At 36.5% G+C, this 1153433-nt stretch overlaps 16 protein-coding genes, 6 long non-coding RNA genes, 1 other non-coding gene and 1 pseudogene across 58 annotated transcripts in view; 10 read left to right on the top strand and 14 right to left on the bottom strand.

The window, feature by feature from the left end:
• Reln (reelin) overlaps nucleotides 1-190162 on the top strand; it is a 453190-nt gene extending 263028 nt beyond the window's left edge. The window contains exons 11-65 of one of the 2 annotated variants that reach the window (XM_078040199.1): nucleotides 7971-8116; nucleotides 25524-25675; nucleotides 34682-34794; nucleotides 36049-36257; nucleotides 36999-37127; nucleotides 38178-38287; nucleotides 42658-42724; nucleotides 46490-46723; nucleotides 47400-47561; nucleotides 52259-52495; nucleotides 69777-69969; nucleotides 70898-71010; nucleotides 76194-76331; nucleotides 77349-77535; nucleotides 83553-83758; nucleotides 87765-87936; nucleotides 88279-88479; nucleotides 93297-93529; nucleotides 100769-100926; nucleotides 102697-102904; nucleotides 104100-104176; nucleotides 109914-110072; nucleotides 110262-110450; nucleotides 111013-111286; nucleotides 113666-113806; nucleotides 113913-114090; nucleotides 117307-117391; nucleotides 118321-118503; nucleotides 120474-120645; nucleotides 120757-120859; nucleotides 123286-123515; nucleotides 128781-129001; nucleotides 130806-130953; nucleotides 133217-133475; nucleotides 134337-134586; nucleotides 135381-135549; nucleotides 146403-146543; nucleotides 147791-147968; nucleotides 149827-150020; nucleotides 154579-154835; nucleotides 159045-159199; nucleotides 160220-160434; nucleotides 162731-162908; nucleotides 165481-165656; nucleotides 165802-165908; nucleotides 167265-167507; nucleotides 168087-168262; nucleotides 171717-171790; nucleotides 172432-172593; nucleotides 173331-173488; nucleotides 175629-175848; nucleotides 178225-178422; nucleotides 179064-179162; nucleotides 183668-183673; nucleotides 189037-190162. In XM_078040199.1, coding sequence (XP_077896325.1) covers nucleotides 7971-8116; nucleotides 25524-25675; nucleotides 34682-34794; nucleotides 36049-36257; nucleotides 36999-37127; nucleotides 38178-38287; nucleotides 42658-42724; nucleotides 46490-46723; nucleotides 47400-47561; nucleotides 52259-52495; nucleotides 69777-69969; nucleotides 70898-71010; nucleotides 76194-76331; nucleotides 77349-77535; nucleotides 83553-83758; nucleotides 87765-87936; nucleotides 88279-88479; nucleotides 93297-93529; nucleotides 100769-100926; nucleotides 102697-102904; nucleotides 104100-104176; nucleotides 109914-110072; nucleotides 110262-110450; nucleotides 111013-111286; nucleotides 113666-113806; nucleotides 113913-114090; nucleotides 117307-117391; nucleotides 118321-118503; nucleotides 120474-120645; nucleotides 120757-120859; nucleotides 123286-123515; nucleotides 128781-129001; nucleotides 130806-130953; nucleotides 133217-133475; nucleotides 134337-134586; nucleotides 135381-135549; nucleotides 146403-146543; nucleotides 147791-147968; nucleotides 149827-150020; nucleotides 154579-154835; nucleotides 159045-159199; nucleotides 160220-160434; nucleotides 162731-162908; nucleotides 165481-165656; nucleotides 165802-165908; nucleotides 167265-167507; nucleotides 168087-168262; nucleotides 171717-171790; nucleotides 172432-172593; nucleotides 173331-173488; nucleotides 175629-175848; nucleotides 178225-178422; nucleotides 179064-179162; nucleotides 183668-183673; nucleotides 189037-189133 — 9240 coding nt within the window. In that variant the 3' untranslated portion in view covers nucleotides 189134-190162. The remainder of the gene's footprint in view (nucleotides 1-7970; nucleotides 8117-25523; nucleotides 25676-34681; nucleotides 34795-36048; nucleotides 36258-36998; nucleotides 37128-38177; nucleotides 38288-42657; nucleotides 42725-46489; nucleotides 46724-47399; nucleotides 47562-52258; nucleotides 52496-69776; nucleotides 69970-70897; nucleotides 71011-76193; nucleotides 76332-77348; nucleotides 77536-83552; nucleotides 83759-87764; nucleotides 87937-88278; nucleotides 88480-93296; nucleotides 93530-100768; nucleotides 100927-102696; nucleotides 102905-104099; nucleotides 104177-109913; nucleotides 110073-110261; nucleotides 110451-111012; nucleotides 111287-113665; nucleotides 113807-113912; nucleotides 114091-117306; nucleotides 117392-118320; nucleotides 118504-120473; nucleotides 120646-120756; nucleotides 120860-123285; nucleotides 123516-128780; nucleotides 129002-130805; nucleotides 130954-133216; nucleotides 133476-134336; nucleotides 134587-135380; nucleotides 135550-146402; nucleotides 146544-147790; nucleotides 147969-149826; nucleotides 150021-154578; nucleotides 154836-159044; nucleotides 159200-160219; nucleotides 160435-162730; nucleotides 162909-165480; nucleotides 165657-165801; nucleotides 165909-167264; nucleotides 167508-168086; nucleotides 168263-171716; nucleotides 171791-172431; nucleotides 172594-173330; nucleotides 173489-175628; nucleotides 175849-178224; nucleotides 178423-179063; nucleotides 179163-183667; nucleotides 183674-189036) is intronic. The other variant, XM_078040200.1, reaches the window with a different exon arrangement.
• On the bottom strand, nucleotides 12969-13343 carry LOC144370677 (large ribosomal subunit protein eL43 pseudogene; annotated as a pseudogene).
• On the bottom strand, nucleotides 95483-100782 carry LOC144375404 (uncharacterized). Of its 2 annotated transcripts, none has more exons than XR_013435166.1 (3): nucleotides 99571-100782; nucleotides 98257-98442; nucleotides 95483-95624 (listed from the first exon to the last, which is right to left on the bottom strand). It is a non-coding gene; the product is annotated as an uncharacterized LOC144375404 (long non-coding RNA). The 2 variants fall into 2 exon arrangements; XR_013435167.1 differs by lacking the exon at nucleotides 95483-95624 and adding an exon at nucleotides 97104-97871.
• LOC144375405 (uncharacterized) lies at nucleotides 106565-121185 on the bottom strand. Its single transcript, XR_013435168.1, has 3 exons — nucleotides 120712-121185; nucleotides 107130-107247; nucleotides 106565-106783 (listed from the first exon to the last, which is right to left on the bottom strand). It is a non-coding gene; the product is annotated as an uncharacterized LOC144375405 (long non-coding RNA).
• On the bottom strand, nucleotides 122410-126320 carry LOC144375403 (uncharacterized). Its single transcript, XR_013435165.1, has 4 exons — nucleotides 126196-126320; nucleotides 124784-125559; nucleotides 123845-123953; nucleotides 122410-123743 (listed from the first exon to the last, which is right to left on the bottom strand). It is a non-coding gene; the product is annotated as an uncharacterized LOC144375403 (long non-coding RNA).
• Nucleotides 190163-203029: 12867 nt separating the features above from the next.
• Slc26a5 (solute carrier family 26 member 5) lies at nucleotides 203030-252687 on the top strand. 4 transcript variants are annotated; one of them, XM_078040190.1, is made up of 20 exons: nucleotides 203062-203162; nucleotides 206395-206512; nucleotides 218004-218208; nucleotides 218671-218810; nucleotides 225325-225435; nucleotides 226667-226833; nucleotides 227466-227630; nucleotides 230338-230490; nucleotides 232372-232454; nucleotides 236823-236970; nucleotides 238080-238193; nucleotides 239199-239276; nucleotides 239942-240037; nucleotides 240212-240318; nucleotides 242004-242073; nucleotides 243694-243786; nucleotides 244393-244500; nucleotides 245230-245430; nucleotides 246331-246385; nucleotides 247311-252687. In XM_078040190.1, exons 3-20 carry the CDS (start codon nucleotides 218057-218059, stop codon nucleotides 247502-247504), a joined length of 2235 nt encoding a protein of 744 aa, XP_077896316.1. In that variant the 5' UTR covers nucleotides 203062-203162; nucleotides 206395-206512; nucleotides 218004-218056; the 3' UTR covers nucleotides 247505-252687. The 4 variants fall into 4 exon arrangements, with proteins under 4 accessions (XP_077896317.1, XP_077896316.1, XP_077896319.1 ...); XM_078040191.1 differs by lacking the exon at nucleotides 206395-206512 and having other exon boundaries at nucleotides 203030-203162; XM_078040192.1 differs by lacking the exons at nucleotides 203062-203162; nucleotides 206395-206512; nucleotides 218004-218208; ... (1 more) ...; nucleotides 225325-225435; nucleotides 226667-226833 and having other exon boundaries at nucleotides 227513-227630; nucleotides 230390-230490.
• On the bottom strand, nucleotides 237798-242804 carry LOC144375402 (uncharacterized). The gene is made up of 2 exons (XR_013435164.1): nucleotides 238045-242804; nucleotides 237798-237940 (listed from the first exon to the last, which is right to left on the bottom strand). It is a non-coding gene; the product is annotated as an uncharacterized LOC144375402 (long non-coding RNA).
• Nucleotides 252688-253817: 1130 nt separating the features above from the next.
• Psmc2 (proteasome 26S subunit, ATPase 2) lies at nucleotides 253818-270843 on the bottom strand. The gene is made up of 12 exons (XM_005319466.5): nucleotides 270703-270843; nucleotides 265375-265412; nucleotides 264622-264703; nucleotides 263823-263922; nucleotides 259496-259627; nucleotides 258829-258901; nucleotides 258323-258418; nucleotides 257329-257493; nucleotides 256251-256338; nucleotides 254343-254545; nucleotides 254142-254238; nucleotides 253818-254057 (listed from the first exon to the last, which is right to left on the bottom strand). The coding sequence occupies exons 1-12, from the start codon at nucleotides 270770-270772 to the stop codon at nucleotides 253900-253902; spliced, it is 1302 nt and encodes a 433-aa protein (XP_005319523.1). The 5' UTR covers nucleotides 270773-270843; the 3' UTR covers nucleotides 253818-253899.
• Pmpcb (peptidase, mitochondrial processing subunit beta) lies at nucleotides 270734-313401 on the bottom strand. Of its 7 annotated transcripts, XR_013435162.1 has the most exons (17): nucleotides 313244-313401; nucleotides 312049-312189; nucleotides 311109-311195; nucleotides 310448-310577; nucleotides 308574-308772; nucleotides 308158-308237; nucleotides 304585-304697; nucleotides 303985-304128; nucleotides 303121-303281; nucleotides 302360-302445; nucleotides 302127-302215; nucleotides 301920-301995; nucleotides 300561-300625; nucleotides 285657-285695; nucleotides 273860-284157; nucleotides 271139-271207; nucleotides 270734-270901 (listed from the first exon to the last, which is right to left on the bottom strand). XR_013435162.1 is itself a non-coding variant. In XM_078040195.1 (15 exons), exons 1-14 carry the CDS (start codon nucleotides 313343-313345, stop codon nucleotides 271148-271150), a joined length of 1533 nt encoding a protein of 510 aa, XP_077896321.1. In that variant the 5' UTR covers nucleotides 313346-313401; the 3' UTR covers nucleotides 270734-270901; nucleotides 271139-271147. The 7 variants fall into 7 exon arrangements, 4 of the variants coding, with proteins under 4 accessions (XP_077896321.1, XP_077896322.1, XP_077896323.1 ...); XR_013435163.1 differs by lacking the exon at nucleotides 273860-284157; XR_013435161.1 differs by lacking the exon at nucleotides 285657-285695.
• On the top strand, nucleotides 271795-301545 carry Dnajc2 (DnaJ heat shock protein family (Hsp40) member C2). Of its 3 annotated transcripts, none has more exons than XM_005319468.5 (17): nucleotides 271795-272470; nucleotides 273875-274065; nucleotides 278440-278515; nucleotides 285131-285229; nucleotides 286497-286638; nucleotides 288674-288754; nucleotides 289613-289678; nucleotides 290488-290579; nucleotides 290666-290787; nucleotides 291215-291364; nucleotides 294406-294494; nucleotides 294645-294714; nucleotides 296815-296999; nucleotides 297615-297715; nucleotides 297985-298092; nucleotides 300953-301107; nucleotides 301413-301545. In XM_005319468.5, the coding sequence occupies exons 1-17, from the start codon at nucleotides 272407-272409 to the stop codon at nucleotides 301485-301487; spliced, it is 1866 nt and encodes a 621-aa protein (XP_005319525.1). In that variant the 5' UTR covers nucleotides 271795-272406; the 3' UTR covers nucleotides 301488-301545. The 3 variants fall into 3 exon arrangements, with proteins under 3 accessions (XP_005319525.1, XP_040147611.1, XP_013211498.1); XM_040291677.2 differs by lacking the exon at nucleotides 271795-272470 and adding an exon at nucleotides 279239-279288 and having other exon boundaries at nucleotides 274049-274065; XM_013356044.4 differs by lacking the exons at nucleotides 271795-272470; nucleotides 273875-274065; nucleotides 278440-278515 and adding an exon at nucleotides 283180-283312.
• Nucleotides 313402-341861: 28460 nt separating the features above from the next.
• On the bottom strand, nucleotides 341862-342194 carry LOC101959206 (large ribosomal subunit protein eL33). The gene has a single exon (XM_040291149.2). It carries the CDS (start codon nucleotides 342192-342194, stop codon nucleotides 341862-341864), a length of 333 nt encoding a protein of 110 aa, XP_040147083.2.
• Nucleotides 342195-369178: 26984 nt separating this feature from the next.
• Nucleotides 369179-369284, bottom strand: LOC120892170 (U6 spliceosomal RNA). The gene has a single exon (XR_005736822.2). It is a non-coding gene; the product is annotated as a U6 spliceosomal RNA (small nuclear RNA).
• Nucleotides 369285-370152: 868 nt separating this feature from the next.
• Napepld (N-acyl phosphatidylethanolamine phospholipase D) lies at nucleotides 370153-407741 on the top strand. 3 transcript variants are annotated; one of them, XM_005319471.5, is made up of 5 exons: nucleotides 370153-370589; nucleotides 386395-386704; nucleotides 395351-395997; nucleotides 399093-399207; nucleotides 403841-407741. In XM_005319471.5, the coding sequence occupies exons 1-5, from the start codon at nucleotides 370396-370398 to the stop codon at nucleotides 403985-403987; spliced, it is 1413 nt and encodes a 470-aa protein (XP_005319528.2). In that variant the 5' UTR covers nucleotides 370153-370395; the 3' UTR covers nucleotides 403988-407741. The 3 variants fall into 3 exon arrangements, with proteins under 3 accessions (XP_005319528.2, XP_021578118.2, XP_021578117.2); XM_021722443.3 differs by lacking the exon at nucleotides 370153-370589 and adding an exon at nucleotides 370615-371007; XM_021722442.3 differs by lacking the exon at nucleotides 370153-370589 and adding an exon at nucleotides 370616-371013.
• Armc10 (armadillo repeat containing 10) lies at nucleotides 407740-426974 on the bottom strand. Of its 4 annotated transcripts, XM_078040187.1 has the most exons (7): nucleotides 426886-426974; nucleotides 426258-426464; nucleotides 421646-421794; nucleotides 417704-417838; nucleotides 414863-415039; nucleotides 410617-410688; nucleotides 407740-409550 (listed from the first exon to the last, which is right to left on the bottom strand). In XM_078040187.1, exons 2-7 carry the CDS (start codon nucleotides 426394-426396, stop codon nucleotides 409299-409301), a joined length of 924 nt encoding a protein of 307 aa, XP_077896313.1. In that variant the 5' UTR covers nucleotides 426397-426464; nucleotides 426886-426974; the 3' UTR covers nucleotides 407740-409298. The 4 variants fall into 4 exon arrangements, with proteins under 4 accessions (XP_077896313.1, XP_005319529.2, XP_021578119.2 ...); XM_005319472.5 differs by lacking the exon at nucleotides 426886-426974 and having other exon boundaries at nucleotides 426258-426620; XM_021722444.3 differs by lacking the exon at nucleotides 426886-426974 and having other exon boundaries at nucleotides 421646-421791; nucleotides 426258-426620.
• Fbxl13 (F-box and leucine rich repeat protein 13) lies at nucleotides 426489-635168 on the top strand. Its single transcript, XM_005319523.4, has 21 exons — nucleotides 426489-426961; nucleotides 440765-440868; nucleotides 442008-442098; nucleotides 453096-453163; nucleotides 454138-454292; nucleotides 458021-458130; nucleotides 460424-460585; nucleotides 489678-489773; nucleotides 495106-495238; nucleotides 520209-520261; nucleotides 524833-524933; nucleotides 534169-534298; nucleotides 559507-559605; nucleotides 560175-560292; nucleotides 560387-560549; nucleotides 570037-570156; nucleotides 570905-571031; nucleotides 585866-585949; nucleotides 610433-610567; nucleotides 618135-618298; nucleotides 634250-635168. The coding sequence occupies exons 1-21, from the start codon at nucleotides 426887-426889 to the stop codon at nucleotides 634434-634436; spliced, it is 2475 nt and encodes an 824-aa protein (XP_005319580.1). The 5' UTR covers nucleotides 426489-426886; the 3' UTR covers nucleotides 634437-635168.
• On the bottom strand, nucleotides 496646-534475 carry Lrrc17 (leucine rich repeat containing 17). The gene is made up of 4 exons (XM_005319476.5): nucleotides 534239-534475; nucleotides 516916-517823; nucleotides 508579-508734; nucleotides 496646-504682 (listed from the first exon to the last, which is right to left on the bottom strand). Exons 2-4 carry the CDS (start codon nucleotides 517685-517687, stop codon nucleotides 504285-504287), a joined length of 1326 nt encoding a protein of 441 aa, XP_005319533.1. The 5' UTR covers nucleotides 517688-517823; nucleotides 534239-534475; the 3' UTR covers nucleotides 496646-504284.
• Nucleotides 635169-635189: 21 nt separating the features above from the next.
• Nucleotides 635190-685006, bottom strand: Fam185a (family with sequence similarity 185 member A). Of its 2 annotated transcripts, XM_078040186.1 has the most exons (9): nucleotides 684301-685006; nucleotides 682125-682234; nucleotides 675861-675953; nucleotides 670569-670707; nucleotides 661120-661161; nucleotides 653843-653938; nucleotides 649783-649917; nucleotides 639098-639159; nucleotides 635190-635716 (listed from the first exon to the last, which is right to left on the bottom strand). In XM_078040186.1, the coding sequence occupies exons 1-9, from the start codon at nucleotides 684743-684745 to the stop codon at nucleotides 635678-635680; spliced, it is 1161 nt and encodes a 386-aa protein (XP_077896312.1). In that variant the 5' UTR covers nucleotides 684746-685006; the 3' UTR covers nucleotides 635190-635677. The 2 variants fall into 2 exon arrangements, with proteins under 2 accessions (XP_077896312.1, XP_005319534.2); XM_005319477.5 differs by lacking the exon at nucleotides 635190-635716 and having other exon boundaries at nucleotides 637642-639159; nucleotides 684301-685005.
• A 246-nt stretch (nucleotides 685007-685252) lies between these two features.
• On the top strand, nucleotides 685253-817042 carry Ccdc146 (coiled-coil domain containing 146). Its single transcript, XM_021722447.3, has 19 exons — nucleotides 685253-685380; nucleotides 709912-710113; nucleotides 772496-772578; nucleotides 775643-775852; nucleotides 789173-789230; nucleotides 790964-791140; nucleotides 792835-792908; nucleotides 793708-793935; nucleotides 794999-795185; nucleotides 801798-801893; nucleotides 803419-803589; nucleotides 805461-805549; nucleotides 805641-805805; nucleotides 807337-807561; nucleotides 809049-809277; nucleotides 811994-812122; nucleotides 812920-813057; nucleotides 814658-814906; nucleotides 816567-817042. The coding sequence occupies exons 2-19, from the start codon at nucleotides 709922-709924 to the stop codon at nucleotides 816768-816770; spliced, it is 2904 nt and encodes a 967-aa protein (XP_021578122.2). The 5' UTR covers nucleotides 685253-685380; nucleotides 709912-709921; the 3' UTR covers nucleotides 816771-817042.
• Fgl2 (fibrinogen like 2) lies at nucleotides 733357-738831 on the bottom strand. The gene is made up of 2 exons (XM_005319479.5): nucleotides 738124-738831; nucleotides 733357-736005 (listed from the first exon to the last, which is right to left on the bottom strand). Exons 1-2 carry the CDS (start codon nucleotides 738734-738736, stop codon nucleotides 735299-735301), a joined length of 1320 nt encoding a protein of 439 aa, XP_005319536.2. The 5' UTR covers nucleotides 738737-738831; the 3' UTR covers nucleotides 733357-735298.
• On the bottom strand, nucleotides 760004-912894 carry Gsap (gamma-secretase activating protein). 10 transcript variants are annotated; one of them, XM_078040178.1, is made up of 32 exons: nucleotides 912517-912892; nucleotides 902419-902495; nucleotides 896817-896873; nucleotides 889350-889419; nucleotides 888988-889041; nucleotides 884191-884279; nucleotides 880133-880202; nucleotides 878526-878575; nucleotides 875674-875778; nucleotides 875354-875413; nucleotides 874026-874069; nucleotides 872877-872962; nucleotides 865992-866069; nucleotides 864592-864669; nucleotides 860699-860791; nucleotides 860367-860584; nucleotides 858186-858255; nucleotides 857562-857644; nucleotides 853985-854038; nucleotides 846775-846903; nucleotides 845557-845615; nucleotides 844865-844896; nucleotides 842569-842630; nucleotides 835394-835489; nucleotides 833153-833223; nucleotides 832658-832752; nucleotides 822270-822389; nucleotides 821433-821494; nucleotides 820120-820221; nucleotides 819866-819965; nucleotides 761225-761354; nucleotides 760004-761008 (listed from the first exon to the last, which is right to left on the bottom strand). In XM_078040178.1, the coding sequence occupies exons 1-32, from the start codon at nucleotides 912611-912613 to the stop codon at nucleotides 760975-760977; spliced, it is 2625 nt and encodes an 874-aa protein (XP_077896304.1). In that variant the 5' UTR covers nucleotides 912614-912892; the 3' UTR covers nucleotides 760004-760974. The 10 variants fall into 10 exon arrangements, 7 of the variants coding, with proteins under 7 accessions (XP_077896304.1, XP_077896308.1, XP_077896305.1 ...); XM_078040182.1 differs by lacking the exon at nucleotides 846775-846903 and having other exon boundaries at nucleotides 912517-912894; XM_078040179.1 differs by lacking the exon at nucleotides 875674-875778 and having other exon boundaries at nucleotides 912517-912893.
• On the top strand, nucleotides 824400-824907 carry LOC101965009 (small ribosomal subunit protein eS24). Its single transcript, XM_040291367.2, has one exon. The coding sequence runs from the start codon at nucleotides 824400-824402 to the stop codon at nucleotides 824847-824849; it is 450 nt and encodes a 149-aa protein (XP_040147301.2). The 3' UTR covers nucleotides 824850-824907.
• Nucleotides 896640-898669, top strand: LOC144375400 (uncharacterized). Of its 2 annotated transcripts, none has more exons than XR_013435158.1 (3): nucleotides 896640-896789; nucleotides 897012-897109; nucleotides 898222-898669. It is a non-coding gene; the product is annotated as an uncharacterized LOC144375400 (long non-coding RNA). The 2 variants fall into 2 exon arrangements; XR_013435159.1 differs by having other exon boundaries at nucleotides 898139-898669.
• Nucleotides 904750-914246, top strand: LOC144375401 (uncharacterized). Its single transcript, XR_013435160.1, has 2 exons — nucleotides 904750-905289; nucleotides 910394-914246. It is a non-coding gene; the product is annotated as an uncharacterized LOC144375401 (long non-coding RNA).
• A 108952-nt stretch (nucleotides 914247-1023198) lies between these two features.
• Nucleotides 1023199-1130151, top strand: Ptpn12 (protein tyrosine phosphatase non-receptor type 12). Of its 7 annotated transcripts, none has more exons than XM_005319482.3 (18): nucleotides 1023200-1023340; nucleotides 1066960-1067068; nucleotides 1074489-1074565; nucleotides 1076658-1076753; nucleotides 1079004-1079042; nucleotides 1082275-1082346; nucleotides 1084604-1084663; nucleotides 1086124-1086266; nucleotides 1094071-1094137; nucleotides 1096510-1096587; nucleotides 1096685-1096783; nucleotides 1102826-1102911; nucleotides 1119206-1120170; nucleotides 1124006-1124083; nucleotides 1124812-1124879; nucleotides 1125677-1125707; nucleotides 1128514-1128621; nucleotides 1129309-1130151. In XM_005319482.3, exons 1-18 carry the CDS (start codon nucleotides 1023242-1023244, stop codon nucleotides 1129368-1129370), a joined length of 2337 nt encoding a protein of 778 aa, XP_005319539.2. In that variant the 5' UTR covers nucleotides 1023200-1023241; the 3' UTR covers nucleotides 1129371-1130151. The 7 variants fall into 7 exon arrangements, with proteins under 7 accessions (XP_013211503.2, XP_005319539.2, XP_077896301.1 ...); XM_078040176.1 differs by lacking the exon at nucleotides 1023200-1023340 and adding an exon at nucleotides 1023676-1023810; XM_013356049.4 differs by lacking the exon at nucleotides 1125677-1125707 and having other exon boundaries at nucleotides 1023199-1023340.
• Nucleotides 1130152-1153433: the final 23282 nt, after the last annotated feature.

Below are 1153433 nucleotides of genomic sequence, written 5' to 3'. Positions count from 1 at the left end.
AACCCTGTTTCTGGCCAGATGCCAGCTTGGTTAATTGCATGCTGTCTACCTAAATTCCCTGTGCTTGGCATATTCTTCACTCTGGATGGTACTGCTCATATTGTCATGTTTCCCCCAAGAGGTGGGTACATGATATTGTAGAATGAGCCAGAATATAATTTGTTAAGCTAATAAGAGTACTTTGGGGATGAAGGGTTAAATGTAATAGTGTGCTTTTCACAATTTCCCCCCAATGAGGCCTATTTGTACAGTAATTAATGTGGAATAGCATTAGTGAAACATGGAAACGAGCCAGATCACCGTGACAAGAGTGGCAATAACACAGAAACAACTAATTTTGATAAATTCTACAGAATATAACCATTTAAACAAATCCCCGGGTCCTTCCTGGCTAATGCACCTTTTGTTTTTGTTTTGTTTTGGTCTGAAGCTGACACACTTAGTCACTAATTGAATTAGCACAATATTCAATGAGTGCAATTTATTTTATTCTGTATGAATATTTAAAACAGTAACATTTCCATCATCTTGGTACTTCAGCAAGGCAAGTAGCACAATAAATTGCATAGCAATATTCATTAAAGTAAGATTTCTTAAAGGAATGAATAAAGATGGGGGCAAAAAAAGAAAAAAAAATTAGTATTTATGGATTTCCTAAGATTCATAAATCTTTGGGATAGGCATGTTCCCTGCAGCCTCTCATTTAATCCTTATAATTATCCCCATTTCACAGATGAAAAAACAGAGGCTGAGTTGCCAAATGACTTTGAGTTTTACTATAAAACATGGCCCCTGTGTTCCAAGTTGTCCTGCAGCCTCCCAAATCGTGCCCAGCATCTTTGGCTTTAATTTGAAAAGGCAAGTCTAAAAACTCAGATACTGTGAAAGTCAAGTTGATCCCCAAAGACAAGGTTAACAACTGCCCTATGGATTTTTACATTGTTATTCTTCCTCTCATTATTCCAATTCAAATCTGTCACTATTGCTATTTTAGAGTTGTCATAACTATTGCCAAGTAATTATACACTTGTCACAAAATATACCCTAAATTGAATCTTTATAAATCTTAGTACAAAGTAACTCAAATGGGAATGCTTAATGAATCCAGAAAATAATGAGAAAAAAAAAAACACTCTTAACTCCCTAAAATTCTCTCACCATGGTTGAGTCCATTGTGTTGACTAGAGAAAATGCACTTCAACCCTCCTGCACCTGGACTGTGTTCACAGCCAAGTTTTCAGTTTTTTAACTGGCATTAAATTACCTAGAAATCAAAAGTGTGGAAAATGATCAAAATTCATTTGGAGTCGGAAGAGAAGCCATTCTCTTCCTATTTTTATTTTTTTTTAAATTTATAGCATGAAAATCTCTGATCTTTAAAGATCAGTGAACAAGGATTTAGGAAAGATGATTTCTATATAACAGCAATAGCATAGCAGAAGGCTTAAGAAACACAGTGACATGTAGGCTGGAAGTCGGTCAGCTTCCAACCTCTTCAGCACACCTCATATTAATCCAGAATTTCCTATACCAATATATACATATATATATATACTTTTTCCAGCCAGACAGTGGCTAATTTATGGCTGCGCCAACAATACCATTTTAATTAATTTTATTCATCTTATTTCTCTTTCCTCTGTTCCTCATATCTCATCTGTTTGCATTGCCTAGATTTTAATTAAAAAACCTCTCCTCTCTAAGGAGCAATCTGAAGTGGCAAAAATAATCACTTAAAATATTACAGTCATTAAAAAATTGGCTGTGGTGGAAGCCATGCATTTTCAATTTTCCTACAAATGATGTTTTAGCTTTCTTTTAAAGTGCACTTTGTATCTGAATTGTCTGCCACCAGCCAGCTTGGCTATCAAAAATGGTCTTCCAGCTGGGTGGGCTGAGTGACAACTCCTTAATGGAGGAAATGGATGGCTCTCTGCTCATGTGGAGGGGAAGGCATACCAGGCAGATTTCATTCCATCTGCCACCAGCTCTCTGCAAGCTGGCTTTGCCCAAATGGCCAATACACTCATTCTGACAAAAAGTATATCGTAAAAAAATAAATTGTAAGGCTATAGATGCCTAAAAGAATCATCAGGGCCATTAGACCCCAGGGAGATAATATTAAGAGGTGCCTCCGTGTTCATCTTTGATGAAATCTAATTAAACAATGGTGGAGGTGATTGTAAGTACTCTTACAAGTCCAGAGGTGAAGTCATTAACATTTTCAGCAGAGTATAGGGAGCAACCCTAGAAAAATGCTATTCTGAATTGTGGCCAAGGACTTGTTATATTGAGGAATTTGCACCGATGTTTCCTGTTGATGCTTTTGTGAATGGCAAATTCTTGTCACTTAGTTACACTGTGTTCTGCTTGTCAAGTAAAGGAAATCCATTTAGCATCAATGTAGAAAAATAGTTTTGATTGACAAAGAGAAACAGAGACTATATTGAAGGATTTTTAAAATTTGGAAATCTACTACTTCCTAGAGGTATAAAGTATGTCATTGATCAATTTTAAAATTATGAAATTAGTAAAAATAATTAACACAATACCCAATGCACATTAGGAGGCCTAGACACAGAAAAATGTAGAGCTGTGTGCAGAACTGTTTCTTGCATTGTATCCAAAATAAAAGCTCAGTTACTTGATATTCAATATAAGTCATTCAAAAATTCTGACTCAAGAAGTCACATGTGCTATATAATTATTTCCTCAAGAAAACCTGATAAATTTTCACGTGGCTCAAAATAAAATAGTCCTGAATTCCAAAATATTCTTGTTTTTATCGAGTCAAGAGCTCATGTATCTCACAAAATAGATATTTGTTTGCTAAGTTGTTTGGATTTTATTATTGCATATAAATGACATGAGTTTGAATAGATATTGAACAAAAACAGCTGGCTGTTAAAATTGAGACACTTTCCTGAAATTCTTTTCATACTTTTAATACACACTGCACTTTGATTTTTAACATAGGAGGCTAAGGTTACACAGTGCAAGTTCATCTGTAAGAAAAGTGACATCAGCCATCTTATATTATTGAGTTTTCCTATGTTAGGGGAATATTTCTTAATTTGCCAAACTTTGAAGGGCTTTTAAAATTTAATTGATGTTTTTATCTGTCCTGTTAGCATAAGAATGTTTACGATATTTTTACCATATCTTACAGTAGGAAGTATTCTTTATATTTTACTAAAGATTTTAACTTGAAGAATCTTTTGACTAACTGATTAGAGACAAAAATATATTTAAATAGTCTTATATGTCCTATCATCTGCTCCCAAAAGGATGAAATATAACAGCAATAGCAGCATATTTTTAACTACATTTTCAGAAATAATGATTACGTTATTAGCACTTTGAAGTTTCAAAAAAAACACTTCCTCCTATATTTGTGCTTCTGACAATATCTCGAGAATAGATATTATTGATTTCATTTTTTGGCCAGAGAAACTGAGGCCTAGAGGAGTTAATTATGACATGTATAAAACTTTAGTCATTAGGCAGAGGAAATGTATTTGAACGAGCCTTCTGATTCCAGTCCCCAAATTCCTTGAAACTAGTTAATAACTAAGTTTTCATTCTTTACTATCTTTATTGGTCTGGATTTCCAATGATTTGTTCTTTTCCAGTCTTTATTTTCCTTGATTCATGAAAGTGCTGAATTAATTGAGTGAGTTTCTAGGAGAATGTCCAGGTACCTGCTAACCAGGCAGGCCATGTATTCCCAGGCAGAAGCAGAGATACAAGGAGGAAACCTGCGGGTGCCCAGGGACTCTGTCCCAATCTGAATGCCTTCTATCATCAGTTCTTGGTTTGGAAAGTGTTTAGGAAACCAAGTAATTCCAAGACATTGAGCCTCCGTTACCCATCCTAAAAGAGAGTTAAGAGTTAACCTGTAATTCTTTCTTGTAATTAATTTAGGGATCCTCAGAATGAGAACCCAACACTCGCTCCTCCCCCAACCCAGTCAGGAATCCTAAATACAGGACCCGGATAGACCAACTTCTTAGAAAAGGGACTCAGTAGTTCCATTGTTCTCACTGGAACTCGGGAATTTTCCAATTTCATACAGGCTATCCCCTTCTTTATGGGTCCAGTATTACACTACTAGTTTGTTTAACTTAACTTGTTTAACTTTACTCTCACTGCAAACCTTGAAAACATTGGGTTCTCAGAATGGCAAAGGTGGAAATCATGTCTTGATCCCCCCAGCATGGAGCGGGGAGGGGAGCAGAGCAAGCCATTCCTAGTTGTGTATTCTGTACATCTCCAGACTCTATTGCCTGGAAAATGACAGCATTATCTTGTGAAGACATGGGAAGGTAGAACCACCTCCACTGACAGCTGCTTGCTTTGGGTGTGTCACAGACTTTCTTTGATAAGGTGTCCCTGTATTAAGACTATGAAGAAGAGACTATTGCAAGAACTATGCTTCTCCCTCTCCTCACCTAAAAGGGCTCCTTTGGGAGGGAGAACAGAGCTAACTCTGACTCCCCTTTAAGATTAGGATGTTTTTAGGTCAAAGGCTACAACAGACTGTTTACGAAGTACTAACCTGTTTGTTTAAATTTAGCTTTGATATTTAATTTTATTCATTTACTATAAATTGGTAAAGAACAGCTTTATAAAGATTTTAAAGGTATATAAAAAACATGTTTTCTAAACCAATCAAAAATAAATGAGAGGCTGGAGTAGTAGCTCAGTGATAGAGTACTTGCCTCACAACTGTGAGGCACTGGGTTTGACCCTAGCACCACATAAAAACAAATAAAGGCATTGAATCCATATACAACTAAAAAAAGAATAAATAAATAAATAGACGAGCAAAAGGAAGACCAATAGAGTACAGGAAGAATAACTAAGTGGGCAGGGGAAGGGAGATAATGTGAACTGAAATAGAATTTCATGCATGTATGATTTTGTCCAATTAACCCAACTGCTATGTATAAGTATAATGCTCTAATTTTTTTTTTAAAAAAAACATACTTTTCTATCTATCATAGAAACTTTTCAAAGAAATAGCCTGCTAGTTTTTAGATGCTACTATTTTGAAAATTGATTAGTACTCATTGAAACTCATTAACTTCAAAATTTTTTTGAAGTTAAATTATTCACGTTTTTCAGGTTTCTTTCTTCATAAGTGTTGTAAATGTTACTTCTGTTTCATATGTTAGCACTATTGTGGTGATGCTGATAAAGTGTATATTTGATAACTAATTTTTCAGTAGTTGCACAGTTGCAATGGATTGTTCGATTGCCAAATGTGAACCCAAAATAAACTAGCAGAAAGATCCTTTAAAATATGCTTTCACTTTTCTATTCTACCAGTTCACTTCATGAAACTAGTTTAACAATATGCTACCCAGTTTTATGATTTAGTTTACATGCACTTTCTATCTCAAAAGTTAAAATGGACATCAAGTATGCTACTAATACAAATATTTTTTTGAAATGTAGCAATAATTAGATATAACAATTTAAAATATTAAAAAACAATTTGAAGTAAATAAAACCAATATTGAAATGATTAATTAAATGGGCATTTAGCCAAAAATGACCAAGGTTTCATGTTAAGTGAATAATTATTTTTATTACACAAATATATTATTTAAATTATTCTTGGGGCTGACAGTGTAGGCCATGGTATAGCACTTACCTAATATATGCAAGGCCTTTGGTTTGATCCATGGCACTGCAAAAAAATTTTAAATTAAAAATAATTTTTGGGCTGAGGCTATAGCTCAGTAGTAGAGCACTTCCCTCATACATGTGAGGCACTGGGTTTGATCTTTAGCACCACATATAAATATAAATATAAATATAGTCCATCTATAACTAAAATATATTTTTTAAAAATAATAATTTTCTTCTTACATGTGGAGATATTTCATGTATGCCATTTCCTAGGATACTGATATTATATCAATGTTTGAGTCTTTATAATAGTTACAGATAAACATAGGGCACAGTTGTTCAGAATTAAGATTATATGAAGGTAATTATGAAGACCATTATTTACAGCTCAGTTGTTTATTATGAGGAAAGTCACCTTTGTTGTTCCATTTAACATTGATTATTCTTATAGTATTCATAGTAAAAGAGAGGTTTTAGATTTGTCATCCGTTGACTATTTCTATTTACTGTAAAATAAACTAAATTCTAGATTTGGGTCAATATGTTTGGGTTAAGGATTGCATATAATGAGTTCAGTTTAGCATGCGTGAATAATCGGTATTCGTTGCGTGTGAAGAAGATTCTCAAGCCCCTGATGCATGCCACATCCGACAGTATTACCTAAGATGATGACAGGGCCCAGAGGGGATGCTTATGTCCTAGAGCTGTGCAGTGACTCCTTTAAAATCACATGTTCCCACTCCCTTCTAGAGACTGTATTCATTCTTTCCATCAAATAGCAAGTCTTGATTCCAACCCAATTGGTTTTACTACCTATAGGCAGTTTAATTGTCATACACGGTCTCTGTAATCTCTCCCCTGTTCTGGAACACCACGACCAACAGAACAGAGATTCCTCAGACTACCATTTAAGATCCTTTAGAAACTCCTGTCTGATTCTCCAATCATTCCTACTTCACCATTGTAATTTATTCATATTTGTTATCCAACTTGGATTTTTTCCATCCTTCATAAAGCCAATTGAAAACCTGCTCATCCATAAAGCTGTCTTATCTAGGCTAGCCCTGGACAGAGTGATTGCTACCTTATCGCATTCATTGGCATATGGTAATATGCAGCCTCACCATTGGGTCGTGTCTTTGATATATCTCAAGTAGACTGGGGTTTTTGAAAGCAAAGATTGTGTATTGTTACATGTATAAACTCCTTCTCCCTAGTACCTTACTTAATACTTTTTACATAGTGAGTTCGCCACAAAAGAATAATCAATTTCCTGGAAAGACATAACCATGTAACTCATGTATTCACTTCTTGAACTATTCAAACATTTTTGAATACCTACCCTATGCCAGGCACTGTGCTAAGACCTGGAATACAGCAAGGAGCTACCATAGTCAGTGGCCTAATGGATAGTTCTTGTCCAATTGTTTTTCTTCATTTCTATTTAATTTTGAGAGCATACAACTTAAAAGACTTTTTAATCTTATATATGTGTTAGTATTTCCTCATATATGACTTATTACCAAGAATGTTTAATTCAATCTTATAATTTTGAGAATTAAACATTCAGTTTACTCAGTTCCAGAGTTTAATCTTACTTCTGACTATTCACTTTAGGCTAAAAATTACACACCACACACACACACACACACACACAAATGTTTAAAAAGTATCACAAGAAATTATTATTTCGCCTTATTTTCTGCAAGTGTCATTTTGGAGAATAACAAAGTTTCTGAATTCCCAGTTCTTCATTGGGGATGTCATGCCCTTCTTAGATCTGGTCAGAAACTTTTACTCAAAAGCTGGCTGAGAATATACGATCATCTCTGGAATTGCTTTGACCTTTTCTGTATTCCCTGTTTTGATTAGCTGGCTATTCTACTCATATCCCATTTACAGACAAATTGTGAAAGACTTGAATGGCAAGTCAGAAATATATGGAATATTGAAAAGGTCAGTGCGATTTAGCCCATAACCACAGAATTTTAAATATATGACAAGTCATTATCAGACTTAATTCTCACAACAAGGGCTGTGGTAAAGATGGGAAATTATTCCAATTAAAATATTCTTGTTTCATACTGAAGGCTGAGATGGCAAAGCTCAAATGCCCTCTTGACTCCTTTTTTGTGATAACTTAATAAGTTAGAAAGAAATTGTAATTGAATTAAACAAGGCAAAAAGGAGGTAGCAAGCTCTTTTGAATTGAGAGTCCATTGTAAAGGGAATAATATAATGAGTTTTCTAAAAACTCTAATTACACATAAGTAAGACAGATACAGCTACAAAGCCAATTCAACAGCCACCCCATGCTCTCTTTTTATCTACAGCATAGCTGTCAGTCAGATGGGAACTCTATTTATTTCCATGGAAATGAAGGCAGCGAGTTCAATTTTGCCACCACCCGGGATGTAGATCTTTCTACAGAGGATATTCAAGAGCAATGGTCAGAAGAATTTGAGAGCCAACCTACAGGGTAAGTAATTGTTATCTCCCATGCTGTGTACAACACTTACATTTATTCCACTGGGCATATTATAAATGCATATTGTTAAATAGCAAAAGCATACTTAAATCAGCACTGATAATTCTTATCGTAGACAAACTGAAAGGGGTTACACCTACCCTAAAGATTCTTTACTAAGTAATCAAATACTTCTATCCATTTTAAAAATACCTTTTAATTTCACTTGAATCACTGTATCTCCTCTTAGTTTAGTCAGCTTTTACTGAAAGTAAGTTTTCAGTTTTTACAGAATACAGAATCTTTTCACTACATCCCACTGAGATTTTCAGTTGTCTTCTTGGGATCTGAGATTTATAGAAGCTATTATATGACTTTCAGTGGAAAATGTTTTTGAACCATAAAAGTGGTTCAGGGGGTAAAACTCATCTTTGAGAGATTTATAGAGGAGGAATTGAGGCCTCAGGTTGAAGTAGAGGAAACCTGAAGCAGAGAGCTGCCTCAGTGGTTAGTGCTTTATTGACATCTTATACTAGTTGCCTTCTTCTGCATTCTAAGTCACCTAAGATATCTCCTACTAATGGAGCAGCACTTTGAAATCAAGTTGAAAAAAAATTAATAGAGCAAAATCTATTTAATAGATCAAATCAAATTGATTTTGATCTAATTAATAGATCAAAATCAAAATCTATAAGGTAATTGCATTGTAAGGAAATTCTAGAAATTTCTTGATTTTCACTTTTTCTTTTACAGCAAATACATGCAATCAGAATACCAGATACTTATTTTCTGGTGTATATTTTCTAATACTATGATGAGGATGAGCAAAATTAAAGTCAAACATAATTCCATAATGAATCTGGAAGAGCAGTAATTTAACTGTTACTGTGAGGAATTTTCTCAGAGCACAAAAAAGTTGGAGGGGTAGGTCGTGTCATTCTGACCTCAAGTCAAAGCTGATTGAACTTCCAAGTAAGTGCCTGAGTGGCAAGAAAGTCAGTGTTGCCCTCCCAGGTTCCCCACTTCCTATGCATTGCCCGCACACATCATTCAGTCTGATGACCAGCAGCCTGAGCCCCACGGCTGATGTGACCCTTTGCTGCCACTCTGGGATCTTTCCCTGCTGACCACCATATTTCTACTATGGCTGACCTAGCCCTGCACCTCCTTCCTTAGGGGAGTTCCTCAGTTTCAGCCTTCACATAGGTCAGGATGAGTCTCACAACCTCTTGGGGCCTACCATTTGCCTCTGTAGGCCCAACACCAATGCTCAGGTCCTTCAGTCCTCAAGGCCCTTTCCCTCTGAGTTCCTGTCTCCCTGAGCTCCATGTCCAGCATGGTTCTGGTGCTTCCTTGAGGGACTAGTAACCACTGCTCCTCTTTTTAGTCTCTAGGCTATCCCCAGGAATCAGGCTGCTCTCCTGTATAACCCTCAGAATACACAATGCTCATTCCACTCCCCTCACAAAGAACCTTGATGGAGTCCAGAGCTGTGCCAGTGCACAGGGGCTTATTTATCTATCTTATGGAGATAAAGGATCCATCAGTTCTGCCCTTCTTACACTCCCATTCCGGGGATCTTAACTGCCTGCAAGGGAGCACAGATGTCCAAACACTAGAGGCTCATTCACTCTGACTCCTTCACCTCTGAGCTAGTTCATCCAAGTATCAGTGACAAGTCATCCTCTTCAGTGAGTCCATATACCTTGGTCATTTAGATAATTCCCCAGCATTACCAGTCCCATCTCACAAGAGCAGAGATAAAACACAAATTTAATCTCCAAGAATACCATTCTAATATACACATAAATCCCCTCCCCATTTCCCTCCCCTTCTCTCTCTCTCTCCCACCCTCCCTCCCTCCCTCTCCCTCTCTCTTTCTCTCTCTCCAGTAAAACTTGATGTCTTAAATGTCACCCCTCCCCTTTCTCCATTCCCTCCCTTCCTTCTTTCCTTCATTTCCTGCTGGGGATGGAACCCAAGGCCACTAAGCTATGCCCTCAGCCCACTATAGTGATAAAACTTACTTTGCCTGTGGCCTTCATAGCCAGCTATTCCCTCTCCCAGAATGCAGAATGTCCCCTGCCTCCTCTCCTGTTTACTTTGTTGTATCATCAAAGTCTGTTATTTAATAAAAACAAAATAAATTCTTTAGTACAAATACAAATAGCCTATCCATCTCTCTTTTAATCACATTATGGAAACTTGGTACAAAACATGGAAACCTTTTCATGAACTAAGCTTACAAATGTATGGACTTAATATTAGAAGACACCAAACATTTTAGAAAACTAATATAGTAATCCATAAACAAAGCCTAACAAAAAAATTCCAAAAAAGATCAGACATTCTATTTTCACTGAGCACTAAGGATTAAAATAAGAGAATTTTTGGCTACAGCCAAATTCATCATTCCCTAAAACAATGAACTAAAAGTATGTATCCCAGAAACAAAAAAGCTAAGGTCAATAAGGACACAGAGGAACAGTGGAGGAAAGTCCATCTACTATGTGAGTCAAGTGGTCCTCGTTATACTTACTGGACATCTCTCAGGACTGAAGATTTACCAGGGTTTGGGTCACAGTAAACAGGCTGGTACTCTCCGGCTGTGGCATCATCAGATTCCAGTTCTAATCATGTATAATAAGGTGCTCAGAAAAAAGCACCTGTGCCAGTCTAATGCCATATAGTTAATTCAGCAGAACTCTAAAAGCAGTTTAATTATTCTAGCAACCACCTCTTAGGTTATTTGGGGCTTTTGCTCCTAGGATATCAGGCCACACCACGATAATACTTCACTGGTTCTCTCATCTGTGCCCAGTATGAGGTTGGCCTTATGTTATGAAGGCAAAACAAGATGAGAGCACCCAGGGTTGTCTTGTGTTTAGGGCGATGATAAAATGCTAATTTAATCCAAAATTTTTGTGTGAAAGGGTAAAGTCCCACTCCCACCTACTGCCAAATGTTGCTTTGTTGGTCTAGGAAAGAATGCTGATATTATAATTTTTAATCGTAGCTTCAAGGAAAAAAATCCTTTCACAAAATTGAATCAACACGAAGCATCGTTACCTAGGGTAAGCTCCAGCAAAGAAAAGCAGACTCAGAGTTTGGTAGTGAAACACTTGTTCTGTTTCTCTCACAGGATGATTAATATTTGTCTCATTCTTCCCTTCAACCACCAGCATCCACAAAACAATTTATTGTTATAAACTCACCTACTTAAATAGAAAGCATAAATGATAAATCCTCAAGAGTGACCCATTAAATTGATTGAATTCTGCAGCTTTAAGGTCACTTTTCAAAATTTTTTGAAGTTAAATTATTCATATGTTATAATACTTTCATATCTTTTAACTATGTTTTTCTCCCATAGAATATAGACAGATATAGAGAGATAACCTAATAATATTTTTCAGAAAACTTCACATGAATGGGTAGGAAGAAAAGAAAGCCACTATGACATTATGGCTTTTATTAGAAACCACTTTCCCAATCACATTTTTCTATCATTTGAATCAAAGCATTGGATCTCAAATCACAAGGATGTGAGAGCTATTGGTCTTTCCTTAAGCTATCCTAAATCCAATGTCTATATTTGTAAAGCAGGATTTTAAAGGTTTTTCTGCTTTGTTTTGGTTTTGTCCTAAAAAAAAAATACATCTGTTACTTCAGCACAGGAGAAACTTTAACAAATACACTGATAATTTATGTGAGTGTTTCTGAACTTTGGCTTCACCTTAAAAACACATCATTTAATTAGCAATTACCACATCTCACCTAGCTAAGTCTGTCTTTAGGTGGGAGGGGGCTTTTTAAAACATCACATTCCTATAATGTGGAATTTGCATATTTGCCTTGCATCCCAAATGCAAGGATCATATGTTTTTACTCCTCAAATATCTTTAAAAGGAAAAATAGGGCAGGGGATGTAGCTTAGTGGTAGGGTACTTGCCTAGCATGTATACCACATTTTTTTTATACCTTTATTTTATTTATTTATTTTTATGTGGTGCTGAGAGTCGAACCCAGGGCCTCGTATGTGCTGGGTGAGCACTCTACAGCTAAGCCACAGCCTCGGCCCCCACCAAATTTTTTAAGAAAATAAAAAACTGCTTTATTGTTGTCCCAGAATATTAATGCTAAAAAATAACTCCACAAACATAAGACTTAATCAAGACAGCATGTTCCAGTCTTCCCCACCTGCACCAAATCACTGGAAATTACAGGAAAATGAACAAATATATCTGAAATGATATTATAAAACAAGAAAGTTGAGCCAGGAATTACTATGAGTGGAGGAAGAGAGAAAGAGAATCTGGAATCTGGGGGAGAAGGGAAGTAGGGAACTCTGTTCTGAAATACATGTTGAATTAGACACTGTTAGTGACATCCCAGCATTGCTCCAGGTTGTGGATGCTGGGACAGGGCGTTGGTACTACCATAAGGACTGTAGGTGAGCCCCTCACTGCACCTATTTCTAAAAAGAGGCTTCTGCCTCCAGGAACAGAAGACAAATAAGGACACTTGTAATGAAGAAACTGAGCTATTCACCCCATAGTAGTCCTCACCCGATCACCAGGCATTATTATTTTTTTATGTATATCCTTTGTGTATTTTAGCACATTTTACCTTTAAAACAAATATTGTACAATATGTCAATGTATCTGAGTAGTTGAACAGTGGTTAAAAAAAAGCTAAGCATATACCTAAGCTGTAAGACTTAGTTTCATGCCATTATCATCTGACTACTTGGGGGAAAAGACCTGAATTACAATAACCCATCTCAGCAAAATTTTCCAATTCAAATTAGAAGGGCTTCAATTTAAAAATCACCTTTGAGAGGGCAATATTAATGCAATTCACATCAGAACATCCAGTTAATGCAATTAACAACAAACCACAATTTTGTGATATGGTAGTCTTTCAATTCCTTCAGCCTTCTGATTGCAGACTTGACTGTGACGGCAGAAGTGGTGTTGTAGGTCCAGGCACCAACAGCCGCTGTTTTCGTGCAGGAACCACAGTGCCAGAACCCCACAGCCCATCTCTTCATCTTGGTTTTTCCACAGAAGGAACAAGTATATTTGGTGTGCTGGCTGATTTCAATTTTCTTCACCATTTTCTGTAGGGAGGCACCGTAGCGGGTCCCGTGTTTACCGACTTTCTTAGTGCATTTAGCCTTGTCGCCCCGACTTAGGCCCGAGACCAGAGCAGAAGAGATGTTGTGTGCAGGCGCAATTTAGGCAGGGGAGCGGAAGTGACCTCACCAGGCATTCTTATGTTGAAGTTAATAGAGAAAAGCAGATACAAACTTAAGCAAATGATCTAGCATCACCAAATGTAAGAAAAAGCAATTTCATTTTTGAAAAAGCATGCAATAAAGAATTAAGAGTTGAGTAGATGGGAATAACAGAATAAAAAATAGACTGTGCAAGAAGTATAATTAATATCTTCAGAGAGGTAAGAGGCTACATTTGTGAAATTAAAACAAATTTTAGGAGGACAAAACAATTAGATAAGGGAGAAATTTATAACTATGTTGTTTGAAAAAAATTTACTGTATCCCCCCAAATATCAGTATAAGCATAACTGAAGAACAAATGACTGAGCTAGAAATTTGAATCTTGAGATCATGTCATTAAATATAAGAAAAAGAAATGTTAAGTACAAACTCGGGGCCTCATGCATGCTACACAATTGCTCTATCATTGAGCTACAGCATCAACCTGGAAAAGTGGCATTTCTAACATTAGAAATTTCATTTCAGAAGTCAGAGGGAACATAGGGAATGAAATATTCAAATAAATATTTTTAAAGTTCCCCATAGAAAGGAGAAGAGTAAAGAAAACACATAGCTGCTGTGAGTGAAACAGTTTAGCAAGATTAATGAAAAAAATGCCCAGTCTTAAACTAGGGGAGAAACTTAACATCACTGATAAGAGAGAAAATCCTAAAAGCTTCAGGTAAAATTCATTGTACTTTCCGTGACATCATTAAATGTTAAGGGGAGATTGCAATAAATCACTGAGTGGATCTTAAAGCAGGAGACGGAAGCTTTCAATCTCTGACAGGGTACATTGTCCAAGAAAAACAGGAACCAAAGAGAGAACACTTTTACATTGCATAAGAATTGCCATTTTGTGCTGTCAAACGTGCTATGCTAAGCAAAGGTTGATGGGAACAGAGGTGGGACTTTCCCTGGGAGAGGCATTTCTTACATGACTTGGAGTCTCAGGGCAAAATGGAGTCTGTTTGGTCATTGCCCAGATAGTCTGGCCCATAACATAAACATAATTTTTTTTAAGAGAGAGAGAGAGAGATTTTTTAAATATTTTTTTTCAGTTTTCGGTGGACACAACATCTTTATTTTATTTTATGTGGTGCTGAGGATCGAACCCAGCGCCCCACGCATGCCAGGCGAGCGCATTACCACTTGAGCCACATCCCCAGGCCCCATAAACATAACTTTTTAAAGAAAGCTGTTATCTTAAAATTCTGGGAGAAAATTACTTAGAGTATAAAATTCATTCTCATATCAAATATCATCAGATGTCAGGAAAATAAAAATCTTTTCAGACACATAAACTTGGTAAGTTTAATACCCCTGAACTTTCTCTCTAAATTTCTAGAAGATGTGTTTCCTGGAAATTAATCTAAGAGGAATATGGGAGGTATAGAATAGTGAGCAAGTAAAAAAAGTAAAACTTATAGTTTGGTCAAAATAAGTGTTGATTTAAAAAAAAATTTTGATGGAAATTTATAATTAAAATCTGTACCTCCTCAACATCTGAGTACAAAAGGCAATTGACAAGAAAGTATACAGAATAAGAAATTAAAATGCTGCCAAGATTCTTAACTTGGTTGGAATGTGAGGATCTAAATATTGTTTAGTTCTTCATGTTCATAGCAAACAGGAGTATTGATAGAAATATATGTGTTGACAATTTAGATACCCCACATATAGGCTAGATAACTTCTAATGCGTCCAGTTAACATGGAGCAAAGAACGTAGATTGGGAGAATGAAAAAAGTAAACAATAAAAAGCAGAGTAAAAGGGCACGGTGACATGCCTGTAATCCCAGTGGCTCTTGAGGCTGAGGCAGGAGGAGTTCAAAGCCAGCCTCAGCAACTGCAAGGCACTAAGCAACTCAGTGAGACCCTATCTCTAAAAAATTCTAAATTGTTTGTTTTTAAAAACAGTTTTTTTTAGAGCTGGGGATGTGGCTAAGTGGTCGAATGCCCCTGAGTTCAATCTGCAGTACCAAAAAAAAAAAAAAAAAAAAAAAAAGCAGGGTAAGTAGAAAACAGGATAGAGCTTGTTGGGAGCCTATATGAGCATGTCAACAATTTGAGCAAGTTATATAGTCACTTATTAAATGAGAGTCTCACAGTAATTTTTTTAAAATTGCCTCTACTTTGTGTACAACCAGAGACATGAAAAATTGTGTTCTATTTGTGTAATATGAATTGAATTGCATTCTGCTGTCATCTATAACAAATTAGAATAAATAAATTTTTTTTAAAAATTGGCTACATTGTTACCCTTTATAAGAGACACAAACTAAAATAACACAAGTTGAAAGTTAAAGAGGAGCTAATATTCTAGGCAAAGGTAACAAAAGAAACAATGAGGCGTAAAATAGAATTCAGATTTAAACACTGAAAAGGCTAAAAAGCAATATTTCATGCATCATGTAGCATACTTTACATAATACATGACACATTACAAGCAATCAAACAAGTCAAAAATTAGTTGTTATCTCAACCATAATTACTATCAGTAACATGATATAGCCAAAATGGTGCTCACAGGAAAATTATACTCATATTAATTAGTAAGATAGACAAGAAACACAAAGTTAAATAATTCAATGAAACCTAAATCATTATGAAAATAAGCAAGTAAAATACATCATGGAGAAAAATAACATTAGTTGAAGTGATGATTAAATATGCTTAAAAACCATGCAAGGTGTTCAAATAGATTGGGGCAAGCTCATTATAAAAGACAGACATCACTTCTTTCTTGTTCTAGTTTTCTTTTGACCTTCATTCTAACATCACTTTTTAAAAAGGAAATAATTTTTGCATTTTTGGAATAAAAACAATAATTTTCCAAATGACAAAAAAATAAGCTGTATTTGCTGACGTTAGTCTGGAACTTCTTCATAGAAATTTTTTAACAATGCAAAAGACTCACAGGTAGATACAATACAGTTTTTCTTTCAGGTAGATATCTCCTTGATTAATGATTGTTTCAGCAATAACACTTTGCAATGTCATCAAGATTATTACAGTTCATTCGGGTATGAAAAAAAGAAACAATTTAGAATGCATTTGAATTACTATTGTGACTTATTTTACAACAAAAATAGCACTACATTTTACCAAAGGAGAAAAGGAAACTAACATTTATTGAGATTCTGTAATGTCCCGTGCCAATACATTATTTACTTAAATAACCTTCAATCTAGGTTGTATTATTTTCTTACTAATGAGCAACCTGTGTGCTTCCTAACCATTCTGAAACCAATATTCTTTATTAGTGTTATTCCAAATAGAGTGTAAATAAACATGATGCATGTAATAAAAACCTAAGAAAAGTCTGAATGTTAGTGAGATTCAGGGGAACCAACTAAAGAAGAGAATCTTTGAAATGCAATGCATGCCGGGAAGCCTTCAAATAGAGCTCATTCTTTACCTTCACTAAGCTGTCATGGTAGAGGAAAAACCCAGAAATGCAATGAAGGTGGCACAGCCTTCAGTGCAAGTATATATCTTGCTAGACTTCAGAGGATGTGTACTGGAGATAAGCCTCATGAATATAAATGAATGTGGAAGGGTCTTACCTATGGCATATCCCTTATTAAATATCAGAGAATATTTTCCAAATAGAGACCTTATGAATGTAATGAACTTTTTCAACATCAGAGAATTCATATGAGATTTCTTTAAATACTTATGAATTTGATAAATATAAGGTCTTTTAGCCAGGCTTTGTTCTATACCTTGGTTCATACCTAAAGTTGCCACCTTTAGGTGGTTTTATATATCCTGGAGAATATAGTAAAACAAATTTTCTATATTATATGAAATGGTTTGTTACCTTTAGTGCACTTTATGCCAATATTAGCAGGGGAAAGTTCAATTAAAATATTAGATCTCTATTTCCTTTGCTTATATTCTTAGTGATTTCTTCAATCTATAATAAGATGATTTAAATTTCATTCTGAATTATAGTACATATAAACGAATGCCTTTCTTTTTTTTTCTTCTCCCTGCCCCAGAAATTATTTGCTTGTTACAAAGCAGATGTATAGAGAAAAAGTAAAAAATCTCCTCATACTTAACTCTCGATGTTAAGATGTTGGCATATATTCAAAAATTTTTCTCCAATGATACCAAAACAATAACACTAGAACCAAATTTTGCATATTCTTCTTCAACTTGATTGTTTTAAACTTAAAAACATGTTTCAAATGCCTCTCCTAGTCAATAAATATGAATCTTCATTATTTCAGAAAGGGAGTATACCATTTTATGTAACCAAACCCCTTTTGATAGACAAAATACTTCAAAAAGTACACAAGAATGTTTATTACAATATTTGCTGAAAGGTGAAAATTCGAGATTCTGGCATGTGTGTGTACATGTACATGTATATGAGGTATGTATGTAATTTCAGTTTTGATAGTTATTGCCAAATTCCCCTTCAAAGAATACATCATTTTTAATTAGTCTTATCCACAAAGCATTCCAAACAGTTGATGGAGAGGACCATCAGCTTGCTAGCTAAGAAACTCCTTCAGATGATTTTTTGCTTAATAAAATGTTCCTTTTTTATGACAACAAAAAGTAGAAAGTCTTATTTTAAAGCTATAAATTAAATATTATTGTGACCTTGTTATCTCTAAAGAATGAGGTTACCTTAAGGCATTTTATTGATAGGAAACTTTTTTATTGTGTGCTCCAACATCACCCCATGCTATTTGTAATACATAATAGGACCAATGTATTTATTAGAAATAAGATAGAGGTTTTTATTTTATAATTAGTCATCAAAGAATAAATATAAATTGCTATGCTGTAGAGAGCTCAGCCCCTTAGGGTGGCATTCCTTTAAAAACAGTTCACATAAAACTGCTTTGCCTTGGAAAAACCATAATTTAAACTACAAAAGCAACATTCCTTTTGAGGGAAACTGCTGTGGCATCCAAGGTATTGTTAAACTATAGAGCTCCTCAAATAACCACTGCTGGTCTCCAAGGTTTGGTTATGTTATAATTTCACTTAATGCAATTATTATATTAGGAGAGCATCAGGGACTACATTATTTTTAGTCTGGAAACAACCATAACTTTGTTACCACAGAGATTGGGACTCTGAAGTCCAGGGAGAGGAGAAAGATTCTCCCTTAAGGCTCCCAGCAGCTCAGGGAGCTCTGGGATCCACTTAAGGATATTTTGCCTCTAACCATGCTTGAGCCAGTGTTTATATAAATTTATGAAAGAAAGAGCTTGTGCTATAACAAGCTCCTACTGAATTTTTAATAAATGCAGGGTAATTTATTCAAAGCAATGAGATTTTTACCAAAGGCATAATTTGTAAAATTTAGGAAAGCATGTTTTTTCTGCTTCTTTCTCTTCAAAGTAGACTAAACTTTCCCATTCCATTTGATTATAAATATTTCAGTTTCAAAAGACATTGCCTCCATTTTTGTTATCTTCTAACAGCTTTAGCAGGAAAAATAAAGACAAGAGTAAAATTGGGTATGTTGGACTTTAAAATAAAGATTGATAATACATGAACAGTCTGAATCGAATTTCAGACAGCTTTATGGTTGAGGTTGTGAAAATAATTCATTTCAGATTAATCTAGAAAAGTTATTTACAACAAATAATTAAGAGACAGTGGCTACTTATCTCATTTCTCACTTGAATAGAAGGTTCTTTTAGTCTATGACAATTCCATCTTTTGCAATTTAGTTTTTCCCTTTAAAAATGCTCTAAAGCAGATAAATGTCTAAAAGGAGTCATCATCTGCATCATTTATAACTTTAACTTGCTTCGTGGATCAGTAGGCTGAGTGGTTTAATTGGGATAAATGGAGCAAGTAAAAGACCAATGAACCAGTGTGAAGTTTTTCATGTATGCGTCAGGAGAGACTCCTGGTTAATTTACAAGTGAACCAGTACCAGGAAGAGCTGTTACAAAAAGTTATTACTTGTATGTATTCTTTGAATGATTGATATAATCTGTGTGGGTGTGTGTGGGGGGAAGGGGTGTTGCACGCACATGTGCATTTCCTAAGGTTTTGGTTCTAAATCTGTTATAAATTGGGAAGGTTCAACATATCATCCTAGTGAAATTCCCTCTTTAGAACAGTAACTACTAAGATCACAGTAAACTGAGAAATAGGAGATGTCAGGTTTAGAGCTAGACAGTAGACTCAGGCAAGCCCTTTACCTCTATGTCTCCTAGTTAGTTACCTCTATGGACAAGTTAGTTGGCAAATAACAACTCACCAATTAGACATGACCAGAAACAAGTGGAAGAAATAAGAGAAAATAAGAAGAAATGAGTTTTTAAATATTAAATTTTTAAAATACTGTGTACAAATTCAAAATATTAATCTTTTATCATAAAATAAATCCCTAAAATTATTATGCATGTAATTGTGTCATTATTATATCACCCTCAATATCTGTTGCCAGTTGTGTGGTAGTATGGTTATATATTATTTATTTGGTGTACCTAGAATTTATTTCCTTGAATGACCTTTGCTTTGCAAATAGAATTAAGCAACTACAGTTGATGAATTTTGTAAAAGAAATATGAAAAACATGTTTTTAACTAGAATAATTTAACATTTTACCTAAAATAGCTATAATTCTATTTGTACATATTGACTTACAGCAAAATTAGTCTGCTTTATGAAATTTTGTGGAACTAGTGACTGTTGAGAGATGAACTGTGGCTTAAATACGCTGCTTAGAGATGCTTTCTTTTCTTTTTTAGAGATGCTTTTCAATATTTCTTAACTTATGGCTAATAATCATTATATTTATTTTCTTAGAAGGGAACACATCTCCATACCTTGGAGAACTGTTAATATTTAGCAACTAACAATTGTTTGCTTTCTTATTTATGAAATTACTTTCTTTATAATAAAGTCACCAAGGATACAGAGTATGTAATTTTAATGTTTAAAGATAAGTGGAAGAGTTAATAGCCAATCTGTGTTTAAAAATTGGTGATTATTTAACATTTTAAAATATTGAATACTACTTGAAAAAAGTCACTTACTGATCTGAAAGATTACATAACCCTTTAATTTGTTGTTAACACCCCTAAGATAATTAAACGAAGGCCTAAAATGAACTAATTTTTTCTTTTCATTTCTCATCATTGTCAATAGTACCATCCTGCTAAAAAATTTGAAATTGTGATGACAAATTTGAGTTCACATGGTCCTTTTCCCTCTACCAAACACATAGAAATGTTGGATTAGTATGATAATTTTTTTTAATGCTTAGCCATAGCATAGGGAAAGAAAATGAGAAGATGCTAGGAGCAAAGATTAAACCTAGATGGTTAGCTTTCCAGCTCACATTTAGATAGTTCAGAGCCTACCACACCCCGTATAATCTAAGGCTAACAATTTGGGTTAAAATACCCATACAGGACACTTGGCAGATGGCAGCTAGAACTGATATTCCTGTATAAAGCTGGGATCCTGAAAAGCCCCTCCTCCATAAAGAAGTAATTGGGGTAATAGCTCCTTCCATTGATTCCATTCCCAGGAGAACGGAAACCCTAAACAAATGTAAAATTCACATTCATTCTACCTGGGTTATAAGAAAATGCTTAACTGAAAAATTAATGTCAAAAAGAATTCAGAGCCAGGGAAGCTTCAAAGTGCTCATAAACACAAATATGAAACCCTCCTGCAAGGTGTGTGGAATTCACAATGGAAATAATTCCATAATGAAATAAGGTAAACTCACAATGTAAAACTATCATCTAAATGATCTTATGATACATCAAAAAGGACAGTCAGCAAATACATAAAAAGGAGAAATTAGTAAAAGAGAAATATGAGGGAGATATAAAACAAACATGATTAAATTACTTTAAAGAATTTTTTTAAAAGAAGGGATACTATTTTAAAAACCTAATAGATGCTAAAAAGCACCGAGGAGAGCTTTTTAAAATGAAAAATACAATCATAGAATTAAATATTCACTATGTAGTTTTTAAAAGTTAGAAAGAGCTAAATAATTAGAATACTATACTAAAAATAGAACTGAGAGAATAGCAGAGAATATGCAGTATAGAAAGAAATAAAGATAATAAGTGTGAGACATGGAAAATATAACATAAAATATATAGTCTAGTGAAAGCTTCAGAACAAATGTAGAAAGAATGGGCAAAAGTTAATATATTAAAGACAGTGACTTACAATTTTCCAGATCTGATTAAAGATATGAATCCTCAAAATGACAAGGCTGATCCGGTCCTCAAAGCATAAGAAATAAAATAACCTACACCTTCATTCATCAAAAACCTTTGGAATACCAAAGACCAAGACCCCCCAAAAAAATCAAATAGAGAAAAAAAGATTTTTTATAGAGAAGCAACAACTTAAATTGGATTATTTCTTTTGAGTAAAATCAGAAACGGTGGATTTGTAACCAGGTCCAAGCGGGGTTTTGCATGGAACTCAACAAGGTGATTCTCATATTCATTAGGAGGAATAAGCACAGACAAGAACAGCCAAGGCCAAGTGTGAAGAAGTGAAAGGCATGTGGGGAGGGGGGCAGCTATCAAGAGTTATTATACAGAAATAGCAATTAAAACCACTTGATTTCAACATAGAGATAGCTGTGTAGGCTAATGGGGCTGGAGCCTGGAGACATTTATAGGAGATTATTTTGTGACAGAAGTGGCATTAGCAGTCAATCATTTGAAGAGGAAATTGTGAATGGTGCTGGAATAACCAGTTGCCTGTATAGAAAGAATAAAATTGGATCTCAAATTTATTTATTATCCAAAATCAATTTCAAATGAATTAAAACTACATAAATGTAAGAAACAAAATTTTAAAATCATATGAAAAAGTACAAGGGAATCTCTTTATGTTCTCAGGGTAGGGAAAGATTTATTGAACAGAAAAAAGTTACAAGCCACAAATAAAAGATAAATTTAAAACTTTTTATATTACCCAAAGACACATAAACATAATGAAAAAAAAAAGAAAAGGTTACTAGCCAAGGAAAGATTACTGTTACTATCCAGAGTAAACAAAATTTAAATCACAAGGAAATGAGCCAGAAGAGACAGATCCTAGTAGAAAAAGGACAAAAGTCAGAAATAGACAACTCAAAGAGCAGCCCCAACTGGCCATAAACATGAAAAGATTTCCAGCCTCATTAGTAATCACAGAAATGTCAAAGTGTGATAAAGTTTTATTTCCATCTCTTAGGCCAAATTATAAAAGTTTGACAAAATCAAGTGAAGGTGAACTTGTGGGGAGATAGAGATCTTAAACCCTCCTGATGGGAACGGGTATTTATCCAATTGTTTTGTTGAAGAGCAGAGTGATAAGGAAGTGACATGTCTCCCAGTAATTCCTTTTCCAGACATGGTACTCCTGTTAACGTTTCACAACTGAGATTCTTATGAGAACCCCATAACACAGAAAATAATCTGAGTCACTATTTTTTCAATTCTCCTAAGGTGAACATAGGTAGTACCATTGTGAATGCAAAGAAAAAAAAAAATCAGTAATGCAATGAGTGCCTTAGGGGATTAGGCATCCTCTCTCACAGACACAGCAAAGAAAGGCTGTGTGCATGTCAACATTTACACAGGACCTTGAGTGCACCCCTGCTAGTAATGACAAAAACATGGAAATAACCTCAGTGTACATCAGAAGTTTATGGTCATTCTTCAAAAAAAAAAAAAAAACAATCTCTGACTTCTGTTATAATTAAAAATAATAATAAAATTTTTACAAGATTTCTCTTTGAGTAGTTTGAAAGGCCTCTTCATTGTGTTGTGCTATAAATGCTTAGAGCTCTGAGCATTCTCTGACCTACTAGTTTATTTTCACTTCTCACTGTCAAAACCAGCACTTGGGTGGTAACAGATGGGTCAGACTTAGGAAGGGGAAAAGACAGAGGAATCAGATTTGTAATGGGAGAAGAGAGATTATAGACAAGAAGAGAGGCATTTGGGGGAAGAAAGGATCCAATGTTATATAAGATTATTCATTTAAGCTCTTGAATCTTGAAAAGAGATCAAAACCTAAAAATCTTTCTGAACATATTGAACATTTAAAGTGTGTGCCCAGAGCCAAGGCTGATGGATAAGGTAAAGCCCAGTGGTCATGTCAAGTCTTGGGTCTAGATAGGCGGATGGTTTCGCGAAGATCCATCAGGCAGAGAATCTTGACCTCCAAAGCTATGACTTCAATGTGGAAGGAGGACTGAAGTCAAAGATGGGCAACCATGGTGTCACCAGTCATTAAGTCTAGATACAGGGGACCTTGTGACTGAAATATCATATCACCAATCTGAGAGAAGGAGTAGAAATCAGACCTGCCCTTGGCCTTTCTCAACCTTGGAAGGTCTGGGTGGCAAGGGCAGAAGGAACTGTTTTCTTACTCTCTACAAAGAGTGAGTTGTCTCACAAGACAGGGTAAAGATGAAGCTACAGAAAGCAGAGGAAAGTGAAGCTGGGATTCAGGAAGCCCATTGGATTAGGTTTTACACCCTCTCTGGATCTGGAATCCTTTGATACTTCCATAATTCCACAGAATTATTGAGCTTCTACTGGGTATTGGACACTGGGCTAAATTTAAGAATATAAAAATAAAATACCTGTCTTAGGAGTTCACACATCAAGATAAAGAAAGGCATATAAAGAAGTAATAGCAATATGCAGTGAGCATCATGAGGGAAGAATCTAAGTCAGAGAGATGGTGTGGCTATTTAGGGGAAGTAAGGGAGTCTGGGAAGGTCCCTATGGAAGGTGTACAATATTTAAAGGACATCTTGGAGAATGACTCTGAGTTCACCAGTAGACAGTGACTAAAGCTATGGAGGCCTGACAAACAATAATTTAATAACTTCAAATTCATGTTATGTAGCCAAAGAGTTGGTATAAAGGTGGAGCTAGGAAAGGACCTTATATTCTGCATTAAGGAGTTTGGAATTTGTTGGTTAGCAATGGAGAGCCACTGAAAGACCTTAAAAGCAAAGGAGAGACATAATCATGTTTGCATTTTAGAAATATCACCCTGAGGGCTACTGAATGGAATCTGAAATCCTCTTTCTGAGCTCTTCATGAGTTGCTTCCAATTTACTAATCAAATATAGTTTTTGCTGTTCCCCAGTATGCACTCTCCACCATCTGTTGATATCTCACTGTTAATAGTGTCAGCCACTACTCACATGTTGTCATCAACCCCAAATACAGTATATGACAGGCTCTCAAGTCAGATTGCATGGATTTGAGTACCATCCCCATTCTTTGTTTTCTGTCCTAAACTTCTCTGAATCTCAGTTCCTCCATCCAAAATTGTGATAGAACTGGGCATGTAATTCCAGAGACTCAGAAGGCTGAGACATAAGGATCACACAAGTTCAAGACAGCTTCCGCAACTTAACAAGGTCCCAAGCAATCTAAAGAGACCCTATCTCAAAATTAAAAACAAAAAGGACTAGGGATGTGGCTCCGTGGTTAAGTACCTTTGGGTTCAATCCCCAGTACCAAAATAAATAAATAAATAACTTGAAAAAATTAGGATAGAAATAGTTACTTTCATATGGGGTTACTGTGAGAATTAAGTGCATATAATATGTGAAGAATATGTCAGTCTAGAAAAGGAGCTGACATCTAAGTTAGCGCTAAATAGGAGTTAGCTATTTTGATTCTCTTGTACATATCCAAAGACCTATTGGACCAGACCCATTTTAAATCCTGTCTCCTTTTTGAAAACTTGCTGGACTTTTGGCAGCTATTACAGCTTTTCATTCTATAATTATTTTTAATATGCAAAATACCATGCAAGGGTTTATATTATGATACTGCTTTCCATGGTTCTCTGTTTCCTTAGTTCATATTTGATTCCTGAACTGAACTGCAAGTACTTTGAGAGTAAACACTGTCCAACTTGGGAGCACGCTGCTGCCATATGGTAGACAAACTAGCATAGTACTAATTAAAATTGTCTCTCTAAAGAAGAACCATAACTGTGAATGGGATGTGTTCCAAGTATATTCATTGCCTAAAGTCTGCAGTACTGCACCTTTATTTCAGAATCATTCATTGCTAAATAAATGTTCTTAGTTAAAAACAGAATATTTAGTTTGTAAAGATTTGCTCTCAATGACTTTTTTTTTTTTTTTTTAAGATGGGACATCTTGGGAGCTGTTGTCGGTACCGAGTGCGGAACAATAGAATCAGGTTTATCAATGGTCTTCCTCAAAGACGGAGAGAGGAAATTATGCACTCCATACATGGACACTACTGGTTACGGGAACCTGAGATTTTACTTCGTTATGGGTAGGTACATTTTGAACAAACTTTGTTGACCTTAGGGCAGATTCCAGTCTAGGACTTATTCATAAGAAGTAAGATTGTTTGTTATCTACTATATAAAATGAAAATTCATGAAATATGACAGAGCAAAGGCCTATGGCATGGGCCCTGCTGGTATCTTCTTGCCAAGATCTAGTATTAGCATGCCATGACTAGGCCTCAAGAAAAATGCCACAATACCTTCCTTCACCTGGCGCTCTATGGTCATGGCTGAGAAGACAATACGAGAAAAGCTAAGAGCAAAGCAACTCCTCTGTCCATAGCCAGTAACCTCACCAAAAAAGCAGTCTGTTAGGGTAAGTCATTTGTTTTCAATGCATATCCCATTATTGCCTAATCTCTTTGTTGAGAGAGACTGTAAAAGAAACAAGTTTATAACATTTTATCATTCTTTAATAATATTCTCTATATTATTTTTGCAAATACATAAAGAAAGGAAATATTCGTAAGCCACGATTTTCTTTAGATTTATTTTAGAGTAAACAAAGCTGGAAAAATACCCAGGGAAGAATTAGGGGTTTGAAATTGGTGAACCACCCTCCCCCCCAAATTTAGCCTGCTAGTCAACAAGAGCCATGGTGACATGTTTTTTCCTGATGTCATTCCAGAAATGTGTGTAGTTGTCACATGCCTTCTTTGTTGAGTGACTGGGAAAGCACAGGCAACATCTGGAAGTGAAACAGGAAACAAACATTGTCTACCTTTGAACTTCCTAGCAGAGATGTCAGTTCAGCAGGACAAACAGGTCTCCTGAATCTAGACTTCTTTGGATGTGGCTATTTATCTCACATTCCTCAATTCACCTCTTTGGCAATCATCCAGCTCAGATTTGCATGGTAAACCTCAGGACTGTATCATGCTCTCAAGCATATTGCCTGTGTGATGCTAACTCGTTTCCAATAATGATCTGTTTGATAACTGAGAAGTCATAGATAGAAAATAATGTAATCTCACATTTAAGAAAATCCTTGCCTTGACTTTGAAATGGTTTGTATATTTAAAGGCCCAGAGTTCATTTCCTCTAAATAATTCATGTTCATGCTGTCTCTCATTTTATTGAAGGCGATTCCTGAGAAACCTATTGCAAAAAAAAAAAAAAGTTGGAATGAATATTTATTATGCCAATCTAATTTATATTTTTTCCCTTTTTACCATTTTTTTACATAATATATTTGAATTCTTGACTTTTTCACAGTAAAGCAACCCAGTTAAGTATGTTTATATAAGATTAAGTCCTCATTGTGTAAATTCCTTTTTATAAGTGTCTACATGTGAGATATTAAGTCATCTTTATTTCTTTCTAGAGCAAAGCAAGTTATTAACTAATGAATTAAAAATAGTGTTGATTATACAGGAAAATTAACTCGAATGAACCCAAAGAAGTGCATTATCCCAAATAAATCATCTCCATTCCATTAAAAGTAATAAATGTCTATTAAATGTAGAGCTCGGAACTAGGATGTGTAGAGATTACAACTTGGGAGAATAATGCCACCAGAATCACAGTGTTGCTGGTCAAATGAGTTAATACCCACAAAGCACTCAAAACAGTACGTAATACATAGACTTACATCTCTTTGTTGCTATGGATATAAAAATTACTTAGACATAGCTCCTGCCCACAAGTAACACCTAACTATGTACAAGGGAGAATGCAGGCTGCTGTAGTGGAATGAAACTGCTATGGAAGTGCAGGAAAAACCCTGAGCAATCACAGTGGGACACTGTAGTGGAGGAATAAAGGTAAAGCTTCATAAAGGAGATGGCATTTGAACTCCGCCTTGAAGACTGGGCATGATTTGCATTTAAAGGAAGAAGAGAATTCTAAGCTAAGCCATTTGTGGGGGGGGGAAAGCATGAAAATAAAAGTACATGGTATGTTTGGGGCTGGGTGATTTCTCACACATAGATGAATGGAAGCATGGAAGACAGAGCTAGAAAAGTGAATTGGAGCTGAGTAGTGATTTTCTTTAATCCTGAAGAGTTTTCTTTTTCTAGGTTACTTGGGCCATCAGAGGGTTCTTGTTGGTTCTGTAGAATACCATCTGGTGGGCTTTAGAATGATGATTCTGACAAAAGAATTAAAGAAAGATTGAAACAATATGAAATCAGAAGGCAGTATTCTAGTTAGGACAAGTTTGTCAGATGGAAGAAAGAGAGAGAGAAAAAGAAAAAGGTAAAAGAAAAAATGCAACCCTAATTAAACATATTACAGACAAACAATAATTTTTGTATAAATATTTTCCATGCAATGTGTTTATCCAGCTACCCTAAATCAGGAGGCTATTGCACTAGTCCGAGCAACAAAAGGATCCAGGCAGTAATGGTGGTAATGTCACAGAAGGGACAGAGAGGGGATAATTGAAGAGTTGACTGTGAGGGGGGGGGGTGAGAACTTTACTGGAGAGGACACAGATTTCTCTTCAGGGTGACTGGAAAAATAGTGTCATTTTCCTAAACTAGGAAATATCAAAAAAAAAAAAGGAGGCAAGTGTGGAAAATATTTTGTTATTAGATATGTTAAGACTAGGGTTTCTAGAAAGTCATGGGAAAGAAGAAATTCTATTCAGGGTTTGAGTCAGATTTTAAAATCTTCCACATGCAGGTGACAACTGGAACCCTTGGGCTTGCCATGTCTCCCAAGTGGAAGTAGCATAAGATCTGAAAAATTCTTAGGAAGAACCCTCAATTAGATACAGGTAGAAGGACAGAGTGGGCAAAGGAGACTGAGAACGGGTTTCAAAGGAGGTCTGAAGAAGGTCTGTCATTGGACACCAAAGGAGGATGAAAGAGAGTGGGTGATCCAAGTGGGGTGACAGGAGGTGATCTGCAGTGTACAGAATGCCACAAAGAGAAAGGCCAACCAGGAAAAAGCTGAGAGGCCACCAGTGACCTTCCAGAGAGCATCCCTAATGTGTACATCTGGGAAACCAAAGTACATGGAGTTAAAAAAAAAAAAAAAAGAAAGAAAATAACATGTCACTGAACTAGGACTGCTCCTTCAAGAATGTCATCATAGAGTTAAGAAAACAAATGAAGTCTGGATCTTGAGGAAACCACAGTATCCAGGGAAGGTGTCTATTTTAGGACAGGAGAGGAAAGGAGAGGGTAAGGTAGGATATGGTGGGATAGGATAAGACTGGACCTATAGAAAAAACTGAAACTTTGATAGCTAGTGGGAAAAAAGTACTATGGGAAGGGATTTATCATAAGATGGTTTATAAATAACCCCTCTGGCACCTTTGGAGTATCGGTGGCTAATTGTTAATCTAAAGGGCATCATACTCCCTCCTCCTCAGACCCTGTCCATGATATATTATATGCTTGCTTCATATCAGATTTCTGTGAATGTAATTTCAGTTTCCAAAATTCAGTTCAAAGTCTGTTTCCTTTGTTTATACATTCATCTATTCAAACACAAATTCATTAAGGGCCAGTATTCAGCACTGTTTTTAGAGCCAGAATTCAATGAACAGGACAAAAATAACCTAACAGACATCATTCATTTGATTATTTGTTTATTGGTCCTCCAATAAGTATTTATTAGCATCTACAATGTGTTCAGTTCTTTTAGCTCATATTTATATCTTTTTTCTCTGCATTTTTACTACAACTGTGGTGCACAACAGTTTCTAGTCATTTTTTCATATAAGTAGCAACATATCCTCCTTATTAATATGTTCAAAAATCTCCAATGGATACCTGAAGCCACAGATAGTACTGTACCCTATATATACTGATTTTTTATACATACACATATCTATGATACAATTTGATTGATATATTAGGCATAGTATGGGATTGATAACAATAACTACTAATAAAATAGAACAATTGTAATAACTGCAATAAATATTATGTAATTGTGGTCTCTCTGTCTTGGACAAGGCAGGACAGACGTTAATATTTTCAGACTGTAGTTGACCATGGAAAATAAACAATGGAAACAAAATTAGGAATAAGAGAGACTCCTGTATCAGTCTTGTTTTTCCTCACTAAATAACAAATTTTTTGAAGTCAAGATGTATTTCCTCTTCTAGTCCAACGCTCTGCAAATAGCAAAGCCTCAAAAAAATCACTTTCCTGGTATAAGAAGTATCTAAAATGCTACTTAAAACAGTATTTAAAATACTTAAAAACAGCCATTCATCTAGCTTTTATTGAAACCCTTTTTTGCATTCATCGCTATGCGAGATGCCCCCTGAGTGCTACTTTCCACAATGCATCAAAGGCTATGAAGCTAAGGAAGAATTCATTTCTTCTTGTAGGAGCTGCTGTCACTGAAACTTCCCAGAACTGATAAATTACCCTCAGAGGGCTCTTTCAGATAAAATCTATCAACATTTTAATGTCTTGGCTCCTTTTGGACCTTCTTCTGCCATTCTGGGCTGGGCGAGGCTCCCACAAGTTTTGTGTCTCTCTGACAAGCAGATGCAGTTCATGGACTGTTCTTAGGAAAGCACAGAGGGCACAGGGAACAAGTTAATGAAATCACAGAGAATTGATAATTTGGGTCCTGTGTCTTTAGGTGTGGTGCAGCAAACCCACACCACCTGTGACCTTTAACCTTTGTAGTTCTTTTTCCTGGTAAGCCTGCAAATGTGCTCAATACTCAATTTTTTAAAAAAACCTGATTTTTCTAAAAGGAAAATTTTGTTTTTAACATGGATCCTTTCCTCCAGACACTATCATTTACGGTGACTTTACTAACTGTACTTATCAAAACATTGAAGTGTGTAATAAATGCTAAAACTATGATGCTAATGTCAAAATCACAAGATGTTCTCTATGGGTGGTTGACCTTGAGCAGCAAGCATACATTAGGATGAGATCTACATTATTATCATATCTACTTTCTCTATTTTCAGTTCATATTACTTAATCCTATAAATATTTAAATAGGCAAATTTACCTGTGGCAAACATATCTACATGCCAAATGTTAATGCTTTATAAATACCATCATTCAGGCTGGGGATATAGCTCAATGGTAGAGTGCTTGCCTAGCATGCATGAGGCCCTGGGTTCAATCCTCAATACCACTTAACAAACAACACACAGGAAAACAAATACTATCATCCAAGACTTCCCTTCTGAGTGGTAGTGTAAATTTGGAGTCAAACAAAATAATGTTAACTACAGACTTGACTTTGGTAGTATGGGCTCATTATAGAACTGTTATAATTGAGGTGTCCCAGAAAGCTCATGTGTGAGACAATAAAGACATGTTCAGAGGTAAAATGATTAGATTGTGATGGACTGTAATATAATCAGTGGATTAAAAATTTAAATGGATTAATGGGTGGTAACTATAGTCAGGTAGAATATGCTGAAGGATGTAGGTCACTGAGGGGTTGCTTGGGGATTATATTATCCCTGGATCCTTGACCTTCTACCATGATTTAATGTCTCACCTTTGTCCAAGTGCAATGCAGTCGTCTGTGGACTGAGGCCTCTGATATTATGAGCCAAAATAAACTTTTCCTCCTCTAAGTTGTTCTTGTTGGATGTTTCAGTCCCAACAACACAAAGCTGACTATATCACTGCACACAGTAAGTGCTCGAAAGTCTGGCCCAAAATAAAACCCTGTTCCAGATATTGCCTAACACCATTTCCACCGTCAATTCTTTGTGAAACTGGAAAACCACAGATACTGCCCTTTCCTCAAGATCCAGACCATATCTCTTCTTAACTCTATGGAATAAGTTCTTGAAGGAGCAGACTTTATTTATTTTTTTTTTTAAACTCCATGTGCTTTGGTTTCCCAGGCATTTCACACTGGGAATGCTTTCTCAAAAGTCCCTGCTGATCTCTCAGCCTTGTCCTATTTGACCTTATTCTCTGTGGCATTCTCCATGCTGCAGATCATTTCCCTGTCATCCCACCTGGAATCACTCTCCTCCGTCCTCTTTGGGAATTAAATATATTATCAGGCAGATTTTCTCACAAGTGACTGAATTGTAAGGTCAGTATGTCATGAGCCGGAATCTCAATCTACTCTCCAAACCTTTTTGACCAAATATGGAAGTTAATTTCCACAGCTCCACCCTGTAATTTACTGCTATCCCACAAACCCCTAGGCAGCTCTAGGAACACACAATAGAGTGAGAATGTGTGCTGAACTTCCTCCTTCTCTGGCTCAACTAGATACGCTAGTAGCAAACTCCCAGAATCCTCTAGTCTCTTAAAGAAGCTTAGTTTACAAGCCAGACCCTGGCTTCTCTGCAATCAAGATAATTTATTGGGTTACTTCCAGCGGTGCTTCTCAAAAATGCCAAATAATTTTAGAATTAGCCTAGGAGAATTGAGTTTAGAGTAATTGCACAGTATAATTCCAGTAGTGTGCTTCCAAAGCAAGTACAAGTCATCTGTTTAACTATTGGTTTAGATTATTGAGAATTGTTGCATTTAGGAAGATGAAATTTTAAGGAAGTTATATAAATAAGACAGCTTGCCAATCAAAATGGGCTTTACTGGTGACCTTGGTGGAGTCATTACTGTCACTATGCAAGTCTCAGGCTTATAGATTCAGAAAAAAAAAATCAATTTTCTTTATTAATCCCAGAAAGGGGATCTTGGAGACTGGCTCCTGCTAAAAGCTCTGAGGAGGCTTATGGACAAATCATAATTCTTCTCAATAAGTATGACAATTTTAACTGTTAAGCATTAAGGAATAAACAATGTTTAAAGGATCAAATCAGATATACCTTTCACCCAGCCATTTTAATGGCAAGAATTTCAGAACTATGATAATCTGATATATCATTCTTCATTGCAGGATACTTCTTGCCAAATGAATTAACAGGGCTTGCCTTTATCATTAAAAAATCCTTTTATTCCTGTCCAGGCTATAGATATCCTGTCAAAGTCTTGCTCTATGAATGTCCTTCTTTTTTTGCTAATATTTCTTCTATTATTATGAAATTTCTTGTACTGATTGGATTCTTTCTAGTTTTCTTATTTAACATCACTTAGCAAATCATTTCTTCCCAAGATCAGAATCAGTTACGCTGGTGGATTTTGAATCAACCATTTATAAGCAATTGACCCTTTCTTGGTGTGTTTTATTTCACATTGAGAGTCTCAACCATTATTTATTTTACTAGTTTAATTCTCAAAGGGTAATCTCATTCTAGAACTCTGGGATTGCATTACTGGCACCATAGAGTGCTAGCAACAGCAGGTGCCTATAGATAAAAATTAACATTCAAAGTGGCTGATTTAAGAACTGAAAGAATTTTTCAGATAATAATTAAAGTTTGTGGGGCTGGGAATATAACTCAGTTGGTAAACTGCTCACCTTGCGTGCACAAGGTCCTAGGTTCAATCCCCACCACCACAAAAAATAATAATAATAATAAAAGTTTGTAATAATGTTACAAACTTTGGGCCTTAAGGATAGGATATTTTCCAGTAATTTCATATACACATTCACACTTCTGTTGTCATGATTATAACTGATATGAAGGATAATGGTGGGTGGGGAGAGGCATCTAGTTAGACATGGGATCCTTTAAAATCCAGGTTATGCAGACGATGGATAGAAGTCCGAAATAGCAAGAATTATTGGCAAAGCACAGTAGTGAAAAGAACAATGTTATGGTTTAGATATGAAGTGTCCCCCAAAAGCTCATGTGTGAGATAATGCAAGAAAGTTTAGAAGTAAAATGATTGGGTTATGAAAGCCTTAACTGAATCAATGCATTAATTCACTTGAATGGATGATGGGAGGCGTGTAACTAGGCAGGTAGGGTGTGGCTAGAGGAAGTAGATCACTGGGAGTGTGCCTTTGGGGTATACATTTTGTCCCTGGTGAGCAAGTTCTCATTCTGCTTCCTGATGGTTATGTCCTAAGCTGTTTTCCTCCACCACATCCTTCCACCACCTCTAAAACTGTGAGCCTCAAATAAACTCTTCCTCCTCTAAAATTGTTGCAGTCAGGTCTTTTGGTCACAGCAATGAAAATGCTGACTAAAATACAGAGGATCAAAGGGTAAAAGACTTGTATCTACTCGTGGCTTTTCCACCAGCTGGTTAAATGATTTTGAACTTCCAGTACCTTCCCTGATATTCAATTTCATCATCAGAAAAATCTTAGGTACCTTCCAGTTCTAATAGCATATCATTTCATGTGGACTGTGAAGTAGATAGTGGATAACTACTTTATGTACCTTCCAACAATCAAATGAAGTACCAAATATAAAAATGAAAAATGTAAAATGAACCTCACTTAAAATACAAATATATATGCTAAAATACCATAGGTATTACTTTGCAACATCCTGAATGACACTACTTTATAAGTCTTTAATGCAGTGCATCACCAAACTTGTTTTAAAATCATAATCAATAGGTTCTGAACTTTGAACATAAAGACCTCAAATATAAGAAAGTAATGGTTTATTAAAAAGCAAGAGCACATATTTTTATTGATTCTTTTTAGTTATACATTACACTAGAACTCATTTTGATGTAATTTATAAAAGGATGGAATATAATTTGCTCTAATTCAGCCCCTTTCTCTCCCCAAAAGCATATCATTTTTAATGTGGGTTGAAACAGAGACATGTTGTCCTGCTACACACAGACATTTACTTCAGTAATCCCATTAAGCAAATAGTTACTTTGACCTTCACAAATATCAAGTCTTTAGCATGGCTCATCTGAACTATCTTCATGAAGGATTTCCTTGGGTTTGATTATCTTTGTTTAGGATCATTTTTTTTTTAGTTGTAGGTGAACACAATACCTTTGTTTTATTTATTTTATTTTTTGTGGTGCTGAGGATCAAATCCAGTGCCTAACACGTGTGAGGAAAGTGTTCTACCACTGAGCTACAACTGCAGCCCCTAGGATTATTAAGTGACATCTGGGTGGCATAGTTATTTCTTATTCTGAAATTTAACACTGTATTTGATGTTTGGGGAATGCACATCGGTACTAACACCATGAAATTTTTATTTGGTGCAGGAGGAATTTGTGACCCTGGAGATTCTCACGAAAATGACATCATCTTGTATGCAAAGATAGAAGGAAGAAAAGAGCACATTGCACTGGATACTCTTTCTTATTCCTCATATAAGGTACAACTTCCAATCCTTGTGCCAAATGCTCACCTCACAACTCCCCAGACAAGCCAAAGTCAAAACCATGAAGACCATGCCAGATACAGAGAATAAATCTCTTTCCTGGTAGCCCAAGAAATTGACAGTTTAAAAAAAAAGTGACATGGACATTTTAATATTCACTTTTATTTCTGATACAAATAAAAATTAGATTTTATCAAGAAGAAAGAATTATAGCCCATCAGCAATAATAAAATGGAACCAAATACTCTGACTGACAGTTATTCTTGTCCCCAGGAAAGCTCTAAATATGACTGTAATTATGCAGCCTTACAGCCTTGCTATCAAGCTTAATCAGTATTTATCCAGCCTTTTGAGATTTGTTAGGCAGATGACATTGTAACAGAACTTTTATGTTACCTTTGCTTTCTTCTTTGCTAATTAGAGTGACTGAGGTTGACCTTTTTCCTTTGCCCTGTGGATACAGGGCAAATGTTGTCTCTGGTTATTTGCAAATATCGTCAAATCATGTGAGATGCTTGTCATAGGGAATCAGATTTAAATTATTTTTATTATAATAGACTTACCTGTGCTGAGACTATACCCACATCCTCATTAGTCAGCTTTATCTCCAATATTGATGACAATATCCAGCATGTTCCCATGTTATACCACTTGGGAACATGCTGGATATTGGGATTTCTTAGTGAACTACTTTCACATCAGGGACATGGTGGGGTTATATCTGGTCTGGCATCTGCATGTCTCAGACCAAATCAATTGTATAAGTTATACATTAACTCATTGGCTCTGAAAGTTTCTGCTTAGAGTACTATTTTCAGAATACCTGGTTTGGAAAACCATTAATATCATACAACTCCACTTTTCAAAGCACTATTGATAAAGCCAAGTAAATGTCAAGTTGCCTTTGTCTTGTGCTAATGTAGATAAAATGGATAAATATGCTTTAATAACTTTTTAAAACCTTAGATCAACTTGTCTTTGAACAGAGAACCGGATCAATCACACACAAGAAGCCACACTTGTCTTCAAAGGAGGAATTCTGAGTCACTAAAAAAAAAAAAAAAAAAAAAAAAAAAGTGCTCCTTGACAGCATCTTCTACATGAAATAACAAATGGAACACAGGGCTATTGCCTGATGCTCAACAGATGGCAGTTATGTATTTAGCGATGACTAGAGAGAACCTAGGAGAATACACATTGACTAACATAGGAAAGGTTATGAGTGATTTGGTTTCCTTTATTTGGAAGGTTCCATCTTTGGTGTCCGTGGTCATCAACCCTGAACTTCAGACTCCTGCTACCAAATTTTGTCTCAGGCAAAAGAACCATCAAGGACATAATAGGAATGTCTGGGCTGTAGACTTTTTCCACGTCTTACCTGTTCTCCCTTCTACAATGTCTCACATGATACAGTTTTCTATTAATCTGGGATGTGGAACACATCAACCTGGTAACAGGTAGGAAACCCTATTTTGTGGGTGTACTAACAGTTAAAAATGAACACATGAATTTGGCTGTTAAATCAGAGACAATTTCTCAGTAGGTTTTTAGCTGGATTTTTAATAAAATATCCATTAATAAAATACACATTTTTCCCAAAAGAGAAGTCCTTCAGTTAATAGGTGGGTTATGACTGGGTAGATTTTAAGTAGGAATTGGCTTCATTCTAAGAGCATGATCTTAGGTATGAGAGGTGTGTGCATGCGCTGTGGCAGCCATCCATTACAACAGATTGCTGAGAGAGTAACAACTGAAAACAAGCTTGACCTCATGTTGGCTAGTGACCCCCTAATAATAGGCAGGGAAATCAATTAGCACTTCAAGAGCTATGACTTCTCAGTTTCACTTGCAGAAGTGTTGCTGGGATCCTTTCTAAGAATTTTTGTGTCTCACATTCACAGGATGAAGTGACAGTGTGAGACATGGTAATTGCCTTGCCATCTATCAAATTCAAGAGCTCAGACTCAAGTTACCATTTGTTGTCTTTTAAAGGAGTTTGTTATTATAGCAGTAATTTAACTGCTTGCCCTTTGAAGGCTGGTCAGACCTGGGTGAAAGAGAAAGCAATCATTTAGTAAAGAGCCATCTTAAAGAAATCTCACACTAGTTCTAAAGATGTTTATTGTATTTAGGCAGAGATGAAAAGTAATTTTTTAATCTTTGCCGCTTTTGTGTTGTGCTTGTTCTGTTGTTACTAGTGTCAGCTTGGAGTTTTCTACTAACCATGGGCGTTCCTGGTCCCTGCTGCACACTGAATGCTTACCTGAGATCTGTGCTGGCCCTCACCTCCCCCACAGCACCATCTACTCCTCCGAAAACTACAGCGGGTGAGTAAATTCTCTCCATGATGCAGAATGAAAATTAATGAGTAATACAGAAACTATAGCATTTTTTATATAATAGATAAGGAATCTGACTTCTCCTTAAAAGTAGTATCATTGAAGAAGGAGAGAAATACTTTTGCTAAAGCTGATGCAAGATCACAGTTTATACAGTCATTCATTTTTCATGTACCTGACTTATATTTTGGACTACATGAATTTAAATTCTGTTATGGCAATCCTGTGATTATTACCAAAAGGCTTACTGCCAAAATAAGACTTATGGAAAGAGCCAGCATAGAGAAGTATAGAAAAGTTAAGTTTTGGAATTAGACCTGAGTTTATATGTTATTCTGCCATCTGCTATCTGGGTAATGATATGCATTCTCTCTGAGAAACTTTCCACTTCTTTTCACATAAATTAAAGACCATAAATGTATTCCTTTGAGAATTACTAGAATTAAAATGGCTATGTAATGCTTTCCACTTAACAGAATAAATATGATTTACATAGTAAAAATATTTACAAGAACAGCAAAATTAAGTTGGGAAATGTTTTCTTTTTAGAAAACATTTTGCTACCCCTTTTTACATGTGCAGAGGGCAAGGGGTAGCAAAAAATTAAAAAGTAATTGATGCTAATCAGCACCCCATCTCTACACAGATGATTTCTGTAGGTTAATATCTAAGCTGTGAGTATTGTAAAACCTGATTTAAACATTACAGAATGTATAAATGTATCAAAACATAACATGACACCACATTAATATGTCCAATGTTTATATATCATAAATAAAACATTTTATAAAAATAATGTCTAAACAAAATAAATATCACTTGCTATAAAGAATAAATCCACTACTCTAGTAGGATATGGGTGCTCTTACAAGTTGTATGTCTGTTTTTAGACTATCACAAATTCCATAGGTGAACATAAAGAGTTTATTGAGAAACTTTAGTGCTATTACAAGTACCTAGAGATGGGAACATCACACGCATATAAAATGGATTTAAAAGATGTCAACATAGTCTGGTTTTGTGCTAAATTTTTTGCAGGTGGAACCGAATAACGATTCCCCTCCCTAACGCAGCACTAACCCAAGACACCAGGATCCGTTGGAGGCAAATGGGACCAATCCTTGGAAACATGTGGGCGATTGATAATGGTTAGTGTTTATGCCTGTCATAATCACATGCCATTGATGTGGAGTCTTCCTGTGCTTTTGTTAGTCAGCCCAGACTTAATCACATTTCTAAGTCATGGTCTTGAGATTCATTAAACGCCCTTTCTTCCTTTTCTCCTTTGCATTCCGTTAGAAACCCAGGGATGCGCAATCAGAAAAAAAAAAAAAAGCCTGTGTAGTCAGCAATATTAGATGCTAGAATGTTTCAACATACACAGTCTAAAAATGCTTAAAGGCCTGAAACTCAAATTCACAGTTGATGACAAGGGATATCCTAACATTTTATTTGAATGTGTTATGCAAAATTAACATAAATACCATCCTGCATGTATTAAAATAAGACTCATTCTTCTCTTAGTAACTGTCATAACATCTGGAAGACTTATCTGTTTGCTGCAGACACTACACTGAAAGCAACATCATCTCTAAAATACTGGTGAAATTTCTGCCTCTTTTTTCAGAAAATAGCATAAAAGGAAAAAGTGGATATACACACAAGTTTTTAAGTAAATTGTTGACAATTTGCATCATTTTTAAGCCAATAACACTTAGGACAGATGCACAATGAAAAAAGATATTTTAAGTTATAGGGTTAGATGACTAATTTCTTGCATTTGTTATTAATAGTCAATTTTCTGATTTTTTATTCTAATTATGGATGGATTCAAATATTTTCTGTTTTCAGAGTATATACATTTGACTGAAGGTTTATACTACAAGGACAGGAAAGGGAGAGAGACAGGAAGGGAAAGAGGGACAAAATGTCAATACTTCAGCCAATGGTCACAGATTTGTGATCAACTTTATAAAACCTACATAATTGTTTAATGTTGGTTTTTCCATGTCTTAATCTTCTTTTGTTATTTTTGAATAATGTAGACACTGAGAAGCTAATTACATATATAAAGTTCTTTAAATTTGGGAATAACTTCAGGCAAGATGGCTTACTCGTAAACCAATGTGAATTTTTAAAAAATTTTATGTTCAAAAAGGACCAGTAAAAAGCCCACACTTTGAAGGCCATGTGAGTTTTATAAACATAGTGCATTTGTAAAAACATCCAAAGTTGAATTTGTTAAAATAGAGTTTCCCCATTGACAGATTTTTCTTTTGTTTTTGTTTTTTGATACCAGGGTTTAAACCCAGGTATGCTTAACCACTCAGCCACATCCTCAGCCCTTTTCATTTTTCATTTTAAAACAAGGAATCGCTAAGTTGCTTAAGGCCTTGCTAAGTTGTTGAAGCTGGCTTTGAACTTGTGATCCTCCTGCCTCAGCCTCCTGAGTTGCTGGGATTACAGGGCATTGACAGAATATTTTGCATAGCATTTTAATTACTACACCTTTTAATGAGCTCTAGGGAACAAGCGTGTGTCTCTGGGTAGTGGGATATGAACGGGTTTTTCCTACTATTATAGTTTTCAAGGGTTCTCTCATAAGCTCATTACTTTTATTACTTTAATAATCACAAAAGAAGTTTCAAAATTAATAATGAAATAAAGCATGTGAGGAAACTGAGAGTCCAATGAAGTATATATATAAAAGCCTATGAGAAGAGTATCTCGATTTTCTGAATAAGGCTATTATAATATGATTTGGGTCAGAAAGAGCTACTTCACGTATCTGGGTTCCTACCATCATGCTTTGGGTATAGTAGGAAGAGGCTAGGATACAGAGAATGCATATGGGTAGCAGTGTGTATTAAACTGAGGGCAGAATCTCTTCAATTCTCTTATCATCCTGTGTGAGGTTTTCACAAAAACAGGAACAGTCTCTGGCTTCTTCACAAGGCAAAGAGAAGACACACACTCCTTCCCAAGAGAAACAAGTGCTATAGAATTCCCCTGCAATCTCCCCCTTTCAGTATGGAATTCCAGAATTATGACCATCAAAAGAAACATAGAGAAAGAAACAGACCAGTATCATAATTCTGTTAGGTATGTTCTTCCCTTACAATAGCCAGCTCCTGCTATTTGTAAAGAAAGTATGTGAGTACATTGCTGGTGGGATGACAAACTGGTGCAACCACTATGGAAAGCAGCATGGAGATTCTTCAGAAAACTTGCACCTAGCTATCCCACTCCTTGGTTTATACCTAATGAACTTAAAATCAGTGTGCTATAGTGACATGGCCACATCAATGTTCACAGCAACTCAATTCATAATAGCTAGGCTCTGGAGCCAACCTAGGTGCCCTTCAACAGATGAATGGATAAAGAAAATGTGACACATATACACAATGGAATATTACTCAGTGTTAAAAAATTATGACATTTGCCTGTAAATGGATGGAGCTGGAGATTATTATGCTAAGTAAAATAAGCCAGTCCACCCCAAAGGCCAAATGTTCTCTTTGATATGCAGATGCTAACTCAGGTTAGGCAGGAGTTGGAGGGAATAGTTGCACTGGATTGGACAGGGAGTGGGGGGAGAGAGAATGAGAAAGACAGTAGAATGAATTGAACATAATTCTTATGTTCGTATATGAAATACACGACCAGTGTAACTCCACATCATGTACAACCCACAAGAATGGGAAGTTATATTCCATGTTATGTGTAATATGTCAAAATACATCCTACTATCACATATAACTAAAAAGAATAAATAAATAAATATGTATGTAGGAAGTTATCCTAAAAATCTTCACAAAATGGAAAATTCTAGGGTAAATTATATTTGCTTCATATTTTTATTTTTTCAGCTATATTACATTAACAATAGTAGTAAAGAAAACTAATCTGCGCTTTCCATACCATTGTGGAAAGGAAGACTGTAAACTTAGGAGTCCTAATGACTCTACTCAGTAGGACGGGATGACAAATCATTAATCGCTGTTTTTTCATTGGTTTGGAAAGCCTTATGTTATTGTTGGTTTTGTGTTTTCACCCTGGAGACTTTCTGAACTATGGCATGTATGTACTGTAGGGCAGCCTCTACAGTAATTCTTCAGAGTGCAATATTCCTCTCAAAGCACCTGGAGCAGGTTCTACTACAGCCATAAAACCAAGTGTGCTGGAAAGAAAATCCATACATTTTTCCAGGCTAAAGAAATAATAGAGCCCCATTCTGATGGCTCAGCAGTTGGCGTATAGTGAAGCCCATTGAAACAACATAGGGCAGGAGGTTGGCAGTGGAAATGACCCCAATATGGTGATGATGATTATAACCATCTGGTGCCATAAAACATGTTAATAACTCTTTCAAGGAATATCATTCTCCCACTTTAAAGAATGGGACCACTGAGGCTTAAACAGGATGAATCAGTTAAGTTTCTTGGTGAAGCCAGATACAAATCCAGGATTATCTGACATCTAAAACCAATGCTGTTAATAATGTGGCTTGCTATCTCTTCTCTTCTAAACCAGTAGTTTCCTTCATCAAGGTTTTTTTCCACCACCAGCCTGCTTTGCATCTCATTTGAATTACTCCTCCTATTAATTGGCTGAAGGGATTATGTGCTTCTAGGAGTAGAGACCACAGGAAAGTCTATTCTAAAATAGAATTGTTTAAATATCGTGACATGCTTAGAGGGCAGAGAAGAAAGTGATAATGGATGGTAAATTGTCTTGTGCCTGAAAGTGAATATGTGAGGTCTTCATAACATCTTAGTTATATCTCAAATCCTCTTTGGTTTTGTCCCACTTTGGGGTTGTTTCAATTGTTGATTGTGCCAATTACAAAAATACTTAGTATCTTTAAATGTATTAGAGTCTGAGTATATCAGAACCTACAACTTGAGCATTTTTAAACATTCCAAAGATTAGAATATAGGTTTGCAACATTGCATTTTTAGTCAAGCTCAGTATTTAAGGAAAAAGGTTTGCATTATGAATTAAACTTTATGCTCAATAACAGATTCTTAATACCATACTTCCAGGGAGAATGAATTAGTATATGTAACAATCATTTACAATGTTGTAGATTTTTCCCCAAATAAGAATGGTCATTGTAGTTAGGATCTCTCTCCATTTTGTGATGTATCAAATTGATCCTTTGTGAATTCTTCATTTCTACCTAAATGGTATAGAAAGGTCAAAATACATGCAGTAATATTCAGTCTGAAAATGTTTTAGCAGAAGAGACACTGTTAAGGAATCCCTGTCATATGGTCCTATTTTCTTTAGCACAAAACATTAAAATCTTGAAAAGGTTATTTATGGAAGGCAGAGCACTTCCAGCAGGTTTGTAACTAAGCACTTACCCTGTCACATAGCACGATGGATTCCTGTTACCAAACACACAGGCAATAGGCCATATTTCATAGATTTTGCTTCACAAAATTGTACTGTTGGTGTTCCTCGTTTTTCCAGTTATGTCACCATCTTTTACATGATTCCTTTTTTCCTGCAGTTTACATTGGTCCATCGTGTCTCAAGTTCTGTTCTGGCAGAGGACAGTGCACTCGACATGGTTGCAAGTAAGCATTTGAAAAAAAAAATGTGCATGCTTTTCCTTTTTGGTATATAATTTATATATCAAAGGCAGAGTCATTTTCATTGATTTTAGTATTCTTTTTTGTAGGCTTTTGAAGTATTTTTAAAACCAAAACCAGGATACTCCCAATAAAAATTAAATGAAATTTAAATGTATTTTGTAAGTGAAATTTAATAAATTTATATGAGGGTCAATTGTGAACAGATTTAGTATCTCTCATGTAAATTTGTGAACAAATTGGAATTCATCATAACTTGATGGCTCTCTTTCCTATCTTTGTTATATTCCTCTTCATAATATTGTTCTATTGTTCATGAGTCATGTTTTGATTCCTAGCATAATTGGTCAATGTTTCATTAAAGATAAAATTAGTAATGATCCATAGACCCAATGCCAAAGGAATCAGAACTGGGCCAGATTTAGCAGATCTGATAAGAAAATGCAACATCTTTAAATATAACTTTACAATCTTATGTACTTCTGAAAATTATTTGGCTCTTTAAGATGATTATAAAGTATTTTCTAGAACAGTGGTGCTGAATTTGAAGTCTGAAATTATGCATTTCATACTTTAATCATCACTAGTAAATTGTCCTATGATTAGAACAAGAATGGATATTTACATTTATTATATCATTCTCAGATTAATATTTAATTATAAAATATTCCAGGAATACCAGAAACACAGCCAACTTTGTCATACAGATAAGTTAAATACCCTCAAACAAAAAGAATAATTAATTAATTGGGTAGTTAATGACTACAGAACTTACAAAGGGCATTGAACCTAATCATTTGAAAATTATATGCATGAGGCAAACACTTGTAAGCCCTGAGATTAGACTGAAGGTTAACTTTTTAAACTATATTTCAGTAGATTTAATTAGCAAAAAAAAAATCACTCTGCACATGAAAACGTCATGTAAAGTATGTGAAAAATGGTAAGTTTCTGTTTTATTTTCAAAATATAATAAAAGTCTCTGTGTTTTTAAATAAAATTATCATCTCCCACCCCAGACACTGCCTCATTAGATCTATGTAACATTGGCTGGTTTTTTCTTCAAGTTGTATCTTCATCCATAATCCACAACTGGGACATCCACTTTTTAAATGCATTTAAAATAAAATTAACACAAGATAAATTTGAATGGTAGATTTGTGCTTTTAGATACTGTTCTTTTTGACACCATATGTTAACCTAGTTAATCATATCCTTTCCTCATTCTGAAGTTTTACAAAATATTTTCACCAATTAGAAATAGAGCTTTTCCCCTATTCTGACAATGCTTTCTGCAACATTCATTGGCTTTCTGTATTGGGCTAAACATTTGACCACTGCCTCTTTTCCCAGACTATGTGCCTTATTGAGTTTGAGCAAAATTGCAGGGAGAAAAATTATATTCAATACCACTTATTTCCTTTAAGCAGATCCTTGAATTGGGGGGATCTGCAACTGTTTTTCCCCACACTGCTCCCCTCATTATTACTGTTAATTGCTACCAGAATCCCACCTGCTTCTGTTCCCCAACATTTTCCTTCCTGTCTACAATCCCAAGCCTGGGTTTCTAAACTGACTAAATTCACTAATTTGAGAGCCTAACTGTGTTGAGAGGCTAATGGGGAGAGACAGCATTGGAACCCTTCTCAAGTGTGATCCATGAATCTCAACAGTGGGGGCTTTTCTCCCGACATACAGAATGAACATAATGCCACATTTAAGGGTGGCTAGATGAACCAGCATGGACGTATTTGGAGTCAGGGAGCCTGAAATCACTAGTTTGTGCAGCCTTACTGTTCTGGAAAATAACAACTACAAAGGTTTTTTGTTGTTGTTGTTGTTGGTTTATTTGTTTGTTTTAATTTTGAAATACAAGTGGAATGCTTCTCTATATTCTTTACCAACTGCATAATCTTTTATTAAAACTAGACTATAAGAATCACTAAATAGGAACTGACTCCAAAGCTCTTCATCTTATATAGTCACCAATTTCTCCCAACCACTAGTCTAAGACACATTTAAGATACATAAAATCCCATTTACGCTAAATAGGTACTCTGGCAATAGTCTTGTTTGGGAGCACAAATTCCAATTTGTTGTCATGATAAGACACATTCAGTTTCCTGATTTAAAATGTGTCCAATTTAGCAATTTTTTTTCCTTTTGGGAACTACTTGGTTATTTATTCAGAGTCAGACTATGTCCATGAGATTATATGTGAAAGAAAATAACTGTTTGAAGCTAATTTACATGTCCAGTAAATATTGTTTTTCTGTATAACCCCCTTCCTCAATGCTGTTCAAGATGCCAAGACAACCCACAAACTTCATGCTGCAGTTGTTCTTGGCATTTTAGGGTGCAAATTCTTTAAAAATCTAATGGAAATATGGACTTCTCCCCAGAAAATCTAATTCATATATAAAATTTGGCATTTGATTTTTGCACATTCACACATACTGTGGACCCTGTGGAAGGTCAATATGGACCCCAGTCTCAGTAACACTGCTTAAGAAGTATCCTCTGGGCCATACTATAGTTATCATTTCATTAGCATACTTACTTTACAAAAGGTTTGTTTCAGACTAAAGGAAGTTTGAATGCTTCCATGAGAATCCCCTACACCAAAAGAAACAAATCCCATTTTATAATTGGTAACATTGTAAGTGTAGTAAGAAAGAAATTGTGCAGCAAAAATGAAGAGTTTTAATTGGGTGCTATGGCACATGCCCATATTCCCAGAAACTTAGGAGGCTGAAACAGGAGAATTGCAAGTTGGAGACCAGCCTCAGCAGTTAGCAAGGCCCTAAGCAACTTAGTAAGACCCTGTCTCAAAATAAAAATAAACATGGCTGGGGATGTAGTTCAGTGGTAGAGCACCCCTGGGCTCAATCCCCAGTATCCAAAATTTAAAAATATTTTTTAAAAAAATAATTTGGAACTAATTTCTGATGAGCATACTCCTTAAAATGTGAGAATTTTCTTATATTCAATTATTGATCCATCTGTGATGAGGTTTTACTCACTGATAGAAGACTCAGGGAACTCCATATATAGTCTAGTCAGCTAACAGAAATATTGCACATTCTCCCAAGCAAATTGTTGGGGGTGGGAGAGGAAATGAGTTGATTTTTCTTGAAGCATGCCTAATTTGGTAGCCCACAGAGACACCACACAGTTATCCTTGGAATTTATGTATAGGTGAAGGGTGAATATATTCTCTTTATAACGTCAATATAGGTCTGAAATGGTTAAAGATATATTTCCAATTGTTTCTAAATATTTATAATAATTCCTATTATAATATGTCTTTTTGCATTTGTCCTTAGAGGAAACTTATTCCAGGTATCTTATTTGAAGTATTTTATTTATATTGTTTTCTTTATAAATTTAATGAGTATTATTATAAGTGTATGTGTGTGTGTATCTTTACGAGATTTTAAGTTGCAAATATGCAGACTTCAGATGAATGTTAAATAAACTGAGGTCACTGGTTGAAGGTGAGTGCTGGATTATTATTTTAATCATAAACTTATTACAGTGGCAGTTTATGAAGACTATATTCTTCTGGAATATTTACAGTCAATCAGTCCTTATCAAGTTTTCTGATTCAATATTCTTCAGAGACTAATAAGCTTTATTTACCATTCAATCAAATCCTGGCCTCTGGACTCCCTCTTCCCCAAAGTAGAATGAAGACCCTCTGAAAGAATTCACAGTTTAAGATTTAATTTTACCCTGTATTTCTTTCAGATGTGACCCTGGGTTTTCTGGCCCAGCTTGTGAGATGGCATCCCAGACATTCCCAATGTTTATTTCGGAAAGTTTTGGCAGTTCCAGGCTCTCCTCCTACCATAACTTTTACTCTATCCGTGGTGCTGAAGTCAGCTTTGGCTGTGGTGTCCTCGCTAGCGGTAAGGCCCTGGTTTTCAATAAAGATGGGAGACGCCAGTTAATTACATCCTTCCTGGACAGCTCCCAATCCAGGTGAGTGAAGGAGGGCTGGAATAATGCAGAAACCAGATGCTAATGTTGAATTTACATCTCTTTCAACTTATATTCTTTTTTCTTTTTTTGTGGATATATCCATCTTCCAATTTTTAACCAGGATGGAAAGGAACTTACCATTTATTTAGGGTTAATTTGTTCCAGTTTTTAATAAATTAGAAAGCTCATCAATGACTTTGAGATACTAATGACTGACTAGATTTTTTTAAATATGAGATGTTCAAATCAAAACTGTGCTCTTAAGCCAAAGGCTAGTTAATTATTCATGTAGTTTTATTTATTTGACAGCTTGCAGAGGCTGATTAGATTTATTCCACATCTTCCCTTCCCCCAGTTCTTAATAAATAATGCAGTAAAGGAGTGATTGGCATTTTAAGTGTGTGTACATAAGTACATAGTATACAAATATGTATGAACATACAGTTATACTTTTATGAATATATATCTGTATTTAAAATATGCACATTGATCTCATCTACACATATTCATACATCTCACAGTGTCATTACTTACATTTTGTAACAGAGGGATAAGTGGAAACCTACACCTTGTAGGTAGTTAATTTAAATTTGTTTGAAATTCTTTAAAAAACCAAAATGAACATTATGAGTAAAAATGTTTATGCATCCGCTAATCATAGGCAATTCATGTCTAGGTTTCTCCAGTTCACACTGAGACTGGGGAGCAAGTCTGTTCTGAGCACATGCAGAGCCCCGGACCAGCCTGGTGAAGGTGTTCTATTGCATTATTCTTATGATAATGGGATAACTTGGAAACTCTTGGAGCACTATTCATATCTCAACTACCATGAGCCCAGGTACGTTGGAAATCATTTGGAAAAATGGTTAATGTGATATCTCCTTCCTGGGACAAACATAATTTAAACAGTTTAAGATTTCAGACTTTTTTTTAATTGAGAGATGGAGAGGAAAAAGATTGATGTGTCTTGCAATAAAAAACTAGCGAGACACATTTTTCTAATCTTTCTGTCTGACTGATTTCTGATAATTTGGAGAAAATTATTCTTATTTTGAAATGTGCATCTAAGGAAAATATTTTGTTGTTTAGGAAAGAAAAATGGTTGATACCACCTTCCTTATTCTATAATAATATCTATAATGTAAATTATTAGATATTATTTTAATATGGAATTAAATGGTAAGTACTGCTAACAAATGTTTATTGATTTTATAATAAATTATGACATAATAATTAATAAAATATGATAACCAATATGTTTCTAAATTTTGCATGCAGTGTAATTAAATAATGAGTACAAAAAAATTTTCTAGCATGCTGTAAAGTCCCTAGCAAAGGCAGGGTGTGAGGACATAATTAAAGCCCTTTCTTTAGGCTGCTTCTGTTTTCCTTTAGCTTCTATATATCATGACCTATTGTCAGATTCAAGTTTTGCTTAAAGGAAAGTCATCTTTAAATGTTAGCAGAGTAGTAACCACCATTAGTAATAGATTTCATACATATTTGAAAGATTCTCTCCCCTGCAAGAACACTTTTTGAGATGCTCACCGCAGTTCCTTTTAAAAGAACAAAGGGAAGAGGTTGAGAAATCTCAAAATTAAGGTAAAAAATTAAAATATAACTAGCAGTGCACATTGTGGTCTATACGCACAGTCGTGTGTAAAGGACTAACATTGGCAGCCACCTGGCTACTGGATAAACACCAGTCCCCTTTCTGGAAGAACCTTTTAATCATAGGAGATGAGAAGGTGGAGGACATTAGTTATTAAAATTTGCATTGGCACCATGAGAAAAGACAGAGAAGTAGGAGAGAGAGCCACTGACATATTTTGCAATTTTGTGTAGCTCTTCCCCCATATTTAAATATTTGCAAATACATGAGTACTTTTATTTTCTAGAAAATTAAGTAGCACATAACAGAGAGTAATTAATAACTATTATTAAATGACTTAAATTTTATACATCATAAAATTTTAAGAATGCACCAGCCATGTTGGGTATTTTCCCTATGTATATAAAAATGCAAGGCTGAATTTGTTTTTCTCACTCAGTAGAGATACATGAATCCTAAAAAACATTTTATAGACTCTCCATAAAAAGCATTAAAAGAAAATTAAACAAAAATTAAGGTATAATGAAAACATGAAGAAAATATCACAGTCCTAAGTTAACTTGGCCTAAAGCCCAATTTTTTTCTGACAAGGATGGACAGCTGCAAAATTCAGTAATCAATCTATATCATGAAATTTAATTAATCTTTGTTGATATGAAAAATAATTACACATTTAATGTGCTATTGCAAAGGTATGTTTAATCTTGCCTACCATTTGACAGCAACATTTTTCTTCCAAGCAGAATCAAGGTGGCTTTTCAATATTAGGTATGTGCAGAGCTTGAAAGATTATGATCACGGTAGAGATTTTTTGAAAAGGGGAGTGTGGTAGTGATAGCAGTACACTTTCATTTTCTATATATGTACCTCTGTCCGTGAGACTCTTCCTCCCACCCCCTGTCTCTTACAAATATTAATAAAAGGTGACATGGCAGAAGTGTCATTTGATATATTCTAGATACTAAATTATATTCCATATGATAAATAATACAAACCATGGAGATTCTTCATAGGAGAGTTAAATATATCTTTATGCCTTTAGTCATTTTCTGTATCTTCTTCAGTATAAATTGCTTCCTATAATTGCTGTGAGTTCCATATTGTTCTTTTATGCCACGGTTGTTTGAAAATGAAGTGTGATCCATAAATTAGATATGCTCGCTGGCTAACCACTGTTACTCCTAGACAATTTCAGATAATTTGCTTGTCTATGATTCAGCAAATAAAAGAACCCAATCTGCTTATTTATAAAATTTAAAATTTAGTAATATATCTAAATTAGTCTTTTAATTCAAACTGACTAGAATGTCTTCTGAACTAATTGATACTTTTATTAATGTAAAATATTGTTGCTGAGACTAAAATTATTCTAGATTTTTCTTAATTATAGGGCTTTTTATATTCTAAAGTTATTATAAGATCAAATCATAGTTTATTTTTATATCTTGATTATCATATTTGATTTCTTCCTGGTTTTATCATGTCATCCAATTTCATAATACATATAATTATTGAACATTTTTTAAAAGAAATCCATGAACTTCTTCCCTACCCACAAAAAGGGATATTGAGACAGAAAGTTGAACTAAGTCTCTGGGTTCTTATCTAGTCATATTCAAATTAAATGATCCTATAGCTATTTTAACCAGCCACTCTGATATGTAAGAGTAGTGAAATCAGCAAACTCCCACTCCACCCCAAGATGTGATATAGAGAATAAGAATAAGGCTCTAGAACAAAGCTGCTTAGATTCAAATCCTGTCATTGCCACTTAGAATCTGCTTAACCTAAAAGTAATTTTTAAATTTTTTTTTAGTTGTCAATGTACTTTTATTTTATTTATTTATATTTATTTATATATATCAAACTCAATGACTCACACAATGTTAGGCGAGGACTCTACCACTGAGCTACAACCCGAGCCCCTAAAAATAATTTTTAACCTTCTCATGCCTCTGTCCTTGCATCTCTGTCAGGGATACTGGTAATAACACTTTATGCACCAAGGACTCACTCCTGGAATCCTTATTATGTGCCAGGTACTGCACAAAGTACTAAGACATAAGAGTGGAAAACAGGCAAGAAAGTCCCTGATCCTTACTTTATGGATATCATTATATCAATTTCACACATGAAGATGCAAAGCACATGGAATTATCTCTCTGCTCTCTGTGGTTGCAAAATCACCAATAATTAGGTTTCAGAACAAGGACTCTAACCCAAGAGTTTGATTGTAGATGAAGGGTCTTAACGTGATCACTTTAATTACTGCTGTCACATGCATATATATTTTGTTTTCCTTAAAATTTTCCTGGAAATCTATTTTCAGTTGTTATTTTTAAGCATAATATTTATTTTCCTAAGAGAGAATATTAGCTCCCTTAAAAATTATTACCAAAAAGCAAATTATAATTTTCTAATAATAGGTCTAAGAAAATTAAATTATTTTCAATACTTGATGTTTTCATTCTTGAACCAGTTTAAATATAACTTAATAACTTTATTTAGCTTCTGTATGTTTATTATGAATAAATACATGTATCTATCTAATAAAAATATTTTTATTGTAAAATTAAAATTAATTTACCTTAGTTTTACTCTAATAAATTCCATTAGTATAAAAAATTCAGCAGATCATGGAAAGTCTTTAAAAGTCACAAATGTATTTTTCTATGTCTTTATAGTTTAAGAAGTGCTTTAAAATTTATATTTCTGGGGCCAGGATTGTGGCTCAGTGGTAGAGTGCTTGCCTAGCATGCAAGAGGAACTGGGTTTGATCTCCAGAACAGAACCACATAAAAATAAATAAATAAAATAAAGGTATTGTGTCCATCTACAACTAAAAAAAAATTTAATTTAGATTTCTGTATTTGCATATTGATTATCCATTATTAAAACTTGCATTTGCTCTTGCACCAAAACGTCCTTCCAGGTTTTGTGTTTTTTTCAGTTTTTGTATAACCAACAGAGATAGTCATGTTCTTCTGCCCTATATATCCATGTACAAATTATGTAAAGGAAAAAATTGTTTTTAATTAGTTTTAATATGTAAGAAATTACATATTAAAACTAATTAAAAACAATATGTTCTTATACATATCATTTGACATGTTTTTTTTATACAACAAAGATATGAAAATCAACCTAATTTCTTCATAAATTCTGCTTTGGACATTGAAGTTTTTAAAGTTTATTTCTGAGTTATCTCAACTTGTCTCAGGAAGTTTTTCTTTTTGCTAAGCAGCGGGGAGGAGAGTGGAGGGCGATTGCAGTCCCTTCAGTATGCATTTACTGCAAGCACCTCTCCTGGAGTTTAATTGTACATTGATGGAGACAAATGTTCCATTTGCTGTTTGTCTCACATCTCACCTGTGTGTGGATGTGAGCAGCATGGTACTGTGATTTATGGAGCTTTCAAGCAGATGTCATTGCAGTGGCAATTAATGTATGGTTCCTGCTGCTGTGTACAATAATTGCTCCTGGAAATTAGATATTATTCTTAATTTTCTTCCCCATTTGTCAGATACAAGTTTGTTGTCATAGCTGCCATGACACAGCAAGTGACCTATACGCACTTTGCTAAACTCTGGGGAATGAGGAAGTGCCATGGTTCTAGCCCCAAACTGTAAATATGTAATGAGCTGCCATGAGATCTTTCACCAAACTCCCATGAATCCTGCCACTTTGACTACTGTGTTGTATTGAGTTCACCATTTTGAGAACAAATGAATGACCATGGTCACGTATTTGGATGGGTTTAGAAAACATTGTTAGAGTCAGAGAAGAAATTGGACATCTCAAAAGAATATTTGTGATAGAACTGTTCTTAAGACTACGCTTCAGGGGGATAAAACTGTCCTGCTGTATATATTTGTATATTAAGACAACAAAGTAATTTGAATTTTTAACTTTTTTTTCTTTAGAATAATCTCTGTAGAATTACCAGATGATGCAAGACAGTTTGGAATTCAGTTCAGATGGTGGCAACCATATCATTCTTCCCAGGGGGAAGACGTGTGGGCTATTGATGAAATTATCATGACGTCTGTTCTATTCAACAGCATTAGTCTTGATTTTACCAATCTTGTGGAGGTCACTCAATCTCTAGGATTCTACCTTGGAAATGTTCAGCCATACTGTGGCCATGACTGGACCCTTTGGTAAGGATTTCATCATTTTCATTGTATAATTTACATTAGGTATTGGAACATAAAGAATGATCTTCCAGTTCATTTAGCATTTAGTCATTTGTTAACAAATACTTACTGAACCACTTAACAAGTGAATATTATGCCTGCAAATAAGATGTCTTCAGAGGAGGACTGAAAACAAAATAGAAAGATTTAAATAAATATGAAATTTTATCTTCCTTAATCTCAAATTTTTGTTTTCCACAATTACATATAAAACCCTCATCAATAAGTGCTGCTAATGAGCCAGACATGGTGGCACAGCCTATAATCCCAACAGCTCAGGAGGCTAAGACAGGAGGACCCATAAATTCAAGGCCAGCTTCAGCAACTTAGCAAAACCTTGTTTCAAAATAAAAAAGGCTGGGGATGTGGTTCAGTGGTTAAGTTCTCCTGGGTTCAATCCCTGGTAGCAAAAAAAAAAAAAAAAAAGTACTACTAATAAAAGCGACTACCATATTCTTCCTTCATGTAGGTCCATGATGATCAGAGTGAAATCACTCTGGTGACTATTTAGCAAACTTTCTCATAAATAGTTCTGTTTTCGTGCTGTTTTATAAAACTCCAAGAAGTTTTTTTTTTTTCAGCCCTGATTTAGTAACTGAGATGTCTTTTTTTAATCAAGAAATATTGAACTAGTGACTCATATAGTTAATGCCAATGGGGTTTCAAGATTGTGAAATATCCTAATTAAGATAACACCCTTTATTTTTAAATCCCCCCTATGCTCACATTGAAATTCGATTATACGGCAAATAGTAAATAAATACTTTCAGTTGTGATTAGTATTTCATTAACATCAGCCAGATGATACAGCAGTGATTAACTGGGATAGGAGCTGACTACATGACGTAGGGAACTCCCAACATGCCTTGCAGAGAAGACAACCTTTGGATAGTTCAGACAGTGGAATGATACATTCTACATATCGGACAGTGAAAAACAAGGAAGTTCTAGGCATGTGGGGATCTGGAGGAAGAGAATTTCAACTATGAGGAAATGTGGTACAAAGACCGCAAAACAAGAATGACCGTGGCCTATTCAAGGACCAGGAAAGAGGCCCGTGGTACAAGGAACCCATTTAGTGAGAGAACACATGTCCAGGAGGGAGACCATAAGATGTTCAGAGGCCATTTCATGTGGGCTCAGAGATCCTGGATTAAAACTCAGGTCTGCATGATTCCGAAGTCCACAACCTTCACCACTATGCATACTACCCTGCTCTAGTTTCCTTTAGAACTATAGACCTGATTGGGGAATAATTTTCTTAGAGATTTTTCTTTTCTATTGAGTCAATTTAATTCCTTCAGATGAATCATGCTGAAAGCTATTCACCACCATTGTCTCTGGAGAGTATATCATAAATGACCCATCAGTGACCTTATCATAATTAGAGGTAAATTTTACACACCATTGCACAGAAAATTACCTTTGATGGGAATTGTGCATGTACAGTCACATTTCACACACAGCAGGCTAAAATTCTAGCATCAAAATGACAGCTAATGGGATGGAACTACAGCCGGTCACTTTGCTGCAAGCATGTCAGGCTAGATAGAATGAAATTTCTATTCAATGTAGGAAAGGTTATCTTTTATGTTTTCAATTTGATAGCATCAGATGCTTATTTCTATAGAGGCTCTTCCTTCATCATCTTGCCTCAATGGAAATTAAGGGGTGAAACAGATAGAAAGATATAAATATGTAAGCCCCAAATGCAATTCATTAGAATTTTATGCTTGTAAAATTTTTAATTGACCTGAATTAACAGTAATTCCAATTGGTCACATACCATAAGACATATCCCATAAGTTTGTGTATTAGGGCTTTTTTTCCCTACCACTTTTAATACAACAAAGAGTCCTATCATGAATGCAAGTCCTGTATCATGTTTATTTTCATAAATAGTTAACATCTGCTCAAATAAACTCCAAAGTTGCTGAGCATTTTAATTTAACACTTGGGTTGAATGCATGATAACAGCAGTTTAATTTCTGTGCTTTGATCAAAACCCTAAGAACAATATCCTTTCACACAAGTCTGATGAATATTCTTAACCCACCACTGCTTTAATTGATGGAGATACATTTAGTTTGTGAAAGTACAATCACAGTAATTATAGAAAACCATGAGAAAATATAAATAATTATGCAATCCCCATGGGCACCTTGAGCAGCACCATAGGAATTTTATTAACAACAACATGTGAGCAATCAGGTTTGACTTTCTGATCTTCTCTGAAACAAAAAGGAGTTGTCTTGATCGTGGAACAACAGAGGGTAGACTCTAGCAGTGATAATGAGACTAGAAAAACACAGTAACCGTTTTAATAAGGACATGAAACATGCTTGCTATTCATTTAAATGAAACAACATGGACGATCTCAAACTGTTCCCATTTTCCTAACCAGTGAGTCAGAATAAAACCCCTTTTAATGACACTGCTTTCTTTCTGCTGCTGTTGAGGAATGAATTGTCCAAAATTCAATGTGAAGTCACTTTGGTACATTTTTCAGAAACACTTGTCCTATACTGAAATTCAAATGATGATACTGACCAACTATTAATTCTTGCCTCCTCATCTTAAAAAATCAGGTTTTTTATATAAAATCTTTGAAGCATGTTATTTTATTAAGTAAAAAAATCTTTAAACATATTTGAATACGTGGCTTCTGCCCTCCAGTGACCTTGTTTCTCTCGAGGGACATGTAGACATGGTCTACACCGAATGGCTGGTATTAAATTAATTATTGTTGGCTCTTCCCAGCTGTGAGTTCATTTGGTTCTCATTTTCTAACTCATGACTTTCCATGAGCTTGGATTGTTGTTACTGAGAGCATTCTCCAGGGAATACTTGGACAATTGCTTTTTCATTAGAAGAACTGCTGTCAATATGTTGTAAATCACTTTACAGCTTGTCATCCTAGAGCACATTGTTTTTAAGTAAAGAAATGAGTTGCTTTTAATTCTTAGTAGTAGGTTCCTTTCTTCCATACACAATATCTGAAGTCAGAACTTCCCCTTGCTTCCGGATTTAAAAATAATTTTAAAACCTATTACATATATTTGAAGATCCCAGAGGGAAATACTTTTGATTGAGGTTTGTTCAAGATTGTTAGTGCTCATTCTAAAGGACATTAGTGTTTCTCCTTCCTATCTAATAAACTAGCCAGATATAACAAGTGGAGAGGACGTTGCTGTCATGTACAGATTTGGTTTTAAATGTATGCATATTGAGGTGATATTTGTTGTATTGGAATTGGCAGTTGTTTTTAGTGGTTGTGGTATGGTATAAGCTTGGGATTTGAGGCCATAGGTTTGAGTTGAAATTCAGGCAATTCCAATGAGAAGCTTGGATAATCAAAGCAGGGAAGTTTTAACTAAATTCTCAAATTTTAACCATTTTGAGAAGTGTATCTTGATCAACCTATTTTAAGAAGATTGCATTAAAGCAACTCTTATCAAAATAGGAAATACCTGAGCCAGGCAAGGTGGTGCACACCTATAATCCCAGTTGCTCAGGAGGCTGAGACAGGAGGATTGCAAGTTCAAAGCCAGCCTCAGCAACAGCAAGGCACTAAGCAACTCAGTGAGACCCTGTCTCTAAAGAAAATACAAAATAGGGCTGGGAATGTGGCTCAGTGACCAAGTGCCCCTGAGTTTAATTCCTGGTGTGCACCCACATACACACACAAAAATAAATAAAATAGGAAATACCTAAACCTTATTAGTAAATAACGTACAATAGACATGCCTGACTTTCAGTTCCTGCTCTCTCAAGTTGTGCCTTCCAGCTCATCATGACCTGGTGGCATCTCTCACCCTCATTCCAACTCTAACCTCAGCCCTCTATTTGACCCTCTCCATTGCCAGCCCCTAAAAATGGGCTTGGGGTGGAGCATAGAGAGAGAAACACCATCACACACACACACACACTTTTTCTGTGGCTTCTAGAGATGACATTTTAATGGCTTCATTTTGAAGTTACCAAACATATCCCAGTGTCAAAGCAGTAACATCAGAAGTTGAGTGAAATGTATTTAGCTTCTCTGAACTTGAGCTTGCCATCTGTAAAATGAGGGCAATAGTTTCTGTTCCAAGATTGTTATAAGTTTAGGTAAGGTCACGGATAGAAAGTGCCTACCATCTATCTGCCTTTTCCACTCCTCTGGTTGAAGGGAAAAAACTGGTATCTGTAGTTTCGAATATGTGGGTCTGCATTATGAGAAACTTTCTTGAATTTTAAAGGCTAGTAAACAACATTTTGCCTGAATAATGCAAAAGACCATGCCTCTAAAATTTAAAGAATTCAAATAGAAATGTTAAGTAAGCTTTTTCTTGTATAAAATAGATTTGGTTGGTGCAAAAGAAAGATCATAGTGCCTATACTTATTTTTGTCAGTATTTTCCTATTTAAATACCAATCATCACCTTGGTATAAGTGGATTATATCCCAGTAACACTGAATATGTTTTTATATATAAGATTTTGTGAATGGTGGGTGGTTATGTTACAATGAAATCCCACACAAAAAAAAGTGTCCTAAAAGCGTATTTGTCTTATAATATAACTTAAACATAGTTTATTTGCAATACAAAAGTACAAAAAAAAGTACTGTGACTCTATTAACAATTAAAGTAAAAATTAAGATTAGAAGAGCTATAGTTTTGCTTATTATTAGTGGTGCTTGAAGAAAAGCAGATTTAATTAAAAGGAGATTTAGTAAAAGGTGAAACTTGCAGGAACATAAAAAGAAACTCCTGAGAACTTCATGGACACTAAAGCTGCTCATTTTTTAAGTCTAATGTTTTATTTATTGCTAATTAAAGCTTTCTTTTTTTTCTTTATACAAGTAAATCACTAGCACTAGTCCTGTTAGATTCACATTTTAGAAAGAAAGATTTTCTAAAGTAAGTAATGAGAGAGAAAAATAAAAGCAATGTGTAAGAAGTGAAATTCACTGTGAATGACAAAAGATGTGAGGGGGAAACAAGTAGCACTGGGTGGTGTGTGATGAAGGGATGGGATGCTTTTTGAAGCCTCGCTTTCACACCAGCTAGAGGTGGTATGTTCAGCCCTGGAAATGTAAGAAACCGGAGAGAGAAGACGAAGAGAACAGCTTCAGGATGGGTAGCCCAAGTCAGAGAGAACTGACAAATTCTGTGTGTTCCTGACATTTAAAAAGTATTTATTCTTGGCCGGGCGCAGTCGTGCATGCCTGTAATTCCAACAGCTTGGGAGGCTGAGACAGGAGGATCTCAAGTTCAAAGCCAGCCTAAGCAAAAGCAAGGCACTAAGCAAGTCAGTGAAACCCTGTCTCTAAATAAAATACAAAATAGGTCTGGGGATGTGGCTCAGTGGTGGAGTGCTCCTGAGTTCAATCCTTGGTACAAAAAAACAAGAAAGTATGTGTTCTTATGTCATTGGGGTATCTATGATATGGACAAGGTAAAAATTGTTTGTATATTTTATGAGAAGCAATGGTTTCCCACGCAAAAACCTCTGATGAAAAAGGATGCTAAGTGCCTATTTATCTCAGAATATAAATTAAATACAATTCATTTGCCATGAGCTAGAAAATTGTACTATAGCTCTTTTAATGATGGAAGAAAATCAATAATTTTGTGTTATATAATAATTATATAATCCTATAGCAGAATTGAAGGATGGGTGAAATTTTAATCTGTATTCGAGAGGCTATTAAGTTGTTGTTAAGGTACTTCCAGGTTTTAAGGACCATCAGGAAACAATGATGTACAGTGATGAACAACCCAACAAGATTCCAGACTGACCTGGTGATCCCCTAGTAGTGTCCCTACAGATGCATCAGACTTCAGGTGCATCTGTAGGGACACTCAGATCTGCACTGGGATCTGTCACACATTTAACAAGCACTGGGCCACATATTTTTTATTTAATTTGATTTTTTTTCAGTACTAGAGGTTGAACCCAGGAATGCTCTACCACTGAGCCACATCCCTAACCCTTTATATTTTTTTTATTTCAAGACAGGATCTCACTAAGTTGCTGAGGCTGGCCTCAAACTTTTGATATTCTTGGTGGGATTACAGACCACACCCAGCTGGACTACACATTTTTAAATGATATATGCCTCTTCTTCTAAATATTGGTTAATTTTTTGAAATAAGGATATATGAACCAGAGTCTTTACTACATGCAGATCTTTATTTCTTTCTCTTTTTTGTTTTTTAATATTTTTTAGTTGTCATGGGCCTTTATTTATTTATTCATTTATATGCAGTGCTGAGAATCAATCCCAGTGCCTCACACATGCTAGGCAAGCACTCTACCACTGAACCACAGCCCCAGCCCCAGATCTTTATTCCTTTCTCCTAGTCTATGAAATTTGTCAAAGAAGTTTCTTGATGGTAATATAAAGATTGTGTTGTTGGTAAACTTGGACAAAGGAGATCTCCAATTAGTGCCTTGCTGAAACTGTAGATGTCCTTGATTACTCAGGTTAAGAGGAAAACTATTAAACAACCCTTTTTAAAATGAATTGACATAGAATAAAAATAATAGCCAAGTAGAATTTCTACATGATTTTTCTTTTATTAAAAATCAATCTATAACTTATATAGAAATTTCCTCTATTTAAGGTTTTGTTTTTGTTTTTAACTACTTGGATTATTTTCACAATGACTCTTAAAAAGAGCATCAAAACAGCTAAAATTGTTCTGCTGAAGGAAGTCAGTTGGGAGGAGGTAGCTCCCAAGAGCCACCTCAACTGCTACTTCCTAGTGAACTACTGACTGGTCTAGGAAGTTTAACTGCTAGAGAAGGTAAATATGTTGAGTGACACACTGCAGTCACTTCCTATTATTCTCAACAGCTGTGAAGAGTATTCTCAGTAGCTGAGGCTTTCCATGCCTCTATAAAATTGCTATTGAGTTTAACCCTAAATAGATTTATAAGTGATTTATTTCTGAAGTAGAGCCTATGTATTAGGCTTTTTCACCATAAGGATCTCATTACAGGAAATTTTTCATTTATTGATAGAATAATGTATACATTCAATTGTTCACCGACGGCTTTACAGGCACTATTTGTACTGAAAGGGCAGCAGTCAGTATAGGACATGAAGATAGAGAAGCCCTTTGCTTATGGAGCTTTCATATTCTGGAGGAAAATAGCAACAGTAAACAAGTCTTTGAGACAGGGTCTTGCTAAGTTGCTGAGGTTGGCTTTGAACTTGGGATCCTCCTGTCTCCCAAACCACTGGGATTACAGGTATGCACCACTGTGACCAGAAACAAGTTTTCATTCTTAATAATATTCTTGATTATTATGATGCTATGAGGGTAACCAAGTTAGTTTTAGGTGGCAGAAGTGGAGAGGGGGCTATTTTAGGTGAGAGGGTCAGGGAAGCCCTCTGGGATACTAGAGTTCAGAATGATGATTGACAAATGCTATGGAAGAAGAGCAAGTGGGTGGAGGGAACTTCGAGGACAAAGGGCCTGAGGAGGCAGGAGAAGCAGAGGAGTGATGTGACCTTATGTTTTTAAATAGTTTATCGTTGCTGTGTGGAGAATAGATGGCAGAGGGTTATAGGAGAGCAGTAGAAGGAGCTTAGCGAGGAAGTCAGTAGCACCATCTGCACATGCTGTCATGGTGCTTGGAGTCGGAAGATGGCCATGGGGAAGTGGACCCCTTGATCTGTTTTGGAGGACATAATGATGATCAGGACCAGCCTAAGAAAAGGATATAATGACTGTGTTCCAAGAGTCATGTTCTGTTGATGTCCACTGGGTTGATTTTTGAATCTTTAATTTCTCAAAGTTAATTTCCCTCAAAATCTTCCTTTTGAACTAAGTAACTAAGTAGGTTTCAGAAGTAAGTTAACAAATCACTAAACAAAACAATAGAAAAAAATTAATCTACATTTGATGGATGGGATTTGAGGTTATGTCTGTTGAAACAGGAATTCAGTAGGCTGAGGCTATTATTTTCTATGGAAAGTGGTTCACAAAAATCGTCTTGGTCATCCCTGGTTCACCTGGCTGTCTCAGCCTCTACAGCCTCCCCGTCTGCCTCACTGCCTTTCACCAAATCAACCCACTCATGTTCTTCTTTCTTGCTGCTTCAGCAAGCCAAACTCTTTTTTCCCCCAGCACCTTTGCACTAGCTATGTCTCTGCCTGGGAAGCTCTTCCAATACTCGTTTTGGGCGCAAAGCTGGAGCTCCAAGCTTTCCAGGGGTCTGGAAAAAGTCCAAGAGCTAGGAAAATGTGTATTGTCTCCAAAATAGGATAAGAAAATTGCAAAAAAAAATGAGTTAATGAATTTTAATTTAATGTCTACAAAACACAACATTATGCCAACTTCATTAATTACTAAGCTTATTATTCATAAAATTTCACAATCTTGGAAATAATTTTCTGTTCAGATTCCTGAGTACGCTGAGAAATCACAGCCCTATGTATATTAAAGGCATTACCTGTAGCCAAATAAAATTTAAATACAAAATTGAAAAATTCATTTGAAGATTTTTGTAACTAAGAATATTTGTACTCCATACTGGGACACAGGTGCATTTTAGTATATTTACTGTGATGTGGGATGGAGTTTCCAAAATTAAAAGTATCAAGGTCTTTAAAAAATTCTTAAAATGGCTCTGCTTAAGTATTCTCTAAATAATGCACATGGCTATCCACAGCTAGAAGGGGAAAAAGGAGATTTCAATGCAGCCTCATGTATTTTTCTCTCCCTAACTCTTCCCTCCATGCTAAATCTTTTCAGCCAGGGCTGTCAGGCCTGACTACATGGACCAGTACTTCCTTTCCTTTCTGAAAGGAAGTGAATAGCAAGGTAGAGAAATAGAAAGGACCCCAGAGGAAGTTCAAAGGGAACATCCTAAGAATAGAGGATTAAGTGTGGATCAGGCAAGGCACTTCTATCCAAATAACTCTGTAGATGATATGATACAATGTGAGAAAAACAGGAATCCAAGGGTTCTGGATAGTCAAGAGACAGCAGATGCTTTGAAGGCAGGGAAAGACATAGGACAAGCTAGAAACAGCTAAAGTTCATTGATTGCCTTCACCCCCACATAAATATCAGGAAGTACTGTAGATGAAAATAGACCCTGATACCTTGTCTGCACACACACACACACACACACACACACACACACACACACACACCTGCCTGATAAAGAGACCAGCAGGTACCACTAGAGTTGTGAGAAGATTTTTTTTCTCCCCTCTCTGGTTCGTAGGTCTTCCCTGCTTTCTACCTGACAGCTTGTCCTTTCTGTCCTTCCTTCTTATCTTCTCCCTCCCGTCTCTGGGGGCACATCTTGAACTGTGCTTTGTAACTACTCCTCCTCTACCTGTCACTCAGCAGAGGGTTGTCTGTCTCTCCCACAATTTATTCCAATTGCTAAACATTTCATTCAAAAAAGGCCAAATGAAGACTTATCAATTGAAACTTAGCAATCTTCAAAACCGGTATCTCACCAACAAATTTCTACAAATGTTAAAACTATATTTTTTTTTAAAAAAATTACTGGAATTAGCTTATGGCATCTAGATGAATTGGTCTGAGTTAATAGGTGACCTGGGTAAGTGACTGGTCTACGAATGGAACTCTGGACTCCTAAACAAGAGTAGAGGACCCTTTCCCTGTGGTATCTGTGTCCTATTTACCCACTCATCCTACAGTAGTACCCTGTAGATGCTCATAACCTGGGTAGATAGTGTCATGTTCCTTTGTGGTGATGGCCTTTGTGTACAGATGGCTGCACCTCTTAGGGGACTCAGTCCCTCCACTTTTATTTTCCACACAAAATGTTGTCTAATCCTTTTGGAGTTATTTTCTACTGAGTGCTCAATTTTAATCTGATCTTTGTTTGCAATGAGATAGCTTTCTGTAAAAGCTGAATTATTAACAAGCAAAGAACCTGACTTATACTTTTTGTTGGCCTAAGAGTTTATCTAGCATAAACTATCTAATCCTGATTTAAAGAGCTATATTTGAATTTCTAAACTGAGAGAATGAGGATGAAAATTAAGTTGAAAAATATAAACTTACTTTATATAGGAAGGATAAAGATAAGCAAAACAAAGCAGGTGCTAGGAACAAAAGTATATATAAAAAAAGAACCTAAAACAGATGCTCAAAAGCACATAGAGTACAAAATATCTTTGATTGCCAACCTAACTCTGAAATCTTAACTCGATAAATAAGGATGGATCTGGTCACTTAAAAATCCATAAAAACTTTTTTAAGTGAAGTATTAAGTAACTGCATGACAAAATGCATTATGTAGAGGAATTTAAAAATTTTTTGAGACTGTAGATTGAATAAACTAGGTTAAAAAATGTTTACATAAGATAAATGTGATATCTGGAAATTTCTTAGTTAGATAATAAGTACCATTGAGAAACTGGCTGAGAGAATGTAGTCAAGAAACCGAGAGGAATACTACTAAATAGTTCATCAAAGTCAACATGTTTTACTTTTTTTCTCCTTCTGACATTGTAATGATGCACCAGGAAGCAGGAAATGCCATACCATTTTTGGAACCTGTGTGGGTTTCTGGAAGAAACCATGCTAGAGGAAAGTGTGTTGAAAGTAGAGTGAGGAAGAGTTTAGCCCCTCAGCCCAGTCCTCACTAAATCCTTCTAACTGAAGTTGAGGTTGTCAACTAGAACAGAGATAGGTGCCATCTGGGGAGAAGCTGACAGAAGTCAGGGGCCCCCACATATTGCCCACCATAGAGCAAGGACCAGAATGCAAAACTGTTAGAATTATGAAGGGGAAATTACAGTCTCCATAATTTAGAGTGTGATTTTAATATTTTGTTTTAGTCTTCTGTGGATCAAGATTGCAAACAAAAAATAAGTGAAGACCTATACAAACAAAAGGGGGTAATTAACAAATTTAATTTATTTTTTGAAAGTTTACATATAAAAAATACATATTTCTTTCAAATGTCATTTGCACCAATAAAACAACACCAATAAAACAACATCATAAGAATTCCGCTGCTTAAAAATTCTAAACTTGTATTTGGGGAAGAAAAAAATTCTCATTAAAAACAACCTATTACAACAAATTTGGAGTGGGGGAATGTTTTTAACATAACAGGCTATCCATTCTCTATATGTGAAGAACTACTGCAAAGCAATTACAAAGATTAACTCTGTTCTTTAAAATGGACAAAGTACATGAAAAATCTGCTTTCACACACATAAAAATACAAATAGCCAATAAGCACAGGTAGCCATTTAATTTTATTAATAATCAAAAATAAAAATTAAGAGACATAAAGTAGCTAAAATGAAAAATATTATCAGTGTTCAATATTGACAAGTGGTAAGAATCGGCTCCTCAGTCATAATGTTCTTTAAATGTAATTTGGTATGATCTTTTTGGAAACAGCCCTGGCAGTGAGTGTCAGTTTTAACAACATGCCTGTTAATTATCTCTTTTCATTTGTCTGGGTCTTATCTTTTGTTTGCAATCTTGATCCATAGAGGACTAAAGCAAAATATTAAAATCACACTCTAAATGATGGAGGCTTGGCTTTGACTAAGCAATTCTGATTCTAGGAATTTATCTTCAGAAATTATTAAACAAGTGCACAGAGATACATAAGATGCATATTATAGAAACATTGATTATAGCAATGACAAATGGAAACAGCTTTCTAAAATTTCCATATTTGGAGATTGGCTTTATTTGTTAAAAATGACAATGGTGGTGGGTGGTTCTACAATCTGTACAATTAGATAAATGAGAAATTATACCCCAATGATTCAAATGTATGAATTGCCAAGATCATTGTAATGTCATGTGTAGCTAATTAAAAAAATAAATTAAATTTTAAAAAATGACAATGGAAGATGGCCATGAAATAATTGAAAAAAAAAAGAAAAAGGCAAATACACTATGATTTCTTTTTTAATACTAGGGATTGAACTAGGGTACTTAACCACTGAGCCATATTCCCAGCCCTTTTTATTTTTTCTTTTGAGAAAGTGTCTTGCTAAATTGCTTAAGAACTCTCTAAGTTGGTGAGGCTGCTTTGAACTTGCAATCCTCCTGCCATAGCCTCCCTTGTCACTTGGATTCCAGGCATGTGCAATCCATCCCAGCCCTTAACTTTTTTACAGAATAAAAATGAGTGTATATGTGTCTGTATGTTTATGTAAGCATAAGAAAAATTTCTAGAAGTATTTATATTAAAATGTTAAGTGATCATATCCATATAATGGAGTTGCAAGCTCTAATTTCTTTTAAAAAATGCTTCTTCTACATTGTCACATTGTTTTTTCAGTAAGTATACAATTTATAAAATCCATTAAAATATTATGGTTATTTCTAATACTGTAGAAATAGCAACTGAGTCAAAATGCTACCTTTAATCCCATGGTATCAACAGTTTTTTTTTCTATCAAATCTAGTGAATATACCTTTGATAATTATAAGAACATAAAAAGACAATGATATCTAAGAGCGAGATTTATTCACATCTCCTTCTGCAGATGACTAAAACTTCTGTGTAGTATCAAAAAAAATAGCATTCTGTGACTCTTCTGTTCTCTGAAAAGAACTCTGCAGATTGGTTCTTTTCTGTGAGGTTCTTGAAAATAGCAGTTTTGCTTCGATTTCTAAGAAATGTAAATATGGATATAGTGTCCTCTGTTACAGCACATTAATAATGAGATTTCAGCCATGTTGACTGTCTGACAAAAATATTCTTAAAGAGGTGAAATCAGTTGTCAAAAATGACTCAGTCCCTGGATGATTTGGCTGTTTGACATGAATTTGCTTTTAAGGAGTTTGTGGCCCAAGTATTCTACTGCTTACTTAGTTATATGTTATCTGTCTTTCATGTGAAAGTCTTTTATTTTTTCTGAAGATGGAAAAGAGACTCTGGAGAGAATGTGATTTCTTTAAGCCAAGGTCATCTCAAAACCTTATCTGTGTTCATTATGGCATTGAAGTAACTATAGTTTTGTAAAACCTGTCTTCTCCCCAGGTGAGAGACTACACTCATTTCATTTAGCAAACATTCTTTGAGAGCCTTGCACAGGTGGGAAATAGTGGAAAGAATGTCAAAATAGAAGTCAGAAGGCCTCATTTCTCGCTTTCTAGCAACTGTGTGACTCTGGGGCCAGCAACTCCACCTCTCAGTTGTCCTTCTCTGTGACACAGTGTTACAGATTTGATGTCTCCCAAATGGCCTTGGCTCAAAGGTCAAATGAGATAATCCAACCATTGGAACATCATGGTGTCCAACACCATGTTTTCTGTGAGATACGGGCCTTGTTCTGCATCTTTTGGGAAGGCAGAGTAATAAAATATGATCCCTCACTGCAGGGAGGCTTCAATGTGGTCAGGAAAGCAGGTCCTCAGTAGTACCTGAAATTAAGCAGGGGAGGAGAAAGTGAAGGAACTATACCAAGAACTTAGAACTGTGGAGACTGAAGTTACATCATGGTGTTATCCATTTGACTGGTGTCATAATAGCCTACTAGCCTTCTTGCAATTGGAATTGAGGGGAGGGGTAATATTGTCCTAGTGGAAAGAGATATCCTCACTGGCTCATGAAATCTTGCAGTTAAACACAGGAACTTTTTACAAGTTATTCCTTTATTTTTAAGGCACTCTTGCAAGTTAGCATGAATAAAGCTAAGCCTCCTGATTCCCAGTGCATTCTGTCTCCAGAATTTCTTCTCAAAATGCTGATGCAGCCTGTTCTTTTCTCTCCCTATTATTGTAACAGAGAAAAAGTTCAGGTTCATTTTTGCCTTTGTAAACATAATCTTGACTTCAGTAAGCAGCAAAGAGGAGTAGTTCTGTAAATTAGAGGAAATTCTCTGCCCCCAACACTGCAACTGAGTATGAGCTTTCAGTCAGGCAGTCAGGTGAACTTGTGCTGTGAATGAGCTAGAACTTAAAGCATAGACATTTGTGCCTTTCTTGTATTATTTTGTTTCTGATTAAGGCATTAAGGATACATATTGTACAGCATATAGCGCTATGGGTATGGCAGGGGTAGTGGTTAGAAATGCATCCAGAGCCAGATTATAAAACAAGAAAACACTGACCATGGCATGAACAAAAGTCAAGAGGTTTATTTTTCACTTATAACAAGCAGCCCTAGGATAGACAGCCCAGGACTGGTGAGTACCTTAACAAGGTCACTGGAGACCCAGGCTCTCACTTTACAATGTCAGCAAAGTGATCTCCACCCACATGCTTGTTCTGTTATTGTCACAAGATGCAATGCCTCACTTGAAAGGAAGGAAATCCATAGAAGCAACAGGCAAAAAGGGTGTGGCATTCAATTCCATCTTTCCCTTTTTAAAAGCTTGTAATTGATCCAGCGAGTAAATCCACCTAGCATCTCTTACATCTCATTGGTGAGAACTCATTGGTAGACACAATCTCTGGAAGGTGACTGGGGAGAAAAATAGGCTGTGGCTGGCAGTTGAATTGGCCCACCCTTAAGCATCTGCCTATAATAGGAAACACTAGGCCTCCCACCAGTTGACAGACAATAGTTGCTAAGCAAGACTTGTTGTCATTGTTTAACTACCATCATTTTGCTTATTGAACTCACTGCTTTATATACATTTTATCTTGTGATTTTCTTGGTGTCATGGCATTATCAAAATCTGTTATTCTCCATCACAGTAGCTCAGAACATGTCCTTTGGTGTGTATGCTTCCAGGTCCTCAGCAAATTTCATGGCTCCGTTTTGTGATGGATACAAATGATTAGGTGCACACAACGTGTGTGTGTAAAACACAGATTTTCTTCTGTTTATGTATAGAATTATAGAGACAATAAACAGTCCAAAAGAGATGAATTTACCACAAAAAAAAACCCTGAAAATATTCTTAAGTTATTTCAGAAATGCTGGGTTGGGGAAATACCATGCATGGCAGAAGTGAGAAGGCTTTAAAGTGTCTTCATGTCACTTGCAGACCCATCAGGACCTATGCTGCCTGTGCTGTGGGGTTTTCTTTCAAGACACCCAGGACAGACAGCACATCTTTAAAGCAGGAACAATTTAAATGAAGCCTACTTGGCATGCGTCTAATTACCTTCCTCTTTGAAAGCTTTAGAAAGGGCATTTAATCCTAAAAGCAGCACTATTTCTCCCAGAAAAAAAAACCCTTTGGAAAACCTTTTCTTGCCTATTCAGAAGACCATGGAAATTATGGAGATAAGTTCGTGCCTATATGGCTTATTACTGGTTTTGTTCTATGTTGATTTACTCTGCCAATATTGCTAAAACTTTCATTTCACAGTGTTGCATTTTTTAGATTGTGTCCTGTGTACTCTAACATAAAACAACAATCATAGCTTTATATCTTTAACACCATGGTATCATTGCATAAGTTAATGACTTATAAATTAACTATAAGCAAAATTTGTTTTAAATTGCAGTGTTTTTTTTCCCAATTTTAGAATTATTGGAAGATACAGAAATAGTGTATTAGTTAAGAGACTCTGGAATTAAGCAAAGCCAATTTCTCATTGATTCTCTACCATTGACTAGCCCATTTCCTCAATTGCTAAAAAGAGATCATTTTTCCTACTATACAGAGTTACTCTGAAGATGAAACTAAAGAAGATAACTTGGGTATTATTCTGAGCACAGTCATGGACTGAGCCTAACAACAAATGATGGGCACCTTTATTGATAATAATAAACAAGTTGTGGCTTTTGCTATTTCTTAACTGATTTGCAAGACCAGCTATCCTGAATATACCTCTTTCCTTTGTTGTTTTTTTTAACATTCTACTAAAGCAGATATTGAAGTTCTTCTATTTTATTTCTCTACTCATTTTCCAAGTGTAAATCTTAATTTAAAATCTTTTATCTAAATGGCAATTACTCATTGATAGGAAAAGTTTATATTTTATACCTCAAGTCCAAGTCTATTGTGAACTTATATATGAATAATATTCCATTATAAATAACATCTTCCTCTCTGCAAGAAGCAAGTCATCGTAGTTACTCCTTATTTTGCTGATACCATAATAGAAAATATATTAAATGCAACAAAGTATTACATTAGCTCTTCTGCCCACATCTTCTGTGCCTTTTGACTAGTAGGAGTTACTGTGGAAGAGCAGTAGTGGATCTTTTATAGAATTGCAGAAACAAGTGCCATGGCAGATAAACCCTAGTGCAGTTGACCTGTGTAACTTCAGTGCCAGTGTGTCTGTATTTTAATTTTCTCTAGTAGATTACAAATTCCTTGAGAAGTTTTCTCTAAAACATAATAATAATAATTTTGTTTACCTTCGAACAGCTTACAATTACAGTTATATAGCACTCAGTTGGGACCCAGTAAAACATGGGAATTTTACTGACTTAGGGTATAACTGCTAAAATTACTTTATGATTTTTTTGGTACTTAATGCATGAGCATTAGAATCTATTTGGAAAATTTAAAAAAAATTGTAAATCATCAAATTTTTTTACCACCAAACACAGCCACCACAAGCATTCTGGTCAATTTCCTTTCTTCATCATCTTATGGATATTTTTGAAATGTACTTCATAATATAAATTTAATGTGATTATATTACCTTCATAAATATTTGAAATATACATAATTTTTGCCAGGTGGCTGTCTATGCCAGTTTACGTAAGCCTTCCATTTTTCTCTAGTTTGACAATAAGATTGCAAAAAATTATATTATAATTAATCATGTAATATTCATCACATTTTTATGAAATTGTCTCTGAATTTATAATTATTTCCTTTGGATAGATTTCAAGAGGTGAGATTAATGAGGGCAATATATGAGTGAATACCAAATTTCAGGTACATTTGACAATTATAGGTATTAACTTTCTTTAAAAGTAGCTTATTTGATTGATTATTTTAAATCACATTTATTTAATTGAATGAAATATGTTCTGGAACTTAGCAAGGTTTAAATAAGTAACCTGGAACTGTTCTAGCATACAGCACAAAGTTAGGAGCTGTGGTACACACCTGTATTCCCAGTGGCTAGGGAGGCTGAGGCAAGAGGATCACAAGTTTGAAGGCAACCTCAACAACTTAGTAAGGCCCTAAGCAACTTAGCAAGACCTTGTCTCAAAATAAAAAATAAGAAGGTCTGGGATGTGGCTCAGTGGTTAAGTGCCTCTGGGTTCAATTCCCAGTACCAGAAAAAGAAAAAAAGTGAGGAGCTTAATTTTCCTCTGATACATCACTTTTAGAATTTTCTGATTTCCACCTCTGTCTCTTTCAGTTTTACAGGAGATTCTAAACTTGCCTCAAGTATGCGCTATGTGGAAACCCAATCAATGCAGATAGGCGCTTCCTATATGATTCAGTTCAGTTTGGTGATGGGATGTGGCCAGAAATACACCCCCCACATGGACAACCAGGTGAAGCTGGAGTACTCAACCAACCATGGCCTTACCTGGCATCTTGTCCAGGAAGTAAGTATATTTTCTTATGTTTGTGATTGGTGGCTTCTCCCTTTTTTCATATGAAAGCAGTTAAAATTCTAAAAGTCTCTTTTGAGTTGAAAAAAATAGTGTTATCTGTAGCTTAAAATTGACATAAAGTCAGCAATGTATCATAAGGAGACCACATTCTTCATTCTGAGATACTAAATGGGAATAACTTCTAGAACAAATATTCTCAGATTGTGTTTTGAATATTATTTTCTCTACTCTTTTTTCACTGTAAACTTACCTCTCCTTTCCCCATTTCATGTCTTCATCTCTTCCTTTCCTAGTTCTCTTTACCTGGTTTCTCTTTAGAAACAAAATAAAACAAAAAGAAATCCAGATCCATTTTTTTAAAAATAAAATTTACTTTTTTATATGTACATTGATAATCTGGCATTGTAATAAATGCATAAATACCATGACGAATAGAATAATTTTACTGTATGCTAATAACAGATTTTAAAAATGACTCCTAATCCATTTCTGTTTGTACATATGAGAACTGGAAGACGTTTAATTCCATGTAGCATGTCATTTGCAGTTATTTCCCAAAATCATGGATTGCATATACATCACTATCACCGATACTTAAGATTATCACATTAAACTTTCCTCAGGTTTTTTTGTTTGTTTTTGTTTTGGGTACCTAGTGGTAATTAACCACTGAGCCACATCCTCAACCCTTTTTATTTTTTATTTAGAGACAGGGTCTAACTAAGTTGCTTAGGGCCTTGCTAAATTGCAGAGGCTGGCTTTGAAGTTGTGATACTCCTGCCTGAGCCTCCCAGATAGAATTACAGGCATCCGCCACCATGCCCAGCTCCCTCAGGTCTTTTTCACTTACAGTGGTAAGTAAACATATTTCCCCTGGGGAATACAAGGTGGAGTTTAATTTTGCCCAACTCTCTTTCAGGAATGCCTTCCAAGTATGCCGAGTTGTCAAGAATTTACATCAGCAAGTATTTACCATGCCAGTGAGTTCACACAGTGGAGAAGAGTCATAGTGCTTCTTCCCCAGAAAACTTGGTGAGAGATGACATCTTTAGATATGGCTGTCACTTTAACTTACTATCTCTGTTGGCATGACTTGGATAGTAAGATGAGTTAAGCACAATGGCAAGATATTTATTCATTATTTTGTTCCATCCAAAGACCCAGATATTTCTTTTGTATTGAAAATATTTTTAAAATAGAGCTAATGAAAAACATGAAAAATTTCTTTCCCATGTCTCAGCTTCCTCTGACCTCTCTTCTTGCCTGCCCCAAGTTTTTATTTTGGGGGTGAGAACTTAAGAGCCAGATCCTTTAGACTTGACATACAAAAGGCAATGATACAGGAATCTAAAACTTCAAACAGTATAAATTGTAAATTTATTGACATGCTTCAAAGCCCTTCTTTTTATATAAAAAAACTTAACATATACTCCTTTCTCTAGTCACATTTTTTTCAGTAAATAAAAATCATCCCCAGGAGGCAGAGGCTTCAGTAATCAAGAAAGAATATTTTAGTAATGTAAAAGAAAAAAGCACAATAGTTTTTTTCCCAGATTTCATGTTAGGATGACCAATCAAAACAGTGCAGTACTTAAGGGATGGGGGATTAAGAATTCAGTACTGTGAATAGGATTTAAAGCTCTTGAACAGGATGAACTTTGCCCAAAGAAGAAGCCCAGATAGAAATTAGAAAGCCTGAATTCTCAGAGTAGCTTTGTCAGTGGCTAGCCACATGATCTTCACATTCACTACCTTTTAAGGCCAATTCTTTATGCATAGAATGAAATTTTTAAATTGGATTATCTTAAGGGTCCCCCACAGTCCTGGAATTGTAAGATTCTGTGATGTGAACAGCAGAAAAAGCGTGAGAGAGACAAGTATTATATTTTCTGTGATATCTGTCTTCCATACCCCTTTGATGAAAAGAAAATTATGAAATAAATCCTCAGATTATTTTATCTAAAAATTAGATTCTACACAAAAATAATTGGTTAAGTAACAACCTGGCATTATTTTAATACTTTTAGTTGAGAATTGAATAATGGAATTATGTAAGAATGCCTCCTTGATTAGTTTTAAGGGTGCATCATTACGACAGTTGGAATAAAATGCTTGAAATTTGATTCACACAGATCTTTTATTTTTTGTCCAACTGTGAGCCATTTCTGGGTACTCTGTTGATATTTTGTATAACAAGTTCTCACTTTCTGCAAGATCTATTTTTTGATGCCTACTGCTGGGAATATAATCAAAACTTTTATTTAATTTCAAGGACTTTCTAATCATATATATATATCAGTAGAAATTTATGAAAAATGATATATCAGTAATTGAAGTAGTAGTCATACTGGACACAAGCTACTGAGGGTTTTTCCCCCTTATTTCACATATACAAATAAGTATATTTCTATCATTATTTGAAAATTATTTTTATTCATGAAAATGTGTGGTATGATTTCAAAATTATAGTAAGATAATATCAGTGGTATGTTTTAGAGATGTATTTTCACCCCTAGAAACATTATGAGCTATTTTTCTTATTTATTTATTGTAGTTTAGTAAGTACCCCAAAAGTATTAACCTTATCAGAAAAACATGTTTATAGGTATTTTACACTCAAAATGTATGTTATATTACTATTTCTTCTTTTTTTTTCTTTGCACTATTATTTCTTAACTTGAAAGATGTATCAGCAAAGTGAAAGTTTTAGCATAGTCAGGAAAGGTTAATTGTCCTCAGTGTTAATTAAACACTGGAAAGGAGATATATTGACCCTTAAACTCAACATAGTGCCTTCTATATCACAGGTGGCTCATTGAATGTTGGAAAATTATATAGAATTTCAATTCAGTGTGCCTCAGTAAACTAAAGAGATATTTTATTTTAAGATATTTCAGTCTGAAGACAGAAAAAATCAACTAAGTTATTTTTTTGTGCATTTGCCTTTAAACACATGTTAAAAAAAAAAAAGAAGAATTCATTCTGCTTTTCCAACTTTCCTTCAAAGCCCTGGAAAAAGAAAGTGAAAATATTTTTTAAAAACAAACAGCTCAGTAGGATATTTATTTTAGCATTCTTACTGATTAATGCTTACATTATTGCTACATTTAAATAAATAGTGTTTAACTGGTTATTGCCATTGTTTTGGGATCTATAACATTTAAAATTTCTGCTATAAAGATGAGATATATTTACTCTCCTTGGCATTCTTGATAACTTTATTATATTCATTTCAAACTTTTGCAAATAATATTTCATTGGGGAAAGCCATGAAGCTTAGCTTGAAGCTGTGTTATTTTGGACAAATCTTTGTTCTGCTATTTTGATTCAAACTTACACAAAATATAAATTGAATGCATAAAAGCAAATGTGATTCTTGCATTATTAAAGGTCTGTTAACTTTGGAAAATGTACTAGTTAGGATAACTTAGAGTGGAAATATCAAATGTATACACCTGCTCAGAGAAATTATATTGTATAAGAACTGAACATTTGTTACCCAATGAAAATTAATTTCGTTTTTATGAGAGACATTTACATAAGAACAGGGCCTAATGAGACCCAAACAGCTGTCAGTCGCCAACTTCATAAACAAATCAACACCTAATGACTGAATGAGTTTCAGAATAATTGGGTAAATGTAATTACAGGAACTCTGAAGGTGGAAAATACAATTTAGTCAGCCTTCATTTACCTTAATTCCTCAGGCTATCCAACTACCAAGAGATGACTCAATGCCACTTTGTTTCTGTTTTGAAGTTTATATGGGGGAAAAAATTAAATGAAGATTCAAGTTCTGTTGCTTTAGGGAATCCATAGAGTTTGGGTTTTAAATGCAAGTCAACTTCATTTCATGACCCACATAGCAGTAGTTCCACTTTCAGATTCTATCCAAAGTGTGCAAGACCTTCCTAAGATTACTTAGTAGGGAGAAAGAGAGAATCAGGCAAATTAAACATTGGTATTTTGGGCCAATATTTAGCAGTGATGCAGCTGAAAATCAGTGAGATCACACCTTGTCCTCCCACGTGTGACCAGCTTGAGATAGCTCACACAACTGATTTTTTTTTTCTCACTAAAAATGAAGCCAATATTCAACCACCATTTATTGCACTCTCTCTTAATTAACATCAGAACATTAAACTATGGGTTTTATTTAAATGGAATAATTCCCCTTAAGCTTTTTTTCTTAAGGAAGTAACTTTTTCAAGAGTTCATAGAATGTGTGTAAGGTTTAATTTACCTAGAAAAAGAATTCAGAATGTGTCTGCACGTGACTAGTAAAAGCATAAATGAACTGGGAAATCTAGGACAGCTTCCTGAACCCTCTACCACATTTGAATACTGGAAGTGACAAAGCCTCCTAATAAAGTATGCCATGGGTTTTGTAGCAGCATGTAACTATAAAGAAAACTGTCACCTTAGCCAGCACACCACTAGAGGAATCATTTTATTTGAGAGCTAGAAGGGATCTTAGAAATCAGTTTGCTGAAACCCCCTATTTGAGAAGTGAGGAAGCAGATGCCCCTGAAGGCTTATATTTCTCACTAAAGGTCACACAGGTGATAAATTGCTCAGCAGGGTCCGAGGGGTCTTGTCCTTTGATTCTTTACTATATTACCTACAGAAGTGAGAAACAGTCTACCCTTTCCTGAGCCGTTCAGCCACTCATTGACTCATTTTTTAACACAATTTTATGAGCACTTACTTTATTCTTTTCCTGTGTAAACCATTGGAACTAAAGATATTCCTGTCTCAGATGATTTTACAATCTAGTCAGCTGTGGTCCTGGACTTGACTCAGATTAGAGTCAACTCTCCTTTTCATGATAACAATGGTGCATGAGTTTTATTTGCTTCTACTCTGTAGGGCTCTAGACTGCAAGACAATGTATCCACTTTTAGAGTGGACTTTTCTAAAAAGCATTTCTTAATGGGACTATGGAAATTGTCATGACCGTTTAATTACAAGCACAAATCTGTTACCATAGAGGAGGTGGTACAACTGTCCCACTGTATGTCCTTTGACCAGGACTATAGTAGTAGTAGACACAAGTAGTATAGTAGACTATAGTATATAGTCTATAGTAGTAGTAGACTATAGTATAGTAGACACAAAACTGTGTCTACTGGATGTACCCCAGTGAATCCAGGAATTATCCTACCAGGAATGAAAGTGCAACCTATTAGCAACAGATCATTGGTAAAATAAACAATAAAACTCAGTCTGGATTTTAACGGTCTGTTATGTACTTAGGGAGTACTTAATATGTGTAATTGATGCTGAAAATTTAATGGATCATTCAGAGACATCAAGATCAAATGTATGTGTAGACGGCATGCTTAGGGATGGTTTAATCAGGAAGCTAAGCAACCACAATCATTCTGCAAGTCCTTTCTTTGTTATTTTGTTTAGTATTTTAGCCAAAAAGATCTAATGACAGATTCCTGAAAATTCCTACAGGTGAGAAATATGCCATAATTTTAAAAAGAATATTTTAAAGTAGTGAGTGATTGGAGGCCTTTTGACAGTGCTCTCAAAATATTCTCTTCTTTAAGCTTTATATCTGTTTTCAATGAATTAAGGTCCCAAGTGTTGCTCTCTGTGCAATGTTCCCCTTCAGTTTTCATCTCCAGTAAAGATCAGCTGGTCCCTGAAATTTAAGCAAGTCAGTGTTTCAGAGGAAGCAGAATTTAACATGCAGGTGTTCTTATTTGTGAAGTAGTATGGTATATATACAATATGTCCTCTTCCCCCTGAACTATATAATATCCCAAACAAAATTTTTGTTTTATATTGTAAGCTAACTGAAAATCTGCCAATAACTAGTGATTCATTTGTTCTGAGAAACTGAATAATTCTGACTGGAAATTTTACATTTTTTTCTGTGAAAGCCTCCATTTAGTAGATATTTTTATTTTTAAAAAGTATCCTTTTTTTGTTCTTTTTCTAGCACCAAATCTCTGAGCAATCACAAAAATAAAGATATTTTGTTTTTCTTTAAAACATCTCAAATGAATTAAGATTGAAGTATATCTAATATAGGGGGTTTCTTTTTAACTTTCATTCATGATAGAATTGTTGTATTGCACAGTAGTTGAGTGAAAACTAAACTGAAGACAAATGATGATCCGATAAATACAAGTTCCAGAAAATGACTTATCTGGTGCTCTGGCATTCTGAAACACTATTTTTATTATGTACTTTGTTTCCAGGTCCAGTGCCACCCGCTTCCGATGGAGTCAGAGCTACTACACAGCTCAGGATGAGTGGGCTTTGGACAGCATTTACATCGGGCAGCAGTGCCCCAACATGTGCAGTGGGCACGGCTCATGTGACCATGGCATGTGCAGGTGAGTGCTCCAGTAAATGCAATCCATCCCTGCTTCTCAGGATCATGTCTATGGGTATACCACAGCTGTTGTTAGTAGATAGACTCATAAATGATGAAATAACCAAAAGAAAATGAGCCTACTTTCTCTTCTTTCTTTGGATGTAAAAGATACCATTACATTAACTGAGTACAGAGATATACACCTGTAATCTCAGTCACTTGGGAAGCTGAAGCAGGAGGATCCCAAATTCTAGGCCAGCCTAGGCAATTTAGCAAGACCCTGTCTAAATTTTTAAAAAAATTAAAAATCTGAGGGTGTGGCTCAGTGATAGAGTACCCCTGGTTTCAATTCCTAGTACCAAAAAAAAGATACATTAAAATAAGTATAAAGCCACATATAATCTAGAGACAAGGGCTTCTGGTTTTAAATTTCAGAGTTTATTTAAAAATGCCTTGTTGTCTTTTCCCCTTTCTCCCCTTGGAAGTCTTAGAGCACTAGTGAAACTGCAGCTCGCTCTCCTGTGCCACTTCAACAGAAGCTCAAGGTTGTACACGCAGGGAGACAGTGATTATCACTAATGAGAATAAGAAAGGAACACACTTGAATCCATAAAGACTATAAAAGAGACATAATTAAATCAGAAGGAGAAACTGAAACATGGCCATAGTTGCATGTTGGTTGAACAGACAAACATTTCTATGTGACTTTTTTTAAGCCTGCCGGAAAATTCCACTATATCTTACCCCGACTCCATATAAGCCCATATACCTGTGTCCTTCCTCATTGCTATTTAATGCCTAAATTCTACCATTCTACCATGATGTCTTCTCAGGAAGGATTCTATTTATTTGGGGGAGTATGAAAACTAAATTGTTTTAGTACCACACCACATATACAGATTAACACTGTAAAGAAAAATCTCATGCTAATGATAAGATGCAAGGAAAAGTGAGACACCTAACATGTTTTTGGCAAGATGGCTGTTGTGCTGCCAAGTAGTTGGTGACTTGGTTACTTGGCCCTGCTCTCTCATAGGTGTGACCAAGGATACCAAGGCACTGAATGCCATCCAGAAGCTGCACTTCCTTCCACAATTATGTCAGATTTTGAGAACCAGAATGGTTGGGAGTCTGACTGGCAAGAAGTAATTGGGGGAGAAATTGTAAAACCAGAACAAGGATGTGGAGTTGTCTCTTCTGGATCATCTCTGTACTTCAGCAAGGTATGACCAAGAGTGGGGTGAGTCACGGGGGCAGTGGCTACTTTAATGTGTGACTTGCTTAGAGCACAGGCTGAACTCCAAAAGTACATATATGCAATGTTTTGCTTTTGCCCACATTCCCTGCTTTGACAGGGTTTTGTTGAACTCCTATCGCTTCACTACGTTTTGGGAAACTTAAAAGAGTTTTTTGGGTTTTTTTTTTTCATTGTTTTTGGTTACTACAGATCCAGATTAGGCTGGTTTGCAATTCTTATCCTTTTGTATCTGATCTCAATCCTGTTTCTTCTCTTCTGATGCCAGACAGGCTGTTTCTTGAGACTTTTTAAATGGGGAAGGCTCTTGGTATTTCCTTACCCTGGCCTTTGGCAGGTGTTTGGATGTGTGGGCTTCAGGTGAGAAATGAGCAGGGGTAGGAGTAGAAGGGCTTAGAGGTTAAGGAAGCAACTCTGGAGCCAGTCTATATGATTCAACCTGATTCTACCATTTCCTAGCTCTGTGATTTTGAGCACATTACTTTGATCTCCTTGTGGCTTCACTTTCTCATCTGCTGCGAAATTGGGACAATAGAGAATCTACTTCGTTAGGGGTTTTATGTCGATTAAATGAGCTAGAATTTAACAATTATGTAAAAGAATCTCTGACATATAGAAAACCACTTTTATGTTTATTTATTAATTTGTCATTCCATTAATCTCAGAAATATGATTGGAGAAAGGAGGAATAAGGGTAGGGAGGGCTGTCCCAAGAGAACTGAGCAGCTGTCCATGGTGAGCAGAAATCTCAGGTCTTATTTTGGCTTGGTTCCATAGATACTGGTGAAACCCTACATAAAAGTTTATCTTGCAGTCTTCAGCTTTCATACTAGTGCTACCAAATTAGGCATGCAGATTGGTAGATTCCAAGTAGGGACCACGGTATAATTGACTGATTATCTTAGAATACCCACAATCCCTATTGCTTGGTTAGGGATGAGATAGAGGTAATCATCTGCTTCCCCTCCCTTGCTACAATATAGATTGAACATTCTTTTCCTGTCTGCTCCAGTGTATCTTCTTATGTAATTTTCAAAGTGACTAGAAAGGGTACAGTTTTAATCTCCAAACTGAATGACATCTCTTAAGTGTTATTATTGGCAGCTCTCTTTAGAACGTGTAGTGCTTAAATACTACTTTCCAGAAAGGACTAGAGCCACCAATTCTGAGACAATTAGAAATGTCCTATTTTACATCAGGTACTAAGTAAAGAGGTGTGAATAATATACCATAGGGCTGATATGTTGCAGAATATGTTTAGGCAGAAATCCAAGATAAATTAATTTATGCAAGTGCAAAAATAGGTACAGGTTTTGTTTTGATGCAGGTGCAGAACAAAGAATCAGAAAATAAACAAGACAAGGAATGATAGAAAGTCAGGAATGGATTCATTGACAATGAAGGTCCTCTAATGAATATTATTAAAGATAATAGTCAATGAATGATCAACATGTATTATATAGATCTGCATATGCTATAAAATTGCACAGAAAAGAGAAGGCTATAAGCATCAATTTTAAAATAAGTGGTAAAGTGCTTGCCTAGCATGTTTGAGGCTGTGGGTTCAATCCCCAGCACCGTATAAAAAAAACCTAAATAAACAAAATAAAGTTGTTGTTTATTTTAAAGTGCATGACCTTCTAAGGAATAACTGAAATAAAATTTTAAAAAATAAGATTATGAATCTTTCACCAACATATACCCAAATATCCCAGTAAATGTGTGTGTACACACACACATACACAAATTTTAAATACATAAAAGATCTGTGTTACATGTCATTATTTCTTCCACTTAATTCAAGAGAGCCTACGGAGTAAGATTACCTGGGTTTGTATCTGTGCTCCAAAACTTATTTATTGATTGGTCTTTCAAAGTTATGACATCTCTCTGTATTATAGTTTTCTTGTCTGTAAAGTGGGATTTTGAGAGTAATAAGTGAGTTAATGCAGTAAGAACAAAAAATAATGTTGGGCACATTTAAAAAGCTCAGTAAATGCTAGCTATCATAATTATATTTCATGAAAATAAATTTTAAATTGGTATTATTGAAAATGTCTACATAATTTTAAAAGTGAAATTTTTCTCTTTACCTCCCAATCCAGCTTTCCCTTGCAAATTTTTGTCAGAATATCTCAGAGTAATTGCTTGCTTTTTTTTTTCTTAAATGATTCAGATCTGTTTAGATATCTAGTTGGGGAAACCACCTGAAGTCAAAAAAGGGAAAAACTGGTTTCATGCAGTCAAAACACAAGGAGGCCTCATAGTTGTCAATAACTCAAATGCCCACAGAGCCATCTCTATCTCCATTCCATTGTCACGCAGTGACAAGGGAAAAAAAAACAGAGGAAGGTTTTAGATTGACAATCTCTCTGTCCTGAGAGGAATGGTGGTCAGAGCCATAGTCATGTGCTCACTGGTTTGGTAGAGAAGGGGGATGCCAATTTGGCAGTCCCCCAGCAAACATTTGGAAGTGGAGAATACGCAAGATCCCAAAAGAAGGACTTTAGGCCATGCACAAAGCACCCTCAATTAACTTACCTAAAAATATACTTCCATCCTTTTCCTTTCCTCTTGCCAATGTCCAGGATGGTCTCCTCCCCTCCCTGCATAACTTATATTCATTTTTCAAACATGAGTCTTCTGCTTCAGCCAGGAAACTCTCCTGGTCATCCAAGGTTTCCAGTTTCCCTGCCTTGCTCTGGATCCTGTGCCCCATTACACTTCCTTTTTTTTTTTTTTTTTTTTTTTTTGGCATCACATAAACCTTTCAGCATCCACTCAAAGCCTGCTGTGTCCATGAAGACTCTGAGAGCTAGGGAAAACTGTAGTAATCTCTCTATCTTTAGAACACTCTCCATTTATACATCTACTGATCACCTTTTTTTGTATCCACACATTACCTAGCAGAATATAAAACCCCACTAACAGAGTCAAACTCTAGATAAAGTGTTAGGCTCCAAAATTCATGCCTGGCACTAGACATACACGTGTCAATAAATACTCTGAATACTAAATAGATTTGAGAACTAGTAAGTGATCATAGGACCGAAGGGGCCTCAACAAGTAACCAGGACTTGGTCTGCAGTCCTCAGTTGTCATCACTGTCTCTGCTGCAAATCTGTGGGCCTTTTGCATGGTTGTTTCTATAATACATGGTACAAAAATTGCAGAAGGGAATGAGTGAATGAAGAAAGGAAGGAATGAAGTTAAGAAAGAAATGCTGAAGGAATGGTTACTATCCAATAAATCGAAGTCTTTGTTTTTAGGGCATTTTGATTAGCTAAAGAAATTTCAATGGGAAGCCAAAGATAGAGATAAATGAAGTATTTTAGAGGTTCTGTTGTAAAAGTTCTAGTTGTGAAAGCATTCCTTATTAAAACTTATTTCATTTTTGGCTAAACCCTTAAAGCAGTGAACCATTTTAATCTAGAATTTGAGGATAAAGTTGAAAGGTAATTTCCGGAATGAGAAGATGCTTAACCTACTACTCAAACACACATGCACATAGAAGCACACATGTGCACATATGCCTGCACATATGCACAAATCCATTGATCACAGTGTAACAGAAGAACTTCAAAGCATCTTTTATATCCACTTCTAAATTCCAACCAAAGCTTTGTCATGAGCCATTTCCTTTTCTTTCTTCTTTTTTTTTTCCCCTCTTCCTTTAAAACAATATTCAGCATTATTTCAGGTCACTGAACAAAAGAAAATGATTTGTGCTATTCTCTAGGAAAAAACACTTTCAGTGCCAAACTAAGCATTAGTGTGATATTTTCCATCATTTACAAAAATCCCACAAAACCATCTTTTGAAACCTCTGTAGACCAACACTATCATCTCCTGGAAAAACAACTCTGCTCTGTGAATTTCACAATAGAACAATCATTCCAACCAGCTAATTGTGATAACTGGCTTTTTTTTTTTTTAACTCTCCTCACCTTAGATGTTTATCCTTCTGGCTCATTTCCACATGCCAAGTTTTTCACTAGTTTGCTTAGATTGGAATGAACCTGCTAGGTTCTATAGGTTTTCCACTAAAAATCATTCTTCCTGCAATGAGCCTGGAGCATGAAAATACTAGGATCACTGAGGGTTTCAAATCAACAATCAGAAAAATTTTAAGTACCTATAATAAGTTCAAAATGCATATTACTTATAAGATTCCTTCAAATACATACTTAAAAATGAAAGTTTCAAGGAGTGAGTTCCAGCCTCAGAATTAACTTCAATTCTCATTTTGTGGGAACCTTCATTTGTCTTGGAGTCTCTTAATTGGCTTTAGTTCTGACAATAGCAGAGTACTCCTTTAATTAGTCCCAAATATTGACCCCATAACTTCTGGTAGCTAAAACATTTCCATAATGAACTCAGTGGATTAGAGTAGGGTTCAGGTTGTAAGGATGAGGAGTGTTTTCTGTACTATGTATACCATCTCAGTTTTTCTTTTTCTTTTTTTTTTTTTTTTTACTTTGATAAGTTTCAGTTTATTCCATTTAGGACATTTTTATGCTTAATGAAGACATAATAAAAAAGCATTTAAACAGATGTATAAAGAAAATAAAAATACACTTTCTATCCAATTAATTCTTTTTATTTATTTATTTATTTTTGCATTACGATTTTTAATACACCATTATACCATAATTTATCATATCTCTGATTATATATAAGGTATGTTGATACAAATTCACATCTTCATACATGTATTTTGTATAATGATGAAGGTCTCCTTCCACCATCCATGCTATTCCGCTTCTCCCTTCCTTTCCCTCCCATCCCTTTCCCCTATCTAGAGGTAATCTTTCTCCCTTGCTCTTCCTCCCCAACCCTATTTTTTCTTACTGACTTTTTAGTTGAATTCCTTATGAGTTCTCTGAGATCAACTCATAGAAGTCCATGGATTAATCAATACCTGCTTAGGAAAAAAGTATCAAAAGCAAACCTTCTTTCAGTTCCCTTTTTATGAAACCATTCACACACAACAACAGTGACCTTCTTGTCGTTTGTACACCTCACCACAATACCATGATGCTCAGGGGACAGACATACCAATGGGAAAAGGTGAATTAAAGTGGATTTGTGGGAAGTTTTAACCCTTTACAGACATAACAAGATTGTTTAGTAGTTGTAATAACTAATTTAAATGAACCCTTCCCAACCTCTGTATTGAAAAGTGAAAGACAGGCAGATAGCAGGCAGGCAGACTAGGTGCATGACACACTGCAGTACTCTCTTTTGCCAAGAAATTTCTGTCTTGCCTGTTTGATTTTGTTTCCCATGGGAGAGGAGGATCCAGGCATATTTCTGGAGAGGATGTTCCCTCAGGAAGGCACACAGTGAGCTAGACAGTTTCTGTGTCATGGGTTATTTAACCCAATGGTCACAACATCCTATGAGTAAGGTATTTTTACCATAATGTACCTTTGAGGAAAATAAGAGCTCAGAAAGGCCACACAGCTCCTGAACAGTATTGGACTGAGATTCAAACCCAGATTCACGTGGGGCTGGGGATGTACCTCAGTGTTAGCGTGCCTGCCTAGCATGCACAAGCCCTGGTTCTCTCTTTGGCACTGCAAAAACAAAAACCAAAAAGCCCTCTGATTTCAAGGTATATTGTCTTCCTTCTCCATTACTCTGCCCAAAGGAGATTTATAAAGCAAAAGCTGGGAGTGTTTTAATTAAAGTTAATTTTGCTTCATTTCTTAAAAAAAAACTTTCAAATACCCTTCGGTATAATGAGAAATTCCAAAGGGCCTCATAATCTATTCTGGGAATCAGTGATGAAGAAATTAAACAAATATATCCAAGAACAGTTACTATGGCTAGCACAGAACAACAAAATGGCCCAGCTTGCTCCTCCTGGGGACAAAACCTCCTCTACATAGTGTTAGGATGTTCATGTGAATTTGGAACTGAACAGTCAAATGCCAAAGATCTCTCAAATGATTGACAGTGGTTCTATTGTTCTTTGGAAAGGCTGGGAAAAGACAATTGGTGAGCTGGGATCTGGATACCTCTTGGGTGGACTTTGTCCAGTTCTACATCCAGATAGGCGGAGAGAGTGGTGCGTGCAACAAACCCGACAGCCGAGAGGAGGGCGTCCTCCTCCAGTACAGCAACAACGGGGGCATCCAGTGGCACCTGCTGGCAGAGATGTACTTCTCAGATTTCAGCAAGCCAAGGTAACCTCCCACCTACTGGGTCTTCCAGTGGTTTCTGGGAATGGTAAAGATTACATTTTTTGTTGAGGCATTTCTAAAATGTTGACAGTTAAAAAAATAGCCAAACTCATAAATATTTAACACAAATGATAGCCCAACATATAAAGATTTCATTCCACTTTCACTTCATTTCTGTTCTGATGGAACAAAACCCCATTTGCATTCATGTTGGAGTTTTTAAATATTTTGAAAAAAATTGGTGGCTAAAAGAAAAGCAAGATGATAGACTTCTGTTTACCCAGTGTGCTATAGGGATGTTCCAAGCTCACTTTTCCATTGGAAGTTTTTTGGTTTGGGTTTTGGTTTTATATGTAACACAAAATATGCTCAACTGTTAGATTCAAGAGCAAGACGGGTTTGTTGTTGTTGTTAAAAGTTTTCATATGGCTACATCCAGGACTAGTCCTAAATAATATATGAATGAGTCTGTAGAGTTCACATTTTCTAAAAATTTTCATTGGACTATCCTATAGATGAAGAACATATGTTATTAATATTTCAGCTGGGCCACAATGGCCTGCATCTGTAATCCTTGTAACTGGGGATACTAAAGCAGAAGAATTGCAGGTTCAAGGCCAACCTCGGCAATTTAGCAAGGCCCTAAGCAACTTAGTGAGACCCTGTCTCAAAATAAAAAATTAAAAGGGCTGGATATGTAGCTCAGTGGTAAAATGCTCCTGGGTCCAGACCACAGTTACTGAGGGGGAAAAAAATTTAGACAACTGTTGAAGCATTTAGGAAAATAATTTTGTGCGCCAGGCAGTCAATATTTTAAAATTAGAACTAAATTGTAATTATGTAGTATTTTGAAATTCTGTGTTTATACTTTACATTTTATATAAATATTAAAATTCATGCAAAGATCACTTTTAGAGTGTTTCTTTTTCTAATCTCTATATTTCCACTTTAATGCAAGGCAAAATTCTTACATGTTGACCACTGATGATTATTAAGCTTTACTATATTAATATTGTTCCTGTTTTGCATATTACAACTGAGTCTGGTTTTGAAAAACAATTATTGAGGAATACGTAGATCAAAATCTTACAAATCAAATATATTTTAAACATACCACTTCAAATATACCTTTATTACAGGTAAAAGGTTTACAAGTTTGTGTTTTCAAAATATTGGGTCCCTTAAAGGCAATATACTTCTCCATAATATGTGACACGAGTAAACATGAATAAGTTTTTTATCTAAGGAACATGGGGTAGAGGCTGAAACCAGAAATGAAACACCTGGGCAAAATGAGATTTAACATCTAGTGAGAAAGTCATGAACCCTGGACAGGAGAGGAAACCTATTGAAAGTCCCCAAGATGCAGTCCAGTAGAACTAGGGGGAGTGGAGAGGGGGGTAACAGTGCCAAACTGGTTTAAACAACAGTTTAGAATAAGACAAATTATTTTTCCAAGTAATTCAATGGTCAAATTGGATATTATTAGTTCAATAAAGTGACTAGACAACTATGTAAATAAACAAAAATTAAATGGCTTGTTCAAATCCCTTAGTTTAAACCCAAGTAAATAACCTGGACTCCAGGCATTGTGAGCCACCTCAAATGCTAGCAAAATGTTTTATTTATGGGAATATTTATGGGAGGCCAAAGAATCCACCGTATTCTCTCAGATTTCTGTGACGCTGAACTGATTAAGAAAGTCTGAGTTGAAATATATGGTAAAAAGACCCCATTCATGGTGGCAAATACATAAATAAATATAAGAAATAACTTTAACAAACAATAATGAGAATTTCTGTGAAGAAAACTACAAAAGTTCAAAATCTCCTTCAGAGATACAGAAGACAACAAGTAATATATAAAGAACTCAAAAAACTTAACTTAGAATAAATAAATAAAAACTTAAAATAAAGGCATGCTGTCCATCTAGAACTACAAGAAAACAAACAATCCAATCAATAAATGGGCTAAGGACCTGAACAGACACTTCTCAGAAAAAGATACACATTTGATCAACAAATATATGAAAAAATGTTCAACATCTCTAGTAATTACAGAAATGTAAATCAAAATTACTCTAAGATTTTATCTCATGCCAGGCAGAATGACAGTTATCAAGAATATAGGCAACAATAAATGTTGTCAAGGATGTAGAAGAAAAGGCACACCCATATATTATTGGTGGGACTGCAAATTGGTACAACCAATATGGAAAGCAGTATGGAGATTCCTTACAAAACTTGGAATGGAACCACCAGCTATCTCATCTCCATCTGTACCCAAAGGACTTGAAATCAGCATACTATAGTACCGCAGCCACGTCAGTGTTTTTAGCAGCTCAATTCACAAAAACTAAACTGTGGAAGCAACCTAGATGCCCTTCAATAGATGAATGGATAAAGAAACTGTGGTACATATACACAATGGAATATTACTCAGCATTAAAAGAGAATAAAATTTAGGCATTTGCAGGTAAATGGATGGAATTGGAGAATATCATGCTAAGCGAAGTAAGCCAATTGCAAAAAACCAAAGACTGAATGTTCTGTCTGATAATTAGATGCTGATCCATAAGGGGTGAGGGGACATGGGAAAAATAGATTAACTTTGATTGGGCAAAGGGGAGGGAGGGATGGCGAGGGTGCATGGAGACAGGAAATATGGTGGAATGAAATGGACATCATTACCCTAGGTACATATATGATTGCACATATGATGTGAAAAGTAGGAAAGCTAATTGGGAAAAGTATTTGCAACAAATATGAGATAAAGGATCAATGTCCCTGTAAAAAGCTTATACAAATTGTCAAGAAAAGCACTAAGATCCCACAATAATGGGAAAAATAAATAAAATAAATGAGTGGATGTTACTAAAGAGGAAGTATATATGTTTAATAAAATGTGAATCATAATAAACTTCCATTGCATGAAAAGATACCATTTTTTAACAGTCATGATGCCAATTTTTTTAATGGTAGCACCCAGAGCTGTCTCCACATGGGAACAGCAAAACAGTCTCTCTTGTGTCATCCTGCAAATTATCATAAACCATTATAACCCTTCCAGACAGGAATTTAGAAAATCAAGAGCTTTAAACATGACCAGTTTACTTGACCCAATAATTTCACTTCTAGGACTCTTACCAATAAATAAATAAATAAATAAAGTAAGGTGTAGAGGAAGCTTTATGTACAAGAAGTCCCACCACAAAATTATTTGTAATAGGGAAAGATAAACACTAGCATATCCATGTGATGAAAAATCATAGACATTAAATTGTTCTTAAATAATTTCACTGACATAAGTACTTATGATACAATATTGTTCCAAAATGTAAATGCCTATAAAATAAATTACAGAGTAGGATAATATACATCAAAATGTTAACAGACCCAGACGTGGTGGCACATGCCTGTAATCCCAGCGGTTCCGGAGGCTGAGGCAGGAGGATCGAAAGTTCGAAGCCAGCCTCAGCAAAAAGTGAGGTGCTGAGCAACTCAGTGAAACCCTCTCTCTAAATAAATACAAAATAGGGCTGGGGATGTGGTTCAGTGATAGAGTGCTCCTGAGTTCAATCCCTCGTACCAAAAAAAAAATAAAATAAAATGTTCACAAAGACCAACCATAGTTAGATTTTTTTCCCTGGTAAGAATTACCCTTACATTTTTAAAATTACCATTATTTATGTAATAAGTATGAAGGAACTGTTTTTTTCTTGATATTTCTTTAAAAGTTATGAGCCACCTTCTGGTAGTCAAAAGAAGTGGGTGAATCAAATGCAACTGAAATATTTTTCCTTCTCTCCAAAAGATACCATTCCAAATGAAGTAAACATGATCAGGATCAAACTTTCTCACAACATTAAGCCTCCTTATCTGATCTGTCCAAACTTAGAATTTCAAAATATCAAACTAAAATCTCCTGTTGATAAGTTTGTTATTTCACCAGCTTCTAAGAAAAACACAGCTTTTCCTTTCCTCCCCATAAATGATTTGCTCTTCTGCAGATTTGTGTATCTGGAGCTTCCAGCTGCTGCTAAGACCCCTTGCACCAGGTTCCGCTGGTGGCAGCCCGTGTTCTCTGGGGAGGACTATGACCAGTGGGCAGTAGATGACATCATTATTCTGTCAGAGAAGCAGAAGCAGGTTATTCCAGTTGTGAACCCAACTTTACCCCAGGTATTTTAGTGTTTGTAACTTCATTTTTTGGTTACCTCTCTTGGCTACTAGTTCACAGATTATTTGGAAGTGAAAAGGACTATAAAAATCTAACCAAGTTATCAAGCAGAATGGTTAGTGTGTTTAAAAAATGATTGTAAACAGCAGCAAAATATTTCTGGTTGTTAAATCATCAAGAGAAAATGTGAGTGGCAGTCAAAAGAAAGTTAATTTGGAGCTTCTTCTGTTTTTTCCTAGAAATACTAGTGGTACATGGCTCAGCATGTCATGAACTGAAAATTCCTTTTTTGTTTTCAGAGCTATTAAATTGCTTTCCTGCTTTATTTGTATTGTTTCTATTAGAACTTTTATGAGAAGCCAGCGTTTGATTACCCTGTGAATCAAATGAGTGTGTGGTTGATGTTGGCTAATGAAGGAATGGTTAAAAATGAAACCTTTTGTGCCACCACGCCTTCAGCCATGGTGTTTGGAAAATCAGATGGAGATCGATTTGCAGTAACTCGAGATTTGACCCTTAAACCTGGATATGTGCTACAGTTCAAGGTATTTATGCACAAAGCAGGTAAAAGAGTAAAATCATCTTGCACATTTATAAGTGAAACAAAGAACACAAATTTTTCCTATTCTGTTAACAAAGGCACTCACTTGAATGAAAAAGGTTCCTCAATCACAGAATGACAGAGCTGAAAAGATTTACTCATAAGGAAAAAAGTTTATCAGTTTTCAAGAAGTCCTAGAAGTTGTGGCTATATCATTCTATTTTTTTAAGTACTTATGGAACTTGTCCATAATTTAAAATAGCATGGACCTTGAAGACATCAACCTGATGGTGATTTAATCCCATGCTTCTTAATGGGGCGGGATAAGCCTCCCTTTTCAGTTTATTAGTGATGTTTGGGCTTATGAGTTATTTTATGAATTTACTATAGGATTTCCAAATAATTTCCCCTCCTTTACTCCATTTATAATTGTTCTCCTAAAAGCCTGTTTTGTTTTGGTTTTTTTTCAGCACTGTGGTAACATATCAACATGTATAGCAAGTATTTACTTTGACAAGCACTTGTCTCAGAACCCTAATCAAAATTTCATTGTGTTTATAATAAAATCCCATTGGTGAATTCTGGGGTCGAAAGTAATGCAGTTTTAATGAGCTAGCACAACTACATGGTCCCTACATAACGGCAGGATGCAGATGCTAAATAATTTACAAATGGAATTATTAAAGAGATCAGATGTTTATAGGCAGCTCTTCAAATATAATTTCCACAAGCCTGTAAACAGGGAAGTTAGTCATAAATAATATGATTAGTAAAATGTTATCCTTCCCTGTTTAGATTTTGATGCTAAACTATAATGGGGAAAGCATCAATAATGGTACATGAATCTATATTCATGTGTTGGTAACACTTAAAATGGTAACAAAATAACATTAATGTCAGATATATTTCCAGAATACTGTGCTATTTCTCATCATATTTTCCATTTAATTACTCACAAAATCATGGTAAGTTAGGCATTAAATTCTGCAGGGTGATATTCTAAAGTTTAAAAAAATCTAAATGTAAAAAAATTGTTTAGTACTTAAAGGGCAAGAGTGCATAACACAAGAAAAATTTGAGCCAGAAAACTAAATAGTCACAGTACAGTCGTAAGAGTGCTTTAGTAGAAGTAGGCCATAAATTCTGCGAGAGTACCCTGCATGGATGGATGGATGGATAAAAATTTAAAGCTTCTGGAAAAATAGAGATTTAGGCCACGAAAGAATGGAAGGGGGGAAATCCAGAAAGAAGAAACAAAACACTCAAATACATGAAAATGCAAATGAGAATGGCAGATTTAGAAAGTGGAGGAGTAAGAGGTATATGTAGCAGAGGTGAAAGAGCTCATTTTGATTATATTCTACAGCAAGTCACTCGGATATTATCCCAAGAACAGTGAGTAACAGAGATTTTTAATCTGTTGAGTGCCACAATCAGACCTGTATTTTAGAAGGGTCATTCTGGCAGCAGTATGAGTGTCTACCTAACAAGGGGAAATCAGTCAACAAGTACATTCGTTCAGCAAACATAAAGTCTGGATGTTTCAGACACTATTGTAGGCTATGAATAAATACAAAATAGAGAGTACAGGGGTGGGTGATGGAGAGCAGTAACCACTATATAAAGGATTGTCAGGTTGGTCTCTAATAAAATGCTAGTTAACCTATAACCTATAAAAATTCAAGGAGTGAGTCATGCAGCTACACAGGGAAGATCATTGCAGGCACAGGAAACAAAAAGTACCAGGTCTTGAGGTGGGAGTGTTTTTTGGAAATGTTTTAGAAACCACAAGGATGCCATCATGACTACAGCAGAGAAGTGAATAGAGTGTTAAAAAAAAAAGTCAGGTCAGACTTGGGCCTCTGTTCTGAGTAAAGTGTCCAGCTAAAGGATGACATGCACTGACTTGGGATTTTAAAGAATCACTGTGCTGGAAATCTGCTAGCAGAGGCAAGGACTACAGCAGAGATACCCTGGGGCAGCTATTGCAGTGATCCAACTAAGAATTGGTAGGAACAGGCCCTGCCCAGCAGTGGAAGAGACAGAGAAAAGTGATCAACTTTTCAAACATATTTGAGTAAAGTAACAATGTAGAGCTGCAGTGATATATTAGGTCAGGTTAAAGCATATCTTGAGTTGAAAAGATAAGTACATAAGTCTGGGAGATGTTAAGGGAATAGTCAGCAGGTTTTGGTGACCTACCAGGTGATAGATCATAGCTGGGAGTCAGGGACATTCAGAAGGCACTCGAAGTTATGCTTATAAATGAGATTGAAAGCATGCACGGAATTAGAATGTAAGAAAAACAAGAACTGAATCCTAGAAAACAGCAGCATTAGAAAGTCAGGCTAGGGGCTGGGGATGTGGCTCAAGCAGTGGCGCGCTTGCCTGGCATGCGTGCAGCCCGGGTCCGATCCTCAGCACCACATACAAACAAAGATGTTGTGTCCGTCAAGAACTAAAAAAATAAATATTAAAAATTCTCTCTCTCTCTCTCTCTCTCTCTCTCTCTCTTTAAAAAAAAAAAGAAAGTCAGGCTATGTGGTCAATTAAAAAAAAAAGATGGTCAACAGTGTCAGAAGCAACAAAATAATCTGTAAAATAAGGATTAAATTTTTCCATCGGATTTAGTTTGATGGGGTTTCCTTGGTAATTCATTGCAATGGTAACAGCAAAAATCAGTTTATAATGGATTGAAAAATGTTGAGGAATTTATGCAGGAATTTATGCAGCAAATGTGGCCTTTATCTCAATATGTTTAACTGTGTAGTTACAGGCAGACCCAACAATCATTAAGAATTTTCATTTTCTTTTGCTTTGCTTTTTAAAGTAGGAGAGACATAAGCATATATAAATGATATTTAGCAGGTTCTCCAGTAAATATTTGCTAGATGTATATACAAATGGATCCTGAATGCAAAGTCTAAGTTAAATTATATATTTAATACAACTCAGAGTATGTCTGTATCACTTCATTACCTGATTTCTAATCACAAACTTGTCAATGAACCAAAAGATCCAACAACTAGCCTACCTTACAAATAATAGCAGTCATAAAAATTCAAGAGAAAAAGCTAATTTCGTGTGCCCAGTGAGGCTGCCATCACTAGGTGCTAGCCAAAGGCTATTCTTACTAGTGAGTAGTACAATAAAACAAATTTCTGCTAGAAGATCTTTTCTAAAACATTTTTTTTCTTTTTAGTTGTAGATGGACACAATACCTTTATTTTATTTATTCTTATTTTTAATAGAACCTAGTGCCTCATGCATGCTAGGCAAGCGCTCTACCCCTAAGCCACAACCCCAGTTCTTAAAAGATCTTTATCATGCATTTGAGAGTGCAAATCGTTAATTATATTCTTGACATTTTACTACATAAACTTAAATAAATGAGTCACATTTAAATTCCTAGCAGTCAAAGGTATAAATCCTTCTGAGAGATTTTTTTTTTCTAGCTCTGAGTTTGGAAATGAGGAAAATACGGACTTTTAAAGACTAGATAAAGCTACCCTACAGTCACAAGGATAACTGATTTGTCTCATGAACTCCAACCTCCATTATTATGTGTCTCTGACCCTTTCTACCTTTATGTCTTCCTTTAGTCTTTGGTCATAACCATGTTCTTTTGGTTCCTTACTGCAATTTTTCTTGTAATTAGACTATTCTTATTTTTAAAGTCTCCTGAAATAAAATCCCATCAAAGCTCCAGTCAAAAATGTGAATAAGATCTAAACAGACCATTCACCTAAGACACCAATAATTAAATAAATAGGGAGAATGTCTAAAAGTTATAGCTATCAAAACTGAAAACTAAAACAGTATTAAAATTCATTTATGTATGTATTAGTTTAGAAAGAAACTATCTTAAGCTGATATAATACCCAGTGCTGTGGTAAAACTGATCTATTTGAACCAAACTGATACTAAATGAACATCTATAATTAGAAAATGTAAAATGTGTTTCTAAATTTGACTCAGTAATACCATTCCTAGGGATTTATTTGGTGATAAAAAATCAACTGAAAAGGAAAAGATATATTCATTGCTATGTTGCATAAGATAATAAAGTAATGTTAAATAGAAAATAGGAGGAAAGTTCTAGAAATGTGATAATCTCAACGACATGTCCAAAATATATACTCTCATATAAAAAGAAGAAAGGAAAACATAAAAAAACAATATGCTAAGCAATAGGATTTAGGTTGCATTTTTTTTACAATTTTTTTCATTATTATGAATCCTATGACAGTCTCTACTCAATGACAGAATGATAATAGTTCTTTTTCTTAATTATGTTGCTTAATTTATGCTGTAGCAAAAATTTGGCACTTTCATCTAAGCTGATTCTGATTTCTTAGTAAGTCTTGGCCAAAAAAAAAAAAAAAAAACAGAATAAAGATTTTGGTTTTGTGGAAAGCAGAGAATTCAGCCTTCTCTTCCTGCTCTGAGGAAAACACCTGCTTCTCCATCTTCTGCTTTCCCTTTTTATACCAAGAGGGAGAAGGATGCAATTTCTTGGTTTTTATCTTTTGTCCGAGACTCCAGAAACACAGACATTATACTTTTTTCTTGTTTTTTATAGTCCCAAGAAACCCATAAAGTAGGTAGCTTGTTCAGCTTTCTGCTAAAAAGTACTTGCTGCTTGTATCCACCAACAAATCCCAGAATTTATGGTAGGGCTTTGGTTGGGATTGAGCTGCACAGTCTTGACATTGTGATTTCATGCAGACTGAGTAGAAAGGGCTCTGGCTGCTGTGGTGCCTAATTTGTTGGATGATGTCTTGGAACCCAAACCTTGTGTAATTCTGTCCTTTTTAACAGCTAAACATAGGATGTGCCAATCAGTTCAGCAATACTGCCCCAGTTCTTCTTCAGTACTCTCATGATGCTGGAATGTCTTGGTTTCTGGTGAAAGAAGGCTGTTTCCCAGCTTCTACAGGCAAAGGATGCGAAGGGAGCTCCAGGGAACTGAGTGAGCCCACCATGTATCATACAGGGGACTTTGAAGAGTGGACAAGAATCACCATTGTTATTCCAAGGACTCTTGCAGCCAGGTAAGGTAATCTTTCTTATTACGTACCACAGCTACCATTTCATGGGAACATTTATTTATCTCAATAGCTACATTTCAAGAATTTTAATAACTTGGAAAAATTTATATAATGTGTCTGTTTCTCTTCAATTAATGACTTATAAGGTAAAGAACTCTAGGACAAAATTGCGCTACACATATGCTCACACATACTTGTAATTGAGACAGATCTGCTCACTTTCCCATTAATTCATTCAACAAAGATTTATTGCACACCTACCTGTGCCAAGTACTGTTCAGGGCATTGAGTAGACAGCAGTGAACAAAAGCCGTTGAAGTCTAAAGAGAGCTGTCAGGCATCATTACATCAGGCTTTTGCCATTTGTAGATTTTTAGTGATTTAGTGCCTCCTTTCGAGGACAAGTTGAGGTATCTTGCAAAATAAACGACCCCTTTAAATGACCATTAAAACAAATAATAAGACAATAGAGAGAAAGAGTAAAACAATTGATGAGGGAATTGGAAGTAAACCCGTTTTATTAATAGGGCAACAATTTGAACTCTTGGCTTCCTGGAAGCTAGAACAAAGGGGGAAAAATATAGCACAATTTAGTTCTCATTGTTAAGTAAAAAGAAGAAAAACAGAAATATTCCAATTTTTAAAATGTGCTTTTTTCCAGGTTCAGTATTCTAGAATTAATTCATAGCATCTTTGCACCAGATGGCATAGGTTACACAAAGATGGTTATCTTTAACTCTATCATTTAAAAAAAAAAAAGAAAGAAAGAAACATTCTTCAAGTGAACACTTCTTTTTCTATTTTATTTTTTGTAGTTGTAGATGGACAGCATGTCTTTATTTTATTTGTTTATTTGTATGTGGTGTTGAGGATCGAACCCAGTGCCTCACATGTGCAAGGCAAGCGCTCTGCTCTGAACTACAGCCCCAGCCCAAGTGGACACTTAATTGAATTCTGGAATGTAACCTTAACTGTAACTTAGTCAAGGCAGCTGGGTTCAGAGCTGAGATGATATAAAAAGTCTGTTTGCACTGCTTCCTGATGATGTAGCATGTGGTTGGGATACTCAGTAGGGTAATTAAGAAATATTTCCAACTTTCTTCCTTCCTGGAACAAGGTAGGGTTATACTTTCCCCCACAGCTTTGAAGTTTTTCATGGCCTAATGAAATGTGAATGGACATGAAACCTGACTTTATGAGCTCATGTGCATTTTTCTATGTCCCTGCTTCATAGAAACATCACTGAAACAAAGCCTGCATCACTCTGGGTCCCTGAGTATCTACAAGAACCAGACTTCCTTGCCAACTTACACTGGACATGCAAGAAATCAACTTTTGTTGGTTTAAACTACAAGATTGGGAGTTGTTGGTTACCACAGTAACCATTTCACCCTGACTGATATAATAGCAGATGCTTAGCAATTTATAAAAGTGGCTTATTCATAAAATTTTTAGAGACTATTCTGTCTGTGAAATCTTTCACCTAATTGATCAGAAAATTTGTTATGCATCATTCAGCTAGAGAAGCTGGCTGTAGTCTCTGCCTCCATCATTACTTAGGCATGCATACCTTAAAAAATGACACCTTCATTGTTCATGTAGGAACACTTCCTGAAAGAAAGACACTGATTTGGTCAAAGATGTAAAAGTTTCTGTGTTAGTCTGATAAACCTTGAAACATAATCTTTAAACACCATCTATTTCAAGACATAGCCATTAAGCTATTTCAATCAGTGGATCCAAGTCAACTTATAAGTAACTTTTGTCTTCATATGTCAGTGTTCTTTGTAGTTTATCAAAGTGAGACTGAAATGCTTTATGTATTTGATGTTCAGGTAGCAGGGTTGATGAGTCTATCTCTTTTAATGAAATTAAGAATTTGGCAGTCTGCTTTAGTTAAAATACAGATCTAGCCAGCGACTGTAACACAGAAACTCACAAACACAGATGCTTAGCAAGATTTAAACAAAGTAGTTCATTCTTTCTTATATCATGGTCCAAAGATGAGCAGTTCAGAGTTGACAGGTTGACTCTGACGTCCTGAGCATATGACTTCCATCTTTGGAACCGAGGCAGCCATTCCAGATTTTGTCATCTCCTAACCAGTGAAAGGAAAAAGAGAGTCAAGGATGCAGAGATACATTATTATTTTCAGAATTCAGCCTTACTCTGTCTATATTCCTTAGCTGAGCCTAGGATAATATTGTGCTGTTATTTATTGTCAGGCAACACACCTCTACAAAGCTAAGTAACTTAAAAAAGCAATGATTTATTATCTCTGTTGGTTTGTGGGGTTGCCTGGACAGGTCTACTTGTCTCTCTCCTGGCCTCCTTCATGTAGCTGCATTCAGTTGATGAGTCAGTGTCTAGGAACAGCTGAACTGTCCTTCCTTTGTGGTCTTCTTCCCAGTATTTTTCAGTTAGGTGGTTCCTGAGTCCCAAGGAATCATCTAATTTGCCATATCTTTCCAGTCAAAGAAATTTACAAAACCAGTCAATATGCAAAAGGTTGGGAAATGGACTCCCCTTTTTTGATAGGAAGTACATAAAAGTCACATTACAGAGAAACATGTACAAAAGGAGGTATGATTAATTGGGAGAGATCACTATGGTTACAATCTAACATCATCTGTCCTACCTCTGGTCACTCAAATCTCTCCCACATGCAAAACACATTCACTATCCTCCAAGACCCCCCAAGGTCTTAGCCCATCACAGTTTCATGTACTCACTCCCAAATATTTTGATCTATACCAACCTGTAAAGTCAAGTTATCCACCCTACCCATCCCCAATATAAAAGGGTGAGATAATGACAGGATAACTGTTCAAAAAAATAAAAACAAACAAACAAAGAAAAACACTAAAAAGCGGAGGCGGGGGGGAGTGGGGAATCTGAGGCACACAACAGACACTGGGCCATAGGAATTCAGAAAGCCAACAAGAGGTTTGTGAGTAGGACTCTCTCCTCTCAGAGCCAGGCCCAGGATAGGAGAGTTTCTTTCATTAAGGCAAATCTCTAATTCATTGTTCTTCTCAGCAGTTGCTTCTACCTTCTGGGCTTCATCCTCTGAACCACCTTTCCTTTTCCATAAAAACCTGTCTGTGTTTTCTGCTAAATAGGGATCTCATCCTGCTTCTTTCCCATCACAAGCTGTGCCCATAACAGTGCCGCCTTTGCCTTCCTCTCCTCATGATTTCTGAAACCATGGCCTAACCACAGCTCTTCCCAAGAGAGGTGTAACTAAGGAACATCAAGTGGTACATCTTTGCTACAACAATAACATCAGGGTGCTGGGAGACATCACTGTAACAGCAGATAATTACAAACAGGAGCCAAGGAACACAAATCTGGCTTGATTTCTCTAAGCCCAGTAATATGGAGCTGAAGCTGTAACTACAGTTGGTTTGATGTTGGGTGGAATAACCCAATTGGTAAAGCTACATGTGAGAAGAAAGAAAGAAAAGATCATCTTTAGCATCACAAAATGAGCCAATAATTTGAGGCTCCCAATATATCAGTATTTTGTTGGACTTCAGTTTTTAGAAGAATAAATCTTCTCCATTAGAATCCAGCTTCTTCCTGCTTAATTTGGATACTATCCAGTTTGCTGGTTGATGGCACTTGTGATGAAGAGCCCTCTGCTAAAGAATACTAAATATGTTTCTACTTTACCCCAAGTAAATGAGCTGTTGTTGTTCCTTCTGCAATATGTTAAACTCAGATATCTCCAAACGCAGTGTTCAAAAGCTGAGAATTCTAAGCGTTAAAATTGGAGCTATTTTGCCACGAGGCAACATGCTTAGAACATTGCTCTTTCAGAAATAATTCTAAGCCAATTTTCTCAAAGGAGCCTTTTGTGCTTCTATTAATTCACTTAGTTCTTGCTTACAGAGGAGGGACACTGGTGTTGATAGGTCTCTCCCAGATCTCAGAGGTCTCACTATCCAGATTGTATGCTTGCAAGTCTGCTCTGAAACAGGTGTCTGCATATCACAAGTTGGCCAGCACCTTGCCAGGGTATTTTTTCCTGATTAGGAGGGGATAAACCACCTGGGAAAATAAAGTCTAAAATAACTAGTGAAGAAAAAAGACAAAGTCAGAATTATAGTTGTAAGAAGCTTGGAGTGCCTGTTAGATCCAGCCCATACAAGCCCTGGAGCTGAACAACTAAAATGGCTCTGGTAGTTTTATTTAAGGGGGTATATCAAAGGCAAGGATAAGGTTTCAGGGGTGGAGTCTTGCTTCATGATGTCTTGCAGTCAACAGGGTGATTGGCATCTTGGCAGGTTATACCCATCTCTGAGAGGCTGAGTGGCTACAGGAGGTCACCCCGTCTCTAGTGCTGTGTAGAACATGGCAGAACTGAATAGAAATTCACATGGAATTATTTTAAACATTAAAAAAAAAGAAATTCACATGGAATTGTGTGGTCTTAACCAGTAGGATTGCCACTGGAAGTTCTCTGATACCAGATTTTCCTATTCATTGGCTGTGATGCCAGTTTGGACCACACATAGTCCATGGATGCATCTTGACACCATTGCTTAGTATTCTAAAGAAAGTCTCAGGGCTGGGGCTGGGGCTCAGCGGTAGCTCATTTGCCTCACATGTGTGAGGCACTAGGTTCAATCCTCAGCACCACATATAAATTAAAAAAATAAAGGTCTATTGACAACTAAAAAATTAAAATAAAAAATTTTTTTAAAAAGAATGTCTTCACTACCCACCCCATGTGCATCTCTGCACAGAACATCAGGTACGCAGGAACCTTCCTAGTTTGGAGATGTAGAGGTGACATCTCTGAGCTGTGTGGTGGTGGAAGGGTGAAACCAGTTCTCCTGTTCATGCAGGCATCCTCCAGACAAAGGTGAAAACCAGAGAATGGGACAAAAATATAGACCCTTCTTGCTTATCTGAAACAGGAAAAACAAAGGGAAAGTTTTGTTGGGTGATTTCAATAATTCAAACCACACTATGGTTTACTTGCATATTTACATAATTACATAAGTTAAACTCTTTCTCTGAGTCATTACTTCCTCCAGATCACTTCCAACCCACTTCTGGACTATCAAGTCAAAGATCTCTCCTGCATGCTCTCCTAACTCTGTTCTTCTTAGCAGTGGTTATCTGTGTTATAGATGTTCATATCTTTGTTCAAGTGCTTGATAAGTGTGTCTTCTCCCTCGACTGTGGGCCACTCACAGACAGGAAGCAAGTCTGGATGTTGCTTCCCTTGGTATACTCAACCCCAGCACAAGGCCTGGCATGTGGCAGGCACTCGATAAATGTTGGTTTAATGAAGAATGTTGAATGAATATAATGATCAGAGATAGGCAATTAACTACAAGGAAGACTCCTTTGTTTCTTTGTGTGGCTCTCCAAAATAAGTTAATGCTGTTTAGCAGGAGATCATGGTTCTATATTCCACTGTGTCTCCTTGAAAAATCCAGAAAGGTACATGCACCCAAATAACATTAATAATATTAATAATTTCAGGCTGGGGTGTGGCTCAGTGGTAGAGCACTTGCCTAGCACATGTAAGGCACTGGGTTCCATCCTCAGCACCATATATAAACAAATAAATAAATAAAGTTATGTCCATCTACAAATAAAAAAAATTTAAATATTAATAATTGCAAGACTGTATCTCCTCTAATTTAAAATATGGAATCTAGACATTCTTATTAGCTTAGCTTTGGCCTACTTACTTCCTTGCTTCTTCAGATGGTCTGTCTCTGACTAGTTTTTAATGAGTATTTTTAATTTTTTTTTAGCTCTTGATGAGCCTTTATTTTATTTTATATGTGGTGCTGAGAATCAAACGCAGTGCCTCACACATGCTAGGTGAGCACTCTACCACCAAGCTACAACCCCAACCCTTTAATGAGTTCTTTACCCATTCTTATGCTAGCAAGTCTAAGGTTGCTGAATTACTTGTGTTCAATCCCAGTGTCTCACCACTGAGAAAAAAACAAAGTAGCAGCAGGCATCAGGAACCAGGGGCAACTTAAAGAGATGGAAATGAAGCAAAACTTGCTTACCTTGTGGCTAGTGGAAGTTTTGTTGATTTGATTTGCACCATCCAACTAAAGGCCAAGTAGCAAAGATTAGAAGAAGTAAAAGAGAAACCATCTGTTTTTCTTCACTCTGAAAAAGTCTTCCATCAAGAACTCCCAATTATGATTCATCATGTCCTGGACTAACCTACTTAATCAAATGATTAGTCCACTAAAGACAGAGCTTGTTCAGTTTTGTTTTGTTAATATGGATTCTGTAATACTGTACTCCTAAGATCTTTTACCTTCTCAAAATACCTCAGAGTGTTCTCTGTTTCTTGAATTGGTAGGAGCTTTAGGATCTGTAAACAGGGTTGCTTCCCTGGTTCTGGCCAGAACTACTGTACTGAAGGGAAAAAAAGACTGAGCAGCTTCCTAGCCTCCTGGTTTGTAGGATTTTGAAGTCTTGGAACACTAGTACCAGTGTTGATTGGCAGCCCAGCTGGTTGATAAGAGTTCATGAAATAAACATGAGGAGTAAAAAGAAGGAAGTCAGAGATGGTTGGAGAGCTGTCATTATAAACTTAACTCTTCTCTACCTGAATCATTTCAATGGTCAATGGCCAGAGTCCCCTTCTATGTCCCAACAAAAGAAGAACATTGTATTTGAAGTTTCAAAAACTCCCAAATAACCTTTTCTGAAAAATACCAAATCCATAATATCCATAAAAGTAGGGTGATGGAAGGGTGAAATATTAAGTAAAAGAAAAGAAAGGATTCACTCTGGTTTTTATTGATTACTTAAAGAATCTAGGATGGAAAATTATGAAGGTAAAAACCTATGATGTTTCTGGCCATCAAAAATTTTATGTAGGGGCTGGGGTTTATGGCTCAGCAGTAGAGTGCTTGCCTCGCACATGCAAGGCCCTGGGTTTGATCGATCCCTCAGCACCACATAAAAATGAACAAATAAATAAAATAAAGTTTAAAAAAATTATGTAAAAAAATAATAATAAGGCTTCTGTACCTGATATCCTCTTGGTATTGAAACATTTATGCTGGGGGAAAAAAATCAAGAAATTGTGAGAAAGATCTCGAAGAGACAATTTATGAAGGTTACACATGGGGTAGAACATGCATGACATCAAAATAAATATTAAATCTCTCTTGAGTTTTCCTGAACTGTCTATATCCCAAGGCTGTGTGTGAGGAAACAGATGTGGGTTTTTTTTTCTCCCAACAGCAAAACCCGATTTCGGTGGATCCAGGAGAGCAGCTCACAGAAGAACGTGCCTCCGTTTGGCTTAGATGGAGTGTACATATCTGAGCCTTGTCCCAGTTACTGCAGTGGCCACGGGGACTGCATCTCAGGCGTGTGTTTCTGTGACCTGGGGTACACTGGTAAGGCCAAATACCACAAGTTTAATGGTTTGCTTGTATAATGTTCGTCTCTAGTCAATAATTTCATGTGATTCTTTCAAAGAAGTACACACTGAGTTTATTCTTCTTTAAGTCTAAGAATTGTAAGATTTTGCCATTTAGGAACATGAGGTAAAGATATTTTATAAGGCTGGGGTTGTAGCTCAATGGTAGAGCACTTGCCCTGCAAGTGTGAGGCACTGGGTTCAATCCTCAGTACCACATAAAAATAAAATAAAATGAAATAAAGGTATTGTGTCCACAAATAACTAAAAAAAATTTAAATAAAAAATATATTTTGTAGTTTCAAGCTGCTTAAGGAAGAAAATATGATGTCACAAATTTAACTCCCTAGAGATTTATTATTAATAGCAACCATAATGAATATTGCTCGGGACCCTTCTTCATCCTAAGCACTGAAGTAAGTGCTTTTTATTTCACCTCATTTAATTCTAACACAACCTCTGTGCCGTAGTACTATAAAATCTACTTACGTTTGAGGAAACTGAGGTACAGAGAGACTTTATACATGTCTTCAGGTCACACAGCTAGGAGTTGCTAGAGTTGGGCTTCAAACTCTGGCAGTCATTCTCCAAAACCTAAACATAGGCTCTTAACCACTTGGCTGCAGGGTCTCCCTGCACCCTTTACATTGCTTTTGTTTAAAAAGAAATATAATTGTAGGGGCTGGGGCTCAGCAGTAGAGCGCTCACCTAGCACGTGCGAGGACCTGGGTTCAATCCTCAGCACCACATAAAAATAAAGATATTGTGTCCAACTACAACTAAAAAATAAATTTTAAAAAAGAAGTATAATTGTGTGCATTTAAAGCAAAAATACAACTTATAAAATAATAAATGGAAGACTTCCCAAAGAAAGCATTGCAAAAGAAGTATTTTCTAACCACAGTCACCTTTGAATGTTACTATAAGCAAAAATGAAAAGGGAACTGAGATTAAAGAGTAAAACTGAAGAAAACATTATAAGCTTCAAAATCATTTCTGAATTTTTCCTGGGAGCAACTTCAAAGGCTCCTTCCCAGCTTGTTGTGCTCTGGCCGCCTCTGGCACATAACCAAAGGCAGACTCGCTGTTGCAGGCCTTCTGTGGAGAGTGCTGTCATTTATAGTTTCAGAGGGTGGTATTTTTTTTTATTTAATCCAGGACTAACTTCCCTTGTTGATCCTCTAATAAAAGGACAACAAATGAATAAACTTAACTATGGACAAAATCTACTTCTCAGTTTACACAGATTCTCTGGTTAGCAAGAACTGTGGAGATGCATCATTCCCAAAGTCTATCATTATTAAAAAAAAATGTAAAAATACAGAAGCAGAATAGCATTTATTTTTATTTTGTAGTTATAGATGGACACGATACCTTTATTTTATTTAGTTAGTTTTATGTGGTGCTGAGGATCAGACCCAATGCCCCATGCGTGGTAGGCAAGTGCCCTACCACTGAGCTACAACCCCAACCCCAGAAGAGATTTTTTTAAAATTTATTTATTTTTGCATTACAATTCTTAATACACCATTATATCATAAGTTATCATATCTCTGGTTCAGAGTAGAATTTTTGATGATAGTAGTGATGATAGGTTGTCTTTCAGGCAGATCATTGTAAGATACAAATTTCTATGTAGCTTCTTTCTCCTAATACCTGTGGAAATTCTTTCTTTGTCCATGTATTGAATATACCTTTTAATGCTTAGTGATTCCAACAAAGCTCCTATGTTTTTTTTTCTCTAAAGCTGCACAAGGAACCTGTGTGTCAAATATCCCTAATTACAGCGAGATGTTTGATAGGTTTGAGGGGAAGCTCAGCCCTCTGTGGTACAAGATAACTGGTGGCCAGGTTGGAACTGGCTGCGGAACCCTTAATGATGGCAAGTCTCTTTACTTTAATGGCCCTGGGAAAAGGGAGGCAAGAACTATCCCTCTGGACACTAGAAATATCAGGTAAGTTATTAGTTGGTATACTTCTCCATGAACATAGTATGGACCACACCATGTGGCCAACCTAGAACATTCTGTTTTACTATGGAGAATTGATATTTTATATCAATTTCTATGTACAGATTAATGGTTCTATATACAGATTATACTATGTAAAATTGAAGCATAGCCTTAGCTCAATAATTAAATAGATGTGTACTACAAAAGTTATACCATAATTTATCAATCAGCATACAGGAATCACCGAAGCTTATACACCTAGTATATATTTAACTTGGTTTCTAAAGTTATTTGTAATTATTAAAATAAAGGTCCTTGATATTATACTTGTATGTGCTGTTGAAACAAAGATTTTTTTCAACTTTAAACTCCATGTCTGAAAATGATCCTCATTTATCTAAATTTATTAATCATCACTTATTGAAAACTACCCCAGAAATTTAAAATACTTACACTGACACCTACTGGTAGTATAAAGAACTGTTTGGTTTTTAAGGTCAAAAGAAGTAATAGTAGCACACCTAAAATAAAATTCTGCTCTTTTCCATCCATTAAATTATTAGAGAACAGGTAGAAAATGACACTTAAACCTGGGTTTCCCTTTTATGTGGTTTGCTGACTTCAATCTCTTTACATGTCCTTCCACATTCTTTTCTCAAAGCTGTACTTATGTCAAACAGTCTCCTCTGATTGCCATGGACAGAGTCAAAATTACATAACACTGAGTGAGACTCAGTTGTGAAAAATTTAGCCAACTGAATCTAAATCAATAATAGATAATTATCTGGCCCTAAACAAATATAGTGTTCAACTTCTTAGTATTAGATATTTTTTTTTCTCTCTCTCTCATTTGAATGTCCAGAAATGGTCTTGTCTAGATTTAAGAAATTTCCCATTAGAGTATATCAGACCATCACAATGACAAGGGATTAAATTGTTTTATTTCTTTTGTTAGATCATTATACAAAATAAGATAAATGGCCATATTAATTAACTTCATCCAAATAATTAGAGTTAACTTATTAAGATATGTACATATTTTTGCCTGTCATATATCCCTTAGGCTTAAAAGTAATACTTAAGAATTACAGAGTTTTTTCTTTCTATGTCAAAATATAAAAGGTTAAAGCTCTTCTAAGAATTCACCTATTTGTAAGTAAACTGAGGGGTGGTTTTTTTTTTCCTTCTCCTTCTCCAGGCTTGTTCAGTTTTATATACAAATTGGAAGCAAAACTTCAGGTATTACCTGCATCAAACCAAGGGCTAGAAATGAAGGTAAGTGGGTATATTTCCATATAAATGACAGTTTCTATAGGCAAATTAGCCCCTTTTCTACCCAAAATTTGGTCTGGATTATACAAACTGATACATTACACTGAATCATGTCTTGCCTTCTTTTATCCTTAATGGAAAGGGTGACAACACAGAGTCATAGTTCAAATGTTTTATACAGATCCTTAGGCCTGAAAAATACCATGACTGCTCTGAGTGCAGGTAGGGTCAAAGGTCATTTGTTTTAGAGAGCTCAATTTCATTATAAGTCTCCACTTGGAGGAGCGAAAAGGAAGTAATTGCATAGACTTTTGCAGTCAGTGTGAGAATTAAAACTTGTTGGCATAGGGCATTATTATTATTTTTTAATTGTTTTATTTAATTTTCTATTTTTATAATTTTTTTCCTTTTTATTGGTTCTTTTTATTTATATATAACATTTAGGTTCATGTTGACATACTTTTTATTGAATACAGATTGAACTCTACTTCTGCTCCTCAAAATTCTATAGGAATCCTTATGTGAGAGGAACAGTTCTATAGATATTAACTTTTATTAAAAATTTATTAATTAATTTTTCTTAACGTCTATATAACTACAGAACATTAACTTTTACTGAGCACCTATTACATGCAAGGCACTGTGTCTGAGTCTTTTACTGGTGTTAATTTGTATCATCTCCATGGTATTCCTTTGCTGTCCCTAGTATCATTATTAATCCTATTTTACAGGTGTAGACACTGAGGTACAGAGAGGTCAAGTAACTTACCCACAACCATGCATTTAGTAAGTGGATGAACAAGGATTCAAACCACTCACATCAGCTCCCCAATGTACACCTTAACCATCATACTATACTTCCTCTATCCTTACCCTGAATCCTCACTAGGCAGCTTACCATCTTCTGCCCCCAAAAGACCCAGTTCTGAAAGAAATGCAAAGCCTTGAAGCTCTGCAGATAGAATGGGATTCTTTCAGGAACCCAGAATGTGAGGTGGTTCCTAAAACTCCATGGATTTCTCAGATGGGTCCTTCTCAACACGGTGGCCTCAGAAACAACATGTGGAGAGTTTTACAGGATTATTATCTAAGTGTGTTATTATGTCAGGTGTGACTGTGAAAAACATACTGACTTAAACAGCACCTGTTAGTCAGCAGAACCACTAAGAGCGCTGTTCATCAACTCAAAATTTCCAGTAACTGAAGGCTTTAATGACTTCTGAGCATCTCAGTACTTTAGTCTAGTGATTATCCAAATCATCTGTCTACTAAAGTAGCAGTCTGGAAATTGGTATAGAACATTTGCATTCTTTGATTTCTTCTACAGATATTTATTGAGAATCCATTCTAAACCAGACACTGTTCTAGGTGCTGCAGATACAATGTCACCGAAACATAGATGCATCAGTCATGATGAGCCAGGCTCTGCTAGAATAAAAACCCTCTACCTACGTATGGGTTAAAACAAGGGTTTTTTCCTTGTGCTACATTTTCTTCATGGGTCATCCGAGGTCCTCATCCCAGCTCACAAGATCGTGAAGCATCTACTGGGTAGATTCTGAATGTTGTCAGCCATGTCAGTGAAGGGGAAGAGAAGAAAGCACAAATCTACCTTGTGTCAGGAGCAGCCAGGGTAATGCTAATGACCACCTTCAAGGAACTTAAAATCCAGTGGAAGGAGTCAGATCACAAACAATAAAGAAAAGAAATAAGTCAGAAACTGTTAGCTGATAGGAGTTAGACAGAAACAGGTTGAGCTGGAAAGTAAACAATACCAGGTGAGGTGCCAATTTAGGTAGAATAGTCTAGGTATGACTTACCAAGGAAGTGACATTTAATAAATTGAAATCTAAGGGAAGTTTACATGCATGGCTCTTATGGAAATTTCATATTTGTGCCCTGGTTTTTATATAAGCAAAAAAGCAGAAAGAAAGAAAAAGAAAGACCCTGAACCTAGCCCAGTAGGAAGCATCTGCTTATCATGGACATGATGCTCTGCTCTATACTTAACTTCTGATTACAAGTGCCATTGTCTGCCCTGTGGGGCAAATTCCCCTTAGGATCCCTTTAGGAAGAAGTAACTTGTTCCCAGCTAGTCCTGAACCATTTTCTTAGACTCAATATGGGCCATGTAATTCACATCCCACAGGCATTTCTCAGCCTTTTATTGAAAACTGGTTGTTAACATGTAAATCTGCCTAAATCCTTGAACAAATCTCTTCCAGTGATGAAAGTGAAGATTCTTTACTTACTCAAGCTGAAGCATCAATTTACATATTTGGAATTAAAGTCAAAATTAGGCTGTTTTCCATAAGGCTCGGCAGAATGCAGATGGAGTTGTAGTTTAAAAGGAGAAATGTTTTACATGCCTTAAACATTCAGTAGACGAGCTAAAATGGCTTGGTTTATTCAGATGTACAATGTGTTAGATGACACAGCTAATGAGGCTGAGCAACTGATATCAAATATGGATATTGCTCTTCCCCTCTTCCATTCCTCCATGCTCTCTTACTTCTCTGTGAGGCACTTCTTTATTGTCCTCTGGAATTGAGGTTTCATCCCTGTAGATCTTGTTGCTGCCGGAAGGTATATGTGACTCTCCTGAAGAAGCTAGTGAGGAGAGGGCAAGGAGTGGAGACCAAGGGAAGGATGTACCTTCTGAGCCATGAAGCTCCTACTTTTGGTACACCTGAAATCATTTGAGATTTGCATTTGTTAAAATGCAAATTCTGATTGAGTAGGACTGGGGTGGTATGCTCATAACAAATTATCCTAAAATGGAGTAGCTTCAAACAACAAACATATATTGTCTCACAGTTTCTGTGAGTCAGGAAGTTGGGAACAGCTTAGCTGAGTGGTCCTGGCTCAGGATCTCTTGTGAGGTTACAGTTAAGACAAAGGCCAGGATGGGGGCAGTCATTGGAGATGTAGTCTGTTTTCAGAATGGCATACTCACATGGCTGTTGGCAGAGGCTTCCATTCTTCTCTGGCTTTGGCAAGAGGCTTTAGAGTTTCTCTGTATAGACCTGTCCATAGGTTGCCTTACTTCACTGGCTTTCTCCAGAGCAAGGCACCTGAGAGAAAGCAAGGAAGAAACTTACACTCTTGGTAGGAGGGGGATCAAACCAAGGTGTCACTCATGGTAGGCAAGTGCTCTACCACTGAGCTACAGCCCCCCACCCCTGATGCAATGTCTGTAATGACCTAGTCATAGAAGTCATACTCCATGGCTCCTGCCACACTTTGTTCTTTAGAAGCAAGTTACTAAATCCAACTCAAAGGGAAGAGAATTAAGCTCCATTTTTTTGAAGGGAGGAATGTCAAAGAATTTTGGACATATTTTATAAATCATCGCAGATAAGGCCTGTTCCAAGGTGATGCAGGTCCTGATCTTGTATTGTGCTTTGAGTGGAAGGGAAGAGACACATCTGTCAGTGAGATTTTATTCTCATGATGCTTCATTTCTGGATCTACCTTCTAAATAGGTCATATTCAAACAGCTATCTTAATATTCTCTTTCTCTTCATAGATACACACACACACACACACACACACCTTCATCTTTTTCATGGTATTAAATATAAACCATAATAGTACAAATTAGTAGACACAAGAAAACTAAATTTTGCCGTGTCTACACTCTTATCCATCCTTTACACTACAGTCAATAGGATATAATTTGAGCAAACATTAAGGGTTAGAGACTAGAGCTTTTGCCAGACAATCCTCAACTTGACTAGAATAAAGACTAGAAACAGCCAAGATTCCATTTTCTGCATGACTTTCCCTTCCCCAACACATGGAAAAGCTCTAACTCCTATCCCTACACCTGTGTACAGCAAGCTGTCTCCCCAAAGAGGCCTTGTGCTTCAAGCCATTTTTATCCTCTCATTGTTTGGTAGGTTCTTCTATTTGAAATATAGTAGATTTAATTCTTTTGAGATTTCTAATTTTTAGCATATATATGCTTTATTATTATTTCTGGCTTTATTCCTTGTCAGATCTGGTAACCATAATTCCATATGCTATTAATTAGCATTAATCAGCTTTTCATTTGGCTATATTTTTCATCCTAATATTTCTTGAAACTTTATTTTAGTGAACTTTTATTATCTAACATGATAAAGGGATGGAGAAGTTCTAGTCACTCAATAATAGGGAAATTAAAATGTTACAGATACCATAAATGATTTATATTTTTCCAAGAGTAAGAATATAATAAAATAAATATAACAAGCATATTTTTACTGAGCATAATTTATGTGAATTATGAAATTATTAGAAAGTAGTTCAGTGTCCTCAGTCATAATTATGAATATGCTGTTCCTATTTTAGGAATAACTTCAAAGTAGGCAATTAGGACCTCTGCTCCCTCTCCTTCATATATTTCATATCTATTTTTTTTTCCTAAAACTGGTGCTGAATTACACAAATATCTTTTTCATGGTTAAAGAATGGCAAAGTTTATAGGAACAAATGTACTCTCAAGATGGAGAAGGAGAGAGTGAGTCATCTCTGAAAGGAGAGACCACAGACAATCTTCCCTCCCTGATAGTCTGAAATTGACCAAATTGTGCCGTATACATATATGGGAATATACCACAGTGAATTCCAGCTTTATAAATATCTATAAAGCACTAATTATAAAACCTAAATAAATAGAAAGAAGACTATCAGGGTAGAGGAAGGGGGACTGGGGGGAGGGCTAGGGGAAGTACTGGAGACTGAAGTGAAGCAAATTATATTCCATGATGTATGACTGTGTCAAAATGAGACCCAATATTATGCATAACTATAATGTACTAATAAAAAGTAAAGCTAGCCAGGCGTAGTGGCACATACCTGTAATCCCAGTGGCTCTGGAGACTGAGGCAGGAGGATTGTGAGTTCAAAGTCAGCCTCAGCAACATCAAGGTGCTAAGCAACTCAGTGAGACTCTGTTTCTAAATAAAATACTGGGGTTATGGCTCAGTGGCTGAGTGCCCCTGAGTTTAATCCCTGATGCCCCCCCCAAAAAAAGTAAAAGTAAATAAATAAAAATATTTCTGGGTAAAACAGCAGAAGTAGCACATGAGGTCCTTACACATTAATTGCCAAGATTGTGTCACGCTATCGACAGGCAAATGGTGTAGATAGGATAAGCATCAGGAAAAAGAGTGACAGGAGAAAGGAAAGCACAGGTCACATTGGAGAGAAGTATTTCTGCTTCGCTATTTAATCATTTGACCCTATTCAAGCTTCTTTAATTGAGATCTGCCAAGTGCAAAATGCTAGTTAAAGAGTCTTAGAAGTCCAGACTGAGCAGAAATTACTGTCCGATGCTTTGGCAGCAGAGTGCCGCTTGATTTTGTGCCAGGAAGATTGAGATATTTCTTCTGAGTATATAATAATGACAGGAGACTTTGTCATGTTCAGGACAAAATCTAAAATTCAAGTACATGATCTGGAGCGGGGGTTTTTATGGTCCCCTTACCAACCTGCTCATCACTCATACAAAGCTGAGTGGTCTTTAAAAGAGCTTATGTATTTTTGGTCTCCATTTACTGGGAGTCAGTGCATTAGAAACTGTCAAGAAATTGATGAGCCTTCGGGTCCACTAATTCATTCCTTGGATGTTAGATGGATGTGCTCTCATTCCATGAGATTCAATTTGAAGTTGCTGCAGTTTTGCCATTTAAAAAATACTGTTCCTTGCCTCTAGGAAAGGAACTAGTAACTGAATTTATGTCTTATAACTCAGGGCTTGTTGTTCAGTATTCAAATGACAATGGGATACTCTGGCATTTGCTTCGAGAGTTGGACTTCATGTCATTTCTGGAACCACAGATCATTTCCATTGACCTGCCACGGGAGGCAAAGACACCTGCAACAGCTTTTCGATGGTGGCAACCACAACATGGTAAGTCATTGCTTACCTCAACTTTGATGGTAGCTTTCAGATCATATAGCATCCATATCCATCTTATATTATGTGTTTCTTAATTTGATGTTGATTTCTAGACAATTCGATTTAAAATCATGGTCACAAAGATATTCATATTGCTCTATAATGAACTTTCTCCAATGGCCTTTATTCATCTGATTGCAGGGAAGCATTCAGCCCAGTGGGCTTTGGATGATGTCCTTATAGGAATGAATGACAGCTCTCAAACTGGATTTCAAGACAAATTTGATGGCTCTATAGATTTGCAAGCCAACTGGTATCGAATCCAAGGAGGTCAAGTTGATATTGACTGTCTCTCTATGGATACTGCTCTGATATTCACTGAAAACATAGGTATATATTATCACCAGATAAAGGAGGATATTTCATTAAATAGAGAACTAAATTAGCTAACACTCAAAAGTAATTCTCTAATATAAAACTGTGTGCCTAACTGCTTTTGTTTAGGGAGGCTCTTGTGGGATCAAAATATTGTCCTCTGAAATAACTTAGTGAGCCCAGTGACTCTTTTGTTAAAACTGCCTTTCAGCCAACATAATAGGATTTCTTAAAGGCAGGACCAACATATCTGTATGATGGCATTCCTGTGTTTCATAATTTGCAAAATTATAAACTTGACTCTTTATCAATCCTTTTAAGATGGTAAAATTTTTCAAGTCAGCAGACTTCCATATTTCCAACTCTGTGGTAACCATATAGAAACAGTAAATGTGAGAAGAAAAGTCAAAGCCCTATGAGGCACTAAAGATGCGTGATTTTTGTTTACTATTGAAAATATTGATTGTAGGCATAAATGACAAGTAAGAGTACAATTAAATGCTACCACTCAACTCCATCCCCCCTTTCTCTACCTCTCCCCCCCGCCCCGCCTTTTTTTATTTGTTTATTTTGGTAGGAAAACCTCGTTATGCTGAGACCTGGGATTTTCATGTGTCAGCATCTACCTTCTTGCAGTTTGAAATGAGCATGGGCTGCAGCAAGCCCTTCAGTGCCTCCCACAGTGTACAGCTCCAGTATTCTCTGAACAATGGCAGGGACTGGCATCTTGTCACTGAAGAGTGTGTTCCTCCAACCATTGGCTGTCTGCACTACACAGAAAGTTCAATTTACACCTCGGAAAGATTCCAGAATTGGAAGCGGATCACTGTCTACCTTCCACTCTCCACCAAGTGAGAATTGTCATTTGGCTACATGTCAGAACTTTAGGTTTCTATCACCTAATTTGAAAATAATTGTGATTCTACTTGGGGACTCTATTACTCTTCATGATAATTATGCATGCAGTGTGCCAGGAAGAAGAAAACTACAAGGCGCCTTGGGTTGCAGTTTTTACTGCCTAGAGTTCCAGAAGTTTTACAAGGCTGCATTTTTCTATTCCTTGGCAACATGAGGGCTCCCACCAGATTTAGTTTTCATTCTGTTGTGAAAATAAGCCTCTACCCATAAGCCAAACATACCTACTCACATTAAGCAATGTGAAATTATCGCATATCAGAGAGTACCCTTAGCTTCTAGGTTTGTTTGGGTTTGGTTTGGTTTGGTTTGGTTTTCTAATCTTAGGACCACAGTACAAATAGAAGGTGGGGTTTGGGGTTTGTTTTTATTTTTATGTATTTATATTTTGAATGCTCATCTTGTCTTGCATCTCTCTTGCCATTCCCAACATTTCAGATCACATTCAAAAGTCGTATTGACTTAGCATAGCACCCACTTTTCTTGTGGAGGCATTTGGATTATTTGAGGATCTTTCTCTAGGACTAATGTGTATAGCAATGACTGGTTAGAAACTGTGCCATTCTGGGACCATCTCTATCCCTTAGATTTTGCCTGTCCTTTCCTGCAGAAAGTTGGCTTTTGCAGTCTCACAGCCTCCTGTATCCACTGGCTTTCTGGTAGGCTTAGACACTGTCAGACACTGGCAAGAGGTGGGAGGCTGGAAATAAGTAATAAATCAGGGCATTCCCCCTCACAAACACTCCCTCATCCCTCAAGTACATCCTTGCCAACTTTTGTGGTTCCTAAATGCCCTGCCATGTGATCCTGAGCCTGGGCACCAGCAAAAATGTCTCTTCCTTATGTCCCTCCAGCTTCGGACTTGTAGTGACTTCCTAACTTTGCTAAACTCTGATTTTCTCACCACTGCTATTGACATCTGAGCTCTGCCATCATCATCCAATTTTTTGCATTAAATTCTCTTGGTGTTAACTGCTTACAGTGGTGTCTGTTTTTCGGATTTAACTGAGATTCATAGATGCACAACCAAATGGCAGGGAAAGTATAGGAAACCAAAACACATTAGCTTTTGTCCTAAAATAGTTCTCTGTGGACCCTTGGAGTTTTAAGTAATGCTTGCTTGTTACTCGCTCATTTTTTTTAAAAACCCAACAAACATGTATTAGATATCGATTGTGTTTTAAGTACTTTGGTACTAAAAGAATAAGCTAAGGCCAGGATCCAAATATATTGTTTAGGATAACAGATGTCTATAAACAGCTATTTACAATATAAAATAATAACAGGTAATATTCAGCGACATTAGTGAAACATAGGAGAATACTACCTAACTTAGCTTGATGGTATTGACAGGATCTTCCTGAAGGAACTGTTGTCCATCTGAGTATGAGTGAGTAGGGTCTACTCAAGTGACAAAGCACATAGGAGAGCATTCAAACAGTTGTAAGCTAGAACAAAATCCAGTTGCCAGAATATAATTTTAAGACAAGAAATTGGGAAAGATGGGTTGGACCTGGGGAGGGAGTGGATGCTGGGGAGGCTGTATTTGGCTTTGAGTGTGCAGGTGTTTGGTGGAGAACCATTGACAGAGGTTAAGCAGAATAGTAACATGATAAAAGTAACATAATAGTGAAGCCACCATGCTGACAGCTACGTGGCACTAAAAGAAAACTGGTGTGGAGAAACAGTAGTACCTAAGAAGTTCAACTTCAGGTGGACCTCATTTCACATTCCAGATAACTAGCAATCTTCTGCCCTTCCTCTGTTCCTCCACTAGGGACTGTTAGTATACTCCAGATAACAGATTGCAAACACAGTGGAGACTGTGGGAATATATCACACCCTCCTAGTCCTCAGTTCTAGAGAGCCAGAACACCGAGAACCAAAAGAGAAGGCAGAAGTATGACAGGGCTTTATCTACTCTCAGAAACTACTTAGGAACAATGGAATAGGAACTTCACGGCCAGAATTTTGTTAAGAGTCCAGTTTTTCCTTATTTTTTTCACCTTTGATCTCTTTCCCAGTATTGAGTAGCAGTAAAAAACACTGAAAGTAAAATCTCCATGTATTTCAAAAACACAATGATCAATAGTTCAAAATAACTTTTCCATCTCGCACATGTATACGAAAGAAATGGTAAAATATTTAAATAGCATGCTTTCTGCTCCTATTTATGGATCAAGAAGAAACAGCATCTTCTACTCAGTATAAGTTACCTCAAAGGAGAGTTGGAACTGGACCCTGGAAGAGGGCACTTCAACGAAAAATATTTTGGAAATTATTTGTCAAATCAATGATGTATTTTCTTTGGTTAGTTCTCCCAGGACCCGGTTCAGATGGATTCAGGCCAACTACACCGTGGGTGCTGATTCCTGGGCTATTGATAATGTTGTACTGGCCTCAGGGTGCCCTTGGATGTGCTCTGGAAGAGGGATCTGTGATGCTGGACGCTGTGTGTAAGTTAATCAAATCGGAGGTTTTCTTTCTTTGCAATGCCACAGGAAACCTGGCATAGTGAACCCATGACAAATGATGCCTTTTCTCCACTCATTTTTTCCTTAGGTGTGACCGGGGCTTTGGTGGACCCTACTGTGTTCCTGTTGTTCCTCTCCCCTCAATTCTTAAAGATGATTTCAATGGGAATTTGCATCCTGATCTGTGGCCTGAAGTGTATGGTGCAGAGAGGGGGAATCTGAATGGTGAAACCATCAAATCTGGAACGTCTCTCATCTTTAAAGGGGTCAGTAAGATTCTACTTCCTTACACCACTCCCAGCTGCTACCTTCATTCCCCTTTTCACTCATTGCTTCACACAAATGCATTTCTGAATCTGTTCAGATAGTGTATTATTTTATACGTAGCTTTTGTCTTCTAGCCCAAAACGTGTTTCCTCGTCTATTTAGTGGTCATTTTTTTTAATGCTGTCTGGGGCATGAAATTTTATTCTGCTTTGGTGATCAAATTTTCCTTACTTCCTGCTGGAATTATAAATATGCATTTAATTCTTAGAATATACTTTCCAGGAATGTAACCTTTCATGTTATTATTGCTCTGTTTTTTAATGGTTTTTCTTTTCTTTTCACTTTTCTTCCTGATGATAGAACTTCTTGGTGGTCATTTTAAGAAAACCAAACATTTAAGTCAAGTTAAGTGGCATTCTCAAACCCTGTTAGTATATTTTCATATTTCACCCTAGATGTCTTACCAGAGAAATGTTAAGCAACTGATAAAAATCTGTGCTCAGCTGGCACATCTCCATGTATGAGTACATGCTACATCCCATCCCTCTCAGCATGGGGAAATTGACTAATCTAGGTGTGCAAATGAAATCGTTGACAAAAATCTGCATGGGTTTATACACAACCTTAATGACTAATACCTAACACTCAGAAAATTAGACACCCTGGAACTTTTTCAATTATAGTTAATAGTTGGCAGTTATCATCTTTTTTGAACCCAAATTCTTCACAAGTTTTTTGATGAGAAAAAGGAAAAGAAATACTTACGGACCTGAGAAATTTCAATTCCTAAGAATTTTGAAGGACCAAAGCAATTGAGGTAGGACATTTAGAGTGGAAACTTCTGGGGGCTTGGCTTTAGTCCTATCACTAATGAACATCTGATCCCACTGACAGATGCTCTATAACTTTTCATGATTCAAAGACCTTTGCCTGATAACTTTCTGACCAGTAGAATCAACATGGTCCTTGAAGTCTACAAACAAGAAAGATACATAGTACTTTTATATTTTTCTTTTAGCCATCCAAATGCAAGAGCAACCAAGCATCATACGTGTTAGACTTATTATCTTTCAGCTCTGCAAGATGTAGAGGACTCCGTAGTTTGACCTGGAAAGGCATTCTTGCGTGAAAAGGAAATGATAGTTTCTTTTTTAATGTTCATAGATTCAGGAGTACTATCAGTTATTAAAATAGCTTGTTGGATACAAAAGAATTCTTCACATTTGGCACAAATGGATCACTGAAACTGGAAAGAGGATGATAAAAGAAACATCTGTGTGAACCAAATATGTGTGGCAACAGGGTTTGACAGTTCCACTGTATAAATATCAATATCAAGTACTAAATTATAAACAAATACTGAAAATATGAAAGAAGGTTACTTTTAGATTACAGATTATGGCCACACTTTCAACAAAATTGCTCCTACAAAAAAAAGAAACAGAAAATGGATTCTTTTATGGGTGACTTGCATTTGCCCATGGGAATAATTTTATACTTATATTCCTTGATCAAAGGGGCAGAGTAATCATTTCCTTTATATTGATGTTGGAAAGGCATATTTATTAGCTGAGTCTATCAGCTGTTCACCTCAAAGCTTCTCATTACAAGCCTTCCTCTTAACCTCAACCTATGCATGGCACTGAGCTATAAAAGAACCCACAGCTTAATTCCCTCACGTATAGAAGGAAGAAGAAAAAGATGCTGAGACATGAACAACAGGCATTGAGATGAAGTATAGTATCATGGACTGAGCAAGGCAGTGAATTATTAGGCATAAAAGAAAAATGAAGACTAGAAATAGAAGGCTTTTACCTGGTAACCTTCAATTCTACCAGTATGAATCAGTGGGGTGTGAAGTTGAGAGGTGGGAATAAATGTGGTTGCTTTTTTATTACAATACCAAACAACTGTCAAATTCGAAATGTAGTATTATCTGGATTTCTTCTCACCACACCAAGAGATGGCTTAGTAGACAAAACACTGATATCTTATAGAGAATGGAAGATAAGTTTCAGAATCTGACCTATCTGGGTTCCAATCTTACCATTATCACTTATCGACTGTAATTTTGAGCAAGTTTACTGTCTCTCTCTGCATTTCAGTTTCTTTTTCTGCAAAATAATAATAGTATCTTTCTCTTAGTGGTACTAGATGCTTTAAATAGCTAAAATGCCTATTTTCAGAACACAGCATGTAATAGGCAGTCAGTATATGATTGTTATTGTGAAAGTAGCTTTAACATTTTTAAGCTATTGAAGGTTATGAGCTATAATGAGTGTTAAGAAAAAGAGGGAAATTTGCTCTTTCTAGTTATCATTAGGTCTGGTATTTGCTAGCTGATAATTAAGAAATCAGTTGACAGTGTCCAGTCTAAAAGAACTCTAAAAGAACCCACAGTATTATAGTAGTATAGCTATAGACCACTGAAGAGTCACTACAATGAAGTCACAGCTGAGAAACTCAAAAACCTGTTTAGACCCTGGGACATTTGCATAGTGAGATCTGTCTTACTGGCTGTCACCACAATACTAGGTACACGTGAAGAAAACAACCTTTCAAACTGTCAATCTCAGGCAACCAGAAATAGCTAATTAGCAGAAAAAATTACGAAAGCTAATGTGCTCTCTTTCCTCATTCCTTGGCTTCTCTGCATGAATGCATACAGCCCAGGCCTGGGGACCTGCCTTACTTATGCCTTATTTAACTCGACCAACTGGGGGGTGTTGTGTCAGTCTGAATGAGAGCCTCCTGGGGCTGGTGGAGCAGGCAAGGGAGTAGTGAGTCTCTAAGACTCCTCAGAACCCTGAGAAAGTTACCTATTAGTTCCCGGCCTCCAGCAGGAGCCGTTAGCACATTTTCCATCTGCTTTTCTCCTTACTTCTTTCACAACATGCTGTGATCAAAGGAGGCTATTTTTAAAAAGTCTTCTAGATATATAATGCTATCATTTTGTGCTGGTTTTTATAAAAGTCACAGCAAACTATGATTCCGAGGTGAGACAATGCAATTGGGTTACTCACACACAGGAAATGGAGACCATTATGAGAGAGGGAATGAAGATGGTTCAATTTCTCCTTTTGAATTGGACCAAATTTTGCTTCGTGATCATGATAGGTAATTATTTAACTAGTGCAAGTTAAATGTGTAAAATCAGAGGAAAATAACTTTGCAAATGAAACAAGGTTGCTTGACACGTCTGTTTTTGTTTTCAGGAAGGACTGAGGATGCTTATTTCAAGAGATCTAGATTGCACCAATACTGTGTATGTCCAGTTTTCACTTAGATTTATAGCAAAAGGTAAGCTATGTCTAGAGATTTGAATTCATTGTTTTCCTTCAAGAAAATTCTCCAAGCATAATTTCTCCAGAAAGAAGTACTGTACTTAAGGACCTACAAATTTTGTTGTATAAAAGAGCTAATATAAATTGGTGTACATGAATGTTCACAAATGTTCTTCTTTAGCATTAGATAACTACTGATTTTTAACTGATTTCATATAGCCATAGTAATCTCAATAGTTCCATGGTAGTTAAATTTATCATTATGTCCCTGAGTCTTTCCACCACTATTTTCTAGCTATAAGAGCTTTAAATTAAAATTTTTTAATTTATAAAATTTTGTATTTTCTTTTAGAGATGTGAACTCACAAATACCTACTGTTTGTCATTCTGACTTTTCATGTTCTTTTCCATACTTTTTATTGATGTATTATAATCATACATAATGGTGGGATTTATTGTTACATATTCATACATGCATATAACAGTATAATTTGGCCAATATCATTCCCAGAACTGACTTTTCATGTTTAACTAAATGATTTTCTTTTTCTAAAAATGTCATTGTGGATATAATAAATTTTCAAGTAGTTTTTTGTTTGTACCTCAAGATTTAAATGTTTGACCCTTGTAAAATTACCATGCCAGTAAAATCAAAAATTTTCAATGTAACATTTCCTAAATGAGAAGTGTGTGGGCACATAGCTAAAAGACAAAGGGAGATATTGTATGTAAATCCCAGATTTGATGTGTATTTTTTAAGATACATTTGTATAAAAAAAAACCCAGCCTGTCATCACTTTAATATGTCTTTGAAGCATTAGAACTATAAAACCTCTATGTAAACATAAACCAGCTCATGCATTGATGCTAGAAGAATAGCTACAAACATACTATTTCCCCATTTTTATCACAATACATGTTATGCCTTTGTTATCTTCTTCCTAGGTACCCCAGAGAGGTCTCACTCTGTTTTGCTACAATTTTCTATCAATGGAGGAATCACTTGGCACCTGATGGATGAATTTTACTTCCCTCAAACGACCAATATACTTTTCATTAATGTTCCCTTGCCATACGGTGCCCAAACCAATGCTACAAGATTCAGACTTTGGCAACCTTATAATAATGGTAAAAATGCATGTGTTTATCTGTGATCAAAATTACCATTGGAATGTTAACATACTTATTTCTCAGGAGTGGAGAGAGTGTCAACCCAGGGACTTAGCTGTCCACAGCATACGTGTGCTACATGCCTCACTTTTGACCTGTCTCAATGAATACTTAACTTTATGTATCTTTATCACCTCTGCATACTTGACTAGTAAGCTCTCCTGATGGTTAAATACAGCTGAATCCTGACACAGAGCTAATGTTCTTTTTAAAACATCCAACATTATCATTAGGCACTCATTGGTTGTAAGTACATTTTTGTTGAATTCATTTAGGAATGGTTCTGAGTGTGGCATTTCCTTAGTGAAATAGAACATGATAGCAAAACACCATGGCCAAGGGAAAAGCACTTAGACAAAGCAGTTCATGTGCCCAATAGAATATCTTGCCACATACACTTGCTTCAGTGATAAGTTAAAGTGAATGTATAATTTAATGGCATTTTCAAATGGTTACAAAAAATGATTGTAATGGGTAATGTTTTATTGCTTCCAATATTTCTGTTAACTGTTTATTACAAAGAACCAGAATTTACTAAATCATGTATGTAATTGCCCAAATAAGCACAGAGATACCACATTAAGCAAAATTCTTTGCAGAGGTAATACAGAAATGAAGAAGAAAGAAGTACTTCCATCTCTAAAGTATGAGTATCTTCTTTATTAAGACATAAAATTTTAGCTTATTTTGAAAAAATATATAAAATTATGATGTATTTTCATCTAAATTAATTATCATAAATATATATGATATTATATAGGATTATTTATGTATATATAGGTCTACAGGTAGATATAGATGTCTTGTGTGTATATATGTGTGTGAGTGTATGTGTGTGTGTGTGTGTGTGTATGTATGTGTATCTCCTGTATAATCAACAAATAAAAATACAAAAAATGAATATAACCAGTTCAAAATCCAGAGGCTTGCTGTCTCCATACTGTGTTTGGAATGCTCATAGGGTTTTTGTTTTTAATTGTATTACCAGCCACTTCCAAAACAAGGAAACAAAAGAAAGCATTAGAGTAAATTCAACACATTTCATTTAAAGTATTACGTTAATTCTGCAGGCTTCTTTTATAGACCCTTTTTTATATTTTGTGAGAATTGTACTAAATGTAGGAAGAAGCCAGCTAGAAGGAATCTTGACATTTCTACTTGGCCTGGTTTTATCAGCTTGCTTCAAATTCAGTCCAGACAGTGCTTTGTAAAAAGCAGCCTGGGTTTTGCCTTCTCATCAGCCCTGCGGCATGTTCCTTAAACACCTGGCCTACGTCACTGAGTCAAATCGTATGACACACTAGTTCTCTATATATTCCCAAATATCTTTAAATAAGCTTTGGAGATTTTGAAAACCATTAAGGAAAAATTAAGCATTATATATTAGGGTATTTTTCCTTTGTGTTAACTGCATTTAATTGTTTATTTATTTATCTACCCGGGCAGTGTTTTAAGGGCCATAGTCCTTCCACCTAAATGGATCCTGGTGCTAAGTCATGGTTTGACCCAGTCACAAGTGGCTCCTTGAGTAGACTAGTTACTATACCTGGTTCTGAGTCCGACTGCCCCTCTCCACAGACCAGACATCTTACAGATTTCCCCAAACCACAAACGACTCAGACCCCACCCTGCGTAATGCTACTGTAACTGGAAGGACAGCACACTCCCACAAGCCATTTGCCAACGCTTTCTGAAATTAGCGAGGCATTTCTGTGCCGTGTCAATTTATTATGGTTGCAAGCTTAAATTTCTTCACACTTTGATCACTGTGAACACGCTGTCATATCGTTTGTGGGTTTTGTCTAGAAGGCATATGTTTGACCTATTGTTACTGAGTTCCTTCCGTCCTTTACTTTCTTCCAATGAGCAAAAATGTCCATCTGATTTTCATCTCTGGAAAAACTTGCTTTTATCTAAAAATGCCTTAGGTAAGAAAGAAGAGATCTGGATTGTTGATGACTTTATTATTGATGGAAATAATCTGAACAACCCTGTGATGCTTCTGGATACATTTGACTTTGGGCCCAGAGAAGACAACTGGTTTTTCTATCCTGGCGGTAACATTGGTCTTTATTGCCCCTATTCTTCAAAGGGAGCACCGTAAGTATTTAATTGAGAAGGTAAAAATAAAACTACTGCTCTATACAAATCCTGATGAGTTCTTACCTAAGTGGATTCCTTGTTGTGCTTGGTTTGTTTGTTGAATAACAGTGAGGAAGATTCAGCGATGGTGTTCGTTTCCAATGAAGTCGGTGAACACTCGATTACCACCCGTGACCTCAATGTGAATGAGAACACCATAATACAATTTGAGGTATTTAACTTGATTCTATCAGGAATACTTAAAACTTTTGGATGGAATTTGAGAATATTATGTTAAGTAAAATAAGCCAAACTCAGAGGTCAAGGGTCATATGTTTTCTCTCATGTGGAGAGTAAAGAGGAAAAGAAAGGAGATGGAGGGATCTCATGAAAATCAAAGGAAGATCAGTAGAATAAAGGAAAGGGACCAGAAGGAGGGAGCAGGGGAGGGAAAGTGGAAATACTGGGGAATAATATCAGCCAAATTATATTGTTATATTGTGTGCATGTACAAATATGTAACAACTAATCCCTCTAAAATGCAACAATAAAAGAATGGGAAAATATTTTTTGTTTTATCTTGAACAAAAGCTACAAAAGTAGAGGGAAAATTCAGATAATTTCATGCATTATGACTTCCATTTTTGTGCAAGGGCATAAGAGATTTTGGAGTAATAATTCACTTTTATTAGCAGAGCTAATAATGTCATACTAACATTTATTTCTGAGTTTCTGTCTTTTATTGATGACATAGTGTCCCCACCTACTACAATAAATTGTTGCAATAAATTATTTTGACTATTATAAAAATGAAAGAGATCATATTCTGATATTATTGTATTCATTTTCCATGTGAAATTTTATATTTCTTAGGACCCAAATCAATCTCTCACTATGTATATATATCATCACACTAATATAGATTTTACAGATAAAACAATACTGCACTGTTTCATCAGTTTAAAGAAATTTGCTGTGTATTTTATTAATATTTTTAAACTCCTTATGTTTGTCAAGAAAACAGATCAACAATTAACATAAAAACCTTTACATATTTCAAAATCTTGGGTAAAATCCACAGAAACAAAGGTACATTATAACAGAATTTCATAGCTGAGGTCTGTACCAACCAATCAGCAGACTTATTTAAAATAGTGCCTAATTGTGTCATCACAGTTTTGAATATTTTAGACTTTCTGTCTGTATTCTCTACATTAGAGTTATTGGTTACAATCTCAGAAGTTAAAAACCAAATGATAGTGGAGAAATTATTTTGTAAACTTTGCTATATTTTCTACTTTTATGCTTTAAATGCTAATTAAAAGGTCATACCTTTGTCTCTTTTAAGAGTTGTTACTAATGAATTCAAAGTAGAAGCAAGTACCTATAGTTGAAAAGTTTATCAAAAACCATTAGTTTACTCATCAAAAGGTAAAAAGAGTAATCATATGTGCACATACACACTGCATATCATTAACCAATGGCTGTGATGGCATGATATAAAATGTTCATCCCAATCTGAAGGGGTGTTTTCACAGGAAGAATCACATGCATGTAAGTTTTAGCTTATTTCCCTTGAAAGCCTTGGTTCAGGGGATGAAGTAGTTGTTTCTCTCATGGTATAAAGGTCTTTACATAGAAGCAGGTTATCAGGGGTCAGATGAGAAGGAAATGGGAGTAGTCAAAGGATACAAACTCACAGTTATGTAGGGTTAATAAACTAGAGACCTAGTGTACAGCATGAGGATTATAGTTGAAAATATTATTGTAAAGTGTACTGAATTTTGGTAAGAGGGTGGATTTTAGCTGTTCTTACCCCCACACACACATCCCAACACACATCAAAAGGTAACTGTGGAGGACTAGGGTTATAGCTCAGTGGTAGAGCACTTGCCTAGCATGGGTAAGGCACTGGCTTTGATCCTCAGCACCACATAAAAATGAATGAATGAATTAATGAATGAAGTTATAAAAAATATATTTAAAAATTTTTTTAATTAAAAAATAAAAAGGGTAACCATGGAAGCAATGGACAGGTTAATTTGCTTAACTCTAGTGGTCAATTCACTGGGTATATTATATCAAAACAGCACCCTGTCCACCTTAAATACATACACCTAAGGAGGAAAAAAAAACTCTTTCCTTGTGCCAGGGAAATAATATCTATTGTATTCTGTTTTGTTTTGATATTGAATATTGTTGAAGACGCTCCATATGTATAACTTCTGGGATTTCTTAGAAGGTATCAGAAGAGGAAAAACAGAAAGCATTCCTCCCTAGCAGACTAGGGGGAGAAGCTGGCAGGATTAGGGAAACAACTCTTTTCATTACAGATTGCTTGGTTTGGTTATGAAAATAGGCAAAAGGTAAAATTTGGAATTCTCCCAGCTTTTTGCCTTATCCACTTCCTGGTTTCTCATAAAATGAGGGAAAATAAATTTTTCATGAGGTCTTTTGAGGTTCTTTATGAAAAAAAAAAAAATGTAATTTAAAGGAAATATATGATATTGCTCAGGCAAAACAGAATCTTACAGTGTTAAATATTTCAGTGAGACAGCTCCCAGGAAAATGGACTCTCTGGAAAATAATGAAGTGGTGAATCATTTCAAGGCTTGTCGCTCTGAGATAATTTGTATCATTTTTTTCTTTTATCCCAAGATCAATGTTGGATGCTCCACTGATAGCTCATCTACTGATCCAGTCAGACTGGAATTTTCAAGGGACTTTGGGGCCACTTGGCACCTGCTGCTTCCCCTATGCTACCACAGCAGCAGCCACGTCAGCTCCTTATGCTCCACTGAGCACCACCCTAGCAGCACCTACTACGCGGGAACCACCCAGGGCTGGAGGAGGGAGGTCGTGCACTTCGGGAAGCTGCACCTTTGCGGGTGAGGACCTGCTGCTTGGCACCATTTTGATTCTGAGCCTGGCTCAGAATTTCTGTCTTCATTCCTCCAGAATGAAGAATTTTTATTCTCTCCAAGAATTTTGCAAAAGAAAGTAGTCATACCTTTCAAGATGGAAACTGTCCCATTTGAGAGTTTGTTCCTGAAGTCATCGTTGACTTGCTACTCTCAGGGAAAAATTCCACCTTCCTCTTCTTTCTCAGTTCTCACCTGAACCAGATGGATAGGTATTTAAAGCATAGGACAGAGAGTTGATACAGCTGCTAACTTACAGTTTGAAGGTAGATTTAAGAGCACTCTGTGGACTGTACCTGTGACCCCACCTCACTATATAAATCATTCAAACATCTTCCTGTGTCTCTCATGCAGGAAGTGGGAACATATGGAGGATGGAAGCCCAAACACATTCCTGGTGTCTCACTAAAAAAAAAAAAAAAAAAAAATCATTAGCACTTTTCCTTCAGGCATTTCTACTTTTTCAACCCAGCATTCTTTGACTTTTCTGTTGAAAAGCTATTTGGAGATAAAGGACTTCAACCATAATAAAAATGAAATAAAGAATATAGTTCAAAAAATAAAGCTAATAATATAAGTGAACAAAGGGAGGAAGTCAACAAAGCAGCCTGCCTCAGAATTTCACTCTGTACTTTCGGAATAAGGAATTTATTATTTCAGAGTATGTAAAGAAGAAGAAGAAAGTAGTACTATACTACTTTCAAAATGGAAATAGATTTATATTTCTGATGTGAAATTGAGCATAATTAGAATTCTTGGGTATTCAAACAAAACTACTACTAATACTTAGTACTTTTCCAAAAGAATGAAAGTGAATTTTCCAAAGGCTGTGTCTTCTTTGAACATAAATCCATTTCCTTCCTCATCATCTCAATAGCATAAGTTTCATAATTTGACTACTAAGGACTTAAATGTTTTCTGTTGTCACCTAATGTCACTAATCCTTTTTTTTTTTTTTTTAAAGAGAGAGTGAGGGGGGGGAGAGAGAGAGAGAGAGAGAGAGAGAGAGAGAGAGAGAGAGAGAGAATTTTTAACATTTATTGTTTAGTTCTCGGCGGACACAACATCTTTGTTGGTATGTGGTGCTGAGGATCGAACCCGGGCCGCACGCACGCCAGGCGAGCGCGTTACCGCTTGAGCCACATCCCCAGCCCCACTTACTAATCCTTGATGTTACATGAGACATTATTTTAATATAAAATCCAGCTATTTTTAAAAAGATAAATACTACTAACCAAAATGTCCCCTAGTTCCTTGGAAATGATATCCAGATGAGGCAAGTAGAGTCTCTGGAGAGAATTTCTGAGTAGAGCTGATAATTCAGTCTGTGCAACCGAAAGCTCCTCTTGATTCTTACAGCTTGTCTACAGAAGAAGTAGGAAGGGGAAAATAACTCTGGAAAAACTTTTTATCCAAAACCAGTTGTATTAAAGATAGTTTATTTCAAGAAATATAAAAATTATTCTAAAGTTGTTGAAGAATTTATTGGAAAGATATTAAGGAATTACACAGACTCCATTCAGCAAGTGTGAGGACTTCAGCAACAAAATGTGATCCTCATTTTTTAACATGCTAATATTAGCATCACTCAGCGAACCACAACTCTCATTTTCCAGGGTTCTCAATTGCAGGTTTCCTAAAAATCTGAACCAATCTTTGGCCAGAAATCCAAGTGTTGAAGCAGAAGCAAAACTTCCAAAAGACCATGCCTGTAGGCAGGGTAGTCAGGGGGAAAAGCCTGGCTATCCAGTCACATAGGCAGTCAGTAATGAGGTATGATCCTTCATGTTCTACCCCACCCCAGAATTCATCCGTTGAAATCTGGACCCCTAAAGTAATGGTATTAGAAAGTGGGGTCTTTGGGGAGGTGATTAGGTCATGAGGGTAAGAGCTTTCATGAGTGGGATTACTGTCCTGTAAAAGAAGTTCCAGACAGTTACCTTACCTTATCTGTGAACCCCAGAGCAAGCCCTTACCAGACACAATGTTCTTGAACTTCCAACCACCAGAACTGTAAGAAATAAGTTCTGTTGTTTGTCAGTCGTCCAGTTTATGTTCTTTTGTCTCTTAAACAGACACACACAGACACGCACCTACGACTAGAACATCCCATCAAACTCCATCACTATATTGATAGAAGTGCCAAGTTTTCCCTTTCGTGGACCTTGGTTTTCTCCAATTGCCCAGCTAAGAATTATTAGGTAGAAAAAACCCTTCAAGATAGGTGGTAGGCCATGATTTTAGATTGTTTAACTGAGACTTGCTTCAGCAAGTTCCCAATATGGAATTAATGGCAATGCCGTCTGAAGGTTTTGAAATATGGTCAAAAAGATCTGCCAGTGAGAGCCCCTGAGTAAAGACGCCCACACACCAGGACAATGTGCATGTCTCGGAGACCACCACCCTTGGCAGCTGGTGATGCTGCTTTGCTTTGCTGACTTGTAAACAATGGCAACATAATTTTGGAAATTTGAACAAGAGAAATGCAGACATCTAAGTTTCACCCACTGATAAAAATCCACTTACAATTCTATGTTATTGTGTACAGAATTTACACTGTCATGTCCTTTGTAGTCTGTGTTGTTTTATTTCTATGAGAAGAAATTAAATGGGTTAAGGAGGCATGCCCACTCTCGTATAAACCTACCTTTCAAACTGCCTACAGCCATTTCTGTGAGGGGAAAAATTTGTTGTCTAGTCCTTGTTTCAGGGAAGGAATTAGCACAGTTTTTAAAATGCACACAGGCATGAATTGCTGGAAGGCAAAAGTTAAATTTTCTCCAACTCAGTGAACCATTTCTTGGTTTGTATTCAACAAGGCACATAGTAATGGCTCAAGTGCTAGCTGCTAAAAATATATAAAATCTACATTGAAATTATCCCTGTGACTTTTTGGACACTAGAGAAAGACACACACACACACACACACACACACACACGCACACACAAATATATCAAATATTTTCAGGTGGCAAATGTTTCATATTTTGCCTCTGCATATTGCCCATTTATATTCAAAAGCCAAGTATTGAGTTTCCATCTGATTTTATTCACATCACCTTTGTGTCCTTTTAGTCTAGAATCTTTTGTCTTTAAACTTCCTAATTGTTTTTGCTTTATGCAGTTTCATAATGAGTCCACCAAAAACCCTATTTAATGGAGGCAGCGCTGTGTGCTTGAAATGTTAAGTTTATGTTTAGAAAACAGATCCTTTCAGTAACACTGGTTTAGGAGGACAGGTGCTGACATTCACCAAGGAGAATGAGGGATTTTCAAAATAAGATTTTGGCAGAAGGGAACCACAGCGAAACCATACCCTTCATACCATTTATCATAACGCCTGCAGTTTCTGTCAAGGCAGGTGAACAATAATAAATATCCAACCAAGGTGGTTCATTTGTATTCAGAACATTTGAATAAATAAGAAGTTCAAAAAAATCCATGTAGGCTTTTGTTCAAAGGAAAACTCCAGCCATTTCCCTCAGCTCAGCAGTCTGGAAGTTCAAAAGGTAAGAAGTGCTTCTTGCCAAGACTAAACTCTGGCAAGTATTTGAAAATAAGTTTAATTATGAACTGGCATTTTGGGGGCAGCTTAGTATAGTTGAAGTCTTGATATAAACAAGGAATGAGAGTTAAATTTATGTGTAAGAACTTGACTCCACCTCCTTTGCTATTTTCTAAATTTTAGAAGCTTAACAAATACATTTCCCTCTCAACCATCCATCCCCAACTCTAGTATTTGACTTCTGAGTTCTGTTTCTCAAATAATAAAAAATTATTAAGAATTCAGTTTTTATAATAACAGGAAATTGGGCAGATTCTAAATGCACAAAAGTATGTGTACATGCCATCTCTATATCCTGCCCTCTCTAAAATAAATCCATCTTCTTTGAACTGAGTTTTATATATGATAAAATATACTAAACTATTTCTAGACGGCTATCTAAATATGTAGATTATTTCCAAGGAGCTAATTTATCATCATTAACATAAGACAGTACATTTATTTATCTTTGAGTTTTTTAAAAATTAATAAATTGCAAACTAAAAATATAGGTGATTTCTTGCTTTTTCTCTTAAAAATTTACTGAGTATCTAACCCACTTCAATCTAATGTATGAAATATGATATGTCAAGAGCTTTGGAATATTGTGAACAACCAATAAAAAAAATTTTAAAAAAATTTACTGAGTATCTACTGGATATGAAAAATAGAAATGGGCACCATGGAAAAATATGAAAAGGGAAACATGGACATTGACTTCTACAAGTTTCTACAAGTGAGGAAATTAGCACACTTTTAAATAACTCCAGCTATGATAACTATAATAATGGAAATTCCATCAAAACTATGGAAGGGATCATGAGAAATAAAAAGTTTAGTCATAGATCATAAGACCCAACAATTACACTACCATTCTACCCAAAAGAATTCAAAACACTAATTTAAGCAAATATTGTACTACATACAAATGTTCATACCATCACTATTTACGGTAGCCAAAAGATGGAAACAACCAAGTGTTCATCAATTGATGAATGAAAAAAAATGGTATATTGATATAGTGGAATATTATTCATTCATAAAAAGAAATGAAATTTTGATTTTTTCTAATGTGGATGAACCTTAAAATCATGATGTTAAATGAATGAAACTGGACACAAAAGTCACATATATTCCATTTCTATGAAATGTCCAAAACAGGAAACCCCCAGAAACAGAAAGCAGATTAGTGGTCTGTCAGGGGCTGAGTGGGGAAAGGGGGTTTCTTTTAGAGGTGATGAAAATATCTCATAACTAGATAGAGAGAGACAATACAGTGAATGTGTAAATGCCGCAGAACTGTATACTTTAAATGGTTAGTGGTTAATTTTATGCTATATGAAGTTTACCTCAATTTGAAAAATTAAAAGGTTTGTTATGCAGGGTATATATAATAGAGATAGAACCTTCATTTAGGTATGAAATATTGAAAAAGGTGGGCAGGTCAGGTGGTGGAATTTTTACATATTGATAGAATTGCAAGGGGCTTGCGGAAGCAAGAAACTTATTGACAAAATTCTGGAGATTGGAGAATGTAGTTTTGTTCCTGAAATGGCAGATTATGTTTTCTGCTTTTTGATTGTGGTACACAGGTAGTAACTTCCCATTGCTTATTGATCAGACGTGCTTACTCTAAAGGTGTATTGTTCTGTTGATTCATTTTTTAAAGACGTGTACCTCTTTTCCAGATCTGTACGCTTCAGATGGTATCAGGGATTTTACCCTGCAGGCTCTCAGCCAGTGACATGGGCCATTGATAATGTCTATATTGGTCCCCAATGTGAAGAGATGTGTAATGGACACGGGAGCTGTGTCAATGGAACCAAGTGTATATGTGATCCTGGCTACTCAGGTCCAACCTGCAAAATAAGCACCAAAAATCCTGATTTTCTTAAGGATGATTTTGAAGGTAGTCTTTTCATAAATTCTGTGTAACTTTATGAAAGAACTTATAAATTGAACACAATTTGTGATACAAAATTAAGTATTAAGTTCTCTCAAGTATCAATTTTATCAAAATAATTGTAAACACTGAAGAATTCATTTAGTTCTGAATTTTTTTAGGGTTTCACTTTTGAAATAATCGTCAACAAGAGAGAACAGGAACTTTATAGAGAAAAAACTAAGGCTATTTTTACCCACTCTTTATGTCACATGTAACTTCTGATTAATGAAAATTTTAGAAAATATCTCCAGAAAGTTAGTCTTCTTGGATGGAAGAAATGATTTATCATAAATCTAACTTCCTTTCATTGCTTTTCCAATAACTCACTAAAGAACCTCTCATTGCTTTTTGGAACTTGCTTTTACACCTCTAAATCCAGCATCATTATATATGAAGATAATGTCACAACGTAGAAAAAATGTACATGATGTAATGATTATAGAAAAGCATTTAGATTGTAGATGCACTATGGCCAAGCTATGGATAAACATTTTCTAAGAGAAAGTCTTATGTCATGGCTATCTCTGTTAAGATAATGAGATTAAAAAATTTTCTTTGTTTTTCCCAAATTTTCTTTAAAATATATATTTATGGTTTTACAGTACATATTAAAACTAGATTTAGATATAAACAATTGAACATTATACTGCCATAAAAAGGAATGAAATATGAATACATTTTAAATCATGAATGAATGAACTTTGAAAACATGCTAAGTGATAGAAGCCAGCACAAAAGGCCACACGGTATATATTTCATATATATAAAATATCCAAAATATGTAAATCCATAGAAACAGAGAAAAATTAGTGGTTTCCAGTGGGTAGAGGTGGGAAAATGGGGAGTGACTGCTTAATGTGTACAGATTTCCTTTTGGGGCTATGAGAAACTTGAACTATTAGCAGTGATGATTGCACAACACAAATAACATACTCAATGTCACTGAATTTTTCACTGTAAAATGGTTAAAATGGTAAACTTAATGCTTTGCATATTTTACAACAAAAATATATAAAATCTAAGATGAATATCTGAATAGAGTTGAAAGCTGACTTTTAAAGCATTATTTAAGCCAGGCACAGTGATACACGCATGCTGTGATCTCAGCAACTTGTGAGCATTAGGCAGGAAGATTGCAGGTTCAAGGCCAGCGTGGGCAACTTAGTGAGACCCTATCTCACATGAAAATAAATAAATAAAATAAAAGATATTGTGTCCAACTACAACTAAAAATTAAACATAAATAAATAAATAAATAAATAAAATATTTTGTTATCCCTGTCTAATACTATCCTCACATTAGAAAGGACACAGTAGAAAGACTGGTGGAAAGCTTATATGTCCTCCCTCACTTTGGACCCACATACTCTCTGTCTCTCTCTTTTTTTTTTCAGTGTGGAATAATAAAAAAGAGGGACCCATCTGGCTGGACTATTAATCCTCAAGGAAAGACGTTTCCTTCTATCATGTGGGCTCTTAGATTATACTAGCCCAGGCTAAACAATTCAAATAAACTAATACGTTGAAAAGGAGCCTTCTCCCAAAATACACTTTAATATTTATGACTTTATATTTAAAAACTATATGGTGGTGCTGGCAGGGTAGCTCAGTGGTAGAGCACTTGCCTACCAGCCCAAGGCCCTAGGTTCAATCCCCAGCACTGAAAAAAATAAAGCAAAAAGTACAAAATGTATTTACCATATTCCTTTTAAAATAGAATAATTATACTTGGGGTTCATGGGTAAACTACATTTCCCACTTTTTTCAGGTCAACTGGAATCTGATAGATTCTTATTAATGAGTGGTGGAAAGCCATCCCGGAAGTGTGGAATCCTTTCCAGTGGAAACAACCTCTTCTTCAATGAGGATGGCTTGCGCATGTTGATGACTCGGGACCTGGATTTATCTCACGCTAGGTAATCATTGGAAGACTGCATTGTAATGTATGATAATGGACCTAATCAAAACAGAAAGAAGCAGAGAGATCTCAAGGACAAGGCCTTCCCTTAGAGATGCTGGACTTCTTCCTGGTGGGAGCCTCCATTAAGACACAGTTCATATCATTTCCAGTCAACACTGAAAGATTAGTTCAATAGCCACATCAGAAATGAAGCACAGCTAAACAGACAAAAGCTAATATCTATTCTTTTGTAAGTTTGAGACTGGCAAATGACAATGTTTGATTTACTTTAACTTCAAGAAGATGATATTGCATCTTCTTTATCCACATTCTACACACTTTTCATTAGTACTTGGACTATGCAGAAATTATATACATTTATTATAACACACGTAGAAAAGAGCTTAGTTGAAATGCAATACATTCTTAAATTATTCACGGTTAATTTTATCTCCACTAGCAATTTTATTTAAGAACATTTGAGGCATGACCTTATTCTCTATAAGCATCTTTCCAATGATTCACTCACACATTCTAAGAAGTCATTTTCTAAATTGAGCACAGTCACTCAGAAACAAACATTTTAAACTGGCTCAGAGGATTATGTCCTGTCAAGATGTGTATCCCTTGATCATTTGATGAGCCAAAAACTTAAGAAAGACAATTTAACATGTATAAAATGGAACCCTGACCTATTTTTGCAAGTGAACAAAGAAATCGTGTTTTTAGTTTTCGAAATATTTCAAAGTGTCTTAAGATATGTCTTACATATTCATTGCCTCTTCCATCTAAATCTTTATTGATCATACATTTTATCACACTTCATAGAAAATATAGTTCTATCTGTGATATAATAATTTTGCAGTTATAGAAAATAAGACTTTACTATATTTATTCCATTTTAATATATATAGTTTAACTTGATACATTTTACTTCAGATTTTTCACTAGAAGCTAATTTCTCTAATTTAGAAGTTACTAGGTTTTTCAAGTAAGTAATTCTGATATGCTTTTTCTTAACTACCAACAACTTGGTAGTTATTTTATCACTAAATTAATGTAAACATATTCCTAATATAAGTAGACAATATTCTGAAAATTTTTCTCTGTAAATAATTAATGTTTTTATGAGTATAACTATCACTAGGCACTAGCCACGTATGTTTTCTTTAATCCAATGTTAAAAGCTTCATAATATAGCTCATCTCAGTAGCATGCTGTGTAGGATTTGCATATATTGACCTGACAATGCTTCATGTAAGATCCCAATTTTTCCAGGGTCATGAGACAAATAAATGGAAGGTGGGGAAATCATGAGGAATGAATTTTTTTATATGGTACTGATAACATTTATTATGAGCCCCATTACATTTCTTGTGTTTGGCATGCATACATTATTAGGTATGTATGTTGAGTTCTACATGAAATTTATTCTGCATTACCAACTATCGTAGTGTCCAGACCAGGCACCAGCAGCTTGTCTGCCAAAGATAACATGTGAGCTCGTTTTCACTGGCACCCCAGCTGCTTGCTACTGCTCTGTCCACCTCCCTGCCAGCTAGGAAAGCTGCCACTGGCTGGCTGCCACAGTTCTCAGCGGCCAGCATCATCCATCCCCGGACCCAGCAACAGACAGAGGCTGGCTCAGCCCACTACCACCAACCACCCACACCCATGCTTCCCTGCCTCTGGCACAAAAGACAGAAAAGAGGTCCAGGCTTGACACACCTCTTCCAAAACCTGCCTGGCCTTTTGCAAAGAGGTGCTACAATTGATGAATTTAAATGTGTCTCCCAAAACCAGCCATACGAGATCTGTAAAAGTACTGGTGAAACCTGAGAATTGATTTTGCTGATAACGTGGCATAATCTCTATTAATTCCATTCTTCTAGTTTCAAATACTAAGGACTAGAATCCAATTTATCTTAAGTAGATAACTACATACTCCCAAATTAGAACAGCCTTTGGATCCCTCCCATCATCTTATGGAGTAGCCAAAGGGTGCAAAGAATGCTCACTTCCCTCAGATTCTCCTCTGAGGAGAGATTTGAGATCCAAATATGGGCACAGAATTGCCATTTTTCACACTTCACATTTAATTAACTCCCTTTCACATTAAAAAGGAAAATCAGGCTTTGAAGTGATTGCTTTGGACATTCATTAAATCATCATTCCTTAAAGCCATTCATTCCCCCCACATTATCCTTGATGCTTGTATTCTGTTATAATATGGATTTCTCATTGAAGTAAAAGTCTACAGTAAAGTTTACTAATGTCAGATTTGTGCAGTTCTTCATGAGACTGGGATGTGGGAAAGGTGTTCCAGACCCTAGGAGCCAGCCTGTGCTTCTGCAGTATTCTCTCAATGGTGGCCTCACCTGGAGTCTCCTTCAAGAGTTTCTTTTCAGCAACTCCAGCAACGTGGGCAGGTACATTGCCCTGGAAATACCTTTGAAAGCCCGTTCTGGCTCTACTCGCCTCCGCTGGTGGCAGCCATCTGAAAATGGGCACTTCTACAGCCCCTGGGTTATCGATCAGGTCAGTCCCTTCAGGATTAACTATTTTAATTTTTGTCACTTGAGCTGAACATGGCCTTAGAAAGCATTTAGTCCAATCCCCTTACTCAGTATAGGAAGTCCAGGCCAATTTAGTGACTTGCCTAAGGACACACAGCTAGATTCCATAAGGGCTTTAGCTTCCTTTCATTCACTGGTCCCTCAATTGCGTAAGCCCATGAAAATAAACCATGCAACAGAAGGCCTAGATCCTGCTCAAAGAATGCTGCCATATGGATCCAGCAACTTTATCAAGCCTGATACAAGGTTATAATTCCCTGAAAGGAAAATGTGCAAAACTGGCATTGGTGCCACACAGAAAGTCAGCCATTTTCAAATCTTCTTTCCTGGCCTTTAAGAAAAAAAGAGGAATAAATCTGCTCAGCGTCTTTATGGACTACCCTAAAGGAACTTCATACATAATAGAAGAGAAAAAGTACCTGTTAACAAACAGTAGAGTCCATTGAATGAATTGGAACTGAAATGCCTCAGGGTACAAGTGTACTTAAATAGAAATTTTACATAGAAAATAATCACACGTAAGCCAAAGTTTGCTTTCCCAGCTTGGGTACATATAGTTTCCAAAGGCACAGTTTGGCCAGTGAATGCTGTGAATGGTTTTGTCAATCCTTTGATTTGTTTTCTCTAGCTTCTTGCCAGATGGGCAAGCAGACCACATAAACAAGAGCATTCTGAAAGGCCCCCTAACATTATGCTAGCTGTATAGTGCCAGCTCTGAACAGACTGGCAGATTAAAACAAACAAACAAAAAGACTGAACTTTTCCGTACCTTAAAGCCAAATTGAGAATTTAGGGTGTTGCTTTTTTTTAAAATCTATTTTAGATTCTTATTGGAGGAAATATTTCTGGTAATACAGTCTTGGAGGATGATTTCACAACTCTGGATAGTAGAAAATGGCTGCTCCACCCAGGAGGCACCAAGATGCCCGTATGTGGCTCTACCGGTGATGCCCTGGTCTTCATTGAAAAGGCCAGCACCCGTTATGTGGTCACCACAGACATTGCTGTGAATGAGGATTCATTCCTACAGATAGATTTTGCTGCCTCCTGCTCGGTCACAGACTCTTGCTATGGTAAGTCATCCATCTCCAGACAGGGCCAAACATTTGTGGCTGCCTCTGCTCTGGGACCATTCAGAACTTCTGATAAGTCCATGTGTGATACTTTGGTGAATTGTGAGTTTCTGAAATATTATTGAATTTTGTCTTCAATAGGTACATTCTGACTCAAAAAGTTAAAGTCCAGTAAGTGAGCAATATGATTTTTATATGTACTTGTATAGTCGTGGATTTTAAATCACCAGTAAAATTGACATTCAGAATTCCTGTAGGAAGGTCAAAATTTGAGAAGCCTGCTCAGTTTTTTTAACTATTTAAAGACTGATCATTAAAATATATAATTAATATATTCTCTGTGTGTTAATAATTAAATGAACATTATACATTAATTTACAGTTATAAATTATATAGCACTTAATGCATTCATATAATTTATGTTACTAGTGTGATATTAAATTATAAATATATAACATGTATAGCTATGAGCAATAATTTTGCTGTAATTGCTCTGAAAGTTTCTCATTATAAAGGAGGACTCAGCAAAATTTACTTTGTTCACTAGATCATATTTCCTTAAAAAGTATTTCAATATAAAAATTTAAAAATTATAAATAATGTGCAGAAGTATTTCAATATAGAAATATAAAAATAACAAATAATGTACATAATAAATAATGTACAAAAGATGGGGAAACATTTTAGAGTAAGAAATACAAATACAGGGAAAAAATCAAATTGACATTTGATTGAAAGTAAAACATAGAAATGTGATAAGTGACTATGGTTCTTGGGTCTGTTTCCTGTTGCAGCTATTGAACTGGAGTACTCAGTGGATCTTGGATTGTCATGGCACCCACTGGTGAGGGACTGTCTGCCTACCAATGTTGAATGCAATCGCTATCATCTGCAGCGGATCCTGGTGTCAGATACTTTCAACAAGTGGACCAGAATCACTCTGCCTCTCCCGCCTTACACTAGGTAGGGATGCTTCTGCATGAACTGACCCACCTTCCATTGGCATATTTTAGCACAGAAAGTTTAAATGGGATAGATGAGGTTTTGTTACCTGTCCATGGTACTACTACATATGAACTATTAAGGCAATCTTAATAAAAATAAGGGAAGCTTGTTTTTGTGGTGACATTATTCTGAATATTCCCAAAATCAAGGCCTTTACTTTAAAAATATTTTTTAAAGAATGGCCTATAGAAGAAAATGTTGGCTCCATTAACCAACTTTTTCCACCAAATTTAGAGATGCCAAGAACAAATAATTTAAATAGGTCAGTTGAACACAAAATAGATTTAAATTGAGCCTACTTGCCAGTTATACTGACATAATGTAGTGAGCATTATCATATGAATGGATGTAGCAAATAATTTTGTGTTAACATTAGCTTCTGCTTTGGGAATTTTATTTTGAACAATATCTTGAGAATCATCACCCAGAGCATTATCTTCTGTGAAAGACAGTTGTAAATGCTCCATTCACTGTGTCTATGGGAAATGATCGTGGCTTAAGAAAATTGCCTGGTAAATGCTGGTAAAGAAGTCAAATCTAAATTACCTGTGCATTTATGCTGCTATTCGGGTAAGGCAGAGGATTAACTGCTTAGTAGAATAGTGTAATATGACTCTTTCACCATCGAAAGTAGGTGTTTATCATAGGAAAACTTTAAAAATCTTGATAGAAACTCCTGTTCCCTCCAAGAAAATAGTGATCAGTTGCTGCCATTAAGAAAGAAGCAACTAACACAGCATGTGGAATAAGAGTTATAGTTTGGTCCCATTATTGTTCTGTCACCTCCCCACAAATGAAGAATGAATAAATCTCTTAGCAAATGGCCATAAAATCCAACCATTCATCTGGACGTAACTTTTCTTGGGATTATCATAAATGTGATGGTTTCAGTTACTAACAGCCCAGGGCTGCTTTACAATTGCTGGCTCAGAGGCAAGAGGCTATATTAACTGTCAGCACACTTGCCAAGTTTAAATGAGATACGTGAGATTTTGTTGCTCGTTAAAGGTATTGCCATGCATGAATTATTAAGGCGATCTTAATAAGTAAAATAGAAAAAAAAACTCCATTAAGGCAGCAGTCTTTTAAGTCTTTATGAATTCTATGAATTATTACCCAGCTACTCGGCCGCATTTTGCAAATAAGCGACATTCTAAGATTTACTCCAGCTAGTCATTATACCCTGGAGTCTTTTACTCAAGAAAAGTAATTATTTCTCATCTTTTAATCTATCTTTTAATTGTCTCTTGCACATACCCACAAGAATTTTGACCCTTTCAAATGATATTTGAAAAAAGTCTGATGAGCATTCATTTACTCCTCTTACCTTCTGTTACCGTATTGAAAATTTACAGTTTGTTTACTGCATTACCCTCAAGGCTCATGTTGCACAATGGTCTTAAAGGTGACACTGTCTTATAACAAAGCCCTTTGAGTAATTCAGAAAGAAATATGCATGGTTGTAACCCAGGCTGGACCCCCTTCTTATCATGCTCTGCCACATGCCAAAGATCATTAGAACAACATGCCAGCCTCAGAGCACTTTCCTCAAACATAAGTTAACATATCTATACTCTGTCAACTCTTAATTCCTACATGTTAAATATGGCATGTTCTTGTTTTAGGTTAAGCTGACTGCCTTGTGGTCTGGAAATGTGTTCAAATGTTAAATGTTAATGTGGTCCACCAGCCAGAATTGAGGATTTCAGTTTGTAGCTCTTTGACATAAATAAATGTGATGTTGACAACTTAAAATCTGTGCTAAATAATGGTTGGGAATGACTGTGACCATGTGACATTGCCGCTTTCTCCACTCACTTACCATGTGACCATAGGTTAGGATCCCAGTATTTTTGCTACAGTGGTAGTGAAAGTAAACCAAAGTTGATTGTCCACAAATTAGCATCAAACCATTCACCAATCAAACTGAAATGGCCATTAATCATCAGTAGCAATTATTCATTCATGAAGCAAATTATCCACTCATAAAGCAAATACTTTGGAACTGCTTAATTATGTACTGGATCTTGGTGCAAATGAGATGTATCTCTGCCTCAAAGACCTTTTAGGTCAATGAGAGAGTTATTAGCCAGAAATATCCTCGTAGTCACGGAAGTAAATATACAATCCAACTATGCAATGATGGAGATCAGATACGTGATGCTATAATATTGGATGTCATAAGGAAATTTCATTTGGTCAAAGCCATGGAATAATTTCTTGGGAAAATGGTAATTTAAATAGGATATAAAGGGTGAATGGGAACTAATTAGGTAAAGATTAAGGGTAAGAGTGCTCCAGGCAAGAATAATGGCCTATCGTAGGAGGAAGTGAGGATGTTTGAGATACTGTACATGTGGATTAGACAGACGATGGTAGGGCAGGCAGAGTAAGGTGTGAGATGATGTCAGACCATGAAGAGCAGGTTTTATTAAGGATTTGAGGATTTATTATAGGAACACCAAAAAGGCCATGGGTGTGTTCAGGGACAGGGAGCCATGATCAGATTCAAATTCAGAAAAACTTATTCTAACTGGAATACAAATTGGAGGGGATAAGAATAGATGCAAGGAGGCTCCTAAAGAGGTGGAAATGCTTGTAGTTTGGACTAAGAAGAGAAGTGGAGAAATTTAAGAGACTGGGAGACAAGTACAGTAGACCAATTTGATGATGAAATGAATATGGGAAGTTGAGGGTAAGGGTAGCATTGAAGGTGATTCCCTGGTTTCTGAGTTGCAAAACTGAATGGATGCTGGTCCTTCTCACTGGGAAGGGAACACTGAGACTAAACAGAAGATACAATACACTGCTGGAGGCATTGCTATAGTCAACAATAAATAATTGGGGTAGATTCATCATTTATTCTTTGCCTTACACATTGGTTAGGTTAGATTTTCCTGGAAAAAAAAAGAAGATGAATTTGTAGTATAGTAAGAGCTCTGCCTTTTCAGCCTTGTGAGTCTGTAAGCAAACTATAGAAAATTATTACTGAAGTCTCCAAACTTCAGTTTCCTCATCTGACAAATTGAAGTCCTTTTAACCATACAAAAAAAACATAAGCTAATAATTGTGCATGGAAGTATGTATATCATTATAAATCATTTTTACTTTTATGAATTAACTGTATGATCAAACTTGTTAACCATAGCACAAGTTTATTGTCAGATTTAAAACTAAGAAATCTTCTGAAGTCCCAGTGTAGCTTCCCAAGCATGAGCCCATGGTTCTGCTTTGCCACTGTCTTAACTCATTGCCCTAAAGGAGGTTACAACCCATTGGAGGAAAATGAGAAGTATACTAAGAAGTATACCTAATTTAGAGCTTCACTGGGGAAGAGCCAGAAATGCTACAGATGTGGAAATGAGAGAAAGTGTTGAATTGCCAGAGTTACAGGGTTTCATGGGAGTGTTGAGCCCTGGACTTGAAGGGTGGCTAGGAATTAGGTGGGTAAAGGGAAGAACATTTTAAAGCAGGGGAACCAGCTGAACAAGGCAGGATCATGTGGACATGATCCTGGAAGAAGCTCAGGAGTTGCTGATTAAAGCAGAGGACTCATATCTGGAAGCTGCTAGTTAGTAGAGTTGGGTTAACTTACAGCAAGCATTGAAGCAAGGAAAGGGTGTTAGACTTGTAGGGAAAATGCACTACTCTAGTGTTTCTTGAGCTGGCAATATCCTTGTAAGAGAAAAAAAATGGAAGAACAGAGAGACTTAAGAGAAAGTGGCAGAGTGTTATGCTAATGACCTATTGATAAAGGAAGAAGGGTCAGGGCTACAGCTAACACAGAGGGATGAGGTACTTTAGTTAGAGAAAATTTTAAAGAAAGTTGATAAAATTCAGTCACTGACTTCTTCTTCATTATACTCACAAGAGCTGTCTCTGCAGTTTAAAGGCTGGCAGGCTAGTGAGAAGAAGTGGGGAGAGAACTAAAGTAGATTCCAGGAGGGACAATATGGCAATTTAAGTCAAATTTTGCCAAATTAAATGTGATGGATGGAAATACATAAGGAAATACCTATTTGCAAGAGAGTTGAGAATCTGAGCCGAAGGGAAATTTAATAAACTTTGGAGGTTTGAGCATGGAAGTGATAGACAATGCTATCAAACTGCATCAGCCCTCCACAAGAGAGTTTTCAGAAAGAAAAGAGAGGATTCCTAAGTGCAATAACGTGAGTGGAAGTGGTTAACAAAGGAACTGAGAAGACTCAGTCAAAAGCCAAAATAACATGGTGGCCATAAGCCAATTCAGAAGAGATTATCAAGCAAGAAGAGATGGTCCTCAGTGACATAAGCTACAGAGAGTAGTAGAGAAAAAAGTTTCACAGTAAACTTACTGGATTTTTCAATTAGAAGATAATCAGTGACCTTCAAAAGAACAGTTTCAGGAAGCTACTGGAAATAAATACAGTTTGTCTGGCCCCAGAGCCCATGGGCTTAACCACTATATTAGTACTGCATCTTTATTACTTGCCTAAGAGATATGGTCCTAGGAGAAATAGGAATGGAAGAATGCCAAGAGTTCTTGAGAAAGACTGAAAATGGAGACAGAAAGATGCTAAAATCCATTTCATAGCCCCTCATCTGAATCTGCCTCCTCTTCTTGACTAACCCAGTCCTAAAATAACAGGTGACTCAAATGGCAAGGGTTCTTGAAATGTCACCTGAGAACCAGGGTGGGTCAATGGAAGGGCAGGTAATTCAAGTCCACCGAGAAAGAGAGGAGGGGAGTGATCACTGGAAGGCTCAGGTGTGACATGGCTATTTTAAGTCACAGTTTGAAGATGATCTATTCCTTCAACTAGCCCTCATGACCCTGCTGATACCACCTTGTTTAAAGATTAACTACAACACTTTGGATGCCAGGTGGTTTTAGCCACAGCATGGAAGCTACTTAATGTTTGCTAGAGGTTCCAAGGAAAAGTGGGAAGCAAAAGAAAGGGTGAACTGTGGAAGGATTGAGGTAATGGGAAGAGGGTGAAGGAGGGTGTAGATTTTTGCAGGCAAATAAATTTATTGAGGAAGGATATTTTCCAATGACATTCCTACATACTATAACTACTAGCAAAGAAATGGAGTCATACTAAGAAAACCAAATAACTAAGCTTAATGTTTGCTGGGTTCTTCAAACATTCAAGAATTAAAAGTACATTTTATATTATGTGTGTGTGTGTGTATTTGTAGATGGACACAATACCCTTTATTTTATTTTTTTTATCTTTATGTACTGCTGAGGATTGAACCCAGGGTCTTACACATGCTAGGCAATCACTCTACCACTGAGCCACAACCCCAGCCCTATAAGTTCATTTTTTTACAGAGAGATTTCTATACTTGCCCTCATTCTCTTTATTTCTGTCAATTGTTACTTCCAGCATAATAGCAACTTTTGAAAACCTTTTTGCAAGCATTCACATTACTGACTATTTCATTAAAAACTTTCACCCAAACCAAAGAAGTATTGGACTTCTCTTTCATATCATCTTCTCATATATCATTTTGCTTCTTTGGACGTTGCTGCCATTATTTTACAAAAATATTGCTGGTATTTCAGGACCGTAGGACATAATAAAATAATTTTGTCTAATACAAGTCATGCTACTATTGATTTTCACCTACTAAATATATTAATATATTTTGGACACTCTGTTAAAGCAAATTAAATCTATTTTTACTTCCATTACAATAGAGAATAAAACTAATTACATAAATTCTGCAACTACTCTCAGCTTTATTCGTTGTTAACATTGTTTTCAAAGTTTTATCAGAGAAGTATAGTTTGGCTGTGTTTTGCATATATGGATTATTAAGACTGTTTAATGTTAACTACAAGTCAGTCTCCATTGAGGAAATAGATATTTTACAAATTATTTTTAAAAAAAGTCTTGTATTTGATGGCTGGTCCAATGTATTTGATGCCCTCAGTGGACTTAGTCAAAATACATTATTTTTATGTCATAATTACTTATAATTATTAGCAAAAATAATTTTTAAATTAACTGGGCATGGTAATGCATGCCTGAAATCTCAGTTACTCAGGAGGCTGAAGCAGGAGAATTACAAATTCAAGGACAACCTGGACAATTTAGCAAGACTCTGCCTCAAAAAAATGATAGTGGGTCACGGGTGTAACATAGTAGTAGAACACCCTATGTTTAATCCCCATGCTACAATATTTTTTAAAAACAACTAATTAGTTAATTAATTAAAATCTATATTAATCTAAAAATGACAGCCACATTCTTTTATTTGTAATTCTCAAATTAATATTTTCACTGTGATTTTAAAAGGACTACAGATAATATTTTGCTCACAATGTTGACTCTTTAAAATCTAAACATAGAAAATTAAAGAGAATAGTTTACCAGTCCTCCACGTACTTTAGCTTTGACAATTATCAATTCATGTCTGATAACATTGTTTCATAACTAGAAGTGCTTGCTCCTACCTTCTGTGTTATTTTAAAGCAAATCCTAGACAGCATCTTATGTCAACTGTAGATATTTTTGTGGGTATCACTAGAAGAGAGGGATTTTAAAACAACAAATCTGTGATATTGTTATCATGCCTAAAAAATTAGTTGTAACTTCCTATTCTGTCTTTATTCTATATTCAGTGTTCAGCTTTCCCCCATCTCAAAATGCATCATAGGTTTTTTTTTTCCAGTCAAGATAAATCAGTATAATTGGTAGAAATGTCTCTTAAGTCTCCTTTAACCTCTAGCTCCCTCTGCCTTCCTTTTGTAATGGGGACTGTGAGACTGAGAGGTTATTTGATTTTCCCCAACATCACACAGTCAGTGGTTGGGCCAGGATTGTTACAAAGTTCTCCATTTATTCTCTACCAAGGGAAAAAGAAAGGCCAAGTAGGGTGGCTCATTTAAAATCTTCCCTTACTAACTTTGATTTTTAGAGATTGTGTGCAATATAGTTTGAAAGATCTACTGAACAGGAATACAAAGTAATGATGAAACGAGATCCTTCTTTGTTTTATTAGTGAATCAGTGTGTGACCTGGGTCACTGGGCCTCATCTTCACTGTTAGAGTGGGAGGATGAAGTCATCCTGAAGAAAAGAGCAGAAACTGAAATGTATTGAAATCTATTAAAAGATGTGGAGGCAGTGTTGGGAAACATACCAAGAGGCTAGTCATAGGAACCATGTTTTTGGCAGTAACTTTCTAACTGCTTAGCAATGGTGTAGGACCCACAGCCCATTTGTTCTAGGACAAAGATAGGTTGTTGAGAGATCTAGAACCCAGAAATAGGGGAATGAGATATAGGGTTTTATTAGGAAATGCTTATGAGGAAGAGTCTGTGGCAATGGGCTAGATAGGAGACTTCACCAGAGTCCGTTGGCTTTGGCTGGGCAGGAGCACCTCTGTCACTCACAGTGCTTTACCAAGTGTCGCTTCCTTTCCTTCACAATGATGCTCCAGGAAAAAAAAAAAAAAAAAACTTCTCTCTCACAGCATTTTATCCAGTGGTAGTCAGCCAAGGGACATATATTCTTTCCACAGTGCCCCAAGTTCCACACCAGTTACCAAAGAGAGAGGGATTGTATAAGCTAGCCTATAGAAGTTAAGCAGCATTAGCTTGCTTAACTTCCTTTGTTCCTAGTCTGACCAGCACCCCAAGGAGCAGCTGTCCTGGCATATGTGCAAAAAACTAGTTTTCTACAAACAACACTAACTTGTCTTAGTTCCCAGCATACATGAGAGAAAGTCAATGTCCTTCAAGATACTACCACCCAGACATTCTGGCCTGGTTGCTCTCTGTTCCCTTGACTTGACCAGGTCCCCAGGAACTGAAAGGGGCATTCCAGAGACATTGTGTTTTTCTCTCCTTCTTTTTCTTTAAGGATGACATAAATGAATATTTATTTATTAAACAACTCTCATGTCACCTTGCTTTGTGCATTAGATGGGGAGGAAGTGGTATAAATTTAAAAATGTATGCAAAAGGAGAGATTTCAAGGATGTGTAAAAATTAAAAATCTGCTCTGGGGCCATTTTTTCTCCAACTCCAAGAAGCAGCAGCTGGTGGTGGCTATCATTATAAGGAAACTTCAGGATAAAGGATGACACCTGCCAAGGGATACACCGAGACACTTGTAGGTCTTGGTAAACATGAACTAATTAATTTTCACAACACCCTTGTGAGTCAGGAAGTAGCATTTCCTAGTTCTACAGATGGGGAAGTGTCAGCACATAAACATAAGTGATTTGGCCCTTTCACATAGCAAGACTGTGACAGTGCTGGGAATAAGGAGTCTAATTGAAAGGCTTAGAGGTTGAATTCAACTTCCAGATCTTTGCTAACTTATATTTTAGTTCTTCCCCTTAGTGACAGTGTTTCTTTTATGAAGTAATATTGGATGATATATGCACCCTTGTTTTATGGGCACATAATTATTAGGTATAATTATTCCTAAGAATATAAAAATCATCTTTTGAGAAGGAGCCTTAGAAATGGTCAAATGTAACGTCCTCATTATGGATGTTAAATTACTCACCGTCGACATAGAACTCTTTAGTGGCAGAGCAAAGATTAGAGCCCTCACTCACTTTACTTCCATTGGCCAACTCTGGTTTTAGTACATTCTTCACCTCGTCTCCCACTGTTTCCTTTTCTGTGGAACTCCAAAGAGCTGCACAAATGAAAATGTCAGGGTTGGAAGTCCCCACAAAGGCTGTCAACTCCAACAATGCATCGGGCTCTTAAATCTTCCCTCCGATCTCTCTGTTCAGTGGTTGCCCAGACTGTGATTAAACACAACCATGACTGGAAAGCCACCACCTGCTGGGCAGCCCGTGCCACCTCACACCTGCTGGGAAGCTCTCCTCCCCTTCCACAGCCACCAAGTCACTGCCCTGCACAGCTAACCCCAGGCCCTGCTCTACAAAATGTCTTTTATTTTACTTTTTGGGGGCATCTTTATTGCTATCAACTTAATATTCTCTCAGTGACTATTTATGAAGTGCAATCTATAGGTGCCAACAATAAGATGATAATTAAGGAGAATAACCTACCAGAGGGAACTACATATAAATGTGCAGATTAAACACAAAATGATAAGAACTTCGATGAAGCATGTATATGATATTAGGGGAACAAGGAATGTTTATTTTTATTTACTATCTATAAGCTCTGAGGTTACCAAACAATATTCCCTGAAGGTATTCCCTGCCTTTTAGAAATGTAAGAGTTTAAAAGAAAGACAGAATACAGATATAAATGTTGACTAGTTATCAGAATACAAGAATTGAGTTATGAAAATATGGCATTCCATTATGTTACTTACAGATGGTGCTGCATGTAAACAGACATAGCTGTTAATAAATTCTGTCATTAAAAATAGCAGAGTCACTGAGCTGCACAGCTCCAAGTGGGGAGAGATCTTTACAACATTGCCTTCTATGATAATGGTGGCTCCAAATCAAATTCCCTCTACCTACAGAACACTGCTTAGCGCTAGGTGTTGTCCATTAAATGTACAATGTCAAGTAGAAAGGGATCAACTCCACCCACGCCCTTATAACTTAGCATTCCAAGGAGACAGGTAGCATCAGATATATGTGCAGATCAATGCATGATTATGATTAGGCTGAATACTGTGAAAGGAAACGAACAGTTTGCTATGACAGAGAATAATAGGGAACAAACATCATTTTTAAAGGAGTCAAGAAAAAAAATTGTCTATGACGACTTGACACTTCCTCGGAGATCTGAAGGACCCACAGGGATGAACCAGGCATAGAAAGAGTGAGAGAGAAGACGAGCATGTGTGCAGGAAGGTGGGAAAGAGTTTGCTTTGGGCACTGAGGGAAGTGAGGCTCTCAACATGAGTGGCCAGAATGAAGGAAAGGAGAGGGCCTTGCTCAGGCTGAACCTCATGAGCCAAAGAAAGGGTTTGGGGTTTAAGTGAAATGCAACAGGAAGTGATAGGAGGAAATTAGGCAGAGATGACTTTGCTGGGGGAACATATGGGAGCTGGGGAGCAAGGAGAACTATGGAGAGATCAGTGGTGCACAGATGCTCAGGAGACACTTATTGGATTGAACTATTTATTTTCCAGAAAGAAGATTTTAGTTCTGATTCATTTCTTTTCTATTTTCTACATTTTATGTAAATGTTTTCAATTAGAAAGTACAAGATCCTTGCTGTGGTTTGATCTTTTGTACCCTTTAAAACAGATATTCCTCAGTCAAAAGCCAACACACATGTGGATCAATAAACACAAATGATTTCCTTTACAAGTCATTTAATGTTCACTTTGCGTGAACCTCACAGATTGTTTGGATTTTACTGCCATCTAGTGCCTCTGAAAACATATGCTTATGTTTTTCACAAGACACTCCCCAAACTGCATGAGCAAGTGTGTTTCTGCTTCTGGAATGGAGAACCTTTGTTCTCCAAATTGCTTTTAAATCAATATGAAGTAAGTCTGGTTGTATTTTTCACCCTCTGTTTTCTCTATAGAATTATCTAGGTTTTCTTTGATCCCCCATTTTACACTCATAGAGTCCCTATGGCTTTCGTCTGGAGAATTCCTCAAGTATGCTTCATGAGGTGGACCAGTGTGCCCATTGCACAAAAGTATCTGCCTTAGGAAGCAAGTGGTGGAGACTGAAATCCAGGGCATATTTTGTTCCAAAGTTGAATGCAGAGAGGTTACATCTGCTCAAGGGCAGGCATCCTTTCCGAATTTAATAATATAAGTTAGCAACAGCCCTGGTATCACTCCATGAAGTTTCCCATACGAAACTTGGGATTCCATTCCACTGTATCCTTCATTGTGAGTCTCTTCTTCCAAGGTCCCAAGCCACTCGTTTCCGTTGGCATCAACCAGCTCCTTTTGACAAGCAACAGACATGGGCAATAGATAACGTCTATATCGGGGATGGCTGCATAGACATGTGTAGTGGCCATGGGAGGTGCATCCAGGGAGGCTGTGTGTAAGTAAATTTTTTCCTTTCTTCTGATTCACATCCCTTCTAGGAGGTTTTCCTGAAACTGGTTTTTGTATTGCTCCCAAGCTACCTTAGGTTATACATTTTTCCTGAAATATGATATTGAGCTAACTGTGAAGTTGATGGGTATTATATCTTCATTCTTGCTTAGAGATTAGGAACTGAACAACAGCTACCTTGTCAGGAGAAAGCTAAATTATAATTGGCTGTATTTTATTTCCTTCTGTGTTTTTGTGATACACTTGAGCCTTGAAACAGTCATTAGAAGAAGTTCAGGAGTTCAGTATGCTCTGATCAAAAATAATACATCATATATATTTTTCTCACTTAGGTATGAATATTTGTAATGATATGCATTTGTCATGATTTAATTGATATTCCATGTTGTTTGCATAAGAAAGTATATAAATGTCTGGTCAATTTACCAGGCATATTTGACAAAGAGGCTTAGTATATTATTCTTAGAAAGCTGTAGCATGTTTGGAAGAATATAAATAAAGTGTGTGTATGAGTACAACTGTGGGCACATTAGCACACAAATGCATATACTCACACTATAGCTTGAGCTTTATTTTTAAAGATTATAATTTTTGGTGGGGTAATATGGAGGAAAATAATGTTAGAGAATACATATTCTCTCCTCCACTAATCACCACATCATGGGAAGTCTTTCCTTTGATTAATGATCATAGCCCTTTTGCAGACTGACCTTGGAGACCCTTGAGCCTCCCAGTTCTGTATTCACATCCCCTTCCATCCTGAACAGAGGAGTCAGTCCTTTGGTCAAAGATGGCAGTTACTATGCAAATTATCTTCAGATGCTTGCAACATGACCTCTTAGATTCTAAATTGACCCAAAGCCTACATTAAAAACATCAATTTTATAAATATTGGACCCACCAGTTCACCTTGTCAGCTGTAATCGTTTGTCAGCCATCCAGAGTTGGGTCATGGAGAGACAGGGTTTTAATATATTCTTTGAAGTCATTTCTTTTTCTCTACCTGTAGCCCCCAAGTGTCACTATTTCAGGAAAGCCTAGAGGTAGTTAATTCAGTTTTTTTCCTAACCTAAAGCATTGTTAAGGAGGGTAAGTGAATACTGGCAAGCTCTGAAAATCAGTAACCTTTCATCATCCCGGACTAGGAAAAAGAGTTGACTTCACTAATATGAGAATACGCTTGCAAGGGTTTTGTTTGATGTTGACTTTTCCTTCCTCTTTCTCCACATCCAGCTGTGATGAGCAGTGGGGTGGCCTATACTGTGATGAGCCTGAGACCTCCCTTCCAACCCAACTCAAAGACAACTTCAATCGAGCTCCCTCCAACCAGAACTGGCTGACTGTGAACGGAGGAAAATTGAGTACCGTCTGTGGGGCTGTGGCTTCGGGGCTGGCTCTCCATTTCAGCGGGGTGAGGGCTTGGCTGTTGGTTACTCATTTCTACATCCTTTAAGTTTCCCCCAAATGGTTGAATCTCTTTTGAAGTATAATGGGTAAATCAAGATGCAGAGGGTTAGTTACCCTAGTTGCCCTAAATGCTCAACATTGATCTGATCTTGCAACTTTATACAAATCAGAAAATGGTGATTATTTCCAGTATTTTCCTACCACCAATCAGTTCAGCCAATTTAATTATGCAGAGTAGTATCAGTGCAGGGAATATTTAAGTACACATTTTAAAGGACTTAAATGGATTTCAATCCTGGAAGGGGCGAGCACTTGCACAGTGTGTGGGGGCTTCCATCTGGATATAACTGTAATTGAAAACCCTTGAGCTTGCAATAGATTTGGGATTTAAGGAGCCAAAAATCTGGAAAATGAGCTTTGATGATTCCTGAATGTATTAACAACAATTAATTCTTTCTGAAATTATTCAAGAATGAATAATTGTCGATAATTACTAGGCACTTGTATTTATAGCATATTATTTTGTGAATGACAGCAGCAATGTTGGGAACTTTCTTTAAGAAAATTTATAATTATTCTCCTTTGCTGCCAAAGATGAACTTTGTTTAAGAACACAGTTTCTCCAAAATCATGATTAGACAGGCAAATTAATTTTTTGAAAATAACAAATTTTCTATTAACTCTATTTTTTCCTGCCATGCTCTACTTTTGAGTTTGCATTGGTCCTAATGAAGTGTATTATTTGTGTTTAGTATTTTAGCTTAAGAGTAAAAATAATAAAGTGTATAGGATTTTCATCATCATCAACATCAAGAACACAGTGTTTAGGATTCTCTTCCTGGAGTACGTGGACCTCTTAAGTGACCTAGATTTCCACATATTTTCAACCAAGAAATACCTACCTATAGACATTAATTAGTGAATGAATATAGATGACATTAAAATCTACTACCAATAAAAAGCATTGCAACTATTATCTGTGATTTAACTAAATTATACAAAAATTTTCAAATGTAGGCATTAAAATTTTCATATTAAAGTAGCCATCTTCAATGTGCTATTCCATTAATAGCTGATGCATTTTTAAAAATATATATATAGTAGGGGCTGGGCTGGGGCTCAGCAGTAGAGCGCTTGCCTCGCACATGTGAGGCACTGGGTTTGATCCTCAGCCCCCTATAAAAATAAATAAACAAAATAAAGGTATTATGTCCATTTACAACTAAACAATATATTATATATATAAAATAAATGCCATTCAATAACAAGACATAGTTTAATAGTTTCTTTAACCCCACCCTTCACCTTGCTTATTAAAAATATATATAAAAAGAGACAGGTAAAGTGGTAACACCTATATTCAGGGAGCTGAGGCAGGAGGATCACCAGTTTGAGGCCAGCCTGGGCAACTTAGTGAGACCCTGTCTCAAACTAAAAATGGCTGAGGATGTAGCTCAGTGGTAGAGCACTTACCTAGCTAGCATGTAAAAGGCCCTGGGTTCAGTCCCCAGTACCATAAATAAATAAATAGATAAATAAACAAATAAATTTATATATACTTTTAGATAAATACACATGTATAGAAAATCTCCTTAGAATATATGACCCTCTGTATTGAATACTGAAATTTCCATATAGTAAGGAAGTTCTTGAATATTAAAATCTCACAGTTGAGCAAATGTTTGCCGAGTATTTACTATGTACTGGGCACCATGCTAGGAGCTGGCATAGCAACAAGGATGATAAGAAAACCAGTGCCACGACACGACTTGGACTACAAAGGACAGAAACCAGAGAAATTCTATAATCTGCAATCAAGATTCTTTATCAATATTTTTTTTTATTCTCTTCCTTTTCCATAGGGTTGTAGTCGATTGCTAGTCACTGTGGATCTAAACCTCACCAATGCGGAGTTTATCCAATTTTACTTCATGTATGGATGCCTGATTACACCAAACAACCGTAACCAAGGTGTTCTCTTGGAATACTCTATCAATGGAGGCATTACCTGGAATCTGCTAATGGAAATTTTCTATGACCAGTACAGTAAACCTGGGTTTGTGTTCTGTTTTATCTCTAATAAGTAGTCTTTTGAGCAAAAATCTTCACCAAAGCTACTAGAAATCAGTCTCTGTCATGAAGAAAGGTTTCTGGACTGAATAAATAGCTGGTTTGGGTTTTTATTTTAAAAACAGTTATGTTGAACATGGTGGTACATGCCTGTAATCCCAGCAATCTGGGAGGCTGAGGCAGGAGGATTGCAAGTTTGAGGGCAGCTCAGCAACTTAGTGAGGCCCTAAGCAACTTAGTGAAACCCTGTCTCAAAATAAAAAGTATAAAGTTATTTAGGGATGTGGTAGAGAGAGAAGATGGGAGGGGAGGGGATGGGGGATAGTAGAGGATAGGAAAGGCAGCAGAATACAACAGACACTAGTATAGCAATATGTAAAACAGTGGACGTGTAACCGATGTGATGCTGCAATCTGTATATGGGGTAAAAATGGGAGTTCATAACCCACTTGAATCAAAGTGTGAAATATGATATGTCAAGAACTATGTAATGTTTTGAATAACCAACAATAAAAATTAAAGAAAAAAAATAAAGTTATTTAGGGAGGTGGCTCAGTAGTTGAGTGCCCCTGGGTTCAATCCCCAGTCCAAAAAAAAAAAGGTCTAGGGATGCAGCTCCATGGTAAAGCATCCCTGGATTCAATTCCCATTTTAAAAAAAAAACAAAAACAGTTTTTAAGTCTCAGAATAAGAAGAAATATACTATCATGAGTCAACAGTGAATAAACCCAATGCAAAAACCCATAGAAATTAGTAAGTGTATGATGTTTAATTTTAACATTTTGGGAAAATGAAAACAGAAAAACAAATATTTATTTATATAGTATCCACTCAGTTTTAGAGAATTTTGGGCTAAAAAAATAAATAAATAAAATTAGATGTAAGCATTCTTAAGAAGTCTAAAGTCTATTTTAGCACCCCTTGTTAAACAACCTTGACTAAACACACAGCGTATGGGTCATTTTTAAAAAAAGCAAAACAAATTTATATTGTGTGTATGTAACAACAAATCCCACCATTATGTACAATTATAATTCGCCAATAAAAGACATTGGGGGAAAGGAGGAAAAAAATACTATTGTAGGGCCAAAAGCAATCAATGTAATCAATTACAAAGGTCGAAGTAATTATTAAAAAGTAAAAGGGCCTATTCATTAAGGTAGAAGGAAAAAGAAGAGGAAGAGGAGAGGAGGAAGGGTAGAAAGAGGAGGAAAGAAATACAACCCAATCAAGAAATACAGATAATAACCAGGAGGGGTGGTGCACATCTGTAATCCCTGTGGCTTGGGAGACTAAGGCAGGAGGATCACAAGTTCAAAGCCAGCCTCATCAACTTAGCAAGGCCCAACACAAGTGAGACCATCTCAAAATAGAATATTAAAAAAGGGCCTGAGAATTGGCTCAGTGGTTAAGTGCCTCTAGGTTCAATCCTTGGTTTCAAAAAAAGAAAGAAATACAAAACATATGGGTAATAAATAAATAGAAGGAAAACCAATAGAGTGGAGAAAGGGATCAAGGGAAAGAAGAGGGGAGAGAAAAGGGAAGTATTGGGGTTCTAAATGGAGCAAATTATGTGATATATGTTTATGAATATGTTAAATGAAACTCTATGTATAACTATAATGCACTAATAAAAAAAAGATAATCCCTTACTATATGACAAGCCAGATATAGGTTAAAAATTGAGTAAAATAACAAATTTATAAATGATTATTTAAATTCAGTATATCAGTTAAGAATAGGTTCCACCAATATAACCTGAACAAAAATTTTTTGCTCTCATGTAAATCCCTCAAAAAGTAGCCTAGGGCTGCTGTGGGGGCTTCACAAGCAGTAGTGACCCCCAATTCCTTCTGTCTCCTTGTTCTGCTACACTTATAGTGTGACTTTGATCTCATAATTCAAAAAGGGCAGCAGGAAGGATGAGGGGGTAAGAAGGATATGCTGTCTCTTTAGAGCCACTTCCTAACAGTAGCACATACTTCCATTCTCATTCCTAGAATTTAGTCACATAACCACACTCAGATGCAAGGAAGGCTGGATTTGTCATTATTCTGGGGAACTAGTCATCTTGATAAAAAGATTGGCTCCTATTTGGAGGAAGAAAAATAGAAGGGTAATGGAGGAAATAACAGCAATCTCTACAAGCAAAATTTTAAATCCTGTTCATTTTAAATTAAAGTTGCAAATCAACTAAGGACTCCAACTGCAAGCTAAGTGGTACACAGTGTAATAGTGTAAAAAAAAATGTACTCACCTATTAAGAGGAGATAATACACAAGTCAAGTAATCTGTTTCCCTGGTCTTTGGGGAGGACTTTATTGACTCTGAAGCATGAACACTTCAGCAGCATAAGCACAAGGAGAGGGAGCTGTGTTTCTACAGGGTGGAAGCATCCCATCTGATCTACTTAGTTCTCTGAAGGAGAAACACATTGACCAAGGTGGGAACTGTGGTCATGATTTATTTAGACTTTCAAGCAGTCTCTTAAATAACTTTCTACCCCAGAAATTTTTTAAATGTGGTTCAGGATTTATCAGAGAAAGAAAACTAATTTAGAAAAAGGACAGAAAAAAAAATCTTTAAAAAAATCATTGCTCCAGGGCTGGGGTTGTGGCTCAGCTGTAGAACACTCACCTAGCACCTGTGAGGCACTGGGTTTGATCCTCGGCACCACATTAAAATAAAGGGGGGCTAAGTGGGTAGAGGGTGGCTCAGGGATAGATCACTCACATAGCATGTGCAAGGCGCTGGGTTCAATCCTCAGGACCACATAAAAATAAATAAGTAAACTGAAGGTATTATGTCCAACTACAACTAAAAAACAACTATTTGGGGGAAAAAATCATTGTCCCAGATAAAGAAGTACAACTGTACATCCCCCCAGAAACTGGTAGATTTCTGATATTATTGATGTATTTGAAAATGTTAATTAAATGTGCTGAATTGGTGAGGTAAATTACAAGACGTCACAAGGTGTTCACACACACACATACACAAATGGAAGGTGGCAGACGAGAAGCATGAGGAAATGAACTTTGTAGAGGACTCTGCCTAGAGGCTGATGTCTCTACACTGACAGGAATAACACAGGTAAAGGGTCTAAAATCCACACTGTACTTTTCTTCCCTGATATCAATACCCATTAGGTTGCCATGATCCAAAGAGTATACAAAATGATAGGGGAAATCAAAATAGTATTTAAAATCATAGTGTTAGAAACCCAACTAAAAGCTTCCTAGCTTTGATGAATCTTCGTTGGTTCATGCCTGGAATACTGCCGATTATCCTGGGCACTGTAATCTCAAAGAAGACATAAAAAAAGAGACGAAGGAAAAAAATAAAAAATACAAGATGATACCATGTAAACAAAACCAAAGTCATGAAACCCCTTTAATGTGAAAGGCAGATTCAAGTGACAGCCACCGAAGATCTCAGCTGGGGGTTCTTCTTGGGATGGACTTGAGCTGGTTAGTCCCATCCAGGAGCACTGAAAAGGCAGCCTTTGAAATTAAAGAAAGCTAGATTAGCATAGATTAAAAAAAGAAATGATCCTTTATGCAGAGGAGAGTAAACCTAAGAAAACTATTTTCCACACAGACTTTATAAATTGTGAATAGACATTTAAAAGGGTCTGATGCTTTCCTGAGTTTTAATGCATATTTTGATTAGAGGACTTTTCAAAACCTTATTTCTAGCTAATAAGAAGTTCATGTGGGAGCACATCCCTATGTATTTCTTTGTCTTTGGTGACTAGGTCAGGAAGAGGATGCCAGGCTGACTTTTTGTTACCTCATTTCTCATTCGGTATTTCTTCATAGAATGTTTTTGATAAATCATACAAACAGGGCTGGGGTTGAGGCTCAGGGGTAGAACGATTGCCTAGGATGCGTGAGGCACTGGGTTCGATCCTCAGCACCTCATAAAAATAAAATAAAGGTATTGTGTCCATCTACAACTAAAAAATAAATATCAAAAAAAGCATACAAACAATGTGTGTCCATACCTCAGACACCTGATAGTATACACCTGAGAGCTCAAACATCCTGTCACAATCCAGTGTCCATATTCCAATCCAGTTGCTGGCACTCAGGGGACTAGAATGAACACAAAATGCCAAGGGAAAGAGACGTTCGTACCACCCTTTGAGGACAGGGGCAAAACCCTCAATATTGGCTGTGCCAACTAATGTGCCATGCTGTAGGCCTACAGATACCCCAGGTATTCAAAACCCTGTGGAGTCCCTCCAAGCCTGCCACAGACAGTTCCAGTAAGTGGGGAGTTCCACTATATTTTCTGTTTTCCACTTCCAGTAGAAAGCCAATATTTCCTAGCTACTTGCATTTGTTCATGTTCTATTTCCTCAATTTAGTGACTACCAAGACTGTAGAATCAAGCCAGTTAATTGTGGTTTTTAAAAATTATTTTAGCTAGCGCCCTCTCCTATCTCGCCTGCCATGTGACATAAAATGTCTATCACAGGTTGCTTGTGTTTTACTCATATATGTAACAAGGGTTTTCCTACCACCATCTTTTTCTCATAGGTTTGTGAATATCCTTCTCCCTCCTGATGCTAAAGAGATTGCTACTCGCTTTCGCTGGTGGCAACCACGACACGATGGCCTGGACCAGAATGACTGGGCTATTGACAATGTCCTCATCTCAGGCTCTGCTGACCAGAGGACTGTCATGCTGGACACCTTCAGCAGTGCTCCAGTACCCCAGCATGAGCGCTCCCCGGCAGACGCAGGCCCTGTTGGGAGAATTGCTTTCGACATGTTTATGGAGGACAAAACTTCAGGTACTGTTCGCTAATGCTAAATAAACTACAGTGGACACGCAGTCATTTGTGTGGGTCTTCTCTAAAGAGTGAAATGTGGGGGCTGGGGGTGTGGCTCAGTGGTAAAGTGATTGCCTAGCACATGTGAGGCACTGGGTTCCATCCTCAGCACCATATAAAACTAAATAAGTAAAATAAAGATATTGTATCCATCTACAACTGAAAAATTTTTTTTAAAACTGTGGACCCTTTCAGCTACCCAGGTGGTGCAGAAACAGGGAAAAGTTGTCATCCTTTGCTCTTCACAACCTTCCCAGTTGACATTGTAACTAAATCTTTTTTTTCATTCAAGCTGGCTAGTGCATTTTAATAAATAGCACTTTGGGGGCTGGGATTACGGCTCAGCGGTAGAGTGCTCGCCTAGCATGCATGGGTTCAATCCACAGCACCACATTAAAAAATTTTTAAAAATAAAAACTAAACGAATGGAATAAAGGTATTGTGTCCAACTACAACTAAAAAAAAATAAATATTTGGGGCTGGGGATGTGGCTCAAGCAGTAGTGCTTTCGTGCAGCCTGGGTTCGATCCTCAGCACCACACACAAATAAAGATGTTGTGACCACCAAAAACTAAAAAAATAAATATTAAAAAAAAATATCTCTCTCTCTCTTTAAAAACAATAATAAATAAATAAATAAATAGCACTTTATAATTTTATGAACAGTAATTTTCTCTTCTTTGAATATTTTCATTTCTATATTTTCTGTTTTCCACTTTCAGTAGAAAGCCAATATTTCCTGGCTACTTGTTTTAATATCCAAAGATAAAATGTGTCTGATGGACACATTTGTTACTTTCATATTTCAGAAAGAATCCTAGGTTTTGCTTGTCCTGGGCCCTGCCTGTTATCCTTCCTTCTCAATAGGGGCAGTTCAGTGATACTGAACACTAAAAAGGACCTCTAAATACTATTCTCATGTGTAATGTATTGTTTTCTTTTTAAAAAAAAATTTAGTTGTAAGTGGACACAACATCTTTATTTTATTTATTTATTTTTATGTGGTGCTGAGGATTGAACCCAGTGCCTCACTCATGTTAGGCAAGTGCTCTACCACTGAGCTACAATTCCTCCAGCCCTATTGTTTTCTTTTTATTTCATACCGTTCTAGTAATGTTAAGTGGTATTATGTGTTAAGTATGTGCCTTTGCTGTGCTTTGGTTATACTACAGAAAACAGCATTTTCATAAAAAGTAGTGATCTTTAATTATGTATCTCATACTAACCCTGCAAATGTATCTAAATGGTAAATTTAGATACAAATCACTGTAGCTATGCACACAGGGGGATCATGTTTTATATTCAGTTCTAGCATTACAACCTGGATAATTTTAAAATAATAAAACTGGGAAGAATCTTCCAGGGGAATGATGCTTATTTATATAGGGAAAAAATTTGAAATTTGTGGAGTCTTAAATACTTAAAATACTTAATTATTAATGCTTTATTGTAAAAGCAACGTGTGTTCTAAGTGTGAGATTGATAAAATGCAGAAAATCATGAGAATTAAAATAAATATCACTTAGGGGACAACCATTATTAATATTTTAGCATATTTTCTCAGAGTATCATTTTTCCTTTGTCTTTATGTAAACATAACAAAATTATAATCAAATCATACATATATTTTGTAACCTGCCCTTTTCATTTAGAATTGAATGCTAATTTTTTTTCCTCATGTCCTTAAGAACATTTAAAAAATAAAATTTTAATAGCTTTATAATATTTAATCATAGTTTATTCCTTTGACGTTGCTGAATATTTAGGTTAGTTAATTTCATCTCATTTATTAGTATAGCATGTAGCACTATGGTGTAACTGCAAATATTTACTATAAAACCACACTTGCAAATATAAAAAGTTTAAAATGTCCCTCATCATTAGCAAATAGTCTTATTCTCTTAAGAAGTTTATTAAGATTTGCTTATGTAAATCTAACTGAGAACTTTGCTAAGTAACTCATTTATTTTTCCCTGTGAAATGATTTCCATTAGGGAGTTTAAAAATCTGAGAATAATTTTAACACTGCTTCTATGTGAATAAAAGCAAATACAGACTAATTTTTCAACTACCTTACTCGTGATTTTTACTTTAGAATTAATTGGTGATATACAGTTGAAGGAACAAATTTTCTGACTCCTGTCTGTCTTACAAAAACGGTATTCCTAAAAACCGGAACATCTACTTATAGAATAGTTTCTGATATTGCAGAAGAGATTGCTGAGTTAGTTGATTAATCCTCTTTCATCAGGATTGCAGAGTTCTAGCATAAAATGAAATATGTACCATAGAATAAACTGGCTCAGAGTATTCTAATTGGAATTCAAATTTCTGTGCACTTTGACTCTTGAGTCCTATATCTGTGATGTAGGATTAAATGTGTCTCCAAATCCCTCATAGTGGAGACACAGATAAGGATATTGCAGTAGCCATTTGAATCCCAGAGATAAGCTGCTTGTTCTACAGGCACATGTTATGCTCAGACAAAATCAAACAGACACACCATGGGTGAAGCCTGAATTACAATGAAATTACTTGGTCTCTTCTCTGGATCCTCTGAGGCCATCTGACTCTGCTGCTTGTATCCTGGCCCCAAACCTCCAGTTATACTTGTTCATCTCCATTGTAAATGTGGGGCTAACCAGGAAACTTCTAGAGAAAAGTTGGACCTGTAAGATCAAAGTATATCATTAGATGAAATTTATGATATGTGTGATTTCTAATCATTCTGGGATAAAAAATAGTAAAAACACCTACACCTCTTCCAAAAGAGAAAGAAAATTGTGAGAGGTGTGTGTGTGTGTGTGTGTGTGTGTGTGTGTGTGTGTGTGTGTGTGTGTGTGTTTAAGACAAAAAGACTCAACACATAAGATGTATTCTGGACTAATCAATTCATTGTCTTGCTATTTAAAGTTTACTTTAGAGTCTTCCAAATCTATCCCATCAGTTTTTGTTTTGTTTTTGTTTGTTTTTCTTTTGATTACCTTTCTTCAAAGAGTTACTGTTGATCTGGTTTAGAAGAAGAATCAAGCTTTATTTAAAGAAATAACTAGAATACTTAAAAATCCATACCTAAATATTCAAATATGAAGAACATTGTTAACTTAGATTTACAATAGCATTATTTTAGAGAGAATCTGAGTTTCTAAAATAATCTTAGTTTTTGCCAAATTAAGTATAGCTTCACAGTTCAGAATTAAAAGTAGTCTTTATAACAAACTGTATAATACAAAGTTTTAATTTTTCTCAAAAAATTTCTGGGCCCTCTCCCCAAAATCATCTCAGTAAATAGGGTTTTTTCCCAGGATCTGGGGAAGGGGGAAATGGAGAATCACATATAATGGGTATAAAGTTTCTGTTCTATAGATGAATATGTCCTATTATGTATTATGTACAACACACTACCAACAGTTAAGAATATGATATGTGCACTTAAAATATGTTGAGGATAGATCTCATTCAGTATCTTCTTATTCAAAAAGAAAACACATACACATGCAACGCACACACACACAAGAGAGAATATAAAGAAATATTTGAAAGTGATGGTATGTTTACCTTGGTCATGGTGATGGTATCACATGTGTGTGAGTATATCTGAACTTATCAACTTATGTATATACTAAATGTGTACAATGTTTGAGCCTCATTTATACCTCAATAAGGCTACAGAAAAATTTTATTACTATCTTTCTAACTACACAGATAATACTACTAGAGTTCAAGTAGAAGCAACTAACTCTCTTCCCCATCATGTTACTAAAAATTCTTTCTCTTTTTCAGATGCTGCTTACAAAGTTAAATCTGTCAAAAAATTAGATAAATATTTCCCTTTGATTTTTCACTTGCAACACATACAAATCTGCTCTTTTTCTTTGCAAGTGTAGACTAATTCCATTACTTATACTTGTCTGTGTGCTTAAAAAGATAGTGTGTATATCTCAGTAATCCCATTTTCCATGTTCCAAAAAACAGTATATTTACATTAGTGGGATTGTATGTTACATACTGTATGTAAGAGAGGTTTTTACTTAAAATAATTTTAATTTTTGCAGCCCTACCTGAAATAAAAATGTTAGTTATGACTGAAGAAAATAATTCTTAATCTTGCTTAAAGTGAAAATTTACTTAAAGCATTTTTGTCAAAAGATTTTCCTTTTTTTTTTTAAGTGAATGAACATTGGCTATTCCATGATGATTGCACAGTAGAAAGGTTCTGTGACTCTCCTGATGGCGTCATGATCTGTGGCAGTCATGATGGACGAGAAGTATATGCAGTGACCCATGACCTGACTCCCACTGAAGGCTGGATTATGCAATTCAAGGTGAAAACGTCATGACCTTGGTTACTTAAATAACCATACTTAAGCAATATAACCAACCAAAAACATCATAGAGACAAAGATCACCTAATATTTCATTGACTTAATACATAGCTTGAGAAATAAAATTTAATATTTAGGTAACATACAACTCACCTATATATTGCTTAGTGATTACAAATATTTCATTTCTGAACTATTTCAAGGTGAATCTTTCATAAGAGTAATTGTGTTTCTGCTCAGGATTAAATACTGATAGAACAAAATATTGATAATAAAAATGTAAGATACTGATTCCAACTCCCTGACTTAAATCACTATATACCTAATCCCTTAAGAGGAGGCTCCAATGGTTATTCTTTTCTTTTACAAGAGCATTTGGATGTTTCTAAAGGAAGGAAATTATAGAAAACAAGCATGAGTAGAAATCATGCCAGGATCAACTTTGGCCAAGATTTTGGTTAAGGATTTTTGTCAACTGATTTATTTGGTCTACCTAAATCTCACTTTTTTTAGGGAAAAAAAATCACATTATGACTGTCTCCATAAATGAAGGGTATTGTGCTTTATTAAAAGTAACTTCTATTCTCCTTCATGCATCTAACTTACAGTCAAAAGTGATTTATTGAGAGTCATAAATTGTATGACAAAATAATAAAATTGGTAAAGCTGTTAGCAATCCTTCTTGGTCAAGTATTCTGCCAAATAAAAGTGCCAGGACATTAACAAAACAATTTGTAAGAATAACCCAGGCCTTTCAAGGCAATCAGCCAGCATGGCAAAAGCACAGTTTTCAGCTTCTCTCCAAACCCCCTACACAATACATTTGGCACTTTCTATAATTTGTCACCTTGGGCAACTTGTCCACCTCCCCTGTCCATTAGCAGAACAAGTAATGAACCTGAAAATACAATATGGTGTATACCAAGTGTTTAGCAGCTTTCTTGCAGCCAAGTCCTTGGAGCAGAAATATGTAATACGGTTTTGATGATCTTGATGTTCTTTTGATTTTCTGTTTACTAGATCTCTGTTGGATGCAAAGTATCTGAAAAAATTGCCCAGAATCAAATTCATGTGCAATATTCTACTGACTTTGGTGTGAGCTGGAATTATCTAGTCCCTCAGTGCTTACCTGCTGACCCAAAATGCTCTGGAAGTGTGTCTCAGCCATCTGTATTCTTTCCAACTAAAGGGTGGAAAAGGATCACCTACCCACTTCCTGAAAGCCTCGTGGGAAAGTAAGTAGAAAATGTAAATTCAAGACTGAATTCAAGCATCACATCCAGCAGTTGATTAGGAATACTGTCATCAAGTCAGAAATTATGTGTAATTGTGTGGAAAGTGTTCTCAACGTCCCTAAATCTTAGGGTGCTCTAATCAGTGACTTCCATGATGAGCTGACTTCACGAGACCTCAAATTGCAATCCTCAGACTTGAGAAAATGATCCTTGGCATATCCTTCCATTTTCCACACTATCATCACTTGGAAACAGCAATAGTGATGGCCTTGGAGCCAGATGAAAAGGTGTATGTGACCTTATTGACCTTGTGGACTGTAGTCCACCATGCACATATGCTTTCCACATCCATAATAGGGCAAACTGCAAATCCTAACTCTTTGTGCTATTTGTACAAGTCTGGCTTGTAGGTTCCATTTTTTTCTTATTTTCATTGTGTTCCGCACCTGCAGTGAAAAATAATTAGCTTGGAGTAGTGGTGAGCCAAAGTGGTCAAACCATGCTCTGGAAAGTCTGTGCATATGTTAATTTAAGGTAATTCCAAAAGAGTTCCCTTCTACTATAAAATTAAGACAAGAGACACATTAAACAAAATGACAAGTGTACCTCTACTAAATTAATCATATGGTCTAGCTAAATGAAAAGCCTTCTTGTGAAACAGATTGTGATATATAACCAGAACATACAGAGCTTTTGAATAATGTGCATACACACAGCTTTTCCAGTGTCCTGTAGTTATCACTTACTATATGACCACTCACAGCTTCCTGGAATACATTTTCTGGAATGAATCAGTTAGCATGCTAGGAAACTAAACCAGGATGTTTTCAACTACAAGTAACAAAAATTTTAAAACCAATTCAAATTGGCTTAATTAGAAATGAAATTTGTTTTATCTTTGATGAAAGAATCCAAATATAAATGGACACTGGGATTGGTTGATTTGCAAGTTTAACATGTCTTCAAGGATACTATTCTTTCTTATTCCTTTGTTCTTTGCTCCTCTGTCCACAGCAATGGTGTCATACTCAGCTCTCAGGCAGATTCCACTTTTTCTTTTCTTTTTTTGGTACTGAAGACTTAACACAGGGGTGCTTGATCACTGAGCTACATCCTCAGTTCTTTTTGTTTTTTATTTTGAGATAGCATCTCTCTAAATTGCTCAGGGCCTCGCTAAATTGCTGAGGCTGGTCTCAAACTTGCAATCCTCTTGTCTCAGCCTTCCAAGCTGCTGGCGTGCACCACTGCATCCAGCCTGATTCTACTATTGAACACAAGATGACAACCAAAAACAGGAGCAGAATGCTTCCTTTCCTATGTCCAGTGGGAGAGAAAGAGAGTTGCTTTACTCTCCAGTAGATCCAGAATGAGTACCTCTTTGCATCCCATTGGTACAAATTAGCCTATTCCTGAGCCATTCAACAGTTAGAGAATTCATAATCCAATGGTACCTCATATGAATCATCGGGATGAAATGGATGCTGGGAAACACCTCAGTACTCACTTCTTTCCCCATCCCATTCTCTCTCCCTTTTTTTCTTTATAATGAAGTATAATTTGCATCCAGTAAAGTGCAGACATCTTAATTGTTGAGATCAATGAGCTTTTACTCTTGTGTAACCCATGTTACCACATCATAAAACAAGATACAGAACATTTACATAACCCCAGAAAGTTCTTTCATGCACTTTGTACTCTTTAAACCAAAATTGTGTGACTTATCTTAATATAGGGTTAATTGTGAGCCTTGTTTTACCCCCAGAAGACAGAGAAGAACAATGATAAAATTTAAAATCTCAGGGAAATTAGCCTTTAATATAACCCTTTTCTAATTAGCATAGTTACTCTGAGAATATTGATCATCTTCAGGGAACTCAGAAGTTACCATTTTCTGGCTGCCTGAGGGCTGTGTGATATGTGGCCAGCTCTGTGAAAGGCTTCACTCTCCTTCTGTACAAGTTCGGAAATGTAATCAGTGAATCTAAGTTGCCTCACAACCACCCAACTGCAGTTCACCTGATCTATGAAAGTTATAGCTCTGTATTTTAAAACATTCCTATTGCTCACATGGAGATTCCACTGATTTTCATTTGGTTTTGCAGGTTTGCTCAGATATTGTAAAATTTAGTAGAAACCAGCTTTACAGCTCCATGACTAAAAACAGAAAATGATGATCAGAAAATGTTTTTATTAACTCATTTCATCTAGCTAGAGGTTCTTAAATGTTTTTTTCCTCCAGTACTACTATATATGCAGAATAATTGACTTAAAAAATTAACTTTTGTTTTGTCAATAGTCCAGTAAGGTTTAGGTTCTATCAGAAGTACTCAGATATGCAGTGGGCAATCGATAATTTCTACCTGGGCCCTGGATGCTTGGACAACTGCCGGGGTCATGGAGATTGCTTAAAGGAGCAGTGCATCTGTGATCCAGGATACTCTGGGCCAAACTGCTACTTGACTCACACTCTGAAGGTAATGTTAAAGCCCCTATAGAAGCATTTATTTGCATTAGAGGGCATGCCTAGGAACCAGTTTATGTGTATGATTATTGATCTAACACAAGATTCTTTGGGTACCCCAGGAAATAAATCCTTTGGGCAGAAACTAAAAAATATGTCTTAGGTTAATCTTAGCTACTAGAATATTAGGAACAACAATTTATGCAATTCATAAAATAAGTCAGACTATATGGGTTAAAGAAGATGAACACTTTGTTTTCTTTTTTTTTTTTTTTCAGGGATTGAACCTAGGGGTACTTTTATATTTTTTATTTTGAGATAGAGTCTCACTATCTCACTAAGTTGCTTAGGGTCTTGTTAAGTTGCTGAGGCTGCCTCAAACTTACAATCTTTCTGCCTCGGTCACCCAAAAATGGGAACAGGTTTCTTTTTTTTAAAAAAAAAAAAAAAAGCTTAATTTAAAATCAATAGTGAATTCTTTCTTAAGCCTCATTTTTTTTCAATTAATGCACCATTTGAATAGGGCTGTTGTTATTGTTGTTAAATAAAGCAAATAATATAGACATATTATCACAAAAGATCAAATTTTCAAGCAGGATTAAACGAATTTTAGTTCAGAAAATTCCGTGTTTTGGTTTGTTGACTGCTGAAATGCGGTTATATATAAAAAATAAAAAGGTCATTTTTGGAGGTGTTAGCTGTTCCATCATTATTTAACAAGCAAAACAAACACAGTTGCTCAACACAGTTGCCATATACACATTTTATTTCTGCAAATAAGTATAAAGCATTCATCATTATGGCAACAGAAAAATGGCTAAGTGATAAAGCACAAGTGATTAAAATCCAACAACTGAGAGGCAAACGATGTAAACAAAGCCTGTTCTGTCATTTCTGTTTCCTCCAGTACTTCCACAACTTTGGAATTGAAAAATATTAAAATTAAAATTGAAACGATGCTCACTTATGCCTGAAGATATTAGTCCATTGTTAACAAATGGAGTTACCACATGAGAAACATAGCTTTATAGCCATGGGTAGTAAATAAACAAAAAGAATCTAGTCTTTCACAAATATGCCAATTTCATTAGTATTCCTAGGTTGGATAAGAAATTACACAAATCTAAATGGTGAATTCTGATTCATACCCTTCTAATGAGAATCTGGACAGTCAACCACTCATTTCTTCTAACTCGTGCTCTTTCATATACACCTTCATTTATAAAAATTATGTTCATTTGTCACCCTTAGTGAATAAAGTAAAACTGACATGTGATTGCATGTCTTTAATTATAGAGCTGACTGTGTTCTAAGTTTGAGGAAAAAGAGGGTCTATTTAAATCATTTTAACTAGCACAGAAAAAAATGTCATTTTTTTCTGGATACAATTACTGAAATCACAACTCTAGCAAACAGTTTTTATTAAATATTTTCATCATTTAAAAAAATTATCTCACTGGGCATAGTGGCACATGCCTATAATCCCAGCAGCTTAGGAGGATCACAAGTTCAAGACCAGCCTCAGCAATTTAACAAGGCCTTAAGCAACTTAGAGACCCTGTCTCAAAATAAAAAAAAAAGAAAGAAATGGCTGGGGATGTGGCTCAGTGGTTAAGCACCACTTGGTTCAATCCTTGGTACCAAAAAAAAAAAAAATTATGTCAACTGAATGAAAAATTATATTATGGACAAAATGAATGTACTGTGAACAGAAAGAAAAGAAAAAGAAAATCTTGGCAATGATATGAGGGAATAAGCTAATTTGGCATAAAATGTAGCTGTGTACCTTTATTACTCTTTGGAATAAAGTCTCTTTAGAAAATAGACTATTCCTAATTGTTGATCATTTTTAGTTAAAAAGATAAGCCAGAGACTCAGGGAAAATGTTTTATTTTAGGTTTCAAGTATTTCTCCCCATCACCCTGCAACTTGGCTCTGATAAAACATGCAAAAAGTATGTCCCATGGCCTTCTAATTCTAAAGTTTCTTTTAACTTTAAACAGAAAGCTTTGGTTTGGTTTCAAATGTTCTCCCCTAACCATTGAAGCATTCTAGGTTCACTGAATGCTAGAAGTTGAAGGTTCTGGCTGCCTAAGGAGTCTCTGAAGTCAGGGGCCACACACTCCAGGACAACCCACTGGAGAATGTTGAGGGGAAAGCATGAAAGTCTGCCTATATTCCATTTTTCCAAATATTTATTTTTATGCATGTTTAATAATATAATAATAAGTTACAACAGTACTTCTGTATGCTGTGTAAATTAATATATGTATTTGGAGTATGCACTTGAGTAAATTTTTACAAATGGGAGTGTTACTGTAGTTGGCATTACAATTGTTTGAGATTTTTATCTAGACTTTACTTTCTAATTATTAAGCATTATTTAAGCAGTTATAATGATCTTCAATATATGGTGGAAGAGAAAATTGTGGAGATATCCTGTTGGCTTTTTAAAATATCTTTACGTCACTGAAATCAGCTCCTGTTTGTTTTAAATTCAATTAACTCTGTATTATCTTAAGTATTCTATGGGTATTATCTGAATTTTTTTTTCTTAAGCAAATTCCACTTACTCATTTTTTCAGACTTTCCTGAAGGAGCGCTTTGACAGTGAAGAAATCAAGCCTGACTTATGGATGTCTTTAGAAGGTGGAAGTACTTGTACTGAGTGTGGAATTCTTGCTGAAGACACTGCACTCTATTTTGGGGGATCCACTGTGAGACAAGCTATTACTCAAGATTTGGATCTCAGAGGTGCAAAGTAAGTCAATGTTTCATTATTTTTATTGCAACATAGCAAATTGGCCCCCAAACAAGGAACACCTGTGGAAGAAATTGTTATCTAGAATTTGTGCAGGGTGTGTTCCAATCCCTTATTCTGATAGAGAATATGTGTTTGCATTTAGATTCCTGCAATACTGGGGACGCATCGGTAGTGAGAACAACATGACCTCCTGCCATCGGCCCATCTGCCGGAAGGAAGGCGTGCTGTTGGACTACTCTACTGATGGAGGCAGGCTTTAGAGGCTAATGCCACACCTTCAAGCACATTCCCAAATTCCATCCAACATCCTTCAGAAACATCTCAGCAAAGCTTTGCTCACAATGTCAATCTAAAGAGTGACAAAGAAAAAGCTAAAGATCTTGCTCCCATTACATGTTCCGTGCATGTGACTTCTGTATTGGGCAAAATCTACCCAAAAAAGGAATCAAGAGAGAAATCACATTAAAAAAATAAATAAACTCCAAACTTTATTAATGAAGAAAATCCCCACTAGCTTAACTAAAACTTGCTTATAAGTGACATAATTAATAAAATCAAATGTGCTTTTCCAAGTTAAAGATAATTTTTAAACATTTTAAAGCATGTTTAAAACTTTTGTGACAATAAGCAAATCGTAAATGCTACAGAGATTTACAAGAAAACCTCATTACTAGCAGTGAAAATACTCTGAATTCATGAGTCTGTCACAGAATAAATTCTGTTTTATTATTCTGCTCAAAAAAAAATCTGTTTTATTATTCTGGAGTAGCAAAGTAATAGACCAGCAATACCATGAGGTCTTTAGAAAACATGCTATAGCAAACACATATCATTCTGAATAACTAGTTGATTGAGGAATCTAAAGTATTTAGCCTTTCAAATGATATCTTCTTAAGTAATTTAACATTTCATCTTTTCAAACAGTAAGAGGCAAACCTTAAGCCAGGTGCAGTAGCATATACCTGTAATCCCAGAGACTTTTGTTTCGTTTATAGTGCTGGCAATTGATATGCAGGGCCTTCTGCATATCAGGCAAGTATTCTACCACTGACCCATGTCTCCAGCTCCCAGAGACTTGGGAGGCTAATGCAGAAGGGTCACAAATCTGAGACCGACCTCAGAAGCTTAGGCCCCGTCTCAAAAAAAAAAGAGATCTGGGCATGTAGCTCAGAGGTATAGAATTCCTGGGTTTAATCCCAATACCAGAAAAACAATAAGAAAAAATAAACTTCATACTAGTCCAACTAACTATAAGTGCCATAGAATTATAATAGCTATATTTTTTAAATACTAGAAGTTATTGTCATAGAAACATGAATATGTCTTATAGTTTATGAGAAATAATGCCTAAAAAGAATCAGAATTAAATTTAAAAGTAGAAATAGGTCACTTTTACTTTAATATTTATTTTAGTCAAGTATTTTTAAATATCCTTCCCCTCACATCACCAACCTCATATTGAAACAGTGTTTATAAGTGGTGAATAACTACGTTAAAGTCAGCAAAATCAATTTTCATTTCCTAATTGAAGAGTGTAGTATCTGCAGTACACTGGTGATTTATGGGATTTTTTTTGTTATTTAGTTTGCATGTTTATATTTATAGGAATTACTTGGACTTTGCTCCATGAGATGGATTTCCAGAAATATATTTCTGTTAGACACGACTACATACTTCTTCCCGAAGAGGCGCTCACCAACACCACTAGACTTCGCTGGTGGCAGCCTTTTGTGATCAGCAATGGAATTGTGGTCTCCGGAGTGGAGCGTGCTCAGTGGGCGCTAGACAACATTTTGATTGGTGGGGCAGAAATCAATCCCAGTCAATTGGTGGACACTTTTGATGATGGTAAGAAATAAGGCATCAAACAGTTTTCTCTATGAGCTGTTTGTGTTCTTATGTCTTCATATGAGTCATTACATGAAAAGAACTTAGAAGAGAACCTAGCACATACTCCTGCTCAACAAATGTTCACTGTGGTTGTACCCAGTGGTTTATAAACATTCAGAGTTGGCTGCTGGTTCAAATGTCAGCTGATAATTTAACAAACCCTGCAAAAAGTAACGTGTCTTACTTCAAATGTAATTTGGAATTATAATGCCCCCAAATAATTTTAGTTCCTTGAGTAATTTCTGTATCACAGAGATACATATTGCAATGGCTTAAACAGTCTACCAAGAAGAGCTTTGTAATGATGCAAATTACCCAGAAAAGCAATTATGCTTTAAAAGTGGGGTAATCATTATATTAGCATTCAGTGTTTTTTCCTAAATTTGAGTCCTCACCTTGAATTTATATATATTTAAGCAGTTAAATAAAATAAGTCCTAGGGAGTAAGCAAAATGTTACATCATAAACATAATTCATCAATAAACCAATCAGTTCAAGAAAATAATATGCCGTATTGCTTCCAATTTGCCTTAACAGAAGGCACTTCCCATGAAGAAAACTGGAGTTTTTACCCTAATGCAGTAAGGACAGCAGGATTCTGTGGCAATCCATCCTTCCACCTCTACTGGCCAAATAAAAAGAAGGACAAGACTCACAATGCTCTCTCCTCCCGGGAACTCATTATACAACCAGGATACATGATGCAGTTTAAAGTAAGGCAAAGTGGCTCTTTAAAACAGAAGGGAGTGTTGTACTGGGGGGTTGGGGGAGAATTTTTATTTGGACAGCTATAAGGACACGATTGATTTCATTCATTAACAAAGACTCTCTTGTGAATGAAGGAGGTAATCTTTCACAAAGGTCTTTGCTCAAGTATGATGATTTGAGCATAGACAGAATCTCTGAACGTGTCAGGGAAGTAGAAAGAAGTGTAACTGTAGTGTACCTCATAGATGTAATCTTGATTTCAGTTTCCCAGACCTTATGAATAAAAAGCTCAAGTAAGCGTCTCTGCCTGCTTCTCGATCTGAGACTCTCCTATGTTGCCCAGTTCTCTCCTTGTCTTTCCCCCACTCCATGCCTGTCATGTGTCTCAGATCATTTGCTTCTTGGTCCACCTTTCTTCAGTATATCCTTCAGTTTTCCCTTGTCTCTGACTTCACAAACCTGTACATTAGCCCAGTTGGAGCTAATGGGAACAAGAGGGAACTTTCAAATCTTTTTAGCTGCATATTTTATCTGTATATAGAGATAGAAGGGAAAGCAGAACAGGCAATTAATAGAAAGAAAGAGTAATAGCAATTAATGTCTCTCCATTTCAAAACACACTACAAAAATGCAGTTAATAACTAGATAATTTAAGGACATCACTTATTCGAATTCCCTTATTTAAAAAGATTTTACTACAGTGGTGATTAATAGTAAGAATCTTTATTAGCAGAAATAAAAATGCATTTGCACCAGGCACGGTGGCGCATGCCTATAATCCCAGCAGCTCAGGAAGCTGAGGCAGGTGGACTGCGAGTTCAAAGCCAACCTCAGCACAAAGTGAGGTGCTAAGCAACTCAGTGAGATCCTGTCTCTAAATAATTCACAAATAGAGCACTACAAACAGGTATGTGGACCTGGCTTAGAGGTCGAGTGTCCCTGAGTTCAATCCCTGATACAAAAAAAAATAAAAGCATTTGCTTTTTGCCTTGGCACTGTTAAACTCTCCTTCAGAGACTAGAAGGTGAGGCAAGCTCCCCAATGCCACTGCTCACTCCCTCAGGACTATTAGCTTTAGTGGCATGAAGGTTGTCCAAGGTCATATCTAGAGTTACACCACCCCTGCTTCCAGGATGTTCCTTAAGAGTGAAAGTTTGTCTTCAGCCAGTCCCACATTGTGGCCCATATCAAAGGCATCACATTTGATTGAGTTGATGGGGGCTTCTCTTTTGGAGCTTCTGTCAATCCAAAACTGAAAGAGACTTGTAATTTTTGTCTTTAACCCAAGCCAATTAGTTTAAAAGAAAGTTTGTCCCCCAGAAACAGTTAAATATCACTGTATCTTTCAAAAACTGCATCCCTCAGTGGGCTGGGGATGTAGCTCAGTGGTGGTAGAGTGCATGCATGAGGCTGCAGTTTCCATCCTCAGCACTACAAAAGAGAGACACAGAGAGGGAGAGAAATAAACCCTGTATTCTTCAAAGTTACCATAGACTTTCTATGCTGCATCCCATAGCTCTCCTCCATTCCTCTCCTCTGAACCATTTGACACTATTGTCCTCACCTCTCCAAACTGTGGAAATCTCTTTCTCCTTGGCTTCACCGATGGTTATCTTATCTCTACTTTTTTTCTTTTTTTGATACCAGAGATTGAACCCAGGGGTGCTTAACAACTAAGTCACAGTGCATTTTATGTTTTATTTTGAGACAAACTCTCACTAAGTTGCCTAGGTTCTCTCTAAGTTGTTGAGGCTGGCTTTGAACTTGTGATTTTCCTGCCTCAGTCTCCTGAGTTGAGTTGCTGGGATTACAGGAGTGTGCCACTGCACCCTGCTCTTTGGAATCTACTTCTGTCTCCTTTTTTGCTTTTCTTCCCTCAGCCCTCTAAATGTCAGCGTTTCTCAATGCATCTCAGATTTCTTCTCTCTTCCATATACATTGGCACTGCTGGGAATTTTATCCATTCCTCTAGCTTCAAGTCTCATAATCTGAAGAGTAGATCTCAAATCTGCATTATCTGACCTTGGCTCACTAACTATTAACTCAATATTTCTAATAGCATCTACATGTTTCTGCTTTTTCTAATGAGCACCTCAACTTAACATGTCTAACAGTCAACTTAATCTCTCCCTTCCCCATATAAGTCCTCTTTCTGATTTTTCTATTCTGTTGATGGCAGCACCTTTCACCTAGAAACTAGCTTGAAATATTAGTCTTTGACTAGTCACTTTTCACAGCTAATCAATTTTTATACCCTTCTAATTCTAATTTACAGTATTCTTAGCTTCTATGGAATCTTCTGTTTGCACTCTCACCGCTCCATTCTTGTCCTAAGTCCACTGTCCACTAAGTACTCTTTTTACACCCAGCCTCTCTCCACTCCTGACTTTGACATCAAAGTGTGATTGACATTTACAGCTGAGCTCATCGGTCCACTCCTTATCGACCTTCAATGACTCTGCATTGTATACAAAATTGAGATCAAATGCCTTACACTACAACTCATGTTCGTCCAAATTCAACTGATTTTTCTAACCTTGTCTCCCAACATCCCACATACTCTCTACTTAGGTTCAAACACACTATGTACTGTGATCTACACTTCTGTGTCTGCTAACACTCATTCTTCCACCCAAATATCTTTCTCCTGTCTCTATCTTTCAGACTCTTCCCATTCTTCAAGGGGCAGCTCACATGCACTCTATTCAATAAATTATTTTCTAATCCATCTAATCAAATACAATTCTTCCTTCCTATGAAGTATCACAGCATTTTACTTATATCCTTTATGATTTCTATTACATTGTTTCTTACTCTCCCTTTGAATTCAGAGTTGTTTTACTCAGGAGTGTACAGTCTGGAATTTTTAGTACTCATCTTCCCTTATATCAGCAATGAAATAGGATTTAATGATTAAATAGATTATTAGGACTTAAATTTGAATCACCAAATTTTATAGCATTTATGAATTATTAATGATTCAACCATTTGTTTTCACATCATCTGGGAAGATTTTATTCTTATGGAAAAGGAAAAAGCCCTAAGAATGAATATTAAGTAATTAAAAATTTCTACTTTGAATCCAAATAAATATTTAACAGTAGCATCAACAAAATTAGGATACCAGTGAAAATGTTTCAAAGCAGTAATGTTTTTAATATTTTTCCATAAATTCTAACATTACTTTATTTTTAGCCAAATTAATATGTTACACTAATAAAGTTAGTTGAAATAGTTTCTTATAAAATCTTAAATTCCTGTCTTAATGGAAAACTGCATCTCTTTAACAGAACTCAAAAGAATGAACCCTCTGTGTCCTGGAAGCTGCTCTATAAAACCATCTCTGAATATTTCTTGATTGCCTATCAGAATTGTGATGGAGAGAGATGGGATTTCTAATTAATGATATTAGATATTATTTAGTCTTGCCTGTATATTGACTCTTTGTGTTTGCTTTAGATTGTAGTGGGTTGTGAAGCCACTTCCTGTGGTGACCTTCATTCTGTGATGTTGGAATACACAAAGGACGCAAGGTTAGTCAAAATAATGTTAAATATTTTCCAAATTTAAATACACAATTCAAATGCTTATCGACTTTTAAAGCAGCTGCTTACAGTGAAGGAATCTTTCATATTAAAATGGATGGTTCATATGTATTCTCATACAGATTTACTTTCTATAAAATTTACACATCTTCAAATTTTCTCTTCAAACCAAGAAAATCAACAGCTAAGAAACTTTATATTTTAAAATTAGTAGGACACTAAGTTTTTTTCTCAGAGTAGAACTATTTTATTCATGTTGGTCATTTTCAATCAACCTTAAGAAAATCTTTAATCAATGAATGATCTATGTATGCTTCAGAGAAAGTCACATCTCCTAAAGCATATTAGAATTTTTGAATAAAAGTCTGATATAGTCCATTTTACCTTGTGACTAGATCTTATTGTCATGCATGCTATTATTTTATTCTGTTATTCGTGAATGTATCAGTGTAGTTTTGAAGAGTCAGAATATTTCTTATGAGAAATTATTTTCAATTTTTCCTTTTGTGATCTCTAATCACATTAATGTTCACATTAATGTGAAGGTAATCCAAAGCATTACCTTCACATTCAATTAGCTATAAAATTCTCTTATGACTTGCCTAATGCAACTCTTCTGGCTTCTGCAGGTCTGATTCCTGGCAGCTCGTTCAGACTCAATGCCTTCCTTCCTCTTCAAATAGCATTGGCTGTTCCCCTTTCCAGTTCCATGAAGCCACCATCTACAATGCCGTCAACAGCTCCAGCTGGAAGAGGATCACCATCCAGCTGCCCGACCATGTCTCCTCCAGGTGGGTTGCATGTGAAGTTTTGTCTAGTGGAACTCTCTGGCCATCTCTACAGAGTTCATGATAAAGAGAGGCCTGAGTTTTAGTTGTAGCCCTAGGACCCTCTTCTGTTTTCCTACCCTCTTCTTGCCAACCCATGCTCCCAAATAGCAACTGTATGTCCCAGGAAAAAATAAGAAATTATATCTTGTTTGTAAATTATTCATAGATCTCAGATTTCCTTTCAACTATATACCATGCATGTGCCAAACTTATTCAGGCCCTGAATGCCAGACCCTAAACAAAGACTGGAGTTGGCACCAATTCTGCCCCAATGTTCTGCTCTCACAAGACTGTGCTTCTCATCCAGACAGGAGTACCTCCTGGGGTATGACTGCCAGGTTGCCCAGAGCTGAGAATAAATACAGTGCTGTGTAATCTCTATAGAGCAGCATGCATTTTACTCAAAGATTTGGAAAAGGATACACATCCAAAGGAACAAGCAGACACCAAAGTATTATGGAATAGAACAGAAAATTCACATAAAATTTTCAGGAAGACAAAAGCTTCCAGAAAGGCATCTTGGAATATGTTCCCTGAGTCTGAGGGATACACGTTCACTTACCTCTATCTTTGGGGGGACTTCAGAAGTTTGGGAAGCCCTTTTCTCAGGTCCCCTTTCCTAGAGGCAGAGGTTGGGCGCAGCCATGGGAAATATCAGCTTACTGATGACTCTCTTCTGTTTCTCTGGGTCTCTTCAGTGCGACACAGTTCCGCTGGATCCAGAAAGGGGAAGAAATGGAGAAGCAAAGCTGGGCCATTGACCATGTGTACATTGGAGAGGCTTGCCCCAAGCTCTGCAGTGGACACGGATACTGTACCACTGGCGCCATCTGCATCTGTGATGAGAGTTTCCAAGGTGTGAACCCTGGGCCTTTGTTGATTCAGAACACCAGGAGGTCTCCTTGTCTTAACATGAGTACAGGAGCCCATTAGGAAATGCATAGGAACTCCAGGCTGAGGAGGTCTCCTTGAACACAAAATTATTTATCTTTGGAATTAATTTCCAAGAATAGTTTTATGTTTTCTTCATGGAAGTTTTTTTCTTTTTCCTTTTTTTTTTTTTTTTTTTTTTTTTTGCAATACAGAATGAAATCCACTCAGGCTATTCTATAAGTTTATAAGTGAATATGAATCCAAATAAATCTACTCAGGATACTCTGTAGTTTTTTACATTTTCTATTTTTCATATAACTTCCTGCCCCACCCATACCCCCAACACTGAATTCCTCTTCTTGGCCTCTCTCCTTCCTGGCCTAGCTGCCCAACCCTAAATACTTTGTCAATTGCTATTTTCCACGATGCATTTGTCTATATCCACCCTTCCTCAGCCTCCTTCAACAGCAGCTGCCACTGTCCTCCCAAGAAGTAGCTGATAACTCAAGATGCTGTGCTGCCCAGGTCACTTTGTCACTCAAAATAACCTTCATGACTCAAAGACATCCATTCGTTTTCACTGCTTCAGTTTCTAGAGGCCAAGTGTGTATTTGGAATAGTGTCTACTCAGACCCTCACATCACAGGAAAATTTTTGTCAGCTTATTAGGAAGCTTATAATCCTGCTTTCCTTAAATCCAATATTTTTAACAGGTCATTACAAAGTTCACTTTACACAATTACCATTATATCCTAATAGCCTAATATCTGCCAAATAGCAAGTTAATTCTCTGAATTAATCCATACACTCTCTTATGCTTTATTGTTGACATAATATATACCAATCCCATTTTCCAGAGTCATTTAGTATTTATCTGCACATGTTTCCTATCATGAAAATAATTATACCCACTCAATAGGTAAAGAAACTGAGACTCAAGGAAGTTAAGTGACTAGCCAGACATCACACAGCTGGCAACAGCTGGAGAGAAGACAGTATTGGGGTGGTATTTTCCAGTCAACTTTGTTAAGTTCTCATAGATGAGAGATTTCTCCAAAGAGGATCAGAATTATACAACTTTCCCTAGGCATACAAGGTTAAAATCCATATATTTGAATTTCAGAGCAGGATATATTTTGATTTCTTGGTTGATGCTATTTCCTTGCCTCCAGATGAAGTGGCTATGATTAATGTAGACTGCTGCACATCTCTGATGTTAGAAATTACTTAGCCATCTCCTTTCTCCTGTTATCATTGCCACTGAGACCAGCTGGGTCCATCTGTGCATTAGCTAAAGAATTTTAACTCAGGCAAACTAATGAATCAAATGTCCTCACAAGAAGTCCCAGATGTCTGGAATTTGCCCTCCCCATAAACCAACAGTACTTTGGCCTTTTGATTTTGAACTTTGGTGGACATTTAGAAAAGATGTACTGTTCGAATCACCTTGCTAACATAGGGTCTTACTTTAAATGATAATATTTCAGCTCAGTGTTCTCTGACAGATAATTCCAGTTTATTCAGTATTTGTTTATTTATCCCAGAATTATTATTGAATATCTTAAATGGGCTAAGTATTGTGCTAGTTGCAATGAATTAAGATTCAAACTCTGCACTAAGGAATGTAGAGCTGGAAGGAGATCAGGAACATGACTTATTTCTACAAAATCATGCTGGGAAGAAAGAAATTAGATTGGCCTCTCATGCCAGGTCAAGCTCCCTACTGAGACTTATCATTTACAAACAAGCAAGGCCTGGCCAGATGCTGTGGTATTTCAATAACAGATGCACACAAGCATTAACTACATTGGCACCTACATATTTTAATGAACATTATCTCAAAAATAATGGATGTTTTTCAACAACAAAAAAAGATTTATTTCTAGGAGTCTGTGTCTACTTGGTATTTTGCCATTCTTTTTTTTTTTTTTTAATGGTGGTGCTGAGATTGAACCTAGGGCATTGCACATGCCAGGCAAATGCTCTATCACTGAACCCCAGGCCCCAGGTCCTTGCCATTTTTGCAGTAACAATGGCTCAAATCTAAAACTGAATACTTATTGTCTGGTGATTCTGCTTGTTCCAGCCAATTCTGATTTCTGTGATTATTCCTTTACCCGTAGGTGATGATTGCTCTGTTTTCAGTCACGATCTTCCTAGTTACATTAAAGATAATTTTGAATCAGCAAGAGTCACTGAGGCAAACTGGGAGACCATTCAAGGTGGAGTAATAGGAAGTGGATGTGGGCAACTGGCACCCTATGCCCATGGAGACTCACTCTATTTTAATGGCTGTCAGATAAGGCAAGCTGCTACCAAACCTCTGGATCTCACTCGAGCAAGGTAACCAACCCCCTGTGTTGTAGTCCAGACTCTGTTAGCTTTGATCTTGAACTTTAAGAAACAGATGTCACCAAGTAGTGGAAACCTAAATACTATTCGAATTTGGTGAAAGGAAGCATTATAAGTTTTACCAACTTAGAATAATTTTGCTTAAATTTATTGTAGAATTGTTGTATACTTCTTCACACATATTGGCTGAGTGATTGTAACATGGAGGGAGAAATATCCAAATATTAAAAATTGGCTAGGAAATCCTTATAGATAACTTAATGTTGACCATAGGCAAGAATGTAAAATAAATGTGTTTATGAATATTTTAGGAATGAAGACTTATACCTCTCTTTAGCTTTAATTCAGTAAATAGTAATGGTGAATAAATGGATGAGATCATTAATATTCACATACTCTATAGGAATTGGAGATTAGTATAGAATCAAATAGACAGAAATCCTGCAAATGGACTAGGAAATTAACAAAGAAAAGGAGACACCAGAAGGTCGAATTTCTTTCTCTACCTGCTCTTCCCATCCATTCTGCCTTAGCCAGAATAGTCACAGTTTTTCATCTCTGTAATTCAAGAAAAGATGCCAAGACTTTAGGAATGTTACTGAGTACTGGACTGGAATATTCCCCGAATGCTGATGAGTTTTCAGGAGCTATGAGGATATTTGAGATTTAGACATTTGACCAATGAGGTAGATGTTCACTTTATAAAATATTAGGAATGTATTTTCAGAGGCAGAAAAGCAGGGTTAGTGGTCCTTTATATGATAAACAATGAAAACAGTATGGATCCCTGTATGATAACCATGGAGATTCTAAAAGTTGTATCCACCATAGGGATGGTGGATAGATGCATGAGGCTGTTAATATAAACCACTGATTCCCACTTTTTCCTACCAAAATGATATAGTTAGTCTAGAGACACCTGATATCTTCCTTGACCCTATATACAAACAGCTGTACCAAAGCACTCGGTTCACAGTTACACAACATGTGGTACAAGTAACTTTATTTTAACTTAATTTATGCAAAGGTAAGTTTTAAGAAGGTTCTTTGTGTGACCATATACTCTAAATAGGGCCATTCTGTAAATCACTAGGAATCTTCTGAGGATATATTTCCTCTATTTAAAAGCTGTGTCTTCTAAGTGCAAGAATGCCTATGAAAAGCAAGAAGATGAGTGGGACAGAGCAGATGTGATCCAGAGCCTGCATGTTCCTAGTTTTCCTCATCTCTGACATCCAGACAACCTTCTCTAAAATAGACATGATGATTTATCTTTGTCCAGATGCTCTTCTGCTTGGAGCTATTTGTAAAAAGCATATAGTATAAATATGGTAATTTTATTCCTTGCCTTCTCCATGCCCTCAGCTGCCCTATGGTCCATGTTACAATTTGGAGAATAGAAGGTGTTTCAGGTGAAATACTCTAAAAAGATTTCCAGCATCATAAGATTCATCTTGAAAAGTCAAAATTGTTTTCTTTTTGTAGAAAAGCAGCCTTCTGAGTTATTTTTCACAGGTCTAATATAAAAGATAACATAAATAAATTGTGTGACTAATATGATTTATTAATATTTATTTTTACTTGATATTCATCCCTTGGCATCATAGAAGATTGGTCCTAGGATTACCCACAGTTATGGAAACCCATGGATGCTCAAGTCATATAAAATGATGTTAGGGGCCGCTGGGGTTATGGCTCAATGGTAGAGCTCTTGCTTGGCATGTGTGAGGCACTGGGTTTGATTCTCAGCACCACATATAAGTAAATAAATAAAATAAAAGTCATCAATAACTAAAAAAAATTTTAAATGGTGTGGTATTTGGACATAATCTATACTAGCTTTTTTCTTTCTTTCTTTCTTTTTTTTTTTTTTTTTTTTGGTACTAAGGATTAAACCCAAGGGTGCTTTACCACTGAGCCACATCCCCAACCCTATTTTATGTTTTATTTAGAGACAGAGTCTCACTGAGTTGCTGAGTACCTTGTTTTTTGCTGAGATCCTCCTGCCTCAGCCTCCCAAGCCTCTGGGATTACAGGCATGTCCACAGCACCCAGCTGGACATCACCTCTTCTAACCCTCCTATATATTTTAAATTATTTCTAGATCATTTATAATACCTAAATACAACATAAATGCTTTATAAACAGCAGCTGTACTGTCTTGCTTGGATAATAATAAGAAGACACATTCAATACAGATGCAATTTTTTTCCATATTTTCTGTCTGTAATTAGTTGAATCCACAGGTGCCAAATCTACAGATACAGAGAGCTGATTTTGTGAACTTTAATAACAATGATTAAGAAAGTATCTCTCCTTTGATACATCTGACTTTTGTTTTAATACAATTTCCCCTGTGTTTTTCAGCAAAATTATGTTTGTTCTACAAATTGGGAGCACATCCCAGACGGACAGCTGCAACAGTGACCTGAGTGGCCCCCATGCCGTGGACAAGGCAGTGCTGCTGCAGTATAGCGTCAACAACGGCATCACCTGGCATGTCATCGCTCAGCACCAGCCAAAGGACTTCACACAAGCTCAGAGGGTGTCTTACAACGTTCCCCTGTAAGCAGCCTGGTTAGAAATGCATGGTCTCTCTCCTGCTCCCAGAGAATCACAGAGTGTGAGATGGAGGTTGGGTGAAGTTACTGGACCAGTACCACAAAACTAGGCATTACAGAATCAAGACTAATGCAGATCTCCAAAGGTTATGTTACTACCGTCTGTTAGGATAGGAAGCAAGGAAGAAGGGAAAGAGGGAATAGAAAATATCAACTCATGCAAAGGCACTTTTTGCATACTTCCCTTTCTTTAAACAGTATTTCTGTTCCTTGGGAAACAGAATTTTTATTTTCTGCTTAGTATGCTAATTTGAAAATTTACTGAGCATAGACGGTCATGTCAGTTTTGCTTAGCATTGTTCACCCACTTCCAGCACAGTGCCTGTCACTCTGGATATTTCATGTTTGTGATCAAATGTGTTGCTATTCCTGGAGTAAGGGAAAAGAGGAAGAGACGTGGAAAAGAAGTACGTCTCATTGAGTGGCTAATAAAATGCTACTTAGAAGAGCACTAAGACCTAAGCAAATTCTATGCCCAAAGTTGTATTGATTCAACCTATTGCAATATCTAAAGTGGGCAAGTTACCTTCCAGAAAGTTCTGTTTGCTGGTGTTCAACCTCTTTTTCTTTCTATCTGTGACCCAGGGAGGCACGGATGAAAGGAGTCCTACTGCGCTGGTGGCAACCACGCCACAATGGAACAGGTCATGATCAGTGGGCTTTGGACCACGTGGAGGTCGTCCTGTGAGTATCTGATACATGGCATCCTGTGTCCATTTGAAAAAGGTTTGAAACTCCTTTGATCTGGCATGCTCCCTTGATTCAGTAAGAAATGTTCCTGATAAGAAGGTTCCCACAGGACCACTTTGGCTTACACTCTTCAGCAACTGCAAGCTATAGCTCAAGTCGACAGTGAAATAACAAAGCCCTGAATATATCTTAATGTACCTTAGGAAAAAAAATCTTCAGTAAGTAAAACATTTATTTAAGGATTGACATGAGTGGTTAAATTGGATAAAAAAAAAGTCTCCAGGTAAACGGGAAACAATATCTTAATGCCAGATCTGGGCTGCCTTGTAAAATAGAATGATACCCTAAAAGAGAAGGATCTGTACTGGTCTATATACAGAGTGTTGGTGGCCAACATGCCCAATTACAGCCTCCTATCTTAACCACAGATGCCCGAGGCATTCTCCATTTAATGGCATGACTGCATCTAGAATACAGAATCCGTGGTTTCCGATCCCCACCGACCAATACCAGCACCCAATGGGCTAAGGGTGTCCCCGCTGGTTTCTCCCAGGAAATAGGGCTGTCACTACTTTTCCCTGGCCGGGTTGACTATTCCCTCGCAGAGAGATGACTTGCTTTTTCTCTAACAATCTAGTTCCTGTAGAACTGGAATGCTTATGTCTCGACGGGTTCGAACTGATGGCACCAAGTGGTTGGCAAGGAGAGGCGAATCTTCTCGGTAGATAGGTTCAAATGTTCATTCTGTTTACCAAATCCAAAGTGAAATCAGTCTTGTGGCTGATTTCAGTCATTTTGAAAGCAAATTTAAATGATTGATTGGTAGGAAAACTACCAGATTTGTTTTCTTTCGATCATAGCCATGAGCTGAACTCTTCAGTCTTGAGCTAGCCCTGTCTTAGTTCTCACTGAGGCACCTGCTTGCATGGCATCCATATCAACCCCGACTCCAAGAGCCACCCGGTCCCTACACAAGCCCCCACTGTGCGCTCTGCTGCTTTTGGACAACTTGCTGGGCTCTGCCTCCACAAGACAAAGTTGAAGTTTAAAGGAACAGTCCAGACTCTTTGGAATCTGAACATGAGGCTGATGTTCTACTTAGCTATTGATTTCCACAGATACATTATTCCAGGAGAATAAAATAACTTGGGCTTAACATGAATACGTAGAGTGAGCCCCTAGAGAGATGTCCTCGTAGATCAAAATTCAACCCTCAAGTTGTTTTGCCCTGGCTACTTTCCTTACAGAGCAGTGATTCTCAGTCTGACTGAATGTCAGAATCACTTGGGAAGTTTCTGAAAGCATCAAGGAATGTCTTAATGTCCAGGCCCATCCCTGTGGATGGTTTAAATTGATCTGCAGTGGGAACTGAGCATCAATCAGTTTTTAAAACACCTCAGGTGATTCCAGTAAATTGATTCAGACTCAAATTAGAGTCAATAATCACTCTTATCTCTCAGATTTCCTGCCAAGAAAGTTTGCATTAATGGAGTTTCCTGTGCCTGACAATTCCTGTGGAAACTTCAAAACTTGTCAGTCCTCAGAAGAAAGCAGGATGCTAATTCTACCCTTGATAGACATAAAAATCCTCAGCATATTATACATTTGAGTAGATATTTCTTCTCCCACCCAGACAAGCAATTAGAGTTACCTACTTTGGATTTCAGAGACATATGATCACTTCCCTTGGACTAAAATTGAAGAGCACAAGTACAGACTTCCCTGACATTCAGTAACACAGCCCCTCCATAACCTAGAAACAGAGCTTGTTCTCTGCTGCCTATTGACATGCTGCCTCAGAGACTTTCAGAACCCCAACAGGAAGCCTCACATAGCCCCCAAGAGAACCTTCCAGAACACCTAGTGTTGCTATTAATTTGTATAAGCAACTGCCAGCATCACAATATATTATAAAAATGAAGTTCAGAAACTCTTGGAGTTTCTGATATTATTCTGAGGCTACAATATGTATTGTATCACTTCATTTTATTACTTTGAAGAACTTATCAGATGCCTGTCATCATCTCAATCTCTCGGGGCACTAAAATGTTCCAAATGAGAAAGGCCATCACTGCATATACTTGATATTACATGGTTGTTTGATTCTAAGTCTTCTTTCAGTGAGTCACCTAGAGATTATAACTTCACAGATATTGCCAAACACTTTTTGTGTACATATTTTATATACATAAAACCAAATACTCTCTCTCCAATGACATTTCAAACATGTGTTAAAATTATAGAAGTAATCTTATTTTTCTTCTTTTCCCCACAAAGCTGAATTCAAAAATGAGTTATTTTCAAAAATATAATCTTAAAGTATATTTTAAGACCTGTTTTTGATGTTTTGTTCTGCTGTCAGTGTTCAACATTTCTAGCTACTATACCCTTTCAAAGCACTTCTTTAAGAGTCACAAAAACTTTTAAGCATTCATTAATATGCACTTGGTTGCTGTTCAGCATGATGCCTTTATTTAATGAACAAAAAATAGTTGCAGAGGAATCAGAAAAATAACATATAATAATGTCCCAGAGTATCTTTCAATCATGTGAGGCTCAAAGAAGCTAGCCAAGATTTGTGTCGTAATTCACAAATATTGCTAGTTATAACTCTCCTATAGAAGATGCATATTTTAAAGTAGACAAGTAGAATACTCCCATAAAACCATATTAATTGAGAATATTTTCTCACTTAACAACATGTCTATAGCAGAATATTTAGTTTTATGAGCTGGTAATGTTTGCTCCTCAGGTGCGGAGTGAAGGAGAAACCCGAGGCACACATCTTCAGAGACACAAGCCCTACCTAAATGAATGCTGCAAATAGGGCTACTAATATGTTTTTGCAACTAATGGTTGGGGGCATACATTTCACTTACAAATTTTTAAGAATGTATTTTCTAAGTGAAGATTGGCCTTACTCTAGCTTTATTATCATAGTTTCGCTTTTGTGCATGTGCACCAAGGACACATGCGAAAAACCCCTAGAAAGAGAAACTGTGTTCACGCATGGTATCTTACCTTGAATTTAATGTCCATACTGCCCATATTAATCAAAAGGACTGATGAGGTTGATAAGAAAAAATTCAGCACTTTTGAAAATATTTCAAGATTTTGAAGTGCATCCTAAATGAACAGGATACATGACATATTTTGAATTCACTAGTTTAATTCTCAAAGACTACATGTGGAAAGATTTGAGTTCCATAAATATGGATACACAGAACGACCAGCCCTGTACCATAAAGATAAAAACCACCATTTCAGCATTTAACAAAGTCTCTTATGCTTGTTTGAGAGTGTAATCTTCCCACTCTCGTGATGTTTTCCAGTAAAACCTACATATGAAAAGTGCTTCCTGATGATTAGCCCCTGCTAATCTGCCATGTAGCAGATAAACTGAATTGACAGATCATTTTTTTTCCAGCCTCACTAGCTTACAAAAACTCCTCATTCCCTAAAGTCTAAATGATGTAGCATAACATGATCACTGACAATCCAGTGTCAGAAACCTAATTTCTCTGAATTCATTTGCTAGCGTAGAACATTTGTTTTTCAGTAAATGTTTGTTAATACATTTGGGCAGATCCCTCACAAGATCCATGCTGGTGGGGTTCTTCTTAGGATAGAAGAGAATTCCTTGGCTTAACCTTTTTCGTTGGGCACTCATCCTTCTCTCCTAAGAATCTCCCTCACCCAACTATGCATTTCATTCACACATCACATCTCCTGTGTACATGTCTAAGTCACAACCTGTCATGTATATAATGAAGTGGGCTGATTTTTGCATGTGTACCTTGAAAGCGAATCACTCAGTAAAAAGCTAGCATTTGTGAAATGATTTAATTAAAAGTGAATTATTATCACATTTACTGAGAATTGAGAACCAACATGTTGCTGTGGCCTTAAACACATTTATCAGATTTTAATATAAGTTCCATCATGACCATCCCCTCATGCTATTCATCATCAAGATACTGTCACGTTTTTTGGCACAAATGATTTATGGAGATGAGCATATTACATTTGTTGCAAAGCATATTTATCCTTTATTAAATTTGATTGTGTTATCTGATATAGAGGACTTCTGCATTTTCAAAGCCCATTCCTTATTATAATCAGGAATTAGTATTTCCTAAAATACAAATAATTGAAAATCAGATAAAATTAATAGTTTTAATTAAACTATTGATTTAATATTTATACTTTATATGCAACATTTATGCCAAATGTAGTACTATGCTACATGTACCTTGACATATGGTTATGAGCAAATATTGCATGTTGCATTACATTAAAAAGTTAAGTGTATGTATATATTGGGTATAGGAGAATAAGAAATAACTTGTTTAATTTTTATTTTCAAAAGAGATGAAAAATCCTATATTGCGTCTAAACCTGGTCAGACTTTTATGACTAATCACAGTGCTGCATGCATTGAAAGCCATTTTTTAACTTGTGTTATATTTCATTATTTGCTGTCATTGGTTTTCCACTAGAGTAAGGTAAGTCCTCCTCACTAAATCTGGGGAACTGTTTACTCTTACTTTGATCAATGTTACCAAAATTAACTGAGAAGTTTTGTAGAAGACCTTTGCAAATGAAAATAAAAATCTATGAAAACAGCTATTATAAATGACATTGGGATACAATGGAACATTTGAAACCTGTATCTGTGCAAATTCAAGAGATAGCCAAGTTGAGAGAGATCTCTAACCTAAACAATATGGGTACAACCACAGAGGCCAGAGTGCTCATTAGATCTGCTTAGTTTCTCCTCTGTGCCTGGCACTATATGAAGTGTGCTTGAAGCACTCACAGTTTACAAGTTTGTTATGAGGAACATGACAATAAAAGGTGTGTGTAGAAGATCTAGGAGTCCTGATTAAATGTAATGTTTTTCAAAAGACCTATGAGGCTAGAGACACATGAAGGCGTCTTGACTTTACAAGTCCATTCTTTTGTTTTGTTTTGTTTTGTTTTGTTTAATTTATTTTTTTTAATGTGGTGCTGAGGATTGAACCCAGTGCCTTACACATGCCAGGCAAGCACTCTACCACTGAGCTGTAGGCCCAGACCCTTTACAAGTCTATTCTAAGTCAATAAATAAATTAGCAGAGAGGAGTAGATTTATTCATGATACTTTATGAGTTCGAGATCATATCCTTAGATAAGACTGGCTACCTTTAATATATACTTATACTTGTCCACTAGTTAAGATACTTTAAAACTTAAGAAAGAAAGTAAAATGGTTATCATTTCTTGAACATCTATATATGATATTGCAAATTTTCATTTAATCCTTACAATTCCCAGAGATATGCATTATCAGATATTATTCTCATCTCCATTTAGCTAAGAAGAGAAACAGGAAGTCTTTAGTATGTCTGGGGCATTTGGGCCTACACTTACTAATATGTAGTCTTCCCCAAAATGTGTTTGTCTTGAAATTCAAATGAATTTCCTTTTTGCCAAGGACTATCATGAGTTATTTTGAATGGCAGCTTCCATCTTACTCTCACCAATTGTTCTCTGAAAGATATGTCTAACAGTCCACTGGATTCTTATTTCTACATTCATCTAAATCATCATTTATTGAGCCAATTTTTGATGAAAAATGAGTTAATTACAGACCAGTAAAAATGCCTCAATTTCATGTCAAATTCTTCTATTTATCTCCAACTCTCCCATTTCCTTTAGAATCCATTAAAAAATCAGTAGAGGGCTGGGAATGTAGCTCAGTGGTAGAGCACTTGCCTAATATGCACAAGGCCCAAAACCACACATGCACAAAAAAGAAAAAAATCAGTTGAATTGTTTTCATAATAACAAATGAGCTAAGATTGTGGCTCCAGTAGAGTAATGATTCTAAAGAGAAGAGAGTCACTAGTTCTTCAAAGATCTTGCACCACCCATATTTCCCATGCAGAATCATAATTCCACATACCATCTAAGTCCCTAAACTCCTTCCACAACAATGGAAATCTAAATGGTATTTTCAGGAATCCCTGATGTTTGTTTTCCCTTCTTTTAATGACTTACTCATAATGGGAGAATTTCAAAATGGTCCTAGTTCTATCCACTACCAAAACAAATTGACATGTCAAATGACATAGCATGCTTTTGGCATGAGTACTACTGGCTTTCATTGAACTTATGTAAACATTACTTTCCCCTGTATGCAATAAAGAAAAAAATCTTTAAAAATCCATTGTACCTATTATTATTGATGAGGTTATCTATAGCTACACATCTATATGTATCAAAAGTAAAAATAGACTTAGATAAACTTCACACAAAAAAAAACTGAGTAAATATCAGATCTTTAAAACTATTAAAAATTTCCCTAATATGCAAGTTAGACATTTTAGAAGACACAATAATGCTTATAACCATACCAGTTTATTGAATGGTCCTACATTTAGACAGCATTTTGCTCTAGCTCCTCATAATGCTTGATTTTAAAAGCCTTATGAAATGGAAAAAATCCACCTGACTAGATTCCAACCTAACTGGCTTGAGAGAGATTTATGTCTAACATTACCAAATAACCAGTTAATTTAAAGGATGCTTTAAAAGTCATTTTTTAATATGACCATTTAAACACTAGGCATATAAAACAAGCACATTATTGAGCTCACTTTAACATTCTCAGGAATCAAAAGATATGGTCCTCATACATAAACTTATCCAAAATTAAAGAGTGTCCAGTGAATCGATGTGCTTCCTGAATTAGCTATAAACTTACACCCTGGGCTAATTTGCAGGGTTTTAAAGATCTGAAATCTGCTAATATTTATCTTCTGACACATAAGGATGGAAAATTTAAATCAGCTCTATAACAAGCCAATAATTATACAGCAAAGTTGCTTTAAAGCCATTAAACATACACCAACTTTTGTTTAAATTAAATGTTCCTTTGTTCCCGTATACTGAGGTAACTTTTCTATCAATAATTAAATATCTTGAGTGTTCTATGTTTGTAGTTTTTAATGTAAAGTATTTTAACTTTTTTTAGTACTTTATATCTTTAAACGTGTTTTCAACAAAATAATCTCATTGCTTTAACTTTGCAATTATTCCTTATAGTTAAAGAGTAATGATTTACGACAGGAATCCAATCAGTAAGTCACCAAAAGTTCAATAAACACAACTTGACCACCCAAGGGTCAGGCAGGAGGCTCAGTGCTGTGGGATGGGGTGGGGGGATCTGGGGGACAGGCAGAAGTTTAGAAATGGGGAGCCAAGATAAAGTAGGAAATGAGCACTATGAGAGTTCAAAGTAGAAAAAAAAATTACTTCTGGAGGGGAGGGGTAAGCAATATAGAAAATGTGATACTTGAACAAGTAGAAATTGAAGGTATGAGCCTGTAATTCCAGTGGCTTGGGAGACTGAGGCAGGAGGGTTGCAAGTTTAAAGCCAGCCTCAGCAACTTAGCGAGGCCCTGTCTCTAAATAAAAAATAAATAAATAAGGACTGGGGATGTGCCTCAGTGTTAGTTAAGCACCTCTGGGTTTAATCCCTGGTACAGGAAGGAAGGAACAAGGACCAAAGGAAGGGAAGGAAGGAATTAAAGATGTGATATTGGAGGTGGTACCAGGAAGGAAGGAAGGAACAAAGGGAGGAATGAAGCAATTCATTGAAGATATGATGCTGGAGGTTGACTAGTGACTTGGGTAGAAAAGACTTCTGACAAGTCTATGTAGAAAGCAAAGGGGAGAGAAAGCCTGAAAACATCCAGAGAACATGAGATATCTGGTTAAAGTAGCTTTTATATCACTCCATCCACAAGAGAATTAGGAATGGTTTTTGAGCAAGGTGAAGCCATCATTCAGGGGAAAGTTTACTGAAATGGGTGTGTCAAATCAATTGTATGTCTGTATAGGAGAACAGACACACAATTGTGTTATTAAATTGTTCTTTCCTAGCACTTCATGGTTTATCTGTCAATGGAGTTTCGTTCATACGGGGAGAGAACCGGGATAAGGAGACTAGTTCAGGGGACCACTATAACAGCTTGGGAAAACGCTATGAGGTGACCTAGGGTGCTGGCAGGAATAGATCAAAAACCAGTCCCAAGATTTTGTGAATAAAGAAGTAACCAGATAATTTCTCCTGATGTGGATGAGTTCAGTGCATCAGCTCCTTGTCCTTTTTTTGTAACTCAGTTTTACAGAGGCAGCAGTTAATACTTATAGCTGCTGATGAATAATGGACACATTTGTTGCGTCTTCCAACGTGACATTGAAACTGATCAACTTAGGTGATGTATGGAATATCATGGGTAGTTAGGCCACCTGAAGACAAAACCTGAGGGGTTTTTATGTTTCTTTAAAATGCCTGCAGAGCATATTCTTTATTTCCATTTTATAGCATTTTTATAATAAATCCAGGGTGGAAAGTGATTAGCACTTTATGTTATAAAATACACATATCAATTTCATGTCTATCTTTTAATCAGGTTTTTAACACAGATGTTATTGCTTCTTAATTATACATGAAATTGAATTTATGTATTTTGCTTTGAGACAGTTTATTATAAATTTTCAAATGATCAAATTTAACTATAAAATTATCTTACTTTAAATTTTTCTATATTTTACAAGTGCTAGTATAATATCCCTAAGTATAATGCTGAGTAAAATAGACTAGGTAAAACAGCAACATTTTACACCACACTAGTATATTATTAATGATTGACATTCCAGAAGATTACACTTCTCAGTGAAAAATTATCCTTTTCCTTTGCTCTTCCCTAACTCAAATTCATGCCATGTCGATCTTTATGGTGAGATCGCCTCATATGACATTATCCCACTCTGCATGTGTTTTAAGTTTCCTTGTATTAAGGATGAAAGGCTTTGGGACCATGTAGTCAAAGAGACTCGGTGAATATGGAAAATATTGATAGGCTCACACTCATAAACCACATATTGATGCGACATATAAATATGTTGTCATTCAGATCAGTGTGTGAGTATGATTCTTTTCAGTGATGTTATAGATTATGATCCTTTTAAAAATGTATTTTCCATGCCAAAACCCTAACAGCATCACTCCCACCCAATACCATGCAGTTTCCTGCAGGCTTCTGATATTCATTTTGAGTATTTTTACCAGCCTCACACATAGTATGTATGTATCAATGTGTGTATGTAGGGAGAATACGTAAACATGTTTACAATTAGTTATACATTCAATTTCATCTCCTTTGTATTTTATGACCTCTTTTTAGCATAGTATCCATTTCATAAATCCCTGTATATAGAATACCACCACCATTGCTTACTGTTTGAGGAAGACAATGGAATCCAACATTCTAAGAGAAATGTACTTCCTCATTTTGCATCCAGGGACTGCATAAATTAGGAAGGTTCAGCTGATTCATCCAACAAGTTTGCTTTTCTTTGTTTTGCTTTTTAAGCTTTAAGTGAAAATCTTTACTGGAGTGATCAAACTATTTTTCCTACTTGTTAAAGATATGTGTAAATAAGGTCATGGGCCCAGCATGTACTTCCTCTAAAGTTCGTCAAATAGATGTTTTCAGGAAGAGCTCAAGGATAAAATTAAAATCCGAAAGTGTATGTCTGCTTTTGCTATAAATCAAGAAAAAAAAAAGACTTTTTTTTTTCTGATTCTTTTCTGGTTCTGAAAAGAAAGGGATTTCTTTAGGGCCAAGGGCAGTGGCTGTGGGTATCAGTCTTTACTTCCTGTGTCCCTGGGTGGTAATGTCAGCATGACCTATGAATCCTGAAAGCTTTCAAATAGCAGGTAACTTAGGATCTAGAACAGATTGACATTCAATGATGGGACTTACATGCTCTTTCTCCTTTCCCTCCCTGCCTGTATCCATTCTCATTTCAACAGCACTCGCAAACAAAATTACATGATGAATTTTTCACGGCAACATGGGCTCAGGCACTTCTACAACAGAAGACGAAGGTCACTTAGGCGACACCCATGAAGAATCAAAAAGATTATTTTTCCTTCCAACATGTGACGTGTTGCTTTCCATTCCTTTAAACCTCTCACCACATCTGATATCAGGAAATATCTGTGAAGGACTTGGTGGTTAACAGAAAGCCCTTCTCCAGACCGAGTGTATACCACTTTCCCACACTGTGAACTAATGACAAGTGACTTATTTGCTCATAAGTAAATGTCTCCATGTTGATGTGTCCGTGAAAATTGTGATCTGTTGTAATATCAGTTACAGTGGCAGTATTGAAAATAAGAAATAGTTTAACTGAAAAAAAAAAGTTTAAGCACAAAAATTTAAGAGATTTTATGTTTAAAATGGCATTTAGCACAGTATTTAACATTCTTGGTCACAAAGCTATTTAAGTGGACTGTATTTCAGCTTTGTATCATGTTTTATATGATTAAATTATCATTGTTTGTCCTTTATGTATTCTCTTCTACAGTATAACACATTGAAACTGTATTTACGTGTTATGTTGCAATATTTTGCTGCTGAATTTTGATCTACTTATATTCTGCAGAAAGTTAATTGAAATACCTATTCAAGATAATAGTTGTAAAGATATTGTATCTCCTTTAATATACTCCTTAAAATGTACGTTGATCTAGCATTGTTTTGTGGATGAGAAAAATGCTTGACCTTGAAATATTTTCTACTTAAAAATTGTGTATGAAGACCCTGTCTCCCACAAAGGAATTCCCATTTCCTTGTCTACAGATTTCTTTTTTAAAAAGTGTTCTGTGGCTGATTTACTAACAGTAACTGCCATTTTGTGTCTGTAGTAACAAAGTGATTTGTAAAACAGTGGATGTTTTTTCATTGTGTTCTCTTCGTGGGTTGTTTTTCCTGCGGGTCATATTCACATCTTCTTTGGATGAAGTGCAACCAACACCAGCAAGATTATAATGGCCCCTGTATCCCTGACCTCTCTATTAGAATAACTGAAGGCTGCACTCCAGGGTGAGCCATGCTAAAAGCCCATGCTTAAATAAAAATTATGTCCAAAAGCCATTTGAAGTTCATTTGTCTTCATTTATTTTTAATTAAATTTCATGGAGGATTTGTAAGCCTGGTCAGGTTGGTGTTGAAGTCAAGTATACATATGATGTTTTTGTTTCATCATTGGTCATAGCAATTACGCTTTTATTTTAGGCATTTTTTTTCTCTTATTCAGCTTTTTCTACTAACCACTCTGTAGTTACACTAAGAAAAGCCAATAAAGAATTCTGAAAATGACTTATCTCCCAAGAATTTTCCTAGTGGTTAACACAATGCCTGTCTTACAAGAAGCGCTCTCATACATTCATTCAACAAATATTTATTGAGTGCTTGTGAAGTGCAGGTTCTAGCTAAATGTCAAGGATAAAAATGGTGATTTAGACATTTTCCTCCTTGCTTTTGACATCTGAAAAAATAAAAAGTGTGTTAATGCTTTATTGATTTTCAAGAGGATTTTTTTAAATCGAGAAAAAATTTTAAACCATGGGTTCAGCCATGGTAAACTTTCTTTCTTTTGACATCAACAATATTGGACCTAAATATACCTCCAATTAATGAATTAGCCATCGTTTGAAGGTAGACTGCACCCCTGGGGTAACAGTATCTTTTGAAACATTTAAATGTGAGAGATGATGAAACTATGATTTCAGAGGATTTTTCCTACATGGCCCACTTCAGTCATTTTATTTATGTGTTCATTCTTCACATATCTATTATACATAGTCCTTTGGGGGGATGAGAACACTTAAGATCTCTTAAGCAAATTTCAAACTTACAACCTTATTGCTAACTTCAGTCACGTGGCTTTACCTCAGCTCTCCAGAAAGTACTCATCTTGCATAGGAGGAACTTGATTCTCTTGGAGTAACTAATCTCCCTATTTCACTTTGCTCCCATCCCTGGAAACCACCACTCTATTTTCTTCTGTGAGTTTGATTATTTTAGATTCCACATTGAAGTGAGATAGCATTTTTGTAAGTCAGTTCATAATAGCATCACAAATATGAAATAGGAATAAATCCAGCTGGGAGCCATGGCACTCACCTGTAATCCCAGTGGCTCGGGAGGATGAGGCAGGAGGATCAAGAGTTCAAGCCAGCCTCAGCAAAAGCAAGGCATTAAGCAACTCAGTGGGACCCTATTTCTAAATAAAATACAAAATAGGGCTGGGGATGTGGCTCAGTGGTAGAGTACCCCTGAGTTCAATCCCTGGTAACCAAAAAAACAAAAAAAAAAAAAGAAGAAGAAAAGAAATAGGGATAAATCTGAGAAATTATGTGTAAGACCTATACACTGAAAACTTCAAAGTATGGCTAAGAGAAATGAAAGAGCTAACTAAATGGAGAGATGTATTGTGATTACAAATTGCCCGTCTTGATATTGTTAGCTTGTCAACTCTCTCCAGATTGACGTAAACATCCATGCATTTCCAGTCAAAATCCCACAGGCATTTCTATAGAACTTGACAAACTGATCCTGAGACATAGGGAATTGCAAAGGACCAAGAATAGCCAAAGCAACTTTGAAAGAGAAGAATATTGGAGAACTACTTTCTTTCAATATTTATTATAAAACTGGTAATCAAGAAAATATGGTACAGCTTCTTTCATAAACTTTCTTTCATCAAGACAGACAAATAGAGCGATAAAACAGGTGGAGAGTCCAGGAAGACAGGCAAATATATGTGAGCAACTTGCTTTTCTTGATTTTTGTCAAAAGTACAAAGGTAATCCAATGGAGAAAGGATAGTCTTTGTTGTTGTTGTTTTTGGAGGGGAATATCAGGGATTGAACTCAGGACACTTAACCACTCAGCCACATCCCCAGCCCTTTTATTATATTTTCTTTTGATACAGGGTCTTGCTAAGTTGCTTTGAGGAAACTCTTTTAAACAAATGGAGTTGGAATTGGATACACAAATGCAAAAGAACAAAATTCTATCTATATCTTAACATCATATACAAAAATTAACTCCAAATGGATCATAGACCAAAATATAAAACCTAAAAATGTGAAATTTCTAGGAGAAAAAAACATAGGAGAATATTAAATTGGTTGGCAATATCTTACCTATGCTACCAAAAATGCATAAACTTGCTTTCATAAAACAGCAAATTAGCGGCTGTGGTTTTAGTTTATGGTAGGGTGTTTGTTTTGCATGTGTGAAGCACCAGGTTTGATTCTCAGCACCACATATAAATTAAAATAAAATAAAGGCCCATTAACAACTAAAAAATATTTTTTTAAAAAATACAGCTAATTAAAATGTTATCAAAAACTTTTGGGGGGCTGGGGTTGTGGTTTGGTGGTAGAGCACTCGCCTAGCATGTGCAAGGCACTGGGTTCAATCCTCAGCACATAAAAATAAATAAAATAAAGGTATTGTGTCCAACCAAAACATATATATATGTTATATATATATAACATATATATATATATACACACACACACATACACACACACACTAACACCAAAAATAATTAAAACCTTTTTCTCTTTGTAAAACACTGCTAAAATAAGTAGAAGACTAATCACAGACCAGGCAAAATACTTGCAAAATAATATCTGATCAAGGACTTGTATCCAGAATGCATGAGGAACTCTCAAAACTCAAAAATAATGAAACAAATAAACCAGTAAACAAAAAGTAGGCAAAGATTTGAACAGACACTTCACTAAAATAGATATAAGGAGGGAAAATAAGCACATGAAATTATGCTCAACATGGTTAATCATGAGGGAAATACAAATTAAAACCACATTGGGATATCACTGCAAACCTGCTAGTATTGATAAGAGACTAACAATATCAAGTATGGGCAAGGGCTAGAACTCTCCTATACTGTTGACAAGACTGTAAACCATACAGATCATTTTGGAAAACAGTTTGGCAGTGTCTTAAAGAGCTAAGCATACGCCTACTATATGATTTAACTAGTCCATTCATAAATATTTACTCAAGAAATGAAAGCATGTAGTCATAGCAGTTTTATTTTTAATGAGTAAAGAAAGGATTATACTAAAGCAATTCATTATTCAAATTAAGAAAATAAGACCAAATCCCTGAAAGCAGTATGGAGATTCCTCAGAAAACTTGGTATGGAACCACCATTTGATCCAGTTATCCCACTCCTCTGTACATACCCAAAGGACTTAAAATCAGAATACTACAGTGATGAAGCCACATAGATGTTTATAGCAGCTCAATTTACTATAACTAAGTTATGGAACCAACATTGGTGCCCTTCAACAGATGAAAGGATAAAGAAAATGTGGGGCTGGGGATGTGTCTCAAGAGGTAGCGTGCTCACCTGGCATGCATCGGGCTCTGGATTCGATCCTCAGCACCACATAAAAATAAAAAGATGTTGTGTCCACCAAAAACTAGTTTTTTTTATCAGGTCTAAGTTTTTTGATGAAGTCCTTAGGTTTTTCTGTACATACATAAGATCAGGTCATCTGCAAACAAGAACAATTTGACTTCCTCTTTCACAGTTTGGATGAACTTTATTTCTTTCTCTTGACTAATTTCTGTAACTAGGATTCCAGTATTATATTGAATAAGAGTGATGAAAGTAGACATTCTTGTCTAGTCCCTTCTCTTAGAGAATACACTTAAGAAAATCCTGTACAGTTAATACAAACATCTGTAGAGAGCAGTGTAACATCAGTAACATTGAATATATGTACTGATGACCCAGCTATTTCTAGGTAATTATCATGGAAAAATTCCCACATATGTCATTTTAGTCAGCTTTTCAAGAACAATTAAAGGAGGAAAGGTTTATTTGGGGGGCTCATTGTTTCAGAGGTGTGAGTCCATAGATGGCCGGTTCCATTCCTCAGGGCTCGAGGTGAGGCAGGACATAATGGCGGAAGAGTGTGGTAGAGGAAATTAGCAAGGAACATGGCACCAGGAAACAAAGAGAAAACTCTGCAAGGACAAAATATAAACCCCAAAGGCATGCCCCCAGGACCCTTCTCCTCTAGCCATACCTACCTGCCTACAGTTACCATCAAGTTAATCCCTACCAAGGGATTAATGCACTGATTAGGATAAACCTGTTATAACCCAATCACTTCATTCTTAAACTTTCTTGCATTGTCTCATACATGAGTATTTGGAGGACACCTAATGTCTAAATCATAACATACATACACAAGGAGATGTGTATAAGAAAATTCACAATAAACTTTTTTTGCCTCATTATTCTGTTGTTGTTGTTGTTCTAATTAGTTAAACATGACAGTAGAATGCACTTTGACCCATCATACATAAATGGAGTATAACTTCTTATTCTTCTGGTTGTACATGATGTAGAATCACACTGGCCGTGCAGTCATATATGCACATAGGGTAGTAATGTCCAATTAATTCCTTCTAATATCATTCTTACCCCATAACCTCCTCCCACTATTACTCCCTTCAGTCTAAGCCAAAGTAACTCTATTCTTCCCTAACCAACCCCCTCTATTGTGTATTACCATCTGCATATCAGAGAAGACATTCAGGCTTTGGTTTTTTAGGATTGGCTTATTTCACTTAGCATGATATTCTCCAGCTCCATCCATTTACTGGCAAAATTCATCATTTCATTCTTCTTTAAACCTGATTAATATTCCACTGTGTATATATACCACACTTTCTTTTTAATAATTGCAAATAATCACAGGGCATAGCAGCAAAACACCTGTAATCCCAAGGCTGAGGCAGGAGGATCACAACTTCAAAGCCAGCCTCAGCAAAAGCAAGGCACTAAGAAATTCAGTGAGACCACTGTCTCTAAATAAAATACAAAATAGGGCTGGGGATATGGCTAAGTTGTTGAGTGTCCCTGAGTTCAATTTCCATTACCCAAACAAACAAACAAACAAAAAATTCAATAAAGTTCATCAACAAGAGAATGGATACATTGTTTATTCATATAATATACTGTTATATGATGTGAAGAGTATGCCTATCAACAACAACCAAACAAGTTGTAAAATTACAAATATAATGTGAACCATTTACCAGATCTTAAAACTTGCTAACAAATACTGTGTATTGCTTATCGATACATACATAATGAAAGTATAAAAGCATGTGTGGGAATAAATACAAATTAATGATAGCAGTTATCTCAGGCAAGGGAATAAGATCAGAAGGCATTATGTGGAAGATATCAGCTCTACCTAAAGTGTTTTACTTCTCCTTAAAAAGTCAGAATAAAGTAGTTAAGATGTTAATGTCTAAATGAGTTGTGTGTGCTTACAAAAGAGTTGTGTTAGTCTCCATTCCCATGTGAAGTTCTAAATTATTATAGCCAGAAAAAAAAAAAGAATATATACGATTTCTCAGGCAGACACACTAGAGATATATGGTAGGAAGAGAGCAATATGTGCAAATCCACAAAACCAGGAACTAGCTTCACTCCTTAAGGGAGCTGTAGATCATTTGGATTTGAGCCGCTTATATTATAAGAAGCAGCTTGAAACTCACTGTCAAGGGCTGTGAGCAGGACAGGGCTGCTGGGGGAGTTAGGAGTGACAGATGGAAATAATTTCTCATATTAATCAAATGCAGCTTTAACCAAGGGGCATTCATTGGAAAGCTGTTGGATGGTTTTGAGCAGATACCTTTCTATTAGCCTTCTCTGGCCAATGTATAGAGAACAGTTGGAATAAGTTAAGAAAAAAAAAACCGAGAGACTAGAATTAAAAGTAGGTGGGCCTGGGACAAGAGCTGAGGGATCATTTTAAACGCTCTGACAAGGATTTTACTAACGATCCATATTTCTCAAGAGTCACTGAAAACTGCTCACATCCAAAATAGAGTAGTAAAGATAAAAGTCTACTTTTATTTATTTGGTCAGCAGAAAAAAACAGCTGTCATTAAGAGCATTCCAGTTCAGAAGAGAGGAAGCTTTAATACTGCATCTTCTATCTAATCCTTTGGGTGCTTATTATAAATGAATTTTTACAATTCTTTTAATCCCAGATGAATGGAAAATGATGTTTTTTATACACATAGGAGAGTATGCAGTGATAAGGAGAAGGTCTGTCACTCTCCTGTGAACTTATTATCTATTCCTATACCCACTGTACCAGCTTCATGCCTAAACATCAGAGGAAGAGAAGTTAAGCCTGGAAAATATAGCTTGTGTGTGTGTGTGTGTGTGTGTGTGTGTGTGTGTGTGTGTGAGCGCGCGCATACATTTTTATTGTAACAAGGAATCTGTACACTTTGTTTAAAACTGAGCATCATCTTTCCAGTAAAAACAAAAAAGAGAATGTAAAAATGAGCAAAGTAACAATAGAGAATGTCAATTTCAAACAATATCCTACAGGTTCTGCCTCAGTAAACCTAGTGACAGTTAGCTAACTTACACTAGACATTATAGTAGCCCCTTAGTGTTAGTCCCACAGACAGCAGGCATCGTGAAAAATCAGACACTTTTAATGCCTTCACAATCACCTAGCAGAAACTGCATAGCTCCCTTAAAGGCTGAAAAAGAAATCCTATCACTCCTAATGAAATATCCACTGCATTGATATTTTCAGTGGTTTGAAGTTGATTTTTTGGTCTTCCTCTAAATGTCCAAACTGTAACAGAATACTAGTATTCTAGTATCTTCTGTGTTTGGAGCTTGGTAAAACAGCAAAAGAAGAAAGTTATCTTTGGGCCCTCTCCCTAAGACACACTCACATACAACCAGAACCCTGACCAAATCCCTGTGCCGAAAAACAGCTTGAGTTCCCATCCTGCAGATTAACCATCTCTCAAATGATAAAGTGTATAAATCTACAGATCAAAAAATCTCAGCAAGCCAGCGGCTTAGGAGGCAGAGGCAGGCCAGCAAAAGCAAGGTGCTCAGCAACTTAGTGAGACCCTGTCTCTAAATAAAATACAAAATAGGGCTAGGGATGTGGCTCAGTGGTTGAGTGCCCCTGAGTTCAATCCCTGGTACCAAAATAAACCCAAAAATCTCAGAAAACTTCAGGCAGGATAAACAAACAGAATAAAAACATTCCCAGACACATCATAACTAAATGAATGAAAGTTTGGTGAAAAACAGATAATCTGAAAAGAATCTCATTCCCACTCCTGATCTAATGCCAACTCCTCACAGTGCTCTGGATTCAATCCTCTCTTTCTTTCTCAGAAAACGTACTATTAAGAACTATGAAGTATCGGCTGGGGATATAGCTCAGTTGGTAGATTGCTTGCATAAGGCCCTGGGTTCAATCCCCAGCACCACACACACAAAAAAAAGTGCTCATAAAAAAAAAAAAAAAAAAAAGATCATGCAATCATGTAAAAAAAAAAGGAACTATGAGGTTCTTGACAAGTTAATCTGCCACCATTTCATAGATCCTAGGTCAAAGACAAAGGACTTTATGACTTACAGAACAGAAGATAACATGAACTTCATTTTTGAGTTGGCTACATAGTTCTCCAACCTAAGTCCTATGGGTGGGAAGTGATATAGAGATGGACCCAGATGGATGCTGTGCACAGTGGGTTTGTGTCACAGCTGAGGAACCCTGAGATTAGGAAACCCCAGTCTTTTAAATGGGCCACTAGCAAACATGCCCACTCTTTGCTCTGGAAGGAAATCTTATCCTGAATGGCAAACATATGTGCCCTCTAGTCTAAAGGGAGATGCCATCTCTATCTTTCAAGGCTGTTCCTATACAAATATCTCTGAAAAGGCAACCTGGAACAAAGCTCCCACAAAATGTACAGAAATGCAAAAGGTCCATGGAGAATTGTCTCCCAGTACTTATCCTATAGCATCTCTTCTTTCTCCTGTATAATCAACAATGTTCCATAAACTGGATCCTATTTCATCACTCTGCAAATATCCTCATGCCTCTCCTAGCTAACTCTACTTCAGCACCACACATCTCCTTCCCCTTACAAACTCCTTGCAAGTTTCTTTATTATACCTTTATTATGTTTATTTAGTTTTTTTTTTTTTTTTGAAATGTGGTGCTGAGGATCGAACCCAGTGCCTCACACATGCTAGGCAAGTGCTCTACCAATGAGCCACAACCCCAGCCCCTCACATTTAAATTATACAAGTTAGCACCTTCTTCTCCATCTGTTTGATTCTCATTTCACTTCACTGCAACTTCTGCTTTCATCTCTTTATCAAAATAGATCCTGCTCAAGGTTCCCAAGGGTCTCAATGTTTTTGTATCAAATAAACATTTGTCAGTCCTCTTCCAATGTCAGAAGAAGAAGTTCTTCTTGACTTTGCTTTGACATAGTTGACCAAATCATCCCTCTGGTTATGTTCTCTTCTCTTGCCATGGACATTGAACTTGGTTATGCAATTTGTGCTGTATCAAGATGCCTGGTCTAGGGTGTGATGGAATCAGAAATGTAGCCTGTAGCTAGACTGACCAATGCCCTGGTGTGGAGCTGAATCTTTCTAGAGGAAGGGGAAGCCTGATTCTTTTTGCAATGCCACTGTCTGCTGCCCAAGCCCTGCATCTATAGGAATGCCTCTGCCAGAGGAGATGTGTTTCTTTCTTTCTTTTTTTCCCTTCATACTTGGGATTGAACAGGATTACATCCCAAGTTTATTTTTTTTTTTTATTTTGAGCCAGGGTATAGGACTCAAATTTGCAATCCTCTGTCTCAGCTTCCCAAGAGTATGGAATTATAGTTGTGCACCATCTCACCTGCCTGGAGATGCCTTTTAAAAACTTGTCATCTAGAGAAGCACTTCTTTCTAATTCTCATAAAATCTAACGATGCCCTTGTCCTTTATGTCCTCTAGCTTTCCTCTTACTGTTCTGTTTACATTTTTCTAGTCTCTCTACTTATTGATAGAAAATTATTACAGTAACCAGGATTTGGCCCTCCTCTGCATCCATCCTGGTCCTTTCCGACACATTTTCCAAGCAGCAACTAGACTGATCCTCTCACCTCCTGCTTAAACTCCCCAGAGTTCACATTGCTCTTAGGACAGAAAACAAAGTTTTTCACCTGGCCCGGCAGGCTCACCTTCTCTGGCCTGCCTTCCTCTCCAGCTTTATCTTCACTCTGCTCTTTGTGCTCATCCACGGGGGGGGGGGGGGGCCTCCTCAGGCTTCTTTCTGTTCCTGAATGCTAATTCCACCCATGTAGGTTTGCACACATGCTGGCCCTTGGTTATGCAGTTTGTGCTGTGTCAAGATGCCTGGTCTAGGGTGTGACGAGATCAGAAATGTAGCCTGCAGCTGGACTGACCAATGCCCTGGTGTGGCCACCACACCCCCTCATCTCCATCTAGTTGATGCCTAATTTCAAATACCTCAGGCCTTCTTTATCTGGATTAGGTTTTTATTTAAATGTGCTCATCTTTTTTTTTTTCTTTTAACACATTTATCCAAGTTTGTAATTACACTTTTATTAGTATGATTATCTTGACAAAAATCTGGCTTCTTGTTTGCTGGGCTATAAAGTCCCCCTAAATAATTTACCATTATAGTCTCAGTGCCTGCCACATAGTGTTTTTGTTTTTTTTTTCAGGAGGATGGTAACCAGGTATTGAACTCAGAGGCTTTTGAATACTGAGCCACATCCCCAGCTCTTTTTGTATTTTACTTGGAGACAGGGTCTCGCTGAGTTAATTAGTGCTTTGCTTTTGTTGAGGCTGGCTTTGAACTCGCAATCCTCCTGCCTCAGCCTCCCAAGCCACCAGGATTACAGGTATGTGCCACCATGCCCAGCTCACATAGTGTTTTAAAAAGTAACAGTTGTAAAAACAATAAGTAAACACATAAGCATTCCACGGGCTGGGGTTGTGGCTTAGCAGTAGAGCACTCGCCTTGCATGTGCAAGACCCTGGGTTCGATCCTCAGCACCACATATAAATAAATTAGTGAAATAAAGGTATTGTGTCCAACTACAACTAAAAAATAAGTATTAAAAAATAAGCATTCCAAAAATGATATTGTTTATTAGCATTAGATCCATGGACAAATCATTTAATACTGGACTGCTGTTTGTAAAATGAAATAAATAATATCTACTTATGGAACTACTATGAGAGTTAAGTAATCACAATTGAATTACATATGTGTATTACAAGAACATGTTTTAAATAATTACAGCTATTCCTGTCAACAAAAATAATGGTTTAAAGTCAAAATACAAATGATAAATTGAGAGAATATATTTGGAATACGTATCACAGATAAAGAGCTTATATCCCTTACAAAGATCTTTTAAAATTGAAGACAAAAGGAAACCAAAAATTCCGTATTAAAAAATGAGCAAAAGACAAATATAACATTAATAAAAATAAATAAAATGGCCCTTAAATATACAAAAGTTTGTTCAACTTCACTTATTATAATAGATATTTAAATAATTAAACCTCATTGAGATACTAGTTCTTACCCATCAGATTGCAAAATTCAAAAACTTGACAATAAAGCTTAGAAAGCTTGTGGAGCACAGACACTCTCATATGTTGCTGTGTAAAATATTGAAAAGTAAAATGATATAAGCTCTAAGGAAAAGAGTATGGCAATAGCTTAAAAAAATCTTTTGATTACTATATACACATTGATCTGGTGACCCAGCAAACAGCAACCCCACTTCTAAGGATTTACCCTGAAGATATACTGCCAAAAATATGAAAATATACATGCAAAAGGTTCTTAATTGCAGCATCATTTGTAACTGAAAAATACTAGAAACCACATAACTGTCCAAACATAGGCCAGCTACTATTTGAACACACTATGGAACCACACAATGGAATGTGTATTTGATGGCCCATGCAGCTGTAAAAAACAATGAGGAAGATTGTGAGGTGACATGGAGATCACTCCGTAAGATACTGGTATATGAAAGAAGTGCAAAAAATCATGTAGAGCTTGTCTCCTTTTGTGTGAGAAAGAAGCTGGGGAAGGATACACATGGATCACTTAGCTTTACCAAAGAAACACAGGAAAGACAAACCAGAAAACCATGAAGTTGTTTACTCAGAGGACTGAGCAGAATGGGTGGAATTCCAGAAGAAATGCACTTCTCCGAGTGTGTTTTTTTGTGCAGTTTTCACTTTTTGAATCATATTCATTTTCCACAGGCTTGAAGAGTAGAAGTAAGCCATCAAAGATGGGAAAGAGGGGTAGGGGGGACTAAAACTCAAAGTGAACTCATCCCTGAACTAGAAATAATAGCTGTGCCTAACTCACAAAGTTGTGGTAATATGAGTTAACAGATTAAGTGCTTAGAACAGTACTTAGTATAGGTAAGCCCTGCACAAAGTAACACTGTTTCTATTATTGTGGTTATAATAGGTACCTGAGAGCTATCCACCCCACCCCCACCCCCCACTGCCCAAGTGTTCTGTAAACCATCTCTACAATGTTGCTACTCCAAAGTTTGGTCCTCCAATAGCGCATGAGCCTCATCCAGTAGCTTGTTGGAGATGCCTGTCTCAGGCCCAGTTCAGACCTACTAAATCAAACTGGGGTCTACAGGTGATTCATATGCTAGTTGTTTAAGAAGTATTGAGCTACAGGACATGTATGTGACAAGGTAATCTCAAGTTAGCAAAGGCCAAGTGGCAAATGAAAGATACCAGAAACGCATGCCGAGGAGCTCAACTGCTCCTTAGTAATTCTCCCTGTTAGGATTTGTTCAGAGATGTTCAAAAAACTGGAGAAAAGCAAACTCATTTCTATACAAGCGCCCAGATAAAACAGTCGCTTCTGAGCACAGGACACGCAGCGCTCTCGAACCCTTGAAAACAGTGCCCTCCAGTGGTATACAGAAGGAATTTGTGGCTCTCTCTCTCTGAAATAGAGCACCTGGGGCTGAGTCTGGCCTCTGTTCTCTGCCGGTGAGAAACCCTGGTCAGAAGTCATTGGTGTCTCTAGGCGGGGTTTTTGGTTTTAAAACCGGCTGCCAAATAGCTAGCTCATCACCTGTGTCACTACAGTGTTACGCGCACAGAAATGCACAAAGCAGAAACAAAAAAGTGTTCCTTATGAGCCAGATATAATTTTTGCAAAACGATAAAACCAGAAGAAATTGTCTGAAATGGTTTTCTATTTCACCTTCCTGGATCCTGGCACTTTGGCAGCAGTGCTCTCCTGAATCCCAGCTGTCAGAAACAAAACAGGCTGCTTCCTTCCTTCCTTCCTCTTTTCTTTCCCCTCTTTTTCCTTTCCGTTCCTCATCTTCCTTCTGTTTATATTCCTTTCTCCGGAGTAACAGGTTGGTTAATTTGCATTAAAAAACAAAAAATAAAGGTTGTTTTTTTTGTGGGGTTTTTTTTTGGGGGGGGGGGTGTAAATTCTAACTCAAATGCCTGCAAAGTAACCTATCAACCATTGCCTTGTTGCACGATAGTCAGTACTTGTAAGTAAATTGTTAATCAAAGACAGCTCACCAAAGCTTGTTTTAAAAGGGGAAAAAAATGCATTTTTTTCCACTGAGTATTTTCTAAGTTTTAGAATGTCCCTATGCTTATATCTCCACAATGACTGTCTTTTTAAATGTTTGAATGTTTTCATTCAAATAATAAGCAATGGAGCAATGTTTTGCACTTGAATATTATTGCTCGCTTACTGAGTTTTCTTGAACCTAACCTCTAAATTTGCCTTTTACTTTTCACCCCAAGGCTACAGGAATCCCATCTTGAGAAATTCATGGGCGATGAAGGATGAAAGCATGTCTCGCTCAGTAACTCCTCTTGGCCTGTCGACTAAAGTGTTCATTTCCAAGCACATCCTAGAAAGTTCTAGGAGACTCTGGGGAGCAGGGGAGCCCAAAGCCCCAGGGTCGGGCGGGGGGCGGCGGTGACGGCGGGCTCTGGGGCTGGCCTTCCGAGGGGCGGGCTGCGCGCGGTCCCGGCTCCGAGGCGGGGCGGGACGGGCTCGGGTTACCCGGAGCGCTGCTGCGCGCCGCGCCTCCACTGACCGGCCGGCGCCTCCTCCGAGAGCCGCACCGGGAGGCAGCGGCGCGGCGTCCAGGCGGCAGCGGCGGCTCCGCCCAGGGCAGCCCCGGGCAGCGCCGGCCGGTGAGTGTGCGCGGGCGGCCGCGGGTCGGGGGAGCTCACCAGGGTACCTCGGGCTCTGCGCCCTGGGGGTAACGGGCGCCGAGCGCTGACGCCACCGATGCCCACCCGATCTGGGCTCGGGCGGTCACCGCCTCTCCCAGGGGGTCTGTCCCTCTGCCTCGGACTTTACCTTCAGGCCTTTCTCACTCTTCTAAAACTAATAACCCACAAATCTGACTTGCCCACACCTTGCGGGGATAAAGTCTCAGGGTGTGCTTTCCCTTGCTTTCCCCTAACTGGTCCCTTCACCCTCTGCAGAGAGATTTTTACTAGACGTTTGCCTCTGGAAGTCCCTTTGGTTCTAACCCAGCTCTTTGCTGTTTACAGTTTCGTGTTCATAATTTCTCATGCGCCCTGACCCTTGCTTCCAAAATATTGTCATACTTCATACTTGCCCTGCTGTGGCCAGAATCGAGTCCCTCTTAGTTCTAGCCTGTTTGTAACAAAATCCAATTTAACAAAACAAAAAACGTTCAGCGATTCCTTTAGCCTTCTCTCTGGAGCCCAGCGCTGCCTCGGGCTGTGTCAGAATGGGTTCTACTGGCATTTGACTGCCTGGGCAATCCACGGAGGGTAAACGGGTTTCGAGACCCGGCCCCTCCGCACATCACACAACACTGCTTGGCCCCTTGCTTCCACTAATCTGCTTAAAAAAAAAAAAATTATGCCCTGAAAGTTGGTATTGGCTTCCTGCCTAAAAATTCATTGTTCTCCTTGTAGCAGGTGCTCTACCATAATAGTGGCTCCAAGTGTTTGAAGGTAGCAAAGGCCATTATCAGGAAACCAATTTACTTGTATTGATTATGCCTGGTTGGGTACGTACTGGGGACCGGGCCCCCAAGGAGACAAACCGGACATTCTCAGTGAACTTAAGAAAACTGCAAGGATTTACTGCTGTGGAGAAGGCCATCACCAGATACACTGTGAGGAAGGGGAGATTCTTTTCCTGGTGTGATGAATACTGTGGGCTGATCTAGAGTCTAGAATTTTTAAAAAACTTAATGAAGACTCTTGTCAACAGCAGCAACAAAAATGGAAACATTTGGAGGGGTTGCTGAGATTCTGCTTTATCTTATTTGAAAACCGGGAACAATGTGCATTATATTTAAACGTATTTACTAAAGTTAGCTTAGGGACTAACCCAGAATGAAAATGGAATGGGGTTTGAAATATGCAATAGGAAATGCACATTTCCTTTTGGAAATGAAATTTGAAAGACCTTTTTAAAATTTTCTTGTGGTGCTGGGAATTGAACTCAGGGCCTTACACCTTCTAGCACTACCTCTGTGCTGCAGCCCTAGCTGAGATACTTTTTGCCAGGTGATCTAATTGCTGTAGGGTAGTATTGTTTTGTACCAGAAGGGACAAGAGGGAGGAAAACGAAATTCAAACTAATTTGCATTAGAAAAAAACTTAGGGTAAAGAATTCCTGGGTAAGGTTGCTATAGCTGATATCTTAAGTGCACTGTTGGAAAGTGTTCTAGTTTGTTAAGTAACACCTGAGGTCCCAGTTCTGTTGCATAGCATTTCTTTTTTCTCTCTCTCTTTAACTACTCTGAAACTTTACAGAGTTACAGGTTCCTCATTAATTTATGAGCGATACCAAAAGAATTTACTCAATCCAGTAAGTATGTGAGTGCTATCTGTGTAAAGGCCTGTGGCTAAGAACTGAAGATTGAAAGACTGGGGAAATTTCTAATTAAAACAGTGGGTTGATACAGGTTTGTAGCACCAGTTTGATTGAAAATCAAAATCAGTTGAGTTTTCATCTCATTTTCAATGTCTTACACGTCTTCTGGTGGGTATTTTATTTTGTAGTAGCAGCTAGTCTGCATTTTAATTAATTCCAAAGTAAGCAGTTTGCTCAGAAATATAAATAAGAAGACACATTCATTTCTCCTGATGTTTGAATTACCATTAAATTAATACAGTTAAAATCAACAAGTGATGAAATGATGGTTTTTCTTTCTTTTGCTTTCAAACTAGTAAAATCTTATATGAAGGAAGACAGAGTAAACATGGATAACTTTAATCCTCTGGGACCTCCCAAACCATCTTTTATCTAAGTCCATTCTTTTGGAGAATGCACCCAATTTCATTGAATCTTTTAATTCTTCTTTTGGACAGTAGTTCCAGAGGACAATTTCATAAAATCTTTCATTTCTAGGTACCAAGAACGATGAATATTATTATCTACTGCTCAACTCAACCTTTGAAAACCAATTGTATTGTAGGGGACTTTGAGAGAGTGGACAGGTCTTTTTCAAAATCTAGCAAACGGTAGGGATTTCATCTCCAGAAAAAAAAAAAAATGCACACCTACTCAAAATGTTGAACACCTTTCAGAGGATTCCTCATATCAGGGTTAATAGATCTTGCTTTATAAGAGGGCAGATAGATAGAGAAAAATGAGAATGAAGAGGGATGTGGATAAATCCACAAACTGAGTGTATTATTCTACTTACACATGAAATAAATACCTGGCCTCTTATGTAAGTGTTCTGGATTATCTGTGAAAGACTAAAGACACTTTAATTATATTAATTTTTAATTAATATTTAATTGATATTTTAATTGACAATAAAAAGAGCTCTTTTTCTTGAATATTATACCATTCTCACTTTTTGTATTTTGTTGTTTTGTGTGCCAGGGATTGAACCCAGGGACACTCTTCCACTGAGCTGCATCCCCAGCACTTTTTGTTTTTATTTTGAAAGTTTTTGCTAAGTTGCCCAGTTGGGCCTCAAACTTGTGATCCTCATGCCTCAGCCTCTGGAGTTGCAGGGATGTGCATTACTATACCTAGCCTTATTTTTTAATTTTTCTTGCTTTTCTCAAGAAAAGTGGTTCTAAGATTTGTTCCCAGTACTGGTATCCTATTTGGGGGAACAGTTTCTCACACATAATTTTCTACCCTTGACTTACTAAGTATGGGAATGGTTGAATTAAAAAATCAAGGAGTCCATCTCCCTCAAACCATAGCAGTTCACCTTTAGGAAGATTTATTTGTCTATTTATTTATTCAATTTTTATTTATTTTGTAAGTGTTAAAGTCTATGTAAACCACTGTGATAACAGTAGCTGTATCTTGGAGTGGGTTGGAATTAGGAATTAGAAATCAATGAACATTTAGGCATGACTTCTAAGAACAAACCAGCAGTTGCTGTGTTAACTCCCTTTCTTCTTTACCCAGGGGGGGAGTGAGCTGTCCCTTCAACTGTCAGCCCCACTAATCAAGGTTTCACTAAACTTCACTGAGCTCCCAGCTGGGGATTCTGTCCCCTGCCTCTTGTACTGCACATTGGATCTGGGTAAGTAAAGGGCCTTCTGGAATTAGTAAAATGAGACAGTGGGACATAGGTAGTAACAAATTTAATCTAGAGCAAAGGGATCCTTAAATCTCCAGAGGTGTGATTCATACACCACTATTTGGAAGAAAAATATAAAAGAGAATGCCAGAATCCTCATACCTTATCCTTACCTTTGAACTTAGGTCAGGATCAGCTTAACTGATCCTGATATATAACTTAGATATCAACCAGACTTGGCTAACCTTATTCTTGACTGGCAATTTGCGACTGGTCTAGAATCAAGTCTAGAATATTATTGGTAGATGTTTAAATTCATGGAGATCATGGCTTTAATCCAGGCCCTTCTAGACATGGGTAGCTAGGCATATGATCTTGGGCAAGTCAATTAAATTCTTTGGACCTTGGTTTTGCTATGTATAAAAGTACGCTGGCAGCTGGGCGAGGTGGCGCACACCTGTAATCCCAGTGACTCAGGAGGCTGAGACAGGAGGATTGCAAGTTCAAAGCCAGCCTTAGCAATGGTGAGGCACTAAGCAACTCAGTGACACTCTGTCTCTAAAAAAAGTAGGCTGACATATGGTACCTGTGTTTCTCAGCTACTAGTATGTAGGTAGGCCCATTATGTTTTCATCACTTGAAAGTTTATTTGGAAAAAAGAAAAAGATTTTGATTTAATTGGACTAAGGTAAGCCCAGACATCTTTTAAAAGTTCCTCCAGGAAATAATAATATCCAGTCAAGAATCAGAATCACTGGGTTAAATAATCACAAAGAACCAATTCTGAGATTCTGTAATCTTAGGACAGAAAGCAGACCCCCAAAAAATCTGTTACATATTATCTCACCCTTGCATTACCTACACTCAGGGTAACCAAGCCTGAATTATGCCCTGTAAGCAGCAGTCCAGACCAAGACATTTCAGTGAATTCAGGGAAGGGACTGCTCCTTTTCACCACCCAGAGTGCTTTGAGTTTTCAGCTCCTGGTACATTTTGATGGGCTGAATTAGATGTAACTCTGCCTATCTAAAATGATCCACTGTTCCAAAAGGCCCCCTGGGACGATTGCATCTCTTTTCTAGGTATCCATGCCAGTGTTTAATAGCTTCTTGAAATTGTCTCCTAGAAGTGATCTGTGACTTGTTGGGGTAGGGAAGAAAGGTGTCAACAAGGGATAAGGATGATCACCTTGATTGTAGCTGAAATGTGAGCTAAGATCCTCAAACCTTCTCAAGTAATCAGACTATCGAGTTACCAGAACTGGGAGAGGGAAAAAAAAGAGCACATTGTTTACTTACTTGTTCGGGGGACCTAATCTTGTTGCGGTTTACATTGAAACCTCTATAGATGCTCATACTTAGAAAACTATTCTTGCTATAAAGATATAAGTTATTAAAGTGTTAATCCATGATCTTTGTCTTTCCTGCTCTTTGTTTCTCCTTTTACATATCTGAAAATACCTCAAAGGCATGTCAGAGAGAAGGACATGAGTTGACAAAAAATGGGAAGGATTAAGCCAGGGTAAGAGGCACGTGCATTACAGGGAATTATATTGAACTTCTCTTTGGGTTAATCTGCTACAAACTTGTTTTCAAGCTTTCTATGATGTAGGCAAATCATCATATCCTATTTGCTCTGTTGGTGAATGTGGACTTCTGGCCCTTGATTCCTGCTTGTTCCCTGCAGTCTTCCATATGCAGTGTGTGGAATGGTAGCTCCAAGGGTGAGCTGGTGGCCTCAAACACTTGATATAATCTAGTGTTCACCAATACCAGGGCCTGACTGAATACTAAATGATATTTTAGTATTAGTATTTGTTGGAGAATACTTTTTTCTGGAGTAGAAAGCTACCAGCAGTGAAGTTCTTTGCCTTTGTATCTCAGAGGAGCTGCCCATCCCTGATTTTAAAAATCCAGTGCATATCTACAGAACCAGCTCAGCCTCCACCTTGCCAGCCACCTAGAGCTGGTTTACCCAACGCCATTTAAAAAATGCATAAATAAAATTCTAGCATTGCATTGATTTTATGTCTTTCTCACTGATCATTGTTCCCAAAGATTTTATGGTATTGGCACATGCTGTTTTATTATTTCATAATTTATTCTTTACCTGCTTCTTAAAATGAATTAAGGTAGGAATAAAGGCAATAGGAAAAGATGGATTTGTCACCATAACCTTAACAATGATAAAAATTTGCTAAACTCAAAGGCTCATTAATATGTTTACATATAAACATTTGTTCTCCAATGCATCTAACTTTTTTAAATTTTTAATTGCTTTTATTTTTTAAATATATGACAGCAGAATGCATCACAACTCTTATTACACATATAGAACACAATTTTTCATATCTCTGTTTATATATAAAGTATGTTCACACCAATTCATGTCTTCATGAATTGAATGAAGATTAATGAATTGGATGTGATGTCCATCACATTCCACCATCATTGCTAACATCCTGCCCCCTCCCTTCCCTTCCTACCCCTCTGCCCTATCTAGAGTTCCTCTATTCCTCCCATGCTCCCTCTCCCTACCCCACTATGAGTCAGTCACTTATATCAGAGAAAACATTCACCATTTGTTTTGGGGGGATTGGGTAACTTCACTTAGCATTATCTTCTCCAAAGCCATCCATTTACCTGCAAATGCCATGATTTTATTCTCTTTTATTGCTGAGTAATATTCCGTTGTGTATATATGCCACATTTTTTAATCCATTCATCTACTGATTTAGTTCCTCAAACAATAAAATATAAAATAATGAGAAATGATAGAATTTCTTAACTAGTTCCTGTTTTATTGAGCACTCTTAACAACAATCTCCAAAGGTAGCAGGGTTTTTCATTTCTTCCTCTCTTTCCTTCTGCCTTGATTCACTCATTCATTCAACAAATATTTAATGAATTCTAATGCCATTTTCCTGTAGTTTCCATTCTCATGAATGGAGGAGGGAAGACAAAATAAAGAAATAAAATGTAATATAGGTTAGATGATGAAAATGCTAAGGCAAAGCTGGGGAAAAAGCGTGGTGGACTCGTAGTACAATTTTTTAATCAATGCTCACAGAAAGCTTCCTGTGAATAAGTTATATGGAGCTAGAATGGAGGTGGTAAAGGAAAAGATTATGAAGCTATCTGGGAGTAGAGTTCCAGACAGAGCCCCTGAGTCAAGTGTGCCTGACACGGTCAGAGAGCAGCAAGAGAGTCCCTGTGGCTGGAGCCCAGGGACAAGGTGAGAGATAGAGGGAAATTTTTTAAAGTCAGCCAAGAAAGGAGCAGTTGTGGACAGGAGTTTGGGAGGATGCTGAAGAGCATCTAGGGCCTTGTAGTGCCTTGTCAGTGGGATTCTTTTTTTGTTTTGTTTTGTTTTGTTTTGTTTTCCTAAGTTCACAATGGACCTTTATTTAATTTATTTTTTATATGCAGTGTTGAGATTTGAACTCAGTGCCTCACACATGCTAGGCAAGTGCACTGAGCCCCAGCCCCAGCCTGTCAGTGGGATTCCTAAGGGATGATGAGAAGATAGGGTTTCCTGCTGTTTGATCAAAATAATAGCAGCCCTGTGTTCTGTTCCCTCTGTGTTACTGCCTCTAAACATTCCCTTAGCTTTTATTTTCCCCCACCAAACTGGACTTTTCTCAGTATTTCCTTTGAAGTTCCTTTTCCCCCAGGACTGACTATGGAGTGGGCTCCACTCTCCCTTTTCTTCATTTCTTGTTCCCTGAAGATAAGGCTTGCCCTTCCTGTTTTAAGGAATGTGCTCCTAATTGCTAAAGAATAAAACCCATCAGGTTATTTCATGAGAGAAATTTAATGAATTTGTACAAATCATTCATACTGTAGAACAGACACACAGTGGTTGTGTTGTTGCATTGAGGTTAGCCTCTCTGTTTTGGGTCTGCACATTGTTTCCTTAAAAATCAGTATTCTTTTCCACCATTGAAGATTAAAAATGTTTTTGTAAAAGTTTAGTTTAAAGTTATCTTTAAAAACTGGATGTTCTGCCAACTGCCAGGTGTAATGGCGCATGGCTGTAATCCCAGCAGCTCAGGAGGCTGAGGTAGAAGAATCATTAGTTCAAATCCAGCCTCAGCAACAGCAAGGTTGTTAAGGTGCTAAGCAACTCAGTGAGACCCTGTCTCTAAATAAAACACAAAATAGGGCTTGGGGATGTGACTCAGTGGTTGAGTGCCCCTGAGTTTAATCGCAAGTACCCCTCCCCCCCCAAAAAACACCTGGATGTTCTATATGAAGTTCTACAATAGGCATAACTAATACATGGTAATAGAAATCAGAACCATGGTTGCCAGAACTGTGGTAGGGATTGACAAGGTAAATTTCTGGGTGATAGGAATTCTACATATAGAAGCCAGAAAGGCACACACAGTAGGACTCATAAAACCATATGCTGATCTGTACAATTCACTCTATGTAAATGAACTTCAAGATAAAGAATGTTTTAATTTTTGAGTTAATAGTATTGTTAATTGACAAATCATAATTATATATATTTATGAAGTATGGTATGATGTTTCAATATATCCATACACTATGGAATGATGAAATCAATCTAATTAACCGTCACCTCATTTACCTATTATTTTGTATGGTGAGATATTTAAAATGTACTCTTTGTCCTTTTGAAGTACACATTACATTATTATTGGCTGTAGTCAACTTGCTGCACAACAGATCTCAAAACTTATTCCTCCTTTCCAACTGAAACTCTGTACCCTGTGATCAACTACTCCCCATTCTCTCTCCCTTTTCCACCTATCTCCCTGCCTCTGGTAACTGTCATTCTACTCTCTATTTCTGTGAGTTCAGCCTTTTTAGATTCCATATGTAAGTGACATCAGTGGTATTTCTCTTTCTGTGCTTAGGTTATTTCACTTAGCATAATGTTCTTCAGATTAATCATGTTGTCACAAATGACAGGATTTCCTTCTTTTAAAGACTGAATAGTATTCCATTGTGTGTATATAGCACATTTTTTCTGTCTATTTATCTGCTGATGGACCTTATGTGGTTTCCATTTCTTCCATTTCATTTTATTGTTTCCATTATAAATAGTGCTACAAGAACACCGGAGGGTAGTATCCCTTCAACATGTTGATTTCAGTTCCTTTGGATAATGCTCAGAACTACCACTGGGTCATGTGGTAGTTCTAATCATAGTTTTTTGGGGTTTTTTTTGTTGTTGTTGTTGTTGTTGTTTTTAAGGAAATTCTACATTGTTTTCCATAATAGCTGTATTCATTTACATTCCTACTGACAATATTGCAAGATTGACTCTTACCCCCACATTCTCATCAACACTCATCTTTCTTTTTTATATATATAAAAATAATTCTAACAGATGCAAGGTGACATCTCACTGTGGTTTTAATTTGCATTTCTCTAATTATTAGTGATAATGAACATATATTCATTTACCTATTGGCCATTCATGTGTCTTCTTTTGAGTATCCATTCGGGTCCTAAGCCCATTTTTAAATCATGCTTTTGGTTTTCTTGTTATTGAGTTTCTTTGCATTCTTACAGATTTTAGATTTTAAAATATTAGGTGTAGGTTTGCAAATATTTTCTCCCATTCTGTGGGTTACATTCTCTTGATGTCACCTATTTGTCTATTTCTGCTTTTATTGCCTGTGCTTTCAGGCTCATATCCCAAAATATCATTGTCCAGACCAATGTAATGAAATGTAATGAAACTTTTCCATGTATTTTCTTCTAGTACTTCTGTACTATTTTCTTCTAGTACTTCTGGGTCTTAAATTTAAGTCTTTCATCCATTCATTTTTAGTTGATTTTTTTATTTGGTGTGATAAAAGAATCCAATCTCAGTCTTTTGCATATAGATAACCAGTTTTCCCAACATCATTTATTGAAAAGACTATTTAAAGAAAAGATTAATGGGAGTTCATAACTCAATTGAGTCAAATGTATGAAAGATGATATATCATGAGCTTTGTAATGTTTTGAACAACCAATAAAAATAAATAAATAAATAAATAAAAAGAAAAGATTAAATGGAGGCCTCACTCATATTCAGCAAGAGCTGAGTAGCACCTGTCTACTTTGGCTTGGCATATGCTGGATTGGCATAGACTCAACTGGTTCACTTCATGCATTTTCATTAACTACCTGACCCCTCATAAGTGGCATTGATTTGTGTTTCCTTCAGTAGATGCTTGGTGTTTGGTTTCAATTATTAATAAGAAGCAAATCCAAAGAGGCCTCATGTATTTCATAGTAGAGAAAATAGACCTGTCTCTTGGTCAATATGTGGGTCATGCTACAAGGCATAATCCTTAATAACTTGAATCAGTTGAGCAACTCACCTGTATTTCCTTCTCAATTTTTGAGAATACTCAAATCCTTAAATTTTGGTCTGTGGATATAACTCCCACTTTGTGTACACATGCATGGTAGTGGGGATTGAATCCAAGACTTTGTACATGTTAGGCAAGCACTCTGCCACTGAGTTATATCCCTAAGCCTTTTTAGTTTCTTTTGAGACATAATCTTGCTAAATTGCCCAGACTGGACTTGAATTTGTAATCTTCCTGCCTCAGCCTCCTGAGTAACTGAGATTATGAGTGTGCACCACCACCTCTGGCTCATAATTCCCACTTGTCATTTCAAATGGCAAGGGTCTCCTGTATTTGCAGACTCCTCCTCTAAGAGGATAACAGAAGGTACCTGTTACTTTTGTTATCAGCACTTAACATAGTTTTATAATGTCAGTTACTAAAATAATAGTATCTAATGTGGAAATCCTAGAATATGCAGATAAACAAAAATATAAAAGATCAGTACCTATAATACCACCATCAACACAGCTTCTGTTTACCATTTTATGAAAAATGTTTTCAAATATTTCTTCATACACTTATATATTTCACGTTAAAAATATACGTGATGAATTGTAGCACCTGACTACCCAATGTAAAAATGGACCATAATAACAAATCAGGGGTCAAACATAACAGAGTAAGCACAAACATTTGTTTTCTCTCTATCCCATAACTCCATTTAAATGGCTATAAAATTATACAGGAATGGAAAACTCTGGAGAGAATGATATAGGAAAATGTCTAGAAGTAAGTTAGTGATGAAACACAACCAAGAATTAGTGCAAGAAAGACCATGGGTAACTAATGAGAACCAATTTAAAAATTAAAATAAATAAATAAATAAGAAAGACCATGGTTGCAAGTGATCTTATAAAAAGAACACCAGAGAAGTGGTGAACATGAGATTGGCAGAGGCAGAGGACATGCATGACCAGCCAGGTCTGAAGGCAGAGAGGTGAATGGAGAGTCTTCCTCTATTAGTTATAGTGAACAAGGGCTTCTGATTGTTGACTATAGGATATGGTTGTGCTTTGATATCCATGAGGATTGGTTCCAACCTCCCCCAATGGATACCAAAATCCATGGATGCCCAAGCCCCTTATATAAAATGGCATAGTATTTACATACAGCCTACACAATCCTCCCAAATGCTTTAACTAAGCTCTATAGTACTTATAATATCCTCTTCTTTTCTTTCCCAGTTGAGACATTCTGAGCTGTGAAACAGATCTCTCTAGGAGGACACAGATTATAGCCAGGGTTGTAGAAACTCAGAAATACTTGAGAAATCTCTCTTTACTGTGTATCTTTCTAATCTACAGGAGTTATGGTTGCCAGATTTAGCAAAGAAAAATACAGAATACCCAGTGAAAGTTGAGGTAAACAAAGAATAAATTTTTATGTCACATGTAATATTTGGTACATACTTATACTAAAAAATATGTTGCTTATCTAACATGCAAATTCTACCAGACATCATGTACTTTCTCTAAACCCTATGAAGAAAATATGTCCTAATCTTTCCTGATTCCATCTAATGTTTGAGATCTAAATTCCATTGAGATTTTCTCCTCAATGAAATGGCCTTCAATTAATGCTGCATTTGCCTCAGACACAGGAGACAGTGAACTGCCCATCTATACAGAACTCACTTTTGCTATGAGAACATAAGCACAGAAGCAAGACTTGATTGAAAAACCCAAGCTAAATAATTCCTCTTTGTAATTTTGTATTAAATATTTCAAAGACACACAAGTAAAGATACTGATACAAAGCATTGCACACTAGTTACATTGTATTCATATTTTTCCTTTTTGTTTGTTTGGGAGGGTAGATAGCTGGGTGGGTGGGTATGAGTTTTTGTTTTGCCATCTCCTAAGTTACTAGTTTAGAACCTTGGGTGCACAGTAGCATCACCTGAGAACTTTTAAAACTTTGGACCTCTGCCTGCTTTTCAGACCAAGTAAGTCAGAATCCCTGCCTGTAGAGGTAGGCATCAGTAGTAGTTAAATCTGCCCAAGTCACTCCACTTTGCAGCCAGGGCTGAGAACCAATGCCCTAAGTGAAAATAGCAGATTCAGAGAAACATTTTTACTGCTACAGCATGCCCTTATATTTAAAATTCCTCTTCAAAACTGATTTCATGTACTTCTCAGTATGCTTACTATTTTTACTATATTTATTATTTTATGTTGCATTACTCTATTATGTCATATATTATAAAGTTTTTAAAAACAATCCAATCTGGCTTTAATTGCGTCACTGATTCATTATTGATTTCCTAAAAATCTGTCATTTGCTTTTGTTTTCAAATGCTGCTTGGTGATTTTCTTGCCTCTTTCATGTCTGTTCCTCTGTCTCTCTTAGGTTATAAATTGGCGGTTCTCCATTCAGATTCGTCACTAGAGTCATGTCAGGATGCTTTAAGAAACAATGCCTGGGCCTTGCCACCTAAAGGCTGTCTAATGAACAGGTCGTGTGTGGAACCTGGCTTTAGTGTTTTAGTGTCTGAGGAGAGTCCAGTCTAGCCACAGTTGAAAAGCCAGCATTTTAAGTGTCAAGTGCCTGTCTCCCTGGTCATCTAATTTCTTGAGAACTTTAAAATAAATAAATAAATAAATAAATAAATAAATAAATAAATAAATAAATAAATAAAATTGTTCTGGTTAATGAAATGAAATGAAAATTGAGGTTCTAGGAGAAAAGCAGGGGTGGCAAGTACTCTTCAGATTAATGGGTGTAAATAAGAGATTCCTGATGTTGGGGCTAGCCAAAGAACTCTTGACAATAAAAATAAGGATGTCTAATATTTACTTCTGATGCTGTATTTCAGTGTATTATAATGGTTCCTAGGAGTGACCATAAAAGTCAGATGAGAGGTGTCCACCCAGTCTTGCTAATCTAAAACAAAAAATGTATAATCTTTATCAGATTCTGTTGTATAGTCCTTCTTCCTCAGATTATCATTCCTGCCTTGATTCGTTTATGCTGATAAAACAAAATGCCAAGACTTGAGTCATTTATAAACAATATAAACTTATTTCTCACAGCTCCAAAGGCCAGGAAGTCCAAGATCAAGTTGCCCGCTGATGAGGGCCTGGTCTCTCCACCTCCAAGATGGCACCTTATTGCTTCACCACCTGGAGGGGAGGGACACTGTGTCCTCACCTGACAGAAGGGACAAAGGGGGCAGGATCCTTCCATCAGGCTCTTTTATAAGGCCACCTAATCCTGTTTATGAGGGCCGAGTCCTTCTGGCTCAATCCCTCCTATAGGCCACACATCTTCATTGCATAGGCAATCAAGTTTCAACATAAATTTTAGAGACGACAAAAACATTAAAACTATAGCATTTAAATACCATTCTTGGTGGCACTTGGTCACACTGGCTTGGAGCATATCATTTTATTTGAGGCTCTTGAATTTTCAGTCTTTTTGGACATATGCATTTATTTTACATTCTGTTTTGTGGCCAGTTGCACAAGACTGGTTTCACTTTGGTGAAAATCTGACTTTTCACCATCACAAAGTTTCATGGACATTGGTAACCCAATGCCATAGGCACCACCCAAACCTAACCATGCATTCACATTAGCTCCAGTTCCTCTGCTATTGACTTCCTTCTGTTGGGAATATTGGGTTGTGTGCCTATATATATAATATATATATTATATATAATATATATATAATACCTTTATTTTATTATTTTTATGTGGTGCTGAGGATAGAACCCAATGCCTCATTCATGCTAGGCAAGTGCTTTACCACTGAGCAACAACCCCAGCCCAAGGGTTGTGTGCTTTTTATTATGAATATATAGTTCAACAATTAAGACAGGCACAAAGAATCATGTAGCAAACAACAGTTTACTTACCACTCACCACAATAAAATCTTATGTTTGCTCTATTTATGCCCGTTCTTTTTACAATCTAAACATTGCCAATAACAGTTAGTCAGAGCTCTCTGACTATCCCTCTCTAGTCTCATTCCCCTTCTCTCCAGAGGTAATACCATCTGGTCTTACTGTTTACCATTGTCACAAATGCTTTTGTACTTTTGTACTTTTACACACACATATATATTTAAATGTATACTGCTCTAACAATATACACTTTTTCTTTGTAAGTTTTTTATTGTAATTGCATCCTCTATATATCTATTGTGCCTTACATTTTTATTGAAAATGTTTTTGTTTTTAGTTGTAGATGGACACAATAACTTTATTTTGTTTATTTTTTTATGTGGTGCCTCACACATGCAAAGCAAGCACTCTACCACTGAGCCACAACCCCAGCCCCAAAATTAAGTTTTTGGGATTTATTGATAATGATGTATAGATTTATTTTCTTTCTTTTAACAACTGCATAGCGTTCAGTTTATGAATACACCAAAATATATTTTTTATTGTATACAAGTAGACATTTGGGTTTTTACCAATTGTTTACGGTCATGAAACCATGTGAATATTCTTATATGTATCTCCAGGTACACAAATATGTTAGATTTTTATTCCTCAATTATTTATTTTATTCAAATAAGAGGTATTCACTATGTAGCAAGGAAAAAATATCAACCATCCTAATAGTCTAACACTTGACAATATTATCACCTTTAAAACAGTATTATACTGTTGTGCTAAAGTTTTTATTTGTGGCCTCATAGGGACTTGCTTAATGGAGACAGGAACATCCAGACTGAACCATAGAATAATTTGAGGAGTAATCAAATACAAGCATGGAATTGGGAAAGGAAGCTGATACTCCTTCTGGAAATTGGGTATCAATTTAAGTGCAGTCTTACTCTCCATTCTGTTTACTTGGCATAAACAGATGGCCAGTGTTGGCCTGCCTTACAGTTCCCCTTAATATGAACTAGAGACAGCATTAGCCACTGAACTTAGGATGAGCTTTTGTTGAAAGTACACTTGTTGCTTTGGGAGGAAATAAATCACGTTTATGTTTGTATTGATTATGATTTTATTATACTTATTAGTGCCTACTGTATACAGAATAATGTGTTGGGTGCCCTGGATGTCTAAGAAGTCCTCAGAACTGAGGAATACTGTGAGGAAGAGATGCTTAGAAGCAGTAGGACTTTGGCATCTGACATGAAGCTTTAATTTTCTTCCTTAGTGACTCTCAAGAAATGCTTGTCTCCTGCTGTTAATAAATAATTTTGGAGTACTATGGATCATGCTGAAGAAAATGAAATCCTTGCAGCAACCCAGAGATACTATGTGGAAAGGCCCATCTTTAGTCATCCAGTCCTCCAGGAAAGACTACACACGAAGGACAAGGTTTCGGATTCCATTGGTGATAAACTGAAACAGGCATTCACGTACGTTGTGTTCCAATCTGCTCCCTTTACTGTATGGTTCCACCGTGAAGTGAAGGGAGAGTGAATTGTGAGCACTCCTGATGTGCCAAGCCAGCCACAGCAGTTCAGTGTTAGACATAGGATGGAACCTGGGCTTCATCATGGGTGTCACCATGTTTATTTTACTTTTACGATGCCTTACTTTTGTGTCAAGTTTTACCCAAATGACCCACTTTCTAATTCTCCACCCACTGCTGAAATATTCACCTCTTCCCTCTGTCTCCCAGAATGTCCAGACCACTCACTCTGTCCACCACCACCCCACCCCAGCCCTGCTGACTCTGACCCTATTTAGCAATACCTTGAATCATCAGTTGTGAATGTTTCTTTCTCACTCATGGATATAAGGAAGGGAAAATGTCACACTGTGAACTCTGTGAACTCTCCTTATTTATAACTTTGTTTCTGTCTTTATCTTCACAGCTGTACTCCTAAAAAAATAAGAAATATCATTTATATGTTTCTGCCCATAACTAAATGGTTGCCAGCATATAAATTCAAGGAGTATGTGTTGGGTGATTTGGTCTCAGGCATAAGCACTGGAGTGCTTCAGCTTCCTCAAGGTTAGTAGAATATCTTTCTTTTCTTTTGTTGTTTTTCTTCTTTTGTTTCCCATGTCATCATCTCCTTGAACCGTTATTTGACCCTTTTCCATCATGATTGCAAATGTGTGGTTTTTATCAGTCATTTTTATAACTTTTACCTTCCTAATGGATTTCTTCAGAAACTTTGCCCTTTAAAAGCCCCAGAAGTATTCATAGCAGAAAATAGTGGTTCTATTTTGCAAATCAGTAAACTGATTTGGTATTACCTTGCTAAGTCAATCAATCAACATTTTGTTGTGGTTGTTATTAAAGATTTTGGCTTCTAAATCCATACTCTAATTACAAGGGATCATGATATACTATGATTTTATATTTGATATAAGAACTTAAGAAAATATCAATTTATTCATTCCAGTGGCTTGGCATAGACAAAGGTAATAATGGCTTGAACAGGTTCTAAGTTAGCTGGTCAAAAATCCATTACCTTCTTAGCCAGTTTCCCAAAAATTAATTTCTAATGATTTTTCTTCTTTTTCTTTCTTTCTTTTTTTTTTTTTTTGGTACTTGGGATTGAACTGAGGGGTACTTTATTACTGAGCTACATCCCCAGATCTTGTTATTTTTTTATTTTGAGACAAGGTTTTACTGAGTTGCTTAGGGCATTGTTAAGTTGCTGAGACTGCCTTGAAGTAAGATCTTCCTGCCTCAGCTTCTCAATTCACTGGGATTATAGGTGTACACCACTGTACCTGGCCCCAAAATTAATTTCTAAGAAAAATGCTTCCCCTAACAATCAATTATTGAGTTTTAAATTTTCCAAGTGTTTGATTTGCCACATCTATTAAATCTATTGAAATCTTAGACAAAGTAGAGGATAGTTTCCCACACCCATTTGGCACCATCACCCCCAAGAATGCAAAAACAGACAGATTCAAAGGCAGAGGCTAGGGCAGGGTAAGGAGAAGATAAAGCCTCAGCATTTGCAATGGCAAACAGAAGCTTACTGACCTTCAGTGGAGCACGACTGACAACTCAGGATGTGCCTCCAGGGAACCTAATAAACTCATACTTAAAGTAATCCTCAGGATTTTGCCTTGTTGGGTTTTCACAGTCATCTCACAAGCTCATTTTTAACCAGTTGGCTTTCTTCATCTTGGACTAGGGTGATGGCTATAAAAATGGAAAGAACTGGGGCCTGGGGCTATAGCTCAGTGGCAGAGCACTTGCCTCGCACATGTGCAGCACTGGGTTCAATCCTCAAAACCACATAAAAATAAACAAAATAAAGGTATTGTGTCCATGTATAACTAAAAAAAATATCTTTTTAAAAATGGAAACAACTGGAAAACTGTGTGATATGTATTCTGTAGGTAAGATCAGTAAGACTAGCTGTTTAGTGAGAATGAGGGAGGAAGGAGTGTCAAGGATAGCTTTAAGGTTGCTGGGCGATTGAGTTGGATAAGGGGACCATAAGGAAGAGGAATAGTCAAAATGACTCCCAGGTTTCTGTTACTGAGGGATGGAAGGATGGTTGCAGAATAATAAAAATCACAGGAATGGAATTGAAGGATAAGTTTGAACTTGTGCATTTTAAGGTACTTGTGAGATAGACAATTGGATATTTCAAGTTTATATTCAAATGTGATGAACTTAAAAAAGAGGCATGCCTAGAGATGTCACTTTGGGAATCTTTGACAGATATAGAGCATTTAAACCACGGTAGGAGACAAGGGCACCTAGGGAGAAAATGTGAAGTGAAAAGAGAAGGGAACCAAGAACACATTCTGTCCAGCATTAAAGGCCAAATAAACCCATAGCGCAAGAGTTAACAACTAGAATCAACAAATGGGACTTACTCAAACTAAAAAGTTTTTTCTCAGAAAAAGAAACAATAAGAGAGATAAACAGGGAGCCTACATCCTGGGAACAAATCTTTAATCCACACACTTCAGATAGAGCCCTAATAACCAGAATATACAAAGAACTCAAAAAATTAGACAATAAGATAACAAATAACCCAATCAATAAATGGGCCAAGGACCTGAACAGACAGTTCTCAGAGGAGGACATACAATCAATCAATAAGTACATGAAAAAATGCTCACCATCGCTAGCAGTTAGAGAAATGCAAATCAAAACTACCCTAAGATACCACCTCACTCCAGTAAGATTGGCAGCCATTAGGAAGTCAAACAACAATAAGTGCTGGAGAGGATGCGGGGAAAAGGGCACTCTTGTTCATTGCTGGTGGGACTGCAAATTGGTGCAGCCAATTTGGAAAGCAGCATGGAGACTTCTTGGAAAGCTGGGAATGGAACCACCATTTGACCCAGCTATTCCCCTTCTCAGTCTATTCCCTAAAGACCTAATAAGAGCATGTTACAGAGACACTGCTACAACGATGTTCATAGCAGCACAATTCACTATAGCAAGATTATGGAATCAGCCTAGATGCCCTTCAATAGATGAATGGATAAAAAAAAATGTGGCATTTATACACAATGGAGTATTACTCTGCATTAAGGAACGACAAAATCATAGAATTTGGAGGGAAATGGATGGCATTAGAGCAGATTATGCTAAGTGAAGCTAGTCAATCGTTAAAAAACAAATACCAAATGACCCCTTTGATATAAGGGGAGTAAACAAGGACAGGGTAAGGACAAAGAGCTTGAGAAGAAGATTTACATTAAACAGGGATGAGAAAAGGGGAGGGGAGGGGAGGGGAGGGGAGGGGGGATAGTAGAGAATAGGACAGACAGCAGAATACATCAGACACTAGAAAGGCAATATGTCAATCAATGGAAGGGTAACTGATGTGAAACAGCAATCTGTATACGGGGTAAAGTTGGGAGTTCATAACCCACTTGAATCAAACTGTGAAAGATGATGTATTAAGAACTGTGTAATGTTTTGAACGACCAACAATAAAAAAAAAAAAAAGGCCAAATAAAGAAGGAGGACCCAGCAGAAGAGACTGAAAAGAAAAGTATCTGGAACAGAAAGGAAAACCAGGAGCATATGTGATATTTCAAAAAGAAGGAACCTATTTCAATATATGGAATGATCCAGCAGATGCTGCTAAGAGGTATAGATTATCTACAATCAATTTTCTATTGAAAAGGTATTTTTGCTCATCATAAATCAATGAAGACAGATAAATATGACAAACAAAATGTAAAAAAGATAGAAATCTAAGAGAAAGTAAATTTACTGTGATTGATAAATGATTTAAATATCTGAAAGAATTTTTTAGTTAAGCATGGCAGATCGAATCACTGTTTTGTCTTCATTCAAAATTCTGCTAAAATATCAGTAAAGGAAGGGGAAGTGGTATGAACCAGCTTGAACAAAGAGAATGGGAGAAAAGACATAGTAGACCTGGGTGGGGGTGGAAATAAGTGTTTATGTATATGGGCAACTGAAAACTGAAGGGAGGAAGTTGACATCTGAAATTTATGAACCTACCCCACAGAACACTGGGAGTGTGGAGGCTCCAAATATTGTCAAAGCTGAGAGCCAGGAAGAAGGACAAGAGCAAGATAATTGGCTGAATGTCTATGTTATAAGTAGTGCATAGGCACTCAGGTGCCCACCCTATGCCATGCAGGGGATGATAAGGTGATGACACCCAGAGCTGTCAGGAGGATTAAATGAAAGTCTGCATGTTCAGCTGTGAGCCAACAAAGACTCTTCCCTCACCCTGCTCAGCTCCAAAGTGCCTGCAAAAAAGACATAGCCCAAGGCAGATGGGGAACTGTCCCCAGAGAAAAGACAGAGTGACAGCTAGAGGACCCCCAATGAAGAGATTGTCTGGCCACCCAGTTGCACTGCAATAAAACCCATTGGTAAACAAAGCAAGCCAATACGTATTAAGCTTCAAGAAAGACCAAACCATACACAGAGAAGGAATTCATGAGAAACAGAAATGATGGAGAGGATAAAATTAAGAAGTTTTAAACTATTGTATCTTTAAAGAAATATAAAAGCATGTTGAATCCATGAGACAAGAACAGGGGTCTATTTTTAAAAAGCATCAGATAATAAAAATGAGCTCATAGAAACTAAAAATGTGATATCTAGAATAAAACATTTAATTGGAGGATAAAGAAAAGGAAATATCTTGGCAGTAGAGATAAAAGATAAATAAATGAAACAAGTTTTTTAAAAAATAAATATCAGAGAATCAAGCCTAATGTTCTGTCATGTCTAATAGGACTTACAGAAAGAAAGTAGGTTGAAATAAAAAGGGAAGAAATTATCAAAGAACAATTCCCAAAATTGAAGTACATGAGTTTTTTCAGACTGAGAGAAATCATTAAGTACCCTGCAGACAAAAATGAAAAATAATTTAAAACATGACACATCACAGCAAAACATCTAAATACTAGGGATAAAAAGAAGAAAACTTGACTTTCTATAAAAGAGACAGAAACCCATGCAATTATGATATAAGTAATTAGAAACCGAAAGGTAGATAATAGAATAGAAAGTTAATAGTTTATATCTAAAATTGATAAACTGGGAAATAACAATATAAACATTTTACTTAAAACAAGGTTTGTCAACCCTGTCCCTTTTACATATTGTGGGAACTATCCTGTGAATTATAGGATGATTGATAGCATTGCTATCTAACCCTGTATGGTAGCAGAATTCCTCATCATGATAAACAGAATATCTCCAGAGTTTGCCATATGTCATTGGTGGTGGTGATTGGGGGGAGGGCAGGCATCAAAAGCACTCTCCAATGAGAGCTGCTGATTTAGGAAAATGAAGAAAAATAGCAGAAAAACAGGATAGAGTTGGAAGTGATTGCAGCCTAAGCAACACTGGAGGTAGAGTAGTTTGTTGTTGTTGTTGTTGTTTTCTTCAAAACATAACAGTGCATTAGTGAGTTTTCTAGTTGCCCTAGAAATTCAGCTGAGCTCCCAAAGCTACAAAAAATGGTGTTTACTGCCTACCTATTGGAGGGATGCCAGACCATCTATGCAAAACTATGAGTGAATGACATCCAAACTTTTATATGAGAATATATGAGGAGAAGAGGAGACTGATATAAGATGGGAATGAGAAATTTCTAAAGACCCTATATATTTTCCTTCCACATAAAAGCAAGAAAGAAGGATGACAAGAGTGCTACTCAGAGCATTGGGCAATGTCCCCAGAGTTTGTGGAGCCTGCTTCCTAATCCTACTTATCTAACTTCTCTAAAAAAAATTGTCTCTTTTTAAAAAATCTGGACATTTTAGCAACTTTATTCATAATTGCCAAACCTTGGAAGTAACCAAGATGTAATCTCTTTTAGTAGACTAATAGGTAAATAAACTGGTACATCCAGATAATGGAATATTATTCACCACTAAAATGATATGAGCTATCAAGCCACAAAAAGAATGGAGAAAGCTTAAATGTGTATTTCTAAGTGAAGTCAATCTGACATAGCTACATACAGTGTTATCCCAGCCACATGACATTCTGGAAGAGGCAAAACCATGAAGACAATAAAAAGAACAGTGGTGCCAGGGATTTATGAGGAAGGAGGGATAAATAGGCAGAGCACAGAAGATTTTTAGGTCCATGAAACCATTGTGCATTATACTATAGTGGTGGATACATGTCATTACACATTTGTATAGAATATACAACACCAAGAGTGAACCCTAATATAAGCTTTGGTTATAACAATGCTTCAGTATAAGTTTGTCATTTGTCACAAGTGTACCACTCTGATGGGAGATATTGGTGATGGGGGAAGCTATGCTGTATAGGAATGGGGGAAATCGCTGAGCATTCTATTCAATTTATTATGGATCTAAAGCTTCTCTAACAAATAAGTTCATTTTTTTTAAAGAAAAAAAGAGTCACAGGTAAAAGATGGTGTGAAGTCCCTGGGACAGAAGAATGAAGAGAAAGTCTTCCAATAGGTATAACCTGTACTGCTAAAGTTTCTGGCGGTCAAGGGCCAAGCTTTCCCATTGAAAAACTGGGGACCCTGAAGGGTAACCCAGCTTGGCTCCTTTCAAGGTGCTGCCCAAGAAGCCCTCCCACAGGATGAGCCAATGCCAGCAGAAAGAACCTGGATGACTATATCTTAGGGAGCCAGGGGAGGAATCCAAGGGTCAGGTGGAGGGGCATCACATAGGCCAGGGAGTGGCTTCCTAATAGCAAAGGGGTCTCCACAAACCCACAAAAAATGGCCCAGTAGAGAAAGAGATGACATTTGCGCATCAACAACAGCCTACAACTGCATCCATCAAGTCAAATAAGATTTTTTTCCCTGCTCTTATCTAATGTGTGAAAGAATAAAGCAGAAAACATCCACCTAATGGCAAAGCAGAGATAACAAAGAAAACTGTCTCAGCCTGGACTCTGTAGGTACAAGATTGCATGCAAGATTGGGGTGGAAGGGTGAGCAGGTAAGACACACCAGCTTCCATTAAGATGCTTATCAGAGAGAACCAAGAGAAAAGTCCATGTGGCCCCTTGTTTTCTAATAGTCTCCCCATTTCTCTGGCTCTCAACTCCACAGGCTTAGCCTTCGCAATGCTGGCAGCTGTGCCTCCGGTGTTCGGCCTGTACTCTTCATTTTATCCTGTTATCATGTACTGTTTTCTTGGAACCTCCAGACATATATCCATAGGTAAAATCTTACACTTGACATTCTACTACCTTTCTTTTTTGGATTTCCAAACTTTGCAATGTGCCAAGGAAATAGTGTCATAGAACATCCACTTTGTGGTAACTTTTGATACTGAATATACAATAGGTGCTTTAAAAAATAGACTCCTCCCAAGATTTCTAAGGTTAAAAAGTTTTCTTTTTATCTTGGGAAAATTAAAAAGGACAAGTTTCTTGTATAAAAGAGCAATTGTTGAAACCTGTGAAATGAGGTAAATGCTTTATTTCTAATACAATTTGCTTGTGTCTGGTTTTCCTTCTTTATGTTAATAGTGGTATTTTGAGCTCGTAATGGCTATGCATGTGTGTCACTTTCATCATGTTTTAGGCTCTGAGTTGTACATGTTTTCTCTTTAATATATTTAAGATCAGATGTATGTAAATTTCATCAGAGTAGTGATGGTCCTTAAGACCACCACAGTGTCTTAGATATCTATTATAGGGGTGAGAAATGCTCCCCAAATTAAGCAGCTTATATTCTGTTTTTAAAAATAAAAGTTTTTAAAATAAATTTAATATAAAGAATAAATAAATAGAAAGCATGAAAAACAATGATTTTATTACCTCTCACAGTTCCTCTGCGTCAGGACCTGGGAAGAGGTTGTCTGGGTAATTCCTCCTCTCTCCCTTCTGCCTTCCTGTCTACTCCCTTTCATCCCAACTCCTCTGTGCAGTCCTAGAAGTTCTCCACGTGGCCTGGTTGGAGCTTTCTTACATGGTGGCCCAGGCTCCAGCATAAGTTTGACAGCTGTGAGGTAGAACTGGTATCACCTTTTATCACCTAGCTTCCAAAGTCACACAGTGTGATCGCTGCTGTATTCTATGGGTTATTAGTAAGTCATAAGGCCACCCAGATTCATGGGGAGAGCAACTAGACTCCACCTCTTGGTTGGAAATTGTCAAGTTACAGGAAGAGCCTGTGGGATGGGAGATATTGTTGTGGTCACATTTGGAAGCACAGTTTGCACACACATCAGGCACAGAGTGCTACAGCAGGTCAGGGAAGTCTTTGTCCAAGGATGACTAATTGACCTCACCTGTGTCTCTTGACATACTGGCAATAATCACATCAGATGCACTGGAGAGAGTTTTCATGTACCCCTGAATAAGGATCATATATGCTCATCACACCTGGTACACTGAACAATTTCCTAAAGCCCCTGACAGTGGACATTCATGTTTCATCATTTCAGGTCCTTTTGCTGTTATTAGCTTGATGATTGGTGGTGTGGCTGTTCGATTAGTACCAGATGATATAGTCATTCCAGGAGGAGTAAATGCAACCAATGGTACAGAAGCCAGAGATGCCTTGAGAGTAAAAGTTGCCATGTCTGTGACCTTACTTTCAGGAATCATTCAGGTGAGACTGGAAAACGGGGAATTGGGCTCTGACTTGTTCATCTAGTATATGTTGAACCCTCTTGACTACTTACTAGTAAGCAAAAGAAAATCTTACTAGGATAAACTTACTAGGTGGTGGAATAATTTTACTATGCGGTGGGCAGGGCCAACCAGTAAAACTCTAGAACTCGGGGTTTATAGAGTTCAGACACTATAAACTGCATGCCTTATTGACAATTAGGAGTGATTAGCAGGCTTCAGTTGGGGACTTTAGAAGTCCCAAAAGCAAGACAAATTTGAAACAGTAGGATTGGTTTATAAGGAGAAGAGGACATTCCTTATCTGCTTGGAAGGAATAACTGTGATGCATGACTAAGATGTCCCTAGTTCAGTAGACAGGGAAAGCATTATGACCACTGCCCCTTGGGGCTCCAAGCCACTCCACAGCTCCCATGGTTTTCTCTATAACCAGTGATTAATTTGTTAACTATGTTAATAGTAATTGTTATCTAATGAACTACTGCAGTTGCAAGCCTGTAATGACAGAAAGTGTTCCAGAAAGAATTTTTACATTTCCATTGATCATAATTTCCTATAACCTATCATGTGATTTCTTTCTTTCTTTGTCTTAAAAAAACAACAACAACATAGTTTTGCCTAGGTGTCTGTAGGTTTGGATTTGTGGCCATATACCTCACAGAGCCTCTGGTCCGGGGGTTTACCACTGCGGCAGCTGTGCATGTCTTCACGTCCATGTTAAAATACCTGTTTGGGGTTAAAACAAAGCGGTACAGTGGCATCTTTTCAGTGGTGTATGTAAGTAAGCAACTTCTGATTTGGTGGTACTGGTTTTCCTTCTTTATTTTTCCTCCTCATCTTTTATCTTCAAGGTTTCTTTTTCTTTTTTTCTTTTTATTATTTCTTTTTTTTTTCAAGGATTTCCATAAAAGGAAAAAGACTTAGACATTTTGAGGCTTTCTTTTTTTTCATATTTTTAGTTGTCAATGGACCTTTTTTTTTAATTAGTTTATATGTGGTGCTGAGAATTAAACCCAGTGCCTCACACATGCTAGGAAAGCGGTCTACCACTGATCCATAACCTCAGCCCTATTTTGAGGCTTTCTGAGAATAGTGCCACAAAGTGAACTAAACCCTAAAATCCTATTTTATTGATAGTGATTCTTTCTGCATCACAGATAATTTTGTGTTAGGTCTTTATTTGGTGACTATATCATTACTCTAATTAGGTGAAGAGAAGGTTTTTCTTAAGAACAAATTTTGTTCTTTTTGGACACTAACAAATAATTTAAAGACATAATGGGAAAACTTCTCTCTCAAAAATTGCTAACTCATGCAGCTAAAAAAAAAGAAGGATATAAAAGATTTAATGAACATAATTAACCAGTTTAATATGATAAAATATGCATAGACTCTATACAATTCAGATAAATCATTTGCAATTACATGGGGAGCAATGGTAATAACTGTCCATGTTGAAACTGATTATACAAAACTGATTACAAATTCTGAAACTTCAACATTTTTTCACAGAGTAAAATATAACTAGAAATCAGTGACTAAATATATTTTTTAAAGCCCGATGTATTTGAATGCTAATAATGACATTTCTAAATGATCCATGGATAAAGAGGAAACTAGGAAATGATTAGAACCAATTGACAGTAGAAGTCCTAGATATTAAACCTTAAGAGATGCTGCTACAGCCTTTGTAGGTCTCTCTGCCAGGCACTGAGATAAAACAGCCAAGCTGGATGCGGTGGAGCATATCTATAATCCTAGCATCTCAGGAAGCTGAAGCAGGAGGATCCAAATTTCAAAGCCAGCCTTAGCAGCAGCAAAGTGCTAAGCAACTCCGTGAGACCCTGTCCCAAATAAAATACAAAATAGGGCTGGGGATGTGGCTCAGTTGTCAAGTGCCCCTGAGTTCAATCTCTGGTACCCCTCCCCCCCCCAAAAAAAGTGAACCAAACAGATACAGCCCTTGTCCTTTGGAACTTACAGTCTAAGAGGAAGATAATTGGTAAATTGTGAATTGCACAAATATGTAAGTAATTACAAATTATGTTAAGTATTGCAAAGAAAAGTTGCGTATTGTTCTAGAAGTTGAATAGGGAGACATAGGAAAGTCACTTTGAAGTGACATTTAAATTTGAGTCCTTGACTGATTAGAATGGAACTATAAGAATATACCCTAAATAGTTAAACTGTTTTTCTGGTAATAGCTAGTAACATGCTTCTTACTCTGAGATTTTTCAAAATGGCTTGTGAGAAAAAGAAAACACAAAATCCAAGCATATCTGAGTTTGTTCTAGGCATTGATGGGAGAGGGTGCATGGCCTGGGCTTGGAAGGGGTCTTCTTTGTTGGATTTAGATGAGAACTGACTATATTCGGGGTACCTAGACTGTAGCTGTGGGATATAACCCAGTGGCTTTCTTCTCTAACTCTCTTGAGCTCCATTCCAAACTTCATGCCCTGTCCTCACAGTCCACCTAACTTCTCTTTCATCTGCTAACAATACTTTCTCCCTCTTTAAACTAAAAGCTTTTCTTGTGTTTACCTTCAGAATATTTTGCTGATATCAACTCTTAATTCTTTCCTAATGCTCACAGCTCAGCCTCAGGGTTATTTTTCTAAATTTATAATAATACATTGAGATAGCAGCATATTACAAAACACTACATTTAGAGTCACTAAATACAGGGGTCGTTTCTTGGTATAAGAAACTTGAATAAGAATTACAATTATAAAATTGTATGACTAGATCAAAATGCCAGCTAATTAGTGGATGCTACGAAGAAATTATAGCCAGAGGAAATTTTTTTTTTTTTCTGTGATGCTGGGGATCAAACCCAGGGTCTTGTACTTGCTTAAGCACATTCTCTACCACTAAGTTACACTCCAGCTCTGAGAACTTTTAACTAGAAATGCCCAGCGATAGGATGGCTAATCAAGAACTATTTATTCTTTAACTTTTTTTTTTTTTTGTAGTGCTAGGAATCAAACTAAAGAATGCTCAGCATATGCCCTAAGACTAAGCTATATCCCTGGCCTTCCTTTCTTCCCCCCCCCCACCCCCTTTCTTTCTGAGCTTATCTGAGACTTTTTTTATTGTGGTAAAATATATATAATAAAACTTACCACTTTATTTTTTAAAGGAAGCAATTCAGTTTCTGAGCTTATCTGAGACTTTTTTTATTGTGGTAAAATATATATAATAAAACTTACCACTTTATTTTTTAAAGGAAGCAATTCAGTGACATTAGTGCATTTTTTACAGTATTGTGCAGTCATGACCAATACCCATTTCCAGAACCTTCTCATCATCCCAAACAGAAACTCCACATCCATTAGACAACACCTCTCTCCCCCTCCACCCAACCTCTGGTAACTCCTCTACCTCTGTCTCTGTAAATCGCCTCTTCTAGGTAACTTGTATGTGTTGAGTCACTAAATACAGAGGTCGTTTCTTGGTATAAACTCCAGTGTTCACTGTGTTACAGAGTACAGTTGCTGTGTTGCAGAATGTTAAAAACCTCAACGTGTGTTCCCTAGGCGTCGGGCTGATGGTTTTTGGTTTGCTGTTGGGTGGAAAGGAGTTTAATGAGAGATTTAAAGAGAAACTGCCAGCACCCATTCCTTTAGAGTTCTTTGCGGTAAGTCCACTCGAGGAGATGATCTATTCAACTCCTACAACGCATGTACCTGTTTCTGTGAGGGATTTTGAAGTGGATGAAAGAGGAGCAGAGAGAGTATATTTTTTCTCTTAATTCTGTCAAAATAGATAACAAAAAGTAGAAAGAAAAAGCATTAAAACATAAATATATATGACTTTTAAATATAGATGAAGACCATAAATACAAATTTTAACTTTATCTCTGAGTGATGGGAGTTTGGAGGATTTATTTTCCTCAAATTGTTTGTGATATAATTGTTTTTTAATGGGTATATATTGGTCTCATAATCAGAGAAAGATAAAGTTGTCTGCACTTTCAAAATAGTAAAAAACAAAAGTTCCCAAACTTTCTTAGTTACTCCTGAGCCAAAGAAGCACCTCACGGTTCCATTTAAGAAGTAGTTAGGTCCAAACACCTTAATACGTATTTATGACTGACAGCTTGGTAGCTTTTCATTAAAAAAAATACACAAAAATTGGAATAAAAAATATGTTCTCGGATAACTACAGTTATTTATTCATGGATGTGTACACCTGTTGAGCACTATACAAATTCTCAGACCTTGGAACCTAATTGGACAACACCACCTTCATTTCCTGTTCACATGGATTTTTTTTTAAATCATAGCGACCACTAAACACCCAGCTTGCAAAGACACAGTTTTATCAAAATGAACATACTATGAACAATGTTCAAGCTATGAGCTTCCTTCAATTAGAAGTCTACACAGTGCCCAACAGATACAAAAAGATGTGTTATAAAATAGAATGCAAAGCTCAAAAGAATGTTTTTATAATAAAAAATATTTTACTTTTTGTTTAAAGGGGATCCTAAAGAGTCTATCCCCAAACTTTCCTATATGGCTTCTATTTTCTGTGTTCTGTGGATAGCTTTGATAAGAAGTTGAAAAGGCATGGATTAAATTATGATTGAAAGACCTTTCAATGACAGAATTTTGGCAAACCATTTCCCTGGAAAACAAAGGAGTCTCTAAAGGGTATCTGGGAAGTACCCGGGCAGGAAAGGCAACCTTCACTGCTCACTCAGTAAGTGGGGCTTTCCTGCCTTATTTCCCATACAAAGAGGGTTAGAATCTCTTGCTGGACTCCCAAGTGGAAACCGGGACTTACATGTCCACTCCCAGAGAAAAAAAGGGTTCTAAAATTGTAAGAGATAGTCTAATTCCTCCCCTCCTGGGTAACCTCTTCAGAAAGCAATATGAGCAGTAGTTATGGAGATGGAAGCAAACTGCCGTCTCACTGTGTCTCACTAAGGGTTGAGCAATATCCCTCAAGTAAATCTGGGGCCTGACCATCCAGGGTGGCCTTCTATCCATCATCACCCTGGGGAGTGTGCACTGGGGCCCTGGAGAAGACAACTGTGGGGTGCTGCTGTCCTAGAAACAGAGTCAGCAGGAGGGTTCTAAATCCAAACATTGATTTCTTTCATTTCATACTGATATGCTGAGCCACCCTCACCACACACATCTTACTACCCTCCACTCATGAGAGCTTGGCCAGAGACTCCTTTTACCTGCCCCAAGGTAAGGTCCACCCCTGAGAAGCTTAATGTCCTCTTTCTGTTGCACTGAACCAGCCTGACACCTCAGCAGGGAACAGAACAAAGTGAGAAGAAAATCATTCCAGGCCTCAAGGAAACTTTAAAACCTATTTGTGTTACATGATGTAGAGTCATTGAGAGAAGTTAGAATGGCTGAAAGCTAACAAAAACTTCTCATTTTAAAACTGACCATCAAAAGTGAGACTAGGTTAGACTTGGCTAAGAAATTCTTTGAAGTTTATTTTTCTGACATTTGAACATTCATCCCTGAAGGTACATTTGTATTTGTGTCTGTCTTAGGTGGTAATGGGAACTGGCATCTCAGCTGGATTTAACTTGAAAGAATCATACAATGTGGATGTCGTTGGAACACTTCCTCTGGGGTAGGAAAATAGTTGACTTTGGTAACAGGGTGACTTGAATGATCAAATTGTTTCTAACCTCTGATATAAGTACTATTGCGATGAAAATAATCTTTTCCAGCATACCAAATAACTGAGGGTGCTAGGGGTTGGGAATGGGTGAGTGTATTAATAAAACATATCACTTAACCATTTTTAAGTTGACAGTTCAATAATGTTAAGTATATTCAAATCATTGTAAAACACATCTCCAGAGTTTTTCCATATTGCACATCTGAATTTTTATTCTCGTTAAATGACTTCCTCCTTCTCCATCTCCCAGCTCCACCATCTTCATCTTTCTAGTTCAATGAAAAGGTCCATAGGTACCTCATGTTAGTGGAATCAAACAGTATTTGTCTTTTTTTTTTTCACTTGCATAATGTCCTCAGGGTTTATTCATGTTGTAGTACATAACAGTATTTTCTTCTTTCTTTAAGGTTTAGTAATATTCTACTGTATATATACTGTATTTGTTTCTCCAAGCATCCATCAGTGAGCATTTATGTTGCTTCTACCACTTGGCTATTGTGAATAGTACTTGCTATGAACACTGGTAAAAATAAATATATATATTTGAGACCCTGTTTTCTATCCTTTTGGGTATAAACCCCAAAGTAGAATTACTGGATAATATGATAGTTTAATTTTTTATTTCTTGAGGAAATCACATACTGCTTTCCATAGCATTTGTACTATTTTACAATTCCACCAACCGTAGGAAATGTTTTTTCTTTTGTTTTCCTTAAGAGTTTTTAAAACATTTCCTTGAGTGACACATAAATTAAGAACAAAAGACCTTACTCATAGTGGGTCACTTATCCTCTTAACACCTCAGTGTCCCTGCCTTTCAATGGGGTCCTGGTAATCCCTGCTTCTCCTAGGGCAGCCATGAGAGGGCAGGAGACCATCACAGCCAGTGTAGCCCTGGTCTGCACATTGCACATTCAAGACAGGCTAATTGGAAGTTCTGAGGTCCGCTATTACTGTGGGTTTTCTAATTTCAAATCATATGCTGCTTGCTTCTGTGCTTCATCTATATTACCTACTCTACATTTTTAACATTGATTAATCTTTCTCTGTATCTGAAAGCAAGAATGACTACCACCTCTGCTTATCTTACTTCGACCCTCTCTGAATCTCTAGGTATATCCCTGTCTTTCTATCTCTTGTACTATTTTGCTTTCTCTCAACACCCTCTTCTCTCTTCCTAACAGAGTCAGACATTTGCCCAGATGTTGGACATTGAGGGAACTTCCCATTCCATCAGGCCTTGCCCTCCAGTCCTGAGTCTCCTGGGAAGCGGAGGGCTCTGAAGATGTTCTCTAAGCCAAAGCTCATCCCATAGTACAAGTGTTGAAGGAGGAAGATTGCACTCTACCTTTAAACTTCATGACAATATGTCAGTGAACATGTTTCTTATAATGATTCGGCGTAAAGCTATGGCACAGTAGAAATACCCTGCTTTTCAACTTTGACTTATAATTTATAAAATACTTGTATATCTGCCATATCAGTTGAGATTAAAGCAACTCTATCGACAAAATACATTATTATCTCTATTTTACAGAAAAGTTCATTTATTCTTATTTATTGTGCATCTGTTTATTGAATGTCTATTGTGTATCAGGAGCACAACAATTAAAGAGAAAAACACACTCAAGCAAAAAGTCCTTGCTTTCATGGAGCTTATATTCTAATGGAGATAGACAATTGATCAATAGACAAATAATGCAAAATGCTTTGAAAACAAGAGAAGGCAAGTAAGCCATCGGAGGGACTGGGTTGAAGTTTTAAGTGTCAGGGAAGTGATAGTTGAGAGACATAAATGAGCTTTAGTGACTTGGAGAGTCCCAGCCTGGACCTGGAAATTGTCCTTCTTGATACCCAGATGTGTGTGATCTTTCCATTACTTCACACCTGGGTCTCTAACACAGTAACTGATAAACTCTGATCTTCGATTCAACCCAATAGATAACTCTCACTTACTAGTTACAAATAATTTGATTAAATGCAAAATTTTTACACTTCAAATTTTCCTTGTAAAAATATGCTGATACATTAAAATTCACATGTCACCATAATTTCCACTAAATGCTTGCCTTTCCCTGTTGTACTATATCCAAATATATTGCTTTCATTTTATTTGTGAGAACTAAACTTGAAGCACCAACAAACAAAAACATTTTACCGTTCTGGAACTTGGCTGCCTAGAAACCTTGTCCTTCTGAAACTTTACCCTAAAGAGGCAGGTAACAAATACTCACCTACCTGCATGTCTACATAGAGTCATACTGTTTCTCTTATTATGAGTCTTATTGCTACTTCATAACAAACCACTCCCAAACAGTATCTTAAAACAGCAATCATTAATTTGCTCATAATTCTTCAGTCTAGGACGGCTTCCACCGGGGTTCTGGTCTCCCTGGGGCGCTATCATACACCTGGACATATCTGAAGGGGTATCTCATGCTGAAGGATCCAAGAGGGCTTCATTCACATGTTTGTTGCCTCAGCTGGAGTGGTTGGAACAGCTGGGGGCTGACTGGCATCTTTTCTCCACATGGTGTCCCCAGCAGGGTGGCCAGACCTCTTTACATGGTGCTCAGGGCAACAACAAAGAAACGTAGAGAATTTGCCAGGTCACTTTAGGCATTCATAGGGCATCCCTTCCACCACATTCTGTTGCTCAAAGCAAATCAGAAGGCCAACTTAGGTTCAGCAAGAGGGCAAATAGATTTCACATCTAGATGAGAGAAACTGTCAGCACTTACCAGAATGAGAGGAATGGTTGGTGTAACAAGTAACAGTAACAAGTAAACTATTACCCTTATCTGTACACATTCCTAAGCCAAACATACTTTCGGACCCAGAAAGTGGCAACTGACAGTTACTAAGATCCCAGTCATGGTAATGTACCTACTTGGAGTTTACTTTCCTGAATTCATTCCAAAATACATCCATTTCTTACATTTTTACTCCTCAGGTCCAACCCTTGTGCTAGGCCTTCCCTGTGAGTAAATTAGTTGTCTTTCCCTTTGTGCATCAATGGGCAGGGGAAAGACAACTAATTTACTCAGACCCCCTGCATTTAATTTTCTGATCCATCTTGGGGAAATCACTTAGCATCTAAAAGTATCCCTTTTTTAACCTATTAATTAGGCTAATAGTGGTAGCTCTCAAATAGGACTATTGTGAGGATAAATGAGATGGCTTATATCAAGTAAATAGTGTGTGATCTAGCCTTAACAGATACTAGTTTCCTTTCCCTTCCTCCCTTCCCTTTTTTACCCAAGAATTTGAAGTGTCCCTTCTGTCACTGTGCATAACATAGTGAGAGAAATAGAGAGGCAGGCTCTTCCTGGTTTTGTTGTACCTAGTAGAACTGTTCAGTCTTGAAAAAGTTGCTTAATTAACCTCATTTCCCCACCTGTGTAAAATTGAGATTATAATGATGCCTCATTCACAGGGCTATTGGGAAAAAAAATAAGTAAGCACAGAACCTGGCACAAAGAAAGCACTTAATAATAATAATTTTGTAATAATGATATTATTACATGAATAATAATTTTGTTTTGTAATAATGATATCATTGTGTCTCTATTAAGTGATTGTTATTTAGCACAATGCCTTGATTTGAAGCAGGATGTCTTAGAAAATCCCTGTTGCCTTTTCCCCTATAACATTTTAGGGAATCTCTGTTTTGTTTCAAGTGTAGTTTGTTCCAAACTACAAAAGTCAGGTTCCCCTTTGTAGAGGCAGGAATCACACTTTGGGCTCCTTCAGATTCCCAGGATTCGTATAGGTGAGACTCAAGGAGTATAATTGGCCGCTGCTCCTTTCCCATGTTAGAACTGAAGGAACAATGACATGCAAAGAGTTAACAGACTTAAGAGTCCTTACCTTGTATAACAGTGAGACAAGTGAATCATGTTACAATGACAGTAATTCTTCTCCAAGGTAGTCCTTGTCCCTCCAACATCCTCCCCACCCCAAGACAAGTTTAAATGTCTTATGGCATCTGAGCACTTTGCTGACTCTCTCTTCTTCCTGTTTCTGTGTCTTATTTACACCTACCAACAGGGCGCCATGCAGTATGAGGTTACTCCTTTATAAATAAAACAGCATCTGATCTCTGCTGATAATCCATCCAGGTAGTATGCCTGCTTTGTACAGTTTGGACTTGGAAAGAACCTCTCTCTGTCAAGGAGAGCCCTCATTTTTGCTAACCCAGAGCAAACAACTACCCAAACCTTGGTGACCTCATTGTAGACTCTGCCCATCTCTAATGCTTCCCAGTGGTTTCCTGGTGGTCAAAGCACTTGAGTTAAAATCAGCTTAACTTTTCAGGCTACTACCTCCAGCCAATCCAGACACCAGCCTCTTCCACCTCGTGTATGTGGATGCCATTGCCATAGCCATCGTTGGATTTTCAGTGACCATCTCAATGGCCAAGACCTTGGCAAATAAACATGGCTACCAGGTCGATGGCAATCAGGTAAAGATTGTTAGTTTCCTGCAGATATTTCATAGTGGTACATCCATTCATTACACTCTGTCATGGAAGGCAAATGAACTAGATTTCTATCTTGGTAGAAAAACCTTTATTTTGTTATTGGATGTATTTGAAGCATGTGTTGATTCAATGCTATGATTTCTTTTACTATTCATGAGCATTAGATATCCAAACCTTGAAGTAGAGAGCCCTCAGGGGTTCAGCTAGAAAGGTGACATGAAATTTGTGATTTGCCATACTCCAATTTATCCCTCTGCTTAAAGCCCACAGCCTGGGAATAAAACACATCTCCAGAACCATTTTTGCTCCACAGAAAGGTTTATATTTGTTCATTGAACTTTAGGCATATGATTAATCATCTGAACTCCATAGTATTCTCTCTGATGCCTTTTTTTTAAAACAGAGCTACTTATGAGGTAGGTAATCCAAACACCATGAACTATCTTGGCCTAACAGTGTCTTTTTTTAGTACCCTATATATTTCTAAGGGAAGACCAGATGCCCACAGTCATATGAGATGCATTCATCAAACTAGAAATTCCCAGAGTAGCCCAAGAGCAGAACTCTCTGGTCCTGGGAAGACACTGGCATGTACTTGTTGATGAGAAATAGCCCGGGTATCAAAATGATGCCAATAATCGTACATCAAAAACTTTCTCTTAACAAATGTATTTTCTCCTTTTTACTGTGATTTTCTTTTCTTTTCTCTTATAGTATTATTCATATATAGGGTGTGTTAGGGTGAGGATCACAGAAATTATAATGACCAAAGTATTTTTATTCCATCGCAAAATATGTCACAATTCCTATTGTGAACTCAACAAATTATTTTATCTGAAGAAAGAATGAATGGGGCTGGGATTGTGGCTCAGTGGTAGAGCGTTCCCCTAGCATGGGCGGGACCCATGTTCAATCCTCAGCACCACAGGAATTGTGTTGTATCCATCTACACCTAAAAAATAAATATTAAGAAAAAGAAAGAATGAAAAGACAAGCTGTACTTCTGAATGTGTATTACATGAGCTACCATGTTTCCCCCACGCTGAAAAAAATTACCTTCTCCTTTGTGTTTTTGCTGCCATGTGGAAAAGGAACTCATTGCTCTGGGACTGTGCAATTCCATTGGCTCACTCTTCCAGACCTTTTCTATCTCGTGTTCCTTGTCTCGAAGCCTTGTTCAGGAGGGAACCGGAGGGAAGACACAGGTGGGTATACAATAGGCCTCTAAGAACTCATGTTTGGAGTGGAAATTAAATGTTGATCTCTTGATTAAATTCTGAACCCCAACAAAGCTACTCTGCCTGCAGATCCATGGTCCAGTGGGCTATGTAGTGAATCAGAGAAAGACAATGACTGGTTGAAGCAAATCACAAAAACTGAATCTATAAAAAAGAGGCATATTTTCCAGTTAAATTGGAAAGTTATATAGTGCTCCGTTTGCTACCAGTAAACCTCAAAGTTCAAACATGGAATGTTGTTATGAAAGCCTGAGACTGAGGCCAGGCATGGTGGCGCACTCTCCCAGCAGCTTGGGAGACTGAGTCAGGAGGATTGTGAGTTCAAAGTCAGCCTCAGCAACGGCGAGGTGCTTTGCAACTCGGTGAGACCCTGTCTCTTAATAAAATACAAAAATAGGGCTGGGGATGTAGCTCAGTGGTCAAAGTGCCCCCTAAGTTTAATCTCCAGTACCAAAAGAAAAAAGAAAAAGAAAGTCTGAGACTGAGTATGGGCAGGATGCCAGCACCATCCAAAAGAACTTTCTTCAGTAATGGAAATATACAATATTTGCACCATCCATATGACAGCCCCTAGCAACTTGAAATATGAATAGTGGAACTGAGACCTGATTTTTAAATGTTTGTTTGATTTTAGCTTAAAAAACTTATATAGTCACATGTATCTAGTGACTAGTGTATTGGGTAGAACCACTTGTTTGGACTCTTCTGGCCCTGGTCAGTCTTAGGTTGGTACCAGATATCTTTCTTCCACTTCTTACAAGGGCTTTTAAGTCAGAATATTTAAAAGCCATAGGAAGAATCAAAACTTCAATGAGGGAGCAGGATATGGTTATATAATGGTTTGGATGACTTATTTGAATGTAGATTTTCTTGATTTTCCCATAGTGATGTGAAAAGAATTAGATCAACCCACCCTCTGCCTCTTACTCTAGTTTCCTAAAAGTCCCTTCCTATGTCTTCTCTCATTTTCAGCTTGCAGGTTGTTTGGCCTCATTAATGATTCTGCTGGTCATATTAGCCACTGGATTCCTCTTTGAATCATTACCCCAGGTGTGTAGTGTGGACTTGATGTGAGGTTTTTCCATGTGTAGATATTTTACTATTTTATTTCTCTCTGTTTTTATGGCTGCCTTAGGGGTTTTTACTATAATCCTAGCAGAAAGGAACGATAAAGAGCCATGCCTAGGATCAAGATCCTGCTCCATAATCAAGTGTCACTGGGACCTTGAGAAAGCCATCTGAACTCCTCTTGGTCTCAGTTCCCTTATCTGCAAAGTGGGGTTTGAACTGGGTAATCTCCAAGGTTCCTGTGCTCTTTGACCTTCTATGACTTTATACTTTCGTTAAAAATATGAGATGACCTATACTTGTAAGAAATTTATTTGTTGATGTATTTAATCTAGGAGAGTTCAGAAACAACATAAAAAAAATCTTAGGAAGACCGTGAGTGAAATCCTTGAGTATCTTGTTTAATTCTGAACCTCTTGACCACCATGCAGGTTTGCTACTAGGATATAAACCTGGTTTCCCAAGTACATTCTAGTTAACTATGTGCCCAGTATCCAGGCATCCATGCCTCCAAAGGTATCATCAGCTCAACCTAGGAAGTCAGTGGGGAGAAGATGCGGGAAGGGCAGCAGGTAGACTGTGAAGACCCAGCAACAGGGCCCTGTGGACACAAGAAGAGAGGCATGGGTGGATATGTTGTGTTTCAGGCTGTGCTGTCGGCCATTGTGATCGTCAACCTGAAGGGGATGTTTATGCAGTTCTCAGATCTCCCCTTTTTCTGGAGAACCAGCAAGATAGAGCTGGTAAGTAAAGGTGATAATTAGATTAATACGTTACAGCAGCAACTATGTGAGAAAGATGTTAATCCAGTTAGTTATTTGCAGTACGCACATAGGCAAGATGAACAAAATTTGTGGGTGTTTAGTTCTTGGAATTTTTAACATGATTCTCCATATAGCTTTCTGACTTCTATTTAGACCATCTGGCTCACCACATTCGTGTCCTCCTTGTTCCTGGGATTGGACTATGGATTGATCACTGCTGTGATCATTGCTCTGCTGACTGTGATTTACAGAACCCAGAGGCAAGTGCCCAGACTAAAATGGGGAGTGAATGTCCTGGCTGAGATTCCCATGCTGACTTAAAGTACAGTCTGAATTTGAATGGGTGGAAGTGGGGTTGGCATGTTTGAGGTCCATCCATCATGAGCACAGGAAGGGAGGGAGGAATCCCATATAATAACACTGTTGCCCATTTTTATCTAAAAGAAGTTTTCCCCATTTTTATAAAAAAATATTAGTAGTACATATAGGAATCCTTCATCCCAGAACTTTTGTCATCATCATTGTTAAAAACATCTAGGGAATTGACGGCATAGCTCATTGGTAGAGTGTTTGCTTAGTATGTACAAGACCCTGGTTTCACTTCCCAGCACCAAAATTTTTTTAAAAAATCTGTCCTTTAACAAGCTATAGTCTAGAAGTTGAGAGTATGTTGTTGTTGTTTTCTTTAACGAATTGAATTTTATGATTTCCTATAAATTTTAAGATTGGGGAAGTTTTTTTTAAGTGTTACAATTCTCTTTCTCCCTCTGATAATTAATTAGGTTTGAATGTGTGCTTTGTTGTTGGGTCTTGCTGGGTTTTTGCAGGGTGGAGTTTGGGACCAGCTCTTAGGATACGTGGTGACTCAGCTAGTCTCAGTTCTGTAATTAGGGAATTCTTCCAGGAGATGGCTAGAGATGCACTGGCTTGTTCCAAACACTCAACTTTCCTTCAGAGCACACAGAGTCATGAGACAACCAAATTGTTTGATCATTCAGCAAATAACTCTGATGGCCACTTCCATGCTAGTACTCTGTGTGTTATATGTGAGGGTTTATTTCTGCCCACAAAGAGCTTAAAGTTTAGTCTGTGTTTTAAAATAACTATAATCTTCATTAAGTAGCTATTTTTTGTTGAGGGTCTTTCAGGATATTGCAATAAATAAGACATGGTCCTGCCCTTGAAAAAGGTTGTATTCTCCTAAGGATGACAGACTATAATATAAGTGATAATGTTAATGATGACAATGAAGTAATGGAGCACTGTGCAGATCAATGCTTTATGTCATTTCATCCTTACAACCCAATGACTATTAGTACTCTAATTTCATAGCCATAGACAGAGTCCTAGAGTGATTGGATTAACTTACCAAGATTACAGTATGTGGTGGGATCATGACTTCAATATGCATTTTTGTGAGTCCAGAAGCTGACTCTTAATCACCATTTTGTAATCTTTCTTCAGAAAATTAGAATGTACAGTTTTATGTGCTTCAGTGGATATAAGCAATGTATGGTGTGACAATAAACATAAGAGATGCCCAAATGAAATCCCAGAGGAGTTTATGGAAAGAGACTTCTTTGCTCCTGGTTTCAGTAGGGATGTAGTCAGGACTTGGCCTTTGTTAGAAGCAGTAAGATTTAGACCTACAGAAATGGGGTGTCAGGGTACCCCAGGTGATCAGAAGTCCCATTCCTCCTCTGCCTCTTGAACTCCTCATCTTTGGTGCCCAGTTCTCCCCCCACCAAGGGACCTTGACTTCCCTCTGTATACCTGCAATATCACTTCAATGTGATGTCACTAGGAATGTGATACATAAGGAGCCCTTTCACAAGGCACTGTGTACGGATCATGTATTCCTGAATGCACTAGCAAATCACGCTGTCATGTCTAAGCACACACTGCCCTTCGGCACAGTAGACTTTAACATGCTCTCCATCTCCAGTCCAAGCTACAAAGTCCTGGGACAGCTTCCTGACACTGATGTGTATATCGACATAGATGCATATGAGGAGGTAGGACCTTTTTTAAAAAATATTTTAAAAGATTATAAGAGTGTGATGTAACTGGCTAAGTGGTATATTTGCCCAGAACAAAAACCAGGGATGAAAGGGAGGGAGGCATCGTGGTCAAAGTGAAAATCACGAGGTTTAATTTACTGTCAGGATTCAGTTTTATAGTTTATATTGTGCATTAATGACTCAACTTCCTAACATTTATATTTCCTCATTTTTAATGAAGTTAAATTTATATTGCTGGAATTAAAGTATATATGTACAAAATACTGAAAGTGGGAGAATGGTATATAAGTGCATGACTTTCTTTTATTTATTTTTTTTCCTGGTATCAGGGATTGAACTCAGGGGCACTTGACCACTGAGCCACATCCCCAGTCCTATTTTGTATTTTATTTAGAGACAGGGTCTCACTGAGTTGCAAAGTACCTCACCATTTTTGAGGTTGGCTTTGAACTCACAATCCTCCTGCCTCAGCCCCCAGAGCTGCTGGGATTATAGGAATGTGCCACTGCATCTAGCATGACTTTCTCTTGATAGATTTAAACTGATGTTACAATACTAATTTTAACTGTAAAATCTAGGACTCTAAAATTCTTCCATTTCACTTTTAATGGGTAAAACTATGGCTTCAAGTTCCCTTTATTACAAAGGTTCTTTTCTTCAGTGCAACCTCAAAAACGTTTAAAAAAGATCTTTTAAAATTAGTTTTGTCTTCTGCTTGGGAAGAAATTCTCAGACTTACTATATAGTATTAAGAAATGATCCTGGTGTTAGGGTTGCTATCTTTTTCCTCATTCCAGAAAATTACGTGGTGAATTACTTGTTTCCAAACTGCATGTAGACTTCCTCCTTCTGCATCTAGGCTTTTCAGTAAAAAGGTCCCTCTGTGTTGCCTGTGTCCACACTGACTCCTTCCTGCAGTCTGTGGGTCACACCAGTGCCAACCTCTGTTTGCTTTGTTAGCCTACTTCTTTCCATCTTGCTGCAGCTCCCCTCCTATCCACTTTCTTTTCTCTTTTTTGAATGATTATCAGTTCCATCTTCTCCATCTTCTTTGTGTTTAATGGTAAAAATGAAACAAAGACAGATTGTTAGAGAAATGGGAATATGTACATTTTTAGAGACTTTCAAGATAGGTTTGGAAGCATGTGCCTGTGGTCTCAGATACTCAGGAGGCTGAGGCAGGGGCTCACTTGAGCCCAGGAGTTCAAGACTAGCCTGGGCAACATAGAGACTCTGGCTCAAAAAAATTTTCTTCCATTTATTTATTGTTTTTTAAATTGGTGCATTATAGTTATACATAAAAGAAAGAGAGGGAAAGGGAAGTACCAAGGATTGAAAGGGAGCAAATTATATGCATTTATGGATGTGTCAAAATGAACCCCACTATTATGTGTAACTATAATGCAATAATAAATATATTTTTAAAAAACTTTTTATCCTCAAGATTCTTCCTTACAAAGCCTGAGTAGATATAGTGACATCATTTTATACCAACACACTAAGAGGGTCATTCTCAGCTTCTGTATTCATTTTTACATTGAAGGAGGCAGAAAATTGCAGTTTTGATTCTGAAATATATCCAGGTGTTAAATTCACTAATATTTTATTTCTCAGGTGAAAGAAATTCCTGGAATTAAAATATTCCAAATAAATGCCCCCATTTACTATGCAAATAGTGACTTATATAGCAACGCATTAAAAAGAAAGGTGAGTCCCATGAGATTAAGAGTGATCCTTTCTGGGGAGGGGATGGGTGAATTAGTAGGAATGGGAGGGTCACTGAAATGTCTCAGTCTACACTATTAGACTATTTTCCCCTCTACCTCCCCTCTCTTTTAAACTATGGTAAAACATATATAAGATAAAATCTACCATGATAAGTATTTTCAAGTGTACAATCCAGTGGGTGACATTAAATACTTTCTCATGTTGTACAACCATTACTACCATTCCTTCTCTCTTATCATATGCATATGTTCCCTTTTTGAAAAACATTTAAGAAAAGAAAGTGAAAATAGAAGTCTTAGATTTCCTACTTTGGGGATCAGGTGAATTCCTTTGGTATGAGTGAAAATCAACCCTACACTGGCCATCAACACACAAAGTTTCTAGTTATCTTGAATAAAGACTAAGAAAGACTACTAATGTTTTCTTGGGGAGTAGCTCAGGACATCTGAGGGAAAAGTAGAATAAGAATTTGGGGTGGTCATCAAGCACAGAAATGGGTTAAATGGGGGAGATTGGAAGATGGATAACATGTGGTATGTCTCTGGGAGCCTGAAAGTGATTTCTATATGTTGCTCTTCTGTAAAGACTGGAGTGAACCCAGCAGTCATAATGGGAGCCAGGAGAAAGGCCATGAGGAAGTATGCTAAGGAAGTCGGAAATGCAAACATGGCCAACGCAACTGTGGTCAAGGCGGTGAGTGTTCTTTTCCCATTTCTCTTGGTCCACAGTGACCTCCATCTTTACCTGTGGTTAATGTCTATACACAGCATAAAGTCACTAAAATAGAAAAACTTAGAAATAATCTAAGTATCTCACATACTAAAAGTATGTAATAAGGTCAGTTTGAAGATATATCTGTAATAAAGAGTGAAAATGTTGTTTTCAAGGTTAAAAATCACACAGAAGTTGGTAAATTTTACCATTCATACTTTGTCACAGACTTATTCAGCTGATAGTAAAAAGCTCAAAGGCTTTTGCTGTTCAGACTTATGGTAACTTGTGACCTGTCATCTGAAGTTCATGGAACTATTTTAGAAGTGAGGGGGAAATGGAGAAGAGAACTAAGGAGTATAGATTTTAGTGAACCAATAAAAAAGAAGAGGGCTGGGGTTGTGGCTCAGTGGTAGAATACTCACCTAGCATTTGTGAGGCACTGGGTTTGATCCTCAGAACCACATGAAAAAATAAATAAACAAAATAAAGTTATTTTTAAAAGGAGAAAGAGATGAAAAGAAACTAAACTAACTCTAAGTATTATACACATATTCTTTTTGTCATATTTCGAGGCTGTGATGACTAATATTTTAGAAGGGTTCTTGTATAATCTGTGAGTTGAGAATTAAGGGCTTATTTTCCATTATAAATCTTTTTAACAACCAAAAATGTTCATATAATTCTGGGTTGGTATCATTTTTGACATAGGATGCAGAAGTAGATGGAGAGGATGGAACTAAGCCTGAAGAAGAGGATGATGAAGTCAAATATCCCCCAATAGTCATCAAAAACACATTTCCTGAAGAACTGCAGAGGTTTATGCCCCCAGGGGATAATGTCCACACCATCATCCTGGATTTTACTCAAGTCAATTTTATCGATTCTGTGGGAGTGAAAACCCTGGCGGGGGTGAGCATCACCTTAACCAAGTCATTTCTCCATGTCCAGGGTCTCCATCAGTCACATCAGAAAATCGATGAGAGTCCTTTCAGCTCTTAAAACTCTTAAAATTTGTTTTTTTTTTTCAACTGATTATGGAAAGTAAATTAAACATACAAAAGTAAAAGCTGGGCATGGTGGCGGTGATCCCAGCAGTTCAGGAGGCTGAGTCAGGAGGATCACAAGTTCAAAGCCAGCCTCAGCAACAGGGAGGTACTATGCAACTCAGTGAGACCCTGTCTCTAAATAGAATACAAAATAAGAACTGGGAATGTGGCTCGGTGGTTAAGTGCCCCTGAGTTCAATCCTCAATACAAAAAAAAAAAAAAAAAAGCATAATGAATCCCATGTGGGGCTGGGGTGTAGCTCAGTGTAGAGCACTTGCCTAGCATGTGTGAGGCACTGGGTTCAATTCTCAGCACTGCATATAAATAAATGAATAAAATGAATCCCATGTAACTATCACTCAGCTTTAATGGTTACAACTTATGACCAATCTGATCTCATTTATATCAGACACCCATTTTCTGTTCTCTTATTTTGAAGTACAACTGAGTTATCACTTCATCTGTAAATATTTCAGTATATCTATATAAGAAGATTATTTCTAAAAAATCATTACCATAATACATTTATTACACCAAAGTAAAACAATATTTTTGATACCCCTCATTATCATTATATGCAAAGCAAAAGAAGTACAGAATTACTTTTAAGTGATTAGCTCAATAAGGCATAAATATTAAAGCTAAAGGTAGCTCAGTGAGTGAATTAGACTGTCTCATATCTCTTAAATACGTATTGGTAGAAAATGACTTGCATCTGGCATAGAGTCAAGAGAAACTAATCTTTATTTCAACATTATTACAGATTGTAAAAGAATATGGAGATGTCGGTATTTATGTATATTTAGCAGGATGCAGTGGTGAGTATATCTTTAGGAATGTCTTAACATTTTAGTTTTCTTTAAGAACTGCCTTTAAAATTATTTTCTGTACTTTAATTTTTTTTATAAAAATGAAAATCATTCTTCTCAAAAGTCACTGTAAAGCCAGCTTTGAAATTAGCCACTTACAGGCATTCATCTCTCTGAACAGGTGTTGGAGGGAAGGAGCTGATAAACCATTGCTTATTATCAGTGGCTGCCATGAACATTTTATAAAATCATTCTGGTTGTTTTTTCATCCAATAGTTTTGGAATACTTTGCCTGCTATTTTTATTTATAGTATATTTGGGTTAAACAGTACTTGAAAATTAAATCTGCCTAAACACATAATTTTTCACCTGTCAGGTTGACAAAAAGAAAAAGAAAAGTGTGACCACTTGCTTCATAGGCATCTGGTAAAAAAATAGGCATGTAACTGGTGTTAAGTGCAAAACAGCCCCTTTGGAGGGCAGACCAGCATTATCTATTGAAAATACAGAGGTATTTGCCTTTTAATGAAGCAAACCCATGCTGCATGCATTCAAAATGGCACATCTACATAGTTGTTCATCACAAGGTTGTCTATAAAAACAAGAGAATGGAAAAGAAACTCAAATATCAAACAAAAGGGACCAGTTAAATAAACTGGGGTATATCTATACATTAGAACAGCATGTAGTGGTAGGAAAAAAATAAGCAAAAATAGTCAAGAATAATATAGTGTACACCTTTTAGGTAATAAAAGGGAGAAAATGAAAATATATATTTCTATTTATTTATATTTGCATAGAGAAATCCTGGATGATTACACAAGAAGAAATAAAAAGGTTTCCTGGGCCTGGAGGTGTGATGTGATGAACACAGGGATTGGAGTGAGACATAATATAGCATTCATGGAATTATTTTTTGTTCTTCTTTTTATAGCGCAAGTTGTGAATGATCTCACTCGAAATAGATTTTTTGAAAATCCTGCCTTAAAGGAGCTGCTGTTCTATAGCATCCATGATGCAGTTCTGGGCAGCCAAGTCCGAGAGGCACTTGCTGAACAAGAAGCCTCAGCTCCCCCTCCCCAGGAGGACTTGGAGCCCAATGCCACTCCAACCACACCTGAAGCATAGACGAGGATCTTGGCCTGGGATGGATGCCTCTCTTGAGAAATTCCTACTTTGTACTTTGAAATACTAGAACCTAGATTTTTTTTTTTTCCCTAAGAGTAATACTAGTAGCTTGATTTGGAGGGTGAATGACGTGTAGCATGATGTATCTACTTGTGTGTGTTTTTTTAATTGAATAATCGAAGATGAATTGCTCTCTTGCAATGTGCTTTTTGTGCAGTGATATTTCTATTATAGTTTTTAGTATTATCCTTGCAAGCCAAGGACTTAAAAATTTATTTTAAAGTATTTTAAATACTTTAGCTACAAATAGGATATACTGTCACTAGATGGGTAGTGGTACCTAGGTTTTGTAGTTGTTTGGCTACAGATTGTCTACAGTTACCTATCCAAAAAAGGAAATCTATAATTTTCTAGAAGTTCTTATTTTAACATTACAGAAGAGATAGAAGTGCATTGTGGACATTTTTTTAAAAATAGATAAGCAAAATAGGAAAATAAAAACATTGTATTAGCACCACTCAGGGATGACCACTATTAATGGCTCAATGCATACATATCCTTCTGGATTTTTTCTATGCATATATATTCACATTTTTAACAAAAACAAGATCATATCTGCCTAGTGTTTATTGTAGTCTTTTTTTTTCTTTGTCAGAAATCTCCACATTCTATTCCAGAACATTTTTTAACCTCCAACCATATTCCAGTTTCCTGGCTGTCCCCAAATTTGCAGTTGATTTGTCTAAACTGGTATTCATTCTGTGATTTTTACATTGTACCTGGTCACATACCTTAAATCTTATTTTAACCTAAGCATGGTTCCTTTTTTCATTATATTTACTTGTTAAAAAGACTGGGGAAAAGTTGTCTTATAGAATTCCATCTTGTGGCCAGGTTTGATGGCACACGCTTATAATTCCGAAAGGTGGGAAGTTGAGCCAGAAGGATCTTGAGTTTGAGACCAGCTCAATAATTTAGTAAGACCCTGTCTTAAAATAAGAAACAAGAACAAGGATGTAGCTCACTAGTAAAGTGCTCCTGGGTCCAATCCCAGCACCACAAAAAAAAAAAAAAATTCTGTCTTATAAGTTTGTCTAGTTTTTTTTTTTTTTCCCACAATGTCAGTTTGTTTCTCTATTCTCTATACTACCTACAGTCTGAAAGTTTCTCCTAAAGGTTCATGGATTTAAGTTAAAAATAGATATGAGATATATATTGTAGATAAGATCCATGCTTCATTTTGCATCACATCAGAAAACATAACTTCTAGTTCATCTGCCACTAACAGTATTAATATAGATCTGTGGATCAGCATGACAGTCCGGTCCTTCTATTGGTTTTCCCCTTTGTGACAACAGTGTTATCCATATAGTTTCTTTTGCATTAAACAATATCTAGTTCTCCACTAACAACTGATTCAGAAATTGTAACATCAGGGGATAGTCCTTGCCTAAATCAATAATTGTATTACATTTGTGAAGTTTTTTGTAGTTCTCTCATTTCTTCTGCATTTATTAGTTGGTTAATCTATGTAAATTATAGTTTTCCCTCAACTTAGAGCATTTGGTCATCCTTAAATACAGTTCTTACAGGTAAGGCAGGATAATGCTTTATTTCCATTTAATTTATCAACTTTAAAATAAGGAATTGGTTTACTAGATGTGACAAATTAGGATTTTTATATATTTCTCTTTTTTAGTAAAATTGTAGACTTGAGATTTTGTTAGTAACATTTCACACTATCATTTTCTTTATGATACATTGTCACAACCATGTCCCATAGAATTCCCTAGAAGTTTTGTTGTTGTTGTTAATAGTGAAGTAGCCTCAAAGACTATGGTTTTTAAGAAAGCTAAGGCCCAGGTATAATTTAATATCTTCCTTAGAAGTTGATAATAGTTATCAGTTAAGATCTGTCAAACTTAGTTTTTTGCCGGTGAGGAAAATGCTAATCTTAATGACATTATTTTATAGTTGATACAGAAATGTGGAATGTTCAGAGGTTGAGGGACAAGGCATTTAAACCAATTAGTCATCAGTAGTTCTTGCTCTTAGTTCCTTCTAGTATCTAATTACCACCTCACAAAGCATAGGCATTACCCAACATGTCTGAAGCTTCTCTGCTAAGAGTTACTGCTAAGTCTTTTTCTGTTTTCTTACTGCCTCCTTGTTTCAGTTTTCATGAAGGAAAGTAGTCAGACCCTAAAAGGATAGCATAATATGTTAGGTTTCTCAGTGAGTGTACTAATTTGATTCAAAGTAGAGCCCTCTTTTTTAATCAATTCTTTATCTCAACCTAGAATAAAGTTAGATTTGCATCCAGTTATTTCCTTTGTAATCATCATATGCAAGATCAGATACATCTGCATTCTGACAGACTGCCTTCTAAAAGAGCACATAGTTGTAGAACTTCAGTTTATACTAGAAACTTTTGTAAAATGGCCCAAATAATTTCAGTGTAATAGAGTTTAAACAATATTATAAAATACTTCATTGCTTATTCTTTAGCACCAGTCTTCAACAAATTCCTTCTACACAGTAGATAATGTGGACAATGCCCATTATCCTAGTGGCTAATAAATGTAGTGTACAAATAGTATTTATACTTTACTTTTCTGTTCTTTAATTTTTAACCTGTTTGAATGCAGGTACACAATTTACATAAAAAGCATTTATTGAAAGTGGGAAAATATTTTTGTTGAATGTATCTGATAGTGTTTCAGAAAATAACAAATAACATCTATATGTAAATATGTCTGAATGTTTTACTTGAATTTTTCACACAGTGGAAAACATCCTGACATTTTTAAAAAATTTTTATTTGCTGACCTTTTTTTGGCTTAGTTTTCTCTTTCAAGAAATTAATATGTAAACTCACTTGTTTGTTCTGGGCATTAGTAGCTGCTAATGTATGTTGACTATGGTTTTCAGTCCTGATTTAAACTCAAGATTTATATTGCCCAGTCAAAATGGGAATTGTCCACATAGTTACAGGCCCTAGAATAACCTTATTTTATGGCAATATGGGGAAACCCTGTTTTCAGGAAAATCTCATAAAGAGAAGTCCTTTGTCGATATTTCTCAAAAATATAACAGTGGTTGATCTCTGCATTATGGATGTATGGAATATATTTGAAAACAATTATTAGGCCAGGGCCAAGAAAATTCCAATGCATGTCATGGACATTGACTCTATAAAAGCATATGGTAGTTGACAATGGGATCCCAATTGCTGATCTCATCTGGAGTGGGACTCAGAAATCAGTGAAAGGTGTTTGATCCTCTTCAATCCCTGAAAGTAGCTCATTTTGTAGTTTTTAGGTAATTTCTAAAATATCCATTCCATGTGGTTTAATTCTGTAGCCTTACCTGTTTAGCAGAGAAAGGAGGTATTTGCCTCCAAATATTTGAGAAAATGAAATCTGCCCTACTGTGTTCATGAAGAAAAGGTAGCAAACCCAGAGAATCTGCTGCCCTGGAGTATAGGTGGTTTTTCTGTGTGTTGGGGAGTGGGGGGGAGGTGTGCCCTTGTGTGTAGGATGTGGGAGGGAAATGGGAAGGAAGGGTACATGGTGGGGAAGGCCTTATCTTTATGTGTGCCCTTGAAAAATAGTAAATTAATTTAAATTCTAAAACAAAACTAAACTTCCTTGGTGTGATTTTATGTGCTTTTACTGAGTGCAAAAATGCTGTTGGTCTTTTTAATGCATCTTTCAGGAATGCTTTTAAGATTCAGCATGTTTAGATTCTTGATAATGTTTTAAATGTTGGTAAGTTTGAAAACTGATAAAAGTATTCTCTAATTCTCCAAAAATATAGTGAACCAAAACGCATACGATAGTTTTGAAACCCCTCAAGTCCCGCCAACGAAAAGGTCAAATATTCACAATACACTAGCTAACTTATTTACTTGGATTCAATCAAGTTTGAACATCTTAAAAACCCATCTTGTCTTCAAGAAAGGCTTGCCAGTTTTCTTATACTAGCTGGTATTTCACTTTATGCAATAGGTGAACCCAAGGATTCCAGAAATGTTTTTCTTTACAAAATCTAATCACAATTTTTAAATATTAAAGCATCTTTTTAAAGGAATTCAATATATTTTTCTTATGTCATAACCCTATGCATCTCAATTTATCAACACTTTGATACAGGTATGTGTGTGCATGTGTATATGTCCTTAATATATATATATATATATATATATATATAATATGCACATCTATACACATATGTACAGAAGCTCCTTGGCGTATGATGGGGTTACATCCTGATAAATCCATCATAAACTAAAAATATTGTAAACTGAAATGCACTTAATAGACCTACCCTACTAAACATCATAGGTCACAGTTCACTATAGAGACAGCATGAGTTGTTTGCCCTCACGATTGTGTGGCTGATTGGGAGCTGTGACTGGCTGCTGCCTTGCATCATGAAAGTATCATATTGCATACTGCCAGGGAAAACTTAATGTGTTTTGCTTTTGCCCCATTGTAAAGTCAAAAAATCAAGAATTATCTATATATGCATTCATGTATTTTTTACATAGGAGTTACTAGTAAATGTGTATTTTATTTTTTTAAAAGGTACAAACATGCTAATCTAGGTAGTATTGATGCTATCTGCATACATATGCCTAGGTAGAATCATTTTTCAAATAACTTTTGAGTATTTAATGTAGTCATATGGACTTTTCATGTTTCTAAAATAACAAAAATGTCAAGATTATTTAGTTTTTATCAATGTTAGGCCTATGTGTACAATGTTGCCTTGGTGTACATGAGTATATGGCTATATGAAAAAGGGGAAAGATCAGAATGTTCTAAATGCGTAAAATTTACTTAATCAAAACATTCAAAAAAGTACATCTCCACTCATTTACTTGAGTACATTTTATTGTAAGCAAAACCTGGAAATGGTTTGTTCTATTTTATACCTCAAGAAAGACTAGGACAGGGTTAGAAAAAAGAATGTTTCTGATCAAAAATCAAGAAAATATTAGTTGGATTTTATAAATGAAGAACTTTAACTTTTCTATATGAAAACTTTCATAAATATTTCAGTATAACAAGTAGTTTCTATGCTGTCAACATTTTTTGTGACTTAAACATTTATCCAGCTCTCACTATTTTCAATTTATTTATGAATACTGAAATTCAATAAAAACATTGATTATTGTGCTTTGGTCTCAGTACTTGGGGGACTACAGGTAACTGTGGTAGAAAAGGGGATCTGGTGGTAGTTGCATAAGAAGTAATTCTAAGAGATCTACGGGGAATTCTAATGGAACCTATATTTATACCTCACTATAGAAGTTTACCAAAATTTTAAGGCACAAATTTATAAACTGAAAATAACTACTTCTCTGAATGAAACCAACTCTGGATTGTCTAAATTAATTATGTGTACATTTTTATTTCTGTTTTACCTGCTACTACTTCACTGTTTATTAAAATCACCACTGATGGATGAAGTTAGAGAAGATAATGCTAAGCTGGCCAATCCCAAAAAACCAAATGCTCAATTTTTTTTTGATATAAGGAGGCTGATTCATAGTGGGATAGGGAGAGGGAGCATGGGAGGAATAGATGATCTCTAGATAGGGTAGAGGGGTTGGAGGGGAGGGGCATGGAGTTATAAATGATGGTGGAATGTGACAATCATTATTATCCAAAGCACATGTATGAAGATACGAATTGGTGTGAATATACTTTGGGTACAACCAGAGATATGAAAAATTGTGCCCTACATGTGTAATAAGAATTGTAATGCATTCCGCTGTCATATATAAATTAAAAAAAAATCACCAATTCTGGGATAATTTGAAATCAGCCAAACAGCAAAGCAAAACATTTATCAAATTATTTTTTTCACTTTAAAAAAGGTTTGGCCAAAAGTTTATTATTCAACATGGTGGAGGAAAACTATCACAATGCATGTGGTCAATATGTAGATGACCTATTTTAATGGAGGGCAGAAGAGCAAAATAAGTGCATAGGTAAAGGAGCTAACAAACTTAGATTTGAATCCCAGCCCTACCAATGAGTAAATTAGGAAGGAAAAGTTTTTGCATCTATTAATTCAAGATCCATTTCATCTTCTTCACTGGGGAGATGGGAGGATATAATGATATAGCCACCAGCCACCATAACCCTAGAATATATATAGTTTAAGCAAGCACTTTATATAATAATGTGAAGCCTTTAAATGGTGGTGGATCAAAACAAGTCAACATACATTGTAACAAGCTTTTTTGCCCATATACCAATAACTTACACTATGGAAAAAAAGAGATCTGGGGAAAAGCATACAATTTTTGAACCATTTATTTTTTTTGTGAGGTGGTACTAACAAGATTCTAACTGAAGTTGTCATTTGAAAGCCTTTGAGGCTCAGTTGTATGTCATATAGCGAGGAGTAGCACTGAATTTGGCATAAGACTTAATGACCTTATTTACAGCTTCCAAGAAATCCTTCTCAGTAGCAATTTTTCGCCGTGCTCGGATTGCAAACATACCAGCTTCTGTGCAGACACTTCTAATCTCGGCACCTGTTAAACAAAAAGAAAAAAAACGCTTAATTATAGTAGCCCAAACAGACAGACTGGCAAAATAAACAACACCTTTTCTCTTACCAGTGCTATTTGGACATAGTCGTGCTAACAATTCAAATCTGATATCTCTTTCAACACTCATTGAACGAGCATGAATCTTAAAGATGTGAGTCCGACCCTAAAAATGAAGGAATCGACAAGTATTAAAATGCGGGGGGGGGGGGGGGGGACCACAGAAAAAAAATCAAGAATTCCTTTTCTAAAATGAAATCATTTTCTTACCTCTAAATCAGGTAAGCTAAATTCAATCTTTCTATCCAATCTCCCTGGCCTCATCAGTGCTGGGTCCAGAGTATCAGGTCTATTGGTGGCCATCAGCACTTTAATGTTGCCTCGAGGATCAAAACCATCCAGCTGATTAATCAGTTCTAACATTGTTCTCTGTACTTCATTGTCACCTCCAGCACCATCATCAAACCGAGCCCCTAAGAAAACAAGAGAAAAACATTTCATGTCCACCAAGAGAACCAAGAGTAGCACTACTTAATGGTACTGTCAATCTCAGCTCAAATTACCTCTAGCACAAATGCACATCTTACTTTGAAGCAAATCAGGTACACAAAACTAATTAGAAAGTGAATCTTTGCTTTTAAAAGAATTCACCACAGATTTACTTAACATTGTCTCCTTTAAAGTTTAATTATAATTAATTTAGGTAGTGGGAATTATGCAGGGGCACTTTACCACAGAGATACATCACCAGTACCAGTACCTTTTTTTTTTTTTTTTTTTTTTAATTTTAAGATAGGGTCTCGCTAAGTTGTTGAGTCTCCTGGAACTTGTGTATTCTTGCCTCACTGCTTGAGTAGCTGGAATTAAAGGGGTGCACCATCATGCTTGGCTCCTTTATACTATTTTGAAGACCTTTAAGGAATTTTGTTTATAAATCACTTAACCACCTCTATTGTTTGATACTTGGTTAAGGCAACTATCATGGTTAAGCACTATCATGGATGTTTGACTATATGCAGGAAATTATCATACTATTTTAATTTTCTCAAAATTTTCCTTTAAAATGTCTAAATCCATAATATAATAAACCACAGCAGTTTATTATGAAGCTGAACGATATATGAAAATACTCTAGGTTCATGTCTTATTTCAACCAGAATAGCAAAAAAGGGGGAAAAAAACCAGCCTGCAAATATACTTTTTTTACTTATAAGTTATATAAATGCATATTATTAATGTATACATTAATAAAACACCAAAAATGGACATTTAAATAAAGATTAAAAATACAAAAGGAAGTTTTAGTGTTTGCTTCCTATACCCTATATAAAACAATGTTTTTCTACACAATCTACTTTGGAAACCAGAGCCTCAAAGTACCCTGACATTATAAGGTTTGTTATAGATGATATTAGAATAGAACATTACATCATTACACTGCAGCCAAATAATGGCCTTTGAAAACATTAGTGGCACAATGTCCAAACCCAACAATGCCCATGCAATCTAAAACCACCTAACATCATTACCCAAATAGTTCAAGTCATTTTTGTCATTCAGTTTATTAAATAACAATTAACTACATGGAAATGTGATACTTCTCCAGCCACTAAGGAGTATTAAAGACTACAACAACAGTCAATGCCTATAGGAGAGTTGAGTGTTTTCAAAGTCTATCACATTCATTACTTAATTTTAACCTCTCAAAAACCCATAAGGCAGGAATTATCATTTCCTTTATAATTTGAGCAAACTGGAGCTTGAAGCTTAGTAAGTTACCTAGACTACTAATACTGTTATCTCATCAAATCTATGAAGCTAACTTATGTAAACTAAAATAATCACCACCAATCAAATTATAACAAAGAGCTTTCACATTAAGAGACAACTCATCTCAATGTAGGAGTTATTAATGCAAGTGCAGAAATATGTGTCACAATAATGATACGGTACAAAAATAAAGGTTTTGAAAAATGTCAATGCTATATAGTATTTCTTTTTTCCTTTATGGTTTAGCCCTACTCTTCAGTAGATCTGTGGTTTAAAGGTCCCAGAGCTCATAAAGGAGTCAGAATTAAAATTTTGCACAAGATGAACATAATAGAACTTTAACACATATCACTTTAGAGCTCTTATGAACTCCAATCCTAAAGAAGTTCTTTAAAATACCATTCATACCTCCAATGGCATCGATTTCATCAAAGAAGATAAGGCAGGCTTTTTTTGTTCTGGCCATTTCAAAAAGCTCACGAACCATTCGAGCCCCCTAAAGAGAAAAACTAATTTATTAATTCAGAGTTGGTTTTTAAATCTTTTAACATAAAAGTACAAAGTTATGTTTTAAAAGTTTCACTACTTAAACTCTTAAAGAGTATTCTCAACCATCTTTACCTAAATCTTTTTAAAGATTGAAGTTTGCAACTACTAACATCAAATTGATCTTGTTAGCCTCAAAACAATATTATTTTTTCATGATTCTGTTAAATAATACTAACTTAAGGAAATAAAAGCATCTGCTCTATCACTTGGAATTGCTAATTATCAAATTTGATTTATGAACATGGATCAGAAAATCAAAGTATATCTCTACTTGTGTGGCTCCTTTTCTAATTCTTATTTCAAGTATACTTATCATTCTTAGGTTTCATAGTCCTAGTTAGTGCCTAAATATATAGAGGTGCGCATATATATATATATATATATATATACACATACATACATACATACATATAGGCAATTGATGTTCTCCTTTTCTCATTAGACCATAAAACACTGTCCCTGAAATAAAATTTTATTCACCAAGCATTTCTGGGTCATTTATCTCACAAACCATATTTGTATAATGTGCAATCCTTGTACCAGGGATTGAACCCAGGGACGTTTAATCACTGAACCACATCCCCAAGTCATTTTATTTTTTATTGTATAACAGGATCTCAATAAGCTATTGAGGGCCTTGCTAACTTATTGAGTTTGACCATGAATTCACGATCATTCTGCCTCAGCCTCCCAAGTCACTGGGATTACAGGGGTACACCACTGCACCTGGGCGTCTTTGTCAAATTATAAATAGTTGTCTTTTTCCAAATGACCACAAGTGAAGGTTTCTGACTTCTGGATTTCTCAATCACCAATTACAATCACACTCAAGAAATTTTAGGCCTCAATCCCTCATAATAAAATGTGAATTACTATTTTAATTTCATTCATCTTCAACAGACTTATATATTCTTTGATTTTGATGAATTTACTTTACCTCTCCAACGTATTTCTGTACAAGTTCGGATCCAATAACTCGAATGAAGCAAGCATCAGTCCTATTAGCAACTGCCCTGGCACAGAGTGTCTTGCCTGTGCCTGGGGGACCAAACAGCAGCACACCCTTGGGAGGCTCAATGCCAAGGTTAACAAACCTCTCTGGCTGTTGACAGAGACAGAATTTTTTCATTTATCATTTCTGTATAATAAAAATAAGACTATGTCTACATCAATATTAGGCCCATAATTTATAATTTGATATAAATAAGAAATATTACTTTACCTATAAGATGTAAAATAGACTCATCAATATTTAAGGCTGAATTTTTGTTGTTGTTGCTGTTTTGGGGGTAATTGTAGATGGAGAGCATGCCTTTATTTTTGTTTTGTTTCATTTTTATGTGGTGGCAAGGATCAAACCCAGTGCCTCACACATGCTAGGCAAGCACTCTGCCACCGAATGACATCCCCAGCCCATCCTGAATGGTTTTTAAAGGTGCTTTATGAACTTTTATAAACAGTTATGAACAAAATATTTTTTTTTCCTTAAGAAAAATTAGTGTTTAAAGAATGAAAGTATTATCTGGTATTTAATACCTAATTTTTCATGATCTAAGTTTAATTTTTTTCCTCTTGATGTCATTAGTATACGTAGTTTCTTCTATAATTAACCTATAACATATTTAACCTAGTGCTAGAGGTAACATCTCAATTTCCTTTACTGATCTAAATAGTAGGTCTTTCTTTTTTTAAATACAAATTAATCATTTCATCCTTTTTGTTCGTTTTGTTTCATTTTTATGTGATACTAAGGATCGAACCCAGTGCCTCACATACTGTAACTTACCTCCCCACCCTTTCAAAAATTTTCATTCAGGAAAATATTAACCTTAACAGCTTTCTAATATGTAACCAATTTTAGTGCTCAATACACAAAAGATTATTACATCTTTCTAACACAAAAATGTGAATGCAATACTGAAATTACTTACATGAAGTAGTGGGGTTTCAACCACTTCTCTCAATTTCTCGATCTGTTCCTTACAACCACCAACATCACTGTAAGTGACATCAGGTTTTTCCTCTACCTAAGAGAGCAATAACATTGCTTCATAAATAATTACTGACTTTTGATTAACTAGTCCAGTACAGTAGACTCAATATCATAAAAGAAAAATCAGACTTATAAATAAGAATTTTAATAAAAATGAAGTACATTGCCCAGTGTCCTAGAATTATTTGCTCTATACATACATTTTTACTGATACTGATTTTTTAAAAATTTTTAGTTATAGGTGGACACAATATATTTATGACATTAATAAGTAAGACAAACAAGTAAAATAAAGGTTGATAAGGACTATCTCATCTGAAAAATTATTTTTAAATTTTTGGCAATTTTTTGATACATGCCTATATACTTAAATTTTGGGAATAATGAATTCAATTGTATTAGAAGCCATGCCAACCAATTCTTTTCCCTCCCAGAGTTTCTTACCTGCATCATGGTAACTGTTGGGTCAATCTTAGGAGGCAGTGGAATGTGGATTTGATACTTATTTCTGTCCACACTAAGGAGGTAAAAACATACTCACTAACATATTCTTTAAGCTTTCTAAGGGCCTTTATGTTTAGTCTTTAATCCTCAAACCATACTTTAAGCAAGCAAGAGAAACACAGTTATGCAAAGAGAAACATTAAAACTTAGGACACTAAAACACCAGCCTGACATGGCAAACAACCTACACAAATGCAATGAAACCCTAGACCCAAAGGGGAAGGGGAAATTTTACAAAATTTACTGAGTGGTTTATTATGTATTCTGTAGACATTACCTCAATCCTTGTAACTCTCTTTAAGCAAGTACTTCCTCTACTTATACCATGTTACCTACCTTAAATGGACCAGTAAATTCAACTGTAAAAATTATGTACTTGCTTTATGACATTTGAAACCACACAGAAAAAGCAAAAGTTAAGAGTGGGAAGCAGGAAAGATGATAGGAAGTTAGGGAGTAGATGGATGGAAAAGAAAGGCTGTTCAACTGTACTATATTATTATTAATACATGGCACTGTATTCATTCATTCATATCAAAGCCAAGGTATGAATGTGACCTGATGTCTTTAATAAAAGAAGCGTATTTATTGTAAATAGAAATCTTACCCAACTCTCATCCCTTCTTCAATGTCAGTAGGTGCCACCTGATCACTGAGGTCTACCACAAACTTGGCAAACTGCTTCACATTGATAATGTATTTTGGGTCCTCTGAATCAGCATTAATTATCTTTGTACACCTAACACAGCAAAAGGCTTGATTAGAGTATGAAATCTAAACCACTAATAATGAATTCAAGTAACTAGATTATCAGGACATGTAGGACACTAATGAGCAAGTATAAAGTTGAACTGAACTGTAGAAACTGGGCCACTGTTAAAGATTCCATTCTATGCTCAGCCCCAAGGATCCACTCAATTTTAGCCAGGCAATCAAATTTTCAAATGATCATACCCCTGGAAAATTAAATCCAAACATTTTATTAGGAAGTTCTCAAATTTCTTGATTTTTTTTCCTATTTATTATTAGGGATACCCCTTTATATCTTGATTTCCTTCTTTTTTTTTTAAAGAGAGAGAATTTTTTTTTTAATATTTATTTTTTAGTTTTTGGCAGACACAACATCTTTGTTTGTATGTGGTGCTGAGGATTGAACCTGGGCCGCACACATGCCAGGCGAGCGTGCTACTGCTTGAGCCACACCCCCAGCCCGATTTCCTTCTTATTTTTCCTAAAAAGACAGTCATATTATCTTATGTCAAATTCAATAGTAAATGTGTTTTCATTTTTTCATGAGTTTTTTCTTTAAATACATTTTTACTGCTACTGATTCTTAAAAAATTTTTAGTTATAGGTGGACACAATATCTTTATTTTATTTTTATGTGGTGCTGAGGATCGAACCCAGTGCCTCACGCACTGAGAAAACAGCTATCTTAGTCAGAAAAAAGTTAAGCTAGCAACCTACCTCACATCATATTAAAAAAACTAAAACAGGACTGGGATTGTGGCTCTGCAATACAGTGCTCGCCTGGCGTGTGTGAGGCCCTGGATTCGATCCTCAGCATCATGTAAAAATAAAGATAGATATGTGTCCAATTACAACTAAAAAATAAATATTAAAAAAACTAAAACAACAAAGACCTCCGAGGACCTGTGGTTGAACACAAAAATTCAATGCAAGCATCCATTTTTTTTCCTCTTTAAACATAATGCCACTAGAACCAGAAAGGAATTTTTAAAAGGGAATAAACAGGTCTGGGGTTCTGGCTCAGCGGTAAGGCACTTGCCTAGCATGTGCAAGGCACTGGGTTCCATCCTCAGCAGCACATAAAAATAAAGAAATAAAATAAAGGTACTGTGTCCAACTACAACTTAAAAAAAAAAAAAAAAGAAAAAGAAAAAGGAAAAAAAGGGAAATAAACACATATTAAAGAGACCATACACAACTAAATTTTGGAAAGAAGAAAACAGATGCACATGTGGTAAATGAGAGAAGAATCAAGAAAAATTGAATCCTAAAGGAAAATGAAGAAGGCAGACATCTTCCTTGATTAGGTCAAATTCAGCAAAGGCTCAGGGACCAGATAGGATGTAGGTGAAGGCAGAAGATGTGGCCTGTACTTCCCTTGAATAGACAAAAGATTACCTCTACTCTCTAGAGTAGAGATCAGCCAATTACTTGTGGGCCAAATCCCGCTTGTTTTTAAACATGAATGTCTACAATTAGTTTGTTTTCTCTCTGATTATATCAATTTAAGTGGGGTAGGGAGGGAGAGCATGGGAGGAAGATTATTTCTAGATAGGGAAAAGGGGTGGGAGGGAAAGGGAGAGGGAAGGGGAATAGCAAGGATGGTGGAAGGTGATAGTCATCATTAGATGATGTCTGCCTTCTTCATTTTCCTTTAGGATTCAATTTTTCTTGATTCTTCTCTCATTTACCACATGTGCATCATTTTTTAGTTGTAGTTGGACACATCAAAACACATGTATGAAGATTTGAATTTGGTGTCAACATAGCTTATATACAGAGATATGATAAGTGGTATATATGTGTATAAGAATTGTAATGCAAAAAAAGAGTACATATATGTATAATGGCATAATTTGGCGTGAACATAATTTTATACAGAGTTATGAAAAACTATGCTGTAAATGGGTAATAATGAGTGTAATGCATTCCACTATTGTCATGTATGTAAAAATAAAAATAAATAAATAAGTCAAAGATATTTACCATTTGGCCCTTTATGAAAAGTTTGTTAAACGCTGTTCTGTAGAAAGTAAAATGGGGTAGCAAGGAATGCCAGAGGAAGGCTTGGGTAAATTTATTGAAAATGAGAAGTTGGGGGTGGGCAATAAAGCAGGTCAGAAAGTGCTAGGAAATACTCAAGGAAGAGGAAGCTGAGAAAACACCTGATGGATCTATGCATCTGAAGAACAATTTAGACAATTAAAAAAAAACCTCAAAAGTTAGTAAAGTATATAGAAAACCAGGCAAATGGGAAACAAGTTGATTCTAACAGGGATAACAAAAAGTGGTATAAGAAAGGAAAAAGTAATCATAGTTTACTACTTGGCTCCTTGTGAATAGAGTTTACTTGGATATAATTATATAAACATTGAAAACTTACCTAATCAAAATTACAAAACAGTAATTATATTGGGAGGAAATGGCGATAGGAAGGGTACACCTTTAGGATGAAGGGGGAGGAAACAAACCCCAAACCCAAACAAAATCCTTATCTTCCATGGTAGGAGGCCAAGACCTAATACCTAAATTTAAAAAAGAAAAAACTGACATATAGAATCTAGAATACACAAAGAGTAAATGTGCTCATTAGAACCTGAAGGTAGAAAACAAAATAATCAGCTGAAAAAAGTGAAAATGAACATCTCTAGAAATTGGAAAATACAGCTATTATTACATAACTATTAAGTTTTTTAAATGAGATAAAACAAAAATCAATGAGTAAACGAAAAGATGGAGAAAGAGATACAAGGAGGGTAGAAGAAGGAAAAAAAACAACTTTTAGCTGTATTAAAGAAATAAGAATCAAAATAAAATTTTAAAACATTAGAGAATATGTGTGTAGCCTTGGATTGGAGTGGGTTTTCCTAAGAAATATCAACATCCAAGAGGGACAATGAAAGTACTGATTTATTTTACCTTCTAAAAATTTAAAACATTCATACAGCAATATACCAAAAAGTTAAAAGTGACACACTTTGAAAAATGTAACATATTTAAGATTAATATGTACAATATATGAATGTTTCTAAAATCTAATAAGAACCCAATAGAGCAAAACATGTCAAAGAAATACAGATGTTTAATAAGAAGTACTAGTAATCAGTGCAATACAAAATAAAATGAAAAATTTCTATAAAACTGGCAAAAATCTATCAGGCAAATAGGCATTTGACTCAAACCTTCTTAGTAAGTAAAGAGTATAAACCTGTTAAACCACTTGGCTTCACAGATTTTCAAAACTGTAAATGACTCTGACCCCATAAATCACTTCTAGTAAACTAACCTATAGAAATGTATGCATGTGGGCTGGGGATGTGGCTCAAGTGGTAACTCGCTCATCTGGCATGCGCAGGGTGCTGGGTTCGATCCTCAGCACCACATAAAAATAAAGATGTTGTGTCAACCAAAAAAAAAAAACCTAAAAAATAAACATTAAAAAATTCTCTCTCTCTTAAAAAAAGAAAAAAGAAAAAAAAGAAATGTATGCATGTACACAGAGAAATGTTTAATTAGGGCACTATGTATAACAAAATTACAAATTTCTTGCTTGTATCAACAGATTATTTCTTTTTTCCCTTTTTAAAAAAATTAAAGAAGTAAATGTTAAAGATATGTAATGCCTATGTTAAAGATAACGAAAGATTTCCAAACCAGAGTAGTTATGTCTTAAAAAACCTTCCACGTGTTTCTCTACATGCTGATACACACATAAAGATATGCAGAGGAATAGGAGGACCAAACTCTTTTCAGTAGTTACATTTAAGGAAGAGGCAATCAGAGAGCAAAGATGAGAAGGGAGGTTTTAATAATAAGCTCTGCATATTTCTGTATCATTTTAATCTTTTACTTATGACGTTATATCTTTTTGAATAATTGCATAAAATTTTACCTCCAGATACTTTTGTAGAAAGTTTTCATTTATACAGAATTTGAAATAAAAATTCCCTATAAACTATTGCATTATCCCTAAGTCTAAAAAGTGCTTGAAAATACAGGCTGGAGTTGTGGCTCAGAGGTAGAGCACTCACCTAGCATGCATGAGGCACTAAGGATCTATCCTAAGTACCACATAAAAAATAAATTTTAAAAAAAGGTATTATGTCCAACTACAACCAAAAAATTAATATTTTAAAAAAGAAAATACTAGATAACAATAAATTTCCACAGAAAATTGTGTATACCTTGCAACCTGTAAAGGCTGTTCACTCTGGAGAGTTTGCTTGTCTGCAGCCAAGTCCCAGAGTGCTGGTGGGGCCAGGCCAGTGTCAGATTCTTTAATACCTACAGAGAGAAAAACAACAAAATTTACCAAAATGTAATACATTATCCTAACATAAGCTTTCTCAATCTTAGCACTATTGGCATGTTATGGGGACTGTCCTATATGTTGTATGATGTTCAGCATCATGTTTGGCCTCTAGCCACTAGATGTCACTAATATTGCCTTCCCCCAAGTCATAAGAATCAAGACGGTTTCCAGACATTGTCAAAGGCCTGAGGGGCAAAATCACCCAACTTGAAAAATCACTGCCCTAAAGTAATTATCAAACCAAAAAATTTAATGAAATACTTGACATCTTTCATGTAGGTCAAATAATGTAAAACTTTACTGCTAAAGTTCCCAAAAAGAAAAGTTTCCACTACCAGGCAATAATCTGCTTACTCCAGCAATACTATGTGAAATAATGTTTTTATTCAAAATTTTATTTGCTGCGTTTGTTGGAGTTTACTAAATAAGGCCTTCATCAATAGAAACATCACTTGCTTAGAGGACGATGATGTTTTTTAATACATAAGCATTAAGCCTTGTAAAAAAGCAGTGAAAGAGACTGTTAAGTAAGATCCAATTTCTTAACAGAGGAAGAATAATAATTTCTTTTAAAACTTATAATTTATGAAAGATTAAAATTTGCATTTAAACTCTTACTATAATTAACACATTACATTTAAAGAGAGGAAATGGGATTAAAAAATACATACCAGTGAGCTCATTAATTTTCTTAAGAAGTTGTTGAATGTCATCCTCAACCTGCTTAATCTGCCTGGAATAAGTACTCTGACCCTGGGTGATGAAGATCAGTATAATTAGAACATCCAGATATCAACAATTTACTAAACAACAGATAAAAATTTTTAACAATTACAATCTTATTAGTATTTATTGTCCCAAAGCCCATGAAGTGAAACACAGAGTGTGTACCATTTTCAGAAGTATTCCTAAGTCAATTACTTTTCCCCAGACCATTTGCCATTATGCAAGATAACAAATAAAAATAAATCTGTTTCTATGCATTTAAACTTTCCATTTCAAGGGCCGGGGATATAGCCCAGCAGTAGAGTGCTTGCCTAAGCAGACATGAAGCCCTGGGTTCAACTCCCAGCACCATAAAATAAACAAACAAATACATAATAATAATTAAAAAAAACATCTCTATCATTCATATCTCAGTTACATACATAATAAGTATAGTAAATATTTCTGTAAATTATTTCAAATATTTTCCCATGTAGTACCACACTTTAATTATGAAAAGCATAAAAAGTATGTATAAGCAGCTTAGATTGCTGAATGCGCTGATCTAGTCTAGACAGGCTTAGGTCATTAACTTTTCAGTGAAGATTACTGTGAACTACCTGACATTCTCCTCTAATTAGTATGGAAGAACAAAACCAAAACTTTTTTTTTATTTTAACATAAAACATTTACATTTTCTAGACATTTTAAGAACTTACGTAAGTTTTCAGCAAGGCAATGTCCCCCTCATCCAGAGCTAAAAGAAAAATGACAATAAATGAAATTCAAACAACTTTTCTGTTCAATTCAAATTGTTTTGAGTGCTAAAACTTGAGTAAAATTACAATGATATAAATCCAACCATCAAATAGTTCCTGGATTTAAGAAATGGCCTAATTATTGGGAAAATGAATAAGTAATTCATAATAAGTAGATGAATACATAGTATACATGATTAACATTTATGTACTTTATATAATATGTACCAAAACAACCATTAAGGATCTTTTTTTCCCATTAAGGATCTTGGTTGAATAAATTACACTATGTTATTACAATGAAATACAATGTAATCATTAAAAATTATAACAGTACAGTAGAAAGCTAAAAGAAGTACCATTTTAAGTAAAACAAGCAGGTTTTAAAAAAATACAAGACGTGCATATAATTTTTTATATAAAAATTCTTTAAAACACATATGAAGATTAGCCCTAACTGGTGTTCATCTAAATGTTAACAGTGGTTATCTGAAATTTCAGGTGATTTATAGTAAATCCCCATTAAATGGCAATTCTGCATTAATGAATGTGTGTAATCACTAAAATTATGTCTAAATCCCCCAATGTGCATTTGCAATCATTTGTGATCATGCACAGAATGCTCTCCTGTTTCAGCTCTTATACAGAAGACCACAGGATGGAGAAGGTGGGGCAACGCAATATAGTTCAAGAAACTTAGCCACCAGTTGGATGGGTTTGAATCCCAACTCTGGAATCTGCTAATGGGAACAGCATTAGGTAAGTCAATACTTTTGAACCTGTTTTCTCTTTTTTGTAAAATAAAAATAACAATCTAACAGGATAAGTCACTTTTAGTATCTAAGATTATACTCCATGTGAAATATGTATGTATTTCCCCTAGGAGCAATGGTTCAGTATTTCCTAGTTCCTATTTCCTAGAATTTATAAAACAAACCTACTATGAGTAACAAAAGTCAACTCTATATATTTCAAGAAAAAAACTTTTTTGAGCCTACAAGGACAAGCTATTTTCACAGGGCAGGATCCCACCTTCCCCAATAAGCATGAGTAAAAGTAAGAAAAACATGCAGGTTACTGCCAACTAGACCAATTTAACTGAAACATAGTATGGTTAGTGAGTAATTAAGTAGTTGGATGTTTGGGGCCCTGATGAAGTAGTTCAAGAATGCTAGAGTGAATTAAGACAGGACATGGCACATCTTGACATATAGGAACTGTACCTTAGGAAGAATTAGCTAACATATGGAGAACAAATTGGAGTATGTGAGGCCATTTGGAGGTCACAAGAGCCTGACATATGATGGTGGCAATGAAAAGAGAAATAAAGAGCTACATAAAAAGTCCTTGGAGGAGAAAAATGCAGCACATGGCAACTAAATGCCAGGAGCTAAGGAAGAGAAGAATCAAAATGATGCCCAGGCTTTGCACTGCATATCCCAGAGAAGGTGGTAACTTTTAAGAGAAATCATAAGAAAGACTGGATAGTCAAGGGTCTTGGATTAAAAAAAACAATGAAAACAGAGGGGAAAATCCAGTTCAGTTTCAATTTTCTTAAGTTTGCTGTATTACTCTACCTCTCAGAAGAGTTACCATGGCATCTGAAAGCTCTGTTTACAAGGTTAACCCTTGAATGGTATCTGAAAACATGAATTTTTGAGAGTGTTCCCACCATTTCCAGAACTGACAATGAGTAATAGTTCACTCTCTAAACCCTTTGTACAAACACAACTGCATTTCTTCGAAGAGTGTGAAATTTGGTATGTGGTAGGCAGATGGTGTCTACATGATCAGTCCCCAATAAAAAAACTGGGCAATGACTATCTAACAAATTTCCCTAGTTGGTAATATTTTATACACTGTCACAATTGTTACTGTGAAAATTAGGAGCACCTGTGTGAATCCACAAGCACAACGAACCTTTGAAATTTATCCTTGAACTTCACTCATGTCTCATTTTCCTTTTGTCTTTGCTGATTTTGTTTTGTATCCTTCTGCTATAAAAAATCAGAGTAATAAGGAAAATAGTATGCTAAGTCCTATGAGTCCACCTAATGATCATTTACTGAATCTGAGGACACAATCTTGGGAACTCCTAACACCAGTGTATCCCAAAGCAGCAACCTGGAAGGCAGACAGTAATCTGGCTCTATAATTCAGATACCAGTGTAGGAAGTAAAAAAGATTAGGGAATTACATTTGAGAGGCAGCAGTGCAAGATGAGAATGAAATCACCAGTAACAAAAATGCAGAGAAACCATGTGAGGACAGGGAGGATAAACAGAAAGATTCAATAAGAGAAACCAAAGGAGGCCCAAGTGTAACAATGTCAAAAACATCAAGATTAGGACTGAAAAAATAATAAAGGGTCTTGGATTAAAAAACCAATGATCAATTAGATTTACAGACACAGCAACCAAACTTCAGGAGGTTTAAAACTTAATAAGAGCTACGTGCAGTGACACAAGCATGTAATCCCAGCAACTTGGGAGGCTAAGGTAGGAGGATCACAAGTTCAAGGCTAGCCTGAAAACTCAGTGAGACCCTGTCTAAAATTAAAAAAAAAAAAAAAAAGAGCTGTGAATGTAGTTCAGTGGTTGAGCATCCCTGGTTTCAATTCCCAGAACCACCAAAAAAAAAAAAAAAAAAAAAAAAAAAAAAAGAAAGAAAAAAGGAGCAGTAGTGAAGAAATGGACTAGTGAGCATAATAGTAATAATAGCTGCCATTTATTGAAAAGTTCACTGACTACAGATAAATAAATGCCATAGATATAATACTTAATCCTATATAAACTTGTAAAGTGAATACAATTGTTTCCACATTATACATTAGAAAAACTGAATGTGACTCGTCCACTAAGTAAGAAGCAAAGTCAACATTCAAATCTTCATAACTCTCATGTCCACCCTTTCAGCCACTTTCAGATAAAAAAAGAAAATGGGTTGTAGCTTGAAAGGATAGATAGAAGAATAGAAAGATCTTTTCAAGGAAGGGCTGGGGTTACAGTTCAATGATAGTGTTCAATCCCCAGCACTCCATACATGGGCAAACACACACACACACACACAAAACAACAACAAAAACACTAATCTTCCCAATTGTGTGTGGTTTTAAGATAAAATTGATATTAGTATATTCACAGGAACAAAAGGAAAGCCCATAAGAAAACAAACAAAAGAGGTGGTAATTGATGAAACAAAATTCTAGAGGAGGAAGGGAAAGGGTCAGGAACAGATATGGGAAGGTTAAGACTTGACAGAAAATAACATCACATTTTGAGGCAGGACCAAAACAAAACATGGAAGATAATAGAAAAGTGAACAGTGCATTTTCAATCTTCTCAGCAGAGAGAAAAAAAATCATCAGCTAGGAAGACCGGGACTAACTGAAGACTTGAGAAATGTGTAAAAGATATGAAACAACCACAAAGTGAATGGGCATTAGTAATAGTTCTCAGTTGAGACCTGAAAGATTGAGTTTGAAGTAAATTCATCAATGAGATTTCTGTGACTTGTTGAACAACGTTGGCAGCCTATGAGCAGAGAAAAGACAAGAAACACTGAGACTTTCAGAATTAAACAGAGAAAAAAAAATGCAATGAGCAAAAATTCCGTATACTAAGTTACCACAAAAAAATAGGAACAGTCTGAGCAGGGAAGAATAAGATACCAGATCGAAACAGATCAAAAGTGAGGTCAGGTTAAGGTTCAGTGATAATGAAGACTGAAGAGCAAAAGGTTGTGAAGGAAAGAGAAATGTGAAGTTTAATAGAAATTAAGTAGCTTCTGTTAATAATAAAGTCTAACAGTATCAACTCCTTAGGTGGTTAAAGGGCAATGATAACAGAAATTGCCAGAATTGAGGTGATCAATGATCATCAACACAACCACTGAAAATACTCAAAATGATGCCACAGAATAGCAGGCCAGAACAACAAGGGGTTTGAGAATAAAACAACCTGGGGCTAGGCCTAAAAATGTCATGTATTTGTTAGATAACCTTGTAAAAACAATAAAATCTTAGTATTAGTTTCATCACCTGAAAAACAGAGATAACACCATTTTACCTTCAGTGTTTCTGTAAAGATCAAATAAGATACCGATTAAGAAACACCTGAATTTCAATATACATATTAGTTGTAACTATGTCCAAATTTGTTAATTTTACAAAACAACATAGAGAATCACATAGATCACTATGCATATCAAATAGCGAATTTCTGTGATTAGGTTTTCTCACAGGTACTTAGTACCTCTGAAATGTTCAGTCTTACAAGACTTTCAAGGAGACTAGAGTAGAATGAGGACAGAAAATGCTTTTTCTTTGGGAGGAGGGTGTAAATGGTGAAAAAGGGGTTCTAGTAAAAGTTGAAGTTACAAAAGGGAAGAGTAAGAGAAAAACATTTCAAAACACCATAACGACATTTTTCAATAGCTCAAAAGAAACAAATGGCAACACCACTTCTAGAATTTACATTACAACTTCACATGGAAGTTATATGAACAAGGTGCTTTATAATGGTGACCAGGGAAATCTAAATGTCATCAATGCCTTATTAAATATATTATCATACACCCATACGATGGAATACTGTATAGATGCAGAAAGACAAACAGCATTACAATGAAATTATTTCTAAAAATATATTTTAAAAAAGAAAGATGTTGAAGTCTGCAGATCATGATTTATTTATGTAAAAATAAAATAGAAAATAAAAAAGTAGAATTGTTTGTATAGAACACGTCTACAAGGCTACGTAAAATGTCAACATTAGCTGCTTCCATGGAGAAGCTGGTGGCTGGGGCCAAGGATGGGAGACTTCAAAATGCCTCTTTCCTAACTCTCGAATTTTGAAACTTGTGAATGCATTATCTAGTCAAATAAGTTGTTGTTATTTTAAAGACAATGTTGTCTCAGGATTCTGGCTACACAGTTATAGTACCAAATTGTCACACTTTGGGGGCCGTTGGCGGAGGTTCGATAAGAGGATGAGGTAACCAAACACCGCCAGGCGAGGGAATTTCTGCAGGCCTGTAAGGCCCTGCAGAGTGCGTAACATCTTCAATTCCCGTGAGATGGAAATTAATTAAAAATTTGACCAGCAACAGATGAATTCACAACTTGAAGCGGGAGGAGGACGAGAGAGAAGGCAGGCCCGGGATTGCCGCCCCGGTCTAAATTACTGGGTCAGAAAGGAACAGAACACCGAGCCAGGACGAGAATCTAGCTCCTCTCCAGTGCCAACGCTGGTCCCACCCAGCTCCGAGCTCATGCCTGTCTCAACTGACCTCGGATGGGCTTGTCGTCCTTCTCATCCTCTTTGGTTTTCCGCTGATCGGCACCGAGGTAATCCGGCATTTTTAGGATACGAGTGCCTCCCTTACTTTCTCAGTGATTACACAGCATCTTCCTCGCTTCCGGTGGTGCTTTCCCTTTCCCTTCCCCACCGGAAGTAGAACCGGCTCCTGGTGCCGGTTTGCTCTGCACCTGATGACGAGAACCTTGTAAGGAAACACGTTCTAGCCCCGGTCGTGGCTGGAGGAAAGCGTGCTTGTTAGAAGGAAACGATGGTCTATTCTGTCCCCTCGCTGTCTCTAGTCTCGTAAGATCCCGTAGCAGTAAATTCCAGGACCAACCCTGGCTCAGTCGATGAGTTTAAATCCCGAGTTAGTGTGGCCAGTTTGTGTAATGTGTTTAATCTCTGAATTTTAATTTCCTCCTTACCTCACAGGATTAGGAAGACGCCAGATCAAACAGTGTTTGCAAAATGCCTGGAACAAGTGATGGATAGATCTATAAACGAGAACAAAGAATATTTTTCTCATAGGGTATTAATATCCAAACTACAAAGAATTCCTCCAGCTCAATCAGAACAATTTTATTTTTAAGATGGGCAAAGAAAAAGGCAGGCAGGGAGGCAAAGAACTTGAGTCTACATTTCTCTTAAGAAGGTATATAAAGGACAGACTACATGAAAAGGTGCTCAACATAGCTGCTTAGGACAGGCAAATCAAAACCACCTCAAACCCATTAAAATGGTTACTATAAAAATTTTTTTAAGTAAGTTTGGCAACGATGGGGGGGATGGGGAGTGAAATTACTTATATCCGATAGGACTGTAGAATGGTGTGATAGCTTTGGAAAAGTTTGGGGGGGGGGTTGCACGTTTTGAATTTTTTTTTTTTAACCTCAGTCATAGAAGGACGCTTATAGTAGAAATACAATTGACTTTTAATATACTTCAAACAAACAAACAAAACCCAGAACCTTGTCATTGGAAATATCTTGAAATAAAAATTCATTCTGTTAGGACAGGATAAAAATAATGCTGGCCTTGAAATAGAATCTAACGCTAGAGGGTGTTTTTTTTTTTCTCCAAATGATTATTAAAAGAGATAATGCTGGTAAACGAATAATAGCATGACAAATTGCATCACAGGTATACGTACATAAGTGTATGTATTTGTACAAGTAGAGCTACTGGTAAAAAATAAAAATAAATCAGTGGTTAGGTTCAGGCTAATACATAAAGAAGGATCTTGAAAATTACAATCTAGAAGTAGCTGTTTTTACTGTGTGTTGTGTGTGTGTGTGTGTGTGTGTGTGAGAGAGAGAGAGAGAGAGAGAGAGAACATATGCAAATAACTTTTAAAAGTTATTTTCTACGGCTTGTAAAAATAATCCTTTCTACATGGGTACTAATAAGTCTAGGAACCGTCCTTTCGTGCGCCTTGGTCTCCAGCCGGATCTGAGTGGGTAGAGGAACTAGGTTGCCGCACACGTTGGCGCGGATGAGTGGGGGTGGGATTGGCGTCCACACCACGAAAGACCCATCCCGGAAGTGCTTGCTGCTCGTGTCCACGCGCCGGTTCCTGGGAGTCGTAGAGCCAAGGCGCGAGGCTCGGACGGGGAGGTAGAGCTGGAGGGAACGCAGAGGGCCTTCCGCCGGGGACGTGAGCCGCTGCGCCCGCGGGGCTAGCCCTAGCGCCATCATGCTGCTCCTGCCGAGCGCCGCGGACGGCCAGGGCACCGCCATCACCCACCCTCTGACCTCTGGTACGTGCCCACCAACTCCGGGTCCGTCCGGCTTCAGCCGCCCCTACCTCAGTTTTCTCTCTCGCAATCTTGTAATTTCTCTACCCTTGACCCCAGCATTTAGCTCCGGGTTCTGTGGAGCAGTCACAAGTGCCCTTTTGCTCCCTGCTTTAAAGTAATCCTGCTCTAGATTGGAAGACTGAGCGGCTTGGGGGCATCTTTCTGCCCCTAAGGTTGTTTCCTTTTCTTGGGGCTGCTGACTCATGGATCCGTCTGAACACTTCGGGACCGAACTCTCCAGTACCCCAGAAAGATACCCATAAGCATCTCCTTGCTTTCGGCAAAGAGACTACCAGCTGCAAACACCCCACGTGTCTGGGATTGTACAAAGCCTTAACACTTTTTTCCTCCTGTACGTTTGCTCCGGCTTTGTAGTTTAAACGTCAGAACTCAGACACTGCTCTAAAGTATTAAAAGACCCCTCCTTGTGCTGCTGGAAAGATTGGCGGAGATAGACTTTAAAGGCAGTCATAACAAGTGAAACTTGTTCTGCTGCTGTAGATTTTTAGATTTATAGCTCAGGAAAGTTGTGGAAGTCTCGGGTTTCAGATTCCCATTGCCACTTTCATTGGTGCTTGTTAAATGTGGTTTTGAGTGTATCCCCCTTCCCTGACCCAAATTGCTATTTTTCAGTTACCAATATACAGATATACAATGCTTTTCTTACAACAGTGTAGTTTGCAGAGGTCTTTTATGCATTCTCAATGTTTCTAGGAACTAAATGACGTACGTATTGTTTCCATTTTATAGTTGAAGACCTCTCTGAATCATTTCAAGATACACTGTCAAACCTAGATTAAAGCTCATAGCTTCTGAGTTTAGATCCCATAACAGCACAGCAGCATTAGTAAGTCCCCATCAGCTGCTTGTAAAATTATCTTTAGGAACAATCTTGCTAGTGAATCCTTAAAATTATTAGGAGCTATTTTAATTCAAGATTTTAATAATTGAGATAGTTTGAGTTGATTTTTTTTGGAGGTTAATTCCTAGTGACAGTTTATCATTATGTATTGCTTCATTTCCATTATTGGTATAAAAGTAAAGCAATTTGCAACATTTCTTCCTGTTCCCTACCAGTCTTTTATCCACAGAAAAGTATTGGTTTATTATGGACATTATTGAATGGTTTTATATTTTTTTAGTTATCTGGACAAGTTTGATGGAATACTCTGTAGATACTAGAAATGATAATTTCTTGCTACCCCTCATGTAAATAGGATGACTGCAATTATTTTTATAGTTGGTGATTTTAAAATTATATTCTAATGGCATCACTGTTTTAATCTTCCTAAGAAAATATATTGCCCTGAAACAGACTTGTTTCATGTAATACATTGAAGCCTCTCTTACCAATTTCAATCACAGCCTCTGCACTCTGTCAAGTTGAACCTGTGGGAAGATGGTTTGAAGCTTTTGTTAAGAGGAGAACCAGAAATGCTTCTGCCTCTTTTCAGGAACTGGAGGATAAGAAAGAGTTATCAGAGGAATCAGAAGATGAGGAATTGCAGCTGGAAGAGTTTCCCATGCTGAAAACACTTGATCCAAAAGACTGGAAGGTATTTAATCAAATCTTTTGCTCAGTCAGTGCATATTGACATAGGCAATATTCCCATGATTTTCCATCCATGTTTTTAAGTGGTATAAGATAAGCATAATTGAGCCCTTTTTGATTGTTAAGCCCAGAGTTGGGATAGCACTAGCCATAGTAGAAATCCAGAAAGGTTTCACAGGAAAGATTATTTTTAAGCTGTCTTCAAAGGATGAGTGGCAGTTAGTGAATCAAAGAAAACTAGATAGGTATAGATACAAAGGAGAAATAACATGTTCCACTGTAGAGGATTAAAAATGAGTAGAGTGGGATACATAGGGATGGTTGTGAGGAATTAGGCCTAAAATGTACTCTAGACCAAACTCTATTATATCCTTTTTATGATATGCTGAAGAAGGAGTTAAAATTTTATTTTCCGGACAGTAGGAAGTCATCAAGTTTCTAAGCTAATTGTAGAAAAATGATTTTTCTAGTAGAAGAAAAAAGTGCTTGAAAGTGGGGACAGACCTAGAGGGAGAGTGAATAATTTACTGAGATAGGGCTGGTGCAGTAATCCAAGCCTGTGAATAAGGAGATGAACTAAAATTGTGGCTGGATTTCGAACAAGAAGAAACAGGTTTTATTTATTTATTTTGAAGACATAATTGCCAGGCCTTGGTGACCTTACTTGTATGGTACAAGAGAAGGGGAGGTATTCAGAAGGTTTTCAGCATTCTGACTTTAGTGACCTGCTGGAGTCAGTAACAAACACTAAGATGTAGGATGAGGAATTTTGTAGAGGATGTTACCTGTATCCAAATTTAGCTTTGTCAAAAATTGAGGTTCTAGGGGCTGGGATGTAGCTCAGTGGCAAAGTGTCTGCATTGCATTTGCAAAGCCCTGGGTTCAACCCCCAGTTCCCAAAAAAAAGAGGATCTAGCCAGGCATGGTGGAACCACTTGTAATCCCAGCAATGCAGCAGGCTGAGGCAGGAGGATTATAAGTCCAAAGCCAGCTCATTGGTAAAGGATCCCTGAATTCAATCCAGTACTTCGGGGGGGGGGGGAGCGGGGGAGCTCTAATAACCACATTGATATAGATGGTCTGTGACCCCAAAGAGATACTAGAGCCAAAGACATTTGAACTCATTGGCACAGGGTGGTAGTTGAGGCTGTGAGAAATTGAATAACATCAGCTATGGAGAAGAATATAGACAAACAGGTATTACATGTGTATGTTGTGGAATTAAAGTGCCTGAATTGGAGTCTGTTTCCATCACTCTGTGCACTGAGACCTTAGGAAATTTATTGGACATCTCAATGTCTCATTTCCCTTGTTAAAACAGTAAGATTATTAACAGCTTCAAGGTTGTAATGGGGATTAATGAAATGATACATATAAGGCATTTAGTGCTTGGCACATGATAAATGCTAAACAAATTGTGGATAATAAGGTTCCTGTGTCTTAGGTTGTTTTGAGGATTAAATGGGGGAAAGCATGTAAATAAAACCCTCAAGAGAAAAGCAAATAAGCACTCAGAAACTGTTAGCTGACTCTCCTGTCATCAATTTCAAAAGAAAAGGACTGAACATTGAAGGACATGGTTATTTGAAGGGGAAGGAAGAAAAGGAAAAGCAAATGATACTAAGGAGGATTGAAAAAAAAAATAGGGAAATAAAAGAAATGTATTAGTTCAACAAAGATTTGTTGAATTTTAGGCACTATACTCTTCTAGAAACTAAGGGAGGAAGAAGTCTCAAGAAGGAAAAGCATTCATTAGTGTTACTGCTTCAGAGAAGGGTTGCTCATAGAACATGAAATGATGAAAGGTCATTAAATTTGAGAAAACAAGTATACATGGCTTCATTGAAAGCTATTCTGGTAAAAGGATTGAAAACAAATTTCTTGGTGGGTTGAGGAGTGATCAGGGAATGTAGAGATGTAGGTATAAAATACTGTCATAGCTGGATTGTAAAGAAAGAGAAGATAGTAACTTGGGGTGAAGGCAAGGTCAGGAGAAGATAAAATAGGGGAATGTTGAAGTTAAAAAAAAGTCTTAGGTATAGAAATGACATCAGAACATAGTAATGGTTGATTCAGTGTTCAATTAATTATTTTTACTCATTAAGTATGAATCAAGCCTCTGCTGCTTGTCAAACACTGTTATAAGTACCAAGGATATTATGCCATACAAGACAGCATTGTTGCTTCCACATAGTTTATGTTACATTGAACAGACAAAAAATAATGCAGAACATGTGTCCAGTAAGCTCCAGGCAAAGAATTAGAATAGGGTGATATGAATAAACTGTCTAGGTGACTAATTTAGATTGAGTAGATGGGAAAGGACTATGAGTTGACATTTAAGACAAAACATGAATGATTTGCAAAGATGAAAGAGAATAGTATTGCATGTAGAGAGTATGCAAAGGCAGAAAGAAGAAACTGAAAGAAGGCAACTTGCTGTGGCAGAGGGAAGGGCAAGGAATAGTGGTCAGCATTTTAAGGCCTGGTCATTTTCAAGAACTTTGGAGGAAACAACAACCAAGTCGAAATGCAGGTCTCATTTAAGCTGAGACCTAAAGGATAAGAATGGGGTGGGTACAAAGAGAATATGCCAGGCAGGGAGAAAAACTTAGGAGGCCTTGAAGTGAGAAAAGGCTCAGCATTTTCAGTGAACTAGAACACCAATAGAGGGTCATAGGCCAGAAGGTTAGAGAGAGGGAGTTGCTCTATACCTCTGGCCATCAGAAGGGAGGTCTATACTAGAGTTAGTTGGGGGTCTTCAGCATGTATCGAGTATTAGGTATTATATCATCACGTTGGATAAAACCTTGAGGTCTTGTTTGCACATTTTATACAATGTGAGAGATAAACCCGAAAACTGATCTTTGAAAGTCTTCAGGAAGCCAGTAAAGGTGACTAAAAATGTCCACTGGAAGGTGGAGGGGAATGTGGAGAATGGATTCACATTAACTCTTAAAAGAGACAATGTTTCAAGGACAGCCAGTGGAAGTTGAAGTCAAGTGAGGGTGAAAATACCCATGGAAACAAATCTCAGCACCTGTGGTGAGAATGGTCAAAGCAGACTAGATTGAAGTGGGTTGAAAAATGAATGCAAGAGGATAAGAATGTGGTGTGAACAGCTTTCTCAAGAAGTTTAACTGACAAGCAGAACTTTGGGGAAGGATGGCCTCGGAAGGGTTTTTAAGGATGAAAGACAATGGCATCTTATGTATTGATGAAAATAATCCACTTGAAATTTAGAAGAAGGTGAAAGATGCTAACCTGAGAAGCTTAGGATGGATTTCAAAACAAAGGAAGCTGAAGTAATTCATCATGACAGGAAAGGCTTTCTCAATTGTGAAAGTAGGGAAGGAGAACGTGTCCAAGTGCAAGGAGGTTGGTAGATTCTGACATTTAAGTAGGATAATACTAATTTTTAATGGTTTTCTTCAGGTATAATTGATATACAAAAAAACCCTATTATACATCTAATTTAGTTTGGGATAGCTTTGCTTTTTAGTTAAGCAGCAGTCACGAGTGTCGGCTTGGGGATGGAGAAAGGTGTGTGAAGTATGAGGGAAGGCTAGAGGACAGAATGTTTGAAATAGCTAGGAAGTAGAAGAGTGAACTGATTTCCAGACATAATAAAGGATCTATCCATGTGATGTTCGTATCTTGAATTTGAAGGAAAACTAGTCAGTCCTATTTGACTTTTTTCTCCAATGTTGTGTGCCCTCAACTCCTCTTCCTCTTCACCTGATAGCTATCTTCATTCTCCAAGATGGAATGCACAGTTTGAGTTCTGTAAGGAGCCCTCATTCTAGTTGCTACCTAAGCTTATAAATTCACTAGATGTTAACCAAAGGAGAAATGAAAGCAGGTACTTCCTATCCACAGAAACCTTTTCCCTTAGTTTGATTTTTACTCAGCCTACCTTCTTTACTCCACATGGTTCCTCATTTTGTGCTGTCATTGTCCACTGACCCAACCAGAGGAGCTACTGTAAAAAATGCTCCCTTTGGTTCTGAAATATTCCTAGATGTACCTTGATTTCAGAGGGCTACAGGGTATTAATAGATGTTGAGAGAGAAAAGTTTACTTTCAAGTAATTTTAGAAAATGCTAGGTGTTACGGGCCTCTTTGTGTTTGTTTTCCTTTTTGTAATTGGAGGACTTTTTGGAGCCCTTATTAGGCTTATGTGCATAGAAATTATCAAGAAGGCTATACAGTAATTCACATTTCTGAAACTTACATGACCAGAGAGCCTATTTTATTCAGAACTTCTCACTAGACTCCTGCCATGAAAGTTTCACTGTGGGAAATACTGTTTTAGGGTACCATAAAGGGATAGGATATATCGCTCCGTTTCAAACTTGACTCTCTTGTGTCTTATCAGAACCAAGATCATTATGCAGTGCTTGGACTTGGCCATGTAAGATACAAAGCTACACAGAGACAGATCAAAGCAGCTCGTAAGTACTTAGTTATTTTGAAGTAATTATATATTTGTTATAGAAAATGTTATTTTGAAAAAATATGCAGGGTAATAATCTGTTGCCATATCTCTACATTTAACAGTATGTGTAATAATTGTCATAGCAATATAAAATGTAAGACCAAGGTCTCCTTTGCCTTCATAACCAGAAAAAAATTAATGATGTATGGACTTTCTCATTAGGGATTAAAAAATCAGTTTGGGTGTGTGCGTGTGTGTGTGTGTGTGTGTGTGTGTTTGTGAGAGAGAGTGTGTGGGAAGGAGGGAGGGAAGGAGAGACAGAGAGAGAGAAAGAAGTGTGGGGAGCAGGCAGGCAGGATAAAAAATACTCCAATAGCAAGCTATTAAAAATATTTTACCTCTCTTTGGAAGTATGGGCAGCTGTATTTAGTGGGGGCCCTGCTTTGTTTCTTTGGTTTTTCAATATTATTTAGTGGTTTTAGGTCACACCTTTGTCAAAATCACCCTTTCCTCTGCCCAAGAGTCCAGTGCTTTGTTATTACTTTATTTTACAAGATTAAATATCGGGGGAGGAAAATGTTGGGAACTGAGACTTCATATACCTTAAAAAGACACCATCCTTTAATGTGCCTAAATGTCCTGTTCTTTTCATTTCTGTGGACATAATTCCTTAAACACCTTGATTAGTGAAGTTTAATGAAAAAGGTGAAGGTGATTAGTTTTCTGTGTTTTATCTTAGGAGAATGTTCTGCCCTCCACTGTAGAGAATGGATATTGAGGTCAGAGGAGGTAAGATTGTGGCCATTTGAAAAAGGAATAGGGAGTCAAGTCCAGCCAAGAAGAGAAAGTGCTGTGCTTGGATGAACATGGCTAAACAAGAACTTACGTTGAAAAATGCTGGTTGAGACTTAGTTTAGTAGATAAACTCAATTTTTCCCATTAATGCTTATATTTAGGAAAATCACAAATATTTTTTAGTAGTGAAGGGATTTATCAGATTATTTTATACTTATTACTGGATTTCTTAAAAGGCTGGCATGATTTTAGATAGAACATATGCTAGTGTATACAAATAGTTATTGTAATATACATAAATGCCAGGAATTACCATGGGAAAGTATTTGCAGAGTCTTACTATAAAAATAGCATATAAGTACTACATATGTCATGATGCACACAAATTTATAAAAAAAATTAGAACTTATTTTTGAACTATGAAAATATTTGCCATTTTAAAATGAAGGAATTCTTTTGTCTTTCTCTAAAGGATAAAAAATGAGCAAAAATTATAAGGAAATATTCATTTTATTTTTGTTAAGGCCACACTTTTTCTTGACAAAGTAGAAATTAATTTTTGAGTATTCTGTAGTGGAAGTCTTACAATACCTGTGCAGATTGTTAACCGTAAGAAAGGAACTGTAATTCACTCCACACCACCCTGGTTGAATATTAGTATTTATTCAGAAGGAGAGTGTCATTTTCCCTACCTCTATAAACTATATAGTTTAAACAGTTTAAATAGTTCTGTTAACTAGAGAAGTATAAAATAGACCGTTGCTACTTACTGCTTTCTGAAAGTCTAGTCAGAAAGTGAAAATGCAGTTAGTGTTTGCAAATCCATGATTATTATAGTATAAGCATAATAAAAATGTAAGTCTGATAATACTTAAGATCTTTTGCGTTCTTAGATCATATTACAAAACACACTTTAGTATATAAATTGTGTATAGACGGGCATGGTGGTGCATGCCTTAACATGCCTGTAACATGCCTGTAATATGCCTGTAATCCCAGTGGCTCAGAAAGGTGAGGCAGGAGAGTCACAAGTTCAAAGCCAGCCTCAGCACTTAGTGAGGCCCTAAGCAACTGAGCGAGACTGTGTCTCTAAATAAAATATAAAAACATGGGTGGGGATGAGGCTCATGGTTGAATGCCCAGTACCAAATAAATTAAAAAATAAATTATGTAATTTTGTTCTTGAGGTACACATTGGCAAATGGTGTGTAGGTTTTATAATCTTTTTAAAACATGATGTTGAACAAGAGAAGCCAGATACAATAGCATATTATAGCTTTCATTTGTTTGAATAATCAGATAATTTGGATATTCCAGATTTATTTGTGATATTTTAAAACTAAAAACTTTCAAGCTTTTTAAAAATAAAATTATATTTAAATGCTTTTTAAAAAATATTTATTCTTAGTTTCTGGTGGACACAACAACTTTATTTTATTTTTATGTGGTGCTGAGGATCGAAACCAGTGCCCCACGCATGCCAGGCAAGTGCGCTACCGCTTGAGCCACATCCCCAGCCCTAAATGCTTTTTTTAATAGTACCAATGTGATCATACAATAAAAGCCCCTTTACTGGTGTAGCCTCAGAATACCTGAGAAACTTGTTTTTCATGGGTGAGGGAAGGGAAAAGAAAACCTGAAATTATTTATTTTTCCCTTCCTTACTGCAGTATTGGGGATTGAACCCATGAGTGCTCTATCACTGAGTCACATCCCCCAGCTCTTTTTATTTTTTATATTGAATCAGGGTCTTGCAAGTCTCCTGTCTCAGCCCCCTTAGTCACTGAGATTATAGGCAATGTGCCTGGCTGAAATTTCAGTAAATGTATAATAGCTGTTCCCAGATTACTTTTGTTTCTTTTTCTTTTTCTTTTTTTTCCCAAGTTGGCCAGTCTTTTGGCTCTCTTTACATTATTTTCTTAAATTGGGTAATATCTTCAGTCCCTCCCAGGGACAATTTTATAAGTAGGATGATAGAAGCCTCTAATACACATGGGTGACTAAAGATGATCAGGCAGAAAAATCAGTGTAGGAAAAAATAGTGCAGCCTAAAAAGAGACAAACTTGATCCTTTTTACAAAAAAAAGTAAGATATCTTTCAGACTTTATCCTGAGGTTTAAAAGAAAACCCAAGAAGTGTCTATGTTGTCAATGAAATACGAAGATGCTGTACTACAGTGAGGTCAGCATTGGAGAGGGAGATTAGGGAGAAATAAGTAGAGGCTGCATGAAAACTAAAAACTTGAGAGCAGAATATAAAATTACAAAAAATTGCTGATGTATAATTAGAAAATACAGTAAAGCCAGGGACAACCTTAATGAATGTTCCCAAGATTCAGATGAAAAGAATAAAGAAATGCAAGATGTCCCTAAAGAAGAAATAAGAAACAACTACAAATCAGAAAGCTTAACCTGATTTTTAAAAATATGTATGGCTTGAGATTTAGAATATATAGACAAATGACTTAGGTCACTAATCAGCACACACTTCAGAGTCAAAGGAGAACAACAGGCTGTGCTGCAGGAATCCATTTGCTGGCAAGGGGGGAAGAGCACTGCATAGTGAAATTTAAGGCTTTCACTGGCTACATGACAGGGGTCATAGCTTGTGCTCAGTATCAACAGTTGTGAGGCACAGTGATTGTGTCAGTGGTGGGATAAACATGTTTCTGAACTTTCCAGTAAAAATTGAGTCATGAGCTTCCAAACATGATAATTTGGTTACCATGAAAGTTCTGTGAACTGGGCTGGGATTGTGGCTCAGTGGTAGAGCTCTCACCTTGCATGTGAGAATCCCTGAGTTCGATCCTTAGCACCACATAAAAATAAATAAAATAAAGGTATTGTGTCCAACTACAACTAAAAAATAAATATTTAAAAGAAAAAGTTCTGTGAACTACCTAATAACATTTAATAAATTTCTGTTCTGCTTGAACCAGCTAGAATTTTAAAATGCCTGTTTTCCAGTGCTAGTAGAGAAATGACCACCTAACTAGAAGGAAGATCTTGGACTTCAGGAAAACAAATGTATTTGTCACACTTCTGAACCCTTGTAAAAATGAGTAAAAAATTTCCACACAAATGTTCATAGCAGCCTTATTCAAAATGTTCATAAATAGGAAACCACCCTAATGTTCACCAACAGGAAAATGGATAAGCAAATTGCTCTTAGAACATAGAATCCTACTCAGCAATAAAAAATAACATTACTAGTATACTCAAGAGTTTCAAAACATGGTGGTGAGCAGGAGAAGACAGACACAGTAGCATACTATAGGTTTCATTTATATGAAGTTCAAGAACATAAAAGTAATCTGTGGTGTTATAAATCAAAAAGTGGTTGCCTTAGTTGGTAGGGGATGGGAGTCACCTGGGAAGGGGTGCAAAGGAACTCTGGGTAAGGGAAATGGTATACATTTCTTTTGATTGTAACTGTAGTTGCATGTGTATATACAGTTGTTAACTCATTAAATTGAATACTTAATATCTGAACATTTTGTTCTTAAATGTATTTTTTAAAATTTTATCTCAACCAGATGAATAAGATGCAAAACAAAACAGAACAACAATCACTGGGAAATTTTAAAATATTTGGGGGCCTAAAAAATTAAAATTGTGTATATGGATGCAAAAGTAAGATTAAGATTGTTGCCTGTCAAAACTTAAAGGAACGGCAACTAGAATTATACCATAGCAAGTTCATTGCCTTAACCTATTATGTTACTTTCTTTAAAACAGGGGAAAAAATAAAGTAGACTTTCAATTCATTGTTTAAGAGAACAACACTAAGGAAGATGGAGGAAGGAAATAGAAGAGATAAAACAATATTCCAAAATGGGTTTTATAAAGAAGAAAAAAACAAATAGTGAAATATGCAAAGGATGAAAACCATTATAGAAGATACTTTTAATTGAGACTACTCTTATATGCAGTGAATTTGAAAATTTCAGTAAAAACTGAAGAAGAAATTTTTAAAGTTACCAAAGAATTATCTTCTAAAAACCATTTTTAGGCCCAGGTAATTTTTCAGGTGAATATTTCATATGTTAAAGGAATTGAAAATGCTCATGCTGAACATAAACTGTTTTGGAACAGTTCATTTTGTTCTTCCTTTTTTTTTTTTTTTTTCTTTTTTCCTGTGCCGGGGGTTGAACCCAGGGCCTCACTTGTACTAAGCATGTGCTTTGCCTGTGAGCTACACCCCTAGCATGGAACATTTCATTTTGTGAAATTAATGCAGCCCAAGTATGAAGACTTAGCAAACAGAGCTCAAGAGAAACTATGAATAAATCTTATTTGTAACACCAAAAAATAAATAAGTTAAAATGTAGCAGACCTATATTTTTTGGCAGTTACCCTCAAATATATTAGATAGCTATAGCCATTTTTAGGACAGTCCTGGGACAAGAATGAGTAATCAAAACAAGCCCTTATAAAATTTGCTGTGATAAAGGAAACGTTACAAATCAGTGGAAAAGGGAAGTATTATTGATTATATTAGGATTTTAAGAAATGACAAAATTTTAATACCTCTTTGACTATTAAATTCCAGAAAAGATTTAAGGGATTCATTGTTTTTAAATCTAAGCATAGGAAATATTTGTGATACTAGAAGAATTATAAATACTGGAAAAAGCTATAGAGGAAATGATAAGTAATTGTATAAATAAAAATGAATTTTAAAAAACGAACAACACCATTTGGGGGAAAACATTAGCAACAGATATTGAATGTAAAGAGTTGCAGCATGCATATAGGCTGAGGATTCATAGACTGCTTGGATCAGAGCCTGACTTGGCCATAACTTTGTGCAGGTTGCAAAAATTGTGGTTGCTTAACTTCTCTGTGTCTCATTTTTCTCATCTGTGAAATGAAGAAACAAATAATGCTTTTCTCATAGTTATTGAGATAAATAGGCCTGGCTCACAAATGCTCAATAGCTAATATCTTATTGTGAAGTGACACAAACTAAGGATAAAAACAGATAACCCTTCTATCTATAGATAGATGAAAAGTACAAACAAAAAATTTTGAGCACCAGTGATAATTTTATATCAGTGATATTTTATATCTCTAGTGATAAATTTTTTAGACCCTGTGCTAGTTAAGACTATGGTGAAAAGGATGTACACATAAAAAAATGAAATAGTTTAATTTTTGGAATGCACCTTGTTCCTATATTTTTATTCACTAATTTCACTTCTGTATAAATTTATCTTCAGAAAAAGAGTCCTAAATGTGGAAAAATAGTAATATTCAAGGTGATTCAGATTGGAAACAATTCCAATTTCTATCAGTAGAGAAATGCTTACATTATGACAATTCTACTTGAAATGTAGTCCTAAACAGTTAGTAAAAGGGAAGTTTGAAGAGTTGACAGGAAAAATGGAAAAAGGCAAATGATATAATATTAACTTAAAACAAAAACAATATAAATTTATACATACAGTATGATCGCACCTAATTTTTTATTTTTTCTTGTTTTTTTGCAGTGCTGGGGATTCAACCCAGGGCCTTGTTAATAAGCAAGGGCTCTAACACTGAACTACACCCCTCGGCACTCCTAAATTCTTTAAAGCATATCCTTAAGGGAAAAAATACCTATGTATAAATATACAAAAACATTATATATTTGTCTTTGGGTGCTGGCACTTTGGCTGATTTCTTAAAATAATTGTTTCAGTTGCTCTTTAATTTTCACACTTAATAAGCACGCATTTCACCTTGGAAGAAAAGATTTTAAAATTAGCATTGCAATTTTGGAGATGGTCTGTATTTAGCTCATCCTTATTTTTGGTTTTGATGCCTGAAGTGACAAATCTGACTCATTTTGTAGATAAAGCAATGGTCTTAAAACATCACCCAGACAAACGGAAAGCAGCGGGTGAACCAATAAAAGAAGGAGACAACGATTACTTCACTTGTATAACTAAAGGTAAGAAAATATTTTACAATCGGAAATTTCTGAAAGTAATTTTTATTTAATAAATGCTGGGATTGGGTTTCCTATGTGTGATATAGTTCATTTACTATCACATGGTATCTTTAAATACTTTCAGTTATATCAGGTTATTTATTTCCCCAAAATCTCACTATACAAAGTGAGGTTCCCCCAGCCAGCAGCAATAACACCTGGCAGCTTTTTAGAAATGAACATCTCAGGCCCTGCAACTACTGATTAGAATCTGCATTTTAATGGATCTCCAGATGACTCTTACCGGAAGCTTATACAAGCATTGTATTTAATGATGAGACTACTAAAATCTTTGCCTATCAGTTTCTTTGTGAGAGTAAATTGTTCCTTAGATCTTTTGCTAATTTAAATTGGGGGCTGGATGTGAACTCAGTGGCAGAGCACTTACCTAGAATGTGTGAGGAGACCCTGGGTTCCATCCCCAGCACTAGGAAAAAGTAATAATAATTAAGCTAATTATATCATTATACAATAATTATATATTGCTAATTTACATAGCAATATGCTCATTAAGCAAGCAAACATAGGTAACCACCATTTCTAAATGTTTCCTAAATGTGATTTTATTATTTTTTATTTTTGTGGGTACCAGGGATTGAACTCAGGGGCACTTGACCACTGAGTCACATCCCAGCCCATTTTTGTGTTTTATTGAGAGACAGGGTCTCCTCGAGTTGCTTAGCACCTCACTTTTACTGAGGCTGGCTTTGAACTCAGGATCTTTCTGTCTCAGCCTCCCGAACCACTGGGATTACAGGCGTGCGATACCACACCCAGTGTGATTTTACATTTTGATGATACTTGTTAAATAATTATATGTGCATTTTTCAAAATTCTTCATCTTAGCCCACTCATATCACACATTACTCTAGAAACCTAAGAGCCTTCCATCTTTTACAGCCATGAGATCCAACAGTTAATTTTCTTTTCCCCCACAGTCGTCATCATCATTTTTCAGTTACTGTTTAAAGATTTTTTTGTTACTTTCCTATCAGAAGTACTTAAAGGAGTTGCATCCACTCATATCCAGAAGTGCTAGAGCTGTCCTTACCTAAATTAAATCCTCCCCACCCCCCAAAATTTTAAATATGAAAATTAATAACGTAAAAGAGGGGGATATTTGTTTTCTCTTAGAAAAAAAAAAGGGTAAACTTATGGTGCTGTAATCTTGCTTTTTTTCCTGGGGTAAACTTAATAGTGCTATAATCTTGCTTTTTTCCCCCCTCAGCTTATGAAATGTTATCTGATCCAGTGAAAAGACGAGCATTTAACAGTGTAGATCCTACTTTTGATAACTCAGTTCCTTCTAAAAGTGAAGCAAAGGATAATTTCTTTGAAGTGTTTTCTCCAGTGTTTGAAAGGAATTCCAGGTGAGTTAAAGCATTTCCACTTTTGATCATAAAATCCTCTATTAGCTTGCTTTGTGCAGTCCTCCAGCTTTTTGCTGTTTTCCCCTGATATTAGTTTTATTTATAAAATTGTTTCCACTGTCTTGTCCTCCTCATCTTTTATTGAGCCCTTCTGGTAAACTTATTTACTTATTATTCTCATTTATTTTGTTCTCTAAACAAAATTCTGCCTTTCCATAGTGAAATTCCTTTATCGTTTATGGGATATTTTCCTTTGGCTAAAAAGTTATATCTGGCTTTATGTAATGTGATATTGATAGTTAGGTAATAGTACTTTTTTTTTTTTTTTTTTAACTTCCTCTCTATCTGTGGGTACACTGTTTGGCTCATTATGAGTTTTTTAAAAAAAGAAAGAAAAGAAAAGGGCTCATGGTCCTTTTTCTTCTTCTTTTTTTTTTTTTTTTTTTTTTGGTACCAGGAGTTGAATCCAAGCCTGCTTAACTACTGAGCCACACCCACAGCACAGTCTTTTTTATTTTAATTTTGAGACCAGATCATTTCACTAATTTGCTGAGGCTGGCCTCAAACTTGTGATTCTCCTGCTTCAGTCTCTATTATTGAGATGATAGCATGTGCCACCACACCTAGCTTGATCCTTTTTTTTTTTTTCCCCATACAAGATTATCATAAGGCATCTCTGACAAAGGATGATTTACATTTAAGATTAAAGCATACATAATTTATTTCAGTAAAATGTTTTTTATAATAGTATGCATAGTGTCAGTATTCTATATTTTTTGTTCCCTCAAAGCCTGTTTTGGCTGTGCGTTGGATTCATCTGGAGAGCTTAAAAAAAACTTTTTACTGCCTATTGCTTGCAGAGAGATGCTGATTAACGGTAGGAAATTTTAATCCTCTCTGGTGATTCTACTGTGCAGCCAAAGTTTTGAACCTTCCCCCCCTCCCCCTTTAGTACTAGCGGTTGAACCAGAGGCGCTTACTCACTAAGCCTTTTTGAAATGTTTTATTTTGAGACAGGGTTTTGCTAAGTTGTGTAGGACCTCTCTGAATTGCTGCAGCTTGCTATGAACTTGGAATCCTCTTGCCTCAGCCTCCTATGCTGCTGAGATTACTGGCATGCACCACTGCAACCAGCTGAACCACTTATTTAGTAGTTTGATGCGGCCTACTGGTTGCTCCTCTCTGTCTTCTCACATTTATTTTAAAACAGTACTGAAGGTGATATAAAGAAATAGCTTTTTTTGTTTTGTTTTGTTAGTGGTACTGGAAAGATGGAACACAGGGACATTCTACCCCTGAATTACATCCCTGGCCCTTTTTATTGTTTAATTTCAGTAAGTTGCTGGGGCTAGCCTCCAATCTATGAACTTCCTGTGAGCTGGGATAACAGGCATGTGCCACTGTACCTGTATTTTTGTGTGTAGTGATTTAATAAAGTAGAAAACATGGGTCAGTAGCAGCCATAGAGTCCTTTTCAGAGGTGATGCGTGAAATGCCAAGCCTAGAAGTCTAGCTCTTAGGCACAGGTGGTGGTGATAAGGGATGAAAGTTTGTTCTTTCTGTAAATATTAACATTTATTTTAAAGGCCAGGCCTTACATTAGTGTTGCTTCTGTGCTACCTGTTTAGGGGAAGGAGTAAGTGAGCTTGGGGAAAGAAGGCTAGTTGCCATTTTTTCCTAACCTGTCTGACAGCTACTATATCATTGTATCTTGGGACTGGGAATATATCTCAGTGGTGAGTGCAAGGCCATAAATGCAATCACCAGCACTACAACAAAATCATTAAACTTTTTGAACTGAAGATAACCTGAAAGTTATTCCATTGTCTCTTGCCACCTTCTAATCCATTCTTCACACCTACATTGTTTGTCATGTGATTGTTGACCTTCCAACTCTCATCTTTTAATTGCAGAGATTATAGGGGAGGGAGGTTAAAGGGGATTAGTAAAGGTCCTTGTTGTTTTTAATAAATTAGGCTGTAGGTAGAACTTTTGTGCAAAATTTTTCAGTTAAATTTTTCTTTTAATATATTAGATGGTCAAATAAAAAAAATGTCCCTAAACTTGGTGATATGAATTCATCATTTGAAGATGTAGATGCATTTTATTCTTTCTGGTAAGTAAATACTTCTATGAAGTTGTCATTTTTTTAAAAATATTCAATAAGTACTTGATGCTTTATAAATTAATTGAGGGATGGGTGACTTACTGAACAAAAAGCACTATTCCAAAATGAATAAAGGTTTCACATGTTTTATGTCTTCTCTATGATATTCAGGCTTTTATGAGTGTTTTATTTAGCTTGTTTTCTATTAATGAGATCTAGGTTACAAGCACACTGTAGCAGTTAAAAAATAAAATCATTTGAATTCAATGAAAATTAACACATTTTCACTTAGCAGTTTTCCCATTAAAAGTGTTTGTGCATTTGAGGAAGACATTGCTTTGTGTTCAAGTTTATTGATTTTCAGTAAACAATATTTAGCACATTTTATTGTGTATTGTTTCCTTATTAAATATCTAATAAATAATGGAAGCATAAATTCACTGTAGGAAAAATTATGTAAGATTTAGTTGCCAGTTCAGTTGTCTATACATTCAGAAATAAAATAACCATTACTGGAGTTACTTTAAGGCTTCACAGAAAATGAGAGTAAAGGCAGGGAAAATTTAACAAGTCCTAGGCAAGAGAGAAACAAACCTAAGAAAGAAAAGAGGACAGTGAGATGTGACTTCTTTTTTTTACTTAAGCGTGATGAATGTATTTTCAGTTTTCATACTAAATGTGGAGTCATTTAACACAAGATGATGACATCAAGGACTTGAGCATTGTATTGGTTTAATACCAAAGGGAGGGAAGGAACCATTCAGACTAACTTATTTACTTGCCATTACTATTTTTAAAAATTATATGTATCTAATTTAATTTTAAAAGGAATGTTATTCTGTGTTAATTTTTTTCTATCTAATTTAGGTATAATTTTGACTCTTGGAGAGAATTTTCTTATTTAGACGAAGAAGAAAAAGAAAAGGCAGAATGGTAGGTATGCACATCATTAATAAAGGAATATATTCCTTTGGTACCTGTGATAATATAAAAATAAGGTGTGGGTGTATACACACACACACACACACACACACACACACACACACACACACACACACATATACAAATATATGCTTTTGTGTGAGTGTGTATTTTCTCTTGGTGCTGGAAATTGAAAGAAGGGCCAAGTATATGTTGCACATGTGCTTTACCACTGAGCTACATTCTCCAGTCATTATTTTCTCTGACACAGTATTTTGAAATTCCTCTATATAAATTAAACTAGATGGGGCCAAAAGAGTAACTGATTAGGCTTATGCTTAAGAAATTGCCAAGAGGGTGGCACACACCTAAAATCCCAGCAGCTCAGGAATCTGAGGCAGGATTATCACAAATTCAAGGCCAGGCTCAGCAATTTAGGCCCTGTGCAACTTAATGAGACCCTTTCTTATCATTAAAAATATAAAAAGAGCTTGGGATGTAGCTCAATGAGTGGTAAAATCCCTCTGGGTTTATTCCCTAATTACCCTCCTTGCCCCAAAATTGCCAAGATAACTCAATTCAGCAAATTTTTCTTTTGGTTGCTTAACCTAGGTTTTATTATACTTTTCCCAGAGTACGGAAGAAAATTCTTTTGACATGCATGTCCAAGAAAACTAACCAAAACTGATAATAAACAGAAGCACACTTCAGTGTTAGTAGTGATATAGCATTGTTAATTTTGTAAGACATTATTACATATAAATTTATAAAATATTACTCTTTCCAGTCATAATTTGTTTCCAATATTTACTATTATATAGTCGTGATGAGAGAAGATGGATTGAAAAGCAGAATAGAGCAACAAGGGCACAAAGAAAAAAAGAAGAAATGAACAGAATAAGAACATTAGTTGGTAAGTATAATTAATGTTTTTATAACTGATGTTTAAAGTTCTTTAAATGTTAGAATTTAAAAGATTCACTAATTTTTTTGGGGTAGACAATGCCTATAGCTGTGATCCAAGAATAAAAAAATTTAAGGAAGAAGAAAAAGCCAAGAAAGAAGCAGAAAAGAAAGCAAAAGCAGAAGCAAAACGGAAGGAACAAGAGGCTAAAGAAAAAGTAAGGTGACATTTGATTATGTTGGACTTTAAATATTTGTTAATCATTGAAAAATAGTTAAAATAACTATAATCTGGAAGCAGGAAATTGGGTACTACTATAATTGAATCTTAACAAGTTGGTAAAATCAATATTTAGATCTTCCTTAATAGCAAATAGTTATTGAACAAAAACATAATCTCATATAAATTTTATGTCTTAAATCTGACTTTATATTATGCTTATTTCTAACATGTTTGTTTTGTTTCCTCATAAATGCTTGTAGAACTTTGGTAGCTTGCTTTCCCTCCTAGTTCAACCTTCAATTTTCAATAAGTTGATGAACCATTAATTTGTTAATTTCTAATTAAAAGATTTAATTTTTAAATCATTACAGAACATTTTGAAATGCTAATTATCAAAACAATTTTGCTCTTCATTTTTAAAGCAAAGACAAGCTGAATTAGAAGCGGCTCGGTTGGCTAAGGAGAAAGAAGAGGAGGAAATTAGACAGCAAGCGTTATTGGCAAAGAAGGAAAAAGATATCCAGAAAAAAGCTATTAAAAAGGAGAGGCAAAAACTTCGAAACTCATGCAAGGTATGTCAGGCACCAGTAAAGCAGGCAGCTGATTAAGCTTAAAGATTATTTCTTTTCTTAAATTTTGTTTTTAGATTAATTTTTTTCTATTCTGATTCCTCATCCAAATTCAGATCTGATTTTCTCAGTGTTTTTTTTTAATAGTTGATTTAAACAAATTAGAATTTAAATAAGTCACTATAAAGCCTTCAGTTATTGTAACTTCTAATTATATTTCTTAAGACCCTCTAATTCTGTTACAACCTACCTACCATCACTTCTCCCCACCACATGGCCATGTTTGTTGGAGAAACCAAATTATTTTCTGAGAACGTGCAACAATTTGGTTTTAGCTGGTTGCTTCCTAATGAACAAAGTTAATTTTTATCTTAAAAAAAGTTTCTTTGGAAGTTAATACTTTTATCTTTATCTAAACAAAGGGATATCATTTGGGTGAGTACTGGTAGTTTTCATTCAAATACAATTTTTATTAAACATATTGATAGAAAAACCCAAATTTCTTATTGTAATTTTGTATAAGAGATATTCTTACATTTTTAAATTGGTAAATTCAGAGAGCAAATTGTACTCTATTAAACTGTGTCAAATAAGTATATTTATGAAATTCCAAGCTACAACAGATTGCTATAAGAAAATATTCTATACCACTGTAGTTAAATTCAAGAAATATGTAAATGCTTAATATGTATAGAAAAATCATGTTATCTTTCACATGACCATCCAGAAGGCTTTAGACACTAGTATGTTTAGTATAAAATATCCTAAATATTCAGTTAATAACACAATTGAAATTAACCAGCCCCTCAGGTTGGGGAAATAGCTCAATTGGTAGAGTGTTTGTCTTGCATGTACAAGGCCCTGGGTTCAATCCCCAGCATCACAAAAAAAAAAAAAAGAAAGAAAGAAAGAAATCAACCAGCCCCATCAGCAAATTTAGAAGGAGAATTAATGAAAACACAAGTACTGGTTTGTCTCTTTAGACATTTTAGTAAACTAGGAAAATTTAGAAAAAAATGAAGTATTCTATTCACAGTTTTCCTGGGTGGAAGATTATTTTTAGGAGAATGCAGTATATCAAAATGGTTAAGAGCATGGACTTAGGATAGGCTGTCTGGGTTTGAAGTCATTCTCCACCTATCACTTATCACCTGTGGGACCCTCTGGAGGTTACCTAAACACCTTAGTGCCTTGCTTTCCTCACCTGTTCTGTAGCTGACATAATAGTTAGTCATAGAGTTGTGAATGTTGAGTGAAATGATTCACATATAATTGGCACATTCAGTGTATGATGAGAATGTGAAAAAAAAAAAAAGACCAGATATCAACTAGAAAGTGAATAATTCTTAAGAGATTTTTGCATAAGTGAGGGAACAAATTCTGATATTTAGTAACTTTGTTTTATTCTCCTTTCCAGCATGAGTTAATTTATTCAGTCATCAAGTATCTGATGAGCATTATACTGGGTACCAAGCAATTTTAATTAATGTAGGTATAATGATAACACAGTCCTTGCCTTCAAGGAATCCACTGATTCCTTGTAATAGAAAACGACAAGTAAACTAGCAATTCGAACACTTCAAGATGAGCGTGAGCACTAGGATGAAAAGATACCAAAAATGTAGTCAAGGAAGGCTTTCTCTTTAGTAGCATTGAGCCAGGCAAAGCAGTGTGTACACCAGATAAAAGACAGGAATATTGAGTGAATTCAGATATGCAGAGATAATGAGGTTTACTGAGTGAGAAGCACCTGAACATGTAGGAGGAACAAGGTTTGAAGGGCTATTTAATGTCTTGCTAAAGAGTTTAAATCTGATCCTGAGTTGGTTTTGGTTAGAGTGTTCAGAGAAGAGGCACAGAGACTAATCAGGAATTTTTGGTACATTCCAATCGGTGTGGCTTGAAATAAGGTAGAAATGGTGGGAATGGGAAAAAGTAAATGAGATGAAGTATTTCGGAAGTATAATAGGTTACTGACTGTTGGGACTGATTGTATATTGGGGACAGCATGGGAGAAATAAAGTTTATAGATACCTTGGTTTCTGGCATGGTATACTGGATGAGTAGTGATAGCATCAATTGAAATAGAAGACAGAGGAGGCGGCAAATGATGAGTCCAGTTTAGGGCACATTGAAACTATTGGGACACCCAAATGAAGGGACCCGGGGCATATAGAACATATTATAGAGTTCACAAGCAGGATCAACACAGACTCATGCACATCTTGTGGCACTAGAAACCATTCAAGTACATTAGATCACTCTGGGAGAGAATATAGAGTAAGGAAGGTGGAAGTTGGGACCCTAGTGAACACCAGTCCTTGAGATACTGCTATAAAGGAAGAGAAACCTGAGAAGTAATCAAATCGCTAGAAGAAAAATCAATAGTGCTTTTAGAAATATCAGCAGTAAAAGAAGTATTGAGACTTTGATGAGAGCCAAAACAAACGGATCAAATGGGCAAGAAGAAGTAAGGAATAGGAGGTATGTCAGTAGCAGCTTAAACATGATAAGTATTTTCCAGTTACTTCCTATAATCCAGTTACATTATGGTGTTCAATTCTGATCTTAATATTTCGTTAATCATATTTTTTGATAATATCTCCTGTCCCTTAGCAGGATATATTATTATATATTTCTTTAATTTCACATTTTCAGTAGACTTCTCAGTGAAGCACATGTGGGAACAGGCAGCTGAAAAAAGAATTTTAATTTGAGTCAGCCTACACATTTCTTTAACTTTAATTGGTTCTTTGAGGTCCACTTATAACTTGTTAACATTCAGAAGGTATTGTTCACCATCTCCTTTTCTGTTTTACTCCCCTGCCTACACTTGGCATAATGCCTTTTATTGTAAGCTAATAATAATGGAGACCACTGGACAGTATGCTGAGAATATAGTTAGTAATGGGCACAAGGACATTGTATACATCTACATGAAGAACCTCCTGAAAAGTTTATGCTTATCATCATATTTATGTTGTATTTGCATCAGTGTTATATCAGTAGATAGAAAATAAAAATGTTTGTGTTTGTGTTTTTAGACCTGGAATCACTTTTCAGACAATGAGGCAGAACGTGTTAAAATGATGGAAGAAGTGGAAAAACTTTGTGATCGCCTTGAACTAGCAAGGTATATGTATGGAACAACCATTGAAGTCTTTTTTGGGACTTAAAGTTTCTTTTTTTGTATGTGGTGCTAGAGAATTGAACCTAGAGCTTCATGCATCACATGTTCTACCACTGAGCTATACCCACAAGTCCTCATTCCTTTTTTCTTTAGCTTACAGTGCTTGAATGAAACACTCACATCATCTACAAAAGAAGTAGGAAAGGCTGCTCTGGAAAAACAGGTAATAGAAGAACATGTAATTTCTACTTATATTTAGCATTTAATTATTTTACCTTACCCTTCTTCACCTAATACTAGGTTACTAAGGGTAAAGAATATCTGATTTCTCTTTGTCTCCCAACTTTTTTGTTTATATAAAGTGCTGTTGTTGATTTAAATTGGATTTAGTATGTTTTTCATACTAAATGAAATAGTAAAATGTTAGATTTGTGGTATCTAGCACATTAATCACTAGTTTTTTTTGTTGTTGTTTTTGATACTGAGTATTGAACCCAGGGATGCTTCACCACTGAGCTACATTCCCAGTCCTTTTTATTTTTTTATTTGGAGACAGGGTCTCAATAAGTTTCCTCAAACTTGTGATCCTCTTGCCTCAGCTTTCCAAATTTGCTGGAATTACAGGCATGTGCCACCATGTCTAACGCTTTAATCATCAGTTTTTATAAAATAATGTTAAAAAATAAATTTTTAATTTCCCTGAATATTTTCAGAGGATAACATTTAGAACCAAAAGAGATTTTTGTTTTGTCCAGTATATCTTTCATTTTATAGATAAAGAATCAGACCCAGAAGTTAAATTCAGTTCAACAAGTATTAGTATTCTATAGATAAAGCATATGCCTAGGCATTCTTGGAGAAATACCTAATGCTACTGCTGCCACAAAGGGATTCAGAAAGTTATGCCGAAAGTAAAGCCTCAAGGATCAAAATATGGAGGACCTATGCTAAATGTAAGAGAGAAGGGGCAAGTCCACATCTGAATAGTCAGAGGCTCAGTGAAAGGTCTGAACCAGCCTTGGAGGAAGGGCAGTACTAAAATGGAAGGTTGAGAAACAGCATAAATTGTAAAATAGAGGTAAGAGTAGAAAGTTAAGAGGAGTGGAAAATGAGGTTGGCTATGAAGAGAAGAGCCATAACTTTTTGTTTAATATTGTGACCAGTTTCTGTTACTACAAAACCTTTGAATTGCAGAAGATTCAACTTTATACTAATTATTTGGCATTTATGGGTAGGATGCGTGGGATAGATAAAAAAATAACTAGTTTTAATTATATCAGTAAGGATCTGTACTATGAAAGATGGGAAACAGGAAAAGCTTTTCAAAATTAGAATTATAGGGACTTCATGACTGGTTCTAAGTATTGAATGAAAGAACTGAATTAAAGATGGCTTCATGATAGCTGCCAACAAAAGTCTCATGCACGTTTTGTAAAGGAACACCTGTGGAGGAATACCTGTGAGGAAGCACACAAAGAACAGACAGAGACACAAAAAGTAAAGCAGGTAGACAGGATGGAGTGGATAGGAGTGAAATGAAGTGGTGAAGAAAAAATGCAGAAGTGAAGTGTCCACTCCTTCCTGCCTGGGAGTTTAACTCAAAGAACACATACCTCCCATTACCCTGACTATATTCTAATTAGTATTTCTTTAACCAAAGTGCTAGCTAACTGAGATAAAGTCCAGGTTAATACAAACACACAGCCCCTTCTCTCCAAGGACATTGCTAGGGAAACCAGATAGTGCCTGCATAGTTGTCTTATTACCTCAGAGGGAAGAGGCTCCTGGGAATCAGGGCGCCAATTATTCCCTGGGAGTTTGCTCACCAGGGGAACACTTCCCTGGATGTTTGCATGGTCAGAATACCTACAACATTTGAAGGTAGACTAGAAGGTACAAAGGATAGAACTTCAATATAAAACAGGACACGTATCTCTGTTTATCTTTTTGTGACAGATAAGTGGTATTATTTGCTAAGAGTGCATATGAGCTTAAAGAGAGGTTCAGTATGGCCTTGTGTATGATAATCTAGTGACCTTCAACTTGACAAAGTTCTGTCTAAAGCATAAAGAAATCTCATGACGTGAGTATTGGGCAGGTCAGTCTTTGGGTGGCTGTTGGTTCTTCAAGCAGACCTATGCAGCCTGGAAGCCAGAGTGAAAAGCCGATACCAGTTTGGCCTAGGAGGAGTATAGTGTCAAAATGAGGATGACATAGAAAATTGAGTAAAATTTAGAGTTAAGGATCACAAAGTCCCAGCCAGAAAAGGTGTGTAGAGTACAGGATGCTTTAAGTCCCTGACTTATCTATAATATTTGTGTAGATAGAAGAAATAAATGAACAAATTAGAAAAGAAAAAGAGGAAGCTGAGGCTCGTATGCGACAAGCATCGAAAAATGCAGAGAAATCAACTGGTGGAGGTGGAAGTAGTAGTAAAAATTGGTCAGAAGATGATCTGCAGTTGCTAATTAAAGCTGTGAATCTCTTCCCTGCTGGAACAAATTCAAGGTATTGGTTTTCATGAAATTTTTCTTCAACACATACTGGAGCCCAGAGATAGTGTCAAAAATCCAAATTGCAGCAATGATTATAGCATTAATTTGCAGGGATAAGCCTGAGTCTGTAAAACTGCCTTCTATTAAATTCTGTTTAACAATGCATTTTTAACCTTATTAGTCTTATCCATTACACCAGCACATACATACAGCAAGATGTTTTATCAGTTAGTTGCTCCCCACCACAAACCGGAGCTTATTTTTGATTCTAGGTTGAGCACTCAAAGAAGCATTAGAGACCCAGCCTCTCTTATTATAATAGAAATGGAAACTAAGGCTATTTTTAGTGATCTCTCCTTTTTTTAAGAAGTATGTGTTAATTTGGCAGTATACATAAACGTATGGTTTTATTTTTGTTGGTTTATACACAGAATCATAAAGTTTTAGCAAACTTAAAATCAAGATTATAGATAGTTGATTTCAACATGTGAAAAACAAGAACTATGTAGTCCAGGCAATAGTAAGGTTGAGTAATAAATAAGACCACCAATGTATAGCAATAAAAACGTAATGGTATCTGTTTTGTTTTTTTCTTAATATTACTAAATTCGTATGTTGATTGTTGTAGATGGGAAGTTATTGCTAATTATATGAACATACATTCCTCTTCTGGCATCAAAAGAACTGCCAAAGATGTTATTGGCAAAGCAAAGAGTCTTCAGAAACTTGGTGAGTGACAGTTTTGAGAAATCAGTTTGGTACCTTGGATACATTGTTTTTAAGTAATTTTTTATAATTTAATTAAAAACTAAATGATGGGGTTGGGGCTGTAGCTCAGTGGTAGAGGGCTTGCCTAGCATGCATGAGGCCCTGGGTTCGATCCTCAGCACCACATAAAAAATAAAGGCATTCTATCCATCTACAACTACAAAAATAAAAAATAAAAAACTAAACGAGATATTTTGTTAATGTTACAACATTTTCTTTTCATTCCTCAGACCCTCATCAAAAAGATGACATAAACAAAAAAGCTTTTGATAAATTTAAAAAAGAACATGGAGTGGTACCTCAAGCAGATAATGCAACACCTTCAGAACGATTTGAAGGTAAGTTCTTTTTAGAAGTAGAAAATGCTAGCCAAGATTCCAGGCTATTTAAGGACTTAAAAAACCTGGGGTCTGTTCAGAATGATTGGAAAATAAAATGTTTGACAGGAAGATGTAAAGCAAGAATTTTTAGACAGTTGCATTGTTTACTTCTGCTGACCATTAATAGTTGAGAAGTGCAGTTCTTCCCAATCAGAGGCCATAGAGGAGGGGCTATCCTTGTTCACCAGATACTACAAATGACTGTTGGGTGTAATTGGAGCAGTTAAAGAAATAATAGTATTTAATCAAGGTTAATTTCCTGGTTTTGAAACATTTATGAATGCCCTTATTTTTATGGAAAAAGTATTAAATTATTTAGGGAAGGTATTCGTGTCTAATAAGGTAGTCTAAAATGATTCAGAATACATTTCCATACATAAAGAAAATAAGCAAATATGGCAGAAATGTTCACATTTAGAGAATCTAGTTAGAACAGGAATTTTTTACTCTCTAGAAAGAATTTCAAAATAACAAAACCCATTAGAATGCTGTCACTGTTTTGAGATTCTTCCTAATTTGATTATCCTGAACCAGTGTTTTTTAAACTACAAATCACGACTCACAATAGTTACAAAATCAATTTAATGGGTTGTAAATACAAAATATTAGCAAGTGTTAAACTTGTAAACAGGTTTTATATGTACAGTTTTGTCTGCACATGCGAGTGTGTGTATGTGTATATGTCTGTCTGTCTTTGGGATATGATACAAAGTTGTGGGGGTTTCTTTAACTGTGAGAAAAACATTTGAAGAAGTTGTTTCACTTTATGTTTTTGTGAGCCTCCAACCCTTTCTCTTCTTAAACTAATCTTGGGTATGCTTTCCATATCATCATTCCAAATTTTTTTTTTTTTTAATCTAATAGACTTCATTCTACGTAACAAGTTGTCTCTGTCTTCTAACATTCCCAGTTTTTTTTGTATTCTTAGACTGGCAATTATCCCCAAAGGTAGTTTGAAAATAGAGGAGACTTAGAATGTTCTAGAAAGGAAGGGGAATCATTCTGTCCTTATAAAAATCTAGGACGAGTTGTTTGAGCTAGATTTTATTTTGGCTTATGTGAAGATAAGTAACCAAAGGGGAAGTTTCAGAACACCTCTTAAGAGGGCACTTTTTTTTTTTTTTTTTTTAACTTTTCAAAGTTATTTTTTATTTTTAGTTGTAGATGGACACAATACCTTTATTTTATTTATGTGGTGCTGAGGATCAAACCCAGTGCCCCAAGTATGTGAGGCAAATGCTGTACCACTGATCCACAACCCCAGCCCTAGAGGGCACTTTTTAAAAGTTTATTCCTCTCCTTTATCTCTTCTATAAGATATCATTGTTCAGATACTAGCACACTATTCCCAACTCTTCCTTATGGAACTTTTCATGTTGGAGAGAGACGCTGATGTTTGTGCCCACATCCAGTCTTCTTTCTATGAGAAGTGAATGACCCTGTGAGGGCAGGATTGACTGGCAGTGTTGCTATCTGTGTGTGACTTCATCTCCTTATTTATTTTTATGTGGTGCTGAGGAACCCAGTCCCTTACCAGCGCTAGGTGAGCACTCTACCACTGAGCAACAACCCCAGCCTCTTGAATAATGGTTTCTAATAGGAATTTTGCAACACTGTTTCACTTTATTTGGGTATTAAGTAACTGGAAAACTTCAGAAAATAATTGCATGTTACTTCCATCTTTTTTCTATGAGGAAATGAACTAAATGTGTATTAAGGTGGGCTTTAGACCAAGAAAAAGAAATTCAATTAAAGGCTTCCTGGAATTTAAAAGCTACCCTCAGAAAATGCTAATCTCCTTCAAATATGGATATGTTCTTTGCCTTGTTTTGAGTTAGGTGTCAGTTTTTTTTTAATTAGGAAATACTTTTTTAAAGCTTTATATTATACCCAGTCTTCTCACAGAGTATAATTTCAAACAGTTGTCAGATTATGGATAGTATATAGGGGTTACTGCATGATCTGAAGCAACTAGATTGCCAGTAGTCCATTAATTTAGAATAACCAAATTAGCTCATCATTTTAACACTCTCATTTCATGTGCAGAAGTGGGCTGACGCTTACTATCCTTAGGAAATATATTTGTCTCTGACACATGTATTAGAAGTTTTCCAAGTTTTTAGCAGTCTACTCCACAAGATTTTAGCAGGTGTGGTGACAACTAATCTTAGCTTGTCCCTATAGCACTGAAAGTTTGGGCACTTAATTTTGATAGGCTTGTTTCCTCCAGTGTAAAATGTTTCCCAGGAACCTATCCAAACATTGTGTAACTCGAGGCAGTTCTTTGTCCTCTCCTACTTGTAAGGAATAAACAAATCTTAAATGTCTTAGTCATGGTTTTGAGCCCAAGAATACAAGTTTTAAATCTAACTTTAAAAATGAGGTGTTGGGGGCTGGGGATGTGGCTCAAATGGTAGCGCGCTCACCTGGCATGCGTTCGGCCTTGGTTCGATCCTCAGCACCACATACAAACAAAGATGTCTGCCGAAAACTAAAAAATAAAAATATTTTTTTTAAAAAAATGAGGTGTTGGGCAAGTATAATATTAGATTTTTAAGAGAACAGCAATATGAGGTAGATGTTTACTATTATGCCATGTTTAAAAGGCCCTTGAGATGTTTCATTTTCTAGGAATGTAAGGAATTATTCTAACACTTAGAATGTATACATGTCTCAATCTCTAGAAGTTTGCTCAAAGTTTCATTAGCGTAGGCACTTGATTCTTTTTTTCACCAAACGATTTATCTAGGAAGGCATTCCAAGATAATTTTCTACCAGTTGGGCTAAGATTTTCCAAATAAAAATTTTTCTTAAATAGTTCCATGCACAGATTTCACCCCTTGGACGACAGAAGAACAGAAGCTTTTGGAACAAGCTTTGAAAACATACCCAGTCAATACACCTGAAAGATGGGAAAAAATAGCAGAAGCAGTTCCTGGCAGGACAAAGAAGGACTGCATGAAACGATATAAGGTTGTGTTTGAGTTTATAGATTCCATTATAATTTAAATTATAATTTGTAATTAGCATTTTAGTTATAGCTGTTAAATGGGTAATAATATAGATTATTGTGTTTATTTCAGTTTCCAAAGTTATGGGCCAAAATTATTGCAGAAACCTAGTTTCTAACCCTAGCAGTTAGTAAAATCAGAATTTTGCAGCACTGTCTTAATTTTTAGATTCATCCAGTTTGAATTATTTACATATTTGTACCAAGTACTGGATATATCTGTTTTTAAAGTGACAGTTTCTTAATTTAAATCAACTTTCCATTCTAGGAGCTCGTCGAGATGGTAAAAGCAAAGAAAGCTGCTCAAGAGCAAGTGTTAAATGCAAGTAGACTCAAGAAATGACATAATGACAATCTTTATTGTGTGCATTTTTATAATAAAACTGAAAATACTATATAAACTTTCATTTTCAAAATTATATTTATTGTATCAAAGTGCTCTTTCCAAAATAATTTTTCAGAGCACAAAGATCTACCGTTAAAATGATCATCAGGGCTGTAGTCTTATATGACACCTCTTTGTTTCAAATTTCCAAATTTGTATTTTCCTTTAGGGATCAGTAGTTTAAAACTTGCAAATTCTTAGTTTCATAAATATATGTTTAAAATATTTCCATTTTGCATTTCTTAATCACGAAGCCAGCGCATGTTACTGCAAATCTGGTTAAAATCTGGTAGCTGCTCAATGGGACCTATAGATTAAAAAGAAGATGGTTAAAACTGACAGAAGTGCTTAGCCAACTTTCTACACAGGAGAAAAGGAAACCAGGCTTACCAACTGCAGCAATAGCTGGACTTTTATCATAAATATATTTGGTACATACTTCTCGAACTGTCTTAGCATTTACAGCCTGAAATAAGGAAGATACTGTCAGAACTTTTTGTAGTAAGAACAAATTCTATCCCTGGAACCTTAAAAACTAAAGCTCTTCTAACAAGAATGCTTTTACGCAGGATCCAATAATATCTAAAGACAACTTACATCAATTCTTGCTTCAAGCTCAGGGATAGGAATTCTTCTATTATAGCATAACATTTGCCTACCAATATCTTCACAAATTGGAGTTGAACCTGGTTAAAGAGAAGAAACTAATAATTTAAGTATTAGATTTTTTTTTTTTTAAGGTGTTTGGGATCAAACCCAAGGCATTACATGTATTAGGCAAGCGTCCTACTACTGAGCTACAACCCTAGCCCCTAAATATTTATTCTTACCATCAAGCTGCAACAACATGTTTGTTTTCAGAAGATTTTTGGCTCGGGCAACTTCACTCTCAGTGACACTTGTACAGAGTCGCATCCTAAGAAACATTGAGAAACTGGTATTATTGTTTTTTCAGGTATTGCTATTTTTGCAAATCACATATAAATTTGTGTAATTGCTCATTAGAAGACTAAGGTTCAGCACAATATAAAAATAAGCTGCCTATCTCCTGATTCAAATACTAGTCTTCAATTAAAACACTAAATTTTCTTTTTCTTTTTTTAAGAGAGAGGGAGAATTTTAATATTTATTTTTTTCTTTAGTTTTCGACGGACACAACATCTTTGTTTGTATGTGGTGCTGAGGATGGAACCTGGGCTGCACGCATGCCAGGCGAGTGTGCTACCGCTTGAGCCACGTCCCCAGTCCCTAAATTTTCTTTTAACGAACAATTTCTCATTCAATTTTCATACCCTGCCTTTCCAAGTCAGATTACTTCTAGATTTTTCTGAACAACTTTTGGTTAGCTTAAGTTTTAGGATCTTCTTTATGAAGTAATCTACTTATAAAAGATTTACAAATTTTCTTATAGTATAAAGCAGCTTATATGAGACTTGGAGGAAACATATCTATGATCTTTAAAAACATGGTAACTGCTGCTATTACTTTAAAAGGTAAAATTACCACCACAAAATAATCATAAAATATAAAAAGGAAACTGGCCTAGAATATGAATCCTAGACAATAAACTACTTAAATTTTTTTTTCTCACCATTCTCTTTGAACAACATGTAGCATGTCTGCGATTGTGGCTGGTTCACAAACCATATAGAGTCCCCATAATCCTGTATCTGTGTAGGAAGTGTTGAAAGACTGGAAGCTATGACAAAGATTGCCATGACAAGTGAGCTGGGCCAGCTTGCTAGATAAGTTCTATAAGGAAAACAATAGTCTAAGAGAATTGTACACATGTCTAAATTGCCAGAAAGAAAAATGAGATAGCAAATGCCCTAAGAGGCATTTCCTAGTTTTATCCAGCAACATTTCAGTAATTAAAAATTGAACTCAGTCTAAGAATTTCTCATCTGGTTCAATGCACAATGTAAAAGCAATGAATCTTTGTAATTAACATAGTTATCAACCCATATGTAGGGCTGTAAGATCTGAAATTGCATTGTATGTGAAGCCTAAGGTATTTATTTGAAAAGTAATTCTGATTTACAGAAGAATTATAAAAACAGTACAAAAATCAATGAGTTACAGCCCCAACCCCTATCCAGATTTCTTTAACAACTATTATTTTCAACAGTTTGGGAGAAAGCTTCTGATAGGATTTTAAACACTGATATAATACTATTAATAACTTCTCTATTATAGTTACTGCATTACTATTACAGTAGTAACTAATAACTAATTCTGTCCTTATTTTGCCAATTTTTCCACTAATAAACTGTATGGCAAAGATAGTTTTTTCTAGGCTCAGATGCAATCCAAGATCAGTTTATATAAGTCAAAAGTCATAGAACAAAAGCTCCGTTTTTGCATTTCAAAGGGAAGATTCTTACAAAGAATTTATATTCAGGAAAATATGGTGATCTTCTAATTAGCATGGGAAGTAACTCTTAAAATCACTCACCATTCCTCCTCCAAAAGAGCGATCCCAGTTGCCAATCAGTGTGTTGGCAACCATGAGACAAATTGTATCTGGATGTGCCCAACCAACAGCTTCAACAGCTATTGCAAGGTGTGCCAAAGGCATCTTGTCATCCCTCACTCGAATCTAGTTAAAGAAAAAACATACTGTAGGCAGAACTTAGCCAAGAGTAAACCCAAGTTAAGAGTCAAAATTTGGGATCTTTTATAAAGTTATCGTTATACTTTACCATATTTAAGTGGGTACTGTGCCAAAGAAAAAGCACAAAATGACCAAATATAACACTGCTCTTAAGACCTTGCTTTCTTCCAAAAGAAAAACAGGCAGTATTAAATAATATGGAATAGGAAGCAATGTAAGCAAAGGCACCCATTCTCTTGCCTTTCCTATGTTTCAGTTTAGATTTCTTCCATCTAACTATAAGAAATATGCACATTTTGCCAGGCAGTGTGGAATAGGCTTCTTGGGAGCCTGAAGCAAGATTCTCCCAAGTTCAATGCCAGCCTAGGCAACTTAGCCAAGACCCCATCTCAAAATCCAAAACTATAAAAGGCCAATTTCTAGCTAGGAGGCTTACCATACCTCACTTCCTGTGAATTTGCAGGGAGGCAGAACTGGTACTTCTCCTTTATGTGCATATAAAGAGTCACCAAAATGAAACTTTGCTAACTCAAGCAATTCTTCATGGGAAACACCTAAATTGAAAAATAAAATTTTTTTTTTCATTTGTATCTAACAGCAGTACAATCTAAGACTGCCAACTGCTAATACTTTGCTTTACAGTAAACTCTAGGTGGTATGTGATGTACACTACACATGAACTGTTCATACAAATTCATTAAAAGCCATTTAAGAGTAAATGGCTCACAATATTCATTTCCTTGATGCAATTAAGGTTTGTGTTTGCACAGATTTCTCATTTTGTAGAACTGACAGTTTTCATCAATATGAATTTTACAACTTAAGGCAGTAATTCAACTTGAAAAATATAATTTTCTATACAAACATTATATTGAGTTATTAAATTTCTAAGATGCAACCTAGCAAATAAGGTCCATTTTTAATGTTATTTTTTAAATAGGAAAGAATACAAATAAGGGTTCCATCTCATTTACAGAAAGCTGGATAGACAGATATGCTTTATTCTTTAAATCTTATTAGAACCCAACAACAAAAGTTTCATCTAAATTTCTGAACACATTCATAGTTATCTACCTGCTCACTACTTGATATACAAAACTGATTACTTAGATTCTATATTCCTTACTATTCTAACTGGGAACCAAAACAGATTCAGTCAGGGAAGGATTCTTAAACACAAATATAAACTTACAAACATGTGCAAGTGCTTTAAAAAAATAGTGTCATAAGATTTCTTTAAGCAAACGATTAGAATATAAAAGACAACTTATACCCATATTTTCCAAATCTGGTGTGATAACAACAGTGTAGGATGTGACAGGGGGCTCACCTGCTTCCAAGCACCCAGCCAGCCCGCTGATTCCTGCCAAGAAGCTGCAGTAGAGCAGCAGAGCAACAACTGTGGTGGGCTGCAGTGCAGGAGGCAAGCATGGACTGCAGCTGTGGAACCTGCCATGCCTGGGCAGGCCTGAAGCAGGGATGGGCAGTGCTGCAGGTGAGCCAAGGTGCACCAACCTGTCATCCCACCAGGGTTCTGATCAGCCCAGTACAGACACCTGCTCCATGCAGCACTGCAGCTCCAGATACCCCTCTCCCACCAAGCATGCACAATTCACTGACTTTAATCTCCCACTTCCTAAAAGTGGGGAAGAAAACGTAAGGTGAACCTGAATGGGATTCAGGTCTAACCAACAACATTAGTACTTTTCCAAACCCTAATTAGCATAATTGTGGACCAATAGTGTTGACCTCAGTGCTGTATAAATCCCTAGACTAGCAGACTCAAGACAGCAACGCTTGTCAACTCCTCTCATCCTTCAGGAGTTGTTTCTCTTTGCACACTTGAGTAAATCCTACTCTTAAACTCACTTATCCTGGTCCCTGAATTTCATTCTTTGAATTCTCAAAACCAGAACCAAGAAAGAAGAAATTGGTGGTGAGCTGCTGGGGTCTGCTGCAACACTGGAGGGCACAGTCGACCATTAAAGAGTGTGTCTCAGCTGCAGACACCTGCAGCTTGTGCAGACTTTACCTGCCAGCAGAAACAGAATCAAGTTTCATCTCAAAACTCCAGTTTCAATGTTATTTTTGGAATCATTATGTAAGAGAGTCACCTTGGATTATCAATCCAGAGGACAACACCACAAACAGAAGACTGTGACAGTAAAAAGTTCCAGTTGCAGAGTGAAAAACCCTGAAGCACACAGTTCTCGGCACCTGATGACAACACTATTTTATTACCTTCACTTAGTAATAACCCTTTTGGTTGAACAGGACAGATACTTACCTACTGCTCAATCCCACCTCCAGCTACCCTAATTTAAAATGCAGGTGAACCTATGATTTTTTTTTTTTAATGAGACTGAAATACAAAAAATTCCTGAAGATTAAAAGCTAATGGTAGGGACTGGGGCTGAGGTTGTGGCTCAGTGGCAGAATGCTTGCCTTGCACATGTGAGGCACTGGGTTCAATATTCAGCAATACATAAAAATAAATAAACAAAATAAAGATATTAAAAAAAAAAAAAGCTAATGGAAGCTGAGGCGGTGGCACACGCCTGTCCTCTGAGTAATCAAGAAGCTGAGGCAGGAAGAACACGAGTTCAAAGACAGCCTCAGCAACTTAGTGAAGCCCTAAGCAACGCAGCAAGATTCTGTCTCTAAGTAAAAATGAAAAAAGGACTGAGGATGTGGCTCAGTGATAAATACCCCCTGGGTTCAATCCCTGGTACCAAAAAAAAGCTAAGAGTAGCTGAAATTGTTAATCAGAAGAGGTCAGCAGAGGATTAAAATGGCCTATTTCATTGAATTTAAGATGCCATTATTCATAAGGCAGATTAACAAATGAAATACAAATGCTAATTGATCTGACACATTATTAACATACCTGAACTTCAACTTCAAAATGAACCAATAAACCAAAATAAAACTTATTGTGTCCATGTGCACAGAGGACCCAGAGAGCTTTCCTGCCAACCAAATCCCAGTCAGCAGTAGTCATTTTAGAAACAATGCTGGCCACTCGAAAATTTCAGTGCTACTGTCTGCCACACAAAAGGTAACATGATTTAGCTAAGTGCCACAATAAAAAACACATCTTACATATTTAACTTCACTTTCATCTTCTCTGTTACCCCCAAATAATTAGCTCAGAAGTATATCGAGGGCAACTAGACTTTAATTTACTGTACTTTCTAAAAAGAGAAAAATTAAAATAACACGAACACTCCATCTATCTTCATTGTGCTCTAGTATTAAAAGACCAAGAAAACCAATTAAAATGTACTGTTTGGGCCATGCATGGTGCCACACACCTGTAATCAATCCAAGCAACTCCCAAGGCTGAGGCAGGAGGATTATAAATTCTAGGCAAGCTTCAGGAACTTAGAGAAACCCTGTCTTAAAAAAGGACTGAGGATATAGGTCAGTGGTAAAGCTGCCCACCTCAAAAAAGTACTGTTGATCTAAATTCACATTGCTAGGAAATGTAGCAGAAGTGAATTTTCTATGATTGATTAGTTCCACACTCTCCAAGGAAATCTGATGCTACCTGCATGTTTGAATTCACATTATACATTCTCATGGCTCCCTATGTGCTTCCCCTACTCAGTCATCAGTAGAACTACTGCATGAATGATTGAGTGAATGAAAGAATGAATGAACATACCCATTCCATACTTGACCAAAGATGAAGCTGCACCTCAAGGAATAATTTACAATCTCAAGAGAGTCTCAAATTGTAGAACAGCTAACTTCCAAGGTAACTGTTTCCCAGTTCACTCATTAGCCCTTAGTCTTGTAAGTAAATTCTACTGTGTATTCTTATGTATGGAATAGTTCATTAAGTTTTTCTATAAATGAAACCTACTACAAAAGACAGAGGGAAATCCCTAACACAACACAAACAATTTGCTCTGTAAATAAAAACTCTTTATGATATATCTCCCAACAAGATTAAGTTAGTAAGTACATAACTCTAGCAACTTGTCTTTATAGAAATTTAAACTGACTAACCTCCAGCAGCAGCAAGCACTATTCTTGGCCCCTTATAATGTGTGGTTATATAATCCACTAAATCCTTACGATTTATAGATCTGTAAGTGAGGAAAAGCAATTTTAAAGGAAATAAAAAACACAGATCTTATAACATTAATATACTTGAAATCAAATTAAACTGATCCCTACTATTCTAAGAGTTACAAGCAATCAGATATAGAATATAGGCAACAAGTATCAAAAACTTCAACTTTATATCAACAAAGACCCATCTGACACCATTGTTTATTCCAGAAGTAGTTATGAGCCCAGACATTTAGGAGTTATGTGATGTTATGTGTAGCTGTATAATTCCATTCATATTATCAGGAAAAAAAATTATTGAAACATATTTCTTGAAAGTTTGATTTTAAAAATATGGGAATTACACCTACTTGATATTTTCAGTTGGTCCCAAAATTGTCCGTCCAAGTGCAGTATTTTGATAAGCTGTAGCATGAAGATAATCAAACACAACTTCTTGTAAATTGGTTTCAACTTCTTGCATCTCTCTAAGGATTACTCCACGTTCACGTTCAATCTCTGCTTCTCCCAATGTGCTATTTTGTATTATATCAGCAAGAATTTCTACAGCTAATTGAAATTAAAATGTAAGCAGAAATGTTAAGAATCTAATTTTTGTTATTAAGATCTCAAACCAATATCAGAAACCATGACAATGACCATCATTTTGATATTAACTAAATGATTAACCTGAGAAGAAAAAAACTTCCCTATATTCAATATACCTAAAAGGATTGTATTAAAATTAATGTAAAATATAAACCGCTGTAGTACTAAAGATTGGGGGGGGGGATTCCTCAATTTGCCACCAGTTTGTAATGACTTTTTTAAAAGCTCTTGGAAATCTGTACATTAATACAGATTGTTCTCTATGAAAATTACAAAGTAGAAAATTATCTGTGTAAGACCAAAAACATGTAGGTATATACAGAAGCATTCATATCATCCAATTTTTTAAAAATTTCCTAGAGCAATAAGGCTGCTATATAAAGAAGCAAAGAATCACCATAGTCTAAAATATGCCTCCAATGAATCACTTACAAAATTGTGTCCTCTTAAATCCTAATTTGCTAAAAAGCCAAAGTAATTTTACAAAACCATATACCTCTCAAAAAAATTTTTAAATCTAATTCATGTTTGTTGTAATCACAATATAAATTTTATTAAATATAAACATCTTTAGATTTATTTTTTGCCCTTACAGTAAACTTTTGTTCCCTATTTTAAGTTTACTTGCCTCTGAACCAATTATATTCAAATACCAAGAACATAAGAAAACAAAGTGTTAATGTAAGATGGGATTGAGCTCATAACCAAAAGGAAAACATCAATAAAGTTACTTTTAAAAATTATCAAACTGCCGTGTGTGGTGGCACACGCCAGTAATCACAGTGGCTCTGGAGGATGAGGCAGGAGGATCAAGAGTTTAAAGCCAGCCTCAGCAAAAGCAAGGCACTGAGCAACTCAGTGAGACCCTGTCTCTAAATAAAATACAAAATAGGACTGGGGATGTGGCTCAGTGGTCAAATGCCCTGAGTTCAAACCCTGGTAACCCTCCAAAAAAATTATCACTGAAAGCAAATAAAACCCATCTGTCAGGACGGATGATAAGATAAGTAGGGAAGAGCTCACAGATATATGGGAGGAGAATTCCTTTGTGAAGATTCTCTTGGGGTTAAGTGATCTAGAGGGACTGCCTAGCATGCATGAGGCTCTGGGTTCAATGCCTACCATTAAGGGGAAAAAAAAAAAGATCCTCCTTTATGTAGGAATGGTAGTCTAGCCTGACAGGTTTCTAAATAATAGGAAATGAGAGTTCCTATTTACTAGTATTTATAATTTTAATCTAAACATTTTTCATTCTAATGTATCTTTAATATTGCATATTAGAAGTACATGTATTTAACATAAATATATACATAACAAAGTTGCATGACAAAATTTCATATTGGATGATCATAAAAATTTTCAAACATCTAATTATTACCTCATAGCTCCGGGGATAAAAATCTCAAGCAAATTCCCAAAATAGGAGATGCCTCAGAGCATACCTCCACTTCAGACTGTCAAGGAGCACCCCCCACCCCACATTATTCCACATCCAATGGCAGGGGCTCTGTTCTTCTCAAAGATTGGCTAATTTTTTCATATTTCTGGGGGTTACTCTTTATGACACACATAAAAACTGGAGTAAGTTATTTTTGAACCCTCATGAAAATTACATTATCTGCAGTATAAATAATACCTCTTGGCAAATCTTTAGAGAATGCTTTGGCATAATATACAGTCTGCTCTCTGGAGGTGTAGGCATTGAGATGAGCACCCATATTTTCAATCTCCAGTTCCAGGTCTAACTGCGATCTTTTTTTGGTACCCTTGAAATAAAAAAATAAAAACAAATTATTCCTTTATCCTTCACCTACGCCAAGCACTTCAGAAAATGAACATGGACAGGCTGGATTTGTGGCTCAGCAGTAGAGCTGAGAACAGTTTCCTTCCTTCTTCTAACAAATGTTTTCAGTTTAGGTTTCTCACACGTGCGAGACCCTGGGTTCGATCCTCAGCACAACATAAAAATAAATAAATAAAGGTATAAAAATTATTTAAAAAAGAAGAAAATGAACATGGAAGACAAAGGCATGTCAGTTTCTTACAGGGACAAATTTGGTTTCTAAAATAGATTAGGCTTCAAAAATGATATTCATTCCAATAACCCTTGCATCCAAAGAAAAAAATTTATTTCAGTTTTATAAAACAATTATCAGTAATCATTGCAGATATTGCTCTAGATAAAAATAAAACATGCCATACTATTGAAGTGTAGGGCTTGCCTTTAAAGCATGAAAATTTGCACTTACTGCCTTTTTAAAGAGAACACATTTTTGTAAAGTAAGTCTATAACTTGCCTTGAAAGCCATATGCTCCAGAAAGTGAGCTGTTCCATTATTCTTTTCATTTTCATACCGACTTCCAGCATCAATCCAGAGCCCAACCTTAAGCAATCAAAGAACAACTAAGTAAAACAATCACTTCTTCCAGGAGCGGAGAGAACAGTCTCCTTCCTTCTTCTGACAAATGTTTTTCAGTTTATCATTAAGGTTTTCTTCACCTGAGTAAACTGAGACATTCATTCCTATGAAGTGAGACTTAAGTTTTATGACCATCAGGCTAGTGTTAGTTGCTACAAGTTCTACCTATTAGCTTCAGTAAGGACCCAGATTAGTCTAACTCACTACTACTGCCAATTAATAATTGTGGTATAAAGGATATGGGGAAGGAGGTGTTAGGATGTAGCTCAGTGGGAGAGTACTTGACTAGCAGACCCAAGATCCTTCCATCACCACAAAAAAATTAAAAAAAAAAAATCAGGGATTATCAGAAAGCTCAGGTTGAAATCGATGTATTAGCTGCATGACAAAACCATTTAACCTCTCTGAACCAGCTTCCTCAACTATAATACAGGTGGGATGATATCTACTGCAAAGAAATGTTTTAAAAATCAAATAAGCAAAATATATGCAAAAAAAAATATCACATAGAGTTGTCCAAAAATATACGTCTTTCATTATCATCAATACAAGTAATGAAATCATCAACAATATAAGTAATGCAATAGTCTACAAGAAACATATACAAACAATAAAACAGGATATGCATGCATAGGGTATGGAAGAATAACTGAAGAAAAGTTCACACATCAGAGAAACTTAGCAAAGCAGAATAACAACCACTGTTTGTTTTTGTTTTTGTTTTTTAACTACAGCCAACTGCAAAGTTGAAGGTTAAATAGTTTGCTCTTCCCTAAATGACACATGACTCAAGAGAAGGTTGCCTTGAGTCACTTACTGTGCATGTTGAGAGCCCAGAGTCTTCAGAGGCTACTCTGAGTCCATTTTCCAAACATGTTACTCGTGTTTCAGGAACATTCAGAACAATTTGTGTAGCAGCCTGTGTACTTCTCAATCTGGTCCCTCCAAAATGCAATGACTGATTGGGGTAGAAGGAGGAAGAGAGGGAAGCAAACCACATTACTATTCTGATATTAAATGTTGATTAGAACATCAAATCAATCTCTAACAGACTCTCTCTGTAAAATACTCCTTCCTGGGCTAAGGGTTTAACTAAGTTCTAGTAGAACACTGAAAATATAAGGAAGGCCTGGTTAGATCCCAAGTACTGAAAAAACAAAATCTTTCCTCATTAACTTTGTTCTACTGGAATCCATCCCTTTGCTGAGCCTAGAAACCTTCCTTAACCAATCACTGTCCTAAAGATAGCAACATGATTATAAACAAGCCCTTCCTTTAGAAAAGCTGAGTAGCTATTACCATTTCCCAGAAAGAAACAAATTTTATTTCAAAACTTCTCCTAGAAACATTTCGTTTTCTTTATGGCGAAAACAAGCAGAGGAAGAGGGGAACCAGGAAAATATATAAATACTTACTACAACACAGAAATGAGACTTAGATTGTCACTGCTGAAGAAAAGCAAAACGATTTGGAAAGGTAATGGAAGCACATAAGAAGAAGCTCAAATATTCCAACACACTCTCGATAAACCAGCTTGCTGACTATGAACTATTCACCTTTCAGCCGTTTTTTCCTTTTCCCTTTCTCCACAACAAAAAAACACACATATACATATTAAAGTCCCTTTGGAGAAAGCTAGAAACTCTCCCATGGGAAAATGGAAATACAATTTTTTACTTTAGCTCGTGGGAAGCCAACTGATGATGGAGCTCAGTCTTAGGCTGAGGTTTTTCCCAACTGGCAAACACTACCTTCTCGGTGGTCAGTAGGCACTCTTTACAGACTAGCTGCGGAAGACGCGACCGGGGTCACCCTACACCTCACTGACTGCTCACGTGGCGGGCAGTCGGCCCCGCCGGCCTTCGCGCCAGGCGTCCCGGGTCCCAGGGTCCCGGTGTCGGAGGCCGGACCTAACCCGCGGTCGCGATCCAGGGAGGTTGGGTCTGCTGCGCTAAGGCGCGGGCCGTCATGGCCAGCCCCCAGCGGGTCCATATCAGGGGAGGGACGCTCACCCTCCTGGCGGCGCCTGGGACTAGGAGCCTCTGGGTGAAACCCCACAACCGCCGCCTCGCTGCCGGTAACACCAAGGCTCGGGCCGCTACCGCCGCCGCCATCTCCGCTGCGGGCAATTGGGAGGGTGTGCTTCCGGGGTTGTGACCCAAGATGCCAGAACAGACGGTGGGCCCCACCTTGTGGCGGTGATGGGGATAACATTCCTTGTAGGGGTCATGGAAGGATTAATGGGACTAAATCTTGACAGGGTCCATTGATGTTAATATAAAGCTAGGAATTTTGGCTATAAGTGTCTCCAATTGTCTAGAAAAGAAGATTCCTTTAGTAGTGCAGGTGCACTAAGGTAACTTCTGATCAGCAACTGACCCCTATGCGCATATTAACATGGCATTGACTTACAGATTAAGCCCCCTAAACAGGATGGCCACCATTACAGTTCCAGCCCTGGAGTGAAGCAACTAAGGTCAAAAACTCCACCTCCCAATGTGAAGGAGGAGTTAGACACTTAACTGGCGAAGAGTACAGAAGGTGGTCCCCAGTTCTGGTAAACTTTCCTTTCCAATTGATTTGTTAGTATTTATAATCAATATAGTAGAACATAAAACCTACAGAAATTAAGTGCACTAGAACTGAGTTAAGAAATCACAGTGCTTAACTGATACCAAAACGTCCTTATACCCCTAATAATACCCATTATTACTATTATACCCCCATATAACTGAATAAGACTTGATACTTGTCCTGTTCATTCCTGTAATCAAGCTCAGAAAAAAAGATTTGATAATAAAAACAATTAATATATGTTTCTTTATACTTTGACATACTCCCCCCCCCCTCCTATAGAGCTTAAAGTTAAAGATTGACCATGGTGGTGGGGGTGTGGAAAGTCAGGAGAAAAAAAATACTAGCTGTGATTGTTTATTACAAAGAAGAGCCAAGAAATTGCTGGGAATCAGAACATTTTTAAGAACATCTGTAGGATAATCATTTTTTTCCTTAGAGTGTTCCTAAGACTATTGATTATTTCACAGGTGGATGGAGTAAAGTAGGAAAAAAATATAAATATGCATATTGAAATTCAGAAATTTATGAAATTAAGAATGATGGTAGAGTCAGGGCCATGAAAAATTATCTCCTCTAGCAAAGAAATTTTTAAAAAAACTAATTAAAAATCAGAATTAACATCTTCAAACCTCTGGAAATTAAAGATGTGCAGTAATCTGGGGAGAATTTAATTCAATTAAAAAACAGCTAAACTTATAAAAGTATAAAGGATAATGATTATGGGTACCAGAAGTGGGGGAGGGAGCTGGATAGGGAAAAAGGAGATGTTGATCAAAGGTTGCAAGTTTTCATTTAGATAGGAGGAAAAGCTTAAGTGATCTAAGGCATAGAATGTTGGTTAGAATAATAATGCATTGTATATTTCAAAATTGCTAAAGGGGTATATATTAAGTATTTTCACTACAAAAAAATGATATGTGAAGTGATAATTTTATTAATTAGCCCAATTCAACCATTCCTCATTATAAACATATTTCAAAACACATTGTGTCCCACCAACATATATAATTATTTGTCAATTAATAATTTTAAAAACAGCTAAATCTTGGGGCTGGGGTTGTGGCTCAGCGGTAGAGCACTCGCCTAGCACGTGCGAGGCCCTGGGTCTGATCCTCAGTGCCACATAAAAATAAATAAAATAAAGGTATTTAAAAAGATATAAGCATAATATTTAAAAACCCAGTAAGAAGATACATTTTGTAGCATTTTAATTTTCTCTATCCTGTATCCTTTCCCCCAACTTCATGGTCATATTCCAAAACCATGGTGAAAATCATCAGTGTGTAGTATTCACCAAAGAGTATAGAAGACGGCACTGGAGTTCCCTCAAACCCTCAAATTTGGAGAGCTGAAATTATCCCACTTAAATTCAAAGCCTTTTTCTAGGAGTGTTAGTCAAAAATATTCAGAGGCAATTGTTTAGCTTCATGACTGCCTGAGGTGATGGATAGAATACAGGCAAATAGTAGTCTAACCAAAAAGCTTAAAGGGAGAAGCTAAGGCATGAAACATTTATGGAGGCTTTGAAAAGCTCACACCTATTCCTGGCTATCTAAAAGGCCATACACCCACAAAGGACTGTATGAAGTACCCCAGGTCTCATACTTTCCCAGGAAAGATTTGAGAAGACCCTTACACCCTCCCTGTGGCTCATCTTAGGACTCTGAGCAAGCAAAAAGCAAAAAAAGCTAAAGCATAATTGTCAATCACCTGGCTGATTTGAAGGTATGACACACACAAAGCTCCTCAACAAGACTATTGAGACTGGGACAAAGAACTAATAGCTGATTATCCAAAAAAAAAAAAAAAAAAAAAAGGAAAAGGATAGATAGTACCCCATCAACTGGTTGCTACCAGTTAGGGTAGCTAGCCCAAAAATCCATATGAGGCACATCTTTGAGTTCAAGCAAAGATTTATTTATTTTTAATGTTTTAGTTGTAGATGGACAATACCTTCCTTAATTTATCTTTATGTGGTGCTGTGGGTTCGAACCCAATGCCTCACACCTGCTGGATGAGTGCTCTACCACTGAGCCACAACCCCAGCTCCTCAAGCAAAGATTTATTGACAAGAATATCTGCCAGGATACCATTCTGCAAGGCACAGCAGCCAGAGTCACTTGAATAGAGATTTTTATATCTTTTTTTTTTTTTTTTTTTTTTTAACAAGGAACAAGAGCAAGCTGGAAATGACCTTGTATGCAACAAGTTAGAATTGACCTTGGGTGCAGGGGTTTGGCTAACAACAGATTTTGTATTTAGGGACATTGGGGGGGCAGTATGGGAACAAGGTACCTTAAGTTTCTTTTTATTGGCAGTTTATAAGTTTCAGTTTGGGGTTAAGATGGAGTCCCAGAATTAAAATGGACTTATTAATGTCTAGGGACCTAACACTAACTGGGAGGGGAAGGATGCACTTTCCAACACAAGCAATCACTCCCTGGGTGGCTCCTTTCCCACCTTTCGGTCACTTTAGGCAAGATAAGAGGAGAGGGGGTATGAGAAGAAAGGACACCTAAAATCTATAAAGGGGCAAGACACCCCACTCCCATGGGCACCAGTTCTGGACCCTCTTCTGTACAGAAGAGTCAGTCTCTTTCTCTCTCTCTCTCTCTCTCTCTCTCTCTCTCTCTCTCTCTCTCTCTCCTGTGACTTAAATAAAACTTATTTTCTTTCTTCAGTGTTTCTTGGATGTTTAATCTTCAACATAGGAGATTGGGGATGAGGACCTAATCCTGATTTTCAAGTCTAGTATCACTATGAAATGTATTAAGGAATTTAAGGAACTCTGTGTTCAATCGTTAGCTAACAAGCTAATGAGCAGAGACTTCTATAGCTACACATGATAAAGAATACAGACTTTAAGGAATTTATTCAGAAAAGTCCCTACACAAGCAAACGGCAAAAACAAGCCCCAGGAAATAATCCCATAACCACAATTGGCATATTATTGTCAGGTCAGCAGGCTTCCCCTTCCCTTCCACTTTCCTGGTAGCTGTGGGTGGGGACTTTCCACCTGGCTGAGGAGACCTGAAATGGCCAATCAAAAGCTGACCCCAACCACAATGGGTGCCCCCTATCCCAAGCATCACCCTGTCATTTCACATCAGCTCTGACCAACCCGCGGCAGACATGATCCCCCTAAACTGAGCTCAGCCAACTGTTGTCTGTAGCTGCAATTTAGATGGCCTAGGCCCTCCTACCTCTAGCTTCCCTTATTAGCATTGGCCTTGCCTTTCCTGCCCTCGACTTCCCCCGGCTCTTACCCTTCCTCGACCAGGAGTGCCCCCCAATAAGCCTTTTGGTGCCTCATTCTTGTTCTGTGGTTCCTGATCTCAGGCGCCCCTTTCTGCTTTACAATTATATTAATTGAAGTGTCCAATTCTCAAAAGAAAAAAAATGTATGTATAAGACATGCAAAGAAGTAAGAAATATAGTCATACACAGGAAAACATGCACATACACACACACACACACACACACACACACACACACACACACACTCCCCATACACACAATCAATAGAAAATGTCCCTGAGGAAGCCTAGCTGTTGGACTTATTAAACAAATCTTTAAATAAGCTCTTTTAATTTTTTTTTAAAAGAAATAAAGGACACTGTATAAAAAACTAAGCCAAAAAAGATTCAAGATGGTGACTAAGAGGAAGGCTACATCCTTAGTCACTCCTTGATTCAAGCAGCAGGAGTCTGCTTCTCTGTGAGGTGGGTAAAAAGGGGATTTCACTAAGACTCCATATTGGACAGTCAGAGTGTCTCAGAGACTCAGAAATTTGGGTACATTGAACAAAGAAGAAAGAGTACATTGGAACGAAGCCAATGTAAGCAGAGGCAGCAGTGACAGCACTGTTTCAGCAGAGGGAGGAAGAACACAGAGAAACACAACAGACAGATTTAGTATGGAAAATCCTGAAATCAGAAAAGTAGCCTGCCCTTAGCAGATCCAGAGGCTGCACTGTACATTGGTGAATGAAATGTGCCCAGTGTTTCCCAACCGGCCTTGGAGAGCTGAGGTGGAGCCATCTCGAGGCAGCCATGCTACAGCTCTGCAGGAGCTACTATTGCAGGAGCCAGGAGATCTGGGCAAACACAGCTACCATGTGGCATAGGGTGTAGCTAGCTGACCCAGAGCAAAACAGGCACAGAGAATATTTTAATCAAGGGGATTCAAAGTGCAGGGGAGCCCAACTTGCTTTTCTCTTGAGTCTGGTGTCTCATGTGGTTAGGGGAAGCAGGTCGGGTATCTGAACGGTGGGTGTGAATATACTCAATGACTAAGCTCGAGAAGCCTGGAAAGGCTGTGTTCTTGTGCAGCAAAGGGGGTAAAGTATTGGCTCCCCCACTCCACACATGAGTAGAATCCTAGGGAGACTCGTGAGTTTCAGACTCTCAGCAGAAATAGGCAATTACCAGGCCCCAAGAGTGTGTTAATCTAATCTCTCCTGAGCAGCCACCACTCAACAAAGTCCCTGAGGCCTGATGAGACCCAAGACCCACCTGCAGGAACTCCACTCCTAGAATCTGCAGCGTCGTCATCCTAGGAGTGAGTGCATCTATCTGGTCTGTGCAGACAAAACTCCAGCTGAGAGTACTCCCCCCCCCCCATTTTATCTCATACTGTTGAGAAGTGAAACAGAATTTTTGAACTCAAACTGGCAGCTAGTTGAGCATCACAAAGAGGAAATGTTTAACAAAGCCCTTGCTCTCCCACTCAGTACATAGCTCAAGAAGAAACAGAAAGACAGTCAGGCATAAACAGTGACCATCATCTATTCTCATTGACTATTTTGATCATCTCAGTGGAAACAATTCCTCAATTTTTAATTAAGAATCCTTTTTTTTCTTTTTGGGAGTGTTTGCTGTACTGATTGATTCATGAACAAATCTACACATACATATTTGTTTCTATTTTTCACATTTGTAGTAGTTTTTTAAATGTAATTATTTTTTCTTGTTTTTGGAAGATAGAGTTTTTGATTAGTATATTTTGGTTTGGTTTTGTATAGTTTTCATTTGTCTGTTTCTCTTTCTCTCTTTTCTTCTGTTAGCCAAACTCTATTGTTCTTTCACCCTTACTTTGTTACTTCTATTTTTTCTCCTCCTTCCTTATAACCATCACATCTTACATCTCTTCTATATTCTCTATGTTCACTTTTTGAGGTTTTAAACTCTTTTCTACCTGCCTTTCACATTTTCTTTTGTCTTAAAAAACTATTCTTACCATCTTTTAAATTAATGGTTTATATAACTCCTGTCCACACCATTAGTGCTGTCTCAATTATTACTGCTGTGGATGCCATAGTTAACACCTATTGTCTGCTTTAATGTCAGATACAGTTCATGGTTACATATTGTTTTTGCTAATGGCAATTGCTGACTCTACCATATCTGTTTTTTTGTGGCAATTAACTTTGTAGATTTCACAGTAGGAACCAAGTATTTAGTTTAATGCTATGTATTGTTTGCATTGGTTGTTGCTATTTTTTGTTTCCTATGAATACGGGAACCTACAGGGACACTACAATTTCACAGCATAGAAACTCTCCTGTTGAACTAAAACCAACCAAAAGATAGCACACCTTGTTCCACACTGAGGTATAGTTTAACACAAAGAATAGAAGAGACAAAAACCAAACTAATGACCAGGCCCCAAATAGAGACAGCTAGGAGTAGGCCCCCAAGTGCCACCTATGGAAATTTATTTCTACAGCAAAAATAGAGAGAAATAATACAAAGGCTGTGGACACTGCACCTACAAGGAGATCTCCATCCAGACCATTCTAGGGTCTTTAGCAACTTAAGACCGTACCCTAAAAAGGCCCACACATAAAAATGGAAGAGAAATCCCTTTGAACAGATGCATAAACCCCAAAATTAATACAAGAAATATGAAAAAGCAAGCTAGCACAATACCTCCTAAAGGTCATAATTCATCAGCAAATAACCCCCAAAATATTGAAGTGGATGAAATATCAGATAAGGAATTCAAAATAATTATTATAAAATTGATCAATAAATTCTGAGAGAACACAGGAAAACAACTGAATGAATTAAGGAAGTCAGTACAGGATATGAATGAGAAATTCAATAAGAAGATAGAAATATGGGAAAAGAACCTAATAGAAATATTGGAAATTGCTAGTGTTGTGGCTCAGTGGTAGAACACTCACCTAGCACATGTGAGTGCTGGATTCAATCCTCAGCACCACATAAAAATAAATAAATAAAATAGATATTTTTAAAAGAGTAATATTGGAAATGAAAGACAATAAATCAAAATGTTTTCAAAAGTCTCTAATACAGTAGATTGTGCTGAAGATAGAATCTCAGAGCTGAAAGACAAAGTGGCCAACCTTTTACATTCAGATTGTATTTTTTAAAAATGAATAAACATGATCAGAATAGACAAGAATTCTGGAACGATATGATGAGACCAAATTTAAGAATCATTTAAATTGAGGGCTGTGAGATGCAGACTAATAAAATGAATAAACTCTTCAGGGAAATAATAATAAAAAAAAATTCCAGCTGTCAGAATGAGATGGACATTCAGATGCAGGAGACATTCAGAGCCCCAAATAGACAAGATCAAAAAAAAAGAAGCTCTCCATGACACATTTTATAATTAAAAGGCCTAAATACAAAAGAAGGATAGAATTTTATTTATTTATTTATTTATTTATTTATTTATTTATTTATTTATTTATTTATTTATTGGTATCAGGCATTTAACCCAGGGGTGCTTAACCAGTGAGTCATATCCACAAACCTTTTTATCTTTTAGTTTCAGACAGGGTCTCACTAAATTGTTTAGGGGCTTGCTAAATTGCTGAGGCTGGCTTTGAACTTGTGGTCCTCCTGCTTCTGCTTCCTGAGTCACTGGAATTACAGGCATGCACTCTGCTCTAGTCAAGGATAAAATTTTAAAAGCCTCAAGAGAAAATTCACATCCAGAGGCAAGCCAGTCAGAATAACGGTTGATTTCTCAGCACAAACTCTACAAGCCAACAATGTGTTTCATGTTCTAGGAAAAAAAAAAAAAAAAACAACTGTCAACCAAGACTGCTATATCCAGCAAAGCTATCATTCAAATTGGAGATGAAATAAAAACCTTCCAAGATAAGCAGAAACTAAAAGAATTCTTCACCACTAAACTGACACTACAGAATTTACTTAAAGAAATACTATACATAGAAGAAATAAAAAACAAATCTCAGAGCTTGCAAGAGAACAAATCTCATTTGAAGAGTAGCTAAGTAAATGAGAAACAGGACCAAATTAAACATGATAAATAAAAATGGCAGGAATTAATAACATCTCTCTATATAACATTGAATGTAAATGGTCTCAATTCTTCAATTAAAAGACATATACTGACAGATTGGATTAAAAAAACAAGACTTAACTATTATGTTGTTTGCAAGAGATGCACCTTATAGGGAAAGACATCCACAGGCTGAAAGTGAAAGGGTGGAAATTTATATACCATACAAATGAAGCTCAAAAATAAGCAGGAGTATCTACTCACATATCTGAAAGAGCAGATTTCATACCAAAATTAATCAGATGAGACAAAGAAGGTCATTGCATATTGATAAAGGGAACAATCCAAGAAGAAGATATAACAATAATAAATAGTTATACCTCAAATGCAAATGCAACTAATTACATAAAAAAGACACTACACAAATTAAATGCCCAGATAGACACCAGTTCGGTAATACTGGGTGACTTCAATACACCTCTCTCACCATTAGATAGGTCATCCAGATATAAACTCAGTAAAGACTTTGTACATAAAAAAATATTATAAATCAGGTAGACCTAACAGATATATAGTATTTCATCCAAAAACAGCTGAATACACTTTTTTTTCCTCAGTGGCTCATGGAACCTTCTCCAAAATTTTATGTGGTGCCCCATGCATGCCAAGTGAGTATTCTATCACTTGAGCTATATTGTGTTGAAATATGTATATGTATATGTATGAAAACATAACAGCAAATCCCATCAATATGTATAATTATAATGCACCAATAAAAAATTGTGAAAACATTTTATTTAGGAACTCACCCCTCCAAAATTTGTGAAGTGCTACAAGAATGCAGGATGCTTCTGTCTTTGGGATGAGAGGCTTATGAAAAGCTTCTGAAAAGAGCTAATTTTGAGTCAGAAAACTAAACAAAAATATATGAGTGATATCTAACTGCAGGATATCAATAAAGAGATAGAAATCATTACAAAGAAGCAAATCAAAATTCTGGCATAACTAAAGCAACACATTCACTAAATGTACTCAATGACAAATATTAACAAGTGGAAGAAAGAATCAGAGAATTTGAAGATAAATCCAATTATGAAGATTATCCAATATGAAGAATTAAAATAAAAAAATGAAAATTAAGAGTCTCAGAATCCTGTGGGACACTCTCATGTGTACAACACACATGTGATAAAAGTATCAGGAACAAACAAAGGAGCAGAAAGAATCTTTAAAGAAATAATGACAAAAAACGACTGAAATTTGATGAAAGACATATGTATACGCCAAATAGCTCAACAAATTCCAAGTAAAATAAGCTCAAAGAGATCCACATCTAAATACATCATAATCAAACTATAGAAAGCCAAAGACAAAATGATGAAAGCAACAAGAATAAAACAATTCTTTATATACACTTGATTCAATAAGATCAATACCTGATTTCTCACTGGAAACCAGGGAGGCTGAGTGGGAGAGCAGACTCAAAGTGCTGAAAGCAAATGATTGTCAATTAAGAATTCTATGTATGGAGGCTGGAGTTGTGGCTCAGCTGTGGAGCTCTTGCCTTGCACATGTGAGGCACTAGGTTTGATCCTCAGCACCACATAAAAATAAATAAACAAAATAAAGGTATTATGTCCATTTACAACTATATGTGTGTGTGTGTGTGTGTGTATCTAGCAAAATGATCCTTCAAAAATTAAGTAGAACAACCTGAATATGAAATTGAGAAAATAATTCCACATACAGTAGATGGGGGATATAGCTCAGTTGGTAGAGTGCTTACCTCACATGCACAAGGCCCTTGGTTCAATCCTCAGCACCACACACACAAAAATATATATATTTAGGAATAAATTTAACAAAAGAAGTGCAAACTTGTACTTTCAATTACTAAGTTTTTTCTTTTTCCTATTTTTTTAATTATTTATTTTTAGTTATAGGAGGACACAATCTATTTATTTTATTTTATGTGGTGCTGAGGATTGAACCTAGTGTCTCACACATGCTAGGCAAGCCCTCTACCTCGGAGCCACAACCCCAGCCCTCCTACTTTTTTTTTTTTTTTTTGGTGGGAGGAGAACTGGGGGTTAAACCTAGAGGCACTTAACCACTGTTACAGTCCCAGTACTTTTATTTTGAAACAGAGTCTCACTAAGTTGCCCAGGCTGACCTTGAATTTGCCTTCCTTCTGCCTCAAGTCACTGGGATTACAGGCAAGTGTCACTGCACTTGACAACTATAAAACATTATTGAAAGAAACTAAAGAAGATCTAAATAAATGGAAAGACATGCCATATTCATGTATCAGATGACTTAATGTTGTTAAGTAGCAATATTCCACAGATCAACATACAGATTCAAACCAATTCCTATCAGAATTTCAATTGGTTTCTTTATATAACCCTTGTAGAACAAGCTGATACTCAAATGCATATGGAAATGCAATAGACCCAGAATAGCCAGAATAATTTTGAGATATAGGAACAAAGTTAGAGAACTCACACATCCCAGTTTCAAAACACACTATAAAACAAGGGTAATCAAGCAGGGCAGTATTGGCATAAGAATAGACAGATACAAATGGAATAGAATGGACAATCCAGTGGATCTAGAGACTATCATGCTAAGTGAAATAAGCCAATCCCCCCAAAACATAGGTCAAATGTTCTCTCAGATATGTGGATGCTAACACACAACAAGGGGAAAAAGAATAGAAATTCAGTGGGTTAGACAAAGGGGTATAAAAGGAAGGTGGGGGATAGGAATAGGAAAGACAGTAGAAGGAATTGGACATAACTTTCCTATGTTTGTTTATGGATACACAACTAGCAAAAGTCTACATCATGTACAACCACAAGAATGGGATCCTAAGTAGAATAAGTTATACTCCATATATGTATAATATGCCAAAATACACTCTACTGTCATGTATATCTAAAAAGAACAAATAAAAAATGAGTTAAAAAAAAGAATTGACAATCCAAAACACAGCCATCACACTTATAGGCAATTTATTTTTGACAAAGGTATCAAAAAAATTCAATAGGGAAAGAATGATCTTTTCAATGTTAATGCTGAGACAATTAGATATCCACATGCAAAAGAATAAAATTGGACCCTAACCTCATAACACATGGAAAAAATAACTCAAGATGGATCAAAGATATGAATGTAAGTGCCAAAACCATAAGACTCTTGGAGGAAAATATATGTGTAACACTTCATAATCATGGATTAGGTGATTTTTTTAAAAGAAACTAAAGAAGATGTAAATAAATTGAAAGACATCCTAAAGCCCAAGCAATGAAAGAGAAAATAAATTGAACTTCATCAAAAATTTCAAATTTGGTGCTTAAAAGAAATCTGTCAAGAAAGTGAAAAGACAACCCACATAATGGGAGAAAATATCTGAAAATCATATCTGATAAGGGATTTTATCTATATTATATAAAGAACTTTTGCAACTCAAAAATAAAAGGTCAACTAAGCCAAAATTTACAACTCACAAAGGAGGGCTGGGAACGTAAGTCAGTGGTAGGGTACTTGCCTAGCATGTGTGAGGCCCTGAGTTCAATCTCCAGTACCACCAAAATACATATAATATTTTATATTATATAATATATGCATAACATATATATATAATATAGTTATTATTAAAGGCATGTACCACTTACACCTGGCCAAATATTGGCCAGATGTGCAGGCTGTAATCCTGAGGCAGGAGGATCAGAAGTTCAAGGCCAGCCTCAGCAATTTAGCAAAGCCACCATCTCAGGATACAAGAACTGAAGATATGGCTGGGGATATGGCTCAGTGGTTAAGCGCCCTGGGGTTCAATCCCTGATTTTGAAAAAAAAAAAAAAAACTGACAAAGGAGGTTTATAAATGGCCAATAAGTGTATGAAAATTTATCATTATCATTAGTCATGAGGGAAAATCCAAATTAAAACCACAATAGATAGCACTTCATACTCATGAGATGTCTTTAATTTAAAAAGAGAGAGAGAGAGAGAGAGAGAGAGAGAGAGAGAGAGAGAGAGAGAGAGAGAGAGAGAGAGAGAGAAAGTAGTGGTGAGGATATGGAAAAATTGGAACTCTCACTCACTGCACTCTCGCTTCTTCTCTCTTTCAAGTGGATTCTCCAGAAGCCTTGGGTCTCAGACTAGTGTAGTACTCTTGATCCTTCTTGTTCTTGGCCTTCAGCCTCTTGAACATCACAGGTACTGGTTCCTCCAGCTCTCCAGCCTGCAGACTGCCTTTGTGGACTATCCTGCTTCTGATTGTGTAAGCCAACATAAAAAGTCACCCTTTTATTATTATACTTCCTGTTGATTCTGTTCCTCTAGAGAACCCTGATTAATAAAAACTTCCTAAAAGCTACTGGTTAAGAGATCTAAAGTTATGTTAATTGAAATGTGTGTTTTTTTTTAAAGCTCTCTCTTAGAGATTTTTAAACATGTGTTTCAGTTTGAACAATAGTTCTTGAGTCTTGTTTTTTGATTAACATAAAAGCTTTGTGTCTGCATATTCAAGTTGGGTCATTTAAGGAGGGCTTAATAAAGGGATTGTTTACTGATGCAGGTTTAGAGAAAACGGCAAGGGGGATTATGGTGTTCAGAACTAGCACCAACAGAGATCTAACTCAACTTAAACCTAAAGAGAGAGAAAATAAATGGCCACCAGACCTCAGAGAAGATAGCTGTATGAAGTCTGGGTCTTTGGTAGACCAATGCATTGACCCTCAGGAACGATGCTCAGGGAATTATTTCACCTCACCAGGATTTTGTTGCTTTCATTAGCTAAACCCACTTGTAAACCTGAAGAAAAAAAGCAGTTTGTGCTGGTCACTCCCCTGGAACACAAGAAGAAAAAGGTAAAGAATGAATCTGGAGAGATACAAGGAATATATCCAGGCATTTTTTAAAAAGTAGAGTAGCTCTTTTTATTGAAAGATGAAGACTTTTAAAATCTCACCTTTCCTTTGATCTCATTTCTCCATCTCTTGATTTTTGTTATTATTTGCCTTGCTCCAATTAATTCTATTCATACTGTTCAATACAATTACTTGGTATTGGTAATAATATTTAAACGGATCAATGTTTATCCTCAATTCTTTAAAAAAAATTTTTTTTTATTTGTAGATGGACACAATACCTTTATTTTATATTTATGTGGTGCTGAGGACCAGACCCAGTGCCTCACATGTGCAAGGAGAGTGCTCCACCACTGAGCTACAACCTCAGCTCCATATCCTCAATTATTTTATGGGATTTTTCTATTCCTAAATTATTTATATATTTTTAATATAAATGTTGGCAATTGTTTATTTATTTATTTTTTTATGTTGTGCTGAGGAGCAAACCTGGTGCCTCACATGTGCTAGACAAGTGCTCTACCACTAAACTACAACCCCAACCCCTAAATTCTTTGATTGATCTATAAACTGACAATTTCATTGTCAAACAGTTGTTGCTATTTTTGTTGTTTTGATTTTTCAACAGATGTTGCTGTTTTAATAGATACATAACATACTCCTCTAAATGAACCTCACTCCCCATGTGAAAATTGAAATGAATCAGGGGGGCTAGTATGTAGCTCAGTGGCAAAGTGATTGCCCCTCATTTGCAAAGCCCTGGGTTCAACTCCCAGATACCCTCCACACTCGCAAAAAAAGAATCCCACCAAAATGGATCGTGGACTTAAGTGGTTAAATGGTAAATTCCATAGTTTTACATTTAACCACACACACACACACACACACACACACACACACACACACATAGATATATAAAATATGATAAATATATATATGAGATATATGATTTAGGATATTAGAGATAAGCAATGAATCTTTAGACATGGAGGGATACAAGGAATATATCCAGGCATTTTTAAACACTAAAAGTATAATCCAGAAAAAAAAATTGATAAATTGGACCACATCAAAATTAAAATTTTTAGTTCTGTGAAAGATACTATTAAGAAGATGAGGAGATCAGCTACAGACTGGGAGGAACTATTTGCAAACTATATATTCAACAAAAAAACTTGTGTCTAAATACATGTAGAACTTTCAAAACAGAAAAACAAATGAATAAAATAATGCAGTGAGAAAATGGGCAAAAGACGAAAACAGTTCACTGAAGAAGAAATACAGTTGGACTGAGGGGCATTATGCTGAGAAAACATTATTTTGAGAGATGTTCCATGTTGTATGTCTGATATTAAATGCTACAACTTGATGACAAATATATGTTTAATTTCAAAAGCTAAAAAAAATAAGTACATGAAAAGATGCTCAATGTATTAGAGAAATGCAAAGTAAAATAATGAGTTATTACTACACATATAGTAGAATAGTCAAATAAAAACCTGCAATAATACCATGTGCTGACAAGTATACAGAGAAACAAGATCACTCATGCATTATTTTTAATGGTAATGTAAAATTCCAGAGTGGTATGGCCACTTACTAAACAACCTTGTGTAGTCTTAGGCATTTATCCCAGAGAGATGAAAGTTTATGATCACGGGAGAAACATACACATGAATATCCATTGCAACTTTATTTATGATAACCTCAAAACTGGGAATAACCCAAATGTCCTTCAAAAGGTGAATGATTAAACAAACTGTGGTATACCCAGACAACAGAATACTACTCAACACAAAAAGGAATGGCTATTGATAAATGCAACAACTTGAATGGACTTCAGGAGCATCATGCCAATCACAAAAGATTGTAAACTATACAATCCATTTACATAATATTCTTGAAGTAACAAAATTATCAAGATAGAAAAACGATTAGTGGTCTCCAGGGGTTGGGATGAGGAGAGGTGGAGGACAAGGACAAGAAGGAGATGAGCAGGAGAAGTCCTGGAGACAATGAAACTATTTGACCAACCATTCTCTATCTTCATGTGTGGTTACATGAATCCACACAAGTGATAACATTGTATATCTTTGAACACACACAAATGAATGCATGTGAAATTGGTGAGCTATGAATAAAACCAGTGGATTGTCTCACCATAAATTTCTCAGTTTATGATATGATATTATAGTTACACAAGATATTACCATTAGGGTAACCTGAAAATAAAAAATACATGAGATCTCTCTGTATGACTTCTTACAACTTCAGGTAAACCTAGAATTATCTAAAAAAATTTTTTAAATGTTTAATTAAAAGAAAAAAAATAAGATTACATTTTAAAAAATATTTTTTATGGGAGGGGAATAGCAGGAAAAGAATACTACCTTGTTTCTTCTGACCATGATCTATCATGGCCATGCATTCAAATACTCTGATGTGTCTGTCAGTCTGTCTCTATCTATCCCTTACACACACACACACACACACACACACACACATACACACACACACACACACCAATCACAGGGGGTTTTACACAAATTGAAATAGGAAGGGAATTTCAGAATTGTTCATCTGGCCATAACTAATAAGGTAATAAAGAGAACTGCAAATGAATTGGAGCAAAAAATCTGTGCATGTTTCATAAAGCTTTCCTGATCCAGCCTTTTCTACAGTGGCCCCCTGGTGATGAGGTAACGATTAGTGTGCTATGAGATGTGTAATGTGACAGTTTGAGTAGCTGCCTCTGTCTAGCGGTGGTGCTGACAGCCTTTGTGCAGTCTGGACTCACTGAAGTGCTTCGGCTTTATTCCTTTTGTATCTTGCTTCTTAATGGAGGTTGTATTGAGTAGGAAGGAGGCCCTGAGCTGAATATATAATCACCATGGGAACTGAGGCTACAATCCATCCCTGGGAATGTGGCCCAAGGCCCCCACATGTCTATTGTCAAAGTCTTTCTTGTGCATTTTTCTGTATTCTGAATGGTTCTGAATTTGAGTGAGTGCATACATCTGCCCAGTGTGTGTACATGTTTATAGGTTAGCTGATTTGTCCTTGAGGACAGAAGCAGAAGAAAACGTGGGACACTAATACAAACAATTTCACATCCTTTCTGGTTTGTGCCTGTCAACTAGGAATCAACTATAATCAAGTACAGTACAAGAAAAATAGTCTCTGAAAAACTCTTCCCTCACCCCATGCAAGCCACCATGTCTTCCAGAATAAACTAAGTCCAGTATTTGTTATACTCGTAAAATCTGATTTTCTGTCTTCTACATCTTCATTTTCCCCAGTCTAGATGGCCCCAAATTGTGAATGGATGTGCCCTAGTCTTTCAGGGTACATGAATCTCGAATTGCTTCCCCATTTTGTTTTCCATTTAGTGCTTCTTGATTGAGACTGGATTGATGTATACTGAAAACTTCTGCCTCTAGTTTCCAGTTACTCCATAACCCTCCTGGAGATTCTATCTGCAGTAGTGACCAGCAAGGCCTTCCTTCTAGATAGAATCTCTGTTCTAGATGTCCCCAGTAGTACCTGTAGCAAGAGGCCTGGTAAAGAAGAACAAGGACAGGGCCATGATCTGAATGTGGGTAGCATCCTCCAAAGGTCCCTATGTTAAAGACTTAGTCTCTAGGCTGGTACTCCTGGGAGGTGCTGTGAACATTTAGGAGATTCGGCCTAGTGGAAGGGCCTTAAGTCATTTCAGGTATGTCCCTGAAGAGAACTGTAGGATGCTGGCCTGTCCCTTGTCTCTCTGTTTCCTGGTTTCTATTTGTTCTACTACAAGCTTCTGCCTTAATGGGCCACCATCACCAGAGGCCCAAACAATGGGGCCAACCAATCTTGAACTTGAATTTCCAGAACCAGGAACCAAAATAAATTTCTTTTCACTTCATAAGTAGACTGTGTCAGGTATTTTCTTATAGTGATATGTCGCTGACTAATACAGATGGAGACAGAGTTCGGATTTTACCTTAATGTGGGAAAACTTCAATAAATATCTTAAATGTAAATGTTTCAAATCACTTGGGTTCCAAGATGCTTTTCTTAATAAATGGTCATGTTCTTACAGTAGATTGAACATACTTTTTTTTTTGTTATCTGAGAAAAGAATAGGAGATTCAGAATTGTCTGAAGGTATTCCAGAAATTAGAGCATTGTTTTAGTGTCAATTTCTAAGGAAAAAAGTTAGTCAAATCAGTTTGATTACCTATCTGCTTGCACTCTTCCTCCCCCCCACCCTGTTGTTGATAGACCTTTATTTAATTTATTTATTTATACACGGTGCTGAGAATTGAACCCAGTGCCTCACACATGCCAGGCAACTGCACTATGGCTGAGCCCCAGCCCCAGCCCCTTTTTGTCCCTTGCTAATTTCATAAAATTTGGATACAGAGATTTAATCCTAAAGTATAATTTTAAAGTTATTTTTTAAAAACTTCTTAACCATAAGATGAAAACTAAACTATAAGATGGCATGACCTTCTTCTACTATTGATCTTTTAGTTTCAGTTTGTAATATGCAGATTTCTAACATGAACCCCTGTGACCCATGCCCTTGTAATTCCCCTCCCCCTAAAATCCCATTCTTGTGATTAAGTTACATGATAAGGCAAAGGTGAAGGGATTTTTCAGATGGTGTCAAAACCCCCTAATTGGTTGAGTGTAAGCTAATTTAATAGGAGATTATCCTGGGTGGACTTTAATTAGATGAGCTATTGAATAGAATGTCTAGAACTAAAGAGTCTTCTGGCCTTGTAGAGGAGAGCCTCCAAAATCTCTACAGTAGCAAGGAAATGAATCATCCAGCAATCATGCACACTTGGGAGAAGACTCCAGCTTCAGATGAGATACCAACTCAGTCAACACATTGATTGCTGCTTTATGAACCCCTGAGCAGACTCCTGACCTACAGAAACCGTGAGATAATATATTGTTTTATTTTTTTAAAAATTTTTTTCTTAAAAAAGCAAAGTTCAGCTTTTTTTAAAAAAAATATTTATTTTAGTTGTAGGTGGGCACAATATCTTTATTTCATTTTTATGTGGCACTGAGGATTGAACCCAGTGCCTCACGCGTGCTAGGTGAGCGCTCTACCATTGAGCCACAACCCCAGCCCCCAAAGTTCAGCTTTTCATTAAACATGTTACAAGAATTTAGTCAAAAAGACTAAAGCCTATGTCATCATCAGACTCCTCAGATTCTTCTTTCTTTGCTTCCACTTTCTTCTCAGCTAGGGCTGCTGTGGTGGAGGACCTCTTGCTGGTGTTACAGCCCCTACAAATGAGGCTCCCAATGTTGACATTGGCCAGGGCCTTTGCAAACAAACCAGGCCAAAAAGTTCAACATTTACACTAGCTGCTTTAATGAGGGTATTGATCTTATCCTCCTTGATGATCACCTTGTCGTCTTGCAGGATGAGGGCAGAGTATATGCAGGCCAGCTAGGATAAAGGACACGGTGCTGATTGCAGGTTCACTGCTAGTTGTGGTGAAGTGAGGGCCTCACCCCAACACAGCCTTAGCTTCCTGGTGAGGACGGAGCACCTTGGCAGCAGCTGAGGAAAGCAACCTATTGTTTTAAGCTAGCTGGTTTGCATTAGTTTGTGATGCAGCAATAAAAAAACTAAAAGTTTAATTTCTAGAAGTTTTGATATCAAAAGCTCAGTCCTTGTCCCCAATGCCAATCTAATAATGATGACAGTTTTGAGAAAAAGGGAAAAGAAGTTTCATTGCTTCGCTAACAAAGAAAAGCAACCCTCACACCACAGAGGCTGCCCTTTTGACAGGGAAAACAGAGGGCTTTAAAAAGGGGGGGGGAAAGGGGCTGTTTTCCAAATCTCGTTATCAGTAGATCGAATTAATGTTTAACTGCTATCCTTGAAAGAGCTGTTGTTCCAGTCTCTAGGTCTGGAGTTTCTTTATTCTTGTGGACAGTGAATAAGTCAGCTTAGGGCAGGAAAAATGTTAATCTTGTTTCCCCAGTAGTTGGGAAGGAGAAGAGGAAGAAGAGGGGGAAAAAGAAAACCACATCAGTCTTAAAATAAGCCACCAGTGGTCCAGCAGCAAGGTTTATATTCAAAGCATGATGTGGACTCAGTATTACATGAAAGGGTCCCCTGTTACAGTTTGGCTGGCTGTTGCAGAATGGCTGTTTTACCTTTCTTTATTGTTAGTCTCTTTCAATATGTCCTACAACTAACAGGGATACACAGGGATAAACACTCCTAACACCAGGCTCTGAGCCTGTGTTGTGCATATGATAGACAAGGTCGGGGAGGAAATAGTAGAGATATACACTCTTACTTTGATCTCCCATACCCTGCCCCAAATATAAATTTTCCCCATCACAGATTATTCTTTACCAAATTCTGTTAATTCTACTTCCAAAACATACCTTGAGTCAAAAATTCAATGCCCTTTCCACCCTAAACAACTGTTCCTTATTGCCTACATAACTATGAGCCAGATTCTTGTTTTTCCAGCATCTTTTTTTCCCTCTTGTCTTTCCTGACCAGTCCACAGTGATATTACAATACTGAGAGGAGGTTTATGTCACTTTTCTGTTTAAAATCCTTCAATGGTTTCCCATTGTCCTTAAGATAATTTTCAGAATAATCTGGGCCTTCTCCAAAGTAATCTTGACCCGGTTTCCTCTATTTCACAATTTTCTACTACTGCTGATATTCTTTTTGTTTTTCTTTGCTTGGAAGCCTTTATACATGTTCATTACCTGAAACTGGAATCTTCTTTGCCTTATTATTATTATTATTATTATTATTATTATTATTATTATTTTGTGGTACTGGGGATTGAACCCAGTGGCACTCTACCATTGAGTCACATCCTCAGGCCTTTTTATTTTGAGACAGGTTCTCACTAAGTTGCCCAGGCTGGCCTTGAATTTGTGATCTTCCTCAATCTCCCAAATTGCTGGGTTCTTTGCCTAATTCTTACTCAACTGTCAAGTCTTAATCAGAATCACTTCTCAGAGAAGCATTCACAGATGCTCTGGCAGATACTATTGATGGCCCATCTGTCACCTATACCCAGCTAATGCTTCCATCCTTACACTGCAGGCATGGCCACGGCTAACTGCTCACGCATGTACCTTTCTTCAGAGCTTTGGCTTTGGCTGAGGGAAAATGCCTTGTTGCAAAATGCCTGGAATTTTACTCTGAGAGGGTGACTTGAGAGGGCGACTTGAACCACTTACCAACTGATAAGGGGGAAATGCTTCATCCTCCATGCCCAAGTGGAACAAATTCCAATCTGCCATTCATGCTCCAGAGCTGTGAGATCAGGCTGAGCTGAGAGCTCTTTTGAAATCAGATTCAGAATTCTCCCCTGCCTGAACTTGCTATTTTCACTCCCTTACACATTTCCTCTGTGAGTACTCCCTTAATGAACCACTTGCACAAGCATCTCCATCTCAGCCTGAGCTTCAAGAGGACCTTCCCATAGACATCCCCAATATAAATGATGCTCCCCATTATTGTCTCATACACCTTCATTTTCTTCATTGCTCTTCTCAAAATTGCAATTTTATATCTGCTTGTGGATTCATTCATTTTCTATACCCTATTAGCCGTGAGACTGATGAGCTCTGAGCTCTGTGAGGGTGGAAACGTACCTGTTTCACCTACCACTGTGTCCTCACCAATAAGGCCAGGCTCAGTTCCATGGGGAAGCTCACAGGTTGTTGAATGGATGAACCAATGTGCAAATTTGTTGTCTTTCTTCAGGATAAGAATTGCTGGCAGTGGATGCAAGGTCTTAAGTTTTTTTCTTAAAAACCATGATTTGTATGAAACCCAGATGGTTCTCAAAGCCCTACTTGGATTTAATCTTTTGGTGGTACACCCTAACCAACTGAAATGCCTCTCCACTGGCACCAAGGTAGATGCCTCTTCCTCCAGAGAGTACAAAATACCCTCTACACTAACAATAATATCTTCTGTAATTCAAATAAATTACTTTAAGTCTATGTTCTTATAGAGATTTTATAATAATATGAGCCCTTTCAGTTCTTTGTTCATTGATATGTAAGATATTATTTAGCTTTTACTAGGAACAGGCACTCTTTTGGTTATTGTAGCTATAGCACCCAACAGCAGCTGCCTACTCTTATGAAGCTTCCAGTTTACTGGGGAAAGAGAGTCAATTGATGAAGAAACAAGCGTGACAAGCAGTGATGAGTGCTCAGAGAAGTAAAGAAGGACAAGAGGTAGAGAGAGACTCTGTTCAACAGAGTAGGCAGGGAAAGCCTCTCCAGGCCTAATTGCATAATTATAACCCAATAAAGAGTCATATAATAATATTACAATAATGGTACTTCTTTATGTGTTTCTAACTGGAAGCACTTAGAAAACAAGGATTTATTAACTTCGATTCTTCTTTCCCATGAAGAACCAGAAGGAGGAGGAAAAGAACAAATAATTATGAAAAAAAAATGTGATATTTTATTATTTGCCTTATAGTGATGAGAAAACCCAGATTTGGGGACATAAGACCTTTGCCCAAGGCACAAAATAAATAAGTGTGAATTTCCACTCCCGGAATCAGTCTGAACAGTGACCCTAATTGAGGCCTTTTGTTTCTTTTCTCCCATTATATTTTATTCTCTCTTTCTCTCTAAGCTACTAATCTGACTCAATTATCTTGGATTAAATATTTATCAGTAGAATTTTTATACATAAACTTCTGTGCTTAAAAAGTCTCATAACCAGATACAAACCTTAAAAATATTTTAATCTTATGAGCCACCATTAGTCAGTCAATGGTATTGTTGAACATTTATAATGTATTAAACATTGATCTCACCTTGAATAAAGAAAATTAACGGAAAATATTTTCTTTTGCTTGTGCATTTGTTGTTTTTTTGTTTTGTTTTGTTTTGTTTTAAAGAGTGAGAGAGAGAGAGAGAAATTTTTTAATGTTTATTTTTTTTTTTTTAGTTTTTAGCGGACACAACATCTTTGTTTGTATGTGGTGCTGAGGATCGAACCCGGGCCGTACGAATGCCATGTGAGCGTGCTACCACTTGAGCCACATCCCCAGCCCCTGTTGTTTGTTTTTTATTGTTAACTGATGACCTAATGAATCAGGACTCATGAACTTGACAGTCTGTTTTATATATGGGACAGAATCATTATAGATATTTATTTTTAATAATAATGACAAATTTATTTCATGCTCTATTGTTCCTAAAACACATTCACATACATTATCTCAGTTTCCTCTTGCCATATAGCTGTGTATTTGTGAGACAGATGAAACATCTTAATAGAAGTGTGGAAATCGGGGCCCTGACTGATAGCCCAAGCTTATAGCATTGGTATGGGAAAACTCCAAGACAAGAAACTGAAGTTGTAACTTTAAATACAGTGATCTTTCACTATCTGCTCTCAGTGAGAGGAGAAAAGGTGAAGAACCGGAGGTGTGTCTGAGACCAGACGGGTCCATTCTCTAATATCTGCTGAGTCCAAGTCAGGGTTGACAGCATAGAAGATGTGGGTTGGACAGATCTGTGGATCTCACAGTGAGCCCCTCAAAAGGGTGATGCTGTGTGAGTACCTGCCTTTGGAATCAGAACCAGTATCTTTCCTAATCTTAATATTAAGCTAATTGAGGAAAGGTTTCTCTAGGAACTCTCTTCTGAAACATGTCAAAATGAATGAGACAATACTAAGCAAACCTTAGTAGCTTCATAACTTAAATTATTAACCAATGTGATTAGGAAACCATCCTTTGTTTGCTATTAACTTGTATTAAACAATTGGATTTCCTGATGGCCCAATTGTTCTAGGTATGTGGCATGCAGTTCTGTATGCTGCCGGGATCCTTCCTGATATAGGGTCACTTCTGAACCAGAGATTCTACCATTCGAAGTCTTGGTAAAGACAGAGTTTCCCAAATGCATTTTCAAATATGACAAAAGCTGGCTACATAGGCAGTCAAACCATAACGGATCCCCAAAGCTTTACAACAATAATAAAAAAAAGTTTGAAAAGACAAATAACCTAAAAATCCCCCTTGTTGTACTGTGACTGTTTTGCCAGCATCAGCATCTGTGATTTGGCATGGAATGTTTAATAAAAATGCAATGCAGGGCTTAAGAGTGCTTCAATAGCCCTGCCTAGAGGTTCTTTTCACTCAATGAAACAGCAGATAGGAACTGAAAAGATAGAGCACATAAATAAGACCAAAAAGGTTTTATGTGAATTAAGCAGTATTCAGCTTTATACATTCTTTTAATATATATAAATAGTGTTCTCAGTGTGTGCTTTTCTTGCATAGCTGTTCATTAGTGGCCAAGAATTGCAGTTTTTATGTTTATAGGTTGCCCTCCAACCAATTAAGTGGAAAATGGAGGATTTTCCTCCCCCATGATTAATTGCTGAGCAATAGCCTGAAGAGTCTTCAGGGCATTGAGATTGATTTTTTGTACTTTTGGGTTGTAAGAAAAACTGGTTTAAGTACAGCATAATGGCTGCAGATTGAAACGTTGCTCATTAACAGAGCTCATGCTTTTGAAATTGGTGCTTAGGATTTTCCTTCAGGGGGAATCGGGCTGTAATGTCTATGTAGTTTTTGCTACTAGACATTAGCTACCAAGGATATTAAAAGACAAGCAAAAAGTAGGCCTGTCAGTTTGTCTCAAATCATTCAGCTTCTAAGATAAGCAGAACTTCCTCAGGCATAAAAAGAGAGTTTGAATGATTCATAAAATCCTTTCTCCACATTAAAAATGAAGGAAAGTTTTAGCTCAGTGGAAGAGCACTTGCTTAACATGTGTGAGGCACTGGGTTCAACTGGAGTTTTAGCTCAGTGGAAGAGCACTTGCTTAACATGTGTGAGGCACTGGGTTCAACTCTCAGCACCACATATAAATAAACAAAGTCCATCAACAACTAAAAAGTATTTTTTAAAAAATGAAGGAATGAAGGAAATGACAATCAAAATGATTCATTTATTCGCAGCACATAAATGAAACTTCTTTGGGAAAATATATGCTGTACACGTGTACATATATGTATGTATACATGCACACATATACCTGCATGCATATATACAGAGAATTCAAATGCTTTCTCATATATAACTATCTAGAGACTTTAAAACCAGTCTCTACATTATGTGTAATGTAGGATTTTTTTTTTTTTTTGAGAAAAAGGAAGAAGGTTTATTCTTTGCTAGCAAAGGGGAAACACAGAGGACTCCTGTCCCAAAGGCTGTGATTCTGCCCATCATCAGGAACAGGGGCCTTTGACAGAGGTGATTAAAGGCTACATTCCACATGTTCTCTGTCGAAGTTGTAATTCACTTGTTAATTTAAGAGAGTAATTTCTGAGATCTTCTGGTATCATCCCCAAAGTCTGGATTACTTTGTTCCTATTGCGGGTGTATGCTCAAGGACAAATAACTCTGCCTAGCTGGGGAGAGAAAGTTAATCCTGTTTCCTCTGAAATAGTGCAGGATTAAATTTAATGACACATTTGATTTTTAGACAACTTGTGCTTATTTTACATTAAATATTATTTATGTATTTTTCTTTATAAATATTTCATTTGGTTTAGCATAGACATAACAATAATATAATACGATACCTTTGATTTTTAAACAGGTAGGGACATTGCATTCATGAATTACATGGCTCCTTTCTGGGTGATTAGAGAGAGGATGTTATCTTTAGGAATGTGTCAATGTTATGATTTTAAATGTCAAAATGATAATTTGGTGATCTTTTACATTTGTGTTTTGGTTCCTACAATGCTTTAACATGTTGGGTTTTATCAAGGTCAAAAGACCAATTTATATACCTACAGGTAGGTTAGTATGACTATGTTTCTATGGAGAATTAAGCACATATTTTTATCATCATTATTGTATGTAAAACTAATAGTTTATATATAGCTAATAATCTGTCTTAATTTGAGTTGCTATACAAAAATTACCATAGATTGGGTGGCTTAAACAACATTTATTTCTCACTGGTCTGGAGGCTGGGAAATCAAAGATCAAGGTGCTGGCAGATCCAGTTTTGGTGAAGGGCTACATCCTGGTTTGTAGACAACCAGCTGTCTTCTTGTATCCACATAAGACTAAGAATAGAGAGGAAGCTAGCTCTCTCCTACCTATGTCTTATTTAAAGTCTACTAAGGTCACAAGGACCTTACCCTCATGATCTCATCTAAACTTAACTACCTCCTAAAGGTTCCATCTCCAAAACCAGCACTGTTGGAATTAGGACTTCAACTTGTGAATTTTAGAGGGATACAAATATTCAGTTCATAAAGAAACTGCTCAATTTACTTACTAGTTTATAGTTTTCCATGAAACCTTTCTCTCTCAGTCCTTACGATATAGCTTAGTGATATATCAAGCTATTACAAGTTAAGCATCACTAATCCCCAAACCCTAAACCTGAAATGCTCCAAAATCTGAAACTATGAGCACCAACATTACATCACAAGTGAAAAATTCCACACCTGACCTCATGTGACAAATGAGTCAAGATGCAATCATACTAAAATATTGCATAAAATTGCTTTCAGGCTATGTGCATAAGGAATGTATGAAACATAAAAGAATTTCATGTTTAGAATTGAGACACCCCCCAAAAAAATATCTCCTTGTGTACATGCAAATATTCCAAAATTCAAAACAATCTGAAATCCAAAGCTCTTTTGGTCCTAAACATTTTGAATAAGGGACACTCAACGCGTATTATTATTACTCTCCTATAGATGAGGAAATGGAGGCTCTGAGAAGTTAAGAAACTTTCCTAATAATACATCTCTTATAAAAAATCAAGGTGAGATGCTAAAAGAGCTCAGAGCTATGACTTCATTGTGTACTTTATTGAACTCTACTCTCCTAAAGCTCCCAAGATGACTGCCTAAGGAATCTTTTGAGAAAAATTGGCCTTCAAATTTATAATACTGAAGGCCCGAGTTTATTTAACATAATGAAGAAAAACTCATTCAGGGAGATTCTCCAAATCATCCCTTTTTTGCTTAAGAAGATCAATAAAGAAATGGGTAGTCTTTATAGGCATACTGGTCTGCAAATAGAATTTTATCATTTAAACCACTAATATCATTTTCAACAATATCTAAGTGGTCCTTATTAAGCATCTGTACACTTATTATTTTCCTTTATTGGATTATCTTTTTAAAAAATATTTTTTAGTTATAGTTGGACACAATATCTTAATTTGTTTATTTATTTTTATGTGACGCTGAGGATCAGACCCAGTGCTTTACACCTGAAAGGCAAGCGCTCTACCACTGAGCTACTACCCCAGTCCTTATTGAATTATTTTAATAATGCTCATATGAATCCTGTGAGGATGTTATTATTTACTGGCCCCATCTTAGAGATGAATATAAATCATTGTTTTAACTAGGCAAAAATAAAAAAGCATAGTCTCTATGGATGAATCCTCAAAGTAACAACATGCAGAACTCTCAGCTTTAGAGGGTTAAAGAAATTTCAAGATAGCAAGCAGTAAAGACTCTGAAAGAAAAGGACAGGGACTTTAAAAAAACAGTGTTTTTCTCAGAATACTATTAATAACCAGCAAAAAAGCATTTTTATAGCGAAAGAGTCACTCTCTGCAGCCTGACTCAACATACTGTCTGGATTCAACCAATCAGGACACCACTTCACTATGGAGCATTTGTGGATTTAGTTTTAAAATGCTATATTTCCTCTATACCCTGAGGCTTCATTCCAGGGTTGAACCCCTCCCTGTTCTGTGTTGAATAGTAAAATCAGCTTAGTGCTCACTCAGTCTCAGAGACTATTTTGCCTTCATGTTGTTATTACCGTACCATTCATACAGTAATTCAAATGGGCAACTTATTTTTAAAAAAATGGCAGCTAGTGGGCTAGGGGTGTAGGTCAGGGGTAGAGTACTTGCCTAGTGTGAGGTGCTGGGTTCAATCCCTAGTACCATTAAAGTTAAAATAGTAAAAATAAAATAGCAACCAGAAAACATTTAAGTAAAGATGTATTTAGTCATTCATTTACTCATTTTTTGAGTCCCTACTCTGTGCCAAGCTGCCATGCTAAAACCTTGAATTTCTAGCCTGGTGACATGAAGCCTGTTCTCATGGGGTGCATGATCTAGTCATCAAGACAGATACCAAATAAGGAGTCAAACACATAAATATAAAGCTGAGATTGTGACGTGTGCTAAGAAGGAAAGGTGCCCAGTGCTGTAAATTGGCAAGTGGGAATTTGGCCTATTCAGGGAGGTTGGCCAAGGCTCCTCTGAGGAAAACATCCTCCAAGCCAAAAGAGGAGAGAAAGCATTATGGGAAGGGAATCAGGCAGAGGGCTTGGCGGAGGTTGTCTGGAGGGAGGAAAGGGAAGAAGACCCCATGGAGGCCAGTGTGTGCAGCTGGGAATAGCAGGGTCTGGTGGGTCAGGTGGTCTTCATTCTAAGAAGTGGAAGGCCTAAATTTGTGTTTCACAAGGCAACTATGACTGCTGTATGTAAAAAATGGGTTGAAGGATGTCAGAGTGAATGCTGTCAGAGTGACCGGGGAGGTCACTGTTACTATAGTCCATGGAAGACTAATCTACTTCAGAAAATGCAATATTTATTTATTTATTTATTTGTATTTTGTTTAGAGACAGGGTCTCACTGAGTTACTTAGTGCCTCACTATTCCTGAGGCTGGCTTTGAACTTGTGATCATCCCGTCTCAGCCTCCTGAGCCTCTGGAATTACAGGCGAGGGCTACCGAGCCCTGCTCAAAAGATGCAAATATTAATGTATGCAGTTAGAAAGTATCTCAGAGACACATGTGTGACTGCCCATATGGTGCGACCCTACTTTGTGTACAACCAGAGAAATGAAAAGTTGTGCTGCAATTTTGCACAATGAATCAAATGCATTCTGCTGTCATATATACCTAATTAAAATACATAAATTAATTAATAATTAAAAGAAAGTATCACAGATGTGTTCTCAAACCAGCTTATCATGTGCTGTTCTCTCTTTTCTTTATTTCCCTGATGTTCAGATTTTCTCCTTTAGTCCCTGATGTGCAGTATCAATTATAATGAGGCCAGATATTAAAATAGGTTGAATGCATCAAGGGATAAAGGGATAGGCAAAAAGTTATTTATTATACTGTCATGCTGTTTGTGAGAGGAAAAATGTTAAATTTTGGAGCAGTGCCATATGCAAAAACTAATAAATATTTTTTTCTGTCCATGCACTGTTTTATTCTGAAGTAGAATGATGCAGCATTAGGTTGACATTTTCAGCTTGCATTACACCACCAATCAAGTAATATACACTTACTTGTCCAGTCACAAATCCCAAGAATTGTCATCCCAGCCCATCAGAAGGCACTAACAAATATCATCTATTTAATTTCCACTGAAATTATTTCCAATTCTATTTTCACTCATAAGCTTCCCAATCCATAGTGAACTAGTACAATCCATTACAAAGCTTTTTTTTTTTTTTTTTGGTAATGCTAGGGATGAAATATGGTCTCACACTTTTATGCACTCTTACCACTGAGCTATGTCCCCAACCCTTTTGAGAGATAATTTTATGCTTCTTTCACTTAATCTAATGATAAGCCACCTTTCCACTTTTCCCAAAGCATATTTATTTCCTCCAAAATGCCTATCTATTAAGATACTCACATTAACCTGTTGCTTTCTAAATCTCTGTAGCTGCCCCATACTGTCCATTACATATAACCCTCAGACTTCCCTGTATTTTCAAGATGCTGGGCAACCTCCACCTTTTTAAGCATATAGCAAATCAACTGAAGACGGTTAAGTTTTTGAGTCACCAAACAGTAGCAACATCAAAAATACAAGAGCACAAATCCATCTTTATTTATTTTCCATTAGTTTAAATTCTTGAGGGGTACAGCATCACATGGATTCTGTGTCTAATGGCCTTAGTAGGAAGAAGGTTGCTTTGGAATTTGGCCCAAACCATGTCACTGTTTCCATGGACACAAGTTACCTTTCCCCAGATTACTCTAGTTTTGTTTGGTTTGCCACTAAGAGTCACAGTGTTGGTTTTTGCATTGTACACATAAACACATCTCTTGCCCAAGTAGAACTTGGTTTCTACTCTGGCATAAACACCTTCAATTTTTAGAACTGTGTGCTGCCTTTGGTTCCGGAAACCCCACTTATAGCCAGCAAAAAGAGCTTTGCACCACAGCCTTCCAGACATATTTGCCTTTTAGAAGTCCTGTTCCCAGCAGGCCTCCTCAGGCTCCAAGGTGGCAGGAAGAGCTAAATGTTTTAATAAATGTTTAATGTACATGAATAAATGACTAATACATGTTTTTAATAACAACACATTGTGCTTAATATCTCCTGCTTCTTGTACCATGTATACATTTTCTGATGTTACTGAAATAATTTTCTTGAAAAGTGACATGTTGAAGTGGTTCTATGAGTCATAACTTTAAATGTCCTCAGTTTCTGCTTTCCTAGTATGTTGGGTAAGGGCCTAGACAGGCTGCTGGTTTGAGTCACTTTTGCTTATCTCACTAGCTTTCCTGACAGGGATATTGGGAGAAATAGGGATTTTTTTGTTGTTGTTGTTTGTTTGTTTTTTCCTTGGCAAGCAGATGAAGGCTTATTTTATTTCAGTGATACTGAGGCTTCTATATACAGACAAGAGAAGGGGAACTTTATTTTGAGATTCCTTCCTACTTTGATGGTCCTGATAATTTCCTTCTTCTTGGCCTGGAAGCCCTGCTCACCAAGCTTGCACACTTCCTGGCTCTGGAGCTGCTGGCCTCAACCTTGTCTGCTTTCAGCTTATAGATGTGTTCCCACAGTCCTCTTGTTTTTGAACGCAATGCCTTTACCTTCAGTGAAGATTAATGATTAATGGTATCATAGCAGCCTGGGCAGAAACCCCATCCTCCTCAGTCTGGTGACCCTCCCTGGCATTCGAGCATTGGCTGTACCCCACTTGCTCACCTATGCCCATATGCCTGCTCTTCCTGCAGGCCAATGTGTTTTTCCATCATTTAGTCAGGGAACAATCACAGGCTTAAGGATAACCAGCCTGTCCTTGATCGGCTTCTGGATCTGCTGACAGGAATTGACATTGTGATTTCATTGGGTCCTTAAAAAGACCTTCTTTTTGCCATAGTGGAGGACCCTGGAGGCCAACTTCTTCTGAAGCCTGAGCATACTTGTGACTGTGGTCATGGCCAATTAAATAGATTAATACACATTAAAGCACTTAGTGTGTTGCCTGGCACATAATAAATGTTCGATAAATGATGGCTTTTGCTTTTATTATTGCTTTCCCCCCATTTTTTCTAATAAATGTCTTGTTATATGCACAGTTGTTTTTAGACTAAAAGTATAATCAGCATACAATATTAGCAAGCTTATCTCTGGATGCTGGGATGATGATTCTATCTGCTTCTTTATATTTCAATGTATTTTTCTGTTTTAAGAACAAACATGCATTGTTTTACCGCAGGAAGTGTTCTTTTAAATTGTCTTGGGACTGGGGATATAGCTCAGGGGTAGAGCACTTGCCTAGCATGTATGAGGCTCTGGGTTTGCTTCTCAGCACCACACACACACACACACACACACACACACACAAACATTGTCCTCTTCCCAACTTAGATTATTGCCATCAGGCATCAGGCAGGTCAAATTAGAAAAACAACACCCCATTATGCTCCAAGTTTCCCAGATACTTTATAAGGAAGAAAGGATTACTGAGCCCAGTGGCTTCTTGGGTCTGAGTTGGACTTACTTTTGGGACAATGTTGACAAAACAGTACCAGCTATGGCTGCTTTTATTACTCTTTAGTTCCCAAACAGAGTCAGTAACAAACAACAGCTGTGTTTTTTGAGAATTGACTATATATTGTGACGCTAAACTGCAACTATGCCTTCAGTGAACTGTTTAATGGTAATGGCAGCTGTAGTATCCTGCGCTTTAATAGACCAACATTCCAGATTAATTTAAAGCTCTACAGAAGAAGCTACTCCTCTGCAACTCCAGAGTACTTTAATTGCATTGGCACCATTAATTACTGTTTACAAAGCCAACAGATCTACACCTCAATGTGACTCTCAATTAAAAAATGTGAATTTGGTATTTTTACTCTCCTCATACTTCTACCAACATGGATTAGGCAAGAAGAATAAACAGCATCCCAGGGCTGGGACTGTAGATCAGTGGCAGAGGACTTGCCTGGCGTGCATGAGGCATTGGGTTCAATCCTCAGCACCACATAAAAATAAACAAATAAAATAAAGGAATTCTGACCATCTACAACTACAATTTTTTTAAAAAAAAAAGAATAAACAGCATTCCAGAATTAGACCAGATAACTGAGTTGGGTTAGGTAGGTATTCAGAATAGGTTCTGGGAGAAAGGTGCAGTCAGGGAGGCTGGACACTGTCTCAGCCAAGTGAGAGAAGATCTAACTTCAATTAACTGAGCTATGCCAACCTTGGAGGGATAAGGCCTGGAAGTCCAGAGCAGGTGATACTTGGAAATCCAGGCGGTGGACTCAGGAAGGCTTGTTAGCTGATGGCAGGTCTGCAATCCTTGACTGACCCCATGAACAAGACAGTTATCCTTGATCCTCCCTGAGGGTACTGGGTCACAAAGAGAAAAGTCTGGTTCTGCATGGAGCATCAAAGACTAAGGCCATGGGAACAGGGCAGAGGACTAATTCTCAAGGCAGAAGCCAGTGAGCAGGAACACCAGCAGCCTGGACGGGTTGATATGGAGGTCAGGAATAGCCTCAATACTGACTCAGAGTTGAGCCACCTGGTAGGGAGTGGGGCCTGAAGTGGATATAAAGTGGCATTGGACTTGTGGAGGGAGAAGGAATTAAGTAATTAATATTTTTGTTAGTTGACATCAATAAAAATAGCAACTGCTTGCTAAACACCTACTTATATATCAGACACTATTCCAGCATTTTGAATACATGACCACTGACTTCACCACACCTCTGCAAGGTGGGTATTATTATTATTGCCAGTTTATGAGTGAAGAAACTGGGGCTCAGATAGGATAATAACCCAAGGCCACAGAGTTAAAAAGAGGTGAGCTGAAGTCCCCATTCCCGGACTTTACACCTATGGTGTAGGTGTCTCTGCTACTCCATGAACATATTTGCTACTTGTTATATCTGAGCACAACACATTCCAAAGTTTTATTTCTTCCTTTCCTTTCTTCCTTCCCTTCCTTCTGTCTTTCTGTCTTTCTTTCCTCTCAGGGGCAACATCATGCAAACTACCTATAAATAATGCTTAAAAATAGTAAACATTTTTTAAAAATAGTTATTTTTTAGTTGTAGTTGGACACAATACACTTATTTATTTCACTTATTTATTTTTATGTGGTGCTGAGGATCGAACCCAGAGTCTCTCACGTACGAGGCGAGCGCTCTACCGCTGAGCCACAACCCCACCCCCAAAAAATAGCAAACATTTTTATTCATGGAAAAGTAAGCTCAAGCTCCAAGCTGAGAGGATGGGTTGTGGCTCAGTGGTAGAGTGCTTGCCTAGCACGTGTGAGGCCCTGGGTTCAAACACCAGCATGACATAAAAATAAATGAATAAAATAAAACTATTTTTTAAAAAAAAGCTCCAAGCTGATAGTATCAATAACATATATTTGTATTTTTGTGCTGTAGGTAGCAGAAAGTCTGTAATTACCTTAGGAATGTATAAACATTCCTGGAATGATAGAAACTGGTAGTTGTTTTAATACTCCTGCTAGCCATTTTGCTAACACTGTGGAGGCCCTACAAATTAATATCAGTTAGTAGCCAGTGGAGTCATTATTTAAAAAAAAAACTTAGAGTAGTTTAAACATCATATATTGAGACAGATTATCAATAGGAACAAGAATCATGGTGTGAAAATTTGATGTTGTGAATTTCTGAGAAGTTCATTGAGACCCAACTCCACCCTTCCCTTAGAAAACTAGTAATATCACCACTTACTCCTCTAGCAGAACAGCAAAAAGCAGAACTATAAGAAGGAATGTAACTTCACTATTTACAGTCCTGAGTTTCAGTAGATTGGTTTTAAAATTGTCTCACTACCTCACCATGACCCTGACCATATTTCAGGTCCATGAGGGGAAATGACACAGGGAGAAGACAGGCTGAGACTGATGGTTTAAGACTTTCAGGCATGCATCTGTGGTCTGACAAAATCAGATTTACTGTCTCCACAAAACAAGGGAGAGTATGCCTACATAAGGAGGGAAGCATCTCTGGTGAGGACTGAGTTCCCTCTGAAGGATTTTGTGGATGGTATTGGGGAGGCAGATATCAATTCCATGTTGGTTGCTGTTTCTACAGGGGGCTCAACAGGCATGAACCAAGGGTTGGGTGCTATCATGAGGTTAGGGTGATTTAGAATTAGGATTCTCCCATAAGTGGTGAGAATCATAAAATGGGTCAAAGACATCACTAGAAAGAAATAGTTATTCAAAGAAAGGTTTGCTTTGGCATTTTACAGTTACCATATGCTCCCTTTCCAAACATGTTCCCTTTTGACTTTGCAGCCAGTTTTATCTCTTTTCATCCTCTTTCTCAATGAATCTACTTTTTCTTTCATTGTCAATTGAAGTTGATTTTTCATCTTTCAGTTCTGGAACAAGAAGCAGTGGGGTCATTTGAGGAGGGAAGTTGGGAAATTCCCTCTGTCATTCAGCTGACTCTTCTTCAAACTCTGCAATATCTAGACCTTGGTTTTAGATCCTCCCATCCTCATTGGTGACTTTGACCTTCATACCCATCCTCTGAGGCAATATTTCTATCATAACTTTTGAGAATACTGAAAGCATGCTTATAAAGTCATAAACGTGCTTTTGAAAGCATGCTTATAAAGTTATAAATTGTCTAATCCAGTCATCCATAAAGTCCTGCCCCTCCACAAGACTTTCTAGATGATTGGATTGAACAAGTTATGAAAACTAAATGCCTGCCAGGCCCAAATGCCTTAAATAAAGCAGCTCAACCAGTTCTTTCTGATGTTACCATACTATGATCTTTGCTGTAACCAGATTGTGTCTCTCTCCCGATATACACCTTCCATATTTAAAGCACTTGAGTGGCTTTTTAAAGTACTTAAAATAAAACACAGATATCCTAATGATGTGGACCCTGCCACTCCCCACAGCTCACCACACTGGCCTTTTCCTATCCTTAATATCAGCCTTGTTTCTGCACCCAGGCCTTTGCTACAATGTGCTTGGATGCTCTTAGAGAGATCACAACCAGGATAACTCCTTTTCTCATCATTCAAGTCTCAGCTTAAAATTTATCTTTTCAAAGAGGTCTTCCTTGTCAATCCTACTTAATACCTATCTCCAGCTCAGTCTCTCTATCTCATTACCTTGTTTTTAAATCTAATTTATCACTGAAATATTTTTTTGTTTACTTATTTTATGTCTTTGTTTCCCATTAATGTGCGTGCTCCTTGCGGGCAGAATCTTAATCTGTACCACCAGCACCTATGACAACATCTGGCCCACAAGAGGTGCTCAATGAATATCTCTTGAATGAATGAATGGATGGATGTTTGGACACATTTTTGTCAAGTGACACCATTATGTTGGCTACATCTGAAGGGAACAGAAATATTGTCTGTTAGGCTTGTCATGGCAGAACAGTGACCTATGAGTGATCTGCATGAAAAATCTGCCCAACAGTGTGCTACAGATGGCATGTAACTATCAGATCCAATCAGATTTACATTAAAGCTATTTTGAATCCAAAATGTAGGGAGAAGGCAATATAAATATGTAATAGCAAAAGAAGCAGAGTTAACAGAAAAGCAGATAGCAAGGAAAATAGACACATTTCTTCCATAATTCAAGGCGAGAACCCTGAAAGGATGCTCATAAAAAAATTTTTGAGTGGACTCAAAAATGGCAATGTTACTAGCATTTGAATTAACTCTGGGTCACTAAAGATATTTAGAATGTCAGCTAAATCCTAAATGATAAACATTTGTCCAGGTTTTCTTTGTTGCTGTACCTTTCATTAAAAATTGATTGTTTTGTTTGTTTTGTCACATGACAGAATGTTTGATAGAGATCAAATTGTAGAGATGTAAAAGCCCTCAAAAATCTAGGGTGATGGGCCTAATATATTAAGATTTCATAAGAACAAGCATAAAACCTCGCCCTTTATGTCCAAAAAACTGGCTGAATGAACATGAGATCAATGGAAGATAGGACTAAATAGCAATCTAAGAGCATTTTCTTTTGCAACTCCAAATTGAATGTACTAAATAAATCAATAGTATGATGACTAAAAAGAAGTGATTCCTTCTAAGGTGATTTTTATAAAACTACAGTGTTCTATGCTGAAGAAGAGATTCTCAGCCTCCATCTTGCACATCTAGCTGCACCTGGAATATGGTTGTCAGCTCTGGGTACACACTTTAGGAGAAGTTCCATGTGAGAAGGCCCCAGGCTGAGCCTATTTGTCTCACCTTTGCCGGCCAGATAGGCTGGTTGATCACAGGACAAATGAGCCTCTGGGGAGAAAACACAAACAGAAAGAAGAGCTAGGCAGCTAAACTTGCCCAGTTACAGAGCCTCAGAGGGAAAGAGTGATCTGGCAAAAGTTTTGTTTGACACCTGAATTTATCTCTTGATTCAGGAAACCTCCCTCCTCCTAGGCCTGCTGTAGTTTTTTTTTTTTTTTTTTAACTTCGATATATATTTACTTTAATTTTAATTTTAATTTTTTTCTTTTCTTTTTTTATTGGTTGTTCAAAACATTACAAAGCTCTTGACATATCATATTTCATACATTTGATTCAAGTGGGTTATGAACTCCCATTTTTCCCCCGTATACAGATTGCAGAATCACATCGGTTACACATCCACGTTTTTACATATTGCCATACTAGTGACTGTTGTATTCTGCTGTCTTTCCTATCCTCTACTATCCCCCCTTCCCTCCCCTCCCCTCCCATCTTCTCTCTTTACCCTATCTACTGTAATTCATTTCTCTCCCTTGATTTTTTTCCCTTTCCCCTCACATCCTCTTATATGTAATTTTGTATAACAATGAGGGTCTCCTTCCATTTCCATGCAATTTCCCTTCTCTCTCCCTTTCCCTCCCACCTCTCGTCCCTGTTTAATGTTAATCTTTTTCTCATGCTCTTCCTCCCTGCTCTGTTTTTAGTTGCTCTCCTTATATCAAAGAAGACATTTGGCATTTGTTTTTTAGGGATTGGCTAGCTTCACTTAGCATAATCTGCTCTAATGCCATCCATTTCCCTGCAAATTCCATGATTTTGTCATTTTTTAGTGCTGAGTAATACTCCATTGTGTATAAATGCCACATTTTTTAATCCATTCATTCTCTTGTTTCTCTGCTGTTTCTCCTGCTGTAGTTTTAATGTAGTTTTCCCTATTGGATTCTGATTTAATTAGAACCCCTTTCTTCTTGCTTATTTCTCCCTTTTGGAATAGGACTATTTATTCTATGCTTGTCCCACCCATTGTATTTTGGAAGTAGATGATGTGTTTTGATTTTACAGATGCACTGTTGGAGGAAATTTTCTTTAGGATGAATTGTGCTTTGAAGCCTCACCCATGTTTGATTAAGATGAGACTCTGGAATTTGGACTTTCAAGTTGATACTGGAATGAGTTAAGACTTTGGGGACTATTGGGATGAAATGAATGCATTTTGCATTGTGAGAAGGACATGGATTTTTAGGGGCCAGGGACAGAGCGCTATGGGTTGAATGAGCACCCCTCTCCCCCGAAGTTCATGTGTTGGAACTTCATCCTCCGTGTGGCAGTGTTGAGAGGTGTGGACTAATGGGAGGTGTTTGTGTTTAGGTCATGAGGGATCCATCCTCATGAATAGATTAATTCCATTATCTTGGGAGTGGGTTATTTATCTTGAGATGGGCTTGTTATAAGAGTGACCCCTCCTCCCTCTTGTGTATGCTTCATTGCCCATCTATCATCTTATCATGTAGCACAGAGACCCTTTCCAGATGTTAGCATCATGCCCTTGGACTTTATGGCTTCCAGAACTGAAATCCGACTAAACTCCCTTCTTTATAAATTACCCAGTCTATGGTTTTATTAAATGGGTTAAGACATACCCACTATTCTACCCCAAATTCACACCTGAATCCGACAGAGAGAGAATGGAAGACCATTAAAACAGCAGTTTCACCAAAACTCAACAAACTTTTTTTCACCAAAAAGATTTTTTTTTGGTGTGGGGGGGCTGGGGCTGTAGCTCAGTGGCTGAGATCTCGCTTCACATGCGTAAGGCACTGGGTTCGATCCTCAGCACCACATACAAAAATAAATAAATAAAACAAAGATTAAAAAAAAAAAGATTCTGGGGCCTTGGAGAGATAGCCAACACGTCCTTGGTACCTACCGAAAACAATCAGCCACATGGAAATAGAGGCAGTCTTCTAGTTTTGTCACAGAACTCTGACCTTCTTGGGCTCTGGTACACCATGATGACACCTGGAAGAGGCTGAAGTATCTGATACAGGCTGTAAAGCCACAGAAAGAGGTAGCACCAGCAGAGCTGGAGCAGCGGACCAGGAAGCACAAATAAGATTCCCTTGGGGAATAGAAGAAGCACTAAAATGCAAAGGAAGTAGAATGGTGATGAACTGTGACATATTCCAAAATATAATAAAGGGTCTGGAGACACCAATGAATGAATAATAATTGAAAGAAATTTTACCTGGAAAAAGAGGAAAATATGTTAGATGACTTTAGTTGTTTGGAAACAATTGGGAAGTATAAAGAAAAAGGAACGTTGGTAAAGTACCTACTCTTCCTTTGTTCAACACTATGCCAAATGCTTCCATATTTCTTCTCATTTGATTTCCAAAGCTGTTCTTCCTTCCAATTTTACAAATGAGAATACTGAAGCTTGGATAGTTTAAAGAATGTGCCTGATGCAATGTAGCCAATAGGTAGCTGATTATGCCACAAATGCAGTGGCATGCTGGTAAATGCTTAGAAAAAAAACCCTGGTTTGTAGTGTTTGCTGATTTCTATGGTGTAAATACTTCTATTGAGGCAGATTTCAAGCCTCCAACATGACATCACTAAGTACAAGGCTGGGAAGAGATGTACACAAATGGTTCTTCCAAGCCAGGATGATCTAGTTCCAGTATATCACTTTATTTATTTCCAAGCCCTCACTCTTTCCATCCTATTGTGTTTCTTCCCAGGATCAGACTTTGTTTCCACAAAGCAGAGATGAAATAGCAAGTAACTGGGATTAAAAAAAAAAAAAAAAAAAGCTGTCATGAGGTGGTCAATTTCCAATCCTAGCTCAGACTGCTCAGACTGTTAAAGACAAGGAGATTCATGCATCAGATGAGGATTGTCGGGGTTTCCAGCCTCATTACACATGGGACTTGCCTAGGAAACTTGTTACAACACAGATTTAGGGAGTACAGTGTGGAGTTAAAAGGGCAGACTCTGAAATCAGGCAGTTTATGTCTAAATCTGGCTTTTCCCTTAACCTTACCCTACTGTGCCAGTTTTCTGCACGTTACCTTACCCTACTGTGCCAGTTTTCTCATTGATAGATGGCAATAATAATAATATTTACTTCACAGGATTGTTTAGTAGGTTACGTGAGTAAATGTTTGTAAAGTGCTTAGAATAATCTTTGGCACATGGGCAACACCACATAAGTATTAGCGGTTGTTATTAGTGTTGTTGTTACTGAGACTTCTGTGAGGTATATCAGTCTGTATTTTCAGTAAATATCTCCAGCAATTTTTATCCAAGCAACTGGGTTTATACACAGCCATTTAGGGAAGCCACTGAAGTCTGAATTTTGCTCTTTGAGGAGTTGAGTAGTATCTTATCGGAACCAAAACCAATCAAAGAGTGACTCTCAGAACTATACTCAAGAATTTGGGATATTCACTGTTTTTCTTGGAAAACTTAGAAGTTCTTATCCTTCCATTGAAAACCTAGGCTATAGGATACCATATACTTCTTGTAAAACACAATAAGGAATAAATGAAACCTAATCTACAAAGTTTCATCATAATTAATGATATCAGAGAACATGAACAGATGTCAAAGGCTAATCTGAATTTCTATAAAGCATAATTTTTTCCTCAATATACATTTATGTATACTTTGTAGGCCTATCTCTTTCATTTTCTTTTTTCTTTTTTTTCTTGTGCTGGGGATTTAACCCAGGGCCTCATGCTTGCTAGGCAAATGCTCTAGCACTGAGCTACATCCTCAGCCCAAGGCCTATACTTGTTTTTTGACCCAGATTAATATAAAAAGTCCTGAGGGCTCTAGCTTTGCTCTAACTTCAAAAACTGAAACAGACAGTAGTTTATATTACAAATGGGTTAACTACCAGCTGTTAAAGCTGAGGAAACTGAGAACAGGTGGTCCCCAACCCTCCCTATCATGGTGGTAAACAAGTATAGATAGACTGATGGCAGTGCCATTGCATATTAGTCGGTTCAAGCTGCCACAACAAAATACTCCAGCTTCATAGCTTAAGCCACATAAATTTATTTTCTCACAGTTCTAGAGACAATGGTGCCCATATGGATGGTTTCTGGTGGTGACTGTCTTCCCGGCTTTGCCACTGGCTGCCTTCTCTGTCTTCATAGGCCAACAGGGAGGGTTGTGGGTACAGCCCTCTCTTCCTAGAACTTCTTTATTTGATAAGACCACAACTCTGTGGGGGTTAAGGCCTGACAATTATAACCTATTTTAACCTTACTTCCTAAAGACTCTATTTCCAAATATGTTGGGGGTTGGAGCTTTACTATATGAATTTTGAGGGACAAAGCATTTTGTTTTTAATAGAAATTGTGGAAGTTTTAATTTTGGAAATATAGTTACATTTTTCCATTTTTTCCCCCTGCAAGCTATTGTTAATTGCTGAATGATATTTCTTAAATGATATAATATCACACAAGAATTGTGGAAAACAAGGAAAAAGAGAATCTACTTATAGACCTCTCCATTCCATAGGTGTGGCCCCAAACCTTCTCTCCACAATTAATAGCCTGCTATCCTTAGTAAACTTAATTAGCCTCTCTAAGTCTCAGCTTCCTCATCTATGAAAAGTGTGTAGTAACGCTCAGTGCTTGAAGTTGTTATGAGGAGGAAATGAGAATTGTGAATGAAGCACTTAGCAAAGTGTCTGACTTGGAAAATATTCAATAAGTGGAGCCTTAAAACAATAATCTGGGTCTTAGACATAAAATTCTAAACCAACACAGGTATGTAGTATAAAATGTTAAAGGAACACACAGAGCTAACCGTGCCGTGAGGAGTGATGTGTGATCAAAGATACGTTACAAATTAACATCAACCTCTATACTGTGAAAAGTGTGATTTCATAGGTTTTCTAGGCGTGTGAAGTTGACAATCTCATTTTTACTAAAATGACATTTTCAGAGTAGGTTTTTCTTTTGTCTTTTTGTATAAAGAAAAGGACATACTAGGCATTATGGTGCACACTTGTAATCTCAGCTACTCAGAAGGCTGAGGCAAGAGAATCAAAAGCTAGGGGCCAGTCTGGGCAACTTATTGAGACCCTATCTCAAAATAAAAAATAAAAATATCCATGGGTGTAAATTAGTGGTGAAGTGCCCCTGGGTTCAATCCCCAATACCACCAAAAACGAAAAGGAGGAGGATATGTCTGGAATACTCAAGGAGGGTATTTTTTATGCCTAAGAAGGAAAACTGAATGTACATAGTTTTATGAGTTATTACTCAGAAAGATCTATAGGGAGAGTTTTTAACTAGGTACTATAAAATTCTGAAGTTGCCAGCCTCTGCTTAGAGCCACGCAGGGATGCAGAACTGACAAATCATGAATGGCTGCCTGCCATCCACCCCAGTTAAGAGCTTCTAATCAGCAGATTGCTGCATGAGGTAGTGCATATTGTTAACTCCACTTAGAAACTGACTTTGAAGCAAGGTCAAGAGAGATGCTAAATTGCGTGTACAATGAGTATCTGAGGATAGCCTTGAATTAAATCAGTACGCAAATCAACTTCATCTTTTTCTCCAGGGCTCTGGATATCTTGTTGAACCATGAATTTCCTATCTCCTTGTCCTTTACCTTCAACCCTCTTCACTTCCCACCCTTGCCCACCCCCAAGTATTCACGGAATAGCCATTCATGTGTTTATTCAATCCACAGGCATGATATGAGTGTCTGTGTCAAGCACAGAAGTAGGTGCTAGAGGTATAAATATGGATCAGAGTATTTGCAAACCAGTAGTCCACATTCTGGTTTGAGAAACAGAAATAGAGATAGTCACTTTAGAATTTGATGACTGATTTAAAAGATCTGTGACTGGACCAAGATTGAGATGACCATTCTGTTTTGGGGAAGATGGGAGAGTCTCTCAGAAGCAATGATTTTTGACTTGAGTGTTGAGGAGAAAAAGTGACAAAATTCTGGGCAGCAGAAACAATGTATACACAGCTTGGATATGCATGTGGTTGACATATAAGTTTCATGGTAGACAGGGAGACTGGAGAGAGATTATAATAGAGAGCTAGTGATAACAGAGGATATGAAATACAAAGGTAAAATACTTTGCTACAGATATGAATTTTAAAAGTAGGAAGAATCTTAGAACTCAAATGGATAAACATCATTTTATAAGATAGACTGAAGCTTGGGCTGAGGATACAACACAGATGGAGTGCTTGCCTAGCATGTGCAAGGCCCTGAGTTTGATCCTTTTTAAAAAATGCCTTAAACAAACAAACAATCAGTTAATGACTTATTCAGGATAGGAGCAGAGGCAATCTCTCCCGATTCTAAGTCTTCTGCTCCAATGCCTCTAACCACATCTCCTATTACCCACCTGGAAAATTGGTCCTATGAAGCCTGGAAACATAGAAGCCACTGTATGGAGTTTTAATCTATAGTGCTAACATGTTGTGTTAATCTGATTTACTTGCTTTCCTTATTTATTTATTTATGTTGGTTCTGGGGATGAAACTCAGGGCTTTGCACATGCTAGGCAAGTGCTATACCACTGAGCTATGTACCCTCCTTCCCAAATTAGACACATATTTTATATGTATTGTTACCAGACTTAAAATATATTAGTTTTCTCTTGCTGCTTAAACAAACACCATAAACTTGGAGACTTAACAGATCTGGAAGCCAAAATATGAAATCAGTTTATCCAGGCTACAGTCAAGGTGTAGGGAGGATTGGCTCCTTCTAGAACCTCTAGGGGGAAATTCCTTCCTTGCCTGTTCCAGTTGCTAGAGGCTGCCCACATTCCTAGGATGTGATTTTTATTGTTTTGACCTTTGCTGTTGTCACATTTCCTCCCCGCTTACCTTCTCATCTCCCGGTCATGAGGAGCATCATGATTACACTTTAGGTCTCCTTCATAAGATCTTTAAACACTCTGAGAAGTGTCTTGTGATATAAGGTAAAATTCACAGATTCCACAGATCAGGAAATGCATATCTTATTGGGGGTTGGGTTATTCAGTTTACTCTAGAGAATAGTATTCTTTCTCTCAAATTGGAAGCAGACAAAGATATATACATGATTGTGGCTGGAGACTAGGAATTCAAGGGTAGGGGGTAAAGGCTGAGGCAAGTAGTCTTCCTTAATACAGCTCTGGAGAATCAGATATACCTGAGTGGCTTGGTCTGATTTTTGCAGGGAAGAAGGCAAGAGTTTCCCTCTGTTCTTAGTAAATACCGTTCTAGTTGAATTAAAATTGGGCTGGAAATGTGTTTGGCAGTTTTAAAAGGATTGAGGGAGTCTGAAATTAGTGTTGGCTGGTCACTAATAACAGAACCCCATGATTAACTATGCATTGAGAGTTAAAAATTTTTTTTAAAGTACCAATACAGGAGTTCATAGTTTCTGACTCTGAATTGGTTGCCTGTAAGATTCAGAATATGCTAAAGTTTCAGAGCAGAACTGCCCTGAAAAGAGAGGCCCTTGATCTGGACCTGGCACTTGAGAACACATTCTACCCTCCTTTGGTTGTGTCTATTCCTAAGTGTGTGCCACGGAGACATGTCCATTTGGAGCCTAAGCTCCTTCCACAACTATTCTCTAGGTACCCAGGAATTTGGGGTCCTGTCCAAGTAGTTCCAAGTCTACTTCTAGGACCTGCATCGGTCTTTTGTCCAGCAGCACTGATGTCAATCTGCACCACTGCTGTGTGCTCCCCTAGGCCCAGGGGTGGTCAAAGTGCAGCTCTTTGTTGGGGATGTCTGTGTCTCCCAGATTCATAAACTGAAATCCTAACCCAACAGGTTATGGTGTTAAGGGGTAAGGGCTTTGGGAGATGATTAGTGATTAATGCGCTTATACAAGCAGTTCCCTCAACAAACAACAACGCTCCCTTATCCCTTCCACCATGTGAAGTTACAGTGAGAACCAGAAAGCAGGCCTTCACCAGATACTGACTCTGTCAGTGTTAGTGCTTTGATCTTGAACTTCCTAGCTTCTAGAGCTGTAAGAAATAAGTTATTTTTGTAAGCTACCTAATTTATGGCAAATACTTAGCACCTATTTTTTTTTTTTTTTGATACTGGGGATTGAACCCTGGGCCTCTTAACCAGTGAGCCACACACCCCAGCCCTTTAAAAAATTTTTTTTTTAGCTGTTAATGAACCTTTATTTTATTCATTTATTTATATGTGGTGCTGAGAATAGAGCCCAGTGTCTCACACATGCCAGGCAAGCGCTCTACCACTGAGCCTCAACCCCTGTGCCATCCCCAGGCCTCTTTATTTTTTATTTTGAGACAGTATCTGGCTAAGTTGCAGAGGCTAGCTTTGAACTTTTGATCTTCCTGCCTTAACCTCCCAAATTGCTGGGATCACAAGCATGTGACACCATGCCCAGCTAGCACCATTCATAAAAACCAAGAGTTGGAGATAACCCAAATGTCCATTTATGAATGCATTGGTAAACAAACTGTGGTGTATACATACAATGAAATATTATTCTGCCCTGAAAAACAGAAAGTCCTGTCACATGATATGGTAAATGTTGAGGGCATTATGTTAAATGAAATAAACAAATTACACAAAGGTAAATTTTACAGAATTCCACTTACATGAGGCATCTGCAATAGTCAAATTCACAGAAACATCAAGTTGAATGGTGGTTACCACAGGCCAGGGGTGGAAGAAAAAGAGGAATTGTTTAATGGGTACAAGTTTCAGATTTGCAAGATGAATACAGTCTGGAGATTAGTTATTCAATAATATGACTGTATTCAACACTACTATATACTTAAAAGTGGTGGTTAAGATAGTAAATCATGTGGGCCTTGGGATATAGCTCAGTTGGTAGATGGTTCCTTTGCATGCACAAGGCCCTGGGTTTAATCCCCAGAACCATACAAAGATGGTAAACCATGTTTTTTTTTTTTATAACAATTAAAAAAATGTTGCTTTAATCTGTTGACAAACTAGTAGATGATCAACTTTGGCCCTCATAGTTTGTTGATTTATGATCTAACACAATCTAACACCCCTGAAATCAGAACTTGCCTGCATTTACTTTTCTTCAAAATGTGTGTGTGTGTGTGTGTGTGTGTGTGTGTGAGAGAGAGAGAGAGAGAGAGAGAGAGAGAGAAAGAGAGAGAGAGAGAGAGAGAGACAGGCATCCTCCCCCCCCCCCCACACACACACGGGATTAGATCCAGGGCTTCATGCTTCTAGGCAAGTAACTCTACCATTGAGTTATATCCCAGCCTCTGCCATCTTTTAATTTTTATTTTGAGACAGGCTCTTGTTTGAGCCCAGGCTGGCCTCAAATTTTCAATCCTGCTTCAGCTTCTGAAGTAGCTGGGATTACAGGTGTGAGCAACCACACTCAGCTCCCAAAACCATTCTATGGAGTAATGTAGACTGAGTCACTTGGGGGTGGGAGGACACAGTGGTGGGGCTAGGGGTGGGGTGGGAGAGAAGTAAGGGGTTCGGGGATGTGGAAGGGTATTATCTGAAGTCAAAGGGGTAGTTATTGACAGAGCAGTGATTAAAATTTAGCAGCCCAAGATCCTTCCTGCTGCTATTTGGAGTTATTTATAGATGCTTAGCGATTAGGAAAACAATATTTTATTTGACTGGGTATAGACACAGTATTTAATTTAATTCTATTTTTAGAGAATTGTGAAAAGTTGCTCCTCTTCTTTACAGGGGTAATTAACATTTTAAAATTAAGTAACCACTTAGAAGATAAATATTTATTGTGTGCTGAGTGCTTGACTACCTGTAGGTGACACAAAAGGAAAAAAATAAAGCCCAGTTTAGCATGAGTAAAAGGTTTAGGATGCAATGTGCTTCTCCTTTTGTACTGTAAAGCAAGGCAAGCTAGAGGTTCTTTTCACTGTTGAGGAAAAAACCCAACCAAACCAATATGATCTATAAAACTTAAGTAGTATTTCATGAGTTACAAAAGCATAAGCATTACTTAATACAGCTTTAATCCTAATGTCAATGTAGTGTTAGATCATTTCTCCTAAGCTTTCCTGGTATACACAAAATAGTGCTTATCTAAATAAAGTACCTGCTCTCAATGAAAAATGCCCTCTGAATATTGTCTTTTCATGACAGCTGTATGATGTTTTTCAAAAAAAGTTGACTACATATTGTGACCTTTGGTCTCCAACTTGTGCTGAGGTGACCACTTGCTGACATGCCAAAAGAAAGTTTTTTTGCTGAGAAGGAGTACTCTTAAGGATTATATAGACTAATTCCTTCCTAGAACAATGGTATGGTCTAAGCTGTTCTATACTAGACCAATGACCTATTCTCAAATTGTAATTCTTGACAAAAAAACCTATGTAACTTGTTGAGAGCCACAGCCAAAGGGGCCCCAGCAAACTTCCAGCTGCCAGCAAGCTTCAGACTGCCCCAGCAACATCTAGCTGATTGGCTCCTCTGCGGTGATGTTCATTGGGCTGTTTCCCTGCCCTTCAGACTGCCAGCTGATGATTGGCTCACAGCTGCCCCAGCAACATCTAGCTGATTGGCTCCTCCACGGAGCTGCTCATTGGGTGACTTCTTTGGCTCTGCCCACGCAACCCAGCCAATCGGCCTCAAGAGGAGGAGGATTGTGGGAGGAAAAGGCTGGGGTGGGGGAGAGAGGCTTGTGGAAGCCGGTGGTGGCAGTTGGGCTCTGAGGGTTTTTCCCTGGAGCTGTTTTGTTTGGCGTTTGTAGTTCTAAAAATAAAGTTAGTTTCTTTTTGACAAGTGGCTCCTGATTTGTGCCAAGCCAGACTTCGGCATTTGGTGGCTCGCACGGGGAGCAACTGAGGGTAAGTAAACTGCTCGCCCCTGAGGGCAGGGCGAGAGGATGGGGAGCCATTCTAAGATTCCTCTTTTGTTTTGCTTCATTTTTGTTTTAACTTGCCTGTCCCTGGAGATGAGTGAGAGGGAAGAAAAACCACTCACATCTGGGGAAAAACTATTTGCGTTTGAGGAACAGATAGGGAGAAAGGACGGATGCATATGTCAGGAGGATAGAAAGGCTGTTATAATGATTTTGTGTGGTTCCCTTTTTATTGGATTCTGTCTCGGTTTTGTTTGGCGTCATCTTGTTGGGTTGTATTATAGTAGAAATACGGGATCAGCAATTAGTAAAAAACAAACCGAAAGAGTGTTAAGTAAATTGTTAGAGGAAGGAAGCTTCCCAGTAAAACCAAGAGCAGTCAGGGCATACGTTGATGTAATACAAGAATATAGCCCATGGCTTTTTAAGGAGGGGTTGTTAGATATATCACAATGGAACCATCATGGTGAAGATTTAAAAAGAATAGAAAAGAACAACCCAGGGACTCTGCCAGTTGGCACATTGTCATTGTGGACGTTGGTATCTAGTTTGCTTAGTCCAAAGCCTTCAGTTCAGACAGAGGTAGAGGAAGAAGAAGACATATTGATTCAAGTAGAAGAGGAAGTCTCTCAAGTTAGTCAGACAGAGGAAAAGATTCAAGTAAAAGCTCGAGCTAGTCAGAAAGAGGAAAAGATTCAAGTAAAAGAGAAGGTCTTTCGAGATAGTGAGACAGAGGAAGGAAGTTTAGAGCAGAAAAATCTATCAGGGGAAAAGTTAAAACAGGTGACTGCTAATAAGACCCTTTTGTTAGAGAGCGTAAGTGTCCAACCAACAGCACCGCCTCTACAGGAGACTGCTACTAACAGCATTCTATCACCAGAGGGCGTAAGTGTTCAACCAACAGCGCCACCTCTACAGGAGACTGCTACTAACAGCACTCTATCACCAGAGGGCATAAGTGTCCAATCAACAGCACCACCTCCATATGCTAAGAGACTCCCAACCCCCGCAGTTGATAGTTTGGATCCTGAGACAGGATCTCAAGTATGCCCTGTATTTGAGGTAGGAGGGCAGCGAACTTACCAGGGTTTAAATTTCAAATCAGTGAAGGAGCTAAAAGAGGCTGTAGCAACCTATGGTCCTCAAGCACCCTTCACTGTAAGCTTGGTCGAATCCATTACCAACTTAAGCATGACGCCAGCAGATTGGGCTAGTTTGTGTAAAGCTGTGCTAAATGGAGGACAATACCTGTTATGGAAGGTTGCCAATGAGGAATTTTGCAAGGAGACGGCTAGTCGAAATGCAGCAGCTGGTTATCCTCAGAGAAATCTAGATATGTTGTTAGGAAAGGGACCTTATGAGGATCGGCAGCAACAACTTGCATATGATCCTGGTGTATATTTACAAATTGCTGTAGATGCAGTTAGGGCATGGAAGTCTTTACAAGAACCTGGAGGTTTACAAGGTCAATTATCTAAGATAATACAAGGAGCTAATGAACCTTACGCTGAATTTGTAGATAGGCTTATTCAAACAGCTACCAGAGTTTTTGGGAATACAGAACAAGCAATGCCATTTATAAAACAACTGGCTTATGACCAAGCGAATCGTTGGTGTAGAGATATCATTAGACCATGGAAACATGAAGATTTAAACACATATATTAAATTATGTAGAGACATTAATGAACAAGGGCAAATTGTGGCAGCTGCAGTAAAACAAGCTTTAGATGCCAGAGACATTAATGAACAAGGGCAAATTGTGGCAGCTGCAGTAAAACAGGCTTTAGATGCCAGAGACATTAATGAACAAGGGCAAATTGTGGCAGCTGCAGTAAAACAGGTTTTAGATGCCAGAGACATTAATGAACAAGGGCAAATTGTGGCAGCTGCAGTAAAACAGGCTTTAGATGCCAGGCCAAGAACATGCTACAATTGTCAACAAACAGGACATTTTAAAAGGAATTGCCCCATAGGAGGAGGGTTTAACAAAACTAGGTATCAAACAAGTAGAATACCGGGTATTTGCCCACGATGCCGTAGAGGGAGACATTGGGCTAATGAATGCCGTTCTCAAACCACCATAGAGGGTACTCCATTATATTGGGCTAATGAATACCGTCCTCAAACCACCATAGAGGGTACTCCATTATCAAAAAACGAACAAGGACAAGGTGTTTATCCACAATATCGTGGACAAAGGCATCGGGCTCCGTTGCCAAAAAATGGACAGGGGGCCCCAATGCTCCGGGGCCCCAAACCACAAATATACGGAGCACTGGAGGAACCCAGCAACCCCAGCAACCCCATCAGGGTAGTGCCCAGCACATCAGATCCCTCATCAGACAAACCAGAGGGAGCGCAGGGTTGGACATCTGCGCCTCCACCAAATCAGTACTAACTCCAGAGATGGGAGTTCAAATCATTCCCACAGGGGTAAAAGGACCTCTTCCCAAAGGAACAGTAGGCTTATTATTGGGACGCAGCTCTTCTACTCTAAAAGGACTTTTGATAAGTCCTGGGGTAATTGATTCCAATTATGAAGGTGAAATAAAAATTATAGCCAGTTCTCCAAAGGGTATATCAGTAATTTCACCAGGAGATAGAATAGCACAGTTACTAATAATACCAAGCCTACATGATAAATTTTCCAGTCATGTTGTAGAAAGAGGTTCCAAGGGATTAGGCTCCACAGGTGTAGATTGGGCTATGCTTTCTTTAAATTTAGATTCTCGCCCCATGCTAAAACTAAATATTCAAGGACATGAATTTAATGGGCTACTGGATACAGGTGCAGATCTTAGCATCATCTCTCGTCAAGAATGGCCAAAACATTGGCCATTACAACAAGCCACTCAATCGCTTCGAGGCCTAGGAGTGGCGACTAATCCCGATAGAAGTGCAATGCTATTAGATTGGAAGGATCCTGAAGGATGTGAAGGAACTATACAGCCATATGTATTGGATCATCTTCCCGTAAATTTATGGGGACGAGATGTCTTAGATCAATTAGGTTTGACATTAACAAATAATATCAATCAAAATGCACCCACTATTATGGCTAGACAAGGTTTTAGGAAAGGAAAAAGATTAGAAAGACAAGAACAATGTATAGCAGCACCAATACAAATAGATCAAGGAACAGACAGACATGGGTTGGATTTTCACAAAGGGCCACTGAGACAATAAAAATTACATGGAAATCAGAAAGACCAGTATGGGTTCCTCAGTGGCCCTTGACTAAAGAAAAGACACAAGTAGCCCATGATCTGGTCAAACAACAATTAGCGGAAGGACATATACAACCTTCTGTATCTCCCCATAATACTCCCATTTTTGTCATCAAAAAGAAATCTGGTAAATGGAGATTACTGCAAGATTTAAGAGCCATTAACAATGAAATGGTCATTATGGGACCTGCTCAATCGGGGATTCCTCAATTGTCTGCTTTGCCAAAAACTTGGTATGTTTTAGTTATAGATATTAAAGATTGTTTTTTTTCAATTCCAATTCATCCTGAGGATAGTCCACGTTTTGCATTTACTATCCCTGCACTAAATCATGAAGGTCCTGATCAGAGATATGAATGGAAAGTACTCCCTCAAGGGATGGCTAACAGCCCAACTATGTGTCAAATTTATGTTAACAAAGTAATCCAGCCACTTAGAAATCAAAATCCTGAACTACAAATATTTCACTATATGGATGATGTGTTATTGGCACACAAAGCTAAAAACACATTGCTAGAATGTTATGCCACACTTACAAACTTATTAAAAAATTATAATCTAGAGATAGCAATAGATAAAGTGCAATTAAATTTTCCAATTAATTATTTAGGAGTTCTATTATCCTCAACCATGGTCCGTCCACCAAAAATTCAAATACGAGTAGATCAACTCAAATCACTTAATGACTTTCAAAAGTTATTAGGAGACATAAATTGGATAAGGCCTTATCTAGGTATTCCAACAGGAGAATTGGGACCTTTATTTGATATCCTAAAAGGTCCATCAGATCCAAATTCACCCCGAATGTTAACGCCTGAAGCAAGAAAGGCATTAAAAATCATTGAAACATATATGGAAAATATGCATTTGAATAGAATTGATATAAGTTTGCCTTTATTATTTATTGTATTACCAACAAAAAATATTCCTACAGGAGTATTTTGGCAAGAAGGTCCATTATTATGGATACATTTATCTTATTCTCCTAACACTATTCTTACTAGATATCCTGAGGCTGTAGGACAATTAATACTCAAAGGAATAAAAACAGCAAAGGCAGTGTTTGGAATTTCCCCCCATAAAATTATTACTCCATATACTATGAATCAAATTGATGAATTAGCTAATGAGTTAAATACTTGGGCAATAATAATGTGCAAATCTAATGTTTCATTTGATAACCACTTACCATCTAATCCTTTATTGTCTTTTTGGTCATTGCATCCTGTAATTTTTCCAAAAATGACAAGAAAAACACCTATCATGAATGCTCCAAATATATTCACTGATGGGTCAAATAATGGTACAGCAGCAATAGTTACACCTGATCAAACTTTTACATTTTTAGTACCCAAACAATCAGCTCAAAAGGTAGAGCTTAATGCAGTATTACAAACTTTTGTGATGTTTAAAGATTCTGTATTTAATTTATTTTCTGATAGCCAGTATATAGTTAATGCTATAGTATCCCTTGAAGATGCTGGTAGAATTTCCCCTTCTTCTACTGTTTTCTCTTTGTTTTCCACTATACAAAGTTTAATCTGGGACAGAAAAGATCCATTCTTTATAGGACATATCAGGGCACATACAGGATTGCCTGGAGCCCTTAGTTTAGGCAATGATTTAGCAGATAAAACTACACGTGACATACATATTTTCTCTGTACTAGAAGAAGCTATAAATTTTCATGAAAGATTCCATGTCAATGCTAATACTTTACAAAAGCGTTTTAAAATAACTAAGGAACAAGCTAGACAAATAATAAAACAATGTCAAAATTGTGTGACCTTTTTACCACAAGTTAATCTTGGAGTCAATCCTAGAGGATTGATGCCTAACCATATTTGGCAGATGGACGTCACACACTTGCCAGAATTTGGAAAATTAAAATATTTGCATGTTACAATTGATACTTCTTCTGGATTTTTGATGGGCTCCCTTCATGCCGGCGAAAAAACTAAAGATGTTATAGCTCATTGCTTACAAAATTTTGCCACTGTGGGCATTCCAAAACAGTTAAAAACAGATAATGCCCCTGGTTATACGTCTACTTCTTTTAAACAATTTTGCTCATCATTTGGCATTACTCATATAACAGGAATCCCATACAATCCACAGGGTCAAGGCATAGTTGAAAGAGCTCATCAAACTATTAAAATGTACTTATTAAAGCAAAAAGATGGAATTGGGAAGGGGTATATATTCCCCAAAGATAAACTTAAAATAACGCTTTTTACTCTAAACTTTTTAAATTTGGATTCATCAAGACTTAGTGCTGCAGAAAGGCATATGTGTCCAAAAAATGTACATAAGCCCAAGGTACTTTGGAAAGATATTCTAACAGGACAATGGAAAGGTCCTGACCCAGTAATTGTCTGGAATCGGGGGTCTGTTTGTGTGTTTCCACAGGAAGAACAGCAGCCGATTTGGATTCCAGAGAGATTAACCAAGGTTCTGACCCAGAACAGCAGCCGATTTGGATTTCAGAGAGATTAACCAAGGTTCTGACCCAGTGATTGTCTGGAGTCGGGGGCCTGTTTGTGTGTTTCCACAGGGAGAACAGCAGCTGATTTGGATTCCGGAGAGATTAACTAAAATCCTGACCCAGTGATTGTCTGGAGTCGGGGGTCTGTTTTTGTGTTTCCACAGAGAGAACAGCAGCCGATTTGGATTCCAGAGAGATTAACTAAAGCGATTTCTACAGACCAAAAAGAAGATGATTTAGCTCAAATCCATAATAGCTGATATCCAAAACTCCAATTTGGCTATCCTTACATCTGCGACAGAACCAGGATGCTTTTTTCAATATCTATTTTATTATTGCCCTTTCCCATATCATGAAGTTCTATTTTATTTTTTTGAGCTCATACAGACCTAGGTTAATGTTTTGCTGATCAGTTCTATTTTTTTTTTTTTTTTGACTATAGAGTTTTTAAACATTGCAATAGAGATTTTACCTGTAAAAAGTTATAAGGCCTTTACTATTGTGTTATGTGTTGTATGTATTATATTATGTGTGCACACTTGTGTTTTGTGTTATATGTTTGAATGTACGTATGTCCAATGTACATATTTCTATATATCATATATGATGAGCGCTCATGAAAAGATGGATCCAAATATTTTTTTTTTTTTATTCACGTGATTTAAATGGTTTAATTTAAATTGGGTAAATAACTGTTAAGAATTGTTTTAATATGTAAACAAAAAAGGAGGTTAACAGATCTGTTTGTTTACTCTCACCTTTAGTTTTCATCATATTTAATAATTCTCTTCACTATAATATAAATTGTTAAGAAAATTGTTTTCAAGAAAATTGTTTTCTTTTATGCCGAAGTCTGGCTTGGCACAAATCAGGAGCCACTTGTCAAAAAGAAACTAACTTTATTTTTAGAACTACAAACGCCAAACAAAACAGCTCCAGGGAAAAACCCTCAGAGCCCAACTGCCACCACCGGCTTCCACAAGCCTCTCTCCCCCACCCCAGCCTTTTCCTCCCACAATCCTCCTCCTCTTGAGGCCGATTGGCTGGGTTGCGTGGGCAGAGCCAAAGAAGTCACCCAATGAGCAGCTCCGTGGAGGAGCCAATCAGCTAGATGTTGCTGGGGCAGCTGTGAGCCAATCATCAGCTGGCAGTCTGAAGGGCAGGGAAACAGCCCAATGAACATCACCGCAGAGGAGCCAATCAGCTAGATGTTGCTGGGGCAGTCTGAAGCTTGCTGGCAGCTGGAAGTTTGCTGGGGCCCCTTTGGCTGTGGCTCTCAACATCTCCCCCTCTCTGTTTAAACAACAAGCATGTGGCTTATGGACCGTGCCTGCCTTAGGTTGTCCAATACATATGGTCCTTACCCGTCTTCGGATGAGCTGACCTCAGGGCGTCAGCCTCCTGTCTTAGGTTGGTACCATTGTAATTGGATCTTACCCGTCATTGACTACCGGTCCAGTACAGCCACACCTGTGGAGAGGTCTCAGCGGGGGGGGGGGGGGGGGGGGGGGGGGTGTGAGGTTCTTTGCCTATGTAACTCACTTAAACTTCATCTTTGTCACCCTTGAAAAGACCCTTTAAACTTCTCTGTAAGTTCTAAATATTACTAAAATGTGAGCCAAATTACATTTCTAAGACCACAATCATCTGTGCCTTTTTGGACAACAATGTGTATAGAAAACAGCAAGAGAACATTAAAATTGCTGCTGCTGTTTCCCTCCCTTCCTTTCCTTCCCTTCCCTTCCCTCTCCCTCCCCCTCCCCTCCCCCTCTCCCTCTCCTCCCCCTCTCCTCCTCCCCCCCTTCCTCCCTCCTCCCCCCCCTTTCTTTCTTTCTTTCTTATTGGTGACTGAATCCAGAGGCACTTTACCATTGAGTTACATCCCCAGCCTTTAAAAATTTTTTTATTTTCTTTTTAGAACAAACAGGAGAGTTTATTTTGACATATTATACATACATGGAGTATGACTTCTCATTCTTGTGGTTGTACATGAGGTGCTGTTACACTGATTGTGTATTCATATATGAACATAGGAAAGTTATGTCCAATTCATTCTACTGTCTTTCCCCCTTCCCTTCATTCCTTTGTCTAATCCAATGAACTTCTATTCTACCCACTCACCCCTCCTTTGGGTTTTTGGGATTGGCTTATTTAGCATGATAGTCTCCGTATACTGGCAAATGCCATAATTGCATTCTTCTTTATGGCTGAGTATTATTCCATTGTGTACATATACCACATTTTCTTTATCTATTCATATGTGGAAGGGTACCTAGGTTGGTTCCATAGCTTAGCTATTGTGAATTGAGCTGCTATAAACATTGATGTGGCTGCATCACTATAGTATGCTGATTTTAAGTCCTTTGGGCATATACTGAGAAGTGGGATAACTGGGTCAAATGGTGCTTCCATTCCAAGTTTTCTGAGCAATTTCTATACCGTTTTCCACGGTGGTTGCACCAATTTGCAGTCCTACCATCAATGTATGAGCATGCCTTTTCCTCACATTCTTACCAACATTTATTGTTGCTTGTATTCTTGATAATTACCATTCTTACTGGAGTGAGATGCAATCTCAGTGTAGTTTTCATTTGCATTTCTTTAACTGCTAGAAATGTTGAACATTTTTCCATATATTTATTTGCTGATCATATTTTCATTTTGAGACAGGGTTTCTATAAGTTGCTTAGAGCCTTGTGAAATTGCTAAGGTTAGTCTTGAACTTGCAATCCTCCTGCCTTAGCTTCCTGAGTCACTGGGATAACAGATGTACACCACCACACCTGGCTCAAATTGCTTCTTATTTATATATAATAAGCAAATGCACTAATGAGCCTAGATTGTATCCTAATTATGGAAAATAGAAAAAACAGCATATAAGACATTATGAGTACAATCATGGAAACTTGACTAGGAACTGAATATTAAGTGATCTGAGAGAACTGCTTTCTCAATTGAGAATGATATTGTGGTTATGAAGCAAGTATCTTAATGCTTAAGTATTTTGGTATCTCCAACTTATTCAAATGGCTTTACCCAAAAAAGCCTATCTGCCAGCTGTGGTGGGTCCCATTTGTAATCCCAGTTACTGGGGAGGCTGAGGCGGGAGGATCACAAGTTCAAGGTTAGTCTGTGCAATGTAGCAATTCTGTGCAATGTAGCAATACTGTCTAAAAATAAGAAATAAAAAAGGCCCGGCTGTAGCTGAGTGATAAGAGTGCCCCTGGGTTCAATCGCTAGTACTGCCAAAAACCAAACAAAATCCCACAAATACCCCCAAAACACTTATCCTTTTTTTTGTTTTTAAATTTGAGAGTTTTTCATAAATAAAGGATGTGAATGAGGGGAAGAAATGGTATCTTATAAAAGCTCCTTAGCTAAGAGCAGTAACTTCTGATTGTTAACTTCAGTCTTCCTTTTGGGTTTATAGAACTGTTACTTTTCTTCAAAATTTTGATGTTGCACACAAAATTATTCAGCTTAGCAGTCTCAACCCCACCCAAGTGCAAACAGTTTTTTTTTTTTACTTTGCTAAACTTTTTAAATTGATTTTAAAAAATGACAGCAGAAGGCATTGCAATTCTTATTACACATATATGCCACAATTTTCATATCTGTTTTTATATAAAGTATGTTGACACCCAATTTGTGTCTTCATACATGCACTTTGGATAATGATGTCTATTTTATTCCACCATCCTTGCTAATCCCCTGCCCTATCTCTTTCCCTCCCATCCCTCTGCCCTATCTAGAATTCATTTATTCCCTCATGCTCCCCCTCCCTACCCCACTATGAGTCAGCCTCCTTATATCAGAGAAAACATTTGGCATTTGTTTCTTTGGGATTGGCTAACTTCACTTCACCATTGCCATCCATTTACCTGCAAATGCCATGATTTTATTCTTTTTTATTGCTGAGTAAAATTCCATTGTGTATATATGCCACATTTTTTTTTTATCCACTCATCCACTGAAGGGCATCTAGGTTGGCTGCAGAGTTTAGCTATTGTGAATTATGCTGCTATAAACATTTTTTAAAAAAAATGTTCTAATTAGCAGTACATGACAGTAGATTGCATTTTGACACATGATAGATAGATGGAGTACAATTTCTCAGTCTTCTGGTGGTACATGATGTAGAACACACAAAAATATGGAATGATTCACGAATTTGTGTGTCATCCTTGAGCAGGGGCCATGCCAATCTTCTCCTTATAATTCCAATTTTAGTACATGTGCTGCTAATCAAGCACATGCAAGTAGTTTTTAATCACACTTAAATTAATAATATGTAGCAACAACTTCAAGTTGGCCCCAGAAGACAAAAATCCAGCCACATAAAGTTCTTTACACTCCTACAGTATTACACCGGTGCACATTCACTTTCAAATAGCAGAATAGTTTTTCATTTCCCCCCAGTTCTATCTGCATTAGGGCTGGTGTTTGTATCTTTTTTACTAATATAACCCCAGACGGATTTTCTTCTGGCCCATTGTACACAACTTTAGGACTTTCAGAGGAATCTTTTTGCCCAACCACCTATCATTGAATTCTATTTCAAATGTAAATATATATATTTTTCCATGCTGGGGATCAAACCCAGGGCCTCAGGTATGCCAGGAGAGCATTCTACCACTGAGCCACATCCTTAGCCCTGTAAATATTTCTTGAAATTACTAATTTCAACCTGCAATTTAAAAAGCAAACCCAGTAAGAAACTCAGAATCACATTTTAATGCTCTTTCGTCATTACTCTGGGATGTAAAAATGATGCAGGTTCAGAAGAGAACTGTGCGTACCAGGAAGCTCTGACATCATTTTAAAGTGAGCACACCATGACAAGGCAGAGTTGTCGTTAATATTCAAGATCCACCATACACACATTAAATGAGTTTAGTTTCTTTGCTACCAGGTTCTTGGAACGAGGCAGTAAAGTATGTCAATACTTCTCTATGGTCCGGCAATCTCAGAGGCTCCTAGGGTCAAAGGGATTTCATTTATTTTTAGCAACTGTTGTCTGGTGTCCAGGAATGTGCTCATGTGATCTGAACGTTAACTGCTGGCTTGGGACAGGCGACCCAACTGTCTTCAGAAGAACGACCGCGAAGGCGAGCCAGAGGGGGCCCGACCCGCGCGCCTCCCTTACCAAGATGGCTTCGGGGCTCGACCCGCCGGGCAGCCATCTTGGTGAAGGCGGGGGCAGCGGCGGCCGCGGGACAACGTTGGCCGGGGCGCCAGCTTCGAAGGTCACAATGAGAAAGTCACCAGGCAAGGGGGAGCGGAACCTTGCTGCAAGCCGGGCCCCTCTCGGCCTGGGGGCGCCCGGGGCGCTGCGCGCAGCCCCGGTGACCGCTCACTCCACGTATGGCGAGGCGGCCAGCGCTCCGGCGCTGCCTACAGCTGCTGGCACCCTCGGCGGAGTCGGCGCGGCGGGGCCGGGGGCGGAGGAACCCGGGCGCCGGCCACCGCGGCCCCCCCCGCGGCGCTCGGGCACAGTGGCTCGCAGCCCAGGAGGAGCAGCGCCGGCGACGCGCGCGCCCGACTGCCGCCGGCGCAAGGTGAGCCCCCGCCCTCACCCCGCCCCCGCCGCTGCGCGCCCGCCGCAGGGAGCCAGAGCGCCTGGGAGCCTCTAGGCTCCGGGACTTGGCGGGAGGCGGTTTCGTCCCGGCCACGCTTTCTCGGGCATCTGTGCTGCTTCTGCCCGGGTCTCTGTGTGGAGCAGTCCGCACTCCCTAGCCTAGGGCTGTGGGAGCCGAGCGTGCTGCGACCGCGTATCCTAGTCCCCAAGCCCTGCCTCCTGGAGATGCTGCACTTGTGAGTGGCAGGGCTTCATTTGAATTTCCGCACCTCGAGAGTTGCGGAGCCTAATTCTCTGACGCTGACTGAGTGAAGAACTACAGTCTTCTTTCTGCCCCCCTTGGGAGAGTAGCTGTCTGTGCAAATTACCAGGTTGCATCTTCACTGATCGGAATACAAGTGGGTGTATGTATCTTCTTTTGGTTTATATGTAGGAATGGGTCTACAACTTCCTCAGAGCAACTTATTTATGCTTCATCTATAGTATATATCGTCTAAAAATCCATTCCAACAGGGTTCTTCCCTTTTATCTTGAACAAGTGTGATTATTGAATCAGAATAGGAATGGGGGGGCAAGGGAAGGGGTGGTGGGAGGCAGTACTGTCTTTTGAGTTTTATGTTCAGTGGTTGTTGGCTTCTTAAATTGGGTGTTATGCAGGCTTTTCAGAACACGAATTCAGATAGTTCCCACCCCCCCCCCCCCATGGAACTAGACATGGCCCTCATAGTTGCGTTTGCACGGGGCCCCCATGGTCTGAGGTATAATTACCTCAGTTGAACCTGGAAAATATTAAGAGTGAGAAAAGTTAACAGCCTTTTAAAGTCATTTAGTTCTTGCCTTTCCCTTTACTGTTGGTTCTGTATATGTTATAATATGACTTGCCCCGTTGGCTTTGGCTTAGCACGAAGTGTTTGCTATTGATAATTCTGTTTTATTTATTCAGAAAGTCACTCCTGAGATAGTTTACTGCAAATTAAGAAGTAATTTTCCATCGTTGTTAACAGATGGAAGTGTAACAGTTCCATTTCTGTTTTGTTACATTGGCTATGATTTAGTAATACCAGCATCGTTTAGAAGGAAGTTATATAATCTTTAAAAAGAAAGATTTCCCATGTCTCACAGTAGTCTGGTTTTGCTGCACGAAAATATTAGGTCTATTAAAGAAGGAATTTACAACAGGTATACTTATTTAAGATAAGAATCTAAGAAAGAGATTGGGGGATTAAAATGGGTTATGTCAACTGAAAATATAGCCATGATTTTCAAGGATTTTATTTTGTTAATAGTCTGCAGGACTTCCTGCTGCAAGAATTATGGTAAGTCTCCAAAAGAGGAAAGAGGAAAATACTGAGTGTATTTCTCACACCCTTATTTTCCCTCACAATTCCAGATTATATTGGACAGATTCTACATTGTAAGCTTGAATGCTTAAATTAGTCCAGTTATGACTATATAAAGGACATTTTAACATAGGCATTTCACCATAGGGTTTTGTTTATACTTTGATACAGTCATCCTCATGTGTTTGTTTGTAAGGAGAATTATGTTACTTGGGTATTTGTGAGTTCAGAAAACTGAGAGGATTTTTATGAACATTCCATTTGCGTTTGGAAAAGTAGTATTTTTCTTTTAATTTTGTTTTTTTGATTTTGATTTCTCTTTGAAATGGTGGCTACCTCTGAATACTGTGGGTTTTTCCATTCATTTTCTACTCTGTGACTAAGGGTATGTCTATATGGAGGGTTGGGTTGATCTGGGCATTTTAGATTTAGTACATAGAAGTGAAAGTCTTTTCATTGAAGTGTCATTAGGGAAATGAACTTTGCACATAAGTAATCATTAAGGAACATTTTTATTCTGAAGGTCTGTGTAAGCATGCATAAAACTGGCATAAAAATTCACTCATGTGATTTCCAGCATAAGGTTCAAGTACTGTTTCATTCTACCTTCTTTAATCCTGAAGAATTATACACTCTTGTGGTTTATAGTGCATGGCTCAGTTTGTCTTTTGAATTTGATACCCATTTATTGTGTATTTATGTTACTAATAGTGTTTCGCAATAGATTTTATATAATTAGATATCTTCAGGGTAGTTCTATGTCATAGATACAGTCTTTTTCCAATTTATCTGGTTAAATAATGTATTATAACTTTATGATTTACAAAGCTCTTTCAAATATTTTTATATATTTACTTTTAGTTGACTTTATAGACATAAGAATGTGGGATTATTAACCCTATGCCAGGAAGAGGAAAAGACGAATCTGAGACCATGGGAGATTTTAATGATTTGGACAAGGTTCTTCAGCTCAGCAGCCCCGTTCTTGTTAGACAAGGGAACTGAAAAAGCTAAGGATGAGTAGTGTGCATCACTAATACATCTGGAGATGCATCCTAAACCTAGGTTGTGGACTATCTGTACCATTGGTGACTGAGGCTAGGGCTGACATATAGATGGATGGATCAGCATAATTAAAAAGCCTGGTTAAAAAACAACTCTAACCCCTGTCTAGAACAATCTGTCTTTCCTCTTGAAGGCAGCAGATTTTTGTGTTTATCTAATTTGGGAACCTTCCCAGATTAACAGACAATAACATATTGATCAAACAATGAAAGCTTGCAAAGTTCTGTGTGATTTTGTAGTTGCTTTGTTAAAAGAGTAAAGTTATTGGGATAAAGAAAGTCCAAGCTCTCTCATTGTCATTAGCACCCCTTAAACTGGGCACATGCTTGTTGTTTTCCTTATGAGACAATTATGCCAGGAAAATTGAAAGACAGCAATAATTTGGTTTTTTTTTAAAGGGTTTTCTTATTTTGAAGCTCCTTTGAATTGAGAAGATATTTATTTCTTTTCAAGTTTCTGTGTTCATTCCTTTGTTTTGTTTAGAGAGCTCATAAAAAAACTAAGCTACCTCCTGAATATATGGTTAAATAACTAGATAAAGCTTCAAGAATTTCTGAACCCAAATTCCTTTTAAACTTGAGGCTTTAAGTAAAATACCCCACATGAGGTGAAATGTGTCATTTATCTTCTTATGCTGACTGTATGCTCTTTGGGAAATTTTCATAAGAAGTTGTCTTATTTATAATTAAGATGAGAGTATGGCTAATAGAGAGTCTAGGTTCAATCACCAGCCAGAGAGACCCTTGGGGTGGGGGGTAACTCTCTGGACAGACTTGCTTTACCTGTAAAGAGTCATACAAATGATAGCTTTTGTCTTGGAATATTCAGGTTGGAAGGGACCTTGAAGGGTATGTGCTTACCTCAGCTTTTAACTTGTCTATTGCCTATTTCTACCCTCATCAGAGTTTTAGCCTGTCATGATGCCTCAAAACTGCAATGTCAAATCTATTTTTTTCCCACCATTTCACAGAGATGAGATAAAGTTCTTGAGTAAATTGATTCCTTTCTCAGTCTTGCCTCATACAGTGTCTCAGTTTTCTCTGTAAGTACACGTAATGAATATCATTACAATGAAGAATTTTACCTAAGACTTTTGATATTCTCAGCAACATTGTCTTGGTTAAGCATGGTTATGTAGAAGTTTGTAATTGCTTTTTTACAGCCAACCAAATATTTTTAAACCATATTTAATAATAATGCTTCATTATTATTAAATATGGTTTAATAATAAACCTCTCTGCCTCTCTGTCTGCCTCCCACCACTCAGTGCGTGGGGGGGATTGGACCCAGAGGTGCTTTACTACTGAGTTACATACATCCCCAGTCCTTTTTATTTTTTTAAGATAGGATCTCTTGAAGTTGCTTAGGGCTGAGATTGACTTGAATTTTTGATTCTCCTGCCTCAGCCTCCTGAGATGCTGGGATTAGAGGTGTGCACCACCATGCTTGGCTAATGCTTCATCTCTAATTTAGTATAAACTGCCCACAATTTTATAAGTTTTCTTGAAGACATATGCGCATTTTTATGGTACCCTACTGCATAGGATGACCAGCCTTCTAGGTTTTTGTAGGACTGAGGGGCCTCCCAGGATGCAGAACTTTCAACGTGAACACTAGAAAATCCTCAGGGACCAGATGCTTTGGTCTCCCTACCAGAAGTTGTCTTATTTATTTATTTATTTATTTATTTATTTATTTATTTATTTATTTATTTTTGAGTACTGGGAACTGATCTCTTTCTGGGGCATGACTAACAATTCTTCACAATTAGAAGGATAAAATGCCAGGTCATTATATGTTATATGCTGGCTGAATGCAGACACCTTTTCAAATCAAGAGGAGTATGTTCAAGGTACCAGGTATATTTTTTGTTTCTATGACTGAAATATATAATCAATTTATTATTTGTTGATGATTCTTTTTAATTTTAATTAAAATAGCTAAATCACTTGAAGCTGTCTCCATGTAAAATTAAAGGGATTATTTTTATGAGGAAAGTGCTATTTATTGTCTACTAAGAGCTTTTTACTTTGAAAAGAAAAAAAAAGAAAAAAATCTTAAAAGCAAAAAAGGCTAACCTTGTTAGTGAGACCACAACCATTAACTAAATGATACCAACTTTAGAATGTAGTTAACCGCTCAGGATACATTTGTTGAATTTTATTTGTAGATTCAACATGTACATGGAAAGAGCATGGGCTTGGCATCTGATCAACTTGGGTCTCTAGATTTTTGACTTAATGCAAGCTACTAAACTCTGTGAACCTCTGTTACATCATTTGTATGTAATTTGAGGATAATGATATCTATCTTGTAGAAATATTGTGAAGATTAATGAGATTGTATGCTCACACATATACATAATATTTCAAGTGCTTGGCACATAGTAAATGCTTAATAATTGATAAAGGGTACAATTATGTGTGTTACTCAGTGTGCCCATGGTTTGAATTAGGAAGGCTATGTTTTGGGAGATGATTACCTTTAGGGTTTTGTGTGTGTGTGTGTTACTGGGGATGGAAGCCAGGGCCTCACACGTGCTAGGAAAGCCCTCTACCCCTTAGCAGCAATCCGGCTCAAACTTTTAGTGTTTTTATAGCTCCCCTAAACTTCCCAGTTATGGCGATATATCAGTTAAGATTAGTTTAGGTTGAAAGATTGCTCAAATATGTTTTCTCCTCTGAAGAGAAGTGCGGAGTTAGTGCAGGCTTAGTCTGGTGGACCCTCAAGTCCTTCCATGTCTCCTCTATGCCATTGCAAGAATGTGGCTAAAGATGGCTGCCAGTAGCAAGATCTGGAGGAATCAGGAGTTCCTGCCTTTTCTTTAAGGAAATTCCTGGAAGTGCTATATATGACTTGTGCTGGGAACACACTGGTCAGTGTCACCAACATGGCCATCCCTCACTGGAAGGCTGGGGAGTGTAGTCACTGTCCCTGAGGAGAAAGAGGAGACTAGATTTTTTATGATAGGCACCTTCTAGTCTTTGCTACTCTATTACCACGCCACCACCACGGAATCCACTCACTCAGCTCTGACTTTTCAGTGAGTGGGGGTGCTCTTTGTTGACTTTTGTGCCTCTGACCTTCAGTTACTTTTGCTTCTCCTATTATTTGATTCCCTACAGGTGATTAAAAAAAAAAGAAAGAAAGAACTATACCTTCATGAAGAGCGATAGGGAGTTTGAACTCCTGTTCTTCATTTGTTCATTCTGTGAATATTTGTTGAACACTTGTGCACAGGTTGTGATGGGTTGTTATATACAGCGTTGAATCATTACTGGTTGTACTCCCTCCCTTCTGCCCTCCTTTCCTCTCTCCCTTCCTTCTTGGCTTCCTGGGAGCACAGATTAGAGTTGACTCTGATGGATTGGGTACAAGTCTGTGACCTGTCACTCTGTATATAGCAAGGTAGTCTTCCTAGTCCTAGTGCTGTGTAGCAGTCTCAGTATGCCACCTCTCTAGATTTGAGTGTGGGACAGGTAGGAAGATTAGCTTTATGGTGGGCGGCTGGCAGACTAGCATGAATTGTAGGGTACCAGAAAGTCTCTTTGACTTTCCTACTTTGTGCTGATGATTTAAAAACACAGTAGTGGTTCGTATTTCTGCCTGTATGTCAGAATCTTCCATGGAACTTTTTAAAAACTCCCCGAGGATCACCTCACACCCCAGCCCCGCCACATTTTCATTCAGTAGACTCAGGTGTAGTCTAAAGAGCTCTACAGATAATTTTGATGTACAGCCAGCATCAAGAGTCACAGGCTTAAGACTCAGTATCTAGTTGGCTAAGAAATATTCTTCTATAGGGAGGAATATTAGTCACATATGGAGATCAGGTCCTTCCCTGACAAGCAGTTTTCACTGCAGAGAGGAGGTGGGAGGAGCTCTGAGGTTAGTATCTATGGCTTGGGTAGGAAGGGTAAGACACTGAAATGCCTTTAATTTAGTTATATATGATTTATCTGGAGCTGATCTTTCTTGCCTTTTTATCTCTTCTTATTGGGGAAATTTTTTCTTTGAGTAAAAGAACTACGTGAACTGGGGCTTTAAGCACTGGAGAAAGTGCTGGGTACTTGTGGTCAGCATTAGTATTTAGTTTGCAATTTTTGCTCCTGAGGGCAGTGAGGGGAGATGAAGAGAGGTGGGGTAGAGTGGATGATTATTTTCAGAACCAGAAGACTATCAGTGATTATGAGAGTCTCCTGGTGAACCAGGAGGGCTGGTGAGGCCACAAGGAGCTATGGGGTTGGTTAGGAATCTCATGGAATTGTTCTTTTCTATTTGTTTTAAGATTTGTGTGAGTTTCAGGAAGACCAGGCCTTCTCTTATTCAAATATAAGAACAAAAAACACATTCCACAGTTTGTTCCATTGCTTTTATCCCATATACCTCATTAGTGTAGAAATTTTAAATGGTATATGTATCCCATTAACATTTATTAAATAGTGTTTGTAGTGTGGTAAAACAATGGTTTTATAATTATTGAGGACTTGTATGCACCAGATACTGAGCTAAGATATATGAAACTGGGGCTTAGAAGGGAAGACAAGGGGAAAAGTCAGAAATATTTATTTTAAAAAAGTTTTAATCCCTGTGCCCTTTTCCTGGTAATGTGGTTTTTCTTGATAACTGAGTCTAGCACATTTTAATTATGTTCATTTTTAATATGCTTTTATAATTTACTACATACTTCCTGCTGTTCTTAAATGGAGGATACTCAATTGAACTCAGGGGTCACAAAGTCCTTTGAACCTCAGGATTCCATTAGTTGACCTTTGGGGCTGCCTCCAGGCCTACTCTGTGCTAAGGAGGCAGGAGATGCTAAGTGAGGTCTGGCCCTAGGGAGGACCCCAGGCCTTGTTTCCTTGTAAAAGCCCCCACGGTTGGCTTTGTTTTCTCTCATTTACCCTTTGCTCACAAAGGATGGGCCAGGCATGACATCCAGAGCAGAATAACAAGTTTGCCCTTTTGGCAATTCATTCAGGCTCAAGTAACCTCTCTAGTTACTTTTCCTTTCGGTCTTCCTCTCTGTTGACATCAGGGGCTTACTTTTTCTTTCAGTCTTCCCTCGGTTGACATCAGGGGCCCTTTAACTTGTTGACCACATTCAGAAGATTATGTGCCTCTTCAGTGTCACTGACACTGTGGATCACAGAACTGATTATGTCAGGGCAAACCACTCAGCACAGGAGGAGGAGGGTTCCTGGCTGTTCTGAGGATTTGGGCCAGTGGGTTTTGAAAAAAAATGTCTTATTCTAGCATTATGACTTATTATGCCATTTTTTTTTATTATTCAGAGCCAACCCTTCTAGAAATATGATAGTAAGCCACAATCTGTGAGGTTGCTTATGATTTTTCCCCCTACAGGACTTTAAATCCCTGGAGGTCAAAGGCTCCGTATTCTCCACAGCACCCCAAGAGCTAGAACTTAAAGTAGACAGTTGAACAATGTTTGTTAAACATGACTTTACAATGATTTCAGTAGGGGCGCTCACAAATTATCAGATTCTTATGTATACAGTTGAAAGTGTACTGGATGTTTGTATCAAATATCATTTCATGCCCTGAATAACCTCCTGGTCTACCTGATACACCCGTGAAATGACACTTTTTTTTTTTTTTTCCAGTAGATAACGTTGCTGTTCTTAGGTGAAAATACTTTGCTTATCCCTTGCCAGTTCAGTGTGGGGCAAGTGGCAGGACCTGAGCTACTGTCACAGGAACTTCCTTTGAGGGAGTGGAAACTGGAGGGGACAGGTGTTTCGTGGCCTAAGCTGACTTTTGGTGCAGCGAAAGGTTGTTAGAATATAAGAACTGGAAGGGGCCTTAGAGATATAACCCAGGCCTGTCTTTTTTTTTTTTCTCTTTACATTTATGTGGTGCTGAGAATCGAACTCAATGCCTCTCTCATGCTAGGTGAGTGGGCTACCAGTTGAGCCACATCCCCAGCCCCAGGCCTCTCCTTTTACTGATAAGTGAAAGTGAGTCTCAGATATGTAAATGACTTTTTAAAGGCTACTGAAGTCAGTAGAATAAGAGTTGGAGCCAAAACAGCCAAAGAAAGAGTGAAACTGTGCCCTGGTTTTCTCTTTCATTATCCTTTCTACCTAGAAAGACACTTATTGCTCCATTCTTTTCCTCATGGGTCTTGCTTTATACCGGAAGCTTTTCTTTTTGCATAATTAATTAATACAAAGTCAGCAGAGAGAAAGAATACCACATTTTGAAAGCATATCTTTTTTTTTGTTAAATCTTGGATTAGGAATAGTGAATGAGCATTTAAAGATCATCTAGCATATTTGGGATATATTTTCAAGTTCTGTAGGCGTCAATTTTGTCTTCTTTCCTCCCCATCTTCCCCCAGATTTTTCAACTACACAGTTCTGCATGTTATTTCAGTATTATTGATTATACCCAAAATGAATGTACAATTTGTGTTTGGTGTTATTTTTGAGGCATTAAAGAGGGAATAACTGTGTCATCTCAATAAACATTTTATGTACATTTTCTAAATTTTCCATAATATGACATTTTAATTTGATTATCCTAAGGATTCCACTTGTATACTGTTAATAGTATTTTTAAAAAGACTTTGTTCTTAAGCTTGTGGTTTACTTTGTTTTATAACAATCTTAGAACAATTTAGGAAAAACTTCTTATTGTAGTTGAAGCACCTAGAGTGTTGATATATTTTGGTGACTTAAAAATCTGTTGAGAGGGCTGGGGATGTGACTCAAGTGGTAGCGCGCTCTCCTTGCATGCGTGTGGCCCGGGTTCGATCCTCAGCACCACATACCAACAAAGATGTTGTGTGTGCCGAAAGCTTAAAAAAAAATTTAAAAAATCTCTCTCTCTCTCTCTCTCTCCCTCTCTCTCTCTCTTTAAAAAAAAATCTGTTGAGAGCCTGCAAAATATGACTTTTAGTTTAATGTATTGAATTTTATCTAATAACTATGAATTTTCAAAGCCTTTGGTGATTTGTGGTCAAGAGCATTTGTTAGCCTTGATTACTTTTTGAAAGAAAATGGGTTCTCAAATTTGTATCTTAAAGAATTGATTGTATTTAGCATTTATTCTTTTCTAAACTCTCTATTTAGTCTAATAAGCTTTTGGTTAGTTAGCATTTTCATTGTGAATTATTTGTCTCAAGTAATTTTTTGTCTTATAGATGAATATGGCATGAGGCCAATTTAAAGTTTCTTTTAAATAATGGGAAATACTGTAATTTTTACAAGAGATAAAGAAACATACTTTTATAGTCTTGTTACATAAAATTATTAAGGGAAGAAAAATGGAAAAATTTTAGTAACCTCAGTTTTTCTTTATGTGTGTGGGTGGTACTGGGTATTGAACCCAGGGCACTCTATCCCTGAGCTACATCTCCATTCCGGTTTTTTTTTTTTGAGACAGGGTCTTAGTGAGTTGCCCAGGCTGACCTTGAACTTGCTTTCTCCTGCCTCAGGCTTCTGATAACTGTGATTATAGGTGTGTACCACTCTGCCTGGTTATGTTTTTAAATCTATCTATAATTCTAGAATATCTTTCACCTGAAAACAACTCACATGGATCAGAAAGTTCTGTTTACCGTGTTTTCTTTACTCTCCTACTGAACATAAGCAGTGGTAAAGATAACAATTGGTGTATTTTGTAGCACCTTGAATCACTAACCCATGGCATCATTTGCTTATTACAGTCTTTCAAGAAGATATTTAGAGGTTATCATCTTTATTTAACAGATGAGCAAGCCCAAGTTTAGAGGTTGAGTTTGTCCCCCAAAGCTAACACCTCTACATAATAGTAAGACTGGAGTCCTGTTTTCTTCCCTCCCAATTAATGTTCTTTTCACTCTTGTGAAGATAAATCTGTTGGTGAGGTATATCGAGTTATATAATATACGTGTGTGTTGAGCTATGTACTGTGCATGGACATTAATTCTGATTTTTTTTTTTTTTTGCAGGGCGGGTGTGGTGGTGGTGGTGGTGGTGGTGGTACTGGGGATTGAATTCAGAGGCACTCGGCCACTGAGCCACATCCCTAGCCCAATTTCGTATTTTATTTAGAGACAGGGTCTCACTGAGTTGCTTAGCACCTCGCCGTTGCTGAGGTTGACTTTGAACTCACTGGTGATTCTCCCTAGAGAATCTCAGCCTCCCCATCTGACTGGATTACAGGCAGGTGCCACTGTGCCCGGCTCTGATATAATTTTTACTCAATAATTGTTTTACAAGTTGTCATAACTTTTGTTTAGTGTACTCCTTGACACTGTATAATAAACTTTCTATTTGTTTTCCTTTAGCTTCTTAGCAAAACTGGTTAAATTAATAAAGTGAGTTAAAAATGAAATTCGGGGTAAACAGTGCAGAACTTTCTTGGCTTGTGGATGTTTGTGTCTGCCTCCCTCAGCAAGTTCTCCCTTTCATTGTCCAGTGTGTTTCCCATGCTTGGACATACCTGCCTCCCACCCGTTCTTTCAGTGTCTGTGGGGTCTCACATGGTGTCTGGTGGAAAGTGAGAGATGGGAAGAGTTCCATTTTACTCTACTGAAGCCCTCGGCAGACATTTCAGTGAACTGCAGTGGTTTTGTTAGCTATGTTATCTCACAGTGTGGTCAAAGGACCCTTTTCTAGCTGAGTGCAGTGGCGCATGCCTGTAGTCCCAGCTATTTGGGAGGTTGATGTGGGAGGATCACTTGAGCTCAGGAGTTTGAGGCCAAACTGGGTGACATAGTAAGAGCTCTTCTCAAAACAAAAACAAAAAAAGGAAACTTCTCTTCGATAAAAATAAGGAAAGAAAATACAGAATTCTAAATTTAATATTATTCTATCAGATACCTGAAAATACAGTTCTGAATACTTCTCAAATTTAATGTTAGTGTGTTGATTGTTCTATAAATGGATGGTCACTCAATTAGAATTTATTGAATATCTATTCTAGGAATGCTGATTTGTTATTTTATAATTTATGGATATGTTGAAATCCCAAACATGTTGTACTGTCATGATTTTTTTTAAAAAACTTTTTCATTAACTTTTAAATGATAAAGCAGTACATTCAATTCTAGGGAGTTGGCAAGTCTTAAATGTCAAAGAAAGAAAGCATGAAACATTTGCTTTTTTAATAGAGAATTCTTGTTTTTGGAAAGCATTTTGCCCATGTGTGCAGTTATTGAAGTAAAATATTTGTACTTGGCTGACTTCTCTTCACCAAATGTCACAGTCCAGACCCCTTTTTGGTTAAAGATCTAGGGGTTGAGTCCTTATGCAATTAAATGGGCAACTAATATTCAAAGAAATGTAGAGAATGTGCTTGATAATTACTGGATGGAATTTATGTTGTCCTTTTTATAGTAAATTGTCCTTTTTATAATAAAGTTGGTTAGTTACTCTCAGGAGCATACATAAAACTCATTCTTCTATTAGTTTTTATGTCATTTTGGTGTTTATAGGTGGTGTTACAGTGGTGAGGGTGTTGCTCTATCCACTAACAGAGTGACCATAAGACTGATGTTGGTGAGCAGACCTCCATGACCTGGCTCTCAGGTTCCCTATGTCTCTGTGGGCGGAAGTTCAGTTCGTTACTGAGGCACTTGTTGGCAGAGCTTGTACTTCTGCACATTCACTGAGTGGACTTCTGGCAGAACCAATCCAGATTGTCAGGCTTCAAGGTTCTATGTGCTTCTGCTCCTTTCCATTATTTCACTTACAAAGCATGGTGTGAAATGGTGCTTTCTGGTATCATATTTTGTGTTGCCTGACATGTGTCTTAGTAATACATAATCTGTGAATATCCATTTTTACACCCTCCCTCTTCCTGCCCTACAGATATTAAAAAATCATATGCAAAGGCCCCATGATGGCATTTTGTGTCCCTAAGGGAGGAGCACTATGCATCTGAGAAAGTAAGATCATGACTGTGTGTTTAGAGCAGAGGTGGGGAGGGCAGGGCCAGAAACCCATGTGAGCCATCTTACTGACCTTTTCTTGCCAAGCAGAAGGGACCCTTTGGACGTTTTTCCTTTTGGGTTTGTTGTTTGTATCAGATTTGTCTTTGTAAAGTCATCCCCGATGACGATTTTGTGTGGATTTGTGCAGGGAGGATGGGAAGGTGGTGAGAGAGGATAGTCATTTGGTATGGGGACCTGTTTCCATGGAGTGGATGGGATGTAAGAAAATGGAAGTAGCAGGAATAAACAGTTTTGAAAAACCATGTTATTTTGGGGAAAAAACAGATCACTGAACCCATGTTGCTCTCCTGTTTTACTCTCTGGGCTTTCAAGCAGGCTCCCTATGTCTCTGGGCTGTTCTCAATTCACTACCCCCAAAGCAGCTTGGCTCCCAGGGTTATGTATGTCTGCTGGGTGGGTCAGTGAGTAACATTCTCTTGGATTTTTTTTTCCGTCCTGCCTTAGCCTTCCAAGTCACTGGGCTTACAGGTATGTAAGCCTGGCCATCCTCTTGGATTCTTGCATCCCCAATGATCTGAAGTGACTGGGTCAGAAATCCAACTTGATCAGTGAGGCTGCCATTTCTGACCCCTCCCACTCTATAATGCATCCCCACCACCTGCTCTACAAAGAGTCCAAAAATTCAAGACCATCTGAATACTCTCAAGATTTACTGACTCAACCTCTTGACTCTTGCATTTATTCTGTTTTTTTTTTCTTCCTGTCACTACCTCGTTGTCTTTCAACTAGGCTATTTACTTCTGAGTGCTTCAATTAAAGAAATGGGGATTATAATATCTACCTTGAGAGTTTGGACTTAATTATAACCCAAGAAAAGGGATTCTGTGGGAGCTGAGATACCTCACTCAGATCCCTTTAAAATTCTCACAGTAATTAAAGAATTTAGATGTCTGGCCAGTTAACAGGGTTAGAGAAAAAGGAATTGGCATTGTATGTGCCAAACACTTTATGTACATCATATCATTTAATCCTTTGAAACCTCCACAAATAGGCAGGCATTTTACAGGTGAGAAAATGGAGAATTAGAAAGGTTAAGTTATTTGTCCAAGATATATAGCTTGTTAGGCTCTTGCTCAGATGTTAGGCATTCCTGCAGGCAGCAGTGAGTGCTTTAGCTTTTGTTTGCTGTGGTTTCTTTTCTTCATGGTGATTATTCCCCAGGCTATAGACTATTTACTCTAAAGTTTGGGAAAAAAGTTTTGGTTTAGCATACCTGGACTTTCTGGGGTTTGTGTTCTTTCCCTTTCTCTGCAGGGCAGTATTTCTATTTAATCCTTATTGAAGCCACAAAAATAATTATTGACTTTCTGTTATTGTGCTTATTTTCTTAGGGTTATAAAGTGTGTTATATGTTTGTATTATATGTAAATCAACTAAGCAGAAAGCAAATGTTTGTTTAACAGAAGAGGAAAGAAATGATATTCATGGCAGATTAAATTCATACTCTTAATACATTATTTGTCACTGTGTGATATATCTGCAGTCCTGAATAGTTCACATTCAAGGATTTCAATGCCTTGAGTCAAGCAGTCAGTAGTGGTAGATGTAGTAGCCGTAAGGACAAAGTCATTGACAACAGTCAACATTGAGCTGTTGCCAAGTGTATGTGTCACTCTGTCTCCAAATGCTTTACTTGTTTTACCTGCTCAGTAACCCTGAGGGCAGGTAACATTTTAATCCCTATTTTACAGTTGAGGAAATAAAGGAACAGAGAGATAGAAAACTTGTTCCTAGTCACGTAGTTAGAATACATACTATACCAAGTTGGCAGTTCTGAGTCTGAATTAATTCAGATTTATATTGTTAAACAGTTAAATACATTATTGAAATATCTGTCAATGTGTTATCTCCTGGGACTTGAACTCACTGGACTTTCCAAGGGTATTGGTATCAGGTTATTTCAGCGTAAAAATTCCTAGGCCAAGTGGGGTTATGTGTGTTATGGTGTAGATATGAGTTGACCCCCAAAAGCTATGGTTTAGACAATGCAAGAAAGTTTAGAATTGAATTGATTGCAATAGCTAAATTATGGAACCAACCTAGAAGCTCTTCAGTAGATGAATGGATAGGGAAACTTTGGTATATATACACAATGGAATATTACTGAGAATTAAAAGAGAATAAAATCATGGCATTGGTAGGTAAATGGATGAAGTTGGAGAATATAATGCTAAGTGAAGCAAGCCAATCCCCAAAAAACAAAGGCTGAAAGTTTTCTTTGATATGAGGGTGCAGCCTCATAAAAGCGACTGGGGGTGGAGCATGGGAGGAATGGAGGAACTTTAGATAGGGCAAAGGGGAGGGAGGGGAAAGGAAGGTGCTAGGGGGTAGAAATAATGGTGGAATGAGTTAGACTTCATTACCCTAATACATGTTTAAGACATGAATGGTGTGAAATTACTTTGTGTACAACCAGTGTCTTAAAAAATTGTGCTAATTATGAAATGAATCACATTCTGCCATCATGTATAACAAATCAGAATTAAATAAAAATAAAAAGATCTGAAGTGGTTGGGTTACTAGAGCCTTAACCTAATCAGTCCATCAATTCACTTGAATGGATTAAGGGATTGGTAACCATAGGTAGGTAGGGTATGGCTGGAGGAGGTAGGTTGTGGTGTGTGTGCCTTTGGGGTTAATATTTTGTCCCTGGTGAGCTGAGAGCTTTCTCTGCTTCTTGGTGGCCATGTTCTGAACTGCTTTCCACAGTCACATACTTTCACCGTGACTTTCTGCCTTACCTCAGGCTCTGAGGAATGGAGTTGGCCATCTGTGGACTGAAACCTCTGAAACTGTGAGCTCCAAATAAACTTTTCCTCCTTTAAAATGGTTCTTATCAGGTCTTTTGATCACAGCAGTAAAAAAGCTGACTCAAATAGTAAGTCACTTTAATTACTGAGGTATCCTAAAGCAATCCTTACTATGTATTATTAAAGACAATATTTTAAAAATTTAGATATGAAAACATTATAGACTCATGAAGGTTCTTTAATTTAATCGAAAGAATGTCATTGAAATGGAAGATTTCAAATATTTAAAAGCTGGCTAGGGAAATATGTTGTTTTTAGATTCTAGCAGAGAAGAGATTTTTGAAAGTTTTGTTAGGTTAATAAGTAAGGTGAACATCTTTTCTATTTAGCAAGCAGAAATATTGGATTCTAAAACTATTTCACAAGAAGAAAGTGGGAGTTAATAACAACATAATATTTTTATAATTTAGGACATTTTTTTTTTGTGTGTGTGTGTGTGGTGCTGGGGATTGAACCCAGGACTTTGTGCATGCGCAAGGCAAGCACTCTATCAACTGAGCTATATCCCCAGCCCAGTTTGGGAAATTTTTATTACTAAGAATAATACTGTGTAATGTGTTTTAATGCTTTTATGTTAAACTCCTCCCCTCTTTTTTTTTCTTCCTTAAGTTCTTCACCAAAGGACATGGATGAAAGTGAAAGCAGCCAGTCCCTGATGACAAGCAGCCAGTATCCTAAAGAAGCAGTAAGAAAACGCCAAAATTCAGCTCCGAATTCTGGAGGAAGTAATTTTTCTAGGTTTTCTAGGAAAAGCTTCAAGCTGGATTACAGACTAGAGGAAGATGTAACTAAGTCAAAAAAAGGAAAAGATGGTAGATTTGTTAACCCTTGGCCAACATGGAAAAACCTCTCTATTTCAAATGTTCTCAGATGGCTGATAATGGAGAAGGATCACAGCAGTGTTCCATCTTCCAAAGAGGTAGCACTTGTCTTTTCAAAGTCCTCTGTACTCTTAATTCATTTATTACTAAGCTTTGGTATGAGTGGTACACTCAAGTTAGTTAATTGCTTTATCCTATGATAAGCTGGAGTGCTAGGTTTTGAGCGAACAAAGTAAATAGCATAACCTGTGCTCACAGGTTCCTTGTTCAGCAGGAGAGTACACATAGATAATCACCTCTGATCTGGAGTGCTTTAGAGGTATAGCAAAGAAAGTGATTAATTTTGACTTAGTGGGGTTAGATAGGACTTCACTGAAGAGGTATCTGTTTGCACTGGGTCTAAACAGCTAAGAAGTCTTTCGACAGTAAACCACTGTTTTCCAGGTAGAGGGTGGCAAGAACAAGATCATGAAGGTGAGAAAGTGTATGATGTATTCTAAAAAGTAGATACCTGGCAAGTTTGGAATGTGGATTATGAATAGTAAGTAAGGCATGGCATAGAGTGGATGGCTTTTAATCCTTGGATAATACTTCCAGAACTGGAAAAGGAATCTTCAGATGATGTTTCCAGACCTTTGAAACTTGACTGTAGACTACTGGTCTTTAAATTCACTAGCCTTACTTAGGATGAAATTTATTAACATTTAGCATAGAGATTATTAGATGAGTAGGATATACTTTATTCATAAAGTATGAATGGCAGCGGTTGGTGGTTCTCAGGTATAGTAGCATATTTTTCTCCTTTCTCCTTGCTTAAGTTTTCTGCATGCCTCCCAATGCCTCCTCCCTGCATATCTATATCTATCTATCCTAAATAGATAGAGATAAACATGTGCTTGTGTGCACATAACACACACACACACACACACACACACACGCGCGCGCGCGCGTTCCATTCCTGTGTTGCTAGGAATGGAACCCAGAGACTTTACCTGCTATCCAAGTGCTGTGCCACTGAACTATAAGTCCCCAGCCTAAAAATATTGTGTTTTAGCACCTTATTAGAATTAGACATGAAAGCTCATTTTCTGCTTTGAGGTTGGGAAAAAGGAACAAGTAAGATTTTTCTCCCCCCATGTAAACCCTATCTAAGAGAGAACATGGAATCAAGCTGTGAAGAAGATTAGGGCAGAGGGTCAGGACATATAAGCTATGCATTGGGGTAATTTTTCCTGGCTTTTGAGCCACAGCTTCTAATAATAGTACTTTCCGTTTTGTTTTATTTCAAAGAGCAAATGACCTCATGAAGGTGAAATCTCTCTCTCTATTCTAATGATTTAAGAGGTATTTGAGAAACTTGGTTGAATCTTGAGGACTCACCAAGCCAGTGGTTCTTGAGCTCTTTTGGATGCTGGCTTTTTTTGAGAAGCTGATGAAAGCCATGGACCATCTTCTTAGAAAAATAAATACATGTACATTATTAGCACATTGCCTGTTTGTGTAATTTTACAGTTTTTATAGGCCTTGTCAAGCCCATTCATTTACTCATTTATTTAGCTAGCTTTACTGAGCAGCAGCTATGTGCTGGGCACCTTGTATTATGTGTTAGAAACAGAGCCACAGACAAAGCAGAAAGACATGCTGGCTTTCTTGGACCTTAGGTTTAGTGAAATAGACGATAAACAAAATATATAAGTAAATTGTGTGGTATATTGAAACATGGTAAGTGCAATGGAGAATAACAAAACAGAAGGAAGTTAGAGTTGCATTCTTTAATGATGTAAAAGGTTTATTCTTTGGTCTTTAAGTCAGGATATTTAAAAAAAAATGCCAAAGGAGGCTTCATGTCTCTAAGTGTGCACCTTAAAAACAAATTTGGTGTCATATAAGAGAGAAAAAACACTTTTGCACTATTTCAACTTATTTTTGTTTCTGATCTCTTTTATTTCTGTCTTTTTTCCTCCTTGTTTTCAGTCAAAGCCCAGAACTAGGTCAAATTCATGTTGACCTCTCATATTTCCGGAATAACCATAACTCTTTGTTTAAACTCTTTAAATAAATTGCTGAGATGATTAACTTTTGCTGGCTCCCAAATGTGAGAGAGCTCTGCGTTTTCCAGAAAATAAACATGAAGAAGTGTGTGCAGAAGACCTGCTTCATATGGTTGGGTAGACTCCAGAATTCAGATTTCTAGATTTTTTTTTTGTTAGAAATTTGGAAGCTAGTATTTAGTAAGTAAACCATAACTAAAAAAAAAAAATTTTTGTAAAGAGAATAATATGATGTATATGGGATAATTATATACCATGCGATTTTATCATCCTCTATTGTTTATTTATTTATTTATATAAATATGAAAATGTTTTGGAAGAAGCATATAATTAAAGTATACATTAACTGATAGGTCTAAATAAAATGAAAGTGGGTCATAAGCAGAGCTGTGTAATTTAGTTGTCTGGTCAGAAGCAGGGTCTCTTTCCTTGGGCCGTTCCTGATATTTGTCTCTGCTGGTGGTTTAGCACAGCATTGCCAGTTCACAGCTGGACACTGTTCAGATGCTTTCATTGCTTTGTGCTATTGTTGGCTCAGTGACCTTGTCTGATTTTTATTGTTGATCACAGTCACTGATAGTGTGGGGAAATGAGACTATTGGAGAATTTCAAAGTGGGAGGGAGGCAGGCACTTCCTGGGTTTCATTAGTTGAAGGAAGCTGGCCTAATTGGTTACTACTACAGAAGTAAACACAGGACATCTGATTGGAGTCTGAGAAACCCAGAACAGGCTGCCACAGCATCAGGAGTTCAGGAACCGGGGTTAGGTTTAGGAGTCTTACTGACTGTGTGACCTTATTTATATCACAGTCCCTCAAGGAATTCTGTGATAGTTTGTCTCTTAAATGTCTCTCCAAGTCCCACATATTAAAGACTTTGTCTCCAGCTTGGCACTATTGGGAGGTGGTGGATCCAACATTTTTGTTGCTGTTGGAGATTGAATCCAAGGCCTGGTGCAAAGGAAGCACTCTACCTCTGAGCTACATCACTAGCCCTTTAAAAAATCTTATTTTGAGGAACTAGGGTCGTGGCTCAGTGGTAGAGCACTCACTTAGCATGCAAGCACTACATAAAAAAATAAATAAACAAAACAAAGGTATTGTGTCCAACTACAACTGAAAAAATATATATTAAAAAAAATCTTATTTTGAGATAGGTTCTCCCATAGTTGCTCATGGTAGCCTTGAACTTGCGATCATCCTGTCTCAGCCTCCTGGGTAGCTAGGATTACAGATGTGCTCCACCATGCTTAGCAGTAGTAGAATCTTTAAGAGATGGAACCTAGCACAATGGGGTCCAGTCATTGGGAGCATGCTCACAAATCGGATTGTAGGACCCTGGTCTCTTCTTTCTTTTTTTTCTCTTTCCAGCCAGAAGGTGAGGGATTTTTGTGGAGTATTCCCTACCATGGTGTGTTGCCTTGCCACAGGCCCATAAAAAATTGGGCTATTAAATCATGGACTGAAAAATCCCAAACTACGAGCCAAAATAAATCTTTTTTTCTTTATAAGTTGATTTAGCTCAGATATTTGGTATAGTAATGGAAAGCTGACCAACACAAATTTCATCTTTTTTTCCTATAAAGTGACAATAAACTAGAGTGGGTCACTAGTCTTGTTTTGAGGTTCACATGATACATGAAATTATTTTGAAAATATAATGAATTCTTAGATGTTTGACATTGAGGAATAGGATGCCTTTTGAAAAAAAGGTAATATTCAAATTATACTATAGGTATACATGTACAGATGCTTTTTAATTTTTAGCAAGAAAAAAGTACGTATAGTTTTTAAAAAACTAGTACTGAAAGGTACTGAAAGGCTTATACGGAAAATGTCAGTCCTCTAACTAGCCCCTGCCACCAGTTCTGCTCATCAAAGGCAACAGTTTTCAGTGCTTTTAAATCGTTTCCTCTGGAGTTTACCTTCTTGCTTCAAAGAAAAAAGAATATATGCCTTTTCTTGGCATTTGCTAATACTGACTTCTACCCTGAATTATCAGAGTAACTCCATCTCTTCTGCTACTATAGATATATTCTATTTTTTTTTTTTTTAAAGAGAGATCTTGCCATATTGCCCAGGCTTGCCTCAAACTCCTGAGCTAAAGCGATCCTTTTGCTTCAGCTTCTTGACTATTTGGGACTTTAGGCCTAACTCTATTTTTTTGTTTTGGATAGATAATGCTTGTTCATCTTTATAGAATACAGTGTGATGTTTCAGAATATTTAGGTTATCCATTCTAGCAAACATTTATCAATTCTTTGTGATGAAAACATTCAAAATCCTCCTCTCTAGTTATTTTGATTTCTACAATATAACATCATTAACTCTGATTATCTTTCTGATTTCACTGGTAACATTTTTGTCATTGTATTGATATTTTTCATTGATGAAAATAATGTAAACTTTGGCCATGTCTCCTGTCTTATATGCTTTTTTTCACCCTGATATTAGTAATACCTCTTTTTTTCAACTGCTTGACTTCCTGAGTATTTGTGATTACTATTTTATTGCTTTCTGTGACTTCCCAATGTAGTTTTCCTGAGGAAAAGACCCTCGGTGGTCTTCCAGCACCCTTTCTACAACCCAATCCCTTTTCCACATGCTTTTTCAAACTCTAGTGATTAGGGAAGAAAGTAAAAGATGATATTTTTTTTCCTTTGGAATCTGAACATAGATTCCATGTCTTTGAGTCTTATATGATAGTAGTGCTAGAGAGCAAGTTCTTAAAAATAAGTTACTCTTATGTGATGGGAATGGAAACTACACACCATGAAGGAAGGAACATGAAGAAAAGCGTGCCTTTTAGTTCAGCTCTCCTGTCACCTCTTTACCTCCTTTTGAAATAGCTTTGTTGAGATATAACTCACATACCATGTAATCAACCCATTTAAAATCCACAATTCAGTGGTTTTTAGTATATTCACAGAGTTGTGCAATAATCACCATAATTTTTATTTATCTCCCAAGGAAACCTATTGTCAACCCTAAAAGAAACCCATGCCCTGAGTCATCCCTGTCCAGTTCCCTTACCCTCCCTTGTGCCCTGGGAACAACTGATCTATTTTCTGTCTCTCTGGACTTGCTTGTTCTGGATATGACACATACATGGAATCATCCAGCATGTGGGCCTTTGTGACTGGCTTTATTTAGCATTTTATCTTTTAATACTTTTTAAAATCACTTTAATACCTTTAGGCAGTAAGTCAAAGCTACCAGCTTTGCTCTATTGAAGCTTTGTATCCTCCTGAATAGTCAGATGATGCCAAATATTAAACTTCAGATGGCTTTTAAACTTAGAGCAGAAAAAAAACCCCCAGTTTTCTGGATATTTTGTTATAGGAGATTTTAATGTACTGTTTAAAGATAGTGTTACTTAAAACATTTTAAATAGTTTTATTAACATAATCTTGGCTGCACATATTTAAAATGTATAATCTGATCAGTTTTGACATACATATGTGAGTGTGCTTATGTACGTATGTATGTACACACACATATACAAATACCTAGAGCACTTGGGGATGAGGGATCACCACAATTAAGATAAGGAACATATCTATTATCCCCAAGTGTTTTCTTTTGATCTTTTGTACTCCATCTCCACTTATTCCCCCCACTTGATCCCTTAGCTGTTACTTTTAAAATAAACAAACAAAAATAGACTGTTAAGTGAGATCAAGTATGAAAGTATGGTGGAGGGAGGCAGTAAACATGGAGACCAGTAGGGAGATCTTGTGCAAGTGCTGTTAACTAGTTGTTCTTCTCTTCTGTAAAAATGGAGACATTTCAGTTGGCTGTGATGGCGCAGGCCTGTAATCCCAGTGGCTCAGGAGGCTGAGGCAGGAGGATCACAAACTGAAGGCCAGCTTCAGTGTCTTAGTAAGGCCCTAAGCAACTTAGCAAGACTCTGTCTCAAGAGTAAAAAATTTAAAAAGGGCTGGAGATGAGGCTCAGTTGTTGAGCACCCTTGGGTTCAATCCCTGGTACAGGGAAAGAAAAAAAGGAGACAATTCACAATACTTACTTCTAGGGTTTTGCTTTGTCAGTATTAAATTAAAAAAAAATTATGAAGCAAATACTATAGTATTGAGCACATAGAAACTCCCTAAATGGTAGCTGCTGTTAATGTTACTTTACACTAATGTATTTGATATATGTACTTCATCCTCATCATCGTTCCAGGACTGGTATGATGCCTAACTTTTGGTAGGCCCTCAACTTTTAGTCATTTCTCCATCTCCTCAGTTCTTGATAAATATGGCATTTGTTATTCTATTTACCAGATTTGAAAACTGATTGAAAAATTGACATTCATTCATCCAACAAATTTTATTGAGTACATGCTATGTGGAAATCACCAAACAGGCACTGTGAATGATTTCAAGCTGCATAAGAGATGGGATGAATCTTGTCTACATATAACAAAAACATCCAGAGGAAATGTGTGGACAGAGAGGCAAGGATGTTGAGAGGCAGGAATGAGTGCTTCCAGGATCTGAGACCCAGGAATGGTCTCACGAAGGATATGCAATTTGATTATGATTTCAAAGGGATGAGAGGGGAAGAAAACTTAACCAGAGAAATGGAATCAGTACCACACAGGGTTTTTAAACTCAGTCCAAGAGTGGTGAGTGGTTCTGTGTAGGTGGGACACAGTATATGCAGAGGAATAGTGTGGATCAGCTGGTGACCTGGCCTGGGCACTGCTGGGCTCAGGAGGTGGGATGGGCTTTGTCAGGTGGAGAGCCAGGGAAGATGTTTTGGTGGCGGAAGGATTGTATCTTGAGTAGACTGTTTTTTGAGGACTGTTTTTTGAGGACTGAGTGCATAGGAAGACAGTTGAATAATCGAGAGAGCTTTGAGGTGTCTGGATGTTACTTAAGATCGTAAGTAGGTTGTGGCTTTGCAGAAATTCAAGAGACTGATAAGATGGGTGGTGATTGGTTATCAGAGTTTAGGCTTGCTTGCTTTTAGCACTTATGGTATGCCAGCCACTGCTAATTCAGGTCTTTGTGTGTTCAGTTATTATACCTGTTTTGCACTGAGGAGACCAAGACTTGGACTGGCTAAGAGAAATCTTTTTATGTCTTCCTCCTGTGCTGCTGCTTCTCTTCCATTTAGATGGTTCTGGTAATTTCTCAGTTTTCCTTCACCAGCATCTCCCATCTGCTCTCTTGTCCAAACCCACTGCTGTCTCTTTTATTAGGTCTTCATCTCCTCAAAACATGACAATGTTGGGATACTTTTCAGGTCATCATTAGACTCTACATTGCTGAAACACAAATGAGGTCATGTCTTTGTGTCTGCATGTATAAAAAGATGCTTCTTCATTGTCTGTAGGTGGAGTGGGGGAGGCTCTTAGTGTATTCTTATCCCTTAGATAGATTTGGTTTGTCCCCTGCCCCCAGATGCCATGTTCCTGTTTGGCTCTGTGTCTTTGCATGGGTAGCGTCTTCCTTTTCTCTCCATCATGAATTTCTCATCATTCTTCAGCACTCACACAGATCACTGCATCTGTGATGCCACTGGCAAGTGGGTTCTTTATTCCTTCTTCTTAGGCTACAGTGCATCATATTTAATTACTTATCTCACACCACAGTTTTCAAAACTGATTTGAGGCAAACTTATAAAAATGCACATAGCAGTGAAAAATGAATGAGCATATAAGAGCAAATAGTCTACTAGGGTAGAAAAATAAAGCCAAGAAAAAGTATGGAACTACATTCCATCATGCCCTTCAGATTTTGCTCTCAACTTCCTGGTCACAGCAAAGGGGAAAGAAGCATGAATTGTTACTTCTCCCAGGGACCGTCAAATGAGAAAGGCAGTTGCTCTAGAGAAGAGCTTTTCCGGTTTCTGAGAATTGAGATGTTTCTGGAGGTGGCACAAGTCTTCAGCATGCATGGCAGGATCCAAGAGGCAGCTTCCCAGAGACCTCGGTGCTTCTGTATGGCAGGACACCAGGTCACAGTTCAGTAAAAGCAGTTTTATAAAAGCCAGGACTGATGCTAGGCCACAGGTTTTTGTTGGTCAGTCTTAATCTAAATATAAAATGTCATGTAGCCAAAGGAACAATACTTACCACACTTTTGATGTATATTTATTTACACCCCTTGCCAAACAGTCATCTTGTCATAGGCAGTGATCATATTTCTCTAAGGTTTGATCAGTGGGTAAGGAAAGGAAGAACATTGATGAATGAGATTTGTCCAGGAATCATCATGGTGCACCACACTGAATCATTATGAGCTCAAAAAGTCGGGTTTGTATCTGCCATCCAAGAGCTACAAATAAGTCGTCATCAGCTTTCTTTACTATTTTAGACCCAGACCTGCTTCTGAGGCCGTTTTCAGCACCAAGTACATCAACTAAGTGAAGCAAAATAATTGCATCCCAGCCAGTATGCTTCCGGGATTCAAAAGAAAGCCTCTAAAATAACTTAATTTAGCTGTATTAAAAATTTTAAGTTTAATTTTACCTTTGCCTGTTGCATTTAGGACTAAGAAGATAATAATCTGAATATATTATTCTGATCAAAAAAAGAAGTTAAATATGCATTTTCAAGAGAAAAGCAAAAATAGCAAATTCATTCATTGAAAATGTCAGTTGTTCCAAAATAGACCTTCTGGGCTGGGGTGATATAATACCTTTCTTTTTCTCACTGCTGCTTTGTGTTTCTTTGTATACACAGGAACTTGACAAAGAACTCCCAGTGCTTAAACCATATTTTGTCAATGACCCTGGAGAAGCTGGAGTGAGGGAAGCTGGCTTAAGGGTCACATGGCTGGGACACGCCACGCTGATGGTGGAAATGGACGAACTCATATTTCTCACAGATCCTATCTTCAGCTCTCGTGCTTCTCCATCGCAGTACATGGGTCCAAAGCGATTCCGTTGTCCCCCATGCACAATAAATGAACTCCCCCGAATAGATGCAGTCCTTATCAGCCACAACCACTATGACCACCTGGACTACAGTTCTGTCATTGCTTTGAATGAGCGATTTGGTAATGAGTTGAGATGGTTTGTGCCTTTGGGTCTCCTCGACTGGATGCAAAAATGTGGCTGTGAGAACGTGATTGAGCTGGACTGGTGGGAGGAGAATTGTGTCCCTGGCCACGACAAGGTCACCTTTGTCTTTACACCTTCCCAGCACTGGTGTAAAAGGACCCTAATGGATGACAACAAGGTTCTCTGGGGAAGCTGGTCTGTCTTGGGGCCTTGGAATCGATTTTTTTTTGCTGGAGATACTGGTTACTGCCCTGCTTTTGAAGAGATAGGAAAAAGGTTTGGACCTTTTGACCTTGCTGCTATTCCCATCGGAGCTTATGAACCAAGGTTTGTAAATTTCCAAAGAAAACACTTCGGCTGCACGATAAGTTTAGAAATTTAAAGGATATGATTTTTGTGAAACTATGTAATGGTGAGCTTTGTTATACATTGATGGGGCTTTGTGGGTCAAATTCAGTTAGATATTATTAAATTTCAAATATTTTAATCATAGGATAGCCTTTATGTAATTATTCCAAATCAAGAAGGACCAGGGCGTAAAGAAATAACATACCTCTTGGAAGTTCATGTACCATTCCAACTAAAGTTAAACTTGTAAGCCAGCAATCAAACCTAACTCTTGTTCTTTCTTTCACATGGAATATTCTTTCTTTGTATAATTACTTTTCTCTCCATGATTGGAACACACCAATCCCTTGTCCTGTAGCTCTCCTGAGTGGAGCAGAGAGAAAGCCAGAGCTGGCCTGTGGCATTTCAGCCTTTTAGTCTGTGCTAAAGTGTGTGTGGTCATGACGTCACACTGCTCTCTGCTCACCCTTCAGCCACTGTGTCCTCATCACTTACTTCCAGAGCAGCTCTCGGCCACATATGGCTGGAGACCTAGGAGAACATCTGCATTTTCCTTAACACTGTATGTTTAGGGAAAAGAGAAGTGATTTCAGAGAATTCAGTTAGATTTCAGTCAATTCTGATTTTATGTATAGTAAAGAGAAAACAAATACTGATAGTAACAAAGTAAGGGCTAATTTAAATTTTTTTTATTTAAAAAATGTTTTTTTTTTTGCATTTTACAGTGCTTGCATACATGGGTACAACTGCATTTTATTTAGGTGATCCAACAAAATAGAACACCTAGTGTTTCTCTAACACATAGATGGAATATATGAATCTTATCTTTTGTTTCCATCTGGTTTTATTGTACTTATTTGTTAACCTTTTAAGTTCACTAACTCCATTTTTCCCTATACTTATTAACATTTATTTTTCCCTTTTATGGTTTTTTTTTGCTAGTTTACTTAATTTGGAGGCTAGATATTTTAATGTTTTAGTGCCTGATAATTATTAAAATTATCATAAATCAATATTAGTGCTTGAATTTCACTTCTCCACTTAAATAATTCTAGTTATAATGAAGCCTCTGAAAATATCAACCTGTGTTTTTTTAAGAACTGTTCTAATCAATTAAAAAAAATTTTTTAAATAGTTTTTGATGGAGAGCATGCCTTTATTTATTTTTATGTGGTGCTGAGGATTGGACCAAGTGCCTCACACATACTAGGCAAGCACTCTGCTACTGAGCTACAGCCCCAGCCTGGTTTAATCAATTTTGTATGATAATGATCTTTACTCAGTACATGTTGTTAAAATAACTGAATATTTCTAATTTGTAATTATGAGAGTAAGTCTTCATAAGTAGCAATGTACATATTAGATATGTGCTTGTGTTGATAAACCAAACCATATACACATTTACCTACTTCTTCCTTCCTGCTTGCATTGGGCCATGTTTATTTCTTTTTCTTTTTTTTTTTTTTAAAGAGAGAGTGAGAGAGGAGAGAGAGAGAGAGAGAATTTTTAATATTTATTTTTTAGTTCTCGGCGGACACAACATCTTTGTTGGTATGTGGTGCTGAGGACTGAACCCGGGCCGCATGCATGCCAGGCGAGCGCGCTACGGCTTGAGCCACATCCCCAGCCCGGGCCATGTTTATTTCTAAGACAGGAGAAGGGCAGGGAAGATGTTATTTGCTGTAGAGAGTTAAATGTGGCAGCCTATTCTGGGTAGTTCATTTCTCTGATCAGTACTAACAGTTTCAGAAATAAAGTATCCATTCAACAAACTTGAGAGTGCTCTACAAACGTGATATGATTACAAAAACGACTTTCAGTCATATGCTGGGAATGCTTCATCCTTACTTTTGAGATCTCTTGTCACCAAGTCCGTTGGGATTTAAAATTTTAATTGTTTCATCATAGTCAAAAATTTAAACTTATTTCAGATAGACCTGAGAATAGAAAGGAATTTCTATCCCTTTCATTTGCAGTAGGATCTTTCAAAAAATCAATAAAGACGCACCCCCCAAAACTGTTTTCATCTTGCCCTGAATTCTGTGCCAGGAGATATGGCAGAACAGTGCTTCTGTAATCTTCTGTTGGGGAGAACACAGTGGCTTTGTTTTTGGGCTCTCTTAGGACCCAGCAACTGCTGGCGGTAAATAACACCCTTTGGCTATTACAGATGGATGGATTCCTACATGATGTTCCTTGAACTGCAGAAGCACCTGTGCTGAATCCAGGCTCATTAGTTTTTTGGTAGCATTAGTAGGCCCTGGTGGATCAGGTAGATAGCGTTGTTATTCCTCCACCAAATTGATGGCTTGAAAAGTGAAAGGTTTGCTTGTAGATAATATTTTTTTCCTAATATAGTAATTTTTTTTTCCTGAAAGTGTTGATTTTTGTCAACTGTACTTTTCTGGGAGAATTTTATGGAATAGCTAGTATGCTTCATGCTTTTATAAACATTGTTTTTGTTAATCCTTGCAATAACCTTTACCCGGAATAGGTCTAAATTTATACTTAACAAACAAGGAAATGGAAGTTCAGAGAATTAGAAGGGACCTTCTAAAGGCCTTCCAGGAACTGCAAGAGCTGGAATTCACAGCCAGGCCTTCCTCCTGCCTGGGTCCTTGTTCTTTGCAACCTTTCAGTGCTTCTGCATTATCTCGAATCATTCGTCCATTATGCAGGCCTCCCTTCTTATGAAACCAAACACCTCAATGTTCAGTTTTATGATGCTCATGTCCCAACCCAGAACAATTAAAACAGAAGCACTGAGGGCCCAGGCTGAGTAGCACTACTTATTTAAAGTTCTCTATGTAAGTCCAGGGCCTGAAAAGTGGTTGAGGTACCACTAGTGTATGTTGCTGATTCTTTTGGCAGTTTAGCCCAATTCTTAGGTGTACTAATTAAAAATCAAGTGAAGAATAGGGAGGCAAAGTCAAAATATCCAAAATGAGATGATTCTTATTTCTCAAACAACCCACAAGTCTGTGTGGAGTCTTAAAGTCTGATTAGATAAAGCAAAAATTAGAATCCAGAGTGTATTTGAAGACCAGAATTAATAAATTGCTGTGTTTTATCAGGTGGTTTATGAAATACCAGCATGTAGACCCAGAAGAAGCTGTCAGGATTCACATCGATGTTCAAACAAAGAAATCTGTGGCAATTCACTGGGGAACTTTTGCCTTAGCAAATGAGGTGAGTTTGATCATGATAAAAATAACTTTGATGATGTGTGTGACCACTGATGGGATTCAGGCATCACTGTCTCCTAGCAATGCTTTCAGAAACAGACTGTGGAGTCAGACCCTTTGTAGTCCTCACAATCATGACTTGAATTAGGGTGTTAAACCTTATTAATCAGTAAAACAATATTCACATACAGTGAAAAACCCTTGTTGCAAGTTATTTTTTTGGACTACTACTCATTGTAGTTAACGAAGCATGTGTTTGTATAACCAAAAATCTGTGTACATAGAGTGGGGAGTAGAAAAATGAAGCATCATGTCTCCCCCCTCAAGGCAGCTTCCATTCCTGTGGAATATAGAAGATGTATATGTGATACAGATATTGGAAGGGGAAATGGCTGTAATGTGGGACAGATTCATTGGTCTCAGAAAATCATGGGTGATCCTCAATAATCAGAATAGCATGGAAAAATGACATTTGAACTTGCTTATGAAAAGGCATGAGGAAGTTATTTCCAGAGGGAGATCAAGGGCATAGCATAGGCCTGGAGGCACAAGTACAGGGAATGGTGAGGAACCTTTAAGCAGGACAGTAGATGGCACGAAGGGCAATGGGAGAAGTAAGGCTAGACATTGTGGAACCTTCTAGAAATATGTTGTCATATTTGGTTTAGTTTCTGCTGTGTACTAGGCGTTGGGGTAACTGGTTTTTTTCCTACACTAAACCACAAGAGCTGATTTTTTTCCTTAAGGGAGCTGAACCCTAGAACTCTGCTGTTAACATGGATTCTGGGATCAAGGAAGGGATAGCTTAAAACTTTATCTTCTTTTCTGGATCCAAGCCTGCCCTAAGGAAACTTTAGAAAGGGATGGATGGAATGTGGCTTCTGTTTACTTTCTGTGGCATCTTCCATATCCTCCAGCCTCTCTGTAGGAACCCACGGTTTTCTTGCTGGTTTTGGCTCTCCCCAGTACCATTTCTGGCCAGCCTTCTTCCTGGACACATCTTGTTTCAAAATTTCCTAGTACCTTGATTGCTTGTTTCCCACCCCCTCAATCAGAATTCCCAATCCTGAGTCATGATGTAGCTACTCTTAGCCATGCTGTCAGGGGATGGAATAGAATGAGTGAATAAATGAATAACTTTGTGGGGTACAGAGGATGAATGAATGAGGAAGGAAGAGAGAGAAGTTTCATATACCATTTGTAATAGGTATCAGTGTCTTAGATGAAGTTATAGTATTTTATTAAACCTGGGCAAAGAAATTAATCAAGATTAACTCCTAGACTTTTAGCTTGAGTGATTGGGTAGGCAGTTGTGATCTTCATTGATACATGGGCAAGATAAGAAGAGGATCAAAACCTCAGTCTGAGAATTATTGTGTTACTCACATATCTGTGATTGGCACAGTTGGGTGTGGTGGCGTATGTCTGTGAACCCAGAGACTCCAGAGACTGACGCAGGAGTTTGAGGCCAGCCTCAGCAACTTAGTGAGACTCTGTCTCAGTAAATAAAAAGTATCCGGACTGGGTGTGGTGGTGCATACCTGTAATTCCATTAAGGCTTGAGGATTCCAAGTTCAAGGCTATCCTTAGCAATTTTGTGAGGTCCTAAGCAACTTAGTGAGACCCAATCTCAAAAAGCAAAAAGGGCTGGGATGTGGCTCAGTTATTAAGTGCCCCTGGGTTAAATCCCTAGTACCCACCAAAAGTGTTGGATATAGCTCAGTGGTATAGCACCCTTGGGTTCAGCACCCCAGTACTGAGAATAAGAAGAAAAAAAGAATTATTGTGTTATTCAGCCTTCATGTGTTATTCCTGTTATAAATCTAACCTCCATCTTTATTTATTAATGAAACATATAATAAAAACTCATAGCTTTTAATCCTTTGAAAGTTGTTCACATTTAGGGCTGGGGCTGTGGCTCAAGGGCAGAGAACTTGCCTTGCACATGTGAGGCACTGGATTCGATCCTCAGCACCACATAAAAATAAATAAAGATATGGGAAAAAAAAGATTTAAATCCTAAAAAAAAGAAAGTTATTCACATTTTGATGTTAGTTGAATAACACTAGACAAACATGAGTTTATTAAATTATAAAGTAGATGAGATTTTCCAAGAAGTTTAGCTTAAACTTCTGAACACTTTGAGATTCAAAAATTTCATATATAGCAACATCCAGTTTACCTAAAATATGGTATGTGGATTTCCTAGAACATGTGTTTAAACCTCAAATCATTAGTTTTGATGGAAACAGACTTCAAGCATTATATAATATGTAAGTTAGCTATCTAATTGACCAGGGTCTTGATTGTAGAAGATTCTAAAATAGGGATCCCTTTTAGAACTTAGTTGTTGTCCAGGACTGCTTGCCTTTCCTTTATCAAATCCAGAATGCTGGGAACTCAGCTTTCCCCACAATCTCACTGATCTCTGATTTACCACCTACCTTGCTTCTCTAGCTGTTTGCTCCTATGGCTGTAGGGCATTTTTATCTCCTTTGTGGCCTAAAGTGCTTGGATCAGGAGATTGTTATCAGTTACTCAGAAGGCTTTTTTTACCTAATTCCAGGGTTATCTTCTAGATGGTTGAAATAGATAAGAAAATTAACCTATGAAAAAACTCAGAACAATATTGCTAAATCTAGGCAGATTAAAGGCAAAGGATCTACTCCCAGCTAAAACATCAAAATCCACACTAAATCTACATACTACATCATGCACCACACTAAAGTTATATATAGCTTGATAAATAAATTATCAGTGTAAAGTGATGGTGTATATGTATTGTTGGGGTGAAAAGAATTTTAACAAAAGTAGTTATTTTTCAATGAAAGAATTCTATCATTTTGAAATATTTTCTAAAAAATTGCAAGGGAAATTTCTTAGGTTATTATTTAGTTAAATTCTATTGGCAATATATTAGTGATCTCCTTTCTATATGTATAAAATAGACTAAAAGTAGGTTCCTGTTTTGGGCCATCCATTAATTGGTTATCTTCAGTAGTCAGTGGAAAGATATTCGTAACCCTTTAAAAAGAGTCATATATGAACAAGTGAGCAAGGGGGGACTATTGCATATGCATTTTAAGCCTCAAGAAATGTTTTGTGGCTTTCCTTGTTTGTCACTGGCTGTCCCTTCTTAGTCTCTCTTAGCTTCTCATCTCCCTCCCCCTAAACATTGAGGGCTGCTGGTATTAGTCCTTGGACCTCTTCTTTTCCAATTGTTTCCTCCTTTAAGGATCTCATCCAGCCTTGTGGCTTTAAGTACCATCTACCTGCTGTGCCTCTCTAGCTCATATCCCTCCTTCCTCCACCATCATCCACATTTATGTATCTATAGTTGTCTCTTGACATCTCCCCCTTGGATATCCATTAGGTGTCTGAAACCAAACTTTCTGATCTTCCTTCAAACTTCTTTTATATCTCAGTAAATGGCAACTCTGTCTGCCCAGTTATTTAGGCTAAAATCTTAACGTCTCTTTCTCATATCCTTTTCCTGGTACCCCCTCCCCACCCTGCCTACATGCAATCAACTTAACGTTAGACTGTACTCAGAATTTGACCACTTGTTACCTCCTTCATTGCTACCACTCTGCCCCTTACATCTGCTTAACACTATAGAGGGCAGTGACCTTTAGAACTTGAATCAGATCATGATACTCCTTTTTTCACACCTTTTCTAATTGAAGTTAATAGGGGTCTGGTGGTTGGGGGGAAAGCCTTACAATGAAGGAAAAAATAGCTATTATGCGATGTAGAGACTTAGACCAAATGAGAAATAACCAGCTGGGCACAGTGATGGAACATGCCTGCAATCCCAGTGATTTGGGAGGCTGAGACAGAAGATTTGCAAATTTGGCTTGGGCAATTGAGCAAGATCCTGTGGTAGAGTACCTCTGGATTCAATCCCTGATACTACAATAAACAAACAAACAAAACACCACCAAAAACTAATGACATGATTTAGCTTTATACTTTTAAATTTATTTATAAATAACTATTTTATTCAATATTCAGTGGACTCACCTTATTTGGAAAATATTTGGGTGAAAACATTCTGGAACATACTGTGTGCCGTCTTCCCTTTTTATTGAGCTATGAAAAATTGAGGAAATCAAGGGACCTAGGGAAACTTACCCATAGTATCTCTTCTCTGGGGGTCCTTTTTCAGTCTGCAGATTAGTTTCTAGATGTGGCTAGAGGTTTTGATTCCATCAGCCCTTCTCCAGCCAAAAATATTTGCTCTAGCATTCTCTCTCTCTCACACACACAGATTTTTATATGCTTCAAAAACGTTAACATTCAATTCTCTATGCCATTTTTAGCAGATTCCACAATAGATTGAAATTTTAACAAATCAGACTTCATATAATCTTATTGGTGTTCAGTCTAAGGTGGCACCACATTTGATATACAGTTGTTTAGATATATTACTTTCTATCTATTAGTAGACATTTCTGTTGATATCATAATGACTCAGACTGTATTAACAAATACGATTGACTCATTTGCTAATAATTCAATTAAAAAGGGAATTGTTTTATGAAGGATTTGTTGGTTACTTCAGTTTGAAGTTTAATTTGAAATATCACCCAACCATGTGTTATTAATTTCTTTTTCTTCATTCTGCCCTTTGCCAGCATTACTTAGAGCCTCCAGTGAAACTGAGTGAAGCTCTAGAAAGATATGGACTTAAGACTGAAGATTTTTTTGTCTTGAAGCATGGAGAATCAAGATACTTATATAACGAGGATGAAAACTTTGAATATGAGCACAGGAGCTTTTGATGAAAAAAGCATCATTTGATGTAAATTTGAAGTCAAATGACAAGACTAAGCAAGTCATGAATATTATGATATTTACACTTCTGCAAGTGTGTTTTATGTTTTGTGTAATAACTTGCTATGATGACTAGCTTATATAAAAGAAACGTTCAGGAGTGAGTCATTTAAATAATGAGTTGACAATGTGGATTTAAAAATCTTATATTAATGGTATAAGCAATGCAATAGAAATTATTTACTAAAGCATTATACTTTAGCGGTGGTAGAATTTTCTGAGATAATGAAAAACTTGATCCATTTGTTTTTTAATTTTTTCAGGACCTCTACAAGGTGAATCAAGGTTTTACAGTTATCTAGATTTTTTTAGACGCCTGTATACATACCCTCATATCTTTTTCTCCCCCCCCCCCCCTTACCAGGGATTGAACTTGGGGGCACTCAACCACTGATTCACATCCTCAACCCTATTTTGTATTTTTATTTAGAGACAGGGTCTCACTGAGTTACTTAGCGCCTTGCTGTTGCTGAGGCTGGCTTTGAACTCAAGATCCTCCTGCCTCAGCCTCCTGAGCTGCTGGGAATACAGACACTCATATCTTTCTAATATTCACATGGTAATAATTGATAAAATCGATTCCCACATGCTTAAAAACATAGCAGTTCTTGTTCTATCAAGACTAGCTTATATGTCAAATGTTAAAGTGATTTATTAAGCATACAAATACAGGATTTGGGACAAGTTATCATTTTAAAAGATTTCTAAAATTGATTGTGGCAAGATATATATGATCTTAAATTTCTTGTGAAGCTATAACCACCATGAACTTAAATTTTTAAAAGAGGTATATTTTACTGCACCTCTACAATCTCCAAATTAAAAGCTCTTACTAGGGCAGAGGAAGGGATATGAGAAATGATTTATGAAAATTTCTATTTTTAATATAAAAGTCAGACCTTCTACTAAGCACAAATATAGCTACAGTGAAATATTTTACAGATGAGATAAATGCAGATCTTAAATGTGAATAGGCCATAACACTTTGATTTAAATTTTACTTTCTCTATATACATCCCCCCCTCTTCGTTCTAACTCTAATGTATCAGTAAGATTTATTTTATAAGTACTTTGTTTTACATGATTCAGATGTCATATATTTTTATATTAAATGACTTGTAAGCGTAACTGTACCTTTTATTAAGGCAGTGTGGCATACCAGTGGTAAACAGAGATTTCTGGTTGTTGGCTGACCTGAGTTTTAGTCTTAAATAAGGCACTGTATTCACTTGATTGTTCTGAACCTTCTTAAAGGAGTGAGGTACTAGTTGAGGCCTGTTCTGTGTTCCTTATCTGTAGATAGTGAAATAAACTTTATCCATATAAAAGAATAGGTATTCTACACCAAATATAAAAACTCACAGTGCTCTATAATTTGCACATATGTATGCATGCCAAAAATTGCCACTAAATCTGAATGTTAATCCTCTCATTTCATCATTGAATTTTCTGTGTAACCTGAAACAAATCACCTATGCTCACTGTGCCTCAGTTTCCTCACATGTGACAAGAGGATAATTTTCTCCTACCTCCAACACAAGTAGGATAAATATTTTTTTTATTATTATTTTTGGTACCAGGGATTGAACCCAGGGGCGCTTAACCACTGAGCTACATCCCCAGCCTAAATATTTTTAAAAGCACTTTTAAAATCTAAGGGAGAAAATGATTTCCTAAAATATCACTGCCTAATACAGATAGGTACATTCGAAAGCTGAAAATAGGCTAATGTTTTTTGATAATATATTGTTTCTGTTGCATATTTATGCTTACATATTAGGACACCAAACAATCTACTCATTTTGTAGATTTGGAGAGTAATAGCAAATATAAGCGATCTCTATCAAAATCAATCAAGGGGAAATGTGTACACAATGTATATGTATGTATAAAGTATGTGAATGTATGATTTGGGGGCACAAAGCACAAAAATTCCCCATAAGAAAAAGAAACTTAAGAAAAAAAAACATTAACTTTTTCACTCTAAGCAGATGTGAATCCAGATGTTAGGGTTATGGTGGGTTAGCTTGAGGCATATTGCCCTAACACTAGTCAGCATTCTTGTGGTCATCTTCCTCAAACTGAAATTCATCTCTTACCTCTCTGCTATGAGCAATCCAAACATATCTTAGATATTTCTTCTCCATGAATGAATGGCCTTAATATTATTTTTGTATTCACATGTACTGTTTAACTCAGAGTCTCTAAGCACTTTAAATTGTATTCTAGTGCCATTTAATTGAGCCAGCCATATTTTTCTAGGCTTCCCTGCTTTGATTTTTATTGCCATTCATCTTTTTTCCCCACATTTTTTTTAATTGGTGCATTACCATTTGTGTTCTTTTTACATGGACATTTTTATTCATTAAGTACATCAAATGTCATTGTTCCTTGTCACAACTACCCCATTGAGTGGTTTCCAGTTTTTCACTTATCTACATTTTGAAGGGTTTATGTGCAAATGAAAACAAATTTTGAAAAATTAGACAAATCCAATTCTCTATCCTCAGTCTAGTCTGATATACATTATAATACTTTCTGATACACATTATAGTACTTTAAAATCTATCTTATAAGTTTCATGTTCTTTGATTAGCAAGCATCCTGAGGATGCTTACTTTGATATACTTTACTGCCTAAGGGTAGGTCCACTGGTGAGACATACCTCCTAATAAAAGTGATGGTGTGTTGGGTGTGGTAGTCCATGCCTGTCATCCCAGCTACTTGGGAGGCTGAGGTAGGACTATGGGTTCCAGACCAACCTGGGCTACTTACTGAGACCATGTCTCAAAAATAAAAAAGATGGGGATGTAGCTTAGTGGTAGAGCATTCCTGGGTTTAATCCTGAGTAACCACTCCCACAACACATAAAAGGTAAAGATGTGATGACCTACATAGAAAAGATCTATTTATTATGAATTCTTCTGAAACAGTTAAAAATTACTCTTCTTCTTTAGCATGTTGATATTTCATAATTAATGCTGTGATCTCTAGGAAGTATCATTACTTATTCAGACTAGTAAGAGAGGAAAAGAAGACAGGGAGATTTAGAATCTGATGTGTCTAAAGCACATTAAATACAAATCCTATCCTGGTTTTTAATATGTGCACATTTTGAACACATAGCTTAATTTAATAGGGAAACAGATTTTAGAAAAACTGTTACAAAGACATGTGCCTTTTGGGGAAATAATACCTGTGTTGTGTCACCAATATGAAAGTATTATTCTTAGCTATCATATTATATTATATTACTACTCTAGCCCATTGGGAATTCCCATTTTTCATCTTATATTGCATCCTTTTTCTACTGAAAATATTTCTTCAAAGGTTGATTTTTATATCAGGATAAACCTGATAACACATATTTTTCTGTTTAAGGATTTGTGACTTCCTGTAGCAACAGGTTTATATCCGTATATTTGCAAATGAAACTTAAAGCACTCTCAAAGCTTTTGTCTTAAGTACACAAGTGTAAAGCTTCTGCTTGCCTATTGATTTACTTAATGCTAAGCACGATGAGGACTATGAACTTGAGTATTACAGAAGCTGGCTGCATTCAGATATATCAAATTGTTAATAAATACCTTATGGGATAAAAATACTATTTAAATAGATAATAACTAATAAATCTTTATATTGTAATTCCAGACAAGTAAAACATGGATAAAATTAATAAAGTACTGTCAAGGGAAGAAAATATGTACAGACTTGTGACTTTTTATTAAAAAAAAAAACTATACAATTTCTGATCAAAGTAAAAAAAATTCAAACAGTAGAAATAGGTATACATAGGTAAGTCACATTCCCATATCCCAGCCTCGCTCCAGGAGTTTATAAGCATAAATATTTTGCATGTTAAAACCACTCATGGGATCATAAGGTACGTACAGTCTTTTACATGTACTTTAAAAGCATCCATATTTCATGGATGTCTTTCTACATCAGCACATTCAGGTTCACTTAATTTTTTTCTTTTTTAAAAGACTGGCTAATTGATTTAATCAGTTGCCTACTAGATGGACATTTTGATTGATCCCAGTATTTTACATGTAATATCTTTACAACTAGCTTACTGAAGGGGAGTGGGTGAATACTAAAAAACATTTTCCCCTAAAAGTTTACATTTTTCATTATCTAGAAATGATGAGAATAGATTTTTTTTTTGGGTGCAGGGATCAGACCTGGGGGCACTTGACCACTGAGCCACATCCCCAGCCCTTTTTAATAGTTTTATTTAGAGACAGGGTCTCGCTGAGTTGCTTAGGGCCTTACTAAATTGCTGAGGCTGGCTTTGAATTTGTGATCTTCTTGCCTCGTCCTCACAAGCCACTGGGATTACAGGCATGTGTCACTGTGCCTGGCTGATGAGAACAGATTCTGATATAAAATTATAAGACCTTTGATTCTGATAATTATAAGACCTTTGAAAGCAGTATGGCTGGGTTGGCAGGTGGACTTGAGAGCTCAGGATCTCATTACCATTAAAAAAAACAGGGCCATTCTATGGTAGTTCAGAAACAATGAATTAATCACAAACCAATGCTGTCTCAGAAGAGTAACTGCAAATCAGTTCAGAGTAGAGGGGGCCAGGTGTGATGGTGCATACTTGTAATCCCAGTAGCTTGGGAAGCTGTGGCAGGAGGGTCATAAATTCCAGGCTAGCCAGCAACTTAGACTCTATCTCAAAAAAGAAAAAGAAAAAGAAAAGCAGGGGGTGGGGTGCTGGGGATGTGACTAAGTGGTTAAGCACTCTGGGTTCAATTCCCAATACCCTGCCCCCCACAAAAAAGGTAGAAGATTACTGCTTATGTAGAGGAAATAACTAAAATATCTCAGCATATAGTGAAATAACTGGTCTTAGTTCAAGCTCTTATATTCACTTGGTATCAATAAATGGTCCAAAATAAGCCTGCAAACCACAGCAAGTTATACAGGCTGAGTATTCCTTATCTGAAATACTTGAGAACAGTATTTCAAATTTTGGAGTTTTTCATACTTTGGAATATTTGCATAATTGACTTACTGGTTAAACATTCTTAATCCCCAAACCCCAAATCCAAAATGCTCCAGAATCTCAAATTTTGAGCATTGTGTCAGATTAGAGATGTTCCACCTGTACTGTGTTAAAGATGAAAAGTGATATTTGCTGCTCGAATTCAATAGCTGAAAGAATCCCTCTATAAGGAAAATGGAAAATAATTTTCGGAGTATTAACTTCCAGACTGCATTACTCTTTGGAAAAATATGATCAACCAATCAGAATTTTGGTATTATTGTTAGAGCCTTTTCTTTCACATCCACATCATGATGATAAACTAGAGCTCTCATCTTCTGGGCACATTCTTCTCCATATAACAGGAAAAACAATGAACCTTTAGAGAAAGGCTGAGTAGCTAACTGACCTTCCATTCTGAGGCAGTTATTTATATTTTGAAATAGTGTGAGTACTCGAAGAAGAATCTCCTGAGCTACATGGCCGTCATAAAGGGAAAGGAATGATGAATCCACCTGGAAGAGGAAGCAGTATCACTGTCATATTTTAACACTGCATTGAATATTTTACATTTTTAAAATGCTGTCACAGAAAATTAACCCTGACTGCATAACTTACACATGTAAAATCTTAGGCACCCTTATGTTATATACTAATGAGAAGAGGTTTTGTGGGCTGGGGATGTAGCTCAAGCGGTAGTGTGCTCGCCTGGCATGCGCAGGGGCGCTGGATTCGATCCTCAGCACCACATAAAAATAAAGATGTTGTGTCTACTGAAAACTGAAAAATAAATATTAAAAAAAATTCTCTTTCTCTCTCCTCTCTTTAAAAAAAAAAAACAAAGAGAAGAGGTTTTGTGTTTTAGCTAAAGAATGATTTCCTTGGAATCCCAGAATGTAGTAATTTGAAGAAACATCCATATTCTTTTTAGGATCCATCATACAGTTTTCATGAGAACTCATTAACTCATCAAATATTTACTGTTCACACCAACTAATTAGAATTTTGGCATAATTTTAGAGAACAGGGATGAGCAAATGAACCAGATGGTTCCTTTTCTGCAGGAAATGAACTCTATTCTATCTTAGCACCACTTCTGCTTCCTTCAGAACATTCAACAGCTTTTAAATTATCTTGTTCATTTGTTACATATTTTTTGTCTCCACTACACCATAAGCTCTAGGATAACACACGTATTCACTGGTATGTCATGGATTTCAGCCCCACATTTATCACATACATTCTGGGGATTCAGTATTGCTAAGGCACATGTGCACAGAAAGAAACCAAGTATAAAAGATGTGATGTCATAAGTGTACCCTACCCAAAACTGGGATGACAGAAAAATTATAATTTATTATTCCTACGAAGAACCTTTAAAAATTATTTTTAAAAGTAAATAAATATGCTTGTTACAGAAAATTAGGAAATTCATGTATACAAAGAATAATAATATAGCAATAACTTAATATTGTTCTTCAGAGATAAGCTCTGTGAACATTCTATGATAAATCTTTCCAGATTTATTTGTCCAAATCTCTTTATAAGTGTATTTACAAAATAAGTATGTAATCTATTTACTTGGGCACTGAGTAGTCCTTCTGTCATGGCTGGGTTCTCAGACAAATTTAAAAGCAGCTTCAACACTTGAACCTGAAATAAGAATATTAGTTTATTTCAGACCAATAAACAGGGATTTTCTGTCCCTACCATGTTATCTTCTTACCATGTTCCCCTTAAATTCTTGCCTGTGCTTCGAGGCCTGGCTCAAATTCTCTTTACTCCATGAAGTCTCTCTGAACTCTTAGAACACTTGGCATCACTGTCAGCAATTAGCAGGGAGCAGTGTTATTTTAACCTTTACTTTTCTAACTACACTATTGAGACAGGAAGAATATTGTGAATGTCTTTATAATCCCCACTCACACACACATAACACTCTTAAAATGTGGCTTCACATATGTTAAATGATTTTTATAAGAAATAAATGTGAAATATGTATAGTGAAATGGGATCTTTGGAACAAATCTCTCAAAGCTTAGTTCATTTCTACTGAAAGAATGAAAAATTTTCAATAGTTTGGTTACCAAGATTAAATAAATAATATGGCCTTTTTAAAAAAATTAGGTTTTGACTTTGGTATTATTATGAAAAATATTTTGCAATATAGGACAGTGATATAACTAGCAAACAAATGTTAATTAATAGCTGACTAGCTAAAATACCAGCATTCTTACCACTTAATTCTGAAAAATCAAGAATAAAAATATTTAAATTCAATTTCCCTTTTAAATACATGTAAAACTAAACTATACTTTTTAATATCTATTTTTTTAGTTCTAGTTAGACACAATACCTTTATTTATTTTTATGTGGTGCTGAGGATTAAACCCAGGGCCTCACATGTGCTAGGTGAGCACTCTACTGCTGAGCCACAACCCCAGCCCTTATACTTTTTATGAGAGATCTGAAATTAAAACAAGAAGCAAGAGGGTACTAAAGTCAGGAAAAAGCAAAAGAAGTTCTTTTTACTAAATCTAGGCAAGAACATGGATACTTATTTTATAAAACTTTTTGATTATCAAGGCAATAGATGTTTGTTGATTTTTTTTTTTTTGTGCTGGAGTTCAAACCCAGGGCTGCCACACATGCAAGGCAGTGATCCATAACTGAGCAATACCTTCAGTCCTAGAATAGTTTTAAGTACAAAAAGGTACAAAGAAAGAAGTTCCTTCATATTTCTAAGACCAGAAATGATCTTAGATCAGTGATTACTGAAGTTTTAGTGTTTTCTTTCTGTGTTTTATGCCCATATCCTATACTGAATGCTTACAATTCCTTTGAACATGTACATACTAATTATTTGTTAAGGAGAAGAAGGATATAAGGCTTTGCTTAATTTTTCTTTTATCAGCAAATTTTGTTTTTATAAAATTAATGCATGGGGACAAGGTAAAAACAAAAGCTGCTGTCTTAGTAGGTCACTACTAAATGGCTACACAGAGATCATGTTCTCCAAACAGATACTATTATTAAATCATGGCCTTATAAGATGGTTAAGTAAAGGAGATTTCTGACTCATTAATGCACTTCAGGGGGCAGGGGTCACTGTGAGATTTAATCTGTCTAACTGACTTGTCTATACCAAGAATAAATGTTAGGGGGAAAATACTTGGCTCTAATGTCAGTGAAATATGAATTATGAAAACAGGAACAAGAGGTGTTAAACAGATGGTCCTGCACCTATGACATAAGCCTGGATAAAGTCAATCAAATCCAAAAAGGCTCATGAGTAGTAAATGATGGCAGGTATACCAGGGAATATTAAGAGCAATAGGTAATTATTATTCTGTACTAAAAGGTGATGTTGCTATCCTATGTAGAAGAGAGTTAAACAGGAAGAAAATAACATAAAGTTAGAGGAAAACTATAGGTTAAGGAAATATATATACTGTATTTTGGTTTGAAAAGGCAAAGTCCTGTTTTTCCCTCTTGTCATCTGCGCCATCTTGTGGTGACTATAGGAGATTTATTTTAAGCTGCTAGCTTTTCCCCCCTCATTGCAGATATAGCAAGCACAGAATTTATTTTAATTAACCTTCCACTATTTGTATTTTGTTATAAATGAATGGTGTGCCCAAAAGTCATTAAAGTACAGTGAGATCAAGGCTTAAGCAAAGAAAGATTTTGAAAAAGCCACTTTGGTGGTTATTTACTAAGAAAATATCTAAAATAGATACATATGACTCCAAAATTTGATTTTTATGGGGAAACAATTTAAGATTAGTGGAAAGGTTCCCAGGTGACATAATAAAAAAAAAGAAAGAAATTCTCTGTCCCAGAAATTATAGGCAATATAATGGAAAAATAAAACATACTGTTGTGATGTGATTCTTTTTGAAAGTTATAAATTGCATTAAAACACAAACTATGTCTCAGACAGATACATACAGACCCAAGGCCAGACCTGCCTGGCTCTGCACTCAACCAGAGTTTCTCCTGGGGTTCTGGGTAAAGCAGCTAGAGACAGACTGCGAAGAGGTTTTTCTTGTAGTAACCACATCATGGGATAAGAAGGGAGAGTGTTTTCATGAGTCCTCACAGGTTGGAAGTCATCTTGCTTCACTGGACAGAGTGTTGATAGGAGCATGCATGTTGGAAATTGCCTGGGGATGTAGCAATATTGCTGAAAGAGGATAAACTCTTAGGTCTATATTTTTATTTTTTTGTGGGGCTGAGGTGCAAGTTCTGTATCATTAAGCTATATCCCTAGCCTTTACATTTAATTTTGAATGCCTATAGGTAAATCTTGGACCAGATCTAAATAAGTTTGGCTGTGGGAAATGTGGAAAAGCCCACACAAACACCTCAAAAACAGACCACAGTGAGGTTGTCCGATAATCACATCCTGATAACCTCAGAAATTACTGCAGCAACAGCAGGACATTAGGAGTATGGCTTCATATTTGGTCCTTCTAAAACTGTGCATTTCTCTCTCAACTATCCCAGAGAACACAGATCAATATAGTAAAACCCCAATGAGCCATCAACCTAACTTATGAGAATATTTGATTAGTCTACATTGTTTTATGCAGTCTTGTCTTGAAAAATGACAATGATGAGAATCATACTAACAGGGGATTTACTCAAGAAACTTCAGAGAGCAGCTCAGAGAGCCTACTTAATTCAGCCCCACCTCTGTTGCCTCCTACATCTGCAGAACTGGACAAAGTGAAGCATTGCATTAATTTTCCTACCTAATTCACTTCATTTACTACTGTTTAAAGTGGTGTTAGAAAGATTTTCTACAAACGGATGAAAAATGTTGTTAACCCTGAGGTAACAGGGTTACCTTCAAGTAATAACCACTTCACTTTTTTTTTTTTTTTACCTACCATTATTACTCAGATTCTTGTTAATCACAATTTTTCTATTTGTGGTTGGGGGGAGATAGCTACTTCACTTTAGTAAAAGGTAATTTCACTGATTCGCAGGAAATCTAATGAATATTGATCTACAGATACGTGAAACAGTGAATCATTTTCACAAGTTAATTTTGCAATTCAATATTAGGGAATAAAAATAATGTACTTTCTAGACCCAGTCAAAGCTTTTTAATAAATCTTGACTAAACTTTCTCTTTTCTGAGGGACATCAACTTAACATAGATGGCCTGGAAATTCAATGTCAATCTTTTTTTTTTGGTACTGGGGACTAACCCATGGGTGCATTACCATGAGCTATATCCTCAGTTCTTTTTTAAAAAACTTTTATACATATGTGGTTTGTGTGTGTGTGTGCGTGCACATACACACACACACACACACACACATAAACACACACATTTTCTTATTTGAAACAGTGTCTTGGCTAAATTGCAGAATCTAGACTTGAACTTGTAATCCTTCTGCTTCAGCCTCCTGAGTCTCTGCAGGTGCCACTGCACCTGGCTTTCAATGTCACTCTTTTTTTTTTTTTTTTTTTAGGTACCAGGGATTGAACTCAGAGGCACTTGACACTGAGCCACATCCCCAACGCTGTTTTGTATTTTGTTTAGAGACAGGGTCTCACTGACTTGCTTAACACTTCGATTTTGCTGAGGCTGGCTTTGAATTCATGATCCTCCTGCCTCAGCCTAAGCTGGTGGGATTATAGGCATGAGCCACTGTGCCTGGCTTTGATGTCAATCTTAACAAGCTTAATGCACAAATAATAATAATAATAATAATAATAATAAATAATAAAATAATAAAAAATAATAATAACAAACAACTAACGCAATAGCTCTTTGACCTTCAAGTAATAACTACTTCACTTTTTTTTTTACCTTCGTGTTTCCATTTCCAGTAAGTAACACCTGGAACAGGTCTGTAATGTAACTTTTCAGCATATGCTGGTGGTCATTGGTAACAGTCATGTTTGTTAACACTCTCAGTCCAGCAAGCTGCACAGCAGAGTTCAGGGGACCAGAGAAGACATCCTCACAGATTTGTTTGATGTATACCTGAAGGCAGAAGTGGGGAAAAGTGAGCATCTTCAAATCTCCCAAACTTTTCTCACAGTGGAGTAAGGCAACTGTTCAGGATGAAACTGGTTCCTCAAAAAAGATAAAATCTCTACCCAGCCCTCAAACAAAGATGACTTTTTTTTTTTTGGTGGGGTGGGGGGACGTGGATACCGGCAATTGAACTCAGGGGCACTCAATCACTCCGTCCTATTTTGTATTTTAGTTAGAGGCAGGGTCTCACTAAGTTTCTTAGTACTTCACTTTTGCTGATGCTGGCTTTGAACTTGCTATCCTCCTGCCTCAGCCTCCCTAGATGCTGGGATTATAGGCACCTGGCCAAAGATGACATTTCTACCCAGCTCTCAAACTTTGATGACATTTTAAAGCTGCTTTTGTTAATTCCTGGCATTGCGCTGAGCATTTTAAAAATACACCTCATATAATCCTGAAGTCAACTTTAATGAGGTGGGGGTTATAATGGTTAACTTACATCCAGAGACTTTAAAGTCTTTAAGGAGCTTAGGACCCTGTATAATGTCAACTAGCAGGTGGGGGACAATGTCCAAGTCCAGAGATCATGCTCTGAACACCAGTGGCCTTTCTTGAAGGGAGCCTCCCAATTCAATCCACTTTTTAAAACTGGTCTGGGTACAATAGGTTCAGGGAGGAAGATATGCATAGCCATTTTGTATCATGGTAAATAACTTAGCAGAAGGGTATTAAGAATTTCACCATTTCAGAAGTAAAGAATGGGGGAACAACATGAAGTAGAACTTTTCTTTAGAGTTATTTCTACCAAAAGTAAGCAGAGCAGGGCATGGTGGCACATGCCTGTAATGCCAGAAGCTTGGGAGACTGAGATAGGAGGATCATGAGTTCAAAGTCAGCCTCAGCAATGGTGAGGTGCTAAATAACTCAGTGAGACCCTGTCTTTAAATAAAATACAAACTAGGGCTAGGGATGTGGCTCAGTGGTTGAGTTCCCTTGGGTTCAATCCCTGGTACCAAAAAAAAAAAAAAAAAAAAAAAGCAGAGCAAAATTATATTTAGCCAAAGGTTTTTCTTATACACATCTATCTATCTGTCTATCTTTCTACCTATCTATCTATATGTAAGCGTGCATGCACACGTGAGCACATGCTCGCGCGCGCGTGCACACACACTTATTTATCCCTTCATATTGTTGTTAACCACCACTGGCCAAAAGTAATGAATGTAATGCTGGTAATACTCCTATTTCACACATGGGAGAACAAAACCAGTATGATGAAAAGTTTTCTGAAATTCTGTTTTCAGAAAAACAGTGTATGGCCATGATCTTTCTAGCTTGGAAAAATTATGTTTCACAGAAAACTGATATTCACATTACTAAATCGAAACTCCACCAAAATTTAAAACTAGTAAGAAAAATTTTCTAATTTGAAGTGCTAAGAAATGACCAACATTCCAATTAGCCATTTTAAAGAAAATAAACAAATAAATAAATAAATATATCCATGTTGCCAAAGACAGTAATGACAATAAAGAGATTGAATTTTTAATCTAAACATTTAAGCTCTAAATTATATCTACAAGTCAACTGGCTTTCACTGCTTACAATTTTATTACATACTCTATCCTTTAAAAGTGGCATTTTTTTAGGGGCTGGGATTGTGGCTCAGTGGTAAAGCACTTACCTTGCATGTGTGAGGCACTGGGTTCGATCCCCAGAACGACATAAAAAACTAAATAAACAAAATGAAGGTACTGTGTCCATATACAATAAAAATATTTTTTAAAAAGTGACCTTTTTTTAGTTGTTTATAAGTCACCTATTTTTATAAGATGCCAATGTCTTTCAAAGCACTTACTAAAATGTGTTGAATATTTCCATCCTCATTGTATATGAATCTTTTTACTATTTCAATTCTAGTAACAAGCTTACCCAATGGGGCAGCTCAGTAATTTTTGGATCTGTGCCCACTTCAACTAATTCTTTTCTTTTAGAATTCTCTCCTTGTTTAAAAAAAAAAAAAAATTCTTTCCTTCTTCATCTCCACCTATAGACACCTTAGACATTTCTAAGAGCCAGGTCAGATTCCACCTCTTGCAGATATTTTTGGATGGCAATCTCTCCTTTCCATGTACTCAACAATGTTTTACCTATCCTTCCTTAAAGCAATCCATCATCTTCTGTCTTGAATCATAAATATTTATGGATTTGCCTTACCCCACCTTGACTTTCTTAGAGCAAGCATTCTATTCATGCCTATACTCTGTACTACAAAGCAGTTGTTCAATAAATGTTGAATTCAATTCATATAATTTTTTATTTAGTCCTTCTGAAGTTTTCTAATTCTGGCCTGGTTCTTTTTATTTATTTATTTTTATGCCTTACACATGCCAGGCAAGTACGTTTCCACTGAACTACAACCCCACCCCCTCTGGCTTGGTTCTTTTAGCACCTTTGCATTAAATTGAACTCCAATTATAAAAGTTTCTTGTACTTCTTTTAAACTAGTTCAGGTTCCTCCCTCCTCTGCTTTATTCTCTATTCCTTTGAATTTAATTCTTGCCATGAAGTAATACAGGACAGTCTAATGAAGCTTCATTATTTACTGTTTTATTATTTTCCCTTTTATATGTAGAAAACCTTATATATTTTTTATTTCAGACAGCTTACCTTTATTTTGATTTGATTTTCAACATTCACACTCAGGTTATTTAGTGCATTTAAAGCTTTCTCTTTAATACTGTGGTTTGGATTATTGATTTTGTCTCCAACAATTGGAATACCACCTAATTCACGAATAACAGCCTAGAAGGGGGGGAAACAAACAGGACCATAACTTCAATATACATCCCCTTCACTGAACTGTGTGCAGATCTACAAATACAAAAGTAAGTTAATCACTTAAAAAAAAGTTAGTCACTTTTAAGAAATACTTTCCCGTATACAAATCTTTCTGGAGCTGGGGATGTGGCTTAAGTGGTAGCATGCGTGCCTAGCATGCGTGAAGCACTGGGTTCAATTCTTGGCACCACATAAAAATAAAATAAAGATATTGTGTCCACCTAAAACTGAAAAAAAAATCTTTCTAAGAAAACCTAATATTTAAAAAAAATTTTAATCTCTTACATAAAAACAAAAATTGTACATATTAATGGAATACTTTGTAATGTATTGATACATTTATATATTGTGTAATTGTTGAACCCACCTTGCAAAGAACAGATCACCCACTCCAATTTTAAACCAAATTAAAGCAAGCTTATGTTGTGTACACAAGAGAGCTTATCAGTGACTGCCTCACCCAAATACAGGGCCAAAGGACAGTCTCTGGTCTAAAAGAAAAGTTACAAAGGTGAGTATCTTGGAAGCTTACAGCTGACCGGGTTCTGTTAAGCGTAATACAAGGGCAGACAGCAGGTTAATGATCTACATAGCTTAACATCTCAAAGTGGGAAGTAAACTTAACATCTCAAAGTTTGGGCTGGAGATATGGCTCAGTTGGTAGAGTGTTTGCCTTGCATGCACAAGGTCCCGGGTTCAATCCCCAGCACCACCAAGAAGGGGAAAAAAAAAAAAAAAAAAAAAATATATATATATATATATATATATATAGCAGCAGTAGCCACTGAAGGCTGCTGGATAGCAGAGTAAACCCTGCCTACCTTTCCAGGCTCATGCCCAGCCTCCTTTAAATGAGCTAAAGCATGCTATGGTTGTTCCTTACCAATATCAAAGTTAATGAGGAGCAGCTGAGATTTCAGGGAAGGTTTTTATCTGGTCAGGGAGAGCCAGGCATGGGTAAGTTTAAAGCACAGGCAGGAGTTCCAAGCAAGTTTAAAACATCAAAATGTGGTCAGGCCAAATAGAAATCTTGTTATTTTACAGTAAACAGAACTGAACTTTTCATGACCTTGTGTCAAGATGGCTCCCAATCTTAAGATGGAATTAGGCTGGGTTCATCATAACCAGGTTAAATGTACTATTTCTTTAAATATTTATCACTTCTTTATGGTGAAAATATTTGAAATCCTTTCTTCTACCTTTTTGCAATACATAGAATACAACTATTGTCTATTTTTTTTTTTTCCTTTTTGGGTACCAAGGATTGAACTTTGGGACATTCAACCACTGAACCACATCCCCAGCCCTTTTAATATTTTATTTTGAGACAGGGTCTTGCTGAGTTGCTTAGGGCCTTCTAAGTTGCTGAGGCTGGCTTTGAACTCATGATCCTCCTACCTCAGCCTCCCAAGCCTCTGGGATTACAGGAGCATGCCATTGTGCCCAGCAACTACTGTCTATTGATGACGCCATTGTCTACACATAATTCTGTGGGTAAAGAAAAGCAATTGAAAATAAAATTATCAAAATATGTGATTATTTGTACTATAGTTATACAATGAAGATTTGCAGTTACTATAATGATTTTGAAGCAGTTAACAAATAAAATTATTTTACTTTGAAATGAGTTATGTGACTTCTTTATTACAGGCAAACTTGGAAAAGTGTTAAGATTTAGAATACAGTGTCTGTAATGTATATTTTTTGGAACATGAGTCCTTCAAGTTGTTAACAGATGTCTCATTAAAAAGGGGGGGTTCAATAATTATGTGAGTTTGGGGAACTCTGGGTATAACAAGGGAAAACGTTTCTTTATTGTGAGGCAGTAACATGTTCATGTGCAATGGGAATCTCTTAAGAAGGGAGTAATGACTAGTGTAGTTCTGTGAACTATACACAAAAGGGTCATTTTTCAGTGGTGGAAGTCAAAGCAATACATTAATATCTTGCAGAATTGAAGTTTCACACAGTTTGGAAAGTGGTGCCCAGATTTTCTGAGGAAAAACCATTCGATTTTTTGCATAATTAATTGCCACCCTGAGTTACCATGTGTCATTGGTCCCAAGATTGAAAGAAGTTATCAGTTGCTTTAATTCTCATAAGAAAAATAAGCTGAAAAGTACTCTTCTCATGCCAGACATGTCATTCTGTCAGAAAAAAAAAAAAAGAAAAAAAGGACTGCCATCATCTACTTTTTACAAATTGCCCAATACTCTATGTTAAAGATGAGCTTAGCATTGTAGAAAAAGAAACTTCCCTCTGCAGTTCCAGGTTTTTTGAAGGACTTGCCCTTTTCTGTGTAGTTATGCAATGTAACCACAGGGACATGTTCTGAGAAATGGCTTATTAGGTTATTTCATCACTGTGCAAACATCATAGAATGTGCTTAACACAAACTAATAGGGCTACGTCACTAAACAGCATATTCTTATAGGGCTACCATGCTACATGAAGTCTGTCATAAAAGATCCTTAAGCACCATGACTACTGCTAAAGCACATCTAGGCACTATAATTGATGGTGAGGAGCAATGATTGCCATTGCTCAAGGGAATACTTGTTCACCAGTGGCTACTGACCCACTCTGACTACAACTTGTTTCAGAAGGATAGGAAACTATGGCATCAAAATATTCCAATACATGCAAGTTAACAATTTAGTCACCATCTACTCTTTTATTGCCTAGTGCTTCTTTTCCCACTGGGTCAGACTGGTACCTCCTCTATTCCACACAGTCCCCTGGTGAGACTGTTGGCCAACTGTGTTTACTGTCTAATTGTGTTGCTAGTGTGGCACACACATCCTACATGTAAGCCAGGCCTCACTAATCATGGTCCATGGTCCTTTGCCTCAGAGACTGATCCAAAGGGTACCTAATCCTGGGAGAACAATGTTACATTCTGGATCATGAGCCATAAGGATGAAGGCCTAAGAGGCTAACGGCTTTCTTTCCATTCATTGAAGCAAATCTTTCTGGGCCAAAGACCAATACATAAAAAGCTGGCATAAGCAAAGCTAAAAGGTGAAGTACAACCTTGAACTAGATTCAATTGTGCCTGATGCCAATGCTATTCTTAGAAGTCCAACATTTTCCCTTTTGGGCTTAAAATAACTGGGATTCTATCACTTGCAACTGAAATAGTAGAATAACGTATAAATATTTTGTATATCTCCTTAAAAATCAGTAAATCCTGTCATTCTGGAGAAAACTGGACTGAAAGTATAAATTCAGAATATCCTTGCATTTATGATGTTAACAAATGGCATGATATTTAAAAAATTATAAAAATGTTTTGACTTGTTCTCTATGGGGAAGCAGGGAGGAGGAACAGGAAGTATTCAAATAAAGCTCTTTAGTCTTGGTGTTAAGTCTCTACTTGTAAAAGCTACTTACATTGATTTAGGAGTTAACAGAGTGATCCAGGGACCATCTGCATCAGAACCATACTGCAAAGATCTATTACACAATTTAAAGCATGTACTTAAATGTTAGATGCTTTTATTGTTTTATTGAAGCACTGCTAACACTGATAAATGTTGGATAAACTTACTATAATGTGCAATGCCAGTAATCAGCTTCATAGGGATCTAGCAACATATCAATAATCATATTACTGCTAGGCTGTGTTTTCAGAAGTAAACAAACATTATGTTGTAGGCATAAGTGAGGAGAAAATTGAGGCTCTAGGAGATTAAGTAACTTTTCTAGGGTCACAATTACTGCTAGTGTGTAAGAATAGAAGGAGCTTGTTTGCTGAATGAGGGTACTTACTTGGTTAGCTGAAAAGGCTGCATTGTTGCCCAGAGTGACCAAGGCTCTTTCCATAATTACAGGATCATCAGTTGATTCAAGCAGGTAAAGGAGTTTCTGAAGTTGTTCAGCATTTAGAACATCATCACATGAATCACTGGTTAAGTCTTCTGCATAAGAAGAAAATTTAGTTAAAATTCATCTAAAATCAACATGAACTTTTTTTTTTTTAATTTTAAAACAGTATCAACACACACTCTTGATGCTAGGCACAGTTTTAAGCACTTTACATTTTTACCTCATTTAATCCTCAAGCAACTCTAGAAAGAAGAAATTTACAATTTATAAGTGGGAAACTGAAGCTCATAGATGTGAAGTGGTCACTTGGTCTATGTCTATTAGTAAGACACTGTGTGCAAATAAGATACACCCCTAATACTGATAGTATTTTGTTTCTTCCTTTAAAAACCAGGCTCGCCTACCCAAAGTAACACTTCCCCCATGTCATTGGTTAGTTACAGAATAGGTTTTCATTAAGTAGAACTTTTTTGACTATAATTTTATAATAACTCAAGCACACTGCCTGTGTGGCATTTTTGTATGTTTTAAAGGAACATGACTGGGATGCTAGAATAATGAATAGTCCTACTTGTGGTAAGGACAGAAGTAAATTTATCATCATACAAGCTTTCTGATAAATGTAATCCTAATTTTTAAAGTTTAATAGATATTGGGTTGGGGATATAGCTCAAATGGTAGAGTGCTTGCCTTGTATGCACAGGGTCCTGGGTTTAATCCCCAGCACCAAAAAAAAAAAAAAAAAAAAAAAAAAGTCTTATAGATACTGTGACTAAAATATTTTTAATTAAATTTATATTTAATTCTTGTATACGATGTGTATATATAAAAAGCTACTGACTAAAGTATATTTATCTTATAGTCAGGTTACTTTATAAAACTTATTGCTTGTAATAGTTATTCAGTTAATTATTTTGGATTTTTCCAAATAAAAATTGTCATCTACAATCATAATTTTGCCTCTATTCTAATATTCATGCATTTCATTCTTATCAAGCTGGCTGCAACTCTAAGACAATGTTGAATAATAGCTACGACAGTAGTCATACTTCTCTTGTTCTTGAATTTAATAGTGATACTACTTGTGTTTCACCATTAAATATATTTGTCTTTGTTTTTTTGTATCATTTTCTTTTTGCTGGGGATTGAACCCAGAGCCTTTTGTATGCTAGGCAAGTGGTCTACTGGTGAGCTATATCCCCAACTCTACCTTTGGTTTCTGATGAACACTCTTCAACTTAAGAACATTTCCTTCTATTTATTCCTAACTTGGCTGCAGTTTAAAAATCAGGAATATTTTCACAAATCAAATTATATTTATGAGATCACCATGTGGTTTCTAATATACTAATGCAATAAATGACATATTTTCCTTGCTATGAATTCTCCTTGTATGTCCATCTGGCCTTGGTATATGTATTATTTCTTTAATTCCTGATAGATTTGCTAATACTTTAAGATTTTTACTTTTATTCATAATTGAGAGAGATTAACAGTTTTTCATGCTATCTCTGTCATGTTTTTGTATGAGACTGTTGAATGACCCCCCCCATATTTTTTCAATGCTAACAGTCTTAACAGTACAGGAATTACAAATTTCTTAAACTTCAAGACAAAAGAAAAGATCACCCTTCAAACTTTAAGTGTGATGATAACAAAATGAGTATTTCTCAAGCCTTTTAAAAAATAAAAGTGTAAAAACTCAAATTGGATCAAGGACCTAGGCATAGACTAGAGACCCTAAAAGAAAGTGTAAACCGAGCTTTCCATCATGATGGCTTAGGAAGCAACTTCTTCAACAAGACACCTAAAGTTCAATAAGTAAAATCAAGAATCAATAAATGGGGTTTTGGGTTGTAGCTTATTGTTAGAGTGCTTGCCTAGCATATGTAAGGCCCTGGGTTTGATCTTCAGTACTACATAAAAATAAATAAATAAAATAAAGGTATTATGTCCATCTACAACTAAAATTATTTTTTTTTAAAAAAGAATAAATGGGACAATATCAAACTAAAAAGCTTCTTCACAGTAAACAATCAAGAGCATGAAGAGAGACGGTATGGAATGGGAGAAAATATTTGCTGCCTGCATTTCAGATACAGCACTAACCTCCAGGATATATCCAGAACACAAAAAACTTAACACCAAAAAGCAAATTACCTTCACAGAAGAAATACAAATGATCAACCAATAAATGAAAAAATGTTCAATTAGAGAAATGCAAATTAAAACTGAAATTTTATCTCATTCCAGTCAGAATGGCAATAATCAAGAATATAAGCAACAGTATTTGTTAGAGAGGATGTGGGGGGAAAAGGTAAACTCATATCTTGCTGGTAGGAATGCAAATGGGTAAAACCACTCTGGAAAGCGGTATTAAGATTGCTAAAAACAAACAAACTAGGAATGGAACCACCATTTGACCTGGTTATACCACTCTTCAGTATATACTCAAAGGACTTAAAATCAACATACTGCAGTGATGCAGCCACATCAATGTTTTTAGCAGCACAATTCACAATAGTTAAGCTATGGAGCCAAACTAGGTGCCCCACATCAGATGAATGAATAAAGAAAATGTGGTATACATACACAACAGAATAAAAATTAATGACTTTAGACTTTTGCTGGTAAACAGATGGAACTGGTGACTATCATGCTAAGTGAAATAAGCCAATCCCCAAATACCAAAGGTCCAATGTTCTCTCTGATATGCAGATGCTAACACGCAACAAGGGGTGGGGGCAGAGGTGAAAAAAAATAAAAGTTTAATGGATTGGACAAAGGGGAATGAAAAGAATGGGGGATAGGAATAGGAAAGACAGTGGAATGAATCAGACATAACTTTTCTATGTTCATGTGTGAATACAACACCATTGAAACTCCACATTATGTACAATCACAAGAATGAGATCCTAATTAGAATAAGTTTTACTCCGTGTATTTATAATATGTCAAAAAACACTCTGCTGTCATGTATATCTAAAAAGAACAAATAAAAAAAATAGAGGTGTAGTTTCAGGAAGAAAGGACTCTGAGCAATTTATTTTTAAAGTTTTCTGACCTAAAGTAATGATTCATTCCCTTTTGTCCAAAAAACTAAACATTGTCAGAGTTCATCAGGTTGAATCAGGATAAGTGAGAAGATATTTGGGTCCAGGTAAACACCCCAATTATTTACACAGAAATACCTCTGACACAAGAGTCAAAAAATTAGGCTAAGAGTAAATACACACCTCAATCACTTTTCCTTGTGACAAGAGACACCCAACTCACTTTCTTAGAACATTTCATTGAGCAAATTTGTGATTTTAAATCCTTTGTCCCTTTGATAGAAATGTAAATTTTAAAAAAGTAAATGCCAGTTTTACAATCCAAGGACAGTTATTCTTAAAGATTTGGGAGCCATCACCTTGAAATGGAAACATTCAAGTTGAACCCCAATCCCCTCAGTTCTGTAAGGCTATCTTAGCTTAGGCACCTGCTTCCATTTTTTAACTACCTGCTTATCACAAAGGTCCCCCCCTTTCTGGATCAAGGCAACTAGTTAACACACATAACCACCCTATTTATCAATGAATCTGGGATGTAAAAACAAACAGTGCTGTCAAGTTTTCTTTCTTAAGGACAAGCTATTATTTGAGTTGTATATGGCCGGTTATAGAGGTGGGCCTTCTGTTTTGGAATTCCTTTAGTAGACTGCCTGTGATGTTTGAGGCAATATGTCTTAATGCTTACTCAATAATAAAGCTGTTTGGTTCATTACATCTGCGGAAGAGTTTCTTGGTTGGCAGATTTTAATTATTTTCCGAAAGTTTCCATGATCTGGACCAAGAGCAGGCTGTTAGAATTCTGAATGTACAGATTTAATCAACTTTTAGACAGAAACCTCATCATGGACTTGTCTGCTGGGGGAGTGTGCCTCGTGCTGACTTGTTCCAATAACCAATACACACCCCCATTCCCAAGTTGCGAGACGGTGGATCATCTTGACAGTAAGCACTTTACATATTTTACTTCATTTAATCCTCAAGCAACTCTAGAAAGAAGAGTTGTGTGCTGGGCCAAGTGAGGGCAGAACTGCCCCCTTGGTGTTGATTCTATCAGGCAGCTGCAAACTTCCCTCTAGGGCTCCAGGGCCCCAACACCCCTCCCTCGATCGGGGTCTGCCTTTGGTGACCCAAAGGCCCAGAACAAGCTTTAAAATGACAGGCAAAGCAACGCACAGGTTGCTTTGAAACCTCTCCTGATTTTCTGAGAAACCTGGTCTTCTGCTATGTCGCCGATCGCAAGTACAAAAGTCTGGGCAAATTTTCCAACTCCAGATTTTGAACAAAGAAGTGGAAGCTGGGAAGCCCAGGTGGCAGGGCGGATCGTCTCTTGGGCTTCGGGACCCCGCGCTTTTCACTAGCCACTCCTCTCTCTCTAGCTCGGCCCTTTCTTTTACTCCAAGGACAGGGAAACCACACAAATCGTGGCGTCCTCGCCTCCATCCTGGCCGGGGATGGCCCCTGTACCGGTACCCAACCATCTGCAGGGTACCCCGCGACCTCACCTGCGGACCGCGAAGGGCGAAGCCGGCGCCCACCGCTACCCCGCTGCTGGCCCCGGGTCAGTCTGTAAATGCAGTAGCAGGCGCCGGCGCCCAAGACCAGGCCTGCCGCAACCCAGCCCACGTCCCGCGCGCCGCCCATGCTGCGGCCGGGCCCGGACAGGCTGCTCAAGGGGGTCGACGTGGGGTCTCCAAAGCACTGAGGCTCAGCTGCGAGAAAGAAAATGGGTGCCTGAGCTCCGCCTCCCGGAAATGGCACTGTTAAATCGTAAACCCTCCCACTCGACCCCGCAGGTTCCCGGAGCTTCCACCAGGCGGGGCGGGGAGCTGACTCCTGGAGAAGCTGCGTCGCTGCGTCCGGGCGACACTTACGGGGGCTTATTCCCTAGTTCAGCCCGCTGGGCAGGAGGCCCGCCCCCTTAGACCCGCCCCTCTCACCGCCCCCCCCCTCACCGCCCCGCCTTTCACTGCCCCCCGCCCCTGGTGGGGACGCGGGCTGCGCGCGACTCCGCAACCAGCCCAGTGGTTGCCAGGCAACGCATGGTCGCAGCGAGTCCGTGTTCCCTGAGCAGCTCGGAGGCGCGGGGCGCTGTGGGGAGACAGAGCGTAGCGTCTCTGCCCGGCCTCTGACCATGTCCTCTCTACGCACTGCCAGCCCCAGGCTGAGGAACTACTTCAAGGAAAACTACATTCCTCAGATCTGCGAGGTACTGCAGCCACTGGACTGCGGACCCGGTCCGGCGTGGGGAGGTGGAAAGGGGAGGAGTCAGGAAAGACTTCCTCCAATAGGGGCTGGGAGGAGTGGCGGGAAGGAGCCGCGGAATTGGAGAGGGGGAAGTCAAATTTAGGTAAATTGGTCTGGACCCTGGGTACTGATCAAAGGCAGTAGGGTAGTAATGGCTGAAGATAAGGAGTAGGGTGGAGATAGTGGGTGACATCTCCCGGGGGCCCAGGGCGGAAACCCCAAACCCCAACTTTTAAGTTTTGAACAAGAGCCTGAGGGACAGGAGAAGGAATGAAAAAAAAAAAAAAAAAAGCCAGAGACCAGAGGAAAATCAGGAGAATGTGTTAAGAAGGAGGGAGTGGGCTGTGATCACCTAGGGAGTTCTGGGGTTGTCTCAGAATGAGCCTGTGGAGAAGGACGCTCACAATCAGGATTGCCTTTGAACAGGAGGGACTACCCCCCCACCGCCCCCGCATTTAAACTGATGGGTAGGAGGATAGTATGAGGGTGAATAGAAGATTTTGTACCCTTAGGGACAGAAAGCAGAGAAAGTTCTTTGGCGACTTAATTTTCATGCAAATTGCTGGTGAAATACTTGTCAAGAAGGTATATGTTTGAATGGGGATGGGGGAGGAGTGCAGGAGGAGATTTGAGCAAAGTAACAGTGGAGAATGAGGGAGAGAGATACCTAAGGAAGGAAAGAGAAGAGCCCAACTGAGGGTAGTTGACTTTCTTGTGTGGTTGGGAGGGCCATTTGTTACAGCCCTCTTCCTTGCTGAAAGGTAACTTAGGAGTACTTATTAAAATGTTAAGTACAAGTGTACCCCATTGCCTAAGTTGATTTTTTTTTTTTCTGAGGAATCCTTCACCACTTCTGCTCCTCCATTACCAGCAGGTGGAAGAGAACATTGTCTTCCACACAGACATATTAAATTCATTATCCACTTCCCCTAAAAGAGTATAAAGGTGAATTTCATTTCGCTTTCTATCTTTTTACATCTGTTTATCTGACACAATTTCCCAGCACTTACACTCTTCTAAAATTGATCTGCAGGTTTTGAAATACATAAAAACTCTTTCATCATAGATTTCCCTGTACAGTTGACTTCTTCTGAACACCTGTGTATCCTAAGTAAAACCTATTTGTCCACTTATAATATCTGCAAACTTCTTGACTAGAGTCTGATTTAAAAAAAAATATCTAGCTAGGTATGGTGGTGCCCACCCTGTAGCTCCAGCTACTTGGGACACCGAGGATTGCTTGAACCCAAAGTTGGAGGCCAACCTGGACGACATGGCAAAATAAACAAAATCCCCACAAGGCATTCTGCATGGTTCTCTGGGCTTACTGAAACTGTTGGATTGATAGTTTAAATCAGTTTTAGAACTGTTCATTTAAAAATATTGCTTTTATCCAATTCTCTTTTTCTTCTTTTGGGAATCCAGTCATAAATATGTTGTTGTTGTTATTTACTTCTACATACTTTTTTTCCCCCTTCTGTTCTATTTTTTTTCCCATGTTTAATTTTTCCTGTGTGCTCAATTTTGGATCTTTTTCATTGACTGTCTTCAAGTTTCCTAATTGTTTTATTCTGTATCCATTCTCCTGTTAAATACATGAGATGAATTTGTGATGAAATCTTAATTTCAGACAGTATATTTTCCTAGAATGTCCATTTGATTCTTGTTAATATATTTCACTTATTAAAATTATGAATCTTTTCATTCATTTTGTGTATCTTGTTTTCATGAATGTGTTAATGACTTATTTTAAAACCATTGCCTGGTACCTTGAATATCTTGAATATCTGGTCTGCTTTGATGTTTGGTTTTTTTAGCTGATTGTTCATCCAGTTACAATCTCTGCATATATCTAGTAGTTTATTTTGTTGGACATCATGTAAAAACAAAAGTAGACATTCCACATGGTATACTCTCTCAACAGAGAAGGGTCTCCCTTTCCTTTCTGTAGAGAAAGGAAGAGCTGGTAACATCAATCCCAGATAGGACTAAGTTGGATTAAGACTAATCCTTTTATCTTGGCTTGTATTATTCTTTTCTCTTTCTTTTTTTCCCTTTGACCAATTTCTCCTCCTCCTTTCAGCCCCTATATGGTATAGTAATTTTACTACCTTTAGTAACTAATTTCTTAACCTATTCCAGAACATACAGATTAGAGGAACTGTGGAGAATATTTTTTTCTAAAGGTTATCAGTACATGGCTTTGCTCTGAAGTGATTGCAGGTAATAGGGTTTAGTATCTTCTCTCAAAGTGATGCTGATACTAGGAACAGCAGAAGATACACATCGAGTGAAAGTATCACTGCCTGAATATTTGCCCAGTCAGGGCACTTAAGAGAAGGTAGCTCACTAAATAGTTATTTGCATAAAAATAAAAAGGATATTCATCCCAGAAGATGGGTAGACATATAAGCAATATGAAAAAGCAAGGGAATGAACCACTCCAAACAGCCTACAACACTGCAACAACTGATTCCATTGAAACCCCAGTGGAGGAAATATTGGAGAAAAATTCAGAAATTTCATAGTTAAAATGTTCAATGAGCTAAAAGAAGATGTAAGTAATGAACTTACAGAGAAAATACAGAAGTCAAAAGATCTCAAAAAGAGACAGGGAGGGAGGGAGAATAATTCATTCTGGAAAAAAACCAAGTCCTTCAAATGAAAGACTCAAAAAAATTAAAAATTTAGTTGAAAGAATCACCAATAGATTAGAACACACAAAAGATAGATTCTCAGGCCTTGAGAACAAAGTGTTTAATCTTGAAAATAAGGTTAACAGTTAAAAAAAAAAGATGTTAAGAGAACATGGCCTAAACATTCAAGAAGTCTAGGGTAACATTAAGAGACCAAAGTAAGAATCATTGGCATAGAAGAAAGCACCAGAATATAAACTAAAGGAATGCACAACCTTTTTCAATGAGTAATATCATAAAAAATTCCAAATCTTAGGAATGAAATGCAAATCCAAATAGAAAAGACATTTAGAACTCCAAATAGCCAAGATTAAAAAAAAAAAATCCTTTCTAAGACACAGTAAAGTTAAAATGCCTATATACAGAATAAGGATAGAATTTTTAAAACCACAAGAGAAAAATGGCAGGTCACATTTAAAGATAAGCCAGATAGAATTCTATGGATTTCTTAGCCCAGACACTTAGAGCCAGGAGGGCTTCAAATAATACAGGCCAAGCTCTGAAAGAAAACAGGTGCCAACCAAAATAGTTTTGCTAGCAAAACTATCCTTCAGAATGGAAGATGAAATAAAAACCTTTCAGGATAAGCATAAACTAAAAAAATTCATAACCACATAACCACTTCAAAACATACTCAATGAAATAGTTCATGCAGAAGAAATGGAAAATAAATATCATAGCCAGCATACGGATGAATCCCACAAGAATAGTTAATTAACAGAAAATCACAGCTGAATTAAACATTCAAAATTAATCAAAATGATAGGAAATAAAATAATCTTTTTAGAATAACACTGAATATAAATGGTCTTAACTCTCTAATCAATATAGATTGGTGGGATGGATTAAGAAATTCATTTTACAGGCAAAGACATCCAGGCTGAAGTAGAAAGGATGGAAAAAGAAATGCCATGTAAATGGAGAACAGAAGTAAGCAGGGGTAGCCTCTCTCATATCAGACAAAACAGACTTAAAGCGGAAAAAAATCAGAAGACTAAGGTCACTTAATACTAGTTAAGGGAATCATCCAACAGTAAGATATACTGATTATAAATGTTTATGCCCCAAACATTGATGCATCTACATACATACCCTATACTTAAGAATCAAATAGACTACACTACCTTAATAGTGGGTGATTTCAACACACCTCTTTCATCAATAAATAGGTCATGCAGACATAAACTAAGTAAAGACTCTTTAGAACTACATACTATCAAACAAATGGATCTAACAGACAAATATAGAATAATTTTTTCTATCAACAACCAAATTCACTTCTCAGCAGCACTTGGGACTTTCTTAAAATAGTCCATATTTTAGAACATAAAACAAGTTTTAGCAAATATGAAAAAGAGTAGAGATACATCCTTGCATCCAATCAGATCAATATGGAATAAAATTATAAATCAATAACAAGATAAAAACAAAGCATTTTAACAACTGGAGATGAAATAATACACTTTTGAAGGCAGATCATAGAAGAAATCAGGGGAGAAATAACATTCTTAGAAACATGAGAACAGAGGTGCAACATATCAAAATCTCTGGAACAGTATGAAAGCAATTCTAAGAAGAAAGTTTATAGCATTGAGTACTTATATTTAAAAAATAGATTATAAATAAATAATGTTATTCCTCCAGATTCTAGAGAAAGAACAAATTAATCCCCTAATCAGTAGAAGATAGGAAGTAATTAAGATCAGAGCTGAAATTAAGGAAATTGAGAATAAAAGAGCAATATAAAGGATCAGTACAACAGAGTTGGTTCTTTAAAAAGGTAAATGAGATTGATAAACCTTTAAACAAACCAGCCAAAAGAAAGAAAATATCTAAATTAACAAAATTATAATAAAAATTATAGATAAATATCACCACAGACATTTTTGAAATCCAGAGGATCATTAGAAACTATTTTGAAAACTTATAGGTCAATAAGCTGAAAAACCCAGAAGATAAATGACAAGTTTCTAAATATGTATGACCTACTCAATTGAACCATGATGATATAGAAAAACAGAACAATATCAAGTAATGAGATTAAAGCAGAAATGAAAAGCCTTCCAACAAAGAAAAGCCAAGGATCTGTTAAATTCTCAGCTTAGTTCTACCGGACCTTCAAGAAGAACTAATGCCAATCCTTTTCAAATTATTTCACAAAATAGACAAGTCCACCAAATTCATTCTATGAAGCTATTAAAGACACATCAAAGAAAGAAAACCATAGGCCAATATCCCTGATGAATATAAGATGCAAAAATTCTTAATAAAATCATTCAAAAACACATTAAGAAGATAGTACACCATTATCATGTGGGTTTCATCCCCAAGAATTCAAGATTGGTTCAACATATGCAAATCTATAAATGTAATTCATCACATAAATAGAATCAAGAATAAGAAACACATGATCATCTCAATAGTTACCAAAAAAAAGCCTTTGACAAAATCTAGTACCCAGTCATGTTAAAAGTGCTGAAGAAACTAGACATAGAAGGAACTTCCTCAACATTGTAAAGGCTATCTACAACAAACCCAATGCCAACATCATACTGAATGGAGAAAAACTGACAGCATTTCCTCTAAAATCAGGAACAAGACAAAGATGTTCACTGCTACCACCCCTGTTCTTGAAACTCCAGAACAATCAGGCAAGGAAATGAAAGGAATACAAATAAGAAAAGAAGAAGTCTGTTATCTCTGTTTGCTGATGACATGACTCAGAAAATTTTGGAGCTAATAAACAAATTCAGCAAAGTAGCAGGATACAAGATCAACGTACATAAATCAATTGTTTTCCTATAATCCAATAATGAGTATGCTGAGAAAAATTAGTAAAACAATACCTAAAAGGATACTTGGGAATAAATCTAACCAAGAAAGTGAAAGATTTCATCAATGAAAACTATAGAACATTGAAGAAAGAAATTGAAGACATTAGAAGATGGAAAAACCTCCCATACTCTTAGATAGACAGAATTAATATTATTAAAATGGCATACTACAAAAAGCATTATATGGATGTAAAGCAATCAAAATACCAATGAAATTCTTCACAGAACTAGAAAAAACAATCCTAAAATTCATTTGTCAGAATAAAAGACCCAGAATAGCCAAAACAATCCTGAGCAAGAAGAATCATACTGGAAGCATCACAACACCGGACTTCAAACTATACTACAGAGCTAGAGTAGCCAAAACGGCATGGTATGGGCATAAAAAAAGATATGTACACTAGTGGAATAGAATGGAGATGTACATGAACTTTTTTATAAAGAGGTTTTTTTTCCTTATGTAAAATTGAATTTGAAACTACTGTGGTCAATCATCATGACTCTGTCAGGGAATAATCTCTTTTCTAATAGTTTATGCCCTTGGCTTTACAGCAAGCTAGTTTTTCCACCATAGAACATTACTATTTAATGACTTTCTTGCCATCTAGATCTGTTATCTATACAGGTGATATAAACATAGAAATATAGGAAGAATTTTTTTTAACCTTGGAACCAAGGGTTTTAAAAATGTTAATATTTGAAACAAATGAACTAAATGATCCTTGGGAATTTGGGCAATAAAATATTTACTCTGTAAATTACTTTATGATTTAGGAAAAGGAAATTATACAAAAGTATAATTTACTCTGTAAATTATTTTATATTTCAGGAAAAGAATGTTTTAGAAATCCCACATTTAAAAAAATTTCTAATGTAGAGGTCCAGGGTCTGCATCTAGAGAGAATTATAAGAAAATGGAATACCTATATTGCCTTCTGATCCCGCATTCTCACTACATTAATCATATATTCCTCCAGAGTGTTGAGTTCTTTTTGCACCACTATGGGAATTACTTTAAATTGCTCCTTTATTTTGGAGATACCACTCAAAGGCATTTGAATTTTCAAAGAAATAATTTAGATAGGAGCCCACACAATGATGCCCTATTGGTAGAATTTCAGATGGTAGATCACAATTTTCTACCAGGCAGAAATCAGCACACTTGTTTACAAATAATGCCTGCCCCATAGAGACTGAAGATGAGCTAGATATGGTGGGTATGGTATCTAAAAAATTCCCAAACATGTATAGATAGAGATTGAGATGAAGAAAGTGCTCTTCAATTTTTGAGCTCAGATCTCAGTTTAATTCCTAGGAAAGAAAAAACGAGTTTGCAAAACTAGATCTGCCCAGCAGAGGGTGGACTTAAGCTACAAATCATGATTTTTTTTTTAAATGACTTCTTTCATAACTATAAAAGTTTTTATGGTTTGTTTCTTTCAAGATTAAGTTGTCAATCTGTATTTTTAAAAATAGTGCATTTATTTCTACTCACATATACTCTATTGCCAAGAATTTTAAAAAGGAACTAATGGCTGAATGTTTGTTACAGATGTAAAAGCTGATATACTAGGGAGGTGATATACTAGGAAGGTTGAGGCAGGAGGCCAGACTGGACAACAAAATGAGACTCTATTTTTTTTTTTTTTTGGTACTGGGGATTGAACACAGGGGCACTCTACCTCTGAGCCACATCTCCATCCCTATTTTGTATTTTATTTAAAGACATTGTCTCACTCAGTTGCTGAGGATGGCTTTGAACTCGTGATCCTCCTGCCTCAGTGTCCTGAGTCATTGGGATTACAGGATACTCCTTTTTTTCTTTTTTAAGTAAATATTTGTCAGAGATGCAAGAATCAGGAATTACTATGTAGTAAGGGACTACCCTGCCAATTTATAAGGGGAGGAGCTGGTTATACTAACTCATTTAATCAGACCTTGAGGTGAAAAAGTTATGGCTTCTTTGGAGGACAGTTAGTTTAAAGATGCAGTTCCTGAAACAAATCCACAGGACAAAAACAAACAATAAGTGTGATTCATTCTCTTTCTAGCAATAATGTTTTATCTAGGGATTAGTTGCCTGGGACTACCTCCCTGTTGGGCAGGTAGCTGAACCATTGTCTGGTTTTCACAGAAGCTGCCACTCCTCACCTGTCCAGTCTACCTTAAAACCCTCCAGTCTGGCCTCAAATGGTATCTTCCACTCCCTAAGCTTCCTTCTGCATGATTGAAGCCCACTAGTCTCTTGCAATAATCTTCATAACACTTTCATTTACAGAGTTTATAAAAATAGAAAAAATATTAGCACCATCATTTTAAATGTTGACAAGACATAGACACTCATTTATTTTCAAACTTTTGACTGTCATAAATGCAAATTAAGACTTTCCCGAAACCAATAACATGTCAATTTCATCTTCATCCCAAATGGGGAAGTGGAAATCATTTAGAAGATATCATTTTGGCTTATTTCAGGGGATAAGGAGGTATGTGTGTGGTACAAAGGACTTTTAATACTGTTTAGGAACTTAAACCTGTTTATGTAAGTAAAGGAATTTCTGTAACAGTAATTCTGACATTGCATTTTTTAAAACACTCTCATTTCTTAAAAATTGCACAAAATTGTATGTTGATTGTTCTGTTAAAAAGAAGAATACATTTCTGAGTTTGTATACGAACACAATATTTTCAGATGCAGTGAATCTCCTCACCTCATCCCAAGTTCTAGAGGAAGATATATATGTACACAATTTTGTGTGAGTATACAGTATGAGTAAGGTGGAGCCTTAGGTTTATAGTTTTAACACCTGGCTCTGTGAATCATTTGATTCTTCTTTGGCTCATCTGTGAGATCCAGAAGCAAAAATATCCCCTGTAAAAGTCAAGGTCATCCCTACTAGGATGTTGAAAACAAAGTACACCGGTGTCCTCCAATACATGGCCATCTGTGACCTTTGGCCATGTAATTGCTCTTGCTGAGATTTGATTATGAATGAATGCTGGGGTTTGAACATGACCACCAAAAGTTCAAGTGTTGGAATCTTGCTCCCCAATGCAATAGTATGGAGAGGTGTGGGACCTTTAAAAAGGTAATTAGTTCTTGGGGGCATCAACTTCAAGAATGGATTGATGCTTAACAGGAATGAGTTCTTACAGGAGCAGATTATTACAAAATCAAGTTCAGCTTCCTTGGCCCTTTCTTACCTTTGCCATGTTATGAAGCAACAAGAAGTCATCATGCTCCTGAATATCCCAGCCTTCAAAACTGTGAACCCAAATGAAATTCTTTTCTTTATAAGTTACCCAATCTATGGAATTTTGTTATTGCAGGAGAAAATAGACCAAGACAATGACCTGCTAGGTCTGGAGAGGGGCACAGTCCCAGGCCATGGTATAGGTTTCCAGAATGGCCCCATCTATGGACCTCTTTCATTCATCCTTTATTATAAGCAAATTGATTCTGCTCTCAGGCTTAGCTTTTCCTCTTTCCCCACCTGCATGTCCTCATCCCTCCTAGCAACTTGGAATTTTTTCTCCAACTGCTGAGGACCCCAGTAGTCATACTGTACTTTTTTATTTCACTATTTAGGCCCTTACCATATTTCACCATGCTTATTTGAGTACCTAACAAATAAGTAAGACTTGCTCTTTTAAATGTCTTACATCTGTGGTGTACCCACTCGGAGTTACAGTGGATAGTAACTATCTTGTTGTTTATATTTGAAATAGTGTTCTATCAAGTTCTCTTCTCTAACCATTTCCCCCTAAATGCATTTTCCGTAACTTCTTCCATTAGACTTGGAATAAAGTCAGTTAATCTTTCTCTATGTCATCACACTGAACTTTGAGTACTATAAAGGAAATTTTTTAAAATTTATTTTTTGTTTTTCCAAGTCTTGGTTTCTAATAAAGATGATTAATTAACAAAGAAATGGTTGAAATTAATAATGGCTTGCTATCGTTACCTATTGAGTTCTTATTTTGTTCTAAACAGTATTCAAAGCAGTTTACGTATATCAATACATTTAATTCTTGTGATAACATTTAATTCTTATAACATATGTGCCTTCCCATTTAAGTAAAGAAAACAGAAGAACAGAGAGATAATCTATCATCAGAAGTTACATACTAGAACATTTCAGACCTAGGATTGAATGATTAATTGATTTTTTTTTTTAATACTGAGGATTTAACCCAAGGGCACTTTACCACTGAGCTGTATCCTCCATCCTTTTTATTTTTTTTTTTAAATTTGAGACAGAGTCTCACTGAGTTCCTTAGGACCTCCCTAAGTTGTCAAGGCTGGCCTTGAATTTACAATCCTCCTGTCTCAGCCTCCAAGTTACTGGGATTTCAGGCATGTACCACTGTGCCTGGCTCAGACCTAGGATTTAAATCCAACAGAATGCATTGACTTGCTCCTTGAAAGATCAAATAGTGGAGTGACAACAACTGTCTTGGATAAACCCATCTTTGTCCTCAATACCTAGAATATTTTTCAGAATATTTGAGAAGTACTGGGGACCAAGATTAAGAAAGCAGAACCAAAAGCAAGTGGAAGATTGCATAATTGCTTTATAAATTTACAAGTTTGAGAAAGCCATTTGTGATAGTTAAGTCGTGGTCTTTTTTTTTTGTCCTTGATTGTTTTTACTATGAAGGCTAGCTAACAGTAGTAAAACCTTAATTAATGTTTCTGAGTCACACATTCATCTTATGAGACTGTTTGGATATCTTGCTTCTACTTATAATAAGGACTAGATTATTTTATGAGTTTTATTTTCATGGAGCAGAAAAAAGCTATTGATTAATATGAACTGTTCATTCATTAATAAACAAAACCTCATGATGTAATATTTTGTCCAATGGAAATAGATAAGCAGTGATATTTCTTGGGCAAAAAGTGAATATTTCAACTGCTAGTTCAGTATGCTTTCATGGACATTTCAGAGACTTATCTTCTCAAATTGACTTCTGCAAGTTAACTTTTTGGGAAAGTAGTTTTCTGATTTGGGCAGCTTGCATATATGAAGAAGTAGGCAATTTCTAATATTCATTAACTAGACCTCAGTTTTCTTAAAAATTCAGAAAGTTAAACTGCATTAAGGCACTAGTTCTCACACTTTCATGTGCATAGGAATTCTATTACAATACAGATTTCTAGGCCCCATCCTTGGGGAACAGCTTGCTCCTCAGGTTATTCTGATGTAGATGTTCTTAGGGCATCAGAATAAGATGGAGGGGGGCACATGGAGTGCAAGGTGCAGAAATTCAATGCACTGGAGACCCAGGCACTCAAGTGCTGCAGGGCTGATGGGCTTTTCATTGGGGCTATTTAGGAAGCTGTTAGAAGAGTTCAGTCCTTCTATTAGGTCCCATGTAGGACCCACGTTTGCTGTCACTTAGGTAGACACCCTTACAAACCCAGCTTGCCATTGTGGTAAGAACCACTGATTTCCTGTGTAACCATAATCTCTTGGATTGTGGGAAAAGGAAATCAGTCTGCAGAGGGCTGAATGTTAACTGTGAGCAGCTGGGATGGGACTAGGTCAGGAGGCAGAGCTGGAGAAGGAGAGGGATCCAATGTGTAAGACATTTAGCTATTGACTTAAGGAGATTCCCAGCCTGTAGGCTGCACCCGAAGAGGAGCACACAAAGCTATTGCAAAGGGAAAGACTGTATTATGCAGGGCCCAATCAGGAGAAATTACTTCCTCCCTTTCCTTTCTTCCTCCTTCCCTTCCCTTTGCTTCCCTCCCTACCTGATTCTTTCTCTGAGAAATGATAAGCTCCCAGGTTTAGGTCTGCTTAGCCCTTAAGCTTTGAATAGTTTAAAAGGATGGGATCATTTATTCCTGAAATAAAAGAAAGAAAGAAAAAAAAAAAAGCCAGAAGGAGTAGATCCTAGTTGGGAGAAAAGCCAAAGAATGTCCTTCACCCCCAACAAACACAGGCTAGATCCCACTGGAGACAGAGAGCCAAGAAGGAAAAGGTAAATGCCCAAGAAGATTTCCAGGTGGTTTCTGTGGGCTGTGTGCAGTAAACCTCCTTCTTTGCCTCAAATCGAGAAATCCACAGTATTTCTGCATATCTCATCAATACTTTTAATGAGAAGCTTCTTTTATGGGACCTCATAGAGGAAAATGAGACAATTTAGCTTTTTGAGTTTCATACACATTCTTTAAACATTATCTTAGATTTGGTGAGTCATTTCCCCCCCCACCTATGCTAAAATTTTTCCAAAGTATATACTCTGTGGATGTTGTGAATGATCAAATACAAGTGGTTTTCAAAAGTTTTTCACAGTAGACTTTCACGAAGATTTTTCTTAATCACTTTTATGGTGGGTTGGGTCTGAAGAAATTTTTTGACTTTAAAAACATGATTTTCTCATATTTAAATACTGTCTTCTATTGGAATAAAGAACTTACCTCCTCATGCAACAGTGTACAGACTCTCTATTGACCATTTTCTGGTGGATTTTTAGAAAGAGGCAGGGTATGTTGCATTTTGATTTGTCTTTAGCAAAATATCAACCCTGAATAAATACAGAGGGGTTATGAAAAATCATGTTTGTTTGTTTGTTTGTTTATCATTCATTCCATATTTTTACTGGTACATTATACATAATGGTGGGATTCATCGCTACATGTCTGTACATGCATACAGTATAACAATTTAACTTTGTTATTGTCATTCCTCAGTATTTCTCCTTTTCCTTCCCTCCTCCCACCCCTGGTCCCTTTCCTTTACTCTACTGGTCTCATGATGGAGAAACCAGATATAATTTTAATATGAAATTATAAGAACATTATGATAAAGAACCAATGCCTGGGAAAATAGTTAATTTTCCTCCCCTGTCAGCATTTCTACAGGGAACCTAATTAACCATGGGTTCCCTACCTATTGGATTGTAAATAGCTGTTTTCTGGGAGTCTGACTACCCCCTCTTGAAATGTAAACACCCCTTTGCAAGGCTTTCAAGGCCAGAGACTCAATGGATGCCTTATACTTTGTAACTTTCTAAATTGTAAGAATGTAGCTACATCATTTAATTGCTAGGCCAATGAACTGCTGTCTAAACTATAACCTCATAGGCTTAGTTCTTAAAAATACAGCTCTTAGGGAGGTAAACTTAAGTTATCTTGAGTGACTGCTACCTGTGGTGAAGGCCATACTCACAAGCGTTTTTTACTATCTTTGTTCTATACCTGTGAAGTACTTATGGTAAATTTCCTGTGCATGGTCTTTGGTCATGTAGGCCAAAAATTCAAACCTACCAATGTTGTAATGGTTAAAAACGAGGTCAAATTTCCTATAAAAGCCCCATGTAACCTTGGTGCTCAGAACCTCAAATCACTAGCTAGTTGGGAGAAAAGCCAAAGAAGGCTTTTGTGTAAGTAAACCTGAGTTCTTCAACCCTAGGAGTAGTGCTTGTCTCTTGCTGTGTGCAATTTCCATAACAGTCTCTCTTCAATTTTCATGAGATCCCCCTAACTTCCAACTTTCTTTCTCTTTTTCCCATCTAGCTTTCACATCTGAGAGAAAACATACAGCCCTTGACTTTCTTTTTTTTTTCTTTTTCTTTCTTTTTTGATACAGGGGAATGAACCCAGGGGTACTTAACCACTGAGCCACTTCACCAGCCCTTTTTATATTTTATTTTGAGACAGGATCTTGCTTAGGGCCTTACTAAATTACTGAAGCTAGCTTTGAACTTGCAATCCTCCTGACCTCAGCCTCAGGAGCATTGGGATTACAGGCATGTGCCACTGTGCTCAGCTAGCCCATTTTTATTTATCCATTTATCCATTGAAAGACACCTAGGCTGGTTCCATAGTTTGGCCATTGTAAATTGTGCTGCTATAAATGTGGGTATGCATGTGTCACTATAGTATATTAACTTTAATTCTTTAGAATAAATACCAGGATTGGTATAACTGGGTCATATGGTGGTTCCATTCCTAGTCTTTTGAGGAACCTCAATACTGATTTTCATAGTGGTTGTGCTGATTTATAGTCCCACCAACAATGTAAAAGTGCTCCTTTTTCTCAATCTCCTTTCCAACATTTATTATTGAAAAAGCATGTTTATTTAAAGACTGTTGGATTACTTTTAAAAACTGTTGCATTAATTGGACTTTTTAATTGTTTGCAGAAAGTCCATCTGTTGCTGAGTCAGCACATGTAAATTCAGAAACATTGACTCCGTTTTTTTTTTTTTTTTTCCCTACAGGCACTGTTATGTGGTCTACTTGTTACATGTCCTGAGGATCCACTGAGATATTTAGAGAGAATGATCATGGCTATCATTGAAAATGGTCTTGAAAGTCTTCATTGGTAAGTATTGTTTTGATTTATGATTGGGAAATATTTTATTTTGAGGGCAAAACACACATTGTATGTTCAAAATAAGATCTTGGCAACGAATGCTTCTAATCTCGGTTGTTAACAAATGCCTCTATAGGCTGTTAGGTCCCACATTCTTACTGTGAATAATATGTTCACTGGTTCTCAACTTGAGAAATATAGCATATTCTCATAAACATGATCATAGGGCAAACTTTTTCAAGTTGGGATAAGGATAAGGAAAGGCAGGCACACTCTCCTTGGGGGATCTAAAGAAAATCTTAGGGAGGTAGTATGAAGACTTTCAGGTAATTCCAGTCTGTTTCTCTCAAGGGAAAATGTCTCTTCTCTCTCTTCCCTTCCTCTCCACCCACAAGAAAAACTGATTTAATTATGAAATTATTACAGAGCTGGGGCCTTCCAAGACACTGAAGCAGTGTGAAGAACCCCCTTTTAGGTCATGATTCTTGTGATCAAGTCAGAGGATTTTAGATGTGTCACTCAGAGTAATAAGAATGAGTTTATTGAAGGGATACAAAAAAGGGAAAGAAGACACTCTCAAGGGAGTGGGTAGGTCCTCTCAGAGGAGAGGGACAATGTGCCTCTCATGCACTCCAGTTTTATTGGGGATCCCAGAGAAGTTTCCAGGAAGCCCCACACAGGTCAACCTCTTGACTTTTGACTGACAGCAGGATGCCATCAGATTTTCAGGTATCCACTGCCATGGCAACTCTAGGTCTTCTTGGCCTATGCTGACTGGTTCTAATTGAACTCTTAACTATACGCTCTTACAGATTTTATGGTTAGGAAGAACTGTCTCCCAGAATTTCAGGATATGGTCACAAAAGTCTCCTGGGTTCCTCCCATCAACATTACTTTGGGCCTGCATTTCTCCTGCAGTTAACAGGTAGTTTGCTGAGGCAGGTGATATATCCTGTCCACTTATACCAGGCAGGGCTGCAAGTAAATTCCTTCTTGGGAAAGAAAGTATGTGGGAGTCAGCACAGTGGGCCCATACTATAGAATTATTCTCTTAACCTCATGTTCCCACCATCCTCATCTGTCTTTTCCCTAACAGAACTACTATGAAATGAAATTAATTTTGACCTTATTTTATGATTTTATTAAAGGGATATGTGCATTGATCCTTTGATGAAACAAAATGTTCGAATATTATCTGAAACTTGCCTGGAACAACTTTTTGGTCTGGATGATCAGCTGGTAAATATTATTAACCAAGCATTTTAAAATATATATCTTGAATTCTGATGGAAAAACTCAAGTAGATTTTAGATTTTATGGGAGGTCAAACTGTTTTTGGAACTAGGGACACCTTCACAAATGAAAGAATTACACACACACACACACACACACACACACACACACACACACTGAGCCAATACTCAGTAACTGCCTCAAATTTCCAAGAGCATTTGCTTGTTCCTGTTTCTGAATGCCTGCTTTTCCCTTTTCTCTTTCTCCCACTCTCATACACAGAAGAAGCATTATGGAAGGCTATAAAAGATGATGTCTTCCTTTGTTTCTAATCTGCTTTCTTCTGTGTCACATTCCCGCTCATTGTTTCTGGCTGCCCTGGCAGATGAGGATAAAGGAATCCTACTCAAAAAGACATGGGCAAAACATTAAATGTGGTCTAACTCAAAAGCCAGACCTTACTTCTCCTTAAAGGAACAACCCTCTCAAGCAGCTATTTTTGATTCTGTAAGTGGGCAGTGAAGTAATTCAGGAGATAGAGACGTGAAGAATAAAGGTTGTGTACATAAGAGGAGCTAAAATAGTAAAAAGCATGTGGGATGAGAAATATCAATACAAATTCTATGTGTGTACAGTATGCAATACCTTTTAATCCCAGAGGTATTGGCTGTTCCTGGTCAGGGCTTGAGAGTTGCTGGTGAAGTTGGTCATTGAAAGTTGGATTCAAAGCCACATTCAAAGTGGGTGCTGAGAGCCAGGAACAGTTTAGAGAATCCATTTACAAGGATCATTGGAAAGTACCATTGGTTCCTCATCAGTGGTCTATAATAAAGAATCAGAGAGATCAGACAATTTCTGCCAACTCTGGGATGAACTGGAGGGGCTAGTATACTACATAGAACTCACATGCCTGATCTTAGTTGATCTGCATCAAGATGTGTAGATAACTGTTTTTTATCAACCATAGAATTTTGATCTACTTAAGAGTACAGATTATCTGCAAACTATGTTCTTGGAGATATTTGGGGGGTCATCTGAAGAGCTGAAGGGGAAGCCCAGGGGTCAGAATTGAGTCTTCCAACCCTACCTCTTCACTCTAAGATAGTTTTGCTTTCAATATAATTTTTGCTTGGGGGGAGGGGAAGCTTGAAGACTTAATTTCTTAAAATTGCTATAATCTTTGAAAACTACTGATCTAGAGTAGTATTGACAGTGATTTTATAAGATCTAAAAATCATGCTTCCTACAGTGTCTATGGAAGCCTATAGTGAATCTTTAAATAATTGCACAGAATTCATAGATGCTTCAAACCTAAAGTTGTTTGAGAAAAGAAATTCTCAGATATTTCATGATGTTGAAAGCACAAAGAATAAAAATTATGGAAGCTGATCCAAACTTTGAAAGAAGTATGACAATTTTTCAAGGCATAGAAAAGATGCTTACTTCATACAATAAGTGGAAATAAATAGAAATCAGGTATTACTTTGTAACAGTGATGAAGAAAATATTCATTAAGGGTGGATATGAAAATGTGAATCTCCAGCTACTCTATGATTGCTTATTTAGAGGGCTCAATCTAGGCTGGTTTTAGATTAATTCATTTCTCCTTCACTTTCAGAGAAAAATGAAGTGTTTTTTTTTTTCCTTTTTGTTACAAAGAAGTTAAAACACTGTAATCCTCGGTGTTTTTGATATTTTAAATTATTAGCTTCACTTAAAAAATAATTTGCATTCACGTCATTTCCTATGCAGTTATAACTGCAGTAAAAGGATTTTTAACATTTTTAACCAAAAACCTGAAGATCATAAAAAATTGTAATTTTTCACATTGTTTAATATTTCTTTGCTGGGTTTCATAGTCTCATACCCTATAGTCCTTCTCAGTAAGGGCTGCCTATATATGCTTATTTATAAAGCATAAATAAGTATTTTTACTTAGAAAAGAGTGAATATAGAAAACTGTGAGCAAGCCAAATAGTTACCAAATAAAGTTGAAATTTCATCACAGGAGAGAGGATGACTGTGTGTTCCAAGATGAAAGAATCAACCATTGTAAGGAAGAAGCTAACTTCACAGACTTAATTCTCATTTCTTAGGAAATTAAGTCTCCAGATGGATAGTCTAATTATAAGAAACAGCATATATAATGTTTTAAAAAGTCTTTTTATTATGGAAAAATTGAAACATAATGCAAAAGTAGAATACCATATTCATCACTCATTATTCAGCTTGAGCACTGGTCAACATTTTGCCAATCTTGTTAATTTAGTCCTCTTTCCACTCTTTGTGTGGAGTATTAGAAAATATGTTCCAGAAATTTTACACACACACACACACACACACACACACACACACACACACACACACACATATAAACATATATTTACCAATAAATATTTCAGTTGCATCTTTGACAGAAATGGCAGTTTTAGAAAATATAAATAGTGTCAAGGGCAGAGAAAAAAGGTTGCTGAGTAGGATACTCAGCTGATCATCTCCCCATAGATACCCCAAGTTACAAACTACTCACACACCAAATGACCTTCACAGGAGCTAAGGAAATCAGGTAAGAGACTACAGTGCCTGATTTTAGTTTAACAGAACAAAAAGATGTACTGAAGAAAGCAGAAAGAGAAAAGAATGGCCCACATCATTCCTCCCCCTAACTAAAAACAACCCAGTGTGGAAAAAGCTGCCTTCTGCTTGGGAGAAGTAGACAGAATTAAGTCTAGGCTTTAGATTTGAAACTGAGTACCAGGCCTGCCACGTAAAACCCAGTAATGGGCCAAGCCTCAGGGCTCCTCTGGCCAGGTCAATAACAGCAGAGAGTGACCAGCTGAGACACTGAACTGTCTATAGGCCAGGATGTTGGCTCCTTCTACTAGGCTTCCTCCAAGGGCAGCAGATTAGGGAACAAGATTCTGTGCTTAGGGAGTAACACATAAAAGGTAGCATAGGGATTTTTCTTGGAGGAGCTCGGTACCCAATAGAAACTGAAGGTCATATACTCAGGCAAGAGGTCACAGAACAGCCCCTGCATCAGGCAGAGGCTAGAGTGCCAACAGGACAGACTTAAGTTTTTATCTGTATCATTTCAAAGCTGGAGCTGGCCAGGAGCACATCCATCCTCCTCCACAGAGAGTGCAGGCCCTGCAGCTATGAGATTCAGGTCCCTTACAGTTTAGCAACAGCCTTGGTAGCCAAGGGACTCTATTACCTGTTCCCAACCTTAGACAGCACAGCTGTTGCCAGGCCAGGTGCTCTAGAAATGGCCTGGCAACAGGCAGAGACCTATGCTCCAGTGAGACAAATTTATGCTTTGCCTGCATAACTGCTAGCTGTAATGTGGGCCCCAGTAGATCCCTGAGATTATGCAGGTTCTTGTGACTGTAGGATTCAGGCTTGATTCAACTTAGTGTCAGTCTAGGTGGCAAGGGACTGCTTCACCAATATTATCCCAATCTCAGACAGGTTCAATGTCCAATACCAAAAAAAAAGTCTAACTTTATGCCAAATTTCGAAATAATGCAATCCTCTGAATCAAATTTTTCTTGAGAAGCATTACCTTTCAAAGCTGACAGAGAAATTAATTCAAAGTTTTATTTAAGTTCTTGCCATTCTGACTTGAATGAGATGGAATATCAATGTAGTTTTGATTTGCATTTCCCTTATTGTTAAGGATGTTGTACATTTTTTCATGTATTTGTTGATTTTTTAGATTTCTTTTTTGGAGAAATGTCTGTTTATTTCATTTGCCCATATATTGAATGAGTTATTTATTTACTTATTTATTTATTTATTTTGGTATTAATAATTTTGAGTTCTTTGTATATTCTGGTTATTGATCTCCTGTTGGAAGAGTATTGGCAAAGTTTTTCTCCAACTGTGTAGGGTCTCTTTTCATACTCTTGTTTCCTTTGCTGTGCATAAACTTTTTAATATGAAGGCATTCCACCTATTAATTACTGACATTTTTTCTTGAGCTTTAGGAGTCTTATTCAGGAAGTTTGTGCCTACACTAATATGTGGGAGTGTTGAGCCTATGTTTTCTTCAAGCAGTTGTGACATTTCTGGTCTAATATCCTAAGTCTTTGGTCCACTGTGAGATTATTTTTGTGCAGGGTGGGAGCTAGGGACCTAGCTTGATTTTTCTACATATGGATATAGCATTTTCCCATTACCATTTGTTAAAAATGCTTTCTTTCTCCAACATATGTTTTTTGTATGTTTGTAAAGGATCAGATGATTGTATCTATGTGGATTTTTTTTCCTGCATCGTCTATTCCATTATGTTGGTCTTCATGTCTATTTTTGTGCCAATACCAAGCTGTTTTTGCTACTATAACTTTGTAGTATAATTTGAGATCAATTATTGTGATGCCTCCAGTATCTTATTGCTCACTATTGCTTTAACTATTCTGGTTGTTTTATTCTTCCCTATGAATTTTAGGATTTAAAAAAAATTCTGCAAAGAGTGTCATTGGTATTTTGATGGGGCTTGCATTGAATCTGTATAATCACTTTGATACTTTTAATATGTTTTAAAATGCAGATTGCTAATATTTTATTAAGAAATTTTCTATGGCCATTTTGACAGAATTAATTCTGCCCATCCAAAATCATAGTAGATTTTACCATCTTCTAAGACTATCTTTAATTTCTTTTTTCATGTTCTATTGATTTTCTCTGTAGAGGTCTTTTACTTCCTTGGTTAGATTTATTCCTAAATATTTTATTATTTTTGAGGCTACTGTGAATGGAATTGTTTTTCTGATTTCTTTCTTAGCTGATTCATTTTTGGAGTGTAGGAAAGTTACAGATTTTTATATGTTAATGTTATAATCTGCTACTTTGCTGAATCTGTTTATTAGTTCCAAAAATCTTTTTGGTGGAGTACTTTGGATCTTCTAAGTACAGAATCATGTCATCAGCAAACAGAGATAATTTGACTTCTTCTTTTTCTATTTGTATCCCTTTAATTTCCTTTTCTTGCCTAATTGTTCTAGATAGAGTTTCAAGAAATATATTGAATAGGAGTGGGAACAGTGACATCCTGTTCTGTTCAAGATTTTACAGGAAATATTTCCAGCTTTTCTCCATTCAGTATGATGTTGGCCTTGGGTTTGTTGTAGATAGCCTTTACAATGTTGAAGGAAGTTCCTTCTTTGCCTAGTTTTAACATGACTAGGTGCTGGAATTTGTCAAAGGATTTTTTTGCATCTATTGAGATAATCATGTAATTTCCCCCCTTGATTCTATTTACGTGATGAATTATATTTATTGATTTGCATATGTTGAATCAAAATTGAATTCCTGGAATGAAACCTACTCAGTCCTGATATACCGTTTTCTTAATATGTTTTTAAATGCAGATTGCTAATATTTTACTAAGAAACTTTCTGTTTTCTTTCCTTGACATGTTTTATCTGATTTTAGTATCAGGGTGATACTGGCTTCATAGAATGAATTTGGGATGGTTCATCCCCTTTCTGTCTCATGGGATAATTTGAGGAAGATTAGCTTTAGTTCTTTTTTAAAGGTCTGGTGTAACTCAACTGTGAAAGCATCTGATCCCAGGCTCTTTGTTGGGAGGCTTTTTATTAGTGATTTAATCTCATTGATTGGTATTGATATGTTTAGGTTTCTATATCCTCTTGTTTCAATTTGGGTAAGTCATGTGTCCAGAAATTTTTCAATTATCTTCTATATTTTTTATTCTATTGGCATATAAGTTTTCAAAATAGTTCCTAAATGTCCTCTGAATTTCAGTAATGTCCCTGGTTGATTTATCCTTTTTCATCTCTACTTTTGTTGATTTGGGTCTTTTCTCTTTTTTGGTTAGTTTTTCTAAGGACTTATTAATCTGTTTTATCTTGAACCAGCTCATTGTTTGATTGATTCTTTGTATTATGGTTTGGATATGAGGTGTCTCGCCAAAACTCCCATTAATGCAAGTGATATTCAGAGGTGAAACAATAAGATTATTAGAGCTGAAGCCTAATCAATCTGCCTTAGTATAAATGGACTGAATGGGTATTGACTAGAGGTGGGTTGGCCATGGCTGGAGGAGGTGGGTCACTGGGAGTCTGCCCTGGAAAGATGCATTTTCCCTGTGGCCCCTTTCCCTTTCTGCTTACTGATCCCATCATGAACTGAATGACTTTCTTCTGCTGGGCCCTTTCCCCATAATGGGCTGCCTTACATTGGCCCTAGAGCAATGGAATCAGGCTGACACCTCTGAAATCAGGATCCCTAAGTAGACTTTTCTTCCTATAAGTTATTCTTGTTGGGTATTTTGGTCACAGTGATGCAAAAGATGGCAAAACATTTTGTAATTTTTTTATTCTCAATTTCATTAATTTCAGCTTTAATATTAATTCTTTCCTGTTTTTACACTGGTTTGGAAATTAATTTGTTTTTGCTTTTCTAGGACCTTGAGATGTAACCTTAGATAGTAGGGAACTCTCTGTTTTATTTATTTTTCTTTTTTAAATGTAGGCATTTAGTGCTATAAGCTTTCCGCTTAGAACTGCCTTCAGAGCTTTTGATATATTGTACCTCTATTCTTGTTTGTTTCTGAAATTTTTAAAACATCTATCCTGATTTCTTCTCTGAAACATTTCTCATTACAAAGTATATTATTCAATCTCCATGTATAAACATGGTTTCTATTTTTTATTTTTATTATTGATTTCTAATTTTACTTCATTAACTTCTGATAAGATGCAAGGAATTCTCTCTCCCTCTTTTTTGTTAAGACTTGCTTGGTGTCCAAAACATGATCTATTTTGGAGAAGGTTCGTGTGCAATTGAGAAAAAAGTAACTTCAGTTGTTGATGGATGAAATTATCTGATAGGTACATTTGATTGATAGTATTCTTTTTTTTTTTTTAAGGTCTAAAGATCCTTTACAAAGTTTCGTTCTGGATGACCTATCTATTGGTGAGACAGGTGTGTTGAAATCACCCAGTTATTGTATTGGAGTCTATCTAGGACTTTACAATGTGTAGTGTTTATTTTATGTATGTAACTGTGCCAATATTAGGGGCATAAATATTTATAATCATTGTATCTTTTTGTGGGGTAGACTCTTTTACCAGTATAAAGTAATCTTCTTTGGCTCTTCTGATTACTTTTGGCTTGACGTTTGCTTTTCAAATATGAGAGTGGCTACTCCTGCTTGCATTTGGTCTCCTTTTGCATGGTATATCAACTTTTCATCTTCAGATTATGTATGACTTTGCTTAGAAACTGAGTTTCTTGTAAACAACATATCATTGATTCCTGTTTTCTAATCCACTCTGCCTTTTAATTGGAAAGTCAGGGCCATTTACACTTCATGTTACTACAGAGATGATTATTTCCTGTCATTTTGATCTTTTTTTGGGGGGGTGGGGTACTAGGGATTGAACACAGGGGCACTCAGCCATGGAACACATCCCCAGCCCTTTTATTTTATTTTATTAGAGATAGGGTCTCACTGAGTTGCTTAGTGCCTTGTTAAACTGCTGAGGCTGGCTACTCCTATCTCATCTTCCTGAGCCACTGGGATTACAAATGTACACCAATGCCTGGCCCATTTTGATTTTTTCTAAAGTTTTATTTTATCTTTACTCTCCTTTTAAAAATTATTCTTCCAGTGGGATTTATTTATTTTCTCTCTTTTAAGTTTGTTTTGCTTTTCTTCTGCATGAAGTATTTTTCTAAGAATTTCCTATAATGCTGGTTTAGTCATCATGGAATCTTAGTTTATGCTTATCTTGGAAGTTTTTATTTGGTCTTCAGTTCTCAAGCATAGCTTTGCTGGATAAACTAATCTTGGTTGACAATTATTATCTTTCAGAACTTGATATATATTATTTCAAGGCCTTCGGGCTTTTACCTGGGCTAAGAGATCAATGGTGATTTGCTTAATTTACCTCTAAATGTAATCTGACATTTTTTTTTCTTGCAGCTTTTAAAATTCTATTCTTGTTTTGTATGTTAGACATTTTAATTATAATTTGTCTCAGAAAGGATCTTTTTGATCTAGTATGTTTAGGGTTCTGAATGCATCCTGTATTTGAATCTCCCTCTCATTCCCAAGATTTTGAAAATTTTCTGATATTATTTCACTGAACAGGTTATGCATGCCATTAGTTTATATCATTTCCTTTCTTTATATCAATAATATGTAGATTTGGTCTCTTTATGTTGTCTCATATTTCCTGAACATTCTGATCATGGTTTCTTCTTATTGTTTTTGCTGACTAAATTTTCAAGATTATGTACCTTGTCTTCAAGGCCTGAAAATCCGTCTTCTGCATAATCTCTTTTTTTTTTTTTTTTAAAGAGAGAGTGAGAGAGGGGGACAGAGAGAGAGAGAGAATTTTAACATTTATTTATTTTTTCTTAATTCTCAGCGGACACAACATCTTTGTTGGTATGTGGTGCTGCTGAGGATCGAACCCGGGCCGCACGCATGCTAGGCGAGCGCGCTACCGCTTGAGCCACATCCCAGCCCTCTGCATAATCTCTTAGTGATACTTTCCATTGAACTTCTAATTATTTTTAATAAATTAATCATTCTTTCCTAGGTTATCTGTTTCATTCTTTTAAAAACTATTGATCTCTTTATTGAAATAAACTTTCACTTCCTGTATTTTCTCTTAGTTCAGAAAATGTGCTTTTTTTTCTTTTTGTGGTACTGGGGATTGAACCCAGGGACACTGAGCCACATCTGTAGGATTACTGGGGATATAATAGCAGGAGGATGAAACCAGTAAGGGGATAAGTGGTAGCAGTAAATTGCACTTGTTTAACTCTACTATGGGTCCCTAAGTTTCTTACCCCTGATCCTCTTAAGATGATATCACCTGCAAAGTGCTATATAAATATTTACAATAAATAGTATAGGTCATAAAATGAGTCTACTTTTTGATTAAATGAATGTGGTTGAAATCATCTGGCAGTGAGGGTTCTAACTCAGGAAGGCCTATCCTCCACTTGAGATAAGGCATGTGTTGACTCTGGTGTAGCTCAGTGGAACTTTTGGCCAAGTGCAACCATTATTGGGCATAAGCCTGGATAACTTGGCCCTCACATGGTTTTATTTCCACTGTCAATATTCTCACCACTCAGCAACTGCCTTTATAGCAGTGTTTTGCACACAGTAGGTGCCCATCAAAAACAAATGCTTTTCAACTCTTTTCACATGTTCCACAGTTTAGATTTTTAAAAAATTTATATATAATTTATTTTACTATAGTCATCACAAACTATATAATGATTTAGTTCCCCAAAACTAGAAACATTAGCTAAAAGGTAATTTTAATACAAAATGAAGAATGAAATAAATATATCAATCCAAGATGAAATAACTTTCAAAATATTTTCTTTTAATGCTGTAATATAAGCTATTGAAGTTTTAGAAAATCTGGGTATATGAAAACTTCTCATATGAAATAAAATGATTCATTGTATGTTCTATTGAAACTGATGATGTTAAGATTGTGATACCGCAATTTATTTAGATTATAGAGGCCCTTAATAATAAGAATTTTCTTAATGCATTATGTTCTACAGTTAACACTGTCTTTAATCTTTCAAATATTCTTATACAAATACCTATACATTTAGATATTAATCAGTTTTCTTTTTTTAAAAAAAGAAAGTTTTCTTTCTTAGTTTGTTCTAATTAGTTATACATGGCAGTAGAATTCATTTTGACACACTGTACACAAATGAAGAACAACTTCTCATTCCTTTGGCTATATATGGTGCAGAATCACGTGGGTAGTATAATCATAATGTCCTTCTCATTCCACTGTCCATCCTATTCCCACACCTCCTCCCCTCCCCTTACTCCCCTCTGCCCAATCCGAGGTTCCTATCTTCTTCCCTACCCCCACCCCCATTATGGATCAGCATCTGATTATCAGAGAAGAACTTCAGCCTTTGGTTTTTTGGGTATGGCATGTTGTATTTAGCATAATATTCTCCAGCTCCATCCATTTACCTGCAAATGCCATAATCTTATTCTTCTTTATATTATTGTGGGATAGACCCCACAATATTCCATTGTGTATATATACCACATTTCTTATCCATTCATCTGTTGAAGGCATCTAGGTTGGTTCCACAGATTAGCTGTTGTGAATTGAGCTGCTATAAACATTGATATGGCTGTGTCACTGTAGTGTATGCTGATTTTAAATCCTTTGGGTATAGACAGAGGAGTGGGATAGCTGGGTTAAATGGTGGTTTTTTGCAAGTTTTCTAAGGAATCTCTATACTACTTTCCATAGTGGTTGCACCAATTTGTAGTCCTGCTAGCAATGTATGAGTGTACTTTTTTCCCGGATCCTCGCCAACATTTATTGTTGCTTGTATTCTTGATAATTGCCATTCTGACTGAACTGAGATGAAATCTTACAGTAGTTTTGATTTGCATTTTTCTAACTGCTAGAGAGAATGAACTTTTTTTTCATGTTTGTTGATCTATTGTATTTCTTATTCTGTGAAGTATTTGTTCACTTTATTAGCCCATTTATTGATTGGGTTATTTTAGACTTTTAATTTATATGGTTTTCTTATTCCTGCTTGGTGAGGCATTCCTACACTTTTTTTACATTTTTTTTTTTTTAGGAAGAGAATCTCATATCCTTGATAAGCAAAATCAGTCTTAATTAATAGTGACCAGTAGAACTGCAGTTTTATTCTTTTATAAATATAGCTAATAATAACAGTGCCATAATATATACATTAAAATGCTTTAAAGTGAGATGTAAAAGGATAATTTTAATCTGCAATTCTAACTTTTAAAAAATAGATTTTAGGCATACATAATAAAATTCCTAAATATTTAAGTGATATATAGTTCTTTCAGTCCATTCTTTTCTCCCAGATGTCTAGATTCTTTCCCCAGAGGCAATCATTGTTCTCATTTCCTTGTGTATCTTGTTCAGGTAAACTGTGTATTCCACTTATGTCTAATGTTTATTTCAATTACTTATTTATTTTAGACGACTCCAGAATTGATGATAAAAGCATGCACCTTTTATACTGGACATTTAGTAAAGACCTATTTTAGGTAAGAATGTGATTTTTCTGATAAGAATGTGATTTTATATACTATTTCTTTTTGTGTTTTTATTCATGATATTCTCCACATAAAGAAAAACTCACTCTTAGCCAGTTGTGCTGATTTTTTCTATTTAAGCATGTTTCTACCATTTCATTTTTAAACATTTTTTTTAAGATTGTAGATGGACCCAGTACCTTTATTTTATTTATTTATTTTTATGTGGTGCTGAGGATCAAACCCAGTGCCTCACACATGCTAGGCATGTGTTATACCACTGAGCTACAACCCCAGCCCTATCATTTTATGTTATATTTAAAAAAATATTTAATCAGAATATATTTGGTCAAAATATATTTTTTACTTCTTTGAGATATAACTTTTGTATTTTATGTGTTTTTTTTAATAAAACTTATAAACAGATAGTACAGGTCCACAATTCACTTACCTGAAATCCTTGGGGACACATATGTTTTGGAATTTGGATCCCCCTTTTTTGTTTTTAAATTTTTTTAATTTTTAAATTTGTTCTAATTAGTTATACATGGACAGTAGAATGCATTTTGACACATTGTACACAAATGGAGCACAACTTCTCCTTCCTCTGGCTGAATATGGTTGCAGAGTTGCACAGGTACTATAATCATACATGTATATAGGGTAATAATGTCCGTCTCATTCCACTGCTCCCTTTTTTCTTAAATCATCATTATACAATTATTTTGGGAAATTGAAGTTATCCTAACATGACATTATTCCATGATTTCTTTATCTTATCCCAAAAGAAATAAGGCTGCCATATAACTTCTGTTATCCTCTGTAATCATTAGAAATTCTTCAGGTCACCCAAATGTATAGAATTTTCTTTCTATGCTGTGATTTTGAGGAGAATAAAGGAAGTGCTAGTTCTTTTTCTATTTAATGAATTTACTAACGGATTGCTCTGACATCAAAATGTTATTTTTCTGTGTTTCTGCCTGCAGGACTTGGAAAGAAATAACAATGCCTCATATAAATGTAGAGGATACCCTAGCTGAAAAGATGGAAAAAGCAATAATTTATTGTGATTCTAAACTTAAAAAATTTTTATTTCATCAATGGTACTCTTATACAAAAAATCAAAAAGCAAAATTTCAAGGTAAATCCTTACACGATAACAATATATTTTTTAATTTACTTATTCAGAGAATCAGTAAACTTACAGTTTAGCATGGTTTGTATTATTGTCATAAAATTAAGGTAGAGCCATTAATTCAGAATACTTAATGACATTTTGTTTAAAGATTTTATTATAATAGAAAAGAGGAATATTTAAAATTAAATCCTGTGTATTGGTGTATGAATATATAAATAAAAATAGGGATTTATTATCTTTTTACATAGTAAAGAACTAGTATGTTATAGGTGGATATCAAAGTTGACTACTTTTATGGAGACCTATATATTCTTTACAAATAGTTAATTTAATTTATATATGAGAAAGCTTAAAGAAAAATAATTTCTCTTAATTAAGAGTAATGGTAGCCAGGCATGGTATTTCCGGCCTGCAATCCCCACTCCTTCAATCCCCGCTCCTGCAATCCCAGCGGCTAGAGAGGCTGAGACAGGAGGATCATGAGTTCAAAGCCAGCCTCAGGAAAAATGAGGTGCTAAGCAACTCAGTTAAGACCTGTTTTTAAATAAAATAAAAAATAGGGCCGAGGATGTGACTCAGTGGTTGAGTGCCCCTGAGTTCAATCCCTGGTTCCACTCCTGCCTGCCCCCCCCCCCCCAGTAGGGGTAAAGAATTCTAGCCTTTTGCTCCGATGTTGTTGTTGCTCTCTAGTACTGACTCATATATGACTGTGCAAATCACAAAATCATTTCCTTTTGTGTTGTTGTCTGTACCTCTCAGAGTGGATCCCCTGAAGGTTTTAACATAAATGTGATGAAGGATCTAGTTAATTGGCTAACTAGAATTTCACAGGGCTGTAATGGTAGGTGGTAACTATCTTCAAAATTCCTGTCTTGGAGGAATTGTGAGCTCTGTAGTAAAAGCAATTTAATTTGTACATGAGAATGGGGATGGCCTCTATCATTTTTTTTCTCTTTCCACTTCTAGGCTACTTCTTCTATGTCTCAACACCTCTCCCTATTCTTGTGATGGTTTTTTGCTCCTGGTTTATGTTTCTCTTTTCACTTTTCTTTCCCTTTCTTAGGCTTTCTGTCACTGCTGCATCTTCCTTCTATTGTTCTAAATCTCTCTCTTGTCTATTTTGCCTTTTGTACCTTTCACCTCCCAATCTCCTAAAAACATCCCAGTTACAATTACATTGTGGCCCTTCAGGATGTTATTCCTCCTGCCCTATCCTTAGTTCATATACCTTGATCATGAAAAAAGTTAAAATCTTGTTTGAGAATTATCAGGAATCCCAAATAATAAGCCCAAGTTATGATTCTCAAAATGGTGGCTTTAAAATGGACAAAAAGGGGCTGGGATAGTGTGCTTGCCTAGCATATGTGAGGCACTGGGTTCGATTCTCAGTTCCCATAAAAATAAGAAATAAAGATATTGTGTCTACCTAAAACTAAAAAATAAATATTTTTTTAAAAATAAAATGGACAAAAACATAAAATAATAATTATTAAAGTATTTAAAAATTTTTCTAGTTGTCGATGGACACAATACCTTTATATTTAGGTGGTGCTGAGAACCAAACCCACTGCCTTTCATGTACTAAGCAAGCGCTGTACCTCTCTACCACTGAGCTACAAGCCCAGCCCCAATATTTAAGTATTTTATGGTACATTTATATAATGTATAATAAAGCCTTAAAGGTCTGAAATATTATAAGCTGATGTAATTTAGAAGCTATATAAATAATCTAATATATTGGTATATAAATAAGTTTCTGATAAAACAATATAATAATTTCTCACAAAATGTTTTTATTTTGTACTTGTTATAACTTAAAGGGTAAAAACTAAAATCAACCTAAGTATTTGAATGTATAGAACTGTGTTTTGGTGGAAAGTAATTCAAACAAAAGGCATTGAAATTAAAATAAATGGAAAAACTTATTGCCTAATGTATGAAATATGATATGTCAAGAGCTTTGTAATGTTGTGAACAACCAATAAAAAAATAAAAAATTAAAAAAAAAAAAAAAAACTTATTGCCTTAAATAATTGATTTTCAAGCCATCATTTTATGTGCCCATTCAAAAGTGTTGAAATTTATAATTATTCTTTTAAAAAAAAATATATATATATGCATATATATATGCATATATATATATATATATATATATATTTAGTTGTAGATGAACATAATACTTTTATTTATTTTAATGGTACTGAGGATCGAACCCAGTACCTCACACTAGGCAAGCGCTCTACCACTGAGCCACAACCCTGTCCCAGATAATTATTCTTGAAAAGATCACTGAAGTAACATGGTAGAGAGATCTGGTTTTGTTTGTTCCTCTGTTTGGGAGCTGAGCTTAAAATTGTTTTGTGTGATTCAGCTCTCCATACTGAACCACAACACTTTAAGCAGAATGAAAAGAGTAGTCCTGTAGATGATTAATTAGGTGAACTGAACAGATATGCAGTGATAAAAGCTTATTCATTTCTGAGTTAGATTAGCTCAATTTGAGAACTATTAATTAGCCAAACTAGATGAGTTTTAGGCTTTCTGAAGAGGTTAAATCTGAGGACGAAATTACTGTGTGGATAGTGACTACGTGGTGACTCTGGAGGCTGAGGCAGGAGGATCACAAATTTGAGAACAGGTTCAGCTATTTAGCGAAGCTGTAGGTAACTTATCGAGATTCTGTCTCAAAATAAAAACTAAAAAATACTGGGGATGGAGCTTAGTGGTAAAGCACTTTTGGTTCAATCTCCAGTACAATCAATCAATCAATGAAATAAAAATAAAATTCTAACTGTGATTTTGAAAACTGGTAACACATTTTGCTCTATTTGCACAATATTCAACAAATTAAAAAATTTAGTTTTTGAGTGTCAGAAGTAGTCAAGTAAAATCCAGACATCAACATTTTTTGAAAAGAAAAACAAAACAAAATCCAAAACAAAAACCAAACCAAATATTATAAAAACAAAACCAAAACTAGGCCTTAACTCCTGTGGAAAAAAATAGTTGGCTGCAATTTAGATTACAAACAGGAATATGAATGCAGTCTTCTGAGGGCAGTATCTCCAGGCTTGCTGCTGTTGTCCTCCTTCCTGGCCCTTTTGGACTTTGGATCCCTGGTTAACATGTATAAAACAATCCATTTAATCAAATAATTATAGCATATAACAAATTAGAAAACATTGGGTCTGAATACTGCCTCATGATTGCATTTCTTATGAATAAGTTTTAGAAGTTCTGGTTTATAAGAAATAGATTTGTTTTAAAAGAAATGATACATATCTTCACATTTCTATGCAAATATTCATATTTCTAAGGGCAAAGGTGAAGTTTACAGGTTCATAAGGTCTCAGGAGCAGAGCACTTTTTTTTTTTTTTGGAAAATCACTTCTCTCTTTTTTTTTTTTTAAGAGAGAGATAGAGGAGAGAGAAAGAGAGAAATTTTAATATTTATTTTTTAGTTTTTCGGCGGACACAGCATCTTTGTTTGTATGTGGTGTTGAGGATCGAACCTGGGCTGCACGCATGCCAGGTGATCGCGCTACCCCTTGAGCCACATCCTCAGCCCAGAGCACTTTTTAATCCTTTCAAATAATTAATTTTGGGTGTCATTAAAATCAAGAAAAAACAACAGATGCAACATTGGTTCATAAGCATGACAGAATATTGAATCATTTGGATTCTTTTTGAAACAGCTTTAATTATATAAGGACTTTATTAATTTTTTTCAGGTGCAATATTACGGATACAAAAGATCTTCCAAGATCACAGGCAAAGGAATTTCATTGCAAAATGGCGGGATATTGTAAGAATTAGAAATAAAATCAGAGAAGAGGAGTTGGTATGGTATATTGAAAACTTAATTTTTTAAAGAATCTGATTTAGTTATAGTATATTGCCTCAGATAATAATGCTATATGTAGAAAATATTAAAATCCTTCATATTTTGCACTTTGCTGGTTTTCTTGCTCTTTTAATAATATAGTAATTTAAATTCCACTTCAGTTATTCAAAGTATTTCTTTTTACTCTTTCATTTTTTTATATTCTGTTTTAAAATTTTTAAGTTCATTATCATCATATCCCAAATATTTCTGATTTTTTTGTTTAATTTGAACTATGAAAATCAAGAAACAATCTTTTAACATTTTGTTTATATTTATTGATAAAGAAACTAAGTAAATATTTGGATAGGTAGATGTCTGAAGTGGAAGAGAAACTAATATGATTTGGAGAAATAAATGATGAAGTTGAATCAATCTATTCCTTTTCTAGATAAGATTAAATTGCTATTTATTTATTCTTTTTCAACATTCAATTTAATAAATCACAACCTTAACATTAAATGATTTCTTAAATTACTAAATTGGCAAGTTTAAAGAATCATTCTTAACTGGAACACCCACTAGGAACTGAAATAGAGGACTCAAGATAACATCTCTAAGCATAAAAACACCCTAATTCGCTTAAGTTATCATTATATCATTACTTAAATTTTTTTAAGAATGTTCAGAGTAACTACTAGCATCAGGCTAGAATTTTTTGTAGTTATATTATTTAGTAGGCAATATTTTATTAATATTCTTTGAAATACTAAGGATAAAGAGGAAAAAGAGGATTAAATCAAATCTCTCTCTTTTGTGGTTGCCCCTTGGAGGGCATGAGCAATGCCCCTATTCACACAAAAGTGGTTCAGATGTTAAAATTGACAATACCACACAGGAATAGCATATGAGATCTTTTTTTTACTCATGTATGCTTGAAACAGCTCTAGAGTCTGTGGAGGATATTGAAAAGCTAAAGCACAGTTCTGGCTCTTTAGCATTTATAATCTATGGGTATTGGGCTGTCATTCTTGTAGGCTGACCTCTAGCCTTTGCCTTTTGTGGATACCTTTGGGTACCATTTTGTGTCTGCTCATTCAGTGCTTTCTACCACTTTGTGTATTAATCTAGTGTTTTGATCATTGTCTTCTAAGCCTGATCACTAATTATCTTGTGGCAAAGTAGGTAACTGTATCTGACCGGTCAGTCCCTGTTTTTTTAATATCCTTCCTTAAGCTGAATGTCCCTGAGAGCAGGCAGTATTCTCACAATCTTCCCTATACACCAAGCATAATGTTTTGCACACTCTAGTTGATATATAGAGTACATATCGTATGAGGAGTAATTTAATATTATTCTTAATATATATCTGTATTACATAGTTAATTGGGTGTTTAGAGAAGGAATTTTCTTCTAGTTATATAATTTCTTGGCAAACAGTCATTCTATATTCAAGTAGAGTGAGATGACAGGTATGTGCTGGGAGCAGAGGCAGGGAACATCTGTGTGTGTTGGCCCTCCAATGTGTGCTTTTCCTTAGACTCTAATTGATAAATACATTTATTTATTTATTTATTTATATTCTCTCTATATATATTAATTACATGGAAATTGCATGTGTATGGGTGTGAAATGCTAGTTTATCCTTAGCATTTTATATTTATTACACATTTTTCAGGAATGTATCAGAGTAATAATGTAGACTTCCTGAAATGATAAATCAGGCAAATCTGCAAATAATTTCTTTCTGACTCCCCCTCCTTTTATTTTTAAATTTTTATTTATTTTTGCTATTTCTCTGCTAAACACCTCCCTTCCATGCCCTTTTATTACCAGCACCTTCACTTTATGGGCTTGTTTCTTCATCTATAAAAGAGGAGGCTAGATTCAAATTTTTTTCAATGGATTGAGAATTTTTCTTTTATTAGTGCATTATAGTTATACATAATAGTTGGGTTCATTTTGACAAAATCATACATGCATGGAATTTGATTTATTCCATTTCAGTCCCTAGTATACCTCTCTTTCTCTCCCCTCTTTCTTCCCTCTATTCTCCTTCCTCTACTGTAGACCAGATCTTTAAGGTGGCTGCCTGTGCCAATGTTGTATAACACCTAAGACAAATGATCTGTAATGTAAGCTTTGGTGGTTCAGGGAGTATTAAACATGCATATAGAAAATTTTAATTTATTTAATAGCAAGGATAATAAATAATGTTAGGTTGGTGCTGTTGTTATGTTAAACATTGTGCTATCATCTTATTTGATATCTATGACAAATCCATGGAATTTGTTAATTATTTTCATTGCAGATATTAAAACATGAATCTGAGCTGAAAAACTGGAAAAAAAGGTTAAAAATGAAAACTTCTGAAGAATTTGCTTCTCTTGAACCAAGTCTCTCTGAAGCTGTTTTCAAGAGTAAGTCTATGGAATTTGATATTTCACAGTTACCCGAAAATGCAGTATTACAGGTTTGTATGAATTAATTATATACTATATAATATTACCATTTATATGTATCTTGGGAATTAGGATGATTGTATTTTTGACCATTATTCTCTATTTTTACAAATTAACAGCTCATATTTTGTCTTTCAGTAAAAATTTCTATAAGTTTCATACTGATTTGTAATAGCTCTTTTTTAAAAAGACTGATTCTGTCATCAGTTTAATAGGATATTCCTTCTATAAGGCTGAATTTGTGAAGTATATATTTAAAAATACCAACAGTTTTTGTAATAGCTCTTTATATATTGATAATCATATCCCTTTGTCTGGAATCTATTTAGAGATTATTTTCCCCAAACTTGAGGCTTTCATTTTTCCTGTGGAGTCCTTTGATAACAGAAATTTAAAGTTTTAGGTAATAAAGTCTATGATTCTAACCCTATGATTTCTCTTTATGTCATATTAATATGGCAGTATTAGTATGTCATTCTTGATTTTCTAAGCTGTATCACATTTCTTCTTACATTTGTGAAGCTGTTCTCTTTTTTCTATAAACTCCTATGCCTTGACTGATAATGTTTCTTTGTTTATTGCTGCCCTAGGGTTTATATTATGTATTTTTAAGATATTACAGATTACTTTCAAAGAATTTATGCCATATTATATATAATGTAGGACTTTAACAACAGTGTGCTTTTATTTCCTCTCTCCTGTGCTCTTAGCTATTATTGTCATATATTTTGTTTCTATATATTTATAAACTTCACAATATAATTTATTGTATTTGTTTTAAATAGTCAGTTGTATTTTACCCAGCACAATTAAAAACAAATTTTAACAATCTCAGACTTGCAGAAAAGTTTCAAGTATGTTACAAAGAATTTTTTTCCTAAAATTTTGAGAATGAGTTTCTGACATACTATGTCACAACACTGGAATATTATTGATATATTTCCTATAAACATGTTTTCCTCTTAAAGTCAATTTTCAAATTCCTTAGACCTAATTCAGGGTTCCTCAGTTATTCCAATGATGATCTAGCAAAAGGGTCTAGCTCAGGACACATGTTGCAGTTGGTTGTCAGGTCTCCTCGGTTTCCTTCAGTCTGGAACAGGTTCTCAGTCTTTCGTTAATTTTCATGACCTACCTTGACATGAAGAATTAGGAAAGTTTTATTGTGAATTCTCTCTATTTGGGTGTGTTTTTAATACTTCTGCATGAGTTGATTTACCTTAGGCATTTTTACCAGAGCACACAGACATGATCATGTTTTCTTCTTCTCAGTGTATCCTCTTAGTGACTCAGGATTTAGATTTGGGTAGATGTCTTCTTGGGATATAACCTGTTTTGGGCTCCAGTAACCCACAATGAACCACATTTCCTTAGTTGCCTTCCTTTTCCAATTTGGGTTCCAACTTTTCATTTGGGGGTATTCCTCCTTGAGAACAACCTTCTAACACTTCTTGGGCTCCGGAACTCTGTGCCAGGCTGCTCCATTGGAGGGATACTGCCCTTTCCACCTCAATTAATTGGATGCCCTGCTCTGGGCCTCCTGGGCTCCTTCTGTACCCCTCACCTTGCATGGATGCTTCCTCTGGTTGGCTCCACTTAGTGGCTTTTAGGACTGGGCTAAAGGGAATATAGAGAGAAAAGTGTTCAGTTATCTTTCAAAGAAAGTAAAACCCCAGAAAAAAGTAGTTTATATTTTCCCACAAATTGGCTATTTTTTGTTGCTCTTTTTGTTTAGATCTGAGTCTTCATCTGGAGCTATTTCCCTTCAGCATGATGAAATTCTTAACATTTCTTGAAATACAGATCTACTCCTGCTGAATTTTCTCAGCTTTTATTTCTCTGAAAAAGTCTTCTTTCTTAAAGGTATTTTCACTAGATATAGAATCCTAGGCTGGCCAGTTTTTCATTTTTGATATTATTCATTCTTTTCAAGATGTGATTCCATTATCTTTTGCCTTGAATCATTTAGGTGTTTTCTCTCTCTTTCTTTTCTTTTCTGTCTTTTTCTTTTTGTGCCTGTGGATTGAACTCAGAGCTTCACACATGGGAGGCAAGCACTTTACTGTTGTGCTACATTCTGGCCCTGCCTTGCATTGTTTCAGGTAAATCAGTGGCTGGATATTCTTTCCCCTTTTGTATGTAATGTGCCTTTTGTCCTTGTTGCTTTTAAGATTTTTTGACTTTTCCATACTTTGATTTTGATATGCTGTGGTATGGTTTTCTCTGTGTTTGTCCTTTTTGATCTGTGGGTGTATATATTTTAGCAAACTTGAAAATTTTTCAGCCATTATTTTTTTTAACTACTTTGGTCTCCTTCTTCCTTTTCAAACATATCTATTAGATAACTTGTTGCCCCAAAGTTCATTGATTTTCTGTTCATTTTTTCTTTCTGTGCTTCATTTTGATATATTTTCTTTCTGTGCTCCATTATTAATATTTCTTCAGTAATTTTTTAAAAAGATTTTATTTGTTTTAATTAGTTATACATGACAGTAGAATGCATTTATGCACTTTGATATATCATACATAGATGGGACATAATTTCTCATTTTTCTGAGTATACATGTAGTCACATATATACATACAGTAATAACGTCTGTGTCATTCTACTATCTTTCCTATCCCCACATTCCCTCCCCTTCCCTCCCATCACTTCCCTCTATCTAATCTAAGGTAACACTATTCTTCCCTAGTGCCTCCCGCCTTATTGTGAATTAGCATCCGCATATTAGAGAAAACATTCAGCATTTGGTTTTGTGGGATTGGCTTATTTTGCTTAGCATGATATTCTCCAACTCCAGCCATTTACTGGCAAAAGCTGAGTAGTATTCCATTGAGTATATATACCACATTTTCTTTATCTATTCAACTATTGAGGGACACCTGAGTTGGTTCCATAGTCTAGCTATTGTGAATTGAGCTTCTGTAAACATTGATGCATCATTATAGTATGCTGATTTTAAGTCCTTTGGGTATAAACCAAGGAGTGAGATAGCTGGGTCAAATGGTGGTTCCATTCCCAACTTTCTGAGGAATTTCCATACTGCTTTCCATAGTGGTTGCACCAATTTGCAGTCCCACCAGCAAGGCATGAGTATACCTTTTTTACCACATCCTCACCAACATTTATTGTTGCCTGTATTCTTGATGATTGCCATTCTGACAGGAGTGAGATGAAATCTTAGAGTAGTTTTGATTTGTATTTCTCTAATTGCTAGAGATGTTAAACATTTTTTTTCATATATTTGTTGATCAATTGTATTTCTTCTTCTATGAAGTGCCTGTTCAGTTCCTTGGCCCATTTATTAATTGGGTTATTTGTGGGTTTTTTTTTTGGTGTTAGGATTTTTGAATGCTTTATATATCCTAGAGATTAGTGCATGTGGTAAAGATTTGCTTCCATTCTGTAGGCTCTCTATTCACCTCACTGATTGTTTCTTTTGCAGAGAACCTTTTTAGTTTGAATCCATCCCATTTATTGATTCATGATTTTAATTCTTGCACTATAGGAGTCTTATTAAGGAAGTCAGATCCTAAGCCAACGTGTTGAAGATTTGGGTCTATTTTTTCTTCTATTATGAGCAGGGTCTCTGTTCTAGTGCTTAAGTCTTTGATCCACTTTGAGTTGATTTTTGTGCAGGGTGATAAGATAGAGGTTTAATTTCATTTTGCTACATATGGATTTCCAGTTTTGCCTGCACCATTTGTTGAATAGGCTATCTTTTCTCCAGTGAATGTTTTTGGCACTTTGTTTGCTCGACATAACCATATTTTGTGAGTTTGTCTCTGTATCCTCTATTCTGTATCATTGGTCTATAAAGTCTATTTTGGTGCCAATACCATGCTGTTTTTATTACTATAGCTCTGTACTATAGTTTAAGGTCTGGTATTGTGATGTCTCCTGCTTCACTTTTCTTGCTAAGGATTGCTTTAGCTATTCTGAGTCTCTTATTTTTCCAAATAAATTTCATGATTGCCTTTTCTTTTTCTATGAAGAATGTCATTGGGATTTTAATAGGAGTTGCATTAAATATGTCTAATGCTTTTGGTAGTATGGCCATTTTGACAATATTAATTCTTCCTATCCAGGAGCATGGGAGATCTTTCCATCTTCTGGGGTTTTCTTCAATTTCTTTCTTTAGTGTTCTGTAGTTTTCATTGTAGCGGTCTTTCACATCTATTGTTAGATTGATTCCGAGGTATTTTTTTTTTTTTTGAGGCTATTGTGAATGGAGTAGTTTTTCTAATTTCTCTTTCAGTGGATTCATCATTGATGTATAAGAATATGTTTGATTTATGGGTGTTGATTTTATATCCTGCAATTTTGCTGAATTCATTTATTACTTCTAGAAGTTTTCTGGTGGAATTTTTTGGATCTTCTAGATATAAAATCATGTCATTAGCAAATAGTAATAGTTTGAGTTCTTCTTTACCTATTTGTATCCCTTTAATTTCTTTTCTTTTCCTTCCTTCTTTTCTTCCTCCCTCCCTCCCTCCCTCCTCTCTCTCTCTCTCTCTCTCTCTCTCTCTCTTTCTCTTTCTTTCTTTCTTTCTTTTGTCTAATTTCTCTGGATAGAGTTTCAAGGATGATGTTGAATAGAGGGAGTAAAAGAGGACATTGTTCCAGTTTTTTAGCAGAAATGCTTTCAATTTTTCTCCGTTTAGAATGATGCTGGCCTTGGATTTAGCATATATAGCTTTTACAATGTTGAGGTATGTCCTACTATCCCTAGTTTTTCTAATGTTTTGAACATGAAAATGTCCTGCATCTATTGAGATGATCATTGATTCTTGTTTTAAGACTATTAATATGATGAGTTATGTTTATTGATTTACATATGTTGAACCAATTCTGCATCTCTGGGATGAATCCCACTTGATTGTGGTGCACTATCTTTTGTATGTGATTTGCCAGAATTATTGAGAATTTTTGCATTTGGGGATATTGGTCTCAAGTTTTCTTTCCTTGATGTGTCTTTGTCTGGTTTTGGGATCAGGGTGATATTAGCCTCATAGAATGAGTTTGAAAGGGTTCCCTCCTTTTCTATTTCATGGAATACTTTGAGGAGTATTGGTGTTAATTCTTCTTTGAAAGTCTTGTAGAACTTGGTTGAGAATCCATCTGGTCCTGGGATTTTCTTGGTTGGTAGGCTTTTGATGGCATTTTCTATTTCATTGTTTGAAATTGTGCATTTAAATCATGCATGACCTCCTCATTCAGTTCGGGTAGGTCATATGTCTCTAGAAATTTGCCGATGTCTTCAATATTTTCTATTTTATTAGAGCATAAATTTTCAAAATAGTTTCTAATTATCTTCTGTATTTCAGATGTGTCTGTTGGGATATTTCCTTCTTTATCTTGTATTTTAGTAATTTGAGTTTTCTCTCTCTTTCTCTTCATTAGGGTGGCTAAGGGTTTATCTATTTTATTTATTTTTTCAAAGAACCACCTTTTTGTTTTGTCAATTTTTTCAATTGTTTCTTTTGTTTCAATTTCATTAATTTCAGCTCTGATTTTAATTATTTCCTGTCTTCTACCGCTTTTGGTGTTGATTTGTTTTTTTTTCTAGGGCTTTGAGATTTAGTGTTAGATCATTTATTTGTTGACTTTTTATTCTTTTAATGAATGCACTCAATGCAATAAACTTTCCCCTTAGTTTTGCCTTCATAGCATCTCAGAGATTTTGATATGTTATATCAGTGTTTTCATTGACTTCTAAATTTTTTTTAATTTCCTCCTTGATTTCTTCTACTATCCATTTGTCATTCAATTGTTTATTATGTAGACTCCATTTGTTATAGTAGCTTCTATTTTTTATTTTTATTTTATCATTGATTTATAATTTCATTCCATTGTGATCTGATAGAATGCAGGGTTTTATCTGGGTTTTTAAATTTTTTTTTAATTTACTAAGATTGCTTTGTGGCATAAGATATGGTCTATTTTAGAGAAGGAGCATGTGCTGTTGAGAAGAGTGCATATTTGCTCGTTGATGGATGAAAAGTTCTATATATGTCTGATAAGTCTAAACTATTGATTGTATTATTAAGTTGCATAGTTTCCTTATTTAGTTTTTGTTTGGAAGATCTGTCCAGTAGTGAGAGAGGTGTGTTAAAGTCACCCAGTATTAATGTATTGTGGTCTATTTAATTCTTGAAATGAGAAGAGCTTTTTTTTTTTTTTTTGTACATAGATGCTCCATTGTTTGGGGCATAAATATTTACAACTGTTAAGTACTGCATATATATATATATATACACTTCCCTTAAGAAGTATGAAATATCTTCTTTGTCTCTCCTGATTAACTTTGGTTTGAAGTCTACTTTATCTGAAATGAGAATGGAAACCCCATCCTTTCACCTTCAGGCTGTGGATGTCTTTGCTCATGAGGTGAGGCTCTTGAAGACAGCATATTGTTGGGTCTTGCTTTTAAATCCAATCTGCCAGTCTGTCTTTTGATTGATGAGTCCAGGCCGTTAACATTCAAGGTTATTATTGAGATATGATTCGTATTCCCTATCATTTTGGTTTATTTATGGTTTTTGATTTGTCTTAGTTTCTCATTTGGTTGAATGTCACTTTAGTGTAGATCCTCCCTTTGCTGATTTTCACTTTTTTTTCACTTTGTCTTCATGGAATATTTTGTTGAGAATGCTCTGTAGTGTAGGCTTTCTAGTTGTAAATTCTTTTAATTTTTCTTTATCCTGGAATGTTTTAATTTCATCTTCAAATCTGAAACTTAATTTGGCTGGATATAAAATTCTTGGTTGGCATCCATTTTCTTTCAGATCTTGAAATATATTATTGCAGGACATTCCAGCTTTGAGGGTCTGGGCTGAGAAATCAGTTGATATCCGAATTGGTTTTCCCCATATGTAACTTGATTTTTTTCTCTTTTTAATATTTTATCTTTATTCTCGGTATTAGTCATTTTCATTATCATGTGTCTTGGTGTGGGTCTGCTGTAATTTTGTACATTTGGAGTCCTATAAGTCTCTTTTATTTGATTTTTTTCCATTCCGTTCTTTAGGTTTGGGAAATTTTCTGCTATTATCATTGAAAAGTTTGTGCATTTCTATTCCAATAACTCTGAAATTTAATTTGGTCTTTTCATGTTATCCCATAATTCTTGGATGTTCTCTTTATGGTTTTTTACCATCTTCTCCACGTGTTCTACTTTCAAGGTTATATATTTTGTCTTCATTGTCTGAGGTTCTGTCTTCCAAGTGGTTTATCTGTTGGTGATACTTTCTATTGAATTTATAATTTGGTTTACTGATTCTTTCATTTTGAGGATTTTTGCTTGTTTTTTTTTCTTTCATAATCTCTAACTCTTTATTGAAGTGGTCTTTCATTCCTGTATTTTTTCTTTGATTTCACTCCTATACTATCCTTTACTTCACATATCAATTTAACTATATACAATCTGAACTCCTTCTTGGACATTTCTTCTACTGTGTTATCAGTGGCTTCTGTTGTTGAAGCATCTTGGTTTGTTTGGGATGCTTTTTCCCTTATTTTTTTCATGTTGTTAGTGTTTTTTTCCCATCTAAAAGTATGTATCTAAGGCAGGATAAATTCCGTCCTGTATACCTATAGTGTCCCTGAAGGTTTCCAGTGCGGTTGCGCAAGCCTGTAATTTCAGCAGCTCAAGAGTCTGATACAGGAGGACCGTGAGTTCAAAGCCAGACTCAGCAATGGTGAGGCACTAAGCAAACCAGTGAGACCCTATCACTAAATATAATATGAAATAGGGCTAGGGATGTGGCTCACTGATCAAGTACCCCTGAATTCAATTCCCAATACAAAATATAAAATAAAATAAAGAACTGGGAATATAACTCAATGGGCTCAATCTCCAGTGCCAAAAATCAACCTACCAACCAACCAACCAGCATTTAATTTGGTAACTTCTCTGGCTAACTAATCCTCAGGGACTTGAGTGGAAAAAAAACATAAAAATATTATATGAATCAGGTCATAACTTTACAACTTAAGTGAAAGTTTTTAAAATAAATTTAGATTTATACCTATGAACCACCTAATGTTTTGAAGGAATAATTGAAAATAGCAATTTGAAAATACAATTTGAACTTACTTGGAAAACACATGTGAACTGTAGGCTTGCTTCTTAGGTCCAGTTACATCAACTCATGAAAACAAGTCCAGTTCTGTTTTGCAACCATTTTCTTTAGCATCATTTACCCATTAGGGAATCCGGCTTCATTAGCAGATGGTGGGACTCATGTACTATCTTCAAACTTCCGGCCAAACTCAGAGCTAGTGAGAGGGTTGCCAAAGACCATTTTTTATGAAAATACAAGTTGTTTTTTTTAGTCCTTCTGTGTAGTTTGGCACACAATACAGAGGAAAGCCTTATGTTAATGAATTTGGAAAGTCTAAATGATGTAGTTAAGTAATGCAGTTGTCTTGAAGTGTAAAATTTTTTGATTAGTTTCATAATGTAAATGCTGCCTTATGGTCGTCTTTCATTTCAAACTACTGACTTTTTATTAGTTTGTAAAAGATGTAAAGCATGTGGACTTGCAAACGGTTATAAAATCACCTTCAGATTTTACAGTGCTGTTGTCTCATTTTCTCACTTGAGGTATAAAACCTGGATAGCTATTAAAACTATTACCATGCTGTAGAAGAACCAGATGGTTCAGGCTTGTTGGATTAAATTACTTGGAATTGTAAAACAAAGAGTTTTCTCAGTGACTTCTTAAATCCATGTTTTGATAACCTCAGGGGTCAGTCTGACCTTATTTTACTGAAGCAGAGTGGTTCCAGGTTTCATAACTATGTACTGCATGAACATCAGATAAGGGAAATTTCTAAAACCATCATGCTCTATCAAGGAACTGTGTGTGTTGGCTTGATTTGTTATGTGGGTGAAAAGTAGACGAAGCAAAACACATAGAATTGCTTTAGAAATGGTTTATTTTTGGTAGAAGTTATTCTACACCTAACCTCCTAGCTTTCATCACTCCAACCTTAATAATTCTTTTTTGTTGTTGTTGTCATTCTTTTTAGGTATACATGACAGTGGACATATTATACCAAAGGCTGAATGTTCTGATAGGTGGAAACATGTACTTTTTTGACAGAGATTTATTTCCCAGGAGTACACCTTGAAAATGTTCTCTATTCTTTCTCCCACCCATCTACAAAAAAATTAATTAAAAAAAAAAACTATGGGTAAATGGCAGAAAGATCAATGGAGAGAAGGGAAAGGAGAAGTGCTGGGGTCTGAATTAGAACAAGATATATTCCATGCTTGTATAATTATGTCAAAATGGATTCTACTGTCATGTATAACTAAAAAGAACTAATGTCAACAACAACAAAATATCAAAATAGAACAAAAGAAAAAAATGTTATTTATTCACTATTTTTGTAGACTAAGCATATCTTGAATTAAAGTCTTCCCCCTTCCCATTGTTTGTTAGTTCCAGGAAATGATTAGAGCAACTTTGGTTTTATTTAGTCAAGAGAAGATTAGGACTATTCTTCAATGATACTGTGTTTTAGTACCTGGGACACTGCGCTCTCTTCAGGGCACTGAGGGCTGCTCTTCAATTTGCCACACATCGGAGAATATGGAATATACAGCGATATATAAAATTAAACATTAAATGGGTGCTAGTGATCCCATGAGAAAACATTTGTTGACAGGAGAAACTGATAAATATCTCTTTGATTACCAAAATTATTTTAAAACTTTTTTTTTTCTGGTTATTGTTTAGGGAAGAGCCCATCATGAAGCAGGCACACTGTGATTCCTTGCAGATTAGGATCAAGTTCATCATGACGACCCCTTATTTTAATTTCATTACCAAGAATAGGCTGCAATCCTATATTGCTATGTTACATTTTTCTAGAAAGGAAACATTCCTTGAAATTGTTTCTGTAATTCCTTCAAATATTTTCTTAGATCAATATTTCATTCTGAAATGTTACTGTCATCTAGTGGTATTAAAATGTATTGTAGACATAAGTTTCCTAGGAGATACAATAAATTAACTTATAAATTAAATCCTATGTTAGCATTTGTGTGTTCGTGCCTGTGTGTGCACATGGTCATTTTTAATTCCTGTAATAGGAGAGTGACCTAAATTTGAAGCTGGAAGTTATGAGTTTTAGGTCATATTTTTCAATAGTATCTATTGAAATTTGAACAAGTCATTCAACCTAACTCTCAGTGTATTGGAAATAATAAAGGTCATCATGATAAGAAAACACGACTGAGGGAGGGAGAAGTGTTTTTCTTAACCCCCTCCCCGATTTTTTGGAGAGGCAGGATGATAAATTCAGTTTTAATTAAATTTAAAATATACAAGCAAATTATATGTTATTAACAATATGTTGCTTTGCTTTTTATGTTTATTTTCATAAAGTTCAAGTTTTATATTGTATTTTTATTTTATTTGTTCTTTTTGGATACACATGACAGTAGAGTGTTTTCTGACATATTGTACATACATGGAGTATAACTTATTCTAATTAGGATCTCATTCTTGTTGTACATGAATGATGTGGAGTTACCCTGGTCATGTATTCATGTACAAGAATAGGAAAGTTATGTCCACTTAATCAATAATTCTAAGTTGAAGAGTTTGAATGATTTTAACCTAAAGTTTTCATGATTTTTAAATTGATTAATTTTATCAAGAACCATCCTTACAAAAATGATAGAGCATATGGAAGATGAAAAACTATAACATAGAGGCAGCCAGAAGGAAAATGAAAGGATACGCTCTGGAGTATCCTGAGCATGCTGCTTAATCTTCTTGTATCTAGGTAGTCTCATTTGTAAAAGGAGGGTGAGGGTAAAGATGGTGAAAATGGTGATGGTGGTGGTGGTGGTGATGATGATGATGATGATGATGATGATAATGATATCTTCTGCATTTGCTCTTGTGAGGATTAAATGAGTTAGTATTTATGAAGTTCTTTGGATGATGCCTGGTGTATAGTAATTTCTCAATAGAGATTACTGTTATTAATCATTGAGTTTAGAATATTGGATTGTGGAGAAAACACCAGATGGGAAGTTAGAAAGAATAGATTCTAAACTCAGCTTTGCTGCCTCTGATAGCCAGATTTTTCTAGGTATCCAAATTCTCTCAGTGTCATTGTAAAGACTTTGAAAATCCCTAGCAAAAATATTTACTCGTATTTTCTCTTTGAAATGAGGACAGGTTAGGGTGACTTCCATCTCTACCTGTCTATAAATCTTGGATGGAAATGAGTTCAATGTCAGGAATAAATTCTGAAGAACCTAGAGAGCATTTTATATATGTTCTCATCCCTGCCTGCAATGCTTCTTCATCCCAGTAGACTGACTGGATTGACTGGAGCTCTTTCTGAGTGTAGTGATTTATATATCATCCATCAGAGAGGATTCTTTTGACCACCAGCTCCAAAATCAAGTCCTGTGTAGAATCTTATTCTTTTCCTTCCTAGTACCTATTACTATTGTAAATAGTTATTAATTCTGTGTGTATCTTACACTAAATTTATGCTCTCTAGGTTTTCGGGTTACACTTTTTTTTATACATAGGAGACTCATAAGTAGAATATCAAGATTTTATTCATTTAATTTATTATTGTCCATTTAATGTCTATAGTACATAAGGCTCTGTCTTTGAGGCTGGGGCAAGGTAGATTAGATAATAGCAGACTTGCTCTTAAGGGATTTATGTTTTGCTGTGAAGAATCAGATAGTAAAAAAGTCAACAAACACAAAATCATGCCTCATATAATTACATGCTGTGAAGAAAAGAAATCAGGCTAGGATGAAACGCAACTGGGGTATACTGCTATAGACAGTACTTTCAGGGAAGGCTTCTCTCTGGGAGGTGTTTGCTGGAAGAAATTTTTTTAATAACTAGGAAAATGAGATAAATATTTTAGGGATGGTTGAGTAGGTGAGTTTGGCTGGGAGAATTTATATTGGGAGTGACAAGATATAAATTTGGAAAGATGTGTTATTGGGGCCTTGAATAAGAGATGAGAGATAGGCTTCAATCTATGGGCATTGGAGAACCATCCTAAGTCAGTAAAACCATGATGGAATAAGAAAGCTGTTCTCTTTCTCTTTTACCCCTTTCCTTATCCCTACCATGGGTAGGTTGAGAGGGCTGAGTGAAGGAAATTTCTCTAAGAAGGAGCCCTTGGATAGCATCAGTGGGAATGAAAAGGAAAGGACTTGTGTGAGAACCAAAGCATGAACAGAGTCCCAGGACCTGTGGTATGTGGAGTGAAAGGGTGAGTGAGGCAGTGCCTTGAGAGGGCAGCATTGAGAGTGGCAACTAGAGGGTTGGGAGACTTAGTAAGAATGAAGCCAGGAGGGAGCAGAGCCAGCTTCTTTATTGATCTTAAATGCATGACTCACCCCCTGCCCCGATTCCTGACTCATACTTCCTGTTTTGCCAAGTGACTTTCTTTCTGTACCATACAATGTTCTATTTAAATGGTTGGTGGAGCCTAATTAATTTTAGCAGCTTACCATTTGTTTGAGGTGGCTTGTGAAATAATATATCTCAAGAGTTTATGTTTTATACTCATAAGATAATCCTTTTTTAAATTACATTTTTGAAAATAATTTTAAAAATTTTGCTCTAAAGTTTCTATTAATTTGTTCCTTCATATTTATAAATGTGTTCAACTCACTCCTTCCCTTTTTTTAAAAAAAACATTTCTCAGTCCTGCTTCTCTTGAGTTAGTATTCTATTTTTTCCTTATATGTGTTGTCAGACTTCTTGACACTACCTCCTACCTGCTCAATGAATCACTCAGAAACTGCTTTGAGCAGTCTCTACCTGGGTGTTCCAAAGTCACAAGCCAATTCATTTCCAAATAGAACTCATCATTTCCTTCCTTCAACCATATCCTGCCAACCTTCACTTTCTCTTATATCCTATTTCTGAATGAATAGCACCATCATCTCCTTAGCAGACTCAGTCAGAATTTGGAAATTATCTTTGATTTGCCCACTTCACTTTCTTTTCCATTTTTAGTTGGTAATGTTCTTTCTTTTTTCTCTCCATTCTCTCTGGTACCATCTATCAGTGATACTCTAATCAAAGCTACTTAGTTGGTCTTTCAGCATCTACTCTTGACTTTGATATCTCAGCCCATTTTTCCTTTGTTCACCAGAGGTGTCCTTCTAATATCACATTTGTTCATGGTTCTTTCCTGGTTAAAATCTTTCCTGAACTCTCAATTGACTTTAACAGCGGCATAAGGCCTTTCATGTTTTAGGTCCTTGCTACCTCTCAGTTTTGTTCTCATTTCCCCATGGAGCCCTTGTCTGTGGTCATACTGAGTTACTCCCTATTACCTAGGTGCAAGACACACACTCTGGCCATAGGACTTTGTCCCTCAGGCCCTCTCTGTGTAGGGTCCTCTGTTCTTTCTTGCATGGCTCCCTCTTGCTTAGACAGATTGGGTATCATCTCTTCTAGAAGGGCTACCTTTTTTTTCTCTAAAATATTCTTTCTTTTAAATATATATTTTTTTGGTTTGTCAATGGACCTTTCTTTTATTTATTTATATGCAGTGCTGAAAATTAAATCAGGGCCTCACATATGCTAAGCAAGCGCTCTATCCCTGAGCCACAACCCCAACCCAGAAGGGCTACCTTTGATTTTCTGTTCTCTCATTCAGTCTTGGTTATTCATCCTTCCTGTATGTTCCCAGAGGCCCCAAGGCACTTAGTGTCTCTTATTTTTTTCTGTTGTTTTGTATTGTACGTGCCTTGAGGATAGGATCTGAGCATTATCTGCTTTGAATTTTTCAACCCTTAGATACTTGTTGACTGCACTCACTTTTCATCTTCTTTGATTCCGCTTCTCTCTTTTTAAAAATATATTTATTTCTTTATTTTAATGTGGTGCTGAGGGTCGAACACAGTGCCTCACATGTGCTAGGCAAGCTCTTTACCACTGAGCTACAGCTCCAGCCCCTCTGCTTCTTTCTTGAAATGCTTTTTTTAGCCTTTATGACATAACATTTCCTGTTTTTTGGTTTTATTTCTATGCTCATGAAACGTTTCCTGATCCCCACCAACCGGAGTTCTCTGACTGAACCTCCAAATGTTGACTTTGGCCCTCTCTCTTTTCTGTACTTTCTTTATCTCAGGGAAGTCATAGCCAGGCTTTCGAACACCACTGTATGTTGTTGGTGTTGATTTGGAATAATGATAGATACCTTTCTAACTTTCCTAACCACTCAGCAACTTCAACTTCTAAATCATAATGAATGTAAGGCCCATGATACTTTCAATGTGCAGTGTTGGGAGAGTGAGGTGATTTGGGGGGGGGACAAAGAAATTTAATTTTGGAATCATTAATTTTGAAATGTCAATGAGGCATTAAGTTAGTCCTGGAAGAATCTAAAAAGTCATAAAGTCACAAAATCCTCCATACAGAGGATTTTGTCCAATTTCTTTCCCAGGACAATATTCCTCACAGAATATTGAAGTTTTAGAGAACGGTATGATGATATCCTCTTTCTCATCTGAGTTTGGGATCAACTGATAAGTAGACAGTTGTAAATTGAAATATTATATGGTATACCTGACAGGAGATTATGGCTTCATTCTCTTGATACTGAATCATATATACTCACCCCTTAGTCACTGCATAGCTGGACAACTGAAAATTTCCTCCATGCTGCAGAGAGAAGACCAGGATGTGTGCATCTTGCTTTCAGAGTAGGGATGTTGGAGCAGGAGTTGAGTTGCAGACCTAGATTTTTCTTCCAAACCCCATTTGGGATGCAGTCTCTTTCATTTTGGAAAGGATTAGATAATTAGAAAGTTTTTCTTTATATTGAAGCAGATAAAGTGCCTCCAACATTTTGTATATTTTGTCCCTGTTTCCTTCTATGAGTTGGATCTGCATTCACAAGGCATATGATCAAATTTGTTAATTATTTAAGCATAGGCTATAATTTTATTTTCCAGTTCTTTTTATTGCCCATTCCCAGTTCACTCAATTGCTTGTTTTTCTATGATAGTTTCTATTTTGAACCTTCCCTGACCCCACCATTGCCACTCTATTAGCTGCCATCTTATAAGAATTCTGTCTGTAAGTTTCTCATAAAGTGGGTCCAACTATGTTTTACCCTCCACTCTGAGAAGGCCCATTTCTTCTGAAGGGCAGGGGAGATCTCCAGGTAATAGGTTGTCTGGATTGCTTCATACCCCTACCTGCATTCCCTCTTTATCCTGGCCCTAAGGTTAGCAATGTGAAAGGAAACTATACAAAACAATGTGAGTATATAACCACGTGATTTATTACTCAACACTGATTCAGAATTAGTGGGATCAGAATCCGTGGGAGGAGCAGCACTCTAGGCTAGGATGTCTGTTTCAACTTAATCCCTTTTGCAAAGAAACCATTCTTTCCCATTGGAGATACGTAGACCATTTAAGTCTCTGTACCAGTTATGGTTTATTTCATAGCTTGATGATTTCCTCTTAATGCTTTTTGCATGATAAAGAAGTCCTTTGCCAGAGCAACCTGGAGCAAAATATACTTCGTTGAAACTTATTAGCCCACAAGGATTGATTCCCATTGTGTTCCCACTGTGTTCTTGCTATTATCACTCTTGTGGTTAAAAGAATATTCACCCTTCTATGTTTCTACACACTCCCCCAGTGTATTGTTGTTCTCCATTCCCTATAATATGACTGATCTATTTGGTTTTTCCAGAATGTTCTAATTTATCTTCTATTTCCATTATTAATCACAATGTCTCTGCTTCTCCTAGCCAAAGGCTTTCTCCTTCAATCTCCTTCACATTTAATAGCTCTCAGAGCTAGAAAAATATTCAAAGTTTGAGCTGATTATTGCAACATCCAGTGTAAATCTCATCTCTCTTAAATCAGATATTTACGTAGCCTGTCTTTACCAGCCCTGAATCTGTGCTAGTTAGACTCACTATTGACATAGTGAAAATTTTGTAGCTCTGTTATTCTTTCTGACATGAATGACACCTTCTTCAGCATTTAAGTCTTTCTTGAAACTCAGCCTCAGTGGCAATACTCCCTCTTAATTTTCTGTCCATCTCTCAGGTTTCTCTTAAGGTTCCTTTAGGGATAATATGTCCTCATTGGTTTGTAAAGGCCCCATCAGTGTTCCTCCATTCTTCTTGCTCCATCCTCAATTGCTGGTGATTTAAATACATGCTTTAGGTTGTATCCTATTTACTTGAGACTCTCAAATCTATTTTTTTTCAGTCACCTTTCTCTTTTGAGACCCAGGCCATTGTAATCAGTGCCTGCTGGATAACTCCACTTGCAGATTCCACAGCATCTACCACCCAGTGTGTTCAGCTTGAAGACATGCTTACCACCCCTCTGAGAGTACTATACTACTCACCATTCCATATTCCCTGTTTTTAAGTCCACAGATTTCAAATGTGTATAAAATGCATCCATACTACCCTAAGGACATGATAGGATTTTTATATAAGTTATTTCAGGTTAATCCTCCCAAAATATTTTTTTTAAGAGAGAGAGAGAGAGAGAGAGAGAGAGAGAGAGAGAGAATTTTTAATATTTATTTTTTTTAGTTCTTGGCGGACACAACATCTTTGTTGGTATGTGGTGCTGAGGATCGAACCCCGGCCGCACGCATGCTAGGCGAGCGCGCTACCGCTTGAGCCACATCCCCAGCCCCCTCCCAAAATATTTTTGAACTAGGTATTACTTCTGTTTAGCAAATGAAAGAAAGGATGCTTGGGGAAGCCCTTTTTACTTCATAGAAGTGTGAGTTATACTCCCTAATATTTGATGGAAATAGTTTCATGTTTATTTCTTTACATCAGGTTTGCATGTTCTCACTCATTTGACAGCCAGTAAGTTCATTGTCTATCATCAAATAACCTGCTGGTCCCTGCTCCTTGGTTGTGTAAGAATCTTATCTGGATAATGTGGCTGAGCTCCCTGCCTAAATCAGCACAGTGTCTTAAATACAGGAAAGCCCACAGTTCTCTGAGTCCAGCAGGCCTCTTGGAGTTCAGTTGCTATGGCTTTCTGATAGCACTCATTAGAAGGCTTGTCTCTTCTTAGGAGGGTCTGCGTGGGAATGAAAGACAGCTATTTGCCATAAGCTTCCATTCCTTCTCTATGTCTCAGGAATTGCTTTAAATCTGCCTCCACACTTAGTCACAATCCCTGTGATCCAATTTCTTTCTCTAAGGCAAGGGATTTTTGTGGAGCTAGTTTGGCTTTTAGGGTGAATGACAGCTTCTGCTTTTGGCCTTGCCATGTTAATGCCATTAAAGAACTCAAGTATTGCCACATAAATCTTCCCATTCTTCTGGTCTCTTTCAATAAATATAACCAAACAAAATTAATGTTTCAATATATTGTACATCATTGTCAAATGATATGACATTTCCTACTAAAAAAACATATCAACAGCTGGGTATTGTGCTGGTGCTAGGGATGTGGGGTATGGAACTATATTTGTTAAAAGTCCCCCATATTGTAGGCATTGTTCATCTCAACATGTGTTATCTTGTTAATCCTCACAATTTAGTGAATTTAGTATTGTTCTCATTTTATCTTGAAGAGATAGTTACTTGGCTCATGGTAATTTAGTGGTGAAATCACTATTTGAGAAAGGGTTTGTTTGAATGTAAGTATTGTTATTTCTCCCCTGGCATGTGGTAATGACTGTCCTTGACCTTGCGTTGAACTAAAATGCTGAGGTTTTTATCTGAACTGCTGGCTAGCGAGTCTACCTTATGTCACTGGTATTCTCAACCTAAACACAATAGTTTGTTATTCCTGTTCAATTTCATGTTGTTGATTTTGGTTCTTATTCAGGAATTCAGTGAGTTAGTTATGTTTTCCAACCTTGAGGAATTCACTGATTTGATAAACATGATACTTACATTCTTATCCATATTGAAAAATGTTGAACACAAATTCTATCAATTCCCTCTTTGTGGAACGTTTTCTGCTGCCTCTGTGACATGCCTCTCTGGGTTTTGTTTTGTTTTGTTTTGTTGTTGTTGTTAGTAATATATTCACATTTTGTACCTTCCCACAGAATCTTGTATTGTATGGAATATGAAGTGGTTTGTATGCTGGTGGGATGCCCAGTCAGAAATACATCCACCAGGGTGGTTCAGTTTCCCAGTGAAGTGAGGAACAGATTCTCCCCATTGCTGAATGTGGTAGGGCATGGTATCCAGAGGATTTGACAATAACTCAAAGGTTCAACCTACATCCTGGCCTGGTGGTGAGCATGCGAGAATCCCAAGGGTTCCTATAGGTGGATAGTGCACAGTGATGTAGATATAGGTACTATCAACATGTGGTGATCTTGGTGATAGGTGATCAAGGATTGGGTGATCAGGTCTCAATCAGTGAAGGTGTCTGTCTGTAGAACTAAGGAAGAAAGAGAACCAGCACAAGCAAGGCAGAAACCCAATCCAGATGAGGGTTTCCAGAAATAGCAATAAAAATACAGAATTTCCAGTTAAATTTGAATTTTAGATAAACAAATTTGTTGTTAAGTATAAATGAGTACTGTGCAATATGTGGCATCTACTTATACTAAAAATTTATTTGGGCACCTTATACTATATTTAACAGCCCTAATCTAGGTAGAACTGGACAATGGTATAGAGTTATATTTGCCTTCTTTAAACTAAGATAATAATTAAAACATTGAAAGTTCTTTGAAGGATCAAATGCCTAGTACACGAGAAGTATACAATAAAGATAAAACTTCTTTCTACCTCCACGTATCATTTTACCCTTCATTTTGAAAGTACAGCACTTAAAAAATGGATTAGGTAGTTTTAATAAATAAAGCATCATATAAGCCCTAAGAATAAGTGAGCTGTTTTTGAGCTGGGACATCAGTCTTCTCCTACCTTTCTATTCAGATTTGAAAGGCAATTATGCCATTAATTCATGTGCATTTCCACCTTGCTAACTGAAGGTCTTGGACTTCTTAGCTTCCATAATTTCATGAGCCAGTTCCTTAAAGTAAACAAATCTCCTTCTCTCTCTCTCATCTCATAGATGATATAGAGAAATATAGATATTGTTGGTTCTGTTTCTTTGGAGAACCCAGACTAGTACAGATTTTGATACTCAGAGTGGTTCTAGAGGAACAGGATTTTAAGGATGAGTTTTCTGAATTGGTTCTGGAATTTCTGAAATTAGCTTTTTTTATGTGATTAGATTTAGATAAACAAATTTTAGATAAACAAATCTGTTGTTAAGTATAAATAAGTACTGTGCAATATGTGGCATCTACTTATACTAAAAATTTATTTGAGCAAAAATTCTAATGACTTTATTTCTATTACTAGAGAGAGCATTGGTAGTCCATGGTATGATTTGGCAACAGAGATATTCAAAATATCTCCAGTAGATACTCCTAATCACCTCCTTATTTCAGAAGAAAGGAGCTGTATTATACATGATACTTTTGAGCAGTTTTAGAAATCTAACTAATGCATTTAAGGTTGACTGTTGCTTCTAATGTTACTAAAAAAAGTATTAAAATATAAGTATTAGAATATTCAAATTCTCAGGTCAAGCACTGTTAAATAACCTGAAAGCTTCTCTATGTGTCCTCAGAGATTCATCTCCTGCAGACTCAGGGATGAGATTGGTGAAAATCAAATGCAAAATCATATCGTACAGCTGACCATGCAAATTAAACTCTTAGCTTCACAGGTTCTCTAAGTGAAGGCATTGATAGGGAAAGAATGGGAACCCGAAAGTTGGAATGAAATTATGTGAGATTTGATTAATCTGGGAGCACTGAGGTCTTTCCACCTCAGTTTGAGGTGATTAACCCTACACTTCATGAGGAAACTGTAATGGCCTCCTCTGAGGCAGTTACCATGAAAGGCAATGTTTATTTCCCCCACTTCTATTACTCCTCTTTGCTAATCTATAACTATACTCAAATCTCAGCATGCCCCTAAAGATGGAGGACAAAGTATAACCCATGAGAGTATTCTATATTTCAAAAGAAGATTTTTCTAATTTATAAAGACAGAAATCTTGGAAATAATAATGATGGAAGAAATATAAAATTAAAAGGGGTTGAGCACAACAAACAGAGATTCTGCATTTAATATTGCAGCTCAGAGAGTAAGGAAGAACTCTAACAGTTTAATTTTGTTTGTTGGCTCCAACAAAACAAAAGGTAAGTGGCAGTGAGCATCTTAGAACTTCAGGACTTGTCCTGTATAAGTCAAAGGAAAGGATTCAAAGACTTAGGGAGATTGGAAGGTTAGAATGGATTTGTCATTTCAACCTATTCATCCCACTGGGAGTAGCCAGAAGGCACACTACTACTCCCTTCACCATGACTGTGAGAAGTACATTTATGAGGGAAGCCCCAGCATCCTTGAAGAACTTTGTCACAGTATAAATTTAAAATTAGACACAATTTATGCATCAAAGAATTATACAACTATTAAATAATAATAACAATGCCTCCTTAGTGATTGCTTAGCCCTTAGTTTGCAGAAGTATTCATGTGATCAGGTCATCCTGTAAGGACTAAATGCTAAAGTTACATAGTAAAGTGGAAGAAAGGTTCCCAATCAGATCAAGATATCTATATCTCTTAAAGATTGTAAAATAAGAAAAAGAAGAAATTTTAAAAAATTTCTATAAAAGGCTGATTTTCTTTTAGCTAAATCAAGTACTTCTCTTTGGCATCTCTATCCACTGACTGAGTAGGTGGTCCAACTAGTAACTAGACTACCATAAGTCAAAGTTGGCAAAATTGGAAAGATCCCTTTTCTTGATGGAAAACAAAATATAATAAAACATTAAAAAGTCAATTCTGGCCCATTATACATTAGGTGTCAAAGCCTATATCATAGTTTTCAAGTAGGCCTGGTACTTTGCCAGGAACAAATGAAGGTGGCGGATCCTTGCCCCTTCCTAGAGCCATTAAGTAGAGATGAAAAAAAGGGGTGGGTAATGGACCATATCAAAGCCCAAGCAATGTTACCTTAGGAGGTTTATGTAGTGCAAATGACTGAGTTTTCTTGGGAGGAGGAAGACACTTAAACTAGATGGGAGGGAGAAGGCTGGTGTGGAATGTGGGAGCCCAAACTACATAAGGAGGCTGGTCTGGCATGGGATTTAGAGCCCAAGGAAACAAAAATTGTATAGTCAAGGAGTGAGGACTCTAGGATGTTGATAGGCTAGTAGTCACCCTTGGGAATAACAGTGGAACTTAGTGCATTTAAGAATGAATTTACGAGAGAGAAGATGGGAGGGGAGGGGGGGGATAGTAGGGGATAGGAAAGGTAGCAGAATATAACGATTACTAATTGGGCATTATGTAAAATTGTGGATGTATAACCGACATGATTCTGCAATCTGCATTTGGGGTAAAATTGGGAGTTCATAACCCACTTCAATCTAATGTATGAAATATGATATGTCAAGAGCTTTGTAATGTTGTGAACAACCAATAAAAAAAAATAATGAATTTACTTCTGGAATAGGGATTGACCTATATGTAATATCAGGAAGAGAGATGGGTAAAGTGGTATTTGAATAGGAAAGGTAACCAAGCAATGGAAGCTTGGTATTTACTAGGAAATTGAGAGCCAGGTTTCTTGCTCTAGAAAGTAATTACAAGTATGGAGAGGAAAACACTAGGATGAACCCTGTGGTATTAGATTATAATTGGGATTTCAATGGGAAGTCGTGGTTTTTAATACACATAGCTAAATAGATAGGTGGGACTTGGAGTGAGAAAAACTTCACTAAAGCTTATGGAGAATATAATCCTAACCAAATCAAGGTTCTATTGGGAAAAATTAATTGTTAAGTAACCAACATCATTCCAGTAGATCCTCAAACTAGGTAGGAAATGCCCTTAGCCCCAGTACATAGCTCACATTGACACTTGCTTGATATCTTGTCTTCTCTAGATGTCATTTCCTGAGTCTTACCCATTAACCTATTTAATTTAATATTGCTAAATTACTAGCCAACTTCTAGATTATCAGGAAACTTTTTCTGAAAATGGTTAGGAAGTAAATGTTTTAAATTTTGTGATTCAAGAGGCGATGTCTTCAACTCTTTGAGCAAGTTCTTCTCTCCAAAAGGCTAATTTGAGGTCTTAGTTTGAGGTCCTTACAAAAATAGCTGGAGTAGTTTGGCCAAATTTGGTGTACAGGCTATAGTTTGCCAATCCCTGCTGTAGACAACCTCTATCCCCAGCAATCCCATGATGAATGTAGCTTGGCACCTCTTCTGGACTATAATATGCTAGATCTATGGCATCTGTAAGATCCTTCAAGGTGAGCCAAATTCCTAATCTTACTTCCTTGTTGACATTTTTCCCCAGAGGGTGACCCATGTCATCAGAACAAATAGATTGAACCAAACTTAGAAAATTCCCTAAAGATCTTTTTTTTTTTTTTTTTTTGGCAACAATGCATTAATCTCAAAGGGGCCAGTTTTCATATTTTCCAGAGATTAAAAATAAACTTTTGTTAGAATGTGAATGCATTTAAACCTTTGCTAGTAGCTTAGGTCACTGTTAAGCAGCTTGGATAAGTGTTTTGAAATGTCATAACAAACCTCTTAGGTCCATTCCACCATTGATATCTACCCAGTAGAGTTCAGTATGGGCTTAGCCATGTTTTGTATTGATAGGCTTGCTCACAAAAATTATCACTCCCATCAACTTTACCCATGTTATAAAAGTCAGAAAATAGAGATTAAATTACATGTTGTCGTAGGTTACATAATGTCTTAGTAATCTTGGCTTGCTAAAACAAACACCATCAACTGGGAGGCTTAAACATCCAACATTTATTTCACAGAGTTCTGGAGGCTGGGAAATCTAAGACCCAGATGCCTGCAGATTGCTTGCAAATTCCTTTCTTGGTGAAGTCCCACTTACTGGCTCGCAAATGGCCACCTTCTCACTGTATGCTCACGTGACAGAGGAAGCTCTGATGACTTTTCTTTTTCTTAAAAGAATGTTAATCCTATTATATGGACTTTACTCTCATGACCTCATCTAAACCTAATTACCTGCCAAAGATTCCACTTCCCACTACCATCCTATTGGAAATTAGGGCTTCAGCATATGGATTTGAGAAGGAATTCATCCATAACACACAGTTACCTAGAATGGGGATTCATACTCTAGTTTTCTACATTTAGGAATTGTTTCCCTACATAGTTCTTACAGAAACAGTACTCCATTCTAGAATGAGAGAATGTTCTTGCCTGATTGCAATTCTGCCTAGAATAGAATGCATCTGTTGCTTATAACACACCTCTTAGCCTGTAATTTAATCCTCACCATAAAAACTGTCCTGAACGTTTTCAGAATGGTTATGAAGATAATTATTGGCTCTTTTTCATCATAACCTGCTTGACAACATATAATGATGATTTTATCCACTTTTTTTCTGACAAAAGATATTTGTGTCAAAATTCTATAATCACCCAATTACTTGACAGCAAAATTTGTTCAAAAGTAAACTTCCATTTAATTGAGTCATTCTTTTAACCCAAAATTAAAATGGAACTTTGACCAGTACGAGGTCCAAAGTTTGCTGTTTTAACTAAGTGTTCCTTTTTGCATAGCATCTGATGTAAAAAAATATAACAACCTTTTCACTTCCACACTTCAAGGGAAATTTAATTATACTCATTAAAAAGAAAACTTCCAAGAGTATAACACTTACCAATCTACCTACATATCTTACTTGTACATTCTATTTAAGCTTAATCTTTAAAATTTTAAAATATTGATACAACACATGGACTATTCTTAGCAATTATCTTGTTCTGTATATCCAAACTAGGGAGTTTTATAGAAGTTATTCTTATTTTTAATACAGTACTTCTGATGCATAAAATGGTAGACATTCTAAAAATGTAATTAATGTGAGCTTTTCATGTCCATATGGCATCATTGGAAATACCAATAAGTCAATTATTTTCTCATGCACAAAATGGTAGATATTCTAAAAATGACTATGGGGGTTATAATCCACTAAACATTGAATCCTGTGGACATATTGACCAATATTTCCAGAAATGTTTCTTAAAATATTGCAAAATATTTTGTAGTAAAAAGAAAGCAGTAATATGGCCAAATAAGTTTGAGAGATTCTGGTTAGAACAAAGTAAAAGCTTGGTTAGGAAACGTCCAGAAAAGGACAGAAAATTTAAAATAAGTACGTACTAATCCAACTTAACAAATTATATTTAAGAGGTTTTGCTTTAGGACTTTCTTTTATCCCCAGAAATATAGTAGCTTTAACCCTTTACTCTGGGCCTCTTTTTTTTTTCTCCTGGAAATTATTCTTCCAGCATTTAAGATGCCATATTACCCATCCCGGGTCTTCCTGATTCTCTACTCTTGGTGCTCTGTTCTTTACACAATGTCCCTGTGTTAATCTGGGTTCTACAGAGAAGCAAAACTTGCATGTCTGTGTGTACATACTGTAAGGAATTGGTTCATATGATTATGAAGACTTAGAAGTCCAAGATCTATAGTTGGAAACCTCAGAGAGAGTCAATGATATAGTTACAATCCAAGTCTGAAGGACTGAGAATCAAGAGAGCGGAGGGTGTAAGTTTCAATCTCAATCTGAGTCCTCAAGCAGGAGAAAACTCATGTCCCAGCCTGAAGACAATCAGTCAGAGAGGTAATGAGACAGAGACTTATTATTTCTTACTATTTTTCATTCTATTCAGTCCTTCAGTGGATTTGATGAGAACTACTCTCATTAGGGAGGGCAAATGCTTTACCTGGTCTACTGATTTAAATGTTAACCTTATCCAGAAATACTCACACAGACTTGCCCAGAAACAATGTTTAATTGAATATCTGGATACCCCATGATCCTGTCAAGTTGACACATAAAATTACCATCATAGGTCCACCCTTGTCAACTTGTACTCATACACATCTCCTTGAACCATACTTGATCTCTCAATAAAGATAATAATAAGTTCATAATTCTATATAGCACAATTCTGCTGTCCTGTTTATAATCAGAAAGGTATTAATTATTTCCTAGAAAAAGAGATAAAATACTTGAATATGTTTACTTGTCTCCTTGATGTCCCATAATTGAAATGCTATAAAAGTATGTAAATACAATGATATAAAGTCAATACATCTTATGTTATATCATATCAAGAAGGAGAAGGAAGAAAACAAATATAATAGAGATATACATAGATGATACAGATATTTGATATATATTTATAACAAAATAATGAGGAATAAGCTAAAAATAACGAGGAATAATAGCTTATCATGAGGTTACACCTGGTATTTATAGCTACCTACTTCCATGACCTGTCTGTATTCCCTTTGTCTTAAACAAGCACCTCAGGTGATCATGGTTCCTTACCTGGTATGACCATACAAATTTTCATTCTTGAAGGGTCTGTGCCATTAAAAGACCTTCTTGGATTGGGTTGTTTTTTTCCTTGTTATTACCTAAACACAGGGCATCACTAAGATACCTACAAGGATCTCCTGTATTACAGACATACTCTTCCTTATCTACATTGTGGAGTGAGAGTCCACTTCCTCCTTGATCATCAGGATCAATCACCCCAGCCAGCACATGAACTGCATAGTGATTCAGAGAAAGACACAAGGAGACAAGAATGATGGAATAGTAGTTTAAACTTCCAGTTTAATAAAATTATTGTTTTATCTCCTGGTTGAAACATTCCTTCTTTTGGAACTAGGACTTTAGGCCACTGTCTTTCAGTTCATTAGAATATTGAGCCAGGAGAATAAGGTTATGGGAACAGGATTAGTGGATCATGAGGGGTAATAGTGAGTATGTCACTCTCATTTCTGACCTGTGAGTCCTGAGTATGGGAGAAAGTATCATAAACAGTATTAGATGCTGATTCAGAGGACATAGAGGCTTTTGGAGAATATTGCCCCAGTTCCACAATGTATTGCCAACTACCCATAATAGTTAATGAGTCATCACAAGACCATTTCACCACTTTATCAAGCCAGTAACTTCAGGGTGGTGGAAAACATGGTAAGATTGGTGAAATCCATTAATAGGCCTCTGGAGGCATTTCTTTTTGCTGTGGTGTAAATTCCTCAACCAGAAGCAATACTGTATATATTAAAAACCACAACTTCCCACTAATACCCAATCCAGTCTAATACTACAGAGTTATTTCTAGTATTCTTCTCTTTCATACTTGTAAATACTTTCTATACCAAGATGTCTGATTCCCAGTTTCCTAATACTTTTATATTTTAATCTATCCCTTGTCCCATAAGTACCAAGATTCCATTGCCTGGCTGTATTTCTTATGCAAGTGCCCCTTCACCTCCATTTCTTTCTGACAGGCCATGCAGGTCAGGCCCTCATCCCACAAGTAACTTCACTACTCACTATCCTAAGTTCTACTGTTATCCCCTAGGGTGACTATCTGCTTTTTCAACTTTCTTGAATTCTCACTCTTTGGCCCATTTCTATGTTTCCTGGGTTGTATTCCCTGATCCACACCAGCTTCCTTTTGTAGTTTGGGCTCCCATATTCCATGCCAGGCTCCTCCCTCCCATCTAGTTTGGAAATTTCCCTCTCCCACTGAAACTCAGATATCTGCACTGTGCATCCTCTGGAGGAGACATTCTTCTCACTTTGCTTGGGCTTTGACAATTTCCCATGGTCAAAGTGTGTTTCTACTACATGGCCCCTTTGCAAGTGCTTATTTTGTTCAGCTCCACCTAATGGCTCTACAAAGGGGCAATGATACACTGCCTTCACTTATTCCTGGCAAAGTATCAGGCCTACTTGAACACTGTGATATAGGCTTTGGCACCTAATGCATAATGGGCCAAAATTGAACTTTTAACATTTCATTTTCCATCAAGAAAAAGGGTCTTTTCCATTTCTTCAGTAGTCTCCTGGTTAGTAGTAGGACCACTTACTCCATCGGTAGATAGTGGTGCTAGAGGGAAGTACCTGATTTAGCTGAAAGAAAACTAGCCCTTCACAGAATTTTTTTTATTATTTCTTCTTTCTTCTTAAATTATAAGGCTCAAGAAATACAGAGATATCTTGACATAATGGGAACCCTTTCTTTAGCTTGACTTTACCATGTTGTTTTTGAAGAATGACCTGGCCACTACACATTCGCATACAAAGTACTGTCTAGTTGCTTAAGAGGTATTTCTATGGTTGGTTATTGATGCCCACCATCACATAATTCTGTGATGGATAAATTGTGTTTAATTTAGATTTATACTGTAACTCTTTCCCTCCTTGCTAATTGGGTCTGGAGTTATTTTGTTGTTCTCTACTGTGTTTATAGCAAGAATTTCCACATTAAATGCATTACTATCCAGGGTATTTAACAAATAAGTAGGGAATACTGGTACTACTAGAGAATATAGTTCTCAGGAAGTTCATGGAGAGCTGGCTCATCTTGGAGACCAGGGAATTTAAGAATTTTAGAATCACAGAAACTTTGTGATGAAGGGGACTTAGAATTGATGTCTTCTTACAGGCTCCTCCACCCAAACTCAGAATCCCCTCTGAACACATCCAGTGCTCCCTCATACTCAGTGAATAGGCACCCTTTCTGGTCAGTTGGCCATGTTAGCTCTTCCTTCCTCCTTGTTGCTACTTTTGTATGGGACACATGTGCTGATACCTCTAATACCAATCTAATGCCACAGGGTGTTAGAGAAAAGTTAATTCTAACCAAGAACACTGTATATCCCTTTTGGGGGGCTTGCTTGTTTTGTATGGAAGAGAAAAAATGTTAAAAACCATTTTTGTGCTAGAAGATATTAGAGGTTTTTCCTAATGTAAAGCTGAAATCTGTCTGCTGTGATATCCTCCTAGGGGCTCTGGTTTTGTCACATAAGATCAAAATGAAAATAGCTACTGGGTTCCAGTGCTTCAGTGTATTGTAAAATTTCCATCTCCCCATCCCGAGAACCACTTCTAGTCTCTTCGAAGAATATCACTGATTTTCACATTGAGTCAGAAGTAGGAAGTAGACTGTAGGCTTGAAAGGTCTCTGCTCTAGGTAGACTTCTTGCAGCTGTCTCTGTAACCTTAACTGAAATCATCGTATCTCACCAGGCACCATTTCAATTTCTTTGAGGCATGGTTGGCTTCCTTGAACTGGTGAATCCCTTTTCCTTTTCTTTCCCTTTGCCAGGGGTTAAAGTGTTCAGTTTTTTTCTCTTGTTACATCCATCCATTTCCCTCATGATGTGGGCTTTCTTTCTCCTTTCTCATCCCAATACTTCTTCACTAGATGCTCTTCTTTTTCCTGAAATTCAAAGCACCCTGGCTCATAGTGGTGCCGAAACATATTATTGAGTATGCTCAGATTTCATGCTCATATATAGACTTTCAGTGGCATATGGTTTTCTTAAAATGCCCCGTTTTCTGATATGTGTTGTCAATTTTATGGGTTAGGATGTGTCTTGCATAGAGTACCTGGTGATTATCTATGGAATTGAATTAGAAATCATACTCTTCTTCCTTGATGTTCTTCCCAGGTTGCCATATTGGCAACAGTGTTCCATGTGGAATTAATTTCTAGTATTTCTAAATGTAATTACATATGAATGTTTTAAAACTTTCAGTTATATTTTAACTGAAATTTTTAGTGGCTCCACTCCTTAGGAGAAACTATAGGTTTGTGGTAATTGTGCTTAAATTCTTTGAAACAGTTTATTCTACATTGAATTGTGGAACACTTGCCTTTTAAGTATTTCTGGGAAATGGTCTATGGAATGAATGTGGTGTGAAATTATAAACTAGGTACTAAACAATTAAGTGTTGAAATAAAGGATAACATTGTACAAAAGGCATCAGCAGATAAGTTCTAATACTTTGGATAAAATTTCTATCTTCAGATAAAATTCTAGTGCTTAAACTTTTGCTATACAATATATGGATTATATTACCATTTAGTCTCTCTTAATCTCTCTTTCCCTCCCTCCACCCTTGCATGCATGTGTGCACACACATAAAAAGTGGGAAGAATTGCATCAAAGTTTACACATTTTTCAAAATTGTGTATTTCTTTTCTTTGCACTTAGATTTTCTCGTACCTTGGTTTAAGAGATGTGATAATATGTGGTCAAGTAAACCACTCCTGGATGGTGATGATACAAATAACTAAATTGTGGAATGCTGTAAGTAGCTACTCTCTGAACTATGGGGTCATTTTAGTTCTTAAGGGCCAATGGACTGCTATAAGACCTGCTTTAGTAGGGACCACCTTCTTCCTTGCTCCTTACTCTGTGGCCACCAGCAACAAGTGCATTTGTTTTTCTTTAGTCTGGGCAGAAGTTTGGAGGGAGAGATAAAAAAGAAAATAATGTTATTTTAAGAGATATATTAGTATTTTAAATAGTAGATATGAATTGAATATTATATTAGTATTGAAGCAAAGCCTGTTTTATTGAATATTTTATATCCTGGCTTCATTGTTAATATGTGCCTGATTCCTTCATGAGTATATTCTGTATGTTGAATCCTTGCCTATGAGGAAGACAGTTTAGACTGTGTGGTTTGTAATGACCTATTCATCACTCATAATTTGGAAGGATTAGTTCTACTAAAAAGAAAGAAGAAAGAATGACCTTATGTGCATGGCTAATGGTAGGTAAAACTGACAAGATGAGGGGTTTGAACTCAAAGAGGACAGAACTGACTGATAATTAAATTCAAAGTATGACATTGATATAATTTTTTGCTAAAATTTAAGCATTTAGCTGAAACATCCAATTTGTGAGTAGCCAATTCCTCATTTTGTCATTTCTCATTGCCTATTTTTTTTATAATTGTGACACATTTAAACACAAATAAAAGCAAAAGTAAAACAAAGGCCAAAATATAATTATGGAAATAGAAATTTACTAAACATAAAGAAACCTAACCTCCTATTCTGGCTTTGTTCTTCCTGCCACGTTCTCATATTCTCTACATCTTTATCCAATGAGGGCAGAAGTGCTGGCTTTTTCTAATTTCTGCCAGGCTGCTGCAGGATTTGTCCTGATCTTAATTATTTGTCCTGATCTTAATTATCCTGATTGCACATATTATTTCTCCTTCAGAGCATTTGGATTCATTTTTTCTTTTTTATGAGTGTTCCAAAGCGAAAAGGAACATCCCCAAACATTTGTCACATAAATAAGAGATTTATTCGTATAAATAATATAAAGAGATGATTCGTAAAGTGTGGTCCTAAGACCAGCAGCATCAGCAACATCCAGGAACTTGTTGGAAATGCAAATTCTCAGACCCCACCCCAGAGAAATTCTGGGAGTAGCAAATCAGCAATCTGTTTGTTTGGATCGTTAAATCCACCCAGATGATTCTGATGCAGGCTAAAGTCTAAGAATCACTGCATTAAACTAAAAATAAACTTAAGGCATGAGTATCTGATTTGTTAGCTCAGATGGAATAAATTCTCTTGATATTGTCATACAGAGTGAGAATACAACAGTTCAGCTAAGAATGGGGAGGGTGCTCTGATGACATGTTTGGTTGACTTATAGATTAGTGCCCTTGGCACCTTGTCAACTCCTCTTAGTTTCTGTAAGTTTCAGAGACTCTGAAAAATGGGGTCAGTCCCCCCATTCACAAGTCAATCTAATCACAGGATATCATCCATCCTCCATCATTAGCAATAAGGAAGGTGGAAAAGTCAGCTATTGACTGGACTTTAGACAACAGGGAAAATGATGGCCATTGATTATTGATACACAATCATAGTTGTTGAGAATACAGTGTTATCCAGGAAACAGATAAGTCATATGTGGTTACTTTTTATTGTTGATGACTCTTCTTCCCAGTGTCTTCTTGGAATGAGAAACACAGGCATGATCCAAGTTACAAAAATAGTACTAGGGAAGAATAGGACAGAAATGTCAGTCTAGAAGTCCATATTGGAAAATGCCAGAGTATGTGTCTGCATGCATGCAAATGCACTGACAATATCAAGAAGGCTTTGTTTATGTGTTGCATATATTAATCCTATTCCCTGATGAATTTTTAAAATTTCTGCACTCATATTTTGTGCTGTTTTATTATGTTTTTGAATAATTGTAACTAATATTTACTGAGTTCTGCACTGAGCACATTAAGTTGCATTTTCTTAGTTCACCCCTGAAGTTTCCTGAGTTAGGCACTATTATTTTTCTCACTTTACAGATGAAAAACAAAAACATAAGATAAAGACATTGTATCCATCTACAACTAAAAAACATATTAACAAAACCAAAAACTAAGGCTTAGTTAAGTAATAGCCCAAGTTGTTAAGTGGTTGGATTGGAATACAAACTCTGATCACTCTGACTACAAAGCATATACTCATATTTAGCAAATATTTTTTAAGAAAATGCCACTTTTGCCATTTAATTTCCCCCTACTTGGATACACAAGATTTCTGCTTTCCAGGTTCTTTTAAAATAATAGAATCTGGTGGGACTGGTGACACACACCTGTAACCCCATCCATTTTGCAAAACCGAAGCAGGAGGATTGCAAGTTCAAGGCCAGCCTGGGCAACTAGTGAGACCCTGTCTCAAAATAAAACATAAAAATGGATGGGGATGTAGCTCAGTGGTAGAGTGCTTGTCCAGCACATGTGAGGCCCTGGGTTCAATCCTTAGTACTATGGATGGGGAGAGGGGAATCTTGAACTCTGAGAACCAACTCTCATCAAAAAATTGACATTGAGGAGTAAAATTCATGTAGGATTTGGTCCATTAAATCCTCTAGATATTGTGAATTTTGTTCTTGGACTGAATTATACAATCAGAGAGAGTAACATAGCTGGATCTTGTTTCTTTAGGTTTTCTGTAAATTGTGCTTTTTTTTTTAACCCTGAATTTAGCTATTGATCAGTGTTTTGTTGAAAGAAGTCCCTCAATTTATTTAATTAGTTTCTTAGCTTGTTTCTCTCTCTTTCTATTAAAATCCTTTAGTGTACATCCTTTTCCTCATTTTTAAAATACATATGAGTGTGGAGCTAGGGTTGTAGCTCAGTGGTAGAGCACTTACCTAGCATGTGTGAGGCACTGGGTTAATCCTCGGCACCACATAAAAATAAATAAGGTAAAGGTATTGTGTCCATCTACAACTAATATATATATTTATATTAAAAAAAAATACACGATTGAGGGCTGGGGATGTGGCTCAGTGATTGAGTGCCCCTGAGTTCAATCCCTGGTACAAAAAAAAAAAAAAAAAAAAAAAAAAAGAAAGAAAGGAAAGAAAAGAAAAATCTGTTAACACCAAAGATTGGTGATATGACAATGTTTACCAAGATAGGAATATAAACTTGTTTAACAACATGGGAGGGCAATTCAGAAGCATCTACTTAATTTGAAGACACTCAAATCTAGGACCCAAGCAATTGCATTTCTAGGTATATAGCCTAGAGAAACTCACAGATGTTCTCAAGTCATGTGTTTAAAACAGCAGAAACACTATACATGACCTAAATGTCCATCAATGGAAGAAGAAATATTTTTTAAAAAATAATAACTTTTAAAATATATACAATGGAGTGATGGAATGCTATACATATTTTTTTTTGGTGGTACTGGAGATTGAACCAGGGGTACTCTACCACTGAGCTATATCCACAGCCCTTTTAATTTTTTTATTTTGAAGATCTCAGTAAGTTACCCTGACTGGCCTTGAATTTGCAATCCTCCTGCCTCAGTCTCCCAAGTTGCTGGGATTTCAGTCCTGTGCCACTGTGCCTAGCTACTAGATAGATAGTAAACTAAAGAGTTAAATAAACCTGAATGCATCTCTAAAATAATACTGAGAAAAAAAGTAGATAATCAGTCATCATCAAAATTAAAAATTTGGGGGCTGGTGCTGTGACTCAGTGGTAGAGTGCTCACCTAGCATTTGTGAGGCACTGGGTTCAATCCTCAGTTCCACATAAAAATGCAATAAAGATATAAAAAAATTAAACATTTTTGGATCCAGCAATCCCACTACTAGGTACGTGTCCAAGGGAAATAAAATCCATATATCAAAGAATCCCTGCATTCCCATGTTTACTGCAGGACCACTCACAATAGCCAAAATTTGGAATCAACCTAAATGTCAACAACAAAGGAATGAGGGGGAAATGTGGTATGTAGACACCAAAGAATACTATTCAGCCATTAAATAGAGGAAATCTTGTCATCTGCAACATGTGGGGAACTAGAGAACATAATGTTGAGTGAGATAAGCCATATCCAGAAAGACAAATACTATATGATCTCATATTTATATGGAATCTTTAAAAGTTGGCCCACAGAAGTAGAGAGTAGAATACAGGTTAAGAGACTGGAGAGGAGACAGGAAAGGGCAAGGCTGGTGTACAAATGCATGGTTATAAAAGTGAATAAGTTCCGGTGTGCCATTGCACAGTACAGTGACTTTATTTAACAATGATGTGTATTTCAAAAGAGCTAATAGAGAAGTTTTGGAATGCTTGCCACAAAGAAATGATAAATGTATGAAGTGATGGATATGCCAGTTACCCTGATTTGATCATTATACCATGCATGAATGTATCAGAACATCATTGTTCCCCATATAGATGTATGATTATATGAAAATGTAAAGAATATTTTAAACAAACAAAAATATTTAAAAAATACATGATTGTATCTGCAGGATAAATTCTTAAAGGTAACATCTTTATGATAAAAGTTAAATTGATTTATAATCAAAAAAGTATATGGTGTTATAGAGTGACTTTTGCTCCAAGATTTTTTTTAGTTCTGCCTGCTATTTGAAATCTATCATCTCATTGTTAAACTATTTTGTATATCTTAACTCACAAGTGGGAGACTAGATGTTGTCTCATGTGTTAAATCATTTAATAATAATAATAAAAAAGAAGCCATTTGTGGACTTGGGATATAGCTCAGTGGTTACAGTGCTTGCCTAGCATTTACAAGGCTTTTTAGTTTAGTTTTTTTTTTTTTTTTTGGTGGACACAACACCTTTATTTGTATGTGGTGCTGAGGATCAAACCCAGGCTGCAAGCATGCCAGGCGAGTGTGCTACTGCTTGAGCCACATCCCCAGTCCCCATGTACAAGGCTTTAAAAAAATTTTTTTAATTTGTTCTTTTTAGATAGACATGACAGTAGAATATATTTTGACCTATTATACATACATGGAGTATAACTTCCCATTCTTGATGTACAAAGCTTTGATTCTTAGAAACATATACATACACATACCCCCAAAGCCATTTGTGTTTAATGTGCTATATTTTTTATTGGCAAACTCAAATCATTTTGGAATTGTGTTTGTATGTGTGTATATTCCTTTTTTACTTATGAAATTTATATTCTCTAGTAGAACACTCTAATATTTAACTTTTTTCTATTTGGGAATGATGTGATGGAGAACTTTTAGTACTTGATAATTTAAAATATTTAAAATTTTTATATGAAACATATTTTTTGCATTTCTTAATGCCTTTTGTTTATCCTTCTTAGATTAACTTTTCCACGGTGAAGAATACAGTTACAGATAAATATGTAGTGTCTACTTTGCAAAAGTGGCGTCTAAATGTGCTGTGTTTGAATTTTCGTGGTTGTCTTCTCCGACCCAAAACTTTGAAATATGTCAGTAAGTATGTTCATTACAATATTTGTCTTGCTTTTCTATTTTCTAATTAAATAGATGAAAAAAACATAAAGAAAAGGGAAACTTAAGTGATAACCTTAGGTCAAAGAATGTGGACTGCAACCACACTAAAAACTTATGGTTAGTTCTTACTTGATTATATGCTCTGGGAGTGAGTTGGTCCTTTGTGCATTCTTGATCAATATTTGATCTTGCATTTGTCTATTTATGTATCATCAATTTATCTACACCTGTAATCCCAGCAGCTCAGGAGACTGAGGCAGGAAGATCACAAGTTCAAAGCCAGCCTCAGCAACCTAGTGAGGCCCTCAACAACTTATGGAGACCTTATCTCAGAATGAAAAATATAGGACTGGGGATGTAGCTCACTGGTTAAGCTCCCCTGGATCTCTCTCTCTTTCTCTCTCCCCCTCTTTCTCACCCCTCCTTCCCTCTCCCTCTCCCTTTCCCTCTCCCACTTCCTCCCCCACACTATTAAGAACATATCCTCACTTAACAAAATCTAGCAATAAACAGTAAAAGTATCTCCCTTCAACTCCCTCAAACCCATTCATTTACTGAAAGATACCCAGTATTATCATTTTTCTGTCTTTCTAAGATACATTTATATAGACATGTAATTTGAAATACACAGTTTTAACTTCTGACATAAAAGAGATCATATTGTTTTAGATTTTCTTTTATGTATTGGAAGTCTTTGCATGTCAGTATATACAGACCTCCTAAATTCTTTTTATATATTGTAAAACCATTTTATAGATAGACCATAATTTATTTAATCTTCCTCTAGATGAACAGTAAAGTTATTTCTATTTTTTCCAAGCTGCCTTGTACTTGCAATGTGATTTTTGTCTTTAACCTATATCTCTTTTGAGATGTGGTTTTTACTTACCATGCATGTACTTTTAGAAATGAAACAAATTATTTTTAAAAGCATATTCCATACTGATTCCAGATAATGAAAAAGAATGCCATATATAAGCATAAGTATCAACTTGGATAAGTCTAAAAATAGGGTAAAATCAAGTTGCAGGATGACACATGCACATACATATAATTATATCACATATCATTTAATACAATTTTTCAATGTGAAAACTTAATATGTATATAGTTTGCATTTTATATATACCCATGTACACATATTTATGTTTTTTAAGGACATAGCACAACATGCTAACACATAAAAACATGAATAGAAGTAAAAAACTCTAAATGTAAGATAGTGTTTATGGAAGGGGTGGAGAGTTTAATGAAACGAAGAAGAGATACACAAGGAATCACTGTTGTTATCTATAAACTTTTTTATTGAAAAAATAAATTGTACAGAATGGAATAATTCTGATTGATTGTTGCTGGTGCTAAAGAAAACTATAGTTTTTTTTAAAATTTTGGATGATGTTATTGTTTTGGACCATATATAAAATTTAGTTCTTGGTTTTAATAGTTTGTCAGTTGATCCTCTTGGGTTTTCTAGGTAAATGGTCATATCATCTGGGATTATTCACAGTTTTGTGTCCATTCAATGTTATATTTATATTTTTTTATTCCCATTTGATTACATTGCTTGGGATCTCCTTTGCAAGGTTGAAAAGTAGCAGAGATATGTGGAATCTTGCATGTTTTTGACTCCTCTTTTCATATTTTTAATGAAAATAATGTTCATATGATTACATTTTAAAATTTCCAGAATACACCTTGTTGTGGTGATATAATGCTATCCTCACTTTAACAACAGCTTTTTTCTCCATATTTTTTTCTTATTCAGTCTGATTATATCTGCCTTTGGTTTTTTTGTTTCATTTTTTTTACACCCATGATATATGGTGTATTTTGACATTTTATACATTTTATACATGTGATGGGGTGCAACCCATCACAATTTTTGTACCATTCTTGTGGTTAAACATGATATGGAGTTACACTGGTTGTATATTCATATGTGAGCACAGGAAAGTTATGTCTGATTTATTCTACTGTCTTTCCTATTCCCATCTCCTCTCCCTTCCCTTCATTCCCCTTTGTCTAATCTAATGAACTTCTATTCTTCCCTCCCTGCTAATTATGTGTTATCATCTGTATATCAAAGAGAAAATTTGGTCTTTGGCTTTTTGGGATTTTGATTTATTTCACTTAGGGTTTTCACATAGGTTTTATTGGAACTGATAGTCTCCAGTTCCATCCATTTACTGGCAAGTATCATAATTTAATTCTTCTTTATGGCTGAGTAATATTTCATTGTGTACATTTACCAAATTTTCTTTATCCATTCATCTGTTGAAGGGCACCTGGGTTGTTTCCAAAGCTTGACTATTATGAATCGAGCTGCTATAAACATTGATGCATCTGCATCACTGTAGTATGCTGATTTTAAGTCATTTGGATATAAGCTGAGGAGGTGGGTAACTGGGTCAAATGGTGGTTCCATTCCAAGTTTTCTGAGGAATCTCTGTACAGCTTTCCAGAGTGGTTGAACCCAGTTTGCAGTCCCACCAGCTATGTATGAGTGTACCTTTTACCCAACATCCTTGCTAATATTTATTGTTACTTATATTCTTGATAACTGTCATTCTGACTGTAGTTAGATGGAATCTCAGTGTAGTTTTAATTTGCATTTCTCTAATTGCTAGAAATGTTGAACATTTTTTCATACTTTTTTTGACCATTTATATGTCTTCTCCTATGAAGTGCCTGTTCAGTTCATTTGCCCATTTGATTGGATTATTTGTTTTTTTTTGTGTGTGTGTGTGTTAAGTTTTTTGAGTTTTGTGTATATCCTGGAGATTAATGCTCTATCTAAGGTGCAGGTGGTAAAGATTTTCTCCCATTCTGTAGGCTCTCTGTTCATGTTCTTGATTGTTTTCTTTGCTATGAAGAAGCTTTTTAGTTTAATGTGAGCACTCCACCACTGAGCTACAGCCCCAGCCCAATCCTTTTTATTTCTGTAAACTGGATACTGACATACATACTTTCATTTCATAATTTAGTGATATTTGTCCTTTCTTGTTTCTTTGTCAATATAGCTAAAATATTATCAATTTTTTGATTGTTTCAACCTACCAACTTTTTGATTCTTTTTTTATTGGTAAAATACATATAATATCAAAATTTTGGTTGTAATTCCTATAATTGTACAGTTCTATACAGTTACATTTGCATTGCTGTCAACTATCACCATCCATCTCCAGAACTTTTGCATCTTACAAAATTGAAACCTGTACCCATGTAGAATAACTCTTCATTTCTTCCTGCCTGGCCTGTGGCAACCACCATTCTAATGTCTATCACTATAAACTTGATGATTCTAGGTATCTCACGAAAGCCGAATTATAGAATAGTTGTCCTGTTACTAGCTGTTTTTTTTTTTTTAAACATATGTCTTCAAGGCTCACTCATGTTGTGACATGTGTCAGAATTTCCTTCCTTTTTAAGGGTGAATAATATTTGTGTGTGTGTGTGTGTGTGTGTGTGTATACCACATGTTGTTTATCAGTTCTTCCATCAATAGACACTAAGATTATTTCTACTTTTTGCTACTGTGACTTATGTTGCTGTGAATTCAGGTGTTCACACAATTTCTAACTCTTCTTCTAGTCTCTATTTAGTTTATCTCTACTGCAATCTTTATTATCCTGGTTATTTGGGGCTTCATTTGATCTTCTTTTTCTAGTTACTTTAAAAAATTATCAGTAACAGAAATGTATTTTTTAACAGACACGTATAAATTATACACACTTATAGGAAACCATGTGTTTTGATACATTATGTAGTGTTCGAATCAGGGTAAATATATCTATCGCCTCAAACATTTATCATTCCTTTATGGTAAAAATATTCAAAATCCTTCATTCTAGTTTTTAAAAAAATATCCAGAACATTTTAATTATTTATACTCACACTACTGCACAGTAGTTATGTTTCTAGTTTTTTGTTTTGTTTTGGTACTGGGGATTGAAACCAGGGGCACTTTAACATGCTATCCCTTTTTATTTTTTAATTTGAGACAGAGTTTTTTGAAGTTGCTGAAGGTCTCCCTAAGCTGGTGAGACTGACTGGCCTTAAACTTGGAATTCTCCTGCCGCAGCCTCCAGAATTGCTGGCATTATAGGCATGTGCTACTCTACCCAGCTTATTTCTAGTTTCTTTTTATTTATTTATTTTTTAGTTTCAGGTGGACACAATATCTTTATTTTACGTTTATGTGGTGCTGAGGATCAAAACCAGTGCCTCGGAGCACTCTACCACTGAGCCACAACCCCAGCCCCTATTTCTACTTTCTTAATGTGAAAAATTATGTTGCTGATTTGGGGCCTTTCTTCTTTGTCTTTATAATAATCTTCTGCTTCTGCTTTATTTTTTTTTAGAGCAGTTTTAGGTTCTCAGAAAAACTGAACAGATTGTATAGGAATTCCCTTTATATTCCCTGCCCCCACACATTTTAGTTCCCCACTATCAACGTCTCCCACAGGAGCCACATATTTGTTAACAATTGATGAACCTACATCGATATGTCATTATCACTTAAAGTTCATAGTTTACCTTAGAGTTCAATCTTGGTGGTGTACATCTATGAATTTGGATAAATTTATAATTATATATCTATTATTATAGTATTTTATTTCATTCCTCTAAAAGGTCTGTGCTTTGTTCAGTCATTGCTTCCCCTTGTCAACCTCTTGAAGCCACTGATCTGTTTATTGTACCTATAGTTTTGCTTTTTCCAGAATGGCATATAGTTGGGATAATATAGTAGTAGCCTTTTCTTTCACTTGGTAACATGCAATTAAGTTTCTTTCTTATCTTTTCATATACCACAATTCATTTATTCCTTCATCTATTGAATAGTATCTTGGCTGCTTCCAAGTTTGAGCAGTTATGTGCAAGTTTGTGTGTGTGAGTTGTGTGTGTGTGTGCGCCTATGGGCATAAATTGTGTTAGTTTCCTGTCACTGTGAAAAAACACCTAATATAAACAACTTAAAAGGAAGAAATGTTTATTTTAGCTAAGGGTATCAGTGATTTCAGTCTGTGTACTTGTGGCATCATTGCTTCTGGGCCTATGGAGAGGCAGAGGCATGTGGCAGAGGAAAGCTGCTTACCTCATAGTGGCAAGGAAGCAAACAGGAAACAGGGAGGGGCTAGGATTGGGGGCATATGAATATCCTGAAGATATTCCCTCATATGAATGGGATATAATCCTTTGGGAGGCACTTAACAGCCAAACTATAACCTAGTGTTCAACTCACTTGATTAGATAACAAGAAGCACGATTGGAGATTGTGTAGTGGGAGGGTGGTTAGTTTTGTAAGAGACTGCGAAACTATATTCTAGGGTGGCTGTACCGCTTTGCATTCTCATCAGCAATGAATGAGAGTCCCTATTGCTCCACATCCTCTCCAACATTAGGTATTGTCAGGATTTTAGTCATTCTAATAGAGCGTAGTGGTATCTCGGTTTTGTTTTTACAATTTATGTCCCTAATGACAAAGATGTGGAGTATTTCATATACCTATGTCTTTTTAGTGAGGTTACTGCTAAGGTTTTTGGCCCACTTTTAAATCAAGTTGCTATCTTACTGTTGAGTTTTAAGAGTTCTTTGTATATTTTGGATAATGGTTCTTTGTCAGATGTGTCTTATGCAAATATATCCACCAATTTGTGGCTTGTTTTTTCATTCTTTTGATCTATCTTTTTTTAAAAAATAGGCATATCTCCAAGTATAATTCTTGGTACAAATACCTTTATCACAGAAATACTTCAGCATGCAAGCCTGAAAAGATCTTGATTTTTTTAAAAGGCAATAAATATGTTTCATGTTTGTGATATTTAAAATTTGCTACCTGTTATTTAATTAGACCAGTTTTAATTCTAGCATTCTAGTAAACTTGAATGTGTTAAAGATAAAAGCTATTCTCAGAGATGTTTTAGCTTTTCCATTTTCACCCTAGCTTCTCCACTGGTGTGTCTAGAATTATACACATTCCTTTCAAGGAGTTTGGTTTTTGGATTTCTAGGTTGAAGAAAAATATTGGCCAATCTTTGGGGCTGTTTGGTTGAGCACAATAGTTGTAATCCTCATGTCAATATAAGCTTTAGAATAAAATTAACCTTAAAATGTTATCTTAAAATGTTTAAAAGGCAGATGAGGGAACAGGTCCATGGAACTGGGGCAAGTGGATTCTCATCATTGAATTCCTTCTATTTGCCAGATCGGGAGACTTCAGATTTCTCCAAAACACATGAATTAATCTAGGGTATAGGCTCCAGAGTAGGGAATAGCTAGTATATGAAAACAAACAAATAGACAAACAAAAAGCCTACCACAACTACCACCAAAACCCACCACCAACAAGAATAAGAACAACAACATTAACAATGAAAAATATCTTTCTGAAATAATCTGGTATTAAGTCAGAGATAATGGGCTTAGGATTCAGGAGATCTTAGTTCCTAGTAAATTTTGTTTATGTCAGAGAAATCAGAGAATCTTAGGTCCAGCAAGAAATTTTAAATAAAAAACTTATTCTATCTAAATACTCAAGTGATACACATATTTGGTCAAATAGGAGAATCTCAGAATTGTCATATTTTTGACTAGCAATAAGTATACTTATTTTTTAATCTCCTGAATTCATCATCTAAGGCAAAGTTATTAGAGTAACTATCAAGGAAGAAATTAGTAGAAGAGGAATTATCTAATTATTCCTTCTATTATGGATGGAATATGCTTCCCAGAAAAGTATGAACTCTGATACAGAGAAGAGGCAGCTGTACGCTTTGAAAAATATGCTTCAATTAAAGTCCTGGAAGATATTAGTAGCTCCAATAAACTTCTTTTGGATTAATTTCTATTTTTTTCTAGAGCTTTATTTCCAAATAGATCTCTGGGGATACTATTGGATATAAAAATCTACCAACACAATCCCAACTATCTTATTAAAAATTAAACCAGAGAACACCTTGGGTCCTTTCTCAGAATCAGATTAAATCTCCTCATTTATTCCAGAATCCTCTTGCCCCCACTGTGATCCTCTTGTCTCCTACTGATGTCACCCCAGCCTTTCTCATCACCAAATCTTGGATGTTTCAGTTTCCATGTTCTTAATATTCCACCCTAAGGCTCATGGACAGTAAATGATATTGTTACATCTCTCTGGTAGTACTTCAAATTTGACAGCTGTCTTTAATGTCATGAATAATATGGAGATTTTCATTGAGAAACAGTATCTCAAAGTCTTTACCTCTGAACCAAACCACTGGTAAAATGGGTAAAATGGTTAGAACCTTAAAATCCAGACTCATTTCCTAAACTACCAGCTCTGGACATTCCTCCAGCTTCCCCATCTTGGTTTCCTATGTAAATTAATGCAAATTTAAATATTTTGGACCAAGACTGTCTCCTCCCCGTTGCTCTCAATGGTACTCCTGGAGAGAAAGGCTTAACCCTCTTGTCATCTGCTCCTCTTTGGGGGATTTGGTTCTTGAAGTTCTGATGCCAGACAGCCAATACTGAACCCTAACTCTTAGAGTTCTGCATAACCTGCACAACAGAAAGTGTTCAGACCGACCTGAACCCAGGCTCTGCTACCTGTCAGCCCTGTAGCTTTGTGCAAATTACCTAAACTCTAAAAAAAAAAAAAAAAAAAGACCTTGGATTTCTCATCTATAGAAGGCAGATAACATTAACTTCCTCAGAGAACTCTTGTGAGAATGACAAGTGGAGTTTGTGAAACTCTTAGCCTGGTGCCCAGCATCTATTAGGTGCTTAAAAGGGCTCAATACTATTTATCATATAACCATCTTCCATGTTCGGGAGTTTGTGCAAGTATAAGACCAGTTGCTAAACTTTGTTGGAAGAGCTTGATACAAGAAATGAAAATGTATTCAACTCAAGGTGAAAAGGAAATCTGTGTAAAAGGAAAAAAAATAGTATTTCACTAAAGATCAAATATGTTTCTTTTCACTTTGTTTTTCTTTCTATTGACCATTTAAATGCAAGCTGATGGAGTCTGAAGTTTAAATTCTCCATGCATGTGCTCTTTCCTGGTGACCTATTTCTGTAGATGAGCTAATTTGAATTTGCAAACCCAAATCAGGAATTCTCTCAAGCACCACTCCTTCCCTCAGTTGTCTCTGAATTAGTTCCTGTTTTTCTGTTTGGCTTCATCCCAAATTCTGACCTGAATCCTACTCTGATAAGGAACATGTTTTGCTTTATAGTCCTTGTCACATTAGCTTGGCAGGAAGTACTCAGGCTGTCTACCACTGACAGAAGGCTTCCTGAACACTACTCGGAAGAAAAAAAAAAGTTTCTACATTCACTAGTGTTTATACCTCCTCAGGGCTCATGATTCATACCATCTACATCTGCTTTTCAGAGCCCATTCTCTAACCAGCTTCCAATAATATAATTTTCTTATTCTTATTTTTATTGTGACAATTGCCTTTTAGGTCTAGCTTGATAGTTATTTGCAAGGATCAGTGAAGACTGGTTGAGAATTTGAGTTTACCAGGACCTTATTTGGAATGTACAGGAGTAGAAATGGGAATTTGTTTAATGTTTACATTGATTAACTGAAAAAAGGGGGGTGCATGGAGGAGGGAATAACATTTTATTATGATTAAGCATTTGTATCTTTTCATTTTGATCATCTTTAGAGATTGACAGACAGCTATTAAAAGGCATGTTAAAACAAACCAAGTTTTTTTCCCCCAAAAAAGCAGTAAAAACAATTATACAGGACATTATGAAATTCTAATGCCATTACTAGGACCCAACTCCTGCAGGTTACCAGCATGGATTCGTGTATCAGCAGAGGCTGCTCCACCAATGGACAGACATGCAGGGTGACAGTATTCCCTTGATTACTATACTTGTCATAATAACAATTATGAGATAAAAAAGGAAACCTTTCTATACCTGATAACGCTACATAAATAGGTAACACAGTTAATCAAAATGTAAACATATGGTTTTCTTACACCAGTATAGCAAATAGGAGACTATTTACAGCCAGAGCAATTCTAAGTTATCCCACTATAGTGATTCTTACACCTTGTTTCTTTGTTGTGTGATTCTTGTGTATTTTTTCCCGTTCGTCATCTTCTGTATCCTGGTCAAATGTCTCAGGGTATGCTGGTAACTTGTCTTTGGGGCATTCTTCATAGTAACTCTGGACATATTTTCCCACAGACCATCCTTTGTATTCTTCTGGTGTTTTGCATTCCAGGCCATTATAATAGACATTGTAGTGGTGTATTAACCAATAGTAGAGGTAGTGGATGTTGTAGTCACATCTCCAAGGATTATCTCTGAGCCATAAGAGTTTCAAAAAATACAAGTCTTCTAATACTCCATAGTCAAAGTTTTGCAGCCGGTTGTTTGTTAAATCTAGCTCTTCTAAATGTGTGAGCCCTAAAAAAGCAGCTAGAAACAGAAAATATTTATTAAACCAATGAATAATTGAGTTAATGCAATGGTCTATAGTGAGTTGTAAGGATAAATACAAATTAAAAATAAGAAGTTTGATTCTCCCTGTTGAAAATAAAGGAAGTTTTCCCTTCTCTCCTTTTTCTCAGATATGTACAGAAAATTTGTAAATATAACCACTTTCTCCTCTCTTTGAAATATCTTTAAATCCTTTTAAAGACTAGATAGGCCATTTGTCACCATTAAAATCCAGTAATGCCTTTCTCAAGAACTTGGGAGCCATCTTTTTGAGATGTAAACATCAACCAAGATAAGCCCTTGTATCCCAGTTTCTGTAAGGCCAGGAGCCTAATTTTGGTGGCATTTTGCTTCCGGTTGCAAGACTACCCGTTTTTTTCTGGATAAAGTCGAAAAGCTAATCCAGATAGATGGTCCACTTACCAGATAAAGTTAGAATGAGCTATATGTAATAAAATGTAATATCAAGTTCTCTTACTTGAGAACTTGTTGTTTATCCTTAAAACATGTGTGTAATGGGTAGTATATAAAAGACAAGATTCTCTCTGTCTTTGCAATCTGTTAGTGATTGCCTATGCTGTGCATCTCATTCTGGTATAAAGTTTATTCAATAATGAAAGTGTTTTTCTCTTTTTCTTTACTACCTTTGTGGAGAGGATGTCTGGGTTGGGAGGAGATTTTTTAAAAATTCTATTTTCCCACTATGCCTATTTAAATGCATACTTTCTAAAACATATTTTTATTCAAACAAAGCTTTCCCCTTGATTAGATTGACTAACATACAGCATTTGATTTGAAAAGTCAGCTTTAAGTTAGCTTTTAAAACAGTATTTTCTGATATGCATTATTTTATGCTTACTAGAAATATGACACCAAAAGAGGGAGGAAGAGAGAGGGAGGAAGGGAGAAAAGAAGGGAGGGAAAGGGGGGGACAGAAAATATTTCAAATGTAAGATTTGAGTACAGAAAAAATGAAAAGTGTGACTGTTGATGATTTGATACCTTCCTAGGATATCATTAAGTTCCAAAAATGCCTAGAAAACAATCTTTCCCCAGTTTTGAGGGGAAAGATTCTAATTCTGTAGAGTCCCCAAACAATCTGCTAATGTTATGAGAACATCTGGTTGTGTTTGGCAAGCTATGGAAGCTGTCTGCCTTGGATCCATATGTATTTAATTTTGCTAGAGGGTGAATAATTAGAACAAATATCAAACACATAACAAAATAAAACAACAAATTTTTTTTTTCCTCCAAGAGCAAAGAATATCCTATCTTAATTCTATTTTAGTTGATATGAACTAAACAGATAATTTCAGAATTTATAGGTTAATCCTGATTTCAGATATTTTACTTCTATTTCAGCCATTTTCTCATTACTGTTTTAAAATGCCCTTGTTAGAGCATAGTATTCTCATTTTTGAATTTGGAAAATATGCTGTCATACCAATACCATTAGCTATTTTCATATCATCTGTTCTCAGACAAAACCGAAATTCCCCCTAAAAATATATTTTATTTTTTGATACAAAGCAATGGCTTGGGGGTCTAGGTGGGAGTGGGAGACAAAAGTTCAGTCCTTGTGATTATAGTGCTGAAGACATTACATTTTTTTTTCTATTTGTTAAAATTCTGTATGTCAATGATTTCACAAATTGTCTTTCCTTAAACTGATTCATCCCAAAAGCATGTGTAAATATTCTTAGATTTTATTTTGGAAATACTATAGTTGTTACTTAAACCATATGAATCTAGGCACTTGGGAAAGCTAGTGTTCATCTGTTTCTTAAAGGAGGCAAAATGACTCGTAAGGTGACTTCTTTCCCTTTTCCACAGTAACTCCTGGCATTTCATAAGATTATTATTCATGAAATTCTCACTGCATTTGCATACTTGCCAGGCAAAATCATTAAAGTAAGTCTACTTTGGCAGTGTTTCATCTCAGAGATCCTAGAACATAGTAGGTCTTTTATCTGAAAACCCCTTTAGGTTATTTTGCCTTATTTAAGTGCTGAGATACTTTTTTTGTTCCAAAGGACATACCCCCACAAAAAGTAGCTGGCATTCAGTAGGTACACAATACATATTTATTAGTGTAGGAAATACTTTCCTTGGATTGAACTGAATGAATTTATTAAAAACTGGGTATCACTGCTGATAAATAGGGATCAGGTCAAATGTCAGCAAGGAAAATGCATAGGGTGAACAACATTAAAAGGATCCTAAGGATGGGAAAGAAATCCTTGCAATTTTGTGAATTCTATAAATGAAGAAAAAGTATGATTGGAAGTAAAATAAATCCATTTTCTAGCTATCATCTGTCTCTGTATTGTCTCCTTTCATTTTTTCGCCAGTGTTCTTTATATACTGTAGTTTTCCTGTAATTATAACATTATTGCATTATTATTCACTGCTTTTAATATGTTTAACTTGGGCCATATAATAACTAACATTTTATTTATTTTTTCAGAAAGATCTAAAACTTGTTTGCATCCATACTGTTTTTCTTTTTTTCTTTCTTTTCTGTTTTTTCCCCACCTCTTCATTCTTTTTCCAGTTGGGAGGTCAAACCCAGGGCCTTGTTCATGCTGGCCAAGCCCGTTGCCTCTGAGTTACATCCTCAGTCCTTGCACCCACACTTTAATAGTTGGTAAGCTATTGCTGTAGATGATAGCATCAGAAAGAAATTAGACACTTGCCCAGGGACCTTGGATATGACATACTTGTCCTTTCGGTCTTTGGTTCTCCTGGGGCAAAGAAAGCATCTCCACCTCCAGATCCTTCACTCTCTGCCTCCTGGCTTTGTAGAGATTAGCTACTGGTTATTGACCTGCACACTAGGAAAATTAGCGCTTCATGTGGGAGAAGAGTGTTTCTATGGTGTTCTTATTTAATGTGAAGAAAATTGGATTTGGTCTTGCCATTCAAAGATACTTTCAAATTTTCCATATTTATATAGGCAAAGGTATGAGTGTAGCACGTTGCTGTCCCTTTAAGAAATTTTAAAAATTACAATTTTGTAATTTTTTAAAAGATGTTAATCCTAAAATATGCCTTTGTGGCTCCAGAATATTCATCCTTAATTTTCACTTCTATCATGTTAAAATTCTAAGGTTTATTAATAGTACTAGATTACCATTAAGAAAAGTCAGAGAAATAATTGCATTCAAAATGTTTATAACATTATATTTGACTATTAATAATATTAGTAATTTTGTTATAGTTAGGACTTTTCAAATTTAAGTAGCTTCATAAAAGGCACATGTATTCTGTATGTAGCACATCTTACCATTGTTTCAGTAATTCTCAGTTCCTTCTGCATCTTGTATGTTTTAAGTTCAGTTTTTTTTGCCAGAGGCTTTTCTTAGCAAATAGAGAAGAGATGTGAAGTTGGAAAGAGAACTGATCTTTATTTAGGAGGAGAAATAACATGTCTTGCTCTGGTTTGAGCATATTTTATCTTAATTTGTGAGGGTTGTATTTAGCAGTTAGTTTCAAATTTACTCTAAGCAAGTTGGCAAAGAAAATGCCACATCTGAATTTCTGTTTAAAAATTGTTACATGTTCACTGTATCAATGACCACTTGCCATATCTTTCCATTTTTTAAAAATCTATTCTACAAAATAATTTATTTGGGCTAAATGAATAAATATCACAGTCAGTGACTGTAACACATACTTTACAAAGCAACTTTTGGCAGCTATTTCTCTCAGTGCCAAACAAGTCCTAATTTAAGTGCCACACTTGATTAAAATTCATACTTTTAAATTATTTAGCTTAGTTTAGTTTTTTAAAACTGTATTTACTGTAAATGTTGCTATAAAAGAGAAATCACAGAAGAGCCCCATTTAAGGGGCTGATATTCAATGAAACTTACCAGGGTCTATGAATTCAATGGTGTTACTGCTGAGGTTCAATTTCTTAAGCTCATGAACATCTTCAAATTCCTTGGGTCGAAGTTGGTTGATTTTATTGTATGATAAGTCAAGTTTAACAATATCTGGAGGGATGTTGGTTGGAATTTTCTTCAACTCTGGAAAAATTAATAGTATTTAGGTTATTTTATTTAGTATTGGAGCGCTCCTTGCTCTAGGTCTCTCTTCACTGCTAAACTCATGTGATTGAAGAATTAACTCTTAAAGATTAAGTGTAAGGATATCTAGAGCCAAAGAAAACTGGTATGAGCAAGTCTTAGTGTCTGCTAAATTCTGTCAAAGCCCAGTGAATCAAGTGCATCAAACTTAGAGGAAGGGCTGTCAATCCTTGCTGAGCTGTTCAAAGAAACTCCCTAGATGCAATGGTAGAAAACCAAGAGGAGAAACCGCAGGCAGTGCCACATAGGTAGCCAAAGAGGAAGGTAGGACTTAGTTCCAGCTACCAGTAGTCACCAGGGAAGTTTTTGAAAAAAAGAATCAAATAAAATCTATAAGTCAAACAACTGCAAACCAAACTGATGTAAGCCTTTCTTCTCCCACTCTCTTTCTACTTCTGAATTTTCTAATAATATTGCTTTTTTATTTGTATCTTCATTTTATCCTTCTTTTTAGATTCCCTCTGCTCACAAATAAGCTCAATTTGCTTCACTCTAAAAAACAAATGAAAAGCTCATGATCTCCATGATCTTAAGCAGCAGTAATCAGTAGTCTCCCATTATCCTCAGGAGATACATCTCAAGACCCCCAGTGGATGTCTAAAACCATAGATAATATGAAACTCCAGGTATACTGATTTTTACCTATACATATAGACCTGTGATAAAGATTAATTTATAAAGTAGGCACATAAGGTTACTATAATACCCAGTAATAAAATGGAATAATTATAAGTGTCCTCTAATAAAAGTTATTTAAAACATCTATTGGTTTGGCCATGAATAATACCATTTCCTGCTTTCCTTTTCTCAATGGTAGTTATCAACATCAGACATAGTATACATTTTACTGATTTTTTCCCCCTTGTTTTTTGCTCCCCTTCCTTCCCTTCCTCCATGGAATCTTCATGAGGGAGAGTTAGGACAGTGCCAGAGTAAATAGATAAGTGGTGTGTGGCAGGTAACTTCTATGATGGCAGCCAATGATCCCTACTACAGATATTCATGCTCCTGCATATAAACCTCTCCTTTGAGTATGGATGAACCTAGTGACTTGCTTCTAACCAAGAGAATGTAGCCAACGTGGTGTGATATTGCTTCTGTACTTGGGTTGCAAGAGAATGTGACTTCCATCTTGCTAGCAGATCCCTCTTTAATTGGCTTTGATGAAATGAACTGCCATGTTAGGGAGGCCCGTATGGCAAGGAATTAAAGGTGACCAATAGCCCTCAAATATTACTAACAAATCTTAGTATTATTTGAAAACCACAGACAATTGAAGTCAAGGAAAGACAGAAGAAATAATTTTTTTGACACTTTGTTGAGAGCCACAGCCGAAAGGGGCCCCAGCAAACTTCCAGCTGCCAGCAAACTTCCAGCTGCCAGCAAACTTCTAGCTGCCAACTGATTGGCTCCTCTGCGGTGATGCTCATTGGGCTGTTTCCCGCCCTTTCAGACCATGGAGCTGCTCATTGGGGGACTTTTTTTTGCTCTGCCCATGCGACCTAGCCAATCAGCCTCAAGAGCAGGAGGAGGAGGGGAGGTTGAGAGGCTTGTGGGAAGCCAGTGGTGGGAGTTGGGCTCTGAAGGTTTTTCCTGAGGAGCTCTGTGATTTGGGGTGTGTGTTCTAAAAATAAAGTTCGTTTCTTTTGACAAGTGGCTCCTGAATTGTGCCCAGCCAGACTGCGACAACACTTAGAATTTGGGATAATTATTGAGAATGGCTAGTATCCTGTAATAGAAAACTTGAAAAAGCAGAGCAGAATTTTATTTCAAAATACCCAGAACCCCACTTCTTTTTACTTCCTCCATCGTTACCACATTGATCCAAGTCATCACTTCTTATCTGGATTATTGCAATAATGTCCTAAGCCTATGTGATCCTGACAGACCAGATGGCAGAATCCATCTAATGGCTTCCCATCTCAAAATGAATGAAAACCAGGATGAGTACTCACTGAAGCCCTATAAGCCATTGAGGGTTGTAGGGCATCTTGGTCACCAGAGTCAGCACCTTCTAGATTCTAGAAATCAGCCTGTTTATCAGAACTTGCTTGCCAACTCTACAGCTACTAGGCTGGACAAGAGGGTGACACAACACCCTCTGAGGGACAAGCTAAAGTGGGTTAGCCACAAATAAATGGGTAGCAAAAAATGTTTACGCGAACACTCTGGAACCCAACTTGAGCAAAGTGGATGCTGGCAAAGGAATATGAATTACAAAACCAACTTTGGGGTTGTCAGCAGAAATCCTGGATAAAAATAGGATCCACAAGTAGTACCAGGAAATGTAAACCCAATGCTTTTACTAGTATTTCTTTGAGAAAAGGGAAAATCTTACTTTTTGTATTGATGAGTAAAAATAGTTCTTTACTATAGAACTTGAATAAGAATTGTAAAACTTGATGCTAAGTATGTTTGTCTTCAATAAAGAATGTATAAATAAATATTTCCTCAGGCCAGAAATTAAATTTCTTCAATATCCCCATTTCTAGATCAGGCATCACATGGTATCCAGATTTCATGTTTATTGCTACCCAAAGTCTTCATAAATGCCCTGACAATGCCATATTTGCTTGATTATTATTCTTTATAGATCTTGCTTCTCCTCCAACCAAACCTTACTGACTTTGAGGAGGGAATTGGGAAATTTTCTCCCTGTAATTTCCCCCATTTAGTAGGTTATCTTGGTTGTCAACAACCTCAGAATTAATTTGAAAGCTTGGTTGTAGGAGTGAAGGAGATGAATGACCCTGTTTATTGAAAACTTAAAAATCCTTAACAGTTTGATTTAGGGAAAAAAATTGTGTCTTTATCATCAGAGGAAGCTGGAGGCAATTTACCTACACAATTTGCCCTAGCTTGACCTTTGAAGTGAAAATGGTAAATTATCCTGGTAAATGTGAAGTTAAAAGCAGTTTAAGAACTCTAATTTTCCTGTGTTCTTAGCAAATGCATTTACCTCAATATGGCATAAATGTACCTTTCAACTAATCCCACATTTTATTCCCTTTGAAAGACTAAGTTTTGTTGGCAAAGTGCCTCTCAGTAAAGAAACTATTGTTTTATTTCTTGCTGTCAGATGTTTAAGGCAAAAATAGTGATCTTTGTGGTTGAATTGGCATTAGGGACCCTGCACATACCATCTGACTCATTGTTAAGTTAGTTAGGAAAGGGTCAACTCCCACTAGAGGGATCTGTATTGCCGATTCTCTGTATGCAATTGTGTGTATTTTTCTACAGAGCTTAAAAGGAGGCTTCAATACTGGGAGGAATTATACAGGAAACATTAATAATTCTTTATATAACATATAACAGCCAGAATCTTGAAGGAAGAGATGGCATTACTTGGTGGCCAATGACTTGAAAACTGTGTTACTGACAACCTGTGTGATCTTTGAAGGGCAAGTTAGCTTCTCTATACTTCAGAGAAGGTTTAAAGATATGTATCACTTATAAAATTAAAGTAATAATACTTCTTTTAGGGTTGTGCGGAGTAAATGACAATGTATATAAACCTCTGTCTCCTTTGATATAAGGAGGCTGATTCATAGTGGGATAGGGAGCAGGAGGATGGGAGGAATAGACAAACTCTAGATAGGGCAGAGGGGTTGGAGGGGAAGGGAGGGGACGTGGGATAATTAATGATGGTGGAATGTGATGATCATTATTATCCAAAGTACAGGTATGAAGACATGAATTGGTGTGAATATACTATATATACAACCAGAGATATGAAAAATTGTGCTCGATATATGTAATAAGAATTGTAATGCATTCTGCTATCATATATAAATAAAAATTAAAAAAAAACAAAAACAAAAAAACCTCTGTCTCAGTGCCATGGAGCATATAGGTACTAGCTGTTATTCATTAATATTGCTGCTAGTTCCTCTCTTGATAACATGCTTTAGGCCTCCTTAGATTCTATACAGTGTCTAAAATGTGAAGCATAATTATCAAAAGCATTACTACTTTCTGGCAGGGAGCTAAAGATGCACATTGCTAAGCATTTATTTTTCATATTTAACATTTGTTACCCATTTTATAGAATGGAATAAGAAAAATTAGATCAGATTAAATTCAGGTTGTCATGCTTATATTCTAACTATGATTTCTAACATATGTGTTTTTATTTTTAAAGGTTTCTTAAATTTCTTTTTTTGAGCAAAGAAAAACCTCTGAATTATTTTCGCCAATCTAAAGTACATGGCCCTGTGCCAGGCACTACTAAAGGGAGTATAATAGACAAGCCCTCTGCCTTTACACAGGAATTGACACTATAGTAAAAAAATAAAAACTAGGGGCTGGGGTTGTGACTCAGAGGTAGAGCACTTGCCTAGCATGTATGAGGCACTGGGTTCAATCCTCAGCATCACATAAAAATAAATAAATAAAATAAAGATATTATGCCCAATTAGAACTAAAAATAAATAAATAATAAATAAATGAAGAATAAATGATCAAGTGAATCAGTAGATTTATATAAACAATGGTGAACCATCTATAGTGCTAAAAAGGCAAAATTATCTTCCATTTTATAATCTAAGAGTATAGACTCTGCCTGGGAAGGGTGTGGGAGGAGGATGGAGAGAGAATGGTTAAAAGGTACAGGGTGCAGATAGGAGAAGGAATAACTTCTAATATCCTATAGCATAGTAGAATAACTGTGGTTAGCAACATTATTTGTATATTTTGAAATAGTTCTTAGAGGGGATTTTGAATGTTTCCAACACAAATGGTAAACATCTGAAGTGATGGATGTGCCAGTTACCCTGATCTGATCATTTATATCATATACATGTATTAAAATATCACACTGTGGGGCTGGGGTTGTGGCTCAGTGGCAGAGCACTTGCCTCACACATGTGAGGCACTGGGTTTGATCCTCAGCACCACATAAAAATGAATAAACAAAATAAAGATATTGCATCTGTCTATAACTAAAAAATATTTTTAAAAATATCACACTATATCCCATAAGTACATATAATTACTGTCAATTAAAGTTAAAAGTATATTTTGGAAAGGAAAGTATAGGCTCTGAATTGCATACATAGTCACTAACATTTAGGGGCGCTTGGGTTGTCCATTAATGTATGATCTGCTATTGGATAATTTAAATTTGTATGTCATAAAACTTCATATTGTATCCCACTAAATAAAATGTATAATTTTGAAGCAGGGGGATGAATTTATGGCACATGTCTGGGAGGTTGTATGTAAACAACAATAAGTTGATAAAAGAACATCATAAAATAATGTATTTTTTCAAAAGAAAAAGGATAAAATTATGGAAAAAAATGAAACTCAAAAAAAAAAAAGCAGAAATAGGCTTACTGAAGGGAATGGCCCCCAAATAAAAAGATAGTAAAAAAGAAAAATATGTTATCTCTTCAGAGAGCTGTAAGTCTTAAATTTTGTATAGATAGTATTTTTCTCAGAAAATTAATGATCTTAATCCTAATTTTCTCTTTGATACCTGGTGCAGCAAGGACAAATTAACTTAACCTGAACTGTAGAACCTCATGTAAAGTATTCTAGGACAACTTTAGGATAGTTGCTTTGTATTTGTTCAAAATGTATAATTCTAAGCATCACAAAGGAAATTCTAGTAAACATATATTCTTTAGCATGAAGCTCTAATTACTCTCCATAACCATAACAGGGAAAATTCTACCCAATATTGCTACAGAAAAACTACATCTACCAAGTCTTTTGGAAGTTTCTGTTGCTTCTTGTTGAGGCAATACTTGTTTTGAACATAGTCAGATTATTCTGGAAGACAGCATCGTGAAGTAGGACGCTCATTGGGGATCAGACCAAGGTTCAAATATAGCTTTGCTGCTTACTTTTGAGGCCTTGACCAACTGACTGGATTTCCATGGACCTCGTTTTACTCACCTATGTTTGGGCACACTACTACCATCCTGAAAATTAGGGTTGCTGGAGCATAGTAGCTTTTTTGTTTTTTTATAAATTGATTTTAGTTTTTAAATACATGACAGTGGAATGCATTACAATTATTATTACACATATAGAGCACAATTTTTCATATCTCTGTTTGTATATAAAGTATGTTCACACCATTTAATGTCTTCATACATGTACTTTGGATAATGATGTCCATCACATTCCACCATCATTGCTTACCCCCTACCCCCTTTCTTCCCCTCCCACCATTCTGCCCTATCTAGAGTTTGTCTATTCCTCCCATGCTCCCCCTCCCTACCCCAGTAAGAGTCAGTCACCTTATAACAGAGAAAACATTCCACATTTGTCTTTTTGGGATTGACTAACTTCACTTAGAATTATCTTCTCTAACTCCATCCATTTATCTGCAAATGCCATGATTTTATTGCTGAGTAATATTACATTGTGTATATATGCCACATTTTTTTTATCCATTCCTCTACTGAAGGGCATTTAGGTTGGTTCCACAGTTTAGCTATTGTGAATTGTGCTGTTATAAACATTGATATGGCTGTGTCCCCATAGTATGCGGTTTTTAAGTCCTTTGGGTATAGACCAAGAAGTGAGATAGCTGGGTCAAATGGTGGTTCCATTGCAAGTTTTCCAAGGACTCTCCATACTGCTTTCCATATTGGATGAACCAATTTGCAGTCCCACCAGCAATGTATGAGTGTGCCTTTCCCCCACATCCTCGCCAGCCTAGTAGGTTTTAAGTTAGCACCTTATCTCAAATTCAGAGGAACTCAGCATAGCATGTTCCAGGTTATGAGGCCATAACTGCTCCTCTCTGGCATCAAATTACATACAAATCACAGGCCATCTTTTAGACAAACCTTTCCATGCCACATGGCTGTGATGTGCTTATCCATGTGTCACCTTCAGAGCCAGGGAGAGAGTGGTAAAGCTTAAGCACAACTTTGCTTAAAAATAAACAAATGTACTCCTGGCTCAGGTTGTCTGATTTGTCACCATTAACAAATTCCTGACTTGTTTTCTCTTGAGAGGGGCCTCTTAATGCTCTTTTAACTTTCCCTTTCTCTTGCCCTCAAATAAACAAAACAAAGCAAAGCCTCCTAAAATAGATGGAAGAAATGATATAATGCTCTTTATGACTCTAATCCAGTGATATATGACTTTAAATAGTAATTGTTTTTACTCATAAATTATTAGGCCATGCCAGAAATGACACATATAAACATTGTTATAATGGTTTGTTATTATGTAGTAGATTAGCAGTTCCTGCTCCACGCTTTGATAATATCCATCTTCACTAACCTGTCAAGAACATTAGTAAAATCTCCCATCTGTTTCTTAGTTCAGGACTTTATCCTGTAAGTGCAAATCCTGCACAGCACTAGCATAAGATTGTGTGGGATGGAAAACCTGGTAGTGATTTGCAGAGAGTAAGTAATATTCCAGAAAGATTTCCTTAGTCTCATAGTCTTAGATTAAATACTTTAGATTTAGTTCTTTAAATATTCTTTTTGGTCCTTTTCTGGATAATACGGGGACCCTAAAGACGTAGGACACTAGCAAGTATTTATTAAAACCTTGGGACTAGGCATGAAATACAGAAGCACTATTACCATAGTGCTTGGCTTCTGTCTCAGAGTGCTGTCCTCTCAGAATTCTGTCCTCTGTCTTGTTCTGCAGATGTTTTTTTATTGAGGTTGTTCCTCCACAGATGTACACCTTTAATTTATGTAAGTCAAGTCACATAGACATAGATGGCATTTGCACCTGTTTTCATACCCATTGGTTTTACCTACCTAAGTTAAATTGGATTTAAGATAAGAGGAATTCCTTATAGCCACAACTTATGATGAGCAAATAGATAGGATCCAAATTGCTGCAATTCTTTGGTGTGACAGATGGAACAAAGAAAGTATTCCTCTGAAATCCAAGTTTGGGTGATCTTAACTAAATGCAGTTCAGAAACAAGTAGGGGATACTTCATGCCTCTTCTACTGTCCCCTAATTGCCAACCACCTTGTTTAACCCCAGAAAATCTTTAAATAGATTCTGTTGTCATTGGGAAAAAATTCTGGTGGAAGTGACAAAAATTTGAAGGTATGATGGGGTGTAAGGAGGATTATAAGACTCAAAGAACATTTCTAACAGGCCATGAAAATGAAAAAGGAAGAAACATACCTTTCCTTTTGCAGTCCAGTGTTTGTATGGGAAACACATAATTGTTGCACAGAGTTGAGTCTGCCTCAGGCCTGATGATTGGGGGTCTCCCTGATACTTGGGGTTTTGGGTCCAATTGCTCCTTTTCTTCTTCATTGCACAACTGTTCAGATTTTAGCTGCAGCAATTTTTTATTTTTTAGTTCATATGGGCTTGCGCACTTGGCATAGTTTCCCAAATTTCGGTTCTTTGGAATCTGCAACATTGAAATGAGGGTTTCTAACTCACAAGTACAGTGCCAGGGGTTGCCATAGAGTCGCAGGTAGCTCAGGAGAGGCATATATATGAACACCTCCTCTTTCAAGACTTTGATCTTGTTGTGCTGTAGTAAAAGGGTGGTAAGTTTGTTTAAGCCAAAGAAGGCTTCACTCTCAATTTTGGAGATCTCATTCTGTTGCAGGTCCAGACTTTTCAGGTTTTTAAATTTGGAAAACATTCTGTTTTTCAATATGCGGATCTTGTTTCTTGCTAAAAGCATGTGCAGCAAATCTTGAGGCCAGGTAGGTAGCACATACACTAATTTTCTTTCTTGACAGTCTAAATACTTCTCATGGAGATATGTGTACACATCACAGGGGAGATCTGGTGCGTAGCGCTTTATTGGGTTGGAGCTTCTCCGGCTCCCACCTGCCCGGCCATGATTTGTTCGGCTTCTTACACTGCCAGGGCTTCCCTTGCGCAGCTCAGCAGCTTTGCAAAAGCAAAGTAATATTACAATAGTAACCACGCGCATCCTGACATCCAGCTGGCCCCAATTCTTTGGTGTGACAGATGGAACAAAGAAAGTATTCCTTTGAAATCCAAGTTTGGGTAATCTTAACTAAATGCAGTTCAGAAACAATGAGACCCAGCTGGGGGATTCAGAGTTCCTAGATTGGAACAGAAAAACACATTAAAAGTTAAAAATCATTGCAAATATTGTGTGTGCCTGAAATAACAGTCTTTTTTAAGCAAACACCTTCCTGGTTTAGAAAGGTGTTTTCAGATCAGTGGTATAGAAGGCTCGACATTCTCTTCCTTGCCTTTTTTACTGTTCAAATGTTTGGGCCCTCAGTTTGAATCAAGGCTCTTCTGCTGCTTGATTATGTGATGCTGGGCTAGTTATTTACCTCATCTTCATCATCTGTAAAATGGGACCAGAGATCCTTCCTAATGTAGTGGGGAGGATGAAAGGGGCTCCTGCATTGTAAGGTACTTTAGAATACCCAGCCCAGGGAATGTCCTGTACAAATGTCAGGACCCAGCATGATGAAAAGTGAAACTCATAGAAAATTAAAGGGATTCTCCTTATATCCTTGAAATGTGCAAACAAGAGTAAGATTCTAATGGCTGTGCTTCTTTCATTTACTGTCTTCCAATCCCCAGTCATATTGACTATGGCTTCAGAAATGCTCAGAGTACATGGCATTGTTCTTGTGATCTCCTGGGTTCAAATGCCACCTGCTAACTGAAGCCTTCTCTTTCAGCCCTATTTAGACTTGTACTGCCCCTCCTTCCTTAGGCACTCTCAAATCAACTTTCTTGTTTTATTTTTCTCCATTGTACTCATCAGCATCTGTCACTGTAAATATTTGATTTCTTTTGTTTATTGTCTCCCTTAACTAGTAAATAAACTTCCTAACAGTAAGGCTGTTTGTCTATTCTGCTCATTACTGCATTTCTTCAATATATATATGTTGAAAGTATGAATTACTTTCACATAACTATTCTGTAAGAACATTTATCTCATAAACTACCAAGTTGTTTGGGGAATCTAGTTTTTTCTTAAGTTTTACGGGGTGGACTTCCATGATCTGAACATTTTTAAGCATTGTTTTTATTTCTTAAAACAATTCTGTGGGGCTGAGGTTATGGCTCAGCAGTAGAGCGCTTGCCTAGCATGGGTGAGGCCCTAGGTTTGATCCTCAGCTCCACATAAAAACAAATAAGTAAAATTAGAGATATAATGTCCAACTACAACTAAAAAATAAATATTAAAAAAACAATTCTGAAAATATTTCTGATTGGCATTTATTACTTAGGATAAAGTCCACTCTTGGTAAAGGAAGAAATGTTCAAATGGATTTATAACTAATAACATGTCCATTGTTAGTAGCATGGGACTATGTGGTTATGAGTGACGGATGTGCTTTCTATTCATTGTAGCATTTTGATGTTAGTATCACCCCTTGCCTGGAGTTTTCCTGCTTCATGGGGTCTCCTCCACCTTGAATGCCTTTCGTTCTCTTCTTAAGCATTCTCCCCATTCACTGGTCTGTGTATCCTCCCAAGCTGCTTTCAAGACACAGATTGTGTAACACTTCACTGTCTAGCTATTTGTGTGTGTGTCTTTTTGTTTTGTTTATATTTACTTCTTTTTTTCCCTAATGCTGGGGATCACTCTACCTCTGAGCTACACCCCCAGCCCATATGATTGGTTTTATTTTTTTATTGGTGCATTTTAATCATCCATAATAGTGGGATTAATTGAATACTCACATCTTATGTTCTCTAAGAAACCATTAACTGTGCAGTGGTCTCTGGACCTAGAGCTAATCTAATCAGGCATTTAGTCTATCTAACCTTTCACTTCTCTCTCTGCAATTCATTGTGAATTGTATGTAAACCTAAACTAAAGAAACACGGCCAATTTTGTGTTTGTTATTATGCATGTTGAATAATATTATGCATGCTGATGTCTGCAACTTCCTTTGAAATGTGTACAAGAGTAAGATGGAATGAGGAGTGGATTGAGAGATGGATGGGTGTATGTAATAAAGAAAATGCAGTAAAATAATCTGTCTAAATTATAATCTAGACAGTTACAAGTCCTCATTATGCAAATATTTCAATTATTGTGTTTGAAATTTTTCACAATGTTAAAAGAAAAAAATGAATAAAAACCCATGTACAAAAAGCAAGTATGTTTTCTTCAAGTGTTCTAAACTAAAAGCTTTTTAAGTATTTAGTGTTTTTCCCTAAGTTATATTTTTCTCTTCTTCCCTTCCTTTGGTAAGCCTCAAACAGTAATAAACATGTGTATATATTTTGTATTTGAAGCCAAAAGAAATCGTTTTTCTGGGAAAAGACACTCATATACTTAGAACACATGACTTCCAAGGTTTCTGTTTGTTTTCTAATGAATGCATCACATTGAATGTAGGATGGAAAAACTTCAAAAGTTCTATTTAAAATGTTAAATTTTTATTTAAACATTTAAAAGCTTAAACGTCTGTAATATGTTGTTTAGTAATGTGTAAATTGTTTGATTTTAGGCCACTGTAGAAACTTGCAAGAGTTGAATGTCTCTGACTGTTCAACACTCACCGTGAGTATGAGCAGCTTATTCACTGTTGTTTATATTGTGCTTGTTGAATTGGGGAGCCAATATGCAGAGTGCATGGCTGTATGTGCGTTGGGGGTTGAAAGTGGAAAAAAGCAAACTCTATTAAACTTTGGCAAGAAATTTTACTACTTCTGTACAAGGCTATTATTAATCTTGTAGATGGATGCCCAATGTTGGAACCTCTGGCAAGTGGAAACTCTTTAATGATTACATAAAAATAAACTCTGTTTCATGCATATGTGTATGAAGCAGAAAAAAAACTGGGCCCCAGGAGAGATGATACACTCATCATAGCGGTTTTCATGATTATCAACAGTCATATCAACAGTAGTGCAGAATATAGAAAAGAACATGTATGTTCCTGTCCCCAGTCTTTTCCTCTACTCCCAATTTGTCTTCCATGCTATGAGCACACAATTCTCTTCTAAAAGGCAGATCTGACCACTTCACTTACATCTTCCATCAATTGGACCCTCCTGTTATCTACACTGTTGGATAAGTCAGAGTTCTTTAACATTACAATACCTTGGAGACCCTATGTGTTCTTGCTCTGCCTCTGTTTTCAACCTATCTTGCTCCAGTCCCATGTACACATTAAGAGTCAGTGTGACCCCAAGCCTCTGTTTGAGCTTCCCTTGCTAAATGCTCCAAGTTGCTCTTTGCAGTTTCTCATTTGCTAATCCTGTGTTCTTTGCTTGGAATGCCCTTTGCCTTTGTCTTCAAGTGGCACTTTTCTCTTTGACAGGGTTTAAAGTTAATGTTACACATCACCTCCTCTACCAAGATATTACTGGCTCCCAGGGCAGGGTTCACTGCTGATCCTCTGGGTTCCTGAAGTCAGTAGTTCTAACCTAGTGTTTCTGCCTACTCCAAGGGGTAGGGGAAGTGCCTTATTCTTAGTGATAGTCATAAGCACACAGTGCTAACTTTGATTTCTAGTAAATATTCAGTGATGTTTAATAAATGCTACTATATGAGTGGCCTAGTAGGTAATGATCAACATTGGCCACAACTTGAGATTCCATCTCTGGTCTACATCTATGTATAAATCTTAAGTAACATTATAAGAGTAGGATCAACCTAAAGAGAAGGTATGAGAAGAGGACTTAGAATTGAGCCATGGGGAACCCTGACTTTTAGTGCAGGCAGAATATAATAAGAAGGAATAATAAGAGAAGAAGGTTGAAAATGGAGGTGTATCATAAAGTGAACAAGAGTGAGGAATATCAGAAAAAAGAGGCCAAAGTGAGCAGATAAGGAAAGGACTCAGTGTCATCTCCTGGATTTGAGAGTTAGAAAGTGACTGGTGATTTTTACTGTAGCAGCTTCAGTGGAATATTGGAACAGAAATATAATTATAGCAAAGTGGACAGGAGGTGAGAAAGTAAGGCATTTACAATAAACTGTTCTTTCTAGAAAAGTGATTAAGGTGGTAATAGAAGGAAAATAGGGGCAGGAGAATGGATACAGGTTTATAGAAGCTGGTAGAAATTCTCCTGAAGCAACCAATGGAGCAAGTCTTTGAGGAGACAGGAGGGCAGAGAATGAAGAGCCTGAGTCTCCTCATTGTGCACAACTCAGGATGAGAGCCAAGTCCCTTGGCACAGGTGAAAAGACTTCACGAAGTGGCCTTTTCCTGCTACCCCAGCCTCCTCTTTAAAGATCTTCCTTTCAGATTTCTACTCAAATTTCAATCCTGAATCATCTGAAGTTCCCTGAACATGTCATGCTATTTCATTTAGTCCTTAAATTCATTTTGTATCTGCCTGAAAGAGTACTCTACCACCCCCATCCTAACCCGGCTAATACTTGCTCATCTTTTAAAGTACTCTCTGTTGGGTCTTTCCTTTTACTTAAAAAAAAACAAAACAAACAAACATGGAGGGCTGGGGATATAGCTCAGATGGTAGACTGCTTGCCTCACATGCACAAGATCTTGGGTTCAATCTCCAGCACCAAAAAACAAAACAAAACAAAACAAAAAACCATTATGGAGATATTAATAAATTTATATTGATATCAGTATTAAATTTACCCCAAATGTACAATTTAATAGTTTTTGGTATATTCAGAATTGTGGAATAGTTACCATAACCAATTTCAGGGCATTTTCCTCACCCCTGAAAGAACCCACACACATTAACAGTCACTCCTAATTTTCTCCCAACCTCCCACCCCATGCAATGCCATTCAGTTTTTGACAGGATAAATTTGTCTCTCTCCTGAGTTGCATTTTTGGTCTCAGTACTTCAGCATTTATACTTTTTACTCTATTCAACTTAGTTTTATATATATCCTCTTTTAGAACTGAGAACTCTTTGAAATTCTCCTTCAGTGTTTTTTCCATGAAATTCGCCTCCCATTTTTATAGCAAAATATTTTTTTCAAAGGAAGGAAGTCATTATTTGAATAAATAAAATGTGTACATAAAAATATTAAAACCCCCAGAACTCTTGCACTTCTCACCATGATACACAAATCAAGCATTTATATTAGTTGTTTAGTTTCTGTCTATCAGACCACAGAGAATCTCTCTAGATGAAGTTAACTAAGTATCTTTCTCAGTGGCTTATAATTTAATGTAAAGATACTGCTTCTTCATGTTCAAAAGTGCCCCCAAGAAATGGAGGGATAGACATGTGATAGACAGATAATGTCAGAGAAAAAAAAATTCTATTTTTTCCATACTTTTCCTCCACCAGCAAAATGAACGTAGGCACCTTTGTTGGGAGATTTTAAATCTTTGCAGACATTCTCCAGATGTCTGCCTGTGGTTATAATGAGATTGTTTGTACAATGAATTTGTTTTCTCTAAGGGTATACATTACACCTACTATGTTAAAGACATCCAGCTAAGTTTTAGAGGGATTTTTTAAAAAATCAATTTTTAATTCTTGCCCTCTGGGAGCTTCAGTTCTGCACATGACTAAAAAAGATCATATTCTTTGAATTTGGCTTTCTAATAGGAAAGTTAGAACACAATGACTTCTGCATTGAATTTATTAACATCAAAGTCTTGTCCAATTTTGGAGTCTATAAAGGGTTGATAATTTTGTCCAGCTACATTTTACTATTTTTTTTTTCTTGGAGACATAGACTGGGAGACAGGCTTACATTTAAGGAGTTGGGTAACATTCATGCACAGAGCTTTGATTTCCAAGCTTGTCTTATGAAATACATTACATTCAGAAGGATTTGAGTATTGTACTTTGTGGACAAATTCATAAGCTATTCTGCAATGTATGCACTTAACAACATTTTTGCATTTATGTGTTCAAATATTTGGTGTCTGAGTTTTGAGCTCTTTTAATGGGAATGGGAGTGGTATGAACTTGCTTGGATGTCCAAGTGCCTCCAGACAGGAAAATGCAGAAAATGGATTACCTCCTCAGCTCAAAGGAAAGTCCGATTCCTCTATGGTACGTAAAGCACACACTGTCCTCCTCCTATTTCTCACATTTTCATTCTCTCAGTGGCTGTCCTTCTAAAGGTGATAAGCAAACTTTCTCACCTCTTCTTGTCCCATGTTGTTTTCATTAAAAAAAAAATTTTTTTTGATATTTTATTTTTTAGTTGTAGTTGGACATAATACCTTTATTTTATTTATTTATTTTTATGTGATGCTGAGGATAGAACCCAGGGCCTCGCATGTGCTAGGCAAGTGCTCCACTGCTGAGCCACAACCCCAGCTCTCTTGTTTGCATTTTAACCAATGTCTTTCAACAACTGCATAAACACTTTGATTTTTGATTGGTTCACTGAACATTTTGTGTATATTCAAGTATAGTGCCACACATTATGGTTGTTTACCATTCATCTAATTTTATAAATTTCAGTTTAGGGCTTGAAATCTCTGTTTTTCCTGTCTCTTTCATGTTACAGTCACACCATTCACTTACCATTTCAATCTTCTGGGGGAAGATTGCTTGAAACTTCAAGATTCTCCCCAACCTTCTCTGGCACTCAATTTCATGCCAACCTTGTGCAGAGTCTGTATTTTCCTTCAGGTAATCTCAAACTTACTATAAATTTGGTGAAACTCAGTCCAGCCATTTTAATATGTTCAGTATTACAACCACAGAAACTTTACTACACACACACACACACACACACAAAATATGTATGTAAATATGGACTAATTTTTAATGAAGCCCAGCTAAGAGTTTTTACTATTCTTATCTTTCAGAATAATTTTATTAAATTATTAAATGGGTCAGTTTTTAATCACTTTTCTGCATGTGAAAAGTCAAGAGCGTTTGACATTTGTGTTCAAATTTCTTGTCACAGAATAGAACTTGCAAGGCTTAACCTTTTAATGAAGTATCTTTGTGATGTACTGGGACTTTCTCAAGAAAAGGAAAGAAGGGAGTAATGAAGCTTCAAGCAAAACCATTAGTTTCTATTTAATTTAATTTAAACTGATACCAATGAATATGAAGACACTAAGTCTTGCATGTATTTTTCCTGGGGCAGGAAGAGAAGTGATAGATAAGGGAGAAATTGCCAAGCCTGTTAGGGTTTTCATAAGATTCTTCCCTTTGTTTTTTATGCAGGATGAAGCAATGAGACACATTTCCGAAGGCTGTCATGGGGTCCTGTATCTTAATCTATCTAACACAAGTATCACTAATAAGACGATGAGACTCCTGCCAAAGTAACGTTTGTGTTGTTTGTATTATCCTCCCCTGGGCCCAGATTGTTTTGGCATTCCCCAAAGGCAGTGCTCCCTTTACCAACACCTCATTGCAGTGGCACTGCTGTTCTGCTAAGGGACTTCTGCTTTCAAGTCCCCAAGCTGGTGACAGCAATCTTCTCACTTGGCAGATGCAGTTTGATCAGGGGTATTCTGTCCTGGCCAGTGTTTTTGTCCCTTTTTATAGCAATGTGTCCAATAGCTTGAATTTGACCTCACCTATCTCTTTTTGGTCACCCTTTCTGAACAATGAACGTTGGCCCCCAATTCCAGACTGGTATTGGGAACTCTCAATAATACAACCTAACATCCTGCCTCCCTAGACTTTGAGCACCCCTGTCCCAGGTTCCCTGTTGCTCTGGCTATCTCTTCAAACCTCCACCGTTGCCAGGGAATCTGACAGTTGATTTTTGCTGTGAACTATTGACATCCCTGGGCATGAAATGTCGCTTCTCCTCAGCCAGCATTTCTTTGGATGAGAAGAGACAGAATAACATAAGAGTTGACAGAGTATTCAAACTTACTACAAACTAATGTCACTCATTATTCTTTATTTGTATTATGGAAAGAAAAATTAGGAAGAGTATACAGTCGCTGGGAGACTTTCAAATTTGACTTTGAGAAACATTTCTTAAACTACTGTGAAAGAATAAACTATTTTAGAGCATATAACTTTTGAGATCCTTTGAAAAACAGCAATGAGACATTTGGAAAAGCTTAGAGAAAATTCTGGGTGGTAATTTTTATTTTTTTAATCTTCTGACTGTAACCATTTTCCACAAATAAGCAAACCCCTGAAAAAGTGCCACCATATTTTCCATTTATCCCGTTAATTGAATTACCATGTTTTATTTAGTCAAGTTTATGGAAACTTCCTTTTGAATTTTCTTCTAGTACTTTAAACATAGTCTTCCCTTTTCTAGGCATTTCACATACATTTACTTGTTTTTTTTTTTTACTCAAATATGTAATGAATCTAGAACTTACATTATTAACCGATGAATGAAGCAGATGTTTTGAATCAGGGGTCAACATATATGTTCATATGGCTCAAGGCCTGCTTTTGAATGGTCCATAAGCCAAGAATAGTTTTACACTTTTAAGTACTAAATAGCTAATCAGTAATCCAGCCTCATTCATTGACTATGAAGTGGTATCTGGTTCTTCCTTGTATACCTAAAACTCTTTTGCAGGCAATAAATTTTTAAAACTCATCCTTTTCTAATATTTAATCTCATATTACATTATGGCCTTGAAGTTGTTTATGTCCATTGTGTCTCTGATGAAAATCCTTTGGAGTGGTATGCAGTCATACAGTCCTTTCCATCTCCATGTTTAGTGACTTCTTGTTGATAGCTTGCAATTATTAGTTAATTGGGAGTAATCCACAGCATGGAAAATGGCAAATATTACAAATCAGTTCTTGATTTATTGTTTCGCCATTGCTTATATTTGAGAAGGGGACAGAAAACAACAATTAATAAAAGCAGATTAAATTTAACAGTGTGTCAGGTATGTAGTAACAATATTGTAAATAACAAAAAATGGAGGAAATACTTATTTCAGTACTTTAAAATTATTAACTGATTCAGCAAAGGCACTACTTATGTCATTGATGGATGAGTGAAGTATGGACAGACATCTTTGTCTAATCCTTAACGTAAATAAATGTACTGTGATCCATATGGAGCTAAGTTCATTCCTTGATTGCAACTATTGGTGGGTTGGCTCCATTTGTAAGAGTTTGGTAAAAGTCAGTGAAAGAATCAGTAGTATGTGTGAGAATCAATTAGCTATATGGAATTGACAATAAAAAGAATTGTGTTTTATTATTATTTGTAAATTGTGTGTTATTCAACCCTTATAAGTAAGATATAAAATTTTATAATAAACTTAAATATATTTATATGCATTTATTTTGGGAGAGCCAGATGTTTTGTTTACCAAATAAAATAAATTAAACAGATAATTAAATATAAACCAGAAACTGATTTATATTTTTATAATATTTAGTTTTCCTATCAGGAACATAGTTTATTATTATTTTTTCAAAATTCTTAAGTCTCTCAATACAATTTTATTTGTTTACATAGGTTTTATTTTGCGTGAAAATTATTCTTAAGAGTCTTTTAAATTGTTATTGAGAATGGTAGCCTTTCTGATTATATTTTCCAAATGGTCACTTTTGAACTTCAATATGAGATGCGGGTATTTTTTAAAACTTTTTATTTAATTGATTTCTTTCCTTTTAAAAGAAAATGATCAGGGCTATAAAATTATTTCTATATAAATATACAAAATTATATAAAAATAAAGATAAATATATAAAATTATTTATAAATAAGATTTTGGGCAAAGCCCACAAGATTTGGTAAATATTATTTTCATTTTCTAAACAAACTAGTCTATATTTGCTTTCCTCTTTGACCCAAAAATTATTTAGAAGAGAATTTTTGGTCTAAGTGGTTGACATTTCTTTGATTAAGGTTCTGTTTTTAATTATGCACTGTAGTCAAGAAATATAAACTGAATTATTTCTACTTTTTGGAATTTATTGAGATTTCTTGGTGGACTAGTTATAATCAATTTCAACAAATCATCTATGAATGTTTAAGATAGTTTCTTTTTGAGAACAAAATTCTGTATATATGCGTGCATGACATATACCTTCTTGATATGTCATGGTAGAATAGTGATATATTAGTGGCTTATTACAATCAAACTTCTAAATTTATTTTGATGTTATTTTATTTGTTAAGGTTCATAAGTATCACATTTCAATATAGATTATAGCTTTTATTCACATGAAGTGATATTTTTTTTCCTGGTTGTTTCTTTGTCATGAATTCTTTTAAATCTACTATTAAATAGTCACCTTTGTTTCCTTTCACTTGTCCTTTTTGTGGAAAAACTGTATATATATTCCCATATTTTTAACTTTTGTATTATTGGGTTATAGATTTGTTTCTTATATGCAGCACATAGTTAACATTGCATTTAAAAAATTTTTCCTCTTTGCCTTTTAAAGAAGACAGTTTAAAAGATTAATATTCTTGTAAAAATTGAGTGTGAGGTCTTTCTTTTACTATCTTTTTTTTTATTTTTCTATTACTGCACTGTACTCAGTGTTTCTATATCTACTTTTAAAACAAAGGTGTTTAAAAGGTATTGTACATTCTGTTAATCATGACTTTTGCTAATCACTTAACTTTTAATATTGACTTTTAGTGTTTTACATTTAATATTATAATCATAATTACAATTACTATGTAATCCCAACTAGTTAGGCCATTTATTGGAACTGTTCTTCTCCCATAGATTCCTTATTCTTTAGTTCATATTTTTTATTCATCCTATGATGACCAGAGATATAATTTTAAAAACTCTTTTCTTAGGAAAGATGCATGATTGTTAGAATTTCAGCCATTGATCTCTGAAAAATGACTATTATCTTAGAAGATGAACAACAACTTCTCCTGGTATATGATTATTCAATCATATTCCTTATTTTATCTTTAAAGCTCTTGGGTGTTGCTCTATAAACTTTGATGTTTCAGATGAAAGAGAAGTCTAAAAGCCAGCATGATTTTTTTTTTTTTTTGTTAGAGAAGGCAAGCAGAGGACCAGAATTAAGGGCCCTCCTTTGTAACTTATTTTTTTTTTTACCAAGATGTTTCCAAGAGTTTCTTTTTCTGTGAGAAATTAAAGACGTTTTCCAAGCTTAATTGTGTTCTTTTAATTAATTTTTCCTGGAACATGGTAAACTTTTTGAACATTAAAACTTGAACTTTTTTTCTCAGCCCAAGAAGACATTTCTCTTTTTAATGCTTCTATTCATTTGTTCAAGGTTCATCTTAAGAATCCCCTTTTATTTTTATATTTATTCCTGTTCTTCGAAGCTGCCATATTTTTTCTCACAATTTTTGTCTATATATGTAGTTCATTGCATACTACTTTTTCTATATCAGTAATTCTTAAAGTGCATTCCAAAGACAGCAGTGTTCAGGCAAATATTTAAAACCTGGCTGGGGTGGTGGGTGAAAGGTTGTACTGATTTCTGTGGCATAAATAGTCCCACTGTGGCCAATTTTAAGCCATAACAAGATGTCATTTAATGTGAACTTAGGAGATGTTAAAGTTCAACTGGAGCTGGCACAAGCCAGCTCCAATAACATCACTGTGGGAGGCCCCCCATGAGGATCCCCAAGACCCTTACAGAAGTTCTTTAAGGTCCTCTAATCCTTTGATATAGAATTTCATTCAGGACTTTTCTTTAGACATTCCATACTAAAGTATATAAATATAATTACGTATATGTATATATGAATTTCTGTTTCTCTACCTGAATATATATGTTAATATGTATAGGAATTATTTCTACTTTTTTATATTTTATTCAGATTTCTACATAAAATAGTTTAGTAACAGTACATACATAATAGTATAGAGAGAGAGAAGGAGGAAGAGAGAGAGAGATACAGACAAAAAGAATATTAAAAAATCCACATATAAAAACTGAATTTAGAAAGTAGATGATTTGAGAGTGGTTTATATCACATTACAAATTAAGTTCTTTTCAACTTAAAAATATTTCTCCAATCATACATTTAGATAACTTTTTTCTCTTAGGGAAATTTAATATAATATTCTAGCTATGCATAACTCCTTAGGGATGTTTGTTTTACAAATAAAACTATACTTTATTGGGCAATAGATAGAAAATAAGAATTTTATTTAACTTCTAGTTCTTGCCATTAAAAGAATGTTATGCAGAATAAATGCTTCTTAATACTGATTTTTTTTTGGTCATATGGAAAAGATATACACTGACTTATCTCTGACAAAAATATATTTTGTAATGATTTTCTATTTTTTGCTGTTTTCCATTGTTTCAAATGTGCTTGGATACTCAAAAGTGTTCTTTAAACTATAAATAACCAGAGAAATGGTGGTTGTTGCTGCTGTCATTCTCTTTTCATGCCTTTAGTACTTCTTTCCAAAGAAATCATTTGCCAGAGGAAAAATATAATTTGTTTGGCCTTTTTTTTCCTCACTTCTTTGGAGACTTGCTTAATTTTCTAAAGTTGAAACTGAGGGCTGCCTACAGTCCATGCCCATTTCAGGAAATTTTCCCCCTGTATTATTTCCTGAATTCAACCCTTTGCAGTCATTCCTGTTGTCACAACCTAGGTGGCACTCTCAGCTCCTTATTTGGCACAGCATCCTGCTGGTCCCACCTCCTGTTTTTCTTCCCTGCAATCTGCCCTACTTTGTGCCCCAAGAAGGATCATACTAGAACACTCTTCTTATTGTGTCTACAACCTTCCTTAACTATCTCTTAACATTGTCCAGTCAAACGAACCTGCCTAAGTTTTCCAAGAGAAGCCCTAAACTCTGGCCCTCTGCTTGCCTTCTCTATTGCTGGAAAACCTTTCTGCTTCTCTTTGCTAATCCTTAGCCTCAAGTCATGCCATCTGCCCGAAGTGCAGTGTTTTCTCCTCTCCCTACATTCTAATAGCCACATTCATTCACTTATTCATCACATATTAACTAACTACTGTGTACATATGGTTGGTAGTATAGTCATTGTGATCTATGTTCTCTGCACTCCCCATTCACCTTTTTTTTTCTTCACTGAGTCTGCCATGCTGACCTCTAACTCCTGGGCTCAGGTAATCCTCCCACTTCACTCTTCCCAAGTAACTGGGACTATTGGCATGTACCACCATGGTTGGCTTGATCTTTGTCCCTTAATATGCTGTAGTGGAGTGATGTCTAATTATTTTTCATATAGATGAATTGATCCTTCCTTTGGCTTGAAACTTATTGTCAGGGGTTATCATTTTTACATACCATTTCTTATTGTCAGGTATTATATAGAGTACCCATGAAAGTGGGGCAGACAGAATAAGCCCTTGTCCTGTCTGAACAACCTCAAGATCACCCTGTAAGAAAGAGTCCGTATCACTCTACTTAGATTTTCTGCAAAATTCTATTTCTTCAACTTGCCTCTGTGAAACTAAAGAGCCCAACATTCCACTCTAAAGAATCCACATGCAAATTATCTCTTTTACAAACTTGGTCTTGTCTTAGTGGTTTTTAAGAGAACTTTTCATTAAAATACATAATTTTACATTCCTCAGGTATTAAAGGGTTAAAGACAAAACACTTCAATTTTTCATAGGAAACAAAGCCAAAAGAAAGGAGGAAAAAATAATCTCTGTAGTTTCTACAAGAATTGTAGTTTATTACATGTAGTAGTAGCAGAAAAAGAAATAAACCACAAAGAGAAAACCCATCCCCCAATATGAAAAACTTAAGTTATTGAATAATTAGGAAAAGATTTAAAAAGATTGGAAACACTATGCCTCAAAAAGGAGTTAGAGTTGTCAGATAGTCTCTGTGCTGGGAAAAATGTTGAACCAGACCTTACTCATGTAGGAGACATATTTCTTTGCCAAAATCCTTAATAAAAAGTATCACTATTGCATAAAATTTGCCAAGTGTGATTTCACTATTAACTGATATTTTTCCCATCTCCAGCAGCTTTAAGTATGCCACATGTAAATCCCTTGACAGCTGTATAGGGCCATTCTAGATTCCTGTACTTTGCTTGCACACCCAGGGTGGTTTTCATGAGGTTCCATTTTGAAGACAGCCATCCAAAGCCATTCAGCCTAGGAACTTATTTAGGAACTTATCTTTTTTCTAAACTGGAGATTTTCAACCTGGGGTCAGTGAACCCCCCTGCTCCCCCCCCCCCAGAGGATCAGGGATGAAATTTACAGGGTCCATGTATTTTGAAGGGGGGTGGGGAATTCTCTCTTATTTTCATTAATCTCAAACTGAAATGTAGATTAAAAAAATCAGAGTAGTATTAGCAGCTCTTGGGACTTTTTTCCCCCACATAAATGTAATACAGAAGAAAGGAGAAAAAAACACACTCTTCTCATGTTATAGTTGCCACACATATTTTGAAATACCACTGACACTCATCACTACTTCACAATCATAGTAGTTATTAGAACTACCACTAGCTCTTGTTATTTAATTTATTAATAAAGAAGCACATATATTACTGTTCTACCCATTTGGTTTTAAAAATGTTTTGATAATTAGATATTTCAATATAATTGGCTGCTTTTTAATCTTATGTATTTTGTTTTATGAATTAAAAAACATTATACTAAGAAAGAATCTTAGACCTCCCTAGACTGCCAGTGGTGTCTATAACAACAACAACAACAACAACAAGCCCCTTCAATTCTCATTTTTCTTACTTGTTAACTGATGACATGGATTTAAGTAAATAGAAGAATAGGCTTGGACCAAGGTGTAGACTCAATGTGACATCCCCTAAACTGTTGAAATCATCTATAAGCACCACTCTTGTCAGATAAGTATCTATGCCATTAAATGGAAGAAACAGTACAAACTCCATAAAAACTTACTATGTGGTTTTTATTTGGGGGTAGTAGTAGCAATCATAACAATGCATATATTCTCAAAGCTTCTACAATGTCCCCACTGGTTTTAATTGTCAAAGCTACTACTATTACATTTGTGTTCTCATTTAATCGCATACTTCTAAAGGCAAAGAAAGGATGGGATTACATTCTGTGTTACTGAGGGTGAGTAAAGCTTGTGGCCCCACAGTTGGTTAGGATAAAAAAAAATTAGAGACGAAATTCTTATCACTACTTAGCAGACAGGGAAATAATCTCTGAGAGTTCAGTTGCAGAAAGTATCAGGGCTAGGACTGGAATCTAGTTTGGTCACATTCCACAATCTGGTATATTTTCCGTTGTGTGGCGCTGTCTACCTCACTACTCTTTTCTCCAAATCAGAGATCTGCAGGGTTGTTAGAAGTGACAAACCCCACCCCTATGTTCTTGACTTAGTTGAATCACAGGGTTGAAGGGAGAAGAAGAGAAAGTGGACTTTGGCCTCACTTTTAGTCCACTGGGGGGCGGGCCCTTGGGGAGAGGGGCGAGTCTGCAGAGGGTAGCACTGTCTCAGTCTGGGCTTCCCTCTCTCCCTGGTGGAATCTCCTGTATACAACCATTCCTGGAGGAAAAAGTTATGAATCAAATAATTCTCTGTAGAATGGGAATCATTATAATATATAGATGGGTTTTTCAGATTTTAGAACTCTGATTAATAAATGGTCCATACTTTTATATCTTGTTTTCCATTTGGGGGGAAGTAGATTTTATTAAATTTATTTGTAAGCTTTTAAAGGGCAGAGAGGCATTTTTCTCCCCACTTTCACATTTGCTGCTAAACTGTTGCAGATCATAAACCAAGAGCAAGTTGTTAATTCCATTACAAAAGCAGGCAGTAGTGGGAGTTCTTGCACTTCTAAAATATACAGAGTGTCCTCAAAATGTGAGCCCTTACACAGTAGTATAAGCTCATCCTAATTACTCTCCTTTTTTTTCTGGAAGCTCTCATTTTGGTCAATGGGGTAATGTCATGTTTCATTTGCTTCAGCTCTGTAAGATTGAGAGCCTCTGATACAGTTTTTATCTTTTTCATGGATTGCCCACTCATTTGCAAGCTGTTCTTCTTAACCTATGTTTCAGTTCTGTGTAGCAATATCTTTTTTTCCAATTTTTAACTGTAATAATAAAACTGTTACTTATAAAAGCATGCATACTTAAGTCTGTGTCTATATTTTTCAAACCAATAACTTATCAGATCCATTTAAAGAGACTTTTATGTTCTGTTTTGCCTTCTTTCCCAAATCCTCACTCTCACAGAACAGTTCAAAGTTTGTCTTTGTAGACATTTTTCTTATTATTTTGTTGCTCCAAAGCTAAAAACCTAAAAACAACAATAAAGCAAACCCTCACTTTTGGTTTCAAAAACAAACTAACTTCCAAACAATATGAATGCAACCCCCCTCCCCCACATTGCCCAAAAAAGCTTTATCCCAGTTAACTTTCTTAAAAATCTAGCCAAATATTTTTTTATTCTGTTCATTTGAAAGGTAATTATGCATTATTTCCTATAAAGGTCTCCTTTAATTAACAAGAAGAGAGTGAGCTATAGTTAAACTGTTGAACCATCTGCAAGGAGAAAAAATTAATCTACAGTTTTAGTTCTCTTTGTCATAGTGGCTTAAGAAAGATGTGAGAGAGCAGCTGAAGTATAATTCTTTTCCTTCCTCTCTTTTCTCGCTCTGTCTTTTCAGGCACTTCCACAACTTACAGAATCTTAGTTTGGCTTATTGCCGAAAGTTCACGGACAAAGGTTTACAGTACCTGAATTTAGGGAATGGATGCCACAAGCTCATCTATCTGGACCTTTCCGGCTGCACCCAGGTTTGTCTTCTAGTATTCTCTTTCCAGCAGCAGGCGACGTTCTCCGGAGCACAGGCTGCATCCAGCTCTCATGTTATACTAATGCTGTGCACGGTCCGCAGCACACTCTTCAGAGGTTTTAAATTACATGGCCACAGCTGCTTAAATTTTCCCCAGGATCGCTACTATAGGCTCTTGGCTTCCTTCCACTAGAGTGTCACATCGACAAACAGGCAAAGCTCATTGGATGATGAAACAGACCACTTCTGTGGAGATACTCTGAACACAATTCTAAGACCAGAGTCCAAATCTTGAAAACTTAAAGTTGCTACTCAGATACAAACAAAGGGAAACTTTTGGTTGAGAATTTGCACAGAATTCCTGAAAAGCTAATAAACTCCAACAGTTTTTTATTTGTTTGTTTGTTTGGTGGGGGGTGGGTGGGTAAAATCCCACAGGGGATGCATGTGAGGAAGGAAATGTAACAATTGCAATTCTAAAAGTTGCATTACATTCTTGGGTTGTAAGTGGAAAAATATTTTAAGTTTGAGGAAACAGGGTTAGGAATGTTGGGCAGAAAGTAGGGTAAAGTTGTGGAGAACCGACCACGTGCTTTGGAAATAGTTCATGCATCATTGTTAGTTTCTTCTGCCCTAATTTTGATAGATCTAAGCCATAATTTTTTAACTTATTTTCTTCCACCTCCCTGTGTGTTTTCTTGGTATTTGTATCATAGTCTGTTTCTTATTCCATTTGAACAACATAATAGCACAGGTAAGAACTAGCTGAAATATTGATGTCTACTATTATTGAGTTGTTACTATATGTCAGGCACTGGGTTGAGTGCTATACAGATAAGATTTCCTCTTCGTAGAATGTGGTGAAGTTTATATTTATTATTTCTACTTATAAATGGAGTGGTTGACTAAACTAAGGTTGCACAGCTGGTGAAAGCTCATGACACTGGTACAATTACAAACAACTTTGGTGGATACCAAGCAGGCAGACCATGGTTTCTTGATATATTGGATATAGGGGAAAGGAGGGGATGATATTAAACTAGTATTAAGAATGTCTAGAAATTAATTTTCTCTAAAACTTGTCCACTGATGTGTAGCTTGCTAAGTGTCAACATAGACCACACTTGACTACCAGCTTGGCTGAACTTGAGACAGTCTTGTTCCTGACCTCCTTTTTCTTAGAGCATTCCCTTTAGAAAACTTGAAATTGTAAGAACTTGAAAGAATGACATTCTTTCTCTGCCTGATTTGAGATGTAAATCTTTTTTTTACAAGCAAGAAGCATCTTGCTTTTAAAAAAGCAGGGACTTGGGAGCACTCCCTTTGATAGGTAATCATCAAAGAAGATAGTACCCTATCTTCCAGTTTCTGTGGGAGGATAGAAGCCTAACTTTGCTGGGCACCAGTTAGCAAACACAGATGGCCTATTCATAGAGGAAAATATTTGCAAATTCAGAGATAAGGTAATGTGCTTGACAAATTCCATTAAGCAACCTCCCTTCAACCATAATTCCTCTAGTGCTTTTATACTAGCTTACTCCAATGCTGAAGACCCTTCCTACAGTATAAGTTGCTTCCTTATTTATCTCCATTCCCACAAGGTTACTGAAGCAGCAGCAGCAGCAGCAGCAGCAACAACAACAACAACACACACACACACACACACACACCCTAGGCATAAATAGTTTTAGACACATAAAATTCTCAAAGGTTTCATGTCTGTTATCCATTACCCAAAAGTGCATGCAAAACATACATCAAAACGTACATAGTTTACCTTTACATTTTGAGCCAATATTTATAGTTTTGGAGTTTCTCTCTCTCTCTCTCTCTCTCTCTCTCTCTCTCTCTCTCTTTTACACACACACACACACACACACACACACACACACACACACACACGCGCACACACACACAACTTTTTAAAAGGAAAAACTAGCTGAATTGGGCCTGCACCCCATGTGACAGCAACAGGCTGGAGCTGAGTCAGCCTCATCCTCGTGAGGTGGACCATGATTTCTTCAGAGTGCACCCCTCTCATCTGCTCAGCAAAATCTATGCATGCATTTATATATATACTGTAACTGCTTAATTCATTGCCTGCCTGAATTCGTCAGTATTTAAGTTTGGTCTAAATGTGTAAAGAGAAGAATTCTTTCCCTAGTTGTGCCTTAATTTTGTATCATTGCACAAAACAATGTTAATTTCTTTCATTTACCAAGTTTCCATTTTCGTTTGTTTAATTCAGTAGAAATTTCACTCATGGTGTCAAGCACTGTTTTAGGCACTGGGAATTAAGCCATATGAGTCCAATTAGACCCACTGGAAATCAGAAATGAGCTTGTTATGAACCACACAGATCATAGTAACAGCCATTGCTATTGCTTCACAAAGGACCTGCGAAGCTTGTAGGTTACTGCTGCTGAGGAACTTCTCAAGCCCTGAGAGGAGGCTCCAGCACCCACCTCCCCAATTCTGAGCTCAAAGAAGGATTTTGATGATTTGCAGATTTTTAAGGCTTTCCCCTCTAAGTTAGAGGTTCTATCTTGGAAACTAAAATCTACTTTCTAAGTTTGGAGTTTTGGACTTGCAAGTCATGTGTTAATATAGCTAGCCAAGGAGAAAGGACCTAATAAGAAAATGACTTGAGAAGAGAAGCTTTGGCTGGTGTTTGTTGAGTGCCTGCTGTATGCTGGGCACAGTGATGGGTAAAACATCATTCCTGTCCTTTAGGAGTTTAGGATCAACATAAAATATGCCAAGGATGAAACTTTAATATAGTCATTGCTGCCCTGAAAAAGGAAAAAATTATTTATATAATATTGTGAAAGAATTGTAACCAGACTTGTTGGAATAAATAATAGATGATGGAGAGCTGCAAGGAAAAGTGAAAATCAATGACATATGTTTTAGAAATATTCTTCACTCTTTGGGAACTATGAACACTCCAGGTACATGAAGCAATGTCACTGATTCCTAACGAATACCAGCACTTGTGCATTCACCTGCCTACTGTCGTCCTTTGTGGGGTTGAGATGGGCTTCTCTTCACTTTCTTTTGCTTCAAAAACTCTCCCCTGTACTTGACCTCAAAGCAGGGGAAGGCCCCTTTGTCATTAATCCTGGCAAACTTCTAGTCTTATACTTGTCACCTTGAATTGTCTTTTCTTTCAGAGCTGGAGTGCTCTGAAAGAAATTTTCTTTATAGTGTTTTTTTTCAGAAGAAGGAGGAAAATGAGATTTATTCTATTAAAAAAACTGATTTTAAAAAATAAACTAGTTGAACAAATTTAATTCATTTCCTTTTATATTTACCATTCCTCAGTATTTTAGTTATAAAATACTAGCTTAAGCCAAAAAAAGTTTTAATAACATATTTAAACACAACTTGGAAAGCACTTTTAGAGACACAAATGATTTTATCATATAAAGAATGTACCCTGCCCCTGTGCTCCTTAGTTATCTATGGCCTGGGAGACATTTGACAACAGTGAGTTCATTGATTTTAATCTCTACTTGAAGGAATGGTATGTGGTCTGACTCACGGTAGACATTTGTCAGATGTTTCTTGGATACTTGACTTCATGTTTAGTTCAATAAGTGAAACTAATCATCATTGTTTGAGATGATAATTTTCCTTCTCACATCATACTTTGCTTCAGGATGCCACTCCTCCCCCATCCCATATGGTTCTGGGGGGCTGTCATTTATAGCACACTCAGAGCAGCACAGCAGGGTAATCTAGAGCACAGGTTCTGGGTACCTGCATGTTAATCCTAAAATTGCCATTCATTAATTATGGAAATGATGCAGTATATCCCACTGTGTACCTAAGTTTCCTTATCTATGAATGGAAAAATACTAATACCTACTTCATAAATGTGTTATGGTAATGGAATGATTTGATACAGTGAAGATGCTTAGAACAGTGACTGGTACATACTAAGTACTTAGACACCTTAGCTACTATTATTAGATTTCTGGTATAATTATTTTTTTCATGGCTACTGGTCATTTGGTCCAGGCCTCACTGATCATAAATTGTATCCCCAATGGCTGGAATTTGTCCAGGGAGGTTATGTGACCCTAGCAGAGCCATTTAGAATTTTCCAGGTACTTAAAATTGGGGGAATAGATTCTGTGCTGCCTGAGGTTACAGAGCCTGGAGCCTGTAAGTTGAAGCTGCTTTGTGGTTCTCTTCCTCAGCAACACGGGAGACCAATTTTGTCTGTAGTGGAAGAGAATGAAGCCATCACCAAAAAGCCAATTTTTGAGGGGGAGATGATGTGTTTGAGGAAAGGTAACAGGTAGTTTAACTGACCTTTTGTTGGAGGCTCCTTTTTTAAAAAAATTTTTTTTCTTAGTTGTAGTCGGACACAATACCTTTATTTATTTATTTTTATGTGGTGCTGAGGATTATAACCCGGCACCTTGCACAACCCCAGCCCCTGGGGGCTCCTTTTTTTCCTCTTCTACTTAGTCTAGCTTATGTTGGGTTCCTATTACTGCAACTAGAAGAAATGGGTACAACTCTGGCAAGGGTCTCATTCTTATTTGGCTCTCAGTTGGTGTTAAAAAGAATATTTCTGGGGTTCAGGTTGTGGCTCAGTGGTAGAACGCCTGCCTAACATATATGAGGCACTGGGTTCCATCCTTAGTACCACATAAAATAAATAAATAAATAAATAAAGTTTAAGAAACCAGTATAGATTTTTTTTTAAAAAAAGAATATTTCCTGTTGGGCTTTATGGATCACCTTGAGGATTAAAACTAAAGTTTAAAAGAGAAAGTCGTGAAGGTTTCTCATGGCTTTGCCCATACTCATATTCTATGACCTAAACAAATTTGTTGTTTTGAACATGTTTGTGACTGGCCACAAAGCAGTCCTTATCACTTCAGAGACTGATTAAATCTGTTTCCTGTTTTTCTGGTGGTTGGGATCTAATAAGCAAAGAAACTTCTCTAATGAATTTTTTAAGTGAGTTTTGCCATACTAAGTTTTCCCAAAATATAACATATAGACAGAAAAATGCACAAAGTACTATGAGCATTCATGTACATGTGTTTTGGTGAACACAGCACATATTTTTGTTGTGGGTACCCAGAGACTTCAAATGACTGAATGGTCAGGTGTGTGTATGTTCAGCTTTGGTTGATATTGTTAGTTTTCCAAAGTGGTTGTACCAATCCTAGTGACATTTTAATGTTTTAGAAAATAATAGAGATGTGATTTCTGCAGGAAGGTTGATGCTGCAGCTCCTCATGCTTATTCCCCATATCTATCCACATCATTTATTTTCACAGCAACACTATTATTAAAGTGTTTTACAAGAGGGGTAGGAGAACAATTTTCAAACCCAGCCAGAGTGGGTTTCTGTGCTGAGCACTCTTTCTTTCTCAGAATCTAGCAGTAAGGATTTATATCATCTTACATTCTCTTTCACAATAAGTTGTTTCATTACATTTCCCTTTTCAAATATTCTTATAAGACTGCCAAAACCCAATAAGGAACTCCTATTGGTGACTATTTTCAATAAAAGAAATTAAAAAGATAAGTTTAAGTCTTTTATGTTTCACTGAGCATAGTGACACGAGCCTATAATCCCAGTGACTCAAGAGGCTGAGGTAGGAAGATTGTAAGTTTGAAGCCAGCCTAAATAACTTAGTGAGACCCTAAACAACTCAATGATACTGTGTCTAAAATAAAAAATAAAAAGGACTGGGAATGTACTCAGTGGTAAAGTGCCCCTGGGTTAAATCCCTAATACTATAAATAGTAAATAAAATAAAAATTTTGTAATTCTTCTGCAGTGTTGTACAGTGGAGAAAAAAATATTCAAGAGAAGAAGTATGACTAGGGATTTCTATTTTATTTCATATTGGATTTATTTTGTTAATTTTAGAATTTAGGTACCAAGAACACATTTACTCGTATTTCTCAGTTCAGGCAACTTTCATCATCTGCAGGATGCTGCTCTTGTTTTATTTATTTCCTTCTTTTCCCCTCCCCCCACCCAGGCCACTCCTCTGATTTGTTTTATGTATTTCCTAAAATCTCTGTGTATTCTAATATTCTTATACTGTTGTTCTCTGTGTTAGCGTTTTAAGTCTCATAAATTATGTTATGCCAAAATTCTTGTTTCTTACTTTTGACAATATTACTGAAATTACTTGATTAAGTCATCTCCTCCTCTTTCCAACCTCAAAATCATAGACAGCCCTAGGGTTCAGTACTTGGTTCACTTTCCTTTTCAGGCTACATCTGCTTCTCTGAGAATTTAATCCTATCTTGTATCTTTTTATCACTTACAAAAATAAGCATATATATATGTGTGTGTGTGTGTGTGTAAATGTATATATATACACATGAACATATAAAATCATATACACATAACACTTATATATTTGCATACATATTTATGCCCATATGCATATCTACACACATATTTGTATATAATTTATGTATATAGAAGTTAATTGTAGCTCTGCGATTTCTCCGCACGGAGGGCCGCATTGCCTGATGGGGGAACGCCCTGCAGCTAGAGTCTGAAGCGCGCGCAGGGAAGAGGCGAGGTGCTGGAGCGGGGGTGCAGCGATGTGGATTCTGGGGGCTCCCGCCAGTGGTACAATGGCCGTGCTTAGTGCTGAGTCCCGGCTTTGAGACAGAGGAGAGAAGCGGTCCAGTTCGGTTCCCCACACCGGTCGGACCACAGAGGAGGACAGCAGCCGCCATCTTGGAGAGATGATGTAATCATCCCTGTTTTCTACTGATCTCAGCGCATTCAGCTATGGAACAGGTGATTTCAGGCTGGTATTTGCCCGCGTCTCACAGACAGATCACTCAGGCTTGGGACTGGAGAAACTGTCGAGAATACTCTTGGGGGCTCGTTCCTGGCAAGGCGTGTGCTGGGCTGTGAGTGGCCGGATTCTGGTCCCCGGGGCTGCCTTGGCCCAGGGTTGGGGAACCTGCGGAGACTGTGTGTGAAGGCCAGCTCCAAGTGGAGCGTGCACTGAGCTCGGGGCGGTTGGGTTCTCACTCCCGGAACAGTTTTGGCCCGGGGCTGGGGAGCCCGCAGGGACTGCATCTTTGAGCCTGGGCCCAGCGGAGCGTGCACCGAGTTTGGAGAGCTTGGAGCGGCCAGGCTCTGGCTCCCGGAGCTGCTTTGACTTGGGGCTGGGGAACCCACGGGGGGGGGGGGGCGCTCCTTGGAGCCAGATCCCAGGGGAGCTTGTATCGGGATTGGAGAGGCTGGGTTCTGGCTCCCGAAGCTGCTTTGGCTTAGGGCTGGGGAACCTGCGGAGACTGCTTCTTGGTCAGGGTCCTGCTGGGTGCTGTGGAGGCGGGGGGGCAGAGTGGAGCTGCCGCCTGCGCCCAGAGCAGGCCAAGTGACCCGCAGCTGTGATATCACGACACCCCACCTGCAGCTGGGGCCGAAGAGAGTAGCCGCCCACGCCCAGAATAGGACCAGCCACCCGACGGCGCGGTAGCCAGGTAACTCCATTTGGAGTAGCGGCTGTGCAGAGCCGCTGTCTGAGCCTGAAAAGTAGGCAGACCTGCGACCCACTGGCAGGACAGGCCTGGTAGCCTGCCAGCGTGGGGGACACGTAGCACCGAGGCAGTCACGTCACACTGGTTGGAGTGGAGGAGGAACAGGGCCGCCGCCCGTGTCTGGAGGTGGCTCAGCGACCTATTGGAGAGGCAGTCAGGTACTCCCATTGGGAGTGGGGGCTGTGCAGAACTGCCACCCGAGCCCGCAGGGTGGGCAGACCTGTGACCCACCGGCGGAACAGGTCTAGAGGCCTGCCAGCGTAGTAGACAAGTCACACCAATTGGAGTGGGGATCGAGAAGAGCCGCCGCCCACATCCGGATCAGGACCAACGACCCGAGGGCGTGGTAGTTACGTCACCACAATTGGAGTGGGGGCAGAGCAGAGCCGCCACCCGCGCCCGCAGTGGGGGCAGACCTGCGACTGACCAGCGTGGTAGACAGACCACCCTAATTAGAGGAGGAGCACGGCCACTACTCACCCTGCAAGGGAGACTTCCAAACTATATAAGACCAATATAAATAAATAGGGGGTAAATTTAAAAAACACAACAGTTTCACCAAGCAGAAAGAAACGCGAGCAGTATGAAAAGACAAGGAAAGAAAGGACCACAAGCAATGCAGTTCAACTCAACTTTAGAAGAGGTAATAGCTGCAACAGATGGAATGTCAGATAAAGAGTTCAGGATATACATGCTTCAGATGATCTGGAGTCTCAAGGAAGACATGAGACAGCAAAATCAGACAATGAAAGATCACATTGACAAGGAACTACATAAACAAATCCAGGAAGTAAAAGATCAATTTCACAGGGAGATAGAGGTAATAAAAAACAAACAAATAGAAATCCTAGAAATGCAGGAAGCAATAAACCAACTTAAAAACTCAATTGAGATACTACCAGCAGAGTAGATCACTTAGAAGATAGAACATCAGACAATGAAGACAAAGTATTTCAACTTGAAAAGAACATAGACAGCTCAGCAAGTCTGCTAAGAAACCATGAGCAGAACATCCAAGAATTATGGGATAATATTAAAAGACCAAACTTAAGAGTCATTGGGATACAGGAAGGCACAGAGCTCCAAACCAAAGGAATAAACAATCTATTCAGTGAAATAATACGAGAAAACTTCCCAGACTTGAAGAATGAGACAGAATCCCAAATCCTAGAAGCCTACAGGATGCCGAATGTGCAAAATCATAAGAGATCCACACCTAGACACATTATAATGAAGATGTCCAACATACAGAATAAGGAGAGAATTTTAAAAGCTACAAGAGAAAGGAAGCAGATTACATTTAGGGGTAAACCAATCAGGAAAACAGCTGATCTCTCAACACAGACTCTGAAAGCTAGAAGATCCTGGAATAACATATTTCAAACACTGAAAGAAAATGGGTTCCAACCAAGAATCGTGTATCCGGCAAAATTAAGCTTCAGGATGGAAGATGAAATTAAAACCTTCCACGATAAACAAAAGTTAAAAGAATTTGCAGCTAGAAAACCATCTCTTCAAAAAATCCTTGGCAAAACATTACAGGAAAAGGAAATGGAAAATAACATTGAAAACCAACAGTGGGAGGTAGGACAGTAAAGGGGGGAAAGTAATCAAAGAGGAAAACAAATCAGGTTTAGTAACATTAATAAACAAATATGGCTGGAAGAACAAACCATATCTCAATAATAACCCTAAATGTGAATGGCTTAAACTGACCAATTAAGAGACACAGGCTAGTTGAATGGATCACAAACCAAGACCCAACAATATGCTGCCTACAGGAGACGCATCTGATAGGAAAAGATATACATAGACTGAAGGTGAAAGGTTGGGAAAAATCATACCACTCATATGGACTGGGGAAATAAGCAGGAGTGTCCATACTCATATCAAATAAAATAGATTTCAAGCAGAAGTTAATCAAAAGGGATAAAGAAGGACACTTCATACTGCTCAAGGGAACCATACACCAACAAGACATAACAATCATAAATATATATGCCCCAAATAATGGTGCAGCTATGTTCATCAAGCAAACTCTTCTCAAGTTCAAGAGTCTAATAGACCACCATACAATAATCATGGGAGACTTCAACACACCTCTCTCACCACTGGACAGATCTTCCAAACAAAAGTTAAATAAGGAAACTATAGAACTCAATAACACAATTAACAACCTAGACTTAATTGACATATATAGACTATACCACCCAACATCAAGTAGCTACACTTTTTTCTCAGCAGCACATGGAACCTTCTCAAAAATAGATCATATATTATGTCACAGGGCAACTCTTAGACAATATAAAGGAGTAGAGATAATACCATGCATCGTATCTGATCATAATGGAATGAAACTGAAAATCAATGATAAAAGAAGGAAGGAAAAATCATGCGTCACTTGGAGAATGAACAATAGGTTACTGAATGATCAATGGGTTTTAGAAGACATCAAGGAGGAAATTAAAAACTTCTTAGAGTTAAATGAAAACACAGACACAACATATCGGAATCTATGGGACACATTGAAAGCAGTTCTAAGAGGAAAATTCATTGCTTGGAGTTCATTCCTTAAAAAAAGAAAAAACCAACAAATAAATGATCTCATACTTCATCTCAAAATCCTAGAAAAGAAGAGCAAAACAACAGCAAAAGAAGTAGAAGGCAAGAAATAATTAAAATCAGAGCTGAAATTAATGAAATTGAAACAAAAGAAACAATTGAAAAAATTGACAAAACTAAAAGTTGGTTCTTTGAAAAAATAAATAAAATCGACAGACCCTTAGCCATGCTAACAAAGAGAAGAAGAGAGAGAACCCAAATTACTAGCATACGGGATGAAAAAGGCAATATCACAACAGACACTTCAGAAATACAGAAGAGAATCAGAAATTATTTTGAATCCTTATTCTCCAATAAAATAGAAGATAGTGAAGGCATAGATAAATTTCTTAAGTCTTATGATCTGCCCAGATTGAGTCAGGAGGATATAGACACCTAAACAGACCAATAACAATAGAAGAAATAGAAGAAACCATCAAAAGACTACCAACTAAGAAAAGCCCAGGACCAGATGGGTATACAGCAGAGTTTTACAAAACCTTTAAAGAGGAACTAACACCAATACTTTTCAAGCTATTTCAGGAAATAGAAAAAGAGGGAGAACTTCCAAATACATTCTACGAGGCCAACATCACCCTGATGCCTAAACCAGACAAAGACACTTCAAAGAAAGAAAACTACAGACCAATATCTCTAATGAACCTAGATGCAAAAATCCTCAATAAAATTCTGGCGAAATAGATTCAAAAACATATCAAAAAAATTATACACCATGATCAAGTAGGATTCATTCCTGGGAAGTAAGGCTGGTTCAATATACGGAAATCAATAAATGTTATTCACCACATCAATAGCTTTAAAAATAAGAACCATATGATCATCTCGATAGATGCAGAAAAAGCATTCGACAAAGTACAGCATCCCTTTATGTTTAAAACTCTAGAAAAATTAGGGATAACAGGATCATACCTCAACATTGTAAAAGCAATCTACGATAAGCCACAGGCCAGCATCATTCTGAATGGAGAAAAATTGAAGGCATTCCCTCTAAGATCTGGTACAAGACAGGGATGCCCTCTCTCATCACTTCTGTTCAACATAGTCCTCGAAACACTGGCCAGAGCAATTAAACAGACGAAAGAAATTAAAGGCATAAAAATAGGAAAAGAAGAACTTAAATTATCACTATTTGCAGGTGACATGATTCTATACCTAGCAGACCCAAAAGGGTCTACAAAGAAACTATTAGAGCTAATAAATGAATTCAGCAAAGTGGCAGGATATAAGATCAACACACATAAATCAAATGCATTCCTGTATATCAGCGACAAATCCTCTGAAACGGAAATGAGGACAACTACTCCATTCACAATATCCCCCCAAAAAATAAAATACTTGGGAATCAACCTAACAAAAGAGGTGAAAGACTTATACAATGAAAACTACAGAACCCTAAAGAGAGATATTGAAGAAGACTTTAGAAGATGGAAAAATATACCCTGTTCATGGATAGGCAGAACTAACATCATCAAAATGGCGATATTACCAAAAGTCCTCTATAAGTTCAATGCAATGCCAATCAAAATCCCAATAGCATTTCTTGTAGAAATAGATAAAACAATCATGAAATTCATATGGAATAATAAAAGACCCAGAATAGCAAAAACAATGCTAAGCAGGAAGTGTGAATCAGGCGGTATAGCGATACCAGACTTCAAACTATACTACAGAGCAATAGTAACAAAAACAGCATGGTACTGGTACCAAAACAGGCGGGTGGACCAATGGTACAGAATAGAGGACACAGTAACCAATCCACAAAACTACAACTATCTTATATTTGATAAAGGGGCTAAAAGCATGCAATGGAGGAAGGATAGCATCTTCAACAAATGGTGCTGGAAAAACTGGAAATCCATTTGCATCAAAATGAATCTGAATCCCTTTCTCTTGCCATGCACAAAAGTTAACTCAAAATGGATCAAGGAGCTTGATATTAAATCAGAGACACAGCGTCTGATAGAAGAAAAAGTTGGCTATGATCTACATACTGTGGGGTCGGGCTCCAAATTCCTCAATAGGACACCCATAGCGCAAGAGTTAACAACTAGAATCAACAAATGGGACTTACTCAAACTAAAAAGTTCTTTCTCAGCAAATGAAACAATAAGAGAGATAAACAGGGAGCCTACATCCTGGGAACAAATCTTTACTCCACACACTTCAGATAGAGCCCTAATATCCAGAGTATACAAAGAACTCAAAAAATTAGACAATAAGATGACAAATAACCCAATCAATAAATGGGCCAAGGACCTGAACAGACACTTCTTAGAGGAGGACATACAATCAAATTGTACATGAAAAAATGCTCACCATTGCTAGCAGTCAGAGAAATGCAAATCAAAACCCTAAGATACCATCTCACTCTAGTAAGATTGGCAGCCATCATGAAGTCCAACAACAACAAGTGCTAGTGAGGATGCAGGGAAAAGGGTACACTTGTTCATTGTTGGTGGGACTGCAAATTGGTGCAGCCAATTTGGAAAGCAGTATGGAGATTTCTTGGAAAGCTGGGAATGGGACCACCATTTGACCCAGCTATTCCCCTTTTCGGTCTATTCCCTAAAGACCTAATAAGAGCATGCTACAGGGACACTGCTACATCGATGTTCATAGCAGCACAATTCACGATAGCAAGATTGTGGAACCAACCTAGATGCCCTTCAATAGATGAATGGATAAAAAAAATGTGGCACTTATACACAATGGAGTATTACTCTGCATTAAAAAATGACAAAATCATAGAATTTGGAGGGAAATGGATGGCATTAGAGCATATTATGCTAAGTGAAGCTAGCCAATCTTTAAAAAACAAATGCCAAATGACTCCTTTGATATAAGGGGAGTAACCAAGGACAGGGTAGGGACGAAGAGCTTGAGAAGAAGATTAACATTAAACAGGGATGAGAGGTGGGAAGGAAAGGGAGTGAGAAGGGAAATCGCATGGAAATGGAAGGTGATCCTCAGGGTTATACAAAATTACATATAAGAAGAAAGGAGGGGTAAAACAAGATAATACAAGTGGAAGAAACGATTTACAGTAGAGGGGGTAGAGAAAGAGAAGGGGAGGGGAGGGGAAGGGAGGGGGGATAGTAGAAAATAGGACTGACAGCAGAATACATCAGTCACTAGAACGGCAATATGTCAATCAATGGAAGGGTAACTGATGTGATACAGCAATCTGTATACGGGGTAAAATTGGGAGTTCATAACCCACTTGAATCAAACTGTGAAATATGATATATTAAGAACTATGTAATGTTTTGAACGACCAACAATAAAAAAATAAATAAAATAAATACCATGTAGCTATAGCCTTAAAAAAAGAAGAAGTTAATTGTATACTATATAATCTCATATATATGAAAGAAGTCCAACCCAAACTTCTTTCTCAAATTCTGGACTCATACCTTAAAAAAAAAGTCTTAAAATAACTCCTTGCTCCACCACAGTCTTTCTCATTTTAGTTAATGGTAGCTACATCTTTATAATTGCTTAGGCCAAAAATTTTTGTCATCTGTTATATATTGAATTGTGTGTTCCCCCAAAATGTATATGTTGATATCCTAACCACCAGTACCTCAAACACAGGTCACTGCAGATGCAATTAGTTAAGATGAAGTCATCAAGTGTGGGCCCATAATCCAATATGATTAGATGTCCTTATAAAAAATAAAAATCAGACAGGGACTCAAGCATCCAGCAAGAACATTGTGAACATGAGGACAGTCACCAAGAAGAGAGGCCTAGGAACAAATCCTTTCCTCAGAGCTCTCAGAAGGAGTCAAATCTATGGACACCTTGATCCCAAATCTCAAGCCTCCAAAACTATGAGAGAATGAATTTCTGTTGTTTAAACCCTCCAGTTTGTGGTATTTTCTTATAGCAAATGTCACCCTTTAATCACTTCCCCAACCCCAATTCCTTTCCTTCCAACATCCATTCTGTTAGAAAGTCCAGTTGACTCTTTTTTTTTTAATATTTATTTTTTAGTTGTGGTTGGACATAGTCCCTTTATTTTATTATGTATTTTTATGTGGTGCTGAGGATTGAACCCAGGGACTCACACATGCTAGGTGAGAGCTCTGTTGCTGAGTCACAATCGCAGCCCTCCAGTTGACTCTTCCAGCAAAATCCATCCAGGATCTGACCACCTCTCAGTGTCTCCACAGCCACCACTCCAGTCCAGGTGGCCCTGAAGAAGTGTGCTCTCATCACAGTATGTAGAATTATTATTTGAAACCCAAGTCAATGTCCTTCCTCTGCTCAAATACCTGGCAAGGCTTCCTGTTGACTCAATAAAAGAAAAGCCCTGGAAGGACCTAGAAGGCCCCTTGTAATCTGCCTTGTCCTCTAGTTGCCTCTCTGACATCATTTCTCTGACTCTCCTTCTTGCCAACTTTATTCCAGCCACATTGGCTGTCTTACTGTTCTTTAAAAAAAGTGGGGGGCAAGCTCCCACCTTAAGAGTTTTTTAGTGGCTGTTCTCCCTGCCTGGAATGTTCTTTCTTCAGATATCTGTATGGTTAACTTCCTCTAAGTCTTTCCTCAACTGTTCCCATGAATAACTGAATAAATGGATAAAAAGGCACAGTTAAAATGCTCCAAAGAGATTCACATTAGTTCATTTCAGAGCTTTCTAAAATAAGTTCATGTTTCTCTCAAAACCCCCAAATGGAAAATGTGGGTAGAATTAAGAGTTTTATTGGAGAGAACAAATCTATTCTATTGTACATGAGAAAGTGCCATTTGGGAGGGTAGGGATTCCTGGTTCTTGCTCCCCACTAACCTCTGCTCTGTTTGTGTAACTCCAGGGAGTCTCCTGTTACCATTAACTTGGAGTAGCTACTTTCTCTACAGATTCATGTGCATAACACAGAGTTATGGTACTGTGCAGGAAGCTGGGCGTGGAATAACCACAGACATGCTGGGAAGGACAGCTGTGTCCAAGCCAAATTCAGACTGAAACCCAAATGCTCAGAAAGCTACAATTCTGAACATGGAATGGGAGAAGGAGCCAGATGAAGAGTAGGGACTTTGGACCAATGTTCAGGTTTGCACATGCAGCTTCTGAATAATTAAAGGGACAGTAGGGAGAGCTTTCTGTGAGTTTTCTGCCTTTGAGCCCCCCACTCTTTCTTCATTTTCAGTCTCAATTGTTTCACTAGGTTCTTTTGCCCTCTGCCTAGACATCTCCATACCATCCCTCTCTCCTATTCACTATGCTAACTTGAAATTATCCTTTGAGACTCTGCTCAATCATAACCTTCCCGTCTGGGTTTTGACCTGTGCATCCTTTGACTATTGCACCTTTCATAAGCAGTCTCTCTGTATACAGTGGTCTGCTACCCTCCCCAGTGTGAGTGCCTTGCTGGCAGGAATGATACCTATACTGCATATAAGTATCCTTAGCACATAATATTATTCATGTCAAGATAGGACTGTGATCAGTGTTTGATGAATCAATGAGTGAATGAGACTGCAGAGAATTTCAGGGCATGGCTAGCCAGGTGCTTCAGATGGAAGCACAGGAGACTTGTTTGGTATCTTAGAAGTTGCCCACCTATTCTGGAGTAGGGTGTGATGATCTCTTCTTGTAAAGGGTTGAGTGTAACATTTCTTCAAACTTGAAGAAGAAAAGAGCCTAGGAAACTATGGAATACAAAGTGAAAGTATTTTTCATCAGTTATATTTCAGTTGCTACACAAAAATAAACAACAATGAAAACAGACTGCATCCCAGAAATGTTCAAATGATTGTTATACTCAGATGCAATAGTAATGGTTTATCAGTTACACTGTTAAATCTCTCTGGGACCCATGAAACTTAAAGAAAGGTTGTGCAAACTGCAAACTGAAAGATTACAAGGTCATTTCAGTTCATTCTAGACTACATGAATTCCAATCTTCCCTTTCATAGAGGCCAAGCTCATGGAAGGTCTTATTTGTTCACCCCTGGGGTTTGTGGTAGAGGTGGGAGAAAGCCACACAGACATGTCCAGGGACAAGTGTACTAGCCAAATTGAATAAAGATTGCATTAGCAAAGCTAGACTGGGAAGGGATTTCCCTCTCTCTCTCTCTCTCTCTCTCTCTCTCTCTCTCTCTCTCTCTCTCTCTCTCTCTCTCTCTCTCTCTCTCTGTCCTTTCTTTCTTCCTCCCTCCTTCTCTCCCTTTTTCTTTCTTTTCATGCATCAGAAGTCAGTGGGATGGTGAAAGGAGCCCAAAGTGAATTCAGGAGACCTGGAATCTGTTCATCCTACTGTGCCACCGACCAGTTGTGTAACCTTGGACAGTTACTTTTTTTTTTCTGCCTCAGTTCCCTCATCTGCAGCATGGCTAGGCTGGGCTAGATGATCTCTGAGACTTTTTTTTTTCAACATAGGATTTTGGTTTTCTATATGACCAACCATAACCACAGAAGGAGCAAGATTGGGAGAAAAGAATAATGGATTTTATTTGTCAAGGCTAAATTTTGAGTTCTTGTGATATATCTGGGTATAAATGACAAGAATTAATTGAAAGTAGAAGTCTGGTCCTTGGAATGGAGCTGGGAGTAGAGGTATAGATTTAGGAGTTTATCCCTAAAGGTTAATTCTATAAAATAATAAAAGATACTTGATTAGCTAAACTAGTTTTGAATTATCAGATTATGTATCAAAATGAATTTGTACATTTAAATTCAAAGCCATAATGCACTTATATTTGATTGATTTCATTTTCCTACATTCTAGGAAATAATAAAGGGCAGGATATTAATATTTGCTGAATCCATAGTGTAAATACTCTCATCATGTCCTGTTTGAAGTCACCAACTAGAGGTCACTGAACAGGGACTTGCAGGGAGCTGGGTAGGCAGCACACCATTATATAATATTTTCACCATGGAGATATGATAGACACAAATATCCTCAAAAGCACAAATAATGGTAATGTGGCAAAATAAGAGTGATGAGTTTGAGTATGCATTACCTTTGTTTTTAATACAACTTACATAATTTTAAGTTTATATGATTTAATTTTTAAAGGGCTGAGTTTCACAGCTGACTTATGTAGTTCCTGAAAATTAAACAACCAAAAATTTTAACATTTAAATTTAACTTGTGCTCACAAGTAGCATGAGTAAAATAGGGGAGTGACTTGCTTAAGATCACACAGAAAATATCTAGCCAAGGTTAGACCTCCATCCATCTAATACTAAAGACCAGACAGTTAACCACTAGACTATCATTTGAAGTGCTATGTTGCACATCATGAAAAAAAATATTCACTTGGGTTTGAAAAATACCATGTAGTCTTAAGTGTCATTTAATGAGGAGTTCTAGTGGAAAATCAGAAAAAATCACAGTGCCATTTCTGCTGTTTTGGCTCAGTTCTTTACCTCATTTTCTCTCTTAAAGGGATGCTTTAATATAGTCCTTTGAGAAAACTTGTAGAATCTATGAAAACTTTTTGATACATCTTGTAAATAAGATGTATGAATTTAAATGGTTTTTAAAATTAATTTGAACATAACTCTATGCTGAATCTCACCATCATGTGTATCCATAAGACACTAATTTGCAAAAAAAAAAACTGTAATAGTGGAAAGATCAATAGAGTAGAGAAAACAGAACAGAGGAATGGAGAAGGGTAGGGAAAGGAGAAGTACCAGGGACTGAATTAGAGCACACTGTATTCATGCTCTTATGATTATGTCAAAATGAATCCTAGTAACTAAAAAGAACCAATAAAACTCAAGTTAAAAAAAATAAAAATAAAGAAACAAACACCTATTGTTTAACATCCTGAGCTTAAAATAATCTCTTTGTAGTCAAGATGTATAAAGATTTTTATCATATTAAGTAGCAAAATTGAAACATCTGGCATCAATTTTTAGATCTTGAAGAATCAGATGACAAAATGATGAGTCTCAGAAGAGTAGGATCATGTTTCCCACTTCTGAAAAAAAGATTTGAAAAAATGTTTCATGTTTTCTGAAAACCATACTTACTTAAGTGTCTTCTCTGTTCCCTATCTTGGGAAGTGACTTACACATAGAATTTCATGAATTGTTCTCAAAACTCTGTTTTGGTCTTTGGACCTGGTGAAGCATGTGGTAGCTGTAAAGCCACCATCCAGTCTGCTACCCTATCAAACCTGCTACTCTAGCTTTGTGGCTCATTGTGTTGCAAGAAGGAAGTATAACAGGATTGTGATTCAATTTTTAAAGAAATGAAGCTTCATTATAATCCACGGGAAGCTCTGAGCCATTTGGCCATTGGTGAGGAAAAGAACAAGATAGTGTGTCCTAGACAAGAATGACAAAAGTTCAGGATGGTCCAGCCTGCTTCTGGCAGGTCGCAGCTCTGAGTCATTGTGCAGTGAATGCACACAAGCATTGGCCAGCACACTCGCCTTCCTGGCATCTGCAGGCTTCACTCATGTTGTGTTCTTGCTCCTCACTCACATCAGAAAATGAAAGTTTTTCTATGTTTGATTGTATGATGGTTTTAGATAAATATGTTAGTTTTTAACAACTGGCTGTATCAACCACCATCCTCTTTAGAACTATTAATTCTAATTTACATTCTACAAACAATTTGTTCAACAACTACTTGGTCTATTTGCAAAGCATCCTTGCACCATCCTCTGCATCAGGCACTGTGCTTACAATAAAGGATACAATGATGCTAAGATGCTGTCCATGTTTCTCCCCCCGGGATATTGAACATGTGCATAGATAACTACCATATCATCCTATTGGAGTTGGTCAGGAAGGGCTACTTAGTAGAAAGGCATTAGTGAACAGATACAATTTTAGACTGTAGAAGTAGGAGCAGTCAGGAGGAATGTATAGACCTGGAAACTATAGGATTGTTCAAAGAGAATTGGCAGGACCTCAAGAGGACAATCACTAAGCCTTCTAATATTTCAGAGCTTGTCAAGCCCTCTTAGCACAGACAGTATGGGAAATACTGCTATTGAAGATGCTTGGGGTGCATTTGAATGCAATAAAACAGAAGGTTTCATCGTGTTTTGGAGGAAAGCTTTTCTTTCCAGTAATTCATTCTATTTGCTAAGCCAGGCTTAAAGTCACTAAGAGGTCATGAAGGATATATGGATATGACTAAAGTCATTACATTACCCATTAGTCATTGGATACAGTGCTGTTAGAATGAGAGAAACAGCTGGAAATGGTAAAGGAACGCAGCTCGGGCCATGTCTATCTAAGATGGATATTTCTTGCTGTCATAGAGGGTCTGGCCCCATGTATATACATCTTCTCTGTGTTGCCAAACTGACTGATTCAGAGACACTGTTTGTAAAACAGAAGTAGAAAGAAGAAGGTTGATGAAATGTTATCATCGGTGTTGTAAATCCTTTCCTCCTTCTTGCCACCTTAGAGTGGCAGAGAGATGGGAGCTGGACCTTGGTGCTCAGCAATTTGGTCTTCATTTCATGGGGTTCACACAAAACTCATTTCCGTCACAGACAACTTTGTCACATCATGCTGATGGTTTGAGACCCATTCAGAGGCTGCTGGAGAGAATTTTCATGGAATCACCTAAGCTCTTTTGCCCCTATTAGGAACAGTAGCTATCTCATGGGCCTAGAGATTGGAACAACACTGGCAAAGCCAGTTTCCCCCACTTTCCAACCAGTGAGGGTTTAACCAGAAAAGGGCCAGGTGGCAGGGCTCCAGTTGGTGGCAAAATGGAAGCCACAGTCACTTCTCAACAAAGAGATCAGATCCCAGGTATTTTAAGAAAGAATCCTACACAGAAAATGCACAGATATCAGCTGGGATGAGGCTTGGAATTTTAAAGTGGTAAAATATTTTGCTTTTTCCCTTTAAAGAGAAAATTTTAATTTCAGATTTTATCCTCGTTATTTCAGCGAAGAGAACGCACAACTAATTGCTTGAGTGAAAAGATTCTGGCAGGAATATTTGAGTCATAAAATATTAGCCAAACTTCTTTTTGGATATTCTAATATAAACTTTGTGGGAAACTAAGCACTTCATGCCAGGACAAAGCTAAAAGTCTCTTCTCAGAGGTTCCTTCCACCCCCTTTTCTAGAAACTAATCTTATTGGTTGATAGCACCAAATTTTTGGCTGCAATGCAAGGAATCACCCAGCTGTGGTTGCTCGTTGCTATCATTTTTCCCCTTATTCAGGAAATCTTGTGCATTTGAATGCAATAAAACATGTGTTGTCATGAATATGTTTCTAAGACATTAAGAATGAAAATCTTGTTTGTTTATTTTGTGGAAGCCATTGTTTCATATACCAGTGCAGACAGAATGGACTAGGGCCTGGGATAAAGCGGTAGCACTCACAAGTATTGTTAAAAACAACAGTTTTTGGAGTCCTATGTCACAATGGGAAGAGGTATAGGTATAATGTCACTCTGGCCTTGGCTCTGCCATTGCTGTGTGGTTTAAGACAATTTATTCATACATTCTGCATTTATGTTATCTACTCTGTATCAGACCCTCTTTTTAGCACTGGGAACACACTGTGAGGAATAAAGAATCTGTATTACACAACTTCTCTGAGTATCATTTATTTATTTGCAGTGCACTGCAATGAGTTCTCAAGGTCCTCTACCCATAGTTCTTGATTTTTGACTTTTCTGTGGGAGAAAATAGTGCCCAGAAGAACAATAACAGGAAAAGTGATATCTGTTATTACATGGACAGATATTGTACAGACTAGCTACTTTTATATACATTGCCTACTTTGTTTTCTCAAGAAATCTCTTAAAAATAGATACTATATCTGTTTCATAAACAGGAAACAGAGTTGGAGTAGTTTAGTTCACTTTGTTACAAATGAGAAAGAGGCAGAATGAGACTCAATCCCAGCTCTGCTGACTCCGAATCCAGCATTATTTTCTCCTCTGCTCTCCATGGTTTTATATGTTCATTCATCTCCCCTGAACTTTTCTCTGGGAGAACTTATGGAAAATTTACTCAAGAATCCATTTTAATACAATACAAACTCTCTTGTTCTTGCTTTATGGAGTCTTTCATTAGCTTTCCCTATCTTCTTACCTACTAAACTTCTCTTAATCATTTAGGAGTGTTTTTGTGGCTTCATCCAAGGCCAGCACTCCTATGGCTTTTTTTCTGTTTATGCATTACCTTCTACTTGGAATCATTTTCAGTATTTCCTATGCCTAGTTGTGCATACTACTTCGAAGGCTGAGGCAAAAGGATCACAAGTTGAAGGCCAGCTTAGACAATTTAGAAAAAAACAGTCTCAAAAGAAAAAGATGAAAAAAAAATTCTTGCCTGTAGTCAAATTTTACACTCTTTCTCGGACTTCGTCATATTCCTCAATTTAATTCATTCATTACCTAATAGTTGTCCAACACAATAAGAAATTTAAAATATGACATAGGATCATGTCTTGGGGGAAAATAAGTTGCACAGATTATAGGAAACAGTTATGTGCCATTTATTCTTGGAGTTTCCCCACAAAGAGAGGTGTGTAGCAGTGTATGATTCAAAAATGGTCCAAGGTCTTCTTCATGCTACCCTTTCCCAAAAGATGCTTTTTCTGGTTATACCTGGTTATTGTAGAAAGTTTGAAAAACAGAAGTTACCATTCTTCAGAAATAATCACTGTTAACATTTTGGTGTAGTACATTTCTGTCTGTGATGGTTAGTTTTCTGTGCACTTTGTCTAGTCTAATTGTGTCAAGTTATTTAGTCAAACACTAGTCTAGATTCTTCTGTGAAGTCTTCTTTATTTTTTTTAGATTGATAAACATTTCAGCTAGACTTTGAGTAAAGCAGGCTATATTCCATAATGTGGGTAGACTCATCCAGTAAGTTATTCCTTCCAAGTAAAGACTCGAGTTGCTCCAAGAGCAAGCAATCCTGCCTTAAAACTTTAATATAGAAGCCTGTTTTCACACGAACTGATTTCTTAAAATCTCTCTATGTCCACATATTACCTAGTTGGTTCTGTTTCTCAGAAGACCCTGATTGATATATCTTCTTTCTACTTACTTATTTCCTCTGGATTAGTACTTCTCAAGCTGTAATGTGCAGATTAATTGCCTGGGGATCCTATTCAAGTGCAGCTTCCAAGTCGGTAGGTGGTGGGCTGAGATTCTGTATTTCTAATGAACTCACAGGTAATGTTGATTCTGTGGTCTGTGGACCACATTTTGATTAGCAAGACTTTATGTAACCAACTTTTTTTTAATTAGTCATGATCTCAGTTATTCTATCAAAACATTTGTATTAACTGTATTACACTCCATCAGATGGATTTCTATAGTTTGGTTAATGCATTTCTAATTTTTAGTTTGGGGTTAGTTTTATATATATATATATATATATATATATATATATATATATATAAATTCTGTGATAAATGCAGCCATGCACTGCATAATGATGTTGTGGTTAACCATGGACTGAATATAAGACAGCTATCTCATAGTGATATTATAGCAATCTTATTTTATGTCAGAACACTATGATGTTCATACAATGACAAAATCTAAAGGACATATTTCTCAGGATGTATCCCTATCATTAAGCCATGCATTACTGTATCCTTGTCCATAAATTTTAGGGTGAAACTCTATTTCCTTAGGATAATTTTGTCAAAGATTAATTCTTAGGCTAGAATAGATACATTTTCCCCCAGGTTTTAGAAGTATAATTTCCAAAAGTTTCTTTAGAAAAATTGTCTGAAATATACTTATACCCAAAAGTCTGGTTGTAGCTTCTTCAACTCTACATGCTTGTCTCTGATTTCAAGAACTTCCCTGGTCTTTTTGACTGTATGCTTGTATTGTCAGTGTCTGTTGGGCAACAGAACCTACCATATTTTCAGATTTCTCTGAATTCATTTGTACATTCTCCTACTTATTCGTGTAATAATGTTACTTGATTAATGTTGTAGACACCCTTCTGGGAGTTAGTGTAAAGGGGAATTAACCCTACGTGTATGGCAACAATCTGTTCTAATCTAAGAGTCAAGGACACTTCCTGAGGAAGTGACATTTGAGATGAATTTTGATTGTTTTGAAGATGTGGTCCTCAGTTCCCTAACTTTTGACTAGACATTTTAAATAGGTGGAGGCTGTGATGACAGAACCTTGGAAGTAACCTTGTTGAGAGATGATACACCTGAGGTCTCCAAGGGTCTCCCAAGAGGTCCACTGTAGCTGCTGTATCTCATTCTCCCTGCCATGCTTTTGTGAAGATAGCATTTCAGGGGGTTCCCCCTTCCATCTGCTCCTGGGTAGAGTTTCAGTTTCTCATTACTAAAGCTGAACGTCATTCATCTGATGTTCCAGCTATGTCTATTTGTTATAGGAAATAGAGCCTAAGAAAACAAGTTATTTTAAGGCTATTTATCATAGGCAAATATTTTGAACACTTTCTACCACTGTCAATCCACATTAATGTAGAGAATGATAATTGAAAAGAAAAAAATCAGTACTCTAAAGCTATAGTTTTCAAGAGTATAATACTAGCATATGTACAGACATATGGAATATAGACCAATGTACAGACATAAGTCAGATCAATGGAATAAAATCGAGAATCTAGAAATCCATATACTTATGGTCACTTGACACAAGGGTGTCAAGACAATTTGGGGAAAAGAGTATTCTCTTTAATAGCTGGTATTTAGAAAACTTATGTGTACATGCCAAAAAAGTACAAGTTGGACCCCTACCTCACACCAATAAAGAAATATAAGAGGTAAAATGATAAAACTCCAAGAAGATAAAACTCCAAGAAGAAAATATTGGGGGGTGAATCTTCATGACATTATATATGACAGTGAGTTCTTAGATATGATATCAGAAGCATGAACAAAAAAAGAAAAAAGATCAATTGGACTCATCAAAATTAACTTTTATTCATAAGAGACACTATTTTTTTAAAATGAGAAAACAATCTACAGAATGGGAAAAAATAATTCCAAATCATTATCTGATAGGGGTATATTATACAGAATATATAAAGAATTCTTACACTTCAATAACAAAAAATTCCAATTTAAAAATAGGCAAAAGACTTAGACATTTTCCCACAGAAGATATACAGATAGCTAATAAACAAATGAAAAGATGCTCAATATTATTATTATTGTGGATATGTAAATTAAAATGACAATGTTAAGTGTCCCTTCAAATCCTCTAGAAAATTCTTGAGAAAAAAATGGAAAATAAGTGTTGGTAAAGATGTGGAGAAATTTGAACCTTTCATTTGCAATTGTAGAAATTAGATTGTTAGCAAGGATGCAAAATGGTACAGTCACAGTAGAAGGAACTTTTGTGTTTCCTTTAAAAAGTAACTTAGAATTACATAATTCAGCAATTCTACTCCTAGACATATCCCAAAGAATTGAAAACTGGTACTCAAGCAAATAGGTGTGCACACACAGCAAAACTGTTCAAAATATGGAAACAATCCAAATAGTCATCCACAGACAAATGGATCAACAAAATGTAATATATCCATGTGACAGACTATTAGCAGATGTAATAAATCCATAAAAAGGAATGAGGTGCTGATATATGCTCCAGTGTAGTTAAGTCTCAAAACCATTATGCTAAGTGAAAGAAGTCAGGTACAAAAGGACACACACTGTGTAATACCATCTATATGAAACGTTCACAGATGGTCAATCCATAGAGACAGAAGGCAGGTCAGTGATGCCAGGGTTGAGAAAAGAGGCACATGTAGGGGATAACTACTTCAGAGTTTCCTTTTGGGTTGCTGAAAAATTTTAGGAACTAGATAAGGTGGTGTTTGCACAACATTATGAATGGTTAAATGATTTAGTTAATTGCTATTATATGAATTTCACCTCATAAAAACATTATATAATAAAGAAAAGATCAAGACTGGATTCTCTCTTCCCATTATATGTGCCATATTTTTATGGTTTCAGTTTTAAAACAGCAACAAAATGATGACATACCTTTGGTTATTAATATCTTGGAGTTTTGTTAGAGGCCATACTAATCGTTTCTCTTATGATTTCCATTTAAAATTTTTACTCTGTGCAATTCAGATTTCAGTCCAAGGCTTCAGGAACATTGCAAACAGCTGCTCTAAAGTTATGCATCTGACCATCAATGATATGCCAACTCTGACGGACAACTGTGTAAAAGTAGGTAGTGGAAAGTGCATTTTCTTCTCAGTCTCATTAGATAATGGCTTGAATTACTGAAAAATATAAATTGACTTTTCATTTTAATTAATAGTAAGAAAATAATTTAAAAATTTAAACACACATACACACACCCCTCCAGAAACATTTGAACATTTAAATTTAAATCCTTAAAAATCCTAAGAAACCTTGCTTCACAGTTAGGATATTTTTGTATCAGTGCTATTATAGCCTAAATTAAAAATTTAATTTTAATTTTCCTACCCAAGTACTAACCAGGTCCAAGCTTGCTTAGTTTCAATTTAATCTTCTATGTTAAACTGCCAAATTTTTCCCAGCATTTCATTTTCTCATAATCTTGAAACATGATATAATTCTGATTCCTCTGCATTACTCAAATATGAGCATATTAAAATATGTTGAAAAAATCCCATTTTCTTTGAAATTAGGGAAATTTAAAAGGTGCTGTGTCTCTGTAAATATATAGAGAAAAAATGACATCACTGCCTTGGTAAATTTGTTTATATACTATGTTTAATTTATTTAATCATCTTTTTTTCTTCTTAAAGGCTTTAGTTGAGAAGTGCCAAAGTATTACATCAGTGGTTTTCATTGGTTCACCCCATATCTCTGACTGTGCTTTCAAAGCTCTTTCTACTTGTGACCTCAGAAAGATCCGATTTGAAGGTCTGTGATATCAAAAATGTGGTTCAACCTTATTTTTTACTTTTTTTCTTGTGGCATTATGTATACAGTATTTATTTTTTCTTCTTTTAAGCAGGAAATAAAAGGATTACCGATGCATGTTTCAAATTTATAGACAAGAATTATCCAAATATAAATCACATTTACATGGTGGACTGTAAGGGACTAACTGATGGCAGCCTCAAGTCGCTTTCGCCTTTGAAGCAACTGACTGTGTTGAATTTAGCAAACTGTGTAAGGTAAGAAGGCATTCAGCTGAATATTCAAGAAAGACTGATGATCTAGGACATGTCTGTCTCTCCCATCAAGAAGCAAATTGGTTGGTGGGGTAAACATGAAAGTCAGTAGTCCAAGTGTCAATGTGAAGGGAAGAGCAGAGTTTTCTGGTAACTCAAAGGGGAGACACTGGACCCAGACCAGTTACATGGGGCTGCAGGGAAGTTGTCAGAGAGAGCTCAGGATATGAGGAATCGTGGGCCCTTGTAAGATTCAGTGAAGTTTGGGGCTGTCTTTCCTACCCACGGTTCTCATAGCTAGTTCAGTTAACAGGTTCATTTACCAAATGGACTTTATGACTTGCTTATGAGGAACCAATCTAACTGCAAGCTTTGTTAATGGTTAGATTTCTCCTGTGTGGGTTTTCTGACAAATGATAGTAAGTTCTTACTGAAACCCTTTCTTTAGCTGGGCCATAGTATTGAGCTGCTACCTTGGTATTTTCAGGTAAACAATGATCAAATTCTTGATGAAACCTCTACTTTAATAAATATTGCAGCAGCTTGCCTGTGTAAATTTTCTCACAGTTTCACAGGGCCAGATGATAACATTGTGATCAAAATGGCATTTTATCTACAATGAGGTTTAGATAATATTTAAACACACACAAGACAGGTCAGAGTAGTAAGCTAAACTACATAAAAATCTTAATCTATGTTTCCTATTATTTTAGTGGGGACGCAGCATAGATTGACAGGGGGTTGGTGTAGACATAAGCATTTGGGATGAGAAAAAATATGGATTAAGAAATGAGGCATATTTAGTAAAGAACTGAAGCCTATGGCTCATAGCCAAATGAGTGGACTTGGAAGCAGATCCTCCAGCCTCAGTCAAGCCTTCAGATGATTGAAGCTTCAACTGGCACCATGACTGCAAACTCCTTTTTATTTTTTATTGTGAGTCATGATCTCATTAGTTTGCTTAGGCCCCTTTAAATTGCTGAGGCTGTTCTCAAACTTGCAGTCTTCATGTCTTAGCCTTCTCATTTGCTGAGATTCCAAGTGTGAGCTACCAAGCTCAAAATTAATTTTAAATTAAATGGATATTTTCTGCTTTCAAAGTATAGTTGACAAGACATTTCAAAGGGCTTTTCTTTTTGCCACAGTTTAGATCCTTTAGAAAATATATTTTCAGTACATTGCTAAGCCCAAAAAGAGTAAGAAAATATCCAATAGGCCCAAGTCCCCTGATTCTGCCTGACAATCTTTAATTGTGAATAGACTTACTAAGATGAATTGTGAATAGCAAACAAACATAAATGGTTAAGCCACTCTGAGCATAAATGTTTGTATCAACATTGCCATTGAGAATATCAACTTTGAGCAAGACTCAGATTAGGGAAGCAGAATCAGAGACTTCTACAGGGCCTTGGTCCTATTCAATTTGGACAAGGTGATCTCAGGTAAGTAGCGCCCAGGATCCTGGAAGAAATTAATACAAAGCTTCTATGAGTAGACATTAAGATCACAATTAAAGATTGTCAAATACACAAAGTTATGAATCACTGGGAGAATGGGTCACCAGAAATAGCAAAACAGATTTGACATACAAATAATTCATACATAGGAATTATCTGACACAGTATATTAAATTACTACAAAGTTGCTACTTATGAAATGTTTTAAGAAATAAATAATGGAGTCAGAAATATGAGCAAGCAAAAAGTATGATAAAATTATTAGGTTAGAAAAAACCTTTCAGAAATTAAAAAAGTACAGGTATTGAAATAAACTCAAAGGATATACTAATCAGCATATTGGAGAGCCGAATGGAGCTGAAAGATAACTGTGAAGAAATAACAGCAGAGGGAAAGACATGGAAAAAATGAGTGTATAACCCAGGGTAAAAAGACAGAGATTTAATATCAGTTTCAGATTAGATTTTTTTTAATTCACCTATAGAAGATACACCTGAAACAGTAAGTTTGAGAGTCAAAGAATATGTTTTGTTGTTGTTGTTGTTTTGTGTGTTTGTTTTTTGGTACCAGGGATTGAACCCAGGGCCTCTCAACCACTGAGCCATATTCATAGTTTTTTTAAAATTTTTAATCTTGAGACAGGTATTGCTGAGTTGCTCAGGGCCTCACCAACTTGCTGAGGCTGGCTTTGGACTTGTGATCCTCTTGCCTCAGCTTTCCAAGCCACTGAGATTACAGGCATGTTCCATTGTGCCTGGCAAGAAAATGCACTTTTATCAATGACATATTAGTTCTTTAAAAAAATGGACCATGTGTGAAATTTTTGTATTGCAAGTTCCCGAAACATCCAAACCATTGATAACAATAAGCTATAATCACTCTCTAAAATGCGATTAATTTAGGGATTAGTAACAAACAATAATTTTAAAAGAATGTAGTATATGATTTAAAAGTAAAAATCCCAAAGCATGAGATTCATGGTGGGGGAGCTGAATAAAACTTACAGATGTCCAAGAGCTATTGATATATGATTTTTTTGCAATGGAACCTCAGCTTGCATATATATATATTTTTAAAAAACAACATGACTGATTTTAGTACACAGCTAGGTTTGAAGAACTAATTGACTTGGATCATTTCCTAAGTAATCCCTTTCCACTGACTTTTGAGCTCCTCTTGGGTATAATATAAATGGTTATGCACACACTTGCATGCATGTATATGTGCAGATGCACATATGTGTACAGTATATATGTCTACATATTTGTTCACAGGCTCTCTTTTTTGTTCCATTGATTTGTATATCCTCTAATTCTGTGCAGTATTTTATTTGAAAAATAGCAAAATAAGAATATATACCTCATAGGAATGTTTCAAGGATCAAATTAGTTAATGTGAAGTACTTAAAATAGTATTTGGCATCTATATCTAATATAGTAAGACTTTCCTTACCTTATACCATTTCTCTGTACACCATTTGAAGAGGGGAAAGAGTGTGACCCCCCCAGGAGTTTAAATCTAATAAAATAATCTTCAGTGAGGATAGTTTTAATCAATATAAAATTACCAGATTGTTAATATTTTAGCCACATTTGAGTGCTTTATTTCTAGTTTTGTCTACAAGTTTGGGAGTACTAGAAGGGTCCAAAAATTACCTGTGAAACCATAATGATATCCATCAGATTTGTCTGTAAATGAAAATGAGTCTAATGCTTAGTTTATTGCACTTTTTTAAAAAACCTCTTTCTTCTTTGCCTGCCATAAAAGCCCAGTTGTTAATTTAATCACTATTTTTACTACCATGGCATTTTGATTCAGAAGAAAAGGGCCACTGCTGTATTCATTTTATTTATATATGCCTAATATATGTTTGCAACATTTTTGCTTTTGGTGTCATTTTATTTTTAATGTGTTTCTTATAGATAATTTATTTATATATTAGTTTTATTTGTTAAACCAGTCTGAGAATCTCTTTTAATCATGAGTATTTTCATTTATAATTATTATAAAACTAATACATTTGTTCTTCTTTTGTCTCTTCTATTTGCAAACTATTTGTACTTATATTTTACATTTTGGCTTTTGTCTTTTAAATATATGAATTATGTTTGGCTATTTGAAAAGTTTTTACTACCTCTAGTTACTAATTTTAAAATAATTTATTCTTAAATATTTCTTAAGAATCTTTTTTTCCCTTTTTCTTTTTTTTAAAGTTGAGCTTTATAGTTATATGTAGTGGTTGGGTTCATCCCAACAAACTCATACATGCCTGGAAATTGATTTCAGTTCATGATCCCCCTTTTTCTCCCCTTTTGCCCTCCTATCCTCCCTCCCCTCTCCCATTCTCCTTTCTCTACTCCACTAGACATCTTTCACTTGGCTATTAATTTATATTTGATTGGTTCTTATGTTACCCTGTCCTTCCCTCTTCCTTTCTTTATTTTACTCTTCTGCATATGAAAGAAAACATTTGACCTTTGAGTTTCTGAGTTTGGCTAATTTCACTTAGCATGATATTCTCCATTTCTATTCATTTACTGACAAATGGCATATTTTCATTCTTTTTTACGGCTGAGTAAAACTTTATTGTGTGTGTATGTATGTATATATAGCACATATGAACATATGTACATATATATATATACACATTATATATCATATTTCTTAATCCATTTACCTATTGATGGGCATCTGGGTTGATTCCATAATGTAGCTATAAACATGATGTGGCTGTATCACTGTAGGATGTTAATTTTAGATCTTTGGGAGAAATACCAAGGAGTGAGATAGCTGGATCATATGGTAGTTCCATCCCTAGGTTTTTAAAGCATCTCCATACTGCTTTCCAAAGTGGTTGTACTCGTCTACAGTCTCACCAACAATTTGCAAGTGTATCTTTCCCCCTACAACCTCACCAGCTTTATTGTGTTGTTCATCTCCTTGGTCATTGCCATTCTGACTAGAGTGAGATGAAGGCTTAGTGTAGTTTTGATTTGCATTTCCCTAATTGCTAGAAATGTTGAACATTTTTTGTGCATTTATTGACCATTTGTGTTTCTTCTTTTGAGAAGTTTCTGTTTAGTTCTCTTGCTTGGGTTATTTGTTTTCTGAGGGTTAAGTTTTTTAAGTTCTTTGTAAATAATGGTTATTAATCCCCTAATGGAGGAGTAGCTGGCCAAGATTTTCTCCCAGTCTGTAGACTCTCTCTTCATGCCTTAATCCTTTCCTTTGTTGTGCAGAAGCTTTTTAGTTTGATAGCATCCCACTTCCTGATTCTTCATTTCCTGCATTTTGGGGATCTTGTTAAGGAAATTGGTGCCAGCACGTAGCTTATGAAGTAATGACCTTGTTTTAGCACTTGCAAGGTTTTTGGTCCAATTCCTGTGTGTTTGGTCCATTTTGATTTGAGTTTTGAGCAGGGTAAGAGATAGGAGTAACCTCTTTTTTATTCATATAGTATCCAGTTTTCCCAGCATCATTTGTTGAAAAGGCTAAACTTACAAAATATATTTTTGGCACCTTTGTGAAATATCAGATGGCTGTATGTATGAAGATTTCTCTTTATCTTCTATTCTGTTCTATTGGTCTTTGTGTCTATTTTGATGCTAATACCATGCTGTTTTTGTTATGATAGATCAGTAGTATAAATTCAGATCAGGGGAATTATGTTGCCTCCTGATTCATTTTCATGCTTAGTATTACCTTGGCCATTAAGCTCCACTTACAACAATCTGAAGAATTTCGAGTTTGCACTGCTATGCATTTCAAAATTCCTCCCATCAATTCCAAAATCTCAAAAAGCTTCTGAACCACATAGCCAGGTTAGTCACAGCAATAATCCAACAATTTCTGTTTTGGTCTGCTTTTTTTGCCACTGTGACTAAAGGACCCAACCACAACAACTGTCGTGGAGGAAAAGTTTATGTGGGGCCTTACAGTTTCAGAGTTCTCAATCCATAGACAGCCAACTCCATTCCTTGGGACTCGTGAAGAGTGTAGCAGAGAGAAGTAGCTCACATGTTGATTAGGAAGTAGAGAGAGAGGTTTCCCCTTGCCAGATACAAATATGTACCCCAAAGCCATGCCCCAATTCCCACCTCCTCCAGTCACACCCTCACCCTACCACTTTAGTTATTACTCAGTTAATCCATATCAGGGGATTAATTCACTGATTGGGTTAAGACTCTTATAACTCAATCATTTCTCCTCTGAACCTTCTTCCATTGTCTCACATGTGAGCTTTTGGGGGATACCAAATCTAAACCATAACATGCTTTGTGGCCTAGAATATGATCTATTTTGGAAAAAATTCCATGTGCAGCTAGAGAAGGTAAATTCAGCAACATAGGGGTGGAATATTCTGAGTGTCTATGAGGTGTGTCTGATTTATAGTGTTATAGGTTGGTGATATCTTTGTTGATTTTATGTTTTGATGACCTGTCTATTGAGATAAGGGTATATTGACATCACCCAGAATTATTGTGTTCAGGTCCATGTGGGATTTAATGTCATGAAGTATTTTTTCCATGTAATGGGTGCATTGATATTAGGACATAAATGTTTATTATCTTTATATGTTCTTGTATTATTTTCTTTACTAGGATGTAGTGGATTTATTTGTCCTTCTGATTAATTTTTGCTTGAAATCCACTTTGTCAGATATGCAAATAGCTACTCCTGCTTGTTTTCTTGGATCATATGTATAGAATTTTTTTGCCATCCTTTTACCTTCAGCCTGTGGGTATCTTGCCTATAAATGAGTCTGTTATAAACAGCATATAGTTGAATCTTGTTTTTGATTCATTCTGCTAATCTGTCTTTTGGGGAGTTGAACCCATTAACATTCAGTGTTAGTATGGATGTGTGTTTATGGTTTCCAGCCATTTTGATTTTTTTGCTATATTTTATCCTTGTCTTGATTCTCATTAAGTGGATTATTCTACTATTGAATTTCTCTGTTTGGGACTTTTGGGAATTATTTGCCAATTACTCTCTTGGCAGTTTATTTCTCCCTTGAATTTGAAACTAAGCTTTGCTTGGTATAGTAACCTTGGCAGGCAGTTGTTTTCTTTTAGGGATTAGAATATTTCATTCCAGTCCCTCCTTGATTTTAGGGTCTGAGCTGAGAAATCAGAAGTAAGCCTTATTAGTTTGCTTCTAAATGTGACTGATGTTTCTCATGGCTTTTAATATTTTTCCTTATTTTCTTTGTTAGACATTTTGATCATTATATGTATCAGAGAGCTTCTTATTTGACTAGGTCTATTTGGAGTCCTGTAAGCCTCCTATATGTGGATGTCTATCTCATTTATGATGTGGGAAAAGTTTTACATAACTATCACATTGAAAATGTTCTTTATGCCTTTAGTTTGTATCTCCATGTTCTCTTCTATCCCAGTGATTCTCAAGTTTGGTCTTATAAAATTGTTCCAGAGTTCTTGTATCCCTTTCTATTTTTGTGTTTCTCTCTGGGCTACCAGTTGGAGAAGCCTATGGTTGAAGCTGTTGATATAAGAGTCAGCCTTCCTACTCACCAGTATGAGGTAGGATGGGTTAGGAAGTACTGTCAGTTGGCATTTTGTCCATGTGGATCAGTTCCTTGTATTCCCAGGGTATAGTTTCTGAAGCATTGTATGAGGGGAGTTCCAGCAAGTGGGGCTAAGGTCTAATCAGGTCTCAGGAGTTTGTTGGGTGGTTCCTTAATTAGAGAGACTAGATTGACCCACCCCTAGGGCTAGACAATAGTTGCTCTCTGATATAGGTCTGGTTCTCAGGAACCTCTCAAGAAATTCACTTGTGAGGCAGTGGTGCTGATCCTCTACTCACAGCTGCCCAGGAGCATAGCCTTCCTGAGTGTATTTACCCCTATTCTCTCAGGCTTCCAGCCCACTTCATGTGGTCATGTGAGCCAGCAGACACAAAGGAGAAGTGAGTTTGGCTCCCCTTCACCCTTCTGACTTGAACTCCTCCCCTGGGTTGAGTCTATTTTACACCTGTTTTACTTATGTCTGCTAGACTCAATAGGCGCCTGCCAGGATATTGTGACTATGATGTTTTGTTTGTTTGTTTGTTTGTTTTCCTAATCTCCCAGGTCCTACAGTTTCCATAGGGGCCTCTTGCCCACAAATGGCTCCACCTCAGCTCTCATGGGCCAGTTGAGATACAGAGCCCATTTTTTCAAGCAACAGCGTACAGTGCAGTCTCTGGTCAGCTAAGATTAGGAAGCATTTTGATCTCAGGTTTTTCTGAACCAAAACTCTATTTCCCCCCAGTCTCTCTGTGGTGAATTTGTGCTGGTGTCACCCATGGAACCCTGGGTTGGCGCCAATGTATTCTTTCTTTTTTATTATATTCAAATTTCTGAGTACCTAAGACATTTTGAGTGTCCAGTATTAAACTTTAATGAAATGCTTCTTTCACCCACCTCACTGAGAATCCATACACCTGTTGCTTTGTTTCCACATACAATACAGCTTGGAATGCAGCTTTACTCTACTCTGCCATCTTCCATCTCCAAGAATCTTCTTTATTTAAAGGTTGAACCTTGGTCATTTACTTTCTATCTTGTTTATTTTAAATCATTCATCCTCATCTTTAGCATTCCAAAGGAACTTTTAAAATATACTCTCTACTTCCTAAAGGATCAATTTTGGTCTTGATACCTTCAATTAGATTATTATTTTTATTAAATTAGGTTATTATTTTTATTTAGTTTCTTTGCCATCTTTCTTATCTCCAGCAGCCATGTTTTCATCACAGAATGCATCTGAGGCCATTTTTATTTTAGCCAGTTCTCTCTATTAATTTCTTTTCTTCTCTCTTTCCCCCCAAAAATGCTGTAATGTTTTTGTTTTCTTCTTAAAAATCTTTTCCAGAGGTATGCTTTCTTACAAATCTTGTGCTATATTTTGTTTTTGGTGAAAACATCTCTCAGTGAATGTTCCAATCCTGGTATTTGACGATGGATAAGTTGATTTGTTGTATTTGGAATCTCTTCCTCCCTATATCCCCTACCCAACCCCCTCACCAGGCCCTCAACAGCTTTCCCAGGTTCTGGCATTGTTCCCCTCTCATATTCCAAGTGGAAGATATGTCCATGGGCAGGGTATTATTTACTAATACAGCCCATTTAGCTGTAATAGGATATCACCTTCTGCCTTTACTGCTCAGTTCTTTGCAAATCTGACCAAAAGGAAGGTATAGAAGGTGTCTGCAACCAGCCTGTAATACTCCCAATGTTTTTCTTGGCTGTACACCTACCTGTAGGTTTGTGTGTGAAAATACCTCTTAGGTTTACAATGATATAATCTTCTGTCTTGGTTTATTTCCTGAAATGGTCTTTAGAAGGAATTGGTGGTATCTGAAATTAGGAATAGGAGTCCCAGTGGAAAACAGGGAGCTGGGCCAAATAGATCTTCATTCATTTCTGAAGCAGGGCTGACATATGATAGGGAGGGCTGACACCGGGGTGTTTCTGATTAGGACAGTGTTGGAAGGTTGAGGTCAAGGTCTTCTTCCAGCAACAGGTTTTCTCTGACTCAGGAGGCAAGAATTCATAGGTCATCTATTGATTTTCCAATCCAGCTGAATTGACCTTGTATTTTGTGAAAATTCCTCAAGACTGTGGCAATAGTTTGTATCTATTGGGTCTCCCTTTCCTAAATTTTGGTCTTTTTCTTTTACAAAAATCATCAGTGGGTTTGTTAAACCTGATCACATTTTAACCTGGGAGAAAAAGACTATCTGTGTTATTAATAATTATACCATCTAATTAAGAACAAATGAATGCAAATATAATGTTTTTATTAATACTTGTTCCATTACTATCATTTATACCTTTTCTATTACATTAAATGCTACATAATTAAATTTGGTCTTATAATGTTAACAAAATACCACTGTACAGATATTATTTTTGATTTTTAAAATATATTGATTATAGAAATTATTACTTTAATACCTACATATATGTATATGTATATATTCATATACATATGAATTACAAGTGAAGATTTTCTCACTCTTTTCTACAGGATTGGTGATGTGGGACTAAGGCAATTTCTTGATGGCCCTTCAAGCATAAGGATAAGAGAGCTCAATTTAAGTAACTGTATGCAACTGGGTGATGCCTCTATTGTGAAACTATCAGAGCGGTATGATAAAGCAATCTTTAATAACATAGCATTAGTAATTGTATATTTGCTAATAGGAGAGATCATAGTTAGACATAAAATCAAAAGCTCTAGCCATTTGGCGAACATGCCCAGAAGCTAGTCCAATCCTCACATCCTCAGTGAAACTGAATCAAATATAAAGTCATGATTGAACTAATCTTTTGATTACATCTTATATTTCTTATTATTGTCACCTAAGAGAAAGTTTGAAATGGACTTATTCATAAAGTAATGAAAATCTAGATAAGTGTGATTTCTCTGTACTGTTGTTGTTTACATGCTAACTTTTACTCCAACATTTCCCAAGGAGTATTTTTGATCCTCTTGGCAGAGGTCTTGTGTTCTCCAAGGATGAAATTCAATTCCTGCAGCAAACTTATAATAATTAAGTGGGGAACTTAACTTTGCACTTTTAGTGGTTATTCATTGTGGTACATACATGGTAGTATTTTGTACCTATATTTTTTTAAAAATATATGTATTTTAAATATATATATTTGTTAAAATTTGTAATGTGAAACAAAAAGAAAGTCTTATATAATAATCTTTCTTTTATCTAACTCTATAATGCCAAATTATTTTCTACTTTTAGTCTTACATTTATATTCAGAAAAGAAAAATCTTTGTTTCAATACTGTTTGTTTTCCCAATAGTTTTTACATGAAGAAATCGATACTGATGATGTGATTAAAAGCTGAAATTAATTCTTTATGCTGCTTTCTTTCAGCTGCCGTAATTTAAACTATTTGAGTTTACGAAATTGTGAACAGTTGACTGACCAAGGAATTGAATACATTGTAAACATCTTTTCCTTGGTATCTTTAGATCTTTCTGGAACAGTCATCTCTAATGAGGTAAAAAGATAGTAAAAACAGTTTGATGACTTTTATTTTTTCCTGAAATATAAACATTTTCTGTTTTGTAAATAACGGAGAACAATAATTAGTTTTATTAAGTTATTAGATTACAGAAAGAAAGTTTAGGAATATTATTATTTGTAAATCAAGTCTTATTTCTCTGTTTAAAAAATAGCAAAATCTAGCCGTGTGATCCCAGTGACTCTGGAGGCAGAAAGAGGAGGATTGCAAGTTCAAGGCTAACTTCAGCAAATTAGCAAGGCCCTTGGCAACTTAGTGAGACCCTGTCTCAAAAAATAAAAAGAATTGGAGATGAAGCTCAGTGGTAAAGAACTTCTGAGGCTCAAGCCCGGGTAATCAAAATAAAAACAAAACAAAAACAACAACAACAAAAATACAGCAAAAGTCCCAACAGATCAAAGTATTACATGAGAATCTGAAATTTATCATAGAAGTTTTGGTTAGTGTGGAAATAATAATTTTACATGGCTTAAGTATATTTTTCCTGCTTATTGAACATTCTGTAAACTACCTAAGTACCTTTTGATCTAAGTCTTTAGTTCAATATAAAAGTCTAGAAATGGCCTCATCATGTCCACAAAAGATACTTTTTAAGGAATTCATTTCCTACTAGTAGCTAATACTACTCATCAGAGTTGAAACCCAAGTGTTATGGTTTGGATGTGAAGTATCTCCCAAAATCTCACCTGTAAGACAATGTAAGAAAGTTCGGAGGAGAAATGATTGAGTTGTAAGAGTCTTAACCCAATCAGTGATTAACTGAGTGGTAACTGAAGTGATAGGGTGTGGCTGAAGGAGGTCAGAATTGGGGCGTGGCTCTGGGTATATATTTGTATCTGGCAAGTGGAGTCTCTCTCTGCTTTTCCATCATGATGTCCTGCCTCACCTTGAGCCCTCAGAAATGGAGTCAGCTGTCCATGGACTTAGACCTCTGAAACTGTGAGCCCTCAAATTAACATTTCCTCCTCTATAGTTGGCTACTCAGGTCTTTTAGTTGCAGCAGTGAAAAAGCTGACTAAAACACCAGGCTCATGTTTCTGAAAGACTTTAATGGACTACAGTTAAATCAGAAATATAGGATTTTCTTGCTAAATTCCCATTTATCCTCAAAAGATTGAAAGAGCCAACATTATCTGTCTATGAGGTCTTTTCTGAAAAGCTCTCAGCCTGGCAGGCAGACATTGGGCCTCTCTATGTGCATATCCAGCCTCAGTACATTTTTTTGACATGATCTGTTTCTCATTGCATTACAGACATTTGTGTTATGTGTTTATCCTTGTCCCACATTCAGTGGGCTCTTTTAGTTGCAGGATGTGTCTATTACTGGTCTAGGTTTTTTCTTGTCTTTATCTGAGTACACTTTGATTAAGCTTCCATTCTACTAGATGGTCTCCTCTTCCTTCTTTGGAGTTTTAGCCAAATGTGATATGCAAGTTAGGGTGGAAAGTTTATATGTAGTTAACTCATTATGGTGGAGTCAGTATCTGGTCTTCTCAGTATTGTTTTCTGACCAGGATAGAATTCACTGAGGCATCCAAGGGCCTATCTTTTTTTTTTTTTTTTTGAGAGAGAGAGTGAGAGAGAGAGGGGGACAGAGAGAGAGAGAGAGAATTTTTAACATTTATTTATTTTTTCTTAGTTCTCGGCAGACACAACATCTTCATTTGTATGTGGTGCTGAGGATCGAACCCGGGCTTGTCTTTAGTTTGCTGTCTAGGTAGATCCCTGATGTGTGTTCCTTGTCCCACATCCAAGGCCCTTGTCCCACATTCAAGCTCTTAAGATACCTTGTCATGTCTGCCTTGCTGAGTCTTGCTGGGGTGTGGTGATCCTGAAGGCTGCCTTAGGTCCACCATCCTCGGCAACTCCTGCAGACATTCTGCTCCCATATCATGGGTGTGTTTGTCACATATTCATGGCCACACCCTCCCCTTGCTCTGCTACAGTGCCTAACCCATGTCAGCTAGATTCCAAGTTGAGTTCGGTACTTATGTGGCATTTTTGAGGTATTTCAGGGTTTGTACCTGGGGAGGCTGGTGTGCCCCTACTCTTTCTCGCATTATCATTATCAGCTGCATTACCTTTGTGTTTTACTCTCTGAGCAGGCCTGCTGTGCTTTCAGCTCTCCTGAGTGACCTCCACCCCAGGTTTCAAAACCTCATCTCTTTTCATTATCCTACCAGCATAGTGGCAGTAGTGGCTTCCTACTGCTTTGAAGCTCTAGATTGTGCCTTTAGACTGTTTAGCTTCTTCTCAGTTTGTCTACCACAGATGTAGCAAATTCCCTGCTAAAATTAAATTCCCTCAGTTTTGCATACTCAGTTGTTTTCTGTTTTCCTTATTGGATCTTAACTAATAAAATGATGAGCACAGAAAAATTCTTCTGCCTAGTTGATTTTTTTCAACCCACAACAGAAAGGTGGACTAAATTTTCATTTATTCTGAGATTCCCAAGCCTATCCAGAGGTTCCAATTTTCTGTCCAGCTGAGCAGATATAGGAAAGTCCAGAACAGACCCCTGTATAGGTAATCCCCAAGCATCTCCTCCCTTTGCTTCTCTCTGGCTCTTCTCTCTTCTTCTTTCCTCCCCCTTTTCTCTCCTCTGGATATTTCCTCTTCATTTCCCCCTCTCCTCTACTCTCCCCTTCTCTTGTCTAGCTCATCTCATTTCTCTTGGCATAGATCTTTTTAAAAAATATTTTTATTTGCTCTTTTTAGTTACACATGACAGTAAAATGTATTTTGACATATCATATGTACATAGAGCACAACTTACCATTTTGGGTTGTATATGATGTGGAATTTCACTGGTTGTGTATTCATATATGAACATAGGAAAGTAATATCCAATTTGGCATAGATTGTTGATATAATCTATGGGTAGAAAAAATGATTACATGGTTTTTAAAACTGTTATGCCCCAAGGGCTTAGGCTTTTGAAGCTTAAAAGCCCAGGATTCTTTCTTTCCCCTGTGTTCTGCGGTCAGAACCCTTCCCTGACACACATGAGTAGAGTGCCCAGCTGTTGTCTGTAGGGTCACAGAGTAACAAGAATTAGAGACTCAAAGCACATAATAAATCATCAAGATTTCATTCTCCCATAGGACTTATCACAAACCTCAAGTGCCTGGAGAACATTTGCTGAGTAAGTAGAGAGAAGGCTCAAACTTTTTTGTTTAATTTCCAGAGAACTCATATTAAAATTTTACCAACTGTGTTTAAGTATAAAACTGAGGGATGTAGCTTAAAGTTCTATCCTTTGTTTTTATTTTCTTCAGAAGAATACACATGAAAGAGCTCTAAACAGACATCCATGGGTAAGAACACTGGTTGTTTTCTGACAAATGACTGAAATTCAGGTCCTGTGAAGGCTGTTGTTTTCTTCCTCTGAGTCGGTTAAACTCTGATCTCAAAGGCAATGACTGACAATAACAGTGCTACAACAGCTGTGGATGTTAACCTCAAACAGTCAAATTAAAATGAGTCAGCCCAGATGTCAACTTGGGCAGCTAAACTTACAGCCTGGACTGTAAGTCTAATGAAGTGCAAATTTGACTACAGACTTAACATTCAGAATTTAAATTTTGGAATGTTGTAGATATTCGCCAGAGATGAAATGTGACTGACCAAATTGTGCCTTCAGGGGGAAGATTTATTATGTTTTCTAATAATTATGCCCATTCCCAATTCTTCTGAGTGAGTTTTCAGCTGAAATCCCACCATTCAATTTAGTTAAAAAGTATGTATTGTACTTGGAGCTGGGGATGCCAGAGTGGACCAACCAGACATGGACCCTCTTCCTGGCACCCACATCCTAGTGGGCCACATGTTTTTGAAGTGTGATGGGTATAGAGGACAAGAGAAGAAAAACCTTACCTGGCTCAGAGAAGGAAATAAAATGAGAAGGAAGGGGAGGGGGTGGAGTGGGGAGCCAAAGAACAGCCTTCACCAAGGTCTGGAAGTTTAAAGATGTGTGGCATCAAGAAGTCCACACAACTGAGTATGGCTAGATTGCGAGGAGAGTGTTAAGAGATGTTGTTTCCAAGGCAGTCATGGAACCTTTAGAAATCTTTAATCTTCTATAGTTTTGGAAATGTCTAATTAAATGGGAAGTTATTCATTCCTTTCTACCCCAAGGATTATTTGAACATGAGGATACATACACACACACACACACACACACACACACACACACACACACACACATACACATATCTCTCTCCATGTATGTACATGGGAAAATGTTTTATAGTAATTATGAGAATTATGATTTACTAAAGACCACAGGACTCATAATTAGAGCAGTTCAATCTGTAGTTTAAGTTGCCTTAGTCACTGCCGTATTTGTTGTTCAAAGGAAAAGTGAGTCAGAGCAAATGTTCTAGACGTTGTGTTTAGTGGTTTAAGAAGAGTCTTTCATTTGCCCAAATTTCAGAAATTTTCATTATGAGTAATAGGTTGTGAGTGCCTAGCATGTAGGTAATCTTCTGGAGTCCCCCTCACAAACGTGAACTCCATGAGGACTGACAGTGTGGTTTGTTCACTGCTGTTTTCCCAGAACTCTAGGAAGTAGTAGGCACTTGATAAATCCTCACTGAATGAAGGAACAAGTGCTGGACTCAACAGTTACCCAAAAGGAATAATACCACTTCTCTGCAGCCCGGTTGGAAAGGGTGGGCATGGATAAGTTAAATACGATTTGGTGGGTGTAGTGATGGAGGCAAGCAGAGGAAAGGATCTCTTAACTCAGCCTGTCCAGCACAGAGGCATGCAGCTGCATGCTTGTGCAGGGAATTCTATGCAGCTTGGTCCTGCTAAAATGTACTGTGAAAAGGAGAGAACATTGAGAGAGTTATATGCTGTGACAAGGAACTTGGACTTGAACCAAGGGGATGCCAGAATGGACCAACCAGACATGGAGGAAGGGGCATTTTGTCAGGAAGTCGTAGTCATTCTCTCGTTGCACATAGATTATTTGGGTTGTTCTGTTGGAGATGCATCAGAGGGAGAAAGACTGGAGGCAGGGGGACCAGTAGGGGTTATTTTAGTAACTAAAAAAAGAGATGAGGAGTTCTTGAACTAGTCAGAGACTAGAACTAGTATGGAAAAGACTTATTTAAAAATATTTATTAGGTGAAACTAAAAGAACCTGATGATTGATTAGTTGTGAAAAATGAGGATCTGAGGATAAGGTGAGAGGATAAGAATGAGTTTAAAAATCTGGCTTTGGGTGGATGGAGGTCCTACTTCAAAAAAGTTGTTAGGTTATGTAAGAAATGTAACAAGTTTTGAGGGAAAAATTATTTCCGTTTTATCAGACGAGGAACCTGTGGAATACTGAGGCCAAAGACTTGGGAGAGAGATGGGTGGCTAGAGCTTCAGGTGTGGGAGTCATTAGCACAGTGGTGTGACTGTGGTCAAGATCCTCAGGGAGACCATGAGAATGAGAAAGAAGGTTTAAGAGAACCAGTGAGTGTAGCCCAGTGTGGAGTGGAGTGAGAATAACCAACAATGTCTTATAAAGCAGAAAATCAGAAAAAGACAAAATTTGAAAGAACATTTGCCATTAATCAAACAGATACCCATTTACCCCTCTGATGTCATTTCATAGTCCTACGCCTGTCATTCCCTTCTATCTACCCCTTCTGCCTCCTTTTAGCTCCTTAAAGCAAAGTCTTTCCTACCTCAGGACCTTTGTACATATTATGCCTGTGCCTGGGATATGCTGAGCAAATAATGATTGATAATACTGATAAGAGTTAAAGGATCTTGAAATAGCTATTAGTGCCTTTTAAATATTTTTGGTATTATTTTCCCTATAATAAACATTGGTCATGCTATTCATAATTATCAGAAAACCACTTCTCAATCTAGGGCACTTCTATTTGGTTTTATATCATTGCTGCATTCTTTAAGAAAACAAGTCTCTAGATGTCTTTCTAAATAAGTGACATTTAGTGTCTAATGTACCTTATCTGTCACATTACAACATAGTCCCTATTTCTGTTATCTAGTTAGATGACCTCATGGTAATAATGGCTTGTTAAGACAGTTTTTTGTTTGTGTTTTTGTCCTATGACAAAATACCTGATAAGAACAACTTAGAGGAGAAAAAATTTATTTTGGCTCATGGGTTCAGAGGTTCAGTCCATGCTTGACCAACTTCATTGCTCTGGCCTGAGATGATAGTGGAATATGATGGCAGAAGGGCTTACTGGAGCAGGGCTGCTCAGTTCATGTCATCCAGGAAACACAGAGGGACAAATATAATCCCTAAGGTCACACACCCCACTTACCTACAATTACCACCCAGTAGTTGATTCACATTATTAATCCATCCAATGGATTAATCCACTCATTAGGTTATAGATTTCATAATCTAACTCATCTCTGAATATTCCTTCATTGTCTCACACATGAGCTTTTGGTTGAGAAACCATAATGTGGCTCTTAAATTATTGGTAGCACAAAGATAGTTTTAAAACTGGATTGCAAAAAAAAAAATTAGAGCTGGGTATAGAGGCACATGCCTGTAATCCCAGTGTCTTGGGAAACTGAGGCAAGAGGATCACAAGTTCAAGGCAAGCCTCAGCAGCTAAGCAAAGTCCTAAGAAACTTAGTGAGAACTTGCCAGAAAGAAAGAAAGAAAGAAAGAAAGAAAGAAAGAAAGAAAGAAAGAAAGAAAGAAAGAAAGAAAGAAGGAAGAAGACTGGAGATGTGGCTCTGAGGTAAAGTGTTTCTGGGTTCAATCCCCAGTACCAAATAAATAAACAAATATATATTCAATACTAACTGAATGTTGGCATTGTTTCATGTTAATTTTAATTGCATATGTTAAAAAGCTATCTAGTTTCAGATATTCTTAGTCAAAACAAAACAAAAAATGTATGAATAAATTATATGCTAAAATAGAAAGAAGACAATATGAAAACTGTAGCAATCTTTTGTTATAGTCTATTAGTCTCTCTTTTATCTGCCCCTGCCTTCTCTCCATCCCCACGGCCACAGTTTCTTAAGTACCACTGTCCTCTAATCTCATCTCTACTCTGCTGCAGTGTGATCTTTCAGGATGCAACTCTGAGCCTGTCGTCTCCTTACTCAGAGTTCTTGCAGGGGCTCCACACTGCTCACAGAATAAAGTCTGAGCAGTCTAGTGTGGTGGCCTAGTCTTTCCAAGGGGCCTCTGTTTATCTTTGCAGCTCCCTCAGCATTCTTGACTCCTGCCTTTCTTCAGCTCCAGAGACTGAGCTGACCCTCCTATGGCTTCTCACACATGCCATGCTCTTCCTGCTTCCCCATTTCTGCCCTTTGTCTGAAACACCCTCTCACTTGTCCACCCAGTAAACTTTTATCCCTTAAGTTTCATCTGTGAGAGGCTTTCCTGGAATTGTGGGCAGGCCCAGGATCTTCTCTGGCTTCTCCTGCATTTCCCATGTGCCGCCACCAAAGCAATCAGCTGGTTACATTTTACTTGTTCTACACCTGCCTCCCAACAGCACTGTAAGCTTCCTGAAAGCAGAGGCTGGGCCACCTCATCTTTAGGGTGCCTAAGACAATGCCTGAGGATTCATAGGAGGCACAAATAGTGTTGGATGAGGGAGCGAGTGAATGAATGGATCTGGCACCATTTCCTTCCTCTCAACCAAACACTTAAGGTTTCTTTAAATTCCACATTTTCTCATCAATTCTCTGAGCTGGAGTGGGAGTGCTTACAGCTGCAGGTCTTAATCTGATGATACACTTGCAAGAGACCACCCATCTGCCTGGAACACACACAAATAAAGCCTGAGGCTCAGTGAAGCAAACCCCTAAGGCAGGAAACACAGGAAATCACTTGGGATTCAAGAAAGAGGAAGACTGAGAGTTAAAAGGAAGCAGGGTAACTTGGAGACAAAAGAATTTGCCTTTAATTTTCAAAAAGCACATAACCAGGAGTCAGCCAGGGGTCTTCTGTGAATCTGCTGGTCCCTTAAGTCATGACAGTGGTTTCTCCTCACAAAGTCTTCAGTCCCTTGTCTCCTGTTTCCAACAAAGTGCCCACTAAAAACTGTGCAAACAGAAGTGATCAATAGAAGCCTGACACTTCCCTCAAGAAGGATCTTTGACAGCATAGTCCCCTTTTTGACCCCCATTAGGCGGGAGCAAGCAGGCTCAAAGTTAGCTGCTCTAAAACCAAGTAACACAGACCAATTTTCTCTCCCTCCACACTCATCGTATGTAGAGGACCTATTTCTATGTGTTGGACAAAGCCTGCTGTTCTTCAGACTTGTAGATCAGTAAACTAGGTCAGAAAGGTTGATAGATTCTAAAAAGAAATGTACAAAATTCAGAATAATGAATAAGTAAAAAAGAATGAAAATAATTGAGAGGAAAAGGTAAATTATTTTTATAAAATTACAATTTCTAATTAGAGTATAAAAGAGAAGATCTCTGGGGAGATTAAGATAAATTTTCAAGAATATTGTGCAAAACAGTATTGTCAATGATAATAGAAAGTGGCTGTGTTAATTGAGATAATATGTATTTCCAAGGGTAAGTCTTGTTCTGTATTCCTAAAAAAATGTGGTGGGCAGCAGCAAACAGAGCAAATCTTTCAGAGAGAGACATATGGAATGTAGACACTGATTCAAACAATTCCAAAAGGAAGTACATTCCATCCAAGAATTCTGAGAGCATGCCAGCAAGATAAAATTGGGTCCATAAAAAATAGATAATCTCACAGACTACTCATTCATTCAATAAATATTTATTCCCAGTCAACTGTATATCAGACACTATGCTAAGTTCAGAAAGTACTAAACTGAAAGATACAGTCCGGTGTCAAGGTACAGTCCAGTGGCAAACTAACAACAACAAAATTGACACTGTCTGTTAAAAGTCACCAAAAGCATGAGTTCAGAGGTGGGCTCACATGCCGGCTAGTGCCACAACACTGAGGCCTTGCACAAGTTACTTAACCTCTCTGTGCCTCCATCTCCTTCTCTTTAAAACAGTAATTTTCATATTGCCTGTTTCACAATGTTATTGTAAGGATTAAGTAAGACAAGATGATGCATGTCAACTGCCTAGTAGAGTACCTGGCACGTGGTAAGTGCTCAGTGCATCTCAATGACTATTTATTTGAATGAGGACACAATGGGTCAGTTTGCTGCAGCGAGGGAGATGTGTTTCAGCAGCACCAATGAGTCGGGAGAGTGAGCACTTCTGGTCTGTGGTCTCTGGTGGAGTAGGTGAGGCTTGATGGCTTTGAAGAACAGCGGAAAGCTTCAGTGACAAAAGGCAGAGTTCATTCTCAGTGGAGGAGGAGGCAGGTGGGATGAGGCACAAGAGAGGTTCATTGTAAGGAATCCACCATGATTCAGTGCTGGTGGGGGGCAAGCACTCTTGAGAGACTTCATTATTCATTGGTTCATTCTTCCCTCCCTCCTTGTCTTTGTAGTTCCTACTCCTATTTTTATACTTAAACCTCTTCTAGGTTTAAGTATAAAAATAGGAGTAAGACAGGAAGACATAACATCTTTCCTTGAAGATTTTATGATCCTTGGGATTTTTTTTCTACCTCATTTTCCCCTTCTGTTGAACTAGACATTCTGTTGTTGTTGTTGTCTTGGCCAATTGACTTCTCAATAGGTTTGGATATGATTTGTCCCCAAATGTTCATGTACTGGGGGCTTGATCCCCAGGGAAGTGATATTGAGGTAAGGGAAGCTTTAAGAAGTGGGGCCTAGTAGAAGGGAATTTGGTCATGGGAGCTTCATCCTCACAATGAATTAAAATTTTTCTCATGAGAGTAGATTGTTACAGAGCAAGGACATGGACTCTTCTGTTATGACTCAGTGAAGGGGACCCTACAAAGGAAGCCAGCACCATGCTGTTGGGAGGCTCTAGCTGCCAGGATTGGAAGGCAAATCAGTCTCTTTACTTCTAAAGTCGCCAGACTATACTTTTGCAATGGTTTATCTCACAACTATGCATGAGAGATTTATTTTAGCATGTGTTGAAAGTCTACAGGCTACTGCTCCTAAAGACTATTGAAAAATGAAGAAAAATTATTTAAAATATGGACTAGGGCTGGGGATGTGGCTCAAGCGGTAGCACACTTGCCCCTGGTATGCGCGAGGTGCTGGGTTCAATCCTCAGCACCACATAAAAATGAAATAAAAGATGTTGTGTCCATCGAAAAAACTAAAAAATAAATATTAAAAAATTCTCTCTCTCTTAAAAAAAGATGGACTAACTATGAAGTCTTTTGTAATTTTATATATTTTTAAGAGTGATTCTTTAAAGTTTATGCTTATTTACTCTTCTGTTGTGCCTGTTATTAAATTGTTTCTAAACTAAAACAAACTGTAAGCAAGAATGATTTATAGCAATGCAGCAGCCAGTAAATTACAACATTATATTTTGTTCAAATGTTCAAATTCCATAATGCCTAAGCAATTTTTTCCAGACTTTTTCTAAAAGTACAGTATCTCAAAAAAAAAGCCATATGCAAGTTATAAAGAATAAATCTATTTCCAGAATGTTAAGCTCTGTTTAACAAGGTTTTATCCACTTAAATTCTGTATACAAAACATGGTTTGTTTTTGAATTATGGTCAAATATTCAGTCTTATAGTGGGACAGGGTATTGTTGCTTTTATTTTTATTAGTGTATCATCTTTTGCCAATAGGTAACATAATCATACCAATCAAAATAATAACTACATTTTGTAAATTCCCCAACAGGAATTTGGGAAAATTAAAAGATGACTAGGAATGTAGCTCAGTGGTAGAACATACGCATAACATGCTCAAGGCCCTGGGTTCAGTTTCCAGCACCAAAAAAAAAAAAGTTATTAATAGGTACACAAAAAATTATTGGAACGGTTAGTGTTATGTCTGGAATAATTTTGTTTTACTCAAAACACCTCCAAAAACATTCAACAGGGGAAATGACGATAAAGAAGAATGTTTAAATAAATATCAGCAAATAAATGTAGAATGAAAAATAGGATTTAAAATTAGCATTTGGCAACTCTCAGTGTTATAATTGATTTAGGCAAGAATCAACAGTGAATATTAACATAATTGTCTGAAAGATTTGGGGAAAATAGTATCCTTGAAGTTGCAAAGAATCACACCACAGATTATTTATTAAATAAATTAGGAGAAATACTTCCATGAAGAGATCTAGTAGTCACCTTCCGAACCAAGTATCCAGTGGCATCACCAATAGTGGGGCAAACTGACCTGTGCCTTCCAATAGGATGCCACAGCACTTACGTGGTTTTTGGAAAAAAAAAAAAAGTTTACCTTGAATCTAATCATAAGTAACAATTGGACACAAATCTAGAGTATGGCACATTCTAACAACTGGCCTGGGCTTTTCAAAAATGTCAATGTCTTAAAAGACAAAATTTAAGGAAAAGAAAAGAAAGAAAGCTAAAGAAGTAGATATAACAACCAAATAAAATGTATGAACTATGACTAGGTCCTAGGAAATAAAAGGTGAATATTTACCTTTATTAACTTTAAGTTATCACTATTATTTTTCTTTGGTGTGAGAGTGATATCTATATCTATATAATATAATATTTATGTATATATATGTCATACATACATATGTATATGTATGTATATAATATATACGTGTGTATACATAACTACATATGTGTATACATATAGGTCACATATATATGCATGTATATATATGATTCTATACAGTTACAAAGAAAAATTCCTAAGAAGATGCATACAGAATATTTAGGGCAAAGCATCATAATATATGAAACTTATTTTCCAAAGGTTTGGAGAATTACAACTTAAATATATAAAAGAAAATAGGTATATATATGTATAAAAATAAAATTATATTCACACACATGAATAAAAATATGTTCATACACAAAGTCATCAACCAAATTATGACAAAATGTTTATAGTTGGTGAATTTAAGTAAAGTATATATAGATATTTATTGTACCTTTCTTTGAACCTTCCTGTAAATTTGAATATTTTCAAAATAGAGAGTTGAGGGAAGGATATTTTATGTTTATATTGGTGATATCCTAAACCAGGGTATCATACCTCAGCCACATATATATACACACGTATACATACCATTTCAACATTTGGTAACTAATTCATTGCTGTGTTGTCTACATTAGCTAAACAATTCCAGATGTAAACTTGGGGGAAAAGCATAACATTCAAGGATTTTTCTGTTCCCAAATGTCTTGTGTGCATGTATTCCATATTCCCTCCCACTAATCCCAATGACCCCAAACTGAACTTCTTCCAAACAACTCACACTTTCCAAATGAAGTCTCTGTTCATGCCATTTCCTCAGTCTGAAAACACTGTTCCCATTATTTTGCTTGCTTGTCAGAATCATAGTCAGTCTTAACTCAAACTGTCCTTCCTCTTTAAAAGTCTTTTCTAGTCCACTACTTTTTCCTTCCAACTGGAAGCAATTGCACCCTGCTGTGTGGTCCCTGTACATCTCTTTAAACATTTATCTATTCTTAGGTTATAGTCACTGTATGTCATTTCCCATAGAAAGGGAAAGTTCTGTTTATCTCTGTTGCATAGGGTGAAGTCCAGATTTCTTAGAATAGTGTACAAGGCTTTTCAACTTGGTGCCTGTATTCTTTTGAGCCTTTTGTCTTGATGCTCCCCTCAGTGAACCTGATACTAGAGCTAAAATATAAGCCATTTTTGCATCTGACTTCTACATCTCTCAGATTCAGTTACCTTGATTCCATGGCTTTGAAGGAACAGAGAGCTCCCCAGGATTTCTGGGAATCTCTGGAGCCTTGCATTCTCACATAATCTGCACTGCTTCTGACATCACCAGACCACCACACTAGCCACTTTCCTCTATGGTTCCTTATCTGATTATGAAATTTAGCCTCCTTTTACTCTTTGAGAAAATAAAGCAAAAACCTTCCTGCAAAAGGTCTCAGGTATTGGACTAACTTCTGGAGACCAAGGAAGAGTTATATTACAATGATGCCTCAATTTCCCTGGAAGTGGGCATCAACCTGCCTTTGCCCACTGAGACCCAGTCACTCCATCTTGCTGGATCCTCTTTCCTCCCATTGTCTTCCCATTCTACTCTGTCCATTCCTTCCAGAAGTAAAATCTTGGCACCAGGAATCAAATTAAACAAAGTAAAGCAAAGCAAAACAAGCAGTAATATCAACAAGGCCAATAGTTTCCCCCTAAAAGGAATTCTGTGGCAACTGTGTTAAATAAAAAAGGGAAAATATGTTTTAGTGAACAATTATGAGTAAACATGGCATTTTGTTTTAATACTTTAATAATTCTGATAAAATTGTAAAGACTTCATAGGATGATAAATGGCATATTTAGCAAGTGCATGTCATTTTCAGCCAATCTTTAAAAATTCTAACTTGTCTACATGAAAGTAAAGTCTAAATGAAAATGTTAGGTTTAATTCCATAGGATAAATTTTCCATAGGATAATAAAACACACTTGGCTACTATCAACTATAAGGCAAGGAGACAAACTTTGCATCTCTTACTTGATATTTTCATTTAAACTATTTGGTGTTTTTTTTTTTTATTGGGGAAATATCTAAGCTCTTCCAATTCTTCTAACATGAATAAAATATCTTCCACATCTGGAACCCAGACCACATTCAATAGCTCCACAGAGTTTGATCATTCTTTGTTTTGAAACAAGGAGGCAGAAAACATAATATGTTCCTAGCAAAAGAATCCACAGTCACAATAAAATTAAAAGAATGAACAGAGTGATTTTATTTTGGGGTGGTGTACAGAACCATCAAACAAAATTACAAATCACAGTTTAAACAGTGGCTTAAATCTAACACTTTTTCCTTTAGTTTGGACTTTTTTTTCTCCTTTCTTTAAATGAAGGGGCCCAAAGGAGAAAAAAAAATCTAATATTTGCAGACTCCATATTCAATTATGACCCAAATGTTGCATTTAAAATCAATAAAATGTAAACCAGAAACACAAATAAAAGGACAAATCTATAGCCATTTCTAGCATTTTCTCTGCTGACTCTGGAATCATAGATTCGGGGGAGGGGAGAGACAGACAGACAGACACTGACTGAGGATGTTATTTTATGGAATTATAAAAGTAACAAGATCCTGAAAGCAAAACAGGAAGATGGCATCTATAAGCCACATTTGTCAATTCTTATATCTGAGGGTTGTGCTTATCAGTTTAGGGGGGGAAAGTCCTGAGAAAGGACAATACAATCACATATTAAAAATGTAAGAGCTGAAAAGTGCAATCTATTTTGTATTCCATAAAAAGAAACAATGTATTAAAACTGAAAAAGAAGTGGGCTATTAGTGAGAAATTATCTGTCAGTAGGCCTTTATATAAAGATCTATTCCCTTTCTCTTCAAGGGATTAAGAATCATAAAATTAGCTAAAGATTTTGAGATTTGTAGGTTTGGAACGAATAAGGACTTAATGACAGATTCATTAGCCACATAAAGTGTCTTCAAGATAAAGAAAGAGTTGTTTACATTGATTCCGATAACATCTGTCTGAAAACAGCAATGTAATAACTTCCTAAGGAGTTTTCTGGCCCTGGAATTCTGTAGCACTTTTTGCAAAATATCAGAGAGAAAATATTAAAGAAACACTATTCAATAATCTTTTTATCCAAATTGAGTTTGTTTTGTCAAATATACAGAAATATAACAGAAAATAAATTCTTTTTGCTTGCATAATTTTTAAAAATGCTGTTAATTTGCACAAATAGTTATTAAAAATATACCTTCCACACTAAATTATAATCTAAAATGATCTTTATATTTTCAGGGTTTGATAATGCTTTCCAGACATAAGAAACTTAAGGAACTTTCTTTATCTGAGTGTTATAAAATCACGGATCTTGGAATTCAGGTATGATAATTAAGGTCTTCTGTTAAAGAACTGTGATAGAAAACTAAGAATAAATTGAATACACTTTGTAGGTCAGAGTAGATAAAAGAAGTGGGTGAGAAACTGAGCAACACATATGTGATTATGGTTGAGCCAAGATCAACTCTGGGCTCTTTGTTGGGTCTTCCAGCCCAACATGACTGAGTTTTTGTTTTCTCATTTTTCTCTTTTTCCTCATGTCAGACTCAGATAAATAGAGACATTTTATTTGGAGAGTGATGAAACTGCTCTATGTTATAAAGTCTTCTCATGTAGAGAGAAGGCTCAATAGAATAAAAATGTTAAGAGACTTTGAAAAACCTATACCAGATACCTAACAATTTGAAACTTAAGTTACTCAAAATAGTTGGTAGCATTCTTTATCAGAATGGATAGCATAAGGTAAGAAATTGAGTAGGATAAATGTTTATGTGCTCATATGATACTTCAATAATTTATGAGAAAGATCAATTTCCTAGACCTGGTCCTGAGAGATGTACAGGAAGTCATAAAGTAGGCATTGTGAGCAACCACAGTGTCATTTTCAGCACATTCAGCATCTTACTGGGTTGTTAAGATTAAAAAACACCAAAACAGTGTGTCATGCATGTGTGGAACAGGGATGAAACCGATAGCTGAGGCATATGGAAATTGTTAAAGACACTGGGAACTCCAAATAAATGAGTCTTGAGAGTTTAAAAGACCTCGCCACATAGGAGAACCTAAGGCTAACCATGAACATTGAGGGACTTAGGAAAAAAAGGAAAAAAGGGAGGAAGGAACTTTCTTCAGAGATAAAGGGATGGGTCCCACAGTAGAGTATTCTGCTTTCTTCTTCTTCTTTTTTTTTCTTTTAAATGGTGGTTCCATTCCTAGTTTTTTAAAAAAAATAATGTTTAGCTGTAGACAGACACAATACTTATTTTATTTATTTATTTTTATATAGTGTTGAGGATTGAACCCTGTGCCTCACATGTGCCAGGCAACACTCTACCACTGAGCCAGAACCCCAGCCCCATTCCTAGTTTTTTTTTATTTGTTTGTTTGGTTTTTTTTTAGATATACATGACAGCAGAGTGTATTTTGACATACATACATGGAGAGTAGCTTATTCTAAACAGGATCCCATTCTTGTGGTTGTACATGCTGTGGAATTATACTGATCATGAATTGGACATAAGTTTCCAATCCTTACATATGTTCTTTCTGGTCCCAGATCAGTCAGTCTACACCTATTCAGGAAATTGCACCCTAGTCAACAACCAGAAAGCAAGACTATGGAGAACTTGTTGTCTTCTTCTCAGCTCCTTTCTTCTTACCTTTTTCTTTTCTTTTCCGTGTATGTGTGTGTGTGTGTGTGTGTGTGTGTGTGTGTGATTCTAGAAACTGAACCCAGGGTCTCATACATGCTAGGCAAGCACTCTACCACTCAACTACACCCTAGCTCACTTTCTTGTTTTTAAATGGCATATAATATTTGTACATATTTATGAGGTACAGAACAATAGTTTAGTACACATATATAATGTGTCCCCATCCAGCCTCCCATCCATCTAGCCATCCACTTTTCCTCTATTTATCCACCTATATATTCATCCATCTATACATCAACCTACCTATCCATTTATCTGCCTACCTAATTAATCATCATCCATTTATCCATTAATCCATTAGCTCACCTCCGCATCTATCCATCTACCCACATATCCATTATTCATCCATCTATCCATGGGACAGAGGTGATATTAACATCATATAGTATACAAGAGAACTCCCTATGACAAAGAATGAGTTAACCCTCATGTCAATAATACTGAGGTTGAGAAACCAATTTCTACAACAGGATTCTAAGTTCCTTGAGAGAAAAGATCATCTCTTATTTGAGTTTGTAGTTCCAGTAGTTAATATAGTTGCAGGTAGATTACAGGTATTCTATAAATAATGAATGAATAAAATAAAATAGTTTGAATAAAATTTGACCTCTTAAAAATTGTATGTATTTATGGCTGGGGATACAGCTCAGTTGGTAGAGGGCTTGCCTTGCATGCACAAGGCCCTGAGTTGGATCCCCAGCACCAAAATAAATAAAACAAATAAATAAATAAATAAATAAATTGTATGTATTTAATTTCAGTAATCTAAAAGAGATGAATTTTTTAAAAGTGCATGGAACACAGGAACATGAAAATACATAATTACTCAATTATTAGTTACATCAAATCAGCTATTTTGTTCAAGTTCATGAAAAGGAAATTTTGTTTTCACCATCTCTCATTCCTCTTTTTCTCCTCTCTGTTTTTGAAGTGGTGTGTGTGTGTGTGTGTGTATGTTGTATGTATGTATGTGTGTGTATGTGGTTGTTGTTGTTTTTTAGCCAGTTTTAACTCTTCCAAGGTTCACACTCTTGGGCATGCTAAAAGTAATCATTTTCCTCTTTCCCTCCTCTAGCTGAATTTAGTCTCAAAAAGGGAACAGAGAAAGAAAGGGGAGGAGAAAGTGACTTTTGCCAATTTCACAACTTATTATCTGGATTTATAAAGAGAGAGTAAAGGAGCAAAACATAGCAATTAAATTAGATGTTTAGGTTATTAATAATTTATCAGAATTTTTTTCTCTCTACTCATAAAAGGTAGGGGAGACTCTTTTTAGCATAAGACATTGAAAACCTATTATAATGAGAAATGAAAAGATTTTTACTCTAGTTAGGTTTTGTAAGAGTTGTAAACATAATAATAAAAAAATTACCTCATTTTGGAGTTTTACTGGAAGCTACAGCTCTTGCAGATTATGTGTCTGGGGCCTCAGATGTATTGGCTTTTAGGATCTGGCTTTAATTATTTTCTCCAGCTTTAGTTCTTTTCTGAAAATATTATGTGTTCAATGATTATGTTAAATTAAAATTATTTGGTGCTCTTGAAATGCAACTTTGGAAGAAATGTTTGATATAACTGTAATCAAGCATTTCTCAAGAAACATTTTTTGAGCATTTTATAATATTAAATAATAGAATGTCAAGTTTGGCAGAGAAATAAGTTTAAATGGAAGTGTTACAAGACAGATAAACTGCAAGTTCTGTATTAGTTTACTATGATATAACCAATGGAATAAATCCAATTATGTACTCTGGTTACTTTTTATATTTCCTTCATCTAGTTCACACTTCTTGTTTCTTTTTTTTTAAGAATAAAGTATACTATTAATAACAGTAATATAATATTCATTCATATGAAGATATATGTTTTTCTTTATACAGAGTATCTGTGGGTGAAAATCTTGCAAATAGACAAAACTTTCTGATTATTTCAGTGTTAGTAGGTTGAGGCAGTTAAAAGGGGGAATTAGGAAGCAAAAAAATCAGGTTTCATGTGACTCACCAAAAACACTAACACATATATGCTGTGAAAAGTGTGCATAATATTCAAATCCACACTTTCTGTATACTGAATGTATAACAAAGATATGGGTGAAGTTAAAGCCTGATGTAGTGAGACTAGAATTGTCTCACAATTTTCTGAGTTTATAATTGCTTTATTTTGGGATTTGGGACAAATGGAAGTGTTCTCTTTTGCAATCTAATAAAAGAATGTCATCTTGAAAAAAAGTGTGCATACACACGTTTATATGTAAATGCGTACATAAATGTGTACCTATTGTTTAGTATGTATAAATTAAATGTATAGGCACTTCATGTTTGATTATATATGTTTACATGTAAATACATAAGCAAATGTAAAACTATATGTTTAATATGTGTGTGAATTAAGTGTATCTATATATCTTAGTATATATTACATAACATACATATGTCAATGTATGTTTTTTGCATCCAAATTGTGTTTAGAGATGCTATAAGATTGTATTCTGTAATATATATACATGTGTGTGTATATATATATATATATACACATATATAAATGTGTGTGTGTATATATATATGTAAATAAATGTATGTGTATAGTGTGTGTGTGTGTGTGTGTGTGTGCATGTGTGTGCTTTTAAGGCTAAAACCAGTAAATGGTGGTCAGCACTCAAAGAAAAAATTAAAAAATTAGTTTGTTAATGAATTATCTTTAATTTCAAAAATAATCATCCACTTAAATTACAAGACTCTATTTTCTATGGGAGTGTGTGGATTGACTTTCTTAAGGCAAAGATAATGATGTAATATAGGGGATTGGTCTCTGCTGACTGAAGTCTTGATTTTTATACTGATTCTGCCTTCCACATGGCCACACGATCTTATGCAATGTACTTAGCCTCACAATAGTTCGTCACTGTTATAGTGACTACAGTTGTGAAACAGATAGGAGTTAGCATACTAGAGTGGGAGTTGGCTTTTTTTGTTAACTTTTCTGTAATGTTTTTCTGTTCAGGACCAGGTAGCTTATATTCTAGACTTTGCAAGCCACATAGTCTCTGTCACAACTGTTCAACTTTGCTGCTATTGTGTGGGAACAGCCATAGACAATGTGGAAAAAAAAATGAGGGTCTGTTTTCCAATAAAACTTTGTTTATGGACACTGGAACTTTATTTATGGACACTGAAATTTAGCTTTATGTAATTTACACATGTTATTAAATATTCTTTTGTTATTTTCCAACCATTTAAAAATATAAAATCCATTCTTGGCATGTAGGCCATACAAAAATAGATGGCAGACCAGGTTTGCCTCACAAGTTATAATTGCCATTCTCTGGTTTAGAGTCAGACAGGACTTTCCAACTTTGGCTCTGTTGGGCTGTGTGACTTTGGGTAAGTTACTTTCTTTCCCTGGGTCTTAAGATTCCTCATTCATAAAAATGAGTATAATTTTAAAATATTCTTTAGGTTGTATTAAATGATATAAAATATCTAAGTACTTGGTATGATTCCTGACACAGTGTAAGTGTGTATTACTGTTGTTATTGTTCTATATAGTAACCAACATATATTAGTAAGTTTTAAAAAATTGTTAGTATAATAGTTTAATTATTTACACTTAGTAAAACACAGGTAATCTCAACAGCCAGTGCTCTTCACAAAAGGATAATTTGGAATATGCTCTTCAAAGAAATAATTGACTCATTTTGGGGCATCCAGTGTTGGCCAGCACTGCAGAAGGGCTGGCAAGCACACGACCTTTGTGCTCTCTAAAGTGCAGCCTGGTGGGCTATGCTCAATAAGTGGGGGTCTGTGACTGCTCCAGAGTTCAGGTACTTTGGTCATGTCCATTCAGAAAGTTTCTTGAGTGTCCTTAGTAAAGTAGGATATTATTTGCAATTACCAAGTTAGAAATAATTTAGATGATCAGGCCCCTCTAATGCCCTCGTGTAAGACCATCTAAAATGGTCTCATTTCAGATTAATTAATTTTGTGAAAATGTACTCTCTTGTTCAGTGATTGACCTGAGCATTTTTTTATTGGACTTTCTATATAGTAGATGCTGAAATCATCTATATTTGTAAAAAGAACCAAAATCATTATAGATTTTTGTAAGTGATGAGGCAAGCTTTAGTGGGCTAGGCACATTTATAAGAAGAAAAATTTAATATCATGTGGCAATTTCAAACTAACATTAATTTAGCATCTACTACATATTAGGCTTTGTTGTATTTTCTATGTATCAATTATCTACCTTATGAGTTAGTAATACTTTTAATTACATTTTAAAGTCTAGGTTCATAGAAGTTAGAAATGTTTCCCCAAGACATGAAATAAGTAAGCACATAACCTACAGTATAAAATGTCTAATTCCAAAGTGACTCCTTTAGTCATTATGTTGTGATAAAAGCATGTAGAAAGTTATGGAAGGATTCAAATGAGGTACCTAATCCAGCATGGGAATGCCAGGGAGTTTATCAACAACAGCAGATGGGGTAGAGAGGGAAAATGAGAGGGAAGGGGAGGGGGGATAGTAGGGGATAGGAAAGGTAGCAGAATACAACAGTCATTAATATGGTATTATGTAAAAATGTGGATGCGTAACCAATGTGATTCTGCAAGTTGTATTTGGGGTAAAAAATGGGAGTTTATAACCCACTTGAATCAAATGTATGGAAGATGATATGTCATGAGCTTTGTAATGTTTTGAACAACCAATAAAAAAATAAAATTAAAAAAAAGAAAATCTTTTAAGTAAATAACTTGGAAGATTGATTGAAGGGCAAGGGGAAGAAAAGAAAGCATCAACAATGAAGGTAAATGTAAGCTAAGAGGTGTTATTACCCAGGAAAGAGAAGATGGCAACTGAACACAAGAGGACATTTAAATAGAAAAAAATCATGGAATTAGTGATATTTTGGATGTGGGATAAAGGTGAAGAGGTGGTTAAAATGATGTCCGTGCATCGGACTTGGCTCCCTGGGAGGTTGGTGGTACCCCCATTTTTCAGGAACTTTTCCATAGCCAAGCAGAACTTATGAGCTACAAAGTCCCATTTTGGCATTTATTGTTGTACTTTCTTTTCCTATGAATGTGTGATTTATAATATATAAATGTGGTCTTTGTCTCCATATCCTGGTACAGCTCACCTAAACCCTTTGTAACCTCCTGAGCAATAAGGAGGTTCTAATATTTGTTTCCACAGAACTCCTAGAGGAACCTTATGGTTCCTTGTTGGGGGCTGGTCACCAGAAAGGCCAAATCATAATTAGAAGCTTACCACTTTAACCTCAACTCCCATTCTCTGGGAAAGGGGAAGGAGCTTGAGATTGAGCTAATAACTGATCATGGCTATGTTAAAAAAATATCCCTGAACTATGGGGTTTGGAAAACTTCCAGGTTGGTGAACATATTCATAGAGTTGGTGATATATGCCCCAACTCTATGGGGACAGAAGCTCCTGCACTCAGGACCTTCTAGGTCTTTCCTATGTACCTCTTCATCTGGTTGCTCATCTCTGTCCTTTATCATATCCCTTATTATATAAAAATCAGGTAAATGGGTCTCCTTGAGTTCTCTGAGCTGTCCTAGCAAATCTCAGAAAGTGATTGTGTGGACCCCATTTGTATCTGATCCATCAGATATACGGTGACAACCTGAGACTTGCAATTGGCAACTGAAGTGGAGATTGGGTTCTTAAACTGTGGGATTTACACTGATTCTAGTTAAGTATCAGAATTAAGTTACATTGTGGGGCTGGGGTTGTGGCTCAGTGGTAGAATATTTGCCTAGCACATGTGAGGCACTGGATTCGATTCTCAGCACCACACTAAAACAAACAAAAAATAAATAATCAAATAAAATAAAGAAATTGTGTCTAACTACAACTGAAAATATTTTTTTAAAGAGAGAGCGAGAGAGAGAGAGAGAGAGAGAGAATTTTTAATATTTATTTCTTAGTTCTCGGCGGACACAACATCTTTGTTGGTATGTGGTGCTGAGGATCGAACCGGGCCGCACGCATGCCAGACGAGCGCGCTACCGCTGAGCCACATCCCCAGCCCTGAAAATATTTTTTTAAAAACAATTAAGTTACATTATGGAACTCAGCTGAGAATTGATCCGTGTGTGAAAAAACCACACATCTGGTGTTAGGTGTTGGAATTATTGAGAGTGATATGTGTATGTACAGAAAAAAGTTCAATTTTTTCCTATAAAAAAGTGATTCTGCTGGGTGTGGTGGCACACACCTTAATCCCAGTGGCTTGGGAGGCCAAGGTAAAAGGATCCTGAGGGCAAAGCTAGCCTCAGCAACATAGCAAAGCCAAAGCAACTTAGTGAGACCTTGTCTCAAAATAAAAAATAAAAAGGGTTGAGGATGTGGCTCAGTGGTTAAGTGCCCCTGGGTTCAATCCCCATACAAAAAAATTTTAAAAAAATAGAAAACCTGATTCTGAGTGTGTTTCTTCTAAGCTCCCTTCACATTAGCCTTTTAGGTAAGTCTTTAAAGCTTCCCCTCTCCCGCACAGTCTACAGGATTGTGGCAGCTGAAGGCAGGCTAAGGAAACTCTGTTGGAATTTGTTTCTAATTTTACTTTATTTACAGGTAATTTGAAAGTTGTAGTATTCTCCATCTCTTAGTCATGAAGAATATATGAGTCTTGTGCAGTTTTATTTGTTCTCTCTGGAAATCTTGTGGTTTGGCGAGGAGGAAAAGATTTAGACTTAGATAAACTGTCAACTTTCTCCAAACCAAAACATAACCCCTCCTATCTTTTGTTAATTATGAAAAAAAGTATCTCTAATACAGACAGACATGTTTGTTTTTTTTTTAAAAAAAAAACACTCCAGAACCAAAATGCAGTGGGTTGTATGCTTTACTGAGCTTTTGTGTTGCTATGATTAAAATACCTGACAAGAACAACTTAGAAGAGGGAAAGTTTATTTGGGGCTCAGTTTCAGAGGTCTCTCTCTTCAGACAGCTGACTCCATTGCTCTGGGCCCAAGTAAGGCAGCACATCATTGAGGAAGGGCCCAGCAGGGGAAAACATCTCACTCATGATGGGATCAGAAAGTGGTGGGTAAGGGGCCACAGAGCAGACACACCCTTCCAGGTGATTCACCTAGTGATCCACCTCCTCCAGCCATGTCCCACTTGCCTACAGTTTCTACCTAGTCCATTCATAGTATGATGAACTGATTAGGTTACAGTTCTCACAATCTAATAATTTCACATTTCTGCCTTAACATAGGGACTTTTGGGGGGACACCTCATATCCAAAGCATAATATTCTGCCCCTGACCCCCAAAATTTCATGTCTATCTCACAATGCAAAATAGATTTAGTTCATCTCTAAGAGTTCCATAGTCTCAACAGTGTCAGCATTACTCAAAAGTCCAAGTCCAAAGTCTCCTTCTGAGACTGAAGAAAAATTCTTGAGAGTTAGACTCTGTAAAAATAAGAAACAAGTTACATATATCCAATATACAGTGTCACAGGGTAAACATTCCAATTCCAAAAAGGAGGAATGGGGGCATGGAAAGAAGGGGCCAAAGTAAGACTGAAACCCAGCCAGGCAAACAGGTCCCCTAATTCCATATACAGCATCTGGGACACATGAGTAGGAGATGTATTCTCCAAAGGGCTTGGACAGCCCCACCCCTTTGGTCTTGTCAGTTTCAGCACAAATGTGTTCTCTCTTCTAGCCTGACTCTCCATAGCCAGCAGCTTTTCTTGGTAGACAGTTCATGTTACTGGCATCTCTTAATTCTTGGGGTCTCCATTCCAGCTTCAGATTTACCTTCACAGCTTCATGCATATCTCTCTCAGGGACAGCTTGAAGGGACTCTGACCTGTTTGCCTGGCCTCCCAGGCCTGCCTTTGAAATTTCAGTGATAGTCTCCATGACTTTTTACTTTGGCATCCTGCCTTCCTGAAGAACTGGCACCACATTGATGATGCTCTGGTCTATGGTTACAGTGCCCTCTGAGTCCTGTGTGACTCAGTATGAGGCAGTAACTTCCTAGGCTCTCCTGTGCAAGTAGGATGCCCCCATGATCTCTTTTCAAAGGAATCTTCTTTTGTATATCCTGGAGCCTGTAGTGGGCCTGAGATGCTCTGAGGCATCTTTCTTATTATCTCTGCACAAAATACTCAGCATCTCTGTAGGAGATTTAATCTCTTCAATAAGCACACTTTCCTTGGACCCAACTCTACATGCACTTTTCTAGCCAAACGGTAAATTTTAAAATCCTTTAGCCCTGTTTTCTGCTCTTGATTCTTGCTGAAAACCAGGCTAAAAGCTGCCAGCAATATCCATGCTACTGACTGAATATTGTGCTGCCTTGAAATTTCCTCTGCCAGATTAGTTATCCCATCACTTTTAAATTTGGCCTCACACAGTCTCAGGACATGTGAAAAATGTGGACAACTTCTTTGCCAGAATATAATATGAGTGGCCTCTAGTTTAATTCCCCTGGAGCCCTCATGAGTACAATCCTCATTCTTGTCAGCATTCTGGTCTTCTGAATTCCCACCAGAATCACCCGTTAAACTCCACTTACAACATTTTAAATATTTTTCAGCTTGTATCTCTCAACTTCTTAAAACTTCTCCCACAAGCCAGCTCCAAAGGGTTCTGAACCACATGGTCAGGTTAGTCACAGCAACAGCTTCACTTCTTGGTACCAATTTCTGTTTTAGTCAGTGTTCACATCACTGTGACCAAAATGCTCAACAAGAACAACTTAGAGGATGCAAAGTTTATTTGGGGCACATGGTTTCAGAGGTCTCAGTTCATAGATGTTCAACTCCATTGCTCTGGGCACAAGATAAGGCAGCACATCATGGGGAGAAGGCCAGAGGAAAGCTGCTTAGTTCATGGTGAGGTCAGGAAGCTTGGGGCAGCGGGGGACAAGGGGCTACAGGGAATATGCGTCTTTACAGAGTATGCCCTCGGTGACCCACCTCCTCTAACCATGCCACACCTGCCTACAGTTACCACCCAGTCCATTTATACTAGGATAGACTCGTTAGGTTATAGCTCTTACAATCCAATCATTTCACAGTCCTGTGTCAATACAGGAGCTTTTGAGAGATACCTCATAACCAAATCATAACAATTGTATTTATAAGTGCACAAGAGAAATAGCTACCTTCATCTGCTGTCTTATGTCTTTTCTGCCTGGCTTGTGCCTGATTTTCTGGTATCTTGCAAATGGCAGTACTATGACTTTTAAAGATACAGCTTGGATAAATGTCATGTTCTTTGGTGACTACAAAGGTATCTGACAGTGTTTTTTCATGGGATATCAGCAGCAGGAGAAATACTAGAATCTCCACTTCCCTCATTATCCTTTCAGGGCCCCTTCTTTCTGAGAACTTCAAACTTGCTCTGGCGGCTTAGATATTGAAAATTACATGTTTCTCTTTCCTTTAATGTCCAGTATGTTTTGATCTCTTATTACTCATTATTTTATATTATAAGCTTGTGATTTTGCTTTTCTATTTGAACTTTAGTAACAATTTTGTCTTGATTTACAAATATACAGGGAGGTAGACAAGAGGACCCAAGGAATAAGGAGCTGGGAAGAGCAGCCATGTTGGACAGATTGTGAACTGCTTCATAGTTGGGAGACTAGGAGAGCAAGATCCATTGCTGTTTATTTGACTTTCAGTGGGAGTCATGTTTAGGAAGTCAAGTGGTTGTGTCCATGTGGTGCTACTGGCAAAATGTATGTGGGAGTTGGCAGTTCAGAGTTCTCAGTCTTGTGCACTGAACTATCTGTGCTAGAAACGGAAACCCTTGGAACTACTATAGACCTACATAGAAACTCAGGTCACAAAGGTCCAGAAGACGAGCTCCAGTGACACAATCCACACACAGTCCTTATGAGAAAGATCCAGAAAGACCTACTTCATTCAGCCACAGTCTGTCTGAGTCTTCCTCTCCCAGAGTGGTCTATGGCCTATGGACAGCCTGTATTTTATTCTCTCTAGAGTATAAGAAAACCTGGGTGTGGTGGCACATGCCTGTAATCCTAGTGGCTTGGGAGGCTGAAACAGGAGGATCAAAAGTTCAAAGCCAGCCTCAGCAACTTAGCAAGGCCTTAGATAACTATCTCTAAAACTTAAAAAAAGGGGGGGGCTGGGGATGTTGCTCAGTGGTTAAGCTTACCAATGGATTCAATCCCTGATACAAAAAATTAAAATTAAAAAATATGTTGAGTTTATGATACCAAACAGCAAACACTGAATTACTCTCTCATGGATCTTTTCTGATCTTAAATATTTACTTTGAATCACTAAACTTTCTAACTAGTTACAAAATGTTGTTTATACAATAGTCTCATTAATCATTTTTATCAGTTGATAGACTCCACCCCAAAACTGCTAAATGAAAACTGATTTCAGTAGCTGTTGACACATACTGACTCATAATACCAAAGATGGATTAGATGTGTTGGCACCACATAATAACAATTTTTTGAAAATTCAACATTGATATCTATTTTGTTTCCAAGATGAAGTCATTCAATAATAATTATCAAAGCATGAGACTTCAATAACTCCACCTCTTCTCCAGGGATAAGGTTATGTTCATGAGTTTCAAGGGAGGCAACAGAGGATTCCTTTCCAAAATGGCCTTAATCATTGGTTTTTGGTGCAGCAAAACTTTGAAATCTCCTGTATGGGACGGTGGAACATTCAAATCCTGAAATTTGGACCCTTTATCTCTTGACCCTACTGCTCAGAAAGTCTTTAATATCATCCAATACTCCAGGTTAGAAGTGGAAAAAAAATGGACAAAAAGTCTATAATGAAGGTCACAAAGGGTCTCAGGCTTACAATTATTTTATAGAGTCGTAGGACAGGGAACTAAGGAATTCCTCTAGTAGAATTAAGGAGACAATCTCTTAGCACCTTGTGGAAAAGCAAGCCCCATGAAACTTGGAAAAATTAAGAGCTTCATTATAGAAATCTGTGCTATGACTATCCATGCCAAGAATGGTCTCCTAAACTTTACAATCAAATAGCATACCCCCAGGAGACTTAAAGCACCTGCAATCAACTGGGAGTCACAATTGCTGCCAAGATCCCAGGGCATTATTCTTTCTTCAGAGGTTTTGACAAAAGAAACAAACTCAGTATTCTCTGTTTCTCTTGACCCTGTTCTAGTATGTTCTGGCAATTCGACAAAATTAGAAATCTGCCAGACTTCAAAGGATATGAGATTTGACAGTTCGTCAGTTTCTCATAGTCTGTAAGGTTCCAGGGGATTCTGGAGCCATGGGTACCATGTTTTCTTGGCTAAGAAGCAGCTGAAGCCGAGAACACATCACGGCAGTCCTGGCTTCTTGCCCACTCCCACTGAGGAGAATCACTCGGACAACTGCAATTCTGCTGAAGCTGCTAAATCACTGTGCACATCTGCTATTTTCATATTGTGCATTCACCAATAAGAACTATATGAGAATGTGTTAACAGGCAGATAATCCCTGGGAGTCCTCTTCCACCCCTTAAGCTACCTCTGGAACATTAGTTTATCATGTAAGATGGAAGTGAAGCAAAGCCTGTCAGATTGTTTGAAGGCAAAAAATAAAAATGCAGGGAAATTGAATATCAGAATTCTACTTTCCTACTAATAATGAGTTTATGCTTCTTAAAACTCACTGGCCAATCTGTTTTTGTAATATATATGTTTTATTTATTCTCTTTAGTTATACATGACAGTAGAATGAATTTTGATATATCATACATGCATGGAATATAACTTCCCATTATTGTGGTTGTATATGATGTGGAGTTACACTGGTCGTGTATTCAAATATAAACATAGGAAAGTTATGTCCAGTTTATTCTACTGTCTTTCCCATTCCATCCTCCTCATTATGCCTTTCCAATTGGGAAAACCTCTACTCCTCCCTCCCTGCCACATATTGTGAGTCAGCATCCACATATCAGAGAAAACATTTGGCCTTTGGTTTTTTGAGGTTGGCTTATTTCACTTAGCACAATAACCTCCAATTCCATCCATTTACTGGCAAATACCATAATTTCATTCTTCTTTATGGCTAAGTTTCCATTGTAAATATATACCACGTTTTCTTTATCCATTCATCTATTCAAGGGTATCTAGGTTGGTTTCCTAGCTTAGCTATTGTGAATTGAGCTGTTATGAACACTGATGTGGCCACATCACATAGTATGCTGATTTTAGTCCTTTGGGGGAAATGCCAAGGAGTGGGGTAACTGAGTAAAATGGTTCCATTCCAAGTATTATGCAAAATCTCCAAACTGCTTTCCAGAGTGGTTGTACCAATTTGCAGTACCACCAGCAATGCATGGGTGTACTTTTCCCCCATATCTCACCAACATTTATTGTTGCTTGTATTCTTGATAATTGCCATTCTGATTAGAGTAAGATGAAATCTCAGTATAGTTTTGATTTGCATTTCTCTAATTGATAGTGATATTAAACATTTTTTCATGTTTGTTGATCATTTGTATTTCTTTTGTGAAGTGCCTTTTCTGTTCCTTTGCCCATTTATTGATTGGGTTATTTATTTTTTTTGGTGTTAAGTGTTTTGAGTTCTTTATACATCCTGTAGATTAATACTCTATCTGAGGCACAGGTGGCAAGATTTTTCTTGTGAATTTGCTGTGAAGAAGATTTTTAGTTTGATACAATCCCATTTATTGATTCTTGGTTTTACCTCTTGTGCTTTAGGAGTATTGTTGAGGATGCTGGGTCCTAAGCTGACATGATGGAAATTTTTGGCCTACTTTTTCTTCTAGTAGGCACAGGGTCTCTTGTCTAATGCCTAGTAGGTCCTTGATGCACTTAGAGTTGCGTTTTGTGCAGGATGAGAGATAGGGGTCTAATTTCATTTTATTACATATGGGTTTCCAGTTTTCTCAGCACCATTTGTTTGAAGAGGCTATCTTTTCTCCAATGTATGTTTTTGGTACCATTGTGTAGTATGAGATAACTGTATTTATGTGGATTTGTCTCTGTGTCTTCTATTCTGTTATTGGTCTTCATTTATGGTTTGGGGCCAATACCATGCCATTTTTGTTACTAGAGCTTTATAGTATAATTTAAGGCCTTGTATTGTGATGCCTCATGGTTTACTCTCCTTGTTGAGAATTTCTTTGTCTATTTGGGGTCTCTTATTTTTTCAAATGAATTTCATAACTGCTTTTTCTGTTTCTATGAAGAACATCATCAGACCCTTAATAGAAATTGCATTAAATCTCTGTAGAGCTTCTGTTAGTAGGGCCATTTTGACAATATTAATTCTGCTTATCCAAGAGCATGGGACCATCGTCTAAGGTCTTCTTTAATTTCTTCCTTTAACATTCTGTAGTTTTTATTATAGAGGTTTTTTCACCTCTTTTGTTAGAGTGATTCCAAAATATTTTATTTTCTTTGAGGCTATTGTGAATGGGATAGTTTTCCTAATTTCTCTTTCAGTTGATTCATCACTGATGCAATTGATTTATAGGTGTTGATTATAGTCTGTTACTTTGCTGAATTCATTTATGACTGGTGAAGTTTTTTGGGTCTTCTAAATATGTAATTATGTGTCAGCAAATAGGGATAGTTTGAGTTCTTTTTTTCCTATTTGTATCCCTTTAATTTCTTTCTTCTAATTGCTCTGGATGGAATTTCCACAAGTATATTGAATAGAAGTGGTGAAAGAGGGCATCCATGTCTTGTTCCACGTTTTAGCAAGAATACTTTCAATTTTTCTCCATTTAGAATTGCCGCAGTCTGGCTGGGCACAAAATCACAAGCCACTCACACCTTGTAGATTCAAACAGCAACTCTTTATTCTTGAACTGTCACCAACACTCTACACACAGGTTCTGGGCAAAATCCACCGGGCTCTGAATCCCAAATACTCTCTGAATCCTGTGAGAACTCAACGGGAACTCAAGGAGAGGGCATGCCTGAGGCAGCAGGATATGCCCTATTCCCAGCAGGGTACATCTTAAACCTGGAACCACCCTAAACCCAAGGAGCGGGATACTCCCTAAACCCTGATCCGCCCTAAACCCGGATCCGCCCTAGTCCTTGAGCAAGGTCACCTTACACAAGCATACATGCAATGTCACTGCAAATGACCTGGGTCCAAAGGCAAGCCCATTTCCACAATGGAGAGTCCTTCCTCTAAGCAACATGGAGTAGGTTGACAAAGAAATTTCCATGCGTCATTCCTACTTGGCAATGGCTCTCAGCATAGAATGATGTTGGTCTTGGGTTTGGCCTATATAGCTTTTATAATGTTGAGGTATGTTCCTACTATCCCTAATTTTTCTAGTGTTTTACACATAAATGGATACTATATTTTATCAAAGTTTTTTTCTACATCTGTGAGATAATCATGTGATTCTAGTCTTTCAGTCTATTGGTGTGATGAATTGTGTTTATTGATTTTTGTATGTTGAACCAACCTTGCATCCCTTCCTATCTATTTTTGATCCCTCTTCTATGTCATACCTGGAATTTGCTAATTTGCCTAACCTGACATGGGAAGAGTGCCCTTATTAAAGAGCTATAATTCATCATGTTATGTTTCCTAATAATATTCTCCATCAATTCAGTTTAATTTTGTTTGTTACATTTTCTCCATCCTAAAGCCCTGATTCATCATGTTGAAGGTCATGCTCCTAAGTCTTAAAGTAGCAGACAGGATTGTTCCAGGATCTCTCTGGGTCCACTGTTGACAGACAAAAGCCAGCATTTATATAGAGTGCTATTTCTGCTAAGGGATTTTATAATACATGTGTTCTATCCATCTTCAAATAACCCTTTGGGATATATAGGTTTTGTTTTTATTCTCCTCTTCAAGATGAAGAACTTTAAGATCAAATGACTTAAGTACACAGATACAACTTCAGATTCTAGGTCATGTATTTTTCTCCTAGACTTAATTAGATCATTATTTATTCTTTTAAGTCCCCAAATGATGTGATGGAGTGGGAGGTCAAAAAAGTCATCAAACAATGATTGATGAACTCACTGTTTCTTAGAAAGTCTTAAATAGGAGGGTCACAGGAGAAGGCTGTGACTGTGTTCTTAGAGTAAACGTTTTGTATTCCCATTTTCTTGAGAAAGTATAAGAAAAAGGAAAAACAAATGTGGTGGCTGACTGCATAAATACAAATCTATCCACTCTTTCTGGCTGATTTTTATGACTTATATAATTTTCCTGCCCTTCTCATCAGATAGAGGCTCCTAGGGGAAGTGCCAGGTAATTGGGCCATTGACATTAATTTTTAAAAAATTTATCTTAAATGGAAAAAAATGCTGCACAATTGCACATACCTGTGATCCCAGTGGCTTGGGAGATTGGGGCAAGAGGATTGCAATTTCAAAGCCAGCCTCAGCAACTTAGCAAGATCCTGTCTCTAAAAAGGCTGGGAGTGTGGCATAATGGTTGAGTGCCTCTGGGTTCAATCCTTGTTCAAAAAAAAAAAAAAAAAAAAAAAGGAAAAAAAGTATTGGTTATGCCACAGGCCACAAATACAAAACAAAACAAAAAACCTAATTGCCCTTTGTCCAACCCTGGCTTATTTTTATTTTAGAGATAAAATATAAAACTTTGGTTTTTTTTCAATAAATTCTAATTACCAAAAAATATAATACAAAGATATTTTGTTTTGATGTGTTCCTGGTTATTTTTTCCTTAAATTTTTCTGATATATAACCTCTTTCACTCACTACCCTTTTTTATTCTTTAGCCATCACCCCCATCACATTCTATATTTTAAGTAGAATTCCCTTCTTTTTACCAAATGCCCAGGATCTGTGCCAACATTAATCCACCAAAATTTATCGATAACCCAACATGTATTATCGAGTAGGTATCCTCAGAGTAAGCAAATGAATAAGATGATATATTTTAGTGTGACAAGAACATATTAGAACTTCTAGAACTTTTATTTAGATTTATTTTTATCATATACATTTGTTCATTTATATGTTTATAATATTGAAAATATTTAAACACTTTGATATCATTATAATTTACAAAGTACATTAATATAAATTTATTGAAAGTACACTCTCAAAATATTTTTACCATGGTGTTCATGATTTTAAAAATTTGGCAACCAGAGCCACAGGGAAAATTTTGACAAATATTACTAGTTACTATTTATCGACTACCTACTATGTGCAAGATACTATTCAATTGTTTTATTCATATTAACTTAGTTAATATCCTCAACAACTCTATGAAGTGGGTGCCTTAGTAAGGTATCATGCTATTCCTATGTTGCAGAAGAGAACATTAAGGCCTAGAAAGGTTGAGTGTCTTATTCAGAGACAAAGGACTTCTGGTTGCAGGATTTGAACTCAGGCCAGCAGGCCCTCAGACCTTGCTCTTAACCAACCCTGTACACTGCCCTTGGCAGTTATTGAACCGAGTGAAATATAGGACCAGACAATGTTCTGAGGGCCTTCTGCCCTCTAAGGGAATTCATTATCCTCACAGATGTGCTCAGAAGAACTCTCCATTCCCTTTAGACACTCTCCCATCTTGAATAAGTGTACAGGCCAGGTGTTGGGGCTACAAAGATAAATTGGACATCGATTCTGTCCTCAAAAAGCTACAGTCAATGAAGAAGATAAGATAGTTTCATAAAAATTATAATGGGAGCAGAAAGTCTCTGGAAGAGGCATTTCTGCCACATGAGGAATTGGGAATTCTTTATAGAGAAAGCTACATTTCAGCTTTGCCACTGATTTAGCATACACCTTGGACCAATTATTGTGCCTCAGATTTTCCATGGATGAGCTAAAGCTAAAGCTTCTTCCCTTGATCACCATAAAATTTTGTAGTACATTTCATTATGAGAGTATCTTTGGGAGTACTTGCTTTGGGTCTTGGCCTTTCCCTTTTTCCCTTTCGTTGAGTCCTTTACACATAGAAAAACTGGATGCTCCTGTGATGTTGGGCCTTAGCTAGGCCTTTGTTCAGCCTGGTTTCCTGACAGGGAGGGTGGGAGACAGGAGGGGCATCTCACCAGGAGAGTCCTCAGGCTCCTCTGCAGACTGGGTTTTGTTGCCCAGGCCATGACCATACCTACCCTCTCCAGTGCCTGGTGGGAAGAACACCGTCTTTGGTGGACTGTACCTCTACACTTCATAGGATAGGAGGCCTAAGAAACTGCAGTTTTATATTTAATTTATAACTTAAAATTGTGAAAGTTGTAATTTTAGCCTTTAAAGCAGCCCAAAATAGCCTTCATTATAAAAATTGGTCTTGAAAGCATAATATTTTACCAGTTATGAACTGACAAAGGGAAAAAACAAACCAACTTTTCAGTAGAACTAATCAGGACCTAATTCGGCAAACAATCAACAGAATGTGTCATGAGTATGAACCATGAAATGAGCTTTTTGAAGGCTAAGAACTGCCACCTGTCGAGGTGGTTTAAGTCAGGATGTTGGCGGAAATCATTATTGTGACCATCAACAACTGTGAGTGAAAGTCTCCTCTACATACCCAATATAGGAATGTAGTCAGTAAACCCCCGCACTGTGACTCAGCTCAGCAGACACAGAGAAGAAATGATTTAACTCACTAGGAGCTGTGGAAGTTTTCTTTAAGATTATTAATCCAGAGCAAAACTGGCTGATATGGGATGAGAGTCAAACTTGAGAATTTTTGCATTTTCTCTCCATCCTCACTATAAAAGCCTCTGACTTGGAAGAAGCTTAGTGAGCATTTTCCAAGAAAAGAAAATAAATGGCATTGATATATGGATCATTCTGTAGCAGTGGAGCCAGAGTGCATAGGATAAATTTATCTGTGGGGGAAAATGAGATTTCATGAGTGATTGCAGACTTAAGTCCTTAACATGACTTGCATGTCTCTTAAGGAAAATGTGAATTACTAGAGAGGAAAGGTTCTTAGTTCTCGATTTGCCACTTATTTAGCCTACACCTTGGACTAATCATTGTGCCTCAGATTTTCCATGGATGAGAATGCTACCATGCATGTATCAAGTTGTGTATGACAAATGATTTAATGCTACCGTGCATGTAGCTTATAGTCATTTTATAAGTTATTTAATTTAAAACATTGGAGAAATTGTTTCAAAGGATATTAAGAGCTTTGAAAATGTATAAAGCAGGATTGGTTTGAATAGACCAAAGACATTGGCAGATACTGCTGAAGAGGGTTTAATTTCCCTTTAAAGCTGCTCTTCTTTCAGTAAATTATTCTTAAAGTTTAAATATTTTTTCTTGCTATCAATTTGCTCTGGTTCCTCAAACTCTATCCATTCTCTAAGTAGAAAACAATGTTATCCTGTTCCCTGCAACATTCTTATATTATTAAAAGACTTCTTAATTTTCTGGAAGACACTTGTATAGGATCGACCAACCTGCTGGTAATTATTGAGAATTTACTATCTTCTAAACATTATGCTTGTGAGGGGGTATTAAAACTAGCAGAGTTACAGACAGTACCACAAGACTTACTGAATTCTTATTGAAAAGACTGTGAATCTCTGAGTTTAGATTCAAGGCCATTGATTCCAAACATTTGAAGATAGCTTCCCTTCTGTGTCATTCTGGGTGTGTCCCCGAGGCTTTTTTTTTTTTTTTAAATCTCCAGTGTTACAGACCTGACTAGTAGTTGTTTCCAATTTTCGACATCATGTAGTTGCTAGACAAGACAGATTTCCATGAAAGTCATAATGCAAGAATGAGTCAAATACTGTAAGTGCTGAATCAGGTGAAAAAGACAAGTTTGTATGAGATCACAGTAAAGAATTAATACTGTTTGCTGTTGTGATCAGAAAAAGATGATTTAAGGTTAAATGACCTATATCTTTTGGTTTTTCTGAAAGCATAAGTGATTATTATTGTTGTTATTATTATGTCATACAAAAATCCCAGTAAGAGTTAACATTTATTTTATTCTTTTTAATGATTTTACATTTTTAAATTTCCAACTTTTTTATTGATTTTTTAATATATAACAACAGAATGCATTACAATTCATATTACACATATAGAGCACATTTTTTTCATATCTCTGATTGTATATAAAGTATGTTCACACCAATTCGTGTCTTCATACATGACTTTGGATAATGATGTTCATCACATTCCACCATCATTTCTAACCCCATGTTCTCCTTCCACCCCTCTGCCCTATCTAGGGTTTGTCTATTCCTCCCATGCTGCTCCTCCCTACCCTACTAGGAATCAGACTCCTTATATCAGAGAAAACATTCAGCATTTGTTTTTTATCTTCTAACTCCATCCATTTACCTGCAAATGCTATGATTTTATTCTCTCTTATTGTTGAGTAATATTCCATTGTGTATAAATGCCACATTTTTTTATCCATTTATCTACTGAAGGGCATCTGAGTTGGTTCCACAGTTTAGCTATTATGAATTGTGCTACTAATAATTTTACATTTTTAATTAACAAAATTATATTTATTTATGGAATATAACATGACATTTCAATATATGAATACATTGTGGAATAGCTACACCAAGCTAATTAACATACCCTTCATCTCACATACTCATTATTTCTCACATTTAAAAAAAAATCTACTCTCAGAAATTTTCAAGTATACAATACACTACTATTAACTTTAGTAACCCTGTTTGTTGTACAATAAACCCTTTCTCTCCTAATGGGGGAAAAAATGTATATCATCCTTGATCACATGCCAACTTAACCTTGTCTGTATGGTTCCAATTTAATGTATGTGTTGCTTAAGCAGTAATTAAAATTCATAGAGTGCTTACTATGTGCCAAGCACTAACCAATGTGCTACATATTGTCCCTCAAATAACATTGTATACAATATAAAATTTTATAGATTGTTCAAGAATCTATATTTTGTCAGAAACCATATATGTGTATGTGTAATTTCATATCATCTCCACAATCCCTTTTAATATGAATGTTATTTCTGTTTTACCCAATGAGACACCATGGCTTGGAGAGGTGTAGTAACCCACACAGTGGCAGGGCCAGGCTTCTGACCCCACTTTGCATGATGCCACAGTCCCAGTCTTGTCTTCTGTGCTACATTGCTTCTCCTGATAATTGTCCTTCTTCTATGAACTTACTGAAGAACACTGGGTAACTAGTTCTTTCCAATCTTAGAGCTAAAACAAAAGGAACTAGGCATAAGCAGTATGAGAGAAAACCACAGGTGGTTCTACCTCTAGAGTCAGCCTGATGGCCATGAACTGAGCCAGTAGCCCAGGTCTTTGCCTCAGTTTTAAAAGGAAAATAACAGGCAGTCCAATGGACATCCATTTTTACATATAAATAAGGACCACTTCACTAGTAATCCTGTATGTTTATTAAAATTTAATAATTATTATAATTTAATACTTTTAGAACTTGAGCTGCTTTAAAATGAGGCAAAACCTTTGGGAATGATTGAGTATGAAGATAGTTCTAATTCTTGAAATTTGGGCAAAGGACTTTTCTTATAAATATTATCTTGAATAGTTGCTGATTTCCAATTTCTACTTGTCTTGACTTATTAATCTTTCTTTGTAATTACTGTTAGTGTTTACCTTTGTGTACCATTTTGTTCTTTTTAAACTGCTGGGTTGTAAACTCTTAACTGTTATTTCCACATGGTTTGTTTGTTTGTTTGTTTGTTTATTTATTTATTTAATTTTTTAAAAAATAATGTGATTTTTATTCTGAAAATAATGGCGAGCTTTTAACCAGGAAAGCATTCAGATTATATTTATGGTTATTTCCTACAATTTTTAAATTTTATTAATCATTAGTTATATGTGACAACAGAATGCAATTCAACTTATATTACACAAAGAGAGCACAATTTTTCATTGTCTCTGAACCCAAAGTAGAGTCACACCATTCATGTTTTCGTACACGTATTTAGGGTAATGATGTCCGTCTCATTCCACTGTCTTTCCTTCCCCCATGTTCCCACCTTCCCCTCCCTCCCCTTTGCCCTATCTAAAATTCCTCTATTCCTCCCAAGCTCCCTCCCAACCCCCTTTATGAATCTGCATCCTTATATCAGAGAAGATATTTGGCATTTGTTTTTTGGGATTGGCTAACTTCACTTAGCATTATATTCTCCAACTCCATCCATTTACCTGCAAATGCCATGATTTTATTCTCTTTTAACATATTAATATTCCATTGTGTATATATGCCAAATTTTCTTTATCCATTCATCCACTGAAGGGCATCTAGGTTGGATTCACAATTTAGCTATTGTGAATTGTGCTGCCATAAACATTGATGTGGCTGTATCCCTGTAGCATGCTGTTTTAAGTCCTTTGGGCATAGACCAAGAAGTGGGATAGCTGGTCAAATGGTGGTGCCATTCCCAGTTTTCCATAGATTCTCCATGCTGCTTTCCAGATTGGTTGCACCAGTTTGCAGTCCCACCAGCAGTGTAAGAGTGTGCCCTTTGCCCCACATCCTCACCAGTTTGCAGTCCCACCAGCAGTGTAAGAGTGTGCCCTTTGCCCCACATCCTCACCAAAACTAGTTGTTTGTATTCTTAACAGCTGCCATTCTGACAGGACAGGAGTGATTTGCATTTCTCTAATTTCTAGAGATGTTGAACTTTTTTTTTTTTTTTACATATTTGTTGATTGTTTATCATCTTCTGAGAAGTGTCTGTTCAATTTTTTGGCCCATTTATTGATTGAATTATTTGTGGTTTTTTTTTATGTTAAGATTTTGAGTTCTTTATATATCCTGGAGATTAGTGCTCTATCTGATGTATGTGTGTGTGCTACAAATTTGTTCCCATTCTGTAGGCTCTCTATTCACCTCACTGTTTCTTTTGCTGAGAAGAAGCTTTTGATTTTGAATCCATCCCATTTATTGATTCTTGATTTTAGTTCTTGTGCTATAAGAGTCTTATTAAGGAAGTAGGGGCCTAATCTGACATGATGGATATTTGGGTCTACTTTTTCTTCTCTTAGGTGCAGGATGTCTGGTTTAATTCCTAGGTCCTTGATGCACTTTGAGTTTTGTGCATGGTGAGAGAGAAGGGTTTAATTTCATTTTATTACATATGGATTTCCAGTTTTTCCAGCACCATTTGTTGACGAGGCTATCTTTTCTCCAAAATATGTTTTTGGCACTTTTGTCTAATATTAGATAACTGTATTTATGTGGGTTTGTCTCTGTGTCATCTATTCTGTACCACTCTATTTTGGTGCCAATGTCATGCTGTTTTTGTTACTATTGCTCTATAGTATAGTTTAAGGTCTGGTATAGTGATGCCACCTGCTTCACTCTTCTAGCTAAGGATTGCTTTAGCTATTCTGGGCCACATGGTCTATTTTTATCACTCAGGTCTCTTTGTTTTTCCTGAAAATTAAGAAATACAAAGATAAAAAGAAGAATTCCTAAGTCCTAATGACTTCCAGGTCTTTTTATAGCCCTAGAAATTTCAGATGAATATTTTGTCATTTCAGAATAATGTGAGAGAATAGATATTATTTTCCTAATTAGAAGAGGAAACTGGGGCTCAAGAAAGTGAAGTGACTTGCTAAGTTCTTGGAGGTTATAAATGTTGAAAATGAAATTAAAACTCAAATTTTGGGGCTCAAGAAAGTGAAGTGACTTGCTAAGTTCTTGGAGGTTATAAATGTTGAAAATGAAATTAAAACTCAAAGAATTCACTTTTTTTTAAATTAGCTTCCACTGTCAACCCCAGAGATTAGTTTGCCATCTAATCTCACCTCCTGATATATCTTCCTCTATTTATTTGACTGAATATAACTCTAATAATTATTTATCATATGAGTCAAACTTCTTCAGAGGTAACTTTAGAAAAACTTAATTTTATTAGTAGGATTGAATTTTATTACTAAGCTGTCCAACTGATATGTGAATATCTTTTGTTATAAAGAGATTTGGGATGTTATGTTATTTCATTTTGTTTGGGACAATATGGAAACATTTATATTTGGGAGACTGAAATGTATACTAAGTAAACTGCCATAGGTAAGATGGCTCTAAATATATACAGTATATATAACATTTGAATAAAGACTAAGTAAAACAAACAAACACCCTCTAACCTAGGGATTTCTCTTGCAGGCATTCTGCAAAAACTCTGTGCTCTTGGAACACTTGGATGTCTCTTATTGTCTCCAGCTGTCAGATGATATTATTAAGACAATAGCCATTTACTGTGTTTCCCTCACATCTCTCAGCATTGCTGGCTGTCCACAGGTATGTGAAGTAGTCAGAGCTCAAACATGTCAAATGGAAGCACTCCAGAGAACCCAGGCAGGGCAGCATTAATGGGCTGGACTCATGGTAGGACTGGTTTTCTTTGCCATGTCTGGGTATTCCTTATAGATTTTTTTTCCTATCCCCAAACTGGAAATTGCTTTAGGAGTTTATGTACCTTAAAGTAGAATTTTCAAAAAGTTAAAAACATAATTCCCATAAAATCATAAACATGTATTAAAGATTTATTTAATTCATTAATAAGAGAACTAACAAAATAATAAAGACAGTGTAAACAGCATTAGAACAAACTTGGTATTTATAGGAATTGAAGAAAGAAAGATTGTTGGATTGATTGTCAGGTTAGATCGAAAAGTGGTTAATGGTTAACAAAACAATACAACCATAACCTTGGGGGTATAGTTTCAGCAGATAGAAATAACTTGCATCTCTCTTCATTCAAAACATAAAGTGTTAACATCTAATGCTTCCTGAGTTTAACATGTAACTTCCCTGAGTTTGGGCTTTAATCAGTACTAATAGTATGTCAAACAAATGCACGGAAACCCTAGAGATTTCCTCAAGTGGGTCAGTTAAACAATATTCCAGTATGACACTGAAAAATCATACAATCATCTTTTGTCTTATTTTTGAGTTTCATAATTTTCTTGCATCTGTGCAAAAGAAATACATATTCATTGTAAAAAAATTTGACTACATATAAAAGCTTACAGAAAAAAGTAAAAATTCATTGTCCACCATTATCTCAACATAACCATTGTTGGCATTTTATACTTACTTTTAATATTTTTTTAGTTGTAGATAGACCCAATACCTTTATTTTCTTTATTTTTATGTGATGCCAGAGATTGAACCCAGTATCTCATGCATGCTAGGCAAGCGCTCTACCACTGAGCCATAACCCCAGCCCTTATACTTATTTTTATAGATTTTTTTCTTTGTACAAAGAGGTAGAAACAGTTACAAACAGAAGGTTTGTATTTTGTCTTTTTTTAAAAGGATCAACTTATACTTTCTAAAACACATTAACCTACTTTCTTTCCTCTTAATATACTATGGTCATATCCCCATATCAAGAGCTAGAAGTCTTGGATTCTGGATGAACATGGTAGACTGCATATACAAAAATAATTTTGTTTTGAAACCCCAATACAGCTGCAGATGAAGAGTGAGGGCCCATGTAGATAATAAAAATGGGTCATGAAAAAGAGCAACAAAATTTTGGGAGCTTGAAATTTAGCAGACATGAGAGAGCTTTAATCCTAAGACAACAGTAAAGAAAGCTGGAGAAAAAAAATCTTATTTAACTTGGAGGCACCTTGTACCTCTGGTACTACATTAAGAAGGGGTTAAAGTAAGAAAGACTGAGTTTAAAAATTCTTGAGAAGCACACAGTCTCTCAGATTTCCTCCTCTATAGCACACCTCTGGGAAGTTGTCCATCCTACCACAAACAGAAACCTAGAGATCCCTTGCCTTCCCCTCCCTTTCCTTCTCCTTCCACTGGGGATTGAACCTGGGGACACTCTAACATAAAGCTAGGTCCCCAGCCCTTTTTATTTTACTTTAACACAGGGTCTCATTAAGTTGCCCATGCTGGCCTTGAACTTGCTATCCTTCAGGCAAGATATTTCTTTATAGTGGGGGTGGGGTTGCCCTGTGCATTGTGGGATGTTTAACAGCATCCTTGCCCTCTATTCACTAGGTCAGGAACACCTAACCAGGCTGGGGTTAGCTGTGAGTGGAGGGTACAAAAGTGAAAAGGGGGACGTAGTGACTGAATGCTGAGTGCAAGACACTCAGGCACTTTTCCCTTAGTGTATCCAGAAATTGGCTACTAGATCTTTTCCTCCAGGCAGACTTGAAGCTTCTTCTCTGGAGGCCCTGGCTAGCCCAAGATGAAAGATCTAAAAATACTGACATTGGGGGGTTTTCCAACAACCAACCATCCTACCACCCTTCACTGACGTTGATGGTAGAGAAGCTCCACACTGTGCACTCAGAGTTTCCAGGCACTTTTTAGCTCTCACTATTAATCATGAACAGACACTCAAGGATTACCAGATCAAGAGGAAAAGACCAAAGCAAACTAACAGGAAAAACTTGAGGGGCTGGGGCAAGTGGCTTGGTGGTAAAATGCTTGCCTAGCATGTGTGAGGCCCTGAGTTCAATCTCCAGGCATGCGCGTGCGTGCGCATACACACACACACACACACACACACACACACACACACACACACAGAGTTAAAAAATATTTAAATCTTTTTAAAAAAATCCTCAGGTATTGCAAGGTTATTAGCTACTTTGCTCTCTTCCCTTGTGCACACCCACAGACTTCTATTTATACAGTGTCACTCCATTTCTCAAGATGCCTGTATTCTAGCAAGGCTACACATTCAGCTTCTGTGTTTTTAGTTTGTGTGGTGAGTGGATTAAGAGAGGGATGCTGGAACCTCCTAAATCTTCCACAGCTAATTGTGCAACAATAAAGAGGAGGAGGCAGTAGGGGAAGACATGTGGTAAACCATGACAAAATTAAGCCAGAAAGTTCACAGCAAAATTCTTTTTAATAACATAATTGTTTAGAGAGCTAGGGACACCAGATGTGTTTCTGCTCAGCATCACCTGGTTCTAGAAGCTGGACCAAGGAACCCGCATACTAGCGCCACCGAAAACTGACTCTGTTGCTTGAGCAGCGAGAGCTAACAGGGGCTCTCCATTTCATAGCAAAGGGTCACGTGGGCAACGCATAGCTTACTGGGAACTGCCCTGGCTGCAAAACAGGACAGATGGGCACAAGCTCTTTAGTGGCTCCACTAACTATGGAAGAAAGTAGCAGGATGAGAAAAGGAAAGGCTCCAATAAGAACAGGAAATTGGGCAGAGGATTGTTTTGTCTTCTTTGGTAAGAAGAAACTGAGGGAAATTTTCTATAAATTGGGATATTCTGTTGCAGACTGGAAGTTAAAGAATATGTTACATAAATAAGATGTCACAAACTGCACTGTGTATCAAAGGTCTAAGGGCAGGAAAAGGAACGGGAGTAGATGCTGATTATTTCTGATTATTTCAGAAACCCACTGTAAAGGAATAGTAGGATTTAGTTTTACCATCTGAATTGTTAATTACATTGTGGGTCAGATAAGTATCTTAATTAAAATGTGGTGACCATTATTTGGGTCAACCTGAGTATATCCCTCAACTCACGTCACTTCATCTCCAGTGGCCCAGCCCAATCTATTACACTTGCATTACTTTAGTGGGCCATAAAATACACCAGTATTTGGCTCATCATTGTATGCAAGGTTTCCCACAAGCCCACAGGTGAATTTTAAGTGTTTATTTTATATATCTCTTAAAAGGCCAATTTTCCCAAGCAGCCACCTCACCTCCACAGTGAGTCAGTACTGTGACCTCATCATACCCGCACTAAAATACCAGGAATACAAACATAGTTCAAATCAGGAGAAAGGCTGGCTGTTGTGGACCTACTTCAGAGGCCTCAGTACTGTTCTGTTACTTAACATTGTCATCCTTGATTCTTATATGATTTGAGGTAGGAGTTAATAAGGATTAGAAACAAAGAACCAGAGGGGCATGGGAGAAGGGAAAAATTAAAGCGAATCCCTGAACAACAATGACAAAATATTTCTGCAATGCACTTTGATGGAGAAAAAGTAATCTTATCCAAACCCCAGCCAGGGCTGTGGAATTGCATTTCTGCCTGTCAGGGAGGTGTAGGTGATGTGACATAGGTTCATCTGATGCTGTTTACCAACTTGGCTGAGTCTAGTGAGACAGAACACACTCATATGCAATAAGTCACATGAAACAGTTTATTATAAGCAGGTAGCAAGGGACAATAGAAGCCTAGGATTCATTAAGAGTAGGTCCACTAAGGCTCAGGAGAGCTTCCAGGGGGAATGAAGTCTCCAATACATATTCTACTTGCACCACAGCTGAGTAACTCCAGAAAATAGCCTTTTGTGGAGTTTATATCCTAGGGATAAAATGACACACTGAGCAGAAACACTAGAGACACATCACTACAAGGGGGGCTAGAACAGAACCCAGGTTGCTCTAGCCAATACTCCATCTCAGGATGTTGTGCTCCCATCACAGCCTACAGTTATTCTTGAAAACTGTGAGCAAGAAAATGAAGAGAACTGGGTGGATACAAAGTTAGCAGGAGAACTCTCCTGCAGCTATCATAGATCTGAGGAGGTAATTGAACCAGGCCACAAAACCCTGCTGCTCTTACCTGAGGCATTTCTCTCCAACTCATGGTAATATGATGAAACAGTGTATCACAAACATTATCAGAAATGTCTCCAGAGCTTTGATAACACTAGGAGATTAGAGTTAACAATACTTTTCGATTGTCTGTTTTTAATTAATCTTATTTACAGATGGGGAAGTTAGTAATGGAAAGGTATAGGCAATGGGCAAATGACAATGTTTACTGTAGTGACAACCTAGTCCCATAGACTTACATATAAAGGGACAGAAAGAAGATGTTTGCTGAATCTGGGACTCCCCAGGACAGACCTACCCTTTGCATCTTGATTTTCTTAGTGTAGCTGGCTCACCTTTGGAAATTCTTTCAGTTTAGGAGTTTAAAAATTGTCATAGGAGAATCAAAGGTTACAAGATCGGTGGATCATATTACAGTATATTAGAAACGGTGAGACTTTCATTACATGTTGTTGGCTAATATATTAGTTATGTAACCAGCCAGCCAAAACTTGATAGCTTAAAGGAACTACCATTTAATATACTCACAATTCTGTGGCCAGGTGGCACATGCCAGAGGCTTGGGAAACTGAGGTAGGAGGATAGAGAGTCAAAGCCAGCCTCAGCAACTTATTGAGAACATAAGCAACTCAGTGAGACCCTGTCTCTAAATAAAATATAAAAAAGGGCTGGGGATATGGTTCAGTGGTTAAGTGCCCCTGAGTTCAATCCCCGGTACCAAAAAAAAAAAAAAAAAAAAAAATCTGTTTGGACTGGTCTGGGTTGGGTGATTCTTCTGCTAATGGTTGTACCCAAGGTTGCCATGTAGCTGCTGCCATCTGTTGGTTCCACTTAGAGCTGATTGGTCCAGGGACCTCTGCTGAGATAGCATCTGCTTGCTTGACATGGTCTTATCCTAGGAGGTGATATTTGGGGTATTTATGGATTAAGGGCTGGGACTGGGGATGGAGATGATTTAGCTACATTTCTAGCTGAACTTCTTCATAGGGCACAAACACATTCCAAGAAGGCAAGGGGAAGGGGTGCTGGGGAAGTTGTGTTGTTCAGTATGTTGAATATCTTTAAAAATTCCCTAGAACTTAAATTACACTAATTAAGAAGTACTCCAGAATATTAAAAGTAGTTATGTTGAAATGATAAATATGTAATCGCTATTTTCCTTTGCTAATATTTGGCTCTGTGTTTAAGTTATTTCTAAAATATAAAATAACTGCCTTTAAAAAATAAGCCAAGGGGCTGGGGTTGTGGCTCAGCGGTAGAGCACTCATTTAGCAGGTGCGAGGCCCTGGGTTTGATCCTCAGCACCATATAAAAATAAACAAATAAAATAAAGGCATGCTGTCCATCTACAACTACAAAATTCCATCTACAACTGTGTTCCATCTACAACTGTGTTCCATCTACAACTACAAAATGAATGAGGGGAAGGGGAGCCCAAGATTCAGTCCATAACAAGCAAAATCAAGACTCTTCTTCCAGAGAATCAAAGGGAGATGAGTTGGGAATAACATAATCTCTGCCCTGGGACCAGACCTTGTTTCTGAGTTAGAAATGTAGCTAGACTCCATCCCCAGTTCCCAGTCCTTAATCCATAAATACTCCAAATGTCATCTACTTTATTGAGCATCTTGAACTTTTAATATATAGGAAATATTGAGCTTCTTTTCAACCTTTCATTATTAAGCAAAACCTACTAATACCCCGAGCTCCATCTGCCTTGAACTTTTCTGTCATCTCATTGTCCTTACTTTCATCTACAGTGCTGAGTACTTTTTTGTTTATTTTTTTCAATGATAGCCTCAGAGTACAACAGGAATGTCTGAAGGCATTTTCATTAGAATCAGTTGCAATTTGAACCTTGGTCCAAAGCATGATCTGGAAACAGGGCATGCTTAGACAATGACACCATCTATTTTTGCAGACCTAAAAGGCATATATTTTGAACTGAATTGCTTTTCTGCACAATTCTCCTAACTTTATGTTGAAAAACAAAAGCCAAGTCTCATGACATATATTTTTTAGAATGTTCAAACATAAAGTAAGAAATTAAATCCAGTTGGAGAAAGATTCCTTTGGGGAGAGTAATCTAGTTGATTCTGCAGCAAGTCTCAGCTCAGCTATAAATTCAAAAGCTAGGCCCTGAGTAAGTGAAATAAACTAAGAAATGGAGTTGAATTACCTCTGCAGGACATCTGGTCAAACTTGCAAGATGTGGGAATATTCAACAGAGTTTCTCAGAGAGTGGAATTCATATAGTCTCTGTGGCTTCTGCTGTTCTTTTCCCATGATGCCACCTTTCTTACACACAATCCATCAGATATGTCCACACCCTTTTCATAGGAATCTGATCTCATTTGCAAGTTAACTTCAGGGAAAAAAATATATATATTCAAACCTATATTTTATAGGTTTGAAACATACAATGTTATTAAGAATACCTTTCCAAATTGAATGGATTTTAGCCTTAGAATGGATTTTAAAGCCAAGCCCCATCTCTATGACATTTTATAAGTTGCTCATTTTGCTGTGACAGGTATCACAAAGGAAATTCTGATGAAGTTTCTCATCCAAATCAGTGGATTTTAAGATGACAACAAAATCACTGCCACTTGTGGCAGACATTTTGCTATTCTATCTTATTTAGAAATAGAATTACACCACTAACTTGGCTCATCACATGGGTGAAAGAATCTGCAAGAGGCTTGATTTTGCTTGTTATAAACAGTCCATCTTGGGCTCCCCTTCCCCTCATTCATATGTTGAACTTTTTGTCAAACTTACAAGATGTGGGGACCCTCATCTTGGATGGGATTTGTGTTATCTTTGTGACTTCTGCTCTTATTCCTCTCCTGGCCTTCAAACATCTATCTCACCTACTTGTCTCTTTCCACAACCTGGCTATTCTACCTTTCTTACACACACCCATGTGACAATATCAGGAGGTGGAGACATTGGGAGGTAAACAGGTTTAGAAGAGATCATGAGTGGAGCTTCCATTATGGGATTTTGTCCTTATGAGAAAAGACTAGGGTATGTATGATCTCACTGCCATGTGAGAATATGGCAAGGTGGCAGACATCTGCAAACAAGAAAGAGAAGCCTCACCAGACACCAAATGTGCAGGCACATGATCCTGATATTGACCATGATTTTGGATTTCCCAACCTCAAATTCTGAGAAACACTTGATGTTTAAGCTGTCCATATTTTATTGTGGCAGCCCAAACTGACTAAGACATTGTTCTTCTGTAGGATAAGTTTGAATAACCAGTACTTACTTTGGCTGTGTGTTCAGATTACTGACTTGGCAATAGAGATGTTATCAGCAAAATGCCGTTACCTGCATATTTTGGATATCTCTGGTTGTATCCGACTTACTGACCAAATCCTTGACGACCTTAAGGTAGGCTGCAAACAACTCCGGATCCTTAAGATGCAATACTGCAGACACATTTCCATGTAAGTATGCTGCTGAGCACAGAGCTTTGAGAATGACTTTCTGAGGAATAGAATACATGGCTATGACATTTGTAATACACAGTGACTTTCAGTGTTAAGAAATTTCATTTGTTTATTTTTTACCTACTTAAATCTAACATTTTGAGTAGAAGCGTGGAAGTTCTCTTCTAAACTGGTCTTTGTGGTGTCATATCCCTTTCCCAGTGGCCCTTCTACTTTAAGCACCTTCCTTTCCTTGACCAAGCAGGTGTCCCAAGCTTAACTCTGCCTCTGTAGCTTATCTCTAGCTCTTTCTCTACTGCTCCTTTCTCAAAGTACAATCCATTTAGTTAATTTTCCCTAGGGCTAGGAAAATAATCGGATTAAACAAGCTCACAATAAATCTTTTTTCCTCTATTACTAAGGGTGAAAATATGTAAGTATTTTAATTGACCTAATGAAATAGTTTGTGAAATGTGCAGAAGCAGAATCCTGACATTCCCTAAAAAGGTCAGGTTCTTTTCTGCAACCGGGAAAAATTAATATTAAGAATTAACATTATCAAAGTCTAAAGGACAGAATGTGGTCCAAGCATTTATTTTAAAAAAACTTTTTTATTCTAATTTGTTATGTATGACAGTAGAATGCATCACAATTTTTATTACACACATAGAACACAATTTTTCATATCTCTGGTAGTACACAAAGTAGAGTCACACCATTCATGTCTTCATCCATGTACTTAGGGTAATGATACCCATCTCATTTCACCATCTCTCCTACCCACATTACCCCCTCCCTTCCCCTGCCTCCCCTTTGTGCTATCTAGAGTTCCTCTAATCCTGCCATGCATCCACCAACTCCATTATGAATCAGTATCCTTATATCAGAGAAAACATTCAGCATTTGTTTTTTTGGGATTAGCTAACTTCACTTAGCATTATATTTTCCAATTCCATCCATTTACCTGCAAATGCCATGATTTTATTCTGTTTTAATGCTGAATAGTATTCCATTGTGTGAATATACCACATTTTCTTTATCCATTGTGAAGTGTGATGCCATAAACATTGATGTGACTGTGTCCCTTTAGCATGCTGTTTTTAAGTCCTTTGGGTGTAGACCAAGAAGTGGGATAGCTGGTCAAATGGTGGTTCCATTTCCAGTTTCCCAAAGATTCTCCATGCCGCTTTCCAGATTAGTTGCACCAATTTGCAGTCCCACCAGCCATGTAAGAGTGTGCCCTTTGCCCCACATCCTCCCCAACATTTGTTGTTGTTTATATTCTTAATAGCTGCCATTCTGACTGGAGTGAGATAAAATCTTAGAGTAGTTTTGATTTGCATTTCTCTAATTTCTAGAGATGTTGAACATTTTTAAAAATATTTGTTGATTGTATATCATCTTCTAAAAAGTGTCTGTTCAACTCCTTGGCCCATTTATTGATTGGGTTATTTGTGGGGGTTTTTTGATTTGATTTTTTGAGTTTTTTATATATCCTAGAGATTAGTGCTGTATCTGATGTGTGTGTGGTAAAAATTTGCTCCCAAAATGTAGGCTCTCTACTCACCTCACTGATTGTTTCTTTTGCTGAGAAGAATCTTTTAATTTTGAATCCATCCCATTTATTGATTCTTAATTTTAATTCCTTTGCTATTGGAGTCTAAGGAAGTCAGGGCCTAATCCAACATGATGGAGATTTGGGCCTGCTTTTTCTTCTGTTAGGTACAGGGTGTCTGGTTTAATTCCTAGGTCCTTCATCCACTTTGAATTTTGTGCATGGTGAGAGTGAGGGGTTTAATTTCATTTTATTACATATGGATTTCCAGTTTTTCCAGCATCATTTGTTGAAAAGGCTATCTTTTCTCCAATGTATGTTTTTGGTGACTTTGTTTAATATAAGATAACTGTAGTTATGTGGATTGTTTCTGTGTCCTCTATTCTGTACCTTTGGTCTACCAATCTTATTTTGGTGCCAATACCATGCCATTTTTTATACTATTGCTCTGTAGTATAGTTTAAGGTCTGGTATAGTGATGCCACCTGCTTTACTCTTCTTGCTAAGAATTGCTTTAGCTATTCTGGGTCTCTTATTTTCCAGTTGTATTTCATGACTTATTTTTCTATTTCTATGACATTGGGATTTTGACTGGAATTGCATTAAATCTATATATTGATTTTGGTAGTATGGTTATTTTGACAATATTAATCTGCCTATCCAAGAACAAGGTAGATCTTTCCATCTTCTAAGGAAATAATTTAATTTTTTTCTTTAGCATTCTGTAGTTTTCATTATAGAGGTTTTTCACCTCTTTCGTTAAGTTGATTCCCATGTATTTTATTTTTTTTTTGAGGCTATTGTAAATTGGGTAATTTTCCTCATTATTCTATCAGATCATAATGGAATGAAACTAGAAAACAATGATAAAATAAAAAATAAAAGCTACTCCAACACCTGGAGAGTAAATAATATGCTACTGAATGAACAATGAGTTGCAAAAGACATCAAGGAGGAGGTTAAAAAATTAAATGAGAACACTGATACAACATATCAAAATCTCTGGGACACTATTAAGGCAGTACTAAGAGGAAAGTTCATTCCTTAAAAGAAGAAAAAGTCAACAAATAAATGACCTAACATTACATCTCAAAGCCCTAGAAAAAGAAGAACAAACCAACACAAAAATTAGTAGAAGACAGGAAATAATTAAAATCAGAGCTAAAACCAATGAAATTGAAACAAAAGAAACAACTGAAAAGGTTGACAAAACAGAAAGTTGGTTCTTTGGAAAAAAATAAATAAAACTGACAAACCCTTAGCCATGCTAATGAAGAGAAGGAGAGAGAAAACTCAAATTACTAACATACATGATAAAAAGGAAAACATCACAACAGACACTATAAAAATATAAAAGATAATCAGAAATTATTCAAAAACTTGTACTTCAATAAAATAGAAAATATTGAAGACATCGAAAAATTTCTAGAGTCATATAATTTGCACAAATTGAATCAGGATGATATACACAATTTAAACAGATCAATTTCAAGTGATAAAATAGAAGATACCATCAGAAGTCTACCAACCAAGAAAGACCAGGACCAGATGGATACACAGCTGAGTTCTATAAGATCTTTTTTTTTTTTTATTGTTGGTTGTTCAAAACATTACATAGTTCTTAATATATCATATTTCACAGTTTGATTCAAGTGGGTTATGAACTCCCAATTTTACCCCGTATACAGATTGCTGTATCACATCAGTTACCCTTCCATTGATTTACATATTGCCATTCTAGTGACTGATGTATTCTGCTGTCTATCCTATTCTCTACTATCCCCCCTCCCCTCCCTCCCCCCCCTCCCCTCCCCTCTTCTCTCTCTACCCCCTCTACTGTAAATCATTTCTTCCACTTGTATTATCTTGTCTTACCCCTCCTTTCCTCTTATATGTAATTTTGTATAACCCTGAGGATCACCTTCCATTTCCATGTGATTTCCCTTCTCACTCCCTTTCCCTCCCACCTCTCATCCCTGTTTAATGTTAATCTTCTTCTCAAGCTCTTCGTCCCTACCCTGTCCTTGGTTACTCCCCTTATATCAAAGGAGTCATTTGGCATTTGTTTTTTAAAGATTGGCTAGCTTCACTTAGCATAATATGCTCTAATGCCATCCATTTCCCTCCAAATTCTATGATTTTGTCATTTTTTAATGCAGAGTAATACTCCATTGTGTATAAATGCCACATTTCTTTTTATCCATTCATCTATTCAAGGGCATCTAGGGTGGTTCCACAATCTTGCTATCGTGAATTGTGCTGCTATGAACATCGATGTAGCAGTGTCCCTGTAGCATGCTCTTATTAGGTCTTTAGGGAATAGACCGGGAAGGGGAATAGCTGGGTCAAATGGTGGTTCCATTCCCAGCTTTCCAAGAAATCTCCATACTGCTTTCCAAATTGGCTGCACCAATTTGCAGTCCTACCAACAATGAACAAGTGTACCCTTTTCCCCACATCCTCACAAGCACTTGTTGTTGTTGGACTTCATGATGGCTGCCAATCTTACTGGAGTGAGATGGTATCTTAGGGTGGTTTTGATTTGCATTTCTCTGACTGCTAGCGATGGTGAGCATTTTTTCATGTACTTATTGATTGATTGTATGTCCTCCTCTGAGAAGTGTCTGTTCAGGTCCTTGGCCCATTTATTGATTGGGTTATTTGTTATATTATTGTCTAATTTTTTGAGTTCTTTGTATACTCTAGATATTAGGGCTCTATCTGAAGTGTGTGGAGTAAAGATTTGTTCCCAGGATGTAGGCTCCCTGTTTATCTCTTATTGTTTCTTTTGCTGAGAAAAAACTTTTTAGTTTGAGTAAGTCCCATTTGTTGATTCTAGTTGTTAACTCTTGCGCTATGGGTGTCCTATTGAGGAATTTGGAGCCTGACCCCACAGTATGTAGATCATAGCCAACTTTTTCTTCTATCAGACGCCGTGTCTCTGATTTAATATCAAGCTCCTTGATCCATTTTGAGTTAACTTTTGTGCATGGCGAGAGAAAGGGATTCAGATTCATTTTGATGCAAATGGATTTCCAGTTTTCCCAGCACCATTTGTTGAAGATGCTATCCTTCCTCCATTGCATGCTTTTAGCCCCTTTATCAAATATAAGATAGTTGTAGTTTTGTGGATTGGTTACTGTGTCCTCTATTCTATACCATTGGTCCACCCGCCTGTTTTGGTACCAGTACCATGCTGTTTTTGTTACTATTGCTCTGTAGTATAGTTTGGAGTCTGGTATTGCTATACCGCCTGATTCACACTTCCTGCTTAGCATTGTTTTTCCTATTCTGGGTCTTTTATTATTCCATATGAATTTCATGATTGTTTTATCTATTTCTACAAGAAATGCTATTGGGATTTTGATTGGCATTGCATTGAACTTATAGAGGACTTTTGGTAATATCGCCATTTTGATGATTTAGTTCTGCCTATCCATGAACAAGGGTATATTTTTCCATCTTCTAAGGTCTTCTTCAATATCTCTCTTTAGGGTTCTGTAGTTTTCATTGTATAAGTCTTTCACCTCTTTTGTTAGGTTGATTCCCAAGTATTTTATTTTTTGGGGGGATATTGTGAATGGAGTAGTTGTCCTCATTTCCGTTTCAGAGGATTTGTCGCTGATATACAGGAATGCATTTGATTTATGCGTGTTGATCTTATATCCTGCCACTTTGCTGAATTCATTTATTAGCTCTAATAGTTTCTTTGTAGACCCTTTTGGGTCTGCTAGGTATAGAATCATGTCACCTGCAAATAGTGATAATTTAAGTTCTTCTTTTCCTATTTTTATGCCTTTAATTTCTTTCGTCTGTCTAATTGCTCTGGCCAGTGTTTTGAGGACTATGTTGAACAGAAGTGGTGAGAGAGGGCATCCCTGTCTTGTACCAGATCTTAGAGGGAATGCCTTCAATTTTTCTCCATTCAGAATGATGCTGGCCTGTGGCTTATCGTAGATTGCTTTTACAATGTTGAGGTATGATCCTGTTATCCCTAATTTTTCTAGAGTTTTAAACATAAAGGGATGCTGTACTTTGTCGAATGCTTTTTCTGCATCTATCGAGATGATCATATGGTTCTTATTTTTAAGTCTATTGATGTGGTGAATAACATTTATTGATTTCCGTATATTGAACCAGCCTTGCATCCCAGGGATGAATCCTACTTGATCATGGTGTATAATTTTTTTGATATATTTTTTAATCCGATTCGCCAGAATTTTATTGAGGATTTTTGCATCTAGGTTCATTAGAGATATTGGTCTGTAGTTTTCTTTCTTTGAAGTGTCTTTGTCTGGTTTAGGCATCAGGGTGATGTTGGCCTCGTAGAATGTATTTGGAAGTTCTCCCTCTTTTTCTATTTCCTGAAATAGCTTGAAAAGTATTGGTGTTAGTTCCTCTTTAAAGGTTTTGTAAAACTCTGCTGTATACCCATCTGGTCCTGGGCTTTTCTTAGTTGGTAGTCTTTTGATGGTTTCTTCTATTTCTTCTATTGTTATTGGTCTGTTTAGGTTGTCTATATCCTCCTGACTCAATCTGGGCAGATCATAAGACTTAAGAAATTTATCTATGCCTTCACTATCTTCTCTTTTATTGGAGTATAAGGATTCAAAATAATTTCTGATTATCTTCTGTATTTCTGAAGTGTCTGTTGTGATATTGCCTTTTTCATCCCGTATGCTAGTAATTTGGGTTCTCTCTCTTCTTCTCTTTGTTAGCATGACTAAGGGTCTGTCGATTTTATTTATTTTTTCAAAGAACCAACTTTTAGTTTTGTCGATTTTTTCAATTGTTTCTTTTGTTTCGATTTCATTAATTTCAGCTCTGATTTTAATTATTTCTTGTCTTCTACTTCTTTTGCTGTTATTTTGCTCTTCTTTTCTAGGATTTTGAGATGAAGTATGAGATCATTTATTTGTTGGTTTTTTTCTTTTTTTAAGGAATGAACTCCAAGCAATGAATTTTCCTCTTAGAACTGCTTTCAATGTGTCCCATAGATTCCGATATGTTGTGTCTGTGTTTTCATTTAACTCTAAGAAGTTTTTAATTTCCTCCTTGATGTCTTCTAAAACCCATTGATCATTCAGTAATCTATTGTTCATTCTTCAAGTGACGCATGATTTTTCCTTCCTTCTTTTATCATTGATTTTCAGTTTCATTCCATTATGATCAGATACGATGCATGGTATTATCTCTACTCCTTTATATTGTCTAAGAGTTGCCCTGTGACATAATATATGATCTATTTTTGAGAAGGTTCCATATGCTGCTGAGAAAAAAGTGTAGCTACTTGATGTTGGGTGGTATAGTCTATATATGTCAATTAAGTCTAGGTTGTTAATTGTGTTATTGAGTTCTATAATTTCCTTATTTAACTTTTGTTTGGAAGATCTGTCCAGTGGTGAGAGAGGTGTGTTGAAGTCTCCCATGATTATTGTATGGTGGTCTATTAGACTCTTGAACTTGAGAAGAGTTTGCTTGATGAACATAGCTGCACCATTATTTGGGGCATATATATTTATGATTGTTATGTCTTGTTGGTGTATGGTTCCCTTGAGCAGTATGAAGTGTCCTTCTTTATCCCTTTTGATTAACTTTGGCTTGAAATCTATTTTATTTGATATGAATATGGACACTCCTGCTTGTTTCCGCAGTCCATATGAGTGGTATGATTTTTCCCAACCTTTCACCTTCAGTCTATGTATATCTTTTCCTATCAGATGCGTCTCCTGTAGGCAGTATATTGTTGGGTCTTGTTTTGTGATCCATTCAACTAGCCTGTGTCTCTTAATTGGTCAGTTTAAGCCATTCACATTTAGTGTTATTATTGAGATATGGTTTGTTCTTCCAGCCATATTTGTTTATTAATGTTACTAAACCTGATTTGTTTTCCTCTTTGATTACTTTCCCCCCTTTACTGTCCTACCTCCCACTGTTGGTTTTCAGTGTTATTTTCCATTTCCTCTTTCTGTAATGTTTTGCCAAGGATTTTTTGAAGAGATGGTTTTCTAGCTGCAAATTCTTTTAACTTTTGTTTATCGTGGAAGGTTTTAATTTCATCTTCCATCCTGAAGCTTAATTTTGCCGGATACACGATTCTTGGTTGGAACCCATTTTCTTTCAGTGTTTGAAATATGTTATTCCAGGATCTTCTAGCTTTCAGAGTCTGTGTTGAGAGATCAGCTGTTTTCCTGATTGGTTTACCCCTAAATGTAATCTGCTTCCTTTCTCTTGTAGCTTTTAAAATTCTCTCCTTATTCTGTATGTTGGACATCTTCATTATAATGTGTCTAGGTGTGGATCTCTTATGATTTTGCACATTCGGTGTCCTGTAGGCTTCTAGGATTTGGGATTCTGTCTCATTCTTCAAGTCTGGGAAGTTTTCTCATATTATTTCACTGAATAGATTGTTTATTCCTTTGGTTTGGAGCTCTGTGCCTTCCTGTATCCCAATGACTCTTAAGTTTGGTCTTTTAATATTATCCCATAATTCTTGGATGTTCTGCTCATGGTTTCTTAGCAGACTTGCTGAGCTGTCTATGTTCTTTTCAAGTTGAAATACTTTGTCTTCATTGTCTGATGTTCTATCTTCTAAGTGATCTACTCTGCTGGTAGTATTCTCAATTGAGTTTTTAAGTTGGTTTATTGCTTCCTGCATTTCTAGGATTTCTATTTGTTTGTTTTTTATTACCTCTATCTCCCTGTGAAATTGATCTTTTACTTCCTGGATTTGTTTATGTAGTTCCTTGTCAATGTGATCTTTCATTGTCTGATTTTGCTGTCTCATGTCTTCCTTGAGACTCCAGATCATCTGAAGCATGTATATCCTGAACTCTTTATCTGACATTCCATCTGTTGCAGCTATTACCTCTTCTAAAGTTGAGTTGAACTGCATTGCTTGTGGTCCTTTCTTTCCTTGTCTTTTCATACTGCTCACGTTTCTTTCTGCTTGGTGAAACTGTTGTGTTTTTGAAATTTACCCCCTATTTATTTATATTGCTCTTGTATAGTTGGGAAGTCTCCCCTGCAGGGCGAGTAGTGGCTGTGCTCCTCCTCTAATTAGGGTGGTCTGTCTACCACGCTGGTCGGTCGCAGGTCTGCCCCCCACTGCAGGCGTGGGTGGAGGCTCTGCTCTGCCCCACTCCAATTGTGGTGACGTAACTACCACGCCCTCGGGTCGTTGGTCCTGATCCGGATGTGGGCAGCAGCTCTGCTCGATCCCCACTCCAATTGGTGTGACGCGTCTACCACGCTGGCAGGCCGGCAGTTCTGCACAGCCCCCACTCCCAATGGGGGTACCTGACTGCCTCTCCAACGGGTCGCTGAGCCCCCTCCGGACACAGGCGGTGGCCCTGCTCCACCTCCACTCCAACTAGTGTGACGTGACTGCTTTGGTGCTACGTGTCCCCCACGCTGGCAGGCTACCGGGCTTGTCCTGCCAGTGGGTCGCAGGTCTGCCTACCTTGCAGGCTCAGATGGAGGCTCTGCACAGCCCCTACTCCAAATGGAGTTACTTGGCTACCGCGCCGTCGGGTCGCTGGTCCTATTCTAGGCGTGGGCGGCTACTCTCTTCGGCCCCAGCTGCAGTTTGGGTGTTGTGATACCACGCCGGCGGGTCACTTGGCCTGCTCTGGGCGCTGGCGGCAGCTCCACTCTGCCCCCCCCAGCCCCCACAGCCCCCAGCAGGACCCTGACCGAGAAGCAGTCACCGCAGGTTCCCTATCCCTGGGCCAAAGCAGCTTCGGGAGCTAGAACCTGGCCTCTCGGATCCCGATGCACGCTCCGCTGGGGGCTGGCTCCAAGGAGCGCCCCCCCGCGGGTTCCCCAGCCCCAGGCCAAAGCTGCTCCAGGAGCCAGAGCCAGCCGCTCCAAGCTCTCCAAACTCGGTGCACGCTCCGCTGGGCACAGGCTCAAAGACGCAGTCCCTGCGGGCTCCCCAGCCCGGGCCAAAACTGTTCCAGGAGTCAGAACCCAGCCGCCTGGAGCTCAGCACATGCTCCACTTGGAGCTGGCCTCCACACACAGTCTCCGCAGGTTCCCCAACCCTGGGCCAAGGCAGCCCCAGGGACCAGAATCCGGCCGCTCAGAGCCCGGCGCATGCCTTGCTAGGAACGAGCCCCCAGGAGTATTCTCGACAGGTTCTCCAGCCCAGAGCCTGAGCGATCTGTCTGGGAGACGCAGGCAAATACCAGCCTGAAATCACCTGTTCCGTAGCTGAATGCGCTGAGATCGGTAGAAAACAGGGATGATTACATCATCTCTCCAAGATGGCGGCTGCTGTCCTCCTCCGTGGTCTGACCGGTGTCGGGATCCGCGAACTGGACCGCTTCTCTGTCTCAAAGCCGGAATTCAGCACTAAGCGCAGCCATTGTACCACTGGCGGGAGGCCCCAGAATCTGCATCGCTGCACCCCCGCTCCGGCACCTCGCCGCTTCCCCGAGCGCGCCGCAGACTCCAGCTGCAGGGCGTTCCCCCATCAGGCAATGCGACCCTCCGTGCGGAGAAATCGCAGAGAAATCGCCCTCCACCGGGCTCTCACAGCCGAACCTCGCGCGATGGACATCTGTCCACTAGATTCTGGAGCACCTCAATTTCACTGGAAATTCCCAACAAGCCGTTTCACCTCGTCTTTCTCCCACTCAGTGACGCTGCGCACTGGGGTGATACACTCCCTTCGCCGCCATCTTCCTTTCCCCACCGAACTCGCGATCTCTCTGTGTGTCACAGCTTCAGGGCAGCGGTTGTCATGGTCTGTGTGATTGGCGCCCTCTTGGGGCTGGGCAGAGCATGGCTGCCCTCAGTGTTCCTGAGGTCCTTATGGGGACCTGGGCGCTCCTGGGCCAGGATCCTGCAGCTCTGAGACCTGGTGGGGCGGAGGCCTATAAGATCTTTAATGAAGAAATAATACCAATACTCCTCAAATTATTTTGTGAAATAGAAAAAGAGGGAGCACTTCCAAACTCATTCTATGAGACTAGTATCACCCTGATTCCAAAACCAGGAAAAGACGCATCAAAGAAAGAAAACTTCAAATCAATATCTCTAACGAACATAGATGTAAAAATTCTCAATAAAATTCTGGCAAATCGATACAAAAACATGCCAAAAAGATCATGCACCATGATCAAGTGGGATTCATCCCAGGGATACAAGGTTAGTTCAGCATATGGAAATCAATAAATGTAATTCATCACATCAACAGAGTTAAAGACAAGAATCATATGATCACCTCAACAGATGCAGAAAAAAGCATTTGACAAAATACAGTACCCCTTCATGTTCAAAACACTAGAAAAACTAGGGATAACAGGAACATAACTCAACATCATAAAAGCTATCTATGCTAAACTCCAGGTCAACTTCATTTGAAATGGAGAAAAATTGAAAGCATTCCCTCTAAAACTGGAACAAGACAGGGATGCCTCTTTCACTACTACTATTTAACATAGGTCTTAAAACACTGGCCAGAGCAATTAGACGGATGAAAGAAATTAAAGGGATACAGATAAGAAAATAAGAACTCAAATTAGCACTATTTGCCAAGGATATGATTCTATACCTAGAAGACCAAAAAATTCCACCAGAAAACTTCTAGAATAAATGAATTCAGCAAAGCAGCAGGATATAAAATCAATACCCATAAATCAAAGGCATTTCTATATATCAGTGACAAATCCCCTGAAAGGGAAATGAGGAAAACTACCCCAAGCATGTACATTTCATAAATAAACTTTCTTAATTAAGTAGCCATGGAATAAGCTGAACCACGGCCCTTGTCACTTGAGGGTGAAATGATTTCTAGTCCAAGGGTGTGTGGAAGGGGAAGAGAAGGGAAATGAAGGACGGAGGGAGGGAGGGAGGGAGGAAGGAAAATTATTTGTAAAGCAGGCATGCCCTAAGTCCAGGTCTGTAAGAAGAGGGCAGCTAATTGGAGCTGGGTCAAAGAGAAAGGAGCAACTCCTTGAAAATTTTTGAAGCAGGGTAGAGACTCAATCTACTCTGATAAGTCTGGAGATAACTCTGATATAAATGTCAGTAAAATCATTTAAGGAAGATGCCATGAAATAAGGTCCTTGGAGTCCCTGCTGAACTTGTTTTATCATTAAACAGCTAATTCTGGGCAAGATGACAGTGTTAATAGATAATGTGCTACCCAAAGGAGTTTAGCATCTCATTGATTAATCAATAGTGATTTTGCCAATCACTATTTTTGAAGATAATATTATTGAACTTTTAATAAGAGGAATTTTAGGTAGAATGAAGACTTTCTGGCAAGGAACTCTTTAAACTTAATCATGGTATATTGGATATTAACAAGTGATTAATATGGTGTCTGGCCAAGAACACCCAAGATATCCAGTAATAGCCCAATTGTACCATTAATTACTCAGTTCTATTGCAGAGTTCCTAGATTAGTGTGTGTGTGTGTGTGTGTGTGTGTGTGTGTGTGTGTGTGTGTGCATGTGCACACACACAAAGAAACCAAAGCAAGGCAGAATTTATATTTACTTGGGCCTTGTTCCCAAATCTCAATGCAAAATTCTAATTATAGCTAGATCTCTAGAAAATCTCTTTATCTAAGTCAGAACAGCAACAAGTCCTAATTTGTCTTCTGCTACAATGCCTGCCTGTCTCTATCAACAAGAAGCAGGTAGAGACTTGGCCCTAATGCCTAGAAGAAGGCAGGCTTGTTCTATGCATTTCTTTGTCTAAAGAGGTCAGACTACCACTTTTTAGTCTTCTTAGAAGCTCTGTCCTGGCTCAGTTCCAGCAGTAAAAAGGCCTAGAGCGCTTTGATTACATCTTTGTCTAGCAATGGAAGACAGTCCTCACTGCAGAGTGACTGGAAGAGTTCCAGTGTTTGAAATTGAAAGGCTCGAAGAACATCTGTCTTTATGTCCAATATCTAAAAGAGGGTACTGTTTGTCAGTCTGGGGGCTCCTGAAATACTTGGCTTCAAAACTTCAACTACAGAAATGGTAAGGCCTGACTGCATGCAGCTGTTTGAGGCCATCTCTAGGGGCTGCAGAGCAGCTTCCTTTTCCACTTACATCCTTAAGTGGAACTGGAAATGTACAGTGTCTGTGGACTGTTTTAGTCAGCTTTTTCATAGCATGTCCAAAATATCTGACAAGAAGAACTTAAAGGAGAGAAAGCTTATTTTGGCCCATGGTCTCAGAAGTTTTGTCCATAGTCAGTTGACTCCATTGCCCAAAGTAAGGTGAACATCATGGGGGAAGGGTTCAGCAGAGGAAAGCTGCTTAGTTCATGGTGAGGTCAGGTAACAGAAAGAGAAAAGGGAACCAGGGAAGGGGCCACGGAGAAAACCAACCCTTCCAGGGTATGACCCTCGTGACCCACCTCCTCCAGCCACACCCCATTTGCCCTCAGTTACCTCCCAGTCAGTCCATGCAAACTAAAATGGACTGATTAGGTTATTGCTCTCAAAATCTAGTCATTTTACCTCTGAATACTCCCACATTAACAGGAGCTTTTGGGGGATACCTCACATCCAAACCATAATATGGACCCTTTAAAACAAGAGACAAAATCTCTAGTCCCTTATTTGTTGTTTGCTCTTGCCAGGGCTAGTGTGGTTCCCTCAACTAAGGTGTTTTGTTTTGTATGGGTGAAATGGAACCTTTGGCTTCTAGGAAAGAGGAGATTTTTCTTATTTGGGAAGAGGCTCAATAATTGAATTCATTTTTTAACATGAAAATATGTTTGCAGCCCTTAAAATGCAATCACAGCTTCCAGAAGAAATGGCTTTATCAACAAATTTCCCCATACTTACTATAATCTGGAAACACTACACTAACTTTGCAAAACAAGAAGCTTGGCTCATCCCAGTGTTTTTAAACCGGAAGAGGAACAAACTTTTGTTGGTCAATGAGCAAACTAGCTAGCTATAGTTGTTTTGCAAGAGAGCACCCACCATAAGATATAACTGTCATTCTACAAATTCCAGGGTCTGAAAAGGCTCCCCCACTATCGGATTACTATTTTTATATCACAGATACCAACAAATTGACCCTGGCTCATAGCTGACTGAGGAACTATATGACCTGATATTTAATAAACATTGTCAAAGCTGGGCGTGGTGGAGCATGCCTGTAATCCCAGCAGAGGCCGAGGAAGGAGGATTGTGAGTTCAAAGCCAGCCTCAGCAAAAATGAAGCACTAAGCCACTAAAATCCTGTCTCTAAATAAAATACAAAAATAGGGCTGGGAGTGTGGCTCAGTGGTGACGTGCTCCTGAGTTTAATCCCTGGTACCCCCCAAAATAAACATCATCAAACTTAGCAATAATTGTACTTATCCTCACACCAGCTATCTAGAACCCTCAAAAACATATAATTTAGTCAACTACCTGGATATCCTTTACTCTCTAAAACAAACATTTCCTTTTCTTATAGGCCAAGGCCTCTGTTGTCTCTAACTATAGTACTCTGGTACTACAATCAGTGTCAGTGGTGTTGAATCAAATGAACAACTGTGAACTGCTGTATGTGTGTCCAGAGCTGATTCAAAGGACAAGGGTCAGGAGGGCATTGGAAATAGGGACCTAAAAATGCCTCTTCTAGACCAGCAAACCAGCAGAAGTCAAGAGAGTTAAAAGGACTTTCACACTCAGCTGCTGAAATCTCTTCCTTTGGGTGTTAATGCTAGGTTTCACAGAGAGACAAAGAAATTATGGCCTTAAATAACTTACTATTTTTTTAAACCAAAGGAAAATAACAAAGTTCAAAATTATAAACAATGCCATGAGGTTCTATATTAGAAAGAAATTAATTATATGATTAACTTCCTAAAGAAGTTCAGAGAAGGAACGCATTGGGTCGAATCTTTATACAAGAGGCTAGACTGGCTTGGAGTTTGATGGATAAAGTTTAGACAGGTAGAGATGGGATGAAGGTTAACAACGGAGTTCTGCTGCTTGGGATAGTATCTCCCCCCTTTGAAACTGGTGATGCCAATGTATTATGTCTCAATTTACTCCAATACTTGGTATTTTGTTTTGGTAAGTCTTTGGAGGGAAATCTTGCAGAAGATATATGAAGAGGTACAGAAATCTCAATTCCATAGAATTGAAAAAAAAAAGAAATATCAGAAGAATATGGGGAAAGCAAAAGATACAAGCTTATTCTTTTTATATAATAATGTTTTACTTAGAGAACATATAAAGATTTATATAAGATGTTTAAAAATATTTTTTAAATTAACAATATAAAACCTTATTTTTGACCATAATTTACCATTTTCACACTTTGAGAATAAATATTAAGAAACGACACTTGTTTGCCAAGTTTTAGCACAAGGAGATGGTAGTTTTGAACTAGAAATTAGTATATAACAATTACTTTTACTCAAATTATTCTTTAAATTTATATAAATCATGTGTGAGTGCAAGTATGTTAGCCAAAAAGCAAGGTGGTAAGAGGCAGAATTAGCAATGCTTTGGTTGTCTCCTTGTTGAGTTTGGTTATGATTAACAGCATTTTAAACTAACATATCTCTGCTTTTTCCATTTTCATTACCTTATCTGAACTCATATGGACATTTAGTACAAATTTAACTCCAAGGTGTGGTAATACCAGCTCCATATCAATGACTCAGTTACTTTTGCAATTAATAATTCAGTGTAACAGACTGCAATAGTAGTGGGGAAAGTAGGCCCTTAATGGGTGAACATCATAGTTACTCATTTCTAATCCAATACAAGTGGCCAATTATTCATTGCCTTTTTAGTACTGGCTTTGTAATTTGAACCAATTTTCTAGGAAAGTCCTCTGTCCTCAAAACGGCTTTGATATACTTTGTTTCTGATGCTTTCCTCCTCCCTCCTTCCCTCCCTCCCTTTCTTCCTTCCTTCCTTCCCCAAGAAAGACAGTTATTTTTAATCATTTGGCTGTGGACTCTTTTAAGAGTCACAGACCTTCTTCTCAGGGAAATGTGTATTTGAAACAAAACTACGTGGACTTTCAGAGACCCTTATGGACCTCCCTGAAGTTAGTTCATTCATGTATCCAACGAGGATCTGTGACCTCTGGGTTAAGAGCTCCTCCCCTGGTGCCTGGTCTGCCTTCATAGGTTGGCTGGTTAGGTTACTCCCTTATTAGAAACCCTGGATATACCAGGAGAGGGCTTGCTCAAGAGCTTTCTAAATAGAGTGACCTCAGTGTTCCCACTCCATGGCCATGCAGTCTTCTTACCCACTCACTGTGTACTCTGAACAGGCTGAACCAGACCTGCTTAGGCTCTGGGATCCTGGTTATCAGCCCAGTTACCCAGAAAGGCAAGAGAGCTCTGAAGTGAATTCAACTTGTGACAAAGTTCTCTTAATTCCAAATGTGGTCTAGTTGAAAATGGTATACTAGGAATTAACTTGCTAACACTAATCATTGTTATTCTAGGGAGGCAGCTCACAAAATGTCATCTGTAGTCCAGCATCAGGAATACAGCTGCAGTGATCCTCCAAGTTGGTTTGGCTATGACGGTGGTGGCAATCCTCTTAATGTTCAATATACAAAACCATTTAAAGGTGTCCCAGAGGTGACAGTGAAAGAGTCAGAGTACAGTAGTACTGAAGAGGAAGTATGACCTTCAGCCTCAAGCAGGAAAAACCAAAAAAAAAAAAAAAAAAAAAAACCAAAAAAAAAACCACCCCAAAATTCAAAATTTAGAACCTAGTAAACTTTCTTCACTTGATGAAAGTATTTTTTTCTAGCTGGATCTCAGTAACAATGTAAACAAGCAGCAAGTCATCTTCTGATTCTTATCCCACCTACAAATGTTTCTAAATATATTGGTTTTTCTGTCTAAGTAATCATGATCCCTAAATTTAATCAAACCAATAATTTTGACATTATCAAATTTAAGGTTGTATTATAGGAAACAACCCTGAGAGATGTAAATTTTTTGAAAAGAATTTTTAAATTTGTCTTTAAATAAGCAAGGATGGCCATATAAGTCAAAATAAAAATTTGAGCCAGGACAATGACTTTAAGGATCTGTGAAGCTTTATTATAAAAGATAGACATCCATTTTCAAAGGAAAAGGGGCTCTTTTTTGTGATTTCCAGGTATTTTACAACAAAACAGAACTAAATACAAATTAGCTCTGGATTCATTTAAACACTTTAATAGGGGAAATTAAATAGAAGCAAAAATTGTCTATGAACAGAAAAGTTATAATTCCTATAATGTCTCAGAAACATCTTTTTAATCAAGTTTGCACTATGGAGGAATTTTAAAACCAAACTGTGTCAAAAAAGATGTTCCCTCAATTTTTGCTAGGAGGTATGGGCTATTAATTGCATACACTGATATTGACAGAGTCAGCTCTGTTCTGACTGCTACATACAGGCGCATCAGTGATATTAGACAGTTTTTTTTTTTAAACTTTCCTATTTCCTCAATAATTTCCCTCTTAAATGGGGTTATTCCCTGTCTTCTTGTTTACCTTAAGTTTGAAATAAATATAAAAACTTAAAGATATGAAAGTTATTTTGGAAAGTTTTAAAAGGGATGTATAAGCATTATTATAGGGTACTCTGTGTTAGCTAATGTTATGGTTTTGATATTAGGTGTTCCCAAAAAACTCATGTGTGAGACAATGCAGGAAGGCTTAGAGGTAAAATGATTGGGTTATGAACATCTTAACCTAATCAGTGTGTTCATCCCCTGATAGGAATTAAGTGGGTGGTAACTGTAGGCAGGTAGAGTATGGCTGGAGGAGGTAGGTCATTTAGGGCATACCTTTGGGGTCAACATTTGTCCTTGTTTAGCGAAGCTCTTTCTCTCCCTGCTTCCTGTGGTGATGTCTTGAGTTGCTTTCCTCTACTACATTCTTCTGATGTGATGTTCTGTTTCACTTAAGCCCTGAGAAATGGAGCCAGTGGTCTATGGACTGAGATCTCTGAAATTGTGAGCCCCCAAATAAACTTTTCCCCCTCTAAAATTGTTCTTCTTAGGTTCTTTGGTCACAGCTGAGAAAAAGTTGACCAAAATAGCTAATCTCCCCCCGCCCTTTTTTTGGTACCAGGGATTGAACTCAGGCACACTCAAACACTGAGCCACATTCCCAGCCCTATTTTGTATTCTATTTTAGAGACAGGATCTCACTGAGTTTCTTAGGGCCTCTCTAAGTTGCTGAGGCTGGCTTTGAACTTGGGATCCTCCTGCCTCAGCCCCCTGAGCCCCTTGTGCTACCACACCCGGCTCCTCCCTCATTTTTGAAAGGGATTTTCTTTTTACTTGATTTTTAAAAAAATTCCTTTTTCCTTTGGTACTCAGGATTTAACCCAGGGGTGCTACATCCCCAGTCCTTAATTTTTAAATTTGAGACAGGGTCTCACTAAGTTACTGAGGCTGGCTTTGAACTTTTGATGCTCCTGCCTAAGCCTCCTGAGGGCTGGGATTATGGGTGTGTGTCACCTCTACTTAACTTTTTAAAATAAGTAGTGGAAAGGTTCCTGGGAGTGAACAGCAGGGGAATCAAATAAGTAGAAAATCTTAAGACCTGAGCCAAGATAATTATGGTAGGAGTGAAATTTTAAACTAAATTTGGAAATTTCTGGCAGTTGCATAAAAATTAGCTTCAGAAGTCTAACCCCTAGATGTCTCATGCACACAACTATAGAAGAGGCAGTTGGTTTCCAAAGGAGTACCTGCATGGGTAAGACCAGGCCAAGGAAAAATATACCCTGTTATGTTTTCTAGAAACCCAGCAGCTTACTTTATAGGCAAAGATTGCTCCCAAACTCTGTAATACCCTCCTTGAAACAAGAACAAGAGACCCATTCATTCATTCTGGTGAGATAAATGTAGAGGTACAGAATTGAAAGAAAAGGTGTAGGTGTTAGAAAAGATGAGCCATGCAAGGGAACCATATGTACAATGCCATAATAATAATAGCTATAGTAGGCTGCAATTATAGTCATGACCTTCTGCTTGTTGTTGGCTAATTTCATCAACTTTATTTTTAGACATGAAAATGTTTATATAATTCCATGAGGGTGAAAAAAGTTTATAAAAATTGCCTTACTGCCTCACATTTTCCTCTCCTGACAGTTTAACACACACACACACACACACACACACACACACACACACACACACACAAACACAATCACCTCAAATATACCAGCATATGAATATCTTTCAAATTTATATAAATTCTGGTTTCATGAAGACTGAACTAAAAGAAGACATTAAGATATCCCACAAAGTTGAATTTATTTCAAAAATAAGAAGTTAGCTGGGCACGGTGGTGCATGCATATAATCCCAGCAGCTCAGGAGGCTGAGATAGGAGGATCACGAGTTCAAAGCCAGCCTCAGCAATGGTGAGGCACTAAGCAACTCAGTGAGACCCTATCTCTAAATAAAATACAAAATAAGGCTGGGGATGAAGCTCAGTGGTTGAGTGCCTGAGTTCAATCCCTGCTCCCCCACCCCCAAAAAACAAAGAAGTTAAAAACAGAACTTTAAAGAAATGAAATAGTAACAAAAAGGAGATTATTCTAAATTGCAGCATTTAAAAATGGTTATTAAAATTTAGTATTTAAAAGTTGATTTATCCTAGTCATAAAAATATAATCTAATAAACAGATCTATTCAGTATTGTATAATTTAAATGTTCTAAGAGTAAAGTTGAAAAGAAATGAATTTCATAAAATAACTTTATAAAGTACACCATTATAAAATTGAAAATCTATCTTCATACATCAGGCAATAAAATAACTTTTTTTCTCTTAACTAGTTATATATTACGTTACACAAAAGACATTAAGAATCAATAGCAACTGCTTCACAATTATAAGATTTTATTTACAACTTAAATTTCCAATGATGTTTAGGAGATATTCAGTAGAAAACCTGTCACATGAGAGCTATAGTACAAAGAATTCTAAGATAAATACCCTTCATGACTGATGCCTTTGCATAATCTCTTCACCTTGAGTGGAAATGGAAACTCTTGCTTATGCTGAAATTTCACTCCCATGATCATGTGACATATGATAAAATACAAATTATTCTGGGTGGGCCTGAACTCATCTTTGAAAGTCAAGATTTCTCAACTTTTAAAAAATAAGTCAGACACTCAAGCATGAGAAGGACTCAAGTGTGTCACTGCTGGCTTGAAGATGAAGGGTGCCACACAAGCAGGGTTGAGTGTAGCCTCTAGAAGCTTAGAGTGATTGCTAGCAGACAGCCAGCAAGAAAATGGATATAGCCTCTAGAAGCTTAGAGTGATTGCTAGCAGACAGCCAGCAAGAAAATGGATATCTTAGTCATATATTCATAATGAACTGGATTTTACCTATCATCTGAATGAATCTGGAAGTAGATTTCTCCTCAGAGACTCCAGATAAGAAGTCAGCCTTGCTAACACCTTGATTCTGGCCCTTTGATATCCTGAGCAGAGTAGTCAGCCATCTGGGTTCCTGACCTACAGAACTGTGATCTGATGAGTGAGTATTAATTTAAGCTGCTAAATTTGTGGTACAGTGGTTCCCCCTTATCTGAGGTTTTGCTTTCCATGGTTTTGGTTACCTCTGGTTGATGACAATTCCAGAAATAAATAATTTATAAGTTAAAAAAAAAGTCTGGTAAAATCTATGGTAAGATTGAATGTTTCAGCCTGGGGTTGTAGCTCAGCGGTAGAGTGCTTGCCTGGCACACATGAGGCACTGGGTTTGCTCCTCAGCACCACATAAAAATAAAATAAAGGTATTATGTCCACCTACAACTAAAAATATATTAAGAAAAAGAATAAATGTTTCACCTGTGAAAGGGTAAAGAAGGAAAAAGAAGCTAGTTTTGCTGTTGCAACTCAAACTGCTCAAGTTAGAGCTATAATGCACAAATGATTAATTAAGATAACAAAGGCATTAAATTTGTATATGTGTTTGTAAGAAATAACATGGCATACATAAAATTTGATACTGTCCATGGCATCCACGTGTGGGGTCTTGGAACATATCTCTTGAGAATAAGGGGAGACTACTGTTATTTGTTACACAGCAATAGAAAATGAATATGGTGGCTTAGTAAGTATTTTTGAAAAGTCCCCCAATCCCAAACTATTTAACACTATTAATTCCTAATGCCACTGTTTTCAGCATTTATACAAACAGTGGAAGTTGCATTTTTGTGTCACAGTTTGCTGATAATTATTTTAATAGCACAAGTACAGATCAAGCCATTCTTAGTCTTGCAGTTTCAGGGACTGAAACCAGCTTTGACTTCTAAAACTTACAGTGCCTTTTGGGGCAGCAACATTAATCCATTTTTCATGTTTGCTTGCTTGATTCATGAGTCCTGAAATAGAAAATTGCATAAAGTTATATCTTAATGGGCAAGAATAATATATAAGCACACAAATCTTACCATATATCTCTAAAACCAATACTTTAGAATGCCAAAAATCTTAACAAGTAGTTTGAGTTGAGAAAGAGCCGCAAAGAGGTTATGTGGGCTTGCTCTCCTTTCATTTTCTTAGAACAATTGAGAGGCAGCTGCTCTGCTTTTACTTGTATCATTTTTAAAGGAAGGTTTTAAAAGAGTTTTATTGAAGTATAGTTGACAAAATAAACCACATGTATTTGAAATATACAATGTAATAAGTTTTGACATATGTAAGAAATCTGTGAAACTGTCTCCTCATTCAAGATAAGGTATATCATCCAGCATTCCCAAAAGTTTTCTTAACCCCTTTGCAATCTTTCAGTAATGACCCTCTACTATAGTTTGGATCTGGAATGTCCCCCAAAGACATGTACTAAAGGCTTAGTTCCCAGCATGGCACTATTGGAAGGTGGAAGAACTTTTAAGAGGTGGGGCCCAGTGGGAGTCCTTCTGGTTACTGGGGACAAACCCTTGAAGAGGATAGTGAAGCCCTGCCTTTCTTCATCCTGTCTCTTGTTCAATTCCTGGTAATGAAGCTCTGCACTACCACACACTCCCTACCATGATCTGCTGCCTTGCCACAAGCCCAAAAGCAATGGAGCCAATTGGTCATGAAATGGAACCTCTAAAACTTAGCCAAAACAAATCTCTTTTCAAGTTGATTATCACAGTATTTCTTGCAGTAAAAGAAAGCCAACACACTAACACACCCTCCCTTCTTTCCTTATTCCCAGCAATCAATGATCTGCTTTGTGTTACTATGAATTGCATTTTCAAAAAATTTCTAAACATGGAACCATACAGTATGTACTCTCTCTCTTTTCAAAATCTGTCTTCATTCAGTGTATTATGTTGAGACTCATCTATATTGTACTGTGTATCCAGTAGTTTCTTCACAGGCATGGTAGTCAGTACTTTGTTGGGTGCTCACGAGTACCATCTACAGAATCCCCTGTGCTGTTGTTCCCTCTTGTCTGAAACTTTGGCTCTTGAGCTCTGGGAAGCCCTAGTCTGCCCAGTCTCCCCACTCAGTCTCCTGTAGTCCGAGTATCTGCAAGGCTCTGGCTCTATTATCTGTCATTGGCCTGCAGCCTGGAAACTCTCAATGGACAAACTATGGCAATCACAGAGCTCACCCGTCTCTGCTCCTGTAACCAAAAGCTTGGCCCCTGTCCCCAATGCCAATTTAATAATGAGGATACAGTTTTGAGAAAAAGGAAAAAGTTTATTGCTTTGCTAGCAAAGGAGAAACACAGAGGAATCCTGTACCAAAGTCTGTGACTCTCCCAATCAGAAGGGATGGCAGGGTGGGTGTTACATACCAGGTATGTTCTGGTAGGGGGCCTCTGGGGGCCCTGATGAAATGTTAGAATTCATTTGTTCATTTGGGAGATATTTATTTCCCAGATCCTCAGAAGGCATCTCCTTCCTGTAGTGGGTATGTTCAAGGGCAATTAACTAGGTGAAGAAAGGATAAAACTGTCTTCCCAATCTTGTTAGGGAGAGGTAGAGGGGAGAAGAGAGGAAAAAACATTAAAAAAAATAAGCCTTAGAGCAATGAGGGCTACTTTCAGAAGGTGAAGGTACCACTGTTACACTCGAGTTCTTGTTTTCTCTGTTAATTAAAGTAACTAAGGTCTTATATCTCCTCTGGAGCTTCACTGTTTCAGGATTTAAGAAGCCAGTCTAAATTGAACTGAAGAGTTGTGTATACACTGTTAGGTGTTCACTAGTTAAATGCAAGTTAACAAATCAGAGACTAATTCTCTTCTTCAGTATAGTTTTTTTCCTTTAGTACCTCAAGGTATTCTTGCCTGAAGAAAAGATGCTTTCTACCATGAGATATTTGTGTTAAGGGTTCTTCTGATGCATATTCTTCTTTGAAATCTTCCCTCTCTTCCTTTAACTCTGACCCACCACCCTGTCCAAGTCCTAGAGCTCACTGCATCTTTTTCAGACACAGCTGAGTATCCCCTTCTTCTTCTTTTGCTATATTTTCAATATGATCATTACTTCTCATTAGCTTTGCTGAACTGATAAAATATCTCTGTGCTCTTCTTTTGCTATATTTTCAATATGATCATTACTTCTCATTAGCTTTGCTGAACTGATAAAATATCTCTGTGCTCCATTTAGTAAATCCCTGTTAAAAAGCTTCCCTTTCCCCTCCAGCTCTTCATTAATAGGGTTCAATACTATCAACTTTATCTGTTTTTCTGTGCCTGTGCTACACTTGGGAGGTCAGGATTTCAAGGTACCTTGCACCAAATTGTTTGTCTGTAATACAGAATTTCTTTTTCTGGTAATTAAAATAAGTGTTAAGGAAAGAACTAGAAATCCTTAGCTCGTTCTTTAATACCATTTAGCACCAATAATAAAACATCAGCAATAGTAGGGACTTCCTAAATATCTGGGAGCTTTGTCTTAATATATAGCTCATCACTTCCCAGGTTGTTGTGCATTTCTTATGGAGTGAGAAGCCCATCTACCCACTTCCTCCTGCAGCAGGAGAGGCACTATGCTGCTGTGGGTAACAGCAAAGAGTGATTTCAGCTTAGTGACAATATTCAAAAGACAGGGCAGTTTACAAGATTCCATTTAGTTTGCTGAAAACAGCCTTCTTGCCAATAAGCAATTTACTGAAAGCTCTTTGTACTTTGGCCTGAATCTATGGTGAAGACTCATATTCTAATTTGTAAAGTATAAATCCTTCCTTCAAAAGTCTTACAACACATATTGGAACTTGGGGTTCCAAAACCTTGTAACTTATTTAATGTTCCTTTGCCAGCGAAAATAAGGCACTTTTTCTGTGACCAAGAAATGGGAAAATGACTACCCTATCCCTATGTAGTATGGCTTCTATTGAGAATGAGGAAAGGTTGTTTAAGACATATGTTTAACTCTGCCATTTGCTTTCTAAACCCGGATCTATTCTAACATATGAATCTATAAGTTTTTAAAAGTAGATTAAACTTGTAATATGAATTACAAGTTTAATCTATTTTTAACCCAAAAGGCACCTAATCTAATCAGCTCTAACTATGGACAAACACGAGGTTCTGGGGAATAATTTGCAGAATTATTTCTTTTTTTAAAATACAGGATTAAAAAGCTTCTTAGAAAGATGAGCTTCTTCCTGCCTCCCTCCAACTCTCACTTCAGACTTTGTTTATTTACATTTGGTTCAAAGAGACACTTCTGCTTCTGCCTTTTTTGCAGCAGATAAAACTTCAGCACATCAGAGTTGGAGGGTTCCCTTTTTCACATGACAAATACCATGGACCATGCACTACCACAAGCACCATACTAAGTAATTTAGGGAGATTCAAAAAATATAAAAAGACAAATTATGCCTTCACGAGGTTTACCAGTACACTAGGAAAAGAAATCATACATGTATGAAACAATATGAAAATAATTACTCTGAACTTTTATTATTTTTAACACATAAATTTCATAAAGTAAACCCCTAACAATTAAATTCCATACAGAATATTTTGTCAACAATAACTAGAGTTTTCTTTTAATAAAAGTACAACCCAAGATATTTTGACAGTCTTTACTGATAAGAAAATATTTATAAGCTAGTTTTAATGGTACCCATCTATTATATTTTCTCTCCAATATCTGGAACAGTAACAAAGTTAACAGTACTTTAGGCATTGAGCAAGAATACAATTAGTAAGTTCTGCCTGAGAAACAATCTCATAAACTCCTTCCTCAGATCTGTCCTACTGCGATATCTAATCCTATCTATTTCCTTTTTCATCTCAGACTTATAATTCTAAGAATTCAACTTTGGTCTTTTTCATATCTCATATGCCTTAAGTTTTTGAACATATGGAATAACAATTATGATGATGGTTTTATTTTCCTTCTCTGCTAATCTAATATCTGTGTCCTTTCTGGGTTGGTTTTATTGGTTCTTCTTTTTGTTATGGTTCATGTTTTTTTTCCTCTTTGAATGTCTGATAGCCTCTGAATGGATTTTAGATGTTGTAAATGTTACTTTGTTAGGTGCTAAATACTTTGTATTCTTATAAATCTTGAGTTTTGCTTGTGAATGAAGTTAAGTTACTTGGAAACAGTTTAAGTCTTTCATCTCTTGCTTTTCTCATTTGTCTGGCAGTTTTGGAGTTGAGTTCTATCTAGGACTATTTGTTGCCCACTACTCAAAGCCCTATGAGTTATGATTTGTGTTTCTGATCTAGTGGGTAGAAGGGGCATTATTTCTAGATGCGTGTGAGCACTAGGCTCTACTCCCTCTGGAAGTTTGTTCTGCAAAATTAGTTGTTTTGGTCTCTATGGACTCATATTGGATCTCATCAATTCAGGTAGTCTGCCAGTAATAGTTCTCTCTACATAGCTTGATGACTTCCTTGGCAGTGATCAAGGCTCATTTTATTTGTTTCCCATCTCCCAGTGACTACTTTCTTTACTGCTTGATGTCCAGTGTCTTGAAAACTTCAAATATTTTGTCTGTTTAATATGTGTGTGTGTGTGTGTGTGTGTGTGTGTGTGTGTGTGTGTGTGTGAGTGTATCACAGCTTCAGGTAGGAAGGTAACTTGGTCCTGAAAGACCCTAGCCCAGTTAGCCCAGTTACCTAAGGCCAAGATATGAAATCAAGATACCGGGCTTGTCATAAACAGGCTCAGGTGCCGGATGTGCTTTCCACATAACCGGTTGAGAAAGGACAGAGCACCCGCATCCTGAGGCATGAATGAATAAACAGGAACAGATAAGCAGGAACAGAAAGAATAGAATGCAGACCTGTGGTTTTTGGAATGCAGACCTCTGGTTTTTGGAATGCAGACCTGTACCCCCTAGGTGGCCTATATGCTAGATTTAAACAAACCAATAAGAAACCTGGTGCGAGAAACCTGTCCCAAACCCTATAAAAATCTCTGTATCCCCAAGCCCGCTGTGCCAGTTCACCAAAGCTCTGGCTGAGGCTCTGCTGGGCACCCGCAGGCGCCTGTGTCCCAATAAAACCTCTTGCTTTTGCAGCCAGTGTTTCGTGTGATTCTCCTTGGACAGGGATACGGGGGTCTTTCATTGGACAGGGGTCTTGGACGGGGGTCTTTCAGTCCCTTTAACTCCATCTTAACTGAGGGACTACATTGTTTTTCTTTCTTTGCCTTCCCCTTCCACTCCTTCCAATTTTTCTCCTTCCATTTCTTACCCCTACACAGACTGACAAGAAATTACAAAACTAATACAGAAAGGTCCTGTACATTTATCACACAGTTCCCCCAATGGTAACATCTTACATAATTATATATCAAAACCAGAAAATTGGCTGGCAAAGAACAATTCATTAGACTATAGACCTTATTCACATTTCACCACTTATTCCATTTATTTTTTTTGTAGGATTTTGTGCTCTTTTATGACATTTTATCACCTATATAGACTCATATGGCACTTATTATAGTCAAAATACAGAACTATTCTTCCCTTTGATATCCCTTTAAAAATCACACCCTCCCTCCCACTCCTTGTCTAACTTTTGGCAACCACTTGTCTGTAAATTTTGTCTTTTCAGAATGTTATACCAATAGAATAATCTTAACATTTTAAAATTGACTTTTTTCACTCTAAACAGTATCTTGTTCCATTCAAATTGTGTATCCAATAGATTGATTGGTCCTTTTTCCTGGAGTTATATTACTTTACATGGACATACCATTTTGTATATCCATTCACCTATAAAAGGGTATTTGTGTTATTTTCAGTTTGGGGCTATTACAAATAAAGTTGGGAACTTAAGTTCCATTTCTCCAGGAAAAATATCCAGGAATATGACTGCTGGGTCCTATTCAGTTTTTTAAGATACTGACACTCTCAATTCTAAAGTAAATGTATCATTTTACATTTCTATCGGCAATGTAAGAAAAGATCCAATTTCTCTGCATCTTTCCCAGTGCTTGGTATTATCAGTATTTTGTATTTAGCCATTCCAGCAAATATGTAATGGCACTTTATTCCAGTTTTAATATGCATTTCCCTAATGACTAGAGATGTTGAACATCTTTTGTGTATTTATTTGCCATTACGTATCTCCTATGGTTGCCTTGTTTCTTAAATCTTCCATGATCAAAGTTTTTGACCCATAAATTATGTTTATGTACACAGAAGTTTTATGTGCATAAATCTTCATAAGTGGGAAGAGTTCACTCAGGATAAGGATTTGGCAATGGTAAAACACATAATTTTAAAAAACCCTACAGTCATCACAAATAATTCATCATAGTGCTCTAAGACTGAGGTGAACACTTTGATGTCTAGGGGTTAGCACACTATAGTCCATAGGCCAAATCTGGCCACAGGACTGAATTTATATGGCCTGAAAGCTAAGAATGGCTTTTACATTTTTGAAGGGCTGTTAAAAAAAACAACAACAACAAAAAAGAATGTACAACAGAGAGCACATATGACCTTCCAAGTCTAACACATTTATCATCTGGCTTTTTCAGATAAAATCTGCACATGAATGGAAACAAAACCTGATTTTTTTTTCAACTTTAACAAAGTTAATGTCTGATTACACATGATACTCCCAGGATCTTACACCTAACAAAAGGGTTGGAAAACAAAAACAGCATAATAAAAGCATAAATGATCAGAAGACAGATCCCACAGTAACTCCATGTCAAAGTATTCTTTAGCAGACAGATGTCAACTTAAGAGCATTCTTCATTCTGTTAGTGAATTTCTTTTATGTGGTCCTAATGCACATATAACTGACAAATGTGTGATAAGCTTGGAGAAAACCACAACTTCAGTGTGTTCTTTAAAAAAAAAAGTTATTTCTAAAATTTCTATTAAAAGACTGCATTTCCTCCCATTGGAAGAGAAAACATGGTCCCTAGATTTTAAAAGTAGCATCAGTATAACTAATTAGAACACACACCCATACACACAAAGTAGCATCCAATAGGCCATATCTCATTTCAACCTCTTTCCCAACCTATGAACAAGTTTTCCATTGTAAATTATAATACTATTGTACATATAACCCTCTGGCCTAAAGATAAACTGAGAACTAATCTAACTTGGTGTTTATTTTTATGTAATTTTTTAATTTATATATGACAGCAGAATACATTACAATTCTTATTATATAAAGAGAGCACAATTTTTCATATCTCTGGTTGTAGTTTATTTTTATTTCAAATGAATGTTATCTTTTATATGCTTTACATTTCCATTTGACTAAAATGAAATAAATCCAGTAGTACCAACTTCCCTACTATATGGTGACAAACACCAATCCTATGCAATACACCTAACGTCTAATACTTTTTAAATATCTAAATCTTGAAGTTTTAAAACAAAAGGACTTGGTACCACATGCATTTCTGAGCTTGGAGATGGCTTGATAAATCACAGGTTTCATATCTAAGTTGATGTACCAAGTCTAAAACCCAGAAGAGAAGTCAACTTCTTATTAGAAATGTGTTACCTCAGTCATTACAACATGTTGAATTTACCACTTAGAGTAGAACATAAAACTTAGAATCCAAGCTCTGTAAAGAGAATGCTCCACAGAGAACACATATGTGCATAACCCATAGTCTTGGGCTTTCTTTTGATCTCAGAATAGCACACAATACTTGTAAATACAGTAAGAATCATACAACTGAGAGTTTGTATCAGTGACAGCAATGGCAAGCCAAACCATGAAGCAGGAAATAAAAACAATTATAGGGTTGATATACAAAAACCCTTTGGGGAGCTTGAGCCTGAAGGACTAATTTTTACTGGCATGGCTTCTTGCAGAAATCATACTTATGCTACAGATTAAGTCTAGACTTCCTAGCAAGAAGGGTAATATTTCTGTTTCTCTGCCTTGTAGGATCTATGAGGAAGACCTAGATGAGCTGAGCTCAGGGGCTTATAGTAACAATGTACACTGAAGCTGCCCATTATTTCTAAAATTAGGTTTCAGACTGGAAAAGGAGGAGGGGGGGGGGGAGGGGGAGGGGGAGGGGGAAGGGGAGGAGGAAGAGAAAAAAAAAAGAAGAAACAATCCAATGTCTCTTGAAGTATTTCACTTTCAAAGTCTCTTAAAAGTATTTCATCTACTTGATAAATAAGGCCTGTGACCTTTAAGAATCAAACTAGGAGAGTTTGTTTTAAATCCAGTCACTATACAGCTCGCTGTAAGACAGAATGCTGCTGTCTTTACCTAGGGTCTCTGTACACTGACACTCTAATGGATTTATCTAGTATCAGAGACAACACACAGATCTATCTGGTGCCCAATCCCATAGTGGACTCTGTAGGTCAGTATCTAGATTTTTGCACCATGAGCAGGAAATAAAATTTCTTCTGCAATTTGGTTCTTCCTGATATAAATAGAGATCAGAGTGTAAGACATAACAAATAACACATACAAACATCTAAATAAGCCAAACAGCTTCATAATAACCATTGAAGTAAGTATGTATCTTCTCATTGCATTCATTAACCTTGTCCTTCAACCAAATTTGTTGAAAGTCTGTTTACTGAGTATAAGATAGCTCTGAAAAGACCAGACTACTATATTCTTTTTCCTGAATTACTGCAGAAATCTGCTAATTAGCTTTTCCTTCATCCACCATGGTTCTTTCCAATCTCCCTCCATCCCCCATGGTTCAGAGTGATCTTTCTAATACACAAATGTGATTATATGACTCTATGTGACTATGTTAAAACCTTTCAATGACTTTGAGATGCTAAAATCTAAGTTGGTCCTATGGGAGCAGATCTCTCCCAAACTCTCCATTTAGCCATTTTCCCTTTTACTCTCCTATACTCTGGCTATATTTGACTTCTCATTTGCTCAAACTCACACACTTGCCTAATTTAGATGTACCACCTTATACTCTAACAATACTACATACATAGCTTTCTCATAACATCTTATTCCAGTGTATTGTGTGCACTGGTTTGTGTTATTTGCACTCCTGCTGTCCAGCAGTGCCAGACTCCCTAAACATGTGTTGAGTGACAAGCCAAATTTTTAAAAACAGAGAAGAGAGGAGAAGGAGGAGTTAGGTTAGGGAGAGATAATTTTTATTCCAAAATATATATATTAAGCCACATGTAGCCTGTAATTCCAGCTACTTGAAAGACTGAGGCAGATGGACATAAGTTCAAGGACAGTCTAGGCAACTCAGCAAGATTCTGTCTCCCCAAAAAAGGGCTGAGGGTGTAACTTAGTGGTAAAGCATCCTTGGGTTCAATCCCCAGTATGGAGAAGTAAGAAATATTTCATATTATATATATATATATATATATATATATATATATATATATATATATATATATATATATATATAAATATTTGAGGTGGTACAGTTTATCAAAATGAAAATGGACAATAATAATAAAGAGAGCAGGTCTGTAGATATTGATTTGGATGGAATATGTGCATAGAAGTAATGATTGATTCATAAGAACAGGGGTTTAAATTAAATTTAAAAATCATAAAGGTATATGATTCTATGAGTAATAACAAAATATGACAAAATAGCTTTATGATTCAAGCATGCTTACATATATAAATAATTTAATTATGATTCAGAGAACTGTTACTTAAATTTGTATTATTGATTTAGATGACTGGGACCAACAATAGGTAACTAATGGCTTTTAATTAAACTCAAGAAATTAGATCACAGGACGTTGATTCTTAGCATGTTTGATACATTCAGATTCTCATCAAATTTTCTTTATGTAACTAAGAGCCTGTTCATTAGTCATTGAGTCAGATCTGAAAATATACAGGTATTATTTTTATCCTTTTATGCTTTTCTTAATATTTTATTATTTTAACAAAACTACTTCTTAACTTTCATGACATATAAAATGAACATTTAAAACTGAAACTTGATCTTATGAAGACAGTACCCACCTCAGCACATATACAAATATTCGTTTTTCTAGTTAGTACCTCATGGTTAAGCATATAGGGTATGCCCATGCACACAGTTAAATTTCAAATCCTTTTTGATGCCATTCTGATAGAATTTAAAATAAAATTTCACCATCATGAATTTTTGTATCCATTTATACAACAAACATTTTAAAAATTGCATTGGCCATCAGTGCAGCTGACTATAATGAGAAATATACAAAATTATTTACATTTATAGGATTAATAATTTGCTATATTAAAAGAGGAAATTTATAATATGCATAACAAACCAAATTATTTTTCTTGAATCAAGCAAAGTTAGCTTTAAGTCTTACATTATAATATATATTTTTAATTGATTTTCAAATTTAAGAATTAGAAAACAGATGTTCCATAAAAAAATTTAAATCCATTTTATCCAAGGACAGGACTAATGAGTGTTCCTAAATGATTTAATAGGTTCTTTTCAACAAAATATCTTCATCATGTTACTGATAAGCAACAGAAAGAAAAAGGTGTTCAACATTAGAATGTGACAATGGAAAAGAATAAAATTGTGGCTAACTATACCATATTTCTACTTATGTATGGAAAATGAGTATTCACACATGGTAAAATGCATCCTCCTTACCAGTAATTATTACACCATCATCCTTATGAGCTTCAGCCATTTCCTGAACACAGATTTCTGGGTTCACATCAATTTCTTTCCCTGATAATTGTAAATGAGCTTGAAGAGAAGATGGTACCTTCACAATAACAGAACCTGTGATAAATTTAACGGAGAGCTTATTAGTCCAAACCAATCTAAGTACCAGAATCCATTATAAATTAGATTGAACAAGGTTAGGATTGCTCCTTATACTATGTTTTTACTCCTCAGCACATTTATTCAAATAGCAGTGCCTTGTCTTTACTCCCAAGAGATCAAAGTTCCCTTACTCTCAAGGCATTCATAGTAACTCTGTCAAGAGTATGAGGCATTAGGAACATTATAAACTATTGGTTCTTCTTTTGCCAATAGCCCTACCCAATTCATCTGATATTAGAAAAGTGAGTGGATTGCTACACATGTAGCTTATAGATAGGATTTACTATTAGTTAAGCATTTACTAAGAGCCAGCCACTTACTATCCACATGAAATTTATGAGGTACTATTATATTCACAATTTTACAGATGAGGACTTGCTCAAGGTCTCATGTTCTAGTGTTGGAACACATATCCAGTTAAATGACTACAAAGTCCATCTTTCAACCACTGATATTTTACACACTGCAACTTTATCGTACTACAAAACCACAACCAGAAACCAACACTGTGCCTACTGTGTGAAGGGAAAATAACAACAAAAGGAAAGGGATTATTATTATTATTATTATTATTATTATTATTATTATTATTTATTTTAGTGGATCACAGACTTTTGAGTATCTGAGGCCTGATACTCTATATTCAGTACAATCTGATAATTCAAATTCCTAAAGGAGTAAAAACAACAACAACAACAACAAGAACAAAAACTCTGTTATAGCTGTGGAGTCATTTTTCAAAACAATTATGTAGGTTGCAGTACAAATTTACCAGTACACTCCTGTATAAGTTTCTTTCTCTTGTTTCTCATCAAATAAAGAGTCCTCTATCATAAAGCATTAACCCCATCTCTGTGAACTGTCAGATGACATGCATTGTGAATGCTGAAAAGACTCCTTTTAGCATGTATTTATTTATGGGTCTGAGTTTTCCTTATAGTCTACTTAACATCTGCTTGCATTGCCTAAAGTAACTGGTATCTCCTCAGTCTTCCTAACTAGAGCTGGAAGTTTGGCTGATAAACTCTCATATTTATTCCTCAGAAAAACTAAGGAACTAAACATATCACTATACCTAGTTTATTAAAAAATAAGTTGCTTTCTAGGGTTCAAATATAAACACTGACAGGAGATTTCTCATGACAACAAATTTGACGACTTAAGAAACAAAACAAAACAAACCTGGAAAATTTGAGGATGAATAGAAGATATGTTTTCCTATCAAACCTATTTTGGGGGAAGGGATGTGGATTGAACCCAGGGTGCTTAAACCACTGAGCAACATCCCCAGGCCTTTTTATTATTATTTTATTTGAAATGCTTAGGACATCTCTAAGTTGCTGAGGCTGGCTTTGAACTTGAGACCCTCCTGCCTCAGCTTCCTCAGTTGCTGGCATTACAGGCATGTACCACGGTGCCAGGGCCTCAAACCTATTTTTTCCCCCCAAACCTACTTTAAAAAGTAGAAGATCATGAATTTAAATACTTTTTTTCTAGGATTTTATGCCTTAAATATATCAAATACAATAATTTTAAGAACATAAGAGCACTCTTTTCTGTTTTTACATGAACATGATCTTAAGTCTATCAAATGTTTAAGCAAACTGTTCTATCCCCATCTCCTTTCACATCTTTGAAAACAAAAACCACCACTACCAAAACTGCCTCTGTTTGTGAATGTCTTCTAAGGCCTTGAATGTGTTCCAGTGTTCCCATCTTTAACACTATCTTTTTCAGAAAGGAGAGCTCTTGTTAGGACATCAACCTCTTTTTACCTTGTAAACTTCTGCATGGTTACTGACATCAATACTATCCTCTTAAAAATTCAAAAGCAAACTCATACTAATAAATGCCACTTCCTGAAGGCATACTACATAAAAATGAGTGATTTCCCCAAGAACAACATGTTTGGCAGAAAAATCAGTCCTCAGATGCAGGGCTGACTCCCAAGCCCAAACTCAAACTGCCTTTCTGAATAAATTTCACCATATTCACTTTCACAAGGAGAGAGAAAACAAGCATTTGTAACATTTTAACTTTTCATATGGCAAAATGATGAAGACCTAAGAGATTCAAATGGCTGGCTCTGAACCCTTCAGCAAGTCAGTGGCAGAGCTTGGAATGGATTCCAGATGTCTTTACTAACCATTAATCAACAGATCCTGACAAACTTTCCATTACTCTAAAAAGTTACTGTTCCCAAGTATAATGAGAATTAAAAACTCAGAAGATATAAATCTTTGTTTCCATTTATCTTTCTTTAAGTTTCTTCCAGTAATGTGGTCCCAGAAGGAGAAAACACAAAATTGTAATCCAAATCAAATTTTGCAACATCATATGCTATTTCAATAGGTTGCTGGAATGACATTCTAACTAATACTAAGAAGTATTTTAAATAGATGAAGATTAATAATCTCCAAAAGTTCCAAAGTTTTTGTTTTGTTTCCCTTTTTTGACCACCACACAAAAGAAGAAATAACCTTCACATACAAACAGATTATTTAAAACTTTATTTGTTTGTTTTTTTAATTGATTTTATTTTTTAAAATACACAATAGTGGAATGCATTACAATTTCTATTACACATATTGTTTTTTACTATGTTACTAGTTACATTAATGCTATGATTTTTCCCCCTTTGGGTCTTCATAAGAGAGTAAAATTATACTACTAATGAGGTATACAATTTACTCCTATAGTATTATTGAAGCTTTTCATAGTTTAGTGAGGACATGATAATATACTATTTTTAAAAAATTATATATTTCTTTAAAATAAGTATAATATGGTGTGAGAAATCACATCTCTGTGTCAGAAATAACTTCAGTTTTGAACTTCTGTGTTTGGTAGCTCTACTCTGATACTCTGACAAGAAAGCCTAGTTGAATGAAAACTTGAACAAACCTGGCAGAGAAATTACTAATAGCAAGAAAACAGTCTCTAGAGAAATACTTTTCTTGTTATACCATTAGTCCTGTTCAAATCAATATACAAGAGCTCTTAGACTTTAATTTTTTAATATAGCTCTTAACTTTTTCTGTACCAAAGCCACTTTGGCCCCTGTTGCCGAGCCACTTGTCACCATGTCCACACAAGTCATTTGTCACTGTGCATATGTGTATGCGTGTGCACACAGACACACATAAAATGATAATTAGCTTTCATGTGAATAAAAAGTATACCATTTTAATGAAAAACTTGATCTCTTAAAATAAGTGACTTATAGGTATAAGAAATTAAATTATGTAGAGAGGAACATCATATATCTTGATACTTGAAGAAACTCATTTAATGGCTTTACAGGATCTTCCTGGTAAGATTTATTTCAGGGTCACACTTTGCAAACTGTTTCTCTATAGTGATAGCCTGAGTGGGTCTTCATACAGGCTGGTAGGAAAGCTTTTAATATATGAGAGCATTTTCCCTCCAAAGAATATTCTAAACAAAGTGTAATTCCAACATCTTGGGAGGCTGAGGCAGGAGGATCACGAGTTCAAAGCCAGCCTCAGCAAAAAAGCAAGGCATTGAGCAGCTCAGTGAGACCCTGTCTCTAAATAAAATACAAAATAGGGCCCCAGTACCTTCCCCCACAAGAAAATGGAAAGACCCACACAGTAATACTAAAAATTTTACAATAAACAGTCAAAATATTACATATTTTGTCCTACAAGTAGGAAAGACAATCTTCATAGTCGTCTGTCCCCAGATTTATAAAGATTATTGGTTTTGAGAGCTAGAAGACAGGCATTTAAGATGCTATCAGAAGAAAGTTTCCTGAAGTCACTCTGCCAATATAGGTAATATGACCATCAGTTTCCTCAGTGTTCCATAAAACCTAAATTTATACCACATATCAATATAAATGATCCAGTTGGCTAACCTTTGTGAGATTTCAATTCCACCTTCCCCAGCTGGCTGACATAGACATCGATGGCACCCTGATGAGTTGAGGCTCTTAGACATCCTGAGGATGAGTCTGAGGAAGAAAAAACTCTACGTGTAGTTATTGTTATAATAATAAGTTTACAGTAAATGGTATAAACTTGAAATAAAAGACTGCTTTGATGTTAGAAGTTAAGAATCTTATAAGATTTTATATTTTCCTCATAACAATGCCATCATTTTCATAAAAATGTAAATAGTATCAGAAATCCAGAAGTCTATATCCAGACAATAACAAAATATATCTATAGTAACCTCAATAATTTATCTCTAGACATTTACTCTATAACTTCTCAGAGGAAGGACAGAATGTAAACAATGGATCCTTGACAGCCAAGATCATTAAACATCATTAGTCTATTTCATTTATTATCATATTGATATATTTAGTAAACTTGCAGAATTTGCCAAGAATTCTACTTCAAATAGAGTCACATGTAAGCAGTAATAAAGTAAATGAAATCAAAATCTCTCACAATTCCCTTTTTATCAAATCTGTGGTACTAAAAAGTGCTCCTAATAGTAAAAACTTATGACATGCCTGGCATGGAAGGTTTGAGGCAGGAGGATTGCAAGTTCAAAGACAGCCTCAACAACTTGAGTAAGGCCCTAAGCAACTCAGTGAGACCCTATCTCTAAATAAAATACAAAATATGGCTCGGGATGTGGCTCAGTGGTTGAGTACCTGAGTTCAATGTCTAGTACCGAGAAAAAAAAAAAAAGCTTATGACACATAAGGTTTACTACATTTCTTAGCGTGACACAAAGGTATGGGGGATCACTAAAGAGTAAAGCTTATTTTTATCTAATATTTCTTTCCAAGTTTCTGGAATTTAATATATATCTTTAAGTCAGAGTAAGAAAATAATATATAAGCTAGTTCTGATAATTCTTTTTTTAAAAAAATTGTTCTAATTAGTTTTACATGACAACAGAATGCATTTCGATTCATTGTACACAAATGGGGTACAACTTTTCATTTCTCTGGTTGTACACGATAGAGTCGCACCATTTGTGCAATCATACATGTACCTAGGGTAATGATGTCTGTCTCATTCCACCATCTTTCCTGCCCCATGCCCCCTCTCCACTCCACCCTCCCCTTTGCCCAATCCAGAGTTCCTCCATTCTTCCCATGCCCTCCTCCCCCATGATGGATCAGCATCCACTTAGCAGAGAAAACATTCGGCCTTTGTTTTTTTGGGATTGGCTTACTTTGCTTAGCATGAAGCATCTCCAACTCCATTCAATTACTTGCAAATGCCATAATTTTATTCTCTTTTAATGCTGAGTAATATTCCATTGTGTATCTATACCATAGTTTCTTTATCCATTCATTTATTGGAAGGCATCTAGGTTGCTTCCATAGTTTAGCTATTGTGAAATGAGCTGCTATAAATATTGATGTGGGTGCATCACTATATTATACTGATTTTAAGTACTTTGCGGATAGAGGAGTGGGATAGCTGGGTCAAATGGTGGTTCCATTCTGAGTTTTCTAAGGAATCTCCATACTCAAATTTCTCTGTGTTGTCAATGACTCCATTTTCAATCAGCCAATATTTTAGTTCAAGGGGAACTGACAGAGTCAGAGATGAAGTAAAAGAATGACCTGAAGACTTCAATCAATGCAATTGGCTCCTCCTTCCTCCTCTTTTCCCACAGCAACTGAGCCTTAATATTCTATTTGACTGTCCTGAGAAGGCCATAGCATATTCTTTTTGGATAAGCCTATTTTAAAAGCACATTTCATCAGGAATTCTTATTACTTTAAAGTTGAAGCAAAGTAGGGAGCGTGGGGAAAATTTTGTTGAAAAATGCACTTTTTATAAAATGTGGAGAGAAAACATTTGTGTATCCACAAAGGAGTCAAGGTTTTTCTTTATAAAATTTTAAGTGACTCCAAACAAAAATAGTAACTTTGGAATAAACTGTTCAAAATCTAGCACCAAGATCATTTATTATAATTTGCCTCCATTTATTATACCAAAATTGCCCTTTATCAGACACAATTTATTAAGTTTTCAAATGTCAAAAGTAAACACTAACATTACAAAATGAACTGCTAGATCAAGAACATAAAATAGCCAGACAAAGGTGCATATCTCACTGCTTTGATAATACCAACAGAAACTCCAGTAAGAGATTTTACTCTTACTGCATCATAAAAGAAGCCAAGTAAAAATACATTATGGTTTTTTTAAAAAAAGTAGACTACACAATGTGTATATTATCCTAAGCTGAACAAGCATTAGTTTGATTTTTCTTGCTTCCTTTGTGGTGGGGGGGAGGGGAGCCACAAGATTTTTATGTGGTTCATAAACAACACTTTTCCATCTTTCCCCTTTATCCCAAATGAGAAATAAACAACTAAATTACATCCTAAGTCACAAAGTAATTATATCTTTATGTTATCAGTCTTGAATTCTGATAATGGCTTACCCCCCTGGAGGCTGTCAAAAAATAAATTAAAACTCTAGATGTGTTTTGAAAAGAGAAAGCAAAAATGACATTTAAAGATTACACAGAAAAATAACCTCTATTTCTCTTGTTTACAATACAAATCTCTGTAATTAAAATTAATTATTAAGAGTAAAATTAAGGTTTACTCTACAGAATTTCTTTTGAAATTCATACAGTGGAGAAGTTGTATAGATCTTGGAGAAAACCTTAAGGGAAATATGCAGTGAACAGAAATTGCTAGTTTGGACACTAGTAGGAAAAAGTAGCCTCCCACAGAAAAGTATCTATTATTATAATTCTGGGCAAAGACCTTGTGGGTCTGATAGAGACCATCAAGTTTTCCTGGAAAATTATATATACAAAAGGAACATACTGATGTCAACTACCAGCTTAACATTAGACATACCAAAGAAACAGATATTTGTAATATATATTTTATTAACAGAAGAAAAATAGCAATTATGCTTGAAAGGCTAAAGCACTAAATTTTGCTGTTTTCCTTCAGCTTACTGAAGAACTCTCTCAAAATTCCTCCAGCATGTTCAAAGAGTTCTTAATTTTTATAATTTTACATGAAGCTTCAAAATATAAAAGAACAACCAAAATATAGTCCCTGATTTCTGCAACCTGATTCATACATTTAGAAATCTATACTAATTGTAAGGACAAGAAACAACCTTTATATACAGGCCATAGGGGTTGTAAAGGCAAAATTTAAGTTTTTTAAATTGACCTCCTCTCCAGGTATTCTATATCAGGAAGGGAGCAAATAGGAGGCTGAGTAATGAGAGGCACATAAAATACACACACACACACACACACACACACACACAAATGGTAACTGAGTGAGGTGACAGATGTTAACAATTTGATTGTGGTAATCATTTAACTATATATATGTATCAAATCATCACATTATATATTTTAAATATACACAGATTGGTCAGTTATGCCTCACTAAAGATGAAAAAAGTTTTTAAAAAATTATATTGTAGGGGGCTGGGGTTGTGGTTCAGTGGGAGCATACTTTGCCTAGTATGCATCAGGCACTGGGTTTGATTCTCAGCACCACAAACAAATAAATAAAATAAAAGTCCATTAACAACTACAAAATATTTTTAAAAATTACATTGTAATGTGGTTAGCTCAGTGATTGTAACATAGGCACTAAATAATGTGCACAGATTTTTTTTAGAAAAAAATCAGTGTATTAAGTCATATAAATAGACTAAAGGAGAAAAAATACATGATCCCTTTAATAAATATGAAAAAAATTTATTTGACAAAATTCAACACCCATTCATGATAAAGGAAAGGGAAAATAATCTTATACTGGGAATAAATAAAGGATAACTTTCTTAAAATCTGGTAAAATTTTTTAAAAGTCTATAACTGACAATTAATAATAAAATATTGAATGCTTTCCCCCAATATAGGGATAAGGATTCACAACAAGAACAAAGAATCCAACTCTTACTACCACTATTCAACATTGTACTAGAAGGTCCTAGCTAACCTGATAGGGCAAGAAAAAGAAATAAAAGAATTACATATTGGAAAGAAAGAGATACAACTATTTTTGTTTATAGGCAAAATGATTGTTTATATAGAAAAGTAATCTATATTCTAGAAAGCCACTTAATGGGTGAATTTAGTTAGCAAGGTCACAAGGTACAAGGTCCATGTATTAAAAATCAGTTGTATTTTCATATACTAGCAGCAGATGATTAGAAAAACAAAAAATGTTTAAATTCTATTTATAATAATATCAAAAACAAATTTAACAAAAGGTGTGCTAGATCTCTGCACTAAAAGTTATAAAACAATGCTGAGAAAAACTAAAGAATATATAAATAAATGGAGAGTTATACCATTTTCAAGAATGGGAAGACTCAATGTTAATGAGGATCAGTTCTCTCCAAAATGATCTACAGATTCAGTGATTTAGTACAATCATAATCAGAATTGGAATTTTTTTTTTGTAGAAACTGACTGGAAAATCATAGAATCTACAACATCCAAATAACAAGTTTGAAAGACTTCAATTACCTGATTTAGAGACTTCCTATTTTAAAGCTACAGTAATAAGGTATTGTAGCACCAGCCTAGGGCTCAACAAATAAATCAATGACTTAGGAATGAGAGATCAGGAATAGGTCCACACATATACAGTCTTTTGATTTTAGACCAAAATGCCGAGAAAGGAAGTTTTTTTCAACAAATGGTGATGTAACATCTAGCTATCTGTGTAGGAAAAAAAAAAACAAAAACCAAAAACCTTGACTCCTAACTCACATTAAACACAAAAATTATAAATGTATCAAGGTAAAAGCTATAAATTTAAAGCTGCTATAAGAAAACAGGAGAATATTTTCACACTTGAAGGTAGACAAAGATTTCTTAGAATGAATAAAAATAACTGGTAAATTAGACTTCATTAAAATTCAAATATTCTCATCAAAATATACCATTAAGAAAATTAAGCCTCTCAGGAGACTGAGGCAGGAGGAAAGCAGGTTCAAAGCCAGACTCAGCAACTTAGTGAGACCTGTCTCAAAAAAATAAAATAAAAAGGGCTTGGTTTTTGGCTTAGTGGTTAAGCACCCCTGGGTTCAGTCCCCTGTACAGAAGGGAAGAGAAGGGAAGGGAAGGGAAAGAGGAAGAGAAAAGAAGGAAGGGAGGGAAGAAGGAAAGAAAGCAGGAAGAAAGGAAGGAGGGAAAGAAGGAAAATCTGGTCACAGTGGTGCAGGTCTGTAATCCCCAAAACTTGGGGATACTGATACAGGAGGATTGTAAATTCAAGACCAGCCTGGGTAACTTAGCAAGACTCTGTGTCAAAAATGAAAAGGGCTGGAGATGTAGCACCCCTGGGTTCAAACCCCAATACCAAAACTAAATAAATGAAGTTTAAAAAGAGAGAGAAAATGAACAGGCAAGTCACAAACTAAGAGAAAATATTAACAAAACAGTAGTTGTACTTGGCATTTATAAAGAACTACTACAACTCAATAATAAGGCAAATAAGCAAAGAGATATGAATAAAAACTTCACAGAGGAAGATACACTAATGACTAATAGTGTCTGCAAAAGTGCTGATCATCAAAAGTCATTAGGGATATGAAATTAATACCAGAGATATTAATACCACTATATGTACCTCAGAATGGGTACAATTTTAAATAATGACAATAATAAATGTTGGTGAGGATATGGAGCAACTAGACTTCTCATGCACTTTTTTTTTTTTTTTTTTTTTGGTCAGAGGTACCGGGGATTGAACTCAAGGGTACTTGACCACTGAGCCACACCCCCAGCCCTATTTGTATTTTATTTAGAGACAGGGTCCCATTGAGTTGCTTAGTGCCTTGCTGTTGCAGAGGCTGGTTTTGAACTCATGATCCTCCAGTCTCAGCCTCCCAAGCTGCTAGGATTACAGGTATGCGCCACCATGCCCAGCCCAAGTACTTTTCATAAGACTGTAAAATGGAACTTTGGAAAATGTTCAAGTTATTTATCAAATCACAAAATTAAACATATACAGAACTATTCAACCCATCCATTCCATTCCTAAGTATTTACCTAAGTAGAAGGATCTCTCTCTCTCCATAAAATGACTACTGTGAGAATGTTCACTGCAGCTTTATTGACAGTTGCCAAAAGTTAAAAACAGCCCAACTGTCCACCCACCAGGAGAATGAATCAACAAACTGTATTTTAGTGGTCTGCTTTCACTTCTACCCACTCTGGTACATTATAAAATACCAGCTAGGTATTTTTTTAAAAAAATTATTTTTTAGTTTTTGGTGGACACATCTTTATTTTATTTTTATGAGGTGCTGAGGATGGATCCCAGTGCCTCATGCATGCTAATGAGCCCCAGCCCCAACCCCTAGGTGGCCCCTTTTAAGTGCAAATTAGATCAGTCCTGTACTAACAGCCTGTTGTAACTCCTGTAATGAACTCCTGACTCTTATCAAGTCTACAATGTTCTAAGGTCTAGTCTTTCTTACTTCATCTTCTTCCTCTGTCCCACAAGTCCTTCCTTTACACCTCAAAAATGATAAACTCATTCCATTTTTGAGGCTTTCACTTGCTATTCCTCTAGGTGGGTGTTCTGTATCCAGAATATTACAAGACTCTTTTCCATTATTGTGGCCTTAGCTAAAACAACCCTTCCCCAAACTCTTCCTGATTGTCCAAGTGAAGTAGCTTTCTTTTCCCCCAAGTAATCTCTATCCCATTATGGTTTTTTACTTATTTATTGCACTTATCCTGATCTGAAACTACCTTTTGTTATTTACATTCTTATTATCTTTCTTCCTACCACTCAGAAAAGGTATGGTATCTGGCACAGAGACTGTGTCTTGTTAACCAACATACATACCAGTACCTAAAAGAATTCCTGACACATGGCAGGCACTCATAAACACATGTTGTCTAATTAGTTAACAGCACACTCAGGGTTGTCTTCCAATGATAACACAATGTGGGGCCCAGCTATGTAATTTATCTTTCTTTTAAGACTTAATGTAGATATTTGAAGAACTCAAAGAATTTGTATTATATTACTTAATACTAAGTTTAAGTAATTCTCTTTGAGTGGACAAGGTCCTGCTAGGTTTGCCTGTATTTGACTTACATATAAGGATTATGTCAGGTTCATGAGCTAAACTGTAGACTTTAATAAAGCATGAAAAATACATCTAGTTTAAGAAGCAGGCAAAATTTATCAACTAGCATCTCAGAACATACCTATGGTGATGTTACCCGTCTCACTTTGTATTATTATATTACCTAAAAGAGAAAAAGAAAAAAAGAATTTTATTAGGGACAATCTAGAAAAAAATTATGTTATATGGAATCCTAAAACATAGTGAAAAATCTACAATGCTATTTGATAACACTGTTATTTTTGTTGGCAATTTTCCTTAATATTGCAGATCCAGATTTAGTTATAGTTCTGAAATATCTAGCTTTAAGCATCTATGCAAATCTTTTGCCCCCACTCTCAACCCTTAAGCTTTTATAGAATAACTATAAAACAAACCACCACACTTCCTGACAACATGGAGAAAAATTGTATTTCTAAAGCCTATAAATAAAAGATTACTCAAATGTGTTCACTACAAATTTTCATCCTAAACAAGTAACACTAAAATATCATATGGAAATAATAATTTTATTTATCAGGCCAGTTGCCACATCTGTTTGTTAGATTAAAGTAGTTTTGAGGCCAAGATTTGAAGTGGTTGGGATAGGAATAATGAATACATGGAGGCATAACTAACAAAAAAAAGCTTCAAAGCCTTCTTTCTTTCAATGAAAATACATTTTCCAGGATAAGTATAGAATACCACAACCATTCCTAGCCACTTTCCTCTAATACCAAAAATAGCAGGATTTTTCTTCATATGTGTGTACGTGTAAGTACTTCTGGAGTCAGAAGCTCAATTCCCTTAAGATGTAAGCAATAATATTACCTCTTCTAATATAATTCCAAAACTACATAAAAAAATAAATAATCTTGTCTCAGAATTAATTTAAAGTATTTCATTGCTTATGTTTTGTTAATACAAACACTTGTTGATATCTGGGGGAAAAACCAAAAAGGGCACTTGTTTCATGTACCTGACTGCAAAAATCTTTCCAGATTTCCAACATTCTATCATACTTCATGTGAGTATATGAACAGGGTTACCTTTGTTTAGGAATAAAAACATGATTTGTATGCATAAGTTCATAAAATATTTAAGACTCAGTAAGTTATAAGGCTTTGAAGATCTTGTTAAATGTGTTAAGTAAATATTACTTCATTGGTGTGTATACTCTCTTCCAATATTCAGACCTAATAAATATAGATTCATCATCACAGCAAAAGTGGGCAAAGATCATACTTTTAAGATGACTTCTAATCCCTGCCTCTGATATTCATGCTCTTGTATAATCACCAAGATTATACATGTAGGCTGGAACTTACTGATTTGCTTTTTAAAAAAGAGAATAGGGAAAAAGTGATGGGATGTCACTTCCAAGTTTAGGTAACAAGAAGATTCTGGCTTTTATTTTTCTAGTCCTCTCTTGATCTTATTGAAGCCAGGTATCATGTTGTCTCTGCCCTATGGAAGAAGTCCACTTGGCAAGGAAATCAAAGGGTCCCCTAACCAATAGGATCTGAACCGAATCCTGCCAACAACCACATGAACAAGCACAGAAGCAGATTCTCCCCTGGTTGAATATTCAAATGAGCTCAGAGCCCTAGCTGATGACTTGATTACAAACTTGTGAGAGATCTTGAGGTAAAGGACCCAGCTAAGTCCCATCAAAATTCCTGACCCACCCAATAAGACATGTTTGTTGTTTTCAATAGCTATATTTTAGGGTTATTTGCTACAGAAGACTAAGTAACTAGCACAAATGTTGATGCCTGAAATAGGGTCCTGTCATAATAAACCTAAGCTTGGCAGTAGGCAGGGGTTAAAAGAGCATGATAGAGAAATACTAACTTGCCCTGAGCAAGTTTAGTAGAAATCTAGTATGCTTCCCTTGAGGGTTCAAAAGGAGTGAGAAAAATGGGTTTGAAAATGGAAAGAGTATTCTTGCTAAGCAGTGTAGAAACTTAGCAACACTTGTCTTCTTTGGTAATATGGAAAGTACAGAATGTGCCTAATTAACTGAACGCTCTAGCTAAGAATATTTCTAAGCAAAGTCAAGTGTTGGAAGTGCTGTCTACATATTTTTCCTTGCTGCATACAGTAAAATGCAAGACAGAAACTAAAACTAAAGGAAGGACTGTTAAACCAAAAAGGACCTGGACTTCAAAACAATTTAGCCTCTCAAGATGGCAAAAGATACTAAAGTTAATAATGACTTGAAGTTGGAAGTTGGAATGGCTTCCAAACAAAATGTGAATCCAGGGTACTAGAACATGGCCTAAAAAGGAAGTGAAGGGTGATTGTAAAATTTTTTGCTAAGACCCCAGAAAGATCAATGATGGTATCTCATACTCCTGATATTTAAAATTTTAACTACTAATGAAGAACTATGATGTAGTTTATAGTCACTTATCTAGTAAGTCCACTCACCATTCATGAGGAAATGGAGCTTTATTGTCCTAAACTAGTCATCAATGAATGCAGTAAGAATGTACTATTTTTTTAATGGAAATATGGTCTTTCTCAAAAAGCCAATCATTAGGAGTTTTGATGATAGTAATAGGGTCTTAAGAAAATGATTCTTAGAACTAGAAAACACTCAAGAGCTTTGTAGTGTTGTGAACAACCAATAAAAAAAAAAGAACTAGAAAACAAAAAGTTTATAAAGAATGAAGACTGGTTCATATCATAGTGGAATCTATAGAGTTTCACACAATATCTCTCTTGAATACAGTTCTACTATGCAGTAAAAACACAGTGGAACAAAAAAAAAATAAGGAATGGGCTAGGGTTGTGACTTAGTGGAAGAGTGCTTGCTTAGCACATGTGAAGCACTGGGTTCGATCCTCAATACCATATAAAGAATAAATAAACAAGATAAAGTCATTATGTCCATTTACAACTAAAAAGATATAAAAAGAAATAAGAAATATTTGTAAATAAAGTTAAAAAAGAATATTCCAAAATATTTCGTGAATACTAAATAAAGCAGTAAATAAATAAATAAATAAATATATTTGCAAATCATACCAAATATTTAGAAAGTCTTTACCCTAAATAAATATTCCAAAGTCATCAGAATACACAAAATGAACTCTTGTCTCAAATATTTTGTGAGATGAGAATATTTAGAAGTATATAAATAAAAAATTGGTATTATTGGCAAAATTTCCTATATTTTAGTCACACCTATTTCACCTCCAATCACAGGAAATAATAAATCACCTGAGAGAAGTAAAACCTTCTTTCCAATAAAGAAGATACTACATTATCTGTAATAGCTATGTATGCTTACACTACTCTCAAGTTATACAACTTTTCCACAAATCCTAGTATTTGAGAAAATATGTATTTTTTTTTCTTACCTTGCAACCCTTAATTCTAGCATGATGGTGGTGGGGGGCGATAAGGAACAATCAATTTAAAAATAATGACAATGGTATATTTTTTTCAATTAAAAAAATATGATCATGGTTAAAACAGCACATATGCTCTTAACAATCCAAACAGAGCAATCAATATCTTTAAAGGTTAAAATCTTTTGGGGGTTGGGAGGACAGGGAGTGGGGAGACTTAAGGAAGCCTTACTATCTGCAAGCCACAATGCTAAATGCCAAGAATATGAGGACAAATAAAACATGATCCTTGATCTTGAGGAATTTATAATTAGGCAAAAATTTACAGGTCAATGAAAAGCCAGAGATAAGGTGAGGATGCTTCAGCTGGGGTTACTAAAAGATTACTTAATGAGATTTTTTAAAAAGCTTGGAAAGCATTTTCGGCAGAATATAAAAACAGCATGACTATGATCACTATGATAGAAGGCTCTGATCAAGTATAAAACAGCTTAAGAATGGTACAAGAAAAAGTGAGACTAATTCTGGAAGGTAAGGCATAGGGTCAGAAAAGGGAAGTCAGCAATCACTGAAGACAGTAGGAAAGGGTTTGAGTAAGAGAATGACATGTTTAATGTGTATTTCTAGTGAACTACTGTAGCTACACTGAGGAGAATGGATTTGAAGAAGGTAAGATTGGAGGCAAAATTACTGCTAGATTCAAAGCAAGAGACTAGAAGAATGTGAGACAGAATTCTGAGTAGAAATCAGAAGAAAAAGCATGGGAGAGATTGAAGAAATATTTAGATGAGTCATAAAACCTGCCTAAAAATTAGTGATTGATTAGATACAGGAGGTGAGAGAGAGGAATTTAGGATGACACAAATTTATAGCATGGGGATTTAGGTGCATGGTGATATCAAAACCCGCATATGGAAATAAAGAAGGAGGACACTTTATGGATGAGGTTGGGAGGCAGGAAAAGGAGGAAAAGAGAAATTGAGAATGTTGAGTTTGAGATGCCTGTGAAAATCCAAAGGGCTATGCCCATCAGACAGATGGCTATTTAAGATGAAAGGGCTAGAAATAAAGATTTGAATCATCAATGTGCAAGCACAGTTAAGACTCAAAAATGCATCTGATGCCAAATGTTAAGAAAAAACAATGGACACATATGAAATCCTAGAGAATACCACATCAAAGAGGTAGAAAGAAAAGGAATGTGTAGACATTTGCAAAAGAGCAATTTACCTATAAGGTAAGACAGACATGCCTATGCCCATTAAGTTTTGTGTGCTTCTCTCCTTCCTTCCTTCGAATCCATTACATATCTCATTACATATCTCACTCAGCCTCTGCAGGTAGATAAAGCCATTTGAAAACATTCTTTCTAAAGGCATATGGGCAGAAGAAATGTATGCACTTGTAGGCCTGGTTCCTGAAACTTCCTGCATGATTCTACTATGCACTCTCTTCATGGAAGTCTTGGCAGCCACTGTTAAGGTCTGTAAACAAGTCAAAATAACACCTGGTATTTTGCCAGGGGAATGTTAGAGTTCGTAAACAAGTCTGGATGGTGCCTGGCAAAATGCCAGAGAGAGTGGTTTGAGAAGTAACAAAAGTGAGCCATTAAGTGTGGAGATTCCTTATTGGTTGACTGATGTATCTAGTTTATGCTAATTAAGATAAGCTGTGCAAAATGTATAAATAGCTCTGTTGTCCTACAATAAACGGCTCCCATTCCTGCTGTATCAACATTCACAAGTTATTTGTCACCCCCCGGCTATTTTGCCCAGCCAGACCGGCTGTGGCAAGCCACAAACTAAAGATGGCAACATCACCTGTAGGGAAGGACCTGAGTCTCTGAGTGTCTCAAAGGGGCAGAGCTGAGGACAAATACTGATGGCAAATCAACATCCAACTGTGCTGAGAGATTAGAGGGAGCCCAGTAATGAGGAAAATGCTGATGATAAATAAATAAATACATTTTATGCTTTCCTCCTCTCATGGAAGCCTTAGAAGTCATACAATTAAGATAATAGGATTTTTTTTTTTTTTTTATGGAAGGAGTCTAGTTCCTGAATGCCACCATGGAACTCAGATTGAACACTAAGGAGCAATCAATCACATTTTCAAATGTCATAAGGTAATAATAAATGGTCCTAAATCTCAAGGAGATTACAACATAGAACACAGTGGAAGCAGTACCAGTGCTCCTATGTGTCTGCCTAGAGGAAATGTCTCTGGAGGTAGGAAGCCCTTGAAGTGATGATGGAATTTTTAGTGCAATCAAAAAGTTCACCATGGCCATGTGCCTACATTTGTTTGAATACTATTTAAGAACATCTCCTTAGAAAGTCAAGAAGCTAGGATCTAATCTTTGCTATTTTACTAATTAATTTATAGCAAAGGGTAAATAATTAGACATTTCTAAGTTTGTTTTTCTCATATGTAAACAGCCAATCGTCCATTAAATGAGCAAGGCTGGCTGATAGCACTCATTACATGTTTGCTTTCAAACAACCACCCATCCACCTACTGGCACAAGGGCTCCAAAATTATCTACTAAATAAGATCTACCAAGATGATAGTTATTGCATCATATTTGTATAAAAATGGCTTTTGAAAAATCTATATGTTGGATTTTTTCAGCTCAACCTGGAAAAAAATCAGTTTAAACTGTCCTTAGTAAAAGAAGCCAACAAAACTATATCCTGGGGGATGGGGTTGTGGCTCAGTGGCGGAGCGCTTGCCTAGCACATGTGAGGCACTGGGTTCAATCCTTAGCACCACATAAGAATAAATAAACAAAATAAAAATATTGTGTCCATTTATAACTAAAAAATATTTTTAAAAAATAATAAATCCTGAACAGGAAGGTCTTTAAATACATATATTCTCAGTTTGTTTTCTGCTTATCAAGATGTTTAGAAGTGGCAATATATTCTGTAAAAACAAGTTTTAAGATTCCATGCCAGCTTATTTAAATATAGCCAAATTTTTTGCCTAATTTGTGTTCTTTAACCACCAGCAATTAAAACAAAGAATTCACTGAAATATATATTCAGAGTTCCAGCTTGAGTAGAACCTTGGAAGACATCCCCCATCCCCAACCAAAACCCAAGAGCTGGAACACAGGGATTTACTTTCACCAGCCATGCCTCTAAATCTTCTCACCTACTAAGACAAGGGACTAAAAACCTTGCATGCTCCTCTGTATGCATCCCACCCCTGAATTCCAAACTTAAATAAATAGTATTTTCATAGAATCCCTCGGATAAGAATGAAAAGTGAGGTGACATGGAAGAGAGAGCAATAAATTTAGACTTGTCCGAAGGATGATTTAAAAAATAATTGAGGCCTAGGGTATGACTAAGAAATGACTTGTATATACTGAAAAAATAAAAAATAGAGTGAAGACCAAGGACTAGATGGAGAAAGCAAGGATGAACAACATGGAAGCTTTTCTAAGATTGCAACTGGATCACATTTTTCCTTCCCTTACTCCTGCTCACTTCTACACTAGTATTACAAAAGAGCTATGAGAAACAGTTAAATGATTGCTTTTCATTGAGGCAGGGTGACAATGGATGGCAATTGGAGATAAGGTGGGAGGTAGTATCCCAATGGGGACAGTAGTAACTGAGAAAACAAAAAAGGACATTCAATCCTTCCACTAGACTCTGAGTTCTTTGAGGACTCAGGTACCATCTCTTGCTCTATTTTCCATCCCTGGTGCAAGGAAATTCAGCACACAGTAGATGGTCAATAAATGTGCTGAATGAAGAAACAGATTTGACTATAGCAAAGGCTGTGATTGATTATGCAGAGCCCCGTTCATACCTGAAGGCTTATTTTCCTAGCTGTTGAGAGTATTGTAGGCAGATATCCCTTACTGTCAGTACTCTCTGGGAACTGCCTCAGCCAAAAAGAGCCATCTTGGCCCAAGATCATACCCCTTCCCAGGGCAGCTAGTATCTAATGACTGGGGATATAGAAGTCCAGTTCCCCTCATTCCAACTTCAGAAAACTCTAAGGGACCACCCCAACGTCAGAGCTCCCTCTTAGAGTTGTTGAAACTGTGTTACGGTCCAACTTCTCTCATGAAAATTGGGGTCCCTTCCTTTACAGGTATTGGTTTCAAGAGCTCTCTCTCCCTAGTAAATGTGCTATACTCTAATTCCCATCTCAGAGTGCTTTCAAGGAACCCCAACCTGAAACAACAGTCCAAAAGAAGACCTAGATTTAAACCACAATATGGAAATGTATTTGACTTAATAGTAAAGATCAGTAAATATTAAAAGGCTTTACAAAAGCCGAAGAATGATCTTATCCCTAAAAATGTTTACATATCAGCTATGTTGTGATCAACAGACCTAGAGTACTATGAAGACTGCCTCAAAAAAGTATATCTGTTTTATTATCATGTACTCAGTGATAAACCACCCCAATTTCAGTTTTCATCTATCTTAAAGCAAGAAATCACATATCAGTGCATTTAATGTAAACGTGGTATAAAGCAGTGCTGAGAATAGAACAGTTTTTCCTTTGGATATTAAACAACATCTGACTTTATAAGGAATTGTTTTTCACTAAAAGCTACTCAGTATATTAGGTGCAGTGTTTTAATTATAATTAACAAATAAATGTAATGCTTACATAAGTTATTTTAAAAATATGAAGCTACAAATTGCCAGAACTACCTAATGTGCAACTGAATAAAAAGTAAATGAGTAAGTAAACAAAACCATTTGTTTTATCTGACTAAGGCTCCACTTGTGCTCAAGCTATTTTGGGCTAAAATAATATTTTAACCTTGCAAGAATGGTTGAGGCTTAGTCATTTAAATTAGGCTCAAGGCTCAAGATTTATTCCAAGTACACAAATACTCTTCTTTTAGTTTTATTTTCTAAAATTGAAAATACTACTTATCTGTTTGCCTCACAGCATGACTAGCCCTAACCATGGTTTCTATTACCACCTAATAACTTACACTCATTAAAATCTGGGGAGTTATCCAGAGTATATAGCTACCAATATTCAGTTTAAGTACAGAAGTGAAATTAGTAGACCATATATAGAAGAGGTTCAAGCCTACTCTAGATAGGGCAAAGGGTTGGAAGGAGAAGGGAGGGGGCATGGAGGTAGGAAGATGGTGGAATGACATGGACATCATTACCCTAAGTACATGTATGAGGACATAAATGGTGTGACTCTACTTTGTGTACAACCAGAGATATGAAAAATTGTGCTCTATATGTGTAATATGAACTCTAATACATTCTATTGTCATATATAACAAATTAGAATTAAAAAAAAGGTTCAAGTCTAAACTTCCTGGAATATGGCCCAAAAGGCATTTAGCAGATATGTATATATTGTACTCTTGAGATAAATGATTCTTTATTAAATTTTTTAGTCATAGATGAACACAATATCTTTATTTTTTTTTTAATTTTTATGTCGTGCTAAGGATCGAACCCAGTGCCTCACATATGCTACCTCTGAGTCACAACCCCAGTCCCAGATAAATGATTCTTAATTCTACCTGTATATATTTTGGAAAACACATCTGGATTTAAATCTTCTGCTCTGTGAAATTTAAGGCAGGCTGAGTGACACTGAACACTATCATATCCTTTGCCATATTACTTCACCATTACATTCTATCATTTTCTTTCAATAATACAAATGTTGACTAAATAATAGTGCTTGTCTGTAGAGATATGTTTTAGAAATTGAGAGAGTATACTCAAAGAAAACTGGAAATGGGGGGATGCTGAGAGGACTTGATATCAGTAAAAATGCCCGTAAAGCATTTAACCAAAATCAGTATCTCTGGGTTCCTATAATTAGATTCTACCCAAATGTTTCATTAACTTTTAGCTTTCCAATTATAACTAAAAGGAATCACTCAAAACTCATCTTTATTTAATACTGCTTATATTTCATCTGCATACATATCTTTGTTACTCATTTTCTGTTATAAGGCTATTCATTAAAATCAGAGTAGCTTCATATATAACAGCATAATCTTCAATTTCTTGTCAAAATAACATTAAGCTAGGTTATAAGTCATTGTATTTTTAAGAGATGGCTAGTCTGCAATTAATTAGAAGGCTAGTTTCCTAACCTTCTTCAACTACAGACAGTCATCTCTTAAAATTTAAGCTATGTGTAAAGTCTAATATATGGTAGATCTTTGTCAGCTTACCATGAACACTTCCTAATGCAATATCCCCAGCAGCAGAAGACAGAAATGATGATTCTGTATAAAGATACTTGGCTTTCAGCAAACCATCTTCAGTAGATATATTAACAGAACTTCCCTGCAGTTTATCTATGGTCACAGTCTATTAAGAGAAAGACTTATCAGTTCATCATAAAACAAAAACTGGAAAAAACTAAAATGATACATATGAAATTAGTAGGCAACTACATAAAAAGTTACTACCTGCTTCACAATAACTTAATTCTGATTTTTTAAATCTAATTACAAGATTGAAACATGCACTCTACGTTAAATGTGGAATAGACCCACTATATATCCCTCTACTTATATAGATATTCTTTCATTTTTCTTTTAATTATGTTTTATATTTTCTATGTAAAGTTCTTCTTGTTTTGTTATACTTAGTCCTATTACAGTTTTAAAATGTTTTTGTTAGTGCATTATAGTCATATATAATATTGGGATTCATTTTGACAATCACACATGCATAGAATATAATTTTCTCCACTCAGTCTCCCAGTACTTCCTCTTTCTTTTTCTTCCACTCTCCCTCTGTTCCACTTCCTCTATATCTTTGGGTCTTCCTTCTATTTATTGCTTTTTAAAAACTGTGTTTTATAGCTATCCATAAAGGTGAAATTCACTGTATACCTTCATACATGTATATAGCATAATTTGGTCAGTTTCATTCCACAGTTCCTTCATTTAAGTGTTACTATACAAGGTACATTTTAATATTTCATTTTATCTTAATTGACTTTTGTATTTGACCTTAATCCAGCAACCACAATAAACTCACTAATTCTAGTAATTTATCTGTATTAAGAAAAAAAACTTGGGCTGAGGTCATAGTTCAGTGGTACAGTGCTTGCCTAGCACATGTGAGGCACTGGGTTCAATTCTCAGCACCACATATAAAAAAATAAAATAAAGGCTATTGACAACTAAAACATATTTTTAAAAAAACTTCTAGATGCATAATTAGGTTATCTACAAGTAATAGCTTTATTTCCAATCCTTATATTAATACTTTTCCCCCTTCTTTTTCACTCTTTTTCTTGCCTTACCACCTGGCTCTGGTCTCCACTTCTACAGCTAAAAGATATAAGCAGCCACCTTTATCTTATTCTTGTTCTCAGAGTAAAAGCTTATTGCATTTCAGCATTGAACACATTTGTTATGGATGTCTCTTAGATACTTTTATCAAATCATAAACAGAGTCTGAATTTTAGCATATACTATAATCATATTTAAGCATGATTCTAAAAGTTATCATGATTTCTCTCCTTTAATGTGTTAATGTAGTGAATACACTAATATTTCTACAACTTTTCCACTTTACATTTCCAGAGTACAACATGGGAGAAATTATATATTTGTCCTTAAATTTCCCAATCAAAATTCAGTATGTATCTGTGTCTCAAATATCGCTTACAACGTAAAATGAAGCTATCTAGTTAAGGATTCCAAATCATCTTTATGTATTTTAAACAAATGTAAGTGTTAATGTAAAACTGTTGACATAAAAACTGAATCACCAGGAAGGTTTCTCAGTTTTGCCCAGGGACAACTTCAAGCCATACACTGGGGTGTTGAAAGAAATAGCATCACTGTTTTCTATACATAGGCATTAGTGCCATCAAACCTAAATGAGTCCTTCAAAATTAAGACTTTAAAATGTTATCTAACAAAAATGGAGTTTCGAGAAATTTTACTATAAATTGTGCTGTCCTAAATTTAATTGTTCTAGTTAGTATCTGATACAGTGCATTATATATGGCCCTCTGGGAAAATAAGAAGAAAAGTAAAAGTGCAAAAAGAGAAAGAAAAGTATGTAGAGGTCTTACGGGAGATAAATTAGAATTGCTTTCTCTTCTGGATTTAAAGTATATAACTTTCTTTTCTAAAGGGCAGTTATTAAGTATACAATATAGCCCTACTTGCTTCTTAAATACTACAGTTTCTTTTTATCTAATTATGGATTGAGAGAAATTTTTCTTTAAATTTAATTTCAATAAGTCTGTCAAAGATAGATAGATATTTTACCTATAACTAAATTTGTGAGAATACAAATTTTTGACTTCCTTGGTCTTATAGTAAAGGTATAAAACTCCTGAAAAATATTATCCTTTAAAGTCTCTTCATGAAAGGTACTTTATGCTCAAATGCTCTATTTGAAAAATTGCTTTATGAATAAAATTCTCCAATTATTTCCATAAAGCAGGCAAAAAGTCTGGCTTTTTATAGATAGTGAGGCCATTTTAGAAAACACCAAGAGATAAATATTGAAAAGAAATTTGAAACTTAATTAAATTTGCAAAGGAACACTTATGATTTAGACTTTCTCAATAACCAAATAAAGCTTTCAAGACTCCTTGAAAGTAACTGGAAAATGCCAAAGATTTATATTGTTCAGTAGACACTAAATATTATACTTTCTAGGAAGCTAGAAAAAATATTCTGCCCTATGAAAGCAAGTGAAACCATAACAACTCCCCTTTCAATATTAACAAATCATTCCACAAAATTGTAAAGAAATTCAAAATTCCCAGAGGGCCATATATAATGCACTATATCAGATACTAACTAGAACAATTAAATTTAGGACAGCACAATTTACAGTAAAATACTGAGGCTCTGACTTACAGTCATGAAATGTTAATGGAAAGAAGTGTCACAAATAGGTTTTCTACACTGTTGAGTTTGCTTTTTAATGAAAATACCTATTTAAAAACAGAATCGACAACAGATCCAAAAACCAATGCCTTCCTGACAAAAGTATTGTTATAAATTAATTTTCTTTTCTATATAAGAAGGAAATTTTTTCCTAAGTTTAGACAGTATACATATATACTATATAGTTATTACAAATAAATTATAAGGAAGTACTGTGGCTTTGTAGCTCAGACTAAGAAAGAAAGGAAACTGACAACTATGTCACCAACCCAATAGTCAGCTGAAATTGATTTTTATATTCTCGGTTGTTATAAAACTAAATTTAGGACACTAAAATAAATGATATAATTTTGACATGGCAATGTAATGATGCTACTGTTTATAAAGCTCATTTAACTTTCACAATCTTATTGAGTATGAAAAGCAAATACTACCATCCCTGTTTTCTGAATAATAAAATGTAGGCTCAGAGAAATAAAGTGATAGATCTAGGACTGGTCAAGTAATCGTTCTTGCAATTCCTTCACTTTATCACTAACATGGCAAGCATTATGTTAGAGTTAGCTATGTGTTAGACATTAAGTACTCTACCTGGATTAACTCAATCCTCATAACAACCTACTGAATTAAATCCATTAGAAACTTGTCTAAGGATACAGAGGCTGGACCAGGATTCAAATATTTGGTTCTCAATTTTGTGCTCTTAACCAATTCCCTATGCTGCCTTTCAAATTTCCAAGACACATATGTATGAAAGTTGTATATTAAAAGTTAATGACTTTCTTATTTACTTTATATGTTCTTTTTTAAAAACTGCAGGCTTAGGAATATGCTTTATAAATTAACACTATATATAATAATAAAAATAGAAGAAAATCTAGACTGAATCTTTGGGTCTACAAAATTCAATCAGGCAGGAAGCAAAATAGTGTAATAGGAAGTAGGAATAAATAAATATTCAATAAACCATGAAAGTTGGAGCAAATAACTAACTAATGAATGGCCAAATTATTCAAAATAGCAAATAAATGAAAGCTGATTTAAACACTGATACTTTTATTTGAATATAAATATATAATATTCTGGTAGCTCAAATATCATTTCAAGTAACATTAGCCATCAATTAAAGGAATGAACTTGAAGGAGCTGCAAAGTTATCCAATTTCCCTCTTTCATATCTAAACCACAGAAATCTGACTAAATGCCATCTAAAAAGGGCTGTCATCAAGGGTCACAACGTCTTTCAGAACTTTCCTAGTTTAATTTAAAAGGCAGTTGGGTACACTCAAATATTTGGATTTAAACAGGCTCCCACAAGTCATAAGAGAAAGGTGATTGAAAATAACAACAGAAAGAGTCCCATACTCCAATTTGTTTAATTACACCAGCAACACTCACCCTACAAGATATGCTCACAATTACTCCCCTCCAACTGTGGAGGAATAAAGCTGGCTATGAAATTTAGCAAATTTATAACAAAAAATCATTGCAAATTGTAAAAGTCAGAAACAAGAGGAGATCAAAGTTGTTGTTTTTTAAACATCTCATTATTAGCCCAATGTTTTATTTGTTTGTTTATTTTTAAATGTTTTATTCTAATTTGTTATATATAACATAGAATGCATTACAATTCATATTACACATATATAACACAATTTTTCATATCTCTGGTTGTATACAAAGTATATTCACAACATTCATGTCTTCATACATGTGCTTTGGGTAATGATGTCCATCTCATTCCACAATCTTTTTTATACCCCTTGCCCACTCCCTTCCTCTCCCTCCCCTTTGTCCTATCTAGAGTTCCTCTAACATTCCTGTGTTCCCCCTCCCAACCCCACTATGAATCAGCCTCCTTATCTCAGAGAAAACATTCAGCTATTTATTTATTTTTATGTGGTGCTGAGGATCAAACCCAGTGCCTCACCTGTGCTAAGCAAGCTCCACCACTAAGCCACAATCCCAGCCCAAGACCAAGGGTTTTCAAAAAAATTTAAAACATTGCTAGTCATATTTTTAAAAGGTGACAACTTATACTTCCAAAATTAGACCTGAGCTCTTAATACTAAATCACAGGAAACAATAAGAAAATTAATTTAAAATACAATCTTCCTACAAAAACAAAACAAAACAAAACAAAAAACTTTGGAAGGCAGTAAAGCTATCTTATGATGCCACCTTGTGGAAAATAATGAAGAAAACTGAGTTTCAAACCTTGTCCTTCAGTTGGTCTAATGGCAAAGTAAACAGGTCTTAGAAAGTACCACACACAAGCAAACAAGAAAAACCCAATCCAGATACTAATAGTATGAAATATTTTAATCAATGATCATCAATTAAAAATCTCTTCAGAATTAAAGTGTATTTAAGTTTTTACTGATTACAAATAAGGAATTAAATAACTGTCAAAAGTATTAAATCACAAACTAAATTTTAAATTGCATAATATTTAATCACCTCAATTCCAAACTTGAATTTGAAACAAAATGTATTGAAAATGCATTATCACAGCACAAATCCTACAGAAGCTACCCATTTTGTGAGCTAACTGGAAGCAATATTGCAATTGTGAAAAAAAGAAAATTTCAATCTTACACTTTTATTTGATGCATGAATATCTATATTTCCATAAACTGTTCCCAGAGAGATCACTCTGCCTCCTTTTGTTTTAACATGTAGTTTTTGACCCTGAAAGATAAATATAAAAATACATATACAGAAAAAGAATGTTTGACTTACACTAATGAAACATTTCTTTTTTATTAATAATAAAGAAGGAAAAGAATCAAGAAATGAAATAGAGGTAGAGAGAGAAGATGTGAGGGAAGGGGAGGGGGGATAGTAGGGGACAGGAAAAGTAGCAGATTACAACAGTTACTAATAGGGCATTATGTAAAATTGTGGATGTGTAACCAACGTGATTCTGCAATCTGCATTTGGGGTAAAAATTGGGAGTTCATAACCCACTTCAATCTAATGTATGATATGTCAAGAGCTTTGTAATGTTATGAACAACCAATAAAAAATGTAGGCACACAAAAAAAGAAATGAAATAGAAATTAATTGTTTGGAATCATAATATCAACTAGAAGAAAATGTTAGCTGCTGTTAAAGAGATTAAACACCTGTACTCATAGGGAAAAAGAAGAGATGTGAATATTCCAGTAGCCTCACTGAAGAAGGGTTTGGGAGTTGAAGATCACTGTGACCAGCAAGCAAAACACCACTGAGGATGAAGATGACCACATTAACCATTGTTAATATTCATCATTATTATTAATAGTTATCACTTGCTTGTCAGTTTTTCAGTACTCCAAACAACTTTACTTATTTTATATGAACTTTATCATTTGATCCTCACAATAAGAGAGATGGGTATTTTTCCCATTCTATAGGGGAAGAAAATCAAAACTCAGAAAGCATGAGACAAGAATGGTGGTAAACACCTGTAATCCCAGCTACTGGGGAGGCTGAGGCAGAAGGATTGCAAGTTTAAGGCCAGCCTGGGCAACTCAACTAGTCCCTGTCCCAAAATAAGGGCTGGGGGTGTAGCTCAGGAGGAGAGCACTTTCCTAATATGTGCAAGGCTCTGCATTTACAAGGCTCTGTGTTTGATCCCCAGTGCTGGGAAACAAACAAACAAACTTTATCAGGGTGATAAAATCTAACTTAAATTAGAATCCAGCTCTATATGATTCCAAAGCCCATACTCTGGAGAAGGGCAGATTACACCTATGGTAACAGGCTATTGTTAAACCTTACAGAATAACACACAGCAGAAACTGAAACAGAGTGAAAAATGCCTCCAAGCACAAATAAAACAGTCACAAGCCAGTTCTCTCTCTCTCTCTCTCCCTCTCTCTCTCTCTATCTCTCTCTCTCTCACATGCACACAAAAATTGTGTGTACCTTGATTCATACTTGGCAACTGTGGCAAACACTACCATTAGTCTACCCAAATCTGCCCCCAAAGTAAAAACAGTGTTGCTGGACCCATGGTAAGACCCATTTTTCAGCTCCCCTTTTCTCTTAGGTGTTGCTAAGTTTTTTGCCAACAGAATGTAAGCAGAAAAGCTATGTGGTCATTTCTAGGCCGGTGTTTTTAGAAGAATAGGTGTGCCTTCTCTGTCCTCATCCCCTTCCAACAGATAAGTGCAGTTTACAAGCCTCAGAGAGAGATGGTGGAGCCAGAAGATAATAGAATCATTGAATGGAAGAGAGCCCCGCCCCCCCCTCAACACACCTGGGCACAAGTGAGAAATTAAAATTGTACCTGAGCTAATAGATGTTCGGTCTAATTTTTAGAGTAATTTACTTTCCCTGAACTGCTACATGCCTTCAGTTCTACTACAATTATAAAGAGAGCAAAAATAGGTAAATGTCAAAGCTGAAAAAAACAACAAAAGCAAAATCACCATTATGACCAGCCACTGCAGAAAAATGTCTAAACGGTAAGGACACAAAATTTCAAAACAACCATGGAGCTTCTGGGGGGAAATAGTTCAACTTCAGGTAAAAGAGCCTAGAAATCAATTTTTAAAATATTGAGTGAAAAGAGCAGAATGAATCATTCTCCAAAGTATTTGTATCATAGATAGTATGGTTAACTTTATGCCCAAAGAGACATGAGTCTAAAATTGAATTAAATTTAATATATGCATCATCAGGCAAAATGGATTTTCAAAAAGGAAACTACTGTTGAGCTTCCATGGATTTCAAGAGTTTATGAAATTTATGAAATCATAAGAAAAATTTCATATACATGTGTATTTTTTTCTAAGAGGACAATCTTGAGATTTTCTAAGAGGTCAAAGGGGCTCAAAAAACACTGAGCTACTGTTAAAATTTAAAGCTCATCTAATTACCTCAAAATGTGAAAAATTTTAAAGATAAATAAAACCAGGTAGTAAAAATAGACAAATAGATATTTAAATCATAAATTATTTAGAAAACAAAATTATTACACTCTTTTTTAAGCAAATGTGTGGCATTCAATGAGTTAAGGGTCAGTTGCCTAAAAATTTATTTACCTAATCTCTAAGGATGCTGAATAAATATGGTATTGCCATATGTTTTTTGACAGGGTAGAAAAAGCATGAGTTTAAAGACCAGGAAGATTCAAGATCAAATTTTTTAGCTATATAAACTCAAGTGAGTTCCTTAATCTTTTAATGCCTCCTAGTTTCTTGAGAAAATAGAGATGCTTCAAGGATCAAACAGAGGTTTAGTTGGTACATAATAAGGACTCATTAGCAGTAATTATTATTGCTATAAATTTTATTACACAGAACTCTACAGAAGACCTTAAACTGGGGCTTGGGATATAATTCAGTTGGGAGAGTGCTTGCCTCGCATGCTCAAGGCCCTGGGTTCAATCCCTAGCACCACACATACACAAAAAAGACCTTAAAATAAGTGAAAGAAATTTATATTAAAAGGTGGCCACTAATTAAGGTAATAATATTGTACCATATTAAAAACTTAAACCAGATATTTTACCAAAGTGTTCTGCTTTGTGAATTTAAGTCAGTTAAATCCTAAGATCTCAAGAATAATTACCTTAACCCTTAGTACACCAGAGCATCCAAAAGCCCAGTTTTAGAGTTTCTTTTTTCAGTCATTTTATTTATAAGAATTGATATTTCATGATTTTTATTCTTTCTTAGAAGTCTTTCAAAAAACAAACAGAAAATTTATTTATTTTTTAAAAATAGAATTAAACTCACTCTATCTTGAAATTACTGTAATAATCCAATGAACTCTATAAATCTAAAATATGTTTAGGATAATAGTGTTCTTATTTTTAATATGTCTTGTAAAATTTCATTCTCCTGGGAATTATTTAATTATTATTCATTGATTATTCCTAACTATGCTAGAGAGAGACAGACAGAGAGACAAACTAAAAGAATAGGAAACCAAAAGAATGATGGAATGTTTTTCAACTGGCGGTGATTTTCTCTCCCTGGGGACATTTGGGAACATATGGAGATGTTTTCTTTATCTTAACCAAAGAGCATTCTTCTGACATTTAGAAGGTAGAGACCAGGGTGGTGCTAAACAACCTATCATAAAGAAAAAATTATTTGACACAAAATGTCCCTAGTGACAAGGTGGAGAAACCAACTTTTTTTTACACAAAATGGCAAAAAGAAAAGCTGAGAAAGATCTTTCAAACTTACTAGATGAAAAAAATGATGACAGCAAAAATAAAGATAGCAGCATTCTAGATTCTAATTTCCATCATGAAATTGGAAATCCCAAACTCTGAGTCTTCAGAGTATGGTATTCTACCTTAGTTCTCCAAAACTTAAGTATCAATGAGTGAACAATATATTTCTAAGGACAAAAGAAACTGTGGTATTCTCAGCCAGTTAATCCATTCAAGATGAGGATTTCATTGTGCAATCTTTTTATGTCAAGATATTCTTTTTTTAAAATTTATTTTTTATTCTAATTTGTTATATATGACAGAAGAATGCATTACAATTCATATTACACATATAAAGCACAATTTCTCATATCTCTGGTTGTATACAAAGTAATTCATATGTGTACATAGGGTAATGATGTCCATCTCATTCCACCATTTTTTCTACCTCCATGCCCCCTCCCTTCGCCTTTCACTCCTTTGCCCTACTTAGAGTTCATCTAATCCTCCTATTATCTCCCTCCCAACCTCACTATGAGTCAGCATCCTTATATATAAGAAAACATTCCGCATTTTGTTTTTTTGGATTGGCTAACTTTACTTAGCATTATATTCTCCAGTGCCATCCATTTACATGCAAATGCCATGTTTTATTCTCTTTTATTACTGAGTAATATTTCATTGTGTATATATACCACATCTTCTTTATCCATTCATCTACTGACTGGCATCTAGGCTGGATCCACAGTTTAGCTTTTGTGAATTGTGCTGCTATAAACATTGATGTGGTCCTTTGGGTTTTAGATCCTTTGGGTATAGACCAAGGAGTGGTATAGCTGGGTCAAATGATAGTTCCATTCCCAGATTTCCAAGGAATCTCCATACTACGTTCCATATTGGCTGCAACAATTTGCAGTCCCACCAGCAATGTATGAATGTGCCTTTTTCCCCATATCCTCACCAACACTTATTGTTGTTTGTATTCTTAATAGCTGCCATTCTGACTGGAGTGAGATAAAATCTTAAGAGTATTTTTGATTTGCATTTCTCTAATTGCTAGAGATGTTGAACATTTTTTTTTCACATATTTGTTGATTGATTGTATATCACCTTCTGAAAAGTGTCTGTTCATTTCCATAGCCCATTTATTGATTGGGTTATTTGTTTTATTGGCATTAAGTTTTTCAGTTTTTTATATACTCTAAAGATTAGTACTCTATCTAATGTGCAAGTGGTAAAAATTTGCTTTAAGATGTGGGCTTTCTATTCCCCTCACTGATTCTTTTACTGAGAAGAAGCTTTTTAGTTTAAATCCATCCCATTTATTGATTTTTTAAAATTTTAATTCTTGCCCTATAAGAGTCTTGTTAAATAAGTTGGGGCCTAAACTGACATGGTGGAGATTTGGGCCTACTTTTTCTTCTATTAAACACAGGGTCTCTGGTTGAATTCCTAGGTCCTTGATCCACTTTGAGTTGAGTTTTGTGCAAGGTGAGAGATAGGGGTTTAATTTCGTTTTGTTGCATATGGATTTCCTGTTTTCCCAGCATCATTTGTTGAAGAGGCTATCTTTTCTCCAATGTATGTTTTTGGTGCCTTTGTCTAATATAAGATAACTGTAATTATTTGGGTTAGTCTCTGTGTCCTCTATTCTTTACCTTTGGTCTACCAGTCTGTTTCTTAATACTGTATTTTATTTTTTGGTACCAGAGATTAACCAGTGAGCCATATCTCCAGCCCCTTTTTAAAAATTTTATTTAGAGACAGAGTCTCCCTGAGTTGCTTAGGGCCTCACTAAGTTGCTATGGCTGGCTTTGAACTTGTGATCCTCTTGCCTCAGCCTCATGCGCTGCTGGGACTATAGGCATGCACCACAACACCTGGCAGATATTCTTAATTCTTTATGTTTGTACAACTAAATTTATTTAAAATAGTTCATATGCAAATAAAGATGGATAAAAAACTGATGTAAAAATAAAAATTCATCAAATTAATCATCCTAAAAATTGTTTTAGATCTAAAACGGAAAAAGTTTTATAATTGTGAAGCAAAGATGACTGAGTTCACTTCAATAAAATTACGTTCAATCAAAGTTTGCAAAGGTATTGCATTTTGATTACGCAAGTGCTAGAATATAACATTACTAGGAATAATGACAAGTTACATATAAGAGATTTATTGCAAATCATTTACAGCTAAGATTGATCTAATTTTAAGAAAATAAAATATAAAAATGTTAATTATAAAACAAGATGAATCATCTGTTTTGCATACATAGTTATTAGTCTCTAAGTAAAACAGCTACCTGGTACATCAAAAACATGATTAAAGTAACCTAATATTTCAAGCACATTTCTAGTGCATAAAAAGGCTATTCCTTACTTTTTAATGAACAGAAGAAACAACTGTGAAGACTAAATAACTTCATAAAGATCTCAGAATACTAAGAATATATACTCTTGAATTTCACTGTATGCTTTGAAATGAGATCTCAAAGAAATATGAGGTAAAACCTTCAAAGCTGCTACAACATCTGTACTTTCAAAAGAGAACAGCTGTCAAGGCATAATGTTTGCAAAGAATTTCTGACTGATGAATAAATTATAATATTCTGAAAAAAAGAATCATCTCTTTAGTTTGATACTAGAGTTCATAGTTCAAGGTTTGTTTGTTTTTTAACTGAAACAGAACTAGGAAAATGCTTATACCTTAACAGACTGTAAGATGCTGGTTCCCTGTTCAGTTTCAATTTTGCAATTATCACACTGAATATTTTGGACTTTTACACAGCCAGACCCCGATGACTTGATATTCAAATCTAGAAGTAAAAAAAAAAAAAAAAAAAAGAAGAAGAAGAAAACAAATTAGTCTTAGTAGTTCCAAAGCATTTTAGCACTCCCTAGAAATTCAGCATCTCAATTATGTCCAGAATTTTACCAAATCCTGAGACAGAATCTTTTCAACAGTCTCTCTCTAAAGGTTGTAACAGGATCAAATGTAATGACCTTTCTGCCAGTATTTAGAAATAATTTCTTCTGTTGGCCTCTATCATCTAAAAAAAGGAAGTAACACAGATGGGAATTAAAGGAGGCAAGTGACTGCAGTTCTTGTAGTTACTCATGTTTCATATGGAAGATCATAGAAGCCTCTTAGCCCTGAGAAACACCCCCATTATACATACGAATGAATAATACAGTGAGTTAATGAGTCAATATCATAAGTCAGTTAGGTCAGTCAGCCTAGTCTCTCTTATATTCAAGAAGATTTAAAGATTCTTCTCTAACCATCTCCCCCAAATTAAAGCCATATTATAGGAGCAGCATGAATTAGTACATAAGATTATGATTTAGGTTTCAAATCCTAACTGGAACCTTTCAAGCCTTAAAAACTGAGAATACTGCCATGAAGAAACATCACAAAGTACTTGAAATAATTTTTAAAAATGAGAATCACTTTGAAAAATTTAATTAAACAGTATTAAAACTATAAGATTGTGGATAAATAAGAGTGTTATGTGAAGAAAGTTTAGAAAATAAGGAATCACAGGTACCATCTTTGTCAATTTAAGGCATAACCTTAGGTATCTCTGTATAAAAATAAAATAATTAAGAACATTGATGTTTAATACTTAATTTACATAAATATTGATGATTTTCCTTAATGTAGACTATAGAAGTAAACACTGTGTTCCTCCAAACACAAACTATTGGGGGCTAATGCCACAATTTCAATAATTACAGCACAAAAACAGTTTCAGAGCAATCTCTGTAAAGGCTTAAAATAACACCAATATTTTGGCTGAGATTAAGTGAAAATATATAAAAAGGTAATTTTATGCCACATAAACATGGATGCAAATATAACTATAAAATTTATTTCCCAGTAATGTTACAACATATACCTGGATCTGAGGCAGCACAGGTTAATATGTAGTGAAGAGAAAGATTCTAGAGATAATATTATAGTTTGGATTTAAAATGTCTCCCAAAGGCTTATGTATTAAAGAATTGGCTCCCAGCTTGTGGTAACTGGTAGGTAGTGAAAAACTAGGAGTAGTACCTAGATGAAGGAAGATCACTGGGGGTGTGCCCATGAAGGGTTTATCTTGTCCCCAGCCCTTTTCTTTCTGTGTGTACTTCCTGGCCATGATGAGGTGAGCAGCTTCGTTTCCACTATGCCTTTCCCTGCCATAATGTTCTGCCTCACCACAGGGCCACAGCAATGGGGCCAACTGACCATGGACTGAAATCTCTGAAACCATTACCAAAGTAAATCTTTCCTCCTTTCTTTCTTTCAGTTATTTTGTTACAGTGACAGAAAGATGACTGACACAGATACACTGCATTTGATAGGTAGGTGGAGAAATTAAAGCTAGACAGTGATAGTAGTGCTGCTTTCATCCATTCACTGAAATAGGTAATAGACAAAGTAAAGGAACAGTATGAAGAAAACCAAGTTATAGAGATTTGAGGGAACTGGGGAATAGATAATGGAAACAGTAACTTAAAAGCAGAGCTCTGACACTACAAAGAGAAAGCAACAAATAATGAAGTTTGGAATCATCAACAAAGGTAGTATCTATTTTCATCTGTGCTGCCATAAATTTTGCTTAGCTGTACTTAAACACTCAGTCTTATTTGTACTATAGGCAAATCTCCCCCAGCACCTTCCAGATATTTATTTATCGATTTATTTATTTATTTTTTACCTCATTAGGAACCTAATTCTTAAATACTTCTCAGAACTCAGTAATGCAGAAGAAAAGGGGCCAACTGTAAATTAGGTTAGAAAGTCAAGTTCAAAGAGGCAAATGCACGTTCCCCTAACTTGGTCTAATTTAAGAAGGTCACTGTGTTTGTGCTCTGGGGCCCAAACTTCACTTGCCAAATTTCAGGGGTGCGTTCACCTCCACCGACGCCTGGGGGTCCACGGTGTCAGACAGAATGGCCACCTCCTGCAGGGCCTCGTCGTACTTCACCTGCAGGTCATTCAGGCCCAGTGTTCCGCCCTCCACGCCGCATACCGCGACCAGCAGGCGGTTGCCATCGGGGTAGGTGAGGGGGTCCAGGGGCCTGACAGACAGGTGGCAAGGGAGCCGCACCCGCAGCCGACCGAATGGGCTAACCAGCAGCGTCCACTCCTTCAGAGTCCGGCGCGCTGGGCCAGGCAGAGAGGCCTCGGGTTCGGATCCCAGCCGCTGCACGCCACCAGCTGAGCAGTACGGCCTGGCCTGGCAGGCCCTTAGGGTCCAGAGCCCAGCACCCGCCCACACTCGGAGCTGACCAAGCGTGAGGCAACCAAGTCCCCAGCCGGAGCTGGAGGCGAACATGACTTGCCCCTCTCTCGCCCTCCCTAGGAACACCTCAACCACACCCGCGGCGTCCCTTGCCAGGGCCAATCGACTTAAGCACCGAGCTGCTACTAGTCAAAAAGGAGGATTTGCTGAAGCTAGAGCAAGCCCATTCACTTGGCGATTTAGATTTTATCGGCAGGGCAATAGTAAACCGGCATTAGAAAGCTGTAAATACAAATTTCAGAGGCACACTCCTAGCTTACTTCCGCCCCTTTCGCGAAGGCCAACGGGATAGGTAGTTCTGAAAAAGCCAGACGTCAAGACGTTCTTGCGGTTTAAAAACTACATATCCCAGGAGGCAATGCGTGGGAGAGTAAGCGTCCTGGGCTGGAGTGTTGGCCTCCTCTGAGAACGGCGCACGGCCTGTAAATCAAACCCATTGGCCATTGGAGGGATGGGCGGGGGGCGGGGGGAGGGGGGGTAAATCTACATGAGAATCCTGCTGGCCAATGGAAAGAGTGGGAGGGGTAAGGGTAAAGCTGCGTGTCACCTTGGAGACCAAGGACGCGACTTCTCCTCAGGAGAGGGCGGAGCTTTGGAGTGAAATCCAGGAGGTCAAACCCCCAAAAGAAAACTAGGAGCCTAAATAAGGATCAGGACCAAGGGAAGGGGTAAGAAACTGCTCTTTCTAAAAGACGAGAATTAGGTGCAAAATAGAAGTCCCCTCTGGGTGGCTAAACCAAACTTCGCTAAACTAGTATGTGTGTGTGTGGGGGGGGGGGCGGTTCCCGGGCGGGGTTCCCCCCCTGGGATGGAGAATCCTATGTCAAGAAATAGAGTAACATTGGTGCCTTTTAAGGAAACTCCTTCTGTGGCAAAGAGAGTATAGGAATAGCGTTAGAGTCCTGGCTCTCCCTAATGTAAGTGACCTTACTCCAATCATTGGATGTCTTTGGGGTTCAAATAAAATGCTCGCTTTTCAAATAAGGACAATGATATCTTCCTTGCCTTACTTCAGAGGATCAAATGAGATAAAGGATGGCAATAATGCACAGTCTACAAATTGCAATGTAGGTTCTGTATTTTTATTTTAGGGACAACATTGATTCTAACCAAGACAGTTTTGAGAGATCAGAACTTATTTTGAGAACAGCATTGATCTCTTGGATTACAAATTATTCTCGGTTTGAGGTCAAAAAATAAAATATTAAAAAGGAGAGGGTCAACCAGATTTGGTGGTTGACCAAAAGCTCTAAGGGTCAGATTATTTTCCTGACTCTGCCATATGGTCCTGTTTCTTCTATGTTAAGGTAAAGATGGATTGTACTAAGTGACTCTATAAGGTCTCTCTTGCTTTTCTATTTTATTATTTTATGAAGGTAAAAAAAGAGGGTGGGGGTGAGAGACTTATTTCCTTCTTATCTGCCTGATCTCTCTTCTTTATCTGCCTCTCTCTCCTTCTACAAATCATCCCATAAATTCCTTAGCCAAGACACCAACAAACAATAAAGTTTAATGAAACACAAGTACTGAAAATGAATGCCTTCAAAAATTGTAGCCCTTACCCAAGTGCAGTGACCAGAGTTCTTGGGAGCTATGGTGGTAGAGTGGAAAGAGAGACTGGATTAAAGTTCTCCTAAATCCTAGTTACAGATTCTCTGCTGGTAACACCTTTTTAAAAATTCAACGCTTTCTTAAGTTTCCCTTTTCTTCTGTCCTTGGTCCTTCCTCCCTCCATATTGTTCATTTAATGAAGACTCATGATAGGTGCTAGCTTTTAGGTTCTGCAAAGGCCCACAGAATGAATAATTTGGTCATATTTATTCAGATTAATCTTCAAAGTATCTTTTTATGAAAACCAACAGGCAAATTCATTGATTTCAAGTTTCAAATTTTTCAAAATAAAATTTAAAAGGGAACTGGATCAAACAAGTTGAGAATGCGCTCAAATTTGCTGCAGAAGTGCTAGATATTTTTAGATAAAATACGAATCCTCAATAAGTAATTACTTATATGGTTATTTTTCCTTTTTGGAGACAAACTAAGTTAATGGAATTGGCAGTTGAGCCATAATTGTCTATGTAATGAAGTAAGTTCACTATTTTGAAATAAAGTTAATAAAATGGAGAATACTTCATGATTATGTGAGGTTGAGAATTTAGAAAATTATTGATATTAAGATTAATATAAGATTAATATAAGATATTAAGGAGTTATTTACACATAAAACAGCCTAATGAGTATGAAATCTATCTGTATGTCAGTAGTGACTAATAAAAAATGTACCTTCCATCTGTATGACATTATAGTTTTCAAAACATGTTCACCTGCATCTTCTCACAGTATCCTCACAAAACACTCTTTATTTTGGAGGACAATTGTTATTCTTTTTGCATTATAGTTGAAGAAACAGATTGAGAAACATTAAGATTAAGCAGTTAGAAGGTCTGTCCCTCTTACCATTCTGATACCTTTGAAAAAAGAAGAAAATATTCACCTCATAAATAGAGTATCAGATATAATGTTTTATTCTTGTTTGTAGTTTACTTGCGAGATATTTTTATCTCTTCAGTTTTAAACAAGCCATTCCCATGGTCATGAACATATGCTTCTCATATGCATTAGTACAAACTTTTCATTTCATCAATAAGCATGAAAAGCCTTAAAAATATGTGTATCTATGGCCAGAAATTGTGCTTTTTGGAGTGTAAGCCTAGAAAAAGGAATGTTCAAGGAATTTTGTTTTACAGTGCTACTTATAAAAGGAAAGAGTTGCATCAATTTAAACACCCCTCCAAAAGAGAGCATTACCTAAATTAGTAAATGGTTGCAATATTTTGCAATAATTTAAAAATTGTATTTTGAAATTGAGTAAATGGTAAAGGAAATATTCCATAACAAAATGTTAAGTAAAAACAGTAAATACCAAATTGTATATATAGTATTATTCCAATTCTGTAATAATAATGAATTTCATGTAAAATTATATTATATAGAAATAATTCCAGAGAAAGAGGATATACATCACTTGATAATAGTGACTATCTCTAAGCAGTGAGATTATGAGTGATTACATTTTTTTCATGTTATCAATAGTGAACATATTTAACATAATAAGAAAAAAGTTTTTTCTTTTTCCTTTTTATAATTATACATAATGGTGAGATTCATTATTACATATTTTTGTATGTGTATGCAATAGAAAAATGTAATTTGGTCAGTTTCATTCCCCAGCACCTCCTCTCTTTCTCCCCTGCTCCTCTTCCTCTACTCTACTGGTCTGCCTTCTGTTTTCATGAGGTTCCTCTCTTCTCCAACCTTTTTTCTCTCTGGCTTCCACATATGAGAACATACCATCCTTGACTTCCTGAGTTTGGCTTATTTCACTTAAAGTAATGTTTTCAAGTTCTGTCTATTTTCCTGCAAATGATAAATTTTATTCTTCTTTATGGCTGAATAAAACTCCACTCTGTAAATAAACTACATTTTCTTTATTCATTCATCTGACAATGGACACCGAGGCAGGTTCCATAGTTTGACTATTGTGAGTTGTGCAGCTACAAACATGGATATGCTTGTATTTCTATACTATGCTGACTTTTGCTCTTTAGAATAAATACCAAGGAGGTATAGCTGTGTCATATATTGCTTACTACAATAAGGGAAAAAATTAAATATATTTCTCAGCATATATTGTTCCCTAAGACTGACTCAATTGAAGACTTTTTATCATCTAAATGAATTTTATTGATTTATGTTCAATAAATGGACAGCAGAGGGCATAAGAGAGTTTTCAGAAAAAAATGTAAACAAAAGAAAAGATTAATTCTGTTTAAGTGAAGGAAGTCATAAGAATTTAATTTTTTGAATTATAAACTACTTTAAAGAAATCTATCTTATGATTTTCTATTATTCTAATAAAATATTAATAAACTCAAAAACCTGAACTAATGGTACTGAGAAGCATATGAATATATAGATAGAACTTTTTGAAACCTGTATGTGAAACTGTAAATATAATCTGGATGGCTTGTATTTCAATTCTAGTGCTATCACACTGGCTAAGACTGCCACTACAATATTGAACTGGAACAGTGAAAGTAGAAATCATAGTCTCCTTTGCAATCATATGGGGGAGGCATTTGGTATTTCAACAACTCTGTCCTGTAGAGTTAATAGATGTCCTATATCAGGTTAGGGAAGTTTCAGTCCTAATTTTCTCAGACTTTCTACCATGAATGAACATTTTTCATTTTGTCAAATGCTTTTTCTGCTTCTATTAAAATGGTTGTATAGTTTTTCTTTTTAAAACTATTGATTTTAAAAAGAAAATACAATCGTGTATTACAATGATTGATTTTTCAAATATTAAACCACTTTTTGTTTGTTGCATTAATTTTATTTGGTCATCTTATATTCTCCTTTCTATAAAAATTGCTATATTCAACTTGTTAAAATTTTGTGATAATTTTTTATTTGATATTCATGAGATATTGATTAGAAAATTTTTAATGACTTTTTCTGATTGGGTATCAGTGTAAAATTATGAGTTTTATTTATTGTGCTTTCTTTACCTGAAGTTTTCAATTTGTAAATCTTTAGCTTTTCTCCACTTTTTCCAGTCTTTACTTTTGGATGTATATTAGAATTGTTCCTTCTATCATTCATGTGCCTTAACTGTGTTCACATGACACGTGCTTTTTCATTTTCTGGATGATGTCCTCAAATCTATATTCTAATTCACTAATTCTTTCCTAAAATCTTTGCTAATCCAGTGTTTAATATCTGTACTGAGTTATCATCCCAAAGGCTATATTTCATTTTTAGAAAATTTACTTTTTTTTAAACAAATCTACTTTCTCTTACTTTAAACTGACCTATATATATATTGTAGTTTCTCTATCTCACCTTTCCTCTTTAATTATTTAAACTTATTTAAATTTTTTCTATTATATTCTGTTTCAGGGTCATTATTTCTCTTTTGTTGCAAAAGCAAACTCCTTATGGTGGCTTATTTTCTGTAGTGGTTTGTATGTTTTTATTCTTAGTTCTACCTGAGTGGGAATTCTCTTTGTGAAAATCCTTTAAATTCCAGATTATGATAGCATTCCTCCAGAACAACTTTGAATTTCCTTTGTTTAGATCCTTACCAATTTTAGTGGTCATGGGGCCAGGTTTTCAATTTTAATTTATTTATTTTTTTGCTTCATATCTTTTATGTAAAGCAATTCATTCATGTAGATGAATGCATATAAAATATGAATAAGGAATAGCAAAAAGAATATCTCTGGCCCAAACACCCACAGAATTAAGACTTGACCAATGAGTTTCTTTTTTCCTTATTTTTTTTTTCTTCCTTTAACTTCTGGCTTTTAGGCTGAACGACGAAGTCTGTAGAAGGGGCTTCTACAACACAGAGTGGGGAAATCCCTGTTTGTTTTGTTCTGTTGGCTCTGCTCCAAGCATATTTGTACTGCTGCTGACAGGCCATGAGTATATTTATAAATAGGAAAACACTGACTCTTTAAATAATGGGAATGGGGAGGGGATGCTCATGTGTCCCGCCCCCCCCCCCTCTCTTTTTGTTTGTTTGCTACTTTATCTCATGGACAGCCCCAATTCTGTAGAACTGAATGACAGCATCAGGCAAAATTGTAAGAAATCCCAGTCTTTCTGGCCCTAATAAAGAGGATTCATGAAAGTGAAAGTGTAGGGGAACACAGGAGGGAGCTGGTGAAGGTAAGGCTTGGTTCTATGTTTGACACTTTACAAGCAACAAGGTCAACTCCACTCCTGCAGGTACATGGAATGTGCCAAAGAAGCAGTTAATGCTTTGAGAAATGAGCTACAATAAAAACACCACCAAGGTCTCAGAACACTTCCTGGGTATTGGTTTCAGCCTGACCAATTCTCAAGAAAAAAGACAATCAACAGATACTGTCATGGTTTGGATGTGAACTGTCCCCCAAAAGCTCATGTCTGAGGCAATGCAAGAAGATTTAGAGGTGAAATGATTGGATTAGGAGAGCCTTAATCCAAGCAGTGAATTAATCACCTACAGGGATTAACTAGGTGGTAACTGAAAACAAGTAGGGTGTGGCTGGAAAATGTGGGTCACTGGGGGTATGCCTTTGGGGTATATATTTCATATCTGGTGAGTGGAGTCTCTCTCTCTCTGCTTCCTGGTCATCATGTGAGCCACTTCCCTCTGCCACACTCTTCTGCCATGATGTTCTGCCACACCTCTAGCCCAAAGGAATGAAGCCAGCCTACTATGGACTGAGACCTTTGAAACTGTGAGCCCCAAAATAAACTTTTCCTCCTTAAAATTGTTCTTGTCGGGTCTTTCAATCACAGCAGCAAAAAAAGCTGACTAAAACAGATACTAACCTTAAATTATCAGATTTTATTCACAATAGTTAAAAACCTTGAAACAACCCAAATGTCCCTCAAACATGAATGGAAAAACAAACTGACATATATCTGTATAATAGAATGCTACTCAGTAATAAAATAGAGTGACAGTACATACAACAAAATAGATAAACCTTGAAAACATTTTACCAAGTCAAAGCCTCTCTCCACTTTTTTTCAGTCTTTACTTCTGGAGTTCTTATTTAGATATACATTGGAAAATTTTCTACTATCATTCATGTGCCTTAACTGTGTTCACATAACATGTGCTTCTTCATTTTCTGGATAATGTCCTCAAATCTATTTTCTAATTCACTAATTCTTTCCTAATGTTTGCTAATACAGTATTTAATACCTACACTGAGTTATCATCCCAATGGCTGCATTTTCACTTTTAGAAAATTAATTTTGTTCTTTTGCAAATCTACTTTCTCTCTTACTTTAAATGACATGTTTATTTATTCTAGTTTCTTTATCTGGTCTTGGCACTTGATGTTCTAGAAAAGGCAAAACAAAAAGGTTGAAAAACAAATCAGTGGTTACCAGAGGTTATTTGTGAAGGTAGAATTTGACTATAAAAGGGCAGCATGAGAGAATTTTTTTTTTTTTGAGGAGAGGAAGGAACTGTTTTGTATGTTGATTGTTATATGAGTATAAGCATTTGATAGAAGTTTAAAAAACTAAAAGTGATTTTTACCCTGTAAATTAAAAATGAGTTTTTAAAAAAATCATTCATTAAAAAAAAACCATCTGTGAAGCAGATGGCTTCACAGGTGGATTCTACTAAACATTTTAAGATAAAAATCATACTGATTCCACATAAAATCTACCCAAAATTAGAAGACAGCTCTTGAGAACTCATTTTACAAGGCCAGCATTATCTTCATAATAAAATCAAAGATATTGCCAGAACACTACATAATATTTTTTATGAACATAGATGCAAAATCCTTACATCTTATGAGCAAATCAAATCCAGCAATATGTGAAAAAGGGAAGGCATAATGACCAAGTACAATTTATCTCTAGAATGTAAGATAAGTTTCATGATTTTAAAAAAATGTAGATCATCATTCACACTTTTAAAAAAAGGAAAAACATGATTATTTCAATGATTTTTTAAAAGTACTTAGCAAAATACATTAACAATTCCTAATCAAAACTCTCCACAAACTTGGATGAGATGGAAACTTCCTCCACTTTTTTATCAAAAAAAAAATCTACACTTAGTGGTTAGTGCCATACATAACCATGAAAGACTGAATGCTTTTCCCTTAAGATCTGCAAAAACTCTTGCTATTCCTAATCAGCATGTCTACACAATGAAATTTGGCAATGTAAGGAAATAAAAGAACTTCTGGTTTCATGTTCCACATGTAAGGAACGTGGAAGTCTCTCCTCCATCTTACCAAGTGAAAAATTGAACAGACTGAAAAATCAACAATTATGTATGCTTATGTGTATATATATATATATGTATATATATATATAATCATGCAAATGTATGTTCATATATAATTGAAATGAATGATAGCAGTGATACAATGCATGATATAAATTATAATTATTTTGTTTTTATATGGATTTGAAACGAAATATGGATTAGTTGGAAATGTACATTGCAAAATCTAGATTAGCCACTTAAAGCAAGTTTTTGTTGTTGTTGTTGTTTGTTTGTTTTTTAAAAAAGTGTTACTGACATACTGAGAAAATGAGCATATAAAATGCTCAGGTAAAGTTACAGAGGACTGAAAAAGAGTAGAAGACAAAAATAAGAACAAAGAATAAGGGCAATTAATTGAACAACAACAAATATGGCTATTAATCTAACTATATCAATAATTTTGAACAGCAATGGTGAAAATGTACCAATTATGACATATTTCCAGAGATAATGATAAAAAACAAGATATAACTGTAGGTTTCTATCAGGAACTCATTTAAAATTTAAAGACACATAAATTAAATGGATGGGAAAAAGTATACCATGCTAACGCTAATAAAAAAAAAAGAGTGGCTATATCAATTTCAAAAAATATTTCAAAGCAAGGAAAGTTATCAGAGATGAAGAAGAAAATTTCATAATAATAAAAGGGTTGATTCTCCAAAAAGATTTAATCATTAACATGTAGACACCTAAAACACAGAATCAAAGTGGGTGGTGCAAAAACTGCAAAGAGAAATACTGGAGTCTGTTATCATAGTTGGAGACTTCAATGCCCCTCTATCAGAAATAGACAGATTCAGTAGGCAGGGCTTTCATAATGACATCGTTGAATTCAATACCACCATGAATCAACAGTATATAATGGACATCTAAAGACTATTTCTTCTAATAACCATCAAACGCACATTCTTCTCAAACTCTTATGGAATATTCACGAAGATACCACTTTCTGGGCCATAAAACACACATTAACAAATTGAAAAGAATAGAAATCTTACAACATCTTCTGTCAGACCAGAATGGAATTAAACTAGAAACCAATAATAAAAAGAAAACTGGAAAATCCCAAAGTAATTGGAAATTAACACATTTCTACATAACACGTGGACCAAACAATGCTCAACTATTAAAAAGTAATTTGAGTTGGGTGCAGTAGTGCGCACCTGTAATCCCAGCAGCTGGGGAGATTGAGGCAAAAGGATCAGGAGTTTAAAGCCAGCCTCGGCAAAAGCAAGATGCTAAGCAACTCAGTGATACCCTATCTCTAAATAAAGTACAAAATAGGGCTAGGGGTGTGGCTCAGTAGTTGAGTGCTCCTGAGTTTTATCCCCAGTACCCGCCCCAGCAAATTTGAACTCAGTGAAAACACAACTTATCAAAATTTGTGGAATTTAGTAAAATCAGTGTTCAGAAGGAAACTTGTAGCCTTGAATGCATATATTAGAAAAGAAGAAAGATCCCAAGTTAAGTTTCTACCTTTGGAAATTGTATAAAGTAGAGGAAGTTAAATACAAAGTAAACTGAAGAAATTAACTAAGAAGTAGTTTGGAAAATCATTGAAACTAAAAATAGGAAATAAACTGAGAAAAATCTATAAAATGAAAAGTTAGTTCTTAGAAAAGGTCAATAAAGTAGGTAAGCCTCTAGCAGGGCAAACTAAGAAAAAAAGACAAGAACAGAATTACTTGTCTTTTTTACTGGAATCAGAAATGAAAGAGGTAACATAACCACAGAGCCATGGACATTAGAAAGATAATAAAGGAGTATTATGAACAACTTTGTATACACAGAGCTGGTAATCTGGATGAAATGACTCAGTTATTTGAAAGAGACAATCTACCAAAACTCACACAAGAAGAAATAGACAATCCAAATAGGCCTATATTTAGTAAGGAAATTGAGTAATAATTAACAACCTTCCCAAAAAGAACTCACAAGGCCCAGATGAGTTAACTCACTGATAAATCCTATCACATATTTAAGGATAAAATTATAGCAATTCTCTGCAACCTTTTTCAGAAGATAGAATCAAAGGGAATACTTTCTACCCATTCTTAGGCTAGCATTATCCTAATATCCAAACCAGGGCGAAGACATTAAGAAAAAAACTTATAGACCAATACGTCTTATGAATGTAGGTGCAAGTATCCTCAAAAATATTTTAACAAATATTCAGTCCAAAAGTTTTTAAAAAGAATAATGCACTGATACCAAGTAGGATTTATCCTAGGTATGCAATGCCAATTTGACATTTAATAATTCATTCATTCATTCATTACATCCATAGGCTAAAAAACAGAAAGCCATATGATTGTATCAAAAGAAAAAAATTAATTTGAAAAGATTCTACATCCACTCATGATTAAAAAGAAAAAACTCTCAGTAAACAAGGACTAGAAGGGCACTTTCTCAACTTGATAAAGAATATCTGTAAGAAAGCTTACAGCTAATGTTACGCTTCAAGGTGAAAAATTAAAAACGTTCCAACCAAAATCAAGAACAAGTTAAAAATGTTCTGTCTCATTACTCCTTTCCAGTATTTTTCTGGAAGTCCTAGATGATAATAATAAAATAAGAAAGATAAATAAATGGCATAGAGATTAAGAAGGAAGAAATAAAATTATGTTGCAGATGACTTGGATTGTCTATGTAGAAAATCTGAAAAAGATCAACAAAAAACCTAGAGCTAATAACCAATAATGACTTATTTTCAGGAAACAAGGTTAATATACAAAAAGTTAATCAAATTGCTACATAACAGCAATGAACAAGTGGAATTTGAAATAAAAAACAAAATACTGTTTGTATTAGAACCCCTCAAGATGAAATGATTATGTATAGATAAAACAAAAAGTGTACAAGATCAATATGAGAAAATATAAAATTCTGCTGACAAAAGCAAAGAAAAACTAAATGAATGGAGAAATAGTCCATGTTCATGAACAGGAAAATTCAATATTATCAAGATGTAACTTCTTCCCAAATTTATCTATAGACTCAATGTAATCTCAAAACCTCAGCAACTTACTTTGTGGATTTAAATAAATTCACTCTGAAGCTTAACACAGAGAAACAAAGACCCAGAATACCCAACACAACATTAAAGGAAAAGCACAACTGTCCAACTGATACAACACTTGCTTTAACACCAATAATGAAGACTGCACTATTAGCAAAACAACAGATAAGTAAATCAATAAAACAGAATAGAGAGTCCAGAAATAGACTCAAATAAATATAGTCAACTGATCTTTGACAATAAGCATTACATTGGGGATTGGAATGGAATAGTGCTGGAACAACTGGAAATCCACAAGAAAGAAAAATTAAATCTAGACACAGATCTTAACATTCTTTACAAAAATTAATTTACCATGGTTCGTAGGCCTAAAAAAAATGCAAAACTAGAAAAGTTATAGAAAATGTAGGAAAACACTTAGATTACTTTGGGCTTGATGAAGATGCTTTAGATACACTCCAAAGGTATGATTATAAAAGAAATAATTGATAACCTGGACCTTGTTAAAATTAAAAATGTCTGTAAAAAGCAATGAATGTGAAGAGAATTAGAAAGTCCAGACAGAGAAAATATTTGCGACAAAAAGTACTATCGTTCAAAAGATATAAAGTATTTTTAAAATTCAATAACAAAAGATTTTTTAAACATATTTTTAGTTATATATGGACATAATATCTTTATTTTAATTATTTATTTTTATGTGGTACTGAGGATTAAACCCAGTACCTCACATATTGGAGCAAATACTCTACCACTGAGCTACAACCCCAGCCCCACAAAAGATTTAAATGACCAGATACCTTAAAAGACACCTCACTGAAGAAGATATATAGATGGCAACTAAACATGTGAAAAGATGCTCAGCATAATAAATGGAAATGCAAATTAAAACCTTAAGGTACTATATACATACATTGGAATATCTACAATTGAAAATACAACTCTATGTATTGGCAAGGATGTAGAGCAGTGGAAATCCTTGCACATTTCTGGTGGGACTAAAAAAAGGTACAATCTCTAAAATTAAATAATAAAATAAACACATTTACCATATAACCCAGAAATTTACTCCTTTGCAGTACCCAAGAGAAATTAAAATAGCCACATGAAGACTTGTACTTTAATGTTCTTGACTTATAATAGCCCCAAACTGTAAATAAACAAATCAAATGTTAATCAGCTGTCAAATGGAAAATAAATTGTGACATTGGTGTACAATGGAATTGAACTCAGCAATAGAAAGAATTAAATATTGATAATCACAACAATGTAGGCAAATTTCAAGGTACACTAGGTGGTAGAAGTCAGACATTATGATTCTGTTTTAGTTTAGGCTGCTATAACAAAGTACCGTAGACTGGATGACTTATAAACAACAGAAATTTATTTCTCACAGTTCTGGAAGTTGGCAGTCCAAGATGAGAGCACCATCATAGTCAGGTTCAGGTGGGGACCCTCTTGCAGATTTCAGACTGCCAACTTCTCATTGTATCCTCACATGGCAGAAAGAAAGCCAAATGGCTCTCGGGCCTCTCTTTAAGGCCACCAATCCCATTCATGAAGGCTCCACCCATATGACCTGTTACCCTTAAAAGGCCCTCATCTTTTACATCACATTAAGATTTTATATTAACATATGAATTTGGGGAGACACACACATTCACTTCATCACAGATTCTATTTATTTGAACTTTAAGAAAATGCAAAACTATTGGTGGTTCTCAAGTTCCTGGGATGAAGAGGAGGGACAGGAGTAGAAGGGAGTAGGATGGGAGACTGACTGTAAAGGAACACAAACTTTTTAGAGCAATGGAAATGTTTGTGATAGTGATGGCAACATTTATAAAAAAAAACTCATCAAATCATATACTTAAAATCTTGACTTTTATTGTACATAAATTATATCTCAATAAAGCTGTTTTTTTTAATTCAATTCCTGATTTCTTGTTCCTATCCTCCTATTGGGATAAGACCTAAATTGGGGTCGTTAAATAGCCTATGATTTCAGGTTGGTTGTCTGGTCAGTGGTTGGTATCTGACCACACTGACCTCTTCTGAGATTGTTATCCATCTGGAACTTGGAAAAGGGTCTCCATGATGGCCTCCTCTGAAAAATCTGTACCCCCATCTGGTTCTCAAAGCTTCCTGAAGCAGTGTTCTTACATCATAACTTCAATGGCTCTTGGAGTATAGTGCTCCCAACCTCTCCTCTCCCAAACCACTTTGTGACCTTTCTTGGGCCCTCTCTGCCTAAATACACTGTTTCACTTTGTTACATGAAGGGATAAGAGTGGCAATGGCTCTGGAAAGTAACTACTGTACTAAGTGCAACTGGGAAAGGAGGCGCATTATCTCCTCGCTATTCTTGAATGTCTAAGTTCTACCTTTCTTTCCCAAGACTTGTTCTGGATAAACATAGTAGTTCCCTCAGAGGCTCATGCCAGCTTATTTTCTCACTCCTCTCCCATTTCCCACTTCAGAGATTTGTTTAATTCTTATTTTTAATTTCCTCTTCTAATGTAAAGGTAGAAAAGCCATCTTCATAAATACTCTTATAATCCTCTAATTAATAGACTTTTGGCTTTAGAAGAAGAAATTGAGTAAAGGATGCTACCAAAGGAGAGGAAGAGTAAAATGGAGATCTTTCTAGGACCAGTGAAAAACTGAGACAAGGAAATACTTATACAACCAAATCAGGGGACTGTAAAACTTGTACACATGGAAAACGAAGAGGAAACTTCTTATTGTCTAAAGTGGCTCTTCCCCTGATTCAAAGTTGACGTGCATTCGTTTAAGAAAAAAATGTGTTGCTCCCTTTCTCTTTCTCAAAAACTCAATGTCCTCTCCAGTCTTTCTTATCCTACATTTAAATATTTTACAGTGGGATTTGAAGATCAGGACCTCCAAGGACAAATGGACAAATTTATACTGGAGAGAACCAATTATCATTTCTAGCTTACCTATTAGTGAAATCTTTGTTCCAGCTCCAGACTGACTTCTGTTTATTTGTTCCCCATCAAAATAAGATAAAGAACATTATATATGAAACAAAAGAATGAGGCAGTGGTGAGAGGGAGCTAACATTTTGTTGAGGACCATAAACTGGGCTCTGCACTGAGACATCATGTGCATTGTCCCATTTAATCTTTACAACTCTTAAATCATCTTATGGTTTAGGAAATAGCCATTCAGAGGATGAATATCTTGCCCAGGATCACACAGGAAGGGGAGAAATGAGTTTGCAGGCTGTATCACTGAACTTCAAAATAGTCATTTCAGGGCATGAACAGTGGTGCATGACTGTAATCCCAGCAACTTGGAAGGCTGAGGCAGGAAGTTCACAAGTTCAAAGACAGCCTCAGCAATTTAGCAATACCCTAAGCAACTTAGTGAGACCCTGTCTCAAAATAAAAAATAAAAAGGGCTGAGGATGTGGCTCAGTGGTTAAATACTCATGGGTTCAGTCCCTGGTATTCACCCCCCCACCCCCCCCAAAATAGTCATTTTTATTACCCCATGCTGCCATCCTGGTAGACTAAGTTAAAGCCACTAATTCCACTCTCAGATGAAGTCAGAGGAGGAGGTGGAAGAAGGAAGAAACCTGGAGAAGAACCTGGCTGCTGCAGCTGGGAAGCAGTGATCATTCATATTTCCTGAAGTTCTTTGCTAAGGAAACAGACCCATCTAGGTATAACATCCCTCCTAACTAGGTAATGAGGAAGAGAAAAGGGGAGCTGAAGGAACAGGTTTACAAAGTAATTTCTTAATTAGAAAATTCCATCAAAATAGAAGAAAGATCAGTGGAGTAGACAAAGGGGATGCAGGGAGAGGTAGGAGGGATGATATGATAAGGGAAGAACAGTGGAACGAATCTGACCTAATCTTCTTATGTACATATATAAATATACCACAGTGAATCACACCATTATGTATATCCACAAGACCCTAACTAAAAATAAACAACAAAAAAATTATTAGTAAATAGCAGAACCCAGTATAGAGGAAAAGTAACAGTGGGAGAGAGGAGGGAAGAGAAAGGAAAGTACTGAGGACTGAATTGGAGCAAATTATATTCCATGCTTTTATAATTATGTCAAAATGAATCTTAATGTTATGTATAACTAAAAGAATCAATTAAAAATAAAGGAGAAAACTATGAGATATCCCATTTATCTTCCTAAAGGTCCGCTGATTTTTCCTAAAAGTGATTTGTTCTCTCAAAAATGCCCTTTTGCCCCCGCACAGGCCCTGTTAAAATGGTATATAAGATGTAAATCCTAACTACCACCAGGAATCATATTTCTTAGTCAACTCCCATGTTATGTAAATAATTAAATCCATTTTTCTTGCTAAAAAAGATATATAGACTATTATTATAACATTATAAGTATACTTTCTGGTATTATTTTTAAAAATTCAAGCAAAAAGGATGGTGGAGTTTTTCAAATGTGTTATCTTCATAGCAAGATTGAGGAGTGGCCTATACAGCATGATGATTCTAAATTGCTCTCAAACTTGTAGAATCTCTGCTTCACAGACCTGGAAGAGTGTCAGCTGCAGACCTACTTGGGCATTCCAAACCTCCTACGGGATTTGGAACTCTTAGCCTCTGCTCACTACTAAATTATGTGGAAACTTTTAAGGGAACTGATAGGGCCTTTCAGGCACTCTGAATTTCTGAAGCCTGACGGGACTTGCAGAAGGACTGTAAATTATTGCAGATATGAAACCAGTGTTTCTTGCCACACTGTGTATATGTGAAGCCTTTCCTTTTGTTTGCAACTATAGCAACAAGCTCTATGGTCCATTGTTTTGCTCAGCTCACTCTTAACCACCTCTTGGCTGCCTAATCATCACTGCTCTACCAGAATTAATTTGAATTTGATTGACTTACACTATGTTGGCTTGCTTTGCTAAAGGAGTCCCAACCCTGTACTGTTTCAGTGTCAGGTGTTGGATTCCATCAGCCTGCCTTTACCCTTGCTCTTTAGCTAAGACCCAAGAGAGAGAGTCTTAAAGGTAATAGAATGTAAAAAAGCTAGGGATTTGAGATATAGTTTGAATAAATACTTCTATTTATTGTTGCATGATCTTGGGTACAGGTACATCCTTCACCCTTTCTGATTTCAGTTTTCTGAAAAAATGGAGATAATTCTTGTGGTATATGTTTATTGTTAGGATTATGTGAAATAATATGAAGGAAAGCTTTGTTTAAATTGTAAGAGCTATATAATATTGTTAATAGGTACACAGCAGGTCACCACTGGGCAGGGATGCCTTCATGTTGACAAGGGTCATCAGGAATATACGTTAGAGACAAAATCATATCTGTTTCTATGACAATTCTGCCACATGTATGGTGTTTCTCTGTCATAACCCAACAATATGTTATGTCTACTCAGAAATGACTAATTCAGAGCTTGTTTTGGCTATGTAGGTTTCAAAGAAAAAAACGGAAAAATACATAACCTTTGAAAAGAAGGTGAACTTTTCTTGGATCTGTGCTTGGAACACAGTGGGAGAGGGCATAGGGAGGCAAGAGGATAGTGCATAGAAGAACCAGGATCGAGTGCACTGAGCATGCTTCCCTTCCAGGGAGGGGGCTTTACCCTGTTATAGAGCTTTGGGTTCTCCATGGTTGTGGGCAAGTAACAGATTCCTCATTGGTTGTACATGCACATAATTTAGGATTGAACTGTTTAATATATGTAAACATTTAATGGCTATATGTGCACTTAGAGCTTCTTATCAGAGTTTTCCTTTCGTGTGTGTGTGTGTGTGTGTGTGTGTGTATTTAATTAAAGGTGGTCTTACCCAGATTGTTACTTGAACATTTCAATAATGAGACAAATTTTATCTCTACATACCTACTGCTAGAGTTTTCGTTCTTTCTTTTTTTAACCTGTGCCTGAATAGTTTTGCTTTTTACAAAACCATTTTTTTTGAGAGTATATTTTCTTCCCTTTTTTCTTTTCTTTTTTGAACAGAAAAGAAGTTGTGGTTTGGTTTATCAGATCTTTCAGAAAACCTCTTAGCATCTCTTTTTTAACACACGTATCTATATCTTCAAAAATGTTTCAAGCCTAATTTTGTCTTCCTATAGTAAGAATTAGTCTTAGAACAAAGTATCTAGATATGAATAAATGCAGTACATTTATCTGTTGCATTTAGGACTGCCAAGTTGGTAGTATCTGCTATTATTGTCCATTGAGTGGATCTGAGGCATGCCTCATGTCAGATTGGTTGTCCAGTATTCTAAGCCTATTATATTGTGGGCCAGAGTGCTCTTAAAATAGGCCTTCAATGGAGACTTTTAATATTATATAAGAAATATACATAAGAACACAAACCATATACTGACAGGATTGAGATGCATTGTTAAACATTTTTTGAAATCCTGTTCCAACATTTCTGTCTTTAAAAATATATTAGGAAACTGAAACAAAATAAATAAATAAATAAATAAATTGAAATGTCCTAGAGTTCTTCCTTCCTCCAAGAGGTTTGACTCTGAATCACTGTAGAAACAGTCACGCAGCTAACCTTCTACAGAAGTGGGCTGCTGGGATTCACATGCAATTCTGTTTCAGGGCAGTTAGAAGAATTAAATTACAATGACGAATGATCAGGTTGCATGTAGACATAGGAGAGAAACAGAACATATTTAACTTTTAAATTATACTTTGTTGTTTCTAAAATGAGCAAAATGTGTTCTTGTCCAGCGACAAGTGATATCGAAAGACTGTGGTTTCTTACAACATCTTCCTTGGAGCATTGCCATCTCACCGTAAGAAAGTCACATTGTTTGTGTATCCTGACCTGTTTTCTGGAGCATGTGTTATTTGTTTTTTGTACATACTCCTCGAAACTATCAAGAAAAATCTTTGGAGTTCAAAATCAAAACAAAATGATGATTGTCCAGGTTTAGTTTTAAAGAAGAGGAAGTAGTGGTGTGTCTTACAAAACAAGGCCTTCCCTGTAATGCCTATTGCTTAATTATTCTGTGGGAAGCTTCCTACTTTGGCTTTTAATTTAACCCCTAGATGAAGTGTGAAGAATAGGGGAGCTAGATGGGACCAAACCTTGATAGTTAGCTCCCTTTCTCCTTCACTGGCCTTTTACTTCTGTGTGTATCAAAAGCATGTGTGTGGGCTGGGGCAATAGCTCGGTGATAGAGCACCTGCCTCAGCACCACATAAATAAATAAAGGTATTGTGTCCAACTTAAAAAAAAAAAAAAAAGCATGTGTGTGGAAGCTTGGTTCATGTCCTCCACTTTCTGGAAGGCCTTATCAGACCATGTCCTCTTTTCAGACTCCTGCAGCATTGTCTCAACTCAGGAGCTCATCCTAGAGTCTTCTAGCAGTGGCGCCCCTGCAAGTGCATCCTGCATGGCTACTGGCCTCTCCAGTCCACACCTTCCTGGCACCTATTTCAGTTATAAATTTTTGAAGTTTATGTTTCTGATTCTTGATTAATTTCCAGCAGTCTGCAAGCTCCCTGAGGCCAGGGCCCTTGTCTGGTCTTACTCACCACAGGATCTTTCTCTTACAGCACAGTGGTTGGTTCCCAGCCTCTACACTGTCTCCTTGCCTCCAGATTCACATTCTTTCCAACCCATTCCTCTTGGTGTCACCAGTATCTTTACAACACAGGTTAACTCCTCTCTGAAAAAAAAAAAAGTGATGGCTTCCAAGACCCCCAGATGAAAGTCTAAATTCCAGGCTGCAACTGATTGGTTTTTTGTTGTTGTTTGTTAGCTTTATCTACCTGCCTAAGAACATTGCTTTTTCTATGGGCTTATTTTACCTTAACTCGTATGACAAAACTAATTATTTCCCTGCCTTGATTCTTCTTTAGATGATAAGTTGTTTGCATATTTGTAGATTCTTGGTCTTTAATAGACATTTGCTTCATTGATTTATGTATTCTGGACATATAAGTCTCTAGAATCACTACACCTGATAGCTGTGTAGTTTTTCCCACATCAAGAATTCAAGGCATTTTATAAAAATTTTCTAGTTTATATCACTGTAGCCTGAAAATGTATTTTTGTCCTGTTGGTTTATTCATAGCTGTCAATCATATTGCCTGCAGCATGGTAGTATTAACACAATGGATTTTGCAATCCTATCTTAACTAATCCTTGAATATTTTCTGTTTTACCCATTAAACTTTGTTATCCACTTAAGTCTTTTCCTTCCTATTATTTAATTAGCTTAATTAGTGATTTAGGTCTAACAGAGACTTTTATATTTGTCTCTATTATGTTTTCTTACTTTCCCACTCACTTTTACTTTCTTCTTTCTTTCTTTTAACCACTCTACTGAAGTATGATTGACATATAAAAAGTTGTACATAAACCCAACAACTATGTATAACTATAAAGCTCTAATTTTTTATTGAAAAGCTATACATAGCCAGATATGGATGCACATGCCTGTAATCCCAGCAACTTGGGAGACGGAAACAGGAGGATTGTAAATTTGAGGCCAGTCTGGGAACTTAGTAAGATCCTGTCAGAAAATAAACAAAAAGGACTGGGGATGTGGCTCAGTGGTAGAGCATCCTGGGTTCAGTCTCCAGTACCACACACACACTAAGCTGTACATATTTCATGGGCACACGTCAATGAGTTTGGGCACAAGAATAGACCCATGAAACCATCATTATTACCAATGACACGAGTACATTTATTATCTTCCAAGGTTTCCTCCTGGCCTTTTTATTATTGTTGTTATTGTAGGTATAGTTATACAGTATTGTTAACCATGGACACTATGATAAATAGTTGATTTCCAGGATGTATTTATCTTGCATAACCATTCCCTTCAACCACCACTTCTCAGTTTCTCCCTGTCACAAGTACTGGCAACCACCATCCTATTCTATGAGTGTGACCATTTTAGATTCCACTCATGAGATGATATAGTATTTGTATTTGACTTCACATAACCTCTGCTTTATGCATGATGTTATAAATGCCAGAATCCCCTCTTTTAGAGGTTGAATAGTGTTCCATTATGAAAAATACCACATTTTCTTTATTACTCATCTGTTAAGACATTGAGTTGATGCTATAACTTGGCTACTGTGAATAGCACTGCATTGAACATGAATACTGATAAATCTTTAAAATCTTTATTTCAATTCTTTTGGCTGTGTACCAAGAAGTAATATTTCTGGATAATAAAGCACTTTCATTTTTAATTTTTTTGAGACGCCTCCATACTGTTTTCCATAACATCTTCACCGATTTACATTGCTACCAACAGTGTACAAGAATCCTCTTTCTTTCCTATTATCTTCAATACTTATCTTTTGTTTTTGTATTGTATTAAGTAGCCATCCTAATAAATGTGAGTCTATAACTCATTGTAGTTTTCATTTCCAAAATAACTTGTGATGTTGAGCATCTGTTCTTGTATCCATTGGCCATGTCTACATCTTGAAAAAATATCTGTTCAGATCCTCTGTCTAGTTTTTCAATCACATTTTGCTTTTGCTTTTCTCTGTGTTGCTGTTCAGTTTTATAAATTCCTGGCATATTTTGGATATTAATGCCTTATTGGATATATAGTTTGCAAATCTTTTCTCATTTCACAAGTTGCCATTTCATTTTATTGGTTATTTCCTTTGCGGTGCAGAAACTTTTTAGTCTGATGTAATTCCACTTGTTTATTTTTTCTGTTGTTGCTTGTGCTTTGGTGTCCTATCCAAAAACTCATTGCCAAGACCAACATCAAGGAACTCTTCCCCTATGTTCTCTTCTAGGAGCTCTCTAGTTTCAGATCTTAAATATTTAATCTGTTTTGTTGTTGCTGCTGTCCTCTGTGTTTTTTTCCAATTCTTTAAAACATTTAATACATTTGAGTTAATTTTTATTAATAGTATAGATAATGGTATAGTTTTATTCTCTGGCACATGGATATCCAGTTTCCCCAACACAATTGATTGATGAGATTCTCCTTTGTCATTTTGAAATCTTGGTGTCCTTCTTGAATATTGGTTGCCTGTATATACATAGGTTCATCTCTGAGCTCTTTGTTCTGTTCCATTGGTCTATGTTAAAAATGTTTTTAATATTTAAATGTTTAAATTTATGCCTAAGTGCATTATAGTAGTTATGATCTATTTTTTAATGCCACTACCATATTATTTTGATTGCTGTAGATTTGTACTGTAATTTGAAATCAGGAAGTATGATGCTTCCAGCTTTTTTCTTCTTGCTCAGGGTTGCTTTGGTTAGTCAGGATTTTTTATGATTCCATAAGGATTTTAGGATTTTTCTTCTATTTTTTGGAAAAAGTGCATTGGAATTTTGACAGGGATTGCACTGAATGTGAAGATTACTTTGGGTAATGTGGATACTTTAACTATTAATTCTTGTGATCCATGAACATGAGATTTCTTTCTTTTTATTTATGTTTTCATAATTTCTTTCATCACTGTTTTTAAAAAATAGTTCTCAATGTACAGCCCTTTCAAGTCTTTGGTTAAATTTATGCCTAAATATTTTATTCTAAGGGCTGAAGTTTGTCTGATAATGTCTATCAGAACCATGTTAAAGTGTCTTTTAGTTGTTTCACTATGTGAAATGCTATACCTGTTCTAAATATTTAGAATGTTTCAAGACAATAGAAATTGAAAACTTCAGCAAATTTAGAAATTTTTCCAAATTCAATATAGTAACCATATTTTGTTGGCCAGGTAAGCTGTACCATATTTAAAGGTACAGTGCTTTGATTACCTCAACCTTGGCTTTCAAAGCTAATTTTAATTATCAAGGTTCCAGGAGACTTTAAAATGCATTTTAAGGGAAATAGATATACTTTGCAACACTTTTATAATAGCAAAAAACTGGAAATGGCTGGGTCCAAATTAGTGGCAATGATGACAGTAATGGCAGCAGTGTCAGCAGAAGTAGTAGGGGAAGCTCCAACCATCATGTTCATGCTTTTTATGAGGACAGCTCTGGGACCCAACGTGGGAGGCAGGTTCCCAGAACTTGTCCATGTGGCATTGCACATTAAGGACAGGAACTGCTGGCACTCAGGCAGAATATTTTTTAGTAAATTATCACAAAATAAAAGCAAACACATGGAGGATGCAATAAAGCATATCAGGGAGTTCCTAAGAATTCATCATAGTTTAAAAATCATCAGTTTTGAAAACGGCTACAGCATTACAAATCAAATATCCATGTATCCATGCTTAGAAATAAAAATGAAATTTAAATGGCATTGCATTTGACAAAAGAAAGAAAGAAAGAAAGAAAGAAAGAAAGAAAGAAAGAAACACTTTTCATGTGAAGCTTTGACTAAACCAAGAATTTTATTTTTACTTTGTCATTGAACATATACCAATAGAATGCATAGGGAGCGTTTTGGTGTAAATACTAAGCATAAAGCCATATATAGATTCTTGCATAGTCTCCACAAGTTACATGGGATGTCACAGGAAACATTAAAATGAATATTGAATAAATTTACCTTTTTTTTTTTTATTGGTTGTTCAAAACATTACAGAGCTCAAGACATATCATCTTTCATACATTCGACTCAATTGGGTTTTGAACTCCCCAAATACATAATACAGACTCACTTCTGTTACATACTCACATTTTTACATAATGGCATATTAGTGACTGTTGTATTCTGCTACCTTTCCTATCCCCTACTATCCCCCCTCCCCTCCCCTCCCCTCCCAACATCCCTCTCTACCTTCTCTGCTGTTGTTCAATTCTCTCCCCTTTTTTTCCCCCCACCCCCTTGCCCCTCATAACCTCTTATTATTTTGTGTATCACTGAAGGTCTCCTACCATTTCCATATGTTTTCCCTTCTCTCTTCCTTTCTCTCCCCCCATTCGTCTTAGTTTACTGTTAGTCTTTTCCTCATGCTCTTCCTTCCTGTTCTATTCTTAGTGGCTCTCTTTATATCAAAGAAGACATTTGACATTTGTTTTTTAGGGCTTGGCTAGCTTCACTTAGCATAATCTGCTCTAATGCCATCCATTTCCCTGCAAATTCTATGATTTTGTCGTTTCTTAGTGCTGCATAATACTCCATTGTGTATAGCTGCCACAATTTTTTTATCCACTCATCTATTGAAGGGCATCTAGGTTGGTTCCACAGTCTAGCTATTGTGAATTGTGCTGCTATAATCATTGATGTGGCCGTATCCGTATAGTGTGCTCTTTTAAGGTCCTCAGGGAATAGTCCAAGAAGGGCAATAGCTGGGTCAAATGGTGGATCCATTCCCAGCTTTCCCAGGAATCTCCATACTGCTTTCCAAATTGGCCTCACCATTTTGCAGTCCCACCAGCAGTGAACAAGTGTGCCCTTTTCCTCACATCCTCGCCAACACTTATTGTTGTTTGACTTCGTAATGGCTGCCAATCTTACAGGAGTGAAATGGTATCTTAGGGTGGTTTTGAATTTAAAATGAATATTGAATAAATTTACCTTTAAAAAGAAGTTCACACATGAAACTGACTCGTATTTTAGAAAAATTGTTCTATGGGACTTAACAGCTCTAAGTGTTATGAATTTTGAAATGATTTTTAGAAATTTATCCAAATACTGTCACAGCCTGTAAATTCTCTTAATAATTCCAGCAACAGATGCATCTGCAAGGAAAAGTCTTTTCAAAATTAAAAATTGCCAAAAATTGTTGGTTATCTTGTATTTCCCAAGAGCAACTGACATCACTTTCAATTAGGTCAACTGAAAATGAAGTTGCACAAAGTATTAATGGGGAAATACTAAATGAATTTGCAGAAAAGTGAGCCAGAAAAATCTTATGATTAATCAAAATATCATTATTATTCATTTTATTATAGAAAATTATGACACCAAAAGTGTTTTCTGCTGATTTGTAAGTTTGGGTTGTTGTGTCTCACTAGCACCCCTATTACATTTCATGGGTAATATTTTTAAAGGAAAATTTTACATTTTGGTAATTTTCATATTACATTTCCCTTGCTTTTTATCAGGGAGCCCCAAATTTCCTTTTTTGCCCTGGGCCCTGCAAATTATGTAAGTAGCCTGCCAATATTATTTGGGGAAGGAAAATTTTCAAAGCTGTCAATAGCAATTGAGCACAGCAATCACACAAGAACTTCAGTTTTGCTCCTCTGAAACTTTACTTTTGGACTAACTTTCTAATAAATTGAAGAAATCATTGTTACTTCATTGGTTTAGCATTTTATTTCTGAAAAATCAAGGAAATTTTTTGCAGTTGGCAATATTATTTGGTCATCGGAAGAGTAGCCAACCTTGTTTGTCCCATTAATGTGTTTTTTGCACACATTCCTGTGTGTTATTTGCCAGGTGTTGAAGCTCCATGGAAAAATAAATATAATTTCTGTTGTAAATAATTCATTTAGAAAGACAAATGAAAAATAATAATAGATTATAATACAGTACTTTAAGGGTGGCCACAAAAGTGTGCACGGGTGATTATAGTGGTATCAGAAAGTAAAATGTAAGTAACCCAATGGGATAGCTGGAAAGGTCCCTGCCAACATGTTTCAAGAATGTCTAGGCTGGAATGGACTTGCATTCTTATTGGAATCCTTTTGTTTTTATGCTTAAATGTGGAGCAGAGAGTCTACTGCCTGACATCAGATACCTACCAGCCTTGCCACCAGTACAAATATTGCTGAATGGGATTGGCTCTCTTCCTTCCTTCCCTAGACATGGCTCTAGAGCCTGTTTCTGCCTAGCCTCAACGTTCTCATTCCCACATCTCAGCCTGTCTATTGGTTTATATTTTTTCAAAATAATTGGAATTAATTTTGTATTCTGTTTTAAGGGTAAAGGTTATATCTATTTATTCATTTAATAATAGTAACTGAGTGTTCAGTAAACTCAGAAACCTAGTTTCTTCCCCCATGGAGCTTGTGTTTTAGTTACATATTTTATTTTTCAATCAATGTGACAATAGCTGATTTTAAAAAATTAGAATTATGGATTTTACTATAGTAATAGGACATATCTGAGGTTGGGAGCACAGCTCAGTGGTAGAGTATTAGCATGTTCAAAGCCCTGAGTTCAATCTCTAGCACTGTAGGAAAAAAAAAAGAATAAAGAAAAAGAATCTTTGTAACAGAGCAGCCTTTTATAGTAACAAGATTATAGCTAGCTTTTCTGATTTGCAGTTTCATTAAAGACCAGCTTATTCCATTACTTCATATAATTAAAATGAAGTTTAAAAAAAGCTTGTTCCACTTGAGTTTAGCTAATTTTACTATTTTTCATTAATTTTACTTAATAAGTAAAGAAACTTATAAATAACTGAATATAGAATGATTTTATTTCAGAGTTGAGAAAATGGGAGATAGTTCCACAGACACAGAAAAAGAAGAGGAAGAGGAAGAGGAAGAGGAAGAGGAAGAGGAAGAGGAAGAGGAGGATGAAAAAGTTCAAAAAGACCTCACCTATGCCATAGTGCCCACAATTAACATTCAAGATGAGCGGTTCGTGGATTTGTCTGAAAGTCCAGCTTTCATTTGTCTGAATGAGGTATATTCTCTTTGCATAATTATTACTATAATACAATCTGAATCATCATCTACTTAAAAATTCAGATGAAGTAAAAAAAAAAAAAGGTTTTTTTTGTTGTTGTTGTTGTTTTGTTTTTGTGTGTGTTGTGTCCTGGAGACTAAACCTAGGATCTTCAGTACACTATTCAAGTGCTCCAACATTGAGCTATTCTCTCAGCCTCTCATCAAAATTCTTTATTACATATATCCTATAGACAATATATACAGTTTGAAGTTCTCTAAAACAAAATGGGTCCTGATTTTTCATCTGAAGAGCTTGTCATATAGTTCTGGACTAGTGCAGTAGTATAGGATCTGATATTTTTAAAGCACAAAAAGTATTTTTCATATATGCAGTTGGTTAAGTACATTTTTTTAGATTGATACATGAAATAAAAATATTTAATGATTGTATATATAAAATTTACTTTCATGAAATGAAGATAAAAGTTCTTGTCATAAAATAATAGAAAATTATTAACCTGATTAAATGTAGTTACTGAAGTAGAACACTGACATCTGCTTCCTATCTGCAAAGAAGCAAAAATGCGGGTATAACCAATTACATATTCTTATTTTCTGATTTTTGTAAAGCGAAAGGAAATACCCATTTTTGAGAAGAGTTGAGTTTAAAAAAATTAACTGAACACATAGAGAACTGTTACTTCGTCATGCTTGTGAGTTATGATTAAAAAAAAAAATAAGAGGAAGAAGAAGTTGTTTAGAGGACATCTGAATTCCTGACTATTAACTTTAAGTATTTTGCATTAGCTTTCTGTCACTGTGACAAAATGCCTGACATGCACAACTTAAAGGAATAAAGATTTTTTTTGGCTCAGTTTTATGGGTTTCAGTTCATGGTTGGCTATGGGCCTGTAAAGAGGCATAGTATCATAGTGGGGAGGGATAGTGGAATAGAGCTGCTCACCTCATGGTAGCCAGAAAGCAGACAAAGAGAAAGGGTCCAGGGACAAAATTACCTTTCAAAGGCATGCCCTCAGTGACCTACTTCTTTAAGTAGGCCCACATTCTAAAAGTCAATTCAGCTATGAAATCATCAATGGATTAATACATTGATAGAGTTAGCACCCTGATGATACAGTCAATTCCTAAAAGTCCTACCTCTGAATACTGCTGCATTGGGGACCAAACCTTCAAAACTTTTGGGGATACTGTTGCATTGGAGACCAAATTAATAAACATAATTTATGAACATAATTAATAAACATAATTCAGATCTAAACCTTAACAACAGGACAAGAGATTTACAAGCACAGTAAAAATAAGCTTAAGAATTCTTGAAGCAGTAACACAGTTTATTCAAAACCAGGAAGCAAAAGCCAAAGGGGAATAAAATGCAATGAAAAGGTAATTTTAAAAATAATAGTGGGGTGTGTGTGTGTGTGTGTGTGTGTGTGTGTGTGTGTGTGTGTGTGTAGGATCTAAATTACTAAATTGTTTACTTTTTCTATAGTTTTTGTTCTCTTATTCTGACATAATTTCAGTCATACAGAAATTGCAAGATAGTACAAAGAATTCCTACGTACCTTTCATTCAAATCCCCGGATGTTAACATCTTACTGCATTTACTTTATCCTTTTTTTTCCTTCTTTCTGTGTCAATTTTCCCTCCCTTTGAAGGTGCCCTTTTATAACTAAATGCACCATTGTGTTTTCTAAAAATAAGTTCATTCTTTTCCATAGTGCAATTATATAAAAAAATCAATATTGCTACAATACTGTTATCTAACCTACAGACCTTATATAGATCTCAATGTTCTTTTTTCTGGTGGGGGGCATGGGTACTGGGGATTGAACTCAGGGGCACCCAACCACTGAGCCACATCCCCAGCCCTATTTTGTATTTTATTTAGAGACAGGGTCTCACTAAGTTGCTTAGTACCTCGCTTTTGCTGAGTCTGGCTTTGAACTCACGATCCTCCTGCCTCAGCCTCCTGAGCCTATGGGATTACAGGCATATGCCACTGTGCCCAGCTCAATATGTTCTTTATATCAAAAGAAACTCCCATATTAGACACTGCATTCAATAGTCTCCTCTTTAGTCTCCTTTAATCTGGAACAGCTCTTTAGAATTTTTTAAATGTTCATAACATTGACACTGTTAAACAGTAGAGGACAGTTATTATGTAGAATTTCTTTCAATTTAGATTTGTCTGATGTTTTCATCATCAGATTCGAGTATGTATTTTGGGCAGGATCATCAGACATGTTATTTTCTTCTCCTGTATCTCATAGCAGACACAGGATGTTGATTTGTTCCATTACTATTCTTGTTAACCTCGATCACTTGGCTAAGGTGGTGACTTCCAAATTTCTTCTCTATTTATTACCATTATTTTTATGTTTGAAACTAATAAACACTTAATGGGGAGGTATCTGAGACTATGGATGTATATTACCCAAAATCTTTTTACTTATTAGGTTGGTGTCTATTGATGATTCTTGCCAAATGGTGAATTTTTTTTCCCAGTGCAGAGAATCAAATCCATATTAGGCAAGAATTCTAGCACTGAGCCACATCCCCAGCCCAAATGTTTTGTTGTCATTATTAAGATGGGGTCTCAGTGTGTTTCCTGGGCTGGTCTTAAACCCTGCAGTTGAGAGATCCTCCACCCCAGCCTTCCAAGTGCTGGGACTACAGAAGCAAGCCACTACCTTCGGCTCCTTCTACAATTGTTTTAGGTAGCTTCCTACTCTAAGGAAGAATTTTTTCACTTTCCAATTTACATATCTGACTATTTAGCAATATAGACTTATGGGTTTTTATTTTATTTGGTGGGTTATAATCACTTATTGCTATTATCCATTTTTATTCTTTAATTATTCCTGATTTGGCCAGTATGCATGTCTTCAGGTAGGCTCATTTGTCCTTTGAAACTGCTGTCATAATTCCTTGTGCAATTCCTTACTTTTTGGTACAAAAATGTGTTTTAGGCTCTTTTTGTATCTTCTTTGCTCCAGCATTCAAAGCATCCATTTCTTGGAGAATCTAGAGTTTCTTTTAGTGAAGAATAATATTTAAAAACTAATATCCTAATGCTGGTTATGGTCATTACTGCTGGTATGTCATTGATTCTAGGCCCTCTAAGTGGACAGAGTAAGAAACAGGTACATGAATATTTGCATCTACACAAATTTATATCAATTTCTATGTGTACTTTTACATATTTAAAACCATGCACTTATACATGATCATGGCTCTCTGTTTCTGCTAAAACACATCATGTGTCCAAGTTTGCAATAAAATTTCTATCCTTAATAATTCTGTTAATACCAAGGCTAAACTTTTGTCATAAATTAATTTAACATTGCTCCCGAAGAGTTTTTAACAATGTACTTATGATCATCCATTTTCAAGTCTGTTACAAGTTGTTTGAAATCCAGTCCCTTATAACCTAGATAAATCATCCCCTCCCCATGTGGTTGAGATACAGCCCACTTGTTCCTCATCTCATTGGTCCACACAGCTGCTAACCACGATAAAACTTAATGGTCAACACCAGAACATTATAAGTAAACCCCTCCCCCATTCACATGTGTTTTCTTTAAACCAGACAATTCACAACCCCTGCAGGAATACCTAAGCGATAAGGCCCATGAACTTTAATTAAGGCACAAGATAGATCCTTTCTTATTTGCTCCTATATGTTGGTTGAGCTCCTCCAAACTTCTTATCAGGAACCCTCCATTACCATCCCTAAACTCTCTGGGATGTGTAATACGTTTCTTCTGTTTCATGTATTTGTTTCACCTCTTCATTACTGTCTCATTTAACTGAAATACCCATGTCTAACTTCCTCCCTACATCTTGCTCCCCAGGTCAGGTCTCTTCCAAATAGTGGCTGTTGTGGCTCATGGCTACTCTCGGCAGAGAGATCTCAAGACCAAATTAGGCAGAAATCATAACAAGAAATAAAAAATCACAACAACTTAAGCGTATTCATTTCTAGCAAATTTATGCTAAGAGTAAAAATTATATAATCACGTTTTTTAAGCCAAAAATGAATCACAAAAGATGATTTATTTTTGGCTTAAAAAACCAAAAATGAAAACCACAGGAGAATTTAGGACAATTTCTGTGTGTTTATCTTCAATCAAACAACTTATTAAGTATTTCAAAATACTTTCAATACACGTGCATGAACAAAGTATAGTTATTTAACATTGGATATAATAAGTCTGAGCAAATGGATACACAAGAGATTTCAATAATGGTGTCAAAGAAATGTCTATCCACTCTTATGCATAATATCAACATTAGCAATTTTGCTGCATATGAACTGTTTCTCAAACTTGTTGAGATCTTACAAAATAAATTATTAGCATCAGACAACTATTTTGCATAATAAACACCACTAAGGGACTTCGAGTGTTCCTCAGTTGTAGAGGAACTTGCCTGGCATGCATGAGATCCTGGCTTCTATCCCTGGCACCCCCAAAAAACAAAACAAAACCCAAACTACGAAGTCATTTTTGAGCATTGGCACCTGTAGCTTTGTTTTTCTAATTCTAACAACATTTCTCTTAAGATTTATGGGGGATCTTAAAGTTTTTAATCGTCTTTGTATAAAGTTGTTGTTATAGTTTAGATATTAGGAGTCCACCAAAAGCTCATGTGTGAGACAATGCAAGAAGGTCTAGAGGTGAAATGATTGAGTTATGAGAGCTTTTACCCAATCAGTGAATTAATCCCCTAGCAGGGATTAACTGAGTGGTAACTGCATGCTTGTAAATTGAAGCTGGAGGAGGTGGGTCACTGGGGGTGGGGGGGCGTGCCTTTGGAGTATATATTTTGTGAGCTGAGCCTAGGCTCTCTCTGCTTTCTGATCAACATGTGAGCCACTTCCCTTCACTATACTCCTCTGCCTTGAAATCCTGCCTCACCTTGAGCCCTAAGAAATGGAGCAAGCTGTCGGTGGCCTGAGACCTCCAATATAAAACTCTGAGCTCCAACAAACTTTTCCTCCTTAAAATTATTCTTGTCAGGTCCTTTGGTTGCATCAACAAAAATGTTGACTAAAACGGTTGTTCTCCTTCAGTCATCTAAAAACATACTACATATATCTGCAGAATAACAAGAGTTCAGATGGCAAATGGAAGAAAGCTATCAGGAATCCATTTGCAAAGGTTCAGAGGCTTGGCATTACATTGAAATAACCAAACTTCGTTGAACATTTATTGTTATTATGCTATTTACACAATTAGCCTTGCACTGTGGACTTGCAAATATATGATATAAGATCATAGTCACCCACAAATCTGCCTAGTTACATTGCCTCTTAAAAGACTGTACCACTCAAACTAAAACATGAAATGAAGTTCTTGCATATACCATACTTGCAACCCTTGCTCTGTTCCTAGCCTTTCAGAATCAGGCTCAATTCCCACATCCACCAGGAAACTGCCTGGGTACCCAGCTCAGAGGGGTTTCTCCAACCTCTAACTTGCCGCACTTGTAGGCTGTAGTGGTTGCTTGGTACTCATTAACAGATGTTTTAAATATCTTCTCATCATAAGATATTGCACAGAAAATTTAGAATTCCTCACTGACATGATCACAATGAGAAATAAAATCAACAGGGCAGGAACTACACTGTGTTAATTCACTCTTCGGAATGAATGTTCAGAGTGATGCTTACAACACTAAGCCTCATGACTCCCATTGATGGACTGTGTGGGCTAATGCTGGACACCTGCTCCCCAACTCAACTATCACTGCTATGAGGCCTGGAACTTCACATTTTTCTTGTTCCATTGAAAATATAATTTCATCCCATTTCCTATTTTAGTTTTTTTAACAAGGTATATAACATGCATAGCATGCCAGTGAGTGTACAGCTTGGTGAATTTTTTACATGTGCTTCCCACTACTATGTTCAGTGCTGAATTTTATTCTTCTCCAAATTCTGTGTTCTTTGACAGTTAAGGATTTAAATATCTCTTGCACTTATCTTTTTACCCACCATTTCCCAGTTATATTTCCAGCAACCCAGAGGTCTCCCTGGGACCCTTCTCAGTCATTGATCCCATTAAAGATAAACACTGTTGTGACCTTACCATATGTTTGCCTCTTCTTAAACATTGTATAAATGGAATCATACCATATGCTTTTGGTTGGTTTCTTTTACTCATCATGTGTCCATGAAAATATCATTAGCATGATATACAGCAATGTTTATTTTTTCACTGCCTGTGTAGTGTCCTACTATTCTTACACATGCTTTGTACTGAAATTTTATTTATCATGGGTATGTACATCAAAATGGGGTTACTACAGCTGGGCTCAATGGCTAATCCCAATGGCCTGGGAGGCTGAGGCAGGAGGAACACGAGTTCAAAGCCAGCCTCGGCAAAAGCAATGCACTAAACAACTCAGTGAGACCCTGTCTCTAAATAAAATACAAAATAGGGCTGGGGATGTGGGTCAGTGGTCGAGTGCCCCTGAGTTCAATCCTTAGTACCCCCCCCAAAATGGGGTTACTTTCATGGTCTAGGTTTATATTCAGTTTTAATAGAGACCCTCAAATAGTTTCTGAAAGAGATTGTGTCAATTATACTCTGCTGGGCCTCATGTTAGAGACTGAAATTCCCTAAATCAGGATTCCTACTTCTGTCTGTATGTGCTATGTAAAGTAGCACTGACTTATAAATGACCTTAGTTGTCAACTGTCAATGTGTCAGATGTTGAACTTTTCTAGGACTTGGAAGTGATAAAATCATTTTTGTCTTAATGCCATCAGCCCAAATCAAAACATTATATTGTTTTGCCTAAGCTTTTTTGGCTCTTTGTTTTTCACCAAGGGTCAGTTGACTCCTCCCTTCTCTTCATTTCCTGTGAATAATTCTGGTGTCAATCATTAAGTCTTTGACTTAACTTAGCCAAGAGGTAGAGAAAAGGCATAGTGGGAGGCATGGGGTGGGGAGTGGGGGGGGGGCGGTGCAGACAATGCAGGGAAACTCTAAGGCAGTAAACATGTGAAACGGGAGACAATATGGGATTCTATAGAAGTAGTTCGGATGAGGCGATATTGTACGTGAGTAGATGAAGTGGGTTTGTTGATAATATGATCTCTCACTAAACCTGGTTATATATAAAACTATGTTGGACTTCTTACAAAATGTGTAATAAATAGTGGTGTTTGTATCTAAGTTTCATGTCAGATTTGATGAGAACTGAGATATCAAGAAGTTTGTGAAGAATAATGAGGGACATTAAATCTTAATTTAATAATAATGAGGGACAGTAAATCTTAATGCAGATATTTATACTGCACCCACCAGGTGCCGCAGTCCGGCTGGGCTGGGCAAATAACCCGGAGGTGACAAGCAACTTGAAGGTTCAAACGGGAACTGGTTTATTATGGAACAACAGCAGTATATATACCTAACTGATTACACACAGCTTGACTCAATTAGCATCATCCAGTTACAGCAATCAGCCAATAAGGAATCCCCACCAACTTAATGGCTCGGTGGCATTGCCTTACAAACCACTCCTCCTAGCAAACTGCCAGGCACCAACTTGACTTGATTTCAGCCCTCAACAACCGGGCACTATGATAGGAGAGATTGTAATTATTAAATCTACTGAAATCGAATCTATCCCTTTAACTACTCTTGTTTTGAGCACCTCCTGTGTGCTGGATTGTGCTAGATACCTTAGGGATTCACAGACATAAAGCATGGGAAGGCTCCTATTCTTTAGCTTTGATTGGGAACAAGAAACTTGAAATGTTAAATGTCAATAAAATGGAATATGTGGGTGTAGAAGGATCAATCACTGTGGAATGAATTGATATGGAAAGACTTTTTGAAGGCAGTAAGACATGAGAGGGTCTATTTCAGCATATCCCCAGGTTCTATTCAATCTGTTTTTCTGCCCTTGAACTTTGCCCACATCCATTATGTATGTGTTCTTGGAATATCTTTGGACTCCAAGGTTCCTCAAAGTGAACATGATCAGAACTACCCGATTCTCTTCCCAGACCTAACCCTCTTTGGATATTCTGTCAGGTGGTTCTCTTGTAAATGTCTCCTGACTTGCATCTTCTCCATTTTCATCTTCTCTCCATTAAGATAAGATGTGAAGCGAGGCTGAACTACAGCAGTGGCAATGGGAAGAAGTAACAAATACATTTAACAGAGATATTAAAGAAATATAAAATTTTGGACTTAATGTCTGAGTGGATGGAGGTGAGGGAAAGATTCTAAATTGTTGTTTAGATTCTTATAGGACATTGGCTAAATTATAGTAGAGGAAGTGACAGAAGAAGCAACAGATCTGAGGGGAATGTCTACTGTGTGGATTTGAGCTTGCCAGGAAAGTCCCTGGCTAGAGATGTAGACACAGTATCACTTGATAGTTTTCAGATTGCTTGCTGGAAAGATTGCAACTTCCTATTTTTGTGTATTTGAACAGCATCATCTACCACTGCATATTTATAAACAGATACTGCCATTGTTGAACTGATTGCATACTTTTAAGATTACTTCTTTTAAACCTTGCCTGGGTGTCCATCAGTGGATGAATGGATAAAGAAAATGTATGTACACACAATGGAGTTTTATTCAGCCATAAAAAAATGAAGTTATGTCATTTGCAGAAAAATGGATGGAACTTGAGAACATTGTGTTAAATAAAATAAGCCAAACTCAAAAGTCAGGGATCATATGTTTTCTCTCATATGTGGAAATAAGAGAAAAAAGGAAAAGAAAGGTGGAGGGGAGGAATTTCATGAAAATCAGAGATCAGTAGATTAAAGGAAGGGGGAAATGTGCTGGGAAGTGATTGGCCAAATTATATTGATATATTGTGTGCATGTATGAAAATGTAACCAGGAATCCCATCATTAGGTACAATTATAATGTACCAGTTTAAAAAATGGGGAAACTATTATTTCTTTACTAGGATATTCACATACTCAAAAGATATTTTTTTATATATTTGGTTCTCTTAATGCTAATTAAATTTTTTAAAAAATTTTAATTCCTGAAAATATTGGTGCTTTTCTGATAACTGTCAAACCTTCACTTATTTTCTTTCTTTCTTTCTTTTTTGTGTGGAGGGGGTGGGTGTTACTGGGTTTTGAACTCAGAGGCACTCAACCACTTAGCCACATCCCCAGCCCTATTTTGTATTTTATTTAGAGACAGGGTCTCAGCACCTTGCTTTTTTTTGATGGGGCTGGCTTTGAACTCTTGATCCTCCTGCCTCAGCCTCTCAAGCTGCTGGTATTACAGGCTTGCGTCACTGCATCTGGCCCTTCACTCATTTTCTATAGGGTTGTTGATGAGTTTTTTGAAATAATTCCTAATGACATTTAGAATATTTTTCAAGGAATTAAAATGGTTTCTATTTGATAACTTAATCAAGTAACTGATTACAAAGATGAGACTCCCCCATCAAGGAGCTTACAGTCAAAATAGTTTTAAGCCTGTGACTTTTCTAATTATTCCATAAGAAATAGGAATTTTGAGATGTCATTTCCATGTTAAATGTTCAAAAAAATTGAACTTGCCCTGTTATACATCTGGGCAGAACCGTTAAGGCAAGCTAGTCTTCCATTTCTTACCTTAGTACACGTTGCCCTTGACATTATTCACTTGGCAGTCACACATCTAAACACTGCTATTTTAAGCTTTGAAAAATTAACTTTTAAAATAAAGTTTATATTAAAATGAAAAATAAAGATAAATATGTAACATTTTGTGAATTACATATTTATTCATTTCTTTACTTTTTTCTTTATCACACCTCATTAATAGCTATACTTATGAGGGTGTGTTTTTAAGAAACTGTGAAATTTCTTTTTAAAATCTTTATATAAATCTTTCTATTGGCAAACTTTCACTTTTTCATCACACTTCCAGGAATCCTTACAAGAATAATTTTTCAAGATTTTATTTAGCTATCAGAAGACTTTAAATAGACTAAAAGTTTATTAAACAATAGAGATAGGTTCCACTATTCACATAGAGGTATGTTGTTTTGTTCTGTTTTGTTTCTGTTGTTACTTTTACTCTGACACTGTGGTGGGAATTTAAAATTCTTTCCAGTATGGGAGAAGTCCTAGGGATGTGCCATGAATGCACTTTACATATGTGGGTATCCACGTAGTTATATTTACAAAGATTAAAGATTTATGTTAGGATGACAAGCACACAGGGCATGTTTTATTTTGTAGAGCAGATTAACACCCCTAAATTCAATCAGTAAAATAATGTGCTACAGAACAGAGCAGAGAAAGGAAGTTCTCTTTTGAGGGTATCTTAATTCTTGTCACTTTCAAAAAATGATAATCATGAAGATTGGTTCTGATCAGGAATCCTGGATGGTATCAGAGAACTATCTGAACATACTGTGATTTATGGCAAGTGGGAGTCAGAAGAGCATTGAAAATTGGGGAGAACTCATAGTTCCTCTCCCCTCTATCCACGAGGTTATCTTCTGTTACTCACTCTGAAAGTCTTTACTGAACATCTACAATAATGCCAGCCCTGGCAATAGGAAAGATGAAAGTGTGGCAGTGGACCTGCTGTTCCTCATCTATATGGTTCATTTCTTTTAGTTGTAGATGGACACAATATCTTTATTTTTATTTATTTTTATGTAATACTGGGTATAGAACCCAGGGTCTCATGCATGCAAGGCAATCACTCTACCACTGAGCTACAACCCCAGCCCTGTACAGTTAATTTTTCTTTCTTCCTCTTTATCTGCTTCTATTCCTTTACTGATATAATGGGGACCTTGTGTGCATGTATGCACATGTTTATTTTTAGGTATATTTAACAAGGTGTCAATTCTTTATTTTTTATTTTTAATCTACTATTATAACAACTTGATTACATATTGAAAATAATCTAAACTTGGATACTAGTTTATGCAAGTAAACATATCACAGATGTTGCATTTTAAGATGAGGAATAAGAGAAATAACTAATGGTATTTTTTTTCATTTGTGAAAGAAAATTCTTGAGAAAGTAAGTAGACTTGTATTTACTCTCATTTGTTATAAATTTTAAAAATAAAAAAAAGAAAACTTGTGACTCTCAGTAGAAAATGTGCATCTTGCAAAACATGGTATCTTTAGTAATCCAGGGACTATTCTAATACATTAGGAATTAAATAAGGAAGCTTAAGGATTAAAATTAAGAAAAACCTTTTACACTATATATATATGGTAGGGTAGGGGTATAGCTCAATGGTTGAATGCTTGCCTAGCATGCACAGGGCTCTGGGTTTGATCCTCCAGCACTATAAGAGGGGGAGAAGAAGGAAATAAAGGAACAGAAAAAAAATATGAAAAAAACAGATGAAGAGAAGGTACTGTTGTCTGTTGGGTAGATTATCTGGAGTATAAACAGAAGTGAGTAGGACTGGAAATTTGACCATCTGGTATGTCATCTGAATGTACAGGTGACATCAGTTAAATGAATCAACACTAGAAAAGTCACTGAAGGCAAAGCTATCAATCACCAGAGTTTTCATTAGCCAAGCAAGATTAGGTTTTCAGTGGTAAAGCAGTGAGATGCAAGCCAGAAAAGGAAATTAAAGAACAGTATCAAGGAGACAGGAATAAAGTTTTTTCAGTCACAAATTAGCTTTTTTCTTAAAGCTATTTTAAATTTGTAAATTATGCACATAGTACAAAATTCAAAAGTACAAAATTCAAAATATATTCAGTGCAAACTAACTCAGACTCCCACCCTGTTTCACAATCCAAAGTCAATGTCCCCAGAGCAAACATGATTAACCATCTTTTTTAAAAAATATTTTTTGAGTTATAGATGAACATAGTACCTTTATTTTATTTATTTTTATGTGGTGCTGAGGATCCAGTCCAGTGCCTCACACGTGCAAGGCAAGCACTCTACCACTGAGCTACAACCCCAGCCCTGATTAACCATCTTTTGTACAGCCTTACAGAAAGTCTATTCCCAAACAAGTAAGTGGTAGTAATGATGAATGCAGTTACTTTTTCCCCACATACATAATTTTTATATTTTTATGATTTTCATAGTATTTCAGTGAAAATGGAACATGCTTTAATTAGTTTTGTTATAAGACTTTTAGGTCATAGGTTAAATAACCTTATAGATACATCATTTTACACTGGAGTAATCATATTAAAAGGACATATTAGTAATGGCATTGCTGGGTCAATAAGTTTGCTTAATTTTTAAAAATCTTTAATTGAGATAAAATATACTACTTTTAAGTATATAGTTGACTAGCATGAATTTTATTCACATTGTTGCACAACCAATTATCCAGAACTTTTGCACATTCAAAACAAACTATGTTCATTAAATAATAATTCCCTAATTCCTCTGCCCTAGCCCCACAACTACCATCCTACTTTCTATTTCCATGAATGTGACTACTCCAGGTCCCTCCTATAAATGGAATCCTACAGTATTTCTCTTTTGGCAGCTGACTTATTTTACTTGGAATAATGTCATCAAGCTTCATGCATGTTGCAGCATACATCTGAATTGGTTCTTCTTAAGATTAAATAATTCATTGTATATTTATACTACATTTTGCTTATCCGTTCATCTGTCAGTGAACACTTGGGTCGCTTCCATCTCTTGGCTATTATGAATAATGGTGCTATGAACGAGGGTATACAAATATCTCTTCAAGATAGTGATTTCAGTTTTGTTATCATTTTTTAGATATACACCCAGAAGTGGAATGCTGGATCATGAGCTTTTGTGTTTAAAATTTGTTTTTATTACCAAGGTATTCTCCCTAGGTGTTGTGACAATTTACATTCCCACTGTAAGAGTGTATCCCTTTATTCATACTAGCACTGTGTGCCAACTAACATTTTGAACTCTGTTATTCCTTTTTTTGTTTTGTTTTTTTAAATTCTTTATTCTTTTTGGTTATACATGACAGTAGAACGTATTCTGACACATCATACATACATGAAGTATAACTTCCCCTTCATGTGGTTGAACATGATGTGGAGTTACACTGGTTATGTATTCATATATGAATGTAGAAAAATTATGTCTGATTCATTCTACTGTCTTTCCCATTCTCATCCTCCCTCCCTTCCCTCCACTCCCCCCATCCAATCTGGTGAGCCTGACCTTTGTTATTCTGATAGGGAAAAAAGTCATTATATCAGCCTTTATATTTATCTGAAAATGAGTGAGTAAAATATGAGTGAATGAATATATTTAAAACTGTTTTAAAGTATATTAATACAAAATTTTAGGTATAGGAAGGCCAACAAGTCAGGAGATTGTTGCCACTGAAATGATAACTATTCACAGTTTCCAAGAGGAGGGGGCAGAATTATACCATGGGGGCATCAGGTAAAGGGGTGTCACATGGGGAAGTACAGGGACAGGTCAGGAGGAGGGAGGAAAATGGTTTTCCGCCAAGGGACAGGCAAGGAGAATAAGCAGTTTAGAACTGAACCGTTTGGATAATTTCAGTGGGTTCTGGGGCACAGGTACAGCCTTAGTTGTCTAGAACCTGGCACTGGGGTGCTTAGGGCCAGTGGAGGTGTAGACTCTGGATTAGTTTGCATTTGAAAAGTGTGCCTCCAGGAAGATGACTGGGGAGGGGTAGATGAGGGAGGCAGGAAGCCAAAGGCAAGGTGACTCAGGCATCATTTATCAGGTTGTCCAGAACTAGGTGTATCTGGCATATATATGTAGGTCAAATGTTAAAGCATTGACTTTGCAGAAGTTAGAAATGTGGTTAATACAAAGACCTATTTGTAATTCCATTCTTATGAACTCTCTTTACATTCTTTCTTCTGCTCTTTATTGGATGATTTTTTTTCTTATGTTCATAGGAACTCTTAATACATTTGATAAGTAGGCCTTTGTGTATACTATTCACTGCTTTCTGTGTTTATTGGGGTTTTTTGTTCTGTTTTTAGTTTGCTTATAATTAGTTTTGCCCCATGTGGAAGTTTATTTTTTAATACTATGCCTGAGTTTTATCTTTATTCACAACTTTGGGATTTTGTGTCATACTTTAAAAGACCTTTGTTACTCTGAGGTTATAAATTTATTTCCTGTGTTTTCTTCTAGTAACTTGATGATTTGAGTCATCATATTTTAACCTTTGTCCATCCGGTATATTAAGTTGGCATAAGAGGAAATGGAAAGGAGATACCAGCAACAAGCTTAGAACCCAATGCCAAGTCCATTATCTACTGAGGCAAAAGTCCTTTTTGTATTCTCAGCCCATACATTCCCAGATGGAGGTAAACAGGGACACCTGGGCAATATCATCCACCAAGCGGCCTGCGCAATAGTTTCATTAATGAGGTTCTAAGCATAAAGTTGGTTAGAAGAGATCGAAATAAAACACACAGACTCAGTTACCTTATTTCTATTGCTAGGTCCGAGACGGCTCACCTCTCTGGTTCCCACCTCTAACCGCCCAGCAGGGCAGCAAGGATTACTCAGGGATAGCAGGAGAGAGAGAGTTTGAACATGCCTGGGAGTAGCCTTTTATTAGGGAACAAGAGATTCAGGGGAGAATTCCATCCAATGAAGGTTGAGGGGGGGCTGCACTCCAAGGTCAGGGTCAGTGATTGGGTCCCCGGGGTCAGTGGTCAGGCACACCCCCACACGGATGGGCTCTCTCATCAGGAAAGGGCCGGGAAATCTTCGACACAGCCAAAGCGCCTCGGACCCTTAATGAAATGGTTCCCACAGCATCAGAAATGGGAAATGAGGGCATACAAGAATTACCTAATGTTAAACTTCAGATTAAGAAGATAGGCATTTTGCTACCTATAAAGGATATAACTAAGAATGAACAGGCTTGGTGGGGTGGGGGATAATCTCTGATATAAACGGGAAGTGAGAGAGTGGGTCAGAGGAAATGGCTCTTAGTTCTTGCTCTGTACATACTAGCAGGGAAGCTTTCAGCAAGTTGTTCAAGTTCTCTGAGGTTTACTTTACATTAATACTACATTTTTTAGCTCATGATCCTTCGTTACCTTGCTCTCTAGCACCCATTTTTTATTGTTTTATTTTTCCCCCCTGGTGGAAATCTTACACAGGGGCTCTTTATATATAAAAATAGATTTGTATGTGGTGGCCTGGGAGGTGAAGGACACAAGATGAAGTCCTTCTGTCTCTCCCTTTTCCTACTGTCTTCACCAACCTTGCCCAAACCCCACCCCTGGGGAAACCTCTGCTCTGGGCAGCTCAAGTGTGAACTGCATGAAACACTCCTCTGACTCCTACTTTGAGACAGATCTCTCAGCACAGCATAAAGAAAATGCAGATCCACCTCCTTAAAGCCTTGGGAAGCAACATGAGTTTTCCTTTAGGAAATGGAGGAGTGAGTTCCACAGCACAACCAGCTGCAAACCTTCCTAAAATTCTCCATCAGAGCAGATGCCTCGCCACATTTTTTTACTACTCTAAAAATCCTCCAGAAACTTGCCTTCCCACCCTCAGGCTGCATTTTTCTTTGTATCTCCACCCATCTTCTCCTAAGATATCTTTGGCCATTTCATTATTTTTGTAAAGCAGTTTTCAGAGTTCCGTCCAGTTTTCCTTCACTCAGTAGTATCCTGCTGTCATCTAAAAGGACAAGGCACAGAACTTAGGAATCAATAGGTAGTGGGGGAGACTGTGGATACTTAGGTCTGAATTTTCCCTTGCCTATTCATAAAAAAGACTGTCACCTGCTTGACCTTGCAGTCAAATACCTCTGCAGTCTCATCTGCCATTCCTTTCCCCCCATTTTTATTGTCCCTGCCACAAAGCCCATGCTCCAGCCAAATTAAATGATGCTCTTCTACTCCTTCCCAATTTCCACATTGCTGGTGTCTTTGCTTATTCCCTGCCCAGGTCCCAGGTGAGGAGTGCTCTGCTTCCCCATTTCTGTGCTTCCAGATTCTTTAGGTCTTTCCAGGCCAGTTGGGATCCAACCTTTTTCTGGAAGCATTTCGCTTCCTGACAAAATGTGGATCACCTCTGCTTCTGTAATCTCCACAGCAATGTAGTCATCTCATCTCACTTCTTTCCTATTTTTAAGCTAACCTAAAGTAGCCCCAGGAACTCTGAGAGCAGAAAATGATGGTACTCTTCTTTCACTATCTTGCATATAGCCAAGCCAAGATGTTCAAAAAGTAAATATCCATAGTAATTAGTAAAACACTCCATTAAATAATCACTCTATGAAATCACCACTTTAAAAAGCAAACTTAGAAATTTCTTCCTAGTTTCTGTATGCATTTGACATATTGATTCAACCTCAGTTCTCAGTAATTTAGCTTTTTGAACTTAGAAAATTCATATAATTATTCCAGTTTTGTCATTTAAACCCCTAAAGGGAAGTGTGACATGGAAGTAATGATTATCAAATCAAAATCATACACATGCACAACCCTTTTCTTAAAGTGAAATTAAAAATGTAGTCCAAGATATAGAAAAGCAGAACTATTCCACTCGGACAGTATTTCACACATCATGCATTCTCCTGGCTTTTCCCCCAGCCAGGCTTTCTTTGGCACTCCTAAAATATGTCTGTGGAACCTTCGGGTCACTGGAGACAATTTGAAAACCTCTCAGCAGCTCAGCACATTAAATACCAACCCTGTATTCAACATGAAGGTATCTCTTTCCTGTCCAGCTTCCATAATTATTATGATATGGGGGCCCTTCTAGGTCTCTAAGAGAGGACTTAATCTGGTTTAAAAAATTTACTCAATGTGGGATAGAAATTCTAAAAGTAACCATCACCAACACCATTCATTTGTGATTCGTTTTGTAAGAATTATTTTATACAAATAAAATTATTTTAACAAATAAAAATAAGAACTTTGGCATTTACATGAGAAGTCTTTCAGCTTTCAAAGAACTTACAAAGTGCTTTGTATGTGTTCATCAGTAAATTCTGCCATGTAACCATGGAGTAAAACAGTGTTTGGAGAGCATAAAACTTGTTTGCCTTTTCTCTGAGTTGTTATAAATTTTGACTTAGCTTCAGGAAGACAATTTTTAACCACTAGGTTAAGTGGGGACATGAACACAATTTTAAATGTATTAATTTTAAAAATATCTCCTGTCAAAAATTATATAATTGTTTTGATAAGACACAAAAGGAAATGTTCCACCTTAAACTGAAATATAATTGGAATCATTTCCCACTTTCTGAGTTCATCCAGAAAGTCAGTGGAAGGATGATACTGAGGTTTACTGTATATGTACTTTATCCATGGAAAATCAGCCCATTTTGTCTAAAATACACCAAGAATGTTAGGAAAGCTGAAAACAGATAATAGCCCACAAATGATAAACAGTTCATAGATAACCAAGACTCCCCATTCAAATTCAGGAAAGATTTAGTGCAAAGCCTCATTGGGACATTAATCACAAGCAGAGATAACACTGGAAATACTCCTAGGAAAGTATCCAGTGTAGGGTTGGCACTCAGCTAGTGACAGCTGCTTAATATTAGTATGTGGAAGCAAGAATCTAAGCAAAAATAAAAACAGGTTAGCTTCACTAAAAAGAAAAAAATGCCATTACCAAATGGAAAATAAATGTAAGCAAATAATTTTGTGGGTCCTTCTTTGATAAACTTTTACAACATAAGCATAAATTACTTGCATCTTGGAGAATATGAGAAAGCCAAGTTTCAGAGAAATTTAAACCAGTTTGCAGATCCCATGTGTTTATATATATGTTGCCTTTTGTAATAAACTATTCACTTTATACAGTATCATTCTTGTTAAAGAAAAATTTAAATATTAATGATTAAACTCAGATTTTTGAGTTTAGAAAATAATTTTGAAACTCATAATAAACAAATGGTAAATATTGGATTCAAATAGTAAATACAAAGAAATATTGGTTATTTTGAAGGACTAAGACCAAAAAGGCTTATATGTTTATTTTTAAATGATTCTTTTTTAAATTTTAAATTTTTATTTATTTATTTGTTCTAATTAGTTACACATGATAGCAGAATGTACTTTGAGTCCTAGTGCACAAATGGAGCACAATTTTTCACTTCTGGTTTTACACGAAGTAGAGTCACACCATTCATGCAATCCTACATGTACCTAGGGTAATGATGTTCATCTCATTCCACCATGTTTCCTACCCCCATATCTCCTTTCCTCCCTTCCCTCCCCTTTGATTATTTCTTCTCTAAACAGGAATATCTTAGAGTGTGGCATAGTTTTCTCTTGAAATGCCTAATAATATGTATCTTTTTGAGAGACTGTGCTATGTCTAAAAGATACTGACCACAGTTAGCTAGACCATGAGATTTTAGGTGTGGTGATTTTTCTTGTATTAATTTTTTTTACTACACATAATAGTTGCATATCTATTTTATTTTTATGGGCAGGTTTCCTTATACATTATAGTATATGTGTTATAAGTAATAAGAATATTTTCAACATATATGTATATATATATATGTAAGCACATACTTGTAGGTATATATGAATACATATATAAATTTATCTCAATCCATCTGTATGGAAAACCTACCTATATATATAAATTTATCTCAATCCATCTATATGGAAAACCTACCTATATGCAAAGAGTGACATTAATTTTCACCTGAACCTGGAACTTTTAGTAAAAATTGTGAGAGATTCATTTATGGTCATTCACACTTTGAAAGCTAACTTGGATAACTTTTAGAAAATATTTATGAAAGAAAGTTTAATATCAATATCTCAAAAATAGACAAAGGGAGTAAACAATTTCATCCTAACTAAAGATTTATAATCATAACAAACTAGTACCCTAATGATTTTAAATGATCATAAATCATCCTTAAACTTGGACAGATATTGTTAAGAAATGAGAAAAGCTTTTGTCTTGCTCTGTGGCTCCATTCATGTTTCTTTTGCTGTATGTACACGTGCACACATGTGTGTACACATGGTATACTGCATGATAACACCCCAGCCTCACAAGGTGGTATTTGAGGCTTCAATATGTCATTGCTGCCTTATTTCGCTATGACATGATCTCCTAAGTCAAGATCAGTATTTTGTAGACTACTATTGTGGAGTACCATTATGGGTTTAAAAGGTATTCCAATAACTCAACATAAGTGTTTCTGGCAGAAGGAAGGAAAAGCAAATCCAAGTATAAAATAACCTAGAATAAATTTCTGTTACAGTGAGAATACACCTCTGCCCCTTCCACAAAGAAGCATCCCTAGGACCTCTCAAATTACACAGTTACAGGGTAGGTAGGGTGCTAGTTCCTCCTCATCTCCAACCTCTGCAAGGCCAGCTACTCCCAGGGCTTCTTTGAGAAAATTTTTGTTCCATGTACACGTATTTACTAGGTTATTTCCTCTAGGCTCATATTTTCCTTATCTGCAATCTAGCAATTGTCAAATGTATTCATGAACCCTAGTTGTCCTCTTTGGACTTTATACTAATATACAAATAACTCTGTCCACTTGGATGTCTTAGAAGTATTTAAATTTAATAATGCTCAAAACTTCAGGTTCCAGTCCTCATCTTCCCCACTCCTTACACACTTTCTGCATAGGGTCTCCCTGCAGACTTCCTCACTTCCTCAAAGTTGTGGTTTTCTGTAACACCTTTATGTTTTTCTTTTACTATCTACCACCAACCTTTGATCAGCAAATCTTGTCCACTGTGCCTTCAAAATAGATGCAGTTCACTGCAACTACCATAGTGCTGTGTTCATCTCACACCAAGATTATTGCAAACACTTTATTGTGAAGTGGGATCCTTGCTCCAGACTTGGCCTCTATTCTCAACATGAGTGATCTTTGAAACCTGGATGAGATCGTGTCCTTCCTCTATTCAAAACCCTCATGACTCTTATCTACTTGGAGTAAAAGGCAAAATTCTCACCATAATTCATAAAGCCCAGATGATCTAGTACACCACCCTCATCCACAACCCTACAAAGCTGTCTAATATCTCACATCTCCATCACCCTAAACTCTGCTTTTACACACAGACCTCTTTGCTGACACTGACCCTCGAACATACCAATCACTCTCCAGACTCTGGACTTTGGCACTTCCTGCTCCCGAGGCTTGGAACACTCTTCTAGATATCTGCCTACCTTGCTCTCTTTTTTCTTTAGTTCTCTGTTCAAATGCCACCTCCATAGAGAGGTGTCCCTGGATCACTCTATATTAAATAGCATTCCTCTTATATATTCTTATCCTATTCATTTTTCATGGTACATGTCATTTATTTATTTGTCTTTAACAACAATGACTACAGGATTTTTGTCTATTGGTCATTGATATCTCTAGTATCATAATAAAATTTATGTATGAATAAAATTTATTTCAGAATTACAAAACTTTGGTACCTGTTGTTAACAAATGAGAAAAGCTTTTGTCTTGCTCTGTGGCATTTCTTGAATGAATTAAGGATAACTCCATCCCAGATTTCCTATCTTAAGTCTTTGAGTTTTAAGACTTTTCTCACTTCTCAACCAGAACTACTGTCAAATCTAGGTTTGTTTTAACTAAGAAAGCACATTATAAGAACAAAATATATCTTTTCAATCTCACCCTCCCTGTTGAATCCATAATTTCTGGTAAAAATATCTATATCAATAAATTCAGTGACATCTAAAATTTGGTTTCTTCTTCCTTAGTCAAGCATCTTCAAAATCTATTCTCACACATCCTCCCTCACACATCCTCCCTAACCTTTGTTGATATAAATTAGCAAGATTGTGAAAGTTTTTCCTTCTAATTTGACTATACTTGATATCAGGGCATGTCTTGATTACATATCTGCAGGCTCTGATGAGTAGGATAAAGGAACAAAAAAGAGGATTAAGATCATTCCCTCAAGCAAGAAAGAACAGTGTCTCCCAGTAAAACAAAAAGAGCCTCATCATACATTGGCAGTAGGGCCACTTCAAGTAATAAGGAAGGTTCAGTCACATTGGGGGATGGGGGATTTTGTGGTACTTTGGGTTCTCCAATTGTACTAATTTTCCCTCATTTCTAGTTCTTTCCAGTTAGTGAAAAAAAAAAAAAAGAAAAAAAAAAGACCTGATGAGGCTATAAGTCAATAGATGTTGCAACCTGGCAATGCACAAATGAAATTGAAATTGGATTCAGCCACCTCAGCTTGTTACCTCTGGGGAGAGGGAGGAGGTTGGAGTTGAAGGTGGTTTGCAAAGGGTTCTTCAGGCTAATCTGTAATTTTTAATTTGTATGAATAAAATTGATTTCAGAATTACAATATAGTATCAGTAGTATGAAAAATGTTTTTTCCTTAGGAACTCAGAAAGTGGAACACTGTTCAACTTGGTATAGCCAAACACCTCTAAGTGGCATGTATCCCAGAAGCATATTCCCTGGGTTCCTTCTAAACGTGACTATGTATCCAATCCTGTAGAATATATAATATTGCCTTGTCATATGCCCTCCGATATCATCACCTGTATTCAATTTCTCAAATCCTCTGATTTGGTGATGTCCACTCCTTTCCCAGTTGCCACTCTGGTTGCTTTAAACTACAGCACTTCTTCATTGGTAGCTTATTATTAGTCACTGAAGAACACCACCCCTGTCTCAAGTCTCCCTTTACACCTATTTGCCCACACAGTAGAACTCAATTATTCAATAATAAGGAATTCAATAATAAGGAATATGTAGGACGATGTCTGAAACTCCACCCAATATTATTAAAGACAGCTCAGGGGAGAGTACTATTCAGGATGATGACAAAAATATATATCTATGTTCTAGGTACTTATGTTACGTCATTGAATTTTCCCATTAAGTCTATCGGGCAAATTCTGTTATTTCTATTTTATAATTGGGGGAACTAAAAACCATTAAGTGACTTTCCCATGATCATCCAGCTTGCATATGGTGGACCTGAAATTCAAATCTAGAAGTCTGGCTTTTGAGTCCCTGCCCTTAACCATGGGTGATAAGACAAGACCCAGTGGGGCTTGAGGATGGCATTCTATCTAGACCAAGGGTACAGTATACACAAAGTAATGAGAACATGGTTGGTTCTCCAACAAGAAGGGATTCTGTAGGGTGGGAAAGAGTAATGGCAGAAAATAATACTGAAAAGGTAGGCAGAAATTGGTTCAGGTAGGGGCTCATTTGCTGGATTTCATCCTACAGGAAATGAGGAGTTGTTCAAAGTTTTAAGCTGGATAATCAAATATCAGAATTGTATTTCTGAATAATCCCCCTGGCAGTGATAAGGGAGACAAGTGAGCACAGATTTAAATTGGAGGTACCAGCTGCTGTTAGGAAGAGTCTGCAGTATCTTGAGGAGATAATGGGATCAGCTGCATTGACAATGGAAAAAGAGATGGAATTGAATGACACAAAAGGAAACTGAAGATTGTGCCTTGTAAACATGCCAAGACTATTCTAGAGGGAAATAAGATAATGGTGTTCCTCTATTTGCCCCATCTTCCTGTTAATTGTATTTAATTTATTAAATCATGCAAATGCTCATAAATGAGGACTATTTATAAATAAATTAAACAAATTAATTAAATAAAAGTATTTTGTCCATCTACAATTAAAAGTTTTTTTAAAAAAGAATATTATCTAGATTAGGTAATCATTATACAAGTTTTCAGACAAAAGCAAATTTATATTTTACAAACAATAATTGTTTCCACATTGAAGAATAAACACATGATTTATGAGGCTTTAAAAAGATAGGAATCATAACCCTGATTACACATAAAAGAATTTTAAACAAGCTTATTGTAGTGACATTACCTATCCCTTCTACTTTTAAAACATTTTCTTGGGTAGTTCTTAAAAAATAAGGATATGTAAATGCTGTTATTCAGATACATCTAATGCTTTGTATATTTGAACTCATTATTTATTGGATGCATGTGACATTAATCCATTTGGCGTATTACTGCTTATCAGAAAAATTTGAATTTTTTTTCCTCCTCAGTGATAGGTGAATCTACTTCATGTGGAATTTCTAAGGACCCAGTTTCAGCCAACATTTTCAAAGAATGATAATATTTAGAAATAAGACCTTATCTTATTTCACCAAAATGAAACCAAGACTCTAAAAATATTAATAAACTGTCCTCATTTATGAACATTAGCATATAGTAGTGAATAGTTAAAGCAAAGGACTTTCTCAGATATAATCTATTTCCATCAACATACTGAAAAGTATCAAAGTCTAGAATATATTTTATGATTGAGATGCAATGATTCCAAAAAAAATTGTGTTAAGGAATTTATTAGGAAAGTGTTATAAAAGTATAACAGAAAATTTTTGATCCTTTGAAATAATGTGCAAAAATAAACTATTTACATGGATTAATAATTATTCACCAAATTCTCTTGAAAACATCCCAAGTTCTCATTGAAATCAGTGGACACTCTCTATGAAAGTATACAATTTTCTTTGGAACTGTATTTTGTGATGAGTCCATTTTATCACAGAAATTACTTATACATATATTAATAGTTACATGTAGCAAATGAAAATGCCCTTATCCAAAACAAATACATAATATCGAAATCTTCTTAAAAAAGAAAACCAGAGATAGAAATAAAATATATCATTTACATTTAGTATCCCACTAAATAGATACACATTTTGTATTCGATTGATACTATGTTTTTCATTTTGGCCATCATTTGATTATACCTTTGTTTATCTTGCTCTTGTGGTATAAAAGTATTCATAATAACTTAATTTTCATCATATTTATTTGAAAACATCTTTTATCTTGCTCTTGTGGTATAAAAGTACTCATAATAACTTAATTTTATCATATTTATTTGAAAACATCTTTTAACATCTGCTATCTTTTAAAAAGAATTGTTAACCTAAAATAATTGACCTCATCAATCATTTCAAAGAAGGGTAAAGATACATTTGTGTGAATGTGAATATATTTTGAAAACTTTGTTAGTGTATGCCAAACAAAAGAAATTAAAGGTCAGTTTGTTGCTATGAGGCTCACATACAGTACAGCAAATAACTTCAAATTTTAGTCAGGAGCATTTTTTAAATGTACAGCAAAATACTGCTGTTCTCTCTGAAATTATTCTTTTCTTGACAATGAAATTAAACATTATATAATACTTAGTATTCAGAATGGATGAATTATAAAAGTTCTAGGTACTTTTGTTTAGTTGGAAAAAAACACATTATCTTTGAATTTCTGATAGTAAATAAACAACCTACCAGTTGTTTAGTCAAACTACATTTCAAAATTCATGCTTTAATAAATAAATTTATTCATTCTAGAAAACTTAGCCTCCTATAATGTATATCATCCAATGATATTGCTTTGGATGTGAAATTGGCCTTCAAAGTATATGTAAACACTTCTTTTCCCACACACTATTATCTCCAAAAGGAGAGCTTCCCAGTAGTCTAGCACACTAGTGAGCAATCTTAAATTAAAAATGATTGTGCAGATATAGCAGAGGAAGATAACTTATACTAAAGCAATTTTCCATCAAACATCTAACAAGTTATAAACCATAAATGAATTTTCTTAAACCAAGGTTTTTATAGTTACATTATTTTCTGACTGGGGAGCTAACATTATGCTACCCATTTTACAATATTCTAATGCCAAAATTTGCATTTTGTGACTATTGCATTAACAGTTTTAATACATATATTATTTCTCTTTGGGAACTAAAATGCTGTAAATTCTTTCTGACTCAAAAGTGCATAAAGTGAATAAGAACATCTCAGAATGAAGATTACAGTATTTAGAGACAAATATACAAATAACTTCTCATAGCCTGAAAAAAGTGACATATTTTCAAATGTGCACATTAAGTCATAGCCACAATAGAGATTGCTTGTGTAGAATCTAACTTGCTGAAAAAACAATTGTTTAATTGTAGAAACTAATATGAATACTGAGAACTTTTCAATTAAAGAAATTAAAATAATTATAAAATGTATCATACTCAGTATTCCCAATTACTTGCAAGCATTCGTTGGATAATAGCAACAAATGAGTATTTTTAAATGTATATTTTCCAGTTTTATTTCAAATGCTATGTTGGGTAAGAACCTACTCAGAAATTATTTTTTGCCATAGAAAAGGAATGTGAAATAAAGCATGTTCCACAGGACTGAATGAATTAATTGCTCTGTTAGATAATGAATGTTTAGAGAAATAAGCATTAGTGATTATGGCTTAAAGTGCTTGGGTCTAATCATCATTTTGGCTTCTTTAAAAGAGGACTTATAGCCACTAGGCTGGGCCTCACTTATACCTGGCCAGGTACCCCAGAAAATTCCATTACGGACACCTCTGTATTTTTGGTGATAATATTTACCATTTAAGTTTGCAGAAAGACATGCATCAAACCACCACCCTGAACTGTAGTAGAGCCCACAGTTCCCAGAGGGATATCGATCATTGTCTCTATCTGGGGTGGTGAAAAACTTTAGATCGTGGTTATAATGTTTACTGAAACGTAAGGCATCTCCAGCTGTGCCATTATAGTTACCAATGTGTAAACGGTACTTGAGAAATTCGTTAGCCACATAAAACTGATCATACAAGGCATATAGTTTGACACCATTAAAGTCTTCAAGATCTATTCTCAGAATCATTTCCTTACTCTTGGTCAGAAGATGGATCTTATCATTTCCCAGCCAAAATTCTCGCCTGAGATTTCCAAAGCCTGTTTTGTAGTCTTGCCAAGTTTTGGTGAAGTTGGTGCTCCCATCCAGACGCGCTTGTAACACTGTCCAGCCTCCCCCCATGGTCTCCATATCACAATACACCTCAAAGCTGCTATTTTTGGGATCAGGTGTAACTCTGTAGGTCTCACTGCTTCTTTTGCCTATTATGTAGTAGTCTGAACAATCTTTATGTATTAGATGTTGAACTGGAGGAGGGAAAAAAGAAAGGCATTGGATTTTATTATAAAACTACACATCGGAGTAATTCTTTAAATTATGAAACTGCTTTTGTGTATATAATTGCAATAATAAAACCTTGCTCTGCTAAACTTACCTGAACCTGATTAGCAAATACTTGTTAAGGCCTCAGAACAAGAACATGGTTCTATGAAGTAGACAAGACTCTCTAACATACTCTTGTTTGCTAATAATGGTTATAACAGCAACAAACAACAATAAGAAAAGAATAAGTAAAGGTAATATTTAATGAGGACTACCTCTAGCATGTTCTAGGCATGCTACCAAAGACTGGATAACATTTTCACATTTAATCAGCATATCAACCTTATAATGTAGTTTTTATTGCCACTTATGCTTTTTTTAAATGATGATGATGAGGATTTTTAGGCCCAAAGAGAATCAAAGCCTTGCTCAAGTTCATACAAGCATTTGGCAGAGCCAGGACACAAACTCAGATCTGTCTGTGACAGCAAAGCTTATTCTCATAAACATTGCATTCCTTTAGCCTAAAATTCAGATGATTTCAATTGTCCTAGAACTGCATTCCAGGCATATAGGCTTCTTGTCCCTTTAACCTAAAGGGGCTAATCATTCCTACTGTTGGGAAATTTTATTGAACATGTTTCACTTAATGCATTAAGGTTATAATGTACAGCATTGATCATAAATTCACATTTATTTTACATAACTATATAAAAAAGCTTGTGAGAATGTACTTTTTCAATAATGTGCCAATACTATTCTGAATTTATTATATAGGAAAGTACACTTAGCCAGTGTTCCATGTGTTTATTTCTAGAAATAAACAACAGGTGATCATGTTCAGAATAAGTGTAATCAGTTAATAGGCTTTTATAGAAATCAAAAGATAGTTTTGTGACAGATAAATTTAATATAAGATATCCAGTGCACAAAAATCTAATCATGTATATTTAGAACTCAGAATATATAGTTACTTTCATAAAACTTTTAGGAGAAAAGTGAATAATGCCATTTTTCATATCATTACAAGTTACCATATAGCACCATATTTAATATCTACCCAGTGATGTCACCTAAGACATGATGTGCAATGTTCAGAACACATTCAGATATAGGCTGCCAGAAGTATTAACAGCAGTGGTCCTGGAAACCGGGCTATCTTCAGGGGCAGATTCCCTGGGGATGGAGCATGTCTGGTGTACTTGTTCCAAAATAAAGTGATTGCTATCATGTTCCCTCAACCTCAGATTTATGGTAAGCAGAAGTCCTAATGCAGATATGGCTTTGCAAAGTATAATAAGACCAATAAGACCAGTAGCAATGGTCTCTGGAGTCTAGGTGGAAAGCCAGAGTTTGGCAGGGAACCAATACTACTATAAGTTCATTGATAGAATAGGCAAGGCTGTTGTCTTTAACATGTTATTAAAGTTCAAGTAAAGTGGATGGTGAGGATGGGTTCTATTAAATGCTTGAATGGTGGCAAAAGGTTAAAAAATAATATTATTAAGGAAACTTCCCTTAGTGGCATTCCAAAATTCTCCCCTAAAACACAGGTCTAAAGAAAAACATTTTGCAACACATGAAACTGCTTTTATTCCATCTGTAAAATCTCCCATTTTCACTAGCTATTTGAAGTTAAGAACTTCAGATCATTTCTAAATCTTCTATGGATCACTTGTTGCTACATGAGAAGTGGCAGTCTGCCAACCACAAGAAAAATGAATTTTTAATGAACAAAGCACAATCACAGCACTGCCTTATCTCTTGTTTTCAAACACTTGAGTGAAGAGATAGACTGCACTAAAAAATTAAGAAATTCTGTGCTTCTGTTTGTGTGTAGGTCTGGCATTTTTCAATTTTAAGTAACACCTTAAAATTGAAAGTGCTTCCTAATGGATATAGAGCTAATGACTTTTGTAATCAGATTATATACCATTTCTGTGATACATTAGAGAAAACATTTTTCCCCCCTCTGGATTACTTTAACGTATTCGTTTATTTAATCCATCATCTATTTAACTTATTCACTTTGGTTAATGTTTATAGATACTGACTTACTACCTCACATTTATGAACAAATGATAAGAAAACAGCATACATACTTAGTGGTGACTGGATTTGTTCTTGGCTGGGACACTTCGATGAACATTTGCCATCCAAACTATTGACAACAGATGTTAGATTTGCCACCTTGCTGTCAACATAATTTTCTACGTTGTTCATATTTACAAGATTCAGCTTCTCCAGGCGGCCGTGAAGCACATCGATCTGGTCTTTTGCACTCTTTAACTCAGAGGACAGCTTGTTCACCTCGCTCTCAAGTTCTTGAACTCGATTGTCACCAGCCTCTCCCGGGGCTCCTGTGCTGGGGAACAGTAGTCCATTTCTGCCGGGGTCTCGGTTGTCGTCAGCCTGCAGCTTGCAGTCTTGGCAAGTTTTCTTCAAGCTGTTTACAATTTCCTTGAGGTTCTGGACCTCTTTGAACACCTCCTGGATCCTTCCGAACTGCTCCGGGAGCTGGATAGCCAGCGGCGGCAGGCTCACCTGGAAGGGGCACTCGCCTGCCTCGCATTTCCCTCTGCTTTCTAATCTCATCGGGCAGGCGTCCTTTGCTCTTTCATCTTTAATTTCCTCTGTTTCATTGTTTGCAACGACCAAGAAACCATAAGCAGCGAGGACAGCTGAACTCAGCCAGTACCAGTCAGGAAGCTTCATCTCTGCGCTGCGCTGCGCTTACCCCAGCAAGGAAGCAGCGCGCCCGGCCCCTGGGCTTTAACAGGGACAGCCGCCTGAGTCAGGCTTTCTGCATTTCCAGAAAAGGGCGGGAGCGTTTGCATCACAAGTGTCGGAACCGCACAGGAAGAGAAGATGGTCCTCACCGAATGCCGTTTATCCAACACTAATTTATTCTCAGCCAAAATAGTATCCATCAGAGTTAACAAAATATATACATTAATCTGTGGGATGTGCATATTTGCCAAGATATACTTTAATGACTTATTTTATAAAGCACAAGCTTATTTTACTAAGCCTTTAATTTCAAAATAATTTGTTATGCGTGAAATAGACCACTTAATTATACCCAACTCCATTGGAAACAAATAGTGTTAAAAGATAAGTATTTATGTGTTAGTTACCAAACTGTCTGAAGAAGAAATACATTACTAAAGTGGAAGCTGTCCTTTTTTAAAATTAGATTGGGGCACTGAAAACCTCTAATTTTCTCCATGTTGGGCTTTCAGGTGAAATCTTAAACACTTTGAGAACAAAGCACAGCTTTCTGGCTCTTTGCAAGAAGACTGTTTCATCCATTTGTAAAAGGGAAGAAATTGATGGGGGGTGGGATGCTGCCTTCTCCTTTTTTCACCATAGCATAGTGTATTCAATTGTCTAACTGGCTAAAACACATTCAAAATAAGACATTGTATTTTATCAAAATGAGTAGCTGCTTCTTTTGCCAGTTTTGTAATTGCACTGTCACCTTTAACAGTGGCTTAAATGTGAATCACCCTCCCATTCCTATCTCTCTTTACATGTGTCTTCTAACTTCTTTTCCACAGGCAGTCCTGGCTGATAGGCCTCTGTTGTCTGCCTCTATGGTGGGTTCCACCTGCTTTCTAGGCCATATAACATGTCACCTTGTCCACAACATGTCAGCACTCACAGCAGTAGTTTTCAAACTCTTCTGTTCAGAGGCTGAGGGGCAGGAAGGGGGACTGGCTTCAATTACAGAAACCACCTCCTTTCAAATAATTATACCCAAATAGTTTAGCACATTGATGTCTCATAAGATTTCCTCTTCTTCTTTCCAACCCCGAACTCCTCCTTGTTGTTCTTCTTTTTAGTTGCAGATTAGATGAAAACAATACCTTTATTTTATTTGTTTTTATGTGGGGCTGAGGATCAAACCCAGTGTCTCACATGTGCTAGGCAAATGCTCTACCACTGAGCCACAACCCCAGCCCAGATTTCTTATTTTTCAAAAAAGTATTTTATGGCTTTTAAAATGATTTCAACACTACCAGTATAGAAAAAATTCCAAATTCTTTTGTATCAGTTAAGGCACACTGTAAATCTATTTCATGTTTCTTTAACCTGACTTCTTATGACTCTTCTATACACTCCCTTCATCTGTTCATGTTCTAGAAATGTGCCAGACTCCTTTTCTACTTTCACGATATGCTTACTCCTGAATACACAGGAGACTGGGTATTTAAACCCTGAATCACTTCTTCTGGATACACAGATAGTTAACTTTACTGCTCATCTGTTCCAGTATGGTAAAGGAGGAATTTATATATGCTTTGCTCATACAAGAATGAGACACAAACTTTTGAATGCTTAAGGAAAAAAGACAATGTATAAATGTAACATTCTTTCCAAACATTTGTCAAGCATGTTCTACACACCTTATGTCTCATTTTACCATCTAAAAAGTCTTTGGGAACTAGCTCTTGTCCCTTTAGGATCCTCAGAAAATTCCCCAAATGAAAATAGAAAACTGCTATATTTATTTCACTGACACTGATACATGATCCTCAGGATTCTCAATTTTAAGTGCTTTGCTTTCAATAGGTTGAATTTTAAGTATTTATAAACTACCAACTAGAAATATCTAGCAAACAAATGTTGAGATATGAAAATCAGCACAGCATAACTGTGGATGTCAATTTGAAACTACAGGTGCAGAAATAAGGCACAAACCAGGAGAATGCAGTGTCAGAAAGATGGGAGAGTGAGTTTCATGGAGGGGGCTATCAGAAAATAAAAAACTAAAGAGTTCACATCCTTTTCCTCAACTCCTATGGAATTCTCTGCCCTCTGTCATTGACTTTCTGCCTGCTCCCTCTTGCTGGAAAGCTTTCTGGATTCTCTCACCCAGTCCACCCTGATTCCTGCTGTTGACTACTGATTGCTCATAGCAGTGTCAGAATCTTCCCTTCTACCCCAAATCTGCCCCAACCCAGCATTGACACATTTTGCTCACTTACAGAAGTGTTTTTCCTTCTAAACAAATTATTTAACCATATTACATGGTGAAATTTTTTTTTGTACCAGGATTGAACCCAGGGGTGCTTAACCACTGAGTCACATCCCCAGCCCTTTTTATTTTTTATTTTGAGAAAAGGGCTCACTAAGTTGCTGAGGCTGGCTTGGATCCTCTTGCCTCAGCCTCTCAGAATGCTGAGATTACAGGAGTGCACCACCATTCTCTGGCCATAATGAACTTTCAAAGTAGTAAGATTTGCTTTTATAAAAACAAATATGAAAATTACTTTCATCAGTCTATATTCATAACATATTCAGGGTTATTTTTCTATACAAGATACATTTGAAAGAGGATTTGCACTCTCTATATCTGAATAATATCCTAAATTAAATTTTCATTTTCCCTAGTATAGTGTTTTTTTGAAGAAATGTTTCTATTTGTACCAAAAGTATAAGTAAATTTAATGGAAATTATTTATAGTATTGAGATTCTTTCATTGATATTAAGCTTATTAACTTGACATAGTTTCTGTTATTAAATTCTGAAACACTTAATTATTCTTTAGGGCATATGTTCTTTTCTGATAAGAAAACTAAAACATTCACTTTTTAAAATTACTTGATTTTAAAAGTTAGCAGTAAAAAAAATGTTTAATATTCCTTAGGGGTCTTTTCCTTATAAATTTCATGAAAGGAACTTTAAACAAAATTCTGATTTCAGCAACCCATAGAGAGAATAGCGAGGATTGACTGTATATTGTTATAAAATTCATGGCTTTAAATTATGACGAAATGTCTATACACTTATTCCAAACTAAAATGGTTATTTGATTTTATTGTTTTAACACTTGGGTTCCTTAGGGTTTTGTTTGTTTTGCCTATATTTGGCATTCTATAATAACATAAAACATGAATTTATATAGGCTATAGCATGTATATACATGTTCCATAATGTTTGTGGAATTTGGGTTGTAGCTCAGTGGCAGAGTGCTTGCCTAGCATGCATGAGACCCTGGATTAAATCTGTGGTAATACACACACACACACACACACACACACACTCACTCACACAAAAGGAAAAAGAAGAAAAGAAAAAAATTCAGTTTGTTCATAAAAATAGTGTGCTCCTAAAAAATAATTATGGAAAATTAAAAATTCTATGCTGCTAAAACAAATTTTATGTGAAATGTGTCTTTTAAATGCCTATCCTTACACTCTTTTAAACTAGTTTTTAAGATTCTAAGTTTATCTTTTAAAATATGTATGTCAGCATGTGAAACTTTTATCAAATTTAAAGGCCATCTTCACTGTGCCAGTAATTAGGAAATTTTATGAAATGAAATATATGTAGTTTTTAATGGTCAAGCTTTGAAACAAAATGATAGTCCCTCATTCAAGGTCTTCTAAGGAATTTTTTTAAACATGATTTAAAGTATTTATCATTCTGCAGTGTGGCATCTTTAGTTTATTTCTTATTCTGCTTCTAGTTTGATATTATCTATGCTTTGAGTCATTTCCTGTTATTTGCAGTGAAAACTTTTCAAAGTAAAAGAAACCACTCATGATCATTATCAACAAATATAAAACTGACGTTTGTTTTAAACTAGTTCCGATTATCTGTTACAGCTTCCTCTGCTTGTGGACTTAACACAGAATTATTTTGATGTTTACATATATGAATGTCACATGTGTTTTGACAACTGTTGCAAAGTTTAACTGCAACAGTATTTTCACCAGAAAGATTTCAAAATAGACAAATTATACCAGTTGAATGTAAATGTAGATTTAGAATATAATTCCACTTATTATTGTGATCACTCAAAAAAAAAATACCAAGATATTGGGCTGGGGATGTGGCTCAAGCGGTAGCACGCTTGCCTCGCATGCATATGGCCTAGGTTCAATCCTCAGCACCATATACAAATAAAGATGTTGTGTCTGCTGAAAAATATAAAAATAAGTATTAAAATATTCTATATCTCAAAAAAAAATACCAAGATACAACAGAGTGAAAAGGGCTTTAGATTGGTAGTCATTGAACCTGAGTTCTCAGTGAAGAAACACCGACTCTTACTGTTGAACAAGAGCTTAGGGAAGCAGGCTGTGGTTTTATCATATTAGAAAGTCAGATTAGAGATCTATAAGGTCCTTTGCAGCTGATACATTTTATGACACTGAATGTTATTAATTAGAATTAATTATTAATTTTTTTCTGTTGTAGATTGACACACTGTATTTGTTTTATTTATTTTTATGTGGTGCTGAGGATCGAACCCAGTGCCTCACGCATGCAAGACAAGTGCTCAATCACTGAGCTATATCCCCAGCCCAAGATGTACTTCTTTTTAGCTATTTTTCCATTCAATTTTTTTTTAGATTTATTGAATCAGGCTCTGTAGAATCCCTGGGTTAACAAGGGTGGAAAAAACAAACACACATCTCTCACTTCATGGAGCTTGGAGTTACATAGCAATGAGTTTCAAGCCAAGCAAATCTTGGGTAAAAGCTGTTCAGCCTTTGAGTACGGTTCTGTAAACACAACTTTCCCAAACCCCTCAACTGCCTTGTACTATGCCATGGCATTGTCCTCCCCTAGTAACACTGAAATGGCCACTTTTAGAATCACTTTTTCCAAATCAGACCACAAGGGTGGCATCTATAAATAACTCCCAACATGGTGCATTTATGCTGCCTGAACAGAGAGAAAGCTTCCTGGGTCTCCTCTTTATTAAGCTTCTCTGTTTTCTCTTAACCCATCTCAACAACTACCACTCCTCCAAAATCTCTATTTGCAAAGTAGAAAAATAACTGTTTAGAATGAAAGGGATTTTTAAAAGCAAACCTTGTCCCATACAATGGCATGTTTAGCTTCTCTAGAGCTAAAATTTGAGTCTAGTGTTTATTCAATAAATTAAAGATTCAGCAGAATGTGTGAAGTAAAGATAACAGCCTACAGCATTGGGAATATAAAAGCATAGGTGGTAAATACATTAAAACTTTCTGGATTTTTATATTTTCTGTTTTCCCAAGTTGTTTGTCTTTTTCCTCCCATTTTTTAAATCTTTGCTTCTGCAATGGGAAGCAGTGAGGTAAGGAGAGAGAAGACGTTGCTTTTCTCCTTTGTCTGGCTTGACTGGAAGAATCCAAGCCAAGTTGAAGTTGCTCTTCCTTACTGCTCCACAAATAGCAAACATCTGCTGCTTATTATGTGGCCCATCTTCTCTAAATTGTCTCTCCAATTCCCACCAAGACATAGAAGACAGAAATATAATGTGTGGAATGATGTAGAACCCACAGAGATGAAGGTGGTGAGGTAAAAATGATAAATAGCAAGGCAAGAGGGAGGGAAAGGGAGAGAAACTGAATTGGGGGAAACTGTAACGTATTTTGTTTAATGATATTATGTTTCTATGTAAAGCTAATTTTTAAAGGAGTGGTTTTGAAGAGAATAGGGTTTAGAGGACATAATGAGAATCAGAGCATTAGGGGGTCAAAGACAAATGCCTTTTCTACCATTCTGACAGTGGCCCATCTTGATAATAGTTGCTTTGGCTTCTATTGTTATAATGCCCATTGACAAAGTTAAATAAAGTTGTAGGACATCTGAGTTCCAAATAGCTTAATTTTACAAACAATGTGATTTTCAGCCAAAATACCATTTTCAAAATGTGTAAGAGAATTCTGCTGTGGAACTGCTTGCTATCATAGCAGTTCATTGTCATTTCTTGAGTTTTTCAGATTTTAAAACTGCAAAATAATATTGTCAGGTAGAATTTGAATGAATATAAAATAGAAAAAATAGCTTTTAGAGAATTTGCTAAGCAACTTTAATGTTTACACAGCTATTTCAGCTATTTCAAGTTCATTTTTTGCAGCGCCTTAAAACCTCAGGAAGTCATGGTACACCTTATCAACATCAGCCCCTTCAGTTTAGAGATAAAGAAACATGTTTTGAGGAAGCTAACTAATGTATCCAATCCTGACTGAGTCTTAGGTCTCCCAATCTCCAGACTGTCTGTTCCAGATTCATCTTTTTAATATTGAAAACATGTTACAGAAATAGGGCTTACCCACATTAACATACTTTGTATAATTTTTCTGGGATATTCCAATGCAATACAGTTTCTCCAGGTCCTTCAAAACAATTGGAGTCCTCAAATGTGCTATTCACATGCAGTGTTGTATGTGACTATGACAGAGTTTGCAAATGTTGTACTAAGTTGCTTCTAAAAACTTTTTCCCATTTGTCTATTTTTTTAACTTATGTGTGTTGTCTTAGAGGATAAATTCTTAGAATACTATTTTTTAAAAAACATTTTGTGCCCATCCTTCTCAGAGCTGCATTGTTCAAGGCATATGACAAAAAACATTTTTTAACTTTTCAAATTATAATTGAAATACTTGCCAGTCATAAAAGAGATTAAAAAATATAGATGTGGATATGATAGCCATAATCCCACTGTTTTTTTTGATTGTGGTAAAACATACATAACATAAAATTTCCCATTTTAACCACAGATAGTAGCATTAAGCACATTTACCTTGTTGAACAACCCACACCATCTCCAGAGCTCTTCATCACCCTTAGCTCGAACTCCCTATCTGTGAAACAATAATATCCTCTTCTGCCTCCCCCAAGCACTCTTCTTTGTCTTAATGGATTTGACTATTCTGGGCACATCATATGAATGGAATCATACAGTATTTATCCATTTGTGTCTGGATTGTTTCACTTAACACAGTGTCTTAAAGTTTCATTCATGTTGTTTTATGATGAGAATTTCATTACTTTTAAAGGCTGAGTAATATTCCATTGATTATATATATATATATATATATATATATATATATATATATCACATTTTAAAAATATTCTGTTTTTATTTTGTTTATTGACTCAAATTGTTCATAGTTGAGACACAATGTGATATTTAGATTCATATGTATATGAGGTAATGATCAACTTGGGTAATTAGCATATTGGTCACCTTAAACTTTTATCATTCATTTTTTTGAATTTCTATTAGTTCTTTTTAATTATATATAACATCAGGATTCATTGTGACATAATTATAAAAGCATGGAATATAATTTGCTGTCATTCAATCCCCAGTACTTCCTCTTTCCACCCCCGTGTTTCCTTCCCTCTACTCTATCAATTTTTCTTCTATTTGCTTATAGTTTCTTAAAATTAGTGCCTTATGGATTTAAACAATGGTGAGATTCATTGTGATATAGTCATATATATACATAGGAAAGTTAGGAAAGAAAGTTCATTGCACTATTCTTCCCTTACCTTTCCTGTCCCTCTCCCTTCCCCTCCCCTCCCCCTCAATCCTCTTCCTCTACTCCACTGACTGATCTTCTATTTTTGGTGGAATTCTGTCCCCTTTTTTCTTTTTTTCTCTTTATTTTGGACTGGCTTCCATATATCAGAGAAAATATTCAACCTTTGACTTTCTGGGTCTGGCTTATTTCAATTAGCATGATAGTCTCCAGTTCTGACCATGTACCAGCAAATGCCATAATGTCTTTATTCTTTATGACTTATACTCCGTTGTGTACATATACCACATTTTCTTTAACCATCCATCTGTTGAAGGGCACCTAAGTCAGGTCCATGGCTATTGTGAATTATACTGCTATAAACATCAATGTTGCTTCATCCCTATAATTTGCTGATTTTAGATCTTTTGGATATATACCAATAAATGGGATAGCTGGGTCATATGGTGGTTTCAGTCCTAGTTTTTTTTTTTTTTTTTTTAGAAATCATTATACTACTTTCTAGAATGGTTACATTAATTTGCAGTACTGCCAACAATTTGAGTGTACCTTTTTTCTTATAACCTCACCAACACTTATTATTTGAATTCTTGATAATTGCCTTTCTGATGGAAGTGAGAGGAAGTCTCAATGTGGTTTTGACTTGCGTTTCCCTATTACTAGAGATGTTAAACATTTTTTCATACATTTATTGGTCATTTCTACCTATTACTTTGGGAAGTGTCTGTTTAGTTCTTTTCCCAGCACTACTTCTTAAAAAGGATATCTTTTCTCCAACATGTGTTTTTTGGGACCTTTGTCTCCATCTTTGTTCTTTCTGATTAACTTTGGCTTGGAGTCCACTTCATCTGATATGATAGGAACACCTGCTTGTTTACAATATCCATATAAATTATATTTTTCCCCCCATACTTTTACCTTCAGTCTGTGGATGCTTTTGCCTATGAGGTGAGTCTCCTGGAGACAGCATATTGTTGGGTCTTATTTTTAATCCAATCTGCCAGTCTATGCCTTTTGATTGATAAGTTTAGGCCATTTAGGTTCAATGTTATTGTTGAGATATGATTTTTATTCCCTGTCATTTTGATTTATTTCTAGCTTTTAATTTGATTGACTATTCTTCTGATATTGCTTCCCCCTTTGCTGGTGTTAACTTTTATTTTTTTTTTATTTCTTCTTCATGAAATATCTTATTGAGTATATTTTGTAGTTCAGGTTTTCTACTTGTGAATTCTTTTAACTTTTGTTTATCATGGAAGGTTTTTATTTCCTTGTCAATTCTGAAGCTTAATTTTGCCAGGTATATTATTCTTAGCTTATATCTATTTTGTTTTGGAGCTGAGTATATATTATTCCACAAACTCCTAGTTTTTAGGGTCTGGGCTGAGAAATCAGCTGAGATCTGGATTGGATTACTTCTAAATGTGACCTGTGATATTTCTGTAGCAGCCTTTAAAATTCTGTCCTTATTCTATATGTTAGGCATACTTATAATAATGTGCCTTAGCATGGATCTGTTGTAATTTTGTATATTTGGGGACCTGTAAGCCTCCTGTATTTAATTTGCCATTTCATTCTTAATATTTGGGAAATTTTCTGATATTATGTTATTGAAAAATATGTACATTACTTTGGTTTGTATCTCCAAGCCATCATCTATCCTGATACATAGTATATTTAGTCTTTTCCTGTTATCCCATGTTTCTTGGAAGTTCTGTTCATTGTCTCTTAACATCTTTTCTCCATGGTCAACTTTATTTTCAAAATTATATGTTTTGCCTCTATTGCCTGAAACTCTATCTTCCAAGTGTTCTAGTCTAGAAGTCTGCTATTGATGCTTTCCATTGAATTTTTAATTTGATTTTATTGATTTCTTCATTTCAAGGATTTCTGTTTTGTGTTGTATTTTTCCCCCCGGAATCTCTATATCTTTATTCAACTGATCTTTCCCTTTCTGTATTTTCTCTCTGATTTAACTCTTTACATTATCCTTTACCTCACAGGGAGGAAACAGATGAGATGTAGGATGTGATGATTATGAAGGAGAAGGAGAGAAAAAGAAGTAAAAATTAGAAGCATGAAAGAGAGAAAAAAAGAATTTTGCTGTGAATAGAAAAAGGAAAGAGAATCAAGGGAAACATAAGTTAGAATATATAAATATTATGTATATGTATAATATATACACATATAATAAAAGAAGATAAAACTAAAATTTACTAATCAAACGTCCCTCTAAGGAGGCTGATTCACAGTGGGATAGGGAGTGGGAGCATGGGAGAAATAGATGAACTCTAGATAAGGCAGAGGGGTATATGGGAAGGGAGGGGGCATGGGGTAATTAATGATGGTGGAATGATGTGATGATCATTACTATCCAAAGTACATGTATGAAGACATGAATTGGTGTGAATATACTGTATATACAACCAGAGATATGAAAATTGTGCTCTATATATGTAATAAGAATTGCAAAACATTCTGCTGTCATATATAAATTTTTTAAAAATTACATAAAAAATTCTTGCCCTCAAAAGACTGAGCCATAAAAAAATAAGTGCCTTCAAATAATACTAGAAATGAGAAAAAAGAGACAAATATGTATGTGTCATGAACCATTCAGTTCACAATTAAACAGAAAAAAGAAGAAAAGGAGTTCTCCATGGAAAGTTAAAGAATTATTTCCACTGGAATTCAAAAACTTCTCAGCTTCCCTCCTCAGCAGAGTTAGGTGGGGTGGGATGGGCTGTGATGTCTGCTGCACCCTGATGGTGGGGTCACTGGAGTGTGAGAGGAAATCTCATAGGCAGCACTCCTGTAGGTGGGGTCGAGGCCTACATAGGCTACAGGTTCTTCACTGAATCTTTAGATTGGTCTTTAGATTCTAACTCGGCACACTTCAGGGTCCAGCATTGCTTGTCCACACGGGGAGACTGCACCACAGGAATCTCCCCTAGATTCCACTCCTGCAGCAGAGAAGGCAACCATTTGTCCCCTCCTGTCACCTGTGGACCCTGTGTTTCCAGATCCCTAGGGTTCAGCCTCCAAACTTGGTCACTCCCTCCCCCAACCTGGCTGGACATGGCCCTCCCAGCTGGTCCTCTAAGCTGCTGGAGTCAAGGGGAGGGATAGCTGGGTGGGTTTCCACAACTGTATTCCCCTGTGTGAACTCCTCTCTGTGTCTGATTTTCTCCTGGTCACTTAGGCTCACTCTGTGTCATGTGGTGTGAGTTTAACAGGGCTGTATTTAGGGCCCAGCTTGTGTTTGCCAGGAATCCACTCCCACAGCTGCTGGACTCCACAGTGCAGCTGCAAAATGGCTCCTTCCTCTGTTCTCCTTGGGAAGCTAAGAGAGGCAGCTTCTTTCCCTTCCAAGGATATTGTGCACCTCACCTTTCAGGTTAGTCCACAGTGTCTTTGAACTCTGATCTTTCTGAGCCCAGAAACACCACAAGCCTCCTGAAAATGCACGTTCCTTTAATTCCCTTATCCCTCCACTTTGCTTGTGGCAGGATGGCTCCAGCTAATGCTGGTGGTGGCATGGGGGATTTCTTCCTTTTTATATCCAGCCTCCTGAATCCCCAATCTGCTTTGAATGTCCAGTATTAATTCTCAATAAAGTCCCCCCTTCTTTTTCACCCACCTTACTGAGAAGCTGCCTATCTGCTTTCTTGATTTTGTGCCATGGAGCAGCTAGGAAAGTGACTCCTCTATTCCACCATCTTGGAAATCTAGGGATATTTCATTCTTTATGGCTGAATAATACTCCTTTGTGTATATACACTGTATTTTCTTTATCCATCTATATATCAATGGACACCTGAGCTGATTTCACATCTTAGCTATTGTGAATTGCCACAGTCTGGCTGGGCACAATTCAGGAGCCACTTGTCAAAAGAAACAAACTTTATTTTTAGAACCACACAGGCCAAACAAAACAGCTCCTCAGGAAAAACCCTCAGAGCCCAACTGCCACCACCGGCTTCCCACAAGCCTCTCCCTCAACCACAAGCCTCACCACCTCCCACAATCCTCCTGATCTTGAGGCTGATTGGCTGGGTCATGTGGGTGGAGCCAAAAAAGTCCCCCAATGAGCAGCTCCGTGGTCTGAAAGGGCAGGGAAACAGCCCAATGAGCATCACTGCAGAGGAGCCAATCAGCTAGATGTTGCTGGAGCCGCTGTGAGCCAATCAGCTGGCAGTCTGAAAGGGCGGGGAAACAGCTCAATGAGCATCTCCAATGAGCATCACCACAGAGAAGCTAATCAGCTAGATGTTTGCTGGGGCCCCTTTGGCTGTGGCTCTCAACAGTGAATAATGACACAGTAAACGTGGTATGCATGTATCTCTTTGGTATGCTGATTTCATTTTCTTTGGATATATATCCAGATATCAGATATCCTTTAGATATTATATACAAGCTGGATCATCTGGTATAACCGTTTTTAGTTTTTTGAGAAACATCCATACCATTCTCCATATGGTTTAGAAGTTTGGTGTTTCCCAAAATCTCCTGTGTAAGACAATGCAAGAAAGTTTCAAGGCAATGATTAGAATATGAAAGTTTTAATATAATCAGTGAATTAATCTAAAAGTGGTTAACTGGTAACTATAGGCAGATTCAGTGTGGGTAGAGGAGGTGGGTCTTTGTGGGGCATGTCTTTAGGGAATATGTTTTGTTCTTGGTGAATGGAGCTTTCTTTCTGCTTCCTATTTTCATGTCCTGAGCTGCTTTCTTCCACCATGATGTTCTGCCATACTTGGGCCCAGAGCAATAGAGTCAGCCATCTATGAATTGCTCTGAAACCATGAGCCTCCAAATAAACTTTTCCTCTTCTAATTGTTCTTGTCAGGTCTTTTGGGCACTAAAACACTAAACTAATTTACATTTTCAACAATGGTGTATAATAGTTCCTTTTTCTCACCAGCATTTGTTAATTTTTGTTTTTGATAGATAATGGGATGAGATAATGTCTTGCTGAAGTTTTGATTTGCATTTCCCTAATGGCTAATTGAACATTTTATCATATATTTGTTGGTCATTTATTTCTTCTTTTGAGAAATGCCTGTTCAGATTTGCCCATTTTTAAATTGGACTACTTTGGGGTTTTGTTATTGTTGTTGTTGTTCTTGAGTTCCTTTGATATTCCTGTTATTAACTCTCTCTGAGATGAATAGCTATCAGATATTTTTTCCCATTCTGTAGATTGTCCCTTAACTCTGTTTCCTTTGCTACGCAGAAGTTTTTACATTTGATGTAAATTTTCATTTTTGTTTCCTGTGCTTTTTAGGTGCTATCCAGAAAATCATTGACTGTACCAATGTCTTGAAATATTTCCCCTATATTTTATTCTGGTGGTTTCAGAGTTTCAGGTCTTACATTTAGACTTTTGATCTCTCTTGAGTTGATTTTTTGTACAGGGTAAGACGTAGCAATCAAGTTTCAATCTTCTATATGTACTCATATTTTCTTTATTCATTGGTTGATGGACACTCAGGTTGGTCCCATTTTGGGCTATCATGAGCAATGCTGTTAGGAATCTTGGTGTACAAATATCTGTTCAAATTCCTACTTTTGATTCTTTTGTGTCCTGTGCATACTCAGAAGTAGAATTGCTAGATCAGATAATAATTCCATGTTTAAATTTTTGAAGAAACATAATCTCCACAGATGCACCATTTTATAGTCTTACCAAGGTAATGCAAAAGGGTTCCAATTTTTCCACATCCTTGCCAAGACTTGGTTTTTTCTTTTATGTATATGTAAAATATCCATCCTGATGAGAATGAAGTGTCATATCAGTGTGTTTTTTGTTTGCATTTCCTTGATTAACAATGTTGAACTTTTTCACATTGTTGGTCACTGTGCATGTCTTTGAAAAGATGTCTTATTCTGTTCCTTAGTCATTTTGAATTGAGTTGTTTGGTCTTTGTTGCTGTTGAATGTGAAACTACCTTTAGCTTTTTAGAATATTTTTCTCAAAATTTATGAGTATAAATTATATATGAATATATTTATATAGATATCACATCTATTTATATATATTTACATATGTGTCCAATTTTGAATATAAATACATTCATTTATGCATGTCTGTGTAGTTTCATAAAAAAACAGACCACCTTTTAATAGTTCTTAATCTTTTTAAATATTTTTGTTTAGTTGTATATGGACTCAATGCCTTTATTATTTTTTTAAATGTGGTTCCAGGATGGAATCCAGTATCTCACACCTGCTAGTCAAGTGCTCTATCAATGGGCTACAACTGCAGCCCTAGTTTTTAATCTTTTATACGGTATATACGTATATTAAAATATCCAAAATATAAAATATGGTTCAGATCAGTACTTCAGCAACCACCAATCAGGTTGAAGACTAAACAGTGTTAGTCTCAGCTCCCAGAAATGCCCCCAAATTACTCACCCTGAAGTAATTTTTATGTCCATTGTTTTCTTGTTTTCTCAGCTTTACCACCTAAGTATGTACTCCTAAGCAACATACCTTTGTTTTTCTTTAAACTTGATGTAAATAGAATCACATGGAATACATGCTTTTGTGTCTGGATCTTTTCACTTCACATTGTTTTTGTGAGGGCCATCATTATTGTGTGTATTTTTATATTGTGTGGTTATACCCCTATATCCATTATATTCCCAATGGACATTGGGAGTGCTTCCAATTTTCATTTATTGTAAATAATACTACTTGAACATTCCTGTACACATCTCCTGGTATAAGTGTGCATGCCTCTTGGTGGGGTATTTACCAAGGAATGGAATTGCTTCATTACAGGGTTTGTGTTTCTTTTACATTAAGAGAACTTTTACATTGTATTTCCAATATTTTTAGCAGCTCCACATCCTGGTACTGTCAGTTGAATATTCTTTTATAACTCGTGTTTTTTCATGACACTTAAACTGATCATATTTAGCAGGTGCATAGTAAAAATAACATAATATTTTATTTCACCAGTCCTTAGAGGATAATTATATTTTCAAATTTTCATTGCCATAATTAATGCTACAGCACCTCTTGTTTTTATATAGATATGCAAAACTATGTATATAAACATAGGCATATATTCATACATAATACACACACATTTCACTGGGCAGTTATAGATTATTTTCTTAACATAAAATTCTGGAAGTGAAATTCATGAACTAAAAGCATATATCCACTTAAGGCATCCATTTTAAAACTTATTGCCACATAGTCTACTTTAAAAAAGAAAAAAAATGCTTAAATATTTAAATCCTCACCCAAAGTGTATGTGTTCATTTTCTCATGAATTCAGTAAGAGAATATTACCATCATTATAAAATTCTTCCAAAAGTATATGCCAAAAATAACTAATTACTTTCATTTTAACTTCCTGGATTATTAGTGAGATTAGGTAATAATTATTAGTTATTTGAATGTATTTTTTAGTGACTTACATTGTCATGACATTTCTTCTATTGTGTTTTTTATTTGTAAAACATTTTTTATATGTCTATATTATTGATACTTTGTATTTCAAGTGTTTGCCTGTTTTTGTCAAGTTTAACTTTTTATTGTAGTATTGATTTGTAGACATCCTTAGATATTGCATTTTGTATTAATATTTTCCTTATATTTTCTTTCCAATATTACAATCAGATACATAACTACCTATGTTTTTCTTTATTTTTTCATTTTATTTCTTATATTAACATAAAATTATATATATTGACCATGTTTAGCCATTTATTTGAAATATAAAAACATGGTGGAGTGAATAAGTCTGGTTAATTAACATATGTATTACCTTACACAGTCTTGTGGTGAGAATAGGTTTTATCCGCTCTCCACATTTTTTCAATAATACAGTGTATTGTTAACTGTAGTCACCTTGTCATAATAACTCTCATAATCTCATAATTGGTTATACCCTCAGGCCTAAAACTGTTTTCTATAATCACATTGTTGGTGGTGGCATTATTCTTAAAAAGTTGTGTATCCAATAAGGAACAAAGTGAATGAATAATTATATTAGTGTCATTGAAAACCAGGATTTTGATGTGTACAAAAGAGACACAGCTATGACATTAAAAAGGCTAAGTAAATTTGCTATATCACCAACTTCTAATTGGCAATTTCATAAGGTATTTTATCTTTTAAAAATTATTTCCCAGTTCTGTTCATTAAAAAGGTATAAATATAATGAGCACTCTAGCATTAATTGAGTACCTCTAGTCCTCAGATTCTAGTCTCCAAGTCAATGGTGCTCTTAAACTTATTCCTCCTATCTAACTGAAATTTTCTATCATTTTACCAACAGCTCTTCAATCCCTGCCCCCAATCACTCCAGGCTTTGGTAACCACTATTCTACTCTCTATGAGATAAACCTTTTTATTTTCCATATGAGCGAGATCATGTAGTTTTAACTTTCTGTGTCTAGCTTATTTCACTTAATGTCATGCAGGCTCATACATGTTGTAAATGACAGGATTTTTGCCTTTTTTTAAAGTATTTATTTATTTATTTTTTTGTTTTTGGCGGACACAACATCTTCATTTGTATGTGGTGCTGAGGGTCGAACCCGGGCCGCACGCATGCCAGACAAATGCGCTACCGCTTGAGCCACAATTTGCCTTTTATAGGGTGAATAATATTCTGTTGTGTATATAAACCACATTTTCTTCATCCATGCTTGTGTCAGAGTCTTGATCCAGGTCACATTTAAATTTCTTACTATTTTTTTTTTTGCAAGTATGCTTTTAAGGTATATACCGTGAACTTTCATCAAAAAGCGAACAGTGCTAGTCATCTCCCCTTTGATGATGTCTCCCACCATTGATGATCCTTGTCTAGATCCATTAATTGATTAGGGAGTACAAATAACAATATTTTAATGGTATGGTTTCTTTTTCATTTATTAATTAGAACCCTTCTAAAAACAGACACTTCCTGTCAACTATTTGATTGTCCAGGGACAGAATTCTTGAAGGAAAGAATTAATTAATATTAAATGTTTGATTCATTCCCTTGATTTTCTTGTTTTCAAAATTCTTAATTGATTAATCTCCTCTAGAAGAAAGTGGGTCCCCACCCAACCTGCTTATATATTGTGAACTCATTTATTTAAACATATGTATTCCAGCCATTTGAAGTTATTATCTTTTGACAGTCAACCTGACCCATTTTTGCATGATTTTGGTAGCCTTTTGCTAGCTGTTTTGCTTTCTGGTATGGCAAGAGGATCAACACTCATTTGTTTCCATGCCCCAGACCTCCAGATCTCCAGACCTGGAACCAGTCACTTATCCTAAAAAGCCTTATTTCTTTTGTTGGAAAATGATACTTGGAGACTAGAATCTGAGGACTATAGATACTTATTATTGCTAGAGTGCTCATTATATCTATATACCTTTTTAATGAACAGAACTGGGAAATAATTCTTTAAAAGATAAAATACCTTACGAAATTGTAATTAGAAGTTGGTGATACAGAAATTTACTTAACCTTTTTAATATTATAGCTGTGTCTCTTTTGTACACACCAAAATCCTGGTTTTCAATGACACTAATATAATTTCTCATTCACTTATTCCGTAGTGGACACATAACTTTTTCAGAATAATGCCACCAACAACAATGTGATCATAGAAAGAAAACAGTTTTAGGCCTAAGAATATAACCTATTTAAGATTTATAGTAAAATTGGAATGGTTCTTCTCTGTGCAGTAATGTACCAACTTGATACACAGTTATTTTTTTTGTTTCCAAATTTTAGTATTTGCTTTTTAATTTTATTCAGTATTATAGTATTCTAGATTATAATAAAGTATGTTTATGAATAAAATATTTTCAAAGAATTCTAACTTCTATCTCTAGCTCCTCTGCCCTGTTCCCTCTCTCCCCTATACAACTCTAAAAGTTTATCCTTTATATTCATGAAGATCTTTCTTTACTCATAGATAGCTCCTGGAATTTAGGAAGGCTTGTGCTTTTCTTATAATTGTTATTTTTATACTTATACTATTATATAATGCCTCCTCTTTTTAAAAAAATTTAATTTTGACTAGGATCTCTTGGTTTCATACTATTACTAGCTAACACATCTTCTTCCCCCTGCCCTTAATATCCAATATTGATTTGACATACTGTCTTTGTATGAATATCATTTATCCCCACATGGTCTCTTATGCCTCTCAAACTGAACTACCTAAAATTCTCTAAATGTCTTGAACACTGTCTCTATGCCATCAGTAAAATCTTAAAAACTCATTTCTGAGTTTCTCTAACTCACTTAAAATTGAGAGAAGTGCAGAATAGAATTGTGGTCAAATCCCTGCAAAGCCTCGGGCCAGTTTTGTGACCTTGCTCATCCTAAACCATCTTAAATTTTGTTTTATTTCTATAAGTTTTGGATTATAATGCCTATTTCACAGGGTTGATGTGAGGATTAAATGGGACAACATGTAAAGCACCTAAAATAATATGTGACACAGCAATCTCTCAATAATGAAAAGTAGCACTTAACATTTTATTTAATGAGATATAAGAGGTGAATTATTAAGAATTATTAATGTATACTTTTTATGCATTTATATGATAAATATTTGTTGAATAATTTGTTTCTTGAATTTTTCATTCATTTAGTAAATATTTATTGAATGACTATTATTTCCTAGGTACTCATGTGTAGTTTTATCTTTTAATTATTCAAGTATTTATGAGTTCCACATGGGCTGAACCTTGGTGATACAATGGTGAATAAGATGGACATAGTCCCTACCTGAATGAAACGGTCTGTCTTCCATCTTACCAGAAGTCAGAACTTGTGAAGTTTTTGAATAAGTTATTTTCATCCTCATAACTACCCTTTGAGGATCCCTAGTTTGCTGATGCTTGGCTTGCCTGGAAATGATTTTCTCATTTGACTACATGACTGGTTTTTCACTTCCTTTTTGGTTTGAAGATCTTCTAAAAAAATAACTTCTGAGTGTAGTTATTCAGAATTTATCTGCACTTATCTCAAAAATTACAGTTTACCTCTCTGTCAGTTTATACAGTACAGCACCAAAGAGATTGTAGGCTGCAAGGATGTTTGTAGATAAGGCAAAGTCCTCTATATCAACTGAATGTTTCCTGTTTTTCAGCTCCAGCAAAATTTAGCTTGACCCACATCTTTGCTCATAGTGTCTTTCTAATCTCTGGTAGCTTTTTGTTGTTGTTGTTCCATGGTATATTTTTATTGAATTGAAAATACGTGTCAATATAACCAAGCAGCACAATAGTTCAATATAAATAATTATTAAATATTGAAGTTAACAAAGCATCAGACTATGTTTATAATTCTTTGAATAAAATTATGGAAAAACAGCAAGGAAATCCCTGAAGCTTTAAAGCATTAAATTCAAAACTTCAGATGATGCAGTCATACAGCCTCAAGCTCACATAGGTGCAGAGATAAGCAAGGGAGAACATACTAGCCCAAGGGATAAGACATTCTAAAAAGCTTATACTGGAGTTTTAGAAATGGAGCTATTGTTTAAATCAGTTGAATGGTATTTTTCTAGCTAACTAGCTAACACAGTCCTAATTTCAAATGCCTCTACAGTCCATAAAATAACATAGATGAGACTAAGTCTTAATATATGATTGCATACATTGTATGAGTAGAGCAAAATGAAGCAGGCTCTTTCGGTACCTGTGAAAGTCAATCTGTGTTAAATACCAATTGATGAATACAAACCTAGTGTCCTCAAATGTAATAATTGAAGCTATGAATTTTTAAATGTTGCTAATGAATTTTCTAATTTAAAAAAAAAAACAGTGCATACTCAAAACATTGGCTGAGTTGTTTGGCTGCTAATTTGTGATCTCTGGTGAAAAATATACTATTGTGACATGGATCAAGCTGTATCTTAGCATTTGCATCTTTAAAAATACATGTCGTTTTTATGACATAGAAATCTGTAGAGGGCTGGGGTTGTAGCTCAGTGGTAGAGCACTTGCCTAGCAGCGTGAGGCACTGGGTTTGATCCTCAGCACCACATAAAAACAAACAAACAAATAAAGGTTAAAAAATGTTTAAAAAGAAATCTTTAGAAATGGTTTTATATCCTTAAACAGTCATAACCTATCAGAAATAACTGGAAATGTGTCATTTCCATGAAATGAAGCTATTTGTTTTTGCCAGAAAACACATTAAAATATTTTGTAATAGTCAACTTTGTGAACTAGAAACAGCTGTGCTTGGAGATGTGTTTGTTAAATCTGTTTAAAAAATTTTTTTTCTACTTTGCTTGAGTATGAAAGTTGGCATCAAGTAAAAAAGTTAAAATTATATTATATGGTTTTCTCTGCTTTTTCAGAAATTAAGATAAGCTAAAGAACTATCCATGTCTCTTAAATACCATAAAAAACAAATTTCTTGGAAAATTACTAATTTCTGAATATCCCACCCTTTTCTGAGAAAATTACAGGATAATCTGTTATGTAATTGCCGTGGGTAATAACTATTTTCTGTTACAAGTAAATTGCAGTATTAAAAGAAATTTATAAGACAGCCAACTGGTTCATATTAGTATATAAACTAAAAGATTCTGAGTAACCACAGGTTTAAATATAACACTTTATAATACTCAGTTATTTTAAAATTCTGTTATCTTGCTCCATAAGAAGTGTTTGTTGGTACTCTAACATTTCAGGTGTTGGATTTTCTGCTTTACTAAGGAATTTTTTAATCTTTCTGATTTTTTTTTTTTTTTTTTTGGTACTGGGAATTGAACTCAGGGGACTTAACCGTGAGCCTCATCCCCAGCCCTTTTTAATTTTATTTTAATTTTATTTATAGACAAGGTCTCACTCATTTACTTAGCAACTCATGAAGTTGCTGAGGCTGGCTTTGAACTCGAGATTCCCCTGCCTCAGCTGCACCCAGCATCTTTTTGATTCTTAAGTTTGGCCTACCTATCTACTGAAGTTATTTGTATCAAGTAACTATGGGCTTAGTTATGTATCCTGGGACAGGTATATTATGTTGAGTTAAGGGCTATCCCTGGAATGCAAGCTTTCAGGAGAAAATATTTGATGCTTGTTCATTCTACTCTATGTTTGGGAAGTGTATAATTAAGTTAATGTCATTTTCCCTTTGCTCACACCCAGATACAGATACACACCTTTCAGGCTGTTGATGTTGCTTCTGTCACTAATTTTTTAATATTCTTCCATGATGCCCTTGATGATCAATTTGGCTCAATTCACATGTGCATATGGAAAGAAAGCCACACAGAGAAATCTCCTTCAGTGAAGTGGGTGGCCCTTCATAGCACCACCACACATCCTGCTGCATACCAATAGATTCTTCAGACATGTGCTAAGCACTCTCTGTGTGCTGTGTAACCTGCAAGGTTCTTGGGACCCTAGAACAGTCCCTGCCTTCAGAGAGCTTTGTCCCTGGTGGACAGACATGAGCATTTCAGTACAGTGGAATGAGTGCTCTCATAGAGGAATGTTTGAGATATAGGGGCCTCAAACATTAAATAGTTTTTTAGTACCTTAGTGTTAGTGTTCTAGAAGCTCCAGGATACATCAAGAAAACAAGAAAGTCAAAGATATTCTGCTCCAGACATTTGCAGAAACCATGAAAAGGGTTCTGATGTGAAGTCTCTATGTGTTAAGTAGTAGTTTTAGTGAATAAATTGGCTTCTATACACAAGCAATAAATTATCTAAAATATGAAATTGAAGAAAATTTTTATTTACAATAGGTTCAGAAAGAAAAATGCTTGGGAATAAATTTAACAAAAAGTCAATGGCTGATCCAAATATGTTGTCAGGATTTAAAGCCTCCTTAGCAGAGAATTAGCATGAGTGGAAATCAAACACTTCCATTTCTGTTCTCAAGTTCCATTTTATGGTATCAATACAGAAGTTGAAGTTGCAACTTTCAGTTTTTGTTCTTTTTTAAAGACCACATCTATGTAGCAACAAAAGGCATCATTATCCATCACAGGCTGCCTGCTAGGAAGGGAAGTGGAAGGCACTCTAAGTCACCTCCATGCTAATAAATTGTTATTGATAAATACTGGCAGGATCACTATGGGCAGAAGCATCTTCAAAACCTGAAAGTGAAGAGCACCCTATGTCCCCTACATGAATTTGTCACAGCCTAGAACTGGGGCACATTGAGAGCCGCAACGTGCTGTCCTCTGGATTCACTAATGTTTATAGTGATAGCCTCTCAGGACAATCAGGGCAGTGACTTTCATCACTTTGCAAAGTGAAATAAACAAATGACTGCTGTGCACATCTTCTTCATACATTTGCAACCCTTGCCTGAGAGATGGCCCAAGTTCTATTTTAGGTTTCTCACTGCCTAAACTCACTCAGCTCCTTGACATGTGCATGGAGGTGGGAGGTGCTCTGCATGTGAAGAACTAAAAGCTGATGGGTTAGAATCACATCAACAGAATTTCTGGGCCTCATGCGAATTCCAACCTCCACCCCAACTCCTCTCATTCCTCTATTGTGACTTTAGTCCTTCCACTTGTTTTAACCTGGCTGTGTTTCCTGACCCCAGTTTTGTTCTGACCCTCATGTGAATACTCTTCATGGCTTTGGTCATGTTAGGTTCTTTGCTTTTAGTCACTGGCACACCCTTTGAAGTTCTTAAGGAGGTATCTGGATTTAAGTCTGGCTCACTTCCTGTCAAAAATAAGCCAGGATCTTTGAAGGTCGAGATCTGTTAAATAAGGGTTAAAATATTGTTAAAAATCCAAATAATTGCAGTTTCAAAAGGACAAATATGTTTTAACAGGAATGACACTTATGGACATGTATGTACATCAGCATGCTTTTAGTTATTTGTACATTTTAAATTATTGTAACTTAACTTTGAAGTTACCCATATAGTTAGGCACCTGCATTGTTCATCCACAATGTCCATTGAATTTGTTACCTTAACTCTTGGGAGGTCCTGTTTGCCTCCTCTGGCCTTCCTCTCACATTCCTGTGGCGGGCCACCAAAGAAGGAACCAGACAGCTGTGGTGAAAGAACAGTCCCAGATCTCTCTGTGCATTCTGTGAACCTTGCCAACCATACAAAAAGGAGAGGAGAAGCTGTGGGCAAGGCAGCCAATTTTGTACAGCAATTCTCTGCTCTTCTAAGCCTATGTTGTAGCCAAAATACTTTGCTTTATTCCTCTTTTACATTTACCTAGAGTGACAGATTACTTAGAATTGAAATGACTGAATAAAAAATGTGTTCTTCCAAATCTATCCCTAGTTATAAGTTTAAATGAACAACAGTTTAAAGAAAATTATTGAGAATTTACAAGCTGAGTACTAGACCTCAAAGATGAATACAGCAAGGTTCCTATCAAGCATGAAGGGCCATAGACATATTTAAAAATGTTGATAATAATGCACAGTGTATACAATAATAGATATATCTCAAAATACAAAAACAGAAAGAAGAAATTAATTTTCTCTGGTGGTTTCACTTGAAGGAACCACAGATAGCGACCATGAGATACTTTAAAGGAAGAGTGAATGCTCTGAGTAGACAAGAGACAAATTGCAGGTGAAGGCATATAATTGCAAAGACATAATATCATTTACAGACTATATTGATTTTCTATTGCTTCTGTAACAAATCACAACAAATTGAGTCGCTTATAACCAATTTTATCATCTCATGACTTTGTAGGTCAGATGTCCAACATTGGACAGATGTCTATCATTGATGTGTGGCCAGAGCTGCATTCTTTAATGGAGGTCCTAGGGGTACTTCCAGTACTTTACCTTTTTAGCCTCCAGAGACCACTTATATTTCTTGGCTTATGATGACTTTCATCCACATTCAAAGCCAACAATGGTGGGTCAAGGACTTCCTTCATTCCAAGTCTTTCCTCCTTCATTTTCATCTCTCAAACCCAACCAACAAAATTTTTGCTTCTAATGACTTATTTAATTAGATTGGACCCTTCCAGATAGTCCATAATATCTCACTTCTCAAGGTCCACACTCTTAGTCACATATGCAGAAACCTCTTTGCCCTATAAAGTAACATATCCACAAGTTTCAGGGATTAGGCATGGACATCTTTGCGTTAGCATTATTCTATCCTCCATAGGATCGGCAGTTGGTATTACAGAGCTGAAATGGTCATGGGAGACGCGGAGGGTGGGACAGCTGCTGGATAAGGAAGACCTTTTGTAGACCATGTAAGGAATCTAGGCTCCATCTTGAAGGGATGAGATCTTTGAAGAGTTTTAAGCAAGATGAGAATTGGGTTTGGATAGAGTAGTCTGCTGGTAGCACATAGGACAGACTCAAGAAGGATAAGACCTAAAGCCCGGGAAGTTGACAACTGCCAAGGTCTCAACAAGGAATGATAAGGATATGTGCATGGCACATTATGGATTATTCATTCTATGAAACTATTTGACAATATGTAATTCAACAGAATCTATAGATGAAATGCCCCTAGTACAAATTTCCCTCTAACAAATATTCACCGGCACTGGGCCTAGAAGGCATTTCATGTCTTACATGGCCTCTGCCCAATTAAAGTCCGATAGAGCTTGTTCTATGACATTTATCCTACAAACCCTTCTGTTTGAGAATCATCAGGATGTAGGTGGTAGTTTAGACTGTGAGACTAAGTAAGGGATCCTAGGGAAAGTAAGTTATTTAAAAAGAGTAACAGAATGAGGGCCAAATCCTTGAGAACACAACCTTTAAAGGGAGGGTCAGGAAAGAAGAGAAGAATAAGGAAAGACTGGTAATGTATGTCAGAAACCAGAGGAGGGGGGCTTCCAGAAATAATTAAATGTAGTAAGTCAATAGTGTGAAGAACTAAATGTTTAAGTAAGATAAGGCCAGAGAAATATCATTTGAATTTAATAATTAAAAGGTACAGGACCTCCATTTGCAACCAATATGGAATAATAGAAACCATATTTACCTCCTACCTTAACTAAAAAAATGGATCAAATTATATTAAATATTCCTTTTCAGAATTTTAACCACAGACCACACAGCACAATGATGCCTGGAGAGGAGGGAAATAATGAAGGGAAACCCATAATTACCTATCTTACTTCCCAGATTTTCTGGGTTATAGTATACAGAGGGAAACAGAGGCAGGTGGTCTTGTTGATGATTTCAGAAGACAGAGTTTAGAGTTCAGACAGGTTAAGTTGACTAAATGACACAGTTAAGAAGAAAGAGCTCCATAAATAGCTCCAGATATTTATAGAGGACTTCCTGAATATTGATCAAGGCATGCATGTAGGGATACTGCTCAGGCTGGGGGAAGAACTTCCAGAAAGTAGAACTCACGCAGGGCCAGCAATAGGTCATGTTCCTACCAACCCAAATAGCATGTGGGGGAATTCAGTAAGAGTGTGCATTCAGCAGGAGGTCTAAAGTATTGCTACACATAAGATTGTTCTGGACCTCTTAAACAAATGTTAAAAGCAAACCTTGGAAGGATCAAAGTGTTACCAAGTTACCTGTCTGAGAACTGACTGAAAAGGAGACAGAAAAGGGGTAATTAGATGGGAGCATAATTTCCAGGGTATATTTTATTTTGCTTATTATTATTTTTTCCAGTACTGGGGATTGAACTCGGGGCCTTGCACATGCTAAGCAAACTACCACAGAACTACATCTTAGCTCTTATTTTTATTTTGAGAGGGGATCTCATTAAGTTCCCCACATTGGCCTAAAATGTGATCCTCCTGCCTCAGCCTTCCAGGTATCTGGGATTACAGATGTGTACCACCACCACTGGCTCATGTTTTTTAAATGAGAAAGATGAGAAAATTTGGTCTGGGGTCGTGGCTTAGCGGTAAAGTGCTTGTCTAGCATGTGCAAGGTCCTGGGTTTGATCCTCAGCACCACATAAAAATAAATAAATAAAGGTATTATGTCCAACTATACCTAAAAAATAAAAAAGATATGAGCAAATTTATAGGTTGAGGATAATAATAAAAAGCTGATAATGACTAATCCCTTATTTGTATACTAAGATATTATATAACACTATACATATATTGATTTGTTCACTATTGTCTTATGAAATAGGAACTATTTTTATCTCCTTTACAACTGAATAAACTGAGGCATGGACTGGTTAAATATTATTCAATATTATGTAGTTAAAAAGTAGCAGAGCTAGAATTCAAACCAAAGTCCACTTGTCATGAACTTGACTACTCTGAGCCAGCAAAAAGGGAAAAGTAGAGATTATAGAGGAGACAAACTATAATGGATTATTTGCCATCTTAGAAAGGGGTAGGAGAGTATGTGAGAGCAAGTAGATGGGTTGGCCATAACCAAGAAAAAAGAAATACTTAATTTTTGAGATGTGGGGAAAGAAGTTACTGGAAGGTGGTGCTATTAAATAGGTCCTTTGATACTGGGGATGAGTTCAGGTGGCCCAGGTTTTTCAGGTGAATGAGTTAGGTGAGTGAGAAAACAAAATTTGATATACAACTAAAAAAAATGTCAAAGGAGTGGTGAGAGCCCAATTGTGTTTGGAAGCCATTTCAAATGGCTGTGTTGTTTATTTCTAGCAGTAAAAGGAAGGAGGTGAAGAGTGAGAGGGAAATGAAGGTAGTAAGGATTTGTGCTTTCAAGGTTTTGTTATATCTAAATGAGATCAAACCAGTAGATAATGGCAAAGAGGCCAGAAGAGACAGGCTAACAACCACAGCCACCTTTGACAGGGCCAGCTCCCCTGCCCAGGCCCACATGAACACCTAATTATTTCCTCATATGACCCCCTTGTAGATAAGCTCACTTGGTAAAAAAGCTCTTACTGAGCTGTTCCTTTCTTTGGAATGTCCTAGAATTTCCATTTTTGAAATTTTTTCCATATTATTCCATGTCATCCATGAATCATGAACTCTTGTTAAACTTTCAGCTCTAGTGTAAATGTTTCCTCCAAGTCACAGTTACCAAAAAGGCAGTTCAGTAACACAAGCATCTATTGTGAAATCGTATTTATGAACTTTTGACTTTATATCTAACCTTTTGTTGTGTATACTCTTTGACCATTTAATATTGGCCTTTATGCTGTATTCCTTAGATTCTGCATTTTTAAAACATGACAAATTTGGTTGCCTAACTTAGATCATGCAGTATGAACATACAACAATTTTTTTCCATGTCTACACTGTGTATGAGTGAAGCATTTCCATCTATTAACACCAAATCTGGAGTTTCTAATCAGGGGCAGACCTGCTTTCGGACAGTTGGCAACTTGACAAAAAAAAAAAAAGTTACTTTTTGGAAACCCAGATTATGATTTTTTTATATTTTTTAAGGAGGAAAATTCACTCTTCATAGTTTGGTTTTTACCATTTTCTCTTTAAAATGTTTGTGTTTATTAGAGGATGCCCAAATAACTGTTTATTAGTCTTATTTCTAAACATCTGTGTCATCTATGATTTGAGCAGAAATTGCAAAAACAAATAAGATGCTTTGCCCCATCAGCTTTCTTGGCCTTTGAGACATCAAAGGCCAGTGAAATGATGGGAACACCAAACAGAAAAGGAAACGTGTAGATATTCTGCTTTGTTATGGTCATAAAACATGCTAACATGCCTTGCTGGCCCACCTGCCATTACATTTCAGACCTTTAGTTTAAAGCTGGGACCCCATTTATAGGAAATAAAACTGCGCAGTCCCTAAGTCAGAGCTATAATGCAGTTGTATCTGTATTTTGTATCAGATTCCAGTGCCTTCCCGCCCCAAATTCTGCTCTATTTCCTATTGTGTAAAGAAATCATTTTCAAGCATATTTTAATAAACATTATTGACAGCAATACCTATTGTGTTGCCAAACTGTTAGGAAATAGAAACAAACAAAAATAAAAACATGAAAGCAATACGTACTTACCACCCAGAAAGCACCATTTTAACACCTTAGCTCTTATCCTCTGGATCTCTGTATGTTCACATACTCATATGTAGAAGATCATACTCTACACACAGTACTTGCTTTCTGGCCCAGATGTGTCAGCTTCACTTTGTATCTTCCCTGTGTCAGATCTAAATTCAGTCATTTCTCTGACACTTGCTGGTTTCTTTTAATGGAGGTATAAAAGACCACAATCATATTAAAGACTACAGTGGGGGTGTTAGGGACTGTTCATTGTTGCTAATGTGGCATTGTTTTAGACCATTTTAATGAACAAAGCTAAGCTGGTTTGGTTTGGTTTTGGATTATGAGTTTATACTAGTATTTGCAGTTCAGTTTTAACTTTACAGTGTTTTCACTAATTTCTTTGATTTTACAATTATATATCTTTTACACTGAAAATCTTAATTTCTAACAATTTACATTTAAAAGTTTGATTTTCTGAGTTAGAATGTCCATACCACAAAATTCACTCTTGTTTTCAATGATCTTTAATATACACAATCATGAAATCACCATGTTCTAATTTTAGAATATTTCCATTACGCAAAAAAATAAATCTGCCAAGAGTGGTGGCACATACCTTAATCCCAGCAGTTTGGCAGGCTGGGACGATTGTGAGTTCAAAGCTAGCCTCAGCAAAAGCAAGGTGCTAAGCAACTCGGTGAGACCCTGTCTCTAAATAAAATATAAAATAGGGCTGGGGATATGGCTCAGTGGTCAAGTGCCCCTGACTTCAACCCCTGGTACCCCCCAAAATTTAAATAAATAAATATATCCTACACCCATTAAGTCACTCCATTCTCCATAGCCACTATGTCTATGGGCAGCCATTAAATCTACTTCTGTCTCTCTAGATTTGCTTATTATGTATAGGCATTTGTACATAGATACTGTACAATAGGCTTTGTACTATATGTGGCCTTTTGTGAATGACCTCTTTTCATTAACATATAATGATTTCAAGGTTCAGTCACGTTGTAGCAGGTATCAAGACTCCATTCCCTTTTATGGCAGAATAATGTTCTTTTGTGTGGATATACAACATTTCATTTGTCCCTTCATAAATTGATGGGCTTTAGCCTGTTTCCTTTTTTATTATTTTAAGTGATTCCAAGTTTTTGTGTAAGCATGTATCTGAAATTTGCTTGGATACACTCTTTTTCATGTAGATTTGATGTATTATCTGATGTGACTTACTTTCAGCCTAAAGAACTTGCTTTAATATTTCTTACAAGGCTAATCTGTCAGCAATGATTCTCTCCACTGTGGTTTGTCTTAGAATGTCTTTATTTCTTCTTTACTTTTGAGAATACTTTTGATGTATAGATTCTTGATTGACAATTTTTGTTTTTATCTTTCATTCTGAGTATGTCATCCATCATCTTTCCACCCTCCATTGTTTTGGGTGAAAAGTTACCTATTATTTTTAAACTGATTTCCTTGTAAATAATGGACTGTTTTTTTTTTTTTTTAGTTCCTGTTTTTTTGTTTTTGTTTTTGTTTTGTTTTGGGGGGATGTTGTTTCCTGTTCATTTTTGTTTTTCTTGATTTCAAGATTTTAATCTTTACTTTCAATAGTATCACTGTGATAGGTCTGGGTGTAAATATCTTCTTTTTTATCCTATTCAGATATTCATTGAGTTATAGCCCTATTTGGAACTCGTTGAGTTCTTAGATGTATAGATTAATGTTTTTCATCACTTGAAAAGTTTTTCATCATTTGAAAAGTTTTTATTCAAGTATCTTCTGTCCTCTTTCTCAACAGTTCTTCCATTCTACATAACTGGTGGACCTTATGGCGTCCTTGACTTCTGGAAGGATCTGCTCATGGGTTTTCATGTTTTTCCTTTTTTTTTTTTTTTCAAATGATATAACCTCTACTGATCTGTCTTCAAGTTCACTAATTCTTTTGCCTGCTCAAATCTATTGTTGAGTTCCTCCAGTGAAAATTTCAATTCTTATTATTTTCAATTGAAGAATTTCAATTTAAACATTTTAAAAATTCCTGTTTATCGATATTCTCTATTTGATAAATTGTCATCATACTGCTTTCATTCTTCAAACATTATTTATAATAAGTTCTTTGAAATCTCTGTTAAATCTGACATCCATATCCTCCCAAGGCAATTTCTGTTTCTTTATATTTTTTCTATGTTGTTTCTTTGCATGTCTTATAAATTTTTATTAAAAATTGTAAATTTTTTACAATATATTATAACAATTCTGGATTCTGATCCTTCTGTGTTTGTTGTATTGACATTTTGCTTTTGTTATTGTTCATATGTTCACTTGTTCAGTCATTTGGCCAAACTAATTCTGTAAATTGTGTTTCTTCCCTAGTATGCAGCCTTTGATATTCCTGCTCAAATGTTTTTTCCTTGTTATTTTTAAGCTTGACTTTCTGGGAGCTGCTGCTGGATTACTATAGCCTAGTGGCTAGATACTGATTGGTCAGGGGTTGTGCTTAAGTTCCCTGAGCCTGTATGGTTTTCATCCTTTTCCATGTGGTGTGGGAACCACCATGAAAGTTCAGGGAGTGTATCTATCTGCCTCACTTTAACACAGGGACTGGTAGAGTAGAAAACCCTCTCTGGTCCTGCCTCTGGCTTTTCCATAGCTTCTTAGTTCACCATTATTGAGTGAATTTTAGTAGGGCTTTTTTGACCATCTCTCGCCTTGAGTTCTCTGTTATATTTCTGCTGGTCTGCCTTTACTGACATCACAAAGATATTAGCTTCCTCTTTTACCTCTTGTTATATCTATTTTTTTTGATAATGCTCTGGTCCATGGATATTGTAAACTATGTTCCTAATAAAACCAAAGGCAGGGATGCAGGGCTGCTAATACTCACAACTTGCCCAGCCTCCAGCCTTCTCTGTTACTGAGCTTGAACTTCCTGTTTGCCCTGCCCAGAATTCTTCCTGTAGAACAGGACATTTGGTAGTGGGAATAGGTACTACCAAGCAGCTGCAGCTACCCACCTGGTAAAACTTTTCCAGCATACTAAACCAAGAGTGGGTGGATGAGTGCTACTGTTTTCTAGGGCTATCCTGCCCACCTAGAGTAGATCTTGAGCAATAGAAAAGTGGGGAGATGGGCACTTCACTGACTATCAAACCTGCCTGAAATAATTCTTGGGCAACATAGAGCTCTAGGGGTAATGGAGCAGTTCATGGTTCAAATGCCAGTCTCACTGAATAAATGCTTTTCCATTTCTCACAAACTCTTAGGTCAATTTTCAAAGGCTTTAAATTGTTGTCTTAGCTTATTATTTTTTTTTAAAGAGAAAGTGACAGTAAGAGAGAGAGAGAGAGAAAGAGAGAGAGAGAGAATTTTTTAATATTTACTTTTTAGTTTTCAGCAGACACAACATCTTTGTTTGTATGTGATGCTAAGGATTGAACCCGGGCCGCACGCATGCCAGGTGAGCATGCTACTGCTTGAGCCACATCCCCAGCCCAACTTAGCTTATTTTGATGAGTTCTATCAATATGCCTTTTTTTTTGAGAGAGAGAGAGAGAGAGAATTTTTAATATTTATTTTAGTTTTTCGGCGGACACAACATCTTTGTTGGTATGTGGTGCTAGGGATGGAACCCGGGCCGCACGCATGCCAGGCGAGCATGCTACCACTTGAGCCACATCCCCAGCCCTATCAATATGCCTTTGAGGGAGGGATTCTTTGAGTTCTTCACACCACCATTCTAGCACTCCTGAACTCTGGAAATGGTTTATAATTTATAATTTTATTTATTTGCTTTAATTTACAATATAAAGAAAATAAATGCAAAAAATAAAGGCACAAAGAATTAAATAGTTATTAACAATAAAACTACTGAATATAGGTGAAGTATTCTGTCATTTCTTCTCTCTTCAAACTGATTTACCTTATGGTGGGGCCTATGTCACATTCATTTCTATTTCTCTTATGCAAGGGAACAGTGGATAGGAAGTAATGGTTTTTCCATTTTAAGAACAAACTAAAGACTGTATGTATTTTTAAACATATAAATCCATAGTTAACTTACCCAGTGGTTCGATGCTGGTCAGCTGGCTAGTTATAAGGCTGGCCCCTACTTCATAGTACATACACATATATATTAACATACACTCGCATGCTTACCTTTGCCTAAACTTTCCTCAGAAATCTTTCACGATATGCAAATTATTAATAGTATTTATGTACTTTTTACTTACAAGACTTTGAAGGCACAACATCCTTTCAGAAACCAATGAAAATGTCTGAGTCCTGAAATAAGTTATACAATGCCTCAAAAATACAAGGAAAAAAATGTAGAACCAAAATAAATGTGCTTAATTAAATGTCTATAAAATGTGACACTGTCAGCTTACCAAAGTAACTCAGTTAAAATGTATGTATAAATTATGATTTAAGGTGGCATTTGAATGTATTTTAAACCTTTAAAAGGTCTTTAAGATCCCATTCACCCTATTTCATCCATGGATTTAAAACAATGAGGGCTGTGGGAGTGGAACCCAGGCCCTCATGAAAGATCTCTAACATTTTCACAAAGAAGCAATAGTTCCAGTGTATTTAACATTTTCAACCCCGATTTGGATAGAGAGACCAGTTGCCTCACTGTGTAGACTCTTTGTGTTTTGTCAGTTACTTTTATTCACTTGCTAATTACTATAAACAATTTATTGAGCACCTGGAATATGAAGAATAAGGTGCCCAAAACCCCTTCCTCTAGGGACTTATAACCATGTGTTAATTGCAAAAATAAAGGCACAAAAAAACAAACGGTTATTAACAATAAAAAATTAAATTTATTATTAAAGAATGTAGGTGTTATATTTTATAAAGTACAGAGTTTGGGGTGAAGGAGATTTGGAAGTAAGAAAAGGTCTTTTCATAAATTGATATTTAGCCTGAGGCATGAAGAAAAAGTTGGAATGAAATAGGAGAAAAGTGAAGAATGGCTAATTCAGAGACCTTAGAAAAGGAAAGAGATCTATGCATCATCTGTGGAAAGAAAAGGCAGCCAGTGTGACAGAAGCACTGTAAGCTTGAAGAGGATGCGGTGGAAGGAGACGGAGAGAGGAAGGCAGGGTCATGCAGGGCCTCAGGATCTTGAATATCATGAATCACGAATTTTATTCCACTTGAAAGTTTTGAGCACCCAGCAAAACAGACCTTGTTTGATTTTTAAAAAGATCTCTGTGGAAAGCAGATGGGTGGGGTTCCTGAGTGGAAGAAGGCACAGGGGGAGTTAGGGAAGCAGTTAAATTTCATATTAGTCTAGTTGAGAGATGATGTGTTTTGGACTAGTGGATTCAGAGAAAGGGAGGAAGTGGATGGATTCAAGCAATATTGAAACACAAATCTTTTCTTTAGTTCTTTTTTTAAATTTTTAGTTGTTGACAGACCTTTATTTTATTTATTTATTTATATGTGGTGCTGAGAATCAAACCCAGTGACTCACACATGCCAGGCAAGTGCACTACTGCTGAGCCCCAGCCCCAGCCCCTAGTTCTGCTTTTTGATACTATGTCAGTAACAGTTTAAAGTGAAACCTAATTCAAAATACTCATTGTGTTGTGGTTTTAATAAGGTAAAACTTTGGTGTTTAATGTTATGATGTTATTAACTAATTATCATGCTATTCAGAGAGCAAGTCAATTTCTTTTTACCAGAAATAAAAGAAGGAATAAACTAACACCTCTGTTTATATTGGATAGTTTCCTTGCTGCTTTGACAGTAGAGGCAGAAGCATCCATCGGGTTAGGACAGTGATATTGGGTTTTTGACCTAGACCACCTGGTTTAAATCCTGCCTCTGTCTGAATTAGCATTTTACCTGTAATCTTGGACAAATTATTTAACTCTTAAAACTGTAGTTTCAAATGGAGATAATAATCCCTATCTCATAAAATATTTTCAAGAAAATAATTTATTTATAATAGGTACTTAATCATTGCTTCGTTCAATTTACAAATGGCCATCCTAGTAATCTATAATATTCAGGTTGTTTGCTAATCCTAGAAATATACTTCTAGAGTTAAATAATTTTATTTAGTTATTTCACTTTCCAGATGAAGAAGTCACAGCCTGGAGAGTCAAAAGATTTGTCCAAGAACAGAGACTGGAGGCAGAATAGAACTAGCTATTTTCTCTAAATACCCAATATCTTTAGAGTAAGCTATATTGCCTCATGTGTACCCTCTCAGATGTTTAACTGAAATATTTTGTAAGATATTAGTGTGTCACTTTATCTCCTGCTTAAACATGAGGGGGGTGACAGCTAATGGTGACCTTATGTTCTCTTTGCTAGTTACATGCCATGGGAAAAATTCCTGGAACCAGAATAGCAGAATTAAAAGCCAAGTACACCTTGCTGCATGACACCGTGATGAGGTAAGCTCTTTACCAATGTGGAGATGTCTTTTATCATATCTATATTTCTTACCTGTAACAGGACCTATCTTTCAGTTCAAAGATAGTGTCCCTAAAGCTGGACCCTGAGACAAGGATTGAGTTCAAGTAGTCTGAGAAATGACTCAAAAAAGCATCATAGGAGAGTGGGGAAGTGAGACTGGGAAAGGAGTTTAGTTGGGGTGGGTCATTCTGTGGGTTTTACACTGTGGGCAACTGGGGTGTAGTCTCACAGAGGACATTCTGAGTGACTATGAAGAATGCACCTCAGAATCTGCCACTGAGGGATAACAAAACTGGAATATTTACTACCAGTTTTTTTTATCCCTCATTGATTAAAGGATTGTTCCCAGGAGATTCGTTCCTGGAACTTCTAGCTTGACCTTAGAGAAGTCAAGCAAGCTTTTATAGCTGGAGATAGAGGTATGCAAGTGCTTGCTGGTGATACTGAAGCTTGAGACAAGGGGATTTTGGTGGCATCCTGTAGGACTCCTGCCCACCTCTCCTCACCACCCAGAGGTATAGATTCTATGACGACCCCAGCCTACATCTGCCAAGATGCCTGTCTTTACTTCTCACTTCTTCTTCCTATGCCAGGCTACTCACCTTAGCCAAGACCAGGTCAGCAGCAGGCCAGAAGAAGCTTCCATAGAATGATGATTCAGTAGCTTTTCCAAGTACCTGCTATTAGGTACTGGGAATCAAGGGGGTAGGGGAGTAGAGAAACAAGGAGAGGGACAAATCTGCTGCTGTTTCTTAACACTCATAAGCCACCTCCTTCCTTTCCTCACCTCCTGCCTCAGAGCCTTGTATGATATATTCATCAAAAGCTCCATCCCACCAGTCCCCAGTCATCCTCTTCTGCCAATCCCCAACCAATATGGAGATTGTTCTTAACATGCCCGGGTCTTGTGTCTGTAGGGTACTTTGAGGGTGGAAGCAGAGGGAAGAGTGAATGGCTGGGAGAAGAGCAGGCCTACATCCCAGTGCGAACTTCACTTATACCCCAGTCCATACTAATGCCCCCAGCCTTGGCTCCTCCTCCCCAGCACCTCATGGAGAATCCATTCCCCTAGAATTGGCACTGCCTGCCAGTAAATTGTTCTTAAGACTCGGGAATTGGGAGGCTGTAGGTAAAAAATCTGGAGACATCTTCTTCAATGTACCTCAACTACTTTACTGGTAGAAGATTCTTCAGATGTCAAGGCATCCCTCCAAGCCTTTTTGAAGATACAAGGATATTGCGGAGTTTTTGTGCTCTGGATAGCTCTTATTTGGAGCCCAGGGGAGCTTGTAGGGTTTAATGATTTAACTTCCTCAAATGGTCGCTGCCCCAAAACTCAGATCCCTGGGCTCTAGTGACATATATCAATGTAGGAGCAAGGCTATGGTGTTATTTCTTCCTGCTTCCAGGTCATGTTACAAAATAGTTACTTCCCTTCTGCTACCCACATTTTACCTCCTCTTGACCCGAAAGTTTCCTCTCTGTGTTGTAAACACCAACCACTCTATCCTATGTCCACTGCTTGAAGGGCCTTTAAAGGCAGGAAGACATACACTCTCTGCTTTTGTGCTAGGATTGCAGCAGGCAGGTGTAGGCTGGAGGTGTTGAAACTGATTGAGTTTTCCATAAACACCACATTATAAAAGTTGTTAAATTCTCTACAGACACAGAAATATATTTCTGCTGAAATATATTTAAGAATTTATGGATGAATTGAGATTTCCATTCTGACTAGAACCCAACCACCACATTGTCCTCCTCTTCTCTGTGGGAAAACATACACTATGGCCCAATCCAATATTTTGTAGTCTAGTAATTGAAGTATGTCTTATTAAGAGCAGATAACTTTAGATTCACAGAGTATATGAGCATGCAAGAAAATTGAATTATAAGAGAATAACCCTAGTAACTATGTAGTAGAATGCTCTCCTTGTATGTGTGAGTCCTGGGTTTGATCCCCAGAACCAAGAAAAAAAAAGTCTAAATTTAATTAGTAGAATTTATATATGTGTTTTCACCATAGCTGTAGTCAGTTATTATTTAGCACTCAACACAGTGCCTGGAACATATTCTGCTAATAGCAAACATTTTTGCTGGATGCCATTGGGCACTTGACATATTAAAGCCTGGGAAATGGGTGGAGCTGATAACTTGAGCTGAGACAGCCTTGATAAAATTATGGGGCACTCTGCAAATGAGCTAAAACCTGAAGATGGTGGAGAACACACACCCAAAGAGAATACTGACTAAACAGGAAATGGTCAGACCTTACACCAAAGGTTGGGTAGCTAATGTGAGGGTTTCTCAGAAAGATAAGTCATGTTTGATGATAAAACTGGTATGTTCTAGAAGGTTCTGTGGATTTGACCATGTACAATTTATATATCCATCCAGACCTGCCTCTATGTCCACTCTTTCCAAATTGGGCCTAGGGCATAGAATATAATTGGAGTAATAGAATCTCCTTTTCTGTGGTGTTCAAGTATGGTTTTGTACAGGCTTCAGGGTTAAGATTTTAAAAATCCATAATTTATGTTCCTATCTTTACAGGGGAATTTTTCTTCCTAGTTTCCTTGTAAAGTGCCATTACAAGTTTGTTTCTTCCTAAGAGGGCAAAGATCTTTCTATAATCAAGTAAGGAGAACTCAAGAAAGCCAGATTTCTGGGGCAGTTCAAGGGACTGCCCTCATTTCCCCACTTCCTTGGAAGTCTTGGCATTCTTCAAAGTCAGAGGAAATGTGCATAATCCCATTGAATTTAGTCTTTTCTCTGTCAACCTCACATTGTCTGGATCTAGACATCAGTGGTAGGACTTGTCAGCAGGCATTCCAGTTACCAATTCCCTCTGCTGCGTGGTCAGCAACTTGAGGTCAGCAGCTGAGCCTTATTCACCTGAGCATGGAGTGCAGTATTTGGCCCCCAAATAATACTGAGGTGAACTGAACCCAAGAATGGGAGCAGCTTCATGCCTCCCACAGGAGCAAACAAGGGTATGGAGGGTGTACCTTTCTCATTGTGCAAATCTGTCTTCCTGGAACCCAGCACCCAAGAGTCAGAGGTCCAGCTGCTACAGAATGCCAAAAATTTTACTGAGCAAATACAACAGCAGCAATTTCACCTGCAGCAAGCTGATAGTTTCCCAGACGCATTCTCCACTGAGGTCTCCAAGATGAGAGAACAGCTGCTCAAGTATCAAAATGAATATAACGCAGTGAAGGAAAGAGAGTACCATAATCAGTACAGACTAAACAGGTAAGTGCTCAGTTCCCTCAAGCGTACTGAAAACAGATAAGAGCAAAGCTGTTTGCATAGAAATAAGAAAAATTAGAAAGTAATTTTAGGTACAAAGAGAGGTACCTACCATATGTTGACAATTGCAAGCTCAGTTCTTTCCTTGCTCCCTTGGAGTGAGCAGTCTCTGAACAAAAGGGGTACACAACTGACGTCAAGGAAAAATGACTCAGGTGATGGAGATCCTGTTTTATGGTGTTTTTTTTTTTTTTTAATGTATGTCAGGAGATCCATAGCTCTGGAAGCTATAGCCAAAAACTACACTCCATAGAACAAGCACTTGGCACACTCTTTTCTCTCCTTACCCTGACTATGACACCTCATTCTTATCCCCAGAAGTGTGGGTGCCCAGATCACTTTTCCTATAGGAGCACTTTTCCCCACACGTTCTTTCCAAACAAGCCTGTGTGAGCTGAGCCCACTTGGCTCACTCTGTCCTAATACAGCAAGCAACAGGGCCCAAGGATTCAACCTTCATCTCCCCATCTGAAACTGTTCCTTAGGGCCGAGGAGGAATGTTACATCCCTTTTGTTACATCCCTTTACTTATCCCAATCTAGAGAATGTCATTTTATGAACTAAAAATGAAATCCGTCACTAGAAGAGCAAATGTTATTTCCAAAATCTCTTAACACTCCTCCCGTGGAGTAGCCAGTGGGTGGAAGAGCCACCATTTAAGTTGAATTTCAAAATTATGGCAGTTCTGGTTTTGAGCCATGGTGCACCTTGTGCTGTGCCTGGATACTAGCCAGAAAGCTGAACCATCTCTCCTAGAATTTGTTACCATTTAAGGTGGCAGAGCTAGCTATTTTTAAGAACAGGTAGAATTGCTGTCAGTACAAATAGAATTCAGTCCTGCCTGGAGACCAGCAAATGGCTTGTTAAAACCCTCACAAGCCCTAGGTTTGGAGATCTTCTCCTGGGATCTTATTTTTCAACAATGGGTAGATAATGAAGGCCAGTTTAATCGAGAGAATTCTACTCAGAGGGGGAAAAAATCAGTATTTTTTCTTTCAGTCTAAACTTGTTTTAAACTCACCACTGAGATCTATAAAAAGAAAGCTATTTCTGTGCTCTGTAAGCACTCTTTCAGCTGAGAAAATAATGAAATTAAAACAATTGGTGGTTGTTCATTAGTATTGAAAATATGAATGTTTGACATTTCGTGAAAGGGTAAGAAGAACATAAGGCAGTTGATATTTAAATTGTTTAAAATTTCCAAGTATTCCTGCCAAGAAGGAAAGAAAGAATTCTTGCCTTTTAGGTATAGATGGGCAGATTGTTCACTGAACTACTTGAGATAGGGAGGGGATGGTGAATGGTAATTTACTGTGAACAAGAACATCCAAAATGTCCAAAATGCACATTTACAGAAATGCGTAGTGTGGATTCTTTTTAATTTGTGACATATGATGCTTTAGTTTGAGCCAACTCCCTTGCATTTTCAAATATCAGCTCAAGAATTAACAAGCTTTCACACACACACAAAAATGATACCAAAGGAAATACCAGGCAAGAGTTACAGGCCATGTGTTTTCATTGGCTTAACATGCTTAATATGACATGATAAGTCACTCAACACCCTCCCCCTGGAAAAAAAGTAGATATTTCCATCCCTAGATTTAAAAAAAAACAGCCAGTGAGAGAAAACTATTCATCCAAATATACAGATGACATTTGTCAGGCCAGTACAATAAACTCTCATGTTTTTCACTTTCTAAATAATAGAAGCCCAAATAACTAGCACCCCTTCACCCCAGCCCCTTTAGGAACTTCTGAATCATTGGCAGCTACTAAGAACAACATCTTGTTCAGATACTCTTGAAAAAGAATTTATAACTCAATCGATTTTCTACTGTTTTCACGATAAGCCCTTTAATAAATACTGATGGTCAGTATAATTACCTGGTTGGTTCATAATTATGCTACCATAGTCATAGTTTTTGGATTCCTTTCATTAACAACCTCTTGATAAATAGAATACATAGGTTACATAGGAAAGAATGTGTCTAGTTACTTTATCATTTACTTAGATTATTTAAATAGGTTTTAATTTGTGACATATGATGCTTTAGTTTGAGCTAACTCCCTTACATTTCCTGTGAAAAGGTTTTTCAATAGTCTCTTCAACATTTTCCTCGCCTTGACTTTGGGGATTTCCCTGATTCCTAGTAATTCCTAAAACGTTAACAGCAAATACATCATGGCCCTCATACTAAATCTGACGTATTTTTAAATTTTTTTTTAGTTGTTGATGGAATTTATTGTCTTTATTTTTATGTGATGCTGGGGATCAAACCCAGTGCCTCATGCATGCTAGGCGAGTATGCTACCACTGAGCCACAACCCCAGCCCCTAAATATGACATATTCTGACAAGTCTCAGCTGGGGAAAGAAGGCCATGGTCAGTCAGTGCTGTTGTCACAGTGTGGACATAGAGAGTGAGGCTGCTCAGGCCTCACATGCAAGCACACACACACGAAGGGCTGTCCTGATATAATCCCGACCTTCGTGACTGTTCACTCTCCCATAGTTGGTTCTCATAGTCCCTGCTGTTGCTCACAGGGTTAATTAGTTATTTTTCATTCTTGGTCCAATAATGACAGCAAAGTAGAAACTAAGAAGCAAACAAATCATGTAAGAAAGAAATGGAAGGATGATTTTAGCAGTGCATCTGGAATTCTAGAGAACATGACAGGGGCATGCAGGCAGGTTCTCAGGGGAAGTCATAAAATCTGTTGCAGCTGTATTTTTTTTTTTATCTTCTAACCTTTTACTTTTAACTTTTTTTCTTGCTCCCCTTGTAGCAACTAATGTCTTAAGTTTAAAATAAGTTTTTCAGAGTATAATCCTCAAATAACAGAAAGAAAAGCACTTGAGATACTCATTTTAAAAGTAGATTCATCCCTAAAACTAAGGATTCTGAATTCTGCCCACACCTCCACCCCAGCGTGACAGTTGAATTTTCTCTAAATCCTACATGATTCTGATTCAAATTAGAATTTGAGAATGGTTAATCCCCCAAAATGGTACTCAGCTGCAGTTACATGTTAGGATCACCTGAATCTTCTTTTAGTAATCAGTCTGCACTTAAACACTTTTGGGAACCAAGATTGCTCAGCCTCTCTCAGTGACCAGTTCCAATTCTGGAAAGCTTCTACCCTGAGATGGTTATTAGGTTGGTTCAGAAACCTTCCTCCTTGCATCTTCTACCCATTCATGCTGATTCTACTCCTTATAGTAAAGGATTTCTCTCACCCATGACAATCTATTAGGCTCCCCGCATTGCTTCTATACTCACAGACCCTAAAATCCAAAAACCTTCAATGACATAGCTTCAATTAAGACTATTTTACTGCAGGAAGCAAGTAAATCCTAAGGAGCTTTGATATTGAAGCACCCCTTGGTCCAGAAAGCTGAAAATTTTTATATTTAAATTTTAATGTGAGTTTAAAAGGTTAGGAATTAATTAATATATACCAAGAAGTACATCCAAAAATATTTTGTTGGGGTTGGGGATATAGATTATTTGGTAGAGTACTTACATAACACGCACAAGGCCCTGGGTACAATCCCAGCACCACCAAAAAAAAAAAAAAAAAAAAAAAAAAAAAGTCTTGTTCCAGTAATGCCTTGCAAAAATGAAAATCAAAGGAGAAAAAGGAAAATTAGATAAAGATATTTACTACATCATTTTTTATAAAAGTGAGAAATTGAAAGTAATCTGAGTTCTAGGAAACATGAATATTTAAATAATTAGTCCAGAGGTACTGACTCTAGAGTCAATTTGAATGTCAGTCTAGCCTTGACTACCTGGGAAAATGCTTAACTTTTCAGTTTCTTCATTTATATGATGAAGATAAAAATTGCTTAGCAAGGTTGTGAAGGTTAGAAATGATATATGTAAAATGCCTGGAATGTAGTAGGTTAAATATGTGATAAATTATATTTAGGATTGTTTTATTATAGTATGTATGCCCTAGAAAACCTTGAAAATAGCTATTAAATCATTAATTATGAAGTCTATTTAGCAACTTGAGAAAATAATAACTGTTAAGCAAAACTGGATTTAACTATGCATACACATTTAATATAATCTTATTTAAAAATGGAGAAAATTAAAATGACCATCCATGGTGTGATAGGGGTAGGATTATGATCTTTCTCTCCTTATAAAAATACTTATCTTTTAAAGGAAATAGAAGTCAGTATCTCTTAATAAAAAGAAAATTGCATAATAGAAATTTAATTAGCTTAAAATGTTCTATAAGAATTAGCCATATATATTTGTTTAAAGAAAAGACAACTTTATTTACTTATTAATTAATTCATTCATTCTTTTATTCATACCAGGGATTGAATCCAGGATGCTTAACCACTGAGCCACATCTTCAGCCCCTTTTAAAAAATATTTTATTTAGATACAAGGTTTCACTAAGCTTATTAGGGCCTTGCTAAGTTGATGAGGCTGGCTTTGAACTCGTGAAGACCATTTTATTTAAAGACTACAAGTCCTATCTTATGGGATAGCTTCATGTCACCATTTTGAAAATCAAAGGCAATCAGGTTGCCTTTTTAACCAAAAGATAGCAGCACATTACCACCCCCTGGTGGCAACATGCCTAAGTGTAGGATCAATATATGGGAATTAAAATATCACCAATTTTTCAAACTCTAAAAGGAAAGGTGTTAAATTAAATATCATCAGCTCTGAAATTTCAGTTTCAGTTTTTGACCTGGAAAGTTAACTTATATTAAATTCAGTATGAAATATATTGTGGCCCTATCTTTAATCTACATTATTATAAACGGAATTTTATAAAAATGAAAGCCAGTGTGCGTGCACATGCTTTAGCTCCCTGTTCCCACATATACTGACTAGTGGATATAACCAGTGGATCCTTGGTAAAACCAGCAGACCTAATTCTCCATGCATTCCCAACTTTTATTTTATAGCTGTTCTATATTTTAAAGTTTGTGTTAATCAGGTATAGAAAACCTTAAGACGTTTTTGGCACTTAATAGTTAGTCATTGAATGCAGAATAACAAGAAAAATGGAAATTATTACTCTTAGACCTCATCAGGAAGTCCAGTGGACGAAAATGAATTCAAAATGTGGTTATTGGAAGAAAAAAATAAACAAGTGATCATATCCAACCCACTAATATTTATTTTGTTTAGAACATTCAGGCTAACTCTATTTGAAGCAATTTCTAAAATCTCATTTTGGCATTATGCCACCTATGCCTAAGAGTTAAAATAAAAATAAAACATAAGTGATCTCTTTTTTATTATTCTTATTGAGTGAAAGAAAGCACATTTTCCCATTTACTGTCTGTACTTCCTGATAGTTTGTTTCTTTTGTTAATCTCAACTTGTAGTGATGATTGGCTTTCAGAAAAAAGTCTGGCATTTCTTTTTACGAATGGGAGTTATGTCTTAGTGATAGATGATGTTTAATTTAATTATGTCCTTGCTAACCTTCTGTCTTCTACATTTGTCTGTTTCTGGTAGAGAACTGTTGAAGTCACCCACTACAATTATAGATTCTTCTATTTCTATAGTTCATCATTTAGGCCTTTTGTATTTTTGCCCTCTGTTGATAGAGCAGATGCCTGTAAGGGATCATTATGTTCTCTTGAATAATTTACTTCTGTGTTCTTGTGAGATGACCCTCCTTAGCCCTACTCACTTTCCTTGCTCTGTACTCTGCTCTGTCTGGAATTAATACAAGTGAGTATCCCTTTTTCTAAGTGCTTAGAACCAGATGTGTTTTAGAGTTCAGAGATTTTTGGATTTTAGAATATTTGCATAGACTTTACTGATTGAGCTCCCTAATCCAAAAGTTTGGAATCAGAAATTCTGAATATCATATCAGCACTTAGAAAATTTCCAATTTAAGAACATTTTAGATTATTAGATTTTCAAATTTGGAATGCTCAACCTGTACAGGGACTCCTGTTTTCTTTTGATTAAGATAGTATATCTTTATCCATCCATTTAATTATATACATATACACACATATGTATTTAAAATGAATCTCATACAGACAACGTTTTATTTGAGCTTTCTTTCTTCCAACTTGTAGTCTTTTAATTGATATTTACCATGATTATTGATGTATTTGCATCAACATTTACCATATTTGTCTCTGTATTCTATTTGTCATCCTTATCCTTTGTTTCTTCTATTTGCCATCCACTTTTTTGTCTGCCTTTGGGGCTTTGAGAATTTTACACGATCCCCTTTTACCCTTCCTTAGCAATATCCACTGTACTTCTTTTTTTAGTGGTTGGCCTTGAGTTTGGAATATACATTTACAATTACCCAAGATTGCTTTCCATTATTCTACATCACTTCAAATACCTTATAATAATCTAACTCTTCACTCTTATCCTTTGTGTCATCATTATTTCCTATATATAAGCATAATAAATTCATGCTTATTTTTATAAGCATACATCATTGAATACAGTTGGTATTATAATTTTGAACAAATTATATCAATCGATAATGAGAAAATTGTTTTTGTTTTGTCTAAACTTACTCTCTGATGCTCTTCCTGTATATAGATCCAAGTTTTTAATCTACAACATTTTCCCACTAATGAGCTTCTTTGAACATTTCTTGAAAGGCAGGTCCAATGGCAACAAATTCTTTCTATTTTTTTGTGACTGAAGAGCCTTTATTTCTCCCTAACTTTTGAAGAGTAATTTCACATCGATTTTTCCTGCCAACACTAAATATTTCACTCTGGTGTCTTTTCTTTTTTTTTTTTGCATGGTTTCTGAGAAAAAGTCAGATATAGTTCTTTTCTTTGCTCGTCTGTAAATATGATGTTTTTCCCCTAACGTCTTTCAGCATTTTTTTCTCTTATTTTCTGTAATTTATATATGATAGTCCTAGGTGTAACTTTTTTGAGCATTTATCTTGCTTGGTATACTTTGAGCTTCCTAGATCTATAATTTGCTGTCTGACGTTAATGTGAAGGAAGTTATTATTGCTTCAAATATTTATTTTGCTTTTTTCTCTTTCTGTCTGGAAATATGTGCATGTTTTGCCTTTTGTAACTGTCCCAAAGTTCTTGGATATTCTGGGGTGGTTTTATTTGTTTTTCTCTTTGCTTTTCAGTTTTGAAGGTTTCTATTGAAATAACTTCAAGAATGGAGATTCTTTATTTACCTGTGTCCATTCTACTAATATTCTATCCAGAGGCATCCACCTAGCATTTCTTTATTTTTTCTTAGAATTTCCATCTCTCTGCTTATGCTGCCCATATTCTTGCTTGCTGCATTTCTAACATATAACATAATTGTTTTAAGTTCCTAGTCTGATAAATTCAAACATCCTTGCCATACCTTGTTCTAATGCTTGCTCTGTCTCTTCAAATGGGGCTTTTTGCCATTTACTATGCTCTGCAGTTTTGTCTTGATAGCAAGACATAATACACGGTGTAGAAAGCACTGCTGTAATTAGGGCTGCTGTGGTGATGAGGTGTGGTCCAGGGAGGCACTCTATAGTCCTGAGTGTGGGTTTCAGTCTTTTAGTGAGCCTGTGCCTCTGGACTCCAAACTGCTTGACTGCTTTTTCCACCCACCCCAAGCTCCTGAGAGAGGATGGCTAGAGTGGGTTCTAGCTGGGATCTAGTTCTTATCATCGTCTCGATGGCAAAATGTGTGACTTATGCAATCGAGGGGAGAAATAAAGAATGCTCACATGCTTCTGCCTTTGTCAATGCTTTATTCACTTAAATCACTCAATACAATTTCACTCTATGAGTTTTTAATCAAGAAAATGACAATCCTTAATGCTAGGCACTGCAATAGACATAATCAATTCACAGCAAATAATTCTAGATTAATTAATTCACAGCAAACAATTCCAGATTAATTCTAAGCACTGCAAATACACCTAATCATGATAGGCTAATGACAGACATTCTCTCTGTGTGCTAAGCTCAAGTGCCAGATCTAAAGTCTCAAGCCTTAGGCTTTAAGTCCATCAGATGTACACTCAGACCATGGTGATCAGGTCAGGAACCAAGGCAGGCTTCTTCTGGGGTGGAGCAGTGGCTGAGGAGGTGGTCATAGGGAGAAGTCCTTTTCTCACCAGAGTCAAGAGGCTGCTGTAGAGTTTGAGAGCAGCGAGAACAACACAGAGGATCAGGCAGATGAGGAAAGTTGGGATGTTAGTTCAGGTCCCCGTCAGGCTTTCAGGCTCGTGTGCATCAGTGTCGGCTGGCTGAATGTTCATTTGCTCCATTACTTATAACAAATTTGGGGGCTTTTGACCCCCCTTTCAATCCCTATCAGCTGCAACCGGGTCTCTCAGTTATGTCATTTACCTTGGTGTTAAAACATCTGGTCTGGTGGTCCCCATCCTGATTTTCTCACCTTTCCCCCTTATCAGTGAGGACAGCATGCCAGAGACTTCACTCTGGGTTTGTCAAGGTGGGGAGAAGTGACTTGTTTGTGCCTGAGGGCCATACTGGCGGGCTCCATTAGGTAGGTGGGCCTGATCAGACCACAGGTTTCAAACTGGAGTTTTAAAATGGAGTTGCTTAGGCTAGGCCTAAGGCCCTCCTTACAGTCTTCCATGTGGACTACTAGAGCCAACTAGTCAGTAATTTTATTTTTCCCAGGTGAGTGAAGCTCTAATAAAACCTCAATGGTTAGTCTCTCCTGAGGACAGGCCTAGGGGATTTTATCCTATATTCACCCTGAGGATCAGGTCAAGCTCATGAGTCAAAGCTCACAAACTCTGCCCCCTGGAGGTTTTGACTCTCAGACATCCACACTGAGCCTCCAGCAATGCCTCAGTTACAATTTAGATTTTTCTATCAACACTTGTGATTCTCTGTATTCATCTATTTATCCCTCCAATTTTAGTGGCGGTGGTTTACCCTGTGACCTCGTTTTCTTATGGATATATTTCTCAGTTCACTTGGCATTTTACTTATTGCTAGAAAGGAGTTGCAAGTGAACTCCTTGCATATAGGAATGGAAATCAGAATAGTTTTAGAATAGTTTGCTTTTTTTTTTTTAAACTAGTTTCTCCTCATCTTCTGTGTATGTAAATTCTGGAATCCCAGAAATCAGTCCTCAGCCCTCTTTCTATACCTTCTCCCAGAGTGGCCTTCAAATGGGTTCTGGCTCTAGGAACTGTAGAATAATTCCACTGTGTCCAGTCTCTTCTACTAAACATAACTATGAAACTGGGTGGAACACATGTAGCATACATTTTCCTCTGAAAAGTAAATAACAGCAGGTATATTGAGGGAAATGATCCTGAAGTGGTGGTGAGTTTGCCATTTTTCCCCTCTGATATCTCTTAGCCTGAATGTTACAGCTAAAATCCAGAAGTGGACATTGACCTGGGCAGACAGAACCCCAGAAAAAACTAGTTCTGGTTCAAAGATCATGAAAGGAACTCAGAATGCAGACCCCGATTTTGGTTTTTTCTCCCCTACATTCTCTCACTCTTCAGCTCCCAAGCAACACTGAGGCAGCAATGACAGAGGCCACTTGCAGTGGAAGACCACAGGAGCCAACATTCTAAGGAGAGGCAAACTTCACTATTTTAGAGCTACGATTCCCCAAAGAATAGGAAGATTCCCTTTGCTTATTTTTTAATTTTCTCTCTATCATCCCACTGCTTATCTCCAGATATAAGTTCAGTTGCCAAAGTAGCACAGGGCAACTAAGTCTCCATTTTTCTGGCTGAAGGTTAAAAAGAAAGAAGATCAAAAGATCCAAGTCTCTAGGAAGTACTGAAGGGATCTCAGAGGAAGAAGAGCTTGTACATGTGAACTCATTCATGTGTTCATGAACTTCTGGGCTCACCCTCAAGCTGAGCATTTGTGTATCTGACCCTAAACAGCTTACTGAAGTCTTTGAGGACTGAACTAAGGGAGTTCATTTCCCACATCCCAAACCTGTCCAGGGTGGCACACATAAAGGAAAAATCTGAATAGTACTGCAAAGGTGCTGAAAACTGAACTGAAATTAAAATGAGAACCCCCATAATCTTGACTGGACCCTTTGACACAAACCTAACTAGGTCTGGAAACCAAAAATATCAATAGTTGTCATAGAATTTAAGTAAAATCTGGAATCTCATAGAATGTTCAAAATATTCAGGCTATAATACAAAAGTTGTCATATATAAATAATCAGGAAAATATCAGCTTCCATGAGAAAAGACAAAAAGAATGTATCATTGAGATGAGAAAAGTGTTTGAGTTATGTGACAAAGAACTTAAAACAGCTATTATACGCATACTCCACTGTCACAAGCGGTTACTATAGACTCAGTCTGAGGTGCAGTTAGATTCAATAAAATCTATTTTATTAATGCTCATCACATTTCAAACACACATCCTAAATCCTGAGTCTACACCCAAGGGTCCCTGACGCTCACCCGTGACATGTCTTAAGTCTGGGTCGCTGGAACTGGATCTGGGCCAGAGGAGTCTAGTGCAGGGGGGACAACAGCGATGGAAGTATCAGTCTTTCTGTCCTGATCCTGTTAGTCCCATCACTCCCCAGAAGTCTGGGGTTTTTAAGTCCTAGTTCAGTTGTGCTTATAGCTGATAACTGGGTAAGGTCTGGGTGTACATCCCGGGTGTAGACTCTTACATAACTAACTTAAGTCTATTTGGGTTCTGCAATTTATCTAAGTATTGCAGTTCACAGTACATCATGGGCACATTGCTTATAGTCACTTATTTATTCAACACACACACTAATTAATATAATAAGCAGTCAATAATCCTATAATATTTATGATGCTTATATCATCCACAAACAATTCCAAACAACTTTGTAACAGTGGAAAAAATAGTCTCAGAAAACAAAACACATAAAGAACACTTCCTTGCAAATTTTAGAGCTAAAAGGTACAGTAACTAAAATTTAACTTAATTGACGGGCTGAATAGAAGATTGGAGATGATAGAAGTTATTGAACTTTGATAAATAAATAGAAATTATCCATTCTAAGCAACACAGAGAAAAGAGACTGAATAAAAATGAACAGCATTAGGCGTGCATGAGACAATAGCAAAAAATCTCATGTTATCACAGTTGCAGAGAAAAGTATGAAGTGATGAATAAATATTTGAAGCAATAACCATTGAAAACTTCCCAAATTTGATGACATAAACCCACAGATTTGCGGAGCTTGATGAACCCAATCAGAGTAAGCCTTAAGAAATACTTTCCAAGTGCATCTTAATACAACTTCTGAAAGCTAAAGACAAAAAAAAAATTGACAGGAGCAAGGCATGGAGAAGCTTCAAGAATGATTCACACTCATAATTTTGAAAAGTGACCCAAGTGCCATGGACTGAGAGGAAGAATAGAAAAACAGATCTCAGAGGGGAAGATAATGAGTTGTAATTCGAGGGGATAAGAAGTCAGACTTCAGCTGGGCTGTTTAGTAGTAACACATCTTCAAATGTCAGTGGAATCACCAAACTCTGTTTCTAGCTCCCAGCAGTCCAGTGCAAGTCACATCCCCTCCATCTTTTAGCTTTGGCAACTAGATCCCAGGCCTTCCCAGTTCAGTGTGACTGGGAAGACAATAGTCTTTACTTCCATTCATTGCCAAGAATTAGTCCCATGGCCCCATCCAAATGCAAGGAAGGCTATACAATGTAGACTTCTTGTGTATCCAGGGAGGGAAAATGGCATAACAAAGTCATGGCAATGTGTTTGTCACAGGGGTCAAAGGCAGAATTCTTACGAACCAAACACCCATGAGATAAAAGTACAAGGTATGCACACAGGGTCTTCCTGTGAATTCATATCGGAGTTCCTAATAGTTTGGAAGGGAAATAAAAGAGGATTGTTCTCAAGTTCCCACATGTAATACTCCTTTACACTTGCCTCCTGGCCTAATCTGTCCTTCACCTAAAACATCCATTGAATCCCTTGGATATCCACCACCCAACCACATCTGCAACTATGTTCCCCTCTAATATTATCCCTCAGGAATTCCGTCACACAAAACTAAAGTGAGTTCTTGAAATAACCCTTCTTCACACCTCTGAAAACAACTGTGGAGTCTTCCCTTCCATGACTTACGCCAATTTTTTCTCCAATCTGGATATAGAACAATGTGATGCAATAGGTCATTCTGAGGGAAGTTATATTTCCATATGCATAGCCTTCTCATTTAGCATATAAATTATGCTATTTCAAATAATAAAACAAGGAATAAAACTAATGTCAGTCATTCTATGGATTCATGTGAATATTTATTGGGTGCCAACTACATGCAAATGCTTTTTAAAAAAAAAAATTTTAGTTGTAGATGGACACAATACCTTTATTTTATTTATTTATTTTTATGTGGTGCTGAGGATAGAACCCAGTGCCTCACATGTGCTAGGTGAGCGCTCTACCACTGAGCCACAACCAGAGCCCCAGGAAAATGCTTTTTGAGTCATGGCAATACAGTGGTAAACAGGACAAAATCCCTGCCCTCATGGAGCTAGGTTTTCTGCTGGCCAAACTGACAAATACATAGTGTAGTTTCAGGTTGTGATGGATAGTATATAGAAATTATAGCAGGACAAGGAAAGAGTGATGTAGAATGCTGTTTTAGATAGGATGATCCAGTGCCTCTGCAAGAAAGTGATGCCAGGTAAAGCTCTACATGAAGTGAGGAGTGGCCTGTGCAGAGATCTGTGGAAAGAGCAAGCCAATTGCAAGGATCAGAAAAGGCAAAAGTCTTGGGGTAGGAACAAGTTTGGCAAGAAGGCCAGTGTGACCAGAGATAGAGGGTAGCAGGCAGTAAGACTAGAAAGACAATGTATGCAGGGCCAACTGGGCTTCCCTATGGTGCTGGGTGGTAATTCACTTTCATGAGCAAGGTTGGAGGCAGGCAAGGAGGGCCAGTTAGGAGGCTGTGTCAGTAACCCAGGCAGGTACTAGTCCTCCATTGCAGGTAGTATAAAGAAGGCCCAGAGCCTGCCTGGAAGGAGCCTGAGTCTAGAGGGAAGGCTGTGCTCCCTAACAGTTATAACATGCTAAGAGGACTTCTCCACTGGGTGTGTGTACTCAGTGTGTGTACTCAGTGTTGTAGGGGTGCTGAGGAGAAGGAAGTGCCTCAAATGGGCCCAGGGGAGTTGGTAAGCCCATCATAAAGAATAGATATCAGGGTGCTTGCAGATAAACTTGGGAACAGACTATGAGAAGAGAAAATAGAAAGTTATAAAGACAGAAAGAGCTTGCTCTTTTGTATGTTCTCTAACTTGATTTCTTTTTTCTTGACAGTTTAAGAGAAGAAAAGGACCTCATGTTAAAGGAATTTGAGAAGATACCTAAGCCAGGAGTAAGTATAGATGATTTAGAGTTTGTCAAATGCAGCTAGATCCAAACATCCTTTTATATAGGAATCTTCATCACAAACAACATACCCTGAAACATTTGAAGACTGAAAAGTCATGACTATTGAAGGTGTGGAAGAGAGTATCTATGAAATTTCTGGAGTAAATTTGAGTGGTGTCTATCATAGGCTTTAGCTATTTTGCATCTAATCATTTATCATTTAGTTCAACAATATCTGCTTTGTTTCCAAAAAAAAAAAGGAAGGTTTTATGTTGAGCACTTAAAAACAGTATTTTTGCTATAGCTTATACCCTACATAGCTTTCTTAACTCCTCAATTTATTACAATAACATTTTTAAATAAAGAAGATGTATTACTTATCTATTCCTGCATAGCAGACCATCCCCAACTTAGTGGCTTAAAACAACAATAATTTCTTATTTTCTACAGTTCTGAATTCTTCAGGTCTGTGCTGGCTCATTTGGGGCTTGTGTATGTCAACCCTGTACCAGGCTAGTTGGTTTAAGGTCACAGTCACTAGTTGATCCCATGATAGTAGAAGGGTTTCCATCCTCAGGAGAGGGCAAATTCCAACATGCAAGAACATTTTGAGCCTCTGTTTAAATCATTTTGCGTAATATCTCAGTAGTCAAAGCAATTCACATGGCCAATTCTGGAATCAAGATATAGAACAATAGGCCTTTCCTTTTAATAGAAGAATTGCAAATATATATTTCAGAGAGGCATGCACACCCTGAGGAATAGGAGGAATTTGTGACCATTTTTTATACCATAGATAATAAGTAGAAAGATCATCCTACATCAAATATTGCATTTGCATTCTGAATGGTTATATTTTAAAATTATGTTGATGATTTAATTCCATGGCTATCCCAAAAAAACCTATTTAGCATTTAGTAAAATACTGTTACTTGTACATAAATACATCTAACCACTGTTTGCAATACAGATTTTATAGGAAAAAGCATTTTGAATTTTAGTTTCAGGTTGTAGATTACTAATTTTACTCTTTCCTGGCAGCAGTGGAAGGAGGGACCTACTCAGAAATCCCAGAGCAGGTTAAACAGACCCATCTACTTAGACATTAGTATCATGTATCATTTCTGAGTATAAGAAAGCTTTTTTTCTCATAAGTCAAGCATTATCTGGATAATAAGCCATGGGAAATGTAATCTATTCTGAGTCTGGGGTAGAGGACCTTTGGGGAAACATATAGAAGCTAAAGAAATAATAGTAATGAGAAAGTGGAGCAGTTAAGAAATGGAACGAGTTGGACATCTCAAATATGAACCCTCTCATCTTCAGTTCCCATGTGTGACTCCAGTTAACTATAAGCCAGATATTCAAAGATTATTTGCAGCTGATTTTGTCGAATCCCAAAGCTACTAGAAAACAGAATGGACATTGTCATTAATTTTTTTAGTATGAAATAAAAATTGACTCAGAAAAGGGAAACATTTAAAAACTTAAGCATTAGTTTAAAAAATTCAAATAAAATGTTTAATTAAGCATGCAGTATAATTGTCATGTCCTTGTTGAAGACAAGCATAAGTCTTGTCTTCAGAAAGCATAAGTTACATTTAACTCTGTAAGAAAACATTCATGCACTTCAAAATAAATATAATCAAACAGATAAAATTCTGTTTCATTCCATTTTTACATAGATAAATGTTTGCTCAGACTATATAACCTGATAATTTTCATGACTTTTTAAAGGAAATGGAGAAGAAGATGAGAATACTCAGAGACAGCACTGAAGAATTACGTAAAGAAATAATGCAGAAAAAATTAGAAATTAAAAATTTGCGGGAAGATTTGACATTTAAGCAAAAGCAATTAGTAAAGGAACAGAAGGAACTAGAAGAATTGCTGGAACACCAGGTTGTCCTAAAGGTATGGTGCTTATAGTTTAGGAATATTTGAACACTGTACCTGCAAGGATGTAAAAATACCTTTGTATAAGGTTAACTACATAGGTTTGACAAAAAGGTATACTGTCTCACAGATGTGTGTTTTGGAGGATCCTATCAAACTAAACCTAAGTTCTGAGAATTCACAAAAATACTCTGGAGTGTTTGATAGATACTATTGTTTTACTTTAAAGCCCTGGCTCTGGGAGACAGGCCTCTTTAGACATCATCAAATATTTTTCAATATTAAAAATAAAAGTGTCACACTTTTGCTTCCCTGAAGAGCAACCAAATGTCTAATCTCTTGTGTGTATTTGTGTTATCTTATCCTTGTCTATTTAATCCACTTCTTGTCCTCTTACCATAAAAATGATAAGGGGCCTGTATTTATATTTTAGGAGATAATTAACTAAAATTCATATTTTAAGAAAAATGTATGATAATAAGTTTCAAAACAATTAATATAACCTAGAGTTGCTTTAAAAATAACTATTTTTAGAGGTATTTTTATAACGATCTGAGACCCATTGACTTAGAGGACAATTCTGGTGTATTTTGACCTCTTTTTCCTTGAGTCTAAGAGCGATTGGTCAACATGTGCCCAGCTGTTGCCTGGAATAGAGAAACTAAGCAGAGATGGATTTATCAGGAACCCAGTGAAGCATAAGCTTCAAGCCCCTCACCTACATGAACCTCTTCCAAGGGGCCTGAACTTAATTTACTATTTGCAAGTTTTTACTCTTTTATTTGAAGAGGGACTCCCAAGTATAAGTTTAAGTCTCACAAAATATGGACTTGCCCCAGAATTGAGCAAGGTTCCACTGAAAGATGTTCTGCCACAGTGATGTGTTCAACCTCCATGCCTATGTGTGACTGCAGGTTCCAAAGTCCAGTGTGATCCTCAGGCAGGAGAGGGCCCTAATGTAACCCCTATCATGTACATGTGACTCTTGGGCCTGAAATTTCCATGAATCCACAGACCACAATGGAAAGTGGTATTGGATAAACTTAACTTCTGATCTTAAATTTAACTTCCTGCCATTTATTCTCTATTTAGACTGTGGGGAAAAATGGTTTAACTTCTAGCATGAATCTTAGGCAGGGTTCCATAAAAGCAGTGCCTAAGATATTTAATAATTGAGGGAGAGCTCTCAGTAGGATCCCACAGGGGATTGGGGAGCAGGATAGAGCTGGAGAAGATTCAGGGTCAAAATATGGTTTCTACAGTGGAAGAACTCTTGTCTTAACTTGACCCCATGGAGTTCCCTACATCTTGAATTGTATGGCAGCAGCTATTGCCCACAGGCAAGGGGTATGGGCTGTTTTACTGACATTTAAGTCATTGGTCACAGCCTGTCCCCATCTCCACCTCACCACCCCCAATACCCTGCTCAGCCAATGGCAACACAATGGAGAGATTAACGTGAGCTATTGGCAGGTGTTCACTGCAGCATGTAAGGGAAGAGCACCTCCATAAAGGGAATTTGAGCAGAGGTCCAAAAGTCTTTGTCACATTCATTGACACCCTCTTTAAGACAATAACAAATACTATCTTATAAGATCAGTGTGATAGTAAGAATTCTACATATTATAGTTCCTTTTTCTATCTCATTTGCTTGTCTTGATTGTTTCTGGTCCAAGACTACATGATATAACATAATTGCATTTCTTTACTAGGATGAAGTGGTCTACCATCAAACTGTTCCTGTACAGATTGTAAAAGAGATTGAAAAAATGGCACGCAGAAAAGTGTAAGATTACTGCTTTTATTTTGAATCTTTCCCAGACTAACCTCCCCCAAGTAATGTGAGCACACTAAATCAAGACGACTAATCACTGGACATATCAAATTAGTATCATCATTTAGAAGTATCTGCTTTTGGCCCTGTCTCGGTTGTATATATCAAGTTCTTTAAAAGAAAGTTGTACAGCAAATTGCTATCATTCTTATTTATTTATGGGTCAAGATTCTGTTTCCAATTTATAAATAGTTTTTATGGAGAACTTCAATTGACTTTAACAGAGGTAGGGATGCATTTTTTAAGCTGGTTAGAATTTCATGGTTTAGAATTATGTTATCCAGCCAGCATCCCAAATGATGGTAACTCTTCACTTCATGAGGATATGACACCATCAGACATTCAGAACAGATTTGGATTCAGAGGTCATTGAAGAAATTCTCAGGGTTTCAAAGAACCAAAAAGAATAAAGATTATTGAAGATACAAGTATTATGGAGAAATAATATGATAAATCTGCTGACTGATTTTAAAAGAGGAGGGGGAAATGCAATAGTAATGGTTCCAAAAACCAAGCTCACCAGCACCAAAGTTGAGAAATTCAGATCAGTCCCAAGAAGCTAGTTAGGATGTGGGTAGAAGTAGAGGAGACAACAGGATCTGGGATCTGGGAGGAAGTAGAGAAGCCTGGCAAATTCTGTCTTCAGTAGCACTTGGACACACCTCTGACATCACTGAATTAATGACTAACTCTTTTGACAGGTTTTGAGCATGGGCTTGAAATAAGGTACTCTTGTGTGTGTCACTTACAGAGAAATGGAAAAGATAAATATTATCTTGGAACTTGAAGTCAGAGAGCTAAACGACTCCCTAAAGAAAGTTGAAAACAAAATTAGTGCTGTAATAGAAGAGAAGGAGGATGTAATGAAGGAAGTTGAAGGCAAAAGAACCTTGCTTGAAATCAAAGAACGAGAATATAACCAACTAGTCAAGCTATTGGAATTAACCAGAGAGAATGAAGCCACTTCACTAAGTGAAAAGTTAGTTATATTTATGTGTGTTGTCATCTAAATTTTTTCTTCAACATATAAGCATCGATTCAGAACATACTCTCAAATGGTTTTATTTTGATTAAGTAAGCCTTTTTACTCTTTGTTTCTTTTTATTTGTGTGTGATACTGGGATTGAATCAGGGGCACTCTGCCACTAAGCTACACCCCAAGTCCTTTTTATTTTTTATTTTAAGACAAGGTCTTTTTAAATTATTTAGGACATTGCGAAGTTATTGGGGCTGGTCTCAAACTTGCCATTCTCCTGGCTCAGGCTCCAGAGTAGCTGAGATTACAGGCATTAAAATAATTTTAATCAGTTTTTTCTATTAATTAAAAATGTTATTGGACTGTGGATGCAGCTCAGTGGTAGAGTGCTTACCAAGCATAAACAAGGCCCTGGGTTAAATCCCTAGGACTGAAATATATATATATATATAAATTTATTATCAATAAAGCATTTTGAAGTACCTTTTCCATCTTTTATTCATACTTTTCCTCAATTCTCTGTGACCAAATTTTAAGGACAAAATCCATTGAAGTTTCTGAAATGTACTTCCAGACAATTATATCACTGGTGTGTGCTCTACAGTTCAGAGATTTTATGAACCAATAAATGATGTTTTTGAAGTAATCCTGATTTTTTTTCCTAATAGAGACAAATTCATGATGTGATTCCTTAGAAGAATTTTATTTCCTTTTTTTTTTTTTTCCAGTGCTGGTGATTGAAGCCAGAGCCTCATGCATGCTAGACAAGTACTCTACCACTAAGCTACATCCCCAGCCCCAACTTACCATTTTTAGATAAAATTTTAGAGAAAGTAGGAGCTTCTCTCTCTGATACTCTGTTATTACAGTTAGGAGTTTTATAAAACTGTAATTCAAAATGATACAAGTTCACAAACCTGGTAACTTTGAGCATTATTTATATTTATGATTCTAACATGAGAATAGTTTTGTACATATGTACTGAGATACTGTCTTGATCAATTTTGAAAAATGTGTAAGACAGCTGATAACAGATCATTCTCATTTTCTCCCTGTACCTGGATAGAGGGATCTTAGATCTCAATATACGAAACAATGTCATCGACAAGCAGAACTACCATGATGAGTTTTCTCACAAGCAAAGAGAGAAGGAGCGAGATATTCGAAATTTAAAAAAGATGGAGATGCTCTTGAAAGTGTCCTCAGATTCACTTACTCAAACTCAAGCCATGTATAAAAGGCTTCAATTAGAGGTGAGTGCTGCAAACTTCTGTCTGGTTTTTAAACTGAGTGCCATCTTTTGAAGTAAAAATATTTTGGGAAGTTGTTTTGCTAACTATAGAGAAAGAAGAAGAAAAGTAACAGGGAAAAGGCAGTTTTCAAATGCATCAGACCTAGTATAGAGTTTTTTGCCCTGTGTTTTTCAATCTCTTTTTCTTGCCCAAGACCAGAGAAATGTCTTATTTGGATCAGATATCAGCCTGGCTAGGGAAGTAATTTAGCCATTTAGTTTTAGAAGACTAGAGGTTTCACTTTAGGGTAGGGCTGAGTGCATCACTGTCTTTATCAGTCGAGAGATTCAGAATGGCACCATGGCAGACTATGTCCATTAAGGACCAGATCAAATCATGTATATATCAAATCATGTAAATGTGGTCAGTTGGTCTGTACCTCCAACTAGCCAGGGCAATCCAGATTCCAACATTGTTTTCCTTTCTTTAAACTTTTTAAAAGGCTAAAGAAATTTTTATAGTTAGGATAAGATTATGAATGTGGATGTTTTATTACAGTGGAGAAGACTACATCATCAGGCCGTATTGATGAACCTCAAAATGTTTCTCAGGACCCACTCTCACTACCTGAATGACTACAATTGCCCACTGGCTATTTTCTGTAGGTCCTATTCCTTCCGTGTCCAACTATACTCCATTTTTCTACTAAATTAATATTGATGAATATCACTCACCTATGAAAAACATTCAATAGGTCCTTTTTTCACATAGTCATGGAAAGAATTGGGAGGAATCATAAAGATCATATGGTCCAATCAAGGCAAACAAGTATCACTCCAAGAATCAGCGCCATTTATTTGGTGGCAGCTCCTCATAGTGACCGTGTTGCCAAGGATTCTGAGGCCAAGCACTGCCTTGTCAGATAGGAGCTCTGTAGTCAATTAGTGATGTCTGTCCCAGGCATGGAAAGATTTTCCATGTATTTCCTACTTCTCATCAAGTTCTCTTCAAATTAAGTGCTGTTCCTTCAGTTGGTCCTTTTGCTATCTCTTCATTTCCTATGTGACATGCTTATAATACTGTTACTTGAGTTTTCAAACTGATCTTTGTACATTTCACTGCAAAAGAGAAGGATATGGCTCTCTTTTAGATCCCTGTTCACCATGTGCATATTTCTTGTCACTCCATGATCCCAGTATGCTCAAGTCGTAATTTCAGTTAGTTCAGAATTTAAGGTTCACATTGTTATGAACATGTAAAGTCTATGCACACCTGAGCCATGTAATATTATATAATTGCCCTTTCTTATAGAACTTTACACTCAAGAATTTATAATCATCCTGTTTTTTCTTTTTTTTTTTTTTTAAAGAGAGAGTGAGAGAGGAGAGAAATTTTTTTTTTAATATTTATTTTTCAGTTCTCGGCGGACACAACATGTTTGTTTGTATGTGGTGCTGAGGATTGAACCCGGGTCGCACGCATACCAGGGGAGGTGCGCTATCACTTGAGCCACATCCCCAGCCCCTGTTTTTTCTTTTGTATATTTTCCTGTGTACTTATTAGTTCAGCCCCTTCTCTCCAGTTGCATGAATTTCCTCTCAGTGTGTTAAAACACATTTGATAGTCCACACATTTAATTTTCTTGAAGAAATCATTCCTGAACCTTGTTAGTGGCCTCTAGCAAAAGACAACAAGAATATTCTTATATTCAAATGAGTTGTTTAATCACACATTGCAGCAAGGGAGAACACATACCATAGGGAATTGTAGGAGGTCTCAGCAGAGGGAATTAGAAAGGAGTAGAGGGTATTAGCCACACTTGGACTTGTATCATGTGATGTGGGAAATGGTGTAAGGAATGAGACTTAGCCTTGAATTTGGATGTTGTCAGGAGATGAGAGTAATTTTATGGTTGAGTATCTTAACAAATCTTAGAGAAAAGACTAGATGGAGGAAAGCTGTAATTGGTAAAGACTGTAAGTGGGGGATGTATGTTGTTTTGTGGCTTGGACGACATTCATGTTTTTGTCTGTATTCAAACACAATTATGAAATGGTCTTGTTTTTGTCTTGCTCCATCATAATCACACAGTGGCTTTGTCTGAAGTTGATGTTCTGTGAAATTGTTTAGGATCAACAGAACACCAGGGCTTAGCTGTGAGTGCCCAGCCAGCTCCTGAATATCGTGGCTGTTTATCTCTTTCTCAGCCCTCTGACCTGTTACTAACTCATTTCTCTGTGTGCCTACTGCCATGCTCATTTTTTAGCCTTCTCTACCGTCTTGATGATATGCTCTATCTCCCTTCTGCGATTCCTTATTCCACAGGTCTGTTTCTTTTCACTACCTTTTTTGGGAGGATACATGCTCCCAATAGCTTACTGAGAAAATGAGACTGGAAGGAGTTTTTAAAGACTTTTCATGTCAAAAAATGCATGATATAAAATATTTTTCTTTCATACTAGCTGTACATATAATAGTTTAACTGGATATGGAATTTTAGGTTGGAAATAATTTTCCATCAGCACAAAGGCATTGATCAATTATAGCTTCTGAAGTCACAGTTAAGAAAACCTGGTATCATTCTGATTCTGGATCTTTATGAAGACTTTATTCCATGCTGGAAGCTTTTTGGATCTTAACTTGCCACCAGAATTTTTAAATCTCATAGGGCTATTCCCACATGTGGGCTTCTTTTTTTTTTTTTTTTTTTTTTTGCGGGGATGGGGGTTGCTGGGAATTGAACCCCAGGGCACTCGACCACTGAGCCACATCCCCAGCCCTATTTTGTTATTTTATTTAGAGACAGGGTCTCACTTGGTTGCTTAGTGCCTCACTTTTGCTGAGGCTGGCTTCAAACTTGTAATCTCCTGCCTCAGCCTCCTGAGATACCAGGATTATAGGCATGTGCCCCTGTGCCTGGTGGCTTCTGTTTATATTTGTTTCTCTGGGCACTTAGTTGGGTTTTGTGTGTGGAAATGTGTCATTCAGTTCTGAGACTTAGAACTATTTCTTTACTTTTGCCCCTCCGTTTTGTCTTTTTGATCTGCAATGAGGGGGCTTTCTTCAATGTTTTCTTCTAACCATTTACTTTTTAATCTGGCTCTTATATTTTGTATTTCCATAAGCTCTTTTTTTCTCTCTGAATGTTTCTTTTTTATAGTACTCTTATTCATATTTAATATCTTCTCTTATCTCACTGAACATACTAGTCATGATTTCTACTTCTTCTTACAGGAACTTTATTTTCTTTGAATTACTTTTTCCTGGATTTTGTTGTTTTGGTTTGATTATTTTGATCTCTTTCTTATTAAGAACTTTCCTCCATTGTGTGGTGATCCTTGGCTACCTAATTATATTTAAGCATGGGACACTATAAATCTAACTAGGCTCTGATTCCAATGGTAAGACTTATAGATCGATCTAGCAAGACACAGAGTACACAGGAATGGCCCCTGTCAAAAGAGTAGTTTGCAGTGGAATGCTCACATTCTCCAAATCTTAACAAATAAAAACTATTTATACTATGACTACCAGCCACTGAGTTCATAAAATAGCACCCATGAATATAAAACTAAAAGTAATTAAAATATATTAAGATACTCTCCTTCACTGATTTCAAGAAAAAGCTCAGTTATTGTCCTAGAACAGTTTCAGTAAGATACTTCCTCTTTGACATATGACTTTTAATTAGCTTGGCTACTACCCACAGCTGGCAGTACTTGAAAATAGGAGTCAGGCCAGTCACTCCCTGAAAACTTCATACTTGCATGCAATCCAAGAAGGGAAAAGATTAAAAAGTGAGTGTGCAGATGGTTCTGGCTAGTCTTCAAAAATTATTTTCCCCAGAGACAGTTTGATTCTCCTATGGTTTTTGACTCTTTAGAGATTTTTCCAGAAACTCAAGATACAAACCTCATGGATATTTGGAATGTTTTTGAAAAATATCAAAGCATTACCCTTAACACTGAGGTTTCTTGATATCAAATAATCAGGATGTTTACAGCAACAGAATAATGTCTAATTTCTTTTATGAAGTTATGGATGGAAAATCTGTTGGGAACCTTTAGTTGACATAGTAGCTGGTGGGTATGCTCTCATATTTTTTTGTCACAAGTTTATAAAATTTCCTGGTCCCAGATAGTATTTATGTGCCGATTTGCTTACCCTTGGGAACAGAGCATGGGAAGCAGCCCACTCCTAGTCCACTGGTAGCAGGGAATGAGTTGGAACCCAGGATGCTTCCTGGACTTCCTCTGCCTAGAAAGGCTTAGCTCCAGTTTCCAGTGGGGAAAATCAAGCTCTTTCTCACTGACTTCTTCCCTGTTCCATCAAGTCTCTCCTATAGACTTGATCTCTCCTTTTGCTGATCTCCTATAGCAATTATCTGTTCATTGAGACCACAAGATTTTGTATATTGTTACATGGATCTCATAAGACCCCGATTCATCTCTCTAAGACAAGTATGTGTTCTTTGACAACTAGCTTTCCATGTCGGCATGGGAAGCAGGACATCACTGAGCACACAAAGCTAAAAAGGTGTTCCTGCAGATACACAGAAACCTATGAAGTGTCCAAAGACACTTCAGCTACTTTTTTTTTTTTTCTGGTACAGGGGATTGAACCCAGAGGTGCTTAACCACTAAGCCACATTCCCACCCCTTTTTATTTTTTTTATTTTGAGATAGGGTCTCTCTAAGTTGCTTAGAACTTTGTTAAGTTGCTGAGGCTGGCTTTCAACTCATGATCCTCCTGCCTCAGCCTCCTGAGCTCCTGGGATTACAGACATGCACCATCATGCCCAGTGACACTTCAGTAGCTTGACTCTCAGAAAGATCTTGTTAGGTGACTTTTAAATCAATAAATAGTATGATATTCCCCTCTTGGAACAAATTTTTGCCACTATTCAACCTTGGTGCCTAGAAGTATATGCTGTCACAGGAAGAATGAGCCACATCAGATTAGTCTCATATGCTTCTGTTACAATGGTCCAAAATCAAGTAGGCCATACACACCCCAAGGTATCCCTTCCTGTGGCCTCAGATGGCACCCCTTCCCTTATCAGTTGCCATGTGTCCTTCTCCTCATGAAGAATCTGTCAAGATCATTTCAAATAGGGCAACAAAAATTCATAGACTGAGCTTTTACTCTCTTCCCAAAGAACTTAAACATGGGGGGAAATACAAACAAAATTTAGGTATCAACAAAAAAAGAGGCTTTTCTTTTGTGTAAAAACTTTGTCTGCTCATCAAACTATTGTAAAGATTTTCCACTTCTGTTGGTGGATGGGTCTGTGTATCCTGCAGGCCTCTGCAGCCAAGAAAGCCTGTTTTAGTGTTAGCAGCTAATCACAACAGAGGATACCTATAGACATTAGCTCCACGGTCGCAGCCAGCAAAGCCTGGATTCTTCACTACTATGGAATGATGTGTTGTAACTCTGAGTGGCAGGCTGTGTCCTCCAGTGTTGCAACAGACCCCAGCAGCTCACTGCCAACTTCTTTTCAGGTTCTTGTATTCCAAATCCAAAGAATAATGTTCATGGGACAACAGAAGGCAAGAGTGAAAGGAATAGGATTTATTCAAGTGTGAAACTCTCACAGGGGCAAGAGGGGACCTGATAGCAGGTTGCCACTTGGGTATGCTAAAGTCTAGGAGTTTCTATAGCACTTGAATCAACACTATTGATCCAAATTTATGCCAATCAGGGTTTGGAAAACTACCAATGCTATTGGTTAGTCCTGCGGTCCCTTTCAGGTCTGCCTCACTTCCCTTTTCCCATGGCTTGTTGGGAAGCAGGAGGTTGAGGTTGTCAAATGGTGGATGGTCAGGGTTCTGGGCTGTGGTGCTGTGTGGAGTGGGCATCTGCACCAGGCCAGGTTGGGCTACCTCGGGGCTCTTTGTGCCTCACGCCCATGCCAGCATGATGGGATCTGCGAGACTGATGTCTGTGCTCATTACCTGTACTTAAGCTCACCCAGTCTATAGCTCTGCTACCCTGGGACAAAGGTTTGCTTTCACTCCTATCTGAAAGTATCAGTTTACATTTTTCTTTAACCTATAAAATTACATAAATGAACTCACATTTTATAATATCACTTTTGAATAGTCATAGTATATGCATGTTTTCAAAGTGCTAAAGCATGAGTTAGAGAGGTAATATGATGTTGTATTAAGGTCACAGCAGAAGATTCACTGCCTGAGTTTGCACCTGTACCATTAAGGCAAATGACCTAAAGGTGTTTGTGCCTCATTTTCCTCATCTGTTCAATTGGAGATAATAGTATTATCTACCTCATAAGGTTATTGTAAGGATTAAATAAGAACATATATATAAGCCCTTAGAGTTTTCCAAGCACCTAGTCAATGCTCAATAAAAATAATAATAGATATTAGTAAGATTTATTTGTAAATGAATAAATAAAATATTTGCAGCTGGTGAATAATGAGTGCTTGACATTTCTTCCGGGTTATAGTTTGCTATGACTTTATAGAGAGTGTTCAGCATAATAAGCAGTTCCTATAAGAGGAGAATATGTTTTGCCTGCCTTTTTCAGAAAGTATGTAATGGATTTGATTACATGACATCAAAGATTGCTTTTTTCTATAAGTACCTATTTTAAATTTTGATTTCCAGATTGAAGCAGTCCCTAAAGATGATTCTGTATTATCTGAAAGAAGGAAAGAACTCCACAGGGAAGTTGAAATAGCTAAGAGGAATTTGGTCCAACAGGTTAATATTCTCATTTAAGTTTCTATCTCAGAATGGTAATATGGTTGTCATAATGATTCTCTTTTTTTATTTTTTAAGATTTATATATAATAGTGGAATGCATTACAACTCTTATTATATATATAGAGCTCAATTTTTCATATCTCTGGTTGTATACATAGTATACTCACAACAATTTGTGTCCTCATATGTGTACATTGGACAATAATGATCATCAGGGCTGGGGATATAACTCAGTTGGTAGAGTGCCTACCTAGCATTCACAAGGCCCTTGGTTCAGTCCCTAGCACCACCAAAAAAATTAATGATAATAATGATCATCACATTCAACCATCATTAATTACCCCATGCCCCCTCTCTTCCCCTCCCACCCCTCTGCCCTATCTAGAGTTCATCGATTCCTCCCATGTTCCCCCTCCCTATCCCACTATGAATCAGCTTCCATATATCAAAAAAAAATTCAGCATTTGATTTTTTGGGATTGGCTAACTTCACTTAGTATTATCTTCTCTAACTCCATCCATTTACCTACAAATGCCATGATTTTATTCTCTTTTATTGCTGAGTAATATTCCATTGTGTATATATGCCACATTTTTTTAATCCATTTATCTATTGAAGGGCATCTAGGTTGGTTCCACAGTTTAGCTATTGTGAATTGTGCTGCTATAAACATTGATGTGGCTGTATCCCTGTAGTATGCTGTTTTTAAGTCCTTTGGGTATAGACCGAAGTGCTGAAGCATGAAGGTGTATTTTCCTTCTCTATAAAGTTTTTCTCAGTGCTGGAGATTATACTCAGAGCCTCACACACGTTAGACAAGTGCTTGACTACTAAGCCTACACCTCAGCTACATCTCAAAGTTCACTCCAACCCCACACTAAGTTTGGGGTTGAGGGGAAGGATGTGTTTGATCTGGTAAAATGTATACAAATCAATGAGACTTTTAAAATAAAAGGACTATTGACTACTTTAAAAATAAACAGTAACATGTGCAATGGCACACATGTATTCTGGGCCAGCCTGGGCAAATTTATGAGACTGTTTCAAGATAAAATAAAGGACTGGGGATATGGCTCAGTGGTAAAGCTCTTACTTAACATACATGAGGCCCTGAGTAGAATCCCCAGCACCAAAACCACAACATAACAAAATTTAAAAGGCTGGAGATATAACTCGGTAGTAGAGTACTTGCCTAGCACATGCAAAGCACTAGGTTCAATCCCTAGTACTGGGGGGCAGGGGAGTAAAATTTTTTTAAATTCAATTTTTGTTTATTCAAGCTACTTTTGACAAATTTTAAAACTTTTTTTGTCTCATAGTCATTTGACAACAGGCTAAGAAAATTTCATTGTGTTAACTCACTAGTTTGCACATTCTTTTATTGAAAAAACAGAGGGAAATATGGTGGAGTTGCTTTGTTTTATATTTTAATAAATCTACACAGGATTACAAAGGTAGTCCAAGATACTATCTTCATTATATTCCTTCAAACAAATTATAACTATGTTGTGGTTTTCAAAAGAAAGTTCTATCAGAAGCTGAGTCAAAGTTGGTAGAAAAGCAAGTTATAGAAGAAAACAAGCTTTTAAAGGAGCAAGAACACTTCCGAGAACTGCTGTTCCACCTTGTCCGTATGACACAAATCAAAATTGATGAAAAGGACCAAAAGTCCAAGGATTTCCTGAAAGCTCAGGTAACTGCACTTATTACTACAAAAAATTCTGAGGGGGCTCATTTTGGTGCAGTGTTTATTAGAAATCTATTGCTGGAAATATCCTTCATATCCCAGTAACTATAAATTTTTCATGAATGAGACTCAGTCATGCACTGAAAAATAGTTCTAGAATTCAATTAGCAATAGTCAGCAATTTAAAGAAAAGAAAAAAGAATCACAGTAAGCAGAGGTTTTGAACAGTTGGTGATTTCAGTACAATAACTGGGTGGGTTTGGGGGGGTCCCTCCAGTGGACAGGGCAGGCAGGTGCATGGGCCACAGATAAAACCTGGGATCCACTACCATCTCTGATCCCACTGTGATTTGCCTAGAGCAGTAGCATTTGACAATTCCCCCAACCCCCAGGTTTATCCAGCAAGAATCATTCAAACCAGTACCAGGATACCCTTGCATATTGCTTCTCACTCCATGATTTCTCAGACTCCTGCAGAGTACCAGAGAGGGCCTGGTGCAATATCCCAAAATAAAACCTTCCTGTCATGCTAGCTAAAATTCTAACATTAGAATCATTTGTTCCATGTAAGGATTATATCCAGATTATACCCAGAAATTCCTTAAGGGATATGATATGACATATTACTAAGAGTATTTGAATTTATCATATGAGCCATATATTGGCTGTTTCCAAGTGAAACCTTTGTTCTCATTTTGGATAAGTATTTACATAGGACAACACTTCTTCTCATTTTCCAGAAAAAAAAAAAAAACTCACATCAGAGCATTTGTAGCAATGGGATTAGATTTTGCAGAGAGAAAGATCTAATCATAGCAAACTCTTCACATCCTCCATTCACTATTTTTCCATCTTAACATTTGAGAAACTGAAAGAAGTTCATCATAGCTTACATAGGGGAAGATGGGAGAAGGGATGTCAAATGGCAAAACCAGAGAGCAGGAGAGGTGAGATAGGGAAGGTTACTCAATCCACATTTTGATTTTGATTCCATCATGAAGACTGCAGTAATCCCATAGAGTCCCTAGGAGAGGTGGATTCCAACAGAGTAAAGAAGAGGAAAATGGTTGCAGGAATGGGAAGGAAAGGCAACCAGACAGGAGAGAGAGTGTTAGGGGAGGAGCAGAGTAGCAAAATCAAAATGAGCTCATATACATTGAAACATAGATATTTCTTCCTTTTGAGATCTGGAAGCTGATAAAGGGAAAATATTTATTCCTTGAGTATTCTTAGCAGTGGGAATTGCTCCATTAAAGCTATAGTTTGCTGTCAATTTCTATAAGAAGGCATTAGAGCTTATCATTTTCCTTTCATACAACATCTACATTCCTTTTTTAAAAAAAGATAAAAGGTATAGAGGAAATATAGTGTCATCTATCACTCCCCCCCCAAAAAAACAGAGTAGATGGAACTATATTTTTATACCTATTTAATTATTCACACAATTACCTAAATTTTAGTTTCTTCTTTTCCATTCTGAGAGTTATGGAAAAACACTTTAAACATTGCTTCAGCCTCTCATGAAATATTGGAGGGTTTCATGCATAAAAATTTTCGCAGCTTCCTATAAATCATCTTTGCTTGTCTATCTTCCAGAAACTTTACACTCACCCTGTCCAGTGATGCAGTCCACAATTACTCTTCTCTCAATAGTTTCTCAAACCCAACCTATACAGACAATCTCTTGTCCTTATGTTACCCTTTGGCCTCGCCCATTTGAACCAGTTCAGCTAGCAATTTTCAGATGTGCCCCAAGTCCCTCCACCTGATCTACACAACCCAGCATGCCAAGAGAAATAATTCCTTCACCGATGGGAATGAAGTGGGGTTCAGCTGGGGGTATTCATATTATTTCATATATAAGTTTTATATTTCAGCAAAAATATAACAACATTGTTAAAGAAATCAAAGCAAAGGATCTTGAAATCAGAATATACAGGAAGAAAAAACGTGAAATTTATCGAAGGTAAGGAAAAAAAATCACATGATTATCTATTTGGTGGGGCAAAGTTGATTTTTTTATTTTACACAGTTCAAAAAACTTTGTATTTTCACAGGCTCAGAGAGTTTGCAAAGTTATATGACACAATTCGAAATGAAAGAAACAAGTTTGTTAACCTACTTCACAAAGCTCACCAGAAAGTAAATGAAATAAAAGAAAGGCATAAAATGTCATTAAATGAACTGGAAATTTTAAGAAATAGTGCCATTATTCAGGACAGGTAAGAGTTACAATAACTATAATCCTTTGAAAGTCATACTGGGGAATCGTAAGATCGAACATAATAGTTTAGAGAGCTGGGAAAGCCCTGTTTAAACACTGTTTCCTAGATAATAATCTAAGCTTCGGAACACAATTGCTTATGCTTGTTTGGGAGACACACTTTTTTCTTTTTCTGTATTTTTTATGGATGCATCATAATTGTGCATACGGGTGGATTTGTTGTTACACGTTAATACTTGCACACAATATGACAATATAACTGGACCGTTATCCTTCCCCAGTATTTCCCTTCCACTATACTGCTCTCCTTTTAATTTTCATGAAATTTTCCCAACTACCTTACTTTCCTTTTTTCCTCTCTAGCTTCCACATGAGATAAAATATACAACCCTTGACTTTATTTCCCTTAACATAATATTCTCAAGTTCCATTAATTTTCCTGAAAATGACAATTTCATTCTTCATTATGGCTAAATAAAACTCTATTATGTATGTATATCACATTTTCTTTATCCATTGCTGGACAAATATAATGTATAAGTATTTAATATGATTTTATGATTGTCATTTGCCCAATTAGAAAAATCCAACTCTGGTAATCTGCACTTGTTAGAAAACAACCAAATTGTTTATTAGTCTGCATCCTCTGGTTGTAGATTTAAAGCATCTAATGAACCTACAGGAGGCAATACCGGAGAGCAATTAAGAGAGGGGGCTTCCTAGATGCAGATCCCAGCTCTGCCACATACTAGCTGACTGACCTTGAACAAGCTAACTTTTATCTCAAGACTCACTTTCCTTTTCCATTAGAAGAGTCTTTATTGCATAGGACTTTTTATTATTATGTGAGCTATTTGGTGTAATAGCACACAGAAGGGTGTCTGGCAAATGGTAGTTTTATTGATTTATTATTTGCCATATGCTACATTGGACTCTTTTACCCATGTTAGATCCTGATCTCCTGAGTCTACATAATGTGAACTTTTTCCATTGGCTTTTTATTGTCCAGTTTCCTTTAATAAACACATTACAAAATGGCTTCATTTGGAGAGTGGTGGGTATAGAAAGAAAAAATATAATTTTCCAATCAGGTTCTCACCCAACAGGAAAGTTAAATATTATTTACAGAGGCTGTGATCTCATTCAGCACCAATTATAGCCCACACTAAAGTGCAGGCACCAGCTCAGGTCCAATAGATGCCTTCAGATAGGACCACCTTGTCCTCAGGAGAGCAGCCTCTGGAGGACAGCAGAGCAAGGATGACTGACTATAGTTTCTTGCTTTGACAAAGTGGGGGGGAGGAGTGGCAAAACCCTGGGCACCAAGGAAAGGTGTTCTATTCTGGATGGAGGGAAGAGTCTGAGACCCAGGACGATTACAAAAACTCCTGAATGGTATCCGGAGTATCACTACTATTACTACTGTCATTTCAAGAGCCATGTGAAAGCAAGAGCTACTTTGAAATGCTTATGTCTCAGAAGTCCTCATTAGACTCATGATCTTAGCCACTGTCCCGTTATTTTAAAAGAAAGCTACAAAATTCTGTGTTGAAACATGCCAACAACGTTACTATCAGAGAGAGCATACAAAACGATGTGTGCAAAATCTTGTCAAAACTTCAAGAAATGAAAGAGAAGAAGGAAACCCAGCTAACCAGCATGGACAGACTTGCCAATACGATCACAACGATAGAAGAGGAGATGGTGCGACTCCGCAAAAAGTATGAGAAGGCTGTACAGAGGCGAAATGAAAGGTAAGGGCCAGGAACCTAGTGTGAGAACAGGGTACCAAAGTATGTGACTTAGATATGTCACCCTTACTCCTCCTAGATTTGACAGGAGTGAGGGACATGTGACATGCAGATTTCATTAGCCTTTAGATGAGGTCTTGCCTAAAAATAAGAACTGCTATCCTTGTAAAAGAAACAGGCAAAGAGGAGGTGATAGGAGGTTATTCACTTTTAAGATCAACGTCTTTTCTCAGGCTACCATTCAGGATATCTCTGATAATATCAAATTCTTTTCACATAATTGACATAAACTGGTATTCATTTTGGTGACAAGTTTGATCTTATTACATTTATCAAAGCCATTCTCTTAGCTCATTTTCTCAACAATAAGACCCTTAAATGGTCTTATTTCTTCCAGGCTGCAATTGTGCCATTAATAAATTTATATTCTAGCAGTTTCCCCCAAGTTGCTTGTGCCCTGAGAAACTGGAATGTGTGGTTGTAGAGCCCTGTAGTAATGATGCCTGGTATCTGATTTTTGTTCTGTGTGAGGCATTGGAGTGCTTGACCATCAGACTACAAAAAGACGTAAAACATTGTCCCTCACTTCTGCTGAGACTATTGATCATGAGAAACTTTGACAGAGAAATGAGACAAAATATACAGCCAAGATAGCCAAGTATAACTGCATGAATGCATGTTTATAGGGGGGAGACAGAAAATAGTTAAAGGTGGAATTCTGGGTAATGCATACACAACGGGTATAGGAAGACCTTTAGGGTCCTTGAGTAGCACTTTTTCTAAGGGTGGATGAGTGTGTTCTCTGAGCGGGGGTAATATATCTTATTTGGTTCTTAAAACAGACCAAAGCATTTAAGCTAATGCTTTGCTCCCAGGCCCCGGCCAGACCAGAGCTACAGGAGTTAGTTAGAAATTCCTTGTTTCTTTCCCATAGTCTCCTCTCAAGGAGGGGGTCTTGGGGGTCACCCCCACTCATCAGCATGATTACAAAGGGCAGATTTTTGCCTGTTTATGGGGAAATTAACATCAAAAAATATTCAACTTTAAAAGAACCTAGTGGGCCTGGCAACTTGATATAGAGCAGAATCACCCCCAAAACACATTCTCTGGCCCCCTGCCTGTGCACTTCTGGTCAGGATTTTGTTGGCAAATCTGGCCCAAGAACAGGGTCTGCAGAAAATCAAACTACAGGATTACTTTGTTCACACATAGGGAATGACATTCTTTCCTGCCCCCCTGAAAACCTTTGAAACCCACAGAGACACTGCAGCCAACCAATCACATGGTTGGCCTAGGTGTCAAGCTGCTAAATACACCTCCAGGAAAATCCAGTGTGCAGTTTAACTAGAAAAACATCAGTAAGTATCTCCCACCCTCTGGAATTTTCCTGTGTTGTGTATTTTGTACCCAAAGCTAGAGGGAACTACAGTTAACTAGTGAAACAGTAGCTTTAGCATTCACTTAGCCTCTTCCTTTGAATTTGACCACAGTGGTGTTCAGCTGATTGAGCGAGAAGAAGAAGTGTGCATTTTTTATGAAAAAATAAATATCCAAGAGAAGTTGAAACTAAATGGGGAAACTGAAATACATGTCCTGGAAGAAAAAATCCGATTCCTAAAACTGAAAATAGCCGAGAAGCAAAGACAGATTAGCGTGACAAAGAAGTTACTGCCAGTCAAGAGTGCCTTGGATGCCGATCTTGCGGTGCTCCAGATTCAGGTGAGAGAGCTGTCCTGGGACACTTCCTCACATCATTTGCATTTGTCTCTTACCTTAATTAGTTTGTAGATCACTTGAGTTCTTGCATGTAAATCAATCCATGGTACTCCTGGTGCCTATAGGAACCTATGAATGATGTCTTGTTTGAAAATACCTTTAAACACTACTCCGGGATGGAATCTGAGAAGGCTTCATAGCTATAGATTTTTCTCTCATGAAGCATCTCCTGCTTTCCCCCTTTTTCTAGCTCAGCTTCCTCATATCTTAAAACTTCAGCAATCTAGGCTGTCAATAGCCACAGCATAATTATGCTGCTGATGCTTGCTGGGAACAGCTTGGGCACCATGTGTGGTCCTCTTGTCCTCTGGAGCAAGTGATTACCCGAAGCTCACTGTTTATTAATGTTCAGTCACATAGAATGAGATTTAATCATGAACAAGAGGTTCATGTGGGGACTTACCTCATCAGACCAAACACTCAGTGCCTATTCCACTTCTGTGCCACATCAGTGCAGCCTCTGGACTGGTCCCTTCCTTGGTCTACACCTACTCAAGATCAAAGCCTTTGAACAGATTTTAGTGAAGACCTGAGGCAACTCTGTATGGGGTTATGTTACAGAAAGGCAAGGAACTTCAAATTAGATCTAAGAAATCCATGCCCTTCAAAGTCCTTTGGGGCCACTCTGTCTCAGGGATGCCCCTCACCCCCAGGTGCTTTGCCCCATGCAGCACCCCCACCTGGCTCAATTTCACTGACTGGTCTTTCATCTCCCATTTCCCTCCACAGCTTCATTGTCCCACACTGTCCTCCAGTCACTGAATTTTTTATAGTAATTCAGCTCTGTCCCAAAATGTAGCTTCAGGTCTGTCTTTGCCCATTCATTCTCAACTATCAGGATGTCCAAAAAGACTTTAAATTCAGTAAGATCAAAAATAGAACAATGTCTTCTCTGTGAGCATTTTCTTTGTGTGGATCACAAATCAATAATTCCATCCACTGAAAATCATTTTCAGAAAAAAAAAATACTTGGCATTTCATTAGATAAAATCATCCACTGTGAAATGTGAATGCAGTTTTACCCAAAAGGAAAATATTTAATACTACTTGCCGTGCATGATGGTGGTGAGCCATTATCATTTTGATTGCATATTAATCAAAATGTGTGCTACATATTATCAGTTACCTATTTTAGCAGGGTGAACTCTATGCTTAGGAACAGTTGGATAGAAAGTTTCCCATTCATCTTCAAACTGCATTTAAATCTACTCAGCACTAATCACACATGCTCTGGAAGGATGTGATGCAAAATTTCTAGCTTTAAGTACACCATGTTTGCACTCTGTCCTCCAGGGCCGGATCCTCATCATATCCTGTTATTGGTTTCAGACAGTGTTTCGGCTTTTTTTTTTTTAAGTCATCTTTGTTGTATTATTTCAGAACTCTATTAAGCTTCCCCACTACCACCACCACGTTATTTGAAACAGTTTTTAATTGTCCAACAGACTAATGCAGAACTATCATGAGTCATGATCTCCTGGATCCTGTAATAACAACTCCATTTTAGGGATCTTAGAAATCTCTTGAACTATTTTAGGATACCAAGACACTTTTATAGAGAGAAAGTGAACAGTTTTTCCTCAGATGCCAATGGGGGAATAAAATGAAGGCACTTTGATAAACACTGCATTTTTGTTTCTCAGTTTTCTAGTTAAGGGAACACTGTTAGCAAGAACTTAAAATCTTTATAGAATTGAAGTATATGTGGGATTAAGTGCTATTAAGGAATGTAGAGAGGAAGGAAAAAAATTATTACCATTAAAAAAATTTTATGAGGAGGAGGAGCACTGATTGGAATTTTTAAAATCCTATCTGTGCCACTCTTAGGCATGTTGTAATATACTTCAAAATCTGTTATCTCATTTGATGGATCAGCTCTATCGATTGAGCCTTATCTTCCCATGTGACCATCAAGGAAACTAAGGTTCAGAGAAATGATTTGCCTGATCACATAAGCCTTCAGTAGGAAGTTGAAATAATGCCTCTTGATTGTCACCATGGTCCACATCTCTCATTATAAAGAAAAGAACTAAGTGTGCCTATCATTTCTGTGTGAGTGTAGTCCTGTTTCTTCATCTATCTCTAAGTTTCAATGATTCAACAAATATATACACAAATTGATCTATAAAGCATTATATTAGAGATTTAACAAAAATATTACACATGACTGATGCTAAGAGTGTTCACTGTGTGACCCCATAATTAACAACTTTCTTCTTTTGGAGGATGCCATTAAGCCTATTGCCAGTAAATGGTTTTAAAGTGGAGTCAGCATATTATATGCTAGCTACCCTGGGCTCTGTAACAACCTGCAACACAAAAGGATAGGCTGTATACTTTTGAGTCCTGCAACCACGCAGTATCCCACACAAAATGGGAAGCAATCGAAGGGCTCTTTGTGAACTCAGCTTTTTCTCTGACTCAGAAGCCAGACTTGTCTTGCATAGTCAACCCAAGGCATCATCCTCATGGTCCCATGAGTGAACAGAAACACTGTTAACCACAAGTCCCAACTTATGGGTGTTAAGAAAACAGTTCTCCTCTACCCTTGCCTGGGTTGGGCCTACTAAAGGGCTCTAGAGACCCTGGCCACACAAGTCTAAGATTTACTGAGCTGGAGAGTTAGTTTTAAAACTAATGTTTGTTTGTTATTTAACAGTTTGCACAGTGTACAGACAGAATAAGAGACCTGGAGAAACAGTTTATAAATCCTGGGGATAAAAACAGAATACGTCTCCTTCGAGGGAAGGACCTGACCGAAGCAGAAATGATCAAAAAATTAGATGAGGTAAACAGCATTGCTTAAAAACTGCATCTACTTGCCTCTTGTGTACAGTTTCAGAGATACCTGTGGTCCTGTTTCCTGTTATGCTGAGAGACCTATCCATTATTCCAGCCACTCATAGAGTCCTTTTACTGTAACCTAGTAAACATTTCTAAACTGGATTTAGACACTTACCAAAAGTAAAAGTCCAGTGCCTTCAAGATTCCTAAGACACCATTCCCTCAGGGCTAAAAGCAACCATTTTGACTTCTTGAATGAATAGATCAATTTGTCTTACTGATCAAAAGAATGATAATTTTGTATACTGGGCAGAGCTGAGAGGTCCAAAGTCGACCATGGAGGTAAGAATTTCCAGTGCTATCTGGAGCTATTGAAAGAAGCACTGGAGAGATTAGGCTTTACATCTAGAGAAACAAACTATAAATGACTGAGAGAATTGTCCAAAACAAGTTTTCCTTGTTCTCAGAATGAATTCATTTTACAATGAGAAAACCTAAGCTTTTCAAAACATTGGAGCTTCATTTGGCAAGCAACTACTCAACTATTACAACTGTGGATGCCTGATGGAACTGGGCCCTAGTCCACCAGGAGGGAAGAACTCCCAGAGTTATCTGGAGGGGGCTGGGGCATGGGAAGTCTTGACTTGGCCCAATCTCCAAAAACTTGCAACAACTGAGAAAGCAATCTCTCTCCACTACTGGGGGGTGGGGTGGGGGTCAGGTAGTACTCCAATTAGGAAAGAAGATTGTGCCTTGCATGAGTGTTTTATTTTTTCTTCCTATTGAAATTGTTTTCAACAGCTGGAACTACAGTTGGCCAAGAAGGAGGAGAAGTTACTAGAGAAGGATTTCATCTTCGAACAGGTCTCCCGACTTACAGACAGGCTCTGCAGCAAAACTGAGGCCTGCAAGCAGGACACGCTGCTCTTAGCCAAGAAGGTCTGCCTGAAACCCACCCTCTCTCTGCTGCCCCTACTCCTTTATTATCTCTCATTTTCCAGGTTGCTTGGTTTATTGAGAGAAGCACTGGAGAGATTAGAGAAACATAAAACTGTAAAATGACTCCGAATTGTCCAAAACAAGTTTGTCTTGTTCCTTGAATGAATTCATTTTACAATGAGAAAAACCTAAGCTTTTCAATAATAGTAAATAAGTTATCAGGCAACCACTCAAGTATGAAAATTGTTTTCTTTTTATTTCATGCACAAAATTAAATCCTAATGTCTTTTGAACAGAAGGCCTCACTTATCCAGTGGTTTGTAGGAAAGGCTTCAATTCTGAACTCAGCTTTCTTGAAGAGCAGAACAGACACACTATACCCAGGCTGACTACACCATGAGGTACAGCCACTACCAACGAGGAAAGGCCAATAACATGGAGCTTCAAAATTACTGGGGGCGGAACTGCTAAAAGCTATGCTAAAAGTTGCAGTCACAGGAAGGGAGGTTGGGGATTCAGACATATCAGGACTAGACTCATCACCTTGAGCAATGAGAAGGTCGGTCATTCACCTGGCCCCTGTAATCCCTGGCAGCTTCTTGCCAACACAGGGATTTCAGTCACTCAGCCACTGTCACTGAACTCTTGCTTTGTTCTACTCTCATGCTAGGCTGTGAGGGCAAAAACAAAGAGGAAGGGACACCTTGTCCACCTTGTATGATGTTCAGCAGGGGAGACGGAAGATGACAGATAATGGTGGTGTCTATATCCCAGATTGTGGGCTCTAGAAAGCAGCAATAGTTTCTCATTCTTAAGTTTCCCCAGTGTCTCACATGTACTAGACTCTAGAAAAACATTCATGAATAAGTAATCCTGTTCTAGAAAGCTTGGGCACACCAAATAGGAAAGATAGTAAATCTTAGGGTACTTTCATTTTTATTTGGTTTTTATATTTGTTCTCTGGCCACTTCTAATAGACTGATCTGTCCAGTGGCAGCTCTATAGTTCACAACTTACCTCATAAAATAATCACTAATACTTACTTAAGCTCATGAATTTGCACACCTCATGTTTCTATAAATGCTGCCACCTTCCTTCTGCAAAATAAATTTCCCTTCTTGAGGAAAAGTCATTTTCTTTTTTTTTTTTTTAATGAGGGCTTATTTGTCAAAGCTCAATGTCTCCCTGGAAGGTACCTGAGAAATGATAATAGTGACCACTTTGACATGGCCAGGAAAGCTCTAGCATAGCTGGGTAAGATACAAACTGTTAACTTCGGCCAGAACTGAAGCATTAAGACCATTCTCTCATCTCTCTTTCTCACCTCTTAAAAACAGACATTAAACTTCCCCTCCATGCTGTTCACTGCAAAATCAAGTAACTGATAAACATTTTTTTCTTCATATACCAGGGTGTTGGGCTTAATCCCTGAAGTCTCTTTCATTTCTTATTTTCCATAAATTGTTAAACCTTCCTTCCTTCAGGTAAGAATGCTGCCCCCCCTCACACACACACCATTACAGATAGCCAACAGACTGCCATTTCCTCAAGTCTTCATGGAATGTACATATTGACTAAACCTTGGGCTCTTTGATTCTAGATGAATGGCTATCAGAAAAGGATCAAAGATGTTACTGAAAAAATGATGGCTCTTGTTGCTGAGCTGTCCATGAAACAAGCCCTGACCATTGAACTCCAGAAGGAAGTCAAAGAGAAAGAAGAATTCATCTTTTATTGCAATTCCAGATTAGAAAAAGGTCTGCCACTCAATAAAGACATTGAGAGAGAATGGATGAAGGTACTTCGAGATGAACAAATGTATGAAGTGGCCCTCACTGAAAAGTTTCAGGTAAGCTTTGGCTCCCATATTGCATTTGTAAAGTGTGCCAAGAAAGGCCAGACACAGTCACTGTAATCCCAGCAATTGAAGAAGCTGAGGCAGGAGGATCACAAGTTTGAGGCTAGCCTCAGCAACTTAGCCAGACCTTTTCTCAAAAATAGAAAGGACTGGAGATGTAGCTCAGTGGTAAAGCACCCCTGGATTAATAAAAAAAAAAAAAAAAAATTTAAGTGTTCCAGGAAGGGCTGTTTTCTGGGGACCAGTCTTCTTATGTAGGTGGTCTATTCTTTATTCAAAATGCTTGGGACCAAAAGTGTTTTGGATTTTTCTCAGATTTCAGAATATTTGCATATACATAATGAGCTATCTTGGGTATAGCACCTATTTATATTGAATATGTACATTGCACACATAGCCTGAGTTTTTACTACAACACCTGGTGATGTCAGCTATGGAATTTTATACTTGTGACATCCTGTGTTCAAAAAGTTAGGACTTTGGAGTATTTTTGGATTTCAGGTTTTGGGGTTAGGGATGCTCAGCCCATTTATGAAAAATATCTTCCTCTCCTACACACAGTCCCAAAATACTTTAAAAAGAAACTTGTTATATTACATAGATAAGTCAAAGTATAGCAGTGCACTTGAAGAACAGTCGATAAGCATCAAATCCCCTCCCAGTCCTACTCCCAGGGCTCCCACCAGCATGGCACTGGCTTCGTCCAAAGGTCTCCAGTCTTTCTTCTCACACCCTTGCTCAGATACCTGCCTCTTCTGTGTTCACAGCACATTGTAAACTTCCACAATATCATGCATATCAAGGTGATTGCCACTGCCTTCTACAGACATCACACCTGGTATGCATCACAGGCCTCCAGGCCACTCCTTTCTTCTCCCACCTCTCGCCTAAGTCTCTTTCTACCATTGAATCCATACACAAGTTTGGTGTCCCATTCTTCTGTCTACCCTCATAAGCTTTCAGTAGATTAGGATTAGAATCAAGCATCTCCTGCCAAGTAGATGGCATCCTGGGGTACAAATCAGACTGTCAAGTGAATGTCCCTAAAAGGATCACTATTTATCACTAAGCCAAGTAAAATATACAGTCAGAATCCATACTAGGACTACAGAGCACAGGGTCTGATTTGTAATTTCCATACCATCTGGGATGAGCCTTTCCTGGGCTATACTTTCCTGGGACTATACTCTTCATCATGTAGACTTTATATTAGTGCCCTAAGATTATTGTCCAGAGGCACAGGCAGAAATATTGAAGACCTAGAGGCTCAAACTCCTGACCATTTCTCTCTTCTGGTTCTATTTATTGTCTAGTCTGTTGTAAATTTGCTCATCAGTCACTTAGCAAAGAAAATATTACTGTTCTGCCTTTGTAAAAAGTGCAGAAATAATTAGCTCTTGATGAGAGACTGAGGTTGGAATGCAGTGCATCTAGAACCCAACAAGCAGTTTTTGATAAACCCTAAGCCTCAGCCTCATCATGATGCTTAAACAATACAGCCCATAGCAGTGAGTTGCAATGGGCGGGGGGGGGGGGGGGGGGGGATCATTGAGCACAGCAAAAGGCTGCTCAGACTCCGTTGTCTTTGGGGATCTGAAGGTGAGGTAACTTTAGAGTTTTCAGAAAACTGAAAGAAAATGATTCTTTGCAGGAGTTGCGAGAAAGAGATAATCAACTGCTGCCCAATGGTGTTTACACATCAGCGGAGCAGCGTCCAAATGCCTACATTCCAGAAGCAGACGCCACTCTTCCTGTGCCAAAGCCATACGGTGCTCTGGCTCCTTTTAAGCCCAGTGAACCTGGATCCAATATGAGGCATATAAGGAAACCTGTTATAAAACCAATTGAAATTTGAATGTGTAGACCAATCCAGGATTCCTCATTTCTACAGCCAGAGCATGTGAGCATCATCATTCTCACACTGCAGATCAATGAAGCGCAACCAGCAACAGTACAACTTGGTTCTTTTTACACTAACCAACTTCTGGGTTTCACATGATGTTGAGAAAGACACAGAATTGCCCCACACTTCAAAGCAAATATTTTAATTACTCGTGTATTTTTCATTCTTCATAGTTTCAGAAATATGTAGTAGGCAAGTGCAGAATAAAATAACTTTTCATCAAAGTACAGAATTAAATTCTTTTTCAACTGCATACATGGAACTTAAGATATCCCAAGGATCCAAAAGCATAACTCAGTTTGTTGAGGTGGCACTTGAAGGTCATGTTAGTAAATCTAAATCAGGTAAGAAGCAGTAGCCAAGCTTGTCTTTTTTGATGTTATAGTGATTCTTTTTCACAAGAATCCTTTTGCCACACAAATATTTATATCCTAATCTATCTTTCTTACGAATCCGGATTTTTCACATTATCTGTAAATCAAATGATTATTTTAAGCTCTAATAATAGATTTATCAAAATCTCAAATTAAATACTATATTTACAGTTTTGCATGTGAGAGAAAAGACCTGAAAATGAGGCCAATTCTACTTACTACTCTAATATTACTGTATTTCACCAAGTGTATTTTCCTAATTCTGATTTCTCATATACAAGAATATACAACTAAGTTGAAACATTGTTTTTATAGTCACTGGTAGTAATTATAAATTTTATTTCACAACTCTTGGAATGAGAAATATATCCCTTTATTTGGATAAATATTCTGTTCTAAGCCCCTATCTTGTCAAATTGGAAAATTTAATTTCCTTCTCATTCTGAGACCCAAATCTAACCTAATTGCTTTGCAGAGTTATTATAAAGTAATTATTTGGGAGTGCCTTTGATAAGTAACACTGTATCAACCATGTAATTAATAAATGAATGTTATATACTTAAAGAGCTGTGTTATAGAAACTAGTAATCTCTTTAAGGACTCAAAATATATGCACATAAGTTTAAACACCATAAGTGCATTCTACTGTCATGTATAACTAATTAGAACATATTTTTTTAAATGTTTGAAGTTCAAACACCAAAAAAAAAATGAAACACCTTTTAAATATCCATCCCTTGTGATTTTTTAACCATTATAATGTATACTACTGATTGAGAGAAGGTAGGTGCCACCATGTGTTGAAATGACCTGGATTATACTCAGATGGAACTTCTTTTTTTCTTATTTAAATTTTTTTGTAATTGTAGGTGGACAGCATGTCTTTATTTTATTTGTTTATTTTTATGTGGTGCTGAGGATCAAACCCAGTGCTTCACATATGCTAGGCAAGCGCTCTGCCACTGAGCTACAGCCCCATCAAACAGAACTTCTAATCTGGCCCTTAAGCTTGAAAAAGCTGTCTTCATATCCCAGTGAGCTGGCCTACCTGTAAAAGAATGCTCATGGTATTCAGGGTCAGGATTTGGAAAAGTTGAACATTAAGGAGTTTGAATTTTCTTTTACTGAATAGCAAGCTATTGAATATGAGCAAACTGATAGGATCAAACTAATGTTTATCTTAAATAAGTGTGTGAAAAATTAGGCTTTAGGCAATGACAATTCAAAAAAGACCTCATTCAAAAGAATCAGCATTGCATTGCTGATTTGGCTCCAAGATCTTGAGGATTGGTGACTATGAAGTGTTTGAACAAAAGAGGAAATTCTATAGGAGAAGGCAATTTTTAGAACACAATGGTGACTTTTTTTTTTTTAGAAGAAAAGTTGAATAATCATTGGTGATATTTATAATCATTAAATTTTCACAAGAATACTGAAGAGGGGAAAAAACATTATAAGCTGAGTCCCAGAAGCAATTGTATTTATAGGTCAGAATAAAGTCACTGTAAGAGAGAAAAACAGAAAATGGTACAACCAGTTAAGGTGTCCTGGGGAACATTAAAGGAACATGTTCATGGACTCAAGATTCCTGGATAAAAAGGCTATGTTCAAAAACAGAAGAGTCAGACCAAAGCTGTCAGCATTGGGGTTATTTTTAATAGTATAATATTAAATCAAACTTTTATAAATATAAAAAATTAAATACAGTTCCATCTGAACTATCACAAAGACAAACCCTACTCTATTACATGTACAAATTACTATGTTACAAATGATGGTATAGTGGAGATAGATTTTATCTAGTCCAATTTAAAAAAAAAACTCCTTTTCAAGTAAAATTCTTATACAATATTTCTTCTGCTTGTGATTTTTAATTTTTTGCTGGCCTAAGCACTATTTCCTACATTTCTGAAGTCCATTTTATTCCAAAGTTCAACAGAAACTAGCTCTTGGTCTGCTTGGCCACTAGGAAGAGCACTGTTTATGGCACTGAAGGTCATCTTGGACTGTTTGTCATTTCAATACACTTGACTGTTTATTGGTTGTTCAAAACTGGAATGAGGTTAATTCTGTCTAAACAAGGACCAAACTGAAATTCAGACTGTTCAACAATATATTCTGATTTTTTATCAGTTTTAAATATTGCTAAAGAATTATCAATGAGTAAGGTTAATGAGCAAGATTAAAATATTACAAGTAGTTACAATAGAATTTTTTTTCTTTTATAAGTCCAAAAGCATTGTGGTGTGTTTCAGAGCTGCTTCCTGTATAAATTGCGCATCCACATTGTCATGTCCTTCAAAATCACACAGAGCTGGGGGGGAAAATGTGTATGTGTGTTACTATAGAACCGAGGAATATTTATAACTTTTTCCCATAGCTCATTAACTTTATATTTTATCAAAATACATTCTCAGAATGTGTTGTGAAATTTCATCAAACTTCAAGAGCATTCACATCAACTAAACAGGATTTAAACCCTTTAAAAACATCAAAGGTGATGATTCCTTTTGTAATTGGGGCAGTAAACTGCGTATGGCTAATGAAAAATCAATTACAGTAAAGGCCTACTTGTAAAGTAAGGCATATTTTTGAAAAGAAAATGGTACACAGAAGTGAATAGAGAATGACTGATGTGTCAAGGAGAAAGCTGTGAACAGAGGGCTGAATTACCTTGACTGGAGGACTCCAGGTCAGTCAGAATTTCAATGAAGTAGTTCAGAGGCAGAAATTCTACACTGAATGATGACTTGTCCATCATAGAATTCCGAGACTAAAAGAGAAATCACTTCTGGTATTAACTGATATCTCTGAAACAATCATGCATTTAAAGTCATCAGAATTACAGTTGCTGTCCATGTGGTTATGTTGACACTGGGAAATATAGGATACAGGAACATGGAAGGGCTGTGTTTTCACAGACTCACCTGCTTCTTATAGTTCTGAAGCAGTTGGGTCACATGGGTCCGTGAAATGATATTGGAACTCATAGGATGATCCCAAACTCGACAGATCTTCTGACCAATGAGCTATCATGCAAATTGAAAATTGTATAAAAATATATCTCACAGTTCATTAAATATACCTTATGTGTTCATAATTTTAAAAGTAATATTCCAAAATGACTAGCCATTTTAAAAGAAAGACTACATTGCTATGAAGTATGCTTCTGAGTTCTGAATTAAGACTCCTCTCAATTGCTACCTTGAGGAAAGCAGTTGATACATTCATGCTGCCAAATTCTTTTTCTGAAATGGAGTTATCTGCTACTCTTAAAAGCTGGAAATGTGTGTGGCAAGCCTAAGTGATATTTTAAAAGCAAACAAAAGGTTATAGGCATGTTTATATCAACTTCTCTGCCACTGTCTTACCTAGGAAATTTTTATTCACTAGGTCTGAGGCCAAAAAAACAAACAAAAAATCAAATTTATAGACCAAACTAAATGTTCAGCAATGTTCCCTAGAGAGACTGAGCCAGGGAAAATATGCTTTGTTCTCTATTCTTGCCTTTGCTCCATTAAGCCTGTGATGAAGAGAGACTATTACAAAGTGAGACCACTAGGTCCAGTGTCAAAAGTACAAGCACTCAAGGGAGGTAAACCGTGGACAGGGTACCTAGGCTCTTAGGGTCAAGGAAGTAGTCAGAAGACTTTGCTGTGGAATTCTGTATTTTTTCATGGTATTTCAGACTTGGATATTAGTGCACCCCCCCCCTCAAAAAAAAAAAAAAAAAGAAAGAAAGAAAAACCTCCAAGGAATTCCTTTAACTTTTTCCCCCTCATGTTTCTCATTTTTCCTTTGACCTGGGAACGTTCTGCTGGAAATGTACTAAGAGGAAATACAGTTCCAGAACCTCTGACCTCACCTGCATTTAAATTTCTTATCAGTTTAAATGCCAAAAGCACATGTTTCCCCTCACACTCCTACTCAGACTCAGATGTAAATATTAGTGTGGTTTCCTAAGAGGAGAAAATGGCTAAATGTTCTCAGTGGGCTATGCCAATACTGTGCAAAGCCAGAAAAGCAAGTACATTGTAGACCTAACGGGAAATAGCCAACAGAGGGGTGGGGGTGGATAGGATTTCTTAGGAAGAACTGGAAAATGAAATACTTCAATTGACTTCAGCCAAAAGCAAGTAAATGTTCTTCTTACAAAAAGAAATTGAAGGAGGGTCGTGCCAAGACTTAAGGGAAAACAAAATTCAGGATTACCGGAAGGGAAAACAAAATTCAGGATTACCGGAGGAAGTCGTACAAGGATGCTGAATTTCAGTTTTTCATTCTTCTCTGAATTATCCAGATCTGTTAGAAAGAGTTGGCAAATAAGACAAACAGTCTTTAACACTTTAGTGGTTCATCCTGATAATATATATCCCAACTTTATATTCTCGAGTTAAGCGACACTTTGAAAATTTTAGGTGGGTGACTAAGAAGGGATTTTCTGTAATAAGCTGCCAATCACAAAGCAATATTATTGATTAACTTAAAACAGAAGGTACTTTCAGGGTTGGCAAATGTTCTCATATGCATTAACAAAATTCATCTACTAAAGTACCACAATTGAGAGTGACCTTATTTAAAAATCAAATTCATATAAGTACTGCTTCTCTGTTTTTCCTGCATTTCAAGGCTGAGATGATGACAGTCAATCAGCTGTAAGTAAGCCATTCTGTGATACTTTCTTGAGAACAAGCCTACAGGGTCTCCTATTCTCAAGTGCCCTTGTGCATAGTGAAAGCCCCAAAGAACTTCTCAAGCCACACCAAATAGCTGTGTGTTGCTTGAGAAGTTCTTCGGGGCTTCTTGAAGAGCTAAGGTACTTTACATTGGCCCAAAGGTGGTCACAGGCAATGGACTATACTCAACAGGACTACTTGCATAATTTGTGGGACCATTGCAAAAGGGACATGTTCAAATATTACAAATTTCAAGATCCTCTGCAGGGCATTAAGCCAAGCATGGGACCTTTCTTAGTGCAGCAGGCTCAGTGTGACAGCCACAGTTCACACACCCAGAAAGCCAGCTCTGGTGGTGCCCAGGCTGGAACCAGCACACTTATACACTCAGGGCCTCTTACCTTTTATAAGCCTTGTGACTGCTGTTTCAGTGAGAAGCAACACTCCATTATCAATATAATCCAGCAAGTTGTGCAAAGGGAGACAGTGGACTCCAAGGATCGTGTGCAGAGTGTGGAAACCTAGGATGAGTGATCCAAAGAGTAGACACATCAGCTGGCATCTCCAACATCCCAGAGGAAATGAATCAGACCATGTTAATAAAGTTCAGTGCTTGGTGCCTAGAGACAACTAAACTCCTTACAGACAAAGTCCAAGTTTCCTTCTTTATATTATCAAAACTAAGTATCACACTGGGTATATAGTAAGTTCCCAATAAGTAGGAATTTCCTTGTTCTTGGGTCCTCTCAGCAAAACAAAGGCAAGGTCTACATAGTGTAAAATTACTTTATGGTTTAGTAATATTTGTAATTCAACAGCAAGATAGTGAAAGAGAACTATCTTTCAAATTTATGCCCAGGCTAAAAGGTTGTTTGGATAGAGACTATCTTGCTAAAGGGAAAAAACTGGACCAGAAAGTAACAGTTTATGTGCCTAATTTCTAGTTATATCCTAGAGAAAGGCTTCTGGAGTCTACCCAAACTAAATTATAGAAAAGAATGAATGTACATGCCGTGGACAGAGAACAAATCCATAGGGATTCAAGAGAGGAGCAGGCTGTCTCTCCAGCCTAATTAGCCTCATGGGGAGGGCTAACCAAGCACGAACCCAAAGCTCTATATATACTATTAATACAATGGACAGAAGCAAGATACATGGAAGAAGATGATATCAGACCGAGACAATCAGAAAAGTCCTCTTGGAAATGATGGCATTTGAGAGGACTTTTGAAGAGTAAATGTAATTCTCAGAAGTGGAAATGAGGAAGAGAATATATTTAGTGGAGATATTAGAAAATATCAGATTAAGCATGAGCAGATCTGGGCTAGAATCCTGCTGTGTTACTTACCAGCTGTAAGTAACTAAGCCTTTCTGAGTTTCTATTAAGTTGAAGTAACCTGAATCCAGGCCGGAATCATAGCCTACGTTTTTCACAATGGCACAACTCAGCTAATCAACAACATGGTTTAGATCTGGAATGTCCCCCAAAAGTTCATGTGTTAAGCAATGCAGCAATGTTCAGAGAGGAAATGTCTGGATCATGAGGGCTCTAATTTCATCAGTGGATTGATCCATTTGATGGATAAATAATTTGAATGTATTTAGTGGATGATAGTGAAAACTATAGACAGGTAGGGCATGGCTGGAGAAAGCAAGGCACTGATGGCATAGTCTTGGGAACTGTCCCAGCCCCTTCCTCTCTGTCTCCCTCTGCCTCCTGGCTGTCACTCACAGAGCAGCTTTCCTCCACCACACCCTTCTGCCATGGTGTTCTGCTTCATCTCAGGCCTAGAGCAATAAAGCTGGTGGACCATGGACTGAATCCTCTGAAACCATCAGCCAAAGTAAATCTTTCCTCCTCTGAAGTTGTTCTTGTCAGGTATTTTGGTCACAACAAAAAGCTAACACAATGGATGAATGGACAGATATATGTGACTAAATAAAATCAACTGATAGCATTATATAGTGACAACTATCATAAAGCTTAACATTTTTGTCTTTTTTTTTTTGCTCTTATGACTAAAAAACTGAGCAGAACAATGTTAGAGGAAGAAAAGTTTATATTGAGGGCTCACAGATTCAGAGATCTCAATCCATACATAGCCAGATCTATTCTTGCCTCGAGATGAGGCAGAACATCATGGCAGAAGAGTGTGGTAAAGGGAAGTGACTCACGTGATGGTCAGAAAGCAGAGAGAGAAATCCTCACTTGCCACATACAAATAAATACCGCAAATCCACTTCCCCAATGCCCCACCTCCTCCAGCCACACCCCCGTCACCCCCAGCCACCACTGAATTAATTCCATCAGGTGATCAATTCACCGATTGGGTTAAGATTCCCACAATCCAATCATCTACTTTCCAAACCCTCCTGCATTGTCTCACACATGAGCTTTTGAGGGGCACCTCACATCCAAACCATAACAATGCTTAATATAACATATACAATAATAAATTCATGCATATACCAGCAACCAATGTTCAATAAGAGTATCAAGAATACATAAAGGAGGAGGACCTGCCACCATCATGAATGACACAGTAACTATCCAGACCAGGAAGTTCATGACCAATCGACTACTTCAGATGAAACAAATGGTCATTGATGTTCTTCACCCTGGGAAAGCAACAGTTCCCAAGAGAAAAATTCTAGAAAAATTAACCAAAATGTACAAAACCACACCAGATGTTATCTTTGTGTTTAGATTTAGAACCCATTTTAGACATGGCAAGACAACTGGCTTTGGCATGATATATGATTCCTTCGATTATGCAAAGAAAAATGAACCCAAACATAGACTGGCAAGATACAGCCTGTATGAAAAGAAAAAGACCTCAAGAAAACAGCGAAAGGAATGCAAGAACAGAATGAAGAAAGTCAGGGGGACTGTGAAGGCAAATGTTAGAGCTGGCAAACAGCCAAAGGCATCAAGATTCTGCAATGACTTTAGCTGCGGTGATAGTGTGAATTTTTCATGAGGATTAATTAACTGTAAAAACATTAAAAAAATGATACCTAAAGGAGATGGAGGGAGAGTTAGATGGCAGAAGAGATGCACTCAGCACTAGCCTACTTCTCTGGAGGCAGAAACAAGACAACAGGTATGCAACTGCTCTAGGTGAGTAGCCATGAGTGACCCCTGAAAACTGACAGCACAGAAAATGAGACCTGGTGGAATCCAGAGACTAGGGAGAGTTACAAAGCAAGAGAAGTGCAGTACCCCAGAATCTGGTGCTCAGATCCTTGGGGGAAGGGGACTCTACCCTCTAAGAGGGTAAAGGTAAAAGATTTGCAGCATGGAGTGGAAGGCTGAACCCTGCAGACAGCTTAAATAAGTGACCTAGAGTCTGCAAAAGCTGGCTTTAGAGAAGAAATGTCCCTACCTCTCTTAGCAAACTCTCAGGAGCTATATCCAGGAGCCCTCTTGAGATTATACTGATCTGGCAGGAGTCAGAAAATCTGACACCATAATACCCTGTGGATACCTATACTGACTGGGCAGGAGGTGGCCATACAGGATGCTGTTGGATTGGGAGAGTGTCTGACACAAACGTGCTGAGAAGTTCTATGCCTTGGGAGTGCAGGCTACCACAGGGAATCTCAGGGAACCTCCCCTCTGCAGTTGAGAGCAACACCAATCACATGTGGTGTCACATGTGGTTTCACACAGGGGTCAGGTCTGAAGGTGCTGGAATCCAGGGTAGCAGATCACTGGGTTTATAAAAAAAATACCCCGAATGAAGAAATTGAAGAATTCAGGGGTTTCTTTACTCTTCCTGCTCTTAGAGGCGCGAGCATTTGCCGTGCCCCTAGGTGGGCAGACTAGTGACCTCAGGAGAGAATATCCTCCTGGTGTGGTCAACATTCTACCTGAATCTATTGAGCAAGAGACACAGCCTGCATTCCACCCAAACTAGCATGGAAAAGCGGAGAATTCCAACAAGTTTGCAGCCTTGGCTGTGTCTTCAACCCACTACACTTGCCTCATACCTGGCAGAATCCAGCCCTAAAAGACTGGAAGGATACTTAAATCAACATAGACTACAATCAGCCACACTCAGACTTTTAAGCACTTCAGAAAGTTTTGAGTCATTTTTAATCTATGTCAATTCTTTTATGTTTTCCTTAATTTTTACTTAAAAATTTATTTTCATTCTTCTCATTTTTCCTTTTATTTCTATTTTTGTGTTTTTCCTCTTCATTATCCTTTTTGTTTTAAATTTATTTATTATTATTGTCATGGTAACCCCGACCCCCGCTTCTGGTGCTGGGGATAGGCAGGTGCTCAACTACTAAACTATCCTCCCAGCTTTGCTGAGAAGAATTAAGCCCAACTCCAGCCACAACCCAGTCTCACTGGAACCCTGTTAGATACTTAAGGAAAAAGGTTAGATGTAAACTCCCAGCTATTGACCAGTTCCCAGGTGGCCACAGGCAGAAGGAGGCTAAGGTCCAGCTGCTGGACAGATTCCCCAACCATAGCTGCTCAGAAGAAAAATATACAATGCTTGCTGACACCACATCTACATGGGTCCTCTATATTGACTGGAGGAGAAACTGATCTGATTGACTAGGATTAATAAGACTGAAGGTGAATCCTAAGAGGAATTGTGATTTCAGTCCCCTCCTTTGCTGGTGAAGCACATAGATCTGCACCAGTCTCCAGAGGACAAGAGCTTCAGGCTCTTTAATGCAGCTGGAGTAACAAATATCAGAATCACTTTCAAGTAACAAAGCTGCTATCAACAGGGAATACCTGTGGAAATCCCCAGTTCCAGATAGGTGCTCAACTCTTGTAGGAGAATAACCCCAAAGGGTGCATCCCACATACTCTGCTGGTCAACATTCTACCTGAAGTATCAGAATGCCCCTCTTTTATAAGACTTTCAGAGACAGTGGGTCTCTGATTCCAATACAGTATGTTCTGTGCCCAAACCCAAGAACTTACGGTATTAGAGTCTGATTAGAAATAAATGCAACATATACAACAAGCCAATACCTCAAGCTACATTGGGAGAAGAAAGCCACATACCAAAAAAGAATACCACATGAAAATGAAAGAGGTATCCATATCCTAATACATGCATAAATCTCAACATACAAATACAAGAAACACAAAAACCAACATACTATGTCACTTTCTAAAGTTCATAACTCCATAGTGACAGATCTCGAAGATACCAAAGTAGATGAAATGCTAGACAAAGAATTCAAACGAATAATTTTTTTGAAAGTTCAATGACGTCCAAAAGAATACAAATAAAAAGTTGAATGAACTGAGGAAGACAATGCAGGATATAGATGATCAATCCAATAAAGAAATGGAGATGTTGAAAAAGAATCAAACAGAAATCTTGAAGATGAAAAGCTCAATAAGTCCAATTTAAAACTCAGTTGAAAGCCTTAACAACAGATTAGATCAAGTAGAAGAAAAAATATTGAAGACTAATCTGCCATAATATTACATTCAGACAGCAAAAAAAAAAAACTAAGAACAAAAAAGGAAATGTACAAGATCTCTGGAACACCATTAAAATATCAAATGCTATAGAATTAGCATACTGGAAAGAGAAGAGCCATGTGCTCTGGGTATAGAAAACCTATTCAGTGAAATAGCAAAAAAAAAAAAAATTTCCAAATCTTGGGAAAGACTTGGACATCCATGTATATGAGGTTCTACTTAAAATCACAAATAGACATAACCAGAAAATAACCTTTCCACAACAAACTACCTAAAGTATAGAACAAAAAAAGAATGTTAAAGCTGAAAGAGAAGTCACATTTAAAAGCAAACCCATTAGACTAACAGCATATTTCTGAGAAGAAACTCTAAAGACCAGGAGGACATAGAATAATGTATTTCAAGTCCTAAAGGAAAATAACAACTAGTCCAAATTATGATACCCAGCAAAGTTATCCCTTAGAATCAGAGGAAAAATAATGACCTTCCAAGATAAACATAAACTGAGGGAATCTGTGACCACTAGACCAGCATTACAGAAGATGCTTAAGGGATTCTAACAGAAGAGGTGGAAAGTAAAAGACACACAGCACCAAAACACCTGCTACCAAAACCTGACAGAGGACACACACACAGACTTATTCAATATAGTGCTAGAAATTCTAGCCAGAAAAAAATAACCTAGAGAAAGAAATTAAAAGCATATAATAGGAAAGGAGGAAGTCAAATTTGCAGATGATTTGATTATATACATAATAAATCCTAAAGACCTCACCAGAAGATTTTCAGAACTGATAAACTCAGTAAAGTAGAAAGATACAAAAATCAACATATGAAAATCAGTAGCTTTATTATATGCCAAAAATAAACTGAGAAATGAGGAAAGCAATCTCAATAGCCACTAAAAAAAATAGTATACCTAGGAATGAACCTAACTAAGGCTATGAAAGACCTCTGCAATGAAAATCACAAACCACTAAAGAAAGAAATTGAACAATAGATGGTGCAAAGATCTCTCATGTTAATAGATTGAGAGAATTCATATTGTTCAGTGGCTATATGAACCAAGCAATCTACAGATTGAATGCAATCCCCATGTTCTTCATAGAACTGGGGGTGGGGGAGAATCCTAAAATCTATAGAAACACCAAAGATCCCAAATAGCCAAAGCAATCCTGAGCAAAAATAACAATGTTAGAGGCATCATAATACTTAATTTCAAAATATACTACAGAGCCATAGTGCGTTAATCAGCTTTGGATCACTCTGACAAAAAGACCCAACAAGAACAAATTAGAGAAGAAGTTTATTTTGGGCTCACAACTTCAGAGGTTGGGTCCATGGTCAGCTAACTCTATTACTCTGGGCCCAAGATGAGGCAGAACATCATGGCAGAAAGGCATGGCAGGGAAATCTCAACTCATGGCAGCTAGGAAATAGAAAGCAAGATGCCAGGGACAAAATAGAAACCCCAAATGCATGCCCTCAGAGACCTCCTTCATCCAGCCACACCCTACTTGCCTACAGTTATCACCCAATACAGTAGTCCTTTCAAAGTAATACGTCAAATGGATGAATCCACTGATTAGGTCACAGCTCTTAAAATCAAAGCATGTCACCTCAGATTATTTCTGCATCATCTCAAGAGCTTTGGGGGCCAGGCTCAATGGTGCACACCTATATTCCTAGCAGCTCTGGAGGCTGAGGCAGGAGGATCGTGAGTTCAAATCAGCCTCAGCAACTTAGCAAGGCCTTAAGTAACCCAGTGAGACTCTCTCTCTAAATAAAATATTTTTTAAAGGGCTGGAGACGTTGCTCAGTGGTTAAGTACCCCTGGGTTCAATCCTTGTTACAAGAAAAAAGCTTTCATATTCAAACCATAACACATAATAACAAAACAAACCAAAAGGATAGAATAGAGGGCCCAGAAATAAATGCATGCATCTTCAACCAATTGATCAATTGATTCTTGACAAAAGGTGCCAAAAACATACACTGGAGAAAAGACAGCCTCTTCAATGAATGGTACTGGGAAAACTGGAAGATCACAGATTGAAACTAAAACCATCTCTCTCACCCAGTACAAAAATCAATTCAAAATGGATCAAATATGTTAATGTAAAATCTGAAATTTCAAAACTACTAGAAGAAAAACATGGGAAACACTCCAAAATATTTGCACAAGCAATCATTTCTTGGACAGGACTCAAATAACCCAAGAAAAAAGAACAAAAATTAACAAATGGAATTTCATCAAATTAAAATCCTTCTGCACAGCAGAGGAAATAACAGAGTGAAGAGACAACCTACAGAATGGGAGAAAATATTTTCCAGCTATTCATTTCATGGAGGATTAATATTTAGAATACATATTTAAAAGAATTTTTTATTTGTTTTTTCTTTTTTAGAAAAAACAAAACAAATTAATAAATAGGCAAGTGATCTGAATAGACACTTCACAGAAGAGTAAGTAGAAATGGCCAATATATGAAAATATATATATATATGTTCTGTGTCTCTAGCCATCAAGGAAATGCAAATCAGAACTACATTGAGGCTCTGTCTTACCCCAGTTGGAATGACTATTATGAAAACAAAAGTAGCAACTGCTGGCAAAGCTTTAAAGAAAAAGAAACCCTTATATACTGTTGATGGGAACACAGATTAGTAATAGCCACTAAGGAAAGCAGTATGGAGTTTCCTCAAAGAACTAAAAATAGAAGTACCATACAATCCAGCTATACTACTCCTAGGTTTTGATCTAAAGCAAATGAAGTCAGCATACAAAAGAGATAAACTGCATGTCCATGCCTTCTGTAGCACTATTTACAATAGCCAAGATATGGAATCAGCCTATGTGCTCATCAACAGATAAATGGATAAAGAAAATATGGTTTATTACATGTAATGGATTATCATTCAATCCTAAAGAAGAATAAAATCTTGTCATTTGAAGGAAAATGGATAAAATTGGAAGACATCAGAAATAATCCAGGAACAAAAAGACAAGTATTGCATGTTTTCTCTCATATATAGAAACTAAAAAGAAAAAAAAAAAAGACTACTAGGGACCAGGAAGGGGTCGGGGAAGAGAGGTAGGAGAAGGGAGGTGAACATGATTAAAGCTCAAAATATGCATGTATGGAAATGTCACAATGAAACCAATTAATTTGTTTAATTACAACCCACTAAATGGGAGGAAGTACTTGCAAACCTTATATCCTGTAAGGGGTTAATATTCAGAGCATATAAAAAACCTTAAACAACTCAGAAGCAAAAAGACAGCCTAATTAAAAAGTGGGCAAGGAACTTGAACATTTTTTTCCAAAGATGACAAACAAATGGCCAAAGATGCTCAATATAACTAATCATCAGGGAAATATAAATTAAAGCCACAGTAAGACATTACCTCAAACCTCTTAGGCAACTATAACAAACACAAGAAGAAAGTGTTGGTGTTATGGTTTAGATGTGAAGTGTTCTCTTGAAAGTTTATGAGACAATGCAAGAAAGCTTAGAGGTGAAATGATTGGGTCATGAGAGCCGTAATGTAATCAATACATTAATTCCCTAATAGGAATTAACTGGGTGATAACTGTTGGAAGATAGGAAGTGGCTACAGGAGGAGGGTCACTGGGCATGCCTTTAGTATTTATATTTTGTCCATGGAGAGGATAGGTGACTCTCTGCTTCATGATAACATGTCCTAAGCCATTGTCCTCCACCAAACTCTTCTGCTATACTGTTGTTTCACCTCAGGCCCCAAGAAGTGGAGCTGCCCTCTGTGGATTGAGATCTCTGAAGCTGTGAGCCCCAAAATAAACTTTTCCTACTCTGATTGTTCTCATCAGATCTTTCAGTCACAGGACTGAAAAAGTTGGTAAGAATGTGGAGAACCGTTTTACCCTGTTGGTGGGAATGTAAAATGATGCAGATACTGAAAAATAGTGTGTAGGTTTTTTAAAAAAAAAAAAAAATTAAAACAGGGAGGCTGAGGTTGTAGCTCAGTGGTAGAGCACTTGCCTAGCATGCATGAGGCAATGGGTTCGATCCCCGGCACCACATAAAAATAAACAAAGATAAAGAAAAACAATCCTACATTTAAAAAAATAAATAAAACAGAACTACCATATAATTCAGTAATCCCACTTTTGAATATATATCCAAAAGAATTGAAATCAAGATCTTAAAAAGATCTGCACATGCTCATTGCCACATTATCCATAATAGCCAAAGTATGAATACAACACGAAGTTCCACTGACAGATAAATGGATTTTAAAAATGTAGAATATAAACATAATACTGTTCAGTCTTAAAAAGAAAGAGATCCTGCCATATGCAGGACGAACACCTGGGTGAACCTAGAGGGCTTTGTACTGGTTGAAATAATCTGTTACAAAAGACAAATGCTGCATGATTCCACTTACATGAAGCATCTAAAATAGTCAAACTCATAGAAACAGAATAGAAAGGTGGTTGCCAGGGGCTGGGAGATGGAGAAAGAGGAAACACTCTTCAACAGGTTTAAAATGTTTCAGTTATGTAAGATGAATAAGTTTTAGAGCTAGAATGCTGTGCCTATGGTTAATACTGTATTGCATGTTTAAAAATCTACTAAGAGGGTAAATGTCATGTTAGGTGTTCTCACTATTAAAAAAGTAACATAACAAACACAAGGCAGTTCATAGCAAATAGGAACTTATTCATTTCTTATTATGGATACTGATTTATATCTACATCTTGACTAGATTCTTTGTAATCTTTGTAACTGTGCTAATTTCTAAGATTACCTGGCATGAAATGTGCTCTACAAATGTTTGCTGACTAAATGAACAAATGACCACTTAAATGAATGGATTGCATTCTCAAATCCTAAGGGTGTTTTGAAGCCTGACTTGGTCCCGTTTCAAAATTCTAAGGGAAACACTTAGTTTCCAGTCACTCAAGAATCAGCCAATTCTTGGCACAGAATCACTTCCTCCCAAGGGGGAACCTCCAGACATCTCCATCAGATAAATAAGTTCTGAAAAACCTCAGAGAAAGGGCTCCCTGGTTCAGTACCACTGGTTCAAATTTCCCTAGAAAATTGCACAGGATCCAGTCTTTTTCTTGGAGGTAGTCACAAGCTACAGCACAGGTGAGTAGCCAGGGTAGGTCTGGCCAGCAGAGACCAACCTCAACGCCGATCTCTCACAGTGACACACTGTGAGACACACAATTTCTAACAGTTATCATGAAATTCACAATGTGCCAATGTCTGGGGACCAGGTGAAAAAGAAAGAACAAATTTATTACACCACAGGACAAAAGAACCCAGACTTACCAGGAGGCAGAGGTAAAAATAAACTGTTAGTAGCTTCCAAAATCCTGGTCATGATGTGAAAGACTTCAAATTCAGGAACACTTCGAGGCCTATTGCTGGAAAAGATAACAAAGCAGCGTGTCAGCGGGCCTAAAGTCCCATCTGCCTCAAGCAGTGGCTACAAGTATCACACAGGGGATCTGCTAATTGTGAAATGCTAGGCCCTGCAGAAAGCTTCATAAATATGACAATGACCATCAACCAAAGGCCTAGAATCTAACCAGACAGTAGGCTCATAAATTATAAGTTGTATTAACTGAAATTCCCCCTTCATAGCAGTACTCCTGTGTCTCTCTCTCTTAAATGTAAATTTAAATGTTGAATTGATGGGGCTGGGATTGGTGAGAATTGTTTTGAACTAGGAAGTTTCAAAAAGGCTGTGCTAGAATAGGTAGCCATCAAAGTTGTTGCCTGTTTGTTCATCATGATAAAGGACAGTGGGAAATACTTGCGTACAAGTGGAGAACAGAAGACTGAAGATCATGCCTCCTCCAGCAGGTTTCCACTAGGCGGCAAATGAGATCCAGCTAGAGGGCAGAAAAGGGTGTTCACCAACTGCTCACATGCTTCCCCCCCAGGCTCCTCTGGCTGTCCCTACACAGCTCTGACATCTGGCATTCATACTGTGCCCTGACACAGAACCAGCTTTTCTGAGGTCAATTCTGAGGCAGAGGAATCCAAAACAGAAAGATTGAAAATGCTTCCCAGAGCCTAACAGAGCACACTCTGTCTGTGCAGGAAATGCCCCCAATGAGCCTCCCCAGCTTGGCAAACTGGCCCCACCATTCACACTTACAGACCCATCAGTGAAGGTCAAGTGTCACTCAGTTTGCTCTAGACCTGTTACACCACAAGGCACAAGAGCTAAAAGCCAAAGAAAGAAGACATAGTAGAATAGAGGTGTGAGCATGAGCTGTGGGAGACTAATATCAAGTCCGGGTTCCGTATTTCACCAGCTGTGTAACCCTAGGCAAGTTACCTTTCCTCCCCAAATCTCAGTGTCCTCATCTGCAAAATGAGGGGGATTATTTAGCAGAGCTGTTGTAAGAATTAGCACCATTGATGGTTAATACATCATAATTGAAATCAACCAAAGTAGATAACCTTCTTGTCTTACAGCTCTACTCAGAAACCCATTCTAATTTTGCAGCAAGCTTGTCAGCAGTAGGGCAGTCTCCAGTGATGTCAGCCACGGACTGGTGCATCTCACATGCAGGCTAAGAAAAGGAACAAGGCAGAAAATCTCCACAGATGTACAGGCACACCCTATCGCTAGTGATTTCTTCGGCTGAAATCAGGATAACATGTAAACAACAATCAAGTGCTGCTGCATTGTCCTTGATATATTTTAGAAAAACTATCCAGTCGTCCTCAGAGGAGAAGAGGAGGTATGGCTGGTTGCTGCTAGGTAAGGGCAGGGAGATTTGGCCTCATTTAGTGATTGCAGATTTAGGAAGTCAGGGACACTGAGATTTCTGAGTCTACATATATATCATATCTGGGCCTGCTAATTCTAGCAATAATTAATGCAAACTAGAACACTTTGGAAGGTGAAATTTAAAGTCAACAGAAAGAAGGGTGATAAATGGATGTTAAATAATTGTGTTATAAGATAGCAGACTTTCGAGGAAAGCAAGTGAACATCAACATGAGTAAGATCAATACCATTTTCATGAAGTGAGCCCCCTTGCTATTGTTCTACTGAGAAGGAAAATTATTTAGGGAAAATTCAATTCCTCATTTGTAAATATCAGAATATGAGAATGCCTAATATCTCCTAAAACATTAAAAATTATGAAACTTAAAAAAGTAAAACTCAAGTCTTTCTATAGAAATTCAAACATGATATTTAAAAAGACTAACGATTATAATAAGGTGAAAAATCTTAAAAGTAAACTTGAAGAGATTAAATCAGCCAGATCTAATAAACTTAATGAATCTTCTAGAGCTCACTGCAAAAATGTTTACACATGGGCTCTTTTGTGTAGAGGTCTTATCCAAACTTGGAACAATAATGAAGCATTCTTTCTCTTTCTCTATAAATGTGTTTTTTAATTTGTCAAAGGATATTATTTCTGTACTCTAAACAGAACCAGACTTAACTTTATGAGCTTTTTGGAAGATCCAAGGCACCTTAAGTTAATTCGATCTTGTCACATCACTTCTATTTACAAATGAACTGGTGTTATTAACTTGTATTACACAATTTCAATACATGGCTACCAGGTAATGAACTGCCATCTCATCAGCAAGCTCACCCATGGTAGTATTTATGCAACCAAGCTGGAATCTGACCTAGTTGGGCTGTTGGAACTAATTAAGAACTGAAGTTCAGGTTCTCTCATGTCTGCATAAATCTCCAGGCACAGAAATCACTAGTTAGAGTTTAATAAGGAGCTGGGAGTTGCCAAGATGAGTGAACATTTGGCAACCTTCCTAAATTCATTGTTCTATGCCTCTTGAAGTACATGACCACTAGCTGAAGGGAGGGCAGTAAATCACTTTCAAAACCAACTTCTCATTGTTTATTGTTCTTATTTCCCTTTCCTCAATCTTTAGCACCAAATATATTGGTTTGAAGATGGGATATCTTCTAAAACCTAATTTGAAAGACACAAATATGCTCACTGAACTATATCCTGAGATTTATATACAGGGGTAGGGAATAGGATGGAAGTAAGAAAAAGTAAATCCAACCAGTCTTGAAACGTAGTCCAAAACCATCTGTTCAATTTTCTTCTTTTCCACACCCTGTAGGTGTCTCAAAAGATGCTCTCTCAATTCAGACACCATCTGAAAAGAGAATGTGCATTTAGTTAAGCCACAACTACCCACTCACACACGCAATTGACTTGAATTAGAACCATTTATTAACATTACTTATCAACATGAAAAGTTTTGGATTTGAAATCCCACCAACAGATGTATAACTCTCAATATTTCTCTGGTGTTATAATTTTCCTCAAGAGGAAAATTATTTACAATTTACCCAAAGGCAAAAAAGCCAACAAAATCAGTTCCTAGGCCCTGATGTTAATTCTCCAATGAAGCCTGTGGAGGTCACCAACTTGGAAGTGAAAGTGAACTTGACCTACCAAAGAATTGAAATCTGTTCCTGGAGCTCTGGGGAACCAAAACAAACAACTCTAAGCTCAGAATGACTGTGTCGAAGGGGAAATGATTTAAGGCATCTGGAAGGATAGAGGCAGTAATAAAAAGGAAGTGCATCATATAGAGCACAATTTCTCATATTTGTGGTTGTATATAAAGTATATTTACACCATTCGTCTTCATACATGTACTCAGATTAATGATGCCCATCTCATTCTATCATCTTTTTTTTACCCCCTGCCCCCTCCCTTCCCCTCCACCCCTTTGCTCTATCTAGAGTTCTTCTAATCCTCTCATGCTCCCCCTCCCTACCCCACTATTATGAATCAGCCTCCTTATATCAGAGAAAACATTCGTCATTTGGGTTTTGGGGATTGGCTAACTTCATGTAGCATTATCTTCTCCAATGCCATCCATTTACCTGCAAATGCCATGATTTTATTCCCTTTTATTGCTGAGTAATATTCCATTGTGTATATATACCACATTTTCCTTATCCATTCATCTACTGATGGGCATCTAGGTTGGTTCTACAGTTAAGTTATTGTGAATTGTGCTGCTATAAGTATTGGTGTGGCTGTGCCTTTGTAGTATGCCGTTTTTAAGTCCTTTGGGTATAGACCCAGGAGTGGGATAGCTGGGTTAAATGGTGGTTCCATTCCCAGCTTTCCAAGGAATCTCCATACTGTTTTCCATATTGGCTGCACCAATTTGCAGTCCCACCAGCAATGTATGAGTGTGCCTTTTCCCTCACATCCTTACACTTATTGTTGTTTGTGTTCTTAATAGCTGCCTTTCTGAATGGAGTGAGATGAGTAGTTTTGATTTGTATTTCTCTAATTGCTAGAGATGATGAACTTTTTTATATGTTTGTTGATTGACTGTATATGATCTTCTGAGAAGTGTCTGTTCAGGTCCTTGGCCCATTTATTGATTGGGTTATTATTATTTTTTTTTTGGTGGTTAGCTTTTTGAGTTCTTTATATACCCTAGAGATTAGTGCTCTCTCTGATGTATGAGTGGTAAAAAATCTGCTCCCAAGATGTAGGCTCTCTATTCACCTCACTTTTTTTTTTTTGCCAAGAAGAAGCTTTTTATTTTGAATCCATCCCATTTATTGATTCTTGATTTTAATTATTATGCTATAGGAGTCTTATACAACAAATTAGAATTAAAATTTTTAAAAAGAGAGATATTAAGAAGAAAAAAATATCTTAGTAAATGTTAGTTATTGGTGTGTGTGTGTGTGTGTGTGTGTGTGTGTGTGTGTGTGTGTGTGTGTGTGTGTAGGAGTGAGGATAAGCCAATAAGTAAGAAAATACCAGTTGGTGATAGGTACAGTGGAAATCATTAAAATGGGAAGGTTTCAAAGCAAGTAAAGCAAATGCGTAGTTACTTTAGATTGGGTGGTTTAACCCAAGATAATGCTATTTGAATTGAATTCTGAACAAAAAAAGAATCCTGGCAATGCTTACTCCAAATTCAACAACTTTAGCCCTTGAACTAAATCTGGCTGACAACCTGATATTGAAAATAAAGGTTTTTTTGTCATTAAAAAAAAAAAAAGAAGTGCATCAAGTATGTCCCTCTGCACAGCAGCTGTAGACACTCATCCCAGCCCTGATGTGCATAGGTAATGATTTACTCATTCTAGTGCCTGACAACCCACTTGCTGACCCTGCACTTTAACACCTTTGGGCCTCCTCCTCAGTTAGCAGCATGCCCAGCCCTTCCCTCCTTTTGCTTTTCTTTCTCCCTCCTCCTCTTTTCCCTTTTTGCCTAGATTCTCTATTCAGCAAGAGGTCCTCCTGGCTGGAGAACTTTGTACCAAGAAGCAGGCCAGGACAACTGTACAACTGATGTCATCATACACATATCTTCTATTTTAGCAGATTCCCTCTCCCCTTTGAGGCCAAGATGCAGTGCTATCATATTTCAGATCAGTCTCCTGCATGCATTAGTTGATTTGACTTTTTTTGTTGTTGTTGTTCTTAATTGGTACTTTATTTTTTATTTATTTTTCATTACAATCCTTATTACACATATAGAGCACTATTTTCATATCTCTGTACATACAGTATGTTCACGCCAACTTATGCCATTATACATGTACTCTTTTTTTGCATTACAATTCCAACATACCTTATATTCAAATAGAGATATGAAAAATTGTGGTATATATGTGATTTGACTTTTTAACACATTAACTTTTTTCTGCTTAAGAAGTATTGCATGCTTTTGCATACTTTTTGACTTTTCCACGGTCACCATAAAGTTTGAATTTTAAATTATTCTCTTTTTTAAAAATTTTTTGTTATTGTATTTCTTGTACATTTATTTATTTTTATGTGATGCTGAGGATTGAACCTGGTGCCTCACACATGCTAGGCAAATGCTCTACCACTGACTACACCCCCAGCCCCTTAAATCATTCTTAATCCTGCCACCTACGTTGTTCAATTTTTACCCTTTTCTTTCTAATGCTTTGTAATCTCCTTTGTTTTTTCACGTTATAGTTTCTTTATGTCATTACTCTTGCAGGGGTGGGTATCAGGGACTGAACCAAGGAGCACTTGACTACTAAGCCACATCCCCAGCCCTATTTTTTTGTATTTTATTTAGAGATAGGGTCTCATTGAGTTGTTTAGTACCTTGCTTTTGCTGAGGCTGGCTTTGAACTCATGATCCTCCTACCTCAGCTTCCAGAGCCTCTGGGATTACAGGCGTGCACCACAGCTCATTAAATATTTTTTATTGGAGCTTTATAGTTATACATAGTTATTGGGTTCATCCTGACAAACTCATCCCTGCGTGGAAATCAATTTCAGTTCATGATCCCCCCTTTTGCCCTCCTGTCCTCCCTCTTCTCCCATTCTTTCTCTACTCAATTTTCTTTGCACTCATCAATTTTTTATTTGATTGGTTTTTTATATTATGCTATCCTTCCCTGCCCCTTTCTTTTATTTACTCTAGCTTTCACATGTGAAAGAAAACACTTGACCTTTGAGTTTCTGAGTTTGGCTTATTTCACTTAGCATGAGATTCTGCATTTCTATTCATTTACTGGCTAATACCATAATTTCATTCTTTTTAGGGCTGAGTAGAATATCATTATATATTCTATATATACACACACATATATACACATATGTGTGTTTATGTGTATATATGGATATATACATACACATATATATAATGTGTGTGTATATATACATATACACACACACACACACATATATATATATATATATATATATATATAATTCTTAATCCATTCATCTATTGATGGGCATCTGGGTTGATTCCATAATTTAGCTATTATGAAGTGTGCCACTATAAACATTTAGATTCCTATATTGCTATAGTATGACAATTCTAGATCTTTGGGGAAAATACCAAGAAGTGGGATTGCTGGGTCATACGGTGGTTCCATTCCTACTTTGAGGAATCTCCATACTGCTTTCCAGAGTGGTTGTACTAGTCTAAAGTTCCACCAGCAATGTACAAGCATACCTATTTCCTCATAACCTCACCCACATTTGTTGTTCATATTCTTGGTCATTGCTATTCTGACTGGAGTGAGATGAAATCAATGTAGTTTTGATTTACATTTCCCTGATTGCTAGGGATATTGAACATTTTTTTATGTATATGTTGGTCTTTGGTGCTGCTTTTCAGAAATGTCTGTTTAGCTCCACATCATGCACAACCACAACAATGGGATCCTAATTAGAATAAGTTATACTCTATGTATGTGTAACAGGTCAAAATACACTCTACTGTCATGTGTATCTAAAAAGAACAAAGAAAAAGATGTCTGTTTAGTTCTTTTGCCTATTTATCAATTGGGTTGTTGGATTTTCATTATTGTTTTTATTTGTTTTGAGGATTTTTTGGTGTTAAACTTTTTGAGTTCTTTATATATTCTGAATATTGGTCCCCTGTCAGAGGAATAGCTGGCAAAAATTTTCTCCTTTAGGCTCTCTCTTCATGCTCATTATCATTTCCTCTCCTGTGCAGAAGCTTTTTAATTTGATGATGTCTCACTTATTGGTTCTTGGTTTTATGTCTTATACTTTCAGGGTTTTTTTAAGTAAGTTGGTGCCTGCACCAATATGTTGAAGTATTGACCCTATATTTTCTTCTAGCAGTTGCAAAGTTTCTGATTTTACTTCTAAGTCCTTGATCCATTTTGATGTGATTATTGTACAGGGTGAGAAATAGAGATCTAGTTTCATTTTTCTATATGTGGATATCCAGTTTCCCCAGCACCATTTGTTTTAAAAAGCTATCTTGCCAGGCTGGGTGGCATATGCCTGTAATCCCAGCGGCTCGGGAGGTTGAGGAAGTAGGATTGCCAGCTCAAAGCCAGTCTTAGCAATTTAGCAAGGCCCTAAGTAACTCAGCGTGACCCTGTCTCTAAATATTTTAAAAGGGCTGGGGAGGTTGCTCAGTGTTTAAACACCTCTAGGTTTAATCTCTAGTACAAAAGAAAAGGATGGGGCTTATATTTTCTCTAACATATATTTCTGGCATCTTTGTCAGATGACTCCATGTGAGTTGTCTTTGTGTCTTCTATTCTCTTCCATTGGTCTTTGTGTCTATTTTGATGTCAATACCATGCTATTCCCATAGCTCTGTAGTGTGACGGGAGATCAGGTATTGTGATGCACCCAGCATCGCTCTTCTTGCTCAAGGCCATTTGTCATCTGATTACAGTAAGGCTAAACATTTTTCTGTTCTCCCCTACTCTAGACTTTTGGCCATTTACTCTTGAAATTTGATTGGTCAATGCCTCTTGTCCATTTCCTTCCTGTTGTATTGTTTTCTTATTGATTTATAAACTTCATATACCAAATGTCAATCATTTGTCACATTGTTGAAGATTTTTTCCAAATTTGTTGTCTGCCTTTTTATTTTCTATTTATACTTTAAGCTTTCATTTGGTCAAATCTATCTTTTTCTATCTGTGTTCAATAATATATTTTAAACTCCTTTTCTATTTCATCATTATCTAATTATCTACTTATTTTATTCATATTCCTTCACATGGTTTAATTTTTTAAACTAAACTCCTTAATCTATTGGCATTTCTGTTGGTTTACAGCATAAAACAGTCTTTGGGGTAGAAGGAATCTAATTTTCTTTTACAAATAACTAACCATTACTAATTGATTAAAAATTCTATACACATGGATTTTAAAACTTAATTGATTATACACTAAAGATTCAAATTTAAACTATAGTCTACTAACTGTATATTTTTGTATATATAACATATTATTTCTATTATCATAGGTTAACAACACATTTAGATATCAGTCTCACTTCTATTTAATCTGTCTAGTAAGTTAGTTGATTATCAGATAAATTTTATCAGCTTTTGAGTTATAATTTTATTAAACCTAGACACTGAGGATTTGAATAGAATATTTTTCTTCTTTATCTTTTCTAACATTTAACAGGTCAATACTAATTTTTTAAAAAAGAAATTACTCTTTGTACTTTTCCATTTTTCCCAGTTGATTGTTTAAAGCAACAAGCAAACAAACTAATCTTCACATCTGCCTTTACCTGGGTTTCTTATTTGCATTGGCTATTCAGAACAATGTGAAATTATAGTGAAAATAACAAGAATTCTTAATTTCTTTGTACTTTTCACAGTAATATCTCTAGCATTCCACTAAAACAATGTTGGCCCTAAGGTCTAGACTATTTGATTTACTGAGTTCTTATATTCCAGGTGTGGAACTTGACTTTTATCTTCTTTCAGCACCTATAGATATTTCTTCTTCTTTGACTTTGTAATATGTTGAACTTCATCAATGTATTTCTTAATATTAAGCCTGGAAAGAACATTATTGACCATATTATGGTTTCAATAGACCACTGGAAAGTACTTTAATTAAGCTTATAGCAGCTACATTCATGAATAAGTGTGGTCATTGGCAGATGTTGGTTCTGAGGCCACACGGGCCTGTAAAATGACTGAGAAGTCTTCTGTCTTCTTCCAAAATAATACTTTATGTAGCATGAGGATGATCTGGTTCTTGGAAGTTTGAAAGAACAAGCAGTGCCTTCTTTGGAAATAATCTTTGACATATTTTTCAAATTATTTCATGGATATTATGCTTTCAGCTTTTCAGTTTCTTCCTAGAGCAAGTTTTGGAATTTCTCTTTGTCAAGGAAACTCTTTAATTGGAACTGTCCAAGTTATAAACATGGATTTATACATATTTTCCTCATATTTTTAAATTTGACATATCCAAGATAACAGATTGTCCCATTCTTAAATCTGCACAATATCAGAAATATTGTACTGGTGTCTTTTTAATCATTTTAAAGTTTTTGATTTATTTATCAATTTTGCTTTTTAATTAATTTATTTCTATTTCTTTGGACATCCTAGCACTGTACCAGAAGGAATGCTTTATTCTTTTGCATTTTAAACCCCCAAAATAAATGCCATAATACATTACTTTCTCCTTTAAAAAAAAAAATCTTCAATGCCCTATGTTCCTGGTCATGGTTTATAATTATGTATTTATTGGTGTGACCAATTAAATGTGTCTCCACCATTAGACTACATATTCCAAGACAGAAATCATGTGTATGCTTACTGCTGGACAGACAAGGTCTGCAACAACTTTTTGTTGAAAGAGTAACAGAAAATATAAACAGAATGAAGGACACAGTCTAGCCCTTCACCCTTGTCTTGGGGCCACTGTTTGCAAGGGCCCATAGAGCCCCAGGCCACTTACCAGCCCCAAGAGCAGCTTCTGGTGGTTGTTGTCCTCCTGCAAGAGGAGTGTTAATCTTGGTTCTGAAATTAAACAGAGCAGGAGTCAAGCAGGGTAATTTTCCGAACATGGAACAGAAGGAAGAAGAGTCAGCCCAGGTTTCCCTTCTCTGAGTTACTGGGAAACATAACACTTCCACAATAAAGTGAACATTTTTTAATAGCTAAGTGTGACCCTGTCCTACCAGCTGAACCTATCACTCAGGGGACACCCAGAGAGCTCTGTCAAACAGAGAAAATGACTGAGGATAAAGCAAGCAAAGGAATGCATTGCCCAGCACCAGTAGATTCTGGTTTTGATTTCTCTTTAACACTAAAACTCACCACTAAGAACCTCTACTTCCTAGAGACAGGGACGAGGGCCCTCTTAAGCCCACAGTAGACAGAAGCTGAGGGACAGTGGGGCTTGCTAGAAGGACTACATGACTGTCTTCTATTCTCTGGCCCCTATACACCTTGACTTGGAGCTACTGAGCTGGGGGAACCAGTTACTGTGGCCAGCAATACTAATTGATACAAGTTCTCACTCTGAAAAGCTACCAAGATGGAAAAGTGATATAAATGTTACATTAAAATGACACTTTCTCCACCATAATTGATACTGCACTAGCAAGACCAGAGAGGCAGACAAACAGTCTTGCTGGAAGATCTGCCCTAATGCTCCCTAACAAGCCTCCTGCTTGGTTCTTCTACTCCCAGAACACCTGAGGCCCAGTGCCGGGCAAGAGGGCAGAACTATCCTGCTCAGCCTGCTGACGATTCCTCCTTGACCTCTAAGGAAAGAGCCTACCTCTGTCCCACATAACCTTCATGATTAAGATGAAGCAACCCAAAACATGAGCTCAACAGCCCTGAATTTCAGTTTTCCATGCAGACATTGGCAGCATTCTTAGTGGGAAACTAGCACAATCAAGCACAGGGAGAAACGGGAAGTTTACCAATGAGCATTGAGAGGCTAACTGCAAACAGGATGCCTGAGCAGAGAGCAGGAGGAGCTCCATAAAAGCAGGGCAGGGAAATGGACACAATCAAAACCCTGCTGGACAGCAGTTTCCATATTGCAATACCCCCCAGCAAGGCAAGGATGGCGAGCCTGGATCACATGCTCGCCCCTGTCTGGCAAGGCAGAGCCCCTGGTTTCAATCACGGATGGCCTGGTAATAGGCAGAGGCTGGTTATCTTGGGACAAATTCACCACCATAGTTCAGTGGGCTGTGTGCACAGCTGTGGGGTGTGCAGTCACATAAATAATTTCTGTTACAGTCCCCCCAACAAACACCTAAAACATTCAAGTCCGTAAAACGGGAGTAGGATATAAAAACAACAGCTTCTTTAATGAATGCTGACCTTCATGAGGCGGGAAGTATTCCCCTGACACCTACAAAAAAAGGATTGTACCTGGGTATACTCAGCATTCCCCTCCCTTAAATCCCCTTGTTTGTCAAGACAAACTCCAGTTATCACCTCTGGGAAGCCTCTTCCAGCCATTCCCACTCCCGTCTTCGCCTAGACTAACCCCTTGCATGTAGGGGGCTTCAGAATACTGGTTACTTGGTTTAGAAGCAATTTGTTAGCATTTCCTCCTCACTCATGATAAAGCAGCCACTAAAGGCACTTCACAGGCACCAAGGCCCATACTAGGTGCTGGGTGTCACCCTCATTTCTCCCTGACCTGAGGAGGACCATGCAGGAAATGCACCGCCAGCACCTCACCTCAGTGCTGTTGCTCAATTTTTTTTTTTTAAGACTCAACATTTTTTTTATTGATTGTTCAAAACCTTACAAAGCTCTTGACATATCATATTTCAAACATTAGTTTCAAGTGAGTTATGAACTCCCATTTTTACCCCAAATACAGATTGCAAAATGAAAGGTGCATACAAGTCAAAGACCCTGTGTGATCAGACAGCTGGAGAGAAAACCAGCGGGAGCCAAGAAAATTACCAAAGTGCATCCTGGGGTACAGCCAGAGGGCATGTTAATTTGCTCAGCTACGAGGAGAAACAATGAAAACCAGAGGGTCAACTCCCAGGGACTCCTCCAGCAAAACCACATTCAGCAGCTGTCCCTGGATGTCCTGGTGCCAAGACAGACAGGGAAACAGCTATGTGGTCACTTTAATGAGGCAACATTAAAGGGCGCAGCCTTCATGACACTACTGGAAGTGATTTTCCTGCCAATCCACAGCGGTGGGACAAGAACAGTGTTACACACAAAACACAGAAATCCAGACGACTGTATTACAAATTTTATCTTACCCGAATTCCTTGCTTCTATGTTAGAAATCACCCTACAAAGAAATTAGCTGTGTTATTCACATAGGAAGCATTATTTAAAAAAAAAAAAAAATTAAAGCCACAACACCATACAAAGCTATCCTCCTTTACAAAACCATAAAACCACTGCAGAAACTGTTCTCAGGCCACTAGAAACCTCAAAAACTTTTCAATGTAGCAAAAAAACCACATTTAGGCAATTATAAAGTCTGTAAACCTTTTAGTGCCAACAACGGCAATAATTTAGAACAATTGCAGCTCTCAGTTATTAGAAATAATGGAGGTAGAAAATAGAACAGAGGTTGGAACAGGGCCTATACTTTTAGCTCTCCGATGACTCATCTACCCAGAAAATATGGCTTCAAAATAAGAGCAAGCTCACCAGCCCACTAACAGTTTAAAACAAAACAAAACCTCCCGGCTGCTCTTGTCCTCATAAGCACTCACTTAGTAATAGCTGTTTACCACTAAAGCCACTATACGTCATCCAGGGTATAAGTCTTTAAGGTTTAACACACAAGCTTTTCCCACTGAACTCCAGCACCAACTCCAGAAGAGAGCCTAGGCAGGTGCGCGCAGGAAGCCAACAGCTTTCCTGAACATATACAACAAAAGCATGCTGCTTCTTTGAAAGGCGGCCAGCAAGGTAAGATGCCATCTTTAGTTCTACTTACCTTTTTGCACTATCAAGAATGTTCCTCATGTATGCTGTGGACCTTCTTTTTCCTGTTTTCTAGGAGTGAAAACATGCCAGAAGTATAGAAGGTAAAGCTTGTGTGGGTGGCTTTATTTGTTTACTTATTTTATTTTTTTAAATAACTATTTATTTTTATGTGGTACTGAGGATCAAACCCAGTGCCTACACATACTAGGCAAGCGCTCTACCACTGAGCCACAACCCCAGCCTGAATTTACTTATTTTTTTTTCATCAGGGACATACTGCACTCTGGTTAAAAGATTCAAAAAGAAGAAATATACTTTCCAGGTAATCAGAACACCAAAACTTCCCCCCCAATGCTGGGGATGGAACCTGGGGCGTTCTACATGCTAGGCAAGCATTCTACCAGCATAGATTTTTTTAAAAAATTCTTTTAACATTTTACTTAGAAACAAGAGACTCACAGGAAGTTGCAAGCCAGCTATGTATAACATCACTAGACTATATACCACAATACTCAGAGAGATTCTGGGTACCCTTCAGTTAGTCTCCCCCAATATTTACATCTTATATAATTATACTACAATCTCAAAGTCAGGAATCAACACTGGCTCAATGTGTGTGCATAGTTCTATGTCATTTTATCACAAATCATTTCATGTCCCAAAATGTAATTGATACACAGAACTATTCCATCACCCCTAAAGATCTCCCTTGTGCATACCCACTCTTCTCCTTCTCAACTCTAGCAACCACTAATTTGGAAACATCTAGATTTTTTTAGTGGGGGGGCAGGGTGTGGGGGATTGAACTCAAGGGCACTTGACCACTGAGCCACATCCCCAGCCCTATTTTGTGTTTTATTTAGAGACAGGGTCTCACTGAGTTGCTTAGCACCTCACTTCTGCCAAGGCTGGCTTTAAACTCGTGATCCTCCTGCCTCAGCCTCCTGGGCTGCTGAACATCTAGATTTTTATAAATCAACTTTTGACTTTATAAATACTTAAAGAAAATATCTGAGACATGGTTATCGGTCACAATTCTCTGAATACACTGTATATCCCGTAACCCATCTGCACTGTGGTTTCTTAAAGAACAGAGATCACAGAAGTGCCTCGGCTTGCTTATCAGGAGATCAGTAATGACATTAAACAGCTTGGCAACTGAGGACCATCAACGTCAAGTGACCTTGTGATCTAATCCACGTGTGTTGGCTGCTTGACGCACACATACCTCTTCGGAGATCAGGTTGTGCCACTCTCTCTTGACCACACTGTTGTTATAACATAAGTATGGCTTGGCATACTTAACATAGTCTAGGTTGGAGTTCAGTTTTTCCCAATAACCCTTAAAGCTGTGGACCTGTGGGAGATAAAACCATCAGCCAGTTTGAGAAACAAGCCTTGCAGCTCAAAACATCCATCAAGGATTACACAAGCCTCACTTCCCCAGCTCTTGGTGACAGTATTTCTTAGTGAATGCTTCACAGGAAGGACAGCAGTCTGATCCCCACAGGAATCCTAAAGCAGATCTAAAGATCTGGCCTTTAGACTCTATCTTACCTATCCCCTTTCCAACAGAGAGAACTCCTGCTGACTTCCCAAAACAGATTTCTTTGGGTTGATTCAGTGGGGAAGCCTGTACTCGACATAGCAAGCCATTTCCTCCCTAGAGACCCATTTTATGACTTGGGTGGTGTCAAAAGTGCTGTGTTCAGAGACTGTACACAAAATTTGGAGCAAGCAGAGTAAGCTTACTTTCCCAAGTTTACTTAATTACCAAATACTGCCCATCACAACTATTAAGGAGAAGTACAAATGGTTACATGAAAGGACTGTTTCCCACTTATGATTTGGATTACCAACTGATCCAAATACAAAAAGAATTTTTAAAGAAGGATAAAATGAACAAATTTCACATTTGGTTGTCAAATACTCTCAAACAGAATTAGCTGATTTTCTCAAGTCTTTGAGTTATTATTGATCATACTATCCTGAACAAAGAATGTGTATTTATTTTTAACAATAAAATGCAATGCCAACACCTTTACTGTTGGAGGATACTGACACAAATTGGTTTAACCCAAGGAAGATGGATTTATGACACATTCCTTCTTGCCAAAAATGTACATTTATAAAAGATTTGATGCAGCCAAGGATGAAATGTGTGACCATTCAATGCTCTATTGCCTACTGTGGCGATAGACTTGGCTGAATTTCGAGAAAATAAGGGGATTTAAATAAACTACACCTCAATCAAGAAAGGTACTCTAATGTTAAGTAACAGCATCTCATCTGAATTTTTATTGAAAGGATGGTCATAGTTGGTTTGAAATGGATTTTGAAGTACCTGTAAGATGATTTACATAACATTTTAAATCTTGTTTTAGAAGCCTGAAATGCCCATTTAGTCAATGTCTCTTCTCTCAGAGACAGAAAAAAAAAATCTTTAATCAGTGTAGCAAAAGCCACATTAGACAATAACAAAATCTCAAAACCAAAACTAAGGAAACATGTATTCCTGGGGGGAATAGGATCACAAAGTCAAGGCCGACTCCTCACTTGAACCACCTTGCTCGCCTTTTATTTATTTATAACAAATGTGCCTTATCCACCCTTTATTTCTTCTCAGTATTGAAAAAATACGTAGGACAAATCCTATGGGCCTTTGGCAGGATGAAGTGCCTAACTGGAGGTCACTGCAGCTTTGTTGCTTCCTACATCTGGACTCAGGCACATTGGTGCCAAAAGCAGAAACCTTGATGGTGTTGTGGTGACACCTAGTGGCCACTTGGGCTACTAAGCCTGCCTGCTTTGCCACCAGGCCCATGATGGCATTCATTCAGACCTTGCCCAGAAGGGAGGCAAGACACTTAGTGCCTTCTCCCTGTTTCCTGGACTCATCCCCTCAGGCCAAATGCTGTCCTGCTGTCAGAAGACCACACTCCCCCTTACCTTCCTCCTCACACCATTAAAAAAAATTCCTTTCCTCAGAATCTGTGTCACCCAAGAATAAACTAATGAAGCAGAATTCTGGACAAGTCCATGGTTAGGCTGCAAGCAGCTGAGCACCCACTGGTTGTGTGTAAAAATGGAGTCCGAGTGCTTGAATGAACACTCTTCTGGGGAGAGAGTCTATACCTTGTACCATATCTCAAAGAAATCCATGGCCTAAAATGTCCAAAACCTTGGAGTTAAAAGGAAAGGGATCTGAATTTAAGACAGAAATTAAAATTTACATGTAAGTAAGAAATATTGATAGCCAAAAGTCCCAGAAATATTTTCACGTGGAACTTATGATCTTTCAGAGATGTCACTGCTCTATTATAATAACTACAATGTCTTACAGAAATTAGGAGAATACAAAGGAAAAAAAGAATCAATACATATGCCATTGTTTGGTATCTACTAAGTAAATGATGCAATTTCTTTTAAGTTATAAAAATGTGGAGATCACTGAATTGAAAGACAGTACCTAGTCCTGTAACAATGGCAATAGTTCAAGAAGCACATCACCAACCGCATGAAAAGAACGCTTACTGTTTTAAAACACACAGAAATGATTTATATGGAAAATACCTATGAATTTAGCTCCTCCGGGAAGACTGGTACTAGAAGCAATGAGATTCTCAAGAAATGACCCAGGAGCACTTTCCTGCACAAAAGGGAACCTTAACTTTTGATTTGGAAAACAGGGAAATTATTCCAAGTCTCTTCTTCAGAAATAATCTCATTTGTTCTCGTAAGATGACTTGAAATGATTTCCAAATGCAGCCCATCACAACTATTAATTAATCAAAAGCACCCATGTGTTATATTAACAACTGTTTCCCATTTTTAATTTGAATTGCCAACAGATCCAAAAAAATAAAAATAAAAATAAAACAAAACAAAAAAGCCCCATGGTACTGGCTCATCTGCAAACTACTGTCAGGAATAAACATCTGCCTTTCATTTTTACAAAGTCCCCTGGCTTTGATCCTACTTCTGATGATTCTTAGCACAAGTCTTAGGGGAGGTGGCCAACTCAGAGAGAACCCTTCCCTCTGTGCCAGGACTCAACTAGCAGAGCTAAAGTGCCAGACCAATTTGGCTCTTCAGTGGATCTCATCTCAGAATCAGCTTTTAGTTACAGCCAGAGAAACAACAGCAACCCACCACCTCCAGCATAGACAGAATCAAAGGCAGAGAAATGCCTATAGGGACGTAAATTAGTAAGAGACCATACTAAACTAAGGTACTTTAAACAGGCACAAACAACTAGAACTCCTGAGGCTGCCCACTGAGAGAACTGCAAGTTCAAGGTCTCCTTCTCCTTTGGGACTTCCTCCTTCTCCAGTATCTAACAAAAAAAATTCCACTTCCTTGCCCAGCGGGGTGGTTTAGCCATTTTTTTAATGGGCTGGATTTTTCTTTAATGCAATCACTAAATATGGCTCTAAACTATTCCATCTCACATTTGGCTCTCTCAGAGCATATCCCCTGAGAAAGCCTTCCTCTTGACCTTAAAACTTAAGGCTGACACAAGAGGAACAAAAACAAGATTCCTTGATCCACAGTCTGTTCCTGAATTTTATCAGCAAAGAATTAGTCTGACTATATCCCCATCTCCCAGAAATGATAGGAATGAGATCACCAACCAGAGGCTCTGTTTCCAAAAAGTAATGTTTTTTGTAGCATCATAAAATTATGATTTGTGATATTAACTGAATTTACTACAACTCATTGTCCCAGAAAAAAAATGTGTGGACTGAACTGTGGGGGGAAAAAAAATCAGTGTTTCCCATTACCTGACACTTCTGACGATACTACCTTTTGCAATGATTCTAATTTTTAAAAATTGTGAAAGATTGCATTGTGATTATGCTGCTACTTGGGATCACTTAACAAATCTTTAAGGGATGCTATCTGTCTGAATTTCAAAGGGTCAAGGAAAATAAAGTATGCTTCACTAAGCAATTAATTATTCTCTTGTTCTGTCTAGTTAAAACAGCTTTTAAACTGTTTCAGTTTTCACTTTTTAAGTGAAGAAACACACAAACAACCTTCTGGATGGAGAACATCCCAGGTATCAACCAGTCTTCCCGGATGCTCAGGAACTATAGATCCCTGATTGACACTTGCAGTAACCCCCCTCACCTCTGGGTGGCCATAGGTTAGAAGGCCCTTTAAGTCTCTCTGGTCTTCCCAATTTCTGGGTCAGGTAGCCGGTAATCTCCACAAGTGATCAAATACATTAAAAGTGTCCAATTTTTAAAAAAAAATATTTTGGTAAAAATACCCCATTATGTCCATTTGTAGCGCACTCTTTTTATATTTGAGTAAGTTATTGTTCTCTTTTTTAAATCATTACATGCTTCCTGTGGTTGACTAGCTTTAATGGTTTCTCTTTTCACCATAAAATCAAGGGCAGTTTTTGGCTTCTTATGAATGTCGCTAATTCCCTAGAGCAGCCCACAGCTCACAAAAGGATAAAATCATTCTTAGGAAAGTCCCTCTTTGTTACATTTTATTTACAGCATGGACCTTGTTTAATATTTTACAAACCATTTATAAAATGAGAGAATCTTGTCTTTCGGATGACAATCTTCTAGTTTAACTGGTTTATCTTCTACAATGTGGAAATACATAAACTGGTGACTTATAAACTACAGACATTTACTTCTTGAGACTAGTTCTTGAGACTAGGGGGTCCAAATATCAAGGCGTTGGCAGATCTGGTGTCTGATGAGTGGTCCTGTCCTAGTCAGCTGTGTTTCCACTGCAAAAATCATATGGCAGAAGGAACAAGCTAGCTCCTCAGTGTCTCTTTTAACAGGGTACTAACCTCAATCCTGAGGACACTTCCCTCAGACTTAATCACCTCCTAAAGGTTCCACCTCCTAAAACCAGGGCCTTTGTGGATAAGGACTTTAACATAGAAATTCAGAGGGTCACAAGCATTTAGACCATACCAACATATTAAAATATTTGTGAAGTACTCTACTTCTCACTAAAATTACTTGCAAAAGGAGCAGGAGGAAAACACACATCTAGTTTCCCTTAGCCCTTTCCTCCTTTGACCCTTTACACTAAGGAAAGTAGAAGTGCAGTCAGTTGAACAAAATAGGGCCCTTGAGCCTCACTGGGATTCTGGTGTAAGAACCTATCCCAAAGGTAACTTGCGATTCAGGTCATGGCATTCAGAGACAACTCCTACCAGGTAGCCAGGGCAAGAATGGACACAGAACTGGGGTTGGAGAGGCAGGGGCAGAGGACAGCAGGTGCCTCTGCCACAGTCCATCACAGTGTAATTAAGCTGAGACCGGGGTAGGTAAAAGTAGGTCAAAGATAAAAGCAGCAGCTACAGTGAGTGGCATTATGCAAATACAGAGGGAGAAGAAATGGGAGCCCTCAGGGCCAGGCCTTCCATGAACCTGAAGGTACTGATTAGCCTTGCACACTAATAACTGGGGTGGGAGTGGAGGCAGCTAGTCACACCAAAGCCACTTCATCATCTCCTGCACCCAATGAAGTCCCAACAGTGTACCTCTGCCTTCCCTGATGGATTATGTCTGGTAAGAAGGATGGTAACAGATCTACAGTTCTTCAAACTTGTCCCAGGAAACTACTAGCTTATGAATAAACCAAAGCGCTCCCAAGCACATGTGGGAATGTCCAATGAGAAACCACTCTCTGCAGACTCAAATGCTGAAGATTATGGGCGAAAGGAGAATAAAGGGAAGAGAGAGGAATGCACACAGAAATCTGCTAGAGTGTGTAAAAATAAGTTACTCTGTTTCTAAGCAAAGTCAAATATTATTCTTAGAACAAGCCAATGAAGGGATGGGGATGTGGCTCATTGGTAGAGTGCTTGCCTAGCACACACAGGGCCCTGAGTTCAATCCCCAACTCTGCTGGAGGGGTGGGGGGTGTGGAATAAGACAATGAGTAAAAAATCTTAAGAGGACCTTCCCATTACTCTTTTCTACTTAGTTTAAATGAAAATGCACAATGTCGATAAGGTTACTATCCAACTGATAAATTCACAAATCCTTTATGATAGTGTAAATTATTACAATTTTGTTGAATATTAATTTGCCAATAAGAATCAAAAACTATAAAAATTATCATAGTCTTTTACCCAATGAGAGTCCTGGCATTTAATTTTAGGGGAATAAATTAAAAATGAATTAAGACATATTAGAAATCATAAGTTTATGTAGTAATGTGAAAAATGTTTATGAGATGTGATAATCTGCCGTGTTTATCAAATGTCTCTGGGTCACCATTACTACCAGGTAAAATAGGCATGCCTAAGGCAAAGGCCAAGAGGAAATGAGGGGCAGGCAACAGTTGATATGCTAGAAATTGTAGAATTGTGGGTGACACCTTTTTTCCCCTAAAAATTTTCTTCACTAATTGTACGTTAAACACCATATGGGTTTGGTAAGATTACTGGTAAAGACAGAAACAATGAAATAAAAGGATGGCATCTCTTAACACACCTTTCAAAACTATTCATGAAATCTTTCTTTCCCTTCATCTTCCTACATTAGTAGGACTTCACAGTCATCCTACGCTTCCACCTAGAGACAGCTGGTCAGTGTCTCTTTCAGGGACTCTTTTTAGAACCAAAACCTAGAACCACTGAACAACTCCGGTCTGCTCTCTCTTGCCATTGGTGCATCACTAGACCCTCAGACGACCCCAGCCTCTCACAGCTGCAGGGACCTGGCCTGCCCCTCATGGATCCAAAAGAGTCAAATGTAAATAAAAGGCAGCAGCCCACTGAGCTGCCTGCTGCCAAAAAGCCGAGATTTCCCAGTCCGCACCAAGCTATAATTACCAGGAGGCAATGCCAGGAACAACAGAGGAACTTCAAGGAAACTATGAAAAGACTCCCCAGTTTTAAAATACATACATATTCTTTTCTACTCACACCAGCTGCTCCTCCCATTTTACTCTGAAATCACCACAAAGACACTAATAGTCACAGTTCAGTGCATAGGAAGGAGGTATGCAGAGCTTGACTGAGCCCTGCAGATCAATGCAAAGGCCATAGATAATCCTAGCCCAGGTCATTTAATGATTCTAAGATGAATAACTGTGTGCTTACATTTTGAAGTGACCATGAAAGAAATAAAAAACAGTTCCCTGGTTCTCTGAAGATAATTTACAGGAACTCCAGTAAGAACCGGTTTGAGGCACTATGGCAAGTATTAGTTGTATATGGTTTAAGCTGAACCCTATAATTCTCGCCTATCTTCAGAAAACTGCTCTCTCAAAAGAGCATTCCTAAGAGGTGTGTAACATCATACTCAATGACTACTCAACCAACCCCTTCCCCCCCGCACCATCCTCCCCTGCCATGATGCAGTCCCTTTTAGAACCACCATTACTGGGGGCAGTAAAGGTTCAGTCATGCACATCTGTGCTTTCATCCCTCAGCGGAAGTGCCTTACCTTCATGAGAGGCAATTCAATCTCTTCCGTCACAAGGGTTATTCCAGGAATTTCCTATGGAGGAAAAACACACACACCAAAAAAAAAAAAAAAAAAAAAAAAAAAAAAAATCCTGCTCAACATATCAACTGCACAAACTCAAGTCATCAGGAAGTGTTTTCTGCACAGACAGCAGCTGAGAAAAGTTTCCAGTTTGTGAACCTCTACTTTAAATAAAGTCTGGGGTATATAAATAGCAAACATGGCCTATTGCTTGCCTTAAAAAGAGGAAAAAAAAATTTTTTTTTTTTTTGAGACAGTAGCTCACTGCATGCCCAAGCTAGTTTTCAAGTCACCTTATGAGTAGCTGAGCCACAGGGGCATGCTGCTGTACCTGGCTGAAATATTGTTTAATCACTAATTGGCAGGGTCTCTAAAGAAACAAATCACTATGGAAAAAAAATAGAGCAAATATATTTTTTTACAAATTTCTATTTAAGAACAAATCAGGTGAATTATATTTGCACCATCAAATGTAATAAATCATTTGCACTTTCTTCTCTTTTCTTCTCTTTCATTTATGTGTATTATAGTTGGCCCCTGCCTCACAAAAGGAACCAAAATTAATAGGATTTTAACATTCAAATGGAAAATGTTTGTGCACCTCGCTATCTACCATGATTCCAGAGATAAGAACTTCCCATAAAAAATTTCTATAGTACCATGGTCAGGCTAAAAGGTAAGCAATTCATACCAGAAAGTTCAAATGACAACATTTTGCTAATCAGTGAGCATTAAAACAGACACTGAAAGAATGAATATCAAAAATTGCCCTTTATTCATTGTTATTTTGAAAAACTATGTCTCTGTGGTAGCTGTATAATTAGCCTCTCATCTTGTCATTTCAGATTCCCATAAGAGACAATTTAGGAAGTGCTTTGTAAAACTAGGAACTGGTCTTTGGTTAGGGCTTAAGTGACCTGGATTTGACTAACATACAACATCCTATGAAAACAAGGCATCACAGCAATAGAGAAAATTTTCAGAACATTTCAACAACTGAGGTCTCCATACAGCAGCATGAAGCCTGTGGTCAGATGTATTGTGAGCTTCACTCGTCACTACTCAACCACAGAGGATACCTCAAAACGACATTAAAATTGCCATTCTAGGCTATGATTAGCACTTAAAATAGGTACAACAACAGCATTTTAAAATAGGTCTAATTATTTGCAAAGCACAATTCAAGATTATCTACATGTAGGAGTACCATATTTTCTAGTATCTTAAATATATATATATATATATATATATATATATATATATATATGTCAGTTGTCTCAATTCAGAAGCTTGAAATTAATATTTTTCTACTGTGGCAAGTTTTTTTATTAAGGTTGTAGCATTAAAAACATTTGCAAAGATGACCTGAAGTGGGACTCTTAACGATTAGGAAGGAGCCAGGGGAGGAAACGGAATAAAAGGGAAGGTGAATCTGACCAATGCTGATCAATACATGGATAGGAGAATACAGGAAAACCTGCTAATTTGTACAGTTAATACATGTTAATTTGAAAAAAAAGAACATTTGCTAGTCAGAGAAGGGGACAGTAAATTATTTACATCATTGCTAAAGATAAGCATAAATTCATAGAACTTCATGATGAGAAGAGATCTTTAAGATAATCTACTCCAACCACAAGAAGTTTTAAAGCAACATGGTAAACCCCAAAATAAGCCTGGTACATGTAGGTGATAACTGGTGGTTTCTTTTCATTGTTGTTCGATGTGGGACTTCCTGATGTCACTCTGCATATGTTCACAATGGCCTCTGTGTCCCATAGAGTGTTAAGAAATGCAGAAGTAAAGTATGTCCCTTCAGGATGACTTCCCCACACAACGTTCAATTAAAACGTGCTCTGTCTTTCAGTACAATGCTGGGAACAGTGGTCCCAGCCCTGCCTTCTGAACACTTTGAACACAGGACATAAAAGCAGTGGGTGATAAGGGAGGGGAGCTGCTGTGTGCATTTCCTGACCTCAGAGTGTTGCAACCTGCAGACTTCCTGCCACCAAACCACAGAGTCTGCATGTACATTCACAAGTCTTCTTCAAGAAAAACATGGGTGCCTGGAGGAGGGGCAAGCGCAGGTTTTCCCCTCATAATTCTACAGTGAAACATGAAAATCTACTAACTGCAAAGGTCAAAGAAGAAGGGGCCTTCAGCAAAACACTACCATTGTGCTTATCCGAAGTTTAGAAATTAATCAAACACATGATATGTCTTTGTTAAGGACTATATTAAGATGCAGTCTAAACACAAAATGAAAGTGTCACAATCTACTCTAGGACTTATTTTCCTGTGTCTGTATTACCTAAATCAAATTTATTTTTCTAAATACCTTTTTGATACGACTTCTGCCTCAAGACTGAGCATGTAGTTCCAACATCTAAATATGAAAGGCAAAGAGGCAGAACCTTTTTCAGGCACAGGCTATGCATTTTCATCTACTGATCTAATAAGGCTCAGTTTACTGCACCACATTCAAGAGAAAATGAATCGTGTTTCAGGGGAACACTTCCGAATTTAAAAGCAAAGAGCCAAGATCAAAGGAAGAAAATGTTGAATAGAGCGTGTTTACTTACAATTTCAAGACTTTTACTGATCTGGAAGCTTGAGTAATTATTGCGACTGGACAAAGAGGTCATGAAGATCCTAATCTACCAAGTCTAACTGCAGTGGTCTGGCCATTTCTCATTTATAAAAAACCTAATACATTAATCCACTCAAGGCAATAAAAAACTAAAAATACCATTTTATAAAAAATACTACATTTGAGGTTTAGTCCTGCCTGGCAGTATGAAAAGTAACAAATATCCTGTACTCTCTCCTTTACTCCTCCTGCTTTATATAAATACTTTTGGCCAAGGACAGGGATTCACTCTACATTGAGCATCCTTTACCCAAAATGCTTGGGATGAGAAATAGTTTGGATTTTGGATTATTTCATATTTTGGAATATTTGCACATACATAATGAGATGTCTTAGGTATGGGACCTAAATCTAAACATGAGATTCATTTATATTTCCTATAAACTCCTTAGGTACATAGCCTGAGGGCAGTTGTATGCAATATTTTACCTATGTTTCGACTGTAACTCATCACTTGAGGTCAGCTGTGGCATCTGTTGACACTCATGGTGTCAAAAGTTTTAGATTTGGGGGTGGGTGTGGTGGTGTACACCTGTAATCCCAGAGGCTCAGGAGGCTGAGGCAGGAGGATCACAAGTTCAAAGCCAGCCTCAACAATTTAGTGAGGCTCTAAGCAACTCTATGAGACCCAGTCTCTAAATAAAATACAAAAAGGAGAAAGGGGGTGCTGGGGATGTGGCTCAGTAGTTAAGCATATCAATTTTGGAGCATTTCAAATTTCAGATTTTCAGATTAGGAAGGCTAAACTTTTCTGCCATAAAATTCCAACTCAATTCCTCATCAGTCAAAACAGAAATGAAATAACCTTGGCTGCTATAACAGGGATGTCCTACAACTGACCCACACTGTATATCAAGTTTAATTGCATACAAAGTATTAACTTACTGTATTCCAGGTGAGCACTGAAGAATATGGCAAAATCGTGTCCACATTACTTGTCTTTGCATATATGCTCCAATAAGAAGAAGCTGAATAGATTTTTCAAAGAGAAAAGAGACATGATTTAATAAGAATAAGGAAATCTACATTATAATTCAACCAAATCAAGCAAACCAACCAAAGTTTCCACTGCTTTATTTATCATCCTTAAAAGGTTAACCATTGCGATTTTATCTATAGACTAAAATGCTTAAGTTCTGCTTTTAACAATGAGAATAATTTCAATTTTTTTTTAAATTTGCTACTACATCTACTTAAATGACACTACACCACTTTATACAGAGCCAGACAACATAAAACTGGGCTAAGAAAGATTTTATTTTTTCAAAGTCACTAATAAGGTCACAAAATCAAAATCCTATCTTATATCTTATCTGTGTCTAAAAAGCCACAGCTTCTCAAAAACCACAAGAGAATGAAATTTAATTAGCTGCTGACTGCAATAGTTTTTTTTTTTAATGTTCCTAGGCAGCATTTTGACAGATTGAGGCATTCATTATCAATTTATTGCTTTCCCTCAAGCAAAAGGGTCAAGTATTCGACTTAGCGTGCAACATCAGCATCTCTTACCAATTATAAATTCCTGAATGAGGTCAAATGAATGGCAGGCAGAGACATTCTCAGAAATCCACTGAATAATCTTTAAGAAGAGAACAGAACTCTGTTGGTATTTAAATAGGCACGCCATCCCCACAACCAAAGTACAAATGTACATATATACACATACCTGTGTTTATATACTATATAAATGAATCTTTTTAATTCTATGTTTTGGAATTACCTAGGAATACATTCACTTCTACACTATTTTTTAAGATATGTAATAATATTAATTCTGGCTGGGTGAAACAGTATTATAAATGAGACCTCTTTTTATAGATTTTTAAAATAAATGCCCTTGACTGGGATCCAAATAAACCTTCTTCAGTGCCAATGAAGGTTTGCTGGTTTTGCTAGAATGGATGACGTCATGCAAGGCACCAATGGGGAGAGCTCTGAGATACAGAAACAAAGGAAGCAAAACCACCACCAGACTTGGAGGCAGCACCTGTCTGTCAATCTCCACAGCTACCCTCACCTGCTGGAAGAATGTCTCCTGAGGGTTGCCTGGCCCTAGTGCACACTCACATTTCCGCTCCTACCAATATGTTGTTTTATTCCAAACTTATTTATGCCAGTTTTACTTATTTTCACAACTAGGTAATTTAATAAAATTTACTACGGACAAATGAAATATAGTGCAAAGAGTATGTTGGGTTGATAGAAGTTGAATGCTTTGGAAAGACTCAAAGGCATGTCTCCCAGATGTTTATTTTAAAACTAGGTATAAATGAGACAACTACGTAAGATTGGGTAAAAAAAAAATGCCTAATATACAGACTACTTTGGAAAGGTTCTTAAATTATGGATCTCCTTAGAAATAAATTTTTTTCCAGAAAGTAATAGGGAGTCAGAAATGTACATTATTGGGAGTTTTGGGCAAAAAAAAAAAAAAAAAAGACTTTGAATTCCAATAAGCTAAATTACATAGAAAGGGCCTTAATATACATTAAAAGATAGGTGAATAAATGTACCTTTATATGTTTTAGGTTAAACTTAAATGTCTATTGTATTTTTCCCCAGTTAATCAGCAACCTATTAGTCCCAGCCAAATCTGATAAGATTTCTGACTTCACAGCCTAGCTGTAAAAATTAAATTACAGAGGGCTAGGGATATGGCTCAGCTTCCTGTCTTACTTGCTCAAGGACCTGGATTCAATCCCCAGCACCACAAAAAAAAAAAAGAAAGAAAGAAAAGAAAATTAAATCACAGAGAAGGTGTAGAAGTGTTTTGGTGTTTTGCAAACTATAACATAAAACATAAATGGAAGCTATCATTAAAAATGCAATAAATATCCACCACCAAATTTAGCCCTTCTGACAATATATTTATGACAAATATAAACCAGGAAAAAAGTAGAAGTTTAAGAAACTCATTATTTACTGAGCACTTAATTGGAAAGTTACTGATGTAGTTAAACATTCATTCACAATGTGGGAAAGAGTGCAATAGTTTCTCCTTATCTTCAGGGAATAAATATGTTCTAACCCCCCCCAGTGGATGCTTGAAACCTTATTCTGAAACATTGGCAATGTTAATTTAGGATTTTTCTTCTCTCATTAAGAACTTTCAGTTAAGTATTTAGAGGTTTCTTAAGCATATTTCAATTGCTAGTATCATTATTATTATGCTTTGAGGCCATTAAGTAAAATAAGGATTACTTGAAAACAAGCACTATCAACACTGCAACCATGGATCTGATAATCGAGAGAGTTACTAAGTGACTAATGAGCAGGTAGCATATACAGCACGGATACACTAAAAAAAGGGATGATTCATAACCCCAAGCAGGACAGTGTGAGGTTTCATTTCACTACTTGGAACACCACTGTTTAAAACTTATGAATTGTTTATTTCTGGAACTTTTCATTTATTATTTTCAGACCACAGTTAATTTTGGATAACCGAAATTGCAAAAAGTAAAATCATGGATGTAGGTGGCAGGTGGTTACTTTGCTCAGAAGAACAGATACACCCTCATAGTGGGAGGTCTGGTAGAGATCCATAAAAAGGAAATACAAAGGAAGAATATGTTCAAGTCACAACATCGGCCATAATCCTCACTTAACTATTAACAAGTAAAAATAACTTCCATTATTTTAAACTACCAAATAAATACTTTTGGTGTTGTCTATTTACCATGTTCTTACCTGGCCTTCCAGGAATTGTGAATCTTGTCCACAAGAGAGCACACAGTGCAATATGGCCATCTTCTCACAATCTAGGGAGGTGTTCCATAGGAACCGCAATAAATAGGACTGGTCAAAGAATGCTCTGTAGAGCCTTCCAGAATACCAATCCAGTACCAGGGATCCTGACAGGGACTGGAAAGAACTATGAGGTAGCGTATCATTTGTTTTGTTATTTTCTGGAAAAAAAAAAAAGTCAGCAGATAAAGGAAACTTTTCACACTCAAACATAGATACTAAAGTCAAAACAAATCCAAATGAACCACATTCATGGGAGAAAATACTATCCCTACCTGTCAGAAATAGGCTGTGGCAGATCAAGTCTGGATGTTGAATGTTAAGTAAATGAAAGAAATGACCAGGTAAGTAAACAGCCACATAACGTTCTGTAAAAGACAAAGATTCAAATCACCTATAAGTGGTAAAACCTGTACAGGTTCACATAAGGCCCAGAACTCTACATTATCCCAATTTTTCAATGAACCTCTCAAAACACAAAAGGTTTTACCATGTAATAACAAGTTGTCTGATGCTAGTTTATTTCATAGGACTAACCAGGTCTCCTTTTTTTCTATCTGTGGCGAATTATCTTCAGACATTTAGCATTGGTTATCTAAGTTTATACCTATAGTTTTGTTCCAAGTCATGCATGGTTTTATTTCAATCTAAATGATCTCTCAGAGGAAACTAGAATCAAAATTACCCAGCAACATGAATCATTCCTCAATCTGACAAGTTGGGAATAGCTTATAATGGGATTTTCTCCATAGTCAGGCTGGGAGAGCTCTGCAGTTTAGTTTCCCATCTTTGTCATTCCTAGTCGTCACCACCATCTTGCATAAAGAAACCATGATACTCATCAAGGTGATCTCTATGGCATCCTGACATTTTTGAAGTACTAATTTGTTTCTTTGCATAGCTAGCTGCTTAGAATTCATAACTTAGTGCTAGATATTTGTGTAGCCAGAACATTTTTACCCAGATTGAAACATAGTATAAATATAGGTTTCTGGAGAATGGGAGGGTGGAAGGAGCTCTTGTCAATAACTTTTCTAGGATCTTAAAAAAAATAAATTTGTGTGGTAGTAGTGAATTTCATATAGGAGAAAATTTTCAATTTTGAGTTAGCTACATTTCTTTCTCAAAGAAGAAAAGAAACCTATACTAACCAGTGGCATAGAAAGCATTCTGTGGAAAGGAAAGAGTATAAACCAATCAGTTAAGTGTCCTTTCACATGGACTGAGTGAAGTTAAAGTGCTTCACACATAAGCTAATAATCTTACTATCGTGTCAACATTTCAATTGGAAAAACACGAGGAATAACCTAGTGAAACGTAGTGGAAAGGGTTTAGGCAATTAAGATGGTACTAAGTCCCTGGGGCAGGGACATTTAAAAATGTATTATTTGGGGTTATCACCATCATTAGGATAGGGTGGGGGATTCCTCCTGGTATTTGTTGAGTGGTGCCCAGGGGTGTTCAATCCTCACTGTGCAGGACAGTCCCACCCAAAGAATGATTCTCTCTTCAAAAATTTTGGTAGGACCTGTGGTAAGTGGAAAGATGACCCCTAGGAGTATTCATATGCTAATTTCCAGAGCCTGTGACTATTGTAGCTTCTGTAAATGGAAGGGACCTTGCAGATATGATCAGGATCTTGAGATGGGGAGAGTACCAATAGCGGACCCAACATGATCACAAAAGTCCTCATAACAGGGAGGCAGAACGAGACTGGACTATGGAGGAGAAGAGGATCATATAGTGACAGAGCAATCGGAGTGATATAATTGAGATGCTGGAGGAGGCAAGGAACAAATTCTTCCTGGAGTCCCCAGAGGGACCCATTCCTGCCATGCCTTGATTTCAGCCCCTCAGCTCTCATTCTGGATTTCTGACCTCCAGAGGTTCAAGGCAATGTCTGGGTTGTTTTAAGCCCTCAGGTTGTGGTATATTACAGCAGCAATGAGAAACTGACCTAGTATCCCTCCTGAGGAACAATGAAAGAAGTCCAGTCACACATCTCACCCTTTCCAGCTTTGGTTTCATTATCTGTAAAATGGGGATACCCTCACCAGGCAGAATTGTAACAAGGACCAAAATAATTTAAATAAAATAGTTAGCTTCTAGTATTCATTAAATAATAGCTTTTTAAAAATTGCTCTTAAATTTGAGATTTATGTGTTTGTTTTATACTAGGGATTAAACCCGAGGCCACTTAACCACTGAACCACATCCCCAGTCCCTTTTTATATATTTTATTTAGAGACAGGGTCTCACTAAGCTGCTTAGGGCCTTGCTAAATTGCTAAGACTGGCTTTGAACTTGTGATCTCCTGTCTCAGCCTCTTAAGTCACCAGGATTATAGGCGTGTGCCACTGCACCAGACTAGCTTTTGTATTTTTAAGCATAGCTCTTATGTAGATATGTTTAAGGCTCATGGAAATTTGTTAAATCTTAATATTTCTTTAATATTTCAATCAGTAGAAGACACATTTTAACTGGGTAATGTTACATAGAAATTATCAGCAACTAATAGCAAAACATATATCCCTCAAACAAGTACTACTGTTGTATTAAAATCCCCTCTAAAAGAGTTTAAGTCTTTTGGTGCCTATAAACCAAAATGTGCTCCAGGAGAGAGAACTTATGTCAAAACAGCCTGTTTTTTACAAAGCTCTAGTATTCCTGCCCTCTGTACACTCTGAAGATCATAAATTAAATCCTGCCTTGCCCTTTCCAAGTCATTCCCAGGAGGAAAAAAGAGGAAGAAACCCTTGCTCTCATAAAATGCTAGGTTATTTTTGTGGGACATTTCCCACACCACTCTTGGGCGTGCTGACTCAGCACTCTAGTAAGACTCAGGTCCCAGACGCAGGAGCCTTATACTTCTCTCCCTGTCACTTGAAGCAGTGGAGCCAGGCCTCTCTAAGGCCATTCTCCGCAGGTTTTGAGATCATGTTAAAATTTGCTCAGATTGGCCAATTTAGTATCAAATACTTAACTATCAATAATATCATTCAAAACAAAAATCTTAGGGACTGAGGAATATAGCGCAGGTGTAGAATGTTTGCCTAACATGTGTAAGGCCCTGGGTTCAATCCCCCAACATTACAATATAATAAAGTAGTTAAAAAAAAAACAGTCTTTGTATGCACTTACCATTTATGGGTTCTTACTTCTTTCAGTCCCCTCACATTGTACTTATCTAAACCTTTGTCATGACAGCAGATGGAGCAGAGGTCAGGGATGGGGAAAGATATCAAGGAATCCTATGCTCTCAAGCTGAAGCTTTCCTTCTTTAAATATTTTGCCATTGCTTGTAAATGGAATACTTTCTATAAGATGTTCCTTTACTGTTACCTAACACAATTACATGAAAGTATCTTTTGTAATATATTTCAAGTTCTAATACTACCAAGTCAAATGTACAAAAACTCACTGACCTCAAAGTGACTGACACACTTCACATATGTAAAAGTAAATCATAAAATAAGAGTTATTAATACCATAAACTAATAGAATACAATCTATAAATAAATATTGTGCCATTTCCCATATGTAGGCAAGTAACTATTTCATAGTTCTTATACTAAAAACTCTGTGTCCACATTCCAATTGGCCTAGAAAAGCACCTTTCAATATGGAAATACAATAAACACCATGAGAGTCCCCTAATACTCCCAAGTTTAACATTCATCTGGTTCCCATCGCCATATTTCCTCAATGAAAACAACTCACTTTAAGCTGGTCGTGAATAGAACCCATAAGCCTTATCATAAATAGCAAAAGGGAATGGACAATTCCTAAAAGGCCCTGACCTTTTGGGTCAAGATGATGTATTACTTTTCATAGGCTGTTAGGGAATGTGTTATCCAAGGTCATCATACATCAACACTAACAAATGTTCTAAGGACTGCTACCAAAAGCATAAGCTCAGAGCCTACGTTTTCTAAAGGGGGAATATACACTCCCACCACAAAAGCTAATGGAGTCAAATGGAAGGGTGTGTTTCAGAGAAAACCTTCTCCCATCAGATATCAAGAGGATTGGTGAGTGTCATCACAAGCGGAGTCTCAAAGAGGATGAGAAAATGAGGTGCAGAGAGAAGAAAATAAGACCGTGAAAGCTGAGGCATAGCATGTACTGGGAGGTCAGAACAGAGAGAGAACATCTCCTCATCACCCACCAAGATTGAGGAAAGTAATGCCTTGTGTCCCGTGTGAGCCAGCACTCCCAAGAGCAGCAGTGAAGGTCTTGCTGTATCCTGGAAGCCAGAGAAGGAATGTCAGAAACAACTGGAACTGTACTTAAGACAGTGACTCTAGGTAACACTCTCAATTTCAGTAACCAGAGAAATGACTGAATCTGGTAGAGCGAGCACCTTGTGACTTCTCCATCTCATGGGGGCCCTCATTCTCATGGGAGCCTGCACTAAGGTGGATCGTCTGAGTGCAGGCACAACCTACCGGTTGCTTTCAGCTTCTATGTAACCTTAGGTCATAAGAGGTGGATTAGATTGTTCAGGGAGAAAAGGATCCAAAGAAATCTACTTAATAATCTAAGAGATGGAGAATATCAGATGGCTCATTAGCCCTCATGCTTCGAAGCTCACTGCCACACTTGTAGGCATTAAGACCCTCTGACACTCTGAGTAATAATCCCACTTTTAGTTAAAAAGGGGATTGGGCTACCATTAATCCCAGTATACTGGATTTCACTCTACTATTCTAACTTAGTCTCCAGAATAGTTTATTCACTGGTTTTAATCATTAACCATGAGAAAAATGTATGGAAACATTCCACAAAACTTTACATTTATACTATGTAGGTATGTATATATGTCCAGTTGTAAAGTTACTTTTAGTTTCTCCACTATTAAGTTTTTTAAACTCATCTGCCTTGATCTCTAGCACCTAGGTAATATTAGGCACTCCTGCAGAATAATGAATTGTGGTGTGTCTTGGCATAAATATTTTTTAAATATTTGAGGGGAAAAAATCCAACTTTAAAAAAAATTTAGTTCCACCCATAGTACTACACAAATGCTAATTTTGAAGAACTAAACAAATAAGTACTCCCTATTATGGTTCAAACTATAACTGTGAGAGGGCATGCTGTGACCTACTGCAAAACTGGAAAAGGTTGGGCATTTGCTCCTGCTCCCCAGCCTATTGCCTAATCAATAGCTCAGGGCCACAGACGTATAAAATGAAATAAACACATCTTAGGTCTAAAGGTCAGAGATCACAATTTTAGCTTAAAACTAAAACCTGATGTCACTGTCTGATTTAAAGCTATAGGTACTTTCCAATTAGTAACAAAAGGCAAACACACATACTCTAGGCAAATACATCTATTAGGATTTGTTCATGGGCCTAGAAAGACATATATGCCAGGACAAAAAATATATATAGTATATAATATTTAGCTAATTTAATATTTATCACTAGTGAATTTCTTCAGGAAACATGTATTATGTAGGTATATAGGAATAGAATGTACTGATAGAAGTAGTAAGGCTTTAAAAATCTAATTTGCTACTATTTGAAAAAAGCAATTATGTAAACTTTAATAAATATAAAGTACCTTTATGAAAGTAAAACACTGAATATGTGATTTGTTCCCAAGAGTCAAACTTCGGGCTGTAACATACACACAAGCTTCCTGGAAATAAGAACATATTTAACAGAATTTAAAAGAATCTGTGTAATAGGTAATTTTCCTAAGCCGCTTAGCCATTCTATTCCTTTAGGTATCCTGCCCCCATCTTACCACAGATTATTCCCAAATTCTAAAAGTGGCCAATTAACAAGTTGCTAAGAAATTTCAAATTAACAACTATTTAGCATCAACAATTATAAGCAATATGTTGTGGGAAGTGACTGATGGGTAGAAAAATGAATAGAGATGCTATTATATCTGAAATAATGGGAGTCTAGAAACATCTCCAAACTTTATGAAATTCTCCTACTGTGCATGTACTGCCCTGTCCTTTTATCTATATTGCCTCTTTCAATCATTACTAATAGTAGAGACGCCAGTTTATAAAAAAAAAACAAACAAACATATGTTCCCCTCTTTACAGAAGTTGTCCAGTCTTGTTTATTTAGACTAAAAGGTAAACTGTAATCTCTTATGGAATAGTAGCAGCAAATTTGGTGTCTGAATCCATGCTCACCCCTATTTGGATCACTGAAAGCTTATCCCAAAGTAAGCACCTGGTATGGAGTGGTCTTTCCAAATTAACCCAGAATTCTTCACTTACCCCAACCTCAGAAAACCCTCAACCTTCCCATCTCCATGTGGAAAACTGTACATTATCTGTACAGTTGTTGCTAACTAGATAGAAAAATGTCCACCAATGATGTACAAATGAGGGCATTATGCTTAAAATAACTCGGGTTGAATTTGCTTTTCTGAAATGCCTGGAACCAGAAGTAATTCATATTTTGGATTCCACAAATTTGGAATATTTTGATAGGCTTTACTGGTTGAGTATCCCTAATCTGAAAACCCAAGATGCTCCCAAATCTGAAACTTTTTAAGCATCATTATCAGGGCTCAAAAAGTTTCAGATTTTGGAGCATTCATCATATTGGATTTTTAGATTAGGGATACTCTCCTATGTTAACATTTATGTGACTGACTGAAATAGGACATTGTTGAATAGAAAGAAACTTGAAAGACGTCAGAAAACTCAGGTTCTAGTCCCAGAGCCAATATTAACTAGCTGTGTGAATTCTATCACCCCTATACCTTAGTGGCTTTTAATATTTTCTTTTTTATTCTCTGCTAGTTTCTTTATAAAAGAATCATGGAAGGAGAAAAATGTGCATTTTCTTAAGGAAGACTATTCAAGGACATTTATAAAAATCCCGTTACAATATTCCACAGTTGTATTTTAATGACATTTAAAATTGTAATGTATTGTTAGAAGTACACTTTATTGCAAACAGCTTGAAAATACAAAATTTTAAAAAGCTATCGGATAAAAATGGTAATGATTCTGCTACTCTTATGGTTACTGATCACCCAATAACAACTTTTCTTTAAATTACAGCACTTACTTAGATTAAAAGTAATCTACTACTAAAGCATAAGAAAATAGTAACCATAGGAATTACAAAAGTGCAGAGTACCACTTTGACTACTTTCCTCCAGTAAGCATTATAAAAAACAACCCATTATATTTTATCCTAGGATCACAAGGAGTAAGAAACTGCTAGCAAGCACAGATAGAAAAAGGAAGCCTCTCTAGCAATAAAGAAAGAAAAAATAAAGCAAGATACTGTATTAATCAGCAAAATTTTCTTAAAAAATAATAATAATAATGTGTTGTCAAGGAAGCAGTAGGAAGAAGATTCTTGAGGAGTGCTGGAAAAGAGAACTAGTTCAACCTCTCCCAAAAATAGCATGGTAGTGCACACCTATAATCCCAGCTGCTCAGGAGGCTGAGGCAGGAGAATCAAGGCCAGCCTCAGCAACTTTAGTGAGACCAGCTCTCAAAAAATAAAAAAGGACTGAAGAAGAAGCTTACAGAGTTCCTGGGTTCACTTTCCAGTACCAATAAAATAAAATTAAAAAGTAGGTTTACAGAGAATTAAATATATTCAGACTTATAAACTGAAGAATTATCTTAGGAATCTATCCTAAGGAATGATGATGAAATGTCAATAAAATAAGATCATAACCTCCTCTATAACAAAATCCTCCACATACCATCCTCTATAGAATGAGGATAATTGTTTCTGTTTTGAAGAAAATTAAAGCAACATGTAAATTAAATACACCTAATTACATATACTAAGAACCATAATCAGATCTAATAAGCAAATATTTCCAGATTGTTAGGTTGTAGTTTAATTCTATCACCCAAACTCAAAGGGAAAGAGAGACACATAAATACTCATCAAAAATGAAATAGCTGTGCACAAGCTCTACAGTGCTGTTCAATAAACTTTATAGATGACAGAAATGTTTTAAACCTATATAGTCCTATATGGTAACTACTAGCCAGAGTTAGTCATTGAGCTCTTAAAATGTGGCTAGTGTGACTAAGGTCACAACTAGCCACGTTTTAAGATTTTTAATTTTTAATTAACTGCAACTTAATAATACATGGCTTTTTAAATTTTTAATTAACTGCAACTTAATAATACATGGCTAGTGACTTCCTTATAGGCCAACACAGTTCTAGAGCTCTAGTTCTTTATTTTGTTTATTTTTATGTGGTGCTGAGAATTGAACCCAGTGCCTCACACATGTTGGGCAAGCGCTCTAACACTGAGCTATAGCCCCAGCCCTTAGAGCACTGGTTCTCAATATTGACCCTACATTAAACTTATTTGCAATCACAGATGTTAAGATCGACTTCCAATCAACTAAGAATCTCCTTGGCAAGACCCAGGCATCAGTATTTTTTTTTTTAAAGCTAATAGATTCTAACATGCAACCAAGGTTGAGAACCACTTTCTAAAAATCATATCTGGATGTGAATCTTAGTTTGGGCTTACTAAAGTATATTGCCTAAGCTGAGTTAATTAAATTCTCTAAGCCCTAGTTTCCTCACCTATAAATAAAGAAAAATATAAAACCTACTTCATAAGGATCTTGTGTGAAAATTAAATACAATAATGTGCATAAAGTTCTGACAAAGTAGTTATATCTGGCTATAAATGTTAGCTGCTATTATTATTCCAGAACAATTTTGCTGCTATTTATAAGTTTGAAGAAATCACAGTTTGAAACAAAGTATACTCTTAGTAGCATGTACAGACCTGGGATTGGACCCAGGAGTGCTCTCCTCTAAGCTATATGTCCAGGCCTTTTTATTTTGAGACAGGATCTCACTGAGTTGCTAAGGCTGGTCTGGAACTTGTGATCCTCGTGCCTCAGCCTTTCAAGGAGCTGGGATTACAGTCATGCACTGCCACACCTGGCTCTAGAGACTTTTAATAAATACTCATCAAAAATGTAGATAATATCTCAACACTGGCTAACCGTTAAGAAACCATTTATACCATGAAAACTATTATGAAATTTTCCAAGGGAAATTATGTCCTTGGAATGGTTATTACAGGGCCTTCTAAAACGCTATGAAATGAACTGCTCAAAAGGAGAAATTCTTGCAATTTTGTGAAAGGGAAGAATGGACACATGTCCCCACTACTTCTGATCAGGTACATGAGAAAGAACTACATCCACTGACTTATATGGTGAGTGCAGCTTCCCCTATCAGACATGGATGGAATATTTTCTTCCTTTTTAATGCTTAAAGTCTCTAACTGCTTTACCTTCTTATTTTAAGAGATTTATCAGAAAAGCCTAGATGAACTCATAAAATAATACACAAAAGGCCTCACACTGCAGCAGCACCACCAACTTTCGTGAATATAACTATCATCTAGTTCCTCAGAAGATATGGGAGGAATGAGATCCCATTCATTTCTTGGAGCAAACAAATTCAGGACAAATATGCTTTTGAGAACATAAAAAGTAATGCTGAAAGGACAAAGTAGCTCCTTATCCTTGGGATGCTCTCCCTAATGACCAAGGTGTGACCAGTGAATATCAAATATCATTATGTCACCATCGTCAGTGTGAATAGTTGGTGTGTGAAACCATATTTGGATTAGATTATATGTTCCCTTCTCTAACCTTAATTTGCTCAAGTAAATTTTGTTTATTTTAATCACAAAGGTTAAAATAAAAACATTTTTAAAAACCAATTTGGGAAATATATGAACTGGCAAACTATTGCGATAGTAGGAGCAAATGTGACTCCATTTTGTTTTATGACTTCATCCTGTAAAACAACCATGCCAAGTAGAAGGGTCATGACTGGGGCAAGATGTTCTTTTCCTTTTGCTATAGAAACCTTTAAGAACACAGAACTACCTAATGGGGTATTGTTTCTGTAACTAGGGTAACGGGGCTCTGTTTCTGTAACTGGGGTGACTGGGCTAACTGTGATTGGTTAGGTTTCCCTCCGCTTGACTGCTTCTGTAACCTGGCTTGCTTGCATTGGCTAGACCCCCTGAACACCCCTTTTGCGGTTTTCAGGCTTATAAGGAGTGCCCTTGCAATTGTTCGGGGCTCATCAGGGGAACAGCTTTATGTTCTGGTCAGCCGCCACTGGTGTGCTTCAATAAAGGCTTGATTCGATTATACATGAGTGGTCTGGAAGTCAGTTTATGATACCCCGGGATGAAGCTTTAACTATAACACTATAGTTGAAAACCAAGTGATTGGTTCTATGACTTTTTCATGTTTACATTTGGAAGCATCCCATTTTCCAACAGGCTTTTTTTTTTTTTAATTTTGTTTCAAAGCTTATTTTGTACTCTCCCAGACATTGCTTGGGAAAAGAAAAAAGGCTTTAATATCTCCTGCCCCATAAAGCTAACATTTTGTTAAATGTGGTGTCATAGGTAGCCCATTTATCAGTTACTGTTCAGGAGAAATTCCTACGAGAATAAAGTTCAAATAAATAAAAGTTCACACAAAATTAAAGCCTAAAATGATTGTTTCAGCCAACAGACTTAAAGTGAAGTACAAGGGAAATAGATACCCTGGTCCCTCCCTGTGAGCTCTGGATCCCATTTCATCCCACCTCCTAAGCAAATTTATTCTACCAATGATCATCCTCTTCATTAAATATGTCCTGTAAGGATTTGAACATACTAGAGTCTCCACCATCAAAAATAAAAATATTCCCCGAACCCCACTTCCACCTTCAGCTGCTGCCTCTCTCGTGTCTACACAGTGTTACATTTTCAACTCTCAAGTTCCACTCAACCAAGCACAATTAAGATTTCACCTCCATCACCCCACACAGAAATCTCACAGTAACCTCAGCAACCTCCGGACTGCTACACCCATCGGGCTCCACCTCTCACTTCCTCCTGCCAGCCAGCCACCCCCTCTCCTTTGTGCGACCCCGCCCCTCGCCTTCAGCTCCTCTACCACCTCATTACCACCTCATTTATTTTGCTGTTCTTCCTCTCTCTCCAGACATTTGTCTTCCTTATCCCTGGGATGCTCTCCCTAACCTTCAATACATTTATGCTCCCAGATCTTATTTCTAAATGTCTTCCTTTCTGACCCTGAACTCTTCCCATGGCTTCAAATGCCAGATATACTCCAAAAAATTCCACACTTACTCATTACTAGTCCTGACACCTCTTCTAAACTTCAGACCTCTTAGTTAACATGCCCCAAAGGAAACTCATCATCTTCCTTTATAAGCCCCACTCAAACCTCTACACCCCAGAAATCAGCACTGCTCTTTACCCATTTGCTGATGCTAGAAACCTGAAAAACATTCCCCGTCACTTATTTATAGCAAGTCTTCTCAGTTTCCTCACCAAAATGCACCTCAAACTCATCTAGCTCCCTCCACATATCAATGAAAATTATAGGAAGCTATGAGAGCATAATATGGGGGTTTCGTAGAAGATACTGGTATCTTTATGTTCTAGTTTAATCCATCTATAGTTCATCTGTACTTCAGTTTAATCCATCATAGTTCAGGCCTCTATCATCTCACACATATCACCCCAGTCTCATCCTAACTATTGACCTCCCCACTTCTCTGGCCTCCTACAACCCCTTCTTCACACAGCAGCCACAGAGATCTCATAAGATTATCTAATTATGCTACTTCCTGCTTGAAACTCTACCAGGAAGTGACACACATGGACCCTAAAACTGCCAGAGGAAAGTTGTCAGGAATAGGATAGTCACATGGTGCCAAAGATGACCAACAAGTTAATTTCGAGGTTAAAAATGTATCTTTTAACCTACAAGGGAGGCAGTGGTCACCACTTAACCAAATGAACACACTTATCACCACTAACAGTAGGACATCCTAGCATTCTATGTCTCCTGACCTGAAAAAAGAAGATTCACAATACCACCTACAAAGCATACTGCTTTTAAAGTAAAAAAAAAAAAAAAAAAAAAAAAAAAAGAAAAGAAAAAATGGGTTTAGAACCCAAACATATTAGTAAACAAGACACAACAGATATCCCTATCTCTATACACCATTTGCTTAAAGATGAAGCAAGTGAGAAAAATATGGATTAAATATAAACCCATCCCCTCTGTTAAAACAACACAAATGATACTTATTAGAACAATGATCCTGTTAACCATAGCTTCTTTCATACAGAGAGCTTATGTATAAAATTATAGTGGAGGGGTTAAGGGTGTCACTCACTGACAGTGCATGTGCTTAGCCTGCACAAGGTCCTGGATTCAAACCCTAGCACCAAAGGCAAAAAATAAAATTACAGTGGAGAAGGCAATTTAGTATGTATGTGAATCCACATGATTATCTATATAATAAGGATATAATGAAGTGGCTCTTTTATATTTCATTTTCAGGATCCATATTGCTGAACAATAACTAAATTTTAGCTAGAACTTGAGTATAGTGGAATAAATTGATAAATACAACCCTGGTTCTACCTGTATGGTTGGTAAAAACACACAGAGTCAGGTATTTGCACAATTTTTCTTGGTCTTGACGATAATCATATCCAAAGTTGATGAGTCTGAGAAGATAAAGGAAAAATTGAATGCATTAAAAATACATTCCCTCATAAATGATATAAGTGACTCCTGTAATGTAGAAGTAGAGATGTGTCTCTGAAATATTTAAGTAGATAACTTTTTTGGTCAAAAAATGCTGGACAACAGTATTTTTAAAAAAATACATGGTACATAAACAGTGTGGGATGAGCAAGAGAAAAATAAATATTACTTAAAACTTACATTTTTATATTTTTTTGTAATTTAGAGATATATTTTGAAGCATATGTTTCTGAAGAAGCACAACTAAACATTCATATGATTAGAAAATCTAGTGAAATACATCACAGCTCAGGATTATCATTACTCTAATTCTTGAAGACTTTCATTCGTTTTGATGGCCTTATGTTTGTTTTTTCCAAAGAGTCTGAGGCTTTTACTACAGGTAAAGTATGTAGGAATAAAAATTAAAGCTTGCCTTCTTTGTAAGAAGGAAAGCAGAAAAGCAGAGCTAGAGACTCAGCTGAGCCACAAGCAGATTGACCTGTTACATCCTCTCGAGGGCAACATGGGTTTTGATGTTTTTTTCTAAATGCAGCTCCGTGGCCTACAAATCTTTGTATTTAATCATGAGGAAAAGGGTACTTCCATACATCAAAATAAGTTGAGATGTGCCACAGAAATAAATGGCTAATAAAATAAAAAAGTCGACTTTACATGTAAAATCTCATGTCTGTGCTAGATAGTTATTTATAGTCCCTATAGAGAACAGGAATATAAAATAAGATACACAGACTATCAAACTGACCCTTTATTTGCATATCATGAATTAGGAATATAACCATTTTGACCAAAAATATCTATAAAAATAACAATTTATTAATAACTTAATTGAAGACTTTCGTTTGTTTTGATGTATTTTTTTTAATACTGTTGTCCAGCATTTTTTTGACCAAAAAAGTTATCTACTTAAATATCTCAGAGACACATCTCTACTTCTGTGGGTACATTACAGGGATCACTCACATCATTTATGAGGGAATGAATTATTTAATTACTTAAATAATTATTTAAGTGACCACTTACTTAAATCCTGAGTCACTTAATGATATGTCCAAAGGTGCTTCGAACTGTTTAAAAAGAGAGAGAGAAAATGACACTGAGTGTTGACAGGCCGTGCTCACCTGTGATGAGAAGACACTTAACCATCCTCATCCTCAGAGCTGACACCCACACGCATGGCACAGGAAGCGCACGGGAAATATTCTGGAGTTTACATACAACCACAAGCTTGATGTATACTTTCTTTCTTGAAGAGCTAAGGCTCGGCAAACTTTGCCTTGGATCCAAATATCATAAATGGATTTGTTGTACAATAGGCCAATGAGAAGCAATAACCTTTTACAAGACATGAATGACCACGTAAGGCAGGCTAAGCCAAAAAACGGCAAAAGGAGTAAATGAAATTCCTGGAATGGCATGAAGCCAATCCATACTAGACAGTCAAGGAAGAGGAGGAAGGATCATCTGTTGTGGAGAGCCGTGATTTGAATCATGGTCTTTCTGACTCCCTCGTGGCTGCCTTTGCTTTGGGAACTACCTGTTCAGGTCAAGATATCCCAGTTGCTATGGTGACACCTGTGCAAAGGCTCAGATTTATCAGTTGGGACCTTGAGTTCAAGCACCAACTCCCAGGGACAGAAAATTCTGAGCATAACAAGATGACCCTAATGTCTTGCCAGTCCTTCATCCTTCAGATTGTCTGCTCTGCTAAAACTTTCCCACAAATAACCTTTTGATGACAAAACCTATATAATAAATGTGCTAAGTAAGCCAGCTCTGAGTCAGTCAAGCTCCATCAGAGCTTTTCTGTGTGTGCATCTATCTTTTCTTTACTCCCCATTGCCCCTTATCTGGTTTCTTAATTAATGGCTATGGCTGAGAGATGAGAGAGTCATGGCAATCCATCCCATCTAATGACATTGGGGATGCCTAATGAGGCTAACACTTTCAGTAGCTTTCCTGGGAGTAATGCTAGAGTTTTTCTAATTAAACTGTACCCTCTTACTGGCTCTCCTTATTTTCAAATCCAAACTCACAAGTCCTTTCAGGTCAAATCACTTGCAACCACTTAAAGTCATCTACTGTAGACCACACTTACTATGAGTCCCACTCTTATGCTTATTCCTATAACATGGGGTACTTAGTAGGGACTTCCCGCCGGTGCTCTTCTCACCCATATTAAATATGCATTTGTTATAGAGCTGAAGGCTTAAGATGGCAGGACCTATTTTACTTCCTCATCCAAGTGACTAGCCCAACATTAAAAAGGCTAAAATGTTGTTCATGGTGGCAACTCTTAAAAGGGAGCAACATGTTATAAAATTTCCTACAGCTGATCATTCTGGACTTACCATTAAATCACAGCTCTGATCAGCATAAAACTGGAGGCACTTTAAGATACTCCTTGATTTCTATAAGAGAAAACATTGTGACATAGTATCCCCCATGTTCCCCCCCTCACACACACACACAAAAAACACAACAAAATACCTTAGGAAAAGAGGGAAAAGAGAAAGAGAAAAGAAAGCAGTGAACAAGTAGTAACAAAAACTTTTTCATTATTTTTAATAAACTTCTGCTGACTGTTCCCACCAACGAAAATGTAGTGATTAATAAACTTTAGTGATGCTAATGGCAAAATAAAATTCTTCCTATAAAAACGAGTTTTTACCTCCAGGTCAATGTAGTATAATCTCTGCTCTGACATATCCCACTGAGTCCAAACAAAATCCTCAGCTATTCTGTCTCTTGGGATATGGTCAGAATTTTTAATTACCTAAAGAGGCAAAAAAAGATTTTATAAACATTGTTTATAAGATCATATCTGGAATTATTTTGCATATTTCATCTCTGTGATATGTGTGAATATTTCTACTTTATTGTTAGCACCTCCTGCACCCCAGCACACACAGTCTTTCCAGGAAAGTTAAGATGTAGTTCCCCAAAAAATACTCTAAAATATACTATTTTATTCTTGTTCCTAGTTTAGTGGACAGGTCAGGATTTTTGGAGGCAAGACTACACCTACCTAAAAATCAATAGCTGCATTAATAGAAGATTCACAATATCCTGCTGTGGACATAAGCCCCTCCGTCAGACCTCAGCAGAGTAGAAGGCCTCACTACCAAAGACAGAGGTTGTGATGCCAAGAAAACACTCAGGCCTGAACACAGGAAGTTCTGCCATGACCCCTATCTGGCCATGACTTGGGGCATGCTTCTATGTCTTCCACAACCAGTGTGATGACATTGCCCATCTCTCAGCAATTCTCAACTACTCATCCTTCAAGACGTGACTTGGGCGCTGTCTCCAACACAAAGTCTTCCCTCCCCTCACCAAGATGAAGGCAAAGCTCCTCCCCTCTGTATTCTCTGGTGCTTTGGCATCTTCTATTATAGTGACACTTTAATTAATAATATAAGCTTCCTCAAGTGAGCCTGCATTCTTTACGGCACCTTTATTTTTCCATATCTTGATTATTTCTAGCATGGAATAGCATTCAAGGAATGCTTATTCAAAAGAGAAAAATCAGGTGTGCAAAGTCAAACTGTTCAGCATAAAATATGTGTTTACAAGTAAGAAAGTCAGAACTATAGACATTTAAAATTTGAGGATTCCAGAAATCATCTAATTCAAACCTCTGCTTTACACTGGTGAGAAACCTGAGACCCAGAGAGGTAAGATTAGGAAGGCTGTACAGTTAGTTCAGCAAGACCCAGAATCCCAACATCTGGCACCCTGCCAGTACCCTCTGGACACCCCAGCCGACTTAAAAATAACTGAAAATGAGTTGAGAATTCACTTTCCAGGGCCTGGGGATGTCATTTCAGTGGTATGGTGCATGCTTCGTGTGCAGAAGACTCCAGGTTTAATTTACTTTCCTCAAAACATTTACCAGGCAAAAATAATCTACACTGAGAGATGAATAAAAAATGAAGACAGGTTAAGATAGAAGAAATGAAGAAAAAGGAGATCATCAGAATGGTCCATATTCATGCCTAACCTCTAATCCTAAAAGGAATCTCTTCGCAAAAGCTAATTTGGAACTTGAGGGAAATACAAGGCATAGAGCATATCTCCATTTCTTGCTTGGTAGGTCCATTACATTTAGTCTATAGGAAAGTGACACTTGACAAAGGATCCAAGAGCACACATCTTTTCTAAACCTCTATATGTATCCTATTTCCTTTTTTTTTTTTTTTTTTTTGGAAATTTGTTAGGTTGGGACAGTATTAGAACCCTCTCAACTAAAGGGATATACTGACAAAAAACAGGAGCATGAGAGTGGCATACCCAGGTTCCAATCTCCACCTTGTCCCTTTACAGTTACTTCACCTCTGTGAGTCGTGGTTGCCATCTTCTCTGTGAAAATGGTTATGATTATGATACCATAAACTCAATCAGGCAAGAGGCTGTGGAGAGCACGTGAAGTTGCATTCTGCTGTATGCAGCAGCCATGGAAGCCTTTAAGAACAAAGGGTTGCCCCTGGAAGAGCACACGTGGGTGAAGAAATGCTGAGGCTGTGCCAAGTTGGCCAGCAGAATCCTTTCTGGGCAGCTGATAAGGGCCCCTCCCCTCTCTCTTCCTGCACAGTCCTCACACTCATTCCCTATTCCTGACCCCATCTTATTTAATTCTCTCCAGAGACTGTCCTCAAATTTGTGATCCCCCTTCCTCAACCTCCCAAATCACTAGGATCACAGGCATGTACCACCACACCCAGCTCCTGATGATTTTTAATGCAAAAATAAAAATGAAAAACTGGAAAATCAAGTGACTATCCATCCATGGTAGAATGACTGAAAAATTATGGGTTTTTATGTTCATGCTTCTAAACAGAATGAATTGGAGCTATTCTAGCTGACTTACAGGTAACACCACAAAACTGAATGAGGTAAAGAGTGAATGACAAATCAACCCTGGGTGTGCTGGGGTGGGGGGTAGGAGATTTTGTTAAGTATGAAAGGATACATACCAGTTGGTGAACATAAGTTAGAGGGGAAGAAGAAAGGGAGATGTGGAAAGCAAACAAAAAACGGAAAACTGCAGCATAAATGTTATGATCTCATTTGTTATGTGTTTAAATATGCGTAAAAATTAGAAAAACGATTATTTTTCTATTTAGTAACCTATTTACTCCTGACATAGTAAGTAAAAAAGTAAACACAAAAGTAGCTGGTAAATGTACATATTATAATTTTAGTTTGGTGAGGACAATGGATTCCCCATGTATATGTGTCTAACCTTGTGCAAGTTTGCATGAGCAAGGCAAAAGCTGTGCAAAGACCCACATGGACACTGTTATTAGTTACTCCAAGAAACAGATTGACAGGGGTGACACAGAGATAAAGGCGATAATTAACTTCCTCATATAGCTTTGTCTTACATGTTATGATAGCAGGTCTATAATTTAAAAGACTTCAAATAAAGAAAATACCACATATTATTAGCATTAATCTTTAAACAGTCTACATAGTTCTTTGTAGAAGAAAACTGACAAAAAAGAAATTCCAAATCTTTACCACTCTATTTCCATCTTCTTGGGTGACTTGGATATGAAATTGTTCAATATCTTGAAAAAAAAGATAATTGAAACTTCAACATAAACATCAGTATATTTTTGTCTGTTGTGAAAAAATTTTTACAAAAGTAATAGATTAAACAACTGCTACAAAACAATATTATCAGACTTACAACAGAGACTCAAACACAAATAAAAACCTGCCTTTCTTCCCCTTTCTTTAGTCTATTTCAATACCTACTTTTGCTTCACTCTTTTTTATCCTTTCTTTTTTTATTTATTTCTTACCTAGATGACAATAGTGGAGTGCATTACATTCATAATTATCCATTCACAGCACAATTTTTTGTAACTCTATATATAAAGCATGTTCACTCCAAATTATGCCATTATACGTGAGCTCTCTTATTTTTTGCATACAATTCTTAATACATCTTTATACCACCATTTATCATATCTCTGTTTATAGCACCAATACTGTGTTGTCTTTCTGCACGTTTCTTCCCTCAAACAGTATTTGCTCCTCTATGTCATCAGTCTTTATAGGGTAAACAGGGCACCTTAGCAGGGCTTATCTTGAATGTCCAAATATCAAACTTGTGTTTGTTTGTATAGATTGAAAACTCATCATACAAGACATTTGGGAGAGGCAGTTTTATTGGGGTCAATTTCACATGAACAAAACCCCAAGACTTAATGTTAATTTGCAGATGGTTCCTTATAACAATTTTTTTTTATTGAGTACTGGGGATTAAACTCAGGGACACTCGACCACTGAGCCACATCCCCAGCCCTATTTAGTATTTTATTTAGAGACAGGGTCTCACCGAGTTGCTTAGCACCTCACCATTGCTTAGGCTGGCTTTGAACTCGTGACTCTTCTGCCTCAGCCTCCTCAGCCACTGGGATTACAGGTGCGTGCCACCACGCCCAGCAAAAAACAATTTTGATTCAGTCACACCTTCTGCCAGTTCTACTTACAAAAACATGAGACAGGAAATTGAGTGGCAGAACAAGGACTGAACACACACTTAAGCCCTCAAGCCTGTTCTCCCAGCCATAAATGAAAGATGGCTCACTAGACAAGTCCACCAGTGGGTTTTTGTCCTTCCCCACTTCCCAATGAAAACATCATGAAAGGACGTGAGCTCTTTTGACACAATCTTATTTGCTTTTACTTGAATTTGGCCATGTTGGTATGTGTCCTCAGATCTGGAATTCCTCTAGCAACCAAAGCCTTCCCTTCTCTCCATCCAAGCCTTTTTCTCCTGGTATTAAAGTTATCTCCTAGGACAGACATCCTAACGAAGGAAGGACTGAAAAATGCAAAAATAGCCAGCACAACTGTTCTCCACACATCCCACCACGTGACGAAGTTGGAGATCTATGTATATAGGATCCTGTCATTCCCAAGACAGGCAAACTGAGCAGAACTTGGGGGCACCATAGGACAAACTCTTCCACAGGAATTCTAGGTCTCAAGTGGACAAAGATTAGTGGACCCTTAGCAATGGCAAAGACATCTAGAAGATTCACTCATGTCCACACTTCATTATGAGACCATGTATCATTCACATGCCTCCACACGGAACTTAAAGATACACTTACATTTCTCTTCTGATATCAGTAACAGTTGGTCCTGTGGGAGAGGATGACTTCCAACATGTGGGTAGAGGAACTGTAAAAAGCAAATTAATCAAAATCACACGTTTCTTAGTTGCACAAATATTTCAGAAGTTGTATTTAATCACTGCACTACTATATACCATAAGGGGACTGGGAGCTCTACAATAGTTCAGGGGAAACACACATACACATAGGTCAAAGTACACAGGAAGTAGAAATTTTCAGGACTTCAGTTTTTCTAGGAGGAAGTTGATCTAAGCACAACACTATCACCATATAGTTAAACAAGAAAGCAATAGTTGGAGCTATTTCTAGGGATGATACTTCCTATTTGGAATATTGATTCTGAAGCCAATTGAAAGAAGCAATGCAAACAATATTTATACAGTATTTTTCACACACAAAAATAGAGTGATCAGTCTATTTGTTGTACAACTAAACCTAGTGTATACTTTGTGGGCCAAGTAAACATACTCCCCACTACAACTTCCAAATTCCTGCTCCCCAGAAGCAAAGCACAACATAATTGGGGATTTTCAAAAAAAGTTCAGTGAGTCATGATGTGGCCTGTGGTTGACAATGTACAAGCCTCAAAGACAGAATGATCACCACTGGGAAGAAAAGACTTATTTCACCCCATTCCTTCTTTGTGGTTTACACAGGATCCTTATAGGACAAAGCCGGCAGCCTGCACCACAAGGCCTGACCCTATCAACCGTGATAATGAGGAAAACTGGTCATGGGATGATTCCTCAGTTGACTGCAAATCAACAATTTCATTTTCTGGCATGAAAAACAGCTTACTGGGTAAGATCCACCAGTAAATTTTGTCCTTCCTCCTGTCCCCAAGACTTAAAAACTTCATGAAAGGACATAACTTTTTATATTTCTATTTTATAGTCATCAGTCTTACTAAAACTTAGGAAAATGATTAAATACATTACCTAGTGTCCTAATTTTTCATAGTAAGTTAGAAATGGAACTGGTCAATTTAAGTGTTTATAGTCAAATTCCCTTTTAGAAATAAAAAACAAAGGACTGGGGACATAGTTCAGTGGTGAAGTACTTGTCTGCATACCCACGGCACTGGGTTCAATTCACACATACATGCATATACAAAAAGGACATTCGGAATTGAAAAGCAAAACTTCCCACCATTCCTCATGGCAATAACCTTAAATTACAAAATAAACATCAATGTGGTACATTGGCTACAAAAATATAGAGCTCATTATTCATAATTGTGAAACTGTGCCCAAATAGGACACACCGAGCACTGGGGTTGAAAAAAAAAAAAGCAGAAATAATTGGCACCACACACACAATAGTAGAGCAAAGACTCAGTGCTTCAAAATAAGGAGATACTCCCATAGGAGACAGTATGGCCTCCTGAGTCTACCAAGATGGTGGGGATCTGCCAAATTAGGAACATGAGGTGCTACAGCATTAATAATTGTCAACCTCTACCCCTCTGCCTGGTCTTTGCATAGGTGACCAGTAAGAAAGTGATTTTTTTTTTAAAGCCCATCCAGGTGATGGTTCTTTTTCTTCCTACTATAAGGCAGCCTTAGAGCAGAGCCCCAAAGTTTAAAAAGAAAAGGGGGGGGCTTCAAATTCAACTACTTAAGTACATCCTAAATAGGAAGTTATGCAGGTTTTACACGTATTTAAGGAAACATCTATTTTCACAAGTATGGAGCTAGACTGAGAACTGGTGCTGGTCTTTGGGGAGCAGGTAGTCTAGCTGTGTAGAGGGGTATGTATTTACACACTGGAACTATCTGGAAGATGCACCTCATACTGGTAGGGATCTCTCAAAGGGTACCAGACTGGGGTGCAAGCACCACCCACCACTGTCCTGCTGAAGATCCTCTGAGACGGTGACCAGGGAAACGTACTACTGGAGATCACCATGGATGTTTTGGTGAGAAAGGGAGATAGGTCTCAGTGAGAACCCAGTGGACTGTGAAATGGCATCACTCTAAGTGGGGAGGAGGAAGGGAGGGAAAAGGTGAAGATAAGCCATGGAGGTTTGGAGGAGCTTCTCTCTCTAGAGGCACAGACATGAGAAGCAGGGAGCAGGACTAGGAACTGAGACGGGTCCACAGAGTGTGTGCAGGCTGTACTTGATTTGGGTGGAGATTTTCTTTTCTTTTGGCCTATAAATGCTGTCATATATCATATGCTTTTAATTTTTAAAATTCACATAAAATTCATAGTTTTAATCACTTCAACTGACATAATTTTCAGTGGCTTTTAATCTACTCACAATGTTGTGTAACTTATAAAAACTCTATGCTGTAATTCCCTTTAGTTGCCCCAGACCTTCAATAATGTCTGTTATTTGCACTGGGTAGGGAAGCCCAAAAATAAGCCAGAAAAGGGAAGTGTGCCTCTGTCCCACAGTCACCCCTGCACTGATGACAGACTTTCCAGGGGGGAGAAATATAGCTTGGGAGTTCCAGGCCAAACCCATCTAGAAACAACAGGAGTGGAAAGAAAAGTGCACAGCTGGAAGGACTGCTGACAGCAGAGGACCCAGGACAGAGGAGAGACAACCCCTCTCCTAAACGTGCTGGCTGCTGGCTGGGAGTGGGGGTGGGGTGGGAAGGAAGAAGCAGGTACTTCACGTGACACCAGTGGACCCCAGGTAGACCAAAAGGAATGTTTTGACCTATAGCAGAATCTGAAATTATGCAGAGGGAAATTAAGCCCTAAGATGTCTGTGCACAGTTGATTCTTGTTTTCTGTGGCAACTGTGTTCCATAAAATCACCAAAACACTGTCTACTGAACACTAACCTTGCCTAGGGCAAAAACAAGGCTAGGTTACTGTGAGCCCCTGTTCTTAACATTTCTGTTCATAACACTTATGTATTATCCATCGATTTTACATGTTTCTGTTTAAAAGAGAATTTATATATATTGTTGCTTCCCTAACTTTGAGCTTAGGGCCAAGTTAGGGAAGTTACGATTCATGCCAGAATGAAATGCACGGAAGCAGCACACATACTCTCTCTAAAAGGGGCACATCACAGCCTTCCCGCCCCTAGGAACACTAGAAAGCATTTCCACAATATTCGGGGGGGGGGGACATTTAAAACAGAGAAATCACCAACAAGAGCACAAAAATTAGAATAATATGGCACAAGCCTCCCTGTTTATAGCATGAGAACCAAAACAAGGCAAAGCTCTCCTTGTTCAATGTCTGCTGGGGACGTTCACCTCAGGTGATTTGAATTTCTTTATCACTCAGTACATCTGCAAATGATGAGGAAAGTGCCTTGAGTGTTAATATTGAGTTACCAATCAATTTTAGCAAGGAGAATTTGCAAACATGGAATCTGCAAATAAAGAAGATAGTAATCCACCTGCCATTATACACAAAATGCTTCTGTATCCATGGAATTGATAAATCCACGGGTTTATTAAGTCATTTAGTCATAGATAATTAATCTGTCAACCATATGATTATATTAACTGTGTGTGTGTGTGTGTGTGTGTGTGTGTGTGTGTGTGTGTGTGTGAGTGAGTGGGGTGGGGGGAGAGGGGAGGAGAGAGAGGGAGAGAAACTCGGGATTTAACCTAGGGGCACTCTACTTCTGAACTGCATTCCCAGCCCTGTTTATTTTTGCTTTATTTTGAGAAAGGATCTAAGTTGCCAAGGCTGGCCTTGAACTTGTCATCCACTTGCCTTGGGCTTCCCAGTTGCTGGGTTTACAGGTGTGCACCACTGCACTGGGTAAATAAACTGTTAATGTTTACCATAAACATGTTTTCATATCCAGTGTTTTATCACGTCAAAAATATTGCCTTGCCATCAGACAAGTCATAGTGTAGCAGAATCAGAGAAACTAACACTTGAGTTCCTAATTTCCATGTTTGTAAAGGAAGAGGCAGTGTATCCAGCTATATCCACCTACAAGATTGCTTTGAGGATTAAATGCGATAATGCATGTGAAAGCACTTTGTAAATATTTTTCCACTAGGTTTCATACCTTTTTATTAATGAGATAAGTGATAAATGACAAGCTTACTTACCTGTACCCAAATATAGCTATCCACTGCTTTTAGAACCTTCACATTGTTAACAGGGTGGATTTCAACCAGCAAAGTTAAGCACTTTGATCCTACAGAGGAAAGAAGGCTTTTAGAAGTAAACATTAGAATATCATATTATCTTTTCCAAAGCAAGTAGGGAGAGGAATTCCTGGTAAATCCTATTACACCACACAAAGCAATTTTCCCATCATCATAAAGTCCCTTGAGGTGACATAAACTGTAATTCCATCCCATTTCCACTCTCCAGGGATAATGTGCGACTCCAGGACCCCCAAAGAGCAATCACTGTGCCAAAGGACCTGCCTTCTACATTCTTGACACTGTAAGGAGGCTGCATGGTATTATGAGGACCAAAGGATGCTCAAAAAAATGCAAATGTCAAAAGGAAGTTTTTGAGTGTCCCTGTAAACAGCAGCAGACACCAGGGGGAAAGCACCACATCTGAAATACAAGTGATTTTTTAAATAGAAGATGATGTCACTTTGAACCCTCACCAGCAATGGATGCCAGTGCCTCACAAACTGGATTCCAATGGCCTCATCTCTCCACAAATTATTGTGATTCTAAGATTTGCAACAGGTACATCTGGGTTTTGAAAATGTAACTGTGTTTCCTATTGCATTAAGCCGTTCCTTAAAGAAAAGGAATCTTCTTAAAGTTCACTTTTACCCTTTGTCCCCCAAAGTAGGTTTCAGGGGTTGCTTAGTACCTAGCATTTGTAAGGCTCTGGGTTTGATCCCCAGCATGGACAGGATGGTGGGGAGGGGGCTCCAAAATAGATAGAGAAAACATCACAAGGTAATATGCTCGAAGCGAGGAACAAGCTCCCACCCATTCCTCAGCCATTTCTAACATAGCTTCACAGGTCCCCTAGTTTCTAAATCTAAATAAACACATCTCAGTGTCACTCCAATTCTGCAGCATAATGGCAAACATTGTGTATGAAAGTATGAAGATATTTCTGATGCACAAACACGTTTATGGCTGACAGCACCTATCAGTAGGATAGGCTGGTTTCCCTCAGGAACAGTGATAATGGCCCACTTAGGGCCTCAGTGTCACATCTGAGCGAATGTCATAAAACACGATGATTAGGAGGAAGTCCGTGGGCACAGGCTGGAAGGGGTTTACCACAGATATCCAAATTTAGGTCAGAGATCCCCCTCCCCCGATACTAACCCTCAGAAAACAAAGTGTTGCCTTGTTTTGAGTGCTTAAGTCTCTAATAAAGATCAGGTGCTCTCACAAGGACTTTATTTTGAATAATGTACAATCTGGGAACAGTACAATAGCCTGAAAATCAATACCAATTTTCAATATTTAAGAAAGTAACATGACAGCACTGATTTTTAGAAAAAGGTAAAGAATGTGAAACAACTTCTGGGAGATGGCTTAACAATGAAGGAGGGACCGGTTCTATTAACATGTCTCTTAAAGACCACTTGAAAAACCAAGAAAGCAATGAGTTATCTAACTGTAGACTAAAAACCAAATGTTTGGGCAGGGGATGGTGGCACATGCCTGTAATCCCAGTGGCTCGGGAGGCTGAGGCAGGAGGATCACTAGTTCAAAGCCAGCCTCAGCAAAAGCAAAATACTAAGCAACTCAGTGAGACCCTGTCTCTAAATAAAATACAAAATAGGGCTGGGGATGAGGCTCAGTGGTCAAGTGTTCCCTGAAACCACCCACCCTCACACAAAAAATGTAAAAAAAAAAAAAAAAATCAAAATATCAGTGGAGCCTGGGAGAATATCACCAAAGGGGAACTTGCAGCCAGGCAGGATATGGATGTCCCAGGAAGAGACACTGCAAGATTAAAGTACAGGGACAGGCATGACATGGGAGGGAAGAAGGTGGCGGAAGAACCTGGTCTGATGCAAGAGATGGTATATCTCAAGAGTTGGTGACAAGCTTGGGAGAGTTGGAGGAGCTCTGGTTAGTGCGGCTCCTGAACTGAACCACACTCTGAAGCTCTTCACTGGCCGTAACACTGAGAATGGATCTCCAGGAGTCAGTGGCAATGGGGCCCCAACACATGTAGTACAGTGTGGAGGACAGCCTGGAGCTGTTTCCCAGGAAAAGCCATTTTCTAAATAAAACATTAATTCTGTGTGGTCACAGCCAAGGAGAGAAGCACTGTTGATAAAAACTGCATTGTAAAACATGTGGATCAAAGAACTCTGAAAAAAATGTTAGTTTGTCTCTTTTGCAATGAAAAAGTGACTGTTAAGTAACACCTTATAGCAAACTCTCTCTCTCTCTCTCTCTCTCTCTCTCTCTCTCTCTCTCTCTTTCTCTCTCTCTGTGTGTGTGTGTGTGTGTGTGTGTGTGTGTGTGTGTGTTTTTAATCAAATGGCTTACAAGATCATTTATGGAAAGGTTAAGTCTTTCCAAAATATCCATCCAAAGGACAAAACATTATAACAGACTCTAAAATGCTTTTTGGTTACATCATTTCTGAAATCTTAACAAAATGAAACCTTCCTATGATGAACACTGATGACTTATATCTCCACCCCCAAACTCTCAGCTGAGCTTCTGACTTGTTCAAATTCCTGCCTCACTTCTCTACCATGATGTCTGTGAGGCATGTCGAACTGAGTGTGCTTGCAGGGCACCTCAGAATTACTCATTCTAGGGATGGAAACAGGGAACAATTAGCCCCATTTAGTTCATTGATCCTGAGTTGCCCTACTGTGCATCACTTCCAATCATACTTCCTGGCTGTACAAGTATAGGGAATAAAGAGATTTTTCCAAAGGCCCCAGGCAGAAAGTAAGAAGTAGGCAGAGCAACTAAGGTAAGGCACTGTCAAATTACACCTGGACAGAGCTGGTTCTCACCCCAGTGGCCAGCATAAAGGTAAGCTAATTAAAGCTATGAGGTACCCAATGCAGTAACTAACAATATTCATTCTAATGTTTTTAAAGATACAAGCAGATAATCTCACTATAGGTGCAAGCTTAAAAGACTGAGCAAGCATATCTGCATATAATTTACTATTTTATAAAATAAAATTTTAAATTTGATCTGAAAGTACATTTTATAGCATAGATAGTCACTAAAGATTATTGTTCTGTACAACAATTGTGCATAGATGAATGTCAAGTAAAAAATACAGTTGCAGCTGGGTTTAACAGAATAAAGTATGTAGAAGGCTAAAAGGAATGAGGCACAACAAGATCTGGGAGACACAGGAAGCAAATCCAAGGTTGTGTATAGATGCCCAGTCTCACCATCTCAAGAAACCCAAGCAGTGAGGCCTTTCCTTTCTCAGACAAAGGGGTTTATTAGCCCAGGAGATCGAGGCCAGATCCTGTTTTTTTTTCCATACCCTTGTTTTAGGGGTCAGGATACCAATGTTCTAGATCACATTTTGCTTAAGTTAGTTCAGTTCCATCTTCTCCAAAGTGAGCTTTGCACCTAACTTTAAGAGGAGCAGAGAGTTCTGTGGAAGTATCAAAAGGAGGTACAGAAGCAGGTTCTCAATGTATCAAGGCAAGGGGAGGCAAGAGCAATGAATACAACGAGATGTCAGGGAAAGCTCCTGCCCACCAACACCTGCCATAAGCTATTATGCTGAGCACTCCAAGTAGGACCCGTCCAGACTAAACTCTGGTCTCCTTGCCTCTCAAAGCTGCCTCTGGGCGGGGAACATGTGTCATGAGAAGCCCAGGATTCTTCATAGACCTCCTATGGAAAAACAGGTATAAAGGGTTTTTCCATCAGATGCTGAGTGGGAACTAAGCTAACAAAGAAGAAATTTAAATGCCAAATAAATAGACCAGATGGAAAGCACCTGGGATCAGAGCAGTATGGGACTGATACGTGATCCACTAAACCAAAGGTTGAATGGTGGTAGTCCACACGCTTGCTCCTGCCCACAGGTGGTGGTTATTGCCTGGGCAGGATTTTTTTAAAAACTTGAACCAACTTTTACATACATATATATATTACATAAAGGTCCAGACTTCTCTTAAATTGAAAAGCTGACCCTGCTGGACTTACAGCCCCACATGACAATGAAAAGTTAAAGCTGAGTAGTGGCTTCCCCTGTAAAGTCTCCCATAGGGGATCCACACCACACCACATCTCTATAGCTCTTGAACTCCCTCCCACCCCTTATAAAAGAGAAGAAATATTTTCCAGTTTCTATGTTAAAATGGAAACAAGACACTATTTTTCTTATTTACTTACCATAGACATTTGCATTGTATCCCCAGCACGATGCCTAGTGTCTCACCCACAGAAATTACTCAATACTGTTGAGTTATGGACAGATGGATGACACAAAATGTTAGATTAAAAAGGTGAGGGTTACATGACTAATAAAGTACTAAGTGGGCCTTGGCAAATGAGTTTTTTTTTTTTATTGTGTATTGGTAGGCTTTTCACAATGTGCTAGGTAACAGTCATTACCCAATCAGGAATTTTTAAAATGGTATTTGGGACTTCCCCAAACTTTTTTTTTTTTTTCTGACAGCTTCTGGCCATAGGATTCTAGTGTCATATCAGCCTCAGTCTTCAGGTGATATTTATCACCTTAATACTTTTGCTATTTACTGTTTGATTATTTTTTGGACCTTCATACTTACTTGAAAAATTAAATAAGTCTTAAAATCTTGATCACACTTAAATCATCACTGCCTTTTTATTCTAAGACAAAGCTTTTTCTAAAGATGCTTGGCAAGACAAAGCTTTTTCTAAAGATGCTTGGCATTTGACTTAGTTCAATAAATCATCTACCATATATCAAGAAAAGCATAGTTTCATTACCTGGTTGTAGCTCATTCCTTCTACCTTCTTCAGTAGATTGAACTAAACTTGCAGCTAATGGAAAAAGGAAAAAAAATCCATTAGCAATTGATACATGTAGTATCTTATTAAAGTTTACCATTTTATACCTGAAGTAAACAAGTGTTTAAAGGCTTTGTTATGGAACATTAAGGTAGAATGCAAAGGATTCTTTTTTGTAGGTCTACTCTGCAGATTCTTAATTTCCAAAATAATTTCCCAAGAACATTTCTTTCCCAGACCTATTGTTGTAGAATAATCAAATATCCTAAAATCCAATACTTAAAAATTTTTAAAAGATGTAGTTAGTTCCTGATATGTAGCAAAAAGAAAGATTGACTTACCAAGTAAAGTTTTCTCCCTGTTGACAGAGCAACTGACAACTTGCAAGTCTTTCTCAAAGGTATACAGATGCTATTAAAACAAAAGTTTTCCTTTTTAATTTGAAGTTTTATATCAAATAATGGTACAAAAAAATCCCACTGGGCTTTGTATCAAGAATTATGGTGAAATATTTCACTAAAGAATACTCAATGAACTAGTTTATCCATGCTGAGATATTTTGCATTATTTTAAAGACAAGTTTGCTACTTTAGGCCATATTTGGCACCGAAACTTAGCCATGAGATAACCAAACACAGTGGGTAAGAACCCAGACTTTGGAGCCAAACTAGTCCCATGTTCAAATTGTAATTGTCACTTGGAAGCTGTGTGACTTTGGACCAATTATTCAATCTATCCCCCCACCAACAACATAGGAATCACAGTACCTATCTCATTTGATTGTTAGGAGGATCAAGAGAAAGAACAAATGAAGTCTTTAGTATACTCAAGTGTTGATATGATAATTATTGAATAAAGTTTTAATCAAATTCACAACTGACCATGATATCGTTAGTTATGTCTCGGGGACTGGCACAAGTGTATCTCATATTTAGAGAATTAGCAAATAAGTTGTCTATACTCTTTTTTCTTATTGCTGTTTGAATTGTTCAAAATATCAGAAGAAACCATTTCCTGAAGTATTAAAGGAAATGAAAACAGTCACACAGAAGGAGGGTGTGATGTGCAGATTCTGGAGACAACTGCAGTTCATTAAGCAAACTCCTTTCAAGTTTACCCAAAAGATAAGGGAACAATGAAGAGTCTCAGACCTCAGGAGAGAACAGGCTGAGGGAAGTAGTGAATGGCAGAAGTAGTTAGAAGGTAATTAGTACTTGCAGGCTGAACACACTAGACTGAGAGGCCAAAAGTTGTGAAAAATACTGGGGAAGTCAGGAAACAGGATGAACTGACTGAATACAAAAGCACTGAATTCCTGGAATACGTTTTAGTTTTCTTTAACTCTTGCTCCAAGAGATTCTAATGTATAAGAAAAGAAGGATCATGTAGATATTTAGCTTTTAATGTTTTATTCTTTTTAAATTTTTTTAAATTTTTTAATTTTAATATTTTTTGAGAGAGAGAGAATGAATTTTAATATATATATATATATGTATATATATATATATATATATTTTTTTTTTTTAGTTTTCGGTGGACACAACATCTTTGTATGTGGTGCTGAGGATCGAACTCCCGCCGCACGCATGCCTGGTGAGTGCACTACCGCTTGAACCACATCCCCAGCCCAATATTTTATTCTTTTAACTATAAAACAACACATGAACACAGTATTTAAAAGATGAAAACACTACAAAGTCAGTCAAGTCTTCCATTTAGTAGTCAATCCCAACTCCCATTCAAAAGGGAGCATGTTTATAATTTGCTCTGTAGACTTCCAGATCTTTTAAAATAATTTTAATGTAGTATGTCCTCACAGTTCATAGCTTTAAGTTTTTTAAAACATAAATGGAAGGTATTATCCTTACAACTTGCTTTTTTCGTGTAACAATATATTTTGGAGAGACTCCTGTGACAGTATACATTTATAGAGTTCTTAACCCTTTAATGGTCATATTGCTGTCCCAAGAACTTACTGATGGCCCCTTAGTTTACTGCCAGTTTTAAGGTATAATGAACCAATGTAGTTTTATGTATATCTTTGTAAGCACATAACAAGTATTTCTGTAGAATCATACCTCAAAGTAGAATTTGTAGGTCAATATGAATGCAAGTATTGAATTCTTCCATTATGAGCATCAAAAACTCTTCCCTAACCTAGCTTATGCAAAAAGGCAACTACATAGTGGCTCATGGAATTGAATAATGTAAGGCATATGGCTTCAGCATTAGCTAGATCTAAAGCTGGAAATACCCATTCTTTCTGTTATCTGGGTTCAATACAATTTTAGCCTCCATGCCATGACATTCCATGTTCTATTCCTCAGAGGCACAGTAGTCCCAACCTCATTCACCCATCACCACACCCAATGGAAGGGTCCATATCCAAATTCCCAAAGTCTATTATACAGTTATAGTCAACCAGCTTATGTCATATTCACTCCTGTATGCACTAAAAGGGTAGACCTGCCTAAAACAGAGAGGAAGTAGAAGGTACAGAGGGTGAGGAAGAAAAGGTTTGGAAATCTGCCTACATATGCATAACTTATTGTTTTCCATTTGGCATGGCAAAGGGAGAGATCATTCAATCAAAACTTGAGAGATCAAGGCCAAGGTAGAGTAGACACACTTCCCCCTATTTTTCCCACTGTAGGGATAAAAATACTAGACATTATATCCAGAAGAAACCTAAGACCAAAAAGTAGAGAAAAGAAAGCTCAGTAATAGAGCACTTGCCTAACACTGCAAAAGGAGGAGAAGGAAAAGGAAGGCTGCCACAAATATTCTAGGGATCTCAGGTCCCAAAGAATAAGAGCTGCCAGTTTTTGCATCTCATATCCTAAACAGGAAATTAAAGAAAAGAACACAACAGAACTGCTGACAGGAGCAGACAGAAACACACACCCATTATCTCCAGCCAAAGAAACCAGAAAAGGGGAACCTTGCCTGGCAGAAAAGTTCTAGACTATACCAAATACCGTGGGGGAAATGCAATCCTACTCCTACTTCTACCAGCAAAGGCTGAGTGGGGAGACCAAATTCCCACCTTTACCCAGCTATAACAAGGCATCACTCTCACTCCTGCCATATTTCTATCAGAAAAGATCAAATGGGAAATACAGACTTGGACTGGGTGTATAGCTCAGATGGTAGAGTGCTTGCCTGTCTTTCATGCACAAGGTCCTGGGTTCAATCTGAAGAAGGAGGAGGAGGAGGAGGAGGAGGAGGAGGAGGAGGAGGAGGAGGAGGAGGAGGAGATAAAGACTTTTATCCCCACCTGATAGAAGTGAGCTTCCAAGACCTTCATGACCAAGAGTGGCATGTGGGAATTCTGTACTTCTTCCCAGACCCAGCACTAAGAAAGTGCACTTTCCCCTTCTTCATTGAGTGGTGTCAGAAGTGGCTGAATGTGACAATGAGGCCTCCACCTACCTACCTATCACTCCCTGATCTGCTGCTGTGATATCAGTAGAGGCCTAGAAGGCAGCCTGAAATCCCGCCTCTGTCTAGAAACATCTCTCAACTGGGTGTCAAAGGAGGCCACGTGAGGAATCTGGACTTCCCCCCCTACCTAGCCGCAGTGAGGTTGTAACCCTCATTCTCCAACAAGAACACCTTCAGAGGAGATACAGAAAATTTCAGTAATATCTGGATTCTCATACATAATACTTAAAATAGCTGAGACACAATGGAAAACCATGCACCATACCAAGAACAAGGAAGTTTTTTTTTTCTCATTCAATTTGAAAATAAGAATAAGCATCAAGATGACGGAGGTACTGGAATTCTCTAACAAAAATTTTAAAGCAGACATCATTAAAATGCCATAATATCTCAGTAGATACATATAACATACTAGCAGAGAGGACAGGAGAATCGGTGAACTTAAAAAATATAACAACATAAATCACCTAATTTGAACAACAGACAGAACTATGGAAAAAAGGAACAGAACCTCAGATCTGTGAGACTAAAAAGACTAAAAAACAAACAAATTTTAAAAAAGGCCTAACAATCATGCAATCAGAGTCCATAAAAGAGAAAAAAGGTGGGAATTTTTAAAGTATTTGAAGAAATAATGACTGGTCATACTACAGTGATAAAGCCACATCAATATTTATAGCAGCTCAATTCACATAGCTAAGCTATGGATCCAACCTAGGTGTCCTTCAATAAATGAATGGATAGAGAAAATGTATGCATACGCAATGGATTATTACTCAGCCATAAAAAAGAATGACTTTGCTGGTAAATGGATGAATATGGAGACTATCATACTAAGTGAAATAAGCCAATCCCAAAAAACCAAAGGCTAAACATTCTGATATATAGATGCTAACACATAATTAGTGGGGGAGGGAAGAACAGAAGTTCATTGGATTAGACAAAGGGGAATGAAGGGAGGTGGGGGGATGGGAATAGGAAAGACATAGAAATTATCAGATATAACTTTCTTATGTTCATATATGAATACACCACCAGTGAAACTCTACATCATATACAACCAAAAGAATGGGATCCCAATTAAAACGAGTTATACTCTATGTATATATGTCAAAATACACTGTCATTATCTAAACAAACAAATAAAAATTAAAAGAAAGAAAAAAGAAATAATGGCTGGTGACTGAAAACATCCCCAGTTGAGCAAAAGACAGCTGATTCAAGAAGCAAATCCCAAACAGGAACAATCCAAAAAAATACAGAGACATGCAAATCAATCTTCAGAAAATAAAAGGACAAAGAAAAATATTTTTGAAGCAATTAGAAAACAAAAATGACAACTTGAGTATAAGAGAAAATCAATTTGAAAGTCAACAGATTTCTCAAGTGAAACTATGGAGGGCAGAAGGAAATGACACATTTTTCAAGAACTGAAGGAAAAGAATTGTCATGTTATATTCTATTATTGGAAAAATTATCCTTTAGGAATCAAAACAGACATTCTGAGATGAAGGAAAATTGTGAGAATCTGTCATTGCTATACCCACCCTATGATAATTGCTAAACAAGTTCTTGAAAGAGAAAGGAAATTATTTTTGAAAGGAACCCTAGAGCACTGGGAAAGAAGAATGAGAAGTGCCAAAATATGGTTAAAACATAATTGACTTTCCTTCCCTTGTGTTCTCTAAATTATGGTTGACAATAATGGCAAAAAGTATATCATCTGATGTAGATCTTTAAAAATGTAGAAAAGGAATGAAGACAACTTTAAATGCAGGACACTGAATGAAATTAATAGGAGATAAGGTAAAATGTCACATTTCATTCAAACTGGTAAAAAGTCAACAGCTGCAGATCTTCATGGTATTGAACAGTTCTGTATCTTGATTGCAGTGGCAATTTCAGGAATCTACACATACATCTACACATAAAATAACATAAAACTAGCTGGGTGCAGTGGTTCACACCTATCATCCCAGCAGCTCAGGAGGCTGAGTCAGAAGGACTGTGGGTTGAAAGCCAGCCTCAGCAACTTAGTGAGGCACTAAGCAACTCAGTAAGACCCCGTCTCTAAATAAAATACAAAATAGGGCTGGGGATGTGGCTCAGTGGTTGAGTTCCCCTGAGTTCCATTCCCAGTAACCCCCCCCCCAAAAAAAAATCCAAATGGCATAAAACTATATATGCACATTCTACCAATGTCAATTTCCTATTAACATTAATTCATATTAATATTTGATATTATACCTAACTTCACAAGATCCAATAATTGGAGAAAACTGGGTGAATTGTATGTGAGACATAGTTTGGGGGGAGGGGAATAAAAGAAAAAAAAAAACTTTAAGATTCAAACACCAAGATCTAGCACCACAAAAAGGTACCATCTTTCTCTTGGAAGCACATTTCCAAGGCAAAACACAGTACTTAAAGTTTTAAAGCCCAGTTAGGCTTGGCATCCAAATTCATTCTCTCAATAAAACCAAAGGGCCAATAAAGAATATGTGGGTTGTAAGACTTTTGAGTGTATAGAAGGGATGAGGAAAGAGAGCTAAACAACTGTGCTGTTTTAACGTAGCTCCCAAAGTTCATGTGTAAGGAAACTTAACCCCACTGCAATGTGTTGGGAGGTGAGACCTAATAAAAGATCATTAGGCTTTGCCCTCTGCAACGGCTTAGTTTTGTCATCTCCAGAGAGGGGTTATCCATCACTGAGTGGGTCTGTGATAAGAGTAAGCTCAGTCCCCTTCTACCTTACTATCACCCTTCCACCTTCTGTCATCAAATGATGTAGCAAGAAGACCCTTACAAGATGTGGGTACTCAATCTTGGACTTCCCAGCATCCATAAATGTAAGAACGAAACCTCTGTTCTTTATAACTTACCAAATCCCATTCTGTTACAGCAGCAGAAAATGGACTAAAATAGCAATTATGGTATAGGAACAAGACTTGCCTATTTATAAAAGCTAGTTAAATTTCCCATGAATTTATTCTTTAACTGACTTATTTTCTGAAATCATCTTCATAGTTTGAAATCCAATGAAATGCTGTCACTGGAAAACATTTGAAAAGCAGCCACTGTGGAGGGAACCTATCACTGTCAATTCAGTAAAAAAATCCTTCACTGAATTACTATGGCTTATAAGGCAGTAAGCTGAATGCAGTGCAGATGAAACACAATGGTATGCAAAATGCTCCTCACTTTTTCGGCGCTCACAGCCTTAGCAGAGAGAAATATGTCCACAAAAGATAGATAGTAATACCCACCACTATAAAGACTATGATGTCTTCTCTCAAGCCATCTTCTTAGAATTCGTACCATATAGAAATTAAGCTAAGAATTACACTAACATGTGAGATTTTTTTTAACCTGCCTCTATCCCAAGACTGTATATTGTAACAAGATTCTTCTTGGTCAATATTGAGTCTCCAGAAGCTCGGAGAAGAAACAATGAACGTATATTTGTTGGGTCAGTGAATAAATGAATGAGTAAATGAAATGTGTGTGAATAAAAGAGGTGGAGGAAGGAGAAAAGAGAATTAACAAAGCAAAATATTGGCAGCCTAAAGAGTAAGGTGACTGGGAGAAATTTGAAAGTGACCACACAGAATATTTAACTTCAAGGATGTCTAACAATCTTAATTAATCAAACCCTAAATTGCTTTTATATAGGCCCCAAAAAACTCCCCCTTCACACAACACACACATCCCCAATTAGACAAAGCTTATCTACATCAACAAAGGCCTTATGTGAGTACTTTAGAAGAAAATTAAGGAAAAAGGTAATGAAGGCTTTGCCAAGTTCCAAACCCTGAATTGTTGAAAAGGAGCAAGAAGCAAGACAAGGGATGGTTGAGCACAAGCAGAACTCAGAGCCAGAGGTCATTATGAAATGACCTGGAGCACACAAGTCCTGGAAGGGCACTGGATTTCCTAATTCCTTATAGGATGTTGGAAAGCTGGTTTAGGCCAATTTTACTTAAACTCAAAGGACTAAGACTTCATATAACATTTGATTCAGGAGGAGTCCTTATTTTTTTTAAGATAATGGGGCCAAAGCCAGCCATATTGGCACATTCCTGTAAATTCCAATGACTCAGAAGCCTGTGGATCACAAGTTCAAGGCCAGCTTCAGCAATTTAGCCAGACCTGTCTAGAGATATAGCTCCATCCACAGTACAAAAACAAACAACAAAAAGATAATGGGGCCAAGAAGTAGTTTTTAAAAAATGAGCAGAGAAGTCAGGCAAAAAAAAATTTTATAAAATGAAGTGGGAATTTTTATCTAGAAAACAAACAGTGGAGGCAAAGAAAACTCTAAAAGCAGTAAACAATAAGTAAGCTATGATTTATGTGATGTTTACCTGATTTTTTCTGGTTTGGCAATCATATAATCCAAAGACAATATTTCTCTCGTCATCCTAAAAAAAGAAAAATAACCAGATGTTTATTAAATGTCATAGTTTAGGAAGTTAGGCTAACACTAGTTTTAAAACAAACCTGCAATAATTCAATCTTAGCAATTAAAAACTCTAAAGGAGGATTTTTTTTTTTCCAAGAGTGCAGAATAGAGAAGGTCACTTTCCTGGCTGCTCCGTTACTCGAAACCAAGAAGGTGTAGACAGGCAGCTTCTCAGCAAGGCAGCTTCTCAGCAAGGTGAGTGAACAAAGGTGGGGTGGGGGGGACTTTACTGGAATTTAAAACTGGACATTCAAATTAGACTAGGAATTCAGGAGGGTGGATATACTAAAATGAGGAAGAAATCCCTAGCAGTACAGCTGCTTCTGGGCTGGAAACATCAGCCAGAGTGGTCCCTCCATGAGCAAAGTGGAGGGATAAGGGAATTAAAGGAACCCACATTTCTAGAAGACCTGAGGCATTAAGAGATCAAGGATATTGCCCGACTAAACTGAAAGGCATGCTGCACAATACCCTTTTTCTGGGAAAAAACTGTCATCTCTCCTGGTGACATGTGGAGGACAAAGGAAGGAACCAGTTTGCAGCATCAGAGTGGAGGCCAGCAGCTGAGGGAAGCAATTCATGGCAAACCTGAGTTTGTCCCAAAATACAGGCCCAGTAAACATACACTACATGACAGAGTGTGCTTAAGTGACCAGGAGAAAAATCAAACAAGAAGAGTGGTTTACACAGGGACAACTGGTCATGGAAACCCACCGGGCTCTACCCCCACCTCCAATCCAGCTGCTTGCAGGACCGGCTGGGAGAGAATTCAGAAGGGAGGGGGTGAGAGAGACCGAGTTTGGAGACTAAACCCAGGACAACGAAGCATGGGCTTTTGAAAGTGATTTAGAGAACTAAGAATTGGCTCCTCTACCACACAAGTAGAACCCAGGAGAGATCCCTGGGGAATAGTCTTCCAGTGTAGACCAGCAATTACTGGGCACTATAGGTGAGCCGATTTTAAATCTCCAAACCAATTGGCATTCACCAAAGAGCCTGGAGCCCACCTAAGCCCAAACCCTGCCTCCAGGAATTCTACCTACAGGATACCTCTTACACTCGAGCAATCCAAAGGTAGAGCATTATATTCCAGACGACCCCACCTAAAACTACTAAGAATCTTTTGAACTCCAAAGGAGATGTTTTTTCCTTTTTCTTTTGTGTTTAATCGTGTTTAATGGTACATGGACATTTATACATACTCATTTTTTTCCTCATTTCTAGCATTTTTGAAGCCAGTTAATGTTCATGGATCAATTTTTTTGAGAGAGAGAGAGAGAGAGAATTTTTTAATATTTATTTTTTAGTTTTCGGCAGACATAACATCTTTATTTGTATGTGGTGCTGAGGATCGAACCCGGGCCGCCGCACACATGCCAGGCAAGCGCGCTACCGCTTGAGCCACATCTCCAGCCCATGGATCAATTTTTAAGGACTCAGATGTTTGATTAGTATATTATAGTTTTGTTTTTATATTCTTAATTTTTTTTAATGTTTACTTTATATTCTCTTACCTGTTTCCCTTGATTCTATTGTTCTCTTTTCTTCCACTAACAGCCAATCTCTATTAGTCTCTCTTTCACTCTTTAATTTTTTATTCTATCTTCTCTCCTCCTCCCCCATAATCATACTTCCTATATCTCTTCTGTTTCTTCCCTGTTCACCATTCAAATTTTTAAAATCTTTTGCAATCTTATTGTTTTTATTGTAGGCAATAAATGACCATATAATTTCTGTTTATTGTAATAATTAGCATTGTAGACATCATAGTAGAAACTATTTGGTTTAATGCTGTACATTGTTTGCATTGTTTGTTTTTATTTTTTGGCTCTTTCTAAACAATGAGGTACTGGAAACCTTCAGGGACACTAAAAGTTCACAAGGTAGAAACTCTACTGCCTCAGATACATATTGTTAGATGGGTAGACATACAAACAATATGAAAAAGTAAGGGAACAAATCACCCTGAACAAACCAATATACTCCAATAACAGAATCCATCAACATCACAGTGGAAGAAATGTCAGAGAAGTATATAGTTTAACTGATATGGAAATAGAAGATGGTATAAGTAGTGAAATCAGAGAGAAAACACAGGAAGTGAAAGATCACTTCAATAAAGAGATTTTTAAAAAAGGAAAAAATCCTCAACATAAAAAAAAATCAATAACAAAATTAAAAATTCAATTGAAAGCATCACCAATAGACTAGATCACTTGTAAGACAGAGTTTCAGGCAATGAAGACAAAATATATAATCCTAAAAACAAAGTTTATCATGGAGAAAAGATATTAATATACCATGAACAACTTCCAAGAAATATGGGATAACCTGAAAAGATCAAACTTAAGATTTAATGGGATAGATATAGGCTCAGAGATACAAATAGACTATCTTTTTAATTAAATAATATCAGAAAATTTCCCAAACATTAAAAATCAAATGTAAGATCAAATACAGGAGGCTTAGAGGACCTCAAATATACAAAATTACAACAGACTCACACCAAGGCACATTATTAAGAAAATGCCTAACATACAGAATAAGGATAGAATTTTAAAGGCTGCCAGAGAACAAAAGGTAACATTTAGAGGGAAACTAATCTGAATCTCAGCTGATCTCTCAACCTAGACCCTCAAAGCTAGGAGGTTTTGGAATAATACATATCAAGCTCTAAAAGAAAAATTGATGCCAGCCAAGAATACCATACCCAGCCAGGTGTGGTGGTGCATGCCTCTCATCCCAGCAGCTCAGGAGGCTGAGGCAGGAGGACCACAAGTTCAAAGCCAGCCTCAGCAAAAGCAAGGCACTAAGCAACTCAGGAAGACCCTGTCTCTAAATAAAATACAAAATAGTGCTGGGAATGTGGCTCGGTGGTCAAGTGCCTGTGAGTTCAATTCCTGCTACCTCCCCACCCCCAAGAAAAACACTATACCCAACAAAATTAAGCTTCAGAATCAACAATGAAATAAAAAAATTCCATGATAAACAAAAGTTAAAAGAGTTCACAACTAGAAAGCCTACACTAGAACACATACTCAACAAGATATTTCATGAAGAATAAATGAAAAATAAAAGTGAAAAACAGCAGGGCTGGGGTTGTGGCTCAGTGGTAGAGTACTTGCCTAGCATGTGTAAGGCAGTGGGTTTGATTCTCAACACCACATAAAAATAAATAAAGGTCCACCAACAACTAATAAAATATTTTTTTTTACAAAACTGAAAACCAGCAAAGGAAGGAACTTACACTAAAATAAGAGCAAATCAATGGAGAAAGCAATTCAAATTAAAAATCAGAAATAAATCAAAATGACAGGGAATAAAAATCATATCTTAATAACATGGACTATAAATGGCCTGAACTCATCACGAAAAGAAATAGACTGGCAGATTGGATTAAAAAGCAAGGCCCAACAATATGTTATTTCCAATAGACACCTTATAAGCCAAGATATCCACAGACTGAAGGTAAAAGGATGGGAAAAAGCATATTTACATGGATCATGTAAACAAGCAGGGGTTTCTAGCCTCATATCAGATAAAGTGGACTTCACACCAAAGTTAATCAGAAGGGACAAAGAAGGACATTTCAAAGTGCTTAAGGGAATTATACATCAAAAATACATAACAGTCACAAATATTTATGCCCCAAACAACGGAGCATCTATGTATATCAAACAAACCCTTCTCAATTTCAAGAATCAAATAGACCACAACATAATAATACTGGGTGACTTTAACACACCTCTCTCACTACTGGATAGATCCTTCAAACAAAAACTAAATAAAGAAGCTATAGAACTAAAAAAAATACAATTTATAATTTATACTTAACAGACATATATATTTCATCTGTCAATGACAAAATACATTTTTTTCTCAGCAGCACATTGATCCTTCTCTAAAAATAGACCATATCTTAGGCCATAAAACAACTCTCAGTAAATATAAAAATAGAGATAATACCTTGCATTTTATTAGAACATAATGGAATGAAATTTAAAATCAATTGTAGAATAAAAAATGGAAGCTACTAACACCTGGATACTAAATAACATGCTACTGAATGACCAATGGATAGCAGAAGAAATCAGGGGATGAAATAAAAAAGTACTTAAAGGTAAATGAGAATAGCAATACAACATATCAAAATCTCTGGGATACTATGGAGGCAGTGCTAAGAGAAAAGTTCATTGCATTGAGCTCATTCATTAAAAGAATAGAAAAGTCAACATCACTATAGTGATGTGGCCACATTCATAGCAGCTGGAGGCTATCATGCTAAATGAAATAAATCAATCCACAAATATCAAAGGCATCTGACATGCAGATGCTGACTCACAATAGGTTGGGGGGCAGGAGAGGTTTAACCAGATTGGACAGGGGAGAATGGGGGGAATGAAGGGAAGGGAGGAGGATTTGGAATGGGAAAGACAGTAAAATGAATTGGACATAACTTTCCTATGTTCATATATGAATACACAACCAATGTAACCTCACATCATGTACAACCACAATAATGGGAAATTATACCCCATGTATGTAAGATATGTCAAAATACATTCTACTGTAATTTTTAAAAAAGCTAAAGGAAGTTTGCTGTGCATATCAGAAAGGGGCCAGGCCTGATTCAGCTGGCCATTTGGGCTCAAAGAATTCAGAGGATCTTTATAGGACTGAGCATGGAGAAAGAGTCAATCATTTTGTATCTCCAGTAGTATCTTTAAGAGAATATTAGTGATGGCTGGGCATGATGTCACATGTCTAAAATCCCTGATACTCAGCTGCAACAGAAGGATGGCAAGTTGAAGGCCATCCTGGGAAACTCAGCACTCCCGGGCTCAACCCCCAAAATCACCAAAAAAAAAAAAAAAAAGAATCTATATAATAGATAATGGAACTGGCTTGAATAAATCCATGATATTCTTATGAATACAATTTTTTGAATCATACAATTTTTAAATACACTATCCTTAGATACAATTTAATATTTTTAAACAAAAGAAAGTACAATGATATAATTTTCAAAGCAAACTATGAGGATTTTTATTCCATGTGTCCCTAATAAAGTTATCAGTAAAATTAAATTTTCCTCAGAACACTTACCATTGGAAACACATTGTCTAATAATGCCTCACAAGTCCTAGAATATCTAGTTCTGAATAGACAAAAATCAAATTTAACATATCTTCAAAGACAAAAAATTAACAGTTGTCAAGTTTAAACATCTTAACATTTCCCTCTAAAAATTGAAATTGTTCTTTTACTCAAATTTTTTGAGCTTCAAATATGCACATTTTATCTTATTTTAAAAAGAAACATTTCTTAAGACTTCAAATCACTCTATTCAATATCACACACAAAAACAAGGGCCAGAGGTTAAATACCAAGTCTTATCCATTACCCTTCTATACAGGAGAGAATTTTCATAAAATAACATAAATGGTTAAAATAGTAAATTTTGTTGCATTTACTTTACCACAATAAAGAGAACATATACATACCTTGTAGTTATAAATAATATTTCCATTTCTTTCAACATTTAGTATACGTAAGCTCTCATAATTTGTTTCTAAAACATCTGAAATAAAATAATAGCCAGTTATTTTAAGATGTTAATTAATATTTAAGATGTTTAAATACGTAGCTAACATTAGTGAAAGAAGTACAAAGCATACATGCTGAGGATTCCATTATACCCAGATTAAAAGCAAGCAAACCCAATCTCACTTACTGGAAGTCAGAACAACAGTGACCTTTCAGGAAGAAGAAAGGAGGCAGAGATAGCATCACCCGAGGGAGGCCTTCTAAGGTGTTGATAAATTTGCACACCTTAGGTACACAGATAAGCTCACCTTTTAATCTCTTACTGAGCTGCACACTTTATACTGTATACTTGCCTGCATGTGTCACACCTAAATAAATTTTCAGTATCTAATAGTTTTTGCTTTATATACTTTGAGGATAAGTTAGGAACAAATTCGGAACTGGTATAGCTTCCTGGTGAATTAACTTGTCAGGCACACAGCTGAGCTTCCATGTGTCTCAGTTGTTAAATGGGATAAAAAAGAAAATAATAGTCAAGCCCTTAATCATTATGATGCTATATCCAGGGGCTAAACAGAAAAAGTGCCAACTTCTTTGTTGCATTTCCATATGGAAAGGTGACGTATGGTGAAGGATCAGGTGCATTAGCAGAGATGTGGGAAATTCTTCCTGTTGAGGGAGCAACATGGACACAGAAACAGAAGGGAGATGGGGAGTCATTTGGATTCTGAGTCTACTGACAAAAAGTTATCAAAGTTCCCTTCTTCCCCTTGTGGGAAAGTCTTTGCTGAAGACCCCCAAAAAAGAGACCCCCCAATGAAGACACTCAGATCTAGCAAAGCACCTATGAACAGGTATGGCCAGGGCCCAGGCCTGCCTGCAACTCTCTTGGCAACTGCATTTCCTTGGCTATATGTCCAGTCTGATTTAGGGAGGACAGCTCTCCTGTAAAGACTTCCAGGTAAAGCCTTCCTTGTGACTGCACATATTCAGGTCTGAAAATTCACATAGAAGTTTTGAACCAGGAGCTGAACTAGTCAACCACTTCAATATAAAAATGTATTTTTATCTAATAATTCTTTACTCCAAAGTGTATTTTACCTTATACTAATATACTACATCAGCTTTCTTCAGAGTATTGCTTATATGAGATAGCTTGTTCTAGCCTTTAATGTTCCTGTGCCCTTATAAGTTATATATTTTATAAGCAGTATCTACTCATGATCCCACCTGACAGTTTTAATCTTTATTTGGAATATGTAGTCCACTTTCATTTACCATAATTACTGACATATTGGGTTTATTTTAATTTTACCATTTGCTTTCCGAGACTCACTTGTTTTACTCTTTCATCTTCTTGATTAATCAGTTCATTATTTCATTTTCCTATTTCCTCATTAATTTCATATTCTTTTGCTATTCTTTTATTAGTTATCCTAACGATTTTGAGCATTCTCAGTATTATGTTTTAATGTCATGTGGTACCACAAAATGGAAGTGAAATTTCATAAACTGTTAATGGGATATAAGTTGAAAAACTGTTAGCAACGTCTATTGAGGCTCAACATATGTGACTCAGCAATTGCACTTTATGTGAATATATGTGTGTGTGTGTGAAATATATATATATATACACACACATATACACATACATATATTCAACAGAAGTACATATGTTCAGCAAAAGACATGTTTATAGTACTATGGTTCAGAATAGCCAAAGTAAAAATGCCAAATATCCTTCAAGAAAGAATAATTGTTATGTCCAATGTTATATCTCACAATTAGAATGAATTAGCCTATAACAATATAAAAGCAGAAAAATCAGATTCCAAACCCCAACCACTAATAAAAATAATAAACTATATGATTCGATTTATATACAGACTTCAAAAACAGGTAAAACTATAAAACTAATCTATGTTGCTGTATAAATGACAGCTGAAGGGAGACATGAAGGATCCCCATGGTGCTAACATTCATTCTTGCACCAAATGCTAGTTATGTGAGCTTCACTCAGAAAAGTAAATGAGCTGTGCATTTGATTTTGTACTTTTCTGTACAAAAGACATTTTGAAGGATATTTACACAAATATTTACAACTGGCCATCTTCTAAAACTTTTAGGATAGCCCTAATTGTACAGTTAAAGGATTCAAACATTAGTGGATACAATATTAATAACTTGTTGGGTAGAAATGCATATTTTCAACTTCCTCAAAGCTATCCAAAAAACTAAATTGCTTCACTCATTTTTTCTATACATTAATACTGCTTTTAGATATTAAATTATGTTGATGACAAATTATAATATTCAGATTAGACATGCAAAACATTCTATAACTCAGAGCAAAATTTTGTTTGTATTCCCTATTTAAAGGGGGAGAAAAGGAAGGTAATAAGGATAACTAGTAAGGACATCTGCACTGAGCTAGGAAGCATTTAGACAGGGGAAGTATAGTTTCATTAACTTCAATCATCCTGAGAGCCCTTCTCCACCCCTCTTAAGCAGAAGCTGTGTGGATCTCCTAGGGGTAGGGCAAAGAGAGAGGGAAGTTTATATATGTTTTTTTTTCAACATATATTGAACTATCATACATGCTTTACACTAATTTTAATATAAGGACAACCATTTGGCCTCTTAGCAGTAAAATAATTGAATCATATTCTGCTAAATAGCACTTCCAAATTCAGAGTTCTTGTTTCTAGAACATCCACACCATGTATACTGTGCTGCAGACCCATTGTGCGATAACAGTTGAGTTCCAGGGAGAAGACACTTGATCAACATAGACAAAGTGGGGCAGACTCATCTTAAATCTAAAATAGGTAAGTAGAATGATGCGCAAAGTGTCCTGTATCAAGCTTACAATAGGAAAATGGGTAATTATTTTAAAATCCTTTTAAAGTAGATTTTGTAAACATCTAAGGAGAATTTAGTGAGTTCCTTTTGATCCCACACATGACTCAAAACCTCTGGAATGCAATGTGTCAATATCTTGAGAAGTATTTTTTTTTCTTTCAAGATTATGAGGTTGCTGGGACAGACTTGTACAAAAGCACACTTAAAAGGTTTCAATCAAGATAAGAAACTCCTGATAAAAAGTCTTGGTGAGAAAAATCAAGGTTGTTTTTTTTTTTTTAATAAACACACCTATTTTCAAATTACTAAAAAAAAATTAACAAATGACATCTTTATTCCATTAAACCATTAACTCTCAACTCTATGACAGAAACATCAGAGAAGTTCTTAAAGAAACATTGGTACCCCACCCCCAGGCTCTAACCAAGATATTTTCATTTTATTGGGCTAGTGTGTGTTTATTCCCTGCATGATTCTAATAGAATCCTGGATTGCAAACCAATAAACTATATATTTATGTTACATTTTAGGCAACATTAGACAGAAAAACTAGGACCAAAATATGATATAACTATGGTAGAGAGGGTTGAAAAAAAATGCCTTCATGGAGTACATTAAATAATGCCAACCCTGCAGTGAAGTGCATGGCTCACATCTCTAGAATATTTAAAACAGATTTGGCAATGTTGGAAATCTAGAGACCAACATATCACCACACACCATTAACCCACTGGCCCTTCCTTCCTAGATTAGTTTGCTCATGTTTTAAACACACCCTATTTTTTTTAAAGGGGTGTTCAATAACCTCTTTGCTTATTCATTATGACTCTTCTCTCAGTAGTTCATTTCTGGAAAGTCCAGAAGAGGAAGTTTAGCAATTTCAAATGAGGAAATGTGATTTTATAGTTCAATGTATTCAGTGTTCACAAAGAAAAAAATGTAGCATTGATAGATGAGATACTTACATAAGTAAACCTACCAAAGGTCAGTACCTAGATATCCAAGGTATTGGGAAGTCATAACTCATGTAAAACAGAAGCTGGCTTTCCAGGTAGTCTCATCCATTTCAACTTATTCTTTGCCAAAAGTGATTTCACTTTACAGGAAGGTGCATCACAAATGCATAAATTTTATCCCAAACTGTTATACGAGACAAAAATAAAAGTATTTTTTCTTTCCAACAACAATACTTGGGGCAGAGGGGAGTCATGAAGGCTCACACAAAAATCAGAATTAGTTACAAATACCTTAGATCAAGAAGTAATGAAATAGCCAGGTGTGGTGATACATACCTGTAATCCCAGCAGCTTGAGAGGCTGAAGAACTGGGGATGTTGTTCAGTGATTAAGTGCCCCTGGGTTCAATCCCCAGTAACGCCCCCCCCACAAAAAAAAATAGTACCATACTACAACACTCTTATTCTGTAAATAATCCCCATAAATCCTCAGGCTCAATATGACCAGATATTATAACTCCTAAATAGATAAAGTAAATATCATGTAACTTATATTTTATATTGTGAATGAGAAAAAGAATCGTACACTTAATTAAAAAGCAATAAAAAGAGATGAGAATTAGCAGATGAGCAAAGTAGGGGAGGGAAAAGTAAATAGGAAAGACAGTGGCAAGAGAATTGTGAAGGAAATGAAAACAATGAAACCAAGGCAAATCCTGGTCTCAAAAATCAATCTGGGGGTTCACAAGAGGCAACAGAAAAGCTTACTCTTAAAACCTAGCAGAACACATCACTTTCCTGGCAAGGATGAATTATTAAAAATAAAAAAACGTTTTGATCTAGTATATCATAAATCCAGAACTAATCAGAGAAAATACATATGAAAGAAGATCACATTTCCCACCCCCAAGAATTATATACAGATTATCCCTGATTTATATTTCAATTTATGATTTTTCACTTTACAATGGTGCCAAAAGCAATATAAATCCAGTAAAACTATACTGAATTTTGATGTTTTCCTGGGCTAGCATTATGCAATAGGATACTCTCTTGCAATGCTGGGCAGCAGGAGCAAATCACAGCCACATCACGAGAGTAAACAACCTATACCCTACATGAACTGTGTTGCCAAGCCAGGATGTTCAGTAGGTCAAGCATGTTAAATGCATTTTCAATTTACTGTTTTCAACTTATGATGGATTTATGACAGTCTCCATCATAAATCTAGAAACATTTGTCTATATGAAATTTAAACCTTGGAAATTTATATTAGACCTCAGAGTCTTAAAGATTAGATCCCTCCCAACAAGGAATTAGGCACTAGATCCAAAAAATATGCAAAAGGTATTTTATTTATACCAGAAACGATTAGAAGATGTGATGCTTTTAAATGTGCCATTTATGGAGATCAACAAAGAAATTACCTAGAAATAATTTAGCAAGAAGTGTGTGGAACCTTCATGAAGAAAATTCTAAGACTTGAGAGTCACTTAAAAAGATCTAAATAAGTAAGCTATTTTTGTTCATAATTGGAATGATTCAATATTGTAGAAATGCCAATTCTCCAAGCTGTATAGAGACTTTACAACTCAAAAAATTTAATAGACTTCCTGGTGCAATCTAATAGGTAAATTACTATATATATATATATGAAAGAGCAAAAGACATAGAAGAACTAGGATGCTCCCAAAGAATACTAAGGTGAGGGGATTTACCCTACCATTTACAAAGGCTCATCATAGTTATTATTAGATGGTGACATTTCAAGTTGAGACAATGGAACAAAAAGAATACAGATACGAAGACCTCCACATACATGGAAATGTGATGTCTGTCAGAGGTGGCTTTGCTGTCAGAACAGAAAGACTATTTGGTTTGTAATACTGAACCAAGGAGCTATTATATGGAAAAATAGTAAAATTGAATTCATACACCATATCACACAAAAATTCTGGGTGGAAAAAAGTGCAAAAAGCTGTAATGCTTTTAGAAATTAATGTTTTAAATGTCTTCATGACTTTTGACTATGGAGAAAATTCTTTAATGAAAAGCACAAATCAAAGAAAAAGACTCATAAATTAAGATCTCCCTTTTGAGCATATACACCTGTAATCCCATCTTCTTGGGAGGCTGAGGCAGGAGGGTTGCAAGTTCAAGGCCAGCCCGGACAATTTAGACCCTTTCTAATAATAAATAAAAAGTCTGGGATTGTAGCTCAGTAATAGAGCACTTGCTTAGTGAGTGTGAAGCCCTGGGTTCAGATTAGTTTTCTCTGTTGATCAAAGGCACCATCACTCACACACACATACACACAAACAACTAACAGATGGAGGGAAAATATTTGCAGCACAATCACAAAGAACTAGAATCCAGAATACATTTAAAACCGCCTAAAAATAATTTTTAAAAAATCAAATAGAAAGATGAACAAAAAGATGAACATTTCATAGAAAACTCACATAGTCAATAGTGATGCTCAACTGCAGAATGCAATGAAATAACATTTACACCAAGACTAATAAAAAAATTTTAAATCTGAAATTTTAAACCAATTTAAAATTTACATTAAGAACTTGTCAGCATACAGTGTCAGAAAAACTTTTGAAACATAAAATTAGGGTGTTCATGAGTATAATACTTTGGAAAAACAATTTGATAATACCCAGGAAAGGTGAAGATGGGCATAGCTTATGACTTGACCACTCCACTCTTAGATACACATCCTAAATTAATTGGCAACTTTGTGGATCAGGAGATGTGCACAAGGTGGTCAGTAAACACATTGACTGTAATGACAAATCCAGAAACCTCCCAAATGTCAACCTCAAAAAATGAATAAGTAAAAGCTGGGCTTCCTAGCAAGCACTTAGACAGTTCAGTATGTGTTTACATGCTGTCCTTAGTAGGTTGGGATTATGACCTGCAGAAGGAAGGATTAGGAAGCAGAGGGAGAGACTGAGCTGCCAGCAGGCCAGGGGCAATAACTTCCAATGATTCCCCTGCGGGGGGTGTTTAGAACTGAAACATATTGCCAGAGTTATCCCAGGTGGAGTCAAAATGGTCGGCGCTTTATACCCACCTTAATCATTCACTGGATGTGGGCCACACTCAAAAGAGAATGAAGCTAGGGGAGGCATCCCTGAGGGAAGTGACCATACTCACAACACAAGGAGAGGCTCTTCCTTGCAAGGACAATCTAAGGGCTACATCTCCATGTCCACCATGTTTTTATATATTCACACAGAACTGTATAGTGGTGAAAATTAATGCCCTAAAGATAGCCAGTCAACTTGACTAAATCTCACAATACTAGGAAGAGGAAAAAGCAAAAAGAAAACAGTTTTCATTTTCTTGAAGTTCACAGACTAAAAAAAAAAAAAAAAAAAGGTTGAAACTACAAATATTAAAAAAAAAACTATGATATAAATGTTTAAGTAATTGTTACCTCTGGGGGCAGTGGTAAAAGATGGAGAAATAGGATTAGATAGAAACACACAAGAGTCTTCAAAAGTCCTGAAATTGTTCTGTTTGTAAGCTGGATGGCAAGTACATGGGGTTTTAAAAATTATTATTTCTTTTATATAATTGTTTTGATTTGAGAATCTTCTCTCATTTCATTTCAGAGAGAGATCATTTTTGCAAAGTTCAACCCAGAACCAGTCACAGATGCAGTAACTAAGTCTATTCTCCTAACTCTTTGACTCTGTTGACTAAAATGTTGTAGTCACCAAATTCCCATGGCTGATTTAGCCCAACTCCCTGGCTATTTTGCCACGAATGTCATTTCATGAGAATTACTAGACACCACTACAAAAATTTTTTTTTTATTTGTTGGTGTAGAAATAGTAAAGTTTCAAGTTTAGAAAGCAAACGTGAAGAAAGGAGACCTTAGTGTTCTAGTGATTCACAATTTATATTTGCAAAGCTGGGACTTTGAAAGGAAATAATTTGTACAAATGTTTAATAATGACCATACTAGAAATAAAGTAGAATTCCAGATTTCCCTGCCAGAGCAATAAATTACAGTAGAAGACCTGACTTATTTTTGTTTTGAGTTACTATCAGAGGTAACAATTCTTTTAGTATAACAGGGTTAATATCTTGCCTTAAAGGTGCACTCAAAGGGGACAATACTACCAGTGTCAGAAAAACTAGCATTTCCAGGTAAGTTTACCTTTGAAGATCCAGGGGTATCCTTTTTTCAGTGGAACATCATTATACATGTTTATAATTCTCCAGATGAGTGAAAGATACAAGGAAGCCAAAACTCCTAAGGCACACACAGCTTTTCAATTACAACATATCTTAACTGAAACACAAGACTGTGACATTTCACACTTCACCTAACTTCTCATTTGCAGTCACTTGCCGTTTAACAAAATAAGGTGAGATTTCAGAAAGAAAGGGCTACTTTATATTGGAAAACAGATTTGGAACTGCCTGTTGTATCTCAAAAAGTTAAAATCTTCAAAAAAGAAAAACATTTTAGATATTCAGGAGACTTTTAAAATTATCTTCTTCCTGCCCACAAAATGCAAAGCATTACTAATAATGACACTGCCAGCAAACTCAAACCAGAAGCTACACAAGACTCCTTACTTGGAACTAGCAACATGCCAAAACAAGGAAATCTACAAACAATTGTGCTAAGGCATAAAAGAATGTAAAGATATGTTGTAGTAAACAAAAACTTTAACCAGAGTTTAGAAAAAAGGAGTTGTAGATATGGGTAATTTGACATCCCTCCCCCACAAAATATACTTGCAGTCTAGTGTTTAAGACAAAAAACAAAGAGAGGCAAAGCATAGCTAGCAGTGGTAGCATAGGCCTGTAATCCCAGAGATGCTGAAGCAGGAAGATCGCAAGTTCCAGACCAGCCTCAGCAACTTAGAGCCTCAACAATTTAGTGAAACTCTGTCTCAAAATAAAAATTAAAAAGGATTGGGGATGTAGTTCTAGCTCTGAGGTAAAGCAGACCTAGTTTCAATCCCAACACACACACACTCTCCCCCTCCCCCCCCCTCTCTCTGACAGCTCTTACATACAAGGCACCATTGATTTGAAGCTGAATTCTGAATTTAAACCCCAAGATGCTCCATTATTTACAAGCAAACTTTCTTCCCCACATTTTTTTACTGGTGCATTATAGTTGTTCAAAATGATAGGATTTGTATAAGCAAACAAGAAAAAAAACTGGGAAATCACAGACCTCCTCTTTAAAGAGGATCAATGCTAGGAAGGATCAAAAATCATTTTTCACGCTGTCACCAAAATCAAAAGACATTTGTGGCCTCAACTGTTGGGAATGTTTGTGCCAATTCACACTGAGGAAGCTAGGCCAGAAGGGGAGCATCACTGGTATCACTTGGCTTGGCGCCTGCACAGGTGATAATGCTGGATGGCGGGTAGGAAGGGCTAGCAACAGCAGGCTCCAAGTTCACTCCTCTGTGCCAGAAAGCCAACTGCCGACCCCTCTCACTTCACATCCAGAGTGGCATGTCCCCTAAGTCACCTTACTCTGTTGAGAAATGCGACTCAAAAAATTACGAACTTTTATTAAAAAGGAAAAAAGAAAACGGAAATCAGTTCCCTTTAAGGTAATCAATGCCGAGAAGCCTCAAAAAAAATCACACCTGGGGACAAACTGGGCAACAGTTGGATAGCTCTGTGCTGGTTTTCTTGGTAGCCACAATTTATCTTTCCGTTCTCAAAAAACACAACTTGCAGAAGCCTCGGGTCTTGGCAGAGCCCCCACTCAGCTGATGAGAACCTTCCTGGGCAGGTGAATGCTAATGGCAGAGAGAGGAGCCTCTCTCGCTCCGCAGCTGCTCCTCCACCCCCTCCACCACCAAACCCCCCCCCCAAGTGATAACTCTAAGGGTACCACCAGTGTCCCCGGTCTGTCTGCGAAGGGTGAACTACTGCGGGGACCAAGCAAGTCAGACTCTAGGGACAGAGGCAGCGCACCCCAGCCGCGACCTGGCGGAGGCTCTGCGCCTCCAGCCCCAGCTTTGCCCAGCGACTGGCGGCGAGAGTGGCAAAGCCAAAGACGCCGGAGCTCCAGGGAGGGAGGCTCACCCTAGCGCACCAACCTCCACAGGCTGGCGGAGCCTCGGGGTGCTCCCCGTCGGGCTGGTGCCCCTCACTCCACCGCAGCCCGGGAGCCCTCTGGGTACCAACGACTCCGACTCCACTCCCCCAGTGGTCCCCCGCCCGGGTGACTCGCCCCGGTCACCTTCTGCCCCAGCGGCCGCTGACGCCGCCCGCTGTGCCCGCAGCCACGGGAGCACGTCCTTCCGGAGATCGAAGTCAGCGACCAGACGGACAGCCATCGCCCGCACGCGGCCCCGGGGCGGCTCTGGGGACCCGCGCCGCGGACATTCCCGGCCCTGGGTCACCACCTCGCCCTACCCTAGAGACCGCCCTCTTCTTCCTCTCCCCCGCCTCCCAGGCTGTCCGCTGCCGTCCGCTGCTTTCGGTTCTGGAGCGTCCCGGCCTGAGAAGCCCCGAGCACCGCCTCCTCCCGGCCAGCGGCCTGCACAGAGGAGGACGGAGGCGCCGGGACCAGGCCCGCCCGGGCCACTAGCCCTCGGCGCGCACCCTCCGAGTGGAGGACAGAGAAGCGGAGATTTGGGGGGTTTGTAGGTCCTGCCCAGGTGGCTAAACCAATGGTTTCCAAACGCTGCCGCACGTTGCTGTGGAGACTAGGCATTTTTCTACTTTAGCTCCAGGTGATTTCACTGAATAGCAAAGTTTGGAAACCACTAGGCTAGGGAGAGCTGCGTCACCTGAGGAGTTTCAAGGTCGCCACTGTGGCAGGGGCACTAGGGTCTTGGATTTCTTTAATTCAGCTCAGGGTGATGGTGTTTTATTCGTGGTGTTTAGGTAATAAGTGGCAGCTGGAAGCATGTGAAGAACGTGAATTTTTTTTAAAGACAAGGTTTTGGTAAGTTGCTGAGGCTGGCCGAAAACTTGGAATCTTCCTTTCTCGGCCTCCTGGTGTGATTGTATTTTAAGAGAGACACTGGAAACTGTTAAATGCTTAACACAAACAGGGTCTTCTTTGCCTGTTAATCCCTACACTACACTCTTTTGAGGAAGCTAGATTGTCTAGATTCCCCTCTGAAGAGATTTGTTTTTAAGAAATGCTCTTATTTGTTCGGGAGCACCTGTCATCTTGGGCACCTTTCCACCCACACTTCCCTCTGCCTACAGATAAATCCCGTGTAACCATAATCTGGCCATCCTTTAGTTCTCTGTTGGTTTTAGCATGCAACATTGATAAATTCAGTGGTTGCTGTACTCTTGGCCCTGTCAGACCCAATCCATCCTAAACATCAATGTCAGATTATTGCTTTCCCTAAAACTGAGTTAGCCTCATGTTTACATGCAGAAGACTATAAATTACTGCCCCAGAATAAAGTGTCTTTCCACTCAGAACTTCAACTCCTAACTTACCTACTTCCCAGAAGTCCTCTGATTCCTCTCTCCTTCCTCCTAGCAAAATCTCCAGGTCTTTCCAGCCTAGCTCCACAGAACCTTCTCACAACTGCAGCCCACAGCAACCTTCCCAGAGCTAAACTCCTAGAGTGGTATAGGTAGAACACTTCACTTGACAATTACATAATGCCACGAACATTGAGTCTTAGGATAGCCCCTCTGCCCCTATGAAGAGCTAACCGCATTCTGAAGATGTTCAACAATTATGGAAGAATGAGCAAATAATAATAGACTAAAGAATTACTTTTTCATTTGTTTCTCAAAGTTGGAGTCTGAAAACTACCTGCACTGAAGTTATCTGAGGCACTATCTTATGATGCAGATTCCTGGTGTCTAGTCTAGACTAGGGCAAGGCCCAGAAATGTACATTTTAGCCAGAGCCTCAGTACCTTAGTCTTGTTATGATTCAAAAACAACTCAATAAATGTAAAAAATAATAATAATAAAATAAAATCTAGAGACACATTTCTCCGTGGGGTTACTGGATGAACTCAGATAAAATTGCATGGACATTTAAGAGAAATCTAATGCTAATATTAGCTATGAATAAAAGGATACACCTGGTGTAGTGGCACATGCCTGTAATCCCAGCAACTCAGGAGGCTGAAGCAGGAGGAGCACAAGTTTGAGGCCAACCTCAGCAACTTAGCAAGACCCTGTCTTAAAATAAAAAGAACTGGTGGTATAGCTCAGCGATAGAGGGCCTCTGATTCAATCCCTGGTACCAATACATAAATAAATAAAAACTTAAAAGGGGACACTAAAGACATGAGAAGCTACTATTTCATACCAAATGCAACTCGAGGACTTTGTCAAACAGAAATGTCCTCACTTGCCAATTTTTTAAATTCGCTGTTTTCACTAGTTTTTGCAGTTAATTTCTATTTTTGTCAAGCAAGACCAATTTGATAGTCATGCAATAATGATATAATTAATGATATAAATTCTCTTTAAAATTAATTTAAGTTTAAAAAATTGTAAAGAAGTTCCAAAATAGTAAACAAGACAGCAGAAAGAGGGGCTCAGGTTGTGGCTCAGTGGTAGAGCGCTCACCTGACATGTATGAGGCATTGGATCCGATCCTCAGCGCCACATAAAAAATAAATAAATAAAACAAAAGTATTGTGTCCACCCTTCAATAGATGAGTGGATAAAAAAATTGTGGCAGCTATACACAATGGAGTATTATGCAGCACTAAGAAACGACAAAATCATAGAATTTGCAGGGAAATGGATGGCATTAGAGCAGATTATGCTAAGTGAAGCTAGCCAAACCCTAAAAAACAAATGTCAAATGTCTTCTTTGATATAAAGAGAGCCACTAAGAATAGAACAGGAAGGAAGAGCATGAGGAAAAGACTAACAGTAAACTAAGACGAATGGGGGGAGAGAAAGGAAGAGAGAAGGGAAAACATATGGAAATGGTAGGAGACCTTCAGTGATACACAAAATAATAAGAGGTTATGAGGGGCAAGGGGGTGGGGGGAAAAAAAGGGGAGAGAATTGAACAACAGCAGAGGAGGTAGAGAGGGATGTTGGGAGGGGAGGGGAGGGGAGGGGGGATAGTAGGGGATAGGAAAGGTAGCAGAATACAACAGTCACTAATATGCCATTATGTAAAAATGTGAGTATGTAACAGAAGTGAGTCTGTATTATGTATTTGGGGAGTCCAAAACCCAATTGAGTCGATTGTATGAAAGATGATATGTCTTGAGCTCTGTAATGTTTTGAACAACCAATAAAAAAAAAAAAAGAAGAAAAAAAAAAGGAAAAAAAAAAAGTATTGTGTCCATCTACAACAACAACAAAATCTTAAAAATAAGATAGCAGAAAGATGTGACCCAGATCACAAAGATGCTATATGAGTGGCAGAACTTTGGCGATTAGAAAAGAGACTGATGAAGGATTACTTAACTACCTTAAAGTTGGTGAAGGGTTAATAGAAATATGCTGATGGGATATGTCAGCTCTAGTGAAGGCAAACTAGAGACTGTAATGTCCTTAAAAGGCTGCCTTTTAGAGTCATGTAAGACTGGAACAGGCTTTTAGATGAAATAAAAAAATTCTGCTTTGGGGGAATTTTAAGAGTAAACCATCATCTTCCTTAAAATCAGACAAGAAAGAAGTAAAGACTTAAAGATCATATAATCAAGGAAGGCCCTGCTGAAAAAGGTGTCTGGTTTGCATGGTACCAGGTCGTAGCTTCTGACTGCTGGTGTTGATGTTGGTCAGCATCAGCAGACAGATTAGAGGAAGCTTCAGTTACTTTCCAGCTGAGGTTTCTAAGTATTGAAATACCACAGATTGGGATGGAATTCTTGTACCACGTTGAGAAATCACCAAACTTGGATCTTACACTTTTCTTAAAATAGCACAAATTCTTTGTAAGTTCATCTTGAATTTTTAGATTTGAAGGAAATGGCTGGGTATGGTGGTGCATGCCCATAATCTGAGCAATTTGGGAGGCTGAGACAGAAGGATCCCATGTTTGAGGCCAGCCTCAGCAATGTAGTGAGACCCTGTCTCAAAAAGTTAAAAGGTCTGGGGATGTAGCTCAGTGGTAAATCACCCCTGGGTTTAATCCCCAGTACCACTAAATAAATAAATAAATAGACTTGAAGGAAATGAAAAGAATTTGGAAATGTGGATTAAGTGAACCATTTGTATGTGGAAGAGAGTTTATTTTACAAAGGTATTAAAATTTGAGGTTTCCCTCCACTCTACTGACCATTCCTAGAAATGAAAAAAGCATAGTTTGATTTTTTTCCACTTTTTAAAAGTACATTTTTTAAAAGTTTTCTTTTTATATTCTTCCCACATATTTTTATTGGCTCATTATAGTTGTACATACTGATGAGATTATAGTTTTTTTAAAGAAGTTAAAGAATTGCCTATTTAACAAAAATCTAACTCCCACCAATTAACTGTAAGTGCCTAAGGACTAGAGATATTAGGTTTGAAATTTGTATTCAGTGGAGCAATGAATGTCTAAAACATTATTTTACATTATTTTTTACTAACAAACTCATGTGTTTTGAAATTGGAAGTGAATAGACTAAAAGGTAAACCCTGCTTTTGGAGACTATGGCTTTGAAATTGGGATAGCCAAGAATTTTTTCTTGTAATTAATAGAAATTACCCCAAAACCCATTAGAATCTAAATAGTACAGGATAAGCAAGTTTCTTTTACACTTTCCAGGAAATAATTGTTTTAAGCTTCGTAACAAAGACGCAACAGCATTTAGAGTGAGGTGTAAATATTGAGAATGCTGCTTCCCTAGAGTAATTCATTTTTAATAGAAATATTTAATATATTTTTAAAGAAATAATTTTCATGTGGTGATCATTATGACTTCCCAAAGTCCATTTGCACCAATGAGGTAGTAACAATTCTGGCCAGTGATTGATTTAGGAATGGACACATGCATCAGTTAGGTCTATGTTTACCAGAAGTTAATAGAAACCCAAATTAACTGTAAATTAAACACAGAAGGTTTTATTGTCCCACCCATTTTGAAGGAGATAGTCCAAAGTTCAGGGGCAGGTTCCTGAAGTCACCAGGGACCCAAGCTTTTCCAGGGTTTTGCTCCACCAGACCTTGAGTGTACCTTTGTCCTCATGTCCAAGGTGACTGCAAAAGCTTTAGCCATGGAGTTTGCATTCCAAAAGCGAAAATGGAAAAAGAGGGATAAAAGGAAAGTACTGCCTATCTTTTAGGTATACTTCCCAAAAGTTCTACACTACATGTCTACTTATATTTTATTGACCAGAATTCAGCCGTTAGCCAAATGTAGTTTCAAAGGAGGTAAAGAAATATACCTGACCAGTGATATACTCAGACAAAAATCAGGACAATGTCATTAAATAAGATGAAGAAATGGTTACTGGGTCAGTGTCACATGCACGTAATCCCAGTGGCTTGGGAGGCTGAGGCAGGAGAAATCTTGAGTTCAAAGCCAGCCTGAGCAAAAGTGAGGCACTAAACAACTCATGAGACCCTGTCTCTAAATAAAATACAAAATAAGGACTGGGGTGTGGCTCAGTGTGGCTCAGTGGTAGAGTGCCTCTGAGTTCAATCCCTGGTACAAAAAAAAAAAAAAAAAAAAAGAGGAAAATGGATATTCTGAAGCAACTAAAGATCTCTATTATGGGAGGAAACTTAATTTTGACTAATGGGCTGTGAAGAAAACTCTGCTGTGGTATTTCTGGGAGAGATTTCTCTATTTCTAAAAAAGAAGACATGGAAAAAGATGGTCCCTTTCTGTCTTTAAATATGTTGAGATCTGGATCTGATTCCTAGAACTTCAGCCATCCTCAGACTAGACATCAACAACTAGACTGAAATAGTCGATCAATGGAGTCAGAGCTCAGAGAGCAGCAGAAAAGAAAAACCCTGACATGTCATTGTTGGAGCCAGCCCTACTTTCAGCATTTTTAATAAGAGAGATAAATTTCCCTATTGTTTAAACAACATTGAGTCAGAATTTTATTTCACTTGCAACCAAGGGTCTTCATTTTAAGGGGCAATATTTCAAAATTTCAGACATAAAACAAAGAGCTCTGGGATCATAAGAAGTTTTTGTGCTAAATTTTGTTTTTTTAGCCCAAAAACTTATTAGGACACAGTATTCTGTATTTTAAAATTGTTTTTATTAACATAAAATGAAGCAATGTTAAGGAGTAGACTGAGTGGGGAAAGCCCAAATAAGCAACGAGAATGAATTCCAGAGCCCCGATACCCTAAGCAGCTCTGGACCAGATCATACGTAAAACTCATTGTATCCGCAGGCTTTTCAATTACATTTATTGACATGAGTCAATTTCCTTCGTTAGAAAGTCTGTTTGAATTGGATTTCTGTTGTGGCAGAAGCACCCCAAATCAAGGATACACAGACTTTAATGAGCAAACACCTCACCTGAGGATCTTGTTAAAGTACAGATCTGATTCAGCAAGCGTTGGTAGAAATGTGGAGTCCACATTTTAACAAGCTCCCAAGTGCTACTGATCCACAGATAACAAATGGAATAGCAAGGTTCTTCTGTTTTAATATGACAATCCCCTCACCCCATATTTCTTCCTTACTCTCTGCCATAGAGAAGGCCTGGTATGGAAGGTAGGCTTGGATGAGTTAGCTTTGGAGACACCCCAGAGCTAAAGGTCTAGGTCCAGAGAGAAGTGTAAAATGGGGGTAAGGTACTAATTCCAAAAGTTTGAACTAGGTCACGGGCAGTGAGTCCTAGTAGCAAACAACAGAGAATCAGTAAACCGGGAGGAAGTGATGTTAGGAAAAAGAAAAGAATCTTAGCCTGGATTTCTAGAAAGCAGAGCCTGAACAAAGATAAAAAATTGTTGACATTACAGGAAAGATCCAAGCACGAGGCAAGAAAAGCTGTGAAGCAAAGCAGTGAATCAGAGGCAAAGGCCCTGGATGATTCACTTGTGCGTTAAGGTTTGAGACGCACTGGTGTGGCTGCCTTCTACCTTAAATTAAGTGTGTTTTCTTTCTTTCTCTGTTTGTGACTGATTTACTGTTTCAAGCCTTTGTCGACTTGTGGAGCAGAGACCTCACTCCAAGATACAGGAGGCAAGAGGGCAGAGAAGTAGGAGTCTTCCAGAACACTCACAGCACAACACAGTGGTCCTAAAAAAATAATAAGGCATCCCAAATCCAAGTGATTTTATTATCTGCTCTCAACCTTTCCAGTGTTTTACTTGATATGATCCTAGGAATAGTATTTAAAATCTACACAACAGAAAATGGGAAAAGATGTGGTCTTTCTAGAGAATTTTTTTGAAGATACAAAATGTTCAAGGTGGATAATCCCTAAATTGCCAATGACAAGTTCTGTTATGGTAAAATGTTTTATAGTCATTTCGCAGTCGTTTTTAATTCTCTCCAAGAGATGAAAATAAAGCAAACTAGCATCCTATATATCTTCTTCTTCATCTAACAGTCTTAGTCAAATATACTTAAAAATAGAAAATATAGTTCTAGTTCTTACTAGTTACAGGTGGAATTCCAAAAATTGTCCCAACTGTTACCATCATTACCTCTGAGGAATGTGGTAGCTATGTGAATGTTTTTGTTGTTGTTGTTTAACCTTCGGCTTGCATTAACTTTTTAATTTTAAAACTAGTTTAATTTTTTCACTTTTACTAGTACATTTTAATTATACAGAATAAGAGGTTTCATTGTGGTAGATTCATACATGTTTATAATCAAAGAATATATTACCTCTCCCACTACCTTCTCTCTCTCCTTTCTCCTCCCCCGACCCCCTTCCTCTTCTCTAATAGTCTCCCCTCTACTTTCATGTCATGTTTTTTCTCTGAGATATGAGAAAGAAAACATGCTTTATTTGTCTAAGTCTGACTTATTTCACTTATGTCACTTATTTCACTTAACATTATGATCTCTAGTTCCATTCATTTTATGGAAAATTATATGATTTTTTTCTTTATGGTTGAATGGTGCTCCATTGTGTATATGCACCATGTTTTCTTTATCCATTCATTCTTTGATGGACATCCAGGCTGATTCTGTAATTTGGCTATTGTGCCATTATAAACATGGGTATGCAGGTGTGTCTACAGTACGCTAATTCCTTCAAGTACATACAAAGGAGTGGTACAGCTAGATCATACAATAGTTGGGGTTTTTTTAAACTAGATTAATCTTTTTTTTTAAAAAAAAGTCTTCATTCTGATTTTGGCTATAAAATTTTGTTCAAATTGTTAGAAACCATTATCCTGAAAACATGCTAATTTCTGTCCTGTGTAGTTGCAGAGATGGCTGAATGCCAAGGGATGTCAAATATTGTCTTTACATGTTTTCTTAGAAACCTAACACTGAGTCTGGCAGTGATTGACAAAGTAATTGTTTAAATTGGCTTGCTTCTCACTCACAACATTAGAGTGTGAGAGCATTTGTTGCAAAGAAGATGACATCAATTTTTTTCCTTTTTTATGATTTGTATTGGTGCATTACAATTATACATAGTAAATTCTTAAGTTGATCAATATCATCCCCCTAATAGCTCCTCTTCCCCTCCTCTCTTTCCCCTGCCCTCAACCTCTTCTTCTACTCTATTATCCCTTCTATTTTTTTAAACTCGTGTATTATAATTATATATTAAAGTGGATTCACTGTGATAGGGGTATATATGTAGATATAGCATAATTTGGTTGATTTCATTCCCCAATATCTCCCCTTAACCCCTCCCCCACCTCTCTTTTGATTCTCTGCCTCTATTATCTCCTTTTTTATTTTTTTCTCTCTAGCTTCCCTGCGTGAAAGAAAACATTCCACCTTTGAGTTTCTGAGATTGACTTATTTCACTTAGCATAATTTACAGTTCCTTCCATCCACTTTCCAGTAAATAATGTAATTTCATTCTTTTTCTTTATCCATTCATCTGTTGGCAGGCACCTAGGCTGGTTCCATAATTTGATCGTTGTGAATTGGGCTGCTATAAACATTGGTATGCATGGATCACTATAGTTTGCTGATTTTAGTTCTTTTGGATAAACACTAAGGAATAGAATAGCTAGGTCATATGATGTTCCATTTCTGGTCTTTTGAGGAATCTTCATAGTGATTTCCATAGTGGTTGTACTAATTTGCAGGCCTACCAACAATGTATAGATGTTCCTTTTTCCCTACATCCTTGCCAGCAACTTAGTTATATGTATTATTTTTTATTGTTGAATTATAATTATACGTAATAGTGGGATTCATTATGACATGGATTTTTAAAGGAAACATCCTAAGGAATAATAATAGCCTGATGGGTTTTTTTTTTTTAGCCTGATGATTTGAAGGGGAAAAAAGTGTTGCCATTTAAACTAAGGTGCTAGACAACAATTTGAATATTATAGTGGAATTATACCTGTCTAATCAAGAGAATAGGTAAGAATTGGGAAGGAAATATTTAGAAAGAGCACTCGACATTTTTGACAGCAAGAATACTTCACCAAGTTCTTCTTAAAGTTTAGTTAAAGAAGGCTGGGGTTGTAGCTCAGCAGTAGAGCACTCGTCTAGCACATGCAAGGCCCTGGGTTTGATCCTCAGCACCACATAAAAATAAATAAATAAAGGTATTGTGTCCAACCACAACTTTAAAAAAAAAATTTAAAAAGTTTAAAGAACACTATTATTAACTGTGGAATTACTAAATCTCAAATAGGAAAAACAATGGAATGTATGAAATATAAAGAGATCATCCAAGAAATATGCAATTATGTGAAAATTGTGTTGCCATCTGTGGTATTTCACAAGATAAATGAAGGCTAGATCTTATTGTTTGTAACAACCTAGAAAAAAAAGATTTATAGCTTGGCATAGGGATGCGTGCTTGTAATATGCTATTCTGAAGACAAAGACAGGAGGATTACAAGTTCAAGCCAGTCTACACAACTTAGGGAGACCCTGTCTCAAAATGAAAAGAGTTGGCGATGTAGAGCACTTGCCCAGCATGCACCAAGTACAAGCTTTGGGTTCAATCTTCAGTACTGGAAAAAAAAAAAAAAAGGATTTATTTTCTATGTCAACCAGAAAATGGTCCATTTCAAGTGACTTCTCAAATTCTTTTTTTCTTCAAAAAATATATTCATTTCAGGGGCTGAGGTTGTGGCTCAGCAGTAGAGCACTCACCTAGCACATGTGAGGCACTGGGTTCAATCCTCAGCATCACATAAAAATAAATAAATAAAATAAAAGTATTGTGTCCAACTACAACTAAAAAAGAAAATTTAAAAAAAAATAGAAAATCTGCTTACTTGTGACTTTTCCTCCCTTTTTTTCACCCCTTTTCATCCCATCCTCCTTAGTTCTTTTGCCCTTCTCTTTCTGAATAAGAAAACTATCAGGTGAGGCAAAAAAAAAGATAAGCGTCTGCACAGGTAGGGTTGAGAATAGGGTGTTGACCGATTTTGATGTCAACGCTCAGAGTAAAGAGGGAATCCAAAGGAAGGGTAGTGATCACTCAGCACATTAGAGTTCAAAGAAAGTACAGAGGGCACATGGGCAGGGGAAAGGGGGGTGGGCGGGTCCAACCTGGAGTACCAGATTTCAAGTAGCTACAAGAAAGCATCTGTGAAGGAATGAGAGTGGTCACTAAACTGAGAGATTTGCTACTTATATGGGCATTGACCAGTTAAGTAAACATATTAAGAAAAATGCACACTTTATTTCTGTCAAGGAAGTCACTAAATAGAAAGAGGAAAAGAAAAAAAAACAGAATAAACTCTGTAGTGTCAACTTGGAGCTAAAGGTACTGGTGTAAACTTATAATTTTCCAAAGAAAAATTATGAAAGGTTGCTGGGCACAGTGGTACAGGTCTATAATCCCATTTACTTGGGAGGCTAAGTTAGGAGGATTGCAAGTTCAAGGTCAGCCTTGGCAACTTCCTAAGATCTTGTCTCAATATAAAAAGGGCTGGAGATGTAGTTCAATGGCAGAGCAGTGTGTTAGCTTTCTGTGACTGTGACCAAAACAACTGACAAGAAAAACTTTGAGGAAAGGGAAAATTTATCTTGAGCTAATAGTTTCAGAGGTTCAGTCCATTGTGACTGACTCCATTGCTCTGGGCCCAAGATGAGGCAGAACAACATTAGAGAAGAGCATGATGGAGGAAAGCTGCTCACCTCATGGCAGCCAGGAAGCAGAGAGAGCAAGAAAGACTGAGGAACCAAGGACAAAATATAAATGCCAACAAGGCACACTCCCAGTGACCTCCTTCCTTTAGCCATACCCCACCTATCTACAGTTATCACCCACTTAGTTCCTACAGATTAGGGTGGACTGATTAGGTTATGGCTCTCCTAATCTAATCATTTCAGGAGTTTTAGGGGGAACACATGTTCAAACCATAATAAGCACCCTGCTTTCAATACCTAGTCCCTCAAAAAGAAATAGACAATGATAGAAATGTAAGATGTGATATAAATGTGTATAAATGTATATGTATATAGATACCTGGATACATGCATGTATTTCCTAGGTCTGTCCACTGAAACCTAGGAGCAACAATACCCTGTATTAATTAACACACAAGAAAAGAATAAGATAAACTTAGAACATTTATAGTACCAAAAAGCAAGAATGCAAACATGTCAGAAGGTCACAGGAGCCAATGTGAAGAGTCTCCCAACTGACCAGATCTGGGACAATTTGAACATCAAAATAAATAATTTTATATATATATATACACACACACATATATACATACATACACACACACACATTCAAATACTATTAAAGCAGGAAAGCATGAGTCCATAGAGATATAGATACATCGAAAGTTTGATAAGGAAAGATACATATAGATTGAAGGTTTGATGAGGAACAGAATATAAGTTTCCAAGTGCCACTCTGCAAAATGCTTGTTAAGCCTGGTTCTTACCACCTTAATCAGCAGTGGGACAAATGGAAATCAGGATACAATCACTTCCAGAAATAAATAATCTTAATCTAATCATGAGGAAACATCAGATTCAACTGAAGGACATGCTACAAAATAATTGAATTGTAATCTCTGAAAGTGTCAAAGTCATGGAAAGTCCGAATGACAATTCCAAACAGAAGAATAAAGAGGCATGATAATAAATACTCCACATGATCCTGCTCTGACTCTTTTTTCCTATAAAATTCCTTATTGATTCAAATGAATAAACTTCTCTAAAGATTAAGTGACAATGATGAATCAAGAGAAATTTTCTGAATTTGATGTTTTTACTGTGGTTCTATAGGAGAATATTCCTGTTTGTAGAAAATACATACTAAAGTTTTTGAGGGCAATTGGACATCAGATCAGCAATTCAGGGGGAAAAAAAGTTATTTATACTACACTCCCAACTTTTCTATTATAAGTTTGTGATAATTTCAAGATGAAAAAAAGTTAAAAGTACGTTATTGTGATAGGTATTTAGGAACACAGCAAAGGAAAGATAGACTGAGTCTTAGGAGAAATGCCCAGGAGCCCTTGAAGTGCAAAACAAGCATCCTGGAGCAACCCAACCCATATTCTTAACCTGCACCCTTGACCCTCAACCTTGATTCATATCTTTGCCTGTAAAAAGTGACAGGAGGGCAATGAGCAAGCACAGGGAAAATTGGCACAAAATTGCTTAACTCTGCCCTTACTCCACCTCTACTCCAGCCCTTAGCAACCATCCCTCTATAAATATTAACCCCACACCAAGGGGTTGCTGTTTTCTCCCTCTGGAGATGGCCCACGTTCTCCCTTGAATGTGTATCTGCTTTTCTAAATAAACCTCTCTCTCTCTCTGATTGGCACGTACTGAAATTCTTTTCCATCATGTAAGCCAAGAACCCCACTTGTCCTGAGTCAAGGTCCCCTCTCTGGAAACTCCTAAAACCTTGGTGACATTATCAGAACAATTGGCGTTTCAGAACCCTCATAAAGTTTCGTTTTTCTTTTTGCACATAAGGAACTATTATCTCCAATTGCACTATGTTTGCTCTTGCAAACTTTAAATAGTAACATGGATGGGTTTGATTTAAAACACAATTTTCAGTAAATTAGGTTGCATTTTTCCACTCTACTGCAAACCCCTAAAGAAAGTTGCTGTACTTATTAACCTTGTGCTATATGAAGTTAATTCTCTAAAACTGGCTGACAATAAGCCAGAGTCAAATAACAAAAGAATGATGGAAATTTTTATCTCTTAAATTACTATCTTTTCTCCAGCATAGGAAACTTCCATTAACTAGCCTCAGAAAAAATTACTAAAACTAATCTTTTTTTTTTAAAGCAATCATATGACTTTATTTCCTAGGGAAACTGATGACAAAGAATATATGTCTGTTATAGAAAGATTTTTATTTAAAATGCACACATGGACTTCATAAAATCCTTTGTGATTTCCATGAACAGTATTCAGTCATTTAAAAGGAAATGTGTAACAGATATTTGTGTGTGTGGCAGATTTTTAATGTCCAACTGCCATGTGTTCCATACACAGATTTTGTTTTTTTTTCAAATTTCTAAACACCAGAGAGAATATCTGAGGCAATTCATTAAAATCTTGGCAGCCAGGCCCCCAGCTCCAGCTTTCCCTGAAAGCAGCCTTCACTGAAGCTGAACTCTCTCCCAGCAGCTCCCTCCACAGAAGACCTATTGTCACCACATCTTTCTGGAGGGGCAATTTTTGAAGTCAGCAAAGGAGGGTCTCCAATTAAAAAAAAAAAAAAACTAAGTACATAAAATTACCATCTCCAAAGTAGAAGGTTAGTGTGCTCTTCTGAATGTCCTAAGAAAATAAATTTAATTACAATTAAATATTATATTGTAAAATGTAATGCTACAATTCAGGGGAATCCAGTGTCCCTGTGGAGAGTGTCAGTTGTGGGGGGAAGGGAAATGACAGGCTGTCCTTCAAAGGTTGAGTCACAGAGCTTCTTTTCTTTGAAATGCTTTTTACATTGAAAATATGTTGTAGGGAAACTAATGTTTGAAATATGATATGTCAAGAGCTTTGTAATGTTTTGAACAACCAATAATTTAAAAAAAGGAATAAAAAAAAAGAAAATATGTTGTAGGTCATCTTAATTAAAAGATGTGTCTCTTTGCAAAGAACATTATATTTTCCTACATTTTTCACCTGATTGTGGCTCTGATTTTTCCCCACAAGCTTCCGCCTCCCCCTCCACTTGGCTTTGCTAATTAGGCTGGGAAATGTTTCCTGATTCCAGTGCTCCACATAGCCTCTTCCCTCCCCTCCAGTTCTCTCTCAGTGGCTATCTCTGTGGTGGCTTTGTTCTCTGCACAGATAGTCCCTGCAAGTGTTGATCAAAGTTCTATGAATACACACTGACTCATTAGCTACTTAAAGATCTTCTTCATTAAGTAGCTTCTGTTTAAATTTCAATTATGGCTCATTTTTTTATTTATATTCTCATGAATCATGATATATACCAAAGGAACATGATTTGACCAGAAGTATTTAAGAAAAGCCTATCAAAGAAAATCCTTTTGAATATGATTTTACTGTGCCAAAAAAAAAAAGTGAGCCGTTGAAACTTTCTCTCTGTGCATTTTAATAATACAGACCACTTTAGAGAAAGAAAATCTAACCCAGCTTGTTCAAAAGAGGATCCAAGCAGTCAGTCACCAAAATGGTCCTGTATGTTTTCAAAATGCCTGTTATTTCTGAAAATTTAATTTGCGAAAGTTGAGATTTACAGTAGTCATTGAAATTTTTTAGAGGGATTCACAAATGTTCGCCTTTTTGTATAATTTTTTTGAAATATCTTTAAAGACTAATCATTCTAAAAAATCTACACATTTGAGCCAAACTTTGAGCCTATCTCCTCTGTTGCAGAGTTTTTCCTATAAAAAGATAATCAGATTCTCTACCATTTTAGTCAACACCTGTCACTGGGTCTGCCGAAAAGGATTGCAAAGACAAATCAGAGCCAGCAAAAAAAAAAGAGCTGGCCCTCTCCCCTGCATGGAATCAGAGCACCATCAGCATGCTTAGGATTAATGGCAACCTGAAGCCTGTAATGTGTCACCTTTCTCTTCAGGGCCTCTGCTTTTCCAATGTCCATCTAATCTGTGTCCACCCCTGGGAGCAGCTAGTACAGTTCCCCGTCCTCAGATTGTATCAAAACCTTGTCACTTAAGAAAAAGCCTGATATCGACACTAGGTTGGCCAGATGCTCAGCTGAGTCCCAGGAGGGTAAAGAATTTCAGGTATTAAAAGAAAGGCCAGCAACAGTGTGATGTGCTCAGTGCTTGACTGAGAGCTAAGGCTTGAATTCTTGTCAAGGTCCTGGCATCAATAGGCTCTGTGATGTTGGGCAGTTCACTAAACCTTTCCAGACTTGGTTTCCTTATTTATAAAATAAAACAGGTTGGATTATGATCCCTGAAGTCCCTTTTACTTAGAAACTGTTCATGATTCTTAACCATAATTGCAATAAAATAATACCAAAAAAAATCCATTTCCCAGCCCTTATCACCCAGTTCATATGTGCAAACAGGCTTAGGATAAAACTGCAACTCTAGTAACCAAGGAAACTCTAAAATTTTACCAGTGGAAGTAACAAAATAAGATAAATTCCATAAAATTAACCAGAAAAAAATTGAATTGAAGATTAAGGAATATTAGGGAGAATTTTCAAAAACTCTTTTCTATTTCTCAATTGCCCCTCAAAACCAAATTGTAGGTTTTCCCACAGACCACCAGATAAATGAGTAATAATTCTTCAGGGTGGTTCGACTCTTCTATTTCAATCTAAGATTCAAGCAGTATTGTTAAATTTTGTGTTAAATATCCAGTCAAGGTATTTTTCAGCATTAGAAAAATACTAACTCCTTGTACATTGATTGTATGCAACCCAGGTATACCAAGCCTTCTGTCCTGTTTTTCATTCACAAGTCTCTTTCTATATGCAGCTGAATAATAATCTCAAAAGCAAATTAATACTGGAATAAAGCAAGGCTAGATGTCTCTGGTGGCTGAGTCCACTCAGCTTCCTTTTGCTTCTTCATATATTTACATATTAAGTTTAAGCCATAGGTGAAAATGAAAGCCTATACTTCCTGATTCTCTTTGATGTTGCAGAGCTGCTCAAAGCTTCCTAAGGGAAGGTTTCCTGTGGGAAATATTGATTCCAAGTATGATTAGTAACCAAATCTGACTGCTAAGACAGTGTGAGGAGGACCAACCTGCTCTGTGAGTCACAAGGTCATAAAGCTTGGGAAGCTAGCTGCACTGCCAGACTTCTCCACTGAGGGTAGGAGAGATGAGGGTTCCTTTTGGGAGGCAGGTCACCAACAGCTGGAACACACATCACAGTCACATCCTGTTGAAGTGAAAGACACATTCTATTTCCAGGAATTGTTGTTTGGGGATAGGGAGTGGGATGGGATACCAGACTGCTATGAACAGCTAAGGTGCAACTCACCCCTTGGAATCAGAAGTACACAGGTTGAAGAATGAGTTAGGAGACTGCCCTAGTGCACCCTCTCTTCAGGCCATCTTTAGTGCATTTTTGACCATCAGTTTTTTTTCCTCTCACAGTGTTTACTTGTTGGACTCAGGGAGGTCAAGAGGAAAACAGGAAAGAGTATAGAAGAGGAATTAGATTTGAGCAATGGTAATGGTAGGGATCAAATCCTTTTTTAGATCCTCTTGTCCCTTGCTCTCCATCTTGGGCCCTCCCCAAGCTCTATAACTGAGTGTTATGAAAGGCATAAAGAGAAGCTTTGCTTTCATGCCATGTAGTATTAACCACAAATTGAACTATCTTCCACTTGGGTATTTTATCTGGAATGAGATCTGAATCCCAGAGAAGAATCACTTCTGGGCTGGGGCTATAGCTCAGTGGCAGAGTGCTTTTGCCTAGCACGTGTGAGGCTCTGGGTTCAATCCTTAGCACCACATAAAAATAAACAAATAAAGGCATGCTGTCCATCTATAACTACAAAAAAAATTTTTTTTTAAATAGAATCACCCCTGTTCCGAAACACAAGTCCTGGACCAGAAGGATGGACACTCTTTAATGAGTCATAGGGCTAAACTTTGTGTTCTTTATGATCAGTCACTACCTGCTACTACCCATAGAATTCCCAGCTCTGTCCCCTACCTTCTATTACCCTGTGAAATTCCAATTCTAAGAATTGCCTTTAGCAGGTATGGAGAGCTTGTTAAAATATGCAATATCGGGCTCCACACCCAGAGTTTCCAATTTGCCTGTCTAATAAGTTCCCAAATAAAGCCAAAGGTTCTGGTTTGGAGAAATGCCCTGGAGAACCACTATTCTAGCACATGGTAGTCACTTAACTAATGCTTGTTGTTCATTTTCTTTCTCTTTCTTTCTTTCTTTCTTTCTTTCTTTCCTTTTTTTCCTCTTCTTCCCCTACTTCTTTGGTACCAGGGATTTAAACTTGGGGTACTTAACCACTGAGCCACATCCTCAGCCCTTTTTATATTTTATTTAGAGACAGGATGTTCCTAAGCTGCTGAAGCTAGCTTTGAACTCTTGTCTTAGCCTCCAAGCCACTGGAATTATAGGTGTGCACCACTGTACCCAGCTTATTCAATTTCATAATAAGAAGTCAGAGATGCATACTATGGAACAGAAGAAACAGGAATAATTCTGCATTTCTGAGTTTATTTATATTTGTTGTCCTTCTCATTCTGTTTCCCCCACCATATTCTATTTAAGCATTTTTCAGGAAACAGTTATTTCTTTCTTCCTTCCTTCAAAGACAATGAAAATTTAATAATAGCTAATAATAGGTATTTGAAAGAAACAAGGGTATATCCTGGATATCTCTGATAATTAATGATTGACATTATAGGGATGTGAAAATTAACTCCTGATTTTCTCTCAAACCGTTAAGAAAACCCATCAGTTAAGAAGATCCAAGTGATGTTTGCCAAGATTTACATAGAAATCATTTTTAGCAGAAGCAAACATTTCTGACCTAGAGAAGTCTTTTCTGACTCAAGTGATCACTTTTGATCATGAGCCAGAAAAATATTAGTCCGTATAGTAGAATTTAGGATTGCTGTCTACTGCATATTTCTTCTTTGGCTTATCTCCTTTAGCATCATACCTGAACACAAATGAGTTAAAAGAAAAAGGATTATTTAAAACCCACATTTGTGGCTCATTTTTCATCCTAAAAATTCCCTCCTCTTAGATATACACACTTTGGGAACAAATCACAGAATATGAAAAGTCAACTTTTATTTAATGAAACTGAATATAGGGTTGCATATTCATCAACATATTGACAGCTGGAATTGCCCAAGAATTGCAAGGACCACTGCAATGAAAATATGTTTTCTTGTAATTGTACTTCTCCATGCTTAAACAGCTTTATAGGCTTTTTAAATGAGTTCCTGTAACATTCCTCTGAGGTAAACAAGGAACAGGTATAATTATCTCCTCTTCACAGATGGATAGGCCAACACAAAGGAATGGACTGAATCAACCAACAAGGAAATCAAGCAAAGGGTCCAAATAATTCTAATATGATCTGCCTCTTCTATCAAGTGCTGTTTTCCCTTGATTTATGAAAACTGGTGTTGTGGGAACCTCCAAAGGCATTTGGGGTTTTTTGTTTGTTTGTTTTGTTTTGTTTTTTTCTCTTCCTTTAATGATGAGCAACAAAGCTCCTCTAAAGAGAGGAAGGAAATGATGAGACTGGTAAATATGGGCAGCAGCAGTACAAGTCTATGGAAACCAAATTAACTTTTTATGGATAATATAATTAAGGCCCTTCAGTGCTGAATTCTATCAGCAGATCAGCCAGCACCATATTGTTTGACATAAAAAGCAGGCAGAGAAGGCATAATACTAAACTAAAAGGCATTATTCCATGGTTGCAAACCTCTCAAAGTACTCAACATTTGGGATGTACCAAGCAACTGGAAATTTTTCTGAATGGCAATAGTGTTCAGTGCAACAGGATTAAAAAATATGCTGTCTCTGGCCCAAAGCCAAATCACTGACGCTAAACAGTAGAGCCAAAGATCCTGAGGAGCAGAAAAAAACAGCCCCCAAACCTGCACTATTAATATTCTTTCCTATTGTGCCACATTTTGTTAAGAAGAGATTCATACAATAAAAGTTGGGTTCTTTGGGAATTATTAATTTTAATAATCTCACCTTTTAAGTCAGGAACATTTTGACAGAATCCTAAACTAGAGGCCCGGTTATCTCCAGATGGCTGACTTCCACAAAGCCCCTTCCCAACACCCCCAGAATGTGAGATTGTCCTGCAGGACCCCAAGCCTGGCTCCTCTCCTTATTCCTTCCCCTGATATGCAGCACCCTCCTTTAAAAAGATCCAAGTAATGTTTGCCAAGATTTACATAGAAATCTTTTTTAGCAGAATGTTATAAGGTTGAGAAGGAATCATGCTACATATGCGACTACTTATGAAAGCTACATAAAGATACAGGTAAGTATTTAGAAGGAGGACAGTTACTGTTCTGATCACATAAACCTACAACTTAGAGACATTTGAAGCTATACCTGTTTTTGTCACATGGTAATAAGATACGACAGTAAGGAAGTCCTTGAAATGATTATAATTAGTACTATTTTACAAAGCCTTAGGTCCTTTCAGGCTTTTTTGTTGTTACTTTAGTTCAGAATCTTTAGACACCATCAATATTATTGGTCTGTCAGTCAATATTTTTTCATCATCCCATGAATCTTTGTACTATCAGCATTTACTCAGATATATATTAAGCAGCTTCTCTATCTATGAATTCAAGCAACCACAGATTGAAATTTTTTCAAAATTGCATTAATCCTAAACATGTAGACTTTTTCTTGCCATTATTTCCTAAACAATACAGTGAAACAACTATATACATTAGGGTTTACATTTAATAAGGTATTATAAATAATCAAGGAATGATTGATTATTGGCTTGTAAATTTATGTACAACAAATGTCTTACTGAAAATATACTTACCTCAACCAGGTACAGGGACACATGCCTATAATCCCAGCCTCTCTGAAGCTGAGGCAGGAGGATGGCAAGTTCAACCTGCACATCTTAGCAAGATGCTTTGCAAGAATCAACTTAGTGGTAGAGTGTTTGCCTGGTATGTGTGAGACCCTGCATTCAATCCCTGAAACACAAAGCACACACACACTCACACACATACACACACACACATAAACACACACACACTTACTTCAAATACTGTTATAATTGCTATGGAATGCAAATTAATGGCTTAAAGAGAGCAGATACTAAACTGCATTTCAAGGTCAGGCATGGTGGCGTGCACCTGAAATCCCAGTTACTCCAGAGGCTGAGACAGAAGAATCTTGAGTTTAAGGCCAGAATGAACGACAAGTGAGATCTTATCTCAATAAATAAATAAATAATATTTTGGCATATTTTATAAATTCTTTTTGTTGGTTGTTGTTGTTTTCCAAAATAAGACGACTATCAAAATGAGAAGAACTATCCTGGACATATGACCCCTTTCTGGCCAGAAGTTCTGGAACAGCAGAGGTCCTCGTACAGAACTCTGCAGGTGAAACAGTGTTAGGAGGTGCCACAGTGAATCCTGAGCAGGAAAGGGATTGCAGGGGGTGGGTATGACTGGGGAAGAGCTGGCCAGACAGTGGCATGAAGAAGAAGGAACAGAACGGATCCCAAGCATCTGAAAGGCAAAGGAATAAAAAGTATTAAAATTGGGGGCTAGGGATTTTGCTCAGTAGTAGAGTTTGTGCTTCCAATACACAAGGCCCTGGGTTCGAATCTCAGCACCACCAAAACAAAAACTGTTATAATTCTGGAAGGAATCAAGGAGCCAGGATTGTGTTGGTAGCAGTGTGCAAACACCACTGACTGGGTGTTCAGGATCTTCCACCGAATGCCCCCTTAGCAGCTGCAGGTGTGACTACTGCTTTTTATCCAGTACACCCTTTGAGTGTTGGCTAAGATGACAAACCTTGTATCCTCAGTTTCTTAAGTTCTTCCCATAAAACAACCAAAGCAGATTTACTTTCAGAGCCACCTAAGGCAGAATTAGCTTCTACAGCCCAATGGAACATATCCAAAGAAAGGAGGGAAGGAAGAAAATATAATGTATTATGCTCTTGTTCTATGTCAAGTACTGTGGGAGGTACTCAGATGTGTGGATCTGATAAAAGATAAATTTCTTCTTAAGGGTCTGTTGTGGTTTGAATGTGACATGTCCCTTAAACGCTCCTGTTAATGCAGGAATACTTGGAGGTAGAATGACTGGGTTGTGAGAGCCATAATCTAATCAGTTCATCCTAGTTTGAGTGGACTAACTGGGTGGAACTGTGGGCAGGTGGAGTGTGGCTGGAGGAGGTGGGTCTTTGTGAGCATCTTCCCTGTGCCCCTACCTCCCCACCACACTGCTTCCTGGTTGTTATGTCCTGAGCTGCTGTCCTTTGCCACACCCTTCAGCCATTATGTTCTATCTCACCTCAGGCCCAGGGGTATGGGGTCTGCTAACTATGGACTGAACCTCTGAAACTGGGAGCCAAAATAAACTTTTTTCTCCTCTAAATTGTTGTTGTTAGGTCTTTGGGTCACAGTGATGAAAAGTTAACTAAGACAGGGTCTATCAGATACTAAGCACTAGAACAAAAAAGGGATGCCATGTGCCCTTGCGAAACTGAAAATCTAGGTAAGACTTTTAAAATAAACACAAATGTGAATTGTGTGGTGGATTTAAAGTTTATAATCATAACCCATGTGTACTGGAATATGCCTTTATCCTTTCTGATGGAATTCTACTCAATTCTTGAGTCTCCTTTCTGCTGATGGGAAGAAAATTAACTCAGTGTCTTGCCACTTGAAGATAACTCAGCCTCTTTCAGTGAATATGCTCTCAAATTCAAATTTCTTCTCCTCCTTCTTCTGTTTCCCTTTTTAAATGATGGCCTGATTTCCCCAGGAAGCCTCAACCACCCTCCAGCATCAGGGGACAAGGGACTCCTGTAGCATACATACCCTACTCTTGCCTCCTCTGGATCTCCCTGTCTATTTGGAAATGTTTATACAACAAGACTATGATATGAAAGAGCTCCAATTTCAGTTAAAGGTGATGAATGAGTAAAGAATAGCTTATATACAGGATGATCATGGCCCAGGAATAGTTCTCCCCAGGGAGAAGGAAGGGGAAAGAATTGCATCTGAATGGTGTTAAGTCACAAGAGGAAAACTTCCCTTCTGCGAGTGATTATCACAAATTGTCAAATTTATGTTTTCCTAGTCCCAGCTGGAAACTGTGCCTTTGTTATGTAGAATTCAACCACACACAAAATTACATTTCTGCAATCCTGACTTTTCTGATACCAAATGTCAAAGTCCTACAATTACAAATTTGACAATCTCTGTAAAGGGAAAGTAGAGGATGTTCTGCAAAGATATAACAAGAGGTCCAACTTAGATGAGAAAGCAGGGAAGGACTGGGGCACTACAAACTCCCTTGGCCTACTCAGACTGACAATCACAACTTGTGCAGTCACAGAGCACTCATATGCAGCTAGGACCCACCAGAATCACTGGTGTCCCCTGGCTTCCAGCTATTATTATCAGCATACAAAATAGTACTCACAAAATTAGGTGAAACCTGATAAAAATGTACATGAATGTTTTCTTTGTAGTACTGTGGAGTAAACCAAGGACCTTGGGTGTGTTAGGCAAGGACTCTACCACTGAGCTAACTCTCAGCCCTTATTATTTTTTATTTTGAAACAAAGTCTTCCTAAGTTGCCAAGGCTGTCCTTGAACTTGTTATCCTCCTGTCCCAGCTTCCTAAGCAGCTAGGATTATAGGTGTATGCCACCATACCCCTAAGCAGGTTTTCTATAATGTTCACATGGGCATGTAAGTATCAGAGTACAAACTGAAAGGAAAGCTAAAACTCAAAACTATTTTCTTCAACAAATAAATTGCACAGAGAAAAGAGAAAGAAAATACAGAGAGTAAAAAGAAATAATCATAATGTATGGGATAGGAGCCCAATTTTTAAAAACAAACTGAGCCAGGTGTGGTAGAACACACCTGTAATCCCAGCAATTTAGAAGGCTGAGGGCAGGAGGATCCCAAGTTCAAGACCAGCCTCAGCAACTTACCAAGACACTGTCTCAAAAAGATCTGGAGGCGTAGCTCAGTGGTAAAACACCCCTGAGTTCAATCCCCAGTACCAAACACAACAACAACAACAAAAAGGTGATGTTTTTAAAACAATAGGAAAATTGAAAAATTGAACCCTGTTTATTTGTTACAATTTTAGATATAGTAATGATCTTGTGGTTATTTTCTTAAAAAGAGCTTTTGTCTTCTAGAGAAATATTCTTCAAATATGTAAAGATGAAATAATATGATATCTATAATTGCTTCAAAATAATACAAAACGGGAGTGGACAAGGGGAGGAATGGGATAGGATTGATGGATATTGGGACTAACTATGACTACATAGAGATTCATGGTGCCATTCTGTCTACTTCTTTTTAAAATTAAAATTCTCCACAATTCAAAGTAATAAGCCAAAAGGCCAAAAATAAAATCTTCCTTGGAACTCTAATCTTCATATACGACTGTGTGGGACTAGACAAGTACTAACTACTAAGCACACTGGTAGAAAAGTTGTCATTTCCCTTGATGCCTATGAATTAATGTATATTCACATGTACATTTAGTCTTACATTTACTGTCTGTCATCAGTCAAGTGTCCCTAAACAGGGATGGGCTCCTGGGGTCCATTTTGCTGCTTCTACTGACATTTTTTTTTTCTCTCTACTGACATTTTTGTGGCTTCAACATGCAGTTCCTATTTCTCCCTTTCAATTGTAAAGAGTGATTTTGTCTGCTCCTAGGGTAGTGGTATGAGAGTCATTAGAGAAACATTTACAATAATTTAGCATTATGCACTATAATGGAAAAAGTTTGGAGACTTGAACTGATTTTTATTTAAGAGCTGTTATTAGTCCTGTCTGCCATTGGTTTGTCATATAAAGTTGGACAAGTCATTTAACCAGGTTGGTCCTCAGTTTATTTATCTGTAAACGAAGTGCCAAGGCTGCTCTTCAAGGTTCTTTAAGCTTCACACTCCATTTTGTTTGTTTGTTTGTTTGTTTGTGTTAGTAAAAAAAATGATTCTTAATCAAACTTAAAAATAAGAAAAACAGAGTATTTAAACGATATTTAGCAAAAAGTGACAAAAGTTAATATAGGATAATCAGACTTATGACTGGCTATCAAACTGAAAGTATATGAAAACATAGCAATTAAATTGTTCCTATTAGTCTCCATAATCACTAGAAAAAAAATCAAAGAAACATTAAGCTAAAATAAAACTACAACATGATGGTTTAAAACTAATAGAAATTGTAATGATAGCAACATAACTATATATAATAATGGTGGTTTATATTTACTTCACTCTTCCTAAAATATAGTAAGAACATTCTATGGAGCTTCCATGTTATGTTTGATTTTCATAACAATCATGTGACTATTATTATTTTCCTCCTGTCTAAGATCCTCATCTCTGACCTTTGCCAAGGTCATAGAGCCAGTTTACCTCTAGCGTATTTTGTGAGGATTAGATAATATTTGTAAAACAGTATGTTTGAAATGCTTTGTAAAGTATTAGGTGCCAAACAGATGATGATTACTATTATTATGATTAGGGGAAAGATTAATTGTCTTTAATGTGTTTAATTATATAAAATGAAAAAGAATAACAAAATATTTCAAAACTTTGGAAGATCGCATTATAAGGAGGGACAAGATGGGTCTGAATGGATGGAAACAGACAACAGCAGCAGCCAAGAGCAGCAGGTCAAATGCTGAGGAGGAACTTCATAATGATGGATCAGGGTGACCACTCTTAAATCCCTGCTAAATGTTAACACTAAATAGAGTAGCTAGACATTATGTGCCTTCTGCTGGAGGTAGATAGGTCCACCATTGATGAAAAAAACAAACCTGAACCTAATTAAGATTCTAGACCTAACTCCAGTTTGCTCTTAGTGTGGGAAGCAGACATCAAACTGCTAAATGGACCATAAGGACAGAATCGGCCAAATTCAGAATGTGAGAATCATCACAGAACAAATGTTCTGGTTTCTTCAAATAAATTCCAAGGAAAAAGAGGAAGGGGAGAAGTATGATTTTTAAAAAATATTTAAAAAGTATATGAAACACATATTAATATAGACATTGTTTGGTTCTTTTCAAGCTTCTTAGTGATGGAATTTGGGTGGCAGTTTTTGTTTGTGCTGAGGTTATTCACAGGGTAGTACTGGGGATTTGATGCAGGACTTGCAAACTATGAGTATACACTCTTCCACTAAGGTATGACCCTAACTCTTGATTTTTTTTAACCACCTTTTCGAGGATGAGTGACACACAAAAACTATATTTGTAATATATACAACCTGATGAGCTTGGAGGTGAGTATGCATTTGTGAAACCACCATGACCTCCAAAAATTTCCTCCCACCATCTTTATTTATTTTGGGGTGTATTGAATAGGAACACTTAGACCTTTTTTGGATCTTGATTTAAATAAACCAATTGTTGGGTGGGATTGTAGCTCAGTGGTTGAGTACTTGCCTAGCATGCATGAGGCACTGGGTTCATTTATCAGCACCACATATAAATAAATAAATGAAATAAAGGTCTATGGACAATTTTATTTTAAAATAAACCAATGGTTGTAAATATAGGAGGAAATGTGAAAAATAACTGGATTATTTGGTGATATTAAGAAATTAACTATTATTTTTTTCAATGAAATACAGTATTATGAGGTTGTCTTTTTAGGCCTTATCTATTAGCCAAATAGACACATTTATATAAGAAATAATATAATATTTATGTTTATCACCAAAAAGTTCAGTGAGTGTGGGACAGAAATGGTATAAATAAAACAAAACTGGTCAGGTATCATTTGCTGAAACCAGATGATATGTGCATGGGATTTCATTATAATGCCCTCTCTATTTTTATATATTTGTTAATTTTGCTATAATAAAAAAGACAGGGAAAGGAAGAGAAACCAGATTCACCAGTTATTTTATAGAGCCTAGTGCTTATAATTTCAGCTACTAGGGGGCTAGAAGCAGGAGGACCAGTCTGGACAACTTAGACTCTGCCTCAAAATTAGATTTTTTTTAAAGGTCTGGGGATGTAGCTCAGTTGTAGATTGCTTGACTAGTATAGCATGAGGCCCTGGATTCGATCCCCAGCATCAAAGAAAAAAAAAAGTTTTTAGAGCAGAAAATGTTAATATGAAATTTAAAATTATATAGCTCAATTTTGTTTTCTATATGAAAAAAATGCATTGCAACGTACTCTTTTTTTTAAGGGCATGGGCATATTTATTCATTTATTTATTTATTTTTAAAAAGTCAGAACCCTTAGAGTTGGTTTTTGTTTTTCTCTTTAGGAATGAAGAACCCAAGAAAAAAATTACATAAATCATTTTGTCATTTAACAAAAACATTTACTGAAAAACACACTAAGTGCTGGGTATCTTGCTGTGTATATTTGTGGAATTTGAGTTACAGCATAAAATACAGCTGGGGACCAGGGCTGCCCTCAAAAAGCAATTAGAAATCAGAACAGGGGATACAAAGGTAGCCAGCTGCTCCCCAGTTGTGTGCCTGCCTTCATAGAGTGGTTCAGAGAATACAAATCTTGAGCCAGCACAAGGTGGAGCCCTGTGCCTAATTCTCACCAGCAAAAGTACTGTGACATGTCATTTCTAGACCAATGCAGCTAAGAGCTCTCTCTCCAAGTTCTAGCTGAAAGTTGCCACCCTGAGCAACTCTGGAAACTTTATGTTGAAGGTAGCAGAGTCTCCCTCACCCTGGGTCCCTAGGGCTGCAGAAAACACAGCTTCCTCCACCACTCTACTGTGGGTGAACATGAATATAACTTCTTCTCCTTCTCCTTCTCCTTCTCCTCCTTCTCCTTCTCCTTCTTCTTCTTCTTTTAAGAGAGAGAGAGACAATTTTTTTAATATTTATTTTTTAGTTTTCGGTGGACACAACATCTTTATGTTATTTTTATGTGGTGCTGAGGATCAAACCCAGAGCCCCACGCATGCCAGGCGAGCGCGTTACCGCTTGAACCACATCCCCAGCCCATGAATATAACTTCTATGAGATTTGGGGTTTTATTGCATCTAAGGACTGGAGAAATGTATCAGTTGCTAGGTAGATCACCGCTATGTTCAAGAGTGAGAGATCACTGCAGCTAAAAAAAATTAAAATTAAAATAAATAAATAAATAAATTACAGCATGCTTCAAGGAGTTGATTGAATTTGAGCTGGATTTTGAACTAACAGTTATAAGGGCAAATGGAGAAAAGGAGGCATATCAGAATAAGCAATCACAGCAGGAATTCACATGCAACTGGAGGATGGTGAGACCACTCTGATGAGTAGGTACAGTTTGGGAGGATTGAGAAAAAAGGATAAAGAGGCAGGATGAGGTCAGAATATGGAGATCCTTGAGAATTTAGGACTTAATTCAACAAAACCACTCAAACTTCTGGAGTAAATGGTTGCCTGATACAGGTCTATATTGGGAAAATTAGTGACATAAAAGGGTGCAGGATGGATTTGAAGGAAAAAGATTAGTCTGGATGACTAGCTAAGAGGATGTTGTGGTAATTCAGTTTTGATATAATTAGAGACGGCAAACAGTGGAAAGGAAAGGATAAATTTAAGAATCTACTTATCATGCAAATCCACAGGGCTTGACATTAGAGAAAAAAAACACAAAACCAAATGTCTATTCAATCAGAAGATGGATGTTTTTTCCTAACTCCCAGAACTCTGAGTTCTATTATTTGAGACATGTTATTTAGTTTCGCAGATCCATGTCTTCTCTGTAAAATGAGGGGACAGAACAAAGTTGAACCCAAACTTCTTTCCATCTGTAAAAATCTTATGGTTATAAAGTCATGGAGGAAAAAATAAAGCAATGTAAGTATTTAGTAGAAAGAGATAAAGTAAAGCATGCCAATGTACAGTGTGGTTGAAACAGTTTATTTAAACCAGTCTCTGTAAGTGGATGCTAGGATTGTTACCAATCTTCTGAATTACAATGTAGCAATGAATGATGCAAAAGTACTTTAGCTCTCCTAGACTTTCAATTTGATTGTAAGAACTGAACTCTGAGTATGACTTAAAATGGCTACATTACTTACAGTATTAATTCTCTCTTATTAGAGATGAAGACAACTCCAAAATGTATTTCCTGATTTCATGGTGTAGAGAATATGTGAAAATATTTTGGAAAAAAAAATGATGGCTTCACAAATTTATAGTATTTATAGTATTCTCATCAACTTCATAATTACCGTCAATCACAAGTAATACTAATTACTTTTCCCCTAGATAACTATGTATAAAGTAAAACAAAAAATTTTTATTGGGTTTTTATTTCCTCTTTTATAATTACTCTTAGCTTTATTTCACTTTTTATTACTTTATAAACAGACTGCTAGATGAAACAAATGTTTTAAACTAGGAAAGTGAACACTATTTTCCATACTGAAAATAACCACTGATAAGGACAAAATGGCACAGTCCTTGACACTCACCAGTTTTCCAGAACACCACTGTGTCCTTGATATGGCACAATTTTCCCAGAAGTATTTGCCCAGCAGATATTTATCTCACAAACTTATAAGGATCTTTAGACATTGCTTGGCACAGGTTCACTTATGCTACAGAATGAAGGTCAAAATAAATGAAATCAAAGGAGAAATGGTTTCACAAACATGCATCTGTCAAGAGATTGATATCTGGGACATATAAAGAGCCTCTATTACTCAACAAAAACCTAAACCACCCAATAAAAAGTAGTCAAAGATTTTGAAAAGACCTTTCACAAAGAGTGCCTACTAATGACCATTAAGCATATGAAAAGTACTGAACGTCGTTAGTCATCAGGGAAATGTCAATGAATGTCACAATGAAGTATCATAATGCACCCACCCCAAAACTGAGCATTCAAAAGAATGACTGCACCAAATGTTGACAAGAATGTGGAGCAACCAGAACTCTCATGCATTTCTGGCTGTCATGTAAAATAGCATAATCATTTTGAAAAATAGAGCTGGCAATCTCTTATAATATTAAGCTACACATATCCTATGACCCAGAAATTCCACTCTAAGTATTATTTATCCATATGTCCACAAAAAGCTTGCATTAAAATGCTCTTAGCAGCTCTATTCGTCACAGCCATAAACCACTGTTGTACATCAATAGGAGAATGGAAAGACCATTCGGCATAGTCATACAACAGATAAAAAGGAAATACTGACACACACAACATACAGCTAAATGATAGAAGTCTTATCCACAAAGGCACATATTTTATGATTCCATTTGTGTAAAAATCTAGAAATAGCAAAACTAATACATGGTAGAAAAAAATTAGAACCCTGGTTGTGGGGGGGGATGACTGGAAAGGGGTATGAGGAAAGTTACTGGGGTGATAGCAGTGATCTATGTCATGAGAGGGGTTTCACTTTATGCAGGTGTAGATATTTGTCAAAACTCAGTGAATGGTAAGCTCAATATTTTTTAGATCATTATATGTACCTATTAAGGAAAGAAAGAGAACTGTAAACCAATGTAAAAATCTTATGTTAATCTTATATTAACATCTGCAACTTACTGCATTAAATAAGTTGGATTGATGAATGGATGAAATAAGATATAAATGCACATAGTTGGGTAATGAATATATTAAAATACTCATTGTAGAATATGTGTTAGTGGGTATGCATATGGTCACTGTGTAATTATTTCAGCTTTCAATATGTTTGGTATTTATCAAAATAGAACATTGGGTAGTGAAAAATGAGATTTCTTCATTTCTTACCATAATGCCTGATCAGAACATAACAACAACTAAAAAAAAAAATTCAAAGAGCTTGCAGGAAGGATTCTAAAAGTTTTCACTACAAAGAAATGATAAATGTTTAACTTGATTTAAACATTACATGTATACATGTATCAAAATATTACATGTATCATACATATACATACATATCATACATATATATACATACACAAAAAGTATACATGTATCAAAATATTACATGGTACCCCATTAGTATGTATATTTTATGGTTTTATTTACAGTTTAAAGATTAATAAGAAAAAATAAAGTTCTCATTATTAAAAAAAATAAGATAATTGGCAATTGACAAAATAAAAGTTAAAGCAATAGGAAAAGAGAGATTTGGCCATATGATGAGTTTAGCTAACATTTATTAGGCTCCCAACTTCCTAAAATGTGCATGGATTTTTATAAAAGATATTGAATTTAACAAAGGTGTCTAGAATGTGGGCACAGATGTCAGGTATCCATTATTAGGGGATAGGCCTGAAGAAAACTACCCACAGACACAAAGGAAAGGATGCTGAATTAAAGAGAAAAGAGAAAAAGAATGAAGAGAACACAATGCACATTTTCATTGTGACCAATTTCATAAGGAAGAAAAATGGCCAGTTTCAGTCTTTGTAGAATCATGTGATGGTGGTGGTGTAACCACATTTTCATATTCCCAACTACGTGCTTCAGTGAGATTTTATATACTATTTAAATACTTGTAATAAAAATGGTTGTGACACACAAATAGGCACATTCATCTTCATTCATTAGGTCAAACAGCATAGTAAATGGAACTGGAAGCTACATTTCAAAATAAAAGTATAGAGGCAGAAGATATTCAGATATTGATAGGATTCAGGTTGGTAAGGAAAAGAAATGCTATATCTAATAGTTAATGCTTCAGGGACTGAGGGAAAAGATATCTTCATTATCAGGATACACACTTGCTCATAACAAAGTATTTGTTGCATACATTTCTCAAAATAGATTTTCTTTGAGCCTTAAACCCTAAACTATGCTATGTCCCATAGGGTATCACAGAGTGGCCTATATTCACTAGTTAATCCCAGACATAAATGCTGATCTTTTATCTCACCTGTTAGAAGATAATAAATAACTTTATTTATTGCAGAACTAGACGTGCATTAATATACTTTTATGGCCCCTGAGCTAGCAGAGCATGGGAAGTGTCAAAAGCATGGTGCTGATAAGGGGTTATGTTCTAAGCCACCAGCACAGTATTGGTTGAATTTCTATTTTGCAGATTCTTTTAATTCTATAAAGAAGAAAATTACTTGCACTATTGATCTACAATTGTCTGCAGTCTGTAAATATAAAGAATCTTAAATCAATGAACTTAATCAATTCAGCACATTTCCATTCCTTTTTCAAGGTAGAAATCCAATACCCTGTCATTACAACCTTGACCACTGTCCTGCCAATCTTGACTGCAGTTTTGACGATTGCTGTTGCCACCTTTCAAAAGACCCTGCTAGAATTTCACCTACTTAATCTCATTCAAATGTAAGTTCCTTTAAAAAGCTATCTTATTTGTTTCCATGTTATTAAAAATTGTCAAGAGGCAGGTGCAGTGGTGCTCATCTGTAATCCCAGAGACTTGGAAGAGGCTGAGGCAAGAGGATCACCACGTTCCAGGCCTGCTTCGGCAGTTTAGCGAGACACAGCAACATAGAGACCCTCTCTCAAAAGAGGCTGGGGATATGGCTCATGGTAGAGTGCCCCTGGGTTCAATCCCCAGTAACAAACAGTTTTTTTATATTTGCCAAACAAGTTTCTACAAAGCAATTCTTAGTCTAGAAAAACCTCAGAAGTGACATTCTGAGAAATGATTTTACTTGCCACCTAAAGCAAGTTTCACTGGACTGGGCTGGTCCTGTAAGGTGATGCAGAGCCAGAGCCAGTGTGGGGAGCTGTCTGGTGACTAGGCCAAATTGTGGGAGGTGCAGAGGGCCTTAGCATATACATGCTGTCTCACCACGAGGGCAAATCCACTGGATTTGCAGTAGAGATCTAGATACCCAATTTTCAAATATCTGGAAGTAGAGCAATTTTTTCCTCTCTATTCTCTTCTTAAGAGTATATAGCCAGACAAAAACAGACATGAAGCCCAATGGAACAGAATAGAAGGCACAGAGACAAACCCACACAAATACAATCATCTCCTAGTAGACAAAGGCCCCGTAAACATACCTTGGAGAAAAGATCGCCTTTTCAACAAATGGTCTGGGAAAACTGGAAACCCATATGTCACAAAATAAAATTAGACCTGTCTCATCCTGCACAAAACTGAACTCAAAGTCAATCAAGGACCTAGGCATTAGACCAGAGACCCTGTGCCTAGTAGAAAAGAAAGTAGGCCTAAATCTCCATCATGTCAGCTGAGAAACCAACTGCCTCAATAGGACTCCTAAAGTGCAAGAAGTAAAATTAAAAATCAATAAATGGGATAGTATCAAACTAAAAACTTATTCAGCAAAGGAAACAATCAAGAATGTGAAGAGAGAGTCTACAGAATGGATGAAAATCTTTGCCACTTGCACCTCAGATAGGGCATTAATCTGCAGGATATACAAAGAACTCAAAAAACTTAACACCAACAAAACAAATAGCCCAATCAATAAATGGGCTAAGGGCTGGGGAAATAGCTCAGTTGGTAGAGTGCTTGCCCTGCATGCACAAGGCCCTAGGTTCTATCCCCAGCACCACCAATAAATAAATAAAATGGGCTAAGGAACTAAACAGACACTTCACAGGATAAGAAATATGAATGTCAACAAATATATGAAAAAATGTTCAGAGATGGGGCTGGGGTTCAGCTGTAGAGTGCTCGCCTAGGTTGCCTAACCCAGATGTGAGGCCCTGGGTTCAATCCTCAGCACCACATAAGAATAAATAAATAAAGTAAAAAAGACAAAAAATGTTCAACATCTCTAGCACTTACAGAAATGCAAATTAAAACTACTCTGAGATTCTATCCTATTCCAGTCAGAATGGCAATTATCAAGAATACAAGTAATAATAAAAGTTGGCAAGGATGTAGGAAGAAAGGTACTCTCATACATCCCTGGTGGGACTGTAAATTGGTGCAACTCTAGAAAGCTATATGGGGATTCATATTCCTTGAAATGGAACCACCATTTGACCCAGTTATCCCACTCATCAGACATAACCAAAGGACTTAAAATCAGCATACTACAGTGTAACAGTCTCATTAATGTTTATAGCAGCTCAATTCACAATAACCAAGCTATGGAACTAACATAGTTGAATGGACAAAGAAAATGTGAGATATACACACACACACACACACACACACACACACACACACACACACACACACACGCACACATGCAATGGAATGTTACTCAGCCATAAAGAAGAATAAAATTGTGGCATTTGCTGGGAAATGGATGGAACTGGAGAATATAAGTGAAATAAGTCAGTTCCAAAAAAAAAAAAGGCCAAATATTCTCTCTGATATGTGGATGCTAACCCAAAAAAGGGAGGGTAGGAAGGGGAACAATAGAAGTCCATTGGATTAGACAAACGGGAATAAAGAGAAAGAAGTGGGAAGGGGAAATAGGAAGGCCTGGAGAATTAATTGGACATAACTTTCTTATCCTTGTATTTGAATCACAACCAGGGTAACTCGGCATCATGTACAACCACAAGAATAGGATCCTAATATAGAATGTTATACTTCAAGTATGTATAATATGTCAAAATACATTCCACTATCATGTATATCTAAGAAGAACAAATATAAAAGAGAGAGAGAGAGAGAGAGAGAGAGAGAGAGAGAATATAGCTGGTTACGGTGGTGCACGCCAGTAATCCCAGCAGCTCAGGAGGCTGAGGCAGGATCCCGAGTTCAAAGCCAGCCTCAGCAACTCAGCCAGGCCTTAAGCAACTTAGTGAGACCCTGTCTCAATATAAAATATAAAAAGAGATAGAGATGTGGCTGAGTAGTTAAGCACCTCTGGATTTAATCCTCAGTACCAAAAAAAAAAAAAAAAGGATATGTTTATATTACTGAGCCACTGGGTGTCAGATAGAGGGGATAAAAAGGAGCATGATTATTTCCAAATGCAGAATGAAAACATCTTCTCTCTCTGTTATTAATGGTGTTGGTCTGACTTTTCCTAGTCAGTAGGGATATTCAGAGGGTGGCACAAAGAATGACTTTTTAAAAGCGGGTGGGGACAGGATGAGGGCTCGAGGTAAGAGGCCAGAGAGGAGGTGCAGGACCTGCAGGCTGAGATAACGATGATTAGGAAATGCTCTCTTTTATATGCACATGAAAAATTACTGTGCAAAGTGGAGTAATTTCTGTCCCGCTGTGCTAAAAAGGGGTTGAGGAATCATAGGGGAAAAAAAAAAATACTCAGGCCAGGGAGCCTGTGTCCTAAGGAACTATCTCCTAATATCAGTCCAAAGACACAACCTGCCATAACTTCAAGACTTATTTTACTTAGCAGCTATCCATAGAACAGCCAGCTATGACTTTAAGACTAGTTTTATGTCATAACTGCAACTACTCACCAACCAGATTTAGCCAACTCTTACATAACAGCAAGTCCAAAACACCTCACATAACTTTTCTTTTTCTGGATGAAATGCTAACCTTTCATATGTCCCTTGGATAGTTCGGAAGCCCCTCTGACCTGTGCATGTGTTCCTAGGATTGCAATCCTATTGCCTATACCCAAATAACCCCCATCCCCACCCCCACTTTATTTGAAACTGGTCTCTGTATTGTGTTTGCACCTTAACCACCACTTCATGAAATAGTTACCATTATTATCCCCTTTGGGTAGATAAAGAAATTGAATATAAGAAAAGTAATCTGAATGAGTCCACTAGGTAGTCAGTTGCAGAAACAGAAATCAAACTCAAGACTCCAAGCCCAGCATTTAGCCTTCACCCTACAGAAACAGACCTGAGCCTGAGTGCCCAGGGAAACTTTCCAAAGGAACTGGGATGTAAGATAAACTTACACCTTTTAGGGTTGGATAAACATGGAGATACAGGGACTACTTTCTGGGGAAGGAAAATCAGAAGCAAAAAAGACAGAGGTAGGAATGTCTCTTAGTAAACAGTAAGGGAACAGGCCTGGCTGGGTTATGGATCTGTTCTGCCATGGATAATACTGTATGGCTCATAGCACATTGGTATCCATCTCATGGGTCTTCAAAACCATCCTTTTAATAAGAGAGAAAGTATTATAATTCTTTGAAAATGCAGAAATTGAAGATCCAAGAGGACAAGTGATGTTTCCATCACAGGTCCCTCCAACCATAGAACCTTTATAAATACTGCTCCTTCTGCCTGGAAAGCACCCCCCCACACACACACACACCCTCTTCATCTTGTTAACTTCTTCCTGTCCATCAGCTTCCAGTTCAACCTTGATCTCCTAAGAGCCTGAGCTGACTTCTTCTGCCTGGCTCAAATTCTGCCTGAGTATACACACTTGTTGAACCATGTACCTCTCGTTTGTAGCTTTTATCATTATTGTAATAGTCTGTTTATTCGTATGAATACATGCAAGAAAAACAAATAATTGAATAAACAAATCAGCTGAACAAATCAGTCTGCCACCTGTCACAAAGTCCCTACATGAATACACTATTTACAAAAGATATAATTGAAAGATCTGAGGCTATTTTACCTGAAAAAGAAAATTTAGGGGTAGAGATGCTTGAAGAACTGCCATTTTGAGGAAGGATTAGATATATTCTACATAGCTCAAAAAAAGCAGAACAAAGACGAATAGGGTGAAAGTTCAGGGAGGCCGACTTCACCACAGGGTAAGGAAGTGAAATATGTAACAATAAGACCTGTCCAAATATGAAGTGGGATATGAAGTGGGCTGTCCAAAGAGGTGAGCAAACAAGGACAAGAGGAACACCTGTCAGGGTGTGGAGGAAATTCCTGTTCTGGTCAGGAAATTTTTAGCCACTTGAGTCTTTCCAAGTCTAATATGCTTTTCTGTGTCTGAGAGGGACTTGAAAGAAGAATTAAATTTGATTTGAATTGACCTTGAAAAGAGAGCACAGCAGTGAATAATTGTTCTTAAGATGACCACTAACGTTGGACTCTTTAAGAGATACATCTGCATTTGTGGGTGGCCACTTCTGTGCCTGTTGATGGAGTCTTTGAGAGCCAACATTCCAATGGTAGTTAGGGCTGTGCAGCTGCCGCTGTGACTAAACAGGGAACACTCCAGCATACACGAGGAGAAAAAAACCCAGGGTCATTCCCCCTCTCCAAGTAGAATCTCTTCTCTTCCCGGCCCACTCCCACCTCCCATGCACATCCACACAAACACATTTCTACACTGGGAGCCGTCCCTCTGTGCTGAGGTCTCAGTGGGTGCTCAGAGGACATATTCCAAACTTCTACTGCATGATGTTCCTTTTCTCTGATACTTAAGACTGCCCCTTACACTGAGCACAACTTTTAGCAATGTTTCTGTCTCTCTCTTGCAAAAATCAAGATTATGAAAAGGACAGCAAGAAAGAAGAACTAAAAATCAACTTAATAGATATTTCTTAAGTACACAAAATCCAAGACCTCAAAAATTATATGGAGACTGAAAACTAGGATTTCTGACTTGGAAACTGAGGTCTAATGATACAGATATTTGCATGGAGGTAAGTTTGCAAGAGATCTGTAACTGTTATTCTCAGCAAATGCAGGCCTGGATCAACAATGACAGTTTTTCCTGTATGGCAGTATGTTCTGAGTTTCAGATAACTACTTTGCAAATTGAGAAATACAACTCACTTGTGAACAATCAAATCTAATAAACTGTAATGTTTTTAAAATTATAATTTATCATTTACATTTCAAACCATAGTGCCCAATTTTCTATATGATATTTGATAATCCCATCATTAGATTTATGGAATACCCGCTATGTGTCTAGCACTATCCAGAGCCCTGAGTATAGGGAGGTTAAAAAAAATAGATATGATCTCTGAGGTTTTAAAGTTTATAATCTAATGTAGACAAAATAATAAGCAATAAATTAATACATGACTACAAATTGTGACGACTGATATGAAGTGAAATGGTCAGTTAACAGAAAATCCTAAAATCATGATGAGCTTGTTTGAGGAAGAGACATTTAACAGAAATTAGGAATAAGTGAGAACTAACCTCACAAATGGTTAGTGGAAAAATATTCCTGACAATGGGAATATCTCAAAGCCCTGGAATAGGGAAGAATTCAGTTTCTTTAAGAACCAGAAAGAAATTCAGTATGAGGAGGAAAAGCCAGAGGTGCTGCAGCAGAGCTCAAGGCACATGTTGAGGAAGTTGATGTTAACTCTCAATGCAACGGGAAGCCCAAAAAGAGGGCCATGCCATTTACATTCCATGAATGATTACTCCAAAAGTCAGACGTGTGAAGAATGGAATGGGTAGAGGCAAGAATAATGTCCCACTCTCTAAGCTCCCCATTCTCAAAAATGAAGACTGCTAATTTACAACCATATGAATGTAGCACACTGAGAGTTATTTCTTTACAATAATTACATTTTTGTTTACCAGGCCACTCTTTCCCCAGGAAACACTAAATGAATGAAAATTGAAATGTTTTGTATTATATGATTGACAATATAAGTTCTAACATACATTGAGAATGAAGACAAATTACTATTGGTAAGTAATTTGAGGAAGAAGTGAAAATAATGCCTTTTTATGTAATGCTGCATTCAGGATATTATCTCTATTTTATAAACAGAGGAAACGACATTCTCTCCTGAGGAGGCTGGGAGAATTAGGAACCAGAATTAGAAATTCTCCATTCTTGACTCTCTCTCTCTCTCTCTCTCTCTCTCTCTCTCTCTCTCTCTCTCTCTCTCTCTCTCTCTCTCTCTCTCTCCTCAGTACTGTTTCTTCCTGTGGAACACAAAGGAGTAGCAGCCAGACTCCTGCCAAAAATGAACACTGTAGGGTGGGTCCTCCCCATCTGTGGCAGGATTTGGATGTTATAACTGTGGATTCAATCAACCTCAGATCTAAATTATTTGGGGAAAATTGCATCTTTATTGAACATGTACAGACTTTTTTCTTACCTTTATTCCCTACATACTACAGTATAACCACTATTTACATAGCATTTACACAGTATCAGATATTGTAAGTAATCCAGAGATAATAAAAAGCATACAAGAGGATGTACAAGATACAGTATTTCATAGGCTCTATGAAATACTACACTATTTTATATAAAGGACTTGAGCATCTGCAGATTTTGGTATCCGGGAGGGTTGTTCTGATCATTCCTCTGCTGATAGTGAGGGATAACTGTAGGTGTAACTGGGTTATACATACCTGCAGAATAATGTGCTCTTTTCTTATTGTTCTGAGAACAGGACCCTTGCAATGGTCAGTTCAAGATATTCATTTCAAACAAGGAGAGTAATGAATTACAGTAGATGGGGTAGAGAGAGAAGATGGGAGGGGAGGGGAGGAGGGATAGTAGGGGATAGGAAAGGTAGCAGAATACAACAATTACTAATTGGGCATTATGTAAAATTGTGGATGTGTAACCGACGTGATTCTGCAATCTGCATTTGGGGTAAAATTGGGAGTTCATAACCCACTTCAATCTAATGTATGAAATATGATATGTCAAGAACTTTGTAATGTTGTGAACAACCAATAAAAAAAATAAAAAATTTTAAAAAAAAGATATTCATTTCAGGAAGGGGACTGAAAATTAATACACCTTTTTTTTAGAATTTCTTTTTTAGTTGTAGATGGACACAGTACTTTCATTTTGTTTGTTTTTTTATGTGGTGCTGAGGATGGAACCCAGTGCCTCACATGTGCTAGTCGAGCACTGTACCACTAAGCCACAACCCCAGTCCCTGGAAATTAATACATCTTAAAGAAGGGATACAAAGACAAAAATAATGCTCAGCTTCTGGCATTCAAAATAGGATCATGCAGGAATCCAGATTATTTTCCAAATATCTTCCTTCTCTCTGTGCATCCAAGCCCACAGAGTTCTTTCTCACAGTCTGTTTGCTCATGCTGTATAATGTAGATATGAGGATCCGTGCTTTATAGTAGTAGGATGTTACATTAGGTCAAGTAAAAGGAAAGCTTGCTCCTTTCCAGTGCTGAGGAATTGTATATAGAAGAGAGAGAGAGAGAGAGAGAGAGAGAGAGAGAGAGAGAGAGAGAGAGAGAGAGAGAGAGATGGCAGGAAGAACACAAGAAAAAAGGAAAGTCAAACATATACGCTGATATTCCCTTTCAAAAAATTGTATTAAATCCATGATTTTTTAAACTGCCTCGCATCCCTTAGAGTGTTTGTTAAAACACAGTTGCTGGGCCCCACCTCAAGCAGTTCTGATTCATTAAGTCTAGAACTTGCATTTCTGGCAAGTTCCCAGGTATTACTAATACTGACCACACTTTGAGAACAACCTGGTTTAATAAATCAAATTAAAACCAAGGACAAAGAAATCTCTTGCCCTTGATTTTATGTAGTATCCAGGAAAGAGTTGATCTCTCCATGTGACCCCTTCTCAAAGCTGGTGAGCAGCCAACTGTCCCCAATTCATTCTGCATCAGTGGGGACACAAAACCCAAGTCCCTCCTCCCTTTATACCAGGGCATCTTCTTAAGAAGAGACACAGGATTTGTGGGGCATCTCAGAGGCTGGCCATTTTCTTCCTAGAAAGACATGGGTCTGTTTAAATTACCAATCTAGGGCTGGGGTTGTGGCTCAGCAGTAGAGCACTCACCTAGCACATGCAAGGTGCTGGGTTGGATCCTCAGCACCACATGAAAATAAGTAAACAAAATAAAGGTATTGTGTCCAACTACAGCATATATATATATATATATATATACATATATAATAAAAAGATATATATATATACACACACATTTGTATATATATATATATATATTATATACAAATTTTATATTTATATTTATATACACATTTGTGTATATAAATATAAATATAAAATTTATATATATATATATATATACCAATCTAAGTACTCTTAAACCATATTGGACACCTGGGCGAGCATCTTGCCCCCTCATTTCCCTTTTAAACAACCATGTCAGGCTTCCTAGGCCTTCTGCTTTCTTTCCAGGCCTTTCCTTTTCTCCCAGACTGGACTGTGAACCCAGCTGAGTCGTGGTGAGCCATCTTCAGCAGTGTTGACAACGAAGGCGACACCTATAGGAATGGCATAATCATAGGACAGAAGGGACCTCACTTCCAGAGTTTGTCAAACCACCTTACAAGTCTTGGACTTGGGTTTGTTTGAGTCTTCATATGTTGAAACAACAGTCTAACCTGTATCCCAACCAAGATGAATGGAATGAGAGGCACCAGTGGTATGCGAACGATGCATAAACTCATTGCAGTGCTTACGACTGTAACACACTTTTCTTATGTCATACCCTTCCACCCTGATGGCCATATCTATCCAGGACTTGGACTAAACCAGTTCCTTTAACATTTCACTCATCTTCTGGTATTTACAGTTCCTCCTCTTTCTTGGCTATTCTCTGTCTATCACCATTGCATTTATCTAGTCTAGAGATCTGTGTAATTTTACCTCTCTCTATTCACATTTCTTCTACAGCTGCTTTAGACTTGTTAGGAAATAACTCAAGCATTTTTTATACCTTTTAATCCTTTTGGATATCTGAATAAGTAAATAAATAATCAAAAGAGTACACTTCTTTTAAATTGTCTTTATTAACCTTTTGCTTCTCAGATATAAACATTTATGAATTAACAAGTATGATTTGGTTTAGGTAATAATGTGAAAGTTATATCCTGTTGAATCTTAGGGCAACATTTCTAAAAATAAACAGATAAACATAAGTTTGAGCATATATATATGTGTGTGTGTGTGTGTGTGTGTGTGTGCATATGTGTGGTGTGTGTGTGTGTATAATACAGACAAATGATTTGTCTAAAAATTTTTTTTAAAAATTACAAAAACAACAAATTGCCAATAAGCATATGAAAATATTCAGCCTCACCAGTAACCAAAAAGAGAACATTGAAAACCCCATTTTCCTATCCAGCTGAAAAATTACACAACACTAAGTATTAGCCAGAATGATAGATAGGCATGGGCAGTCTTGCACAGGTGGTGGAATTGTGCACAGACACTCATTTTCAACGGCCACTGGGAAATGCCCATCCCAAGCCTCAATCATGTGCATTCTGCTTCACTTCAAAATTCCACTTGAGAAATTATCTTAAGGAAAGTGTCATGAACCTGCAAAGACTCCGATATATTATTTATAATGGTATGGTCTATTACAGGAAAAATTGTTCAGGGAGCAATGCAAAATACATATCCCATGATAAGGAATTCAGTGAACATTCCAGAACTCTGCATAGCCACTGTAAATAGGAATGTTGAATAATATTTAATGGCACAGAAATAAACATGCTGTAAAACAGATAAAGAATAAAAAAAGAATGGCAGGTACTCTAAGTTTCATTCCTAAATGAATACAAATTTTAAAATAATTTTGGTTGTTTGTAGAAGTCACAATCCTTTAAAATATAAATTACTCAAAGCAACCAGTAAGTACTCCAAATTTTATTTTGAACTATTACATCACTGATTTGGTTTGGCCAAAATAAAAGAATGTGAAAAGTAAATATACATTACTGTTTATCTCCATCAGAGCCAATTCATATAATATGATTTTGTACCTTCTTCCAAAACACCAATACAGCCAGGCAGTTCTCTTTCCAAACAACCAAACATACAGGTTTACAAGTAAAATAAGTGTTCATATCATCGTCAATAAAAAAAATTATAAACACATAGTAATTTTTATTTAAAATATTTTAGAGTGCTTTAAATAGTTTTGGATGAAGGGACTTAGTGCATGAATTCTATTGAGCTTCAGGAAGCCACAAAACAATCATTTTATCACACTGGCCAACTACTGATCATAGAGATGAGATGAGCCAAGACAGACACCAAAACAATGAACCTTTGTGACTAGCCACAGGAGTACAGCAAACCCAGACACAGCGACACTGCCAGGGAACCAATGTTCAAGACAGAGCCAGCAGTCAGAAGTCAAGAGAGCCTTTGTAGGCTACAGAGCACATACATGCAGGAGTTCACAGCAAGTCCTAAATCACATGGATCACAGTCCAAAACAAGGAACAGAATCGAGAACCAAAACAAAAATTCAGATCATACATACGAAGCACCTCCTTAACTGCCCTGTCCATTAGTAATTTGGGTGGATGTAGTGGCAGCAAGAATATTGTGTGTTGGTTGCAGGTGACTCAGTCCCAGCCAGTCCTTCCAACACAGTGGCTTCCCAGACACCACACACTCAGCATGTCACTAATTTCTCCACCGTCCATCAGTTGGACTTCAGAACGATAGACTAAATAAGTAACGTATATTTTCCCTTCATGCCCAAGTTGCAGTGAGTTCAATTTCTACTCTGCTACATTAGCTATTGGCTGGACTTGGAGCAGAATTAGACATAGGAATGTCCAGCTAGCCAGAGAAGTACCAGGAGACAAAATTAAATGTAAAACACAGATGCCTTTTTTATTTCTGACAGTTTTATTGAGAAATAATTCACAGAGTATATAACTCACCTATCTAAAGGGTTGGAATTATTTCTATTTCTCACCAACACTTGTATTTACCTGTCTTTTTATTATAATGCCTCACCCCCTCATTACAAATCTCAAACTGATCTGGATCCGTGAATCTAGTTAGAGAAGTCCACTTACCAAACACAAAATACTGAGTGCACATTTTCCTAATGGTAAACAGGCAAGAAAAGATAAGCAGGCCAGAGCTGTCTGGATGCCTGGTGGACTCAGGGGCAAGGAGGACATAAAGCAGCACCCAGTCCCTTCTGAATATAAACCAAAAGGACTAGAACTGCCGTTGCTTCCACATGAACTTGTTCCAGGAATGGTTGGTGCAGGATGCATAGCTGAGAAAGGGTTGAGACAGAACTCAAATTAACTTGAGAATGACTATGGAGCCAAAGCTAAACTCAAAGACTATTTTCTCCTCCTGCACATTTTCATCTGGTGTTTTGTCCCCAAAGAGCACATACTGAAACCCTTGGGAATCTCTTCCATTTTTTTAAATCCTATAATTCCATGATTTTCTTCTTGTAAGTGTATCTTAAATTGATTATACTGAGTATCCCGGTTAGTCAGTTTTCCATTGCTGTGACAAAATATCTGAAAAAAATCAACTTAAGGGGAAAAAAAAAGCTTTATATTGGCTCATGGTTTCAGAGATTTCTCCATGGTTTGTTGGCTCTGTTGCTTTGGTGCCTGCGGCAAGACAAAACATCATGATGGAGAACATGTGGCAGAGCAAAGCTGCTTGCCTCATAACAGCTAGAAAACCAAAGAGAGGAAGGAGGGGCCTAGAGTCCCAATACCTCCTTCAATGGCAAACCCCTAATGACCTGACTCCCTTCCACTAGGCCTCATCTCTTAAAGGTCCCACCACCTCCCAGCCCTGCCACAGACTTGTGACCACGCCTTTAGCATACCAGACTTTGGGGCAGTCTCATTTTTAATGTGTTTTAAAAATACTTGTAGTTTGTTTAATATTGTAACTGTATCTTTAGCATTATTAATGTTTCCTGAAAGTTCCTGGAAGTTCACCTAAGAGAAAAGATAAATATAGTTAAAGGGAAACAAACAATAGAATTTATCTCTTAGAAAGTACACTGATTACTTATTCAACAAGTTAGAGAGTTGTGTTGTTTCATTCTTGAGAACTGTGCCATGAAGAAAAATAATTTCATTGAATAGCAATATCATTATCACACCTGAAAATATAAGAAAAGATAAAACGGGTGCCATGGCTCATGCCTGTAATCCCAGTGGCTTGGGGGGCTGAGGCAGGAGGATCGCAAGTTCAAAGACAGCCTCAGCAAAAGTAACTAAGCAACTCAGTGAGACCCTGCCTCTAAATAAAATACAAAATAGGACATGGGGTGTGGCTCAGTGGTCAAATGCCCCTGAGTTCAATCCCTGGTACCCTCCCCTCTCACCCCCCCTACTCTCACCCCCCCAAAAAAGAGATGACTTGGAGAGTTGGAGAATTCAAAAAAAGGAAGACCAATTCCAAACAGAATACCAACCAAATTAGAAGATATTTGAGGCCATTACACATAATCTTTCTCATTCAACATGGGAGACAATTGCAAGTATTATTTGGCTAATAAGGCATTTCCTGTACTCAAAACTTACTAGTCCTTCAATTCAACAGATATCTGTTATGCATCTGCGAGGAGCCAGAAACTTTGCCATTCCCTGTGGCTGCCAAAACAAGAAGTCTCCACCAGGGAACAACAAAAGGAGGCTTGCCCTCTGCCAAGCAGTCCCAAGCTTCCAACCCAGCTACAATGCCCTGAAACCTGCCATTCTACATCTATGACAGGAAAGAAAGAAAGTGGAAAGGTGAAGAGGGGTGGAAAGGGGACCTGCAGAGGAGTGACAAGGACCTGACCCATACACGCAGCCTCACAAAATACTAATAGGATTTCACCAAGCAGAGAGAGGCAAATGCATTTTCAAAAACATTGCAGTGCACCAGGCACATGCCCATAATAATCCCAGTGACTTGGGAGGCCAAGGCAGGAAGATTGCAATTTCAAGGCCGAAAGTAGCACATTCATATGGTTCAATCTAATACAAAATAATCCCTATGAGTATTTAGGATGAACATTTAGGACTTGTAGGAAGAAAGTTAGTTAGAAAAGTAGTTAAAACCAGAGAAAGAAAAGTTTTGAATTGAAATAGTTTCAACATTATGCCATGGTTGATGAAGACAATTTACAAAATGACTTTGAACAAAGGGCCAAAAGAAGTATTTTTAAATATATATAAAGAATTTCAAATTTAAGAGAAAATGATCTGTCATTTTCAATGCCACAAAGAAAATAAGGACAATATTCAACATTAATAAGAATTCATGGAAACAGGATATGTCAGGTGTGCAAATAAGAACAATCTTTCTGGAAGGTAATTTAGACACCCTTGAACAAGCATTCCACTGTTAGACTATATTGCAAAGAGGGGATATTAAGAAAAACTTTAGCTACCAGTATACCATTAATGTTAAACAATAGGGAATTGATTAAAAAAATCACAGGCCAACCTTATACTTGAACACTATAGCTACTTTAAATATCCAGATGAATATTTAATAAAATGAAAATACTCATGAAATTTTGTTACATGAAAAAAAATGAGTTATACAATGTTTAGGGCCTTGGGGCTGGGGTTATGGCTCAGCGGTAGAGCACTCGCCTCGCACCACATAAAATTAAATAAATAAAGTAAAGGTATTGTGTCCAACTACAATTACAAAAAATAAACATAAAAAATTTAAAAAAAAAAAAAAAAACCAACGTTTAGGGCATTAACAGCTACCACAGACTAAATAGTTTCAGAGTCACCTTTTACAGTCATTGGCCCTGGTCAAATAACCTAATGTTTCTATAACTCAGTTTTGTCCTCTGTAAAATGGGGATATTACTAGTCCCTACCTCTCAGGATTGTTGTAAAAATTAAATAAGTTAATATACATAAGGCATTCAGAGATCTGCATGGCACATAGAAAGGGCATAACTATCCAAGAGCTAGTTACTGTTTGCAGCATTAGTATTGTTGCTAATAAACTAAAAACAACTTTTAAACTAATTTAAGAAGCAAAGGTGGGAAGAAGAATCATCCAGGCAAGAACCACACCCAAATTATTCCACAGAGCTGGTTCTGTGAAGTCACCACCCCAGCTGCTGAGCACTGACCCCATGGCTCCCACTGCCACGTCCTTGGGTGCAGGACATTGCCTACAGCCACAGAACAGCTGTCTCTCCTGCCACTGGAAACCGGATGCAGCTGCCATGGCCGCTGTGCCCTGGCCAGAGTGGCCTCTGCGTCATCCCTGCTGCTTTGAGTCACCAGCTCCTGAATTAAAGTCCAGAGAGGATACATCTACTTGACTGCACTAAGGCCCCAGTTCCCAGCTGTAAGAGAGGCTGAGCAAAAGAGAATCTGGCATTTTTATTATATAAAGAAAAGAGGGAAAATTCAGTTTTATAAAATGAGCAAGTCCAACAAACTTAGGGAGCAAATTTGTACACTGGGCAACGAGATATAAATGATTCCTTTATGGTTTAAAATACAAATATATATTTACATGCCAACAAGAAAAGAACTGAAAAGATATACATTAATGTGTTAATGATCAAATCTGAATTGACCATTATGGCTTCTATCTGTAAATATCTGAATTTTTTGTGACATAAACAAAACTTTTCTTTTTGTTTGTTTGGGATTTTGTTTGTTGTTGTTGTTTGTTTTTGCGGTACTAGAGATTGAACCCAAGGGCATTTTGCCCCTGAGCTATCCTCAGTCTTTTTTTTTTTTTTTTAATATCTATTTTGGGACAGGATCTTGCTATCACTGAGGTTTGCCTTGAATTTGCAATCCTCCTGCCTCAACCTCTGAGTCACTGGGATTACAGGCATGTGCCACCACCACCAGGCACCATTTTCTTTTTTAAAGCAATACTGGGCAACATCAGATCTCTATTTTTGGAAGAGAATTGAATTTTCTTAACTATAGCTATGAACAGGAAGTAGAAGACTAGGCTCAGATGGTCATTGTTAGCCTAGAGCATGCCCTTGCAACTTAAGGAATAACAATTGGACCAGCAACATGAGCCAACTCAGAAGCATACTTGAAATGCAGAATCTCAGGCTTATCCCAAATCTACTAAAAACAAAGAAAGGTACAAATCAAAAGATATTGTAGAAGTGTAAGCACTGAAACTTGACACTGAAGAAACTCATGTTAATTTTCATAATTATAAGCCTTAGAAGAGTTTCCAAAATTGGAAGAAGGCAAGGTCATTAGCAGACAGACTACTGGAATAAAAGATAGTGTTAAAGGAAAAAGATAAATTTGGTTTTAGACACATGAGATTTGAGAATTTGAATGATGGCCCAACCTAGGGCCAATAAGAAATGTCAAGACTGGGCTTAAAAATTCAAGAATAATCTAAGAAAGAGATTATGGAAACCATCAAATGTGCAAGATTGCTAATGAAGAGCATGTAAAGCAAGACAAGAAATCCAAATAAAATTTTTTGGTTATAATATCTATATTTTGGAGATGGGGGAAAAAGAGAAGTCGGAAAATGGGTAACCAAAACTAAGTCCATTAGGAGATTATAGCATCAAAGAAAGCATAGGATAGGTGTAATTCATTTATTTCCTCATCTTATGAAAAATTAGGAATGTTATACTAAAAGGAACAATGATAGATTAAAGGAGATCTTCATTCTAGAAGCATAAAAGGACCAATATATTTGGGGATAGGGGCAGGGATATGGAAGAGGAGAACACTAACCCCTTGGATGTTATAGTAACAGGTCTTACCAGAACATACCAAAAGTTTTGTGACTTTTTAGGTAACATTTTGATGGACATTTTGCAATTTTTATAGTGCTGCAAATCAAGTAGGACCTCGACTTATCTTTGTTTCATTTATTCATTCAGAAATTATTTATAATAATTATTTATTGGGCACTTACTATGAACCAGGCATTCTTCCAGGTGTTGAAGTTACAACTGTTGAAAAAACAGACAAAACTCCTTGTTGTCATGTGGGTTTGCATTCTAGAGGGGGAGACAGATAATAAACAAAAGAAATAAGTAAACATATTGTATGCTAGATAGTAATAAAGGAAGGGCTATAAGGATGGAGAATGAGCTGGAATTTTTAAAAAGGTGATAGAGAAGACCCTACTTGAAAAATGAATAGATTAAAGGGGAAACGCTGGGTACCGATATTGTCCAAATTATATTGTTATACAGTGTGCATGTACAACTATGTAGCAAGAAATCCCATCATTATGTGCAACTATAATGCACCAATAAAAAATGGGAAAAAAATGAATAAATCTAAAAGAGGAGAGGAAGCCACTTAGTGCAGATACCTGAGGGAGAGCATCCCAGCAAGGATCTGAGGCTGAGGTGGTCCTGGCTATTCAAGGAAGCCAATCAATGTAGCAGGACTGAGGGAGTGAGATGTAGGCAGGAATAGAGGGCTGAGAAGTAAAAGCCCTTGGAAGAACTGAGTATATAAATGGCATTATCTGACCTGAATTCTAACATTCTGGCTGCTATTGTTAAGAACTTAACTAAAGTAGGAGAATTAGATAGGAGGCTATTGTAAACACCTGGGCAAGAAAAATAGTGACTTGGACCAGGCAACTCTGACAGTTTTACGACTTCTCAGATAGCTACCTTTCTGTTTTTATTTTCCTTTTAGTATAACCTACTAAAGTGGGATAGAAGAAGGGATGAGAGATTGTGTGTATAGCAGAGAGAAAAATGCAGAACTCAGCTCTCTGGTTAAACAATTTTATGAATTTTCACATTTATCTTGAGCCACACAGAATAATATGTATAATAAATAAAAGTATAATAAATCTGAACACCTAGGTGTGTTTAAATACTTACGTCTTCTAAATTATTATAGCTTCAATTAAATGTTTTTTAAAAAACTTAAAACTATTATCATTGCTGTCAACAAACTTATAGTAGGCCAAGGTAACATTAAAAGAGCCCGATAATTTATATTAAAGACATGAGCAATATTTTTGAAATGTAGAATCACTAAATAATGATTAGTTCTGAAAGACATAATTGTAAGCCTTCTACTTTTTCAATGCTCTAATTAAAACAAAAATGAAAGTGAAACTAGAGTATACACAGAGACCTGAGTCACATCAGGACACACAATTAGCTTCTCCTAGGGATCTGAAACTAAAGCCTCCATTTATTTGCTAAAGATTAAAAGGATAAACTGATTTTTAAAAAAATTTTAAAATACATTGACAACTAAGTCAAGTCAAATGTTGATTCAAAGAGGAGTCAACACTATATCAATACTGTCCTAGATTGTAGAGTACTTTGCTGTTTACACAGCAGTTGTACTACCTTTATCTCATTTAAATCTCACAATAGACCCATTCATATCACTATTCTTCATTTACAGATGAAGTCTTCAGGAGGTTAAGAGGTTATCTGAGGGCATTTGATTAACTAGCAAGTGCCAGTACTGGAAATGGCACCCTCAATTCCAAGTTCACTGTGTTCTACACTGAACCAAGCTGCATTCTCTTCCAGATAGAGAACTGGGATAGAGGAGATGGTTTTCCCATGTGGGAATTATCTAGGTGAGCAAGCCAAAGATAAGGAGTAGTACCTACGGAAAGGCACCAGCTTAGGAATAACACCTTCTTGTCCCCATACTGTTGACTCAATTTAATGTTGGGAAAACCAAAAAAATAAATACACACTTATTACACATGAGATAATGGCTTTACTTATTCAGGGATGGTTTGCAATTTAGACTTACCTGAAACTTCTTTCCTAGTCCACTTTAGGGTTTACTTGATCTCCTTGCCTGCTCTTTAGCCACTCCACCAGAGGGCAGGCAGGGCTAGAAGAAGAGCATTTGTAATTGGTTTGATTAAAAAGTTGGAAGAAGAAAACCTACATCATTATTTTAATTTAGGCTTCGGAGTCTTTCTAGATTTTAGTTATTTATGTGATCTTTGCCACCATTATTTTAGGTGGCAAAGATCCTAGAATAAATAATGCAGTAAAATGATTTCAGAACTGTAATCCAAACAATTCAGGAGGCCGAGGCAGGAGAATCACAAGTTCAAGGCCAATCTCAACAATTTAGCAAGACACTATCTCAAATTAAAAAAGGGCTGGAAATACAGCTCAATGGTAAAGCACCCATGGCTTCAATCCCCAGTAACAACAACAACAAAAGGATGAGAATGATAGGGTGTGGTGAGATATGTATTTTTATATATTCTTAGTATAAATATAAATTGGTATCATTTTTTTCTGGAGAGAAATCTAACCATTAGAGAGATTATTCCTCACTCAAGAAAATCAGAGTAATATCTTACTAACTTGGAACTAATTCTGGTTCTTTTTCCTGGAATCAAGTGAATTCACACAGAAAATTCAGACTACGTGCCATAGTTAGAAGAAAAAGCAAGTTTTCTGCCATCTCCGGCCCTCTGCAGACTTAGTGGATTGAAAGATGAGGGTCCCTGCCCCAGTAGATAAAGGAAAGGTTTTAATTCTCACTATTCTGGGGAAAATTTAGAGCATATACTGATGGAAAGAATTGGAAGTATCTGCATGCCTGTAGATCTGCCTCACCTCGAGGAGAGGGAAGCAGAATCTTTTACAGGTTCCAGCAGCAAAATACATGGTGCTGATCTGAATCCCGTTCTTCCAAGCTCTTCTGCATAGAACCAGAGAGCTCAGGTGTTTCCACACCCAGCAAGATATCATGATGGGTCTTAACAACAGACAGGGGCTGGGGTTGTATCTTAGTGGTAGAGCACTTGCCTAGCATGCATGAGGCACTGGGTTTGATCCTCAGCACCACATGAAAATAAATAAATAAATTACATGAAGGTATTATGTCCAACCACATCTTTAAAAAAATAAAGAAAGAAAGAAAAAACACAACAGTCAGGCATACATCTTCAAATTACATTACTATAGGCCAGAACTGGTCTAACAGGTCAAATACAACATCTGTCCCCAAATTCAATTTTTACAGTATAACAGAACTTCTTGATATTGCTTATTACTTGAAAGCTACTAATTTCAGCTAAATTAAGAGACAATCTGGTAGCAAAAGGAAAAAGTCTCATTATAACAGGAATTTGCATAGAAGGCCTAGGCTCCACAAAAAAAAAAAAAAGACATTTTTCTAAACTCTCCTAACATATACCCATCACAATTTATAATAGAAACTAAGAAGAAACTAAATACCCAATCAAGAATATGGTGTAGGAGATTATCAGGAGGGGGAAATAGGAGAGGGAAATAGGGAAGTTGTTCATGGGTACAGCTTCAGTTTTGCAAGACAAAAAAATTCTAGAGATCTGTTGCACAACAAGGTGCACATAGTTAACATTACTGTACTATAGACTTAAAAATGATTACGATGGTGAAAGATGGTAAAGAGGGGAGCATGCACCCATTAACTAACAAAAATAGACAATGTTTATCCCATAATAATTTAAAATACAGAATACAGAGAAGTTCTGGATAAGCAGACTGTAACCCTGTCTTTCCCACTGAATGCATATGTAAAATGGACAGAATAAATGAGGCAGCTCTAAAAGTGAAATGAAATAGATTCAATCCCCAGCACCAAATTATTATTATTATTTTTTTTTTTTTTAAATAAAATCACAGCAAGCAGACTGGGAAAGAAGACCAGATTTTGAAATCATGCTGACAAGCAGGGAATTTCCCATTATCTTTTCCCTCCATTATCTCCTGAAACCTGAAGCGCAAACCAGGCAAGGAAAAAGCCCCAGATGAAGTCTTGTAGTTCTAAACCAAGGAGTAAGAAAGGAGATCCCTAGTGCTCAGAGAAAACAGGAGAAACATCTGTTTCCTTTTTTCTTTCCCACATTGTCTCATGCCTACTCATCCAGGCAAACCAGGAGCTGCAGCTGTGGCAGCCACACAGTGGCAGGAGCAGGGAGTCCCAGCTGGAAGCCAGTTTGGAGTTGTAGGGTAGGGGATCACAGTAACAGAACTGGAATAGTGGACCTGATATGGGCACACTGCTGGACAGACAGCCCAGATGGATTTGTCACATGTCCCTGGAAATGTAAATCTAAAACTCAGAGGAGCGGTCCTGACTGGAGGAGAGTTTATGAATCATCAGCACTTAGAAGTTAAAGCTAAATACTCTAACCATTTTCTCCTTATTACGGAGTGACAGTTAATCACTGAGAATTTCTTGTAGCATTCTTTGGTATCTATCTGCTCCACTGAAGAAGTAAACAACAAGGCACGTTAGGCCAATTCTAAAAATCAGGGCTATGGTACCCATGGAAATATAAACAGGATTTCATTTTATTGTAGGATCCAAGGCCTGGCTGCTAAGACAGAGATCTTCAGATTTTGCTTGCTTATTCCCTAAAAGAAATTTGAAAATTTTTATATTCCCTCAGACTTTTTAAAATCGTAATCTAAACTTTTTTATTGTAAATTTAGTTAATGACATAGGATATGATTTCTGGTGTATTATAATATAGACATTATTTAAATTAAGCTACTAAATTACTCTTAAATATAACCAAGAGAATGTAGTCAGGCAGGGTGGCACACCTGTAATTCTAGGGACTTAGAAGGATGAAGCAGAAGGATCATAATTTGGAGGCCAGCATCAGCAACTTAGTGGAACGGTGGATATGGAGAAGAAGGGGGGGCGTGGGAAGGGAAAGAGAAGGAGAGGGGGAGGAGACAAGTTAAATATCATATAGGTCCAACACTCACCATCATCCATTTTATCTTTTTTGGTGTATCTGGGTATGGTATTAGGGATTAAACCCATAGGTGCTCTACCACGGAGTTACATCCCCAGCCCAGTGAATTTGCAGGTCTCCCTAAATTGTTAAGACTAGCCTCAGATGTGCAATTCTGTCTCGCTCTACCAAATTGCTGGGATTACAGTGTGCCACCATGCCTGGTGACCATCATCTACTTAAAAATATGTATATAAACAAACCTTTCTTTATTGTCAGAAATTTTACATTGTTTCTTTTTCTCCCTGAACTCATATTTTCATTCCACCCTCCCAACAAAATTATATCCTAATCCTAATATGTCTTTGTGTGTATGTGTGTGTGTGTGTGTGTGTGTGTGTGTGTGTGTGGAGGCAACAACTCTACCAACTGGTCTATATCCCAAGCCCTAATATGCCATATTTTGATGCTTGGAATATTTTATTGATCACTGTATCACAATCCTTTGCAATAAAATATGCATACAAATTGAAATAGTCTCTGGTTCTATACTGCTGTCATTTTTTCTTTTGCATGTAGCTATCATAACTTATCATATGGACAAAATTGATCAACCAGGATAAATAGTACATTTAGCTAAATGTTAATATATATCATTAAAATTTTATTGTAAATGCATCTTTAGAGATAGCAGGGGCTTTTTTTCAATTAGTTTATGTAACTGTGAGTTAATATTAATTATTGCTACATTTAGACTTCTATTTCCATTTTATTGTTTTGCAATGTTAGCTCTGAAAAACTTATTCACATAAAAGAATAGTTAAACAAGAAGGAGTGTTATTACAGCAATGCCTTGCAATTATACTCGAATATCTTCAGAATTATGAGTAAAATCACATGGTAACATATTATCAAAAGTTACCTTTTAATAACTCACCAACTGACCACTCAATTAAAATTCCTCTTTTACTTTTGCTGAAAAGAATTGAAAACCTCCTGAGTTTCAAAAGGACTGTTATAACTCGGTTATTTTAATTATTCCCCTGCTCACTGTCCACTCCAATTATTTGAATTGTCTTTTGGTTTGGCACTTAAGAGCTTCTTCCACCCCAAAGTAATAGGCTGCAGAACTATCTTGAATTTCCTAAGGTGGTTGGTGTAAGGGAGGAAATTGAGCAAAGGAAAATGAGAGAGGAGAAAGCAGATACTGCAAGGGTGTCCTAAGGCAGAGAAGCTCAAAGGAGAATGTGGAAGTCCAAGATTCAGAAACTGATTCCAGTCAATCTCTCACGCCCCTTAGAAACTGTGGTATATATATCCTTAGTTGACTTAAACTAACCAATATTTCCTTTCTTGCTTCATAATCTATTTTTTTAAGAAAACCAAAAAAAAGTAGAAAAACTGCAATAAATGCAAGAATATTTTTGAAAAATCTAGGAAACATCAATCTGACCCATGGGGTAAGGAAAACTCCTCAGGGAATGGGGCTGAAGAGAGCAAGAGGAGAAGAGTGGCTGGTATCCATGGGCGGGGTAGATCAGGAATGGAATAGTCACCTTTACTCTCAGAAAGTGGTAGAAACCTGAGGTCAGATCTCTCCTTCCTGAATCAGCACCCTGGGGCTGCATTCGCTCAACAAAGTTTGGGGGTTTTTTTGTTTGTTTGTTGGGGGTGGGGGGGGCACTTTCAAATCAGCATCTCCATGAACCCCAGGGATACTAGGACCTTTCACTTCTTTACGCTTCTTATCTTCAAGAAATTATACCAGCTGATCAGGTCTCAAGTTCTTCACTAAGTTTCTCTAGCCCACCCATTAAATCCCTCTGCTTCCCTGTGAGGACTTTTCCAAGGATTTCTCTCCACACCTCTGTTCCCTATGCTACCATCCACCCAGAGCTATGTTTATCTCATTTCTGCAGACATTAGTCTATGTTTTAAAATGCAGAGTGTACCATGTCACCAGCCGATGCTGCAAATGGGTTACACAGATGCCCAAGATAGCTGATTCTTCAGCCCCTTAGAAATTCCAACAGAAGGGCTAACCTAGGAACTGAGAGGCCACAGTTTGGACACCTCTAGGCAATGAAAAGCTACTTTCCCTGTGGTGGACAAATGTTACTTTATTCTTCTATGTGCCCTGGTTCAAGTATGATGGGAATTTATTATTTATTATGCTGTAAATTTATTTATCAAATTGTGAACCAAAACGTCTAAGCAGAAGTTCAAATGCACTACCTAAAAGTTACATCTGGCCTGTAGATACTTTTGATTTGGCAGAAACACTGTTGACAACTTTAAAAAAAATAATAATTTGTTTTCAACATTAACAATTTTCAAATAGAAATCTAGATATCTGGTTTCTCATAAAAAAAAAAATTGACACTGAGCCATATTCTTATTTTGCAACAGTCAGCTGGCAATGCGTAACAGCTTCCCCCAAGACAGAGTGCACCCTTTCCACATTCCCTGCTTTCTTTCACCTACGTTTCTTGTCTGCCCTCCCTACACCCATCACCACTTGAAGTTCTCCCCAGTGCACTAGAGTACAGTCTGCCCTCACAAAGCCTTCACTCTTATCCTGAGTACACAAAAACACTCGAAGCTCCTGCTAGCTCTGTAACAATACCCTCAAAAGCAAGAAGTTTCAAATGCAATTTATTTTTACTCTAAAAATAATACATATGCAATACAGAAAATTTAGAAAATGAATAAAATGAAAGAAAAGCTATTAAATCACCAGTGATTTTGCTACCTAGAGACAATCATCATTAATACCTCAGAATGCATTTTGTTTTCCTGTCTTTTTCCATTGTTATAGTCAAGGCTATGCAAGTAGTTTGAGTGGGCTAACATTTTTGAACACATTAAAGTCATTATTATTTTGCTTGGTGCTTACAAGCATGGTATTTGCTTAGCAATCATGATTTCCTGGAAATAAAAATCATCCACTTATAACTTTTTGTTTAATGCACTGTTACATATATTGAAATATAATATTTTAATTTATTTAAAACTTATTACATGCATTGGCCTTGTATAACATTTGGAGCTGGTATGAGCTTCTCAGAAGACATATAAAATGCTTTAAAGCTTAGATAATAAAATCCATGACTTGGTTCTGGTAGAGAGCAGTACACTTTGACTTTTGTTTTCAGAATTTCAAATGTCTATAATATTCCATTTCAGATGACTATCAATTAGAGGTGAACTGTAGTTGTACTATATCATTTACCCATGTTTATAAATAAAAATACTGGAGAGACAGCATATTAAATGATGAGAGTAAATACAAAACAACCCTTGTTCCATCCCTCTGATACCCAGGAAATAGATTAGCCTCTAGACTTTAAGAAAGAAGAGCATAAATTGACCAAGTTTCTAGCCATGCTTGGTGGTACCTGCCTGTAGTCCCAGTGGCTCGGGAGACTGAGGCAGGAGGATCGTGAGTTCAAACCAGCCTCAGCAAAACAATAAAATACAAAATAGGGCTAGGGATGTGGCTCAGTGGTCGAATACTCCTGAGTTCAATCCCTGGTACAAAAAAAAAAAAATTAAGTTTCTGTCATGTTTCACTTTAGCCTTTCTAATGGGGTATTATGTAGAAATTAAGATCATAGGGTTTATATATATATATATATATAGAGAGAGAGAGAGAGAGAGAGAAGAATATGATAAAATTTCTGGGTGCCCGAGTTTTTGGAGGTTTATCTTGCTTTGCCAGCTGTTTCTTCTAAGAAAACAAGGTCACTCGGGACTTGGATTTTTTCCTAGAACTATGGTGTGAAAATAAAAGTAAAATTTCTAAAATCTTTATAGAAATTGTTGATAATGGAATATAAACTATAGTTATCTCTTCTCTTTTAAATGTGATTGATAAGTTTTCAGAGATTTCCAGATGCCTCTGATAGCTGCAGACTAAGAGAAGAAATTATAAACTTTTTAAAAAATCATTCTTTTCTGTCCAAGTAAAATTACAAAGTGTCAGGAAAGATTGTTGTTTGAATGTGGTTTTTTTTTTATTATTATTATTATTATTATTATTATTATTATTATTTATATATGACAGCAGAATGCATTTCAATTCATAGTACACATATGGAGCACAATTTTTTCATGTCTCCGGTTGTACACAAAGTAGAGTCACACCTTGAATATGGTTCTTTATGGTCAAATTGAGATTATTTTTAGGCCTTTGTGCTATAAATAGAAGAAACTTTGACAACATTAAAAACAATTCAGACAACTGTCATAACTAATACCATTTTGAAGTTACTCCAAGTTGTGCTTTTCCTCCTTGAACTTTTAAGCATTGATTATTTTAACATTCACTTAAAGAATACCTACTGTGGGAGCTGGGTTGTGGCCCAGTAGTAGAGCGCTGGCCTCACACGTGTGAGACCCTGGGTTCAATCCTCAGCACCACATTAAAAAAAAAAAAAAAATGGATAAGTGAAGGAATTGTGTCCAACTACAACTAAAAAATAAATATTTTTTAAAAAAAGAATGCCTACTGTGTGCCAGGCATTATGCTAAGTACTGAGAGAAAATGATAAACAAGAAATAGTCCTTTTCCTTGTTTTAGTCTAGAGAAAGACAATTACTTTTCAGAGCAATGATAAAGTGCCTTTCAGAGAAGGAAGTATCAAGCTTTGAAATTCACAACAGGAACATACTGGTGCAAATCAAACTGCAGAAGTGAGAACAAATGAAGAAAGTATGTGATAGCCAAGTCTTAAAATCAAGAGTTTCTCACGTGAACAGGTGATGAAAGTCATTTCAAGCAAAAGATACATATGTGTGGAGTTATGGACATGTGATAAGAAAGCAAGGCAAGTTTAGGGAAGTAAAATTGTTTCAGCATGACCAAGAAGTTAAGTTGCAGAGAGGAAAAGAGTGCTGTCAGATAAGGCTGAATTGAGGGACAGATGTCAGATAACAAAGAAACTTTATGTTCTGCTGAAGGTTTGAGTTTTATTTTGAAGGCAATGAAACTATGGAAGATTTTTTTTTAAAACATTTATTTATTTATTTATTTTTAGGCAGTCACAACATCTTTGTTTGTATGTGGTGTTGAGGATCGAACCTGGGCCGCACGCATGCCAGGCGAGCGTGCTACCGCTTGAGCCACATCCTCAGCCTATGGAAGATTTTTTAATGGCACAGGGCCATGATCAGATTTGTGTTTTTAGATGATCACTTTGTTAGTAAAATGGAGAACCAGTGCTGGAAACAGACTATAGGAAGCTGGTGCAGGCATCCAAGTAAGAAATGGTAATGGAATGCACCTACGTGGTGACAGAACAGAGAAAAATGAATGTAAGTGAAGATATTTAGAGTCAGTAACACCTGATAACTTCCTGCATGTGAAGAATGAGGGACTTTCTGGTCATGGTCATTATAAATGCTTGTAAGAATATTGAATTGCCTCACAGGTATAAAATTCTTATTTTGAGTACTAAAATAGCAAATTGAAATCTTTCCACCCTCTTGAGTCTCATTATCTCATCTGAACATTTAATACATCTTTTTCCGAACCATGAAACCACCATTTGCTGAGAAGGTGACAAAGAAACAGAGATGTGGTTCTTTAGAATTATAGCAATTTCACATATCTGCCACCACAATCTACTATACCTATGCATCCACCCACCTCCTGTCATTATTAATAGCCTTTTGCTTTCTCAATTTTCCATTCAAACCTAATTTTTAAAAAATGGGCTGACCACCAAATTGGGCCACTCACTTTTATAAGCAATCCTTACAGATTTTCCGCTTTCAGTTTTTTAAAAATAGAGTTATCCTATATGCCCTAAGATATGGTTTAGTAATATTATCAACCTTCTTAAATGTATCAGAAGGAGGCAAGGGAATTGTAACGCAATATGATTTTATATTTAGGACTTAAGTCATACACTATGACAGATGTTATTTAAAATGTTCTCACTAATATTAATTTGCATACTTTCGAATCAGATGGGAAAGGTATTGTTCATTGGATTTTTTTTTTAAAGAGAGAGTGAGAGAGAGAGATAGAGAATTTTTAATATTTATTTTTTTTTAGTTCTCGGCGGACACAACATCTTTGTTGGTATGTGGTGCTGAGGATAGAACCCGGGCCACACGCATGCCAGGCGAGCGCACTGCCGCTTGAGCCACATCCCCAGCCCGTTGTTCATTGGATTTTATGATGTTGTAAAACAACACTCAATTAGTTGGAAACTTTTGCAACCTTATAGAAAAAGTTCATTATCATATGAGACATATTAGGAATGCTTTTAACATGAAACTTTTTTCCTCCATATGTCCTTGAATTCAGTGTTAAATTATTGTTGCTATAATAAAACAGAAGTCAGTGACCAGTGGCATTTAATGGTAGAAGGAATGATGGGAAATAGAATTTAGGAAATTCCTAACTCCATTAACAATTCCACAAGATATTCAGAATTTCCAAGACAGAAATTTAGACCTTGGTTTGTACAATAGATGAGTTCTTGTAATTTGAAATTACAGAAGAAACCATGGCAAATATTTTGCTCAATTCCCTAATATTAAGCAACCAAGGACTAGCGAATTGTCTGATGTAACCAGTGTGACAAAACTGGTTGGTAACGGCCCTAGAATCTAGGTCAGAGCTCTTCCCAAGCTCCCGCTTGTCTTTTCCATGAACTTATCATCAAATTAGTTGAATCAGAGAAGTTTCAAGCAGAGAATTATTTTTCAAAAAGTTAATAACCAGCCGTTAAATTATACTATATTTTATAAATTCTGATAATTATACATCTCTATTCGGTATACTTAAAGGAAAATATATTCAAGCAATTACATCTGTCAAATTTGAACTAAAAGGCTTTGTAGGTTGTGTGGGAACATAGTCTGAATTGATCAAAAGAGTGAAGTTAAAAATACTTCAGAAGAATTTTTTCTTTGGGGTAAATACGAGACTAGGCTGACTGTCTCTCAGAGACATTAGTGATTGTTTTTCAGTAATTGAATTTGAAGAATTAATAAATCAGATGTCTAAGCTGAGTTTTTCTATCTTTTCCTGCATTAGTGAAGTCTAATGCCCAGTCAGCTTCTCTCAAATTTGAATTTTGGAAGTCCTAATAAAGGTGTAATTATAAAAAATCTCCATCAAAGGGAAAGAAGGAACCTGGAAGAAAATACCCAAGATTTTCAATGGAGCACCAAAGAGGGACATTGTCTTTTGACCTCATTTTTCTCTTTCATCATCATATATTATAAAGAGAAATGAGATTGTCATGCTAAGCATGTGATATACAAAAGATTTTGGACATGTGGTTCTTGGTCTTCATGCATAATATTCAAATGTGGTTACTTGATTCTTGAATGCTGAATTCTTTTTTACAAATTTGTCTTGAGAACGGGGAACATTTGGCTGCTCAGAGGTATTCATTTTCATATGGGCTGGGTGGAGCCCATACCAAGGAAAGTTCAATGCCACAAAACAATTACTCAAGCCCTGTGGGTGAGCCATTGTTATCCAAGAATTAGGCTATTCATTGAAGAACTTACCTTCGGAGTCCTGGTCCTGTACTAAAAATTCTCACAAAGTGGTGACTACTCCTAGTCAATAAGAGAAGGGAACTGACATTTGAGCACCAGCGCTGTTTTACATGCTTCCTCATTCTCACAAAAGCTCTGTAAAATACGCATTACCCCACTTCACAAAAGAAGGAACCAGTTCTGGGAACTGAAGAAAATTTCTCTCAGTCACACAACCAGAAGACTAGTCTGTCTAGACTCAGAATTCAAGCCCATTCCACCATACTCTGTTCTTTCCCCAATTGAAGAATAGCTGCAGGACCCCAGAATCTATGTATATATTTAAAGAGAAAATGTCTTGTAAAATCCAATGTCCTTTGGATATGAAGAGACTTGACTTTGCTATGATTGCCAGATTGTGCCTCTGTGCATTTTATCTGCAAAATCTGCTGGCTATCCTTTAATTTAAAGAGCCAGAAGAAATTTCTAGCTATGATTAACTAACTCTAGGGTGAGTGTTTAAGACATGCAATTTAATGAACTGGGGAACATTTGCTTCACAGCCATCAAACCAGACTTATTCCCAGCTTTGTTGCATTGAGATTGTCAGATGCCAAAAGGAGTGATGACAAGGACCAAGGCAGACGTGATGACAAATTAGCAAGGGAGCCTGCAGGCCAAGAAAGAATCTGGAGGCATTTGCAGCATACATTCAAGTATAATTTCAAGTCATCCAATGTTGTTGACTGAAAAAGGTTGTTAGAAAAGGAGCCCTGTTTTAACTGAAAGAGCCACAAGGACAAGACAGCTGAGCTCCCAGAAGGATCTGGTTTTGCCATCATTAACTTCATTGCTGGCTAAACATCCTGGGCTGGCTTTCACATGCAATGGGATCTTGTACGATGGAACATTAGGTCATGTCCAGTTTGCCAGAGCTAGTCAAGTATGTTCTACATTTAGAAGAAAAATTTCTGGGCCCCCGTCCCCTTAAAAGGCCACAGGACAGCCTAGGGTCAGTTAGAATAACAATGTCTTATTTTTACATACCACATGCAAACTGCCTCTAGAACTAAATAGACTACATTTTCATATTACTCAACTTGGAAAATATCAGTAGCACAGTGTTTGAATCATAGTCACAAAAATGAATATCAAAGACCTGCCTAACAGTGAATATTCACACACATTAGGGTACATTTCATCAGGGTGAACTATCTCCCAATGATGACTATCATGAAATTCAATGGTGTATTGAAGGGCCCCAAGAAAAAAATGTGTCACAATATAAATGTGTAAAAACCAAAAGATTTTTTTTTAACCAAAAAACAAAGGATGTACAAACAGTATTTTTAAGTGTGAAAAAAAAAGTTCACCGTCATAATCATAACCAAAGTTGTGCCAGATAAAACTGTTATAAGATCTGCTTTCTAATACTTAAAAAAAAGATGCCACTATTCAATGTAGGAAACAGTACTTTGAGATAAGATTTCTCATACTCGGCTAGGAAAACTGTAAATTCTTATAAGCTCTTTGGAAAGTAATTTACCAGTATATTTCAAACATCTTAGAATGTTCAAACTGCCTCGGAAAGTAAAATGCTATCGGAAACTGGAGGGTGGGGTCAATTTGTTTTAACATTTAAGTTTGAGAACCACTGCCCTAGACATTCTCACCCACTTTCCTGGCTTAATGACCACCTCCTATAGATTGACTGTTTACAGTGACCCCAAAATTCACACGTTGAAACCAAATCCTCAATGTAGCAGTGTCTGAGGTGGGGCCTTTCAAGGGTGATTAGGTCATGAGGGACTCTGAGAACTCCTTGTCTGATTGCATCATGGGAGGTTACAGCAAGAAGGCTCCAACTATAAGCAGGAATTGAACCCTCACCGGGCATGGAACTGCTGATGCCTTGATCTTGTACTTCCTGCCCCAAGAACTGTGAGGGGGAAAGTTCTCTCAGGGGACCAGCCTGAAGGCAGAAACCAGCAGGCGGAACCAACATGCCAGTGACCCATACCCCACTGATCCTGCGCTAAATCCCGCCGTGATCAAGAGCTGAAGCTGATGGGCAAAGCCTCGCTGCGGCAGCTTGTCCGCAAGGTGAAGGAGGATTGTTGCACATTGGGCCTGAAGATCGAGTATCTCTTAGGCGCCTGCAGACCCAGGTCTTCCAGCTGGGTCTGGCTAAGTCCATCCACCACCGGTTTCTGTCCACCAAGGCTGTCCAGCATGGGCACTTCCCGTCAGCACAACATCAGGGTCCACAGCCGGTGATGAACTTCCGCCCCTTCATTGTCCGCCTGGCCTCTCAGAAGCAATGGACTCACACGCGGGATGGCCCCCAGGCCAGAGGAAGAGGAAGAATGCCAACAAGGGCCAGGGTGGGGGTCTAAGATGGAGCCGAGGAAGAGAAAGGTTAAGCCCGCCTCTCCCCTCTTGGGCTGAGAACTATTTTGTATTTCAGTCAAATAAAAAAAAAAAATAGGATAACACTTTTTTAAAAAAAAGAAAAACTGTGAGAAATAAATTTCTGTTGACTATAAGACAACCAGTCTATGGTAATCTCTTAAAGCATAAGAGTGCACCAAGACACCATCTCTAGGCAGATGAGACCTAAATCAATATCTGTACTCCAGATGAATTTTCTAAATTCCAAGTTGATATTTCCCAAATAAGCATGTTTAAAATTAAGTTCAGATATTTGCACCCCCAATCTTCTCTATCTCCAGTGATCCCAATCTCTGCAAATGGCACTATCATTTCTGCTCAAGGGAAAAATAACTACTATGTCATCTTTCACTCCCCCCATTCTCTTCCCCTTCATCTAGGTATCCAATAAAGGACTATTTCCTAACAACATAAAAATATTGCTATGGGTCAATGTGTTCGCTCAAAATTCATATGTTGAAGTTTTAAAACCCTATGTGGCTCTAACTGGCGTCTTCAGGAGGTATTTAAGATCAAATGGCTAAATGAAACCATAATTCTCAATCCTATAGGGCCCCAATCCCATAGGTTTGAGAATTATAAAAAGAAGAGTGCCCCTCATTCCCCGCTTCTCCACATCTCTCCTTCTGTCTCTGAGATACAGCAAAAAGATGGTCATCTGAAAGCCAAGAAGAGAGCCCCTACCAGAGCCTGACCCTGCCTGACCCTGGGACTTCCAGGCTCCAGAACAATAAGAACATTAGTCAATGTTGTTGAAAAGACTCAATTTATGGCATTTTATTATGGCAGTCCACAAAGACTAAGACATATCTATAAACTGCTACCATCCTTGGATAGGCTATCATCACTCATTTCTTTCTTTATTCCTTCCTTCCATGCGTCCATCCTTCCTTTCATTTGAGACAGGGTCTCACTAAGTTGCTGGCCTCAAACTTGGAATCCGCCTGTCATGGGCTCCCATATAGTCGGGATCCCAGAGTGTACACTGCGGTGCCTGGCTACCTTTAGCTCTTGCCTGGGATACTGCGATAGTTTTCTGTGTCCATCTAGATCAGTCTCACTCCTCTTTAGAACTTTATCTAAACCCAACTAGAGGGATATCATTATGTTTAAAATCATTTCAAAGGTTTTCCAATGTCTTTTAAATAATGCCCAAATATTTAACATAGATATATCGGGATGACATAAGAAATATTAATTGGTGGTCCCCAACCCCACTCCAGGATACTGACTCTTGTCTTTCCTCATCTAACTGTTTGCTGCCCTCAGTATTTCCATGGCCTCATCTGCATCCTCCTAGTCAGCCTGCTGTGGGAGTCACTTTTTGGCTAATATGTTGGAAAATATGACCTCTCCACAGCCCACCTACCTGTGAATCTGTGCTCAGGTCCAATTCTTTAGTACCCCATGGAGGATCTGCATATACTCCTACTTAGGGAGTATACGTTCTTCATTTTTCTAGTGCTCAGCTGGCTATTTTGTTGTTGTTGTTCAACTTCAAGTTTCTCTTCTTGGGTTTCTTTGTAGCATCCTCTTCCTGTCTTTGGGAGATGCCTCCTAGCTTACAGGTCCAAGTGGTGGAGGGTTGAAGGCTGACATAGTTTTTTGGGATTACAAACACATCAATTAATACTTTACAAACAGCCCCCAATACATTGGCTAAAATGTCTTGTTCTACTTGACCTCTCTGTGATGCTCTCCACTAAGTCATTAGGTGAAAGCTACGCTGACTTAGTTCCTTGAGTACACCAGGTTCTCTCCCACCTTTAAGGTATTGCACAAACTGTCCCATCTACCCAGAATACTTTTTATTTTCTCTTCCCTTTGTGTATTCATCTATCATGTCTCAATAGAAACATCGTATCCTAAGGAAGAATGTCTTTGACCACTCATATAAGAGAAGGCCTCCTGTTACACATTCCCGGCATACTCAGAATTTCTTTCAACTCGTAATTTATGAACTTATACTTACTCACAATTATTTATTTAATGTCTATTTATGTTTAGTGGAATTTAAGCTATAAACCCCAGGTGTCTTTTTTGTTCTGTAATGGAATCTCAGTGTCTACAACATGCTAAGGGTTCAAGAAACATCTGACTGATGACAAGGTGAAACTCTTTTTGCATAGATTTCAGAATTGTTTTTCCATAGCATCTAAGACTGCAAAACATGTTTTTTTTAAGTGTTCCACTTGCAACTACTTTTCTAAGTGTAGCAGGATATCATCAATACCATGTAACCAATTCACATTTGGAAATAAATTTGCTTGCTTATATATAACCTATATACCTAGCTTAAGTTTCTTTCTTTGTTCTTTTTCTTTCTTCTTTCATTTATTTATTTATTTATTTATTTATTTTTAGTTTCTGGGGATTGAAACAGGGACCTGGAACGTGCTAAATGGGCAGTAGGCACTCTACCACTAACCTTCATTACTGGCCTATTAGTTTAAAATGTTTTACTCCATCAAAAGAATTTCATTTAAAAAATGAATGAATAAATAAATGAATAAAATAAAGTTATGTCTAGGCAGGGAGAGGTGGCACATGCCTATAATCCCATAGGCTCAGGAGCCTGAGTCAGGAGGATCACAAATTCAAAGCCAGTCTCAGCAATTTAGCGCAGCCCTAAGCAATTTAGGGAGACTCTATCTCAAAATAAAAAGGACTGGGATGTGATTAAGAGCTCCTGGGTTCAATCCCCAGTACAAAAGAAATGAAATAAAGTTATGTATAGCCAGGCATGGCTGTATTTGCCTGTAATTCCAGTGAGGCAGGAGGATCACAAGTTCAAAGCCAGCCTCAGCAACTTAGTGAGACCCTGTCTTAAAATGAAAACAAAAAGGACTGAGAAATAGCTCAGTAATAAAGCCCCACTCCCTGGGTTCAAGCTCCAGTACAAAAAAAAAAGGCTCATTGTTCTTAGAAAACTCAGGCAACAGCTTTAGAATGAATTCAGTGTATATATATATAAACTCCATCAAGTACAGTTACAGTAAGAAAATTCCATTTCTACATAGATTTCACTTGAAAAACCCTCCTTTTTTTTCAGGGAGAAGAAACATAAATTTTACATTAAGTTTGGAAGAATAATCTAGATGTTTTATTTCCCTCCTTCCTTTCATTCTTCCTTTCTTGAGGATTTGAACCCAGGGTTTCACATATACTAGGTAAGTGCTCTACATTGAGTATATCCTCACCCCTTTTTAAAATTTTATTTTGAAACGGGTCCTACTAAATAACTAAGACTGGTCTCAAACTTGTGATCCTACAACCTCAGCCTCCCAAGTAGCTGGGATTACAGGTGTGGGTGCCACTGTGCCCATCTTCTACAGGTCTTTGCACAAAGATATCTGCAAGATACTGATTCTTTAGTTGGTTTGGGGTTAACTGAAACTATTACAGTACTACTCCTAGTCCCAGCTTTTATTGTCCTCTCTTACTCTTAGCCTACATAATTTTTCCTTCCCTAATTTATGCAACCAAGATGTACTTCCCTGTTGGCTGGAGGAAAGGTGAAGAAGGATAAGGGAAAGATAGCTCTCAGGGAAAGAGTTGAGCCTTTAGCATCTCTTAGGCAACTTGCAATGCTGATTTTCCTACCATATACCGTCCCACTTTTCCTTTTAGACAACTCAGTAGAAAATACAAAGTACACTTGACTCTAAGTCATGCTGGGAATGACACTAATAGATTTATAACATCTTCAAGACAACCACGGTTGAACCATATTAAAGATATAATTTAGCTAGAGCAGTGATTGAAGTCTCAATAGAGAATCCATCCCACTAATCAACCTCCAGACCTGAGTCATCGAGTCCACTTTACTAGCGCCAACAATATATCATCTTTACTTGGATGTCAAACCCAACAGGTTTCAAATGGACCTTATTATCTTCCTCCACAAACTGGTTTCCCTTCTTAATTTCTCTGTGTGAACCAGTACTACAATCTTAATCTTAATCATCCAAGTTTACAAGCTAGGATGACTCTCTTTTCTCATCCTCTCAGTACAAGTACAGCAAAGAGAGAAGGACCTAGAACCTACTCTCAGTTCTGCACACTACTGTGGGTTAGGCACTGACATCAGAGTTGTCAAGGTTAAGTCCAAGGTCCTTGTGAGTCACAACACCCTGTAGCACTTGTTAAAAATGCAGACTTCCAACCATACCTTAGACCTACTGAATCATGGTTGGGTTGAGGAATCAGCATTTTAAATTAGATCCCAAGAGGACTTTTAAAGCCAACTAAAAAGAATCAACACTCTAAAGGAAATAACCCAATTACAGAAAGACATAGCATGGAAGAGAAGCAGGTGAGTAAGATACCCTATCCAAAGGGCACAATTGAGATCCAAGAGGAAATGATGGAGTCTCATGCAGGAAGGTGGAACCGAGGCAGAAAATCAGAGTAAATTGCAAGGTTCATTACTTCTGAACCCATCTTTTAGAGTCATACATGAACAGTCTTTGCCAGAATAGGTCAGGAGAGGCTCTATCTCCCCAAAGGGAGGACCAACCAGAATAAGGTGTGCCAGAGGCTAGTTCTGAGAATTAAAGCAATCACAAGAGGAACAGTAGCAATTCAGGTAACAATGTTACATTCCAGGGTTATTACTTTTGGCTAGATCCCCACTTTGTTTGATAACAAAAAGCCCTAAGGAACAATGCAGGAGACTGATGGGGAGCTTGGAGGAATGATTCAGGGCTTCACCTGTGTCAGTCAGGATTTGGTCGCCAGAAAAGAAAGCCTTTCTAGCTACTTTAAAGTCAAAGGAATTTAAAGATGGTCCTTGTCTTAACAATATTTCAATTTAGGCTGGTTTGACTGGATGATTTTTCAACTCTAAATAGGTGCAAAAGTATCAGCAACCAGTGGAAATCATACTTCATATTTTGGGATCTTTTTCTGGATCAGTGGTATGCAGTATGATACTCCTGATGCTGAGCAGCAGGCAGCAAACCCCAGCTCTCAAGTTAGCCATGTGATCATGAAGGTAAACAACAGGATATTTATAGCATACTGTGTTGCCAAACTATGATGAATGGTGTTCAGTAGGTTAACTGTATTAAATGCATTTGCGACTTAACGATATTGCAACTTAAGATGGTCTTATTGAGATGTAACCTGATAATAAATCTAACAGCATTTGTATAATTAGTCAGCTGCTTATAAAATTGTTGGAAAGCCTGGGAAATCAAGCCCTGAAATTCCAGGAATGATCAACAGAATTGCCAACCAATGTAGCTATTGCCTGTGCTAGGTTCAAAAAACTGAGGAATAATCAAAAATAAGGAATAATCAGAATGAGGAAATGCCCCAAATGCTGGTTCCAGGCACACTGCCCAGATCCATGCAAGCAAAACAGATGTCACTGGCACTCACAGAAGTAGGCCACCAGATCCTGAGGCCTCTGCTACATTGTCATACAGAAAACTAGAGCCTCCATGTCCCTGCTTGCCAGTGTAAACAGTAGATATGCCACCTCTGTCTTGCTTCTGTCATCCAAATATCACATTCATATGTCTGTTTGGCAAAGGTTGGGTCACATGCAGAATCTGAAGGAGTTTGGGAAATGGAAGCTTCAGCTATCTATCTTACAGCATGCTGCAAAGAGAAGAGGGGTGTAATGGTGGTGTGCGACAGACAGGATCTCTCTCTTAGCACCCTATTAAGCTATAAGCTTCTCTACAAGATTGGAAGCTCTCGGAGGCCAGGTACCTAACAGCTGTTTCATAAGCCTCAGCACTCAACAGAACATCTGATAACTAAGTAGCAGAAGGAAGGAAAGAAGGAAGTGAGCTTGAAAGAAAGAAGCTCTGGACAAGGTCACGACAGAGACAACAGGTGGAAAGCATTAGGAAACTTAGTTCTGATGGTATTTAAAACCTAAGCTAAAAGGAAGCAGGAGAGATACCAATGATTCTTACTTCCCAATAGCTTTTTCGGTCTGGTTTTCTTCATTTCCGTGTCTGTGAACTTAATATGGTTCAAATTCCTTAGGTCTGGGAAAAATCAGTTGTCTTCTAACTGGTGCCCTGCCCAATCTCTCCCAATTCTTCCTCATTCTAGTCCATTCTACACACTGATCCCTGGACTGAGTTTCCTAAAACAGTGTTCCTCAAACTTTTTACTTGAAATTACTTTCAAAATGAATTTTGCAAAGGTTTGTATCCTCTTGCACATTACTAAACTGACATTTAAAATTTCTCATCCAAAGTTAAAATACTTGCAAGGGATGTAACTCCCAATGTGCTATAAATATTGTCATTTTAAAATTTTTTAAAAATATAGTAATTAAAAAACATATCTAATAGAATCTAAATATCACATCATGTATTTCTTTAAACTGCATGATCAAGCTGTTCTTTAGTAGAGATTTTGCATCTTTCCTTTCTCTCTGAGCTCATGTTTCTATTCTGCTTTCACCAAAGAATTTCATTCTATTATGACATATTTTAATTCCTGAAAGTCTTTGGATCAATTATCTTAGTTATCATAATGAAAATATATATATCAAAATTATATGCTTAATTCCCGTGACAAGAAGCTAGGTTTAAAATTATTCTAGATTGAGTTATAATTTCGATTATTATTAGCATAGTCTTGATAAAGGCATGAATATATCATAAATTTTGATAACTAATTATTAAACAAAAAAGTCAGTTTTTATTTTAAATGTCTCTCTGTTGAGCAGGATGGGCCTGGTTGGTTTTGTTCAAATTAGGTCAAGAATCTGTAGATAAAAATTGTTTACTGCTAAATTAAGACATGGTTCAACCTCAATTTTATTCCTCTGCCTTTGTTTTATTATTCATGTAAATTCTGAGGATATTTGTTTGCATAAGTAAGTAGGTGGAAATAGAAGCATACCTTCTATTTTTTGTACTCTGTCAGAATCATGATAAAAATCTTGAGGCCAACTAACATCAAATTTTATTTTTTTAAGTCTGGGGCTCTTTCTTAGTGGTTAGAGCAGTTGACTAGCGGATGTGAAGCCATGAATTCAAACCCCATCGCCACACAACAAGTTATTTTTAATTTTCTTTTCATCTACAACTCAATTCTAAAATTTCCTGTGATTATATTGAAAGCAAACTAAGAAACCATCTAACTTCAAAAGAGTTTGTTACTCATTCATTAATGTGACTCCTTTCTCAACACCAATACCAATCACTATACTATGTTTCTAATTATGGCAGTGGGTTCCAGAAGCTTTTCTACCCTAGGGACACTGTAGTCAGATTAGGATGATGTGAGATAATGGGAGAATGGTATGTGAAAGAAGAGATGGAAAAGATTTGTGTTTTCAGGTAGATCAGTTAAAAGAAGGGCAAAGAGGAAATGAATATCCAGAATTTGATTCCCCTTAAAACTCTTCTTATTCTTGATATCCTTTATAAAGTGTTCATATACCACACTAGTTTGAAGACCACTGTGTGTTATTTCTCTATTAGTATAAAATACTCATAAATTGAATGTTAAAAGAATGAGAATGACTAAACATTTAAATATCAACTGGTATATTTGTATTTTTAAAGAGCTTACAATTAGTATAAGCAACTTAGCAAATTGTAAAACCTCTGTATGTTGCCAATTTCTTTGATGTTAGAAGTAATGGATATTTTTATATTTTTAAAAAGTCATCATTAAATCAACAGTGCATCTTAAAACTTGAGGAAATATGCTTCTGTACAACGGGAAAGACAGGAGCAGACTGGTGTTCTATTGTTCTATTGTTCTTGGTCCTACCATTACATATTCAAACTTCCGAAGCTTAGTTGTCAGTCCTAAATGTGCCTAGGACCCCTGTCCCCAGGGTTCCGCTCTAGAGGTGCCCAGCCAGAATGTCTGTGATTCAGATTCAGGGATCCTTAGATCAGTCTTTGGGAAGCATTCACTTAAAGGGAAAGCATGTTGGAAAATTCATAAATTGCAATTTGTAGTAGTGATTCATAAAATGAAAAAGTTGAGGGTCTGTTAAGGCTCAAGGTGAGTGCACACACTGTGAGTTCAGTATTCATTTGCATCAGAGAAGCATATGATGCCTGTGGTGATATCTCTCAGGATCTCTGAGATCCTGAGGTGAGCCCAGAGACCAATGAACTTGCCCTGTGCTCCTGGTCTCTGGGCTCTCCAGGGTAAATCCTTATAAAGAACTCAGATTTCCAGCACACTGCAGCAACACAGCCATATCAATGTTTATAGTAGCTCAATTCATAGCTAAACTATGGAACCAACCTAAGTGCCCTTCAACAGATGAATGGATAAAGAAAATATGGTATACATACATAATGGAATATTATTCAGTCTTTAAGAAGAATGAAATTATAGCTTTTGCCAGGAAATGGATGGAACTGGAGAATATTATGCTAAGCAAAATAAGCCAATCCCAAAGAACCAAAGGCCAAATGTTTTCTCTGATATACAAATGCTAGTTCATAATAAGGAGCCAAAATAGAGGTATTTTGGACTAGACAGAGGGGAGTGAGGGAAGGGGAGGGTATATGGGGATCAGAATGATAGTAGAATGAATCAGACATTATTAACCCTATGTGCATATATGATTACATGACCTGTGTAACTCTATATCATGTACAACCAGATGAATGAGAAGTTATACTCCATTTATGTATGATGTATCAAAATGCATTCTACTATCATGTATAACTAATTAGAACAACAGCAACAAAAAAAACCACTTAGATTTCCCCCATTTATGGATGGAGTACGAACTGATGGTGTTAAAATGTATCTGTATCTTTTTATTTGTTGGAATGATTATTTCTTTGCTACATGTGCAAGCTAAAGTGTAACTACAATATGAATTTATTTATTTTTTTTACTTTTTATTGTTGAAATTTTCAAACATGCAAAAATAGACTGGTACAATGAATCCCATATGTCTACCAATATATAACTAATATTATTTCATCTATATTCCCCAAAGTACTCTCTTCTCCCTTCACTGAGTTATTTTAAAGCAAATCCCACATCCTTTCATCTTTATTATTCCAGTATATATATCCTTTTAAAAATGACTTTTTTGGGGGAAGTAGTACTAAGGATTTATACATATATATACTTTTTTTTCATTTTATTTAATTAATTATTTATTGAGACAGGATCTCACAAAGTAACTGAGATCCTCACTAAGTTACTGAGACTGGACTTGAACATGTAATCCTCTTGCCTCAACCTCCCAAGTCACTGGGATTTTAGGTATACGCCATCATGCCTAGCTCCTGGCTTAATTTTAAGTATACCATTATTTGCACATTCAAAGAAGGGTTCTCTTCAAAGAATCATCTTAAAATACTATCAACAATGCAAATCTTTCTTAAAACATTTTTGGAATATATCTGATCAGGATTTCTTTCAAGTCTTGCTATGTCCAAGTCTATTTTTGCATATATTTCAAGACTATGTATCCCAAATCATGACCAATCTTCACTCTTTATGGCTACATTTGACTTGAAAACAACCATAAATATTTTAGGAAAAAACCACAATGAATAGTGAGAATAATCAGATGGAACAGTAATGATTTTTTTAATTTATTTGTTTTGTTACTTGGACGTGAACCTGTGCTGTCTACACCCCCCAGTCTTTCTTCCTCTCTTCTTCTTTTTTTTTTTTTTTTTCTTGAGACATGGTTTTGCTAAGTTGTCCAGGCTTCTCTTGAAAATGTGTTCTTCCTGTTTCAGCCTCCTGAGCAGCTGGGATTACAGCTGTGCTCCACTGTATCCAGATGCAGTACTATTTTTTTTTAAGGGAATAATAGGCACCGAGAGGCATACGTTGTATTTCATGAAAGGAGTCTGATGCTTATAAAGCAGCTTAGAAATCATCCACTCAGTGATGAGAGATGCTAATAAGAGAAAGAGTGCTGTTGTTGCATAACAGCTAAAGCAGGAATGAAACTAAAGAAAAAGTGAGAAGCAGCTGAGAAAATCAGTGAACTGGGTAAGGGAAGGTATGCTTAATTTCTGTACCCTAAATTCCAATAATTCCTAGCCACATTGGGGATTTATCTTGCATTTCAGGGCTTCATGTTTTGCAAACAATGCTCCCTTTGATTGGAATGCCAACTCCCACTGGGTGGACCTATTGAGTCAATCTCTAGTCATCCTTTAAGACTTTGATCAAATATTACCACATTCTTAGACTCTCTGGCACAATTAGTTTTTCCATTGTCTAGCCTCACTTGCACTTAGTAGGTATCTGTTTTAGGTATCTGTGACTATTCCTATTTTTCAGATATGTATATATTCCCCCAGTTAGGTAGGGAGCTTCATTGTTGTGTCTTTGGTACTTGGACAGTGACTGGCGCCATGGTGAGCCTTCAGTAATTATTTATTACATAGACAGGATTAATCTGTGTATCTTTAGATGCTTTAGACCCTGAGAGGTCCTCAAAATGTAGTAAAGTAGTTGTGGGCTCTAAACATTAAAGAATAAATCAAAGAAAATCCTATGCAAAAGCAGTTTCTGCAAACTCAATCTCTGGAAGTTTCAGTGCAAAGTTGTGACACAGAACTACCCAAAGAAATGTTGGTGATTTATTTTCCTTTCTTCTTAAAAATTAATTTTCCAAATCACTTTTTTTTTGGAATTTCATATGGTTGTTTTATTTTTCTTTGAGGGATTAGCAGTTGAAGAATTGATGAATAAATGAGACTGAGCTCAAATTTATTTGATCCACATTCTTCTGAAAATATATTGAGAGCCAGAACATAAAACACAAAATGAATCACCTACTTCAAGGTAAATAGATGACTGACGTCAAGGTCATTGTCTATAAAAACTATAGAATGTTGGAACAATTGAACTATTGAAATCTGGAACTTAATACGCTCTCTTGTCAGGGTGATTCATAGACTCCTCTTTCTCTCCTATCTTCTGTCCCAGGGCAGGAAAAGGCCCCACTGGTTCTTACTTGAATGCCCAACCTGGCCCTTGGCTTTGGTGGGAAGTATAGACATCTCTTCCGGCATTGTGCCAGCATGTGCCACACCTACCACAACTGTGGCACACACAGTCCCAGGATGAGAAGTAAAGGAGTATATGGGTAGGCTATGTGGGTAGAAAAAAGAAAGGGAGATCCCTCTGCAAAGGACAATTTTTTGGATATCACCAGTTTTTTGCTGAACCTGAATTTTATCAAGACAATAAATAGGTTCAAAGTGTATTTTCATAATAGCTTTTTCCTTCCTTTTTTAAAGCAGAAAATCCACAGAAATCTTATAACCCTTCTTGTCAAATGGTAAAAATTCTATGAAACCATGTTTGAATGTAAATAACCTGCATTAGAAGCAAAGAAACCAGGACTTGAGTAGTTGAGCAACAGGTTTGCTTGGTTTTAATGGTTACATTGCACAACCTGGGCAAGGCATCCCATGACATAAAAGATTGTTACAACTCAACTTAGAAATCCAGCCAGACCACCCAAGGACTTACAAAAGCACTCCAGATTCCACAACACAGGAACCATTTCTCTGACCTTGTGACATATGGTCTTGGATCCTGTGACCATTTCTCAATTGGAAAATATTTGAGATAAATTAGCATTTGCTTTTGGTTAGTTTTATAGAAGGGAATTTTTAAAAAACAGACAAAATCTAAAGTTATAGATTAAAACAAAAGTAAAGAATACAGAAAGGATGCAAATACAAATAATAGTGCCATTTATATTTTGTTTGAAAGCATCATATTTTTATTAGTTCTAATCAAGTTATACATGACAGAGAAAGCTCTTTGATTCATTGTACACAATAGGAGCCGAATTTTTCACTTCTCTGGTTGTATGTGAAGTAGAGTCAGACTATTTGCGCAATCATACATGTACCTAGGGTAATTTCTCGTTCCATCATCTTTCCTACCCCCTTGCCCCCTCTCTTTTGCCCCGTCCAAAGTTCCTCCACTCATCCCATGTGCCCTCCCATAAAGGATTACCACTTATCAGAGAAAACATTCAGCCCCCCTTTTTGCAGGGATTGGCTTATTTCACTTAGCATGATGTTCTCCAACTCCATCCAATTACCTGCAAATAACATAATTTTATTCTCTTTTAATTCTGAGTAACATTCCATTGTATAAATATATACCACAGTTTCTTTATCCATTCATCTATTGAAGGGCGTCTAGGTTGATTCCATAGTTTAGCTATTGTGAATTGAGCTGCTATGAACATTGATGTGGCTGCGTTACTATAGTATGCTGATTAGTATAGACAGAAGAGTGGGATAGCTGGGTCAAATGATGGTTCCATTCCAAGTTTTCTAAGGAACCTCCGTACTATTTTCCATAGTGGTTGCACTGATTTGCAGTCCCACCAGCAATGTATCCCTTGAATTCAATGAAGATTCAATGCAGTATGCCTTTTCCCCCACATCCACACCAACATTTATTGTTGTCTGTATTATTGATAACTGCCATTCTGACTGGTGTGAGATAAAATCTTAGAGTAGTTTTGATTTGCATTTCTCTAATTACTAGAGATATTGAACATTTTTTTCATATATTTGTTCATCAATTATATATCTTCTTCTGAGAAGTGTCTGTTCAGCTCCTTAGCCCATTTATTGATTGGATTGTTTGTTTGTTTTTGATGTTAAGTTTTTTGAGTTCTTTATATATCCTGGAGATTAGTGCTCTATCAGAAATGTGTGTGGCAAAAATTGCTCCCAAAATGTAGACTCTCTCTTCACTACATTAATTATTTCTTTTGCTGAGAAGAAACTTTGGATCCATCCCATTAATTGATTCTTGCGCTTTAGGAGTCTTTTTAACGAAGTCAGAGCCTAATCTGACATGATGAAGATTTGGGCCTACTTCTTCTATTAGGCATTGGGTCTCTGGTCTAATTCCTAGGTCCTTGATCCATTTTGAGTTGATTTTTGTGCATGGTGAGAGATAAGGGTTTCTTTTCATTTTGCTGCATATGGATTTCCAGAGAATATATAATTGTCCCTGTTTACAGATAACATGATCATATACAGAAAAAAAACCCTAAAAATTAAACCAAAACACTTTTGGAACTACTAAATAAATTCAGTAAAGTTTCAGGATAAAAAATCAAAATACAAAAATTAATAGTTTTTCCATATGACGATAGCAAACTCTCTGAAAAAAGAATTAAGAAAGTGGACCCATGTACAATAGCAACAAAAACAAACGAACAGGAATAAATTTAGCCAAGATGGTGAAAGCTTTCTATAATGAAAACTAAAACATTGATGGAAGAAATTGAAGAGAACACATTATAAATATTTGAAGTGATGGATATGGCTACTTATCCAGATTCAACCATTACATAGTGGTTGAATCAATGAAAACATATTCAGCGTTCATGGAGTGGAAGAATCGATATTGATAAAATGTGCATGCTACCCAAAGTAATCTATAGATTCAATGCAATCCCTATCAAAATATCAATCACATTCTTCGCAGAAATAGAAAAACAATCCTAAAATTTGTATGGAACTATGGAACTGTAAAAGATTTTGAATAGCCCAAACAATCTTAAGTAAAAGAAAAACCTGGAAGTTTTATTCATCTGGTTTCAAAACATACTATAGTAACTAAAACAGCAGGATACTGGTATAACAACAGACATATAGACCAACGAAACAGGATACAGAACCCAGAAATAAATCCAGACATTAAAACCAATTTATTTTTGACAAAGGCCCCAAGAATGCACATTCAAATAAGGACAATCCTTCAATAAATGGTACTGGAAAAACTGGACTTTCACATGCAGAAGAATGAAACCAATCCCTGTCTCTCACCATATTAAAAAAAATCAACTCAAAATGGATTAAAGACTTAAGTGTAAGACCCAAAACAATGAAAATTGCTAGCAGAAAACATGGGAAAGGCTTCATGACTCTGGACCAGGAAAAATTTTTTTGGATAAGATTTCAAAGTACAAGCAAATAAGACAAAAATTAACAAAATAAGATCAAACTAAAAAGTTTCTGTATAACAAAAATAACAATCATCAGAGTGAAGAACAATCTACAGAATAAGAGAAAATATTTGCAAACTGTGTTTGACCAAGGAGTTAATATCCAGAATATATAAGGTACTAAAACAACTCAATAGCAAAATACCACAACAAAACCCAACAAGAACAAAACAAACCAAAAAGTAGACAAAAGACTTGAACAGACTTTTCTCAAAAAGAGACATATAAATGACGAGAGGGTATTTGAAAAAAATGTTCAACCAACATCACTAATCATCAGGGAAATGCAAATCAAAACCACAATGAAATATTATCTTGCCTCAGCTAGAATGTCTATTATCAAAAAGACAAAAACAAAAACAAAAAAAAAACACCTAATATTGGTGAGGATGTGGAGAATGGGAAATTCTTAAATACTGTTAATGGGAATGTAAATTAGTACAGACATTATAAAAAACAGTATGGAGAGTTTATAAAAAATATTTAAAATATAACTACTACTTGATCCAGCAGGCCCACTACTAGGTATGCATCCAAATAGAATGATATCAATATGTTGAAGAAACATCTGTACTCTCATGTTTATTGTAGCACTATTCACAATAAGTACAAAATGAAATAAACCTAAGTGTCCATCAACAGATGAACAGACTAAGAAATGTGGAATATAACCATAGAAAAGAATGAAATCCTGACATTTACTGTAATATGGGTGAACCTGGAGGACATTGTGTTAAGTAAAACAAGCCAAGCACAGAAAGTCATACCACGTGATTCACTCATATGTAGAATCAAAAAAAAAAATTCATCTCACAGGAGTAGAATAGAATTAGAATTGTGACTATCAGAAGTTGGGAAGGTAGTGGGGTAGAGGGTGAGAAGTTGCTCAACAGGTACAAAGTTACAGTTGGATAAAAAAGAATAAATTCTGGCTTCTATTACAGAGAATGACTATAGCTAGCAGGAATGTATTACTTATTTCAAGATAGCTAGAAGAGAGGACTTTGAATATTGTCATCACAAAGAAATTGTAAATATTTGAGTTGACAGATATGGCTACTTACCCAGATTCAACCATTATATAATGTATAATGTATATAAACATCAACTGTACCCCATAATATATATAATTATTAATGAGTCAATTAAAAATAAAATAAGGCTTTAAAAATGAAAATGAGAGCTCACTCTTTCCTAAGAATGAAAAAGGAATCTGAAAGGCATTAGTGATTTGTCAAGGTTGTAAATCAGTAAATGGTAAACTTGAATTTGAAGTTTAAGATTGTAGTTACTTGGGGCTCATGTTTTTCTGCCACACCACAGTTATGACAGGCACTATGTTCAGGAGTCTGATATCTGTAAAAGGAATAAAAAGAGAAAGGAGGAAGGGGGAGGAGAAGAAGGAGAAGAAGTAGGAGAAAGAGAAGAAGAAGTATTTTGATTATTACATGTAAGGAATTTTACATTCTTAATTTAAAAAGAGGGAAAGTAAAATATTCAGGATTTCCTTGTATCTTTGGAAATATCTAATTCCAGAAAGTAATATTTAATCTGTTTATTGATTTCTGAGAAATTTAACTTCTTAAATTTTCAGAGAAAACAAATTTAAAATATTTAAATGATTCTTCAAAATGTATATATTAATAGTTTGCTCTAAGGATCAATGTGCCAAATTGAGATTTTTTTTTCCCAAAGGAGGTTTTCTCTTTATTTTGTGGGCCTATCTTTTGCATATGGAAGTTCAAAACCATTCATTTTACTTGTTAATTCAATTCACACTAGTAATGCAAACTTACACATGAAGATCCTATCTATGACCTTGTACTTGCATGGGGGAACCACCCTCTAAAAGGATGAGAGAGAATTCATTACCTTCATTACTTCAAGATCAATCTTCATAGGTTAAGAGCAGATTTAATGTCTCATTTGGACCTTTTAGCTATTTCTAAATACATCCTGCTTTAAAAGTCAATTAGGTGTATCAAGACATCAATTACTTTGTACAAAACTTTCTAAGCTCTTTTTTTAAAACTTATTTTTTAACAACCTCAAACTTACAGAAGAGTTGAAAAAAATAGGACATCACCCAGATTCACCAAAATATGTTTTTTGGGTTTTTTGTTTGTTTGTTTGTTTGTTTTTGTAGCAGGGATTGAACCCAAGGGCACTTAACCACTGAGACACATCCCAGACTTTATATATATGGGCACTTAACCACTGAGACACATCCCAGACTTTATATATATATATACAGTTTCTTACTAAATTGCTTACCCTGGCTTGGAACCTGTGATCATCCTGACTCAGCCTGCCAAGCAGCTGGGATTACAGGTGTGAACCACCATGCCCAGACAGATTCACCAATTTTTAACAGTTATACACACTTACTTTAGTATTGGCTTTGCCTGTTTCTGACTCTACTGTCCTATTTACAGAATCTATCTATTTTTGCATGTGAGTGCATATTTATATTTATATAGAAATCGGTTTCCTACATAATTAGGAAAGTTAACATTCACATAATTTTTATATTAATATACGGTCCATATTCAAAATTTGCCAATCTCCTAATAATGCACAAGCACTCAGATTTTGCAAACCAAGTTCACTGATGATTATCCCACTGCAAGTAACACCTTTCTCACCACACACACACACAAAAACTAACAATTATTATCGCAGCATCCTCTTCACTGTAATGTGAATGCCTTTAATATACTAGGCAAAGAGTTGAATTGAACCAACAATTTCACAACTTATCTTCATTTGAAAGCACATTAATATTATTTCCTTTTTTTTTTGCATATGTAAAATTGGTGTGCCATAGCAGGTTGAACTAACTCAATGCAATGATCCGTGAAGTCTCTTTCAGTTCTCAAAGTATGTGTTTGTGTCTTTCCAGGTTGACAGTGCTGCCTGTGGATGATGGAATCACTTCCTGGCCCTGAACTTTCTTACTGTGGGAGTTTGGAGAGGCTGCCTAACCCCCTTTGAAGTCAGATTTCTCATGTTATTGCTACCCTTACAACATTCACTTGCTTCACCTTATTGGCCAAGTTACTTATCTGTTTATTCATGTATGAGATGCTGTGGATGGGAGTTGAGAACATATAATACCTAAAAGAAAAGAAAAAAAAAAGTCCAGGGTACTGTCTCATCTCATACAGTCTTTTATAGGAGAGCCTCAGTAAAGTTAATCTCATCTTTTCTGCTGACTGTCTTTGGAGATGCACCTCACCCATTCCAACTATATCACATGCATTTTCCCAGGAAAACAAAGAATAGAAGTTGAGAAAATTGTTAGATTTATGCTTTGGAGTTGGATATGGGCCTTGCATTACAATATTTTCCTTTTCATCATTTATCACCCTTATAATCAGAACCAGCTGGCATGTATGTTGGCTGTCTGGATTCCCAAAGTCAAGGGTCAAAATAAATACAAATGAACTTGACCAGAAACACCTGTTTTTATTAGAACTACAAATGGCTAGATCAAATAGCCAGATAAAAGTTTATGCAAGTCTGAAACTTTTTCTGGGTATTTTAAATATCTTTTCCACTATTGTTTTAATTATTTATATTATTAACAACATAAAAATGTTCTTTACAAATTGAAGTCTTGTATTTTTCATGAATTTTCTTTTTAACCACAGATCTTCACTTTACTATAGGTAAAAAATTAGCTAGCCATAAGCCTCATGAAAACAGTAGCTGAATTAAGAATTCAACACAACCACGTTTCAGAGAGTGAATTTATGGTAAGTATAACTTTTCCTTAGGCCAAGTGGATATACACATTATGTATAATTGCTTAAAGCTATCTTGTTACAGATGAGATGTTCATGAAAATTCAGGGGCATATAACAGAACAAGAATGTATGCATAATATCAATAAATCCAGCTGAATTAATGAACATAAGAGATCTCAGAATGTTTGTGAGTCTCAAAATGTGTTGTACTTTGGGCTGGGGGTGTAGCTAAGGGGTAGAGTGCTGGCCCCACATGTGGAAGGCACTGGGTTCGATCCTCAGCACCACATAAAAATAAAATAAAGGTATTGTATCCACCTACAACTAAAAAAAAGTGTGTTGTATTTAGTAAATCTCTTTCGCTAAGAAATTATTTGTTTGCTGAGTGGGATACTTAAGAGAAAGCAATTATTGAGTCTATCCTTGTTCATATACCATCATTTCAAAATTACAAAATTACTTTACATTTTTTCAACCTTCATAGAAATCTATTTAATATTACATTCTTTTTTTTAAGAGAGAGAGAGAGAGAGAGAGAGAGAGAGAGAGAATATTTTTTAATATTTATTTTTTAGTTTTCGGTGGACACAACCTCTTTATTTTATTTTTATGTGGTGCTGAGGATCCAACCCAGCGCCCTGTGCATGCCAGGCGAACACGTTACCACTTGAGCCACATCCCCAGCCCTAATATTACATTCTTGAAATGCCAAAAGTTTATGTTGAAATGATCATGTGAGAAATAATAACATCTTTTACAAAACTGTAATTTGATTATACTATTGTTTCTTTAATATTGTCCATAACAAGATCTGTACACTAAATTTTTCTTAGAGTTCACTGCTAGAAGAAAACAGTATTAAAAAAAAAGAAAATAAAGTATTTATTTGTTCTGTTAATATGCTTCGTTTTAATAGTTAATGAAAACTATGCAACTTAAATCTCTGTTTGCCAAAAAGTCCAGAGTTAAATTTTCCACTTATTTTTGACATCTATTCATGTTCAAGTTTTCAGCTTCATTACTCAACATCCCTATACCTTCTTCTATTCATAAGCTATTTTTTGTTCTTTTTCTGTCGTTTGTTTATTATGGTGCTGATGACTGAACCCAGGAATGCTCTACCACTGAGCTACATACCTACCTCTTTTTACTTTTTATTTTAAACAGGATCTTGCTAAATTTCCAAAGAGGATGGCTTCAAACTTGCAATCCTGTTTCCTCAGCCTCCTTAGTCATTGGAATTATAGGCATGCACTATTGCACCTGGCTCTCTTGTTTATTAAAAATTTGCCTTTGTGCGTTATTATAAACTACTTCAAATGTTTTCAGAAATAATACAGATAAATATACATTGTCAAGCAATGTATATTATTTTTTCTTATTTTGGCAATTACTATAATTAAAGTTAATATTATGCCTGGGTTTATAATGTTAAAGCTTAAATTTGAAGAAAGCAATACACCAACACAAGCAGGAAATGCTGGGGTATGAGTTTACTTAGAGGTAGTAATAGACTGTCATACTGCCCAGAGATACTTATGGTTGTTACTTCCAAATATGCCCAACAGCTTCAAATAGAAATATATACACTAATAATATGTCATGTATTCCAAATATGCTAGAAAATTCCCTTAATTCATGCTACCAATCACTTGGTCTTATATCTGGATTTTAAAAAAATCTTAATTATTCCCTGGATTTATAGTAGAAACAAATAAGTCTGATAATACTTCTGCATGTGGTCTCTGAAGTTTTTATCTGGGTGTGATCTGCAAGATTGATTTTGATCAACTGAATAATTGCAGTCATCTTGAAATGATCTTTGTCAATCTAGTAGCTATGCAAATTTATACAAATTTATGTCAATCCAGTAGCTACGCAAATTTATGTTTGTCATCCTTGATGAAAGCTAATGAGAAATACCGTACTGGAGCATCCTCCTTGACTTTGCCTTAGTGATGTGCTTGTGTCAGAAAAGCTTAGCTCTGGAGACCACCTTGTGAGAAATAGAGTTCCCATGAATCCACATGTAAACATTTCAATGGTTACTCTGGTGCTAATAAAATTAGGAGTCAAACATTCTAGGCCCCAGCATCTATGAACTCTGAATTGGCTACTCAGGAGTAGGAGGATGTCAAATATTAATATCAGCAGTGAGAAGTATAATTGCAAGAACCAAAATGGAAAGGAAGTCCCCTATGAGTGCTGACACCATTTTTGATCTCTGTGAAATAAGCTGGACCTCTTCTAGGTCAGTTTCAGGTGCACTGTGGAAGAAAGCCAGCTCTAAAAATAAAATTCTGATCATTTGGTCATTTCATGAATATTTGGAAGGAATAATCAAGTGATGAAAACTGAATGAATTACTTTCACTTCCTTTTGGCTTTCTATTCAGGAACCCATATTAAGCAATTCTAGTCTTGCAAGTGGAAGTCCATCATACCCCAATTTAGAAAATCATTAAAACAAATAGTTATGCTGAGAAAAACATGCTCATGGGAGATTACCTAAAGATATGAAATCAAACCATCTCTCTAAATACCCAGTCACAAACTGGAATCAACTTGGCTCACAGTAGTAATTTATTTGACCCACACAGTATTTTAAAAAATATCAGCCAACATTGAAAAAAATTGAGACTTCACATTTAGATGGCCTGGTGACTCTGTACCAGTATCCCCACATGACAACACTTGCAAGAGCTGAGAAATGACTGTTGCTCCATTCAGTTAGGACAGAGGGCCCCAGTGGTCACAGGACACACAGAGGCATGTACACACACACACACACACACACACACACACACACACACACACACACCCTATTATCATCTCATATCTATCCCTGGTCATTTTTTTGCATTGTGACTCCTACAAATATCCTAAAATTGATTAAGTCCGCAGAGAACTGAATAACAGAATCTCATCATGATGCTGCCTTTCTAGTGTCAACATTGCTTTTACTGATTTTACTTTGGTAGTTGTCATCAGCCTATATTTATGGATGCTGTAAAGCAGCCTTTGAAACTATGTATTCAGCTACAGTGAGTGTAGATTCCATGTTGTTTACAAAACTGAATCTTTTATGAAAACCTTGAGAAGGAATTTCCTATTGGCCTTATTAAGAGAACTACTAAGCAATTAGTTGTCCAAAGAAATTTGTTTGCTTTTCTCTTATAAATATGGAAAACATTAGCTTGTTCTTTTCTTACTGATTGCTAGAAAATCTAAATAAAAATTTGTAGTCCATTCTTAGCAACTGTATAAGGCTTAATGCAGTCTGGACTGCATCTCATGCTGCTTTTGTTCTTTGTTTCAACATTCTCTCTCACTTTATTTAAAAAGTAACAAGTATTCTACTTTAATAGAGAAAAATAAAAAGAAGACAGTCGAAATAAAATTCTTCCCCTGTCACGTTGGAGCACACCTATAATCATAGCTACTTGAAAGGCCGAGGTAGGAGAATCACAAACTCAAGTCCGGCCTGGGCAGCTTAGTGAGACACAGTCTCAAAATAGAATATAAAAAGAACTGGGGATGTAGCTCAGTAATACAATGCCCCAGTACTGAGAAGAAGAAAAAGAAAAAGGAACACCTAGAGAAGTCCTTTTGATATTTGGTTTTTAAAGGTACAAGCAATACGTAGCCATAGTTAAAAATTTCAAACAGTACAGAGAAAAAGTTAAAAATCTTTCCCTTCTTTTCCAATTCCTTTTCTCTATAGACACATGCACAAATACACACATAGATGTACATACAACTTTTTTTATTAGAGCTTTATAATTATACATAGCAGTTGGGTACATCCCGAAAAACTCAGGCATGCATGGAATTCGATTTCAGTTAAATGTTCCTCCTCCCTTTTCCTTCCCCTTTTCCCTTCCAGCTCCCTTCCCTCTCCCATTCTCCTTCCTCTAGAAAGAGACTTCCTTTTGCTGGTCTATTTAGTTATACTTGATTGGATTTTCTTACCTATGCATAAAGGTGAAGTTCCTTGGAACACACGTATATTAATACATGAGATTATAGATATATAATCAAGGCAGCAAAAAGAAATCCCATTTCAAATATTTAGTATTGTATGGGAAGTAGTTTAGTGATTTTTTAAAAAATTTTCTTGTTTTGAATAACGTCTTTTATAATAATTCACAATATTAAATTATTTTTCAAGAAAAATACCTCACAAAATATTATTTATAGATCCAGAAGAAAACAAGAACATTGACTGGATATTTAATGATACAAAAAAGGTACTGTTGCATTTTGGATATGCAATAATGATATTGCAATTTTGTTTAAATGATAGAATCCTTCTCATTTAGATATTTGTACTAAATATTTACAGATAAAATATGATACTTAGGACTTCAAGTAATATGAGGTTTAGAGAAAACAAAATTGGCTAATTGATACTTGCTGAAGCTGGGTAACAGGTGTATGGACTTTCTTATACTATTCCATTTGTGTATGTTTGAAATCTTCCATAACAAAAAGCTAAAAAACTTCATAGGTACTATTTATTACACATGCGTTTTATTTTTATTTTATTTTATTTTTGGTCCTGGAGGTTGAACCAAGGGGTGCTTTGCCACTGAGCTACATCTCCAAACCTTTTTATTTTTATTTTTTAAATTTTGAGACAGGGTCTTGCTAAATTTCTCAGGGTCTTTCTAAGATATTGAGGCTTATTTCCAGAGTTGGGTAACCATCAACACAATTTAATTTTAAAACATTTTCAATACGCTAAAAACAAACCTTGTGTCCATGTATGCAATTTATTGCAGACTCACTGCACCATAATCTGGCTCTTTCTTTCATCACAGCAATATAAGTAAAGGCTTTATTCTGCACGGATATCTAATAATTGTTAAGCACTTCTCCTAGCCTATCAGAAGAGCGAGATCTCGATGTGGCAGTTCTTTTCTTCTCACCTCTTCATCATATCCACGGCATAAAATATATAGTCACCTTGTATAGTAGAAGAATGAATGTTCCCAAGTAGGGGGTTCCTGAAAGAGAATTATGTAGCCCCATCCACTGACACTGGGTGTGGCCTATGTCATGCTTTAGCCAATGGAATGTTAGCAGATAAGATATAGATCATGTACAAGCAGAAGTTTTAAAAGACATTTTAAGTTTCTACGAGCTTTCTTATTTTAATTTGGTTTAAAGTATCAATCTTAATTTTACTTGTGAATGTGACTATGGAGAAGTGACAGCCTGTTTATTTAGTTGCATTTTTTTTTTTTTTTTTTTTTTAGGCAGAGGTAGGGGAAAGTGCTATGCTTTTCTCATTGAAAATGAGGTAAGTCATGTTTTTATTCTGGTTGTGTTTCCTGTTTACCGACTAAAGATGGAATTGTCATTATAATGTGGAAATAGCTTATATATCCTTTTCCTTCCACTTTTTCGTGAACAGGATACAGCATAGAAGAATTCTTGCTTAATCTTGGGATGTTTATGTTATGAGCAACTATAATTAAAAATGAGGGCTGGGGTTGTGGCTCAGTGGTAGAGTGTTTGCCTTGCACACATGAAGCACTGGGTTCGATCCTCAGCACCACATAGAATAAATAAATAAGTAAAACAAAAGTATTGTGTCCATATTCAACTAAAAGAAAATTTTTTAAAAAATGAGCTGGGCAAGGTGGCACACACCTGTAATGCCAGCAGCTTGGGAGGCTGAGACAGGAGGATAGTAAGTTTAAGGCCAGCCTCAGCAATTTAGTAAGGCCCTAAGCAATTTAGTGAGACCCTGTCTCAAAATACAAAATAAAAAGGGCTGGAGATGTAGATCAATGGTAAAGTGCCCCTGGGTGAAATCCCAGTAACCAAAAAAAAAAGAAGAAGAAGAAGAAGAATTTCAGGATAAACTGGTACAACTTTTGTTGAAGATACTACCAAATTTTAAAATACAAAGATATATATTCTTTAACATAACACATTATAAAAATTTATACTAAAACGCTGGGCCCAGTGACACATGCCTATAAACCCAGCAACTCAGGAGACTAAGGAAGGTGGATCATAGTTCAAAGACAGCTTCATCAACTTAGGGAGACCCTGCCTTAAAATAAAAAATTATAAGGTCTGTGGATGTGGCTCAGTAATTAAGCATCCCTGGGTTCAATCCTCAATACTGATGAAAAAAAGAAGAAGAAATTTATCCTATAGAAATACTTCTACATTTATTTAAAAATGTACAAGTAAGGATACTTACCAAAAAAATAATCTAAACGTCTTTCAATAAGATATAGCTAAATAAATTATGATACATCCATATTGTGAAATACCATGCAGTCTTTAAAAGTCATGAGGTAGTCTTTCATTAAAGATGAAAATGTTATTATAATAAAGCCTCATTAAAATGATATAAAAGAACAAAACATCACATAAATCCACAAGGACAAAGACACGAAGAATAAAAGAGGCAAGTGATTGTCATAGATTTCTAAAGGAACTGGAGGAGAATAATCAATGAAAAGGTATAGTTTAGAGTAAGAGAAATTAATTAAAAAAAAGAAGCCAGTTGGCTCCCAAAACCCTAGCATAGGGTATGGTATAGTCTGAATGTCCGTACCCTCCAAAACTCATGCTGAAATTTAATTGCTGTTTAACAGCATTCAGAGGTGAAATCTTTTGGAGGTGATAGCCCTCATGGATGGATTAATGCTGTTATTAAAGAACAAGTTTGGGCTGGAAGTGTGGCTGGTGGTAGAGTGCTCACCCAGCGTACTCCAGGGCCTGTGACGGAGTCCCTAGCACTTTCTGCTGGGGTAAGGTGGGGCAGGACAAGTTTGGCCTTCTCTTGTGTTTTGCTCTCCACATTTCACCATGTGATGACACAGCAAGAAGGCCCTTGCTAGATGTTGCTACTTGGAGTTTGGACTAGCCATCCTCCGGAATTTCAAACCACAGTCCAGTGAATGGAATATAGTGTTTGCTCAAAATAGTTGATTTCTTTGTATTTATGTCCTCAAACATCAGATTTACTTATTTATAAATCATAAACTAGTATTCAATGTTATTATTGAGATATCATAGACTTTTGATAAGAGTTCAAATTCTAAATTTTATATGCCTATGTTGAAATTATGGCTCTGCCACTTATACACTATATAACCTTGAGATCCATAAAATTAAAATGAATGAAAAATAATTCATAGAGTTGTCTGGCCAAATAAAATAGGGTATATAAAGGATCAAAAAATATTAGCTAGTATTATTATTCAAGAAGTGGTAGAAATCAATCATTTAATGTTTTGTGCATTTAATGGCTGACCAACAACCCAAGAGGCAATGTTGTTTTCCTATTTTGTCATCACTCCTTCCTCATTTAGGTCTGCAAAAAATCAGAATGTAAGGAATAAATTCATTAGACTGTGGGTTCCTTTTAATAAAAGGACTTTAATGACCATCTTTGAAGAAACATCTCAGAAGCTGTTTATAATAATGACTTTTTTCCTAAGCAATAACCCCAGGGATGTTTGTTTTGATGCCATTTTTTAAAAATCTAATAGAAACAAAGAGCTGGCCCAAGGACATCAAAAATAACTTCACAACAGAAAAAGTTTGACAATGCTGGTGCCTACTTTCTTTTTACTCCAATTAATTTAAAAACCTCATTTTCTAAAAAATGATAACCTTTTCCACATTGAATGGAGAAAAATCCATTGATTTATTATTGTATCCTTAACACCTGAACTATGCTAACAGATTCCTACCCTTCAAAACACAGTTAAATTGTTACCTCCTTTGTAAGGCTGGTACTAATATTTCTCTCATTCCCAAAAAAAGAAATAATCCTTCCTGTGGGAGACCAATCTTACACGTGACTGAGTCACACTCCCCGGCTGTGTGCTGAGGAGCTCAGTCGCAGAAATGTGGCAGAGCTTTCCCCACCCTTCTTGGGTTCGAGGGTCAGTGTCTAGTGCATGGTTGTGTCTTGCTATAGCCCATGGGTGAAGCTATGCTCACTTGTTCCTTTATAATATAACCCCTTGCCCTATTTAGGATAGAATCTTTCATGGAAGTGCCTTGTGTGTGTCCCCTTCTCTTACTGTGCTCTTGGATGTGGCCTATCCAGGTGTCAGTCAACCTGCTGACAGTGGACAGCTCCCAGAAACCTGACCCCTTGCCTCATTTGAATAGCTTCTCCTCAATAAAAGGGGTTATCGCCTGCTCTTGCTCTCTCTCTTCCTGTGACCCTTAAGGTCAGAGGAGCCATCACAGCGACCCCAAAGAAAAAGGTATTTGTGTCTCTTGTGTGATTATTTCGTGCAGCCCAGTTAGCCCAGTTTAACTGGAGTGACCCCTGAGCCTTTTAGTCACGAGAACAGAAACCCAGCACCTTCCCTCATTCTTAATCACACAGTACCTTCAAGTATATAGCAACTGTCATCAACAATTACTTTGTTTTCTCTTTTGGGGGAGGAACTTCCAAAGGATATCTTATTCTGCAATACATTCTTTGAATTTGATTTTAGTCCAGCTGATTTTTATTTTGTACATGGCCTGCCCTCCTTTGTAGAATCTATATTTTCACCTGGGATATCCTATTTCTTTTTTTTCCTGAGAGACTGGACCCACAACTTCACTTATTTGACTGCCAGATAATTACATGGCTTATTTATTTTCTAAACTTGTGTTCTTGCTTCTTAGCGCACATTTTATTTATTTTTGGTACCAGGGGTTGAACCCAGGAGTGCTTCACCATGGAGTTACATCTCCAGCCCTTTTCATTTTTTGTTTTGATACAGATTCTTGCTAAGTTGCTGAGGGCCTCACTAAATTGCTGAGACTGGCTTCCAACTTGTGATCCTCCTGCTTTGGCCCCCCGAATCTCTGGGATTAAAGGTGTGCACTACCGAGTCTGGCGCACACATTTATTTTAGATAGTAACATTGAAAAAAGCTTCTTGGTTTCTTCAGTTTGGAGATTATAGAAGGGATGGTGAGCTGAATCCTATATTCTCTCCCTTCTGTGACAATAGAAACCTAACATTCATTGAGCACACGAAGACCCAAGAAAAAGACTGTTATTGTTGGGGTGTCCAGTGGGGTCCAGGTCCTTGTTGTCCTGAACAAAAAACTGAGTAAGACACACAAAAGCAACACGCAAAAGAACTGATGTATTGAAAGTGAAGGTGACAACATATGTATTAGCAGAGTGGCCAAACCAGAAACAGAGACTTACGGCCCAATATCTGGAAATTAGTGTCTTATATGCTGAGCTATGAGGTATTCTCTTTTCTATAGAGACAGGATTGAAGACCTTATTAACCTCATTTGCTCCCACTGGTTACCTTATGATACCTGACTAAAATATGGTCCAATATTCCCCCACTGGTTACTTTATAAAACCTAATTAGAATACTTCCCACTTTACCCCCATTGGTCATTTAAAAATATAGAACCTGTGGCGGGAGTTGTCATGGTGACAAGTCCTCAGTGGTGGGAGTTGTCATGGTAATGGCACTTTATGATAAACAGGGACATGATGATTCCTCTCCCTGTCTTGTCCTCCAGCAGCATCTTTCTTATACCCTGCCTCCACCATCTTGGCATCCCTAAACTCCTACCCAAAAGACTACTTTTCTCAGCAACCCTTACAAACAAGTGTAGTCCTGGTACTAATTTATTGCCAATAACAGGTATCAATATCCTCTGTGCATTGACCACAGGAATGGCTTAGCAGTTAAGTAGGCTGGGTTTATTGCTTGTTGTAACAAGGGAGAATGCACACTATGGGGAACCATGGGTGGCTCAGTGAAAAGGACATTAGGAAGGCTTTACTATAGGATTTGCTTTGTGTTAGTTGATTTTAGGGAGGGTTGAAAGGATTTACTCCAGATGGGTAAACAGGGGCTATTCTTTGATTGGGTATCTTAAAACATTATCAGGAGGAATGAAGTACAGCTAAAGCTACAATTGATAGCAAATCATAATAGGCAGAATAGGGAGTGTTTCGTCACTTTGCAGTTTGGACAATGTTCATGTTTCTGTCTGATTAGACATAATAGTGCAGTAGTCTTGTTTTTATATTGATCCATCAGTCACAGAGTGGCCCTGTCAAATATTGTTCTTTGAAACTGTGTATGTTTAACAGGAGAACATAAAGGTCTGCAAGTGCTAGGGCTACTCTACAATGCCAGGGGCTGTTTATATCTTCCTTATGGGAAACACATGATATTCACAGAAACCTATTTTAAAAGAGCTGGAATGTGTCTTTTGCCTGTGATTCTTCCTTCCTTCATTCACACGGATGGAAAGTGGTTGAGAGGGCTGAAGAAGTCCAGTTGGAACGAATATGAGGTGCTCATGATAATGGAAGCTACAATAGTCCTAGCTCACAATAGCTGTAGATTTTTATATGAGATGAAGACAGGTCTACCTTGTTTAAGTCTTTACTATGTTGGGACCTATTCCTCATAGCTGAAACTAATCCTGCTGCAGCAATCTATCAGTGTTTTTAAGATGGAGCTGGGCACAGTGGCACACACCTGAAATCCCAGCGGCTCAGGAGATTGAGGAAGGAGGATTGCAAGTTCAAAGCCAGCTTCATTAATTTAGTGAGGCTGTAAGCAACTGAGAGAGAGACCCTGTCTCAAAATAAAAAATAAAAAAGGGCTGGGGACCTGGCTCAGTGGTTCCGTGCCCATGGGTTCAATCCCTGGTACCAAATACATAAGACATAGACATATCAGAAAAAGTAATGTAAGGGTCAGAATGAACTACCCTTGTACAAATTTTAGATCATAATTCTGTATTGTAAGTTGAAATTATGGTATCATTAGACTTAATGACCATTCACTGTAGTACTGTGATTTTTCTACTTTTTACTTATTTATTTTTGGTACTGGATATTTAACCCAGGGATACCTTTCCTCTGTGCTACATCCCCAGTCCTTTCTGGTTTTCATTTGAGACAGGGTCTTACCAAGTTGCTTAGGGCCTTGCTAAATCGTCAAGGCTGACCTTGAATTTGGAATCTTCCTGTCTCAGCCTCCTAAATCACTGGGATTACAGGCCCTGAGTCAGAAGTGGGCTATGCCCGTCTGATTTTTCTAATATGATGATAATAATAATATCTATATTCTGCAGGGCTGTTGAGATTAACAATTTTGGCCACAGTAAACTGATAAAGGTTTTAAACATGAGACTAAAAAAGAAAAAGACAAACTAGTTAAATTTACTCAATTAATTTGGTCAAAATAATCATTTCAAATCTGTGTCTCACTAGATAGTTTTCTGTTCTCCAAAACTGCCTTTTTCTTCTTTACACTGTTGGAGACTGAACCCAGGGTCTCATGCATGCTTGAGCTACATCCCCAGTTCCCCCCACATTTTTAAATCCCTGAGGTAACATTTCTGACATCTTCTGCTTCAAACCCAAAAGGTCAGAAGGAACTTCCCTGCTCTCATCCTCTGTATTGGTCCTGAAATTCAGGATCAAGTGGGCTTTTGTTCCATAGCAGGTTTCATGTTCTTTCTACTGCCTTAGTTTTTATTTCTTTAATCAAAGACAATGTTGTCACACACAGAGAAATCCTTTTTTAAAGAAATGTTTATTTTTTAGTTGTAGTTGGACACTATACCTTTATTTTACCTATTCATTTTTATGTGATGCTGAGGATCAAACCCAGGGCCTCACACACGCTAGGCCAGCGCTCTACTGCTGAGCCACAACCCCAGCCCACACATAGAAATCTTTGTGGGTCTATTTCTATATGCTATTTCCTTTAACTTGCTTATAGGGCAAGATTTTCTTAAGTACTTCAATTATCTTTGTGCACAGCTCATTGTACTTGAAAAGTTATTCGAAGTAGTAATTTGAGGCCAAAGATAAAGGTAGTTTTCTATATTTGTGCTAGGGTCTTGGGGTAGTACTACCAATTGGAGACCATCTTGATTTAAATTTAAGGTCAGAGCTTCCCAGACTCCATCCAGTTAAAGTAAACCTAAATGGTGTACTGAGCACTGGTTTATCACTGGTTTACCATTGTCCCAAAGGTGAATTCTTTTAGAGTCTGTTTACTGTTTGAATCCAAATTGCCTACTGGACACTATATTGAGTTAGCACACATTTTGATTTTCCTGACCCTGGTACCAGGAAGCTATGAAAATTAAAGCTAAACCGTGCACAGTGGTGCACACCTATAATCCCAGCAACTCAAGAGACTGAGGCAGGAGAATCTAAGTTTGAGGTTAATCCCAGCATTGCTGCTGGGATTACAGGAGAGAACTTGTCTCAAAATTAAAAAATAGAGATGGACACAGTGGCACATACCTGTAATCCCAGCATTTTGGAAGATTGAGGCAGGAGGATCGCAAGTTCAAAGCCAGCCTCAGAAATTTAGCAAGGCCCTCAGCAACTTAGTGAGACCCTGTATCTAAATAAAACATAAAAAGGACTGTGGATCTGACTCAGTGGATAAACACCCTGGGTTCAATCTCTGGTACCAACAACAAAGGGCTGGGGATGTAGCTCAGCAGGAAAGCATCTAAGCACCTCTAGGTTTAATCCCTAGTTACCCCCCCAACCCCATCCCCCACCCAGTTAAAGCTGGAATTTTCTAGGGGTCAGCACATGCTTTTAGAAAATAACCTCTGTACTAACTTCTCTGGGTTTCAGTTTTCTGAAACTACTTCCTTATATGTTTTTAGTTATTTTTGGAGGATTGGTTCAAATAAGAGCCTAGCATTATTAGTCAAAATACTTCCTTTGCAATATTAAAACATTACTATTTTTTGTTACTTTTTCTAAATTTCTTTGCATGTACATGTATTGCTGGAATAAGAAAAAATACAAGTTATAAAAGCTGTAAGGCTAAAAATGATTTATATCTTCAAAATATATCCTCCATCATTTATGATTTGGGAAAGATTTTGGTTCTCCTATGAATTTACGCTAGAATTTAGAAATATTGTATAATGTTTAGTTAAAAATGAGTCTCCCATTGTCATTGCTCTGAATATTGTGAGGCATATTATTGAACTGGCAAATCCTAAAACATTTCTGAGTATTATGTTTAGTTGTAAATAGTCTAAGTCCATATTATTAACAAATACTGTTGACCTTTTGATGGAAAAAAATATATTACTTCTTTACCATTTGCACTATTTGTCATATTATTCATAAAAAATATTTACTTATCATTAGAACTATAGTAGCTTAGGTTATTATCTTTTATACAAATGTGCTTTATTTCCTCTATTAAGTATTAAATTCCTCAAAAAGAATCAAGTTTTACATATCTTTACATTCTACATAGTATCTAATTCAATATTTTGGTAGGTTGTGATCCTAAAGTTTCATGCAAGTTTGAGATAATTGTTTCTAGCATAAAATCAGGTTTAATAGTTATAAAAATTACAATAGACTGATATATATGGAATAAGACATTGCTACAATGTGGTTTTCCTTCTTATATTTACTCTGTATTTTAAGTGATATAGAAAATTTACAGATTGCACAACTGATTTTCATGGAGTTAAGGTTATTCAAAGCCTGAGTTTCCAGTTTTAAGATTACCCATGTTTTTCTTGCTTCCTTGTGTTTTAGACATTAACATTTCCAGTGAATGTGAATTGGCAAAATGATAGAAAACTCAGTTGGTGGATGGAGCTTCCCAAGAATAGCTCTAGGGAAAGAAATCTTAGGGGGGAGTTTAAAATTAAGATGAGAACAAGGAAACATGCTTCAGCCACAAGACCAGCACTCGAGCTTCATAATAGAAGTCCGAAGCATAAAAATTAACTAGTGAGTTTTAAAATGAAAGAGACATAATTCTCATTACCTTTATTGCCCAGCTCCAGAGATGGCTCCTCCTAGCTCCCGCCTCCAGCCACCTAATGTGGTGGTGAGATTAACACAAGAGGAGAGAAGAGAGAGAGAGAGAGAGAGAGAGAGAGAGGGAGGGAGGGAGGGAAGGGGAGAGAGGGAGAGAGAGAGGGAGAGAGAGAGAGAGAGAGAACACGCCAGGGAGTGAGCTTTTATTGGGAACCAAAAAATTCAAGGGAAAATTCCATCCAATGAAGGTCAAGGGGGGCAGCATTCCAAGGTCAGGGTCAGTGATTGGTCTTCGGGTCAGTGGTCAGGCACACCTCCACATGGACAAGCCCTCGAACGTGGGACAGGGTAGGGAAGGCTCTGACACAGTTTCATCTAAGCGCCTCTCACCTAGCCAGGGAGGTAACTCAAATTAAGTGCGAGAATGTCTTCCCACACATGCTCTAATAGATTGATTAGCTATACCTGAGAGAGGTTTCTTTAAACATGTACATTTGAATGATAGCATTTTTATTCAAAACAATTTTTATTAAGGGAATTCAAATGAGTCAACAAATCAATTGTTATACCCAGTGACCACAGTAATTACTTGACATATATTGATAGAATAGTATTTTGTAATATTCACATATTATTTTTTCCTCCCTTCATTTTACCCTTTCCTTCTACAGCTCCCTAAATTTAAGGAGATAACCATGTGTTCACTGCTCTAGGGAAGTGATTATAATATGAATGGTAGAAAACAGATATCTAAGTCTTCCATTTTTTAACTTTTATTTCCAAAAGTCAGAAAAGATTGAGAAGATCAAACTACAAAGTATCATGGCCATAAATATGGAGAAAGCTTTAAGAAACAAAATACTGGGGACAGGGCTGGGGTTGTGGCTCAGTGGTAGAGCACTCACCTAGCACATGCGAGGCCCTGGGTTCTATCCTCAGCACCACATAAAAACAAATAAATAAAGGTACAGGTCTAACTACAACTAAAAAATAAATAAATATTAAAAAATACTGGGACAAAGGATGGGATAAAGGTATTGATGGGATGGGATAAACGATAAAGGTATTGTGTCTAACTATAACTAAAAAATAAATAAATATTTTAAAAATACTGGGGACAAAGATGGGATAGATCTGAAATTTTAGGAAAAGAGGCAATTTAGACCTTGTTTCCTCAGTAGAGAGACCAGGAAGGTGCAAGTCTGCTAAAAGAATAAGTACATTGTATATTGGGACAAACAGTGCCATAGGCAACCTCACAGTTATATCCATATTACAAGTACCTCATCAAATGGTGGATTTCCTGTGCTTCCAGGGTGTTACATATGCAAAAAAATCATTATACCAGAGGAGTTATGCTGCATTACTTATGTATTTTTGTGTAACAAATTATTGCACCAAAACTTAGTGGGTTAAAAAAAAAACCACCTTTTTTTTTTAATCTCACATAGTTTTTCTAGGAAAGAATTCAGGAGCAGCTTTGGTGGATGGTTCTGAATCAAGGTCCCTTCTGAAGTTGAGAGTCATATCATGACTGTAGTCATCTGAAGGCTTGATTGGGACAAGAGAATCCATTTCTAATATGGCACACTACTATGGCCGACCAGCTATTGGCCAGAGGTCTTACTTATTCACTATGGGTTTCCTTACATTTGACAGCTGGCTTCACCCAGACTGAAACATTGAAGAAAACATGTCAGAAACTGACAATGTCTTTTCTGATCTAGCTTCAGAAATGATGTATCATTATTCCTCTGAATGCTGTTTGTCACACAGACCAGTCTTGGTATGATATGGAAGAAGGGCATGAATATAAAGAGGTGGCCCCCCGCAAATGCCCATATTCTCATCTTCAGAAACTGTACATATATTACATTGCGTGGTGAACGGAATTAAAGTACTTGATGGGATTAAGGTGGCTAATCAGTTAACCTTATAACAGGAATTAGGGAAGGAGACAAGCTTTAATGGTTTGCTCTTAAGATTTTTGTCAGTCTGTTAGAATTGGAGAAAAAAAAAATTAAACTATTATAGACAATAAAGAACTATATAATTTCTTGTACACTTTAGTTTATGAATAGTAATAATTATATTATCAATTCTCACAATTATAATGCTAGCAATTATCATAATTATTATGAATATGGGAGTAACTCTACTTTTGTGTCATACTTCCTAAGTGGTTCAAAGTGAATCCATTTCCACTAGGCCAGTAATTCTCAACCTTGGATATACAGTAGAATCAACTGGAAGAATTTCTTTCATTAGGAGCAGAGCCTGGGTGTCAGTATTTTTAAAAGACTCATAGGGGGCTGGGGCTGGTGCTCAGCAGTAGTGCACTTGCCTGCCATATGTGAGGTTAGATTCTCAGTACCATATATAAATAAATAAAATAAAGGTCTATCAACAACTAAAAAAAATATTTAAAAAAAAGACTCATAGATAACTCCAATATGTAACTGGGTTGAGATCAATGCTTTAAATAAGTTCAAGGCCTTCTTACTATTTCAGATGTCTATGATTCTATCAGGAGTTCACCATACAGTAAGACGACTGATTCTCTCTACTAACTGCCTGGAGTAGTTTGCTTCAGAAATACTAGAATAATGTCTCAGTAATATTCTATTCATTTTTGAGGTACTGAGAATTGAACTCAGGGGCTCTCCATTACCAATCTATATCTCCAGACATTTTTAACTTTTAGGGTCTGGGGATATAGCTCTGTTGGTAGAGTACTTGCCTTGCATTTCCAAGGACCTGGGTTCAATTCCCAGCACCACCAAAAAAAGAAAAAAAAAAGTTTTGAAACAATCTCCATAAATTGCTGAGGCTAATCTTGAACTCAGGATCCTCCTGAGTTGCTGGGATTATAGGGGTGCCACCTGGCTACTTCTCAGTAATATTTTTTTTTAAAGAGAGAGTGAGAGAGGAGAGAAAGAGAGAGAGAAGAGAGAGAATTTTTAATATTTATTTTTTTTTAGTTCTCGGCGGACACAACATCTTTGTTGGTATGTGGTGCTGAGGATCGAACCTGGGTCGCACGCATGCCAAACGAGCGCGCTACCGCTTGAGCCACATCCCCAGCCCAGTAATATTTTTTTAATATTTATTTTTTAGTTGTAGTTGGACACAATACCTTCATTTATTCATTTTTATGTGGTGCTAAGGATCGAACCCAGGACTCAGTAATTGCTAGGCAAGCACTCTACCACTGAGCCACAACCCCAGCCCTGTCAGTAATATTTTACCAGAGAGAAAAACAAAAGCTAAAGTTTGCTAAAAACAAACAAGAACCAAAATCTTAGTTGGCATTGTATTATATAACATAACGCAACCTTGTCTCTTACCCCCTTTACTTTCAGTAACTGGTCAATAGTTAGGTCTGACCCATTAACTAGGATTTCCCTCATCCTCTGTCTCTGTCTCTGTCTCTGTCTCTGTCTCTCTCTCTCTCTCTCTCTCTCTCTCTCTCTCTCTCACACACACACACACACACACACACACTCCGCGTTTCTTCCTCTTTTTATTGTATTTTACCTGACTTCTTTAAGGTATCTGATACTTTTAAAATATATTTATCTCCCTAGACTTGTATATCATAAAACAGTTGTTACTCTGACAACTTCCTCTTATTGTCCTTTGCTAACTTGTCTTTGTTTGCCTGCCTCTTAAATGATAGTCCTCTCTAAGATTCTGTTCTTGGCTCTTTTCATCCCATTCTATATTTCTTTCCAGGGACAAAACAAGTTCACTTCAACATTTTCATCTACCATTTACTTACTGATTTCCCAGATCTTTATTTTTCAGTTCAGAATTATCTCTTGTGTTCTAAACATTTTTTTTTTCTTTTTCAGTACTGAAGATCAAACCCAGGGCTACCAGCCCTTTTTTATTTTTAAAACAAAGTCTTACTAAATTTCTGAGGCTGGTCTTGAACTTGCAATCTTTCTGCCTCAGCCTCCTGAGAGGCTGGGATTAAAGGTGTGTGCCATTCTGCTGGGCTCCCTTATGTTGTAGACTTGCATTTGTAGCTTTGTTAAGTGAGCCATGCCAAATTCAACATGTTCAAAATCTAATCATTAGTCTTATCCATAACACCTTCCAACCTGTCTCTCCTCCATTTCTTATCTTATTGAATGACACCAGTGTTTTCTTTTTTTAATTTATTTTAGCCTCATGGCTTTATTTTCTTATTTTTCCAGATTTATTAAGGTGTAATTGCCTGCCTTTCTCTCTCACCTTCCTTCTGTACTGGAGAATGAACCCAAGGGTGCTCTCCTATGAACTACACTCCCATTCCTTTGTATTTTTTATTGAGACAGGGTCTCACTAAATTGTACCATTGGCCTGGAACTTGTGATCCTCCTGCTTCAGTTTCCTGAGTAACTTAAGATTACAGGTGTGTACCATCACACCTTGCTTGAAGTATAATTGATAAGGTATAAAAAATGATGTTCTGGTATATATATACATTGTGAAGTAATTTTCATAATCAAGATAATTAACACATCCCTATACATAAAATCTACTCTCTTAGTGAGTACCATACTTTTAGTCATTGGTGGTAGAAAACAGAAATAATTCCAGAACAGAAGCTACAACCTGTGTGCCTATTTGCTGAAGTTGTTTTGGTTTAGACGGTACTTTAAAATCTTTAGAGCAACGTTTAAGATTTTGGAGATCATGCATGAAAATACAGATTTAGACTTCTCTTTAAAAATCAGAAGATGAGGCAACTCCAGGTCCCACCTGCATGAAACTGGCTGGTGATGAGTAGCACATGTCCCATTTAGATTCAGATGAACTCCTTTTTCATGTAATGCTCATAATGGGATAGTGAGGCTTCTTGCATTCATCCATGCCCCTTGCCTGGCTTTTGAAGGCATCTGAAACTGTGACTCCTGTCCTAACTTCTTCCTCTCTCCTTACTTCCATCTATAACCAATAAGTAGGGCCTATAGATTCTTGCATGTATCTTCTTCCTTCATCTTAATTGCTGAACTCTTAGTTCAAGATCTCAATATTGCTGATTTGGCCTATGAAGTTCACTGCTAGCTCCACCAGTCTAATCCTTCACTGATATACAAGTGAAGTAAACTGTCTCTCCTTCAGTAAACATTAACAGTACCACCATTTCAGCTCTATCACTCCTGCAGAGTCATCTGTGCTCTAACTGGGCTAAATAATTATGTTAATTGCACAGTATTTCACATCTCTGGATCATGGTGCTCTTTGTGCCTAGAATATCCTCATTTAACTTACCTACTACCCAGTTCGCTCACATAACCACTTCATAACTTCAGAGATTCATTTCAAGTGTTACCTTCTCTTTGAAGATTTTTCCTCCTCATTTTCAATTCCACAGGTGGATATAACCACTGTAAGACTACTATCTTGGTGACTATGACATTTTATTGTACTTATTTACTTGCTGTGTTCCTATTAGATTATAAATTCCTTAAAGGTAGGAGCTATGCCTGTTTATCCTTATACTTCCAGACCCACACTTGGTGTTTATATAGCTGCTTAATAAATGCTGGCTGAATGAATAAATAAAGGATTACTTCAAATGATTATTTACAAGTAGTCTGTTCTCTTACATAGGTTGATCTTCTTCCTGTAATCCCATTTATACTACTGATATGCTTTTATTTAAGGATATGCAAAGATAAACATTTTAACTCAGTTCAAGCAAATTATTCAATTTCAGAAATAGTAGGTGGGCTCAGGCAAATTGTATTTGTATTAACAATGTTTCCCCATTTTTTTCTTAAGAAAGACACCCTATATTGCCTCTAACACCTAAGGGCATATGATTGATAAGTAATTTATGATTCAGACTAATTATATTATATATAGGATACACGTCAGTGTGCCTTATGGGTATGGCTTATAAATAACATTAGGTTATAGCTGTCAATCCTCTTAACAAAAAAGTACATTAGAACCTTTAAAGAATCAATTATGAATGAATCAACTGCATGAAGGAAAGTAAATGGTACTTCTCCAGGTGATATTATACTTTGGAAAACCATAGTAATACAAAGAGTAAAAATAATTAAAACATCATCACACAAAAAGGTATTTTCTTTATTTTTTAAAATTTTAAAAATTTTTTGGGTACTGGGGATTGAACCCAAGGATGCTTTACTAAGGAGCAACACCCCCAGCTCTTTTTATTTTGAGACAGCATCTAAGTTGCTCAGCTGGCTTCAAACTTGTGATCCTCCTGCTTCAGCCTCCTGAATCACTGGGATTGCAGGCATGCACCACCATACCCAGCTACTTCTCTTGGAGTTTTAAAGATACTCATTTTAGAAATGATCCATGTGAATATCTTGTAAAGAAGCATGTCAGCAGAAGAAAGAGATGGCAAATGCAGATTGAAGTGGGTATGTGCTAGAGCTTCCATGGAACAACAGAGAAGCCAGTAACGAGTATGGGCACAGCAAGTTAAGTGCAGAGGCATATAGTAACCAGAGAGCTAATCAAATGGATTCAATCAGAGCTAGGGAAGGAAAGGAGCTGGATCAGAACACGTAGGGCAGTAATTCTGGGTTTTTTAAATATTTATTTTTTAGTTGTAGTTGGGCACAATACCTTTATTTCACTTATTTATTTTTATGTGGTACTGAGGATCGAACCCAGGGTCTTGCACGTGTGAGGCAAGGGCTTTACCGCTGAGCCACAACCCCAGCCCCATGTTATTTTTTTTAATTAATAAAAATGAGACAAGATCTCACTAAGTTATCTGCTTATGGTCTCACTAAATTGCTGAGGTTAGCTTTGAACTCACTGGAATTAAAGATGAGTGTCACTATGCCCTGCTTTGTAATATTTTGCTAAATAGATTGGTGATTGTTATGGTTTAGGAAGGAAGGAATTGGGAATAATGTGCATTTGGTTTCCTTTCAGGGTCATTAAGATGTTTTAGAATAGATAGGCGATAGCTGCACAATATTGTGGATGTACTAAATGCCACTAAATCATATACTTTAAAATGGTTAATTACATGTTACATTAATTTTATTTCAATTTTAAACAACTATAAAAAGGCTGGGCAGGGGCTGGGGTTGTGGCTCAGTGGCAGAGCACTTACCTAGCATGGGTGAGGCATTGGGTTCAATCTTCATCATCACATAAAGATAAATACATAAAGATATTGTGTGTCCACCTACAACTAAAAAAAAAATTCTAAAAAAGGCTGGGCATGGTGGTGCACACCTGCAACCCCAGTTGCTTGGGAGATTCAGGCAGGAGGATCACAAATTTGAGGCCAGCCTCACCATCTTAGTAAGATCCTGTTTCAAAATAAAAAATTTGCTGGGCACAGTGGTGTACGCCTATAATCCCAGCAGCTCCGGAGGTACAGGCAGGAGGATCACAAGTTCAAAGCCAGCCTCAGCAAAAGCAAGGCACTAAGCAACTCATTGAGACCCTGTTTCTAAGTAAAATACAAAATAGGGCTGGGGATCTGGCTCAGTGGTTGAGTGCCTGAGATCAATCCTGAGTACCCTTCAAAATAAAATAACAAAATACAAAAATACAAAATATAAAGGGCTAGGATGTGGTTCAATGATACAGCACCCCTGGGTTCAATCCCCAGTAACAAAAACAAAACAAAACAAAACAAAATCCAATAACAAAAAAACCCTAAGAAAAGGGAGAATTTCAAGAAGGGCATTTATTGAAAAGGGTCAAAAGCAGCAGAATGGCCAAGTAGGATATAAATTAAGAGGTCACTAGATCTGTCAAGTAAGAAGACCTTAGGAGAAACACGTCAGCAGTCATATTGTTGTACATTGGCATGAGATGAGCCTGTGGAAGTCTTGAGCATTTGGTAGGATAAGGTAAAAGTGTCAGTGAAAAGGGCAAGGAGAAAAGATACTTATACAGCAAGTCTAAGAAAAGATAGAAGAGAATAGAGTCAACAAGTAGGGAGGTCAGCATTGGAAAGAATTAAGAATCCTAAAACTGGAGAGAAATATAAGTATAGGAGTAAATTCATGATTTTCAATTTCACTTAGGGGGCAGAGAATGACTGAATGAATGAATCGAAATTTGCCAATTCCTATTTTCTCTAAATATGTAGAGCTTGAAGAGAGTAAGTAGTAAGCTTTGGGGTTGACAAAGATGAATAAAAGTTCTGCTGGGTGGCTTTGAGATCTTTGTAGAAATCACAAATACCACACACATACAAATAAACAATGAAAAACTTCAAAGATTCAAAACGCTGCATGATTAATATTGTTCCACAAATTAAAAATTAAACCATCTAATAAATGATACTGGATTTGGGATATATTATGAATATATTTTAAAAGTGTTTATGTAACATGTAACAAAGTTTTAATCAGGCAGAATTGGAGAACACAGACAGGTAACTGGAATCTACTGAAGGAATGTTAAACTAAAAAAAGAAAGGAGCTGAGTGCAGTGGTGCATACCTGTAATCTCAGTTGAGGCTGAAGCAAGAGGATCACCAGTTCAAGACTAGCCTGGGTAATTTAGCAAGACTCTGTTTTCAAATAAAATAAAATAAAGTAAAAAAGGGCTGGGAATGTGGCTCAGTGGTCAAGTATTTGCCTTGCATGTGCAAGGGCCTGGGTTCAATTCCAATACTGATGGAAAGAGAGGGAGAGAGGAGAGAGAGGGAGAGAGAGAGAGAGAGAGAGAAAGTTACTATTGAAGAAAGATGTAAGCAAGACTTCACCAGAGATTTGAAACAATGGAATTTTATTTAGGAATTGACAATGAAAGGTCAGATAATAATTGCTTTGATAAGTCACATAATAATTTCTTTGAAAAAGATGAAAAATATATACAAACCTTAAAGTTTAAAGAAACTTTTTTCTTTCTTTCTTTGTGTGTACTGGAGATTGAACATAGGGGTAGTCTATCACTGAGTGACATTCCTAGTCCTTTTTATTTTTTATTTTATGACAGGGTCTCACTAAATTGCCAAGACTGTCTTTGAGATTCTCCCAAGTCACTGGGAATATAGACATGAACGCAGCACTAAAAGTAAAGTTTAAAAGAATTTTAAAATCACAAAATGCTTATCAATTGAAACTAGTTAGTCAAAATAAATGTCCTTTAACACATTTTTCAACTTCTAAATATATGTATATATTTGCACACACACATAAATATACACATACATATATACTTCTACAAACTGGTCATCTTGAAATGTGATATTCAGCGACAAGGTCAGGCATTCATTCAGTGATTTCAATGAAAGAAACAATATGCATTGTTAGGGTCTGTAAACAAGTTGGGATGGTGCCTGGCATTTTGCCAGAGGGAGTGGTTTGTGAAGTAACACCAGCAAGCCATTAAGTGTGGAGATTCCTTATTGGTTGACTGCTGTATCTAGTTTATGTTAATTAAGATAAGCTGTGTGGAATGTATATATATCCCTCCTGTCCTACAATAAAGGGCTCCCACTCCTGCTGTATCAATCTACACAAGTTCCTCGTCACCCTCCCCCCATTATTTTGCTGCAGCCGGACTGCGGCAATGCATATAAAGTGTCTTATACAATTCTAATTAAAGGATTTTTGCATAATATAAATTTTGGCAATGAAATTTTCTTTACTAGATTTTAGTTTAGAATTGTATGGCTCCCCTACACCACCAACTATTTATATTGAACTATAGATTAAGTAACTGAGACGCTAAAAGAAATCTTGGCTTTATACCTACACAGACTTTATACCTACTCAACTATGTTACCTACACAGACATGAAAGTTTTTTACAGAATAGTGAATGTGATAAAAATATGAAATCATGATACAATTTTAAATACAATTTATTATTTTTTGTGATAAAATATATCTAACCTAAAATTTGCCAGCTTAACCTTTTTTTTTTTTTTTTTTTTGTAGTATTAGGGATTGAACCCAGGGCCTTCTATATGCTAGGCAAGTACTCTGCCACTGAATTAGATTCCTAGGTCTTTCTATAAAGTTTTATTTTGAGATAGGGTCTTGCTAAGTTGCCCAGGCTGGCTTTGAATTTGCAATCCTCCTGCCTTAGTTCCCCATGTAGCTGGGATTACAGGCATGCACCACCACGCTTTTCTGATTTTCACCATTTTTAAATGCACGGTTCAGTGACATTAAGTAAATTTACACTATTGTGTAACTGTGACCACTCCATCTCCAGTACTTTTTCATCATTCTAAACAATATACCCTATCTATCCACCTATCTGTATTTTAGTAAAAAACACACAAAATATATCATCTTAACTATTTTTTTTTAAAGAGAGAGTGAGAGAGGAGAGAGAGAGATTTATTTATTTATTTTTTTTAGTTCTTGGCGGACACAACATCTTTGTTGGTATGTGGTGCTGAGGATCGAACCCAGGCCGCACGCATGCCAGGCGAGCGCGCTACCGCTTGAGCCACATCCCCAGCCCTCATCTTAACTATTTTTAAACATACAGTTCAGAAGTGTTAAGTATATTCTCATTGTTGTGAAACAGATCTCCAAACCTGTTTTGTCTTGCAAATTTGAAACTCTATTCCTGTTAAACAATTACATTTTCCTCCCTTCTCCCATCATTTGGTAACCATCATTTTATTGTCTGTTTCTATGAATTTGACTACATCAAATACCTCTTAAAAATGAACTCACAGTTTATTTTTAATCTAAAATATTTACAGTCTTTGAATGAAAGAGATTTTTGCTTGTTTTATTTGGGGGCTTATTGCTGATAGTTTGGCCTCAGCCCAGTCAATACAATAGATGGATTTCAATTGGTACAATATTTCATAGTCCTTGTTATTGATTCATTTCTGAACAGAAACTAAATGTCATTATATTAAAGAATCACTAATTAGATGCTCAGGTAGTGCTTGACTTTGAAGTTATTTATAAAATTTTAATTTTTCTTTGAATGTTCAATGAAACAGCATAAGAAATATGAAATAAAAAGTTGGAGGACAGGGTATATTTAATTACTTCATTCTCCTTCAGTATTATTGCTGTATCCTTTGTTGTGTTACAGTTTGAAGTTTTCATTGAGTGGAGAGTCACCTGGGTTTGGGTTCTAGTTTGGCTTTCTGTGTGACTCTAGGCAAATCACTGAATTTCTCTAAGCTTACATATTATTATTCCCTCTAGTATTTTAGTATACATTTAAAGATGGGCATAATAATACCTGACCTATTTAGAGTTCTGATAATAAATAGGGAGTAACATGTGAAAAAGCTCTGCAATATTAAGCTGTAGAAATACATATTATTAAAGAAATTTCATCCATTCCAAACTTCTCGTCATTTTTATGTGGCTTTCTTCTAAAAATCTTATGTTACCTTAAGAAACTAAAAATATGTTCCCTTATCCTCACTTCTCCATATACTGGATTACATGTTTCAAGAGAAAAATTTACAGATTAAACAATGGTGATGAGCTAGGAATGAGGGAGTAAGGGATACCAAGAATAAACTAGAGAAGAATTTCCCTCCCTTTTCATTCACTTTCCCATAAATTTCCAGCTAGGAATCCATTTAACATATAGTTTAAATTACAAAGAGTACTGAGGGACCTAGAATGAAATGGCAGGTTAATATTAGAATCTCAAGAATGGTTTGAAGCTTCACCTGTAGTTTCACATAAAGCATACCAGATATAAAAGTGTTTGTGACTCAGTGGTTTATGCAACAAGCTGGAAACTCAGGAACTGTGGGTTCTGTTCATGAGTCTGACATTTGTTTTCTATAAGTGAGTGAGCTAATCATGTTCACTCCCTGTGGTGTTATATTTAGCTTTTCGTCTAATAATGATGATAGTGATACCAAATTACATCCTAAGATTGTAAAAGGAAAAAGAAAATAGAACTCAAAAGAGTTATTATGCTACGACAGTGACAACAACCATAGCTTTTATGAGAAAACATATTTAAAACTTGTCTAAAAATTAAACTTCCTACAGATATTGAGACTTTCTTTTAACCTAGCTAAGGAGGACAGTGATCCTGCAAATATGAAACAAGTAGATAATCCTGAAACCTCTTTCAGATTATTAATTTTAAATTCATTCCCATTCAACCCTTCACAAAAGCATAAGAAAGGGTTTTAAAAATGATCTTCAGCTTCCTCTTCATTCTTCATGTATTTACTTATGTAGAGTAAAGGTGTCTGGCTAATACACAGTAAAAGAGGCAGAAGAGATAAGTTAGTTGATTAAAAAAAAATGTCCAGAAAGCATTCAGTTTAACCAGTTCTTATTTTATGTTTTCCATGAGAAAATAGAATGAGTAGTGCCCCACTGCTAAAATCATCTCCTTAAGATAGCACCAGGTGGCTTTTCTACCTGGAAACTGAAGTTCAGATTTAAAGGGGAAAAGTGACTTGTCCAAGTAAGAAATGAAGCAGGTTTTGGAACATTCATCCTTTTGCGTTCAGAGTCCATGCTTTTTATTATTACAATTCTGTTTTTAAGAAAAACAGAATTTATTTATGGAATATATATCAACCAAAACTGTCCTGAAAAATTATTAGGAAGTTGAGTTGCTTCAAGGATTCTCCTACATGGGCATGTGGGTTATATCACACCTCTGCATATTGCTGCATGCCTGCTCAATATTCTTCTCCTGACTGATCAGATTCTTTAAGACTTTTTACTCTGCCAGTAAATTCTACCAAATTCTACCTCATGACAAACATTCAGCATCAGCACTTGCTGCTTTAGTGACTTAAGGTTTCCAGGCTCAGATTCCCAAATGAGAAGTGGACCCAGTTCATGTTCGTATACCAGGCCAGGGGTCACTGACCAGTTTATATGGAATGATGACTTACGTTAAGCACCCACTCAACTGCAGCTGAGGATGAGCAAGGCACTTCCTGAGAACTGTGGTGTACGCAGGCAAGCATTCTGAAACGTCTGTCTTATGCCATTAAAACAAACAAACAAAAAACTTTCCAAACAAGATCTGCCTTCTTCTCCCTTTATTTGTTATTCTTCCCACCACCTGGAATAAATTCTAAAAGAATTTTAATTCAGTAGATTTCATTTTGTTGAAAAAATTATGCATGTACATGGTAAAATATTCAGAATATAAAAGAATATATATTGGAAATCATCTCCTTTCTACTGTTTGTTTTCAAGGTCCTCAAACAAGAAACCACAGCTAACAGTTTTTAAAGTATTCTTCAGAAAAATCTCATGTGTTCAAACATTATATCCCCATTTAACTTTTACATAAATGGAAGAATAAAATAAACATGATGTATGCTTTGTTTTACTAATTTATAACAAGTTGATCTTGGGGTCTAGTCCACATTAGCATATATAATTTAAAAAAATTTTTCTTAAGCAGCTTCACAAAATTTCATTATATATATGATTTTGTTTTTAATCTGTGCCCATTTGATAAGCAGCTACAGTGTTTCCAGTATTGCCATTACAAATAGGGCTATAGTAAGCATATATATATATATATATTTACACACAATTGTAAATGTTATCCATAGTCTAAATTCCTATAGGGGCAATTTGGTCAATACATATGTGATTTTCAATTTTTTAAAAAATTGAACATTTTCTTTTATTTCTAAGTATATTTCATTTTAACCAAAATTAAATAGTAACCTTTGTGAAAAACAATAAAAAGAGTATTCAATTTGAAAAGGCAACACATTCAGGTGAATGAGAAATATTTGATGTATACATACATGTATGTATTTTGCATTCAATAACACTCTGTTGGAAAATGTGGTATTTTCTTTATTTTTTTTTCTTTTTTTTTTATTAATTGTTCAAAACATTTTTTGAACCAGGGGTTGAATCCAGGGGTGCTTTACAACTGAACCACATCCCTAGCCCCTTTTAATATTTTATTTAGAGACAGAGTCTCAATGAGTTGCTTAGAGCCTCGATAAGTTACTGGAGCTAGTTTTGGACTTTAGATCCTCCTGCCTCAGCCTCCCAAGCTGCTGGGTGACTCTTAAATTTTGATAGCGAGGGGCTGGGGCTTGGGCTCAGCGGGGTAGCACACTTGCCTGGCATGTGTGAGGCACTGGGTTCGATTCTCAGCACCACGTAAAATAATAAATAAAAGTCTATCAACAACTAAAAAAAATTTTTTTAAATTAGTTTTAAAAAAATTTTGATAGTGATATTACCAAACTACCTTGCAAAGATGCTGTGCCAGTTTCTCTGTGTAAGAGAGTACCCATCTGCCTATACCATCAACAGCCCATGTTTTGTCAACCTTTCTGTTCTCCTTCAATCTAATCTCCGATTAAATACTGGTTAATTTCAGTCTTTGTGTACATGGTGCTGGGGATGGAACCCAGGGCCTCACACGTTCTAGGCAAGTGCTCTTCCACTGAGTTACATCCCCAGGCCTAATTTCAATCTTTTAAAATTCAGCCTTCTTCCTTGAACCCTAGGTGAGTCATCAAGTTCGCTCAATTCTTCTGAAGTCTCTCTTCCCCCCATTTGCATCTTTTTCCATTCTCTCCCTTTACCAACTCACAATTTATCCCCAAAGTGCCAGATTAATATTTTTCTAATTTTTACAATTTTACTTCTAGCTTCAGAAACCACTGAAGGCTCCCACTACCTACAGTGTCAAGTTCAAATCCTTAAACAGGTAATCAACACTCAATATAGTTTAGTCTACTATGACTACCTCATGCTCTACAGCCTGGTCCACAATGCTCTAATTTGATAAACCACTCATTTTTGTATCACAGGGCAATTATTATCTCAAAATAAGAGCTGTTCTCTCTCCTGAACTAAGCTATATTCTTCTTAGAAGAAACCATACCTAAAACATTTTTCTATTTCTCACACACACAAAGTATAACCCCATATTTTGAGGTGCTTAAAAACATCTGTAGATTGAAATGAGACCTAAATATATTAAAAAGAAGAAAAAACTAGCTAGATACCAAGGAAAACACTGTTAAGCCTTTCCAAGAGTTGACATCCTTGAAATCCTCATGTTAATTTTCTGTAACCTATAGCAGATGCCAAAAGTAACTGCTGAGAACTCAAGAAATCCTGGAGTGTTGCAAGATAGAAACAGAAGCTTGCCAATAAGAGGAAAATAAAAGAAAAGAAAAAAACTATAAAACCCCAGCCAATATGAGATTCAGTATGTCAGTAATACTTTTTACCATACTGTCACTAGATTGTCCATATAATCTTTATCAATCACTATCTAGCTTTTACTTTCTTTGGACATATCAAAAGTAGAGGCACTATTGTTCATCTACTCAATTCATTGCTTACAGTCTGATTTCTCTCCCAGTTTTGAAAAAGGGCTCTCTATGATGAGCTATACTTATTACTCCAGATTCTGATCTTATATCCAGTGAAAATGAGTCTCAGTATCTGGTTAAAGTAAAATACTACAGGCCTTTGTTTCCATAAAGTTTATCTTAGAAATTGAACAATTTTACTAAACGAATTGTTAAAATGGAGATTATATTTCTTAACATGCATACACATATAAATTTATAGGAAAAGATTTGGAAGGGAACACCTGGAAACACATATTTCTGAGACTAGGAGTAGATTGGTATAGTTAGTGCATTGCTTTAAATATTTTCCTTTTAAAAATCAATTGTGTCTTGCTACTCACATCTATTTTCTTTACTTATTTTTTTCATCAAATTCCACAGGGTACCTAAACATTCATCTAAGAAAAGTGTTCTACCACTGCTATTTCCTATTTTAAACAAATTCCCTGACCAGTTGCTCTATAAAAAATAATGCTATTAGTGGGTATCCCTGGATTAAATCCTTCATTTCTGTCACATTAGCACAAATTTACATTCCTTACTGAGAGGCAGTGTGATGTTGTAGTGCAAGCAAAAGGGCTTTAATTCTAGTTCTGGCTCTGCCAAGAATATGCTGTGGGAACTTGGACAAATCACTTTAAGTTTTTTAAAGATGATTTAGATTAGCCTATTCTTTGGCAACACGAATATTTACAAAGTTTATTCTGAGGAGGGAAAGCTCCCACATCAGTTTCAAAGGTGTGCAAATCTCAAGGCAAGATGACAAATCCCTTCAATTTATCAAACTCTAAGTCCCTAGCATATACGCGGTACGTGAAGGACACACTCATTTCAGGCGCTCACTCATCGGGATTGAAATGCATTTGTAAGGAGTCAAGTCCTTTCACCTAAGAAGCGTTTCGCTTCTCGGTTAGTCATAGCAGTCTCCCAAACTGCCAGAGTCTATTTATTCGCCTGTTCACTCTCATCAGGCCACTGGTAAGACCTACCTGCTGTGAGCTTGGAGGGGGCGCGACTACAGTTCCCAGCATGCCTTTTCCCACCCCTGCCCACCCCTGCCCGCTGCGGGTCACTCCGGCAGGCCGGGACTTGTAGTCCCAGCCCCCGGCTGGCGGTGAGGCTGAGGCACTCTGGGAATCTACTCCTCCTAGCCGACAGTGAGGCCATGAAGTCCTATTGTGACAACTAAGGTTTCCCCTGCTCGGAGCTGCATGCCTTCCTCCAGAACAAACCCATCCTAACATTCCCCTGACCACCGAGCTCCCTGGCCGGGACACGCCCAGGAAGTGGAGACGGGTGGTCCCCCAGACAGCTCAAGTGTCTTCCAGCCACTCGGAGCCAGCTGGGCGGGCTTGGAGGCGGAGCGGCCGTGAGGCGGGCGAGCGGGGGCGGGCCGGCGCGGCGTAGCGCTTGGGGCGGGGCCGGAGCGCGGGGCCGCGCGTCTGGGTGGCGGCGGGGGCGCGCCCGTGGGGAGAGGCGGCGGCGGCGGCTGCGGCTGCGAGTGGGGGGTGGGGGGGAGGAAGAACCGGGGAAGGGGGCAGGGCGAGCGGAGAGCAGTGTTCCTGAGGCGGCGGCGGCGTCTCGGGCGGAGGAGGAGGAGGGCGGGGAAGGAGGATGGAGCAAGCTGGGGGTTGGGGTTGGCGCTAGCCGCAGCGGCTGGCCTCGTACTGTGGGAGAACGACTGGCTGCTCCTGGAAGTTGTGGTGTCGGGAGCCGGGCGGGTGCCGCCGCAGCCGCCGCCTGGGCGGTGGGGAGGAGGAGGGAGCGGCAGGGTTGGCGGGGGTCGGGAGGGAGGGACGGGCAGGGGGAGCGAGCTGGGGAAGACGGAGCGGGCTCTGCGGCGGGCGGGCGGGCGGCGGGGGGGCCAGCGACCGCAGCCTGGGGGACGCGGGAGGATGGAGCAAGTGGAAATCCTGAGGAAATTCATCCAGAGGGTCCAGGCCATGAAGAGTCCGGACCACAATGGGGAGGACAACTTCGCCCGGGACTTCATGGTGAGTGTCTTCGCTCGCTGTCGCCTTGTCTCGTCGGCACCGGAGCCCCCTGCTGCCTCTCCGGGCCGGCCAGGGCTGCCAGCGCTTTGTGTGCAGCTGTGAGGAGCAGGGGGCGCGCACCCACCCGAGGGCCGGGTGGTCCCAGAGGCCGGCGGAGAGGAGCTCGCCTCCGCCCCTCTGCCTCCTTTCTCATCCTCCCGGGTTCGCGGCCCCTCGGCGAGCGCCCGCGGGGCCGAGCTCGCACTCGGCACAGCCGCCCGCGACCACCTATTGTTTCTCGGGCTAGGAGCCGGAGGCTAGTGAGGTGCAGGCCGAGGGGGCTGGGGACTCGCCTTTCCACGCCTTCCCACTCGGCCTGCCCTTCCCGGGATGTTCGAGGCAGGGTGTCTGGCTGCGACCCGAGGACAGCGGGTTGTGGCTGGCAGAGGAACGAGGGTGCCTTTGCTCAAGCCGGCCTCCAAGTGGGCAAGGTAGGACTCATGCTTTCTCCTGGTTCACAATTATTTTCTCCAACATTTGGGAGAGGATTGCCCTTTGAGTCTCATGGTTTACCTAATTTCCATTCACTCCCGTGTCGTCTCTTCTCTTGAGACCCAGGTTTGAGATGGTCTTGGGGTCACTGTGACTTCAGATTGAAGGGGGTCATTGTGGGTGGGGGTTGTCCTGTAGGAAGCTTACTTCGGACTCCCTGGGGGATATTGCCGAAGGCGGAGGGGATGTGACTATCACTTCCTATCCGGGGTGGGGGTGGGGAACTTGGGAACAATAGTCCTGGTGGGGCGGAGGCGACGGTACGGGCCGAAGCCCTGAACCGGGAGATAACCTTCCCGGCCCCCCCCCTTCGCCCCCCTCCCTTTCCGCCTTGTGCTTGTGCAGACAGGCTTGAGAGGAGGTGAGGGTTAAAAACCTTGTTCGTGAAATTGCTGTAGATATATCACTGTGAGGGGGTCAGATCCGAAGGCGTGGGACCAGAAGCGGACTTCCTACGTTACCCCCCCCGACCCCGCCCCTTTTATTTTTCTGCTGGACAATGTTCCCTCTAGGGTTGTTTCCCGGCTTAGGAGGCGGTGGTTGCGGCTGCTGCTCCTACGGATATTGCGCAAGATTGGGGCGTTGGAAACCCTGGAGGTCTGGGGAATGGAAAAGGAAGTGGGACTTTGGGAAGTGATTGCTCCTTAGCCTTGGCGGGCGTTGGGAATGGGAAATTAGCTAGGGAAAAATTTGCTCCTGAACAGGGAGCAAGAATAATCACATAACTGAAATTCGATTGTGAGAAGGATACACAGTTAATGTCTATAAAAATGAACAGGCACCAAACGTTAGCCAGTTTGTTTCCAAGTGCAGTGATTTCAATGTGCAGGTGAAATGGCTTTTAGGACAGAAATAATTTTTCACCTTTTTAAAGGATTCTGTCTAGTAAAGCTTTAGCGTTAAAATTGTTAACAGCTGAATAAACAGATCCTTAGCCATACAACTGTATTATAATAGCATGTTGAGCTTTTGTGATTCCCTCCTCCCAGGCCAATAATAGAGGATAGGAGTAGGTTTTATTATTATCTTGTGAAAACTGAAAATTGTAGATAAAAGTCTATTTTGAACATTTTCTCTTGGTATTTAGTCTTTATGTTTTTGAACAATTACTTTTTGGTCTGAAAAGATTAAAGAAAGGAGAGGACATTTTCCATTTATGCTGTTGAGAATGGATTGTGTGGTATCTTTTGAATGGTGTCATTTACAATAATTGTGTAGAGTCCCCCTTTTGCTACTCTCTAGCAAAAATAAAATGCATTGAGTATTTAGAATCTTTAAAAGTAAAAATTTTCAGTCCTATTTGGTTATGGAAGAAGAGGTGGTGTGGTTCTTGGCTGTTTCTTGGTTTCTCACTTTGTTATGCCTGGATATATATGGTTTGGAAGGAGCACTGCTTGATAATATAGGCCATCAGGACAGGTGACCAGTCTCTGAACTCCTGAACAGGGGAAGTAGCCTTAAGGTTGGTTCATGCTTTGGGGATGAGTCAGGGATTCTTATTGGAGATTTCATTTCTCAAGGACTCAATGACTTTTTTCTTCCATAATACTTTGGTGTAGCTAGGTGATTCTACATTGGAGATTTGATGACTAAAGCTATTCTTTTATAGTGCCTGCTTTTTTTTTTTTAATTTCCTGAGTTGATAAGCAATAACTATAATTAAGACTGCCTGTAGTTGGTGCTGCTTTTCTCTTGACTGGAAGGCTGGAGAGGAATTGTGTACTGTCATGGAAAGAGAATAGATGATCAGATTTATTCTTAAATTCTGATGTGGATTAAAAATATGTTTTAAAATCTTAACATTTTTAGAACTGAGCCTTAGAGATAGTTCCATTATGAAGTATTACTGGTATTTCAAATTTGGAAATTCTACAGTAGTAATTACTAACAATAATCAGTAATGCCTTATACTTAGGAAAGTGGAATGGGCATTCAAACCTGTGGTCTGACTCCATAATGCTATTTCCATTATTCTGTAGTCCCATCACCCAAAGCCTATATTGTTTAATATTTTTAGTTTTATGTTGCCTCCTGCAGTAGGGGTAAAACCAAGGGTCTCTGAGCTACACCCCCAGCTCTTTTTATTTTATTTTGAGGTACAGTCTTACTAAAAATTGCCCAGACTATCCTGGAATTTGTAATCCTTCTGCCGCAGCCTCAGTAGCTGGGATTATAGGTTTGTGCCCTATACCTGCCATGTTAATATTTTTAATCATTCTGTGTGACCATAACTGCATGTCTCATTTTATATTCTTGTGGTTTTAAACTTAGATTTTTGATAAGATTTTTTTCATTTATTAAAACTGCTTTGTAAAAATAATTTTAACTAATATTAGTGGCTTAATAGTTTGTGTAATATTTTACCAAGTGACCATTTTATAATGTAACCATTTCATTATGCTTAAATGTTTAGGCCATTCTATTTTCTCTAATATATAATATGTGATAGACATACATAGAGCTTTTGTATTCATGATTATCTCATATCTTTCCAAGTAGAAGTACTAGGTAAGAGGATATGAATACTTAATACATGTTTATAAATAACTGTTTGAAAAAATTGTATTGATTTATACAACTGTCAGTAATATGAGTGTTCATATTATGATTGCATTAATCTTTACTTAAAGGCTGAAAAAATGGTATCTTATTTTAATTTGTATTTCTTGAATACTGTTGAGGATAGGAATTTTTCTACCTATTGTTAAATATTCTGTGAGTTAGTCATTTGTTCTTGGCCTTAGTCTCTTGTGTCCCCATCCTCTAAAAGAGGAGAAAACTTAAGGTACTGTGATTGTGTAAATTATGGCACCTAGATTATTACTTACATGTTGGAAACAGGCTAATTTTGCAAATAAACAAATTGGCAAATAAACAGTTAATTTGTGACAGTTGTAAAACTTGAACTTTACTATCTCAACTTTTAATCTTTACAAGGTAGCAGACTGTGATCATGACAAGTTGTCATTCATGTTGGCACCGAGGTTTTACTCTATACAGTACCCTGAAGTGGTCTGGAGGTAAAGTGTCTCTCAACTGTACTCTGAGAACCAGTGAGCCAGTATGAGCTAGGGCTAAAGGTGGTGCTGGTAGGGTTGTGAAGGATCTTGTACTAACAATACTATGTTTAGTTTTTCTGTAGACTCATAATGGCAATTGTAGACAGTTCTGCACTACTACAATTCTTAGAGTTACAGGGAGAGTAAGATGGTGTTAAGAAAGTACATGTTCTGGCCCAACAGTCTTGTAGTGTTACCCCACTCCATCTTCTCCCATCCCATCTTTGCAGACTGCTTTTTGAGATTACTATAAAACTTAATGTGTATCATCCAAATAGGTTTTGGTAGAAAAGCTGAAAAATCACTACTCTGGGTCTCTGGAGAGCCACTGAATGTTTTAAGGAAGATGGCAGTCATTTGACAGATTTGTGTTTAAGTTGATTCTGATGGCAGCATAAAGTATGGCATTTTAGAAGCTGTTGAAATATAAGAAGTTAGACATGAGGGCCTTTGCTGAACTAAATTGGGGAGAATAGAGAGTATACAGTGGATTTGATAAGAAAAAAATTCTTAATGATTGACTAGATGTGAATAGTAAAGAAAAAAGAAGTATAGTAGTAAGACTCCAGCATTTCTACCTTGGTATACTACTCAAGCTAGAAGGTAACATTTGGTACAATAAAGGAGTAAGGGAGTAGAAACAGCTAGAGGGGATGAAACAAGATAGTGGGAAAAAATTTCAAGGAAGAAGAGGTTGAATTTTAGTTTTGGACATGTTAAAATGGAGATACCCTGGGGTGCAGTGGTGCACACCTGTAATCCCAGAAATTTGGGAGGCTGAAATAGGAGGATCACAAGTTTAAAGCCAGCCTCAACAACTTAGTGAGTCCCTGTCTCAAAAAAAAAAAAAAAGGACTGGGGATGTGACTCAGTGGTAAAGCACCCCTGGGTTCAATCCCTTGTACCAAAAAAAAAAAAAAAAAAAAAAAAGATTTAGGTGTCCTTATATACATATGTAGGACATAGTCAAGCATCATAGTGAATAAGGGTTTTCTAACAGGGTGATGTTTTTAAAGAAAGCAGCCAAAAAATGTGCCAGTGATTGTTTCTAAGAAGGTATGGCCAAAGATAATGGAGCCGAACTAGATGTGTCAGCTGTTACCAGAGTCAAATAATACTGGATGAGAAGAACCCATTCCTTTTGACAAGTAGGAGTATTTGTCCTAGAAAAAGCAGTTTGGGATTAATTACAGGAAGAAGCCAGATTGTAGTGGTTTGAGGAGAAAATAGATAAAGTATAGGTATAATTACCTTCCATTTTAATATTTGGAAGGTAGATGGTAGAAGTGAAAGAAGGTATAGGTTGCAATGCAAGACAGTTTCCCTCTCACTCCCTGCTATTTTACAAAAATAAATAAAGATTTTTATATTATTTCTTATTTATGTGCATATTTTCCTTTGTGAAGTGATTGTTTAAATATAATTTTTAAAAATATCAAGAATCTTGTCTTGTGATTAAGCAAAATCTCTGAAAGTTTCGATTCGTGTTTGGATTTGAAATATTAGAAATCAAAAAGGGAGGGAAGACTGAAAGCCTAGAAAGATCTTTATGCTGCAGAGACTAGATAAGTATAAAAATTGTAATTATTTATTCATATTGTGGCTTGTAGGGTTTTGTTGCTTTAAGATAATGATAGCTTTATTGAGGTATAATTACCTACCATGAATTTCATTTAAAGTATACATTTCAGTAGTTTTTAGTATAGTCACAGAGTTGTGCAATCATCAGTAGAGTCAATTTTGGAAAATTTTCATCACCTTAAAAGAAACCCTACACACAACAGCAGTCACTCTCCTCCTTCCAGCCACAGGCAATCACTAATACGTGCTCTGTCTTCTTAGATTTGCCTAATCTGAACATTTCATATAAATGGTGTTGTGACATTTGGTGTTTTGTGACTGATTCCACTTAATATAATGTTTTCAAGGTTAATTCATGTTGTAGAGTGTGTCAGTAGTATGTTATTCCTTTTATGGTTGAATTAGAGTCTATCCTATGGATACTACATTTTGTTTATCCATTCCTCTGTTTATGGGTAATTTAATTGTTTCCATGGTCTTTATGAGTATTGCTACATTTGTATACAAGTTTTTGTGTGAACTGATAGTTTTTTTTCATTATTTGTTTGCAGTACTGGAATTGAACCCAGAGTCTTGCACATGCTGGGCAGGTGCTCTACCCCTGAACTACATTCACAGCCCTTTCTTAAATTTAATTTTGGGACAGAGTCTCCTTGATTGCCTAAACTGGTCTCAAATTTGTGATCCTCCTGCCTCAGCCTTCTGGCTTGCTGGGATTACAGGCATGTGCCACCACTGGTTGGACCTGTTTTAATTCTCTTAGGTCCACATTAAGGAGCATAATTGCTAGGTCAGAAGATAACACTCTATTTGACATTTTGAGGAACTGCCAGACTGTTTTCCCGAGATAGCACATTTTATATTCCCACCAGTACTATATATATGGGTTCCTGTTTCTCTACATCTGTGTTTTTGGTTATAAGTACCTTGTTGGTTTGTAAGGTTTTGTGTGTCCAACTTGTCTTTCAAAGATATTTTTTATTTCAAATATATTTTTCAGTCTCTCCATGCATCTCAATGCTTTCCTGGTGCCTGTTGTTTAGCTGTGGGTTTTGTTTGTTTGGGTTGGGGGTCCATCCTTTGATGAGTATTTAACCAGACATATTTACATTTTAACTAACTTCAAGAGTAGAAGTGAAATTTTAAGTACTGTCCAGACATGGCTCACTGAGATGAGCACTAAAAATTAATTTCATGTTAATTCTCTAGAATGTTTTACTGTATTTACTTTCAGAATATCGTTGCCTTATTTTTTTTTCTTTTTTTCAGTATTGGACAGTTTCGTTTGGAAAATATTTTGAAAGGATGAAACTAAAAGCAAGATATTAATATTTATTTAGTTTTAATTTTATTTATTTTATAAATTTAAAATGTATGCATTTCCTATAGCACTCATTTCATTAGGTTCATAAACACTTACATGTCTATCTTATCCAAACTAAAAGCCTCCCAGGCTAGAAACTGGGACTTAATTATCTCTGTGTCCCCATTCCTTAATATAATACCTTCCTGACATTTAATAGGTACTAATATCCATTGCATGAGCAAATATTGAAGGTGAGCTTAATGGTATTAGAAAGAAAATTTTGTCAGGTGATTTCTTTAAATGGTCCAGGGGCTTGCTCTTACTCACTCCTACACACAGGTGTGCTTATACACAGTGTCCACTGAAAAAGAAAATACAAGATAAGGAGCTAAACTGAATTTAGACCTTTTAACTAAGTATTGCTTATTAATTGCAATTTGTTCTACATAAGTTTGTATAAAAATATTCTACTTATCTGTCTCTGGACACTGCTTGGTATGCATAGGGATGCATTAGGGTCCTCTAAATAACTTTTCTACTCATCTATTCCCTGCCAATCATACTTGGAGAACCTTTTCTGAGACTACTAATTTTAACAAAATGCCCAATTTTAAACTTTGTGTGTGTGTGTGTGTGTGTGTGTGTGTGTGTGTGTGTGTGGTGCTGGGGATTGAATCCAGGGCCTTGGGCATGCAGGGCAAGCACTCTACCAAGTGACCTATATCCCTAGCCCCAATTTTAAACATTTGGTTTTTGATTTAATAAAACCTAGATATTTGTTACTGTCATCTCTTAAAAAATGGAGAACACATAGATGTTTGGGAGTGATTACAAACAGTAACTGCTCTATCCTTGTTTCTTGTCTTATCCAATCCATTCCACATATCATATGTACTTTCCCAAAATACCACTTGTTGGCATCTGTAGGCTACTAAAATCAGATGTATGTTCAGCCTCCATCTTACTTTTTAGTTGTATTTAGTCCTTTAATGCATGTATAAAGGACTACATTGGAAACATGATCTTTTTCTTTTCAATAAATATTGTTTAAAAATACTCATGGTTCCTTTTGCTAAACATTAAAATTATTAGAAATTTTAAATACCTAAGCAGTTCAAAATATTGAATCTAATGTCCACTGTTTTTCAAATTTTATTTATCTTCTCTTTTTTCTTCCCATCTTGATTTCCTGATTTCTACTTGTCCCCTCCCCTCAGTTTTATAATTCTGGCTCTAGTTGAGAAGCCTATATAGGATTAATTTTATACTATTTAGCTTGGCATTCCATAACTGCCTTAACATATTTTCACATTACATTTACAGAGTATACCTATACTATGCATTATGTATCCTCTCTTCCCCCTGAAATAAGCTCTTCCTTATTCCTTAAATATAAATGAATAAAATCTTGCTTCTCTGTAGTTGAACATATATTTTCCCTTCTTAGAAAGCTTTCCTATATTTACAGACTAGTACTTTGAAGATCAGAAAACTAAAAATTTAGAATGAGCTTATTGTGTTTACCTAGAACTCAGAAGCAAAAATATAATACACATTTTCTGGGATAAATATTTTAGACCTGTTTGTCTTTTATTTATTTACTTTTTTTGGAACTGGGGATTGAACCCAGGGGTACTTTACTACTGAGCTACATCCCTAACCTTTATTTTTTTTATTTTGAGACAGTTGCCAAGTTGCTGAGGCTGGCCTTGAATTTGTGGTCCTCCTGCCCCAGCCTCTTTTGTGTCTGGGATTTCAAGCATGTGCCACCACACCTAGCTAGCTCAGTTTATCTTAAAGTACTTCTTCATTATAAAATTTGAATTTGAATTCTACAAGAAAAAAAGCCTTTCATTAGATTTGAGTTGAAAATTTACAGAGGTCAGTCAGGTAATACACAGTTGTTTTACACCACTCATCTCTTCCAAAAAGATAACTCCTTTCCTGGTACTTCATATTCCTACACTATTTAAATTTTTTAGATTTTTGCAATCAAATGTTGACAAAATAGACAATTGTCTATTTCTCTCAGAAATCACACACAAATCTTGTTTCTATTTGTATAATCTTACAGCGAATGTGGCTGGCTCGTGGCATAGAAAAGAAACAAAACAGTAGTTGCTTCTCTAAAGTTTTTCCTTGGGACTGTGGAATATGGATCATGTTACTAAGAAACTTTGGGGATGTATATTAATGTCTGTATTTCCTGTGGTAACTTTTTCAGAGTGCTTTTATTTTTTAATGTTTTTATTGGTGCATTATAATTATAATAGCAGAACTCATTGTGACATTCATACAACATTTGCTCAGTTTATTTTCTTGTAATTCCCCTTTCTCTCCACTCTTTTCTCCCCTTGGTCCCCTTCCTCTACTGGTTTCCCTTTTTAGTTTTTTAATTAGTGCATTATAATTTTATAAAAGTGGGATTTATTGTGATACATTTGTACATGCATATAGCATAATCTGGCCACATTCCCTAGTAGTTCTCTTTTCCCCTCTCCCTTCCTTCAAAAAAAGATCAGATAACTTTATCTGTGGGTTTGTCTCTGTATCTTCTATTTCATTGATATACATGCCTGCCTTTGTGCCTCTTCCTCTATCCCTGTTTTCCCTTTTATTTTTGTGAAACCCTTTATTTTCTTTCTAAATTACATACATGAGAAAAAGCATTTGACCCTTAACTTTCTGAGTCTGGCTTGTCTTACTTAACTGTTCTCCAATTCCATCCATTTTCCAGCAAATGACTTAATTTCATTGTTAATGGCTGAGTAGAACTCTACTGTGTACAAATATCTCACATTTTCTTTAACCATTCATCTGTTGACAGACATCTAAACTGGTTTCATATCTTGGCTATTGTGACTTATGCTGCTTTAAACATAAGTATGTATATATTGCTGTAGTAATGCTGATTTTAGTTCTTTTGGATAATACCAAGTGGAAGAATAGCTAGATCATATAGTGGCTCCATTCCTCGTCTTTTGAGTAACCTCTATACTGATTTTCATAGTCTTTAGACTAATTTGCAGTCCCACCAACAATGTGTCAGTTTTCCTTTTCCCCCCACATCCTTGCTAGCATTTATTATTGTTTGTATTCATCATAATTGCCGTTTTAACTGGAGTGAGATGAAATTTCAGTGTAGTTTTGATGCATTCACCGGATTGCTAAGGATGTTGAACTTTTTTCTTTCATTTTATTTGTTGGACATTTGTATTTTTTTGAGAAATATCTTTAGTTCATTTAATCATTTATTGATTGGGGTTTTTTTGTTCTTGGTTTGGTAAGTTTTTGAGTTTATATATATATATATATATATATATATATATTCTGGATGTGAGTTCTCTATTGGAAGAGTAACTGGCAAAGATTTTCTCTCATTCTAAAGGTTTTGTCTTTATATTCTTAATTGTTTGCTGTGCATAAGTTTTTTAATTTGCCATCTCACTTTTTAATTCTTGGCTTTATTTCTTTAGCTTTAGAAATCTTGTGAAGGAAGTCGATGCTTGTGTCTATATGTTGTAGTGTTGACCCTTCATTTTTTTCTAGCAGTTGCAAAGTTTCTGGTTTAAATCCTAGGTTTTGATTTACTTTAAGTTGACTTTTGTGCAGGGTGAGAGATAGGAATTCTGGTTTCATTCTTCTATGTATGGACATCAAATTTTCTTATCATCATTTTTGCCTATCCAAGGAATGTTTTTGGTACTTTTGTCAAAGATCAGATGACTGGGGCTGAGGTTGTAGCTCACTGGTAGAGTGCTTGCCTAGCACAAGTGAGGCACTAGATTCAATCCTTGGCACCACATTAAAAAAATGAAATAAACACAAATAATTTCTTCCTGATTAAATCAGAGATGTAGAAAAAAAATTTAAAAAGATCAGATGGCTGTATCTGTGGATTTGTCTCTGTATCTTCTATTTCATTGATATACATGCCTGCCTTTGTGCCAGTATCATGCTATTTTTATAACTATAACTGTGTAGTACGATTTAAAATCAGGTATTAATTTAGGACTTCTTCCCCTCTCTAGTTCTGTTAAGAGTATCAAGGGGGGAGGAGGCTGGGGCTGGGGCTCAGCTGTAGAGCGTTCACCTAGCATATATGAGGCCCTGGATTTGATCCTCAGTGTCACATAAAAATAAATAAATAAAATAAAGGTATTATGTTCAACTGCAACTAAAAAATAAACAGTTTATAAAAAAAGAATATTATTGGTATTTTGATAAGTACTGCATTCAATCTATAGATCACTTTTGGTAATATGGCAGTTTTAACAGTATTAATTCTGCCTATCTAGGAACGTGGGAGTTATATTTTCTAATGTCTTCCTCAATTTCTTTTTTCAATATTCATAATTTTTATTCTAGAGGTCTTTCATCTTCAAATAATTATCATCCAAGATTGTTTTAACTAGCAAAGCTATTCTTTAGAATCAGAGAAAAAATAAAAATCTTCAAAATATGAATAAATCAAAATAATTCATTAGTACTAAGCATGTACAAAAACAGATCTGTGTAAGCTGCAGGTCTTTGTAGCCAAGAAAGTCCATTTTAATGTAAGCAGCTAATCAAGGTAGGGAATGCCAGCTAGCATCAGCTCTGGGGTCACACATGGCAAAGCTGGACTCCTTCTCCACAACCATTGAATGATGGTACAGCTCTTAATGACAGGCTATATCCTACAGTGCTGCACAGACCCCAGAAACTTGCTGCCAATTTCTTATTTCTAGGTTCCTGTAAAATTGAAAGAATGGAATCCACAGGCAAGGAAGAGTGAGTGTGAGAGAGTGAGATTTATTCAAGTGGGGAAAAAAAGAGATACCTCTCACAGGGCAAGAGAGGACCTAAAAGCAGGTTGCTGCTTGAGTATGCTAATCTAGAGGTTTCTATAGCTCTTGGGTCAACATAATTGGTCCAAATATACTGAATTAATCAGTGTTTGGAAAAGTACAAATGCTGTTGGTTAGCTCTGTAATCCCATTCAGGTCAGTCCCACTTCCATTTTCCAGGAAGTTGAGGTGGCCAGATTGTGGATGCTTGGGGGAGGGAGCTGCAGCTCGGGTGTTGTCACCAGCCTGAGCCACCAAATAATACAGGTCAGTATGCTTTGGTGCCCCTCAGGTCGCTCTGGCCTGGAGGGCCCTGTGTGGCTGTGGGGGTGCCCATCACTAGCCCGCCCTGGGACCTGCTCTACAGCTCCCTGACAAGGACTTGGCTTCAGTATCACAGAAAATATGTAGTCTGTTTTTAAAAAGATGTTTAACAACATTTGAATAACTACCTGGGAGGCCATGAAGAAATTCAGAAATTTGTCCCTGTGATCAGTGGTCTTTACCATTCATACCAAAGATATTGGTTGAAGTTTATGAGTGCCCTGGGTGTTGTATTTAGAATTGGAGATTAAAAGTATGGCATTTAGGGAGGTACTAACTGAACATACGTATTGAAAAGGAATTTTCCTGGGTGTAGTGAGTGATCCTCCAGGGGATCTGTGAACCCTTTCATATTGTATAATTTTTTGTTTATTAGTCCAGTTTGAAGGGAAGAAAGTTCATAGTCCTTGACTTACAAGGGTTTGGATGCCGAAAATCTTAGAACCTCTGGACTGTTGGAAGAATCACAAGCTTTGGAGCCATACAGGCATTAATTTCTATCCTGATCTATCTGTAATCATGAGCAAGTTGCCTAGAGAAATTGAAGATATGATACCTACCCGGAAAGACCAAGATAATGTCTGAATATATAGAGAGATGTACACGTATGTGCACGCACATATATGTGTGCATATATGGTATGTGTATGATGGATATATATAATATTGGAGATTTAACCAATAACTGAGTTACACCACCAGCTTATTTTATTTCATTTTGAGACAGTATTTGGCCTCTTAACTTGCAATGCTCTGTCTCAGTTTCCTGGGTTTACTGGAATTATAGTCAAAAGCCACCATGCCCAGCCTAAGAAATATTTTGGTGTCCCATTATTTTATGGTATAGTTTTTTTAGTCTTAGAGTAGGACCTTTTTTTGTTTTTTGGTACTGGGGTTTGAACTCAAGGGCACTCAACCACTGAGCCACGTCCCCAGCCCAATTTTGTATTTTATTACAGACAGGATCTCACTGAGTTGCTTAGAGCCTCGCTTTTGATGAAGCTGGCTTTGAATTCTAGGTCCTTCTCAACCTCCTGGGCGGCTGGGATTACAGGTGTGTACCACCACATCTGGTTTAGAGTAGGACTTTTTAAAATCAATTTTTAGCCAGTGTTCTTAAATCTGGTAATTTTATTTTATTTCAGATATATAAAGCAGTACTCTGTCTAGTCTTAGATCTCTCTCACAGTTCTTAGATCGCTCTTTTTTATCCCCCTTCTCTTTTCTTGGTGCTGGAGATTGAACCCATGGTCTTATGGATACTAAGCACATGCTCTGTCCCTGAGCTACACTCCCAGCCACAATTATGCCCAATTTTTCATCATCTTCTTTCAAATCTGTTTTTTAGGACATGGGGAACTGATTTATAATGGTGGTCTCTTGTTTAGTTTTGATTCTCCAGCAAATTTGAGTTTTCAATAAGATTACTCTAAAGAGGTTTTGAGACTATGCATTTGTGATCAGAACAGAAAGGAGTTCTAGGTCATATGCTACAAAGACAGAGAATAGCTTTTTATATACTTTCTATATGATGGCTCTACTTCTGAAGTCATTGACTCTTTAGTGTTAAAAGGAACATTAATACTGTCCAGAAACTGAGGGGTTTATTATGGATCTTGCAATTAGAAAGGTTGCAGAGCTGGATTTAACCCAATACATTAAATGAAAGGGGGTACTTTTTCTAAGACACAGTAGTACATGGGCATTCTTTAGAAGAAAAGTCGGTAAAAGAAAAAAATCATTTTTTTATCATTATGGATTTTTGGCTACAGCTTACTTCCTAACTAGCATAAGTGAAAAAAAGATTTATTGCAATAAAATACTGCTCTTCAGCTGCTTGAAGAATAAGAACTGAGAAATGGAGATCCATTTATATATTTTCATACCATCTTTCTATGTTCCTCCATGTTTATCAGTTTTTCTGACTTCTGGGGCTGCTTGAGTACTGGTATTTGCTTCTCTACATACCTGCTATACTGTTCTTTCTTTACATTTTGACTTCTGTTTTAACTCTACTTTCTCTTTTAACTTATGGTGGTCTATCCTGTCTTATTTACTTTTACCTTGGTTGAGGGGAAGAGTTAGAATGACTAGAATTATTATATCTCACTTTCCAATTACTGAGAATCATTCAACTTATCAGTGAGATGAGTATTCTGCAGAAAAGTATGTGACCAGGATGGGAGTTCATTCGTAATTGTGTGGAAGAAACTTAGAGAAGGGAGGAATGGTTTACTAATTAGGCAGTCCAGAGTGTCCAGTGTAGAATCCTTGAAGCAAAACTGGAAGGAAAAAAAACTACTATTTTAATGTTTCATCCCTATGTTGGTTCTGTTACTGAAACAAATATCCAAGATCATCATTTTTTTAATATTTATTTTTTAGTTGTAGTTGGACACAAAACCTTTAATTTTACTTATTCATTTTTATGTGATGCTGAGGACTGAACCCAGGGCCTTCCATGTGCTAGCCCCAGCTCCCAAGATCATTCAATTTTTAAAAGGGAAAAGTTATATTTTGTTTTGGGGATTCCAGTCCATGATTAATTGGCTTCATGCTTTTGAGTGTGTGGCAAGTCAGCCCATCATAACAAGGAGTGTACCCTGGGGCAGAGCTGCTTCCCTCATGACTGGAACATGAAAGAATGGAATCCCATAATTCCCTTTTGAGGACATACTCCCAATCACAGAAGACCTCTTACTAGGCCCTGTCTCTAAGATTCAAACACTGTACAATGGCAGCCAGCTGGGGACCAACCTCTAACACATGGACTTTAGGGGACATTTCAAACTAAAGCCACCCCCAAATAAACTTACTTCTTCAGAGAAGGGAAAAGAGGCCTCAAGAGTCCTCATGACCTGAGAGAACACTGTCTTGGTTCTGGCAGAGTCTTATTTTATGCTTACAGTATACATTAAGCATTAAGCAAGATTGTAAGGATTCTGTATAGAAAGTATAAAATTAAGATCATATGTGACAGCATATTTATAGTATCTTAAGATTTAATAATTTGTTAGTATTAAAATCTGGAACCTTCTTGGTATCCAGTCACTGTTTATTCTCTTCCTGAATATGTATCAGAATACATTGTTAAAATTAATCTAAACTCATGAATCACCTAAAAATTTATATATTCTGTATATTCTAATATTGTACTTTCTTGAGTATCAGTGTTCCTGTCTCTGTGCCTGTGTATCTACCTTTGTGTTTTTTTTTTTTTATGTACCTCTCTTTATGTACCATCTCTATCTACTCTTGTCAGTTCACCTGTCATTGTGTGCTGATAATGGATATTAGCTTGGGGGAGGGCTTGTGTAATTTGGAAATGTCCTGTAATTTATAACTAGTTATTTGTAATTATTTACGTCTAATACTATAAATAGATAACATAAGTGTCAAGGGGGAACACAGGATGAATGGATATCCATAATACAATTTTCAACTGAAATAGTTGATTAGGTTCAAATATTTATCTCCACTCATTCACAGGCATTATTGAATGTCATAAAAATTTAAAAGCTTTTAAAAAATTACAATAAAGTTAGTAGAAAATTATAAAAGAGAAATGTGCCTTTAATGTTTTGATATACCAGATGCTTTTTTTTTTAACTTTAGAAAGATAAAGATGAGTATTTTAGTAGCTTGAAAGCTAGAAGCAGAAAATACTTCTTTGTGAAAGTAAGCACTCACATATTATTAGTGGGGGCTGGGGCTGTAGCTCAGTGGTAGAGTGCTTGCCTGGCATGTATGAGGCACTAGGTTCAATAAATAAATAAAGGTATTATGCCCATCTGCAACTTAAAAAATATTAGTAATACTAAATGAAGACTTATTGTGAGCTCTCTTGAATAAATAGTTAAGTAGGCATTGGCTAGTTCCACTTTATTGGCCTTTTCATTCCTTTAACCCACTGTAAGCTAATTTCTAGCTCTTAGCATTTTGCTGGAATTGCATTTGCCATTGTTACCTTGTACCTCCTGGACATATCCAGTGAACAATTTTTTTTTTTTTTATGGTACTGTGGATTGAACCCAGGAGTGCTTAGCCACTGGGCAAGATCCCCCAGCCCTTATTTTTTTGAGACAGGCTCTTACTAAGTTGCTTAGGGCTTTAGTAAATTGCTGAGGCTGGCTTTGAACTTTCAATCCTCCTACCTCAGCCTCCCAAATTTCTGGGATTATAGGTGTGCACCACCATGCCCAGCTCCAATGAACACTTTATAATAGTACTTATTTTTCTTGATCTCTCTTCAGTATTCAGTGTTGTTGCCATCTTTGTTTTTAAAGCCCTTTCTTCCCTTGATGTTGAAGCAACACTTAAACCTGTTTTTTCTCCTATTTTAGTCTCTTTCTATTCATTTATGCTCAGATGCACCATTATTTAAATTTTTCATGCTCTTAGATTCTAAGGGAAATATAGTCTAATACTTGACTATTTATAAATACTGAAGAATCCAACTAATGTGGTAAAACTGACTAGTGACATGGCTTATCCTAATACTCTTTATGATTTTAGAAGAATAATATTAATATTTTTATAGCCTATTGTGATGAATGGTGGATTATTTTTAAATTATTTAATTAGATTTAGAAAATGGGACTTAATCTAAACTAGAAATACAAAGTAAATATTTAAGCAGTACAGCTAATTTTCTGTCATTGCTTTACTATATACCAATTTTGTACTGGTTCTTGACACTGTAAGTTCTTGAACTGTAATGTTTCCAAAATGATCTTACCATTTACTTTTCTAATTGTTAAATAAGGCTTAGGAATTTTTATTTGAAAATAGAACGAATTTAACCAGATCTCTGTATTGTCTCTTTTGTCTTTGAAATGTATATTGGAGATAGACAAGGGGAAAATAATCTTTTGATACAAGTGGGCATGAATACTAATTATATGGGATTAAGGAAGGAATGCATACGTGGACAGAGAAGTAACATCTTTATAGTATGTTTCACTTTAGTAATTTGAAAGTCCAGCATACTGGACATTCTAATGTGTGAATTACAACAGTCATATATAGGTTAGACCTATTTGGTTCTTAACTGTGTAACTTTGAGTGATTTAAACCACTCTCAATCTTAGTTCTATATTCATAAAGGAAATATTTTGTAGTGTTAGACTTGTTATAAAATAAAAGATGCTAGGAGAATTAGGAAGGAAGAATGAGAGTATTGAGTGAAAAGTAAATGGGAGAAGAAAAAGACAATCATTTGCTCTTTCTCTTTTGACCTTTTTGGTGAGAGACAAAAACAGTATCTATAGTATATTAATCTAAAGATGCCATTGATGGTAGGTATTCCCAAGCAAGTCAACATAGTGTTGTTTCAAGGATTTTTACCTAAGCCCTGATTTAAAAATACATCATACATGATTATTTAGAATACACTTCATAGACCAAAGGTTTATTTAATAATTCTTACCCTAACTACTTGCAGTGTGCTTATAGTTTGTGTTCTCTATTTCATTTTTTAAAAAATGGTTATTGTAACATGCTAAATTGATCGACTTCCCACTGGAGATCACACAACTGGAAAACATTGTTTTAGATTACCATGTTACACAAATAGCAGAAGACTCAGGTGGCATTATTAGAAAGGGGGGGGCAAGATAATTTTTTATAAATTTTTTTTTAGAAACTTTGTTTAATATATGATGAAAGCAGTAATGACTCAGTTTAGCAGCTTAGCACCTTCAGTTCATATACAAAGATCTTTTTATGTCATTTTAAATGATTTGCCAAGTGAAGTTTTCTTATTAGACTTAGAAGATTAAATGAGGAAATGTTTATGATACAATGTTTATATATTTATATGTATGTGTGTGTGTGTGTGTTAATTTTAGTAGTCAGTGGGCTTTATTTTATTTATTTATTTGCTTGTGGTGCTGAGCCAGGCATGGTGGCACACGCCTGTAATCCCAGCAGCTCTGGAGGCTGAGACAGGAGGATCTCAAGTTCAAAGCCATTCTCAGTAACAGTGAGGTGCTAAGCAACTGAGAGAGACCCTGGCTCTAAATAAAATACAAAATAGGGGTGGGGATATGGCTCTGTGGTTGAGTGTCTCTGAATTCAATCCGTGGTACCCTTTGTCCCCCCGCCCCAAAGAAAATGAGTGCTTCATACATGCCAGGCTAGTGCTTTAGCACTGAGCTACAACCCCAGCTCTCATAATAGATACAATGTTAAGTGGAAATGTGATATAAACACAAATATATAATAGTAAATGGCAGTACTTTAGGTAGGTGTTTATTACTGTGGTGCAAACAACTCCCAAACTTAGTATTCCTTAAAGTCACAAAGATTTATGACTTCTCATGATTCTGTGGATTGACTGGGTGAGGATGTTTTTTGGTTTTTGGTTTGGTTTTGTTTTGTTCTGGTTTTGCCTAGACTCACACATGCTGCTGCAATCAGCTGGAGGCTCAACCTATCCTTGAGTGTTGTATGATGACCTCAGTCACATATCTGGGACTTTTCCCTGGAATGGCTAGGAACTCTCTTCCTCTCTACACTTACTCTTTAATATCAGGCTACTTCACAGTGTGGTGGTCTTAGGGATTCAAGAATTGAAGACCTTTTTAGATAAGGTCTAGATTCTGTAACTCAACATAGTGTCATTTCTGTGGCATTTTACCAGACTTAGCAAGTTACAGACTTGAGGACTTCCTAGCTCTTTCAGTTTGTAACTGAATATACTCTTATTTGTTTACTTACTGTACATCCCCTCTCACACAGTTGGTCCCTTGAATAAATAATTTTTAAAATACTAGAAGTGAATTTTAAGTATCTTTTGGTATGATGATTATCTTTTGATGTTTGACTCTGGATAATTTTTTAATACTTTTTTTGTATTTTTCTATTTTCAGTAATGGGCATTCTTTGTTTTAATAATTGGGAAGAAATTTTTGGTGAATCTTTCATGAAGGGGGTATGGGAGTAAAAATGCCTGGCTTAGAGTAGATAGCTAGTAAAGTAGTTTATTATCCTACATCTTGTTTTATATTATATTGTTTCAAACACCTGAAAACAGTTTTGTTTGTTTCCTAAGATATTTTCTTTAAATCAAAATTTTCAATATTGTCAACTATTTCACTTATGACAGGCCAAATACTTTTATCATTGATCTTCAAATATGGCATCTAGAAACTTTAACATAGTCCTTATTGAGATCTTATTTCTAAAGACACAGTGAGTCTTCTGATGTCTTTTTTAAATGATATTTTTCAGTTTTGACCCACAACATTTGTTGCACTTAATATCTATAGATCTTTTTTTCTGAACTTTTATAAGGTTATTCCATTACTGTGTCCAATTTAAATTTTAACTTAATAAAAATTTTCTTACAACATTTTAATGTTTGAATTCTGACATCCAACATTAATTTAATTAGCAACCAACCCTGTGAATACTAAAGTACTATTGAGTATAAGTACTATTTTTATTTTACAAATCAGAAAATTCATACTGAAAGAGGTACCGTAAGGTACTGAAGTTGGGCTTCATCCTCAAACTCATGCTCTTCTATTCTTTCCTATTTAGAAAACTTACTCTTAGCTTCAGAAGACAGGATTAGAAGAAGGAAGCAGATTTCAATTCACTATAAAGAAGAACTTGTTGTGAACAGAGAAAAGGAGAGAAGGAAGGTCACATTTATTAAATATAGTATGTAGGTGTTTGACATACTAAAACCTCTTTTCGCCTGCTCTTTTTTTTTAATGTTACTGCCAGGGATTGTACCCAGAGGTACTTAACCACTGAACCATATCCCCAGCCCTTTTTATGTCTTATTTGGAGACAGGGTCTAGCTGAGTTGCTTAGGGCCACTATAAGTTGCTGAGGCTGGCTTTGAACTCCTGATCCTCCTTCCTTATCCTCCTGTGCCACTGGAATTACAGGTGGGTGCTGTGGGCTCCCTTCTCTTTGATCTCTAAAAAATTTTTTTTAATCTGAAAGCAAAAGAAAATTTTATAAAATAAAAATAAAAGTAGGGAGAATAAATATGTGGCAGAGCCAAAACCTTACAGAACCCAGCCCATCTGACTGGTTCCCACACTCTGGCTTCTATATGGAAGGTTTTTATTTTTTTGTCTTTTCAAAAACACTCAACCACTGAGCCACATACCCAGTCATTTTATATGGAAAATACAAGTAGTGTATAGAAAATCGTGTTTTATTTTGGGAAAGATAATGTTTTGAATGTAGTATATGTAATTTGATCTGCATAAGATGTTTAAAAAATTTAAATGTCCTCCTACATTATTACTTTCAAGTATTGGCTTGCTTAAAATAACAGATTTGGGCTGGAGTTGTGGCTCAGTGGTAGAGTGCTCGCCTAGCATGTGTGAGGCCCTGGGTTTGATCCTCAGCACCACATATAAATAAAGGCATTGTGTGCAACTACAACTAATAAATAAATAAAATAACAGATTCATTCCAAAGCATAATTTTTGCCTCCTGCCTGTTAGAGGGTGATAAATTCAGAATGTCAACTCTACTCTGTACCTCACGCCTTTGAGATTAGTTTCTTCCCAAGCTTTCTCCTTTTTGTTGTTGTTATTGATCACTAATACTACTGCCAGAGAAGGTATGGCTTGGAGAGTTGTTATGAACCCTTTTTTTTTTTTTTAATTAAAAGGATCTCAGAACTGAAAGGAGTCTTGGGAATAATATTACTAAGTCATAGAACCACCTTAACATTCCCAAATAGAATCACCATTTGACCTAGCTGTCCCATTCCTGGGTCTATACCCAAAGGACTTAAAAACAGCATACTACGTGGCCACAGCCACATCAATTTTCATTGCAGCACAGTTAGTTCACAATAGCTAAACCAACCTAGATGCCCTTCAGTAGATGACTGGGTAAACAACTAGAGTAAACAATTAGAGTAGTTCCCTATTTATTGTATGCTATGGAACAGTCTACACAAGATAAATCTAATGACCCTTCTACAATATCTTGCCCATCTTTTTGTGTCTTAAGATTAAAGGGAATTAAGTAGCAAAGGAAATGAAACAAAAATAAGAAATCTTAGAAATATTTATTTTAATATATTTCAAAATAGTAATTCTATGAAGAATTTTTTTTCAGATGAAGAAAATTTTCCATTTTCATTGGTGTATTATAATTATAAATAATAGTGGATTTCAGTGGGATATTCATACATGCAGTTAATATAATTTTATCAGTATCTTTTACCACTGTGATCTTGGGACTGTGCAGTAGCCGACATAGTCCCCTATGTGCAGTTGCCTGCCTGCACCTGAGAACTTCACCCAGGCTTTAAAGTCAGCTGACACTGCAAGCCACAGAGCTGTCTTGAGGGCCGAGATATCAACTAACAAGGGACAACCCCACCTACTGGATGAGAAAGGAGGCAGGAAAGATACTGATCTCCAACCAAAACAAGCCCCATGTCTTCCTTCAAGATTATTTTTCCCTTTCCCTCTCCTTTCTCCCATGCTCACATCCCCAACAGCTGGCCTAGGGACCCAAGATGGCGGGCCAGAGGGAGGCCCCACATCTAATAGAAGCCCAAATCTTCATCATATCAGATTAGGCTCCTTGCTTCCTTAATAAGACTCCTATAGCGCAAGAATTAAAATCAAGAATTAATAAACGGAATTGATTCAAACTAAAAAGCTTCTTAGAAATCAGTGAGGTGAATAGAGAGCTGTAGCTTCGGACAAAATTTTTACCACTTGCACATCAGATAGAACACTAATCTCTAGGGTATATAAAGAACTCAAAAAAACTTAACACCAAAATAATAAATAACCCCATCAATAAATGGGCCAAGGAACTTAACAGACACTTCTTAGAAGAAGATATACAGTCATTCAACAAATATATGAAAAAATGTTCAACATCTCTAGCTATTAGATGCAAATCAAAACTACCCTAAGATTTCATCTCCAGTCAGAATGGCAGTTACTAAGAACACACACAACAATAAGTGTTGGCGAGGATATGGGGAAAAAGACACACTCATACTTTGCTAGTGGGACTACAAAATGGTGCAGCCAATATGGAAAGCAGTGTGGAGATTCCTTGGAAAACTTAGAATGGAACCGCCATTTGACCCAGCTGTCCTATTCCTGGGTCCATACCCAAAGGACTTAAAAACAGCATACTGCATGGACATAGCCACATCAGTTTTTATTGTAGCACAATTCACAATAGCTAAACCAACCTAGATGCCGTACAGTAGATGAATGGGTAAAGAAAATGGACATTTAAGTGTCTGGTTAAGGAGATCATTCAGTACACAATGGAATATTACTCATCAAAAGAGAATAAAGTCCTGACATTTGCAGGTAAATGGATGAGTTGGAGAATAAAATGCTAAGTGAAGTTAGCCAGTCCCAAAAAGCCAAATGCTGAATATTTTCTCTGATCTAAGGAGGCTGATTCCTAGTAGGGTTGGGACTGGGAGCATGGGAAGATTAGACAAGCTCTAGATAGGCAAAGGGAGGAGGGAGGGAAAGGAATGAGATGGACATTATTACCTTAAGTACATGTACAAAAATATGAATGGTGTAAATATACTTTGTGTACATCCAGAGATATGAAAAATTGTGCTCTATATGTGTAATATGAATTATAATGCATTCTGCTATCATGTAACAAATTAGAATAAAAAATTTAAAAAAGAACAGCTGGCCTAGAGCCAAGGGATCAGCAGACTTTTTTAAATAAATAGATTAGATTATAAATATTATATTATTAATGTTGTAGGCTTTGTAAGCCATATAGTCTTTTTGCAACCACTGAACACTGTTGTTGTATAGCATAACTGTAGATCATATATAAACAAATGGGTGTGACTGTGTCCAAATAAAACTATTTACAGAAGCAGATGATCAGTGAGCCATAATTTGTCTTGGTATAGTGTACATGCAAAAAGTGGCAAATATATTATAGGAAAGAGGAGATTGAGAACAGATTATAGAAGATCTCATATTTATTGCACTTGGGAGTTTTCTGTATTATCCATGCTAGTGATCTCCACACTTTTCTCAGAAAGTTTTCAGCAAGCATCTTCTCTCTATATATTCTTTAATTTATAAATCATACTCTTGCACTACTATACCAAAATTTATTATTATGTAATATGTATCATATTGTAGTGTTCAGCTAGGAGGTTTGGATGATCTTGGCTAGGTTCATTACATTTCCAGGGACCGCTTGACTGACAGTACATCTCCCATGGCTATGGTCCATTCCTGCTCCATGTTTCTTGTTCTCCTGTAGACTAGCCTAGGCACAATCTCATGATTGTAGCAGATATAAAAAAGCAAGTGAGGGAGACTACTTAAGATCTCTGTAGACTTGAAACTGGCATACTGTCACTTTGTTGCATTCTGTTGGTCAATGCAAATTATAGTGCCAGCTTAATTTCAAGGAGTAGGGAAAGAGACTCCACCTTTTAAGTCAGAAGAACTGCAGAATCACATGTATTTTTATCTGAAAGGATCAAAAAATAGAATAATAGATTAATTGATAATCTACCATATGGTAGGTATCAAAGATTATGATAATGGGAGGTTAGGACATTGAAGTAAGACTTGAAAGCGGGAGAAAAACATGCAATTATCTTTGAGAAGAGCTTTTCAGAGAGAAGGAATAGCAAGAGCTCAAGTACACTGAAAGGATGTCAAGGAAACCAGTGTGCTTGAGCAGAAGAAGAAGGAGAATAGTAGATTTACAGTAGGATCAGAACTTGTGGTAGACCTTTTGGGTTATTGTAGCCATTGTATGAGGACTTTGGTCTTTAGTGGGTGAGATAAGAACCTTTTGAATTTTTCCCTGAGGTATGATATTATCTTACTAACATTTTGTTTTAGGAGGGATCATCCTGACTGCTCTGTGGGGAATAGATGTAAAGGAGTTAAGAACAGATGCAGAGACCACTTAGAAAATGGTTCCAGTAGTTTAAACAGAAGGACCTAAAGACAATAACAGTGAATATGAAGAAAAGGGATGAGTTTGAAAGGCAATTCTTAGGTAACATTATCGAGAAGACTTGGTGAAAATAGAGAGTTAGGACAGAATTATTTAGGCAACCATGGACACTAGGGTTAATGATGAGATAGGGAATACAGAAAAAGAAATTCATTTGAGAAGTTAGATAATCATTTTAATTTTAGAGGTCTTTAGTTTGAGTTGTCTGTAAGATTATAGTATTTAGATTTCATATAAATTTATTGTCAGCCTTGGCTCTATAGATTAGGAATTTGTTGTGTGTTAGTGATCACTGGACTCATGTAAAATGAGATTCTTTTTCTTTTCTTTTTTATATACCAGGAATTGAACCCAAGGGTGCTTAACCACTAAGCCACATCTCCAGCCCCTATTTTTTATTTTGAGATAGGGTCTCACTAAGTTGCTTAGGGCCTCTCCTAAACTGCTTAGGCTGGCCTGGAACTTGGAATTCTCCTGTTTCAGCCTCCCAAGATGTTGAGATTACAAGTAAGAACCACAGCACTTGGCTGACAGGAGCACAAAATATTGGGGACATTCAAGTGTCTGATTGAGGAGATCATTAGTGCTGAAGGTTTAGGTTTGCAGTGGCCAGGTCTGGGTTTTACTTGTCTTTTTACTTTTGGTGATTGCACAATACAGCAGAATTCGGAGGGTAGTGTAGATAGAGACCAAGTGGATTAAGGGGGTTCGAATTTGGATTTAAGCCAAGATTCAGCCTGGCCCAAAGCACTGAGAAATGAGTAGGGCAAATTTGTATATATTTTTTTAAGAAATATTTTTTAGTTGTAGATGCACACAATATCTTTTTGTTTATAAGAGAGAGAGAGAATTTTTAATATTTATTTTTCAGTTTTCGGCGGACACAACATCTTTATTTTATTTTTATGTGGTTCTGAGGATCGAACCCAGCGCCCTGCGCATGCCAGGCAAGCACGCTACCGCTTGAGCCACATCCCCAGCGCCCAAATTTGTAGTTTTTAAATATTAAAGATAACATTAAGAGACTTTTAGCCAGTGGTTAATAGGTTAAAATAGATTTTATTAATTTAAAGTAGTGGAAGAATTGTCCTTGTTCATAAAATCCTGTTGTATATGAGTTGCTCCCAAAGGTAAACCTGCTGTAGTCATTTTAGGGAAGAGAGAAGCAGAGAAGTGACCCAGGGACTTGGGCAAACAGCTTGTTTGTTGATTTGATTTATTGTTGTTCTCTCCTTCTCTCTTAACCTTGGATCCCTTCTCCCATTTCTGTACCTTCTATGCTGTTACCTTTGTGCTACTGTTTTACTTTGTATTCTCATTCTAAGGCAGTGGTTGATCATTGCAGCTAGTAATGGCTCAAAGCCCAGAGATTATAGAATCCAAGAGGTGATTTTAAACAAGTATTCAGTTGGTGCCACTTTGTGCTTAATAAATTCTCTTCTTTTCACTACAACCCAATGGGAAAGTTGTTATGTTCATTTTACAAGTGAAAACACAATTGGTAGAGTTGTTCTTCAGCTTGGTTGGGCATTGGGGCATTAGAACCCCAACTAGTAGGTAATATCATACTTTTTTTTTTTTTAATGTACTGGGGATTAAAACCAGAGGCACTGAAATACTGAGTCACATCCCCAGTTCTTTTTGTTTTTTATTTTTGAGTCATAGTATTGCTAAGTTGCTTAGGGCTTCACTAAGTTGCTGAGGCTGGCTGTGATCCTCCTGCCTCAGCCTCCCAAGCTGCTGGAATTTTAGGCATGAGCCATTGCCCCTAGCACTTTTTCCTTTTAAGGTATCAGTCAGGGTACCTGAGAGTGGTAATCCTTAAATGGAAGAACATGATACATCAGAAAACTGTTGATGAAATAAGTTGGATTTAACAGAGTTGAGATATTTCAGACTTACATTTTTTTTTCTTTTTGATTGCGTAGCACTTTGTAACTATCTCCATTCACTATATCATAGTGGAGTTATCTGTTTTTCTAATACAAATTGAGTATCCCTAATTCAGATCCAAAATGCTTCAAAATGTATTTGAATGCTGACATGATGCCACAAGTTGAAAATTCCACACCTGACCTTATATGACAGGTCTCAGTCAAAATATAGGCATACTAAAAATATTGTATAAAATTTACCTCCAGGCTATGTGTATGAGGGGTATATAAAACACAAATGAATTTCATGTTTGAAGTTAGATCCCATTCCCAGAGATCTAAAAACAATCTGAAATTTGAAATACTTTGGTTCCTAGTATTTCTGATAAGGGATACTTAACCTGTACTGTATTGTGAGGTTTGCAGTGGCCAGGTCTGGGTTTTACTTCTTTTTACTTTTGGTGCTTAACCAGTGGTTGCACAATAGGTGCTTTATAAATCTTTAAAAATAAGTTAATCATTATAATATATAAGTTAATAATTATAATATGCTCACAAAGTATATTTTCAACAGATAACAAATAATGGTATATTGCTTACATAATAAACTGTAAGAAATACTGACAAGTGCTTTACCTTATGTCTTCAGGCTAATCCAAGTCCAGTATTTATAGATGAGGAAACTGAATTTGCCCAAGGTCAGGGATTTGCCCTATAAATACAGATATGTGTGTGTGTGTGTGTGTGTGTGTGTGTGTGTGTGTGTGTGTGTGTGTGTGAGGGATCATTAGACTTATGGAAGATGAGATTTCTGAGGTTATACACACACACACACACACACACACACACAGATAATAACAGAAGAGCACAGAACATTAGGAAGGTTCATGTGTTCAGCTGAATGTGTAAGTGGCAAACTATTCAGCTATAAAACCTATGCCTCTTTGTATTTTGTTGTCTTTTTCAGTGTGGGAACCATCAGCATGATTATCCATTCGTTTGTAATCGCAGACTGGTTTGTAGAACCTTTAAATAAGAGGTTACTGATTATCCAGAGAATTTAACATTTCTCTTGACTCTTAGCTATTTGTTAAGACTCTTTTACCTTAAATATACTGTGTATGGGGTAGAACATGTTAGTTTCCCAAGCCTGTTAACATCAAAATTTTTAAAATGTTGCATGTGAAGTGAACCACTTTTAATCAAGGGGAAGCAATTACTTCATCTCTGCAAACTTATCAATCAAAGCATTTCTGTTCATAGGCCTTTAGTATTCTGCTAGTTAATGTGTGTTTTGCTGAATGATGTGGCACCTTCCTGCCAGTTTCAAAGTGTTTTATCAGTATAATGTCACTGAAACATACTCCTAGAACCTCGATATTGAAAGTAGAGTCAGGTATAATTCTTATATTTGTTCTTCTATAGATAAGGTATTTTCAAATATTTCTTTTGTTTCTTTCTCTCTTTATTCTGTGTCTTTCTCATTATGCATGTTATACCATTTGTGGTTGTCTCATGGTCTTGAATATCCTGTTCCCGTTCCTTCAACCCCGATCTCTTCTCTTTTCTCTTTATTTTTCAGTTTTGGATATTTCTGTTGCTATATCCTCAAGCACAGAGATTCTTTCTTCTCAGCCATGTCCAGTTTACTAATAAGCTTATCAAAGGGTGTTTTCATTTCTGCTCCTTTTTTAAAAATCTTTAGCGTTTATTTATTTATTTATTGTAATCAGTTACACATGACAGCAGAATGCTCTTTGATTAATTGTATACAGATGGAGCACAATTTTTCACTTCTGGTTATACACAAAATAAGGTCACACCATTCATGCAGTCATACATGTACCTAGGGTAATGATGTCTTTCTTATTCTACCATCTTTCCTACCCTCATTTCCCCCTCTCTTTCCTCCTCCAGTTTGCCCAATCCAGAATTTCTCCTCTTGTTCCCCCGCCCCCACCACCATTATGCAGTAGCATCCACTTATCTGATCTCTAGCATTTCTTTTTGGTTATCTCCTAGAATGTACATCTTTCTTCTTATATTCTATACATCTATTCTTGTGTGGTGAGTACTTTATCCATTGGAGCTCTTAGCATATTACTCAAAGGTTTTTTTTTAAATTACTTCCCAATAATTATAGTAGCTCTGTCATATCTCAGTCTGGTTTTGATGTTTGCTCTGTCTCTTCAAACTGTTTTCCCTTTGTTCTGTCTTATAATTTTTTTTTTTAATTTTCCTTTCCTTTGAGGTACTGGGGATTGAACCCTGGAGTGCTTCATCCCTGAGCTACATCCCCAATGTATTTCACTTTATTTTGAGATTGGGTCTAAATTGCCCCGGCTGGCGTTGAACTTGAGATCTTCCTGCCTCAGCTGGGATTACCGGCATGTGCTACCACATCTGACTATACTTTTTTTCTTGATAGCTGAACATGATATACTGGGGAAAAGGAATTGCTATAAATGTGCCTTTAGTAATGTGGTGGTAAGGTGTTCAGGGGAGGAATAGTGTTCTATAATCCTGTGATTAAGTCTCAGTCTTTTATAGTGAGGCTTTAATTCTGGATTGTGAAGTTAATGCACTTCTCAGTTTTCGTCTCCTCCAGTCAGTAAGGCTCTGCTAACACCCCAGCAGTTTAGGCTCTGGGTAGTTTCTCCTTAAAGTAGGCCTTGTTAAGAAACAAAATACTCTGGTGTTTCAAAATGGTTCATTTTCCTCTCCACCTACCAGGAATAAGAGGGTTTTTTCCCTCTAGTATTTTCTGTGAGGACCTGTAGAGCTTCTGGAGATAAAAAGTTTGGGGTCCCACCTCTGACTAGGTCCACCTGGAGATTTTAACAAACTGTTGTTCACATTAAGCCTCCATAAATCTGTCACAGATCAGGTTACCCTTGTAGGGTGCTGCTTTAATAAATCATGGTTTTATATTTGCCTCGTGGTCTCCCCAGTTTTGGGGATAGCAGTTTTCCCTGTGACCTCACTTATTTATGGATCTAAGCAGACTCATTGATTTTTGTGGTTCTGGGGATTGAATACAAGGTCTTGTGCATGTGAGGCAAGCACTCTATCAACTGAGCTATATCCCCAGCCCATGATTTATTTTTAATAAATTTGTTTAGCTTTTTATTTATTAGGTCTGAGCGGCAACTTTTAACCTTCTTATATATGGAACTGGAAACCAGAAGTCTCAAATGAGTTTAATATAGACTAATCCCAGGTTTGCTTTATTTCAAAGAAAGTGAGTTGCTTATTTCAAAGAAAGTGAGTTTTCTAGTAAATTCAACCCTTTTGAATGACATTGGACTTACATGGTCTCTTTCTTGAAGGAATTTGCAGTGGAGATGAGAAAATAAAGATATGTACCAATAACTAACATAAAGCTAAACATAATGCTGTGGAACAAAGTGCGACGAAGATTTTATTTACCCTTTTTCCCCCTTGTGGTGAAAGGTACATAGCATAAAACTTAGTATTTTGAAGTGTACAGTTTAGAGGCATTAAGTACATGAGTATTGTTCAATGAGGATTCTTCAAAGGAAGAGATCATGTACTTTCAAACAGGACTTTAAACAAAAGGACTTTTAACATACCAGAAGGGTAGGTGAATTTTGGTGGAAGTAACCGTTTGAGCAAACAAATAGAGTAGGATGATGGAAAGCATTTAGTAGTATCATTAACTAAAAAAGAAAAATAAAAAAGAACATTTATAGAAATAACTAATACAGTGAGCTCTTGGTGTATTTATAAGTGTTAAAGAATTAGCTACAGAAATATCTGTTTTTAGAATAAAATTATTAGAGATAGGCAAAAGTAGACTTTGTCTTTGTCATCCATGAAATGTTCCAGCCAGTATATGATTTATTTATAGGTAGGTCTAATATAGAGAAATTAAATTTAGATAAGTAAATTATCTACTGGCTGTATGGTACCGGGTATTACAACCTAGAGGCAACTACCAACAAGCTACATCTTTGGCCCTTTTTATTTTTTATTATGAAACCGGGTCTCAGTAAATTGCTGAGATTGGCCTAGAAGGATTGGAATCCTTCAGCCTTAGCTTCCTTAGTAACTGAGATTACAGGTGCATGCCACTGCACTCTATTTCTAATTTAAGCCCAGAGATTACCCGTATAACCATACTATACATCAGGTAAACTTATAGCAGTATAACATGGCTCAGAGAGGTCAGGGTAATAGTGAAGTATTGAGTCACATGAATGGCCTTATTGTATTAGAAATTAGCTAAGATCTAAGAATTATCACTTCATAAAGTGATGCAAATACCACTTTGTCTAAGATACCCCCTCATAATTAGCTAAACTGGAAGATTTCTTCATCCTAATTTAAAATATGCAAGTTCAGGGCTGGGGTTATGGCTCAGTGGTAGAGCGTTTGCCTAACATGTGTAAGGCACTGGGTTAGATTACCAGTACCACATATAAATAAAGAACAAAATAAAGGTTCATCAACATCTAAAAGAATATTTTTAAAAATAAATAAATAAAATAAGCAAGTTCAGAAAGACAGTATCTTAGCTCATTTGTGCTGCTGTAACTACTTAGACTAGGTATTTTATCTAAAAACAAACAAACAAAAATTTATTTCTTGTAGTTTTGGAGGCTGAAGATCCAGGTGCCAGGTTTGGTCTGGTGAGGACCTTCTTGGTGGGTCCTTACATGACAGGTGGAAGGGCAAGCCGGCCAAACTAGCTTAATGTTGGATAGAGTCTTTTCTATAAGAATCTTTATCCCTTTAACAAGGGAGGAACCCTCATGGCCTAATCCCTTTTTTTGGTGGGGGGAAGGGATTACTGGAGATTGAACCCAGAGGTGCTTAAACACTGAACCACATCCCCCAGCCCTTTTTATATTTTATTTAAAAAGTTAGGGTCTTGCTAATCCATAGCAAATGTCCACCCTATTGGGATAGTAAATTTTTCCTTATGTAATAGATACTTATCTAGAGGGAGGCAGTGTGCCAGTTAAAGAAACTGGGCTCAGGAGATTGAGGCAAAAGAATTACAGGTTCAAAGCCAGCCTAATGGCAAGGTGCTAACCAACTCAGTGAGACCCCATCTCTAAAAAAAAAGTACAAAATAGGGATAGGGATGTGGCTCAGTGGTTGAGTGCCCCTGCGTTCAATCCCTGCTACCCCACAAAAAACATTATTTAGAGCAGAGCCAATCTGAATTAGAGTGCCTTTCCCCCCTGATTTATGCTTAAAGCACAGATGTTACAATGAAAAGATCAGAGTTGATCTCATAAAAGTAGAAAATACCAGTTATGTAAAAAGATGATTCAGATTTATTTTGTCAATTTATTTTTCTGCCATCATGGTGAATGTCTCCATGTTTAGGAACCATTCTAAATTCCTTTTCTACCTGACACTTTTTTTTTTTTTTTGCAATTTTTCTTTTCAAGATCTTAGAATTTTTCTCTTCCATTTATAGAAACATTTTTTGCATGTTTGTTTTTGTGTGATACTGGGGATAAGATCCAGAGGCATGCTACCCCTGGGCTACATCCCCAGGTCTTTTGTTTTGTTTTGTTTTAATTAGTTATACATGACAGTAGAGTGCATTTATGGACTTTGATATATCATACATAGATGGGATATAATTTCTCATTTTTCTGAGTATACATGTTGCAGAATCATATTGGTCATGTAGTCACATTTATACATACAGTAATAATGTCTGTTTCATTCTACTACTTTTCCTATCCCCACATCACTTCTCTCAACCTAGTCTAAGGTAATGCTGTTCTTCCCTAGTGCCCCCCCCCCAACTTATTGTGAATTAGCGTCCACATATTAGAGAAAACATTTGGCCTTTGGTTTTGTGGGATTGGCTTATTTTGCTTAGCATGATATTCTCCAACTGCATACATTTACTGGCAAATGCCATTTATTTAGTCTTCTTTAAAGCTGAGTAATATTCCATTGAGTATATATATGACATTTTCTTTATCCATTCATCTATTGAAGGACACCTAAGTTGGTTCCATTGTTTAGATGTGGCTGCATCACTATAGTATGCTGATTTTAAATCCTTTGGGTATAAATCAAGTAGTGGGATAGCTGGGTCAAATGGTAGTTCCATTCCCAATTTTCTGAAGAATCTTCATACTGCTTTCAGTCCCACCAGCAATGTATGAGTGTACCTTTTTCTCTAACCTTGCCAACATTTGTTGTTGCCTGTATTCTTTTTTTTTTAATATTTTATTTATTTATTTTTTTTAGTTATCAGCGGACACAACATCTTTGTTTGTATGTGGTGCTGAGGATCGAACCCGGGCTGCACGCATGCTAGGCGAGCGAGCTACCGCTTGCGCCACATCCCCAGCCCGTTGCCTGTATTCTTGATGATTGCCATTCTGACAGGAGTGAGATGAAATCTTAGAGTAGTATTGCTTCTGTAGAGAATAATCTGGCAATAGTTGTCAAATTTTAAATGTACATACCCCTTTACCTAGCAATTTCTCTTTCAAGAATTTATTCTGAAATAAATAAATTCCTGGGCAACATGACTTCTGTAGAGAAGTATGGAATTTCACTTAATTTCTACTAGCAGAAAATAGCAAAATAGTAAATATCTACCCAGGGGGTCTAGTGAATTAATTTATAGCATACCAATACTAAGAAGCCATAAAAAGGGGGCTCTCTATATGTGTTGATGTGGGACCATTTTTAGGATACATTATATAGTGAACATGTAACATACCCACTAATATCTATCTAATGCTTATAGAATTGATATAGATTTGCGCTTGTGCATACATTACGTATCTTTGGAAGTATACCTAAAAGGCAAGTAAGTGTTTGGGAAAGTACAAATGGGTTATATATAAAAAATATTAATGTGTGCATAAAGTACTGTATCTACATATGTTAGTTGCAACAATTTTTGTGAAATAACCTAAAATATCTATTAGGAGAACAGTTTAACATGGTTTGGCTACTTAAAAGGAGAAAGATTTGGAGTGGGGGGAGAGATTTTACTTTTTCATTTTAAACTTGTGCACAGAAAATAGTTAACATAGCAGGCCTAAGACTGCTATTCTTAGGCTTGTTTGCAAGGTTGGTCCTTGTCTGATGTTTTGACTTGAGCTTTTGAAAGGGTTTTGCTGATAAGAGTGGCTCACTGTGTCTCTGTGGCACAAACAATATGATTTATGTTGAACACCTGTTTTCCTTCTGGGAGTTTAGAATTTTGCTGTATGCCAAGCAGAGAGTGCTTATGTGACTATGCTCCAGTCATAGACCTGGGCTTTGTACCTTTAATGAGTTTCTCTGGTAGGCAACATTTCACACATGCTGTCACAACTAATTCCTGCAAGAATTCAGTGGGTCCTAGGTAACTCCATTGGTAGAGAATTCTTGAAAACTTGTGTGGTGTTTCTGGACTTTGCTTCTTTCACCTTTCCCTTTTACTGCTTTCACTTTGTGTGATGGTAAAAAAAAAAAAGAAAGAAAGAAAAGAAAAAAAACAGGTTACAAATAGCATTTTGTACTCTCCAGTTACACAAACTATATTATCTCAACTTTTGACTTATCAATAATCAACTTATTGTGTTATAAATGATAATTGGGTTCCAGTTCATTGATTGTGATATTACATATGTGGTTATCAATGCCCATTATGTCTAGAAATCATATTATGTCATATTGAATATATAGGAAGCATTATATGTGGTACTCTGGGATAATAAAAAGAATTAGAGATACCTGTCAGGCAGTAAATTATAATCATTGGCTGTAACAGCAGTGGTTGTGAATGGGGCAGGGTTGTTAAAAGGCAGGAGTGATAAATATTATGTGACTATAACATACTTTTCGAATGTGTACTGCATAAGAACAGGGATTTTCCCCTGTTTATCACTGTATCTATACATATAATTACTGAATTATATGAGGGGAAATCACCAACCTCTCCAGCAATCAGAGAGATGCAAAGTAATCAACATTAACTTTTGGGAAGGTCCACCTGATTTGGTAAAATTGATAATGACAAAATTGAGAAGTTGAGAGAAGTAAATGTTGACAAGGTTATATATAAAAATCTATACAACCTAAAACATTAGCAAATGGGATAGAAACTAATCATTATCATCATGTTGAATCGGAACCTTACCTTTTCTTTTTACTATACATATCTGTAAAATGTATATATATCTTTTTACTATACATACATGTATACATTTTGATGCCTTTTGGAGATTATTGGTGAGTTTATAAAAATAATTTCAGTAAAGCAGTAAAGGGGAAAAATAAATAAAATGTTCTTCAGGGAGCTTAGGTTCACCAGGAGTGTATGTTTTTCTTCGAAAAGTTTGGTTTGTTGACCATAGTTTTGTGGCACTCTATCCTGAAAAAAAAAATCCATATAGTGGTAACTGTGTATTGATCTCTCTTAAACTACAGAAGTAATACTTTTCCTGTGTCATATTTGTTTTTACAATGATTAATATGAATTCTTGTCCTTGCTATTAATTTGAGGATCTTTTTTGTTTTATATCTTAGTTGGAACTAAATAGAATTAACGTAATTGTGGTTTTATGTGTAAACACTGAACCTTGATACTTTGTTTTACTGAGTAAAATGCATGCACACGCACACAGACTCACACACTCACACACACATACACACACATATATATTATGGGATTGCTTTGGTCCCCTTTGGAGGCAAAAGGAGACTATATGGATCCTGTTTTCTTGAAACAAAATCAGGACATAAAGCCAGATGAGAAAGGCATAGTCAGGGGCAACCATAGTTTTAATGCCTAGAGCTTTTAATGTTTCAGCATACCATGGGGACAATGGGAGAAGATATTTGAGGATGAGATTGACTTGGAAAATCAGTGAAAACACTATTGATTACATGAGTTAAATGGATAGAGGGGCACTAGATAAAGAAAAAAAGAAGGAACTGAAAGAAAATGTGAGGGCCCCATGAGTTGAAACAAAAATAAAATAATTCTGGAACATTTCTGTTCCATTCACTGTATTAGATATCTTCTTTTCAGTAAAAGTAGTAAATGTGATAAAATTTTATTATCCTTCTAATTTGAATGGTATTCTACTTCATTTTCCATAGAAATACATCTTCTGGGTAGGGAGAAGATAGTTGCGGGGCGGGGGTCGATGGGGGGAATAACCAGTAATTAAACTCAGGAGCACTCAGCCACTGAGCCATATCCCCAGCCCAATTTTGTATTTTATTTAGAGACAGGGTCTCACAGAGTTGCTTAGCACCTCACCATTCCTGAGGCCGGCTTTGAACTGAGATCTTCCTGTCTCAGCCCTCCGAGCCACTGGGATTACAGATGTGAACCACTGCAACCAGCTGAGCCTTTCTTTAAGAAAAGTATTTGTCTAGGCTGTGTGTGTGTGTGTGTGTGTGTGTGTGTGTGTGTGTGTGTGTGTAGGGGGGTCTATATTATAAGCTGTTAATTTAAAATTATTTTTTTACTTTTAGTTCCATGCTTGCCATGTTTTTTATTGTTATTTGTAAAGTATGTAGTACAGAGTTTTCTTTAAAAGCAAATTCTTGGAATTAAGGATTATTGCTGAACCTTTTCAAGGAGGATGATAAAACTTGGTTGGGGAGGTTTTTGCTAGTAGTGATGGATCTGTTCAGGGAGGATGAGAAAACTGGGTTAGGGAGATCTTCTTCGCTATTAATGATGGAGATGGAAATTGATCCCCAGTTTCTCTAACTCAGAGCTGTCCTATTGTAAAGTAGAAATGAAGTGTAAACAAGGGAGACAAAATCATTTAAGTATGTTGGTCACTTCTGATTTACATGTGTTTTCTCTGAATATTACCTCTTGAGAAGACCTAAATAGTTTTAGACTCTCTACTGTTTGTCATGGGTTATTCTGATAGTAGCTGGTATGGTATGGCATATGTATAATTATTTTGCATTGGGATATGTCCTAGATTAGAGGTGCATATAGTGGGCTGTGGTTTGATGAGGAAGTAGTGTGGGAGGAAGTGGATGATGGAGCTATATGTCAGTATTAGTCTCAGGAAATGTTTCATCAAGATGATTTCTGTACTGAGGTAAAAGGAAGCAAGGACAAATAGGGGAATAACTGAAACATAGAAATAAATGAGTTCAAACACAGAATAATTTTAAACAAAGACTTTTCTTTTACACAGACTCTTTTAAGACTGGCCCTTATTTACTTCAAAGTTATGCCTTTTATCAATCAATCTTGATTTAGGCTTCAAATGAGGAGGTGTAATCATTCGTTTGAAGAAGAATGGCAAACAAGTTAGTTTATTAGACAGTGGTGAAAACAAGGTGAGCAAAGACAGGACAGGAAGATGAATTTTCACATATTTTGCAATTGAAGGTTATATTGTTCAGTTTTACAGTTGAAACTCCTTTGGTTGTTTTAGTTGTGCTTATAAACAGCTATTAATATATACGTATATTTTAATGTGTTTGTAAAGATTTCACAATAGTTAGACATAGTATAGTTTACTATTTGCTGCTATAGATTTTAATTTTTTTTTAATGTGACTGCTTTTTTAAAAATGGCTTAGGCCACCCTCAAATCCCCAATGCTCCTGCCTCAGACCTCCCAAGTAGTTGGAATTACAGGTATGTGCCACTTTGTCCATTTTATTTATTGGGGTTTTAAAACCTGTTTTGGTTTGGCATTAAAGCAACTTGTATGGTAGAGTTAAATTAATAGTATTATGATTAGGTGATATTTTTTTTGTGTGTGACTCAGGATAAATAAATATCTCATATGTAAAACTAGATGAATTTATTCTTTTTACAGTTAAATACCAACTATGTCCCAAACCCACTATCTATTATTTTTCCATATTTTTATTGGTGCATTATAGTTGTATATAATGGTGCCAGACCCACTTTTAAAATTCAGATGGATTCTCCAGTATTACCTCCAGAATTTATTTTATATTGTAATTTCATTTTTTATTAGGGCATTTTAATTTTACAGAATAAAGGGTTTCATCATGGCATATTCATACATGACTATCACATGATTATAGTCGTATTCCTATAGTCATATTTACTCCATTACCCTTCCTTATTCTGCTCTATAGCATTACCTCAAAGTTTTCATAGCAATGTCAAAACACTGTGATTTTTAGGGGTAGGTATCCCTATTGTTTTGCTACAATGTACCTTTTAAGCTTAATTATCTTATTTTACTCAGCACCACATAAAAATGTGTCCATGCTCAACTAAACATGTTTTTTAAGGCTGGGGTTGTGGCTCAGCAGCAGAGCACTCGCCTAAGTACGGGCAAGGCCCTGGGTTCGATCCTCAGCACCACATAAAAATAAATAAATAAAAATAAAGATATTGTGTCCAACTAAAAAATAAATATTAAAAAAATATTTTTAAAAGATACGTATATTCAGGCTGGAGTTGTGGCTGAGTGTTAGAATACTTGCCTAGCACATGTAAGGCATTGAGTTCAATCCCCAGCACCACATTTAAAAAAAAAAAAAACCTAAACAAAATAAAATTATTTTAAAAAATAAGATCTATTGTAATTTTTTTAAAAAAGATACGTATATTCTGATTGTGCATACTTAAGTTGTGACATTGAGGAATTTGAGGCAAAGGTAACAAAGTATAAGAGATCTTAAGCTCTGGTGTTTAATTTATTTATATTCCAACTATTACAAAAAGAATTTGAATTAGCTTAATTTTTATTTTAGTTCTTTTTCTTTTTCTTCTTCCTTTTCCCCTCCTTTTGTGCTGGAATTAAACCCAGGGTTGCTTTACCACTGAGCTAGCAGTGGTGTCCCCAATTCTTTTTATTTTTTTATTTTGAGACAGGGTCTTACTAAATTGCTGAGGCTAGTCTTGAACTTGGAATCCTCTTGTCTAAGCCTCCTGATTCACCACCGTGCTGAGCAGTTTTATTCCTTCTTGTTGTTGTTGTTCATTTATTGTTTTCTTAATTTGAAATTCTGCCAACAGCTGGGCACTGTGACACACACCTATAATCCCAGCGGCTTGGGAGTCTGAGGCAGGAGGATCTCAAGTTCAAAGCCAGCCTCAGCAGTTTAGTAAGGCCCTAAGCAACTGAGTGAGTCTTGTCTCAAAATACAAAATAAAAAGGGCTGGGGATGTCACTCAGTGGTTAAGCACTCCTGGGTTAAATCCCTGGTATAAAAAAAATAATAATGCATGTCTATCTAAATGTATTCTCTATTCAAACTCTGTTTGACAAATGTGAAGTGCATTAACTATATTTTAGTATTAGAGCTTGCTGTTGGATTATATGGGGAGTGTGGAATAAGGTGAGCTAAATGTAGGACTCAAGGATGATTCCTAGGGTTTTGGCTTGAGCAGCTGTTGAATTATGGTGCTATTTGATGTGTTTGTGATGCCCTTGAGACACACTCAGTAGATAACCCAACAGACAATTAGCTATTTGACTCTGGAGAGATTGAACAAATTCATAGACCACATTAGCAGTAGGGTCAGTCCCTAAATAAACAATGAAGCTGTTCTAGCCTTTGAGAATTGAAATCTTGACACATAGTCAGATATCTTTAAAGAGAATAGTCATATTACTTTTGACTTTTGAAGCCTTTGAAAGTCAGTTTATTGGTTTCAGATTAGGGGAATTCAGTTTTGAGTTTTAAAAATTAAAGGAAAAACAATTTATTTGGAACTTTAGAACAAAGTGAATATTGGGCTGAGAAGCTAGCTCAGTGGTAGAGTACTTGTCTGGCATGCGTGAGGCCCTGTGTTCAATCCCCAGCACTGCTAAAACAAAATGAATATTAAACTCAGATTTTGTTTGCATCAAAAATTACAATTTAAGGCCCAGTAGTAAAGTGCCAATTTTTAAGGTGATTTGCTTTGCATTAGATATTGGTCTTTAAAGCCCAATAAAATAGTCCATGCTCTGGGCTGGGGTTGTAGCTCATTGGTAGAGCACTTATATAGCACGTGTGAGGCACTGGGTTTGATCCTCAGCACCACATAAAAATAAATAAAGGTATTGTGTCTATGAATTCAGTTTTGTTTTTTGGTTGGAGTTTTTTTGTTTGTTTGGTTTTGTTGATTTTTTTAGGGGTACCACTGAGCCACATCCCCAGTCCTATTTTGTATTTTATTTAAAGACAGGGTCTCACTGAGTAATTTAATGCATCATTTTTGCTGAGGCTGACTTTGAATACGTGATCCTCCTGCCTCCACCATTAGAGAACCACTAGGACTATAGGCCTGGGCTGCCACCTGCAGCCCCCAGCTGCATTCAGTTTTACAGTGTTATGGAGAGACAAGTATTAAAGTATTTTTATCCTAAGTGATAATAGAGTGATATATTATGGACTCAAGGGGGCTGGAGAGCAAGGAGGGAAGTTTCAAGAAGGGCTTCACAAAGGAAATAACACTATCCAGTCCTACGAACTTATCAACAAGCAAAAATTGTGAAACTGATATTTAAGTGATCAGGGTTTCTGGTGGTGGTGATTGGTAATTAATTCTGTATGACTGAAGCATCATACTGCAGTGATAGAGTATTATAAAAAGAGGCTAAGAAATTGAATAGGCAGAAAAGTATTTCATAATTAAACTAAGAATTGATAGTTCTCTTGAAGGTGATAGACTCATTGGAGTTTTTGAGTATAGAGCTAAAATGATCACACTTGGTTTTTAGAAGTGTAACTGATACAGTAGTACATTTATTTAAGGAATTCATTTATGCAACTTTTCCAAACCCAGTAAATGTAGACTTAATTAAAAATATCTAAATAAAATACTTTTGTTTATTTTCTTAGTTTTTAAAAAAAGAAGGCCACACATGATAGAGTGTGGTGTGGGCATCTGTTAATTTTTGCCATTTTGGTATATTCTGCCCATTTAAGATATTATTTGAAATAATTATGCTACTTAATAAATAAATTATTTTATTAAACATTTACTTCCATGCTGTTCTCATAGTGTGTATCACATAATACTGTGTTTGTAAAGATCTCTTAGTATGTGATGGCATGTTTCTCAACAATATAAGGTTTTTGTTTTTGTTTTCTTTCTTTTAATTTCCTAGTGACAGCTTCACTAGAGACAAAGGAATTTGGTAAGAAAGTTAAAACAATATTGTATATATAGGTACTTTCTGTTTCATATAGTTAAACTTTGGTAGCATGTTAAGTGGTTTAAAAATAACAAAGCTTTAATCTAAATCAAGTCTTATTCTGAGATTAATTTATTCAACATAAGAAGATTTTGAAAGGGAAAGATTATTTTTTGGACTAGGAACATCAGAAACGCTTTAAAGGAGCTAGGTCTTAAAAGATTGCGAAGTTTGGAGGTATTTAAGTGGAATAGCCGCAATGAAAAAGCATGTACAGTGTTACCGTGTCCATACACAGGTGGATGATTCTGTTTTATGAGAGAGAAAAGTGACTTTAAAAAGAGTGTTAATTTGCGGTTTCAAAACCTTTAAGTTCTTTCATTTATGCCCTTTTTGTTTCTTGCAATTAGAGCTTTTGCTTTGATTTGTTGCTTAACCATGATCTCCAATCTTCCATACCCACCTTTTTTGTTTGCCTTTGATAACTATAATTTTCCCTCTTCATTCCTAATTTTCCATTATTTTATGAAAAATTCCTAAGCACTTTTTTTTCAAAATTATTTGATGCTGTCAACCCATACATAAAATACAGAGAAACCTAAGAATTGTTGAAAATCAACCTTCATTTTCCCATGTTAATGAACACTCCTTCTAAAGCTTAGAGACCTTATTGTACTAGTAGTTCTTAAAACTTGGTCATGAACTGTAGCAGCAGCACCTGGGAACTAAAAATGCAAATTGTCAGGTTTTACTGCAGACCTATTAAACCAAAAACTCTAAAGGTGGGCTGTCAGACTGTGCCTCTCCCCCCATAACCCTACCCAGGTGATTCTGAAGCCTAAACCTGGAAGTGTGGTAGGCAAACTGCTGTTTTATAGTACTCACCAGTTCAGGCAGACAGATTGACCCAGAATGTGTAATTCTTTTTTTTTTTAAATATTTATTTCTTTTTAGTTATTGGTGGACACAACATCTTTGTTTGTACGTGGTGCTGAGGATCGAACCTGGGCCGCATGCATGCCAGGCGAGCGCACTACCGCTTGAGCTATAATTCTTCTTGATCTTTTATCTAGGAAAGAATTTAAAGAAATAAGTCTGAAGTAACAGAACATTTGAATAATTTTCCATAATTGACTGTAATAGTAGTTAACATTTACTGATCCATTTTATATGCCAGGCTCTTGCTAAGTATGGAATTATTATTTCCATTTTATAAGGGTTATGACACTGGGGGATTAAATGTGTTCATTGTCATACAATCTAAAGTAGCAGATCCAGAATTTTAATTCAGCTGTTAAGCCGACTTATTTTGTTGTACTTCTACTTGAAGATATCTTTTTAATACAGTTGAATAGAATTTGCTTTTTAAATACAAAACAAAGCTTTAATATGTTTTATAGACCACCTTTGTATCTTGATGGGTGTGAAAATTTCTAAGTTCTCTCTCTCTTTATATGTACATATATTTCGCATTTACATATATTTCATTAATAGTAATTTTACTTATGGGGTACAATTGATGTTTTAGTACATTTTTACAGTTGTAATAACCATATCAGAGCTAAGTATAATATTTAGAAAGACTATCATTTTCCTAGAACATTCTTCATTTTAAGCTTGAATGTATAAAGCATTCCATGATATGCCAGGCTTTAAGAAAACTGAATAATAGAAATTCAAACTTAAGTGGCGGGAGTTGTGGCTCAGTGATAGAGCACTCACCTAGCACTTGTGAGCCCTGGGTTTGATCCTCAGCACCACATAAAAATAAATAAATAAATAAATAAATAAGTAAGTAAGTAAGTAAGTAAGTAAGTAAGTAAATAAATGTATTGTGTCCAACTACAACTAAAAAATAAATATTAAAAAGAGAAGAAAAATCAAACTTAAATATCTGTTGTGACATACTAGTGTTCTCAAGGTTCACTATATAATTACTGGCAATTCTTTGACATAAAAACTTTGTACCTTTCTCAATAACATAATTTGTCACATAAAAGAAGAAATGTTTAGAGTGACAACAGAGTCCAAAAGTACATTAACATTTATAATTAAATTCAGCTCCTTTTTTGTTATTTTTGTTACATATATTTTTTGAGGCAGTAATTTAAAATACATTCTTTTTCTTCCTGTGTTTCTGCAGTTGTTAAATTGATATCCTTTTGCAAATCAAATTCATATATTTATTATGCATTAGGATACTGAAATGTGTCCTTTCAGATACTTAATCTTTGAGCAGAAGAAACAAAATTCTGATTAAATATGTAAGATGTTTTTGTTAATATGGAATATGAAATCAAAGTCTTTCTGACTTTCCCATTATTTTATATTTAACTTTGTAAAACAGGCAATGTACTCCTACCCAAAAGTATGAAAAGACATGTAGTGATATCTCCTTCTCACCCATTTCCCATCCCCACAAATATTTGTTTTCTTCCAGACATTTTATGCATATGAACAAATACAAATATGTTTTAAATTCTTTCAAACACCAGTAGTAGTATATTTATATGCACATATTTTTTCTGCCTTTTACATTTAATATGTATTTTTGAGATATTGTCATAGTTGCCATATATACAGAGCTTCTCACTTGTTTTCTAGCAGTATCATAAAAGTTGACTATATGAATAAAACAAATGTATATAGACAGCCCTATTAAAGAACTTAAAAATTATTTGCAATCTTTTGCTATTATAAACATTGCTGCAATAAATAACTTGTGCATATATTATTTCATGTGTGTGGCAGTTTTATCTGGAGGACAAACTTGTAGAAATAATAACTACCAAGACCTATGTATTTGTAATTTCCAGATTTCCCTCCTTAAGTTGTGCTGATGATTTTTTCCACCGACATTGTATCCAAGTTCTGGTTTTACCACCCTCTCACCAATAACAAACTGAATACAGTGTTTTCCCTTGATAACCTTGTATATATTTTAAGAACTTCATTACCATAGGGAGAAAAACATTGTAAATATAGCACTTGGCATTGTGCCAACACAGAACAAGATTGTAAGATTTTTCATCGTCTTATAATGATAAAATTAAGTAATTTTAAAGTAAGACAAAAACATTATCCATTCTGCATTTAAGTGCCTATTTATTTCAAGTGCTTTATGTTAAATTATAACAACAATGAGGCAAAGATTTTTATATTAAAATTGATGATTTTAAAAAGAGCAGATGTAACATTCTTAGTTGCTTAAAAAACATTACAAGTAGCAAAAATAAATGGTGAAAAAGTTAAATGTTACCAGACATCTTTTTCATTTCATTTGTATTTAATAATTTGTTGAACAGTAAAACCATAATGCCCTCAATATGTCTTTTAAGCCTGAAAGAAAGTAAACTTCTTTGAAATTAAATTTTAGCAGTGTAGTTGAGTAGAATTTAAACAATTCACAATGCCGACTTTCAGTACTTCTGAAAGCAGGAAGTGTATTACTGACGAGCAGAAATATTCCAGTCCCAACGAACATCCCTACTGCCATATGTGGTAAGAATTTGTCACTAACCCACAAACCACTTCTGTATTGCAGTGAATAAGTAGAATTGGTCTTTGTTGGACATTTCCAATTCAATATGAAAGAACTTTGTTTTGCAGTGTCTTATAAGTAATTATTAGCTTATGCCTTAGCATGGCACATCATGGATGCTCATGGTTTATTGAGAGAAGAAATCGTACATAATTCTTTTTAGGCACAATTTTTCAACTTAGTTATTGCAACAGTTAAAACAGAAATTACTTGAATACATTAAAGAACTAAGTATCCTGACTCAGCTTATTAATAACATTTTAAAATAAAATTACTAATTTTTATTTTAGTTATCACCTTTGCTTCTCATTGGAATAAATGTGAATCTTATGTTTGCACTTTTGCTAAAAGAAATCCTTAGGGTTAATTATTTAGGGATGGGGAAATTAAGAGCTTAGAGAAACAGGAAAATTAGTTGTGAAGAATTGGGTCAGCAAAATTTAGTGATTGTAAATCATTGACATTTAAAAATATAAATGTTTCTCTAAACTTGAATTTTTTATTTTCTTGTATTTTAAGCGATTAAGAAGATTATCTACCAAATATAGAACAGAAAAGATTTATCCCACAGCCACTGGAGAAAAAGAAGAAAATGTTAAAAAGAACAGATATAAGGACATACTGCCATGTAAGTTTGAAATATGTTGATAGAACAAAACAGAAATGCTAATCAGTCTTTTGTAACCTAACTAGCTTTATTCTTCCCAAGTTTGATTGTTAAGGAGTTAGTAAATAATCTTTTTTTCCAAGGTACACTTCAAAATAATTTGTAATTGTGTTCTTCCTTCTAATTTGTTGTTTAATTTTATCCCTTTAAACACCACAGTTTCTCTAATAATAAATTGCTTTTAAATACTAAAATTTTAAGAATATCTTTTATAGACTCTGTTCAAAGAGGCGATTTCATTAAAATATAATATAGATAATGAATGTTTTTATAAAATGCTAAATGCTGACAGATCTATTATCTGTTCACAATAAGAACCTTGATTAATTACTTATGCATGAAAAAAATTGGTCATACGGTGGGTCACTTATTTGTGGGTCCACTATTCTTAGGGGTCAAAATAGCATTATATTCTAATAACATTATAATTATATTCTTAGATAACAGTTTTCTGACAGAGTAACTTTAAACACATACTTTGCTTGGTACCTGCTATCTAATAAAGCAACCAGTAGTCTTTTTTTCTCTTTGCCTTAACTTCTAGTGTCTTGAAATATCTGCATTTCATTTAACCATACCTTTAACTCTTAGTCTTTCTTAAAACTTCTAAAACATCCTTGATAAAATATAAAATTCCTGTGACTTCTTAATTGGCAGATTCAGTGGTCTTTTTTCAGTGTTTATTTTGTGCTATCTTGATGTCATTCATCTGTCCCTGTTCTAAAATTTTCTTTTTTAATAATAACTCTCCTTTAGATCATCTCATTCTTCTCTTGTTTTCATTCCTCTGTTCCTTACTGATTTTGTTGCCTAAATTTAATCCTTCATCTTTCTGTTGTTCTGCATTATTCTCAGCTATGGAATATCTGGATGACCAGTGTTAGCAGAAATAACAAATGGCAGCTTAGGATAATGGTGAAGTGTTCTTAACTTCAAAAATTCAAATCCCAACTTCACCACTTAGTACCTATCTTGGACTCATTTTCTTTGTACCTGGATTTCCTCATCTGTAAAAATGGAGATGATGATAATGATAATATTTTTAGGATTGTTTGGAGTGTTAAATAGATCTAAACATTTTATTCTACCTAGGATAATAACCATTCTTTAAGCTTTTTGCAAAACACCCTACTTTCCTCACCAGTTGTATTTGTTTATTCAGGCTCTTATAACAAAAATACCATAAACTGAATGGTTTATAAACAGAACTGTATTTCTTACAGTTGTAGAGGCTGGGAAGTCCAAGATCAGAGCAACAGCATATTGGTATCTGGTGAGGGCTTGCCATAGATGATGCCTTCTTACTCTGTACTTATGTGATAGATGAGGCAGACAAGCTCCCTAGCTCTCTTTTATAAGAATACTAATTAAGAGGCTATACCTCTTAATACTATTACATCGAGCTTCTTTTTTAGATATAAATGAGGGGGGGAGTTTACACCAATATTTAGATTTAACACTAGTTCACTTCAAGAATAGGGATTGGCAAAGGTTTCTGTACACTTTATTAAGCAAGATAATCTTGAGGTGATCTTACAGTGCTTTGCAGTTAATGCTCATTCTCTCCACTTATTTTTCCGTCATCTAGGGAAATCTTAAATAGCTCCAGATTTCTGATTTTATATGTTGTTTCATTCATTTCATTTTATAGAAGGCTTTGAGTATATATTATGTACTAATGATACATGAAAAAACAAAATGTCAAAAATCCCTGCCCTTATGAAGTTTATATTTTAGTCTACTTGATAAACAATAGATTAAACATATATGGTCAGTCATACAGATCATTGAGAATGATATAGTAGTAATGAGGAACATAAGGAAAGCTGATAGTAGAAAGAAGAATTTTCTAATTTTGAATAGGGTTAGAGGACAAGGTCAGTGGTCTTCTGAAAAAAAAATGGAAGCCTTAATTTATAATGTTTGCTGATATCTGTGCTAAATAGATTATCACCATAATGGATTTTTTTGACCATAATTATGACAAAGCTATTTATTATATTCCATTTTACTGATTAGAAACTGAAAGGTAGAGGCTTAGATTGCTTGCAACTAATTGGGGTGAAAATTTTTTTTCTCTTTCCACACTTTTTATTGGTACATTATATTTAATGCATAATAATGGGATTTGTTACATGTTCATACATGCACACAATATAAAAATGTATTTTGGTCAATATCACTTCTCAGCACTTCCCTCCTCCACTCCACCTTCAATCCCCTGGTCCCTTTCTTCTATTGATCTCCTTTTGATTTTTATGAAATCCCTTCCTTCCTCACCTCTTTCTTTTCCTTTTTCCTGTCTAGCTCACAGAGGAAAACATATGACCTTTGGCCTCTGAGTTGGCTTTTTGCTAAACATAATGATCTCTAGTTCCATCCATTTTTCCTGCTAATGACGTAATTTCATTTTTCTTTGTGGCTGAATAAAATTTTATTGTGTATATATACACCACATTTTCCTGATCCATTCATCTGTTGATGAACACCTAGGCTGGTTCCATAGTTTGGCTATTGTGAATTATGCTACTATAAACATGAGTATGCATATATCATTATAATATAATAACTTTGATTCTTTTGGATAAAAACTAAGGGATGGTATAGTGTGGGTCATAATGTGGTTCTTTTGAAGAACCTCCATATTGATTTCCATAGTGATTGTACTAATTTACATTCCCATATTCCTTTTTCTCCACATCCTCTCCAGCACATATTGTTTATATTCTTGATGACTGCCATTCTGACTGGTGTGAGATGAAATCTTAGTGTAGTTTTGATTTTCATTTTCCTAATTGATAATGATGTGAACATTTTTTCATTTATTTTCAGGCCATTTGTATTTCTTCTTTTGAGAAGTATCTGTTTAATTAATTTGTGGGGTGAGAATTTAAGCAAAAGAAAAGCTAGACCAAAATAAGGGAGAAAAGAAGGGGGACATTACAACTTTTCTATGTACATATGAATTTACCACAGTGAATCTCACATTATGTATGTCCACAAGGCACTAATTTGGAAAAAAAAACTATAAATAAATAGAAGAAAGACCTATAGAAAAACTACAAATAAATAGAGTAGAAGAAAGGGAACAGGAGGAGAGAAAGGGGAAATGCTGGGGACTTAATTAGAGCAAATTATATTTCAAGCTGGTATAATTATGTCAAAATGAACCCTGATATTATATATAACTAAAATGAACTAATACAAAATGCAAAAAAAAAAAAAAAAGACATTGGTTCTCAGATAATATAGTATGATTTTGCTCCTCAAGCAGCAGTTGGCAACACCTGGAGACAATTTGGTTGTAGGTTTGGGGTTGTCAGGTCTGCTGCTATTGGCATCTAATAGATATAGTCAAGGGGTACTGCCACACATCCTATAATGCACAGGATACAGCTTACCTCACAAGAAAATTATCAGGCCAAAATGCCAGTGTGTTAAAGTTGAGAGACTTTGCCTAGAGTTTGAGATCACTGGGCTGGTCAGTGTGTCTTTAAATTATTTATGGAGTAGATAGGTAGATAAGTTTTTGGTAGATTTCCACTTGTTTTTATTTTGAAAATTATTTTAAAAGTAATCATACTTAATATATAATACTTACTATTAGAGAATAATTTATCGATTTCCTTTGAATGCTTACTAACATGTCTGTTTTAAACAACTTTGAAATAAATTTACCATGAAATTTACACATTTTAAGTGTACAACTCAATGATTTTTTTTTTTTAAGTAAATTTAGAGTTGCACAACAATAAGCACAATCCATTCTATTGCCCCCAAAGATCTGTTGTTGTAAGCCCCAGGCAACTGCTTAATCAGCTTTATTTCTACAGATTTTCCTTTTCTGGTAATTTAATATAAACACAGTCATACAGGGTGTAGTATCAGTAGTTCATTTTTTTTATTGTTGAGTAGTAGTATCTTATTTTATGTATATATTGTGTTTTCTTTATCTGTTCACCAGTTGAACATTATAATGTTGCTATAAATATTTCCATATAGATCTTTATGTGTACATATAATTTTATTTCTCTTAGGTGGATGATATGTAGGAATGAAATTGCTGTCTTTAGAAACTTACATGTAGGTTTTTAAGAAACTGTTAAACTATAATCCAAGTGGTTATTCCATTTTATAGTACCAACAGTAATGTGTGAAGCTTCCAATTTCTCTACGACCTTACTAACACTTGTTACTGTGGGACATTTTCATTTGTTTGTTTGAGATTATTTCTCACTATTTTGCCCAGACTGGTCTGGAGCTCCTGGTTTCAGGTGATTCTCTTGCCTCAGCCTTCTGTGCAGCTGGGATTACAGATGTGTGCCACAGGTGTAATGCCTAATTTTGGAATTTTGGATTATAGGTATTATACTAGTGGTTCACATTCTGATTCTAATTTGTATCTTTTCGTGTATGCTGCCTTTGTATATCTTCTTTGGTAAAAGTCTGTTCATATTTATACATTATTTTTTTTAATCTTACAGATTTGTTAGAGTTTTTAATATGTTCTGGATATTGAGGCTAATCCCAGAATTGAGAAATTTCAGCAAACTGTTGGGTCAAAGGATGACCCACTTATGGTTTGTTCATTGAAAATTGAAAGGGCTAGAACTGAGCTAGACTTTAAAAGTGATGGATCATGATACTCTGCCTATTAATGATTTAATTATAGATTCTTTTATTTCGCAGAAGTAGGATTTAGTTAATAGACAGTTTCTGTGTCCTTGGAGGTGACAACATTTATGGTTTTTCTTTTCTTTTTTTGCCATAGGTCATTAATGTTTGCTTAGGGTAGAGAGGGAAAAACTGCTGTCTTAAGGAGCCTCTTGGTTTTGTGTTGGAAGTCAGGTTCATAGGAGATTGTAGAGGCAGTCAGCAAAACCATGAAGAGAAATAATTGATTTTATTTCTTTGATACTTAGACTTGTTCTCATCTTTATGCTTAATAAAACATCAATGAAGAATATTAAAATATATGAGATGCTATATAAACAGCATGAATTATTTTTTAAATTCTTAATTAAAATACAGTATGTATAATATAAGTCATTGACTACTATATTTACCCTTGCTTTAGAGTGTAAATTGGGAATTCTAAAAAAAGGCATGTTTGTGCCCCATTTTGAACTTACTGATTCAAATTTAATGCAGAATATAGAACACCAAAAAGTTTGAATTTTAATTTGCTTTCTTCGGTCCCCACCTGTTGAATGATTAGTGATAGATGAAGTAAGATTAGCAAAATGTTGATAATTATTGAAGCTGTGTAATGGACATTCAAGAATTCATTATACTATTGTATATATACTTAAAATTTTTCATCTTAGAAAAAATTAATTCACAGCCTGCATATAAACAGTTTGGCATTTAGGCAGCCATTTGGTAATCACTATTTTCATTTGGATTCATAACCATCAGAAATATTTATGGAAAACCCAGTGCTAAACAAATTATTGTACTCTGCCATTGAGATACTTTGAATAGAGACTAATATATCATATGAATAAGGGTAACTAACCCTAATCCTAACCCTAACCCCAACCCCAACCCCTTACTGGGAAACAGGTAAGAGAAAGTTTCATATTGTTATTTTACCACCTTTATTCTAACTACTGAATATTTTATTCTCATTTACCAGAAGTAAGCTTTTTTTTTTTACATATATTTTTTATCTCAAATGTCATAAAAATGGGGGCAATATCTAGGGTAAATAGAATAAATGACAGTATATTATTTTTGTATAATATTAAAACATGTTAATATTCTCTTAACTGGAAACATGGTGAGGAGATGAATAATTGTCATTAGTAGCTGGCATGTCTTTCTTCTTTGTCTCTTCCTACAAATTTTCAAAGAAGTTTCCTTAAGAAAATAAATTAATAAAATTCGCACTAAATCTTTTTTTGGACAGATGAAAAATAAGTTTAAGAGTTCGCCAAGAAATTTATTTCTGTTTGTTACCATTTTTTTGTCTTTTTATGTTTTTAATTGCCTTTGATATCACTGTCCATGAATTAGAAGATATTAGGGGAAAAATTATAAAAATTGTGCAGTGTATTTAATTAATGTTTTAATAATGTTAATTTTATGATTTTTTATCATTGTACTGTGGTTATGTAAGATATTAATATTAGAGGAAACTCAGAAGTACTGAGAAACTAGTATTGCATATTTTCTGTATATCTAAAATTAGTTCTTTATTAAATAAAAAGTTTTAAAATCCACACAAACTGGAAAAAACTATTTACACTACCTATCTTACAGAGTTGATTTTCTCTTTTTGTGTATATTACATAGAAGGAAGGAGGAAAAACTAGACATGGAAGAATAAGCAAAGAATAAATAATCAGTTTATGGAAAAAAGAAATATAAATAACCAGAAATGTATGAAAATATGTATAATCATTTGCACAATTCAAGAAGTACAAATCAAAACAAGATATGAACTCTGAAATTGAAGGCCAGGGGAAGACTTGATTTTAATATTATACCTTTATTACAGATTTAATTTTTTAAAATCATGTACATATTTCGTTTACTTAAATACAATGTAATAAAGAAAAATGTGTGATTTCATAAAGTTAATGTTTTTGGAATTTTGGTCTATAGATTTTTTTACCCTAATTTGATATTACCTAATGATAAATATTATTGGCAACTACATCATTGAGCAGTTTTAATATATTTTAATTCATTAATTTGTCATAATTTACTTAATTTTTATAGTTACCTGTAAAATATGAAAGTTAGATTTCCTAATAAAACTTGTGCCAGTGAGCTTGTGTGTATTAGTTATTAGTGGTTAATTGTTCATTAGTCACCCACCTGGTATGCTAGGTTTTTTGTTGTTGTTGTTTTTTGTTTTTGGTACCAGAGATTGAATTCAGGGACAGTCAACCACTGAGCCACATCTCCATCCCTATTTTGTATTTTATTTAGAGACAGGGTCTTACTGTGTTGCCTAGCACCTCACTGTTGCTGAGGCTGGCTTTGAACTCTGAACCGCTGAGAGTACAGGCGGATTGTGTGTGCCACTGCTCCCCACCTGGTATGCTTTTTTTAAAGCTACAGAGGCTTAAATCCTAAAGTCTAATGTAGTAAATCTGGGATTATGCCTAGAATTTGTATTTTTAATAAGTTCCAGAGATGATTTTATTACAATCATAATACAATTTTTTACATCACTGGTTTCGTTTTACTTAAGTTCTGTTTTCTGTTACTGTATTGTCAGAAATTACACTACTGGTACCTATACTTCATTTTCATTTATTTTTTTAAAGAAAATATTCTTAGTTATTTTCTTGACCATACTTATGCTTCATTAGAAAATATGTGAATGTCAACTATACATAATTTATGAAATATCTTCTTTTTTTTGTAGTTGATCACAGCCGAGTTAAGTTGACCTTAAAGACTCCTTCTCAAGATTCAGACTATATCAATGCAAATTTTATTAAGGTATGTATGCTCTAAGTCATCTTCCTATATACCAGTTTTCTCTTTGTTTGTTGTGGTACTAGGTATTGAACCCAGGGGCACTCTGGCTCTTGAGCTGCTTCTCTAGTATTACTTTTTATTTATTTATTTATTTGAGACAAGGTCTTGCTCAATTGATGAGACTACCCTCAAACTTGTGATTCTCTTGCCTCACCCTTCCAAGTCCCTGGAATTACAGGCATGTGCTACCACATCTGTCTCCTACAGACCAATTTTATTAAAGCTTTTTAAATTGCTTAAGTAATAGTACCAACAACAAATTTATTTCTTTAAAAAAAATATTTTCTTTAAAAAAGGAAAAATAAGTCACTGCCCTGGCACAATCTATGTTTTCCTTCTAGCCTCCTTATTCATATAAGTAAACAATTTTTGCTAAGTTTTATGATGACAGAGATAGTTTTCTGTTGTTTCTTCTTTTACATTGAAGGCTTATAAACACTACCTATTGCTAAGTCATCTTTCAAATTGTCACTTTGAGCTTATGTGTACAAATGTGTGTGGTCATTCTCTGTAGATAAACCATATAGTTTTCCAATTTTTTCTAATAATAATATTGCAATAAGCTTCTTTGTTCATTTGAATAATTTCTTAGGATAAATTACTAGGACTGGAATTAATAGGTAATACTTATTTAAATTTATAGAGCATAATTTAGATTTTAAAACTTTTGGTAATTGTTACTATTTCAAGTGACAGCTCACATCCAAGATTAAATTTATCCTTGTTTAGATAACTTTGGTTATCCTTACATCAAAAGTAGTCAGATTTTTATGTAGTTATAAACAAAGAGAGATGCAAACTGCCTCTTACTTGGTTGAGTTTAAATAAAAAGTTTTTAATTTGTTCCATAAGTTTTGCTGTTTTTTAATCTTTACAGTTATACAAAAGTGTAATGTTTAGATATTTTATAATAATATGGTATTTATACATATTTTAATAAGGTGTTGACAAAAATGTCAAGTAGGAAGAGTTTGCGTGACAAAATTAATCTTATCTATGTCAACAATGAACAGTCATGGTTTCAAATAAAATTTTTTTGCAAAATCAATTTTATTATAATTTCAGAAAAATCTAAAATTAATAAATTCAAAAAAACTAATTAATAGGTTGTTAGCTTTCTCAGATGTTAGTATTTATCTTATTTTATGAGGATGTGTATTAAAAGTAGATTTTAAAGAGAGAGAGAGAATTTTTAATGTTTATTTTTTAGTTTTCTACAGACACAACATCTTTGTTTGTATGTGGTGCTGAGGATTGAACCCGGGCCGCACGCATGCCAGGCAAGCACGCTACAGCTTGAGCCACATCCCCAGCCCTTTAATTGTACTTAATGATGCAAATTCATTGTATGTTCATTATGTGCCAGTTTTATTATTTTAGTCAATTATCCTATTTGGTATATTCTTGTAATTATTTTTTAAAATAAATAGGAGCTGGGTGCAATAGTGCATGCCTGTAATCCCAGTAGTTCAGGAGGCTGAGGCAGGAGGACTACAAGTTCAAAACCAGCCTAAACAATAATAATAAAATAAAAATTAAAAATGGGCTGGTGATGTGGCTCAGTCATTGAGTGCTACTGGTTCAATCCCTGTTACCAAAAAATAAAATAAAACCTATGTAGGAGATGTTCAATAAATTTTAAGTTTAATAGATAAATAATTGATGGTAACTGTGGAAGAAACTATTAACTATTAGTTTTAGTATTGTTTGTAGAATCAAAGCATGCTTTTGTGTTTCTGCTGCAGTTAGCTTGTTGACTAGGTATTGGGAATTTAGTTTTTAATACTCAGGTAAATAATAAATTTTAATTAGTATCAAATGATCCTTAATTACTAATTCTGCATGTCTAATAAATGTACAAAAGTCATAGTTAACAAAACCTGAAGTGAATTGGATATATTATTGCCATGTTTTTATGTGCTATGAAAGAAAAATTATTTAGAAATGCTTTAGGTGAAAACACTATTACTGATAAAATTTGAAACCTTAAAATTTAGGTAATGAAATATCTTTGGTAAATAATAAATGTGAAATTTGCATTTGATCATTTTAGGGTGTCTATGGGCCAAAAGCATATGTGGCAACCCAAGGACCTTTAGCAAATACAGTAATCGATTTTTGGAGGATGATATGGGAGTACAATGTTGTAGTAAGTACTTTTCGAAACATATTTTAAGTATTGTATGAAATGAATAGGATATTTTATTGAGTCAGGAAGAAAAGGACTTTTTGAGTCATAACAGTATATTTAATTATAGCTATTATTATGAAAAAGACAAAAATTGATTTTGAGGATCTCTCAGTTAAATTTTCACAAACTATTCTCCATATTTTAAGAAAAAGGGTGTGGTAGTTATTTAAATCTTGTCCTAAGTCAGTAACTATTAAGACAGTTACCAAATAACTTTAAAAAGGCAGGAAAGGATTAGTGGTTTTATGAATCAGTAAAATGCCTGATAATATAGTCATATTCTTAAACATTATTCTAGACATAAACCCTTTGAATTCCTCTTCCAGGAAAACATATGTCCGCATATAATTACAAATTATTATGTAAAGTTTGAGATAATTTATAGGACCTCTGCACTTTTCCCCTACCCCTCACCTAAAGCTCATTCATCTAGAAGCATATCAAACTGTTAGCCTTTTAGTTCCCTCTTGCTTATTTTGAATGAAGGGAAATTGTGTGCCCTTAGTTTTCTAAAGCAGAAATATGAGTGAGTTAGGATATTGCAAAGAGAAATCCTATTCTACTGCCTACCCTTGAAGCCCCAAAGTATTTGCCTAGGGTTGGTTTTGGTTGGTAAATGTAGAAAATCAATAAGGAGCTCTCATCCCTCTCTCATGAACATTGTAATTGGCTTTTTCTGTGGAATTATACTGATTCTAAAGTGTTGGCATCCTCCATTGGCCCTTTGAAAGATAAGTAAGGTAAGGGGAAACATTTCAGTTCCTAGTGCTTGCCATTTTATTTCATCTTGAAACAAGATAAAGTTGGAGAATAATTGAAAAAGAGCCAGAGTAAACTTTCTGGGTGATGGGAACATCCTTTATCTTGATAAAAGTTTGAGTTGTATAGATATGTGCATTGGAATGTTCACTTAAGATAGTACATTTCATTGTATGTAAAATTTACCTCAAGGGAAAAATAATGTAAACAAAGTATAAAAATTACTGGGTTCCAGATAAATATGCATGAAGTATTTAGGAGGGAGTGTAGTGAGGGCTGGAGTTGTAGCCTGGCACATGTGGGGCTCTGGGGTTCTATCCTTAGCACCACATAAAAACAAATAAATAAAATAAAGGTGTTGTGTCCATCTGTAACTATATATATATTTAAAAACAATTATAGTGAAATGGTAATGATGAACTATAGGTGAAAACTATACAATGTTTATTGTAAAATTCTTTCAACTTTTCTGTTATAAATGTTGAGGGTCTGGGGGAACATGGGAGGATTAGATGAACTCTAGATAGGGCAAAGGCGTGGGAGAGAGGGAAGGAGGCATGGGGGGTAAAAAAGATGGTGGAATGAGATGGGTATCATTACCCCAAGTACATGTATGAAGACAGGAATGGTGTGAATATACTTTGAATACAACCAGAGATATGAAAAATTGTGCTCTGTATGTTTAATATGAATTGTAATGCATTCTTCTGTCATGTAACATTAAAATTTAAAAAAATTTAAAAAATAATAAAAAAATAAAAAGGACTGGGGTGAAAAAAAATAAATGTTGAGGGTGGAGATAGCTATAACTTTTATATTTAAGGGCAGTATTAAATTTAATACATTCAACCTTTAGATAATTTTAGTAAATGTATTCTAAGTAATATTTATTAAATACTAAATAATATTTGATTAAAATACTGTTTAATTAGGTAAGTATTCTAAAGATGGCATTTTAATATAATTTCAAAATCAGAAGTAAATCTGGAAGATTCACATCACTTAATTCAAACTAAGTCAGTCATGTTAATTATAGTCAAGCTAATTTGTTGCTATATAGTTAAGACTTTGGGGGGCTGGGGATGTGGCTCAAGCGGTAGCGCGCTCGCCTGGCATGCGTGCGGCCCGGGTTCGATCCTCAGTACCACATACAAACGAAGATGTTGTGTCCGCCGAGAACTAAGAAAAAATAAATAAATGTTAAAATTCTCTCTCTCTCTGTCCCCCTCTCTCTCTCACTCTCTCTTTAAAAAAAAAAAAAAAGACTTTGGAAAATACAATTTTGATAATTTGATCAATACTTTTCATATTTAAACTTCTTTTTAGACAGACTATATTTTTGGTCAGCATAAAAAATAGTTCTTGAGATTTGTATTTAAAAAGGTAAAATTGTGTTTAATTAACATATTCTTTATTCCATTCTCTGCCCCACCACCACCTTCTTTTTAGATCATTGTAATGGCCTGTCGAGAATTTGAGATGGGAAGGGTATGTATACCTATTAATATTTATCATTTCTAACAATAGATGTTCGTGAGTTCCAGATAAATATGCAAGAAGTATTTAGACCATTTAGACCATGAAGATGTTCGTGGTCTTTTATTATATAATAGTCTGAGCCCAAATGGTTAGGTACTTCTTTATTGTGCTCCACTCTTGTTTTTATTTGACTTAAGAAACAAAATAATTTCTATAACACAAACTTTTTTATATATATATATTTTTAGTTGTAGATGGGCACACAATACCTTTATTTTGTTTATTTAGTGTTATATGGTACTGGGGATCGAACCCAGGGCTTCACACATGCTAGGCAAGTGCTCTACCACTGAGCTACAACTCCAGCCCCCCCACATTTTTTTTTTTACATTTTGTAAATACATTTTATGATATACTTACAATTATTGACTATTGTTACTTAACAGTCTACAATTACTTAATGGTGTTATAAAGTAGAGAGGTATTTCAGAATTGGAATAAAATCAAACAAATGAGAATGTGTTAAACATTTCTGATTAGTGCTGGGGTTGTGGCTCATTGGTAGAGTGCTTGCCTATCGTGTGAGGCACTGGCTTTGATTCTTAGCACCACATATAAGTACATAATAGATAGAGAGATAAATGTATGTCTATCGACAAAAAATATATTTTTAAAAAATTAATAATTCTGATTATTTATCATCAGTTTATAGCTTGGATATTCTGATTAATCTTTCTATGAACATCACTATCTTCTTTTTTGTTTGCTTATTCTGTCTTCAAAACTCAGAAGAAAATTTCTTAGCTTGATATTTTTTTGACTGATGTTGTTTAAGTATATTCAAAATATTATAATGTCCAGTAAACTTCTCAATAAGAGAAATATTGCAAAAGCAAAATACATCTTAAGAGTTATGTGAAATGTTATATAAATAATTAGGAAACTGTAATTTAGCTAATAATTTATTCCTTCCAAACTGTATTTTTACTGGTATTGTCTTTTTGGACAGAAAATGAACAATTTAATATTAGAAAATATAACAATTGAGGAATTAAGTAATGAAATTATTCATTTAAATATTGTCAGCGTATACTTCAATACTATTATTAGTTCATTGTACTAGGAAATTTAAATTTCACACATTTAATGTTCTCTAATTAGTTACTATTGAGGTTTAGGATTTTTCTTTTTATTCTCTTGATGAGTTTATATTGTATCATAGTAAAAATTTTTGATGAAAAACTGTATTGAGTGTAAAATTTTTTGAAGCAAAAGGTTTTGTGATTTATAATGTTTTGTTAGTATAAATTAAGAATCACTTATCCAAAATACTAGGGACCAGAAGTCTTTTCAAATTTTGGAAATTTTTAGTTTTTATAATAATTGCATAGATGTTACTAGTTGAACCTCCCTCATCCACAAACCCAAAACCAGTAATGCTGCAAAATCTAAAACTTTTTGAACACTAACATCATGCTTGAAAAGTTTTGCACTTAGAATTGAAGCATTTCATAGGTTTTAAACTTTTTCATAAGAGAAAAAGTAGTAGATTGTGAATGAGTTAGGATTTATTGATTTATTTGATAATCTTGAATTGGATTCCAACTTTGAATGTAACTTAATGAAAGGAGCATAGATGATAGATGGAAGGAGCATAGAAACCTACCCTCTATTACCATTTTGACCATGTATAGTCTACTGCCACTCTCAGCTTCACTTCCGCATCTCTGAAATAAATACCCATCTTGCAGTATTAGAGATCATGCAGCTATGACATTTAGCAAATAAGTTTTGGTATTACTTGCTTGGTTTTGGACCAGGAATGTAAACACCTATATAATCTATATTTAGTTACTGCTCATTTGAATGAGGGGCATGTTACTCATATAACTGTTTTCTTTTTGTTTTAAAATATTAAAACTTACCAAGTAGGAGACCAAATTACAAAAATCAAAAACAAAACAATCTTCAAAATAATATTATAAAACAACCCTAAAAATGATATTTTCTATAAACTTCTCTTGGGCAATGGAGTTTAGAAATTACTTGTGCTTTTAAGCTTCTAAAATATTAGTATTTTTAAGCTAAACTGACACACTGAATAGTTCTCCTTTGCTGTCCTTTGAGCAGTATTGTAACTTACAGTTCATTCCAGCTGATATTAATAACTTCACTATTTCTGGAACTCTGACACTAGAAATTTATAAATTACAAGTTCTGGTATTACAGTGACTATAGATAACAGTAATGTACTATTCATTCCATGGTTTAAACATTATAAAATATATACATGTATTGAAGTATCAAAGTTACCTCATAAATATGAACAATTTGGGGGTTTATATATGAGTTAAAAATAAATTTAAAATGAGAAATTAATGAACTGATCCATTTCCCACTGCCAAAAGATTTATTTTAAACTTGATGGTCGACCATAGACTTCCATTTTATTGGATCTTGATAAAAATTACACCGTTTTTTAGTACTTGAATGATAACATCTACTGAAAAATTAAGCTTTTCATTAATTTATCTTGTTTCCTAAAGTTATGGAGCTTAATATTAGAAACCAGTGAAAATTGAATGTTCTATTTTTATATCTGCTTAAAATAGGAAGATAAGAGGGAAAACTGCCTTTACTTTTTAATCTCAAAATTGAATACTTAAAATAATATATGGTACTTGACTAAGGTTTGTTAAATCAGTAGAATATGTGTAATATGTTCATAATTCGTATATATAATAGCCCTATAAAATAAAGATTAGTATTCCCTCTTTCTACAGATGAAGAAATTAAAGATTAATAAATAGTAAAATCAGTACTTTTCAAAATTCTTATACCAAGAAGAATGCTCTTTACACATTTCACAGATTTAACATTAATGAATTATCTAGTTATAGGCATTAAAACTTGTCTGGGAACCCTATGTACTAAATGAATTTCCTTGTGCCAGATACTTTTTTAAAGTAGTTTTCCTTTCCTATACAAAAGTGTTTGGTTTACTGAGTAGAATGGGCAGGTGTAATGGACCTTATACATAAATTAAGGTCATTGTGACTAATCTTGGAGAAGATATAGTAGCTTTTAAAAATAGTTGGGATAAGTCTGAGCTGTTTCGTAACCTAATGATGCCAGTTTTTCTATTTTGGAGAAGTAGTAAGCTGAACCATAGGATACAAATTATTTGTGAAAGTTTAAGGAAAACTACTGTGTACATTACTTACTTTTTTTTGAACAACAGAAAAAATGTGAGCGCTACTGGCCTTTGTGTGGAGAAGACCCTATAACATTTGCACCATTCAAAATTTCTTGTGTAAGTACCTATTTTTATACACGTTATTTAATCAGGAAACGGGTATGCTAGAATTGATGAACAATAGGTTGATATAAGCCAAACACTCAGTTTCCGGTAAACTTACACTTACAATTTTAAAAATAGTAATAATGTTTGTTTTTGTAGTTTAAATTTATAAGGTTTGGGAATAAGTTCTTATAAATGTATAAATTTACTTGTATATTATGGCGATTTTATTTTCATATATCTGTTGAAAGTAGTGATTTATGTATATATTAAGAGTAAATGGTGGGCTGGGGTTGTAGCTCAGTGGTAGAGCACTTGTCTAGCATATGTGAGGCACTGGGTTCAATCCTCAACACCATAAATAAATAAACAAATAAATAAATGGAGTAATAGTGTGCTTTGAATGATCTGTTTGGAAACTATATGTTCATTTCAAGGGAAATAATTGAGAAAGACCTTTGATGATTCAAGTATAATATATCATATTAACCTTTCATATCCATATTATCCTTCCCAAAATTGTTGAGTTTGAGAATTGCTCTCCTGGAAGTTAAAAAATCAATCCTTCATGGCAGATAATTTAATATGAAACTTAGAATATATACCTTATTACTTAAGGACATTAAATAAATTAGATAAATTAAGTAAATTAAGTCAAGCCAAAAATATAACACAGCACAAATCAGAGAAAATGAATTTTAAAATAAAAACAATGAAGAAAAAGCATGAGTAAGAAAACAAAGGATGGAGAAAAGGAAGTCTAATATAGTCAAGCTTAAGAATAGAATAGGTTTTTTTTTTTCTTTTAGGTATCATGTAGCATCTTCTTTGTTTTTTTGTTTTTGTTTTTGTTTTGTTGTTGTTTGTTTGGTACCAGGGATTGAACCCAAGGGCGGTTAACCACTGATTGACATCCCCAGCATTTTTATCTTTTATTTTGAGACAGGCTCTCACTAGATTATTTACAACCTCGATAAATTGCCAAGGCTGACTTTGAACCTGTGATCCTCCTGCCCCTGCATGCACCACCACACCTGGCTTGGCATCTTCTTTCTTAACCACATAAAAAAAATAAATAAAAATAAGATTTTATTTGCTCAGGCTTGTGTATATGTGAAAACTAATTGGAATCATTAAATGTTTATGTCATCTAAAAATGCCCTCTTAGAAACACCTACCATAATATTTGACCAAATAATCTGGGTACTCTTGGCCAACCAAGTTGAGCCAAGATATAAAGTCAACTGTTACATTCTCCATTTCTCAGCATTACTTTCACTTTGCTTTCTATAATTAAGTGAAATATAATTCACATATTTATTTATCACAACAGAACACAAATTTCTGAGTAAACAGAAATTTGCTGGTTCCAAAAAGCCAAAAATACTTACTCTCTTGTCCTTTACCGAATAAGTCAAATCTTAGACCAGTTCTCATCTATATTCCTTTTTTTTAAAATTTTTAGTTATAGATGGACACAATACCTTTATTTTATTTATTTATGTAGTGCTGAGGATCGAACCCAGTGCTCCATGTGTGTAAAGCAAGCGCTCTACCACTGAGCCACAACCCCAGCCCTGTTTTCCTTTTTTGGTAAAATAAAAACATATACATTCGAAAAATACAAAGTAAATTATCATGATTTGAAAAACTGAAACAGGAAAAATATTATTCTTTTAATAAAATAGCATATGATATTATCCTTGACAATCACTGCCCTAAACTATCATCTAAGGTTTTAATTAATAGGACTATAAGAATAATCTGCTTAGAGACACACTGATAAAGAGGCTTCATTCTAATACTTTGGCTAAATGACAGACAGTGAAAGACTTAAAGTGAGAGAGAGAGAGAGAGAAAGTAAGTAAGTTAGTTAGATAACCTGGGTGCCATGGCACATGTCTGTAATTTCAGGCACAGAATTGAGGGAGTCTGAGGCAGGAGGATCACAAGTTCAAAGCCAGCTTCAGCAACTTAGTGAATTTTGTCTGAAGATTTAAAATTTTTTAGAAAACTGAGGACTTAACTCAGTGGTAGTGTGCCCCTGAGTTCAATCCCCAATACCACCCCCCCTCCGCCAAATATATATATGGAGAGAAAGAGGTATAACCTTTAGAATGGTTGTTTGTATAATTATCAGGTACATCTGGAATTTTAAAGGATAATTTTATATTGTGGGCTTTAAGTGTTTTGTTTATATATGTGTTTGGTATGTATATGTTTTTGTTTTAATGTTTTCTTAGACTCACAAATGTTTCTCTGTCTTTAGGAAGATGAACAAGCAAGGACAGACTACTTCATTAGGACACTGTTACTTGAATTTCAAAATGTAAGTACTTTCCATTAGATGCAATCTCTTAAGAATAGTTTTCAAAGAGAAGATATATAAATACTATACTCTTAAGTCACCATGCAAGCTAAATCTTCATTTAGGCATATATTATTTTTACTTGAGGCTGTTGACTTTAAGTGTTTCAGAGCTGTATAATATGGTAATTTCTCAAGGAAAGAATCTGAGAAAAATGTGATGAACATTGTAAAAATGCCTGTCAAATTCTTCCTCATGTCTCTATTTTTATTATCTTAATTTTTAAACCATTATAAATACTCAACTTATTCATAAAGTACATCATTCTTACCAATTTATGCAATTGTAAACGTACCTATAATCTTCTACCTTCCTGTTTATGTGCATAGTTTCAAGTACTTTTACTGCCCCTAACTTTACCTATCATTAACATGTCCCTTTAGATGAGTCATTTATTGTACATTGTAATTTTTTTCATCTATAATAATGTGTACCTTACTGAATTTCTATAGTATTATCAGGCCTGTGAGTCTTTCTAACTTCCTAACAGTAGATACTATCATCTGCACTGTGCATAGATACAGGGGCTTCAGAAAGTAAAATGTTTACCTAAATTACTCAGTAAATGGCAGAAGTAAAATTTAATTAGTTTTACCTAGATTCCAAACCCTTTACTTTCTATTAACACCTAGAATAACCATTCTCAAAACATTTGTGACATCAGGACTCTCTTACCTTCTTAAAAATTTTTTACATTTTTTATGCTCCCAGAGAGCTTTTATTTATTTTTGTGGGTTGTATCTTATACTGTAATTAAAATGGAAACTGAGTTTTTACAAGGCATGAATAAAATGAAAAGATAAAATCCAGCGTCTTCAGCATATATTCTACTAATTGTTAAAGTAAAAGACAAATAACCCCTTATTAATAATCTGAAAACACTTTAAAATTGATGGACCCACCCTGACCCCAAAGGATTGAGAATAGACAGGGTGGTACTCAGACCATACTTTGAGAACTGAAGTTCTTTTTTAGTTCAATATTCTGTTGGTCTAATTATACCACATTTTAACACAATGTTTATGGTATATTACTCTTTCATTAATAGTGTGGATTAGTTAAATGATGTATATATAATGTATGGTTAAAATGTACTTTCTGGAGGTAAGACCACTGGGGTTAGATCCCACATTTGTCACTTCCTGTGAAACTTTAGGTAGGGTATTTAATCTTTCTATCAATTTCTTTACCTGTTAAATGAAGACATTACAACACTACCTTTCTTATGGAGATTAAATAAATTGTTACATGTGAAGCCATTTAGTATCAGTACTTGGCTTATTGGAGGCAATCAGTAAATATAGTTTGTTACCTTTTTTTAGGTAGTGTAAAGTACCAAACAAAAATGAAACTAAATGAGATGTACAGCTTTAAATTTTGCAAATATATTTTCCTAATTATTGAATTTGTTTTTCATGAAGGAATCTCGTAGGCTCTATCAGTTTCATTATGTGAACTGGCCAGACCATGATGTTCCTTCATCATTTGATTCTATTCTGGATATGATAAGCTTAATGAGGAAATACCAAGAACATGAAGATGTTCCTATATGTATTCATTGCAGGTACAAAAGAATTTTCCACATGTATAAATACAGTACTTTTCTTTAACCTCAATGTTGAATAAGGTTCTATTTCTACATTAATGTGATGATAGTAATCCTTAACTTATAGCCTTGTTATATAGTATGTTGAAATTTTAAAAGGTACCCAAAGAAGAAATTTTTATGTGGGTAGATATCTTATGACCCAAACATTGTTTCGTAACAAATTAGTAAATATTCTTTCCTAAGGTTATTAAAGCTTGTGTTAGAGAATAAAAGCAAATCATTAATTTTTTAACTTAATTTCTCTTAACAGTGGTCAGTTTTCATAACTAATAAACATTGATGAGAATTTATATATACACACACACACACAACACACACACATACACACACACACACATACTGTACATAAGGTCTTATTTGTCTAAGGTATCATTGGTTTCAAGATATACCATTATGGGGCTGGGGTTGTGGCTCAGTGGTAGAGCACTTGCCTAGCATGTGTGAGGCCCTGGGTTTGATTCTTAGTACTGTATATAAATAAATAAAAGAAAATCCATCAGCAATTAAAAATATATTTTAAAGAAAGGTTCCATTATTTGATATTTATTAAGAATCAGAAATCACTACCACATACAAGGGAAGGAGGTAATATGTAAGAAGTCATAGATGATAAGGTACATATCAATTTCACAACTGTTACAATGGGGATTAAATGTGTATTTTAGAACTGACAAACAATTCAGTGGCTGTTTCCATTCATCAGGCACGTAAGTTTCCATGTTTGCGATGTTGCCCATCATATCATGAATCATATTTTAAAGTTACTGAAATCTAAGTAGACCAGAAGGCTAGCATTCTTATATTAAGGCAGTATAAACTGTAATTGTGCTTTATAGAAGATGACTTCATTGTAGGCAATACCTAAGACTAAATGATTGCTGGCATTCTTAAAGTTTAGATGTACCTATATTAAATTGCTCCGTAAAGCGGGGCACTGTGATGCATTTCTATAATCCCAGCTACTCAGAAGGCTGAGGTAGGAGGATTCCAAGTTTGAAGCCAACCTAAGAACTTAGACCAACCTTATCTCAAAAAAATTAGAGCTGAGGGCCATAAGCAGCTTAGTGAGACCCCATCTCAAAATAAAAATTAAAATGGGGGCTGGGGCTATAGCTCAGTGGTAGAGTGCTTGCCTAGCAAGTGTGAGGTACTGGATTCGATCCTCAGCATTTATTTTATAAATAAAATAAAAGTATGTCCTTCTACAACTAAAAATATTTTAAAAATAAAAATAAGCTGAGAATGTGGCTCAGTGGATTCAGTCTCTAATACCAAAAATAAACAAGAGCTGGGGGTTGTACTAGGTGGTAAAGCACCTCTGGGTTTAATCTCCAATATTGCCCCAAAAAAGTCTTGGCATTTATTCTATCAGTATTTGAAGTTCAGTTAATCTTTGCAAAACTAGTCCTTTTGACATATAAAAAATCATGTAAACCCTGCCTTTGATTTTGGGGGGAATAAATGTTGAATATGATATTGTTTGTTTTGGGGAGGTAGCTAATTTTATATTCTAAGGGTAGGGTAGAGTTTAGTTCTATTATATATTTTGCCTAAGATTAATTAGTTTAAGATAACTAATTGTTCTGTTCTGTTTGGGGATTTTTGTTTGTTTTGGTTTGGTTTGGGGCAGTACTGGATCAAACCTAGGGGTACTCTACCACTGAATTACATCCCTGGCCCTTTTGTTTTTTATTTTGACGGGGTCTTGCTAGACAAGCCTTGATCTTAAAATCCTCCTGCCTCAACCTCCTAAGTAGCTGAGATTGCTGATATGTCACTGTGCTTGGCACTAACTATTCTTTTTTGTTTTTAATATTTATTTCTTAGTTATAGGTGAACACAGTGTCTTTATTTTATTTTACTTATGTGGTGCTGAGGATCGAACCTTAGCACCTCAAACATGCTAGGTGTGCCCTCTACCTCTGAGCCACAACCTAGCCCACTAATTATTCTTAATTAAATATTTTGGGTTATATTGTAATCTGGTTATTTTCTAGTTGATAATATACTTGATCCTGTTTATAACAGAGAGCAAGGAAGCATTTCAGTTGGGAAGAAGTACTTAATTTTGGGGGGAGCGCGGAGTCAGAGAAATTACAAATGCATTTTTGTCCCATAGCTCATAAGAATCTGTATGATTGCTTAATCCTAAAATATTGACAATCTTTTGTTCCTTGTTTAGTGCAGTATATTATGAGTGTACTACTTTATATTTGATCTTAAATATTTGCTATTAATTTCTGCCCACATCCTTTTTTGGATGTTTTAAACAATAGCTTACATGTTTGTTGTTTAGTCTATTTTTTAAAAATTTATATTTCTTTACTGACTTTTATTATTAAGAGTGTATTAAAAATCATACTGTTTCTTATAAATTTGCTTATCAGGAATTTTTAGGTTACGTGTTTAATAAACTAATAAAAGTTTCAAAATATTTGTTAATGCTACAGCTTTACTATAAAATTATTTCGATGATGTCTGTAATATCTAATTACTTGTAGTGATTTTTCGTTTATGAGTTGTATTGTATACACCTCTTCTAGTTAAAAAGCTTTGAAGTATTTTTGTAATTTTTATTTTATTTTTAGATTAATTACATTTTTAATTTTTCATTACTGTATTATAGTTGTGTATAATATTGGAATTTATTTTGGCATAATTATACAAGTATGAAATATAATTTATTCCAATTCTAGTCTCGGAACTTCTCCCATCCCTCCTCTCCTCCCGTCCTGTTCCTTTTCCTCAACTCTACTGGTTTTCCATTTATTTATAGTTTTTTTTAAATTAATGCCTTATAGAGATGTACATAAAGGCAATATTTACGATAGTATGTTCATAAATGTACATAGGAAAGTTTGGTTAGTTTTACTCCACTGTTCCTCCCATTTTCCATCCCTCTTCACTCCCCATACATCTCTCATCGATTTTCATGGATTTCCCTTCATCCCCCAACTTTTTCTTTTTCCTTATTTTGGTTTAGCTTCTGATATGAGAGAAAATAGTCAACCCTTGACTTTCTTAGTCTAGCTTATTTCATTTGGCATGATATTCTTCAGTTCCAGTCATTTATCAGCACATGCTATAATCTCTTTCTTCTTTGTCAGTTGATATCTAGACTGGTTTTATAACTTGGCTGTTGTGAATTGCACGACTATAAATTCTGATGTAATTGTGTCACTATAGTATGTTGATCTTAGTTCTTGTGAGTAAAAACCAAGGAATGGCATTAGCTGAGTCATATTGGAACCATTCCTAGTTTTTTGAGGAATCTCCATGCTGCTTTCTAGAGAGGTTGTCCTAATTTGCGTTCCTACCAACAATGTATGAGTATACCTTTTTCCCAACATCCTCACAAACATTTATTATTCATATTCCTGATAAATGCCATTCTGACTAGAGTGAGGTGAAATCTCTAGTTTTAATTTGCATTTCCCTGATTGCAAGAGATGTAGAACATTTTTTAAAATCTAAAATCTATTTGTTGGCCATTTGTATTTCTTCTTTTGAAAAGTGTCTGTTTAATTCTTTTTCCCATTTACTAGTTAGTTTTTGTTTGTTCTTGGATTTTTTGGGGGAGGGTATTAAGTTTTTTTGAGTTTTTTATATATTCTGGATATTATCCCCCTGTTTGAGAGGTAGGTGGCAAAGAACTGTGGCTTTCTCTTCACACTCTTTAATTTTTTCCTTTGGAGTGCATAATCTTTTTGATGCTGCCCTACTTATTGATTCTTCATTTTATTTCTTGTGCTTTAGAAGGCTTGTTAAGGAAATTGGTACGTGTCAATATGTTGATGTGTTGGGTCTATGTTTTCCTCTAGCATTTGCAGAGTTTCTGATCTAATTCATAGGTCTTTTGTGTTGAGGGAAGAGAGAAAGAGATCTAACTTCATTTTTCTACACATGGATATCCATTTTTCCTAGCACCATTTGTTAAAAAGGCTATCTTTTCTCTGGTGTGTGTTTTTGGCTCCCTTGTATATCAAATGACTGTATCTGTGTAGATTTTTTGGGGGTTCTCTATTCCATTCGTGTTTCTCTGTTTTGATGTCAATGCCATGCTGTTTTTATTACTAAACCTCTGTAGTATAATTTGAGTTTTGGTATTCTGATGCTTCCAACATCGATCTTTTTACTCAGGGTTGCTTTGACTATTCCGGGTCTCTTATTTTTCCAAATGTATTTTAGAACTTTTTTTCCCCCTCTCGTTCTGTGAAAAATATCATTGGTATTTTCATGGGAATTGCACTCAGACAATATAATGTTTTTGGTAGGATGACCATTTTGATATTACTAATTCTGCTATCTAGGAACATGGAAGGTCTTTCCATCTTCTAAGGTCATCTTTATTTTTTTTCTTTTTTGGGTGAGCGGTATTCTAGGGATTGAACCCTGGGACACTCAACCACTGAGCCACATCTCCAGCCCTTTTTTTGTATTTTATTTAGAGATAGGGTCTCACAGTTGCTTAGGGCCTCATGAAGTTGCTGAGGCCGTCGTTGAACTTTCGATCCTCCTGCCTCAGCCTCCCAAGCAGCTGGGATTACAGGCGTGCACCCACTACACTCAGCTCATCTTCAGTTTCTTTCTTCAGTGTTCTGTAGTTTTCATTGAAGAGGTCTTTCTCCTCTTTAGTTAGATTTATTCACAAGCATTTTATTTATTTATTTATTTATTTATTTAGGTTATTGTGAATGGGATAATTTCCCTAATTTCTTTCTTAGCAGATTCATTATTGAAGTGTAGAAAAGCAATTGATTTATGTATGTTGATCTTATATCCTGCTACTTTGCTAAAGTTATCAGCTTTAAGTTTCTTCTGATGGAGTTTTTAGGTCTTTTAAATATAGGATCATGTCATTAGCAAACAGATAATTTGACTTCTTCTTTTCCTATTTGTATCCCTTTAATTTCCTTATCTGATTGTTCTGGCTAGAGTTTGAAGGAATATTTTGAATAGGAGTAGTGAAAGTGAACATTCTTGTTTTGTTTCTCATTTTAAAAGAAATGCTTTCAGTTTTTCTCTGTTCAGTATGATGTTTGCTTTGGGATTGCCACATATATATATATATATAGCCTTTAAGTTTCTTCTATTTGCAGTTTCCCTAATGTTTTAAACATGAATGGGTGCTGGCCTTTGTCGAATGCTTTTCTTCCATCTATTGAAATGATCATATATTTCTTGTCCTTAGCATTATTTATGTGGTGTATTACATTTATTGATTTGTGTGTGTTGAACTAGCCTTGCATCCCTAGGATGAGTTTAGTTCTCATCTTAATTATTTCCTGTCTTCTGCTTTTGGAATGAGTTTGTTATTCTTTTTTCTAGTCCCTTGAGGTATAATGGGGCATAAATATTTGCATTCATTATATCTTGTTGGATAGTTCCCTTAACCAATATGAAATGACCTTTGTCTCTTCTGATTGATTTTGGCTTGAAGTCCACTGTATCTGATATGAAAGTAGCTACCCCTGCTTGCTTCTGGCTATTATTTGCAAGGTTTATCTTTTTCTGTTCTTTCTCCTTTAGTCTATGGATATATTTGTCTGTAAGGCGAGTCTCTTGTAAACAACATATGGTTGGGTCTTATTTTTAATCCAACCTGCTAGTCTATGCTTAGATTGAAGAGCTTAAATCATTTATATTCCATGTTATAAAGAGATGATTTTTATTTCCTTCCATTTTGATTTATCTCTAATTCCCATTTCTTGATTCTCCTTTAACTATTTTTCTATTGTGACCATCCCTGGGCTGGTTTTTATTTTTATTTTTCATTTCTTCTACATGAAATATTTCATGGTATGTTTTACCAGCTTAGTGGTTATAAATCCTTTGTTTCTGCTTATTATGGAAAGTTTTTATTTCATCTTTAGTTTTAAAAAATAGTTCTACTGGGCTGGGGATGTGCTCAAGTGGTAGCACGCTCACCTACCATACGTGAGGCACTGGGTTCGATTCTCAGCACCATATAAATATAAAATAAAGATATTGTGTCCACCTAAAACTAAAAAATAAATATTTAAAAAAAAATAGTTCTACTGGATCTAGTAATCTTGGTTGGCACCTGTTTTCTTTCAGGGATTTGTATATTCCAAGCCCTCCTAGTTGAGGAATCAGTTGAAATTCAAATTGGCTTACCTCTAAACGTAACCTACCATTTTCTCACGCAACTTTTAAAATTCTGTCCTGATTTTGTTTGTTGGGCATTTTCTTACTGTGTGTCATGGAGAGGATTTTTTTTTTTAATCTTTTCTCTTTGAAGTTCTATATGACTCTTGTATTTGGATTTTCATGTCATTCCTAAAATTGGGGGAATTTTATGATGATATTTTATTGAAAAGTTTGTGCATTCCCTTAGTTTGTATTTCAGAGCTTTCTTTTATGCTAGTGATTCTTAAGTTTACTCTATTTATGTTATCCTCAATTTCTTGAATATTCTCATCATTGTATCTTGACATCTTTATTGTCAAGTTTATTTTCAAGATTATATACTTTGTCTTCAAGGCCTGAGAATTATCTTCAAAGTAATCTAATCTATTGGTGATGCTTTCCACTGATTTTTTAAATTTGATTTATTGAGTCTTTCATTTCCAGGATTTTGATTTGGTTCTTTTTTAGAATCGTCTTATTGAAATGATCTTTCATTTCCTGTATTTTCTGAGTTCTTTCATTATATAAGAACTTTCTAAATTATTTTCTTACACTTCTTCCACTGTGGTGTCAATGGGATCAGGTGGTGTTGTGTTGTGGGCTGTTGGATGGTTTGTTTCCTTGATTTTTCATACTGTTTGTATGTCTGCCCATCTGCTGGGATGATCATCACTTCTTCTTACATGCAGGGAGTATTTTGTGAGCCTCTTTCATTTTAGAGCCCTGGACTGAGTGAATATCCAGGTATTGATGCTTTCATTCAGTGTGTCCTTAGCTGTTTCCAGTATGAAATCACTCTCTGGGCTACTGTTCTTTCACTGCTTCCTTTCTGGGCTTTGGAGGGATTAGAGAATACACCTAGAGCTATTCTACCATCTTCTCCTCCCAGGCAGGCTGATCTTTGAAACAGTAAACCATCCTCATTTCCTGGCTTTCCTGGTGCCTCGCCTGCCTCTTAGAAATTAGCCAGCACCTGCACAGCTCAGCAACCTGGACCTCCTAAGCATAAAAGAGGAAGTCTGGAGATGAATCCAAAGAATGGTGGGGTCCACAGACAAAGACCACTAATTTTTTTTTTTAATTAAAAAGCCTGAGGTTATTTTACTTTATACTCTCCAGCTCCCATTAATTCTTCAGGAAGTGAGAGCACATCGGTTTTCTTGTTCTTTTAGGGAAATCACTGCTTGTACTGAAACTAATTTCTAAGGGCTTGCAGCATTTTTCATCTTGCCATTACTTCTCTCAGGTCAAATGTACTATTTCTTACTCTACTATAAAACACAAGAGCCATTTTGAACATAGAATAAATTTAAAGGATATTTTTAGCTAGACAAGATTTTTTGAATTAGAATAAGATTTCTAAACTAAAGGCTCACAGGTATTCTATGAGTCACTCTTAGAAGTTTCTTGAATTAGGCTTTAAAACAATATAAATACTGATGTTATAAATGTCATGCATGCATTTTTAAGCTGTAGTTTGTTTACTAAATAAGTAGTATTTTATACACTTCTAAAATTATTTCTTGTTTATGAATGTTCATATGCCCATCTGTATTTTGTATTTGTTTTATCATAAAATCAATTTTGTTTTCAAACTTTATATCCTTAGTGCAGGCTGTGGAAGAACAGGTGCCATTTGTGCCATAGATTATACGTGGAATTTACTCAAAGCTGGGGTAAGAAAAATTTTTTTGTAGCATTATATCCATCTGTTATGATTTTCAAACAGTATTAATTGCAGTAAATGATAGCATTTTTAAAATTTGTTCTTTTTAGTTATACATGACAATGGAATTTATTTTTATATATTTAACAAGCATGGAATATATCTTATTTTAATTAGGATCTCAGTCTTGTGGATGTACATGATGTTAAGAAATAGCATATATTTTGGTTATACACGGTACTTTTTCAGAATTAGTTTTACCACATAAGAATAAAAAATAAAGATAATGAAAAAAGTATAAATAGTTCATATTGCCTTGAGGGTAATGTGTGGGACAAGAGAGTTGAATGAATAACTGCATTAGTGATGTAAACTGCAATCTAACTTTTCTTAATACAGACTTCTCATTGCCTTTTTTATATTTATTCTAGGTATAAGTGTACTGTATTCAGTAAATTTATGCCTACTGGAGATATTATAGTATAGTAGTTAAGAATGCTAATGGTGGAGCCACACTGCCTGGATTAAAATTCTGACTCTCCTCTATGAGCTGTGGGATTGAGTTTATTGTTAGTTTTTTACTGTTGGAATTATGATTGTTTCTGCCATTGCTATTTCCAAAAAAATTGTGTATGAAGCTGTGGAGGATACAAAAATAGATAAGACACAACCCTCATTATAGATTTAAAAAACACATTACCACATATTTTATATATATGGTGCTTTTGCTGTTTCTATATTATGTTCATTTTCTATGCATTCAGGACAGATTTTTAATCCTGTAGCTTTAGGCTTTCTTTGAGCATGTCATTCTGTATCTTCCTTAAAATAGAGTCGATACAGTTTCACTTTTCCTTTTTTTCCTCTATTTTTCTGCTTTTTGTCCTGCTGTCTTTCCATTTTTAATTTTTTTTTAAAAGAGAGAGTGATAGAGAGTTTTTTTAGTATTTATTTTTTAATTTTTGGCAGACACAACATCTTTGTATGTGGTGCTGAGGATGGAACCCCAGCCATACGCATGCGAGCACTCTACCACTTGAGCCACATCCCCAGCCCCCATTTTTAAAATTTTTGTTAGGGAAAATTTAAGTTTTAAAAAATTTCTTTAAAATCTCTGTGGTGTTAGAGTTTATTTTTGTATTCTTTAAAAATTATAATCATTTACTAGTTCTCAAATTAAAATTTATTAAGTGGAGGAAAAAGTTAACTAGAATTATGTCATTTTAACATTAAAGTCAAAGATTAAAACTGAATTGGGAAGAGGCATTTAAATGAATGCCATCACACAAAATTTCAGGTTTATTCAGAAAGTCTGAGATGTTCAGATCATTTAATCTTTTTAAAAAATATTTTTTAGTTGTAGACCAACACAATACCTTTATTTTATTTATTTACTTTTATTTGGTACTGAGGATTGAACCCAATGCCTCACATGTTCCAGGCAAGTGTTCTACCACATGAGTCCCAGCCCTGGTCCCTAAACATTTTTAAATCAGTCTTTATTTGATTGAATTTGGCTTAACATAAATGTAATAATCATAGGCCTTAATTATTTGTCAGTTTTTTTTTTTTGATGTCTACAATCTCTAGCAATGAATTTGGGAAACATTCACAACTCTTCCGTCTTCCTCATTACCTCAGAATATCCTTGTTGATCAGCATATTTAATAGCTATGTTTCAATAAACTTGTACTAGTTTCTCTCCCATTTAGACTGTCATCTTCCTTAATAACAAACATTTCCAGAGTATTGGATCTGCTCATGTTAGGATTGCCTTGTGGCAGTACTTCCAATTCCACATATACAAGGAATTGTGTAGGTTGTTTTACAATCATTCCCTAGAGACAAAACTGTTGAATCTGTATGTTTACCTAGTACTTTTAGCTGGTCCTTACATTGCTGATCCAGGAGATGCTGGCCTGTAGAGTTAAGACTAAATTGTGTATTTTTTACAGTTTGATCCTGAGGAACATTATCTTCTCTCTTCCTTTCAGTACCTTCTCCTCTTCCTTTTAATCTTAGTTTTTGTCCATATCAAATTCTCAGTCCTCCAAGTAAATTGTATATTCAAACTGCCATGCCTGTGTATATTTTCTTCACTTTTTATGAAATAACCTTATTTTCATAGCCATCTTAATTGTCACTCCACCCATCAAAATTTATGATAGACTCTTTATTCCTAGTACTTTGTAATCATGCTTTGGCTGGATATTAGCTTTGTATCCACAATGCCACATTCCATGTCTAATATATGATGAATAGTTGTGTCTAATATCTATATGAAAATAAATGAAATAAATGTATCTAAGGTCTGTATGAAAAGTTGGTCTTTTTTACTGTGTTTTGGAGTAATTCAGATTTTATAATTATTCCTTCTTTTAGAAAATACCAGAAGAATTTAATGTATTTAATTTAATACAAGAAATGAGAACTCAAAGGCACTCTGCAGTGCAAACAAAGGTATAGTTGTTTGTTTTACTCCTTAAACTACATTTTTATAAATGCCTTGTTTTATTTAAATGTCTTTTCCCTTATTAATCATCTGTCTCCCTGATAGGAGCAATATGAGCTTGTTCATAGAGCTATTGCCCAACTGTTTGAAAAACAACTACAGTTGTATGAAATTCATGGAACCCAGAAAATTGCTGATGAAGGGGTAGGTGTTCTTGACCTGTTAATTTTAGCAAACTTTTTACCAAGCTATAATATTTAGCTTTTAATTGTTACCTTATATTTTATCTAACATAAGAATAGCCACAACAGTTATTATTTTTATCTAATGTGATTTTATTAAGTTGTGAATGTTTCCCAAATTTGTTCTTCATGTTTATATCTCTGTCAAGTCATATAATTCATTATTGTTTAAAGTATAAATTACTTTTTAAAAATGTTACTGTATTTTCTCCCTCCACTCACCTAAATAATTATGAGTTGTTTTCACTTAAATTTTATTTTGTTCTTGGCTTGACAATATGAAGTTTTGCAGTTGTTTTTGTATACTGTATGCTATTTAAGCAGAATTATAAGCTCCCTTTTGTCATGTTGCAGTTCAGTGTCACTTTAGCTTTAAAAGAGCTTATCAGATATTCATACTTTTGACCTAAAAAAATTAGGTATTCTCATTAGTGTTTTCATTTCTGCCTCTGTTTTGTAATAGTTCTTTCCTTGTTCATGATGGTGCTAAGTTTGGGGGTAGAATTTCTTTATACCTTTATCATAGAACTATCTTATAATGAACCAAATATGAGAAAATTAATCATAAAATTATAACTTGTTTTTCTTTTTCTCTATTAAATGGTTTTGTCAATTTCCCAGAGTATTCATTTGAAATTTCTTAGTTTTTCAAATAGAGATTTATTAACAAATGCTAGTCTTAGTATACCTTCAGGTAATCTAATAGTGTTCTATGAATTTAGGAACTCTGTGTATTCCCTTTAATAGCCAAGTGACAGTTTTAATGGTGTTTTTTTAAATAAAATATAACTTTTATGTTTTTATGTAGTGCTAAGGATCAAACCCAGTGCCTCACCCATGCTAGCAAGTGCTATAACCCCAGTCCTGTTTTTAAGATTTATATACATTGGTCTGGGGATATAGCTCGGTTGGTAGAGTACTTACCTTACAGGCACAAGGCTATATATATATGGCTCCTCTTATTCCTTCGTTAATATAAGAATGATCATACAACTAGGCTTTACATCTCCATCTCTTTTTCCCTTTTGTTTAATTAAATCCTTTTATGTAACCTGTTCTAAATCTAGCCACATTTTTTATAAATGGAATGTTTTTTCTTTTGTAAAATTTATCTAAAACAAGACATTTACTATTTCAATATGGACTTTTCTTTAAACTTTAATTGGAAATATTTTCATTTTATTCCATAAATGCAAAATTAATTCAAACCTAACGTTTTTGTATTTCAGAAATGTATGTTAGGCTACCATTTTCTTTATTATATAATAATGAAAAATTTTAACCATTACTAACCTTTACATGTTTAATAAGATGTATAGGAAATTCTTTTATTGCAGTTTTCAGTGTTATTTTTTTTATTAAGCTTTTTGCTATATTTAAATAATTTCCAGGAAATAATGCTGATAAATATTGCATTGCTCTCTCATCTCAATATTCCTATTACCTGATCTTTATTAGATTTTTATTTTCTCACTCCTTGTTTACTAGCCTGAAGTTCACACTAGGATTATAATTTTGTCATAAGTGTTTGTATCTAATGGGTTAGATATTTACAGATGACTAAGAAATATAATAAAAAAGTCATAAATTGGATAAGAAGAAATGAATAATACCCAACAGCAAATAAGTGTTGATTTCAAATCTACTTTCTTATCATTGTCTGGTAGTAGACATACGCTAATTGTTGTTGAGATATATGCAAATTGTGTATTCTTTAACATTGTGTATGCATTCTGATAAATTATCATTTGACTATTTATGTTGTATGAATATCATAGAATTATCTTAAACACAAACTAAGACAGCTACCACTATTACTCAGCAATATAATCTTATGGACCACTATCGTGTGTGATCCACTGTGGAACCAAACTTGGTATGTGGTACATGACTGTATGTTTATATCCCAGGTGGATGAATTGATTAAAAAATAGAAAAATAAATGGATAGAAGATAATATAATCATCATAGATAGTTTTGTAACATTTTAAAAAATCTTACTCTTTTGGAATTTTTAAATATAAAATGACTGTTTTTATTAGGCAGGTATATGTAGTTGGAGATTGTTAGACCCACTTAGAGAAATGTGGAATCTAAAAAAATGGGAGAAATCATCTTAGAACTGTGTGGTTGAGTAAAATGAGTTGTATTTCAAATAAACAATTATGTATATATATTTACTGTTATATATATTTATATTTATAAAAATATATACTTACTGTATATATAATAAATATATATCTATAAATATATACATTTACTGTTCCAAAGCTATAAGAAATAATAAATCTCTTATTATTTCTCTCACACTTTAATTCAGAAGTAAAAGTTTTTAAAAATCTATATTCCAGAATTATTTTTGTAGAAATTTTAGTTTGAAATAGTTTTTGCTAGTATAAGACTCTATAGTAAATGTTGTTTGTTAGAGCTGTTTACACCTAAAATGATGTACCGAGTAGGGGAGCTAAAGAACGTTTGTTCTGTTGTATCATATTGATTTCCATTTAGAAACACCTTAGTAAACAAAAATCTATAAGGTATGCATGCAAGCCTTTTTATCTTTGATATAAAGGACACCATTATTGGTACTATCAACACTAGGATTTTCAATTCTAGAATGAATGATCAATAATGTGTGTTATGGTCCTTCTGTTGTGTTTTATACATTTTAGAGGAATTCTGAATTCATTTTAATATTGAATTCTGGAAAACTTCCTCAAATGGAATGTTCTGTATTTTTAAAGCACATATATTCTTAAATACTTGATACTTAGGCTCTGAGCCTTTCTTTTTTTATGTGTGGCCTTTTATACAGCTCTGTTAAATACACAAAATAACTTCTACAAGCTCTGCTTGAAACGAGATTATACTAGAAACCTATCCTTCCTATAGATGAATTTTTAAAATACTTTCAATTTTGAAAGTTAGTGATAGCTTCAACAGGTAATAAAAGCATCCCAAGAGAATTGTATAAATCAGGACAAATGAAATAATAAAAAATGATCAGAAGATGTAAGAGTATATAACAAAATTATTATAGGTAAATACTGGGACATCTAAGAATATTATTCTAATATGAAGTCTAGTGACCAGGTTTTGTTCCTGCTGTTAGGTAGTAGGTTTCCATTGAGTTGCAGTTCTGCATTGCCACATTGGTTGATTTCACCAGATGAAATTCATCTTTATGATGTTTAAAAAGCTTTTTTTCTTTTTTGCTGTTAATGGCTGTGTCATTCTCTCTATTGATTCCCATCATCATTTCATTCACCCAGAAGGAGGAATTCTTTATATCACATATAGTCACTTGCCTACAAAAGTCCTTAACTTCAATACCATTCCACCTTGATATTCTTAGTTTATATGTACATTTTTTTTCTTTCAACTGTAATATCTCTTTTCTTTGATTTCACAGCTTCATGGTACTTTTATCACCTTAGGTCTTTATTAGTATTTACTTTTATATTTTTGTTTGGTGATAATTCCAGACTTTACTTCTTGAAATTAAATACCATATCCTTTGTTATCCTGTTGACTGATGATTTTTTTTTCATTGCCCTACGTACAGGTTCCAGATGTCTAAATGCTCTGAAAACCTAGTTTTGTTGTGCTTTGATTTTTGTTTGTTTCTGTATCCAATTTTTATAGTCATTTTGTAGCAAAACCTTTTAATATGGCATGAGGCTATATGTTGTACTAAAAAAATTACCATTTTTTGGTTAGAAACAGTTTACTCAAAACAATTTTATGTAATTCACCTTTATTTATTTTATTTTTGTTGCAGTATTAAGGATCAAAACCAGGTCCTCACACATGCTAGGCAAGTGCTTCACCACAAAACTGCATCCCAGCCCTCACCTTTAACTTTTATTTAATGTAAAATTTTAGATTTTTGGTGCAAAGTAGTAATGAGTGTTATGAGAATATTGTGTGATTAATGAATCAGTAATATGTCAGGGATCTTTATGATGCAGGGCCTCTATAAGTTCTGATGGTGTCTGAGGATTTAAAACTGTGATGACCCAAACTCCTAATTTGCCTAGGACAGTAATATGTTGTACTTGTTTTTTACCTGTAATGATCAATAGTCCTCCACTTTCATTTTCAAAAGAGCCCTGATTTGGGCTAGTACATTATATGGTTACCTTACCAATAGTACATATCCTGGAACAAATATTTTTATAATGGTGGGTAGCTTGAAGTAATGATGAAAGTTTTCACTTTTATGATGTAATTGTTGTCTGGTCAGTTGGTTAGATGTATAATATAAAACTCCTCTGATCTATCAAATTATATATTAGGAGACAGGGCACACTGAAAATTGCTGGGAAGTTGAGATCTCTGTTTTCTTTAGTTGGAAACACTTTAAGTAACATAAATTTAAAAGAAAAAGAACCTGCCATGATAGCCATGGTAGAAATGTCTTTTATTTATTTATTTATTTACTTACTTACTTACTTCTTTTGCCCCTGAGGCAAGATCTCACTAAGGTCTCAGATTCCTGGACTCAAGCAGTGCTCCTGCCTCAGCCTCACAAATGGGATCACAATATATACTGGTTGCACCTGACTAGAAATACCTTTTGAAAATAACAAAACAACTGCACTCTCAGAGTTCCTTTATTGACAGTATATGCTGAGAGCTTTTTTAAAAAATTATCTGAGATGTAGGCAAGGTTGAAAATGATTTCTGTTTTCTGTTCCAGAATTAACAGCCTGGCTAGAATGAAACTAATTCAAGAGAGCATTTTATATAATAATTTTATAGTCATAAATCTCTAGATTCTTGTAGTTGTATTAACTTTGAATCCATCAATGTAAATGATGTCATTATTAACTCTTTTTTAATTTATTGTTTTTAGATAGACATGACAGTAGGGTGTATTTTGACATATTACACATACATAGAGTGCAGTCCATTACAATTTTTATCCTATTCTTGGGGTTTTACATGATGTGGAGTTACATTGGTCATGTATTCGCACATGAGCATAGGAAAGTTATGTCCAATTGATTCTACTCTCTTTCCTATTCCCATCCCCCCTCCCTTCCCTTCATTCTCCTTTGTGTAATCCAGTGAAATTTTTTACTTCTCTACCCTCCCTTGTTATGGGTTAGCATCTAAAAATCTTCTTCATAGCAAAGAAAACAGTCAAGAACATGAACAGAAAAATCTTAACCACATGCCCCTCAGGTAGAACATTAATCTCCAGTATTTACAGATTACTAAAAAAACTTAACACCAAACACACACACACACACACACACACACACACACACACACACACACACAGATAACCCAATCAGTCAATAGGCAGAGGAACTGAACTAGCATTTCATAGAATATTGGTCAACAAATATATGAAAAAGTGTTCAACATCTCTAGCTATTAGAGAAATGCAGATTAAAACTACACTGAGATTCCATCTCACTGCAGTCAGAATGGAAGTTATCAAGAATACATGTCATTGGTTCTTGTGACTCACAGGAACCATGATATTCTTAAATGGTCTCCCCAGACCTACTTAGTTAGCAGTATAAGTGTTAAACTCCCTAATGGAGTAGGGAATTTCACATGGTGGAAGAGGGTGGGACAAAGAATGTTTAAAATGAATCCTAGGACCAGTTTTAAGGTAGTAAATGGGAAGTCATAGTAGTACCCAAAAAAGGTTGAGAAAGGTGAAGAATAAGTTTTACTTTGTTGACTTTTTCCTTCTCTATACATATGAAGCTTCTATCTTGGACAGTTTGGGTTTTTAGAGTAGCATTTAAAATGTGCTGAAATGCTCAGGTACCCAATTGATTTTTTTCAGTAACTGATAATGGTTTATATAAATTATTCCTGTTGAAGTTTGCTCTTTTAGAGCCAGAATTTAAGAACCATTTTTTTTACTTTGCAAAAGTAGCATTATTTTAAAAATTCAAAAGCCAGAAGCAATTTAGTTAAACATAAGGAAGGAAAATTATTTTTTTCCTAGCTTTAGTAAAGTATTTTTTTCCTTTGGCAGAATGAAATTAGCACTGAAAGTTTGGTCAGCTCCATAGATACAGAAAAACAAGATTCTCCTCCTCCAAAACCACCAAGGACTCGCAGGTATTGTATGTCTTTGAGTATTTTCTTTGGAAGGATACTTGTATTTTACAGGGTGTTAATTAAAATGATAAATTGTCTGTATTTCTAAGTTACTTTTTTAGATGTTACTTTGTTTAGGATATAAGATATGTACAGCAATTGATTTGTTTCTGGTACAATAAAATTTTTTTTAAATTATTTTGGATAAAATGTCTGTGATGTACTGTAACAGAAGACAGTCAATCATGAATTGACTATAGCTCCTGTTTGGTACATGTTACAATTAAAATTTTAATTATTCCAAAAAGTTCTTATTTTCTTGTAATGATTGTACCAATAATATGACAAAAATTGTACACGTGTGTTTAATAACATCACTAGCAAAGTAATTACTGTCTCTTCTTTTACTTCTCTTTTTGGGGTGGGGACAGGAATAGCTGGTAAGTTAGTTACATGGAATAATGGAAGGAATATAGGCAATCATAAGGATGTAATTTCAAATCCCTTTCATCAGTTAGCTCTGGAGTTGTTATTTATTTAATCCTTAGGATTTGGATGGAGGAGGGGGCGGGCAGCAGTGGTGACAGCAGGGCTTAAGTATTGTCCTGAGGATTAAATAAGACAAATAAAATATTTTCAAGTGTTTTTTCTTGCATATGGATCTTTCCAAGCTGATTGACCTTCCTTCAAATTAGGATTTTTTTATACAGGGTACACCAATTCTTAATTCTGCCCCCTTGAAAGTTTGCTGCAGCTTGACCAAGTTCAATGAAGTGGTTAGGATTGGGTCTTGCCCTTGATTTGCTAATACCAAGAGACAGCTCTAATGTGATCATCCCCCCCCCCCCAAAAAAAAAGCCTACAACTTTCCTCAGTAGCTAAAGATTTGGCCAGAATTTCTGTATTCCCCAGGAGTAGTTTGTCTCACATTTCGATTAGGCAAGTTTCAATCTGCTTGTGAAGGAATATTCTGGATATGGAAAAGACACCTTTGTACTCTGGTCTAAAGGGGCTTTTTACATTGGGAGGTATTTCAAATTTTAACTTTAGTATTTTTAAAAAATATTTCTTAGTTATACATGGATGCAGTATCTTTATTTTGTTTATTTACTTTTATGTGGTGCTGAGGACTGAACCAGAGGCAAGCGCTCTACCGCTGAACGGCACCCCAGCCGCCTTAACTTCAGTATTGATAAACTGAATAAACTAAAACTATTTCTTTGAAAATTCTTTTCTTCACTGTATTGAGATACAGTGCTGCTTTTTAAAATTGTTAATAATTAGTGATAATATGTATGAAGCATCGAGCTACATGCTTGACCTATAGTAATAGGTTTTTAACATATAATTATTATAATCTCTGGAATGCATTTCAAAAAGCAAGGAAATCAGGAAGCCAGTATAGAGAGGTTAGGTCTCCACATTTAAATGTTCAAGATGTTAAACTATGGGATAACAGAATTTTCTAGTAATTCTTTCCAGTTTGACTTTCACCTTATTATCTATCAAAGTTGGCATTTTAGCCACCTGTGGGAGAAAACCAGTTGAAATCTATGAACTGTTCTCTAACTTCTTTGTACCAAGTTCTAGGGTCCTAAAAGAAAACTGTTGATCTTAAAGGTACTTAAGAAGCATGCTTGCCCCCTAGTATCTTCAAATTTGGTTTTTGAGATTGAACCAGTGTGGAAGCGTTCCAAGTGTATGCTGGTACTTATGATTTATATGTTCTTCTACTTCATAACAACATATAATAGTGGCCTCTTCCTAATTTTGCAGAGGAAAAAAATGAATAGAATGCTCTACGTTTTAAACCTTTCTCTTTTTTAAAACTTGGCTCATATTATTCTTTAATAATCCAAAAAGATGATAAGGCAGCAAATAAGTATTAGAAAAATATTCACCTTAAGATAGGTTTTTATTTGGCAGGCACACTCAAAGTTTTATGTGTGTATAATTTTATTTTGCATATGTAAGTCTGGTTTTTTGTTTGTTTTTTAGGGATGGGGGGTGCGAGTTCCTTCATATAATAGAGTCAAATGCCAGAATTTCATTGTTTTCCACAGAGAACTTTGTGACTTGGTGACTTATAAGTTGAGATGAGTGCTAGAACCCATTGTAAATTATTACAACATAATTGAAAATAAAGTCACAAAATTGAAAGATTGATAAAAAGTGCTTTGTTTTCCAGTATATGTTACTCTCTATGAGTGCAGTAACAAGTTCATTAATTGTTTAAAGTACATATTATTGGAGAAAGACTCGATAAAGAAACATTCATGTTTGTTGATTAGATTTAATTACTTTTCTGCTCTGGTTTATACTTAAATCATGTTTGTTTTTGTAAGCTTTGATGGCTTAATTTTTTATTGGTTCCTTTTAGTTTTACATGAAAATGGAATTCATTTTTACATAATTATATAAATGGAATGTGTTTTATTCTAACCCCAGTACCTCTCCTTTCCCTTCTCGTTTCCTGCTCCCTGCTCTATTGATTTTTCTGCCATTTACCTATATTTTTTTAAATTAATTTCTTATAGATATACATTGATGATGAGGTTCGCTATAGTATATTCATATATGTACATAGGAAAATTATGTCAGAAAAGTCTTTCCTTTTCCCATCCCCTCTCCTTTCCTTTCATTCCCCTTTGTCTAACCTTAAATCATATTTCAAACAGCAGATTTCATTGTCTGTTTTTAATACATACTTTGTTAAACTAATAGAGTTCTCTATGCACTTTATTTACCAATACTATCGCTTTGGAAATATACCTTGTTTGCTATTTCTGCAGACTGTCACAGATTTACTATGGAGACACAAAAGAGTTTATACCTGAGTAAATTTTCTTACTATGTTTAACATTTCAGAAACAGTATGCTTGATGCTTTTTTCTAATGCCTCTCTAGTCAAACATTTTAACTAGGAATAGGGTTGGGAGGAACACAGTACGATTCTGTTTTATACATTTTGATCTCTAAGCTGAAGTAAAGATTTATTGAAAGTTTAGTTATGTAACTGATGATAGAAGATTTGGGAATAGCTAAAATCTCTCTGATTCTGGATATGACAAAATACCCACAGAGGTAATAATCCTATTAAACACTAAAAAAAAATTTTTTTAAGGAATAAAAAGAACAATAAGGAGATAAAACCAAGAAACAGTGATGTAGAAACCATGAAGGAAAGAGGTTTTATTGTTTCCATTTTGTTCTGTTCTGTAGTTTTGGGGGAAAACAAGTGCTTTATCACTGAGCCATACTTGTGGCCCCTGAGAGTTTTTAATATGGCAAAAATATATTAATATCTCCTTCTTTAAAATGTCACCAGGGAAAATGAACTGGAATTTCAAATCTATTTTGTCTGAAGTGAGTTCAAAGCAAAGAGTTGAGAACTGTTCAGATGGAATAATTTAAAGCTACCTCATTTGGAAACCTTCAAATAGCTCAGGATGTGGTAGAACATTGGCAATTTAGGACCTTGGGAAAATGGCAGGTTGAAAATTAGTGAATGGGAGAAATCCATAGCACACAAAACGGTTAACATTCTACTTTACCTTTGTTTGTTTGTTTAAAAAATTCTTTCTTTTTTGAAATTTATTTTCCTTATTAGGTTTTTTAACAAAAACTATATTAAACTCAAATAAGTTGCCTTAAAATGTTTAATTTATGTGAAAGAAAGGAGCAAAATAACTGGATAAGAGAAAAATCAGTAGCATTTAAATGGAAAGTAAAGCCTTTAAGTCAAAATGCATTTATTTGCATTAATGAAAGAAATTAAAAGTTCTTGGTTGTAAAAGTTAAATGTAGTTTATCTTTGAAGTTACACTTAATATATCATTTCTAGCCATGTGTGGTGGCACATGCCTGTAATACCAGCAGTTCAGGAGGCTGAGGCCGGAGGATCCCGAGTTCAAAGCCAGCCTCAGCAAAAGCAAGGCACTAAGCAACTCAGTGAGACACTGTCTCTAAATAAAATACAAAATAGGGCTAGGGATGTGGCTCAGTGGCTGAGTGCTCCTGGGTTCGATCCTCATACCAAAAAAAAAAAAAAAGGAATACAAACAATTAAAGATGCTGGAGAGGTCATAGAGAAAAAGGAACACTTTCACACTGTTGGTGGGATTGTAAATTAGTACAACCACAAGGGAATCAGTATGGAGGCCTGTCAAAATACTAGGCATGGAACCACCATATGACCCAGCTATACCATTTCTTGGCATTTATCCAAAAGAATTACAGTCATCATACCCTAGTGATACATGCACTTCCATGTTTATAGCAGCCCAATTCAAGTACCGAATTATGGAACCAGCGTGGGTATCTATCAGTGATGAATAGATAAAGAAAATTTGGAATATATATATGCACACTATGGAGTTTTATTCTGCCATTAAGATAAATGACATTTTGTGATGTGCAGGAAAATGGATGAAACTTGGGACCATTGTGTAAATAAGCCAACTCAGAAGGTCAAGGGTCATATATTTCTGGCATATGCAGAAACTATAGAAGAAAAAGGAAAGGTAGTTGGGGAAATCTCATGAAAGTCAAAGGGAGATCAGTAGAGGGAAAGGGACCAGGGGGTGAGAGGAGGGGAGCAAGGGAGAAAGTTCTTGGGAATATTGTTATATTGTATGAATGTGTAAATATGTTACAACAAACCCCATCATTATGTACAACTATAATGCACTAATTTAAAAAATGCAGAAAGAAAAAATTACTGTATAGACTTCTCTTAAGTCCATTTTGATTTATAACATCTTTTAGATCCAAAAGTGTCTTTGCTGATTTTATATCTAGACAACCTATCTAGATATATTGAAATCACAGTATTACTGTACTGGCATTTTTCTGAGCCTTTATGTGAAGGTAGTATTTATTTTATGTAATTAGTTGCACTGACATATGGGGTGTAAATATTTATTGTCATTATTTCTTTTTAATGGATCTTTCCCTTATTGGTATATAGTGATCTCTTTGTCTCTTCTGATTAATTTTGGCTTGGAGTCTGTTTTGTCAGATATAAGAGTAACTACTGTTGCTTGCTTTTTGGGTTCCCTTTACATGAAATGTAATTTTCCGTCCTTTGATTTTTAGCTTGAGTATGTCTGTGCTTGTTAGGTATTTCTGTTGTAGGCAATATTCACTTGGGTCTTGTTTTTTTAATTCAGTTGGTCAGTCTATATGTATTTTAATTGGAAAGTTGAGATCATTTACATTCATTGTTATTATAGAGAGGTATATGTTTCTTATTTCCTGCCATTTTGATTTGTTTTAGTGTTTAATTCAATTCTAATTATCATTTGATTAGCTATTCTTTAATGAGATTTCTTCTTTTTTTAATTTGTTCTAACTAGTTACACATGACAGTAGAATGCATTTTGACACACTGTACATAAATGGATTATAATTTCTCATTCTTCTGGTTGTGCATAATGTAGAATCACACTGGTCATATAATCATATATGTACATAGGATAATAATGTCTGATTCATTTTACTATCCTTCCTACCCACATACCCCTTCCTCTCCCTTCACCCAGTTATCCTCCCTTTTCTTCCACTCTATAGTCCAAAGTATCTTATTGTCATCCCCCCGCCACTCCACCCTCACTTATTGTAAACTAACATCCATGTATCAGAGAAAACATTTGGCCTTTGGTTTGGGGGGATTGGCTTATTTCACTTAGCATGATATTCTCTGGCTTTATGCATTTACCTGCAAATCCATAATTTTATTCTTCTTTAAGCTGAGTAATATTTCATTGTGTATATGTACCACATTTTGATTATTCATTGTTGAAGGGCACCTAGTTGGTTCCATAGTTTAGCTACTGTGAGTAGAGCTGATAGAGTAGGCCCAAACCTTCACCAAGTTGGCTCAGGAACTGACTTCCTTAACAATACTCCTAAAGCTCAAAAAAGTAAAATCAAGAATCAATAAATGAGATGGATTTAAACTAAAAAGCTTCTCAGCAAGGATTGTTTGTTTAATCAATAACATGAAGAGAGAGCCTACAGAATGGGAGAAAATCTTTACCACAGGTACCTCAGATAGAACATTAATTTCCTGAATGTATAAAAACTCAGAAATCTTAACACACTCACACACACAAAAATAATCCATTCAATAAATTGGCTAAGGAACTGAACAGACTCTTCACGGATGAAGAAATACAATCAATCAACAAATATATGAAAAAATGTTTAACATCTCTAGCAATTAGAGAAATTTAAATCAAAACTACTCTAAGATTTTATCTCACTCCAGTCAAAATGGCAGTTATCAAGAATACAAGCAACAATAAATATTGGCAAGGATATGGGGAGAAATTGCACTCGTACATTGCTGACGAGACTATAAATTGGTGCAATCTTTATGGAAAAGCGGTAAGGAGATTGCTCAGAAAACTTGAAATGGAACTACCACTGACCCAATTATCCTACTCCTCAGTTTATACCCAAAGACTTAAAATCACCATAAAAATACAGAGGTTTATTCTTCAAAAATTTTTTATGTTCCTTTGTTTATAGTATCTGTCAAAGTACTTTCTGCTATGCTGGCTTAGTGGTCATGAATTCTTTGACTTTATGCTTGTATTGGAACAGTTTTGCTTCTTCTTTTATTCTGAAGGATAGCTTTGATGGACTAAGCAGTCTTGGTTGGTACAGATTTTCTTCAGTGCTTTAAACACATTATTCTAAAATTTTAAATAGTCTTATACATCTGATATCATGCTGATTGGCTTACCTATAAATGTAACCTGACATTCCTGGAGCTTTAAAATTTTTATTCTTATTCTGTATGTTTAGTATTTTAATTATAATGTGTTGTGGAGAGATTCTTTTTTGGCCCTGTCCATCTGGATATGTCCTATGTGCTTAATCCCAAGATTTGGAATTTTTTCTGTTACTTCACTGAATATGTTATCAGTGTCATTGGCCTGTATGTCTACTTTCTCAGTGTCAATGGATCTTAAGTTTGGTTTCTTTATGTTGTCCCAGAGTTCTTGTATATTCTATATAGTTGATTAAATACTTTCTGAATATCCAAGGCTAACCATCTTCTCTTCAAGCTGTGAGAGTCTGTCTTCTATTTGGCATAATCTATTGGAGACATTTTTCAACTGAAATATATTAATTTGATTTATGGAGTCATTTCCAAGATTTCTGTTTGGTTCTTTTTATAGTCTTCAGTCTTTATTGAAATGCCCTTTCTTGTCTTGTATTTTCTCCCTTAGTTCATTTCTTGAATCATCTTTTAATTCATTAAACATTTGAATAATCAACTTTTTGAATTCTTTGGGATTTTATAGGCGAATTCAATTTGGGGTAGTTATGAACTTTTTGAGGCATCTTCTTGGTCTTTTTTGTCATGTTTCCTACGATACTATATTTGCACATCATTGTAATGGGTTCCACCTTTTTATATGAGGGTCTTTTAGTACCCAGTTTTCTCTTTATAATAATCCTTGGGCTAGGGCAGGGGTATATTTTAGCCTCAACACAGCCAGTCACTATAATCAAAAGTGCTGAGTTCAACCACTAGTACCACTTTGATAGGACAGAGTAACTGCCATTAAAAGTGGTAGTTTAAGGGCTAGGGATTGATTGCTCAATAGGTAGAGTGCTTGCCCCGCATGCACAAGGTCCTGGGCTCAATCCCCAGCACTGCAAAAAAAAAAAAAAAAAAAAGTTGGTAGTTTAAGAATAGACCATATCTGATCATGGTGGTGCATGCCGGTAATCCCCACAACTCAGGAGGCTGAGATAGGAGGCTTTCAAGTTTGTTGCCAGCCTGGGCAACTTATTAAGACATTGTCTCAAAATTTAAAAAAAAATAATTAGAAAAGGCTTAAGAGCTAGGGGTGTAGCTTAATGATAGAGTATCCCTGAGTTCTATCTTCAGTACCACACACACACACACAAAAAAAGATCAATATATACTACAAAAGTTATTACTAATGGCCTCTGTAACTTAACCAATGAGAAATGTGGGTGAGAAATAATATATAATAGTCTCAGAAGGTTAAGCATTAATGATAGTATGCTAAATTAATTGTAAGAAGAATAAAAACAAAGAAAAGAAAAAGGTGGGGGAGATAAGGTAAGACAGAATATAAAATTGAAGTAAGAAGGATGAAGGAGAGGAGAAGGGAATGGAGATGAGAAAAAAGAAATGAGGTTACCTGAGAAAGTTTCCAGTTGATTGACAAGATATAATTAATTGTATTTAAATTATATATACATAAATTAGATATAATATAAAACAAAAAATGAAGGAAGACACTGTTACGTTACACAGAGCAACTAGTACAACTACAAGTCATAAAAAATGTTTTGTATTCTTCTTGCTGAGGTTTTCTAAATAGAGACATTTCTTTCCAGAGTTTTAGAATCTCCTAGTTATGAGGATGTTTGTGTGACACAAATATCATGTTATTTGTTTTCAACTCTGACCCAAACTGGCCAAACTTGTTAGGGGAGTCTGTCCCCTTCTTGCCTGGCAGCAAGTTCTGTGGGAGTGTTACCTATTTCAGAGCAGAATTCACCCCAAATATGGCTGTGTTTTTGTGACTTGGAAATAGAGTGTAACTCTGGCAGGGCTGCTCATCAGTCCTGTCACCCATGCAGTGTGGACTGATTCAGATGGTCCTATATCCCCCATTCCAAGAGCCTTAGTCTGTGTGCTGGGAAAAGGTGTGGGAAGTGTCCAGGATGCACCAGCCTATTCTCCAGATCCTTCTGGACTTGAGGAGATGACAGTCTACAGTAGAATTTTCTTCCTTCCCAGTTTCACACCAGTAATTTCAAATGAAAGAGCCCTTCCCTATTCTTTCTCTACAGACTTGCAAATTGGCAGTACTGTTCCTCTTGCTACCCAGAGTTTCTCCTGAGGATGTTACAGTTTCTATCCTGTGCTCAGATTGACTCCTGGCTTGGGCACCTATATTGATCCAGAGAAAAGTAAAAACTAAGCATCTGTTGGTTCTTGGATACTCAGAAAGAAAGTATAGTAAGAACAAGACAGAAATAGAATTTTTAAAAGGAGAAAAATGAAAAACAAAGGTAAACTGCAGGAATTTCTAATCTCCTGTTTGGGAAGTCCAAATAAAGAATCTAACCCTGTCAACACTTCCCTGTTTTCTCTAAAATCTGCTGGAAAGCACTAAGACTCTCCCAGGCTGGCCCACTTCAGTATCTGAAGGAATTTTCTGCACAGGTTGCAAATCTGTTAGTTAATGACACCTGTTTTTCTTGAATCAGCAGGGGAGATTTTTTTTGTTTTCACCTTGTGGATAGTTCTTTCAGTTGTCTGCCTTACTGTGTCAGCATGCCACTGCATGGATCCGTATGGTGGGTTCCACCAGTCTGCCATCAAATCTTCTCTTCTTTTTTTTTTTTGGTATTGCCATGTCTTCTCTTTATTCATTTTGTAGGTAGTTGGTGATGTGTTGAAATGATATGCAATGTAGTGAACTCAATAATCTTACAACAACCTTGATCAAATGGATTTTGTGTGTGTGTGTGTGTTGGGTATTGTATCTAGGGCCTTGCACATGCTAGGTAAGTGCTCTACCACTGAACTACATTCCTAGCCCTTTTATTTTATAGTGAGACACTGACAGTCTTTGTTTTCAAGACTGGCCTCCAACTTGGGATCCTCGTACCTCAGGCTCCCATGTAGTTGGGGTAACAGGCACGTGCCACCATGCCCAATGACTAGAGGGGTATTAATATCGATGGTTGCCAAAGAAGTTCACCTGCCTAGGCTTGCAGAATTCCATTGAGGACACAAATCTTTTGTTTTCCATATTGAAGGGTTTGGGGACTGTTTGTTATTTTGGTGTTGGGGTTTGAACCCAAGGCCTGTCGTATTACCCCCAGACATTTTGGTTTTTTTAAAGTGCTGTGTTCTACCTCTTTAGTTGTTATTTTCTCCACCCCTGTAATCTTTCATTTCACCCCATTTTGACCCCCTCCTGCATTATTGTAAGGAAAGTAATTTTTTGGGTTTCCATGAAATATGAGTTGGAAACAAAGGTTATATAATTTTTCATTCTAAGACAGTCAAATTTAAAAAGAAAAAAGTAAATTTTTCTTTATTACAAAGAACCTGTGTTTTTTCGGAACAGGTGGAATCAGGAATAATATTTAGAAGAAGAATTGTACAAGTCATGTTGTTTCGATTTGATGGGTCAGTACTATCTGGAGGACTTCGGTATCGAATGTTAGTGAAAATAGCCAGGTAGTAACGCATTCCTGTAATCCCCGGGAGGCTGATGCAGGAGGATATCAAGCAGAGCCAGTCTCAGCAACAGCAAGGCACTTAGCAACTCAGTGAGACCCTGTCTCTAAATAAAATACAAAATAGGGCTGAGGGTGTGGCTTAGGTGGTTGAGTGTCCCTGAGTTCAATTCCTGGTACCAAAAAAAGAAAAAAATATATTTAGTGAATATATGAATGTTGAATACTGCAGTAGAAAATGTATAACATAATTTTTGTGACTAGATTTTAATATAACTTTTGTGTAATGAACGTATCTTAAACCCTGTTTTGACTACCCTTAATTTAAGGAAGAGTAAGGAGAAATATGGTAGTGCAATTAATAACAAAATTCAAGTGGCCAAGACTGTATTTACTATGTGCATATCAACATGCACAGACCCTACTTCTTAAAGCACTTAAAGTACTGTTTGTTACACAATGCAGTTTGAGCACATTAACTCTGTTATTTTCCTGAAATAATAATGAAGAAATATACAATATATATATATAACAAAAATAGAACATTGGAAATAATAGCACTTTTGGAAAGTAGAAAGCATATTATCTAATGAAAAGGGACTTAGAGTAGAGAAAGCTAAAATTTGCTTTCCTAGAGATGAGGGAAACTAATAGAAAGCAAGATTATTCTTTTCAGGGAGCCCCCAGAAAGGGTCATAAATTGGAGATCCCTCTTAAGGCTGGTGTGTAGGGTGGGAATGAAAACAAATAGAATGTTTAAATCTTTTTTATAAAGATAAAAACATTTAGATACCCAGATTCCTTCTGTCAGATTCAGTTGACATTGGCTATTTTCCCCATATACCTGGGTATACTGTGAAAAAGCGATTTACTCTGCAGTGGTTGAACAAGAAGCCCCAGAGACATCCAGCCTAGCTTCTAGTCATGTTGTGGTGCCTAACTAAAAACAAGAACCTCATGCTGATTGGTGCGTTCCCCAGTTTCCTTGCTCCCACCTCTTTCTCTGCTTCCTAAATACTGTTAATTACTTCTGGTAGAAGATATTGTCTTTCCCTTAAACAACTATCAACCCAAGAGACAGAGTCTATAGTTATTGGTAGTTGTGATCCTCAGTCACCATATAGTGAGGTGTCCACTCTTTCATAAGACCTCCCCATATGCATACATATTTTTTAGGCATTTAAAAAATTCTATTCTTAACAGTGTACAGGAGCAAGAATGATGAGACACTGGACACAGGCCTCTAGCATGAAAGACAGAGGAAATGTAGACCACACAGAATAGGAAAAAAGATGGAAGAAAAATAACAACTAACCCATTTCTCAGTCATTAGGAAATCCTGCAACCATGAGTAAGAGCCAGATGATAATAATAAGAAGCCTTTGAACATTAAAAAATATAACAGCATAAATTTTAAAAATTAAAAAGAAGGTTGGAAAATAGTCAAGAAACTTTCCCCAAAAAGTTAATGAATTGATGAAAGGAGAGAGAAGATAAGCAAATTAGAGCACTAAAGCAGAAGGTTGGTCTGTCGCTGAACTAATAGTGTGAAAAGAAAGTAGAGAAGAAATTAGCAAAGAAATAAGAAAAATTTCTAGAATTAAAGGACGTGAGTTTCCATATGGAAAGTATATACCAAGTTCCCAGCATAATATATGTATAAAGGGATTGGAATGCAATGGATTTTTTTAAAGTCACATCATGAGATTGTAAAACATCAAGAATAAAAGGAGGGCTGGGGTTGTAGCTCAGTGGCAGATGCTTTCCTAGCATGTGTGAAGCACTGGGTTTGATCCTCCACACCATATAAAAATAAATGAATATTATAAAATATTTTTAAAAAATAGAATAAAAAGGAAGAAACTAAAAATTCCAAGAGGAGAAAAAAAAACAGCTCACAATTAAAAGAAAAAGAATCAATCTAGAATTCTGTGCCTTTAAAAAAAGAAAAGGGAAACAGTAGGTTTAAGCTATGAATGGGGACAAGTGCATTTAATCCTATATATCCAGGAGACTGAGGCAGGAGGACTGTGAGTTTGAAGACAGCCATGGTCAGCTTTTTCCCAACTGGGACCAAAAAAACTGATTAGTGCAGCATACAGAGGAAAAGTTGGTTTTGACTGACAGTTTCAGGAATTTAGTCTATAGTCAGACAACTCAATAGCTCTGATTAAGAAGTAGAGTAGAACATTAGGGCAGAAGAACATGATGGAGGAAAGCAGCTCAGGACATGGCAACCAGGAAGCAGAGAGAGAGAGCTCTGATCACAGGGAAAAATTAAATCCCCAAAAGCATACCCCCAGTGACCCTTCTTCTCTAGCCATACCCCACATTCCTACAATTACTTACTACCCAAGTTAATTCATATCCATACTAGGTTACAACTCACCTCCAAATATTCTGTTTTTTAAATATATTTTTAGATGCTGATGGACCTTTATTTTAGTCATTTATTTATATGCAGTGCTGAGGATCAAACCCAGTGTCTTACACATGCTAGGCAAGTGCTCTACCACTGAGCCACAATCCCAGCCCTCCAAATATTCTTGCATTACCTCACATGAGCTTTTATCTCATATCTAAATCATAACATTCTACCCCTGTACCCAAAAGCTGATGTCCATTTCATAATTCAAAGTACATTTATTTCATCTCTAAGTGTTCCTGTAGTGTTAAAGTGCCACAACCTGCATGGCCATTAATTCAGAAACCAGCAAGGAGATATAGGGGATTAAAAAAGACAAACAGACACAGAGAGAAAGCTGGGACCAGATGGGACACTGTCCTCTGATAGATGTGCTAGCTCAGCACATTTATTATATAGGTTTTTATCATCAAACTGGTTTTCTGTGAGGAAGTTTCTTCAAAGCAGGCAGGCTGAAGGACAAAGTACTGGGCAGCCAACTAAATTTAATTATCTTTGGGGGCTCATAATTCTCTACCCCTGACAGCTGGTGTCTGAACTCAGGGTCAAGACTGATAGTCCTGTGCCTTGCATAGTACCTCTTTAAGCAGGGTGTCACCATAGCAACTGGGCAATCTTGATCTGCACCTTTGCACAGGAAGTTCCCAGTGCAGTTGCAGGCTCCTGCTGCAAGACAGAAATCCTGAGCAAAGTCACCACTCCCCACAATAAAAGTTCTAGCATTACTCAGAACTCACAAGTTCAAAATCTCTTCTGAGACTCAAGGCAAAGTCTTTGCTCTTTTGATCCTGTAAAGATCAAAAGCAGGGACTGGGGTTGTGGCTCAGTGGTACAGAGCTTGCCTAGCTCATGTGAGGCACTGGGTTTGATCCTTAGCACCACAAAAAATAAATAAAATATAAAGGTATCATGCTCACCTACAAATTAAAAAAATATTAAAAAAAAACATCAAAAGCAAGGGGCTAGAGTCATAGCTCAGTGGTAGAGCACTTACCTAGCATGTATGAGGCACTGGGTTGAATCCTCAGCACCACATAAAAAGTAAATAAATGAAGGTATTGTGTCCGTCTACAATTTAAAAAATATTTAAAAGATCAAAAGCAAGGTACATATATCCAATGTACAATGGCATAGAATAAACATTTTCATTCCAAAAGGGAGAAATAAAGGCATAGAAGGAAGGGATGTGAGACCAAGTAAGGTTAAAACTCAGCTGGGCAAACAAATTCTGTAGCTCCACGTCCAGCATCCGGAGCACATGGCATTGTGATGTTCTCTCCAAAGATCTTATATAGCTTCGCTCTTGTGTCCTTGCTACTTGAGCCTCCTTGGCCTCTTGGGGTTTGTCTCTGCTTGATTCCCACACCTTTCCTTGTCAGATTCCACATTACTTGCATTACTTAATCTCAGGAGTCTCCACTGCAGCTTCAGCTTCCTTCTCACATCTTCATGCATCACCCTTTCAGAGGCAGCACACTGGAACTTTGATCTGCTGCACTTTGCCTGGCCTCCCAGACCTTCCTTTGAAAGCCTCCATGACTCTAATTCCAGTATCTTGCATTTCTTCAAAACCAGCACCACGTGATTGACACCAAGGTCTGCCACTATTTAGAGCAGTAACCAATCCTCCTAAGACCCAGCTGCAGCAGCCTCTAAGTGTCTTGGCAGCTAAGCATGGTGAAACAGCTTTGTAGCAACCCCTGTGCAAGCAGAGTGCCCCATAGTCTCTTTTCAAAGAAATCATCATTGATACCCTTGAATTCGATGGGTGTGTTCTCCCAAACCTGAGATGGACTTAAGCCATCTTTCCTATTTTTTCTGGGCAAAGTACTTGTCATTTCTGTAGTGACAATAAACTCTTTAACAATCACACTTTCATTAGCCCTTCTATTACTCACACTTTTCTGGCCAAACTTCAATTTTTTTTTCTGCTCTGCTTTCTGCTCCTGGTTATCACAGTAAACTTGGCCCCAAACCACCAGCAATGTCAGTGCCACTGCGAGAATATTGCCTTGAAATTTCCTCTGCCATATAATTAGCTTATCACCTTTAAATATAGCCTCAAAAAATGTCTCAGAACACAAACAAAATGTAGAAACTTATTTGTCAGAACATTACATCAATAGTCTCTAGCCCAATTTTCACGAGTCCCGAAACCTTAGGACCCAATCTTTACTGTCCATAGTCCTGTGGGTATTCTGGTCTTTCAAGCTCTCATCTGAATTGTCCATTGAGCTCCACTTACAGTCTTCTAAAACTTTTCCATTTGCTTCTCTAAACTTTTTAAAATTCCTCTCCCTGCAAACTGACTTAAAGGCTTCTGAATCATGTGGTCAGGTTAGTCAGCAATGTGGCCTTACTCCCAGTACCAGTTTGTTTTAGTCAGCTTTTTGGGGGCCAAAAGACCTGATGAGCAATGTAGAAGAGGGAAAGTTTATTTGGCTTACAGTTTCAGATGTTCAGTCTCCAGTTGGCCAATTCCATTGCTTTGCGCCCAAAGTGAGGCAGAACAGCAGAATGGCAGATGAAGGAAAGTAGCTCAGGACATGGCAACCAGGATGCAGAGAAAGAGAGAGCGTGCATGAGCTCTGCTCACCAGGGACAAAATATAAACTGTGTAGGTTTAAAACCCCAGTGATCTGTTTCCTATAGGTACACCCTGCCTGCCTACAGATACCATCCAGTTAATCAATATCAGTGAACTAAAACCACTGATTAGGTTATAGCTCTCATGGTCTATGATGATTTCACCTCTGAATGTTTTTGCCTTGCCTTATACATGAGTCTTTGTGTAACACCTCATATTTAAACCACACTAGGCAATGATGAGACTATCTTTTAAAAAATTAATGGTTCTGAAAATATAATACTCAAGTATATACAAGCCCTCAAGAAGTTTGCCTCCTACATATAGTTTTTGAGAAGTAACTAGAGAATATAACCCACCAAAACAAGAAAAAGATGGGGACTGGAAAACATGAGAGTCTGAAACCAGAGCTCCATGGTGGCCTAAGGAGCCAGTGATTCACACTGGAGCACAATGCCCTAAGTATCTAAGAGTGTTATCTGTGGTATTGATAGTTACCTGGTGTGTTTGACCCTTATTGAGAAGTATACTACAAATCTGTACTACAGTTAAAAGAAATGAGTTACAGATAATACATAGAGGACCAAGCAATTGGGAAAATAGAATTGCTTAAAGTAATAATGACACAGAATCCTAAGGCTATTGGGGAAAAACAGGAAGTTACAGAAGGAAAGAAATCGTGGTGTCATACGTATGAATAATATCTGAAATCATAAGATGGAGTTAGCCAAAATTTACAATAAAACAGTACCGGAAAAGATGCTTATGTTGTAGGAAATCAGTAGAGAATGTGTGAAACCAAAAGAGCAGTGTAAACATTTTGAAATAAGTCAGAAACAGCTGTGAAAGAAGTTGAAAGTAGATACCTGTGGCTAACTGGAAGTCCATAAGAGCAAACTACTGTTTTTCTTTAAAACTTGCATTATATGACTTTTTAAAAACAGTATATGTGTATTGCTTTTGATAAACATTAACTTTCCCTGAAAAATTATAATTTTTTTATTTATAACCATATTCTAATGGCTTTTAATATAACTTCTGTTAATATTTTTCAGTTGCCTTGTAGAAGGGGATGCTAAGGAAGAAATATTGCAACCACCAGAACCTCATCCAGTGCCACCCATCTTGACACCTTCTCCCCCTTCAGCTTTTCCAACAGTCACTACTGTGTGGCAGGACAATGATAGATACCACCCAAAGCCAGTATTGCACGTGGTTTCTTCAGAACAGCATTCAACAGACCTCAACAGAAACTATAATAAATCAACAGATCTTCTAGGGAAAAATGAATCAACTATTGAACAAATAGATAAAAAATTGGAGCGAAATTTAAGTTTTGAGATTAAGAAAGTCCCTCTCCAAGAGGGACCAAAAAGTTTCGATGGGAACGCACTCTTGAATAGGGGACATGCAATTAAAATTAAATCTACTTCATCTTGTATAATTGATAAAATGTCTAAGCCACAGGAAGTAAGTTCAGGGGATCTAAAAGTTGATGACATATCTCAGAATTCTTGTGTGGACTGTAGTGCAGCACAGTCAAATAAAGCTCCTGTTACTGCATCAGAAGAATCACAGAAGAATTCAGACACACCTCCAAGGCCAGATCGCTTGCCTCTTGATAAAAAAGGGCATGTAATGTGGTCATTTCATGGACCTGAAAATGCCACACCTGATTCATCTGAAGGCAAATCCTCAGATATGCACTGTCAAACTATGAAAACTGTGAGTTTAACACCAAGCCCTACAGCACAAGTTGAAACCTTTGTGGATCATCAAAATAGTTCACCTCTATTCAGAGCACCCCTTAGCTTTACTAATCCTCTTCACTCTGATGACTCGGATTCAGATGAAAGGAACTCTGATGGTGCTGTGACCAAGAATAAAACTAATATTTCAACAGCAAGTGCCACGGTTTCTGCTGCCACTAGTACTGAAAGCATTTCTACTAGGAAAGTATTGCCAATGTCCATTGCTAGACATGATATGGCAGAAACAATACTTTTGGGTGCTGAAAAAGGTAATGATACAGTATCTAACACTTAAATGTCTTTATCAGTCACTGTTCTAACCACTTTATCTGTATTAATTTATTATGCTTTATTACATACCATTCTTTATTCCATAGTCTAGAATCTGCAACAAAATTTTAAATACTAACTATTTTAAAATAAGGTTTTGTTTATTATTACCTTAATTTGACCACATTGTATTAGCAGTTTTGTTTTTCCAAACTATTTATCTAACTGAATAATTAGAAGTAATTTAGGGAAAATAGAATTGCTTAAAGTAGTAATGATACAATACTGTAAAGAATGGCTTTGTTTTACCCATGTTTCTCATAAATGTCTAATCATCTTTTTCTATTTATTTACCAAAAATTTTGGAAATTACTTACAAATGAAGTCGCTTTCAGTCCTGAGCTTAATCCAAGAGCCATATTGGAAATGACTCAACAGAATGAGTAATTAATTCATTTAGTAGTGAGTGGGATATATACCTACCTAGTTAACAAAACCATAATTTAATTACTCTTCTTTAAGTGGTCTTAACATTTTTAAACTTTTTTTTTAGTTGTAGATGGACACAATACCTTTGTTTTCTTTATTTTTATATGGTGCTAAGGATCAAACCAGTGCCTCACATGTGCTAGGCAAGTGCTCTACCATTGAACCACAACCCCAGCCCAAGTGGTCTTAAGATAATGCATGTATTCAGTTTCTAAGACATATTATTGGTTTTTGATCTGCTATTAAAAACCATGGATGCTTTCTTAAACAGACTATAAAGATGAAAGCAGATGTATAAACATGAAAGCTATTTACTGATATATTGGTCAGTGAACCTTGATGGTGACACACACAGACTGATTTTTTTATTTGTTCTTTTTAGTTATATATAACAGTAGAATGTATTTTGACATATATACATGGAGTATAACTTCCTATTTTTGTGGTTGTACATGATGTAGAGTCATGTATTCATATATGCACATAGGAAAGTTCTGCCTTAATTCATTCTACTGTCTTTCCCATTTCCATCCTCCCTCCCTCCTTTCCCCATATCTACCCTGTCCAATCCGGCAAACACCCATCCCTCCACCCCCCAACACACACATAGACACAACACACACATGCCTATTTTGAGTCTGTATCCGCATTTCAGAGAGAACATTTAGCCTTTGGTTCTTTGGGATTGGCTTATTTCACTTAGCATGATAGTCTGCAGTTCATCCATTTACCAGCAAATGCTATAATTTCATTTCTTCTTTGTTGCTGAATAATAATCCATTGTGTATCTGTACCACATTTTCTTATATCCACTCATCTATTGAAGGGCATTGCAGACTGATACAATGTGAAGGCCGTGAATTTTCTTTTTTTGGTCTGGGGATTGAACCTAGGGCCTCATGCATATTAAGCATACTACATGAATTCTGATTTTAGTCTTGTCTCAAGCCTTCTGGAAGATTTCTCAGATTTACCCATAGTATGCTCCATACAGGCAAAAGCCTATGTAAAATGTGCAGTCTCTAGTTGTATAAACTTTTTTTTAATAACTTCTTTTTTTAAAATGGTAGTTATGTAACATGAACATATGAAAGCTAATATAGAGATCCAGGGAGAGACAGCCAGTCAAGGCTGGGCATGGTAGCATGCGCCTGTAATGCCAGTGGCTTGGGAGACTGAGACAGGAGGATCTTGAGTTAAAGCCAGCCTCAGTGAAAGCAAGGTACTAAGCAACTCAGTGAGACCCTATCTCTAAGTAAATACAAAATAGGGCTGGGGGTGTGGGTCAGGGGTCAAGTGTCCCTGAGTTCAATCCCCAGTACTCCCCACCAAAAAAAAGAAAAAAGAAAAGAAATATCCAGTCAAGAAGCAAGGGCCACAGTTAGAAAATAAATTCTCTGTTTTTTTCCTTTATTTCTTTTTTGCAGTACTGGGGATTGCAATAATGCAATAAATATTATAAATATTTATAATAAATATTATAAATATAAATATTGTTCTACCACTGAGCTACATTCCCAGCCCAGAAAATAAATTCGTTAAAAGTAAATATTGTTAAAAATGAGGGGATACAAAATTTTTAAGATACAAATAGAATTACCTTTCCTGCTTTGTTCACTTAATTTATGAGATCACATATGGTATCACAATGCCAAGATTATGTGTTGTTCCTTTCAACAACCATCTCTTAACTACTAGTTTTTAGTAACAAGAAGGCAAAGAGAAATACAGTGATGGCTTATCCTGTTTCCACTGCTACTATCAGATAGATAATGTAGATAGTTATTTAGTGGCAAGAGAATTTAGATACTCTAGATAGATGCAGAAGCCAAGCTATATTGTCTTGTTTATCCAGCTAAATAAATGTAGGAGAGGCAAAGAGCACTCTTAACCTGCCTCAAATCATTGAAAAAGTACTTCATTTTCACTTTAATGCATAGCTTATCAGATATGATAAAAGACAGTATTGTGGGCAGGCTGTTTGTTCTTTTTTTTGTGGTGCTGGGGGTTGAATCCATGTCCTTGTGCATACCAGGCAAGTACTCTACCAACTGAGCTATATCCCCAGCCCTGTTTGTTTGTTTATTTTCAAAGTGTCCAGTGGACAAGGCCCAGAGAAAATAAGATGGGATTCTTAGATTACCTATTCTTTATCCCATGCTTCCTAGCCTAAAAGTCCTTATGGTTTATACAGAATTGTATGCTCACATTTACTTTCTCTATCACCATTGACTGCTCAAAGATCTAATATACTTATTTATACTAAGGCATAATAAAGTTAACCTCTGAGACTTACTTAATGCCTTGGATACATCCCCAGTCCTTTTAATTTTTTATTTTAAGACAAGGTCTTGCTACATTCATTACTAAAGCTGTCCCTGAACTTCCAGTTTCCCTACATTAGCCTCCCAAGGGAGTAGCTGGGATTACAGGTATGCATCACTATGCCTGGCTACTTTCATATGACTTTTGTCAGTATTCTCAAATTATAGCCATGTGCAATTAGTGTTCTTATAAATACACTGTTCACAATATCTTAGGCAATAATAAATGGGAATCAAAATTTTAATAGCTGTATTTTGTGTATATTAAAATATCTAGCATTTCAAATATTATTTCAGTTATTACTATTTAGAACATGACTGAAGTACATAGTTAAATTTAAAATTAGATTTAATCAGTGAATAGGACAGATTGTGTATAGTATGGCAAAAATCATGAAAGGAGTTAAGCATTTGAATCCACTTTGGGAGATACTGGCTTAAGGAAATGACTAAAGCTTTCTTTTTTGGACTAAAGAAGCATCATCAATAAGCCCATCAGGCTTCTCTATTGAGTCTTCAGCCTCAGAGGACAAATCTGCTTTATGTCTGTAGTGTAAGAAAAATCTTTGTGCAATAGTAGTAGAGTAAGCATGACAACTCTTCTTGATAATAAGTTGAGTGATAAAGATTTGTTTTTAGTCTTTTTAAGAATGTTTTTTAAAACAATTTTTTATATTACTGTATACATTTTTATGGGTACATTATAATTATACATCACAGGATTCCTTGTGATATATTCAGACATGCATAATACATAATTTGGTCAATTTTATTCTCCAATATTTCCACTTTTCTTTTTTTTCTTTCCTCCTCCTGAGCCCCTGTTCTCTACTGGTCTCCCTTCTGTTTTCATGTGACCCTTTTATATTCCTTCCCACCCCACCCCGCTTTTCTAAAGGAACTGATCTTTTAGATACTTGTGACTATAATTTTTAGAATATCAAAACAGCTCTCAGATTTTATTTAGATGACATGTTGTGAATTTTTAATAAATTGACTACATTTTATGTATTTAATTTAGATGGTGATGTTAGTGAAGATTCACCACCGCCCCTACCTGAAAGAACTCCTGAATCTTTTGTATTGGCAAGTGAACATAGTGAGTGTCTCTTCTACTTTTACATTTATTTTATACTATAATAAAAGACTCTGGAAAATGTGTCCAGTTTTAATTTAATAACTGTTATGTTGAATAATTAAATTCAAAAGGTTCTTTGAATTGATACTAGCATGCTTTTAATTCCTCATTTGAAAAGTCCTTTAAAATGGTATTTATAGGAACACTAATTGCTTCACTTTTTAGTGTAGTTAACATTAAGCTTGGTTGTGGGTGGGCATCAGTTAAATGGTATTAACCAAGAGACACTTCAGAACATTAAACTATCAGAACTGGGCGAAAGTGATCATATTTCAAAGCATTAATAATGTACTTCTCCCCATTAGTCTTCTAAAAACAGTACAGGAAAAGCTTGAATATATTTATTGTGTCTCATATTCAGTGGAGATGCTTACTCTTCTAATGAGTCATATTACCAGTACATTATTCTTTTTGACTGATTCTAAAGACATTAAAAACAGTGAAGCACTATACCTTTAATTTTCTAAAGTTTGTCAGATTATCTATAGACAACAATAAGCTGATGATTGAATTAATTTAAAGTTTAAGGACAGAAACTCAGGAATTGTCTTGATTTAATAAAAAATAAAACTCTTTAATGAGAGCAATAGTCCTAAAACGTGTAGAATCTTGTTTTGTATGTACTTTAATGTAAAGGGATTTCAGGAGTTAATGATGTAATTTGAATAATAAAATTTTATTTTTCTCAGATATACCTATAAGGTCAGAATGGAATGAACTTCAAAGTCAGGAATGGTCTGAACAAATAGAATCTAAAGTAAGTCCTTTTGGAATTGGAGCAACTAAAGCTTAATATTTTTACTCACCTATTTCTCTTACAGTTGTTATTTTTTGCAGTACTGGGAATTGAACCCAGGATTTCATGTATGCTAGGCAGACGCTCTACCACTGAGCTATATCCCAAGCCTTAAGGTTGTTATAATAACTGTCATCTTTAAACCATTGAATATAATTTATGATTTTTTGATGAGTCTTTTTTATTCTAAGATTTCTGGTATAATATCTATATAAAATGTAGGAGATTGTTTTAATAAAAGCACAACCTTACCTACATAAGATCATCACTTCAGTATTATTTTCTCAAGCTGCTTTTGAAATTTGTAAGTTATATCATATTCCAAATTATTATGAAGGTATGAACAGGTCTTAGTACTTCCGTATTATCTCTGAAATAAAAACAAGTTGCATTTTAATTGTTATGAAATAATGACAATCCTACAAAAGTGATAATCTTATAAAGATCAGTAAGTTTAATGCAATATGGTAGATGGCTGGCAAGTTTCAGCTATGTGTATATTCCTTTATGCAGTGGCTCTTGCTTTTTCAGTTTTTGTTCAGAAACTTTTGCTTGCAATATTAAACAACATGATTTTTAAGTATAATTGAAAACATCATTGTTTTCCTTTGACATTGAAAATCTTTAGACCTTGATATTTCAGGAATATATATATATATATATATATATATATATATATACCCATAACAGACTAAGCCTTCTATTATTTGCACATAAAATAAATGTAATATAATAGCTATTAAATATCTTCCTTATAGGGCTTGAAAACCTCTGGAAATGGAAAATGTGGTGAGTTATTAGATATTTTTTTCCTTTCTTCAATAGACTTTGTAGATTAATTTCTATAAAGCATGGTTCATGGTATTTGGTATTTCTATATTTGAAGATATCTAGGGCAACTTTTCTAGAAGCTTTATTTAAGTGGTATAATTCATCTAAGTTAACTAGAATTATTATTATTAACCAGATATTATTGACCTGGAAAAATTATAGGAACATCTCTTTTCAGTAGTTACATGTTAATATGTAGAGTAATTTTTTTAAGACATTTGCTGTATTTAATTTTCTGTTGTTTATAAAAACACTTAATGGTTGGGGCATGTAGCTCAATGGTAGAGTTGTAGAGTCACGTGCTTAGCATATTGAGGTGAAGCCCCAGGTTCAATATCCCATGCACAAACAAACAAAACATTTAGAAGTTAGATGCTGACTTTAATAAATCCCCAAATTTACCTAGATGATGGGATTGGATTCATTAAAAACAGTTCTTTTTAGATATCCTCCTCTAATGATATTTACATTTATTTGTAACAACCAATAAAATTATGTAACCCAAACCAGTTGTTACAATGCCAGTTTACAAAATTTTTTACCATACTACTTTTCCTATAATACTAAAGTGGAACAAATTATTATTAATTTTATATGTCCGTGACCATGTAAGGGACTTATTAAACAACCTATTCTGTACAAATTCTTCAGTTTACCTGTTGTCTCTGCCCTTATTCTCCAGTCTTTCTCAGGTCTTCTCTTTCATGCTTACACCTTGAATCTTGACCTAATGGGTCTGTTCCATCACATAAACTCATTACTCCCTCTGTCTTTACTGAGGCATCAGATTATAATGAAAAGAGAAGAATCTTTCAAGCCATCCTGACCTGGATTGCAATCCCATTTTTGCCATTGTACATAGTATTTGGCTTTTGACAAGTTACTTAATTTTTCTGAGCCCAAATTTTCTTATTTGTGAAATGGAGATAATTATAGTACCTACCTTAGAAGATTTCTGTGAGCACTTAATTAAATTAAACAACATATGTAAAACATTAAACACTGTGCCTAGCACATGATAGGCCCTCAAATGGTAGCATTGCTCTTATTATTACATTGTTATTACATTGTTACTGCTGGTGGATCTTTGGATGGTTGGTTTACTTTCTTTAAGTCTGTCAACTCCTTTCTGTTTTCTCTTCTTTCTCTATGCAACCTAGATACCATCCTCATCACTCTAGTCACATTTGGAGTTATCCTCAGTTTTCTTGCCCTAATTCCCATGCTGAGTGCTACTGGGGAATATCATTAAATTTAAAGATTAAGCCACAATTTAGGGTCATCTACAGTTGGGCCCTCACAGGTATTGCCTGCTGTCTTATGTGCTCTAGTTGGTACTTTTCTATTTCCAAGTTTTTTACATGTTTACTTCTAAATCATCAATACTGAACTGGGCATAGTGGTGCACATCTGTAATCGCAGCAACTCAGGAGGCAGAGAGAGGAGGATTGCAAGTTCGAGGCCAGCCTTGGCAAATTATTAGTAAGTTCCTTTCCATCAGTGGTAGAGACCCTCTGAGTTCAGTCCCTAGCATCACAAAAAAATAATAATAAAATTATCAATTCCACTCTTAGTTGACCTTTACTTCAAAAGCCAAGACCTTAAGACTAGATCATCTCTTCATCTTAGTATATGGCCCTGCATAGAATATCTCACCACCACTAGTTTTATGCAGGTGTTTTTCTTCTCTGTCCCTTTTGTACTCTGTGTATTATTTCATTATAAAGTTTATCACGTTATCACACTACTATAATAAATGTTCATTTCTGTCTTTCACTAGGCCAGGGATTGGCAGTCTGTAGCCCACAGGCCTAATCCTGCTCTTGGATTCATTTTTTTTCATATGCCCTTGAGCTGAACAAGGGCCTTTTAAACTTTTTAAAAATTGTTTTAAGGAAAAACAAACTTAAAAAAACAAAATATATGTGATAGAGATCTTAGGAAGAAGTTTGCTGACTAATCATCTTGAGGATAGGAATCATGTATTATTTGAATTAAATTCTAAGTTTCTAGAAAAGTTCTTCAAGGAGGTATAGGGGATATATAATAAAGGTTGTAAAGGAGTGAATGAATCTTAATAGTTAATTTTTTGTTACCAATTTTAAACATTGATAATTAAATGAGTAAACTAACTACAATTTAAACAAGTAGGATTTGAAAAGAATTACTACTTTGGAAGACAAATAGTCCATTAATTAACCAAGAACTTCTTTGCCGTTAATTTCTATTTAAAGGCATTTCAGTTGCAATTATTGCCTTAGAACACAAAGCATGTAGTATACCTACTTTAGGGAAATATACAAGATCTAGTTATATGGAATAAAGTGAAAACATAACAAGAATTTCCACATTGCCAAAGTTCTCACTGCAAATTTCTAGGTATCCTCAAGAATAAGTAACATACTGGGCACGATGGCGCGTGCCTATAATCCCAGAGGCTTGGGAGGCTGAGATAGGAGGATTTCAAGTTCAAAGCCAGCCTCAGCAAAAAACGTAGCACTAAACAACTCAGTTGAGACCCTGTCTCTAAGTAAAATACAGAATTGGGCTGGGGATATGGCTCAGTAATCGAGTGCCCCTGAGTTCAATCCCTGGTACCCAAAAGAAAAGAGAATAACTAACATGATTTTCTGTGCACACTAAAATTTATGATAACTGAAAGTAAAAATTGCTCTTTTAACTTATTGCCCACACTAAAACAATTGAAGTGTTTTATGTATGGTGCTACAAAGAATGATGATTGAAGCTTTGTTTTGTATTTTAGATCATCCAGCAGGAGATATTCACACAGAGACTTGTACAGAATGTCCATCTACTTCCAGTGACAAGAAAGATCAAATAGCAGAGAGTCCAACAGAAGCCACAGATATTGGTAATTTGTTTAATTAATAATTTAAAAACTAAATAGTTAATGCTGTCAAGAGTTAGAAAAGATAATTTTCCAGGATTTCCTTTTGAGTTTTTCAGACTTTTTACTAAGGTTTATTCAGATTTTGAAAAGATACTTGCCAAGAATGAAATATGCATGGTCAAAGTATCTTGGAATAATCATGAAGTAAATGAAATACTTAACTTAATTCTGTTCCACAACTGAGATTAAAACCCAAAATATTTTTTAAATTTCAATATATAAGCAAATGAATCTTTTGTGTTGAAAGTCTAAAGTAGCGTAGATATTTTTCTGACTTTGTGATAGAATCGGTTTTATTTTTTGCTTTGCTTCCCTCCACCTATCTTGCCAAGATGGAGTTATGCTTAGTGATAGAGCACTTGCCTAGCATGTGTGAGGCACTGGGTTCAATCCTCATCACTGCATATAAATAAATAAATAAAATAAAAATCCATCAACAATTAATAAAAATATTTTTAAAAAGAAGCAGTTATTTTCAGTTACCCCAAATAAATGTTTATTTGTTTTTTATTTATAGAGTTTCATTTGGTTTGAATTATGAATTCCCTTCTGGAAATCTGTTTCAGAGAATGAGGATGTCTGTGGATATGGTTTTAGTAGTATAAAGGTTTTTCTGGACATTGACCAGTTATGGTGTTTTGACCCTAGGTTTTGGTAATCGCTGTGGAAAACCCAAAGGACCAAGAGATCCACCTTCAGAATGGACATGATTCAGGGAGCTAAAAGACACTTTAAATTTACTGGAAAATCCAAGTGCCACTGAAAGCCAGATTTATAGTATTCCATCTTTAAAATGTGGGACTAACAGCAGTGTAGATTGTTACCATGATATTACTTTGCTGGGACCATCTACCTGCCTTAGGAAAAAGTATTAAATATGGTTTATTTTGTAACTTCAAGTATTATTGCCTTAATGTCTCTTAACCCTGTTACACGCTGCTTGTAGACATGTTAATATAGTAATACTTTTATGATAAATTGAGTTTAAGGACTACTCTTTTGCTGTTTTATCATGTATGCATTATTTTGTATATGTACAGGGCAAGTAGGTATATAATTTGATAAAGTTGCAGTCATAAAATATTATTAACAGAAGATGTAAGAAATTTCTGCATGGTCTAAATCTTTGTGTACCTTATTTGTAAATTATTTGCCCTGAAGTTTTAGAAAATAGTTTTTGAATTTTAAAATTGCTGGATTCATGCAGCCAGCATTGCAGGTTATCAGAGATCAAAGATTGTAATAATAATACATTTTGTAAATTGTAAGCAAAAAGTTATTTTTATATTATATACTGTCTAATTGTCATCCTAATTGTTCTTGTTTTCATCTAGTCATGGAGATTCAGTAAGTGCCTTGGAACAATATTGAATTCTCTTAGCTTGTGTGTGTTACTTTAATATTTGAACTCAACTGGGATTAGAAGACTATCAAAATATATGTTATGTTTCAGGATATTTGACCTGCCATTAAAAAACAAAACCAATTTTACAGTGCCTACACAGTGTCTTGGTTTTTCATTCCTAGGAAATCAGACTTACTATCAACCTTCTAGCTGGCTCAGTCTTAACTTTCTAAGTTACAAATATGAATGGGGTTTAATCTCTTAATTAAGGAATGGTAAGCTGTGTGTAATGGTACTCACCTGTGGTCCCAGGTACAAAGAACGTGCCAATTTTGTTTTATTCCATTTTGTTTTGGTAACAGGGATTGAACAGGAGAACTTAACCACTGAGCCACATCCTCAGCCCTTTTTTTGTTTTTGTCTTTGAGGCAGGGTCTTGCTAAATTGCTTAAGACCTCGCTGAGCCGCTAATTGTGATCCTCCTTTCTTATCCTCATGAACCACTGAGATTACAGGCATGCACCACCATGCCCAGTTGTCTCTGCCAATTCTAAACACATTTTTAAATCAATGATCTCATCCTTATCATCATTAGCCTTCCAAGATCCTGGTTGAGTGCCAGAGTTTGAAATTGGGAGGGTAAGCTTGAGTTATTTCCATCCCAAAATACTATACTGTCTCAGTACTGACATCATGGATTGGAACTGATGAACATTTTTATTTTCCTTGTGCATACAGAAGAATAAAGAAATTAAACTAAAATAAAATGGAATAACTATGAGTAGAAGGTTAATTGTAAATGAGAAAATAATACCATAATTTTGTGTTAAAAATTTTTTTTAAGCTAAATGGTCTTCATGTTGATTTCTTAGAAGTTGAAAACTTGTACTTTTGGTTGTAAGGAAGTGGTAATACAGTGAACAGTACACGTTCACAAGACATGAATGCTCTTATAAACATACCATTTTTCTGATGAAACTTTAACTGAAGTAAAGTATAACTGAAGGAAATTTTAGACGCTTCACATACTTAATGAATCTGATACTGAAATCATTTTGAAATCTTTGTCTTTGTTGAGAAGGAGTTTCTTTAAATAATACTTTCATTAAAATATACTGTATTCAAATGAGTATAAAATCATATTAGTTATCATAATGTATGCATGTTTATGTGAATGTGACTATCACCTAGGTCAAGAAATAGAGTAGTGGGGCTAGGGATGTTGTGTCCACAGAAAACTAAAAAAGAAATATTAAAAAAAATAAATAGAATAGTAATACCCACTAAGAAGCTCTCCCCCAAGATCTGTTCATTTTCATATATGTAGTAGTTGTTTATTTTTCATTTGCATTGTATGAATATACCACAATATTCTGCTGTTAATAGACATTGAATGTGTGGGAATACTACAGATTGTGCTGCTGTGAACATTTTTATGTGTATCTTTGGGAACACATGTACATATATCTGTTTGATATAAATTATAGATTTTGGATGATAGGGTATGCATAATATATATTTAAGCTTTAGGAGATACTGCCAAAATTTTACAAACTTGTTATAATTGTTATAACTCCTTGCTAATATTTGGTATGGCCAATAATTTCTGTTTTAGCCATTCTAATGGGAATGAAATGATATTGCCATATATCTGAAGATCTATGTATATATCTGAAGATATATTTTCCTGATGATCAATGAGTTTGTGTGCCTTTTCACACATACTTATGATCTTATGGATATCTTTTTTTTTTCCAAATTCTTTTTTAGTTATAGGTGGACACAATATCTTTATTTTATTTTTTTATATGGTGCTGAGGATCGAACCTAGTGCCTCATGCATGCTAGGCAAGCGCTCCACCTCTGAGCCGCAACCTCAGCCCTAGATATCTTTTTTTTATGAACTGCCTATTCAAGTCTCAAGCAGGGAAGTAGAGGTGTAGCTTAGCAGCAGATCACTTGCCTATGCACAAGACCCTAGGTTTGATCACCAGCCTCACAAAAGGGGAAGTAGGGAGAGGAAGGAAAGAAAGCATTCGAGTTTCAAGTAGATAACCATCTGGCAGAATAAATTGAAGCTGAATGTACACATACCCTAAAGTCCAGCAATTGTGAACTTTGGATCTTTTTTTTAAAATCTAATTCTTTAATTTAATTCATTTTAATTCTTACGGATTTGCCTCTGGCTTGCCCTTTTATTAATGTTGGGGTTTTTTATTAATAGAAGTTCTTTAATTTAGTCAAGATTATCAGTCTTTTCCTTTTTAAAAAAATATTTATTTTTTAGTTGTAGTTGGACACAATACCTTTATTTCACTTATTTATTTTTATGTGGTGCTGAGGATCGAACCCGGGTCCCGCCCGTCCTAGGCGAGCGCTCTACCGCTGAGCCACAACCCCAGCCCCATCAGCCTTTTCCTTTAATACTTTTTGGTATCCTCTTTTAGAAATCTGCCCATCCCAACATAATGATTTCAAATCATTATGTTTCTCTAGAAGCTTTATTTTTTTAATTGATGCACTAATGTGTCACTTAACAATGGCATATATTCTGATAAATGTGTTGTTAGGCAATTTCTTTGTTGTGTGAACATTATATAGTGCTTACACAAACTAAGATGGCTACCACGTGACCAGGCAATAAATGATTGGGTGATCACTGTCATGCATGTGGTCCATTGTTGAACCAAGACATTGTTATTCCACACATGACTATATTGCTTTTACCTAAATCTTATAGAATTGATATCTTATGGTGTAGATTTTGCTTTCAACCAACAAACCATCATTTATTAAGAAAACTCCTTTTCCTATTATTACATAGTTTTGTCATAAATTAGGTATTCATTGATTTGAGGGTCAGTTTTTGGAATTTTTTTCTTGTCATCTTTTTGATTTTGGTTTTGTTATTTTGTATTTTCCCCAGTACTGGGAATTGAACCCAGGAGCACTTTTACCACTGAGCTATATTCCCAGTCCTTTTTTGGGAGTAAGGGAGACAGACTCCTCAGTTAAATTGCTTACCTCGAATTTATGATTCTCCTGCCTCAGCCTCCCAAGTCACTGGGTTTACCGGCCTACATCACCATACCCAGACCAAGATGATATTTTAAGTTCATCCTTTCTCCATCCTTAGCCTTCTCCCAAGGACCTTGAGGCCTGGAATAGTGGTACACAACTCAAGAGGGTGAGGCAACAGAATCACAAGTTCAAGGCCAGCCTCAGTAATTTTAGCAAGACCCTAAGCAACATAGTGAGGCCCTGTCTCAAAAGATTTTTTTAAAGAAGGACTAGAGATACAGCTCTGTCTCAGTGATAAAACATCCCTGTGTTCAGTCTCCAATACTAAAAAAAAAAACATGAAATCTCTTTTTTTCTGGCTCATAAATACTATCAGCTTTCTTTTAGAACTACTTTCATAAATAATATTTTTTACTTATGGACATTTTCTTCAAATATTGACTAAATGAAGAGTAATATAACCGTAGTTAAATGTCAGTGCTGAACTAGGCTCGGTCCCTAGCTACGGGACGTGCTCCCATGAAATATCCTCTTAAGGTATGTGGTTAAGGTTTTTTACATAAGCAAAATTACCTCACTATATGTTCTAAGGGGTGTCTTAAAATAGTTGAAACTATGAGTGACAAATTCTTGAATATGAAATCAGTTTGTCTTTTTATATTCTGAGGTTAAGTTTACCATAGGTAGGAAGTACAGAATTCCTGCTTCTACTTAGATAACTAAATGGATACGGGGTTATTGTGTTCATGTACAACTATGCCGCAGTCTGGCTGCAGCAAAATAACCGGGGGGTGACGAGCAACTTGTGTACATTGATACAGCAGGAGTGGGAGCCGTTTATTGTAGGACAGGAGGGGTATATGTACATTCTGCACAGCTTATCTTAACATAAACTAGATACAGCAGTCAACCAATAAGGAATCTCCACACTTAATGGCTCGGTGGCTTACTTCACAAACCACTCCCTCTAGCAAAATGCCAGGCGCCATCTTGTTTACAGATCCTAACACAACTAAAAAAATATTTTTTAAAAATATAATTAAGTTAAACATGGGTTCTATCCATTATCGATGTCACCCATACCAGTCATCTGATTCTTCTTCCTAGGTTCTGATCTTGTCAGTTCACCTTCCTCACTACCACCAAAATGATCTTTCTAAATGGCCAATCTGATTTGCTGTTGACTTTTTTTCCATTTGTTAACTCACCCAAAAAAGTGTAATTCCGGCTAGGGTTGTAGCTCAGTGGTAGAATGCTTGCCTAGTATTTGTGAGCCCTGGATTCAATCCTCAGCACCACAAAAAGATAAATAAATAAAATAAAGGTATTATACACATCTAAACTACCCAAAAAAAAGTATTTTTTTTTAAAGTCTAATTCATGGGCTGGGTGGGGGCTCTAGTGGAGCGCTTGCATCTCACATGTGAGGCACTGGGTTCGATCCTCGGCACCACATAAAAAATAAAAAAGTTATTGTGTTCATCTACAAATAAAAATATTCTTTTAAAAAAAGCCTTAATTCATTGCCTACGGTAAAGTTTCTTTAAAACATTCAAAATCTGGTCCAGGTTTTCCTGCACAAGAATTTAGGAACTGTGCTTAAAATTCAGGTGCCAAGGTTCTGGATTTAAATTAGAATGGGGCTAAGGAATGTGTATTTTAGATAAGCTCCATAGGTGATTTTGTTGCATAATGAAGTTGGATCATCAGGGCCTTGTTCAAGATCTATGCTGCTGACCCCTCTGGCCTTTTTTCTGTTTATACCTGTGCTCTAGTTATAATGAATTAGAAATTTCCTGAAGCTCTCCTCCACCTTAATCATCTCATGACTTCTGTCTTGAAACCCCTTCTTTGTTCTTTCTCTGATGAGCCCTCTTCCTCAAGACTTGTTTCAAGTGTCATTTCCTCTTTAAACCCACTCATCCTGTTTCCAACCAAATCAACCATTCTCTCTTTGTGTCTTTACTTAAACCTATTCATTTATCATTGCACTTAGAGTTTATGCCCTTGGGCAGAAATGACCGTGAAATTTGGTGAAAATGTTGACATAAATATATATATTCATCGAGCAGCTAAGTGTGCAAAGTAGAAATAATATTTAATCTAAGTATTAAATATTATCCTGACAGCGTAGAAAATAAGTGTTTAGGGGCTGGGGTTGTGGCTCAGTGGTAGAGCGTTTGCCTAGCATGTGTGAGGCACTGGGTTTGATTCTCAGCACCACATAAATAAATTAATAAAATAAAGGCCCATCAACAACTAAAAATACATATAAATTTAAAAAAAAGATGTTTAATAGACAAATTGAATCCAAGACCATAGCACATGTTAAGGTAGCTAGTCCATTCCTGCCTTTTATTTATATTCACATCCACTATTAAATCTATTTTCAAATTTAATACTTGACATGATTTAAAGCATCTAGATAAATATACTCATTGAGTGAAACTCAATATACTCATAGGTTGTTTTTATATTTGTTTCTGCTCTTGCAGCCAGCTCTTAAGTAAAATGGTTAAAAATCTCATCTACTTACTGTGAGTACTTTGCTAAGAATATATCCATGATTTCCAAACTTCATATTTGACTTTGTTCCAAAAGTATGTATCCATGTATTAAGAATGTTTTTCATAGTTAAAGCTACAAAGACAACTTTGTGCTTAACATGAAGGGAAGCATAAAACTGCTTTAAATCGAAGTTTGCATTCTGAAGTTGAAAAGAATTTCAGTGAAAAACCTTAATTATATTCAGCCTTAAGATATTTTATGATTATAATATTTTTGTTGGAATACATATTTGGCATTTTTTTTGTATTGGGGATCAAACCCAGGAGTGCTTTATCACTGAGCAACCTCCCCAGACCTTTTTATTTTTTATTTTGAGATAGAATCTTATTAATTTTCTTGCTAAATTGTCTTGGCCTTACACTTGTGGTCTTCTTGCCTCAGCCTCCTAAGGTGGGATTTGGCACTCTAAATTGCAATCTATGAAATCTTTCTAATACTAAAATGCAAGATTAAATTGAGTTAGGTCATTGCTTTGATGGTATTGGGAGAGTTCTTGCTGCTTTTGATTTTAACAGGCAATTCCTAATTGTCTGCTTTGGGTGGATATTTCATATATTAAAAATTGAGATTCTATTGATAGCTTTCTAAATAATGAGATGCACTGGCCTGATGGTGCCTGGTGGTAGAGTGTTCCTGGATTTGATCTCCAGTACCATAATGTGAATTTTTTAGTTTTTGTTTGTTTTTGAAGGAGGGTTAGTACTAGGAATTAAGCTGAGGGGCTCTTACTTCTGAGCTATATCCCCAGCTCTTTTTTATTTTTTATTCTGAGACAGGGTCTCACTAAAATTGCTGAGATTAGCCTTGAATTTAGGATCCTCCTGCCTCAGTCTCCCCAGTCACTGGGATTATAGGTGTGTGCTACTGTGCCCAATCTATAAAGGTGACTTGGCTTCAATTTTTTTTAACTTCTTTCTACAATTTTAGATCTTTGTAGCTCATAAAGGCCAGAAGCGCGTGTTTCATTCTGACAGATGGAGAATTTTGTCAAAAACATTGGCCTATATCCACTCAATAATCAGCCCTTGCATTTTAGGTTAAATTGTAGAGTAAATCTAGTTTTGAATATGAACTATATTTTCATAACAGATTTGCTGCGACCTGTTTCCTCTGCTATTAGTCTTCAAGGTGCATAAATCTTATAAAATATGCAATGACTTGTTTATATTGAAAATATAACCAGGGAAAAGCAGCAATGCTTGGGTAGCTAGGTCTCTTGTGTTCTAACTACAACAAATCTGGGCTTTGTTGAATTAGTGGGGGAAGGGAATTCCAAAGATTCCAGTCATTTTACATTTTTTACAGATAATGTTGCATATGTACTGTTACAATTTACTGTAATAGCATTTGTGACTTGAGAACTCATGCCAATTTTCAGAAAGAACATATTCTTCAGCTACTACAGATTTCTACTCAAATAGCCCAATATAAAGTAAACAGAAAATTTTAACTTAAATATTTCCTTAAAAATATGTTTTTCTGAAAACCAAGAATCAAAAAAGAGTTCTTCTGATTGAAAATTTTTACAATAGGATTAACAGCTTTTAAAACATACAAATAAATAAAGCCAAGATTGGTAGCACATACCTGTAATCCCAGCAATTTGAGAGGCTGAGGCAGGATGAGCAGAAGTTCAAGGCCAACCTGAGCAATTTAGTGAGACCCTGTCTCAAAATTAAAAAGGAGTGGGGATGTGGCTGAGTGGTAAAGCACCTCTGGGTTCAATTCCTAGTATCAAAATTAAAGAAGCAAATTTATCTTTACAACCATGATATGTTAAAGTGTCTTCTAAATTTGAGTGTACAGATATAATCTAATAGAATATTTCCATTATCTTCTAGAAATAAGAATGTGAAAAAGCATTTAGATTATCTACCATATTAACATCTGTGTTCTGGGGCTGGGGCTGTAGCTCAGTAGTAAAGTGCTTGCCTCACATGTATTAGGCATTAGGTTTGATCCTCTGCACCACATAAAAATAAATAAAGATACTGTGTGTTCATCTACAACTAAATAAATAAGTAAAAAACAAAAAATCTATGTTTAGCTTTTCTCATTCTATTTGAAGTAATACACAATAACATTCTTTTTTTAAATTTTTTAGTTGTAAATGGACACAGTACCTTTATTGTCCATTTATGTAGTGCTGAGGATGGAACCCGGTGCCTTACATGTGCATGGCAGGTGCTCTACCACTGAGCTACAGCCCCAGCCCACAATAACATTCTTAATGCAGCATTTAGGCAAAATTTTTTAAATACCAATTTAGGGATACATATAGCTAACATTAGGGGAAAGTTTTTTTTTTTTTTTGAGGGGGGGAGTTAGTATTTTAGTTATACATGAACACAATACTTTTTATTTACTTACTTATTTTTATATGGTGCTGAGGATTGAGTCCAGGGCCTCACACATGCTGGGCAAATTCTCTACCATTGAGCTACAACCCCAGTCCCAGGAAAAAGTTTGTTGTTGTTGTTGTTGTTTTAACTAAAATTCTATTTATACATATTTCACTCTTTCAGAAAAGTGAAATGCACTTTTTAGGGAATTTTTATTGACATTCAGAATGACCAAATATTCTTAGATCTTTTCAACCTAAAATGAGTTATTCTTTTTCACATTAATTATTCCATCTACCAATATGATTTTTTTTTAAAGAGTGAGGGGAGAGAGAGAGAGAGAGAATTTTTTTTAATATTTATTTTTTAGTTCTCGGCAGACACAACATCTTTGTTGGTATGTGGTGCTGAGGATCGAACCCGGGCTGCGCGCATGCCAGACTGGTGCGCTACCGCTTGAGCCACATCCCCAGCCCTACCAATATGATTTAAATTGAAAGTTTATAAGTAGATCTTTTTTTTTTTTTTTAGTACTGGGGATTGAACCTAGGGATGCTTAACCTCTGAGCCACATCCCCAGCCCTTTTTTATATTTTTTTTTAATTTAGAGTAAGGGTCTTGCTTTGTTGCTGAGGCTGCCTTTGAACTCACTTCACGATCCTCTTGCCTCAGCCTCTTAAGGTGCTGGGATTTTGTTTGTGCCACCGTGTGTGGCCTCATAGGTAGATCTTTTACATTTAGTTTTATTTGTAATCAATTGAACTTCAGACCAAAGAATTGTGAATTCTGGATTTTTTGACTCAGAGTTTAAAATAATTGATAGCTTTTTAGCAGTTTGAGCAGCTGTAGAGATGGAAGGTCACCTAATTCTTCCCTCATTTTACCAGATGGGGGCAGCAAAGTAAACCAGGAGTAAAGTTATGGGTCCAAAAAAAAATCTGTAAAGACTCTCAAAATTCAAAAAGCTGATATACAAAGGAAGGGGATGGGGGGGTGCTGTTTGGAGTGTTTTGGGAGGCCCTTCTGCCAAGTACCCCAGAGATCACTTTGTAGGAGGCTTAAGTAAACTTAAAGCATCAATTTATCTTCATGCAGCCTCAGACCTGTCTAATAAATATGATTAACCTCTTTGAATGTTTAGAATTTGCCAGACACTCTGCTAATCTCTGTATACAAAATCTTCACAAAAATCTTGTGAGGCAGATATTATCCTTGTTTTATGGATGAATCTGAGAAGTATCTAAAGTCACACAAAGTCACAAAGCAAGAATTTAGAACCAACTCATTCCAAAATCCTTACTCTTCAACCACCGACCCTGTTGTATGCCTCTAGATTTCAGAGAAATCTAGCGGAGGGTAAACTTGAATGGGCAAGAAACTTGCATGCTAGTTATCTAACTAGAAATGAGCTAGTGAAATCAGTTGTCACACAGCTTGAAAATTGATGGATCCCATCTGTATGTTTTTCCTTATCTCTGTGTACTTCATACCCTTTAGTAAGGTAATTTTGAGGCTGTAAACATTGTGATGGTAGAAGGCAAAATCTGGAATTTCTGTCAACTTGGTCAACTTTAATTTTACATTCAACTTGGTCAACTACTGTGATGTTTGAAATCATGATCACTATATTTTGCAGCTCCTCCCATGGCTGAGCCTGAGCCATGAAATGATGAGACCGTGTAGGAAGATACTCAGCTATTCCAAGCCAATAATACGTAGGGGAAAGTCATCCAGATGAGCTCTCCTAAACTGCAGAACTATGAGGAATCATAGTGTTGTTTTGAAGCAGTGATATTTTGTGGCAGTTTCTAATGCAGCAACGTATACCATTATAATAATGGAGAATTGAAGATATCATAAGCCTACAAATATATAATGAAATCCTACCTTTTTTCCTATCAACTCTCACTTTTCTACTGTTCATACATGTATAAAATGGCTCTACACCCTTTCTCTTTTCACAGCATAGAGTTGGTAATGAACAGTGAAAATTTCAAAAGGCTATAGTTAAAAGCCGAGGAATTTCCAAAGTCTTACATCAATACCTAAATAATTAGAAATGTGTTCACTTGGACTGGGGTTGTAGCTCTGTGGTAGAGTGCTTGCCTATCATGTGTGAGGCACTGGGTTTGAATCTCAGCACCACATAAAAATAAATAAATAAAATAAAGGTACTGTGTCCATCTACAACTTAAAAAAGAAAGAAAGAAATGCATACACTTGCTTAATAAAAATTATAAGAAGCTTGAAGGTCTGGAAAAGTGTATACCTAGTCTCTAAAAGAGCATACTAATAGTCCTTTTACCAATTGTGCTTTTTATGGCTGTAGTAATATACATAATGATTTTTATTGTGAAAAGTCTTAAATTCATGATTAGGAATTAATAGAGACAAAAAAATTTAAATCCTTCCTTCCTCTGCCACTATGCCTCAAAACAATTGTTGGAGAATTTCTGATAGGTAGTGCTATATCCACTGTTCACAACTTATCTAGAGTAATAAGCACTCATATTCACATACTATTATAACTTTTTTAACTAACCAGAAAGGCATCCTATTCAATCTCTATTTTATAGATAAGGAAATCAAGTACAGTAAGATACCAAAATTTGTGATGCTCAAGTCCCTTATATAAATTAGTTTGTTTGAATCTATGTTTGTGTGTATATACATGTATGTATGTATGTATGTATATATACATATATATTAATATATATTTTTAAGTGTATTTGCAAGCTCCTCGAGTGCCTAATCCAATTTTCTGCTTCCAAATAGTCCTTAGGTGTGCATATTATTTGCAATTAAATCATCTGAATGGATGTAACATTCAGTCAGGCTGAGAGGACACCTTTTTCAGACTTGATTCCTTTTATAGAAAATTTAGAGACATGCAGAGATAGCATTTATTTCTGGTATTGCCTCAAGGCGGTGTTGGTTTCAGGGTAAAGAATAGCAATCTCATATCTTAAATTCAAGCTAGAAAACTACACAGCAATCCCATATAAGCAAAAGAAGGGGAGGAAAAACCTACATGTATGAGACACCAACTATAAACAGTTCATCGAGACATTTTAGGTTGTTTACAAAGCATGAAGTTTAGTGAAGATTAGCAATGTCCAGTTCATTAGTTCACTGAAAGTAGACAGTATGAGCCACCTGGGCTAGAGTTCCCCAGGAAGGCTGTGCACTCATCCTTTTAGCCAACAAATCACCACTTCTCCATTAGGCAGAGATGCTGCATTTTCCTTGAAAACAATGTGAGTGGATCATTTTTGGAAAGCAAGGCAGTATTTTCATTTCATAGTTTAATGGAAATCTGAAAAGAAAGGATCTGTATGTACTTGAGAAAACATTAGTTTTTTAAATTAATTTTAAAAAAAAAGTTTACAGGGCTGGGCTTGTGGCTCAGTGGTAGAATACTGCCTCACATGTGTGAGGAGCTGGGTTCAATTCTCAACACTGCATGTAAATGATAAAATAAAGGTCCATCAACAACTAAAAAATATTTTTAAAAAAGGAAAAAAGTTAACAATCAGCCAGGTGCACGCCTTAATACCAGCAGCTCTGGAGGCTGAAGCAGGAGGATCTTGAGTTCAAATCCAACCTCGGAAATTTAGTGAGGCTCTAAGGAACTCAGCAAGACTCTGTCTCTAAAATATAAAAAAGGGCTAGTGATGTTGCTCAGTGGTTAAGTACCCCTGGGTTTAATCCCCTGTGTCAATATCCATTTTATTTTACATGATTTTAAAATCATAGTATTCTAAATAAGACATCTTTTGACCTAAGCCAGTGTTTGTGAAACTACTTTTTTCACAAGTACCCCAGAAGGAAAAAAATAATTAATAGGTAAATTACCATACAACATATCCTTTCAAGAAAGCATTTATCAGGTTCCATAGAGTAGATATTTGATTAGACGTTCAAACATTTTCAAAATGTTCCTTTGTCCATGAAACTATGAGAGGGTAACTGTTGTCTCATTATAATAATGAGGAAAACCCCAAAGCATATCCCCAGCCAGGAAGAGAAAAGTGAGAGGCACATTGAAGGTCACAGTGTTATCTAACACACTGAAGGGAATGACACCTGGGCTGTTGGTGCCTCAAAACTAGTTGGCTGCAATCTTGTCTTTCCAGTTTTTCTCTCAATGGGCTTAGACTGAATATTCCAAAATATTGTTCTTGGACTGGGGATGTGGCTCAATCAGTAGCAGGCTCACCTGGCATGCATGCGGCCGGGGTTCAATCCTCAGCACCACATACAAACAAAGATGTTATATCTGCCGAAAACTAAAAAAATAAATAAATATTTTTTTAAAAATTCCCTCTCTCTCTCTCTCTCTCAAAAAAAAATTTAAAAACCAAAATATTGTTCTTGTGGATAGGAAAAGAACTTAGATATTATAGTACTTTGTGGCCCCTCAGAGTTCAAATGTACTCAAAGATAGTTTTTTTTTTTAATCAAGAACCACTTAAGGTTCACACACTGCATTTACTTGATATGCCTCTTAGATCATTTTCAGTTTATGTCCTCTCCCTTTTATTGTTCTTGTCATTTATTTGTTGAAGAAAATGTGCCATTTGTCCAATCGAGTTTCCCACACTCTGGATTTTGCTGATTACAACTCTGTGTAGTAATATTAACATGTGCCTCTATTTCTGGTGGACTTCATAGTTAGATCTAGAGGATTTCTCACATTCAGATTTGATATTTTGGGCAAGCTTGCTTCATAGGTACTGTGATCTATTTCCTATATATAGCACCCATCAGGAGGTTCACTACATCTAATAATCTCAGTGGTAATATTGACCAGTGTGGATAGGTTGCATCAGCCTGATTTGTTCATTAAAAAGTTTCCAACAAGGGTCTGGGGTTGTGGTTCAGCGGTAGAGCACTTCCCTAGCATGTGTGAGGACCTGGCTTCGATCCTCAGCATCACATGAAAATAAATAAATAAAGGTATTGTGTCCAACTTAAAAAAAAAAGTTCCCAACAACTTTTAATTTAATGCCACTTTCCTCTAAACATACCCTCTTGGACATTAGGAAGGTTAAAAATGTTATTTCTCAGATTTCATTGCGGCTAGAGTTATGGATTTCTCTTGTTTTGTTTTTTACCTTGTAGTACTTGGGGATCAAATCCAGGGATTTAATGCATGCTAGGCAAGCACTCTACCACTGAACTACATTTCTAACCTGGATGTGGTTTTGCTGCTGTTGTTTTCAGTGCTGGAGATTGAATCCAGGGCGTCGCATAATGTTAAGCATGTTCGGGACCCCTGAGGTACATCCCCTAGCCCCATAGATATGATTACATTCCACCTCATGAGGGCACTTGTGTAAAGGATTCAGAACTAAGCGGGGGAGGGGCTGGGGATGTGGCTCAAGCGGTAGCGCGCTCGCCTGGCATGCGTGCGGCCCGGGTTTGATCCTCAGCACCACATACAAAGATGTTGTGTCCGCCGAGAACTAAAAAAAATAAATACTAAAAATTCTGTCTCTCTCCTCTATCTCACTCTCTCTTAAAAAAAAAAAAAAAAAAAAAAAAGAACTAAGCGGGGGAGACCTTGGTTATGAGACATACTTCTTGATGGGGTATATTATGGTGAAGGTGATGGGGCTATGGAACCAGTCAGTGTCCTAGCAGTAGCTTCCTGGTTCAGCTGGGATGTCATGAGCCACAGTCATCTGACTGCCCAGGCTAATAGCATGAATTTGAGTCACTCCTGGAGCTCAGCCTATAGACTTTTCTTTAACCCTGCCAACTTTTTGTGATATATACATATCATATGCATACACATACACATACACACACACACACACATACTACCAAGGGTTGAACCCAGGAGCACTTAACCACTGAACTACATCCCCAGCCCTTTTCATATTTTCTTTTGAGGCAAGGTCTTGCTAAGTTGCTTAGGGCCTTGCTAAATTCCTGAGACTGGCTTTGAACTTGTGATCCTACTGCCTCAACCTCCCAAACCACTGGGATTACAGGCGAGTGCCATAGTGCCCAGCCAATTTATTATTTTTTATGGCTTAAACTAGTTAAGAGTGGGTTTTGTTCTCATCATTCAATCCTGATCAATGTATATCCTCTAATAACTGCCTGTCTGATAATTTTTAAAAAGTCAATTTAGTTAACTTGTCAACATTTTCCTGAATTCATAAAATACTCTGGAAAGATAAACCCTTTTTAAATAAATAAATTGTTATGGTTTAGATATGAGGTGTCTCCCAAAAGTTTATGTCAGACAATTCAAGAAAGGTCAGAGAGGAAATGACTGTTTTATGAGATGCTTAATCTAATCAGTGGATTAATCTACTGATTTGGGTTAACTAAGTGGTAATTGTACATAGATAGGGTGTGACTGGAAGAAGCAGGTCACTGGGGGCATGCCTTTGGGATTTATGTTTTGTCCTTGGTAAACAGAGCTCATGCTCTCGGCTTCCTGGTTTCCGTGTCCTGAGCTGCTTTCTTCCACCACGCATGGTATTCTGCCTCCCCCTGGGCCAGTGCAATAGTCAGCTGTCTATGGACTGACACCTCTGAAATGGTGAGCCCAAATAAACCTTTTGTTCTCTACATTGTTCTTGTCAGGTCATTTGGTCACAGTGACGAAAAGGTGGACTTACACAGAATTAATACAGCCATTTCACATTTTATTGTCTAAAACTTTCTAAAATGATACAAGTGTTTTCTTCCAAACATTTAAAAATTAATCCATGTTCATTAATGAAGACAATTTTATTTGAGAGGTAATTTAAATATTGTATTAACGAAATTTTCAATAATGTGAACTATCAAGCATACATCTTCAGAGTCTTAGCAAATGATTTTTATTCAGTATTACATACATGTTCAAATGCACAAAAATTAATTGTACAATGATGTCATCACCTGAATTCTACAATTGATGACTTTTATTCATCCTTTAATCCATCTTAGTTTTTGGTACATTTCAAAGTAAGTTGCAAAAAGTGAATATACTGCACATCTAAACACTTCAAGAGAGCAAATGGATTTTTTTTTTCAGATTTAATATTTGGCCACTGGAGGGCTTCCAAAGGCCATAAAATGCATTAGAAAGTAAATTTGTATATAGTGTATATAGTCTAGAAAAGGAGTTGTAGGGAATACAAGAGGCATCAAGTAGAGTGAGAAACAGATCAGAAATACTGCAATAAGACGGCAACACTTTTTATCCTTTCCCTCAGAACTTCCCTTCTTTTTACAGCTTTTTTAATTTTAAAAGAGAAAATATATCACTGGTACTTCTTCCCCTCAAATGATTTGAAGATAGTTAATTGTTTAGATCAGAAACTCAAAAAACTTGATGAACCAAGGATGAAAGTTCTGTGAAAATGAACTGAGAACATGAATTTAATGTTCATTAATTTACTTTTATTTGGTGCGTGTGTGTGCGTGTGGCACTGAGGTTTACATCCGGGGCTGTGGGCCTACTAAGCAGGCACTGTAGCACTGAGCTATGGGTCCAGTCCAATGTTCATGGCTCTGTTGATTGTTACTCTTCATGAACACAGGCACTTCCTTTATCACTTGTTCACAGCAAGTACATAGAACACTGCCCAGCACACACTAGTGCTCAATAAGTATTTACCAAAGGAATGGGTGAATTATTTTTTTTTAATTGTTGGTCGTTCAAAACCTTACACAATTCTTAATACATCATATTTCACAGTTTGATTCAAGCGGGTTATGAACTCCCAACTTTACCCCGTATACAGATTGCTGTATCACATCAGTTATCCTTCCATTGATTGACATATTGCCATTCTAGTGTCTGATGTATTCTGCTGTCAGTCCTATTCTCTACTATCCCCCCTCCCCTCCCCTCCCCTCCCCTTTTCTTTCTCTACCCCTTCTACTGTAAATCATTTCTTCCATTTGTATTATCTTGTCTTACCCCTCCATTACATAGTTCTTGATATATCATATTTCACATTTTGATTCAAGTGGGTTATGAACTCCCATATTACCCCGTATACAGCTTGCAGAATCACATCAGTTACACTTCCATTGATTTACATATTGCCATCCTAGTGTCTGTTGTATTCTGCTGCCTTTCCTATCCTCTACTATCCCCCCTCCTCTCCCCTCCCCTCCCCTCTTCTCTCTCTACCCCCACTACTGTAATTCATTCCTCCCCCTTGTATTATTTTTCCCTTTCCCCTCACTTCCTCTTGTATGTAAATTTGTATAACCCTGAGGGTCTCCTTCCATTTCCATGCAATTTCCCTTCTCTCTCCCTTTCCCTCTCACCTCTCAACCCTGTTTAATGATGATCTTCTTCTCGTGCTCTTCTTCCCTAGTCTGTTCTTAATTACTCTCCTTATATCAAAGAAGACATTTGGCATTTGTTTTTTAGGGCTTGGCTAACTTCGCTTAGCATAATCTGCTCTAATGCCATCCATTTCCCTCCAAATTCTATGATTTTGTCATTTCTTAATGCAGAGTAATACTCCATTGTGTATAAATGCCACATTTTTTTTTATCCATTCGTCTATTGAAGGGCATCTAGGTTGGTTCCACAGTCTTGCTATTGTGAATTGTGCTGCTATGAACATCGATGTAGCAGTGTCCCTGTAGCATGCTCTTTTTAGGTCTTTAGGGAATAGACCCAGAAGGGGGATAGCTGGGTCAAATGGTGGTTCCATTCCCAGCTTTCCAAGAAATCTCCATACTGCTTTCCAAATTGGCTGCACCAATTTGCAGTCCCACCAACAATGTACAAGTGTACCCTTTTCCCCACATCCTCGCCAGCACTTATTGTTGTTTGACTTCGTAATGGCTGCCAATCTTACTGGAGTGAGATGGTATCTTAGGGTGGTTTTAATTTGCATTTCTCTGACTGCTAGAGATGGTGAGCATTTTTTCATGTACTTGTTGATTGATTGTATGTCCTCCTCTGAGAAGTGTCTGTTAAAGTCCTTGGCCCATTTGTTGATGGGATTATTTGTTATCTTATTGTCTAATTTTCTGAGTTCTTTATATACTCTGGATATTAGGGCTCTATCTGAAGTGTGAGGAGTAAAGATTTGTTCCTGTGATGTAGGCTCCCTATTTACCTCTCTTATTGTTTCTTTTGCTGAGAAAAAACTTTTTAGTTTGAGTAAGTCCCATTTGTTGATTCTAGATGTTAACTCTTGTGCTATGGGTGTCCTATTGAGGAATTTGGAGCCCGACCCCACAGCATGTAGGTCGTAGCCAACTTTCTCTTCTATCAGATGCCGTGTCTCTGATTTGATATCAAGCTCCTTGATCCATTTTGAGTTAACTTTTGTGCATGGCGAGAGAAAGGGATTCAGTTTCATTTTGTTGCATATGGATTTCCAGCTTTCCCAGCACCATTTGTTGAAGATGATATCCTTCCTCCATTGCATGCTTTTAGCCCCTTTATCAAATATAAGAAAGTTGTAGTTTTGTGGGTTGGTTTCTGTGTCCTCTATTCTGTACCATTGGTCCACCCGCCTGTTTTGGTACCAGTACCATGCTGTTTTTGTTACTATTGCTCTGTAGTATAGTTTGAAATCTGGAATCGCTATACCACCTGATTCACACTTTCTGCTTAGTATTGTTTTTGCTATTCTGGGTCTTTTATTCTTCCATATGAATTTCATGATTGCTTTCTCTATTTCTACAAGAAATGCCGTTGGGATTTTGATTGGCATTGCATTAAACCTATAGAGAACTTTTGGTAATATCGCCATTTTGATGATGTTAGTTCTGCCTATCCATGAACAGGGTATATTTTTCCATCTTCTAAGGTCTTCTTCAATTTCTCTCTTTAGGGTTCTGTAGTTTTCATTGTATAAGTCTTTCACCTCTTTTGTTAGGTTGATTCCCAAGTATTTTATTCTTTTTGAGGATATTGTGAACGGAGTGGTTGTCCTCGTTTCCATTTCAGAGGATTTGTCGCTGATATACAGGAATGCCTTTGATTTATGCGTGTTGATTTTATAACCTGCCACTTTGCTGAATTCATTTATTAGCTCTAATAGTTTCTTTGTAGACCCTTTTGGGTCTGCTAGGTATAGAATCATGTCATCTGCAAATAGTGATAATTTAAGTTCTTCTTTTCCTATTTTTATGCCTTTAATTTCTTTCGTCTGTCTAATTGCTCTGGCCAGTGTTTCGAGAACTATGTTGAACAGAAGTGGTGAGAGAGGGCATCCCTGTCTTGTTCCAGATTTTAGAGGGAATGCCTTCAATTTTTCTCCATTCAGAATGATGCTAGCCTGAGGCTTAGCATAAATTGCTTTTACAATGTTGAGGTATGTTCCTGTTATCCCTAGTTTTTCGAGAGTTTTGAACATAAACGGATGCTGTACTTTGTCAAATGCTTTTTCCGCATCTATCGAGATGATCATATGGTTCTTATTTTTAAGTCTGTTGATGTGGTAAATAACATTTATTGATTTCTGTATATTGAACCAGACTTGCATACCAGGGATGAATCCTACTTGATCATGGTGCACAATTTTTTTGATATGTTTTTGTATCCGATTTGCCATAATTTTATTGAGGATTTTTGCATCTAGGTTCATTAGAGATATTGGTCTGTAGTTTTCTTTCTTTGAAGTGTCTTTGTCTGGTTTCGGAATCAGGGTGATGTTGGCCTCGTAGAATGAATTTGGAAGTTCTCCCTCTTTTTCTATTTCCTGAAATAGCTTGAAAAGTATTGGTAATAGTTCCTCTTTAAAGGTTTTGTAAAACTCTGCTGTATACCCATCCGGTCCTGGGCTTTTCTTAGATGGTAATCTTTTGATGGTTTCTTCTATTTCCTCAATTGATATTGGTCTGTTTAGGTTGTCTATATCCTCCTGACTCAATCTGGGCAGATTATATGACTTAAGAAATTTATCGATGCCTTCACTATCTTCTATTTTATTGGAGTATAAGGATTCAAAATAATTTCTGATTATCTTCTGTATTTCTGAATTGTCTGTTGTGATCTTGCCTTTTTCATCCCGTATGCTAGTAATTTAAGTTCTCTCTCTTCTTCTCTTCGCTAGCATGGCTAAGGGTCTGTCAATTTTATTTATCTTTTCAAAGAACCAACTTTTCGTTTTGTCGATTTTTTCAATTGTTTCTTTTGTTTCAATTTCATTAATTTCAGCTCTGATTTTAATTATTTCTTGCCTTCTACTTCTTTTGCTGTTGTTTTGCTCTTCTTTTTCTAGGATTTTGAGATGAAGTATGAGATCATTTATTTGTTGGTTTTTTCTTTTTTTGAGGAATGAACTCCAAGCAATGAATTTTCCTCTTAGAACTGCTTTCAATGTGTCCCATAGATTCCGATATGTTGTGTCTGTGTTTTCATTAAACTCTAAGAATTTTTTAATTTCCTCCTTGATGTCTTCTAAAACCCATTGATCATTCAGTAACCTATTGTTCATTCTCCAAGTGATGCATGATTTTTCCTTGCTTCTTTTATCATTGATTTTTACTTTCATTCCATTATGATCAGATAAGATGCATGGTATTATCTCCGCTCCTTTATATTGTCTAAGAGTTTCCCTGTGACATAATATATGATCTATTTTTGAGAAGGATCCATGTGCTGCTGAGAAAAAAGTGTAGCTGCTTGATGTTGGGTGGTATATTCTATATATGTCAATTAAGTCTAGGTTGTTAATTGTGTTATTGAGTTCTATAGTTTCCTTATTCAACTTTTGTTTGGAAGATCTGTCCAGTGGTGAGAGAGGTGTGTTGAAGTCTCCCATGATTATTGTATGGTGGTCTATTAGACTCTTGAACTTGAGAAGAGTTTGCTTGATGAACACAGCAGCACCGTTGTTTGGGGCATATATATTTATGATTGTTATGTCTTGTTGGTGTATGGTTCCCTTGAGCAGTATGTAGTGTCCTTCTTTATCCCTTTTGATTAACTTTGGTTTGAAATCTATTTTATTTGATATGAGTATGGACACTCCTGCTTGTTTCCGCAGTCCATATGAGTGATATGATTTTTCCCAACCTTTCACCTTCAGTCTATGTATATCTTTTCCTATCAAATGCGTCTCCTGTAGGCAGCATATTGTTGGGTCTTGTTTTGTGATCCATTCAACTAGCCTGTGTCTCTTAATTGGTGAGTTTAAACCATTAACATTTAGGGTTATTATTGAGATATGGTTTGTTCTTCCAGCCATATTTGTTTATTAATGCTGCTAAACCTGATTTGTTTTCCTCTTTGATTATTTTCCCCCCTTTACTGTCCTACCTCCCACTGTTGGTTTTCATTGTTGTTTTCCATTTCCTCTTCCTGTAGTGTTTTGCCAAGGATTTTTTGAAGAGATGGTTTTCTAGCTGCAAATTCTTTTAACTTTTGTTTATCATGGAAAGTTTTAATTTCATCTTCTATTCTGAAGCTTAATTTCGCCGGATACACGATTCTTGGTTGGAACCCATTTTCTTTTAGCGTTTGAAATATGTTATTCCAGGATCTTCTAGCTTTTAGAGTCTGTGTTGAGAGATCAGCTGTTATCCTGATTGGTTTACCCCTAAATGTAATCTGCTTCCTTTCTCTTGTAGCTTTTAAAATTCTCTCCTTATTCTGTATGTTGGACATCTTCATTATAATGTGTCTAGGTGTGGATCTCTTATGATTTTGCACATTCGGCGTCCTGTAGGCTTCTAGGATTTGGGATTCTGTCTCATTCTTCAAGTCTGGGAAGTTTTCTCGTATTATTTCACTGAATAGTTTGTTTATTCCTTTGGTTTGGAGCTCTGTGCCTTCCTGTATCCCAATGACTCTTAAGTTTGGTCTTTTGATATTATCCCATATTTCTTGGATGTTCTGCTCATGGTTTCTTAGCAGACTTGCTGAGCTGTCTATGTTCTTTTCAAGTTGAAATACTCTGTCTTCATTGTCTGATGTTCTATCTTCTAAGTGATCCACTCTGCTGGTAGTATTCTCAATTGAGTTTTTAAGTTGGTTTATTGCTTCCTGCATTTCTAGGATTTCTATTTGTTTGTTTTTTATTTCCTCTATCTCCCTGTGAAATTGATCTTTTACTTCCTGGATTTGTTTATGTAGTTCCTTGTCAATGTGATCTTTCATTGTCTGATTTTGCTGTCTCATGTCTTCCTTGAGACTCCAGATCATCTGAAGCATGTATATCCTGACCTCTCTGTCTGACATTCCATCTGTTGCAGCTATTACCTCTTCTAAAGTTGAGTTGACCTGCATTGCCTGTGGTCCTTTCTTTCCTTGTCTTTTCATACTGCTGGCGTTTTTTTCTGCTTGGTGAAACTGTTGTGTTTTTGAAATTTTCCCTCTATTTATTTATATTGCTCTTGTATAGTTGAAAAGTCTCCCTTGCAGGACAGGTAGTGGCTGTGATCCTCCTCCAATTGGTGCGATCTGTCTACCACGCTGGCGGGCCCTAGGTCTGCTCTGCTGGCTGGTTGAAGGTCCGCCTATCCAGCAGGCGTGAGGGGCACCTCTGTCTCTCCGCAGGTTGCTGGGCCTAACCTTCCGATGGGTCCCCGGTTCACCTACCTTGCAGGCACTGGGGGAGGGGCCGGCTCCGCCCCTCAACAGGCCACTGGGCCTGATCTGCTGGTGGTCACAGTCCCGCCTACCTTGCAGGCACTGGGGGAGGGGACGGGCCTGCCCCTCGGCAGGCCGCTGAACCTGTCTTGCTGGTGGGTCGCAGGACCGCGTTCCCTGCAGGCGCGTGTGTCAGCTCTGTCTCCCGGCAGGTTGCTGGGCCTGACCTGCCCGTGGGTCACTGGTTCTCCTACCTTGCAGGCACTGGGGGTGGGGCCGGCTCAGGCCCGCAAAAAGCCGCTGGGCCTGATCTGCTGGTGGTCACAGTCCCGCCCATCTTGCAGGCACTGGGGGAGGGGACGGGCCTGCCCCTCGGCAGGCCGCTGAACCTGTCTTGCTGGTGGGTCGCAGGACCACGTTCCCTGCAGGCGCGTGTGTCAGCTCTGTCTCTTGGCAGGTTGCTGGGCCTGACCTGCCCGTGTGTCGCTGGTTCTCCTACCTTGCAGGCACTGGGGGTGGGGCCGGCTCCGGCCCGCAACAAGCCACTGGGCCTGATCTGAATTATTTTTTTTTTTAATATTTATTTTTTAGTTGTAGTTGGACACAATACCTTTATTTATTTACTTTTATGTGGTGCTGAGGATGGAACCCAGGTCCTGGCACGTGCTAGGGGAGGGTTCAACCGCTGAACCACAACCCCAGCTCGGAGTGAATTCTAATGCTTCACCCCAAATAAAATCTTCACACATTTAATGTCAAAATTGAGACAATTGACCTGCCTTCTAACATAATAAAACCCAAAATAGCTATGAAATATAATGAATACTGTTAAATTTCAAACAGGAAAATGTTATCTAAAATGTAACTCTTAGCTAGGCATGTGGTGCATGCTTGTAATCCCAGCAACTCAGGAGGCTGAGGCAGTAGGATCCCAAGTTCAAAGTCAGCCTCAGCAACTTAGTGAGACTCTAAGCAACTTAGCAAATAAAAAATAAAAAGAACTTGTGATGTGATTCAGTGGTTAAGTGCCCCTGGTTTCAATCCCTAGTATCATAAATAAGTAAATTAAATTAATTGTAATTTAATTTTTTTAAACAAACACATTGAGAAATCTTGAAGATTCCACTTTTTCTTTTCCCCCTTATTTTCTCTCTCCCCTCTCCCTTCTTCCTTCTCCTCCTTCTGTTCCCTTTCTCTCTCCCTTCTTTCCTTCCTTTTTTTTCTTTTCTTTTTCTATTTTTTTTTTTATGTCTTACCTTTAAAATAAGAGCAGTATATTGGCTATCCTAGAGCTGGGGCCACAACTATATAGAAATGACCATATATGTGCAGAGGGAGGCCAGCTTAAGCCTACTTTGCCTCTCCCCATAGGGCTCAGGTGATACTGGTGGGGCAGGCCCTGCAAACCTGTTGCTGGGCAGAAGCAGTACTGTCTTCTCGTGGGAGCCATGGAAGAATTTTCCAGAATTGTTTGGGCCCTTTTTAAACACAAGACTTCCCAGAAACAAATGTAAATAAAGTTTTGCTTTGTTTTGTTTTGTTTGTTTACAGTACTGGGGATCAGCCCAGGGATGCTCTTCCCCTGAGCTACATCCCAGGCTTTTTTATTTTTACACTGAAAGAGGTTCTCACAAAATTTCTGAGACTGGCTTCAACCTTCTGATCCTCCTGCTTCAGTTTCCTGAACAGCTGGAATTACAGGTGTACACCACTGAGCCCAGCCAATGTGAAGTTTTGAAATGAGGCTGGACATCTTCTTTGAATCAGATGGGGAAAGAGTCATTAAATTTAAATGATTACTATTCATTTATTCCCTTTTTGTACCTGCAAACTATTAGTAATGCCTGGGGAAATTCAAGTATGTTGCAAATCTCAAATTACTTTCCTTTTCTTGCCACGCAAGGAATTGAACCCAGGGGTTTTCACAAGTTAGGCAAGCACTTTACCCACAACTAAACCCATAACCACAAATTACCTT

This window comes from Ictidomys tridecemlineatus, chromosome 2 (assembly GCF_052094955.1).
Source record: "Ictidomys tridecemlineatus isolate mIctTri1 chromosome 2, mIctTri1.hap1, whole genome shotgun sequence".
In the NCBI taxonomy this organism is placed as follows: domain Eukaryota; kingdom Metazoa; phylum Chordata; class Mammalia; order Rodentia; family Sciuridae; genus Ictidomys; species Ictidomys tridecemlineatus.
This window is presented reverse-complemented; position numbering and strand designations above follow the sequence as displayed.

Excerpts from the sequence above, each read along its gene's own strand:
- Ptpn12 (XM_005319482.3), top strand. The coding sequence starts at position 1,023,242 with ATGGAGCAAGTGGAAATCCTGAGGAAATTCATCCAGAGGGTCCAGGCC. Across the intron at positions 1,067,069-1,074,488 it reads ATATAAGGACATACTGCCAT|TTGATCACAGCCGAGTTAAG; the intron begins GTAAGTTTGAAA and ends TTTTTTTTGTAG. Across the intron at positions 1,124,880-1,125,676 it reads CTGAACAAATAGAATCTAAA|GGCTTGAAAACCTCTGGAAA; the intron begins GTAAGTCCTTTT and ends TCTTCCTTATAG.
- Pmpcb (XM_078040195.1), bottom strand. The coding sequence starts at position 313,345 with ATGGCGGCGGCGGTAGCGGCCCGAGCCTTGGTGTTACCGGCAGCGAGG. Across the intron at positions 304,129-304,584 it reads GCAAATTCACAGGAAGTGAG|ATTCGAGTGAGGGATGACAA; the intron begins GTATGGTAAGCC and ends TTCTTTAACTAG. Across the intron at positions 300,626-301,919 it reads TCCAGCTATTGCTGCAGTTG|TTTTCGGCAGACATCTTTGT; the intron begins GTAAGCCTGGTT and ends TTTATTTTTTAG.
- Dnajc2 (XM_005319468.5), top strand. The coding sequence starts at position 272,407 with ATGCTGCTCCTGCCGAGCGCCGCGGACGGCCAGGGCACCGCCATCACC. Across the intron at positions 272,471-273,874 it reads CACCCACCCTCTGACCTCTG|CCTCTGCACTCTGTCAAGTT; the intron begins GTACGTGCCCAC and ends TTTCAATCACAG. Across the intron at positions 285,230-286,496 it reads CTTCACTTGTATAACTAAAG|CTTATGAAATGTTATCTGAT; the intron begins GTAAGAAAATAT and ends TTCCCCCCTCAG.
- Psmc2 (XM_005319466.5), bottom strand. The coding sequence starts at position 270,772 with ATGCCGGATTACCTCGGTGCCGATCAGCGGAAAACCAAAGAGGATGAG. Across the intron at positions 265,413-270,702 it reads GGACGACAAGCCCATCCGAG|CTCTGGATGAGGGGGACATT; the intron begins GTCAGTTGAGAC and ends TTTTTCTTTTAG. Across the intron at positions 254,058-254,141 it reads ACTATGTCCAAATAGCACTG|GTGCCGAGATTAGAAGTGTC; the intron begins GTAAGAGAAAAG and ends TTTGTTTAACAG.
- Lrrc17 (XM_005319476.5), bottom strand. The coding sequence starts at position 517,687 with ATGCGCGTGGTTACTATTGTAATATTACTTTGCTTTTGCAAAGCTGCT. Across the intron at positions 508,735-516,915 it reads ACTGGACTGCAAAAGGAAAG|AGTTGAAGAAAATTCCAACC; the intron begins GTATGTTTCTTC and ends TAATTTTTCCAG. Across the intron at positions 504,683-508,578 it reads CATTGAATTCATAGACCCTG|CTGCTTTTTTAGGGCTCACA; the intron begins GTAAGTTTCATT and ends TTCTGTTTCTAG.
- Napepld (XM_005319471.5), top strand. The coding sequence starts at position 370,396 with ATGGCGAGGCGGCCAGCGCTCCGGCGCTGCCTACAGCTGCTGGCACCC. Across the intron at positions 395,998-399,092 it reads ATCGGAGCTTATGAACCAAG|GTGGTTTATGAAATACCAGC; the intron begins GTTTGTAAATTT and ends GTGTTTTATCAG. Across the intron at positions 399,208-403,840 it reads CTTTTGCCTTAGCAAATGAG|CATTACTTAGAGCCTCCAGT; the intron begins GTGAGTTTGATC and ends GCCCTTTGCCAG.
- Gsap (XM_078040178.1), bottom strand. The coding sequence starts at position 912,613 with ATGGCTGTCCGTCTGGTCGCTGACTTCGATCTCCGGAAGGACGTGCTC. Across the intron at positions 889,420-896,816 it reads GCCAAACCAGAAAAAATCAG|CATCTGTATACCTTTGAGAA; the intron begins GTAAACATCACA and ends TTGTTTTAATAG. Across the intron at positions 832,753-833,152 it reads CAGTCTTCTGTTCTCCACTT|CAATAGGCCTCGAAGTGTTC; the intron begins GTACGCAAGTAT and ends TATCTTTTCCAG.
- Fam185a (XM_005319477.5), bottom strand. The coding sequence starts at position 684,745 with ATGTTCGCCTCCAGCTCCGGCTGGGGACTTGGTTGCCTCACGCTTGGT. Across the intron at positions 670,708-675,860 it reads TTCATGCATCAAATAAAAGT|ACTGTGACCATAGATAAACT; the intron begins GTAAGATTGAAA and ends TTCTCTTAATAG. Across the intron at positions 661,162-670,568 it reads TGCATTAGGAAGTGTTCATG|GTAATATAATAATACAAAGT; the intron begins GTAAGCTGACAA and ends TTTCTCTTTTAG.
- LOC101965009 (XM_040291367.2), top strand. The coding sequence starts at position 824,400 with ATGAATGACACAGTAACTATCCAGACCAGGAAGTTCATGACCAATCGA.
- Armc10 (XM_078040187.1), bottom strand. The coding sequence starts at position 426,396 with ATGGGCGGCGCGCGGGACGTGGGCTGGGTTGCGGCAGGCCTGGTCTTG. Across the intron at positions 415,040-417,703 it reads AAAATCAAATCAAAATAAAG|GTATACATCAAACAAATCTG; the intron begins GTAAGCTGTCTG and ends TTCTGCCTTCAG. Across the intron at positions 410,689-414,862 it reads CTGGAAATGGAAACACGAAG|GTTCAAGTGTTGAAGCTGCT; the intron begins GTAAAAAAAAAA and ends TTCTTATTTCAG.
- Fbxl13 (XM_005319523.4), top strand. The coding sequence starts at position 426,887 with ATGTCCTCTCTACGCACTGCCAGCCCCAGGCTGAGGAACTACTTCAAG. Across the intron at positions 454,293-458,020 it reads TCAAAAAGCAAAATTTCAAG|GTGCAATATTACGGATACAA; the intron begins GTAAATCCTTAC and ends AATTTTTTTCAG. Across the intron at positions 489,774-495,105 it reads TAACTAAATTGTGGAATGCT|ATTAACTTTTCCACGGTGAA; the intron begins GTAAGTAGCTAC and ends TATCCTTCTTAG.
- Ccdc146 (XM_021722447.3), top strand. The coding sequence starts at position 709,922 with ATGGGAGATAGTTCCACAGACACAGAAAAAGAAGAGGAAGAGGAAGAG. Across the intron at positions 791,141-792,834 it reads AACACCAGGTTGTCCTAAAG|GATGAAGTGGTCTACCATCA; the intron begins GTATGGTGCTTA and ends TTTCTTTACTAG. Across the intron at positions 805,806-807,336 it reads AGTGCCATTATTCAGGACAG|AAAGCTACAAAATTCTGTGT; the intron begins GTAAGAGTTACA and ends TTATTTTAAAAG.
- Slc26a5 (XM_078040191.1), top strand. The coding sequence starts at position 218,057 with ATGGATCATGCTGAAGAAAATGAAATCCTTGCAGCAACCCAGAGATAC. Across the intron at positions 240,319-242,003 it reads GTGATTTACAGAACCCAGAG|TCCAAGCTACAAAGTCCTGG; the intron begins GCAAGTGCCCAG and ends CTCCATCTCCAG. Across the intron at positions 245,431-246,330 it reads GAGTGAAAACCCTGGCGGGG|ATTGTAAAAGAATATGGAGA; the intron begins GTGAGCATCACC and ends ACATTATTACAG.
- LOC101959206 (XM_040291149.2), bottom strand. The coding sequence starts at position 342,194 with ATGTCTGGAAGGCTGTGGTGCAAAGCTCTTTTTGCTGGCTATAAGTGG.
- Fgl2 (XM_005319479.5), bottom strand. The coding sequence starts at position 738,736 with ATGAAGCTTCCTGACTGGTACTGGCTGAGTTCAGCTGTCCTCGCTGCT. Across the intron at positions 736,006-738,123 it reads ACAAATCCAGTCACCACTAA|TTCAACATCTAATACATAAA; the intron begins GTATGTATGCTG and ends TCCCTCCTCCAG.